The following is a 1,109,894-nucleotide window of genomic DNA, read 5'->3' on the forward strand; positions in this document are numbered from 1 at the left end:
TTTAAGATACAATTGTTTAAATTGTTCGGTGACACACTTGCTTCTTCCCGCTGGTTTGTACCCGTCACCGATAATTCTGTCTCGGTAAATTCTGAGGTGAAGTGAACACAAACCATTTAAGATACAATTGTTTAAATTGTTCGGTGACACACTTGCTTTCTAAGCATATACACTATGTGATCACAAGTATCCGGACACCTGACTGAAAATGACTTACACGTTTGTGGCGCCCTCCATCGGTAATGGTGGAATTCAGTATATTGTTGGCCCACTCTTAGCCTCCATGACAGCTTCCACTCTCGTAGGCGTATGTTCAGTCAGGTGCTGGAAGGTTTGTTGGGGAGTGACAGCCCATTCTTCGCGGAGTGCTTCATTGAGGAGAGGTATCGATGTCGGTCGGATAGGCCTGGCACGAAGTCGGCGTTCCAAAACATCCCAAAGGTATACTATAGGATTTAGGTCAAGACTGTAAGCAGGCCAGTGCATTACAGGGATGTTATTGTCGTGTAAGCACCCCGCCATAGGCCGTGTATTATGAACAGGTGTTCGATCGTGTTGAAAGATGCAATCGCTATGCCCGAATTCCTCCTCAACAGTGGGAATCAAGAAGGTGGTTATAGCATCATTGTAGGCCTGTGCTGTGATAGTGCCGCGCAAAACAACAAAGGGCGCACGCCCCCTCCATGAAAAACACGACCACACCGTAACGGCACCGCCTCCGAATTTTACCGTTTGCACTAAAAACGCTGGCAGATGACGTTCACTGGGCATTCGCCATACCGTCACCCGGTCAACGATTTTTATCTGTTCAGTCGTCCAGTGTTTACGCTCCTTACACCAAGCGAAGCGTCGTTTGGCATTTACCAGCGTAATGTGTGGCTTATGAGCAGCCGCTCGACCATGAAATCCAAATTTTCTCACCTCCTGCCTAACTGTCGTAGCACTTGCAGTGGATCCTGATGCAGTGATGGTCTCGATAGATGTGATGGTCTGCAGAGATGGCTGCTTATTACACATTACGACCTTCTTCAACTGTCGGCGGTCTCCGTCAGTCTACGGACGAAGTCGGCCTGTACGCTTTTGTGCTAAACGTGTCTCTTCACGTTTCCACTTCAGTATCACATCGGAAACAGTGGACCTAGGGATGTTTGGGACTGTGGAAATCTCGCGTACAGACGTATGACACAAGTGACACCCAATCACCTGACCACCATCGAAATGCCTGCGCCCATTCTGCTCGCCCACGATGTCTGATGACTACTGAAGTCGCTGTTGGCAGTAGGTAGCAGCACAATGCACCTAATATGAAAAAAGTAGGTTTTTGGGGGTGTCCGGATACTTTTGATCACATAGAGTATTATCACTCGTCGGAAGTTTTTTCCTTCTTTTGCCAGAAATATTTGTCATCATTCGTCAATTTTCTTTTTAAATTTCTTTAAAAGTTATCTGTGCACCGTTCAATCTTTCGACCAACTTTGTTGTATGGGAGCGAAAGCTGGGTGGATTCAGGTTATCTTATCAACAAGGTTGAGGTTACGGATATGAAAGTAGCTAGGATGATTGCAGGTACTAGTAGATGGGAACAATGGCAGGAGGGTGTCCACAATGAAGAAATCAAAGAAAAATTGGGAATGAACACTATAGATGTAGCAGTCAGGGGGAACAGGCTTAGATGGTGGGGTCATGTTACATGCATGGGAGAAGCAAGGTTACCCAAGAGACTAATGGATTCAGCAGTAGAGGGTAGGAGGAGTCGGGGCAGACCGAGGAGAAGGTACCTGGATTCGGTTAAGAATGATTTTGAAGTAATAGGTTTAACATCAAAAGAGGCACCAATGTTAGCACTGAATAGGGGATCATGGAGGAACTGTATAAGGGGGGCTATGCTCCAGACTGAACACTGAAAGGCATAATCAGTCTTAAATGATGATGATGATGATGATGATTTCTTTAAATAATTTAGTTTCATTATGTGAAACATCCTTTTGGTTACTGTCGATCGGATTCAATTTATCTTGACCATTTTTTGTCCAGTTATATGGTTTCTTTCATTTCCGCTCCGCTGAGTGTTTCGGCATTCTGATCCAGGAACAAACTTCACTGCCAAAAAAAAAAAGTTCAAATGTGTGTGAAATCTTATGGGACGTAACTGCTAAGGTCATCAGTCCCTAAGCTTACACACTACTTAACCTAAATTAGTCTAGGGACAAGCACAAACACACACACACACACACACACACACACACACACACACACACACACACATGCCCGAGGGAGGACTCGAACCTCCGCCGGGACACTTCACTGTCAAGAAAACTCCTAAATCATAAACACGGACGAAGAAATGAACGGCTATTTACTGGCACTCAATAAAAAGTAAATATCGGAACGGCAAGAACAGTGGCGACAGGTAATAACAGAGTGCAGCCATCGATAATGATTTAACAATGGCAAAACGACCGAATGTTTCCGCTCGGAACCGGACACGCTAGACTGGGCCGACTGTTTTCATTCAGTTGGAGCCACAGAATGGTCTCAACCACAAAAGTGAATGTATAATTCAACCGATACGTAAAACTACAACCGAATGAGTCGATTTTTTTTTTCTCATCAGTAGTACCTTATCGTGTCATGCTCACGGAACCCCGCCAGGACGCATTCCGCCAAGTGGTGAGCGTCGATTGTAAAGCCGTCGGCACACGGACCGTGCATCCGAACGTTGAGCGTTGAGCGTGCCGAGTTTCTGACGTCATAGCGTGGAATAGCATGTTCGGGAGTCTTTCCGAACGCGCAGAGCAATATCTAGCATGTCAGATATTCTGAGCGTGCGTCTGAGCGTCGACCAATGAGATGGCACAACGCCGCCTACGTCACACGAACGCCGTCTCCCTTCAGTACAGAGTTGTGAGGCGCCATATTGGCATTCATTTCAAGCCTGTATGTATATATGCCGTTTCTGAGCACCAGCAAATTGAAAATCACTGGAAAAATTGTTGTTAACTGTGTGATTCGTTCCAATAAAATAATGAAAAACATCATATTCGTGGCAAAAGAATTATTGTAAGTTGCGTATTATAAGAGTAGGCTATTTGAAGCCAGCGACACACTGAAGATCTACCCAAAATGCATTGTTCTTGGTACAATTTATTATAATTAAACTACAGTTAGTAATATATCTACGTTTCGGTTTTCTGCAGGTCTCAAGATTCTATTATTTGACATGTAGCACATAATTGCTGTAGCGTAATGACGAGCGTCACTCTCTGCTGTAGAAGAGTTTGACTGGGCGATGTTTCGCGTCTTGCCATTTCCAAATTTTTTTCCTAACATTCGCATTTATAGGGTTCTGATACTTTGTTATTAGTTTAACGTAAGTATATACTATAATATTTGATGTTATGTAAATATAAGTTCACGTTTTTTTGAGGGGTGACTTTGTTCGATTGTCTTAATCTACAGGATAGGTTGCGCTACTTGTATAAAGATATTTTGCTCCTTTTTCTTTTACGCTTCGTAATTCACATATTGCAAAGATTCTGCTACTGAGTAGGAACACTGATCAAGAAAGACTGAAATGGTTCAAATGGCTCTGAGCACTATGGGACTTAACTTCTGAGGTCATCAGTCCCCTAGAACTTAGAACTACTTAAACCTAACTAACCTACGGACATCACACACATCCATGCCCGAGAGAGGATTCGAACCTGCGACCGTAGCGGTCGCGCGGTTCCAGACTGTAGCGCCTAGAACCGCTCGGCCACCCCGGCCCAGTAAGACTGACCTTGGGGTTTTACTAAAATGTGGGTATGGTGAAATAATGTTTATCTTATGCGGAGAAGTATTCCAAATTTGTACCGCACTGTTTGTAATGGAACTTTTATAAGCCTGTGTCCTTATTGATTGGACATGGTACTTTCCTTTTCGTGGACGATGGAGGAAATGTGCGTTTTAATAGAGCTAATGTGGGAATTTAACGTTCGCCCTTTGAGTAAACAATATGATCTACGAATTAGAAACATCCCTCAACTGCGGCTGGAGTGCGTTGCGATCGCGTATACCACGTTGGGGCCCACGTACCGTATGCACGAGACGCATCGTTCCTGAGCGTTCAGCAGCACGTTGAACTTGGCACGCTCAACGTACCGTCGGCACACGGACCGTGCTGTCGAACGTTAACGTTGAGCATGCCAAGTTCAACGTGCTGCTGAACGCTCAGGAATGATGCAACTTGTGCATACGGTACGTGGGCCCCAACGTGGTATACGCGATCGCAACGCACTCCAGCGGAAGTTGAGCGATGTTTCTAGTTCGTAAATCACACTATTTACTCAACGGGAGCGCGTAAAATTCCCACGTTAGCACTATTAAAACGCACATTTCCTCCATCGTCCACGAAAAGGAAAGTACCATGTCCAATCAATAAGGACGGAGACATATAAAAGTTCCATTACAAACAGTGCGGTACAAATTTGGAATACTTCTCCACATAAGATAAACATTATTTCATCATTCCCACATTTTATTAAAACTCCAAGGTCAGTCTTACTCAATCACTATTCCTACCCAATAGCAGAATCTTTGCAACATGTGAATTACGAAGCGAAGAAGAAAAGGAGCAAAATATCTTGATGGAAGTAGCGCAAGCTGTCCTGAAGATTAAGCCAACCGAACAAAGGCACCCCTCAAAAAAAGGTGAACTTATATTTACATAATATCAAATATCATAGTATATACTTATATTAAACTAATAATAAAGTATCAGAACCTAATAAAAACGCTAATGTTAAGAAATAAAATACGGAAGTGTCAAGACGCGAACCACCGCCCCAATTATCAACTAAACACGAGACAGGTACGCTACTCATTACACTAATCCAACAACACGCGATCGCCTCTCACAAGTACTCCAAGTATGTTACCCGTTGCAGAAAACGTTATCGTAGATACGTTACTAATTGAAATTTAATTATAACAAATTATACAAGAACAATGCGTTTTGGGTGGATCATCCTTGTGTCACTGCCTTCAAATAGCCTACTCTCATAAGACGCAAGTTACAATAATTCTTTTTCCATGAATATGATGTTTCTCGTTATTTTATTGGAACGAATCACTGAATTAACAACGGGTTTTCCAACGATTCTCAATTTGCTGGTGCTCAGAAACGGCATATATACATGTTGTTGTTGTGGTCTTCAGTCCTGAGACTGGTTTGATGCAGCTCTCCATGCTACTCTATCCTGTGCAAGCTTCTTCATTTCCCAGTACCTACTGCAACCTACATCCTTCTGAATCTGCTTAGTGTATTCATCTCTTGGTCTCCCTCTACGATTTTTACCCTCCACACTGCCCTCCAATGCTAAATTTGTGATCCCTTGATGCCTCAAAACATGTCCTACCAACCGATCCCTTCTTCTAGTCAAGTTGTGCCACAAACTTCTCTTCTCCCCAATCCTATTCAATACCTCCTCATTAGTTACGTGATCTACCCACCTTATCTTCAGCATTCTTCTGTAGCACCACATTTCGAAAGCTTCTATTCTCTTCTTGTCCAAACTAGTTATCGTCCATGTTTCACTTCCATACATGGCTACACTCCATACAAATACTTTCAGAAACGACTTCCTGACACTTAAATCTATACCCGATGTTAACAAATTCCTCTTCTTGAGAAACGCTTTCCTTGCCATTGCCAGTCTACATTTTATATCCTCTCTACTTCGACCATCATCGGTTATTTTACTCCCTAAATAGCAAAACTCCTTTACTACTTTAAGTGTCTCATTTCCTAATCTAATTCCCTCAGCAACACCCGACTTAATTTGACTACATTCCATTATCCTCGTTTTGCTTTTGTTGATGTTCATCTTATATCCTCCTTTCAAGACACTGTCCATTCCGTTCAACTGCTCTTCCAAGTCCTTTGCTGTCTCTGACAGAATTACAATGTCATCGGCGAACCTCAAAGTTTTTATTTCTTCTCCATGAATTTTAATACCTACTCCGAATTTTTCTTTTGTTTCCTTTATTGCTTGCTCAATATACAGATTGAATAACATCGGGGAGAGGCTACAACCCTGTCTTACTCCTTTCCCAACCACTGCTTCCCTTTCATGCCCCTCGACTCTTATAACTGCCATCTGGTTTCTGTACAAACTGTAAATAGCCTTTCGCTCCCTGTATTTTACCCCTGCCACCTTCAGAATTTGAAAGAGAGTATTCCAGTTAACATTGTCAAATGCTTTCTCTAAGTCTACAAATGCTAGAAACGTAGGTTTGCCTTTTCTTAATCTTTCTTCTAAGATAAGTCGTAAGGTCAGTATTGCCTCACGTGTTCCAACATTTCTACGGAATCCAAACTGATCTTCCCCGAGGTCGGCTTCTACCAGTTTTTCCATTCGTCTGTAAAGAATTCGCGTTAGTATTTTGCAGCTGTGACTTATTAAACTGATAGTTCGGTAATTTTCACATCTGTCAACACCTGCTTTCTTTGGGATTGGAATTATTATATTCTTCTTGAAGTCTGAGGGTATTTCGCCTGTCTCATACATCGTGCTCACCAGATGGTAGAGTTTTGTCATGACTGGCTCTCCCGAGGCCATCAGTAGTTCAAATGGAATGTTGTCTACTCCCGGGGCCTTGTTTCGACTCAGGTCTTTCAGTGCTCTGTCAAACTCTTCACGCAGTATCTTATCTCCCATTTCGTCTTCATCTACATCCTCTTCCATTTCCATAATATTGTCCTCAAGTACATCGCCCTTGTATAAACCCTCTATATACTCCTTCCACCTTTCTGCCTTCCCTTCTTTGCTTAGAACTGGGTTGCCATCTGAGCTCTTGATATTCATACAAGTGGTTCTCTTCTCTCCAAAGGTTTCTTTAATTTTCCTGTAGGCAGTATCTATCTTACCCCTAGTGAGATTAGCCTCTACATCCTTACATTTGTCCTCTATCCATCCCTGCTTAGCCATTTTGCACTTCCTGTCGATCTCATTTTTGAGACGTTTGTATTCCTTTTTGCCTGCTTCAGTTACTGCATTTTTATATTTTCTCCTTTCATCAATTAAATTCAATATTTCTTCTGTTACCCAAGGATTTCTATTAGCCCTCGTCTTTTTACCTACTTGATCCTCTGCTGCCTTCACTACTTCATCCCTCAGAGCTACCCATTCGTCTTCTACTGTATTTCTATCCCCCATTCCTGTCAATTGTTCCCTTATGCTCTCCCTGAAACTCTGTACAACCTCTGGTTCTTTCAGTTTATCCAGGTCCCATCTCCTTAAATTCCCACCTTTTTGCAGTTTCTTCAGTTTCAATCTGCAGTTCATAACCAAAAGATTGTGGTCCGAATCCACATCTGCCCCAGGAAATGTCTTACAATTTAAAACCTGGTTCCTAAATCTCTGTCTTACCATTATATAATCTATCTGATACCTACTAGTATCTCCAGGATTCTTCCAGGTATACAACCTTCTTTTGTGATTCTTGAACCAAGTGTTGGCTATGATTAGGTTATGCTCTGTGCAAAATTCTACAAGGCGGCTTCCTCTTTCATTCCTTCCCCCCAATCCATATTCACCTACTATGTTTCCTTCTCTCCCTTTTCCTACTGACGAATTCCAGTCACCCATGACTATTAAATTTTCGTCTCCCTTCACTACCTGAATAATCTCTTTTATCTCATCATACATTTCATCTATTTCTTCATCATCTGCAGAGGTAGTTGGCATATAAACTTGTACTACTGTAGTAGGCATGGGCTTTGTGTCTATCTTGGCCACAATAATGCGTTCACTATGCTGTTTGTAGTAGCTAACCCGCACTCCTATTTTTTTATTCATTATTAAACCTACTCCTGCATTACCCCTATTTGATTTTGTATTTATAACCCTGTAATCACCTGACCAGAAGTCTTGTTCCTCCTGCCACCGAACTTCACTAATTCCCACTATATCTAACTTTAACCTATCCATTTCCCTTTTTAAATTTTCTAACCTACCTGCCTGATTAAGGGATCTGACATTCCACGCTCCGATGAACGCCAATATGGCGCCTCACAACTCTGTACTGAAGGGAGACGGCGTGCGTGTGACGTAGGTGGCGTTGTGCCATCTCATTGGTCAACGCTCAGACGCACGCTCAGAATATCTGACATGCCAGATATTGCTCTGCACGTTCGGAAAGACTCCCGAACGTGCTATTCCACGCTATGACGTCAGAAACTCGGCACGCTCAACGTTCGGATGCACGGTCCGTGTGCCGACGGCTTAACGTTCGACAGCACGGTCCGTGTGCCGACGGCTTTAAGTTTCGGCTCAACAGTGTAAATGAGAAGGGCCAGACGGGGACTGGCACCGCCGACCCCTCGAATGCGAGTCCGCGAAACCTCGCGCGCTGACGAGCGGAGCGCTCGTTGGCGAGATATGCGCTGGGCGTGCGGCGGCCGACTTCCTGGGCGGCCATTGCCTGCCCGCCTGCCCTGCGCTTCCGGCTTAGAGCGCCGGGCGTGACTGGGGTACCTAGCGGCGGGCGGGCCGGGCCGCTCGTTGAGATGCAGCTTCGCAGCTCGCCGTGCAGGCCGGAGCTGCTCTAACCGCCACCGCACAGTTTAACCACAGCCTCTTACCGACAACTTCAGAAATGCAGCCACTCGCTGCAGGCGGCTGTTTCAACGGCAGCGCGGAAAGTACTCTCAAAGAGGTCGCAACTTCTTTATTGGCTTTTGAACACTGATGGGCAATAAGAATTGCAACCCACGACTTACACTAAATTAACCAAATATTCCAGGAATAATTTTCAGACCGCAGTGGAGTACGCACTAATTTGAAACTCCTTGGGAGATAAAAACCATGATGACTGGGTGTTATGTGCTGTCCTTAGGTTAGTTAGGTTTAACTAGTTCTAAGTTCTAGGGGACTGATGACCATAGATGTTAAGTCCCATAGTGCTCAGAGCCATTTGAACCATTTTGAACCATCAAAACCGTGTGCCGGACTTTGACTCGACTCTGAACCCTTTGGCTTTCGCGGGGAAGTGCTCTACGGGCCAAACTACCCAAGCAGGAGTCACCTACTCGCGCTCACAGCTTTACCTCCGCCAGTACCTCTTTTCACGTAAGTTCCCCTGTTGCTGTGCGACTCATACAGGGTGTCCAGAAAAGGACACCCTGATTTCAAAATTAAATATCTCGAAAATAAAGATCGATAGAGGAATGCAGTAAACGGTATGTTTATTGCGAAAGCTGTAAGAAGTTTATACAGCAGTTTGAAATAATAGTTACAAAAGCTGCTAACAGATGGCGCTGTACGCTGTACAGCTCATATCAGCGTACATAAGTGAAATAATCGTATGAAAACAATCTTTGCAAACAATCACATCACAATGTCTTCAAAGTGTTCACCATTGGCACTACAGAGGTGGCGCAAACTAGGAATGAAATTCGCCACCACATTTCGTAGTGTCTCAACCGAAATGGATTCACATGCCACAGAGATCGTCGATTCAAGCTGGTCCAGCGTGGCGGGATGCTTCGGGTAGACCATGTCTTTCACTGTGCCCCACAAAAAAAAAGTCACAGGGAGTCAAATCCGGCGAATATGGAGGCCAATCCATGCCTGCACCAGTAAATTTGGGATATTCCAAAGGAATGACTCGATTCCCGAAGTATTCCTCAAGAAAGCGAAACACTTGTTCGGTCCGATGCGGTCGGGCTCCATCTTGCATAAACCATTCAGTACCTGGTCGATCCTCTAACGCTTGCTGTGTGGCGACAAATTGTTCCAAAATTGCAACGTAACGTGCAACAGTGACCGTTTCTCGAATGAAAATAGGGCCAATAATGCCTCTACTGCATACTGCAGCCCGCACGGTAACTTTAGGTGAATACAGGGGTTTCGCTTCACACCAATATGGCTTTTCGGAACCCTAAAATCGCCAGTTCTGCTTATTCACATATCCATTCAGGTGGAAGTGTGCTTCATCTGTAAACCAGATGCAGCCAACATCAAATCCTTCACTATCAATCATTGTGAGCATCTGATTAGCAAAGGCAACCCTTTGTTGCACAGCTCGTACGGGTATGGCCTGGTGCGTTTGAATTTTGAATGGAAACATGTGTAGGCTCTTTCTCAGTATTTTCTGCGTGCTGGAACGCTTCAAACCAGTCTCAGATGCAATTCTACGGACGGATGACATTGGATTTCGCTGAATAATTCCAGAAACTGTGGCGATATTTTCAGGCGTGAATGCGGTTTGCTTGCGGCCAGCATGCCCCACTAGATCATCAGTTAAGCTACCTGTTCGTTGAAATTTTGCGAAGAGCATACGAATGGTTTTCGCATCGGGTCCTTTTGGAACATTAAATCGTGCTTGAAAACTTCGTCTTGTTGCAGTAGAACCCTCTTCTAACCTGTGGTACTCTAGCACCAGAAAAACGCGTTGTTCAATGGAGCACATGGTTTTAATCTCTTCCTTCGGTACGCTAACCTCCTTTCATGTTTCAATAGTGGAACTGATCGCTCTGGGCTTCGGATCACAATTTATACTAGGCATTACGTATGGCGATTACAGCGCCATCTGTTAGCAGCTTTTGTAACTATTATTTCAAACTGTTGTATAAACTTCTTACAGCTTTCGCAGTAAACATACCGTTTACTGCATTCCTCTATCGATCTTTGTTTTCGAGATATTTAATTTTGAAATCAGGGCGTCCTTTTCTGGACACCCTGTAGTTAGCGCACGACAACGCGCAGACGGACAATGAGAGACAATGTTAGACCAAGGAAAGGGTGCAGGAGGAGTATCGAAATGCTGCACGGGTCCTCTACTTCTCGGAAGAGGGGGTTGCAGCTATGATCAGCTCTCTCAGGAGGGGGAGGGATTCCAGACTGAATGGTATGACTGTTCAGGTCATCCAGTACCTTGCCCCACATTTTGTTCTGGAGCTTACTAACCTATATACTTAGGTGACGAAAGTCCATATATACAGATGGCAGTAGTATGGTGTACACAAGCTGTAAAAGGGCATTACATTGGCGGAGGTGTCATTTGTGGCCGGCGGCTGTGACCAAGCGTTTCTAGGCGCCTCAGTCCAGAACCGCACTGCTTCTACGGTCGCAGGTTCCATTCCTGCCTCGGGCATGGATGTGTGTGATGTCCTTAGGTTAGGTAGGTTTAAGTAGTTCTAAGTCTAGACGACTGATGACCTCAGATATTAAGTCCCATAGTGCTTAGAGCAATTTGAACTATTTGTCATTTGTGATACATGCGAAAAGGTTTCAGACGTGATTATGGGAATTAACAGACTTTGAACGAGGAATGGTAGTTGGAGCCAGACGCATGAGACATTTCATGCCGGAACAAGTTGTTGTTGTTGTTGTTGTGGTCTTCAGTCCTGAGACTGGTTTGATGCAGTATAAACTTGTACTACTGTAGTAGGTGTGGGCTTTGTATCTATCTTGGCCACAATAATGCGTTCACTATGCTGTTTGTAGTAGCTTACCCGCGTTACTATTTTCCTATTCATTATTAAACCTACTCCTGCATTACCCCTATATGACTTTGTGTTTATAACCCTGTAGTCACCTGACCAGAAGTCTTGTTCCTCCTGCCACCGAACTTCACTAATTCCCACTATATCTAACTTTAACCTATCCATTTCCCTTTTTAAATTTTCTAACCTACCTGCCCGATTAAGGGATCTGACATTCCACGCTCCGATCCATAGAACGCCAGTTTCCTTTCTCCTGATAACGACATCCTCTTGAGTAGTCCCCGCCCGGAGATCCGAATGGGGGACTATTTTACCTCCGGAATATTTTACCCAAGAGGACGCCATCATCATTTAATCATACAGTAAAGCTGCATGCCCTCGGGAAAAATTACGGCCGTAGTTTCCCCTTGCTTTCAGCCGTTCGCAGTACCAGCACAGCAAGGCCGTTTTGGTTATTGTTACAAGGCCAGATCAGTCAATCATCCAGACTGTTGCCCTTGCAACTACTGAAAAGGCTGCTGCCCCTCTTCAGGAACCACACGTTTGTCTGGCCTCTCAACAGATACCCCTCCGTTGTGGTTGTACCTACGGTACGGCTATCTGTATCGCTGAGGCACGCAAGCCTCCCCACCAACGGCAAGGTCCATGGTTCATGTTAAGGAAACTAAATCCCGAAATCTACAGTCTGAAAAGTGTGCCCAGAATACCATTATTTCATATACTTATACGGATATGGTGACTGTTCTTTCGGACCATATCCATATAAGTATATAGTTCTGGCAGTACCGGCCATGACCTTCTGCTGTGCGGATGCACACATATTATCCGAACTCTTACAGGACTTGGTAAGAATGTCTTCCACGAGTAATGAGTGTGTTGGGTAGAGACTACGAATGTATTGTGTGGACATGTAAGGTGAGAATGTGGGTCTCGCGGGAGGCGTGCGCGAGATTGTCCCTGCAGTCGCACTATCCTCTGTGCCCTCGGTGGCTCAGATGGATAGAGCGTCTGCCATGTAAGCAGGAGATCCTGGGTTCGAGTCCCGGTCGGGGCACACATTTTCACCTGTCTCTGTTGATATATATCAACGCAGCTGAAGGTATTAATATATAATTCTAAACCATTATTTCAGGCGTTACCTCTCACCTCGGACAACGCAGTGGCCGGCGGACTTCAGTTAACGACAGAGAGCAGCGGTGTTTACGTAGAGTTGTTAGTGCTAACAGACAAGCAACACTGCACGAAATAACCGCATAAGTAAATGTGAGATGTACGTCAAACGTATCCATTGGTACAGTTCGGCAAAATTTAGCGTTAAAAGGCTATGGTAGCAGACGACCGACGCTAGCTACTTCGCTAACACCACGGCATCGCCTGCAGCACCTCTTCTGGGCTCGTCACCATATCGGTTGGACCGCAGACTATTGGAAAACCGTGTCCTAATCAGACAGTACCGATTTCAGACGGTAAGATCTTATGGTATGGTTCGAGTGTAGGGCAGATTCCTCGAAGCTACGGATGCATGTTGTCCACAAGCCACTGTGCAAACAGGTCATGGCTCCATGATGGTGTGCGCTGTGTTTACATGGAATGGACTGGGTCCTCCGGTCCAACTCAACTGATCATTGTCTGGAAATGGTTATGTTCGGCTGCTTGGAGACGATTTGCAGCCATTCATGGATTTCATGTTACCAAGCAACAGCACTGGTTCACAGTTGTTCGCGAGTTGTTTGAACAACATTCCGGACAGTTGGAGCGAATGATTTGGCCACACAGATCGCCCGACGTGAATCTCATCGAACATTAATGGGACGTAATCGAAAAGTCAGTTCGTGCACAAAATCCTACGCTGGCAACGGTTTCGCAATAATGGACGGCTTTAGAGGCAGCTCAATATTTCTGCAAAGTGACTTTCAACGACTTGCTGAGTGCATGCCAACTCGAGTTGAAGCACTACGCCGACAAATGAGGTCCGACACGACATTAGGACGAATTCCATGACTTTTCTCACCTCGGTGTGTAACGAGTATTTACTTCCAGGGAAGTTTTCTATGATGTGGGAGGAAGCTGAAATCGTAATAATACATGAAAGTGAGGATAAAAATCCCTACGGTGGTTAAACGTTGCAGACCTATTTGTAGGTTGGATGTGCTTGTCAAGCTTTTTGAGAAGCTGCTGTGCGACAAGCTAACGGCTTACCGGATCCTAAGCGGGATGAATGGGGAGCAGTTCGACATTCTTGTGGGTGTGCGGCGACAGACGCGCTTACCCCCACGCCCGACGTTTGCTTCTTGCCGACTCAGAGGATTTCCGCACTACGGATGATATCAATGACGCCTTTGACAGCCTGTGGTGGCCCCCCGCTCTTCTCCCCAATGCGGGAGACGGAGTATCCGCGGTCGCTATATGGCTGCCTCAGGAGGTACAATGAAGAGCTAGAGGTACGGGAATTATCGCCGAACGCGTGCATAAGGAAGGTCATACAAAAGGGTGCCACAAGGCTCTGTCTGGGTCCCGTATTTTGGAAGACAGGTATGGAGCCCTTGCTGGCTCGTCCGCAACAAGGAAACTGGGTGCTGGAGGTAAAACCACCTCCTCTCGGTGAGTGCTAAACGAACCATTAGTTGGAACCGAAGTCTAATGAGGTCATGTCTCCAGAATGCGATTTTCACTCTGCAGCGGAGTGTGCGCTGATATGAAACTTCCTGGCAGATTAAAACTGTGTGCCCGACCGAGACTCGAACTCGGGACCTTTGCCTTTCGCGGGCAAGTGCTCTACCATCTGAGCTACCGAAGCACGACTTACGCCCGGTCCTCACAGCTTTACTTCTGCCAGTATCTCGTCTCCCACCTTCCAAACTTTACAGAAGCTCTCCTGCGGACCTTGCAGAACTAGCACTCCTGAAAGAAAGGATACTGCGGAGGCATGGATAAGCCACAGCCTGGGGGATGTTTCCTGAATGAGATTTTCACTCTGCAGCGGAGTGTGCGCTGATATGAAACTTCCTGGCAGATTAAAACTGTGTGCCCGACCGAAACTCGAACTCGGGACCTTTGCCTTTCGCGGGCAAGTGCTCTACCATCTGAGCTACCGAAGCACGACTCACGCCCGGTCCTCACAGCTTAACTTCTGCCAGTATCTCGTCTCCCACTTTCCAAACTTTATAGAAGCTCTCCTGCGGACCTTACAGAACTAGCACTCCTGAAAGAAAGGATACCGCGGAGGCATGGATAAGCCACAGCCTGGGGGATGTTTCCAGAATGAGATTTTCACTCTGCAGCGGAGTGTGCGCTGATATGAAACTTCCTGGCAGATTAAAACTGTGCCCGACCGAGAACGAACTCGGGACCTTTGCCTTTCGTGGGCAAGTGCTCTACCATCTGAGCTACCGAAGCACGACTCACGCCCGGTCCTCACAGCTTAACTTCTGCCAGTATCTCGTCTCCCAACTTCCAAACTTTACAGAAGCTCTCCTGCGAACCTTACAGAACTAGCACTTCTGACTAGCAGTCGAGATGACATGCATCTTATCCATATGGCTGTAAAGGATCGTGCAGCCACGTCTCGATCCCTGAGTCAACAGATGGGGACGTTTGCAAGACAACCATCTGCACGAACAGTTCGACTACGTTTGCAGCAGCATGAACTATCAACTCGGAGACTATGGATGCGGTTACCCTTGACGCTGCATCACAGACAGGAGCGCCTGTGATGGTGTACTCAACGACGAAGCTGGGTGCACGAATGGCAAAACGTCATGATGGTCGCATCCATGTTTGGCGATATCGCGGTGAACGCACATTGGAGGCGTGTATTCGTCATCGCCATACTGGCGTATCACCGGGCGTGATGGTATGGGGTGCCATTGGTTACACGTCTCGGTCACCTCTTGTTCGCATTGACTGCATTTTGATCCGTGGACGTTATATTTCAGATGTGTTACGACCCGTGGCTCTAACCTTCATTCGATACCTGCGAAATCCTACATTTCAGCAGGATAATGCACGACCGCATGTTGCAGGTCCTGTACGGGCGTTTCTGGGTACAGGAAATGTTCGACTGCTGTCCTGGCCAGCACATTCTCCAGATCTCTCACCAATTGAAAACATCTGGTCAATGGTGGCCGAGCAACTGGCTCGTCACAATACGCCAGTCACTACTCTTGATGGACTGTGGTATCGTGTTGAAGCGGCATGGGCAGCTGTACCTGTACACCTCATCCAAGTTCTGTTTGACTCAATGCCCAGGCGTATCAAAGCCGCTATTACGGCCAGAGGTGGTTGTTCTGGGTACTGATTTCTCAGGATCTATGCACCCAAACTGCGTTAAAATGTAATCACATGTCAGTTCTACTATAATATATTTGTCCAATGAATACCCGTTTATCATCTGCATTTCTTCTTTGTGTAGCAATTTTAATGGCCAGTAGTGGACTTGGCACTATGGCTATCAATAAAAGAGATATTAAAGAACGAGTTTAAGATGTATGGCATGACGATTGGAACACGGAAAATACTGGCAGGAGGACCTGCAGTGGTTGCCTAGTATTCGTAAAAAGGCTAAATCTTAAGCCCACAATGGGCTTAGTGCACTTTTTAACCAGGCATTGCATCTATGTGGAAAAGAGACTGTCCAGTGTGTGGATGTGGGGAAGTGTAAGGGACTCCTGACCATATCGTGTATGGGTGCCACAGACAAGTATTAGGGGCAGCCAAATGAAAACTACCCGGATGAAAAAAAGTTTGTAAATTGTTTATGATATCAAAACTGTTAGTACAGTTAGTACACTGTGAGACAAGACGGTCAGTGCCTTCGTGGAAAAATGTTTGCATTTGCCCTCGGAACCATGACTGCACCCAGACATGCAGCTCTTCGTCGGAACCAAATCGACGGCTCAGGGCTCCAGAAATATGGAAATTGATTGGAGAGAGATCAGGAAAGTATGGACGATGTGTAAGGGCTTCCCAGCCAAACTTCTGCAGCGTGGGCGAGCCAAAGTTGTTTCGACTACGCTACAGTAGTTTCCCTGGAAAACCCTTACACATCCTTCACACTGTGTATATCTCTCCTCATGCGATTTCTGCATTTTTGGAGCCCTGAAGGAAGACATTCGCGGATTCTGACGAGATAACGCGACAATTGGACAGAATAATGCACGATATCCCTCAGGATGACAACCAAAAACGCTATCAATCAATGCAAAGCCGAATACCTGCTTCTATAAGGCTCAGAGGTGGACCAACGCGTTATTGACTTATTCAGTTTGTGACGCTCTTACTCTTGAATAAATCATACAATTTTTCCGAAACTGTAATAAATTATTTTTCTGTACGTGTTAACCGCATCTACCGATTTCCGTCTCTCGGATAATTCCTTCGCGGTGCGTCTTTTTCTCTTAGAACGCATTAACCTCAGAATGATTTCTAAAGCAATCTTTCATTATTTGAACACTGTGAAAGGTATGTCTTGAATTATCGATTTTCCTTTTTTTCATTTGTCCTTCCCATTTTATTTTTTCTTATTTCTTTCTGTGATTACCTTGTGGATCCAGGGACTCTTTATTGTCGGCGGCCTCGGACCAGACGCTAATATCGCTGTGTAGGTTCCTTGCTTATGCAATGAATATTTTCTGCATATCCTCACAGTCGCGACATGACGCAGTTCTCAACAATACAAGGGTCCCTGAAATGGACCCCGCCGTTGCTTAGCAACAGTTTCAGACGAGGCGACAGGCGAGCGAGATGAATGTATCCGTCCACAGTCTGCAAACAGTTAAGAAAAGCGTGTCGTGAAGCAGTGATGCCAGTCCTAAGGTAAGAATTCAACAAACATCTGAGTTCTGCTAATCCGTGATACCCGAAACACAGGCGTCGATTCGGTTCCATCTTCCCGCGGATGCTTGATGTGAATTCTCATTCTCACAGGCACGTGTATTTAATGAATATGGAGATCTTCGATACTGCAGTTATGTTCTGGCTAATTGGGCTTTACAAACGAGTCATCAAGGTAGTTTATCGTGGTTTGTTTTGGTGGAGCATGACTTTAGGGAAATCAGTATACTACAAATTATACATTCTGCAGCGAAGCCGGCTGGAGTGGCCGAGCGGTTCTAGGAGCTATAGTCTGGAACCGCGCGACCGCTACGATCGCAGGTTCGAATCCTGCCTCGAGCATGGATGTGTGTGATGTCCTTAGGTTAGGTAGGTATAAATAGTTCTAAGTTCTAGGGGACTGATGACCGTAGCAGTTACGTCCCATAGTGCTCAGAGCTATTTGAACCATTTCTGCAACGAAGCTACGTGTCGAGTGTCATTGTAGTGTCTTGAAAAATACGTTTTCCTTGCACATATCATAAGAAATGATACATTTTTATAAGAATCTCTGACGACTGTAAACAAATTCAAACAGTAAGTTGTATTTTTGTCAGCCAAAACTAATTTGCCTTTTAAATCATGTGTGTCTTATAAACGGAATGATATGCATTTTGGAACTGTTGTTTCTGCTGATGTGTAATTAAATAAGGTTGGTAGGTTTTCATCTTAGTGTCACTGCAGCTTGTATGCTCAGTCTTAATACAATGTGTCCTCTACTTCACGGCCTCTGGTTTACCTAGTACTGCATCCGTAGAGCACGCTGAAATTCGACCTGTTAATGTGTCAATTCTTCTCGCTGCCAACTTTGACGATCAAATGAGACTGCACATTATGCCCGACACCACAGTCGATACTGTTTAGTGCCGTGTTTCGTTTTGGTGATCGTGACTTATAGCAGTTCATTTATACACGACCTCTCTCATTATTGTGTACCCCTTATCTGACGCCAAGTAGTTCCGTCCACGTCGAGTTGATTAAGCGCCCCACACACGAGCAGTCTAGCGCTGGCAATGTCACGAGCAGTTATCGCCTGCAGCTGGTTACATTGAAGAGTTACCAAGCGATTTTAACCAATATTTCAAACGCCAAGTCATGAAGTTCTGTTATTGAAAACTGTCTATTACGTTCAAAGCTGAAGTACTAGGGAAACGAGAGGCCGAGAAAATGAAGACGCGTTGTACTGAGATTGAGGATACCAGCTGCAGTGGCCTCACGATGAAAGCCTACCAACCTTATTTAATTATACATCAGCAGAAACAACAGTTCCAAAGCGCTTATCATTCCGTTTATAACACACAAATGATTCAAAAGGCAAATTAATTTTTTTTGTCAAAAATACAGACACTATAATGTGTAAGTCGACCAACACTCGTAAAAAAACTTGAGTTCAAATCTTCTAAACTTGTTTTGGAATGTTTTTGGTTGAAATCCGTAACCTCATTAATAAATTCTCAAACTTAAATTTTGTACTGCTTTCATTAAAAAAAACTGATTCCACAATATTGATAATCAGCCCTAAAAGTTTCCTCATTTTTCTGATTCCACTTTGGTGCTTCAGTTTTTACTATGTTCCAAATAGTTTTTATATTGTTGCTGAAGTAATTTATTTTCTTTGAAAAAACAGATGTAGTGGCGAAAGAGTGGACTCGTATTCGGGAGAATGGCTGTTTAAATTCCCATCCGATCACCTAGATTCAGGTTTTGTGTGAGTTCTCTAAAAGATGGATGCTGGGATGGTTGATCTGATAGCGCACAGCCGATTTACTACCCCAGTCTTCCCCAATTGCAGCTTGTGTTCTATCTCTAAAGAACTCCTCGTCGACGGGGAAATCTTGATTGTGTGACGATTATTGTTAGCATTTTACAATACAATTTGTAATGTGATTTCATCCTGTCATACTCAGTGTCCCTTGTTGCGTATTCTGCGTGATTTTCTAATACCTTTTGTAGCCTTAAACGTAAAAGTACAAGGTATTTCAAAATGAATATACAGGTTTTAAGGCTTTGTAGCATTTATTACGTTTAGCCTATAATTATAAACAATACATATCATTAACGAATAACTCAAACAGACTTGTTTGGACAATTGTTTGCTAAGGGAAAAGCATGGAACGACGAAGAGTGTATGAAGGGAGTGTTGAGCGAGTGAGAATTTTTCACGCGTACACCCGAGGAACCAGTTCGGAAGGCTAATCGTGAATTAGCAGTTCTAGTGGCGTATGTGTGGAGACTTTTGAGCAGAAGCTTACGACTGCTTCCTTACCGTTTGCAGCTGTTACAAGCTCTAAAGCATACAGACTACGGTATATGAGCCAACTTTGCACATAAAATGTTGCTGTATGACGATGATGTTTTTCTGTATTGTGCCGTCTTCAGTGATGAATCAACATTCCACCCAACTGGAAATGTGAACACAAACAATGTGCGCGTCAGGCGATTTGCAAATCCCCGTGAGATGGTATAGTTGCAACGAGGTTCCGCTAAATTGAATGTTTCTTTTGTGCCATATCCCGGCAGAAAGTTTATGGGCCTTTTTTTCGGTGAAGCAACTGTGACTAGTGTTTCTCATCTTAATGCAGTAGAACTGCGGCTCTTTCTCTAACTGGAAGAAGCCGAACCACAGCACTCTATTTGGCAGCAAGATGGAGCGACGCCTCACTGGGATAACTCAGTGCGCGATTGGTTAAACGATGTTGAACCCGACCGTTGGATTGGCCGCAAGGGGCGCTCGTCAGAGCTTGTTTTGCACACGTGACCTGACGCCATGCAGTTATGACCTTTGGGGGTTCATAAATGCTTCGGAAATAGTATTGTTGCAACAACTACTCTAGACACACCGATCACAGCTTGGCAAGAATTCGCGTATCGTCTCTACGTGTGACAGATGATACAATGAACACTTGTAAGAAACACCGTTTGAGTTGCTCTTTCATTTGATGTATTATTTATAATTGTAAGTTGAATGTAATAAATGCTACAAAGCCTTATAACCCGTATATTCATTTTGAAACACCCTGTATTTAATCTACATGCGTTAGTTTTTTAGGAAAACTCCTTTTATAGTAGAAAGAAATTATATTATTCATTCATACAAGTGTACTCTGTTTATATTCTTCCAGTCTGAATTTCGCACATACTTTTTAGAAGACTTCAGTTCCGTGATAGTCTTGATCGCAGTATTTGATCACGTCTAGTACCTTTGTACATCTACATCTACATGGATACTTAGCAAATCACATTTAAGTGCCTGGCTGAGGGTTCATCGAACCACCTTCACAGTAAATCTATTGTTATTCCAATTTCGCACAGCGCGCGGAAAAAACCAACATCTGTAGTTTTCCGCACGAGCTCCGATTTCCCTCACTTTATTATGATGATCGTTTCCCCCTATGTAGGTCGGCGTCAACAAAATATTTTCGCATTCGGAGGAGAAAATTGGTGATTGAAATTTCGTGAGAAGGTTCTGTCGCAACGAAAAATGCCTTTGTTTTAATTGAAATTTCGTGAGAAGGTTCTGTCGCAACGAAAAATGCCTTTGTTTTAATGATGTCCAACCCAAATCCTGTATCATTTTAGTGAAACCCTCTCCCCTATTTCGCGATAGTACAAAACGTGCTGCTCTTTTTTTTTTAACTTCCTCGATGTACTGCGTCAATCCTATCTGGTAAGGATCCCACACCGCGCAGCAGAATTCTAAAAGAGGACGGACAAACGTAGTGTAGGCAGTCTCCTTAGTAGATCTGTTGCATTTTGTAAGTGTCCTCCCAATAAAACGCAGTCTTTGGTCAGCCTTCCCCACAACATCTTCCAATTTAAGTTGTCCGTACTTGTGATTTCTAGGTATTTAGTTGAATTTACGGCATTTAGATTTGACTGATTTATCGTGTAACCGAATTTTAACGGATTTCTTTTAGCACTCACGTGGATTATCTCATACTTTTCGTTATTTAGGGTCAATTGCCATTTTTTGCACCATCCAGTTAGCTTTTATAAATGGTTTTGCACTTTTTTTTTATCTTCTGGTGACTTTACTAGTGGATAAACGACAGCATCATATGCACTGCTGCTCAGATTGTCTGTCAAATTGTTTAAATAGATAAGGAACAGCAATCACGAATCCAGTCACATAACCGAGACAATATTCCACAAGCATGCAATTTCACTACAAGCTGCTTGTAAGGTACAGTGTCAAAAGCCTTCCGGAAATCTAAAAATACTGTACCAATTTGAAATCTGTTGTCAATAACACTCAACACTATATGTAAGTAAAGACCTAGTTGCGTTTCACAACGACGTTGTTTTCTAAATCCATGTTGACTGTGTGTCAATAGAGGTTCTCTTCGATGTAATGCATAATGTTCGAACACAATATATGTTCCAAAATCCTGCTACATATAGATGTTAATGATATGGGCCTGTAATTTAGCGTCAAAAAATGTGTGAAAACTTGTAAAACATAACTTCTAAAGTCATCAGTCCCTAACTTACACACTATTTAACCTAAATTATCCTAAGGACAAACACACACATCCATGCCCGAGGGAGGACTCGAACCTCCGCCGGGACCAGCCGCACAGTCCATGAATGCAGCGCCTCAGACCGCTCGGCTATAATTTAGTGGATTACTCCTACTACCTCTCTTGAGTATTCGCGTGACCTGTGCAACTTTCCATTGTTTGGGTAGGTATCTTCCGTCGAGTGAACGGTTGTATATGATTTTTAAATATGGAGCTATTGCATCAGCATAATCGGAAAGGAACCTAACTGGTATACTGTCTGGACCAGAAGACTTGCTTTTGTTAAGTGAGTAAAGTTGCTTCACTACTCCGAGGATATCTACTTCTACGTTACTAATGTTGGCAGCTGTTCTTGTTTCGAATTCTGGAATATTAACTTCGTCTTCTTTGGTGAAGGAATTTCGGAAGGCTGTGTTTAGCAACTCTGGTTTGGCAGCACTGTCGTCTATAGTATCTCCATTGATATAGCGCAGAGAAGGCGTTGATTGTGTCTTGCCGTTAGCATACTTCACATACAACCAGAATCTCTTTCGATTTTCTGCCAGGTTTCGAGACAAAGTTCCGTTGTGGAAACTATTGTAAGCATCTCGCATTGAAGTCCGCGCTAAATTCCGAGCTTCTGTAAAAGATCGCCAATCTAGGAGATTTTGCGTCTGTTTGGACCTAATTAACTCGTGCAGGAGTCCTAAGGCAGATTGAACATTATCCCTGAAGGATTTTATCTTTGAAGGATTTCCAAATCCACATTTTATCATTTTAAGACATCAGAGTCCCATACTCAGGTAGCTAGTGCAGGGTAGCATCGCCGCCATGAGAAGGTCGTAGTGGATGTGGTTTGCCATTACCTTCCCCCAACCTGTGATGAGTCAAGTGTGTAACGGTGTCATGTAAATGATTGTCGTGAGTGCTTGTACACTCTAGTGTTGTGTTTGTATTGTTATGGAAGAAGGGAAGGTAGAGGGTGGGACCCGGTGCCAGCACATTGTCTGCTCCTCTCGAGTAGCACCAGGGGGGGGGGGGGGGGGGGGGGGGCGCCGAGCTTTGAGGTCCTCATCTCACGGACGGATCGCTGTCAACAATGTCAAGTGCCCTCACTTAATAAGACCGTGCGGAGTCGTCTGGAATCTAATCCAGGACACTGCACGCAAGAGTGTTGATAAGGAAATTTACACGACCACTTCTCCCCTTGCTGGCTTTATACGGGCAGTGAAATTTTCCTCTACCGTGATTCAAACGGGTTTACCCCCGAGTCTAGCGCCACCGTTCAAGCGTGCGTTTGCGATGTCGGGCAGGGAGACTCGTCTCATTACTTGAATATAAAGAAGTACTTAACTTTTGCTAAGTCTTAAATTTTTCTTTCCCTTTCAATTATTCCTTGCTTTCTTTTCGTTTCTTTCTTTGGTCAGGGGAGCTTGCTACTCTTGTGGTCCCCAGGGCAGTGGCCATGGATCTCCAACCTTGTTACGCCCTTGTCGTGGATCGTAATTCTAACCTCTTCCTGTGATGCGAAGCAATTCATTTTTTATGGATATAGTGCATTGTCTCACCAAAAATTATGGCAAAATACTGGATATTTACAGTTTACATGATTTCTTAACTTTCTTCTCATGCATCTCTTGGGGTCAACTAAAGAATGGAATACAACCCGTCGGCTTTGACCAATGACATCATTGTTTACGCACAGATACTGAAATCTTTATTTTCGAGCCATAGATCATAAATCGGTTATCTTCTGTGGCGACGCGTCATCATTGGAAATTCATATAAAACAACGTGTTTTTGAAAGACATGGTTAGACATTGTGTACGATTTTTTTGCTTGTATTGATTTAATACAAGCGGTCAGTTTGGATTCCGTAGAAATGTTGAAACAACTTAGGCAATACTGACCCTACGACTTATCTTAGAAGATAGATTAAGGAAAGACAAACCTATGTTTCTAGCATTTGTAGACTTAGAGAAAGCTTTTGACAATGTTGACTGGAATACTCTCAATTTCTGAAGGTGGTACGGGTCAAATTCCGGGAGCGAAAATCTATTTACAATTTGTACAGAAACCAGATGGCAGTTACAAGAGTCGAGGGGCATGAAAGGGAAGCAGTGGTTGGGAAGGGAGTGAGACAGGGTTGTAGCCTATCCCCGATGTAATTCAATCTGTATATTGAGCAAGCAGTAAAGGAAACAAAAGAAAATTTGGAGTAGGAATTAAAATCCACGGAGACGAAATAAAAACTTTGAGGTTCGCCGATGACATTGCAATTCTGTCAGAGACAGCAAAGGACCTGGAAGATCAGTTGAACGTAATGGACAGTGTCTTGATAGGAGAATATAAGATGAACGTAAACAAAAGCAAAACGAGCATAATAGAATGTAGTCGAATGAAGTCAGGTGATGCTGAGGGAATTAGATTAGGAAATGAGACACTTAAAGCAGTAAAAGAGTTTTGCTATTTGGGGAGCAAAATAACGTATGATGGTCGAAGTAGAGAGGATATAAAATGTAGAATGGCAAGCGCAAGGAAAGCGTTTCTGAAGAACAGAAATTTGTTAACATCGAGTATAGATTTAAGCGTCAGGAAGTCGTTTCTGAAAGTATTTGTATAGAGTATACCATGTATGGAAGTGAAAAATGGACGATAAATAGTTTGGACAAGAAGAGAATAGAAGCTTTAGAAATGTGGTGCTACAGAAGAATGCTGAAGATTAGATGGGTAGATCACATAACTAATGAGGAAGTATTGAACAGAACTGGGGAGAAGAGAAATTTGTGGCACAACTTGACTAGAAGAAGGGATCGGTTGGTAGGACATGTTCTGAGGCATCAAGGGGTCACCAATTTAGCATTGGAGGGCAGCGTGGTGGGTAAAAATCGTAGAGGGAGACCATGGCATGAAAACACTAAACAGTTTCAAAAGGATGTAGGTCGCAGTAGTTACTCGGAGATGAAGTAGCTTGCAAAGGATAGAGTAGCATGGAGAACTTCATCAAAACAGGCTCTGGACTGAAGACCACAACAACATTGATTTAATTCATTTGTCGTTCCAATTCATTCGGTACTTATTTTTATTCTTAGGGAGTTTGAGATTTTTGTAAGAATTGTTTTTCATTCTTCACAATTTTTACTTTTAGATTTTCGTTTGTAGGTACGGATTTATCTATTCCTATGAATATGAAAGACTTAAAGCACGGTTCGTTAACTGCAGCACTAGTATTACTACGATATTTTTCAGTTGGTACTAGTACTATCGAAGGTGAAAAGACCGACATACGAAAAATTTGCGTCTTAGGGCAACTGAAAAACAGGATACTAGTGGTAACAAAGCCGAAAAAAGTGACATGCGTAACACTGGCATCCTGTACCTCAGTGGAACTATGAACGTACGGGATACAAGTCCTATGCACCTTGCTATTTTTCGACTTCTCTAGCACTAACATCCTATTTTTCAATTGACCTATATAGGTCAACTGAAGTACTGGACACAAATTTCACACATTTCAGGTTTTTCACCTTCGCTGACATTAGTATCCTATTATCCTATATGGGTCAACTGATGTACGGGATACCAACTTTACGTATGTAGAGTTTTTCGCCTTCGCTAACACTAGTATCCTATTCTTCAGTTGACGTATATATGTCAAATTTTCCTGTTGTAGGTTTTTTCGCCGTCGCTAGAACTACTATGATAATTTTCAGTCGATACTATTACTATCGAAGGCGAAAGAAAATTTGTGTCCCACACTTCAGTTGACCTAAACAGGTCAGCTAAAGTATGGGATACAAATTTTGTGTATGTCCTTATTAGTACCATATTCTGAAGTATGGGGTACAAATTGTACGTATGTCTGTCTTCTCACCTTCGCTGTTTTTAGTACCAGCTGACGAATAGGATGCTAGTAGTATCGGAGACGAAAAAAGCGACACCTGTAAAATTTGTATCCCGTACTTCAAAAAAATGGCTCTGAGCACTATGGGACTTAACTTCTAAGGTCATCAGTCCCCTACAACTTAGAACTACTTAAACCTAACTAACCCAAGGACATCACACACGTCCATTCCCCGAGGCAGGATTCGAACCTGCGACCGTAGCGGCCGCGCGGTTCCAGACTGTAGCGCCTTTAACCGCTTGGCCACCACGGCCGGCATCCCGTATTTCAGTTGACCTACATAGATCAACTGAAGAATAGGATACGAGGTCTCAAAGAAGCAATATACTTAACATTATGTTCGAAATGTGAACATACGTGCTATACGTCTACCATCTGTTTTCTCTGTCCTGCATTCCTTTGTTTCTCAACATTCGTCTTTGCTGTTAAATCTTTCCAATACATCATATCTGGTAACTTCTGACGTCATTTGTCAAAGGGGACGGGTTGTATCCCATTCTTCGGTAATCCCATCTATTGATAGAAAAATGTTATCAAGAAAATATTATTTTATTTTCGGAAGTTAATATTATTCTTTACATCACGCGGTAGATGGCCAAAGACATTTAAGGATGAATATCTCACTCCTTCTGTGTCACACTGAGCCTGAGTAATGGATAGTGTATATCATTCATCCGTCGAGTATTAGGGTATATTTGCGAATTTTACTGTTGTTGCCAGCCGTTGTGGCCGAGCGGTTCTACGCGCTTCAGTCCGGAACCGCGCCACTGCTACGGTCGCAGGTTCGAATCCTGCCTCGGTCATGCATGTGTGTGATGTCCTTAGGTTAGGTTTAAGTAGTTCTAAGTCTTAGGGGATTGATGACCTCAGATATTAAGTCCCATAGTGCTTAGAGCCATTTGAACCATTCTACTGTTGTTTTTAAACTGTGACTGATGACAACGGATTTCATGAGGGAGTAAACGCATCATAAGGTTCTTGTCAGTATGTTGAACTGTTTAAAGAGCTGCCTACAAGATGTTCTAGAGTGGACACCACACATTACTGCTATTACACATTTCTGTGCAAAGACCCGTCCCGTTTCCTTCAGCGACGAGTTAGCCCAAAATATGCTGTCGTGGAACATTAGTGAATTAAAACAGGAAAAGTTAAATTAACTTTATGGCATTTCCATTTCCAAAATCTAACGCTATCCGTGCTGTAAATTTGCAGAGCTTAGCTTTACAGTTCAGGTTCTTATAAATAGAAAGACTTCAGAATTTAGAATAGACCTATTCTGATTCATTTACTGATTTATCCTCAAGCGTTATTCTTAATGCTGTGGTCAGGCGTTATGCAGATCTAAACTGAATTATTGTTACATCCATGGTAAACAAATCAGCCACCGTTGTAAAATACTTTATTAACCGAAGTCTTGCACGATAGAAGTAGATATATATACAGGGTGAGTCAAACATTACCGCTGGATATATTTCGTAAACCACTGACGAATCGATTCCACAGACCGAACGTGAGGAGAGGGGCTAGTGTAATTGGTTAATACAAACCATAAAAAAATGCACAGAAGTATCTTTTTTAACACAAGCCTACGTTTTTTTCAATGGAACCCCGTTAGTTTTGTTAGCACATCTGAACATATAAACAAATACGTAATCAGTGCCGTTTGTTGCATTGTAAAATGTTAATTACATCCGGAGATATTGTAACCTAAAGTTGACGCTTGAGTACCACTCCTCCGCTGTTCGATCGTGTGTATCGGAGAGCACCGAATTACGTAGGGATCCAAAGGGAACGGTGATGGACCTTAGGTACAGAAGAGACTGGAACAGCACATTACGTCGACATGCTAACACCTTTTTATTGGTCTTTTTCACTGACGCACATGTACATTACCATGAGGAGTGAGGTACACGTACACACGTGGTTTCCATTTTCAATTACGGAGTGGAATAGAGTGTGTCCCGACATGTCAGGCTAATAGATGTTCAATGTGGTGGCCATCATTTGCTGCACACAATTGCAATCTCTGGCGTAATGAATATCGTACACGCCGCATTACATCTGGTTTAATGTCGCCGCAGGCTGCCACAATACGTTGTTTCATATCCTCTGGGGTTGTAGGCACATCACGGAACACATTCTCCTTTAACGTACCCCACAGAAAGAAGTCCAGAGGTGTAAGATCAGGAGAACGGGCTGGCCAATTCATGCGTCCTCCACGTCCTATGAAACGCCCGTCGAACATCCTGTCAAGGGTCAGCCTAGTGTTGATTGCGGAATGTGCAGGTGCACCATCATGCTGATACCACATACGTCGACGCGTTTCCAGTGGGACATTTTCGAGCAACGTTGGCGGATCATTCTGTAGAAACGCGATGTATGTTGCAACTGTTTGGGCCACTGCAATGAAGTGAGGACCAATGAGGTGGTCGCCAATGATTCCGCACCATACATTTACAGTTCACGGTCGCTGTCGCTCTACCTGTCTGAGCCAGCGAGGAAGGCCACGGACCAGTAATGCATGTTCCGTAGATTCACTGCCCCGTGGTTTGTGAAACCCGCTTCATCGGTAAACAGGTAGAACTGCAACACATTCTCTGTTAATGCCCATTGACAGAATTGCACTCGATGACTAAAGTCATCACCATGTAATTGCTGATGTAGCGACTCATGAAACGGGTGAAAGCGGTGACGATGCAGTATGCGCATGACACTACTTTGACTCAGTCCACCGGCTCTCGCAATGTCCCGTGTACTCATGTGTGGGTTCATGGCAACAGCAGCTAACACACCAACTGCACCCGCTTCTCCTGTGACGGGCCTGTTACGGACCCGTTTGCGTGCTACGACCATACCTGTTGCATACAGTTGGCGGTAGATGTTTTGCAATGTGCGGCACGTTGGATGCTCTCTGTCCGGGTATCGTTCTGCATACACCCTGCAGGCTTCAGCTGCATTTCTTCGACACTCGCCATAGATAAGTATCATCTCCGCCTTTTCAGAGTTCGAATACACCATGGTCACAGTTCCTACAACACTTCACTATCACAGACGTCTGGTAACACGGTGTGGTCCGCGTGCGGAGACGAATGCAGAATAACAATAGCAGCAAGCTCTACATGCGGACACTGCGACAGCTAGACCAAACCACAACAGTGCACTACAGCCACACTCGTAAAAACGGTCGTCCTCGTAAACATGTCTCTGCAGATGCTGCTCGCCGACCGTGGCCCGTGTTTGTTACAACACGCAACTGAACGTCGGAGGTTTCAAGGGTCAACTTTAGGTTACAATATCTCCGGATATGTAATTAACATTTTACAATGCAACAAACGGCACTGATTACGTATTTGTTTATATGTTCAGATGTGCTAACAAAACTAACGTGGTTCCATTATAAAAAAACGTAGGTTTGTGTTAAAAAACATACTTCCGTGCATTTTTGTATGGTTTGTATTAAACAGTTACACTAGCCCCTCTCCTCACGTTCGGTCTGTGGAATCGGTTCGTCAGTATTTGATGTGGTTTACGAAATATATCCAGCGGTAACGTTAGCTGACGCACCCTGTATATTGTTAGGGTTTCGCAGTCTAAGCCCTACTGTCAGATGTATCTAAAATCTGAAGTGAAACAACAGTTGTAATCTACTCCATGAAACATGGCGGTATAAAAAAGTGAATCTTGAAAATCATTGCAATCAAAAGATATTTTTAATCTCGCAAACTCACTCATTGGAAACTATAGGGCACTTCGCGTTAACCTTGAATTATGAAATTTGGCAAGAAGCAATGTTTCACAATACAAGGAAAGGAAAAAAAATAGGAAAATTTTTAATTTGTAATTATATCAGACGAAAAAAGATTGTCATTTGTTATCCGACATCAAACTTGAAATTAATACTTTCTGGGAAGTCTTGGATTCCCTGGAATCGATATATTGCCAGTATCAATGTCGATAACAGACAAACACCGTCGAGATTATCGATTCTCGGAATGGATGAAATGTCTGTGTACATAATTAATTTTAAATGAACTCGTATTTGCGAATGGAGACAAATATCAGTTACAGAATGGAATTTGTGCCGGACTGGGACTCGAACCCGGATATCCCGCTTATCGCGAGCGGTCGCCTTACCATTTGGCTACCCGTGCACGACTCATAGCCAGACTCAAACTTCCATACGTCGTCAACCAAGCTTCTATGGCCTGTACTTGTACATCCATTTTGAATATTCCCGTACAGGTCAGACGTTGTACTTGAAAGTCACTTGCCCGGTATCGGCAGATAAATACGATATTACAGTGCCCGTGTTATTCTGATTACAGTGCAAGTTTCTTTGCACCTTTGTCCCGCTTCAACGTGGGGTGGGCCTTGTTATTACGGATTTGGCTGTGTTAATTGTAGAGGGTGGCCGGATGCCCTTCCTGCCACCAGCCCGAACGCCCTGGGACATAAATGGTGTACCCCAGCTGTCTGCGTCTAGTGTAAGCCATGAAAGATAGCGAACGTTTTCAGATGTTTTTCAGTCGTGTAACTGAGGCGGAACATGGGGACCAGCCCGGTATTCACCTAGTGGGATGTGAAAAACCGCCTAAAAACCACATCCAGGCTGGCCGGCATACTGGCTCCCGTCGTTAATCCGCCAGGCGGATTCGATCCGGTGCCGGCGCGCCTACCCGAGTCCAGGAAGCATCGCATTGGTACTCTCAGCTACCCTGGCGGGTTAACACAGGGACTGCAACATCGTATTATAATTAATTTTGTACGGAACCCTCAGTGCGCGAGTTCTCCTCGCACTTGGCAAGCTTTTTTGTATAGGACATTGTATCTCGAACAGAAAGGTTTACCATTTTCCACCACCTCTCGATGTATCATCAGCACGGAAAGAAACTATATTTGTCACACTGCCGTACACACGTCACCTGGTCGCTTCACGAGACTCTGAACCCACTTTCACAACGCCATTGTCGGACGCAGCAGTGTCCTAGCATTCGTTATGTTTGTTGTGCCGCCGCTGGGAGGCGTCTGCGGTGCGCAGCGGTCGTTGACCTTTGGTGGCGCAGCGCGGCCCGGCGTTGCGAAACACCTGAGTCACTCCGCCAGTTGGTGGCCCTGACCTTGCTCAGCCGGGACACCAGAGACCCGCTAAGCTTCAAGGCCATCGCGCCATGTATCACCCAATGAGAGGCGAGTGACGAGTCCGGACCAAGTTACGTCTGAAACACGCGGCGCGCCTCAAGCGCTTTAGTACAGTTGTTACTGGTCTGATACAACTGTCCACCCTAGACTGTCCTGGGCAAGTCTTTTCGTACCTGCATTGCTATTGCACCCATACAATCGGGCGACGGAAGCCATGGGAAAGCGATACGCAGTTATACAGATGGCGGTAGTATCGCGTACAAAACGCATAAATGGGTGGTGCATTGGTGGAGCTGTCATTTGCACTCAGGTGATTCGTGTGATAAGGCTTTCCACGTGATTATGGCCGCACGGCGGAAGTTAAAAGACTCGGAACGTGGAATGGTAGTTGAAGCTAGGCGCATGGAATATTCCACCGGAAATCGTTAGGGGATTTAATATTTCGAGATTCACAGTGTCAAGAATCTGCCGAGAATACCAAATTTCAGGCACTGAGCCGCGATAGGCACAATAAAAAGATTCACACAATCATAGCTTTCGGCCATTAAGGCCTTTGTCTAAGTAGTGAGTGCATTGCGGTTCGTAAGGCAACAAGAGAAACACAGCAAAGAAAAGAAAGAAGGTTGGACGTTGAGTATAGAGACGCAAAAGGAAGTAGTTACAAAGGAAAACAGCACAGGGTTAGGATCGAAGAAAAGCCGTCAGGGAAAAATCAAACAATGGTAAATCCAGGATGGAATGTAACAATACGCGAGAAGGAAAGTTGCTACTCACCATATAACGGAGATGCTGAGCCGTGATAGGGGCAATAAAAAGTTTCAGACAATCATAGCTTTTGGCTATTATGACAAAGGCCTTAATGGCCGAAAGCTATGATTGTGTGAATGTTTTTATTGTGCCTATCGCGGCACAGCATCTTCGCTATATGGTGGGTAGCAACTTTCTTTCTCTCGTATTGTTACATACCATTCTGGATTTTCCGTTGTTTAAATTTCAGGCTTTGCTTCTCACTATTGACAACGCAGTGGCCAAAGGCCTTGACTTAATGACGGAGAGCAGCGGCGTTTGCGTAATGTTGTCAGTGCTAACAGACAAGCAACACTGCTTGAAAATGTTCAAATGGCTCTGAGCACTATGGGACTTAACATCTGAGGTCATCAGTCCCCTAGAACTTAGAACTACTAAAACCTAACTAACCTAATGACATTACACACATACATGCCCGAGGCAGAATTCGTACCTGCGACTGTAGCAGCAGCGCGGTTCCGGACTGAAGCGCCTAGAACCGCTCGGCTACATCGGCAGGCAACACCGCTTGAAAAAACCGCAGAAATCCATATGGTACGCACGACGACCGTATCCATTAGGACGCTGCGGCGAAATGTGGCGTTGACGGGCTATGGCAGCAGATGACCGACACGAGTGCCGTTGCTAAAAGCGAGACCGCCTCCGGAGGCTCTCGTGGGCTTGTTACCATATCGGTTGAACTCTAGACGACTGCGAATCCGTGGCCTGCTCCGATGAGTCCCGATTTCAGTTGGTTGGAGCTGACGGTACAGTTCGAGTGTGGCGCAGACCCCACGAAGCCATTGACCCAGATTGTTTACAAGGCACTGTTCAAGCCGGTGGTGGCCCCATAATAGTGTGGGCTGGGCTTACATGGGATGGGCTGGGTTCTCTGGTCCAACAGGGACACCGATCACTGGCCATTTGCAGCCATTAATGGGCTTCATGTTCCCAAACGACGATGGTATTTTTATGGTTGCCAATGCGCCATGTCGGGGAGCTACAACTGTTCGCGATTGGTTTGGACATTCTTGACAATTCGTGCGAAGAATTTCGCCAGCCAGATCACCCGACAAGGATCTCTTCGAACATTTGTGGGGCACAATCTAGAGGTCAGTTCGTGCACAAAAACCTGCACTGGCAACAGTTTCGCAGTTATGGACATCTGTAGATGAGCTTGGCTCAGTATTTCTGCAAGGGGCTCCAAACGACTTGTTGAGTCCACACCACGTCGAGTTGCTACAATACGCTGGGCAAAATGATTTCCGACACGATATTACTAGGTATCCCATGACTTGTGCCACCTCAGTCTGCAAGGGGCAGTCACGAACATTTTGTAGTTGAAGCTCTTTTTCCTGTCCGCGTTTGCTTCCTAATATGTGATAAACAAATGTGATCCTGCATAAGCAAACACAATTTTTGTTGTATTAGTACGCTGTCACGTTTCGGAGAAGTTTCTCCACCTTCAGTGGGTTTATTTATTCTCTTTTAAATAATATGTAAGGAATTTATGCAGTTAATTACGAAAACGTTCTTGAGGTTAAGGTATTTACATTAATGAAAGTGTCAAGACTCCATTTCTGTTGGACAAACAGGTAGAAATTTCAACACCAGATACACTGAACACAGAAGACCACTTAGAGAGTAACAGCAGTGGTTCCATATTTGCTGATCATCTCACGGAAAAGACACACAGACAAACAGAAATAAACATAAACTTAAAATTGAAAGAAGGTATATGTTTCCAGAGATATTTTCAAGTATCAAACATGGATATATTCAGACTGAAGCGACGAACGAAAATTTCTATCAACGCTATTCGTGTTAAGGTGGAAACACCAAGTGGGCTGAGACGAGAATAGGAATTTGGATTGAGGTGGGAGCCGTGCTAGGGTGGTCCATGCAGTTGTGGTCTGTCTAGTGCGCAAGACACCTAGGTTCGAATCCCGGCCTTGGCACAAATTTTCATTAGTGTTTGTCTGTGTTCATACGCCACCGACTTAAAAATTCTTCAGTGCAACAATAGCCCTCCACAGAAACTTATAGTTGAAGAAAATTGCCTCATACAAGAAACCACAGTAGAAGGAAAAGTAATAATGAATAAATACACAGCACTATGGATTGGAACCCTCTCCTTAGCTCTAAAATAAATATCAGAAGATCAAGAAACATAACACACACACACACACACACACACACACACACACACGAAGCCGAATTTTACTGCAAAATTCTAAACTCCCGTCGAGAACACCTAGAACCAGATGGCGGAACAAGTGAACATCACACAAACAGTGAAACAGTGTGTGTTAGGAATCTCCACCCAACCACCTTGTAGAAGCGTGATAACACGACAACTGTATACAGGGCGAGTCACTAACTACTGCCACCAAGAATAACTCCGAAAGTATGATAGGAGCTGAAAAGTTTGTGGGACAAAAGGTGCATGGGACAACGGGAGCCATAATATGACGTTGGTTTTTTGTTGCTAGATGGCATCGTTGTAGAGATATGAAGATCAAATTTGATTTTTTAAATGGGATGCTATAGTTTGGTACTTATTTTCTGATAGCGGCTATCGAGACGAATCCAGCTATGTGTAACAGTAAGGCCTTTGAAGGTCAACGAAGGTCACAAAGGTGGCATGAACGACCATTTACAGAAGGTGTTCGAAGTGATGACCATTGGTATCAATGCAGTGATGCAATCTTCTTATCAAGGATTGAGTGGTATTCCTTATCACATACGCACTTATCGAAACACATGCTCAGACAATTCTCTCTCGTAAATGGTGCAAATAGTAAATATTCACTGAATACGGCGTATCCATCTAACGTGCCATGGACATGTAAACACCACTAGATGGTTTTGCAATACAACACTCAACACTAACAGGAACGCTAAGACTAGTAATGGTACAGATTCCGAATGCGAAGTAATTTCGGATAAATCAAGTGTTAAAGGTGGATTAAACAATTCATCGGTTGCTTTTATAGACGCCTTACCTCATCAGCAGCAGTAGCGGAACAGCTGTGAGGAAACTTGGAGAAATTTTTGCTTCAAGTTCCTGGTCATGTTATAGTTTTAGATGGAGATTTTACCTTCCAGCTATGGACTGGAATACTCAAGCGATTTTGATGTGAAATTGTTCTAAGTACTTTATTCAAAAATTACACTGAGCAGTTAATCAGAAACCCGACTCGTGAAGATAACATATTAGATTTGCTAGTGGCAGACAGACCCGAATTTTTCGACTTATCGTAGAACAGGGAATCAGTGATCACAGAGCTGTTACAGCATCCTTGCATACGACTCCAAATACGAATACAAAGAATGGCAGGAAGATCTTTCTGCTTAGCAAGAGAGACAGGAAACAGGTTTCAGATTACCTGAGCGGTCAGCACGAAAATTTCATCTCCAGCACTAACAACATTAAATGTCAATAGACAGAGTTATAGAGGTTTGTACAATACGCTTTAGACAGGTATATGGCAAGCAGGGTTAGGAATCTTCTTTACTTCTGATGTTGTCAATTTGTTCGCAGTACAAGTCAAACTTCCGAACAATGCTCTGTTCCTGAGTGTTTCAGACGCACATTCTCAAAAACAACTTCGATGTGGGCCTCTTTAGTCCGGCATGCGTCCTTTTGCTTCCAGTGTAACAGAATTCCTTCACCTGTCCCTAGTTCCGACGTCAAGCTTGTTGCCAATGTCTTTACCACCACTGGTGAATATTTTCGTGTTTCTTTGATTTATTCTCAGTCCGTATTCTTTGCTCTATAGACTGTTTATTTTAATCAAAATATCCTATAAATTCTTCCTCACTTCCACAGAGAATAACAGTGTCACCAGTAATTGTCACTGATATTCTTTAACACCGACTTTTCATCCCAATCCTGAACTTCTCTTTTATTTCCGTAATTGATTATTCGCATTGCGTTCATCTGATTCACTATTTTGACGTCACAGTGTCGCGTATAATTATTCATAAAATTCTTAATTACGTCCACAGTTTCATTTAATACTGTATATGTGTCTTACTGGACTACAAAGGGCATTCGCAGACTTTTTGCTTCAGCTTTTCTTGGTGCCCACATTACTTTCTTTCCTCTTTTTAGACCAAGTCGTTCCGATCTTTGTGGATTTCTCTACCGGGCCAACTTTCCAACTTTTCTACCTTAAAATTTTCCTATATGGTAAATCAAGTTGCGTTACTCCTGCTGCATTCTGGAGCTGTTTCACCGCACCGATAGATTTTATTGTTTGAATTTTAGCTTTACTGCGATGTTCATAGACTTGTAAACCTACCTGCTCAACGTCGTTGGTTTCAACCTTTTAATACGCCTATAGAATAGTAGCCTCCTTGTTTTACAGATCCACATAAATGTTGTTCTTTGTCTTTATATTCTTCCTTCTCTGCAAATCAGACCCAAGATTTTATTGATTTCTGTACGTTTCTGTTTTTGGAGCTAATCACGTCTCGATTTCTGTTTAAATTGGTGTTTCAGCGCCATAAAGGCACTCTGGTTTGATGACGGTGTTGTTGTGTCTCAGTTGTGTATATTTTGACACGCATTTTGTGTCACAGAAGACTTTAGAAACTCTATAAGTTGTTTCCATTTTGTAAGTCTGAAGGCTGTTTCCATTTTGTGGCAACGAATTCAGTAGCAAATCCATTTCCTGGCCAGTCTCTTCAATGGTATTGCTAAAATATTTGAATCGAGAAACTGTCTCATTTTCCCATTTAGGTTCAAAACTGGCTCTGAGCACTATGGGACTGAAGTCATCAGTCCCCTAGAACTTAGAACTACTTAAACCTAACTAACCTAAGGACATCACACACATACATGCCCGAGGCAGGGTTCGAACCTGCGACCGTAGCGGTCGTGTGGTTCCAGACTGAAGCGCCTAGAACGGCTCGGCCACTGCGACCGGCCCATATTTAGGTTTTATAATTTTGGGAACCAGGTTGTTGATAGACACTTTTTACTAATGATATCCGGAGATCTACTCATCCTGCTGTTTCTCTAAGAATTTCTATTTGTTTTTGAGCTGTTGGAATTCCCTAACATAGAATCGCCAGGTTGTCTGCAAAAGCTAAGTAGTCTATCCTAATGTATGATGTTCCTAATCTCATTAGGTTATCTATTTTAAGGTCCAATTTTAGTTTCCACAACTCTTGGATTACTTTTTCCTAAGAGACAGTTAAAAAGTAATGAAGAGTGTCCATCACAGTGTCTCATTCCTGTTTTAATTTTGAAATGTTCAGAAATTTCTTCCTTAAACTATGTACCGTTTAGTGTTTCACTAATAATTGCAGAACTGCAGTGGTTCTGACGTACAGACCTCGTTCTTTCAGAAGTTGGAAGTTTCACTGAGTCATAAGCTTTTGAAAAATCTTCGAAGATACGGAATGTTTTCTTTTTATACATTTTCTTGATATCCGAAAATTTATTTGAATTTTCCCCAATTTTACATGGTTAAAAGTAAAAGAAATGTTACAGCATTTTATGTCTCATGTGGTTTATAGTTAGTACTACGTCAGACTGACCGGAACTAAGGGTATTTCACACCAGAAGAACCTCGGCATGAATATTTTATAGCTCCTTATTCAAAACCTCTGTCGACCATACAGAAGCAGTGCTGTAAAATTTTACGACGACATTCGAGATTCTTAGCGCTTTCGGTTGAATGAAAGCGCAATGAAAAGGAAAGAGAGAGAGAGAGAGAGAGAGAAGAATGGGTCCAACTAGTCAAGCCTGAAACTTTAGCTCCAGCTTTCTGTAGTTTTCGTGCCAGAGACAAAGATAAATTCCGTTTACAGGGTGTTTCAAAAATGACCGGTATATTTGAAACGGCAATAAAAACTAAACGAGCAGCGATAGAAATACACCGTTTGTTGCAATATGCTTGGGACAACAGTACATTTTCAGGCAGACAAACTTTCGAAATTACAGTAGTTACAATTTTCAACAACAGATGGCGCTGCGGTCTGGGAAACTCTGTAGTACGATATTTGCCACATATCCACCATGCGTAGCAATAATATGGCGTAGTCTCTGAATGAAATTACCCGAAACCTTTGACAACGTGTCTGGCGGAATGGCTTCACATGCAGATGAGATGTACTGCTTCAGCTGTTCAATTGTTTCTGGATTCTGGCGGTACACCTGGTCTTTCAAGTGTCCCCACAGAAAGAAGTCACAGGGGTTCATGTCTGGCGAATAGGGAGGCCAATCCACGCCGCCTCCTGTATGTTTCGGATAGCCCAAAGCAATCACACGATCATCGAAATATTCATTCAGGAAATTAAAGACGTCGGCCGTGCGATGTGGCCGGGAACCATCTTGCATAAACCACGAGGTGTTCGCAGTGTCGTCTAAGGCAGTTTGTACCGCCACAAATTCACGAAGAATGTCCAGATAGCGTGATGCAGTAATCGTTTCGGATCAGAAAAATGGGCCAATGATTCCTTTGGAAAAAATGGCGGCCCAGAACAGTACTTTTTGAGGATGCAGGGACGATGGGACTGCAACATGGGGCTTTTCGGTTCCCCATATGCGCCAGTTCTATTTATTGACGAAGCCGTCCAGGTAAAAATAAGCTTCGTCAGTAAACCAAATGCTGCCCACATGCATATCGCCGTCATCAATCCTGTGCACTATATCGTTAGCGAATGTCTCTCGTGCAGCAATGGTAGCGGCGCTGAGGGGTTGCCGCGTTTGAATTTTGTATGGATAGAGGTGTAAACTCTAGCGCATGAGACGATACGTGGACGTTGGCGTCATATGGACCGCAGCTGCAACACGGCGAACGGAAACCCGAGGCTGCTGTTGGATCACCTGCTGCACTAGCTGCGCGTTGCCCTCTGTGGTTGCCGTACGCGGTCGCCCTACCTTTCCAGCACGTTCATCCATCACGTTCCCAGTCCGTTGAAATTTTTCAAACAGATCCTTTATCGTATCGCTTTTCGGTCCTTTTGTTACATTAAACCCCCGTTGAAAACTTCGTCTTGTTGCAACAACACTGTGTTCTAGGCGGTGGAATTCCAACACCAGAAAAATCCTCTGTTCTAAGGAATAAACCATGTTCTCCACAGCACACTTGCACGCTGTGAACAGCACACACTTACAGCAGAAAGACGACGTACAGAATGGCGCACCTACAGACTGCGTTGTCTTCTATATCTTTCACATCACTTGCAGCGCCATCTGTTGTTGAAAATTGTAACTACTGTAATTTCGAAAATTTGTCCGCCTGAAAATGTACTGTTGTCCCAAGCATATTGCAACAAACGGTGTATTTCTATCGCTGCTCGTTTAGTTTTTATTGCCGTTTCAAATATACCGGTCCTTTTTGAAACACCCTGTATATTCTGCTCCCTTTTACACCTTGTTGTTGTTCCACGTTCGGAATTGAGAAAGTCATAAGTACACATGTCGTGTCTCGCTAAGCCCATTACGCAACAAGAGTGACGCTATGTCAGAAGAGAGTTCATGTTCCGGGTTTCTTGCAGACACAGTTCTGCTACAGTACCGATAACAGGTGCATCACAGTGTGGGGGTTAAATGGCGCGGCAAGTGGATACGTACTCCGAAGCTGAAGAACGCTGTACAGTGCGACTCTTGTAGGGGAAAGTCTAAACTGCGCGTAAATTCATGGCGAAATTCTGCCGGGGCCCGTACCAAATGCAGTGTTACGTCCACCCTTAGTGAAACGGAGCCAACAATTTAACAACGGCTGCGCACACGTGGTACATACCGATCCACCATACAGTCCACATCTTGCACCAGGCGATTTCCATCTTTTGGGCAAGCTGAAAGAACTTTTTTTAATATTCAACAATTAAATCCGCCAAACAGCCGCGCAGTTGAGATGTTATTTTATTTTCGCTACCAGTTTCGGCAGTTCAGTATGCCATCTTCAGGCGCCATATGTACCTCTTTAAAATAATCAATATCGGCATACTGGCGGATTTCGTTGTTAAATGTTTGATCAGCCTCTATCCCATGTCTACACTGGATCACAGAGAACTGAGAGAACGTCTGGAGAAGGGGTGGGGGAAGAGGCTTTGAAACAGTTCTGGAATGGCTCCGATCAAGAAGCGGACTTCTGTCGCCGAGGATTTGAACGAATGGTAAAACATTTCGAGTTTTATTTACGGACACACGGTGACTATATTGACAATAGCGTCATTTTGTTCTGTCACGCTGAAGTGTAGTGCAGCATTCAGTGAAATTTACTTGGTCTGCCATTAACACAATTTTTAGTGATAATAAAAACACATACTCTCTTAATAACCAATGCTTTGGTCCGGTACATCTACACAGAAGAGCCAAAGAAACTAATACCCCTGCCTAATATCGTATAGGGCCCCCGCGAGCACGCAGAAGTGCCTCAACACGACGTGGCATGAACTCTGCTAACGACTGAAGTAGTACTGGGGGGAACTGAGACCATGAAACCTGCAGAGCTGTCCATAAATCCACCAGAATGCGAGGGGGTGGAGATCTCTTCTGACAGCACGTCGCAAGGCATCCCAGACCTGCTCAGTAATGTTCATGTCTTGGGAGTTCGGTGGCCAGCGGAAGTCTTTATACTTAGAAGAGTGTTCCTGGAGCCACTCTTTAGCAATTCTGGATGTTTGGGGTGTTTCATTGTCCTGCTGGAATTGCCCAACTTCGTCGGAATGCACGATGGACTTGAATGGAGTCAGCTGATCAGAAATGATGCTTACGTACGTGTCATCTGTCAGAGTCGGATTAGACGTATCATGAGTCCTATATCACTCCAAATATACTCGCCTCACCTTCCAAAGTGCCCTGATGACATGCAGGGTCCATGGATTCATAAGGTTGTCTCCATAACCGTACACGTCCATCCGCTCTATCCAATTTGAAACGAGACTCGTCAACATATTACCAGTTCTCAACATCCCGTGTCGGTGTTGCCAGCCGCAGACTAGGCGTAAAGCTTTGTGTCGTGCAGCCATCAAGGGTAGACGAGAGGGCCTTCAGCTCCGAAAGTCTATATCGATGATGTTTCCTTGAATGGTTCGCACTCTGCCATTTGTTGATGGCCCAGGCTTGAAATCTGCAGCAATTTGCGGAAGGACTGCACTTCTCTCACGTCGAACGATTCTATTCAGTCGTCGTTGGTGCCGTTCTTGCAGGATCTTTGTCCGGTCGCAGTGATGCCGCAGATTTGGTGTTTTGCCAGATTCCTGATATTCACGGTACAGTCGTGAAATGGTCGTACGGGAAAATCCCCACTTCATCACTATCTCGGAGATAGTGTCCCATCGGTCATGCTCAGACCATAACACCACCTTGCAACTCACTTAAATCTTGAGAACTTGCCATTGTAGCAGCAGCAACCGATCTAACAACTGCACCAGACCCTTGTTGTCTTATACAGTGTAGGCGTTGTTGACCTCATCGCCTTATTCTGCCTGTTTACGTGTGTCTGTAGTTGAATACGCTTGCTTTTTTTTTTTTTTTTTTGCACTTCAGTGTATACATAATGGGCTCTCACATGAAAACTAGGCAGATGAGAAAAAGTAAGCAAACTGTTTATTATATCAAAAGTAATTGCTATAATTGTTAATACACTTATCCGATTGTGAGATCAATCGGTCAATGCCTTCATGGAACAATGTTTGCGAATACCTACGGAACTATGACTGTACCTAGGCGTGCATTTCTTCGACCGAAGCAAATCGATAGCCACGAGTGTCTTGTGTGTGTGTGTGTGTGTGTGTGTGTGTGTGTATTGTGTATTAAACCGGGGACCTAGAAATGACGGAGAGGCTTCGCCCCGCCGTGGCCCTCAGTGGTTCACAACCCCACAACAGGTCACAGTAGACCACCGACCTCACCGCTGCTCCCCCCTCCCTCCCTCCCCCCCCCCCACTCACAAACCCAGGGTTATTGCGCGGTTCGGCCCACAGTGGACCAATCCCCCGCCCCGGGAACGTCTGATAACAGATGAGTGTAACCCCAAGCGTTTGCGTGGTAGAGCATTTACGGTGTGCGCGTACGTGGAGACAGTGTTTGCGCAGCAATCGCCGACATAGTTTAACTGAGGCGGAATAAGGGGAACCAGCCCGCATTCGCCGAGGTAGATGGAAAACCGCCTAAAAACCATCCATAGGCTGGCCGGCACACCAGACCTCGACACTAATCCGCCGGGGGGATTCGTGCTGGGGACCGGCACGCCTTCCCGCTCGGGAAGCAACGTGTTAGATCGCGCGGCTAACTGGGCGCGCACCAGTGTCTTTTTAAAGGCTCGAAAAAATGTAAATCGCATGCGTAGAGATCAGGACTATACGGAGGATGCGTAAGGCTTCCTAACAATTGTTTTGCAGTGTACTCGATACAATGGGCGAGCATTACCCTACAACAGAATGATTCCGTCCGTCAACATTCCTGGGTGTTTGGACTTCATTGCGTGACTCAGTTTTCGCAAAGTGTCCAAGTACGACTGTGTGTTAATTGTGGCTCCATGTTCCGGGCCATATGCTGTCGAGCTCGTTTCGACTATGCTACACAAGTTTCACTGGGAAGTTCTTACACATGCTCCATACAGTCCCGATCTCTCCCCATGCAATATTCATGTGTTTCCAGTCCAGTAGAAATACATTGGTGATCGTCGATCTGCTTCCGATGAAGAGCTGCACGCCTGGGTACTATCACGGTTCCGTAGGCAACCGCAAACTTTTTTCCATGTAGGCGCTGACCGTTTGGTCTCACAGTGGGATAAATGTGTTAATAGCTAGGGCGATTACTAATGAAATAAGAAATCTGGGCGGGATATTGATGTGGGAGGGGAGGAGAGATGGGATTTTAGTAAATGAAGTTGGGGGGGGGGGGGGGGCAGAAAAGATAAGGCAGAACAGCCAATGTGCGCAATGTTTACAGTGTTACCCATACATACACCTCTACTGCAATTTTATTTACACAGGTGTTCAAAAGGAACAGTAAGCCTCCTACTGTACGAAGGTTAACAGCTGTAGTAAGTGTCCTAAATACTAAATACTTAAAACATACAGGACAGTTCTTCATTATAAATATACACTCATGCTCATAAATTAAGGACAATGGCGATACATGGTGAAACAACGGTCTGGTGGGCAGTTTGCGGGTTTAAATCACCTCGGGGTATGACCATGCGGTGCATTTGACCTGCGATCGTCGCACTGTGGCAGCAGTCCACATACGCAGAGGTGTGTTGGTGCATGTCAGAGTACGGTGCAGCGAGTAAGTGTACAGACGTTTTCACACGTGGTAATGGTGACTGCGTTTTGAAAATGGATCAAAGAACACATACTGATGACGTTATGGGGGTAGAATACTAGGGCGACTGGAGGCTGGTCAAACACAGCAGATCGTAGCACTGGCCCTCCGTGTGCCACAAAGTGTGATCTCAAGATTATGGCAAAGATTCCAGCAGACAGGAAACGTGTCCAGGAGCTACAATATGGGACGTCCACAGTTTACAACGCTACAAGAAGACCGATATCTCACCATCAGTGCCCGCAGACGGCCACGGAGTATTGCAGGTAGCCTTGCTCGGGACCTTACTGGAACAGTTGTCTGCAGACACACAGTCTACAGACGACTGAACAGACATGGTTTATTCGCCCGGAGACCTGCAAGGTGCATTCCACTGACCCCTGGTCACAGGAGAGCCTGTAAAGCCACAGTACATGGTCATGGAAACAGTGGTCCCAGGTTATATTCACGGACGAGTCCAGGTATAATCTGAACAGTGATTCTCGCCGGGTTTTCATCTGGAGTGAACCAGGAACCAGATACCAACTCCTTAATGTCCTTGAAAGGGACCTGTATGGAGGTAGTGACTTGATGGTGTGGGGTGGGATTATGATTGGTGCACGTACACCCCTGTATGTCTTTGACAGAGGAACTGTAACCGGTCAGATGTATCGGGACGTCATTTTGCTCCTTTTCAGTAGTGCAGTGGGTCCCACCTTCCTCCTGGTGTATGATAACGCACGGCCCCACCGAGCTGCCATAGTTGAGGGCATACTTGAAACAGTAGATATCAGGCGAATAGAGTGGCCTGCCTGTTCTCCAGACCTTAACCCCATCGAGCACGTCTGGGATGCTCTTGGTCGACGTATCACTGCAGGTCATCAAACCCTTACGACACTTCAGGAGCTCCGACAGGCACTGGTGCAAGAATGGGAGGCTATACCTCAGCAGCTGCTCTACCACCTGATCCAGAGTATGCCAACCAGTTGTGCGGCCTGTGTACGTGTGCATGATGATCATATCCCCTACTGATGTCGCGGTACATGCGCAGGAAACAGTGGTGTTTTGTTGCTCATGTGTTTCGGGACGGTTTTCTGAACTCATCATCAAAAATGGTTCAAATGGCTCTGAGCACTATGGGACTTAACGTCTGAGGTCATCAGTCCCCTAGAACTTAGAACTACTTAAACCTAACTAACCTAAGGACATCACACACATCCATGCCCGAGGCAGGATTCGAACCTGCGACCGTAGCAGTCGCGCGGTTCCAGACTGAAGCGCCTAGAACCGCTCGGCCACCACGGCCGGCTCATCATCAATACTGTGTACTTACAGATCTGTGTCGTGTGTGTCCCCTATGTGCCTATGCTTTAGCGCCAGTTTTGTGTAATGCCACGTTGTGTGGTACCACATTCTGCAGTTATCCTTAATTTATGAGCATGAGTGTAGAAATATAGCACTAAACACCAAGTGTTCCATTATTTTGAATTACATTGAAGTATAAAGAACAATCTTCACTTTTTAGATAAAGTGTCAGAGAGAAGTAATGTTCTCTTATTAAAAAAGAATGTGAACTGCACCAGATTTTATTATGGAAGGGGCACAACATCCGAAGGAAATTTATTTGTTGGAATGGGTGGGGTGGTCCGAATAAGTAGGTGAAGTTTTAAAAGAGGGCTGAGGGAAAGATGAAAAACTAACGTTTAGAAGTACACAGTATTCACCATATATATTCCTTCAGTGCAATGTTATTTACACACCTTTTTAGGGGCAACAGCATCTAGTCAGCGCATGTATGCAGGCTCAAGGTTGCATAACGTCCTACTGTCAAGAGGCCGTCGGTGTACTCTAGCCGCCAATGTCTCGTTCATTTAACCCACATTGTATGAAGGTTAACAACTGCAGCAACTGTACTGAACATTGAAATCATTAACACACTATTCTGAACGGAAACGGTGTTATACGCAGGCACGTGAACAAGTTAAAAAATGGTTCAAATGGCTCTGAGCACTATGCGACTTAACTTCTGAGGTCATCAGTCGCCTAGAACTAATTAAACCTAACTAACCTAAGGACATCACACACATCCATGCCCGAGGCAGGATTCGAACCTGCGACCGTAGCGGTCGCCCATCTCCAGACTGCAGCGCCTAGACCCGCACGGCCACTCCGGCCGGCCGTGAACAAGTTAGTTCACGGATGGGTCTGTACTTCGCTTTGTCGAATAATAACAGCCTTTCTGGCTAGTATGTGGTTCAGAGGGAAATCGTCGCAAATTTCCAACAGGACAACGCTCCTGCACGTACGGCATTTGTATGTTCGCACTTCCGGTGTGACGTTGGCAAATCTCTAGGCCATTAAGACCCTCAGATTTGTCCCAAACAGAACATTTTTGGGACCAGCTTGGCCATCAGCACCATCCCAGATAGTGATGTTCAGTTACAGCTTACCTCAGGAGACAATACAGTAACAGACGATTGACGCTGTTCAGCGCATGCATCCAGGCTCAAGGTTGTGTAACGTCCTATTGACAAGGGACTGGCGGTGTTCTCTTACCGACAATGTCTTGTTCATTTAACATGATTTTTGTAAACACCGAAATAAATGTATGTTTTCACGACACTGCCTTATCTCTTTCTACGTGCTCAACTTTTTTGTACGTGAGTGTGCTATTGTCAGTCAGCTCAAACTATTCATAGTCCGTGTCAGATTCACCCCGTCTCCTGTAAACAGTAGCCACTGATAAGGTACGCTGAAGGATAAGAAGCGAAACAATACCTAACAACGAAATAATTGTTGTTCTGCTTCTTAGTAACGACACACAAGAAGTCATATGTGACTAAGAATATGTTTTTAGCCCTTTGTGTAGTATTACCTCAACATTTATTGGTGAACTCCTGTTGCACGCTGTATTTTTCCAATAAATTCAGCGACATTGTAAGAGCTCTTGGATGTAAAAGTACTACATTTTAACGTATCGACGACGCCATAAACGTTAGTTCTAGGTGTTCGGATGGCCAGGTTTTTGGCTTACAGGTTGTTTTCCTGATCCCCTCCAATTAATCTCTAAACCAAAATTCCAACAATTCGAACACAAGGAACTTTTTACCCATCCTCTGACTGCTATTACATCTACATTTAAAAAAAATGGTTCAAATGGCTCTGAGCACTATGGGACTCAACATCTTAGGTCATAAGTCCCCTAGAACTTAGAACTACTTAAACCTAACTAACCTAAGGACATCACACACACCCATGCCCGAGGCAGGATTCGAACCTGCGACCGTAGCAGTCCCGCGGTTCCGGACTGTAGCGCCAGAACCGTACGGCCACCGCGGCCGGCTATCTACATTCAATTTTCTGTAACGGGTTCCCTGACTAATCACAATCCCACACTCCCACACTCCAAATGCGTTAACTTAATGTTAACCGCTCGGAAAAAACCGCTTATATGCGCACGCTCTCTCTCTCTCTCTCTCTCTCTCTCTCTCTCTCTCTCTCTCTCTCTCTCACACACACACACACGCACACACACACACACACTCACACACCGTTCTCGTAAGAACAATCTGCAGTTGCTGCCAAATCACTATTGGTATTCCGCAGCATACAGGTTAAGAAACATGGAAACTACAGAACGGAAAAATAGTCACATGAAAATGTGTCAGTATTTAAGTGAAGGGACAGTCCGACCTTAACCTATGGCCAAATGAGAGGAACTGCGGATATTGACTGGAGAAAAGAATGACTGCAAATAATAAATTATTCGTGTAACAATTATGACGTGAACTGTGTTCTAGTCTATAAGTATCGTATATAAGCACATAACTATATTATTCTAGATTAAATATGCTGAAGACGGCTTAATGAAAATTGAGAAACGCGTCCAAAACGTTAGTAAATACAGGTTGCTGAAAGACAGAAGCAACGTTCGAGATGTGCTGTTCCAAAAAGATGCTTAAAATTAAGTAGAATTTTATGATTCGAAACGAGGAAGTTGTGCGTAGAATCGGTAAGGTATGGAACACGAGGAAAACAATAATATCAGAAGAACGCCAGGTTGGTAGCACGTATGTGAGGGAATAACTTGTATGGAATTAGAGAGAATCGTAGAGAGCGAAAACTATAAGAGAAGGCCGGTACTAGAATACACAGGGTGTCTCAGAAGGAACGGTCAGAATTTCGGGATATCACGGGAACAATCGTTCGAAGCAAAAATGCCGGCCGTAGTGGCCGAGCGGTTCTAGACGCTTCAGTCTGGAACCGCGCGACCGCTACGGTCGCAGGCTCGAATCCTGCCTCGGGCATGGATATGTGTGATGTCCTTAGGTTAGTTAGGTTTAACTAGTTCTAAGTTCTAGGGGACTGATGACCTAAGATGTTAAGTCCCATAGTTCTCAAAAAAAAAAAAAACAGCAAAAATTCTAGTAAACATGGGAACTAAAGTGCATACCTTAAGAGTTCTGAGCGCTTCATCGTCTTAGACACTGTGAAACAAATCTCTCGTGCTGCAAGCTCTTTGGTTTCATATTCTGAAAGGTGATAGTATGGACCGAAACAAGAAAAAAATGTCGGTAAAAATGGGCTGCAAAGTGAATAACTTAAGTGCTATGAGCACTTGTTCAGTATAAGAGAGGTGTTCCACATTAGCGAAGACGTACAAGTGCTTATAATTCTTAAGATATTTCAAAGCCCATGTTAACAAAAAAATGGCTCTGAGCACTATGGGACTCAACATCTTAGGTCATAAGTCCCCTAGAACTTAGAACTACTTAAACCTAACTAACCTAAGGAGATCACACATATCCATGCCCGAGGCAGGATTCGAACCTGCGACCGTAGCAGTCCCGCGGTTCCGGACTGCAGCGCCAGAACCGCACGGCCACCGCGGCCGGCCCCATGTTAACATTTTTTTTCTTGTTATGGTCAATATTACATCCTCCCAAAATATGGAAGGCAAAGAGCGCGCGGTATAAGAGATTCGTTTCACAATATCGATGATGAAGTAGTGCTCATATCTCTTAAGGTATACATGTTAGAGCGCATATTTACTGGCGTTTTTTGCTTCGAATGATCCTTCCTGTCCTATCACTGCTTATTGACTATACCTTCTTGAACACCCTGTATACAACAGATAATTCATGTTGCGTCCAAGTGCTGCTCTGAAACAAAGAGGTTTGGATAAGAGAGGAAATCGTGGTGGTTCTCATCAAACGTGTCAGAAAATTGATTTTTTTTTTTTTTTTAAGTTAGCTAAGGAGAAGTAGAGTCCCTCTTCGCCCAGAGATGAGTCTGGTTTCATAACCACTGAGCCACCGTGTTCAATGTTATTTTAAAGTAAAACCAGCCTTCATAAGCATGTTCTAGAAAGACTGACTTCGCTATCTGCAGCAGGCAGAAAATTAATAAATAATTCATTCATTTACACCCGAATATCCATAGATTCGCCACAGGCGGAAGTAATTTTTGGCACTGAAGTCTAGCAGCTCACCAGCCTGAGCATTTTTAAATAGTGACGTATCAGTATTTTGCGAAGCATTCTTACTTACAGTTGTGCTAGCTCCTTCTGACTAATCTGATAGTAGCTTTTCCGGATCTAGCGGCTGTCGGACAAGTGTCGTCCTCGAGGCTGTGTCGGAAGCGGCCATATCGTCTTGCTGAGAACACGGCCAGCGAAACGTTATACGCACCTCGAACAAGCGCCTGCCGAGATTATATGAGGATTCTGTTTCAAGAGCCGTAGCGGCGGTTTTCGGAGATGACGTCTCCACTGCTCCGAGGTCGTCCGAGATCGTATTGCATTTCTCTCTGGCTAGCGAGCGCAAAACAACAAGTGGAGCTGCTTTCTCATTATTTTTTTCTTTTTTCAGCTTCTTGAGCGTGAATTTCTTTTTCATTTAAGTTATTGTCCTGTGTCAGTAAACTGACAACTACGATGACATCGAAGCTCACAGCATTTTGGCCGTATAGGTTCGCCTTCACTATGCGACTCGCATCAACGTAACCGAAAGCAGGTACTGTCACCATATGAAATAATCTGGCATTAGCAATCAAGTAACAGGACGGTAAAACTACGAAGATAAATAGTGGGATGTTAAAGCTCATTTTACAGCGTAAAAACCGTGGCACGCTGGAACATAGTTTCCAACAGTTCCGATCCAAACTTGTATGGTGGTACATCTACATCTATCTACATCTACATTTATACTCCGCAAGCCACCCAACGGTGTTTGGCGGAGGGCACTTCACGTGCCACTGTCATTACCTCCCTTTCCTGTTCCAGTCGCGTATGGTTCGCGGGAAGAACGACTGTCTGAAAGCCTCTGTGCGCGCTCTAATCTCTCTAATTTTACATTCGTGATCTCCTCGGGAGGTATAAGTAGGGGGAAGCAATATATTCGATACCTCATCCAGAAACGCACCCTCTCGAAACCTGGCGAGCAAGCTACACCGCGATGCAGAGCGCCTGTCTTGCAGAGTCTGCCACTTGAGTTTGTTAAACATCTCCGTAACGCTATCACGGTTACCAAATAACCCTGTGACGAAACGCGCCGCTCTTCTTTGGATCTTCTCTATCTCCTCCGTCAACCCGATCTGGTACGGATCCCACACTGATGAGCAATACTCAAGTACAGGTCGAACGAGTGTTTTGTAAGCCACCTCCTTTGTTGATGGACTACATTTTCTAAGGACTCTCCCAATGAATCTCAACCTGGTACCCGCCTTACCAACAATTAATTTTATATGATCATTCCACTTCAAATCGTTCCGCACGCATACTCCCAGATATTTTACAGAAGTAACTGCTACCAGTGTTTGTTCCGCTATCATATAATCATACAATAAAGGATCCTTCTTTCTATGTATTCGCAATACATTACATTTGTCTATGTTAAGGGTCAGTTGCCACTCCCTGCACCAAGTGCCTATCCGCTGCAGATCTTCCTGCATTTCGCTACAATTTTCTAATGCTGCAACTTCTCTGTATACTACAGCATCATCCGCGAAAAGCCGCATGGAACTTCCGACACTATCTACTATACTAGATATACTAGAAGTATACTTTTGCTTCCACGCACCATGTGAGTGCGAGCCTTATGGTGGGAACAAAACAGCATTCCAATGACACAAAATTAAAAACTCCCTCCACAGTACACACAGAAACGTATCGCTGGGTAGCCAAACGTAATGCAGGGATTGCAATAGCCTTAAAATAAGTCATGGATGGATTTCAACAGCGGTAAAATGAGACAAGAGCGTAAACACACAAAGTATGAGCTTGGGAGTACGGTGATATTAGTATGTCGAGGCGATATGATATAACTCGTCAGAAGTGTATCTACATTGCACGAATATCATCAAAGTACTGTATGTATAATCACATGAAAGAACTAACATAAGTAAAACCATCAGTGGAAGTAACAACACCAGACATATTTGCATTCAGACTGCTGGAAACTGAATTAACGCTGAAGAATGTGCTTAAACATCCCACGTTAAGTACTACTAACGGTTTCAGTTTTAACCTTCTATTACTTTATTTTTAAAACCGGCTTATTTCATATGGTGGCAACGCTTGCTTCAATGTGCTTGAAAAATCTCAGTCGCAATAAATATTTACTTTTTTCCATTGTTCTGGAAGATATGAGGCCGGCAACTGCGTGGTTTACCAAATTATGTAATAAACTGCAGAAAACCGTCCAAGTTGCAGTATTAATTTTCTGTATTATTTGACTACTAGTGCCGAGCCTAAGCTCATTATCAAATCATCCACCAAACTATGCAGTAACATCTTTTATGAGAGTCACATACCTATACATTCCAATTAAACACATCACTTAAATTAGTGCGGGGCTGAACTTCGTTCACCTAACTGAGGTGAATGAAGTTTAGCCTTGCACGGGTTCGAGTCTCGATCTGGAAGACGTTTTTATGTGTCTCTGATAAACTGTACGGCTGATGTATAATCGTATTCATAATTTGCGAATACATTTCGTCTGTTTAATACTGCTGTAGATCGTTAGCAGTGTCTGTTCCTTCAGACAGGACAATGCATAGTGCCACAAGAACACTTTAAAATACAGAAACAGCAATGTTAGGATGCCAGATCAGCTAGTCATTCAGACAACTACTGAAGAGGATGCTGCCACTCTTCAGAAACCATAGAGAAGTCTTCCCTTTCCACAGACAACCCCTCCAATGTGGTTGCACCTACAGTACATCTGTCTGTATTCTTCAGATACTCAAGCGACCTCACCACGGCAAGGTCAAAGTAACAAATCCAATAAATCATAATTACATTAATACTCTGTAACGAGCCGCCGGAGACCATGGATCCTTTTCATCAATACTCGGAAATTGTTCGTACACCACCTTGACATTTTGTCGGTTGTGTTCTGGTTCAGCATGTATCGTTTACCTGTAGTATAGATAATCTCCTACATTGAATGGAAGAGCTTAATGTAGCAAGTTTGAAGCGATGCCTCGAAATCACTTATAAAGGGCTAAAACAGCGTACAACGACAGCATAGAAAAGAAAAAAAATGAACATTGCAGCCGTAGATGCGTTAGATTAGTTTCTTTAAAGAGACAGACAAAATAGTGAAAATAGTTTGGAGTTCTTTGCGTGAACTATGTAGGATTTTCAAATCGCATGAGTCTGAAAAGGAAAGTGTTCAATTAATGTGTGTTGCCAGGTTTGACTTACGAAGGTTAACGAAATGTGGCCTTTGTATGTCTTGAGAAGACCGATGACCTTTCCGTCGGGTTAGATTATAAAAGTCAATGTCTTGGTGACACAATGTTTTATTAAAATTTATTGCAGGTTTCTGCTTTTTCAGCCATCATCAAATCCAAAATCTAGGAACGCCACATAGGTTTGTAGTCAGTACTGACTCCGCACCTACTTGTCACTGCAAAATTTAGAAGTCACGCAGGAACAGAAATTATGCGAAATGAAAGCAGCTGTCAGAAGGACAATGAGAGATCCTTTTAACGAATTTGAAAGCAATATTTTATCTGCAGTTTCTAAAAATAACCCCAAAAAATTTTGGTCGTACGTAAAATCTATGAACGCTACAAATAATTCAATACCTTCTCTTGCTGACTGTACGGGTAATGTAACTGATGGCCGGCCGGAGTGGCCGAGCGGTTAAAGGCGCTACAGTCTGGAAACGCGCGACCGCTACGGTCGCAGGTTCGAATCCTGCCTCGGGCATGGATGTGTGTGATGTCCTTAGGTTAGTTAGGTTTAAGTAGTTCTAAGTTCTAGGGGACTTATGACCACAGCAGTTGAGTCCCATAGTGCTCAGAGCCATTTGAACCAATGTAACTGATGATGATAAACAGAAGGCTAAAATTCTAAACCTAGCTTTCAAAAACTCGTTTACGGTAGAGGACTGCAGCACCATCCCCCCTTTCAATTATCGAACAAACGCAGGGATGTCTGACATAGTGTTTAGTGTGTCTGGGATTGTCAAACAGTTAAGATTCTTAGACGCCAGGATGGCATCTGGCCCAGACGGTATCCCCGTAAAATTATATGTTGACTATGCTACAAATATAGCGCCATTCTTATCCATCATCTATCGGAGATCACTGGAACAGCGGAAGGTTCCACGGGACTGGAAGAAGGCCCAGGTCATAGCAATATATAAAAAGGGTAGAAAATCGGTTGCACATAATTACCGGCCAATTTCACTGATATCGATTTGTTGTAGAATCATGGAACATATTTTGTGTTCAGACATAATGATCTTTCTAGGCTCTGAGAAGCTCATCTGCAGAAACCAGAACGGTTTTAGGAAACAGCGGTCATGCAAGACGCAGTTCGCCCTCTTTGCGCATGACATCCAACAGGCTCCAGATACCGGCTCCCAGGTTCATACCATATTTCCCGACTTTCGAAAGGCGTTCGACTCGTTTCCGCACTGTCGCTTGCTCCAAAAAGTGCTCGCTTATGGTCTGTCCGATGACATTGGAGTACTGTTCGTTTGTATGGGACCCTTACCAGTTGGGTCTGACGCAAGAGATTGAGAATGTCCAAAGAAGAGCGGCAAGATTCGTGACTGGTACATTTAGCCATTGCGAGAGCGTTACAAATCTCATAGAAAGTTTGAAGTGGGACACACTTGCAGATAGACGGCGCGCTATACGAAAGGGGCTGCTCACTAAATTCCGAAACCAGATCTTCACCGAGGATGTAGAGCATATATTATTACCATCAACTTTCAAATCGCACAATGATCACCATTCAAGGATAAGGGAAATTAGAGCTCGTACTGAGGCCTTCAGACAGTCGTTTTTCCCTCGCGCGATCCGCGAGTGGAACAGAGGGAGGGAATATGACTTTGGCGCGAATTGTGCCCTCCGCCACACACCGCTTGGTGGCTAGCGGAGTATATATGTAGATGTTTTGCTTTTCTTCCCTCGGGATGTGCTTTTTTTAATGTTACTGAGTGTCAGTTTTTAAGGAGGAGGAGATTAGTGTTTAACGTCTCGTCGACAACGAGGTCATTAGAGACGGAGCGCAAGCTCGGGTTAGGGAAGGACGGGGAAGGAAATCGGCCGTGCCCTTTCAAAGGAACCATCCCGGCATTTGACTGAAAGGATTTAGGGAAGTGGGTCTTTAAAATTGTTTAAATGTTCAAATGTGTGCGTGAATTCCAAAGGACCAAACTGCTGAGGTCATCGGTCCCTAGACTTACACACTACTTCAGCTAACTCAAGCTAAGAACAATGCACACACCCATGCCCGAGGGATGACTCGAAGCTCTGGCGGGAGGACCGAACACTCCGTGACATGGCGTCTCAAACTGTGTGGCCACTCCGCGCGTCTCTTTAAAATTACTAAAATGTCTATGGCTAGGTAACTTTTTGGAAATTTTGTTCGTTACGTCTGTCAATTTATATAAAATTCTGATTTCTGACATTACATAATAAACTTCAACATTGTTTATCGCACATTAAACTACATCTGTAAAGTGTTTTGAAATCTACGAACAAGTGTGTGCGACTTCAGTGACGTGATGTGCGATTACAGAATGGATGAATCAACGTTTTCTGATATAACGTTAAAAATGTTGTTCCTGGATTTTCCCGTAAGTCGTTCACCGATTCTCATCATATATTCCGTTATCTTATTCGCGAATATCGAAACTTCACATCTAATCTTCACAGAACAGGAACATATGTTTCGCTTCAGCTCATCCAAGAACAGAAGTAAACAATGTATTAAAACGATTTGCAGCTGATGCTGAACTCACAGGGTCCGAAATGTGTCGTGTAATCCAATAAAACAGGAGAAAAACTGTGACTGAAGCTGTTATTAATCATACTTGCTGTTTGATGTTTAACTAATTTCCATAACACTGTGTGTGTGTGTGTGTGTGTGTTGTGTGTGTGTGTGTGTGTGGTCAATGTAATGTATCGAAGCCTTAAAAAACACGGAGGTTTGTTTCTCTCTTTTCACATACTCGTTCCGTACTTGACGTCTGGATTAAATCGCCACCTGACTTGCCTGCTTGTAGCTAAATCGTATCGATTGCCGTGCCGGGTATTAGCGCCGGCGGCAAGCAACAGCCAACTTGTCGCGGTCGCACTAACTTTGCTCCGTGGCAAAATTGGAGCGGTTAACTGCGGGCGCTGTGTCGTACTTGCCGCGGATTCATGGGCTGTAAGGTTTTTGTAGACTCACAAGTGGCTGTAGGTATGAGAGTGGAGCGGCTGCTAGGACAATGCTTCAATAGTGCGCTGCGTGTAGAACTTGTCAGCGATTTGGAACTCCGAGAAGGTATCATTTTATGTTTCGTGGAGCTCTGCATCTGTCTGCATACGCAGTAATTTTCTCTTACATTAGTGCTGAACGAGGTGGAGCTGCATTTAAGACTGGATTCCCGTTTGGGACACTCAGTCAAAACATCCGTTTTGGTTTCCCGTGGTTTCCTAAATCACTTACATAAAATCCTGAGCAGGTTCCTTTGGAGAGGACATGATGTAATTATTTCCCAATCCGAGCCAGTGCTATTCTCTCAACGACCCTAATATTTCCTCCTTCCTTATTTCGTTAGTCGTAGATACTTCTTCCTTTCCCATGATTTTTATCGATTTCTTTTCCTCTTTTCTCATTTTAACATGCATTCACCGCTTCCAGCGGCCGAATGTCGAAAAAAAGCGAATTCACGTCGGGTGAGTCCCAACTGGACTCCTTTTGTACTCAACATACATAAGCGATCGGGCTAGCACGCTCACCAGAATTCCCAGTTGTTTGCTGACAAAGCTATTATCTACAGGAAGTAATAATATCGAGAAAGACTTGGACATTATTTCCACGTGTCACACCGACAAGTAAATATCGCCACCTTAATCTCATATATCTCATATATCTTAAGGAGAAAGAAGCACACTTCCAAGATGTTAGCCCCATCAGGCTATTCGGCGCGAAAATTTGACCCATAATTCAGATAGTACGCAACTATTCGATTCTGAAAGTCCAGTTTTAAATTTAAGCGCGCACCGGTTCTTTTTCACTCGCTCTGTCCCATTGCAGCCGTCCAATGCCCGAGCGTGAAGTACCGGTACTGTACAGCCGAATCAGTAAGCTGTTTGTCAGTTACTGTTTTCACAGTCTTAACATGCTTTGTTCATTGTGTCAAAGTGTGCGGTTTGTAACATGGAGCTGGTACCAGAGATTTCTTTTCTGATAACATTTTTATGTTGCGATTAACAAAATATGCAGCCAGAATTAATGAAATGAATGAGAGTGTTATTAAAGAAGTGGCGCAGCGCTGTTTAATCATTAACGTCGCTGTTGTGCGTTATTTTCTATGGATTTCAAAGCTAATAGTATTAAAGTAAAGGACATTTGCAAGAAATCGCTGTTCTTGATTAAATTCTGTAGCGAAAATCTTTAACTTCATTTCATAGTAATTAGCAGTCACTTAGGTTTATTCATTTTTATTCTGAGCCGTACGTATAGCTGTAGAATATCAGTTCAACTATACTGTTAAAACAACTTTGCACATATACGCGAGTGTGATATTGTATACAGGGTGTTTTATAAATGAATATTGGGGTTTTTACCGCTTTATAATATTTATTACATTAAACTTACAGTTATAAATGATACGTCAAATGAAAGAGCAAGTCAAACAGTTTTACCAAGAACCTTATAAATGTTCAATGAGAGCACCATTAGTCACACGGCACATATCAAGTCTACAGCCAAGCGCTGGATAGGCCGCAAGGGGCCCAATGGTAGGGTTTGCTTTGCGTAGCCTCCACGTTCACCCGACCTAACGCCATGCGATTTTTTCCTTTGGGGCTTCATCAAGGATCGTGTGTACGTGTCTCCGCTACCAGCAGTCCTCCCTGAATTAAGAAACCGGATTGAAGTACTGTTGCTACAATCACTGAAGGCACACGTATCAACGTTTGGGAAGAACTCGGCTATAGACTTGATGTGTGGCGTGTGACAAATGGTGCTCACATTGAACATTTATAAGGTTCTTGATAAAACTGTTTAAGTTGCTCTTTCATTTGACATATCATTTATAACTGTAAGTTTAAATATAATAAATATTATAAAGCGTTAAACCCCCGATATTCATTTATAAAAATCCTTTATTATGTACTCCTCTTACTAACTGTTTTTCACAAAGAATAATACGTATTCTCGGACAAGGTTTCATAACACGTTGGACAGATGTGTCCAACTCCCCCTTCTTCTCCCTTCAGCTGCAACATCCCGCCGGGTTGTCAATCCACTGCACAGAACTTCACGCTCAAGCATTAAACGGCTGCGGTGCGACGGCTCAATTTACGCAACAAAATGGCGCACCCGAAAGTTTAAAATCTGTGCTTTCAGAAGGTTATAACTCCATGGCTCTGAGCACTATGGGACTCAACTGCTGAGGTCATTAGTTCCCTAGAACTTAGAACTAGTTAAACCCAACTAACCTAAGCACATCACAAACATCCATGCCCGAGGCAGGATTCGAACCTGCGACCGTAGCGGTCTTGCGGTTCCAGACTGCAGCGCCTTTAACCGCACGGCCACTTCGGCCGGCTATAACTCCATACTATCACAATTATGGCCCAGATTTTCGCACTTGATCGATTACTGGCGCTGATATTTTGCAAATGTTCTTTTTTCTTCTTTAAATATGAGACCAAGTTGGTGAAGTTCCTTGTGAGTAATTTCTCTACTTGCGTGTGCATGAAAGCAACAAAATATCCATAAGGAAGATAAAACTCGATAGCATCAGATCCAAAAACTGTTGTAAGCTTTTGCCTGAAACTAGTATAAATGTCTAGGGGTTGATATGACAAAACAATATGAAGAGGAAAAAATACCTGCGTCGGCAGCAGCAAAGGCGAATCGAACAGTTGGATTTTGTGGGATGATTCTGAGAAAGTGCGGTCGTCTGTTAGGGAGACCGCTTACAAAACGCTATTGCGACCTATTCTACAGCAATGGTAGGATATTTAGTGCCCTAAGTCTAAAGGAAGAAGTCGAGGAAGTGATTAGAGGTGTCGCTAGGAAAGTAACAGGTCAGCTCAAGCTAAAGTGCAGCATAGTTGTTCAGGAACTGAAATAGGCTCTTTTATAAGAGAGGTGATATATTTATTGCAAAACCCTGCTGAGTAAATTTAAAGAGCTGCTATTGGAGGAAATGTGCGCATGCGCAGCCGTTTCGCTACTTCTCTCTCTCTCTCTGGAGTTCTCTTTTATCCTTCAGACATCATGCATGCACACACACACACACACACACACACACACACACACACACACACACACACACACACAAAATAATCTGCTGAAGATATAACACCTTAATCGTTTTATCATTGCTTACTCTCCCTTTAAATAATGGGAATAAGAGAGATTAGGGCGGAAACGTAGGATTAAATTCGTTCGAAAGGATTTAAACAGGAAATTGTAAATATTGATTAAAGTACCATCCGCCATGCACCAAACAATGACGTAGGATAAATGTAGATATGCAAGCGGTTTTTATTTTGTGTTAAAGGTTTTTAATACGTCACCAGGGCGAGGACTGATTAAGTTGCAGTCATGGACTGTGAGGCTGGTCCCGGCGGAGGTTCGAGTCCTCCCTCGGGCATGGGTGTGTGTGTTTGTCCTTAGGATAATTTAGGTTAAGTAGTGTGTAAGCTTAGGGACTGATGACCTAGGCGGTTAAGTCCCATAGGATTTCACACACATTTGAACATTTGATTAAGTTGACTCATTTTAGTAAGGATGAGACAAAGAATAGTAAAACACTTTAGCGTTGCAAGCAACGCTCGTTTAGATGTCTGTTTTAGTTTACAAATAAGAAGAAGGAGGATGGTGGTACTCTGGCAGTGTTGCCAAAGCCAGAGAAGCTGGTGTTGGTGTGAGGCTTTAGCAATTCGCTTTTCGTTGCATCTACTGCAACAGAATTAAGATCCGCCCCCCCCCCCCCCGCCCACCGGCTGTCCAAGAAGTTTTGAGATTGGATTAATAGACTATAGAATGGTGGTTTTAATGCTTCAGGCGTCTATATAGTCTCGCCCCGCTAAAGTACGACGCACAGAACATTCATACAACCATGTGAAACTGTCAGAAATGCCCCTCTGGAATGTTGTTCAACTAGCACTTCAGGTCGGCTTCAATGTAGGTTATGTCGTCAAAGCGTTGATCCCCAGTGTGAATTCTGCACTTTGTCGTCAATCGTGATGATTTTTTCCAGGAAAGAATTGTCCGCGTTTTGCATTTTACTCAAGTTAAGGCAGACGTCCCGGCGTCTCTGTTTTTGTTCGGGAGCCAAGGCATGTGGGACAAATTTTGCACAGAATCTTATCTTCTCCAAAACATTCTGGAGACTGTCTTGAATACATGCTTTGCAGATGTCCCATTGCGATTTTTGACACAGCACCGGTGACACTATGGCCACACGTTCACAGCTTAACACTGTCTGCTCACAACTGACTTGTCGAAAGCACATCTGGTGTTGAGTGTCGTTAGTTGAAGCTGCCGTCGTTGTTAGAGCGGTGACGTCGCTAATACGCCAGGAATAAAATCAGTCTCAGAACTTTTTGGGCGGATGGGGCAGATAGCTAGTTCGCTTTGTGGCGACGAAGACTGTGGTCTCATGAGAGTCTGTAAGTCTCCCAACAACCGTTCCTCAGAGAGGTGGTTCACTAACCGGAGGTAGAATTGAGCACGGGGCTACGTGTGGTAAAGTACTTTAGCCAAGAGACTGATGTCTGTTCTAGTGTATGAGGAGGCAGGAGGTTGGCTCTGCTACTAGTAACGAGGACTTTGGACTGGTGAGTGTCTGAGATATAATAACTCTTGTACGCATATCTTTTTCCAATAAGATTTTGCGTAGTAATGTATTGTGATGTTGGAACTACACTTGCTGTTAATGAATTTTAAATGGATTTTACACTTTACTTCGGAGCAGAAAGTTCGTTTGGCCAGTGGTGGCAAGGATTGGAGGCTGAGTCGTTGCGCTGGTTAGAAGAGGGCATGGGTGTAGTTCCTTCATCAGTGCTATATCTAATGTAGCAATGTAGTGTTGTTAGCAACGTTGGGTTGACTGCTGTTTTATTTTGTAGGGAAGCCAGGGAATGGGGACAAAGACAAGGGACTGGTGATTGCCCGAGAGTATAACAACTTGTGTCTCTGTGCCTCTTCTGACATGATTGTGAGTAGCATCGTAATGTACTATCGAAACCAACGGCTCCGTTGACGATTTATATATATACACTCCTGGAAATGGAAAAAAGAACACATTGACACCGGTGTGTCAGACCCACCATACTTGCTCCGGACACTGCGAGAGGGCTGTACAAGCAATGATCACACGCACGGCACAGCGGACACACCAGGAACCGCGGTGTTGGCCGTCGAATGGCGCTAGCTGCGCAGCATTTGTGCACCGCCGCCGTCAGTGTCAGCCAGTTTGCCGTGGCATACGGAGCTCCATCGCAGTCTTTAACACTGGTAGCATGCCGCGACAGCGTGGACGTGAACCGTATGTGCAGTTGACGGACTTCGAGCGAGGGCGTATAGTGGGCATGCGGGAGGCCGGGTGGACGTACCGCCGAATTGCTCAACACGTGGGGCGTGAGGTCTCCACAGTACATCGATGTTGTCGCCAGTGGTCGGCGGAAGGTGCACGTGCCCGTCGACCTGGGACCGGACCGCAGCCACGCACGGATGCACGCCAAGACCGTAGGATCCTACGCAGTGCCGTAGGGGACCGCACCGCCACTTCCCAGCAAATTAGGCACACTGTTGCTCCTGGGGTATCGGCGAGGACCATTCGCAACCGTCTCCGTGAAGCTGGGCTACGGTCCCGCACACCGTTAGGCCGTCTTCCGCTCACGCCCCAACATCGTGCAGCCCGCCTCCAGTGGTGTCGCGACAGGCGTGAATGGAGGGACGAATGGAGACGTGTCGTCTTCAGCGATGAGAGTCGCTTCTGCCTTGGTGCCAATGATGGTCGTATGCGTGTTTGGCGCCGTGCAGGTGAGCGCCACAATCAGGACTGCATACGTCCGAGGCACACAGGGCCAACACCCAGCATCATGGTGTGGGGAGCGATCTCCTACACTGGCCGTACACCACTGGTGATCGTCGAGGGGACACTGAATAGTGCACGGTACATCCAAACTGTCATCGAACCCATCGTTCTACCATTCCTAGACCGGCAAGGGAACTTGCTGTTCCAACAGGACAGTGCACGTCCGCATGTATCCCGTGCCACCCAACGTGCTCTAGAAGGTGTAAGTCAACTACCCTGGCCAGCAAGATCTCCGGATCTGTCCCCCATTGAGCATGTTTGGGACTGGATGAAGCGTCGTCTCACGCGCTCTGCACGTCCAGCACGAACGCTGGTCCAACTGAGGCGCCAGGTGGAAATGGCATGGCAAGCCGTTCCACAGGACTACATCCAGCATCTCTACGATCGTCTCCATGGGAGAATAGCAGCCTGCATTGCTGCGAAAGGTGGATATACACTGTACTAGTGCCGACATTGTGCATGCTCTGTTGCCTGTGTCTATGTGCCTGTGGTTCTGTCAGTGTGATCATGTGATGTATCTGACCCCAGGAATGTGTCAATAAAGTTTCCCCTTCCTGGGACAATGAATTCACGGTGTTCTTATTTCAATTTCCAGGAGTGTGTATATATATATATATATATATATATATATATATATATATATATATATATATATCTGGAGGGGGGGGAGGGGGAGGCGTCATCGGTCTCCTGTCTGGTTTGCAGCCTGTCACAACTGGGAACCTGCCATTTATGGATCCTGTATTTTACATGGGAGCAGACATTTTGTTTGGCCAGTGATGGCCGAAACTGTATGAAATGTCATTTCACTGGTTCTAGAAGGGAATGAGTGTACCTCTTTCACCAGGCTTATAATGAGTGTAGTAATTTACAGCTGAAAGTTTTTATGGAGCAGAAAATTAATTCGCGATGACTTTTGCGCGGTGAGAGTCTACAAGGCTCCTGCTAACTCTGGCTCAGTTCAGCGACTGGGGCTACGTGTATGAGCACCTCCCTCATGAGGACTACCCACAGTCTAGCACTATACTGGAGTTTCTGACTGCTGTACCTCATAATGAGATAGGAGGTTTGTGGCGACCAATACTTTGTAACCGGTGAGTGTCCACAGATCTCCCAATAACCGTGTCTGAAAGACTGACTGGGAGAAGATTAGAGAACAGGACTGTAGGTGTAATGTACTTCAGAGTTTGTAAACAAACTTAGGGTTGATGGCTGTTTTCCTTTGGATCGTGTTGCCTAGGTCAATGGTGATGAAGACAATGGGCTGGTAGGTTTCTGAAGTATAATAATACGTGTAAATGTGTCTCTCCCAGCAGGATTATAAGTAGTAATGTGCTGGGTTATTCATATATACTACAAAATTTAATTAGCAAAATGTGAATCTAAATTGACTGGAGCTGTATTATTGACAGGTGACTCATGAAAAAATCTATGCCAGATCGAGGCTCGAATCTTTAATCGCTTCGGCTATCCAAGCACGCCTCCAAGACGAACTCAACCCTCCATATGTCATACTTGTCCATAACTCGTAAGGCTTGCACACACACACACACACACACACACAATGCGATTTTCGCCCGGGAGGGACATTCGATATGATCGTCGTTTTAACCCATTCAAGGCATATAATACTTACAACGTAACTGAACAGTGTCTGTGTTGACAATTCTTGTGAAATAATAAACACTGTCTTTTGATCCACGCTAAATTGGCTTCAGCTGTACTATTGACTCGTGACACATGAAAGTCTGTATCGGACAGCATTATGCAAGCGGTAGCCTTAACCGCTTGTCCATCCGAGCATGCCTCCAGAGCCGACAGTTACGAGATGTGGACAAGTGCGACATATGGAGGTTTGGGTTCTGACACGCCTGGCCCATAGTGCAACTATGCCACGGCGTGTATTACGAATCGAAACTTGGAGCGATGTTCTACCACTTTAGTGTGTCATTCTTCTGTATGACATAGTTTTCATGCAGACGTCTTCTGAAACGCTCTAGGTACTTATGAAAAATTCTGCACTTTTCTGTTTAAACTGCAGTTGTCATATATGGGCATCATAATTTACGTGGGAGCAGAAAAGGTGTGAGTATGCCTTCTCCATCAGACTACATCTAGTATAACACTTTACTGTTAAAAGCAATGCTGGAGTTGGTTCAGCCACTCATGACGAGTGTTAGTAGTCATGTAGTGTTTGTTGCTCTTGACATGGGGATTGTTGCTCTTGACACGGGGACAGAAAATTTATTCGAACAGTAGTGAGTATTGCTGTAGAGCTAGTGAGAGTCTACATGTCTCTTAATAACTCTAGCCAGCTGTGACAGTTCAGTGACATGAGGTAGATGTAGGAGTAGACTACTCATCAGAAGTACCCCTAGTAGAATACTGTGGTGTCGAAAGCAACTTTGGAATTGTTGACTGCTGTAACTTAAAAGAGGGCATGAGGTTTGTGGACGCCTGTACTATGTAGCTGGTGAACTTCTGCAGCTCTCCCAATAGCCAGGCCTGAATGAGGTGGTTCACTGACCAGTGAAACGACAGGTCAGAGGTCCATGGACTGTAAGACACATGAGTGTTCGAAACAAGGTTGGGTTTGAGGAGTTTTTACTTTGTAGGATGTTGGCTCAGACAGTGATGATGATAATGACAGTGGGTTGATGAGGTATGACAATGTGTGTAGCTATCTGTCTACAACAAGGTTTTCTTTAGTAATGTCCGTACTGTTGACACTGCACTTGATCTTGATGGATTTTACATTTTACGTTTGGGCAGAAAGTTCATTTCCCAATGGTGACCCAGACTGTGGTATGAGTTGGTTCACTGGGGGGCGAATGAGGCGCGTGTACCTTCAGGAATTATCTCTCACCATGGACAACATAGTGGCCGGTCGCCTTCACTTAGAAGGCTGTCAGTGCTAGCAGACAAGCAGCACTGCGTGAAACAACCGCAGCAAATGAATGTCGGACGTATGACGAATGTATCCGTTAGGACAGTGGAGCGAAATTTGGCGTTAATGGGCTGTGGTAGCAGACGACCGATACGACATTGCTCCTAGCGCCACTTCTGGGCTCGTGACGATATCGGCTCGAACCATAGACGACTGGAAAACTGTGGTCTGGTCAGATGAATCCTGATTTTGGTTGGTGAGAGCTCATTGTGGAATTCGAATGTAGCACAGATCCCACGAAGCTGTGGTCTCAAGTTGTCAACAAGGCACTGTGCAAGCTAATGTTGGCTCCGTAGCACTGTGGTCTGTGTTTACATGGGATGGACTCGGTCCTCTGGTACAAATGAACCGATCATTAACTGAAAATGCTTATGTACGGCTACCTGGAGATTATTTGCAACCATTCATGGAGTTCTTGTTTCAAACAGCGCGCCATGTTACTGGGCCACAGTTGTACATGATTGGACATTTCGAGCGCCGAACATGAATCCCCTCGATTTATGGGACATAGCTGAGAGGTCAGTTCATGCACAAAATGCTGCATCGGCAACACTTCGGGAATTTGGACGGCTGTAAAGGCAGCATGGCTCAATATTTGTGCAGGGGACTTCCAACGACTTGTTGAGTCCATGTCTTGCCGAGATGCTGCACTACGCTGGGCGAAAGGATGTCTGGTACGATATTAGGAGTTGTCCCGTAACTTCTACCTCCTCAGGGTATATGAGGCAGAACTTTCGACCCCATAGTGGTGACGAAGACGGTGTAGTTGATGAGGTTTTGGGACGTCTCCCAATGACGCTGGTGGTGGGGAGCTGGTGACTAGAGGAGACCCTGGTACTGGTCTCCTACATCAGGACTATCTCTTGTATAGCACTGCGGTGTTGAAAGCAATGCTACAGCAGCTGAATGCTTTGCCCCATAAGAAGGTATGAGGCTGGTGGTGGTGACCAAGACGACGTAGCTGGCGAGCGTCGGTGAATGGGCCGCGGGGGCGGAGGCAGCGGCAGCGGTGGAGGCGGCGGCGGCGCACCGGGTCAGGAGGCTGCGGCGCCCCCGCCCCCGCCCCACCCCCGCGCGGAGCGTTATTGATTGGCCGGCCGGCGCGTCGCCACGGGGTGGGGGTTGGCGGTATGGGGGGGGGGGGGGTTGCCTTCCGTTCGGCGCCCCCCGGCTGCGGCGCCGCGGCCTTATCGCGCGCGGCAGATAGCGCCCAGAGCGACACGCTCACTCTGGCCCGCCCCGTCCCAGCGCGTCGCCTCGCAGCACGCCACTCGTGAACGCATTTGCGAGCGAACGCGTCCTTCATTTGCGGCTCCGCCACGCGTTTTTACCGGCACCCTTTCCCTCTAGATCAATGGCCGCCGCCGACGCCGACACCGACGCCGCTAGCGGGTGGTATGCACCCCGCCCCAGCAGCTGGATATCCCCAAACTACGCCTCTACTCTGCGTCGTTTCATCCATCAGTCTTACTTCCGGGACTACAGTAAAGCACTGTGTGTGGTGCTCAGCGGTGATACATTCGAAGTTCAAAGGACCTCGGAAAAGTTCGAGAAATTATGTGTCCGATTTAAAGAAAGTTTTACTGATTAATATGGACTCCGGTGAAAGTCGAAATAACGCACACGACATAGATCTGTAAGTCCACGGTATTGGTGATAAGTAAGAAAACCGTCTCGAAACACATGTGCTACAAAACGCCACTGTTTCCTGCGCATTTACCCCGACATCAATATGGAGTATGATCACCATTCACTCGTACACGGGCCCCACAACGGGTTGGCATACTCTGGATAAGGTGGTCGAGCAGCTGCTGGGGTATAGCCTCCCATTCTTGCACCAGTGCCTGTCGGAGCTCCTGACGTGTCGTAGGGGTTTGAAGACGTGAAGTGATACGTCGATCGAGGGCTTTCCAGACGTGCTCGATGGGGTTTAGGTCTGGAGATCAGGCAGGCCACTCCATTCGCTTGATATCTTCTGTTTCAAGGTACTCACTCCTCCACGATGGCAGCTCGGTAGGGCCGTACGTTATCATCCATCAGGAGGAAGGTGGAACCCACTGTACCCTTGAAAAGGCGGACATACTGGTGCAAAATGACGTCCCGATACACCTGACATGCTTCAGTTCCTCTGTCAAAGACATACAGGGGTGTACGTACACCAATCACGATCCCACCCTACACCATGAAACCACAACCTCCATACAGGTCCCTGTCAAGGACGTTAAGGGGTTGGTATCTGGTTCTTGGTTCACGCCAGATGAAATCCCGGCGAGAATCACTGTTCAGACTATACCCTGACTCGCCCGTGAACATAGCCTGGGACCACTGTTCCAATGACCATGTACTGTGTTCTTGAACACCAGGCTTTACCGGCTCTCCTGTGACCAGGGATTAGTGGAATGCACCTTGTAAGTCTCCGGGCGAATAAACCATGTCTGTTCAGTCGTCTGTAGACTGTGTGTCTGGAGACAACTGTTCCAATGGCTGCGCTAAGGTTCCGAGCAAGACTACCTGCCGTAATCCGTGGCCGTCTGCGGGCATTAATGGTGAGATATCGGTCTTCTTGTGGTGTTGTACACTGTGGACGTCCCATACTGTAGCACCTGGACACGTTTACTGTCTGCTGGAATCTTTGCCGTAATCTTGAGATCACACTTTGTGGCACACGTAGAGCCCGTGCTACGACCTGCTGTGTTTGACCAGCCTCAAGTCGCCCTAGTATTCTACCCCTCTTAACGTCATCAATATGTGTTCTTTGAGCCATTTTCAACACACAGTCACCATTAACACGTCTGAAAACGTCTGCACACTTACTCGCTGCACCGTACTCTGACATGCACCAACACACCTCTGCGTATGTGGACTGCTGCCAGCGCCACTGTGCGACGACGGCAGGTGATTTAAATCCGCTAACCGCCCACCAGAGCGTTGTTTCACCATGTATCAGCATTATCCTTAATTTATGAACATGAATGTAAATAGCACGACTTTGGACTTCAGCATCCGCGGTCATCCTCAAGGAATATGCTCTTCACTGAACCCACTGGAATGCATGTCAGGAGTCATTTAATTAATCGTGATAATGGTTTCAACCTTAAGAAAATGCGGAATCTGGCGCCTGTAATATTTGTTTCTCGTACACAACTATACCGCCCTTGTCGCCCAGATTTTGTACAAATGGTTCAAATGGGTCTGAGCTTTATGCGACTTAACTTCTGAGGTCATCAGTCACTTAGAACTGAGAACTAATTAAACCTAACTAACCTAAGGACATCACACACATCCATGCCTTAGGCAGGATTCGAACCTGCGACCGTAGCGGTCGCTCGGCTCCAGACTGTAGCGCGTAGAACCGCACGGCCACTCCGGCCGGCCCAGATTTTGTGGCCATATGCTTCACAGACGGCCTTAAGTTAATATAGAGGATGTTTGACTATTACGGGGCGAATGGAGGACAATGAAACAACAAAACATAGGTCTGGAAACCAACTGCTTCTCCCATGCGATGTTTGCGCAAGCGCAGTCAGGTGAAGGTTACAACGCTATTAATGGCTAAATGTACGTTTATTTCGAAGTATCCTAAGTGAGGTGTAAATTACGAAGTGGTAAAGTGCCCTCATCATTCCCCATACCTAATTACTGGTAACTAGCGTTTCAACAACAAGCGAATTGGTCGTGGCTCGCCAATACCGTGACCTCCCAGGCTTCCAACTTCAACACGTTGGAATTTTTTGTGTGGCGGCATTTAAAAGCTTTGATGTATTCCAGCCGAGTTGATGGTGGCGTTGAACTCCAAGAACACACTATGTATGGTGGTCAATGTATTCGGAATGCGCCTGGGATTTTTGAACGTGTAAAGGTATCGAAGGGGAGACGTGCTAAAGCCTATCTTCACATGAACGGCGGCAATATGGAACACTTGCCTGTTTGTCCTCAAGTATATATCTGCGGTCTGTGTCCTCTAAGACTCTGTCACTAGGTGTTCATGTACTCAGTCGTAATACGTCGTATTGGGGAAACCATTGGTTTCCGAACGTATATTTATTGTGATTATTTGCTTATATCAGTGCCCTCTGCTTGCTCCTGCAGTTTGTTTCTATAATAGTCAAACAGTTTGTATATCTCTGCCACCCGTGTGGTGTATCTTCCACGATGATCTTCCATTTACGCAAGCACAGCTGCTAGACCTTACCGGTACGTTACGTGGACGGGGGCGATTTATCGCCAACCTTTACAGCGCGATCCCAATGTGTCTGGACGGTTTACAGCCAAAATATCAGCAGAAGACAAATTTTGGTTAGCGATGAATTGCTGCAGTTTTATGGATCAGGTAATACGCCTTGAGAATATAAACATTTAATCTTGCGTTCTTCCTGCTACGCACTGTACGGACCATCAGTAGCACTGCGTTGTATCCCATCCCATTTATATCTACATAGATACTCCTCAAGCCACTGTACGGTGCGTGGCTGAGGGTAACCTTTACCACTGCTAGTCATTTCCTTTCCTGCTCCACTCGCAGATAGAGTGGGGGAGTCTGTGATCTCTGATTTCTCGTATATTATCTTCGTGCTCCCTACGCGAAAAATCTGTTGGCGGCAGCAGGATCGTTCTGCAACCAGCTTCAAATGTCGGTCCTCTAAATTTTCTCAATAGTGTTCCTCGAAAACAACGTCGCCTTCCCTCCAGTAATAAAACTTGAGTTCCTGAAGCATCTCCGTAGTACTTGCGTGTTGTTCGAACCTACCGGTAGCAAACCTAGCTGCCCGCTTCTGCACTGCTTTGCTGCCTTCCTTCAATCCCACCAGGTATGGATCCTAAACACTCGAGCAGTGCTCATACAGTATCCTATAGGCGGTCTCATTTACAGATGAACAACCCTAGTGTCAAGCACGGCACTACTAATGCCGTGCACTACGCGTTTATCTTACTCATCCGCGTTAACTTGCGCTTTCCTGCATTTGGAGCCAATTGCTAATCATTAAACCAACTCGAAATTTTGTCTTTGGACTCGTATTCGACACCTTATCGTACACCACAGTATAATTAGCAAACAACGGCAGATTCCATAATGAGATTTTCACTCTGCAGTGGAGTGTGCGCTGATATGAAACTTCCTGGCAGATTAAACAACTGTGTGCCGGACCGAGACTCGAACTCGGGACCTTTTCCTTTCGCGGGCAAGTGCTCTACCAACAGAGCTACTTAAACACGTCTCACCCCCCCGTCCTCGCAGCTTTACTTCTGCCAGTACCTCGTCTCCTACCTTCCAAACTTTACAGAAGCTCACGTGCGAACCTTGCAGAACTAACACTCCTGAAAGAAAGAAAGATAGATATTGCGGAGACATGGCTTAGCCACAGGCTGGGTGTTGTTTCCAGAATGATATTTTCGAGCACTTGCCTGCGAAAGGCAAAGATCCCGAGTTCGAGTCTCGGTCCGGCACACAGTTTTAATCAACCGCAGATTGCTGCCCACCCTGTCTGCCAAATCATTCATGTATACAGAGAACAACAGCGTCCTATCAGACTTCCGTGAAGCACTTCTGACGATACACTTGTCAGTGATGAACGCTCGCCACTGAGGACAAAGTATTGTGTGTTCTTTTACTTAAGAACTCTTCGAGCCACTCACATATCTGGGAATCTATTCCGTACCTTCCTTAACAGTCTGCAGTGGGGTACCGTGTCAAATGCTTTTCGGAAATCTAGAAACATGGAATCTGCCCGCTGCCCTTCATCCACAGTTCGCAGTGTGCCCTATGAGAAAAGGGCAAACCGAGTTTCACACGAGCGATATTTTCTAAAACCTTGCTGACATGTGGACGTAGCTCTTCGGTCTCAAGGAAATTTATTATATTCGAAGTCAGAACATTCGCCCTTCACGGTGCTGCAGTTTTAACGGCCGGCAGTCTTACATTTCCTACGACAGCCCAACGGCTGTTGCGCCGTGCCGCCCAGGGTCCTCCAGCAGGCCGCAGGCCGCGGGCAGCGTCCTCCGCCAGATCGATCCCGGCGCTCCTTGAGTGCCGTTATTGCTTTTGATGAGAGAGTTTCTATTTATAGCCCGCCATTTCCTATTCGCCCTCCTCTTAAGGCGACGTCTGCCACTGCCGTAACGCCGCGGCCAGCGTCTCCGAGGCCGCGGCCGCGCCAAAGCGACCTCTGCGAGATGGCCCTCCCGTAATAACCGTCTCAGGACACACGCCCGCAAAGTAACGAGCTGCCACGTCTTTAGCGAAAGTGGTAACGCTTCGTGTACTCCAGTCATAAGCACACCAGACCAGAAATTATTCATCCCAACAAGGCATCTGGCTAATAACGTCTAACAAGGACCGTAGCGAGGGGGATGGCGATATGGGTCCCGTCCAAGGGCGCACGCGGAGAGGGTACGCGAGAAGCGAGGAGGATAGACATTTAAGAAGTAATCTGGATAGATACCTGAGTACTGCTACCCCTCTTACTCCTTTCTTCTGCCTACGAAAAGAAGCTTTCCCCTTAGCCCGCAACAGTAGACGCTTACTATTGTCACCTTCTACAATGTCACTTCGTTCAATAAAGTTCGTAAACAGACGAATACTACTATGCGGACATCTATCGCTAGTATCAGATTTTTTTGACAAAGAAATTACATCAAATATTTATCATATTTCTTTGACAAAGAGCTTTGGCGTGGTGCAAAAGCCGAAATTACACTGTCATCAAATATTTCTTCATAGCTCCTTCAATGCGCATGTCTACATCTACATCTACGTGATTACTCTGCTATTCACAATAAAGTGCCTGGCAGAGGGTTCAATGAACCACCTTCAAGCTGTCTCTCTACCGTTCCACTCTCGAAAGGCACGCGCGAAAAACGAGCACTTAAATTTTTCTGTGCGAGCCCTGATTTCTCTTATTTTATCGTGATGATCATTTCTCCCTATGTAGGTGGGTGCCAACAGAATTTTTTCACAACCGGAGGAGAAAACTGGTGGTTGAAATTTCATGAGAAGATCCCGTCGCAACGAAAAACGCCTTTGTTTTAATGATTGCCACTCCAGTTCACGTACCATGTCTGTGACACTGTCTCCCCTATTTCGCGATAATACAAAACGAGATGCCCTTCTTTGTATTTTTTCGATGTCATCCGTCAGTCCCACCTGATGCGGATCCCACACCGCACAGCAATACTCCAGAAGAGGGCGGACAAGCGTAGTGTAAGCAGTCTCTTTGCTAAACCTCTTGCACCTTCTAAGTGTTCTCCCAATGAATCGCAGTCTTTGGTTTGCTCTACCCACAATATTATCCATGTGATTGTTCCAATTTAGGTTATTTGTAACTGTAATCCCTAAGTATTTAGTTGAATTTACAGCCTTCAGATTTGTGTGACTTACCGCATAACCGAAATTTAGCTGATTTCTTTTCGTACTCATGTGAATAACTGCACACTTTTCCTTATTCTTGGTCAATTGCCACTTTTCGCACCATACAAATATCTTATCTAAATCATTTTGCAAGCCGTTTTGATCATCTGATGACTTTACAAGACGGTAAATGACAGCATGATCTGCAAACAGTCTAAGACGGCTACTCAGATTGTCTCCTACGTCGTTAACATAGATCAGGAACAATAGAGGGCCTTTAACACTTCCTTGGGGAACCCTGGATATTACTTCTGATTTACTCGATGACTTTCCGTCTATTACTACAAACTGTGACCTTTCTGACAGGAAATCACGAATCCAGTCGCACAGCTGAGGTGATACTCCGTAGCCACGCAGTTTAGTTGCAAGACACTTGTGAGGAACGGTGTCGAAAGCCTTCTGGAAATCTAAAAATATGGAATCAATTTGACATGCCCTGTCATGAGTATAAAGAGCTAGATGTGTTTCACAAGAACGATACGTTCTGAATCCATGCTGACTATGTGTCAATAAATTGTTTTCTTCGAGGTACTTCATAATGTTCGAATACAGTATATGTTCCAAAACCCTACTGCAAATCGACGTTAGTGATATAGGCCTGTAATTCAGCGGATTACTCCTACTTCCCTTTTTGGGTATTGGTGTGACTTGTGCAATTTTCCAGTCTTTAGGTACAGATCTTTCTGTGAGCGAGTGGTTGTATATAATTGCTAAATATGGAGCTATTTTTGCAGCATACTCTGAGGTGAACCTGACTGGTATACAATCTGGACCGGAGGCCTTGCCTTTATTAAGTGATTTAAGCTGCTTCGTTACTCCGAGGAGATCTACTTGTATGTTTCTCATCTTGGCAGTTGTTCTTGATTTGAACTCAGGAATATTTACTTCGTCTTCTTTGGTGAAGGAGTTTCGGAAAACCGTGTTTAACAACTGTACCGAGCGAGGTGGCGCAGTGGTTAGACACTGGACTCGCATTCGGGAGGACGACGGTTCAATCCCGCGTCTGGCCATCCTGATTTAGGTTTTCCGTGATTTCCCTAAATCGCTCCAGGCAAATGCCGGGATGGTTCCTTTCAAAGGGCACGGCCGACTTCCTTTCCGTCCTTCCCTAATCCGATGAGACCGATGACCTCGCTGTCTGGTCTCCCTCCCCGAAACAACCAACCAACCAACTGTGCTTTAGTGGCATTGTCATCAGTGACTTCAGCATTGTTATCGCGCAGTGAATGTATTGATTGCGTCTTGCCACTGGTGTGATTCATGTACGACCAGAATCTCTTTGGGGTTTCTACCAGATTTCGAGACAGAATTTCGTTGGGAAATTATTAAAAGCATCTCGCATTGAAGTTCGCACCATATTTCGAACTTCTGTAAAACTCGGCCAACCTTGGGGATTTTGCGTTCTTTTAAATTTGGCATGCTTTTTTCGTTGCTTCTGCAACAATGATCTGACCCGTTTTGTGTACCATGGGGGATCAGTACCATTACTTATTAATTTATGTGGTATATATCTCTCAAATCCTGTCGATACTATCTCTTTGAAAGCATTCCACAACTTTTATACACTTACAGGATCAGATCGGAAGAAGTGAAGACTATCTCTTAAAAACGCGTTAGCTATTGGACTTCGCCGCCATATTTATATTTATAAAGAACAGTCTAACATAACATCGTGACACTCCGTCTCGTTTTTGTTACCTACAGCGATAGCAGCCCCCATGCGACCAGCAGGTGACACCTCATCTACATGGATACTCTGCAAATCATATTTAAGTGTCTTGCAGAGGGTTCATTGAACCACCTTCACAATTCTCTATTATTCCAATCTGGTATAGTGCGCGGAAAGAACGAACACCCACAGTACTCTTTCTGTGCGAGCTCTGATTTCCCCTTATTTTATCGTGGTGATCGTTTCTCCCTACGTAGGTCGGCGTCAACAAAATATTTTCGGATTCGGAGGAGGAAGCTGATGATTGGAATTTCGGGAGAAGATCGTTCCGCAACGAAAAACGCCTTTGCTTTAATGATATCCATCCCAAATCCTGTATCAAATGGTTCAAATGGCTCTAAGCACTATGGGACTGAAGTCATCAGTCCCCTAGACTTAGAACTACTTAAACCTAACTAACCTAAAGACATCACACACATCCAGGCCCGAGACAGGATTCGAACCTGCACCGTAGCAGCAGCGCGGTTCCGGACTGAAGCGCCTAGAACCGCTCGGTCACAGAGGTCGGCAATCCTGTATCATCTCAGTCAGGTTCTCTCCTGTATTTCGCGATAATACAAAACGTGCTGCCCTTCTTTGAACTTTTTCTATGTGCTCCGTCAATCCTATCTGGTAAGGATCCCACAACGCGCAGCGATACTCTAAAAGAGGGCTGACAAGCGTAGTGTAGGCAGTCTCCTTAGTAGATCTGTTACATTTTCCACGTGTCCTGCTAATAAAAAGCAGTCTTTGGTTAGCCTTCCCCACAACATTTTCTGTGTGTTCCTTTCACCTCGGAGTACGATATACGATGTTTGCGAACACTTCCGTCTACATTGATTTTTAACATAGTTTCTGGAATAGATAGCGTATCTATCGCCATAAAAATTGACAGTATGTAAAAAATGACACGTGATTTGTCTCTGTTTCCTAAGAACATCTGAAAGGTACAAAACGATACATTACAGAACAGTTTATTTACGGTTCTCTTGTAGCGTGTAGATATTTACTAACGTCGTTTTCCTTTAATAGCAAAAATTGCTTGTAAACACCAGGAGAGCAGACGTTTTGCAGAAAGACGTCATATATCTACCCAAAAAAAAGGAATTTTGTTCGCTACACTTCCAGCCAAATCAGTGAATGCGGAACCTAGGAAACCTATATGGAATGTAATACTTATATTATTTAACGTGCCAACTAAATTGCCACACTTGTTGCTTAAAGGGAAAACCACAAAGACGTGATAATAGATCATCAAGAGCAATAAAACGGTTTCGTGGCACAGACGAAACCAGTTCCACTATTGTTGCAAAACCTGAGCAACAGACAGCAAGAATATTCAACGCATTCGCTTTTAAAGCAAAAGTAATTCATTTACAAAGATGTTAGTGCATTAGAAAGTTGAGTGAAGTGTAAGAATGTGCGAATTATTAGATTCGATAAAAAAAATTAAGTGTCGAGGAAAGTGTCTGTGGTAACAGAATATATGTTTCTCATGCATGAAATATGTGTTTGTATCCTCTTGCTTTTAGTGGAGGATTCTGCAGATGTACACACATTCGAAAGTATTTCTCCTCTTGCTTTTAGTGGAGGATTCTGCAAATGTACACACATTCGAAAGTATTTTTTAATCAATAAGTTGTAGCTTATGTCACTGAATCAACGTGATTCAGCTGTTTTTACATGAATTTAATAATAATTAAAGTCTCTTGGTAAGTTACTAACGCATGGAACGCAAAAATAAAGCAACTATTTCGTTAAATTAGTGGAAAATAATGGATAACCATCATTATCCTTACGAGGCATGTGACTCCTGTGCTTCCTCACCGCTTGGAGCGCTAGTGTCGCTCCTGCCGCCAAATGGTGACAACTTTCGCACCAGAAACTGTCGTGACTGTATTTATTGGACTGTGGTTAAACGCCTAACAGATGCAGCGATGCTAGCACTCCAAGCGATTACATTTCTCCATGCAATAAACAGAGGACGGACGCTTTCTTTGATCAAATCTAAGGCGAAGCGCTACATTTGATCAAAAAAATTTCAACAATGCCTAATTTTGACAAAGTTACTTGCTACGATATCGAGTTCTATTTGATAAAGAACATTTGTCAAAGAAAATTTGATGGTGTAATACCGGCCTAACACGGTTCATGTACGAACAGCGCGCGTGGTTCACACAACTGCTGCCTACACCCTTAGCTCATGTTCGACAAGTGAGTTCTCGTGATTCTTCAAATTCTCCAGGCGTATTTTCTGACGAAATAAATCTCGGGTGAACAGCCTGGTATGAGCGTGCATAGGACACAATATTTCGGCGATCTACCACGTTGCCATCATCAGGTGCGCTGACGTACTGAACGGCGGTGGGCCGGCGCCATGAATATACAGGGTGTTTCAAAAATGACCGGTATATTTGAAACGGCAATAAAAACTAAACGAGCAGTGATAGAAATACACCGTTTGTTGCAATATGCTTGGGACAACAGTGCATTTTTAGGCGGACAAACTTTCGAAATTACAGTAGTTACAATTTTCAACAACAGATGGCGCTGCAAGTGATGTGAACGATATAGAAGACAACGCAGTCTGTGGGTGCGCCATTCTGTACGTCGTCTTTCTGCTGTAAGCGTGTGCTGTTCACAACGTGCAAGTGTGCTGTAGACAACATGGTTTATTCCTTAGAACAGAGGATTTTTCTGGTGTTGGAATTCCACCGCCTAGAACACAGTGTTGTTGCAACAAGACGAAGTTTTCAACGGAGGTTTAATGTAACCAAAGGACCGAAAAGCGATACAATAAAGGATCAGTTTGAAAAATTTCAACGAACTGGGAACGTGACGGATGAACGAGCTGGAAAGGTAGGACGACCGCGTACGGCAACCACAGAGGGCAACGCGCAGCTAGTTCAGCAGGTGATCCAACAGCGGCCTCGGGTTTCCGTTCGCCGTGTTGCAGCTGCGGTCCAAATGACGCCAACGTCCACGTATCGTCTCATGCGCCAGAGTTTACACCTCTATCCATACAAAATTCAAACGCGGCAACCCCTCAGCGCCGCTACCATTGCTGCACGAGAGACATTCGCTAACGATATAGTGCACAGGATTGATGACGGCGATATGCATGTGGGCAGCATTTGGTTTACTGACGAAGCTTATTTTTACCTGGACGGCTTCGTCAATAAACAGAACTGACGCATATGGGGAACCGAAAAGCCCCATGTTGCAGTCCCATCGTCCCTGCATCCTCAAAAAGTACTGGTCTGGGCCGCCATTTCTTCCAAAGGAATCATTGGCCCATTTTTCAGATTCAAAACGATTACTGCATCACGCTATCTGGACATTCTTCGTGAATTTGTGGCGGTACAAACTGCCTTAGACGACACTGCGAACACCTCGTGGTTTATGCAAGATGGTACCCGGCCACATCGCACGGCCGACGTCTTTAATTTCCTGAACGAATATTTCGATGATCGTGTGATTGCTTTGGGCTATCCGAAACATACAGGAGGCGGCGTGGATTGGCCTCCATATTCGCCAGACATGAACCCCTGTGACTTCTTTCTGTGGGGACACTTGAAAGACCAAGTGTACCGCCAGAATCCAGAAACAATTGAACAGCTGAAGCAGTACATCTCATCTGCATGTGAAGCCATTCCACCAGACATGTTGTCAAATGTTTCGGGTAATTTCATTCAGAGACTACGCCATATTATTGCTACGCATGGTGGATATGTGGAAAATATCGTACTATAGAGTTTCCCAGACTGCAGCGCCATCTGTTGTTGAAAATTGTAACTACTGTAATTTCGAAAGTTTGTCTGCCTGAAAATGTACTGTTGTCCCAAGCATATTGCAACAAACGGTGTATTTCTATCGCTGCTCGTTTAGTTTTTATTGCCGTTTCAAATATACCGGTCATTTTTGAAACACCCTGTATATGACAATCCCCCTCCCTCAGCCGCTGCCTATGAGTCTGTGAGGTCCGCGCCACGCGCGATAACGAAGGTATCATCCATATGCATCTGGCCACATGGAAGAGATAAACTGACAGACTTCCTCGCACATCTCAACTCCAGACATGAGAATATTAAGTTTACCATGGAGATCGAAACGGATGGGATGCTCCCTTTCCTAGATGTTTTGATTAGAAGACGAGCTGACGGCAGTTTAGGCCGCAGCGTGTATAGGAAGAAGGCGCACACCGATTTGTACCTACATGCGAATAGCTGCCATCACCCAGCACAAAAGAACGGCGTGCTCAAAGCTCTTGTACACAGAGCTCACACCATCTCCGACAGGGACAGTCTCCAACAAGAATTGGACCATCTGAAGACCGTGTTTCGGAGGAATGGTTACAAGGAAGGGCAAATTTGGAAGGCTCTACATCCCACACCTGCAGCACCGGCGGGAACTGAGGATGTACCTCTGGAGGAGGCGGCCTTGGCTGTTATTCCGTTTTGTGGGGCCTTATCCGGAAAAATGGGACGCATTTTACGTAAACACCAAGTGAAAACCATCTTCCGTCCTCCAAGCAAAATCAAGAGCCTTCTTGGCAGTGACAAGGACAACCTTGGTCTACGTAAATCAGGGGTTTATCAGATACCTTGCCAATGCGGTAATGTATACATAGGGCAGACCATTCGTACCAATGAGGACCGATGCCGAGAACATCAACGGCACACCAGACTGCAACAGCCCAGTAAGTCGGCAATCGCTAAGCATTGCCTGTCGAAACACCACAGCACGGATTATGACCAAACCAAAGTCCTGACACAGACTTCCAAATACTGGGACTGTGTCATCAAAGAAGCCATAGAGATCAGACTAAGGGAGCCACAACTAAATCGTGACTGCCGTTACATCCTTAGCAAGGCGTGGGAACCCACGATCACCCGGATTAAGGAGGAAAAGGATAGAGAAATTTAATTCTCTCCACGAGAGAAATAGCCAACAAAACCTTATTCGCCCTATTACCGAGTATTTCCCATCACTCTAAGCCTTACCAGATAGGCTCAAAAAAGAAGTGAATAAGATCCAACTGAGAGCGACATATTTCTTCGTGCGTTCTTTTACTAAGCGCAGAAACGGCATAGAGCTGTTCATAAAACAACTTTGGCGTATGTTGCAAGCAAGAGTGTATACACGTGGCCTGAGATGGTGGGTGGATGCTGCCGGTGGGGGTGGGGAGGGGGAAGGCAACTCACTGGGAATGTCGAAATAGTTTCGAGATTTCACGACGAGCGGCCATGGGTACACCTGTCTATCTGGTGCGTCAGAAGGCGAGTTCGATTACTGAAGATATTTTTCTGGGGGGAGGGGGGAAAACATTGTTGTACATACCCTTAAGATTCTTTCTGCTATGTCTGAGAGATGACTTCGTCCCTAGGAACAGTATACGGATTCAAACTTTTTACTCCATAATTCAGTAGATTAAGATCATCTTTATCCTATCATTGTTTGGGAGCGCATCCGAGATATTATTAACTATTGTACCGATATTTCGGCTTACAACCTTTCACCCATTCTCAAGGATGTCACCCGAAATATCGGTACAAGGGTTAACACTATCCCGGATGCACCCCGAAAAATGATGGGATAGTCGATCCGCCGGGAAAACTTCGAGAAACGCAAGATCATAATTGTTTTTCATCTTTTCAACTTAAAGCATGCCTGCTTCTTTGCAGTATAAAACTTTTACATAGAACTTTTTATGCGGAAAATTTCGCAAATTTCTGACAAAATTATTTCTTTTTTTCTTTCAGGTAAGGCTCCTCAACAATTACGCAGTATTCTGTCTAACAACCGGCTACAGGAGAAGACTGCAAATATCGCTGTAGGGTAAGTATATTTTGTTGGTAAAAGGCTCTTCAGTCAGTAAGGATTCCAAATCGTATACTTTCTGCTGTGCTATTTACATATAGTAGATTCCTAGCACTTGAATAACAACCGATATCTTAATGTGTCCCTTCAAAAAACTCTTAATCGCGTCTGTGGATTTATTAGCGTTCTAGCTGAACGTTTTATTGCAGTAACGACACAGCTCCAGAAAATTCACAATACGGCTGTGCTATGTTGACAATATGAGATAAATGAGCAATTCACCACTATCCCAGTGGTTTATCTTCTGTAAAAAAGTTCCACGAGTTTCTGTACGACTAAGTAGCTACATTCGGTTACTCGTACTACGTTAAGACAAACATTTCAGTTCGAGCGCAGAGTTTCTCAGGCGAATACTTTCTATTCTGTTTACTCCCATTTCCTAACGTCGTTGAGACTTCACTCTGTGAATGTAGGCACCGTCAACTTAAAAGGAATAACGTCGCTTGTCGCAGTCGGAGTAGTAAAGCGTTGTCCACTCCTGGACGAAGCGCCTAATAACGTATGTATCGAGGAATTAAACACATCATCCTTCCTTATAGTTACTCAACTCACGTAGGTGCTGGCGAGGTATTCGACGAATTATGTGATTTCTCTAAATGCTGCTGAAACGCACAACTTACATAGAGTGGGGGTTAGTTTTTGACCTCAGCGTAACGGAGGGTCCATGAAACAAATAACAACCCAACTTTGTTAATCACCGAGATAGGAAAATAAAAACAGCACTATGGTATTTTTTACATCACTACAGCAGATCTTACACTGTCTAATTCAGTGATAAAAGTGTTAATTAAGTCTTCTGTTGCTGCTTGGTAGATAAGTAAATACGTGAAAAGCACATAAAATGTAATTGTTCAGCAGTATTCGTTTATTTAGTTTTATTACTTTTCGGTCTACAAGGCCATTATCAGACTGTAACTGTCTTCGTCCAATCAGTGATAATCTGTTGAAGGCCTTTTGATCCAAAAACTTCGAAACTAAATAAATTAATACTGCAGAACAGCCACGTATTTATGTGCGTTTCATTTATAATGATAAAACTGTTTTGGAAGCTAGACAGGAAATTATATTGTGAAAGGAAGTTTACGTCACCCTGTATCGCCGTTCGAGAGAGGCGTAAACATCACGTATCGACAGTAGTGTACATTTCTGGTCTACGCGCCATTCGGACAACACCAACAAAAACGCAAAAATCTCTGTATTCGATGTATCTGTGTACATCGATTTATTACGATCATTACGAGAGACTAATATCACTGAACTAGACTAAGATCTGTTGTATGGAAAAATACGCTAGCTCAAATGTTTGTGAAGTTACTTTTAGTATATCGGTGATTAGCCCGCTCGGTTAGCCTTGAGGTCTAACGCAGTGCTTTCCGGGCGCCAAGGCGTGCCGGTCTCCCGGTGGATTAGTGTCGAGGTCCGGTGTCCCGGTCACTCTGTGGATGGTTTTTAAGGCGGTTTTCCATCTGCCTCGGCGAATGCGGGCTGGTTCCCCTTTTTACGCCTCAGTTACACTATATCGGCGATTGCTGCGCAAACATTTTCTCCACATACGTGTACACCATAAATACATGACCACACAAACATTGGGGTTACACTCGTCTGGTGTGAGACGTTCCCGGAGGGGGAGGGGGGGGGTGCGCTGGGGCTGAACCGCACAATAACCCCGGGTTCCGTGTGGGGCGGTGGTGGGGTGAGTGGACTGCTGTAGCTTGTTGTGAGGTTGTTAACCACTGAGGGCTACGGCGGGGACGAAGCCTCTCCGTCGTTTCTATGTCGCCAGTTCCATACAATACAATACAATACAATACAATACAGTATCGGTTATTAATGAATTTGAGTCTGTCTTTTGATTCATGAGCCCCTGATCACGACTGGCCTAGGAGGAGAAAATTATAAATACAGGGTTATTACAAATGATTGAAGCGATTTCACAGCTCTACAATAACTTTATTATTTGAGATATTTTCAAAATGCTTTGCACACACATACAAAAACTCAAAGTTTTTTTAGGCATTCACAAATGTTCGATACGTGCCCCTTTAGTGATTCGGCAGACATCAAGCCGATAATCAAGTTCCTCCCACACTCGGCGCAGCATGTCCCCATCAATGAGTTCGAAAGCATCGTTGATGCGAGCTCGCAGTTCTGGTACGTTTCTTGGTAGAGGAGGTTTAAACACTGAATCTTTCACATAACCCCACAGAAAGAAATCGCATGGGGTTAAGTCATGAGAGCGTGGAGGCCATGACATGAATTGCTGATCATGATCTCCACCACGACCGATCCATCGGTTTTCCAATCTCCTGTTTAAGAAATGCCGAACATCATGATGGAAGTGCGGTGGAGCACCATCCTGTTGAAAGATGAAGTCGGCGATGTCGGTCTCCAGTTGTGGCATGAGCCAATTTTCCGCGGGCTACGCGTGGAACTTGCCCGCACGCGTTCAACCGTTTCTTCGCTCACTGCAGGCCGACCCGTTGATTTCCCCTTACAGAGGCATCCAGAAGCTTTAAACTGCGCATACCATCGCCGAATGGAGTTAGCAGTTTGTGAATCTTTGTTGAACTTCGTCCTGAAGTGTCGTTGCATTGTTATGACTGACTGATGTGAGTGCATTTCAAGCACGACATACGCTTTCTCGGCTCCTGTCGCCATTTTGTCTCACTGCGCTCCTGTGCGCTCTGGCGGCAGAAATCTGAAGTGCGGCTTCAGCCGAACAAAACTTTATGAGTTTTTCTACGTATCTGTAGTGTGTCGTGACCATATGTCAATGAATGGAGCTCCAGTGAATTTATGAAATCGCTTCAATCATTTGTAATAGCCCTGTACGTTAAACGAGTCAAAAGTTACACTGACTGAAATGGAAACACCGATCTGTCGGATGGGCTCCTAGAATTTCGCTGTAAAAATTATTTTGATTGTAACGAGAAACAAACCAACTCTTTCCTTTTACACTGGCCGTGGCATGAAAGAGTTGATGAGCATTATTTGTTTGAGGTGATTCCAGCTACATAATGCAAAAACGAAATTAAAGATCTGCCGAAACATCAGAGATACTGCTCCTGACGACTCTTTGAAAGGGCACACTATAATATACCGGTATATTAAGCTTTTAAGAGTTGCGCATAATGTAACGGGTTAAACTTTCATTCCACCCTGAACTGATGTCAACTGTCAATATCAGTTTGAGCTGCTGCCTTCACGGACCCGAATACACGCTTGTATATTTCGGGGCATGAGAGCAAACAGACTCGGAAATTATCTTGAAGAAGTTCTTTCACTTTCTGAAACACATGCTGTGCCGGGTCATGAAGGTTGTTGGCTGGAGGCTGATATGAAAGTGTACGTCTTCCCGTCGCATTCTAGACCAGCTCTATGGGAACCGGAAAGGCCACTCGAGGCTCCGTACATTCCTCAAGGCATTTGCAGTGTGTACTGCAGTGCTGGAATATGCCATTTGGTACCCTGCTCATGAAGGATAAGACAGCAGGGTAGCCACATACTGGAGAACTTTCAGCCTCTCTTCAACAGTTACCAAGTCAGCCCTGTTGCCGTAAGCAGTAGCTTCCCACATCATGATTCCAGCAATTGCAGGAGTATGAGTCTCTAAAATCGTTGTTTCCTGCGACCCTTTCACCAGATCGTCTATGGACACGTTGGAGTCAATCGAATGGTCACAGAAAGAAGCTGTGCTCCAAAACACCACTGGGTGTCGCAGTTTGGTCTGTCTCTGCACCAAGCACGATTCTGTTGTCTGCGGTATGGAGTGAGCGGTAGACGATGCCTGGCAACTGGAGATAACCCAGCTTTCAATAGCTGTTCCCGGCAGTTCGTGTTCATACTCTGCCTGTGATCTCTTCTCGGATTTCTGCTGTTGTCATTCGTCAGTCTGTTAGTGCCAGTTGCACAATACTACGATCGTCTCACGGTGTTGTCCATCTGAGAGGATACTGTTGCCTGAATCCATCTCATCACGATTCGTCATTGTACTGCTGCCAACTGTCTTTTTGATCCATGGCTATGATCCAGCGACATCTTGTCTACAGTATAATTTAAATAATACGAACGAATGTGAACAGTCGTTTGGTGACCACTAATGCAGTTACTGCGTTATTAACAGTCGCCAGTTGCTTTTACTTTCATTCTTTAACAGTTAACCTGTATCTTGAGACAGTCACCGTGTCACCGAAATACCACCGAGTGAATACTTAGTTTTGTATCCGAAATCGATCAGCTTTCTCAATGATTTGTGCACATTGGGACGTTCGGTATTTGAGGAGGCCCATGAAGAAATTTCACAACATTCCTCAGATACGTTTAGGACAAGAACAAGGAAAGTTGAGAAGCAATTGGAAATTTGATTTTGTATGCGAATGAAATACATAGTGCTGAACTGTCGTGTGATATACACACATGCTCGTAAATTAAGGATAATTGCAGAATGTTGTGCCACACAATGTGGAACTACACAAAACTGGCGCTAACAGCCTAGGCACATAGGAAACACACACGACACAGATCTGTAAGTCCACGGTATTGGTGATAAGCGGAGAAAAGCGTCCCGGAACACATGTTCTACAAAACGCGCCACGGTTTCCTGCGCATGTACCCCGACATCAATATGGGATATGATCACCATGCACACGTCCACAGGCCGCACAACGGATTGGCATACTCTGGATCAGGTGGTCCAGCATCTGCTGGGGTATAGCCTCCCATTCTTGCACCTGTGCCTGTCAGAGCTCCCGAAGTGTCCTAGGGGTGTGAAGACGTGCAGCGATACGTTGACCGAGAGCATCCCAGACGTGCTCGATGTTGTTTAGGTCTAGAGAACAGGCAAGCCACTCCATTCGCCTGATATCTTCAGTTTCAAGGTACTCCTCCACGATTGCAGCTCGGTGGGGCCGTGCGTTATCATCCATCAGGAGGAAGGTGGGACCCACTGCACCACTGAAAAGGCGGACATACTGGTGCAAAATGACTTCCCGATACACCTGACATGTTAAGAGTTCCTCTTTCAAAGACATGCATCGGTGTACGTGCACCAATCACAATCCCACCCCACACCATCAAACCACGACCTCCATACAGGTCGTTTCAAGGACATTAAGGGGTTGGTATCTGGTTCCTGATTCACGCCAGATGAAAACCTGGCGAGAATCACTATTCAGACTATACCTGGACTCGTCCTTGAACATAACCTGGTACCACTGTTCCAATGACCATGTACTGTGTTCTTGACACCAGGCTTTAGGGTCTCTCTTGTGGGCAGGGGTCAATGTAATGCACCTTGCAGGTTTCCAGGCGAATAAAACGTGTCTGTTCAGTCGTCTGTAGACTGTGTGTCTGGAGACAACTGTTCCAGTGACTGCGGTAATGTCCCGAGCATGGCTACCTGCAGTACTCCGTGGCCGTCTGCGGGCACTGATGGTGAGACATCGGTCTTCTTGTGGTGTTGTACACTGTGCACGTCCCGTACTATAGCGCCTAGACACGTTTCCTGTCTGCTGGAATCTTCCATAATCCTGAGATCACACTTTGTGGCACACGTAGGGTCCGTGCTACGACGTGCTGTGATTGACCAGCCTCCAGTCGCCCTTGTATTCTACCCCTCATAACGTCGTCAATATGTGTTCTTTGAGCCATTTTGAACACACAGTCACCATTATCACGTCTGAAAACGTCTGCACACTTACTCGCTGCACCTTACTCCGACATGCACCAACATACCTCTGCGTATGTGGACTGCTGCCAGCGCCACCGTGCTACGACCGCAGGTCAAATGCACCGCATCGTCATATCCCGAGGTGATTTAAACCCGCAAACCGCCCACCAGAGCGTTGTTTAACCATGTATTAGCATTATCCTTAATTTATGAGCATGAGTGGACAATGGTTCACGGTGTTTGTGTGGAGACGTAAGTGCACAAAAAGGAAGTATAGCCGTGTGACAACTCACATGCTGCAGTTCAGTTTAGTTTCCACTCCCGTTACGAGTTGCACTGGTTTATAACAAAAAACATATCACAGTGACTTGGTAGCGTGCAAGAAAAGACACTGCTTCGTGTTGCCCGATAGAGCTGATGTTCAGTAACCAACGTTATCAACTGCGGTATTACATGAATGTTCCACTGCTGCTTTTATCTCTCAGTGATTCATTCGTATACACTGTATTATCTAGCGTTGTTTAACCACAAACAATAAAAACCTTGACATTCGCAGATATGATTCATACAAATGCGTGTCGGAATGTACGTCGTACTTCCTTGCCTGGCCGATGGAAAAGTATTTACAGTTCCCCCTTAGTAAAATCTTACTTTGCTTTATTTCCCAGTAGGCTCACGACATGGTGCTAGGCTTTGGAATGACTGGCAATGCCGCTTCCCTGCTCTGCCCGGCAGACTAAGATGTAGAGGGTGATTCAGTTGCCCCCTAATGGAATTGTGTGATGCAGCCCAACAACGTTTGAAGTCACCATAAGGTCGATATTCCCCTGCTGGCCTACTGAGTAGTACTAATGTCCATTAAGCTTATCTTAGAAACGATTCTAAACACAACTGACAGGTGTCATAGTCCGTTCGCAAAACATCATTTCTTTAAATCATTTATATGCGTGTGTCTACCATGTAACTATGTTATCACGTCGTAGCTGGTGACCCGCTGTAAGCCAGATAGAAATTAATGCTTAAAACGAGGTAAACGTGAAGTAAATAATGCGTTAAACACTGAACTGGTGGAGTATCTCCTTTGATCTATTTGAAATACACTCCTGGCAATGGAAAAAAGAACACATTGACACCGGTGTGTTAGACCCACCATACTTGCTCCGGACACTGCGAGAGGGCTGTACAAGCAATGATCACACGCACGGCACAGCGGACACACCAGGAACCGCGGTGTTGGCCGTCGAATGGCGCTAGCTGCGCAGCATTTGTGCACCGCCGCCGTCAGTGTCAGCCAGTTTGCCGTGGCATACGGAGCTCCATCGCAGTCTTTAACACTGGTAGCATGCCGCGACAGCGTGGACGTGAACCGTATGTGCAGTTGACGGACTTTGAGCGAGGGCGTATAGTGGGCATGCGGGAGGCCTGGTGGACGTACCGCCGAATTGCTCAACACGTGGGGCGTGAGGTCTCCACAGTACATCGATGTTGTCGCCAGTGGTCGGCGGAAGGTGCACGTGCCCGTCGACCTGGGACCGGACCGCAGCGACGCACGGATGCACGCCAAGACCGTAGGATCCTACGCAGTGCCGTAGGGGACCGCACCGCCACTTCCCAGCAAATTAGGGACACTGTTGCTCCTGGGGTATCGGCGAGGACCATTCGCAACCGTCTCCATGAAGCTGGGCTACGGTCCCGCACACACCGTTAGACCGTCTTCCGCTCACGCCCCAACATCGTGCAGCCCGCCTCCAGTGGTGTCGCGACAGGCGTGAATGGAGGGACGAATGGAGACGTGTCGTCTTCAGCGATGAGAGTCGCTTCTGCCTTGGTGCCAATGATGGTCGTATGCGTGTTTGGCGCCGTGCAGGTGAGCGCCACAATCAGGACTGCATACGACCGAGGCACACAGGGCCAACACCCGGCATCATGGTGTGGGGAGCGATCTCCTACACTGGCCGTACACCACTGGTGATCGTCGAGGGGACACTGAATAGTGCACGGTACATCCAAACCGTCATCGAACCCATCGTTCTACCATTCCTAGACCGGCAAGGGAACTTGTTGTTCCAACAGGACAATGCACGTCCGCATGTATCCCGTGCCACCCAACGTGCTCTAGAAGGTGTAAGTCAACTACCCTGGCCAGCAAGATCTCCGGATCTGTCCCCCATTGAGCATGTTTGGGACTGGATGAAGCGTCGTCTCACGCGGTCTGCACGTCCAGCACGAACGCTGGTCCAACTGAGGCGCCAGGTGGAAATGGCATGGCAAGCCGTTCCACAGGACTACATCCAGCATCTCTACGATCGTCTCCATGGGAGAATAGCAGCCTGCATTGCTGCGAAAGGTGGATATACACTGTACTAGTGCCGACATTGTGCATGCTCTGTTGCCTGTGTCTATGTGCCTGTGGTTCTGTCAGTGTGATCATGTGATGTATCTGACCACAGGAATGTGTCAATAAAGTTTCCCCTTCCTGGGACAATGAATTCACGGTGTTCTTATTTCAATTTCCAGGAGTGTATATTCACGTTCCCAGCACTGTAAGATGGCGCATGTGGTTAGGTGTAATCCAAGCAAGCAACGAAACATGTTATTGGTGATTCGATTCCTTCATTGCTCAAAATTTTTTCTTCGATATGATGTGTTAATATGCAAGTACAGGCCAACATTTGCGACATTCAAACATGAAAACGACACAGTTATTGATATTGTGCCGCGCTCATACTGCACCGGTATACGGCCAGAATGTGGTCTCTGTTCTCAGTCGTCGTGTTTTGCACAGAGGAATGCTCGTTATTTATTGGGAAGCAAGGAAATAATGTATTCGAGGCACTATATCTGTATCACAAACAGTATCCAGACAGGCTGCACCAAACTGCAAAGACATTCCGCAGTCCTGAAAGAGGGGTAAAGACAACAGGCATGATTCAGAAAGTATCACCTGCCCGAGAGAGGACGGTGAATCTGGTGCGACATAAAAGAAAAATTGGTAACTGTGTTTCTACATCTGATGATGTCTATTCAAATTTCTCAACATTCGCATAAGAGTGGCGCCAGTAGCGCAACTATGAGGAGGCGTATCGGTTTTCCTTTACAAAAGCGCCGTAATGGTCGTGAGCGTTAGTTATCTTTTAGATTGGCCGTGGTGGAGCTGATCGTAGTCAAGATTGCCTTTAAGCCGACAAAGACGCCATCATCGGCACTTCACTGTATTTGAACGAGATCATGTAACAGGGCTAGGAGTAAATGAATGTTCCATCTGCGATATTGCAGAAAGAATTGGCAGCAATGTAGCCACTGTACGTGGTTGCTTGCAGCGGCGATCACGAGAATGTATGGACGCAAGAAGACCGGGCTCCGGACGGCCATATGGCACGACTGATATGGAAAACCATCGTTTTCGGCGTGTGATCCTAGCGCATCGTACTTCAACCGCAGCAGTAATTCCAGCAGTGACACAACGAACTGTTTCAGATCGATTACTTCAAGGATAGCTCGGAGCCAGACGCCCCGTAGCGTGCATTGCACTGATTCCAAACCACCACAGTTCGCGATCAATGGTACCAAGCGGGAGCGCATTGGAGGTCTGCTGTGTTTCCTGATGAACACCGGTTGTGCGCCGGCCGCGGTGGTCTCGCGGTTCTAGGCGCGCAGTCCGGAACCGCGCGACTGCTACGGTCGCAGGTTCGAATCCTGCCTCGGGCATGGATGTGTGTGATGTCCTTAGGTTAGTTAGGTTTAAGTAGTTCTAAGTTCTAGGGGACTGATGACCACAGCTGTTAAGTCCCATAGTGCTCAGAGCCATTTGATTTGAACCGGTTGTGCCTCGACGCCAGTGATGACCAAGGGTAGGCCAGTTCAGGGCCTACAACCAACCTGTCTGTTTATTAGGCTGACTGGACCTACACCTAGGGTTATGGTCTGCGGTGCGATATGACAGCAGGAACACTCGTGGTTATCCCACGCACCCTGACTGCAAAATTCTACATCAGTCTAGCGATTCGATCAGTTGTGCCGCCATTCACGAAAAGCATTCCTGGGGGTGCTTACCAACGGGATAATGCTCGTCCACATACCGCTGTTGTGACCAGACATGCAGGGTAGGTCAGTTCAGGGCCTACAACCAACCTGTCTGTTTATTAGGCTGACTGGACCTACACCTAGGGTTATGGTCTGGGGTGGGATATGACAGCAGGAACACTCGTGGTTCTCCCACGCACCCTGACTGCAAAATTTTACATCAGTCTAGTGATTCGATCAGTTGTGCCGCCATTCATGAGAAGCATTCCTGGGTGTGCTTACCAACGGGATAATGCTCGTCCACATACCGCTGTTGTGACCAAACATGCACTACAGAGTGTCGACATGCTGCCTCGGTCTGTTCTTCACCAGATATGCCTCCAATCGAGCACATATGGGACACAATCGGACGACAAGTCTAGCGTCATCCACAAACAGCATTAACTGTCCCTGTATTGACAAACCAAGTGTAACAGGCGTGGAACTCCATCCCACGAACTGACATCCGGCACCTGTACAACAAAATGCATGCTCGTTTGCATGCTCGCATGCAACATTTTGTGGTTACAGCGGTTATTAATGTACCAGCATTTGCAATGGCTTGTCTCGGGCTTACATTAACCTGTGCTGTCCGCCCCGATAGCTGAGTGGTCAGCTTATCGGATTGCCGTCCTACGGGCCCGGGTTCGATTCCCGGCTGGGTCTGGGATTTTCTCCGCTCAGGGACTGGGTGTTGAGTTGTCTTCATCATCACTTCATCTCCATCCAATGTGGCGTCGAATGTAATAAGACTGTAAGTAGGCTGTTTATGTTTTCTTATTGGCAACGTTACGTAGCGCTCTGTATGAAAATCACTGGCTGTGCTGTGTGCAGTCTGTGGCTAGTTTGCATTGTTGTCCTATGTAAGTAGGCTGTTTATGTTTTCTTATTGGCAACGTTACGTAGCTCTCTATATGAAAATCACTGGCTGTGCTGTGTGCAGTCTGTGGGTAGTTTGCATTGTTGTCTGCCATTGTAGTGTTGGGCAGCGGCAGCTGGATGTGAACAGCGCGTAGCGTTGCACAGTTGGAGGTGAGCCGCCAGCAGTGGTGGATGTGGGGAGAGAGATGGCGGAAGTTTTGAAATTGAACTGCTATATATATTATGACTCTTAAGGTAAATACATTGTTTGTTCTCTATTAAAATCTTTCATTTGCTAACTATCCCTATCAGTAGTTAGTGACTTCCGTAGTTTGAATCTTTTATTTAGCTGGCAGTAGTGGCGCTCGCTGTATTGCAGTAGTTCGAGTAATGAAGATTTTTGTGAGGTAAGTTATTTGTGAAAGGTATAGGTTAATGTTACTCAGGGCCATTCTTTTGCAGGGATCTTTGATAGTCAGATTGCGTTGCGCTAAAAATATTGTGTGTCAGTTTAAGCACAGTCGTGTATAAATGTTCAAAGGGGACGTTTCAAGACCTGCACCAAGGCGGCCGGACCTGCCCCGTAAGGCGCCTCCCGGCCAATGACGCCAAACGCTCGTTTCCATTTTCCATTAACCTGTCATCTCGGAATGTTAAGCACTTAAATATATTACCTAGACCAATGTATTCCCGAAATTTCGTTACTCTACATTACTTTTTTTGGTCTTGCGATTTTTTTCCGTTAGCGTCTATTAAATTATGCTGTAGTAGTCATTATTCAAAAAGTAATTTGAAAGTGGGCACTAAATTTTCGTCGAACCCATTTTCTTTTTACGCCTCCCAGGATGGGGATCACTGTTGTGCAGCGATGTTGGGAACCACTGTTGTACAGGGATGCTTCTTTCGGCCGGCTGTCACAGCAGCCTTTCCAGGTCTTGGCGTGCCGTGTAGCTGCGTCGTGATGTTAACCTATAACTGCTCTGGACGTGTTAACGCGCGCGTCTTTGTATCTGTCCCTGTGGGCTCTGAACGTGTTTACGCGCGACACCAGTCCTTCTACCTGGTACTCTGTACGTGTCTGCACGTCCAGAGCACTTAAAGGATTAATAGCAGCACACGAGTCTGGAGGTGGCGTTAAACAGTTTGTTGTCCGGTTATAGTTGGTGACATTCGTCATGGTTATTTTAAAGATCGTGTCCAACGCAATGATGAGTTAGTTCATGAAGATTATTCTAATTTTCGTTTTTATCTTCTTTTCGTGTTTGCCCCATAGATAAATTAGAAATTTATCGGCGTCTCGCAGGTGGAAGATAGCGTACGCTCTGCTGGCGACTCTCCATTGTAGTGGCTGAACTCTTGCTTACAGGAAATGGCTTAAAGCCTGGTGCCGCGACAAAGTATGTCAAAGTAATTCGGCGCTGTTCTGTTCATCAGGTTGAGCATTCGGTTAATACACCGCCAAGTCACATTAATCTGACTACCGTCTACATTCGACGTCAACGTGCAATAACCAGCCACAAACAGCAGATGGCAGCACTAGCAGTGGAGGGTACATAAAGCGTGTCGCGGAGACGCGGAAAACAATGCATTCGTTGTCGTAATGCGGAAACGGAGCAATTTGGCATCGCATGGCAAAATGGCATCGCAATTGGCTTTAGATCCAAGGATGGAAGCATTTCCGAAGCGGCTAAGTTTGTAAAGTGTTTGCGTGGTGCCGTGGTTGAAGTATACCGTGGATGGGAAATGGCGATGTCCTAAATGATCTCAAATGGAATGATGAGATTACACAAGTAACGGGTAAGGCTAATTCTAGATTGCGGTTTATTGGCAGAATCCTGAAGCGATGCAATCCTTCAACAAAGGAAATAGCTTACAATACATTAGTTCGTCCAGTCTTAGTGTATTGTTCTTCTGTATGGGACCCTTACCAGTTAGGTCTGATTCCAGAGATTGAGAAGGTCCAAAGGAGAGCGGCAAGATTCGTGACTGGTACATTTAGCCATCGCGAAAGAGTTACAAATCTCATAGAAAGTTTGAAGTGCGACACACTTGCAGATAGACGGCATGCTAAACGGAAGGGGCTGCTCACTAAATTCCGAAATCCGATCTTCGCCGAGGATGTAGAGCATATATTATTACCTCCAACTTTCAAATCGTGCAATGATCACCATTCAAAGATAAGCGAAATTAGAGCTCGTACTGAGGCGTTAAGACAGTCGTTCTTCCCTCGCGCGATCCGCGATCGGAACAGGGAGGGGGAGGGGGGGAATATGACGTTGGCGCTAATTGTGCCCTCCGCCACACACCGCTTGGTGGATAGCGGAGTATATATGTAGATGTGGAAACTGTCACTGAGGTAACTCTGGTGCACCACGGTCCATACGTGACAGAAGTGAATAACAGCTGCGAAGATGTGTACGGGTGAAGAAAAAAATGGTTCAAATGGCACTGAGCACTATGGGACTTACGATCTGAGGTCATCAGTCCCCTAGAACTTAGAACTACTTAAACCTAACGATCGTAGCGGTCGCGCGGTTCCAGACTGAAGCGCCTAGAACCGCTGGGCCACACCGGCTGGCGACGGGCGAAGAGACGTGTAACTGTTCAGCAACTGATCACCCACATGAACCAAGGGTCTACGAATGATGTTACCGCAACGACAGTTCAGCGAACATTGCTGCGTACGGGCCTCTGCAACAGGCGACTTGTTAATGCATCCATGCTGTCCGGTGTTCGTCAGCGAATTTGCACGTCAGTATCTCGACTTGACGTCCGCTGAATGGCGGCAAGTGGCCTTTTCCAGTGAATTACTTTTAACACTCCATCAGACAGATTGTCTTTGGCGTGCACGGCCCGAAAAGTTTGAAAACAAATACCCTGCAACAATCGTCAGAAGAGTCTAGGTGGGAGGAGGAAGCGTTACTGTCTGGTGAAACTTTTCGTTGCACTCTCTGGGTTATCTCGTCAGTCTAGAAAGCACAGAGGATGAACACGAGTATGGATCTGGCCTTGGGGACAGTGTCCACCTGTTCATGCTGTCTGTTTTTCCTCGGCACGATGGCATCTACCAGCAGGACAACACAACGGGTCACACAGCTCACAGCGTATGTGCGTGGTTCGAAGAGCATCAGGCCGGCCGCTGTGGCCGAGCGGTCCTAGGCGCTTCAGTCCGGAACCACGCGGCTGCTATGGTCGCAGGTTCGAATCCTGCCTCGGGCATGGATGTGTGTGATGTCCTTAGGTTAGTTAGGTTTAAGTAGTTCTAAGCCTAGGGGACTGATGACCTCAGAGATGTTAAGTCCCGTAGTTGTTAGAGCCATTTGAACCATTTGAAGAGCATCAGGGTGAGTCTACCTTCCTCCCCTGGCCACTACAGTGCCCTGATTTAAACCCAGCCAAGAATCTGTGGGACCACCTCGATCGGGCTGTCCGCGCCACGGATCTTCAATCAAGGAACCTAGCGCTGGCCGTGGCGCTGGAGTCGGCATGGCTCCACATTTCTTTAGGCTAACTTCCAGAACCTCACTGACTCTCTTCCTACACGTCTCCACCAAGCGAGGTGGCGCAGTGGTTAGACACTGGACTCGCATTCGGGAGGACGACGGTTCAATCCCGCGTCCGGCCATCCTGATTTAGGTTTTCCGTGATTTCCCTAAATCACTCCAGGCAAATGCCGGGATGGTTCCTCTGAAAGGGCACGGCCGACTTCCTTCCCTAATCCGATGAGACCGGTGACCACGCTGTCTAGTCTCCTTCCCCAAACCAACCAACCAACCAACCAACCTACACGTCTCGCAGCGATCTGCGCTTCAAAAGATCGTTAGTCAGCATTTTGACGGGTTGTCGCATTGATTGATGTTACTGGACCAGAGTAGTTTGCCAAACGTCTCCCATCGATCGACACAGAATTCTGCGCTCCAGGATGTGTAATTCACTGGAGGTGTCGGGACTATGACGTCTAAGCTGTCGCGCGGATTAGATCCAGATGTGGCTCACCTCCCTGTCTCACAAGCCTGCTCGCTGCGTGTCAAACTGTACAAGGAGGTACAGGTATCCCAACAAGAGTGAGGCAACGTATTCCACTGCCCTGCAAAACTTAAAAGACGAGCTACGTAAAGTAAAATAAAATATTAACTACATGGGGGGAAACGAATGGAAATGCGGCATTATGTTGCTAGAATGAAATGACAATTAAATCAACACCATAAGCTGTCGACAGGCGTTGATATACTTCAACGGGGAGAGTTGAAAATGTGTGCCCCGACGTGGACTGGAACCCGGGATCTCCTGCTTACATGGCAGACACACTATCCATCTTTTTTTTTTATAAAACCTTTATTAAAAAAACAATGTTACACATTCCAAATACATACTAGTTATACATCTATCTATATCCGAATCCCGCTCCAGCTACTGCCGGGTCTGGGTGCTGACGAGTCCTCTCCATTTGGCTCGGTCCTCCCACCACTTTTCTTCCTCCACTTGCTGCCAGGTCACACCTCTCCTTTCAACAGATATTCTCACTCCCATTTTCCACCGTGTTCTTGGGCGCCCTCTAGGTCTTTTCCCATCCATCTTTAGTTCTTCCATAATTTTGGGGAGTCTCTGCCCATGCATCCTCTTAACATGCCCATACCATCTTAATCTCTTTCTTTCAATTTCTTCTCTCATACTTTCTTGTTTGAGGTCCTTTCTAATCTCTACATTCCTTACTCTGTCCATTCTTGTTTTTCCCTTAACTGCTCTGAGAAATTTCATTTCCCCTGCTTGCAGTCTGCTCCAGTCCCTTTCTTTCATTGTCCATGTTTCTCCACCATAGGTGACAATAGGGAAGTAATAATTCTTATACATCAGGAGTTTTGCTCTTTCTGAAACTTCATTATTCCAAATCAGATGTTTTATTGTTTGGTAGAAATTGCCTCCCTTCTGTAACCTCCTATTAATTTCGTTAGTTATTCTTCCATCCCTAGATATTTCACTCCCTAAATAAGTGAAACTTCCTACCACTTTGAGGGGTTCTCCATTCAAGGTAATATTTCCATTGATTCCTCTCTCTCTTCCAAATACCATTACTTCACTCTTATCTTTATTTATTCTTAATCCATACCTTTTCATTATTTCCTTCCACGCATCAAGCTGTAACTGTACATCTACCTCTTTATCACCCCATATTACCATATCATCTGCAAAAATCATCTTTTTGTCTTTTTCTTTTACTATATCTTTAACTGCCCTATTCATTCCCTCCATCACAACATTAAAAAGCGCAGGAGATAGAATACTTCCTTGCTTAAGTCCTTGTCTTATTTCGAAGTATTCAGAGTTCCCCAATGGTGTTCTAATTCTACAATTGTGGCCTCTGTACATTGTCTTTATAACATTAATATATCTATCTTCTTCAGTTCTTCCCAGAGTCTTTCCCTGTCAACTGAGTCATATGCCTTTTCTATGTCTATAAAAACCATTATCACCCTTTTGTTGTACTCCCAACTTTTTTCCATCAGTTGACGGATAGAAAATATCAGGTCGATTGTGCTCCTTCCTTTCCTAAACCCATGCTGTTCTTCACTCAGCTCCTTTTCTATCTTTTCACTTATTCGATTTAGTAAAATTCTTTCAAAAATCTTGGCTGTATGACTCATGAGGGTTATTCCTCTGTAGTTTTTACAAAGTATTTTATTGCCTTTCTTGAAGATGGGAACAATGTCTCCTGTTCTTCAGTCGCCAGGTATTTTACTATTTCTCCACACGCTTGATAGTACTCTATACAGCCACTGCATTCCCACTGGACCTGCTGCTCTTATCATGTCCACTGATACTTCATCAGGTCCTGGGGCTTTCCCCCCATTCATCTTCTTCACAGCTTTTTCCATTTCTTCCTGTGTAATTTGTCCTAATTCTGCTTCCCAACTTCTCTCAATTTCTCCATTATTTGTTGTTTCCTCATGTACCTGGTCCTCAGCGTTTAACAGCTTCTTAAAATGTTCTTTCCAGAGATCTTTTATATTCCCTGGATCTTCAATAATGGTACCGTCCTCTGTTTCCATCTTTACTGGTACTTCAGAAGCCTTCCTTTTATTTTTCATCATTTTATAGAACATTTTCTTATTGCTCTTCACATCTTCTTCAAGTTTTTTTGTAAACTCTTCCCATGCCTTTTTCTTTGCTGTTTCCACTATTTCTTTGCACTTCTTCTTTTCCTCTACATATCTTTTATGGTCTTCGTCATTTTTAGTTTTCCACCATTTTCTCCATGCTCCATTTTTTCTTCTAACTGCTTGGATTGTGGTATCATCCCACCAACTTGTCTGTCTTATTTTTTCCTTTCCAGATGTTCTGCCACATACTTTTTGTGCTGCTTCGACTAAAGTGTCTTTGAATAAACTCCATTCTTTTTCTACATCGCAGAAAACATCTTTTGGAAATTTTTGTGTTATTAATTCTCTGTACTTCTCAGCACATTCACTCTCCTACAATTTCCAATCCCGTATCCTCGTCACTTTCTTCTGTTTTCTATTTTTCACACACTGCTTCATTTTCCATTGTCCCACCAGTAATCTATGGTCTCCATCTGCACTCACACTTGGAATTACCTTCACATTTGTTACTTTCTCTCCCCATTCCCTGTCTACTAGAATATAATCAATTACACTCTTCGTTCTTCCATCCCAACTGTATCTGGTGATAACATGACTTTCTCTCTTCATAAACCAGCTGTTTGCTATTTTCATTCCATTCCTCTGGCACAAATCCAGGAGTCTTTCCCCTTCTTCATTTCTACCTCCATATCCAAAACATCCCAATACTTGCTCAAATCCCTTTCTGTCTTTGCCTACCTGTGCATTAAAATCTCCCATCACTGTATTAGCACTCTCTATATGGTTTTCTAACACATTTTCAAAGTCCATCTTCTCTTCTTCGCTACATCCCACTTGAGATGCATAAATCTGGATTACTTTTAGTGTTTCTTTTTGGAATCTCAGGTTTAAGATTATGATCCTGTCTGATATATATCTCACATTTTCAATACAGCTTTGTACCTTCTTATTCACCATCACTGCCACACCATTTCTTCCAGACCTGTTATACATACATGAAGTTATTTAAACAAAACGGTTTGATCATTTCAATTGCGCTGACATTAAGGAAAGACAACAGAAGATTGTGTTACTGACTAAATCACCAGAAAGAATTAAATTAAACATAAATACTTGAGAATGGCGGAAAGGAGATATATAATAAAGTTGACTAGCCTTCCAACTACACTTTCTGGACATTAATTGCTGAATGTCCACACACTACATTCGTAGTGCCCCTGCCCATTACACTCGTTACTCGCGGCAGACAATCTTACCGAGTCCCGTAAGAGTTCGGGCATTGCGTGTGCATCAAGCACAGAAGAAGGTCAATGGCCGGTTAGCATTAACTATATGAAGATGGTATCTGTTCTTTCGGACATGTGCGAAACAACAGATACCATCTTCATATATGTTGCTAGAGGTCTCCGAGGCGTGCACAGAAAGCTGGACTTCAGATGGCGTGACGTAAGCGTGACTATAGCTTCAAATGTGACTGGCTCCGCAACACTACATCTACATCTTCATTTATACTCCGCAAGCCACCCAACGGTGTGTGGCGGAGGGCACTTTACGTGCCACTGTCATTACCTCCCTTTTCTGTTCCAGTCGCGTATGGTTCGCGGGAAGGACGACTGTCTGAAAGCCTCCGTGCGCGCTCGAATTTCTCTAATTTTACATTCGTGATCTCCTCGGGAGGTATAACTAGGGGGAAGCAATATATTCGATACCTCATCCAGAAACGCACCCTCTCGAAACCTGGACAGCAAGCTACACCGCGATGCAGAGCGCCTCTCTTGCAGTCTGCCACTTGAGTTTGCTAAACATCTCCGTAACGCTATCACGCTTACCAAATAACCCTGTGACAAAACGCGCCGCTCTTCTTTCTAAGGACTCTCCCAATGAATCTCAACCTGGTACCCGCCTTACCAACAATTAATTTTATATGATCATTCCACTTCAAATCGTTCCGCACGCATACTCCCAGATATTTTACAGAAGTAACTGCTACCAGTGTTTGTTCCGCTATCATATAATCATACAATAAAGGATCCTTCTTTCTATGTATTCGCAATACATTACATTTATCTATGTTAAGGGTTAGTTGCCACTCCCTGCACCAAGTGCCTATCCGCTGCAGATCTTCCTGCATTTCGCTACAATTTTCTAATGCTGCAACTTCTCTGTATACTACAGCATCATCCGCGAAAAGCCGCATGGTACTTCCGACACTATCTACTAGGTCATTTATATATATTGTGAAAAGTAATGGTCCCATAACTCTCCCTTGTGGCACGCCAGAGATTACTTTAACGTCTGTAGACGTCTCTCCATTGATAACAACATGCTGTTGTTAGGCAACAGAAGGAACGGGAAAAGAGAAAAGGATCAGCGAGACGATACTGTGCACTGTGGAGGTGTTCTTCATCACAAAATATCCCGGAGACAAAATCGAGATGAATTTACACGGGGAAGAATCACCGGGAAACTGGATGACGGACGAAATGCGACAAGTGCAACCCACGAGTCTAATGCAGACAGCAATTTTTCACGTGCGTGGTGAGCGTTCCGAAGCATAAGCACTAAAGCCCGAAGGAGAGGTTGTTGACCACGTTCAACTACAGCAGTAGAGATCGCTTCATTCTGCAACAGGCAAGAAGGGACCCATGCCAAACAGCGGATGCAGTTGCAACCACATTTAACACGACTGCAAGACACGCAGTCTCACCCTACACCGTGGCACGGCGACGGCATGGGGGTGGTCTCTCTTTCCGACGACCAGTACGTTATGTTCTGATAACACCCTCACATCGGCGGCAGCATTTGCATAGAGACTGTAGGGGCGCGGAGTTGCGGTCACGTGCTCTTCGCGGATCAGAGGAGATTCAGTCCGAGTTGTGATTCTGGATATACCCTCACATGGCGAGAGGTGGAATCACTAAAACAGCCAGGAACATTGTCGAACATTATCGGTTTTTTGGGCCAAATATTGTGGCATAATATGTGGGGAGGCATAATGCTACATCGTCCTGCTGACATCAGTTTCTTTGAACACGGTACACTCAACTGTGAAAGGTATTGTGACAATGTAGTCCTTCCTGATGTGCGTTTCTTCAGGGAAGTATTCGGTCCAGATTTCATTTTTATGAATACGCGACCGCATCGAACAGTTTAGGTGGAGTAGCTCATGGAAGCAAATGAAGTGACCTTCCCGTTCTCCCGACTTAAATCGTATCGAGCAAGTGTGCAGTGCATTGGGTAGACGTATTGCAGCAAATCCACATGCACCAACGACCGTACAGCCCTTGCCAACCGTGCCAGTCGAGGAATTGAACGGCCTACCGTAACAGCTCCTTACCAACCTTCTGGCCAGCATGACAGTTTGTTGCACTGCACGCACTGCTATCTGTGGTGATCACACACCCTATTAAGAACCACGTCCCGCTGTTCGTAATTTCCAAAAAAATGGTTCAAATGGCTCTGAGCACTATGGGGCTTAACATCTGAGGTCATCAGTCCCCTAGAATTTAGAACTACTTAAACCTAGCTAACCTAAGGACATCACACACATCCATGCCCGAGGCAGGATTCGAGTCTGCGACCGTAGCAGTCGCGCGGTTCCCCACTGAAGCGCCTAGAGCCGCTCGGCCACAGTGGCCGGCCGTAATTTCCAGGGCACCATCATAAACCGCAGTGACTTCGACGCCATTCCTGTCTTTGAATAGGAATGTCATTTCTGTTCGTCTCATGGTGTATTTCTTTCAGTTAACTTCGATTACTACACAGAAGAGGCAAAGAAAATGGTATACCTGCCTAATATCGTGTAGGGCACCCGCGACCACGCAGAAGTGCCGCAACACGACGTGGCATAGACTCGACTAATGTCTGAAGTGGGGCAGGAGGGAATTGGCACCATGAACAAGCAGGGCTGTTCACAAATCTATAAGAGTACGAGCGGGTGGAGATCTCTTCTGAACAGCACGTTCCAAGGCATCCCAGATATGCTCAATAATATTCATGTCTGGGGAGTTTGGTGGACAGCGGAAGTGTTTAAACTCGGAAGTGTGTTCTGGAGCCACTCTGTAGCAATTCTGGATGTGTCGGGTGTCGCATTGCCCTGCTGGAATTGCCCAACTTTGTCGGAATGAACATGGACTTGAATGGATGCAGGTGATCAGACAGGATGCTTAGGTGCGTGACGCCTGCCAGAGTAGTATCTACACGTATCAGGGGTCCTATATCACTCCAACAGCACACGCCCCACGCCATTACAGAGCCTCCACCAGCTTGAACAGTCCCCTGCTGACATGCGCGATGCATGGACTCATGAGGTTGTCTCCACACCCGTACGCGTCCATCCGCTCGATACAATTTGAAACGAGACTCGTCCGACCAGGCAACATGTTTCGAGTCAACAACAGACCAATGTCTCTGTTGACGGGCCCAGGTGAGGCGTAAAGCTTACAGTGGTGCAGTCATCAAGGGTACACGAGTAGGCCTTCGGCTCCGAAACCCCATATCCATGACGTTTCGTTGAATCTTTCGCACGCTGACACTTGATGATGACCCAGGATTAAAATCTGCATCAATTTGCGGAAGTTTTGCATTTCTGTCATGTTGAACAATTCTCTTCAGTCGTTGTTGGTCCCGTTCTTGCAGAACCTCTTTCCGGTAGCAGCAACTTCTAGATTTGATGTTTCGCCGGATTCCTGATATTCACGGTACACTCGTGAAATGGTCGTACGGGAAAATCCGGAGTTCATCGGTACCTCGGAGACGCTGTGTCCCATCGCTCGCGCGCCGACTGTAACACCACTTTGAAATCCACTTAAATATTGATAGCCTGCGATTGTAGCAGCAGTAACCTATCTAGCAACTGCTCCAGAGACTTGTTGTCTTATATAGGCGTTGCCGACTGCAGCGCCATATTCTGCCTGTTTACATATGTCTGTTCAAATGTTTCAAATGGCTCTGAGCACTATGGGACTTAACATCTGAGGTCATCAGTCCCCTAGAACTTAGAACTACTTAAACCTAACTAACCTAAGGACATCACACACACCCATGCCCGAGGCAGGATTCGAACCAGACTGTAGCGCCTAGAACCGCTCGACCACCCCGGCCGGCTTACATATCTCTGTATTTGAATATCCCTGCCTATCTCAGTTTCTTCGGCGCTTCAGTGTATATTACAGCAGTTCTTTTTATGGATGCTCCAAATTTCGTTGAGCTATGTTACCTGACAGTGATACCTAATGCGTCAGTAAGTTCAAACACAACAGTTTACTATTCTTTCCTACTCTGCCTAAGTACTCGTAGAACGCCTTTTGTGATCTTTCGGAGGTCACGAAATGATCGGCTAGCCAAAGCCAAAGTCTATAGCGTAGCAAAGGTCGCCGTAAGCGTACACAGTCTAGGGAGCAATCCGAATCAGAAACGGAATATTGGCAAGGTCGCTCTACTAATCTATAAAGCTTAATAAGGCTTCGGTGAACTAGAGAAACTAATTAGTGAGTGTGGGATCGCAGTATTTACAGGCATTATGGCGTCAGTGGAGAACGAGCGCAGCTGCAGTATTCCAGTGTCGTTTATAAATAAATGCGCCATGCTGCTCCGCGGCGGTTTTGGTCCCTTTAGAAACGGGCCGGTCAGTGAATCAGTGAGTCGCGGTCCAAAAATAGTGAGCCGCTCTCAATGGCGGTCGCCGAAGTGTCGCTAAGAATAGTATGGCCGCCGTTGACATAGGACCGCGGGCGCGGCCTTCGCCGCTGACCGTGACTGCAAGGGTGTCGCCCGGGCGGGTGCCAGTCAAAACAAAACGTTCCGCTGCACCGGCGCTCCACGACACCAGTTTTCAGAACGCTACGTACACTTGCATCCTTCGATGCCTGAGACTACTACTCTGATGAGCCAAAACATCAAGGTCACCTGCTTAATACCGTATTGCTTCACCGCTGCTACGCAGTACAACAGCGATTCAGAATGTCACGGATTGGACAAGTCCTTGGTAGGTTTCCAATGGTATGTGGCATTAGATGTATAGCCACAGGCTGCACAACTCCCGCAAATTGTAGGCCGGTGGTTTGTGGGCACCAAGCTGGCGCTCAGTAGCATACCAGGTGTTCCATGAGGTCCAGATCAGGCGAAAAAATGACTCTGAGCACTATGGGACTCAACATCTTAGGTCATAAGTCCCCTAGAACTTAGAACTACTTAAACCTAACTAACCTAAGGACATCACACACACCCATGCCCGAGGCAGGATTCGAACCTGCGACCGTAGCGGTCCCGCGGTTCCGGACTGCAGCGCCAGAACCGCTAGACCACCGCGGCCGGCCCAGATCAGGCGAGTCTAGTAGCGAATACATCAATGTGCGCTGACTATCATGTTTCTCAAACCACTGTGGCACGATTCTGGCTTTGTGACACAAATACGAGGGTGGAACTTTAATAGTGGCAACTATTTATTTACAGCTCGTACAAAATCGGTACGTGTTTCAAAGTTTTACTGACCTTCAAAGTAGCCACCAGCATTGTGTATAACCCGTTGCCAGCTGTATGGAAGTCGTAGGATACTCTTAGCAGTGCCAGTTGTGTTGACAGTTGGAGCGGCGCGGCCTATTGTCCGACGAATTTGTAGCAGTTCTCAAGCGAATGCCGTGAAGTGTTTCCTTCAGTTTAGAAATCACGTTGAACTTACGATGGCTTAGGTGCAGTAGGTAGTATAGCACTTAGCAGCGCCATCAGTCAAACAAATCAGTAACAGCTTGCACTGTACGTGCTCGGGAGTTGTCCTGCAAAATGATGGTCAGGTCCTGCAGAAAGTGTTATCACTTCTGTCTCTAAGTTGGTCGTAGGTTGTGTTCCAAAAATGAACAGAATAGAGACAGAAGTGATGACACTTTTTGCAGGACCTGACCATTATTTTGCAGGACAATGCTCAAGCACGTACAGTGCATTCTGTTACTGATTTGTTTCACGGACGGGGCTGCTAAGTGCTATACCAACTACTGCTCTCCCCTGACTTAAGCCCTCGTGAGTTCAAGTCGATTTCTAAACTGAAGGAAACACTTCACAGCATTCGCTTCAGAACTGCTACAAATTCGTCGGGCAATAGAGCGCGCCGCTCGAACTGTCAACACAACTGGCACTGCTAACAGTATCCTACGACTTCCACACCCCTGGAAACAGGTTATAGACAATGCTGGTGACCACTTTGAAGGTCAGTAAAATATTGAAACTCGTATCAATTTTGTACGTGTTGTAAAAAAATAGTTGCCACTAATAACGTTCTAGCCATCGTAGTTATGATGCTGCAAGACACAATCGCCGTCAGGGAAGACATCAAGCAGGAACAGATGCAGGTGGTCCTCAGTAGTGATCACATACTCCACAGTATCACGGTGCCGTCGATTACAGCTACTAATCCTGTGGAGACCCCGTTGGATGTCCACCATTGCAAAATATTGGCCCCAGTCCCTTGTGTCAGTGGTGCTGTGCACCTTTCGAGCATCCGTTCGTCTGGATGGCGGCGCATTCCGACACGACTGTGTCCCTGATGTAACAAGAAACGTGATTCGTTTGATCAGGCGACACGTTTCCATGCACCCACGGGCCAATCTCAGTGATCCCATACCTACTACTGCCTTAATCGATATGTAACGGGCAACTCGCTTTATTTGTTCATGAGACCCAGAAAATATTAGATACAGGCTCACAGGTAGATGCTATTTTCCTTGACTTCCGGAAGGCATTCGATACAGTTCCGCACTGTCGCCTGATAAACAAAGTAAGAGCCTACGGAATATCAGACCAGCTGTGTGGCTGGATTCAAGAGTATCAAACAGAACACAGCATGTTGTTATCAATGGAGAGACGTCTACAGACGTTAAGGTAACCTCTGGCGTGCCACAGGGGATGTTATGGGACCATTGCTTTTCACAATATACACTCCTGGAAATGGAAAAAAGAACACATTGACACCGGTGTGTCAGACCCACCATACTTGCTCCGGACACTGCGAGAGGGCTGTACAAGCAATGATCACACGCACGGCACAGCGGACACACCAGGAACCGCGGTGTTGGCCGTCGAATGGCGCTAGCTGCGCAGCATTTGTGCACCGCCGCCGTCAGTGTCAGCCAGTTTGCCGTGGCATACGGAGCTCCATCGCAGTCTTTAACACTGGTAGCATGCCGCGACAGCGTGGACGTGAACCGTATGTGCAGTTGACGGACTTTGAGCGAGGGCGTATAGTGGGCATGCGGGAGGCCGGGTGGACGTACCGCCGAATTGCTAAACACGTGGGGCGTGAGGTCTCCACAGTACATCGATGTTGTCGCCAGTGGTCGGCGGAAGGTGCACGTGCCCGTCGACCTGGGACCGGACCGCACGACGCACGGATGCACGCCAAGACAGTAGGATCCTACGCAGTGCCGTAGGGGACCGCACCGCCACTTCCCAGCAAATTAGGGACACTGTTGCTCCTGGGGTATCGGCGAGGACCATTCGCAACCGTCTCCATGAAGCTGGGCTACGGTCCCGCACACCGTTAGGCCGTCTTCCGCTCACGCCCCAACATCGTGCAGCCCGCCTCCAGTGGTGTCGCGACAGGCGTGAATGGAGGGACGAATGGAGACGTGTCGTCTTCAGCGATGAGAGTCGCTTCTGCCTTGGTGCCAATGATGGTCGTATGCGTGTTTGGCGCCGTGCAGGTGAGCGCCACAATCAGGACTGCATACGACCGAGGCACACAGGGCCAACACCCGGCATCATGGTGTGGGGAGCGATCTCCTACACTGGCCGTACACCACTGGTGATCGTCGAGGGGACACTGAATAGTGCACGGTACATCCAAACCGTTATCGAACCCATCGTTCTACCATTCCTAGACCGGCAAGGGAACTTGCTGTTCCAACAGGACAATGCACGTTCGCATGTATCCCGTGCCACCCAACGTGCTCTAGAAGGTGTAAGTCAACTACCCTGGCCAGCGAGATCTCCGGATCTGTCCCCCATTGAGCTTGTTTGGGACTGGATGAAGCGTCGTCTCACGCGGTCTGCACGTCCAGCACGAACGCTGGTCCAACTGAGGCGCCAGGTGGAAATGGCGTGGCAAGCCGTTCCACAGGACTACATCCAGCATCTCTACGATCGTCTCCATGGGAGAATAGCAGCCTGCATTGTTGCGAAAGGTGGATATACACTGTACTAGTGCCGACATTGTGCATGCTCTGTTGCCTGTGTCTATGTGCCTGTGGTTCTGTCAGTGTGATCATGTGATGTATCTGACCCCAGGAATGTGTCAATAAAGTTTCCCCTTCCTGGGACAATGAATTCACGGTGTTCTTATTTCAATTTCCAGGAGTGTATATAAATGACCTAGTAGATAGTGTCGGAAGTTCCATGCGGCTTTTCGCGGATGATGCTGTAGTATACAGAGAAGTTGCAGCATTAGAAAATTGTAGCGAAATTCAGGAAGATCTGCAGCGGATAGGCACTTGGTGCAGGGAGTGGCAACTAACCCTTAACATAGATAAATGTAATGTATTGAGAATACATAGAAAGAAGGATCCTTTATTGTATGATTATATGATAGTGGAACAAACACTGGTAGCAGTTACTTCTGTAAAATATCTGGGAGTATGCGTGCGGAACGATTTGAAGTGGAATGATCACATAAAATTAATTGTTGGTAAGGCGGGTACCAGGTTGAGATTCATTGGGAGAGTCCTCAGAAAATGTAGTCCATCAACAAAGGAGGTGGCTTACAAAACACTCGTTCGACCTATACTTGAGTATTGCTCATCAGTGTTGGATCTGTACCAGGTCGGGTTGACGGAGGAGATAGAGAAGATCCAAAGAAGAGCGGCGCGTTTTGTCACAGGGTTATTTGGTAAGCGTGATAGCGTTACGGAGATGTTTAGCAAACTCAAGTGGCAGACTCTGCAAGAGAGGCGCTCTGCATCGCGGTGTAGCTTGCTCGCCATGTTTGGAGAGGGTGCGTTTCTGGATGAGATATCGAATATATTGCTTCCCCCTATTTATACCTCCCGAGGAGATCACGAATGGAAAATTAGAGAGATTCGAACGCGCACGGAGGCTTTCAGACAGTCGTTCTTCCCGCGAAGCATACGCGACTGGAACAGAAAAGGGTGGTAATGACTGTGGCACGTAAAGTGCCCTCCGCCACACACCGTTGGGTGGCTTGCGGAGTATAAATGTAGATGTAGAACGTTGGATCATGTGTGGTTCCTATATTAGACGACATGCTTGCTGCGGTGCGATCCGAAACGATTGTACCAGATTCAGAATTGCACTCTGTCGTTAGTTCTGCCACAGATCGACGCCTATGCAGCTTTATACAGCGGGAAAACTTTAGATGATGTTGATGTTTGGTTTGTGGGGCGCTCAACTGCTCGTTATCAGCGCCCGTACAAATTCCCAATCTCGCCACTTTCATGAATGGTGATGAAATGATGTGGACAACACGAACACCCAGTCATCTCGAGGCAGGTGAAAATCCCTGACCTCGGCGGGAATCGAACCCGTTCGGGAAGCGAGAACGCGACCTCGAGACCACGAGCTGCGGACTGAAAAATTAGGCCTTCACGTACTATGATAGGGCGTGGACTGTCAACAATTGTTGCCTACCATAGGCAGACCAAGGTCATTCACCATCTTACGGCTTAGCTAGTTAGTGATAATTTCAAATGTTAATATAAGTTCCGAAAAAAAATATTAGACAGCTCAATTTTTAGTTTAGAATATGATACATTACTTTTCGAAACAAAATTCTTGCTAGCTGTAACGAAGAAGAAATTAAAACTAACTTTGCAAGGAATTTTCCAGAAAAATAAATTTTTCCTTCTAGTTGTGAAAAAAACCCAGAAGGACTAACATTTTTCGGCCGAAAAAATATAGGAACGTTCTCAAAGTTAGTAGATGTATGTCACATAATTTTGTCGTCAAATAAAAAAAATATTCCGAGATTAAAAAATGAAGTACCCTAAGAGCTGTGAAACTGTTTCACGTGTGTAACGAAAAGCCGGCGGGAGTGGCCGAGCGGTTCTAGGCGCTACAGTCTGGAACCGCGCGACCGCTACGGTCGCAGGTTCGAATCCTGCCTCGGGCATGGATGTGTGTGATGTCCTTAGGTTAGTTAGGCTTAAGTAGTTCTAAGTTCTAGGGGACTGATGACCTCAGAGGTTAAGTCCCATGGTGCTCAGAGCCACTTTTTTTGTAACGAAAAGTGTCGTCGCTGATGAATTTCCGTTCTGTTGGATCTCGTAGAAACTTCCAACAATAAGGTTGTTAAGGAAAGTGTAGAATTAATTTAGGTAACCTCTAAGACATCATTACTGCATCCTGTCAACTATCAAAGCTGATTTATTTAAGAGACTTCGTGCACTTGTAAGCCGACGCCAGGTTTTTTGTCCCGACGGGTCACCTTAATAGGACCCAGAATATTCCCTAACTGCCAATTTTTTTATGTGTATCTGTTGCACACCTTTCATCACTGCGCCCATCACACAAAACGCCGATATAATCTGTACAAAAATAGCTGCGGAAGGCGTTCAGTAAGTAATGCAACACATATTTTCTTCTGAAAGGCAGTTGGTTATATTTACGATTCTAGTACAGCATATCATTCCCCACTCATTTGGCTAAAAAGCCCTGTTTTTCAACATCCGTTCAATCCGAGGACCTTGCACCACCGTCCTGGGAAGACCTTTGTGCCCGCGTGGTACCACTCTAATGGTCGACGTCGGAACCAACGCCTTGTTGCACCAGTAACTTCCACATCATCCACGCGCTGCTTCCCGCGAAGTGCATCCTTCATCGGACCAAACAGATGGAATTCGGAATGTGCGAATCTCGGCTGTAGGGCGATGAGGAATAAGACTCCAGTGAAGTTTTGTGAGCTTCTCTGGGGTGCGCAGACTTACATGAGGCCTTACGTTGTCATGGAAAAAGAGATGTTCGTTTGCATTTTTGCCGCGATGAACACTCTCAATGAGAGTGTCCGCACGTTCAACACTGCAGGAGTCACAGCTGTGTGCGGCCGGCCGACAGGTGCGGCATCGGACAAGTTTGCACGATCTTATTGCGATGATGACAGACGCCTGGTCCAACGACTCATCTTGCTTTTGTTCACTGCACGGTCTCCGTAGACATTCTACAAGCTCTTACAAATACCCGCGATGCTCTGGTTCTCCACCAAAAGAAACTCAGTGACAGTTCTCTACTTCGATCACACATCCACTACAGACGCCATTTTGAAGGCTACGTAAAGCGCCGTCACCAATCGGAACTTCGTGAACTATAGGGACTGAAGGGGGAATATTGCACAAATTCCCACAACAAAATCTACATTATTTCATAGAAATTGACCGAGAAGAAAAATGTGCTGCATTACTTATTGAACTGCCCTCGTATAAGACATTCAGTTGAAGTCGAAAGCGCAAAATAAATAAATAAATAAATAAATAAAATAAAATAAAATAAAAGTATACTACAGGCCTATTCTTCTCATCACGTAATAAGTGCACCGTACGCAAAAAGGTCATTCTTTCTGCTGCACTGCCTCTGTATTCGACTAAAAATTTTCGTCCATCATTACACTTTCTGAATTGAGCGAAGAAGACGAAGATCGGCGACATCTGAACTAGAATGATTACTATTTCAATGCGATCACTCTGTATTTTTCTAGCCGTCAGATAATTTCTTCTGTCGTAATAACAATGTACCGTTTTACGTACTAACTTCTTGTTAAAATCGTCAAATTCCGTAAATTTCCGTTCACGTTTATATCCCTTTCTTGGAGAATCAAAACACGATCTCACATCTGGAGATTCTGCCGATATCATACCAGTGTTAATACATCATACAGAAGATTCCTAAATACCACAAACTCTTGCTGTCAATTTATGAACTTGGACAAAATTTATATTTTTTTTTAAAAAAAAGGAGATTGAGTTTAACGTCCCATCAACACCGAGGTTCAAGGATGGGAAAGGAAATAGGCCATGCCCTTTCAAAGGAACCATCCAGAAATTTGCCTTGAGCGGTTTACGGAAATCACGGAAAACCTAAATGTAGATGGCTGGACGCGGGTTTGAAACCATCGTCTTCCTCAATGCCAGTCCAGTGTGCTAAATACTGCGCTAGTTCGTTCGGTACGTTTGTACACTAGAGAGCCAAAAAACTTTTACACTTACCTAATATCGTGTAGAATCCCCGCAAGCAAGCACACGTGACGCAGCACGATGTGGCATGGACTCGACTAATGTCTGAAGTAGTGCTGGTGGGAACTGACACCATAAATCCCGCAGGGCTGTTCATAAATCCGTAAGAGTACGAGGAGGTGGAATCTCTTCTCAACAGTTGCAAGGCATTCCAGATGTGCTCAATAATATTCATGCGTGGGGAGTTTGGTGGCCAGTGGATGTATTTAAACTCAGAAGAGTTTTCCTGGAGCCACTCTGTAGCAATTCTGGACTTGTGGGGTGTCGCATAATCCTGCTGGAATTGCCCAAGAGCGTCGGAATCCACAATAGACATGAATGGGTCCATGTGATCAGACAGTATGCTTACTTACGTGTCACCTTTCAGAGACGTATCTAGACGTAGTCCAACACCACACGCCCCACGCCATTACAGAGCCTCCATCAGCTTGGACAGCCCCGTGCTGACATGCGGGATCCATGGATTCATGAGGCTGTCTCAATACCCATACACTTCCATCCTCTCGATAAAATTAGAGGGGAGACTCGTCTGGCCAGGCAACATGTTTACAGTCATCAACAGTTCAGTGTCGGTGTTCACTGGCCCAGGCGCGGCGTAAAGCTTTGTGTCGTGCAGTCATCAAGGACACACGATTGGGCCATCGGCTCCGAAAATCCATGTCGATGATGCTTCGTTGAATGGTTCGTACGCTGACACTTGTTGATGGCCCAGTACTGAAATCTGCAGCAGTTTGCGGAAGGGTTGCGCTTCTGTGACGTTGAATGATTCTCTTCAGTCGTCGTTGGTCCCGGAGTTGCAGGATCTTTTTCCGGCCGCAGCGATGTCGGAGATTTGATGTTTTAGCAAATTCCCGATATTCACGGTGCACTCGTGAAATGGTCGTACGGAAAAATCCCCACTTCATCGCTACCTTGGAGATATTGTGTCCCATCGATTTTGCGCCGACCATAATACCACGTTCAAACGCACTTAAATCTTGATAACCTTCCATTGTAGTAGCTGTAACCGATCTAACAACTGCGCTAGACGCTTGTTGTTTATAAAGGCGTTACCGACCGCAGCTCCACATTCTGCTTCTTTACATATCTCCGAAGCGTAGCGGTAGCATTACCGCCTACCACACAGGGGGCCCGGGTTCGATTCCCGACAGAGGACTGGGTGTTGTGTGTCCTTCATCGTCATTTCATCATCGTTGACTCGCAAGACGCCGATGTGTTGTCACCTAAAAAGGATTTGCAACACGCTGGCCGAACTCCCACGTATGGGGGGGTCCCGGCCAACAATGCCATACGATCATTTCCATTTGTATTTGATTACGCACGCCTATACCAGTTTCTTTGGCGCTTCAGTGTATTATTCCTGGAACTTCAATGTTGGCTAGATTAGTAAAACAAAGAGCTTCAGTACGTTCGATACGACAATTTTAGTTTGTTTTCGATTGTCATTTCGTCCTTTACGTACAATGACTGGAGTAGCACTGGCGCTTTGGCCCTTGCTCCTTCGTTACGCTCGCTAGAAAACCCAAGTCAGAGGAGCTTTCCACGGAAGACTGAAACCACTCGTGAACAGACGATACCGTGCGGGGACGCTGAAAATACAGCTGGCGTTAACCCCTTCACAGCTACAGTGCGCAGTTGTGGTCCGGAGTCATCTGCACACCATAGCGTCTAGCATGTCGACTGTTCTGGATGGAGTTCTGTATGGCATGGTGGCTTACTAGTTCTTCTGTTGATCACACAGTTCTCGAATGATTTGTGGCAGTGTGCTGCTCTGTTACAATCCTCAGTAGTCGACGTTGGCCCCTCTAAACAACGCGTTGTTGCCAACTGCTGGTGATTCAGGAGGTTGCCCTTTTTCCCCGAATCGAGGAGTCACAGCAAAGTCTTGAGACGCTGCCCTTTTGAATAGCCCAGTAGCTGCACAACCTTGGAAATGGAGACCGACGACATGCCAGTCGCTCGACATGGCGGCTGGCGGGAGCGCTTTTTATACAAGAGAGCAGCAGTACCTGGAGAGAGGATTTCTTGATCGGGAGAAACAGCGTGTTATCTCGGATAGACAATCTTCGAGAGAAGCAGAAGTAACTTTAGGTGCGCTCTAAGGAGTGTGTTGGGACCCTTGTTGTTAACGTTGTATATTAATAACTTAGCAACTGAAATTATTATAAATCTTAGAGTTTTTGCAGATGATGCTGTTGTCTGTACTGAAAAACTACCTGGAACATTATCAGGATCCAACTACAAGTTGTAGTTTTTTTTTTCAAAATGTTGCAAAGACTGGAAACTTAGTTTCAGAGGACTATCACGTGAATAAGTATCAAAAAACCGATTTTTTAATTTTATTTCGAGGCATGTGTGTCTATTCTGTACGTAAATAAGTAACATGGTTTATTTCACTTGCAACACAGAAAACACTTCAGAAAAAAATGAGAGACCAAAAGCTGTCGTTCATACATCAAAACTGTTCCCAAAAGATGTGTTAAAAGATGGTAAGAATTACATGGGCTTACAACTCTTATTCTTTGAGCTACACTATTTAGAAAACTGAAAAATTTTGCAGGATTTCCTCTCCTGTTCACGAACCAGTCACTTTAAATGTTCAGAAATGTAAAATTGAGCAAAATGCAAAAATGTACTACCTTGTGACTAAACGCAGTGCGTCTACAAAGGATAGAACAAAGGATGCGATTTATCCTACAATATTGCTGAACAGTGGACCCATGCTAAATAGGACTGCCCAAAGGCAGGATTTCGCAGGGTAACTCTCTTGTCTTCTGCCATCCTCTTCAGGTCCGCGTAATTTCCGCTTCCCGTTACGTCGTCTTTCATTTTGTCTCTCCTCTGCCTCTCAATCTCCTCTCACAAAGTGATCTTTCCAAAGCTTCTGTTAGCAAGTACTCCCTTCTCAGGGAATGTCCCATATAGGTCTTCTTCCTCTTTCTTGTAACCTACAGCAGTCTTCTCGTCTCTACAACCCTTTCCAATGCTCTTTCGTTACTAACTTTTTCCATTTAACTTATCCTCTCTAGTCTCCTGTACATCCCCATCTCAAATGCTTGTACTCTCATTCCATCGCCTCGTCTCAGTGTCCATGGTGCTGCCTCATGGAGTGCCAGACTCCATACAAAACATTTTCCATGTTGTTTCCTCAGAACTTTATGTAGTTTGCCACATAATAATATTATATCTCTGCTGAATTGCTCCTTCGCTCTAGCGATGCAAGTTTTGACTTCCTGATGACAGCGATCACACTTGCAAGATATTTAAATGTTTTTACTTGGCTATAATCTGTCCTGTCGTAATATTTGCCAGTCTCCTTCCTGTGCCGATCACCTTACTCTTTGTTTTTGCTGAACTGATTCTCATCCCATATTCCACACAAACTTCGTTCAGATCTTTTAGAATTTTATTTACAGTTCGTTCACATTCTGCTACTAATATCATGTCTTCAGAAAATCTTAGGTAGTCTGCTGTCTTCCCATCAATACATGCTTCTCATTTTCTATCTAAGCCTTTCTTAGTAATCTCTTCCAGGTATAATTTAAAAAAGAAAGGGGAGGTGCAACGACCTTGTCTGAAATCCCTTCCACAACAGTGGAAGTTGCTTTCTACTGTTGCTTTCTACTGACAGTTTGCCTGCTTAATTGAGTGGTTACGTGCTTGCTTCCTATGCAGCGGACCCGAGTTCGACTTCCGGCCGGGTTGGAGATTATCTACGCTTGTGGACTGGGTGTTGTGCTGTCCCTATCATAATTTCATCCTCATCACCAGCACGCGAGTTGCCCAATGTGGCGTCGACTGAAATAAGACGCGGCGGCTGAACTTCCCCGGATGGGGCCTCCCGACCAATAATGCCACACGCTCATTTCATTTTTTTCCTACTGACATGTCATTTCCAATCCTTTCCTTACTTTCCGTTGCAAATACATGTCATGTACCGGTCGTCTCTTCTTCCATTCTTCTCTTTTCCTCCAAAACATCCCTCAGCTTGTTCCATTGATTTCTGTCGAAAATTCTTCCAAATCAATCAAAATAGCATAAATTTCTCTACCTTTCTCAGTATATCTTAACAGGCGGATACCATCTCTTGGTCATTTTCGTCCTCTAGATACGAACTGTTCCTCCCCAGTCCAGCTATCCAACTTGCTGTACAGCCTTTTATTCAGCCCTCCCAGCAATACTAATAAGACTTACAGGGGATATTGAACATACACAAAGCAGGGCAGCACGAATGGGCACAGGTTTTTTGGCCAGCGGGCGATGGTCACCGTGATACTCAAAATCCTGGTCTGACACATACCTGAACGTAGACGCCACTATCCCGATAGGAACTACTTAAAAAGTTTGGAAAACCAGTATTAAATGAGAAATCTGGGAATATACTGCAACCACTTACAAATCGATCGTGTAGGGACTACAGAGACAAGATTAGCCTAATTGGGGCGTGCACAGAGACTCTTAAGCAACCACTCCTCCCTTGCTACACACTAGAATGAAACAGAAGGAAAATTAGATAGTTAAATGTTCCATGGATCTTTTTCACGACAGATCGTAATGATGTGGAACGAGTCGTTTTACATTCACATTGCAAATTAAATTGAATATACGTTTACATTCTAAACATTTATAAGTTTTTTAATTACAGAAGGAAAAAAAGATACAGAGATATGAGTTAGTAACTCCTACCCATCACCTTTTACACATTACAGTAATAGAAATCCTTCTACGGAATAGAAGGAGTTGTCAAGGAAAAAAAATTCTCAGTTTGTTTGCAAATTTTACTTCTCTCTCCTTCAGACAGCTTATATGTGATCAAAAATTTTTATTGCAGCACTGTGCAGCACTTTTTGTGCTGAAGACAATCTTAATGTGGCGTAATGAACGACATTTTCCCTTCTAGTATTGTAATTATGTGCACCGTCGTCCCTTTTGAACTTTAGTGTATTATTTACGACAAACTTCATGGGGGAATAAATCTACTGTGAAGCAGTAATCAGAATGCCTAACTCTTTGAACAGATGTCTACAAGATTATTCTTACAGCACGTTTTTGCCCAATGAAGACTTTCTTTCTTAAAGATGAGTTACCCCACAAAAGTATTCCATATGGCATTATTGAATACAAATATGCGAAATATGTCAACTTACTGATTTGTCTCTCCCCAAGATTTGCAATGATTTTAAGCGCAAATGTGGCTGAACTAAGTTGTTTTAGGAGTTCTAAACTGTCTTTTTTCGTATTCAAATTCTCATCAATATGGATCCCCTAAGAATTTTGAAGTTCCCAGCATATTTATTATTTACTCACCATATGTTACACTTATAATCGGTGTAGAAGCCTCCCCCCGTGTGCGCAACTGAATTTGTTGTCTTTATAAGACTGGGTGAGATTATTCGCAGAAAACTAGTCAATTATACTCTTAAGAACTTTGTTTACCATTTCTTCTCATTCTTTACGTATGCCTGGATTGATTACAATACTAGTGTCATCTGCAAAAAGAACTAAGTTTGCTCGTTGTATATTAGGTGGAAGATCGTTTACATATAGACCCTACCCAGTAGTGGACCTAAGACTGAACCTTGGGAAAATCCATACGCGATTTCTCCCCAGTCAGAATTACGTCCCTGAACTATTTTGTTTGAATTACTAAGTATTCCTTCCTACATTCTTTTGGCCAGATATGACATTATCCTTTAGTTGGCTATAACTCAATCCTACAAAACGTCAATTTATCTAGGAGAATGCTGTGATTCACACACTCAAATGCTTTAGAGAGGTCGCAGAAAATACCAACTGGTGCTATTTTATTATTTAATGCTTGTAAAATCTGGTGAGCGAACATTCAAATGGCATTCTTAGTAAAACAACCCTTCTGGAGTCCAAACTTGATTTACTTAAGGATACTGTTGTTAGTAATCTGATAGTATTCTAGAGTACATCACCTTCTCAAAAATTTTAGAGAATGATATCAGCAGTGAAACAGGTCGGTAGCTATAGACATCTCTCTTGTTACCTTTCTTAAAGAGAAATTTAACAACGGCATATTTTAATCTCTCTGGAAAAATACCTTGAGTTAGCGTTGCATTACGTATTTCGTATAAAACTGATCTCTTTACATGAGAGCAAATTTTTAGTACTGTGTTGGAAAGAATATCAAAACCAGATGAGATTTTATTTTTGAGAGAATGTGTCATTTTCTTAATTTCAGAAGGAGAAGTTGGTGATGACTGAATTTTATGAGAGTTACATTTTCAATATACTGGTGTGATCTTTCTCTTGAACTGTTTGTCCCTATGGTTTCTACTATATTTAAGAAATGATTATTAAATGCATTTGCTACCAGTGACTTATCATTTATAGTCCTTCCATTCAGTTCGGTAGTGATGCTGTCTTGTACTGTGTCTGGTTGTCCTGTCTCTCGTTCCATTGCAGTCCATGTAGCGTTAAGAGTGTTGTCGGAAGTACTGATTTCTGACGTCATATGCATTCTCCTTGAATTTTTAATAACATTTCTTATTAATTTTGCCGGCAGGTGTGGCCGTGCGGTTCTAGGCGCTTCAGTCTGGAACCGCGTGACCGCTACGGTCGCAGGTTCGAATCCTGCCTCGGGCATGGATGTGTGTGCTGTCCTTAGGTTAGTTAGGTTTAATTAGTTCTAAGTTCTAGGCGACTAATGACCTTGGGAGTTAAGTCGCATAGTGCTCAGAGCCATTTCTTATTAATTTTGGGTAGCTTTTGTGATTTGCAACTACTGCAGGATCCCTACTTGTTCCTGCCAAAAGATACATTCCCCTTTTCATTTCAGAAGATAGTTTAACCCCTGTAGTGACCCACGGTTTTTTATAGCGCTGTTTAGTTTCTTTCTTATTAACTTAAGCGGAAAGCTTTTTTCAAAAGCCCTGATACGTGGTACAATGTGAAGTATCCTGTACCATGCACCTCATAGTGGTTTGCAGGGTGTAGATATCTAATCTGCCGGCTGCAGAGCATAGACGTGACTTCAATTACGGTGAATCGTAGGTACCTGTGACATTGTACCTATCGCAATACAGTTCACTAGCAGTAACTGCAGCTGCACTCTTTGTAATCTGAAAACAGTTGGCTACAATCGTTGAAAACTTTGAACGATTCCTCGATCGGTAACCATCTCTGTGCATTATTTAGTGCAACAATTTACCGCCCTGGCTTTTTTAAATTTTTATCGTGGCTCATTAATACAGATGGAATTTATTCTCTCAACTGATTCATTTATGATATCATGCGGAATCAGTAGTATAATGTTTAACATCCACTCTTTGTATTTATGAGTTCATCTCGTTGGTGGTTTACGTCGACCTTTTAAAGCCTGACACATGGCAGAAAATAATGAAAAAGTTTTTTACCACCTGACACTGTTTTATTTTTGGAATGTCGCTTTATATAACAATTACGGTGCGGATGCGTAAATCTACTTTACGAAGTGTTGCGTAACTCTTGATTAGGAAGCAGGATCCTTTGTCTTGTTTCTTCCTGAGGCTAGTGTGCTAAGAGCAGAGTATATCGTGCGTGGTGTACTCTGTTACCGCCGACTGATGCTACTTTTGTGTCTGAACTTTCCTTAAAGGTCATCTGTCTTTCGACCTATTTTGTGCAGTCCACCATCGTTTCCTATCTGCAGTACGGAGATTATGAGGCACCAGTCGTACGGATGTGTGATTTACTTAGTTTAAAACCACAACATGTTTCGAAAAGACACGAGAGCACTAACATGAAATGATGGTATGGCACTGTTGGCCGAGATATCCCAGTCGGGTTCGGCCGCCAAGTGCAAATCTTATTTCATTCGGCGCCACAAAAAAATTGCTCTGAGCACTATGGGACTTAACATCTGAGGTCATCAGTCCCCTACAACTTAGAACTACTTAAACCTAACTAACCTAAGGACATCACACACAGCCATGCCCGAGGCAGGATTCGAAGCTGCGACCGTAGCGGTCGCGCGGTTCCAGACTGTAGGGCCTAGAACCGCTCGGCCAACCCGGCCGGCTCGACGCCACATTGGGCGACTTGCGGCCGGTGATGAGGATGGAATGATAATGAAACTTACTGGCAGATGAAAACTGTGTGCCGGACCGAGACTCGAACTCGGGACCTTTGCCTTTCGCGAGCAAGTGCTCTACCATCTGAGCTACCCAAGCACGACTCACGCCCCGTCCTCAAAGCTATACTTCCGCCAGTACCTCGTCTCCTACCTTCCAAACTTCACAGAAGCTCTCCAGCTGGTAGAGCACTTGCTTGCGAAAGGCGAAGGTCCCGAGTTCGAGTCTCGGTCCGGCACACAGTTTTAATCTGCCAGGAAGTTTCATATCAGCGCACACTCCGCTGCAGAGTGAAAATCTCATTATGGAATGATGATGATGATGATGACAACACAACACCCAGTCCCCGAGCGGAGAAAAACTCCAACCCGGCCGGGAATCGAATCCGGGCCCAGTGCGTGGGAGGCAAGCTCGTTGCCACACAGCTAAGCAGGCGGACAGAAGATAGCATTATCAAGTTTTATATGTAGGAAAATACGAATCATTATTTCGCATTATTTCACATACTAATATACAATACCTAATGAGAAGTATCCGGACGACTAGTAGTAGACATTATTACGGCTTGTGTCCACCCTTCGCCTCTCTGACGGCTTGAAGTCTGCTGGGGACATTTTCAGTGAGTTGTCTGAATGTCTCTGAAGGAACGACAGCCGTTTCTTCCTCCATATTTCTAGATTTCCGGAAAGCATTTGACACGGTGCCCCACTGCAGGCTGTTAACCTAGGTACGAGCATATGGAACATGCTCACAGGTATCTGAGTGGTTCAGAGACCTCTTAAGTAATAGAGTATGTTGTCCTCGACGGTGAGTGTTCATCAGAGGCAAGGGCATCGTCAGGAGAGCCCCAGGGAAGTCTAATAGTACAGCTGTTGTTCTTTATGTACATAAATGATTTGGGGGACAGGGTGGAAAGTAATCTGGGGTTATTTGCTGATGATGCTGTGGTATTCGGTAGGGTGTCAAAGTCGAATGACTCTAGGACGGCACAAGACGAGTCAGACAAAATTCCCAGTCGGTATGATGAATGGCAAATAGTCCTAAATGTGGGAAAATGTAAGTTAATGCGGATGAGTAGAAAGAACACCCCTGTAATGTTCGGGTACAGTATTACTAGTATCGTGGCTGACACAGTCAAGCAGTATAAATATCTGGGCGTAACATTGCAAAGCGATATGAAACGCAACTAGCATGTGAGAACAGTGGTAGGCAAGGCGAATCGTCGACTTCGGTTTATTGGGAGAATTTTAGGAAAGAGTGTTTCAGTTCTAAAGGATAGCGCATATAGGACGCTGGTGCCACCTATTCTCGAGTATTGGTCGAGTGTTCGGGATCCGTATGAGGTGGAATTGAAGGAAACCATTGATCAATTCAGAGGCTGGCTGCTGGATTTGTTACCTGTAGGTTCTAGCAACACGTAAGTGTTACGGAGATATACCAAGGTCTTCGAGAACTCAAATGGGAATCCCTGGAGCGAAGGCGACGTCCTTTCGAGAAATACTACTGAGAAAATTTAGGAAACCGTCATTTGAAGCTGACTGCCAAACGATTCTACTACCGCCAACATACAGGGCCATTACAAATGATTGAAGCGATTTCATAAATTCACTGTAGCTCCATTCATTGACATATGGTGACGACACACTACAGATACGTAGAAAAACTCATAAAGTTTTGTTCGGCTGAAGCCGCACTACAGGTTTCTGCCGCCAGAGCGCTCGAGAGCGCAGTGAGACAAAATGGCGACAGGAACCGAGAAAGCGTATGTCGTGCTTGAAATGCACTCACATCAGTCAGTCATAACAGTACAACGACACTTCAGGACGAAGTTCAACAAAGATCCACCAACTGCTAACTCCATTCGGCGATGGTATGCGCAGTTTAAAGCTTCTGGATGCCTCTGTAAGATGAAATCAACGGGTTGGCCTGCAGTGAGCGAAGAAACGGTTGAACGCGTGCGGGCAAGTTTCACGCGTAGCCCGCGGAAGTCGACGAATAAAGCAAGCAGGGAGCTAAACGTACCACAGCCGACGGTTTGGAAAATCTTACGGAAAAGGCTAAAGCAGAAGCCTTACCGTTTACAATTGCTACAAGCCCTGACACCCGATGACAAAGTCAAACGCTTTGAATTTTCGGCGCGGTTGCAACAGCTCATGCAAGAGGATGCGTTCAGTGCGAAACTTGTTTCAGTGATGAAGCAAAATTTTTTGTTAATGGTGAAGTGAACAGACGCAATGTGCGAATCTGGGCAATAGAGAATCCTCACGCATTCATGCAGCAAATTCGCAAATCACCAAAAGTTAACGTGTTTTGTGCAATCTCACGGTTTAAAGTTTACGGCCCCTTTTTCTTCTGCGAAAAAAACGTTGCAGGACACGTGTATCAGGACACGCTGGAAAAATTGGCTCATGCCACAAATGGAGACCGACAGCGCCGACTTCATCTTTCAACAGGATGGTGCTCCACCGCACTTCCATCATGATGTTCGGCATTTCTTAAACAGGAGATTGGAAAACCGATGGATCGGTCGTGGTGGAGATCATGATCAGCAATTCATGTCATGGCCTCCACGCTCTCCCGACTTAACCCCATGCGATTACTTTCTGTGGGGTTATGTGAAAGATTCAGTGTTTAAACCTCCTCTACCAAGAAACTTGCCAGAACTGCGAGCTCGCATCAACAAAGCTTTCGAACTCATTGATGGGGACATGCTGCGCCGAGTGTGGGAGGAACTTGATTATCAGCTTGATGTCTGCCGAATCACTAAAGGGGCACATATCGAACATTTGTGAATGCCTAAAAAAACTTTTTGAGTTTTTGTATGTGTGTGCAAAGCATTGTGAAAATAGCTCAAATAATAAAGTTATTGTAGAGCTGTGAAATCGCTTCAATCATTTGTAATAACCCTGTACATTGCGCGTAAGGAGCACGAAGATAAGATACAAGAAAATAGGGCTCATACGGAGGCGTACAGACAGTCGTTTTTCCCTCGCTCTATTTGCGAGTGGAGCAGGAAAGGAAATTACTAGTAGAGGTACTGGGAACCCCTCCGCCACGCGCGGTACGGTGGCTCTGGAAGTATCTATGTAGATGCAGATGTAGATGAAGAGGCGAAAGCTGAGAAGGTAGCGGTGTTGGGTACTGGGGTCCGGAGCGCGGTAGACATTCTGAATCGTTAGGGAGGCATTCCACTGGGTTCACATTGGGAATCTGAAAAAGACCATTCTATTTCAGGAATGTTATTCTAAACATACCAACGCCTCGCAGAACCCGTTTTATGACAGTGAGTTGTCATGTCCATAGAAACAGTCGCAGTGTCAGAAAAGTACCTCTACTGTATGCAGTGCGCAATGCCGTAGAATCTGTTCATATCCTTACGCATTTAGCGTTACCTCCTCTGTACTTGAATGCATCGGAGGTTCGAGTCTTCTCTGGAGCAAGGGTATGTGTGTGTGTGTGTGTGTGTGTGTGTGTTGTCCTTAGCGTAAGTCAGTCTTAGTTAGGTTAAGTAGAGTAGTGTGTAAGCCTAGGTGCCGATGACCTCAGAAGATTTTGTGAAGTGAAACACACAACATCAAAGATCTGCTGCACAATAGAAAGGAGCAAAATCTACCCAATGAATTTTTTTATACAAAAATAGAAAGTCTTACGTCAGTGAATATGCATGGTATTCGAAAGCACAGCACAAGCTAAACATAGTTCGCCCTTCTCAGAAGTATGTTTTGCGTGGGCGTGTTCGACACGCTACCAGCAACAATGTTAACAATCGTCCCAGCACACGAAGTAGATTCTCAGTCAAATGCCTGACTCGAAAATTTTGCGAGTAATATAACTCACTACGTTGTCGTGGGTGGCGGACGCACGTCAGAAGTGAAAGGTAACGTGACGAGTATACCTGGGAAGTGTGAATGTGTAAGTGATCCGAGAGACTGCTTACACTGTTGTGTGTGTAAATGTGTGGAGGGACCATTGGAGGATGACTCGGATAGTATTTTTGTTCGGTACTATGGGTAGCAGCTTGCTTTAAATGTGTCTAAATGTAAGTTAGTGTGGATGGGTAAAAGAGACATTCTTGGAATGTTGGAGTACAGAATAAATGGTACGTTGTTGTGGTTCAGACATATCGATTATATATCGAGGCGTAACTTCGCAAAATAGCACGAAATAGAACGAGCGAACGAGATCTGTTTTATGGAATGCGATTGGCCGACTATGGTTTATTGAGAGGATTCCGGGAAAGTGGATCGCACCTACTCGTATAGAGGACACCGTGGCCAGAACACTAGCGCGACCTATTCCTGTGTACCGATGGACTGCGTGAAATTCCCGCCAGGTCGGCTTAACCGTAGAAGTTCAGAAGCATGCTGCTAATATTTGCAAACGGTAGGTTTCATCACTATGGTCGTGTTCGGTAAATGCTCCGTGTTTGAAGGTAGAAAATGATCCTTCAGCGAAACGCTATTGAGGAAATTTGCAGAACCAGCATTTGCGATAGGCTACAGAACGATTCTGCCGGCTTCAAGTTCATTTCGCGTATTGCCCGTAATGGAGAAAAATAGGAAGTTTGGGGCTCGTACTGTGACATGCAGGAAATGATTTTTTCGTGATCTTCTTCATTATTATCGAGGGAGTACTTCATTTACGGATCCGTTGCTGATACAGTATTTTCTGGAAACAGACGATCGACTACAGGTAAACTTTTTGTTTTTATTTTTTATTTGTATTTCATTCTTTGCGATTAGTTCGAAGTCTGTTAAGCGGCCTTCGAGTTTTACTATCTAAACGCCTTTTCTACTAAGAAATCATGACCGTGGGCTACTAGGACACTCAGCGAGGTGTTAACAAAAATGAAGCACACGGAAGCCAAGCTGGAACATGTCTACGTCACTGGTTACAGTTTCACTACAATTGTATAAACATGTGATAAACAACGACCGACGCAATTTTACTAAACGCTGTGACCAGTGATGAGCTTGACTGTTAACGAAAATGAGCGCTTGGGAATATAATTGCAACCCAGAATGTAGTCACAGAGAATGGCATGTAAATAAATAATAATAAAAAACCACACGAAATTAGATGCCAAAAGGTGGGAATAGCTTATCGACTTACCCAAAATATATACTACAAGAAAAGTATCTGCATGCCGTTCAAAACATTACAGTACAGTAATTAATCTAGAATGCCTTTGTAGTTCAGAGACACAAAATTTGAACGGAGAAGCAGACACTGGAAACAATGAGAAAAAGGAACGCGAAATCGTAAGAAAATATTCGAGACCCAAAACTTACAGACGAATAATACCGACTCAGAGAGCAAGCAGGAAATCAAACAACAGACAGATATCCTTAACCACATTATAAAACGCAAGTTAAAATTCTATTGGACACATTGAATGAATGAACCCAGACAGACATACAAAACCAATAAGCAGTCGGATTCTCTGACAACATGAATAATGCTAAGTAAATGAAATGTATTGGCGAGATCAAAACTCATCTTAAATTGCCAGGAATTACACCAGGAGACATCCAAAACTGCGAAATATTCAGGTCCAAGTTCACAAATGGCAAGATGCCCAAGAGGAAAAACCATAGAAGCAGATTAGAACAAAAAGTTCTGAAGACAACAAGAAAACCCACACGAAGAGGATGACAGAAGTATGGACACATAGGAAGGCAAATACCCACTACGAAGTACTTTGAATAGTCCTTCGGAAATAATAATCTTCTATGCTACTATATAAGGGAAGGCGTTGTTTAACGTACTACTATATAAAGCAAGTCGTTGTTTAAAGTTGTTACCGAAATACTCGAAAAAATTCTTAAGCGATTTACTTCTAATTTTCACATGATACTCTAATAAACAGTTAGATGGACATAGGCTATTAATTTTTTAATGGTACAGAGAGATATTCAATACACTGACGGAAAAAGATCGCAACATCAAAAAGTTATTAATGTAGAGCAACGAAATTTCGGATCCACATTTGTCTAGGTAACGTATCTAAGTGATTAACATTGCAGGGTCACAGGTTAATGTAAGCGCGAGATCAGCCATAGAAAATGTGAAATGTTGGTACATTAATAACCGGTGTAACCGCTAGAATGTGGAATGCAAGCATGAAGAAGTGCTTGCATTGTGTTGTACAGGTGCCGGATGTCAATTTGTGGGCTGGAGTTCCATGCATGTTGAACTTGGTCTGTCAATACAGGCACGGTTAATTCTGTTTGTGGACGACACTGGATTTGTCGTCCGATGACATCCCACATGTGCTCGATAGGAGACACAGCTGGTGGTCGACCAGGCCAAAGCAATATGTTGACCATCTGTAGAGCATGTTGGGTTACAACAGAGGTATGTGGGCAAGCGTTATCCTCTTGGAAAGTACCCCCTGTAATGCTGTTCATGAATGGCAGTCCAACAGGTCCAATCACCAGATAGTCTTCCAAATTTGGGGTCCAGTGTGTCTAGCACGCAGACAAACTGGCTGCAGGTCTTCAAGTGGCCTCCTTCTAACCAACATATGGCCATCGCTGGAACGGAGTCAGATCCAACTTTTATCAGAAACACCCTCTCCCTGCCCTCCAACGAGCTCTCGGCTGATGTCACTGAAGACGCAAATACCGGTTGTTTGGGGTCAGTGTAATGCACACTGCACGTCGTCTGGCTCATACAGGGTGTTTCAAAAATGACCGGTATATTTGAAACGGCAATAAAAACTAAACGAGCAGCGATAGAAATACACCGTTTGTTGCAATATGCTTGGGACAACAGTACATTTTCAGGCAGACAAACTTTCGAAATTACAGTAGTTACAATTTTCAACAACAGATGGCGCTGAGGTCTGGGAAACTCTATAGTACAATATTTTCCACATATCCACCATGCGTAGCAATAATATGGCGTAGTCTCTGAATGAAATTACCCGAAACCTTTGACAACGTGTCTGGCGGAATGGCTTCACATGCAGATGAGATGTACTGCTTCAGCTGTTCAATTGTTTCTGGATTCTGGCGGTACACCTGGTCTTTCAAGTGTCCCCACAGAAAGAAGTCACAGGGGTTCATGTCTGGCGAATAGGGAGGCCAATCCACGCCGCCTCCTGTATGTTTCGGATAGCCCAAAGCAATCACACGATCATCGAAATATTCATTCAGGAAATTAAAGACGTCGGCCGTGCGATGTGGCCGGGCACCATCTTGCATAAACTACGAGGTGTTCGCAGTGTCGTCTAAGGCAGTTTGTACCGCCACAAATTCACGAAGAATGTCCAGATAGCGTGATGCAGTAATCGTTTCGGATCTGAAAAATGGGCCAATGATTCCTTTGGAAGAAATGGCGGCCCAGACCAGTACTTTTTGAGGATGCAGGGACGATGGGACTGCAACATGGGGCTTTTCGGTTCCCCATATGCGCCAGTTCTGTTTATTGACGAAGCCGTCCAGGTAAAAATAAGCTTCGTCAGTAAACCAAATGCTGCCCACATGCATATCGCCGTCATCAATCCTGTGCACTATATCGTTAGTGAATGTCTCTCGTGCAGCAATGGTAGCGGCGCTGAGGGGTTGCCGCGTTTGAATTTTGTATGGATAGAGGTGTAAACTCTGGCGCATGAGACGATACGTGGACGTTGGCGTCATTTGGACCACAGCTGCAACACGGCGAACGGAAACCCGAGGCCGCTGTTGGATCACCTGCTGCACTAGCTGCGCGTTGCCCTCTGTGGTTGCCGTACGCGGTCGCCCTACCTTTCCAGCACGTTCATCCGTCACGTTCCCAGTCCATTGAAATTTTTCAAACAGATCCTTTATTGTATTGCTTTTCGGTCCTTTGGTTACATTAAACCTCCGTTGAAAACTTCGTCTTGTTGCAACAACACTGTGTTCTAGGCGGTGGAATTCCAAAACCAGAAAAATCCTCTGTTCTAAGGAATAAACCATGTTGTCTACAGCACACTTGCACGTTGTGAACAGCACGCGCTTACAGCAGAAAGATGACGTACAGAATGGCGCACCCACAGACTGCGTTGTCTTCTATATGTTTCACATCACTTGCAGCGCCATCTGTTGTTGAAAATTGTAACTACTGTAATTTCGAAAGTTTGTCCGCCTGAAAATGTACTGTTGTCCGAAGCATATTGCAACAAACGGTGTATTTCTATCGCTGCTCGTTTAGTTTTTATTGCCGTTTCAAATATACCGGTCATTTTTGAAACACCCTGTAGCTGTCCTTGAAGTAACCTATTTGTAACAATTCGTTGTGTCACTGTGGTGTCAACTGCTGCTCAGGTCGGTGTACGATGCGGCAGAGCCCTACGTCAAATATGGGGTCTTCGCTCTCGGCAGTGCCACGTGGCCGTCCGGAGAACGGTCTTCTTGCGACCGTACATTCCCGTGGCCACCGTTGCCAGCAATTATGGACAGTGACTACATTCCTGCCAAGTCTTTCTGTAGTATTGTACAAGGGACACCCAGCTTCACGTAGCGCTGTTACACGACCTCATTCAAATTCAGCGTGGTGTTGATAATGTCGTCTTTGTCGCCTTAAAGGCATTGTAGATTAACATCAACGCACCACGTCAAGCCTCAAAGGTAACTAAGGCTCCCGATAGTTTCAGCGTGTATTTAAAGCAAACCTGGTTTGCATCATCATAGTGGCGCTACTATCGCCACTCTTATGACACTTTCGTTAAACTGGAATAGATATCATCTTTCAGATGTAGAAGCACGCCCATCTACCTTCGTTTATGTCGCATAACTCTTTCTTGGTGTTGCGATTTATGTTCTATGACTGTATATAAAGGGGAATGTTGTTAGCAATGCCCCCGCCAGCCCCCACAGCTGAAACGGAAAAAGAGGTGTGGCTCATAACATCCCAACCAAATGAGTCCAAGAGCACCCGGCCCCTCCGGAGGCTCGAGTCCTCCCTCGGACATGGATGCGCGTGCTTGTCCAGAGCACCTGGTCCCTCCGGAGGCTCGAGCCCTCCCTCGGACATGGATGTGCGTGTTTGTCCTTACGATAATTTAGGTTAAGTGGTGTGTAAGCTTAGGGACTGATGACCTTAGCAGTTAAGTCCCATAACATTCCACATGCCCCCGCCAGCCCCCACCGCTGAAACGGAAAAAGAGGTGTGGCTCATAACATCCCAACCAAATGAGTCCAAGAGCACCTGGTCCCTCCGGAGGCTCGAGTCCTCCCTCCGACATGGATGTGCGTGCTTGTCCAGAGCACCTGGTCCCTCCGGAGGCTCGAGTCCTCCCTCGGACATGGATGTGCGTGTTTGTCCTTACGATAATTTAGGTTAAGTGGTGTGTAAGCTTAGGCACTGATGACCTTAGCAGTTAAGTTCCATAAGATTCCACACACATTTGAACATTTTTGAGTCCAAGAGTGTTCTAGTGGCTAAGGCTATGTGACGACGGTCTGTGTGAAACAAGGACAGTTCTCTCGTCAGAATTCCCCTCCTTTTGTTTTGAATGCACCTCTCTCTCTCTCTCTCTCTCTCTCTCTCTCTCTCTCTCTCTCTCTCTTTTATTTTTATTTTTTTTAGCGTCTTACAATATCGTTGTGAATCGATGATTCCCCTGAGGCAGAAATTCGATCAAAATGATGCATTACCGGTCCCAAAACATTGAGGCCATGAATTTTTTGCCGGACATTGCGATTTTTGAACTTTTCGCAGATGGGTTATTGATGAGACGCCATTGTCACGACTGTCTTTTTATCTGAGGCCTGTTATAATCCAGCGACGTTTCGTCTCCAGTCACAACACAGCTCAGAAAATCCTCACCTTCCAGTTAAGTTGCTCAAGAAACTCGCCGGCGCTGTTCACACGATTTTTCTTGTGCATCTCTGTCAGCTGTTTCAGGATCAATCATGCGCACAGTTTCCGATATTCGAACGTTTCTGTGAGCGTCTCGTAGAGGAGACTTGCGGAAACATCGCAGAAATTTCATCCACTGGCAGTCTGCGGTCATCACGGACAGTTTCCTCGATTTTTTTTGCATCAACTCATCAGTCACAATGAAAGATCTTCGTTAACATTTCTTCCGCCTCCACTATACCTCCTATCAGTAAACCATACTTGTTCTGTTAATAACACCTTCGCCACAAACCGTTTTGATTCGCGAAAACATTTTGGTAGGTGTTATTCCTGCCGCGAGGAGGACGCAGATCAGAGCACGTAGCTCGTATTTCGACATCTTTGACGCAACTGGACACTACAACATTGAGCTTACGTATTGCCGTGTTCCTTCGAAGCAGGCTCTGGTCTGGGGATTTTGGTTCAAATGGCTCTGAGCACTAAGGGACTCAACTGCTGAGGTAATCAGTCCCCTAGAACTTAGAACTACTTAAACCTAACTAACCTAAGGACAGCACACAACACCCAGCCATCACTAGGCAGAGAAAATCCCTGACCCCGCTGGGAATCGAACCCGGGAACCCGGGCGTGGGAAGCGAGAACGCTACCGCACGACCACGAGATGCGGGCGGTCAGGGGATTTTCCCCTCCGCTCCCTCCCCCCTTTACCACTCAGTGTTGCCAACACTAAAAACAAACTACAAAGCCCGTTATGGGTAAAAACTGGTTCAAATGGCTCTGAGCACTATGGGACTTAACTTCTGAGGTCGTTAGTCCCCTAGAATTTAGAACTACTTAAACCTAACTAACCTAAGGACATCACACACATCCATGCCCGAGGCAGGATTCAAACCTGCGACCGTAGCGGTCGCGCGGTTCCAGACTGTAGTGCCTAGAACCGCTCGGCCGGCTCGTTATGGGTACATTACATTTCCTTTCTGAATATGCCTCGTATTTCAAAGCACTCTGGGTTCACTAGTAAAAATAACAACTGTAGCTGTGATGAAGTCCTGTTAGAAAAATAATTTCTCCTTCACTGGTTTGCCGGACGGGGTGGCCGAGCGGTTCTAGGCGCTACAGTCTGGAACCGCGCGACCGCTACGGTCGCAGGTTCGAATCCTGCCTCGGGCATGTATGTGTTTGATGTCCTTAGGTTAGTTAGGTTTAAGTAGTTCTAAGTTCTAGGGGACTGATTACCTCAGCAGTTAAGTCCCATAGCGCTCAGAGCCATTTGAACCATTTTTTTTCACTGATTTCCGAGTGGAACAGGAAAGGAAATGGACGTCCAGTGGTACAAATTATCCTCTGCCATGTACTTTGCAGAGCACCGAGGAGTGTGCACAGGTGTGTGGATGGAACTCCAGTGCAAAGCTGACGCGGGAGTAGTGGCAGTAGCGGAAATCAGGTACCTGTGGTGGGACATGTACACTCCTGGAAATTGAAATAAGAACACCGTGAATTCATTGTCCCAGGAAGGGGAAACTTTATTGACACATTCCTGGGGTCAGATACATCACATGATCACACTGACAGAACCACAGGCACATAGACACAGGCAACAGATCATGCACAATGTTGGCACTAGTACAGTGTATATCCACCTTTCGCAGCAATGCAGGCTGCTATTCTCCCATGGAGACGATCGTAGAGATGCTGGATGTAGTCCTGTGGAACGGCTTGCCATGCCATTTCCACCTGGCGCCTCAGTTGGACCAGCGTTCGTGCTGGACGTGCAGACCGCGTGAGACGACGCTTCATCCAGTCCCAAACATGCTCAATGGGGGACAGATCCGGAGATCTTGCTGGCCAGGGTAGTTGACTTACACCTTCTAGAGCACGTTGGGTGGCACGGGATACATGCGGACGTGCATTGTCCTGTTGGAACAGCAAGTTCCCTTGCCGGTCTAGGAATGGTAGAACGATGGGTTCGATGACGGTTTGGATGTACCGTGCACTATTCAGTGTCCCCTCGACGATCACCAGTGGTGTACGGCCAGTGTAGGAGATCGCTCCCCACACCATGATGCCGGGTGTTGGCCCTGTGTGCCTCGGTCGTATGCAGTCCTGATTGTGGCGCTCACCTGCACGGCGCCAAACACGCATACGACCATCATTGGCACCAAGGCAGAAGCGACTCTCATCGCTGAAGACGACACGTCTCCATTCGTCCCTCCATTCACGTCTGTCGCGACACCACTGGAGGCGGGCTGCACGATGTTGGGGCGTGAGCGGAAGACGGCCTAACGGTGTGCGGGACCATAGCCCAGCTTCATGGAGACGGTTGCGAATGGTCCTCGCCGATACCCCAGGAGCAACAGTGTCCCTAATTTGTTGGGAAGTGGCGGTGCGGTCCCCTACGGCACTGCGTAGGATCCTACGGTCTTGGCGTGCATCCGTGCGTCGCTGCGGTCCGGTCCCAGGTCGACGGGCACGTGCACCTTCCGCCGACCACTGGCGACAACATCGATGTACTGTGGAGACCTCACGCCCCACGTGTTGAGCAATTCGGCGGTACGTCCACCCGGCCTCCCGCATGCCCACTATACGCCCTCGCTCAAAGTCCGTCAACTGCACATACGGTTCACGTCCACGCTGTCGCGGCATGCTACCAGTGTTAAAGACTGCGATGGAGCTCCGTATGCCACGGCAAACTGGCTGACACTGACGGCGGCGGTGCACAAATGCTGCGCAGCTAGCGCCATTCGACGGCCAACACCGCGGTTCCTGGTGTGTCCGCTGTGCCGTGCGTGTGATCATTGCTTGTACAGCCCTCTCGCAGTGTCCGGAGCAAGTATGGTGGGTCTGACACACCGGTGTCAATGTGTTCCTTTTCCCATTTCCAGGAGTGTAGTAGGAAAGAGCGGCTGAGGTATCGGCGACTGGTACGTCAGGTGATAAAGTGCGGCCGTTGACGGGTCCGTCTGGGTCGGAGAGCACGATAAGGGAGCGGCCGGCATCTGGCCGGCTGCTCGCTGCTCGTAAATCGGGAGCGCGTGGGGCCGCGCCGCGCGGTGCTGGTCCGGTCTGGGCCGTGCCACTGGCGGCTGCGTCAGCCCGCCAGATGTGCTCCGCGCCTTCTATAATTAATAACGCAGCCTCGCTCCGCGCCAGCCACATCCGCCCCCCGTGCACTTGCTGCGCTGGCGCGCGTCCCCGCGGCAACGACCCAGCCACCACTGCCCTGCATAGCTGGCTGCCGCCTCACCAGCGCCAAGTTGCCCTCGGGTGTTGCACCGTCTGAACTGGGCGCGAGTCAGGACGCGCCCCACGTGAACAACAGAAGCGGCCCACAGCTAGCGACAACGTCAGACTACAAAACCCAACTGCAGGTGTAATTACGGAAGTGTCCTATGTGAGCGACGTCCTTGGCGCTACCTCATCATCATCATCATCATCATTATGCCTTTCAGCGTTCAGTCTGGAGCATAGTCCCCCTTATAAAATTCCTCCATGATCCCCTATTCAGTGCTAACATTGGTGCCTCTTCTGATGTTAAGCCTATTACTTCAAAATCATTCTTAACCGAATCCAGGTACCTTCTCCTTGGTCTGTCCCGACTCCTCCTACCCTCTACTGCTGAACCCATGAGTCTCTTGGGTAACCTTGCTTCTCCCATGCGTGTAACATGACTCCACCATCTAAGCCTGTTCGCCCTGACTGCTACATCTATAGAGTTCATTCCCAGTTTTTCTTTGATTTCGTCATTGTGGACACCCTCCTGCCATTGTTCCCATCTGCTAGTACCTGCAATCATCCTAGTTACTTTCATATCCGTAACCTCAACCTTGTTGATAAGGTAACCTGAATCCACCCAGCTTTCGCCCCCATACAACAAAGTTGGTCGAAAGATTGAACGGTGCACAGATAATTTAGTCTTGGTACTGACTTCCTTTTTGCAGAAGAGAATAGATCGTAGCTGAGCGCTCACTGCATTAGCTTTGCTACACCTCGCTTCCAGTTCTTTCCCTGTGTTGCCATCCTGTGAGAATATGCATCCTAAGTACTTGAAACCGTCCACCTGTTCTAACTTTGTTCCTCCTATTTGGCACTCAATCCGTTTATATCTCTTTCCCACTGACATTACTTTCGTTTTGGAGATGCTACTCCTCATACCATAGTCTTTACATATCTGATCTAGCTCTGAAATATTACTTTGCAAACTTTCAATCGAATCTGCCATCACAGCTAAGTCATCCGCATATGCGAGACTGCTTATTTTGTGTTCACACCTATCCTCTTTTTTTCCACAACTCGCGACGTTTTGAATTCAAACGTGCTTGAATCTTGTCACCGCAGTACGCGCGCCAGTGAGAGCGACAAACCATTTTAAGAAAACTTCATTTATCGATCAAAGGTCCTGTAGACCACGCACTCCATCCAGATCTGCTTCCATCTTTTTCTATCTCTCGCTGTCTCTCTCCACCCTGCGGGGTTTCTAATACTGCGATGTATTCCTCTACGTCATCTCTACACCGTGTGCGAGGTCGCCCAATGCTGTTGTTGCTCGGAGAGTGATCTCAAATGCTTTCTAAGGGCCTATTCTGTTGGTTTCCATTCTAGCCACATGCCCAGCCCGTTGCAGTCTCCTCTCTCTCTCTCTCTCTCTCTCTCTCTCTCTCTCTCTCTTCTCAGCGATCACTGGCCCTGTAGACCACGCGCTGCATCAACGATCTTCTTCCACCGCCTTCTATCTCTCGCAGCCTGTCTCCACCCTGCAGAAATTCCTAATGCTGCGATGTCCTTCTCTATGTCATCTTTCCACCTTCTACGAGGTCGGCCCAATGGTCTTGTTGCCTGGAGAGTTCCTTCAAATGCTTACTTGGTGATTCTGTTGTTGTCCATTCTGGCCACATGTCCAGCCCATTGCACTCTCCTACTTTTTAATTTCTGGATGATAGTGGGTTGTTGTTGTTGTTGTTGTTGTTGTTGTAGTCTTCAGTCCTGAGACTGGTTTGATGCAGCTCTCCATGCTACCCTGTTCTGTGCAAGCTTCTTCATCTCCCTGTACTTACTGCAACCTACATCCTTCTGAATCTGCTTAGTGTATTCATCTCTTGGTCTATCTACGATTTTTACCCTCCACACTGCCCTCCAATACTAAATTGGTGATCCCTTGATGCCTCAGAACATGTCCTACCAACCGATCCCTTCTTCTGGTCAAGTTGTGCCACAAACTTCTCCCCAATCCTATTCAATACTTCCTCATTAGTTATGTGATCTACCCATCGAATCTTCAGCATTCTTCTGTAGCACCACATTTCGAAAGCTTCTATTCTCTTCTTGTCCAAACTATTTATCGTCCATGTTTCACTTCCATACATGGCTACACTCCATACAAATACTTTCAGAAACGACTTCCTGACACTTAAATCTATACTCGATGCTAACAAATCTTTCTTCTTCAGAAAAGCTTTCCTTGCCATTGCCATTCTATATTTTATATCCTCTCTACTTCGACCATCATCAGTTATTTTGCTCCCCAAATAGAAAAACTCCTTTACTACTTTAAGTGTCTCATTTCCTAATTAATTCCCTCAACATCACCCAACTTAATTCGACTACCTTCCATAATCCTCGTTTTGCTTTTGTTGATGTTCATCTTATATCCTCCTTTTAAGACGCTGTCCATTCCGTTCAACTGCTCTTCCAAGTCCTTTGCTGTCTCTGACAGAATTGCAATGTCATCGGCGAACCTCAAAGTTTTTATTTCTTCTCCATGGATTTTAATACCTACTCCGAATTTTTCTTTTGTTTCCTTTACTGCTTGCTCAATATACAGATTGAATAACATTGGGGAGAGGCTACAACCCTGTCTCACTCCCTTCCCAACCACTGCTTCCCTTTCATGTCCCTCAACTCTTATAACTGCCATCTGGTTTCTGTACAAATTGTAAATAGCCTTTCGCTCCATGTATTTTACCCCTGCCACTTTTAGAATTTGAAAGAGAGTATTCCAGTCAACATTGTCAAAAGCTTTCTCTAAGTCTACAAATGCTAGAAACGTAGGTTTGCCTTTCCTTAATCTTTCTTCTAAGATAAGTCGTAAGGTGAATATTGCCTCACGTGTTCCAACATTTCTACGAAATCCAAGCTGATCATTCCCGAGGTCCGCTTTTACCAGTTTTTCCATTAGTCTGTAAAGAATTCACGTTAGTATTTTGTCAGCTGTGACTTATTAAACTGATAGTTCGGTAATTTTCACACCTGTCAACACCTGCTTTCTTTGGGATTGGAATTGTTATATTCTTCTTGAAGTCTGAGAGTATTTCCCCTGTCTCATACATCTTGCTCACCATATGGTAGAGCTTAGTCATGACTGGCTCTCCCAAGGCCGTCGGTAGTTCCAATGGAATGTTGTCTACTCCCGGGTTCTTGTTTCGACTCAGGTCTTTCAGTGCTCTGTCAAACTCTTCACACAGTATCGTATCTCCCATTTCATCTTCATCTACATCCTCTTCCATTTCCACAATATTGTCCTCAAGTACATTGCCCTTGTATAAACCCTCTATATACTCCTTCCACCTTTCTGCTTTCCCTTCTTTGCTTAGAACTGGGTTTCCATCAAAGCTCTTGATATTCATGCAAGTGACTCTCTTTTCTCCAAAGGTCTCTTTAATTTTCCTGTAGGCAGTATCTATCTTACCCCTAGTGATATAAGCCTCTACATCCTTACATTTGTCCTCTTAGCCATCCCTGCTTAGCCATATTGCATTTCCTGTCGATCTCATTTTTGAGACGTTTGTATTCTTTTTTGCCTGCTTCATTAACTGCATTTTTATATTTTCTCCTTTCATCAATTAAATTCAATATTTCTTCTGTTACCCAAGGATTTCTAAGAGCCCTGGTCTCTTTACCTACTTGATCCTCTGCTGCCTTCACTACTTCATCCCTCAGAGCTACCCATTCTTCTTCTATTGTATTTCTTTCCCCCATTCCTGTCAATTGTTCCCTTATGATCTCCCTGAAACTCTCTACAACCTCTGGTTTAGTCAGTTTATCCAGGTCCCATCTCCTTAAATACCCACCTTTTTGCAGTTTCTTCAGTTTTAATCTACAGTTCATAACCAATAGATTTTGGTCAGAGTCCACATCTGCTCCTGGAAATGTCTTACAATTTAAAACCTGGTTCCTAAATCTCTGTCTTACAATTATATAATCTATCTGATACCTTCTAGTATCTCCAGGATTCTTCCATGCATACAACCTTCTTTTATGTGGGTTGCTTCATTAATTGATAAATTTCATTGTTCTTTCGAATTCTCCATATGCCATTCTCCAACACAGGTTCCCAGATTTTTCTCATCACTTTTCTTTCAAAAACATTCAGTTTTTCTCTTTCATTCTGGCTTGCACACCTTGTTGTTTTGCGTGGCACTATCACAGTACAGTCTCCTACTTTTTAATTTCTGGACGTTAGTGGGTAGCTAGCCAACGGCCTTGCCGCAGTGGTAACACCGGTTCCCGTCAGATCACCGACGTTAAGCGCTGTTGGGTTTGGCTAGCACTTGGATGGGTGACCATTCGGTCTGCCGAGCGCTATTGGCAAGCGGGGTGCACTCAGCCCTTGTGAGGCAAATTGAGGAGCTACTTGATTGAGGAGTAGCGGCTCCGGTCTTGGAAACTGACATACCACATGCCCCTCCATATCCGCATCCAGTGTGAGGATGACACGGCGGCCGGTCGGTACCTTTGGGCCTTCATGACCTGTGCGGGAGGAGCTTAGTAGGTCCCCAGATTTTTCCCATCACTCTTTCGAAAACATTCGGTTTTTCTCTCTCTTTCTCGGTAAGCGTCCATCTTTCCGAAACATACAGTACTACTGGGCGGATGATGGGTTTACACCTCTTCATGTTTGTGGTGACTGACAAAGCTTTACTTTTGAGTTGGCTTCTCAGAGCTTACAGACATCTTGATCTGAGGCTATTCTCTCATTTATATCCAGTGTTATGATATTTGTACTGCGGAAGCGCGATCGAAGGCATTGACATTGATAAACTTTTCTGAATCTAGAATGGTGATCTATTTTAAAGTGTGGATCTGGTTGTATTGCTCGATCTGTTTCCATATATACTGTTTTCTCTAGGTTTATCAAAAGTCTCATCTTGCTGGCTCTGTGCCTGAGGTCTACGTGATCAAAAGTATGCGGACAACCCCGGAACATACGTTTTTGATATTAGGTGCGGTGTGCTACCAGCTACTGCCAAGTACTTCATATCAGTGACCTCAGTAGTGATTAGGTTCTTGGGAAAGCAGAATGGGGCGCTCCGTGGAACTGACGGACTTCGAACGTGGTCAGGTGATTGGGTGTAATTACAGATTTTTGAAGAAAACTTGTAATTACGATTTTAAAAATTAATATTTACATGTATACAAAGAGTAAAGAACATTCTTTATCTTTAACAGCCATAGAATAAAAGCCCACTGTTGATGCTACAACTGCAGTGAAACATGTTCGTGATAAAAAACAAAACTGTGTTTTGCTAAAGACGGGCCCTATCCAAAACATATGTATTGTTAAAGCAAACACGGACAAAAGAGCTTCAACCTCAAGATGATGATTTAGTAACAAAGTTCATTTCAGTGAAATGATTGTTATTCCTTTAATGGTTGTACCAATTTCGATTGACTAATCGTTATTAATACCACATGAACAGTTCTTGATCGATGGCAGTGTCAGAGGGTGAGTGAGTCAACATTCCAGTCAGATTCCTATTACTGACACTCGTTTCATGAAAAGTAATTTCTTCAAAGTCTCCGATGTCAAATAAATTTCATATAGTCATGTATGCCTCTTGTTTAAGGATCAAAGTGAGCACTTTAATTTCATCTCCTCCGCGAAGAAGCTTAAATTAGGCAGGTTAAATATCACTTTCAATACATGCCATAATCACAGATTCCTTGTATGCACTCAATTTGTGATGCTTATAAGTTAAGACACTTTCAGTTCCTGCACCTCAGTCGTGCCGGAAAGTATCTTCTATGCGTCACATTCTTCTGATGCAACTCAATCAGGTAAACTAAAAACTGAAGTCTGTCTTTATATCGCAAAGCAGGAGACTGCGTCAGCAATGTGGGACACTATCCACGCTGTTGCTGCTTTCTTCCTGCGCGGATGTGGTTAGAACTCCGTTGCTATCGCTCTGCTGTTGTTCCTTCTGGTCGATACAACGCGTCTATCCGACAGAGCGTTTGTTTAGTAGGCCATAAAAGCGATATTCGGTATCTGTTCAAAAATATCCGCACAATTATTGGTGGACAAAATATGGGCCTTCCTGACGGCTTGAACTCTGCTAGCAACACTTTCAGGGAAGTGTCTGAATGTCTGTGGAGGAGTGGCAGCCCATTCCCCGCGAGGGCCTAAACCAGGGATGGTAGTGCTGTTGGACGTTGAGGTCTGGAGGGAATTCCACGATCTAATTCATTCCAAAGGTGTCCCAATGGGTTAAAAAAAAATCAAGTGGCTCCGAGCACTAAGGGACTTAACATATGAGGACATCAGTCCCCGAGAACTTAGAACTACTTAAACCTAACTAACCCAAGGACATCACACACATCCATGCCCGAAGCAGGATTCGAACCTGCGACCGTAGGAGCAGCGCGGTTCCGGATTGAAGCGCCTAGAACCGCATGGCCACCGTGACCGGCTTGTTCCATTTGGTTCAGATCGGCATTATGGGGAGGCCTGTCCGTTATCGTTCACAAACCATCGCCTCACTGACGCTGCCTTATGAAAGGATGCATTGTTATGCTGACCCAAACAATCATCGTCTCGGAACTGATGCTCTGCTGTACAAAGTACATCATGCGGTACAACGCATTCATGTTGTTGTGGCCTTCAGTCCAGAGACTGGTTAGATTCAGCGCTCCATGCTACTCTATCCTGTGCAAGCTTCTTCATCTCCCAGTACCTACTGCAACCTACAACCTTCTGAGTCTGCTTAGTGTATTCATCTCTTGGCCTCCCTCTACGATTTTTACCCTCCACGCTGCCCTCCAATACTAAATTGGTAACCCCCTGATGGTTCAGAACATGTCCTACCAACCGATCCCTTCTTCTAGTCAAGTTGTACTACACAAATTTCTCTTCTTCCCAATTATATTCAATACCTCCTCAATAGTTATGTGATCTACCCATCTAAATCTTCAGCGTTCTTCTGTAGCAACACATTTCGAAAGCTTCTATTCTCTTCTTGTCCAAATTATTTATCGTCCATGCCGCGCGGGATTAGCCGAGCGGTCTTAGGCGCTGCAGTCATGGACTGTGTGGCTAGTCCCGGCGGAGATTCGAGTCCTCCCTCGGACATGGGTGTGTGTGTTTGTCCTTCGGATAATTTAGGTTAAGTAGTGTGAAAGCTTATGGACTGATGACCTTAGCAGTTAAATCCCATAAGATTTCACACACATTTGAACATTTTTATCGTCCATGTTTCACTTCCATACATGGCTACAATCCATACAAATACTTTCAGAAACGACTTCCTGACACTTAAATCTATACTCGATGTTAACAAATTTCTCTTCTTCAGAAACGCTTTCCTTGCCATTGCCAGTCTACATTTTATATCCTCTCTACTTTGACCATCATCAGTTATTTTGCTCCCCAAACAGCAAATCTCAATTACTACTTTAAGAGTCTCATTTCCTAATCTAATTCCCTAAGCATGACCCGACTTAATTCGACTACATTCCATTATCCTCTTTTGCTTTTGTTGATGTTCATCCTATATCCTCCTTTCAAGACACTGTCCATTCCGTTCAACTGCTCTTCCAAGTCCTTTGCTGTCTCTGACAGAATTACAATGTCATCGGCGAACCTCAAAGTTTTTATTTCTTCTCCATGGATTTTGATACCTATTCCAAATCTTTCTTTTGTTTCCTTTACTGCTTGCTCAATATACAGATTGAATAACATCGGGGAGAGGCTACAACCCTGTCTTACTCCCTTCCCAACCACTGCTTCCGTTTCATGTCCCTCGACTCTTATAACTGCCATCTGGTTTCGGTACAAATTGTAAATAGCCTTTCGCTCCCTATATTTGACCCCTGCCATCTTCAGAATTTGAAAGAGAGTATTCCAGTCAACATTGTGAAAAGCTTTCTCCAAGTCTACAAATGCTAGAAACATAGGTTTGCCTTTCCTTAATCTATCGCGTAAGATAAGTCGTAGGGTCACTATTGCCTCACGTGTTCCAATATTTCTACGGAGTCCAAACTTATCTTCCCCGAGGTCGGCTTCTACCAGTTTTTCCATTCGTCTGTAAAGAATTCGTGTTAGTATTTTGCAGCCGTGACTTATTAAACTGATAGTTCGGTAATTTTCACATCTTTCAACACCTGCTTTCACATCCTTCCGCATTTACGGTTGGAGCATTACGGAGAGGGCCCAAAAACCATCTCAGGATATTAACGATCGAACGCGCCAACTGGATAGAATTTGGCACGATATCCCTCAGCAGGACATCTCTTGCATAAAGCCCAGAGGTGGATCCACACGTTGTTGACTTGCTCAATTTGTGACGCTCTTTTTGTTTAATAAATCATTCAATTTTTCTGAAACTGTAACCATTTGTTTGTCTGTACATGTACGTCACATCTAACGATTACCGTCCCTTTCGGATAATTCCTTCGTGGTGCGTCAGAAGGGTAGAGGTATCCAGTTGAAGTTTATGTCAAATACTAAGGTTTACAGTCCGTTGCTTGTAAGTCAGTTCAGTCAAAGGATACGGCTATACGTGTCACATATTCACTCGCAAACTGACTCATCAAAACCTGTAGATGAACTATTTATGTACATGTCAAGCCCGATGGTGTAGCGGTAATGTGCGTGTGTGGAAATCAATAGATAGCAGGGCTGGAATCTCGCTCGGACCAAGGACTTTTCAGTCTTCCTTTTAAGCTAGCCTTCACCGCTCAACGATACGGGGAGTCGTCAGAAACAAGTGGGTCGGATTCCACCTGAACCTTTGGATCCCCTTTCCTCGGTTGGATAATTGGGGCAGGTTAGGGACACCCAACTCGCCGAAGCTGCGTCCAATATAAAGACTAGAACCCGGCCATTGAGCCACAAGAGATTATTATTACCTACATAAATAACACAGGCCAACGAGAAACTTTTTGAAAAACTTTTTTTACTTTGATAGCTGATCTTTATAGACTTTTATGAGCTGAATCCAAATCTAGCCTTAGTTTTTTTTTGTATCACCCATAGTTTTCGAGAAATATGCTTTTCATTATGTAGTATAAAAATCATATGCTATACGGTAAATGGGGAAATTAATGAAACGCTTTGTTACAACATGGTTTGTATTTACAGTAAGCTACTTACAACAATGATATGTGTTAATAGAGATTTACTTGTCAGCTGGAATTGGTTTGTATTTTCTTTCTCTTTTTTCTTTGAAGCTTCTTGTCTGGGAAGTGATCAAGGTGCCTGTTCAAAAAGTGAACTTTCAGGCTCATTAAACATCCTAAAGTTTTAAACTTCTTTAACAGTGTAGCTATAGCAGAAACATATTCTAGGTCTTTTTCATGTCCTAAGAACTTTGTAACGACTTGCTTGAATGATCTTCAACACACACATAACATACCTTATGTGGCACTCAAGATTTATCTTGATGACCAAGTTGAGATCCAAAGTACGATAGATAAATCTTTTTCACGAAGTCTGTAATGTTTCTTGTTGTTTTTCAATCACAAATTCACCACAAATATAACAAAAACTGTCAGCAGAGTTTTTACAACCACGATTAGACACTGTACTGAGCAAATGTACAGGAGACGGGAAAGTGAGGTTAGGTTGACAATAAACAAAACACCATCTGTTAACACAAAAATAGAATCGACCTTTTTTTGCCAGAAAATGTTTGTCAGCAGTGCTACCAACGTCATCTACATTCATTAATCTCCTTTTTAAATTATTTTAACTATATGAAAGCTGTTAAATTCTTTAAAAAATCACTTAATTTAATAAATTTAACTGTAAAATGTGAAGAACTGATGGGTGATACAGTTTTTTTAATTATCATATTTGGATTTCCCAGCCTAAAAAACATAAGAATAAGATATTTTGAGCAAAGTAGTTTTTCCATCGTTGGCCTGTGGAATAAATTTTGTACAGAGTCCTCAAAGCGAAAGTCCTACTCCTACCGTGTTTTTATCTTTTGCAACACCACGAGTCAAGCGCTTTCTCACTGTCATTGATTCTCTTCCAGTCACATTCAACACAGTGCAACAGCGTACAACATCAGAAATTTAATATGCAAACTAAGGTCTACGTTTAGTATTAGCGAATACTAATTCCGTCGGAGAATGCTGTCTTTTACTGTACTTATCTCCTTACGTCTTACTTGCTTCGCCAGGGGTTACTTGACTTCCAGGGTAGCAGAGTTCCTTCGCTTCGGCTATTACGTAGACCCCTACATTTCTCACTTATCCCGTTTCTTCTGTTGTTCACTACTTTCATCCGCCTTTGATTTACTCTGAGTCAATATTCTGGGCTCAATAGACTGTGCATTCCATTTTTTTTTTTCGCTTTCACATACAGCGCCGTCATCAGCAAATCTAATCATTGGTATTCCTTCACCCTGCATTGTAACACCACTACAGATCCCTTCTTTATTTCGTTCGTTTATTCTCCGATGTACTGTTTGAACAGTGGAGGAGAAAGACTACGTCCCTGCTTGGGTCCCACCCTTTTTAATCCGAATGCTTCTCTGCTTGTCTTACACTCTTGTTATGCCGTCGTGGTTCTCGTACATGTTGTTAGCCGTCTCTCTCTACATCGAATACCTACTTTTAAGAGAATTTCAGTCGTATTGTGCCACTTACAGCAGCAGTAATATATTATACTGCAGCGTAGACGAAACATTTCAGCACCATGAAAATTGACTTTAATTAACTACGTGCTTTCATTTTAAAGGCAGTGGTATTTGTTTTCTTTCGGTCTGACAACCAGCAGATACAGCCAACAGTATGTCACTATCTACAATTTACTCGTGATCCGAAAAAGTGCACGAACCAGCCTCTATCTCAGAAAAGGTAAAAGACACAATGACAAACATCTAATATCTACAGTTTCCACTAGCATTCATCAGGACTTTGAAACTTTCAGATCTGAAAGAGGAATCAAGTAAGGAGAATTCATTTTAGCAAACTTTTCTCAACAGTCTCAGAGGAAATTTCGACATTCGCAAACAAGAGCAAAGAAGAAGGACAATGTATTTCTCGAACATATCTGAGCCACATTCCTTTCGCCGAGGAATCTCTAGCGTATTTCTTCAGAATAAATAAACTTAAATAACCAATGGAAAAAATCAATAGAGTCCTTGAAATGAATTGTAATAAAATTTTAAAGATGTACAATGAACACATCGAAAAGAAAATGTGCACATAAGAACGAAGACGAATAAATTACTGGCGAGTGGTTTGTCGGGCGCTTGGTAAACTTGCGAAGTGTCTCGGCAAGGAAGTTTACAGTCAGTCTACATTACCCATTGTGACTTGGTTGATTGATTGGTTGATTTGAGGGAGGGGACCATTTTGATTTCTGGCAAAAGACAGCGCACTTATTCAAGGATTTTATCTTCGCCTTTCCTAAAATTATTAGTTTAGACAATCCCCTATTGCTGGTTTGACCATTGAGATATTCTCAAGTGGGATTCTACGAAAATTTTGTGTTGCAGCACATGTCAAATTTTAAAAATATCAGACACATAAGTATGTGTTTCAGAACGTGTCAAATATTAAACATTATACAATTTGACATGTAGTGAAGCACAATATTTACCAATTATTTCCCTTGAAAACAGTTCAAAGGCCAAAATTGCAATAGTGAATTGTATACATACATCATTTCTTTGAAGAAAAATTGTGACTGTGATCCCCAACCAAGAAAAATTAATCACACATACTTCTAAAGCGGAAATCATTTAAAAAATGAGAGTTCTCCAGAGATTGATGAAGAGATGTATTTTGTGAGATAGGAAAATAGACAAATGGTTATTCAGCTCTTTGGAAAACAGTGTTATAAGATGATGGAAATGGATATTCACCTAGTTTGGAAACAGTGTTACAGGGTGAGAGGGCCTCTGGAAAACCGTAGTCCTTCTGAATATGTTCGTTCTTTTAGGCCAGTATACCGTATGTCATACCCCATAACTGTTTTAGTTGTAAGGACGAATGTTCTAGAGAAGTGGTAAAATTTCTGCGAAGAACACATCAGTAAAGTCGCTGAATCCAGACATGTGCTAAGTGATATTGGCTGTTGGCTTTGACGGCGTTAATTCTGTGGTTACTTGACCATCTGTTCCACAGGTACAACAAATGCCTTCTCGTTCCTTGTGTTCATATTAAGGGACTTTGGAGAATAACTCCTACATAGTATTGCATAGCTCTGTTTTACATAGAAAAGTATACGCTCACTAGTATGTTACCTGAGTCTGTTATCGTTACAACATGTCTCATATATCTTTTAATTCCATAATTGTTCTGACAGTTATACGGATTATTAAATTTAACTTACTTGAAAGAATTCACATGTCCTGCAAGAATTTATGATGTACTACGAACTAATGTTACTCTACTTCTTACGGGAAAGACGCGTTCCACAAAATTCCTAGACCCAACATTCGTTTGAGGTTTAGAACAAATAAAACAGGAAAAAGAGGCAAAGAAGAATTGAATATTACACGAAAATGACTTGTATCTAACTAGGCATCGTGCTCTGAGGCACGCCCTTTACTTCAACTTCTGTCCAAGTCACAGTGAACAGCATTTCTCACAGAGGCTCTTTGAAACCGCGCCCTAAGAAATTCCCGCCAACTAGAGAGATAAGTATCTCACCACACGCAGCTGAGTCCCCTTCTGGACGCCAGGCAGTTTGCAATGCTTCTGTTAGCCAATCCATCGCTGTAATGGGGCCACTACATTACTGCAGTACAGAATGGCATCGAACAAAAGCGACTTTTAAAACTCTTCATGTGTTAATCTACTGTAATTATTCTGGGACGAAAATCAAGCTATTGTTCTACAGTTGTTCCGCATAGGACGCGAGTAATAAGACGTAGGAAACGAACCGAAAGAAAGATAATTTTTTAATGGCCATTGATGTCGAGGTCACTGGCGACTGAAGATTCAACAATAACAATCAGAAGGCAAGTTCACTGGACAGAATTTTGGTGACACCTAAAAAACAAAACAAAAAAAATAGAGAGAGAGAGAGAGAGGGAGAGAGAGAGAGAGAGAGAGAGAGAGAGAGAGAGAGAGAGATAGAGACCCGTCGTTTGAAGCTGTGCAGGTGGTGCAGAAGTGGCACCAGATAGTCGGGTGGTCCTTCATAGATGATGTAAATCACCGCAGTAAAGTGAAGTGTGTGTGTCAGCCGGTTGTATGGAATCAGTGCATTAAGACGATTCAATGTGGAGACGTGAAAAAAAGAGCTTCGTGTTGGACGTCTCATAACCACACCGTAAATGAAGTTGGTCGATTTGTTGCTGTATCGATGCGGACTTCCAACGTGTCTGCAAGGAATGGTTCACCTCTCGCATCAACGTATACTAAGAATCGGCCAAAGCTGGAATATATTTCGGTCCCGCCATTGTAGAAATCACGTGGTTTTGATGCGAAGAACTAGCCGACCCATGTTCGCAGTGCATTTTCATCCAGAAAGGAAGTTCCTTGTAGGTTGTTCGACAGAGAGCGGAAAAGGTGAAAATCTGAGGGCGCAAGATCGGGTGAATAAAGTGGGTACGGAATAACTTCCCAACCCAAGTCCTGTATAGTGCTTTTTGTGGGCCTAACAGAATGCGGGCAGGCGTTATCGTGGAGTGGCATCACATCACGCAGACTTCCCGGTCATTTTTTTCGATTGTGTCTGCAAGACGTCTTACTTGTTGACAATTAATGTCAGCAGTGATGGTTACACTTCGGGGAAGCAATTCATAGTACACCACACCGTCGCTGTTCCACCAGATTTATTACATCTTTTGTGTATAAGCACGGGTCTTTCAACGGCTAGTTGCTGCTTTGTTTGAGCTCAACCATTCCTTTCTGTGACTTGGGTCAGCAGAAAGACAACATTTCTCGCCGCCAGTAACGACACAGGATAGGAATGGTCGGTGCTGTTCACGAGTCAATTGATGACGAACAAGCACAGATGCACATATGGCCACCTGCTGATTTTTGGGATTTTGGGCGGGCCGGAGTGGCCGAGCGGTTCTAGGCGCTTCAGTCCGGAACCGCGTGACTGCTGACTGCTATAGTCGCAGGTTCGAATCCTGCCTCGGGCATGGATGTGTGTGATGCTCTTAGGTTAGTTAGGTTTACGTAGTTCTAAGTTCTAGGGGACTGATGACCTCCGATGTCCAGTCCCATAGTGCTCAGAACCATTTTTTGATTTTGGCTGAGAGTATGCGGTACCCATACACCCGATTTTTAGATCTTCGCCATTGCATGCACGATGGTGGAATGACCACCGTTCATCATGTTTACCAGCCGGCCGAAGTGGCCGTGCGGTTCTAGGCGCTGCAGTCTGGAACCGCGAGACCGCTACGGTCGCAGGTTCGAATCCTGCCTCGGGCATGGATGTGTGTGGTGTCCTTAGGTTAGTTAGGTTTAACTAGTTCTAAGTTCTAGGGGATTAATGACCTCAGAAGTTGAGTCCCATAGTGCTCAGAGCCATTTGAACCATCATGTTTACCAGTTTTTTTTGGGTGCACTGGCTTGGATCAGTGTGGATTATTGCGTTTCATCATATCCCAGGAGACTTCCTGAAGGTGAAACGTTACTAATATCAAAACGATTCTTCTTAAAACGAGAAAACCATTTTTCTTGCCATGCTCTATCCAGTAGGATTATCCCCATACAGGGCCCCATTATTTCTGACTGTCTCCGTTTCTGCCACCCCACTACCGAGCTCAAACAGAACAATATGTCTGAAATGTTCCGGTTTCTCCACGTAGTACTCCATTTTGTAGCGTCCACAGCTCCACTCACTATCTCCAAATGAAAAAATGACAATATGTTAATAGAAACAAAAATTTCTTGTCGCTAAAGGAAGGGACGGGCTTAACCTTCTGTTGTCGGTGAACGCAATCCATCTGAGCCAGTTTCCGCGCAAACATTGCGAAGGAAACAGCATCCAACAAGCATTTGTTGTCGTGTACCTCGCAATAGGCCATTGCTCACTGGGCTAAATATCACACAAATTGCACAGGTTCAAAATGGTTCAAATGGCTCTGAGCACTATGGGACTTAACTTCTGAGGTCATCAATCCCCTGGACCTTAGAACAACTTAAACCTAACCAACCTAAGGACATCCCACACATCCATGCCCGAGGCAGGATTCGAACCTGCGACCGTAGCGGTCACGCGGTTCCAGACTGTAGCGCCTAGAACCTGTCGGCCACTCCGGACGGCCCAAATTGCACAGGAAGTAAACAGAAGAGGTAGAGTACGGTCCGCCTAATGATATAAGGTGTCGAGTGTGGCATTCAACCAGCAGTGTGTGGAGGCTGTAGGTCAGGCCGAAAGTGGTTTTGTGGTGTTTCGGGAGTGTTTTTCGTGTCAAAACTTGCCCACTCTTTCAGGTTACAGCGATCATGAACCAGGGTGTTTATTTCAACACTCTCGGTGCCCGACAGCTGCCCATTCTCCTACATATTCGTGACGAGCATGCTGTGGACGCCGCCATCTTTCAAGATGACAGCAGCCGTGATCCGAGGGTTGAACGTACAGGTTCCGGGTCTGACGAACATTTTGGCATCCCAACGAACTAAGAGTATGATTGGTCCGCTAAATCACCCGATCTTAATCCCACAGAAAATGTCTGAGAGTACGTGAAGAATCGGGTGAAACGTAGCAATCTATATCCCCCACAGCTAGTGGCTCAGTATGATGTAATCCTCAATGAGCGGCTTCACCTGAATATCACATAACTCAAGAAACTCCTGGACTCTGTTCCACGCACAATTGCGTGGCGTTGTCAGGAGTAGAGGCGGATTCACGCCTGGAGGTGATTTCTTTTTTTGTCCGTTGTACTCACCACCCCCGTCTTGAAGAAGAAAGGTTTCCAGAGTTCTGTTGTAGTCATTTATGAAATGTGATCCCTTTGGTCTCGTTTCTAGTGTCCTAGCCGTTTCAACATGTCATATAAAAAAAAATTGTTCAGGAGCGGGAAGGACTTGTGCTCTGAGGACAAACTTAATTACGTATACAGACAGTTCACCCATCCCGGGAACCGAGTATCTTTACGTTTTTTGTCCGTCATCGACATTGGTACTGGTAAGATATCGGTCGTCGGAGCTCCAAGACTTTCGGGAATGTTTTAACTTTAATTCTGAAGTCGGATAAAAAGTGACAACAAATATTTTTTCGTGTGATATAATTACATGTTAACAATTTTCGAGGTTTTTTCGTTTACATGTTCTGTGAAACCTTGCTTCTTGCAAAATTTCATGATTCGGAGCCAACTGGAAGTGCCTTATAGATTTTGGCAAGTGAGTTTGTGGTTATCAAAATATGTGATATATATGGCCATATTTTTTGACTGCATTGACTTCGAAGCTTACATTTATTGCATCGCCAAGGGACATAAATTTCAGCAAGATACGTCTACTCGTTGCTAAGGAAAAGAGGTGTTAACAGACGAGCAGACAGATGGTCGAGCAAGAAATGACAAAAATATTTTTTTGTATGACATAACCGCAAATTTACACTTTTCAGATTTTTTACTTTACTTTTACTGTGAAACCTTGCTTCCTGCCAAATTTCATGATTCTAGGTGAGTGAGTTTGCAAAGCGATCCCGTAAGGGTTCCGTTTCTACCGATTGAGGTACGGAATCGTATAAACCAGTTAATGAATTGCCTTCAGCTGCAGTCTAATTGTAACTAAAGTGTTCCTACTGTCTGGGAAATAAAGCACTAAAAGCAGCCACATTAAATTCGGTAGGAAAGGCCAGGATACTTGATACAAACATTCCGTGATGATTTCACGAAATGGTATCACCATAGTTACCCAAGAAGGACCGAAAGATTCTCAATCGAAGAGGTTGCACGGAACATCATTACCTCAAGTTATTGTATCGAAGAATGACAAATCAAAGAGATGTTTTTGGACAAGTTTTGCTGCAACATATCGTTTCCTATCCGCTGGTGTGTGTGTGTGTGTGTGTGTGTGTGTGTGCGTGTGCGCGCAAGCCCAGGCCAGTATTGTAGTCGCCTGGGCCAGTATCCAAGTACTGGGCGAAGGACATTTTTCTTCTGTCTGGAGCTGATTGGCCTCTCTAATCCTCTTGAATGGGTTGTGAACGTAGTCTGTAAGGCGGCCTTACCGGGAGAGCTTTTTCCCCATGATGGTCGGTATTTCCATCAACCACTGTACATAAAGTTCTGAATGTTCTGCCAGGAGGCAGCAGGTTACAGAAATGCCGTAAGCAGGGGCAGGGAGCGGCCAGTGAGGATTCCTACATTCCGCTGCTGCTTCTGATTGTGATTGGCCGATGTTGAATAATTTCGTGGCTCCCTTTGGAACTCGAGGTATCGATGAGTTGGCCGGCCGCCCTCATGGGACTGAGGTAGGGAATCGTGGGCCTGTAGGGTGGAGTTTGTGTTTTTAAGTGGTCAACATTCCGGAGGTTGGAAGTTAGTGATCTTTCTCGATCAACGAAGTTACTTTTCTGGTATGGAAAGCCTACAAAGCACTCGAAAGTGCATCGAATTCTTCTTAGATGGTTCGTGTTTTTCTCTGCAAGTTTTGCAATTGAATCTCAATGTAGACAAGTGTAATGTGCTGCGAAAATACAGAAAGATAGATCCTTTATCATTTAGCTACAAAATAGCAGGTCAGCAACTGGAAGCAGTTAATACCATAAATTATCTCGGAGTACGCATTAGGAGTGATTTAAAATGGAATGATCATATAATGTTGATCGTCGGTAAAGCAGATGCCAGACTGAGATTCGTTGGAAGAATCCTAAGTAAATGCAATCCGAAAACAAAGGAAGTAGGTTACAGTATGCTTGTTCGCCCACTGCTTGAATACTGCTCAGCAGTGTGGGATCCGTACCAGATAGGGTTGATAGAAGAGGTAGAGAAGATCCAACGGAGAGCAGCGCGCTTCGTTACAAGATCATTTGGTAATCGCGAAAGCGTTACGGAGATGATAGATAAACTCGAGTGGAAGACTCTGCAGGAGAGACGCTCAGTGGCTCGGTACGGGCTTTTGTCAAAGTTTCGAGAACATACCTTCACCGAAGAGTCAAGCAGTATATTGCTCTCTCCTACGTATATCTCGCGAAGAGACCATGAGGATAAAATCAGAGAGATTAGAGCCCACACAGAGGCATACCGACAATCCTTCTTTCCACGAACAATACGAGACTGGAATAGAAGGGAGAACCGATAGAGGTACTGAAGGTACCCTCCGCCACACACCGTCAGGTGGCTTGCGGAGTATGGACGTAGATGTAGATGTAGATGTAGATTAGTGAGGGTGAAATCGCTGTATAAAAACAGCCCTCATAGCAGAGCGTGGAGCTGGTGGTCGTGTTACATAAACTTCATTTTTTTTCTGTGCAAGTTTGAGACTGATATTTTATGTGCTACTTTTGCTATTGAGATTTAACTGTATTGCTGTTTTGTTGTTGTGATTACTGGCGGAGGCGCGTGTAACCTGTTCGATGCGGTGTATTGAACTGTTCGCGGTGACCATATTCTAGTCCTGTGGTCTGAAATCGATGTCTTACATGGAAGTAGTTAGGTAGCTGCAGGGCTTTTAATTATTACGCTTAACTAGCTCCTCGTCCAGGCCGGGAAGGCCCATGAGATGAAGTCTACCGGCCGTCGGGTCACCCTCTGCCTTGCGACGCCGTGCGGATGCAGTACGGTGGATCGTGTGGTCAGCACAGCTTCCTCCCGGCAATTTTGCAGACTTTCCAGACCGTGCAGCCGTTACTAATCTGTCAAGTAGATCCTAAGTTGGCATTTCCAGGCTGACTGCACCCTGTAACATTCGTTCCACCGAGGAAAAAAACCCTCGGCAGTACTGGGAATCGAACCAGGCTCCTCCACATGGCAGCCATCCAAGCTGACCAGTCAACTACGAATGCAGACTTAATTACTACTCTGTCCAATAAAAAAATGTTTTCTTAAGGCTTACCTCACTTTTTGAACCAAATACTACTAATTGTATGATGATAAAAACGAATATAACGAAGAAAAATTATTGTTAGCCTCGTTTCCGTGACAAGCAATAGGCGGAAGTATTTTTTTTTAGTTGTGAAACTTCCCCTTTGAAAATTATGAATGACTGTGCTGGTAAACTCCTACGTTATTTGATTTTCAAACTGCTGAGTAAAACTCAACGTACTCAGACAGTTTTCTCTTTACTTATTTTGATCATCAATAAACCGACACACAACATTTTTAGCGCAACGCTGTCTGACTTTCAATAATTCCTACAAAAGAGTGGCCCTCACTACCAATAACCTATACCTTTCATGAATCACTTACCTCACAAAAATTTACTGCAATACAGTGAGCGCCAATAGTGCCAGCTAAATAAAAGATTCGAACTAATGAAGGCACTAACTACTGATAGGCAGACTTGGCAAATGAAAGATTTTGATAGAGAACAAACAATGTATTTACCTTAATAATGTTCAAAAGTCATTATATATATATATATATATATATATATATATATATATATATATATATATATATATATATTAGATGGGTAGATCACATAACTAATGAGGAGGTATTGAATAGGATTGGGAAGAAGAGAAGTTTGTGGCACAACTTGACTAGAAGAAGGGATCGGTTCGTAGGACATGTTCTGAGGCATCAAGGGATCATCAATTTAGTATTGGAGGGCAGCGTGGAGGGTAAAAATCGTAGAGGGAGACCAAGAGATGAATACACTAAACTGATTCAAAAGGATGTAGGTTGCAGTAGGTACTGGGAGATGAAGCAGCTTTCACAGGATAGAGTAGCATGGAGAGCTGCATCAAACCAGATATCCATCTTTAAAAACTTCCTTTTTCTGGCGTACACACGTCCAGATCGTCCGCTTATAGTAACCCGTCAAAACTCTGGCATCTGTTTCTCCACATCCACCACTGCTGGCGGCTCACCTCCAACTGCCCATCACTACGGGCTGTTTACATCCAACTGCCCAACACTACGCTTGCGTTACCAACATAAAAACCTAAACAGCCTACTTACAGTAGGTTAAGGGAAAAGATCCATTTTAATTATATATGCCTCCAACACTGAAAGTACATTTGACTTTTTTTTTATGACAGTTACATTCTAAGGGTTCTAACTTAAAAGAAGAATACCTGGCACTTGGTTGTGTCTCTATGAGACCACGGTCTTTTGGCTTGTCTCTTGTTAGTTCCGGAACATATCTACACACAGACCAGTACTAATGCGTAAGCATTGCTTCAGTCCAACGGCGTTGATATCGTTGTTTCATTACAGAAATATCCAGATGGAATCTTTTTCCGTGAACATAACTGACAACTCCACAAATACGAGGGAAAACTCTAGATGTCAGCGAAGAAAACGGATTTTAAAGAACATGTTGCATCCTAATTGACAGTATTCTTGCAGAAGTACTGTCACCGACTGATCCTGAAGGTAATGTGATTTCCCATTCCTAGTGCCTCCCGTGCATAAAAAGTAGCAGTATTTAGTGTATCTCAGTTGCATTGTTAAGATTACAGCAACGACTTTTAGATCGCTGCTTATTTGTGGCTTTTTTTAGTATATTTGATTGAGTCGAGGAAGACTGTTATGATGACATAGGTCTTCTTCGTGTGGAATGCATGACCAACAGTTACAGAAGAGAGATCGCTGCCGTTGTGAAGTAATACAGCTTTCTGACTAAATTTGGAGGAATCTGTGGATAGCATCCAATCAGCTGGATCATGATTCAGATTCAGATATTTCTACAAGCCATTAATGTCGCAGGAGGCAACAAGTTTGTGTTTCTTCTAAAAAAAAAAAAAAAAAAAAAAAAAAGAATAGGCTCCCTATGACGATGTCTGATGACCTTGATGATTACGTTGGAGAAGTCTTGACCTTAGAATTTCGGCCTTCTACTTCGACAGATCAAGGTTTCCATGAGAGTACTCAATTACACTTGACTCTGTGCAGTTTATCATCTTTTTCGTCATAATCAGAGTCATGGGATGAGAAAGACTTGTTCGATTCTTCTTATTCCGGACTGTCTTCATTTTCTATTTCAACCTCATAATTTTGGGGTAGAGTAACAACTGCTAAACTATCTGAAAGTTGAATAGGCGGAACAATGAATGGACGATTAGGTTACTGAAGTGTTCCACTTTTCTTCATTGACACACAGCAAAACCCACAGATTTTTCCTTTTATTTTTCAGCCATTCTGGCCACAACAGTTGCAGCATACACCTGGAGCCCATGAGTTACCTTGGCCCCCACCACTCACATCAAAATAATGCTGACAGGCGGCCTTTACAAGACTTGTCACTAGACTCGCATTCGGGAGGACGACGATTCAAATCCGCGTCTGGGCATCCTGATTTTGGTTTTCCGTGATTTCCCTAAATCGCTTCAGGCGAATGTCTGGATGGTTCCTTTGAAAGAGCGTGGCCGAATTCCTTCCCATTCTTCCGTAATCCGATGGGACCGATGACCTTGCTGTTTGGTCCCCTCCCCCCGACAAACCGACCAACCAACAAGACTTGTCACATTGCCTTTCGGAGACGAAAATGTTGTTTCTCGACTAACGTAACGAAACTTTTTGCTGAATCTTTACATTTACATGGCATTTTGCTTTAACAGATTTTACGCTTCAAAAGCACTCGAAATCTATAAATTCTGCACTTATGGCAACACAAACAGAAAGAAACATCCAGTCACAGCAACAGCAGTAATATTTATAACCTACAGACAGCTGGAGAAAGTTGTGTTTTTTCATTTAACTGCTGTGACAACTCCAGAAACAAAATTACCGCAAACCAAAAATGTAAATCGACAAAAATAGGCATGTCATTCTATCTACAAAGCAAGAGCCGATTATTCATTTTCATGGTGATTTTTGAATTCAGCAAGTGGAAATATATTAGAATAATCCAATTTTGTGCCCGAAAATTTTCACAGTTCGCCAGTGTTATTGATTTTCAGTTCTGAAGTTTAACTCTGTCCCACGGTTCAAAGCGAGGCTGGCGACCCTTATTTATTCAAAGGTTTCCTTGACGTTAGTCGCGTCTGGGCACTGAGATGTATCAGTGGTAACAGCTCAATATTTGCGCCAGACAGCGACTTAAACCCAGATTTCATGCTTTACGTGAACGGTCCCCTTAACCGCCTCAGCCATTCGAGCACGGTTTCCTTCCGACCCGAATTCCCAGCCCGTTACACACTACTGACGTAGTGGTTCAAATGGTTCAAATGGCTGTGAGCACTATGGGACTTAACTTCTGAGGTCATCAGTCCCCTAGAACGTAGAACTACTTAAACCTAACTAACCTAAGGACATCACACACGTCCATGCCCGATGCAGGATTCGAACCTACGACCGTAGCGGTCGCGCGCTTCCAGACTGCAGCGCCTAGAACCGCTCGGTGCTGACGTAGTGTCACCTACCCACGAACCACTTGGATGTATTTATTAAGCCGGGGAACTAGAAACGACGGAGAGGTTTCGTCCCGCCGTAGCCCTCAGTGGTTCACAACCCCATAACAGGCTGCAGCAGTCCACCCACCCCACCACCGCCCCACACCAAACCCAGGGCTATTGTTCGTTTCGGCTCCCTGTGGACCCTTCCGGGAACGTCTCACACGAGACTAGTGTAACCCCAATATTTGCATGGTAGAGTAATTGTGGTGTATGTGGAGAAAGTGTTTGCGCAGCAATTGCCGACACTGTGTAGCGGAGGCGGAATAAGGGGAACCATCAGGTGGAAAACCGCCTTAAAAACCAACCACAGGCTGGTCGGCACATCGGACCACGACACTAATCGCCCGGGAGGATTCGAGCCGGAAAGCAGCGCGTCAGACCGTGCGGCTAACCCCGCGGGCCATGAACCACTGACTCGCAGATCCCTGATTCCCGTAAGAAGTCGGCGGAGAGTACCTTGTACTAATACTGGCCACTTTCTTTCCTGTTCCACTCGCAAACAGAGCGAGGGAAAAACGACACCCTTTTCGCCTCCGTACGCGACCCTATTTCCCTTATCTTCTTAGTACTTACGCGACATTTTCGTTGGCGGCAGTAAAATCGTTCTGCAGTCAACTTCGAACGAAACGAAGAGGACATTGTCATCCCTCCAGCGGTTCCTGTCTGAGTACACGAAGCATCTCCGCAATACTCGCGTGTTGAATGAACCTACCGGTAAACAATTCTAGCAGCACGCCCCCAGATTGCTTCGATGTTTCCATTTAATCTAACCCGGTGAGGATCCCAGACACTAGAGTAGTATGGGTCGCACTAGTGCTTTTGAAGCGGTCTCCTTTACAGATGAACTACGCTTTTCTAAAATTGTACCAATACACCGACGTCCATCAATTGCATTCCCTACCAGCCGGTCGCGGGTTCAGATCCTGCCTCGGACATGGATGTGTGTGATGTCCTTAGGTTAGTTAGGTTTAAGTAGTTCTAAGTTCTAGGGGACTGATGACCCCAGATGTTAAGACCCATAGTGCTTAGAGCCATTTGAACCTTTTTGAACCTTCTCTACTACCGTCCTTACGTGCTCGTTACGTTTCAAATCGCTTTGCAACGTTGCATCCACCTGATTGTGTCAAGCAGTATACTGCTAATGCTGCATTCGAACATTACTGGACTATTTTTTCTACCTATCCGCATTATTTTACATTTTACTGCACTTAGAGCGAGTCAACACACCAACTATAAAGGGTTCAAATGGCTCTGAGTACTATGGGACTTAACTGCTGAGGTCATCAGTCCCCTAGAACTTAGAACTACTTAAACCTAACTAACCTAAGGACATCACACCCATCCATGCCCGAGGCAGGACCGTAGCGGTCGCGCGGTTCGAGAGTGTAGCGCCTAGAACCGCTCGGCCACTCTGGCCGGCCACCAACTATAAATTTTATCTAATTCATCTTGTATCGTCCTGCAGTGAGTCAACGATGACTCCTTCCCCTGCACGACAGTACCATCAGCAAATAGCTGCTCACTTTGTCCGTCAAGTCATTCATGTCTGTATAGAATAAGTGTGATCCTGTCCAACTTCTCTGGGGCGCTCCTGACGTCAACCTTGTCTCTGGTGAACGCTGGCCGTCAAGAACAACGTACTCGGCTCTACTGTTTAAGAAGTTTTCGGGGCACTCATATATGCGGTAACCAATTTCTATGCTGGTATCGTCAACAGTCCGATGGATATTGGGTCTGTGGCGTTAATAGAGATAACAACCTGCATGCAGCTTATCGTCATCTTGAGAAATTTGGGAAATGGCGAATCAATGGTTTGAGGGACATGTCAAATATGTTTTTTTTCTACAATAAAATAATATGGTTTTTGAAAAACTAGCTGCAGAAAGGGCTGTTGCTTTCCTTCATTTAGACGAAACTGTATTCCTTAGAGGCGCACAAAATGACATCGTATCCGACATTGTGGACGCAGGCACCCTGGATATACACTCCTGGAAATGGAAAAAAGAACACATTGACACCGGTGTGTCAGACCCACCATACTTGCTCCGGACACTGCGAGAGGGCTGTACAAGCAATGATCACACGCACGGCACAGCGGACACACCAGGAACCGCGGTGTTGGCCGTCGAATGGCGCTAGCTGCGCAGCATTTGTGCACCGCCGCCGTCAGTGTCAGCCAGTTTGCCGTGGCATACGGAGCTCCATCGCAGTCTTTAACACTGGTAGCATGCCGCGACGGCGTGGACGTGAACCGTATGTGCAGTTGACGGACTTTGAGCGAGGGCGTATAGTGGGCATGCGGGAGGCCGGGTGGACGTACCGCCGAATTGCTCAACACGTGGGGCGTGAGGTCTCCACAGTACATCGATGTTGTCGCCAGTGGTCGGCGGAAGGTGCACGTGCCCGTCGACCTGGGACCGGACCGCAGTGACGCACGGATGCACGCCAAGACCGTAGGATCCTACGCAGTGCCGTAGGGGACCGCACCGCCACTTCCCAGCAAATTAGGGACACTGTTGCTCCTGGGGTATCGGCGAGGACCATTCGCAACCGTCTCCATGAAGCTGGGCTACGGTCCCGCACACCGTTAGGCCGTCTTCCGCTCACGCCCCAACATCGTGCAGCCCGCCTCCAGTGGTGTCGCGACAGGCGTGAATGGAGGGACGAATGGAGACGTGTCGTCTTCAGCGATGAGGGTCGCTTCTGCCTTGGTGCCAATGATGGTCGTATGCGTGTTTGGCGCCGTGCAGGTGAGCGCCACAATCAGGACTGCATACGACCGAGGCACACAGGGCCAACACCCGGCATCATGGTGTGGGGAGCGATCTCCTACACTGGCCGTACACCACTGGTGATCGTCGAGGGGACACTGAATAGTGCACGGTACATCCAAACCGTCATCGAACCCATCGTTCTACCATTCCTAGACCGGCAAGGGAACTTGCTGTTCCAACAGGACAATGCACGTCCGCATGTATCACGTGCCACCCAACGTGCTCTAGAAGGTGTAAGTCAACTACCCTGGCCAGCAAGATCTCCGGATCTGTCCCCCATTGAGCATGTTTGGGGCTGGATGAAGCGTCGTCTCACGCGGTCTGCACGTCCAGCACGAACGCTGGTCCAACTGAGGCGCCAGGTGGAAATGGCATGGCAAGCCGTTCCACAGGACTACATCCAGCATCTCTACGATCGTCTCCATGGGAGAATAGCAGCCTGCATTGCTGCGAAAGGTGGATATACACTGTACTAGTGCCGACATTGTGCATGCTCTGTTGCCTGTGTCTATGTGCCTGTGGTTCTGTCAGTGTGATCATGTGATGTATCTGACCCCAGGAATGTGTCAATAAAGTTTCCCCTTCCTGGGACAATGAATTCACGGTGTTCTTATTTCAATTTCCAGGAGTGTACATTAGAGATCCGACAACTTGACGCGTATAGTTGGGTGCGTTCGGTTTCCCCGGCTGCTACCGTGTACTCCTGATAGTTTTCGGTTCTCGGATATTAATTCGGTTCCTTTCGGTTCTCGAGAACGCAAGATCTCGATTCTGCCTGTTGTGACGAGCTGGTGAGAGGGTCGAAATTTCAGCGTAGATTATACGTGCTTCCGCTGTGTCACTTTTATTTAGTCGTACAGCTATCCTACGTTCCACTGCCATTTTCGTCCTTTCTGTGGCGATACCGTTTAAACCTATCCCTGAATTCTGTCCTTTTTGCGTCCACCTTTACTCCTTTCCCTTCCTCTTGTTAAACGAAAATCGTACGATTTTATTGCAAGAACGTTTTAAAACTCGCTAATAACGTCATTATACCGTCTTGTAATTAAAGCTCATTTGCTAATCCTCGGAACGGCGCTTCGTTCGCGAGAAAGTACGCAGTCTCCCCTGTTCGCTAGGCCGAAAGGAAAAATTTGCCCTAATGAAATAGCGAAGAAGAGAGATATCGGGAGGGAGACACTGGTAGCAGCTGCGAGCCCGTGTCATTATAATGTTCCGGACGCTGGGCCTCAATGTGGGGCAACGGCCGTAACCGTAACGAGACGGCGTGGCGCGCAGCGCTCCACGCGGCGCCTACCGGAACTGCAACCTCCACCTCCGGGCGCGTCCGACTGCAGCTTACTGTGCCTCGTGGTCAAGTCAGACACCTAGAAAACTTTCTTTCGGTATCCTAAACCTCCTTGTTTTTTGTGGCTCCTACGTTTCAGTAACACAATTTATTCGACACGAGATAAAATACTCGAGAAACGTCGATAAATGTACACTGACTCCGTCAACCTTCTTGGTCAAATCCTCGGCAGTAAACATGAAAAAGACCAGTTAGAATCAATGTCAAATTCGTAACAAGTTCTTTATCAGTAGTCATCGCAAGAACGGGTTCACCAAGGCGTGCGAATAACATATGGCTGGAGTAAACTGACTATATGTTTTTTTCCTTTTGCTCGTCGATATTCTGACTGGTTTCATGCGACCCACCACGACTGTGCCAACCTCTTCATATCATAGCAGCACTTGTACCCAACGATCACAGTTGCGTTGGATATATTCGAATATCTGCCGTCCCCTAAAATTTTTGCCCCTTATAGCTCCTTCTAGTACCATAAAAGTTACTTCTTTTAAAGGACATCATATCATCATATCCGCCGTTAACTGTAGGAATTATTTATTTCACAATTGCAATTTCGGCCTTTGGGTAGGGTTACCATCCGGCCCGATATACCGTAACCGTCACCGTTATGGACTTTCTTGTCCCGACATCCCGAAAAGACCGAATTAATGTCCCGATTTTGCAAAATACTGTTACGTGCTTAGCTCAGTTACTGAAATAAAGACATCTGTAGCGCAACGTGTAAATGCAGCCTCAGTTAGTTTTATTTTGTGTCAACAAGTTTATGTTGACAAGGACGTCCCACAGGTGGCGTCGAATGTTGCATTTCATGTATCCAAGAAATAATTAATTTGATTTCTAAATTTGCGGAAGAGACCATAGCATTTGATTGCTTAGAGAAATGGGCTATTTCTTTTAATAAATATGAGGTATTTGATTGGATGGCACTATCTGAAACCTCAGATTGGGTGATGACTGAAAATACTATTATATGCCTGACAAAAAGTGGCGTGAATTTCAGGCGACAATTGTTTTCAGGAATATGTATATTTGAAGAGCTTTTTAGAAATCAAGCGTGACTTGGAAGAATGTAAGTCTAAACACTCCGTGGAAGTTCAAATGGGTTCAAGCACTATGGGACTTAACATCTGAGGTCATCAGTCCCCTAGACTTAGAACTACTTAAACCTAACTAACCTAAGGACAGCACACACATCCATGCCCAAGGCAGGATTCCAAACTGCGACCGAAGCAGCAGCGCGGTTCCGGACTGGAGCGCCTAGAACCGCTCGGCCACACCGGCCGGCTCTCCATGGAAGAAAAGTGCATTTACTTTCTTGAGGAAACCGAAAATCTTGAATGCAAATGCCAGCTGCTAAAATTATGCAAGCAATTGTTTTGTATGCTCGCACAAAACGCCACCGTGGAAAGAGCATTCTCACTGTTGTCGACCCAGTGGACTGAAGAAAGAAATAGACTGCTGCCAAGGACTGTAGAATCTGTCTTAGCAGTGCCAGTTTAACTGCAAGCTGACTGGGATGGAGTTTTATAAATATGTTAAAATGAAAAAGGCGAAAAAGGTGAAATCTTCCGAAAAATACTAACTACTGCTGCCGCAACAAATCCCATGTAAATGTGTTCTAAATAAAAACTAATTATCTTAAATAAATTTTTACTTCATTTCTACACCACCATCTTGGAGTGTACCGAAGAGGTCACAGCTAAATATGGCAACCCTATCTTTGGGCCATTTTCAGCTGGTACTAAAAAATCTAAAAGAATACAAAAATGAAGCACAAAGTGTACTCGCATATACAGAACTACCAAACGTCATAACCTCTTTCCACATCTGTTCACAACATTCAGCGTTCTAGGTGATGATACAGTCGTAAGGCGCAAGGGGACAGGATAGCGAAATTTCTTTATAACAAAGTAGCCTAAAAATAAGAATGTTATCTGTTTTAAGGGTCTCACACTGCCCAGAGTACTAATACAGAAAACGGCAACAATAATTTTTCTTGATTGTTTGTTTTCGTACACATTGCAACTGATGAAAAAACACAGAACGCGCAAAATGTACACCAATGACACAGCCAACAGCGCAGCACAACAACTTTAGACAATATATCACAAGACGCTACCTCGTAAAAACGGGATACGACTTCTTACCAATCAGTAAAGTGATAATGTATATATGTAAAAGCAGATGACAATAAATTTCAAAGTCTTTAAAACGCTTTCGATGAAAGTGTAAAAGTAATTACGCAACAATGTGATACGCTCCTAAAATAGATTACATACGACAAGACATAGTCTCAGGATAAAACGAGTTGTAGAGGATACAAATTAATATACAAAATAAATTGTATACATTTGATCCTCCTTCACTATCATGTATAGTAACTGCAATACTATAGAAAACATCTGGACCACTGATAAAACTTGTTACGTAGCATTCATGAAGAGCTAATAAAATATATCACTTAAGAGAGTCTAAAAAATAAATGAAATAAAGATGTAAATAAAAAGTGGTAGCGCATATAATTCTTCCATCTTATCAAATAAAAACATAGAAAGCACCATACATATTATGAAATCAGCATACGCACGTTTCTGCAAAAAATAAGGGTAGTAAACCCACATTAGACGGAAAAGGTATTGTGTCCTTATGCTATGTTACTGTCTGTGATTTACACGTAAAACAGAGTAGAGATTATCTAAAAACCTTCTACATCTTATATCAGTTTGATCATTAAGTTAATCGTCAGCATCATTTTTAATGTAGCTGTAAATTTCTATTTGTTCGAGAATGTTCGTGATTCTACTTTTGGGCACTGTATGCAGTATTGCAAGGGCTGAATCTATGTTGCTCACCGTATGTTTATTCTCACTTAAATGTTTACAGAAGGTAGAGGTCTTCGTGTGCCTCATACGTTCTTTAAACATGTCGCTGATAAGCCACGTTCTATTCTATATACCCCTGATATTACAAATTGGTTGGTTGTACCAGTGCCATTCTGAATTTCTTGGCTTATGTACTGTCTGCGTAAAACTGATCTCTACGTCGGTTTTTTGAAACCCTGTGCGATTTTACCAGAGACTGCCGCTAAGTTGGCACCTTGGCAAACTTAGTCTTTTTGTGCTTAGCACTTCCTCTTTCTAGCGTAAATTCATGAGCTATATCTGCACCCTCTTGTTTTAAGTTCCCAATCAAATAATTGCTGTCCTCTTCTGATCACACTTTACCACATGATTCTTTACTTGCCGACTGCATGGAGAACTTCATCGCATCTCATCAGTGCACGTAATTCTTAGGGCTCTTCTGTAACACCACATCTCAAAAGCCTCGGTCCTCTTCTCTTACGTTTTTCCGCATCTCCGGGTGTTTTTACCGCTGTTAACATTGCTCCAGTAGAGGGGAGGGGTTCGGTGCCAGCGGCCGTCCTGGCTCTCTTCACGTTTAACTTATGAGAGGCGTTCAGTAAGTAATGCAACACATTCTTTCTCGGCCAGTTTCAATTGAAAAAACGAGGAATTTTTTGTGGGACTTCGTGGAATATTCTCACTTCAGCACCTATAGTTTCTTTAAGAAATAAAGACTCGGTGAGGTTCGCCGATGACATTTTAATTCTATCAGAGACAGCAAAGGACCTGGAAGAGCAGTTGAACGGAATAGACAGTGTCTTGAAAGGAGGATGTAAGATGAGAATCAGCAAAAGCAAAACGAGGATAATGGAATGTAGTCGAATTAAGTCGGGTGATGCTGAGGGAATTAGATTAGGAAATGAGACACTTAACGTATTAGATGAGTTTTGCTATTTGGGGAGCAAAATAACTGATGGTCGATGTAGAGAGGATATAAAATGTACGCTGGCAATGGAAAGGAAAGCGTTTCTGAAGAAGAGAAATCTGTTAACATCGAGTATAGATTTAAGTGTCAGGAAGTCGTTTCTGAAAGTATTTGTATGGAAGTGAAACATGGACGATAAATAATTTTGACACGAAGAGAATAGAAGCTTTCGAAATGTGGTGCTACAGAAGAATGTTGAAGACTAGATGGGTAAATCACATAACTAATGAGGAGGTATTGAGTAGAACTGGGGAGAAGAGAAATTTGTGGCACAACTTGACTAGAAGAATGGATCGATTGGTAGGACATGTTCTGAGGCATCAAGGGATCAACAATTTAGTATTGGAGGGTAGCGTCGAGGGTAAAAAACCGTAGAGGGAGACCAAGAGATGAATACACCAAGCAGATTCAGAAGGATGTAGGTTGCAGTAGGTACTGGGAGATGAAGAAGCTTGCACAGGATAGAGTACCATGGAGAGCTGCATCAAACCAGTCTCAGGACTGAAGACCACAACAACAACAACAACAACATTCTGAAAGTATTTGTTCGGAGTGTAGCCTTGTCTGGAAGTAAAACATCGCACGACACACAGTTCAGATCAGAATAGAAGATTTTGAAATGTGGTGCTACAGAAGACTGCTGAAGACTAGATGGGGAGACGTAACAACAAGTGAGGAGGCACTGAATCGAACTTCAGAAACAAGAAATTTGTGGTACAAAACGAATAAAAGAAGGAATCGTTGACAGGACACAAGGACTAGTCAGTCTGATGTGGAGGGAAAAAAGATTGCAAGGGGAGACCAAGGCGTGAATACAGAGAGCAGGTCCAAATGGATGTAGGTTGCAGTAGTTACGTAGATAGGCTTGCACAGGGCAGACCAGTGTGCAGGTTTGCTTCAAACCATTCTTCGAACTGAAAACCACTACTCCTGCTACTACTTCGGGTCTTTTTCTGAACTATGCACGGATAATCCGCAAATTGGATAATCCGACGCGCAAGGTGGTGCAGTGTTTGGCATACTGGTCTCTCAGTTTGGAGGACGACGGTTCAAATTCCCGTCTGGCCATCCACATTTATGTTTTCCGTGATATCGCTAAATCGCTCAAGGTAAATAACGATATGGTTCATTTGAAAATTGCACAGACGATTTCTATCCCCATCCTTCCTTAATGCGAGCCAGTGTCCCGTCTCTAATGACCTCGGGTCGATGTGGGATGCTAAACCTTAATCTTGCTTCCCTTTCCCCTCCGGACAGTCTGCACCCTAATAATACGGAGCTTGCTATACAACACTAACGGTCGTACTTCATAAGAAATAATTATTTAAATAAAAATAAATTTTTCATGATACACATGTTTTTAATTTTTTTAATAAATTAATTTCATTTAGTCTCATGCAAATTACCAATCCCACACAGAAAGTCCTGAAAAAATGTAATACTCTAATTGGTATATCTGTCACCGTGGCTGAGTGGGTGGCGCGCCAGCTTGTCATGCCGGGAGATCCCGGTTCGATTCCCGGCTGGGTTGGAGATTTTCTCCGCTCAGGAACTGGGTGTTTGTATCTCTGGACTGAGGACAACAACAACAAGTACCGATAGGTGACGGAGCTATACGTAGCCTTCAAAATGGCGTCTTTAACGGAAGTGCGTTCCGAGCAGATAGCTGTCACTGAGTTTCCTTTAGCGGAAAACCAGAGCATCGCAGATATTAGTAGGCGTTTACAGCGTGTCTGCGACGACCTAGCAGTGAACGGAAGCACGGTGAATCATTGGGCGAAGTGCCTGTCATCTTCGCAACAATGTCACACAAATCGCCCGATCTCCCACGTGCCGTCCGGCCGCATAGAGCTGTGAGTCCTGCGAAGCCGGCCGCTGTGGCCGAGCGGTTCTTGGCGCATCGGTCCAGAACGGCGTTGTTGCTACGGTCGCAGGTTCGAATTCTGCCTCGGGCATGGATGTGTGCGAAGTCCTTAGGTTAGTTAGGTTTAAGTGGTTCTAAGTCTAGGGGACTGATGACCTCCAATGTTAAGTCCCATAGTGCTTCGAGCCATTTGAACCATTTTTGAAGTCCTGCGAAATTGGAACGAGCGGACACTCTCATTCGAAGTGATCGACGGAACACAATTAAATAAGTCGCTGCTCAATTGGCAATTGGACGTCTCTGTACGCAGTACTGACACACTCGTCCACCAGTTGGGCTGTTCAAAGGTGTGTGCCGGCTAGGCTCCTCGCCGCCTAACAAAAGGCCGTAAAGAGCAACGAAGGACCATGTGTGCCGAACAGCTTGCACGTTGTCAGGCTGATAGTGACAATTTTTTGTCGAACATGGTCACAGACGATGATACATGGCTTCATCAGTTCGTACCGGAAACAAAACGGCAATCCATCTAGTGGCGGCACATGACCTTTCCTCCGAAGAAAAAGTTCAAAGCTGCACCGTCAACCGATAAAGTAATGGCGACCGGCTGCTGAGACTCTGAAGATTGAAACGTCCCCTTAGAACATTTATACACGACTGTGCTTAAACTGACACACAATATTTTTTTAGCGCAACGCAATCTGACTTTCAGAAATCCCTACAAAGGAATGGCCCTGACTAACATTAACCTATACGTTTCACAAATCACTTACCTCACCAAAAATCTTCGTTACTCGAACTACTGCAATACAGCGAGCGCCACTACTGCCAGCTAAATAAAAGATTCAAACTACGGAAGTCACTAACTACTGATAGGGATAGTTAGCAAGTGAAAGATTTTAATGGAGAACAAACACTGTATTTACCTTAATAATCATAATATATATAGCAGTTCAATTTCAAAACTCCGTCATCTCTCTCCCCACATCCACCACTGCTGGCGGCTCACTTCCAACTGCGCAACGCTACGCGCTGTTCACATCCAGCTGCCGCTGCCCAACACTACAATGGCAGACAACAATGCAAACTAGCCACAGACTGCACACAGCACAGCCAGTGATTTTCATATAGAGCGCTACGCAACGTTGCCAATAAGAAAACATAAACAGCCTACTTACAAGATGTCCTCCATGGTGCAGCGATCAACACTAAAACGTACTGTGTTACTCTCAGGAAACTGAAGATACGACTTCAGCGTGTCCGTCGCCACAAAAATACAAAGGAACGTCCCTTTCTCCATGACAACTCAAGGCCTCACACCCTACAGCCTGGACCTCGCACCTTCCAACTTCCATCTGTGTGGCCCAATGAAGGATGCACTCCGCGAGAAGCAGTACCTGGAAGGTGGGGAGGTTATTGATGCAGCAAGAAGTTAAATGATAATTAATTGAAACCCTCAGCTGCCGACAGGTGTTGTTGGCATACCTCGTTGGGGACAGCTGAAAATGGTTGTCCCGACCGGGAATCGAACCCGGGATCTCCTGCTTACATGGCAGACGCTCTACCCATCTGAGCCACCGAGGGCACAGATGAATAGCACGACTGCAGGGACTTATCCCTTTCGCGCTTGCCGTGAGACCCACATTCCCAACTGTCCACAATCTTCATACGTAATGCTCCTAATAGATACTTTGCCCCTCCACTCATTACTCGCGCCCACTAAGGTGACAATTCCCGTAAGAGATCGGGCAACCTGTGCGCAAGGGGTAAGTCTCTGCAGACGCGGTATTCATCTGTGTCCTCGGTGGCTCAGACGGCTAGAGCGTCTGCCACGTAAGCAGGAGATCCTGGGTTCGATTCCCGGTCGGGGCACACGTTTTCAGCTGTCCCCATCGTGGTATGTTAACAACACCTGTCGGCAGCTGAGGATTTCAACTGATTATCATTTATTCTAGAAAGCTGCACGGTCATGAATGGTATCTGTTCTTTCGAGAACAGTTACTATCTTCATAGCAAGAGGTTAGCTCTGACGTCGACTAAGAAGAATGGTACCATGCGGGCATACGGTCCCTCCCAGTAAGATGACCTAAAGTCGTCGCAATGAACGGAGACTATGTTGAAAAACAGGGGGTTGGGTTGGGTTGATTTGGGGGGCAGGGGACCAAACAGCGAGGTCATCGGTCTCATCGGATTAGGTAAGGACGGGGAATGAAGACGATCGTGCCCTTTCAAAGGAACCATCCTTGCATTTACCTGAAGCGATTTGGCGAAATCACGGAAAACCTAAATCAGGACGGCCGGACGCGGGACTGAACCGTCGTTCTCCCGAATGCGAGTCCATTGTGCTAGCCACTGCGCCACCTCGCTAGGTGAAAAACAGGGTTTTGTAGCCAAAAGAGTGGGGAATAATATGGTGTACTGGAAACCTGAGCAAAACGAACCTGCTTTTAGATAAAAAATTACCCTTTTAAACAATTAGAAAGCGACTTAAAAAAGTAAGTTTCACATCATAATGGCAGGTCAAGTAACTTTTATGGAAAGCTACATTATACTTTTTCATACTCACCATGCCCGTGTAAACAGTAGTCGTTATGTTCCACCAACCGTTCACTTTCTCGTCTACAGAAATCTGCTCCTTGTTCGTGGAGCCATTTGAGAACTCTTACGTGAACGTCCTCATCGTTGCAAAATCTCATCTCCCCCCCCCCCCCCCCCCAGATGTTCTTTTAGCTTGCAAAGAAGATGGAAACCGCATGGTGCTGGGTCTGCACTTCCCCATCAGCCTCACCCACTCTGCGTGGCCTTGGTCAAATTGTTGCCACCGTTTCACTGCGGCTGGACGGGACATTGCACATGCTCCGTACCACCAGAATTTCACGCTAAATCTGTGTGAAATTTAGACTTTTTCCCGCAAGAATTGTCTTGTCCCGGGAACTTCAACTTTGGAGTATGTTTCCAGTTACCCCGCGCCATTTCAACTGCACACTTCGATGCATCTGTTATTTGTAGCGCAGCAGAACTGTGTCTGCACAACGGTCTTATTGTGGAACGACAAGTGTAAAGTGTCCCCATTTAAAATATATGAAAATATACATTGGGAAAAATAAGAAGTATGATCTTGGTTGATGTGGTGATGTAAGCAGTAAGCAAAATCTGTAAGGATTACGGTAGTGTAGGGTCTCGACAATATTTCTTAGATGCTAGATTGGGTGCAAATTGGATTGGAGAGTAAGTAATAGAAGGGAGAATGCCGAATGAGTATTGGTAATGGTAAGGAGACAAGACGTAGGTGATAGGACGGAGGTGAGATTGGTGTTATATAGGAAAAAGGGCAGACTGGAGTCTTCATTTGATGTGAAACATGTGGCTGAGATTATAACTGATAGCGTTAGTTTATCTCAGGAATGATTTCATTGTATAGGAGACAAAAGTGATTGGACGTACCGCGGAAAAGAACAAGGAGAGTATGGTGTGAGGGTATAGAATTTTTCGTAAGTAAGTTCAGGAATTCTCCTTTCGAAACGTCAGAAGGGCGAAGTTTTCTCTACCTTCGTCGTCTTATATAAATGAGTAGTTGTGCAGGTTATTAGTAATATTGTGCCACTTATGCGCATGTTTAGCATATAGCGTTATAGATAGTGTGTGTTGTGATACAGGGCGGTTATAAATAAACTTTCGCTCCTTGAGATCGCCCCCATTAAGAAAGAGTGATCGTAGGAAATGAAGCTTTGTTGGAAATATTTATGTAGACGGAAGTAACGAACAAACCACTGAAAGAAACACAATTTCCATACGAGAGTGTAGCATTTGCTAAATGCGTGCCATGTTTACGTTACAGTTTACAAACCTTGAGCACTGTGATAATCATCTGCGTCCACGACAGCTTGGGACCGCACTCGAGGTTGCTTTACTGTTGCTCGAAACATCTCCGGTGGAATGTTGGATATCTACCTCGCTAAGCTCGTCTTCGATCTCCAACGTGTGTTAGTGTCTCGTTGACAAACCCTGTCTTTCAGGCAGTCCCACAGTCAGGTATCTCCCAACTGGCAGCGCAGTTGGCCAACGGCCTCTCCCAGGAGCAATTCCCAAATTGCCAGTTAATGTTGTTCAACGACGGTGTTGAAAAAGGACGTCTCCATATTTCTTTACTGCGTCGATACCCGCGAAGAGCAACAGCACTACTGCTGCTGTTTTGATAAAAATTTTTTTGGTGGTTAGTTCCTATGGGACGAAACTGCTGAGGTCATCGGTCCCTTTTTGATAAAACAGGTTTGCAAGTAAAGACCTGCTCGCCTTGTCCAGGCCCAAGTTGACTGTCTGCAGCTGTAATGCTCACTGATTCTTCTGTTTCAAACTTTCGTCGCCGTACCAGTATGGGCGCCTAATGGTACGTTATGACACTATCACTGACTAATAACGCAAATCCTGCAGCGCGCAGTATGAACGTAATTCCTATAAAGCTGGATGCCCATGTGGTAAATAGTTTTCCGTCTACACTAGCTCATGTAGCCAAAAGTTTAATTATACGAGGGTTGGAACTTTAGTAGTGGAAACTATTTATTTACAGCTAGTACAAAATAGAAACGTGTTTCAAAGTTTTACTGACCTTCAAAGTAGTCACCAGCATTGTGTATAACCCGTTGCCAGCGATGTGGAAGTCGTAGGATACTCTTAGCAGTGCCAGTTGTGTTGACAGTTCGAGCGGCGCGGTCTATTGCCCGACGAATCTGTAGCAGTTCTCAAGCGAACGCCGTGAAGTGTTTTCTTCAGTTTACAAACCAAGCTGAACTCACAAGGGCTTAAGTCAGGGGAGTGCCGTAGATGGTACAGCACTTAGCAGCCCCATCAGTCAAACAAAGCAGTAACAGCTTCCACTGTACGTGCTTGAGCATTGTCCTGCAAAATTATGGTCAGGTTCTGCAGAAAGTGTCATCACTTCCGTCTTTATGCTGTTCATTTTTGGAACACAACCTACGACCAGCTAACGTGGCTCATTATTGGATTAATGCGCTTAAGCGATCGCCATGAAACCACGAACGTCTTCCTGGATGTGGATAGTCACTACTGTCAAAACAATCCTCCTTAAAACAAGACAAGTATGCTCTGTCCGTACACGCCACAAATGTTTCTGGCTGTCTCCGCTGCTGTCACCGCTCTATTGAACTCAAACAAAAGAACATATCGTATATATTCCGATTTCACCACTTAACACTCCATTTTCTAGCATCCACAGCTCAAATCACTATCTCCAAATGACAAAATGAGAATATGTAAACTCGAATAGCAATGTTGTTGTTGTTGCTGTGGTCTTCAGTCCTGGGACTGGTTTGGTGCAGCTTTCCATGCTACTCTATCCTGTGCAAGCTTCTTCATCTCCCAGTACCTACTGCAACCTACATCCTTCTGAATCTGCTTAGTATATTCATCTCTTGGTCTCCCTCTACGATTTTTACCCTCCACGCTGCCCTCCGACGCTTAATTTGTGATCCCTTGATGCCTCAGAACATGTCCTACTAACCGGTCCCTTCTTCTTGTCAAGTTGTGCCACAATCTCCTCTTCTCCCCAATTCTGTTCAATAACTCCTTATTAGTTATGTGATCTACCCATCTAATCTTCAGCATTCTTCTGTAGCACCACATTTTGAAAGCTTCTATTCTCTTCTTGTCCAAACTATTTATCGTGCACGTTTCACTTCCACACACGGCTACGCTCCATACAAATACTTTCAGAAACGACTTCCTGACACTTAAATCTACACTCGATGTTAACAAATTTCTCTTCTCCAGAAACGCTTTCCTTGCCATTGCCAATCTACATTTTATATCCTGTCTACTTCGACCATCGTCAGTTATTTTGCTTCCCAAATAGCAAAACTCCTTTACTACATTTAAGTGTCTCATTTCCTAATCTAATTCCCTCAGCATCACCCGACTTAATTCGACTTCATTCCATTATCCTCGTTTTGCTTTTGTTGATGTTCATCTTATATCCTCCTTTCAAGACACTGCCCATTCCGTTCAGCTGCTCTTCCAGGTCTTTTCCTGCCTGTGACAGAATTACAATGTCATCGGCGAACCTCAAAGTTTTTATTTCTTCTCCGTGGATTTTAATACCTACTCCGAATTTTTCTTTTGTTTCCTTTACTGCTTGCTCAATATACAGATTGAATAACATCGGGGAGAGGCTACAACCTTGTCTCACTCCATTCCCAACCACTGCTTCCCTTTCATGCCCCTCGACTCTTATAACTGCCATCTGGTTTCTGTACAAATTGTAAATAGCCTTTCCCCCGTGAATTTTACCTCTGCCACCTTTAGAATAGCAATAGTGAACTACAAATAAAAAAATACAATCGCTAAATGAGCCCATAGCAGCCGGAATGTCAACACGCAAGACAAAACGCTACCAACTTATGCACCAACCTAATACAGTGTTCGGTACCGACCCCACTCTCTGGCATCTGGCGGTTTGGGTATCATACAACTGTAATTCGGCCAATGGCGCTGCTGAGCCCGAAGTTCGTAATTATGGCAGAGAGCAGGGACGCGGTTCGCGGGACTAGAACCCACAACGTGCACATTAAGAGGCGGCGAGACCTCGAGGAGAACCGCAGAAGGCGGGCAGTTCCTCGAGAGCTGAGCGTGATGCCTTTAGTCGTGTTTGGTGTCTGCCGCCTTTCGTCATGGGCACGGGGCACCCCGCGACGATCAGAACACGCGGCCCGAGTGGGGAATCGCCACAGCGCGCTCTGTTCTTTCGCAACGCGGCGGGCAAGGTCAGGCAGGCCCTCTCGAAGCATGACGCGCCCCGCCCCGCCCCGCGCTCCTGCGTGCCGGCCACGTGACCGCGCGCTGACGTCACGCGTGGCCTGGTTCCTCCTAATGGAAGCAGGCGCCGCCGCCGCCGCCGGCTGCAACGCCGAGATGCGCGCGCTGCCGCCTCTGCCAGTACACTGAGGCGCGGTGCATGCGAGCGGGCAACAACCGTGCGTGCTCGCAGCGTAAGAAATCTTGTCACAAGGGAACGTCCCCATCGCACCCCCCTCAGATTTAGTTATAAGTTGGCACAGTCGATAGGCCTTGAAAAACTGAACACAGATCAATCGACAAAACAGGAAGAAGTTGTGTGGAACTATGAAAAAAATGAGCAAAATATACAAACTGAGTAGTCCATGCGCAAGATAAGCAACATCAAGGAGAACGTGAGCTCAGGAGCGTCGTGGACCCGTGGTTAGCGTGAGCAGCTGCGGAATGAGAGGTCCTTGATTCAAGTCTACCCTCGAGTGAAATATTTTCTTTCTTTATTTTCGCAAAGTTATGATCTGTCCGTTCGTTCATTGACGTCTCTGTTCACTGTAGTAAGTTTAATGTCTGCGTTTTGCAGCAAAACCGTGCGATTAGTAGACGAAAGGACGTGCCTCTCCAATGGGAACCGAAAACATTTGTTCGCAAGGTCATAGGTCAACCGATTCCTCCACAGGAAAACACGTCTGATATATTCTATACGACACTGGTGACGGCATGTGCGTCACATGACAGGAATATTTTGTCGACCCACCTAACTTGTACATTTGGCGAATGGGTAAAAAGATTCTTATACCTTGCCCGATTTAGGTTTTCTTGTGGATGTGATAATCACTCCCAAAAAAGTGATGAAAACATAAAGAGTTTGTCACATAAACTGCAACAAATAAATGCAATAGTTTCACAGTCGCACAATTTTCCCTGTGCTCTATTAAAACATACGTTTTGTTTCGATGTTTGTTTAGGTCGCGCCTGAACTCATACTATCCTTGATGTTGCTTATCTTGCACATGGACTACTCAGTTTGTATATTTTGCTCATTTTTTTCATAGTTCCACATAACTTCTTCCTGTTTTCTCGATTGATCTGTGTTCAGTTTTTCAAGGCCTATCCACTGTGCCAACTTATAACTAAATCTGAGGGGGGTGCGATGGGGCGGTTCCCTCGTCAGTACACACACGCCCACACTGCAGCGATGCAGCAGTACCTGATCGGAAGGCTACCGAAATGGATGTAGCCAGGAGAAAGCAGCGAATTTTCTATATATTTATTTATTTACACGCCAAGTTCCGTAGCACCAAATCGAGGAGCAAATCCCCAAGGTCATATAACGTGTCAGTACATGAATTTATTACATAAAAGTAACAACACATAAAAATAAAATGCTTATGAACACACAAATAGTTAAGCCATAAGTTTAAGTAAATGCAGTCAACAATATAAGAATCAGCTTAATTTTACAAGGAACTCCTCGACCGAATAGAAGGAGTGACCCATGACGAAAGTCTTCAGTTTCAATTTGAAAGGGCGTGGATTACTGCTACGACTTTTCAATTCTTGTGGTAGCTTATTGAAAATGGATGCAGCGGTGTACTGCAAACCTTTCTGCACCAGAGTTAAGGAAGGATTTTTGCCGAGTATAAACTGAGTGAAAGCTGCATATTCTTAAGAATAAGCTGATATTGTGAACAAGAAACGACAGTAAGGAATATATATATTGAGAAGCCAGTGTCAAAATATCCAGACTAATGAACAGTGGTCGAAGAGAGGTTCGCGAACTTACGCCACTTATTGCCGAATCGCCTGTTTCTGAGCCAAAAATATCATTTTAGATTGGGAAGAGTTACCCCAAACTATAATACCATACGACCTATGCGAATGAAGATAAGCAAAGTAGACTAATTTTTGTGCCGGCCGGAGTGGCCGAGCGGTTCTAGGCGCTACAGTCTGGGGCCGCGCGGCCGCTATGGTCGCGGGTTCGAATCCTGCCTCGGGTATGGATGTGTGTGATGTCCTTAGGTTAGTTAGGTTTAAGTAGTTCTAAGTTCTAGAGGACTGATGACCTCAGAAATTAAGTCCCATAGTGCTCAGAGCCATTTGAACCATTTGAACTAATTCTTGTGTTGAACGATCACTTACTTCTACATCTACATCTACATCTATACTCCGCGAGCCACCTTACGGTGTGTGGCGGAGGGTACTTATTGTACCACTATCTGATCCCCCCTTCCCTGTTCCATTCACGAATTGTGCGTGGGAAGAACGACTGCTTGTAAGTCTCCGTATTTGCTCTAATTTCTCGGATCTTTTCGTTGTGATCATTACGCGAGATATATGTGGGCGGTAGTAATATGTTGCCCATCTCTTCCCGGAATGTGCTCTCTCGTAATTTCGATAATAAACCTCTCCGTATTGCGTAACGCCTTTCTTGAAGTGTCCGCCACTGGAGCTTGTTCAGCATCTCCGTAACGCTCTCGCGCTGACTAAATGTCCCCATGACGAATCGCGCTGCTTTTCGCTGGATCATGTCTATCTCTTCTATTAATCCAACCTGGTAAGGGTCCCATACTGATGAGCAATACTCAAGAATCGGACGAACAAGCGTTTTGTAAGCTACTTCTTTCGTCGATAAGTCACATTTTCTTAGAATTCTTCCTATGAATCTCAACCTGGCGCCTGCTTTTCCCACTATTTGTTTTATGTGATCATTCCACTTCAGATCGCTCCGGATAGTAACTCCTAAGTATTTTACGGTCGTTACCGCTTCCAATGATTTACCACCTATGGCATAATCGTACTGGAATGGATTTCTGCCCCTATGTATGCGCATTATATTACATTTATCTACGTTTAGGGAAAGCTGCCAGCTGTCGCACCATGCATTAATCCTCTGCAGGTCTTCCTGGAGTACGTACGAGTCTTCTGATGTTGCTACTTTCTTGTAGACAACCGTGTCATCTGCAAATAGCCTCACGGAGCTACCGATGTTGTCAACTAAGTCATTTATGTATATTGTAAACAATAAAGGTCCTATCACGCTTCCTTGCGGTACTCCCGAAATTACCTCTACATCTGCAGATTTTGAACCGTTAAGAATGACATGTTGTGTTCTTTCTTCTAGGAAATCCTGAATCCAATCACAAACCTGGTCCGATATTCCGTAAGCTCGTATTTTTTTCATTAAACGTAAGTGCGGAACCGTATCAAATGCCTTCCTGAAGTCCAGGAATACGGCATCAATCTGCTCGCCAGTGTCTACGGCACTGTGAATTTCTTGGGCAAATAGGGCGAGCTGAGTTTCACATGATCTCTGTTTGCGGAATCCATGTTGGTTATGATAAAGGAGATTTGTATTATCTAAGAACGTCATAATACGAGAACACAAAACATGTTCCATTATTCTACAACAGATTGACGTAAGCGAAATAGGCCTATAATTATTCGCATCTGATTTATGACCCTTCTTGAAAATGGGAACGACCTGCGCTTTCTTCCAGTCGCTAGGTACTTTACGTTCTTCCAGCGATCTACGATAAATTGCTGATAGAAAGGGGGCAAGTTCTTTAGCATAATCACTGTAGAATCTTAAGGGTATCTCGTCTGGTCCGGATGCTTTTCCGCTACTAAGTGATAGCAGTTGTTTTTCAATTCCGATATCGTTTATTTCAATATTTTCCATTTTGGCGTCCGTGCGACGGCTGAAGTCAGGGACCGTGTTACGATTTTCCGCAGTGAAACAGTTTCGGAACACTGAATTCAGTATTTCTGCCTTTCTTCGGTCGTCCTCTGTTTCGGTGCCATCGTGGTCAACGAGTGACTGAATAGGGGATTTAGATCCGCTTACCGATTTTACATATGACCAAAACTTTTTAGGGTTCTTGTTTAGATTGTTTGCCAATGTTTTATGTTCGAATTCGTTGAATGCTTCTCTCATTGCTCTCTTTACGCTCTTTTTCGCTTCGTTCAGCTTTTCCTTATCAGCTATGATTCGACTACTCTTAAACCTATGATGAAGCTTTCTTTGTTTCCGTAGTACCTTTCGTACATGATTGTTATACCACGGTGGATCTTTCCCCTCGCTTTGGACCTTAGTCGGTACGAACTTATCTAAGGCGTACTGGACGATGTTTCTGAATTTTTTCCATTTTTGTTCCACATCCTCTTCCTCAGAAATGAACGTTTGATGGTGGTCACTCAGATATTCTGCGATTTGTGCCCTATCACTCTTGTTAAGCAAATATATTTTCCTTCCTTTCTTGGCATTTCTTATTACACTTGTAGTCATTGATGCAACCACTGACTTATGATCACTGATACCCTCTTCTACATTCACGGAGTCGAAAAGTTCCGGTCTATTTGTTGCTATGAGGTCTAAAACGTTAGCTTCACGAGTTGGTTCTCTAACTATCTGCTCGAAGTAATTCTCGGACAAGGCAGTCAGGATAATGTCACAAGAGTCTCTGTCCCTGGCTCCAGTTCTGATTGTGTGACTATCCCATTCTATACCTGGTAGATTGAAGTCTCCCCCTATTACAATAGTATGATCACGAAACTTCTTCACGACGTTCTGCAGGTTCTCTCTGAGGCGCTCAACTACTACGGTTGCTGATGCAGGTGGTCTATAGAAGCATCCGACTATCATATCTGACCCACCTTTGATACTTAGCTTAACCCAGATTATTTCACATTCGCATTCGCTAATAACTTCACTGGATATTATTGAATTCTTTACTGCTATAAATACTCCTCCACCATTGGCGTTTATCCTATCCTTGCGGTATATATTCCATTCTGTGTCTAGGATTTCGTTACTGTTCACTTCCGGTTTTAACCAACTTTCCGTTCCTAATACTATATGCGCACTATTTCCTTCAATAAGAGATACTAATTCAGGAACCTTGCCCTGGATACTCCTGCAGTTTACCAATATTACGTTAACTTTTCCTGTTTTTGGTCTCTGAGGACGGACGTTCTTTATCAACGATGATAATGTCCTCTCTGGTAAGCCGTCAGGTATTTTATCGTTTCGCCCAAGGGGGGGTCCCTCTAACCTAAAAAACCCCCGTGTGCACGCCACACGTACTCTGCTACCCTAGTAGCTGCTTCCGGTGTGTAGTGCACGCCTGACCTGTCTAGGGGGGCCCTACAGTTCTCCACCCAATAACGGAGGTCGATGAATTTGCAACCATTATAGTCGCAGAGTCGTCTGAGCCTCTGGTTTAGACCCTCCACACGGCTCCAAACCAGAGGACCGCGATCGACTCTGGGCACTATGCTGCAGATATTAAGCTCAGCTTGCACTCCGCGTGCGATGCTGGTTGTCTTCACCAAATCAGCCAGCCGCCGGAAGGAACCAAGGATGGCCTCAGAACCCAAGCGGCAGGCGTCATTCGTTCCGACATGTGCTACTATCTGCAGCCGGTCACACCCAGTGCGTTCAATAGCTGCCGGAAGGGCCTCCTCCACATTACGGACGAGACCCCCCGGCAAGCACACCGAGTGCACACTGGCATTCTTCCCCGACCTACCCGCTATTTTCCTGAGGGGCTCCATAACCCGCCTAACGTTGGAGCTCCCTATAACTAATAGGCCCGCCCTCTGTGACTGTCGGGACCTTGCCGGAGAATCGGCCACTGGCCCAACAGGCGAGGCATCCTGTGGTGGCTCGGAAACGATGTCATCACCACTAGGAAGCACCCCGTACCTGTTGGAAAGGGGTAAGGCAGCTGCCACGCGGCCAGATCCCACCTTCGCCTTTCGGCCAGGCACGCGAGAGCCCACCACTGTCCGCCATTCACCCTGGAGTGATGGCTGACCGGTAAGATGCTCACTGCCGGAAGACGCAGCGACATCAGGGGTTCCATGTGATTCCAAGGCCACCGAAGTAGGCATAGGTCTCACCACAGTTGCCCCAACGCCACTACGAGCCGACGCCTGCGCCTCGAGCTCGATGAGCCTAACAGACAAAGCCTCCACCTGCCCCCGAAGAGTGGCCAATTCTCCTTGCGTCCGCTCACAACAACCACAGTCCCTACACATGACTATGTTTACCCTACCCTATACGGTGACAAATTCCCAAGATAATCTTCTGATGAGCTACTCTGATAATCAAGAAACACTCACTGAAATACGAGACGCGAAAACTACGCTAGGTTTTCCCAGAAAAACTATTTAAAAGCTAAGCGCAGCAAATAAGTACAAAAACGCTTTATACAAACAGTACTGTGCTGCTGCTGGTGCTCTCGCTCTCGCTGTCACAAGACAACTGCTGATTCAAGTGACTAGTGGCTAACGGCCGCGAAACAAACAAATGACGGTTTTAGGGCGCTTTCTGTTCTAAACGATCAAGAAAACACTAAGAAATCTAACACGAAAACTACGTAAAGTTTTATCAAGAACTGTTAGTTACTATGCAGAGCAGATAAACACAAATAGAATCCCTTCCTTAGTGGAAGGTCGTAAACAAAATGCAAAATAAACGCCTTATACAAACAGTACTGTGCTGCTGCTGGTGCTCTCGCTCTCGCTGTCACAAGACTTCAGATATGGTTCCAAAAATAAAAATGGCAGCATTATGTCATTGGACAAGATCCTGAACGTGTGCTTTCCCCGACAGTTTACTATCTATCTGAACACCTAGAAATTTGAACTGTTCAGTTCCACTCATCATATGCCCATTCTGTGAAATTTGGGTTTTGTTGAATTATGTGTTAGAAACTGCAAAAACTGAATCTTACTGTGATTTGGCGTTAGTTTATTTTCTACAAGCCATAAACTTATGTCATGAACTGCGCTATTTGAAACCGAGCCAGTATTGCACTTAACATTATTTACTACCAAGATAGTGTCATGAGCAAACAGAAATATGTTAGAGTTACCCGTAATACTAGAAGGCAATAAGCGACAGGAGTGGCCCCAACACTAGTCCCTAGGGCACCCCCCATTTGACCCACATCACAACCATTCTCAACATTGTGAATAATGACCTTTTGCTGTATGTCGTTAAAGCAAGAGGTGAACCAATTGTGAGGTACCCCCCGTATTGCGTAAAATTCCAACTTCTGGAGAATATTTGTGATCAACACAATCAAACGCCTTAGTTAAGTCAAAAAATATACCTAGCGCTCGACACCTTTTATTTAACCCATCCCGTACCTCACAGAGAAAGGAGAATATAGCATTTTTAGTTGTTAAACGACTTCTAAAGTTGTTGAATGTTGCTGCTATACAATGAAATGGGAATGACGGTTATAGCTGAAATTCCATATCTACACGTAGTATTCATTCTTGGATGTCCTATGATGGATAAATTCCGAAATGCATTATACGAGCAACAAAATCATTCCTTGACTCATGTTTGACTTTTACCTTTGCCACCCTGTCAGCCTGAATACAGAACTAGTGACTGTTTTAATTTCAAATTTGACGTCGGATAATAAATGACAAAAGAAATATGTTTTTTCTTGTGATATAATTATAGATTAATAGTTTTCGCATGTTTTCCTTTACCCTTACTGTGAAAGCTTGCTGTTTGCCAAATTATATGAATCTAGGCCAGCGGAGTGTAACCTATAGGTTTTGACGAGTGCGTTTGCGAGTATCAAAAAATGTGACATAATCTGTCGTATCTTTTGACTGCATTGATTCAGAAGCTTCCCTTTTTCACCTCGCCAAGAGACCGTAGGCCTTAGTATTTGGCATAAATGTCAACTTTATATGTCTACCTCTTCCTGAGAAAAAGGTTTTTAACAGTCGGCTAGACAGACGGACAACAAAACGATACTACAAGGGTTCCGTTTTTACCAGCTTAGGTACGGAAACTTAAAAATCTCCCGTATTCTCTTATTGATTCTAATTTTTTGAAACGCTGCTCAAAAATCGTGTTGTAATTGGAGATCATACCACTATTTGGGACTATTTGGGCTTGCCAGTGCAAAGGGCTGAAAAATGCAGATGAAAAACTCTGTTTTTCGGGTTAATTTGCCGTTTCCAAGGGCTACAAACAGGTAAAGGTGTAGGCACAGGGAGCAGATCAGCAACTTTCTGCGAATGAATTGCTATTAAGTTTTTAATATATTACAGTTACTATAACTTCCTCCCTCATTTATTATTTCGAAGAAATGGTATACACAGTTTTAATCATTTAAAGCAAATGAAACACTGTGCTTCATTGATACGTCACTTTGTAAAAATATTTCCACGCCAGCGTTGGTGCCGTTCTACAGTACAATCCATGACCGGCAACGACAGCGAGAAACTAATTGTATAGACGAGATGGGTCTGCACGTACTCTCGTACCTTAAGCCACGACACACGACAACACAGACATCATTCTCTCAGTAGTGGTGCACCAATTGTTATACCACTGTCGCTCATTTCTGTCGGCATTGTTATTAAAATAGCACTGATCGCTTTTCTCATTTTCTGTAATAACGCAAAATTTCGTATCAGTGCAAATTTTACAAATAAAAATTGTTCCTTCCTTAAAAAAGATTTATTTGAAATGAAAATTTTTAACGTTGATGCTGCCCCTAATGGTGTTTCTGTTTTTTATTCGGTTATTAGTAAAAATAAATTAAAAGCACCTGTTATAAACGAGACCAAACGAATGCCGGTTATTCAGTACTAAAATGCAGGTATCGGTTTTAACCGGTCGGTTTTTCCCATCTTTGCAATAAAGCGGAGCTCATACAGTACCGGCTGAAATAGCGGAATATCTTTTCAACTGTTATTGTTTACTGAAAATATGTAACTTCAGATGAAATGGCTCCCACCACGGTGCAAATAATCTGCTGATTGTGGCTATATCAAGTTTTGAATGGTCACATTCCAGCATAAACGTCACCATTATAAATCAAACAGCTGGCGGCTGTGGCCGAGCGGTTCTAGGCGCTTCAGTCCGGAACCGCGCTGCTGCTACAGTCCCAGGTTCGAATCCTGCCTCGGGCAAGGGTGTGTGTGCTGTCCTTAAGTTAGTTAGGTTTAAGTAGTTCTAAGTCTAGGGGACTGATGACCTCAGATGTTAAGTCCCATAGTACTTAGAACCATTTGAACCAATAAATCAAACACAAAATAATTTTACAGTGATACTAGCCTATTCCGTTTCTCTCGTGATTAGGTTTCTCGATAAAATCCTCACAAAAATTTGCATAGCTTCAAACCATGCGGCACTGTGCCATAATCGTACCAGGATACTCGTTGCGAGACGTGTCCCACATTTCCGGGTATTTCTTCACCTTTCCAGTCAAGAATTTCACATCCAACTCGGGTGCATCCATGGAAAGCTGACGACAGTTGTTGCTAGTGTTGCGAACACGTGCGCACTGCCCTATTCTCCCACTACTACTATTTCGAAACGCGTTAAGAAACGACGCTGTAGGCTCGTGATAATAAATCACTCTTTTGCATTGGGCCTACTGTTGGAGTCGACATGGATTCTACTCTAGCTCTGCTGATTTCGTTTGCAACACGTTTTATGTCGCTCACTTGTCTGACTGAGTGTTCGTCGGCCGGAGTGGCCGTGCGGTTCTAGGCGCTAGTCTGGAGCGGAGCGACCGCTACGGTCGCAGGTTCGAATCCGGCCTCGGGCATGGATGTGTGTGATGTCCTTAGGTTAGTTAGGTTTAATTAGTTCTAAGTTCTAGGCGACTGATGCCCTCAGAAGTTAAGTCGCATAGTGCTCAGAACCAACCAACTGAGTGTTCAGTACAAATTTTGCGATTGATTTCAGACGTACTTCCCGATGAGATAGAGAGTTGAAATTTGAAACATAACACAGAACTGATTGGCTATACAATATTAACTCGCTTTCTTGTCGGTCTGTCCGGTAGGCGTGAGGCTGCAACTGAAACAGGTGGGCATCGGCTGACATCCCGGCTGCTTTGCAGGACTAGCATGTTGTGCGGGTAGTACAGGAATGCCCGCCCGGTTACCCTTGCGATCTAACACACAGCTTTCCAGGCGGGAAGGCGTGCCGATCCGTGGCACGAACCGCCGCGCCGGCGGATTAATGCCGAGTTCTGGTGTGTCGGCCAATCTGTGGATGATTTTTAAGGCGGTTTTCCATCTGCCTCGGCGAATGCGGGCTGGCTCCCCTTATTCCGCCTCAGCTACCCTATGTCGACGATTGCTGCGCCAACACTTTCTCCATGTACACCATAATTACTCTACCACGCAAACATTGGGGTTACACTCGTCTGGTGTGAGGCGTTCCTGGGGGGTTCCACTGGGGGCCGAACCGCACAATAACTCTTGGTTTGGTGTGGGGCGGCGGTGGGGTGAATGGACTGCTGTAGCCTGTTGTGGGGTTGTGAACCACTGAGGGCTACGGCGGGGACGAAGCCACTCCGTCGTTTCTACTCCTCCAGTTCCGTACAATACAGTCGGAATGCGTTCCAGCCGGTATGCGGGCGGACGGGCACGGCTGATCAGAGAGACGAGGGAGGAGGAGATGTGTCTAGTATATGTGATGTAAATGTACATGGACGAAGCCGTAGGTGAAAATTTAGGCTATATATGAATAATTATTCAAATAATATAAATATAACTGTGACAATTCTTGAAATATTTATAACGCAAAACGTGGGGCGCGTTATAAATCTTAAAAATATTTTCACACCAATTAAACGCGATGAAATGTCGTGTGGCGAGGGCCTCCCAGCGGGTAGACCTGATCGCCAGTTGCAAGTCTTTCGATCTGACGCCACTTCGGCGACTTGCGCGCCGATGAAGATGAAATGATGATGATGAAGACGACACAAACACCCAGTTCCTGAGCGGAGAAAATCTCCAACCCAGCCGGGAATCGAACCGGGATCCCCCGGCATGACAAGCTGGCACGCTGCCCACTCAGCCACGGTGACAGATATACCAATTAGAATATTACATTTTTTCAGGACTTTCTGTGTGAGATTGGTAATTTGCATGAGACTAAATGAAATTAATTTATTAAAAAAATTAAAAACATGTGTATCATGAAAAATTTATTTTTATTTAAATAATTATTTCTTATGAAGTACGACCGTTAGTGTTGTATAGCAAGCTCCGTATTATTAGGGTGCAGACTGTCCGGAGGGGAAAGGGAAGCAAGATTAAGGTTTAGCATCCCACATCGACCCGAGGTCATTAGAGACGGGACACTGGCTCGCATTAAAGAAGGATGGGGATAGAAATCGTCTGTGCAATTTTCAAATGAACCATGTCCTTATTTACCTTGAGCGATTTAGCGACATCACGGAAAACATAAATGTGGATGGCCAGACGGGAATTTGAACCGTCGTCCTCCAAACTGAGAGACCAGTATGCCAAACACTGTGCCAACTCGCGCGTCGGATTATCCAATTTGCGGATTATCCGTGCATAGTTCAGAAAAAGACCCGAAGTAGTAGCAGGAGTAGTGGTTTTCAGTTCGAAGAATGGTTTGAAGCAGACCTGCACAATGGTCTGCCCTGTGCAACCCTCTCTACGTAACTACTGCAACCTACATCCATTTGGACCTGCTCTCTGTATTCACGCCTTGGTCTCCCCTTGCAATCTTTTTTCCCTCCACATCAGACTGACTAGTCCTTGTGTCCTGTCAACGATTCCTTCTTTTATTCGTGTTGTACCACAAATTTCTTGTTTCTGAAGTTCGATTCAGTGCCTCCTCACTTGTTGTTACGTCTCCCCATCTAGTCTTCAGCAGTTCTTCTGTAGCACCACATTTCAAAAGCTTCTATACTGATCTGAACTGTGTATCGTCGATGTTTTACTTCCAGACAAGGCTACACTCCGAACAAATACTTTCAGAATGTTGTTGTTGTTGTTGTTGTTGTGGTCTTCAGTCCTGAGACTGGTTTGATGCAGCTCTCCATGCTACTCTATCCTGTGCAAGATTCTTCATCTCCCAGCACCTACTGCAACCTACATCCTTCTGAATCTGCTTAGTGTATTCATCTCTTGGTCTCCCCCTACGATTTTTACCCTCCACACTGCCCTCCAATACTAAATTGGTGATCCCTTGATGCCTCAGAACATGTCCTACCAACCGATCCCTTCTTCTGGTCAAGTTGTGCCACAATCTTCTCTTCTCCCCAATCCTATTCAATACTTCCTCATTAGTTATGTGATCTACCCATCTAATCTTCAGCATTCTTCTGTAGCACCACATTTCGAAAGCTTCTATTCTCTTCTTGTCCAAACTATTTTCCGTCCATGTTTCACTTCCATACATGGCTACACTCCATACAAATACTTTCAGAAATGACTTCCTGACACTTAAATCTATACTCGATGTTAACAAATTTCTCTTCTTCAGAAACGCTTTCCTTGCCATTGCCAGTCTACATTTTATATCCTCTCTACTTCGACCATCATCAGTTATTTTGCTCCCCAAATAGCAAAACTCCTTTACTACTTTAAGTGTCTCATTTCCTAATCTAATACCCTCAGCATCACCCGACTTAATTCGACTACATTCCATTATCCTCGTTTTGCTTTTGTTGATGTTCATGTTATATCCTCCTTTCAAGACACTGTCCATTCCGTTCAACTGCTCTTCCAAGTCCTTTGCTGTCTCTGACAGAATTACAATGTCATCGGCGAACTTCAATTTCGTAAAACGTAAATTTATATTCGATGTTAACAAATTCGTTTTTTTCCTACTTGCTTTTTCTCTTTTTTTTTATATTGCCAGTCACCATTTTATATCCTCTCCACTTCGGCCACCATCAGATCTGAAGGGCCTTTAATCAGTTATGCAGCACATTTATTTCCCGACCAATCGGTTGAAAAAAATGCGAGATTTGTTGTGGGACATCGTCAAATATTCCTGCTTCGGTCTCTGTAGTTTCATGAAATTCCGATAGGTGGCAGCGCTATACGTAGCCTTCAAAATTGCGTCTGTAACATAAGGGTGTTCCAAGCAGAGAGCTGTCACTGAGGGTTTTTTTTTTCGGGAAACCAGACCATCGCAGACATTTATAGACACTTCCAGAAGTCTACGGGGACTTGGTAGCAAACAAAAGCACGGTGAGTGGTTGGGTACGCGTCTGCCATCATCCAATATGGTCGCGCAAACCTGCTCGATCTCCTGTGTTCCGACCGGCCGCAGCACAGCTGTGACTGCTGCAATGTTGCAGAGTGCGGACACTTTCATTCGAGATTATCGACGGATCACAATCAAACACCTCGCTGCTCAGCTAGACGCGTCTGTCGGTAGTGACGACTCACTGGTTCACCAGTTGAGGTACTGAAAGGTGTGTAACCACTGTGTTTCTCGCCGCCTAACAGAAGATCATAAAGGGCAACGAAAGGCCATCCGTGCGGAATTGCCAGGTTACGGGGCTGCCGTGACAATACGATGAAACATGGGCTCATCACTTCGAACCGGAAACAAAACGGCAATCCGTGGCGTGGTGGCACACCATCTCTCCTCTGAAAGAAAAGTTCAAAGCCGCACCTGCAGCCGGTAAATTCATGGCGTACGTCATCTGAAGGAGTTATTCTGTTTGATGTCCTCCCTCACGGTGCAACGATCAACTCTGAAGTGTACTGAGCTGCCGGCCTCTATGGCCGAGCGGTTCTAGGCGCTTCAGTCCGGAACCGCGCTGCTGCTACGGTCGCAGGTTCGAATCCTGCCTCGGACATGGATGCGTGTGATGTCCTTAGGTTAGTTAGATTTAAGCAGTTCTAAGTCTAGGGGACTGATAGCCTCAGATGTTAAGTCCCACAGAGCCATTTGAACCATTTTTTTGTATTGAGCTGCCCTCAGGAAAGTGAAGAAACGACTTCAGCGTGTTCGTCGCCACAAAAATGTAAACGAACTTCCCCTTCTCCATGACAACGCAAGACCTCACGCAAGTCTGTACACCGAGGAGGAGGTCACATAACTTCACTGGACTGTGCTTCCTCATCCACGCTACTGCCTGGATCTCGCACCTTCCGACTTCCGTCTGTTTGGCCCAGTGAAGGATGCACTCCGTCTGAAGCCGTACGCGGATCATGCTGATGTTATTGATTCATCAAGACGGTCGCTCCGACGTCGAGCAGTGGAGTGGTAGCATGCGGACATACAGATCTTCCCAATAAGCCGGCTTTAGACCGTTTCACTGAACGGATATTTTGTTGAAAAATAGTGTTTTCTAGCCAAAGGAGTGGAGAAAGTATGATCTATTGGAATCCTGTATAAAGCCAACCTGGTTTTAGAGAAAAGTATGTTACGTTACTGATAGAACACCCCTCTTATTTTGCTACCCAAATATCAGAACTAATCTACTACTTCCAGTATCTCAGATACTAATAGCACATCCTGCACGGAAGATATCCACTGATATCAAACATCGGTCCTAATTTGAAAAAGAAATTTCTGATAATCTAAGTTTATAGCTCAGCATTGTATGAAAGTGAATCAATGACTTTGGGAAACCGTGTGTGTGTTTTGGTATACGAAACATGCCCTTAGAACGAAGAGTCAGATGTGTCTGAATTGGGAAGTGTACACTCAGTGTACATTAAGAGTTCTGAGTTAGACTCGGACTTCAAATGCGAAAACCATTCAGACACAGAAAGTTGATGCAAGTTAGGAGTTATACGGAGAGAAAATTAATGAAATAACTCAGGAAATAGACCCGAATGGATGATGTGATTGTGACTAATGAATATGAACCAGTGGCGGTTATGCAATCGTGGATTCTAAGACATAATAAAAGACCAAAACGACGATTATGGCGCATAGATGGGATTATGAAACAAACAGCAACAACGGGGATGCGCATTGCAGAAGAATGTAATGCATGGTAAACTCTGATGACGAATAGAACAGAGGAAAACACGCTAATTTTTTACTGTAACCAATCGCTCCAGCTGCTGTTATGTAATATTTTCGTTCACGAAACCACTATTAATCCAGTCGCGAGTCTTTCTCATGTGTGTTGACTGAATTTCTTAATCCAGCTGACGACGGCGCAAATCCGATTTTATATATGCTGTCTTCAGTTAGTTAATAAGTTATGCGTACAGTAGATCATTTGAACTATTTATATCAAAATGGTGTGGATCGAATAAGTTTACATCATTTGTCCAAGTAATGCGGCATGCAGGCCATTTTCAAGTTACTAAGTAGCACGCTGGATTAAATATTCGTAAAAATGAGCATAGTAGTCATTAATAGTAGTTATTCAATTAAGTTTTTTGGTTAAATGTTTTTGTCCGAATTTTCATTGTCAAACGAAAAATGAAAATTGAAGAATGGGGTATCAAATTGAAACGTGCTCCAGAATAAGACTTTGAGCCAAGCTGCGACTCGAAACTGGAACCTTCACCTTTCGCGGGCAAGTGTTCCACCTCCTGTGAATGCAGCGCTACTTCGATCAGCCCCCGTGGCTATACTGCCTACAATCTCCTCCCTTCCAGACTTTACAAAGGTTCTCCTGTATACGTAGAAGAAAGGATATATCTTTGGAAGGCTGAGGTACTGGTGGAAGTAAAGCTGTGAGGGCTGATCGTGAGCCGTACTTGGATAGCTCCGTCGACTGAGCACTTGCCTTCGAAAGGCAAATGTCCCAGGTCCGAGCTCGTGTCCGGCACACAATTTTAAACTGCCACGACGTTAACAAATCAGCACACACTCTGCTGCAGAAATAGAATTCATTCTGGAAGACAGTGGGTCTTCGGAAATTCTCATTACAGACTTCTGTGGAGGGAATATTTTGAAGAGTTGCTGAATGTAGGTGAAAATGCGATCAGTAATGTTTCATATTTCGAGGTAGAATGGGATAGGAATGATGATGGAAATAGGATCACATTTGAGGAAGTGGAAAAAATGGTCAATAGATTGCAGTGCAATAAAGCGGCTGGGGTGGATGAAATTAAGTCGGAACTTATCAAATACAGTGGAATGTCAGGTGTTAAATGGCTACACAGGATAATTGAAATGGCCTGGGAGTCGGGACAGGTTCCATCAGACTGGACAAAAGCAGTAATCACACCAATCTTTAAACATGGAAACAGAAAAGATTGTAACAACTACAGAGGTATCTCTTTAATCATCGTTGTGGGTAAAATCTTCTCAGGTATTGTTGAAAGGAAAGTGCGAGTATTAGTTGAGGACCAATTGTATGAAAATCAGTGTGGGTTTAGGCCTCTTAGAGGTTGTCAGGACCAGATCTTTAGCTTACGGCAAATAATGGAGAAGTGTTATGAGTGGAACAGGGAATTGTATCTATGCTTTATAGATCTAGAAAAGGCATATGACCGGGTTCCTAGGAGGAAGTTATTGTCTGTTCTACAAGATTATGGAATAGGAGGCAAACTTTCGCAAGTAATTAAAGGTCTTTACATGGATAGTCAGGCAGCAGTTAGAGTTGACGGTAAATTGAGTTCATGGTTCAGAGTAGTTTCAGGGGTAAGACAAGGCTGCAACCTGTCTCCACTGTTGTTCATATTATTTATGGATCATATGTTGAAAACAATAGACTGGCTGGGTGGGATTAAGGTATGTGAACACAAAATAAGCAGTCTTGCATATGCGGATGACTTAGTTGTGATGGCAGATTCGATTGAAAGTTTGCAAAGTAATATTTCAGAGCTAGATCCTAAATGTAAGGACTATGGTATGAAGATTAGCATCTCCAAAACGAAAGTAATGTCAGTGGGAAAGAAATATAAACGGATTGAGTGCCAAATAGGAGGAACAAAGTTAGAACAGGTGGACGGTTTCAAGTACTTAGGATGCATATTCTCACAGGATGGCAACATAGTGAAAGAACTGGAAGCGAGGTGTGGCAAAGCTAATGCAGTGAGCGCTCAGCTACGATCTACTCTCTTCTGCAAGAAGGAAGTCAGTACCAAGACTAAGTTATCTCTGCACCGTTCAATCTTTCGACCAACTTTGTTGTATGGGAGCGAAAGCTGGGTGGATTCAGGTTACCTTATCAACAAGGTTGAGGTTACGGATACGAAAGTAGCTAGGATGATTGCAGGTACTAGTAGATGGGAACAATGGCAGGAGGGTGTCCACAATGAGGACATCAAAGAAAAACTGGGAATGAACTCTATAGATGTAGCAGTCAGGGCAAACAGGCTTAGATGGTGGGGTCATGTTACACGCATGGGAGAAGCAAGGTTACCCAAGAGACTCATGGATTCAGTAGTAGAGGGTAGGAGGAGTCGGGGCAGACCGAGGAGAAGGTACCTGGATTCGGTTAAGAATGATTTTGAAGTAATAGGTTTAACATCAGAAGAGGCACCAATGTTAGCACTGAATAGGGGATCATGGAGGAACTGTATAAGGGGGGCTATGCTCCAGACTGAACACTGAAAGGCATAATCAGTCTTAAATGATGATGATGGTGATGATGATGACTTCTATGACTTGTGGAGGGGAGTGAGTACATCATATTTTCAATAGGAATCCATGTCCGGAAGCGTACACTTTCCATTCGTAAGTTTTAACTCATTCATTTCTTATTGAGAAATTGAGTTAGGCGTCATATAGTACAATTGTTAGATAACAATTCGAAAGAATACATAACGGAACACCCATTTATCACTTAAGCACATTTGTTTGTATTAGTTCTTAACCATTACAGCATACTGTACATACAGAACAGTACTCATGCATTACAACAGCGGCTGGATTTGGCGATCACCAACGTTACGAACATTACGAAACATGTTCTGGTCACACTCTTCATCCCACCTGATGTCTCTTCAATTTTTAGTGCAGAGACCAGAACTCGTGACAGCTGATCTTCCTCTGTGTCTACACGAGTCTCGTAAATTAAACTTTGCATACGACCCCACAATAATGGGTGTTTCGTTATGTTACCTTTCGAATTGTTACCTAATAATTGTACTGCGTCACGCCTAATTCCATTCCTCAAGCAGAAGTGGATGAGTTAAACATTTGAATTGAAACTATCATGGAACGAAAACGGTACCTTGCCGGACATTTCTTCCTGTTCCAAAATATTATGTACTCACTTCCTCGTACAAGTCCTAGAACTTTGTAACGGAGAATTTCGGAACATACTGTGTGTCATTGTTTGAATGTAATGAGGGCAATTAAGAGAAAATATTCTGTAGTAATCTTTAAAATTCCAAGTTAAAAATTAACTAATAATTCTCAATCGACACATTTGCTTTCTCTTGGTCTATATATTGCTAATAGTAATACAGTAGTAACCGATATCTAAATACGATATATTTAATAATTTGTGAGTAAAACATACAAAATTTAAAAATTTGAAATAAACGGTCAAATGTTTTATGAAATATCTGTCTAAAAGTAAGAAGTAAGACAGATTAAAGAAACATTTGATGCGACTTTCAATGATGCTCGAATTCATGCAGGGCAAATAAGGTGCGATTGAGAATTTAAAGTTTCATTTTTAACTTACAATAAAAGAATTTTATAGTACTACAGCGTATTTGTCTGGTGGATAATGTAGAGCAAGAGGAGTCAACTTTTTTTACCCACAGCAAACATTTGTGTTTCAGTTAGTAGTTAAACTTACCATCGTTTCCGCAGTAACGGTGATTTATATAGTAGATAAGAAACATTAGAAAATTTATAAGCAGTCGTACAGCAAGTTAAAGTATTTAGTAATAATTACTTGCCAAATACTTGGTCAAAATTGTATGAAAACGTTATTAAAACGTTTCTAAAACCCCTCCCGCCTACCACCCACCATAAAAGCTGAAACTTCCTCTAGTGGACGGTAGGGACCAGGTTGGCTACCACTGAATCGTTGACTGGACAGTTATCTGTTGTTTCTGTCATCTGTGATCAAAGGTGTAAAAGAGTTCCAAATATTTTCCAGTCTCAATATTTTCCTTTAGAGAATCTTTCAGGTACCAGGAAGGAGAATGAGTGTTGTGTCAGAAGTAATGTCTCCCTTTTGAGTGCTGTCGGCATCATTGTTCACGCTCTCACTTACCTGATAAAAACGTAAATGTATAAAATAGAATAATTTGCAACCGTAAAACAAAGAGCATTTCCAATCGAATTGTGTATTTTACTTAGCGATGTTTTCACGTAACTAACGTTTGAGTGTTCCAGCTGCTACGATTCTTTTTTTATGGTTTTACGTATTTAAATACTTGAGTTTTCAAGGAAATTTCAGCCACATTTTTGCTTCTGTGTTCGAACTGCTATACATCATTTCTAGCATGGTTCAAAAGCATGTTAACTTTTTTGTTATCTATTTTATTCCTTACTTTCAGAAAAATCATCTCGGAAAACATTTGACCTTTTTTTCTAAAAATTTTTTTTATTGAGTTACTCATGCTACAGGTTTTAATTAAAAAATTGTCTGTAGAATAGTGGGAGAGTTCTAGGAGAAACGATTTTAGTTTAGATATAAATTTTCTTCCTTCCTGTCATAAACTTGGTGTTATTACGAAAATGATCAACGATTTTGTTGCTGCTTTTTGACCTTCTTTGTGATCCACGAACAGCTATAATAATGCGTTACGGAAGGCAAAATTTTCTTCTAGTGCTTTAGCTGAGGGAATCACTGTTCTTTCCAAATATTGATGGGTTATTTATGACGAATTTCAGTAGTGAATGTATGTATCGTGAAGGAGCAATAAAATACCTAATTCATTAGAGGTGCATAAACAAGATAATTATCGGTATGCACTCAGAATGACACGTAACTGAGTCTAAACGAGTTATGCGAATAAAACAACGACATAATTGGCAATTGGAGAGTTCGTTGGAATAAACAATCGACAGTTATGGAAGAAGCCTGGCGCTTCAGAGAGTGGCAACTGTTCCCCACGCATGAGCAAAACAAGACACACTAACTTGTCATTAATGTCTCCCTACACGCCCTGCCACGTAAGGAAAGCATACTTATCTCGTGTGTCACTCAGGCTAGCTGTCACCTGTATAAGGTCACCATCGCTCAGTGGCACAGGTAACGTTGGTCGCGGTATGTTCCCGACAACATGACTGGATTAAAGAGCAGTCGCAACGTCAGTTTTATAGCTACGGAACAGCTATGCGATACTAATAATCGTTGCGAGGAATTAAAAATCAGAATTAACCTCGACAAAATAATTTGTCATATACGGCGTTCCCCCAAAACCTCAAATCTACGTAGGCAGCCGGTGCAATATTTGCAAATAAGCCCACCGGATAAAATACGAGGGTTGGAACCTAAATAGTGGCAACTATTTATTCACAACCGATACAAAGGAGTTACATGTTTGCACCTGTTACTGCCCTTCAAAGTAGTCACCGGCGTTGCGTACAACCCGTTGCCAGCGATGTGGAGGGCGTGATATACCTTTAGCAGAGCCTGCTCTGTTGATGGTGCTAATGGAGCGGTCTACTGCCTGTCGAATTTCTGGAACAGTTCTGAAGAGAATGCCACGAATTGGTTCCTTCATTTTCGGAATCAAATCAAAGTCCCAAGGGCTTAAGTCCGGGGAGTATGGTGGATGGTACAGTACTTCCCAGTCCCATCGACCGAACAGAGCAGCCACAGCTTGCGCTTTATGCGCCCGCGCATTGTCGTGCAAAATGATGTGTGGGTTGCGCAGAAAGTGTCGCCGCTTCTTTCGCAAAGCTGGTCGCAAGTGCTGCTACAAAAACTAACAGTAATACTGTGCATTGACGGTCTGCCGTGGAGGAACGTAATGCGTTAGGATAACACCATCACAGTCGTACGCGAGAATCACCATAACTTAAGACTGCTCCATTCGCACCATCAACAGAACACGCTCTGCTAACGTTATACTACGCCTTCCACATCGCTGGCAATTGGTTCAACACAGCGCTGGTGACTACTTTGAATGATAGTAATAGGTGCAAACATGTAACTGTTTTGTATCGGTTGTGAATAAATAGTTGCCACTAATTAAGTTCTAACCCTCGTACATTTCTGAAAAAAAGTAGGGGAACATGACTTAATGCGTCTGTCACGCTTCATTGAGCAATAATTGAGGACGGCATATTACCAAATTTTACCTTTATCTTTCAAAAATTGATCTCGATCGTTGACATAAGAAGAACTATAATGTACAACAGGTGTCGAAAGGAAAGAAGAAACAATCGTTCATCCCGTCATCTGATTTTGAGAGGTTCAATATCGTGTATGTCCTGACCTGCCAGGTTAGCCGAGCGCGCTAACGCGCTGCTTCCTGGACTCGGGTTGGCGCGCCGGCCCCGGATCGAATCTGCCAGACGGATTCACGACGAGGGCCGATGTGGCGGCCAGCCTGGATGTGGTTTTTAGGCGGTTTTCCACATCCCACTAGGTGAATACCGGGCTGTTCCCCACGTTCCGCCGCAGTTACACGGCTCGCAGACATCTGAACACTTTCGCATTATTCCATGGATTACACTAGACGCAGACAGTTGGGGTACACTGCCTCCTTCCTGGGGGGTGCGGGGTGGCGGCAGGAACGGCATCTGGCCACCCCTACAACTAACATTGCCTCATCCGATTAACCATGCCGACCCTGTGTATCCGCGGGAAAACCGGCACAAGCAAAAGAAAGAAAGAAAGAAAGAATGTCGTGTATGTCCTCTGTAAGCGTATATCACTACCCGGCATTTACATGGCATGTCCTGCATAAGCGTGCAGATGTCAACCTGTGGTAACTGTTCTCATTGAGAGTTCTAGGAGAGTCTATGGTGGAACAGGACGACCACGAACTCTTCTGCCAAGCATGTCCAACATTTGCATAATGGGGTTTAGGTAGAAACTCACTGCTGGCCATTCCATTATTTCAATGTCAAGATTTCACAAGCCATCCCTGCTGACGCCCGCCACATAAGACATGGCATTAGGAAGAATTTATGGCCACCACCACATGCAGCCCCACCACATGGTCCAACAGTATACGTAAATAGTAGATTTCAGCTATCAGTCGTCCTTTTGAAATTTCATTAGCAGATCTAGATTTCAGCTATAAACTAGCCATTCTCATAGCACTATCATTTTTGATCAATGCATGTAATGCCTGTTGGTCGGGCTTCATCCACAGTTCATTGAATACTAATATTCAATACTAGTATTTAATGAACTGTGGATGAAGCCCGACCAACCGGCATTACATGCATTAATCAAAAATGATAGTGCATTGAATACTAGTACTGAATATTAGTAATCAATGAACTGTGGATGAAACCCGACCAACAGGCATTTCATGCGTTGATCAAAAATGATAGTGCATTGAGAATGGCTAGTTTCTAGCTGAAATCTATATCGGCCAATAAAATTTCAAAAGGACGACTGATAGCTGAAATCTATTATTTACAGGCCAATATCAGTCGCTGCGTGCAACAGCCTCTGAATGGAGGGTAACCTGACCAACAGGATATGGCCGATGCACTGTTTGGCAGTAAGGCGACCATGGACAAAGACAAGATCTGTATGGCTGCCAACACTGAAGAGTCCCCACAGCATCATGGAAACGTGGCAGGTACCGTTCACCGTTTGTCTCCGCACACGAACTCGGCCATCACTTTACGTCAGAGAATATCTGGACTCGTCTGTGAATAACACGTTCCGCCAGTGACGATTTTGCCTGTTGACACGAGAACGGTAGAAATGATGCAATATGTTGTCGGGATAAGCGGAGTACGTGAACAGGACGTCTGGGTCCTTTCTCGTAACCTGTTCATTACAGTCTGATGAGTCACAGCAGCTCCATGGGCCCTTCTTACATCGTATTTCAGTGCTCTAGCGCTATCTATACGACGCTGCGACGCAGAAATGGTCAGTTATCGGTCTTCGCGTGTAGATGCAATGCGTCGGTGATATTGTCCAACCCGCCTTGTGTACTGACGTGCCTCCCTGTAGTGTGTGCGCAATCTTCTGATAACACATGGAGAGGCATTGACATCTGCAGCAACACGACCGGAAAGCCCATGCTTTATTGGTGAAACAGATCGACCTTGTAACTTGTACTGCATTAAGATGTCGCATTGCATGTGCTTGGTTGAATACAACGTCCACAAACGACAACCGCCGTCTTTGTGCCTCACTAGAAAACGCTACGATACCGGTACTCACTTTCTTGTGAGGGATCACCTGTCACTATAATGTATAACAGTAGATGGCGAAAGATTTTAATTGTTACATACACTGCAAGCGAAGATCTCAAGCCAGTCAATAAAACCACAGGTATCGGCTGCATCAAAATAGATTTAACATACCGGTCACTGATACCCTTGTTCCCCTAATTCTTTTGAATAGTGTATTACTCACTCCCTTAAAAGAGCACAATGGTAATTTTGTGATGCTACTGATGATTTAGCATTGCCAACCAGGCAGTCATGTGATCCTCCACTGGGAACGTAATCTTGTTACTGAAGTGGTGTGTGTGTGTGTGTGTGTGTGTGTGTGTGTGTGTGTGTGTGTTCCATTTGGTACCAGTGGAGTAAGCAGGGTAGACATGGAGGCGTGACAGAGTAGCAGAAAGGAGGAGTTATTCTGTTTGGACATTCCAAACGCCACACTGTGAATGATGTTGTCGGACTGTTGGTAGCTAAGCACGGACCATCCAGCGCGTCTTAAAGGAATGGTATACCATTCACAGCCATGTAACATGACGTAAGAGCAGTTGTCGTAAAAGACCCTAAACGACAGGGACAAGAGACAACTGCCACGTCTTGTCAGTGACAATCGGTTTCAAAGCCTATATGAACTGCTGGAGGGTCTATACAAGAGCGATGCACTTGAGGACAATATTATGGAAATGGAAGACGGAGTAGATGAAGATGAAATGGGAGATACGATACTGCGTGAAGAGTTTGACAGAGCACTGAAAGACCTGAGTCGAAACAAGGCCCCCGGAGTAGACAACATTCCATTGGAACTACTGACGGCCTTGGGAGAGCCAGTCCTGACAAAACTCTACCACCTGGTGAGCAAGATGTATGAAACAGGCGAAATACCCTCAGACTTCAAGAAGAATATAATAATTCCAATCCCAAAGAAAGCAGGTGTTGACAGATGTGAAAATTACCGAACAATTCAGTTTAATAAGCCACAGCTGCAAAGTACTAACACGAATTCTTTACAGACGAATGGAAAAACTAGTAGAAGCCGACCTCGGGGAAGATCAGTTTGGATTCCGTAGAAATACTGGAACACGTGAGGCAATACTGACCTTACGACTTATCTTAGAAGAAAGATTAAGGAAAGGCAAACCTACGTTTCTAGCATTTGTAGACTTAGAGAAAGCTTTTGATAATGTTGACTGGAATACTCTCTTTCAAATTCTAAAGGTGGCAGGGGTAAAATACAGGGAGCGAAAGGCTATTTACAACTTGTACAGAAACCAGATGGCAGTTATAAGAGTTGAGGGACAGGAAAGGGAAGCAGTGGTTGGGAAGGGAGTAAGACAGGGTTGTAGCCTCTCCCCGATGTTATACAATCTCTATATTGAGCAAGCAGTAAAGGAAACAAAAGAAAAATTTGGAGTAGGTATTAAAATCCATGGAGAAGAAATAAAATCTTTGAGGTTCGCCGATGACATTGTAATTCTGTCAGAGACAGCAAAGGACTTGGAAGAGCAGTTGAACGGAATGGATGGTGTCTTGAAGGGAGGATATAAGATGAACATCAACAAAAGCAAAACGAGGATAATAGAATGTAGTCGAATTAAGTCGGGTGATGCTGAGGGAATTAGATTAGGAAATGAGACACTTAAAGTAGTAAAGGAGTTTTGCTATTTGGGGAGCAAAATAACTGATGATGGACGAAGTAGAGAGGATATAAAATGTAGACTGGCAATGGCAAGGAAAGCGTTTCTGAAGAAGAGAAATTTGTTAACATCGAGTATAGATTTAAGTGTCAGGAAGTCATTTCTGAAAGTATTTGTATGGAGTGTAGCCATGTATGGAAGTGAAACATGGACAGTAAATAGTTTGGACAAGAAGAGAATAGAAGCTTTCGAAATGTGGTGCTACAGAAGAATGCTGAAGATTAGATGGGTAGATCACATAACTAATGAGGAAGTATTGAATAGGATTGGGGAGAAGAGAAGTTTGTGGCACAACTTGACCAGAAGAAGGGATCGGTTGGTAGGACATGTTCTGAGGCATCAAGGGATCACCAATTTAGTATTGGAGGGCAGCGTGGAGGGTAAAAATCATAGGGGGACACCAAGAGATGAATACACTAAGCAGATCCAGAAGAATGTAGGTTGCAGTAGGTACTGGGAGATGAAGAAGCTTGCACAGGATAGAGTAGCATGGAGAGCTGCATCAAACCAGTCTCAGGACTGAAGACCACAACAACAACAACAACATGAACTGCTGCTGTCGCTGAACGCAGGTATATCATAACCAGCTCCCGACCGAACATTGCAAAGCAAACTGCATGTAATGGGCATTTGGAACGAGGTACCTCGGGCGTGGGTGTGTGTGTGTCTGTGTGTTGTCCTTAGCGTAAGTTAGAGTAAGTAGTGTGTAAGCTTAGGGGCCGATGACTTCAGCAGTTGCCTTGCCACGGTTCGCGCCACCCCCCCCCCCCCCCCTCCGGTCGGAGGTTTTCTAGTCGTCCCTTGGGCATGATTGTATGTTTTGTCCTTAGCGTAAGTTAGTCTGAATTAGATTAAGTACTGTGTAAGCTTAGGGACCGATGACTTCATGACCTCAGCAGTTTGGTCACATAGAACTTACGACAAGTCTGGAGGTACACATAAAACATTATCCGGAATTGTGCTAAACACGTTCTCTGAAAATTATCTCGAACAATTAGTTCATGAACCCACTTGATTAGTAAACGGTTCTGAATACACACTTGACCTCACCGCAACAAATAATCCTGAACTAATAACGTGCATGAAATCGGATACAGGAATTAGTGAACGCAGGGGTCTCGTAGCGAGACTGAATACCGTAACTCTCAAATCCACCAAAAATAAAGCAAAATATAACTACTAAGAAAAGCAGATAAAGTACTCTTGACACTTCGTGAGAGATAATCTTCACACCTTCCAAATTAACAGGGAAGTGTAGACCAAATGTGGCTTGAAATCAAAGAAATAGTATCGACAGTAATTGAGAAAGTTATACGAAATAAATTAACAAACGACGGAGCTAATCCCCCATGGTACACATAACAAATCAGGAAACTGTTGGAGGAACAACAAGAAAAGCATGCCAAATTTAAACGAACTCAAAACCCTGAAGAATGGCCATCTTTTACAGAAGCTCGGAATTTAGCGCGGATTTCAGTGCGATATGCTTATGATAGGTTCCACAGCGAAACTTTGTCTCGGAACCCGGCAGGAAATCCAAAGAGATTTTGATCCTATGTACGGTATACTAGCGACAAGATACAACCAATGCCTTCTGTGTGCGATAACAATGGAAATATTATCGATAACAGTGCTGCTGAAGCACAGTTATTAAACTCAGGCTTCCGAAATTCCTTCACCAAACAAGACGTAGTAAATATTCTAGAATTCGAATCAAGAACAGCTGCCAAGATGAGTAATTTAGAAGTAGGTACCCTCGGAGTAATGAAGCAACTTAAATTACTTAATAAATAAAAGTCTTCCGGTCCAGGCTATATACCAATTAGATTCCCTTCAGAGTATGCCGATGCAGTAGCTCCATACGTAACAATTATACACAACCGCTACCTCGACGTAAGATCCGTACCCAAGGACTGTTAAGTTGCACAGGTCACCCAATATTCAACAAAGGCTATAGAAGTAATTCACCAAATTGCAGGCCTATATCATTAATATCGATATGCAGCAGGATCCTGGAACATATATTGTGTTCGAATAGTATGAATTACCTCGAAGAGAACAGTCTATTGACACATCGTCAACACGAATTTAGAAAACATCGCTCTTACGAAACACAACTAGCTCTTTATTAATACGATGTGCTTAATGCTATCGACAAAGGATTTCAAATTGAGTCTGTAATTCTAGATTTCCACATGGCTTTTGACACTGTAACTCACGGCTTGTAATCAGATTGCATGTTTATGGAATATCGCCTGACTTATGCGACTGAATTCGTGATTTCCTGTTAGAGAAGTCACAGTTCGTAGTAACTGACGAAAAGTCATCGACTAAAACAGATGAGATTTCTGGCGTTCCCCATGGTAGTGTTATACGCCCTCTGTCGTTTCTTGTCTATATAAACGATTTGTCGTTTCTTGTCTATATAAACGATCTAGGAGACAATCTGAGCAGCCGTCTTTGATTCTTTGCCAATGATGCTGTCGTTTATCGTCTTGTAAAGTCATCAGAAGATCAGAACCAACTGTAAAACGATTTAGATATCTGTATGCCACGAAAATTGGCAATTGAACCTAAATCACGAAAATTGTGAGGTCATCAACTTGAATCCATGAAACATCGGTTACACGATAAATGAGTAAAATCTAAAGGCTGTAAATTCAACTAAATACCTATGAATTACAATTACGAACAATTTCAATTGGAGAGAACACATAGCAAATGTTGTGGGGAAGGTGAACCAAAGACAGCGTTTTATTGGCAGAGCGTGTAGAAGATGGAACAGATCTAAAAAAGAGACTGCCTACACTACACTTGTCCGTCCTCTTCTGGAGTACAGCTGCGCAATGTGTGATCCTTACCAGATAGAATTAACGGAGTACGTCGAGAAAGTCGACATAAAAGTTTTCTAGGTCTGGTACCGCGTCATAATGTATAAAACTACTGCTGCTCGAGAAAAACCAACGTTTCAGCCACGGTTGCAGCGGCCTTCCTCTGGGTCTGGGTTTTCTCTCCAGCAGCAGTAGTTTTATACATTATCACGTGGCACCACACCCAGAAAACTTTTATGTCGACTGACTCTGGCCACGGAAGCCTACGCAATTATACGTCGAGAATGTTCAAAGAAGGGCAGCGCGTTTTGTACTGTCGAGGAATAGGGGAGAGAGTGTCACGGACATGATACAGTTTTTGGGGTGGACATCATTAATAAAAAGGCGTTTCTCGTTGCGGCGGGAGGGATTTTCGCACGAAATTTCAATCACCAACATTCTCCCCCGAATGCGCCGACCTATATAGGAAGAAACCAGTATCATAATGAAATAAGGAAAATCAGAGTTCGCGCGGAAAAGTATAGGTATGTGTATTTTCCGCGCGCTGTTAGAATATGGGATAATAGACAATTATTGTGAAGGTAGTTCGATGAATCCTCTGGCAGGCATTTAAGCGTGATTTGCAGTGTAGTCATGTAGATATAAATGTAGATGTAGAACCTCTTGTAAAAGTTAAATGAATTTTGACTCAAAAATATTTACATTTGCGAAAGGAAGCGATCATTAGGTGTCAAATATTTTACATTAGTTTACATGCGTTATACAGTTTCGACATATGTCACTGAGTTCAGGCATAGAATGCTGTCCATTTACAATATGTTTAAAGGTATTAATATTATATTAAATTTGGAAGTAATATCGGATATACTCAATGTTTAAAATAATTAGTGGAGCACATGTCTCAATGACCGGTATGTTAAAACTATTTTACACAGGCGTACTTATGGTCTTATATCATGGCTTGAGATCTTCGCTTGCAATGTAGGCAACAATTAAAATCATTCGCCATCTGTTGTCTGTGTTATGCATTACAGTACCAGGTGACCCTTCAGAAGGGAGTGAGTACCTGTGTTCCAGCGTTTTCCGATGAGATACACTGAAGGCAGTTGTCACTTGTGGAGGTTGTATTCACATGCAGTGCAATATCTTAATGTAGTGCAACTTACAAGGGCGGGCTGTTTGGTCCAAAAAGGGTGGACTTCTAGTCGTGTTGCTACAGATATCATTGCCTCTACATGTGCCATCCACAGGTTGTGGACACGCTGCAGGGAGACAGATCACTACACAAAGCGAATTGGACAACGTCGCCGAAGCATTACAAATCCAAGCGAAGACCGTTATCTGTCCGTCTCTGCATTGCGGAGTCGTACGTATACTGCCAGAGCACTGCAAGATGATCGAAGAAGGGCCACTGGAGCCGGTGTGTCCGATCAGACTGTAATAAACAGGTTACGAGAAAGGACCTTACGATCCAGACGTCCTGTTCGAGCATCCCGCTTAACACGACATCATCTTGCAGCTCGTCTTCAGTTCTGCCGTTCCCATGTCAACTGGCAACTTGCAGATTATTCTCAGTCCATATATCCTCTCGCGCAAGGTGATGGTGTGTTAAGTGTGTGGAGACCCGAGACTCGTGGTGAGCGGTACCTGCCAAATGTTGTCCAGCAAATCGACAGTTTCACGAGGCTCTGAGATGTGGGGGGGTTTCAGTGTTGACGGTCATACTGATTTTGTTGTCCATGGTCGCCTTACCGCCAGGAAGTACATCGAACAGATCCTGTTGGATCATGTGGTGGCTGCTGCTTACGGTGGTGGACCTGAATTCCTTCTAATGCCAGGATCTATGAGGCGGGCGTCAACAGGGATGTCTTGCGAAGCCTGGACATTGAAATAATGGAATGGCCAGCGGTGATTTCCTACCTAAACCCCATTGCCAATGTGTGGGACGTGCTTGACAAACGTGATCGTGGTCGTCCTGCTCCACCACAGACTCTCCTAGAACTCTCACGGGCTCTCACTGAAGAATGGGAATGGATACCACAGTGTGATACCCTTAGACTTATACGGAGCATGTGACGTGGATGTCATGCAGTGAAAAATGCGCACGCAGGGCACCCACGCTATTGACGCTCTCTTAAGTTCAAAGAAAAGCACCCAGGACAATGGTATGAATGATTGTTTCCACTTTGTTTTCTATGCCTATCGGACATTTCAGTTCTTTTTAGGCAGGCAATCGAGGCGCTGGTTTGATGTCTCCACCATTTCCAAAAGGTAAATTTATAATTTGGTAACATACCCATTACGGAATTATTGCACAGTGAAGTATGACAGACACCCAAAGTGATACACTCCTAATTCTTTTGGGCAGTGTATACATCACTTGATGCTATTAGTTGCGCATAGTGGTAGCTTTAATTCTGCCACACATTCTATAACTTGTCGTCTGCGAACAAAACGAAACTTTTTCAATTTTCTGTTTGTCGTTCATTTCCGACTGAGAATCACAATACATCGCGTTATTTAGCATGTTACTTAAGGTTTTTCGGCGCTGTGGTGTTATTTCACTTGCTTGTGTCATGTTAAAGAACTGTTTTTTGTTATTGTTGTTTACGGTTATTACACATGTATTTTTTATAGTTTGTCAGGTAAGCACAAAGCATCTGCTGCCATTTCACGTGTTCTTATAGCTGCGTGGTGTTCATTTGTATCGTTTTTCCTTCCGTGTGTGGCGCGTAAAACATCGCCACAACATCAAAATACCGTAAGTAACAAGCTAAATAACGCGATATATAGCAATTCTCAGTCGGAAATGAACGATAAAGAGAAAACAGAAAAAGTTTCGTTCGTCTGCAGATTAAAAACACGCCCGGGAAGACGCGCGCCTTAACGCCACCGCTTCCGGGAAGGGGAGAGATGCCGGCCCCTGACTGCATCCACCTGGTGGATTAACGCAGATGATCGGAGTGCCTGTCAGCCTGCATGTGGATGTTAGGCGGTTTTCCACACCCCACTAGATGTATCCCGGCTGATTCCCATGTTCCGCCTCAGATAAACGCTACGCAAACTTTAGAACACTTTCTTACACTTGCATACGAAATTTATTCTATATACAAACAGACTGGGTACACTCCTTCTGTGCTGGGATTGAATAGGAGACAGATGACCCAAACTGTTTAATCACTTACTCGGCATCAGCAGCTGATGACAAGCTGTGGAATGTGTGGTAGAATTAAAGCCACTACACGAGTAATAGCATCATGCGAGCCATACAAACAAATACATGTGTCCATACGATTTCCAAATTTAATATAAAATAATACCTTAAAACATCAGGATGCATAAAATAAAGGTTCCATATTTAAAACGGTGTAAACAAAGAACCGATGCTCTCAGATTTGAACGGAATACTATCGAAGAAGGAGGAACGTTAGGGGAAAAAACGAGAATTTTACGACTCCAAGCATCATAACATAAATGGTTTCAGCTACAAATGACAGATGAATCGCAATAAGACGGCTACGGTTTGAGTTGCACATTAAATCAACCGTACTATGCAATGGTCATGGTCGCATAAGTTTGGGATTCAACTGTTGTGACACTGTTAGTTAAGTATCCCCATGCCTTTCCGAGATTGATGTCTGAAACACTCCTCTGTGATACAGACAAGGGGGAGATTGAATCAATAATTAAATCACTGAAGACTTAAGAACTTTCATGGACATGATGGAGTGCCTAGCAGAATATTAAAGTACTGTGCTGCACATGTTAGCCCTGTATTTAGCCATATTTGTATTTTTTTCTTTAGGAATGGTTAGCTTCCTGAACGATTAACGTACTCAGTAGTAAATCCACTTTATAAAAAGGGAGAAAAGGATAATGTAGACAATTTTAGACCTATTTCTGTGCCATCAGCGTTTGATAAAGTTATTGAGAAGGCTGTGTATGTAAGGATAATTGATCATTTTATATCACACTATTTGTTAACAAATGTACAGTTCGGGTTTAGAAGTCGTTCAACAACTGAAAATGCTATATTCTCTTTTCCTTGTGAGGTACTGGATGGGTTAAACGAAAGGTTTCCAACGCTAGGCATATTTTTTTATTTAACTAAGGCGTTTGATTGTGTTGATCACAAAATATTGCTCCAGAAATTGGACCATTACGAAATACGGGTTCACCTCTTACTTTAGCAACGGCAAGCAAGGGGTCATTAATCACAGTGTTGAGAATGGCTGTGATGTGGGGTCTCAGTGGAGTACAGTCAAGTGGGGGGTGCCCCAGGGATCGGTGTTTGGGCCACTCCTGTTCCTTATTTATATAAATAATGTGCCCTCTACTATTACGGGTAGCTCTAAAACATTCCTGTTTGCTGACGACACTAGCTTGGTAGTAAAGGATGTTCTGTGCAACATTGGCCCGGTTTCAAATAGAGCAGTTTATGAACTAAGTTCATGGCTTGTAGGAAATAAACTAACGCTAAATCACAGTAAGACTCAGTTTTACAGTTTCTAACACACAATTCAACAAAACCCGACGTTTTCATTTCACAGATGGGCATGTTGTTGTTGTGGTCTTCAGTCCTGGGACTGGTTTGATGCAGCTCTCCATGCTACTCTATCCTGTGCAAGCTTATTCATCTCCCAGTACCCACTAAACCTACATCCTTCTGAATTTGTTTGGTGTATTCATCTCTTGGTCTCCCTCTAAAATTTTTACCCTCCACGCTGCCCTCCAATACTAAATTAGTGATCCGTTGATGCCTCAGAACATGTCCTACCAACCGATCGCTTCTTCTAATCAAGTTGTGCCACAAACTTCTCTTCTCCCCAATCCCATTGAATACCTCCTCATTAGTTATATGATCTACCCATCTAATCTTCAGCATTCTTCTGTAGCACCACATTTCGAAAGCTTCCATTCTCTTCTTGTCCAAGCTAGTTATCGTCCATGTTTCACTTCCATATATGGCTACGCTCCATACAAGTACTTTCAGAAACGACTTACCAACACTTAAATCTATACTCGATCTTAACAAATTTCTCTTCTTCAGAAACGCTTTCCTTGCCATTGCCAGTCTACATTTCATATCCTCTCTACTTCGACCATCATCAGTTATTTTGCTCCCTAAATAGCAAAATTCCATTACTACTTTAAGTGTCTCATTTCCTAATCTAATTCCATCAGCATCACCCGTATTAATTCGACTACATTCCATTATCCTCGTTTTGCTTTTGTTGATGTTCATCTTATATCCTGTTTTCATGACACTGTCCATTCCGTTCAACTGCTCTTCCAAGTCCTTTGCTGTCTCTGACAGAATTACAATGTCATCGGCGAACTTCAAAGTTTTTATTTCTTCTCCATGGATTTTAATACCTACTCCGAATCTCTCTTTTGTTTCCCTCACTGCTTGCTCAATATACAGATTGAATAACATCGGGGATAGGCTACAACCCTGTCTCACTCCCTTCCCAACCACTGTTTCCCTTTCATGTCCCTCAACTCTTATAACTGCCATCTGGTTTCTGTACAAATTGTAAATAGCCTTTCGCTCCCTGTATTTTACCCCTGCCACCTCCAGAATTTGAAAGAGAGTATTCCAGTCAACATTGTCAAAAGTTTTCTCTAAGTCTAAAAATGCTAGAAACGTAGGTTTGCCTTTCCTTAATGTAGCTTCTAAGATAAGTCGTAGGGTCAGTATTGCCTCATGTGTTCCAATATTTCTACGGAATCCAAACTGATCTTCCCCGAGGTCAGCTTCTACCAGTTTTTTCATTCGTCTGTAGAGAATACTCGTTAGTATTTTGCATCCGTGACTTATTAAACTGATAGTTCGGTAATTTTTACATCTGTCGGCACCTGCCTTCTTTGGGATTGGAATTATTATATTCTTCTTGAAGTCTGAGGGTATGTCGTCTGTCTCATACATCTTCCTCACCAGATGGTAGAGTTTTGTCAGGACTAGCTCTCCCAAGGCCGTCAGTAGTTCTAATGGAATGTTGTCTACTCCCGGGGCCTTGTTTCGACTTAGGTCTTTCAGTGCTCTGTCAAACTCTTCACGCGGCATCGTATCTCCCATTTCATCTTCATCTACATTCTTTTCCATTTCCATAATATTGTCCTCAAGTACATTGCCCTTGTGTAGACCCTCTATATACTCCCTCCACCTTTCTGCTTTCCCTTATTTGCTTAGAACTGGTTTGCCTTCTGAGCTCTTGATATTCATACAAGTGGTTCTCTTTTCTCCAAAGGTCTCTTTAATTTTCCTGTAGGCAGTATCTATCTTACCCCTAGTGAGATAAGCCTCTACATCCTCACATTTGTCCTCTAGCCATCCCTGCTTAGCCATTTTGCACTTCCTGTCGATCTCATTTTTGAGACGTTTGTATGTATTCCTTTTTGCCTGCTTCATTTAGTGAATTTTTATATTTTCTCCTTTCATCAATTAAATTCAATATTTCTTCTGTTACCCAAGGATTTCTACTAGTCCTCGTCTTTTTACCTACTAGGTCCTCTGCTGCTTTCACTACTTCATCTCTCAAAACTACCCAGTCTTCTTCTACTGTATTTCTTTCCCCCACTCCTGTCAATTGTTCCCTTATGCTCTACCTGAAACTCTGTACAACCTCTGGTTTAGTCAGTTTATCCAAGTCCCATCTCCGTAAATTCCCACCTTTTTGCAGTTTCTTCAGTTTCAATCTACAGTTCATAACCAATAGATTGTGATCAGAGTCCACATCTGCCCCTGGAAATGTCTTACAATTTAAAACCTGGTTCCTAAATCTCTGTCTTACCATTATGTAATCTATCTGAAACCTGTCAGATGGGCATATGATTAGTGAAACTGAAGAGTTCAAATTTCTAGGTCTTCAGATGGATAGTAAACTGTCGTGGAAAGCCCACGTTCAGGATCTTGTTCAAATACTTAATGCTGCCATTTTTACTATTCGAACGGCATCTGAAGTGACTGATTGCTCGACACGAAAATTAGTCTATTTTGCTTATTTTCATTCGCTTATATCGTATGGTATTGTACTTGGGGGTAACTCTTTCCATGTCTCCTTGATGCCTGAGGACGTGTCGTATTAGCGTATCCCTTCTTTTAGTCAGATTGTGCTATAAACTTCTTTTGTTCCCAGTTCGATTTAATATCTCTTTAGCCGGTCGCTGTACATCGGTACGACTGTGTCACCACAGTCAGTAATTTAAGTACGTAAGTCAGTGCTTTAGCATAGCGCAATGGTTAGCGTGTAATCGTGCCGTGTAAAAGGTCGTAGGTTCGAACCTCGTCAGTTATAGCGAAATCTTTTCAATTTCTAAATCTACTCAAAAGTTTGTTTGTTATTTTTATTCATTAACTGGTTAAAATGCATTTTTAATTTTTAATTATTTGCCACGTCATTTTAATCATCGTATTGACTTTTTTATTTACTCAAAATTTTCTTCCTATCATTCTTTGTTCTCCTGGAATCTGCGTATGTCGCCTGTAATCTGCAACCACATTCCAACAAGGACTGCTCATTGGTTGGTAACGCGGCAGCTCGTGTAGCCATTGTGAGGATAGTTGCAGTTAATCAATGATGGGGAGAAATTACAGCTTGTTTTTAGCACTGAAATTGATTTTCTTTTATGTTTTGAGTTTACTCGTAGATGTTATCTCAAATCGCCGCGAACAAAGCAACCGTGATTTTAGTTCTGCCGCAGATTGCTGATCACAGTTATCTAGGATACATTTCACACCACGAGTTTACGGTTAACCTAGGACATGAGTTTAAATTTAGGGCTACAAAACGCGTCGTCTGCTGCAGTTCAGTCAAAAATGTTCAAATGTGTGTGAAATCTTATGGGACTTAACTGCTAAGGTCATCAGTCCCTAAGCTTACACACTATTTAACCTAAATTATCCTAAGGACAAACACACACACCCATGCCCGAGGGAGGACTCATACCTCCGCCGGGATTAGCCGCACAGTCCTTGACTGCAGGCAGTTCAGTCATTCATGACTTAAAATCAGCAGTCGCAGAGCATTTCGCATTTCCGATACACCTCGTGGCGGCCACTTTCAACATTGCTTCGCGTTACACACATAACAGCATTTGTGAAGTGATACACCGTGTTTGTGCGTCACTTAAAACGAGCAGTGTCCGGCAGCCGATGTGGAAACACTGTAGCGGCAGGTTAAAGACGTCAGGTAGGAAGTAGTTTTATCGGACTATAATACTTCCAACGTCTTATTTTCTGATTGCCTCTGCGTCATCTGATCTAAGTCTACTAGGCTCCTTTACCCTAGCTTTCATTTTGTTTACGTTTTGTTTTCAAGAAACCATTTCGTTCAACTACTCTTCCAAGTCCTCTGACGGATTTAATAGTGTTATCGCCAAACCTCAAAATTTTTAATTATTCTCGCTGAACTTTTATAAGTTTTCCAAAGTCCTCCTTAGATTCCTTTATCGAGGACAATTATGACGTTAACTGCAGCTATGAACTAATATACTATATTAAATAATGTTAAATCCCATAACATTTTCTTGTCGTTTCTTATTGTTCAGCAGTTTTCAGTTTAGTAACTTTGTTTTCTTTTCGACCGTATTTAATTCTACATTATCTAAACAGCTGTGTATCGCATTCCATTAAGTGTGCGACAATAATCAACAAGTGGAAGTCTCACAGTTCTCTTCATGAGAATTAAACAGCAAGTCCAAACAAGGTACCCCAATAAATACCTTCAACACCATCCACAAATGTAGCCTCGAGAATATCCGTTTTGAAAATTATACTTCTTTATAATACTTCATTATACTTCTTTATGAATGCAGAAATATTTAAGGAATCATACAAATTTTTTATACACCAGCTTTTCAATTGGTTCGATGGTATCCTCCATCTATCTCGATTTTGTGCTAACCTTTTTATTACGGTGTAGAAACTAGACCAGAACAGGAGCAGGCCAGCATATGATTAGAAGTTTATACGCTTCGTCATTGTAGTAGGCTCTCAGACCAGTAATTATTACAACAGCAACACGGGGATCTGACCGCTTGACAAGGTACGCCGCCTCACAACAGGTTCCGGATACGGCGATACCTGATACCTCATAAGTCGAGTCGCCACGTTCGTCCTCAGGTCTTCTGGTAACCTGGCCCTACACTCCGCTAACATGTATCTTGAGCAACATCTGACGACCTTTAAAATATGATAATAATCACTTTCTTTTGGTCTGTTTTAACACATTTTGCGGCCAAAGCCTAGAACATGAGGAATACCAGCCTGGGCGCTCTTCCTCGACGGTACAGAGGGAAGATTGTCTTAGGTAACCTATGAGAGGTTGATGTAGTTATCTACAGTGAAGTACTGCCTTAAACAAGCTGCATGAATATTCGATCAGATATTGGTAAGATTGCAAGATATAGAAAATTTACAACTTGCTGTAAATGTTTCAAAATATGAAATTGTGCACTTCACAAGACGAAAAAAACATGGTATCCTATGACTATAGTATCAGTGAGATCAAGTTGGAATCGGTTAAGTCATACAAACACTTGGGGTATGAAATGTGTGGTGTCCTGCCGACTCGTCTCTTACGGGATGCCTGAAGGATGCTGCCTTCTAGGATAGCTATAAAACAATTCATGCATATCACATTAATAGTTTTTTTACAATAAAGAAGATTGGCAATACATACACTACTGGCCATTAAAATTGCTACACCACGAAGATGACCTGATAGAGACGCGAAATTTAACCGACAGGAAAAAGATGCTATGATATGCAAACGATTAGCTTTTCAGAGCATTCACACAAGGTTGGCACCGGTGGCGACACCTACAACGTGCTGACATGAGGAAAGTTTCCAACCGATTTCTCATACACAGACAGCAGTTGACCGGCGTTGCCTGGTGAAACGTTGTTGTGATGCCTCGTGTAAGGAGGAGAAATGCGTACCATCACGTTTCCGACTTTGATAAAGGTCAGATTGTAGTCTATCGCGATTGCGGTTTATCGTATCGCGACATTGCTGCTCGCGTTGGTCGAGATCCAATGACTGTTAGCAGAATATGGAATCGGTGGGTTCAGGAGGGTAATACGGAACGCCGTGCTGGATCCGAACGGTCTAGTATCACTAGCAGTCGAGATGACAGGCATCTTATCCGCATGGCTGTAACGGATCGTCCAGCCACGTCTCTATCCCTGAGTCAAGAGATGGGAACGTTTGCAAGACAACAACCATCTGCACGAACAGTTCGACGACGTTTGCAGCAGCATGGACTATCAGCTCGGAGGCCATGGTTGCGGTTACCCTTGACGCGGCATCACAGACAGGAGCGCCTGAGATGGTGTACTCAACGACGAACCTGGGTGCACGAATGGCACAAAGTCATTTTTTCGGATGAATGCAGGTTCTGTTTACAGCATCGTGATGGTCAAATCCGTGTTTGGTGACGTCGCGGTGAACACACATTGGAAGCGTGTATTCGTCATAGCCATACTGGCGTATCACCCGGGGTGATGGTATGGGGTGCCATTGGTTACACGTCTCGGTCACCTCTTGCTCACATTGACGGCACTTTGAACAGTGAACGTTACATTTCAGATGTGTTACGACCCGTGGCTCTACTCGTCATTCGATCCCTGCGAAACCCTACATTTCAGCAGAATAATGGACGACCGCATGTTGCAGGTCCTGTACGGGCCTTTCTGGATACAGAAAATGTTCGACTGCTGCCCTGGCCAGCGCATTCTCGAGATCTCTCACCAATTGAAAACGTCTGGTCAGTGTTGGCCGAGCAACTGGCTCGTCACTACTCTTGATGAACTGTGGTATCGTGTTGAAGCTGCATGGGCAGCTGTACCTGTACACGCCATCCAAGCTCTGTTGGACTCAATGCCCAGGCGTGTCAAGGCCGTTATTACGGCCAGAGGTGGTTGTTCTGGGTACTGATTTCTCAGGATATATGCACCCAAATTGTGTGAAAATGTAATCACATGTCAGTTCTAGTATAATATATTTGGCCAATGAATACCCGTTTATCGTGTGCATTTCTTATTGGTGTAGCAATTTTAATGGCCAGTACTGTAGCTTTGGATGTACAACGAGTTGTCGAAAGCGATGGGTGACATGATAACAGTCAGTGTCCTCCACTATTTTCAGTGTCCATACAAGCAATTGGTATATGGCACAAGTAACAGTATAACAGTTAGGATAACGGCTCTCCTCGTGTCCGTCTTCTACTCTCCCGAGGCTGGCAGGAGCTGCGCTTATATTCTCTTAGTATAGCGGCATCTCCTGTCGTAGTGTGGTCCTAGTCAGCGGGCTATTGGCTGACGCTGCCTCACAGCCTTCTTTGCTCTTGCGTTCTTCATCTTCATGCCGGCTCTTTCGTTACGCCAAAACAAAATGGATTGATCATATAGGCACAGTTGTGGATAAAGAGTTAGTTTTAGTTTTGTCATGTTCCGTAGATCCTTTCCCTGATTATTTTATCGATATGATGTGGAACAAGTCAGATTTCAAGATATACATACACACATGAATAGTGCTAATATTAATATTACTGAAATTTTTACTTCTACACATGCAACTACATTTAGAGGTTCTTTTTTTCCCCATTTCTGAAACAGAAACTCCTGTATGGAGTAGAAGGATTTGTCCAAAAGAAATGATTTTAAGCTAGAGTTAAAACTTGATCGCTACCTGCCAGACACTTTATGTTGTTGGGAAAATGATCAAAGATTTTTGTTGCTGAATAATGTACTCCATTTTGAGCAACTGACAGCCTCAATAACGGATAGGAAAGGTCATTTTTCCCTCTAGTGTTGTACGTATGAACATCAATGTTCTTCGCGAATTGATATGGATTATTTGTAACGAATTTCATTAGCGAATATATGTACTCTAATGGTACAGTTAAAATACCCAACTCCTTGAAAAGGTGCCTACATGACGTCCTTGGGTGAACACCACTAATTATTCTCACTGTTCACTTTTGTGCAATCAATACTTCATGTCTAAGTGGTGAGTTACCCCAGAAAACTATTCCATAAGACATTATTGAGTGGAAATATGCAAAGTACATTAGGAGGCTGATTTGTTTATTACCAAGACTAGCGATTACACGAAGAGCGAAAGAAGCTGAACTTAGTTGTTTGAGAAGCAGACTACAAAGGATATTGCCTATAAATCACCCCTGCGACCCATCAAAAAATGGTTCAAATGGGTCTGAGCACTATGGGACTCAACATCTTAGGTCATAAGTCCCCTAGAACTTAGAACTACTTAAACCTAACTAACCTAAGGACATCACACACACCCATGCCCGAGGCAGGATTTGAACCTGCGACCGTAGCAGTCCCGCGGTTCCGGACTGCAGCGCCAGAACCGCACAGCCACCGCGGCCGGCTGCGACCCATCCTAGAGTATTGCTCAAGTGTATGTAATCCGGACCAAATAGGACTAGCACGTGACATTGAACGAATATAGAAAAGGGCAGCACGAATGGTAACAAGTTTATTTGACTTGTGGGACAGTGCATTGTTACAGAGATGCTGAAGAAACTGAACTGGCAGACTCTTCAAAATAGTCGTCACACCTGTCTACGAGAAAGGGATCAGAGGTCATCCACAAAACTACCAGCTAATACCTTTGACACAGATTTGATGTAGAATCTTAAAACATATTCTGAGCTCAAACATAATGCGGTATCTCGAACAACCAACCAGCATGAATTTCGAAGACTTTTTTTAAAAAAATCATTAGCTTTCGGGACGAGCCCACACAGCAATGTCAACAGTGGAGTGTACATTATGGCGATACGAACGTAAGGACACACAGCACCCAGTTCCTGAGCGGAGGGAATCTTCGACCCGGTCGGGAATCGATCCGAAAACATAGATCATATGAAACCCAACTCTAACTTCTCTCACATGACATCCTGAAAACCTGGATCAAGGCAGTCAGGTAGATCCAGTATTTCTCGATTTCTGAAAAGTATTTGACTCAGTACCACACCTAAGCTTGTTATCAAAAATACGATCACATGGAGTATCAGACGAAATATGTGGGTGGATCGTGGATTTCTTGGTACGGAGGACGCGGCGTGTAGTCTTGGATGGAGTGTCTTCGACAGATGCAGAAGTAATTTCGGGTGTATCCCAGGGAAGTGTGTTGGGCCTCTTGCTGTTCATACTGTATATGAATGATTTTGCGGACAATATTAACAGTAACCTAAGACTTTTCACAGATGATGCAGTTATATACAAAGAAGTGCAGTCTGAAAGAAGCTGTACAAATATTCAGCCAGGCCTTTATAAGATATCAAAGTGGTGCAATGATTGGCAGCTTGCTTTATATGTCCGGTAATGTAAAATTGTGCAGTTCACAAAACGAAAAAACGTAGTATCCTACGAATATAGCATTAGTGAGTCACAGAGGGAATCTGTGAACTCAGACAAATACTTGGGTGTAATACTTACGTAGTAGGGACACGAAGTAGAACGATCACAAAGACTCAGTCGTGGGTAACTTCGAATGTTGATAAAATACTAGGAAAATGAAATCACTCTACAACGGAGATTGCTTACGAATCAGTCGTGCGACCCATCCTAGAATATTGTTCACGCGTATGGGACCCGCACCAGATAAGACTAACAGGGGATACTGAACGTGTTCAGAGAAGGATACTACGAACAGTTACATGTTTGTCGGACACGTGGGACAGTGCTACAGAGATGCTGGCAGACTCCTGATTATCCCGAGCAAGTTTGCTTACGAAGTTTCTAGAACCAGCTTTAAATGATGACTCGACAACCCCCTAAGTAATGCTCACGTAGGGATCGTGAGAACAAGAGTAATTACAGCAGGCGCGGCGTTAATGAAGCAATAATTCTTCCCGCGCTCTGTACGTGAATGGAACGGGAGGAAACACTAATAACTGCTGCATGGGACGTACCCTCTGCCACGCAGTTAACAGTACTCTGCAGAGCGTACATGTAGTTAAGAACAGATGGAATGTATTTTTAGCGTCAAAACCGAAATAATTCGATATTCTTCGCAAATTATTCGTGGTTATTATGGGTCATGAAAGTTTTTTTTTAATGCCACCTACACAGCTTTCATATGCGTACTTTTTTTGATTTTTATTCTTATTGAAACATGTTTTTTTATTGTAGTCACTTAGCGTAATGCGAGATTTTTGCTCGTTTCTTATATGACAGTTTAGTTATGAGTTGGTAAAGGTGACGAATGTAATGATAGGACAAAAAGCCCGAAAACATGTATTAAATAGTTCGAGAAGGGTATTGTTTACGCGTCATTATATTCTTCTTCATGAGGGCCGTTCCCTTAAAATGGACATTCGGAGGTGACTGTCTCATCTTTTCCTCAGGCGTGAAATACGTCTTTGACCACTTGGTTTGTAGACGAAAACCTATTCGTTGGTCTCTTGTCTTACAGTTCTAAATCGTGGTCATTTCTGATGCGAAGGCCTGTAAGACTGCAGTCTGTATATATTAGGAGAGGTGTTCAGTCTTAACAACGCTAGTGAAAGGGCGTCGTATCCGGTTACGGAATTAGCAGCTAAGGGTTCCTGTGAGGACGAGCAAATGGAAACTGCAGGGAAGTGTGAGGTTGTGTCGTGTCACGTAGCAACGCAGAAAATACCCGACGCACATCACGCTTCTAAGGCGGTTGCAATGACTAATGAAAATAAGGTATGTGATAGAACAGTACAGCGACTAGAAGAAAATTACTGCTGTGTGTATAAGGTGTCCTCAAGTCATTTTTATATAACAGATGTGAAGGTTGTACCCTGTGCATGTTGCCAGACCAAAAAAAAAGTTACTTCATGAATTTTTATCATCGTCAGCAGGCAAATGGAAAAACTGTAATTTCATTTATATCTTTTGACACAGTTCTTGCCAGAGTAGAACCACTATCTCACGTTGATAGCTTTGTCGATTCACCGTCACCCTTGAAAGTTTGTATCATTATCGCTGAAAGATGGTGAGTATTTTAAATAACATACTTTCGCGTGTCAGACGACGTAAAATTGTTAGCCGAAATTGCTGTGACGTGTGCGTGCTTGTAGAGTGTAGTAGATGCGTGTTTAGGTTAACGTTACGTTTGCGTTTTATGATGTTTATTAGAGAAGGAAGAGGGTGAAAACCAGTGGTGGCACGTAGCGTACACCGCTCAAAGAGCACCAAGGGGGACGCCGAACTTAACGTCCCCATCCGACGGAAGGACCATCAAAAACGCCAGATGCCCTCACTTCATGAGGCACTGTAGGGATATTTGGAATTTAATCCAGGACAGTGGCGCAGAGGCTGGAGATCATGAACTTCACGCCACAACTGCTCTTCCCCTTGCCGGCCAAATACTAAGAGTGGAAAATTCATCCACCACCAAAATTCTAACTGGCTTACGTCCAAATCGAGCGTCACCTCAATCAAGAGGAGCGCGTGACAGAGCTATGCTGAAATTCAGTGTTAACATCTGTATTCTACGAGGGTTATTCGGAAAGTAAGGAAGGATCGGTCGCGAAATGGAAAATACAGTGAAATTCTGAAGAAGCTTTGCGCAGATGCGTTGCGCACTGTGTCTAGTGCGCCCGTCGATCGCACCATGTCGCTCTTTTCAGTTCTGAGCTCACAGTGAAGCCGTAAAGATGGCTAGAAATTAGCGTCTCCCGGCAAGTATGAGGGCCTGGCGAAAGATTTCGCCTGAAGCTATGCAGTCCACATAACGTAACTGTCATGCGACGTTTCAACAGTAAAAATATCATAACAATGGATATAAATGAAAGAATAGCCTCAGGGTCAAGATGTCTGTACTCACTAATCAGCGACTGAAAAGTAAAGCTTTGTCAATCACCACAAAGATGAAGATATACAACACTATTATCTGCCCCACAGTACTGTACGGTTCAGAAAGCTGGACGCTTACAAAGAATGAAAGAGAAAAACTGAATGTTTTTGAAAGAAAAGTAATGAGAAAAATCTGGGCACCTTTGTTGGAGAATGGCGTATGGAGAATTCGAAAGAACAATGAAATTTATCAGTTAATGAAGCAACCCACTATCATCCACAAATTAAAAAAATAGGAGACTGCAATGGGCTGGACATGTGGCCAGAATGGAAAACAACAGAATCACCAAGAAAGCATTTGAAGAAACTCTCCAGGCAACAAGACCATTGGGCCGACCTCGTACAAGGTGGAAAGATGACATAGAGAAGGGCATCGCAGCATTAGGAATTTCCGCAGGGTGGAGAGAGGCTGCGAGAGATAGAAGGGGGTGGAAGCAGATCGTTGATGCAGCGCGTGGTCTACAGGGTCTGTGATCGCTGAGAAGAGAGAGAGAGAGAATTCTCCGCCACACTCTCCAGGGGCAATGAAGAAGCTCCTACAGCGTTTTCGATGGGAAGTGTTTGTTCACCCACATTACAGCCCATAATTGGCTGCGCCTGGGGTTCATCTCTGCTCAAATGAACCACTGGCTACGAAGACAATATTTTGACACAGACAATGAGCTGCAGTCCAGGGTAGAAAATTGTCAAAAAGCAATGACGGCTGTCTTCTGTAACAAAGGAATTGGAAAGTTTGTACAACACTACGACAGATGTCTAAGTCTGAGCGGCGACTGTGTATTGAAATAGCTGGCAGGTGTAGCTGTTGTATTTACAACAGTTTTGATTTTCACTGTGGTTTCCATTTTGCGACCTATCGTTCCTTACTTTCCGAATAGCCCTCGTATCTCGCTTCAGGAGACGGGTTTCTCCTCGACTTCTTCCTTCATTAAGACCGCCTATCTCTACTATATCCGCCACGGGGAATGGTCTACGTGAGGCAGTAGCAGCACGTCACACGCCGAGTTAGAGGAAATTAGTTCAGCTACGAATTAGGCGCGCCACGGAAATAATCGTCCGGAAGCGGCCGCTTCTATTTTGAGGCTATCGTGCGGGTATTCGAAGCTCGGAAGCGCGGCCGGCAGTATCGATTGCTGGAGCTAGGAGTACACGACTGGGCGTGCCGGCGCGTCGTCGTGGCCGTTAGGTGGTCTGTTGGGAGACAGTCTTCTCGGCGTGCGCTCGCGCGGGATCGCGTTGTAAGCCTATCCCCTCCGCTCCTCCTCTCCAGAGCAACCCAGCCGGGCTATTTATACCTCGCAGTGGCGCCAACTGCTCCAGCCTCATCTCGCTGCCGCGTCCGACAAGCTTTCTGGATTGTGGAATCCGGGTGCGCCATGTCCGCGCGCGTAGCCTGCTGTCTGGGATCTGTAGCGGAGCCAACGCTTTGCCTTCCAGCTCGCCAGTATGCAGATGATACAAGCGCTGTTGTGAAGCGGGACAGAGAAGCGCCAAAAAAGAAAATATTAGGTTGAGGCGTAAGTCCGTAGCGTTTTTCCGCAAGTTTAATATACACAACGGATACACATAACATACACTACTGGCCATTAAAATTGCTACACCACAAAGATGACCTGATACAGACGCGAAATTTAACCGACAGGAAGAAGATGCTGTGATATGCAAATGATGAGCTTTTCAGAGGATACACACAAGGTTGGCGCCGGTGGCGACACCTACAACGTGCTGACATGAGGAAAGTTTCCAACCGATTTCTCATACACAAACAGCAGTTGACCGGCATTGCCTGAAGAAACGTTGTTGTGATGCCTCGTGTAAGGAGGAGAAATGCGTACCATCACATTTTCGACTTTGATGAAGGTCAGATTGTAGCCTATCGCGATTGCGGTTTATCGTATCGTGACATTGCTGTTCGCGTTGGTCGAGATCCAATGACTGTTAGCAGAGTATGGAATCGGTGGGTTCAGGAGGGTAATACGGAACGCCGTGCTGGATCCGAACGGTCTAGTATCACTAGCAGTCGAGATGACAGGCATCTTATCCGCATGGCTGTAACGGATCGTCCAGCCACGTCTCTATCCCTGAGTCAAGAGATGGGAACGTTTGCAAGACAACAACCATCTGCACGAACAGTTCGACGACGTTTGCAGCAGCATGGACTATCAGCTCGGAGGCCATGGTTGCGGTTACCCTTGACGCGGCATCACAGACAGGAGCGCCTGAGATGGTGTACTCAACGACGAACCTGGGTGCACGAATGGCACAAAGTCATTTTTTCGGATGAATGCAGGTTCTGTTTACAGCATCGTGATGGTCAAATCCGTGTTTGGTGACGTCGCGGTGAACGCACATTGGAAGCGTGTATTCGTCATAGCCATACTGGCGTATCACCCGGGGTGATGGTATGGGGTGCCATTGGTTACACGTCTCGGTCACCTCTTGCTCGCATTGACGGCACTTTGAACAGTGAACGTTACATTTCAGATGTGTTACGACCCGTGGCTCTACTCGTCATTCGATCCCTGCGAAACCCTACATTTCAGCAGGATAATGCACGACCGCATGTTACAGGTCCTGTACAGGCCTTTCTGGATACAGAAAGTGTTCGACTACTGCCCTGGCCAGCACATTCTCCAGATCTCTCACCAATTGAAAACGTCTGGTCAATGGCGGCCGAGCAACTGGCTCGTCACAATACGCCAGTCACTACTCTTGATGAGCTGTGGTATCGTGTTGAAGCTGCATGGGCAGCTGTACCTGTACACGCCATCCAAGCTCTGTTTGACTCAATGCCCAGGAGTATCAACGCCGTTATTACGGCCAGAGGTGGTTGTTCTGGGTACTGATTTCTCAGGATCTGTGCACCCGAATTGCGTGAAAATGTAATCACATGTCACTTCTAGTATAATATATTTGTTCAATGAATACCCGTTTATCGTGTGCATTTCTTCTTGGTGTAGCAATTTTAATGGCCAGTAAGGTAGATTTTAGTCATTAATAATATATTTTCCTTCATTATTTAGAACAATCTTTGAGCGCCGGTGTCGCTTTTCGATTACACGACTGTAGAATCCACGTGGTTTTTAGGCGAAAAACTCGTCGAACCATGTTCGAAGCGCACTTTCATCCCGAAAGGAAATTCCTTGGAAGTTGTTCTTTAGAGAGTGGAAAAGGTGGTAAATCTGAGGTCGCAAGATCGGGTGATTAAGGTGGGTGCGGAATGACTTCCAAACGTAACTCCTGTATAGTGTTTTTGGTCACTCTAGCAGAATGCGGGCGGCCGTTATCATGGAGTCGCATCACTTGACCCAGTCTTCTTGGTCGTTTTCTTGGATTGCGTCTCCAAGACGTGTCAGTGGTTGACAGAATGTCAGCAGTCGTGGTACACCTCGGGGAAGCAATTCGTGGTACACCACCAGATGCGTAACATTATCTTTTGAGGATGCGCGCAGGTCTTTCTACGGGGAGCTGATGCTTTATTTGGACTCAACCGTTCCTTTACTTTCGTTATGTTAACAAAAAGGCACCATTTCACGTCTCCATTAACGATACAGTAATGATCGGAGTACTCACTAGCCAGTTGATGACGAGCAAGCAGAGATGCACATATGGCTTCCCGCTGATTTTTGTGATTTTTGGCTTAGAGGATGCGGTACCCGTACACCCGATTTTTGAGCCTTCATCCTTGCACTCAGATGTCGCACGTTGTGGGAATGATCACAGTTCATTTGCCAGTTCGCTAGCACACTGACGTGGATCGTTGTGGATCAAGGCGTTTAAGCGATCTTCAGTAAACTCCGAAGGTCCTCCTGAACGCGGAGAGTCGCTAGTTTCAAAATCATCCTCCTAAAAACGAAAAACCGATTTTCTTGCCGTGATCCGTCCAGTGGCATTATCCTCATACAAGCCTCAAATATTTCTGGCTGCCTGCACTGCTGTCATCTCTCCACTGAAGAAGAATACGTCGGAAATGTTCCGATTTCTCCATTTATCACTCCATTTTCTGGCGTCTACAGCTCCACTCACTATCTCCCAATCACAAAATGACAATATGTAAACCCAAACAGCAACTGGAAATAACAAATAAGAAATGACAATCGATAAATAAAGCCATACGAACCGGAATACCAAAATGGAAAACAAAAACGTTGCGAACTTGTGCACTAGCCTGGTAGCTTAGCAGTAATTTATGTTTTTGTGAAAGTTTCAAACAGTTTTGTACAAATGGGCTAGTTTTAAACTTTCAAGAAAAAAACAGCTCATCCAGTTTTGTACTGTTAAAAACATCCCACCTCCTATTAACGTACTATACCAACATGAAGTAATTGACAAGGTAGAAAATTCTGAGTTCTTGGGAATTCATATTGATGAAAACTTGGAGTGGACAAAACCATATAGCTGACCTGTTAAAACGTGTAGGTTTGGCTTCTTTTGCCATAAGAATAACGCCACCTTTGGGAATACAGGAGTCAGTAAGTTAATGTATTTTGCTTATTTCTATTCACTGACATCTAACGTTGCGTTTCAGTGAATGGCACACTGTGATACATTTTTCAATAGGTCTTTAGGAGAGGAAATTAATTACCGAATAAAAAATACAGAATACCATTTAAAAAAAAGTCATACCGCTGTTCATACCTTTGTAAGAAACAAAGCTACAACGAAGGCAATCGTGCTGATTGATGTCCACCTGACGGCTAAAGAACATTTGCTTGAAACATTTTGTAATTTTCATCTGGACAAACGGTTATTTAGGGTGATCAAGATAAATGGGACACCCTGTATATCTGGTGAAACACCAGAAAAACACGTATGATGACTATTAGAAGAGACACCCAGTATATAAGATGTTAGGGCTGTCAGTTGAGATATTGTGATGACTGATACCTTAATACGTATTCACTTCAGTGTGTTGTTTCTTTTTCTCTGTGTCTAACCATCTTCCCACAAACGACTCACATAAATTATTACATGATGTTTTCTGCACGGTCGTAACTGGACCAGCAAGTGGACTACGCTTGTCATATAGACTGACCGTTTTGTGTCCGCGCGTCCACACTTCAATACCTGACCTACTGCCCAGGAGAAAATAAGCTTAAATGGCTTGCTCTTGCCACGTGTGTTGGAGCTACTAACCAACCTAAAAACACACTATTCCTAATAGCTGTAATTAATAGTCTACCAAACATTAAAAGTATCTCCACTTACATCCCTAACACCCTGTATATACAAGGCGGACAGAAAGAGTGTGAAAAGCTAGTCAGGGTGTTGCAGGATAAGCTGCGCTGAGAAATAATTATTCAGAAAAAAATTCGCTATGTTGCACCATTTTAGAGCTAATTACCACAAATTCAAGCGGCCGGTCAAAGACGGTGTTATGAGATGTGTCCTTAGTTCGCTTTCATCAAACCGAACAAGGGAGTGATACAAAAATTGGACATGGGATGGTAGTAAGGATCGAACCCGAGCCAGAAGCTGAGCTACGCTATGAGAACAGCTGACACTAACTGTATCCAGCAAGCCGCTTGAATTTGCGCGCGCAACGCCTGATTGGCTGACTTCAACGCTAATTAACTCAGAAACTTTACAACGTATTGAAATTTTATCTTAGTAGTTAATTCTCAAGACAACGCAGTCTGCAACAAACATACAACCTTTTCAGGCTGCCTCTAACCAGTTGGCGTTCAGTTTTTTTTATTATGTTGACACATAACACATCATGACGTTTATTGTAAATACGTAGCATTCATGGGACAGGTAAGTAATTGACTACAACGACACTTTTAATGGTGGTCCCTGGAATGTTCATGAATAGTAGTGTACATCTAGATCCATACTGTACGAAGCACCTTACGGCGTGTGGTGGAGGGTACCTCTGTCACCACCATAATTTTCCTGTTCTCTCTTCCATTTGCGAATAACACGTGAGGAGGACGGTTGTGGATAATTTTCCGGATGAGATCTCATTTCTCCAGTTATTTCGTCGAAGACAATTCGCGAAACGTGTCTGGGAGGAAGTACACTACTGCTCATTAAAATTGCTACACAACGAAGAAGACGTGCTACAGACGCGAAATTTAACCGACAGGAAGACGATGCTGTGATATGCAAATAATCAGCTTTTCAGAGCATTCATACAAGGTTGGCGACACCTACAACCCGCTGGCATGAGGAAAGTTTCCATCCGATTTCTCATACACTATCAGTCGAGATGAGAGGCATCTTATCCGCATGGCTGTAACGGATCGTGCAGCCACGTCTCGATCTCTGAGTCAACAGATGGGGACGTTTGCAAGACAACAACCATCTGCACGAACAGTTCGACGACGTTTGCAACAGCATGGACTATCAGCTCGGAGACCATGGCTGCGGTTACCCTTGACGCTGCATCACAGACAGGAGCGCCTGCGATGGTGTACTCGACGACGAATCTGGGTGCACTAAAGGCAAAACGTAATTTTTTTGGATGAATGCAGGTTCTGTTTACAGCATCATGATGGTCACATCCGTGTTTGGCGACATCGCGGTCAACGCACATTGGAACCGTGTATTCGTCATCGCCATACTGGCGTATCACCCGGTGTGATGGTATGGGGTGCCATTGGTAACACGTCTCGGTGACCTCTTGTTCGCATTGACGGCACTTCGAACAGTGGACGTTACATTTCAGATGTGTTACGATCCGTGGCTCTACCCTTAATTCGATCCCTGCGAAACCCTACATTTCAGCAGGATAATGCACGACCGCATGTTGCAGGTCCTGTACGGGCTTTTCTGGATACAGAAAATGTTCGACTGCTGCCCTGGCCAGCACAATCTCCAGATCTCTCACCAACTGAAAACGTCTGGTCAATGGTGGCCGAGCAACTGGCTTGTCACAATAGCCAGTCACTACTCTTGATGAACTGTGGTATTGTGTTGATGCTGCATGGGCAGCTGTACCTGTACACGCCATCCAAGCTCTGTTTGACTCAATGCCCAGGCGTATCAAGGCCGTTATCACGGCCAGAGGGGGTTGGCCCAAATGGTTCAAATGGCTCTGAGCACTATGGGACTTAACATCTATCAGTCCCCTAGAACTTAGAACTACTTAAACCTAACTAACCTAAGGACATCAGACAACACCCAGTCATCACGAGAGGGGGTTGTTCTGGGTACTGATTTCTCAGGATCTATGCACCAAAATTGCGTGAAAATGTAATCACATGTCAGTTCTAGTATAATATTTTTGTCCAATGAATACCCGTTTATCATCTGCATTTCTTTTTTGTGTAGCAATTTTAATGGCCAGTAGTGTAATATGTGTCTCAATACTTTCTTCGAATATACTCTCTCGAAATTGCATCAGTAACAACCTCAGTGGTATACTTTGCCTCTCTCGCAGAGACTACTCCTGGAGTTCGTTGAACATCTCCTTAATGGTCTCGCTCTTACTAAGAAGAAACGTGCCAGTATTCATTGTATATTCTCTGTCTCTTCTTTTATCTTGCTTGCTGCAGCATCGACGAATCTGTCGCTTCCTTTGTGGATGAATTACATGCCCTTCTTCCAATAAATTTAAGGCTGGAATCTGCTATTCCTGCTAGTTGTTATACGTGTTCGTTCCACTTTAGGTCGCTCCGGATGGTTATTCCTTGGTATTTTACAGTCGTTACTGTTTACAGTGATTAGTCACCAATAGCCAACAGTAGTGGGTCTCGTCGCCAACTTACCAACAATACATTATATTTATTTACGTTCAGGATCAGCTGCCAGCCTCTGCACCAACCTTCGATCATCTGTATGTCTTCCTGCATTTCACTACAGTCTTCTGGACTGCAACCTTCCTACAGGCATCGTCTGCAAAAAAGTAGTGTTTATTTACGACTTTTCACTTCAGTATAAGGCTACAGTCTACAAAATCCTGCTAAGAACTGAACGAATGGGGAAGGTGTCGTCCAAACAATTCAAAACACGAGCAATTATTTGCTCGAGAAGTGTATACATAGAAACACATCAAACAATATGTAGAAGCCAGTAAATAGCACATGTTTTCTTTATGCTTTGTATCCTGTTATTTTTATGCGCAGTTCTGGATTGTTTTTTCGTCCTGATATTGCAGATTGTAAACATCTTTTAACTATCAGATATCTGGTCTCTGTTGTGGGAGAATACTAGGAAGGAAAATATCAGGGCGTCGCACAATCGTGGCAAAAACAAATCAAACAACAAAATAAAAAATAATAAGACACAAAAGTATAAAATCAATTACTCTAACATCAGTGAGCGCGTCAGGAATAATTAACTTCCAGTGTTAGCAGTTGATGTCACAGTACCCTGTTTCTGCTGTCTGTATACTCAGGATTTTAGAGCCCCTGTTGTTACTGTTGTTTGTTTAGCGCGCTCAACGTCGCGGTTATCTTCGCCTTTACAAATATTACGTGAGATGAATGTAGTTAAAACACACAAATGTAGCCATGCCAAAAGCTACATCAGAGCATATTTGCTCTTTCTTACTCTTTCTCACATTAATACACACACTCAGTAATCAGTAGGCCACAATTATCACAGACTTCACGTCTGAGAAGGAAGCCATGTGTTTGAAGACGCCGGCCGGGGTGGCCGAGCGGCTCTAGGCGCTACAGTTAGAACCGCGCGACCGCTACGGTCGCAGGTTCGAATCCTGCCTGGGGCATGGGTGTGTGTGATGTCCTTAGGTTAGTTAGGTTTAAGTAGTTCTAAGTTCTAGGGGACTGATGACCACAGAAGTAAAGTCCCATAGTGCTTAGAGGCATTATGTACCTGTCGCGACAGCGTTTGGTAGACTTTCCCTGGTCTTCAGCGGTGTGGTTCTCTCCTTGCTACCTGCACCGGACGTTCGCTGCAGAGTGGGAATCGGATCCGTTTACGCAGAGGCTTTCCTCTTTTGTATTAAAAGTATTGTCATGTTATAGCCTTTCAAAGTTTTCCGCGAACAAGACGGCATGGTAGCTCTTCTCCACAGCGATATCTGCGTGTCGGCGAATTTCATTACGAGGTCGATCTCACTGTTGGTTTCTGCACTTGTCCCAACTTGCAATTTCGTTTATGTTTGGTGGTCCTTCCAGAAGGAGATTTTCACTCTGCAGCGGAGTGTGCGCTGATATGAAACTTCCTGGCAGATTAAAACTGTGTGCCGGACCGAGACTCGAACTCGGGACCTTGCCTTTCGCAGGCAAGTGCTCTACGATCTGAGCTATCCAAGCACAACTCACGACCCCGTCCTCACAGCTTCAGTTCTGTCAGTACCTCGTCTCCTACCTTCCAAACTTCGCAGAAGCTCTTCTGCGAACCTTGCAGAACTAGCACTCCTGGAAGAAAGGATATTGCGGAGACATGGCTTAGCCACAGCCTGGCGGATGTTTCCAGAATGAGATTTTTCACTCTGCAGCGGAGTGTGCTCTGATATGAAACTTCCTGGCAGATTAAAACTGTGTGCCGGACCGAGACTCGACCTCGGGACCTTTGGTGATCCTTGTATCGATGGATCGTCTAGTTATTTCAAGATAGACTTTCTCAGATGCACACGGTATTCAGTATATTCCCGACATTGCGAGTGAGCCTCTTTTGTATTTTGGAGATCTGAGACACTCTCAGAGCTTTCTAAGGCGTTATAAATTGTCTTTAAGCGGTGTTTGCGCAATATACACGGTCCAGTGACATTAATGTGACCACCTGTCAAAAGTGTATTGTATTGTATGTTAACCGGGGACCTAGAAACGACAGAGAGGCTCCGTCCCCGCCGCAGCCGCAGTGGTCCACAAGCCCACGACGACTACCGCAGTCCACTTCGCCCCTCCGCCGCCCCACACCGAACCCAGGGTTACTGTGCGGTGGTCCTCCCAGGGAACGTCTCACACCAGACGAGTGTAATCCCTGTGTTTGCGTGGTAGAGTAATGGTGGTGTACGCATACGTGGCGAACGTGTTTGCGCAGCAATCGCCGACACAGTGTAGCTGAGGCGGAATAAAGGGAACCAGCCCGCATTTGCCGTGGCAGATGGAAAACCGCCTAAAAACCATCCACAGGCTGGCCGGCTCACCGGACCTCGACACAAGTCCGCCGGGCGGATTCGTGCCGGGGACCAGGCGCTCCTTCCTACTCCGGAAAGCCGTGCGTTAGACCGCCTTTTTTTTTTAATCTCATTTTGTTCGTTTTCGATCGTTGCATTGGCTCGGGGCGGACGCCGTAAGACATCCGTTTCAGTTCGTAGTTGATCGGTGAACTCAGTTTTTTTGTTACAGAGGGCAGCTAAGCCTCTGACCGAACACGCTGAGCTACCGTGCCGGCAAAACCGCTCGTTTAACGGGGCGGGCGTCAAAAGTGCATATAACCATGTTTTGCAGCCCGGACGTGCAGGAAGAGGTTCAATGAGTTTACGGAAGGTACCGACGGCTATGTGGAACCATGTCGACTTCAGTGGCATGGCCAGTTGCGCTAGATTTCTCGGTTGAGAGTCCATGGCGCGAACAGCCTGAACTGGGTGACCCAACAGATTCTCGACTGGACTTTAATCCTCGAAGTTTGGTGGCCAAGGGAGTACGATAAACTCATCCTGGTGCTCTTCGAACCACACACGTCCCCTGCGAGCTGGGTGACACGTTGCGTTGGCCTGCTGGTAGATGCAATCTTGCGCAGGAAAAAAACAAACTGCATGTACGGATGAACGTAGTCCCCAAGGATAGATACATACTTAGAGGTAGGGGTGTAAATGTGGAAACCCAGTTTGTTTTTGCTGTATAAAAGAAATGCTTACTTCTCTTTCAGCTTAAAAAACTAGCCAAAGCTAATTAATAAAGTTTTAGCAATGAATGTAATATTATGAAACACAAAAACAAAATATGTTAAAAATTAAAGAACATTTTCTGCTTGCACAACAACTCACTAATCTTTCGTGAAGTGCGGGTAATGTGGAAACGCCTTAAAATTGTGGGAAACTGACTTCTTCAAACGAAAACTATTGAAAATGTTAGAAACTATTTTATTTTATATTAAATTTAAATTACACAAAAATATTTTTAAACGCAACTGTATTAGAAAAATGTTTCATAAGCGAAGTTCACTTGCAAAAATCGCATATGTAAATATCTCCTTCATTTCCGACACATATAGAATGACTCCACTCCTCACACACTACACACTTAATCCACAAATCTTCCCGAATGTCTTTGGAAAATGCGCCTTCAGAAAAAATACACATTGCATCTTCTTCAGTAGGTTTTTCTTCCCCAACTGCGAGATTCAAATGTGACTCGCCTGAAGAGACAGTTGGTGCATTGGGCTCTTCATCTGAATCCTCAGATAACTTAAGCCGTTTTTTGCGCGGTTTTCTAGGAGGAGCTTCACGTTTTTTCTTGCTTTTGGCAGGTGCCTTAGGAAACTTCTGTTTACCCTTCAGTAAGGAGTCTTCAAGGCGTGTTTTATAAGCCGAAGATGTCAAAACAGCTGATGGATGGTTCAAATGGCTCTGAGCACTATGGGACTCAACATCTGAGGTCATCAGTCCCCTAGAACTTAGAACTACTTAAACCTAACTAACCTAAGGACATCACACACATCAATGCGCGAAGCAGGATTCGAACCTGCGACCTTAGCGGTCGCGCGGTTCCAGACTGTGGCGCCTAGAACCGCTCGGCCACACCGCCCGCTATTTATCAACACTTTTCCATATGAGCATACCTACGATAATGTACATTTGCGCGATGACTATCCACTACAGCGGACGCTAAGAAAGGCAGAGGTAGTAACTCACCATGACTATAAAGTGACTGTAGAATGGCGAGGTATGTGCGTCCGTCGTGCACAGACGAGTATTGTCTGACACCTTTGGTCCTGCCCTTAAGTAAACAAAGTTTACTTCCAGTTTCTGCCGTTGGCAATAACTTGCAGACTAACAGTTCTAAAACAAATCCGATTGAAATGCGAGATGAGGTAGTGAGTAAACAAGCAGACACAGGGAAAACAGTAGCGCGACTAATGCAGCGCTAGTCGCGGTGGGTACCCAAGAAATGGGGTGACCGGGCGCACGCACTACGGTTCTTCGCATGGAGGTAGAATAAGGGGAGATGGCGCTACAGACTTACGCTGTACGTTGTTTTGAAGCCAGTGGGTGGGGCTCCCGCCATCTTCGATCCTCCAAAACATTAGCAGACGAGTGTTTACAATTGCTTCTTGTTCGTTATTTCTGTCGTGTGCACGCGATATTTATTTTATATAGTAAATGTTACAATGTTTTAGTGAACAACACAGCATAAGGAACGCAACTTCAAACGTTTTTCTGGTCTTAAATGCGTATTCGATACGGTACTACGACACGAAAATATGACGCTTCTGCACTCAGTACTGTAATTCCTTTTTGTTTACAGACTTCGAATAACTGAGAAGAGAAGTATGTGCTATGAAAAGCGTGCTTTCGTAATCCATTTCTATTCACTTTCATTGTGTTTGTGTCTATATTGATAAAGCCAGAACTCCAAAAGCAATGATTGATAGTTTAGAGGCACCAATTTGTATCCGTTGCATTTTCAAATCAAATGCAAATTTTAAATGTTCAAGTTTGCAAGAAACTTACCTTATTTCCTTTTCTGTTCCATACATGCATGCAGAGATGATATAAACAAGCCAGCTGCCATGTCAACAAACTGAAAAATTCGTTAAATTATGAAAGAAAAGAACGGAATTTAAGATTGTCAGGCCCATTGTAGTTTACACATCTGCTATGCTCTTGAATTGTACCTACCAAGTGACATTCAGTGTGGCAAATAACAGCAATTTACAGGGTAACACGACAACAGAGTGACAAATGTAATGATCTAAATAGCCTGGACTTAGACAGGGAACTTTGCTTTAACAAATAGTAATCCTTTAACTACTTATAATTTAACCACTGTAACAGGTGTTCCACACATTTTACTGAAGATTTAATTAACTACATGTATGGTTCAAATGGCTCTGAGCACTATGGGACTTAACTTCTGCGGTCATCAGTCCCCTAGAACTTAGAACTACTTAATCGTAACTAACCTAAGGACATCACACGCACCCATGCCCTAGGTAGGATTCGAACCTGCAACCGTAGTGGTCGCGCGGTTCCAGACTGTAGCGCCTAGAACCGCTCGGCCACCCCGGCCCGCTAACTACATGTAGTTACATTACTTTTATATTAAATTATCGCATTTTAAAACATTAATCCCCATTTCCAGGATATTTCTTGGTAGGACTTTTCAGTTACTTGGGCATAACCAAACAATGAAAACCAAGTGTATTGCTCACCTCCAAAGAGCTCTTCGCGTTGGACTGATAGGAAATCTAAAGTCAAATCACAGAAATAAAACCGTACTGTGTCAAACTTTACAGTGCATCAGAATTTCAAGTGTGTATAAGAAAATAGTGCTTAAATAAGTCCACTTACGAATGAAATGTGATTTGTTTAAACTTTAGACTACAGTGAGAACGATTAGTACACTCGTAAGCGACGCAAGCCGGCTTATTTTTTTTATCAAAACACTCCACGACTACACGGAATCAAACCACCAGAAGCGAATGTTTTGGGGTAGCTAACATGGCAGATCTTCTCTTGGGTCTTGTTCAAATGGCTCTGAGCACTATAGGACTTAATTTCTGAGGTCATCAGTCCCCTAGAACTTAGAACTACTTAAACCTAACTAACCTATGGACATCACAAACATCCATGCCCGAGGCAGGATTCCAGACTGTAGCGCCTACAACCGCTCGGCCAACTTGGGTCTGCTTGAAGTTTGTGACGTCATGACAACTCGTCTTATTTTTACCTCCATGGTTCTTCGTGATGGCAAAGATCTCTCTGCTTACCGGGTGATCAAAAAGTCAGTATGAATTTGAAAACTTAGTAAACCACGGAATAACGTAGATAGAGAGGTAAAAATTGACACACATGCTTGGAATGACATGGGGTTTTATTAGAACAAAAAAAAAAAAACAAAGTTCACAAAATGTCCGACAGATGGCGCTGGACAGCAAAACGTCAGTGACTGCGCATGACAATCGTGTATAAAAGGAGCTATAATGAGAGACAGAATCAGATGCGCCAGCAGTCGCAGCATTTTGACGTTACCTGAAAAGGCCCTTTTAGTGAAGTTGTATTATCAGAATGGGGAATGTGCTACTTCAGCACTACGATCCGATCGCCATAGGAAGGGGATTCGAACGCGTAAAGGTCCGTTGACAAATGCAGCTGTGGCGAGAATGATTTCGAAGTTCGAAGCCACGGGTTGTTTATACGATAGACCCCGTAGTGGCCGACCGAGCACAAGGCGTAATGCTGCGGAGACAGTTCAGGAAGAAATGGAGACTGTAGCGTTTTCATCTATGCACAGGGAAGTCAGCGCTCCTGCAGTCGCACGTCGCACCGGCATTCCATACACTACTGTCTGGTTTGCACTGAGGCATAGCCTCCGATGCTATCCGTACAAAATACATCGGCATCATGAACTGTTACCTGGCGATTTAGTGGAGCGGAGGGCATTTGCGGTGTGGGCGTTTCAAAAGATGGCGGAATATAACGATTGGTTGAGTAACGTGTTGTGGACCGACGACGCTCATTTCACGCTCCGAGGGTCTGTCAACACCCACAACTGCAGAATTTGGGCTACCGAAAATCCTAGAACTGTCGTGGAAACTCCATTATACGACGAGAAAGTCACGGTACGGGTTGGATTTACCACATCTACCGTTATCGGGCCTTTTTTCTTCGAGGAAATGCGTGATTCTGGTTTTGTAACTGCTACCGTGACGGGTGAGAGGTACGCCGATATGTTACAGAATCGCATCATCCCCAGCCTGGCTGATAAACACCTGCTGGAACGTACGATGTTTATGCAGGATGCCGCTCCACGCCATATTGCTAGACGCGTGAAAGATGACTTGCGCGCGTCGTTTGGTGATGATCGTGTGCTCAGCCGCCACTTTCGTCACATTTGGCCTCCCAGGTCCCCAGACCTCAGTCCGTGCGATTATTTGCTGTGGGGTTACCTGAAGTCGCAAGTGTATCGTGATCGACCGACATCTCTAGGGATGCTGAAAGACAGCATCCGACGCCAATGCCTCACCATAACTCCGGACATGCTTTACAGTGCTGTTCACAACATTATTCCTCGACTACAGCTATTGTTGAGGAATGATGGTGGACATATTGAGCATTTCCTGTAAAGAACATCATCTTTGCTTTGTCTTACTTTGTTATGCTAATTATTGCTATTCTGATCAGATGAAGCGCCATCTGTCAGACATTTTGTGAATTTTGTTTCTTTGTTCTAATAAAACCCCATGTCATTCCAAGCTTGTGTGTCAATTTTTACCTCTCTATCTACATTATTACGTGGTTTATTCAGTTTTCAAATTTATACTGAGTTTTTGATCACCCAGTACTTCTATCCTCCGTGTTTATAAGTAACAGCGTTCTCTCGCATTTGTGACAGACCACCTGTGCTTTGTGAGTGAGACTGGCTGGCGGACGATGCGATCGGGTCTAGCGGCAGCGCGCGCCCTCGCGCCGTGTGTGGTCGTGGGCAGCGTGGGAGAGGCACGGCGGCCGCAGTAAAACCACCTGCCGTCTCATATCGAGCGAGATGCGGAATGCAGCGGCACTGCAGGGCCGCAGATAACATGCAAGTCAACGCCACGCCGCGGCCGCGTTGTGCTTTGCTGGCGGGCAGCTCGCGCTGGATACGTTACGAGCCCACCAGCTACCCCTACCGCCCCCCCCTCTAACCCCTCCCACCCCTCACCTCTCCCCCTACAACACTCTCCCCCTCTGCGCAGTGTTGCACTGCGAATACTACTGTCACGGAATGCAGTTGCGGAATAGCGGGCGCCACTCCCTGCGACCAAGCGTTTTAGTCGACACCGTTGCAGATGTGCGGTCTGCTAGACGTGCGTTCTGTCGCATTACCAGAATGAGATTGCTGCAATCACGTAGAAGATCATACGGTCAATAGCGGAAAAACGCACCTGTCGGAGCGTGAATAAGGCGAATATGTTTCTTTCAGTTCAAATGGTTCAAATGGCTCTGAGCACTACGGGACTTAACATCTATGGTCATCAGTCCCCTAGAACTTAGAACTACTTAAACCTAACTAACCTAAGGACATCACACAACACCCTGTCATCACTAGGCAGAGAAAGCCTCATTCAGCCCTCCTCGCCAAAACTTTTGGCACGCGAACATATTTGCACTCGTAACATTTCTGTTTTCCACCGTTCCTTAGTTGCTTCAAAATTCGTGGAGGTACGTTCCTTCTATGCAGCTCGGTGGCTTGTAATATGTTTCTTTCATACGTATAATAAATGTATTATGCAGTAGTTACTATACACTAGTGGCCATTAAAATTGCGCCGGCCGAAGTGGCCGTGCGGTTGAAGGCGCTGCAGCCTGGAACCGCAAGACCGCTACGGTCGCAGGTTCGAATCCTGCCTCGGGCATGGATGTTTGTGATGTCCTTAGGTTAGTTAGGTTGAACTAGTTCTAAGTTCTGGGACTAATGACCTCAGCAGTTGAGTCCCATAGTGCTCAGAGCCATTTGAACCATTTGAGCCATTAAAATTGCTACACCACGAAGATGACCTGATACAGACGCGAAATTTAACCTACAGGAAGAAGATGCAGTGATATGCAAATGATTAGCTTTTCAGAGCATTCATACAAGGTTGGTGTCGGTGGCGACACCTGCAACGTGCTGACATGAGGAAAGTTTCCAACCTATTTCTCATACACAAACAACAGTTGACCGGCGTTGCCTGGTGAAACGTTTTTGTGAAGTCGCGCGTAAGGAGGAGAAATGCGTACCATCACGTTACCGACTTCGATAAAGGTCGGATTGTAACCTATCACGATTGTGGTTTATCGTATCGCGACATTGCTGCTCGCGTTGGTCGAGATCCAATGACTGTTAGCACAATATGGAATCACTGGGTTCAGAAGGGTAATACGGCACGCCGTGCTGGATCCCAATGGTCTCGTATCACTAGCAGTTGAGATGACAGGCACCTTATCCGCATGGCTGTAACGGATCGTGCAGCCACGTCTCGATCCCTGAGTCAACAGATGGGGACGTTTGTAAGACAACAACCATCTGCACGAACAGTTCGACGACGTTTGTAGCAGCATGGACTATCAGCTCGAGACCATGGCTGAGGTTACCCTTGACGCTGCATCACAGACAATAGCGCCTGCGATGGTGTACTCAACGACGAACCTGGGTGCACAAATGGCAAAACGTTATTTTTTCGGATGAATCCAGGTTCTGTTTACAGCATCATGATGGTCGCATCTGTGTTTGGCGACATCGCGGTGTACGCACATTGGAATCGTGTATTCGTCATCGCCATACTGGCGTATCACCCAGCGTGATGGTATGGGGTGCCATTGATTACACGTCTCGGTGACCTCTTGTTCGCATTGTCGGCACTTTGAACAGTGGACGTTTCATTTCAGATGTGCTACGACCCGTGGCTTTACGCTTCATCCGATACCTGCGAAACCCTACATTTCAGCTGGATAATGCACGACCGTATGGTGCAGGTCCTGTACGGGCCTTTCTGGATAGAGAGAATGTTCGACTGCTGCCCTGGCCAGCACATTCTCCAGATCTCTCACTAATTGAAAACGTCTGATAAATGTTGGCCGAGAAACTGACTCATCACAATACGCCAATCACTACTATTGATGACCTGTGGTATCGTGTTGAAGCTGCATGGGCAGCTGTGCATGTACACGCCATCCAAGCTCTGTTTCACTCAATGCCCAGGAGTATCAAGGCCGTTATTACGGCCAGAGGTGGTTGTTCTGTGTACTGATTTCTCAGGATCTATGCACCCAAATTGCGTGAAAATGTAATCACATGCCAGTTCTAGTATAATATATTTGTTCAATGAATACCCCTTTATCATATGCATTTCTTCTTGGTGTAGCAATTTTAATGGCCAGTAGTGTCTGTTGCTATGTTACATATTGTCATGTTTTTTTCTTGTCCCCCCCCCCCCTTCAGATTACAATCAACTTTCGTACCACAAATTTCATGAGGTGAAATTGTTGTTCGGTGTTAACGATTTCCAGTGCTGCTAGCTCATATGTGTCCTCTTGGAGATTTGTTCATTAGTCCAGTTGGAGCATGGGGACAAATGAACACACCTCCAGGACCATACATACTGGCTAACAGCACTGGAAAACGTAAGTAACGTCGGACAATAATTTCACCTCACGAAATATGTGCTACAAAAGTAGGTTCTAATCAGGAAAATAAATAAGAGAAAAATATGACAGAATGTGACATAGCAACATATTGTAGCTACTACATATACATTTATTACACATATAAAAAGAAACTTGTATTACAGGCCACCGAAGATGACTCACAAAATAAGATGCGAAACGCGTATGGCAATAAACAAAACTGTCTTTCAATTTGTTGCTTAGACGGAACGTACCTTCATGAATATTCGCACACTTTTAGCACAGAACATTGTAAATCCTTTTACACAGTCTCTAACGCCCACTAGTGGGCGTTTCAACTTTCAAGGTGGGATGTTGGTGGTAAGGCTTTTGAAACGGTTTCATTAGGTTTTCATAAAGTTTTCGCAAAGAGTAATTTGTCGGTAATTCAAAATGTTCAAGTTTGTGTGATTCCTAAAGGACCAAACTGCTGAGGTCATCGATCCCTGGACTTACAGACTATTTGAACTAACTTATGCTAAGAACAACACACACACCCATGCCCGACGGAGGACTCGGACCTCCGGTGGGAGGGACCGCGCATTCCGTGACATGGCGCATCAAACCACACGGCCACTCCGCGCGGCTGTCGGTAATTACTGTTATATGCTTTAACTTGCTGTAGCTCTGCTTTATAAATTTTATAAAAGTGAAGTTACTTCTCTACTTTATAACCGAGCCAGGTGGCGCAGTGGTTAGCACACTAGACTCGCATTCGGGAGGACGACGATTCAAACCCGCGTCTGATTTAGGCATTCCATGACTTTCCTAAATCGCCGCAGGCAAACGCCGGGATGGTTCCTTTCCCTAATCCGATGAGACCGATGACCTCGCTGTTTGGTCCCCTCGCCAAAATCAACCAGCTACCTTTATAAATTACCATTAGTGTGGAACCGGTGAGCAGTTAGAAAATTTTACTAGTAGCAGACATACAAAAGTGCGCGGTAGGTAAAAAAGGCTGACTACCCCTAATTTACAGTATATTGCAGAGCCAGTGTCTCTACCATACTGCTGTAGCTCAAAATTTCTATGCGGTCCAACTTAATTTTCTCCCTATACCCAAGTGTTTAAACTTTCGGGTCCCAAAGGCGCCCTCCCCTATATCTACGTGTTGAAGTTCGCCGGTCAGGGAGAGTTCGGACACTACAAGCCCATGTGTGGTCTCCACTCATCTGTATTTTTCATCTCCCTTTTGCTCCCGCTGCTTCTGCCTGCACCCATCTCTCTTTCCCTTTTACTGCCACTGTCTTTCACTGACCATCATTATCTCCTCTCTCTGTGTCTGCCACTTTTATTGCCTTCACCCATCTCTCTTTCTCTTTCACTGCCACTTTCTCTCTTCCCATGATCACTGGCTCCTCTCTCTTTTTCTCCCACTGGCGCTGCCTCCTCCAACTTACACCTTCACTGTCTCTCTGCTACTCTATTTCAGCACAAAAAACGCGAAAATGATCCGAAAATTTTTGATGAAGAAGGCAGAATGAGATTGAGGTAGTTGGTTCCCCATTTTCCTTTCACAGTGTTTTAGACCGGAACATATTCGTTTGTTTTGTGGTGCGACAGCGGCATTTTTCCACTGATCCCTTTCTTTTCCTTGCTACTGTACTGTGTGTTGCTTCTATAAAACGAATTCTGTACGTCAGTAAAGTTTTGACATATTATTTAGATACGTCTACCAATTTATGTACGTTGGCAAATATATACAACAAATAAATAACTATAATATAAGATTATCACAAAATAGTTTGTTATACATTTTTTCTTGGATGTTGTTGTTGTTGCTGTGGTCTTCAGTCCGAAGACTGGTTTGAGGCAACTGTCCATGCTATTCTATTCTGTGCAAGCCTCTTCATCTCCGAATAACTACTGCATCTACTTCCTTCTGAATCTGCTTACTGAATTCTTCTCTTGGTCCCTCTCTACGATTTTTACCCTCCACGCTGCCCTCCGACGCTAAATTTGTGATCCCTTGATGCCTCAGAACATGTCCTACTAACCGGTCCCTTCTTCTTGTCAAGCTGTGCCACAATCTCCTCTTCTCCCCAATTCTGTTCAATAACTCCGTATTAGTTATGTGATCTACCCATCTAATCTTCAGCATTCTTCTGTAGCACCACATTTCGAAAGCTTCTATTCTCTTCTTGTCCAAACTATTTGTCGTCCATGTTTCACTTCCACACATGGCTACACTCCATAGAATTACTTTCAGAAAAGCCTTCCTGACACTTAAATCTATACCCAGTATTAACAAATTTATCTTGTTCAGAAAAGCTTTGCTTGCCATTGCCAGTCTGCATTTTATATCCTCTCTACTTCGGCCATCATCAGTCATTTGCTTCCCAAATAGCAAAATTCACCTGGTGCTTTAAGTGTCTCGTTTCATAATCTAATTCCCTTAGCTTCACCTGATTTAATTCGACTACGTTCGATTATCCTCATTTTTCTTTTGTTGATGTTCATCTCATCTCCTCCTTTCATGCCACTTCCATTCCATTAAACAGGTCATCCAAATATTTTTGCTGTTTCTCGCAAAATTACAATGTCATCCGCAATTCTCAAAGTTTTTATTTCTTCTCCCTGAACTTCAATTCCTACTCCAGATTTCCTTTTGTTTTGTTTATTGCTTGTTCAATGTAGAGACTGAATGACATAGGCGACAGGCTACAATCCTATCTCGCTCCCTTCTCAACCACTGCTTCCCTTTCATGCCCTCGGCTCTTATAACTGCCGTCTGGTTTCCGTAAAAATTGTAAATAACCTTTTGCTCTCTGTATTTGACCCCTGCTACCTTCATAATCTCAAAGATAGTATTGCAGTTAACATCGTCAAAAGCTGTCTCTGAGACTACAAATGCCATAATCGTAGGTTTGCCTTTCCTTAGCCTATCTACTAAGATAAGTCGTGGGGTCAGTATTTCCTCGGGTGTTCCTACATTTCTCCGGAATCCAAACTGATCTTCATTTGCAGCCGTTACTTATTAAATTGATGTTGTTGTTGTGGTCTTCAGTCCTGAGACTGGTTTGATGCAGCTCTCCATGCTACTCTATCCTGTGCAAGCTTCTTCATCTCCCAGTATCTACTGCAACCTACATCCTTCTGAATCTGCTTAGTGTATTCATCTCTTGGTCTCCCTCTACGATTTTTACCCTCCACACTGCCCTCCAATGCTAAATTTGTGATCCCTTGATGCCTCAGAACATGTCCTACCAACCGATCCCTTCTTCTAGTCAAGTTGTGCCACAAACTTCTCTTCTCCCCAATCCTATTCAATACCTCCTCATTAGTTACGTGATCTACCCACCTTATCGTCAGCATTCTTCTGTAGCACCACATTTCGAAAGCTTCTATTCTCTTCTTGTCCAAACTAGTTATTGACCATGTTTCACTTCCATACATGGCTACACTCCATACAAATACTTTCAGAAACGACTTCCTGACACTTAAATCTATACTCGATGTTAACAAATTCCTCTTCTTGAGAAACGCTTTCCTTGCCATTGCCAGTCTACATTTTATATCCTCTCTACTTCGACCATCATCGGTTATTTTACTCCCTAAATAGCAAAACTCCTTTACTACTTTAAGTGTCTCATTTCCTAATCTAATTCCCTCAGCATCACCCGACTTAATTTGACTACATTCCATTATCCTCGTTTTGCTTTTGTTGATGTTCATCTTATATCCTCCTTTCAAGACACTGTCCATTCCGTTCAACTGCTCTTCCAAGTCCTTTGCTGTCTCTGACAGAATTACAATGTCATCGGCGAACCTCAAAGTTTTTACTTCTTCTCCATGAATTTTAATACCTACTCCGTAATTTTCTTTTGTTTCCTTTACTGCTTGCTCAATATACAGATTGAATAACATCGGGGAGAGGCTACAACCCTGTCTTACTCCTTTCCCAACCACTGCTTCCCTTTCATGCCCTTCGACTCTTATAACTGCCATCTGGTTTCTGTACAAACTGTAAATAGCCTTTCGCTCCCTGTATTTTACCCCTGCCACCTTCAGAATTTGAAAGAGAGTATTCCAGTTAACATTGTCAAAAGCTTTCTCTAAGTCTACAAATGCTAGAAACGTAGGTTTGCCTTTTCTTAATCTTTCTTCTAAGATAAGTCGTAAGGTCAGTATTGCCTCACGTGTTCCAACATTTCTACGGAATCCAAACTGATCTTCCCCGAGGTCGGCTTCTACCAGTTTTTCCATTCGTCTGTAAAGAATTCGCGTTAGTATTTTGCAGCTGTGACTTATTAAACTGATAGTTCGGTAATTTTCACATCTGTCAACACCTGCTTTCTTTGGGATTGGAATTATTATATTCTTCTTGAAGTCTGAGGGTATTTCGCCTGTCTCATACATCGTGCTCACCAGATGGTAGAGTTTTGTCAGGACTGGCTCTCCCGAGGCCATCAGTAGTTCAAATGGAATGTTGTCTACTCCCGGGGCCTTGTTTCGACTCAGGTCTTTCAGTGCTCTGTCAAACTCTTCACGCAGTATCTTATCTCCCATTTCGTCTTCATCTACATCCTCTTCCATTTCCATAATATTGTCCTCAAGTACATCGCCCTTGTATAAATCCTCTATATACTCCTTCCACCTTTGTGCCTTCCCTTCTTTGCTTAGAACTGGGTTGCCATCTGAGCTCTTGATATTCATACAAGTGGTTCTCTTCTCTCCAAAGGTCTCTTTAATTTTCCTGTAGGCAGTATCTATCTTACCCCTAGTGAGACAAGCCTCTACATCCTTACATTTGTCCTCTAGCCATCCCTGCTTAGCCATTTTGCACTTCCTGTCGATCTCATTTTTGAGACGTCTGTATTCCTTTTTGCCTGCTTCATTTACTGCATTTTTGTATTTTCTCCTTTCATCAATTAAATTCAATATTTCTTCTGTTACCCAAGGATTTCTATTAGCCCTCTTCTTTTTACCTACTTGATCCTCTGCTGCCTTCACTACTTCATCCCTCAGAGCTACCCATTCTTCTTCTACTGTATTTCTTTCCCCCATTCCTGTCAATTGTTCCCTTATGCTCTCCCTGAAACTCTGTACAACCTCTGGTTCTTTCAGTTTATCCAGGTCCCATCTCCTTAAATTCCCACCTTTTTGCAGTTTTTTCAGTTTCAATCTGCAGTTCATAACCAATAGATTGTGGTCAGAATCCAAATCTGCCCCAGGAAATGTCTTACAATTTAAAACCTGGTTCCTAAATCTCTGTCTTACCATTATATAATCTATCTGATACCTGCTAGTATCTCCAGGATTCTTCCAGGTATACAACCTTCTTTTATGATTCTTGAACCAAGTGTTGGCTATGATTAAGTTATGCTCTGTGCAAAATTCTACAAGGCGGCTTCCTCTTTCATTCCTTCCCCCCAATCCATATTCACCTACTATGTTTCCTTCTCTCCCTTTTCCTACTGACGAATTCCAGTCACCCATGACTATTAAATTTTCGTCTCCTTTCACTACCTGAATAATTTCTTTTATCTCGTCATACATTTCATCTATTTCTTCATCATCTGCAGAGGTAGTTGGCATATAAACTTGTACTACTGTAGTAGGCATGGGCTTTGTGTCTATCTTGGCCACAATAATGCGTTCACTATGCTGTTTGTAGTAGCTAACCCGCACTCCTATTTTTTTATTCGTTATTAAACCTACTCCTGCATTACCCCTATTTGATTTTGTATTTATAACCCTGTAATCACCTGACCAAAAGTCTTGTTCCTCCTGCCACCGAACTTCACTAATTCCCACTATATCTAACTTTAACCTATCCATTTCCCTTTTTAAATTTTCTAACCTACCTGCCCGATTAAGGGATCTGACATTCCACGCTCCGATCCGTAGGACGCCAGTTTTCTTTCTCCTGATAACGACGTCCTCCTGAGTAGTCCCCGCCCGTAGATCCGAATGGGGGACTATTTTACCTCCGGAATATTTTACCCAAGAGGACGCCATCATCATTTAATCATACAGTAGAGCTGCATGTCCTCGGGAAAAATTACGGCTGTAGCTTCCCCTTGCTTTCAGCCGTTCGCAGTACCAGCACAGCAAGGCCGTTTTGGTTAATGTTACAAGGCCAGATCAGTCAATCATCCAGACTGTTGCCCCTGCAACTACTGAAAAGGCTGCTGCCCCTCTTCAGGAACCACACGTTTGTCTGGCCTCTCAACAGATACCCCTCCGTTGTGGTTGCACCTACGGTACGGCCATCTGTATCGCCGAGGCACGCAAGCCTCCCCACCAGCGGCAAGGTCTATGGTTCATGGGGGGAGGATTATTTTCACACCTCTCAGCACCTGCTTTCTTTGGAATTCTTGAGGTATGAAGTTACTCCGCCTGTCTCACACATCTTGCTCACCATATGGAAGAGTTTTGTCACGGCTGGCTCTCCCAAGGCTATCACTAGTTCTAAAGAAACGATGTCTACTCCCGGGATCTTGTTTCGGCTTAGGTTTTTCAGTGCTCTGCCCAATTCTTCAGCAATACCATATCTCCCATTTACACAACTTTAAGTTCCTTTCAGCGAGGTTATGTCGCTTTTTAGCCAATTTTTTGTCACTTCTGTACCACTTTGGACAAATTTGTATGCGTGTCAAGTGCCCATTATGAAGAGACGGCGCTTCATAAAGTTTTATTGTTCGACTAATATTGACTGCAGACGTAGTTTGGTAACCTTAGAACTTTTGCGTAGAATCTGGAACCCTTGCCATATGTTCACTATGTCAGTTAAAACTACGCATGCACCTCAGACCGGATATTACGTGCATATGTTCGGTAACTTCGAACCTCTAGATCTCTGTAACGGACAATGACATCGAAAAAAGTTTTTAAGTTTCCCGAGAACATCACATTAATAACAAATGGTAAGCATTTAGACGATTTGCTGTGAATGCAAATTATAGAAATGGCCGTCCTCACAATTTGTACTTTTTGTACCCAAAAATTCATGATTTGCTAGGTTTTCTCAGAAATCATCCGTGAACAAATGCTGCTTTAAAAAGCCTCCTAAGGTCCACGCTAGACCGCGCTTAATGGGAAAGAGCCAACAGATTTGCTCCATTTGCCAGGGCTGGAGGAAGTGTGTAATGTTTAAAATTTGATGCTGTGCTCTACGATAGCTACAGTATGCCCGTACTACCAGTGTGTATACAAATGGTCGCTAGCCCGAGGGATATCTAAAACACTTCACTCCTTATCTCTGTGATGAATAGAACCCGAGATATGACACTCCTCCCCCCCCCCCCCCCCCACCTGAAAAATCACATTTTCGCGCGCGACGTTTTGGAAATATTTCTATCGTGCACTGACATGTATTATGAGGTGCTTCTAGAAAGTACATTTTTGCAGCTCTCTGCGCTAGAGGGCTCTCAATTGTAGCGTGTGACATGGTGTGGAACGTAACCGTATCACTGCGTGAGAAACAGCGTAGTGTAATCCAGTTTAGAATTCGAAGAGTTCGTCCAGCCATGGAGCATCATATCCTTCAGAAAACAATCCCAGACATCACACGAGCGCTGCGACATCTGAAACAATCCGACGCCTTGGGTTCGCTGTCATCGATCTTCCTCCATACAGTCCCGACGTGACCCCTGTTCCCAAAATTTAAAGAATACCTTCGAGGAGTTCACTGAGATAGTAATGAATCTGTGCAAACAGAGGTGAGGTTGTGGCTCCGTCAAGAGTATCAAATAAATGTACAGAAACAATAACAGCAAACTGATCTCTCGCTGGGAGAACTGTGTTCGTTGCCAAGGTAACTATGTTGAAAAATAAATATGTAGACGTGAAGAATAAAGCTGTAGAATATTAATATGCCAGTTTCATTTAAAAAGGTTCAAGAGTTTTTACATGAAAAATTCGTGTGCTTTACTTTCCAGTATGCCGTCGTACAACCCGAATGTATCGCTGTAGTTGTTCAACACTCCCACTGCTATTACTTGGGATATCCGTTGATACAGTCTACAGTATGGAGAATAATATCAGCCGAATATAACGAATAATAACAATATATTATGACTTACTTATTAACAAAACGCAACAGCCCAAAGTTTAAGTTCATGCACCAAAAAGGTCGCTAGGATCTGATAACTCGTTGCTACACTGAAACACACTGTTCTTTTGATTCAAAATCGCATGAATAGTCTTGTTCCTCCATAGTTCAAATTGCAACGGCGCTGCAGGGGTTCCACTAGCACTAGAGTTTAGAAACAGCTCTTGTCCGATAGAACCCGACCTTTACCTAAGCTTTTTTCTTCTTTTCTGCTATTTGTTCCAGACTGAAACATATTTTACAAATTAATTGTCTGTTGTTACTAATAGCTGATTTTTTATAAGTGTCACTGTCGTTCCTATGTAAAAGGGTCAGCCAAACACTAAAGAAATCTTATCACAAAGAAGCTTAAGTCCAGTCATCAGGACGAACTCTGATTTCGAGTGTTGGTCTCACGCAAATTTTTAGCTACACATTCATCACTTTTATTAAGATAATTGCTTTAAAATGTTTGGTTTAGTTTAACATACCCGTAATCAAACAACTACAAAATCCCATTCACATGGTTTAGTTCATAGTTCGCCGGATCCCAATGCTCAGCCACCAAAATGTTTAGTCTATTGCCTTTTCTACACTTGGAAATACAGATATTGTGTTCCAAACAAGGCTCAACTTTTCTAAAGATCGAAGCACATAAATGTGGACTCAATTTACACCAGTAAAAGCCGAGCTTATATATTTTCCTCACCGATAAACATTTTCCTTTTGTATTAGAGAAGCCGTACGACCTCTCAGATCACGAAACAGTGTGCAGGTTGATCTAACTCTGATCCTTCCACGGATATCTACCAGTGGAATTACGTACATTTTTACGATTATAAACAACCTATTGCGGGAATTTCGTAGATTTACAAAAGTTTCATTTTTAAATATTGTTAATGTGGGGGATTTTCCCAGACGTTATTCAGGGCGGTCAGAAACCGTTTGAAAAGGTTATGATGGTCTTGCAGGGTAGGTCGCGCTTGGAAATAGTTATTAAGAAAAAATTATACGTTGGGCTCTTTCCGAGTTAATTAGCATTGAAGCTAACCAATCAGGCCGTTGCGCGCATAGATGATGACGCACGAGAGGAGTGCTCAGCATGTAACTCGGGTTGCATCCTTACTATCGTCCACTGTCCCACTTTTGTATCGCTCTCATTTTCAGTTTTAGGTGATCAAACGAAGAACACGATTGGCGACACTCTCTGGTGGGCCGCCTGAATCTGCGCGCGTAACGGCTGATTGGCAAATTTCAATTCTGACTGACTCAGAAACGGCTCAACACATCGAATTATTTTCCTAACAGCTATTTCTCAGCACAACCCTCCTGCAGCGCCCTTACAAGCGTTTCGGATTGTTTATGACCACGCTGTATCTCGAGACAAGGTAAAACGAATATTTTTACATCGCTTCTGGGACGGATTTAAAAAAAAAAGAGAGTGAGCGAAAAAAAATTCGAAACAGAGGCTATACGTTACGACCTGGCGTGTAAAATTCCGCCTTGTTAACAAGCTTAGACGTCACTTGTATTTCCCAGAAGCGAGGACTGATCGCTAGTTTACTTTTTCGTCGCGCGATTCGGGCGTAAAATGTCTCGTAGGCGTCCGTGGTGTCCAGGTATCGACTTTGCCTCCACCCAGGGATGGACAGGAAAAAAAAACCTGACTGTGGGGACTTCTCCCGATGGAAACTCGACAACTGACTAATTTAGGACCGCCCAGGGTGACGCTGTTTTCCGCGGGATCTCCTTATTGCTCCCGTGGGGCAGAAAACGACGAACATCCTGCACTCTACCGCCAGAGTCAGATTTTTTAAATATACGGCCGCAGACGTGATTGTCAGCACTCAGCCATAAATCTGTCTCCTCTTTACAACAACGAAAATATCTTACTTGGAGGAAAGGTCAATATTGTCATGTACTCTTAAGAATTACAACCTCTTTTGACAATTGGTTAGGTGTCTATTCATCCACAGATCATTTACAAAATTATATGAGATAGGCCTTCTTAACAGCAGATTTTAAAAAACAACTAATTCATGAATACTCTGATATTATCTCATGCAGGTCTAGGTTAACATATTATGCTGTTAATTTTGATATCACACACACACACACACACACATGCTTTTGGCTTGGATCAGGACGTTGACGATACTTCTGCCATTCTGTTGAAATGAAATTTGTGGTAAGGTCTTATGGGACCAAACTGCTGAGGTCATCGGTCCCTAAGCTTACGCACTACTTAATATAACTTAAACTAACTTACGCACACACACCCATGCCCGAAGATGTACTCGAACCTCCGACGGGGGAAGCCTCTCGACCGTTACAAGGCTCCCTAGACCGCGCGGCTACCCCTCGCGGCCCATTCTGTTGACTTATTCGTATTGCCCAGTGGTCCGAAATGAGAAAGGTGAGTCAACACCTCGCCACAAAGAATGAAATGTTGAACTGAAGAATACGGAAAGAGGTTAGAATTAGCCACTGTGGATCCTGGACATAGGATTTTGCAGTTAGATTCGTTAAACTATGATACGTTATTGTAAAATTAAAGCTGTTTTTTATTAAATAATGTTTTTCACTCTGTGTTACCTCAGTAGACCTCGGAAGTATTTAAGAGGTATCCTTTTAACTGACTTTTTAAGTATTTCGATTTTAATTGTTCCATTTGTGCCAACTACATTACTATTACTAACAATACTAAACGCCCAAGACAATTTTTTATGGTTCTACAAGCAAGCTGACTGACGTACACATAATGATGAAAGGAATCAACAGGTTATGAACCATTTTTCACGCAAAACTTATTCACTGATTTGAGACAAATCGGAAGAAGTCGAAAATATTTAATAGGTCTCACTATAGACGTTCCATGGAACTGCTTAATCTAAATGAAGCATACTAGTGGTAAAACGCTCGAAAACTTTCCATCAGAAACCGACATGAGGAGGGAGTACTTTTGGAAAGAACATACAGTACTTGCTCTGTGCTTCGCTGGCAACGCGAAGTCGTGGATGACGTTGAACGAGTGGGCGTGCTTTCCCTTGCAAGTGGACTTGACGCATTTCTCTTTCGACATCTCTCCCGCTCATAAGAGGTTTCCGAAGGTGGTTGCTATAAACAAAGAAAAATCCGTCAAAACATGTGACGTCACACATCTCTGGCGAAGCATGTCGACGTGGAATTTTACTTCAGTAACGACAAATTAAGTGTAATTTTCTATGGCTTTGTGAAAGCCTTTGTGGTCTCACTTGCGAGAATTCCGTACAAAAGCCTGTGGCGGAAAAATATTTTCCTACGAAGTATGATTGTTTCAGTGTGTTAGGTTTTAGGCGATGAAATGGTTCCTGGAAACTACCAGTAGAGGCAGAAGTTACTGAACAAAGACAATACTATTTATGGAATCCTCTATCGTGGACTGCGAAATTTAGTGAGGCGATGAAACTCCAGAGTAGGCTGAACTTTAAAACGTTACACAATGTAAATAATCTGTGGTATCCTGTAAACTGTGCTTAGTGAAATTTGCGCCAAGAATAGGTCGAGGAAAGGCTCACTAATCGCACTGCCCAAATGAGCAACTTGCCTCGCAATAGAAGAGTGGAGAGCTCCTGCATGGTGTTATGCTTTATAATAACTTCTGGTGAAGAGGACTGAAAATGTTCTAACTATAAGTGTAATGTTAATTTTTTTGCTACATGACGTTATTATAATTTATTTTGTCATTCACAATCAAAAAGTTTTACTGGAGGTTGGATCTTCGGAAACAACAATGGAAATCCAAGCTGCAAAATCGAGTCTCTGCTACCAACGGAGTATACCTTAATCTTCATCTTGGACAGTTTCCAGCCACTGGCTGGGTCTGTCGGGAACACAAGCCGGTCCATCGTGTTCTGTCTTTCCACCATTCCCCCTCTTCCACCTTCGTCCAGTTCTCTCTTCTTCTCATCACACATTCCTTCACTCCCTTCACCCATCTATCCCTTGGTCTTCCTCTGGGCATCTTCCTCTCCAGTTGCAGATCAAACATCCTCTTTGGAATTCTTCCCTCATCCATTCTCTTCATGTGTCCATACCACTGCAGTCTTGATTTTTCTATCCTATCCTGTACTGGTTCCTCCTTTAGTCTTTCCCTCACATACACATTTCGCAATCTGTCTCGTCTTGTTACACCCAACCTGCTGCTCTGGTACTTCATTTCACTAGCTTGTATTCTACTTTTGTCGCTTTTGTGCATTACCCATGTCTCACTTGCGTATGCCAATATGGGGACAAAGTAGGTTCGGTATATAATTCCCTTGGATTTCTGTGGCACCTCCTTGCTCCAAATAAGCCCCCTAATGCATTTGTAGAACTGCCCTGCTTTTCTGCACCTTTCATTTATTTCCATTGCGTTTCCCCCCTTACTTTCAATCACGCTTCCCAGGTACTTGAAGTTCTCTACCACTTGTTGTTTTTCCCCTCCACATTTGGCCTATTCTTCTTCCTTGTTGTGACGATTATTTCACTTTTCTTTGCAGAGAAATGCATTCCATATTGTGCTGCCGTTGCCTCCCATGCATCTAACTGCTCTTGCACCTCCTTCTCGCAATTTCCCCATAACATCAGGTCATCGGCAAAAAGCACTTTGCATCTGATACTTGCTGTAGGATTTCATCCATAACAATAATAAACAATAAAGGCGAAAGTGCACGGGGCTCTGGTGAAGCTGCGATAGGCCTAGCAAGCCAGTAGTGGATAAATCAACTGCTTTTAAAAAGGGAACAGCATACCTTAATGCTAAATTTAAAAAAAAAAAAAACCACACATGCCACATACTCATAGATCAGCATGCAGCGAGGCGACAAAACTCATGGGATACCTCCTAACATCGTGCCGGAAATCATTTTGCCCAGAGTAGTGGAGCAGCTCGACATGGCATGAACTCAACAAGTCGTTGGAAGTCACCTGCGGAAATGTTGACCCACGCTGCCTCCAAAGCCGTCCATAATTGCGAAAGTGTTGCTAGTGCAGGATTTCGTGCACGAACTGACATCTCGAATCTCGATTGTATCCCATAAATGTTCCACGCGATTGGTATCGGGCGATCTGCGCGGCCTGTCGTTCACTCGAATTGTCTTCAAACGAACCGCAAACAATTATGGCCCTGTGACATAGCTCATTGTCATCCATAAAAATTCCGTCGTTGTTTGGAAACATTAACTCCATGAATGGCTGAAAATGCTCTTCAAGTAGCCGATCGTTCCCATTTCCAGTCAATGATTGGTTCAGTTGGACCAGAGAGCCCTGTCCATTCCATGTAGACACACCATGTAGAGACACCATTATGGCACCCCCGGCAGCATGTACAGTGCTTTGTTGACAACCTGGGCCCATGGCTTCGCCACACTCTAAAGCTACCATCAGCTCTTACAAATTGGAATCGGGGATAATCTGACCAGTCCAACCGATATGGTCACCAGCCCAGGAGAAGCGCTGAAGCCGATGTCGTGCTGTTAGTAAAGCCACTCGCGCACTGTCGTAACGGGCACGTTCGTCATACGTCCCATATAAATTTCTGCTGTTATTTCACGCAGTATTGCTTATCTGTTAGCACTGACAAACCTACGTAAACGCTGCTGCTCTTTGTCGTTAAGTGAAGGTCGTCGACCACTAAGTTGTCCGTGGTGAGAGGTAATGTCTGAAATGAGGTATTCTCAGCACACTCTTCGTACTATGTATCTCGGAAGATGAATACCCTAACGATTTTCGATAGGAGATGTACCATGCGTCTATCTCCAACTACCATACCGCTTTCAAAACTCTGTTAATTCCCTTCGTGCGGCCGTTATCACATCGGAAACCTTTTCACATGAATGACCTGCCCGGCGGCGTCAGGGATTTTCTCTGCCTCGTGATGGCTGGGTGTTGTGTGCTGTCCTTAGGTTAGTTAGATTTAAGTAGTTCTAAGTTCTAGGGGACTTATGATCACAGCAGTTGAGTCCCATAGTGCTCAGAGCCATTTGAACCATTTGAACCATGAATGACCTGACCTGAGAATGACAGCTCCGCCAATGCACTGAACTTTTATACCTTGTGTACGCGACACTACCGCCATATGTATTCGTGCATATAGCTATCCCATGACAACTGTCACCTCAGTGCGTGGTACATATATTATACATAACTTGCATTGTCATACCTATTAGAAGGCCATAATTAAACATGTATATAGTTGATATAAGCTGTACATAGCTTCACGTCCCACGTGTAGTGGTACCTGTGCGAGTCTTCTATAAATGATGCAAAAAATGGTTCAAATGGCTCGGAGCACTATGGGACTTAAACATCTATGGTCATCAGTCCCCTAGAACTTAGAACTACTTAAACCTAACTAACCTAAGGACATCACAGAACACCCAGTCATCACGAGGCAAAGAAAATCCCTGACCCCGCCGGGAATCGAACCCGGGAACCCGGACGCGGGAAGCGATATAAATGATTCAAATGGCTCTGAGCACTGTGGGACTTAACATCTGAGGTCATCAGTCCCCTAGAACTTAGAACTACTTAAACCTAACTAACCTAAGGACATCACACACATCCATGCCCGAGGCAGGATTCGAACCTGCGACCGTAGCGGTCGCGCGGTTCCAGACTGAAGCGCCTAGTGCCGCTCGGCCACTCCGGCCGGCTTGCGAGTCATCTGTATGTGACTTTATGCTTACAAGTCTGCATAGCACAGTTGTTATTGCCATGTGGAAGATACATGGTCCAGTCAGACTAATGTGGCTACCGTCTATCTTGGACGTAAACATGTAATAACCACTCACAAGCGACAGATGGCAGCACTAGCAATGGGGGGGCGTATTAAACTTGTTGGGTGACGCGGAAAACAGTGCAGTCGTTTTCGTATTACAGTTTATAAGATGATCAAAAGAACGTGATCATTGGTGTTCAGGCCAAGGATGGAAGCATTCCCAAAATAGCTAAGTCTGTAAACTATTCGCGTGCCACTGTGCTTAAAATATACTGTGGGTGGCAAAATGGCGATGTCCATAATCGGCATTGAGGCAGCTGTGGTGCACCACACATCATGGATGAAATCGGTGAACGACGGCTGCGCAGATGTTTATGGGCGAATAGACCTCCAACCGTTGAACAACTGATCGCCCAGATGGATGAAGGGACTACCAACCGTGTCTCCACAACGACCGTTCAGCGAACGTTGGTGTGTATTTGGCCTCTGCAACAGGTCCATGATTCATCCACGCATGCTGACTGCAGTTTATCAGTGACGAAAGCTATAAATTACACACAAATTCCGCAACTGGGCGTCCACTGAGTGGCGACAGGTGGCCTTTTTTTTGTGTTGAATCACGTTTTATGCTCCACTGGACTGAAAACAAAGATCTTGCAATAACCGTCGCGGTGTCCAGGCCGGAGTAGGGAGTGTTAGGATCTGGGGAATTTTCTCGTGGCATTCCCTGTGTGATGTCGTCATTCTGGAAGGCACAGTGGATCAACATAAGAATGCATCTATCTTTGGGGACCATATCCACCTCTACATCTGCATCCACACCTACATCCATACTCCGCAAGCCACCTGACGTTGTGTGGCGGAGGGTACCTTGAGTACCTCAATCGGTTCTCCCTTCTATTCCAGTCTCGTATTGTTCGTGGGAAGAAAGATTGTCGGTATGCCTCTGGGTGGGCTCTAATCTCTCTGATTTCATCCTCATGGTCTCTTCGCGAGATATACGTAGGAGGGAGCAATATACTGCTTGACTCTTCGGTGAAGATATGTTCTCGAAACTTCAACAAAAGCCCGTACCGAGTTACTGAACGTCTCCCTTGCAGAGTCTTCCACTGGAGTTTATCTGTCATTTCCGTAACGATTTCGTGATTACTAAATGATCATGTAACGAAGCGCGCTGCTCTCCGTTGCATCATCTCTCTCTCTTCTATCAACCCTATCTGGTACGGATCCCACACCGGTGAGCAGTATTCAAGCAGTGGGCGAACAAGCGTACTGTAACCTACTTCTTTTGTTTTCGGACTGCATTTCCTTAGGGTTCTTCCTATGAATCTCGGTCTGGCATCTGCTTTATCGACGATTAATTTTATATGGTCATTCCATTTTAAATCACTCCTAATGCCTACTCCAAGATAATTTATGGAATTAACTGCTTCCAGTTGCTGACCTGCTATATTGTAGCTAACTGGTAAAGGATCTTTCTTTCTGTGAATTCGCAGCACATTATACTTGTCTACATCGAGATTAAATTGCCATTCCCTGCACCATGCGTCAATTCGTTGCAGATCCTCCTGCATTTCAGTACAATTTTCCATTGTTACAACTTCTCGATTTACTACAGCATCATCCGCAAAAAGCCTCAGTGAACTTCCGATGTTATCCACAAGGTCATTTATATATATTGTGAATAGCAACGGTCCTACGACACTCCCCTGCGGCACACCTGAAATCACTCTTACTTCAGGAAACTTCTCTCCATTGAGAATGACATGCTGCGTTCTGTTATCTAGGAACTCTTCAATCCAATCACACAATTGGTCTGATAGTCCATATGCTCTTACTTTGTTCATTAAACGACTGTGGAAACTGTATCAAACGTCTTGCGGAAGTCAAGAAACACGGCATCTACCTGGGAATCCGTGTCTATGGCCCTCTAAGTCCCGTGGACGAATAGTGCGGGCTGGGTTTCACACGATCGTCTTTTTCGAAACCCATGCAGTTTGCTTTTATGGCGTCAACCAGCAGGACAATGCAAGCTTGCAGTGCACGCGTGTCGTTCAAATAGCACCAGGATGAGATTACCTTACTCCCTTGGCCACCGAGCTCCCCAGGATTTTGGAACATATATTTTGTTCGAACATTATGAATTACCTCAAAGGAAACTGTCTATTGACACACAGTCAACATGGGTTTAGAAAACATAGTTCCTGTGAAACACAACTAGCTCTTTATTCACATGAAGTGTTGAGTGCTATTGACAATGGATTTCAGATCGATTCCGTATTTGTGGATTTCCGGAAGTCTTTTGACACTGTACCATACAAGCGGCTTGTAGTGAAATTGCGTGCTTATGGAATATCGTTTCAGTTATGTGATTGGATTTGTGATTTACTGTCACAGAGGTCACAGTACGTAGTAATTGACGGAAAGTCATCGAGTAAAACAGAAGTGATTTCTGGCGTTCCCCAAGGTAGTGTTATAGGCCCTTTGCTGTTCCTTATCTGTATAAACGATTTGGGAGACAATCTGAGCAGCCGTCTTTCGTTGTTTGCAGATGACGCTGCCGTTAATAGACTAATAAAGTCATCAGAAGACCAAAACAAACTGCAAAACGATTTAGAAAAGATAGCTGAATGGTGCGAAAAGTGGCAGTTGACCCTAAATAACGAAAAGTGTGAGGTCATCCACATGAGTGCTAAAAGGATTTCGTTAAACTTCGGTTACTCGATAAATCAGTCTAATTCAACTAAATACCTAGGTATTACAACTACGAACAACTTAAAAACTTAAATTGGAACGAATACATAGAAAATGTTGTGGGGAAGGCTAACCAAAGACTGCGTTTTATTGGCAGGACACTTAGAAAATGTAACAGATCTACTAAGGAGACGGCCTACACTACGCTTGTCCGTTCTCTTTTACAATACTGGTACGCGGTGTGGGATCCTTAGCAGATAGGGCTGACGGAGTACATCGAAAAAGTTCAAAGAAAGGCAGCACGTTTTGTATTATCGCGAAATATGGGAGAGAGTGCCACAGAAATGATACAGGATTTGGGCTGGAAATCCTTAGAAGAAAGGCGTATTTCGTTGAGACGGAGTCTTCTCACGAAATTCCAATCACCAACTTTCTCCTCCGAATGCGAAAATATTTTGTTGACACCGACCTACATTGGGAGAAACGATCACCACGATAAAATAAGGGAAATAAGAGCTCGCACGGAAAGGTATGTGTTCGTTCCTTCCGCGCGCTATAAGAGATTGGAATAATAGAGAATTGTGAAGGTGTTTCGATGAACCCTATGCCAGGCACTTAAATGTGATTTGATGAGTATCCATGTCGATGTAGATGTAGATGTAGAACGTCTGTATGACCTCCTTTCCAACTAAACTAGTGTGTGCGTTGGGACCAGAGGGGATGCCGTGTCATACTGATAAATGGGCTCATGGTGCCAAGTTGTTTTTGAATTTGCAATCACTTAAATAACATCACATACCTTGTCAAACCGTGAAGCTGCATTCCTCCTCCCCTTCTGGGTAGTTTATGTCAGGCAGTACAACTAACGGAACCTTGACTTGGGAATGTTCCATACAGGAACAATGACATACACACACACACACACACACACACACAACTTCGACCAGCAGGGGGCATCGAGTTCGTATAAAGGAGGACAGATAACATGGCCACGGAATGATTAGACCCACGGGAGATTTACGTTGAAGTATTAAGCGTGATTAGTTGTTTCACAAGCACATCTTTTGGCATATCGTAACGGGTTTGGCTACTCTGAGCCTCACCAACGGTTTCATGGAGCGACAGTACCACGAACAGGTGTACTCGCAATCAGGTGTATTGGGTTGGTGCATAAGCTCCTGCAGTTTTTCCGTAAGTTTAATAAACACTACAGACACACATAACAGTGAACTTAATCATCAGTAATACGGTTTGATCAAATGTCAGTATAAATTTGAAAACTGAGTAAATCACGGAATAATGTAGATAGAGAGGTAAAAATTGACACACGTGCTTGGAATGACATGGGGTTTTATTAGAACAAAAAATAAAAAGTTCACAAAATGTCCGACAGATCTACATCTACATTTATACTCCGCAAGCCACCCAACGGTGTGTGGCGGAGGGCACTTTACGTGCCACTGTCATTACCTCCCTTTCCTGTTCCAGTCGCGTATGGTTCGCGGGAACAACGACTGTCTGAAAGCCTCCGTGCGCGCTCTAATCTCTCTAATTTTACATTCGTGATCTCCTCGGGAGGTATAAGTAGGGGGAAGCAATATATTCGATACCTCATCCAGAAACGCACCGTCTCGAAATCCGGACAGCAAGCTACACCGCGATGCAGAGCGCCTCTCTTGCAGAGTCTGCCACTTGAGTTTGTTAAACATCTCCGTAACGCTATCACGGTTACCAAATAACCCTGTGACGAAACGCGCCACTCTTCTTTGGATCTTCTCTATCTCCTCCGTCAACCCGATCTGGTAGGGATCCCACACTGATGAGCAATACTCAGGTATAGGTCGAACGAGTGTTTTGTAAGCCACCTCCTTTGTTGATGGACTACATTTTCTAAGGACTCTCCCAATGAATCTCAACCTGGTACCCGCCTTACCAACAATTAATTTTATATGATCATTCCACTTCAAATCGTTCCGCACGCATAGTCCCAGATATTTTACAGAAGTAACTGCTACCAGTGTTTGTTCCACTATCATATAATCATACAATAATGGCGCTTCATCTGATCAGAATAGCAATAATTAGCATAACAAAGTAAGACAAAGCGAAGATGATGTTCTTTACAGGAAATGCTCAATATCTCCACCATCATTCCTCAACAATAGCTGTAGTCGAGGAATAAAGTTGTGAACAGCACTGTAAAGAATGTCCTCGCAGGTTGGAATCCTGCCTCGGGCATGGGTGTGTGATGTCCTTAGGTTAGATAGGTTTAAGTAGCTCTAAGTTCTAGGGGACTCATGACCTCAGGTGTTGAGTCCCATAGGGCTTAGAGCCATTTGAACCAAAGCATGTCCGGAGTTATGGTGAGGCATTGGCGTCGGATATTGTCTTTCAGCATCCCTAGAGACGTGGGTCGATCACGATACACTTGCGACTTCAGGTAACCCCAAAGCCAATAATCGCACGGACTGAGGTCTGCGAACCTGGGAGGCCAAGCATGACGAAAGTGGCGGCTGAGCACACAATCATCACCAAACAACGCGTGCAAGAGATCTTTCACGCGTCTAGCAATATGGGGTGTTTTTTTTTTGTTCTAATAAAACCCTACGTCATTCCAAGAATGTGTGTCAATTTTTACCTCTCTATCTTCATTATTCCGTGGTTTATTAAGTTTTCAAATTTATACTGACTTTTGATCTTTTTCACTATTCACAGCAGTCTGCCAACGCTGTTGTAACTGTTCGATGTCGGGACTGTAGAAATCACGTAGTTTTGAGACGAAGAACTCGTCGAGCCATGTTCGGAGTGCATTTTTATCCGGAAAAGAAGTTCCTAAGAAAGATGTTCGACAGAGAGCGGAAAAGGTGAAAATCTGAGGGGGCAAAGTCAGGTGAATAAGGAGGGTGCCGAATGACTTCCCAGGGCAACTCCTGCATAGCGCTATTTGTCATTGTAGCGGAATGCGTTACCGTGGGGAAGCAGTCTTCCTGATTGTTGTTGTTCTTGGACTGGATCTGTAAGACGTCTCAGTTGTTGACAGTGTATTTCAGCAGTGACGATTACACCTCGGGGAAGGAATTGGTAGTACACCACACCGTCGCTGTTCCACCAGATGCTTAACATTATCTTTCGTGGATGTTCACGGGTGTTTCAACGCGGAGTTAGTGCTCTTATTTAGGCTCAACAATTCCTTTCTTTCCCTTACGTTGGCGTAAAGACACCATTTCTCGTCCCCAGTAACGCTACAGGAATGGTCGATGTTGTTCACAAGCCAACTGATGACGAGCAAGCAGAGATACACATCCGGAAACACGGATTAAAAAAAAAAAATTTTTTTAAATTTTAATAATTGTTCAGATGGCTGTGAGCACTAAGGGACTTAACTTCTGAGGTCATCAGTCCCCTAGAACTTAGAACTACTTAAACCTAACTAACCAATGGACATCACACACATCCATGCCCCAGGCAGGATTCGAACCAGCGACCGTAGCGGTCGCGCTGTTCCAGACACTGATTTCAGTGAATATGGCTCAGAGCATGCGGTGACTATATACGCGATTTTTGAACCTTTCTTACTGCGTGCAAACGTTGCACGATGGTGGAATGATCACAGTTCATCACATTTACCAGTTGTTGAGAACACTGACGTGGATCGTTATAGATTAATGCGTTTAAACGATCTTCATCAAAGCCCAAAGATCTTCCAGAACGTGTCAATGTCAAAACGATCCTAATGTCAAAACGATCCTCATTAAAACGAGTAAACCTTTTTCTCGCTGTGCTTTGCCCAGTGGCAACGGCCTTCCCGCAGTGGATACACCGGTTCCCGTCAGATCGCCGATGTTAAGCGCTGTCGGGCGTGGCCGGCACTTGGATGGGTGACCATCCGGGCCGCCATGCGCTGTTGCCATTTTTGGGGTTGCACTCAGCCTCGTGATGCCAACTGAGGAGCTACTCGACCGAATAGTAGCGGCTCCGGTCAAAGAAAACCATCCTAACGACCGAGAGAGCGGTGTGCTGACCACACGCCCCTCCTATCTGCATCCTCTGCTGAGGATGACACGGCGGTCGGATAGTCCCGATGGGCCACTTGTGGAGGGCTCTGCCTAATGGCGTTATCCCCATGTTGTTGTTGTTATGGTCTTCAGTCCTGAGACTGGTTTGATGCAGCTCTCCATGCTACTCTATCCTGTGCAAGCTTCTTCATCTCCCAGTACCTACTGCAACCTACATCCTTCTGAATCTGCTTAGTGTATTCATCTCTTGGTCTCCCCCTACGATTTTTACCCTCCACGCTGCCCTCCAATACTAAATTGGTGATCCCTTGATGCCTCAGAACATGTCCTACCAACCGATCCCTTCTTCTGGTCAAGTTGTGCCACAAACTTCTCTTCTCCCCAATCCTATTCAATACTTCCTCATTAGTTATGTGATCTACCCATCTAATCTTCAGCATTCTTCTGTAGCACCACATTTCGAAAGATTCTATTCTCTTCTTGTCCAAACTATTTACCGTCCATGTTTCACTTCCATACATGGCTACACTCCATACAAATACTTTCAGAAATGACTTCCTGACACTTAAATCTATACTCGATGTTAACAAATTTCTCTTTTTCAGAAACGCTTTCCTTGCCATTGCCAGTCTACATTTTATATCCTCTCTACTTCGACCATCATCAGTTATTTTGCTCCCCAAATAGCAAAACTCCTTTACTACTTTAAGTGTCTCATTTCCTAATCTAATACCCTCAACATCACCCGACTTAATTCGATTACATTCCATTATCCTCGTTTTGCTTTTGTTGATGTTCATCTTATAACTTCCCTTCAAGACACCATCCATTCCATTCAACTGCTCTTCCAAGTCCTTTGCTGTCTCTGACAGAATTACAATGTCATCGGCGAACCTCAACGTTTTTATTTCTTGTCCATGGATTTTAATACCTACTCCGAATTTTTCTTTTGTTTCCTTTACTGCTTGCTCAATATACAGATTGAATAACATCGGGGACAGGCTACAACTCTGTCTTACTCCCTTCTTAACCACTGCTTCCCTTTCATGTCCCTCGACTCTTATAACTGCCATCTGGTTTCTGTACAAATTGTAAATAGCCTTTCGCTCCCTGTATTTTACCCCTGCCACCTTTAGAATTTGAAAGAGAGTATTCCAGTCAACATTGTCAAATGCTTTCTCTAAGTCTACAAATGCTAGAAACGTAGGTTTGCCTTTCCTTAATCTTTCTTCTAAGATAAGTCGTAAGGTCAGTATTGCCTCACGTGTTCCAGTATTTCTACGGAATCCAAACTGATCTTCCCCGAGGTCGGCTTCTACCAGTTTTTCCATTCGTCTGTAAAGAATTCGTGTTAGTATTTTGCAGCTGTGGCTTATTAAACTGATTGTTCGGTAATTTTCACATCTGTCAACACCTGCTTTCTTTGGGATTGGAATTATTATATTCTTCTTGAAGTCTGAGGGTATTTCGCCTGTTTCATACATCTTGCTCACCAGATGGTAGAGTTTTGTCAGGACTGGCTCTCCCAAGGCCGTCAGTAGTTCCAATGGAATGTTGTCTACTCCGGGGGCCTTGTTTCGACTCAGGTCTTTCAGTGCTCTGTCAAACTCTTCACGCAGTATCGTATCTCCCATTTCGTCTTCATCTACATCCTCTTCCATTTCCATAATATTGTCCTGAAGTTCATCGCCCTTGTATAGACCCTCTATATACTCCTTCCACCTTTCTGCTTTCCCTTCTTTGCTTAGAACTGGGTTTCCATCTGAGCTCTTGATGTTCATACAAGTGGTTCTCTTATCTCCAAAGGTCTCTTTAATTTTCCTGTAGGCAGTATCTATCTTACCCCTAGTGAGATAAGCCTCTACATCCTTACATTTGTCCTCTAGCCATCCCTGCTTAGCCATTTTGCACTTCCTGTCGATCTCATTTTTGAGACGTTTGTATTCCTTTTTGCCTGCTTCACTTACTGCATTTTTATATTTTCTCCTTTCATAAATTATCCCCATATACAACGCAAATGTTTCCGACTGCCTCCACTGCTGTTACAGCTTTATTGAACTGAAACAGAAGGATATGTCGGAAATGCTTCGATTTCTCCACTCGGCACTCCATTTTCTAGCGTTCACATCTCCACTCACCATCTCCATATGAAAAAATGACAATACATAAACCCAAATACCAATAGTGAACTACAAATAAAAAAATGACAATCGATAAATAAACACAGAGCAACCGGTATACAATGATGCTAAACAAAAACGCTACGAACTTCTAATCTAATCTGATACTAAGAAGACCCACTTTAGCTATAAACTATATTTATGTTTCGTTATACAGTTTGCACATTCTAAAATGGCTATTTTCTCATCAGTGTTCTCTTTTTTTCTGTTACAGGTAAGGAAATGAAACCATAAGCAGCCAGGTATGGCTGCACACAATAGCAAATTCGAAGAGGTTTCGTTTAAAGCAGAACTCTTGCTATTGTAAGTAATACAATCTATATTACGATACATTTATGCAACACTTTTATAGTGTTTATCTTGCAGGAACATTTGCTGAACACACATTCCTTTTTCCTGTAAAACTATGCGAACAGTTGTACGACGATTAAATGATTATTGTAATATGTCCTCAGGTAAGCAAGATGCTCTTATGTATGAAGGAAGCGATTTGAAAGACAGCGTGTGATTCATAATCCAGTATTTTCCACCGCAGCGAAGTTGTAATGATAGATGTGAATGCAGATCATCGAAGACAAATTGGGCTAGTACCGATGAGTTTCTTTGTTCAACACGAGATCATTGCGGGTGTGCTCAGTGTATTCCAACGATCCACACCCTAGGGAAGGATACCTGTAACAGTAATAATTTCACAATTTGGGGGGGGGGGGCGGGGGGGAGGAGGCTTTTTTCTTCGCAGAGGATTGCAGCAGTATTTTAATTCATAGCACGCACATATATCACGATAATGATACGCCAGTTCTAACGATCAAAAAATAAGGGTGCTGCGTTCTTCTATGTATGGTTTTCAGATACACATAGAGGGAAGAACGCCGTACCAGTCTCGGTCAGACAGAGTCTGGAATAGAGGTGTGAACATCGAACTACAGTGTGAAAACAGTTGTCGGATTCGTCATATTATCTGAAGCGTACCCAACAGGATGAAGGAGGTGCGTGAACTTGTGGACCTGCGTCAGTATTTACTTCATCAATAATCGGTTAGGTATCCGTTGTAAGGCTGTTTTTGAAGGGGCGATGTATGTTTCCCTCGCTCCTGCCTGGCAATAGATTTTCGTCCAACACTTAATGCAAGTTTCGAATTACTGTTATTATCCTTATTATGTATTTGTGTGAGTAAAATGCTTTGTGAAACGAGAAAGATCTTATAATCTCCGAGGAAAAAAATGTAAACACGGGGAAATCATTAACAGCTGATGTCTGTTGCACGAAGCGCCTTGCGACGCAGTAGCTAACAGCGATTGGAACACCCCTATGCGGGCGTCCGCTGAACTAACGCGCCGCCCGACCGGAAGCTGACAATTGCAGCGCCGCCTGCTTCCGGTTGGTGGGAAACAAGTGCTAGCTAGCTGCCGCACTGCAGAGCAGAGGAATTCGCGACTTCACGGCGGGTGGTAGCGGTGTTTCCGGCGCCCTCGCCGAGCGCCGAGCGGCTTCGGCCAAACGAGCAGGATGACCTTTAGAAACAAACTCGCTAATCGCCGCTTCCGCGGTCGCGTCAGGGAATCCCTTTGATCTTTCATTAGCTGGGGTCGTGGCCCTCGTTATACGTTACTGGAGGGCGTCGGTAAAAGAACCGAACTGGACCGCCAACACTGGTGTGGGGGTCTTTCTGAGAAAGCTTTTCGCCTCATGACGCCAACTTTCAGCCGAACGACGATCAATAACAGCTCGGAATTCATGCGGCGCCAGTCACATAAAGGAATGAAGCAATACGTATGTTACGTAATGTGCGTGGCGAAATGATAGTAAAGTGTAGTGATACACGAAAACACATATTGCGATTCCACTTAGCTGTTCGGCATTATAACGGGACAGGCACAGATATAATTTGTAAAACACAGTTTGAACAGGGAAATAGCTACAGTATGAATTTTGAAGAATTGGAACATATTAAAACGTATGACTGCATAGAACAGAACCGTCTTCTTTGTTCGTTAAGTTCTTCATTTGTGTGGCCATAATGTCCGTTGCTTTATAAAATATAGTCCGTATCGTTCTGTTTTTGTCTGGCACTCGCATCAGTATGTATCTATATATTCGTGTGTGTGTGCGTGTGTTTTATATTCAGGCGCAATTTGTCTGAGTAGGAAAAAAAATAAAAAACAAACTTGCTTCCTACGGGTCATTATACTTTTCCAGTAAATGATTAATGAGACTGATTACCATGTCTACGAAGGGCGATCAATAAGTAATGCCATACATTTTCGTTCTCTCCCAATTACGGTTGAAAAAAATGTGTAATTTGCTGTGAAACATCGTGGAATGTTCCCGCTTTAGCCCCTATAGTTTCATGAAATTCCGATTGCTGGCGGCGCTGTACATAGCCTTCAAAATGGGGTCTGTAACGGAGGTGCTTTGCAAGCAGAGTGCTGTCATTGAGTTTCTTTTGACGGAAAATCCGAGTATCGCAGATATTTATAGGCGCTTGCAGTATATCTATGGGGACCTGGCAGTGAACAAAATCGCGGTGAGTCGTTGGGCGAGGCGACTGCCACGACCGCAACAAGGTCACGCAAACCTGTTCTATCTTCAGCACGCCAGCCGCAGTCAGCTGTGATTCTTGTAATGTTGGAACGTGCGGACACTCTCATTCGAGGTGATAGAGGGATCACAATCAAACACCTCGCTGCTCGACTGCAGGTCTCTCTCAGATGACTGTTCCTTATGGTGCAACGATCAACTCGGAAGTGTATTGTGCTACCCTCGGGGAATTGAAGAAACGACATCAACGTGTTCATCGCCATAAAAATGGAAATGAACTTCTTCCTCTTGGAGGATATCAAATTAATAATGTACGTACCCTCCAACTCAGAGTTGCAAAATTAAAAGTGTTGGCTGGTTTCGTTGTCTAGGGGCTGGGATACGTAGTTGCCGCATTACAAGCCAAATACTGCTGAGTCTACAGTATACAGTATGAATATACGCATGAATCGATTGGTCGAAGGTTCCTATCACTCGGCAATCGCGAATGTAACGTAGAAATTTATAAATGAAGGATTGCAATTGAATAAAATCTGCAGGTACTATCTTAATGACTTTAAATGATAAGTACGATAGTAGAAGTACTTTTGAGAATGCAGTATATTTCTGCAAAACACTTATTGGTGTCGATGGTCCTGCAATTAAATAAACTATAAGTTGAATAACACGGAAACAATAGATTCTTACTTCACATAATTAGTTATGACAAATACATAGATCGCGAGATATTCACTTCTAAACGTATACTAGGTCTTCACTGCAGAAGCCACGGAAATCACACAAAATCAGAAATCGGCACTCCGAAGTATTTCTATCTCTCGCGACCACGCGCAAACCGCTCCAATCTCTAAAAAAGTCTCTCTCCCGCGACTGTGCGTCCGTCGCGCCGTAATGTCCAGCACTCTCCGTGTCCCGTGCGACTCTCCCTCGCGCCACACTCTTCCGAACTACCACGTGTCCTCTCTGGAAACGATGCTCCTCCCCAACCTCCATACGTCTCTCCTAGTAACGAGCGCTGTGATTGGCTAGAGCGCTCCCTCCATGTCTCAAAGCCAACGCACACTCACAAACATATTGAAACACTTTCGAAATACTGGATTTACATTTAAATAACTTGAAATTAAATAAATATTCCTACGGCTGGACCATAAACACACTCTAACAGCCGGCCGAAGTGGCCGCGCGGTTCTGGCGCTGCAGTCTGGAACCGCGAGACCGCTACGGTCGCAGGTTCGAATCCTGCCTCGGGCATGGATGTGTGTGATGTCCTTAGGTTAGTTAGGTTTAACTAGTTCTAAGTTCTAGGGGACTAATGACCTCAGCAGTTGAGTCCCATAGTGCTCAGAGCCATTTGACCCACACTCTAACACACATTATTAAATGCATGTACAAATTAAATAAACATATATCAAAGGAATAGGACAAAAGGTAGGCTAGTAGCCTAATGTCTCCGTGCTTTCTAAAACACAGTAAATATTTAACCAATTTCTTCACGAATAGTATATATCGGACATAAACAAAGACATAGGCGAATAAATACATTTATAAGCATGCTGTTACCGTTTTTTCGTGTAACTGTGGAGTACTTATGGCCTGACGCGAACGATAGTAATCGGCCACTTTGACCTCCAATAACTCATGTAATAAGAGTAGAGGGACATGCAAGGGAAGCAGTTGTTGGGAAGGGAGTGAGACGGGGTTGTAGCCTCTCCCCAATGCTATTCAATCTGTATATTGAGCAAGCAGTAAAGGAAACAAAAGAAAAGTTCGGAGTAGGTATTAAAATCCACGGAGAAGAAATAAAAAACTTTGAGGTTCGCCGATGACATTGTAATTCTATCAGTGACAGCAAAGGGCTTGGAAGAGCAGTTGAACGGAATGGACAGTGTCTTGAAACGAGGGTATAAGATGAACATCAACAAAAGCAAAACGAGGATAATGGAATGTAGTCGAATTAAGTCGGGTGGTGCTGAGGGAACTAGATTAGGAAGTGAGACACTTAATGTAGTAAAGGAGTTTTGCTATTTGGGGAGCAAAATAAATTATGATGGTCGAAGTAGAGAGGATATAAAATGTAGACTGGAAATGGCAAGGAAAGCGTTTCGCAAGAAGAAAAATTTGTTAACGTCGAGTATAGATTTAAGTGTCAGGAAGTCGTTCCTGAAAGTATTTGTATGGAGTGTAGCCATGTATGGTAGTGAAACATGGACGATAAATAGTTTGGGCAAGAAGAGAATAGAAGCTTTCGAAATGTGGTGCTACAGAAGAATGCTGAAGATTAGATGGGTAGATCACATAACTAATGAGGAGGTACTGAATAGAATTGGGGAGATGAGGAGTTTGTGGCACAACTTAACTAGAAGACGGGATCGGTGGCTAGGACATGTTCTGAGGCATCGAGGGACCACCAATTTAGTATTGGAGGGCAGCGTGGAGGGTAAAAATCGTAGAGGGAGACCAAGAGATGAATACACTAAGCAGATTCAGAAGGATGTAGGTTGCAGTAGGTACTGGGAGATGAAGAATCTAGCACAGGATAGAGTAGCATGGAGAGCTGCATCAAACCAGTCTCAGAACTGAAGACCACAACAACAACAACTTATGTACTATTCACGTTACATGCCTGTAATTGATACCAATTTAGGTTTACACTAATAGGTTTCTAAAGACACGTCGATCGATGAAATCGGGTGAAGCGTTTAGATTTTGGAAATTCGTTGCTAGGTGTTACTTGTATAATTTAGAGTCAGATACTAAACTTTACACTAATAAAGATATTGAAAATCTGTTTACACCATCAGAATCGTCGTGCAAATAAAAGTAATGTACAGGGTTATTACAAATGATTGAAGCGATTTCACAGCTCTACAATAACTTTATTATTTGAGATATTTTCACAATGCTTTGCACACACATACAAAAACTCAAAAACTTTTTTTAGGCATTCACAAATGTTCGATATGTGCCCCTTTAGTGATTCGGCAGACATCAAGCCGATAATCAAGTTCCTCCCACACTCGGCGCAGCATGTCCCCATCAATGAGTTCGAAAGCATCGTTGATGCGAGCTCGCAGTTCTGGCACGTTTCTTGGTTTAAACACTGAATCTTTCACATAACCCCACAGAAAGAAATCGCATGGGGTTAAGTCGGGAGAGCGTGGAGGCCATGACATGAATTGCTGATCATGATCTCCACCACCACCGATCCATCGGTTTTCCAATCTCCTGTTTAAGAAATGCCGAACATCATGATGGAAGTGCGGTGGAGTACCATCCTGTTGAAAGATGAAGTCGGCGCTGTCGGTCTCCAGTTCTGGCATGAGCCAATTTTCCAGCATGTCCAGATACACGTGTCCTGTAATGTTTTTTTCGCAGAAGAAAAAGGGGCCGTAAACTTTAAACCGTGAGATTGCACAAAACACGTTAACTTTTGGTGAATTGCGAATTTGCTGCACGAATGCGTGAGGATTCCCTACCACCCAGATTCGCACATTGCGTCTGTTCACTTCACCATTAAGAAAAAATGTTGCTTCATCACTGAAAACAAGTTTCGCACTGAACGCATCCTCTTCCATGAGCTGTTGCAACCGCGCCGAAAATTCAAAGCGTTTGACTTTGTCATCGGGTGTCAGGGCTTGTAGCAATTGTAAACGGTAAGGCTTCTGCTTTAGCCTTTTCCGTAAGATTTTCCAAACCGTCGGCTGTGGTACGTTTAGCTCCCTGCTTGCTTTATTCGTCGACTTCCGCGGGCTACGCGTGAAACTTGCCCGCACGCGTTCAACCGTTTCTTCGCTCACTGCAGGCCGACCCGTTGATTTCCCCTTACAGAGGCATCCAGAAGCTTTAAACTGCGCATACCATCGCCGAATGGAGTTAGCAGTTGGTGGATCTTCGTTGAACTTCGTCCTGAAGTGTCGTTGCACTGTTATGACTGACTGATGTGAGTGCATTTCAAGCACGACATACGCTTTCTCGGCTCCTGTCGCCATTTTGTCTCACTGCGCTCTCGAGCGCTCTGGCGGCAGAAACCTGAAGTGCCGCTTCAGCCGAACAAAACTTTATGAGTTTTTCTACGTATCTGTAGTGTGTCGTGACCATATGTCAATGAATGGAGCTACAGTGAATTTATGAAATCGCTTCAATCATTTGTAATAGCCCTGTACATGTTTCTTTTTGAGGTATCATGATTCATCTGGCTACCATTAATTTCCATACAAACTGTGAAATAACTATCATTAAGGTTTCACAAAGTCCGCCACCTTTGGCACTCTCGGCATGTCTCCTTCATCGACACAGCATCACCGTGGAATTCCCAGCCATGCGGTCGGCTAGCAACCACGTGGTCCGGCTATTGTGCGGTAACACGCGGTTGCCAACGAGCCGTGGCTTAAACGAGCGAGCGTTCTGTGCGGCCGCCCCAACTCCGAACGTAGAATATTTCCAGGGCACCACAACCCGCCTTCCACTCTCCATTACAACACAAGCTGTCACACAAATCTGCGCACCTGAGAGGAGCTCACAAAACTTTAGAGTACCGTCCTTCCTTATCCACCCTACAATCCCCATCTCGCGCCTTCCGACTTCCATCTGTTTGGCTCTGTTGCTTTCTGCTAGATGCAGTGCGTGGATGATGGTGAGGTTATTGATGCATCAAGACGTTAGCTCCAGCGTCAACCAGTAGAGGGGTGTCATGCGTGCGTAAGCCCCTCCCAGTAAGGTGCCGTTTTGTAGCCAAAAGAGTGGGGAATAATATGGTGTATTGGGATCCTGAATAAAAACAACGTGATTTCAGAAAAAAATGGGATGCATTACTTATTGAACGCCTCCCGTACTTGTGTCAATGATACTAACAATACAGGGTCAGTTTGTCTCTGACTGTAGCAAACTATGGCTTGCAAATTGAGATAAGTACTAATCAAGTACCGGTCTCTGTAGCCGAGCTGACAACAAAAAAAGTCAAAACACCTTCTTGAACTGTTTACATATTAGTTGATCGAACTCAAATGAGGCTTTCCAGGTAAACTACGAAGGGATTTCAAAAAGTTACACATTGTTAGTAGCAGGCCAGTTAACTTTTACTGAATACTGCACTACGCATCAAGATCACACAGATAAACGACGCATTTTTTTTTCCAGCATAGCGATCAAGCCTCTTAAGCAGTGGTTGCAACGTTCTACCAGTCATTCAATTCTTCAACGATAGAAGTCCGCTACTTGTTCATGGAGCTTTCGAAAACCTTCGTATGAACATTTTAATGGCTGGAAAATCTCTTTCCCTCAGATACTCTTTTAGCTTGACGGAAGGATGGAAATCACATGATGCAGGATCTGTATTTGCCAATGAGCTTTACCTACGTCTGTGCGGTCTTTCTCAAACTGTTGGGTCCGCAGCTCGTGGTCTAGTGGCTAGCGTTGCTATCTCTGGATCACGGAGTCCCGTGGTCGATTCCCGGAAGGGTTGAGATTTTCTCTGCCCGGGGACTGGGTGTTTGTGTTGTCCTCCTCATTTCATCCTCATCATCATCATCATAATTCGGACAGTGGCTAGATTGGACCGTGTAAAAAAACGGACTGTGTAAAAATTGAGACTTTGAACGGGCGCAGATGACCGCGCAGTTGAGCGCCCCACAAACCGATCATCATCAGCGGACTGTTGGCACAGTTTCATTACAGCTCGTCGCGGAATCTCGTTTGGCCCATACACCGCCAGAATTTCAAAGTAAATCTGTATGCAATTTAGACATTTTTCTCGCAAGAATCGTACTGTCCCATGTACTCCAACTTCGGAGTACATTTCCAGTTGGCGCGCCATTTCACTCTCACAATGTGATGCAACTCAACTGTTATCCGTACCGCAGCACAGCTGTGTCTGCAGGACACCCGGAGCGTGTTCTCTTCTGACAAAGAGCCACTCTTGTTGCGCAATGGTCTTAGCGTGGGACGACACGTGTAACTTACTTTCTGCAGTCCCTATGTACTTAAGGACAGACGTAGCATTCCTGTGCTTAAACATTTATATCTCCAAAAATATTGCAACTGAAATAGTAAAACTTGAAGCTATTATGTACAACATAATGCTTGATATTCTGTGCAATTTTTGTGTGAAAATGCCAGTCGACATACATTTTATGAGGATTTGAATTTGTAATTACCTTTGTTTCTATAATGTACCTTTTCTCGTAAACAAATCAAGCAATAAAAAGGGAATTCCACAGTTTACATCTGCATGAGAGGCTAATAAAACGTGTGGAACAGATATTTGTTTAAGGTCATAGTTGCCTGCTCTATTTTCTCACATTTTAAACGAGAACTCTTCTCAGAGAAAAGATAAAGGTAAAGTGCTGCACAGGATTATTCAGTAAGTAATTCTTAAGAACTAAGCCAAATTTCAGGATGTTAGCTCTTACAGTTCCCGAGGTCAGTTTAAGGCAATTCGCACTTAAAGTTTTGTTTCAAGTTTGACAATATTGCTATACCTATAGTGACTAATGCTGTTCGTACCATAATCTTTATTCTCTTCCTCCTCTTTCTGGAGAAATCTTTTCCCCTGCCTCCTTTGCTTAGTCAACTTCCACTGCTTGAGCTTTGTCCAGACGCGCTTCATCGATGCTTCTAAGTGTCTTCAGTGTGGATGGAAGGTTAGTGTCTACAGGCACTTATGCTACATTTGCACTGTTGAACACTAGACAGGCATCACATGCAGCTATCTTCACAACAATTGAGGACACATACTGTTTTTGGGCAGCTCATCCATATAAGATGATAGTAGCTCTCATTTGGATTCCGTGTTTTCCCATGAAAACATTTTTTCGGCAGTTCAGGATTGGCTAAGTTCCTGAAACTTGATTTTATAACACCTTAAACAGCAAGTAGCACACCATCTTTGTGGATGTATGGATTTCCACTGGCTCTGCCTGAAGATGTTTGCACCACGATATTTCACAAAGGGAATGCTGAGAACTATCATCTGTGGAAAGTTTGTGAAAAAATATTGCCCACACGGCTTGCTGTATTGTTTTCACACTATGTAAGTCAACCCTGATAGCTTTTCCACAATATATATGTAAAGTGTGAATGTCCTTGCCTGTCAGTCTAACACTTCCCAGTGGCTTTCCATCTTCTAATTTTTTCTCTTTCACTTTTTTCTTCAATCTGAGCAGTTTACCTGCCATTCGATTTTGAACATACCCTGTACATTTCGGTTACTCAATTTAGTTCGTGAGCCGTAAGGATTGCTCTCTAAAACAGGCTTAAAAGCACTGAAATCTCCATAACTTAGATACTTCACATACCTAACACCATGTTGTTTGACTGAATTTCCTTGTCTGTCTGTCTGTTAACACCTCCCAATGGCTTCCCATCTTCTATATTTTTCTCTTTCATTTCTTTCTTCAATCTGAGCAGTTTACCTCCCACTCGCTTTTGAACATTCCTCAAACATTTCGGTTACTCAATTTTAGTTCGTAAGCCATAAGGATTGCGCTCTAAAACGGTCTTAAAAGCACTGAAATCTCCATAACGTAGATACTTCACATACCTAAAACCATATTGTTCGGCTGACCTTTGAAATGTTAGTTTCATTCAAGCTGCTTCCATCACACCACCTGACCCCTGATAATCCTTGCTGCACATTTACTTGTGTTCCTATCGCCACCTTTCTTCTTCACTGCCGTCATTGTGTCACATTGAAAGTAAGATTTTCTTATTACTTGGAAGTCTAATCATATTGGCAAGTATTCGTAATTCAGTTAACCCAAATCCACTGGAAAACCCGTCTTTGCCACTACACAGCATCATCAATCCCTTCAGTAATTTTCTTCTTCGATGAACTCAGTGTCATTGTCGAAAATTGTTCTTCACTCTTAGTAGCAGCATCTGCAACACTGTTATTTAAATTTCCTTTGCCTTTTACACGTGAAATTCGACATTTCCTCACTTTTTTGAATATGCCTCCACTGTTACAATCCATTTCGAGCAAAACTGGTTGATGTACGCAAAACCAAAAACTGAAATATGTTTGTAGCACGTGCTATTAAAAAAAGACACGTTTTAAACAAAGGACTAAACAAAGATAATCTCTCTCACAGCGCTCTAGACTCATTTGCAGTTCGTTTCGATTGTTTGAACGAAAAATTAACGTACAAAAATTTCTAGCGTAGAGAAGGTGTGGATCATAGCATTGAAAGAGGGGGCGTGGTAGGTGCAGACGCCCAAACATTTTTTAAAACGTATTTCTGGCCAGAATTCGATTATGAAACTTGGCGATGGTATTATTAAAGAATCAATCTAATAAATAACGCAGTAAAGAAAATCGTTTTTTTTCGCAATTTTGTTCTACATCTGCCCTTAAAAATCTAATGAAAAGAAAAAGCCGGAAAAATATATTTCCTGACTTCTATTTAAATCAGTATTTAACCTATGTAATCATTTATAAGGAGAATAATCAGTTCTGTTACGTATATTGAAACTTTCCTTTATACTTTCATGTACAGATTACAGTGACGGGAAAAAAATCGCTGCACGAAAAAATAATTACTGTTGAGTAATGAAATATTGGGAATACATTTGTCTATGTACTATATTTAAGTGATCAGCATTGCAAAATCACAGGTTAGTGTAAGCGCTAGAGAAGCCACTGCAAATGTGAAATGCTGGTATATTAATAACCGATGTAACCGCCAGAATGTTGAATGCGAGCACGCAAACGTGCATTCATTGTGTTGTACAGGTGCCCGACGTCGGTTTGTGGGATGGAGTTACATGCTTGTTGCACTTGGCCCGTCAATACAGGGACGGCTAATTCTGTTTGTGGATGACGCTGGAGTTGTCGTCCGATGATGCCCCATTATGTGTTCGCTTGGAGACACGTATGGTGATCGAACAGTCAAAGGCAACATGTCGACACTCTTTATGTATCGACACAGCAGCATTTCATCGCCAGAGTTTTGCAGCGAGAAAAATCAACGTATTAGCAGCTCGATCTCGGTGACCTCTACCGATTTAGCACTACAGTGGTGTAAAACAAAGAAAATGTTGGCGCACTGTGCTGGGAGTGAGGACACGAACTGTACTGATGATTGCACAAGCTGCACCGTTATCCGTAAGCAGAAACAAAAATTTAAAATTGCACATCATTCCCTTTATAAGACAACTATCATTTAAAAGGCTAATTAGATTTCTGAAAAAAAATCTAGCTCATTGCATGGATCTGTCCACAAAGCGTTAGAATGTCTTATAAATACACTCCTGGAAATTGAAATAAGAACACCGTGAATTCATTGTCCCAGGAAGGGGAAACTTTATTGACACATTCCTGGGGTCAGATACATCACATGATCACACTGACAGAACCACAGGCACATAGACACAGGCAACAGAGCATGCACAATGTCGGCACTAGTACAGTGTATATCCACCTTTCGCAGCAATGCAGGCTGCTATTCTCCCATGGAGACGATCGTAGAGATGCTGGATGTAGTCTTGTGGAACGGCTTGCCATGCCATTTCCACCTGGCACCTCAGTTGGACCAGCGTTCGTGCTGGACGTGCAGACCGCGTGAGACGACGCTTCATCCAGTCCCAAACATGCTCAATGGGGGACAGATCCGGCGACCTTGCTGGCCAGGGTAGTTGACTTACACCTTCTAGAGCACGTTGGGTGGCACGGGATACATGCGGACGTGCATTGTCCTGTTGGAACAGCAAGTTCCCTTGCCGGTCTAGGAATGGTAGAACGATGGGTTCGATGACGGTTTGGATGTACCGTGCACTATTCAGCGTCCCCTCGACGATCACCAGTGGTGTACGGCCAGTGTAGGAGATCGCTCCCCACACCATGATGCCGGGTGTTGGCCCTGTGTGCCTCGGTCGTATGCAGTCCTGATTGTGGCGCTCACCTGCACGGCGCCAAACACGCATACGACCATCATTGGCACCAAGGCAGAAGCGACTCTCATCGCTGAAGACGACACGTCTCCATTCGTCCCTCCATTCACGCCTGTCGCGACACCACTGGAGGCGGGCTGCACGATGTTGGGGCGTGAGCGGAAGAAGGCCTAACGGTGTGCGGGACCGTAGCCCAGCTTCATGGAGACGGTTGCGAATGGTCCTCGCCGATACCCCAGGAGCAACAGTGTCCCTAATTTGCTGGGAAGTGGCGGTGCGGTCCCCTACGGCACTGCGTAGGATCCTACGGTCTTGGCGTGCATCCGTGCGTCACTGCGGTCCGGTCCCAGGTCGACGGGCACGTGCACCTTCCGCCGACCACTGGCGACAACATCGATGTACTGTGGAGACCTCACGCCCCACGTGTTGAGCAATTCGGCGGTACGTCCACCCGGCCTCCCGCATGCCCACTATACGCCCTCGCTCAAAGTCCGTCAACTGCACATACGGTTCACGTCCACGCTGTCGCGGCATGCTACCAGTGTTAAAGACTGCGATGGAGCTCCGTATGCCACGGCAAACTGGCTGACACTGACGGCGGCGGTGCACAAATGCTGCGCAGCTAGCGCCATTCGACGGCCAACACCGCGGTTCCTGGTGTGTCCGCTGTGCCGTGCGTGTGATCATTGCTTGTACAGCCCTCTCGCAGTGTCCGGAGCAAGTATGGTGGGTCTGACACACCGGTGTCAATGTGTTCTTTTTTCCATTTCCAGGAGTGTATGAATTATTTCTTACGATATGTGCACGGGAAAACTGTGTTTGCATACGCCATGGTGATACACACAACTTGTCGAAATACAGAAACCACTTGAAATGGCAACTTCGTGGGAGCGTGTATAATTTGTAGAATTCGGATTTTCCTGTAATTACAATATTTATAATACGCTTGTTTCTCCAAACAAACTGCCTGAGAGAAACCATCAAATCAGTCTAGGTGTATGGTTTGCGAAATCATATTACCTCTAATATAACTGCTGTGTCGAAGATCTGATTATTCATTAAACATAAATTCTTGTAAGAATTTAGGTTATTCGTCCGCAGAAAGGAGCAAATAGATTTGACGCCTGTGTATTGGATGCCACAGCTTGGCAAATCACAGATGTTTGCTGATGGATTACCTTCGAACTGCTTACTACATTTCACGGTTCCCTTAAGATTTTGCTGAGTGGGGAGAGAGACATTCCTGTTGCTCGCCATTCGACGCGTCTCAAACCGATGCTAAACGCAGCTGCGTGAGTCGTCTTCCTTTACGCGGAAAATAATCGTCGTACAATCGAAGAAAGTATTCAGTGGTAATAACAGGGGCATAACTGAGCAGTGGCGTCTGGAACAAGGATGTGATACATCCTGACACGCGAGAGAAAGAGAGGAAAGAAATAAGGAAACTTCATATAGGAAGGAAAAGTGGGAAAATAGACCAGTCAGGACAAGTCTTTTGCTGTGTTAAAACAATCGAAAATGGTTTTGGTAATCATTCTGCGGTTAAGATATGAGAATCTACATCTACATATATACTCCGCTAGCCACCAAGCGGTGTGTGGCGGAGGGCACAATTCGCGCCATAGTCATATTTCCCCCCCTCTGTTCCACTCGCGGAACGCACTAGGGAAAAACGACTGTCTGAACGCCTCAGTAAGAGCTCTTATTTCCCTATCATTACGCGATTTGAAAGTTGGTGGTAATAATATATGCTCTACATCCTCGGTGAAGATTGGATTTCGGGATTTAGTGAGCAGCCCCTTCTGTTTAGCGCGTCGTCTATCTGCAAATGTGTCCCACTTCAAACTTTCTATGTGACTTGTAACTCTCTCGCGATGGCTAAATGTACCAGTCACGAATCTTGCCGCTCTTCTTTGGACCTTCTCAATCTTTTGAATCAGACCCAACTGGTAAGGGTCCCATACAGACGAAGAATACTCTAAGACTGGACGAACTAACGTATTGTAAGCTATTTCCTTTGTTGAAGGACTGCATCGCTTCAGGATTCTACTAATAAACCGCAATCTAGAGTTCACCTTACCCGTTACTTGTGTAATCTGATCATTGCATTTGAGATCATTTCGAATAGTCACACCCAGATACTTGACTAATGTTGCCGCTTCCAAAGACCGATCATTTATTTTGTACTCATACATTAATGGGGATTTTCGCCTTGTTGTACGCAGTAGGTTATACTTACTAATATTGAGAGGTAACTGTCAGTCATTACATCACGCATTTATTTTCCCCAAATCCTCATTGATTTGTTCACAACCTACGTGTGATACTACTTTCCTGTAGACTACAGCATCATCGGCAAACAGCCTGAGGCCGCTGTCAATACAATCAACCACATCGTTTATGTAAATCGTTAAAAGCAGAGGAACTATTACGTTGCCCTGGGGCACACCTGAAGTTACTCTTGTTTCTGTTGAAGTTACCCCGTTCAGGACGACATACTGCTCCCTGTCTGTTAGAAAACTTTCTATCCACGCGCATATGTAACTGGATAGACCGTAAGCGCGCACTTCTTGTAGCAAGCGACTGTGCGGAACTGAGTCGAACGCCTTTCGAAAGTCGAGAAATATGGCATCAGCCTGGGAGCCAGTATCTAGACCCTGTTGTATATCGTGCACAAAGAGGGCCAAATGTGTCTCGCATGACCGCTGTTTCCTAAAACCGTGCTGGTTTCTGAAGATCATTTATATCTTTACGCAGGTAAAAGGTCAGTTCTTAACATCACTTAATTGAATCTATAGAACGAAGCAGTCAAAATGTGATGAAGTGTTTTTGCCAAGGCTATGACGAAACATTCATCATTTATTTTGAAACACAGCTGAATTAAAAATATTACCTGCCAGTGGAGACCGATTTATATCAGTGAGGCAAGCTGAAAATTTGTGCTGGACCGGGTTTTGAACCGGGATCTCCTGCTTACTACACAGCTGCGTTGTTACTTGCCACAGGGCTCCAGAGACTTCATTTATGCTCCTGAGATGGAGAGATCACATAGAAAATAACCATATATAGTAGTGGAACTGAACAAGAGGACGCAACACGGAAATGACTAACACTTGATAAAAGGTGAGCTAAGATGATCTGGTACCCTACTTCTTTCCATAGCTTTCGATTCTACGACCCTTTTCCCTCTCGCGTCCGTCGGCCGTCGTAATTTAATGTATTATTTATTGGTAATGTTGACTGTTGCCGAATTACGTGGTGGGCCTTAATCAAAATGATATTTCATTCAATTTTGATTTACAATTAAATGCTTTTGTGAAGTTCTCCTTTTTTAACAATAATAAAATGGAGTGGAAAGTATTTTTTACGTTAATGAACGTTAGACTCACTGAATCTTAAAGCATGAACATATAAGTTGAACAATGGAACAAACTTTTCATATTAATTTCCTTGGCTAGTCAGTTCACTTTAAAGCAAAATTACAATTGCGGCCCACACACGCGCGAGAGTATTTCTTCTTATCTCCGTTAACCATTGCATTGTAGTCGGAGTCCTGGCTCTGGCTCTCGGATGTGGTACTGAAAATAAGAATCTTAAAGCTACGTATTTTCTGCAACGTCGGGCGGCTGTGGAGAAAAATGTATATTATGTTAATAGCGGGCGAGGTTTTCGCTTCCGCTAATTTTTATAAGTTAATATCGCCACGCACTGGCGTCGTTAGCTGCATCGGCCGCTGCGATTGTTGCACTGTAAATTACTCAAATGCAGGTTAATTCAAAGAAGGCGGACATGAAATCGGGATCATCTCTTACAAATTAAAGTGGACAATAATATTAAATCAATATACAGGGTGATTCAAAAAGAATACCACAACTTTAGGAATTTAAAACTCTGCAACGACAAAAGGCAGAGCTAAGCACTATCTGTCGGCGAATTAAGGGGGCTATAAAGTTTCATTTAGTTGTACATTTGTTCGCTTGAGGCGCTGTTGACTAGGCGTCAGCGTCAGTTGATGCTAAGATGGCGACCGCTCAACAGAAAGCAACTTTCCACACTAACGGGAAAGTCAACCGTCACAATGTCTGTATATGGGGCACTGAGAATCCGCGGGAAACAACTCAGTATGAACGTGACTCGCCTAAGGTGAACGTTTTCTGTGCCATTTCAGCCAATAAAGTTTTTGGTCCCTTTTTCTTCGAAGGTGCTACTGTAACTGGACTACAGTATCTGGAGATGTTAGAGAATTGGCTGTTCCCTCAGCTCGAACAAGAAGCACAACAATTCATATTTCAGCAGGATGGAGCGCCACCACATTGGCACTTATCTGTCCGTAACTACCTGAACGTCAACTACCCGAGGCGATGGATCGGCCGCCAGGCAGCCCGTGACAGAGCACTTCATCACTGGCCTCCAAGAAGCCCTGATCTTACCCCCTGCGATTTTTTCTTATGGGGGTATGTTAAGGATATGGTGTTTCGGCCACCTCTCCCAGCCACCATTGATGATTTGAAACGAGAAATAACAGCAGCTATCCAAACTGTTACGCCTGATATGCTACAGAGAGTGTGGAACGAGTTGGAGTATCGGGTTGATATTGCTCGAGTGTCTGGAGGGGGCCATATTGAACATCTCTGAACTTGTTTTTGAGTGAAAAAAAACCTTTTTAAATACTCTTTGTAATGATGTATAACAGAACGTTATATTATGTTTCTTTCATTAAATACACATTTTTAAAGTTGTGGTATACTTTTTGAATCACCCTGTATTATTTGCTTAATTAGTACAAATATGCTTACATTTGCCAGCACTCGCAAGATGTCCGTCTACACGTAACCAAGACAAGAGAAGAAGTGAAGACGACTAAAAAATGAACAAAAGAGCGTATCTTGACGTCTCTTTAGGTCATTTTGTTATATTTCTTTGCCCTCGAAACTTACATAGAGAAATTATTGTAATACGGATACATGAGAAAAATGTATATTATTCAATTTTAAAATGTCTCTTCTTTATAAATACTGTTTTTTTAAGTCTTTTCTTATTTCGCTGGGGACGCATCCCGTGGAGGATATATTCAGCGTTATCATACCGAGGCGAGCCGAAATCGCGCATTTATCAGACATCTGTTCTCCAAGGGCCTGTGGCAGACAGGAGACAAGAGTTCTCTATTGGCAGCGGTAATCCAGAACGGCCAGCTCGCAGCACGAAGCAACAGGCGGGGCGCGGTAGGCGTCGCCGCCAGCTGTGAAGTCGACTCGGCAGGCGCGATCGATCCGCACGCCGGTCGACAGCTCGCGCCGCTCCGCGCCTGTTATTGCTCGCCGGGAGCAAACAGCGCGGCCCGTGACGTCACAGGTCTGCAGGCCGTCCGCGCCCGTCCAAACAGGCGCGCCTCGCAGCCCGTCCCCGTTCCATTCTGCAGCGCGGCCTACATAGCCGACTCCTCCACTGGCCAGCGGCGGCCAGCTCAGCTTTCTGTTCTCCGTCCTTCCGTCGCGAACATGCCCGCTGTAATTAAACTTCTAAAGAAAGCAGGTGTTGACAGATGTGAAAATTACCGAACAATCAGTTTAATAAGTCACAGCTGCAAAATACTAACGCGAATTCTTTACAGACGAATGGAAAAACTGGTAGAAGCCGACCTCGGGGAAGATCAGTTTGGATTCCGTAGAAATGTTGGAACACGTGAGGCAATACTGACCTTACGACTTATCTTAGAAGAAAGATTAAGGAAAGGCAAACCTACATTTCTAGCGTTTGTAGACTTAGAGAAAGCTTTTGACAATGTTAACTGGAATACTCTCTTTCAAATTCTGAAGGTGGCAGGGGTAAAATACAGGGAGCGAAAGGCTATTTACAGTTTGTACAGAAACCAGATGGCAGTTATAAGAGTCGAGGGGCATGAAAGGGAAGCAGTGGTTGGGAAAGGAGTAAGACAGGGTTGTAGCCTCTCCCCGATGTTATTCAATCTGTATATTGAACAAGCAGTAAAGGAAACAAAAGAAAAATTCGGAGTAGGTATTAAAATCCATGGAGAAGAAATAAAAACTTTGAGGTTTGCCGATGACATTGTAATTCTGTCAGAGACAGCAAAGGACTTGGAAGAGCAGTTGAACGGAATGGACAGTGTCTTGAAAGAAGGATATAAGATGAACATCAACAAAAGCAAAACGAGGATAATGGAATGTAGTCAAATTAAGTCGGGTGATGCTAAGGGAATTAGATTAGGAAATGAGACACTTAAAGTAGTAAAGGAGTTTTGCTATTTTGGGAGTAAAATAACCGATGATGGTCGAAGTAGAGAGGATATATAATGTAGACTGGCAATGGCAAGGAAAGCGTTTCTCAAGGAGAGGAATTTGTTAACATCGAGTATAGATTTAAGTGTCAAGAAGTCGTTTCTGAAAGTATTTGTATGGAGTGTAGCCATGTATGGAAGTGAAACATGGACGATAACTAGTTTGGACAAGAAGAGAATAGAAGCTTTCGAAATGTGGTGCTACAGAAGAATGCTGAAGATAAGGTGGGTAGATCACGTAACTAATGAGGAGGTATTGAATAGGATTGGGGAGAAGAGAAGTTTGTGGCACAACTTGACTAGAAGAAGGGATCGGTTGGTAGGACATGTTTTGAGGCATCAAGGGATCACAAATTTAGCATTGGAGGGCAGCGTGGAGGGTAAAAATCGTAGAGGGAGACCAAGAGATGAATACACTAAGCAGATTCAGAAGGATGTAGGTTGCAGTAGATACTGGGAGATGAAGAAGCTTGCACAGGATAGAATAGCATGGAGAGCTGCATCAAACCAGTCTCAGGACTGAAGACCACAACAACAACCGCATCCCCACGTGTTATTCAATATGCACGCGCAGCAGGCGGTAAGGGAAACAAAGCGCCATAGTTTATTACCCCAGTGTCTGTGAAAATACTCCATAACAGTGGAAAAGCCTGTTAACACGCAATAACCAAACCGTACAATACAAAACCACTGAGTAATGCAAAGTCATGCAGTGACAGTGAGGCGAAGCACGTACGCTGTGATGTGGCTGCCGTCTCTAGGGAACAGTTCAGCATAGCGCGGTTCTTCCACAGCATTCAGTGAACCCATTCACGAGGTGCATATCGGCTATCAGTTTATCAATAATGACATCCACACTCAGGTATATCACTGTTGACAAACAACTAACACTGCCGGTAAAATGTACCGGACCTCCCCCCCCCCTTCCCCCCGTCGGGGCTTCGAGTCCTCCCTCGGACATGAGAGTGTGTATCGTCCTTAGCATAAGTTAATAAGTTAGTGTAAGTAGTGCGTAAGCCTAGGAACCGATCACCTCAGCAGTTTGGTCCCATATTCCTTACCACAAATTTCCATTTACAAAACTGAAAGAACCGAAGGCAAGAGTGAGGGCGAATACTGAGTCAGTTACACAAGTCATTATGGAGCAAATGTGTTGGAAAGTGATTCTTACAATTTCAGTATCTTCTTCTTTTTTTTCACTCACTGCTGAGTACGATGAATCAGTTATTTCTTTTCGTGCTATTCCTTTCTTTATGCCCAGTATTTCTTCACTCTCTCTGACCTAATTCTCTCCTCTTCCGAGATGATGGGTTTGACTTCATTTGAAATTTGTCTTGATACCATATTTTCTCGTTGTAGTATTTATCTGAGCTGTTCTGTCGAGTAATGACTTTTCTATAGTTTTTGATTCTTCTAGGTCTTTTTCAATTTCCGTAAACCAATTAGTTCTCTTTCTGCAGTTGTGAAAGAATGCAAAAATTCGATTCGTTTGTCTGTTAGAGTTCATACTGAGAAAAACTCAAATAAAAATTTAATCTCCTTTTTCGTACAGTATCTGTAAGCTTTCCAGTTTTTTGTAGAGAGATTAATTCTTCATGTATACTATTTTCTTATCCTGAAATTTTGTTCGAATTTTTCTTTCTTTTAGTTGTAATTGTTCTATCCGGCCTATGCGATTCATGGTTATGGTATCTGCTACATACGATACTTCCGGCTTGATCGCTGTTTGGTAATGCTTAATTTTGGACCCCCATGAAAGAGATTACTTGTCGTATGTCTCTTTTGTCAATAGGAAGATCAGTTCAAGTTTGTTTTTCCTGGATTCTACTCCCTTGCGATCTGTTGCATTCCAACTAGCCTGTTCAACCAGATATTCAAATTCTCTTATTTATATATTCTGATCTTGGACTTTTAGGTATCTACTTGGGTGTTTGTTGTCTGTCGTGCTTTTAGTTTTTTTAAAGGAAATGGTAAGACTTCTTTTAGTTGCTTCTTTCTCTAATTAAGGATTTGTTCTTTTGGTTCCTCCTTTGTTTCGGCTAACAGGGCCGGAACATCTGGAAAGACAGTGCATTTGTTTTTGCATTCTTCTCTTTGCAATCCAGTCTTATTCCATTCTTTATATTTTTGTTCCATTCTCTGATTACTTTCTCAAGTGCAAAGGTAAATAATAATGGGAAAAACCCATCCTCTTTTCATTACTTCTGTTTTTATTTCAAATGTGTCTGATACTTCACCCATGAATTTAACTGTTGAAAGCGTATACTTAATAGTGGCGTTTATTGTTATCCATACTCAGTTCTGTTACTGATATTAGGAATCCCCTGTCAATCGATGTTATGCGCTTTCTTTTTTTTACTTTCTTCTGTTTGCAGTCCAGTCTTATTCCATTCTTTATGTCCTTGTTACATTCTCTGATCACTTTCTCAATTGCACAGGCAAACGATAACAGGAAAATCCCATCCTCTTCTGTTCAAATGGTTCAAATGGCTCTGAGCACTATGGGACTTAACTTCTGAGGTCATCAGTCCCCTAGAACTTAGAACTACTTAAACCTAACTAACCTAAGGACATCACACACATCCATGCCCAAGGCAGGATTCGAACCTGCGACCGTAGCGGTCGCGCGGTTACAGACTGTAGCGCCTAGAACCGCTCGGTTACCTCGGCCGGCTCCTCTTCCGTTTTTATTTCAAATGTGTCTGATACTTCACTCATGAATTTAACTGTTGAAAACGTATACTTAATAGTGGCGTTTATTATGTTCTTATCCATACTCATTTCTGTTACTGATGTTAGGAACCCACTGTCAATTGAATTATACATCTTCTTGAAAACAGTAAAGGAAATTACGTAAGTCTTTGTCAATGAATTTTGGTGTGGCACAATGTTTTTGAGATTTAGGATTTATTTACAGTATGATCTAACCTTTCTAGACACTACCTGGTACTACCCCAGTTGTGAGTCCAGTTGCGTCTCTGCTCTACTTAAAAAGGCTTTTGAAAGAATCTTAACTTAGCCTTTGAAAGAATCTTAGAAGTTACATCCAGCAATGATACTCCTCTTTAATTGTTTGCGTCTGTTTTGAATCCTTTATTGTGAAGAGTGTGAATGAGAGCGGTGTTCCACTCTACTGGGATGTCTTCTTCTTCCCACATTTTATTGAAGACACATTGAAGAGATTTAATGGTATTTTCATTTACTTTTTTCCATAGTTTGGCCACTATTTGATTTCCATCCGATGCTTTATTTTTTCTTACTTATGAAATGATTTTTCGTATTTCTTCACTTGTTGGTGATTCTGGATCTGGTTTATCAGAATTATTTGGAATGAACTGAAATTTTTCAAGAATGGGTTCACAATTCAAGATCTTCTCAAAACATTCTTCCAATATCTCACAATTTTCTCTATTATGTGAGCAATGCTCACATTAGCATCTCTAAATTAAGTGCGTCGTGCTTTGTATTTTGATAGTTTTTGTTTGAAAGATCTGTAGAAGCTTGTAGTATTGTTTTTGGTAAACTCGTAAACAATTTCGAAGAGAGTTTTTTTTCGCATGCCTTCTTAACCTTTTTGGGGTTCTGTACCTTAATCGATAAAACAGAACACTTATGGGATTACTTTGTAGCCCGTCTGTCTGTCTGTCTGTCTGTTAAACACGTTTTTCTCAAGAGCGGGCAAACTATCAAGTTCGCCCCTTGGCGGAGTAAAAAAAATTGAGGCTTCCAAAATCACTGTAATCAAACGATACGTCCATTTGTGCAATGTACTTCGATACTTGCAAACGTACTCATCAAAACCTACACGGTACTTCCCGTTGTCATAGAATTAAGAAATTTGGCAAGAAGCAATCATCCGACTGTCTGTCTTTCTGTTAAGACTCCTTTTTCTAAGGAGTGGGTGGATGTATATCTTGCCTGTATCGATAGGTAAAAACCGTCGAAATGGTCGATTATCGGGATGGATGAACTGTCTTTATACGCAATTAAGTTTGTATGGAACCCTCGGAGTGAGAGTTTTATTCACACTTATCCAGATTTTTTAATATTTTTATCTACCGTTTTCCTAATTCTAATGAAATTCAATCTGTTTTCCTCTGGTTTCTTGTGGTTGCCATTGTTGACAAGCCTGCTGTTTTCTGCCAGTGTGTGTATCAAATTTCATAAACCACCATGCATGTTTTCTCATTTTTGTTTGGGGTGTTATTTGTTCATATTTATTAAGTAAGTTTTCCTTGATATCTTACCAGCTTTGAGTGTGAATGTTTTCTGTTGCCTTTGAGTAGTCTTCTGAACTTAGTATGTTTTCCGTGCTGTATTTCAAAGCCTTTAATTTGTTTCATTTTGAATTTTCTGTTTGGAATGACTTTAAAGTTGATTTTAGACAGATAGTGATCCGATTTCAAGTTTGCATCCTGGAGTAGTCTAGCAATGATGATTTCTTTGTGAAATGTGTTCTTACGTACTACATGGACAAATTGGAATTTTCATGAGTTGGGATTTGGGGAAGCCCTTTTCTTTTCTGACGCCATTTGTGTTTGTTCTGCAATGGGCAGGAGAGTTTACAACGATTTCCTTGGACCTTTTTTTTTCTATGACAATCTATGGATTAAAATTCTGAAGAAGGATGACGATGTTTATTTCTGGCATTTTCTGAATAAGTTCATCTGGCTGGTTCGAGAAGATCTACACCTTCGCCTTGCATTTCCTCTAGTCTACATTTTTAGGTGCATATGCATTAATAATAGTGTACATTTTGTTTGTGCTTTTAAATGAAAAACTTGAGATTCTTTCAGACTGGGAGTCAAATTTAACAATGGAATTTAATTTTTTTTATTTATCGTGAAAGCTGTTCCAAGATGTCGTACTTTTTCCATTATTCTGTTTCCTGTTTTCCCTTCATCTATCTTAAAACCTTCTGAATCAAAGTTATCTGTATCAATGAAATTTGTGTCTTGCAAAGCTGTTAAATTTTTTTTGTGATTCTGTACAGTGTCCGTTAAATGTTACATTAAAGATAGCTAAGTATGTTGATTGTTTAGATTTAATTTTGGATGAGGTTCAAAGACACTTCTATTTGTCTTTTTGGGGTGTTGCAGACACCCGCGAATCCGAATGTCTTCTTACGTACTTTCGAAAGGTGGATCGTCCATCGGTGGCAGTTTGGTTTACGTCACACACTTCCACGGCTGACAGATATGTTTGGAGTGACCCCAAGGGCACAGTTACGCAGTCGAGATCGTAAATCCTAGAGGTAGCTCTTCCAAATCCTACTATGCCTGAAAGAATTTTGCTATTTGTGTGCAGAGTTTGTTGGTAGTCGCCAAGTGCTCTCATTTTCAAATACTGCATGAATGAAGTCCGGATATTTGCGCGCCGTCGCTTATGCTGCCTGAATGCAAACACACAGTTTCTAACGGTAATACTTGTCTTATTGTGTTAAACATTTAACGTACGGCAATATTATACATCTTAATGAGTAGATTGTGGCAGAATTTTAAATTTTTAAATTCTGCCAGTAATCACGCGAAATACTGAAAATCGAATTTTCGTTGCTCCCAACAAGCTGTTAGGTAGACAGCCTGCAACTAGTAAATGGTTCCGTGATAGCCGCTTACAAGGGAACCTCCACATCGCACCCCCCTCAGATTTAGTTATAAGTTGGCACAGTGGATAGGCCTTGAAAAACTGAACACAGATCATTCGAGAAAACAGGAAGAAGTTGTGTGGAACTACGAAAAAAATAAGCAAAATATACAAACTGAGTAGTGCATGTGAAAGATAAGCAACATCAAGGACAACGTGAGCTTAGGAGCGCCGTGGTCATGTGGTTAGCGTGAGCAACTGCGGAGCGAGAGGTCCTTGGTTCAAATCTTCCCTCGTATGAAAATTTTTCTTCCTTTATTTTCTGCCCGTTCGTTCATTGACGTCTCTGTTCACTGTAATAAGTTTAGTGTCTATGTTTTGCGACCGCACCGCAAACTTACAGTTCGGAAAATATTCATTGACCTTGTTATTGAAGTCGCGAGCGATATTTGCTGTATTCATATTGCCCACGGAATACGTCTCACGTATTTAATGCACTCCCGTCCAAAGTAGCGAACAGTCAACTGCCAGCCAGGGAGCCTCGTTAGCAGGAATACTCCTCTTCCGCGCGCTGTTGTCGACTGACGTCGTGTGTTTCGATGTTTGTTTAGGTGTAGCATCCTCATGCTACGGCGCAGTTACCTCGCATCGGACGGGCGGTCGGACAGATAATAATTGTCTGAAAATAAAAAAATAAACTCTTCGCTCGAGGGTAGACTTGAACCAAGGACCTCTTGAACCGCAGCTGCTCACGCTAACCACGGGGCCACGACGCTCCTGAGCTCACTTCATCCTTGATGTTGCCTATCTTGCACATGGACAACTCAGTTTGTATATTTTGCTATTTTTTCATAGTTCCACACAACTTCTTCCTGTTTTCTCGATTGATCTGCGTTCAGTTTTTCAAGGCCTATCCACTGTGCCAACTTATAACTAAATCTGAGGGGGATGCGATGGGGAGGTTCCTTTGTTAGTAATATAGATGTGCTGAATCCATTACCGTATGTTCATTAACGTCTGCTTCTCGTGCTAGCAGGTTATTTCTTGTTCGAAATAGTATAATCTGAGTTGTTGTGAGATTAAGACTTAAACTGGTAGCTGTGAACCACTTCTCGGTCCGTTCAGTTATCATCTGAGCTACAGTAAGGTTGAGTTGGAACAGTTGCTTAGAATGTTTGCGTCATTATGAAACATTACAGTTTTTGAGTGCCCTTTAAAGTTTTGGTCGATCAGTTATGTACGGTAAGTTAACAAGAGTAAGCGCAGTAGCGATTCTTGGGGAACGACACATGTTACCTGTGTGTTCCGTCATTATGAAGTCAGTTTCCTGCTTGTAACACGGTCTGTCAAAAGGGATGCTATTAATCTCATAACACTTCATGTTCCAAGCAGAACTTAGTGATCTACACAATCAATGGCTTTGGCAACGTCACAAACATACAAACAGGATGCTTTCTATCAGTCTGTTATATGGACTCGGTATTGAGCCAAAGGATTGTAATAACTTCCTCAGTATGGATGAAACTGTGTACCATGAGCTATTCTCAGCTGTCACGCCTCGTTATCGAAATATTATCTACGACGGCTCTTGAATAATGTTTGGAGATGATTCAGGGTTCAGTAAAGATGCATAGTAATTTTTTTTATTTGTTTTAATGGCAGCGTCCTTGTCGGCGTCTTCCTCGAATACTTCCAGTTTTTTCACTAATTTTGTGTGAGCTGCTTCCTGCATACCTCGATCGTGTTACTCTTTTCTTTTTTGCGTTTTCATAAACAAGACTCCGATTTACTCGCACACAATTTTGGGAAACATAAAAACGTCGAAGCGGGTCAAATTCACATCCTCATCTCGCAAATAGTGTCGCACGCTGTGTATTGTATGAGCAGGTGGAAGAGGTGTGGTAATAATAACCGAAAAAATTAATACCGAGCTCAAAGTTAAATTAATGGGACGATTTAACTTTTCTCTGCAGACTAAAGTTGTGATCTGCACAGGACAGTTAGTAATACCAGCAGAGCGGCCATAAATGAACCGGCATTAGTAAAACGAGACCTGAAAACATTCGTGTGTTCACACAGATCCGTTAATGTAAAATTAATGCGTGCTAAGTTACGGTAGCTATTAACAACAGTTAACGCATGTAGGTCAGTTGTAAGCTATAGTTGAGAGGAATCGTAAATGAGCGGGAGTCAGTGTCTATTTGTACACGTTTGTGTATCGTATAATCAGCGCTAGGGATTAGTATCCTACTGCTAATGACTGAAAGTTGTCCTGTTTTCGTAATTTTCCTGTGTCACTATTCGAAATGCGATCACACTTAGGAACTTAAATGTTAGCATTGGACTTTAACGTCCGAAGTTGTCCGTTGTCGCCACAAATATGTATGCAGACTGTATTCAGCTCCTCGTAGCGATAGTAAATCGTTTTATAGTCCCTATCTCCCACAAAAATCACGTAAAAAATCTTAGATTCACCTACTATACAGTTATCTATAGTGTCTCTAAGTTCTTAATTTTAATTACGCCGGCCGCGGTGGCCGTGCGGTTCTGACGCTGCAGTCCGGAACCGCGGGACTGCTACGGTCGCAGGTTCGAATCCTGCCTCGGGCATGGGTGTGTGTGATGTCCTTAGGTTAGTTAGGTTTAAGTAGTTCTAAGTTCTAGGGGACTTATGACCTAAGATGTTGAGTCCCATAGTGCTCAGAGCCATTTGAACCATTTTTTAATTATGACCAGCGTTAAACTGATATTTTTAATGACTCAAATTCGCCACATCATATCTGGAACGACAATGAACGCAGAGTTAATATAACTATTTATTTCTTCCAAATTAAAACAGCAAAGTTTCACTCAAGAAGAAATAAAAGAGCATGATATTCATTATCACAGGGCGTGTACAAAAATATGGAAATTTTGTGATAAGTTCCTAAGGGACTAAACTGCTAAGGTCATCGGTCCCTAGGCTTATTCACTAGTTAATCTAACTTAAACTAACTTACGCTAAGGACGACACACACACCCATGCTCGAGGGAGGACTCGAACCTCACGGGGTAGCCGCGCGAACCGTGGCAAGGCGCCCTAGATCGCACGGCTACCACGCGGGGCCACAAAAATATGGAAACACCACAAATATAATACATTACCATGTAGAAACACCGTTGTCATTCAAAACAGCTTCCAGTCGTCTCGTAATGGATAAATACAGATCATGTACGGTTTTCAAGGGAATCTTATACCATTCTTCCTGCAAAACAGTGGCAAGTCCACGTAATGTTAATGGAAGTGGACAGCTATCACGCGCTCTTCTCCCTCAAAATAGACCACAAAAAACTCAGTAATATTAACATCTGGTGACTGAGAGGGCCAAGCGTCATGAGACAATTCAATCTTGTGCTCGAAAAACCGGTCCTGTACGATCCGAGCTTTGTGAACAAGGCCGCGTCGCCTTGTAACAGAGCATCATGGGTGTCCGCCCCCGACAGCTGAGTGGTCAGTGCGGCGTAGTGCCACTCTAAGCGCCCCGGGTTCGATTCCCGGCTGGAGCAGGAGATTTTCTCCGCTCAGGGATTGGGTGTTGTGTTGCCCTCATCATCATTTCATCCCCATCTCCGACGCGCAAGTAGCCCAATGTGGCGTCGAATGCAATAAGTACTTGCCCTCGGCAGCCGAACTTCCCCGAATGGGGGACTCCCGGCCCACAATGCCGTACGCTCACTTCCATTTTTTTCAGAGTACCACTATTAAGGAAGAAACACTATATCATGAGTTGGACATGATCAGTAATGTGAACTTGCAAAGTAACCATGGGATCCTGAAATACCAAGATGTTGTTATTGTTGTTGTTGTTGTTGTTGTTGTTGTTGTGCCGGCCGGAGTGGCCGAGCGGTTCTAGGTGCTACAGTCTGGAACCGCGCGACCACTACGGTCGCAGTTTCGAATCCTGCCTCGGGCATGGATGTGTGTGATGTCCTTAGGTTAGTTAGGTTTAAGTAGTTCTAAGCTCTATGGGGCTGATGACCTCAGAAGTTAAGTCCCATAGTGCTCAGAGCCATTTGAACCATTTGTTGTTGTTGTAGTCTTCAGTCTAGAGACTGGTTTGATGCAGCTCTCTATGCTACTCTATCCTGTGCAATCTTCTTCATCTCCCAGTACCTACTGCAACCTACATCCTCCTGAATCTGCTTAGTGTATTCATCTCTTGGTCTCCCTCTACGATTTTTACCCTCCACGCTGCCCTCAATACTAAATTGGTGATCCGTTGATGCCTCAGAACATGTCCTACCAACCGATCCCTTCTTCTAGTCAAGGTGTGCCACAAATTTCTCTTCTCACTTCCATATATGGCCACACTCCATACAAGTACTTTCAGAAACGACTTCCCGACACTTAACTCTATACTCGATGCTAACAAATTTCTCTTCTTCAGAAACGCTTTTCTCGCCAATTCCAGTCTACATTTTATATCCTCTCTACGTCGACCATCATCAGTTACTTTGCTCGCCAAATAGCAAAACTCATTTACTACTTTAAGCGACTCATTTCCTTATCTAATACCCTCAGCATCACCCGATTTAATTCGACTAAATTCCATATCCTCGTTTTGCTTTTGTCGATGTTCATCTTATATTCTCCTTTCAAGACACTGTCCATTTCGTTCAGCTGCTCTTCCAAGTCCTTTGCTGTCTCTCACAGGATTACAATGTCATCGGCGAACCTTAAAGTTTTTATTTCTTCTCCATGGATTTTAATACCTACTCCGAATTTTTCATTTGTTTCTTTTACTGCTTGCTCAATATACAGATTGAATAACATCAGGGATAGGCTACAACCCTGTCTCACTCCCTTCCCAACCACTGCTTCCCTTTCATGTCCCTCGACTCTTTATAACTGCCATCTGGTTTCTGTACAAATTGTAAATAGCCTTTCGCTCCCTGTATTTTACCCCTGCCACCTTCAGAATTCGAAAGAGAGTATTCCAGTCAACACTGTCAAAAACTTTCTCTAAGTCTACAAATGCTAGAAACATAGGTTTGCCTTACTTAATCTATTTTCTAAGATAAGTCGTAGGGTCAGTATTGCCTCACGTGTTCCAAAATTTCTCGGAATCCAAATTGATCTTCCCCGTGGTCGGCTTCTACCAGTTTTTCCATTCGTCTGTAAAGAATTCGCGTTAGTATTTTGCAGCCGTGATTTATTAAACTGATAGTTCGGTAATTTGCACATCTGTCAACACCTGATTTATTTGGGATTGGAATTATTATATTCTTCTTGAAGTCTGAGGGTTTTTCGCCTGTCTTATACATCTTGCTCACCAGATGGTAGAGTTTTGTCAGGGCTGGCTTTCCCAAGGCTATCAGTAGTTCTAATGGAACGCTGTCTACTCCCGGGGCCTTGTTTCGGGTTAGATCTTTCAGTGCTAATACCACGATATGACTGCCCAAATCATCACCGAACACCCGATCTGTTTCACTCTTGGGGCGTTAAACTCTGTCCGCAGTCGGAAACACTGTGAAGCAAGACCCGTCTGTCACGATCAATCAACGCTTACTTTCGTTGGTGTTGTGACTTAACGGATGATGTTTCTTCCGATTGTCCTGTATGTGGTATAATCTTCGATACGGTGCTCTTGAAACACCTAACAGTTCTGCTACCTTGGTTACGGAAGTGCGCACCATACGAATGCCAACAATTTACCCATCTTCGAATTCACTTAGCTCCGACATAACACACCCACAACTACTTAGAACACTATTCTGGTCAAGACTGACACTGGCAACGTACTGAGAACATGGCACAGGTGCCGTTCGTTCAAATGGTTAAAATGGCTGTGAGCACTATGGGACTTAACATCTGAGGTCATCAGTCCCCTAGACTTATAACTACTTAAACCTAACTAACCTAAGGACATCACACACAGCCATGCCCGAGGCAGGATTCGAACCTGCGACCGTAGCAGCAGCGCGGTTCCAGACTGAAGCGCCTAGAACCGCTCGCCCACGACGGCGGGCTTTACAGCAAGGAATCAACACGAATGTTACTACGGACTCGTAGTAAGAGGGCGTGCTGTGAAGTAACGCTTCTGAATTTTTTGTGTGAAAACACTTAAAAGCTTCATAAATAAAACAAACGTTATCAACATTCTACATCTTTGTTCTTCATGTCTACATATTTGCAGCCGACTGCCGTTAGAGGCTTCTGAATGGTAGTGTGTAACATGGTAGGGTGTAATGCAATCACGTCGGTGCGTGATAGACAGCGTGCTGTGATCGAGTTTCGAATTCTAAGAGCTCGCCCGCACGTGGAGAACCCTCTCACTGAGGCATGAAGATGCCAGACCACACACGACTTCTGTGACGTCTCCAATATGCAGACGCCTTGGGTTTACTTTCATCGATCATCCTCCACGCAGTCCCGACATGGCCCCCATCCGATTTTCATCTGTTTCCAGATATTAAAGAACATGTTCAAGGACTTCACCTTGATAGTGATGAAGCTGTTCAAGCAGAGATGAGATTATGGCTCCACCAACAACGTCGGATATTGTACAGTGATTGTATCAAGAAATTGGTCTCTTGTTGGGAGAAATGTGTTGGTCGTCAGGGTAACTATGTTGAGAAATAAATATGTAGACACGAAGAATAAAGATCTAGAATGTTACTAACGTTTGTTTTACAATTTTGGTAAACATTTTTGGAAACAGTGATTAATAGAGTATTATATTTTAACTAAAGTTCAGTCTTGATCACATCACTTATTTCTCAATAACATAGGTGACCGGTTTCGGTTGTATTTATACAACCATCTTCAGACCTGTGAATTAATTTTAGAAAATACTAGAGACCAATCTTAAAAATAAAATGAAAAGTGTCTAATGACGACAAAATTTTAATGAGATAAAATAAAACTTATTATACCCATGGCTTCTTTGGAGGATGGTAGGCGGACCTCTCCTCAGTTCCAAATCTTACAGAACATGTTCAAGGACTTCACCTTGATAGTGATGAAGCGGTTCAAGCAGAGGTGAGATTGTGGCTCCACCAACAACGTTGGATATTGTACAGTGATTGTATCAAGAAATTGGTCTCTTGTTGGGAGAAATGTGTTGGTCGCCAGGGTGACTATGTCGAGAAATAAATATGTAGACACGAAGAATAAAGATCTAGAATGTTACTAACGTTTGTTTTACAATTTTGGTAAACATTTTTGGAAACAGTGATTAATAGAGTATTATATTTTAACTAAAGTTCAGTCTTGATCACATCACTTATTTCTCAATAACATAGGTGACCGGTTTCGGTTGTATTTATACAACCATCTTCAGACCTGTGAATTAATTTTAGAAAATACTAGAGACCAATCTTAAAAATAAAATGAAAAGTGTCTAATGACGACAAAATTTTAATGAGATAAAATAAAACTTATTATACCCATGGCTTCTTTGGAGGATGGTAGGCGGAGCTCTCCTCAGCTGCTACGAAGTCAGCTGATGGTTATGAGTGCTGAGCATGAGCATAAATATGCAGAGGCTCCGCCTACTTCCTCTCACACTGCTTCACAATTGCCAATCAGCGTTCATAATATGACGCAAGCGTCAAAGTATAAAAGTACGAAATACACTAATAACATAAAATTGATTCATTTAAAATGTCTGATTAACAGATAGTTAGTATGTGTAAAACTTATTTATATTTTAGATAAAAACGGTAAACTACGATATGTAATAGCTGTGCCCTCTATGGGCAATCTTAATACTATTACAGTGTCAGTTAAATCAAAGATGTAAAAGTCCTTGGAGTTGTGGTATATATCGATTATACCGCGTCGCCTACATCACAATTGCGTCTTTGATGGATGTTGCAGAGTCGTCTAACTGTAGTTATCATAGTGACATTCTTTATAACAGCAGGGTAGCAGCCAAGAGTACGTTCCGCATTATGTATGTCTGAATAACTGATGAGACCACTGATTAAAAACTCATCGATCTAATAGGTTTTATAATAATCATTCTCAATTTAATAAAAATGTTATATGTTGTATAGCATATTTTTCATACATAGCTTTTGCCATGGGTGTAACTAATCTTATATTTTAAAACAAAAGAGTAGGTGCATCTTCATTATAAAATTTCGTCAAATAGATCGTAAAAATATTTTTCGCGAAAATCTAATTGTTCATTGAGCGGCATTGATGATTTGGTTTTCAAATGAGCATATATCTAGATTTCTTCTAAGATACTCATAAGTAAGCCTTTATTTGCATAATGAAGAACTTGTAGATTCTGCTCTACTGTCCCTCCAGCATGGTTATTAAAATTATGTGATGTCGGAATACAGATTTTGTTCGTGAGGTACCCGACGTATGTTCTTTGTACCTTACTGCAAAATTTCGACCCGTTTGGCCGATATATATTTCCTCACAGTCTCTACATTGGATCTTATACACTCCTGATCTGGTAAATTTTTCATTATCTTTACTTATGGTATGTCTAAATTTTTGTTGTAAAGTATTGTCAGTTGTGAATGCTATTGTTATTCCATAATTTTTTAATAAATTAGTAATTCTATCTGATATGTTTCCCATATATGTCATCTTCATGTATTTTGGATTACCTATTAGTGGAGTACTTTGTGATTGTTGTACTTTATTAAAATTATATCTACCTGTCGTGTGTCGAAAAAGTTGGTTTTCGCAATTTGTTTTAAGATGGTCATTTCCTTTTTGATCTCATTAGCTTCCAGCGGTAATTTCAGTATTCGGTGTATCATAGACTTAAAAAATGCTTTTTTATATTTGTCAGGATGACATGATGTGGTATTAATAATCACATCAGTGGTTGTAGGTTTTCTGTATATGGTGAAGCAATGTTTCCCGTTGTTATCAGTTATAGTGAGATCTAGATAGTTAGTAGATTTTTGATTTTCATGCTGGACTGTAAATTGTAACTTCGGATGCATAGAGTTTAATTTTACAGCAAACTTCTGAATTTCATCTTTTGAACCATTATAAAGCACTAATGTATAATCTACACATCGCTTGTAATATATGATTTTATTTGCGATATCAGGGTTATTTTTCAGGAATTGCATCTCAATGTGGTTCACGAAACTGTCTGCAACTGTCCCAGCCAAAGAATTGCCCATTGCTAAGCCTTCTTTCTGAAAAACTTGTACACAAATATACCCATTAATGAGACGATTAACATAATTAGGGATAACTTAGTACATTACAAAAGTATGACTAATGATGAAATAATCGAATTTATATAACTGCTCGGATGCACTTTAGACTACAATTATTTCTCTTTTAATACTAAAATATTGTCTAAGCTCTTCGCCCCCCCCCTCCCCGGAATTTACCGAAATTAGGTGACTTGGTGTGTGCAGGTGTGGTCCTAACTCTTTTCAGCGACCTAATAAGATCTCAATGTTTTCAAGCCAGGACGCGTCGCCGATGTTATCGGTGCCAAAGATGGACATACCGCCTATTGGGTAGGTCGTCATAAAGCTCGGCTCATCAGTGTACAAGTTCCGTTTATCTGTCTAAATGCTAGTAGATTACTACTAACTTGAAGCTCCTGCTAGTAAAATTCAGAAGGACAAGGTCGATGGCGGATTCTCTCAGTTTGTGATACAGATTTCTGATAATTAATTACAATAAAAAAAAAGAAATAGCACGTATCTTTGGCTCTGAAATAGCTCACGACAAAGAAAACGCTCTGAATTTCGGATGTTATCGACAGATCTATGTATCTGACCTCGTCACAAATTACTCATAGTTTAATCGTTGGATTCCGAAGGGCGCAGCAGTGTTTGTTGATACAAGCTGTCCACGTGTCTGGAAGTCTTCATATCAGGCGAGCTGTAGGCGTCGATGTGTGGTCTCCTTTGTTTCAGTGACGTTTTGGCTTAAAGGTTGCACGTAGAGCAGTGGGTCGTGAAACACGTGTGTATAACGGCCTTTGCGGCCATACAGTTCACGCTCCCGTGGCGATTTAGCATCCTGTGGGTAAAGGACTTCTGTATATGAAATTCTCCTTCATCCTAGTTTCCATTCGTGGCTTTGGCTTAGCTGGTAATATGCATATTCTACCCGTCTCCTTCATGGTTTTCTCTCAGTGACCACTTTCATTCATTCGTTTTTAGTTATCTTCTCAGCGTCTTTGTCGATGTCGTTGTTCCATCTTACCCATGGTTTCTTTCGCCCCCTGTTGCATTCCATTGCTCTTCGGTATGTGTCTAGGATATTTTGACGTTCTCATTAGTTATTAGGAGTCTATTCATCCAAATATCATTTTACAGTCATATTAGATATTTATAATTAAAAGTTAAGAAACATGTAGGTTTGTAATTACAGGTCTAGTTAATTTCAAAATTAATGTTATACTACGTACTCACGTCTCATCACGAGTCACTACACACACACACACACACACACACACACACACACACTCGCACGCACATCCTTTCGGCTGCCATCATTACACTTTTTATTCATCTGAATCTGTTTACTTGTAAACCTGGTTCAGCATCACTCCTTTATGAAGGAGACGTTGATCTCAGAAAGTGAAATGCGGTCATCAGTTTTCATCGCATATCTTGGCTATAAAATTTTCCTGTAACATGAGCTGTATTCTGAAAGTTTATTATGAAATGAAATAGATGTTTAGTTATTTGAATTTTTTACAAACTTAACATTCTATAGCAACCGCTACTGTATGCTATTAAAGTAATGCTTAGAAATATAGTTTGTATTAGTTACGAGATATGTTCTAACTGCCATTTTAAACATACTGGCTTTAGTTATCTCTTTCACTTCTTCGGGGAATTTATTGTACAATTTGATTTCGTACAAGAAATATTGTTTTGCGTTTTTTTTTAAATTTTTCTCAATAGATGTCAGTTAAGTCTGACTCTTGTTCCATGGTAATGAATAGATCTGTTACTGTAATAATTACTAATAAGCTATATAACGTGCGTTACGTATAGGTTGGCACTTAGTTGTTGCAGGTGGTATCTCCAACTCTTTGAATATATTTATGCAGTGATGCCAATTATTGTTTTTTAATTGTTGTTGTTCTGTCGCTCTGCTGTAGTTTGAATTCTGTGTACATATTTTGTGCACTTGATTCCCCAAAAATTGTTCCTTTACTAAGGAGTGAGGTTGCTGTCCTGCCAGCTTAACTTTCTTTCATTCAAAATTTTGATTTAGAATACTAGACAATCAATCATCATCTTTTTTTAAAAAAATTATTCTCCGTTCTTGAGTTATTAAGGTCCAAAGATCATTTTGGCTTTTTGTCGAAAGATGCTCGTTTCACCCTGGTATCAACTTCCGCCAAGGGCGTCACTGATTGCATTTTAAAAGGGCACATAGTCAGCGCATAGCTCTTCCATCCGTTGACAACTTTTCCAATCTCAGACAAGTAGCTACTGCATAGGTCTCTTATGGCTATGTTCCTATCCACGGTTAAGGAAAATCTCTGACAAGACTAGAAATCGAACCCAACTTTAGGTGCTGCGCAGTCAATATAGGATCTTACATCGGATGTACACTTAATGTTAAAATCTGCAGCTCTTTGTTCGATGTTATTTCATTGCCAGTCCATCAGATACGTAATGGTTTCTTCAGGTCGCGCCTAACACTCACAACATACATGACAAAAATGTGCAGTACAACAGGATTTTCTGTTTCTGGCACTTCACAGGTCACATGATGATGACATATTGTCACAGCAAAACTTATAATTTTGCAGCTGATTTTGTGTCCTATTTCCTGTTTTTCCGAAACATTTCTGTAAAGTTACTGATAACATTGTGACTATTAAATTCAATTTTTTTTTACCATGTGATGTATTTGCTTTTCAGGTCATTTAGAGTGTCAAGAGTCTTTCCATAGTTCCCTATGTGTAAAAATTGGGGGGAGGGGGCCCCTCATTCGTGTTGTTTATCGCTAGTTTATTGTTGCCCATATTTTTAGCTACTGTTAACTCAGCAAGATGATTCACGCTGAATAAATCCATTTGTTCTTGGGAACCCATGTAGAACTTACTGCGTATGTTACTAACCCAGTGTTCATGGCAGCTCTTACAACATACCTTATTTACGTCGCTATTTTCCTTGGTCTTGACTGGTTTTGTGACTTCTTGTTGGTCGAAAAGTAGATTTTTCGACCTATGTTACCCAACAAGTTCGCTTTTTTTAAAAACACTTTTCACGTGCGATCTACATAAATATTCTTGTCTTTGATGTTCTTTGCCTCTTGTACTGATTACCAGCTTGTTTCTGGTGATTTTTCCTAATTTACTATCACATTTCCTAGATAACCATTTTTTCTGTTGTTTTTGTGGTTATTACTTCATGTGAGAGGTTTTTACACTCTAAGGTGTAATACAAATGATCCTACTTCACTGTTCCAAATGTAGATTATTTATGTTTGCTGGTGTACAGGAATGCATTTAGTTTGGTGACGTCACTGTATTTACATTTCCTCATAAATGATGTATGAATACTTCTGTTTTAAAAGTAGATACGCAGCTATCTGTTATTTACCCTATTGTTAGTTTGTAAATTGTTTTCTAACGTCAGTTACGTTTTAAATCTCAAACACTGATAAGCTTTCGTTTCATATATGCTTCCATATACTACTGCTATTATCTCTTAGATTGGTGTATTTGTAAATGAATTAAGAGCTTCAAAATATGCAAACTAAATTCTCAGTGGAATTTTTATGTCATTTAAAAAACCTGTAGGACTATGGACCCTATTCAAGAAGAAAACAAATTTACGTGTTTAATTCATGTAGCTAACTTCTGTGTGTTTCTAACTGAATAGTTGATTTCAAATGAGTAATCCTTCCTAAGAACAACATTCAACAACTGTGACATCTTTGTATTTGATGCTACAGAGTTTCCGGATTTTTAAATTTTTTCCTATAACTCTACGACCGTGTTGTGAAATATATCTTTCCACAAGCACGGTTTTCTCTGAACAACTTTGGCCATACCTCATGCTGCCTATGACAGCCTGGAGAATGATATATAAGCACTTTCCTTCAAGTTGTGGTCATCTTGCAACAATAAAGAAATTAGGATTAAGCTTTTAATTATAGTGAACTTAGCGTTGCAAGGGAGAGAGAAAATTTGATACATTGTTTAGACTTCTTTCATCAGTTTGGTGGTTAGACCAAAAGCTTGTTTTATTTTAATTGTAATAATGCTACGTTGGACCTATTAATGCCCCTTTCATCTACACCTACATAGATGCTCCGTAAGCCACCGTACGGTGCGCGGGGGAGGGGGGGGAGGGTACCTTGTACCACTATTGTCTTTTTCTTTCCCATTGCACTCGCAAATAGAGAGGGAAAAGCCAATACCTATATGCCTCCGTATGAGCCCAAATTTCTCAAATCTTATGTTCATGCTCCTTACGTGCAATGTATATTGGCGGCAGTAGAATCATTTGACAGTCAGTTTCAAATGCCGGTTCTCTAAATTTTCTCAATGGTGTTTCTCGAAAAGAACGTCGCCTTCCCTTCAGAGATTCCCATTTCAATTCCCGAACCATCTCCGTAACACTTACGTGTTGTTCGAACCTACCGGTAACAATCTAGCAGCACGCCTCTAAATTTCTCCATTGTCTTCGTTCAGTCCGACCAGTTACGGATCCCAAACACTCGAGCAGTACTCAAGAACAGGTCGCACGAGCGTCCCATATGCGATCTCCTTTACAGGTGAACCACCCTTTCCTAAAATTATCCAACCAACCGAAGTCGACCATTCGTCTTCTCTACCACATATTCTCGTTCAATTTCATATCACTTTGCAACGTTACGTCCAAGTCTTTAAACGACTGTATCAAGTAGGCCACTCGTAATACTGTAATAAACACTACAGGTTTGTTATTCCTACTCATCCGCATTAACTTTCCTACTTTGTTACCTGTTTCAACAGTCAGTTAAAATTTCAAATGTTGTTTCCACTACTGTGAATTTCCCGTAATTTATGGAATACAGTTTTGACTTAAAAGTCTTAAGATATTGTTCTTTACTTGACCTCTCTGCTTGAAAATATCGTGTCACCTACATTCCTACCATACTTGTTTACTTATTTTATATGAGTAGTTCTTGTATGTTGGTACTGGAATCTTCGTTACTTTATGGAACATCATTTCCACATCTTTCGTTTGTGACTGCTGAATGCGTGGTAGCGGTTCTAGGCGCTACAGTCTGGAACCGCGAGACCGCTACGGTCGCAGGTTCGAATCCTGCCTCGGGCATGGATGTGTGTGATGTCCTTAGGTTAGTTATATTTAAGTAGTTCTAAGTTCTAGGGGATTGATGACCTCAGAAGTTAAGTCCCATAGTGCTAAGAGCCATTTGAACCATTTGTATGTGTAGTGACACACATTGTCATTGCCACATTCCTATTAATACCCGTTACCGTACCTATTGTACAGTAACAAGATCCATTGTCGTTTGTTAATTACAAGGGAGCACATTTAACTCATTAAATTAAATGAATAATATTCGTTTCCCTTTATGAGGTTTTTAAATTATGATTTTTAAATTTTTAACTAATAAGTGTATCAAATACATGTACATCAACATATATACTCCACAAAACATTGTATGGTGCGTGGCGGAGGGTACGATGTACCACTACGAGTCATTTCCTTTTCCGTTCCACATGAAAATAGAGCGAAAGAAAATTCGATTATCTACATGACTCCGTAAGAGCCCTAACCTCTCTAATCTTATCTTCATGGACCTTGCGTGAAATCTACGTTGGCGGCAGTAGAATGGCTCTGCAGTCAACGTCAGTTGCCGATTCTATGAATTTTTTCAATACTGCTTCTCGAAAAGAACGTCACTTTTCCTCATGTGATTCACATTTGAGTTCCCGAAGGAAACACACTTGCGTGTTGTTCGACCCTACCAATAACAAATCTAGCAGCCCGCCTTTGGATTGCTTCGATGTTTTCCTTTAAACCGATCCCAATCAGTCGAACATAATAATGGATCGCGCTAGTGGCCTATATGCGGCCTCCTTTACAGATGGACCACACGTTCCTAAAATCCTCCAAATATATTCTGCATATATACTGCTGTACGACCTAATCACCACAGTTCAGTTTAAAATTCCTAATAATTAATATACAGGGTGGTCGGAAACAATCTAAAACGCTTGTAAGATTGTTACAGGGGAGGTTGCGCTGAGAAATAGTTGTAAAGAAAAAATTCGATTTCTTATGCCGATTCCGATCTATTTAGCATTGGAGCTAACCAAAAAAATGGTTCAAATGGCTCTGAGCACTATGGGACTCAACTGCTGTGGTCATAAGTCCCCTAGAACTTAGAACTACTTAAACCTAACTAACCTAAGGACATCACACACATCCATGCCCGAGGCAGGATTCGAACCTGCGACCGTAACGGTCGTGTGGTTCCAGACTGTAGCGCCTTTAACCGCTCGGCCACTCCGGCCGGCGGAGCTAACCAATTAGGCAGTTGCACGCGCAAATTCAAGCAGCCTGAAAGAGATGGTGTCGCCCAACTTTTTCTTCGTTTGCGTTTCCTCAAACCGAACAAACTTGCTTTTGCTCAAGTAGCATAAATTTATCGCTTCCGAAAAAGGCAAATGTTATCCAGTAATGAGCATATGAACAAGTCGTAACCCACAGACCCACATATGTCTGTGCGTTACTGCATTTTAGAGCGTGCGAGTGGTTGATTTTGCACGCGCGGGGACGTAACTGGTTAACTTCAATGCTAAAAAACTCGGAAACGGCACAACGTATCGAACTTTTTCTTAACAATTATATCTCAGCACAGCCTCTCTCCATCACCCTTACGAGTTTTTCAGACTGTTTCTGACCATCCTGTTCACCGAGGTGAAAAAAGTCATGACATAGCGATATGAACATGTACAGACTGTGGTAGTTGGGTTGTTTGAGAGAAGAGACCAAACTACGAGGTCATCGGTCTCATGGGAATAGGGAAGGACTGGGAATGAAGTCGACCGTGCCCTTTCAAAGGAACCATTCCGGCATTTGCCTGAAGCGATTTAGGGAAATCACGGAAAACCTGAATCAGGACGGCGGGACGCGGGATTGAATCGTTGTCCTCCCGAATGCGAGTCCAGTGTGCTAACCACTGCGCCACCTCGCTCGGTACGGAGGTAGTATCGCGTACACAAGGTATAAAACGGCAGTGCATTCACACAGCTATCATTTGTACTCAGGTGACTCATGTGGAAAGGTTTCCTACGTGATTAACAGACTTTGAAGATGAAATGGTAGCTGGAGTTAGACGCATGAGACATTCCGATTCGAAAACTGTTAGGGAATTCAGTATTCCGAGATCCACCGTGTCAAGAATGTGCCGAGAATACCAAATTTCGGGCATACCTCTTACCACGAAGCCGGCCGGTGTGGCCGAGCGGTTCTAGGCGCTACAGTCTGGAACCGCGCGACCGCTACGGTCGCAGGTTCGAATCCTGCCTCGGGCATGGATGTGTGTGATGTCCTTAGGTTAGTTAGGTTTAAGTAGTTCTAAGTTCTAGGGGACTGATGACCACAGCAGTTGAGTCCCATAGTGCTCAGAGCCAGAGCCTCTCACCACGAACAACGCAGTGGCCGACGGCTTTCACTTAACGACCGGAAGCAGTGGCATTTGCGTGGGGTTATCAGTGTCAACAGACAAGCAACACTTAGCGAAATAACCGCAGAAACGTATGTGGGATGTACAGTGACCGTGCCCGGTGGGACAGTGCTACGAAATTCGGCGTTAAAGGGCTATGACAGAAGACGAACGGCAGGAGTGTGTTTGCTAATAGCTCGACATCGCCTGCAGCGCCACACCTGCGCTCTAGACCATGTCGCTTGGACCCTAGACGAGTGGAAAACCGTGGCCTGGTCAAATGAGTCCCGATTTCAGTTGGTAAAAACTGAAGAAAGGGTTCGAGTGTGGTGCCGACCCCACGAGGCCATGGACCCAAGTTGTCAAAAAGGCACTGTGCTAGTGGGTGGTGACTCCATGATGGTGTGGGTTGTGTTTATATGGAATGGACTGGCTCCTCTGGTCCATCTGAACCCATCATTTACTGCAAATGGTTATGTTTGGTTACTTGGAGAGCATTTGCAGCAATTCATGGACTTCATGTTCCCAAACAACGATGGAATTTTTATGGATGAGAATGGTTGTTGGTTGGTTGGTTTGGGGTAGGAGACCAGACAGCGTGGTCATCGGTCTCATCGGATTAGGGAAGGATTGGGAAGGAAGTCGGCCGTGCCCTTTCAGAGGAACCATCCCGGCATTTGCCTGGAGTGATTTAGGGAAATCACGGAAAACCTAAATCAGGATGGCCGGACGCGGGATTGAACCGTCGTCCTCCCGAATGCGAGTCCAGTGTCTAACCACTGCGCCACCCCGGATGAGAATGCGCCGTGTCACCGGGCCACAACTATTCGCGGTTGCTTTTGAAGAACATGCTGAACAGTTCGAACAAATGATTTGGGCACCCAGATCGCCCAACATGTATCCTTTCTTCCAGGAGTGCTAGTTCTGCAAAGTTCGCAGAAGAGCTTCTGTGAAGTTTGGAAGGTAGGAGACGAGGCACTGGCAGAATTGAAGCTGTGAGGACGGGTCATAAGTCGTGCTTGGGTAGCTCAGTTGGTAGAGCACTTGCCCACGAAAGGCAAAGGTCCGAGTTCGACTCGGCACACAGTTTTAATCTGTCAGGAAGTTTCATATCAGCGCACACTCCGGTGCGGGTGAATATCTCAATCTGAGAACACTTTCGCTATTAAGGGCGCATGGATCAGAAATCCTGCAGGAGATTTCCAACGACTTGTTGAGCCCATGCCACGTCGAGTTGCTACTGTACGCCGGGAAAAAGGAAGTCCGACACGATATTGGGACGTATCCCATGTCCTTCGTCACCTCAGGAAATACAGCGGATGTATCTCCTAAGAGTCGACATGCGCATTTTGTCTCATGTTTCGGTAGTTATTTGCCATTTCGTTTCAGCAATGTGTAGCGGGAGTCACTCCAAACGAATACTGCTCCTCACGTCTTTAATGCGACATCCAGTGACGACGGAAAGCGTTCGTTTGTTTACCATTACTAATAAAATTATTTTTAAAGGGTAATTCGATAGAGCGGTCCCAAATTAGTCTAGTTCGATATTCACGTTATTATCGGGAGAGTGAAACAAGAAGAATAACCAGTACTGCAACAGTCACTGAGCAGCGATGCTAAAAGGCGAAAGCAGTCGGTGAGGTCCAGAGCGAAGCTGTCACCGCTGGGGTACTGGTCACTTCTCGTATCTTACTGTCTCTGTTAATGAATATCGCACTACACTAATTGGGGACCGCTCTATCGGATGTGCACGAAAAATTCCGCTTTAAAAATCATTTAGTTAGTACTGGGAAACGAACGAACGCTCTCTGTTGACACTAAGCATCGCATAACAGATATGTTTGGGCTTACTCCAAATACACATTGCAAAAACGAAAATGCAAATATCTTTCGAAACACCAGAGAGTAACTTCAATACTGAAAGAAGCTGGTAGGGTCACTGAGCAGTGTCGTTTTCAGATCTGCGTCTTTGGCTAGGTATAAGTGAGATGATCTATCAGCGTTGGGTCTTTTGTTACCTGTGGATTGCTACCTTGGATAACACCTGCTGGTCCTGATACACGTGTGTGGGTCTGCCGTCACAGCCGGGCCGACTTCGGTCCGTTAACCAGACGCGGCCGATAAGCGTGTTTGGAGAAGTGACGCAGGCTTCTTTATCACGGCTGCACAGCGGGCTGACAAGGGAGCACAGGTCTCTGATACTGGCTCGATCTCCGGGCGTGCTCAAAGACGAACATTTTAATTTTCTAGTCGAGGAGGAGGAGGCGATATGCCTTACTATAAGGACAGAATTAATGGAAGCAATGTAGCTGAACCCTCGGAAAACATAATGTGGAGCCCAAGCAGGATTTTAACTTTGTTCCTTTTGAGCGCGAGTCCAGTAGGGTCCAAACTGCGAGACCTTGACTGTTTCTGCTTCCCTTATGGCTCTGGTAGAACAGCCACAGCTAATTTAAGGCGAGAAACACCGTGAAATGGCAACGAAATCTGCGGGGTCCATTGCTCTTGAATAAATTCCAAACTTATTCCCAGTAAATGACAACACGTGTGAATAACGGCCTTGGGAGAGCCAGTCCTGATAAAACTCTACCATCTGGTGAGCAAGATGTACGAGACAGGCGAAAAACCCTCAGACTTCAAGAAGAATATAATAATTCCAATCCCAAAGAAAGCAGGTGTTGACAGATGTGAAAATTAACCTAACTATCAGTTTAATAAGTCACGACTGCAAAATACTAACGCGAATTCTTTAAAGACGAATGGAAAAACTGGTAGAAGCCGACCTCGGGGAAGATCAATTTGGATTACGTAGAAATGTTGGAAACGTGAGGCAATACTGACCCTACGACTTATCTTAGAAAATAGATTAAGTAAGGCAAATCTAGGTTTCTAGCATTTGTAGACTTTGAGAAAGTTTTTGACAATGTTGACTGGAATACTCTCTTTCGAATTCTGAAGGTGGCAGGGGTAAAATACAGGGAGCGAAAGGCTATTTACAATTTGTACAGAAACCAGATGGCAGTTATAAGAGTCGAGGGACATGAAAGGGAAGCAGTGGTTGGGAAGGGAGTGAGACAGGGTTGTAGCCTACCCCTGATGTTATTCAATATCTGTATATTGAGCAAGCAGTAAAAGAAACAAATGAAAAATTCGGAGTAGGAATTAAAATCCATGGAGAAGAAATAAAAACTTTAAGGTTCGCCGATGACATTGTAATCCTGTCAGAGACACCAAAGGACTTGGAAGAGCAGCTGAACGAAATGGACAGTGTCTTGAAAGGAGAATCTAAGATGAACATCAACAAAAGTAAAACGAGGATAATGGAATGTAGTCGAATTAAGTCGGGTGATGCTGAGGGAATTAGATTAGGAAATGAGACACTTAAAGTAGTAAAGGAGTTTTGCTATTTGGGGAGCAAAATAACTGATGATGGTCGAAGTAGAGAAGATATAAAATGTAGACTGGCAATGACAAGGAAAGCGTTTCTGAAGAAGAGAAATTTGTTAACATCGAGAATGTTGAAGATTTGGTGGGTAGATCACGTAACTAATGAGGAGGTATTGAATAGAGTTGGGGAGAAGAGAAGTTTGTGGCACAACTTGACTAGAAGAAGGGATCGGTTGATAGGACATGTCCTGAGGCATCAAGGGATCACAAATTTAGCATTGGAGGGCAGCGTGGAGGGTAAAAATCGTAGAGGGAGACCAAGAGATGAATACACCAAGCAGATTCAGAAGGATGTAGGTTGCAGTGGGTACTGGGAGATAAAGAAGCTTGCACAGGATAGATTAGCATGGAGAGCTGCATCAAACCAGTCTCAGGACTGAAGACCACAACAACAACAACAAGGACAGAATTAATGGAAGCAATGTAGCTGAACCCTCGGACAGCATAATGTGGAGCCCAAGCAGGATTTTAACTTCGTTCCTTTTGAGCGCGAGTCCAGTAGGGTCCAAACTGCGAGACCTTGACTGTTTCTGCTTCCCTTATGGCACTGGTAGAACAGTCACAGCTAATTTAAGGCGAGAAACACCGTGAAATGGCAACGAAATCTGCGGGGTCCATTGCTCTTGAATAAATTCCAAACTTATTCCCAGTAAATGAGAGCACGTTTGAATAATGATGGAGATCCATCCATCTAACGGGGACTTGAAGCTCGGTGGTCCCTTGACGCTATTTGACAGGAGTTGGCTTTGAGTAGTCTGGTATGTTCCTGAAACTTCGTGGCAGATTAAAAATGTGTGCCGGACCGAGACTCGAACTCGGGACCTTTGCCTTTCGCGGGCAAGTGCTCTACCAACTGAGCTACCCAAGCACGACTCACGCCCCGTCCTCACAGCTTTACATCTGCCAGTACCTCGTTTCCCACCTTCCAAAGCTGTGAGGACGGACGTGGGTCGTGCTTGGGTAGCTCAGTTGGTAGAGCACTTGCCCGCGATATGCAAAGGTCCCGAGTTCGAGTCTCAGTTCGGCACACTCCGGTGCAGAGTGAAAATCTCATTCTGGAAACATCCCCCAAGCTGTGGCTAAGCCATGTCTCCGCAGTATCCTTTCTTTCAGGAGTGCTAGTTCTGCAAGGTTCGCAGGAGAGCTTATGTAAAGTTTGAAAGGTAGGAGACGAGGTACTGGCAGATGTAAAGCTGCGAGGACGGGGCGTGAGTCGTACTTGGGTAGCTCAGTTGGTAGAGCACTTGCCCGCGAAAGGCAAAGGTCCCGAGTTCGAGTCTCGGTCCGGCACACAGTTTTAATCTGCGAGGAAGTTTCATATCAGCGCACACTCCGCTGCAGAGTGAAAATCTCATTCTGGTATGTTCCTCTCTTCACTTCACACTGTATTTTTTATTCTTCCCATTCATAGTTTCTTCTATTCTTCCACTGTACCCTCGACAGCTGCTGTTAGATTTCCTATTGCTGGCAGTGTATGAAAAGCATTATCAGGCGTTTGCCTCTAGTCGCGCGTATGCACCTCGGTGTTGCAAGTTTCACCGCTGTGATCAGTCGCCGGCTGCAAGGCGGCTGCAGAAAGCAGCGGGCGCCGCTACGAGCCGGTTTGTTTCGCGACGTGTTGGCCGGCCCCGGCTGTCTCCAGCCCACTTTCTCCCGCAGACGCGTGCAGGCGACGGCTGCGTGGTTGGACCGTGAGCTGAGTGCGTCCTGGGCGACCACCGCTGCCCGCGCCGAGGTAAATGCACTCCTGGACAAATGGTACAAATGGCTCTGAGCACTATGGGACTCAACATCTTAGGTCATAATTCCCCTAGAACTTAGAACTACTTAAACCTAACTAACCTAAGGACATCACACACACCCATGCCCGAGGCAGGATTCGAACCTGCGACCGTAGCAGTCCCGCGGTTCCGGACTGCAGCGCCAGAACCGCACGGCCACCGCGGCCGGCACACTACTGGACAAAAAAGAACGACGCACCGCGAGGGAATCATCCAGCGGGACGGAAATCGGTACATACGATATACATGTGCACACAAACAAATGATTACAGTTGCAGAAAAATTACACTACTGGCTATTAAAACTGCTACACCACGAAGGTGACGTGCTACAGACGTGAAATTTAACCGACAGGAAGAAGATGCTGTGATATGCAAATGATTAGCTTTTCAGAGCATTCACACGAGCTTGGCGCCGGTGGGGACACCTACAACGTACTGGAAAGTTTCCAACCGATTTCTCATACACAAACAGCAGTTGACCGGCGTTGCCTGGTGAAACGTTGTTGTGATGCCTCGTGTAAGGCGGAGAAATGCGTACCATCACGTTTCAGACTTTGATAAAGGTCGGATTGTAGCCTATCGCGATTGCGGTTTATTGTATCGCGACATTGCTGCTCGCGTTGGTCGAGATCCAATGACTGTTAGCAGAATATGGAATCGGTGGGCTCAGGAGGGTAATATGGAACGTCGTGCTGGATCGCAACAGCCTCGTATCACTAGCAGTCGAGATGACAGGCATCCGCATGGCTGTAAAGGATCGTGCATCCCTGAGTCAACAGATGCGGACGTTCGCAAGACAGCAACCATCTGCACGAACAGTTCGACGACGTTTGCAGCACCACGGACTGTCAGCTCGGAGACCATGGCTGCAGTTACCCTTGACGCTGCATCACAGACAGGAGCGCCTGCGACGGTCTACTCGACGACGAACCTGGGTGCACGAATGGCAAATTTCATTTTTTTTTCGGATGAATCCAGGTTCTGTTTACAGCATCATGATGGTCGCATCCGTGTTTGGTGACATCGCGGTGAACGCACATTGGAACCGTGGATTCGTCAACGCCATACTGGCGTATCACCAGCGTGATGGTATGGGATGCCATTGGTTACACGTCTCGGTCACCTCTTGTTCGCATTAACGGCACTCTGAACAGTGGACGTTATATTTCAGATGTGTTACTACCCGTGGCCCTACCCTTCATTCGATCCCTGTGAAACCATACATTTCAACAGGATAATGCACGACCGCAAACTGCACGTACTGTACGGGCCTTTCTGGATACAGATGATGTTCTACTGCTGCCCTGACAAGCACATTCTCCAGATCTCTCACCAACTGAAAACGTCTGGTCAATAGTAGCCGAGCTACTGGCTCGTCACAATACGCCAGTCACTACTCTTGATGAACTGTGGTGTCGTGTTGAGGCTGCATGGGCAGCTGTACCTGTACACGCCATCCAAGCTCTGTTTGACTCAATGCCCAGGCGTATCAAGGCCGTTATTACGGCCAGAGGTGGTTGTTCTGGGTACTGATTTCTCAGGATCTGTGCACCCAAACTGAGTGAAAATGTAATCACATGTCAGTCCTAGTATAATATATTTGTCCAATGAATACCCGTTTATCATCTTCATTTCTTCTTGGTGTAGCAATTTTAATACCCAGTAGTGTAGGTGCTTTATTCAGGAGAAAGAGCTTCACAAACTGAACAAGTCATCAGTCCACATCTAGCCTTAATCCAAGCCGTTGTACGGCTTGGCACTGGTTGATGCTGTTGCTGGACGTCCTCCTGAGGCATATCGCGCCAGATTCTGTCCAGCTGGCGCGTTAGGTCGTCAGAATCCCGAGCCGGTTGGAGGGCGCTGCCCGTAATGTTCCATACGTTCTTAAATTGGGAGGTATCCGACGATCTTGTTTGCGTAGGGTTTGGCAAACAGTAAAAACTGTAGAAAATCTCGCCATGTGCACACGAAGACAAGTATGAGACACACTCACCGTGTGCGAGCGGGCCTTACCTTGATGAAATGTGGGCCCAGGGTGGCTACCCATGAGGAGCAACAAAACGGGGCGTAGAATATCATTGACGAACCGCTGTGCTGTAAGAGTGCCGTTGATGACAACCAAAGGGTCTTGCTGTGAAAAGAAATGGAACTTCAGACCATAATTCCTGGTTCTGTGGTCGCGTGACGAGTGAATGTCAGGTTGGTAACCCACCGCGTCTCCAGGCAAATCTACATCTACATCCATACTCCGCAAGCCACCTGACGGTGTGTGGCGGAGATTACGTAGAGTACCTCTAACGGTTCTCCCTTCTATTCCAGTCTCGTATTATTCGTGGAAAGAAAGATTGTCGGTATGTCTCTGTGAGGGCTCTAATCTCTCTGATTTTATCCTCATGGTCTCTTCGCGAGATGTACGTAGGAGGGAGCAATATAGTGCTTGACTCCTCGGTGAAGGTATGTTCTCGAAACTTCGACAAAAACCCGTACCGAGCTACTGAGCGTCTCTCTTGCAGAGTCTTCCACTGGAGTTTATCTATCATCTCCGTAACGCTTTCGCGATTACTAAATGATCCTGTAACGAAGCGCCCTGCTCTCCGTTGGATCTTCTCTCTCTCTTCTATCAACCCCATGTGGCTCGGGTCCCACACCGGTGAGCAGTATTCAAGCAGTGGGTGAACAAGTGTACTGTAAAGTACTTCCTTTGTTTTTGGATTGCCTTTCCTTAGGATTCTTCCAATGAATCTCAGTCTGGCATCTGCTTTACTGACGATTAATTTTGTATGGTCATTCCATTTTAAATCACACCTAATGCCTATTCCGAGATAATTTATGGAATTAACTGCTTCCAGTTGCTGACCTGCTATATTGTAGTTAAATGATAAAGGATGTTTCTTTCTATGTATTCGCAGCACATTACACCTGTCTACATTGAGATTCAATGGCCACTCCCTGCACCATGCGTCAATTCGTTGCAGATCCTCCTGCATTTCAGTACAATTTTCCATTGTTACAACCTCTCGATATACTACAGCATCATCCGTAAAAAGCCTCAGTGAACCTCCGATGTTATCCACAAGGTCATTTTTTTATATATTGTGAATAGCAACGGTCCTACGACACTCCCCTGCGGCACACCTGAAATCACTCTTACTTCGGAAGACTTTGAGAATGACATGCTGAATTCTGTTATCTAGGAACTCTTCAATCCAACCACACAATTGGTCTGATAGTCCATATGCTCTTACTTTGTTCATTAATCGACTGTGGGGAACTGTATCAAACGCCTTGCGAAAATCAAGAAACACGGCTTCTACCTGGGAACCCGTGTCTATGACCCTCTGAGTCTCGTGGACGAATAGCGCGAGCTGGGTTTCAAACGATCGTCTTTTTCGAAATCCTTGCTGATTCCTACAGAGTAGATTTCTAGTCTCCAGAAAAGTCATTATACTCGAACGTAATACGTGTTCCAAAATTCTACAACTGATCGACGTTAGAAATATAGGTCTATAGTTCTGTACACCTGTTCGACGTCCCTTCTTGAAAACGGTGATAACCTGAGCCCTTTTCCAATCTTTTGGAACGCTGGTCATCGGGGTTCATTTCGAAACGGGACTCATCACTGAATGCGATTCTATTCCAGTCAATGAGATGTGCCACTTCTTTTCATAGCAAGGTCCCTTTTGTTGTCATCAGCGACACCCTTACACCACAGCAATACGTCGACGATACGTTACGCCCTGTTTCGTTGCCCTTCATGACAAGCCATCCAAAAATTTCATTGGACCTGGATAATGTCTGCACGCACAGTGCGAGAGCTTCTAATTCTTGTCTTCTTGCTTGCCCAACCCTACCTTGGCCGCAATTGGTAACGTTTGGAGCATTATGGACAGGACAGGACCCTCGAGCCATCTCGAGATTTTGGCAATCTAACTCGTCAATTGGACGGAATATGGTACGATATCCCTTAAGAGGACATCTAACAATTCTGTCAATCAGCGCCAAGCCAAACAATTGCTTGCAAAAGGGCCATAGGTGGACCAATGTGTTATTGACTTACTCAGTTTGTGAAGCTCTTTCTCTTCAATAAATCATCCAACTGCCGATATTTTTTAATATATTATTGAGCACTTGGGTGGAAGGTGCGGTTCCATCTCGGTGGAGGTGTTAGTATTGAGGCTGCACGACAGGACGACGATGCAAGTTCCATTCACATTATCACTTTGGGCTGAGCTTGGTGTTCGTCGTCAACAGTTGTACTGAGGAAACTATTCCTTGAATTTAGCTTTTTCTGACAGCTGCTGCCCGTCGAGTGGGCCGTGTAGAGATCCCTGCCAGATGGTACATCTTCTCCGTGGGAGTCGATTTCAGAAAGCCAGTGATGCGTCTGTGGTTTTTCTTGTATACAGCATCAACTTGCTTGGCGTGGTTGGTTTGCACCAAACGCGGTAAGCACCTTCACCGGCTGAATAGCAAATTTGCAGTACTGTTGTGTTTAAATTTTGCTCAGAATCTCTTAGCCTACAGCTTTGCGAAGATCTGCTTGTACACCACGCTAACCAGGCTAACACCCAACTGTTTCGGCCCCAGAAGGCCATTTATCTACTTGTGTATGTCAGGTGTCGTGAGAGAACTCATAACGACTGTTTACTTAAAAAACAAAATATATAAGTACTTAAAGACGATGTAGTCGTTATAATTCCGTGTAACTCAATGGCCTGGAGCACGTTGATAAGGGACCATAAAAATACAATTATTTTATTATTTAGGAAAAAAGGTTTAGAACAGTACCAATACACTTATTGATACTTCAGTGACAACACAACATTACATTCCAGTCAGATGACCATATCGAAGAGATTAACTGATACGCAGATACAGCACCGCCGTACAGTTCCTGCAAGCTCTTCATTGCAAGGTCGCCCACACAATAGTTTGTAGTCTGTAGAATGCGGGGGTGGTATGTAGTGTCTTTAAAATTTTGGTAGCCGAATGCCGACTTGTAAGTAGTCATAAGAAAGTTCTAGTTCCGACCCTATATAAAATCAGCGTAGTACCGACCTTTGAATCATTTTCTTCAAAGAAAAATGCGTGATTACACTGTATTTTTTTGCTTCCCCTGAGAGTTAGGGGGGGCCATCCCCCCCCCCCCCTGTGCCCCCTTTTTCCCCGAGTACGCGAGCCCTTGCTCCATGGGGATAGGTACACAGTTACATAAGCAGATTACAAAATCGTAAGAAGTTCACAGTTATTTAGGAGGTTCAGAATCGACTTATTAATTTTCTTAGTTTCGGACACAAAGTTGTTGCAGAATACCATACTACTTATACACAAAAAAGTGATGTTAAGTCTCGCGAAAGAAATGAAGAGGAAAAGTTTTTGTAGTGGACGCAATTCCGTAACACTGCGTGAGGTATCTTGTAACGAGAGTCGTATCCGTAAACTACGACGTTCTGGGAAGAAATAAGTTGAGAATCATAATATCGGGCACCTCTCTTCCACCGTGTTTCTTCTCTGTCTTCTTTCCGTGCCTTATATGCCCTCGACTTAAGCTCGGGAACGTTGTTAGATGCACTGAAATCTAGGATAAGAAAGTGCCACTTTTCTTTTGGATGGAATTCAAAAGAAGATGACCAAAGTATCATATCATTCTGGTTCAACGGCCTTCTACGTTCTTTCGGTCGTAGACCTTGTGTAGTGCTGGAGTGTTCAGAGATGACAGTATACTTAATGGATATGATCGACATGTTTCGCAGTTGAACGAACTGAAAATTGGCGTGATGGCAGTTGCATCTTCTGTACTACCATGTTGTGGAGAGGGTGGGGAGGGTGGGCGGAGGGGAGCATGCATTTACAAGCCAAAACAACATGACCACTGCCCACCGAGACGTTGGATGCCGCCTGCTGACGCGGTTAGAGAAGTATGTAAGCGGAACAGACACCGGACGAGGGATCACCCTAGCGAATATATGGGCTGCAAATGGCGAAATTCATTGAGATGAACGACTTTGACAAAGGGCAGATACGAGGGCAGTTCAATAAGTAATGCAACACATTTTTTTTCTCGGCCAATTTTGGTTGAAAAAACCGGAAATTTCTTGTGGAATACTTTCAAACATTCCCGCTTCGTCTCGTATAGTTTCATTGACTTCCGACAGGTGGCAGCGCTGTACGGAGCTGTTAAAATGGCGTCTGTAACGGATGTGCGTTGCAAACAACGGGCAGTGATCGAGTTTCTTTTGGCGGAAAACCAGGGCATCTCAGGTATTCATAGGCGCTTGCAGAATGTCTACGGTGATCTGGCAGTGGACAAAAGCACGGTGAGTCGTTGGGCAAAGCATGTGTCATCATCGCCGCAAGGTCAAGCAAGACTGTCTGATCTCCCGCGTGCGGGCCGGCCGTGCACAGCTGTGACTCCTGCAATGGCGGAGCGTGCGAACACACTCGTTCGAGATGATCGACGGATCACCATCAAACAACTCAGTGCTCAACTTGACATCTCTGTTGGTAGTGCTGTCACAATTGTTCACCAGTTGGGATATTCAAAGGTTTGTTCCCGCTGGGTCCCTCCTTGTCTAACCGAACACCATAAAGAGCAAAGGAGAACCATCTGTGCGGAATTGCTTGCTCGTCGTGTGGCTGAGGGTGACAATTTCTTGTCAAAGATTGTTACAGGCGATGAAACATGGGTTCATCACTTCGAACCTGAAACAAAACGGCAATCAATGGAGTGGCGCCACACCCACTCCCCTACCAAGAAAAAGTTTAAAGCCATACCCTCAGCCAGTAAAGTCATGGTTACAGTCTTCTGGGACGCTGAAGGGGTTATTCTGTTCGATGTCCTTCCCCATGGTCAAACGATCAACTCTGAAGTGTATTGTGCTACTCTTGAGAAACTGAAGAAACGACTTCAGCGTGTTCGTAGGCACAAAAATCTGAACGAACTTCTTCTTCTTCATGACAAGCAAGACCTCACACAAGTCTTCGCACCCGAGAGGAGCTCACAAAACTTCAGTGGACTGTTCTTCCTCATGCACCCTACAGCCCCGATCTCGCACCGTCGGATTTCCATATGTTTGGCCCAATGAAGGACGCAATCCGTGGGAGGCACTACGCGGATGATGAAGAAGTTATTGATGCAGTACGACGTTGGCTCCGACATCGACCAGTGGAATGGTACCGTGCAGGCATACAGGCCCTCATTTCAAGGTGGCGTAAGGCCGTAGCATTGAATGGAGATTACGTTGAAAAATAGTGTTGTGTAGCTAAAAGATTGGGGAATAACCTGGTGTATTTCAATGCTGAATAAAACAACCCCTGTTTCAGAAAAAAAATGTGTTGCATTACTTATTGAACTGCCCTCGTAAGTATTTCGCAGAGCCTATGAACGAACGTCTCGAAAACTGCGAAGCTGGTCGAATGTTCGCGATCTACTGTCGTGAGCATCTACGGAAAGTGGTAGGAGGACTTTGAAACTACCACTAGGCGCTAAATGGTTGGACGTCCATAACTCTCCCCAGAACGTCGGGTTCGGAGGCTTGTCTGCTCTGTAAGTAGGATAAATGGTGATCTATGTGAGCTGTGGCATCTCTGCCGAAAGAGCACACTGCTGGTGCACGCGCAATTGTTTCGGAGTACATCGTTCATCATACATGATGGACGTGGAGCTCCGCACTAGACCAATCTATGTGTTCACTTGTTAACCCAACGGCATCGCCAGTTACGATTGCAGTGGGCACGGGACCATAGGGATTCGACGGTCGATCAATGGAAAAGTGTCGGCACTTCGGGTGAATGACATTTTTGCTACACTACGTTTCTGGTCGTCTCCACAACCGTCGTCATCGAGACGAGGGGGCCGGCCGGAGTGGCCGCGCGGTTAAAGGCGCTACAGTCTGGAACCGCACGACCGCTACGGTCGCAGGTTCGAATCCTGCCTCGGGCATGGATGTGTGTGATGTCCTTAGGTTAGTTAGGTTTAAGTAGTTCTAAGTTCTAGGGGACTTATGACCACAGCAGTTGAGTCCCATAGGGCTCAGAGCCATTTGAACCATTTTTTCGAGACGAGGGGCAGCTCGAAACGTGCAGCGCGCCGCGGACGCAGGCCGGTGGGAGCAGTATAATGCTATGGCAAACTTCCTCCTGAGCTTTCATGGTATATCTAACAGTCTGACAGCTGCGAATCACCATCTCTTCATGCTTGATGCCTTCCCCGACGGCGATGCCATATTTCAGCAGTATAACTAACCGTATCGCGAAGCCAGAATTGTGCTACAGTTGTTTGAGGAGCATTATAATTAACTCACGTTGATGTCTCGGCGACGAAAATCGCCTGACGTAAATCCTATGGAATCCATTTCCGTCGTTACCGAGCGCAATCATCGCGTACGCCATTCAGTGGCTCGTTATTCACGCCAGTCACATGACCTGTCCGTAGAGATCTAATGCCACATACCTCCACTACTTACCAACAGATTGTCGAATCCCTGGTACACTGAATCAGTGATGTATTTCGTTTCAAGGACGGAATACAGGCTATTACGCAGGTGGACATAATGTTTTGGCTCATGAGTGTGTATATGGTATTTCTGATTCTCGGGGTGTTACAAAATCCTTCTTTTTTTTACTAAACTTTTGAGTTTCTCAGCCGGCCGCGGTGGCCGAGCGGTTCTAGGCGCTACAGTCTGGAGCCGCGGTCGCAGGTTCGAATCCTGGCTCGGGCATGGATGTGTGTGATATCCTTAGGTTAGTTAGGTTTAAGTAGTTCTAAGTTCTAGAGGACTGATGACCACTGCAGTTAAGTCCCATAGTGCTCAGAGCCACTTTTTTGAGTTTCTCAAAAAAAAAAAAAGTGTTCAAATGTGTGTGAACTCCTAAGGAACCTAACTGCTGATGTCTCGATCCCTAGACTTACCCACTACTTAAACTAACTTACGCTAATAACAACACACACCTCTTTGCCCGAGGGAGGACTCGAACATCCGGCGTGAGGGGCCGCGCAGTCCGTGACATGGCGCCTCAAACCGCGCGGCTTGAGTTTCTCACAGTCCTTGTTTTGCTTGAAAGGAGAATATAAGATGAACATCAACAAAAGTAAAACAAGGATAATGGAATGTAGTCAGATTAAGTCGGGTGATGCTGAGGAAATTAGATTAGGAAATGAGACGCTTAGGGCAAAAAATGAGTTTTGCTATTTGGGGAACAAAATAACTGATGATGGTCGAAGTAGAGAGGATAAAAAATGTAGACTGGAAATGGCAAGGAAAGCGTTCCTGAAGAAGAGAAATTTGTTAACATCGAGTATAGATTTAAGTCGGAGGTTCGGTGATGATTTGGGCAGTCATATTGTGGTATTAGCACTGAAAGATCTAACCCGAAACAAGGCCCCGGTAGTAGACAACATTCCATTAGAACTACTTATAGCCTTGGGAGAGCCAGGCCTGACAAAACTCTACCATCTGGTGAGCAAGATGTATGAGACAGGCGAAATACCGTCAGACTTCCAGAAGATTATAATAATTCCAATCCCAAAGAAAGCAGGTGTTGACAGAAGTGAAAATTACCGAACTATCAGTTTAATAAGTCACGGCTGCAAAATACTAACGCGAATTCTTCACAGACGAGTGGAAAAACTGGTAGAAGCCGACCTCGGGGACGATCAGTTTGGATTCCGTAGAAATGTTGGAACTTATCTTAGAAAATAGATTAAGGAAAGACAAACCTACGTTTCTAGAATTTGTAAACTTAGAGAAAGCTTTTGACAATGTTGACTGGAATACTCTCTTTCAAATTCTAAAAGTGGCAGGGGTAAAATGCAGGGAGCGAAAGGCTATTTACAATTTGTACAGAAACCAGATGGCAGTTATAAGAGTCGAGAGGCATGAAAGGGAAGCAGTGGTTGGGAAGGGAGTGAGACGGGGTTGTAGCCTCTCCTCGATATTATTCAAACTGTATACTGAGCAATCAGTAAAGGAAACAAAAGAAAAATTCGGAGTAGGAATTAAAATCCATGGTGAAGAAATAAAAACTTTGAGGTTCGCCGATGACATTGTAATTCTGTCAGACACAGCATAGGACATGGAAGAGCAGCTGAACGGAATGGACAGTGCCTTGAAAGGAGGATATAAGATGAACATGGATAATGGAATGTACTCGAATTAAATCGGGTGATCCTGAGGGTATTAGATTAGGAAATGAGACGCTTAAAGTAGTAAATGAGTTTTGCTATTTGAGGAGCAAAATAACTGATGACGGTCGACGTAGAGAAGATATAAAATGTAGACTGGTAATGGTAAGGAAAGCGTTTCTGAAGAAGAGATTTATTTAGGTGTCAGGAAGTCGTTTCTGAAAGTATTTGTATGCAGTGTAGCCATGTATGGAAGTGAAACATGGACGGTAAACAGTTTGGACAAGAAGAGAATAGAAGCTTTCGAAATGTGGTGCTACAGAAGAATGCTGAAGATTGGATGGGTAGATCACATAACTAATGAGGAGGTATTGAATAGTATTAGGGAGAAGAGGAGTTTGTGGCACAACTTGACAAGAAGAAGGGAGCGGTTGGTAGGACATGTTCTGAGGCATCAAGGGATCACCAATTTAGTATTGGAGGGCAGCGTGGAACGTAAAAATCGTAGAGGGTGACCAAGAGATGAATAGACTAAGCATATTCAGAAGGATGTAGGTTGCAGTAAGTACTGGGAGGCGAAGAAGCTTGCACAGCATAGGGTAGCATGGAGAGCTGCATCAAACCAGTCTCAGGACTGAAGACCACAACAACAACAACAACAACAATGTTATGCTTGAAAGAAAGTCGCCCAAACAAACTGATCTGAATTCTGCCGACCATCGTCCGACGGAATATAAAATTCCCATCTTACTTCCTTGATTCCGCTTACGGATGGTTAGTTATTTTGAACACATAAACGGTTATTTAAATCGCATCCGATAAGGTCGCCGTGTCCCGGAGCGCAGCCGTTTCCGTAACTCGGATAGCTTCTGTAGCGCCGCTATCTCGCTACGGACCACCTCGCCCAGCGGGCGCCTGCCTGCGCAGCGGATGGGACCGCGCCACGTTTAGCTCTGGCTGCGGCTCCTCCGCGGGTGATGCACGCGGAACAGAAAGCGCCCGGCGACTCGGCAACGGAGCGTCCCGAGCGCGGCATGCGATATGCGCTATTCATGAGCCCCGGCGCACGCGACGCGCGCCCTTCGCGAAGGGAGGCGAATGTCACGGGTCACGCCGGTGCACCCTCGAGGTACCTACCTAGCTGCCCTGCCAGCGCCCTGCCACAGTGCCGGCCGTAGGGGTGGCAAGACATCGCGTATCTGTTACAAATCACTGTGACTGAGAAGTCACAGATATCACAATAACATCTTTACAGTATCTGGTTGCGATTTCAGTCACAACTATTACGCTGAAGAGCCACAGAAAGTGATACACCTGCCTAATATCCTGTAGGGTCCCCGCGAGCACGCAGAACGCGCCGCAACACGACGTGGCATGGACTCGACTAATGTCTCAAGTACTGCTACACCCTGAATCCTGCAGGGCTGTCCATAAATCCGTAAGAGCACGAGGGGCTGAAGACCTCTTCTGAACAATACGTTGCATGGCATCCCAGATACGTTCAATAATGTCCATGTCTGGGGAGATGGTGGCCAGCGGAAAGCAGCCTGCCTAAACTCAGAAGTGTGTTCCTGGAGCCACTCTGTAGCAACTGTGGACGTGTGGGGTGTCGCATTGTCATGCTGGAATTGACCAAACCAGTCGGAATGCACAATCGACATGAATGGATGCAGGTGATCAGACAGGATGCTTCCGCACGTGTTACCTGTCAGAGTCGTATCTAGACGTATCAGGGGTCACATATCATTCAAACTGCACGAGTCCCACACCATTACAGAGCCTCCACCAGTCCCCTGCTGACACGCAGTGTCCATGCATTCATGAGGTTGTCTCCATACCAGTACACGTCCATCCGCTCGATACAATTTGAAACGCGACTCGTCCGACCAAGCAACATGTTTCCATTCATCAACAGTCCAATGTCAGTGCTGACGGACCCAGGAGAGGCGTATATCTTTGTGTCGTGCAGTCATCAACGGTGCACGAGTGGGTCTTCGGCTCCGAAAGCCCATATCGATGACGTTTCGTTCTACAGTTCGCACGCTAACACTTGTTAATGGCCCAGCACTGAAATCTGCAGCAATCTTCGGAAGGGTTATGCTTCAGTTACATTGAACGATCCTCTTCAGTCGTCGTTGGCCTCATTCTTGCAGGATCTTTTTCCGGCCGCTGCGTTGTCGAAGATTTTATGTTTTACCGGATTCCTTATATTCACGGTACACTCGTGAAATGGTCGTACGGTCGCTACCTCTGAGATGCTGTGTCCCATCGGTCGTACGCCGACTACAACACCACGTTCAAACTCACTTAAAATCTTGATAACCTGGCATTTTATAGCAGCAGTAACCGATCTAACAACTGCGCCAGACACTTGTCGTCTTATATAGGCTTTGCTGACCGCAGAGCCATATTCTACCTGTTAACGTATCTATGTATTTGAATACGCTTGCCTAGACCAGTTTCTTTGGCGCTTCAGTATAGGTAGGTACAGAAGTTCGTAGAGTTTTTGTTTTGCGTGTAAGTGTTCCCACTGCTGCGGGTTTATTTAATCGATTGTCATTTTTCATTTGCAGTTCCTTGTTGCTATTTGAGTTTCCTTATTGTCATTTGGAGATACTGAGTGGAACTGTGGACGCTACAGAATGGAGTGCCAAGTGGAGAAATCGGAACATTTCCGACATGTTCTGTTTGAGTTCAACAGAGTGGTTACAGCAGCCGTGGCAAACAGAAAGATTCGCGCCGTTTCTGCCGATAATGCCATTGGACAGAGTACGGCAAGAAAATGCTTTTCTAGTTTGAAGGACGATCATTTAGACATTAGTGGCTCGCCACGTCCAAGAAGACCTTCGGGGTTTGATGGAGGTCATTTAAACGCATTTATTCACAATATTCCACGTTAGTGTTCTCGAGAACTGGCAGATGTGATGAACTGTCATCATTGCATCATCGAGCAACTTGTGATCGCAAAGAAGAAGGTACAAGGGTACGGATTGCTCTAAGCCAAAATCACAAAAATCAGCGGTTTGTCATTCGTGCATCTCTGCTTGCCCGTTATCAGTTGGCTCGTGTGCAACACCAACTATTCCTGTACTATATCGTTACTGTTGACGCGAAATGGTGTCTTTAAGCTATCGTAAGGAGAAGGGAACCCAAACAAAGCAGCAACTCCACGTACAAAGACCTGCGCGCATCACAAAAGATAGTGTTATGCATCTGGTGGGAGAGCGACGGTGTGGTGTGCTACGAATTGTTTCCTGGAGGTGCAACCAGCACTGCTGACATTTATTGCTAACAACTGAAACAGCGCAATCCAAGAACAAAGACCATGAAGACTGTGTGAAGTGATGCTACTCCACCATAACGCCCGTCCGCATTCTGCTAGACTGACAAATAACACTATACAGGATTTGGGCTGGCAAGTCATTCCGCACGCGCCTTACTCATCTGATATTTTCTCCTTTTCCGCTCTCTATCGAACAATCTTCAGCGTTTCTTTTTCCCTTTACTGTTATTTCATCCCCCTCTCCCCCTGTCGGCTGGGGGTCGGCTGTCAGCGGTGGGTACAATTATCCACTTTTCAGCCAAATGGTTTTTAGAATAATATAATGACCACTAAAAACAAAATATGCGGCTGTTTTCTATTTTAAATTAAAAATCAAAGACGTTAAAAAAAGGAAAATGTATACATTTTAAAAACACATCGCAGGAGGGTGAAATTCTTCTGATCAAAAAAACCAAACACACACACACACACACACACACACACACACACTGAAGCACTGCACTTTCATTTAGATTTGAAGGACTCCTTGAGGATGAGAAGTATTGTTGGAGGACAGAGTATGTTCCATAGGGTGGTGAGGTGTGGTTAAGAAGATAGTGGTCTGTGAGGTAGAAAAATTATTATGAAAGGTCCTCAGTCTTTGAGAAAACGTGAATATGTATAAATTATATAAGTAGAAAACAAAACGCGATCACACTCCGTGCCTTGATGCATTACACTATCGCTGCGAGCCTCGATGGACTACACTATTGTTGCGAAGCATCAGTTTCAACTTACAGTGCCCGGAGAGCTTTAACAGACATTTAATTATAAGAAACCGCACCACAAACGCCGCGTTTTTTTTATGTCTTCTGTGTGCTGGTGCCTTGCATCAACATACTTTTACAAAACGAAATTTATAATACGAAAAATGCAAAATATGGAAAGCATGTAACCACCTATATGCTGTTTCCTGTCATTTTACTTTTGCAAATAGTACTAAAAACGTTTTCGATACCTCATAAAGTGCTGGTGGTTTGAAAAAGCACACAGGCACAAACGAAAGTGGCAAGTAGGTGACACTGAAACAAGCAGATACTACTAATAAATATATGTCCGGAAACCAATGATTCCCCTAATATGACGTATGCACAAGCACAGTAATGCCAATGTTAAAACACTGTTAATGTCTAAGGCTACGTTTATGCTGCAGCTTCCCTGTTGGCACATCGATCTCTGTTTGTTGATGACGTTAGTTTGAATGGTGCGAAGCGTAGCGTGACCTTGAAGCAACAATTCACAACTCACGTTTCTGGCCGTGCCCATGATAAGCGAGCAGAGAGAATGTACTTCATCTACAGGCATGATAATTGCAATGCACGGTAGGCAGCACGATTGTATCACAAAGTGTTTCCTCAGAGAAGACAGCCAGACAGCGGGGTGTACAGTATGTCCCATCCGCGCCTGTGCGAGACCGTTTCTTTTAATCACAACATGCAGCATACAGGTAGACCAAGAAGAGCATTGATACATCTACATCTACATCTACATTTATACTCCGCAAGCCACCCAACGGTGTGTGGCGGAGGGCACTTTAGGTGCCACTGTCATTACCTCCCTTTTCTGTTACAGTCGCGTATGGTTCGCGGGAACAACGACTGCCGGAAAGCCTCCGTGCGCGCTTGAATCTCTCTAATTTTACGTTCGTGAACTCCTCGGGAGGTATAAGTAGGAGGAAGCAATATACTCGATACCTCATCCAGAAACGCACCCTCTCGAAACCTGGACAGCAAGCTACACCGCGATGCAGAGCGCCTCTCTTGCAGAGTTTGCCACTTGAGTTTGTTCAACATCTCCGTAACGCTATCACTCTTACCAAACAACCCTGTGACGAAACGCGCCGCTCTTCTTTGGACCTTCTCTATCTCCTCCGTCAACCCGATCTGGTACGGATCCCACACTGATGAGCAATACTCAAGTATAGGTCGAGCGAGTGTTTTGTAAGCTACCTCCTTTGTTGATGGACTACATTTTCTAAGAACTCTCCCAATGAATCTCAACCTGGTACCCGCCTTACCAACAATTAATTTTATATGATCATTCCACTACAAATCTTTCCGCACGCAGACTCCCAGATATTTTACAGAAGTAACTGCTACCAGTGTTTGTTCCGCTATCATATAATCATACAATAAAGGATCCTTCTTTCTATGTATTCGCAATACATTACATTTGTCTATGTTAAGGGTCAGTTGCCACTCCCGGCACCAAATACCTATCCGCTGCAGATCTTCCTGCATTTCGCTACAATTTTCTAATGCTGCAACTTCTCTGTATACTACAGCATCATCCGCGAAAAGCCGCATGAAACTTCCGACACTATCTACTAGGTCATTTATATATATTGTGAAAAGCAATGGTCCCATAACATTCCCCTGTGGCACGCCAGAGGTTACTTTAACGTCTGTAGACGTCTCTCCATTGAGAACAACATGATGTGTTCTGTTTGCTAAAAACTCTTCAATCCAGCCACACAGCTGGTCTGATATTCCGTAGGCTCTTACTTTGTTTATCAGGCGACAGTGCGGAACTGTATCGAACGCCTTCCGGAAGTCACGGAAAATAGCATCTACCTGGGAGCCTGTATCTAATATTTTCTGGGTCTCATGAACAAATAAAGCGAGTTGGGTCTCACACGATCGCTGTTTCCAGAATCCATGTTGATTCCTACAGAGTAGATTCTGGGTTTCCAGAAACGACATGATACGCGAGCAAAAAACATGTTCTAAAATTCTACAACAGATCGACGTCAGAGATATAGGTCTATAGTTTTGCGCACCTGCTCGACGACCCTTCTTGAAGACTGGGAGAAGCGTGTATACAACAAGTGGTCGCACTGCCGGACACAAGTACCAAAAGATAACTGCAGCAGAGCGCGTTTCGCCCTCCAATATATGGCGGATATTACACGAGGGACAGTTGCACGCATATCAAGTAGAAAGGCCTGGCCACGCCTTACTTTTTCCAACCAGGGTTGCCTTCTTCAAATGGACCCTTACACATTGTGGGTATGATCGACAGTGCTTTGTGCACATGTTATCAGACAAAGCTTACTTTACCAGAATCAGTATTATGAACATCCACAACACACACATGAGATGGCTCATCAGCTGAGACTTCCCGTTAACATTTGGGCAATTGTGTTTGGTCGATGGGGCCACGTTTCCTATCTGTCTGGCTTATTGGTCGTGTGTACCTTCATTTTCTACCACACAAGCTAATCGACTGTTTCGATGGTGTTCCTTATAGTGAAAGGATGTGTATGTCGTGCATGCATGATGAAGCACCGGCACAGTTTCATGTGACTTGTAACCGCTCTTTAGAGAGTGGTTATACAGAAACGAGTATTAGATTAAATTCTGTAATACGAAATGACCTAAGAGCCAGAAAACGGTAGTAGTATTTCGAAGTAATAGTTAGTTAAAATTTTACAAAGAGTAGATATTCGAAATAAGGAAGACATAACAGAGCTGCGTTTTGTTTTGAATGTAATACATTCCTGGAAATTGAAATAAGAACACCGTGAATTCATTGTCCCAGGAAGGGGAAACTTTATTGACACATTCCTGGGGTCAGATACATCACATGATCACACTGACAGAACCACAGGCACATAGACACAGGCAACAGAGCATGCACAATGTCGGCACTAGTACAGTGTATATCCACCTTTCGCAGCAATGCAGGCTGCTATTCTCCCATGGAGACGATCGTAGAGATGCTGGATGTAGTCCTGTGGAACGGCTTGCCATGCCATTTCCACCTGGCGCCTCAGTTGGACCAGCGTTCGTGCTGGACGTGCAGACCGCGTGAGACGACGCTTCATCCAGTCCCAAACATGCTCAATGGGGGACAGATCCGGAGATCTTGCTGGCCAGGGTAGTTGACTTACACCTTCTAGAGCACGTTGGGTGGCACGGGATACATGCGGACGTGCATTGTCCTGTTGGAACAGCAAGTTCCCTTGCCGGTCTAGGAATGGTAGAACGATGGGTTCGATGACGGTTTGGATGTACCGTGCACTATTCAGTGTCCCCTCGACGATCACCAGTGGTGTACGGCCAGTGTAGGAGATCGCTCCCCACACCATGATGCCGGGTGTTGGCCCTGTGTGCCTCGGTCGTATGCAGTCCTGATTGTGGCGCTCACCTGCACGGCGCCAAACACGCATACGACCATCATTGGCACCAAGGCAGAAGCGACTCTCATCGCTGAAGACGACACATCTCCATTCGTCCCTCCATTCACGCCTGTCGCGACACCACTGGAGGCGGGCTGCACGATGTTGGGGCGTGAGCGGAAGACGGCCTAACGGTGTGCGGGACCGTAGCCCAGCTTCATGGAGACTGTTGCGAATGGTCCTCGCCAATACTCCAGGAGGAACAGTGTCCCTAAATTGCTGGGAAGTGGCGGTGCGGTCCCCTACGGCACTGCGTAGGATCCTACGGTCTTGGCGTGCATCCGTGCGTCGCTGCGGTCCGGTCCCAGGTCGACGGGCGCGTGCACCTTCCGCCGACCACTGGCGACAACATCGATGTACTGTGGAGACCTCACGCCCCACGTGTTGAGCAATTCGGCGGTACGTCCACCCGGCCTCCCGCATGCCCACTATACGCCCTCGCTCAAAGTCCGTCAACTGCACATACGGTTCACGTCCACGCTGTCGCGGCATGCTACCAGTGTTAAAGACTGCGATGGAGCTCCGTATGCCACGGCAAACTGGCTGACACTGACGGCGGCGGTGCACAAATGCTGCGCAGCTAGCGCCATTCGACGGCCAACACCGCGGTTCCTGGTGTGTCCGCTGTGCCGTGCGTGTGATCATTGCTTGTACAGCCCTCTCGCAGTGTCCGGAGCAAGTATGGTGGGTCTGACACACCGGTGTCAATGTGTTCTTTTTTCCATTTCCAGGAGTGTATATAAGCCAATGCCCAGCATTGTTAGGTCTCTTAAGTTTTTTTTTTTTCAGCGGTGGCGAGTGTGTTCTCAGTTCTTCCGTGGTAGTCGGAATTTTGGGATTATAAGTCGATTTAAATTGCATTCTTAGACTGGATTAGACATTGGAGTGGTGGAGAATAGATTATTTTGGGATAAATTCAGAGACAGAGTCAATTAGAGCTGCTTGGGTGTACGAACATTGATATTCAAGTGAATGGTGATTGTACGTGTTAAACTAAACGCTACGATCGTATACTTACGAGTGTGAAGAGATTAATTGACAATACGGAAACTTTTATGTTGAGTTAGGACTTTATTCGATGTATGTGAATGATTAAAGAGTATTCGGACCGAAAATAGTTTGGACCTTATCACAGTAGTATCTTTGTCGCTCGTTGTCAATGTGATTCCGCTAATAAACGAGGAGTGAAAAATAGAGCCCGTTAAAAGACTAAAAATGTGCCGAAAAGACATTCAAAGGATTCGAACCAATAATTAATATCGCGTCGTGAGAATTGAGTAGCTTAGACATTTTAAGGCCCAGACACATATTTATAATTTATCGGACATTAATGGAAAAGGACAGTTTCATGGGAAAGCATATCTTTGGTGACAGGTACACGAAGGAATGTAGTACTGACTGACTGTTATCATACCGAAACATTACACACTAGGATCAGGTCTCCTTTCTTTGATCCCTCAGTGCCATCTCTCATTAATTTAAGAACTGAATTGTGTCAATGAAACAGGAATATACGAGACATTCCCAGTGTTTACTAAATTCCATAATCAGCTAGTACAAAGACAACGATATCTGTGAACATTCAAGGGTTATTGAAGGAAGCAGATAAGCCTTTTACAAACATATTTAATAGGATTCAACAAATGCATACAGACTGCTAAAGTAACTAAATCAAACTACTTAGGGAAACAAATTAGTAAAAATAGTCTGGAACTCAATTGATATCCTCCTCCAGAGTAATAAAAAACAAAACTGTGTTTGGATCCGTCGTGGTTGAAAGTGAATGCATTATCTCTAGAAAAACACGATCACTTTTCAACTGTTAGTCCACACTACTAGATTCACAACATGATTCAGAGATGTTTTATTTCCGACCCACACGGCAGAATGGCTCTTAACTAGCCGGGACAATATATACACAGACTTTCGAGATCAGCTCCGCTGCCGGAGGGTAGAGGGGAGGGGGGGGGGGGCAAACGGCGAAGCGATATCTGTGCAGTCGCGACGACGGTGGGTGTGCGGGCATAGACTGTTCAGAAATACACTCCTGGAAATGGAAAAAAGAACACATTGACACCGGTGTGTCAGACCCACCATACTTGCTCCGGACACTGCGAGAGGGCTGTACAAGCAATGATCACACGCACGGCACAGCGGACACACCAGGAACCGCGGTGTTGGCCGTCGAATGGCGCTAGCTGCGCAGCATTTGTGCACCGCCGCCGTCAGTGTCAGCCAGTTTGCCGTGGCATACGGAGCTCCATCGCAGTCTTTAACACTGGTAGCATGCCGCGACAGCGTGGACGTGAACCGTATGTGCAGTTGACGGACTTTGAGCGAGGGCGTATAGTGGGCATGCGGGAGGCCGGGTGGACGTACCGCCGAATTGCTCAACACGTGGGGCGTGAGGTCTCCACAGTACATCGATGTTGTCGCCAGTGGTCGGCGGAAGGTGCACGCGCCCGTCGACCTGGGACCGGACCGCAGCGATGCACGGATGCACGCCAAGACCGTAGGATCCTACGCAGTGCCGTAGGGGACCGCACCGCCACTTCCCAGCAAATTAGGGACACTGTTGCTCCTGGGGTATCGGCGAGGACCATTCGCAACCGTCTCCATGAAGCTGGGCTACGGTCCCGCACACCGTTAGGCCGTCTTCCGCTCACGTCCCAACATCGTGCAGCCCGCCTCCAGTGGTGTCGCGACAGGCGTGAATGGCGGGACGAATGGAGACGTGTCGTCTTCAGCGATGAGAGTCGCTTCTGCCTTGGTGCCAATGATGGTCGTATGCGTGTTTGGCGCCGTGCAGGTGAGCGCCACAATCAGGACTGCATACGACCGAGGAACACAGGGCCAACACCCGGCATCATGGTGTGGGGAGCGATCACCTACACTGGCCAGCAAGATCTCCGGAGCATGTTTGGGACTGGATGAAGCGTCGTCTCCCGCGGTCTGCACGTCCAGCACGAACGCTGGTCCAACTGAGGCGCCAGGTGGAAATGGCAAGGCAAGCCGTTCCACAGGACCACATCCAGCATCCAGCATCTCTACGATCGTCTCCATGGGAGAACAGCAGCCTGCATTGCTGCGAAAGGTGGATATACACTGTACTAGTGCCGACATTGTGCATGCTCTGTTGCCTGTGTCTATGTGCCTGTGGTTATGTCAGTGTGATCATGTGATGTATCTGACCCCAGGAATGTGTCAATAAAGTTTCCCCTTCCTGGGACAATGAATTCACGGTGTTCTTATTTCAATTTCCAGGAGTGTACGTAGCAAGAATGTTTGGCAAGTGTATTTATCGTGGCTCGCCAATACCATGGCTTCCCAGATCCGATAACATGAACCCGTTGTTTTTTTTTGTGTGGAGTTATTTGAAAGTTTTGGTGTATTCCAGCCTTGTTGATAGCGTCGATGAAGTCAGGCCTTTCGTTTTTATCTGTAGTAATCAAACACCTAAATTGTAAAATAAAAAAAAAAACAGCACATACGGGCCTCAACTGCAAATAGTATTAACCAATATGGCGTCTCCTGTGTTCTGCTTGTGATGATAAGCAGCGATCTTGCATCTGAGTGGCCTCGTTCCTCTAGAGGAATAATCTGACGTGTTTGATTGTGCGTTTCACTCTTGAGAATGGTCTACAACGTGGACTTCGACCCTTGATTCTCAAAACTCATTCACGGCTCGTCTGAAGGCCAGCAGAAGCCACTAGCCAGCTCGACACTACGGTACAGAGGACATGCCCGTCGGCTGTCCCAGGACGTGTGCCTACCCTGTTAGCCGCGTCACTTAGCCGCCTTGGGCGCTAACACTCTTACAATAAGTGTTAACGCTCAGTTTGCTTCCCCGTTTCTCACTGATGTGTGGCCTTCCGCTAACCTCTTTCATTTCTTATCACAGCAAGGTCGCTAACGCATCCAAAACCGTGTCGCCTGACACCAGTGCCGTACGTAGCCACAAGCTCGCTACTGCGTGAGACACAGAAGTCGCCCTGCTGCATTCACAAGTTGCAGTCTGCACGAAGTAACCCAGCGCTGCATCGTAGGGGAGGGGAAAGACAGTAATGGTGGGGGTTCCGCCGCATGCAGCCACTGTGCGGTAGAGGAGGTGCAGTTCAACCATGAGGGTTAAACCTGTACAGGGACTTCTGGGAACGATCTCTTAGTTCGCTGCAACACCACTTGGAGCACTGCAAGTTTATCAGTCCGTCATCTCACTTTCTCATTGGCTCATTGTTTGTCTTCCATTTTTGTTTTCGTTTCGTAGTTATCAGAAGCTGTTTCATCACAGTGTGATTCTGATTATGATTTCTCGTATGTACTGCCCTGTTTGAACTGCGCTATAAATATGTTACTGATATTCTCACATCTATAGTGTTGGATAGGGTAAATAATACCAAATTTGTTTTTGTTTCATGTAAAGTAGAAGCTGATTCCGTTGCATGGTGTTCTGAGGACTTACATGTATTTTTTACTGCTTACAAATGTGAGTATGAACTGCTCGATTTAAATGCATTGTAAGTATTTTGAACGTATTCTATTTTGGATTGCACGTGTTTTCTCTACTTCCTCGCATTTAATGAAGAACTCCACGTTAGCAGATTTTATCATAATTGGTATTCAGCTTTATTACACTACTGGCCATTAAAATTGCTACACCACGAAGATGACGTGCTACAGACGCGAAATTTAAAAAATGGTTCTATGGGACTTAACATCTGTGGTCATCAGTCCCCTAGAACTTAGAACTACTTAAACCTAACTAACCTAAGGACATCACACACATCCATGCCCGAGGCCGGATTCGAACCTGCGACCGTAGCGGTCACGCGGATCCAAACTGACGCGATCCAGACTGTAGCGCCTAGAATCGCTCGGCCACTCCGGCCGGTGCGCGAAATTTAACCGACAGGAAGAAGATGCTGTGATATGCAAATGATTAGTTTTTCAGAGCATTCACACAAGGTTGGCGCCGGTGGCGACACCTACAACGTGCTGACATGAGGAAAGTTTCCAACCCGTTTCTCATACACAAACAGCAGTTGACCGGCGTTGCCTGATGAAACGTTGTTGTGATGCCTCGTGTGAGGAGGAGAAATGCGTACCATCACGTTTCCGACTTTGATAAAGGTCGAATTGTGGCCTGTCCCGATTACGGTTTATCGTATCGCGACATTGCTGCTCGCTTTGGTCGAGATCCAATGACTGTTAGCAGAAAATTGAATCGGTGGGTTCAGGAGGGTACTACGGAACGCCGTGCTGGATCCCAACGGCCTCGTATCACTAACAGTCGGGACGACAGGCATCTTATCAGCATGGCTGTAACGGATCATGCAGCCACGTCTCGATCCCTGAGTCAACAGATGGGACGTTTGCAAGACAACAACCATCTGCACTAACAATTCGACGAATTTTGCAGCAGCATGGACTATCAGCTCGGAGACAATGGCTGCAGTTACCCTTGAAGCTGCATCACAGACAGGAGCGCCTGCGATGGTGTACTGAACGACGAACCTGGGTGCACGAATGGCAAAACATCGTTTTTTCGGTTGAATCCAGGTTCTGTTTACAGCATCATAATGGTCGCATTCGTGTTTGGCGGCATCGCGGTGAACGCACATTGGAAGCGTGTATTCGTCATCGCCATACTGGCGTATCACCCGGCGTGATGGTATGGGGTGCCATTTGTTACACGTCTCGGTCACCTCTTGTTCGCATTGACGGCACTTTGAACAGTGGACGTTACATTTCAGATGTGGTACGACTCCTGGCTCTACCCTTCATTCGATCTCTGCGAAACCCTAAATTTCAGCAAGATTATGCACGAGCGCATGTTGCAACTCCTGTACAGGTCTTTCTGGATACAGAAAATGTTCGACTGCTGCCCTGGCCAGCACATTCTCCAGATCTCTCACCAATGGGAAACGTCTGGTCAATGGTGGCCGAGCAACTGGCTCGTCACAATACGTCAGTCACTACTCTTGATGAACTGTGGTATCGTGTTGAAGCTGCATGGGCAGCTGTACCTGTACACGCCATCCAAGGTCTGTTTGACTCAATGCCCAGGCGTATCAAGGCCGTAATTACGGCCAGATGTGGTTGTTATGGGTACTGATTTCTCATGATCTATGCACCCAAATTGCGTGAAAATGTAATCACATGTCAGTTCTAGTATAATATATTTCTCCAATGAATACCCGTTTATCATCTGCATTTCTTCTTGGTGTAGCATTTTTAATGGTCAGTAGTGTATATCTTGCCACCGAATGAGCATATAATTCTGCTTTGAATGGTGTTTCTTCTTGCCAATGGATGCCATGCATTTCACAGCATCTTGCAGAGTATAGATGTAGATGTAGACGAGTAAGCCCTATGGTTTGTAGTCTTGGTGACTAGAGCATTCTTCCTCGCAAATACTAAAAATTCGACAGCAGTCTCGCAGATGTTTTCACGCTTTATTAACAGGTACTACGAGCAGTGAATTTTAGCAGAAGTCAATGAAAATATGGTGGCCTCCATTAAATGTGAGAGTGCAAAAATCGAATGGTAGCTAAAATATCGTAGAATACAAGCAACATACGTACAATGCATTTACGTTGAGTAGTTCGCACACGGATTCGTAACCTGTAACAAATAGACACGTGTCCACAGAATACCATATGACGAAATGAGTTTCTGTTTCAAATGAAACAAAAACAAATATGAAATCATTTACCCCACCTGATATTATGGATAAGAGCAAAAATTAAGCAGAATGCGAGTAATATATTTTCGTTGCAATTCAAAGAGTGCAGTACGCACAAAATGGTCGTAATCAGGAACATAATTTCCACTTGATAACAGACACATCGTCGAAATTGCAATATTGGGTTTTAGAAATAAATACACTTTACCAGCAGACTGTCAGACCCACCCATAAAGTATAAATGAAAAATATCGTCTACCGCCAGTATTTCGAAGAGCAATAATACGAATTTCCGCGCCATATTTCTGTGTGGCCTTGGACTTCAGATAATTTCGTTTTCTTTGACTTCAATAGCTATAGCCTACTTCTAAGTTATAGCTACCAGGCCTGCAAACGGTCTTACCAACTAATAGTGCCAGTACGACCATGACAGTAGTCTCTGACAAGTATGAAAATTAACGCACAAACGAAGGAGATAGCTTCTTCTAACCGACAAAGCACACAGTTCACCAGGCCACAGCAATCTTAGACGGCCGCCCCTTCTGAATAAAGGGGTGGACTTGTCCCAGCGCCAAGAATAAGAATGTGTGAAGACTCAGAAAAAAGACGTTCCCTCGAATAACTGAACTGGCCTGTAGTCATCGCTATAGATTCACGCAAGTACAGCTTTATATGATGAAAGTGTGTACCTGTAGTTGACAGTTCCTCGTTTCTGTAGGTTTTGTTTGCTATTCTGCAATTAGAAATGTGGAGAGAGAGAAATTGTGGAAGCAGGAATTCCATCGTACATTAGACAGAAACAAGTTATTATGTTAAAATATTTTGTATAAGCAGTATTCCGCACTTTTAGAGCATTTACATAATTCCTTGTATTCTGCCACAAGCTGCTATATTATCTTCTGTATCTGTCAAACGCGGTTCAATCATATATCATCTTCAATCGATCTGTACATAAGTAGAACACATGTGTACACAGTGAGTATATGTAAGTTAATATAACCCATTTTTAACCAAAAAGACTGACAGTATTATAAATACTCACAGAGTTTTACTTTAGAAGGCAAAATTCTCGGAGTCAAAAAAATATGAAAGTCTTATTATTATACTGGTAAGACACTGCCATGTCAGTAGCACAAACTGTGTTGCAACGTTACTAGTTGCATTCGACAGCACTCATATCAACTGAACAGCGACACTCGCCAGTTGCAACGATTCTGACGTTGGATCAGCTGATATCTGTTTACACATGGAAACAGTGACAGAAATTCTGCACGTTTATTTATTTATTTAAGCTGCTCTAACAAGAGCCATCAGACCCTCTCTTACATCAGACGAGGGTTTCACATAGAGTGATTTCAGGTGTGCCGCAGGGGAGTGTCATAGGACCGTTGCTATTCACAATATACGTAAATGACCTGGTGGATGACATCGGAAGTTCACTGAGGCTTTTTGCAGATGATGCTGTGGTGTATCGAGAGGTTGTAACAATGGAAAATTGTACTGAAATGCAGGAGGATCTGCAGCGAATTGACGCATGGTGCAGGGAATGGCAATTGAATCTCAATGTAGACAAGTGTAATGTGCTGCGAATACACAGAAAGATAGATCCTTTATCATTTAGCTACAAAATAGCAGGTCAGCAACTGGAAACAGTTATTACCATAAATTATCTAGGAGTACGCATTAGGAGTGATCTAAAATGGAATGATCATATAATGTTGATCGTCGGTAAAGCAGATGCCTGACTGAGATTCATTGGAAGAATCCTAAGGAAATGCAATCCGAAAACAAAGGAAGTAGGTTACAGTACGCTTGTTCGCCCACTGCTTGAATACTGCTCAGCAGTGTGGGATCCGTACCAGATAGGGTTGATAGAAGATATAGAGAAGATCCAACGGAGAGCAGCGCGCTTCGTTACAGGATCATTTAGTAATCGCGAAAGCGTTACGGAGATGATAGATAAACTCCAGTGGAAGACTCTGCAGGAGAGACGCTCAGTAGCTCGGTACGGGCTTTTGTCAAAGTTTCGAGAACATACCTTCACCGAAGAGTCAAGCAGTATATTGCTCCCTCCTACGCATATCTGGCGAAGAGACCATGAGGATAAAATCAGAGAGATTAGAGCCCACACAGAGGCATACCGACAATCCTTCTTTCCATGAACAATACGAGACTGGAATAGAAGGGAGAACCGATAGAGGTACTCAAGGTACCCTCCGCCACACACTGTCAGGTGGCTTGCGGAGTATGGATGTAGATGTAGATGTAGACCGTAACATTTTTATATCACAGTGTCTTAAAAATAAAAATTTTAAAATGACATATAGTCAAGTGGAAATTTGAGTAAATAACACTGGCTATGAACTAAGAAAATTAATACTGTCAGTACTTGGACTACTGCCGGTGCTGCTTCTAATGGCAATAATAATAATAATAATAATATTGGGAATAGTAACAATAATGATAGCGACATGTAACAAGAATTTATAGATGTAAAAGGTAGATGCTTTTACATCTGGGGAAAGAAAACTTAAGAAAACTGCACCAGCTAAGAACACTGAAAAAAGAGGAATGTCTCGTTGGGAAGAAGGGTGTACAAGGGTAACGAGTGCGTACAGGAACAATGGTAATCCTTACTGTTGCTTTAGTAGATATGTCATTAACTATCTTCTGAAGCTGGGGATGTTATTCAGTTCTCTAACAAATTTTGGATGGTTATTCAACAGTCAGACTCCTGCTGAGAAGGATTTCGAGAAAGTGGCTGAATGGTGGAGTGGGATAGAAAGGATTTTGCTCTGATGGAAACGGATGTTTCCTGGCATGTTATTCAGATAAGATCGTCAAGGTCGAGGAGAAATATGATGGAGGATGTTCCTTGATAAGGCAGTAGAGTGTAAAGGCAGCATGGAAATCTCTGCGTTTATCTGCTATCCATCGGACGGTGAAATATGATCAAAGAGTCGAACATTACAGATACAGCGAACGCAGGCATCCATAACCAGTTCCAGGCGGACTGAGCTTTCCTGAGAAAAGCCTTGGAGGTTGATATCGTTGTGATCAATAACTGGAAGTAAAAGTGTTTTTGCAGGTTTCTTTTCCAGGTCAAGAGGGAATAGCATTTTATATTTTTATAGGGCATGGAGGAATGTTGATGCCTTCTTGAAAACTGCAGTTATGTGCGATAATGGAACGTTAGCGTAGGCGATCGTACACTAGGTCAGCCGAAGATACAGGATGTTAGGGGTACAAATGCAGATATTTTTTATTGGTGACTGAGGACAGTGTACTGAACAACATTACTTCAGTTGGAGACTAATAATTTTAGCTGCTAGGAGAAGTATATTTTTAGGTTTGTTATAACCTCCAAGTACAAACCCGCCAGGGTAGCCGAGAGCGCTAATGCGCTGCTTCTTGGACTCGGATAGGCGCGCTGGCCCCGGATCGAATCCGCCCGGCGGATTAACGACGAGGGCGGGTATGGTGGCCAGCCTGGATGTGGCTTTTAGGCGGTTTTCCACATCCCACTAGGTGAATACCGGGCTGGTCCCCAGCGTCCGCACTATTTCATGACTTACACTCGACGCAGACAGCTGGGGTACACTACTTACGTCCTGGGGGGGGGGGGGGGGGCGTCAGGGCGGGCATCCGGCCACCCTCTGCCATTAACAATGCCAACTCCATAACAACCAAGCCGACCCCGCGTTGGAGCGGGACAAAGGCCCTTAGAAAGAAAGAAAGAAAGAAACAAATTACTTCCAAGTACACTATGTGCGATAATGGAACGTTAGCGTAGGCGATCGTACACTAGGTCAGCCGAAGATACAGGTTGTTAGGGGTACAAATGCAGATATTTTTTATTGGTGACTAAGGACAGTGTACTGAACAACATTACATCAGTATTTACTTCAGTTGGAGACTAATAATTTTAGCTGCTAGGAGAAGTATATTTTTAGGTTTGTTATAACCTCCAAGTACAAACCCGCCAGGGTAGCCGAGAGCGCTAATGCGCTGCTTCTTGGACTCGGATAGGCGCGCTGGCCCCGGATCGAATCCGCCCAGCGGATTAACGACGAGGGCGGGTATGGCGGCCAGCCTGGATGTGGCTTTTAGGCGGTTTTCCACATCCCACTAGGTGAATACCGGGCTGGTCCCCAGCGTCCGCACTATTTCATGACTTACACTCGACGCAGGCAGCTGGGGTACACTACTTACGTCCTGGGGGGGGAGGCATCAGGGAGGGCATCCGGCCACCCTCTGCCGTTAACACTGCCAACTCCATAATAAACAAGCCGACCCCGCGTTGGAGCGGGACAAAGGCCCTTAGAAAGAAATAAAGAAAGAAATTACCTCCAAGTACACTATGTGATCAAAAGTATCCGGACACCTGGCTGAAAATGACTTACAAGTTCATGGCGCCCCTCCATCGGTAACGCTGGAATTTAGTATGGTGTTGGCCCACCCTTAGCTTTTATGACAGCTTCCACTATCGCAGCCATACGTTCAGTCATGTGCTGTAAAGTTTCTTGGGGAATGGCAGCCCATTCTGCACGGATTGTTGCACTGAGGAGAGGTATCGATGTCGATGGGTGAGGCCTGGCAGGAAGTTGGCGTTCCAAAACATCCCAAAGCTGTTCTACAGGATTCAGGTCAGGACTCTGTGCAGGCCATTCCGTTACAGGGATGTTATTGTCGTGTAACTACTTCGCCACAGGCCGTAAATTATGAGAAGGTGTTCGATCGTGTTGGAGATGCAATCACCATCCCCGAATTGCTCTTCAACAGTGGGAAGCAAGAAGGTGCTTAAAACATTAACGTACCCCTATGCTGTGACAGTGCTACGCAAAACAACAAGGGGTACAAGCCCCCTCCATGAAAAACTCGATCACATTATAACACCACCGCCTCGGAATTTTGCTGTTGGCACTACACACGCTGGCAGATGACGTTCACCGGGCGTTCACCACACCCACACCCTGAAATCGAATCGCCACATTGTGTACCGTGTTCGTCACTCTACACCACGTTTTTCCACTGTTCAATCGTCCAATGTTTACGCTCCTTACACCAAGCGTGGCATCGTTTGGCATTTACCGCCATGATTTGTGGCTTATGAGCAGCCGCTCGACCATGAAATCAAAGTTTTCTCACCTCCTGCCAAACTGTCATAGTGGATCCTGATGCAGTTTGGAATTCCTGTGTGATGGTCTGGATAGATGTCTGCCTATTACACATTACGACCCCGTTCAACTGTCGGCGGTTTCTGTCAGTCAGCAGACGAAGTCAGCCTGTACGGTTGTGTGCCGTACGTGTCCCTTCAAGTCTCTACTTCACCATCACATCGGAAACAGTGGACCTAAGGATGTCTACGGGTGTGGAAACCTTGCGTACAGACGTGTGACACAAGTGACACCCTACCACCTGACCTTGTTCGAAGTGCGTGAATTCCGCGGAGCGCCTCATTCTGCTCTCTCATGATGTCTAAAGACTACTGAGGTCGCTGATATGGTGTACCTGACAGTAGGTGGCAGCACAATGCACCTAATATGAAAAACGTATGTTTTTAGGGGTGTCCGGATACTTACGATCACATAGTGTATATGTGGGAATAGCAAGTCATTAATGCTTATTTTCTCCTGGGCAGTGGGTGAGGTGTTGAAGTGTGGACACCTGGACGCAGAACGACTAGTCTATATTGACAGGTTTGGTCTACTTATTGGTGCAGTTATGACCATGCAGAAAACATCAGGTAGTAAGGTATGTGATATGTTTGTGTGAAGACTGTTACATCCAGAGAGAAAGCAACAAACACACTGAAGGGGGGAGGGGGGACATGGTATGTGTCAATTATCACGATATCTGCACTTACACATTACAACCTTTATATAAAATATTTGTACAAATGTGTGATAGAAATTTTTACAAATAAAATACTGTTCTTTACACTAAACATCCTTGTGATATTACTGCTTGACATGACAGATAAACAATGAAACCTACGGATCTACATAACAGTAAACAACACTATCTTTCTCGTATTACAATTACAGGTTGTGTATACTGTGCACTGTACTTTCATACATGATACAATCAGCCTGAAGATTTCTTTGATGCAGCTTTCCATACTGCTCTATCCTGTGCGAGATTCTTCATCCCTTCCGCACGGGGAGCGGTCTAGGGCGTCTTGTCACGGTTCAGATGGTTCAAATGGCTCTGAGCACTATGGGATTTAAGTTAGGAGGTCATCAGTCCCCTAGAACTTAGAACTACTTAAACCTAACTAACCTAAGGACGTCACACACATCCATGCCCGAGACTGGATTCGAACCTGCGACCGTAGCAGTCGCGCGGTTCCGAACTGAAGCGCCTAGATCCGCTCGGCCACTCCGGCCGGCTCTTGTCACGGTCCACGCGGCTTCCCCCGTCGGAGGTTCGAGTCCTCCCTCGGGCACGTGTGTGTGTGTGTGTGTGTGTGTGTGTGTGTGTGTGTCGTCCTTAGAGTAAGTTAGTTTAAATTAGATTCAGTAGTGTGTAAGCATAGGGACTGATGACCTCAGCAGTTTGGTCCCACTTGAACTTGCTTGTTAAATTTAAGCCTTGCTCTCTCTCTCTCTCTCTCCCTCTCCCTCTCTCTCTCTCTCTCTCTCTCTCTCTCTCTCTCTCTCTCTCTCTCTGCAGTTTATACCGTCTCCTCCTCCCACAGTTCCATCGATCATTACCTAATTATCGATTCCTTAATGCCAGGCTGGAAGTGTGGTCTGAAAGTTGTGCCCTTAATGTCTTTTCTTCCCAGTATGATGATGCACTATTACTTCAATAGTTACGCCATCTACTTCTCCAATATTCTCCTTTATTCTGTAGCATAAGATTTCGAATGCTTCTGTTCACTGGTTGTTCGAACCTCTTATTGTCCATGTTTCACTCTCATACAAATCTCTTTTGATAAGACGTTCACAGCACTCCTGGCCTAAGGCAGCGAAGTAATCAGGCAGATAATCAGATTGTAAGGGGGAAAGGTAATTGGTTGGAAAATAAGGAACGCTTTAGAAGCTTGCCGAGTAAAGCAGCTGTGATGTGGGTTTACGGTAATTTACGAACCACTGATGCGGTTATCTGTGTCTCTCGGGTTCTCGGACGGAGTCACGTCTCCAGGAAATGGCTCGACCCGTGGGGTGTAGGCACGGTAGACGGTAGCGCTGGGCACGTGCAGTGTGTGGGGCAGATTCCGGCTGAGGCTACCTGGGTCCAGTTGCCGCCTGGGACCCTCAGATAAGGCAGCCAATTTACCCGCAGCGCCGCACCGCACAGCGCAAACCGCTCCGCGAGAAAAATGCCGCCACTTGGCGGCGCCTCAGGGAGGGGATAGGGGACTCCTCATCTCCAGGGCAGGGGATCCCCCGACCCAGGTTCACAGCGATAGTTACGGCTGCAAATCACGGCGCATACTCTGCTGTCCTCATTGTCCGCTCTGTGAAACTGGAAGCTCCCTGTGGTGGGGCATATGTCGATTGTTGTAGCTATCGTATTTGCAGAAAACTTCATTTTCACATTCTCAGTTGCATATATTATAAATGGTGCCCCGTTCGATCGTCCAGCGATCATCGTCAAAGCTTACAAGGGGACTCTGCAGACTGCCGCTCTTCAGTTTTTCCTTCATACTTCACCGGATCTGAAGCTCAGTCCCTGGACATCAATGTCCTAAGGCAGTACGACGAAATGCTCAACAAAACACGAAAATATCGCCTTAGAGATTGGAATTCCAAGCACTGTTAAGCGTAAAACATTACCAGCTTAATTACGTGGTCGCTGGTAGCTGAGTGGGGTAGCATGTAACTCTTAATCGTAAAGCCACTGTCTCGATTTTTGTTAGCAGCAACTTTTTTTAACTTTTGAGTTCTATATTTTTTATCAATGGATACGTTAATTAAAAAATATTGAAGCACAATTAGTTAATAAAAAACATAATTTAATTTTAATTACTACTCGGTTGAAAAAAATTAAAATTTGATACATTCGTGCAAAATGACTAATTTCAAATAAAGAAATATATTAATTTATTGTGAATACTCTCGTTTTCTTGCGATTAGTAACCGAAAATAGAAAATATTATTTTTGTTATAGCACCATGTGCAGTATATTTTTCTATCTATTATCGATAAAATTGCTTCAATATTTGGTAATAAAAGTTTTCATTCATCTATATATCTGGAATTAAAATAAAATAAAAAGTAATTTGCTAGGAGCTATAGCTGTTTAAGTCAGTACTGCATTTACTAGACGATAGTATCATAAAAAAATTTTATTGTCATTATATTCAGTTGCATTAACTTTCAAGTAGGAATCAATGGAAACTACCGAATCAGATGAAGCTCTTATTTCTGTTTAAAAAAGCAACAAAACCACTTTAGTCAAAGCTACACTGACTCGTTCAAAGCACATGCGTCTGAAATGACAAATGAAAGATTGGGATTTATTACGATTTATTACTACTCGAACCTGAAGATGATCACTCATTTCTCGCAAATAGTCATCATTTTAATTAATATATACAGATTGAACGTGGTCTAGAGAAACATTTCACTCGTAAGAAACTTCTGTCCATTATCAGTACTGTACCTCCAATGATTAGACCAAGTGATGGTGGCCTGTGTTTCGAAGGAGGGAAGCCAGGACAACCATCGAAAATTAGAATTTCCCGTGCTGTTTGCGAAATTTAAGTGGCGCACTATACTGTTGTCCGTTGTGGTTTTTGATTTCTCGTCGGTTCCTATTTTCCGTAGTATTACACACTTTCATTTAATTCAAAAAATTATAAAAATTTAAAAAGCGAAATAAAAGTGGAAGATGGAGAAGGTGAATAGGACGTAGCTCAAGATCTCACAAGGGGACCCTCCATACTGTAAATCACGGATTTTTATGCGCTTCAAATATGTTGTAGAGGCACTTACCTTAGTACCTGGCTATCCGGTTTTTTAGCGACGGGCCTTGGTTTTTGAGAAAATCGATTTTAAATTTAATTGCGCGCTTTGTAGACCAGTAACATTACATATATTCCGAACAAGTCAGCGCAGAGCAGCGGTAAAGGTTCACGGCTGCCACGCTGGAGGTACCTTATTCGAATCTTGCTCTCATATGATCTTTTTTTGTATGCAAGAACCGTCCGGAAAATTTGGTCCTAACGTTCAAAAACGAGTAGACGAATTAACTGGGAAATGCTGAAATGTAGTCATGTCCTGCACGAAATCCGGGAAGTTCAAGAAACTGGTGTACGAGGAAATTTTGCGTTCTGTAATTCTTTCGTACGTGGGACAGAAAAAAAATATTTGTATATTATCGATTCGTGGGGAGGGCAAACCAATTCAGCTTTATGCGATATTCACTGATGAAAGGAAAGCAAGCACCTGCACCCTAAAAGTGGTCCCACCAAAGCCGGCCGCGGTGGTCTCGCGGTTCTAGGCGCTCAGTCCGGAGCCGCGCGACTGCTACGGTCGCAGGTTCGAATCCTGCCTCGGGCATGGATGTGTGTGATGACCTTAGGTTAGTTAGGTTCAAGTAGTTCTAAGTTCTAGGGGACTGATGGCCACAGATGTTAAGTCCCATAGCGCTCAAAGCCATTTGAACCATTTTGGTCCCACCAAAGTGCACTCTTTATTGCCAGCCCAGCGATGTTTTTACCGACAGGGGAAAATCTTCACGAAAATTATTCAAAATGCTTCCGACTTGATGAAAGACAATAGAGAGATCGCTTCTAGGGAAGATTCGATAAAATTACATTCGCTAATCCTGCATCAATTCAGCGCACCTGATTTTGAAAGCATGATTAGATACGCATGGTTCGCATCGAAATTAGCGGATGAAAGAGAAATCTTTTTGAATGCAAAAGGATTGTGCTTCCCGATATCGCTCATGATACAATCCTGTGCCTGCCATACCGTTGCTTTCATAAAATGCTCGTGGTGCTGCGAAAATAAATTTGTGCTTCGGTTGTTTCTATGATAAGTATCACCCACAATATTGTCCTGGCACATCAATCAATGTGGACGATCAAAAATAAGGTTTTGTAATATTATATGACAGAAAAAATTAATAACTGAATATATCTTTATAATTTCGCACACCTTACACTCTTTGTGGATATTATTTGAAATAAAATTGAAAAATTCGGTCATTTTGAGAAAAAAAAAGGTACACGACCAGTATTCGAACACGGTACCTCCAGCGCGGTAGCCGTGAACCTTTACCGCTGCGCTACGCTGGCTTGCTCGGAATATATGTAATGTTACGGGAATACAAAGCGCGCAATGAACTTCAACATCGGTTTTCTCAAAAACCAAGGCCCGTCGCTAAAAAAACCGGATAGCCAAGTACTCAGACTAAGTGCCTCCACAACATATTTTACAACATATTTGAAGCGCATCAAAATCCGTGATTTACAGTATGGAGGGTACCCTTGTCAGTTTTCAGAACATTCCTGAATTGGCTATTGCTGTTGACAGAGCGCAACCTTCCTAATATACGCCGCTAAAGGTAGCGAATGAAAGTGCTGCATCAGCAGTCTACTGTTAATGACACATGTTAAACACAAGGAACGAACAATCGATTACACAGCGTCGTCTAATGCGTGCACAGCTATCCGAGTGGCCTAAGTTGAAGATGCATTCTGTTGAAAGCTCCAGTAAAGTAAAACTGTTCTGAGCTTGAAGAATGGTATGAACCGTGCTTCAATGGGCGTGGTGCCCTTACCCCCCCCCTCCCCTCCCTCTCTCTTTGCTGACCTACCGAGCCACTTTAGGAGGGGCCTGCAGTGTAGTATGCACTCGGAACGTCTGCGCAACGAGACATTTTTTTCGTATTCAGATCAATGTCAGAAGTGAAATTAAGAGCGAATTGACACTAATAATTACTACAATCGACTGAGATTTCAACCCCAAAGCTTTGGATGTACTGGGTGATCTCAAAGTCTTTCCCTGATTACAAAAATTTCATTTCTATGGCTGATTTTCTTGAAATGCAACCGTCGATGCCTGAGAGTTTAGTAAACAACTGAACACACGGTTTGATTTGGTTCTCTAGAGAGTATCCAGGTACGTGTTTCGATGGGTGAATCAGTACGTGCCAACAATACAAGGTGAGCATAGAGACTTACCGTGATGACAAGTTTTTTCGCTAAGGAACTATGCTAGATACAGCTATGCAGTTTGTTGCAAATGGCAGCGTAACTCCTGAAGTTTTTATGGATACACTTTCAAGTGTGCCCGACAGAATCTAATTTCTCTCTCTGTTGCTTATCCTTGAGTAGTGTTTCACCAACACTCTCGGTGTTACTTGTTTGCTAGTTCTTGGATGAAACTTTTCCGGTCAGACTGATTGGTTGAGACGGTTCAGCATTGTGGCCACCACGTTCACCAGACATCAACCCTCGAGTTTTTCTGTAGGGTTATGTTAAGGACAGAGTGTTCAGTTCACTACTGCCCTCATGTGCAAACTCTTACGGGACAGATACGAGATACGTTAGAGGCGGTGACAAGGTACTCCAGCACTGCCATGGGAACATTTGTGGACCCGCGGGCCTTGTTGAGATACATACACTACTGGCCATTAAAATTGCTACACCAAGAAGAAATGCAGATGATTAACGGGTATTCATTGCACAAATATATTATACTAGAACTGACACCTGTTTACATTTTCTCGCAATTTGGGTGCATAATTCCTGAGAAATCAGTACCCAGAACAACCACTTCTGGCCGTAATAACGGCCTTGATACACCTGGGCATTGAGTCAAACAGAGCTTGGATGGCTTTTACAGGTACAGCTGCCCATGCAGCTTCAACACGATACCGCAGCTCATCAAGAGTAGTGACTGGCGTATTGTGACGAGCCATTTGCTCGGCTCCCATTGACCAGACGTTTTCAGTTGGTGAGAGATCTGGAGAATGTGCTGGTCACGGCAGCAGTCGAACATTTTCTGTATCCAGAAAGGCCCGTACAGGACCTGCAACATGCGGTCGTGCAGTATCCTGCTGAAATGTAGGGTTTCGCAGTGATCGAATTAAGGGTAGAGCCACGGGTCGTAACACATCTGAAATGTAACGTCCACTGTTCAAAGTGCCGTCAATACGGACAAGAGGTGGCCGAGACGTGTAACCAATGGCACCCTATACCATCACGCCAGGTGATACGCCAGTATGGCGAAGACGAATACACGCTTCCAATGTGCGTTCACCACGATGTCGCCAAACACGGATGCGACCATCGTGATGCTGTAAACATAACCTGGATTCTTCCGAAAAAATGCCGTTTTGCCATTCATGCACCCAGTTTCGTCGTTGAGTACATCATCGCAGGCGCTCCTGTCTGTGATGCAGCGTCAAGGGTAATCGCAGCCATGGTCTCTGAGCTGATAGTCCATGCTGCTGCAAACGTCGTCGAACTGTTCGTGCAGATGGTTGCTGTCTTGGAAACGTCCCCATCTGCTGATCCCGGGGTCGAGACGTAGCTGCACGATCCGTTACAGCCATGCGGATAAAATACCTGTCATCTGGACTGCTAGCGATACGAGGCCGTTGGGATCCAGCTCGGCGTTCCGTATTACCCTCCTGAACCCGCCGATTCCATAATCTGCTAACAGTCATTGGATCTCGACCAACGCGAGTAGCAATGTCGCGATACGATAATCCGCAATCGCGACAGGCTACAATCCGACCTTTATGAAAGTCGGAAACGTGATGGCATGCATTTCTCCTCCTTACACGAGGCATCACGAGAACGTTTCACCAGGCAACGCATGAAGTCAAAACTATAGCGTCCGTGTCATTAATGTTTATGGAGTAACGCACCGATAGGAATCACATCCCTTTGCCGACACGCCATGCAAGGCCAATAAATTATGCCTCAAGACACTTTTTTTTTTTAGTAAATTCATTTTAAACTTCCTGGCAGATTAAAACTGTGTGCCGGACCGAGACTCGAACTCGGGACCTTTGCCCGCGAAAGGCAGAGGTCCCGAGTTCGAGTCTCGTTCCGGCACACAGTTTTAATCTGCCAGGAAGTTTCATATCAGCGCACACTCCACTGCAGAGTGAAAATCTCATTCTGGAAATTCATTTTATGTTCACCCCATCTTCACCTGAATTACACTTATTTACGCATCACGAACATTGCTCCTTTACTTATGACGTTTTAAAATAGCTGGCTTAAAAAATTCCGTTTCAGAAGTCTGCAATGCCTTGCTCTCTCCTACAAATTTCTTTCGCGGGTGAATTGAAACCAGTTGCGGGCCGCATGTTGCCTACATGTGGTCTAGAGTTTCTACAAACAACTAAAGGAGCACATGTGCAGTGTACCCATAAAAAATTTTATGACTTAAGCTAACATTAGCAACAAACCTTACACCTGTATCTAGCTCGCATAGTTCCTTCTTTTAAAAAAAATAAAATAGAAAGAAGTTTGTATAGCAAGGAAAGTATGCTCGCCCTGTATTGTTGGCACGTACTCACTTACGCATAGAACCAGGCACCTGAAAACTTCACTGTGTTCACGTGTTCGTTATATGCACAGGCATCGATGGTAGCAGTTCAAAGGAATCAGCCGTGAAAAAGCGTTTGGAGATGCAGTCGAACGACATGAGCAGAATTTGTTGATGTATCGCGAAAGAGGAAGCTGCCACGTCTTGTCAGCACACGGTGATGTCAGACTTGGTGATTCACTGCCGGATTGTAAACTCATTCGCGTCTGTTCACACGCACTCCACAGACGTGGCCGTGCAGGCAGCAATCACAGTACTGTAACGAACTGTGTTTCAGAACAGGCCCTCTTGTGGTGTGTTAGCACCTATGGTTCACGAATTGCAGCAGCCCATTGTCACAGCATTCGATGAAAATAGTTTTACATTACGCCAAACCATATATCAAATATTCGTCCGTGCATCTGTCCATTCCGTATGTTTGACCGTTGGGGCTCACAGGATCACACCCGTAAGATCTATAAAAGGAAAAAGGAAAGCAGCTCGCTGTTACGCTCAGCTGGAGCTTACTTTTACTCTCCGGAGGTCGCGCTACTGATGATCACGGGGCTCTGCACATTAGGTCTGACCATCAGAGAGTAGGCAAACAAAATTATGACAAAATTTACATTTCTGTTCTTATGCTGAGAACAAGAGGGAAATTTAACTAAAAATTCAACATGTTAGCGAGAATACTGGGGTACAGAAGGCACCAGTAGAAGGACCCACGGGTTACTATCAAGTCTGAAACCCGCAGTGGCCCTTGTACGCTTCTGAACTGGACATGGACCCTATCCTGCTTACCTTTGGAGGATGGGGAAAAAGAACTGACTGGCGTGTGGCAGGCAGAGGGCACTTCCAGACACGTGCTGCTTGACTGCTCCACATACCGGGTTGTAATCAAAGTGCAGCTACTCACAGAGGTGCAGTGTGGGTGTAATTATTCTGTAGCAACGAAACTTGGTAGATATTCTAATGCGTTACTGCGGAACCGATTTACAATAGAAAAAAATTAATTCCAGTTTTGGCCACCTAGTGCAACTCTGGGGTTGTGAATGTAAAAGGACGTACAGGAATGTTTCCATTCGTAATGGATTAGGAATGGGACGTGGCCAGTAAAGCTCAAACAAGTTGATTTTATCATTAACCGCCCTTTACAAAGTTTTTTCAATATGATCTCCAGAGACATCAACGCGATGCTGCATCCGTAAAACGACATGATCAACAGTTGCTGCAGCAGTTCCGATGGAATCTTAGCAGCATGTTCCTGTGTACTGGCCTTCAGGTTGTAAGTAGGCTGTTTAGGTTTTTATGTTGGTAACGCCAGCATGGATAGCTGCATCAAACCAGTCTCAGGACTGAAGACCACAACAACAACAACAACAACAACAACGCCACATAGCGCTCTATGAAAATCACTGACTGTGCTGTGTGCAGTCTATGGCTGGTTTGCATTGTTGGAATATTTGATATTGTAGTGTTGGGCAGTTGGATGTGAACAGCACGTAGCATTGCGCAGTTGGAGGTGAGCTGTCAGCAGTGGTGGATGGCAGAATTTTGAGTGTAGACAATCTGCATGTGTGTCCATCAGAAAGAGTAAATTTGTAATACTGGATATCATGAACTGATATATATATATATGATGACTTTTGAACATTATTAAGGTAAATACATATGGCGACCCTGCCAGGATTCGAACCTGAACCTGGAATCTTCTGCCATATGTATTTACCTTAATAATGTTCAAAAGTCATCATATAATATATATATATATATATATATATATATATATATATATATATATATATATAATCAGTTCATGATATCCAGTATTACAAATTTACTCTTTCTGATGGACACACGTCCAGATCGTCCGCTCTCAGAATTCTGCCATCTGTCTCCCCACATCCACCACTGCTGGCAGCTCACCTCCAACTGCACAACGCTACATGCTGTTCTCATCCAACTGCTCAACACTACAATAGCAAATATTCCAACAATGCAAACCAGCCACAGACTGCACACAGCACAGTCAGTGATTTTCATACAGAGCGCTATGTGGCGTTACCAACATAAAAACCTAATCAGCCTAATTACAAGGTTAAATAGAGAGAGAACGTGTCCCGGGGTAAACGCGTTCATTTCGCTACCCCCAGAAGCAAAGGAACATGGAGTCAAATCAGATGATCTTGCAAACTCTGAAGATAACACGTTCGTGGAAGGTTGTACTAAACAGATCTTTCATTGGGCGAGCGAAACGAGGTGTTGCTCCACACTGCATAAAAATAGTGGGTGCACTCTTCAAAAGTAAGAATCACATGCTGTACGAGGAGGCGTCTATAACGTGCAGACGTCACAGTACACTTTGACAGACCCTCTGGGTGCATTTTGTTCAAAGAGAAACGCACCAATAATAAAGGTGCTTGTGAATCCACAACACACAGTCACATACGGTGACTGCAATGGTTCTTCGCGCACGACATTGTCGAACAGCACACCAGGTTCACAGATCTGTGTATTCACTACACTCTGAAGTCTGAAATGCGCCTTGTAACATCACAGAATGTTGCCCGGCCACATGTAACCAACTTCGATTAGTGCCAGAAACCGAAGAACAAATTCAGAACATTGCTGCGGATCATGAGGCTTCAGTCGCTGCACCGTCTGGATCTTGTACGGGTACCAGTGTAAAACAGACCGCAAAACTCTCCATACTGTTGACTGTGGGGCGGACAATTCTTGTGACAGTGGACGAGCACTAGCACTATCCAGGGTACGTGCTACATGGTCAGTTACAGCAACAGCGACCTCGTCAATAACTTCCACCGGGATAGGACGCCTCCCTCTTCCAGGTGACACACCACGCTCACCTGTGTTTTCGAATTTCATTATCACCTTCTTTAAACCATTCAATGACATTGAAGCTCTCCTCAAACCTTTCAGTCTGCAATGCTGTCTCAATGCAGCACTGTAACTGCTGCCGTTCACATAAAACAGCTTCACTAAGATTGCACCGTCTTCTCTCTTCTCGATAGCCATGCTATTCACTCACGTTATGGCTCGTCAACTGACAGCGTGGATGTCTTACTGTCTTACAAACAGTGGACAGCACTAGATTGGTGACCACAACTGGAACTAATTTGTTTTTCAGTATAAATCCGGCCCGCATTAATGCATTAGCTGATCTACCAAGTTTCGCTGCCATACGATAATAACAGCCCATACTGGACCTCCGTAAGTAGGTGCACTTTAATTATAACCACCAGGTACCTTGAGGCAGCAGAGGAACTACAACAAGCCACGCCACACATGGATGTGAGGGTCTTAATAAGATATGGGAAGGAAATTCGCCATATTGAATAAACTCACGAACTTCTCTGTTAAGGCTTGGAATGACGTTGTGAACAACTGATGTGACTGCACTTCATCACTTATGCACAACAATATGTACTACTACTAACTTTCTATACTTACAACGATGTTTCTTACTTCGGACGCTTGTAACAAAAAGAAACAGGTGTAAAACCATTGTTGTAAAGGTAGAAAATTAGGGATAGTGCATTTTGATGTATCAGGTAACGGATTATCGCCGTAGTAATAAATGAAGAAAAAAATGTTCGTGCCGAAACTTGCCTCGCTGCAGAATAGCCCGTTTCTCTGCTCAAGGTACGTTATGTACACTATACGATCAAAAGTATCCGGACACACCCAGGAACATACGTTTTTCATATTAGGTGCATTGTGTGGTGTCACCGCCAGACACCACACTTGCTAGGTGGTAGCTTTTAAATCGGCCGCGGTCCGCTAGTATACGACGGATCCGCGTGCCGCCACTATCACTAATTGCAGACTGAGCGCCACCACACGGCAGGTCTAGAGAGACGTACTAGCACTCGCCCCAGTTGTACAGCCGACGTTGCTAGCCATGGCTCACTGAGAATTACGCTCTCATTTGCCGAGACGATAGTTAGCATAGCCTTCAGCTACATTTGCTACGACCTAGCAAGGCGCCGTATTCAATTGATATTAAGATTCTATTAATGTATCATCAAGAGCGATGTTCTACAAATTTGGATTAAAGTTAAGTATTCCAGAAGCTACGTACTTTTCTTTATAGCATTCATTACGTATCCTGTTTCAGACCTCACGCCAGCCTGCGTGAGTTTAAGCGCGTGCCTTTCGGCTTCCTCTCATTGTGTCTAGGCTGTCTGGTCTAGACACAACACATTGTGCTGCCACCTACTGAAGGTACTCCATATCAGCGACCTCAGTAGTCATTAGACATCGCGAGACAGCAGAATGGGGCGCTCCGCGGAACTCACGGACTTCGAACGTGGTCAGGGTGTTACTTGTGTCACACGTCTGTACGCAGGACTTCCACACACCTAAACGTCCCTAGGTCCAGTGTTTCCGATGTGATAGTGTAATGGAAACGTGAAGGGACACGTACAGCACAAAAGCGTACAGGTCGACCTCGTCTGTTCACTGACAAGAGACCGTCAACAGTTGAAGAGGGTCGTAATGTGTAATCGGCAGACATCTATACACACCATCACATAGGAATTCCAAACTGCATCAGGATCCACTGAAAGTACTATGACAGTTAGACGGGAGGTCAGAAAATTTTGATTTCATGGACGAGCGGCTGCTCATAAGCCACACATCACACCGGTAAATACCAAACGATGCCTCGCTTGGTGAAAGGAGAGTAAACATTGGACGATTGAACAGTGGAAAAACGTGGTGTAGAGTGACGAATAACGGTACAGAATGTGACGAACCGATCGCAGGGTGTAGGTATGGCGAATGCCCGGTGAACGTCATCTGCCAGCGTGTATAGTGCCAACAGTAATATTCGGAGGCAGTAGTGTTATGGTGTGGTCGTGTTTTTCATGGAGGGGGCTTGCAGTCCTTGCTGTTTTGTGTCGCACTATCACACCAGAGGCCTACATTGATGTTTTAACCACCTTCTTGCTTCCCACTGTTGAAGAGCAATTCGGGGATTACGATTGCATCTTTCAAGGCGATCGAGCACATGTTCATAATGCACAGCCTGTGGCGGAATGGTTACACGACAATAACATTCCTGTAATGGACTGGCCTGCACAAAGTCCTGAGCTGAATCCTGTAGAACACCTTTGGGATGTTTTGGATCGCCGACTTCGTGCCAGGCCTCACCGACCGACATCGATACCTCTCCTCAGCGCAGTACTCCGTGATGAATGGGCTGCTATTCCCCAAGAAACCTTCCAACACCCGACTGAATGTATGCCTGCTAGAGTGGAAGCTGTCATCAAACCTGAGGGTGGGCCAACAGCATATTGAACTCCAGCATTACCGATAGAAGTCATTTTCAGTCAGGTGTCCGGATACTTTCGATCACACACTGCAGCTGTATGATCCTGCACTGCTGAGAGAACGGTATGTCTGTCCTCTGAGGCGCTAGTCGCGTGACGCTGTTCACCATGCATGGCACTGAGCATGCTCTTTGCTGATCCCATCGACTCAATACTCTCGTCGCAGTCTTATGTGTTCCGACCTGTGTTGCACAACGATAAACCACTGTCTCGAACGACCACTGTTGAGTTCTGAATCAGCTGGTAGAGGTTTCGCCTTCTCACGCGTGGTGTAACACAGTCTTCTCACATACAGCTAACATTCAGATGCGATTTCTGAACAGGAAACCTAGTGTACAATCCTTCTTCATATACAGAACTTAGATGACGTTAATCCAACGTACTTTCCGCGTTTATACTGCAATTTCCACATCGAAGCTTGTAGTTCAGTTCATGCCAATTTGTTTGTTGCGTGCCTTCTCCATGGTGCTGCAATATAAGGAGTAGCAGTGTATTTCTTTCGTGCACAGTCTGCAATGATGGCCCCTGGTATCACAGGACCCTTCGATAATGCAGCCAGTGGAAGCACAGAGAGGGGAGGATTGGAAGCACTGGGCACGCACGCCCGGAACCGCCGGCCTAATCAACTCCCCCGTCGGCCCGCCGGGGCTTTAACCAAATTTCCTGCGCTATAACTCCATTACCGACCGCTGCTTATGTCAGCTGACGCCGCGTTCCGCATACTGCCAGTGCTGATTACACCTTAGGCCGGCTCCTACAATTACGCTGATACAAACTGAGACACCTCGTTTCCTATCGATAGACTGGTACTTGCTGACTCCTTGAGGGCCTGCTGTGCGGCTTCCTTTTCGTCATTCAAGCGTCATACTATTCACACACCTTTTCTTACTTTCGCTTTATCCATTACAAAGTTGCTGTTAGGTAAGCTTGCTACTTACGGCGATATAAGGGAGAAATACTAATTTTGATCCCCTTCTTCTATCTTACCACAGATGACGTGTTAAAGATCCCATTTGTTCTGGGAATGCATTACACACTTGGTGCCTAGTTGCTTTCACAGCCCAGAGTGAAACGCATAAAGCTGTAATGATCTGACCAACCTGCAGTCTTCTAAAGATTACCCTTGCGGAGACAGCAGCACACAGGTCGTAAATCCGTTGTCCTGGGCTTGTAATAAATCGTTATAAAGGAACTGACGTTATGTAACTAAGTAGTTCGTTCACTTCTTTTATAGGGATGCCACTCGTATTTATTTTAGCAGAACACGAGAAACAGCAAGTTACAAACATTATTAACTGCTTTTGATGAGTCACACTTTATTAACATATCTACATACTTTATTTTGGGACGCCAGTGATGGATTACACGTTACGGATTTATAGTCCATTAGTCCTGCCCAAATTAATATTTTGCCGACCGCACCAGACAACACGTCTGTGTCTCGTGACAACCCTTTCCGATCTGATATTTTAATGAATTTACATAAAACTGAAACATAATTTCTATTCTCGCGCGACAACACGTCTGTCCGTCGTGACTGCTCCTTCCGCTCTGATCAGTGCAGTGCCGCTACTTTTTTTGGAAGCTGGCTGTAGGCGGAGCTCCAAAGATAACCGAAAAGCTTCATCTGCCTTTTCTTTTAGCTTTTATTTTTAGCTATGAACGTAATTCCAATCTTCTAAAAAAATGTGTATGAAATCGTATGGGCCTTAACTGCTAAGGTCATCAGTCCCTAAGCTTACACACTACTTAACCTAAATTATCCCAAGGACATACACACACATCCATGCCCGAGGGAAGACTCGAACCTCCCCCGGGACCAGCCGTCCAATTTTTGAAGCAAGTAAATGAGAGATTGCTTATTCCAGGATGTTAAAATAAATTTAATGCACCGTTGTTAACATATTAATGAAAGAAAGGTGGCATTTTGGCGAGCATTGATACACTACTATTCTGGCGATCTTTCCCTCGAGAAATGTACCATCTGCTACTGGTATCTCACGCAACTGACTGCCTCATATCCATAATGCTGCAAAGTCCACTGCTCTAAGGAAAGAATCTTGCAGTTAGATATGACGGCTGCTAATGCCAGAAATATTACAGACTGTATAAAAAAAGGTAACTTCTCATAAGAAAAAATTAGTGTCTGCTACAAATCACTTTATTAATGTTGTTTTATTTCAAGAAGCACTATGTGTTTCGAAAATGTGTTCTGACTTTCAGGTGCTCGTTCTTACAAATATATAAGTATGGATCCGCCAGTTGTGTATTATTCCTGAGAAAATTGCTAAGTTTGTTGTTTAAAGCTGAGTAAGTCTGCAGGTAAGGTGTCTAAGTACAGGGCTATTACAAATGATTGAAGCGATTTCATAAATTCACTGTAGCTCCATTCATTGACATATGGTCACGACACACTACAGATACGTAGAAAAACTCATAAAGTTTTGTTCGGCTGAAGCCGCACTTCAGGTTTCTGCCGTCAGAGCGCTCGAGAGCGCAGTGAGACAAAATGGCGACAGGAGCCGAGAAAGCGTATGTCGTGCTTGAAATGCACTCACATCAGTCAGTCATAACAGTGCAACGACACTTCAGGACGAAGTTCAACAAAGATCCACCAACTGCTAACTCCATTCGGCGATGGTATGCGCAGTTTAAAGCTTCTGGATGCCTCTGTAAGGGGAAATCAACGGGTCGGTCTGCAGTGAGCGAAGAAACGGTTGAACGCGTGCGGGCAAGTTTCATGCTTAGCCCGCGGAAAATTGGCTCATGCCACAACTGGAGACCGACAGCGCCGACTTCATCTTTCAACAGGATGGTGCTCCACTGCACTTCCATCATGATGTTCGGCATTTCTTAAACAGGAAATTGGAAAACCGATGGATCGGTCGTGGTGGGGATCATGATCAGCAATTCATGTCATGGCCTCCACGCTCTCCCGACTTAACCCCATGCGATTTCTTTCTGTGAGGTTATGTGAAAGATTCAGTGTTTAAACCTCCTCTACCAAGAAACGTGCCAGAACTGCGAGCTCGGATCAACGATGCTTTCGAACTCATTGATGGCGACATGCTGCGCCGAGTGTGGGAGGAACTTGATTATCGGCTTGATGTATGCCGAATCACTAAAGGGGCACATATCGAACATTTGTGAATGCCTAAAAAAACTTTTTGTGTTTTTGTATGTGTGTGCAAAGCATTGTGACAATATCTCAAATAATAAAGTTATTGTAGAGCTGTGAAATCGCTTCAATCATTTGTAATAACCCTGTAGAAAGAAGACGCAAAGATAGAAGTCTTTGTAAGACAAGGAGAACAGGTCAGTGGGACTTTTGCTGTGGCAACCCATACCAGCTTATTTAGCACTGAAGGGCAGTAGAGGAGCAAAATTGTGGGGTTTCACAATGTCTACAACACGGTAAGCGATTAAAGAAGAAAGTTGGAGCACAGTATCAAATTAGGCGAGAGACTGGTGACTTTAAAGAATGTCTTCCTTTCAAAGTATGTAGCCGAGGAAGAGATTGATAGCTGGTGTTTTTCCTACGCGTCCTGCAGAATACACACTTCTGAATCGGTCTACAGAATAACAAGATTGGCAAGGTGCGAACAGGACTCGTGCATTGAGGGTTCCGTAAAATTTTAATCGCATACGGCAACCGCAGAGGGCAATGCGCAGCTAGTGCAGCAGGTGATCCAACAGCGGCCTTGGGTTTCCGTTCGCCGTGTTGCAGCTGCGGTTCAAATGACGCCAACGTCCACGTATCGTCTCATGCGCCAGAGTTTACACCTCTATCCATACAAAATTCAAACGCGGCAACCCCTCAGCGCCGCTACCATTGCTGCACGAGAGACATTCGCTAACGATATAGTGCACAGGATTGATGACGGCGATATGCATGTGGGCAGCATTTGGTTTACTGACGAAGCTTATTTTTACCTGGACGGCTTCGTCAATAAACAGAACTGGCGCATATGGGGAACCGAAAAACCCCATGTTGCAGTCCCATCGTCCCTGCATCCTCAAAAAGTACTGGTCTGGGCCGCCATTACATCCAAAGGAATCATTGGCCCATTTTTCAGATTCGAAACGAATACTGCATCATGCTATCTGGACATTCTTCGTGAATTTGTGGCGGTACAAACTGCCTTAGACGACACTGCGAACACCTCGTGGTTTATGCAAGACGGTGCCCGGCCACATCGCACGGCCGACGTCTTTAATTTCCTGAATGAATATTTCGATGATCGTGTGATTGCTTTGGGCTATCCGAAACATACAGGAGGCGGCGTGGAATGGCCTCCCTATTCGCCAGACATGAACCCATGTGACTTCTTTCTGTGGGGACACTTTTTTTTTTTTTCACTAGCTGCTTATATTTTATGACCCACCGTCTAATTTCTTATGGTGGGTCGTATATTGCCACTTAGCCGCTGTGACTGGGTCCGGGGTCCGCAGTGACTGAAAGTAACACCACACCGGCTCCCGTCCCCACTCACACCGTTGCCCGTGTCCCGCCACGTGGAGGCGGGCTCTGTTTAGATCCATTTGATATATTTTTTTTTTGTGCAGCATTAGAAAAACGTATAACTAATACAAAACAAGTAAGATATTAATAAACAAAACGAAATTAAATATTTAGAAAGAAGGAAGGAAGAGAAGTTATAGGTATAATATTGCCCGTCACCTGGTTGTGGGCGGCGGCCCGGGTCTTGGAATGAACCTCAAGACGCTGGCCGTTGCTCACCATGCCTTTAACATCTACTGTCCTAAAAACTACCTTAACTAGAAGAGATTAGGGTACGTTAAAGCTAGAAACTAAGACTAAGACCTCCATGTCCAGCCTACTAAACTATTTACGATATACAATAGAGAGGTAACTGATTTTGTGCTTGGCTCAAAGTTGCTAATTAAAGGGTACTCGTAGTAAAAGTAATAAGGTAATGACGCTAACGGTTTGTGTTGACCCTACAAGGCTCCTAGTAGAGTACATCAGGCGCAAGCACCTCCCGGCCCCGCCGACAACACGACCTGAACGGTGGTTTTCCCCGATCTACCATAGGTATCCGTCGGGTTGGGCTCAAAAGAGAGGAACCACAATTAAGATCCTTCCATCCAGGACGTGCGCCGCCTCTTACCAGGGGGGCGTGGGTCCCTTGAAGAGGTGCCCAACTTTAAGCTTCAGATGAGAAGTTCTTAGTATAGTGGAGGTTGAGGTATAGGCTGTGTAGGTTAGTTGTACAAACAGTTCGCACTGAGCCAATGAGACTTACAATGATACGTGGTGTGGCAGTTAGCACCTTCCGGCCCCGCCAGCAACACAGCCTGAGCGGTGGTTTTCCCCGATCTACCATAGGTATCCGTCGGGTTGGGCTCAAAAGAGAGGGACCACAATTAAGATCCTTCCATACAGACTGTGCGCTGCCTCTTAACGGAAGGCGTAGGTCCCTTGAAGAGGTACCTAGCTTTAAGCTCTTATTGAACATGGAGATGCTGTTAACTGTTTATATATAAGGTGCAATCTGTTTTTATGATTGTGTGTGACTTGTGCACCTCTTGCCGGTTGTTCCACTCTATTCTTTGAATTTAACTTGGTTGGCACTATGGATCATCCGCGCTGGACGCTTCAATATCTGTGTTGGTGTCCTGGTCTGTATCTGTTTCTTCTTCATCACTCGTGGTGCTAATCATATCTGTGTCCCCCTGGGCATCGTGACGTCTGTTTGGACCGACTTGCCTTCGGTAGGGTCTGTTGCGCAAGTATTCTATTTGTTGGATCTTCGAGATTTCGTCCGTTAGTTTGTTGAGTTCAGTCCACCTTTCCGGGTCGCGTATTATGGCATGTAGTTCGTTCTGTGTGTTCAGGCGATTTATGTGTACTGTGTGTCTTATGTTCGTGCGTTGTCCGCAGAAGAAGACAGTATGTTCAGGGGAACCTTCTTCCCCGCATGTGCATCTATTAGTCTGCTGCAGACTCACGCGGTACAGGTGCGTGGGATAAGGGCCATGTCCTGTGATGAAATGTACCATACCGCGGCTGGGATCAATATGATTTAGTTTTAGTCTTTCCCGGATGTCAGGGAACAAGTTGTATACACGGCGGCCCTTATCGCTGTTGGCCCACTCGCTCTGCCAGGTATCCACTCGCCATGCTCTGAGTTGGCGTGTTGTCTCAATCGGTACACCAGTGATCTGCCGAACCTGGTCTATTCTCCCCATCCTAAGCCAGTACATTGCTGCGCGGTACCTGATGGTGATATCTATGGGGAAAATTCCCATGACGACACATAGTGCGTCATTTGATGTTGTGTTAAATGCCCCTGTTAGTCGAAGTAGAACACTTCTTTGGCCTCGACGTACAATGGTTTTGTTGGTTGAGAGATTTAACCTGTGGGCCCACGTACTGGCAGCAAAGCATAGTACTGACTCGAAGAAAGCGCAATGGTATGTTCGTGTCACTGACAGGGGTAGTCTGAATTGTTCCGAATTTAGCCTAGCCAGTTTGTGTAGTATCTTTTCTGCTTTGTTTGTGCATATTCGCATGTGTTCGTGGAAGTTCAATCGTTCATCAATGTATACTCCTAGATAGCGTGTGACTGCTAGTCTTTTTATGTTAGTGTCCCCGATTTTGACTATTGGGTTCCTGCGCAGGATACCCTTTAGCAATGTATAAGTTGTTTTGTTTCCTGCTATCTTTAATTTATTATCTGTGCACCATTGGGTTATTGTCCTAAGTGTTCCATTGGCTCTTTCTTCTAGCTGGGCACGGTTATTTGCTGAAACTACGACGAGTAGATCATCAGCATAACCGACAGCTCCATCTGTCAAGATGTGCTCCTCTAGTAACAGTAGGAGCGGTTCTATAACTATGTCCCAGAAGATGGGGCCGCAGATCGACCCTTGTGGACAGCCTTTTGTAATTCGTTTATTCACTTTCTGGTTGTCCATTTGCCAAACGACCGTTCTGTCTCTGCAGTAGTCCATGAAACTATTATACAGAGACTCCGGTACCTGCAGGTGTCTGAGCCTCTTGAACAAGGCCGGCCACCAGAGGTTGTCGAAGGCACCTGAGATGTCTATCATAATTGCAAGTGTATATTTGGAGGGTGTGTCGTGTACTATTTGGAGTGCTCTGTTAATTGCGTCGTCTATAGATTTCCCTTCCCTGAAGCCATATTGGTGTGGTGTCAGTCCCCGTAGTGTTCGGTGTGCTTGTAGTCTTTTGCAGAGTAGTTTTTCTTGTACTTTACCGAGTGTATTGATAAGGCAAATTGGTCTGTATGACTTGGGGTCTGATGTGTCTTTGTCTGGAGCCTTTTTAATGATAACCGCCTTCGAGGTCTGTGGGGACACTTGAAAGACCAGGTGTACCGCCAGAATCCAGAAACAATTGAACAGCTGAAGCAGTACATCTCATCTGCATGTGAAGCCATTCCGCCAGACACGTTGTCAAAGGTTTCGGGTAATTGCATTCAGAGACTACGCCATATTATTGCTACGCATGGTGGATATGTGGAAAATATCGTACTATAGAGTTTCCCACACCGCAGCGCCATCTGTTGTTGAAAATTATAACTACTGTAATTTCGAAAGTTTGTCTGCCTGAAAATGTACTGTTGTCCCAAGCATATTGCAACAAACGGTGTATTTCTATCGCTGCTCGTTTAGTTTTTATTGCCGTTTCAAATATACCGGTCATTTTTGAAACACCCTGTATATATATATATATTGTTGTGGTTTTCAGTCCAGATACAGGTTCGATGCATTTCTCCATGCTACTCTATCCTGTGCAAGCTTCTTCATCTCCCAGTACCTACTACAACCTACATCCTTCTGAATCTGCTTAGTGTATTCATCTCTTGGTCTCCCTCTAAGATTTTTACCCTCCACGCTGCCCTCCAATACTCAGTTGGTGATCCCTTGATGCCTCAGAACATGCCCTACCAACCGATCCCTTCTTCTAGTCAAGGTGTGCCACAAATTTCTCTTCTCCCTAATTCTATTCAATACCTCCTCATTAGTTATGTGATCTACTCATTTAATCTTCAGCATTCTTCTGTAGCACCACATTTCGAAAGCTACTATTCTCTTCTTGTCTAAACTATTTATCGTCCACGTTTCACTTCCATACATGGCTACACTCCATACAAATACTTTCAGAAACGACTTCCTGACACTTAAATCTGTAGTCGATGTTAACAAATTTCTCTTCTTCAGAAACGCTTTCCTTGCCATTGCCGGTCTACATTTTATATCCTCTCTACTTCGACCATCATCAGTTATTTTGCTCCCCAAATAGCAAAACTCATTTACTACTTTAAGCGTCTCACTTCCTAATTTAATACACTCAGCGTCACCCGATTTAATTCGACTACACTCGATTATCATCGCTTTGCTTTTGTTGATGCTCATCTTATATCCTCCTTTCAAGAGACTGTCCATTCCGTTCAACTGCTCTTCCAGGTCTTCTGCTGTCTCTGACAGAATTACAATGTCATCGACGAACCTCAAAGTTTTTATTTCTTCTCCATGGACTTTAATTCCTGCTCCGAGTTTTTCTTTTGTTTCCTTTATTGCATGCTCAATATACAGACTGAATAACATCGGGGATAAGCTACAACCCTGTCTCACTCCCTTCCCAACCACTGCTTCCCTTTCATGACCCTTGACTCTTATAACTGCCATCTGGTTTCTGTACAAATTGTAAATAGCCTTTCGCTCTTTGTATTTTATCCCTGCCACCTTCAGAATTTGAAATAGAGTATTCCAGTCAACATTATCAAAAGGTTTCTCTAAATCTACAAATGCTGGAAACGTAGGTTTGCCTTTCCTTAATCTATTTCCTAAGATAAGTCGTAGGACCAGTATTGCCTCACGTGTTCCAACATTTCTACGGAATCCAAAGTGATCTTCCCCGAGGTCGTATTCTAGCAATTTTTCCATTCGTCTGTAAAGAATTCGTGTTAGTATTTTGCAGCCGTGGCTTATTAAACTGATAGTTCGGTAATTTTCACATCTGTCAACACCTGATTTCTTTGGGATTGGATTTATTATATTCTTCTTGAAGTCTGAGGGTTTTTCGCCTGTCTCATACATCTTGCTCGCCAGATGGTATAGTTTTGTCTGGACTGGCTCTCCCAAGGCTATCATATTCACATGCACCGCAACCTTTTCCAAAAGACTATTCCTCCGCCTCCCCCCCCCCCCCACCCCAAACCACCCTTCTTTCGAACCATCACCATTCGCTCACCTCCTGATTTGCTGCATGTTTATTTTGGGTGGCATAAAACAAAGACAAGTACTATGTGAAGTTATATATGTGAATTTTTATAGTGTTGAGTAACGACGGAGAGAAGGTTATGTCTAATGCCTTCCAAGTCACGGTGAATGGGAAACCGACTCATCAGAATTACAGAACACAAGTGGACAAGCAATTCGTCCTACTTTGTTCACTTGTGTTCCATAATTCTGATGAGAGTGGATTTCCTATTCACCGCGTCTTCTCGCCTTCATTAGTATAATAAAAAAATGGCTCTGAGCACTATGGGACTTAACGTCTGTGATCATCAGTCCCCTAGAACTTAGAACTACTTAAACCTAACTAACCTAAGGACATCACACACATCCATGTCCGAGGCAGGATTCGAACCTGCGACCGTAGCGGTCGCGCGGTTGCAGACGGATGCGCCTAGAACGGCTCGGTCATTAGTACATATATATATTCTCAAGCGTATAAATTTCTGTAGGAGGAATCAGAAGCAGATACAGTGGTCCAATGTAGCGCTCTCCCAACACCTGGGAACCAGCTGGTGCGTGTGGTACTGGACGGAGACAGGAAGTACACTGGGGACGCCACGTGTATTCTCCGCCACTCTTTGCACAGAACGCGTGGCGCACAACCTCCTTAGTTGCACACCAGTACAACACGACCTTTGCCCTCCCGGAGCCTCCACTTGTCATGAGGTGGGCCGTAGGTACAGAGATTGGATTGGCGGCGTGATTGGATCCGCCCCCGCCTCGGCGGCAGGCGGCAGGTGAACGCACGGCCCCGGGCTCTGTGTTGTGCGGCGGGCGGTGCGCTCCGCGGCGCCACAATTCGATCGCCGGCGGCCGCCGCAGACGCCGTGGCGCCCACCCACGCCGCCCCCCCCTCCTCCGCCGCCATTTTGGTCCGTCGCGTGCCCCTCCCGCCCCCTGCAGGCGAGTCTACCCGCCGTACGGCGCGGGGGCGACGCCAGGTGACAGCCGCCCTCTGGATCTCGAGCTCTCCACTCTCAACACACTGCGTGGTGGGGACTCTGACGTACAGTACCGAACATAAGACCTGCAACACCACGAACCGTGCCACACAACAGAGTTTTTCTTACGGTGTATATTCAGTATACATCATCATCAGTTATCTGCTACATTAGTAGGTCCATTGCCTCTCCATTTTCTGCGACCCATTGCTTCCTTCTTAAGGCTGCTTAAGTTGTACCGTCCATCATGTCATCCAGTATCTGTAATCTCTTCCTTCCTCGCTTCCTTTTCCCTTCTACATAACCTTCTAAAACTGTTTTTACCCGTCCGTCATTCTTTCTTAGTATATGCCCAATCCAATTTCTTTTCTTTTCTTTTTTTTCCTCTTTATTACATCTAGTAACTGTCTTTTCTCTTCCATTCTTCTCAGTTCCTCTTCATTTTTTACTCTGTCCGTCCAACTTATTCTTTCCATCCTCCACCATGTCCAGATCTCAAAAGCTTCCAGCCTTTCTCTGCCTTTCTTCCTCATAGTCCATGTTTCAGCGCCATATACAAGAACACTCCACACAAGACATTTTATGAGTCTCTTCCTGAGTTCTCTGTCCAGAGCGCTGCAGAAAATTCTCCTTTACTTATAAAACGCCTCTTTTGCCATTGCTATCCTTGTTTTAATTTCTGTAGTGCACTTCCAGTATACACTAATGCAAAAAAAGTGCCAGTACCAAGAAGGAGTTGCGCGAAATAAACAGAAATTGGTAGATGTGTTTCTACATCTTAAAGATGACGTCTATTCAAATTTCTTTCCAGTCACACGAGAGTGGCGCTAGTAACGCCAGTATGAAAATGCAAATCAGGTTTGCTTTATATACGCGCTGTAACGGTCGTGAGCGTTAGTTACTTTTGAGATAGGACGTGGTGAGTTGATGTTAGTCAAGAATGCCTTTAAGGGGAGGTTTACTATCTTTAGCCCGAAAAAAACATGTTCTTTGAGAATTTTTTTTTCTCAGGATGTGCTATAGATATCAATTTCAAATTTGGTCATAATGTTTATTGATATTTCCAATACAAAGTGGAATTTTTTCGACCGGAAATGTCGAAGAGCAAAGGCGGAAGCGCCGTCGGAACGAAACAAAATTTCGATGTAGACCTCCACGCGCGGTATGTCACAGGTCATCCGACTCGTCTGAAATCAAAATTGAGTTGACGTTAGCGAAGTATATAAGATTCTTTCGGAGTTGTACCTCGCTTAAGTTATTTGGACCATAGGAAACAAAATGGCGGCCATTTAAAGAAAAATGGTTTTTTCATCGATTTTTCGACTTCGTCGGCCAAGTAAAAATATTTATAGTTTATGGATCAGAATAAAAGTGGTACAACTCCTAGACAATCTAGTTAGCTTCGCCGAAAACAAAGAATCATGCCAATCGGTTCAGTAGATTTGATTTCACCATACCGCGCGATAAAAAAAGAACGTCATTTCGAGAAAAACGCGTTTGAAGTTTTGACTACATATAAATGCAATATTATGCAACTTACGTTCAATCTACTATTCCGGGTCCATAAACTAGTCCTTTCTCTTCCTCATAGAGGGCGTTCTGCTCAATCTGGGCCATCCTGCGCTGCTCCAGAGCCGCTCGTACGGCCGGTGACAAGCGGTTTTCGGCCGCTTGAATCCGGTGGTCGTCCGAATGCTTGGCGAACTGCGTCGAATAGAGTCCCAGGGTGACGTCCGTCGTTGTCATGGTCTTCAGAATTGCTAAATCCTCTTCGTTGAAGCTGCTCATTGCCAGGAAAGTAGCAATCTCCACAGTCTTCGCACCAGAATGCAAATGCTTGGCGGCTGACTTTAAAACAGACGCGTTCAAACTTTCATTTGAATTTTGTGTGTTTCCTCCCAAGCACCGGTACAATAACTCGTCCTCCGAAAGAAAAAAAAAACTTGGTGCGTGAAAAAGGCCGATTTCAAGCAGGTGCATTTTTTTTGTTCAACCGCCAATAACAAACATTTCTGTTCCGTATTCGGAAAAACCGTTTCAGGGGTGGATTCTAAACACTTTTATGGATCCAAAAATGCAATAAAAATGCAATTAAAAAAATAGATTTTTTGAACCGAAAGATAGTAAACCTCCCTTTAAGACGACGCAGACGCCATCAACAACAACTCCACTGTGTTTGAACGAGGTCTTGTCATAGGGTTACGAGGAGCTGGATGTTCCTTCTGCGATACTGCAGCGAGATACGGCAGGACTGTAGCCACTGTACATGCTTTCCAGTCGTGGTGGTCACGGGAAGGTCGCAGTGGTCACGGAAAGGTATCGCCGCAAGAGGACTGGGTTCCAGTCGGCAATGTGGCACTACCGTCTGTAATGACCGCACTACATGCGGGACGTTAAATTGTAATCCTCACTTTTTTTATACCTATATTCAATGAAACAATGTGAAGTGCACAGCAATGGGTACTTTCTTTTTTGCCTTATATTAGGGTTTCCTCTCGTCTCCACCGAGCGAGGTGGCACAGTGGTTAGCACACAAGACTCGTACTCGGGAGGACGACGCTACAAACCCGTATCCGGCCATCCAGATTTAGGTTCTCCGTGATTTCCCTACATTGCTCCATGAAAATGCCGGGATGGTTCCTTTGAAAGGGCAAGGCCAATTTCCTCTCCATCCTTGACACAATGCGACCGTGTGCTCCGTCTCTAATGATCTCGATGTCGACGGGACGTTAAACCCACTCTTCCTTCTTCCCATTCCATTTTCAGATGAAGCATGGCATTAATGACTGCTTGTACCCCTTTATACGGACTGTTCTTTGCCTAACTTTATCTCCGATATCTATAGGGGATAAGCACGTAGAGTGCTTCAGGATATCCGATGTTCCTGCTGTGAAAGGAGATTCTTGAAATTTTGTCGACAGACTGTTGCTGTATGTGGGCTGCAGCATCTTTCTTCGGGTGTTGGATTGGATTGTTTGGGGAAGAGACCAGCGAGGTCATCGGTCTCATTGGATTAGGGAAGGATGGGGAAGGATGTCGCCTTTTTTAAAGGGACCATCCCGGCATTTGCCTGAAGCGATTTAGGGAAATCACGGAAAACCTAAATCAGGATGGCCGGACCGGAATTGAATCGTCGTCCTCCCGAATGCGAGTCCAGTGCGGTAACCACTGAGCCACCTCGCTCGGTTCTTCGGGTGTCTCCTAGTAATGACACGCCAACTTTTCTGTTACATTCTGTTGGCATCCAAACAATCCTGTAACCACACGCATCGCTCTTCCCTCACTTCCCATGGGAGTCCAATACAGTTGGGCAGTATTCAAATATGAGCCACACAAGTGTTGTCCATAGTGTATATTTTGCAGACAAGCTGAAGTTTCTCAGTATCCTGCTTCCGCTAATACATCTTAGTCTTTTACTATGCCTACAAAACGCGTACCTATCAAAGAAGACAGGCTGAAAGTTGGTAGGAATACATAGAGGGTCTACATATTGGCAACAAACTTGATGACCACCTTGCATCTTTCATTGTCATTCCGAATGGAGGTGGTGAGTTCATGAGAGCGCTTGTGTTTTTTCTGTTTTGGTGCCATGTACTTTTTAGTGTGGAGGAAGGAGTATTTTGAATGTATTGTCTTTTTTCTTGTCCGTATTTTGTTTTGGTATTAATTCTAATTTTGGTTGGAGGGTGTAAGTTATAATCCCGGCATTCACCTTACAGGTGAGGAAAACCCCTCTAAAACCTCTCCTGAAATTATTACGTAGCCAGATGATTTGCTTGTTATTTCATAATTCGTCTTGTTCGGTTTCTTTATAATAGATGAATGGCGTTGCTGGATAGTCCTGCTTGCAGTTCTGTTTCGTTGCATTCTTGGTCTGTTTTCGTAATACACTTAGCTATTATATGTGGCGGGTAAATGTACTGAAATCTTGGAAAGTTGATTTTATCCTTAAATAGTTCGGTGATCAATGCATTCGTACGTTGTCTGTTCACTCCGCAAGTTCGATGCGTCGGTGTTTTAAATATTTTACATTTGCTATGTCCTGTATAGCCTTGTTTGGCATATGGGTCCTAGATCTTTCCACTGTTCTTAAGATTCTTCTTTCTGTGCTCAATGATCTTTCTGTTTGGCTTTCATGAGCCATACAGACCGGCCCAGGGTATTGTAAAACTGGTATAAAGAAGGTTTCATGCCGCGCGGAGTGGCCGCGCTGTTTGAGGCGTCCCATTTGCTTTTGCTGCGATGTTGTTTGTGTGAGGCGTCTATGATAATTTGGTATCGATAGTTAGTTCGAGATAATTATCTTTAGTTGTTTGTCTTATTACTTACTACAGAGAGAGCAGAGGAAGCAAATGAAGATGAGTTACGAGATATGATACTGTCAGAAAGATTTGACATTACCCTGAAAGACCAAAGTCGAAACATGTTCCCTGGAGTAGACGTCATTTTCTCAGAACTATTGATATCTTGGGAGAGCAACTCATGGCAAAACTATTACACCTTATAAGTGAGATATATCAGATAGGCGAAATACCCTCAGACTTCAAGAAGAATGTAATAATTCGTATTCCAAAAACGGTGGGTGCTGACAGGCGTGAATATTACGGAACTATTTGTTTGATAAATTATGGCTTCCAAATACCGACCCCAGAAGTTTCCAGAACCCGACTCCTAGGAAGTTCAGTTTGCGTTCCGGAAAAATGTAGCAACACGCGAGACAATATGATTCCACGAATTATCTTAGAAGACAAACTAAAGAAAGGCAAACATACTTTTATAGCATTTGTAGATTTAGAGAAAGCTTTTGATCATGTTCACTGGAGCACACCGTTTGAAATTCTGAAGGCAGCAAGAGTAAAATACAGGAAGCGGAAAATCACCTACAACTCGTACAGAACCCACACTGCAGTTATAAGAGTTTAAGGGCATGAAAGAGAAGCCGTAGTTGAGAAGGGAATGAGACAGTGTTGTAGCAGAGAAGGAAACCAAGGAGAAATTTGGCTGAGGAATAAATTCCAGGGAGAAGTAATAGAAACTATGAGGTTGGGCAGTGAGATTTTAATTCTGTAAGAAACGGCGAAGGACTCTGGAGAGGTTCGTCAGAAAAGACCATCTTTTTACATTTCCCCAAGCGCACAACTGCGTATTTCTTCACAGTAAGAGTATGTTGCCATCTTTGAACCAAGTTGAAATAATGTCTCGATCTAATTGGATGATATTATTATTATTGTGAACGATTAGAATTTCCTCACAGGCAACTTCATCAACTGTAAAAGCAAACAGCTTCTGATACTGTCTGATAAATCATTAATGAATACGAAGCAGGGGACATCAAATGTCTGATTATGATGATAAGTACGTATTTCTCTCAACAGTGTACTTTTGCTGTTAATTTTCTGGGTATATTACTGCCAAAAACTCATCACTTTAAGTTCGCTTTCCGGAGCTGTTGCTGTTGGCAGCTGCCGTTAACGTTCTTTCAACCATATGGCTGCATTGGTATCAGCACTGTACCTAGTTCCTAACCCAGTGATGTTCTGACAGCTTCCAGATGGGATGGTAGTTGTATCGCCAGCAGTTATCAAAGCTTATCCAGGCTCTGTCCAATACGTCCTGAATGGAATGAAGGAGCTGCGTTTACGTCTTCTGTAGTTCCGTAGAATGTTATTATTACTATCTTCTTAGCATATTAAGTGTAAATGGTAGAAATATTGTAAACATCACAACAGTCACTGATAAACAATGATGATATCGCAGTGCATGCATGTCTAGAGGAAGGGGCACTGCAGTGATTACAGCGCAATGGAATACAAGAAATCTAGTCGCAGCTGCGAATATGGACAGATGGAAGTTTGGGTGTGGCCGTGAAGTGTACTCGAATAGCCTAATTAAACGACGGCACGCGCCAAGTGGGAAATCCGGTTTCGAGTCTCGGTCCGGCACAGATTTTCAGTGTCGTCAGTACATTATACAGCTGAATGTTGTCCATATTCGCAACTGCCAACAGGTTTCATGCATTTTATTTTTATGCCTCTTTCGAAAAGCATTCCGGCACTGTGGACTTTACCTCTGGGAAATAACGGACCCCGGCACACAACAACACGCGAGTTGTGACGCGGGTACAGTACCGTTGTGTAACCACGCCTTGGCGTGCGGCACGTAACTAGAATAGTGACTTTTTAGGAGGCTTTGCTTGCTGCTCTCTTGAGAGTGACGTCCATCAAGGACTTCCCGCAGAGCAGGTGCGCCCTCCGTATCGCCGGCCTATGCTGTGCTGGGGTTGCGTCGCTCAGCCTTTCCTCTTTGGCACTCAGACACTGCCCAACACCGACTATAAGTTACTCACCGTATTTAGAAATTTAAAATGCTGACATAATCTACCCTTTAACAGACACAATCTCATCCGAAAGGTTCATCACAGTAATTAAATATACTACTGCCCATTCAAATTGCAACACCAAGAAGAATACGTGCTACAGACGCGAAATTTAACCAACAGGAAGAAGATGCTCTGATATGCAAATGATTAGCTTTTCAGAGCATTCACACAAGGTCGGCGCCTGTGGCGACACCTACAACGTGCTGACATGAGGAAAGTTTCCAACCGATCTCTCATACACAAACAGCAGTTGACCAGCGTTGCCTGGTGAAACGTTGTTGTGATGCCTCGTGTAAGGAGGAGAAATGCGTACCATCACGTTTCCGACTTTGATAAAGGTCGGATTGTAGCCTATCGCGGTTGTGGTTTATCGTATCGCGACATTGCTGCACGCGTTGGTCGAGATCCAATGACTGTTAGTAGAATATGGAATCGGTGGGCTCAGGAGGGTAATACGGAATGCCGTGCTGGATCCCAACGGCCTCGTATCACTAGCAGTCGAGATGACAGACATCTTATCCGCATGGCTGTAACGGATCGTGCAGCCACGTCTTGATTCCTGAGTCAACAACAGATGGGGACGTTTGCAAGACAACAACCATCTGCATTAACAGTTCGACGACGTTTGCAGCAGCATCGACTATCAGCTCGGAGACCATGGCTGCGATTACTCTTGACGCTGCATCACAGACAGGAGCGCCTGCGATGGTGTATTCAACGACGAAACTGGGTGCACGAATGGCCAAACGTCATTTTTTCGGAAGAATCCAGGTTATGTTTACAGCATCATGATGGTCGCATCCGTGTCTGGCGACATCGTGGTGAACGCACATTGGAAGCGTGTATTCGTCTTCGCCATACTGGCGTATCACCTGGCGTGATGGTATAGGGTGCCACTGGTTACACGTCTCGGCCACCTCTTGTTCGTATTGACGGCACTTTGAACAGTGGACGTTACATTTCACATGTGTTACGACCCGTGGCTCTACCCTTCAATTCGATCCCTGCGAAACCCTACTTCTCAGGAGGATAACGCGCGACCGCATGTTGCAGGTCCTGTACGGGCCTTTCTGGATACAGAAAATGTTAGACTGCTGCCCTGGCCAGTATATTCTCCAGATCTCTCACCAATTGAAAACGTCTGGTCAATGGTGGCCTATCAACTGGCCCGTCACAATACGCCAGTCACTACTCTTGATGAACTGTGGTATCGTGTTGAAGCTGCATGGGCAGCTGTACCTGTACACGTCATCCAAGCTCTGTTTGACTCAATGCGCAGGCGTATCAAGGCCGTTATTATGGCCAGAGTTGGTTTTTCTGGGTACTAATTTCTCGGGATCTATGCACCCATATTGCTTGAAAATGTAATCACATGTCAGTTCTAGTATAATATATTTGTCCAATGAATACCCGTTTATCGTCTGCATCTGTTCTTGGTGTAGCAATTTTAATGGCCAGTAGTGTAGTTCTTTCTTTTTTCAGGATAGATTCTCTGCTATTGTCAGTCTATAGGTTATACAGGATGATCAGAAACAGTTTGAATAGCTTGTAACAGTGTCGCAGGGCAGGTTGTGCTGAGAAATAGTTGTTAAGAAAAAAAATCGATACGTTGCGCCGTTTCCAGGTTAATTACGATTTAAGTCAGCCCAGCAGGACGTTAGACGCGCAAATTCAAGCGGCCCGCCAGAAACGGTGTCACCAAACGTGTTCTCCGATTGGTTTAAAAAAACCGAACAAGAGAGCGATACAAAAATTGTGTATTGGACAGCAGTAAGGGTCGAACCCGAGCCAAAGGTGCAGCATTGTCGTACGCCATCACTACGCTATGGGAACAAATGTCACAAATTGTGTCATGTGGGCCGCTTGAATTTGCACGCGCCACGGTCTGATCGGCTAACTTAAATCGTAATTAACTTGGAAACGGCGCAACGTATCGAATTGTTTTATTAACAATTATTTCTCAGTACAGCATACCCTGTAACACCCTCACAAGCTTTCCGGACTGTTTTTGCAACCCTTTATAGTTGGGTTTTACTAGAAGAAACAGTTTTGCGCCAAGGAACAGGACAAGGTGTTTTGCGTCGGCAGGCAAGCAAAACTTAAATATACATGACGGTAGTATGTGTTCCTGAAAGAACAGCTACCGTTGATAACCATGCAGCTTTGCTGGAAAGAAATGATAATTAAATGGACACCCTAGCTCCAAACAGACGTTCATATGCTTCATTGGGGACATATTGAAAATGTGTGCCCCGATCGGGACTCGAACCCGGGATCTCCTGCTACCGTCATATATAGTTAAAATATGGCTTCCCGGCCATTGAACTTCCTGTGCGAACGCACTCGCTATGCCCGAACTCGTACTGGACTTGGTAGATTAATCTGCCACGAGTTATGAGTATGATGGGCAAACATCTACTATTAGGCCACTACGAATGTAGTGGTGTGGACATGTTGGGAATGTGAGTCTCACGGGGAGCGTGCAAAGGATAAGTCCCTGCAGGCGCACTATCCTCTGTGCCCTCGGTAGATAGAGCGTCTGCCATGTAAGCAGGAGATCCCGGGTTCGAGTCCCGGTCGGGGCACACAAAAATGGTTCAAATGGCTCTGAGCACTATGGGACTCAACATCTTAGGTCATAAGTCCCCTAGAACTTAGAACTACTTAAACCTAACTAACCTAAGGACATCACACACACCCATGCCCGAGGCAGGATTCGAACCTGCGACCGTAGCAGTCCCGCGGTTCCGGACTGCAGCGCCAGAACCGCTAGACCACCGCGGCCGGCTCGAGGCACACATTTTCAACATGTCCCCAATGAACTATATGAACGCCTGTTTGTAGCTATGGTGTCCATTTAATTATCTTTTAAAACTTAAATACATCGCACACTGTGTTTCCCAGAAAAGGAAACGGCAAATGCATTAGGTATTCAGTCCACACGTGCTGTATGGAAAGAGATTCAAACAGTGTTATTACATGAAGCAAAGTTCTAATTTTATTTACTTTACAGTATTGATGGATCGCGAGGGAGAAACGAAAAAGAAACTTACGTTTGCTGATAGCTAAGCATATAGTTGACGATGAAGAAGAGGATTATTTGTTCAAATCTACGCTAAGGGCAGAAATCCTGTCGCTAATATGTTTCTGAACCGAGAGAATGAGGTTGTGTTGAACATTTTTACTAGCAATGTCTTAATCGACGACGAAGACACGTTGAAAGCGTAGTACAGATTTATTCGTCATCACTTTGCTCGTCCATTAACAAAAAAAAAAGGGTTCAAATGGCTCTGAGCACCATGGGACTTAACATCTAAGGTCACCAGTTCCCTAGAACTTAGAACTACTTAAACCTAACTAACCTAAGGACAACACACACATCCATGCCCGAGGCAGGATTCGAACCTGCGACCGTAGCGGTCGCCGTCCATTAGCAGTTCAGTTTCCTCGGCTCTGAAAAACACTTGTAAAAGCACACCTCGCAGCCATTTTACACAAGAATGTTGCCTGACTTGTAGCAATTACTTCACTATAACGCAGGGCACAACGCTTTAGACTCGTCCAGAACCAGTTGCCCTGTATGCCTGATGTAAACCGCTGATGCAATACGCACTGCTCTCTGTCAGAAAACACCTTCACTATTTTGTCTCCGCCGAGAGGATGTCACAGTACGCAGGGCGAATTACGTACAACGCGGCGCAAAATTCCTATAAGATGAACATCAACAAAAGCAAAACAAGGATAATGGAATGTAGTCGAATTAAGTCGGGTGATGCTGAGGGAATTAGATTAAGAAATGAGGTACTTATAATAGAAAGGAGTTTTGCTATTTGCGGAGCAAAGTAACTGATGATGGTCGAAGGAGAGAGGATATAAAATGTAGACTGGTAACGGCAAGGAAAGCGTTTCTGAAGAAGAAAAATTTGTTAACATCGAATATAGATTTAAATGTGAGGAAGTCGTTTCTGAAAGTATTCGTATGGAGTGTAGCCATGTATGGAAGTGAAACGTGGACAGTAAATACACTCCTGGAAATGGAAAAAAGAACACATTGACACCGGTGTGTCAGACCCACCATACTTGCTCCGGACACTGCGAGAGGGCTGTACAAGCAATGATCACACGCACGGCACAGCGGACACACCAGGAACCGCGGTGTTGGCCGTCGAATGGCGCTAGCTGCGCAGCATTTGTGCACCGCCGCCGTCAGTGTCAGCCAGTTTGCCGTGGCATACGGAGCTCCATCGCAGTCTTTAACACTGGTAGCATGCCGCGACAGCGTGGACGTGAACCGTATGTGCAGTTGACGGACTTTGAGCGAGGGCGTATAGTGGGCATGCGGGAGGCCGGGTGGACGTACCGCCGAATTGCTCAACACGTGGGGCGTGAGGTCTCCACAGTACATCGATGTTGTCGCCAGTGGTCGGCGGAAGGTGCACGTGCCCGTCGACCTGGGACCGGACCGCAGCGACGCACGGATGCACGCCAAGACCGTAGGATCCTACGCAGTGCCGTAGGGGACCGCACCACCACTTCCCAGCAAATTAGGGACACTGTTGCTCCTGGGGTATCGGCGAGGACCATTCGCAACCGTCTCCATGAAGCTGGGCTACGGTCCCGCACACCGTTAGGCCGTCTTCCGCTCACGCCCCAACATCGTGCAGCCCGCCTCCAGTGGTGTCGCGACAGGCGTGAATGGAGGGACGAATGGAGACGTGTCGTCTTCAGCGATGAGAGTCGCTTCTGCCTTGGTGCCAATGATGGCCGTATGCGTGTTTGGCGCCGTGCAGGTGAGCGCCACAATCAGGACTGCATACGACCGAGGCACACAGGGCCAACACCCGGCATCATGGTGTGGGGAGCGATCTCCTACACTGGCCGTACACCACTGGTGATCGTCGAGGGGACACTGAATAGTGCACGGTACATCCAAACCGTCATCGAACCCATCGTTCTACCATTCCTAGACCGGCAAGGGAACTTGCTGTTCCAACAGGACAATGCACGTCCGCATGTATCCCGTGCCACCCAACGTGCTCTAGAAGGTGTAAGTCAACTACCCTGGCCAGCAAGATCTCCGGATCTGTCCCCCATTGAGGATGTTTGGGACTGGATGAAGTGTCGTCTCACGCGGTCTGCACGTCCAGCACGAACGCTGGTCCAACTGAGGCGCCAGGTGGAAATGGCATGGCAAGCCGTTCCACAGGACTACATCCAGCATCTCTACGATCGTCTCCATGGGAGAATAGCAGCCTGCATTGCTGCGAAAGGTGGATATACACTGTACTAGTGCCGACATTGTGCATGCTCTGTTGCCTGTGTCTATGTGCCTGTGGTTCTGTCAGTGTGATCATGTGATGTATCTGACCCCAGAAATGTGTCAATAAAGTTTCCCCTTCCTGGGACAATGAATTCACGGTGTTCTTATTTCAATTTCCAGGAGTGTAGTTTAGACAAGAAGAGAATAGAAGCTTTCGAAATGTGGTGCTACAAAAGAATGCTGAAGATTAGATGGGTAGATCACATAACTAATGAGGAGGCATTGAATAGAATTGGGGAGAAGAGGAGCTTGTGGCACAACTTGACTAGAAGAAGGGATTGGTTGGTAGGACATGTTCTGAGACATCAAGGGATCACCAATTTAGGGGGTTCAAATGGCTCTGAGCACTATGGGACTTAACATCTGAGGTCATCAGTCCCCTAGAACTTAGAACTACTTAAACCTAACTAACCTAAGAACATCACACACGTCCATGCCCGAGGCAGGATTTGAACCTGCGACTGTAGCAGTTGCGCGGTTCCGGACTGAGCGCCTAGAACCGCTAGACCACCGGGGCCGGCACCAATTTAGTATTGGAGAGCAGCGTGGAGGGTAAAAATCGTAGAGGGAGACCAAGAGTTGAATACACTAAGCAAGTTCAGAAGGATGTAGGCTGCAGTAGGTACTGGGAGATGAAGAAGCTTGCACAGGATAGAGAAGCATGGAGAGCTGCATCAAACCAGTCTCAGGACTGAAGACCACAACAACAACAGGAAAACCCTAGTAATAGTGCAGGCGTACCCCAGTATTAGAAAGTCTGACACCTGGCAGCGTTAGACAGAGCACGCGGTACTGCTATGAACTTTTTTTTCTTTATTGTGATTTCATTCCCCTGCCCCATATGTGCAGGGGAGGGCTGTCAGCGGCACAATCCGCCACTCTTCAGCCGAGTGACATGACAGCTAATAGAAGAAGCAAATGATAAATAAAAAGCTGATAAAAATGCGGGACATAAAAACACAGTAAGGGGAGATAATGGAGCTAAAACTACACAGACATGGAGACGTTCATGGGGGGAAAATTAAAAAAAGTTGACATAAAGTGAAAGAAACACAGCTGGCGATTCGTAAAGCAAAAAAAAAGACTCTGAAGTCACACACACAGGTTAAAAGTTGGCCACAGTATTAAAAACACTCCAAAACAAGACACTTTAAACTCACTTGGAGAGATAAAGCATACACGACGAAGAATTAAACTGCCAGGAGGGACCTGCCGAGGGAGAGGCCTGAGATGATGGAAAAGGAGGGGATGCGAACTTCCTACTAGGGAGCCTTTATACACAGAGAGAATGGCCATAGGTGAAGTCGCACGTGATTGGTTGATCAGCTGCGACGCCATGTTTCGTCTACGGGTCTCATAAAGTATCACACCAGCAGATCTATTGCCAGAATGAAGACATAAAACATTAATATTTGCCAGCCGGTGTGGCCGTGCGGTTCTAGGCGCTTCAGTCTGGAACCGCGTGACCGCTACGGTCGCAGGTTCGAATCCTGCCTCGGGCATGGATGTGTGTGATGTGCTTAGGTCAGTTAGGTGCAAGTAGTTCTAAGTTCTAGGGGACTGATGACCTCAGATGTTAAGTCCGATAGTGCTCAGAGCCATTTGAACCATTTGAACCATTAACATTTATTTTGGGTAAAGGCAGTTTTCTTGTTATATTTGTTCTTTATTTCGTTATTGCAGTAACATTGTGACATTATGGGATCTCAGAAGCGGTATTTATTCGTATAGTGACCCATGAAAGGCATTCAACCTGAATCCGGGAATAATTCTGCCTTCAAACAGGATTTTGACTGTCAGAAACGGACAGTTGTTACCGATCTTATCTTATCTGGCTAATGGGTTTATGTTTTAATTTTTTTTCCAATTTACGTGGAAAACAATTTTCATGTTATAACACTGAACTGCCTCCTGAACAAGCTTCAAAGCAGAAATACTCGTATCTAGATGCCTATATAGTTTTTACATTCATCACGTGAACTCCATATCACTAAACAAAAACAGCACTAGGGAGATGTATCATTAGTCTAGAAACGTCCCAATAGTCCAAAAAACATTTTCTTGCAACTTTCTGTGATTTCATGTTGTAGTTTCATTTCAAGGTCGAAGGTATTTCGGTGGACTTTGCACGCTAATATCGTCCGTTCGTACGTTCTCTCTCTCTCTCTCTCTCTCTCTCTCTTTCTGTCTCTCTAGCCCTCTACATCTTGGCAATGCGATGGGGATGGATAAAAGCACCACTAGCCAAGTGGTAGGAGTGCAGCTGCGATCTCTTTAATGGTTTAATTGCCAATCCCATGAATTGGCAGGAAGCGAAAATTTCAGCTGACTGCCGATACCGTCATTCAACGGGTACCAGTTTCTCCCGCTTTTATCACTTTGACTGCAGGCCATGTTAACCTGGCCATTTCTTATAATTCCTGCCACTTTTATGACTTCTTTTTTTTTAATTAAGAAAACTGGGCAACATGTAACTTTGATGCTAACCTTCGACGACATCCTGAAATTTCTTCGTCTGTAATACATATTTCCAACTTCTACGACTGTTTAGTTTTTCTTCCCTTATATTTTTACGGAATCTTAGGATTTGCGAAAAATACGGTGTTAAAAAATGTGTCACATGTTTCTACAGGATCTAATATTGGTCAAAACTAGAAGAAAAGTTCCTGTAATATTCTGAAACCAACACTTCTTTGCATGCGGACTAGTCTTGTCCTCTCATTGCAGTCTGTCTGTTACGTAAAAATAGAAACTATAGACAATGCTGAATGTTGTTAACACGCATCCTGACACAACATTCAGCCCTTCTTCGTAGTAAATCACGCACCGTTTTGGTATACATCTGAATTTATTCCTATCGTGTCACTTGCATTAGTCACACGCTTCTGTTCCGTCTTCGCGTTGTCAATGGATTGGGCATACACCTATGCCTTTAAATTCTCCCTCAGCCAGGAATCCAAATGACCCAAGTATGGGCCAGGAAATGCACAATCCGTATAAAATGGGATGGTGGCCCCTCCTGCACAAGCCACAGTCGTTATCTTTCTGCAAGGACAACGTTCTCCAATAGCGCGGGTAGCTCATCGCGCAGAAATAGGTGACATACAGCAGTTGTCAATCTGTTCGATAAACTGTATCGCCTCATGTGTCTGTCACCGACAGATCTTGCCTATACGCTGGTACTGAAGAGAATCTGATGGCTTTACTCTGTGACTGCTCGAGGATTTGCATCTGCCCACACGTCCGTCCTGTGGTAATTTAGTATGCCAGATCTTTTGAATCCTGTCTACACCACCGACTACTACAAAATATTCGCCACAAGGAAACAACAGATACCTCAACAAGCATTTGCTTCTGGACACATAATTATAGGAACATTTCTTCTAGTCTGTCCTCTTATACATCTACATCTACATTTACATTTATACTCCGCAAGTCACCCAACGGTGTGTGGCGGAGGGCACTTTACGTGCCACTGTCATTATCTCCCTTTCCTGTTCCAGTCGCGTATGGTTCGCGGGAAGAACGACTGTCTGAAAGCCTCTGTGCGCGCTCTAATCTCTCTAATTTTACATTCGTGGTCTCCTCGGGAGGTATAAGTAGGGGGAAGCAATATATTCGATACCTCATCCAGAAACGCACCCTCTCGAAACCTGGCGAGCAAGCTACACCGCGATGCAGAGCGCCTCTCTTGCAGAGTCTGCCACTTGAGTTTGTTAAATATCTCCGTAACGCTATCACGGTTACCAAATAACCCTGTGACGAAACGCGCCGCTCTTCTTTGGATCTTCTCTATCTCCTCCGTCAACCCGATCTGGTACGGATCCCACACTGATGAGCAATACTCAAGTATAGGTCGAACGAGTGTTTTGTAAGCCACCTCCTTTGTTGATGGACTACATTTTCTAAGGACTCTCCCAATGAATCTCAACCTGGTACCCGCCTTACCAACAATTAATTTTATATGATCATTCCACTTCAAATCGTTCCGCACGCATACTCCCAGATATTTTACAGAAGTAACTGCTACCAGTGTTTGTTCCGCTATCATATAATCATACAATAAAGGATCCTTCTTTCTATGTATTCGCAATACATTACATTTGTCTATGTTAAGGGTCAGTTGCCACTCCCTGCACCAAGTGCCTATCCGCTGCAGATCGTCCTGCATTTCGCTACAATTTTCTAATGCTGCAACTTCTCTGTATACTACAGCATCATCCGCGAAAAGCCGCATGGAACTTCCGACACTATCTACTAGGTCATTTATATATATTGTGAAAAGCAATGGTCCCATAACACTCCCCTGTGGCACGCCAGAGGTTACTTTAACGTCTGTAGACGTCTCTCCATTGATAAAAACATGCTGTGTTCTATTTGCTAAAAACTCTTCAATCCAGCCACACAGCTGGTCTGATATTCCGTAGGCTCTTACTTTGTTTATCAGGCGACAGTGCGGAACTGTATCGGACGCCTTCCGGAAGTCAAGAAAAATAGCATCTACCTGGGAGCCTGTATCTAATATTTTCTGGGTCTCATGAACAAATAAAGCGAGTTGGGTTTCACACGATCGCTGTTTCCCGAATCCATGTTGATTCCTACATAGTAGATTCTGAGTTTCCAAAAACGACATGATACTCGAGCAAAACACATGTTCTAAAATTCTACAACAGATCGACGTCAGAGATATAGGTCTATAGTTTTGCGCATCTGCTCGACGACCCTTCTTGAAGACTGGGACTACCTGTGCTCTTTTCCAATCATTTGGAACCTTCCGTTCCTCTAGAGACTTGCGGTACACGGCTGTTAGAAGGGGGGCAAGTTCTTTCGCGTACTCTGTGTAGAATCGAATTGGTATCCCGTCAGGTCCAGTGGACTTTCCTCTGTTGAGTGATTCCAGTTGCTATTCCTTGGACACTTATTTCGATGTCAGCCATTTTTTCGTTGGTGCGAGGATTTAGAGAAGGAACTGCAGTGCGGTCTTCCTCTGTGAAACAGCTGAGGAATACCCGATACTTTTTTAAAGCCCTTTATAGCAATTTAGCACATAAAGAGAAATTTTTACTCTACATCTACATCCATGCTCCACAAGTCGTCGTATGGTGCGTGGAGGAGGGCACTCTGTACCTCTACTAGTCGTTTCTTTTTCTGTTCCACTCCAAACAGAGCGAAGGAAAAACGACTTTTTAAATGCCTCCGTAGGAGCTCTAGCCTCTCCCTAATTTTATCTTCATGGTCCTGACGCAAAATATACGTTGTCGACTGTAGAGTCGTTCTGCAGTCAGCCTCAAATGGCGGTCCTCCAAATTTTCTCAGTAGTGCTCCTCGAGAAGAACCTCGCCTTCCCTCCAGTGATTTCCATATGAGTTCCCGAAGCATCTGCGTAATAATTGAGTGTTCTTCGAACCTACAGTGCGGTTCTAGGCGCTTCAGTCTGGAACCGCGTGACCGCTACGGTCGCAGGTTCGAATCCTGCCTCGGCCATGGTGTGATGTCCTTAGGTTAGTTAGGTTTACGTAGTTCTAAGTTCTAGGGGACTCATGACCACGCATGTTAAGTCCCATAGTGCTCAGAGCCATTTGAATCAACCATTCGAACCTACAGGTTGCAAATCAATATAGTCTTAGTAATCTACTGTTCTACGTTCAGTAATCCAAAAACAATAATTATAAATTATTAAACACTATCTTCACATTGTACAGTTTTGTTTATACTATACATTCTGAAACATAGTTCTTTGGACATGGCGACTTTGTACTCGCTGCACTGGTATGCTGTGTATTTTCTGGCAGCCTTTTCCTTTTGCTTTTTTTCTTTCGCTGAGCATACTTTGAACATTCTCTCTATTAGTCTTTATGGATGCATTTTTTCCAATAAATGCTTAGTTGGCTCCCTGTGTAACTTGATGTGGGAGGGTCTTCCCATATTGTTAATTCTGCGCACAGCACCTTTAGACTCAGGGTCGTCCCATCTTTTTACTTTTATTGCGGAAAATGCATGCATTCACGCGACTCATGAAGAAATTATGAAATGCACATACCGGTACCCTTGACCATTCCTCTGTTCTGTGGTGAAAAACCCCGTGCGACATTCGCTAATCAGACGTATCAACCCAGACCTGTCTTACAAAATCGTTCAAATGGCTCTGAGCACTATGGACTTAACATCTGAGGTCATCAGTCCCATAGACTTAGAACTACGTAAACCTAACTAATCAAAGGACATCAAACACATCCATGCCCGAGGCAGGATTCGAACCTGCGAGCGTAGCGGTCGCGCGGTTCCAGACTGAAGCGCCTAGAACCGCTCGTCCACAGCGGCCGGCTGTCTTACAAACTACACTTTCCTAACAACACAGTGAATACCGATCGAGACCCTCAATATACGAGGGGATTGCGCAGCGAACGAATTGAGCTACGAAACATTTATCAGCATCCACACGAATGACGGCACTGGAAAGCTACAGAAATAGCTTAGTACTACCAAGGTCTTTTCAAGTAGAAAAGATGATGGCTGACTGAAGAAAATTGGACTGAAAAATAAAACTGAGTATTTGTAGTTTAACTTTACAGTTTAATTTAATATATATTCAAATAATTTATGTACAATGAATTTGGGCGATAAACGTTTAACAAGAAGAAACAAAAATTTTGAGGTTTGACAATGATATTGTATTTCTGTCAGACATGGGAAAGGACTTAGAGGATTAGTTCATGAGAATGGTTAGTGTTTTGAAATAGATGTTATGAGATGCATATCAGCACAAGTAAAACGAAGGCAATGGAATGCAGTCGAATCGAATCAGGCGATGCTGAGGAAATTAAATTAGGAAATGAGACGCTAAAACTAATAGAGTTTTGTTATTTGGACAGCAAAATAACTGACGGAGGCCGAAGTAGAGAGGATTTAAAATGTAGGCTGGCAATGTCAAGAAAAACATTTCGGAAAAAGAGAACTGCGCGTGACTTCTGGTTCTGGCCGCAAGTGGGATTTTGAGCGTCGGCACGGAAGCGCCAGAAGCACGGAAGGAAGGGCCGTTTCAGGAGGACTGAAAGATATTAATAGATAAATAGAGTCATAGATTTGGCCATAGCGGGCAGTAACTAGGTCGCGTGACTAGGTACAGCCAAGTTTCCGCTCGAAGTAGTTCGCGTTGTAAACCTCGCAGTGCAAGCACAAGAAGAGACGAGGGAAAAGGCCCGGCGACATGACGTTAACGTCATTAAATTTGTTGATGATTTGAAGAGGAAAAAGCATAGTACTAAATGTGAGTAAGTTGATAGACCGAAAATTACGGCATGAGGGACACGATGCTCAGATGAGTGAAACTGAATCACTTACCATAAAAAGCAAGAAGCAATATGCACACAGTAAATATCTCACTGATGATGTGTGTTGTGTTCACCAAATACTCTTGGCGTCCAATCTATTCGTGGCAGGAAGAGAACCCATCCCCCTCCCACCGCAAGTAGTTGTTGTTATTGAGGTTGCTTGTTTGCACGCAGTACGACGTGCATTCAAGTTCTAAGGCCTCCGATTTTTTTTCTCCAGACTGGAAAGAGATAGAAACACGCGCATTGTTTTTAAATGAGGCCGCGTTCATTGTCAATACGTCCCAGAGACGGCAGCACCGTACGGCAGATGGAATTTTACCGCCAGCGGCGAGAATGAGAACTGTTTTAAATACTTAAAATGGCGACATTTTCCTTACTTGAACAGCGTGCTATCATTCGTTTTCTGGATTTGCGTGATGTGAACCCAATTGAAATTCATCGATAGTTGAAGGAGACATGTGGTGATGGAGTTATGGATGTGTCGAAAGTGCGTTCGTGGGTGCGACAGTTTAATGAAGGCAGAACATCATGTGACAACAAACCGAAACAACCTCGGGCTCGCACAAGCCGGTCTGACGACATGATCGAGAAAGTGGAGAGAATTGTTTTGGGGGATCGCCGAATGACTGTTGAACAGATCGCCTCCAGAGTTGGCATTTCTGTGGGTTCTGTGCACACAATCCTGCATGACGAACTGAAAATGCGAAAAGAGCCATCCAGGTGGGTGCCACGAATGCTGACGGACGACCATATGGCTGCCCGTGTGGCATGTTGCCAAGCAATGTTGACGCACAACGACAGCATGAATGGGACTTTCTTTTCGTCGGTTGTGACAATGGATGAGACGTGGATGCCATTTTTCAATCCATAAACAAAGCGCCAGTCAGCTCAATGGAAGCACACAGATTCACCGCCACCAAAAAAATTTCGGGTAACCGCCAGTGCTGAAAAAATGATGGTGTCCATGTTCTGGGACAGCGAGGGCGTAATCCTTACCCATTGCGTTCCAAAGGGCACTACGGTAACAGGTGTATCCTACGAAAATTTTTGAAGAACAAATTCCTTCCTGCACTGCAACAAAAACGTCCGGGAAGGGCTGCGTGTGCTGTTTCACCAAGACAACGCACCTGCACATCGAGCTAACGTTACGCAACAGTTTCTTCGTGATAACAACTTTGAAGTGATTCCTCATGCTCCCTACTCACCTGACCTGGCTCCTAGTGACTTTTGGCTTTTTCCAACAATGAAAGACACTCTCCGTGACCGCACATTCACCAGCCGGCTTCTATTGCCTCAGCGATTTTCCAGTTGTCAAAACAGACTCCTAAATAAGCCTTCGCCGCTGCTATGGAATCATGGCGTCAGCGTTGTGAAAAATGTGTACGTCTGCAGGGCGATTACGTCGAGAAGTAGCGCCAGTTTCATCGATTTCGGGTGAGTAGTTAATTAGAAAAAAAATCGGAGGCCTTAGAACTTGAATGCACCTATACAGTCTCGCCATAGGGCCAATTAGGGTTATGGCAACATAATTAGCAACAATTTACAATAATTTATTATTAGAAGTTTCAAGATACTCAACTAAAATATGAGGATGATACGTGAAAATGTTGTACTGATCGATCTTCGAACACTAGTTCAGTCATGGATACAGTAAACTATGACTCATGTAACTAACAAATGGTTCAAATGGCTCTGAGCACTATGGGACGTAACATCTATGGTCATATGTCCCCTAGAACTTAGAACTACTTAAACCTAACTAACCTAAGGACATCACACACTTCCATGCCCGAAGCAGGATTCGAACCTGCGACCGTAGCAGTCGCGCGGTTCCGGACTGAGCGCCTAGAACCGCTAGACCACCGCGGCCGGCTGTTGTCTTCAGTCCGAAGACTGTTTTGCTACAGCTCTCAATGCTACTCTATACTTTACGAACCTCCCAATCTCTGCCGCGCGGGATTAGCCGAGCGGTCAAAGGCGCTGCGGTCATGGACTGTGTAGCTGGTCCCGGCGGAGGCTCGAGTCCTCCCTCGGGCATGGGTGTGTGTGTTTGTCCTTAGGATAATTTAGGTTAAGTAGTGTGTAAGCTTAGGGACTGATGACCTTAGCAGTTAAGTCCCATTAGATTTCACACACATTTGAACATTTCGTAATCTCTGAATAACTGCTGCAGCCTACATCTTTCTGAATCTGCTTACTGTACCTCTTGGTCTCCCTCTGCGATTTTTACCCCTACCCCCACCCCCCCCCCCCCACCACACACACACACGCACATTTCCCTACAGTGCTAAATTGGTTATCCATGATGTCTCATAATGTGTCCTATCAACCGATCTCTTCTTTCGGTCATCAGTCCCCTAGACTTAGAACTACTTAAACCTAACTAGCCTAAGGACATCAAAGGATTCGAACCTGCGACCGTAGCAGCAGAGCGGTTCTGGACTGCGCTGCTGCCATGATCGCAGGTTCGAATCCTGCCTCGGGCGTGGATGTATGTGATGTCCTTAGGTTACTTAGGTTTAAGTAGTTCTAAGTCTAGGGGACTGATGATCTCAGACGTTAAGTTCAATAGGGCTTAGAGCCATTTGGGCTTTCTTTCGGTCACGTTGCGCCACCAATTTCTTGTCTCCCCAATTCTATTCATTACCTCCTCATCAGTAACGTGATCGAACAACTGATCATCAACGTTCTTCTGTAGCACCACACTTCGAAAACTTCTTTCTCTTTTTGTCTATACTGTTGATCGCTCATGTTTCACTTCCATACATGGCTACGCTCCAGATAATACCTTAAGGAAAGACGTTCAAACCCTGAAGTCTATATACGATGGTCATAAATTACTCTTCTTGCGAAATGCTTTTCTTGCCATTGCCAGTCTACATTTTATATCCTTTCTACTTCGGCCATCATCAGTTATTTAGCAAAACTCATTTACTACTTTGTCTAGTTTCCTAATCTAATTTCCCTGCCATCACCTGATTTAATTCGACTACATTCCATTATCCTTGTTTAGATTTTTTTTTTTGTTCATCTTGTATCCTCCTTTCAAGACACTGTCTATTCCGTTCGGCTGCTCTTCCAAGTGCTTTGCTGTCTGTGGTAAAAGTACAGTGTCAACGGCAAACCTTAAACTTTTTATTTCTTCTCTCTGAGATTTAATTCCTACTCCAAATTTTTCTTTACTTTCCTTTACTACTTGTTCAATATACAGACTGAATAACATCGGGATACGCTACCACCCTGTCTCACTCTGTTCTCAACTACTGCTTCCCTTTCATGTCCCTCGATTCTTTATAACTGTCGTCTGGTCTGTGTACAAGCCATAAATGACCTTTCGCTCCCTGTATTTTACCATTGCTACCTTTACCATTATGTATGTGTTATTCGGCAGTAACTTCTGCGTTATTATCAACAATACAAAAAATACCAACTTACTAAAAACTTTCACAGATTTTTCGCCAAGAATTGAATTTCTAGGCAAAGATACTGTGATAAAAATTATTCTGTCTATGGGGTTTCATTTTAAAAGGTGTGAGAATAAAATAGGTATCATGCACTCCGTCTTCAGGCCACAAGTGGCCCATTGGGACCATCCGACCGCCTTGTCATCTTCAATGAGGATGCGGATAGGAGGGTTGTGGGGTCAGCATACCACTCTCCGGGTCGTTATGATAGTTTTCTTTGACTGCAGCCGCTACCATTCGGTCGAGTAGCTCCTCAATTGACATCACGAGGCTGAGTGCAACCCGAAAAATGGCAACAGCGCATGGCGGCCCGGATGGTCACCCATCCAGGTGCCGGCCACGCCCGACAGTGCTTAACTTCGGTGATCTGACGGGAACCGGTGTATCCACTGCGGCAAGGCCGTTGCCACTTTCCAAAAATGTATTCTACAACAAATTTTTGTGCAAAAAAATTGAGCATCAGGATTATAATGGCCAGTTATATACAGAAAACTTGGGTTCACGTATCTTACACGATCGGCTCCATCGGAGAGTGGCTAGCATCTCTGTCTTCGGTCCAGGAGGACCTCGTTTTCGATCCTCGGTACCTTCTCAGTTTTTTCTGACCAAAGGAGGTGTGGAATGGGTTCCACTCAACATCCTGAGGCCAAATGAGGAGCTATTTGAATATAGAAGTAGCGGCATCATCGGCATTCATCTTCTGGCAATAATGGCTGGACAGACTGGCGACATACGGATCACATGTCCCACGATCACTGATCGGTCCTTGTGCTGCCTATTAGGCACCAGTCGGCCTCTCGGAACGAGCGTAAGAACTAATCTGTGAGTGTTGTTTACGTTTATAAATTCTGTCAGAGTGGGGGTTCTCGAAGAATATTATCAAATAAAAGTGCAGGCTAGTATTTGGTCCGCTATTTAGGACATTGGCGTACAGTCTTGTAGGGTGAGACAGCACTGTACTTTCGAGGGTACAGAAGTCTATACTGTTACTGCACCCCCTCTCCACTCCCTATTTCTCAGAAGTAAACAAAATGGTGCTGGCACACTTGTTAGGACAGCAGTTCACTTTGACAGATAATACAGTCGATCAGGCCGAGTGAAATGGCATTGTATCTGGTTATACACTCCTGGAAATTGAAATAAGAACACCGTGAATTCATTGTCCCAGGAAGGGGAAACTTTATTGACACATTCCTGGGGTCAGATAAATCACATGATCACACTGACAGAACCACAGGCACATAGACACAGGCAACAGAGCATGCACAATGTCGGCACTAGTACAGTGTATATCCACCTTTCGCAGCAATGCAGGCTGCTATTCTCCCATGGAGACGATCGTAGAGATGCTGGATGTAGTCCTGTGGAACGGCTTGCCATGCCATTTCCACCTGGCGCCTCAGTTGGACCAGCGTTCGTGCTGGACGTGCAGACCGCGTGAGACGACGCTTCATCTCAATGGGGAACAGATCCGGAGATCTTGCTGGCCAGGGTAGTTGACTTACACGTTCTAGAGCACGTTGGGTGGCACGGGATACATGCGGACGTGCATTGTCCTGTTGGAACAGCAAGTTCCTTTGCCGGTCTAGGAATGGTAGAACGATGGGTTCGATGACGGTTTGGATGTACCGTGCACTATTCAGTGTCCCCTCGACAATCACCAGTGGTGTACGGCCAGTGTAGGAGATCGCTCCCCACACCATGATGCCGGGTGTTGGCCCTGTGTGCCTCGGTCGTATCCAGTCCTGATTGTGGCGCTCACCTGCACGGCGCCAAACACGCATACGACCATCATTGGCACCAAGGCAGAAGCGTCTCTCATCGCTGAAGACGACACGTCTCCATTCGTCCCTCCATTCACGCCTGTCGCGACACCACTGGAGGCGGGCTGCACGATGTTGGGGCGTGAGCGGAAGACGGCCTAACGGTGTGCGGGACCGTAGCCCAGCTTCATGGAGACGGTTGCGAATGGTCCTCGCCGATACCCCAGGAGCAACAGTGTCCCTAATTTGCTGGGAAGTGGCGGTGCGGTCCCCTACGGCACTGCGTAGGATCCTACGGTCTTGGCGTGCATCCGTGCGTCGCTGCGGTCCGGTCCCAGGTCGACGGGCACGTGCACCTTCCGCCGACCACTGGCGACAACATCGATGTACTGTGGAGACCTCACGCCCCACGTGTTGAGCAATTCGGCGGTACGTCCACCCGGCCTCCCGCATGCCCACTATACGCCCTCGCTCAAAGTCCGTCAACTGCACATACGGTTCACGTCCACGCTGTCGCGGCATGCTACCAGTGTTAAAGACTGCGATGGAGCTCCGTATGCCACGGCAAACTGGCTGACACTGACGGCGGCGGTGCACAAATGCTGCGCAGCTAGCGCCATTCGACGGCCAACACCGCGGTTCCTGGTGTGTCCGCTGTGCCGTGCGTGTGATCATTGCTTGTACAGCCCTCTCGCAATGTCCGGAGCAAGTATGGTGGGTCTGACACACCGGTGTCAATGTGTTCTTTTTTCCATTTCCAGGAGTGTACAATTAGCAGGCACGATTTTCGTGCACGGAAAGCAAATCGAAAATGCTGGGGATCTGACTGGCTGTAGCGGGAAAAATAGCTCTTAGGAGGCTTTTGATGCACACAGTATTTCCACGACTTTTCCGACGGTCAAGGGAGACAAGGCATGTGGAATACAGTAAAAAGACAGAGGGGAAGTACGAACTATACAAACCTCCTATCTGCTTGCACTGATGGAGGAACCTTCAATCAGCACCCTGAGATTCACGCGAAGTGTTTGTCGCTCACAGTAATCTGTGAAAAATTATACGGAAACAGCTGCTGCACTGAACTACTGACGCCCGCTGACTTCCGATCTCAGCGCTGTGTGGTCGATTATCAGTTCCATGTTTCGTTCGTTTGTAACCTCCCCCTCACTTATCGACCTTAATGACAGTGAAAAATGAAACCGCGTGTACCTAATGGGAATTTTGGAAAAGCAATCGTCACCGAAGTTAACCTGTCGGTAAAGAGGGAGGAAAGGGTTACATCTGAATGAAAGGAAAAATGCAAATGAAACTGGTGGAAATTAATTTTGGAAAAGGGGTAAAGTTAATAAAGAAAGTAAATGTGCGGCCGTTACGTTAACAATCAACTAGCGGTAATTAGATATTTGAGATTTGGGGGAAATTAAGGTCGCCAGTCCTAAGGACAATTACTATAGTAACTGAAAAAAAAGGTTATTACACATATAATTAGCAGTAGAAGCGTGGCTGAAGGTTGACACGTGCAGTGTGAAAACTGAAAGTTTGTCAGAAGTAATAAATTTCGCTACACTCTGACTTAATTTGGCAAAAGAATTAATAAAACAGGAAAATCGAAAGTTAATTTAGTGACTGAAGTTAATAGTGAGCTTTCTTTCTGAAGCACATCGAAATTCAGTAAAATACGGTTAGTCTTGGACTACCTCAACAATCATTTTAAAAGCTACTTGAATCTACGCAATTTAGAAATAAGAGATTTAACTTTGAACTTGAATTAAATGATTCTGAACAATCGACAATAGTAAAATTTTGTATGTACCAAGCTGAGCTGCAGTCACAGGTAAGCTAACATACGGTAACAAAACTCGCACTCTTAATTTGTGCTTGTGCAATCTAAATACTGTGGCCAGCTATGAATACTTTAACTGAACTTTGAAATTAAAGCATTGAAATCGAATAATAGTACTTTAATGCTGGCGTTTGAATTTCAACGACACTCGGGTTCATTCCGGAAAAGGAAGGGACACTGCTTGGTAATGCAATTGGGACAATGAGCAACAAATGTTCACGCTAAGTTGCTGTAATTATAGTTACGAAAATGGTACAGTTTGAAAAGCTGAGGTCTGCCATACAGTTCTAAAACTTTACGTGCTTCCAGTCTTCCTTGTTGGTTGATTGAAGGTTTGAAGCCGTCGATCGAGGAGGTGGCGACAGTCACTCATTGTCGGCCATCGCTGTTGCAGAAGCTGGATGTTGGCGCGCCTTCTTCTCGACCCGGTCACCAGGCGAAACGGGCTCTTGATGTGCACCAGCTAATGCTTCCCGTCCGCGACACCATGTCAGAAACTATCATCGCGAGTCGAGCGCAATTACATGCTGCCAAACCCCGAAAGTGCGGCAACTCGCAGGAGCGTCACACAACACACCTGCTCCACTGCATCACCCCAGCCAGACTTCCTATGCTCTGGAGTTAACATTACCAAAGATCCTACACACTTTGATTCTTCACACGACCTATCGATGTAATCGTTCGATAGCAGTTTTCCCTAGGCAAGACCCAGCGTAAAAGTACAAATAATATTCACGAAACAAACCAATTATACATCGACATAAATACATATATATATACATACAAATAGTAAAACAATTACAATATGTAAAGACACAGAAACGTCATATACTCAGGTAACAAAAATAAGGAAAAAAAATTATAGTACAATAGATGGAAATAGGAGGATATGCATTTCCGGCGTTACACGTTTCTCGGATGAAGACTCTTTCGCCAGGGACGGAATGCTCAATAATCGCAATACCTATGTGCGTGACACTCAGAATCCATCCGCTGCAACTGGGAAAAGCCATCATTGCAGATTTACACTGAAAATGAGGATGGGCATATTCAATGCGTAGCTGATTGTCCTGTGACTGCTAAGTGCACCAGTGTAGAGTGTACGCAGAATAACGTGACCGGTGGATGCGCGTGGGGAGAGCGGTAGTGGTGGCCGTTGCAGGCGGGCGCTGTAGGGGAGATGGTGAGCGCTGAAGGCGAAGTACTGTTCTAAACTGAAGCCTACGCTCATATTTTTCACAAATATTAAGTGGAGCCCCTCCATGCGCACACTTGCGTCGTGACCTTTCAAAAAGGTCAGCTGTCACCTCTGCTTTGGTTAGTATATAAACAGAATTCCGCTGAAAATGCAACTAAAACAGCGATCCATTTTCACCTGTTAACCGTTTGTAACTTTCAGAAGAGCGTGTGAGTGCCGTATTTTGAGTCAAACGTACAGTTCTCTTGTTGCCATATTAAACTTTGTTTGCCGGCCTGTGTGGCCGAGAGGTTTTAGGCGCTCCAATCTGGAACCGCGCGAACGCTACGGTCGCAGGCTCGAATCTAGCCTTGGGCATAGATGTGTGTGATGTCTTTAGGTTAGTTAGGTTTGAGTAGTTCTAAGTTCTAGGGGATTGATGAGCTCAGATGTTAATTCCCATAGTGCTCAGAGCCATTTGAACTAAATTTTGTTTGTTTTTCCAAAGCACAGCATAGTTTACCTCAATAAAATGTGCAATCGCAATTGCGAGAGGATTATGGAACAGTGGTTTATTAAGTGAGGAACTGAGGGAAAGTAAGGTCAGTAGTTTACGAAAAAGCACATCCTCGGTGCCGGCCAGAGTGGCTGAGCGGGTCTAGGCGCTACAGTCTGGAACCGCGCGACCGCTACGGTCACAGGCTCAAATCCTGCCTCGGGCGTGGTTGTGTGTGATGTCCTTAGGTTAGTTAGGTTTAAGTAGTTCTAAGTTCTAGGGGACTGATGACCTCAGAAGGAAAGTCCCATAGTGCTCATACCCATTTTGAACATCCTCGGTACAAAAATAATGGTGTAATGTCTTCACTATGCTGTTTTCAAAACTCAAAGCATTTCTCGTTTAACCAGCTTTCGATGACTTAAAAATTACGTTCTCTCATCCAATAAGTCCATAGTTAATGGAATTACATAGTAGATAATGAGTTTTGCATAATAATCGTACGACAAATACTCTCCTCTTTGCGTGTTATCATGTACAAAATCTCATTTCGATGTCTCAAACCGTCAATGAAATATGAGGAATGTTGTGGATATTTCATTCTGGATTTATTGCTGGCACACACGACCGCAAATGAGTGTGCTACATCAGATCAATTTTTTCGAAATTGGTAACAGACAGGCCTTCACCCAAGTCTAAAGAAAACTACAATAGGTTACCTAAATTTCAAAAGCAGCAACTTATTATGTAATATGCACCAAACGCAAAATCGTAGCGACGCCTATCTCTCATTGCAAGCTTTTTGAAATATCTCACATTGTCTTACTTAAATGCAAATATCACAATAACTATGACTATTAAAGAAATGATCGGATCGTCATCATGAAGCTATAATTGAGGCAAAAATGATTTTTTTTTAACGAAGAGTTCGAGTAGAATCACTTGTATTTGGGGCATGCACCTCGTTTCTATCATCGCAGCGCGTCGCTGACCGGCTGAAAGCGGCCAATGTTGGCCTCCCCTGTTGAACAAACGAATGAACTCGCCCAGGGCTTTGGACGAAAACTTGTCACTGTGCAACGGCCACCGTATCCTGAGCGGACTCTACACTAGTGTTCACAAACAGATGAGTACGAGTCTAGTCTTGAGGGTTGCATACATTAGGAGTCAAGGCACCGCTGTTACGTCACTGTTATACTGGGTCCCGTGCTACCCGCTGCTGTTCAGCTAGTATTCCCAGTCGGAAAACGGTGGCGCTACCGTCTCTTCTTACTAGTCGACTCATTACCTCTTACTGAAATGCGCAAGTGTGTAAGGCCAGTCGTGACTTAGTACATAATTTGAGTGAACGATCATGCTGTTGTCAAGTAGCATTAAGTAGAAATGACCGATTGTCGGTATCGGATGGCCTCTAACGAAGCAGTATTTTGTAGACTGTGGAGGGTGTTAGACGAAAACTAAGTAAAACAGTTACACGTGTGCGAATGTGCTCCGTTAGAAGAAGAGTGATATCTGGAATAAGTTCGGTGCTACAGTCCATGCTTCAAATGAAAAATATACAAATTTCGTCCAATGTCTACAAAGTGGTTGTGTTCTTGTTTATCCCTTCTCCACCGTGAGAAAACATAAGAGCTTCGTCAAACGAAAACTGAACACACAGCAACGTCACTGTTATGCCTCTGTGACCAGAAACGTGCCATTTCTGTATTCTTTGGATTATGGTAACTTGCGATCAAGTCTAATAGCGAGTTGTGTACCTTATCATTAATTTCTGTAACGTTTTCGAAGATTGCTGTAAATTTATTGTAATAGCGACAACAGTGACACTGAAGAGGAAGAGGAGGAACATGAGATGAGATGAGATATAATAGTAAAGAAGACACACATAATTATTAATCATACATAACTTGCCAAACTGCACTGTCAAATAATACTTGCGGACAGCGAACACTAGAGTAAATGTAGTGTAAGGTGCTGCCAATCTACCAAGAAAGTACAGTGTCGTACATGGACGAATACCTGATACTAATGCATAGGATTAGCAATACTATTTCCCTACTGCTAACTATAAAGTATTTTGTTGTGACTGGCAGTCAACAGCTCGAATAAACACTTCGAGGTATTCACCGCTAGTCATAATCGGTGACAACACTAACGATTCTCTCGTCTACATCGTCATATTTTTACATTCATCGAAATTTTATTTATATTTCAATCTGAAATTATTTTAATTTTAAAAAGGAATTTACTCCGTTTTAAATGTTGCAGATAAAAACAAGGCAGAAACTACAAAAGATGACAAACGAAAACTGTAATGTGTATGACTTGTTTAAAAATGTCAGGTACAGGTCCTCAGACGTGCAGTAAATAAATAATACTTAATCGCATTTTAGAGAATGCACTTCACCCACGTGTTCTTGTGTGGGTGTATACAAATACATAGTAGATATATACTTTTGTATATACTATATACGTATGCACAGATGTAAACAATACAGAACCAGAATGAGATTTTCACTCTGCAGCGGAGTAAGCGCTGATATGAAACTTCCTGGCAGATTAAAACTGTGTGCCAGACCGAGACTCGAAGTCGGGATCTTTGCCTTTCGCGGGCAAGTGCTCTACCGACCGAGCTACCCAAGCACGACTCACGACCCCTCCTCACAGCTTCAAAGGTCCCGAGCTCGTGTCTTGGTCCGCCACACAGTTTTAAAAATGGTTCAAATGGCTCTGAGCATTATGGGACTTAACATCCGAGGTCATCAGTCCCCTAGAACTTATAACTACTTAACTCAACTAACCTAACGTCATCACTCACATCCATGCCCGGGGCATGATTCGAACCTGCGACCGTAGTGGTCGCGCGGTTCCAGACTGAAGCGCCCAGAACAGCTCGGTCACAACGGCCGGTCCCACAGTTTTAACCTGCCAGGAAGTTTCAATACAGTATCATATTCACTGCTAACCGATCAGTCATTCTCTACATCTGCATCTACATCCATACTCCGCAAGCCACGTGACGGTGTGTGGCGGAGGGTACTTTGAGTACCTTTATACTTTTTTTATCTTTCGGAACTTCAACAAAAGCCCGTAACGAGCTACAGATGGTCTCTCCTGCAGAGTCCTCCACTGGAGCTTATCTATCATCTCCGTAACGCTCTCGCGATTACAAAACGGTCCAATAACGAAGCGCGCTGCTCTCCGTTGGATCTTCTCTATCTCTTCTATCGACTCTATCTGGTACGGATCCCACGCTGGTGAGCAATATTCAGCAGTGGGCGAACAAGTGTACTGTAACCTACTTCCTTTGTTTTCTGTTGCATTTCCTTAGGATTCTTCCAATGAATCTCAGTCTGGCATCTGCTTTACCGACGATCAACTTTATATGATCATTCCAATTTGAATCACTCCTAATGCCTACTCCCAGATAATTTATGGAATTAACTGCTTCCAGTTGCTGACCTGCTATATTGTAGCTAAACGATAAAGGATCTTTCTTTATATGTATTCGCAGCACATTACACTTGTCTACATTGAGATTGAATTGCCATTCCCTGCACCATGCGTCAATTCGTTGCAGATCCTCCTGCATTTCAGTACAATTTTCCATTGTTACAACCTCTCGATATACTACAGCATTATCCGCAAAAAGCCTCAGTGAAGTTCCGTTGTCATCCACAAGGTCGTTTATATATACTGTCAATAGCAATGGTCCTAAGACACTCCCCTGCGCACACCTGAAATCACTCTTACTTCGGAAGACTTCTCTCCGTTGAGAATGACATGCTGCGTTCTTTTATCTAGGAACTCTTCAATCCAATCACACAATTTGTCTGATAGTCCATATGCTCTTACTTTGTTCATTAAACGACTGTGGGGAACTGTATCGAACGCCTTGCGGAAGTCAAGAAACACGGCATCTACCTGGGAACCCGTGTCTATGGCCCTCTGAGTCTCGTGGACGAATAGCGCGAGCTGGGTTTCACACGATCGTCTTTTTCGAAACCCATGTTGATTCCTACAGAGTAGATTTCTGGTCTCCAGGAAAGTCATTATACTCGAACATAATACGTGTTCGAAAATTCTACAACTGATCGACGTTAGAGATATAGGTCTATAGTTCTGCACATCTGTTCGACGTCCCTTCTTAAAAACGGGGATGACCTGTGCCCTTTTCCAATCTTTTGGAACGCTACGCTCTTCTAGAGACCTACGGTACACCGCTGCAAGAAAGGGGGCAAGTTCGTTCGCGTACTCTCTTTGTATATAACGGTCGTCATGACCAACGGCTGCGTATGTAGTGGCAGTGCTCGTTTTTCTTTGTTCAAATTGTTCAAATGGCTCTGAGCACTATGCGACTTAACTTCTGAGGTCATCAGTCGCCTAGAACTTAGAACTAATTAAACCTAACTAACCTAAGGACATCACACACATCCATGCCCGAGGCAGGATTCGAACCTGCGACCGTAGCAGTCCCGCGGTTCCGGACTGAGCGCCTAGAACCGCTAGACCACCGCGGCCGGCGTTTTTCTTTGTACCCGACTACAGATTCAAACGACGTGTTTTCAGTTAACCGGGCACTGGCGGAGAGGGAGATTTCGGAGATGACGCAATACGACCCGCCGGCGAGTTCAACAGGAGTTTACAGAGCTCGTGTCTGATAACGTTTGAGCGCGTATGTAGTTCCATCACTGTGAATCCCTCAGCTGACTCTGCACATCCTTATAAACGCTCTAAACCTCGCTCTAAACTATAAGTTAACTGCAGGGAAAACGTAGTGTAAATGTAAATTCCTCTTCCAAAAATGGAAATCTTTGTGGGCTAGGAGAGTATCGAAATTAATCTTGTAGGCGCACGTTTTCTGAAGACGTCGTTACAACGTCTGTGTGTGAGTGAGTGTGTACACGCTTCAGTATTGTGACTGTGGCGGGCACGCAGTAGAGGCGAAAGCGAGCGTCGCCGCCGCCGCCGCCGCCGCCCACGGGCTGTCCGGATCGATGTGCCCAGTGCGCGTCCGCCTCCGGACACGGACCTACCCCAGGCGCGGCGGTGCGCGCGCAGCGGCCGCTTCGCCCGGGGCGGCGGCGGCGAGCGGCGGCGCAGTCGACCGCCGGAGTCCACATCGATTCGTCGCGGGTCGGTGCTGCGCGGCTCGGCGCCCTACAGACGGCACGCTGGCGACGGGCGGCAGCAAGGCGTCCGCGGCCGGCCCCAGCGGGGGCGGCGCCGCCGGGGGCGGAGGCGGCGGGGGGCGGCGCGCGGCCGGCGGGCTGCTCAGCCTCGCCATGGGCTGCCGCGCCTCGGCCGAGGAGCGCGCCGCCGCCGACCGCAGCCGCCAGATCGAGAAGGCGCTGCGAGAGGAGCGAGAGCGCGCCGCCAGGGACGTCAAGCTGCTGCTGCTCGGTGCGTCAGCGCGACCGCCGCGCCCGTAGGCAACCCGCGCGTCAGCCGCACCACTTTCATTACTCGCCGGCTCGGCGGTTACAGTGTCACAGGACCGATGCTAAGGTCTCGTGTTCGAACTCCGCTCAGTCCTTTGATCTTTATCCTTTCTTTCTTCGCTGGGAATGACTGTTAGTGTTACAAACGTGTGGTCCAAACGACTAGCAAAACACGGTGGTGTTCACGCCAACTTTAACATTTTTCATTAGTTACCGGTATCCAGCTGCTTGTAAGCTATTGCATCATTTTGATTTAAACGATAAACTAACTTCACCAGCGTGCGTAGCGCAACGCGTTTCGAGAATTCGCTCCTTTTCGATTTCTGTGGTTGATTCGTAAATTTTTAGTACGGTATTTGCGTGTGCCTCATTCTGCCGCACTTTCCCCGCCGTGTCCTTTGTTGTTGTAAACCCACTGTGCCTCCCTTTACCTCGTGGAATTTTACACACATGCAACACGGGGTTTGTTTACGTTGAACGATAGCATGGTACAAAGATGATTTCGCGTAACCATACAACGCGAATGACTCATCTATAAAGCTTCAGAAATTTAGCCGCATAAACATTATTTCTAAAAAGATGCGAAAACGTCATGATGCACACAGCGAATGATGTTTTGCGCGTGTGTTAATTTATGGCGAATGATGGAGCCACGATACGACAGGATCATAAGAAGACGACTGCCTCAGGAGAAGAGGGACAGAAGAACACACACTCAGATATCGTATGCAAAAATTATGTAACCTCCCAGAGAACACGAAAATGAGACTGGATTGTCCTATCGAAAGCTATTCTTTTTTCATGCTTAACGCAAATCGTTTCGATAATGTATTCTCTATTTTGAGTGCAGCGGAAGTTTACATTATTTTTGAATAATATGTCAGCATTTGTCTTACTCTGCCTCTCTTTCCCTTCAGTTGTCTTTTTATGTCCTATAGATACTGTGCTTCCTTGTCTCGTGGAAATTCCATACCCATCACTTCATTTGCAGAGTTTCTTTACGTTAAAGGATATTTATACGGTGTTATTCTTTAAATAAACAAACAGCACGACTGTAATGTTGCACATGTGCGTTCATTTCGGCGAGATGAAGTAGGCACAGTGCGTTGAGATTGTAAGTAGACGTCTATGGGGGGAAGAGAGACAGATAACGCACGTACAGCTATCATATTAAAAAAATGACGCAAGCTCAAAAATGAGAATAAAGTTAAAAAAATTTATTGGTGCAGTAACTTTGTTACGTAAATCGTTGCTGATATAGTTGCAGGCTTTCTAAAGTCGTAGAACACAAAGAAAACAATCACAACGTCCACATACTGGTTATTCTTCTTTCATTGTGTCCTTTCACTGAATTTTGAACTACATTTTTTGTTTATTCACCTAAATTTCGAGAAACACTTTATTTACTCATTTTTGTACCCGGAGGTTGCCAAGGACTTGCTCCTGTTTTCATTTGCGCAGACAAGGAGCATAAATAATTTACGTTGTATTTCAAGACTTCACAACAAATAGCAAAAATCGACCAGTACATGTACATGTACAAAAATTACGAAATGATGTTTGTAGCTGAAATGATCCCTTATAACTTGAAAGGCATTTGGGCTTCCTTTCCATTTTAAGATTATAGTATAAATCTATCTTCGCTCCAACAATAGCCACTGTACATAAATTTTTCTTCGTTTTTTTATGTTTCAGATACCATTATATATTCCCCTGCTCCTTATCTTTATTTCTTTCTGCAATTTATTTCTCCCTGATGTCCACTTACGATATGCCTCCAGTCAACTCCGTGAAGCATTCTCGGGCGAGTTGCATCATAAACACAATTTTTCCGCGCTTTTTGCTGTCTTCGAGAATTAATTTAATTTTCTTTCCTTGCGGTCACTTGTTTTCGTACATTCTTTTCGATTCCGATAGCACGTTGTCACAGTAGACATTTCGTTTCGCTTTTAAGACTGAATCGATTATTTCTCAGATCCTAGACTCTTTACATATCCAAACCTTGCGACTCCACTGCTTCTGCTCGAGGAATCCATTTATAAGGTGAGGAGTTTCTCTTTACCTCCTTTGTGCAGCTTCCACACTTCTGACCTGTAGCTGGTAATTCTTTATGACTCAAAATTATGTAGACGGACTTGTATTGTTATTAACAATATGGCACTTCCCAATACTGACAACTTATCAAACTCTCCTCTTGACAAATTTCAATATATATTTATTTCCAACTTTTACCATTTCAAGTATCTGCGTTTGACGTTTAGTTAGAAGTTCTACATCCTTTCAAAAATGGCTCTGAGCACTATGGGACTTAACATCTGAGGTCATCAGTCCCCTAGAACTTAGAACTACTTCAACGTAACTAACCTAAGGACATCACACACATCCATGCCTTAGGCCGGATTAAAACCTGCGACCGTAACGGTCGCGCAGTTCCAGACTGAAGCGGCTAGAACCGCTCGGCCACCACGGCCGGTTCTACATCCTTTCATTTTCTCTATTCTGGTCTCTAAATCTTCAACTTATTCTTTAATTATTTGTTCATTAATTTTGCGTCACTTTTCTCTTTCAGTTTTCTAGATTTTTAATTCCTCTTACTTTTCTAGTTTTGTCCCCTTTTTATTATGTATTCAACTACTACTTATTTGCATTTCATTCACCACTTCTTTGCTTATATTTCCTTCCAAAACTTTTCATTGTCCGATAATTTCCTTATTAGTCATACTAGCTTTACAAAATATGACGTATTTCGTTGTCTGTTTCTCTTTTTAGTGTTCCTGTGTCCTGTGTAACTTTTCTTCATTTCTGTTTTTACCGAAAGCTACGCTATCACACATTTATTTCCCTGCTAGCAAGTGGATGTGACTGTTAAGGGAAAACTGCCGGGGAAAATTTTCTTTCTGTCATTTGTTTACTCATTCATGACAGTTACTCACCGTAATTGTTTGAAAATGGCTCTGAGCACTATGGGACTCAACATCTTAGGTCATAAGTCCCCTAGAACTTAGAACTACTTAAACCTAACTAACCTAAAGACATCACAGACACCCATGCCCGAGGCAGGATTCGAACCTGCGACCGTAGCAGTCCCGCGGTTCCGGACTGCAGCGCCAGAACCACTAGACCACCGCGGCCGGCTACCGTAATTGTTTGTACACAGCACGCCGTGAACTGTTTCCAGTTTGGTAACGAGTCTTGTGCTAAACGCATCTGCAAAGAGACATATAGTCGTAGAGGAGACTGAAGCACTAGATTTCCTGCACCTGGCACAAAGAAAACCGAATACTATCACCCTATGTTCTGCAAAGATGTTTAAATAAATCTTGGACTGTACATTAAGTTGTCTTTTACGAAAGAGTGAACTGTTGAAAGTAATGTGATTATTTACTAACGAAATTGCATTTCGCTCTATATTTGTGACATTTACAGGATTCGTATAGTAGGAATTCTTATGATTTCATCAAAAAGATTAAGTCTTCTATAAATTCAATCCAATTCGAGTTTAATTTTGTTTCACATTACCTAATGAAAGAGATTTTCTTCGTATTTTCGAATACGCATCGGTTTCTGAATGAAATATATTTCGTCATTTGGGGCTACAAATAGCCTTTTTTATTTTTCAACGCTTCTTTTAATAAAACAATAACATCTTGCAAAAGAATAATCGAAAAAGAGAGACGCCGGCCGAAGTGGCCGTGTGGTTCCAGGCGCTGCAGTCTGGAACCGCGAGACCGCTACGGTCGCAGGTTCGAATCCTGCCTCGGGCACGGATGTGTGTGATGTCCTTAGGTTAGTTAGGTTTAACTAGCTCTAAGTTCTAGGGGACTAATGACCTCAGCAGTTGAGTCCCATAGTGCTCAGAGCCATTTGAACCATTTTTGAAAAAGAGAGAGAACAGTGACACATGACGTTTTTAATATTCGTTTACGCTCGTCCAAGATTAACACTTAGTGTTGACGTACGAGGGACGTTGAAAAAGTAATGCAGCACTTTTTTTTTCTCCTGCAACTCCGGTTGAAAAAAGGCGGGTTGAAAAAAATGAGGAATTTGTGTGGGACATAGTGGAATGGTCCCGTATTAGCGCCTATAGTTTCGTGAAGTTCCGATAGGTGGCGACGCTGTAGTGGTCTTCAAAATGCCGTCTGTAACGGAGGTCCGTTCCAAGCGGAGTGTTGATATTGAGTTTCTTTTGGTGGGAAACCGGAGCATCGCACATATTCATAGGCGATTGTGGAATGTCTACGGAGACCTGACAGTGAACAAAACCACGGTGAGTCGTAGTGCGAGGCGTTTGTCATGCAACAAGGTCGCTTAAACGCGTCCGATATCCCTAGTGTCGGCCGGCCACTCACAGCTGTTACTCCTGCAATGTTGCAACGTGCGGAAATTGTCATTGAAGTCGGTCGAAGGATCACAATCAAGCACCTCGCTGCCCAACTGGACGTCTCTGTTGGTAGTACTGACAGACTCGTCCAATGTGTATGCCTTCTGGCTTCCTTGCCATCTAAAGTGCGCGTCATTTACTACGGCGGCCGAGTTTAGGTTCGTTCTGCGCATCTGACGTCACAAAACACAGTCAGCCAATGAACAGAAAACGACGTTGCCAGAGCTCGACTGCAGTACAGACCACAGACGAGTGTCTGCAGTTTTAGAAACGTTCAGTCATAAATAAAGTAATGGAACAGAAGCAATGTCTTGATAGCAGACTTTCTATAAATGAAAGTTTAGAAAAAGCATTCTTTATACCAATTGCTTCATATTCTATTAATTAATTAAACCAAACAAACAATAAGCCTCCTAATTCAGGCGACAGCAAGGAAATTCATTCTCACTAACCGCTTTTTCGCAATAAAGAACAGCTTAATTGTTTATTTCCTATTGTACTTCGACGAAACGTGAGCAATTCATAGTCATACCAACAGTGTTTGTCGGTATTTTGCGTGACTCTTTAAAGTCCTCCAGGAACCCAATTAAATGATGAGCTGCGTTAGCGTAGTGGTTAAGGTGGTTTGGCTTTCCAACAAAAAGCTCTGAGTTCAAATCTTGTTCGGAGCTTAATATTTTCTTTATTTAAAAACAATATCGAAGTGTCTTACTTCATGAATTTCATTCGTTTGAATGTAATTTTTTGAAATTTCTAGTGGCAACTAAAATCGACCATACGGTCGACCATACGGAAAGTATACGCTCTGGACTTTAACCACTGCAAACTCTTCAAAATTTCGTGCAATGGTTTGCTACATTTAATGCTGCACAATAACTGCGCTGAACATCGAAACAAAGTTAAGTTATTTATCAGTCTAGAAGATGTGTAAAAATCAAATTTTTGGGCCAAATAGTTTTTGTGAAATCGAATAAGTGTGTCAAAGCAGTCGGAACACCATGTGTCTGCACAGGCGAGCAGTGCAGTGATGGCAAAATCGCGTACAGCGCGGAATGCGGGGAGCACGTCTCTGTAGCAGCGAAACGCTTAATGCGGCCGTGGTGGCTTTACTTCATAAACTGCGCGTAAGTTTGCGAACTATGCTGTACTATGGCGCTGCTTCTCTTGGCGCGTGCATCTGGCAACGCAGCTATCTCCCGCGTCTGGGCGGGCATGCGCGAGCCGCCAAGATATAAGAATTGAATTATAACAGAAGGCAATAACGGGCAACGAAGGACCATCTATGCGGAACTGCTTGCGCGTTACGAGAATAATCGTCACATTTTTTGTCGAACATCGTCACAGGTGCTGAAACATGGGTTCATTAATCCCAACCGGAAACGAAGCGGCAATCCATTGTGTGGCGCCTCACCACCTCTTCTTTGAGGAAAGAGTTCAAAGCCGCAATTTTGACCAGTAAAGTCATGGCGACGGTCTTTTGGTACTCTGAGGTGTTATTCTGTTTTGCACCATCAACTCAGAAGTGTATTGTGCTACCCTCAAAAAATTGAAGAAACGACCTAGCGTATTCGTCGCCACCAAAAGTACAAACGAACTTCTTCTTCTTTATGATAATGCAAGGCCTCACACAGATCTGCGTACCCGAGAGCAGCTCACAAAACTTCTCTGGACTGTTCTCCCTCATCCATCCTACAGCCCGACTCTCTCTGGCCTAATGAAGAATCCAGTACACGGGAAGCAGTACGTGGATGATGGGCAGGTTATTGATGCAACAAGACGTTGGCTTTAAAGTTGACCAATAGACTGGTACCATGCGGGCATACAGCCACTTCCAGTACGATGGGTTAAAGCCGCCGCATTGAACAGAGATTATGTTGAAAAATAGGGTTTTGTAGATCAAAAAGAAGGGAATAATATGGTATATTTGAACCCTGAATAAAACCAACTTGCTTTCAAAAAAAAAAATGTGTTGCTTTACTTATTGAACGCCCCTCCGAAGTCTCACATGTCGTCCCACGCTAAGACAATTGAGTAACAAGTGGTGTCAGAAGAGTATACGTTTCTGGGTTTCATGAAGATATACATCTGTTGCGGTACATATCTCATGTGCATCACAATGTGGGAGTGAAATGGTGCGGCAACTGGAAATGTACTTCAAAGCTGAAGTACGCTAGACATTGCGAATCTTGTGGGCAAAGCATATAATTGTACACATATTCACCTTGGGATCCTGGAGGTATATGGACCGAATGTAACATCTACATCTACATCCATACTCCGCAAGCCACCTGACGGTGTGTGGCGGAGGGTACCTTGAGTACCTCTATCGGTTCTCCCTTCTATTCCAGTCTCGTATTGTTCGTGGAAAGACGGATTGTCGGTATGCCTCTGTGTGGGCTCTAATCTCTCTGATTTTATCCTCATGGTCTCTTCGCGAGATATACGTAGGAGGGAGCAATATACTGCTTGACTCTTCGGTGAAGGTATGTTCTCGAAACTTTGACAAAAGCCCGTACCGAGCTACCGAGCGTCTCTCCTGCAGAGTCTTCCACTGGAGTTTATCTATCATCTCCGTAACGCTTTCGCGATTACTAAATGATCCTGTAACGAAGCGCGCTGCTCTCCGTTGGATCTTCTCTATATCTTCTATCAACCCTAGCTGGTACGGATCCCACACTGCTGAGCAGTATTCAAGCAGTGGGCGAACAAGCGTACTGTAACCTACTTCCTTTGTTTTCGGATTGCATTTCCTTAGGATTCTTCCAATGAATCTCAGTCTGGCATCTGCTTTACCGACGATCAACATTATATGATCATTCCATTTTAAATCACTCCTAATGCGTACTCCCAGATAATTTATGGTATTAACTGCTTCCAGTTGCTGACCTGCTATTTTGTAGCTAAATGATAAAGGATCTATCTTTCTGTGTATTCGCAGCACATTACACTTGTCTACATTGAGATTAAATTGCCATTCCCTGCACCATGCGTCAATTCGCTGCAGATCCTCCTGCATTTCAGTACAATTTTCCATTGTTACAACCTCTCGATACACCACAGCATCATCTGTAAAAAGCCTCAGTGAACTTCCGATGTCATCCACCAGGTCATTTATGTATATTGTGAATAGCAACGATCCTATGACACTCCCCTGCGGCACACCTGAAATCACTCTTACTTCGGAAGACTTCTCTCCATAACGTCGCGTCCAGCAGTAATGAAACGGTGCCAACAATTTGACCATGGCCGAACAGATGTGGGTGATACTGGTCGGGAAGTCCTAGTCTTGTACCCCACGATTCTCATCTTGTCGGTAAGCTGAAAGGACATCTGCGGGTGAAGAGATTTTCTATCGATGAGGAAGTTCACAACCCGGTTCTCGATTGGCTCTGGCTTCCGTGACCAAGGAGCGGAATTCTATGGTAGAGGAATTGAACGATTATTTAGACTTGGTGACAATGTTGAAAAATAGTTTCATGCACACTGAGGCGACAAAACTCATGATGGACATCCTAATATTGTGTTAGACGTCCTTTTGCAGGGTGAAATGCAGCAACTCGACGTGGCATGAGGTCAACAAGTCGTTGGGAGTCCCGTACAGAAATACAGGGTTATTACAAATGATTGAAGCGATTTCACAGCTCTACAATAACTTTATTATTTGAGATATTTTCACAATGCTTTGCACACACATACGAAAACTCAAAAAGTTTTTTAGGCATTCACAAATGCTCGATATGTGCCCCTTTAGTGATTCGGCAGACATCAAGCCGATAATCAAGTTCCTCCCACACTCGGCGCAGCATGTCCCCATCAATGAGTTCGAAAGCATCGTTGATCCGAGCTCGCAGTTCTGGCACGTTTCTTGGTAGAGGAGGTTTAAACACTGAATCTTTCACATAACCCCACAGAAAGAAATCGCATGGGGTTAAGTTGGGAGAGCGTGGAGGCCATGACATGAATTGCTGATCATGATCTCCACCACGACCGATCCATCGGTTTTCCAATCTCCTGTTTAAGAAATGCCGAACATCATGATGGAAGTGCGGTGTCGGTCTCCAGTTGTGGCATGAGCCAATTTTCCAGCATGTCCAGATACACGTGTCCTGTAACGTTTATTTCGCAGAAGAAAAAGGGGCCATAAACTTTAAACCGTGAGATTGCACAAAACACGTTAACTTTTGGTGAATTGCGAATTTGCTGCACGAATGCGTGAGGATTCTCTACCGCCCTGATTCGCACATTGTGTCTGTTCACTTCACCATTAAGAAAAAATGTTGCTTCATCACTGAAAACAAGTTTCGCACTGAACGCATCCTCTTCCATGCGCTGTTGCAACCGCGCCGAAAATTCAAAGCGTTTGACTTTGTCATCGGGTGTCAGGGCTTGTAGCAGTTGTAAACGGTAAGGCTTCTGCTTTAGCCTTTTCCGTAAGATTTTCCAAACCGTCGCTGTGGTACGTTTAGCTCCCTGCTTGCTTTATTCGTCGACTTCCGCGGGCTACGCGTGGAACTTGCCCGCATGCGTTCAACCGTTTCTTCGCTCACTGATGGCCGACCCGTTGATTTCCCCTTACAGAGGCATACAGAAGCTTTAAACTGCGCATACCATCGCCGAATGGAGTTAGCAGTTGGTGGATCTTTGTTGAACTTCGTCCTGAAGTGTCGTTGCACTGTTATGACTGACTGATGTGAATGCATTTCAAGCACGACATACGCTTTCTCGGCTCCTGTCGCCATTTTGTCTCACTGCGCTCTCGAGCGCTCTGGCGGCAGAAACCTGAAGTGCGGCTTCAGCCGAACAAAACTTTATGAGTTTTTCTACGTATCTGTAGTGTGTCGTGACCATACGTCAATGAATGGAGCTACAGTGAATTTATGAAATCGCTTCAATCATTTGTAATAGCCCTGTATTGGGCCACGCTGCCTATCTAGCCGTCCATAATAGCGAAAGTGCTGCCGGTGCAGGCTTTTGTGCACGAACTCACCTCTGGATTATGTCCCACAAACGTTCGATGGAATTCATGTGGGCCGATATGGGTGGCCGAATACATCGCTCGAATTGTACAGAATGTTCCTCACGCCAATCGCGAACAACTGCGGCCTGGTGACATGACACATTGTCATCCACAAAAATTCTATCGTTGTTTGGGAACATGAAGCCCATGAAGTGCTGCAAATGGTCTACAGGTAACCCAGCTTAACATTTTCCAGTCAATGATCGCATCATTTGGATCAGGAGATCCAGTCCATTCCATGTAAACACAGCCCACACCATTAAGGAGAGACCACCGGCTTGCACAGTTCCTTATCCACAACTTGGGTCCACGGCTTCGTGGAGTCCTCGTCATCCTACCATCAGCTCTTACTAACAGAAATTGAGACTCATCTGACCAGGCCACGGTTTTCCAGTCGTGTAGGCTCCAGCTAGTATAGTGATGAACCCAGGAAACGCACGGCAAGCGGCGTAATGCTGTTAACAAAGGCACTCACTTCGGTCGTTTGCTGGCACAGCCCATTAACGCCACATTTCGCCTCACTTTCCTAACGGATACGTTCGTCGTACCTCCTACATTGATTTCTTCGGTTATTTCACGCATAGTTGGTCGTCTCCTACGTCTGACAACTCTACATAACTGAAGCTCCTCTCGATCGCAAAGTGAAGACCGTCGGCCACTGCGTTGTCGGTGGTGAGAGTTAATCCCTGGAATTGATATTCTCGGCACATTATTGATACTGTGGATCTCGGAACAGTGAATCCCTTAACGATTTCAGATATGGAATGTCCGAAGCGTATAGCTCCAGCTACCATTCCGAGTTCAAAGTCAGTTAATTTCTGTCGTGCGGCCGCAACCACGTCGGTGACCTCTTCACATGAATCACCCGAGTACAAATGTCAATTCTGCCAATGCACTACCTCTTTATTCTTTGTGCACGCGATACTACCGCCATCTGTATATACAGGGTTATTACAAATGACTGAAGCGATTTCACAGCTCTACAATAACTTTATTATTTGAGATATTTTCACAATGCTTTGCACACACATACAAAAACTCAAAAAGTTTTTTTAGGCATTCACAAATGTTCGATATGTGCCCCTTTAGTGATTCGGCAGACATCAAGCCGACAATCAAGTTCCTCCCACACTCGGCGCAGCATGTCCCCATTAATGAGTTCGAAAGCATCGTTGATGCGAGCTCGCAGTTCTGACACGTTTCTTGGTAGAGGAGGTTTAAACACTGAATCTTTCACATAACCCCACAGAAAGAAATCGCATGGGGTTAAGTCGGGAGAGCGTGGAGGCCATGACATGAATTGCTGATCATGATCTCCACCACAACCGATCCATCGGTTTTCCAATCTCCTGTTTAAAAAATGCCGAACATCATGATGGAAGTGCGGTGTAGCACCATCCTGTTGAAAGATGAAGTCGGCGCTGTCGGTCTCCAGTTGTGGCATGAGCCAATTTTCCGCGGGCTACGCGTGAAACTTGCCCGCACGCGTTCAACCGTTTCTTTGCTCACTGCAGGCCGACCCGTTGATTCCCCCTTACAGAGGCATCCAGAAGCTTTAAACTGCGCATACCATCGCCGAATGGAGTTAGCAGTTGGTGGATCATTGTTGAATTTCGTCCTGAAGTGTCGTTGCACTGTTATGACTGACTGAGGTGAGTGCATTTCAAGCACGACATACGCTTTCTCGGCTCCTGTCGCCACTTTGTCTCACTGCGCTCTCGAGCGCTCTGACAGCAGAAACGTGAAGTGCGGCTTCAGCCGAACAAAACTTTATGAGTTTTTCTACGTATCTGTAGTGTGTCGTGACCATACGTCAATGAATGGAACTACAGTGAATTTATGAAATCGCTTCAATCATTTGTAATAGCACTGTATGTGTATCGATATCTCATAGGTCATAGCATCTAACTGTATTTGTCTCTCTTTGAAGTGCAACGCAGCTTTCAACAGTTGACTGGTCTGCCAAAACATCTCGTAACTTACATTTTGAAGTTCCTCTTTTATGTGTAGACGAACAGTAACTTTTTCCGCTTCACTTCCGCTAGCGGAAGGGGTAAGTTGTTTGGAGTGACAGCCGGTCAATATTTGTCGTTCTGTGATAACAGAAACCGATATGAAGGCAAAATCTTGTTTCCGTCAGATAACGCTCATATATTCTCTTTGATTAATGTCATGTCATTTCCGTAGCATTGAGGAGTTACTGTTTTCATTAACGAGGGAAGTCTCTGATTGGGACCTCGGATGTCGAACTGTGCAAAAAAAATCACTCGCAGGGAAACACGAAGATAACGTCTCAGCAAAATTGTAGGCGCTCCCAACCAGTGGTTTATTGAATATGGGAGTGCAGAAGGTAGGTAAGATACAGGAGTTGGTCTCCGGAGAGAATTTCGCAACAGAATGTATTTTGGTTAACATGTGATAGATGATTGTTTGTGGATGCGTTGTAGGAGAATGGATTTGGATACCTCGCTGAACACTGAGGTGTGGCGGACTGACCTGGAGGTCGAGGTGTCACTGGCTGGTTTGTTGGGTTTAAGAGAAAGCTGAATACGGGTCTCATGCTCTGGCGCACGCCCACTTTCTGCAGCAAAGTCTGGTGTTCACAGAAGCGAAAGAATACTGGTGACGCATGCTCTCTAGTGTAAACATTTAGCGAGAGCAAAGGAACGGCATCCTATTCGCATTTGCAGGTGCCGGCACGTTTGGCGCTGGTTGTCGGTCTTCCAGCGAATCATTAAAGAAAGTTCGCACCCCCTGCGCTACGACGCTCGCTTCTTTGTGAGCAGCAGAGAGCATTCGTTAATTGAAGGTGTAGGGGGGGGGGGGGGGAAGGGGGGAGAATAGAAAGGAAAGGGACTATCGATGTGAGCTGTATCGGGACTTTATGCGAATGCGCAATCAGCGGCGACTAATGAAAATGTGTGCCAGATCGGGATTCGAACCCGGAATCTCCTACTTCCTAGGCAGTTCCGTTAATCACTGCGCCACTCGGACACAGTATTTACCACAACTGCGCGGAGTATCTCGAGACGCCTCTAGGCCGACCCACGAGCTTACGGAATATCGGACCAGGTTTGTGATTGGATTCAGGATTTCCTAGAAGAAAGAACACAACATGTCATTCTTAACGGTTCAAAATCTGCAGATGTAGAGGTAATTTCGGGAGTACCGCAAGGAAGCGTGATAGGACCTTTATTGTTTACAATATACATAAATGACTTAGTTGACAACATCGGTAGCTCCGTGAGGCTATTTGCAGATGACACGGTTGTCTACAAGAAGGTAGCAACATCAGAAGACTCGTACGTACTCCAGGAAGACCTGCAGAGGATTAATGCATGGTGCGACAGCTGGCAGCTTTCCCTAAACGTAGATAAATGTAATATAATGCGCATACATAGGGGCAGAAATCCATTCCAGTACGATTATGCCATAGGTGGTAAATCATTGGAAGCGGTAACGACCGTAAAATACTTGGGAGTTACTATCCGGAGCGATCTGAAGTGGAATGATCACATAAAACAAATAGTGGGAAAAGCGGGCGCCAGGTTGAGATTCATAGGAAGAATTCTGAGAAAGTGTGACTCATCGACGAAGGAAGTAGCTTACAAAACGCTTGTTCGTCCGATTCTCGAGTATTGCTCATCAGTGTGGGACCCTTACCAGGTTGGATTGATAGAAGAGATAGACATGATCCAGCGAAAAGCAGCGCGATTCGTCATGGGGACATTTAGTCAGCGCGAGAGCGTTACGGAGATGCTGAACAAGCTCCAGTGGCGGACACTTCAAGAAAGGCGTTACGCAATACGGAGAGGTTTATTATCGAAATTACGAGAGAGCACATTCCGGGAAGAGATGGGCAACATATTACTACCGCCCACATATATCTCGCGTAATGATCACAACGAAAAGATCCGAGAAATTAGAGCAAATACGGAGACTTACAGGCAGTCGTTCTTCCCACGCACAATTCGTGAATGGAACAGGGAAGGGGGGATCAGATAGTGGTACAATAAGTACCCTCCGCCACACACCGTAAGGTGGCTCGCGGAGTATAGATGTAGATGTAGATGTAGATGTAGATAGCGCCACCTACCCACAGTCTCTGTCCATGTCTTCCATGCTCGCTATTGTGAGATCCCCGCAAGACCTCAGGCGTAACTGTGCAGCCGCACTAAGAGGTGGATTCGTTGCCCATCGAGGCGAATCAGTTACATGAATGCGTTGTGTCTGTTATTTTGCACATATCCGAAAGAACAGACACCACGCATTCATATAAGAGATCATTCACTTTCAAGTTTTCCGTTTCTCACGTGTGAAGTAGTTCTGTCGCTGAACTAGTGTCACGTAGGCGACTGAAGCGTCGGAGGAGAATGAGAAGTTGCTAATATAACAGGCGATTAAAATATGGGTTGGGTTGTTTGGGGGAAGAGACCAAACAGCGAGGTCATCGGTCTCATCGGATTAGGGAAGGTTCGGGAAGGAAGTCGGCCGTGCCCTTTCAAAGGAACCGCACGGCATTTGCCTGGAGCGATTTAGGGAAATCAATGAAAACCTAAATCAGGATGGCTGGACGCGGGATTGAACGGTCATCCTCCCAAATGCGAGGCCAGTGTGCTAACCACTGCGCCACCTCGCTCGGTGATCAAAAGATGAACCGGTTACTTCCAGGAACGGAGCAAATGGAACACAAGCTCGGGAATGGGTAAAATATGAAAGAACCATTGACAAATAGCGTAAATGTAAAACAAGGGGTTATGACAGATCAGTGTGCTGCGTAAAATCACTCTTTCCAGTGAAGACTCCAGAGGGACTGCTACAACAACTGCATCCAATTGCTAAGACTCGGAGCGTAAGCGCGGCACTTTTTTCGCCTGATATTGTAATCACGTAATTCCTTTGCTTTCCCTGACAGAGCTACATGGTTGTTTCTTTTTTCGGACCTTGGATTTCCTTTCCAAATATTTCTTTAGTTTCTTTTACTGCTCGCTCACTGTACAGATTGAATAACACTGGGTATAGGGTACAGTCCCTTCTCATTCTTGTCCTTCTCTTGATTTCAGCATGCTATTTGCACCACCACACTTTCTCTATTACCAGACTGACTATTCCTTGATTCCTCAAGATGTGTCAATCGATCCCTTGTTTTAGTCGAGTTGTCTAATACATTACTCCTTTCCTCAATGCGAGTAAGTATCTCTTCATTAATTAACCGATCTACCCATTTAATCTTCATCGTTCTTCTGTGGCACTTCATTTGTAAATCGTCTAATCCCTTCTTCTCTGGACTGTTTCTCGCCCACGTTTCACTGCCGTACAAATACCTTAGGAAGATTTTGTAATATTTACATTTATCTTCGATGTTAACAAATTTCTCTGTTTAATATTATTTCTACTTCTTTATTTTGCTGCTGAAATAGTAAAACTCGTCTACTACGTTTAGTGTTTCATTTCCTGATATAATCCCTCGGCATCGCCTGATTTAATTCAACTACATTCCAACATTCTTGTTTTACTGTTATTGATGTTCATCTTATAACCTCGTTTCAACGCACTGTCCATTCCGTTCACCAGATCGTGCACTTCCTTTGCTGTCCCTGACAGAACTACATTGTTGTTTCTTGTTTCGGAACTCTGATTTTCTGTCCAAATAGTTCATTAGTGTCCTTTAGTGTTTGCTCAATGCACAGATTAAATAAAATCAGGGATAGGGCACTACTCTATCTCATTCTCTTCTTAATTTCTGCTCAGTTTTACATTCTTCTTGTTTTTGTACAAGTTTCATACAACATTTAATTCCCTGCATTGTAGCTACCACCCTCATAATCTCAACAACTGTATTATGGTACTTCTGTACTTCTGCAAATACTATAAATGGAGTTTTACGTTTTTTTTCAGTCCGTCCTCTGAGGTAAGTCGTGCTGGAAGTATTGCCTTACATATTCTTCCTTCCTCTTGAAGGTAAACTGATCTTCCCCAAGGTCAGCTTCTTTCAGTTTTTTTCCATTTTACTGTGATTGTAGTGAGTGAAATCTCTGTGCCGATCACTGTAGTGCCAAAGAAGACAATATCGTAGAAATTGTGGTGTTCTTAAGCTTCGATGGTACTTCTTTCGTATTATCCTCGCTTCCATCCAGTGTAAATATTTGTTCACAGGTACAAGCAAAGGGTAGCAAACTTTAATGAATTGTTCTGTAAATGACTGTTGGATTCCATTGGTTGGTGTAAAGTGGCCTACACATCTTCAGTTAAACTAACATCTCGTTCTACATGTCGCAGGGAGAAACATTACTCTTTTTGCGGGCTGTTTGACACCAGAACCATTGAAGAGTCGTAATTCATTCCAGCCAGCTGGTAGTGGAGCATAGAGGTTCCCGGTTGGGATTAAATAAATGGCAAGGGATTACCAGTTCTGGAATCTGCCAGGCTGCGGAGTTACCGTCCCATGCACAGGCTTCCATTAACACCGTAACCCAAAGGGCTGCGTTTGGAGTGGCGCCGTGACCGGGAAGCATACACTGCTGATGGACGGCGTCGCTTTGCGTTCAGTGAGGAATCGTGGCTCTGCACTACTCCGGATGACCATCATCGGCGATATGGTGGCGATCTTGGGAGACATACCATTCATCCAATGTTTTGGAAAGGTCCACCGTTGTTACTCCTTACGTTGGTGTGGGGAGCCATCTGGTATGACTTCAGGCTACTGCTGGAAATGGTCTGCGGCACAACGATACGTCAGACGTCTTGCAGCCTCACGTGTTATTTCTCATTGGAAAGCATTGTGGTACTATTTTCCAATAAGACAATGCTATTCCACACACGCCTCGTGTCTCTATGAATTATCTTGGTGATGTTAAGGTACTCGCGTGGCCATCAAGGTCCCCAGTAGAACATGTGTGCGGGGCGAGGTCGTTTGTCAGCTCCATCCCAGTGCCAGTATTCATGATGTCAACAACCAGTTAACAACAGTTGTTGACCAGCTTGTCTTACGAGACGATACAACGACCTTATGAGAGCCTTTCCAACCGAGTCAGTGCCTGCATCCAGGCCAAAGGAAGAGAAGCATTACCGAGAAAGTGGGCTCACAAAAAAATGGTTCAAATGGCTCTGAGCACTATGGGACTTAACATCTGTGGTCATCAGTCCCCTAGAACTTAGAACTACTTAAACCTAACAAACCTAAGGACATCACACAACACCCTGTCATCACGAGGCAGAGAAAATCCCTGACCCCGCCGGGAATCGAACCTGGGAACCCGGGCGCGGGAAGCGAGAACGCTACCGCACGACCACGAGCTGCGGACAGGGGGCTCACATTTCCGAGTTCTTTGTAACTGTGACTCGCTGCGTAATCTCTCAAACAACGTAATATACCCTTTTAACTCGTGAAGTTTCATTTCACGTCGTCGTCCCTTTCTGAATGCTTCACTTTTTTTTTATTATTTTAATTCTCCGGGCAGTGTATTTGCTCTGTCGACTCTCATTGGAAAAGGGACTGGTCGGAAGCAACTTTTGTTGCCATCCGTTAGTTCGTATTTTCACCACAGTAACATTTCTGGCAAGTAATAAATTACTAGTGTCACGTTCATATTTTAAAGTATCCTGAATCATATCAACTCGTGGAGTATGAAAATCTAGCTCGACCGTTTTTGACACACGCGTCAGCCGGCCGGTGTGGCCGTGCGGTTCTAGGCGCTTCAGTCTGGAACCGCGTGACCGCTACGGTCGCAGGTTCGAATCCTGCCTCGGGCATGGATGTGTGTGATGTCCTTAGGCAGTTTAAGTAGTTCTAAGTTCTAGGGGACTGATGACCACAGATGTTAAGTTCCATAGTGCTCAGAGCCATTTGAACCATTTTCTTTAATTTTTTTTTATTTTTTGACACACATGTCATGCCCGCAAACTTGCAGTCTGGCAGTTAAATTAAACGTCTCTGTTTCTATGGAAAGCTGTTAAACTGTTTTTATAATCGTTTCCACTCTCTTAATGCATACTAAATTCTATTAAAATGCAAATGAAAAAAAAAAATACATCAGTTTTTGCGACTCACCTCGCGCTAGCAAATGCAATCTAGCCACACTACAATCAAGGCATATCTGTGTAGACGTTGTCAATATAGCCTGTACATTTCACGAGCCTCGCACTGTTAGATCGAATCTGATTTTCTTGGCACAATGTTCATAACTGTAATGAGTCCATGCAGTAATAAGTATTTAAGTAGTCAGCACTAATTATCGTTCTGATACCTCACTGGCCCAATGATATCTCCGTGTTCAAGTTAACTCTCACACGTACACACTATTTGACTCCCATAGATTTCTCACTCGCTGTCTCCTTGTCGTATAACAGTTTATTATAATTTTTACATTCTGTATGATTATAGAAAAGAAGTACATGAAGCTAAAATACTGCACATCCAAAAATAAACATATTAATAATAAATATGTACGATAAGATACTAAAGTGAAGCACAGTTACACATGTTACTGTAGTACGAACACATGAACTGGCTGAAGAATGTATAATGTTCCCGTACTGCTGTCATGTAAAAAAAAAAATACGAGTACCATCGATAATTACCAATAGCTTTAGAACATGCAGCTCCTGTCCTATCCCAGCGCCAAGAGAATTCGCAGCATGCATGTGCCCAGGGCTCTTTCTTCTTAAGGGTCCCCAACATGAGCGTATTGCCCTGCCACACACCAGCGATGTGCTAAGTCAGCACATCCACAATTTCGTACGCCACTCTAGTGAAGATGTGCTATGGAAAATGTACTGCTTTCTTTGGCAGCAGTGGCAGTTGATTTCCTTTTGTCCACTAATAATGTACTCTCCATACATCCATACACGCCGGCCATTGTGACCGAGCGGTACTAGGCGCTTCAGTCTGGAACCGCGTGACCGCTACGGTCGCAGGTTCGAATCCTGCCTCGGGCATGTATGTGTGTGATGTCCTTAGGTTAGTTAGGTTTAAGTAGTTCTAAGTTCTAGGGGACTGATGACCTCAGATGTTAAGTCCCATAGTGCTCAGAGCCATTTTAACCATCCATAGACCTTGCACTGATCAACCAGAAGATTATGACCACCAACCCACATTGATATAAAGCCGTCTAGGGGTTAGCAGCTTCACATGGTGAAGAATGACTTATAGTCAGACAAGTGCACAGTGCATATAGTATCAGTGAGCATGCTGTCCATGTGTAGAATGAGGAAGGCGCGCGATTTATCTGAGTCTGACCGAGGGCAGATTGTGCTGGTCAGGAGGTTCAGCGCAATCATTTCAGGAACTGCACAACTTGTCGGGTGATCGAGGAGTGCTGTGGTGAGTGTCTTAGACACGTGGCGAAACCAACGTGAAACCGAGTCCAGGTGTCGTGGCGTTCGACGTGGTAGGCTCGGCAAACTGGTAAAACAGGGCAGACGGTGAACTGTGGTGGAACTAACGTCAGATTTTAATGCTGGGCAGAGTACAAATGTGTCTGAACACACAGTGCACCGAACAGTCCCAACGATGGGCCTCCGCAGCCGACCCATGCATGCGCCAGCGTTAACACCACGAAACCGGCAACTACGACTGAAATGGGCACGTGACCGCCGGCACTGGACGGTGGCGCAGTGGCAGCGCGTTGCACGGTCTGATGAATCCCGATACCTGCTTCATTATGCCGATGGCAGAGCGCGGATCCGTCGTCTTCCAGGGGAACAGCTCCTTGACACCTGTACGGCGGGACGGAGACAAAGAGGCGGCTCCACTACGTTTTGGAGAACATTCACGTGACACGTTCCTGGGTCCAGTGGAGTTCGTACAAGGCACCATGGCCGCCACGGAGTATCGTGCATCGGTTGCAGACCACGTACACCCACCCATGACGACAGTACACTACTGGCCATTAAAATTGCTACACCACGAAGATGACGTGCTACAGACGCGAAATTTAATTGACAGGAAGAAGATACTGTGATATTTAAATGATTAGCTTTTCAGAGCATTCACACAAGGTTCGCACCGGTGGCGATACCTACAACGTGCTGACATGAGGAAAGTTTCCAACCGATTTCTCATACACAAACAGCAGTTGACCGGCGTTGTCTGCTGAAACGTTGTTGTGATGCCTCGTGCAAGGAGGAGAAATGCGTACCATCACGTTTCCGACTTTGATAAAGCAGAATATGGAATCGTTGGGTTCAGGAGGGTAATACGGAATGCCGTGCTCGATCCCAACGGCCTCGTTACACTAGCAGTCGAGAAGACAGGCATCTTATCCGCATGGCTGTAACGGATCGTGCAGCCACGTCTCGATACCTGAGTCAACAGATGGGGACGTTTGCAAGACAACAACCACCTGAACGAACAGTTCGACGACGTTTGCAGCAGCATGGACTATCAGCTCGGAGACCATGGCTGCGGTTACCCTTGACGCTGCATCACAGAGAGGTGCACCTGCGATGGTGTACTCAACGACGAATCTGGGTGCACGAATGGCACAACGTCATTTTTTCGGATGAATCCAGGTTCTATCTACAGCATCATGATGGTCGCATCCGTGTTTGGCGACATCGCGGTGAACGCACATTGGAAGCGTGTATTCGTCATCGCCATACTGGCGTATCAGCCGGCGTGATCGTATGGGGTGCCATTGGTTACACGTCTCGGTCACCTCTTGTTCGCATTGACGGCAATTTGAACAGTGGAGGTTACATTTCACATGTGTTACGACCCGTGGTTCTACCCTTCATTCGATCCCTGCGAAACCCTACTTTTCAGCAGGATAACGCGCGACCGCATGTTGCAGGTCCTGTACGGGCCTTTCTGGATACAGAAAATGTTCGACTGCTTCCCTGGCCAGCACATCCTCCAGATCTCTCACCAATTGAAAACGACTGGTCATTGGTGGCCGAGCAAATGGCACGTCACAATACGCCAGTCACTAATCTTGATGAAGTGTGGTATCGTGTTGAAGCTGCACGGGCAGCTGTACCTGTACACACCATCCAAGCTCTGTTTCAGTCAATGCCCAGGCGTATCAAGGCCGCTATTACAGGCAGAGTTGGTTGTTCTGGGTACTGATTCTCAGGATCTATGCACCCAAACTGCGTGAAAATGTAATCACATGTCAGTTCTAGTATAATATATTTGTCCAATGAATACCCTTTTATCATCTGCATTTCTTCTTGGTGTAGCAATTTTAATGGTCAGTAAAGTATTTCCCGACGGCAGTGGTATTTTTCAACAAGGTAATTTGCCATGTGTACAAGGCCAGGAGCGTGATGGAATGGTTCGAGGAACACATTGGCTAGCTGCAAATTATGTGCTAGCCCCCTACTCTCCAGATCTGAATCCGTTTGAACACATCTGTGGTGTGATTGAACGTGGAGTCAGAGATCATCGCTGCCCTCCCCGGAATTTATGGGAATTAGTGACTTGTGTGTGCTGATGTGGTGGCAACTCTCTCTAGCGAACTAGCAGAGCCTCATCTCTTCTATGCCACTATGCGTTGCCGCAGACACCCGTGCCAAAGTTGGACATATAGGCTATCAGGTAGGTGGTCATAATGTTCTGGCTTATCGGTTTAAAAAAATAGATGTAAGTTTGTACATTCTAAGACAAAAAGATGATATACCACGAAGGAATTATCCAAATGGGACGGAAATCGGTAGATGTGATATACATGTACTGACAGGGTTGATAGAAGAGATAGAGAGGATCCAACGGAGAGCAGCGCGCTTCGTTTAAGGATCACTTAGTAATCGCGAAAGCGTTACGGAGGTGATAGATAATCTCCAGTGGAAGACTCTGCAAGAGAGACGCTCAGTAGCTCGGTACAGGCTTTTGGCTCAAATGGCTCTAAACACTATGGGACTTAACATCTGAGGTCATCAGTCACCTAGACGTAGAACTAATTAAATCAAACTGACCTAAGGACATCACACACATCCACGCCCGAGGTAGGATTCGACCCTGCGACCGTAGCGGTCGCGCGGTTCCAAACTGAAGCGCCTAGAACCGCTCGGCCACTCCGGCCGACGGTACAGGCTTTTGTTGAAGTTTCGAGAACATATCTTCACCGAGGAGTCAAGCAGTAAATTGCTGCCTCCTACGTATATCTCGCGAAGAGACGATGAGGATAATATTAGAGCCCACCGACAATTTTTCTTTCCAGGAACAATACGAGACTGGAATAGAAGGGAGAACCGATAAAGGTACTCAAGGTACCCTCCACCACGCACCGTCAGGTGGCTTGCGTAGTATGGATGTAGATAACAACAGTTTCAGAAAAACTGGATGATTTATTCAATAGAAAGAGCATCACAAGTAGGGCAAGTCAATGACGCGTTGGTACATCTCTGCTCTAATGCAAACACTTGTTTGGCTTGACGTTGAATGATAGAGATACTCGATGTCCTCCTGAGAGATATCGTGCCAAATGCTGTCCAACTGGCGTGTTAGATCGCACATAATCTTGCTGAAATGTAGCCCAGGATAGCTTGATACGAATGGGGCGTAGAATATCATCGACGTTCCACTGTGCTGTAAGGGTGACGCAGATGACGACCAAAGGGACCTTGCTGTGAAAAGAAATGGCACCCCAGACTGTCACTCTGGCTGGCGCGCCGTATGGTGGGCGGCAGTGAGGTTGGTAACCCACTGCCAACCTGACTGTCGCCGGATTTACGGCCTCACATTCAAGATTGTTGGTGTAGGGCGCCATTTCATTTTAGAACAGGACCCCTTTGGTTGTCATCCGCGGCACCTTTCAGCACAGCAGTAAGACAACGGTATTCCACACCCCGTTTTGTTGCAATTCATGACAAGCCTTTCTGGGCGAACATTTCAGCAAGGTAATGCGCGCCTGCAGACTGGAACAGTTTCTACTGCTTGTCTTCGAGCTTACCGAACACTTCCTTGGCCAGCAATGTCGCCGGATCTCTCCTCAACTGAGAAAGCTAGGGATATTACTGGCAGGCAGAATTTCGTACGATGTCCCTCAGGAAGACTATCAATCCGTGCCACGTCAAAAAAATTGGATGATTTATTCAAGAAAAAGTCATTGGGACATTGGTTGATGTCTGGTCCTTATGCATTTTTTGAATATGGGCTAGAGGTGAACCAGTCCGTTGTTGATTTCCTCAGTTTGTTACGCTCTTCCTGTTGAATAATTCTTCCACTTTTTCTGAAACTGTAATCATTTGTTTGTCTGCACATGTACATCACATTTACCGATTTCCGCCCCATTCAGATAATTCCTTCATGGTGTTTTATTCCTCTTTGATTTAGAGCGTATTTAACACATTAAGTCATTTTTACAGAAGTCTGAAATTTGAAGCTGTTTTATGTATGTGCGAGATCGATTCTTTAATCCGCCAGATTAGCCGGAGTGGCCGAGCGGTTAAAGGCGCTACAGTCTGGAACCGCACGACCGCTACGGTCGCAGGTTCGAATCCTGCCTCGGGCATGGATGTGTGTGATGTCCTTAGGTTAGTTAGGTTTAAGTAGTTTTAAGTTCTTAGGGACTTATGACCTCAGCAGTTAAGTCCCATAGTGCTCAGAGCCATTTGAACCATTTTTTTTGATTAGCCGAGAGCGCTAACGCGCTGCTTCCTGGACTTGGGTAGGAGCACCGGTTCAAATGGTTCAAATGGCTCTGAGCACTATGGGACTTAACTGCTGAGGTCATCAGTCCCTAAGAACTTAGAACTACTTAAACCTAACTAACCTAAGGACATCACACACATCCATGCCCGAGGCAGGATTCGAACCTGCGACCGTAGCGGTCGCGCGGGTCCAGACTGTAGCGCCTAGAACCGCTCGGCCACTTCGGCCGGCAGGAGCGCCGGCCTCGGATCGAATCCGCCTGGCGGATTAACGACGAGGGCCGGTGGTGCCGGCCAGCCTGGATGTAGTTTTTAGGCGGTTTTCCACGTGAATACCGGGCTAGTCCCCTCGTCCCGCCTCAGTTACACGGCTCGCAGACATCTGAACACTTCCGCACTATTCCCTGGATTATTCTAGTCGCAGGCAGTTGCGCTACACTAATTCCGTCCCGGGAGGTACGGGGTGGCGGCAGGAAGGGCTTCCAGCCACCCCTTCCACTAACATTGCCACATCCGAATAACCATGCCGACCCTGCGTACCCGCGGGAAACAAGGCAAAGCAAAAGAAAGAAAGAAACAAAGAAAGATCGATTCTTTAAAGAGTCGAGGATTTACTGAAAAATTGTAACGTTAAGTTCTTAGTCAACTTGGAGATAGCGAAATGAAATAAAATAAATACCACGCGTTATACGAGGGCAGTTCAATAAGTAATGCAACACATTTTTTTTCTGAAACAGGGGTTGTTTTATTCAGCATTGAAATACACCAGGTTATTCCCCAATCTTTTAGCTACACAACACTATTTTTCAACGTAATCTCCATTCAATGCTACGGCCTTACGCCACCTTGAAATGAGAGCCTGTATGCCTGCACGGTACCATTCCACTGTTCCACTGGTCGATGTCGGAGCCAACGTCGTACTGCATCAATAACTTCTTCATCATCCGCGTAGTGCCTCCCACGGACTGCGTCCTTCATTGGGCCAAACATATGGAAATCCGACGGTGCGAGATCGGAGCTGTAGGGTGCATGAGGAAGAACAGTCCAGTGAAGTTTTGTGAGCTCCTCTCGGGTGCGAAGACTTGTGTGAGGTCTTGCGTTGTCATGAAGAAGGAGAAGTTCGTTCAGATTTTTGTGCCTACGAACACGCTGAAGTCGTTTCTTCAATTTCTGAAGAGTAGCACAATACACTTCAGAGTTGATCGTTTGACCATGGGAAAGGACATCGAACAGAATAACCCCTTCAGCGTCCCAGAAGACTGTAACCATGACTTTACCGGCTGAGGGTATGGCGTTAAACTTTTTCTTGGTAGGGGAGTGGGTGTGGCGCCACTCCATTGATTGCCGTTTTGTTTCAGGTTCGAAGTGATGAACCCATGTTTCATCGCCTGTAACAATCTTTGACAAGAAATTGTCACCCTCAGCCACATGACGAGCAAGCAATTCCGCACAGATGGTTCTCCTTTGCTCTTTATGGTGTTCGGTTAGACAACGAGGGACCCAGCGGGAACAAACCTTTGAATATCCCAACTGGTGAACAATTGTGACAGCACTACCAACAGAGATGTCAAGTTGAGCACTGAGTTGTTTGATGGTGATCCGTCGATCATCTCGAACGAGTGTGTTCGCACGCTCCGCCATTGCAGGAGTCACAGCTGTGCACGGCCGGCCCGCACGCGGGAGATCAGACAGTCTTGCTTGACCCTGCGGCGATGATGACACACGCTTTGCCCAACGACTCACCGTGCTTTTGTCCACTGCCAGATCACCGTAGACATTCTGCAAGCGCCTATGAATATCTGAGATGCCCTGGTTTTCCGCCAAAAGAAACTCGATCACTGCCCGTTGTTTGCAACGCACATCCGTTACAGACGCCATTTTAACAGCTCCGTACAGCGCTGCCACCTGTCGGAAGTCAATGAAACTATACGAGACGAAGCGGGAATGTTTGAAAATATTCCACAAGATATTTCCGGTTTTTTCAACCAAAATTGGCCGAGAAAAAAAAATGTGTTGCATTACTTATTGACCTGCCCTCGTATCTAAACGCACGAGTCGCAGCTGTGCAATCGAGCGAATCATCAGAATGCCTTAAAATTCAGAGCGATCAGCGATCGAGCAACAGCATCTGCCCCACACTTGCGATCCGCGGACAGACCGCACAACGTGGTGAGTGATTTCTGCCATCCGTCATTCGCGTGTGGGGCCTTTACTGGGCCTCTCCTCCCTCTCACAACGTACCCCTGCGACTCGACCGAGTCGGTCTGGAGCCTCCCCCTCTGCTGCCGCCTGCTTTCCCGACGCCTGGCTGTCGTCGTCGCCTCCCTGGCTTGTGAGCGGATCGTCGCCCCCCTCGGGCCGCGAATGACGTCCTCAGGGAGAGGCGCATATGGCGCCAGTTTGTTTGCGCCGGCCGGCCGCAGTTTGGCCATCGATCGCCGTCGGCAGCGGCTGTTGTGCCGCCACGGAGAGACACATGTGTGTCGGTCGATGCGTGACGAGTTGGCACCGCTCTCTCACCCTCCCCCTATCTTTCCCCTCAGCCACTCTCTCGCGCGCGCCATTCCGCGAAAACAGCTTTGCCGCAGAGGCGAACGCCACTCCGTACCTCGTCACAAGACGGAAGGCTGATTGTGCTTAGCTAAGCGACACCTCACTCTGCTGCCTTGGTTTTTGCTATCTTTCTATCGCAATTACCTATAAATGAGATTACGAATCGTCCAATACTTCAACAAAACTTAGCAGTTAATTTTAAATTGGAAATACAGGGTGATTCAAAAAGAATACCACAACTTTAGGAATTTAAAACTCTGCAACGACAAAAGGCAGAGCTAAGCACTATCTGTCGGCGAATTAAGGGAGCTATAAAGTTTCATTTAGTTGTACATTTGTTCGCTTGAGGCGCTGTTGACTAGGCGTCAGCGTCAGTTGATGCTAAGATGGCGACCACTCAACAGAAAGCTTTTTGTGTTATTGAGTACGGCAGAAGTGAATCGACGACAGTTGTTCAGCGTGCATTTCGAACGAAGTATGGTGTTAAACCTCCTGATAGGTGGTGTATTAAACGTTGGTATAAACAGTTTACAGAGAGTGTGTGTGTGTCCAAAGGGAAAAGTTCTGGACGGTCGAGAACGAGTGATGAAAATGTAGCACGCATCCAGCAAGCATTTGTTCGCAGACCAGGAAAATCGACTCGCAGAGCTAGAAGAGAGCTGCAAATTCCACAATCAACTGCATGGAGAGTCCTACGAAAAAGGTTAGTTATGAAACCTTATCGTCTGAAATTGGTTCAAGCACTGTCTGCAGCTGATAAGATTAAAAGAATCGATTTCTGTGATTTTATCCTTGCTCAAATGGAAACAGATGAATCTTTCGTTTCAAAGATTGTGTTTAGTGATGAAGCAACTTTCCACACTAACTGTCCGTAACTACCTGAACGTCAACTACCCGAGGCGATGGATCGGCCGCCAGGCAGCCCGTGACAGAGCACTTCATCACTGGCCTCCAAGAAGCCCTGATCTTACCCCCTGCGATTTTTTCTTATGGGGGTATGTTAAGGATATGCTGTTTCGGCCACCTCTCCCACCCACCATTCATGATTTGAAACGAGAAATAACAGCAGCTATCCAAACTGTTACGCCTGATATGCTACAGAGAGTGTGGAACGAGTTGGAGTATCGGGTTGATATTGCTCGAGTGTCTGGAGGGGGCCATAGTGAACATCTCTGAATTTGTTTTTGAGTGAAAAAGAACCTTTTTAAATACTCTTTGTAATGATGTATAACAGAAGATTATATTATGTTTCTTTCATTAAATACACATTTTTAAAGTTGTGGTATTCTTTTTGAATCACCCTGTAAATTAACACTTGTATGTTGAAGTTCAAGAACAAGAATTAAACCTGGTGCGGGACAGTGCAGTTCTGTCAGAGACCCTGAAGGGCTCGGAAGAGCAGCAAACGAAATGGACAGCGTCTTGAAAAGAGGAATGTCAACAAAAGTAAAATAAGGGTAATGGAATGTAGCTGAAGCAAATCAGTCAATACTACGAAAATTAGAATAGGAAATCGGACACTAAAATTGGTCGACGACTTTTGCTATTTGGACAGCAAAATAACTGATGGTGGCCGAAGTAGAGAGGTTATAAAATGCAGTCTAGCAATATCTAGAAAAGCGCTTCTGAAAAAGAGAAATTCGTTAGTACTGAATAAGTGCTGGGAAGTATTCTCTTGTTGTGTACAACTTAGTACAGAATGGTAAGGAGAGATGAGCTATAGAGTGGTATGTGGCAACGGCTATTGTAGGAAATCTGGACAGGAGCAGAAATGATTAGTGAACAATTTAATAAGGTAAACAGAAAATTTACTTAATTTGTGGTTCTCCAAGTGACCGAAGACTTACTACAAATAATGCAGAAGGAAACAGAGTCCAGCTCATACAACAGCAACTACGATGAGTCTCACTGTGTTAAGTACAAATGATGGTGTCATAGCGATGAAGCTTCATAAATGGTTCAAATGGCTCCAAGCACTATGGGACTTAACATCTGAGGTCATCAGTCCCGTAGACTTAGAAATACTTAAACCTAACTAACCTAAGGACATCACACACATCCATGCCCAAGTCAGGATTCGAACCTGCGACCGTAGCAGCAGCGCGGTTCCGGACTGAAGCGCCTAGAACCGCTCGGCGACAATGGCCGGAGCGATGAAGCTCGAAGTCCAAGTGGAGTGAGCGGCTGTCGCAGGTCATCTTACACCGCGCTGGCAGAGGACGCTCGTAGTCCAGATCCACTGGACGTGTGGCCCAACAGGGGCACGCCACTGGGTCTACCAGACCCCGCGCAACTGCTACGGGCGTCAGATGGAAACTTGCTATTCCATTTTCAACTGTCCGCAGCTCGTGGTCTTGCGGTAGCGTTCTCGCTTCCCACGCAAGGGGTCCCGGGCTCGATTCCCGGCGGGGTCAGGGATTTTCCCTGGCTCGAGATGACTGACTGTTCTTGTGTTGTCTTCATCATCATTCATCCCCATTAAGGTGGGAGGAAGGCAATGGAAAACCGCTTCCGCTAAGACCTTGCGTAGTCGGCGTTGCGAGCCTCCCGCATCGTCCCTTACGCTCCTCGGAATATGGAACCTCATCATCATCATCATCATCATCATTGTCAACTGTGAGACGCTTGTGGCATGGTATCGATACGTGATACCACATTTCTGAAGGCATTTGTCTGGAGTGTAGCCTTGTGTAGGAATGAACTGTTGGCAGTTCAGACAGGAAGAGAATGGAAAATTAAGTGTAGTGCTACAGAAGAATACTGCATATTAGATAGGTAGATTAGACAACTAAAGATGAGGTACTGAATCGAAATGAGAGAAAAATGAAATTTGTGGCACAACTTGACTGGAAGAAGGAATCGGTTTACACGATGCATCTTGAGGCATCGAGGAATCCATAATTTAATAATGGAAGGAAGTGTGTCATGTAATCTGGAGGAAGACCAAGGTCAGAGTACAGTTAGCAGGTTCAAATGGATGTAGGTTGCAGTCATAATGCTGAGGTGAAGAGGATATGTGGAAAACTACACCAAACTGCAACAACAAAATATTTATTCTGTTTCCTGTTGATCAATGTACATTGTAGCAAGTCATGCCCCAAATTCATACAGTGTCTCGCTTTTCTTTTCTTTTCTTTTCTTTGGTACCATTGCCAAAATTTACTTCCACACCTGCAAGTTCTGCCAAATACACTCCTGGAAATTGAAATAAAAACACCGTGAATTCATTGTCCCAGGAAGGGGAAACTTTATTGACACATTCCTGGGGTCAGATACATCACATGATCACACTGACAGAACCACAGGCACATAGACACAGGCAACAGAGCATGCACAATGTCGGCACTAGTACAGTGTATATCCACCTTTCGCAGCAATGCAGGCTGCTATTCTCCCATGGAGACGATCGTAGAGATGCTGGATGTAGTCCTGTGGAACGGCTTGCCATGCCATTTCCACCTGGCGCCTCAGTTGGACCAGCGTTCGTACTGGACGTGCAGACCGCGTGAGACGACGCTTCATCCAGTCCCAAACATGCTCAATGGGGGACAGATCCGGAGATCTTGCTGGCCAGGGTAGTTGACTTACACCTTCTAGAGCACGTTGGGTGGCACGGGATACATGCGGACGTGCATTGTCCTGTTGGAACAGCAAGTTCCCTTGCCGGTCTAGGAATGGTAGAACGATGGGTTCGATGACGGTTTGGATGTACCGTGCACTATTCAGTGTCCCCTCGACGATCACCAGTGGTGTACGGCCAGTGTAGGAGATCGCTCCCCACACCATGATGCCGGGTGTTGGCCCTGTGTGCCTCGGTCGTATGCAGTCCTGATTGTGGCGCTCACCTGCACGGCGCCAAACACGCATACGACCATCATTGGCACCAAGGCAGAAGCGACTCTCATCGCTGAAGACGACACGTCTCCATTCGTCCCTCCATTCACGCCTGTCGCGACACCACTGGAGGCGGGCTGCACGATGTTGGGGCGTGAGCGGAAGACGGCCTAACGGTGTGCGGGACCGTAGCCCAGCTTCATGGAGACGGTTGCGAATGGTCCTCGCCGATACCCCAGGAGCAACAGTGTCCCTAATTTGCTGGGAAGTGGCGGTGCGGTCCCCTACGGCACTGCGTAGGATCCTACGGTCTTTGCGTGCATCCGTGCGTCGCTGCGGTCCGGTCCCAGGTCGACGGGCACGTGCACCTTCCGCCGACCACTGGCGACAACATCGATGTACTGTGGAGACCTCACGCCCCACGTGTTGAGCAATTCGGCGGTACGTCCACCCGGCCTCCCGCATGCCCACTATACGCCCTCGCTCAAAGTCCGTCAACTGCACATACGGTTCACGTCCACGCTGTCGCGGCATGCTACCAGTGTTAAAGACTGCGATGGAGCTCCGAATGCCACGGCAAACTGGCTGACACTGACGGCGGCGGTGCACAAATGCTGCGCAGCTAGCGCCATTCGACGGCCAACACCGCGGTTCCTGGTGTGTCCGCTGTGCCGTGCGTGTGATCATTGCTTGTACAGCCCTCTCGCAGTGTCCGGAGCAAGTATGGTGGGTCTGCCACACCGGTGTCAATGTGTTCTTTTTTCCATTTCCAGGAGTGTACAATCGACATTGTATTAATGATTTTTAGATTAGCACCGTCCCTAAGCAACTAAGCACAGGAAATAGTGTGTGTGGCAGTAGACATGATGGCAGGTAACTTTCTCTAGGCATTCGCCAATCACAAACCCTTCGATAGGACTGCCACAGGGTACAGCGTGATTCTTACTTCCACACCACTTGTTGCCAGTCATCCACTGTCCAGTGGCGTCGTTCTTTAACCAACTCAAGGGTCACTTAGCGTTGACTGTAGAAATATAGGGCTAATGAGGAGATGCATTGAACCCCATTATTTTTACCACCGTATCCACAGTCATTCTTCTGTCTGGACTGCTGGTCTTTGGAACTCATGAATGATTCTTTCCGCTGATTCTAAGTGAGCTTCTCTATTGATAACGCAGTACTCCTCGGCACCACCACGCGCGGTAGAAGTTTGGTCTGGGGTGCCTCGCCACGGTTCGCGCGGCTCCCCCCGTCCGGAGATTCGAGTCATCCCTTGGACGTGTGCGTGTGTGTGTTTTGTCGTTGTCCTCAGTGTAAGTTAATTTAAGTTATATTAAGTAGTGTGTAAGCCTAGGGACCGATGACCTCAGCAGCTTGGTCCCATAGGAACTTACCACAAATTTCCAAATCTCGTGACATCTTGCGGTGAATTCTGTATTACACAGAAGTGTCTGTATACTTGTTACCAGATGTACCGTATGTATATCGCCAAGCACAGAAATGAACGGAAAAGTCTAGAGGGGGACGGGGCGGGGGAGGGGGAACGGGGGGGGGGGGCTTTCTCCAGTTGATGACGCGAGTGTGTCATTACGACTATTGTCTTATGAATATTAAATCCATTAAATCTTAATAATGGTGATCACAGAGATCTTATTTTAAAAATGGTTTAGATTTTGTGAGGCTCCTCCTGTTTTGCAATTATTTTATTTTCCAAATTTTGCATTTACTAGAACTCGGCGGGCAACAGAAATAATTCACTACCTTAAGAAGCGCTGCAGAACACGACGCCAGTGAGTAGGAAGCTGACTCCCACGGTGGTAGTAGTGACGAGTGGACTATCGTGGTAGTTTGATAAGAAATATACGCGCAAACTAAGTTGATACTTGACGCGGTGGACGATGGCAGCACTCGTAAAGATATTTCCTATCTACAGTGGCTCCCATAAGCCACCGCGCCGAGGATCAACTTAGTTTGCGTGAATAATTACGCGAGGCCTGAGAGCGAATCTTGCTTAGACGTCAATATGTAGAGGAACCACAAATGCTCAGGGGCAAAATTCAGAATTTTCTTTATTAAATATTGGTTCTTAAAGTCCTTTTTTGACATAGTACATACTAGTAGAAGCCTACGGAACACCCTAATATGGCTACGCAGTAAACCAGTTAATTCAGAGAACAAATTAGTATTGTTAAATTAACGAAAATGTATTAAGAGCTACGAAGTATTACGATGTAAGCAAGAGTTTTTAGTCGCGCACCAATATCGTCAGTCGGCGATAGGACTTAATCGGAGATTCTTCTAATGTAATAGCCGGTATTATCCTGCTCTACAATTTTATTAACTTTTTGAGAGAAATCTTTTTAAAATATTAAAATATTACTGTTTCACGGCGTTTGCTAATAAATGCATCGTAATGGCATCCTGTGACTTATTTCAAGTAAATTAGCTATCTATACGTCCACGTATTACCAGGTTAGCCTGCTTGCATCTTGTTAAGAATCTAATGCGCTATAAGAATTGCTTCGATAGGTTCACGGGAAACGGGTAGGAGGAAATCTTATGCGCCACTTCATTGAGATAATTAACAAAATGATTACCTTTACTAGCAGAGTCTTCGGTGGGCCGGCAATTCCAGTTATACTGTACGTCACCTATACCACGTTCTACGGAATCGCAGCTAAACTGAGAAAGTCTTATGTCGGTTTAGTAAAGCGAGAGGATTTCACAGCTTTGACTAAGCCACAATGTAACTCTCTTGTTCATATACCTTCAAAAAATTTGGATTTGACCCCCCCCTCCCCCACCCCACCCCACCCACCAGCCCACTAAGTTTCATAATAAGGGCAAACCACTATCTCAGCGTCTTGTCCCCCGTAGTCTGCTGATATACATCCATAATATGTTATGGTAACAACAGTGATACCTGCCCGTTTCTCGTTAACTCCGCTTGTTATCGGTGCGTATCAGCAGGAGAATGGTGAAAAGCAATGTATTAATCGAGGTTATCATACAAACTGCACGGACGATGCAGTGGAAGATTATCTCGTGACTGTCAGCCGAAATACGAATACGAAATAAAACGTTAAGGAAATATTTGTAAGGTTTTATGAGTACCATGTGGTTATATTTAAAGCGCAGTTGCTCATGAAGGTCGAGTGTGGTATGTAATTATCGTGTAGCAGCGAAACTTGATAGATATTCTAAGGCGTTAATACGGAACCGATTCATGCTGGCAAACAAATTATTTCCAGTTATGTCCACCGGGTGTAACTCTAGCGCTGTACACTGTGTGATGGTGTGATGTCACCACTATTACTTCACAAGCCATAACGTGAAGGAGTAGTATAGCCGTCGAGAAGGGACAATACTGTTTTATGTGTACGTCAGCAATTGCAGTGGTGCATTGGGACAGTGCCGCCAACTGAAAGCTCTGAGGAGAGGCTCGATGCATTAAATGGTTTAAAGAAGATGACAATGATGAAATTCGAAGACGCGGGTGAGCTTGGTGTGGCACCTGGAAGAGGAAGGCGTCCCATCCCGGTGGAAGTTGTTGTCTAGGTTGCTGTTGTTGTAACTGACCATGCAGCACGTACTCCTCCGGGTGGTCCTAGTGCTCGTACACTGTCACGAGAATTGTCCATCCCATGGTCAGCCGTGCAAAAAGCTTTGCAGTCTACTTTACGCTGGTAACTGTACAGCATCCAGACGGTGCAGCAACTGAAACCTCATGATCCACAGCAACTTACGTAGTTGGCATATGTGACTGACCAATGTTCCATGGAGGGACACGACGCATTTTACACTAAAGGCTGCAGTGAATACGTTGTTGTTGTGCCACAAGCTCCTCTTCTCCCCAATTCTATTCAATACTTCCTCATTAGTTATGTGATCAACCCATCTAATCTTCAGCATTCTTCTGTAGCTTCTATTCTCTTCTTGTCCAAGCTATTTATCGTCCACGTTTCACTTCCATACATGGCTACACTCCATACAAATACTTTCAGAAACGACTTCCTGACACTTAAATTAATACTCGATGTTAACAAATTTCTCTTCTTAAGAACCGCTTTCCTCGCCATTGCCAGTCTACATTTTATATCCTCTCTACTTCGACCATCATCAGTTATTTTGCTCCCCAAATAGCAAAACTCCTTTACTACTTTAAGTGTCTCATTTCCTAATCTAATTCCCTCAGCATCACCCGACTTAATTCGACTACATTCCATTATCCTCGTTTTGCTTTTGTTGATGTTCATGTTATACCCTCCTTTCAAGACACTGTTCATTCCGCTCAACTGCTCTTCCAAGTCCTTTGCTGTCTCTGACAGAATTACAATGTCATCGGCGAACCTCAAAGTTTTTACTTCTTCTCCATGGATTTTAATACCTACTCCGAACTTTTCTTTTGTTTCCTTTATTGCTTGCTCAATATACAGATTGAATAACATCGGGTATAGGCTACAACCCTGTCTCACTCCCTTCCCAACCCCTGCTTCCCTTTCTTACCCCTCGACTCTTATAACTGCCATCTGCTTTCTGTACAAATTGTGAATAGCCTTTCGCTCTCTGTATTTTATCACTGCCATCTTCAGAATTTGAAAGAGAGTATTCCAGTCAACATTGTCAAAAGCTTTCTCTAAGTCTACAAATGCTAGAAACGTAGTTTGCCTTTCCTTAATCTTTCTTCTAAGATAAGTCGTAGGGTCAGTATTGCCTCACGTGTTCCAACATTTCTACGGAATCCAAACTGATCTTCCCCGAGGTCGGCTTCTATCAGTTTTTCCATTCGTCTGTAAATAATTCGCGTTAGTATTTTGCAGCTGTGACTTATTAAACTGATAGTTCGGTAATTTTCACATCTGTCAACACCTGCTTTCTTTGGGATTGGGATTATTATATTATTCTTGAAGTCTGAGGGTATTTCGCCTGTCTCATACATCTTGCTCACCAGATGGTAGAGTTTTGTCAGGACTGGCTCTCCCAAGGTTGTCAGTAGTTCTAATGGAATGTTGTCTACTCCGGGGGCCTTGTTTTGACTCAGGTCTTTCAGTGCTCTGTCAAACTCTTCACGCAATATCATATCTCCCATTTCATCTTCATCTACATCCTCTTCCATTTCCATAATATTGTCCTCAAGTACATCGCCCTTGTATAGGCCCTCTATATACTCCTTCCACTGCCGAATTTGGGGTACTGTTAAACAGCGTGTTGTGCGTGAAGAGCCATTACAGTAACCGTGGATTCACAGGCCCCTTTATTCTCGGTCCATTCTTCTCGGAAGAGTTTACACCCAGATGGCCTGTCAGGTGTATCACAGCCTCTGCACGTTTTCGAGACGTCCTTGTACAGCATGTGGTTCCTGATTTGGAAGAGCCCAACTGTGTGGAAAGCACTGGTTTCGTGCAAGGTGGAGCAACACCTCATGTCGCTCGCCCAGTGAAAAATATGCTTAATACAACCTTCAAGGAAAGTGGATTCTTCAGAGGTTTTCCACATGCATGACCTGCAAGATCACCTGATCTGAATCCATGTGACTTTTGGCTTTGGAGATATCTAAAAGAACACGTTTGCCAGGCACACTTTCGGTGTCTACCTGATCTGACGGCCGGTATACAGGAACAGGTTGCTCAGATTCCACCGGAATTGTTGCAAGCAACTGCTGATTACGTAGTTTTACGAATGCAACATCTTGTCGACGTCTCCGGTGCTCATACTGAACAAATTTTGTAAACGGCGGTTAACAATAAAATCAACAGTATGCCTTTTTCAGTTGTTTGACCTTTTCTGCTCACGTCGCGTTCCTAATCCATTACATACAGAAACAGTTCTATACATCTTTCTTGCATTCGCATTGCCAGATTTCCACCTGGTGGCTCAAATTGGAAATAATTTTTTTCCAGCGTAAATCGGTTCCGCATTAACTCATCAGCATATCTATCAAGTTTCGGTGCCATTTGTGTCTCTCGTCACGGAAATGGAACTGCATAATATTGCGCAACGGTATGCCATTTTTTTGCGTTGACTTGGGTGAAAACGCGACGACAACTTACGGTAAGCTTTAGAAGGCTTTTGGAGAGGAGGTTACGTCAAGAGCTCAAGTTTTTCGTTGGCATAAAATGTTTAGTGAAGGCAGAACGAATGTTGAAGATGAAGACCGCAGTGGACGACCATCAACCTCACGAATGGATGTCAACTTGGCCAGGGAGCGTGACTCGTACGATCTGATCGAAGATTATCCGTGAAAATGATTGCAGAAGAACTGAACATCAATCGAGAAATGGTTCGTCTAATAATAACTGAAGATCTTGGTATGAGAAATATTTGTGCAAAAATGGTCCCCAAAAATATCACACCACAGCAGCGAGAAACATGGAAAAATGTGGCAGCCGATCTGTTAGAGCAAACGGAAATCAATCCACAATTGTTGAGCCTTACTATCACTGGTGATGAAAGTTGTTTTTTTTTTTTCAGAACGATCCAGCGATAAAATGCCAAAGTTCGCAATGGTGCTCAAAGGGATCACCCAGACGAAAAAAAGGTCACATGTGAAAGACAAAACAGAAATGCATGCTTGTGTGCTTCTTTGATTCCAAGTGTATTGTTCATAAAGAGTGGGTGCGTCCTGGACAAACAGTTAACCAATATTACTACAAAAAATTTTTAGAAAGACTTTGTAAAAGAGTTCTTCGTGTCCATGCCAACATTGCTGTAATTGGATTCTGCATCACGATAATGCGCCATCCCATACTGCTCCGTCAGTACAGCAATTTTTAACCTCAAAACAAATTTCAGTACTACCACAGCCACCTTATTCACCAGATATCGCTCCATGCGACATTTTTCTATTTCCAAGAGTGAAAACGGCGGTCGAGGGACACCATTTTCAAACAACACTAGATGTCCAAAAAGCTGTGACGAGGGTTTTGGAGGATATTACAGAAGATGAGTTCCAGAAATGTTACCATCAATGGCAGAAGCGCTGGAAAAAGTGTGTGCAATCAGAAGGGGACTACTTTGAAGGAGATAACACTAAACTTGACTAAAATGGTGAGCAACATTTTTTTTCACATCAGTCTCACTACTTTTACTGTCGCACCTCGTACAATCTAAGACAAAAAAAAAGATGTACCACGAAGAAATTATCCGAATGGACCGGAAATCGGTAGATGTAATCTACATGTGAGGTGGTTCACAAGTTGAGCGGGTCAGTAAAGCATTGGTCCACCTCTGCCCTTTATGCAATCAGTTTATTCGGCTTGGCATTGACTGGCAGAGTTTTTAGATGTCCTCCTGAGGGATGTCGTGCCACTATGTCCAATTGGCTCTTTAGATTTAGAAACCCCGAGCTGTTTGAAGAGTAGTGCCAATATTGCTCCAAACCTTCTCAATTGGGGAGAGATCCGGCGACCTTGGTGGCCAAGGCAGGGTTTGGCAAGCACCAGGACGGGCAGTAGAAACTCTCACTGTGTGCAGGCGGGCATTATCTTGCTGAAATACCGGGTGATCAAAGAGTCAGTATAAATTTCAGAACTTAATAAACCACAGAATAATGCAGATAGAGAGGTACAAATTGACACACATGCTTGGAATGACATGGGGTTTTATAAGAACCAAAAAAATACAAAAGTTCAAAAAATGTCCGACAGATGGCGCTTCATCTGATCAGAATAGCAATAATTAGCACAACAAAGTAAGACAAAGCAAAGATGATGTTCTTTACAGGAAATGCTCAATATGTCCACCATCATTCCTCAACAATAGCTGTAGTCGAGGAATAATGTTGTGAACAGCAGTGTAAAGCATGTCCGGAGTTATGGTAAGGCACTGGCGTCCGATGTTGTCTTTCAGCATCCCTAGAGATGTCGGTCGATCACGATACACTTGCGACTTCAGGTAACCCCAAAGCCAATAATCGCACGGACTGAGGTCTGGGGACCTGGGAGGCCAAGCCTGACGAAAGTGGCGGCTGAGCACATGATCATCACCAAACGACGCGCGCAAGAGATCTTTCACGCGTCTAGCAATATGGGGTGGAGCGCCTGGTTCTAATAAAACCCCATGTCATTCCAAGCATGTGTGTCAATTTTTATCTCTCTGTCTGCATTATTACGTGGTTTATTAAGTTTTCAAATTTATACTGACTTTTTGATCACCCGGTATATTCCCAGGATGACCTCCCGTGAAAGGCAACAAAACGGGCCGTAGAATATCGTCAACGTAGCGCTTTGTTTTAAGGATGCTTCGGATAACAACCAATGGGGTTCCGGTGTGAAACGAAATGGTACCCCAGAGCATAACTCCTGGTTGTCGTGCCGTATGGCGGGCGGTACTGAGGTTGGTATCACGGCGCTCTGGCGTCTCCAGACACGTCGTCGGCCTATAATCTCATTCAGTGGAGTGGAAGTGTCTTCAGTGATGAGTTCCGCTTCAAACTGAGCCCCGATGACCGTAGCCGGGCTCCGCCGCACCCTTAAACACAGTGGTACGTCGACGATATTGTACACCTCCTTTTGTTGCTCTTCAAGGCAATCCACCCTGGGCTTACATTTCAACAAGATAATTGTGGTGTGCATACTGTAAGACCTTCGGTACACACACCATCAGATTATTTCACTCGTCGCTCTACCGAAGTAGGCGAGTGTCAGCAATATGTCTCGTGGTCTTATCGTGGCGTGTTTATCTTCTGCTGTTAGGTCAGACGATAGAAATGCCACTTGCATGCTTAGAGTAGCAGATTGACGGTGACCAACTTTAAACAGAACTTGATTAATTTTCACACACATTTATTAAAATAACAACAAGCATAAAATTACTTAACTTGGTTCTGGATGCTATTTACGATTGACAATCTGAAGTTCCCTGGGTATTGGTACATTAATCATATTCTCACATATCTCTGATACTTGACAAAAGTGTCTATACATTCATCTTCATTGCTAAGTACAGGAATATGATAATCTTATTAGGCGCAGACTGAAACTTGACTATAAACTGGTACAGACTAGTGCAGCCGGTCGCGGTGGTCTAGCGGTTCTAGGCGCTCATTCCGGAAGCGTGTGACTGCTACGGTCGCAGGTTCGAATCCGGCTGCGGGCATGGATGTGTGTGCTGTCCTTAGGTTAGTTAGGTTTAATTAGTTCTAAGTTCTAGGGGACTGATGACCACAGATGTTAAGTCCCATAGTGCTCAGAGCCATTTGAACCATCAGACTAGTGCAGACAAAGGCAGACTGACTAATCGGAGGTCTGTATACTCGTTATAATACCTCGCGCATTCATGTATCACTGTGCCAGTGTGATCCGCGAGGAGAAAAGGTTCTACGTTAGCAGCAATCTCATTGGCTGCGCTACATATTAATACCCGAATCGGCGGAAGCAGAATTTGGTCCGTCTCTAAGGCAGCGCCATCTCGTAGTGCGGAGACGGACGAGCGCTGCGCCTGCGCTGTTCTGCTTAGCGGGGCGCCCTCTAGTGGGAAAGCTGTGTACGCGCTTACTACATGGAACTATGTACACAACAATAATGTAAGCCCGCACACGGCGAGCGTTTCTGCTGCTTGTCTTCGGCCGACCGTTGTGACCGAGCGGTTCTAGGCGCTTCAGTCTGGAACGGCGCGAGTGCTACGGTCACAGGTTCGAATCCTGCCTCGGGCATGGATGTGTGTGATGTCCTTAGGTTGGTTAGGTTTAAGTAGTTCTAAGTTCTAGGGGACTGATGACCTCAGATGTTAAGTTCCATAGTGCTCAGAGCCATTTGAACCATTTTTGCTTGTCATCATGCTTGCCAAACCCTACCTTGGCCAGCAAGTTTGCCGGATCTCTACCCAGTTGAAACGTTGGTAGAACTATGGACAGGGCCCTCCATACAGCTCGATTTAATGCGGTACTTGGACACACGACCATTGACAAAAACATCCACTATGAATTTTGCTCTGGTCATTAATAAACTCTATTATAATTGGTTGTTCCTACATTTTGTTACTATATTTCGACTTTTTCGTAAGAAGGATGCTCCCGCAGAACCTCACTTCCACGGAAGAGCTGCGAAACTGCGCAGCGGACAGCTCTCACAGCACGCGCAATTTCGGCGCTGACGTGTAAACGGAAATGACTACTCGAGGCAGGCGAGATTCAGTACAGGAATAAAACGCCGGGGCGCTGCAGTAACCTCACTTGTGTCGTCTGGTCATCTGAGACTGTAAAGTCGACCGAGTAAAACGAACTTTACATACTGCGGACAAGGCCTGAACGCCCTTAACTGCCAGCGCGCGCCACCCCCGTGTGGCATCGTTCGTAAAACCGCGACAGCCTGACGGAGTGGCCGTGCGGTTCTAGGCGCTACAGTCTGAAACCGCGAGACCGCTACGGTCGCAGGTTCGAATCCTGCCTCGGGCATGGATGTGTGTGATGTCCTCAGGCTACTTAGGTTTAAGTAGTTCTAAGTTCTAGGGGACTGATGACCTCTGAAGTTGAGTCCCATAGTGCTCAGAGCCATTTGAACCATTTTGAAAACCGCGACAGCGCACGAAGTGATTCTGGCTGTTCATAATTTTTCTTTTGTTCGACATGCAACTGTCAGAATATTTTCATTGGTACTTCCCGGTGATTACATCGAAAAGAGAGCCTTTGCACTTAAACAAATTCCTATTTGACACTTTTTTAACAAATAATAAATGACGATGTTATCAGTTTTGGTGGGTATGAAGCAGCTGATAAGCCAATCAGGGCGTGGGATCGCTTCATCAGGGCCACCTCAGCTAAACCATGGTGCCCGTCAAACTGTGGTTCTGTGCAAACGGCACGGGCTGCGTTATATGATCTCATACACCGGTCAGTACTGGTTATGGACACCAGCTGCTTGTTACAGTGCGTAATATGTTTTGATTGATAGTTTCAGCTGCCTGTTACAACATGTACGATACTTTGATTAATAGTAATAAATCAATCATGGCAGCAAGTTTCTGAATCCTGCAACAAAGCTAGCACGATAGCTGGCGAGTTCCCAAAGCTCCAGCAGTCGAGGAACATGGCATCAACATGGGCGTCACTGCCTACGGTACACTGAATCTCAAGGACGAACAGAATGAGCTTTCACAACATCTGTTTAAAGAATCTGTATTGACTGCTATGCAGAAGATTTCCGCTCTCCAAAAACGTCGTAATAACCGAGCATAAAATGTTCTTACTTCCTTCTTTTACGGCAGCACAGATGGCGAACGGGAGCCAACAGCCTCGGTAGCTGTTTTATGGTAGCAGTCTGCCTGTGCAAAGACGCAGTTGGCCCAGCATCTCTTCGGCAGCATTTGTTGAGCCTTTACCTCAGCCTTCCTGTTTCACTCTGCCTTTCACGACCACTACGAGTCCCACCAATTTCTGTTATAATTCCTTCCTTCCTTCCATTTTAATGAGGGCCCACATTTTTATCCGCCCCTTGTGATGACTAATTTATGATTAATATAGTCAGTTAATAGATCTTACTCAAATGCAGCCCCACCGAAAGTCTCCCATGTTCCACATGCAAAGGTACGACTCTCTCTCTTTGTCGTGCAGCCTTTAAATGACAGCGTCGCTGTGAGTCTCCGAGCGGCTTGGAAACTGGAAGAGACAGATGACGCTCAGCGTCTAAAATGCGACGGGTGTGTGACTGCTCTAATGTCTCTGTAGATCTTAAAGCCGCCTGACTTTCTGCATCCAAGTTCCGGAGGACAGGAGATTACTCTGAGGTTTGTTGGATTCGAGTAACTTTCCAAGCTTGAGCTCTCTTAGAACTATGCGCTAAATCGGACTTACGTTTGCGAGGCTTATAGTAATACTTTTAAATATTGTGTTTCGGGCTTACCGTCCGATTTTATTGTTGTATCTCCGCCCAAACTCTCTAGCCTCGCCAGGTGGTGTAGGAACTCAATATAATAAACCACGTGCACAGTAACATTGGCTTTGCACTGTCACGGAATAATCCATAGACACTAAGAGTCGTCGACCATTGAACCAGCGTCCTCTGCATGCTACTCACGGACACCATACTTAAAAAGTCAATAATACTCAAAAAGACAGAACATTCTAAAGTAGTCTATGGTCTCCCTCAGAGTTCAAACTAACTCCTTACCAAATACCATCGGAATCGGTTTAGCGGTAGAATCGTGAAAACGTAACAGAGTGAGTTAATTAAGCAATTAATAATACTGGTATTAGTATGGAAGTATGGATTACACATGATGAGAATTGAATAAGCATTGTAGTGATTACGTTGAAACATATTACAAAGAATATATCAACCAAGAAAAGTATTTTCAAAAATACGATGAAGTCAAAAAGTGAAGGAGAATATAGCGTTTTCAAAGAGTAAATATTTTTCCTTAATTTTGCTAATATTCTTCAAATCGATAAATATCTTGTACTTCGTACTTTGCAAAGTAGCCCGTGCCTCACGCCAAATTCCGTGAATATCGGTTCAGCGGTTTACTCATGAAAACGTAACAGACAGTGTTATTTTCGCATTTATAATACTAGTATGGAAGTATGGACTACCATCAGTTACACACGTTGAGGATTGTATAAGCTAAGTCCCATAGTGCTCAGAGCCATTTGATTGTATAAGCATTGTATTCTAGCTGTTACTCACGGCTGCTCTCCTGTATAAGTAAAATGAAATGAAATGGAATGCGCGTAGCCTGTGCCTTTATTGACAGGACACCCCGGTTGTGATGCTCAGGAACTTGGTGCAAGTTTTATTTTATTTGACGCCAGTTCGTTGGCTGAAAGAAAAGAAAAAGACGGGGAACTGAACCCAGGAATCCACGATCGTAAGACAGCAACGCTAACCGCATGACCACGAGCTGTTTACGCAAATTTTAATGCGACTAAGAATTTATAAGTGACGCTTGGCGTTCAGTGGCTAAAATGTGATGGGTCTGTGACTGATTTATTGTGGAAGTAAGGATTAAACACTTAGAGGATGTATGGACATTGTATTCATTAAACTGAATCGTGTTACGTAGAACATATCAAACAATAAAAGCATTTTCAGAAATACGATAAAGTTCAAAACTCAAAGAATAAACAGATTTTTCAAAGGGTTATTACTATTCCACATTTCACGTTATGTTCGTCAAATCAAGAAATATGTCGTACTAGACACATTTTAAAGTAGCCTGTGTTCTCCCTCGGCGTCCAAGCTATCTCTATACCAGATTTTATTAAAATCAGTTCAGCGGTATCGTTGTGTAAGCCTAAGAGACAGAGTTACTTCCGTATTTATAATATTAACACAATTTAATACATACAGTCATCTCACTCTCTAGTGCGAAAGTTATTACCGTTTGACAGCTGGAGCAACACTAGCGCTCCAAGCGGCGAATAAGCAGACAATCACATGCATCGTAAGGGTAATGTTTGTTTTTAATTATTTTCCACTTAATTAACGAAATAGTTGTTATATTTTCGGTTCCATGCTCTATGAACTTACCAAGAGACTTGAATTATAGTGATATACATGTAGAAACGGCAGAGTCACACTGATTCAATGACTTAAGCTACAACTCATTTATGAAGAAATAGTTTCGAATATATTTATACCTGCAGCTTATTCCGCTGAAAGCAGCAGAATATAAACACATATTTCATGCATGATTATCATATATTTCTCTTATCTTTTGTTATTATATTAGTCACTTTCCGTGACACTTAAAAATTTTTATGGAGTCTAACACTTTTTAATACACAAACGTTTTTTTTAAATGTAATTACTTTTGCTTCAAAAGTAAACTGTTGAAGATGCTGCCATGTGTGGCTCAAATTTAGTAACAATTGTGGAAATGGTATCTTACGTGTTGGGAAACAGTTTTGTTGCCTTTGATGATTTGTTATAGTGTCTGTGTGGTTTTTCCCTTAAGCCACAGTTATGATGGCGTATGTGATACGTTAAATAATGTATTAATTACGTTCCTACGCTCCACATTCACTGGTATGACTGAAAGTGTAGCGAACATATTACGTCTTTCTGCAAAAGGTCAGCTTTTCTGATGTTTACTAGCAATTTTTTGTTATTAAAGGAAAATAACGCCAGAAAGGAATGCAAAGATCAGCACATTCCTCAAACTGGGGAACTATCAAGAATGGGGTTCCACAAGGGTCGGTCTTGGGTCCTTTGTTGTTCTTAATATATATTAATGACTTGCCATTCTTTATTCATGAAGAGGCAAAGTTAGTTCTCTTTGCTGATGATACAAGTATAGTAATCACACCTGACAAACAAGAATTAACTGATGAAATTGTCAATAATGTCTTTCAGAAAATTACTAAGTGGTTCCTTGTAAACGGACTCTCACTGAATTTTGATAAGACACAGTACATACAGTTCCTTACAGTAAATGGTATGACGCCATTAACAGATATAGACCATAATCAGAAGCATATAGCTAAGGTAGAATATTCAAAACTTTTTGGTGTGTCCATCGATGAGAGATTAAATTGGAAGAAACACATTGATGATCTGCTGAAACGTTTGAGTTCAGCTACATATGCAATAAGGGTCATTGCAAATTTTGGTGATAAATAAATTAGCTTACTAGGCCTATTTTCACTCATTGCTTTCATATGGCATCATATTTTGGGGTAATTCATCACTGAGGAATAAAGTATTTATTGCACAAAAGCGTGTAATCAGAATAATAGCTGGAGTCCACCCAAGATCATCCTGCAGACATTTATTTAAGGATCTAGGGATATTCACAGTAGCTTCTCAGTATGTATACTCTCTTATGAAATTTGTTATTAACAACCAAACCCAATTCAAAAGTAATAGCAGTGTCCATAATTACAATACTAGGAGAAAGGATGATCTTCATTATTCAAGATTAAATCTAACTTTGGCACAGAAAGGGGCGAATTATACTGCCACTAAGTCTTTGGTCACTTACCAAATAGTATCAAAAGTCTGACAGATAACCAACAAGTATTTAAAAAGAAATTAAAAGAATTTCTGAATGACAACTCCTTCTACTCCCTAGAGGAATTTTTAGATATAAATTAAGAAAAAAAAGTTGTTATATTAACTTTATTATGTTGTTAAATTAACTTAATTATGTCATGTATTGGAAAATTTGACTCGTTCCACACCATTACGAAATATCGTATTCATGATCCATGGAACTAGTATTAATCTAATCTAATGTCTGTACGTTATAAGACAATCGTAAATAAGATGTCCTGTTCGGCACCGTTACGCATCTCCCAACGTCCCTAGAAAACTAAATAATGACAAATGAGGTGTCAATTTTTAGTTATTAGATTTTTATGGCACAACATACACTCCCAACTGTAGAAACTACGTCACAAATCTATACAATAGTTAGTATTCGCACTCATGCGATGTCGTATTCAGAAGTATCGCTTGTTGGCCCCTTGGGGCGCTGCTATCGCTGTGGGTAACAAAACGAGACGGAGTGTCGCTAATGTTATGTTAGATTGTGATTGTCACCCATTCCAAGAAAATACGGCGTAGTTGTGAAGTTGAAATTCATTGCTACCACATCTGCCTCAAATTTCTCTTAAAATCGTCTTCGGGTGGTTGTCGTCACCCTTAAAATCGTGATCAAATGTTGGTCGCCCTGACTGGACGGAACCCAGGGTGGCGGAGTGGACGCGCGATTGTTGGTGCGGCTAGCGGGTGGTGGAAGCAGCAGGGGTTTATTTTGTCCGCGCTGGCGCGCGTCGGCCGGCGAGGAGGGAGACGGCAGGCAAGGGTCCGCAAAGGCCGATAACTTGATTCGCGGCCGGGTCAATGCGGCCCCCGCCTCACTGCGCACTGGGGGTGGTGGGCGGGGGTGTGAGGGGGGGGGGGGGTTGGCTCGCCGCCGCCGCCCACACCTCTCCCCCGCAGGTGATCCGCGTCACGGCGGCACGCCGCGCCACGCTTCACTCACGCGTCACCAGCTCAGCGCTGCGCTGTGTCGCAGCAACACGTGCCGGCGTTCACAGGTTCTTACCGCAAGACTGGAAACGGGAGCAGCAAGACTAATGGTGCCATACGAGGGTTACTTATATTATTTATTTACTGATTATTTAACCTAGCACAGTTAGGGCCATCAGGCCATCTCGTACATACACTCCTGGAAATGGAAAAAAGAACACATTGACACCGGTGTGTCAGACCCACCATACTTGCTCCGGACACTGCGAGAGGGCTGTACAAGCAATGATCACACGCACGGCACAGCGGACACACCAGGAACCGCGGTGTTGGCCGTCGAATGGCGCTAGCTGCGCAGCATTTGTGCACCGCCGCCGTCAGTGTCAGCCAGTTTGCCGTGGCATACGGAGCTCCATCGCAGTCTCTAACACTGGTAGCATGCCGCGACAGCGTGGACGTGAACCGTATGTGCAGTTGACGGACTTTGAGGGAGGGCGTATAGTGGGCATGCGGGAGGCCGGGTGGACGTACCGCCGAATTGCTCAACACGTGGGGCGTGAGGTCTCCACAGTACATCGATGTTGTCGCCAGTGGTCGGCGGAAGGTGCACGTGCCCGTCGACCTGGGACCGGACCGCAGCGACGCACGGATGCACGCCAAGACCGTAGGATCCTACGCAGTGCCGTAGGGGACCGCACCGCCACTTCCCAGCAAATTAGGGACACTGTTGCTCCTGGGGTATCGGCGAGGACCATTCGCAACCGTCTCAATGAAGCTGGGCTACGGTCCCGCACACCGTTAGGCCGTCTTCCGCTCACGCCCCAACATCGTGCAGCCCGCCTCCAGTGGTGTCGCGACAGGCGTGAATGGAGGGACGAATGGAGACGTGTCGTCTTCAGCGATGAGAGTCGCTTCTGCCTTGGTGCCAATGATGGTCGTATGCGTGTTTGGCGCCGTGCAGGTGAGCGCTACAATCAGGACTGCATACGACCGAGGCACACAGGGCCAACACCCGGCATCATGGTGTGGGGAGCGATCTCCTACACTGGCCGTACACCACTGGTGATCGTCGAGGGGACACTGAATAGTGCACGGTACATCCAAACCGTCATCGAACCCATCGTTCTACCATTCCTAGACCGACAAGGGAACTTGCTGTTCCAACAGGACAATGCACGTCCGCATGTATCCCGTGCCACCCAACGTGCTCTAGAATGTGTAAGTCAACTACCCTGGCCAGCAAGATCTCCGGATCTGTCCCCCATTGAGCATGTTTGGGACTGGATGAAGCGTCGTCTCACGCGGTCTGCACGTCCAGCACGAACGCTGGTCCAACTGAGGCGCCAGGTGGAAATGGCATGGCAAGCCGTTCCACAGGACTACATCCAGCATCTCTACGATCGTCTCCATGGGAGAATAGCAGCCTGCATTGCTGCGAAAGGTGGATATACACTGTACTAGTGCCGACATTGTGCATGCTCTGTTGCCTGTGTCAATGTGCCTGTGGTTCTGTCAGTGTGATCATGTGATGTATCTGACCCCAGGAATGTGTCAATAAAGTTTCCCCTTCCTGGGACAGTGAATTCACGGTGTTCGTATTTCAATTTCCAGGAGTGTATAACGACGCACTCTACATACATGGCATCACATTCGTTACGAGAAGAATGCTGTACAGTGAGGTGACGAATGTAATGGGATACTTTCTAGTATCTTGTCGGACCTCCTCCTGCCCGGCATAGCGCAGCATCTCGACATGGCATGGACTCAACAAGTCGTTGAAGGCCCCCTGAAGAAAAATTGAGTGAAGCTGCCTTCTATAGCCGTCCATAACTGCCAAAGTGACGCCAGTGCAGGATTTTGTGCGCGAACTGACCTCTCGATTATGTTGCATAAATGTTCGATGGGATTTATGTCGGGCGATCTGTGTGGCTAAATCATTCGCTCGAATTGTTCGGAATGTTCTTCAAAGCAATTGTGAACAGTTGTGACCCAGTGACATGCTGCATCGTCATCCATAAAAATTGTTGCGTCCCGGCACAGCCTCACTATACCAGAATGAAGTAAGTGCGAACTGCGTAGCGCAATCGGGACGTCAACGACAATGGGTTGGTTATAAATTGCCGTCAACTTTTATATCGGAGATGAGAGGGAGAGAATCTCCTCGGTTTGAAGCAAATAAGTTCCCTGAAAATAGGTTACAGAATTGCAATAGGCAGAAAAGATTGGTTAGTTTCTATCAAGTTTATTCTCACATATACTTATGTGAGGTGTTGGACCGTAAACCCCTTAGTATGATTCAGTCTGTTTATTCGGACTTGCTACTTCAAGGTCCTGGCAGAGGTTGCAGTCCTCCCTCGGGCATGGGTGTGTGCGTTTGTTCTTAGGATAATTTAGGTTAAGTAGTGTGTAAGCTTAGGGACTGATGACCTTAGCAGTTAAGTCCGATAAGATTTCACACACATTTTTTGCTACTTCAAAGCTAATTGCCGGTACATATAAGAAACAAGTACAAAGCAATCACTTGTTCTTGTTTAGCACTGAAATCTCTCTAAGTAATTGAGACAAGGACTGACAGCCTCTGTTCAACACTATTCCAATGAAACTCTAAAAATCCTACTTCACCTGCAGTTCCTAAGTGTCCACCAGAGTCTATCACGATCTTCTCGTAGTTGTCTTTATCAGCTGTATCGGCTGCTATGGGCCTACTCGGCCCCGTTGGCGTCTCGCTGCGGAATCTCCAAACTGCCCGCACTGGCTCTGAATCTGCACCTGAGAATCTCTGCTTCTAGCTATTCCGGTGCCTGGCCTTATATTTCGTTTCTCAGGTACTTGGGTGCACACAAGTTAATTTGTTTCACACGACCCTTTCATTTCTAAGTGATCGGATTGCACAAGAATGCCCATGGTTCCACACGACACTCTCATTTCTAATTGGTCGGCTTGCGCAAGAATGCCTCCGGTTCCACTCGACACTTTCTAGCTCCACACAACTTAATTTGGTTCCACACAAGTCTTTTCCGCACACTCTCTCTTGCTGTATTATCGCCCTGGTGTTTGCATCTTCCATTGCGCAAGTTTGATTCATGGTGCTTCCTCTGGCAGGAAGTAAAACACTAAATTATTTGATCAGCAAGCCATACTTGGCAGCCTCCGCCGCTTATCTTGTCCCTACGTCCTGGTGGACTATTTCTTAATGTCGGCTGGCTGTTTGCCTATGGAGCCTGGACTCTTATTATGGTCACAAAAGCAAGAATAAAAATTAAAATTTTCTAGGGTCACAACAAAATGAAGTCCATAAACGGCTGCAAATGGTCTCCAAGCAAGCGAACCTAGCCATTTCCAGTCAATGAACGGGTCAGCTGGAATAGAGGGCCAAGTTCATTCCATGTAAACACAACCCACACCATTATGCAGGAACCATCAGCTTCCACAGTGCCATGTTGACAACTTGGCTCCATCGCTTCATGGTATCTGCGCCACCGGCTCTTACCAACTTAAGTCGGGATTCATCAGCCCAGGACACAGTTTTCCTGTCATTTAGGATCCAACCGACATGGTCACGAGCCCAGGCGAGGCGCCGCAGGCGATGCCGTGCTGCTAGCAAAGACACTCGCGTCGGTCATCTGCTGCCATAACTCATTAAAGCCAAATTTCACCGCACTTTCCTAACGGGTACGTTCGTCGTACGTCCCACCTTCATTTCTACGGTTATTTTACTCAGTGTTGCTTGTCTGTCAGCACTGGAAAACTAAGCAAACGACGCTGCTCTCGGTCGTTCGGTGAAGACCGTCGGCCACAGTGTAGTCCGTGGCGAGAGCCAATGCCTTAGTTTTGGTATTCTCGGCACACTTTTGAGACTGTGGATTTCGGAATACTGAATTTTCTAATACTTTTCGAAATAGAATGACCATCCATCTAGTTCCAAATATCATTCCGAGTTCAAAGTCTATTAATTCCCATGTTGTTGTTTGTTGTTGTGGTCTTCAGCCCTGGGACTGGTTTGATGCAGCTCTCCATGCTACTCTATCCTGTGCAAGCTTCTTCATCTCCCAGTACCTACTGCAGCCTACATCCTTTTGAATCTGCGTAGTGTATTCATCTCTTGGTCTCCCTCTACGACTTTTTACCCTTCTCGCTGCCCTCCAATACTAAATTGGTGGTCCCTCGAAGTCTCAGAACATGTCCTACCAACCGATCCCTTCTTCTAGTCAAGCTGTGCCACAAACTCCTCTTCTCCCCAATTCTATTCAATACCTCCTCATTAGTTATGTGGTCTACCCATCTAATCTTCAGCATTCTTCTGTAGCACCACATTTCGAAAGCTTCTATTCTCTTCTTGTCTAAGCTATTTATCGGCCACGTTTCGCTTCCATACATTGCTACACCCCGCTACAAATACTTTCAGAAATTACTTCCTGACATTTAAATCTATACTCGATGTTAACAAATTTTTCTTCTTCAGAAACGCTTTCCTTGCCATTGCCAGTCTACATTTTATATCCTCTCTACTTCGACCATCATCAATTATTTTGCTCCCCAAATAGCAAAACTCCTTTACTACTTTAAGTGTCTCATTTCCTAATCTAATTCCCTCAGTATCACCCGATTTAAATCGACTACATTCCATTATCCTCGTTTTGCTTTTGTTGATGTTCATCTTATACCCTCCTTTCAAGACACCATCCATTCCGTTCAGCTGCTCTTCCAAGTTCTTTGCTGTCTCTGACAGAATTACAATGTCATCGGCGAACCTCAAAGTTTTTATTTCTTCTCCATGGATTTTAATACCTACTTCAAACTTTTCTTTTGTTTCCTTTATTGCTTGCTCAATATACAGATTGAATAACTTCGGGGATAGGCTACAACCCTGTCTCACTCCCTTCCGAACCACTGCTTCCCTTTCATACCCCTCGACTCTTATAACTCCATCTGGTTTCTGTACAAATTGTAACTAGCCTTTCGCTCTCTGTATTTTACCCCTGCCACCTTTAGAATTTGAAAGAGAGTATTCCAATCAACATTGTCAAAAGCTTTCTCTAAGTCTACAAATGCTAGAAACGTAGGTTTGCCTTTCCTTAATCTAGCTTCTAATATAAGTCGTAGGGTCAGTATTGCCTCACGTGTTCCAACATTTCTACGGAATCCAAACTGATCTTCCCCGAGGTCGGCTTCTATCAGTTTTTCCATTCGTCTGTAAAGAATTCGCGTTTGTATTTTGCAGCTGTGACTTATTAAACTGATAATTCGGTAATGTTCACATCTGTCAACACCTGCTTTCTTTGAGATTGGGATTATTATATTCTTCTTGAAGTCTGAGGGTATTTCGCCTCTCTCATACATCTTGCTCACCAGATGGTAGAGTTTTGTCAGGACTTGCTCTCCCAAGGCCGTCAGTAGTTCTAATGGAATGTTGTCTATTCCCGGGGCCTTGTTTTGACTCAGGTCTTTCAGTGCTCTGTCATTCTCTTCACGCAGTATTGTATCTCCCATTTCATCTTTATCTACATCCTCTTCAATTTCCATAATATTGTCCTCAAGTACATCGCCCTTGTATAGGCCCTCTATATACTCCTTCCACCTTTCTGCTTTCCCTTCTTTGCTTAGAACTGGGTTTCCATCAAAGCTCTTGATATTCATGCGAGTGGTTCTCCTTTCTCCAAAGGTCTCTTTAATTTTCCTGTAGGCAGTATCTATCTTACCCCTAGTGAGATAAGCCTCTACATCCTTACATTTGTCCTCTAGCCATCCCTGCTTAGCCACTAATTCCCATAATGCGGCCACAATCACGTCGGAAACTTTTTCACGTGAATCACCTGAGTGCAAATGACAGCTCCGCCAATTCACTACCCTTTTATACCTTGTGTACGCGATACTACCGCCATCTGTATATGTATATGATCATATCGCTACCCATGACATTTGTCATCTCATTGTCTCGGGTCTAAAACTACAGACCAATGTCCCCAAGATGGGTTTGCTGCAGAATCCTTGAACATATTCTCAGTTCAAATATAATAAATTTTCTCGAGACCGAGAAGTTTATATCCACGAATCAGCATGATTTTAGAAACCATCGCTCTTGAAAAACTCAGCTTCTCTGCTCACACGATATATTACATAGTGTGGATAAAGGGCAACAGTCATATTCAATATATCTAGTTTTCCGCAATGCATTTGAGCCGATACATTATTGGAGAATGTGGAATAGGTTCCCAGGTATGCGAGTGGCTCCAAGTTTTTAAGCAATAGAACCGAGTAAATCATCCTTGACGGTGAGTATTCATCAGAAACAAGGCAATCGTCGGGAGTGCCCCAGGGACGTGTGATAACACCGGTTTTATTTTCTATATACATAAATGATCTGGCGAGAAGAGTGAGTAACAATCTGCGATTATTTTTGCTGGATGCTGTGGTGTATGGAAAGGTGTCGAAGTTGAGCGACTGTAGGAGTATAGAAGATGACTTGGACAAAATTTCTAGTGTGTATAATGAATGGCAGCTAAGTCTAAATGTAGAAAAATGTATGTTGATGCGGACGTGTAGGAAAACCAAACCCGTAAAGTTCGGATCCAGCATGAGCAGTATACTGCTTGACACAATCATGTCGTTTCAGTGTCAGGGCGTAACTTTGCGAAGCGATATGAAATGGAACGAGCATGCGAGTATTGTGGTAGGGAAGGCGAATGGTCGACTTCAGTTTACCGGAAGAATTTTCAGAAAGTGTGGTTCATCTGTAAAGGAGACCGCATGTAGGACGCTAGTTCGACCTGTTCTCGAGTACTGCGCAAGTGTTTGGGATTCGTATCAGGTCGGATTAAAAGAGCACATCAGATCAGTTAAGAGGCGGGCTGCTAGACTGGTTACCGGTAGATTCGAACAACACGCAAGTGTTATAGAGATGCTTCGGTAACTCGGATTGGAGTCCCTGGAAGGAAGCAGATATTCTTTTCGGGGAACACTACTGAGAAAATTTAGAGAGCCAGCGTTTGAAGCTGACTGCAGAACGATTCTGCGACCACCAACATACATTTCGCGTAAGGCGCACAAAGATGCGAGAAATTAGGGCTCATGCGGAGGCATATAGATAGTCGTTTTCCCCTCGCTCTATTTGCGTGTGGAACAGGAAAGGAAATGAATAGTAATAAATGAAAAGCACCAGTTTGCTTTTGTTCTACAATATTATTTTTATTGCTAACCGGTTTTCGGCTTACAAGGCCATCTTCAGGCATTTACTGAGTATTATCACCAAAGCAGTTAAATCTTAGCAGACAACATTGGAAGAGAAGCAGACAACATTGTTATTTATGTACTGTTCAGTTTTTACTATTTCATTACAAAGATGTTACTGACTGTATGTTTCTACTTCACTCTAGATGTGTTACTTCTCTTCCAATGTTGTCTGCTAACATTTAACTGCTTTGGTGATAATACTCAGTAAATGCCTGAAGATGGCCTTGTAAGCCGAAAACCGGTTAGCAATAAAAATAATATTGTAGAACAAAAGCAAACTGGTGCTTTACATTTATTATTATAATGTTGTTCTACCAAGAACCGACGGAATATTCTGTTAATAGTAGTGGTACAGGAAACTCTCCGCCATGCACCGTGCGGTGGCTTCCCGAGTATGTCTGCAGATATAGATGTAGATACTTCATTGTAAAAAATTTAGAATTACCATAGTGCATAAAGAAAGAAAAATAAACTCATTCTATATTCGTTCATCAGAGTACAACTATAGAGACGGGCAGCAGGGACGTACATTTAAACTGTGAGGGCTAGCAGCAACGAATATGAGACATGGGGTATAAGAGAGAGGTAGAAAAAGAGGAATTTGATAAAGTACAATATTATGAAAACAGGGGAAAGAAAGTAACGTGACTGACAGAAATGAAAAGAGCAAGAAGCATATATGGTACGGTATGGAAGCGTTTAATCTGCTGTTTGTCGGAGGGAAAACGGGGTGTACGAGTATACGTTAATTTTTGGGTGATACAAGGAAGTAATTTTGCTTCTTCCTAATTCTTTCACTGTCATTTTTTTTTGGGGTGAACGAAATTAATATATCCTTATTTCAGCTAGTGTAACAACATGAAAAACTATTCCTCGCCGTTCCGTTTTTCAACGCTGGTCGGAGTAGGACAGGTGTGTCCACTGGTATTTTGACGTGGAACCTATACGCCCCAGTGCTAATGAAATGAATTATCGTTCTCTATGTTAACTTATTTATACAATTATACAAAGAAAAGTTGTTATTTTATGTTGTTACTAAAAATCTCGAAAAGTATTTGACCAGTTTACTTCAAATTATTACACAATACTCTAATAAACGTTTGGACAGATTTAGGCTACATACTTTTAAATATATATATATATATATATATATATATATATATATATATATATATATATATATATATATATATATATATATATATATGTGTGTGTGTGTGTGTATGTATATATAGGGATACGTTGTTAGCAAAAACCTAGAAAACCTCTTGACCGATTCACTTTAAATTTTTACTGTATACTCTAATGAACGTTTGGACGAATATAGGCTTATTTTTAAAATACTTGTGGTATATAAGCTTACATAAAAGAGAAACTTTGTTAGCATAAACCTCGAAAAGTTCTTCACCGATTGACATAAAATTTTTGTATGATGCTGTAGTGCAGTTTTACCAGAATTCTTGTCTTTATACATTCTTTTACATAACCAGCTGAAACAATAGGTTGTGTGTTGCTACTCCCACTCGTTTTGCAGTTCTGGAATGGATCTACGGTCACAATATTGGTGTCCAAGCCTGCAAAGAGGGTCGGACTGATCCCCTTTCATACAGAGCCATGTGACTTGATCTTCGGTCCCGAATTCTCGTGACCTGGTTGACACACTGAACAACACAAGTAAGAGGGGAATTGCACTTCATACTAGTAAAAGAATTCCAAGACAGACACGGGCAGTAAATACCAACGAGCCGTGTTCGAACATTACTAGTGGTGTGGGGAATCTTATTCCGACAGCATTTTTATGCAAATAATATGTCATGTATCTAAGAGATTTGGCTGAAATTGCTCCAGATGTTTCTGAGGTAAGCTTCAATGGCACTCACTTTTCATTACCGCCCCTATCGGAAGTAGGTGATTCGTAAACCAACCTGCTTCTTTCCAGGTAGTGCGTGTACTGGCGCGTATGAAGTCTGGTTGAAATAGATCCAGTGATATATATATATATAGGGTGAGTCACCTAACATTACCGCTGGATATATTTCGTAAATCACATCAAATACTGACGAATCGATTCCACAGACACAACGTGTGGAGAGGGGCTAGTGTAATTGGTTAATACAAACGATAAAAAAATGCACGGTAGTATGTTTTTTAACACAAACCTACGTTTTTTTTTTAAATGGAACCCCGTTAGTTTTGTTAGCACATCTGAACATATAAACAAATACGTAATCAGTTCCGTTTTTTGCATTGTAAAATGTTGATTACATCCGGAGATATTGTAACCTAAAGTTGACGCTTGAGTACCACTCCTCCGCTGTTCGATCGTGTGTATCGGAGAGCACCGAATTACGTATGGATCCAAAGGGAACGGTGATGGACCGTAGGTACAGAAGAGACTGGAACAGCACATTACGTCCACATGCTAACACCTTTTTATTGATCTTTTTCACTGACGCACATGTACATTACCGTGAGGGGTGAGGTACACGTTCGACGGGCGTTTCATAGGACGTGTAGAACGCATAAATTAGCCAGCCCGTTCTCCTTATCTTACAACTCTGGACTTCTTTCTGTGGGGTACGTTAAAGGAGAATGTGTTCCGTGATGTGCCTACAACCCCAGAGGATATGAAACATCGTATTGTGGCAGCCTGCGGCGACATTACACCAGATGTACTGCGGCGTGTACGACATTCATTACGCCAGAGGTTGCAATTGTGTGCAGCAAATGATGGCCACCACATTGAACATCTATTGGCCTGACATGTCGGAACAAACTCTATTCCACTCCGTAATTGAAAACGGAAACCACGTGTGTACGTGTGCCTCACCCCTCATGGTAATGTACATGTGCGTCAGGTGTTAGCATGTGGACGTAATGTGCTGTTCTAGTCTCTTCTGTACCTAAGGTCCATCACCGTTCCCTTTGGATCCCTACGTAATTCGGTGCTCTCCGATACACACGATCGAACGGCGGAGGAGTGGTACTCAAGCGTCAACTTTAGGTTACAATATCTCCGGATATAATTAACATTTTACAATGCAAAAAACGGCACTGATTACGTATTTGTTTATATGTTCAGATGTGCTAACACAACTAACGGGATTCCATTAAAAAAACGTAGGTTTGTGTTAAAAAACATACTTCCATGCATTTTTTATGGTTTGTATTAACCAATTACACTAGCCCCTCTCCTCACGTTCGGTCTGTGGAATCGAATCGTCAATATTTGATGTGGTTTACGAAATATATCCAGCGGTAACGTTAGGTGACTCACCCTGTATATATAATGAGAGAGAGAGAGAGAGAATTTCAATCAGCCGTTAGGCGCAGGTGCGTCATGAGTACTCATGAGAAACCGACTGGGAGGGTACTGCCACTCTGCACCTTCTCTGTTTGTCATTGACACTTATCAGACCACATTTAAGAGTCTGCGTCAAGTAATCACCGTGTCATATGATTGTGCATTGTGGCCGCACACTTACACCGATTCTGTATGGACTGTTGCAGCGTTGTCCCCCATAAACGCAGGAAACGAGTTACGACACGATACTCCACTTTTGGCAACCGGCCTGCCATTTTGTTTTGGTTGCCCTAGCGGCGTGCTGCCGTACTGTGTCGGAGGGATTTCAATGCGTACTAGCACGGCAGACATGTACTTGTAAACAAACAAAACGTAAGTTTACGTTTTCGAAGGGCTAACTACAACTTTATGACTACCCTCCCCCTCCCTCGCCCCCCACGGTTTCTCGGGCGCCGCCTTGTTAACTTGTTGGCAGGTTGGTGAGGTTTGGCGGGTGAAACCTGCGACTAGACCCCCCGCGTCGGGCTGTCGCGTCCGTACTGTCGTCAGCCTTGCTGGTAATCTCGTTAGCGGCCTTTAATCCTGCCGCCGCTGGCAGGCGCACTGAGACAATGGCTCGTTAACGGCGCCCGCTTCCTGCCGCCCTGCCGAGGTCACGCCCTGCCTGTCACCGCAGGTACCGTTCCCTTCCTGGCGGCCAAAGCGCCCACCTCACCTGCACTTCACGCTCTTTCCTTTTTCTGGATCATCAGTCGTCTGATTGGTTTCATCTGACTCGTCACTACTCCCTCCTCAGTGGAAATCTCTTCATCTGAGAATAGCACCTAAGCGGAACGTCAACCATTACACCATGTGTCATTGTTTTTGTCTTGGCTTTTTAATGCAATTTTCTAGCTCATTATGTCTCAGAAGTGTGAAAAATACCAGTTACTCAGCTCAGACTTTGCCACTTTGAATGTGCCAATAATTTTTCGAAAGTTACCTACACTACTGGCCACTAAAATTGCAACATCACGAAGATGACGTGCTACAGACGCGAAATTTAACTGACAGGAAGAAGATGCTGTGATGCAAATGACTAGCTTTTCGGAGCGTTCACACAAGGTTGGAGCCAGTGGGGACACAGACAACGTGCTGACATGAGGAAAGTTCCCAACTGATTTCTCATACAAAAACAGCACTTGACCGGCGTTGCCTGGTGAAACGTTGTTGTGATGCCTCGAGTAAGGAGGACAAATGCGTACCATCACGTTTTCGACTTTGATAAAGGTCCCATTGGAGCCTATCCCGATTGTGGTTTATCGAATCGCGACATTGCTGCTCGCGTTGGTCGAGATCCAATGACCGTTAGCAGAATATGGAATCGGAGGGTTCAGCAGGGTAATACGGAACGCCGTGCTGGATCCCAACGGCCTCGTATCACTAGCAGTCGAGATGACAGGCATCTTATCCGCATGGCTGTAACGGATCGTGCAGCCTCGTCTCGATCCCTGAGACAACAGACGGGGACGTTTGCAAGACAACAACCATCTGCACGAACAGGTCGACGACGTTTGCAGCAGCTTGGACTATCAGCTCGGAGACCGTGGCTGCGGTTACCCTTACCGCTGCATCACAGACAGGAGCGCCTGCGATGGTGTACTCAACGACGAACCTGGGTGCACGAATGGCAAAACGATTTTTTCGGATGAAACCAGGTTCTGTTTACAGCATCAAGATGGTCGCATCGGTGTTTGGCTGCATCGCGGTGAACGCACATTGGAAGCGTGTATTCGTTATCGGCATACTGGCGTATCACCTGGCGTGATGGTACGGCGTGCCATTGGTTACACGTCTCGGTCACCTCTTATTCGCATTGACAGCACTTTGAACAGTGGACGTTACATTTCAGATGTGTTACGACCCGTGGCTCTACCCGTCATTCGATCCCTGCGAAACCCTATATTTCAGCAGGATAATGCACGACCGCATGTTGCAGGTTCTGTACGGGCCTTTCTGGATACAGCAAATGTTCGACTGCTGCCCTGGCCAGCACATTCTCCAGATCTCTAACCAACTGAAAACGTCTGGCCAATGGTAGCCGAGCATCTGGCTCGTCACAATACGCCAGTCACTACTCTTGATGAACTGTGGTATCGTGTTGAAGCTGCATGGGCAGCTGTACCTGTACACGCCATCCAAGCTGTGTTTGACTCAATGCCCAGGCGTATCAACGTCGTTATTACGGCCAGAGGTGGTTGTTCTGGGTACTGATTCTCAGGATCTATGCACCCAAATTGCGTGAAAATGTAATCACATGTCAGTTCTAGTACAATATATTTGTCCAATGAATACCCCTTTATCATCTGCATTTCTTCTTGGTGTAGCAATTTTAATGGACAGTAGTGTATTTCATATCTGTAACAATGGGAAGTTACATTGTACACTCTAAGACTGAAAAAAAGAGGCACCACGAAAGATTAATCCGAATGGGACTGAAATCGCTTGATCTGAAGTATACGTACAGACAGACAAATGATTGCAAACTCTCAAAAATTGGATGATTTATTCAAGAGAAAGAGCTTAACAAATTGAGCAAGCCAATAATGTGTACGTACGTCACCGGTCCTTATGCAAGCAGTTATTCAGCATGCAATGACAGAGTTGTTTGATCCCCTCCTGAGGGATATCGTAGTGAATTCTGTCCAAGTGGCACGTCAGATCGTCAAAATCCCGAGCTGTTTGGTGGGCCCTGCCCATAATGCTCCAAACTTTCAGAACAGGGAAGAGATCCAGCGACATGGAATTTCACTGAATGGAGAAGAATAGTCTTCAGCAATGAGTCCCGCTTCGAACTGAGCCCTGATGATCAGTGAAGATATGTCTGGAGACGCCCCAGACATCGGTGGGATACCAGCCTGACTGTTTCCAACCATACGGCCCAGGAACCTGGAATTCTGGTCTGACGTGCGATTTCTTTTCATAGCAGGACTCCTTTGGTTATCAGCCGCGGCACCCTTACAGCGCAGCGGTACGTCGACGATATTCTACGCCCATTTTTGTTGCCCTTCATGGCAGGCCATCCTAGTCCTACATTTCAGCAAGTCATTGCCCGCCTGTACACGCCGAGAGTTTCCATTACTTCTCCTCGTGCTTGCCAAACCCTACTTTTGCCATCGAGGTCGCCGGATCTGTCCCTAATTAAGAACGTTTGGAGCATTGAGTGCAGAGCCCTCCAACTAGCCCGGGATTCTGACGATCCAACGCGCCACTTGACCAGAATTTGGCGCGATATTCCATATGAGGACAACCAACAATTGTATCAATCAATGGAATTGAGTGTTTGGCGTCATTGTCCGGGAGGCCCCTTGCGGGGCAGGTCCGGCCGCCTTGGTGCAGGGCTTACTACATTACGCCACATTGGGCGACCTGCGCGCCGGATGGTGATGAAATGATGATGAAGACAACACGACACCCAGTCCCTGAGCTAAGAAAATCTCCGACCCCGCCGGGAATCGAACCCGAGCCCGTAGGATGGGAATCACGCTGACCACTCAGCTATCGGGGCGGACGTATCAATCAATGCCAAGCCTACTAAATGGTTACATAAGAGCCATATGTGGACCAGTGCGTTATTGTCTTCCTCAATTTGTGAAGCTCTTCAAAAAAAAATGGCTCTGAGCACTATAGGACTTAACATCTATGGTCATCAGTCCCGTAGAACTTACAACTACTTAAACCTAACTAACCTAAGGACATCACACACATCCATGCCCGAGGCAGGATTCGAACCTGCGACCGTTGCAGTCGCGCAGCTGAAGTTCTTCCTTTTGAATAAATCATCCAATTTTTCTGAAACTGCAATCATTTATTTGTCTGTATATTAACATCAAATCTACCGATTTCCTTCGCATTTGTATAGTTCCATCGTTTTTATTTATTTTTGTCTCTTTTGTTTTAGAGTGTATTTTGTACAATGTGAGTTATAAACCAGTAGACATATTAAACTTGACCAACAAAATAAAAGAACGTGGACATAAGTGAATTGGAAGTGAGCAACTTTTCTAGCTCTACGATTTTACTGTAAATCACCTCCACCAATAAACCACCAGATGTAGTCTGCCATCACGTTTTCTTTCTACTGTCCTTGATAGCGATGTTCAAACTTTAGTATATCTTGGTGGAACTGTCCCTCTCATTCTTCCGAGTATGCTCCAATGCTCCCTTTGAGCTTATGTTGGTTAGCGTCAAGAAAATTGACTTTCAACGACATCTTGCATCCCATTACGGCGAAGTTCTTCATAATAGATGTACCAGTTGCACATATTTTCTGGCCTTATGATTGCTCAAAAAGCCCTGAATCTCTGCTACAAGTCAATTCCAAGCAACTTTCTCCTTCTCTGTTAAATTCTTCGCATTTGATGTGGTTGTTTGTTCACAGTCCCACAAGAACGCCAGCTTTCGCTTTACCTCAGACAGTTTCGGAAAAAAGCGTAGGAGATATTTGAAAGCTGCCAAATCCTTATTCAAACTTTTAATAAACTCCTTCATTAGGCCCAGCTTTATGTTTAACAGGGATTACCAAGCCCAAAAACAGAAAATCCGGACTCGGCGTAATATTCAGCCGTATTACGTACATTAAACAGAAATAATCATTTGGATAATTTCAGTCGTTTGTTAATAGTCAATCACAATCAATTTTTAACGAAATCAAACTTAAACGTGCTTAAACTAAAAAAAAGATAACTAAAAAGCCATATCGTTTGCCAGTTACTATAGCAACTAAGTGCTCAGTTTTCGTAGTTGCCAGTTTTCTTCCTAAGGTACCATTAAATCAAAATAAATAATTTCTTCATTAACCAGAAATATATTCTTCTGCGAAGGAAGGCAAAAAGGTATTCAATAATTTTGGTCACTTTGCTTAGATTTATAAAGAACTAACAATAATATGTAGTTGAGTATTAATATTTCTCATCTGAACCCACCTTATCAAGGACGTTATTTTTCTTGTAAATCATTTCGTTGAGCACTTGACAGGATAATTTTAAATTACACTGAAACACTATCTTTGTGATTGTGTTGATTCGCAGTGTATTACTTTCCTTTGTCCGCTGGGCGTTTACCGTATGAAAGAAAACACCCTTTCGACGTAGACATTATGGTTTTCTAGAATAGCACTCGTTGGTATATGTACACGTTATTGCAGAGTATCTCCTTATTACTCCTTGTACGTATTCGTCGCGCTTACGTCATTATCTTCGGGTGGGCCTTAGTTGTACATTCTCTGCTTAATCACTAAAAAGCCCGATAACAGCCATACAAGCCGGACTTGTATACATCTCACCACACACGACCGTAAAAAGCTGGACATGTCCGGAAAAGCAACACCTGGCAGCCCTAGACACTAGTAGAGACACTGTCACCTTTATTAGGTTTACCAGTGATTCTTTCCTAAGCAGAATTCGCTTCCTTTGCGAGTATCGCCTATAAAAGTGAGCCTCAGTATCTCTACTATCGGGAGGTAAAGAAATCAGGGAATCACCATTTTAAATTTTCCTGTTACCTTCCATCCATTCTCATCTTACTGAGATCTCCGTTTTTAGGGCTATACGGTTTTCTACCCTCCACTGAAAAATCTGGATCTTTAGCTTGCCATTCACTGTGTAAACTCTCTTCTGAATGTAATTACTGTACCAGCAAAGGTGCTGACACCCGGAGCTCTGGACAGATAGGCGCTCAAGCAATGGATGACGGAATATTCAGATTGTTCCTTCACTGACCCTTGGAAGGGTCCACCATGCAAAGGTAATGGCTTTTTGAGTGATCACTAGGCTGTCTTTAAATTCTTGGGACACCAAACACCGCGGATTCCTTTCATCCTAGCCCACCGCTGTGGCCGAGGTGTTCTAGGCGCTTCAATCCGGAACCGCACTGCTGCTACGGTCGCAGGTTCGAATTCTGCCTCGGGCATGGATGTGTGTGATGTCCTTAGGTTAGTTAGGTTTAAGTAGTTCTAAGTCTAGGGGACTGATGACCTCAGATGTTAAGTCCCGTAGTGTTTAGAGCCATTTGAACCTTTCATCCTCTGAGTACGCAAGAAAAAACTTCTATAAGATAACATAGTTAATTATTTTACTTCCGAACTAAAGATTTAACAACTAAGCAAACATGTAATAAAAAATGTTTTTGAAAATGCAATGAAATATTGTCCATCGTAATTCTAAGGGTCTTTTGCAGTGCTCACAACCGATATGAGGTGACCACAGTTTGTTCTTATCCCCTACAGGCATGCGTAAGTATGCTTTGTTGGCCTCACACATCACGATCTCTTTGAACAGAGCACTGTCTTATTCTCTTCTTGACAAATTGACCACGTACATAGCAAAAGTTAGGATAGTTGCAGGCTCTGACGCCACCTCTTTATGAATCCTGTTTGAAAACTGGAGATCAACTGAATTAGCAAGTGTGCGGTCACATTACATCATCGAGGCATCAGAAATATAAGAAAAATAGAAAATTGCTAAACGTCAGCGTCCTTGGCATTTTACCCACGATTCAGAGGGAGGCAGTGAGGAAATGATAGTTAAAACACAAAGACAAACAAAATTTGAAATTTGCTACACAGTATTATTTCCGTGGCTCGGTTGTAACGACAGGTGTCCCTGGTCGGTCCTAGTATTCTCTCGCTCACATTATTATAAGTGAGGAGATAGACGCTGAATTTCTGCAACTTCATGTCCTAGTTCCATCTCACTCGTATATTTTCTTGTGGACCTTACTTTTTCCACGCTATAAGGATCCGACAATTTGAGTTTTACTGAAGCTTGATTCCAGTAAATACTGTAAGTGGAAAAGTATTTATTTGTTGCTGTGGGTTACAGTAGAGGCCCAATGCTCTAGTACCTCCAGACAATTGGATGGAATGCGTTAACAAACTAGTATGGATAATAGTTAAGGATGGGTCCGCCTTTCTTGAAGTACACAAATATAGTTTTGTTTTAACACCCAAACATGTTTGACTACAATTGTGGCATATTCGGCGCGTTTTTTCTTTTTCTTTTTTTACATTGTCTGTGTCCGTGTGGCTGCCAACCGGAATCAATAACAGATCGAAATTAGTACACAATGACATAAGTGGAGTATTTGGCTAATCCTGGCTGTGACAAGTGTGTTTTTGTGTAGTTGAGCTGAACGTTTTTTCTCCTGCACGTTTGTGAACACTGAGTCTTGCTGTGGTGTTGTGGTGTGGAAACACGTATCAGTGCACAAGTTCACGTTTCTGATACACTTAAGGACACTCAAAATGTAAAATAAAAGAAAAATAAAAGGAAAAAAAACTCACTGAGTATACAAAAACCGTGGTGAAACAAGCTTGGGTGTTAAAACAAAACAGTATTTTGTGTACTTACAAAAAGGCGGACCCATTCTTAATTCATTATTATTTTCTGCAAGCACGGGAACCGAGCTCGAAACTGCAATGTGATAACAAGTATGAAAATTAAAATCTATTTTACAATTTTATCAGACGAGATCACCCTACGACACTATCTTAAAATGTTAATGATATAATGGTAACTAAAATTCACACGCACGTGCGACTCATTGCCTAACAGCTGACGGTAGGTAGAACGCCGTTGCGCTATTGGAAGAAGGGGCTAAGTATAGATGGCCTTGAGCACCAGTGGATGTAATACGGAGCAAGCGTCAGCTCCCTATCGATTGAACCTACTTGCTACACGTGAGCGGTACGTACTGCGGTGTGCATAATAGTTAGGCGAAGCGTTCGACAACGCTGAGAGCCTCCCTCGAGGTACAGCGGCACAGTGAGATTAACTACCTAGCTAGGATACAAGTGTGTTGTTGAATGAAGACCCGAAGAATCATTTGTTATTTATATTTACTGCTGATGATACGGTGACGGTTAACATGCCAACGCTGTCGTACGTATTCCACTTATCACCTGGCTGCGCCAGTTTCTTTTCCCCCTCATCTAGTGGTGCACTTCGGTAGTTTGGCGTGAGGCTTTCAAACAGACAAAAAAACCAATTATAAAAACCAATTATGTAGTCTTTTTTTTTCGAGGTGATAATCAAAATTTTGACAATAGTTGGGTGCAGGGTGCCTTATGGCTGATACACCCACCTCCCCCACCCCCATCCCTAGTTATTGAATCTGTACAGTCAGCGAGTAGTAAAGCAAATCAAGGAGAAATCTAGAGTGGGGATTATTGATCAGGGGGAATAAATTAATTCTTTAAGGTTTGCCGATGAAACTATAAACGTGTCAGAGATGGCAATCTTAGGAAAAGGCTGTAAGATTAACCGCAAGAAAAGTAAATCATGGGAAATAGATTCCAGTCGATGTAAGACAGATGTTGCTCGGGGAATGAAGTTAGGAAATGAGACGCTAAAAGTAGTACACGAATTGTACTACCTGGATAGCAAAATAGTGGACGATGGCAAAAATAAACAAGATATAACATGCTGAGTAAGTTACGTTTACACTAAATATACGAGGGTGAGTCAAATGAAAACCTTAAACATTTTTTTAAATATTACTTATTGTGCAGAAGTGGTACAAAGCTGTACCACTTTTCAACATAATCTCCTCCACGCTTAATGCAAGTCCTCCAGCGCTTACAAAATGGATAAATTCATTTAGAAAAAAAATTCTTTTGGTCGTCCGCGCAACCACTCATGCACCGCGTGGCGTACCTCTTCATCAGAACGGAACTTCTTTCCTCCCATTGCGTCTTTGAGTGGTCCAAACCGATGGAAATCACTTGGGGCAAGGTCTGGTGAGTATGGTGGATGAGGAAGACACTCAAAATGCAGGTCTGTGATTGTTGCAACTGTTGTACGGGCAGTGTGGGGCCTTGCATTGTCATGTTGCAAAAGGACACCTGCTGACAGCAGTCCACGTCGCTTTGATTTGATTGCAGACCGCAGATGATTTTGTAGGAGATCTGTGTATGATGCGCTAGTGACAGTGGTCTCTCTAGGCATGTAATGCTCCCAAATGACGCCTTTTTCGTCCCAAAAGAGAGTCAGCGTTATCTTCCCTGCTGATGGTTCTGTTCGAAACTACTTTGGTTTTGGCGATGAGGAATGGCGCCATTCCTTGCTCGCTCTCTTCGTTTCCGGTTGGTGGAAGTGAACCCAGGTTTCGTCCCCAGTAACGATTCTTGCGAGGAAGCCATCACCTTCTCGTTCAAAGCGCCGAAGAAGTTCTTCACAAGCATCAATACGTCGTTCTCTCATTTCAGGAGTCAGCTGCCGTGGCACCCATCTTGCAGACAGTTTGTGAAACTGGAGCACATCATGCACAATGTGGTGTGCCGACCCATGACTAATCTGTAAACATGCTGCAATGTCATTCAGTGTCACTCGGCGGTTTTCCTTCACTATGGCTTCAACTGCTGCAATGTTCTGTGGAGTCACAACTCGTTGTGCCTGACCTGGACGAGGAGCATCTTCCACTGAAGTCACACCATTTGCGAACTTCCTACTCCATTCATAGACTTGCTGCTGTGACAAACATGCATCACCGTACTAACTTTCATTCGTCGATGAATTTCAATAGGTTTCACACCTTCACTGCGCAAAACCGGACTAACAGAACGCTGTTCTTCCCTGGTGCAAGTCGCAAGTGGGGCGGCCATTTTTATGCTGATATTGCGACGCTATGTGTGCATCTGCATTATGCTGTCACCTACAGGCCATTCTGCACGCTGTTTGTAGCACGCTTATCAACTTACAAGATAACGGCGCGAAATTTCGATTTGTTATTACAAATTTAAGGTTTTCATTGACTCACCCTCGTAAATTTAAGTATTAGTCTTTCCTGAAAGTATTTGTCTGAAATGTAGTGTTCTATGAAAGTGAACCATGAAGATACCAGTTACAGACAAGAAAAGAATAGAATTTCCATGATACAGAATAGCTTCTATTCACAGATCATCACGGATTTAGAAAGCATCGCTCATGCGAATCATGGTTGAAGGGCAACATACCGGTTTGGTATTGCTAGATTTCCGCAAAGCTTTTGACATGGGCCCACTTCAGACTGTTAACGAAGATGCGAGTATACGGAATAGGTTCACAGGCATATCACTGGCTCGAAGGTTTCTTAAGTAGTAGAACCAGAGTACATTGTCTTAGATAGCTAGTGTTCACGACATACGACGGTATAGTTACGAGTGCTCCAGGGAAGTGTCACACGACCGCTCTGTCTCTGTATACGCAAATGATTTAACGGATAGGGTGAGCAACAATCTGCAACTGTTTGGTGATGAAGCTGTAGTGTATAGAAAAGCATCGTCGTTGAGTGACTGTGGGAGGAAACAGGGTAAGTTGCACTGAATTTCTCTCTGGTTTGGAGAACAGCAGCTTTTTCTAAATGTGGAAAAATGTAAGTTAATGCGAATAAGTAGGGAAAACAATATTCTAATGTTCGAATACAGTAATAGTGGTGTGGTGCTTCACTCGGTCCAATGGATTGGGCACATAGGCGTAACGTTACAAAGCGAGGTAAAATGGTTCTAGCACGCAAGTCAGTTGTAAAGAAGGCGATTGGTCCACTTCGGTTTACTGGCAAAACGCCTGGAGGATGCACCTCACCTGTAGCGGAGAAGGCCTATAGAATACGCATGCGTACCCTTTTTGAGCTTGCGATCCGCACCAGGTCGGATTAAAGAAAGACATCAAAGCAATTCAGAGGCGTGCTTTGTTACCGGCAGGTTTGAGTAACACGCGAGTATTGTGAAAATGCTCCGTGAGCTCAAATGGAAATCTCTGCAGGGAAGACGAAGTTTTTTCGCGAAACATTTTTTAGAGAACAAGCATTTGCGGCTGACTGCAGAGCGGTTCTATTGCCGCTAACGTATATTTCACATCTGGACCGCGAAGGCAAGATAAGAGAAATAGAAAATGAATAATAGTGGTACAAGATAGCCTCCGCCATCCACCGTGTGGTGGCATGTACGTAGATTTAGATGCTTTTGAAATGGAATTGTGCGGAAGAATGCTAAAGATTAGTTACGGAATGCATATGAGGAGAAAAAAGCTCTGTGGTATAACTTGAATAAAGGAAGCAATAGGTTGACAGTATCTAAGAGGCTTCAACGAATAGTTAATTTGATAAAAAAAGGTAATGGAGGAGGCGGGGAAACAAAAGTTGTTGAGGGAGACCAAGACTGGAATACAGTAAGCAGACTGAATGGAATGCAGCATTTAGGCAGACGTAAAAAGACTTGCACAAAATACACTCTAAGATAAAAAAATTGACGCACCACGAAGGAATTATCCGAATGGGACAGAAATCTGTAGATGTGGTATACATGTACAGAGAATTTGGGAGAAATAGCTTCACAAGCTGAGCACGTCAACGACGCGTTGGTCCAACTCCGACCCACATGCAAGCTGTTGTTGGGCTAGGCACTGATTGAAAGAGTTGTCAGATGTCCTCGTAAGAAATATCGTGCCAAATTCTGCCCAATTGGCGCTTTAGACCATCAAACCACGTCTTCGGCCTGGAATCTCATTGACTAGAGTACAATTGGCCAGCGAAGACGTGTCTGCAGACAACCCGGACAGCGGTGGGGTACCAACCTGAGTGTCGCCCGTCATGGGGCCCAACAGCCAAGAGTGATGGTCTGGGGTGACATTTCATTTCATAGCGCGATCGCTTTGTTTGACATTCGCAGCACCCTTGTAGCGGTACGACGACAATGTTTTACGCCCCTTTTGTTCCCATTCACGGAGAGCCGTCCTGGGTTTACATTTCAGCAAGATAATGCCCGCCCGCACACGGAGAGAGTTTCTACTGCTTGTCTTCGTCCTTGTCAAACCCTACCTTGTCCAGCAACGTAGTCGGATCTCTCCCCAGCTGAGAATGTTTGGAGCAATATTGGCACTACTCTTCAAACAGCTCGGGATTTCTAAATCTAAAGAGCCAGTTGGACATAGTGCTCCAACCAGCAGAGGGTTTTGGCGATCTAATGCATCAGTTGGACAGAATTTGGCACGGTATCCCTCAGGAGGACATCCAACAACACTGTCAATCAGCACTAAGCCGTATAAATGGTCGCATAAGGGCTAAATGTGGACCACCGCGTTAATCACTTGCCCAATTTATGAAGTTCCTTCTCTTGAATAAATCATCCAATTTTTCTGACATTGTAATCATTTATTTGTCTGTGCGTGAACATCACAGCTACCGATTTCCGTCCCATTTGGACAACTGCTTCGTGGTGGGTCGTTTTTTCTCCTCTTAGAGTGTATACAGGGTGGTCCATTGATAGTGACTGGGACAAAAATCTCACGAAATAAGAATCAAACGACAAAGCTACAAAGAACGGAACTCGTCTAGCTTGAAGGGGGAAACCAGATGGCGCTATGGTTGGCCCGCTAGATGGCGCTGCCATAGGTCAAACGGATTTAAACTGCGTTTTCTTAAATGTGCAACCCCCATTTTTTTATTACATATTCATGTACAACGTAAAGAAATATGAATGTTTTAGTTGGGCTCCTTTTTTTACTTTTTGATAGATAGCGCTGTAATAGTCACAAACGTATAGGTACGTGGTTTCACGTAACATTCCGCCAGTGCGGACAGTATTTGCTTCGTGATACATTACCCGTGTTAAAATGGACCGTTTACTAACTGCGGAATCCCTCCAAAACCCAGGCGATCATTGTAGTCAAAACCACCCCTTCCTTCCGCCTCCTTGATTTCTATCTCACCATCTATGGCCGTCCTATCGCCCTCACTCCCACCCTTAAGTACCTTGGCGTCACCCTCGACAGTCGCCTCTCCTGAACTCCCCACCTTCGGACAATCGAAGCCAAGGCACGCTCCCCCTCAGTCTCCTCAAGCTCCTTTCTGGCCGTACGTGGGGTCTGGACCCCTGCACCATCCTCCACACCTATAAATCCCTCATCCGCCCTATCCTTTGTTATGCCCATCCGGCTTGGATCTCCGCCCCCCCTACCTTTTTACAAATCCCTCCAAATCCTTGAACGCCATGCTCTCCGCCTCGCCTATCGCATCCGTCTCCCCTCCCCCATGCGGATCCTCTACGATCTCATCCCCTTCCCCCACCTTCTCCTTTTCCTTGAAAGGATACGGATCCTGTACACCTCCCGTAAACTCGATCCTCCTCACCCGCTCGTCTCCCTGATCCTCTCCCACCCCCGCCCACTGCCGCGGCTGTATTCCCACGTTCCACCCGGTCTCCATCTCTCCACCCTCCTTACCCTCTCCTGAGGTGGCTTCCGCCAGCTCCCCTTCCCTGATGATGTCCTCCTCCCTTCCATTTACCCCTCCTATCAACATTGATCCTCCCCCCCCCCCACTTCCTGTTTCCTTTACTTTAGGCACCTTCCCTCCCTTCTCTTTCCTTTTTCCCCCATCCCCCTTCCTCCGCCCCTCTTCCCCCGGGCTTCCCCACCCCCTTCCTCCCTCCCCCACTCTCCCCTGCCCATGGCGTCTCTGCTCTCCCCTCTCCCTCTCCCACTCCCCTTCCTCCTCCTCCTCTCTTGGCAGGTCCCCGGACTCGCACATGCTCAGTGAACATTCGCGCGCCGGAGATCATCGCCATCAGTGTCTTGTGTGTGTGCTTCGTTTTGTGTTTCGCGTTCTTTCGCAGTTCCACTGTTCACATGTGCCGTCGCCGTCCTCCGTGTTCTGTGCGCCGTGCCAACAAGTGTTAGTGTTTTTATCGTCCTGCGTGAACGGCTTCATGTTTATTGTTTTTTGTCTCTACTTTTTTTTGCCCGCCATTTTCATTGTATTGTCTATGTCGCCTCTTTGTCATCTTATTGTACCACTTAAGGCTGAAGAGCGGCGTACTATGCTGCTGACAGCCCGCCTGTATGAGGTGCTAAAATTACAATAAAGAAAAAAAACTGCGGAAAAGTTCGGTATAGTGTTGATGTATGGCTATTGTGATCAAAATGCCCAACGGGCGTGTGCTATGTATGCTGCTCGGTATCCTGGACGACATCATCCAAGTGTCCGGACCGTTAGCTGGATAGTTACGTTATTTAAGGAAACGGGAAGTGTTCAGCCACATGTGAAACGTCAACCACGACCTGTAACAAATGATGATGCCCAAGTAGGTGTTTTAGCTGCTGTCGCGGTTAATCCGCAAATCAGTAGCAGACAAATTGCGCGAGAATCGGGAATCTCAAGAACATCGGTGTTGAGAATGCTAAATCAACATCGATTGCACCCGTACCATATTTCTATGCACCAGGAATTGCATGGCGACGACTTTGAACGTCGTGTACAGTTCTGCCACTGGCGACAAGAGAAATTACGGGACGATGACAGATTTTTTTGTACGCATTCTTTTTAGCGACGAAGCGTCGTTCAATAACAGCAGTAACGTAAACCGGCACAATATGCACTATTGGCAATGGAAAATTCACGATGGCCTCGACAAGTGTAACATCAGCGACCTTGGCGAGTTAGTGTACGGTACGGCATTATGGGAGGAAGGATAATTGGCCCCCATTTTATTGATGGCAATCTAAGTGGTGCAATGTATGCTGATTTCCTACGTAATGTTCTACCGATGTTACTACAAGATTTTTTCACTGCATGACAGAACGGCGATGTACTTCCAACTTGCTGGATGTCCGGCACATAGCTCGCTTGCGGTTGAAGCGGTATTGAATAGCATATTTTATGACAGGTGGATTGGTCGTCGAAGCACCATACCATGGCCCGCACGTTCAGCGGATCTCACATCCCCGGATTTCTTTCTGTGGGGAAAGTTGAAGGATATTCGCTATCGTGATCCACCGACAACGCCTGACAACATGCGTCAGCGCACTGTCAATGCATGTGCGAACGTTACGGAAGGCGAACTACTCGCTGTTGAGAGGAATGTCGTTACACGTATTGCCGAATGCATTGAGGTTGACGGACATCATTTTGAGCATTTATTGCATTAATGTGGTATTTACAGGTAATCACGCTGTAACAGCATGCGTTCTCAGAAATTATAAGTTCACAAAGGTACATGTATCACATTGGAACAACCAAAGTATAAATGTTCAAACGTATCTACGTTCTCTATTTTAATTTAGAAAACCTCCCTGTTCCCAACTGTCTAAAAATGTGAGCCATATGTTTGTGACTATTACAGCGTCATCTATCACAAAGCGGAAAAAGTGGTCCAACTAAAACATTCATATTTCTTTACGTACTAGACGAATATGTAATAAAAATGAGGGTTACTATTTAAAAAAAAACGCAGTTTATATCCGTTTGACCTATGGCAGCGCCATCTAGCGGGCCAACCATAGCGCCATCTGGTTTCCCCCTTCAAGCTAGACAAGTTTCGTTCTTTGTAGTTTTTCCGCTTGACGCTTATTTCGTCAGTTATTTGGCCCTGTCACGATCAATGGACCACCTTGTGTAATGAATGAATAGGCTGTATTCAGTGAAGTATAGTCTATTAAGTTGGAAACGAGACTGTAAGCTGGCGAGATGGGAGCTGTTCCCGTAGCCCTGTTGCTCCCAGCATTATCGGGCGCCCGCTGCGTCCCTACTGCCGCTCGCCTATCGCAGCAGGTGCTCCTGTCATGGCCTCCCCGAGTGCAGGCAGCACTCGACACCGGGCACTGCCCACCTTGTCAGTAGCAGCAGTGCCGGCGCTGTGCCGCGTCTGGGCACGGAAACACAGCGCGAGGCGCAGCACACACGGCAGCGGGCGCCACTGTGGCCGACAGCCTCTGAGTAGGAGCACACGGGGCGCCTCTCGACACTGTCCCCAGTTGCAACTACTGTAGCCAAACTGACCGTCTCCACGTGCACATGCTCTTGCGCGCGAAATAGACAAACGACGAATCATTAGAACAACACTTCAGAACGGCGGCAGTCCAGTTCGTGGAGATTCGTTTTGTAACCCGCACACGCAGGAGGTTGGCAGGTCTTATTTGTTTGGAAGCTGTGTCCCGTAACTGTAGTCCGATTAAAATAACATGACAGGTGACTCACCCACTTGCCGCTGCAGCGTTGCCACATCCGCTGCCGGCCACCAATCTGTTGTATCTACACTACAGGCCATTAAAATTGCTACACCAAGAAGAAATGCAGATGATAAACGGGTATTCATTGGACAAATATATTATACTAGAACTGACATGTGATTACATTTTCACGCAATTTGGGTGCATGGATCGTAATAACGGCCTTGATACGAAAAAATGGTTCAAATGGCTCTGAGCACTATGGGACTCAACTGCTGAGGTCATTAGTCCCCTAGAACTTAGAACTAGTTAAACCTAACTAACCTAAGGACATCACACACATCCATGCCCGAGGCAGGATTCGAACCTGTGACTGTAGCGGTCTCGCGGTTCCAGACTGCAGCGCCAGAACCGCGCGGCCACCTCGGCCGGTGGCTTTGATACGCCTAGGCTTTAAGTCGAACAGAGCTTGGATGGCGTGTAGAGGTACAGCTGCCCATGCAGCTTCAACGCGATACCACAGTTCATCAAAAGTAGTGACTGGCGTATTGTGACGAGCCAGTTGGTCGGCCACCATTGACCAGACGATTTAAATTGGTGAGAGATCTGCAGAATGTGGTGGCCAGGGCAGCAGTCGAACATTTTCTGTATCCAGAAACGCCCGTACAGGACCTGCAAAATGCGGTCGTGCATTATCCTCCTGAAATGTAGGGTTTCGCAGTGATGGAATGAAGGGTAGAGCCACGGGTCGTAATACATCTGAAATGTAACGTCCACTGTTCAAAGTGCGGTCAATGCGAACAAGAGGTGACCGAGACGTGTAACCACTGACACCCCATACCATCATCGATGACAAACACACGCTTCACCGCGATGTTGCCAAACACGGATGCGACCATCATGATGCTCTAAACAGAACCTGGATTCATTCGAAAAATGACGTTTTGTCATTCGTGCACCCAGGTTCGTCGTTGAGTACACCATCGCAGGCGCTCCTGTCTGTGATGCAGCGTCAAGGGTAACCGCAGCCATGGTCTCCGAGCTGATAGTCCATGCTGCTGCAAACGTCGTCGATCTGCTCGTGCTGGTGGTTGTTGTCTTGCAAAAGTCCCAATCTGTTGACTCAGGGACCGATACGTGGCGGCACGATCCGTTACAGTCATGCGGATAAGATGCCTGACATCTCGATTGCTAGTGATACGAGACGGTTGGGATCCTGCACGGCGTTCAGTATTACCCTCCTGAACCCACCAATTCCATATTCTGCCAACAGTCATTGGATCTCGACCAACGCTAGCAGCAATGTCGCGATACGATAAACGGCAATCGCGATAGGCTACAATCCGACCTTTATCAAAGTCGGAAACGTGATGGTACGCATTTCTCCTCCTTACACGAGGCATCACAACAATGTTTCACCAGTTAACGCCGGTCAACTGCTGCCCGTGTATGAGAAATCGGTTGGAAACTTTCCTCATGTCAACACGTTGTAGGTGTCGCCACCGGCGCCAACATTGTGTGAATATTCTGAAAAGCTAATCGTTTGCATATCACAGCATCTTCTTCCTGTCGGTTAAATTTTGCATCTGTAGCACGTCATCTTCGTGGTGTAGCAATTTTAATGGCCAGTAGTGTACATCTACATCTACATATATACTCCGCTAGCCATCATGCGGTGTGTGGCGGAGGGCACAATTCGCGCCAAATTCACACTTTCCCCTCGTCTCTTCCACTCGCGGACCGCGTGAGGGAAAAACGACTGTCTGAACGCTTCAGCATGAGCTCTAATTTTCCTTATCTTTGAATGGTGATCATCTGAAAGTTGGTGGTAGTAATATATGCTCTACATCCTCGGTGAATATCGGATTTCGGAATTTAGTGACCAGCTCCTTCCGCTTAGCGCGCCGTCTATCTGCAGTTGTGTCCCACTTCAAACTTTCTATGTGACTTGTAACGCTCTCGCGATGGCTAAATGTACCAGTCACGAATCTTGCCGCTCTTCTTTGGACCTTCTCAATCTCTTGAATCGGACCCAACTGGTAAGGGTCCCATACAGACGAACAACACTCTAAGACTGGACGAGTTAGCGTATTGAATTATAGGCGACACACGAACACGGCGGGTCACTTGATAAACGGCGTTAATGTCTAAAGCGGAGCAATGTTGGAAGTGGCCGACGTAAATGCGACACGCTCTGTCATCAGCTGATTTTAAGTGACAGATGACAGAACTGTCGCAGATGACGCCTTTTGTAGCCCTGGATTTAAGCTCATGTCTTAAGCTAACAACAATCTCGTTATGTGTAATTCATCTAAGAAAACCCCGGTCAACAGTGTGCGGCAGAACTACAATCACGATCGCGTTGTCCAAGGCGATTAAAGCTAATCTGCTAACGTCTACGAGCGAACTCAAGACAGAAAACATTTAGATCCAGTGCTGAAAACCAACTGTAATTTCTCGCTATCTTTGGTTACCTCAGACTATCCTCACAATGCCTAGACGAGCTTTCACGTTACTAACCGATGAACAGTCCTCGTTGGCAAGTGGTTGCAGATTATAGGCGACAGATTATAGGCGACATAGGTAGATTCCAGACAAAAAAACATCGATAGGAAGAAAAATAAGAAGAAAAATAAGAAGAAATGAAACAACCAATACGTTGATGGAAATGATGTGTCAAAGAATTGGAAATAATATTATATTCAAACGAATTAATTGAACAAAAATAATAATCCAAATCTTTTCGTTAGATTTAGAAATAAAAAAAAGTCCTTTACATTTGATGAGAGCCGTACCTTCGGTCTTTTACACGTCAGGTTTATACGTTAGCCACAACACTCCGTTACAGTCTTGTATGTATGATCGTTGTCATCCAGTGGCAAGGGCGAATTGCTGCTTTCCAAAATTCGGCTTCACGCAATATCGTGCGAAGTTCATCTGATGTAAGCCAATCTCTGTGATTGTAACTGTATGTGACGCTGAATCGCGTCTTGTCCGGAAGTATCCAGTATAATTTGGCTAGTGCTGTGTATGAAACGTGTGTATTTTAGCATCGTTGCGCTGTGCGTGTGTGCGCGCGTGTGTGTGTGTTGTTTTTGCCTTGGTCATCATGTGTTATAAAATACAAAATAAAAGTGCCAGTCCCATGATTTGGGATACAAACATATCAAGAAAATTAAGCCGGACTAGGAATTGGGAGTAGGCTGACTAGCTGTTGTGGCAGTCTGGCAACGGCGTACGCACGGGCGTGAGGTTGAGCAGTATGATTGGAGGAAGACAGCTCCAAGTGTCAAGTGTCAACTATCAAGTAATTTTAATCAGATTATAAGTCTATTCTGTTTTATCCGAACGGAACGCAGCATGTGAAATGAGATAGCTTTGGCCTTTGATATCTAAATAAACCGTAGAATACGCAGTTTTGAACACATTTTATCCTAATTGAACAGATAATCGGTTTCGGCTTTACAGGAGTCAGCATACTCACAGGAGGAAAATAAAATTAAAGTATTTCGAATTTGTTAAGCCTGAACATGGACATCTTACGTACGAAGGAAAACGGTGTAAGCTTATTGTTTATGAGACAGCGGCACAGAGGACAGTCAGTAACTGAATTGATTAAGAGTATGCGTGATAGGTAAATAACGGCTAAAACTTACAAAGATTGGCGTTGGTGGAAGGGACTCTATAAATCTTTAAAAAGCAAACATTTACTGATACTGATTAACTATTAGAAAATGTAGGAAAAACGAGCCTCTCACGTTTGATGAAACCCACGGGATTTGAACCGATCACTTCCTGTCGAACTACATTGCAGTACAGTGCTCATCGTGAATAGGCACGCCTATGTAACATTGCCCGCTTATGAAGCTACATACATATCGATAATTTCATAAAATTTACATTGAAATATGAGATACTTGCATGTTTCGCTCGGAATATGTTGGACTACGTTCCAAATGAAAAATCTGTAGCAAATCGTTCCAAAAAAATGTAGTTAAAAGTACTGAAGAAATGAATAACTATAAAAAGCCAAAAGCGATCGCAAATGTGATCTGAAAAAAAATCTTTGAACATTCTCAATGACTACAGTTTTATACAATACGTAATTTATCCTGAAGGTGTAAAAGTTTATTATGGTACAAAATAAAATACTATGAAAAGTAGACAATTATTTCGCCTGTGCAATCAAAGTAGTCGACACTCATGAATTTATATTCTTGCGCTTGTATGTGATGGTCGCAGGTTCGAATCCTGCCTCGGGCATGGATGTGTGTGATGTCCTTAGGTTAGTTAGGTTTAATTAGTTCTAAGTTATAGGCGACTGATGACCTCAGAAGTTAAGTCGCATAGTGCTCAGAGCCATTTGAACCATTTTTTATTGTTTTAAGAGAATCTAGATCGCTCCCACATGAGCACAATGTGCTCCTTACAAAATTTATATTCTGCCGGAACTGACAGTAACTTCCAGGTAGAAAGTTGTTAAGATGATGAAAACAGTTTTGTTAGCATGTAGCAGATGACTGTTCCAACGTGCTTTCTGTGAACGCGGTCTTTTTGCGAGACATGCCGTAGGCGGCAATGCGAACAGTCTCGCATTTAGCGCCTTATACCATACTATCTACCACAGTTTGCCTTGAGAGCAAACTCCATAACTTTGTGCACATCGCCCTATATTCTGAAATACAACGGATGACCGGCGAAAACAGTGAGAACGTACAATACAAATCAGAATGGGCAAGTCTAGCATAGTGCATCTATATGCATACCATCTAATAGGCCTCGCCACATGGTAACGTGTACAATACCGTCTCATCAATGCTGTACCATTTCTTAGGCCATGTGTTTGTTGCTCCTTTCCGTCGGCATCATTCGAAAATAGCACTGATTCGTTTTCCCATTTCCTACAAAAATGAAATATTTCAATGCAATGCAAAATTTACTGATAAAAATTACTCATTTTTTAGAAAAGGTTTATTTAAAAACGGAAAAATATAGCATTGCTCTATGGCTAATTGATATTTCGTTTTTTTGCCCGGTTATTAGTAAAAAATAGACACCTCTTATCACGGATACTTAGTAAATACTGCAAATTACCGACTATTCAAAACAAAAATACCGGTATCGGTTTGAACCCATTGGTTTTTCCCGTCCCTAGTTCGCAAGATGAGACAGCGAGGGATTGTTGGTCTGAGCAGGAACAAAACAGCAACCGCCACGGGTGGGGTTCACTGCTGCCACGTACAGAGTGCGTTCCATAAGTAATGCGACCATTTTTTTTCTGACGCAACGGTACACCACAGCGTGTTGTAACCGGCTGGGCTAAGTGGAGGGGGGGTGTTAGCTTCAAAACGCTCTTCGGCTCATTCGGCTGCGAGCTGCCGGAGAGTCAAGACGTGCGTTTCCGTCAACCCCGTTTTGAGTTTATGTAACACGGCACAGTGGATCATTCTGTAGAGCAACGGTACGGTATCAAATTTTGCATTAAGCTTGGGAAGTCCGCCACCGAAACGTTTCCATTACTCCAGCATGCCTTTGGGACTGATTGCTTGTCCAGATCACAAGTTTTCCGATGGCGCAAGTCGTTTATGGAGGGCCGAGAGGAGATCACCGACGAACCTCGCAGTGGACGGCCATCAACCGCACGAGTCGACGAAAATGTGACGAGTGTGGGCGATTGTTTCAACTCTGACAGACGGCTGAGCGTTCAATTGCTAGCACAAGCTCTAAACATGTCAGAAACAACCGTTTACCGCATCGTGACCGAAGATTTGAACATGAGAAAGGTGTGTGCCAAACTCGTCCCAAAAGTGTTGACTGACGAACACAAGCACATGCGAGTGCTTCGGTGCCGAGAAATGTTGGGAATGTATGAAAATGATCCTCATTTTTTAAACTCATTTATTACTGGTGATGAGTCGTGGATTTTTGAGTACGACCCTGAGACAAGAAGGCAGAATTCAGAGTGCCACACCCCATCGTTGCCCCGTCCCAAGAAGGCACGCACGAGCAAGTCCAGGATCAAAACCATGCTCATTGTCTTCTTTGACGTCAGAGGCATTGTCCACCACGAATTCGTACCTACTGGGACTACAGTGAACTCAGCTTTCTACTTGGAAGTGCTCAAAAGACTGAAAAGGAGGGTCTCGCGCTGCCGAAGCGATATCAAGGACGGGTGGAAAGTTCACCAGGACAACGCGCCGAGTCACAGCGCCTTCATTGTCAACGACTTCCTGGCCAGGACCAAGACCCCATTGGTTCCCCAGCCTCCCTACGGTCGTGACCTGGCTCCCGCTGACATTTTTTTGTTTCCTCGGTTAAAAGGAGTCATGAAAGAAAAGCACTGGGACACGATTGTAAGCATCCGGGCGCATGTTACATCAGCTCTAAAGGACATTCCGGAAAAGGCATTCCAGGATGCCTTCCAGGCGTGGAAACACTGCCTCCAGAAGTGTATCGACGCAAGAGGGTGCTATTTTGAAATTTTTGATTATTTGTACTAATATATTCAATACACTATTTTTTATGAATTTGGTCGCATTACTTATGGAACGCACCTTGTATTTCCGACCTGTATTATCAGTCCAGCTGTTACCAGGGGGTGCTTACGTTCTACTACGCGGTCGCCAATGATTGCCTCTCTTCTCAGGATGGGTGCCTCTGGCGTTTCTCTTAGGTCGGGCGCTCCGTTTTGGCTCCTCTCGGGCAGACGTTAATCCCGGCGGGGGACGAACCTGTCAAAGCGCGGCCTAGTGCGCGATTTGCATTCGCCAGACCAGGCAGCCCCGGGAGCCGCCCCCGTATCTCGGCCCCCGCCCACGCCACCTACGCCGGCACTGGGCTTTGATCTGCGGGGGCGGAGCAGCCGCCCGCTCCCAGCTGTCCACTCACCAAACACAGCGGGGGTCGACCGCCGGGCGGGTTCACCCCACACTGCCCGCCTGCGGACAGCCGGCCAGAGCATCCGGAGAAACGATACGCGTGACAACCTTCTACAGTGCTTTTGTCAAACCTGCAACATGAAGAAGGAGGCGATGATTGCAATGAAATTTGTTCTATAGATTGGGCATATGACAATACATAAATGATATGATTTACAGAACGATACATACACTGTGTCCGTGATAAATCAGTAAGGGGTGAAGCCACCACGTGCTGTAGTCAGAGCCTGTATAGACATCGTGGCATGGAATCATGAGGGCCTGGATATTCTTTCTTTCGCTTACGCCATAGTCCCGCAGCGATCGCAGGGTCGGTTGGTTATGGCCTCAGATGCCCTTCCTGCCGCCACCCGTACCCTTTCAGGATGGAATCAGTGTACCCCAACTGTCTGCGTCTAGTGTAAATCGTGAAATAGTGCGAACGTATTGCAAATGTCTGCGACGCGTGTAACTGAGGCGGAACGTGGGGACCAGCCCGGTATTCACCAAGCGAGATGTGGAAAACCGCCTAAAAATTACATGCAGGCTGGCCGGCACACCGGCCCTCGTCGTCAATCCGCCGGGCGGATTCGATCCGGGGCCGGCGCGCCTGCCCGAGTCCAGGAAGCAGCACGTTAGCGCTCTCGGCTACACTGGCGGGTATCATGAAGGCCTGGATATGCTACCGTGGAGTATCATGCCATGCAGTTTGTAGGCATCGACAGTTGTAGCAGGAGGACCAGAACGAACAAGTTGCAGACATACTAAATCCCGTACATGTTCGAAGGATGGCATGTCAGGCGGACGTACAGGGCAGTGGAGCAGTGGTACCTGTCTTTCTATGAAGAGTGCTTGCAAATTCCTCGCCACTTCTGGTCGGGCATTGTCCTGTTGAAATACGGCACGTGACGCTGCCTGTTGGAGGGCAGTGACTCAGCCTCCAAAACCTCTCTGATATAGCGGTTGCTATTCACATTGCACTCAATACGCAGGAGTCGAGATCGCATATTGTAACCAATAGTGTCCCAAATCATCACATTTTGCTTTTGTCCGCTCTGCCGTTCAATAGGGCAGTATGTCAGGTTGCGTTCACCACAGTATCGTGGAACATGCACCCAGCCATCGCTGCAGGACAAACTGGATCAGGGTTCGTCCAAAAGCGCTAAATTTAGCCACTCAGTACGCCAGTGGCGAGTTTATTGCAGTCTGTGATGTTGGTGGTTTCTGGTCAACGAATGCCGACGCAATGGCATCTGTGCCAACAGTCCAGCCGTCAACAGGTAGCATTAAACCGTCAACGCTGTCATGTCCACAACCGTTCCACTGCTCCACCATCGGACGTACAAGTGGCTTGTATAAGCAGTCTTCTTTGTAGACTGACTGCATTTTCATAGCGTCCTGCCAATGAACCAATGACTTTCATCTCCATTATCTACTGTTAAGCCTATGTGACGATTATGTATCATGTCCCTACAAACTGCTACGATCAGGTATTCGTATGAGCTGACTGATTCTAGTTGCAACTCATTGATATATTAGTCAGCGTGTACCACTTTCCTGCGTTTTGTGAAATCCACACCTTTAGATTTCTGGACATTCGAACCAAGTTACCGATATCTGCACCACTTCGATATCTTATCAAGATCTTACTGAACATTAGTGCATCTCTTCCTGGGTTGCAGAAAACTGCATCATCTACGAAAATTTCGAAGTTACTGTTAATATCCTCTACTGGGTCATTAATATACAGTAAGAACAATTGTCCTAAAACATTTCCCTGGGATGTGCTTGAAGTTAAGTCTGCTGCTGTAAATGAATCTCCATCCAAGATAATATAACCTGTCACACACTGTCACCCACAGTCACACTCTGCGCCACACACCATCACCCACACATAGTCACACACTGTGTCATATACATTTACAGTCACAGCACACCATCACCCACATAAATTCACGCATTGTGTCACACCCCATCACCCACACTCAGTCACACATTGTGTCACACCCGATCATCCACACACAGTCACAAACTGTCACACCATCACCCACACATAGTCACCCACTATGTCACACACCATCACCCACACATAGTCACCCACTATGTCACACACCATCACCCACACATAGTCACCCACTATGTCACACACCATCACCCACACATAGACACTCACTGTGTCACACATCACCTGCACACAGTCACACGCTGTTACACACTGTCATCTACACACAGTCTCACGCTGTGTCACACACCATCACCCACACATAGTCACCCACTATGTCACACACCATCACCCACACATAGACACTCACTGTGTCACACATCACCTGCACACAATCACACACTGTTACACACTGTCACTTACACACAGTCTCACGCTGTGTCACACACCATCACCCACACTTAGTCATACGTTGTGTCACACACTCTCAACTACAGATGGTTGTTGTCTTGCAAACGTCCCCATCTGTTGACTCAGGGATCGAGACGTGGCTGCACGATCCGTTACAGCCGTGCGGATAAGATGCCTGTCATCTCGACTGCTAGTGATACGAGACCGTTGGGATCCAGCACGGCGTTCCGTATTACCCTCCTGAAATCACCGATTCCATATTCTGCTAACAGTCATTGGATCTCGGCCAACGCGAGCAGCAATGTCGCGATACGATAAACCGTAATCGCGATAGGCTACAATCCGACCTTTATCAAAGTCGGAAACGTGATGGTACGTATTTCTCCGCCTTTCACGAGGTATTACAACAACGTTTCACTAGGCAACGCCGGTCAACTGCTGTTTGTGTATGAGAAATCGGTTGGAAACTTTCCTCATGTCAGCACGTTGTAGGTGTCGCCACTGGTGCCAACCTTGTGCGAATGCTCCGAAAAGCTAATCATTTGCATATCACAGCATCTTCTTCCTGTCGATTAAATTCCGCGTCTGTAGCACGTCATCTTCGTGGTGTATCAATTTTAAAGGCCAGTAGTGCATATCATTGTGCGCAGAAAAAAGTGAACGAAACTATGTGATTTGTTTTCAAAAATATTAAAAGGTTCGGAATTTTGTTTGCAAACTTCCATCAAATGGCAATTTCAAAATGCTGTAGGCAACGTAAATATATTTCAAGACCTCGCCATGTTTTTATTCAAAAGCTTTTATAATTACGATCGAGCTTCAGAAACTTCATCCATTCGATACGATTGCTACTAGGCAAGACATTTGTCTTCTTTCATTGGTGACAAGGTTACTGCTTAAACCACGAAACTAGTCCTGCTGAATTACGTTATCTGAATTTACTTGCTCTTTTTTTTTTTTTTTTTTTTTTTTTTTTTTTTTTTTTTTTTTTTTTTTTTGTCTGATGTACATAAATAATGTGGACCGTAGCCGAAATGTGACATACATTTCTTCTGAACAAGACAATTTTAACTAAGAAACCTTGCCCAACCATTAGTTCACCACAAAAAATGCTTGAATTTTAAATAAATTCTTTTGTATCACGTTAACGATAATACAAGGAACAGAATGTATTATGCAAATATTCTGTCTCGACGAGAAACGACCCATGACCATTCCTCACAGCTTTACTTCCACCAGTACCTCGTCTCCTACCTTCCAAACTTCATTGAAGCTCTCCTGCGAACCTTGAAAGACTAGGACGTCTGGAAGAAAGGATGCCCTATTTCATGGACAGCATTTTCACCTTATTTCACCCCGCCTGATTTCTTCTTGTGAGATCATGTGAAAAGTTCTGTGCACGAGACGCCTGTCGAATACGAAGAGGATCTCCTGGTAAGAGTTTTAGCTGCCTGTGCCACTGTTCGAACGATGCCGGGGATATTGTGACGGTACGACAAAACTTTGTACGACCATGCCATGCCAGCGTTGACGTTGGGGTACGCCGTTTTGAAGAACTGTTTTAAATGTAACAGCTTGAGAAAGTTCTGCAAGTAAATGGAATTCGTTATTGCTCTCTGACATCAAGTTACGTGTGCCTTTACCGGTCCATCAAGAGGGGAAGATACCTGACGGTATTGGGAAGTATTCAGCGCACCGTTTGAAGAGTGGCAATAAGGGAGGGAGAACAGTACCAGAGTTCCAAAGTTGGCGCTTTTAGTTCGAACGCTGTGCGAGGCTAAGCCGGAACTTGAGTAGATTTTCGCTTTAACTTTCGACTCACTCTTTTCCGGACTAGAGTCTCTTACCTCAAACTGCTACATTACCCTTCTCCATCATCCTTGAAAGTTTGCAACATCACTACGAAATCTCACTAGAACACTAGAAATTCAGAACGAGAACGTGTTGCTCATTTGTCTGTTTTCAACCATTAGTATGGTTTCATCGAAGATATAAGATAAAGAAACGTTTGAAGAACGGCAATAAGGGCGGAAGGAGAACAGTGCCATGGCATTCCACGAGAAAAAATAAAAAAAGCCTCTGCGACAGTCTCCAGACTGCAGTGGTGAGCCTGCTGGCGGATTATGCACACAGCAGCGACAGTTGACGCAAGGGGGGCCACGACATGTTAGTAGTGAGACATCTGTTAGGCACCGACGGTGTCTCTTGGGTCAACCGCAGCGATCTAGATCCTATCATATCGGACACGTTAGGGCTCAGTTTCGTTTTATAATCGCCCCATCATTGTAGACAGATGTTTTTGGTCTCCGTCGATGATTTGCAAAATGGTAGGATGTATAGTGGGTGTTTGTAAAAATAGTGTCACATATTCCTACAGGAGGCGGTATTGGTCAAAATTAGGAAAAAAGTTCCTATCTGATATGATCCATTAGAAATGGGTTGTGAAAGCCTGCTATTGTGAAAACAATGGGTTAGTTTATAAATAACTTTTCTGCTACCAGTCACGATGTCCTTTTATTTACATTTTGCACGAGGCGTTTCGGAAAATGATTCCCATTTTCACGAGTGTTTTTTCTCTGTGTACTATACCATTACAAAAATTATGAAGATAAAATACAAAAGAAAAACTTGAAATTTGACCACTGAATTTTTTCAGATGCTTCGACAGTATACTTACATAAGAATAGTAAAACACGGAAATAAGCATCCGTGTGAATACACATTGTTAAGAAAGCACATCGTACTTTGTGCAAAACCTGTAACATTTCTGTTGACTACATCTAAAAACATTTTTGTTAAGTGTTTGTTTATGTAAGTTTGTTATTCTCGGTCTACTGTGCACAGAAAATTGGGTGTGATGTTTAACGGGTTCAAATGGTTCAAATGGCTCTGAGCACTATGGGACTCAACATCTTAGGTCATACGTCCCCTAGAACTTAGAACTACTTAAACCTAACTAACCTAAGGACATCACACACACCCATGCCCGAGGCAGGATTCGGACCTGCGACCGTAGCAGTCCCGCGGTTCCGGACTGCAGCGCCAGAACCGCACGGCCACCGCGGCCGGCGATGTTTAACGTGTGTGAGACTCTGCACAAATGAATCATAAGATAACTATAAGAACAAGTCCTAACAAATTTCGCCACTAACTAAAGATTGACAATCAACTAAAAACTGCCGAGTTTTTATATACTGCAGTAAAGTAAACAGAACAAAGCAGAACTTCACACATCAAAAACGTTACGAAAGCATGGCATGGTACAGAGGGAAAAATGCACTTAAAATATGAATCATTCCCGAAATGTGTCGCGTAAAATAGAAATTAAAGAAAATCGTGACTGGCAGCACAAAACAAACCAAAAGTTCTTATAATGATATGTTAGTAACCAATGTCTGTTGAGATATGAACCGTTTTACTAGTGACTAGTAATGTGTAGTACTCGGTGGTGGCCGCCTTGAGTGGCCGAGCGGCTCTAGGCCCTTCAGTCTGGAACCGCGCGACACTACGGTCGCAGGTTCGAATCCTGCCTCGGGCATGGATGTATGTGATGTCCTTAGGTTAGTTGGGTTTAAGTAGTTCTAAGTTCTGGGGGACCGATGACCTCAGGTGTTAAGTCTCATAGTGCTCAGAGCCGTTTGAACCATTTTATTCGGCCGTGTAGCTTGGATTCACAAATGGTGGCACAGGAAATTACGCATGTGTGGGCGGGTACAAGTCCTCTAGCAAATATGGAGGTGATTCATCAGGATTGCTTCAATATCGTTGTATGGGCAAGAATTAATGGTGACAAACTAGTACGCGACACATTTCACCAACAGATGCTCTGTATCACCGATTTCTGCGCAAAGATTTACCGGCGCTATTAGACAGCGTTACCATTGCCGAAAGACAACGACTGTGACTTGTGCACTACGAGGCACCACCCAACTTCCTACGGATTGTGCGACAGTCCCTCGCCGCAACGTTTCGTGGGTGATGGATTGGTCGCGGAAGTGCGATAACGTGGCTAGTCCAACGGAGCTGAATCTGCTAGATTTCTGAGCAAGGAGGCATTTAACGGCATTGCTGTACTTCCAAACCATCGGCAATATGCAGACGTTGCAGGAGCGGGCTACCAATGCATGTGATGCAGTCCGAATGAAGGCAGTTGTATTTGGAAGAGTGCATAGTTCACTGCGAGGGAGGGATGAAGGACGTGTTAGCACTGTCTGTAATGTCTACTTTTACTTAATACACAGATTGGAATCAGAGGACAGATTGGCCCATATCATTATTCGGAGTAGGTATTGAAATCCATGGAGAAGAAATAAAAACTTTGAGATTCGCCGATGATATTGTAATTCTGTCAGAGACAGCAAAGGACTTGGAAGAGCAGTTGAAGGGAATGGACAGTGTCTTGAAAGGAGGATATAAGATGAACATAAGCAAAAGCAAAACGAGGATAATGGAATGTAGTCGAATTAAGTCGGGTGATGCTGCGGGAATTAGATTAGGAAATGAGACACTTATAGTAGTAAAGGAGTTTTGCTATTTGGGGAGCAAAATAACTAATGATGGGCGAAGCAGAGAGGGTAGAAAATGTAGACTGGCAATGGCAAGGAAAGTGTTTCGGAAGAAGAGGATTTTGTTAACATCGAGTATAGATTTAAGTGTGAGGAAGTCGTTTCTGAAAGTATTTGTATGGAGTGTAGCCAAGTATGGAAGTGAAACGTGGACGATAAATAGTTTGGACAAGAAGAGAATAGAAGCTTTCGAAATGTGGTGCTACAGAAGAATGCTGAAGATTAGATGGATAGATCACATAACTGATGAGGAGGTATTGAATAGGACTGGGGAGAACAGGAGTTTGTGGCACAACTTGACTAGAAGAATGGATCGGTTGGTGGGACATGTTCTGAGGCATCAAGGGATCACCAATTTAGTATTGGAGGGCAGCGTGGAGGGTAAAAATCGTAGGGGGAGACCAAGAGATGAATACACCAAGCAGATTCAGAAGGTTGTAGGTTGCAGTAGGTACTGGGAGATGAAGAAGCTTGCACAGGATAGAGTAGCATGGAGAGCTGCATCAAACCAGTCTCAGGACTGAAGACCACAACAACAACATTATGGGAAACTTTCGTCCAGTTGTCACCAATACCAGTTCCTGCAGAAATATGTGACACTTTTTTAAAACGCCCTGTATGTGTAGCTGGCAAAATCAGTCATTTTTTCTGGAGTAGAGAGGCGTGATGTCTACTTTTTTTGGGTTTGAATTAGCCACTGGGGCTCCAGTTTACCCTACGAATAATGTTTATCGTCGTTATGTTTCCATCTACGGTTGTTCAAAAATGTCTCTGAGCACTACGGGACTTAACTGCTGAGGTCATCAGTCCCATAGGACTTAGAACTACTTAAACCTAACTAACCTAAGGACATCACACACAACCATGCCCGAGGGAGGATTCGAAACTTCGCGCGGTTCCAAACTGTAGCGTCTAGAACCGCTCGGCCACACCGGCCGGCTCTACGGTTGTGATCATAATTACCCATATTCACGTTGGATGGGTTATTCGTGTCTCTTGAAAACTTTCAAGAAAGTCTCGTGGCGTAATTCCATCATGCTGCGTGTGTATGGTGGAGCATTGCTTACGATTCCCGGGACCGTGTTCTGTGTGAGCTGTAGGCAGCGCATGATGCGTTACAGGCAGTGGTGGCCATTCACAAGTTAAACGGCTGGCGTGTTTGGACCGACGAGCAGCGGGTGTGCGGAGACGGCTCGGCCTCGCACGTCACCCAAGCAGTACAAGTGAGCAGTGCGTGGCGGCGATGACGCACGCAGAGGAGCAGATCCGCCGCGTGACGCCAGGGCCGGCCGCGTTGATTACTCTCCGGCAGACAACAGCGCCGGCGGCGTCACACCACTCGGCCTTCTCCGCCTGGCCGAGAACTCATCTCCAAGACGGAGCACACCGCCTATAAACAAATGAGACCATACAGGCATCGTAGCAGACGTCAGAGAGACGGCTGGGTTAGCTCCGATGAGGGGTTCAGCACTACGGACTCCTCCAGCACCGACACAGAGGACATAACGTGCGAAGACATGTAGGAGCATTAAGCATACTGTGAGTCCGGAAAGTATTCGTCTATCTGCATATCTTTTGGAAAACAAAGTCTGTGTACCACGAAAAGAAATGTATACAAAATCTAAAGACCCACTCATGTAATAAATACGTCGATAAGTCATTTTTGTTCAAAAGTAAGGAAAGAAATACACTACTGGCCATTAAAATTGCTACACCACGTAGATGACGTGCTACAGGCGTGAAATTTAACCGACAGGAAGAAGATGCTGTGATACATAAATGAAAAAAACTTTTCAGAGCATTAACACAAGGTTGGCGCCGGTGGCGATACCTACAACGTGCTGACATGAGGAAAGTTTCCAACCGATTTCTCATACACGAATAGCAGTTGATCGGCGTTGCCTGGTGAAACGGTGTTGTGATGCCTCGTGTAAGGAGGAGAAATGCGTACCATCACGTTTCCGACTTTGATAAAGGTCGGATTGTAGCCTATTGCGATTGCGGTTTATCGTATCGCGACATTGCTGCTTGCGTTAGTCGAGATCCAATGACTGTTAGCAGAATATGGAATCGGCGGATTCAGGAGAGTAATACGGAACGCCGTCCTGGATCCCAACGGTCTCGTATCATTAGCAGTCTAGATGACAGGCATCTTATCCGCAAGGCTGTAACGGATCGTGCAGCCACGTCTCGATCCCTGAGTCAACACATCGGGACGTTTGCAAGACAACAACCATCTGCACGAACAGCTCGACGACGTTTGCAGGAGCATGGACTATGTGGCTGCGGTTACCCTTGACGCTGCATCACAGGCAAGAGCGCCTGCGATGGTGTACTCAACGACGAACCTGGGTCCACGAATGGCAAAACGTAATTTTCTTGATGAATTCAGGTTCTGTTTACAGCATCATGATGGTCGAATCCGTTTTTGGCGACATCGCGGTGTACGCACATTGGAAGCCTGTATTCGTCATCGCCATACTGGCGTATCACCCGCTGTGATGGTATGGGGTGCCATTGGTTGCGCGTCTCGGTCACCTCTTGTTCGCATTGACGGCACTTTGAACAGTGGACGTCACATTTCAGATGTGTTACGACCCATGGCTCTACCCTTCATTCGATCCCTGCGAAACCCTACATTTCAGCACGATAATGCACGACCGCATGTTGCAGGACCTGTACGGACCTTTCTGGATACAGAATATGTTCGACTGCTGTCCTGGCCAGCACATTCTCCAGATCTCTGACCAACTGAAAACGTCTGGTCAATGGCGGCCGAGCAAGTGGCTCGTCACAATACGCCAGTCACTACTCTTGATGAACTGTGGTATCGTGTTGAAGCTGCATGGGCAGCTGTACCTGTACACGCCATCCACGCTGTGTCTGACTCAATGCCCAGGCGCATCAAGGCCGTTATTACGGCTAGAGGTGGTTGTTCTTGGTACTGATTGCTCAGGATCTATGCACCCAAATTGCGTGAAAATGTAATCACATGTCATTTCTAGTATAATATATTTGTCCAGTGAATATCCGTTTATCATCTGCTTTTCTTCTTGGTGCAGCAATTTTAATGGCCAGTAGTATACATCCAAATCGACAGCAAGGTTAACAAAATAGAAAATGTAATACAAGAGGTAGTTCATAAAGCATCCGTCCACCACCTGAACATGCCCAAATTCTGCGCACAGTGATTAAACGATAACGCTGAGCCACGGCACACGCTACAGTCAACCGTGCGCCGCCCACTCTATCGCCTGTTGTGGTTCTGAACGGCGCCGATACAGTTCAATTAGCGCCATTGGCCGCAAGGGTAATGAGACGACGCTGATCGAAAGGAAAGTTATTCTGCACTTACATAATGAGTGCAAATGTTCTTACGAGATTGCTAAAGTAGTCGGTAGACCTAGATCGACTGTTCAGTCGATAATAGATCGATTTTGTGCAACAAAATCATTAAGAAACGAACCAAGTACCGGATGCCCTCACACTTCGACTGATGCAGACGTGAGATTTATCTTGAGACAAATACTATATACTTATATGGATATGATGTTTGTTCTTTCGGACATGTCCATATAAGTATATATAGTTCTGGCAATACCGGCCATGACCTTCTTCTTCAGTGCGGATGCACACATATTACCCGAACTCTTACGGGACTTGGTAAAAATGTCTTCCACGGCTAATTAGTGTGTTGGGTAGGGAAACTATGAATGTCGTGTGTGGACATGTAAGGTGAGAATGTGGGTCTCGCGGGAGGCGTGCGCGAGATAGTCCCTGAAGTCGCACTATCAGTGCCTTCAGTGGCTCAGATGAATAGAGCGTTTGCCATGTAAGCAGGAAATCCCGGGTTCGAGTCCCGGTCGGGGTACACATTTTCTCCTGTCCCCGTTCGGACATGTCCGAAAGAACAGACACCATATCCATATAAGTATGCATCCATTCATGTCCATTGTGCATTTCGGCGGACTTGGACAATTCCAGCAGGATAATGCGACACCTCACTCGTCCAGAATTGCTACAGAGCGGTTCCAGGAAATCTCTTCTCAGTTTAAGCACTTCCGCTGACCACCTAAATCCCCTGACATGAACATTGTTGAGCATATCTGGAATGCCTGGCAACGTGCTGTTCACAAGAGACGTCAGCCCCTTCTTAATCTTACGGATTTATGGACAGCCCTGCTAGATTCATGGTGTCAATGCCTTCCAGCACTACTTCAGGCATCAGTCGAGTTGATGCCACATTGTGCTGCGGCACTTCTGCGTCCTTGGAGGGGCCCCTACACGATATTAGGCAGGTATATCAGTTTCTTTGGCTCTTTAGTGTATAACAAAGGGCGGGTCAAAATTCCTTGGGCATCTTCATAAGTTGGAAGATTAAACGGAAAATTGAAATGTGATGGCGGGAACAAAGGTTTGACGTGGGGCCGCAACTTTAGGAGTGAATGCCATTCATGGCCGCCATCTTGAAATCCGCCATTTTGGATTCAAGTTATGTCTGATATAGTGCTGGAAGCAATTGACACAATGAATCCAGCAGGGCTGTCCATAAATCCGTAGTATTAAGAAGGGGTTGAGGTCTCTTGTGAACAGCGCTGTTTTTTTTCGTAAAAAAGATACTCCCTCATAACCTCACTTTTACCACTAAAATGCCAAACCGCCCACCAGACAGCTCTCACAAAATGGTTCAAATGGCTCTGAGCACTATGGGACTTAACATCTGAGGTCATCAGACCCCTAGAACTTACAACTACTTAAACCTAACTAACCTAAGGAGATCACACACATCTATGTCCGAAGCAGGATTCGAACCTGCGACCGTAGCAGTCGCACGGTTCCAGACTGAAGCGCCTAGAACCGCTGGGCTACTGCGGCCCGCCAGCTCTCACAACACAGGCGGTATTCATACAATGAAGGCTTTCACGACCGGATGGTACTGTTGTTGATAATTCTTCCGGGTTATATGGCCGTGGTCCATGGAATACTTCTATTCCTAACGTTTCGTCCAATACTACGTTGGACATCCTCAGAGGTATGGCTGGTCCTGCTGAGTCCTGCCGACTGACGAGTCGGGCGTCGGAGAGCGGCCTAATTACTGAGGAAAGTGGGCGTGGTCTAGCTTGCACATAGTAGCAGAGAGAAAACTAGTCAAAGATAAAATGTAACTATCGATAATAGTCCGTCATAGATAAAAATCACTTATCGATTCTGTAACGCCACTGTCCATATCTCGCTTAATTTCAAGGCCTCTTCTTTTCTATTAAAATTATCTTCATGTTTACTACGTTGGACATCCTCAGAGGTATGGCTGGTCCTGCTGAGTCCTGCCGACTGACGAGTCGGGCGTCGGAGAGCGGCCTAAATACTGAAGAAAGTGGGCGTGGTCTAGCTTGCACATAGTAGCAGAGAGAAAACTAGTCAAAGATAAAATGTAACTATCGATAATAGTCCGTCATAGATAAAAATCACTTATCGATTCTGTAACGCCACTGTCCATATCTCGCTTAATTTCAAGGCCTCTTCTTTTCTATTAAAATTATCTTCATGTTTATTAATTTCAATAGCCTCCCTATACAGTCGTGGATACGTGGTAGCACTTAAAACTGTAGTTTCAGAAAACTTAACTACACGGCCACCGGACTGAAGTGCATGTTCCGCAACGGCCGATTTATCTATTTTACCCAGTCGGCAAAGACTTTTATGCTCCTTTACCCTCGTATTCACACTTCTTTTCGTAGTACCAATATAGACCTTGCCACAGGTACACGGAATTTTATACACACCGCTAGATAATAATGGTGGCCTTCTATCTTTAACAGAACGAAGCACTTGTCCCCATTTTCTGGTATGTTTGAATACCGGTTTCACTTTATGTTTCAGCAAAATTTGCCGATTCGATCTGGAACCTTACTAATGAAAGTTAAAGACTCCGTGTTCTTCCATTGTTGTGTACCATTCTTGTCCTTTGGCCTGCTGTAATTAGGTCTTAAAACTCTATTAATTTCTTTGTTTGAGTACCCATTCTTTTCGAAGGCCTGTTTCAGATGATTCAGTTCCGTATCCAGATGTTCCGGCGTACAAATCCGTTTTGCCCTGTCCACTAAACTTTTGATTACACCTCTTTTTTGTTGTGGGTGATGATTGGAGTTCTTATGTAAGTATCTATCAGTAGGTGTGCTCTTCCGAAACACTTTATGTTTTAGACTGCCATCGGTCTGTCTCATGACTAACACATCGAGAAACGAAATAGCCTGGTCTTTTTTGACTTCAATGGTAAACTGAATTTTAGGGTTTATGCTATTAAGATAGTCAAAAAATGGTCTAAGGCTTTTTTACCGTGTGTGCAAACCACGAATGTGTCGTCTACATAACGACACCAACAACATGGTTTCTTATCTGCTTTATTCAGCACGAATTGTTCAAATTTCTCCATGTAAAAATTGACAATCGCTGGGCTCAACGGGTTACCCATGGCAACACCATCCACTTGCTCATAAAACTCCTCATCCCACTGAAACTGACTAGATGTGAGACAGTGTCTAAACAGAGCGGTCGAATCTTCAGGGAAAACTTCCGTTATGTAAAACATAACTTCATTGACCTGAATCATAGTAAACAGAGATACAATATCAAAACTGACCAAAATGTCTTCAGGAGCCAAGGTTAGACCTTCAATTTTCTCAATAAAATGACGTGATCCCTCACACAATAATCAGTCTTACCAATGTATGGTTGTAGAAGAGTAGCTAGATACCTAGATATTTGATAAGTAGGGGAATCAATCGCACTAACAATGGGTCTCAGAGGTAGATTATAGAAGTATTCCATGGACCACGGCCATATAACCCGGAAGAATTATCAACAACAGGCAGTATTGGTGCCGACGTGTAAACGGAAATGACCTCTCGAAACAGATGAGATTTTTTTTTTCCTTTATTGAATTTCAATTCTCCCCGAAGGGGGGCGGGCTGGCAGCAGCTTAGTATGTCGCTCTTCAGCCTACAGACTTTGTTAAAAAGATGAAGAGAATAAATAATAAAAACAGGCGATACAATCGGAGACTTAAAGAGTAACATGGCGAAAAGAAAGCGTGGAACTTAAAACAAAGAACAGAGGGATGATGATGCTAATAAAATACATACGAAGCAGACAGGTAAAACAATAGACAGACAATTAAAAAACACGGCGACAGTCTGGTTTCTGTTCGCAAAAGACATAAAATTCACACCTAGCGACAGCAGGGTTTCTGTTCGCAACTCGAGAAAGACGAACAACACTGAACAGTCACTGGAACACTACACTAAAAAGTTGGCAAATGTGACATACCACAGCCGAGAGCAGGTGGGGGGAAACTGGACAGATGACGGGAAAATAAAAAAGGGGGGGAAGGAAAGTAAAAGCGAAGGGGGGGAGCCGGGAAAGGAGCTGATGGAGGATGAGGACCCATAAGAGGGGTGGGGGGCGCTGGGCAGACGCGACAAGGAGTGGGGTAGGCAGAGGAGGGGAATACAAAAGGACTCGGGGGGGGGGGAGAAGGGAGGTAGGGAGAGGTTTAGTGGGGAGAAAACAGGACAGAAGGGGGGAAGAGGGAGCCCAGGGAAAGGACAGAGGAAAGGAGGGTGAGTGGGGATCAGAGTTGATAGGAGGAATAAATGGAGGGAGAGAGGGCATCATCCGGGAGGGGGAGTTGATGGAAGCCACCTTGGGAAAGGAGATGTAGGGTGTAGAGATGGAGGGTAGGGGGGACACAACAGTGAAGACGTGGCAGGGGGCGGGGATGGGAGAGGAGAGGAGCAACCAGGGGGTGAGGGGGTTCAAGACGGCGGGAGGTGTAGAGGATGCGGATATGTTCGAGGAGTAGGAGCAGATGGGGGAAAGGAATGAGATCATAGAGGATCCGCGTGGGGGCAGATGAGACTGAGTACGGGAATAAAACGCCCGGGCCGCTGCAGTAAAATTCCGAGACAAGGAAATCCATCGTGTAAAAGGGAATTTAGACGTGCGCTTCCGCTGTCAGTGCTTTGCGCGTTGCAGACGAGTGCAGCACTTGCCGGCGGGCGTGCAGCGCGCGCCCCTACCGCCGCGGCGCCGGCCTGCCGGGCTGCAGCGCGTGTCGGCGTGTCGCCGTGAGTCACGCGGCTCGCCGGCGCCACGCCAGCCCAGCCTGCAGCGCGGAGAATCGCGTGACTGGCGCGCCAGTCCGCGATCGATTCCCGGCGCCGGTAACCGCCAGTTCCGCGCCAGTCGCTGCGCCCGTCACACACGCGTGCCGGCCCATCTGTCTCCCTACGGTGTTCAGCTGCCAGCCTCGGCTTGCCGCTATCGTACCTCTCGAGGGCCCCACACGCGAGTGACGGATCGCAGCGATCAGTCTAGAGATGGGAAAACTCGTTCATCCTTGGGAACTAGTTCACTGCCGATCGTTCTTTTTTTGGGAACCGTTCATTTTTACTCGTTCACCGTTCATTTGTGCTTGGTATATGGTTCTTATGAAAAGCTGAAAACTAGTGGTGTAGGTGACTGAAGGATGGAGGGCACCGAGAGGGGGCACTTGCCTACCCCCTGCAGTATAGAGTTTTTACTCGTTACAGAATTCTTACACAGTTTTAGAAGTAATTTCTGTGATTCTGCAGATTAGCCAGCCGTAGACTTGTGTGGCTGATCGCAGGGAAATAATACAGGGTGGCGCACGGAAAACCGGCCTCGAGTACGGACTGCTCGCCAATTACGGACGATGTGTTGCCCGTTACGAGCAGATACAACAAACAAACATGTACATCTACATCTACATTTACATTTACATTTATACTCCGCAAGCCACCCAACGGTGTGTGGCGGAGGGCACTTTACTTGTCACTGTCATTACCTCCCTTTTCTGTTCCAGTCGCGTATGGTTCGCGGGAAGAACGACTGCCGGAAAGACTCCGTGCGCGCTCGAATCTCTCTAATTTTACGTTCGTGATCTCCTCGGGAGGTATAAGTAGGGGGAAGCAATATATTCGATACCTCATCCAGAAACGCACCCTCTCGAAACCTGGATAGCAAGCTACACCGTGATGCAGAGCGCCCCTCTTGCAGAGTCTGCCACTTGAGTTTGCTAAACATCTCCGTAACGCTATCACGCTTACCAAATAACCCTGTGACGAAACGCGCCGTTCTTCTTTGGATCTTTTCTATGTCCTCCGTCAACCCGATCTGGTACGGATCCCACACTGATGAGCAATACTCAAGTATAGGTCGAACGAGTGTTTTGTAAGCCACCTCCTTTGTTGATGGACTACATTTTCTAAGGACTCTCCCAATGAATCTCAACCTGGTACCCGCCTTACCAACAATTCATTTTATATGATCATTCCACTTCAAATCGTTCCGCACGCATACTCCCAGATATTTTACAGAAGTAACTGCTACCAGTGTTTGTTCCGCATTCATATAATCATACAATAAAGGATCCTTCTATCTATGTATTCGCAATACATTATAATTGTCTATGTTAAGGGTCAGACGCCAAACCTGCACCAAGTGCCAATCCGCTGCACATCTTCCTGCATTTCGCTACAATTTTCTAATGCTGCAACTTCTCTGTATATTACAGCATCATCCGCGAAAAGCCACATGGAACTTCCGACATAATTAGGCAGTGAAGAAATAACAAGCTAATGCAAGCAACAATTGCGAAACAATCGATGTCGATGTGTAGAGAGCTGGAGAAGAGAACATGAAAATCTCACGTAACGCGCATGGGCTATAGCTCATGTAGTCTCGTAAACCTCTTGGTGGCTGTTTCCCAACTTAATAGACCACAAGTGTCTTGTATAAAATTCTTCGTTTCGACTTCCACTACATAGCTATGCTATGTTGTAAACAATAATCGTTTACACCCTATATATACTTCACATTGTCTCTGAGTTCGTAGGCGAAGTAGAGACTTTATGGAAGCATAAAATAAAATGTGGTTTCCTCATACTTGCGTCACACTGTTAGTAAAAATTAGGATTTTATGTTGCATTATTAACGTTAATGTAGCAATAACAATAATAATTAAGTTCGCAGTAATAAAGTTTTTGGTTTGAAAGCTCCTTCTGAACAAACGTTTTGACATAATAAGTATATATGATTTTATGGCAATCTATAAATTTTCTTACACTAAAAGTTATGCAAATTATTAAAAGTTAGCTGCTAAATCAAGTCGGTGAAACCAAAAAAATATATGAATAACAAAAAAACTTGCCTTGACATAACTATGTCTTCTGCGGTTCATTGATATAATGAAGTGAGCTGATATGCCCTTTTGTTACCTCAAAAGACGTACCTATTACATTCAACGTAATTTTTATGTAATTTATATAACTATAAAATACTTTTTGATTACCGGTCGTGAACGCTGAATAGCCATAACCAAGTGCAAGAGCAGTTTGGAACACATGTAAAACAGGCGAGCGCAGTGAACAAAACGAACAACTGGATACTGAAATAACTAGGAGCAGTCGGCAGTGGAACTGAGACAGGTGGTCATGCGAAGAACGACGAGTGCGGCCGAGGGAGACCGAGACTGAGACGAGTACGCGACCGAGGCTGGAACGAGCACTGCCGAAGTGACCGCCGCGACCAAAGTGAACTAGTGAACTATGAACCGATCGTTCCTCGTTCCCGGGAACTATAAGTAGACCGCCGCGACCGAAGTGAACTATGAACCTATCGTTCGTTGGAATTCGTTCCTCGGTCCTTTCGTTCATCTTGGCGAACCGTTCCTTTGCACCCATTCGTTCGCGAACTACCCATCTCTAGATCAGTCCCCTCGTCGAGCGACCTGTCCGGAGATCGCACGCCTGTGGGCAAATCGCAGATCGCAGCGATCGATCGCTCGCTCGTCGCTTGGCATTCCCACGCAATCCGATGAATAGCTTGCGATGGTTGGCACTATGGCTACCTGCCTGCGTTTCGTTTGTCCATTTACTGAGCATGATGTAGTTTCGTTTCGGTTCGATTTATCTACGTTGACTAAGAACTTAACGTTATATGAGGAGAAACTGCGACACCTGAACATGTCACACTGCTGTGCAACACGCAAGCACAAATGAGACCTATACAGCCATGCGGCTTTTCGCGGATGATGCTGTAGTATACAGAGAAGTTGCGGCATTAGAAAATTGCAGCGAAATGCAGGAAGATCTGCAGCGGATAGGCACTTGGTGCAGGGAGTGGCAACGGACCCTTAACATAGACAAATGTAATGTATTGCGAATACATAGAAAGAAGGATCCTTTATTGTATGATTATATGGTAGCGAAACAAACACTGGTAGCAGTTACTTCTGTAAAATATCTGGGAGTAAGCGTGCGGAACTGTTTGAAGTGGAATGATCATTAAAATTAATTGTTGGTAAGACGGGTGCCAGGTTGAGATTCATTGTGGCAGTCCTTAGAAAATGTAGTCCATCAACAAAGGAGTGGCTTACAAAACACTCGTTCGACATATACTTGAGTATTGCTCATCAGTGTGGGATCCATACCAGGTAGGGTTGACAGAGGAGATAGAGAAGATCCAAAGAACAGCGGCGCGTTTCGTCACAGGGTTATTTGGTAAGCGTGATAGCGTTACGGAGATGTTTAGCAAACTCAAGTGGCAGACTCTGCAAGAGAGGCGCTCTGCATCGCGATGTAGTGTGCTGTCCAGGTTTCGAGAGGGTGCGTTTCTGGATGAGGTATCGAATGTATTGCTTCCCCCTACTTATACCTCCCGAGGAGATCACGAATGTAAAATGAGAGAGATTCGAGCGCACACGGAGGCTTTCCGGCAGTCGTTCTTTCCGCGAACCATACGCGACTGGAGGAGGAAAGGGAGGTAATGACAGTGGCACGTAAAGTGCCCTCCGCCACACACCGTTGAGTGGCTTGCGGAGTATAAATGTAGATGTAGAACGATAGTGTCATCGCCAGAATAATACGTAATCCCGATGACTGGAACACAATAAATAGCGTTGCCGATATTGTATAGAACACTATGCACGAAGAATACAAGCGCCAAAACCCGTATGGAAGGAGGCGTAGACAAGCGCAAGGAACACAACAAACCACACTGGAGGACACAAACAAGACCATAGATTCCTAAACCGAGGAAGGAACACTAAGTGAACATGACTCAGAAGGGATCAACATGTAAGGGACCAGAAACAACAATGCATGGTACTGCATGCCACAACACAGTCACAAACAACACAACAATCATAAAACAAATAAACGCCGGCACCACACACTAAGACTGTAGTAATATCGCGTAGGAGGACTTTTATTCCGAGGCTCCTCCCCCCAATGACATCCTGCATAGTGTTTAAAGTATACTGCACACAAGCAGTAATGTATTGCTCGTCTTATTGTGTCCACACAAGTATATTCTCTTCTCTATTCAAAGTTACAATCAATGAATTTTATATATCAGAAATGCATTAAGTTATTTAAGGAATAATGCATTCAGGTAGCAATGAATTATATTCTATTTCTACTAACAAGATACAAGCATAAGTGTATTTCTCATGTAAAGCTAAAATTCATGTATTCCATGTATGAAATGCTCAGTCAGCTACTGTATAACCTGTGTAAACATACATTAACACAAACCATTTCAGATGAGGATACTTCGAGGTTGTACCGAGACCTTCTCACCTGAAACAGGTAGAAATAGGCCATTATTAACCAACATGCTACTTAGATTGTATTACACATCCAAATACAGCCTATCACGTCCCTCTAAATACTACAAATTATTTTCACCACGCTCATTGTGTTACTTTTTCTTTGACATTTGAATTATATAAATTAATTCTCATCAACTAGGTAGTAACAAATTATATGGAACCATTTAAACAATTGTTAAGCATTCAGTTCACTGTAACCTCACAGAAATCATTATATATAATGTTCTTTACATTATTAAAAAAAGCATTAACAACTGTATACCAATAAGATTGTAACAATGAGAAGTCTTTGCTATTAGATTCAGAAGCATCCGACCCACCTTACATTTCAAGGCGGTAGGTTACTATGTGCTGTTAATGAAATAAGTAAATAATAAATAAATATAGAGGTCTACTCGGAAAGTTAGGTCCGATCCGTCGCGAAATGGGAACCACAGTTAAAATCAAATATGTTCTATTTGCAACAGTTTGCAACATCTTACAGTTACTTCTCCACATAGTCGTGGATACGGCTTAGACATTCTTGTAGCGGTGTAGAAATTCTGTAAAACCATCATCATTGAAGGCAGTCGCCTATACTTTTCGCCATTTCTATGCGCTGGACTCCAGCTCGTCGTCTGCGTTCAAATGTTGCCATCATAGCCAGCGGTTCATGCACGCGGTAATTACAATATACTTTCCCTATTTAACACGTTATATCGCAGAATCTAATTACCGTACGAGGACCAAACTTCGTACCATTAATGTCAAGGACACGCGGAAGAGAAATAATGCAGAATCAATTCATTTGTAACACTTTTAATGTGCTGCTGCGGTATATAATACCATTACGTACCGGCACCATTAATGCTTCAAAAGGGGTTCAATATGGCGCTCGCTTATCAGTGTCCAGAAGAGTCTGAAAGCGCAGGATTGCATTCTGCACAGCAGAACGAAGCAAGTCCGTAGGTATGCTGGCTATCTCTCTTGATATGCTGCACTTCAGATCAGCACATGTGTGAATGTTCCCCTGGTAAACCCTGTCTTTCAGGTAGCCACGCATCCAAAAATCACAGGGAGTGAAATCAGGTGATCGTACCGGCCAAGCATTTGGAAACAATCGGCTGATAATTCGATCGTTTCCGAACGTGTTTCGGAGAAGGAGGTGAACTTCATGAGCGGTGTGCGGTGGGGCCCATCTTGCATCAAAACTGTTTGAGTTCGCTGCGTCTCTCTCCTGTAGGGTGGGTACGACACGCTGGCGAAGCGCAACGCAGTAACGCTGGCCAGTCACACTGCACGTCTTTGGTCCTCGAGTGCCAACCTGTTCAAAAAAGATTGGGCTAATGATTAACATAGCCGTGAAGCCACACCATACGGTGACACGTTCACCATACGGAGGAACTTCATGCACAGTGACCGGAAGTGAAGATTCCCACACTCGGCAATTCTGTGTGTTCGCCTCACCCGTCAGTGAAAAACGAGCTTCGTCTGTCCACAGGATGGCCCAGGGCCAGCCCTCGTCAACTTCACTCCTTACGAGAAAGGGGAGAGCGAAGTCAACACGTCTCCTTGTGCGTACTGTGGTGCATGCTGCTGTGTGATATGGATCTTGTACGGATACCATTTGAAAATGGTTCTAACAAGGGAACCTCCCCATTACACCCCCCCCTCAGATTTAAGTTATAAGTTGGAACAGTGGATAGGCCTTGAAAAACTGAACACAGATCACTCGAGAAAACAGGAAGAAGTTGTGTGGAACTACGAAAAAAATAAGCAAAATGTACAAACTGAGTAGTCCCTGCGCAACATAGGCAACAACATGGACGACAGAAGTTCAGGAGCGCCGTGGTCCCGTGGTTAGCGTGAGCAGCTGCGGATGTAGAGGTCCTTGGTTCAAGTCCTCCCTGAGTGAGAAATTTACTTGCTTTATTTTCGCAAAGTTATGATCTATCCGTTCGTTCATTGACGTCTCTGTTCACTGTAATTAGTTTAGTGTCTGTCTTTTGCGACCGCACCGCAAAACCGTGCGATTAGTAGACGAAAGGACGTGCCTCTCCAATGAGAACCGAAATCATTTGATCGCAAGGTCATAGGTCAACCGATTCCTCCACAGGAAAACACGTCTGATATATTCTATACGATATTGGTGACAGCATGTGCGTCATATGACAGTAATATGTTGTCGACCCACCTAACTAGTACACTTGCCGAATGGATGAAAAGATTCTTCTACCTTGCCCGATTTAGGTTTTCTTGTGGATGTGATTATTACTCCCAAAAAAGTGATCGCATCGGACGGACAGATATAATTGTCTGAAAACAAAAAATTAAAATTTTCACTCGAGAGAAGACTTGAACCAAGGACCTTTCGTGTCACAGCTGCTCACGCTAACCACAGGACCACGGCGCTCCTACTTTCAAGTTCTCCTTGATATTGCTTATCTCACATGGACTACTCAGTTTGTGTATTTTGCTTATTTTTTTCAAAGTTCCACATAACTTCTTCCTGTTTTCTCGATTGATCTGTGTTCAGTTTTTCAAGGCCTATCCACTGTGCCAACTTATAACTAAATCTGAGGGGGGTGCGATGGGGAGGTTCCCTTGTAAGCACTTTTCGTACAGTGGACCACGAGATGTTCAACTGTCGTCACACAGCACCTGCACTGCCTGTCAATCGGGAATTACAAGTAGCGTTGTGTGCCACAACAACAGCGATTTCATGAACCACCTGTAGTGCAATCGGTCGTCGGCCTCTTCTCAGAGCGACACCCAGTTCTCTAGTTGATTCTAACTTCTTCATTGCACTTCGCAAAACAGGTGGAGAAAGAGGACCCTTCCGTAACCCTTTCAGCCGGTGATATTCTCGAAGTGCAGCTGCAGCATTACTGTTGTTCTGATAATAGAGCTTCACTAATAATGCCCTGCTCCTTTTGTCCAAGCTCATGTTGGCACTCAATGAGTGCATTGCTACTGGTAAGGTGTGTGTCACTATGAATCATGGCACCTGGTGGCCATAGATGGAACTGGTTCAAAAATGGTTCAAATGGCTCTGAGCACTATGGGACTTAACGTCTGAGGTCATCAGTCTCCTAGAACTTAGAACTACTTAAACCTAACTAACCTAAGGACATCACACACATCCATGCCCGAGGCAGGATTCGAATCTGCGACCGTAGCGGTCGCGCGGTTCCAGACTGTAGCGCCTAGAACCGTAGATGGAGCTGGACTGTGGCGCTGTGACGCATGGAAATCATGCACTCCATACTCTGGACATTAATGCTACCAAGTTTGATACAAGTAAGGTAATTAGTTTCCGTCTTACAACGTGTTAAATAGGGAAACTTTAATTATAACCATTCGGTATGTACAGATGAAAATCAGAGGGAGCCAATTCATGGATGTATGGTGGGTGAAGAAAACTTCCCATCATAAACGCTGTAGGAGCGTCTTCATTGTTCCTGCAGCGTGCGACCGAGAACTGCATGACACGTATGTTTGTATGACATGTACGTTGTATGAAATCAATGGAAATCGCACGGTAGGCCCCCGTACTTGGCGCGAGATACTAGTTTCAACGCAATTTTAAGTGCTCATTGTGCGATCACAACTGCAAAAAGCTATGTGACGCCATCGATGGGCATACTAGACACACTGCTCAACACATCTGTGCAAAGCTTCATCCTATTTTCATCGTCGTTCCCATTTCGCGACCTGCATGAGCAGCGATTTCCATGCAGAATGCATGATCAGTGACGCAAAATCGTTTGGAATTATGTAAAATACTTGAGTACCTGTATTTTATTATTTGTCCTCTGTGATTCACAGCAGGACTCGCATGAACGGATGCACACTTTGAGTACGGGACAAGGCGATTTCAAGGTGGTCGGGCATGACAAGATGTCGTATTGATTCTGTACAGTGAGACGCTGTTTTAGTAGGACTACGTAATTGTCTTTTACAAAAAGTATTCGCTAAACAAACGATATGTATTGTTTTTAAATGTTTTATTTATGTAAACCATATATGTATGTAGACCTTTAGAAGGCAATTATCTGTATGTACAACGCAAAATTTGAAATGCAGCAACAAATGTGATATGTTTCATTGCACTTCGTATTAAACTAACTTAGCGCTCGCTGCTTCGCTCGCGTAAACTGCAGAGATTTTTTTTTATTTAATCGATTTTTATGGTCTTCAAAAATTGTGACGCCTTCTAAGCTTTTTACACTAATGAAGTCCATATAAACATGGTGTTTTGCGTTCATATGTAGATATTTCCACAGCAACTTTCATAAACTAACAAATATACCTTTATATCTAACCGAGAAATGAAATACCGATTTTCATAAATTTAGTTTTAAAATTTTTTTAATGTAACGAAATATTTTCTTAAAAATGTTCGTCGATTATTGCACTCCCTTAGGGGTTGACTTTCCAGAAACACTGAAACACGTATTTTTTTTTTATTTCTGTCGGAGAAGTCGAATATCAATTGCCATGATGTAGCCTCAAAAATCCTTAAGTAGTTCTTCAGTAATTATTTATTTTCAAAATAAAGCTTTCACCCACTGTTTTACCCCTTTGTGGTTGAATTTCCAAAAATGCTCCAACATGTATTTTTTAATTTTCTGAAAGAGAAACCAAATACCAGTTTTCCAGTTCTGGCTTCAAAATTACCTTCATAGTGACATACTTTCGAAAAGCCCTTCATCCCCTATGTCACCCCTTTAGGAGTGGAATTTCGGACAATACGTTCTCAAACGATGCCTGCAGTATAAAATCCACATCCTTCCAAACTTCAAGTTTCTATCCTTAGCGGCTTGGTCTGGGCGATGATGAGTCACTGAATCAGTCTTACCCTATTTCACCCCCTCAGGGGTTGAATTTCCAAAAACAGTGACAGGCGTAGGTTTTATTCCTAACAGAAAGCCAACTACATTCATCCCATTTTCACCTCCAAAGGGGCTGAATTTCCAAAAACAGTGAAACACGTATTTTCTTATTCCAAACTGAGAAACCAAATTTAAATTTTCATACAGTTAGCTTTAAAAATAAATAATAAATAAATAAAAAACAAAAATTCATAATGAAATATTTTCATAAAAAATCTCATCCCCTATTTCACCCCCTCAGAAGTTGACCTTCCAAAAACACTGAAAGGCGTATTTGTTTTTATTTGTAAGCGATAAGCCAACTACCAATGTTCATAGATATAGCTTTATGAATACTTCAGTAGTTCTTTAATAATGATATATTTTCAAGAAAAGCTTTCAGCCATTATTTCACCCCCATAGGACTAATTTCCAAAAATGATGAAACATACATTTCTTTATTCCTGACAGAGGAACCAAATACCAATTTTCGTAGGTCTAGCTTCAAAATTGCCTTAATAACCTTCAAAATAAACTCTTCATCCCCTATTTAATCCACTTAGGGTTGGAATTTCGAAAAAAATCCCTTCTTAAACGACGCTTACGACATAAGATCCATAGCCGGCCGCGGTGGTCTAGTGGTTCTAGGCGCGCAGTCCGGAACCGCGGGACTGCTACGGTCGCAGGTTCGAATCCTGCCTCGGGCATGGATGTGTGTGATGTCCTTAGGTTAGTTAGGTTTAAGTAGTTCTAAGTTCTAGGGGACTGATGACCACAGAAGTTAAGTCCCATAGTGCTCAGAGCCAGCCATAAGATCCATACGTTCTCCATATTTCAATTTCCTATCCTTAACGGTTTGGGGTGGGCGATGATGAGTCAGTCAGTCAGGACATTGCCTTTTATTAATTAACTGATTAATAATGGCGCTGTGACGTCCCCTTTCTTAATTCGATGCCTCTATAGGCCGTGGACGCATACTTGAACGAGAAATGCTTATGTTACGTTCAAGTATGTTACGGGTACTCGCTGAAATAGTATTTGTATTAATATAATACTTGTACATTTGTTGTTGTCATTCAATATATTGATGTCAGATTTAGTAAAGATGCTCAGACGCGTCCACATGTAAAACGCGACACGCCCATTAGTTGGGGACGTGCGCTTGTACGTGAGGCGCAACGCTAGCGCCATCGTAAATTTCCTGCTTCTATTGGCTATGTTGACCTCCGGTTTAATTTTGACTTGGTAAGAGACATGCGTGAATTGTGGCATTCTTTCTGCAAACGTTTATAAGCATGTGTTGCCACTTGGGCGTTTATTATTAAGATCAGGCACTGTCAGTACTGGCATGTTTGTATTAAAATAATTAATTTCTGTTAATTTGATCTTTTATTGTAATACCGATATGTATTCATTGGTCGCTGACAACCATGTACCACTTTTTGTAGCCAAAGTAGACCAGGCTTGAAAATGAGCCTGTAAGGTTGGAAACTAGTCGGCTAGTATAAATACTGCAACTGCTGACAGAATCGTTAACAAACGCTTTAAGGAATTTAATAGAGTTGCTCGTTCCCTCTGAACAAAATGTTGAAACTGAAGAAAAAATCACTATACAGGAATTGGGTTTGGAGGTCATTCCACGTCCACCTTATTCACCTGATCTTATGCGCTGAGATTTTCACCTTCTCGACTCTCTATCGAACAGCCTTGAACGAGCTTCCGGATGAAAATGCACTCAGAACATGTCTCGACAAGTTATTCACCTGAAAAGTACGTAATTTCTGCACTGGCAGGATTGGAAAAATTACACCAGCGTTGGCATCGGTTCTAAATAGTGAATAAAAATATATTGTTCGTGACTAAAGTTTCTGTTACGTGTATCTGTTGCGTTTATTAAACTTATGGAAAAATGCTACCAACTTATGTATCAACCTAATATATGGAGACATAGCAGAACGGTGCATAAAATGTGTTGTTTTTGTTTTGTATTTTAAAAAAAATGTCCGAAAGCAATTGCCAGAATATTGAAATACCGGCATCTGTCATTAGAGCTCATTTGGGTTACCGACAATCCGTCTTTTTTTTCCCGAGCACCATTGAAGGAACAGAAAAACAGCAGATATTTTACTCGTACGAGCAGTACGCCCCTCTAGACACCGCAAATGTGCTCGCGGAGTGGGATGTGGATGAAGATGCAGTCTTCTGGACACACGCCAGCAAGCTGTTTTTCGCAGAAGAGCAGCTGGGACGCTCTGACAGCCAGGAACTGACAGGGCAGTGATTTGTCAGGGCGGCGTTTATTATTCATGACACGCGAGGGCAGCAGCGGGCTCCGATAACAAGCTGAGCCGAAACCATAAGGGGCTCTGCGGTCGGCGGACAGTGGAGGGATGTCCCCAGGGCGCCGGCGGGCTGTGGCCCTCTGCCTGCTGCCGTGGCTCGCCTGGAAGCTGCTGTTTTACAGCGAGAGGAGCGGCCGCCTGAGGCGAGCCGCACCTGGCACCGATCCAGGGGGTAGGTGGGGGGGAGCAGGGATCACAGTGTGTTACTGTCTCCCGCTTCCACATGTACACTGCCTAACAAAAGATATGAAGCACCCAGAAAACATTGTCATAAATTAGAATTAATTTAACACCTTCAGCTGCTGACGGGCGTTGATATATATCAACGGGGACAGGTGAAAATGTGTGCCCCTACCGGGACTCTCGAACCCGGGATCTCCTGCTTACATGGCAGACGCTCCATCCAGCTGAGCCACCGAGGGAACAGAGGATAGCGCGACTGCAGGGACTATCTCGCGCATGCCTTCCGTGAGACCCACATTCTCATCTTGTATATCCACAAACTACATTCGTAGTGTCCCACCCCAACACACTCATTACTCGTGGAAGACATTCTTACCAAGTCCCGTAAGAGTTCGGGGAATATAGGTGCATCCGCACTGAAGAAAAAGGTCGTGGCCGGTATTGCCAGAACTATATACATATATGGATATGGTGTCTTTTCTTACGGACACCATATCCGTATATGTATATAACACTGTCAGAGATCGATGTGTAGATGTTGAGGTTTCAGTTGGCTCTTTTAAAAGAACGAACGTGGCGATAGAGATGCTAGAAATTAAAATGGCTCCCTGACTTCCGAGTCCCAGTTAACAGGTAAATTTAACCTAACCTTCTAATCCCCTGTTGGCTTGACCGTGGCCAGCATCGGAGCTCATCTCTTCTAGCACAAGGTTCTGATTGTTAATTAAAGAGTTGTTGGAAGCAATAGGGGAATCTACAGACCAGAATTCGGACAAAAATGGCTCTGAGCACTATGGGACTTAACATCTAAGGTCATCAGTCCCCTAGAACTTAGAACTAATTAAACCTAACTTAACTTAAGGATATCACACACACCCATGCCCGAGGCAGGATTCGAACCTGCGACAGTAGCAGTCGCGCGGTTCCAAGACTGAAGCGCTTAGAACCGCTCGACCACACTGGCCGGCCAGAAGTTGGACACATCTGTTAAAATCTTGCATATACATTCGAAGGAACATTCGAAGAAAAATAAAGAAAAAAAAGAGGCGCCACGAAAGAATTATCCAAATGCGACGGAAATCGGGAGGTGTGATGTGCATGTACAGACAAATAAATGATTATAATTTCAGAAAAACTAGGTGATTTATTTAAGAGAAAGAGCGTCACACTCAGGCTTACATTTCAGCAAGATAATGCCCGACGGCACATGGTAAGTGTTTCTACTGCTTGTCTTCCTGCCTCCCAAACTCTACGTTGGCCAGCAAGGTCGCCGGATGTCTCCCCAATCAAGAACGTTTGGAGCATCATAGGCAGGGCCGTGTATCCAGCTCGGTATTTTGAAGATCTAACGCGACAATTGAGCAGCAAGTCAATAACGTGTTGATTTACCCATGACCCTTATGTAAGCAGTTATTCGGTTTGGCACTGGCAGAGTTCTTGAGGGATATCGTGCCAAAGTCTGTCCAAGTGGCGCGTTACATCGTCAGAATGCCGAACAGGTAGGAGGATCCTGCCCACAATACTCAAAACGTTCTCAATTGGATAGAGACCCGGCGACCTTGCTGGCCAAGGTAGGGTTCGGTAAGCGCGACTACAATCAATAGAAATTCTCGTCGTGTGCGCTCGGGCATTATCTTGCTGAAATGTAAGCCCAGGATGACCTGCCATGATTGGCAGCGAAAAGGGGCGCAGAATATCGTCGTCGTACCGCTGTGCTGTAAGAAAGCCGTGGATAACATTCAAAGACGCACTGCTGTGAAATGAAGTGGAACCCCACACTATCTCTTCTGGATATTGCGCCGTATGGTGGACAACAGTCAGATTGGTATCCCACCACTGTTCCGGGAGTCTTCAGACACGTCTCCAGTGCTCGTCGGGACTCATTTCGAAGCGGGACTCATCACTGAAGACAGTTCTGCTGCAGTCGGTGAGATTTCAGGCCGAAGAGGTGTCTGGAGACGCCTGGACAGTGGTGAGATACTAACCCGACTGTCACCCACCACACGGTCCGACAACCAGGGGTGACGCTCTGGGGCGCATTTCTTTTCGTAGCACAACCCCTTCGGTAGTCATCCGCGGCACCCTTACAGCACAGCGCTACGTCTCCGATATTTCACGCCTAGTTTCGTTGCCCTTCACGGCAAGCCATCCTGGGCTTACATTTCAGCAAGATATTCCCCGCCCGCACAAGGCGAGAGTTTCTACTGCTTGTCTTCGTGCTAGCCAAACTCTACCTGGGCCCGCAAGGTAGCCAGATGTCTTCCCAATCAAGAAAGTTTGGAGCATCATGGGCAGGGCTTTCCAACCAGCTCGGAGTTTTTACGATCTAACGCGACAGTTGGACAGGAATTGGCACGATATCCCTCAGGAGGATACCCAGCAACTCTATCAGTCATGGAAAGCCGAATAATTGCTTACGTAAGGGCCAGAGGTGGACCAACATGTTACTGAGTTGCTCAATTTGTGCATTTCTTTCTGTTGAATAAATCATCCAATTTTCTGAAATTGTAATCATTTGCTTTTCGATACATCGAATGTACCGATTTCCGTCTCATTCGGATGAGTCCTTCGTGGTGCGTCGTTTTTTTTCTTTTTTTTCGTATAGTGCATTTCCATACACAAACACATGGAAAGAGGAGGAGCCTGATACAGTTAAAATATCAGTCACTAAACACGTAGGAATATGGTAAATCTTGTAATGCATACATGCATTCCCTTCACGTGTTAAAGCCAAGTATTACGCACATTTATGCCATCGGGAATGCTCAGTAGCAGTCAGGCTACATGTACATTTGACAATTAAGCGTCAGGAAGGACCATTATTGATGAAATCATAGGAGGCAATGTGGTGCAACCTTAGTAGGGACAAAATCCGACTATTCGGGAGTAGGATCTTACAACCTGGGACAGTGTTTCGAGACAAACTTCCGTCACAATGTCCGCAAACGTGACGTCAGATCCCCCTATCAAAAGCGGTCTAAACGCCCATTGGCTGAAAGTCTGGAGATATATATATATAAGTAGGAAACGAGAGAAGTGTCCTAATTGGCTGAGGGAGAAAGGTGGGGTGGTCTCTCTTGTCCTTCGGGAAGACAGGGCGAGTTAGTCGCGAGGAGTCACTCAGAACGCACGGTCGAGTAACCGGGATGGCTCTAAAAGAACGGTCGCGAGTACGTATTTCAGTTGTTAAACAAGATAGAAAGTGAAGTGATTAGTTACCAGAACGCCACGTGTCGTGGGCAGTGTCATTATGTAAAGTCAGAAAACTGTGTTAAGATGTTGTAAAGGGTCGAATATAGCCCAGAGCCGCCATACTGCAAATTCTGATTCTATGACGTGTGTGACAAAGCAATTTCTATATTAAAACAAGTATAGTACAATCGTTGTTGACAATGAACAACTGGCATCCCTAAACACCCCAATTCAGCAGGATCACCACCTACATGAAACCTGGCGACTGAGCGCTACTACTGTGCGACGAGGGACTTACCGAAGAGGTGTAATATCTCTTTATATTCGATGAATTATTCTGATACAATTCTACCCTTGAATGACGTTTACTAATTTTCTATCTTCATACTCGCAGAATCCATGCGAAAAGTAGTTCATACAATGAACGCATAAGTATTCTTTGTAGTACTCTCTCTGGTGGTTGTTAGAAAAAAAAGAAGGGGAGCTTCCGAGATTGTCTTCGTGCCGATTAGCCTGAGCTTGGTTTGGAAGAACTGTAATCTGATTATTGAGATTTATCACAGAAGATAACTGATACGAACTGTACGATTAAAAGGAAATATATATAGATGGCTCCTTCAAAAAAAAGGTGTGTATTTGAAATTTGAGAATTAATGATATTTATCGATATATTGCGTAGTTGTTAATCAGAAGGGACTTCCGAAAGACTGGATACGAACCTGCATTTAATAATCCAAGAGCTCCATTACTTCTTCGGAAGGTTAAACTTCATCAAAGCCAAATATCCGCTTGATCTGAGGTTTCCCGACTGATTATACAACGCTCCCAAAATTACGAGGCATTTTATTTGTACAGATTAGCAGACTGCCGCAAAGCACGAGCCTGCAGAGAAGAAGAATCATCGCCTGATTTCATTCTAACAAGTAAAATTTCAGAATCATTTTGAATGACTGAGCTATGACTGTGTTTCCTATCATGAATGATTGATTGCTCGAACGAATTGAGAGCTACAGCATTACGTAGATAGGAGGAAAAATTACAGAGGCAAGACACCAGGATAGTGATACCGCCCAGAGAAGTACTTACTTCTCGCTACAATGTCAATGAGGGTGTTATAACCTGACAGAAAACTTACTGCTGCAGGACAAGCCAAGAGAACAATTATACAATATAAACGAGCATTCTGTTAACTTTGCCCTTGATCAGATAGAGATAGGTAGATAAAGAGAGAGAGAGAAAGAGAGAGAGAGAGAGAGAGAGAGAGAAAGAAAGAGTGGCTGAAGCCGAGCTAGGGGCATACAAAATACTATGACGCAAGCATGGTTAGTTTTGTCGCCCCTGCCAATCGGTATGCAAACCGTTGCAGTTCTGACGGTTCACGACCGAAACGATCGTGGTTGCATTAAGTTTAATGTGAAACAGTACTAACCGGAGCTGTAAGGTCCGTAGCTGCTACTGAGAATAGGCAGCAAGCACAAAGGCGTACAAATGGCGGCACCTTCTCCGCTGCGGACGTTCGATGATCTACTCCAAGCAACTGTAGACGAGAGAGCCTGTCGTGTCAGTTCTGTTACCGAGAATGTCGGGAACCCAATAAGCGTCGGCCGGCAGACAGAGGAGCCCGTAGCCAACCTAAGCACTGTGACGGTTAAGTTCTGTTCTGGCCAGAAAGGCCTGGTCTCGCGATTCCAAGTCGCTTCCGTGGAGTGGCAGGCAGTCTGGTGAAAAGCGAAGGACATACTGGTGTCCCTCGGCCACCAAGAATCTGTGGTTTGGAACTCAATGTGACGTATCGAACAGACTTTGTGGCTGTTCGTCGTATTGCAGATTACTAGGAATAATGAAACCAGGACTCGGAAAATGGTCCTCTGGTTAGGCGCCTACGGTGATACCTGACAGCTGGGGGAAATTAGTTTGACATGGATTAATTTAATACTGCCTTCATTGACTTTCTGAATATTAGTCGGATCGAACTTTGCGATACATTAAATGATTCGTAATTTTGCATGTAGTTTGAATCAACCGTGTGAAAAGTACAGTATAAGGTATTTTATTATGAGCAAAAGGTTCAAATGGCTCTGAGCACTATGGGACTTAACATCTGAAGTCATCAGTCCCCTAGAACTTAGAACTACTTAAACATAACTAACCCAAGGACACCACACACATCCATGCCCGAGGCAGGATTCGAACCTGCGACCGTAGCAGTCGCGCGGTTCCGGACTGAAGCGCCTAGAACCGCTCGGCCACTGCGGCCGGATTTTATTATGACAGTCTCTCTTTTTGGAAAGACTGGACATACTGGCAGTCTTTCCTACTGCACAGCTTGTAACAGGCTAGAGAAAATTCTGCGCTCTACAAAGATAACTTCGTACACTTACAAATTATCGGCTGGTATATAAATAATCAAGAGTTGCAATTCCGTGTGATATGTGGAACGTCCACCAGAGCGCATTTTTGTTCTTCGTATTGTAGGATATATCTACCTCTACATCTATAGTCTGCAAACCACTTGAAGTGTATGGACAGGATACACTCCATTGTACCAGCTATTAGGACTTCTTCGTGTCCCATTCACGTATGGCGTACGGGAAGAACGATTTCTTAAACACCTTCATGCCTGCTGTAATTAATCTAATCCTGTCCTCACGATCCCTTCAGAAATTGTACATAGGAGGTTGAATATAAGAGACATAAACAGCGTCAGATGTTTAGAGTGATAAATGTGAAGGACACGGAGATGCCGTGTACTAGTGTGAGGCAGAGTTGTCAGAGTTTAGATGGGCTGCGTTGTAGCTCTTGGTCGGTCGGAATATCCAGAGCTGTCGGGGATTCGGATGTGTCAGTGGACCGATGTCGGGTTGCATGGGAACGTGAGGGCACGCATACTCGCCACAGATGTTCTGGTCGACCACGTCTGAGCACATGGGAGGATCATCTTACTGTGCATCAAGCACATGGTAACAGCTTTACCTCTGGCCTGTCATTCGAGAACAAGTAATTGGATTACCTGCAACATTTGTGTCATCCCGCAACACTGGTCTGTGACTAGCAACAGCCAGACAAGTGAATTACGCCAACACGAACAAACAGCTACGTTTGGAGTGATCCCGTGGCTTTTTAACTCATCCCAAAGGTGTTCCATTGCGTTCAGGTCGGGACACTGGGCAAGACAGTAATGGTACAGTCCACTCACCATTGCCTCAAGAGGCTGCTTTATGTACACAGTACACAATGCTATAAAATGTCTTCATACCCTTCCTCATTTAACGGTTTGTTAAGCGCAGTTAGGGGACCACACAGTAAGCAAGTAGAACAGCCACACCGTAATCACGTAAAGCACCCCTATACCGTAACACAACCTCCTCTGTAATTCGCTATTGGCACACGATGGCAGGTAACGTTCCCCGTACATTCCTCAAACTCTAACTCTTCCATTGAATTGCCGAAGCATATAGCGCGATTCATCACTCCATATCACTCGTTTCCATAGTTTCCCGTCATCCATTGCCAACTGGGGTCGCTCTTTACGGCATCTCCAGCATCGGTTTGCATTCACTACAGAAATGTGTGGATATGAGAAGCTGCTCGACCATTGTACCTCTTCTTTTTAGCTCCCTCGCAGTGTCATTGATCTAGTTGGAGTGCTAGTAGCGTCTTCGAACTTACCAATGATTCCTTCCGCTGGTTTCATGTTGTTTTTTTAGGGTTCCGTACCTCAGTCGGTAAAAATGGAACCCTTATAGGGTCACTTTGTTGTTCGTCTGTCTACCTCTCTGTCCGTCTTTAAAAAGCAAATTTTCTCAGGAAGGGGTAGATGTATCAAGTTGAAATGTGTGTCACGCACTAACATCCACTGTCCCTTGGCGGTATAAAAATTTGAAACTTCTATGACAATGCTGTGAAAAGATAGGCCATGTATGTCACCTATTTTGATACAAACTCACTCATCAAAACTTACGGGGTACGTCCCACCAACCGAGAATCATAAAATTTGGCAATAAGCAACGTTTCAAGGTACAACTAAAGGAGAAAAATCTGAAGATTATTAACTTGTAATTATCACAAGAAAGAAAATTTCTTTTATCATTTGTTACCTCTTTGGCTGTCCGCCTATCTGTTCAGACCCCTTTTTCTCAAAACGAGTAGAGGCATCAAGTTAAAATTTATATGATGTACTGATGTCTATCGCTCTCGGCAGTATAAGAAATAAAAGCTTCAAAGGCAGTGCGATTACAAGGTACGGCCATTTATGTCTCATATTTTGACACTCGCAAACTCACTGATAAAGATCTATAGGGTACTTCTAGAAACATGAAATTTGACAGGAACCAAGGTTTCACAGAACAAGTAAAGGAAAAAAAATCATAAAATTGTTTATTAGTAATTGTATCACATAAAAAATATTTCTTTTGCCATTTGTTATCCGACTTCAGAATTAAAATTAAAACATTCTCGGAAGACCTGGAATTCCCGGGAGCAATATCTTGCCATTATCAGTGTCGATAACAGCCAAAAATTCTCGATTCATGGGATGGATGAACTGTGTATATCCATCTACATCCACATGGTTACTCTGCAATTCGCACTTAAGTGCCTGGCAGAGGGTTCATCGAACCATTTTCATACTACTTCTCTACCATTCCACTCTCGAATGGCGCGTGGGAAAAAGGAATACCTAAATCTTTCCGTTCGAGCTCTGATTTCTCTTATTTTGTTATGATGATCATTTCTCCCTACGTAGGTGGGTGTCAACAAAATATTTTCGCATTCGGAAGAGAAAGTTGGTGATTGAAATTTCGTAAATAGAAAAAAATGGTTCAAATGGCTCTGAGCACTATGGGACTTAACTTCTGAGGTCATCGGTCCCCTAGGACTTAGAACTACTTAAACCAAATTAACCTAAGGACAGCACACACATCCATACCCGAGGCAGGATTCGAACCTGCGACCGTAGCGGTCACGCGGTTCCAGACTGAAGCGCCTAGAACCGCACGGCCACACCGGCCGGCTCGTAAATAGACCTCGCCGCAAAGAAAACCGCCTTTGTTCCAGTGACTGCCACCCCAACTCGGGTATCATATCAGTGACACTCTCACCCCTATTGCGTGATAACACGAAACGAGCTGCACTTCTCTGTACTTTTTCGATGTCCTCCGTCAGTCCTAACTGGTAAGGATCCCATACCGCGCAGCAATATTCCAGCGGAAGACGGACAAGTGTAATATAGGCTGTCTCTTTAGTTAGTTTGTCGCAAATTCTGAGTGTTCTGCCAACAAAGGGCAGTCTTTGTTTCGCCTTCCCCGCGATATTATCTATGTGGTCTTTCCAATTTAAGTTGTAAGTAATAGTAATTCATAGGTATTTAGTCGAATTGACAGCCCTTAGATTTGTGCGATTTATCGTATACCCAAAATTTATCGGATTTCTTTTAGTACCCATCTGGATGAGCTCTCACTTTCCTTTGTTTAATGCCAATTGCCACTTTTCGCACCATACAGAAATTCTCTCTATATCATTTTGTAATTGGAATTGGTCGTCTGATGATTTTACTAGACGGTAAATTAGAGTGTCATCTGGAAACAATGTAAGGGGTCTGCTCAGATTATCACCTGGATCATTTATGTGAATCAGGAACAGCAGAGGGCCTCTGAACTACCTTGCGGAACGCCAGATATCACTTCTATTCTACTCGATGATTTACCGTCCATCACTACGAACTGTGACCTCTCGGAGAGGAAATCACGAATCCAGTCACACAACTGAGACGATACTCCACATGCACGCAATTTGATTAATAGTCGCTTGTGAGGAACTGTATCAAAAGCCTTCTGGAAATCTAGGAATATGAAACCGATCTGAGATCCCTTTTCGACAGCACTCATTACTTCATGGGAATAAAGAGTTAGCTGTGTTGCACAAGAACGATATTTTCTGAATCCGTGTTGGTTATGTACCAATAAGTCATTTTCTTCAAAGTGATTCATAATGTTCGAGTACAGTATTTGCACCAAAACGCTACTGCAAATCGAGGTCAGTGATATGGGTCTGTAATTCAATGGGTTACTCCTATTTCGTTTCTTGAATATTGGTGTGACCTGTGCTACTTTCCAGTCTTTAGGAACAGACCTTTCGTTAAGTGAGCGGTAGTATATAACTGCTAAGAATGGCGCTATTGTGTCTACATACTCCTAAAGGAACCTGATTGGTATACCACTGGACCTGAAGACTTGCCTTTCTTAAGTGATTTGAGATGTTTCGCAACACCTAAGATATCTACTTTTATGTCACTCATGCTGACAGCTGTTCTGGTTTCGAATTCCGGAATATTTACTTCGTCTTCTTTCGTGAAGGAATTGCGAAAAACTGTATTTAGTAACTCCGCTTTATTGGCGCCATCATTGGTAACATTTCCATCGCTATCGCGTAATGACGGTATTGACTGTTTTTTGGCACTGATGTACTTTACATACGACCAGAATCTCTTGGGTTTTCTACCATATTTTGAGACACTGTTTCATTGTGGAAACTATTAAAAGCATCTCGCATTGACGTCCACACTAAATTTCGAGCTTCCGTGAAACATAATTAAGTTTGTACGGAACTCTCAATGGGCGAGTCTTACTCGCACCTGGTCGGTTTTTTACAACCAACCTGCGAAGTGTTCGACGGTGCCCGTTCGTCTGTACGGGAGATATGCCTGGTCTTGCTTTAACTGTGGTAGCTCCCTCCCATTTCCACTTCACAGTCACATTAACAAAATTCGATGTGGATAGCTGTGAAAGGGCTCAGATGTCCCTGGTGGACTTATTACTCGGATTAGATCAAATTCCTAGTCCACTTTCGAAGTCACTTAGCGCTCGTGGCCGATCCATTTTGCTATTAGACTACTGCTTCTCTCCTGATAACACAATTATCCCCTCCTCTTTTTGCACTCTCCTTTCCCGCCTCTCTCAATATAGCGTGGTGGAATTACGCCTTACACATAGGGTGTTCGAGTACTTCTGATCAGAGAGCGCATTTAGCTTGTCTCTATAAGAGCCGAGACACGGGACGCACTGGCTGACTTTCAGAATACCCAGCGGCCATCAGAGCTGCTAGTGGGCGATGTCGCCTGTGGCAGGCTGCGGTATTCATAAAGCAAGCAGTGCGAGAACCGGGCGGTCCGAGCGACCGATCACACGGGCAGGACTCGAGCTAAAAGCGTCCCAGTCTGCTCGCGCGCGCATGTGTGTGTGTGCGTGTGTGTGACGCGGGCCGCCCTGCGCATAGCGCCGCCTCTTTGACAACAGTTCTCTATTTTTTGTGGTACAGCCCACGCGGGTACTGACCACCCCTCGTGCGTCACCACCACTGCGACGGCCTTGGATCTCTAATGGACAACGCCTGTAGAAATTTTGCATGCTGTTGTTAATTCCTAATTACCTTCAAACCAAAAATCTTCAATTTAAAAAAAAAATCAGGTAGAATGTCTCTTTTATAAGACACAAAGCAATGAAATGACATGAGCTGCCAGTAGGCACTGATGTAAGTCATTGGGAGGAGTCGAAAATTTTTGACAGACCAGGATTCGAACCCAGGTCTCCTGGTTACTAGGCAGGTGCACTGACCACGGCACAATCCAGACACAGTGTCATGGCAACTGCACAAACTACCTTAGCACGCCTGGAGTCAGACACACATTCTCAGCTTATCCACACACTACTGATGTAGTGACCTTTTGCCCATTATCCTCATTACCCATGGCATTTCGCCGATTTCCGTCGGAGTTCGAGCGCAGGGTGCATCTGCACTGAAGTGGTCATTGGAAATCGTCACCTTAATTATATACGTAGTGTCTGTTCTTTCACACACATCTTAAAGAACAGACACCATGCAGCCACTATGAATCAAGGCACAAAGAGACAGGCCGCGGTGGCTAGGCGCTTCAGTCTGGCACCGCGCGGCCGCTACGGTCGCAGGTTCGAATCCTGCTTCGAGAATGGATGGTTGTGATGTTAGTTAGGTTTAAGTAGTTCCAAGTCTAGGGGACTGATGACCTCAGATGTTAAGTCCCATAGTGTTCAGAGCCATTTGAACCAAGGCACAAAGGAATTAATGACTTTAGCTTCCAGTGGGCACTGATGTAAATCAATAGCGAAAATTGAAAATCTGTGCTGGACAGGCATTCGAACCAGGGTCTCCTCTGCTTATTAGGCAAATACGCTGACCACTGCGCCACCTGGATGCAGTTGTCTTTGCAAGTGCATGGACTATCCTAGCATGCACCCTCGTCAGACCCAAATTCTCAACTTATCCACACACTGCTGATGTAGTGGCCCTTGCCCATTACCCTCATTACTCACTGAATGATCATTGCCTGTCCACGCCTTAATTGTATATGTGGTGGCTGCTCTATCGGACATGTCTGAAATAACAGATAGCATTTTGATGCCCCAGCCACTATGAATCAAGACACAAAGGAATTAATGACGGATGTCTAGCAACCAGGACATATGGGTTCAAATCCCAGTCTGACACCAATTTTCAACTTCCCCCACTGATTTAAATCAATGCCCACTGAAGCTAATGTCATTAATTCCTTTATGTCTTGATCCATAGTGGCTGCAGGATCAAAATGGTGTCTGTTCTTTCAGACATGCCCGAAAGCCAATTATCACTTCAGTGTCGATCCACACCACGCCCGAACTCTTACGGGAATCGGCCAAATTCCGCGAGAATAATGGGCAAGGGTCACTACATTAATAGTGTGTGGATAAGTTGAGAATTTGGGTCTGACAGGAGGCGTGCCAGGGTAGTCAGTGCGGTTGCGATGACCACTGTGTGAAGATTACGCAGTGCTCAGCACATGTGCCAAATAAGCAGGAGACACGGTCTCGAATATTGATGTGGCACAAATTTTCAACTTTGCCCATTGATTTAAATCAATGCCCACTCGCAGCTAATGTCATTAATTCCTTTGTGGCTTCATACACAGTGTCTGCAGGATTAAAATGGTGTCTGTTCATTTGGACGTGTCCGAAACAACACACCCCACATATAACCCTTTCATAACGTTCTCACAGTGTTTGTTCAATGAGCAGAAATTCGAGCTTATGAAGGCCATCGTCATCGTCAGATGACCGACTTTTGGGATCTATAGTAGCTTCTTATACAGGGAATTTAAGGAAAGTGCGTCATGTTTTACAGAGATTGCTGCTGGTAAAAAATGTTGCATATACATGTTCAGAAACAAATATTGGTTGGGTTATGGGTCATGTTACCCGTCACTACTTAGTGGCGTAGGCTGTCTTGCTGCTGATATCTACATCTACATACATGATTCGCAAGCCACCGCGTGGTGGATGTCGGAGGGTACCTTGCACCACAACTAGTTATTTTCTTTGCTGTTCTACTTGCAACTGGAGCGACTGGAAAACAACTCGCTATATGCCTCCGTGCGAGCCCCTAATTTCTCTTATCTTGTCTTCGCGATCCTTACCCAAAATTATGTCAGCGTCATTAGGGTAGTTCTGCAGTCAGCCGCAAATGCCAGTTCTCTAAATTCTTCAAATAGTGCCACGTGAAAAGAACGTCGTCTTCCCCCCTCCCGTCCCCCCCTCCCCTCAGGTGATCAAACTTGAGTTCACAAAGTGAATCCAGAGAACTTGAGGGCTATTAGAACCTACCGGTAACCATTTTAGTAACCCGCCTCTGAACTGCCTCCATGTCTTCCTTTAATCCGACCTGTTGGGGATTCCAAACGCTCGAGCAGTATTGAAGAACGTGTCGCACTAGTATTCCATATGCGCTGGTGTTCTATGTTACAGATGACCCGCCCCACACTTTCCTATAATTCTGCCAATAAAGCGAATTCGCCCATTCCCCTTCCCTGCTGTCCTCCTTACCACGTGCGCTTTCCATTTCATATCGCTCTGGAACGTTACGCCTAGATGTTTTATGACGTGACTGTGTCAACAAACACACAACTAAGCTGTATTCGAAGTTACAGGATCGTTTTTTCTACTCATCTGCATTAACTTACATTTTTCTTGGTTTAGAGCAAGCTGCCATTCGCCACACACCAAATGAAAATCCTGTCCAAGACATCTCGTATCGTCCTACAGAAATTCGACGACGACACCTTACCACACACTGCAACGTCATCAGCAAACAGCCGCAGTGTTCTGGTTACCATGTTCGTCAGATCGTTTACGTATACAGGGTGTTACAAAAAGGTACGGCCAATCTTTCAGGAAACATTCCTCACACACAAAGAAAGAAAATATGTTACGTGGACACGTGTCTGGAAACGCTTACTTTCCACGTTAGAGCTCATTTTATTACTTCTCTTGAAATCACATTAATCATGGAATGGAAACACACAGCAACAGAACGTACCAGCGTGACTTCAAACACTTTGTTACAGGAAATGTTCAAAATGTCCTCCGTTACCGAGGATACATGCATCCACCCTGCGTCGCATGGAATCCCTGATGTGTTGATGCAGCCCTGGAGAATAGCGTATTGTATCACAGCCGTCCACAATACGAGCACGAAGAGTCTCTACATTTGGTACCGGGGTTCCGTAGACAAGAGCTTTCAAATGCCCCCATAAACGAAAGACAAGAGGGTTGAGGTTAGGAGAGCGAGGAGGCCATGGAATTGGTCCGCCTCTACTAATCCATCGGTCACCGAATCTGTTGTTGAGAAGCGTACGAACACTTCGACTGAAATGTGCAGTGCACAATTGCGTGCGGATTCTCGTCAGCCCACACATGTTGATTGTGAAAATTTACAATTTGATCACGTTGGAATGAAGCCTCATCCGTAAAGAGAACATTTGCACTGAAATGAGGATTGACACATTGTCGGATGAACCATTCGCAGAAGTTTACCCGTGAAAGCCAATCAGCTGCTGATAGTGCATGCACACGCTGTACACGGTACAGAAACAACTGGTTCTCCCGTAGCACTCTCCATACAGTGACGTGGTCAACGTTACCTTGTACAGCAGCAACTTCTCTGACGATGACATTAGGGTTATCGTCAACTGCACGAAGAATTGCCTCATCCATTGCAGGTGTCCTCGTCTTTCTAGGTCTTTCCCAGTCGCGAGTCATAGGCTGGAATGTTCCGTGCTCCCTAAGACGCCGATCAATTGCTTCGAACGTCTTCCTGTCGGGACACCTTCGTTCTGGAAATCTGTCTCGATACAAACGTACCGCGCCCGTGCTACCCATACATCGAAAGGGCATCTGCAAACTCCGCATTTGTAAACATTGCACTGACTGGAAAACCACGTTCGTGATGGACACTAACCTGTTGATGCTATGTACTGATGTGCTTGATGCTAGTACTGTAGAGCAATGAGTCGCATGTCAACACAAGCACCGAAGTCAACATTACCTTCCTTCAATTGGGCCAACTGGCGGTGAATCGAGGAAGTACAGTACATACTGACGAAACTAAAATGAGCTCTAACACGGAAATTAAGCGTTTCCGGACTCATGTCTACATAACATCGTAAATTTATTTGTGTGTGAGGAATGTTTCCTGAAAGTTTGGCCGTACTTTTTTGTAACACCCTGTATAGAGAATAAGAGCCGTCCTGTCACACTTCCCTGGGGCTCTCCTGACGAGACGCTCGTGATGATGTGATGATGATGTTTGGTTTGTGGGGCGCTCAACTGCGTGGTTATCAGCGCCCGTACAATTTCCCAACCTTTGCTCAGTCCAATTTCGCCACTTGCCTGGATGATGATGAAATGATGAGGACAACACAAACACCCAGTCATCTCGAGGCAGGTGAAAATCCCTGACCCCGCCGGGAATCGAACCCGGGACCCCGTGCTCGGGAAGCGAGAACGCTACCGCGAGACCACGAGCGGCGGACGCGAGACGCTCGTGTCTGATGAACATTCGCCATCGAGGACAACGTACTAAGTTCTATTAATTAAGAGTCTTCGAGCCACTCAAGTATCTGGAAGCGTATTCCGTAGTCTCGTACCTCCGTTAACAGTCTGCAGCGGGGCATCGTTTCGAACACTTTCCGGAAATCTGGGAATGTGGAATCACCTGTTATCCTCCATCCATAGTTTGTAGGGTAGCATGCGAGAAAAGGGCAAGCTGAGTTCGGCACGAGCGATGGTTTCTAAATCCGTGCTGATTTGTGGAGAGGAGATTTACTGTCTGAAGGAAATTTATTATATTCGAAACTGAGAATATTTTCAAAAATCCTACAGGAAATCGATGTTAAGGACATTGGTCTGTAAAAACACAGAACAGCAAAAAATAAAAATACTAAGAAAACTTTTAGGTCCAGTCTGCTTGAATGGAATTTGGATGTAAAGGAAACCTCAAGAACTATATCAGCACACTGAGATACTCTCTTATACTCGTATTTCAGGAATAAACGTTAAAATTTTACGGTCATATTCAGGGTCTGTGATGACACACTGACCAAAACAATTTCAATAAAGTTAGGAGCAAATTGGCTGCTTTAAACAGAAAGAACGCGCTTCTCAGCTGCACATAACGAGTCACGAAAAAAGTAATGCTGACGTAATCATGACTAAGGGTAAAAGAGTGAACTATTGTGGCGTAGCGAGCAGTAAGATAAAAGTTCAGGTAGCCCCTCCTAGACAGAAATTTTGGATGTGGGACACGTTTAATGAGAAAAAAGGGAACTTAGTTGTAATGGAACTCAAAAACAAGGATAAACATCATTGTTGTTTTTGGATAGGTTATTTACTGCTTTTCGAAGATAGAGATAAGATTCTCTTCTTTTCTATTATGAGGCAGATAAATCTAAAGTCGGATTTTCGCTATTGTCAAGGACTTAGAGACAGAATGTCAGGTGCATTCGTGACCAGAGAGACACAATACCGTGTAGAGGCAACACCCCAACGAGAGTGAAGCAAATTGAGCAACCCTCCTGTCTTGCGTACTAGTACTTTCCCAGCTGTCGCGCCATTGCACTCGCACGGTGGGAAGCAGTTGTTATCCGTACCGCAGCATATCTGTGTCTTCAGGAAACCCGGAACTCTCTTCTGACAATGCCCCACTCTTGTTGCGTGGGATTATGGGCAAAACGTACTTTCTGAAGTTCCCACTTACTTATTTGTCCTCCAAAATCTTCAAATATTCAGGGGTGATATATTCCATATTGCTTGTGAATTGCCTCGTATTGCTTGAAGGAGAGACCCGGGCCCCTATCTCGTCCATGTTAATTCACCAATGTTAATGACCCACTATTACAGAGACTGTTGTAGATACTAATTTGAAATTTCTGCCTTATATTAACTACTGATTCTTTGTTATACTGATCTACGATGGAAAGTTTTGCATCAAAACAAAAGGTTTTACAAACATTTTACTCAATGCCTGTATTTTTGCAAAACTTTTGTTAACATAAAATACATAAAAATAGCTAAGCTCAAAGTATATTCTTGGTTGTAGATGCATGGCTTACTGGATAGTTGTGCAGGACCCTGTAAAAGTTTCAGTGCAGTGGGATGAATAGTTTCTGAGAAAACGGGGCATTTGTAGTGAAAAATGTATAAACTGAGAAAAGGACGTTTAAAGTTTTCATATGAAATTTCTTAATGTTATTAAAAACACCCTGCTCCATCTTATAGGACATCTTCACCACCAGTTCTATCAAGTAACAGCTGCCTTCTCCTTTTCGTTGCCTCTTTGGTCACATGTTTTTGCTGAAACCTCAGCTTTTTTCACTCTTCCGATGTCCACTTTGGAAGTCCTTCCACTGTATGCTTCCCCAAAATCACTTCCGGCTTCTCAAGAACTATCAGTCTGCCACTACGCCGGCCGTGATGCTGCTTTTCTTTTCTCCAAACGTCTCTTTAATTATCCTGTAGGCAGTGTCTACCTTCCTCCTAATTATATACGCTTCTATATCCCCACATTTGTTCTCTAGACATTCCTGCTTAGTAATTTTGTACTTTCTGTCTGTCTCATTTTTAGGCGTTTGTATTCTCTTTCGCCTCCTTCATTTGCTGAATTTTTATATCTTCTCCTTTTATCAGTGAAATTCAGCACCTTCTGTGGTATACAAAAGTTTATACTAAGCCTTATCTGCTGCTTTAACTACAGGGTTATTACAAATGATTGAAGCGATTTCACAGCTCTACAATAACTTTATTATTTGAGATATTTTCACAATGATTTGCACACACATACAAAAACTCAAAAAGTTTTTTTAGGCATTCACAAATGTTCGATCTGTGCCCCTTTAGTGATTCGGCAGACATCAAGCCGATAATCAAGTTCCTCTCACACTCGGCACAGCATGTCCCCATCAATGAGTTCGAAAGCACTGTTGATGCGAGCTCGCAGTTCTGGCACGTTTCTTGGTAGAGGAGGTTTAAACACTGAATCTTTCACATCACTATGCGTGAAACTTTCCCGCACACGTTCAACCGTTTCTTCGCTCACTGCAGGCCGACCCGTTGAGTTCCCCTTACAGAGGCATCCAGAAGCTTTAAACTGCGCATACCATCGCCGAATGGAGTTGGCAGTTGGTGGATCTTTGTTGAACTTCGTCCTGAAGTGTCGTTGCACTGTTACGACTGACTGATGTGAGTGCATTTCAAGCACGACATACGCTTTCTCGGCTCCTGTCGCCATTTTGTCTCACTGCGCTCTGGAGCGCTCTGGCGGCAGAAACCTGAAGTGCGGCTTCGGTCGAACAAAACTTTATGAGTTTTTCTATGTATCTGCAGTGTGTCGTGACCATATGTCAATGAATGGAGCTACAGTGAATTTATGAAATCGCTTCAATCATTTGTAATAGCCCTGTATTTCATCTCTCAAAGCTATCAGTTCGTGTTCTTCTATATTCCTTTCCTCTGTTTCAGTCAACCGGTGCCTAATGCTCCTTCCGAAACCCTCAACAACCCCTGGTTCTTTTAACTTATCCTGGGCTCATCTCCATATTTTCCTACCTTTTTGCAATTTTTTTCAGTTTTCATCTCTCATTCATAACCAATAAATTGTGAACAGAGTCCACATCTGCCTCTGGAAATGTCTTACAGTTTAAAATCTCGTTCGGAAATCTCTCTCTTACCATTATATAATCAATCTGCAACTTTCTAGTGTCTCCAGGCGTCTTCCACATACAGATAATTTTTTCATGATTCTTAAACCAAGTGTTAGCGACAATTAAATTATGTTCTCTAAAAAATTCTACCAGGCAGCTTCCTCTTTCATATCTTTCCCCCAGTCTCCGTTCAGCTACAATTTCTCTTTCTCTTTCTTTTCCTACTATCGAATTCGAGTCTCCCACTACATTAAAATTTTCATCTCCCTTAAATGAATAGTTTCTTTTATCTCATCACATATTTCCTCAATCTCTTCGTCATCTGCGGAGGTAGTTGGCATATGAATTGAAGTACTGTGGTGGGTGTTGGTTTCGTGTCTTTCTTGGCTACGATAATATATTCACTATGCTGCTCATAGTAGTCTAGTCGAATTCCTGATTTCTTATTCGTTGTTAGACCTACTTCTGCATTACACCTATTTCATTTTGTATTTATAACCATGTTGTTACCTCACCAGTAGTCCTCTTCATCTGGCTACCAAATTTCAACCTATCCACTTTTCTTCTTAAATTTTCTAACTTCCTACCCGGTTAAGGGATGTAACATTCCATGCTTGTATCCCTAGAACGCCAGTTTTGTTTTTACTGACGACGACGTCCTCCTGAGCAGCCCCACCTGGAGGTCCGAATGGGGGACTATTTTACCTCAGGAATATTTTACCCTAGAGGATGTCATTATCATTTAACTATATAGTAGAGCTGCATACTGCCAGGAAAAGTAACGGTTGTAGTTTCCCCTTGCTTTCAGCTGTTCGCAGTGTCAGCGCAGCAGGTCCACGATGGTTGATGTTATAAAGCTTGATCAGTTTATTATCCAGACTGTTGTCCTTGCAACCGATGAAAAGGCTGCTGCCCCTCTTCAAGAAACACACGTTTGTCTGGCCTCTCAACAGATACTCCTCCGCTGTCGCTGCACCTACTGTAAGGCTATCTGTGTCGCTGAGGCATGCAAGCCACCCCCTCACGGCAAGATCCATGGTTCATGAGGGGTCAAAAACTGGAATTATGCAGAAAATCAAAGAAAGTCAGTTCGTAAGGTTCCCTCGTGGGTGTTACAGAATATAATATGAGGGTCATTTCAAAAATTTTGCCCACTGTAAGACAAAACTTTATTTTACAAAATACCTTTACAGGCCTTCAATATAACCTCGATTTTTGCTTATGACAGTTTCCCAACGTTTTGACAAGTTCTGTATTCCAGACATGGCACCATCATTGTTGAGCTGTCTGACTACTCGGGCTACCTCACTGGAAGCTTCACCTGTTCATCCATTTTGACGACTAAGACTTCAGACCTGGCTCAAAATCTCGTATCCAGGATCCATCAAGTGCAACAGTCCTTTCCAGAAACTGTTCTCCTTTTGTTTGATAACGCTGGAGCTATTCTTCTGCGATTCTCTTGCGACTTGCTTTCTGCTCTTCACTCAGATCATACGGAACCCATCTGCCAGCAAGTTTTCTTATCTTTAGCTTTTCAGTTATGATTCCGTAAACTGAAGTGACAGAACTCCTGGCCTCATATGCAATTTCCTCGCATGTTCAACTCTCAAAAGTCATTAACAATAATAACCTGAGAGGTGTAATCTCTACACTATTCGTAAACACCTGTGTCAAACCGCTGTAAATTTTCATTGCGTTATTTCCAATTAGGGATTCGATTTAGATGTAGGAATGCTAGTCACTACCTGTAATCTAACGTCACTGGCTTTCGGATTCCTTTTTAAAACTGGATCACTCACTACACAGCCACGCGAACCACCAAACATATGTACGACAGTCACGCCTAAAGCCTCGCTCATAAATTTCATGAATTTCAACCAGATGATATCACCGAAACGGTCAAACATGCGTAGCGTACAGGATTATTCAAATGACCCTCGTATTAATTCTTTTTTAACTCTTTGCAAACACAGGTAGATTCTTTGTAGAGTCTCTGAGGGAGCGATAGCTCCATTAAAATTTGTAAATATTTTACCAGATCTATTTTTTAGGTTGCCTGTAGAATTTGAACGCTGACAGCGACCTCAGACTTTGGATCTTTGTAGGAACCTTGATAATGTAATGTTTTATTTGAAAGCGGATGTCAGTAAGTAATAACGCGCAAGTGAGACTGTATACAATGAACTACATCCTTGTATTCGTTTAGCGCTTTCGTTGAATAGTGAGGAGCTGAAGTGGATATATTCCAGGTGGCCTCCGAACTGAAGAGTGACACGACACAGCAGTTTTCGTTCATCTTCCCGCGGATTGGTCAGAGAGACGCTGGTCCCTGCGCCGACGTCTTACGTCACCAGCCCGTGTCGGAAGCGGCTTATCTACTTGCGGTCGCGTTCTTCCGGAAGCGCTGATTCTTTGATGCCTGTGAGCTCAGTGGAGAAAGGCGGGAAGGCTTTTTCCCACAGCTCTGGCCACGACAACTACCGAGCTGGTCACGTGTTAGGACAATTATTCGCCGGTGACTGTCAAAAGCTATCAATGCGATCAACTTTTTTTTTTTACGCCATCATTCGTACCAACAACGACACGGTTTTGAGAGATCTGACATGCGCCGCTGTATTGAAATAGCATAATTTCGTAGAAATCAAGTTTTAATACACTACTGGCCATTAAAATTGCTACACCACGACGATGACGTGCTACAGACGCGAAAATTAACCGACGGGAAGAAGATGCTGTGATATGCAAATGATTAGCTTTTCAGAGCATTCACACAAGATTGGCGCCGGTGGCGACATCTACAACGTGCTGTCATGCGGAAGGTTTCCAACCGATTTCTCATACACAAACAGCAGTTGACCGGCGTTGCCTGGTGAAACGTTGTTGTGATGCCTCATGTAAGGAGGAGAAATGGGTACCATCACGTTTCCGACTTTGATAAAGGTCGGATTGTAGCCTATCGCGATTGCGGTTTATGGTATCGCGACATTGCTGTTCGCGTTGGTCGAGATCCAATGACTGTTAGCAGAATACGGAATCGGTGGGTTCAGGAGGGTAATACGGAACGCCGTCCTGGATCCCAACGGCCTCGTATCACTAACAGTCGGGACGACAGGCATCTTATCAGCATGGCTGTAACGGATCATGCAGCCACGTCTCGATCCCTGAATCAACAGATGTGGACGTTTGCAAGACAACAACCATCTGCACTAACAATTCGACGACTTTTGCAGCGGCATGGACTATCAGCTCGGAGACAATGGCTGCAGTTACCCTTGAAGCTGCATCACAGACAGGAGCGCCTGCGATGGTGTACTCAACGACGAACCTAGGTGCACGAATGGCAAAACATCATTTTTTCGGTTGAATCCAGGTTCTGTTTACAGCATCATGATGGTCGCATTCGTGTTTGGCGGCATCGCGGTGAACGCACATTGGAAGCGTGTATTCGTCATCACCATACTGGCGTATCGCCCGGCGTGATGGTATGGGGTGACATTTGTTACACGTCTCGGTCACCTCTTGTTCGCATTGACGGCACTTTGAACAGTGGACGTTACATTTCAGATGTGGTACGACTCCTGGCTCTACCCTTAATTCGATCTCTGCGAAACCCTAAATTTCAGCAAGATTATGCACGAGCGCATGTTGCAACTCCTGTACAGGTCTTTCTGGATACAGAAAATGTTCAACTGCTGCCCTGGCCAGCACATTCTCCAGATCTCTCACCAACTGAAAACGTCTGGCCAATGGTGGCCGAGCAACTGGCTCGTCACAATACGCCAGTCACTACTCTTGGTGAACTGTGGTATCGTGTTGAAGCTGGGTGGGCAGCTGTACCTGTACACGCCATCCAAGCTCTGTTTGACTCAATGCCTATGCGTATCAAGGCCGTTATTACGGCCAGAGGTGGTTGTTCTGGGTACTGATTTCTCAGGATCTATACACCCAAATTGCGTGAAAATGTAATCACATGTCAGTTCTAGTATAATATATTTGTCCAATGAATACCCGTTTATCATCTGCATTTCTTCTTGGTATAGCAATTTTAATGGCAGTAGTGTATGTGAAGCACCAAATACGGCACATTAGCTCCGCAAACACACAATTCAACGTGGCGCCTGGTGAGTTTGTTTCTGTCAGCCAATCACAGCAGACTTGTTTCTAGCGATGAAACATAAGACTGAGAATGACTGCCCGAACTGTTACTTAATATATGTATGTTTGCAGGTTGGGATAGTCAACTGCCAAATAATTGATAAAATTCAAGGTGAATCTTCGCCTGCTCTTTATTTTGCACAGTTCGCTTCGCTAATAGTTTCTGTCAAATGACCATTATCAAGCTAAGCTACCATAAACGGCAGTAAAGTTATACCGTAATTTGAACTAAAGTAATTTGCTGTTTTGAGAGCACTAGAGTAGCACAATTTTTTTCAGTAATAATTGTGTACAATAGTTTTCGTGAAGAAGCAAAGTCGACATCTACAGCTCGTAACATACCGTGTCAGTGTATTACTAGCTGTCGAAGGAGGCTAAGAAGCTAATAGAAAATGAATCTTCCGTTATAAATACAGCTAAATGACTTGGATGTAATGAATCCACATTACGTAAAACACTTAAAGCTGGCTATGGAGTGGTGTCATTGAGGAGTTTAATATAGATACCCAAGTGGCAAGAGAAGACTGGGCTCTCTCATTCATCGCTCGTCATAATTTAAGTTTGAGGCATCCGGAGAAAATCAGTAACGGGGGGATAATGGGGTTCAATAAAGAACAAATGGAACTTTTTTCAGCAACTTGGTAACTTTGCAATCTAAATATAACTTTCCGCCTCATCGAGTCTATAATGAAGACGAAAGAAGAATACAGACTATATCGGGAAAACTGCAGCAGCCAAGATAGGGCTTAATCGTAATACTAATAATAATAATAATAATAATAATAATAATAATAATACAATGTGTCTCTATGTGTTAAAATTAGTGAAATGTTAGTGCCATGTTTTGACGTTTAATACGATCACTATGACGGAGATGATAATGATGATGATGATGATGATGGTGATGACTTTGATATAGTAAAACGTTTTACAAATTTATTATGGCAGTACCTGACATATAGTGTAATTTTCTCTCAGTCTGTTATACTTGTAGTGATTTCTTTTTGTGTGAAATTTTGCCGCATAACGGTAGAGTGTTAGCCAAGGCCTGTGGCAAAGATCCATTTTCTTCCTTTGTGACGTTCTGTTAAATATGAATTTAATACATCATACAAGCAATGTTGAACTTATGGCATCATGTAAAACTTGACCCTAGGTGTATTGTGTACAGGTTTCGTTGTCATGTAACCAGAAAAGCAGAAGAGAAAAACAGAAAAGTGTTAAATGCGCACCACTGCCCCCAACTACCCTAATAATTTTGGAAGTTTCTTTGCTTTTACGTTGCCTCCAGCGTCAGTTGTTACTCCCGGAACACCATTAACTCTACCCTGACTTCCTTCCTTCGACACCGTTCCATCTAGCATAGTAGTAAGTCAGTGGACTCCTCTGGGTATGTCAGCGGTTCCAATACCCGTCTGACCATAAAGATTTACGTTTCCTATGATTTCCTTAAATTTAATGACGTCGGCAACGACGGACGTAAACCCGGATCTCCCTAATAGCACATCTGTTAATTTCCTGGACTTGGTCATTCATGTCGAAGTGAGGATGAGCGCTCGGTAGATATGAGAGACTATAGGCAAGGCAGACTCGAATTATTTATCGCCGTGTTCTTTTGAGTCTAGTGCCGAATAACACTGTGAGATACTTCCAAGCTAAAAACACGCGTAGTTTCGCTTGAGCCAGTTACACATGCGCCTGCCTGCCGATAGTTTGCACAAATGTTTGCTGTGCAGAAGTTTCCTTCCGTAAGATTATGTAAGGCGCTTATCGCAGAGTTGTCGTAAGCGTAAAAGATATCCTACCGCGAAGTGGCCCTTTTTATGGCCTGTTTAATGGCCTTCTCGGAAGCGTCATGTTTCATCACATTTGGGCGGGAGATGACTTTCTAATCTACGACGCGTATCGTTTCGTTTGAAAAGAATGTCTCACACTTCTGCCGTACGACTATTGCGCCAGTCTCCTGTCTTATGCGTTTCAAGTTTGTCGCGATAGTTAATACATTTGTTCATTTCGGTTAGTTTTACTGAAATGAAATGAATGGGTTGATGAGAATGAAAATCAGGGCTGTAAACTTTTCCCAAACCGAAAAAAATACTAAAAAAACTGCTGGCTTGTTTCATACTTTTAAGGCACTGTCAACTTGTACTTGTTTATCGGCAAGCGTCAAGAACTTTTCTGCACTGGCCAGTCTTCATTTCGTCACAGCAGACGCCTTGACACACGCACGATGGTGGACATCACCGTGGAGAGATAATGTCTACTCTGTCAGCAGATATCATTCGCAGTCGTGTGTATTACAAACTGTTATTACACATAGGTTGTTAATATTATAGTCTAGAAGGAAGGAACGGACATTGGGTTTGACATCCTGTCGACATCGAGGTCATTAGAGACGGAGCACAAACTCGTATTGTGTCAAGGATGGGGAAGGAAATCAGCCGTGCACCTTCAAAGGAGCCATACCGGCATTTACCTGGAACAATGTAGGGAAATCACGGAAAACCTAAATGTGGATGGTCGGACGTGAGTTTGAACAGTCGTCCTCCCGAATGTGAGTTCAGTATGCTAACCACTGCGTCACCTCGGTGCGGTATGTCATAGTCTGTCAACGTGGACAGCACTTCGCAACACAAACGTCTTTAGTAACGCTTTTGTAACACACACGATGTCAATATTATACTCTGTCAATGTAGACATTGTTTCTTGATGCACATGTCAACCAATTTAAATGCGCCTAAATGCTTTTTGACGCATATCTATGCGGAAATAAAAGCGTAGTCAGCATAGAAATGATATCGACGCCCATCTGTAAATTAGTACATTTAATTTTACTTATTTATTTGGGTCATCACTTTCCTGACTGGTTCGACACGGCCCACCACAACCCCCTCACTTGTGCCAACCTCTTCATTTCAATATACTCTACTGGCCATTAAAATTGCTACACCAAGAAGAAATGCAGATGATAAACGGATATTCATTGGACAAATATATTGTGCTAGAACTGACATGTGATTACATTTTCACGCAATTTGTTTGTATAGATCCTGAGAAATCAGTACCCAGAACAACCACCTCTGGCCGTAATAACGGCCTTGATACGCCTAGGCATTGAGTCAAACAGAGCTTGCATGGCGTGTACAGGTACATCTGCCCAAGCAGCTTCAACACGATGCAACAGTTCATCAAGAGTAGTGACTGGCGTATTGTGACGAGCCAGTAGCTCGGCCACCATTGGCCAGACGTTTTCAGTTGGTGAGAGATCTGGAGAATGTGCTGGCCAGGGCAGTAGTAGAACAATTTCTGTATCCAGAAAGACCTGTACAGGACTTGCAACAAGCGCTCGTGCATTATCTTGCTGAAATTTAGGGTTTCGCAGAGATCGAATGAAGGGCAGAGCCAGGAGTCGAACCACATCTGAAATGTAACGTCCACTGTTCAAAGTGGCGTCAATGCGAACAAGAGGTGACCGAGTCGTGTAACAAATGGCACCCCATACCATCAGGCCGGGTGATAGGCCAGTATGGCGATGACGAATACACGCTTCCAATGTGCGTTCACCGCGATGCCGCCAAACACGAATGCGACCATCATGGTGCTGCAAACAGAACCTGTATTCATCCGAAAAAATGACGTTTTGCCATTCGTGCACCTAGGTTCGTCGTCGAGTACACCATCGCAGGCGGTCCTTTCTGTGATGCAGCGTGAAGGGTAACCCCCCATCCATGGTCTCCGAGCTGATAGTCCCTGCTGCTGTAAACGTCGTCGAACTGTTAGTGCAGATGGTTGTTGTCTTGCAAACGTCCCATCTGTTGACTCAGGGATCGAGACGTTGCTGCACGATCCGTTACACCCATGCTGATAAGATGCCTGTCATCTCGACTGCTAGTGATAAGAGGCCATTGGGATTCTGCACGGCGTTCCGTATTACCCTCCTGAACCCACCGATTCCATATTCTGCTAACAGTCATTGAATCTCGACCAACGCGAGCAGCAATGTCGCGATACGATAAACCGCAATCGCGATAGGCTACAATCAGACCTTTATCAAAGTCGGAAAGGTTATGGCACGCATTTCTCCTCCTTACGCGAGGCAACACAACAACGTTTCACCAGGCAACGCCGGCCAACTGCTGTCTGTGTATGAGAAATCGGTTGGAAAGTTTCCTCATGTCAGCACGCTGTAGGTGTCACCACCGGCGCAAACATTGTGTGAATGCTCTGAAAAGCTAATCATTTGCATATCACAGCATCTTCTTCCTGTCGGTTAAATTTCGCGTCTGTAGCACGTTATCTTCGTGGTGTAGCAACTTTAATGGCCAGTAGTGTATGTAAATTGAAGGTAGAGGAGGGAGAAAGGAAAGGAAAGGGAAGGAATTATTGATGTCAGCTACAACTGGACATTACGCGGAATCGGCAACAAAGAGTAAAAATGGGTGCCAGACCGGAATTCGAACCTAGGATCACCTGCTTACTAGGCAGGTGCGTTACCCGCTGCTCCACCCGGACACTGTTTATCGCAATCGCGCCAACGTTCCCCGCACGTGTCTCGGCCGAGACCGACACGCCCACTGAGCGCCACCTACAGGCAGTCCCTGACCACGTCGTCCATACTCGCTACTCAGAGATTCCCGCAGGAGGTTGGACGTAATCGTGCATCCGCACTGAAGAAGGTAGATTCGTTGCCCATCGAGGCGAATCAATTATATGTATGCATGTTATCTGTTCTTTCGGACACTTCCGAAAGAACAGACACCGCGCATTTATGTAATCTACATTTCAAAGCGGCCCTTGCACCCTCAGCAGATCCCTCTAGTACGACAGAAGTTATTCCCTGATTCCATTTGACAAGGGCTTAAAAGTACGAAACAAGTCTGTAGTGGATGTTAATTTTTTTTATTTTGATAAAAAATTTACAGCCTCGGTGGATCCGTGGTTTCTGCTTTTAGCAAATTCTTATCGACTGTGAAACCCGACGAAAAAATATGAAAGTAATTAAAATATAGTGACGTAAAATTTTGTCATTGAACGCTGGTTAGAATTGTTGAATCTACAATGTAATGCAAATGTCGTGTTAATGAAATTCTGTGCCAGACCGCGTTTAAAATCCCGGGGATCAAAAATATCCGGCTATCCCCAACAACATACGTTTTTCATATTAGGTGCACTGTGCTGCCACCTATTGCCAGGTACTCCATATCAAAAAATGGTTCAAATGGCTCTGAGCACTTTGGGACTTAACTACTGAGGTCATCAGTCCCCTAGAACTTAGAACTACTTAAACCTAACTAACCTAAGGACATCACACACATCCATGCCCGAGGCAGGATTCGAACCTGCGACCGTAGCGGTCGCGCGGTTCCAAACTGACGCGCTTAGAGCCGCACGGCCACACCGGCCGGCTACTCCATATCAGCGACCTCAGTAGTCATCACACATCGTGAGAGAGCAGAAGGGGGCTCTCCGCGAACTCTACGGACTTCGAACGTGGCCAGGTGATTCGGTGTCACTTGTGTTATACGTCTTTATGCGAGATTTCCACACTCCTAAACATCCCTAGGTCCACTGCTTCCGATCTGATAGTGAAGTGGAAACGTGAAGGGACACGTACAGTACAAAAGCGTACAGGCGGACCTCGTCTGTTGACTGACAGAGACCGCTGACAGTTGAAGAGGGTCGTAATGTGTAATAGGCAGAAATCTATCCAGTCCACCACACAGGAATTCCAAACTGCATCAGGATCCACTGCAAGTACTATGATAGGCGGGAGGTGAGAAAACTTGGATTCCATGGTCGAGCGGCTGCTCATAAGCCGCACACCACGCCTGTAAATGCCAAACTACGCCTCGCTTGGTGTAAGGAGCGAAACATTACATAACTGAACTGTGGAAACTCGTTGTGTAGAGTGACGAATGACGGTATTCAATGTGGCGATCCGAAGGCAGGGTGTGGGTATGGCGAACGCCCGGTGAACATCTGCCAGCGTGCATAGTGGCAACAGTAAAATTCCGAGGCGGTGGTGTTATGATGTGGTTGTGTTTTTCATGGAGGGGGCTGCATGCCTTGTTGTTTTGCGTGGCACTATCACAGCACAGGCCTACATTGATGTTTTAAGCACCTTATTGCTTCCCAGTGTTGAAGAGCAGTTCGGAGATGGCGATTGCATCTTTCAGTACGATCGAGTACCTGTTCGTAATGCATGGCCTGTGGCGGAGTCGAAACAAGACAATAATATCCCTGTAATGGACTAGCCTGCACCGGGTCCTGACCTGAATCCTACAGTACACGTTTCGGATGTTTTGGAACGCCCACCTCGTGCCAGGCCTCACCGATCGACATCGATACCTCTCCTCAGTGCAGCACTCCGTGAAGAATGGGCTGCCATTCCCCAAGAAATCTTCTAGCACTTGATTCAATGTATGCCTGAGAGAGCGGAAGCTGTCATCAAGACTACGCGTGGGCCAACACCATATTGAAATCCAGCATCACCGATGGAGGGCGCCACGAACTTGTAAGTCATTTTCATCCAGGTGTCCGGATACTTTTCATCACATAGTGTAAGTTTTCTCTGACCTACTTAAATCGCTTAACGTGAATACCGCTATGGTTCTTTTGAAAATGACTAGACCGATGTCGTTTCATTCACGTCCTTGTCCTGATCACCACTGCGTCTTTAATGACTCCTTCGACGGTGGGACATCAAACCGTAATCATCTCCCTGTCCTTGTTCAAATGTTCAAATGTATGTGAATTCCTATGGGACCAAACTGCTTAGGTCATCGGTCCCTAGACTTACACACTACTTAAACTAACTTATGCTAAGAACAACACACACATCCATGCCCGAGGGAGGACTCGAACCTCCGGCAGTAGAGTGTTGTGTCTAGACAAGACAGTCTAGACACAAGGCGAGGAAGCCGAAAGGGCACGCGCTTAATTCACGCAGGCTTGCTTAGGTCTGAAACAGGATACGTAATGAATGCTATAAAGAAAAGTACGTAGCTGCTGGAATACTTAACTTTAATCCATCATTTGTTTACAGCATTCTTGATGATACAAGTGAGACTCTCTCTAGAAATGGGTAATGGCGCCTTGCTAGGTCGTAGCCATGGACTTAGCTGAAGGCTATTCTAACTATCTCTCGGCTAATGAGAGAAAGGCTTCGTCAGTGTAGTCGCTAGCAAAGTCGTCCGTACAACTGGGGCGAGTGCTAGTAAGTCTCTCTAGACCTGCCGTGTGGTGGCGCTCGGTCTGCAATTACTGACAGTGGCGACACGCGGGTCCGTCGTATACTAGCGGACCGCGGCCGATTTAAAAGCTATCACCTAGCAAGTGTGGTGTCTGGCGGTGACACCACATAGAGACCGCGCAATCAGTGACATGGCGCCTCTAACCGCGCGGCCACTCCGCGCAGCTTGTCCTTGTTCTCGTTCCTCACTTCTCCCACATGCACACAATACAAAAACAGCCTGAAGACTGGACAAGCACAAATAAAAACTTGCTATACACGGTCCGATCTAAAGCATCCGGACACCTGTTAGCTGACATTAGTATGGGGTGCGTCCACCCTTCACCTTTATGACGGCTTGATCTCTACTGGGGACACTGTCAGTGAGGCGTCTGAATCTCCACGAAGGATAGCCCATTAATCCTCGAGAGCCAAGACCAGAGAAAGAATTGACGTTGGACTCTGGTTTCTGGAGCGAAATCAACGTTCTCTCGTCCCAAAGGTGTTCCACTGCCAGAACTCTGGCCAGGCAAGTCCATTTCAGGAATGTTATCGTCCACAAACCATTGCCTCATAGATGGTATTTTATGACACGGTACATTTTCATGCTGTTACAAACAATCATCGCTCCCAAAGAGTTCCTCTACTGTACGTAGTGCACAATGTCGTAAAATGTGTACACAAAGTTCCGCGTGTAGCGTTCTCAAGCACAATACGGCAACCACATTTTAAGCACGTAAAACTCTCACGTACCTCAAATTCCGCCCCATTTCATTGCTGGCGCTATGCATGATGACAGGTGAAGTTCTCCAGACATTCTCCAAACCCAAACCCATCCATTTTGACACCACAGGCGTCACTACATATCACTCGCTTCCAGTCATCCAGTACCCTGTGGGGTCGCTCTTTACCTCACCTCAAGAGTCGCTTACCCGCGACTACAAAAATGTGTGGCTTATGAAGAGCTGCTCCATCATTGTGCCCCATTCATTTTAAGCCCTACGCACAGTCACTGTGCTGGATGGACAGCTAGTGGCACTTTAGAATTCACGAGTGGTATCTTCAGCTGATTTCATACCATTTTTTTTTACAACCGCCCTTCGCAAAGCCCTTCCAAACCTGTCCGTCAGTATATGAAGTCTGTCTGGTGTTGGTTTAGCTATCGTTCTTCCTGCGCGTTTGCACTTCACAATTACATCACCAGCATCTGATTTGGGCAGCTTTGGAAAGGCTGAAATGTCCCATATGGATTTGTTACTCAGGTGACATCCACTGAGTAGGCCTAGTGTACTTCTGAAGACACTAACTCATTCTGCTGTTACTCCATCTGAGCTGACAACATAATACATTTAAACTTCCGTGCCTCAGTCGGTAAAAACGGAACGCTTTGTTATCCGTCTGCACGTGTCTGTCTGATTGAAAAGAACCTTTCCTCAGGAACAGGTAGTTGTATCACGTTGAAATTTATGTCAATTACTGAAGTCTACGTTCCCTGGTGGTGCAAAAATCTGAAGCTTCTCAGTCAATGCAAACAAAAGATAAGATCATTTAAGTGCATATTATGATGCTCGAAAACTCATTCATCAAAACCTGTAGGGTGCTTCCCACTGACCTAGAACCATGAAATTTGGCAAGAAGCAGGATTTTACAGTAAAGCTAAAGGGAAAAAAATCAGAAAATTGTGAATTTGTAATTACATAATATGAAAATAATTTGTCATTTGCTGTCCATCTGTCTGTCCGTCCATATATTGAGATCCGTTTTCCTCAGGAACATGTAGTGTATCATGTGGAAATTTATGTTTCCTACTAAGGTATACAGTCTTTTGGCGTTGCGATAAATGCAAGCTTCTAAGTCGCCGCAATTAAAAGATACTGCCATGTATGCCACATATTTTGACACTCGCAAACTCACTCGTCAAGACCCGTAAGACACTTCTCGTTGGCCTAGAATTATGATATTTGACAAGAAACAAGGTTTTACAATACAAGTAAAGGAAAAAATCAAAAAATGTGAATTGGTAATTATATCACACGAAAAAATATTTCTTTTGTCATTGGTTACCCGACTTCAAACTTCAAACTAAAAAACGATGAATTAAAATTTGTGTTTTGCCGGGATTTGAACCCAGTTCTCTTTATTAGTTAGCTGTGCTAGCCATTACGCAATCATAGCAGTGTCGGTAACACCGCTGTACCGTCTAGCCTAGTCCAATTCCCTCCCTAAAACAAACTTCAATTGACATCGTAAGCTTCTTTTCCCCTTCTAAAATCGTCACTATTGCCAAGGCTCTCCGATATTATCGTAGATAAAGTTGAGACTCAAATGTCAAGGGCTGTCGATAGCAGGCAAAAATGGTCGAGATTGCTGATTCCCGCAGCCGACCGTTGTGGCCGAGTGGTTCTAGGCGCTTCAGTCCGGAACCACGCGGCTGCTACGGTCGCAGGTTCGAATCCTGCCTCGGGCATGGATGTGTGTGATGTCCTTAGGTTAATTAGGTTTAAGTAGTTCTACGTTCTAGGGGACTGATGTCCTCAGATGTTAAGTCCCATAGTGCTTAGAGCCATTTGAACCATTTTTGTTGATTCCCGCTATTGATGAACTGTGTACATACGTAATTAAGTTTGTGTGGAAGCCTCAGAGCGTGTGACCTACTCGCACCTAGCCTTTTTTTTTTCTTTTTCTTTTTGCGAATCCGCCTCTCGTAACATCTAATGCTCAATTACGCATATCTTTGATCAGGTAGCGTACGTGAAGCAGAAGTATTAGCTGCAGACAAAACTTTGCTATCTTGTAGAAAACATGGCTGAACAAAATCGTAGCTATAAGCGATTCCAAGCCCAGAAAATGTTGTGACCGCGCTATCCAAAGTTGTACTCATACTATTCCTAGCGCATGACACGGCGTGGATAACATTCTCTCGTCGTCGTTCTGCACGTTTCGTATGCCAAGGGCGAGAACAAACTTTCACTGCCGTGTCTGTAACTAAGCGTGTGTGTTCACACCAGCTCCGGGAGATAAGATAACGCCGCTTGTACGGTACAGAGCGCAGACAAAACATTCGCACAAGAGAAGGCGTGCTTTCCTTCCTTCTCACCTCGGTACAGTGCACAAGGCCTGAGAAAACCTGTTGCTGATAACGTACCTGGACTGAGATTTAAAGATTTCTAATTTTAGGTCCTATTCTCAGTTTGTTACACTGCCTGACAAAAAGAAAAATACGAGGGTTGGAATCTAAATATTGCCAACTATTTATTCACAACCGATACAAAAGATTTAAATGTTTGCACCTGTTACTGTCCTGCAAAGTAGTCACCAGCGTTGTGCAGAAGAAGTTTCCAGCGATGTGGAAGGCGTAGTATACTGTTCTGTTGATGGTGCGAATGGAGCGGTCTACTGCCGTCGAATCTCTCGAACAGTTCTGAAGCGAATGCCACGAAGCGGTTCTTTCAACTTCGGAATCAAATCAAAGTCACAAGTTCGGGGAGTATGGTGGATGATACAGTTACTGCCCAGTCCCATCGACCGAACAGAGCAGCCACAGCTTGCGCTGTATGCGCCCGCGCATTGTCGTGCAAAATGATGAGTGGGTTGCGCAGAATGTGTTGCCGCTTCTTTCGCAAAGCTGGTCGCAGGTGATGATCCAGAAACGAACAGTAATACTGTGCATTGACGGTCTGCCGCGGAGGAACGTAATGCGTTAGGATAACACCATCACAGTCGTACACGGGAATCACCACAACTTTCACCATACTGGGGCTCTGACGCACTTTCGACTTCCGCGGTGACCTATAATGACACCATTCGTTGGACTGGCGTTTCAGTTTTGGCTTCGTGGCATTCGCTTCAGAACTGTTCCAGAGATTCGACAGGCAGTAGACCGCTCCATTCGCACCACCAACAGAACAGGCTCTGCTAACGGGATACTACGCCTTCCACATTGCTGGCAACGGGTTCTACACAACGATGGTGACCACTTTGAAGGACAGTAACAGGTACAAACATGTAACTCTTTCGTATCGGTTGTGAATAAGTAGTTGCCACTATTTAAGTTCCAACCCTCGTAAATAGATTTCATGATGTATAGTATATTTATAGATTTCATCATATTATTGTCATCATTACCAGCTGTTTGACACACACTGCCGCGAAAAGGCCATCACCAAACTCCAACATGCATTATGGCTGTCAGATGTACGCGACAATGTTGTCGTACATGTTTGCCTTGTCATCCATCCACCTTCCTTTAGGTTGTCGTCTCGATGTTTTCTTGTGTCTTGAAATCCATTCAAGAACTTCTTTTGTCGTCTACCAACCATTCACATAACTACTTTTCTCACACATAGCCTATTAATTGCCATTAAGGTCGTAATGGTTGACTGGTTGATCTGGCGGAGAGGACCAAACAGCGAGGTCATCGGTTCCATCGGATTAGGGAAGGACTGGGAAAGAATTCGATCGTGCCCTTTCAAAGGAACCATCCCGGCATTTGCCTAAAGCGATGTAGGGAACCTAAACCGTCGTCCTCGAATGCGAATCCAGTGTGCTAACCACTGCGCCACCTCGCTCGGTAGTCGTAATGGCTCCAATGATGTGTATGACGTCATTTATGCATATTTCATTTCATTAGCGCGGTAAGGCTATAAGATCAGGCTCAAAATATATGAGTGGTACTACAGTTTCGATGTAGGGCTGGCTGGATTAGCCAGCATTAATTAACGTTATATGGCTGCGTTTATAGGGTCATTGTGCGTACAAATCCTTACTTTCAGTATTCAGTAACAGTCATGAGTTTGTATGATTTTACTGTACTGCAGTATTATATATGCACCTGACTGCTTTAGCGCTAGGTACGGTATCTATTACTAGTGAAAATAATATTTATTTATTTACTATTTATTTAACTTGACTGAATTAGGGCCTTAGGTCCCTCTCTTACGCCGGACCACCAGAAACGAAGCATGCACATACACTTACTATCATACATATTATTATATTGTGTTCGGCGTAGTGGCAGGTCCGTGACTTCGTACGGAGAATTTCTGACGCCAGTGATCCCTGTCTTCAGCTTCATCCTTCAAGCTGCTGTATCTCCTCGCATCTTTCATCTCATTTTTCGTCGTCCTGCAGTTCCTTTCATCTTCCCTTCGATGACGTCATGGTGAGCCTCTCATGTCTAAGTATGCGTCATATGCAGCTGACCTTCTCTGAAGTACTGTATTCAGAATAGTTCTCTTCCCTCCTACTTTTCTCACACCATCCTCTCCGCTAGATCTCTGTTCTTCTCCAGTACCACGTTTCAATTTTTTCAGGAATTTTTTCTCCATTTTTCTCATGGTCCCCGTCTCTGTTCCAAATCATTCAACAAATTCTTCCTTAATCCAACCCTAAGCTCTCTGGTCCCTGCTGAGCGCGGCTTTGGTCATGGCGACTCTTGCTCGAATTTCATTTGTGCAGTGAGCATCCTTAATCAGCAAGCTTCCCAGGCACTTGAACTGCATCATATGTACATAAAATAATAAGAGCCATTAATTATAACAACCACTATAATAATAATAAAGGGTATAAAGAATATCAATAACAATTAGCTTAGCACATTTGGAGCCGTGTTTAGTATCATCAGAAACAGAAGGGATAATGAAAGAGAATAAGATTAAAAATGACGGTGACAATAGCTGTTCCAAGAAAGAGTATACCTGCACGAGAGGACTATATGACAAGGGCAATTGAAAACTGCAGGGGGAGGAGGTGTTGACAAGAGAGAGCTGCGGACAGGTATATGGAAGAGAGAGCTATTGTTATAGAAGGCTGACAATTACCCGCCCACGATCTACAGCAAAAAATCCTTTCATAAAACAAAAAGATACATCGCTAGGAAACGTTCCTGAGGCCAGTAGTTACGAATGTAGCCGAAACCCTTTCCCTTAATACAAGGAAAGGCCTCCTCGAAGACCTAAAGGTAAAAGAGAACAGAATAATTAGACCAATCGTGGGGTCCAATTAAAAGAATGGCTTCCACCGAAAAAGATCCAACAAGGAAGTCTGTGGCAAAATAGATCAAATTGAATATAGAGTCTATAAAACCATGGAAGAATGGATGGGAAGGTCTTTCACTTTCTTGTTCAGACCCCTAAACCGCATTCCCAAGGTTTAAAAATGCCAAAGACGACTTCCAGCCCCTACAAATCAAACCCAAAGACCCCTGTGACATGGGCCTCCACCACAAGAAGACAGTGACGAATGCGCTGCACGAGACGAGCAACCGAAAAGAAGACGCCGTAGCCCTTGGATGGAGGAGCGCAAGCAAGCCCACTCACAAAGAACAAAGGAAATCTGGGCTTCAAAGAAATCAAGGTTCACTGCCAAATGTAACAAGACTTAACGTGCTGCTTTATGTCCCCAGTGAAATTACATGCCATCATCATAATATGGCACACTGACGATAAATAATCTATATGTATAATGACACATTAGAAACCAAGGCACACGAAAGTAAGTCAATCCATCTACCCCAATACAGAAGTTTTAGCTCCGTTTATATATTTCTGACAGCCTGGTGATGTATAGGTGACGTTAGGCAATGGGCGTAGCTAGTAGCGAAAATGATGGAAAACAGTTGCAGCTTTGATGGCAGCTGAGAATAAGCACATATACAGAAAATGTTCCTCATTTTTTAAAAATTTAATTTAATTTTTGGAAATGCATTTACTTGAGAATTCGTTATATGTCACGAAACTCTTGTTGCCGGTAATGTTAAACTTCGCATAAATTAGGGGTAAAAGCATATAAATTCGTAATAACAACACTAGCAAGATTTATAATAATTCCATTATTGGAGAGGGCAAATGCACAGTAATTTCAAACTGGCGAGAAAACTCAACAAACTACTCGCACAAAATACACTCCTGGAAATTGAAATAAGAACACCGTGAATTCATTGTCCCAGGAAGGGGAAACTTTATTGACACATTCCTGGGGTCAGATACATCACATGATCACACTGACAGAACCACAGGCACATAGACACAGGCAACAGAGCATGCACAATGTCGGCACTAGTACAGTGTATATCCACCTTTCGCAGCAATGCAGGCTGCTATTCTCCCATGGAGACGATCGTAGAGATGCTGGATGTAGTCCTGTGGAACGGCTTGCCATGCCATTTCCACCTGGCGCCTCAGTTGGACCAGCGTTCGTGCTGGACGTGCATACCGCGTGAGACGACGCTTCATCCAGTCCCAAAAATGCTCAATGGGGGACAGATCCGGAGATCTTGCTGGCCAGGGTAGTTGACTTACACCTTCTAGAGCACGTTGGGTGGCACGGGATACATGCGGACGTGCATTGTCCTGTTGGAACAGCAAGTTCCCTTGCCGGTCTAGGAATGGTAGAACGATGGGTTCGATGACGGTTTGGATGTACCGTGCACTATTCAGTGTCCCCTCAACGATCACCAGTGGTGTACGGCCAGTGTAGGAGATCGCTCCCCACACCATGATGCCGGGTGTTGGCCCTGTGTGCCTCGGTCGTATGCAGTCGTGATTGTGGCGCTCACCTGCACGGCGCCAAACACGCATACGACCATCATTGGCACCAAGGCAGAAGCGACTCTCATCGCTGAAGACGACACGTCTCCATTCGTCCCTCCATTCACGCCTGTCGCGACACCACTGGAGGCGGGCTGCACGATGTTGGGGCGTGAGCGGAAGACGGCCTAACGGTGTGCGGGACCGTAGCCCAGCTTCATGGAGACGGTTGCGAATGGTCCTCGCCGATACCCCAGGAGCAACAGTGTCCCTAATTTGCTGGGAAGTGGCGGTGCGGTCCCCTACGGCACTACGTAGGATCCTACGGTCTTGGCGTGCATCCGTGCGTCGCTGCGGTCCGGTCCCAGGTCGACGGGCACGTGCACCTTCCGCCGACCACTGGCGACAACATCGATGTACTGTGGAGACCTCACGCCCCACGTGTTGAGCAATTCGGCGGTACGTCCACCCGGCCTCCCGCATGCCCACTATACGCCCTCGCTCAAAGTCCGTCAACTGCACATACGGTTCACGTCCACGCTGTCGCGGCATGCTACCAGTGTTAAAGACTGCGATGGAGCTCCGTATGCCACGGCAAACTGGCTGACACTGACGGCGGCGGTGCACAAATGCTGCGCAGCTAGCGCCATTCGACGGCCAACACCGCGGTTCCTGGTGTGTCCGCTGTGCCGTGCGTGTGATCATTGCTTGTACAGCCCTCTCGCAGTGTCCGGAGCAAGTATGGTGGGTCTGACACACCGGTGTCAATGTGTTCTTTTTTCCATTTCCAGGAGTGTATTTGTTATGCAATGTAGCACATACAATTTCTTTTCATTTCCTACGTCGCCACCGTTTGCTCTCCGACTACTTTTGGGACTATAGAAGCAGCTTTCCTCAAACTACCGGCAGAAAATTTCTTTTTTTGGGACTTCAGCCTGTGCCGAAATGCAGTTTTTAGCACTTCACTGCCTCCAAAACACTGAAAGCAATCCATATACTGAGACATGGGAGGACGTGATGAGTCGATTGTAAATCCTCATCTGGCAATCTTGATTGAGGTTTTTTCGTGGTTTCCCTAAATCGTTAAGGCGAATTCTGGTATGGTTTCTTTGAAAAAGACGTCTTTGATTTCCTTCCTCACCCATGCTCCAGCCTTAGTTCCATGCTCCGTATCTAGTGACCTCGTAAGCGGGGTATGCTAAACTTCCTTGTTATTCAGTTGTCTATATGTGCTGCTGTAATGAGGGTACTGGGTTAACAAATGCTGTCGCAACAACTTGCGTCTATCTATGGTTTTCTGACAGTTCTTGTTTTTACCTGTTCCAGGTGCTGGCGAATCGGGCAAGAGTACGATAGTCAAACAAATGAAGTGAGTATTAACACAGTGTACTACCTTCTATAGTTATTAACTGTTTTTTAAACGCATCAACAACTCACTAGATTTTTTTGCATTTCCTTGAGGACTGGATCTGAGGAATACATTTTGGAAACGTTTATAAAGTCGCTCGTAAGACATTCTTCATCGTTGCGAGGAAGGGTCTTCCCTTTAACTTAATTAGTTAATATGCTCATATTCTGTGTGGTGATTTCCTCTGTTCAGCTGACTATGAGACGAACGTGGTACCTGTTTTAAAATTTCCGTATTGTCCTTAAATTCTTAGGGTGGTTATACGATGATCGTTTGATAGAAAACAGCGAAACACCTACTCCAGACATAATAGCCTTGTTCTAGGCGCTTCAGTCTGGAACCGCGTGACCGCTACGGTTGCAGGTTCGAATCCTGCCTCGGGCATGGATGTGTGTGATGTCCTTAGGTTAGTTAGGTTTAGTAGTTCTAAGTTCTAGGGGACTGATGACCACAGATGTTAAGTCCCATAGTGCTCAGAGCCACAATAGCCTTGTCTTCCACCGATTTAATTTCATCCACGATAAACGATGTTTCCGAAAGCTCGCGACTGCATCTGTCACGATTTAAACAAGAACACATTTCACCTGTTACCTTTATTCACGCATGCCACGAAGTTTTTCGAATGATAAGTAAGCAGTGGAGATAAACGAGTAGTGATGAAGTTTTAATAATCATATGTGTAACAGAAGGTTATGCAACAAAAAGTTAATTATGTGAATTTATTTTTTTGAAGGTGACAACTAAAAATTTATGAATATCCCTCGTACGTGTTAGGTATTACTAGGGAAGACGATAAAACAAAAACACTTCTGTCAGGGAAAAGATATGTGAGGAAGACATAGTTACAACTTCATTATAAATGAAATGGGAGTAGGTATAATTGTAAGCAGGCCTATAGATGTAAGAGGCAGTAAGGAATTTATTGGCTGCGTTCCAAGAGATAGGAAAAGACAGAAACTACCTAATGGAATGTGGGTAGAAGACATTAGAAAACATACGGGAGTGGCATGAATGCTTTCTGCTGGAGACAGCATTACATGGAAATGTCAAGATGAGGCCTTTCTCTAGCATTGGATATGAAATGTATAATGACAATGATGATTATGATGATGATGTCAATGATGGTGTGATTTGCAGGTGTAGAGGACTACAGACGCCTCTGTCTGTGTTGTAACAAGCACTGGCCTCATCTACTGTATGCGTCGGCAATCATTTGGGTCATTTGAGTAGAGAGGCAGCGTAGACACGTTTGTATAAGCACTGAACCATTGCCAGCTGTAGACAAACTGTGTTCCGCAACATTCTTTCCTCTCACTTCGACATGTCTTGGCGTTGCCACACAGTAGCTATGGTCAGGCTATTAATAGGGAATCTAACTCTTGGCTACAGAGTGTACGTAGATAGGTCTCAAGATGCGTTGTCAAATGTCCACCACAAGTGTCTCATTCTATATCTTTTTTCATCTATATCTATACTCGGAAATCCACCTTACTGCGCGTGTCGGACAGTACTTCTGTTAATCTCTGGCTGCGTGTTCGACTCCAGTCTTTCCCCAGCAATGGAGGATGAACCTTTGACAATGCCAGCCACTCATCCTTGCGGAACGTCAGTAAAGTCGTTAAACAAATCTCTGCCGAAGAACCCGAGAATACACTTCTGTGGTTCTTAGTGTTTGATTGTCTTCAGTATTAGTCAACACTTTAATCAACCTCTATCTGCCATAAATGTAGTATTTTTGTATCGCATTTTGTGCGGTTTTGCGTCGCATTCCAGGAAAATTCCCTCTAAATTACCATTCTTCCAAGAAATTCTTTGTTCTTAATGGCATCCCAAACGTAATATTGTAACCGGCTGGCTAGTGAAGATACAAGGCTTCTACGAGGTGCATTCAAGTTCTAAGGCCTCCGATTTGTTTTACAAAAGGCAGAGTTTTAGAAACAGCAGGTTCCAACCCCAACAAGATGATAAAGTTCAAAATGGTTCAAATGGCTCTGAGCACTATGGGACATAACTTCTGAGGTCATCAGTCCCCTAGAACTTAGAACTACTTAAACCTAGCTAACCTAAGGACAACGCACACATCCATGCCCGAGGCAGGATTCGAACCTGCGACAGTAGCGGTCGCGCGGTTCCAGACTGTAGCGCCTAGAACCGCTCGGCCACCCCGGCCGGCGATGATAAGGAAAACGTTATTTGAGAATCTGCCACAGTGAAGAGACTGTCTTTAAGGCTAATAGATGGATAAAAATCGGAACACGTATAAAGTGCGCTAATCCAATATCCAATCAATCGTTACGCCAATTTATGTCGCCCCAGCGCGTCTGCGACATGTAGGTAATCCGGTTTGTAGAACTGCGCGAATCTTGGGCCCCTTCTCTGCCGCTCGCTAGGAGAGAAACTTCATCCCCGCATCAAAGCCGTATTTCTCCATAAAGGCGGCCTCCTTTTTGTGAGTCCTTTGAGGGCGGCGGTGGCGGCGGCATGGACGTAAAGTTTGTGCCTTGCCACCGAGTAATAATTTATGCGGCGAACCGCTGCCTTTGACTGGCTGCCTCAAAGGTCACGCCGACGACGTCGCCCACCGGATGCGGAAAATGCGCCGCAAGGGACGACAGGTAGCGACAGCCGAGGCGAACGAACACCGAGCCGCAGTATAATTCGTACCACAGTAGTCCGCACCCTACATGTTGACGTCGTGCAGACTACGAGCTTCTGCCGCTATGTTTCGAGTGCGTGATTGAAATACGGCGGAAGCTCATATATCGTGATTAGTTGGGGCCGTAAGTCATCCAGATTATAGAAAATCTGAATAATCTAGAAATTAAAAAATTGGCCGGGTGCTAGTAGGAGTCACGTACTGAGGGTTCCGTAAAAACTTTATTACATACGAGGTGCATTCAAGTTCTAAGGCCACCGATTTTTTTTCTAGTTAACTACTCACCCGAAATCGATGAAACTGGCGTTACTTCTCGACGTAATCGCTCTGCAGACGTACACATTTTGCACAACGCTGACGCCATGATTCCATGGCAGCGGCGAAGGCTTCTTTAGGAGTCTGTTTTGACAACTGGAAAATCGCTGAGGCAATAGCAGCACGGCTGGTGAATGTGCGGCCACGGAGAGTGTCTTTCATTGTTGGAAAAAGCCAAAAGTCACTAGGAGCCAGGTCAGGTGAGTAGGGAGCATGAGGAATCACTTCAAAGTTGTTATCACGAAGAAACTGTTGCATAACGTTAGCTCGATGTGCGCGTGCGTCGTCTTGGTGAAACAGCACACGCGCAGCCCTTCCCGGACGTTTTTGTTGCAGTACAGGAAGGAATTTGTTCTTCAGAACATTTTCGTAAGATGCACCTGTTACCGTAGTGCCCTTTGGAACGCAATGGGTAAGGATTACGCCCTCGCTGTCCCAGAACATGGACACCATCATTTTTTCAGCACTGGCGGTTACCCGAAATTTTTTTGGTTGCGGTGAATCTGTGTGCTTCCATTGAGCTGACTGGCGCTTTGTTTCTGGATTGAAAAATGGCATCCACGTCTCATCCATTGTCACAACCAACGAAAAGAAAGTCCCATTCGTGCTGTCGTTGCGCGTCAACATTACTTGGCAACATGCCACACGCGCAGCCGTGTGGTCGTCCATTAGCATTCGTGGCACCCACCTGGATGACACTTTTCGCATTTTCAGGTCTTCATGCGGGATTGTGTGCACAGAACCCACAGAAATGCCAACTCTGGAGGCGATCTGTTCAACAGTCATTTGGCGATCCCCCAAAACAATTCTCTCCACTTTCTCGATCATGTCGTCTGACCGGCTTGTGTGAGCCCGAGGTTGATCGGTTTGTTGTCACACGATGTTCTGCCTTCATTAAACTGTCGCACCCACGAACGCACTTTCGACACATCCATAACTCCATCCCCACAAGTCTCCTTCAACTGTCGATGAATTTCAATTGGTTTCACACCACGCAAATTCAGAAAACGAATGATTGCACGCTGTTCAAGTAAGGAAAACGTCGCCATTTTAAGTATTTAAAACAGTTCTCATTCTCGCCGCTGGCGGTAGAATTCCTTCTGCCATATGGTGCTGCCATCTCTGGGACGTATTGACAATGAACGCGGCCTCATTTTAAAACACTGCGCATGTTTCTATCTCTTTCCAGTCCGAAGAAAAAACAATCGGAGGCCTTAGAACTTGAATGCACCTCGTATATACACAGTTCAGCTATTCCCGGAATCTAGAATCTCGACTATTTTTGCCTGTTATCGACATTGATACTGGCAAGATACCAGTTTCAGGTATTCCAAGATTTTCGAGATTGTTTTAGTCTCAATAATATAAATGTGACATAAAGAGTCATGCAGCAGGTAAGCAATCATTATTATAATAATCAGCAGTTGTCCATTCAGGCCGTCTGGACTGCGACCGTAAAAATCAGTCATCAGGCTAGGAATGACTTTATTACTCATATGACGTGTTTCGGACTTTATCAAACATCAGATATGCAAGACTATTTACTGCAAGTAGATATAGAGCTTAAAGTTGTATGTGAAACAAACGTTCGCAAACTAGTCTATTGCACCTCATCAGTTGGAGATATATCATCTTGATGGAACATGTGTTACCAGAACTGCTGGAGGGTGTATCTCTGAATGTTAGACAAAGGATGCATTTTCAGCGCGATAAGCCGCCAGCACATGTCAACATTGCTGTGAGGGATCACCTGAGAGTCACCTTCGGGAATCGGTGGATGTTCTGTTGTGCCCTAGCCACCCAGTTCACCTGACCTCACATGTCTAGATTTTTCCGCTGGGGAGGGGGAGGGGGAGGGAGCTATGAAATAGGTGGGATATAGAACCGCTGTGCAAATAGAACAAGACGTCGTCACTAGAATTTCCGTCTCTTCTGGAACAATTGCAGATATGCCAGGAATCTTCGACTGGACACGACGGTCAGTTCCCATGAATACCACTACTCTAATTGGCAAGCTAAGCTACCCTCTGTTTATTATCGTCCATTGCGTCAGAAATTGACATCAACACCATAACTAAGTATATTTGTTTTGATGTTCTCTGCCTCGTGATTTAATTTGAACGAATAGATTCGGAACACCCTCTACGTTGTCATGATTGCACTACTGACTTGAAATTACGTTACAATTTTAAAACGTTGATATAATTGGTCTTTTGTGGCGGAAAGAGCGGGAAACTTCATTGTAAAAGGATCGTGTAGAGAAGGGAGGGGGATCTCCTGTTGTCCTTTGCTTCTTACAGTACGCGGGGCGATTGAAAACTCCGTGCAAAGTCCGAGAGATGGCACCACAGGCGCGTATCGAGGTCATGTTTAGTTAACATATTTGGAAAGAACACACACTAAGTTTCAGCCATCTTGGTCTCTTTCTTTGTGTTTGGCATTCGTCTGAATCGAGGAAGTCGAGTGATTGTCAAAACATGGACGAAAAGAATTTCGTGTGGTGACTAAACATTTCTTTATGAAAGGCAAAACGCCTCAGGAGACTAAAGAGAAGCTTGATAAACATTACGGTGACTCTGAACCTTTGATTAGAACAGTTTATAAGTGGCTTCAAAATTCTCGGAGTGGCCATATGGGCACAAGTGATGCCGAACTTTCTGGACGCCCTGTGGAAGTTACGACTCCAGAAATCATTGATAAAATCAATGATGTGGTGATGTATGACAGAAGAGTTAAGGTACGTGAGATTGCTAGTGCTGTGGGCATCTCGAATGAACGGGCACATAATATTTTGCATAAACATTTGGACGTGAGAAAGCTATCCGCAAGATGGGTTCTGCGATTGCTCACGCTTGCCCAAAAACAGAATCGTGTAAAATGTTGCAAGGATGGTTTGCAGCTGTTCAGGAAGAATCCGCAGGACTTTAAGCGTCGTTTCGTCACTGTGGATGAAACATGGATCACATTACTCTACTCCTAAGACCAAACAACAATCTAAACAACGGGTTACCAAGGGAGACTCTGCACCAAAAAAGGCGAAGACCATTCCTTCGGCCGGAAAGGTTATGGCGACTGTCTTTTGAGATTCGCAAGGGATAATCCTCATCGACAATCTGGAAAAGGGTAAAACTTTTACAGGTACTTATTATTCATCGTTATTGGACCGTTTGAAAACCGAGCTGCAAGAAAAACGCCGGCGATTGGACCACAAAAAAGTCCTTTTCCACCACGACAGTGCAGCAGCACACACCTCAGCAGCTGTGGTCGCAAAATACGATTCCAACTCGCTTCACCCCCCCCCCCCCCCTATTCGTATGGCCACGACTAATAGTAATCGGCGAATGGGGTGTGTGCTCTTGTTTTCCTCACGTTCGCCGGCAACGCGCACGTCTCGTCTTGTTTTCTGCGGCTTGACGGTTGGCAGCCAGAATGGTGCAAGCCTAGGTCTATCTTCTCTATTAATGTCGTTACGCTGTGGCCTTTCTGATCTTGCGGTTCAATATTCCTAGCTCCTTGGGAAGTACGCAGGTTGCGCTGAATTTTATTTTCTTGCCGCAGCCTTTCTGGTGTTCGGCCACTGCAGATTTGTTGTGCTGCGCAAGTCGAATGTATTCTTCGTGCTGCCATATACGCGTTGCTACTGGCCTGCTGGTTTCGCGAGTGTATATTTTTCTCCACACTAATAGTCCAGCTTGTATACTCCTGCAGTCTGCAATCAATCAAGGCACACGCTGTGAGAGGCAACAGACAACAGCAGGAAACCATCTACAATAAAGTTGCGTACTCCTTCCACCACAAGAGACCAACAATATTGTGACGTAATGTTGTGCTCAGTAGAGCAGTCCTAACAAAACATAATACGTCAGGACAATCAAATACACCAGTAGACCCAGAAGAAAGCCACTCTAACAGTGGCCGAAACAAAGGTTTGATCAGTGATTCTGACTCTGGCCTACACAGTTGTCTAGCTCTTAACCACTTTGCTGTTGTCCTTCAGGTAGGGGAACTTGGGGCAGAAGGAAATTCATAATAATGGTACAAGTCTCCAGGAAAATGTAATTCCGTGGGAATACTTCATGTTTAACGAGATTCATTTTAAAAAAAATGCGCGCAAGAAAACACTTCTTAAAGGTGAAAAAAGTCATCTGGTAGTGTGACCTAACGTACATTACTTGAAAATCACTTAAAACTGTATGTTACGTATTTTTAAAATTTTTAAAGAAATCCTTGCATATTTCCCATTCTGCCCTATCTGCGGGGCAGATGGAGTAAGTCATTTTGTGAAATGTTAAAGTTATTAGGAATACCGTCTCGAAACAAGACAAAGTTGTTTAGTGAACAATTTAGACCAAGGAATATGGAATCTTCAAAAAATCGTTAACAATAAGGAAATGTTTTAGTATCGTTTTGACAAATGCACAATTATTTTTAATGCTAGATGCCAAGACACTTTGTTTCATTCCCATGGCCCATGCACCCGCTACCTTGTTCCACCCCGAGATCCCCTACATGTCCGCACCGACTGACAGAGCCAAGAGTTGGGCTGTCGGAACGACCGGCTTCGTCTGTGGATCCGACCTTCCAAACACATGTCTTCGAGAGTCCGATTATTTAATGGGACAGGTAACCTACACATTACACGGGGACCAACGCGTCTGATCATGTATCTGGTCCGACAAATTGTACAATTTGTCGGTCTCCTGACAACAGTTCAATGCATTGCAATCATCATTAAGTCAATGATTTTTCACAGAGTGGCATTAATCATAGCCTACATCACTGAAGGCTGGTTCTTCTATATGGCTAGAGCCATTTGACTGCCCCATCTCTGTCCATCCATACTTGTACTTGGTATTTAATGACTTGAACGCTGACGATTCATTGAGCTGCAACCTTCCTTCCACGGCTAGCTGGAACAAGGCTGGCGGAAAGAGGGGAGGTAGCTCCCGATCGCCAATTACCTCCTGTAAACAGCAAACCTCTCCCCTACGTTTCATGGAGTCAAGCCGTACGACATTTTTTATGGTTATCCGTCTGTCTGATGGCGACGTTAAGCTTGGTGGGTCCCTTGATGGTTCTTCAGAGAAGTAGGCAATTCGCAGCCCTTTTATGGTACGCGCTTCACTTGGCGAGATGACGAAGGCCCAAGCGCATTGGGTTCACGTTCGGAATGATCATGATTCAAATCCAGATCTTTTTTCCGGTGTTTCCCCAAGTCAGTTAGTGCCAGTTTCTATCTTATCCTCGCCTTGTTCGACTGATTCTTGAGTATTGTTCATCTATCTGGTATCCCTACCAGGTAGAGCTGACAGAAGAGATAGAGAAGAGCCAACGAAGATCGGTGCGTTTCGTCACGCTATAGTCTAGCCAGCGCGAGAGCATTACGGAACGGAGATGCTCAACGCAAACTATACTGGTAGACGTTACAAGAGAGGCGCTGTGCATCACGGAGAGATTTCCTATTGAAATGTCATGAGAGTTCAGTTAGTGGTACAAAAAGTACCCTCCGCGACACATCACTACGTGGCTGGGGGGCATGATGTACATAGATATAAGTGAAGCAGCTGAGACAAGCCACCCCCAAATATCTCCAGTACATTTTACACGTAACCGGACGTATTTTGTGTAATTGGTCTTTGTGCTTCACCCTATATACAGCCGTGTCCAAAATTAGAGCAACAAACGGAAATTTGGAAGTTTGCGTTTAGTTGGCCACAAAACTATACATACATGTGATAGTAAAGTAGAAACAGTGTAAAAAATACTGTACATAAACAATTGCAACATGCATAACGGTAGAAAAATCTGTTCTTCGTTTTTTCCAACTTAACAGATTTGCACACACATTCTGACAACTAGTTAATGTGAAACGTCCCCTTTCAACAATTATACAGGACTGAGCTTAAACTGACACAATATTTTTAACGCAACGCAATCTGACTTTCAAAAATCCCTACAAAAGAATGGCCCTGACTAACATTAAACTATACCTTTCGCAAATAACTTACCTCACAAAAATCTTCATTACTCGAACTACTGCAATACAGCGAGCACCACTACTGCCAGCTAAATAAAAGATTCAAACTACAGAAGGCACTAACTACTGATAGGGATAGTTAGCAAATGAAAGATATTAATAGATAACAAACAATGTATTTACCTTAATAGTCATAATATATATAGCAGTTCATGACAAATTACAAAACTCCGCCATCTCTCTCCCCACATCCACCACTGCTGGCGGCTCACCTCCAACTGCGCAACGCTACGCGCTGTTCACATCCAGCTGCCGCTGCCCAACACTACAATGGCAGACAACAATGCAAACTAGCCACAGGCTGCACACAGCACAGCCAGTGATCTTCATACAGAGCGCTACGTAACGTTGCCAATAAGAAAATATATACAGCCTACTTACATAGCCCCCATGCTCCCCACAAAAAATTTTTCAAATTGTTTTGGCCAGTGGCCAATAATGATTTGATAAAATTTTTCATCAACTGCGCAACGCTACGCGCTGTTCACATCCAGCTGCCGCTGCCCAACACTACAATGGCAGACAACAATGCAAACTAGCCACAGGCTGCACACAGCACAGCCAGTGATTTTCATACAGAGCGCTACGTAACGTTGCCAATAAGAAAATATAAACAGCCTACTTACAAATGTGCTAAGTATGGGTGTGACTATCTCTGGCAGCAATACAGGCATGACAACGACTGGGCATGCTGTGAATGATGTCATCAATCTGATGTTGCGGCAATAACGGCCATTCCTCCTGCAGAGCTACTCGCAAGTCTTGGAGAGTGTTTGTGGAAGCTGACGGATGCAATCCGTAATCCTATGCGCACCAGACGTGCTGTATGAGATAAAAATCGGGAGAGAGAGAAGGCTAAGCCATGGGTGCAATATCTTCCGCTTCCAAGGAAACTTCAACCACCCTTGCTGTTTGAGGTTGACCATTATTGTCCATCAGTACGAAGTCTGGGCCCACAGCACCTCGCAACAACCGCACATGAGGTCCCAAGATTTCGTCACTATACCTGACAGCAGTTAAACCTTGCCGATTCACCCTATTATTTGGTGAAGAGGTGTTCGTGTCTTTAACATAATCCCTGCCCACGCCGTTAGGGATCTTCCTCCACAACCATCTCTTTCCACAGTGTTTAGGTCCCGATATCGAGTTCCACGTTCCCTCCAGATGCGAATCCGTCGTCGACAATTACTCTCCAGACCAGATCGGGACTCATCTGTGAAAACAACAATGGCCCACTGTTCGACCGTCCAGGTGGCATACTGACAACTTCGCTCTAGACGCTCCCTTGTGTGAAGACGAGTCAGAGATACACACGCAGGAGGTCTCTGACAATAAAGGCAACTCTGCCGAAACCTTTTGTACACCGTTTGACTCGCTACAACACGTCCAGTGGATGCTGCGGGTTGAGATGCCAGTTGCCGTGTAGTACTAACGCGATACGGTCGTGACTTTACAGCCAGACAATGGTCCTCTCTTTCTGATGACACAGATGGTACACCTACATCTACATATATACTCCGCTGGCCACAAAGCGGGGTGTGTGGGCGGAGGTCACAATTCGCGCCAAAGCCATATTTCCCCCCCCTCTGTTCCACTCGCGGATCGCGCGAGGCAAAACGATTGTCTGAACGCCTCAGTACGAGCTCTGATTTCCCTTACCTTTGAATGGTGATCATTGCGCGATTGGAAAGTTGGTGGTAATAATATATGCTCTACATCCTCGGCGAAGATCGGATTTCGGAATTTAGTGAGCAGCCCTTTGCGGTTAGCGTTTCGTCATCTGCAAGCTTGTCCCACTTCAAAATTTCTGTGAGATTTGTAACGCTCTCGCGATGGATAAATGTACCAGTCACGAATCTTGCCACTCTTCTTTGGACCTTCACAATCTCTTGAATCAGACTCAATGGGTAAGAGTCCCATACAGAAGAACAATACTGGACGAACTAACGTAATGCAAGCAATTTCCTTTGTTGAAGGACTGCATCGCTTCAGGATTCTACCAATAAACTGCAATCTACAGGGTGAAAAGTATTTAAACCGACAAACTCCGGGAGGTTGTTTAGGACATCCAAACAAATATTTTTCCCTAATGTTATTTTTTCCTGTGAGGAATATTTAAACCGGTAGAGGAAGATTTCTCTGGTGGCAAATTAACTAAACCAACATAAACTTTTCCATTTTCTTGTGACCAAGAGACAACACATTAACACAACCCAATTTCAATTACAGTAGATTTTCAAAAATGCCTCCATTGACACGTAAACAAAGGTTACACCGTCGGATCATGTTCTGTCTGACACGGATAGAAACCCTTGGAGTATCCTGAATTGTTCCTGCTGCTGCTACTATCCGGGCAACCAGATCCTCTTCTAATGCAACAGGAGTTGCGTAAACAAAGTTGTGCATCTCTCCCCACACCAAAAAGTCCAGAGGGGAAATATTTGGGGATCGAGCAGGCCATGGTACAGGACCACCTCTGCCAATCCACGTTTCTGGGAGCCGTCGGTCCAGGAATCGACGCACACGACGAATGAAATGTGCTGGCGCCTCGTCATGTTGGAACCACATGCGTTGTCTTGTAGGGAGCGGGACGTCTTCCAGCAAGTCTGGAAATGCTCTGGCAAGAAAATTGTAATAGTGCCTGCCATTTAACGGCCTAGGTAGCAGATACGGCCCAACTAAACAGTCCTCAACAACACCGACCTGCACATTAACGAAGAACCGCACTTGATGAGCGCTAGTAACTGTGGCATCTGTGCTATACTCACTCCAAACACGCGAACTGTGCATGTTGAAGACTCCATCACGCCCGAACGTTGCTTCATCGGCAAAAAACACAGACGATGGAAATGTAGGATACATTTCACATTGTTCCAGGCACCACCGCGAAAACTGTGCTCTGGATGGATAATCAACTAGTTCCAGGTTGTGGACACGCTGTAAGTGAAATGGACGTAAATATTGCACTCGAAGGACTGTCCTTACATTCGTCTGATTCGTCTCCATGTTACGTGCAATTGCACGAGTGCTGATTGAAGTATACCGCTCCATATGCTGCAAGACAGCTTCCTCAAATTGCAGCGTTCTTACCGTGCGTTGGCGTCCCTGTCCAGGTAATGTGCTAAATGACCCGGTCTCACGCAGATGTTGGTAGACGGCAGCAAAGGTCGTATGATGCGGGATGCGGCGATTAGGATATTGTTGTTGATAAACCCGCTGTGCAGATTGTTGTGCGCTACGTAGAATGCACCAGCCATATTAGTGTACTCACTCCAGGTGTATCGCTCCATTAGTAAACAGACAATGCACTACTACACTGGTGGACAGCAGTTGCCTACAACTGAAGAGCGTAATACGCCCTCTAACAACTGAAAATCGTAATACGGCCTCTAACTACAGAAGAGCGTAATGTGTCTACAATGGTTTAAATAATCCTCATTGGAAAAAATGATATTAGCGAAAAATATTTGTTTTGATGTCACCTACAACCTCGCAGAGTTTGTCGGTTTAAATACTTTTCACCCTGTAGATATCGTCTTTCCTGTTACTTGTGTAATCTGATCATTCCATTTGAGATCATTTCGAACAGCCACACGCAGACACGTGACGGATGTTACCGCTTCCAAAGACTGGGCATTTATTTCGTGCTCGTACATTAATGGGGATTTTCGCTTTGTTATACGCAGTAGGTTACACCGTGCCCTACCTTGGTCTTCGGGACACAGTTTCGGTCTCTATGAACTGTCGCCAGATTCGAGAAACAGCACAACGATTCACATTAAGCCATCGCGCCTCATCAGTTTGCAGCCATTCTTCCCATGGCCCTCCTCTGCAGAGAGTCTGGTAGGCGCCTTCTCTGTGTCATACTGCACCGTCTGTGACTGTGTACGCAGCAGTTGTGGATTAGGGACTGACCGGCAAACACTACCCCATTGATAGGTGCCCTGACTTTCATCGTTGGCGTGGTTGTCCGTTGACCGAAATGCCACCTTCCATGCAGAACTTGATCGTACAGACATCTATTGACAGTTTGCATGATTATATCGTGAATTAGACACAGAACGGGGAAATAGCGGTTTGTTGCTCTAATGTTGGACACCTGTGTACGCTGACGAGCTTAAACATTATCACCTCTGCTCACCGCTACATAACTTGCTGCCTGGTGGCGTATGGGGCCCGTGACGAGATAAGGAACAATTTAATCGGAGCCGAGACAAATGGGGGATCATTCAAACGACGATACGGGCTATAAACGAGGAAATCCATCGAAGTAAGCGACTTTAGCAAACGACATATTGTTACGGCCCGACGTTAGGCAACCGAGCGTCTCGTAAATGGCAAAGCACCTCTTCGCGTGCTGCTGTTGTCAGGTCGGAGGTTTGCCCGCTCCTATAATGAAGGGTAGGCGGCGTTCTAATGCAGATCTGACGACAGAGAATAATGTTAGAGCAGGCACAAGCGTTTCGGAGCTCACTGTTCAGCACTGAACACGGGGCTCAGCATCAGGTGACTCCAACTTGACCCAACGACATGCTCACGTGGGCTTGTAGTGAGCAAAACACAGTGGCAAAAAACAGTCAATACAGTCACTGCTACAGTTTTCTGTAATTCCTTCACGAAAGGAGACGAAGTAAATATGCCAGAATTCGAAACCAGAACGGCTGTTAGCATGAATGACATAAAAGTAGGTATCTTAGGTGTTGCAAAACATCTCAAATCACTTAAGAAAGGCAAGTCTTCAGTCCAGATGGTGTACCAATCAGGTTCCTTTCAGAGTATGCAGACACAACATCGCCTTTCTTAACAATCATATACAACCGCTCACTTGACGAGAGGTCTGTTCCTAAAGACCCATATCACTGATCTCAATTTCCAGTAGGATTTTGGAGCATATACTGTACTCGAACATCATGAATCACCTTGAAGAAAATGACTTATTGATTCATAACCAACACGGATTCAGAAAATATCGTTCTCCTGCAACGCAGTTAGCTCTTTATTCCCATGAAGTAATGAGTGCTGTCGACAAGGGATCTCAGATCGATTCCATATTCCTAGATTTCCAGATGGCTTTTGATACCATTCCTCACAAGCGACTATTAATCAAATTGCGTGCATATGGACTATCGTCTCAGTTGTGTGACTGGATTCGTGATTTCCTCTCAGAAAGGTCACAGCTCGTAGCGATAGATGGTAAATCATCGAGTAGAACAGGAGTGATATCTGGCGTTCCGCAAGGTAGTGTCATAGGCCCTCTGCTAATACATAAATGCTAATACGTAAATGATCTAGGTGATAATCTGAGAAGTCCCCTTAGATTGTTTGCAGATGACGCTGTAATTTACCGTCTAGTAAAATCATCAGACAATCAGTTCCAATTACAAAATGATCTAGAGAGAATTTCTGTATGGTGCAAAAAGTGGCAACTGCCACTAAACAAGGAAAAGCTATAGGTCATCCACATGGGTACTAAAAGAAATTCGATAAATTTTGGGTATACGATAAATCGCACAAATCTAAGAGCTGTAACTTCGACTAAATACCTAGGAATTACGATTACGAGCAACTTAAATTGGAAAGACCACATAGATAAGACTGTGGGGAAGGCGAAACAAAGACTGCGCTCTGTTGGCAGAACACTTAGAAGATGCGAAAAACCCACTAAAGAGACAGCCTACATTACACTTGTCCGTCCTCTGCTGGAATATTGCTGCGCGGTGTGGGATCCTTACCAGGTAGGATTGACGGAGGATATCGAAAAGGTGCAAAGAAGGGCAGCTCGTTTCGTGTTATCGCGCAATAGGGGTGAGAGTTTGAAACGTCCCCTTAGAAAAATTAATGAATTATTGTGCTGATAAATCTCTTACGTTATTTGACTTTCAAACAGCTGAGCAAAACTGAACGTACTCAGACATTACTCTCTTTACTTATTCTGATCAACACTATACTGACACACAATATTTTTTTAGTGCAACGCAATCTGACTTTCAATAATCCCTACAAAAGGATGACCGTGACCAACAATAACCTATACGTTTCATGAATCACTTACCACACAAAAATCTTCGTTACTCGAACTACTGCAATACAGCGAGCGCCAATACTGCCAGCTAAATAAAAGATTCTAACTACTGAAGGTACTAACTACTGATAGGCATAGTTAGCAAATGAAAGATTTTGATAGAGAACAAACAATGTATTTACCTTAATAGTGTTCAAAAGTCATAATATATATATCAGTTCATGATATCCATTCTTACAAATGTACTGTTCCTGATGGGCACACGTCCAGATCATCCGCTCTCAAAACTCCGCCATCTCACTCCTCACATCCACCAATGCTGGCGGCTCACCTCCAACTGCGCAACGCTACGCGCTGTTCACATCCAACTGCCCAACACTACAATAGCGAATATTTGAACAATGCCAACCAGCCACAGACTGCACACAGCACAGTCAGTGATTTTCATACAGAGCGCTACGTGACGTTACCAACATAAATACCTAAACAGCCTACTTAACGAGTGTCACTGATATGATACGCGAGGTGGTGTGGCAGTCACCGAAACAAAGGCAGTTTTCTTTGCGGCGTGATCTATTTACGAAATTTCAATCGCTAAATTTCTCTTCGGAATGCGAAAATATTTTTTTGACAACATCCTACGAAGGGATAAATGACCGTTATAATAAAATAAGCGAAATCAGAGCTCGAACGGAAAGATTTAGATGTACCTTTTTCCCACGCGCCATTCGAGAGTGGAATGGTAGAGAAGTAGTATGAAAATGGTTCGATGAACCCTCTGCTAGGAACCATGTAGATGTAGATGTCTTGTCAGACCAGGTCGATGGTCTTGTCCGGATTTGCCGCCAGTCGAGTGAACAGTTACTCGAAATATCCACCGCACCTTCGATGTGGACAGATGGGAGCTGTATAATGCTGTGGGCGACATTCACTTGTGCTTCCGTAGGACCTGTGGTAGTAATCGAAGACACTTTAACAGCTGCCAAACACGTGAACATTATTGCGGTTCTAACAACCCTACCACAACAAAGGTCAAAATTTAATAATGATTTTGGTGTTGCTCACGCTGCTAAATACTCCATTTTCGGGCAACAACAAAGTTAATATGTGGCAGGTGTCATTAGGGCGCAGTTAATAAAGTCATTTCATGTAATAATGAATAAACTAGGCACTCATCTTTTCGTGTTTCCCACGCTGGTCTCATTGTAAAATCATGGCTCAATCGTCGAAAATCTAGGTGATGGTTGCAAGCTCGGATGCAAAGAGGCCTAGGTTTTATTCTGCGATATTCAAAAGTTTTATAGATGCGCTTCACAAACCATTCTTGAAGATTAAACCTTTCAGAGTTTGCACAATGATGGTGCAAAAAAATAATCAGCACCCCGAATTTAAGTTACACTTCCTTTTTATTGCTTTTGTTGCAATCTCGTGTATCACACAAAACATCACTTCACAATGCAAAACATACCTGAAAACACCTTCCTCACTGTTAAAGTTGACATTGTATAAACTGACTACAATATACGTCTTTTCAATATGACGTCCAAGACTTGACTTTCTCAAGGTCCGACTATCTAACAATTAACAATCGCTTACGCGCCCAAAAATCGGTGTTACAAGTACGTCAAAGATCATAGTGACAAAAGAAAGAATACACATAAGAATAATGTCATTGCAACATAAACATATCGATGTATCAAAGTATCTCTACATTAATGAAATCAAATGTGAATGTTGTCTCAGAAATATGTCAACTACTTTACAGAAACACAGTAGAATATTGCTGGTATCGAGAGGTTGAATTGAGGTGCCGTAATGGTTACGTAATTCAAGTACCATTACACGGTCCACCTGCATCCCTTCATGCTTGATGTCTTCCTCGACGCCAGCCGTGGTGGCCGAGCGGTTCTAGGCGCTACAGTCTGGAACCGCACGACCGCTACGGTCGCAGGTTCGAATCCTGCCTTGGGCATGGGTGTGTGTGATGTCCTTAGGTTAGTTAGGTTTAAGTTGTTCTACGTTCTAGGGGACTGGTGGCCTCAGAAGTTAAGTCCCATAGTGCTCACAGCCATTTTCTTCCCCGACGGCGATGGCATTTTGTTAACTGTCGGTGCTATGTTATGTCTTGGCAGCCAGATCGCTTGATCAGAATCCGATGAGACATTTGTCAGACGCTATCGGATGCAACTCCATGCTCGCAAACCACTCTACCGTAGCTTACGAGAATAGCATCACGTGTGTGTAGAAACCTGGTACGCCGTACCCGCGGGAACCTACTAAGGATTTGTCTAATCCATGCCACGCAGAATCGCTGCTCTATTGCTGCGTTCCGAAAGTGGTCTAACGCGCTATTAACCAGGTGGTCACAAAGTTCTGTTTCTTAATTCTGTGTACTACAGAGTAACAAGAGTTTCACGTGATTCGAAGCACCGCTACGATGCTCATTAAAACGATTCGTTACCCACATGTTTTTCTCTCGCAAGCATTTTAAACTCTATTCTGGGTAAGTCATTAGTATTTATATTCCATTTCGTCCCTCCAAATTACTCGGATTGATTTTGATCTGAAAAATCAATATCTCTTGCTATTGGTGATGAACGGAACCAACCACAAATGCTTTTAATAAAGCTTTCTTTCAGTGCCCTAACCGGTTTCGGGCTATAATGCCTATCTGCAGATGGCTAGCATTTGATAATACATCAATGTTTTCGTCAGCGCCATGTCACCCTCTCCTACACTCCACAATATCATTTGAATATTTAGAGTCACTTTATACACTGATCAGATAATATCTTTGTGGTGTCACCGCCAGACACCACACTTGCTAGGTGGTAGCCTTTAAATCGGCCGCGGTCCGTTAGTATACGTCGGACCCGCGTGTCGCCACTATCTGTTATTGCAGACCGAGCGCCGCCACACGGTAGGTCTAGAGAGACTTCCTAGCACTCGCCCCAGTTGTACAACCGACTTTGCTAGCGATGGTTCACTGACAAAATACGCTCTCATTTGCCGAGACGATAGTTAGCATAGCCTTCAGCTACGTCATTTGCTACGACCTAGCAAGGTGCCATGTTCAGTTACTATTGATATTGTGAATAATGTACAGTCAAGAGCGACGCTCATCATTAATGGATCAAAGTTAAGTATTCCACCAGCTACGTCCGTTTTTCTAAATTCTAATTTCCTTGTCCTGTTCCAGACCTCATGCCAGCATGCGTGAGCTGAAACGCGTGCCTTTCGGCTTCCTCTAATAACACGGTGTTGGCTCTGCTGCCAACCCACAACAATCTTTTATGACCACCTACTTAGTAGCCGGTATATCCACCTTTGCTCACGGATAACAGCAGCGACGCGTCGTGGCATGGAAGTAATGAGGCCATGGTAGGTCGTTGGAGGGAGTTTGGCACCACATCTGCACACACAGGCCACCTAATTCCAACAAATTCCGGGGAGGGAGGCAATGAGCTCCGACGCCACGTTAAATCACATCAGAGTGGCCGAGCGGTTCTAGGCGCTTCAGTCTTGAACCGAGCGACCGCTACAGTCGCAGGTTCGAATCCTGCCTGGGGCATGGGTGTGTGTGATGTCCTTAGGTTAGTTAGGTTTAAGTAGTTCTAAGTTCTAGGGGACTGATGACCTCAGATGTTAAGTCCCATAGTGCTCAGAGCAATTTGAACCATTTTTTAACCAAATCACATCAGATCTGGTTAGTTGGGGCGCCAGCACATCAACTGGAACTCGCCACTTTGTTTCTTGAACCACTTCATCACACTCTTGGCCTTGGGACACGGCGCATTATGTTGTTGAAAAATGACACTGTCATAGGAAAATATGATAGTCATGAAGGTACTCCTTGGCCGTCGTGGTGTCTTGCAAGAGCCCCACTGGGCCCATGGATGCCCGTGTGAATGTTCCCCAGAGCATAATGGAACCACCATCAGCTTGTCTCCGTCCTGGAGTACAGGTGTGAAGGAGATGTTCCCCTGGAACGAGCCCACCCATCGGCAAGATAAAGAAGGCATCGGGTTCATCAAAGCATTCAACACTCTGCCACCGCCCTGGCGTCCATATGCTCATTTCAGTCGTAGTTGCCGATTTTGTGGTGTTAACATTGGCACATGCGTGGGTCGTCGGCTGCGAAGGTCCATTGTTAGGGGTGTTCGGTGCACTGTGTGTTGGGATACACCTGTACTGTGCCCAGCATTAAAGTCTGATGTTAGTACATTCAACGCTCTGCCACCGCCCTGGCGCCCATATGCTCATTTCAGTCGTAGTTGCCGATGTTGTGGTGTTAACACTGGCACATGCGTGGGTCGTCGGCTGCGAAGGTCCATTGTTAGGAGTGTTCGGTGCACTGTGTGTTCGGATACACCTGTACTGTGCCCAGCATTAAAGTCTTGATGTTAGTGCCACCACAGTTCGCCGCGTGTCCTGTCTTACCAGTCTGCCTGGCCTATGACGTCCGGCATCTGTAATGAGGGGTGACCGCCCAATCTCACGACGTGTGGGCATGGTTTTACCTTGGTTTCGCCACGTGTTGAAGACACTCACCACAGCACTCTTCGAAAAGCCGACAACTCGTGCAGTTCCCGAAACGCTCGTGCCGAGCCCCCGGGCCATCACAGGTTGCACGTTCACTCGTACTACATGCACCGTGCGTGTGTCCTGACTAGCAGTCTTTCCTCGCCAGTTGACGATGCTATCGTCTGGCGCGTTTATATCGATAGTAGGTCGATTGTCATAATGTTCTGGCTAATCAGTGTACGAGGTACGACAATAAAGTAATGAGACTGGTTTTCGTTGAAAGATGTGGCAACCCAGCATGCTTGTGTAGGCACAATACCTTTGACCTTGGTCTATAAGCTGATTCTAGTCCAAGCAGCACATCGATGCAACTGCTCAGTCGTGAGTTGTGCTGTAGTAAGTTAACACGTGTTTGTGTCTCTCGTCACGGAAATGGAACTGCATAATATTGCGCAACGGTATGCCATTTCATTTTGCGTTAAATTGGGTGAAAACGCGACGACAACTTACGGTAAGCTTCAGAAGCCTTTGGAGAGGAGGTTATGTCAAGAGCTCAAGTTTTTCGTTGGCATCAAATGTTTAGTGATGGCAGAACGAATGTTGAAGATCAAGACCGCAGTGGACGACCATCAGCCTCACGGACGAATGTCAACTTGGCCAGGGTGCGTGAACTCTTACGATTTGGTCGAAGATTATCCGTGAAAATGATTGCAGAAGAACTGAATATCAATCGAGAAACGGTTCGTCTAATAATAACTGAAGATCTTGGTATGAGAAAGATCACGATAATGCGCCATCCCATACTGCTCTGTCAGTACAGAAATTTTTAACCTCAAAACAAATTTCAGTACTACCACAACCGCCTTATTCACCAGATATCGCTCTATGCGACTTTTTTGTATTTCCAAGAGTGAAAACGGCGGTCAAGGGACACCATTTTCACACAACACAAGATGTCCAAATAGCTGTGACGGGGGTCTTGGAGGATATTACAGAAGATGAGTTCCAGAAATGTTACCATCAATGGCAGAAGCGCTGGAAAAAGTGTGTCCAAACAGAAGTGAACTTCTTTGAAGGAGACAACACTAAACTTGACTAAAACGGTAAGCAACATTTTTTTTCACATCAGTCTCATACTTTGTTGTCGTACCTCGTATCTTCTTTCGCTAACAAAACGTGCTAATGTGTTTGCATTCCATTAGGTACAAGATGAAAGAGTTGTATACACTTACATATGTACCAAAGGATGTCGATCTGAAACACTTCATAATATTCTGCATCTCAATTTCAGTGTCAGATATGTGCTTTACATTCGATATTTTTGTCTAAAATGCAAAGAGCACCCACGAAGCTAAGATACCATTCATTTACATTAAGTAAAGATCTAAACTACGCAAAGAAAATGTGTAGGACTAGGAACATGTTAACAACAGAAGAAATCTTTCATTCTAAGCACTACAGGACATATTTTAAGGAGATTTTTTCTTTTTTTTCTTCAGCAACTGACAGAACAAAGATTAACGGATATTATTGAGCCATCAGACTACATAATATAAATTAGACATACGTATACACTGCCAGAAAAAATGCAACAACCTCAAGGACTGTGTTTAGTGACACCAGTGTGTAATAGGTGTATACTAAGAGACTGTAGTTTTAGTTATTCATTTTTCATGGTAATTGGTGATAAGATGGCGCTCAGGAAACCTGTCTCTGCAGCGTCTGTTTTGACTCTGCAGGCAGTAAGTGGGCTTAGTTTAGAAGAGAACAGTATCAGCAATATTCATTGTAGGGGTCAACCATGCCTCACCGACGAGTACTTATTCCTGTTGAACATCTTCAGCCATGTGAACGGGGTCGCATTGTGGGCCTGCGGGAAAGTTTGTGGACGCATCGACGGATTGCTCCACAAGTTGGACACCGCTCTCAGTAGTGGTCTGTGGATCATTCCCACATATGTAGACCAAGTAAGTACAGACGCAAGACGCATCTCAAGTTCGACGCACTGAGCGAGCAGCGGTGGCCTACTGAACATTTTCCAGGGACGAAATCCGGGCACATGTTGCACCTGCTGTGTTATCAGGGACCGCTGGAAACCGTCTGCTTGCAGCAAGATTGAGATGACGTGCGCCTACATCTACATCTACATCTACATCTACACCAAGCTAAGATACCATTCATTTACATTAAGTAAAGATCTAAACTACGCAAAGAAAATGTGTAGGACTAGCAACATGTTAACAATAGAGGAAATCTTTCATTCTAAGCACTATAGGACATATTTTAAGGAGATTTTTTCGTTTTTTTCTTCAGCAACTGACAGAACAAAGATTAACGGATATTATTGAGCCATCAGACTACATACTATAAATTAGACATACGTATACACTGCCAGAAAAAATGCAACAACCTCAAGGACTGTTGACAACCACAAGGACTGTGGCCTCTGCCCACACTACCACTGACACCACAACATCGGCAAGCATGGCTACTCTGGTGTCGTGAAAAAGTTAACTGGAGAGTGGAATGGCACTGTCTTATCTTCAGTCATGAGAATAGATTCTGTCTGTATGCGAGTGACGGAGGTACACATGTATGTTGCAGAGCTGGCGAGCTGCCTGTTCCACACTTCATTCGCCCACAACACACAGATATCATTGCAGATTTTATGGCGTGGGGGCCATTAGTTACAACTTGAGGTGACGTTTGGTATTTCTGCAGGGTAAGGTAACCAGAGGCCGCTACACTGCTCAGGTTGTTATCCCCGTGCGACAGCCATTTCTTCGACTAGATGGTGCTGTGCTTTTTCGGCAGGACTTTGCACGGCCACGTAAGGCTGCTTCGACGCAACGTGCTCTTCGTGGCGTACAACAGCTGTCCTGGCCAGCAAGATCACCAGATCTCTCTCGTTCTCAGCGCCCTGCTAGAACCTTTGCGGAACTGCAACAAAAGGTGCAACAGGCTTCGGACAGTCTCTCGCAAGATAGCATTCGGCACCTTTATGATCGTTTGCATGCGAGGAAACACTCTTGCGTTGCCGCGAGAAGACGACGTGTTTTACTTTGTATTGATGCTCTGGTTGGGCACCGTTTACTGTAATCTACGTAGAGAGTGGTGTGTGTGTGTGTGTGTGTGTGTGTGTGTGTGTGTGTGTGTGTGTGTGGTTGTTTTCCGGCAGTGTATAACACACATGATGATTATTACAGTGTAGAAGTTAGCAGAGGGCAATACAGAAAGAGGAGGCTGAGAGAGGTTCAAATGGTTCAAATGGCTCTGAGCACTATGGGACTCAACTGCTGTGGTCATAAGTCACCTAGAACTTAGAACTACTTAACCCTAACTAACCTAAGGACATCACACACATCCATGCCCGAGGCAGGATTCGAACCTGCGACCGTAGCGGTCGTGCGGTTCCAGACTGTAGCGCCTTTAACCGCGCGCCCAGTCCGACCGGCTAGGCTGAGAGAGGGCAACACATTTGCTCAACATTAACGTTCAGCTGTAATTAACTTTCGTTACTTGCGTCTTCTCTTTTCAGCACACAGATCGTGACCTACTTCGGACGAAGCTTTTGTATGATGTTTGCTCGTTAACTCTGTACACTATTGTGTACGCTATTCACGACGAATGCTCCTTCATGTCCTTCGCGGGAGCATTTCCTCGCAGTTAACCCCTTTCGGTCGATGGATTCATTTAACTGATGTTCAAATACTAATGCAAATGCAAATGATTCGCATATATTTACGTCAGTATGATTTTGAAAACAATCACTGATTACTTCAATATAGCGGAAGATTCTTTTCATTGATTTTATTAATTTCTCCACATTTACTTCTCATTTCATATTTTTCTTATCTTTCTCCTATTTATTTTTCTTCCCAGAGCCCTCTATTCTCGGAGGCAATGACCCGGTCGTCTCAGCCTAATTAAGACCCACCTATTATTATTACTGTATAGTTTCCTTAATTGTGACGTTATTATTTACGGACATCCTCTTAGAATTAACATCAACATAGCGTAACATGACACGATTCTCAACAATACAGGAGGTCTGCAGCTGTGTAGTCCGTTGCTTAGCATCAGTCTGAGATGAGGAGACTGGCGAACAACACGACCGTGTCCCATCTGAATCAGCAAAACTGTTAAATGCAGTGAGAGCACGAAGCACCGACAGCAGTCAGGAGGTACGCCATTAACAAACATCTGGGTTCCACCAATCAGTGACACAAAAAACACAGGGATCTAATCGATTGCGCCTCTCCGCCGGACGCGTAACAAATTCTCACAGGTATGTATTGTCAGTCAATATGGAGATCTTCGACACTGCAGTTATATTCAGGGTAATCTGATTTTCCAAATCAGTCATCTAGTCTTTTAGTCAAAGCGTGCTGAGGCAGTAGAATGAGTTTTATAAGCCTCGTTACTACAGGAAAAGCGGAGTACTACAAAGTATATATTCTGCTGCGAAGTTTCTGCGCCAAGTAATCTCTGTATTAGCTCGTATATGTACTGTTCGACAAGTGGAGTGTTTACGATGACGTCTTAAAACACACGTTTTCCGTGCAGATAGGATAAAAGAGAATACATTTTTGTAACAGTTTCTAACAATCATAGAGGACTGTCAATCGTTAAACTGTGTTTATGTCAGAAAACTAATTTTCTGTTTAAATCATGAAATTCGATTTGAAATTGTTATTTCCCGTTGCATACAATAAAGCAAAATACCATTTTTGTACCATCCCCAATCCCAGAACAGTGCACCAACTTTTTCTTGGCTTCCCCTCTCCCAAGTGTTGAATGGGTGGAGGTCGCTGAAATTCGACCTCTGCTAATATGTTGGATCTTCTCGCTTCCAACTTTGGCGATCAAATGACACTGTGCCCAGCAGACCTGACACAAGAGTCGTCATTGTGTAATATTGTGTTTCATTATGATGACTTGACTGTGAGTATGATTTGTTCATGACCTCTTTCGCCACTGTGTATCCCTTGATCTGATACAACAAGTATGATGTGCATTCAAGCTATAACGCTTCTGATTTTTTTTCTTTTTTTCTCAAGGCTGGAAGCAGATAGAAAACTGCGGGTGGGTTAAAACACGGATGCACTCGTTGTGATCACGTGACAGAGGTAGCAGTGCTGTATGACGCACAAAACTAGAGGCAGCGGCGACAATGAGGACAATCCTTGGATACTTAAAATGGCGAAAAGTGTCTACCAGGTGGCTGCCAGGGATGTTGAGTCCGCAGCTCGTGGTCTCGCGGTCGCGTTCTCGCTTCCCGAGCACGGGGTCCCGGGTTCGATTCTCGGCGTGGTCAGGGATTTTCACCTGCCTCGAGATGACTGGGTGTTTGTGTTTTCCTCATCATTTCATCATCATTCATGAAAGTGGCGAGACTGGGCTGAGAAAAGGTTGGGAATTTGTACGGGCGCTGATAACCACGCAGTTGAGCGCCCCACAAACCAATCAGCATCATCATCATCATCATGGATGTTGACGGACGACCACACGGCTGCACACGTGGCATTTTACCAGGCAATGTTGACAAGTGATGACAGCATGAATGGGACTTTCTTTTCATCGATTGTGACAATGGGTGAGACATGGATGCGATTTTTCAGTGGTGAAATAGACACATAAAGAAGCATTCGCAGCGGCCATGGAATCAAGATGTCGCCACTGTGAAAAATGTGTACGACTGTGGTATGATTACCTCGAGAAGGACACAAATTTCACATTTTTCATGTGATTAGTTTTGCCGGCCGCGGTGGCCAAGCGGTTCTAGGCGCTTCAGTCCGGAACCGCGCGACCGCTACGGTCGCAGGTTCGAATCCTGCCTCGGGCATGGATGTGTGTGATGTCCTTAGGTTAGTTAGGTTTAAGTAAGTTCTAAGTTCTAGGGGACTGATGACCTCAGATGTTAAGTCCCATAGTGCTCAGAGGCAATTGAACCATTTTTCTTTTTTTTTTTTTTTTTGTGTGATTAGTTTGCGAGAAAATATATCGGACGTGTTGTAACATGAAAGCTCCTCGTACTAATTGTTCACTGTAAATAAACTCTCGGAGCAGTGGCTGACGGGAGTAGCTGTTCAGACAGAAGTCGGAAGACTGTGTAAACTTCACACTGATTTTTCAGTTGTTCCATAAAATTTCGGGCGTGCAGCCGCATAAATTCAGCTTCTTCTTCTAATATTTCGGCTGGAATACGTCCAGCCAACCATCTTCAGAGTGAGCCGAGGTGACTAACGAACGCTCCAGCACTTGCTCCGTCCTTTTAAACTCGAGTACCGAACCACAAGGCGCCCGAGAGGTTGTTAGGCGGCAAAGAGGTGTAACATATGCATGTAAATTAAATCTATGACTGCGCAGTCGATCCACACGGTGATATCTATGGGTCACGGAGAGCTATCTTTGTGATTTAATTACAGAAACTGCCGGATTCCGTGATTTGTACAAGTTGGCGACGAATTTAATTAATAGAGATAGATTTATTCAGTTATACTAATCAATTTTTCCTATACGTTTCCTGAAGTGTTTATCTGACAGATCTTTTTCCTCGTCATTCTTTATAATTTCTACCGTTAATGCTCCTCCCACATTATAACACAGCGCAAATCTTCACTAGATTTAACTCTGGACACTGGCGCAGCCTTGGGTGTTCGCTGCCCTATCTAGTCCCGTAGTCAACTAAGTTCTTGCTGTGGATATTTCTTAAACCATCACGATTCGAAAATGGCGAACGTTACCTTGGTCACTGTAACTTTTGCATACGGCAGAAAATGGAAGTCAAAAGGGAGAGGCAGTAGGGTCTTTTGTTAAGTCGTCGTTTTACATACACGGAGAAGCCACCTGCTTGTTCCGTGTTGACAAATCTTCGTTGAAAAATTTTGTTTGATCTCAAATGGTTCAAATGGCTCTGAGCACTATGGGACTCAACTGCTGTGGTCATAAGTCCCCTAGAACTTAGAACCACTTAAACCTAACTATCCTAAGGACATCACACACATCCATGCCCGAGGCAGGATTCGAACCTGCGACCGTAGAGGTCGTGCGGTTCCAGACTGTACCGCCTTTAACCGCTCGGCCACTCCGGCCGGCTTTGTTTGATCTACTTACGTCTGTGGTTCTTTTGCGGTTGTATGAAGGGACTTCAAAAAGGAAGTTACACATTATTATGGCTGGCCAAGTAACTTTTATTGAACGCTACACTACACTTCAGAGTGACACAGATACATGGCATCATTTTTCACCGTGCGGAATAGCCGCGTGGTCTATGGCGTCTTGTCACGGTTCGCTCGTCTCTCCCCGTTGGAGGTTCGGGTTGTTCCTTGAACATGGGTGTGTGCGTTATTCTTAGCGTAAGTTAGTTTAAGTTGGATTAAGTAGTGTGTAAGCTTAGGGAATGATGACCTCAGCAGTTTGGTCCCATAAGATCTTACCACTAATTTCCACTATTTTAAACATAGTCACTAAGCCTCCGTAAACAACGGTCAGAACGTTCTATCAGTGGTTGAATACCTGTTGTTGTTGTGGTCTTCAGTCCTGAGACTGGTTTGATGCAGCTCTCCATGCTACTCTATCCTGTGCAAGCTTCTTCATCTCCCAGTACCTACTGCAACAACCTACATCCTTCTGAATCTGCTTAGTGTATTCATCTCTTGGTCTCCCCCTACGATTTTTACCCTCCACGCTGCCCTCCAATACTGAATTGGTGATCCCTTGATGCCTCAGAACATGTCCTACCAACCGATCCCTTCTTCTGGTCAAGTTGTGCCCCAAACTTCTCTTCTCCCCAATCCTATTCAATACTTCCTCATTAGTTATGTGATCTACCCATCTAATCTTCAGCATTCTTCTGTAGCAACACATTTCGAAAGCTTCTATTCTCTTCTTGTCCAAACTATTTACCGTCCATGTTTAACTTCCATACATGGCTACACTCCATACAAATACTTTCAGAAACGACTTCCTGACACTTAAATCTATACTCGATGTTAACAAATTTCTCTTCTTCAGAAACGCTTTCCTTGCCATTGCCAGTCCACATTTTATATCCTCTCTACTTCGATCATCATCAGTAATTTTGCTCCCCAAATAGCCAAACTCTTTTACTACTTTAAGTGTCTCATTTCCTAATCAAATTTCCTCAGCATCACCCGACTTAATTCGACTACATTCCATGATCCTCGTTTTGCTTTTGTTGATGTTCATCTTATATCCTCCTTTCAAGACACTATCCATTCCGTTCAACTGCTCTTCCATGTCCTTTGCTGTCTCTGACAGAATTACAATGTCATCGGCAAACCTCAAAGTTTTCATTTCTTCTCCATGGATTTTAATACCAACTCCGAATTTTTCTTTTGTTTCCTTCACTGCTTGCTCAATATACAGATTGAATAACATCGGGGAGAGGCTACAACCCTGTCTCACTCCCTTCCCAACCACTGCTTCCCTTTCGTGTCCCTCGACTCTTATAACTGCCATCTGGTTTCTGTGCAAATTGTAAATAGCCTTTCGCTCCCTGTATTTTACCCCTGCCACCTTCAGAATTTGAAAGAGAGTATTCCAGTCAACATTGTCAAAAGCTTTCTCTAAGTCTACAAATGCTAGAAACGTAGGTTTGCCTTTCCTTAATCTAGCTTCTAAGATAAGTCGTAGGGTCAGTATTGCCTCACGTGTTCCCATATTTCTATGGAATCCAAACTGATCTTCCGCAAGGTCGGCTTCTACTAGTTTTTCCATTCGTCTGTAAAGAATGCGCGTTAGTATTTTGCAGCCGTGACTTATTAAACTGATAGTTCGGTAATTTTCACATCTGGACACATTGTCCTACATACATACTGAAATTTCTGCAGCTATTGTCTCTATCGTTATAAGAATTATAACTCGTGTCACAACCCACATATTTAATGTGTGACATCTGATCAATTACTTGGTTAGTTACAGTTTTGGACAGTAGTTCGTATCCTCCTTGAAAGACCGTAATTTTCGTCTTACGTGCTTTGGTATTTCATTGTGGACGTAATGCACCACCTAGTTGTCCTATGGTGAGTGTGTACTGCGAAATGCCGACTACGTTAGAGCTTCTCTTGCTACACAAAAAGAGGGGAAGTGTATGAAGCACGTCCGCTCATTCAGTGTAAGGAAACAGCAAACCACAAGTCCTGCTGTCATGAAGCTCCGTGACTCGTGGATAAAAAGGACGCGAAGACGTTCGCTGGACGTGCACGTAGCAGAAACGGATGACAAGTATTCAACGGCGCTTCTCACTGAATGAGTGCTTAGCCAAGCGACATAAGACGGCGCTTTTCACTGCTCGTAATGAATTAGAGTTAAGTAGGGTTTTAGGTGCTGCTGCGACTCATGACGTCATCGGCACGGCAGCCGTGATGCCATGTTTCCCGCCCTCGTTTTGGGCAACCTCGTGCATACGTGTCCTCAGCTCCATAACGGAGAGTGGAGAAATAAACACAAACCTCGTGGGAGGACCAGTCTGTTTTCATGCTTGGCTTCCATAAAATCACTGTCATTTACACAAGAGTTAGCTGATTTCGGTTGTGTACTATTATACTCCTAAATTTATACCGTTGCCCTTTGAGGGTGTATAGAAATGTACATCTGTCATTTGCGTACGTAACCACAGTCGCGTAAACACGAGAAAGGGCGCTTTAAAATAACATTACTGTCGTAGTGGTATACGCTCATAAACTTAAAAACTCATAATATGGCACCCGTAATTACGATTTGATCAAGGGTTTAAGGTACGCAGACTGTGTGCAGTGTAGGCCCTCAGCGGTTATCTGGAATCAAAAACGGATAATATCAGTCAATAATACATTAAATTTATGTGAGCTTATACCTAACCACAATAAAATAACCTTAAATTTAACGATATGGTGCTAACTCGAACTTTGAGTTCGATTTTTATGGGCTTCTTTCACTGTTTATGGATTTACAAAAAGTAGTTAATATTCGCAAATTCCACATGTTATAGGTATAAGCTCCCAAGAAAACTGTTTACTTTTCGGAGGTCAAAGGCAGAAGTTAATAGGCTGAACCTTTTTTATTTTATGCTGCACGTACTTCTGAAAAATCGTCTCTCAAGAAAAAACTGTTTAAAGCTTACGGAAAACCTTTAGAGCCATTATTAGTTCAATTTGCATAAAAACTACATTTTATTATATATTTTTGACACTGCTGATACAATTATGAAGTTAGATTTTCTAAGTTCAAAATGGCTAATCCAATATGGCAAACGTAAAATTATGTTATGACCCATTTTGACCAAAATTTGACCAAAAAATATATTTTTGTTAGTTAAATTTAGCCTTCAATTCCAGGACCGTACACCAACCCTTGTTTTAACTCGAATTGTTCCTGGAGAGCAATTCCCTCGTTCTTCTTGGCGAGAAAGGTCGATATGGCTGAGCTGGATACGTTGTGTTCGGCAGACTGCACACGTTGTTCGCCAGCTTTTTCGGCGAATATGTTTGCATGCTTACTGCAATATAAATCATTTTGTGAACGTGCGTCTCGACAAGTTTTCTACCTGAGCTGAGAGCGTCCCATGCCGGCCGCGACGCTGCTTCGAACAAAGGACTTTAGAAACTTTTGTAACACAAGATTAAACAACCTTTTCGTCCCAACATTCTAGACACGTATACCTGTCAAAAAATGTAATTAAAAATCGAATTTTCGTCAATTTTAAATGAGAACCCGGTCTTAAGTCTATTGTTGAAGTATCTTAAGACATTCATTGATTAACATTCCAATTTCTTTTTCATTGTTGACTTGTTACGTCTACTTATTTCATCGTGTACAGTGCACAGAAAATTGTGTGAGTGTTAATATATGTGAGTCTCTGCATAACTGTACCCCAAGAAATCGGTAAGAAGTTATTTCCAATTTCGCCAATAATTCCATATAAAGATCGACCACTAATTTAAAAAAATGCACGGTTTTATACATTACAGTAAAGGCTACAGAACAGTGTAGCACCTCACATGTCGAAAACATCAGAAGGAAATGGCACAGCACAGAGAAAACACACTTGTGAGAATTGTTTTTACAATCAAAGGCCTTCTCCAACCATTTCTAATGGATCAAATAAAGAAACATACGATATTAAGAAAGCGTTTCTGAGTGGGCTTCAAGCTATCGAAAAGGTGGAGTTTTAGAAATTTGGGGATTGGAAGAAACGATGGTGTTAACAGCATAATAGTTATTGGGGTCTAGTTTAAAGGGATTACGTGGATATAGAACAATTAATAAAATTCTTTCCAAAAAACCAAAATTTCTCGGAAATTTTAGAACACACATCGTATTCAAATGGTTCAGATGGCTCTGAGCACTATGGGACTTAACTTCTGAGGTCATCAGTCCCCTAGAACTTAGAACTACTTAAACCTAATTAACCTAAGGATACCACACACATCCATACCCGAGGCAGGATTCGAACCTGCGACCGTAGCGGTCGCGCGGTTCCAGACTGAAGCGCCTAGAACCGCTCGGCCACTGCGACCGGCCACGCTTCGTATCTCAGATGACAGGGAATAATTAATGCTTCTGTTTTCTTTATTCTGGATCTGAGGCTTTTCTGATTCTGCAAAAACCAAATTAAAAAAAAAAAAAGTGATCTAGACTGTTTTGTCCGCATGTGTGTTTTTAAGGCTGTATAATGTACTGCTAGTGACAGCAATAGTGGAAAGCAGCGGAGGTAGTGGTGTGTGGTGACTCCAGCCGTGAAAGTCAGAAAGCATCGTCGTGGGGGCGTAGCAGCTGCAGCAGCGCGGAGGAGAGCGCTAATGAGAGCAACGAGTCGGCTGGCAGCTGGTCCCACGCAGTGAGCGGTCTGCGTGCTGCGTGCCGCCTGTGTGTCACCGCTGGCTGAGTCACGCCGCGTCTGGCAACAGCGCCGTGGGCTGCCGTTAGTACGGAAACGAGGCAATACCAGGGAAGCTCCGCGTTTCCCTCTCTCTTAATGCGCAGAAATGAGTTTGAGACACGATGCTCCGTCCTCAGGAGACGCTGAAGTCGGACAAGTCACTCCGTTGATTCGCCTTCATTGGTTTCCTCCGCTTTAACCAGTAGTGTGTGGCGAGAAGTCTCTGGTTGCCGAAAAGTCTCTGGATGCCTGTATCAAACATGGTAGGCGTTTTTGAGCTCATTCTGCAGCTGTTGCTTTGTGGAGGACGAATTTTATGTCTTCCCCTGATTATAAACATTTACGTCTACATCTACATTCATACTCCGTAATCCACCATACGGTGCGTGGCGGAGGGTACCTCGTACCACAAGTAGCATCTTCTCTCCCTTTTCCACTCCCAAACAGAACGAGAGAAAAATGACTGCCTATATGCCTCTGTACGAGCCCTAATCTCTCTTATCTTATCTTTGTGGTCTTTCCGCAAAATGTAAGTTGGCGGCAGTAAAATTGTACTGCAGTCAGCCTCAAATTCTGGTTCTCTAAATTTCCTCAGCAGCGATTCACGAAAAGAACGCCTCCTTTCCTCTAGAGACTCCCACCCGAGTTCCTGAAGAATTTCCGTAACACTCGCGTGATGATCAAACCTACCAGTAACAAATCGAGCAGCCCGCCTCGGAACTGCTTCTATGTCCTCCCTCAAACCGACCTGATAGGGATCCCAAACGCTCGAACAGTACTCAAGAATAGGTCGTATTAGTGTATTATAAGCGGTCTCCTTTGCAGATGAACCACATCTTCCCGAAATTCTACCAACGAACCGAAGACGACTATCCGCCTTCCGCGCAACTGCCATTACATGCTTGTCCCACTTCATATCGCTCTGCAATGTTACGCCCAAATATTTAATCGACGTGACAGTGTCAAGCGCTACACTACTAATGGAGTATTCAAACATTACAGGATTCTTTTTCCTATTCATCTGCACTAATTTACATTTATCAGTATTTAGCGTTAGCTGCCATTCTTTACACCAATCACAAATCCTGTCCAAGTCATCTTGTATCCTCCTACAGTCACTCAACGACGATACCTACCCGTACACCACAGCATCATCAGCAAACAACCGCACATTGCTATCCACCCTATCCAAAAGATCGTTTATGTAGATAGAAAACAACAGCGGACTTACCACACTTCCCTGGTGCACTCCAGATAATACCCTCACCTTTGATGAACACTCGCCATCGAGGACAACGTACTGGGTTCTATTACTTAAGAAGTCTTCGAGCCACTCACATACTTGGGAACCAATCCCATATCCTCGTACATTATTTAGTTGTCTGCAGTGTGGCACCGAGTCAAACGCTTTCCGGAAGTCAAGGAATGTGGCATCCGTCTGATACCCTTCATCCATCGTTCGCAAGATATCATGTGAAAATAGGGCGAGTTGCGTTTCGGAGGAGCGATGCTTTCTAAAGCCGTGCTGATGCATCGACAGCAACTTCTCTGTCTCAAGGGAATTCACTATATTCGAACTGAGAATATGTTCGAGAATCCTGCAACAAACTATGCTCGATACAACTATGTGGATTGCTCGAAGTGGTAGCTTAAAGCTGGATTCACACACGTAACTAATGTGGAACCACAACTTGTGGCTTTCTTTAGTGCCATCACACACAGGACTCAACAAATTCTGTGTAGTTGCACAGCTTTCAGTATGACGCCAGTTGAAATCGTATGGACGAGTATGAATCTTATAGTGTAGTTTATGGCATTAGAGCTGTGACTAGAGTTAAAAACAAGGAAGACGAAACGCAAATTTTGGGTCCGAAAGTAGATTTCGCACAGGGACAAAACGGGGCTACAAACATATTTAGAAAAGGACTAACACGGGGGAAAAATCATGCTACCTACGGTGGTAAACGAAACAATAGCTGGCATGTAAATATCATCTGCAGACACGCTACTCTTTCAAGAGTTTAGAGACTTGGGTATTCGTTGATATAGGCATTTCGAATAACTAGTTTTTTTTTTTGTTTTGTTTATCAGCTGTCACATTACACTTGGGAACTATTTCCTGCATAGCCGCGCGGGATTTTAGCCGAGCGGTCTAGGGCGCTGCAGTCATGGACTGTGCGGCTGGTCCCGCAGGAGGTTCGAGTCCTCCCTCGGGCATGGGTGTGTGTGTTTGTTCTTAGGATAATTTAGGTTAAGTAGTGTGTAAGCTTAGGGACTGATGACCTTAGCAGTTAAGTCCCATAGGATTTCACACACATTTGAACATTTTGAACATTTCCTGCATATAATCTACAATTTATACAATGTTTGGTCTCACAAATCATGAAGATTGTGGGATACTTCTTTGGTTTACATTTCTTGCACACACACTCACACACACACACACACACACACACTGCTGCAGGAAACCAAACATAAGTTGCTGCGATTGTAATTCCAGAAACTGCGGAAATGTACATGCCGACCACTGTTTTCTCTTTTTTCAGCAATAAAGTGAAAGCACACTGAAATGAAATGCAGTACAACAACAATTATTCCACGGTAATTGCGACAGAAAGCTTGTGTTTCGAAATACTGTCACCAGGGAACAGGGGTAAAATACAAGTAGCGAAAGCCTACTTACATGTTGTACAGAAACTAGACGACAGCTATAAGAGTTGATGGGCATGAAAAGGAGACAGTGGCTGAAAAGCTGGTGAGACATAGTTGTAGTGTATCCCCAATGTTATTCAATCTGTACACTAAGCAAGCAGTAAAGGAAATCAAATAAGGGCCGCATCTCGTGGTCGTGCGGTAGCGTTCTCGCTTCCCACGCCCGGGTTCCCGGATTCGATTCCCGGCGGGGTCAGGGATTTTCTCTGCCTCGTGATGGCTGGGTGTTGTGTGCTGTCCTTAGGTTAGTTAGGTTTAAGTAGTTCTAAGTTCTAGGGGACTTATGACCACAGCAGTTGAGTCCCATAGTGCTCAGAGCCATTTGAACCATTTGAAATCAAATAGGATTAAAATTGAGAGAGAAGAAATAAAAACTTTGACGTTTGCCGACGACACTGTAATTCTGTCAGAGACAGCAAAGAACCTGGAAAAGCTGTTGAACGGGATGGACAGTGCCTTGAAAGGAGGATATAAGATGAACATCAACAAAAGCAAAACAAGGATAATGGAATGTAGACAAATTAAATAAGTCGATGCTAAGGGAGTTAGATTAGGGAACGAGACACTTAAAGTAGTAGAGGAGTTACGCTATTTGGGCAACAAAATAGCTGATGATGGCCGAAGAAGAGTGGATGTAAAATGTAGACTGGCAATGACAAGGAAAGAAGGAGAAATTTATTAACATCGAATGTAGATTTAAGTGTTAGGAAGCCTTTTCCCAAGGTATTTGTCTGGAATGTATCCATGTATGCTAGTGAAACATGGCCGATAAACAGTTTAGTTAAAAAGAGAATATAAGCTTTCGAGATGTGGTGCTGCAGAAGAATGCTGAAGATTAGATGGTTCGATCACGTAACTAATGAGGAAGTACTGAACAGAATTGGGGAGACAGGAAATTTGTGGCACAACTTGACCAAAAGAAGCTTCTATTTTGTACAGATCGCTGCAACTGGATTCCTTAGTACTTGACACAAATTTCCAGCTCATACATGTAAACAATGGGACACATTCTGAGACATCAAGTGATCATCAATTTTGTACTGCAGGAAAGTGTGGGGGATAAATATCGTAGAGGGAGACCAAGAGATGAAACAGTAAGCATATTCGGAAAGATGCACGTTGCAGTATTTATTCGGGGATGAAGAGGCTTGCACACGATAGAGTAACATGGAGAGCTCCATCAAACCAGTCATCGGACACACCAACTGGGAGCAGTGGTGGAGGAAAGTGGCGCAACTGAGTACAACCAAGCTGAACTTTTTGAGGAATGACAGAAGTTACCTCTTAAGTTGTGCCACTAAAAACTGAGAGATAATGCACGCAACTTCTTTGCAACCGTAATATACCACTAGCTGTGGCGTCACCACACCTTCACTTTCGGAATTAGCCTTATCTGCTGAACCATTATATGTGGGTACTCCGACCCCCAGATCCGGACATTGCGCCTGTTTACTTTCCGGAGACATCAAAAGTCGCTTCATAGCAGAAACATTCTTTATTCGCATTGATTCGTTACAGCATGTTCCCAACAAACTTAGCACGTCTGGGCCGATCATCTGTCTGCAAGGCTTGCAAGAGGTGCGCGTTGTGTACATGAAAACGCAGCTGTTTGTGTGAAGTCTACAACACAGTGCTCTTGAGTATGCCTGCTTTTCTGGAACCTCTACGACGCAATTTCAGCTGACTGCGTTGAAATGCAGTACGCACGGTAACAGCGTGTCTTCACTCACGCCACTTCTTGCCATGCCACCAAATTGCTTCTCATTAAAGTTTTCTTGCCACCTTTTGATGTTTTTCCCATCTAGCGGATCTAGACAACAGACACTTTGGAACTGTCGTTGAACTGTGATAGGCGACCGTGGTTCATGAAACCACAAAACACATTGCGCTTTCTCTTGCATAGATGCCTTTGTGACGGCATCACCCCTGAATTACGCTACCTGTAAGAAGAGAGGGAGAAAAGGAACACGATTTTGCCACAACACATGTAGATGTATATCTATAAAATCTTCATGAATTAAACTACCATTTGTAACAAACTGCATAACTGTGCGCAACGTAGCTCTTTAGAAATAATTTGTTGTAATAAGGGAAATATTTTATGCTCACCCAGTATAAACTTAGCAGAAGGCTTTGCACAACGTTGTTATACATCGAAGGAGCAATTTTCTTTTCATATTTCTATTATTCTTTAATTTTACACGTATTTCGTCTCCTAATTGATTTTTGGCTGCACAATCCCTAATGGCTTCACGTGGCACACGAGACTGGAAAATATATATTTTGTAAATAGAAGTGGGCGAATTGTTGTATTTCGGTGTTCTTTTGCATATAAGCATTTCAGACCGAAACATCTTTGGGTGACCACCGCAGCTTTGAGTTTAAATGAGTGCTTTGTTGAGCACTGTTAGCTAGTTTCGTGTACTTACTCGTTCGTTCTCAAGCGCACGACGTCTGTAGGTACATCAGTCTCGTAAGTAGTATAAAATAGAAACCGCATGCCATGCGTAACTGTGCCTGACGTGTAGTTTCTGTGTTAAACTACACACGATGTCAGTGTAGCCACACCCATCGTGTGCTTTAGATTGAGCACATGCACGAAACTAGCTAACAGTGCTTAACAAAGTATTTGTTTAAACTAACAGCCTTGTGAAAACGACATCGCTCTTTAAATTTATAAATACCTGATTTTCGTAAAATACGTGTGTTTTGTGAAGCCCGACAGAGTATTCTACACTCACATCCATATGCTTACTCTTTAAACCAATGGGAAGTGCATCGCAGATGGTAAGTGCCACTGCGCCAGTTATTAGGGTCTTTTTCCCGTTCCATTTACGTAGGAAGCGTAGGAAAAGTGAGTGTCAAAATGCCTCCGCGTGTGGTGTAACTAATTTAATCTTGTTCTCACGATATAGAGGGCCTTCTATTGTATTCCTAGATGCATCATTTAAATCTGCTTCTTGAAAATTTTGTAAGTAGGCTTCCTCAGAACAGTTTGCATCTACAGGGAGTGGAGAAAAATGTGGAAAAACATGAACACAACATACTACCATGCCCGATATGGTGTAGGAAGCTGTTGGCATTCAAAACAGCTTCCAGGCGTCCCGGAATGGATAAATACAGGTCCTTTCAAGGAAAGTTTACAGCACTCTTCCTGCAAAATAGTGAACCATAACTGAGGTGGATATCGATCACTTGGTGACCGTGCTGGGCAGGGGAGATGTGACAGTTCGTCCTCGTACTCACAAAAACCGGTCCTGGACGATGCGAGCAGTATGGATAGCGACCCTTTCGCCATGGAATACAGCTTCACCTTCGGAAAAGAAACATTGTACCATGGGATGGACCTGTTCACCCAAGATGGTCACACAGTCCATGGAAATAATGCGATCTTGCAGAGTAACCGTGGGGCTCTTGGAGGGCCAAATCATCACCGAACCCCCCCACCACCACCACCACCACCACCATGTTTCACTATCGGGACGTAAACTCGACCAGAAATTGTGAACGGTATGAAACAAAACTTTCCCGACAAAATGACTTTCTTCCATTACTCCATACTCCAGGTTTTATGTCTTTGGCATCACATTTTCCTGCATCGTTGATGTGTTATTTCGAAATTCCAGCTCAACTGCAATGCCTTCTTATGGAGCTCCCACTTGGTGTCGACAGGGTTTTCTCCTGCAACTTTCATTTCTGCAACCGCCGTCCTCGTATTTTTCGTCACATTCCTCATCAATGCCTTCTTGTCACGATCACCTAAAATACGATTTCGTTGTGATTTAGTGGGTGATGTTTTTCCAGTTACCCCGTATGCGGTATAAATCTTCGACATGGTGCCTCTTGAAACTCCGAACACTTCCGCTACCTCGGTTACGGAAGCACCAATCATACGAGCACCAGCAATTTTCCCACGTTACAATTCACTCAGTTCCGACATAATGCACTCACAAATACATAGTATACTGTTCTTACCACGGCGGACACTTGCAACACGTATTGAGGACATTACAGAGGTGCCGTTTGTGGTCAAATACAACAGTTCAACCTTGAGGCTTGGCTATCATCTGATTTCATGTCCAAACCTGCAGGTATTGTTGTCCAACCCCTGTATCATCAGGTGTCTGCCAATTCAGTTTCTTCATCATCTCTGCGACACTCTCTTATGGGTCAAACAAAACGACCTTCCTTGTATACGTTTCACAACGCCCTGTTAATCCTATTTGCTACGAGTCCCATAAACTGGAACAGTATTCTAAAATTGGTCGCACGAGCGGTTTTCAAGCCATATCTTTTGTAGACTGGCTGCGTTTCCCTAGTATTTCACCAAAGCAGCGAAGTCTCCCACTTACGACTGAGCCTTTGTGACTATTCGTTCCGAAATGTGTATAGGTAGATAAAAAACCGAATGACAGGCATTTTATTGGCTCTTATCCGTAAAATGTAAATGTGGGATATGTGGTTCCGCGCAGATGGAAACATAGAAGTTTCCTGTGATTCAGAGCCACAAATTTTATATGATTGTTCTCTCTCAAGCATGGTGGACTACCGGGCTTTCTATTATGCTAATGACGTCCCAGCTCATCCCGTAGGTACTTTTTTTTTAGAGTTCAGTTTGGTGTTGAAACAGAGCAGCCAAGCAAACTCATCTAATGTTTTAATCCGATTCGGCGATATCTTCAAAATTTTCTTATTGGTGCTATGGATGTGGGCAACGAAATCTGAAACGAAAAAACATTTTGTAAGATGAGGAAACTTTCTGTATACACAATGACAACCGATTGGCAAGTGGAACATCTTGTGGAAAATCTGTCAGTATGTGTTGATTGCTATTAAACTCGTCTGTACTTACCCCTTCCCTAAGTCGATGTTAACATACAGTTAGGTGCAACAGTTACTAGAAGTTGTTTTATGAATAAAACTTTCACAATGAAGACAACAGGATGAAATACCTGTCCTAGAAATAAACACACCGCTGGATGTGCCACATTTCGTCTCTACAACTTTGATCACAGCTGTGCTACATGAAATCTATTTAGTTTTGGTTTGATATAGAGTGGCTCTGAGCACTATGGGACTTAACTTCTAAGGTCATCAGTCCCCTAGAACTAAGAACTAATTAAACCTAACGAACCTAAGGACAGCACACACATCCATGCCCGAAGCAGGATTCGAACCTGCGACCGTAACGGTCGCGCGGTACCAGACTGTAGCGCCTAGAACCGCTCGGCCACCCCGGCCGGCTGTTTGATATAGACCTAGCTCCATTTACAGCTGTAAAAATTATATTAGCCATATTTCTTTGAGCAGCACTGTAAGATCTATAGCTACGAGGCGTAAATGACCCTGTTATTATAGTCTTCAATGCAAATAAGTCATCATAATAAACGTGATCAATACGATGTCTCGCTCGTTATCGGGTAGCGCATTGAAATAGGAAGGGAAATAATCAATTTTTTAACCAAATAATATTCTCGAAATCGCCCGTACACCCTTTGTTGCACGCGATTCAGCCGGAGAGGCGTTGAAAAACGCAGCCCGCTGAGAACTGGGCTCACGGTGGACAAAAACCTTGCACCGCCTGAGTACCAAAGATGCACAGTACCCCGCGCTAAGACTAAATACGCCACATATCAGATGAGACAGAGGCTGTTTTATCCGCCGTGGGTTCCACCGAGCGGTTTTTGTTCCGTCGATATGGAGAGCGCTCAGTGACTTGACATGTTCACGCCAGCGTGTGTCACCGGTGGCTCACGCTCGACACAATCAGTTATGCTACCAGCAATACAATATCGTATGATGTATTACCTATCAACCAGGGGCAACGAACAGCTGTGAATATATTATTGTCTAAACCTTCCACGAGAGAGCTTTCTGAACAAATCAGATATAAAATAATTTAATATCAATTTACTACAAAATTTCTTTGTTTCGTCCCTTGTCATTTTAAAGGAGCGGACCTTTATCACTTTCAAAATAAAAGGCGAATATATTAAAATAGTAGCTTAGGGCGTTTGAATACGATTACAACACCATGGCGAGAAACTGGGAAAACTGACTCACCAGATGAAGGAAAGCATGAATACGTGAGCCGTCCGAAACCGAGAAAGACACCGGCATGAACGCGTTAAGGACCATAATGTGACACCCTGTGCGGACATAGCATACGGTAGGAAAAAGAAATATGGTTCAGTCTGTTATGGCTAGGGAAATTATGAGGAGTGGATGTGATGGTCTGGGATTGATATTTGGAATGGGACTCGGGACATTAGGTTTCAGTGATGGCAAAATAAATGTGCACACATCGCAACCTGCGGTTGCTTACATTTTTCTACATTTAGTGCGAGCTGTCATTCATCACAACGAATATAAATTCTGCCCAAATCGTCCTCAAGCCTCCCATAGTCACTCAACAACGACACTTTCCCGTACACTACAGCGTAAGTAGACAGTCTCAGATTCTGTTCGCCCTCTCTGTTTGCACTGTTTGTGTGAATAGATAACAAGAGCGGTCTACTAACAGTTTCTTGGGGCGTTCCTAATGATATCCTTGTCAGGACAGCGTATTGGATTCTAATACTTAAGAAGTCTTCGAGCCACTTCCTCATCCGAGAACCTTTCCCTTTGCTTGGACCTTCGTTATCGTCCTGTAGTGGGGCACCATGTCAAACGGTTTCTGGAAACTAGAAACGTGAAATCAACTGACCATATGTGCTCGAACTATTTAATGAGCTTTGGCAACGTTGCTCCTTGATATTTAATCGACGTGACTGAGAAGAAGACCTTGCAGGCTGGCCACTTTGATATCTGTCATTATTTTGTGACTTTTTGGTCGTGGATAGTATCGATTTGAAGGTTTCCGAGCGTGTTTAGGTACAAAAAATTTTTTACTTATCAACTTATTCGCCAATAGCTCAATATATAACGTAGTGAGGTTTTAATGGTAAAGTTGCTCGTTCCGAAGTTGCTAGCAGTACACTGTTTCTACTTTTATTTGAATTCCACATTTATTAGCCAATGGATACAGCCTACACATCTGAAAAACAACCAGAAAATTGTCATAAAATGACGACTGAAATTTTATGGGTGTATAGATTCCCAACAGCAACACACACTCAACAAATTGCTAGAACAACTCAGAACCAAATCCTGGATGCAGTCGGCTGGAAACTATTAAGAAAAACTGAAATAAGTCCATCAGACACTTTCAACAGAAACTCATACAGACAAAAAAAAATTTGCAACTGGGAAGTTCGGTCGCATGATGAAAACCACCTGACTAGGGACAATGTGGACTGAAGAAAGAAAAAGAATCCACGATGAAAAGATGGAGATCTCCTTGGAAACATAATAGCTTTACGTGATCCGATATAGTCCAATGTAGCTGACAACATTATTATCAACAATTCGAAATATTACTTAACAAATATTGAATCATGATTTTTAATGAAATAACGGCTTTTCTTAAAAATAAATAGTCAAATTAAAGTGCAGATATTCACAATAGATTAAATAAAAATGCGAAACATCAAATAAAAAATAAAATAGTATTTTTTTATTTCTAGGGACTGAACAGTATTCTTGATGCATATAATTTTTTCATTAACAAAGAGGCACTTCTTATGTCTGTATCAAATTATAATTTATTTTCACACTACTTATAGTTAAAAATATAACGATGTTATTTTTATTAAAAAATTGTGATTCAGTACTTGTTAATGAACAGCGTTCGGAAATCTTCTAACGTCCAAAGAAGATTTTTTTGAGAACTGCGTCGTACTGCTGTAGGAAATTGACCAGTAAACCTCCTCCCAGACTGCTGAAAGATATAAACTGCCATTTATAAAACAACTTTGAGAAAAACTAATTTTTCACGCTTCTCAATGTTAATGACGGGATATCTCCTGAGATTTATGTCGTACATGGAGATAATTTTGCAAATTGCAGATGGCAGATTGAACAGTAACAAAAAGTTACACAAAAAGTATTCGAACCGGTTTCATAAACTGAGTGGCTGAATGTCTTGGGAAAGGTTGATCCATTTGAAGATGTAGCTCTTACGGCGCCAGGCTATTGCGGTTGGATACTGCATATGGCGCAAGTGTAGACACGGTATCTGAACGGTTTTTAAGAGGCACGTGTGTACTGGCAGCATTTTGCGAGTTAAAAGGTTGTGAATGGGAGGGGGGGGGGGAAGAGGGGAATAGTCGATATAAGATGCACGGGTAATACCATATTGGAGATTGCAAACAAATCAATTGACGTTTCCGAAGTCAACGGTGTCTAGAGTGGACCACAAGTGTGTGAGACGAACAGACGTCACACCGCCTTCGCAAGGGCAAGAGAGGGCGATCACCCGCCATTAATTAAAATGGTAGTCTCCAGGAATTCATTTTTACCAGGGCTGCACGGAGGCAAACAGACCATATAGGCTGACTTCTCGCCACTCCGTATATATGTGAATCCATTCAGTACGTTAATAAAATTCATCAGTGTATGTGTCAATAAGGGGTTATGCCAGTAAGCCAAACACGTTGAGCAAGGCCATTTGCAACAATGGCCGTAACGTAAGACAATTTTATATTGACAATGTTGTCACATACCCTATAGAATTTTATTAACAGTGACAACGGCCGCGAAAGCCTACGTTTACACTTCGCAGTTTCTCTGTGTATACAGAAGTACCAGGTATGGCTGTACAAAAATAGGACTGTAAAATATTTTGTTTCAAAAACATACATATTTAGCTATTATCTCCCTCCTATACCTCTACAACACTGTATACGAATTTTCCATTGCTCGGTACAGTGTTGGAAGTCTTCCTCTATGAGTTCGTTGATGACGCGTGCCGCTTTTCATTTGACTGCTTCAAGGAAATGAGAATTTGTTCTTTTTCACTCAGATATGACGTAGGTGAATAAAAAAAAGCCAAATGCTGTTAGGTAAGGCGAATAAGGTGGTTGGTCTAACACTGGGATGCTGTACTTCGCAACAAACAGACAATGCCTCAGGAGCCGGTGCATTGTCATGATGCAGAACCCATAACTCGTTCTTCCACAGTTAGGGTCGTTTTTTTCTTATTTTTCGGCGGAGGTGATCAAGAAGCTCAAGGCAGTAATGTTGATTAATAGTTTTACCTTCAGGAACCCAGTGAACATTCACAATTCCATGAATATCTCTAAAAACCATCATCATCACTTTGAATCTTGATTTGCTCATTCGGGATTTTTACGATCTCGGTGATGTTGGGCCCTTCCAGTGCATGAATTGGCGCTTAGTTTCTGGATCATAACTGTAAAACCAAAATTCACCACATGTTACCACTATTTCCAAGAAATTAGGATAATTTACAGTGGCATTCAATATGTCAGTACATACATTTTCACGAGCTTCTTTTTATTCGATTGTGAGAATAATTTTCTGAAATCAGTTTCGCAAACACTTCTCTCGTGTCAAACTGGCTATGTAATATCTGCCTTAAGCATTCTTTGTCAATTCTTACTGTTTTTAGGAATCGATCCAATTAAATTACCTACTTTTCCGATATTTTCAACCGTTTTTGGTGTTGAAGGGCGTCCTGGCCGTGAGTTATCTTCCATGTCTTCTCGGCCATCTCGGAACGAATCATTCAGAAACTTGCAAACATGATAAACAGACTTCGCCATACACTTCTTTTAGTAAAAAGTAAGTTTCAGTGGAAATTTTTCTAAGTTTATCGTAAAACTTCACGACAATTCGTTCCTCTGTTATTATACTTACAATTTTCCCGGCAAAAGAAAATAGTCGCTCTTACACAAACGAAAGCCACGGCTACCCTGATTTGTCTACAGGCACCAAAGATGCTGCTTTCGACTGAGGAGGCTTCACATTTCACAGCTACTCGTCGTTCATCTTTGACGCATGCTTGCTTACTCTGTGACGGTATCAGCCCCGTTATTTTTATCCATAGCTCGTATACCATCTCTCTGTTGGCCTATTTCCATTGACCGCAGAATATCGTGAGTGACCATTCACTTTGCATCACTGAAAGTTAATGTGCCGAGTCTCACTCCACATGTCCACCCCAGACCATTAGACCATCTCCTCCCACTTTTACTGTCGCCATAACACACACACAGGTGTATTTCGTTCGTATAGCATTGGCTATGTACACACAGAATGTTACACTGTGATCCTTAAGTCAATGGGCGTCCCTCATATCGACGCGACATAAACCGCGTGGTCAACACGGCGACAGATAAACTGAGTAAGAAAAACGATTCTTGATTAGTAGCGTGCTGCTTGGCACAATCTCGTTGTTTCAATAATTGCGATACATATTAAATATGAGCGATATGACATGGGACGAGCACATAAGATCGATAAAAGGGAAGGTGAATGGTCGATTCAGTTTATTGGAAGGATTCAACGTCCCACAAACCAAATATCATCATCACCAGGTCGGATTAAAAGAATACATTGAATTAGTTCAGAGCCTCCAGCTATTAAGTCACTTGTAGGTATGTATCAACTGACGAGTACTACAAAAACGCTTCGTGGACTGAGACGGGAATCCACGCAGCAAGCCGACGTGCTTTCTGTGAAACAATACTATGAAATTTTAGAAAACCGGTATCTGTGGCTGACTGCAGAATGTTTCTGCTGCCACCTACGTACATTTCACAAAAGGACCACGTAGTCAAGATAAGAGAAATTAGGGCCCGTACCAATGCATAATATACTTATCCCTTTTTCCGCTGCTCCATTTGTGTGAGGAACTGAAACTGGATTGATTAGTCATGATACAAATTAACCTTCGTAGTTAGAAGTTAAATTGATTACGGAGTGACCCTAAAGTTGTATTTTTGGATTTATATGAAAGCATTTTAGACGATAATGTGATTTCCAAAGTGGAGCAATAATTTGAGATCGGAACATTTATGTGTGATCTTTACCCTGCTCCTGTACTCGGAGGAACGATCCCTGCCATAGTACCATCGAACAGATGAAAAAAATTATCAACAAATTGGAGAATTAAAAGTGCGTGCCGCACCGGGACTCGAACCTGAGAATTAAGCCTTTCTCGGAAAAGCTATCTATCGGTTGAACTATCTTCATTTTCCTTTATAACTGAAATATTTTATTGAGCTGAAAGAGAATACATTACAATGTTGCACAAAGGTTGATACTGATCTTAAGCACCACCAACACATGCTTCAAATTATCACACCAAGCACGGAATTAACTTTTAAAATGTTAAGTAATGAAACAAGCAGAAAGGAGGCATTACCTCCAACTAAGAGGTACTCGCAAAAGTGAATCTGTGAGGAAGGGCCGATAGACGTGCCTGAATGGCTCTGTAGTGCCGGCGCGATAGCTCAGCATGTTCGGCCAGGTAACTGGTCACCATTTGTAATAAAAAATAAAATAAAAACGAATAAAAAAATAGTGAGCGAAGTTCTCATCGGTGAAATTTGAAAGATGTCATGCGACATCCATACAAAATAATTGACAGACAAAAAAGACGAACAAACATATCAGTAGAAAGAAGACAAAAAAAACTAAAACGCTTACCTGCCAAAGGTCAAACTTCTCAGGCTCGAGTCCCCTTCGGGAACATAATTTTAATCTGCCATGGAGTTTCAGATCAGCACATACTCCGCTGCCGACTGAAAATTCATTCTGGATATGAGAATTCTGCTCAACTGTCCAAATGTTACACCGTCTTCTGATTTGAAAATACACTCCTGGAAATTGAAATAAGAACACCGTGAATTCATTGTCCCAGGAAGGGGAAACTTTATTGACACATTCCTGGGGTCAGATACATCACATGATCACACTGACAGAACCACAGGCACATAGACACAGGCAACAGAGCATGCACAATGTCGGCACTAGTACAGTGTATATCCACCTTTGGCAGCAATGCAGGCTGCTATTCTCCCATGGAGACGATCGTAGAGATGCTGGATGTAGTCCTGTGGAACGGCTTGCCATGCCATTTCCACCTGGCGCCTCAGTTGGACCAGCGTTCGTGCTGGACGTGCAGACCGCGTGAGACGACGCTTCATCCAGTCCCAAACATGCTCAATGGGGGACAGATCCGGAGATCTTGCTGGCCAGGGTAGTTGACTTACACCTTCTAGAGCACGTTGGGTGGCACGGGATACATGCGGACGTGCATTGTCCTGTTGGAACAGCAAGTTCCCTTGCCGGTCTAGGAATGGTAGAACGATGGGTTCGATGACGGTTTGGATGTACCGTGCACTATTCAGTGTCCCCTCGACGATCACCAGTGGTGTACGGCCAGTGTAGGAGATCGCTCCCCACACCATGATGCCGGGTGTTGGCCCTGTGTGCCTCGGTCGTATGCAGTCCTGATTGTGGCGCTCACCTGCACGGCGCCAAACACGCATACGACCATCATTGGCACCAAGGCAGAAGCGACTCTCATCGCTGAAGACGACACGTCTCCATTCGTCCCTCCATCCACGCCTGTCGCGACACCACTGGAGGCGGGCTGCACGATGTTGGGGCGTGAGCGGAAGACGGCCTAACGGTGTGCGGGACCGTAGCCCAGCTTCATGGAGACGGTTGCGAATGGTCCTCGCCGATACCCCAGGAGCAACAGTGTCCCTAATTTGCTGGGAAGTGGCGGTGCGGTCCCCTACGGCACTGCGTAGGATCCTACGGTCTTGGCGTGCATCCGTGCGTCGCTGCGGTCCGGTCCCAGGTCGACGGGCACGTGCACCTTCCGCCGACCACTGGCGACAACATCGATGTACTGTGGAGACCTCACGCCCCACGTGTTGAGCAATTCGGCGGTACGTCCAGCCGGCCTCCCGCATGCCCACTATACGCCCTCGCTCAAAGTCCGTCAACTGCACATACGGTTCACGTCCACGCTGTCGCGGCATGCTACCAGTGTTAAAGACTGCGATGGAGCTCCGTATGCCACGGCAAACTGGCTGACACTGACGGCGGCTGTGCACAAATGCTGCGCAGCTAGCGCCATTCGACGGCCAACACCGCGGTTCCTGGTGTGTCCGCTGTGCCGTGCGTGTGATCATTGCTTGTACAGCCCTCTCGCAGTGTCCGGAGCAAGTATGGTGGGTCTGACACACCGGTGTCAATGTGTTCTTTTTTCCATTTCCAGGAGTGTATAAAGTTATTCCTTCATTCACAGCAGCGTACAAGACATGCACTAAGAGGCAAAGAAACTGGTACAGCTGCCTAATATCGTGTAGGTTTCCGCGAGTACGCAGAAGTGCCGATCCACGACGTGGCATGGACTCGACTAATGTCTTAAGTAGTGCTGAAGGGAACTGACCCCATGAATCCAGCAGGGCTGTCCATAAATCCGTAAGAGTACGAGGGGGTGGAGATCTCTTCTGAACAGCAGGTTGCAAGGCATCCCAGATGTGCTCAATAATGTTCATGTCTGGACAGTTTGGTGGCGAGCGGAAGGTTTCAACCCAGAAGAGTGTTCCTGGGGCCGCTCTGTAGCAATTTTGGACATGTGGGGGTGTCGCATTGTCGTGCTGGAATTGCCCAAGCCCGTCGGAATGCGCAATGGACGTGAATGGATATAGATCAGACAGGATGCTTACGTATGTGTCACCTGTCAGAGTCGTATTTAGGCGTATCACTCCAGCTGCACACGCCCCACGCCATTACAGAGCCCCCACCAGCTTGCACAGTCCATTACTGACATCCAGGGTCCATGGATTCATGAGGTTGTCTCCATACAATTTGAAACGAGACTCGTCCGAGAAGACAACATGGTTTCAGTCATCAACAGTCCAATGTCAGTGTCGACGGGCCCGGCGAGGCATAGAGCTTTGTGCCGCGCTGTCATCCAGGGTACACGAGTGGGCCTTCGGCTCCGAAAGCCCGTATCGTTGATGTTTCGTTGAATGGTTCGCGCACTGACACTTTTGATGGCCCAGCATTGAAATCTGCAGCAATTTGAGGAAGGCTTGCGCTTCTGTCACGTTGAACGATTCTCTTCTGCCGTCGTTGGTCCCGGTCTCTAAGGATCTTTTTCCGGGCGGCCGACCGTGGTGGCCGAGCGGTTCTAGGCGCTACAGTCTGGAACCGCGCGACCGCTACGGTCGCAGGTTCGAGTTGTGCCTCGGGCATGGATGTGTGTGATGTCCTTAGGTTAGTTAGGTTTAAGTAGTTCTAAGTTCTAGGTTAGTTAGGTTTAAGTAGTTCTAAGTTCTAGGAGACTGATGATCTCAGAAGTTAAGTCCCATAGTGCTCAGAGCCATCTTTTTCCGGAAGCAGCGATGTCCAAGATTTGACATTTTACCGGATTCCAGATATTTATGGAACACTCGTGAAGTGTTCTCCGGGAAAATCCACCCTTCATCGCTACGTCGGAGATGCTTGTGTCCCATCGCTCGTGTGCCGACTATAGCGCCAAACTCAGACTCACTTAAATCTTGATAACAGTCACTGCAGCAGCAGTAACCAAACTAACAACTGCGCCAGACACAGATTGTCTTATAAAGGCGTTGCCAACCGCTGCACCGTATTCTGCCTGTTTACGTATCTCTGTATTTGAATACGCATGCCTGTACTAGTTTCTTTGGTGTTTCAGTGTACACAGAAATCGCCATTCTAAATACAGTTATATATTTCCGTATTAAATGATGATGGCGTCCTCTTGGGTAAAATATTCCGGAGGTAAAATAGTCCCCCATTCGGATCTCCGGGCGGGGACTACTCAGGAGGACGTCGTTATCAGGAGAAAGAAAACTGGCGTCCTACGGATCGGAGCGTGGAATGTCAGATCCCTTAATCGGGCAGGTAGGTTAGAAAATTTAAAAAGGGAAATGGATAGGTTAAAGTTAGATATAGTGGGAATTAGTGAAGTTCGGTGGCAGGAGGAACAAGACTTTTGGTCAGGTGATTACAGGGTTATAAATACAAAATCAAATAGGGGTAATGCAGGAGTAGGTTTAATAATGAATAAAAAAATAGGAGTGCGGGTTAGCTACTACAAACAGCATAGTGAACGCATTATTGTGGCCAAGATAGACACAAAGCCCATGCCTACTACAGTAGTACAAGTTTATATGCCAACTACCTCTGCAGATGATGAAGAAATAGATGAAATGTATGACGAGATAAAAGAAATTATTCAGGTAGTGAAAGGAGACGAAAATTTAATAGTCATGGGTGACTGGAATTCGTCAGTAGGAAAAGGGAGAGAAGGAAACATAGTAGGTGAATATGGATTGGGGGGAAGGAATGAAAGAGGAAGCCGCCTGGTAGAATTTTGCACAGAGCATAACTTAATCATAGCCAACACTTGGTTCAAGAATCATAAAAGAAGGTTGTATACCTGGAAGAATCCTGGAGATACTAGTAGGTATCAGATAGATTATATAATGGTAAGACAGAGATTTAGGAACCAGGTTTTAAATTGTAAGACATTTCCTGGGGCAGATGTGGATTCTGACCACAATCTATTGGTTATGAACTGCAGATTGAAACTGAAGAAACTGCAAAAAGGTGGGAATTTAAGGAGATGGGACCTGGATAAACTGAAAGAACCAGAGGTTGTACAGAGTTTCAGGGAGAGCATAAGGAAACAATTGACAGGAATGGGGAAAAGAAATACAGTAGAAGAAGAATGGGTAGCTCTGAGGGATGAAGTAGTGAAGGCAGCAGAGGATCAAGTAGGTAAAAAGACGAGGGCTAATAGAAATCCTTGGGTAACAGAAGAAATATTGAATTTAATTGATGAAAGGAGAAAATACAAAAATGCAGTAAATGAAGCAGGCAAAAAGGAATACAGACGTCTCAAAAATGATATCGACAGGAAGTGCAAAATGGCTAAGCAGGGATGGCTAGAGGACAAATGTAAGGATGTAGAGGCTTGTCTCACTAGGGGTAAGATAGATACTGCCTACAGGAAAATTAAAGAGACCTTTGGAGAGAAGAGAACCTCTTGTATGAATATCAAGAGCTCAGATGGCAACCCAGTTCTAAGCAAAGAAGGGAAGGCAGAAAGGTGGAAGGAGTATATAGAGGGTCTATACAAGGGCGATGTACTTGACGACAATATTATGGAAATGGAAGAGGATGTAGATGATGACGAAATGGGAGATAAGATACTGCGTGAAGAGTTTGACAGAGCACTGAAAGACCTGAGTCGAAACAAGGCCCCGGGAGTAGACAACATTCCATTTGAACTACTGATGGCCTCGGGAGAGCCAGTCATGACAAAACTCTACCATCTTGTGAGCACGATGTATGAGACAGGCGAAATACCCTCAGACTTCAAGAAGAATATAATAATTCCAATCCCAAAGAAAGCAGGTGTTGACAGATGTGAAAATTACCGAACTATCAGTTTAATAAGTCACAGCTGCAAAATACTAACGCGAATTCTTTACAGACGAATGGAAAAACTGGTAGAAGCCGACCTCGGGGAAGATCAGTTTGGATTCCGTAGAAATGTTGGAACACGTGAGGCAATACTGACCTTACGACTTATCTTAGAAGAAAGATTAAGAAAAGGCAAACCTACGTTTCTAGCATTTGTAGACTTAGAGAAAGCTTTTGACAATGTTAACTGGAATACTCTCTTTCAAATTCTGAAGGTGGCAGGGGTAAAATACAGGGAGCGAAAGGCTATTTACAGTTTGTACAGAAACCAGATGGCAGTTATAAGAGTCGAGGGGCATGAAAGGGAAGCAGTGGTTGGGAAAGGAGTAAGACAGGGTTGTAGCCTCTCCCCGATGTTATTCAATCTGTATATTGAGCAAGCAGTAAAGGAAACAAAAGAAAAATTCGGAGTAGGTATTAAAATTCATGGAGAAGAAGTAAAAACCTTGAGGTTCGCCGATGACATTGTAATTCTGTCAGAGACAGCAAAGGACTTGGAAGAGCAGTTGAACGGAATGGACAGTGTCTTGAAAGGAGGATATAAGATGAACATCAACAAAAGCAAAACGAGGATAATGGAATGTAGTCAAATTAAGTCGGGTGATGCTGAGGGAATTAGATTAGGAAATGAGACACTTAAAGTAGTAAAGGAGTTTTGCTATTTAGGGAGTAAAATAACCGATGATGGTCGAAGTAGAGAGGATATAAAATGTAGACTGGCAATGGCAAGGAAAGCGTTTCTCAAGAGGAGGAATTTGTTAACATCGAGTATAGATTTAAGTGTCAGGAAGTCGTTTCTGAAAGTATTTGTATGGAGTGTAGCCATGTATGGAAGTGAAACATGGACGATAACTAGTTTGGACAAGAAGAGAATAGAAGCTTTCGAAATGTGGTGCTACAGAAGAATGCTGAAGATAAGGTGGGTAGATCTCGTAACTAATGAGGAGGTATTGAATAGGATTGGGGAGAAGAGAAGTTTGTGGCACAACTTGACTAGAAGAAGGGATCGGTTGGTAGGACATGTTTTGAGGCATCAAGGGATCACAAATTTAGCATTGGAGGGCAGTGTGGAGGGTAAAAATCGTAGAGGGAGACCAAGAGATGAATACACTAAGCAGATTCAGAAGGATGTAGGTTGCAGTAGATACTGGGAGATGAAGAAGCTTGCACAGGATAGAGTAGCATGGAGAGCTGCATCAAACCAGTCTCAGGACTGAAGACCACAACAACAACAACAACATTTCCGTATAATTTTTTTTCCGAAACGTGCAGGAAGCACTGTTTTCGAGAAATACAACGGATACAATACTTCAACGAAACAACTGTGGCATTCAGCTTATCGATTTGAAATCACGAAAAATCTAATTCTGGAAGCCAGAAGTGGACTTCCCACATACACGAGTCCGAGGTGTTATCACAGCGCCGCCGACTCCCTCGTTGTGTACGCTGCCAGAGGCGGCTGTGACGAGACATTTTTTTTCGTAACTCTCGCCCGCGGCTCTTGGCAGCGTGCGACATAGGGTCGTGCTGGGACAGCAGTAATAAAAAATGTATTACGTAATTTCGTTTATAATGAGAGCTTCATGAATAGCTGATACTCCACTTCATAATCCAGTGCAAATGAAAAGGGAGAAAAAAAAACACGCTCTTCTACCTGTTGATTAATTAAAACGGCTAACGAGTCACGTTCGTTAACAATCTAATGCTGACACAATATTGCTTCATAGCGTAATGTTCTGTTATCCTAAAGTAAATATTTTAATTCGAAACTTCATTAATGTCCGTCTGTGACAGATGATCGTGAATTACACGGGCTAGAGTAGCAGATTCCGAGTATGACAAGCTACGGCATTGCTGCAGCGGGCAGTGGTATTATAATCTGTTGAGGTATAGAATATCTTCATGTCTTGCTCTAGAAAAATGCGTTTTAATCAGTCTCTTATTGTTAACTTCGAGTCACATGTACACAGTTGTAGTGGCTACAACTCTCCATTGCTTGCTGTCCACACCTCAGACTTCTAAAGATTTTCACATTATAAATTTGCCACTATAGCGTCACGAGAGGATTCAGCAACTATATTGATATTAAAAAAATTATATATCTATAATTTCCAGTCTCACAAGGAAACATCACCAGTTCGACCTCATAATTTAAAGGGAAAAAACCACACTTTCCGGACATCAGCCACAGAAATCGATCCCGCGCTAAAATTTGGTCCATTATTCTGATAGTACGCAGTCTTGACGTTCTGAAAGTGGAACTTTTAAACTTCCACACGCATCGGATGTATTTCACTTGCGCCCCACCCCTCCCCCCGCCCACTGCAGCCGCCTAATGCCCGAGCGCGAATACTCTACAGTGGACATTCTGTTTTGACATTGGTAACATGCTTTGTGCATTGTGTCAAAGAGCGCAGTTTCTAACCTGTAGCTGGTGCTAGAGATCTCTTTGCTACCGAGTGAGGTGGCGTAGTGGTTAGCATACTGGACTCGCATTCGGGAGAAAGACGGTTCAATCCCGCGTCCGGCCACCCTCATTGAGGTCTTCCGTGATTTCTCTAAATCCAGGCAAATTCTGGGATGGTTCCGTTGGAAGGGCACGACCGACTTCCTTCCCTAATCCGATGAGACCGATGACATCGCTGTCTGGTATCCTCCCCCAAAAACAACCCAACCCATCTCTTTGCTTTGAAAATATTTATGTTGCGATTCACAAACGCAGTGTAAATTCATAAAATGAACTGGCGTGTGATTAAAGAAGTAGCGTAGGGCTGTTTAGTTATTAACATCGCTGTGGCGCGCTTTTTTCTTTGGATTTTAAAGCTGGCACTGCTAAAGTGAACTACATTTGCAGGACATGAGCTGTTCTTCAAAATGATTGTTATGATTAAATTATAAATTGAAAATCATGAACTTCGTTCATAATTATTTTTCAGTTATTTGGGTACATTAATTTTGATTTTGAGGCGTATGTATAGCGCAGAATAGTACGAGAATAATGTTAAAATAATACTGAAAGTATAATGTTGTGACGTTGAAATGTTACATACTCATCTTACTTACTAGATTTCGCGTAGCATGTGTTTTCGAACATGATTTCGAAACACGCCGTGCAGATGTGTCCACCTCCTCTTCCCTCGCCTTCAACATCCCGCGAATAGGACGACTCTAGTTGTCACTCAGGTGTGCTAAACTTCGCGCTCGGGCTTTAAGGAACTGCAGCGAGGCGAAGCGAGTGATAAACGTCCGATGCGCGTGAAAAGTTTAGAACTGTACATCCAGAAGGTCATAACTGTGCATTATCAGAATTATGACCCAAATTTTCGCTTAGGGGTCGACTGCTGTGGCCGATACCTTACAAGTGAAATATGTGGTAGAGTTGGTGATGTTTCCTTATAAGCAGCACTTTTTTTTTTTTTTGGTATGTCTGGTTTCGAGATCCCTAATTCATCCTCAGGATTATGTAGTTGTGAAACAAACGCGTTGTGTTTGTATCGTAACTACGTATCATATTGTATTCAGTACTCTGATGTGTAGTCCAGTTACAAACACGATGGGATTGCTGACGCAACTACGTAGATTAATAAAGCAAATGTCTCTCTGTATCAGTCCGCGATCATTGTAAATATTTGGTGAAAAGAACTGTCTACATACCAGTCAAAATTTTTCTTTATTTATTACGTCGTTTCGGGCACTGCCATCATCAGATATCAAAATGCTTAGAACTTGCAGAGCAAGATTTAGTACCATAGGTTTTAATACAGACACTGAACCCTGTTCTGCAAGTGCTGAGCTTTTTGATATCTGATAATGGTGGTAGCCGAAACGGCGTAATAAATAACGAATAATTTTAATAGCGATCTAGACGGTTTTATTCACTACGTACATCTGAAGGTGATCCCGGGAGATGGAAATTAGCCACACTTTAAAAATATGCAACAGATACTGGAAAATAAGATACATTTTTAAAATATTGTGTAAGTTTGTGTTTTCAGGCCAATGTTACAACTTGTAACGTTAGTCATACAGAGTCGAACTACCAAACTTCCGTCCTCTTTCTCCTTTACCCTCCTAAAATTACTTTTCTGAATTTTTTCCTACGTTACTGTCATAATTTTTTAATCTGTTTTAATAAAAATGGGGTAGCCGTGCGGTATGAGGCGCCTTTCCGCGGTTCACACGGCTCCCCCCGTCAGAGATTCGAGTCCTCCGTGGGGCTTCGGTCTGTGTGTGTTGTCGTTAGTGTAAGTTAGTTTAAGTTGGATTAAGTAGTGTGTAAGCCTAGAGACCGATGACCTTAGCAGTTTGGTCCCATAGGAACTTACCACAAACTTCCAAATTTAATAAAAATTAAGCTCTACTGCAAAATATTACTTAAATCGACTACATTATGAAAATATATTGCACACAATGCATTAAGTAAATTACAAATTGCGTAAACCTTCGAAAGTAAAATAAAATCTTTATCTTGTTGTTTATGGTAGCTGCATAAACTTATTAGTGCATATATTAATAATCAGAACCACAGTAAAACTTATTCAAAATAGAATCGCATGGGACTAAAATAATTTTCCAAGTTGTACAAGTTTGCGGATTGCACATAAGACAGTTGTTGTTGTTGTTGTTGTTGTTGTTGTTGTCTTCAGTCCTGAGACTAATTTGATGCAGCTCTCCATGTTACTCTATCCTGTGCAAGCTGCTTCATCTCCCAGTACGTACTACAGCCTACATCCTTCTGAATCTGATTACTGTATTCATCTCTTGGTCTCCCTCTACGAATTTTACCCTCCACGCTGCCCTCCAATACTAAATTGGTGATCCCTTGATGCCTCAGAACATGTCCTACCAACCGCTCCGTTCTGCTAGTCAAGTTGTGCCACAAACTCCTCTTCTCCACAATTCTATTCAATACTTCCTCATTAGTTATGTGATCTACCCATCTAATCTTCAGCATTCTTCTGTAGCACAACATTTCGAAAGCTTCTATTCTCTTCTTGTCCAAACTATTTATCGTCCATGTTTCACTTCCATACACGGCTACATTCCATACAAATACTTTCAGAAATGACTTCTTGACACTTAAATCTATACTCGATGTTAACAAATTTCTCTTCATCAGAAACGCTTTCCTTGCCATTGCCAATCTACATTTTATATCCTCTCTACTTCGACCATCATCAGTAATTTTGCTCCCCAAATAGCAAAACTCTTTTACTACTTTAAGTGTCTCATTTCCTAATCTAATTTCCTCAGCATCACCCGACTTAATTCGACTACATTCCATTATCCTCGTTTTGCTTTTGTTGATGTTCAGCTTATATCCTCCTTTCAAGACACTATCCATTCCGTTCAACTGCTCTTCCAAGTCCTTTGCTGTCTCTGACAGAATTACAATGTCATTGGCAAGCCTCAAAGTTTTCATTTCTTCTCCATGGATTTTAATACCTACTCCGAATTTTTCTTTTGTTTCCATCACTGCTTGCTCAATATACAGATTGAATAACATCGGGGAGAGGCTACAACCCTGTCTCACTCCCTTCTCAACCACTGCTTCCCTTTCATGCCCCTCGACTCTTATAACTCCCATCTGGTTTCTGTATTTTACCCCTGCCACCTTCAGAATTTGAAAAAGAGTATTCCAGTCAACATTGTCAAAAGCTTCCTCTAAGTCTACAAATGCTAGAAACGTAGGTTTGTCTTTTCTTAATCTAGCTTCTAAGATAAGTCGTAGGGTCAGTATTGCCTCACGTGTTCCAACATCTCTACGGAATCCAATCTGATCTTCCCCGAGGTCGGCTTCTACCAGTTTTTCAATTCGTCTGTAAAGAATTCGCGTTAGTATTTTGCAGCCGTGACTTATTAAACTGATAGTTCGGTAATTTTCACATCTGTCAACACCTGCTTTCTTTGGGGTTGGAATTATTATATTCTTCTTGAAGTCTGAGGGTACTTCGCCTGTCTCATACATTTTGCTCACCAGATGGTAGAGTTTTGTCAGGACTGGCGCTCCCAAGGATGTCAGTAGTTCTAATGGAATGTTGTCTACTCCCGGGGCCTTGTTTCAACTTAGGTCTTTCAGTGCTCTGTCAAACTCTTCACGCAGTATCATATCTCCCATTTCATCTTCATCTATATCCTCTTCCATTTCCATAATATTGCCCTCAAGTACATCGCCCTTGTATAGACCCTCCATATACTCCTTCCACCTTTCTGCTTTCCCTTCTTTGCTTAGAACTGGGTTTCCATCTGAGCTCTTGATGTTCATACAAGTGGTTCTCTTTTCTCCAAGTGTATCTTTAATTTTCCTGTAGGCAGTATCTATCTTACCCCTAGTGAGATAAGCCTCTACATCCTTACATTTATCCTCTAGCCATCCCGGCTTAGCCATTTTGCACTTCCTGTCAATCTTGTTTTTTTTTTTTGTTTTTTTTTTTTTTTAGACGTTTATATTCCTTTTTGCCTGCTTCATTTACTGCATTTTTATATTTTCTCCTTTCATCAATTAAATTCAATAGTTCTTCTGTTACCCAAGGATTTCTACTAGACCTTGTCTTTTTACCTACTTGATCCTCTGCTGCCTTCACTACTTCATCTCTCAAAGGTACCCATTCTTCTTCTCCTGTATTTCTTTCCCCCATTCCTGTCAATTGTTCCCTTATGCTCTCCCTGAAACTCTGCACAACCTCTGGTTTAGTCAGTTTATCCAGGTCGCATCTCCTTAAATTCCCACCTTTTTGCAGTTTTTTCAGAAGACAGTAGGCTACATCAAATTTGTCAATTACAGTGAGCAACAATATAAATTTTGAAGTATCTATGTGTCTACATAGCTTTAAATTTCCGTCATACATACACATTACTCTTACGTTTATTTGTTTCATATTTCAGTTTTTTCGCTACATATCAAGGAGTGAAAACCTGTTATCTATTCAAAACTGTTTACTTTACGCAATTTTTTGCACTATACTATAGTTGCAACACCTTAGGTGTGCAGCAAACTATGTAACATTGTTTATCGCTGCAATAGCTTCTTCATGTTTATTAAGTTTTCTAGGAACAACATTTTGCTTCTCGTCTTCGTTCTTTGTTTCGTTCACATCTTCTGTGTTGCTGGTTTCTATTAGATCTGTTGCCGAAATAAAACTGGTGTGAGTTGACAGAAAGACATCTCTTCGAATGAGTTCATCTGAACTGCATGAAATGTTTTACATTTCAATTAATTCAGGAGTTGCCGTTTAATTTTCTTGAGCTTCGATGATTACAGAAGCGTCTTCTTCACCTCCGAACCCTGCTTAGTTGATGCACTTGTTGAGTTTTGAGCTTCATCTCCATTACTGCCAAGCCAATCCAGTTTACTGCATCCATGACAAAAACTGGCCGTGCAAGAGCAGATGCACTTGCGGCTTCTTCAACACTAATTCTGAGAGACTCAATCAATAATCACCTATAGCGGGACTTGAATGTGCTAATAACCTCCTGGTCCACGAGTTGCGTGAGAGTGGTTGATCGTGGCGGGAACTAGGTCAGTTTCGCGTTTGATAACTTGACTTTCGTGTGGAAGGTTGCATTGTCTAGGGAAAGGGGAACTTGGCGATTTCCCTTTTTCATTTTTGCATTGAAAGAACCCAACCACTCATCCATACGACAACTCGCCATTCACGTGCTTTTATTGCCTCGTCTTGTGACTGGAAGCTTACTGAGGTTTTTGTTTTTAAGCAACTGTCTTTTTCCGCCTTTCCACTCATGAATGGCTTTTCCGTTTCATCTAACGTTTCCACACATCAGTGTAACGAGTGGGCATTTTTCCGCCGATGTGTTTTTCACTTCGGATTGCTGGAGATTTTGAAGGTAGTGAGCCATAAGAAAGACCTGTTTCATCGGCACTGAATACGACCTTCGGGGCATAATTCGCAGTTAGATAGTGCAATATTGTCTTCAGTTCTTGCTACACTTCCTTGCACATCCTTAGATTCCTCACACACTTCATTTCACACGATGTTGTGCGTAGCTCTGAAACTGTCCAGTTATCCTATAACTGCCTTGAACTACGTACTCCAAAGCTCTTTAGCGACTTTCAACGTCTCATTCTGTAACCTGGACCCAGACAATGGTAATTTTTTCCCCGAGCACTTGAGAACCATTCCCACACTACCTAGCTAATTTCAATTCCTATCTTCTTCGCCTTTTTTTTCATTTGACCGTTCCCTTTCATCCATTCATCCCGATCTTGTACTTACTTCCTAAGGCTTGTGTCTGTCTCACTCGGCCTCGGTTGTGTTAGCAACCCACACTTCTTGTTCGACATCATATTGCCACTTAAATTGGTACAAGGCAACTGAAACTGGCAGAAAATAATGCAGATAGTGTCTTTTTTTGGAATACTTGACCTTGACGTGTAAAAACGTTGGTTAATGGAACAACGATCACCTCTTTCACGTAACAGCATTGTCATGGCTGCACAATCTTCCTGTTAAAAGTAGAGTCCTTGCACAAACTTGAATAACTAAGGTGTATTTTAATACAGTAGTACTGTATAAACTTTTTCCTGCAATGTACAATGTACAGGATGTTTCAAGAAGAATGACTTGGTTTTGGACGATAATAACTACGAAACATGAGACGTGCCGGCAGGGCAATGTTTGCTGTTTGAATGAACATGGCATAGAGTTTCAGAAAATCACCGTCAGATGCCTGTCAGACAGGAGTAATATGCCTTCCGTTCAACAGAAGGCGTGTTGTATGCTAATGATTTCGGTTCAGTTGCTTTTCGTCGGCGTTTTGGCATTGATCCGTCTGCACCCAACAACATTCATAGCTGGTATCACCAGTCAGAAGAGACAGGATATTTGTGCAGAGATTAGAGTCCAGGTCGGCCTCACGCTTCTGATGACACGGTGGACAGAATTCGGCAAACTTTTGAGCGGAGTCCACGAAAGTCTACTCGCCGTGCAAGTAAAGAACTGGCAGTGCCTCATAGGACTGTCTGGCGAGTGTTAGGCGTCGTTTCGTCTATAAATCATACAGATTGCAATTAGTGAAAGCTCTTCGGGACGACGATAAAAGTAAACGGGTTGAATTCAGCAATGCTCTGCTAGAGTACGTGGAATACGATACGGTATTACCGCGGTTAATTTTCAGTGATGAATAACATTTCATGTCAACGGTAAAGTAAACCGACATAACGTGCCCATATGGGGACTCTAGAATGCTCAGGACGGTACTGAGCATGGAAGAGACGCACCTAAAGTCAACGTTTTTTGTGCCATTTCTCCTGAAGAAGTGTTACGGTCCTTCTTTTTTTTTAGGAAAACAAAACACATTGACTGGAATGAGCAATCTTCGAATGCTGCAGAATTGGCTTTTACCACAGCTTCAAGAGGTCTCCGATGACTTCATTTTCGAACAGGTTGGAGCTCCGTCGCACTGGCAGAACAACGTACGACAGTTTCTCAGTGGCACTCTGCCTCAACGATGGATAGGGCGTACAGGACTGCCCTGTATTCTAGGCCTCCGAGATCGCCAGATTTTCTAGTGGGGATATGTGAAGGAAAGTGTGTACATCTCCCTTTTACCTCGTGACACAGAAGAAGTGAACACAATAACAGCCGACCTAGGTTCTGTAAAAGCAGATACGTTGTGTAAAGTTTATGAGGAATTTAGCTGTCGCCTGCATATTACTCGTGTTGCACTGGTGAACACAGAATAGCGTTTGTTATATCATAGCTAAAATCTTCAGGTTTTCTGAGTGTTTTGCAATTCATCCCATGTTTGTTGTACACTAGTGTCCAAAATTAAAGCAACAAACCGCTATTTCCCCGTTCTGCGTCTAATTCACGATATAATCATACAAACCGTCAACAGATGTCTGTACGATCGTGTTCTACACGGAAGATGGTATTCCGGTCAACGGACAACCATGTCACTGATGACGTCAGGGCGTCTATGAAAAGAGGTAGTTTTTTTCTGGGTAGCCTTTCATCAACAATTTATGTGTATGTTTGGTGTCAACGTTAAACACCACGCTAGAGGTTGCGATAATCAGCAGTGGTCGACCACTTGCAACCTCTCTGGGCTCGCTGGCGCTTGCAGCGCCGCCGTATGGCACGGACAGAGACTTGCAGATCGTACCGGCCGAGTCAGCTACAGGTCTTTTTTTTTTTTAATTACGTGTGTGTAGTGTGGACTGAAGAGATCATCCTTGATGACTTATTCTTCTAGGATGGGATGTAAGGATAAAAGGAAAACACTTTATTTATTACGCATTCAGTTAGGCTTGGGCACGCAATGGGTCCTTTAGCCTGCTGTCTTTGGTAATGTCTATCCCCTGTGGAGGGTGAAATGTGTCAAGGCTGTTATGTGTGACTGCTTCCTCGTGTTATGACAGATTGCCTATGGGGGGTGAAACGTTATTGACTTCGGTACGCGATACTTGTGCCATCTTGCAGGGTTTACCGTTCCTACCGATTGTAATTGTCGAACTTCGTCCCTAAGGGCATCGATCTTGTCAAAAACTCGTAGAGCCTTGTCATGGACCTTCTCTTGTATAGTGGTCTCGTGGAGTGCGGTGCGGATGTCGACGTTTCTTGTCCACCATGGAGCTCCTGTGATCCATCGATAGCAAATGTTTTGCAGCGCTTGGAGTTTGTTGTAGTTGGAGACGCACGTAGTTCCCCACGAGGTGGAGCCATACAACATTGTGGGTTCCACCGTTGCCTTATACAATTGGAGTTTAGTCTTAGGGTTGAGATCCTTACTCTTCAGGAACGGAATCAACGACCTGGCCATCTTCTGGGCTGCCGTCTTCTTGTCGTCAATATGCTGCGTAAAGAATAATTTTTTGTCAAGGTAGACACCGAGATACTTCACACCCGGTGACCATGGGATAAATTGGTCAGCTATTTGGAGTCTGTCGTTCAGAACTGGTTTCCTCCGTGTGAACAGAACTGCTGCCGTCTTCGTCGGGTTGATCGTTATCTTATTTTGCAGCGCCCAGCGTTCCATTACAGCAAGTTGCCGTTGCATCCTAGCGATTAGCTGGTCCAAGTGTCGTCCAGTTGTCAGAAAGGCCGTATCGTTCGCATAAAAACTCGCCGTAACAAGGGGGACTGTTGGGATGTCATTTATATATAAGTTGAAAAGTAAAGGCGAAATGACAGAGCCCTGCGGAATTCCTGCGGAGATCAGTTTCATTTCGGAGTTTTTATCGTCGAAGCTACAGGTTGTGAGGGAAGTCAGATTAGAATAGCCTTCAGCTCGCTAGGATCGCAGGTTCTAGTTCGGGCATGTATTACGCACGTAATACCAGAATTGTGTTATCTTGCTTGTTGTATAATCCAGTTAATGTTCATTAATGAGTCATTTTGCATTCAAGAAGGATAGTTGTTATCAATTATGTTCCTGGAGTGCAGTAGCAGGACAAAATTAAGCAAAAGTTATTTACTAAAGTATTGCAGTACTAATTATTATAGAATGTTCCAGATTCCTATAACCACCCCACTCTGCTAGCCTCTAACAAAAAAATGGTTCAAATGGCTCTGAGCACTATGGGACTTAACATCTGTGGTCATCAGTCCCCTATAACTTAGAACTACTTAAACCTAACTAACCTAAGGACATCACACACATCCATGCCCGAGGCAGGATTCGAACCTGCGACCGTAGCAGTCGAGCTAGCCTCTAACATCCCACTGCAAATTCCAGGGGTACCGATCCAAAAGCATCCTGTATTTGTGCGAGGTCATGACATGCTGCCATCGACCTTCACATCAGTACGTATTCACAGACGGTGCAGTATAGCACAGAGAAGATGCCTAAGAGACCCTGCGGTGGAGGGGCATAGTGAGAAAGGCAGCAGGACAGTCGCAAACCGATTTGGCCCGATGGCTTAATGTGAATCGTTTTGTTAGTTCACGGATGTGACGACAGTTGATAGAGTCCGAAACAGTACTCCGAAGACCAAAGCAGGGCCGACTTCAGAAGAGAGGACCGTTATTTGGCTGTAAGGGCACGACATTACCATAGTATTACTTCACGGCAACCAGAATGTGAGCTCGGAGCATCCACTGAACGTGCTGTGTCGAGGTAAATGGCGTATAGAAGGCTTCGGCAGAGTGACCTTTACTATCGGAGATACGCTGTATGTTTACTTCAGACGCGTCTTCACAGAAGGGAACGTATGGAGCGGAGTCGTCAACATACAGGGTGTTTCAAAAATGACCGGTATATCTGAAACGGCAATAAAAACTAAACGAGCAGCGATAGAAATACACCGTTTGTTGCAATATGCTTGGGTCAACAGTACATTTTCAGGCGGACAAACTTTCGAAATTACAGTAGTTACAATTTTCAACAACAGATGGCGCTGCAAGTGATGTGAAAGTTATAGAAGACAACGCAGTCTGTGGGTGCGCCATTCTGTACGTCGTCTTTCTGCTGTAAGCGTGTGCTGTTCACAACGTGCAAGTGTGCTGTAGACAACATGGTTTATTCCTTAGAACAGAGGATTTTTCTGGTGTTGGAATTCCACCGCCTAGAACACAGTGTTGTTGCAACAAGACGAAGTTTTCAACGGAGGTTTAATGTAACCAAAGGACCGAAAAGCGATACAATAAAGGATCTGTTTGAAAAATTTCAACGGACTGGGAACGTGACGGATGAACGTGCTGGAAAGGTAGGGCGACCGCGTACGGCAACCACAGAGGGCAACGCGCAGCTAGTGCAGCAGGTGATCCAACAGCGGCCTCGGGTTTCCGTTCGCCGTGTTGCAGCTGCGGTCCAAATGACGCCAACGTCCACGTATCGTCTCATGCGCCAGAGTTTACACCTCTATCCATACAAAATTCAAACGCGGCAACCCCTCAGTGCCGCTACCATTGCTGCACGAGAGACATTCGCTAACGATATAGTGCACAGGATTGATGACGGCGATATGCATGTGGGCAGCATTTGGTTTACTGACGAAGCTTATTTTTACCTGGACGGCTTCGTCAATAAACAGAACTGGCGCATATGGGGAACCGAAAAGCCCCATGTTGCAGTCCCATCGTCCCTGCATCCTCAAAAAGTACTGGTCTGGGCCGCCATTTCTTCCAAAGGAATCATTGGCCCATTTTTCAGATCCGAAACGATTACTGCATCACGCTATCTGGACATTCTTTGTGAATTTGTGGCGGTACAGACTGCCTTAGACGACACTGCGAACACCTCGTGGTTTATGCAAGATGGTGCCCGGCCACATCGCACGGCCGACGTCTTTAATTTCCTGAATGAATATTTCGATGATCGTGTGATTGCTTTGGGCTATCCGAAACATACAGGAGGCGGCGTGGATTGGCCTCCCTATTCGCCAGACATGAACCCCTGTGACTTCTTTCTGTGGGGACACTTGAAAGACCAGGTGTACCGCCAGAATCCAGAAACAATTGAAGAGCTGAAGCAGTACATCTCATCTGCATGTGAAGCCATTCCGCCAGACACGTTGTCAAAGGTTTCGGGTAATTTCATTCAGAGACTACGCCATATTATTGCTACGCATGGTGGATATGTGGAAAATATCGTACTATAGAGTTTCCCAGACCGCAGCGCCATCTGTTGTTGAAAATTGTAACTACTGTAATTTCGAAAGTTTGTCTGCCTGAAAATGTACTGTTGTCCCAAGCATATTGCAACAAACGGTGTATTTCTATCGCTGCTCGTTTAGTTTATATTGCCGTTTCAAATATACCGGTCATTTTTGAAACACCCTGTACCACCTGGACGGTCGAACAGTAGGCCAGTGTTGTTTTCACAGATGCGTCCTGATTTAGTCTGGAGATTGTTTCTCGAAGGATTCGCACCTGAAGGAAACGTGGAACACGATTTCAGGACCCAAACATTGAGGAAAGAGACCAAGACCGAGGAGGATTCCTAATGGTGTGTGTATTATCTTTTGCCACTCGAACCCCTCTTCATGAAATTGTACAAGTGAATCGGCATGGTTTAACTGGTAGCATGTACCGTGACGGGATCCTGGGACCCCATTTGCGGTTGTTGCGAGATGCTGTGGGCCCAGACGTCGTACTGAAGGACGATAATGCTCGACCTCATAGAGCAGGGGTGATTGATGTTTTTTTTTTTTGTTTTTTTTTTCTTTTTTAATCTTATGGGACTTAACTGGTAAGGCCATCAGTCCCTAAGCTTACACACTACTTAACCTAAATTATCCTAAGGACAAACACACACACCCATGCCCGAGGGAGGACTCGAAACTCCGCCGTCACCAGCCGCACAGTCCATGACTGCAGAGCCTTAGACCGCTCGGCTAATCCCGCGCGGCGATTGATGTTTTCTTGGAAACTCAAGGTACTGCCGGCCGCGGTGGTCTAGCGGTTCTGGCGCTGCAGTCCGGAACCGCGGAACTGTACGGTCGCAGGTTCGAATCCTGCCTCGGGCATGGGTGTGTGTGATGTCCTTAGGTTAGTTAGGTTTAAGTAGTTCTAAGTTCTAGGGGACTTATGACCTAAGATGTTGAGTCCCATAGTGCTCAGAGCCATTTGAACCATTTTTGAACTCAAGGTACTGCAGTCATGGCGTGGCCCTCTCGCTCTCCCGATTTGAATCCCATAGAACATTTCTGGGATCGCACTACGGAGACGGCTTACATCACGTCAGCACCCACCAACCTCTCTCCAAGATTGCGCGTAGCTCTCAAGTAGAATGAGCATTACTGCCTCAACATGAGACTGATGACATCATTCACAGCATGTTCCGTCGCTGTCAGGTCTATGTTGCTGCCTGAGGTGGTCACACGCCATACTGAGTACATTGTCGGGATGTGTGTGCAAATCCGTTAAGTTGGAAAAAACGAATGTTTATGTCTGCCGTTATGCATGTTGCAGCTGTTGGCGCCCTGTGTTCTTTACATTGTTTCTACCTGTTTATACTGTTTTGTGGCAAAATAAACGCCACCTTGCAAAATTTCGTTTTGTTGCTTTATTTTTGGAGACCAGTGTACGTTTTTATCAATAAATTTTATTAACACCCTGTATTATTAATTAAGTCTTAAAATTTCCGTTTCCGGGTTAGTCACGTTCCACTTTATAGAAAAAAATTAGCATAAAAGTGTATTCAATGCATTGGGATTTAAATATTTGTACGGTTTGGCCAATTTCCAAATATACACGTTCCGCTTTGATCAAGATTTACTGTATAAGGAATCGGATGATATAGTTTAGTTGTGTATAGGCGCAGCGGCTAACAACACCCATAATATTATCGGTCAGCCAAAGAGGACTTATTCTTTAACTGTCTTTTTTATTTACATAGCATGTCGTACGAAACGAGCAGTGAAGTACTGGCTAGAAGGGGGCAGTTAAATATCGCTTCTACATTTCTTGCTTCTTCCACCATTGATGTCTCGCTCCAGTCTTCAGTCGGCTTAAATCGGAGGCCTTCGGTCAAATTAGATAGTTTCTTCAGCACTTGCCCGTTGAACGTAGCGAAGTAGCAGCAAAAACTCCACTGCTGAATATAAGCGAACTCTGTAGGCCGCAGCTGTGTGAACCAAGCAGACAGTTGCCACTATTGTTGCCAGATGTCCAGATTTTCGCGGGATGTCCCGTTTTTTAGGAGTACCACTATCCGCCCCGCGTACGCCTTACATGGGTCTTCCGACAATTGTCCCGAATTTCGGGCACTACTAAAAATTCGAATATTCACTTCACAAGTACACTCCTGGAAATTGAAATAAGAACACCGTGAATTCATTGTCCCAGGAAGGGGAAACTTTATTGACACATTCCTGGGGTCAGATACATCACATGATCACACTGACAGAACCACAGGCACATAGACACAGGCAACAGAGCATGCACAATGTCGGCACTAGTACAGTGTATATCCACCTTTCGCAGCAATGCAGGCTGCTATTCCCCCTTGGAGACGATCGTAGAGATGCTGGATGTAGTCCTGTGGAACGGCTTGCCATGCCATTTCCACCTGGCGCCTCAGTTGGACCAGCGTTCGTGCTGGACGTGCAGACCGCGTGAGACGACGCTTCATCCAGTCCCAAACATGCTCAATGGGGGACAGATCCGGAGATCTTGCTGGCCAGGGTAGTTGACTTACACCTTCTAGAGCACGTTGGGTGGCACGGGATACATGCGGACGTGCATTGTCCTGTTGGAACAGCAAGTTCCCTTGCCGGTCTAGGAATGGTAGAACGATGGGTTCGATGACGGTTTGGATGTACCGTGCACTATTCAGTGTCCCCTCGACGATCACCAGTGGTGTACGGCCAGTGTAGGAGATCGCTCCCCACACCATGATGCCGGGTGTTGGCCCTGTGTGCCTCGGTCGTATGCAGTCCTGATTGTGGCGCTCACCTGCACGGCGCCAAACACGCATACGACCATCATTGGCACCAAGGCAGAAGCGACTCTCATCGCTGAAGACGACACGTCTCCATTCGTCCCTCCATCCACGCCTGTCGCGACACCACTGGAGGCGGGCTGCACGATGTTGGGGCGTGAGCGGAAGACGGCCTAACGGTGTGCGGGACCGTAGCCCAGCTTCATGGAGACGGTTGCGAATGGTCCTCGCCGATACCCCAGGAGCAACAGTGTCCCTAATTTGCTGGGAAGTGGCGGTGCGGTCCCCTACGGCACTGCGTAGGATCCTACGGTCTTGGCGTGCATCCGTGCGTCGCTGCGGTCCGGTCCCAGGTCGACGGGCACGTGCACCTTCCGCCGACCACTGGCGACAACATCGATGTACTGTGGAGACCTCACGCCCCACGTGTTGAGCAATTCGGCGGTACGTCCACCCGGCCTCCCGCATGCCCACTATACGCCCTCGCTCAAAGTCCGTCAACTGCACATACGGTTCACGTCCACGCTGTCGCGGCATGCTACCAGTGTTAAAGACTGCGATGGAGCTCCGTATGCCACGGCAAACTGGCTGACACTGACGGCGGCGGTGCACAAATGCTGCGCAGCTAGCGCCATTCGACGGCCAACACCGCGGTTCCTGGTGTGTCCGCTGTGCCGTGCGTGTGATCATTGCTTGTACAGCCCTCTCGCAGTGTCCGGAGCAAGTATGGTGGGTCTGACACACCGGTGTCAATGTGTTCTTTTTTCCATTTCCAGGAGTGTAGTTACTGAATGAAAGTTCTGCAATGAATTTGTAGACACGACGGTAAACAAGAAATTTACAACGCAGTGCGCCAGGATGTCGCGTTCAGCTGATGGACTAAAGTGTCGCCTCAGCGCATGCCCGAATTATAAGTTACTAAAACATTCAGCCGCGTGACTTCCACTGTTGTATTATTATCGCCACGCCTCTATTTTGTGAACGGTGTTTTAACTTCCCTCCCATTCTCGCCCACTGACTGGCGGCTTGTTCTCTCGTCGCGCCAATTAGTACTTCCGCTCCACCACGACGGTGAATGCCCTTCGTGGCCACCTACTTGCTCCTTTCGTGTTGTGGTTTGTAGAGAGAAACAAAACGCGGCAGGTAGGTGGATTTTAGGTGTGTGCACACAGCACCTGCCAACCTTTTCAGTTCATTCAGTCAGTGGAAATAGGACTCGTTAATTTATAGAGCACGAACGCGTTTATTTCGAAACACAGCAAACACAAACAGTTTAATGAAACTGCGTACTAGTCACGTATATTACGTATCTACACTAACAAACGTAAACGTCGCCTGTCCACGTTTCAAAGTTTCATTAGTATTCTGTCCGCAGCTCGTGGTCTTGCGGTAGCGTTCTCGCTTCCCGCGCACGGGGTCCCGGGATCGACTCCCGGCGGGGACGGGGATTTTCTCTGCCTCGAGATGACTGGGTATCTTTCATCATCATTGCATCATCATTGACTCGCAAGTCGCCGAAGTGGCGTCAGCTAAAAAGGACTTGCAATTCCGGCGGCCGAACACCCCGCATGGGGTCTCCCGGCCAACAATGCCGTACAGTCATTTCATTTCATTAGTACTCTTAAGAAACTCAAAGCTTACAGTTGCTTACTGTGCATATGTTTCTTTATATCTATCCATTTACTTCTGGTATACATTACAGGTTTTCTAAAGACGATCTTCTGAGTCATAGATGTCAGGGAAACTAATGTTAACCACCAGTCGTCAAGTTTCATCAAGCTGGATCTGGCAACAGCAGCTGCTACGTAAACAATGTTACTGATAGTCTGTTCGGTAGTAGTCGTTTCTTTTTGGATCAAATGACGTCGTACAAATGACACTGTGATAACAGCATGTGTTTACAGTTGTGGGAAGAGAGGGAGACTTCATCTTGTAGGCAGAACTTCGAGGGATAGGTTAAATCGCGTACCTTTCCCAGTGAATTCTTAAACCATCTTCCTTTCTTTTTTCTGTCAGTTTCTACAGCCCCTTTGTGCCTGCGCCCTTGGCTGAGGCCTGCCTGTACGGCCCTGTCTGACGTACGTGTGAACGAGCCCCATCTGCTCTGGCTCATTCAACTACTCGATGACAAAGAAATGCATCGTTTTCAGAGCAGTACATCGGGTGCAGTTTTGTGTCCATTATCACCGAAGGAACTAAGATATGTGAAGCTAAGACTTGTATTTTGATAAGCATATGTTCATCATGTAATGTACATGCACAGACAAACAAATGATTACAGTTTCAGAAAAAAAATGCATGATTTATTCAAGAGAAAGAGCTTCACAAATTGAGCAAGCCTTGGTCCACTACTGGTCCTTATGCAAGTAGTTATTCGACTTGGCATTGATTCATAGAGTTGTTGGATGTCCTGCTGAAGGATATCACTCCAAATTCTGTCCGACTGGCGCATAGGATCGTCATACTTCGGGACTGGTTGCATGTCCCTGCCCACAATGCTCCAAACGTTCGCAACCGGGGGGAGGAGAATCGACGATCTTCATGGCCACGGTAAGCATTTGTTTGATCGAGAAAATAAAGGTAAAGTATCGCGTTCCGGTCTACACGGACCAATCGGGTCCGACCGACCGCCGTGTCGTCATCTGACAATTACGTCATTAGATACGATATGGAAGGGAATGTGGTCAGCACAACGCTCTCCCGGTCGTCATAGGGAGTGTCATAGGACCGTTGCTGTTCACAATATACATAAATGACCTGGTGGATGACATCGGAAGTTCACTGAGGCTTTTTGCAGATGATGCTGTGGTGTATCGAGAGGTTGTAACAATGGAAAATTGTACTGAAATGCAGGAGGATCTGCAGCGAATTGACTCATGGTGCAGGGAATGGCAACTGAATCTCAATGTAGACAAGTGTAATGTGCTGCGGATACACAGAAAGATAGATCCTTTATCATTTAGCTACAAAATAGCAGGTCAGCAACTGGAAGCAGTTAATACCATAAATTATCTGGGAGTACGCATTAGGAGTGATTTAAAATGGAATGATCATATAATGTTGATTGTCGGTAAAGCAGATGCCAGACTGAGATTCATTGGAAGAATCCTAAGGAAATGCAATCCGAAAACAAAGGAAGTAGGTTACAGTACGCGTGTTCGCCCACTGCTTGAATACTGCTCAGCAGTGTGGGATCCGTACCAGATAGGGTTGATACAAGACATAGAGAAGATCCAACGGAGAGCAGCGCGCTTCGTTACAGGATCATTTAGTAATCGCGAAAGCGTTACGGAGATGATAGATAAACTCCAGTGGAAGACTCTGCAGGAGAGACGCTCAGTAGCTCGGTACGGGCTTTTGTCAAAGTTTCGAGAACATACCTTCACCGAAGAGTCAAGCAGTATATTGCTCCCTCCTACGTATATCTCGCGAAGAGACCATGAGGATAAAATCAGAGAGATTAGAGCCCACACAGAGGCATACCGACAATCCTTCTTTCCACGAACAATACGAGACTGGAATAGAAGGGAGAACCGATAGAGGTACTGAAGGTACCCTCCGTCACACACCGTCAGGTGGCTTGCGGAGTATGGATGTAGATGTAGATGTAGATGTTGTCGGTTTCTTGGCCTCCGAGTCCTTACTATTCGGTCGAGTAGCTGCTTAGCTGGCTTACTAGGCTGCGTTTGCCTTGTACCGGTCCAACCACCACCGAAAAATTCATGGCAGAACGGGAACAGGACCCGCATCCTCCGCCTAACAGTCAGCCGTGGTCACCACTCAGCTATGCAGGCGAACTTGATCGAGAAAATGCATACCTATTCCTTTACACATAAACACATTTAGAAGAAAACAGATAGCCAATTTTTACATTATTCTCTGTGTCTTGTTCTCTCCACAAGAGAAAAATGAGGTAAAAAAATATTCCAACAATTAGAAATAGTTTGGGATTTGTTTGCTGGTACAAAATTTTGCTGGTGTGGATCACCATGTTACAGCACTACAGTAAACGCAACACAATAATGCAGCAATTCACGAGATCGCCGCGCGCTGTAGCCCTGCGGTCTAGGGCGCCTTGTCACGGCTCTACATCTACATATACATGACTACTCTGCAATTCACATTTAAGTGCTTGGCAGAGGGTTCATTGAACCACAATCATACTATCTCTCTACCATTCCACTCCCGAACAGCGCGCGGGAAAAACGAACACCTAAACCTTTCTGTTCGAGCTCTGATTTCTCTTATTTTATTTTGATGATCATTCCTACCTATGTAAGTTGGGCTCAACAAAATATTTTCGCATTCGGAAGAGAAAGTTGGTGACTGAAATTTCGTAAATAGATCTCGCCGCGACGAAAAACGTTTTTGCTTTAATGACTTCCATCCCAACTCGCGTATCATATCTGCCACACTCTCTCCCCTATTACGTGATAATACAAAACGAGCTGCCCTTTTTTGCACCCTTTCGATGTCCTCCGTCAGTCCCACCTGGTAAGGATCCCACACCGCGCACCAATATTCTAACAGAGAACGAACGAGTGTAGTTTAAGCTGTCTCTTTAGTGGACTTGTTGCATCTTCTAAGTGTCCTGCCAATGAAACGCAACCTTTGGCTCGCCTTCCCCACAATATTATCTATATGGTCTTTCCAACTGAAGTTGTTCGTAATTTTAACACTCAGGTACTTTGTTGAATTGACAGCCTTGGGAATTGTACTATTTAGCGAGTAATCGAATTCCAACGGATTTCTTTTGGAACTCATGTGGATCACCTCAAACTTTTCGTTATTTAGCGTCAACTGCCACCTGCCACACCATACAGCAATCTTTTCTCTATCGCTTTGCAACTGATACTGGTCTTCGGATGACCTTACTAGACGGTAAATTACAGCATCATCTGCGAACAACCTAAGAGAACTGCTCAGATTGTCACCCAGTTCATTTATATAGACCAGGAACAGCAGAGGTCCCAGGACGCTTCCCTGGGGAACATCTGATATCACTTCAGTTTTACTCGATGATTTGCCGTCTATTACTACGAACTGCGACCTTCCTGACAGGAAATCACGAATCCAGTCGCACAACTGTGACGATACCCCAAAGGCCCGCAGCTCGATTAGAAGTCGCTTGTGAGGAACGGTGTCAAAAGCTTTCCGGAAATCTAGAAATACGGAATCAACTTGAGATCCCCTGTCGATAGCGGCCATTACTTCGTGCGAATAAAGAGCTAGCTGCGTTGCACAAGAACGATGTTTTCTGAAACCATGCTCATTACGTATCAATAGATCGTTCCTTTCGAGGTGATTCATAATGTTTGAATACAGTATGTGCTCCAAAACTCTACTGCAAACCGACGTCAATGATATAGGTCTGTAGTTCAATGGATTACTCCTACTACCCTTCTTAAACACTGGTGCGACCTGCGCAATTTTCCAATCTGTAGGTACAGATCTATCGGTGAGCGAGCGGTTGTATATGTTTGCTAAGTAGGGAGCTATTGTATCAGCGTAATCTGAAAGGAACCTAATCGGTATACAATCTGGACCTGAAGACTTGCCCGTATCAAGCGATTTGAGTTGCTTCGCAACCCCTAAGGTATCTACTTCTAAGAAACTCATGCAAGCAGCTGTTCGTGTTTCAAATTCTGCAATATTCCGTTCGTCTTCCCTGGTGAAGGAATTTCGGAAAACTGCGTTCAATAACTCCGCTTTAGCGGCACAGTCGTCGGTAACAGTACCATCGGCACTGCGCAGCGAAGGTATTGACTGCGTCTTGCCGCTTGTGTGCTTTACATACGACCAGAATTTCTTCGGATTTTCTACCAAATTTCGAGACAATGTTTCGTTGTGGAACCTATTAAAGGCATCTCGCATTGAAGTCCGTGCCATATTTCGCGCGTCTGTAAATTTTAGCCAATCTTCGGGATTTCGCGTTCTTCTGAACTTCGCATGCTTTTTCCGTTGCCTCTGCAACAGCGTTCGGACCTGTTTTGTGTACCACGGGGGATCAGTTCCATCGCTTACCAATTTATGAGGTATGAATCTCTCAATTGCTGCTACTATATCTTTGAATTTGAGCCACATCTCGTCTACATTTGCATAGTCAGTTCGGAAGGAATGGAGATTGTCTCTTAGGAAGGCTTCTAGTGACACTTTATCCGCTTTTTTAAATAAAATTATTTTGCGTTTGTTTCTGGTGGATTTGGAAGAAACGGTATTGAGCCTAGCTACAACGACCTTGTGATCACTAATGCCTGTATCAGTCATGATGCTCTCTATCAGCTCTGGATTGTTTGTGGCTAAGAGGTCAAGTGTGTTTTCGCAACCATTTACAATTCGCGTTGGTTCGTGGACTAACTGCTCGAAATAATTTTCGGAGAAAGCATTTAGGACAATCTCGGAATATATTTTCTGCCTACCACCCGTTTTGAACAAGTATTTTTGCCAACATATCGAGGGAAGGTTGAAGTCCCCACCAACTATAATCGTATGAGTGGGGTATTTATTTGTTGCGAGACTCAAATTTTCTCTGAACTGTTCAGCAACTATATCATCGGAATCTGGGGGTCGGTAGAAGGAGCCAATTATTAACTTAGTTCGGCTGTTAAGTATAACCTCCACCCATACCAATTCGCACGGAGTATCTACTTCGACTTCACTACAAGATAAACCACTACTGACAGACACAAACACTCCACCACCAATTCTGCCTAATCTATCTTTCCTGAACACCGTCTGAGACTTCGTAAAAATTTCTGCAGAACTTATTTCAGGCTTTAGCCAGCTTTCTGTACCTATAACGATTTCAGCTTCTGTGCTTTCTATTAGCGCTTGAAGCTCAGGGACTTTCCCAGCACAACTACAACAATTTACAACTACAATTCCGACTGTTCCTTGATGCAAGCACGTCCTGTATTTGCCATGCACCCTTTGAGATTGCAGCCCACCCCGTACTTTCCCGAGGCCTTCTAACCGTAAAAAAACCGCCCAGTCCACGCCACACAGCCTCCGCTACCCGTGTAGCCGCCAGCTGAGTGTAGTGAACTCCTGACCTATTCAGCGGAACCCGAACCCCACCACCCTATGGCGCAAGTCAAGGAATCTGCATCCAACACGGTCGCAAAACCGTCTGAGCCTCTGATTCAGACCCTCCACCCGGCTCTGCACCAAAGGTCCACAGTCGGTTCTGTCAACGATGCTGCAGATGGTGAGCTCTGCCTTCATCTCGTAAGCAAGACTGGCAGCCTTCACCAAATCAGATAGCCGCCGGAATCCAGAGAGAATTTCCTCAGATCCAAAGCCGACATGTGCCACCACCTGCAGCTGGCTGCACCCTGTGCTCTTCATGGCATCCGGAAGGACCCTTTCCACATCAGGAATGACTCCACCCGAAATGCACACGGAGTGCACATTGGAGTTCCTCCCCTCCTTAGCCGCCATATCCCTAAGAGGCCCCATTATGCGCCTAACATTGGAGCTCCCAACTACCAATACGCCCACCCTCTGCGATTGCCCGGACCTTGAAGGCTGAGAATCATCCTCTGAAACAGGGTAGGGGGCTGCATCTGGCTCAGCCAGAGACAATACCTGAAACCTGTTTGTCAGACGCACCGGGGAGGCTTTCTGATCAGCCTCCGGGGACGTCTTTCGCTGCCTGCCACGCCTTGGAACGACCTCCCAACCAACCGCAGGCAAGGGCTCAGCCCCACTGCGGGCAGCAACCGGGGCAACCACAGCGGCAGACCGATCTGGGGACAGACGGGACGAGGTTGACATCCCCGTGATACCCAAGTCCGGCTCCCCACAGTGGTGCCCATTGGCAACAGCCTCAAGCTGCGCGACCGAAGTCAGCGCCGCTTGCAGCTGTGAGCGAAGGGATGCCAACTCAGCCCTCATCCGAACACAGCAATCACAGTCCCTGTCCATTCTAATCGATGTTGAACAACAGTTACTGAAACACGAGTCCGTGCCTAGATAACGCAAGAGAAACACGCAAAGAATGTGTTAACTAACCTGTATAAATGCCTAACGACTGCGCTACAATCTGCCTGAATTTACGATTACAGTAACTAAATCTCGAAATTACACCTCCTATACGAAACTCACACGCAATTTAAGTAAGAATCTACGAAGTAAACACTAAAGCGCGACGCTACAACTCTCAAATACTATAATACGCCCGAAATTTATGAATTAAACAATGCAAGTGCCCAAAAACACGCAAAGAAATTAAGAATTAAACTATGTAACAAATAAGTAAGCTAGGAGTATACGACTTGCTGCTGCAGCTGCTTATCCAACGGCGGCAGGGAGCACACTGGCTGTGACCAACCGACACTGGCCGTTCAAAACAAAAACAGAAGACAGACGACTACGCGAATTTACACTATTCAGGTACTAAAGCGCGCTGCTACAACTCTCAAATACTATAATACGCCCGAAATGTATGACTTAAACAATGCAAGTACCCAAAAACACGCAAAGAAATTAAGAATTAAACTATGTAACAAATAAGTAAGCTAGGGGTATACGACTTGCTGCTGCGGCTGCTCCTGTCGGAGGTTCGAGTCCTCCCTCGGGCATGGGTGTGTGTTGTCTTTAGAGTACGTTAGCTTAAGTTAGATTAAATAGTGTATAAGCTTAGGGACTTACGACCTAAGCAGATTGGTCCCATAGGACTTCCCACAAATTTCCATTTCCAGAGGTCGAAAATAACAATCTGCATAGTAAACGAAAGGATAGGAATTGCTTCCTGAAGGGCTTCGAGCAACAAATAAACAAAAGAAAGTCAAGACTGACAGCAGCAAAAGTTTTTAATAACAAACCAACCAAAGGTAAAAAGCGGTATTCTTCTCCTGCAATTGAGCTGTTTTTCCGTATTAAACAACGTACTTCTAATGACTTATGCTCTTAGTGTGTACAGAGTAGACTTTCCCTTATCCCGGGTATTACATATTCCAAACAATTTTCCGCTTTCATGTACTTGGCTTCTTTTGTGCAAGAAAGTTCATAGTTAAGACTTCCAAGTCCTCGCGCAACCTTCGCATTGTACTAAACAATAATTAAATACTATGAATACATGGAAACATAAAATCCTCAACTGTAAAATGCGTGAGCTGGACTATATTAGGAAAACTTGCGATGTTACCAAACGATACCACTGTTCCCTCAACAACGTCAACGTCAAAACTTTCTTCGTAAGAATAGTTGATGTTACTCGTAGTGCGGGTCGCAACTGCTGTCCATGTCCAGCGTCAATTCCCATTGACTACCAAGCTTTGTTTACGATAATGATCGAAGCAGAAGAAATGAACTAAAATTTGTGCTGTGGCCGCGACTCGAACCCCGGTCTTCTTGATTGGTAGGCAGAAATGCTAACCATTACACGGTGGTCAACACTGCTGCACGAACTACCCAAGTTGATTGCCCTCCTCGACACTTGTTCGAGTCCCGGCCATAGCACAAATTTTAATTTATTTATTCTGCTTCGATCATTATCGTAGATTTAAATGTCTCAGGGAAACATTTAATTACAAGGTTTCTTTTGTTGTGAAAAGGTCTGGAACGGGTTCACTTAATTTCGTGAGTGCAAGTGAGAGGTTAGTTGAGAAAATAAGCAGCGCAATTGGCACTTAGGCCGCCGACGTGGCGTCACTTCGGTCTACATTTACATCTGCATACATATTCCGCAAGGCCACCGTACGGTGCATGACAGAGGGTACCACGTACCACTACCAGTCATTTGCTTTCCTGTTCTACTCACAAAGTGAGCGAGGGAAAAACGAGCGTCCAAAAACCTGCATACTGGCCTCAATTTCTCCCATCTTATGTTCGTGGTCTTTACGCGGAATGTACGTTGGCGACAGTAGAATCGCCTCATATACCGGCCTCATATACCGATTCACTAAATTTTCGCAATGCTATCTCGTGAAAAAGAGCCTCATCTTCCATCCATTTCTCTGCCTCGTGATGACTGGGTGTTGTGTGATGTCCTTAGGTTAGTTGTGTTTAAGTAGTTCTAAGTTCTAGGGGACTGATGACCATAGATGTTAAGTCCCATAGTGCTCAGAGCCTTCCATCCATGGATTCCCACTTGAGTTTACGAAGCATCTCCGTAATACTCTCTTGTTGGTCGAACCAGCCGGTAACAAATCTGGCTGCACGCCTCTGAACTGCTTCGATGTCTTCCTTTAATTCGACCTGGTGTGGAAACATTCCAACAGTCCTCAAGAAGGGGTCGCACTAGTGTTCTTTACGCAGCCTCCTTTCGAAAATTCAACTCGTAATACGAAGCCGAGCATTCACCTTCGCTGCCACCAAAGTGACATGCTCATTTCATTTCATGACGCTTTGCAACGATACGCGTACGTATGTAATCGATTTTTTTTTATTTTTTAGAGCAAGCGGCCATTCATCAGACCAACTACAGTATAAATATTGTCTAAATCATCTTGAATACTCTATAGTCTTAGGCGGGTTAGTAAAAGCAGCATTTGTTCATGGACAGTTCCTCAGAAAACCCCGATAAACGTTTGTATATGGGTACGAATAGTACCAATTGTGGGGATGGCCACTTCAGTATTTTGTGTTCATGGCGGATTTTTACCATTTGTTCGTAACACGAGGTTCTTGGGGAATCTTGCAACATTTTTTGATATAATTAGCCTTTACCGAGATTCAGAGGTTCAGAGTTACCGTACTTATGCTCATAAAGTCCGTACGTAATATCCGGTCTGACGCTTAAATGTAGTTTCAACTGACGTAATAACGCATGCAAAGGGTTCTAGGGACATTGCAAGGACTCTGAGGTCACCAGTCTGTGTTTTTAGTCAGCATTTTTTTTACAAATAAAACATAATGACGTTCTGGCACTGTACAATGAGCACTTTACTCCTACACAAATATGTCCAAAGTGGTATTGCAGTGACAAAAAGTCGGCTAGAAACGGCTTAATTTGCCTGAAAATAACTTAAAATGACTCCTAAAAATTATGTCATACTGGGAGGACTGCAAATTCAGTAAAATATTTTAATAACACTTTTACTCTTTTAAGGTACAAATCATACGCAAACCATTTTCAATGAACTGCGATCGATAAGCAAAGTATCCTGAAAATAAAATAAAGCAAAAGATTTTGTTTTCGCCTTATATTATGCGTACTTGTGTGTTGTTCATATGTTTCGAACTAAAGAAATGTGTTGAACTATATAAATAAACTGTCAAAATGGTACTGTCTTGTTGTTGTTGTTGTTGCTGTGGTCTTCAGTCCGAAGACTGGATTAATACAGCTCTTCATGCTACTCTATCCTGTGTAAGCCTCTTCAACTCCGAGTAACTACTGCAAGCTACATCAGCTCTGAATCTGCTTACTGTATTGATCTCTTGGTCTCCCTCTATGATTTTCACCCCACACGCTTCCCTCTCGTACTAAATTGGTGATCTCTTGATGGCTCAGAATGTGTCCTACCAACTGATCCTTTAGTTTGGTCAGGTTTTACTACAAATTTATTTTCTCCCTAATTCTATTCAGTACCTCCCCATTAGCTGCGTGATACACTTATCAAATCTTCACCATCCTTCTGTAGCACCATATTTCAAAAGCTTCTGTTCTCTTCTTGTCTAAACTATTTATCGTCCATGTCTCACTTTCATACATGGCTACATTCCAGACAAATACTTTCAGAAAAGACTTCCTGACATTTAAATGTATACTCGGCGTTAATAAATTTCTCTTCTTCAGAAACGCTTTTCTTGCCATTACCAGTCTGCATTTTCTTTCCTCACTACTTCGACCATCATCAGTTATTTTGCTTCCCAAATACCAAAACTCATTTACTATTTTAAGTGTCTCACTTCCTAATCTAATTCCCTCAGCATCACCCGATTTAATTCGACTACATGCGATTATCTTCGTTGCGCTTTTGTTGATGTTCATCTTATATCCTCCTTTCAAGATACTGTCCATTTCGTTCAACTGCTCTTCCAAGTCCTTTGGTGCCGCTGGCCAAATTGCCATTTCATCGGCAAACTTCAATGTTTTTAGAATGAGATTTTCACTCTGCAGCTGGGTGTGCGCTGATATGAAACTTTCTGGCAGATTAAAACTGTGTGTCGAACTGAGACTCGAACTCGGGGCCTTTGCCTTTCGCTGGCAAGTGCTCTACCAACTGAGCTACCCAGGCACGACTCACGACCCGTTCTCACAGCTTCCATTCGGCCAGTACCTCGTCTCCTACTTTCCAAACTTCACAAAGTTCACGAGTTCGAGTCTCGGTCCGGCACACAGTTTTAATCTGCTAGAAAGTTTCAAGTCTCAGTGTTTTTATTTCTTCTCCCTGGACATCAGTTCCTACTTCAAATGTTTCTTTTGTTTCCTTTACTTGTTGCTCAATATACAGATTGAATAATATCGGGAATAGGCTACTATCCTGTCTCTCTCCCTTGTCAACCACTGCTTCACTTTCGTGCCCCCGACTCTTATAACTGCCCTCTGGTTTATGTACAAACTGTAAATAGCCCTCTACTCCCTGTGTTTTACCCCTGCCACCTTTAGAATTCTAAAGAGAGCATTGCAGCAAACACTGTCAAAAGGTTTCTATAAGTCTACAAAAGTTATAAACGTAGGTTCTTCCTTTCGTTAACCTATCCTCTATGAGAAGTAATAGGGTCAGAATTGTCTCGCTTGTTCCTGTATTTCTGTGGAATCCAAACTGATCTTCCCAGAGGTCGGCTTTTACGAGTTTTTCCATTCTTCTGTAAATGAGTCGTGTTAGTATTTTGCAGCCGTGAATTATTAAACTGATAGTTCGGTAATTTTCACACATGTCAGCACCTGGTTTCTTTTAATTGGGATTATTATATTCTTCTTGAAGTATAAGGGTATTTCACCTATCTCGTACATCTTGCTCACCAGATGGAAGGGTTTTGTCATGGTTGGCTCTCCCAAGACTATCAGTAGATCTAACAGAATGTTGTCTACTTCCGGGACCCTGTTTCGATTTAAGTCTTTCAGTGCTTTGTCAAATTGTTCGTTTTATATAAGCAACGCACCTTTCTGTATCAGGGGAAATAAGGGAACCAGTGGAAAAAAGCCCCTACCGGAGCAGAAAAAAGGGAACACGTTCCTCTTTAAACTACTCTGACAGAAAAGTGGAAAACCAGCTACGTCAGTCCTCATTTCGCCATCTTCACCAAATATTTTGGCCTGCGAACATACTCGTCTCTTTTTTTTGTGCTGAAAGAGCAGCAGAGAGATGGTGACTGTGGAAGAGAGATGGTGAGTGTCAGTGGGAGAGAAGGAGAGGAGAGAGGGTGATGGTGGGAGAGAGAAGGTGACGGTGAAAGACAAAGAGAGGTGGATGAAGAGAATAGCAGTGGAAGCCAAAAAAAGAGGAGGTATTGATTGTCAGTGAAAGACACGGCATAAAAGAGAAAGAGATATGGATGGAGATAGAAGCAGTGGGAGGAATAAAGAGAGGAGACAGTGGAAGCGAAAATCTTCGGTACTACTACAGAAAAACCTTTGTCATATATTTTTACAGTGTTTCGAGAGTTGTATCGTTGAAGTTTCTGACCACTTGAAATACTAGACGAAACGAAGGTATTTCCCGTGCTCCAGGCGAAAGTCAGAACACGATAACGGGCGTAAATAAATGGATGGCAACTGCTGCGTTGTATTTTGTGCCAGTAAACAGAATTCAAATTCATCACAGAGCCGGGTAGGGGATTTTTATTTGCCCGCTTTTTAATACTCGTAAATGGTCTGTAATCAACAGCGTTTTGCCGCTCTGCAATTCGATTATCGTGTCCGAACGTCAGGCGGGGTGGACATTAATCCGGTAGGAGCGCAGTTGGCAGCCCTGCGCGAAGGCGGAGAGGAGGCGGTGGGGTCCGGGTGGTCCGCGGATTAAATATAGACGCCACTGCCACCCAGTTTACCTTATCATAATCAAAATGATTAGTCTTCTCCAGTCTATTGTCTTAACAGTGGCTGTAAATATTCGAGCAGTTCCTTTCTACGTCGCCACAGTGTATCGGAAAGAACTCTGCAAATCGGATTTAACAGCTCGCGTGTCAGTGGCCAAAGCACTCGAAAATAGCTGTTTTGAGAGGTGATTGTGTAGACGACTGGCAGCGTGTAGATCACTGGAAATTGGCGCGTCATGTACGACGATACTCGGGTTTAAAATATTTGTGTAATTGGTGTAGTCCTCCCCCGGATACCAGTGTGGTGCCCGTCTCCACGGCAGTCTCCCTTACGCAAGTATTTTCTTATCTACAGGGTGGTTATAGTTTAACTTTGGCTACTTGAGCCAAAGTAGACGGAAAACTATTTACCATGTGGGTTCAAAACTTTATAGCAATGATGTTCAGACTGTGCCCCGCATGATTTGCGTTATTAGTACTATTAGTGTCATTAACTTGTCATTAGACGCCGTTACTGGTACGGCGAGGAAGGGGTAAAACACGAGCCTCAGTGTGAATTACATCTGAAAACAGCTAACATGGCTCGGGAGAAGGTGAACAGGACTTAAATAGCAAAACTGTTTTATCAAAACAACAGCAATAGTGGGGCTGCCATTCGCGAGTATCGACTCATTAAGGGGATAAGGAGAGGTCGTAATTCCGTACCGGAGTTCGAAGAACATGATTCGGAACTTCGAATCAACTGAATAGTTGGGAATTGCTCATGGGAAAGGTGGACGGTAGCTTGCGCTACAAATTGCTGAAGAAGTTACCGTTCCCATGGATGAGATTACTGGACGCGGTGTACGATTTTCAAGCAGTGCACGAGCTGTGTCACGACAGCTGAATACTCTACATCTACATCTACATGGTTACTCTGCAGTTCACACTTAAGTGCCTGGCAGAGGGTTCATCGAATCATTTTCATACTACTACTCTACCATTCCATTCTCGAATGGCGCGTGGGAAAAAGGAACGCCTCAATCTTTCCGTTCGAGCTCTGCTTCCTCTTATTTTAGTATGACGATCATTTCTCCCTACGTAGGTGGATGTCAACAAAATATTTTCGCATTCAGAAGAGAAAGTAGGTGATTGAAATTTCGTAAATAGGTCTTGCCGCAAAGAAAATCGCCTTTGCTTCAGTGACTGCCACCCCAACTCGCGTGTCATATCAGTGACACTCTCACCCCTATTGCGCGATAACACGAAACGAACTGCCATTCTTTGCACGTTTTCGATGTCCTCCGTCAATCCTACCTGGTAAGGATCCCATACCGCGTAGCAATATTCCAGCAGAGGACGGACAAGTGTAATGTAGGCTATCTCTTTTAGTGGGTTTTCACATCTTCTAAGAGTTCTGCCAACAAAGCGCAGTCTTTGTTTCACCCTCCCCACAATATTATCTATGTGGTCTTTACAATTTAAGTTGCTCTTTATTGTAATTCCTATGTATTTAGTCGAATTGACAGCCGTTAGGTTTGTGCGATTTATCGTATACCCAAAATGTATCGGATTTCTCCCTACATCATTTTGTAATTGAAATTGATCGTCTGATGATTTCACTAGACGGTAAATTACAACGTCATCTGCAAAAACCTAAGGGGCTGCTCACATTATCACCTAGATCATTTATGGAAATCAGGAACAGCAGAGGGCCCGTGACACTACCTTGCGGAACGCCAGACATCACTTCTGTTCTACTCGATGATTTACCGTCTTTCATTATGAACTGTGACCTCACTGAGAGGAAATCACGAATCCAGTCACACGACTGAGACGATACTCCATATGCACGCAATTTGATTAGTAGTCGCTTGTGAGGGACGGTATCAAAAGCCTTCCGGAAATCCAGGAATATGGAATCGATCTGAGATCCCTTTTCGACAGCACTCATTACTTCATGTGAATAAAGAGCTAGCTGTGTTGCACAAGAACGATATTTTCTGAATCCGTGTTGTTTCTGTATCAATAAGTCATTTTCTTTAAGGTGATTCATAATGTTCGCGTACAGTATATGCTCCAAAATCCTACTGCAAATTGAGGTCAGTGATACGGGTCTGTAATTCAATGGGTTACTCCTATTTCCTTTCTTGAATATTCGTGTGACCTGTGCTACTTTACAGCCTCTAGGAACAGACCTTTCGTCAAGTGAGTGGTTGTATATGATTGCCAAGAAAGACGCTGTTGTGTCTGCATACTCTGTGGTCCACCGTTCGAAAAGTGGTATGAACAGTTGTGAAATGGTGTCCGTAAAAACTTCACAGTACTCACCGATTCTTGCTTGCCACGTGACGCAGACATTCGAGTAGACTGAAGCTGACGGCATGTGGTCTTAGAATATTTTGTGGAGTAATTCAGAATACGTTACGCTCACAGGGGTGGTAAACACTCAAAATTGTCACTTTTGGGGATTATCACTGCTAACGAGTGTTCATGAAGTTCTCCTGCATAGTGAACGCGTCACTGTATGGTGTGGCTTCACGGCACAGCTCATGATTGGTCCATTTTTCTTTGAGGAATTTGGATCCCAAGGACGAAGGACATGCTGTGTGAATGGCACTCATTTCTGTGACCTGCTTTGCCGACATGTGATCACTACTCTGCGGGAGAGACGTGCTTCGGACTAAATTATTTTGATGCACGGTGGAGCTCCACCTCGCATTGCTCGTGAGGTCGCTCACTTTCTCTGTAACACCTTTGGAGAAAACCTAATCACTGGCGGATCGTCCCGAACTGTGTGGTCACCAAGATCATCAGATCTGAACCCGTGTGATTTCTAGCTGTGGAGTTACCTGAAGGATAGGGTTTATCAACAGGACACTATCACACTTTCCAGGCTGAAGATGAGCATAGCGAGGGAAGTAGCCATGTTCCGGGCAGCAGTAGAGCAATCTCTGTTGTGGTTCCAGGCTGTCGTGGATGCCGATGGCCGTTATATTGAGCGACGTTTGTAACACTAAACGTAAACATGGTGCGCAATTAACAAATGTAACCCTCTCATGTAGAAATTAAAACGTGTTTATTTCAAAAGAAGAAATCCTGGGAAGACTTTGGAAACAGGTTGGAGACTATGGGTCAAGCTGCTGGAAAACCATTGTGGAGTGTAATTAGCAGTCTTCGAAAGGGAGGTAAGAAGGAAATGAGAAGTATTTTGGACAGGTCAGGAAAACTGCTGGTGAATCCTGTGGATGCCTTGGGCAGATGGAGGGAGTATTTTGAAGAGTTGCTCAATGTAGGTGAAAATGCGATCAGTAATGTTTCAGATTTCGAGGTAGAATGGGATAGGAATGATGATGGAAATAGGATCACATTTGAGGAAGTGAAAAAAATGGTCAATAGATTGCAGTGCAATAAAGCGGCTGGGGTGGATGAAATTAAGTCGGAACTCATCAAATACAGTGGAATGTCAGGTCTTAAATGGCTACACAGGATAATTGAAATGGCCTGGGAGTCGGGACAGGTTCCATCAGACTGGACAAAAGCAGTAATAACACAAATCTTTAAACATGGAAACAGAAAAGATTGTAACAACTACAGAGGTACCTCTTTAATCAGCGTTGTGGGTAAAATCTTCTCAGGTATTGTTGAAAGGAAAGTGCGAGTATTAGTTGAGGACCAATTGGATGAAAATCAGTGTGGGTTTAGGCCTCTTAGAGGTTGTCAGGACCAGATCTTTAGCTTACGGCAAATAATGGAGAAGTGTTATGAGTGGAACCCATTGTATCTATGCTTTATAGATCTAGAAAAGGCATATGACCGGGTTCCTAGGAGGAAGTTATTGTCTGTTCTACAAGATTATGGAATAGGAGACAAACTTTTGCAAGCAATTAAAGGTCTTTACATGGATAGTCAGGCAGCAGTTAGAGTTGACGGTAAATTGAGTTCATGGTTCAGAGTAGTTTCAGGGGTAAGACAAGGCTGCAACCTGTCTCCACTGTTGTTCATATTATTTATGGATCATATGTTGAAAACAATAGACTGGCTGGGTGAGATTAAGATATGTGAACACAAAATAAGCAGTCTTGCATATGCGGATGACTTAGTTGTGATGGCAGATTCGATTGAAAGTTTGCAAAGTAATATTTCAGAGCTAGATCAGAAATGTAAGGACTATGGTTTGAAGATTAGCATCTCCAAAACGAAAGTAATGTCAGTGGGAAAGAAATATAAACGGATTGAGTGCCAAATAGGAGGAACAAAGTTAGAACAGGTGGACGGTTTCAAGTACTTAGGATGCATATTCTCACAGGATGGCAACATAGTGAAAGAACTGGAAGCGAGGTGTAGCAAAGCTAATGCAGTGAGCGCTCAGCTACGATCTACTCTCTTCTGCAAGAAGGAAGTCAGTACCAAGACTAAGTTATCTGTGCACCGTTCAATCTTTCGACCAACTTTGTTGTATGGGAGCGAAAGCTGGGTGGATTGAGGTTACCTTATCAACAAGGTTGAGGTTACGGATATGAAAGTAGCTAGGATGATTGCAGGTACTAGTAGATGGGAACAATGGCAGGAGGGTGTCCACAATGAGGAAATCAAAGAAAAAGTGGGAATGAACTGTATAGATGTACCAGGCAGGGCGAACAGGCTTAGATGGTGGGGTCATGTTACACGCATGGGAGAAGCGAGGTTACCCAAGAGACTCATGGATTCAGCAGTAGAGGGTAGGAGGAGTTGGGGCAGACCGAGGAGAAGGTACCTGGACTCGGTTAAGAATGATTTTGAAGTAATAGGTGTAACATCAGAAGAGGCACCAATGTTAGCACTGAGTAGGGGATCGTGGAGGAACTGTATAAGGGGGCCTATGCTCCAGACTGAACGCTGAAAGGCATAATCAGTCTTAAATGATGATGATGATGACGATGATGATTCGTTATTTATCTTCCGCATGTACTCACATGTACCAACAAAGTTTTGTTTCTGTACGATCATTCGTTTGTCATGGGAGCATCTCAAATAGCGAAAGTTTGCTTATAACAACCCTTTACATAACTACACTAGCCTATCCCTTGTTTTAATCAGTCACTACCATAACGCTCTTAATCCCTGATTCCATTAAGCATCCCTTCGTTAGTTGCTCGATCTACAAATCTAACCTTCAGCAGTCGCCTGGAGCGCCACGTATATAAAAACCTCCTATTCTCTCATTATCCATGGTGTTTGTTATCCACGTTTCGCTTCCATGTTTGGCTACTCTCCAAACAAATACTTTAATCTACGTCCGACGTTGACTAACTTTTCTTCTTCTAGAAAACTTTCATGTTATTACCTGTTTGCATTTTGTATCGTCTTCAGTCCACTGTTGTCACCTGTATTACTGGTCAAATAGCAAGATTCGTTTACTGTTGCCAATGTCTCATGTCCGCATCAAATTCCCTGATTTAATTTCACTACATTAATTTTGTTGATGTTCATCTCATAACGTCTTTTCAAGACACTATCCATTTCGTTCAACTGCTCTTGAAAATCCTTTGCCATCTCGGGCAAAATTATTCATCAACAAACTTCAAAGGTCTTATACTTTTTCTCTCTTTACATTAATTTCCTATCGAAATTGTTCCTTGACTTCCTTTAGTGTTTGCAGAATCTACAGATAGAGCAATTCAGGGTTGGGCTAGAACCCTGTCTCTTTCCGTGCTTCCCTCTCATGTCCTTCTGCTCTTATAACTGCTATCTAGTTTCTGTATAAATTGTAGGTAACCCTTCGCTCTGTGTAATTCACCCCTGATATCTTCAACAGTTATGAAATGTATTCCAGTCAATGTTGTCAAAAGCACTTTCTGAATCTGCAAATTTTATAAATATGAGTTTGCTTCTCTTCAACGTGTCGTCTAGGACAAGTCATCGGGCTAGTATTGCTTCATACGGTTCTACATTTCCAGGTAATCCAGATTTATCTTTTCCCAGTCCATCTTCTACCAGTCGGTCCATCCTTCTTTAGTTAATTCGTGACTGTATTTTTTTAGTCACGACTCATTAAATTGTTAATGCAATAATATTCACACGCTTCAGCACCAATAATTAAATTATTGACAATTAGCCAATCAGTGCTATAATTGATAATGAAACATGGTAATTAATAACTGCTGTAATTCAGTGCAGTTCTCTGCAACAAGGAAACTAGTACTGTGAGGGCTTTATTTTTTATTGTTACTTCCTACCAGTCGCCGAATGGAACGCACAGTTAAAATAAAAATGTTTTATGTGCAAATTTAGCTGTACGTTCCAGCTACTTCCCTACGTACTCACCGCTCCGACTAAAACATTTGTCATAGCGTGGTACCAACTGTCCAATACCCTCATTATAGAAAGCAGCCGCCTGTGAACTCCGCCAATTCACTACGCTGGTCTGCAGCTCGTTGTCTGTTCCGAAATGCTGTCCTCATAGCCAGCGGTTCATGTGGGCGAAGAGATAAAAACCAGAGCGAGCCAAGTTCGGCGTATGTGGTGGGTGACCAAATACTTCCCATTAGAAACGCTACAGGAGCGTCTGCATTACACCTGTAACGTGCGGATGAGAATTGTGATGATCAACAAAACGCATGATACTTACGCCATGTGGGTTGCATGAAATCAGGCGAAACCCCTCTGCAGGCACGTCAGACTTGGCAGGACACACTATTCTAGGCATTTTAACGTGCTCGTTGTGCGCTCAGAACTGAAAGTGCGACGTGAAGCGATAGATGGGCATACAAGAAACACTACCAACGCCTTATCAGATTTTCTCTGTGATTTTAATTTCGTGTCAGAATTGCCCTCACACTTCGATATACACTCCTGGAAATGGAAAAAAGAACACATTGACACCGGTGTGTCAGACCCACCATACTTGCTCCGGACACTGCGAGAGGGCTGTACAAGCAATGATCACACGCACGGCACAGCGGACACACCAGGAACCGCGGTGTTGGCCGTCGAATGGCGCTAGCTGCGCAGCATTTGTGCACCGCCGCCGTCAGTGTCAGCCAGTTTGCCGTGGCATACGGAGCTCCATCGCAGTCTTTAACACTGGTAGCATGCCGCGACAGCGTGGACGTGAACCGTATGTGCAGTTGACGGACTTTGAGCGAGGGCGTATAGTGGGCATGCGGGAGGCCGGTTGGACGTACCGCCGAATTGCTCAACACGTGGGGCGTGAGGTCTCCACAGTACATCGATGTTGTCGCCAGTGGTCGGCGGAAGGTGCACGTGCCCGTCGACCTGGGACCGGACCGCAGCGACGCACGGATGCACGCCAAGACCGTAGGATCCTACGCAGTGCCGTAGGGGACCGCACCGCCACTTCCCAGCAAATTAGGGACACTGTTGCTCCTGGGGTATCGGCGAGGACCATTCGCAACCGTCTCCATGAAGCTGGGCTACGGTCCCGCACACCGTTAGGCCGTCTTCCGCTCACGCCCCAACATCGTGCAGCCCGCCTCCAGTGGTGTCGCGACAGGCGTGAATGGAGGGACGAATGGAGACGTGTCGTCTTCAGCGATGAGAGTCGCTTCTGCCTTGGTGCCAATGATGGTCGTATGCGTGTTTGGCGCCGTGCAGGTGAGCGCCACAATCAGGACTGCATACGACCGAGGCACACACGGCCAACACCCGGCATCATGGTGTGGGGAGCGATCTCCTACACTGGCCGTACACCACTGGTGATCGTCGAGGGGACACTGAATAGTGCACGGTACATCCAAACCGTCATCGAACCCATCGTTCTACCATTCCTAGACCGGCAAGGGAACTTGCTGTTCCAACAGGACAATGCACGTCCGCATGTATCCCGTGTCACCCAACGTGCTCTAGAAGGTGTAAGTCAACTACTCTGGCCAGCAAGATCTCCGGATCTGTCCCCCATTGAGCATGTTTGGGACTGGATGAAGCGTCGTCTCACGCGGTCTGCACGTCCAGCACGAACGCTGGTCCAACTGAGGCGCCAGGTGGAAATGGCATGGCGAGCCGTTCCACAGGACTACATCCAGCATCTCTACGATCGTCTCCATGGGAGAATAGCAGCCTGCATTGCTGCGAAAGGTGGATATACACTGTACTAGTGCCGACATTGTGCATACTCTGTTGCCTGTGTCTATGTGCCTGTGGTTCTGTCAGTGTGATCATGTGATGTATCTGACCCCAGGAATGTGTCAATAAAGTTTCCTCTTCCTGGGACAATGAATTCACGGTGTTCTTATTTCAATTTCCAGGAGTGTAGATACTGGGAATAAGACAGACAAAGTAAGTACTTCGCACAAAAAGTTAGTCACCCCGAGAAACTCCACGCTAACACGACTTTTAACTTTGATAATAGCTTAAGCTCCAGACTTTTCTTCGTGTAGCTCTCTCTCTCTCTCTCTCTCTCTCTCTCTCTCTCTCTCTCTCTGTTTCTCTCCATCCAGACAGGGGCCTCAGAAGGCCCATCGGCCTGTACCGACCACCGTGTCATCTTCAGCCGATAGGCGTTGCTAGATTCGGATATGGAGAGGCATGTGATCAGCACACCCCCCTTTCAGTTTTCGTGATCGGAGCCGCTACTTCTCAATCACGTAGTTCCTCAGTTGGCCTCACAAGGTCTGAGTGCACCCCGCATGCCATCAGCACTCAGCAGGTCCGGCCGATCACCCATCTGGTCAAGCCCGACAGTGCTTAACTTGGGTGATCTGACAGGAACTGGTGTTACCAATGGTAAGTCCGTTGGATCTTCAGGTAGCAGGTGACTATAATTAAAGTGCAGCAACAATGCGTATGCTACTCCCAGAGAGCCAGTGTGGGCTGTAACTATACGAGGTGCATTCAAGTTCTAAGGCCTCCGATTTTTTTTTTTTTATAATTAACTACTCACCCGAAATCGATGAAACTGGCGTTACTTCTCGACGTAATCGCCCTGCAGACGTACACATTTTTCACGACGCTGACGCCATGATTCCATGGCAGCGGCGAAGGCTTCTTTAGGAGCCTGTTTTGACCACTGGAAAATCGCTGAGGCAATAGCAGCACGGCTGGTGAATGTGCGGCCACGGAGAGTGTCTTTCATTGTTAGAAAAAGCCAAAAGTCACTAGGAGCCAGGTCAGGCGAGTAGGGAGCATGAGGAATCACTTCAAAGTTGTTATCACGAAGAAACTGTTGCGTAACGTTAGCTCGATGTGCGGGTGCGTCGTCTTGGTGAAACAGCCTACGTGCAGCCCTTCCCGGACGTTTTTGTTGCAGTGCAGGAAGGAATTTGTTCTTCAAAACATTTTCGTAGGATGCACCTGTTACCGTAGTGCCCTTTGGAACGCAATGGGTGAGGATTACGCCCTCACTGTCCCAGAACATGGACACCATCATTTTTTTCAGCACTGGCGGTTACCCGAAATTGTTTTGGTGGCGGTGAATCTGTGTGCTTCCATTGAGCTGACTGGCGCTTTGTTTCTGGATTGAAAAATGGCATCCACGTCTCATCCATTGTCACAACCGACGAAAAGAAAGTCCCATTCGTGCTGTCGTTGCGCGTCAACATTGCTTGGCAACACGCCACACGGGCAGCCATTTGGTCGTCCGTCAGCATTCGTGGCACCCACCTGGATGACACTTTTCGCATTTTCAGGTTGTCATGCGGGATTGTGTGCACAGAACCCACAGAAATGCCAACTCTGGTGGCGATCTGGTCAACAGTCATTCGATGATCCCCCAAAACAATTCTCTCCACTTTCTCGATCATGTCGTCAGACCGGCTTGTGCGAGCCCGAGGTTGTTTCGGTTTGTTGTCATACGGTGTTCTGCCTTCATTAAACTGTCGCACCCACGAACGCACTTACGACACATCCATAACTCCATCACCACATGTCTCCTTCAACTGTCGATGAATTTCAATTGGTTTCACACCACGCAAATTCAGAAAACGAATGATTGCACACTGTTCAAGTAAGGAAAACGTCGCCATTTTAAGTATTTAAAACAGTTCTCATTCTCACCGCTGGCGGTAAAATTCCGTCTGCTGTACGGTGCTGCCATCTCTGAGACATATTGACAATGAATGCGGCCTCATTTTAAAACAATGCGCATGTTTCTATCTCTTTCCAGTCCGGAGAAAAAAAATCGGAGACCTTAGAACTTGAATGCACCTCGTAAAATGGCAGCAAAACTTGGTTAACAGGCCTATGCTAACACGTTCATGTCGAACAGATTTACGCTAGAAAAAAATTAATTCCAATTTTGCCCACCAGGTGCTAATCTGGCGCTGTACAGCATCTGGTCGACATCTCCAGTGCTCATATCGAACAAACTGTGTAAGAGGAAGTTAATAATGAAATCCACATTATACTTTTCTCACTGGTTTGACCTTTTCTGCTCACATCTCATTCCTAATACATTACATAAGCAAAAGTCTTATTTGCATTCACAGCGCCAGATTTCCATCTAGTGGCCAAACCTAGAGCTACGTTTTTCCACCATAAATCGATTGTGCGCCGACCGCGGTGGCCACGCGGTTTAGGCGCTGCAGTCCGGAACCGCGCGACTGCTACAGTCGCAGGTTCGAATCCTGCCTCGGGCATGGATGTGTGTGATGTCCTTAGGTTAGATAGGTTTAAGTAGTTCTATGTTCTAGGGGACTGATGGCCTCAGATGTTAAGTCCCATAGTGCTCAGAGCCATTTTTGAAATCGATTGTGCATTAAAGCATTAGAATATCTACCACGTTTCGCTGCCAAACGATAATTACAGCCCACTTTGGACCTCTGTGAATACCTGCACTTGATTATAATCCCCTGGTACGTCAAATCCAATTGAAGCCCTCATTGTTGATAACCAGATGGCGTTGCAAGGATGTGGACTGCTACATTTTTACCTGTTGTTCACAGTATTCCTAAGAATTTTCTGTGGAGTTAAGATCTGATGATATAGCGGGCCAGTCGAGGCGCGATATGTTTCTTGAACATTCATCAAACCAGTATCGTAAGCATGCAGCACTGTGAAAATGGCAGACGTCAGTTAAATAAACATTGTTTCAAGTTCGTTAGAAGAGTTGTGTTTGAAAGTAGCTACGATGAACAAGTGCACATAGCCCTTAAGATGTGCATTTCATGCACACCTTCATTTATGTTTGTTAGACACTTTTTTCTTGTTTTGGTCCATATTACCACTTCCCACAATATGGAAAGCAAAAAGCTTGCAATAGAAGAGACTTGTTTCACGGTATCGAAGATCAAGAATTGCTCATAGCTCTTAAGGTACGCATTTTAGAGTACATGTTTACTTGACTTTTTTGTTTTGAATGATAATTCTTATCATATCCCTGAATACTGGCCAGTCTTGCTGGAACACCTTGTATATTTTTCACTCAATAAAGCACTAAATGATATTCATTATCATTGTACAAAATAATGTTGACGTGCTTGTGTTATATCTGGATAAAATCTGGACCTTTCCATGAAATCCTCCGTCTTCTACCTCAGGAATAACTGACTGTGGTGGCAGCTCTTGTGGTGACCATTTATAGCTCACAGGGAGCTTGTGACATATGTCATCTTCGAGTAAATGATTATTGCTGTCTGTAGTTGTTTCTCAGCAATGTTTTAAAGTTGCTCAATAAGTTGCTGTTGCACGCATATTGTAATACGTTTTTTTACTTTCTGACAGTTGTGTAAATTCAAGAAAATATCTTTAAGTAAATAACTAGCTGTCAAACTTGAATTTCTACAACTGTCACATAGTAAAAAACGTATGATGATATAATTGCAACTGCAAATTATCGAACAACTTTAAAACATTGCTGAAAAGATATTACAACCAATAACTACAGATAGCAATAATCGTTTACTCAAAATTGACATATGTCCATCAACAACGTCATAACATGTACTGGTGAAGGCAGTAAAGTCAAAATAAGCTTATACACCAAAATAAAATATCAAGCAACATACTGTCTTCCAGTTCTCTGCACAATGATCCGCATTTTGCCCGCATTGCCGTAACCGACAGAACAGCTTCGTCCACAGTGTTGGCTGGGCGTTGGTCATTGCAACAAATGTGAACTTCGACGCTACTGCCGAGGACTGGACCGATGTCGCACATTAGAGATCAGAAATGAGGTCTATATACTCGTTTTAAACTCGCCAGCGAGTCCTGTGACATCACCTCCGAACTCGGCGTCTCCATGTGCCCGCAGGTTCGACTCGTGAGTCTCTGCCGCATCTGACTAGTCAACTGAGTCTGGTGTCGAGTACGACTGCACTCGACTCACTCAGAAAGGAGAGCGAGTACACGAAATCGAAAGTATAACCACGGACTCTCAGCATTCCCGCAACATACACAAACCGTTCTCAAAGAAATTTCCGCCATTAAACTGTACAGTACTGTTCATTTATTTCACACAATAATGATTTCGGCTTTATAGCCATTCCCAGGTGTAATTTTAAATGTTACAAAATGTCCGAGCTGCCTAATTGACAGAAGCAAGTAAGATGTAAATGTCGTGTGACTAGGGCCTCCCGCCGGGTAGACCGTTCGCCGAGTGCAAGTCTTTCGATTTGACGCCACTTCGGCGACTTGCGCGTTGATGGGGATGAAATAATGATGATTAGGACAACACAACACTCAGTCCTGAGCGGAGAAAATCTCTGACCCATCCGGGAATCGAATCCGGGCCGTTAGGTATGACATTCAGTCGCACTGACCACTCAGATACCAGGGGCAGACGGGAGCAAGTTATCTACCAATGTAACGACTGACTGGTTAACAGTGGATATTGTTCTGTCTATACATATATTTATACATACATATAAAACTCTTTCGAAGACTGCTGTAAATTTATTTTAATATTTAATATCTACTCAGAGAATGTGTAACTTTTACGGTGACATATACACACTTTGGAGACGTTACTGAGTCTGAAACGACAGTATCATAAAGCATGACATGTGATGAAGTACAGTCTCTAAATCGTGATTAATTATTAAAATAAATTGTGGAACTGAATGATAAGCTACACAACTCCCTGTTAGCCAATAAAGCTTTTTTGTGGCAGGGATATAACAGTGACATTGCTCTTCACCCAGTTTTAGTTTGATGCAGCACATATGTTTTCTCATGATGGGTGTGGAATAAATAAGAATGACCGTAAGTTTGTTTTCATTGGACAAAATTTGTGTGCGCCTCGTCTGAGGCGTGGACTGTAGCGTAAAAATTATTCCATTACTCCTGTAATGGAAGACATTTGCAACTGTGTGCTGTGCATCAGTTAAATTTCGTCTTACACCCTCCTGAGTCACACAGCTTTGTTAAGGGTCGTCTGATCCCGACAATCAGTCAGTGCTATTTTACAACAGCAAAATCGTGCATTTAATTTCTGTACTAAGTTGCGAGTAGCCTTACACTCTTGCATGCTTCAGTAAGGGAGAACGAGTCGACAAGTACGAAGCGACTATAGCGACACACTTCTCGTGCTTGTCGTACTAGCAGTACTACAGTGGCAACAAAGGAAGCCCGTTAGCAGCGATGTAACAGTGGCGCCTTGATTTATGAAGTATGCAACCCGCAGCATTAGTCTCGTACTCGCTCCGTTTCTGATCTCTAGCGCACATGCCACTGCATCGGCTTCCTTCACCCAAAAACCACCAACGCCTCAGACTTAACGCGCACGCGAATGCCGTCACTGACGTGCTGAGTGGCAAACTGTAGTGTTTTCGGACGAATCTCACTCCTATTTGTCCTGCAGTCATGGCTGTGTGCATGTACAGGGTGTTTCAAAAATGACCGGTATATTTGAAACGGCAATAAAAACTAAACGAGCAGCGATAGAAATACACCGTTTGTTGCAATATGCTTGGCACAACAGTACATTTTCAGGCGGACAAACTTTCGAAATTACAGTAGTTACAATTTTCAACAACAGATGGCGCTGCAAGTGATGTGAAAGATATAGAAGACAACGCAGTCTGTGGGTGCGGCATTCTGTACGTCGTCTTTCTGCTGTAAGCGTGTGCTGTTCACAACGTGCAAGTGTGCTGTAGACAACATGGTTTATTCCTTAGAACAGAGGATTTTTCTGGTGTTGGAATTCCACCGCCTAGAACACAGTGTTGTTGCAACAAGACGAAGTTTTCAACGGAGGTTTAATGTAACCAAAGGACCGAAAAGCGATACAATAAAGGATCTGTTTGAAAAATTTCAACGGACTGGGAACGAGACGGATGAACGTGCTGGAAAGGTAGGGCGACCACGTACGGCAACCACAGAGGGCAACGCGCAGCTAGTGCAGCAGGTGATCCAACAGCGGCCTCGGGTTTCCGTTCGCTGTGTTGCAGCTGCGGTCCAAATGACGCCAACGTCCACGTATAGTCTCATGCGCCAGAGTTTAGACCTCTATCCATACAAAATTCAAACGCGGCAACCCCTCAGTGCCGCTACCATTGCTGCACGAGAGACATTCGCTAACGATATAGTGCGCAGGATTGATGACGGCGATATGCATGTGGGCAGCATTTGGTTTACTGACGAAGCTTATTTTTACCTGGACGGCTTCGTCAATAAACAGAACTGGCGCATATGGGGAACCGAAAAGCCCCATGTTGCAGTCCCATCGTCCCTGCATCCTCAAAAAGTACTGGTCTGGGCCGCCATTTCTTCCAAAGGAATCATTGGCCCATTTTTCAGATCCGAAACGATTACTGCATCACGCTATCTGGACATTCTTCGTGAATTTGTGGCGGTACAAACTGCCTTAGACGACACTGCGAACACCTCGTCGTTTATGCAAGATGGTGCCCGGCCACATCGCACGGCCGACGTCTTTAATTTCCTGAATGAATATTTCGATGATCGTGTGATTGCTTTGGGCTATCCGAAACATACAGGAGGCGGCGTGGATTGGCCTCCCTATTCGCCAGACATGAACCCCTGTGACTTCTTTCTGTGGGGACACTTGAAAGACCAGGTGTACCGCCAGAATCCAGAAACAATTGAACAGCTGAAGCAGTACATCTCATCTTCATGTGAAGCCATTCCGCCAGACAAGTTGTCAAAGGTTTCGGGTAATTTCATTCAGAGACTACGCCATATTATTGCTATGCATGGTGGATATGTGGAAAATATCGTACTATAGAGTTTCCCAGACCGCAGCGCCATCTGTTGTTGAAAATTGTAACTACTGTAATTTCGAAAGTTTGTCTGCCTGAAAATGTACTGTTGTCCCAAGCATATTGCAACAAACGGTGTATTTCTATCACTGCTCGTTTAGTTTTTATTGCCGTTTCAAATATACCGGTCATTTTTGAAACACCCTGTAAGTCGATACTGTGATGAACACAATCGGACGGACAAACACCTAGTGTGGTGGCTTGGGGCACCATTTGTTATGATGTGCAACGTCGCCTCCCACTTACTGAGAGCAATTTGAGCAGCGATCGCTACATCAGCGAGGTCTTGGAAACTGAGGCACTGTCCCTGCCGTAGCCAGCTCCACACGAGATAATTCAGCAGAACAATAGCCAGTCAAATGTGATGAGGAATTTGCAAGCCTTTTTCGAAGAACGACAGGTACCGATGCCACCCTGTCCATCGCATTCGCCTGACATCCCCATCGAATATTTGAGGGATACGATCGGTCGGCAACTTTTTTGGTCTGGTCCTCTTGCTACCACTGTCGCTGCTTCGTGACATGCCTGCAGACCGCGAGGCAGCATTTTCAGGCCCTCCTTGATTCCATGCCACAACACGTAGAGGTTCTGATAGTAGCACGTGGTGACTTCAAACCGTACTGACTTCTCACTAGGTACAGTTCTATACTTCTAATCATTTGCCTATTCTCATACCCCTACTCTGTGGAATAAATTTCACTGTAATCACAGGTCTCTTTCTTGGTGTTACAATATTTACAGTCAGTGATGTAGTTCCCTGCATTTTAAGCAATTGTCTAGTGTTTATCTACGTAAAACGAGGCGCACTTCAATACCGCCACGAAAGGAGAACACGATGTCGCGAATGTAAATCAACAGAAAGATAGTTACCTAGAACAAAGCGCCATATATATGAGTACGGCAGCGTATAAACATAATATCACTCCGTTCGTTTGGATTTACACGTTGTAACTGCTCCTTCTATTGAAAATCTTCTTTGATGAAGTTTGTGCTCCGACCAGCTAGCGGTAGAATGTCTGTATACTGTCTGATGAGGATCGTTACAAAAGAAGTCTGTCCTGCTGCACTATATTCACGCCGAGTGCGTATTAATTGTACCGGCCAGCTCAAATAAGCATATGCTCCCCGAAGTGTACGAGCACGGCTACAATATATATATATATATATATACTGTTAAAATGCGAACAAGAGGTGACCGAGACGTGTAACCAATGGCACCCCAAACCATCACGCCGGGTGATACGCCAGTATGGCGATATATATATATATATATATATATATATATATATATACTACTGGCCATTAAAACTGCTACACCACGATGATGACGTGCTACAGACGCGAAATTTATCCGACAGGAAGAAGATGCTGTGATATGCAAATGATTAGCTTTTCAGAGCATTCACATAAGGTTGGCGCCAGTGGCGACACCTACAACGTGCTGACATGAGGAAAGTTTCCAACCGATTTCTCATACACAAACAGCAGTTGACCGGAGTTTCCTGGTGAAACGTTGTTGTGATGCCTCGTGTAAGGAGGAGATATGCGTACCATCACGTTTCCGACTTTGATAAAGGTCGCATTGTAGCCTATCGCGATTGCGGTTTATCGTATCGCGACATTGCTGCTCAACAACCATCTGCACGAACAGTTCGACGACGTTTGCAGCAGCATGGACTATCAGCTCGGAGACCATGGTTGCGGTTACCCTTGGCGCTGCATCACAGACAGGAGCGCCTGCGATGTTGTACTCAACGACGAACCTGGGTGCACGAATGGCAAAATGTCATTTTTTCGGATGAATCCAGGTTCTGTTTACAGCATCATGATGGTCGCATCCGTGTTTTGCGACATCGCGGTGAACGCACATTGGAAGCGTGTATTCGTCATCGCCATACTGGCGTATCACCCGGCGTGATGGTTTGGGGTGCGATTGGTTACACGTCTCGGTCACCTCTTGTTCGCATTTTGAACAGTGGAGGTTACATTTCAGATATGTTACGACCCGTGGCTCTACCCTTCATTCGATCCCCGCGAAACCTACATTCCAGCAGGATAATGCACGACCGCATGTTGCAGGTCCTGTGCGGGCCTTTCTGGATACAGAAAATGTTCGACTGCTGCCCTGGCCAGCACATTCTCCAGATCTCTCACCAACTGAAAACGTCTGGTCAATGATGGCCGAGCAATTGGCTCGTCACAATACGCCAGTCACTACTCTTGATGAACTGTGGTATCGTGCTGAAGCTGCATAGGCAGCTGTAACTGTTCACGCCATCCAGGCTCTGTTTGACTCAATGCCCAGGCGTATCAAGGTCGTTATTACGGCCTGAGGTGGTTGTTCTGGGTACTGATTTCTCGGGATCCTATGCACCCAAATTGCGTGAAAATGTAATCACATGTCAGTTCTAGTATAATATATTTGTCCAATGAATACCCGTTTATCATCTGCATTTTTCTTGGTGTAGCAATTTTAATGGCTAGTATATATATATATATATATATATATATATATATATATATATATATATATATATATATATATATATATATATATATATATATACCGCTCTGTTATTAATCTGTATCGTTGCACTGATAAAATGTTTCGTAACCACGTAATATTATTTGGTTTGAAATAAATGTCAAACACGGTAAATTCACGTTATGCTGGTTTAATATAGTGTAAGCTCATCCTGTCATTGTAAGCTGGATGGAATTAGTTACGTAAATTTCAGTCAAAGAGTTTGCAATAAGATTCAGATTTCACCAGTTGCTTTAACTAAATCAAAGTACTTTCTCACTATTCGATATGAATATTCACTTCCTTTTTCTTTAAATTACCAACAGTCTATCACTTTGGGACAAAGTGCAGTCTTCCATTGATAATAATCAATTTAAGACAAATTTCGATTCTTTTCCTATCTTGACTTTACGTAATGATATACTCAAAGTTGCTGATCTACCTATTTCAAGCTTAATGATTTCTAGCAGATCGCAAATCTCCAAAATGTAAAAATAATCTCGTATCGCCTACGCACAAGAGCACACGTTAAGTTACGACACGATCAAGCAAGCGCAAGAAGCACGTTAACAATGTATAACTTTATCTTATGCATTCCGCGGTGTCCTCAAAGAGTACTCACAAGGAGTATTCTTTGAGGTCACTTGTTCTACTCTGTGACCTATAAGCACACTACTCTGCGATCTACTTTTACTTTAATTTGATACAAAAGGGATTCTGTTTTACTTTCTTTTGCAAAAATACTAAGTTACTTTATACTGGATTTCCTTCCTATTTCTTTTTACACTGTTTCTCTTCAGTAAACATGCTAGTATTCAAGTGATGCTGTCACAGTGGGACTTTGTTTTCTTTTTTTTATGAAATTTGGATCTGGGTACTATTTTTATATTTTCATCTTTGCGTCCAAAGGAAGTGGCGTTACAACTTTTTGTTGTTCTTGATGTCGGGTCTGTGGTGTTCTAGTGGGCAGAACACCTCACTCTACTTCTGGAGGTCCCGTGTTCAATCCCGGATAGGAGCGCCCCTTCACGACGGCGCCAGATCCACTCAGCCTGCTATCAAACTGAGTACCGGGGATCTTTCACGGGAGTAAAAGGCGGCCAGAGTGATGGCCCGCCTCTCTCCTCCTCCTAGCATGCGGCGTATAGGGAGGCTGCACTCTACTTGCAATCAGGCCGATAGTGCCGTCACTTGTTTACCGTTACCTTATTCTTCTTGATGGTTTCACAGATAAGTGTCGCACACAAACTGGGAAAATGTGGAAAGATACAAAGTTGATCAAAATATCAAACTAAAAGTGTAATAGCCAAATTCAGAGATATATGCAAGTACATTCTAAGAGAAAAAACCGATACACCATGAAGTATTAGGCAAAATTGTCACAGATTGGTACTCATGCAGATATCGACAGAAAACGCAGATTTTTGACGGCCGATTGGTAGAAGTGTGACGCTGCGACGAAAATTCAGCGCGCAGCTGGCAAGGACAGTAATCAGGGGACATGTCGATACCAGGGTGTAAAACGCCTGGGGGTACTAATGGCTGGGGTCCCTTAAACTAGAATCTCGCTGAAACTTCCTGGCAGATTAAAACTGTGTGCCGGACCGAGACTGGAACTCGGGACCTTTGCCTTGCGCGGGCAAGTGCTGTACCAACTGAGCTACCCAAGCACGACTCACGCCGCGTCCTCACAGCTTTACTTCTGCCAGTAGCAGGCTGTGGCTAAGCCATGTCTCCGCAATATCCTTTCTTTCTTGAGTGCTAGTTCTGCAAGGTTCGCATGAGAGCTTCTGTAAAGTTTGGAAGGTAGGAGACGAGGTACTGGCAGAAGTAAAGCTGTGAGGACGGGGCGTGAGTCGTGCTTGGGTAGCTCAGTTGGTAGAGCACTTGCCCGCGAAAGGCAAAGGTCCTGAGTTCCAGTCTCGGTCCGGCACACAGTTTTAATCTGCCAGAAAGTTTCATATCAGAGCACACTCCGCTGCAGAGTGAAAATCTCATCCTTGAAACATCCCTCAGGCTGTGGCTAAGCCATGTCTCCGCAATATCCTTTCCTTCAGGAGTGCTAGTTCTGCAAGGTTCGCAGGAGAGCTTCTGTAAAGTTTGGAAGGTAGGAATCTCGCTTCTGACTGCACCCTGTGCACACCACGTACCCGATACTCCCGCGGCCGTCCTATTGTTCTGCTCCACACTGCTGCTGGCTTGCCTGAAATTATGTATCTAAATATGCAAGAGGATTTAGGGGAGCCACTCAACGTTAAACACAATGCTGTCCTACGTCTGGTGTGAACGAATATATTGAGACGATAAGAAAATCGCAGGTTGCACTGTTTACATTCTAAGTCATAAGTGTTTATCCCAATTAACATTCTTGATGATTATCTGTCCACAATATCACTTGGACGAGCGTACGCGTAACCGACACGACACGGGTGATTGTTGATGATGAGGAAGCCGAATGATAGAACGAAAAGTTCTTACGCTCGTCGCGCATACACAGATATCTGTATCAGTCCTCCTTGACACTAGTAATAATACGGGGTGTTCAAAAAGTCTTTCCGCAGTGCCGTATGATTGTTCGCCTGCCTGGGTTACTTCCCTTCAAGTGGACTCTCGCAACATATTCTGTACCCATTCAATAGTAGAACTTGTTTTAAGTGAAATACTGAACGCTTATTTTCAACAAGATGGTGCAACCGTGCATACAGCTCGCGTTTCAATGTCACTGCTTGCTGATGTTTTTGGTGATGGCATAATTTCACATGGACTTTGACCTCCGCGATCGCCTGACCTAACACCACCTGCCTTTTTCTTCTGGGATGCAGCGAAAGCAACTGTCTATAAAAACCGTCCAAAATCCATCGATGAATTAAAATATGCAATATCCACTTTCACTCCTTCTGTTACAGAAGAAATGTTACAGCTTGTGTTTGGAAACATGATTGGACGAATTGAATTGTGTATTCAACAACAGGGGGGACACTAACAACATTTAATGTGAAAATTTGTAAGTAAAAATGAATATTCAGTATATTAATAACTTGTATTTCACTGAGTTTCATTTCGGTATATTCACTGCGGCATACGGCACGCGCGGCTAACAATCATACGGCACTCCGGAGAGATTTCTGAACACCCCGTATAACACTGTTCATTGAGTTAAATTTTCAGTTCTCAGTTCTCACTTGCACGAGCGTGCGCGTAACCGTCGCGGCGCGGCTGACTGTTGATGATTCGGAACGCGATGACCGAACGCACGTTCTCACGCTCGCTACGAGACACTGGCGCTTGATTGCACTTCTTTGTCGTAACTACTGTTTTACTGATTCACATCATTTCATTCCAGGAGGCCGAATACGGCGCGGATAACTGATGTACGGTACGACACGCAAACGGGCGGATACTCTCAAAAACGTTATCGGCGGCGCTGCTCATATTTAATTACTCTTTGCGCGCCTTTCACTGAAACCACTTCCATATCTCATTACTTCACTGTAATAGCATACTTGTAGCAACACTTGAACTTCCATAACGATGCCCTTTACAAGTAGAGCTACCGACAGAACAACATAACAGCTCTGTGTCCGGTGCTCGCAAAAAGTGCAGCCGCTCGCAAAGATACTCTGCAACTAAGCCAGCGATATGACAGTATGCTTACAAGAGCATAAAATCTTTGCGAATTTCTTTCGTGTATTCAGTTTTACAGTAACTATGCCTCGCAGAGAGGTGCGCGAACAATATTCGCAGATGTCAGCGTTTGATACAGGACGTGTAGTTGGGCTCAAAGAAACCGTGCAACTGCTGCTTCAGTGAGCTCAAGGGCCATTAATATGCAACTCACAGAAAGGGGCCTGACCTCAACGCAGAGGTTGCGTCGACTACCATTGACCTCTTTACACTAACGAGACCGTTTTCAGTGGTGTCGGGCACATTCCGCCTGGAATCTCACTGGCTGGAGTAGAATTGTCATCACTCATGACTCCCGCTTCCAACTTAACTTCGATGATCAGCGAACTCGCGTCTGGAGACATCCCGGACAGCTGTGGGGTACCAACTTGACTGTCGGCCGGCACACGGCCCGAAAGCCACGAGTGGTGGTCTGGAGCGCCATATCTTTTGGTGGCAAGACCCCTTTGGTTGTCATCCACTGTACCCTTACAGCACAGCGGTACGACGACAATATTTTACACCCTTTTTCGCTGCCAATCAAGGCATGTCATTCTGGCCTTACATTTCAGCAAGATAATGCCCGCCCGCACACGGCGAGAGTTTCTGCCGATTGTCTTCGTGTTTTCCAAACCCTGTCTTCACCATCAAGGTCGCCGGGCCTCTCCCCAGTTGAGAACATTAGGAGCATTATGGGCAGAGCCCTCAAACCTGCTCGGGGTTTTGACGATCTAACGCACCACTTGGACAGATTTGGCACGATATCCCTGAAGAGAACACCCAGCAACTCTGTCAGTGCCAAGCCGAATAAGTGCCTACATAAGGGTCAGAGGTGAACCAACACGTTATTGACTTGCTCAATTTGTTAAGCTCTTTCTATTGAATAAATCATCCATTTTTTCTGAGACTGTTATCATTTGTTTTCTGTACATGTACATCACATCTACCGATTTCCGTCCCGTTCGGTTAAGTCTTTCGTGGTGCTTCCATTTTTTTCCTTGAGTGTGCATTTACGCATATATCTAAAGAAAAAAGCTAATAAAAATAAACCACCTAAATATGTGGGTAAACACAGTAGAGACAAACTAAAGCTCCAAAACAGGAGGCAGTTTGAGATGGGTATAGGCTGCAATGGTTACGCAGAGATGAAAAGGATTGCACAGAATAGAGAAACGTTGAGATGTGTGTCACATTAGACTTTGGCCTTAAGAACGCAACAACAACAACAACAAAAACATCAAAAACAAGAAACTAATAACGTAGAGGCCGCTCATGACCTCATTTTAATTTATTTATTTATTTATGCATTTATTTTACCTGGCAAGATTAGGGCCTTCAGGCCCTCTCTTACACCTAACCAGGCATACTCAGATTCAACAAATTTCAGTTTCTACAGAACATTAAGGACATATAACATGTTATACAGTAATAATGTTACAGAAAAAAATAGAGATTATAAAAGTAGTACAATGATAATTATAACAATCAAAAAATAATTATAACAATCAAGAATAATAATAATAGTAATGACTATGTATATGAAAGTAAACATATTTTTTTCTTTTATGAATGTCAGTCCTATGGCTAGTTGGGAATTTTCTCGTTGTATTCTTGCAGCTTGTGAGTTATTCTCATCAAGCAGAGACATAAGACGATAGAATGGAGTGAAAGAGATATAGAAGAGGTAGATGGGTTAGAGGAAGAGAAATAGAATGGTAAAATTCGAAGCTATGATGGAGAGGAGAAAGAAAAAAATGAGAGGGGCACGACAATGGTGGCTATACCGTCCCTAATATGTAAGTCTTGAGTTCCCTCTTGAATATTAAGTGGTTCTTGATAAGACGCAGATCACAGGGGAGCGCGTTCCATAGTCGTATGGCTGAAATGGAGAATGACACGGAGAAAGATTTTGTGTTATGTAAAGGTACAGCCAAGATGCTAGACGTATCCGATCTGGTATTGCGGTTGTGGAATGATGATAGGTGTTTAATGTGAACTCAACATAGCGAACCATATTCTTGATACGTTCTTGTAAGTTGCATCTTTCTATCGTAATTCCTGAAACGGATTTCCTGAAATTTTCTACGGATTATTTCTTCAACACTGGGAGCTCAAATGAAATCGTTTCAAAAGTTCTTGTCACTCTTGCATAATGTTAAATATTAGTCATATATTTCGTTTATCAAATGAACGTTAATTCACCGTAACGTTAAATCATGTTAACGTGTTGAACTTCTCACTGTAATAAGCTTTGCATTGTGTGCTCGCAAATCTTTTTAAGAGAAACGTTAATTGGATCTCTGATCTTACACTGAAAGTTTTTAGTGTCACAAACATGTGTGAGACAGTGAAGCGGAAGATTCCAGTGGAAGGAGTGTCCTAGAAAAGCTATCATATCACTATGTGGCAGCTTTCGAGTATTACACAACTGATCTATGTTAATATATATGGAAAGAGGAATGCTTCAGACGTAACGCAGTCTGTATTCAGGGAACTGCGCGCGCATTCAAGCCAAAGTAGCGGTATTTCGGCACGACTCAAACAATAACAATCATTGTTTTCGAGCGCTTGTAGTGCAAATATATTCTACAGTCGTAGTACTGCCGCTGGCCTTTAACTTTTAAGCAGTAATTATAATGCGAGATGCTTTTAAAAGTTTCAACAACAAGACTCTGTCTCGGAATCAGGCGAAAATCCAGAGAGATGCTATCTACATCTACATCTACATTTATACTCCGCAAGCAACCCAACGGTGTGTGGCGGAGGGCACTCTACGTGCCACTGACATTACCTCCCTTTCCTGTTCCAGTCGCGTATGGTTCGCGGGAAGAACGACTGTCTGAAAGCCTCCGTGCGCGCTCTAATCTCTCTAATTTTACATTCGTGATCTCCTCGGGAGGTATAAGTAGGGGGAAGCAATATATTCGATACCTCATCCAGAAACGCACCCTCTCGAAACCTGGCGAACAAGCTACACCGCGATGCAGAGCGCCTCTCTTGCAGAGTCTGCCACTTGAGTTTGTTAAACATCTCCGTAACGCTATCACGGTTACCAAATAACCCTGTGACGAAACGCGCCGCTCTTCTTTGGATCTTCTCTATCTCCTCCGTCAACCCGATCTGGTACGGATCCCACACTGATGCGCAATACTCAAGTATAGGTCGAACGAGTGTTTTGTAAGCCACCTCCTTTGTTGATGGACTACATTTTCTAAGGACTCTCCCAATGAATCTCAACCTGGTACCCGCCTTACCAACAATTAATTTAATATGATCATTCCACTTCAAATCGTTCCGCACGCATATGCTGATCGTATATAAAGAAGACAAGCGATAAGGCACGATTAATACCTTCGCTACGTTATAGCAATTATAATGTTACCAACAACAGAGCTGCTAAAGCGGAATTACTGAACACTGTTTTCCAAAACTCCTTTACCAAGGAAGATGTAGTAAAATTTCAAGAATTCCAATCAAGAACAGCTGCCATCATAGTTTGGTAAATGCCCTCGATGTAGCTAAGCAGCTTAAATCTCTCAATAAAGTTAATTTTTCCAGAATTAATTAACCAAAGCGTCTGAAAGCCAGAATAAATCTTAAGTGGCATGTCTGCCATGTCTTCTAGCGTACGTATGTGCCTGGAAGTGTCTGTTCTTTGGCACCTCCCAGCGCACACGGGTAGTGTAAACAATGCTGCTGACGCGAACTCCTCTCGAAGTCTACTGATTAAACAGCTCTCTCCATTTTTAAAAATCATACACAACCACTCCCTCGACCATAGATCAGCTCATGTAGACTGGAAAGTTGCACAGTTCACACCAATGCACAAGAAAGGAAATGGAAGTAATTGCTGAGTTGCAGATCCATATTATTGGCAGCAGTCAGTAGTAGGATTTTAGATTGCATATTACGTGGCCAGCATTATGAAATAATTCGAAGAAAACGATTCAAATGGGTCAAATGGCTCTGAGCACTACGCGACTAAACTTCTGAGGTCATCAGTCGCCTAGAACTTAGAACTAATTAAACCTAACTAACCTAAGGACATCACACACATCCATGCCCGAGGCAGGATTCGTACCTGCGACCGTAGCGGTCACACGGTTCCAGACTGAAGCGCCTAGAACCGCACGGCCACACCGGCCGGCTAAGAAAACGATTGATTGGCACATAACCGGCACTGATTCGGATAATGTCGTCCCTAAGAAACACAACTATCTCTTTCTTCACACGAAGTAAGCAGTGCTATCGACATGGGATCTCAGATTACTTCTTTGGTTTTATATTTACAGAAGGCTTTTGGTACCGCTCCTCACAAGCAACTTCTAATCAGATTACACGCCTGTAGAGTATCGACTCAATTGTGCGACTGGATTCGTGATTTCCTGTCAGAAAGGTTACAGTACGGAGTAAATGATGGTAAGGTATCTAATGAAACAGAAGTGATATCTGAGGTTCCACAAAGCAGTGTTATAGTCCCTGTGTTGTTCTTAACCTGTATAAGCGATTTAGGAGAATATTTGAGCAGCCTTCTTAGATTGTTCATAGTAAAGACGTTAAAAGATCAAAACGAATTGCAGAATGCTTTAAGACCAGATGACTGCATGGAGCGGAAAGTTGCAGTTGACACTTGACAATACAAAGTGTGAGGTCCTCGATGCGAGTGTTAAAAAAATCCGTTAAATTTCAACTACACGCCAAATTTAAAGATTGTCGATTCAACTGAATACTTGGGAATTACCATTAAGAACAACTCAAACTGGAATCATCAGGAGCAAAATGTTTTGGGGAAGCGAACCAAAGACTACGTTTTTATTGTCGGATGATATTTAACAAATCCACGAAATAGACTGCCTACAGTACGTTTTTCTGTCTTGTGGAGTATTAGTGTGCCGTATGAGATCGTTACCGGATAGGTCCGGCGGAGATCATCGTAGAAGTTCAAAGAAGAGTAGTTCACAGATATGAAAGCGAGTTGAGACAGCAATCGTTGAAACAAAGACGATTTGTTGCTGCAGCGAGATCTTTTCGCGAAATTTCTCCTCGGAATGCGAAAATATTTTGTTGTCTCCCACCTATCTGGGGAGAAATTGCCATTGTTATAAAATAAGAGAAATAAGATCTCGCACGAAAAGATTTATATGTTCATTTTTTCCTTGTGCTGTTCGAAAGTGAAACTGTAGAGAAATATCCCGAAAGTGGTTCAATGGACCAAAGCTTTCGAACACTGAAGTGTGAACTGCAGATTAGTTAAGTACGTAGCTGTATAAGTAGAGCTAAGTATATGTTCATCCGCGGAGAAAATTGGATATTTGCGGTAAGGTCTTATGGGACCAAACTGCTGAGGTCATGGGTCCCTAAGCCTACACACTATTTAATCTAACTTAAACTAACTTACACAATGGACAACACACACACCCATGCCCGGGGGAGGACTCGAACCTCCGACGGGGGGAGCCGCGAGGACCGGACCGTGACAAGACGCCGTAGACAGCGCGGCTACCCCGCGCGGCTCACCCGCGGAGACCTCTAGCCCTTAGACTATATAACTACCTCTCCCAACTTGAGTCAAACTTCAACATTTCTCATGCTTCCATCTACGATAACCGAACAGTGCTACCAGATGCTTTCGCACAGGGTGAGTGGGAACAGAAATACTAGAAAATGGACTCGACGAGTGACCGTGACTTATTCTGTCTTGGAAGAAATATAAATTTCTCACGACATGTTCATTACATTGTGATTAGTTGGTTGATTCGGGGAGGAGATCAAACAGCGAGGTCATCTGGCTCATCGGATTAGGGAAGGAAGTCGGCCGTGTCCTTCTAAAGGAACCATCCCAGCATTTGCCTGAAACAATTTAGGGAAATCACGGAAAACCTATATGAGGATGGTCGGAAGCGGGTTTGAACGGTCGTCCTCCCCAATGGGAGTCGTGTGTGTTACATGGCGGTTGTGAACATTTCTGAACGGATATCGCTGATATCATTCAGTGCCATTACAAATGGTCAAATGGCCCTGAACACTATCGGATTTAACATCTGAGGCCATCAGTCCCCTAGAACTTAGAACTACTTAAACCTAACTAACCTAAGGACGTCACACACAGCCATGCCCGAGGCAGGATTCGAACCTGCGACCGTAGCGGTCGCGCGGTTCTTGACTGTAGAGCCTAGAACCGCTCGGTCACAACGGCCGGCTGGTGCCATTACATCTTCACTGATTTCGCCCCTTTGTTTCACTTTTGTGAATCTAATTCAGTTAATAACCCGGAAGAAGATTACAATTCTGTGTAGTATGAAAGATAAACGCAGCTTCAGCAAGAGGAATAACAAATGGGCTACATTTCATTTCGTGCTCTTACAAAGAAATGTTCGTGTGATGAACAGATATGATCCGATCTCCCCGCTTGTTGACTAAGCAGAATCGAATAAAATGATAACGAGGAATCTGAACGGCAAAGGCAAGCATGCAATCTGGTCACGCGACTGGTAGCCAGTGCCCTTCAATAAATCACTGCCTGTTCTATATAGGGTGCCCAGAGCGCTATTTTCTACACGGTTATACGTAATAATGTTTTGAAAGCTTAAAGCTTTTAACATCTCAACCGTCTTTCACTTCAGCTATCCAAAACCAACGAAGAAATTGTCATGGCCAGTATCTGAAACGAAGAGATTGTAACGAGAAATGACTTTATATACACTCCTGGAAATGGAAAAAAGAACACATTGACACCGGTGTGTCAGACCCACCATACTTGCTCCGGGCACTGCGAGAGGGCTGTACAAGCAATGATCACACGCACGGCACAGCGGACACACCAGAAACCGCGGCGTTGGCCGTCGAATGGCGCTAGCTGCGCAGGATTTGTGCACCGCCGCCGTCAGTGTCAGCCAGTTTTCCGTGGCACCGGACCGCAGCAACGCACGGATGCACGCCAAGACCGTAGGATCCTACGCAGTGCCGTAGGGGACCGCACCGCCACTTCCCAGCAAATTAGGGACACTGTTGCTCCTGGGGTATCGGCGAGGACCATTCGCAACCGTCTCCATGAAGCTGGGCTACGGTCCCGCACACCGTTAGGCCGTCTTCCGCTCACGCCCCAACATCGTGCAGCCCGCCTCCAGTGGTGTCGCGACAGGCGTGAATGGAGGGACGAATGGAGACGTGTCGTCTTCAGCGATGAGAGTCGCTTCTGCCTTGGTGCCAATGATGGTCGTATGCGTGTTTGGCGCCGTGCAGGTGAGCGCCACAATCAGGACTGCATACGACCGAGGCACACAGGGCCAACACCCGGCATCATGGTGTGGGGAGCGATCTCCTACACTGGCCGTACACCACTGGTGATCGTCGAGGGGACACTGAATAGTGCACGGTACATCCAAACCGTCATCGAACCCATCGTTCTACCATTCCTAGACCGGCAAGGGAACTTGCTGTTCCAACAGGACAATGCACGTCCGCATGTATCCCGTGCCACCCAACGTGCTCTAGAAGGTGTAAGTCAACTACCCTGGCCAGCAAGATCTCCGGATCTGTCCCCCATTGAGCATGTTTGGGACTGGATGAAGCGTCGTCTCACGCGGTCTGCACGTCCAGCACGAACGCTGGTCCAACTGAGGCGCCAGGTGGAAATGGCATGGCAAGCCGTTCCACAGGACTACATCCAGCATCTCTACGATCGTCTCCATGGGAGAATAGCAGCCTGCATTGCTGCGAAAGGTGGATATACACTGTACTAGTGCCGACATTGTGCATGCTCTGTTGCCTGTGTCTATGTGCCTGTGGTTCTGTCAGTGTGATCATGTGATGTATCTGACCCCAGGAATGTGTCAATAAAGTTTCCCCTTCCTGGGACAATGAATTCACGGTGTTCTTATTTCAATTTCCAGGAGTGTACGAGGGGCATCCAATAAGTAATGCAACACTTTTCATTCAGGATTCCAATACACCATATTATTTATTCGCCACTCTTCGGGATACAAAACATTATTTCTCAACGTAACCTCCGTTCAATTATCTCGGACGACCCTACTATAGACAGAGAGGTCCAGTTGTGCAGCGAGGTGTTTCGTTATGCTCCGTCGATCACCTCGAATGAAAGAGTCCGCACGTTCCAAGAATTCAGAAGTTATAGCTATGTGCGACCGGCCGCCACGCTGGAGATCGCACAGGTTTGCGCGACATAGCTGCGATGATGTCGGACGCTTCGAACAACGACTCACCGTGATTTTGGTTCAAATGGCTCTGAGCACTATGGGACTTAACTTCTGAGGTCATCAGTCCCCTAGAACTCAGCACTACTTAAACGTAACTGACCTAAGGCCATCACACACATCCATGCTCGAGGCAGGATTCGAACCTGCGACTGTAGCGGTCGCGCGGTTTCAGACTGTATCGCCTAGAACTGCTCGGCCACACCGGCCGGCTCACAGTGCTTTTGTTCGCTGCCAGGTCTCCGTAGACATTCTGCAAGCTCCTGTGAATATCTGTAGTGCACTGGTTTTCCGCCAAAAGAAATGCGGTGTCAGTGCTCTGCTTGGAACGCTCCTCCGTTACTGACGCCATTCTCAAAGCTACCTATAGCGCCGCCACCAATGGGAACTTCATGAAACTATAGGAGCTGAAGCGGGAATATTCCACGATGTCCCACAACAATTTCCGAATTTTTACAACCGGTACTACCAGGGGAAAAATGTGTTGCATTACCTATTGGACGCCCCTCGTACTTCGTAATCTACACTCCTGGAAATTGAAATAAGAACACCGTGAATTCATTGTCCCAGAAAGGGGAAACTTTATTGACACATTCCTGCGGTCAGATACATCACATGATCACACTGACAGAACCACAGGCACATAGACACAGGCAACAGAGCATGCACAATGTCGGCACTAGTACAGTGTATATCCACCTTTCGCAGCAATGCAGGCTGCTATTCTCCCATGGAGACGATCATAGAGATGCTGGATGTAGTCCTGTGGAACGGCTTGCCATGCCATTTCCACCTGGCGCCTCAGTTGGACCAGCGTTCGTGCTGGACGTGCAGACCGCGTGAGACGACGCTTCATCCAGTCCCAAACATGCTCAATGGGGGACAGATCCGGAGATCTTGCTGGCCAGGGTAGTTGACTTACACCTTCTAGAGCACGTTGGGTGGCACGGGATACATGCGGACGTGCATTGTCCTGTTGGAACAGCAAGTTCCCTTGCCGGTCTAGGAATGGTAGAACGATGAGTTCGATGACGGTTTGGATGTACCGTGCACTATTCAGTGTCCCCTCGACGATCACCAGTGGTGTACGGCCAGTGTAGGAGATCGCTCCCCACACCATGATGCCGGGTGTTGGCCGTGTGTGCCTCGGTCGTATGCAGTCCTGATTGTGGCGCTCACCTGCACGGCGCCAAACACGCATACGACCATCATTGGCACCAAGGCAGAAGCGACTCTCATCGCTGAAGACGACACGTCTCCATTCGTCCCTCCATTCACGCCTGTCGCGACACCACTGGAAGCGGGCTGCACGATGTTGGGGCGTGAGCGGAAGACGGCCTAACGGTGTGCGGGACCGTAGCCCAGCTTCATGGAGACGGTTGCGAATGGTCCTCGCCGATACCCCAGGAGCAACAGTGTCCCTAATTTGCTGGGAAGTGACGGTGCGGTCCCCTACGGCACTGCGTAGGATCCTACGGTCTTGGCGTGCATCCGTGCGTCGCTGCGGTCCGGTCCCAGGTCGACGGGCACGTGCACCTTCCGCCGACCACTGGCGACAACATCGATGTACTGTGGAGACCTCACGCCCCACGTGTTGAGCAATTCGGCGGTACGTCCACCCGGCCTCCCGCATGCCCACTATACGCCCTCGCTCAAAGTCCGTCACCTGCACATACGGTTCACGTCCACGCTGTCGCGGCATGCTACCAGTGTTAAAGACTGCGATGGAGCTCCGTATGCCACGGCAAACTGGCTGACACTGACGGCGGCGGTGCACAAATGCTGCGCAGCTAGCGCCATTCGACGGCTAACACCGCGGTTCCTGGTGTGTCCGCTGTGCCGTGCGTGTGATCATTGCTTGTACAGCCCTCTCGCAGTGTCCGGAGCAAGTATGGTGGGTCTGACACACCGGTGTCAATGTGTTCTTTTTTCCATTTCCAGGAGTGTATATACTTACTCACCAAAGCATTTTGAAGTTCGTGGCAGAGAGTATTTAATGTGGTACAACATGTCAAGGTTTCTTCTCTTTCTAGTCACGTATGTAGCGTGAGAACAATGACTGCCCAGATGTTTCTGTGCGTACCATAATTAGTCTAATATCGTTTCCTGGTCTTTACAGGAGCGATACGTAGGGTGATTAGGAATTTCTCTAGGTTATACTTATTGTTTTTGAAGCAGGTTTCGTCGGTCTTTGTGGCCGAGCGGTTCCAGACGCTTCATCTCGAACGGGGCGACCGCTACGGTCGTATGTTCGAATCCTGCCTCGGGCAAGGATGTGTGTGATGTCCTTATGTTAGTTCGGTTTAAGTAATTCTTAGTTCTAGGGGACTGATGACCTCAGATGTTAAGTCCCATAGTGCTCAGAGCCATTTGAACTATTTTGAATATAGACTCACCTGGAGATTGTATAATTATGACTCCACACTTTCTGATCATGTACTGAGTGAAGGCCACAACTACCAGCCACAGTCCCATGACCTTCACTTAGCAAACAAAGGACAAAAGCTCAGCATGTCGGAGGCCCTGAAAATTAACAAACATCTGACATACCGTCTTGAATTAATATTCAATGACCAAACACAGCTCAATAATTCCCCTCTTCTAAACTTCACTTAATCCACTCAGTTTTCCGTTAATTGCCACACTGTCGGTTCCAATTTATTTGTCCATTTTCTTGTATTTATTTGTTTTTATTTTATTGTGATTGTCTATGTACTCCATGTACTCGTTTGTTACAACTGTCAGTTGAATCTTTTGCTCAGTTTCCGTATAACTTTCCACACGTCATACCTCTTCAAGCTTTTTCTTTTTTTTGTAGTCTTGTCAAATACTAATTCTATTTTGTTGAGAGTGACATTTTAATTTCAGTTGTTATATAGGCACTATTTATCGAGTTTAGTGTTAATATTTTTCTGGTTTTCTCCCTTTATGTTTATATTGTTCAGTTTTTTACCTTTCTAATTCCATTACAACTGCACTGTCAAAGATGATATTTATGGTGTGTTAATGCCTCAGTGGAGACGAATAAAATATTTTACAATGTTGTTTACAAATATTGTAGCTTCTTTGACGATAATAGTTATAGTCTGATGAAGGCCTTGTAAGCCGAAAATCAGTTGACTAAATAAATTAATCCTGTGGAACTTTACTTTTTTCTTTTCATCTATTAAATCTGTGACTATTCGAGCCTCTCTCCTTTGTGTGCGTTCATTGTGCCTGTTAGTCCTGGCCAGAGATCCACTTGCTATACTTCCATGAATCAGCTGTACTAATCTTGCTTTCCCGTATCTATCGATAGTTCCGACTGGTACCAGAACAGCTTGCGCAAAGCTGGTGCCGTCAGTGCCTTCTCTAACCCCACATTAATCCGCCTCACATCGCCTTTAAAGAGTGGCCATTCATTACGCAGGAACAGCTCGACAAAGTGGGACATTGATGCCACGAGCCAGGGAAGCCATCTCGTCCTGCTCACCACATTTGTCATATGCCCTATCCCCATCCAAACTGTTTCCTGCCCCACCATCACTATGGTCCCTTTTTGAAAAACCCTTAAATAAAGACCCTATTTCCTCTATCAGTCGACTTAGCCGTGCATTTGATTTGAAAATGCTGGTGGCCTGGTACACTGCCCCTAAGCTTTTCTGTAACTAAGAGCATACACCTCACCCAAGGCTACTACTTAGCAGCAGCACTTTCTTCTTTTTACCATTCTACACAGTCTGTGGCTTCCTGATGTGATCCTCGACTGAAGTGATTTGCACATTTTCTGCTCCTAGTCCTATCTACTTAAATCTGGCAGTGATTGATGTTTGTTCATAAAGGTGATAGTGTTCTCTCCCCCTGCCTTCATACCAACTGCCAACTCCCAACCCGCCTCCTCCCATCTGTCTCCCTTGTTGCTGATCAATTCCTCCCTTGCTTCCTCCACTAGAGCCTGGAGGCCGCAAATTTTCCTTTCCTGATCCTCAGTGATAATCTTCCTGCTGCATATTCTTCAGTTCTGGAAGAGAGCCACTTTTGTTTTCCCATTGTTCTCCCGACTACATAGCCCTTCCCAACACCCCCCCCCCCCCTCCAGTGAAAAATATTTCCTACAAGACTATCACCAAATCCTTCTACTCAGTACCTCATAACGCTCCCATAATTCTTACTCACGGTCAATTTCAAAAGTAGAATTAAGTTCATCTTGAAACAATGCAAGTTTGTCACGCATACGAGTTTCACTGTAAGTCAACAAAAGCGATAGTAATGTGTTTTGTCCTGTTAGCGCTCTGTTTCTCCTCATTCAGAGATATAATGACAGAAGAATGAATTAGTATTTGCTTTGTTTAGAGAGAATTCTTGTTACCAAGACTGTTTGATTACGTTTGTAAACTTCTATAAATTGGAAAATTTAATCCTATTTCGCATCTATCCAACAAGTAACCATTACTAAATGTGTTCGGGAATAGGATTTGGAAATCCGTAAGTCGACTTTTATTGTGAGAGTAGAAACTCCTGGAACTGGTAGCTGCCTTGTATTAAAGAAATTTATACTATTAAGAAAGTTTAAATAGAACTTTCGTTGTTTGTAACAGACAAAATTTCGGTCTACTTCGTGGCTATCGGAACTTCAATTAAACAGAGTTGTTTAAGGAAATGTATTATAGCAACACTAAACATTCATTTGTGCATTTAAAACGAAATTTGTACATTTAAAACAAAATTAAATTATATTAAACACTAGCTACTCTGAAATAAGTATTATTTGTGGACGATATACATATATTTGTGTATCTCACTCGCGGCCATCTTGGATGAAGAAGTACTTTCCCGAAGGATGAATGAAGATGAGATATATGGCACCATAAAGTAAAAATGGAATGATTTCCTTCCTAAAGATATTTCGATGGGTTATAAGTAGCAAATTTTCAGCATCTCATAGCTCAAAATTCGATTGTTATTTGGGTTTCCTTCACTTTTTGGTACTTTGAGTTTTTCGTACTAGGATGCAATTTGTCAGTACGCCGCAACGTAATTTATTAAGACAGCGGCTTGACAATAATATCAAGTGAAACAAAACAAAAAAAATAGCTGTGCTTAATTCTTGTTCGATAACAAAAAAGGCGAAATACATCTTAGCCTAAATATTTATCGAAAAATCAAGATGCCGTTGCACATACCAGTTGAAAGCGCGAAGTAAAGTTCATTCCAGATATCGAATGCAAATTATTAAGAGTCTTTCGACACAAGTGTCCGCAGCTCGGTTCGATTCCCGGCGGGGTCCGGGATTTTCACCTGCCTGGAGATGACTGGGTGTTGTTGTGTCGTCTTCTTCATCATCATCATTCATCCCCATTACGGTCGGAGGAAGGCAATGGCAAACCACCTTGCCTAGTACGGCGGTGCAGGTCTCCTGCATCATTCCCATATGCTCTGTCAAGGAATATGGGACTTCATCATCATCATCACGAAACAAGTGTACAAAAAATGCTCAGTACTTTTGAACAGTCGATGTCTTCACTAGCGATATAACGATACTCAAAATTTGTACAACAACTGCGGGAAAATATTTCGGTGTTTCGCTATACGAAGTCAAGTAAGTTTGGAGGAAATGTCAGTCCAAAATGTTTCCAGACTGGATTAGTGAAAAACATAGAAAAGGGAAGATGGTGGTTTTAACGCTTCAGGTGTTCTACATAGTCTCCTCCCACTTGAGTACAACGCCAAGAAAGTTCATACAATCATATGAAACAGTCAGAAAATTCCTTCTTTTCGATATTGTCAAACTCGCGCGTCACATTGGTCAGAATGTCGGTTATGTCGTGTAGGCGTTGGCCATTCAAGTGAATTTCTGTATTTTGTCGTTTTGTGGTAGTGTAACCTCCCCCTCACTTATCGAACTTAATGACAGTAAAACTTAATCCGCATGTACCTAATAGAAATTTGGGAAAAGCAATCGTCACCGAAGTTAATCTGTCGGTAAAGAGGGAGGAAAGGGTTACATCTAAATGAAAGGAAAAATGCCAATGAAACTGGTGGAAATTAATTTTGAAAAGGGGTAAAGTTAATAAAGAAAGTAAATGTGCGGTCGTTATGTTAACAGTTAACTGGCGTTAATTAGATATTTGAGATTTGGGGAAAATTACAGTCGCCAGTCCTATGGACAACTACTATAATAACTGAAAAAGAAAAGTTACTGCACATATAGTTAGCACTAAAAGCGTGACAACCGAAGATTGACACGTGTTGTGTGAAAACTGAATGTTTGTCAGAAGTAATAAATTTCGCTACACTCTGGCTTTATGTAGCAAAAGAATTAATAAAACCGGAAAATTGAAGGTTAATTTAGTGACTGAAATTAATAGTGAACTTGGTTTCTGAAGCACAACGAAATTCAATAAAATAAGGTTAGTCCTGGTCTACCTCAACAATCATTTCAAAAGCTACTTGAATCTACGCAATTTAGAAATAAGAGATTTAACTTTGAACTTGAATTAAATGATTCTGGACAATCAACAATAGTAACATTTACGTAGTACGTACCAAGCTGAGCTGCAGTCGCAGGTAACCTAAAGTATGGTAACAAAACTCGCACTCTTAATTTGTGCTTGTGTAATCTGAATATTGTAGCTACCTATGAATACCTTAACTGAACTTTGAAATTAAAGCAGTGAAATCGAATGATATTACTTTAATGTTGGCGTTTGAATTTCAACGACATTCGAGTTCATTTCGGAAAAGGAAGGGACCGTACTTGGTAATGCAATTGGGACAATGAGCAACAAAGGTTCATGCTAAGTTGCTGTATTTTAGTGACGCTAATGGAATAGTTTGAAAAGCTGAGGTCTGCCATACAGTTCTAAAACTTTACGTGCTTCCAGTCTTCCTTGTTGGTTGATCGAAGGTTTGAAGTCGTCGATCGATGAGGTGGCGACAATCACTCATTGTCGGCCATAGCTGTTGCAGAAGCTGGATGTTCGCGCGCCTTCTTCTCGACACGGTCACCAGGCGAAACGGGCTCTTGATGTGTGCCTGCTAATGTGTCTCATCCGCGACACCGTGTCAGAAACTATCATAGCAAGTCGAGCGCAATTACATGCTGCCAAACCCCGGAAGCGCGGCAACTCGCGGGAGCGTCACTCAACACACCTGCTCCACCGCCCTACTCCAGCTAGACCCCGCTCCGCTCGCGCTCCACGCGGCAGCGTTAACACTACCAAAGATCCTAAACACTTTGGTTCTCCACACGACCTATCGATGTAATCGTTCGATAGCATAGTTTTCCCTAGGCAAGACCAAGCGTAAAAATACAAATACACTCCTGGAAATTGAAATAAGAATACCGTGAATTCATTGTCCCAGGAAGGGGAAACTTTATTGACACATTCCTGGGGTCAGATACATCACATGATCACACTGACAGAACCACAGGCACATAGACACAGGCAACAGAGCATGCACAATGTCGGCACTAGTACAGTGTATATCCACCTTTCGCAGCAATGCAGGCTGCTATTCTCCCATGGAGACGATCGTAGAGATGCTGGATGTAGTCCTGTGGAACGGCTTGCCATGCCATTTCCACCTGGCGCCTCAGTTGGACCAGCGTTCGTGCTGGACGTGCAGACCGCGTGAGACGACGCTTCATCCAGTCCCAAACATGCTCAATGGGGGACAGATCCGGAGATCTTGCTGGCCAGGGTAGTTGACTTACACCTTCTAGAGCACGTTGGGTGGCACGGGATACATGCGGACGTGCATTGTCCTGTTGGAACAGCAAGTTCCCTTGCCGGTCTAGGAATGGTAGAACGATGGGTTCGATGACGGTTTGGATGTACCGTGCACTATTCAGTGTCCCCTCGACGATCACCAGTGGTGTACGGCCAGTGTAGGAGATCGCTCCCCACACCATGATGCCGGGTGTTGGCCCTGTGTGCCTCGGTCGTATGCAGTCCTGATTGTGGCGCTCACCTGCACGGCGCCAAACACGCATACGACCATCATTGGCACCAAGGCAGAAGCGACTCTCATCGCTGAAGACGACACGTCTCCATTCGTCCCTCCATTCACGCCTGTCGCGACACCACTGGAGGCGGGCTGCACGATGTTGGGGCGTGAGCGGAAGACGGCCTAACGGTGTGCGGGACCGTAGTCCAGCTTCATGGAGACGGTTGCGAATGGTCCTCGCCGATACCCCAGGAGCAACAGTGTCCCTAATTTGCTGGGAAGTGGCGGTGCGGTCCCCTACGGCACTGCGTAGGATCCTACGGTCTTGGCGTGCATCCGTGCGTCGCTGCGGTCCGGTCCCAGGTCGACGGGCACGTGCACCTTCCGCCGACCACTGGCGACAACATCGATGTACTGTGGAGACCTCACGCCCCACGTGTTGAGCAATTCGGCGGTACGTCCACCCGGCCTCCCGCATGCCCACTATACGCCCTCGCTCAAAGTCCGTCAACTGCACATACGGTTCACGTCCACGCTGTCGCGGCATGCTACCAGTGTTAAAGACTGCGATGGAGCTCCGTATGCCACGGCAAACTGGCTGACACTGACGGCGGCGGTGCACAAATGCTGCGCAGCTAGCGCCATTCGACGGCCAACACCGCGGTTCCTGGTGTGTCCGCTGTGCCGTGCGTGTGATCATTGCTTGTACAGCCCTCTCGCAGTGTCCGGAGCAAGTATGGTGGGTCTGACACACCGGTGTCAATGTGTTCTTTTTTCCATTTCCAGGAGTGTAGTATTTACAAAACAAAGCAATTGTACATCGACATAAATGCATAAATATACATATATATTCAAATAGTAAAACAATTACATTATATAAAGACACAGAAATGTCATATCTACAGGTAACAAAAAAGGAAAAAATTTATAATACAATAGATGGAAATAGGAGGATATTCATTTCCGGCGTTACAATAGATCCGTGATGATAGAACAAAGTCTCACCATCCGTGATGATTCTTTTCAGTAAACAGATGTCCGCATTTTGTATTTCATTCAAGTCACGACAGGGGTTCAAGCGTCGTTGTCTTTGTTCAGGAGTCTAGATGTACGGGACACACACTCTTCTCTTCTTCAAAACATTCTGGAGAGTGTCTTAAACACTTGACTTGGAGATGTTGCTCCATTACGATTTGTGACAGAACAACGTTGACACACTACGTCCTCTAGTCCACTACACTGCCTACTCACAACTGACAGGTAGAATGTATATATATTGTTTATAGTTGTTAGGTTAAGCTGCCCGCATCTCGTGGTCGTGCGGTAGCGTTCTCGCTTCCCACGCACGGGTTCCCGGGTTCGATTCCCGGCGGGGTCAGGGATTTTCTCTGCCTCGTGATGACTGGGTGTTGTGTGCTGTCCTTAGGTTAGTTAGGTTTAAGTAGTTCTAAGTTCTAGGGGACTGATGACCATAGATGTTAAGTCCCATAGTGCTCAGAGCCATTTGAGCCATTTTTTTAGGTTAAGCTGTCAAGGTAGTAGATGCGCTGACGTCGCTTATACACTGGTAATAAAATCAATCTTGGAACTTTTTAGACGGACAGTATACGTTGGCGACAGAATGCTCTTACGTTACGATAACAGTGAATTCTGAATAACCGTATATTTCAGCTACTTTTTTTCAGCTCTAGTGTGTGTAACCTGAGCTTACTGCTGCCCCCTTGTGCGCAGGATCATCCACGAGAGCGGCTTCACGGCGGAAGACTTCAAGCAGTACCGGCCCGTCGTCTACAGCAACACGATCCAGTCCCTCGTCGCCATCCTGCGGGCGATGCCCAACCTCGGCATCAGTTTCTGCAACAACGAGAGGGAGGTGAGTCGCTGCACAAGCCTTCCGCCTTCCACTTTGCGCGTTGCGACGTAAACTGCCGCTACGGAACACCTGACGTGCCTCACCTGTGACAGCATTGTTGCTCGGTAGCTGCGCCTCTACTGTTTGTTATCTCGCTGTCATTTGGGTTTACGACAAGTTCGAATGACGGACATAACACTGCTTCATTTAGCTCAATGTCCGCCCCAAAAGCTGAGTGGTCAACGTGACGGATTGCCATCCTACGCGCTCGGGTTCGATTCGCGGCTGGGTCGGGGATTTTCTCCGCTCAGGGACTGGGTGTTGTGTTGTCTTCATCATAATTTCATCCCCATCCGGCGCGCAGGTCGCCCAATGTGGCGTCGAATGTAGTAAGACCTGCACCAAGGCGGCCGGACCTGCCCCGTAAGGGGCCTCCCGGACAATGACGCCTAACGCTCATTTCCATTTCAATTTAGCTCAATACTTTCTCGTTTTTTGACACGAACACTACGGGGATGATCAGCGTGTGTAAGATAATGTGAACAGTTTATACGTAAGAAGTTAGAACGCACATCCTTCTACAAAAGTCACTGGTCTACTGAACTTAAGACCGAAAATAAGTTTCGTCTGATGTGTCCCACCAAGTAACGTAGCTCGATGAAACTTGGACCATACATACAAAGAACCGCTACCGTACGGTAGAGAAGGTAACTGAAACAAATACGCAAAGAGACCAACAGAAGTGACACTTATTCGAAAATAATAATTGCACCATAGTGACCGCGACTTATGACGGTCCGCTGGACATTACAAAAGGCAGGACATAGTTGCTAGTACGTGTGTGATCACCAAGAACGGCAGTGCATACTCTGCAATGTGCTTCCACGCTGGCCACATGTTGATGTGGTACGGCATTCCGTTGCTCCACCAGCGCGGTTGACAAGTGCGGGGGTGGTCATTGGTGCGTTTGGAGAAATGCAACGCCCTGCCACAGGAAGTCAGTACCAGCCTAGGAGCAAATTGTAGAACATACATACGCCATGTTAAGAACCATGTTTCGCCTTTTGTAAAGTTCAGGAGAGCATCGCTAATCGCGGGACGTCATTTAATTATTGCCTTTGAATAAAAGTGTCATTTCTATGGCCTCATAACGTATTTCTTTCAGTTATGTTCTGTAGAGTGCTTCAGTTGTTTCTATGTATGATCCAAGTTTCATTGATGTATGTTACTTGACTGTGAGACATCAAACGAAGTTTCGTCCGTCTTTAAGTTTTGTACACCAAGTATAGTTTACGGTATAAAATCAATCAATATCTCTATATTTTTCTTAAATACATTTACAAGAATGTATATTGCAATGTTTATTACACTGAGAAGTGTTGCAAGCTAATGTAACTTAATGTTGTGATGAATTAGCATACATTACGGACTACATTAGAAACATTTAACTATATGCAATATGTAACTGTTAGTAATGACTTCATTCGACTTCCCGATGTTGTGGAAATGATCTGCATAAAAAATAGAAAAATGTTTCGGTAAATACGACAGGAAACTGTAACTTAAGGAACGCATCAAGAATATGACAGACTATGTTGTAAAATGTGGTTATTATTGGCCCCTACGTACTTAGTTAATGGAAAGTAAATTACGACATTCGACGAAAATTTAGGTCAAGCGAAAGCTTACCATCAGAGCTAATGCGTATTGGATGGATTAATGTGATAAAATTATTAATGCCCGCAGTGCCTGTAAAAGACATGAAGATAACATTTATTTTATCCGCGAAGACGTCTAGGATTTTAATAACTGCATCAGTGTACAACGTTTTTATAAAACACACAGTCGTCATATTTTTAGAACATATCGCTCTTGAGATCCAAGTATTTATGTGGAACCAGCATGAAGGAGCCATTTGCGTATCACATTGGCGAATATCGGCGTCAGACGATCGCTGAGCGGTAGATAAGGAGGTCGCATTTCGTTACGTTCATCTGCCCCACTTGACTTGCTCTTGTGGAATCACATAAAAAATCTTGTGTACGTGACTCACGTCAAGACTGAAGATTACCTACTGCCAAGACCTCTCCTTTATGTGACATTTTTCGAACAGCACCGGTGTTGTACAATTGGGTGCAACACAACTTTGTGGGACGATATCATGCATGCACGGACGCTTGGGGACGCCAATTTTACCAACTGTCGTCAGTTTATCAGTTTATGTAAGTTTTTCTTTTAAATAATATTATCGGGAAAATATGACAAACTGTTCATGGAGATTGACTATGTTCTTTTATTTTTTATATTTTATACAACACAATATGAGCATTTCACGCTGCCTTAAGGGGCTCCGGAAAGGCTCAAAATCATGAAAAGTTCAATTTTTACTTTTTTGCGTTTTCTGAATCTGCAGACTATTACCTTTTAATAGATATATAATTTATTCAATTCCGAAGACTACAACTATTTTTAAATTTTTTTTGAAATGTGTTCTACATGGTCGTGACCCACTGTGGCGCTGTTAAACTGCTGTCAAATGGTGTTATTATTAACGTCCGTATTCATCAGGTACATTTTAGTGATGTGAGATAAAGTATGTGTTGTGGCTAACCTGTGATGGTTCAATATATATCGCTGGTGTGATTGTCGATTGTTTCATGTTTATTTACTCTGTCGTTATCTCGAAAATATTCGTAATTAATTCTGTTTCTTGAGTCTCTGTTTTGTTGAAGTATAATAATGAGTAAAAGTAAAGTTATTAGAAATCCTCTGAAGGCTTTTAAGAAAAGGAGAAATGTTGGAAAGCCAAAGGTATGTGTTATTACTGTAAATAATAACTTTCTAACATGGTACGAGCGATGCTTGCTTTAGACAAGGAACGCCTTCGGGCTGCAGACAGGGCTGTAAAGAGTCTAGAAATACAAGCAAGAGTAAACAGGAGTAGGAACAAGAGGAAGCTGGAGAAGGAGATTGCAGAGGATGAAGATAATCCATCCGATGGACCTGGAATGCACTAAAAAGTTAATCCAATCTTTATCGCTCGATTCCCAAAACTTTTATTTTCTCATACTAATTACATGTTTTCTAAGGATCTTCCAAACATATTCGTTTCAAACTTTCAGTAAATGTTACACAGTACCTTCTGCATAATTTAACACAGCCTTTTTCCAAAAAACTGTATATTTTTGAATATATAAATAAAAAATTGCAAAAAAATGTTGTGAATTTTCATTACAATTGAAAAAAAAATCATCTTTAATAACTGAACTAAAATTTTGTGAAATCCCTGTGTTAAGTTGTAGCCCATATTCCAATAAATAATCTGTAAAAAGTTCAACTTCCTACCTCAAATACTTTGTGAGGAAAGATGTAATTTATAAGCGTTATTTTAACATTGCAAGTATAGGGCGTTCCGGAGCCCCTTAACTGGTTTAGGACACCAATGATCATCTTCAGTTTGCCATTAGGTAAAAAGAGGAGATACAGATACTATAAAAGTTACTATAAAATCTGTCTAGCTGCAAATGCATCTCGCAGCTCTGTTGAGAATATGTGAGGGGCGTTCGTCTCAACCAAACCGACACGTCTGTTGCGGCAGAGCACAGCTTCAACGAAGAACTCAGGTTTGTTTTTGACAAGACAAACGTGCTGTGCCGCGCCAAGGAGTTCTGGGTTGTCATCAAAGAGGCAGTGGAAATACATTGCGGTCTTGTCCACTGGGACACTAGTTTCCAACTGAGCTCCGTGTGGAGTGAGACGTTGGCAAAAATACGTCAAAAATGCTCTGATGTGAAAGCAGTGGAGGCAGCGAGCAAAATAGGCAGGCAAGTCCAGCATTCAACGCCCAGACCAGCTCCACCCCGCCAGAGGAACCCCCATCACCTGCTGTGACATCTCTCCCAGAGGCTCGCGGATGGTCCACCTGTTGGACCCTCGGCAGAACAGTTTTGGGTCCAGCGTGTATAAAGAAACGAACCAGACATGAACCACACTTCGCCTGAAGATAACGGGCAGAAAACTCGTCAAAACGTTGCCACAACACGACGTCGCGAATCGTCCGATAACCCGAAAAGATTTACGTAATGAAATTCGCCTCGAAAGTCTCATTTCCCGTATACCAAGTGATTATCTTCACAATGATAAAATAGCATAAGATTGTACCTGTATTTGCGAAAGGGACAGCCACTTTGGCAGATTTTGTAGCTTTATTCGTTAGGGTAATGTAACATAATTATTTTAAAAAAGATTTAAAAACTTTTCAAATTGCTAAACAAGCTTTAATTTTTAGCATTTGTAAAAATGGGGCAGGATGGATGGTGGAATGATGGAAACTGTTCATAAGCACATGAAAATGTTAATCGGTCCCCACTGTTGCTTGCTTAGCCACAACGTCTAAAGATTGTAGGTTGATTCTTTGGTGGTACGATCTTCTGTCTTATAACAGCTACTTTTCACAGCCACGAGGTTCCTTATGCGCAAAATACTGCTTGACATTCTTTGCTCCACCCCGAGTGCCAAATCGTCTGAAGCCCCAGAAAATACATTAGAGGGAAAAAATTAGTACACTCTTTTAGAGGTTTCCGCTTCACTCATAATTTATTGTTGCAATAGTGCACATGGAGTACGTGAAATGGTTACACTTAGTGATCAACAGCACAAGCGGATCTGAGGTACCAGGTATCGATCCATGCTCCGTGGTGTAGCCTCCAAGGACGGCAATGCAGGCGCTGACTCTAGCATCCAGTGGATAGTACGGATGCTGAATACTGCCCTGGGACACATTGTTCCACTGCATTATTCCACGCCTGCTCGATTTGTTCACTTAGTTCTCTAAGTGGTGTTGGTTGACGTATCGCAGTAGTCAGTTCTCGTCACATCATATCCGACAAGTGCTCGATGGAAGACAAGTCTGGAGATCGTGTTGACCAGGGAAATTGCTGCACGTCTTGTTGAGCACGTTGAGTTTTTCACGGGCAGCGTTGGACGCACGGGTAGTGCGTGGCCGAACATTATTCTGTTGTTAAATCCATTTTTTGCCGTTGTTGCAAGAGGAAGGTGATGTGTTGAACAACAAGGACCATCCTGCCAATCGGAAGGCCGCAGTTTGACACCTTTCAAACTCGCTCAGTTGGCTGTAGGTATACGAGTGTGTCTTCATGGCATGGTTGCCTGCTTGCTTCACAGGTTTGCACCATACTGAGCATTCTGGCTGTGAGCATTCTCTATTATAGGGTAGACACAGATGACGCTCTGGTAGCCACGCCACTTTATATTAACTGAATTTAACTCTAGATTCAACCAAAAGAAGAACGCACAACGGATATCTAACTCCGGGTTTCAGTTCGACTGATCAGGAATTTAACTTTGCTAAATCCTTCCTAGTGTCTTTCTCTTACAGATTATATGAGGTCAGTGATCACAAGAGGAAGGACGGCGTGTTGGGGCAAGGTTAACGAACTGAATTGATACTTAAAGGACATTTATTCACAAAGTGGAGCTTACCCGTGAACTTCATTTAACGCGAAACACGTATAAAATCCTAACACTATGGTTCCATAAAAGCTAATTATATTAATCATCATTATTCACTGAGGACTGGGCTGGGTCATGAATGAAACATGGTCGCACATAAGAAAAGACTCAGTCACAGAATAACAGAGGCTAATATTCACCGCACTCTAGCAAAACGTGAGCTGTCTGAACTAGTTTGTGCATTGCAGTGGGAGGAGACGTGTAACTTAGTAGAAATCACGATGCATTAAGCGAATCGTGACCGAGCAGAGAACAAGTTCTGCCCCACATGAATTTAGTTAAATGAGAGCAAAATTATCATTCGCGAGAACACCATAATGCTTCTGACATTAGGGCCTTAAGTTTACAGAAAGCCTTAACTCGAATAGCCGGCCGCAGTGGCCGAGCGGTTCTAGGCGCTACAGTCTGGAGCCGCGCGACCGCTACGGTCGCAGGTTCGAATCCTGCCTCGGGCATGGATGTGCGTCATGTCCTTAGGTTAGTTAGGTTGATGTAGTTCTAAGTTCTAGGGGACTGATGACCTCAGAAGTTAAGTCCCATAGTGCTCAGAGCCATTTGCACCATTTCTTAAATCGAATAATCTGAGCTAACTCCCATCCAAAATCACCGTCTATGTACACACAAGAGCGGCACATCATACTCACCAAAGACCAGCTCAGTGACTCTTCTGCGACTGACTAACTGTACAGATTCCAACCTGCCTCGCCTCTGTGCACATAGTCCGATAAGACTTGGAGGGGGCGGGCTGACCAATCAACGGGACGAATTTTTCAGTGGTGTCAGACGGATCCTCCAGTCAGAAGACAGGGGAGACGATTCCCGTTTCCTCATCCTCAAAACTTTCCATCGGTTCAACTTCTAAAATTTTAAGAAATAAAACACGTCACTTGCACGTGGTTCTGAAGGAGTCAATCGTTAAAAAAACTCGCATAAATAACGTCTCGCTAAAAGTTGCTCAAGGTACTTTTGTTAACTCAACTGCCGTTTAAGGCCTCCGCTGCAAACTTGACGTAAGGAAGTCCACCTGAATTCGACAAGTTGCATGTGTTTGTAATTACACACTCATTCAAGCAATCCAGTGTTCATCCATGATTATTGTTCCAGATACGTGGTATGCTGAATATCAAGTTTAATGAAATTGAAAATAAAACACACGCTCAATTCCGATTGTCAGAGAGAACTCCTCCCTGACATGGAAAAATTATGAGAAAACAAAGGCAGAGAAAACACACTCTGCAGAACTTGATAAAACCACAAAATAATATGAAATGTGGATTGCCTGATGTCTTCCGATGTGGATGCATGAAAGAAGATAGGAGTAGTAGTTACGCATACGACTGACTTTAGCACTGTTGGCAGTGGAACCCTAGTGCACTTAGGCATAATTGTATTCTTTCCTTATCTGTGTTACCCTGAGATGACAGAGGCCAGGATAGCGACATGCACAGATACGAAAGACTGTAGTGTCGCCTACATAAGGTGTAAAACCTTGCATAGCTGTCATTTGTACTCAGGCGATTCACGTGAAAAGGTTTCCGATGCGGTTAATGGCGCATGACGGGAATTAACTGACTTTCAGTCCGGAATAGTAGAGATAGACGCATTGGATTTTCCATTCCGGAAATAGTTAGGGAATTCAATATTCTGCGATCCACAGTGTCAAGAGTGCACCGAGAATACCAGATTTCAGCCATTACCTGTCACCACGAACAACGCAGTGGCCGATGGCCTTTACTTAACGACCGAAAGCAGCCACGTTTGCGTAGCGTTGTCAGTGCTAACAGACACGCAACACTGCGTGAAATAACCGCTGAAATCAATGTGGAACGTACGACGAACGTATCCGTTAGAACAGTGCGGCGAAATGTGGCATTAATGGGCTCCAGCCGGAGACGACCGACCGCGAGTCTTCGCTAACAGCTCGACATCGTCTGCAGAGCCTCTTCTGAGCTCGTGACTATATCAGTTGGAACCTAGACGACTGGTCAGATGAGTTCCGATACTGGTTGGTAAGAGCTTCATCATGACGTAAGCACAATATACACTCCTGGAAAAGGAAAAAAGAACACATTGACACCGGTGTGTCAGACCCACCATACTTGCTCCGGACACTGCGAGAGGGCTGTACAAGCAATGATCACACGCACGGCACAGCGGACACACCAGGAACCGCGGTGTTGGCCGTCGAATGGCGCTAGCTGCGCAGCATTTGTGCACCGCCGCCGTCAGTGTCAGCCAGTTTGCCGTGGCATACGGAGCTCCATCGCAGTCTTTAACACTGGTAGCATGCCGCGACAGCGTGGACGTGAACCGTATGTGCAGTTGACGGACTTTGAGCGAGGGCGTATAGTGGGCATGCGGGAGGCCGGGTGGACGTACCGCCGAATTGCTCAACACGTGGGGCGTGAGGTCTCCACAGTACATCGATGTTGTCGCCAGTGGCCGGCGGAAGGTGCACGTGCCCGTCGACCTGGGACCGGACCGCAGCGACGCACGGATGCACGCCAAGACCGTAGGATCCTACGCAGTGCCGTAGGGGACCGCACCGCCACTTCCCAGCAAATTAGGGACACTGTTGCTCCTGGGGTATCGGCGAGGACCATTCGCAACCGTCTCCATGAAGCTGGGCTACGGTCCCGCACACCGTTAGGCCGTCTTCCGCTCACGCCCCAACATCGTGCAGCCCGCCTCCAGTGGTGTCGCGACAGGCGTGAATGGAGGGACGAATGGAGACGTGTCGTCTTCAGCGATGAGAGTCGCTTCTGCCTTGGTGCCAATGATGGTCGTATGCGTGTTTGGCGCCGTGCAGGTGAGCGCCACAATCAGGACTGCATACGACCGAGGCACACAGGGCCAACACCCGGCATCATGGTGTGGGGAGCGATCTCCTACACTGGCCGTACACCACTGGTGATCGTCGAGGGGACACTGAATAGTGCACGGTACATCCAAACCGTCATCGAACCCATCGTTCTACCATTCCTAGACCGGCAAGGAAACTTGCTGTTCCAACAGGACAATGCACGTCCGCATGTATCCCGTGCCACCCAACGTGCTCTAGAAGGTGTAAGTCAACTACCCTGGCCAGCAAGATCTCCGGATCTGTCCCCCATTGAGCATGTTTGGGACTGGATGAAGCGTCGTCTCACGCGGTCTGCACGTCCAGCACGAACGCTGGTCCAACTGAGGCGCCAGGTGGAAATGGCATGGCAAGCCGTTCCACAGGACTACATCCAGCATCTCTACGATCGTCTCCATGGGAGAATAGCAGCCTGCATTGCAGCGAAAGGTGGATATACACTGTACTAGTGCCGACATTGTGCATGCTCTGTTGCCTGTGTCTATGTGCCTGTGGTTCTGTCAGTGTGATCATGTGATGTATCTGACCCCAGGAATGTGTCAATAAAGTTTCCCCTTCCTGGGACAATGAATTCACGGTGTTCTTATTTCAATTTCCAGGAGTGTAGATGGCCTAGTGGACTTTCCGACCGTGGCCCTTGCGTCCTCAGACGTCAATGTGCTGTTCCCACCCACAAGTATTTTAGCCGTGGCTTTTCCGACCATCAGAGGAATCCACAACAGTGGAGGAGACTCTGGTCGGAAATACCACGTTGCAAAACTGGTTGGTCTGAAGTGTCACGGTAACTGTGACAACTATAAAAGGGTTAGAGACGCACGGTAACTGTGACACCTATAAAAGGGTAAGAGAAGCAACGGTGGAAAAGCCCACCAAACCATGGACCGAAGTTGTCATTGAGGCACTGTGCAATCTGGTGGTGGCTCCACAATGGTACGGGCTATGTTTACGTGGATGATTGACTGAAAATGATTATGTTCGTCCACATGGGCGCCTTCTGCAGCTATTTATGGACTTCATGTTTCGAGACAATGATGTCATGTCACCGTCCCACAATTTTCCGCGACTGGTTTGAAGAACATTTTGAACAGTTAGAGCGAATGATTTCGCCACCCAAATCACCCGACATCAGTCCCATCGCACCATTATGGGACATAATCGAGAGGACAGTTAGCGCACAAAATCTTGCATAGAGGCAGCACGGTTCGATATTTCCGCAGGGACTTCGAACGATTTGTTAAGTCCGTGCCACGTCGAGTTGCTGCCCTTTTCCGGGCAAAAGCAGGCCCGACACGATATTTGGCGGTATCCCTTGATTATATCACCTCAGTGCAATTACCGGGCAGATTTTATAATTTCTGTAATGACTCTTTCGCTCCTTCTTTTTTCTACTGAATGTCTCAAGATGACCCCTGACTGTTCGAAAGTAGCTACAGCAGTGTGAAGTGCTCATATAAAATAATGTAATTAATAATATTAATACTGTTAGTACATTATTAACATAATTAATATTATTATAAAAATTCGTGTACCTGGGCTACTATAACCATCACAGACAAAGAGAGAAATTTGAAAAATTTTGATTTTCAGTTATAAATTTAGACTCTATCGTGTAACGACAAGGTTACGTCTACGAAATTGATAAATTGCTCTTTTCTCCATCATTCTTGAGAGTCTGCTTCATCATGACGTAAGCACAATATAGATGGCCTAGTGGACTTCCCCGACCGTGGCCTTTGCGTCCTCAGACGTCAATGTGCTGTTCCCACCCACAAGTATTTTAGCCGTGGCTTTTCCGACCGTCAGAGGAATCCACAACAGTGGAGGAGACTCTGGTCGGAAATACCACGTTGCAAAACTGGTTGGTCTGAAGTGTCACGGTAACTGTGACAACTATAAAAGGGTCAGAGACGCACGGTAACTGTGACACCTATAAAAGGGTAAGAGACGCAACGGTGGAAAAGCCCACGGAACCGCTGTGGCGAGTGCATGTTATTTGTTCTACTAGACCACATTGTTGTTAATAAAGAGGATGGGAGCAGCCTCGGATCTGCGATGTTTCCGAACGGGGCAATAACTCGGTATTGGCGCCGCAGCCCGCCCCCCTCTCCCCGACCCGTTTCCTTTCGCACTCGAGCGTTCTTTTTTTTAAATTGATTTTTCAAAAATTCATCGTTTCTGTAGCGCACTTCTGTCTAAAAAGGAAATGCAAGACATATTATTTGGTATTAAGTGCACCAATTTGCAGTGTCACGCCTCTTCACACAACGTTCTTCTATCGCACGTCACTGTATTTCGCTCTGTGGAATTCGAACGTGTGTATTTTGCTGTGGAAGCTATCAGACCTATATTATTTATAACAGTGAAAATTAAAATATCCCGTGGTGCCTCTCCTGCTTCCAGTCGGCTGGTTTGTCATCCTACCTCCCTTAAAAAAAACTCACAATTAATACTGGGTGGGATTATTTGTGACCGGGAGAGTAAGAACTCTTCAGAAAATTTACACTATTTATTGTCTATGAGCTAATCTTTTGCGTGACACAAAATTAAATATAGGGAAATAAAAGCAATAAAGGCAAGAGACAAGCAAGACAGTACACATTTCATCCATTCTTGGGTTCCACTATTTCGTCCTTTCTAATCTTGTTAGAGCTTTACATCCTCCTGCTTTCTTTTCGGCTAAAGAATCTATTATCAGAGTTCGTCAAACGTTTTACTACTTGAAAAATCAAAATGTCGTTGTCTAATACTGGAAAAGCTGTTAATACGTATAGTACCGAAGACATAATATTATTAACAAAGTACCAATATCAAATGCCTATTAGAACTCCACCATTGCCGGTCCCAAGTCCGGGGCCTCATTTCGCAAGTGATGAGGAAGGAGGAGTGGTATAAGATAGGGTTGCAAAAAGAAGAACCTTAAAGTAAATTGCATTGCTTTTGCAGATGATATGGCCCTGTTTGCTGAAAGAATGGAAGAAGCACGAGAGCAAATCCTTGAATTAAAGAAACAAGCACTTAAAATAGGTCTTGATATCTCCTTTGAAAAAATAAGATATTGACAAACATCAAGCATTCATGTAAATACCTCTAAGTTCAAGAACAAAAGATTGAAATAATAAAAGAATTCAAATATCTCGGAGAATGGATTAGTTGGAATGCTGGGGAAAGCAAAGCAATGGAATCCAGAAAAAATAAACCTGAATTGGCCAACGAACTAACAAAAAATACATACTACAAAAAATCCCTTTCATGGAGGGTCCAAAATTACACATTACAAGACAGTGATTAGGCCAGAAGTACTGTATGCAGCAAAACATGAATTTCAAAGGCAAAATGGAGAAACTTGAGTGAAAGGAAAGCAAAATTTTAAGAAAAATCATAGGACCAAAATTTCAAGACAGTAAGATTATATACATCAAAAATGAAACACTCTACAAGAAAATTGAAAAACTTTCAGATACTATGCGCAAAAGGAGGATAAATTTTTATGGCCATCTTCTCAGAATGAATTCCAACAGATTAACTAAACAAATCTTTGACTTTTCCCGTAACCGCAAAACGAAACCCAACTGATTTAAAGAAACTGAGAAAGACCTAGTAGAATTAAAGAGTTCAGAAAATTCACTTATTGATCGCACAGCTAAATTAATTACTAAAGATGTAAACATAAGGTTCCATGATAAATCTACCCAAAAGTCTAAACCCCGAATCTCGGAAGAAGAAGGTAAGAAAGAATGAAGAAATACTGGGCCCTAAGAAAAGAACAACGCGCAAAGAAATGATTGGTTCAAATGGCTCTGAGCACTATGGGACTTAACATCTGAGGTCATCAGTCCCCTAGAACTTAGAACTGCTTAAACCTAACTAACCTAAGGACATCACACACATTCATGCCCGAGGCAGGATTCGAATCTGCGGCCGTAGCGGTCGTGCATTTTCAGACTGATGCGCCTAGAACCGCTCGGCCACACCAGCCGGCGCTCAGTCATCCCGCGTTTATTCTTCGGTTAGGCGTTATCACGTGTTCGTACAACACGTTTTCCGCGCTATTCTGAGAATAGAACTTAAGCGGCTGCTAACCGTGGACTGTACAACTGGCCCTTAGTAGTGTAAAGATCTTACAAAAATATTTCCGTCAAAAGTTCATTTTCTCGGACATACCAAGAAGATAATATGTAATCTTTCTTACCTGTTATACCTGTTAGTCGTTGATTTCCAATCTTTTAGGCTGAATCTATAGATTTCGCTAATAATTATAACAACAGTGATCATTCGCACACTCAATCAACCACATAAACAAACAGTGATTGGCGTTCATCCGTCCGTGTTTATTGGGCTCAGCTCGTATCGCTCCGTCCCCTTTTGTCAGTGGGAAAGTTTTTCATTTCTTGTTACGACGAGGATTCCACTGGCAGAGACATCACGTGCTCTAAGCACGCATTCAGAAATCAACTTAGAATGTGTTCAAAAATGTTCAAAAACCATCAGGGATGCGTTTCAAAATCGTATGAATAATCGACAGACCAACGTGCTATGGATACTAGGCGTTTTGCGAAACAAGGCTTTTCCTTCAAGAATGTGAATTTGGTGCCCCCTGAAATTGCCGCAAGGGGCAATATCCGGTTTGCTCCGCCTTCCTTAATCCGGACCTGGATGAGAGTCAAGAGAATTTAAAGTCAGTTCATTGGAGAAGGTCTGCTCCAGTCGGAAAGCTCCAAACCAAACTACCAGTTTAAATCGCCTCACTCGGAGAATGAAAATAATCGCCTGTCGCTGTCGCTGAACCCTAGCGAGGTAGCGCCGTAATTAAGGCAGTGAACTCGCAGTTGAGGAGACAGGTGTTCATATCCTTGTGTGATCATCCAGTTTCACGAATTTCTCTATCTGTACGAGCCCGTCCTTGACCGAACGTCACATGTAGTCTTATTTCGCATATCGTTAATCATTCTTGCCGAAAATCTTCAACATGTAACAAGCGCATGAAGAAGTCAATTGTCGTCCCTCTTTTTTAAAAGAAGGAAAGCGGAGTAACTGGGATAATTATATAGGGATAACTTTGATAGACGCAACCTGCAAGATATGGCAAAATGGTTGGCAAAAGATGCAGGCTGTAAGTAAAATATTCCATTTAGAAAAACAGAATGCCTTCATGAAGCGAAGATCGTGAATAGGTAGTGTATTCATTAGAAAACAGTTAGTGGAGAAGAGGTGCGACTGTAATATGTAAAAGCATATAGCCTTTACAGATTAAGTAAAAGCTTTCGATCGTGTAAACAGCCAAGTAGTATGAAGCGTAGTAGAGAAACGAGGGTGTCCTAAACATCATAAACATCATAAAGTAATTATTAAAGCAAGTGCAAGAATTTCAGTTATGTGGTTCTTGTGAATCAGTGTGTCGGACAAGGGCACAGTTTATCACCGTCGTTGTTTGATATATATACCGATGACATCTTAAGGAGACGGAAGCAAGAAGTACATGCTGTGTTACAGATATCACAGTATGGAATTATAAACACCTGTTTTTTGCAGGCTATTGGTTTATTCTATTTCATAATGAAAAGAAATTTCAATGTGCCATACATAGGTTGCACCTGCAGGGCAAGGTATATAGTATGGAAATCTCTGTCACTCAAATGAAGGTAATGGCACTTAAAGGAGTTGAGCCAATCAGATCAAAAAAATTGAACAACCTAGCAGTTTTAAATGTTCAGGAAACAAGAAAAGTTCCCACCGTGATAGAGATACAGCCAACCAACTTCATCAGTTTCGGTATGTATGTGATGCTATTAATATAACCTTAAGGAACAAAGTTATAAAGCAAACAAAAATAAAGTTTTATAAAACTATGGGTGTGGTGTCTGCTGCACGGGAGTGAAACCAGGGTTCCCGCGAAGAGGGAAAGAAGCAAAATACAAGCAGCTGAAATGAGATTTATAAGAACAGCGAAAGGTTTGCACACGCCAAGACCGGATTAGGAATTAATAAATTACAGAAGAACTGTATGTTGTAGGGATAAAAAACAGAATAGAGAAATACAGAAACAGATGGAAGGAGTATGTGAAGCCAGAAGAAAAGCCGACGAAACAATTATTGAGCTACAGCCTGTTAGGAAGAAGAAACCCTGGAAGGCCCAAAATGAGAAGGGCTCAACAATAAGCTCTGAAGATGGAACAGGCAGTTGGCCTAATCCGTGGAACTGAAGATGATGATGTTGACATGTCCGCAAGTGAAGCATATAATGAAGCTATGACAAAACATGTTTGTGCAGCAGATAACACCGTGCGCTACAATCGAGAACATCAGTGAAAGTTTTTTTTCTCACGGCCTTGTTCCTGATCAGACTCATACCCGTATATAATTTTTGAGAATTACATGCTATTTGGTCGTCATCGCCCCGCATGTTGTTACATCACTATTCTTCAAAGCCTATCAACATGAGGCTAATTACTGGAGCTCTCTAGAATTAACATCGATATTTCTCTACCGATCCAAAACAGAGGGTTCGTCCTTCGTGAAATACTGTCCCGCCCAACATTCTCCTAGCACGTGGGTACGTGGTTTTAGTATGTTTCATTTCCTTCGTGATCGTCTGCGATGTCGCGGGTCCTTGGGCGAGAAAACGTCCATCTACATAAATAAAAATGTGAATGTTAGTCTGTTCAAAATCGTGTGTCTCCGAATGTTCTTGACCGACTGCCTTGAAATTTTGACACAACGTTGATTTCTGATACGGGCGTATTTTTAGGTATTTAATTCTTTGATACATGATGTATAATACATGTATATGTACCTTTTTCAGATTTTGCAACAACGTTCCCTATTATTAAATACATATGACTTTATGCATTACATGAATTTTTTTAGAGAAAAAAGGTAAATAAAAACGCGCATATACCAACCAAACGTTGTGCCAAAATTTCGAAGCAATTGGGTAAAAATTTTCGGGGATTTGCGATTAAGGAACTTCTACACTTTCTGTGTAAGGAAAAACATAACGTTCGTTTCTTCAGAATCTCAAATCTCCGAAAATTCTTTATGGATTGTTTTGAAATTTTGACATAATGCTGCATTCGAATACTCAAGTGTTTTTATATACCTACTGGAACGCCATATGATATACATGTTATACATATTTACTAAAATGGGAAACATTATAAAAAATGTAAATGTTGGTTTGTTCAAAATCGTTAATGTCTGCAAGTTCTTGACCGATGGCTTTGAAATTTTGACACAACGTTGAATTCTAATAATGGCGTGTTTTCAGGTTCCTAATTTCTTAATACATATATTTTAATACATACAATATATTAAGGGAAAATATTCTTACCAGAAACCTGAAAATGTATGTTTCCGTTTTACTTCAAATTTCGAAACCGTGTTTCGCTGTGGAAGCTATTATTATTGCCATGTACAGAGTGCAGTAGGAAAGATAAGTGACACAAAATACATCAAGCCGCGGTTTTTGTTTTGTTATACAGGACATTGTGATGAGCTTTCTGACGTACGCGAGTAGTTATGTAGAAGAAGATAAACGTTGTACGCATAACGAAATGTAAAGCTGTAGTAGCCTTTGGCTAGATGCTTAATAAGTCATCACTGAAGGTAGTCATGCCGAATTAGCTGAGTCGACAATACTGCAATCGTGATTGAATGGGACTATGCCTCTCCTGCCAGGTTGATTTAACTGCAGATGTGCAGCACGCACAAAGGTCGGCATACTCTCTTGTTTGCCCCCCTGAGAAATGGTAACATTATGAACACTCGCAATGCTAGCGATGTTTTTGGCCATTCCATAAACCAGTTTTGACGATAACAGCCATGAAAAACTCGTACGTTTTTCTTCCTTATAATCGGTAAACATAAAAGTCGACTAATACATGCAAGCGTACCGGTAATCGTTCTTTCAACGCAGTATCCATCTATCTATACATCCAACCACCTATCCATCCATCAATAAATCTAAAAGAAACAGAGGTGGTTTGGGATTTAACTCTGTCGCGAAGAGGGCACTAGAGAAAGAGCGAAAGTCAGATTGGGCAACAGAAGGAAAAGACTGCAGAAAGAAATCTACTGTACCCACTTTCAAAAGCGGTTTATACAAACCAAGGAAAACTGAAACCAGCTTGCCCACCCGGGCATTTGTACCCAGGTCCTTCTTAATGCAAGTCATCTGCCTTAACCACTGCGCAATCTTGCCAGGTTCATATATACGAACGGGAAGGTATCTTACTATAAGATATAGTAAAGTGTACCCTTACATGGCAATTTATACGCTCCATGACAAAAAAAAAACTGAACTTCCAAAAGAGAAAGCGAAATTAAACTTCACGGGCTGAGAGTGTATGTGATCCTATTTCAGTGATTACGAAATAGATTTCAATTTAGAAAGAAGTTAGCACTGTGACGTCGCTTCTCATCTGGCCTGGAATGCATGCACTGGTTCGGTTGGGAAGGGAAAAGTTGTTGTATTTTCTCCTGAGGCAAGCTGGCCAACTGTTGTAACTCATCCTTAATACCCTGAACACTGACACTGGGATAGAGTTGATGTAGAAGCTGCTTCCTCACTTGTTTTATCAGGGACACAACCGCGGATCCTGTTGGCCCTGGAAGTACCTGACAGTTCATAGGCACACGCATCATGTGAAGTATCCTGGACTTAGAACACTTCTGGAAGAAACACACGAGCATGTAGGTCATCCTGTATATTTAAGAAAACAGTGAATTCGCCACAAATGGTGTGTGTTGACTGTCACAAACAAGTAACAAACTTTGTAACTAGTTCCTAACAGGGAAATAAGTTCACAACTAAATGCAACTACTCAGAATACAAGTCTTAATAGAGGAAACAACACAATGAAAGCTTCTACAGACAGAGTTCGTTCTCCACTAGTTTGACTGCCAAATGCTTAAGTCCTCGCCCTTCTTGAACAGAGCATGTAATTTACGATCTGTACGAGTACATAGTTTTTACAGTCTTTCCAAGTGAGTCTAACAGGATACCAACAGGTCCGCGAGCATGTTGCTGCGGTCCCATAGTGGCGAAGCCGGTTTGCGGTCGAGGCGACGCTGGATCCGGAGAAGACTTCTTCTCTCAGCTGGTTGCGTCGTAACTGGCGTGATAGTTTTTTTTTTAATTGTGATTTCATTTCCCTGCCCCACATGGGCAGGGGAGGGCTGTCAGCGGCACAGTCCGCCACTCTTCAGCTGAATGACATGACAACTAAGACAAGAATAAAATGTTACATATAAGGTAGTGAAATAGGGGGACATAAAACAGAGTAAGGGGAGATAATGGAGGTAAAAATACACTGACATGGAAACGTTCATGGGGGGACAATTAAAAAAGTCTACATAAAGTTAAAAAAACACAGTTGGCGATTTGTAGAACACAAAAAAAACACTGAAGTCACAAGCACAGGTTAAAAGTTGGCCACAGTATTAAAAACACTCCAGAACAACACACTTTAAACCCACTTGGAGCACACTCAATGAAGAATAAAACTGCCAGGTGGGACCTGCCGAAGGAGGGGCCAGAGAGGATGGAAAAGGAGGGGAGAGTAAGGTGCAGCAGGGGAGGGGGCAGGATGAAAGAGTAGGGGCGTCAGCGGGTGCACCAAGAGGAAGGAGACAGGTGGGGCAGGAGATGAAGAGGGAAGACAAGGCAGGAGGGAGTGCAGAGACACTGAAGGGGAGCACAAGAGAGGGAGGGAGGGTACAAGGGGAAAGCTACTTAGGAGAAGGGCGGGGGAGGAGAGGGAGCCCTGAGGAGGAGGCAGGAGGAAAATGGCGTTAGAGTTGGTAGGAAGTGTAGCTATCAGGGTGAAGCTCATTATCTCAGAGTGGTAGATGGTGGAAGTTGTGTTGGGAAACGAGGCGGAGGGTGTGGAGATGGAGAGAGGGTGGGACACAATGGTAAAGGCGCGGCAATTGGCTGGGAGTGGAGAGGAAGGTAGACACCAGGGGGTGAGGGGGATCGAGGTGGTGGACAATATACAGTGTACAGATGTGTTCAAGGAAAAGGAGAAGGTGGGGGAAGGGGATGATGTCGTAGAGGATGCGCATGGGGGACAGAAGGTGGATGCAGAAGGCGAGGCGGAGAGCATGGCGTTCGAGGATTTGGAGGGATTTGTAGAAGCAGTGATTGGCGCAGCTGTTGTCCTAAATACTCACACGACGGAGGTACACTTTCTCCTGATTGGCTGCAGGATGGCAAAAGGATGGTGGCAGGAGCGAGCTCTCTTGCTGATGTACACTCTCTCTGTGCTTTGCTGCGGTGAACGCAAAGGCCCTCTGCAGGTCGCTGTGCAAATGGCGGACCTGGAACGTTCTGAAGTCGCAGGGGCTGAGCTGGCAACCATCCCAACAGCGGTGTGTTGCAGTGTGGCGTCGGCGCCTGACGATATTTGCGACGTGCCACAGTGTCTGGATAAGCATTGTCCTATTGGAAAATAGCACCACGATATAGTCGCATAAGAGGTAATACATTAGGATGCAGCATGCCTGTGATGTATCGTTATTGCGTCAGAGTTCCCTCAATAACTATCAATCGTGACCTGCAGCTATACTCGATGGCTTCCCACACCATGATACCAGGAGCAACAGCAATGTTTCTGTCCAAAACACTGCAATAATGGGACCTCTCACCATGTTGCCGCCACGTTCGCCGACGATGGTAACCTGGTGTAATGCATAACCAGGATTCATCTCTGAACACAATACGTCACCGTTTATCATCACTACACACCGGAAGCAGCTACTAGGGTAGCAGAGTACGTGTGGCGTGCACACGGGGGTTTTTTAGGTTAGAGGGACCCCCCCCTTGGGCGAAACGATAAAATACCTGACGGCTTACCAGAGAGGACATTATCATCGTTGATAAAGAACGTCCGTCCTCAGAGACCAAAAACAGGAAAAGTTAACGTAATATTGGTAAACTGCAGGAGTATCCAGGGCAAGGTTCCTGAATTAGGAAATAGTGCGCATATAGTATTAGGAACGGAAAGTTGGTTAAAACCGGAAGTGAACAGTAACGAAATCCTAGACACAGAATGGAATATATACCGCAAGGATAGGATAAACGCCAATGGTGGAGGAGTATTTATAGCAGTAAAGAATTCAATAATATCCAGTGAAGTTATTAGCGAATGCGAATGTGAAATAATCTGGGTTAAGCTAAGTATCAAAGGTGGGTCAGATATGATAGTCGGATGCTTCTATAGACCACCTGCATCAGCAGCCGTAGTAGTTGAGCGCCTCAGAGAGAACCTGCAGAACGTCGTGAAGAAGTTTCGTGATCATACTATTGTAATAGGGGGAGACTTCAATCTACCAGGTATAGAATGGGATAGTCACACAATCAGAACTGGAGCCAGGGACAGAGACTCTTGTGACATTATCCTGACTGCCTTGTCCGAGAATTACTTCGAGCAGATAGTTAGAGAACCAACTCGTGAAGCTAACGTTTTAGACCTCATAGCAACAAATAGACCGGAACTTTTCGACTCCGTGAATGTAGAAGAGGGTATCAGTGATCATAAGTCAGTGGTTGCATCAATGACTACAAGTGTAATAAGAAATGCCAAGAAAGGAAGGAAAATATATTTGCTTAACAAGAGTGATAGGGCACAAATCGCAGAATATCTGAGTGACCACCATCAAACGTTCATTTCTGAGGAAGAGGATGTGGAACAAAAATGGAAAAAATTCAGAAACATCGTCCAGTACGCCTTAGATAAGTTCGTACCGACTAAGGTCCAAAGCGAGGGGAAAGATCCACCGTGGTATAACAATCATGTACGAAAGGTACTACGGAAACAAAGAAAGCTTCATCATAGGTTTAAGAGTAGTCGAATCATAGCTGATAAGGAAAAGCTGAACGAAGCGAAAAAGAGCGTAAAGAGAGCAATGAGAGAAGCATTCAACGAATTCGAACATAAAACATTGGCAAACAATCTAAACAAGAACCCTAAAAAGTTTTGGTCATATGTAGAATCGGTAAGCGGATCTAAATCCCCTATTCAGTCACTCGTTGACCACGATGGCACCGAAACAGAGGACGACCGAAGAAAGGCAGAAATACTGAATTCAGTGTTCCGAAACTGTTTCACTGCGGAAAATCGTAACACGGTCCCTGACTTCAGCCGTCGCACGGACGCCAAAATGGAAAATATTGAAATAAACGATATCGGAATTGAAAAACAACTGCTATCACTTAGTTGCGGAAAAGCATCCGGACCAGACGAGATACCCTTAAGATTCTACAGTGATTATGCTAAAGAACTTGCCCCCTTTCTATCAGCAATTTATCGTAGATCGCTGGAAGAACGTAAAGTACCTAGCGACTGGAAGAAAGCGCAGGTCGTTCCCATTTTCAAGAAGGGTCATAAATCAGATGCGAATAATTATAGGCCTATTTCGCTTACGTCAATCTGTTGTAGAATAATGGAACATGTTTTGTGTTCTCGTATTATGACGTTCTTAGATAATACAAATCTCCTTCATCATAACCAACATGGATTCCGCAAACAGAGATCATGTGAAACTCAGCTCGCCCTATTTGCCCAAGAAATTCACAGTGCCGTAGACACTGGCGAGCAGATTGATGCCGTATTCCTGGACTTCAGGAAGGCATTTGATACGGTTCCGCACTTACGTTTAATGAAAAAAATACGAGCTTACGGAATATCGGACCAGGTTTGTGATTGGATTCAGGATTTCCTAGAAGAAAGAACTCAACATGTCATTCTTAACGGTTCAAAATCTGCAGATGTAGAGGTAATTTCGGGAGTACCGCAAGGAAGCGTGATAGGACCTTTATTGTTTACAATATACATAAATGACTTAGTTGACAACATCGGTAGCTCCGTGAGGCTATTTGCAGATGACACGGTTGTCTACAAGAAAGTAGCAACATCAGAAGACTCGTACGTACTCCAGGAAGACCTGCAGAGGATTAATGCATGGTGCGACAGCTGGCAGCTTTCCCTAAACGTAGATAAATGTAATATAATGCGCATACATAGGGGCAGAAATCCATTCCAGTACGATTATGCCATAGGTGGTAAATCATTGGAAGCGGTAACGACCGTAAAATACTTGGGAGTTACTATCCGGAGCGATCTGAAGTGGAATGATCACATAAAACAAATAGTGGGAAAAGCGGGCGCCAGGTTGAGATTCACAGGAAGAATTCTGAGAAAGTGTGACTCATCGACGAAGGAAGTAGCTTACAAAACGCTTGTTCGTCCGATTCTTGAGTATTGCTCATCAGTATGGGACCCTTACCAGGTTGGATTAATAGAAGAGATAGACATGATCCAGCGAAAAGCAGCGCGATTCGTCATGGGGACATTTAGTCAGCGCGAGAGCGTTACGGAGATGCTGAACAAGCTCCAGTGGCGGACACTTCAAGAAAGGCGTTACGCAATACGGAGAGGTTTATTATCGAAATTACGAGAGAGCACATTCCGGGAAGAGATGGGCAACATATTACTACCGCCCACATATATCTCGCGTAATGATCACAACGAAAAGATCCGAGAAATTAGAGCAAATACGGAGACTTACAAGCAGTCGTTCTTCCCACGCACAATTCGTGAATGGAACAGGGAAGGGGGGATCAGATAGTGGTACAATAAGTACCCTCCGCCACACACCGTAAGGTGGCTCGCGGAGTATAGATGTAGATGTAGATGTAGATCATCAGTCCATGGTTCCCAGTCACTGAGTCACTCCAAACGTGTTGACATGCGAAAGGCAGACTATCCATTGGACAGTTATTCCTTAGTCCGGCGACTGCTAGTCTCCAATGAACGGTATTGGATGACAGAGTGTTGTAGGCAGTCCATTACTTGTTCTCATATGCAGGCAGAGAATTGAACTAGTTATATTGAGCTTGGTGCACAATCCTCCCTTGTGGTGTTCCATCTTGGTCGACCGGAAACTCGACAATAAGTACAGGTACTCATGCAGTATATCATAGCGCCACTGTCATAGCCAAATGATCCACAAATCTGGGTATTGCACGATTCGACCAGCTGCCAAAATGGAGACCAACAATGATGTAACTATCACACTCTTTCAGGTGCTAATAACGTTTTTCACACCTCTGTGTGCTTCGCAGTGATCACTCAATATTTGATGCGGTTGGTGTCACTTATATATTCTAGAAGGCCTGGTCACAACACTAAACTCGGACAACACTAATGCACTCTGGCGGTCATTCTATCCGCTACAGAGAATGGAAACTGTAATCATTTACATACCCGCCAGTGGTGTGTACACGTACGAAGTAACGCTGATATCAGACCATGTCTTTTGAATGCTTCACTTTTTATCAGGCAGTATATAAACGGGTTAACGTACAAGGTGTTCCAAAATGTTATTTGCAAGTTTGATAGCGTATTTTTAAGAAATTGGGATAGATAGAAAGGTGTGGTTTGCGGCATAATGTTCAGACACACATGCAGCATTTTTTTTCTTTTTGTAGGTTAGTTGTTGACGAAAGTGGCAATTCCCGGCAGATAGTACAACGTGTAGAACGGCTGATAGGGCTTATATCCTGATACTCAGATCCAGCAGAACTTCCGGATACGTTACAGAGGAACAGCGGACGCTTTTACAACCGCATAAAGAAAACAAAAAGATGATTACGTCGCGCAACAACAAGGTACAGATGGTGCAGGTTAATATACGCTATGTGAAAATGGAAATACACTAAGAAAGAAAAAAGACGCACCACGTAGGAATTATGCATATGGGACAGAAATCAGTAGATATGGTGTACATGTGCAGACAAACACATGATTACAATTTTAGAAAACTTGGATGATTTATTCGAGAGAAAGAACTGCACAAATTGAGCAAGTCAATAATGCGTTAGTCGATCTCTGGCCCTTATAGAAGCAGTTATTCGGCTTGACACTGGCCCATAGAGTTGTTGAATGACGATCTGATGAACATCGTGCCAAATTCTGTCCAAATGACGCGTTAAATCGTCGAAATTCCGATATAGTTACGGGAACCTGCCCATAATGTTCCAAAAGTTCTCAGTTGAGGAGAGAGCCAGGCTACGTAGGTTTTGACAAACACCAAGACAAGCAGTAGAAGCTGTCGCCCTGTGCAGGTGGGCGTTACCGTGCTGAAATGTAAGTCCAGGATGGCTTGCCATTAGAAGCAAAAAAACTGTTTGTTGGTGTACAGAGGCCATTGGTAGTCGGCGCAAGATAAGCCGTGAGCTCAGCAGCCCCCCCCCCCCCCCTCCGTTTCCCTTTCTGTGAGCCGAATATTAATGGTCCTTGTGGTCACTGAAGTGCCAGTTGCACGTCGTATGGATCATTGTCATGAATCCGGGGCTCTGAATGCCTCTCTGGCGATTGCTTCGTCCTCACATTCTGTCATCTCTCTGTGTCGACTACGTCCTTCTTGACTCTGTCATCGACCATGGTTCAGCCATTCCTGCCAACTCCGACGAGTAGTGACATTGCTCCTACACAAATATCGAGCGATTCACCGATTACTCCAACCGACTTCTTTTGGCTCAACTACACATCTTCCAGAATGCTGAAGGTTAGATGGGTAGATCACGTAACTAATGAGGAGGTACTGAATAGAATTGGGGAGAAGAGTAATTTATGGTACAATTGACTAAAACAAGGGATCGGTTGGTAGGACATATTCTGAGGCATCGAGGGATCACCAAATTAGTACTGGATGGAAGCGTGGGGGCAGAGGGGGGGGGGGATAAAAATCGTAGAGGGAGACGAAGAGATGAATTCAGTAAGCAGATTTAGAGGGATGTAGGTTGCAGTCATTGCTCAGAGATGAAAAGGCTTGCACAAGACAGACTAACATGGAGAGCTGCAAAGTTGAAAGTTTTGAATCTTCCGTCGATTCAGTGCGTACCATCACGTTTCCGACTTTGATAAAGGTCGGATTGTAGCCTATCGCGATTGCGGTTTATCGTATCGCGACACTGCTGCTCGTGTTGGTCGACATCCAATGACTGTTATCAGAATATGGAATCGGTGGGTTCAAGAGGGCAATACAGAACGCCGTGCTGGATCCCAACGGCCTCATATCACTAGCAGACGAGATGTCAGGCATCTTATCTGCATGGCTGTAACGGATCGTGCAGCCACGTCTCGATCCCTGAATCAACAGATGTGGACGTTTGCAAGACAACAATCATCGGCACCAACAGTTCGACGACGTTTGCAACAGCATGGACTATCAGCTCGGACACCATGGCTGCGGTTACCCTTGACGCTGCATCACAGACAGGAGCGCCTGCGATGGTGTACTCAACGACGAACCTGGGGGCACGAATGGCAAAACGTCATGTTTTCGGATGAATCCAGGTTCTGTTTACAGCATCATGATGGTCGCATCCGTGTTTGGCGACATCGTGGTGAACGCACATTAGATGCGTGTATTCGTCATCGCCATACTGGCGTATTACCCGGCGTGATGGTATGGGGTGCCATTGGTTACACGTCTCGGTCACCTCTTGTTCGCATTGACGGCACTTTGAACAGTGGACGTTACGTTTCTGATGTGTTACGACCCGTGGCTCTATCCTTCATTCGATCCCTGCGAAACCCTACATTTCAGCAGGATAATGCACGACCGCATGTTGCAGGTCCTGTACGGGCCTTTCTGGATACAGAAAATGTTCGACTGCTGCCCTGGCCAGCACATTCTCCAGATCTCTCACTGACTGAAAACGTCTGGTCAATGGCGGCCGAGCAACTGGCTCGTCACAATACGCCAGTCACTACTCTTGATGAACTGTGGTATCGTGTTGAAGCTGCATGGGCAGCTGTACCTGTACACGCCATCCGAACTCTGTTTGACTCAATGCCCAGGCGTATCAAGGCCGTTATTATGGCCAGAGGTGGTTGTTCTGGGTACTGATATCTCAGGATCTATGCACCGAAATTGCGTGAAAATGTAGTCACATGTGAGTTCTAGTACAATATATTTGTCCAATGAATACCCATTTATCATCTGCATTTCTTCTTGGTGTAGCAATTTTAATGGCCAGTAGTGTAAGTTACATGTATAACCGCGACTATGAAAGAGGCCCAAAGTGAAGTTGTTAATGTTGGAGTGTTAACATGACCACTGAGGAGCGGTTTAGGAAATCAGTTTACAGAAAGGGAAATTTGGGGGTCGACGTGAACGTAGTGTGCCAGCGCTAGCTCACCACCAGACGAAGTGTCGCCGCCGGCGCGTTCTCGGCTGGCCTCGTCTCGGCTCCCCGGGGCCGGGCGCGGATTAGCGGCGGCTAACCTGTGGCGCCGGCCAACAAGTGTCGCTTAACCCCAGCGGGAAGCCTGCCAGGCTCGGCAGGTCTTCCTCCTCTCCTCGCCACCTCCTCTCCCTGACACTCGACCCCCCACTGGCGCAGGTGGCACCTCGCCGCCTGCCGCCTTCGAGGCCGACTTCCTCGCGCGCTCTTACACCGCTGCTGATCTCATTGCTGACAGTCGAGGTGAATCCTGGGAGTGACAGGTCGGCTGAAGTAATAAACGTTCAACTGTTTGTTACAACTACGTCACACGACTGACGGGAGAAGTGCGTCACCCTGAACGCTCAGAACCGGACGAAAATGTGCTTAGAATATAAATCACTCATGCCGTGGTACGAATCATTCGTATGCAGAATTCTGCGTTTTACCATGACAACACACCTACTCGAGGTCTAAGAGAGCTACTTTGGTAACTCAAAGAAACAAAACATCGATACTACAGGACCAAAAATATATTGAAAACAAGAAATTATTGCCAACATCTTGAAATGTGCGTCTTTAGGCAAGAAAACTGAACTTAAAAAGGATGTTTGATTTTCTAAGAATACCAAATGAACAATCACAAGTTAAGCAACACACTCATCATAATTCACCTTGTGAGAAAGCTGGCAGGCAGTACATGGGGAGCAACCACATCAGTTCTCCAACGAGCATCCCTTGCGCTGGTATACTCTGCAGCAGAATATTGTGCACCAGTTTGGCTCCGAAGCACCCACGTAGCGAAAGTAGACGTCCAACTGAACTCAGTTATCAGAGTAATTAGTGGTACAGTCGGGTCTACACCTACTTGCTGGCTACCAGTGCTTTCAAACATCTGTCCACCAGATCTCCGTCGAAAGGCGGCTCTTTACAACCTCTGTCAGCAAGTTTCGGAAAACAACTCGACCCCTCTTCATGACAGTATGCTATCACTGCCCAGGAAACGCCTCAAATCTAGAAGACCAGCATATGAAATGGGAGTCCAAATACTATCCACAGGATTCGACCAGGACGCAGAGTGGAAACGTGAATGGCAAGCTACAAGAACCCGAAGCCACGAACTTGTAGACAATCCAACAGTTCCAGTTCCAGGCTTCCACCAACCAAGGGAGGTGTGGGTGCAGTTCAACAGATATCGGACCGAAGAGGGTAGGTGCAAATACAACATGCACAAGTGGGGCTTTTCAACTGACAGTGTGTGGGACTGTGCTGACAGCCAAACAATGAGCCACATTGTGAATGACTGTCCAATCACACGCTTCCCAGGTGGCATTGAGGAGCTCCATCAAGCATCCCAGGAGGCACTCCGCTGGATCGAGTCCATCAACAACCGAGTGTAGTCTGAGCCGTTTTAAAAATTGTGTACTACATATAATTTCACATGTTCATTTTTATATGTATTTCTTTGTTTTGCTAAATGTGTATTACTGTAATTGATGTATACAATAATAATAAACCTTGTGCTACACACTTTCCGATCAAAAGTATCTGAACTCCTATTAGTGGACATTAATATGGGGTGTGTTCAACCTTCGCCTTTATGATAGCTTGAACTCTGCTGCGATGTTTCAGTGGTGTTGCTGTTCCTCAAGAGCCGAAGCCACAGAAGGTAGTGATACTGGACGTTGGGATCTGTAGCGAAGTCTACGTTCTAATTTATTCCAAAGGTACTCCATTCGGTTCAGGTGGGGACTCTGGGCAAAACAGTCCATTCTAAGAATCTTATTGTCCAAATTGAAGAAATAAAAACTTTGAGGTTCGCCGATGACATTGTAATTCTGTCAGAGACAGCAAAGGACTTGGAAGAGCAGTTGAACGGAATGGACAGTGTCATGAAAATAGGGTATAAGATGAACATCAACAAAAGCAAAAGGAGGATAATGGAATGTAGTCGAATTAAGTCGGGTGACGCTGATGGAATTTGATTAGGAAATGAGACACTTAAAGTAATAAAGGAGTTTTGCTATTTGGGGACCAAAATAACTGAAGATGGTCGAAGTAGAGAGGATATAAAATGTAGACTGATAATGGCAAGGAAAGCGTTTCTGAAGAAGAGAAATTTGTTAACATGGAGTATAGATTTAAATGTCAGGAAGTCGTTTCTGAAAGTATTTGTATGGAGTGTAGCCTTGTATGGAAGTGAAACGTGGACGATAACTAGTTTAGACAAGAAGAGAATAGAAGCTTTCGAAATGTGGTGCTACAGAAGAATGCTGAAGATTAGATGGGTAGATCACATAACTAATGAGGAGGTACTGAATAGAATTGGGGAGAAGAGAAATTTGTGGCACAACTTGACTAGAAGAAGAGATCGGTTGGTAAGACATATTCTGAGGCATCAAGGGATCACCAATTTAGTATTGGAGGGCAGCGTGGAGGGTAAAAATCGTAGAGGGTGACCAAGAGATGAATACACTAAGCAGATTCAGAAGGATGTAGGTTGCAGTAAGTACTGGGAGATAAAGAACCTTGCACAGGATAGAGTAGCATGGAGAGCTGCATCAAACCAGCCTCTGGACTGAAGATCACAACAATAACAATTGTCCAAAAATCATTCCTTGACAGATGCTGCCTTAGAACAGGACGCACTATCATGCTGATGCATACCGTCTTCAAACACTGAAGAGCCGAAGAAGCTGGTACCCCTGCCTAATGTCGTGTAGGGCACCCGCGAGCACGCAGAAGTGAAGCATCACGACGTCGTATGGACTCGACTAATGTCTGAAGTAGTGCTTGAGGGGATGAACACCGTGAATCCTGCATGGCTGTCCATAAATCCGAAAGAATACGATGGGGTCGAGATCTCTTCTGAACAGCACATTGCAAGGCGTCCCAGATATACTACATAATGTTCATGTCTGGGGAGTTTGGTGACCAGCGGAAGTGTTTAAACTCATAAGAGTGTTGCTGGAGCCACTATGTAACAATTCTGGACGTGTGGCGTGTCGCATTGTCCTGCTGGAATTGCCCAAGTCCGTCGGAAGGCACAATGGATATGAATGGATGCAGGTGTCCAAACAGGATGCTTACGTACATTCCACCTGTTAAAGTCGTATCTAGACGTATCAGGGGTCCCATACCACTATAAATGCACAATCCTCACACCATTCCAGAGCCTCCACGAGCTTGAACAGTCCCCTGCCGACATGCAGAGTCCTTGGACTCACGAGGTTGTCTCCATACCCTTACACGTCCATTCGCTCGGCACAATTTGAAACGATACTCATCCAACCAGGCAACATGTTTCCAGTGATCTACAGTGTAATGTTGGTGTTGACGGACCCTGGCGACGCAAAAAAGCTTTGTATCGTGCAGTAATCAAGGGTATACGAGTGGACCTTTGGCTCCGAAAGCCCATATCAGTGAGTTTTCGTTGTATGGTTCGCACGCTGACATTTGTTGATGGCTCAGCACTGAAATCTGCAGCAATTTGCGGAAGGGTTGCAATTCTGTCACGTTGAACGATTCACTTCAGTCGTCGTTGGTCGCGTTCTTGCAGGATCTTTTTCCGGCCGCAGCGATGTCGGAGAACTGATGTTTTACCGGATTCCTAATATTCACGGTACATTCTTGAAATGGTCGTACTGGAAAATCCCCATTTCATCGCTACCTCGGAGATGCTATGTCCCATCGCTCGTGCGCCGACTATAACACCACGTTCAAACTCACTTAAATCTTGATAACCGCCATTGTAGCAGCAGTAACCCATCTAACAACTGCGCTGGGCAGTTGTCTTATATAGGCCTTGCCGACAGAAACCGCGTATTCTGCCTGTTTACATACATCTATATTTGAATACGCATGCCTGTACTAGTATCTTTGACGCTGTATTGTACTTCCACCAGTAGCGCATCTCCTACCATGCAAGTTCTTAGAGCGGGTCGTGATTCATGCTCGGGTAGCTCAGACGGTAGAGCACTTGCGCGCGAAACGCAAAGGTCTCGAGTTCGAGTCTCCGTCCTGCACAAAGGTTTCAACTGCCAGGAAGTTCCGTATCAGCGCACACTCCGCTGTAGAGTGAAAATTTCATTATGTTAGAATATATTTGGCAAAATGGAGGTTAAGACATTAACATACCAATATCATCCTTTGAAAATGTAAATTGTGTGGCGTGGACAGCTTGAATACAGAAGCGATGTTGAATGTGGAAAGTGGCTTTAATGAGATGTTCATGTTGTTCTACTCCACAAATGTTTGACCACTTCGCTGAAGTCACACACCTGCCCTTTGAAGACTGAATAGCTGTGCAACACTAGGGGGTCAGTAGAAAAAGCTCGTTGTTCAGATAACCAAATTATTATAAGCACGGGAAATTTTAACAATAAGTCAAGTGAGTGAAATATATGTTCTTGCGGTCCTATTGTATCGAAATTTTGTTTCTTCGCGTTACCAAAGTTCCTCTCTTAAACCTTGAATAGGTGATCGTTCAAAGGTCTCCCGTGGTAAGACGCGAAGACTTGCGTGCGAATGGTTCATGCCACTGTTTTTGAGATGAGCGATGTACATTTAAAGCACATTTTCGTCTGGTTCTGAGCGTTCGAGATCACGCACTTCGCTTCTAAGCACAGAGACAAACACAGCCACTGAGAAAAGAGTATTCAACACCAACATTAAGACCATCTGCAACAATGAATACTGGACGTTTTCGACAAAAGTCAAATGACCCACGTCTCAACAAGTATTTGTTTCTGAAGATGTGTTTATAGGGCATTTTTCACGTTTAGACCAGGACTGCCTCCTGTAATACTCCAAAAATTTAAGCACTTTTTTGGTTTTTTTTTCACCGCCTATGTTCGACCTCAACTTGCAATAACTACTCACAGGTGACAGATGGCTGCATTAGCATTTAAGAGGGCATACAGAGGGATCCAAAAAATGTATCCACTGTTTAAAAGTCCATAACTTGCAAACTAATTGACGGAGTTGTCTCATTTTTGGTGAAAGTGTAGCTTAAAGTCCAACTTAAAGATAACGCTGTAGGTGTTCGAAATGGTCATCATTAACATCCACACACAAACGATGCCGCCGAACTGCAGCACGAACTACTGACTGCAACGTGTTCTGTTGGATATGTGCACATGAATGTACGATGGATTCTCGAAGTTCATCCAATGTGCGTGGCTTTTGTCGGTAAACGACGTCCTTTAGTGTTACCCACAAGTAAAAGTCCAGGGGAGTTAGGTCTGGGGAACGTGGTGGATACTCCACAGCACCTCTACGGCCTATCTCCCTGGTAGATTTGTGTCGAGATACACCCAAACACGATTTTAGTAGTGGGCTGGGGCACCATCTTGTTGAAAGTAAACTCTTTCGTCTCCATACAAGCCTCGGATGGCAGGTAAAATGGATGTCCGAAGCTTCTTAAGGTACACCTCACCGGTAACTGTGCCGTCAAAGAAGAATGGCCCAATCAAGCCCCGGTGAGACAACCTATTTACTCCTAGCAAATTCACGACTTTGTCAACATGGACGTTCGGATTTTCGGCGGCCCAGTAGATGCAATTGTGGTGATTTACTGTACCATTGAGTTTGAACTGTGCCTCATCAGACCACACAGTCATCTCTGCAAACTCTTCATCGTTGCGCACCATGTTAATAAACCACTCGCAGTACTCCATTCTACGATCTGGGTCGTCCTCGTTCATTGCGTATAGCAATCGTGGGACATAGCACTTCCACTTTGCTGTCTTCACAATTCGCCGAACACTTGAGCAACTCACTCCACTTTCACGGGCACACTGTCTCACAGACTTCTGTGGTGAGCGAGTGAATTGTTGTAACACAGGACGGTAGTTAGCTGGACTTGTTACTGTTACAGGTCGTCCAGATCGTTGTTTGATCTTTAACACAGCCTTCGGCTTCAAATTTGTCTCGAATGCGACGAATCGTTAAACGCTTCGGTGGCTCTGTTTAATACACATTTCGCCATTGCCTTTGAACCTCATTAATGTTTTCGTACTTAAAATACCACTTCAAAACTGACTTCCTTTCATCGAATGTAAACCTTGCGCCAGCCATGTTTACTCGAATAACTAGGTGCAACTAAGTACAAGACACTGACTATCTGACGACTGTCATCTGACAAAACTAAACAACGCAATACAACGCTTGTGTGGCGATTGCCGGAACTACAAACTATTACACTACCAAAGATGAGACAGCTCCATCAATTAGTTTGCCAGTTATGGACTTTTAAACAGTGGATACATTTTTTTGGACCCCCTCTGTATAAAGAGTTTCGGTGTGTGTGTGTGTGTGTGTGTGTGTGTGTGTGTGTGTGTGTGTGTGTAGGGGCTCGGTTGGGGGGGGGGGGGGAGGGGAACAGTGCAGGCTTTGTCGTAATGCGGAAACGGAGAGTTTTAGTGACTTTCAAAACAGCATGATCGTTGGCTTTCGGGCCAAGGATGGAAGCATTTCCGAAATGGCTAAGTTTGTAAATTGTTCACGTGCTGCCGTGCTGAAGTATACCGTGCCTGGCAACTGTGGTGCACCACGGGCCATAAGTGACAGGGATGGCCGACAGTTGTGGAAATATGTACGAGTGAATAGATGATGCAACTGTTGAGCAAGTGATCGCCCATATCGACCAAGGGGCTACCATCAGTGTCTCGTCAACGACCGTTCAACGAATATTGCTGCATATGGGTCTCTGGAACAGGGATCTTATGCATGCACCCATGCTGAGAGCTGTTCACCGGCGACGAAGGCTTGGAATTTGCCCGCCAGTACCGCTATGGATGTCCACTGAGTGGCGAGAGTTGGCCTTTTCAGATGAGTCACGTTTTATGTTCCATCGGCCGTTGGCATGTGCGGCCCTGCAACACTGATTGGAAGGCTCCAGCCCAGAAGAGGGAGCATTATCGTCTGCGGAACGTTTTCGCGGTTTTCACTGTAGAGATGGGCAAAACTGTTCTTTTCAGAGATCGGATCAGAACTGTTCACTCCTTGAAATGAAGTAGCTCTTTTTCATGACTCACCACTCATTTACAATAGAAAATAAATGGAAGGCACATTGCCCTTTAAACTTGGTTTATTCCAGTACTATACCTGTATTTTGATCTTATTTGATCCTATTTTGAAGTAACACAGATAATGAGTAAGAATTTTGTATTGTTTATTGAAATTTCCACGATATGACAAAGTTTTTGATTATTGATTTATTTTGCAATATCGTGGTTTTTTGGGTGATCGGAAAATGTTGTAACTTGAGATTTACATTAACAATATATTTGGCTATAATGTATTAAAATTTCATTAACCTCATACAAATACATCGCAAGCCACATATTTTTAAAGTGAACGTTTCCTTCCGAAGACGCCTAAAATCGCAAAATCCGTACCAGAATAAGAAAATAAAATATAAATTTGACTGTAAAACGAAAGTGCTGCATATAGCCTTACGCAGAATAAAACAAGGAAAATATTGGTGTGTCACATTTTGCGATACGTTTATCGGTTCGCTCGTAATTAAAGAGTAAATTCGAGTGTCCATGATAAAAATGCTATAGTAAGAGGAGTCGGCAGGAACCTAATCTGATCAGTTTAAACAAATAAAAATAAAATAAAAACAAATGATGTATACATAACATAATAATGTAATATACATAGCGGTATTACTATGAAGAACAATATCCAGTAGAGACGAACTCCGATGCAGAAGCACTGAGTCGAGCAGGTTGAGCCGCGAGCTGTATTACTGCGTGAGCTAAGACCGCAGAGACCAGAGTGACACCTGAGTTGCTTTGCTCAACGCTATGGCTAGAGTCGAGAATGGTGGGGTGAGCGTTGAGCAGGCGAGTTCCGAGGGTGGGGGGAGCGGTGAACGGCCACCACTCACCCACTCCGAGACAAATCGTCCGTTCCCTTGCGAGAAGGTAGTTGCAAGTAGTTCCTATGTTATCCACTAGGTGGCTCTCTGTCCTGTTGCTCGCATCAACTGCCCAGAGGGCAGGACGTGCGACTGAAACGATCGCTGACAGAGTGCGATGCGAAGTTAAGCTGCGCCAGACACTGCACGCGGCAGACGACACACAGAGACGGCACGGCATATGTGAAACACAAAATCCAATGGGGCACTGCACAATGCAGGCAGCCAAGGTAGAAGCAGGGCAGAGGCCGGCGCTGGCTGTGTTGTGTGGCGTGCACTGTGCTCTGACCAGCAGAGGCGCTGCTGATATGCTCCGTCTCTCTCTCTCTCTCTCTCTCTCTCTCTCTCTCTCTGCCGTGGGAAACGTTTGGAGCTACCGTTCTTTTTTTATGAATCACTGATTGTTCACTCCTTTGAAAGATTCAACTCTATGAATCAGTTCAAGAGCACATCCCCCATCTCTATTTCACTGGGTGATCTCGTAATCCTGGAAGGTGCAATCGATCAACACGAGTTTTTATTATTTTTCTTTTTTTTATTTACTCTTCAAGTTCCGTAGGACCAAAATTAAGGAGCAAATCTCCAAGGTCATGGAACGTGGCAGTACCTGAAATGCAACACAAACGTAATAACGGATAAAAATAAATGTTCATGAACCTTAAAAAAGTCCGTCCATAAGTTTAAGTAAACGCTATCAACAATACAATAAAAATCAGCTTAATTTTTCAAGGAACTCCTCGACAGAATAGAAGGAGTGACCCACGAGGAAACTCCTCAGTTTCGATTAGAAAGCGCGTGGATTACTGCTAAGGTTTTTGAATTCGAGTGGCAGCTTATTGAAAATGGATGTAGCAGTATACTGCACACCTTTTTGCACAAGAGTTAAGGAAGTCCGACCGCCAGCCCGTGTGGCCGTGTGGTTCTAGGGGCTTCAGTCTGGAACCACGTGACCGCTACGGTCGCAGGTTCGAATCCTGCCTCGGGCATGGATGTGTGTGATGTCCTTAGGTTAGTTAGGTTTAAGTAGTGTGGGGACTGATGACCACAGATGTTAAGTCCCATAGTGCTCAGAGCCATTTTGAAGTCCGATCCAAATGCAAGTTTGATTTCTGCCGAGTATTAACCGAGTGAAAGTTGCTTATTCTTGGGAATAAACTAATATTGGTAACAAGAAACGACAATATAGAATATACGTATTGAGAAACCAATGTCAAAATACCCAGACTCGTGAACAGTGATCAACAAGAGGTTCGTGAACTCACACCACTTATTGCCCGAACCGCCCGTTTCTGAGCCAAAAATATCCTTGTAGAATGGGAAGAGTTACCCCAAAATATAATACCATACGACAATAGCGAATGAAAATAAGCAAAGTAGACTAATTTTCGTATCGAATGATCACTCACTTCTGATACCGTTCGAATAGCAAAAATGACAGTATTAAATCTTTCAACAAGATCCTGAACGTGGGCTTTCCACGACAGCTTACTATCTATCTGAACACCTATAAATGTGAACTGTTCAGTTTCACTAATCATATGCCCGTTCTCTGAAATTAAAATGTCAGGCTTTGTTGAAGTGTGTGTTAGAAACTGTAAAAACTGAGTCTTACTGTGATTTAGCGTTAGTTTATTTTCTACAAGCCATGAACTGAGGTCATGTACTGCGCTATTTGAAACCGAGCCAATGTTGCACACAACATCCTTTACTACTAAGCTAGTGTCATCAGCAAACAGAAATATTTTAGAGTTACCTGTAATACTAGAGGGCATATCATTTATATAAATAAGGAACAGGAGTGGCCCCAACACTGATCCCTGGGGCACCCCCCACTTGACAGTACATCACTCATATCCCACATCACTGCTGTTATCAACATTGTGAATAATGACCTTTTGCTGCCTTTTGATAAAGTAAGAGGTGAACCAATTGTGAGCTACTCCCCATATTCCGTAATGGTCCAACTTCTGGAGCAATATTTTGTGATCAACACAATCAAATGCCTTAGTTAAATCAAAAAATATGCCAAGTGTCCGAAACCTTTTGTTTAACCCATTCAGTACCTCACAGAGAAAAGAGAATATAGCATTTTCAGTTGTTAAACGACTTCTAAAGCCGAACTGTACATTTGATAGCAAATCGTGTGATATAAAATGATCAATTACCCTTACATAAATAGCCTTTTCAATAACTTTTGCAAACACTGATGGCATAGAAATAGGTCTAAAATTATCTACATTATCCCTTTCTCCCTTTTTATAAAGCGGCTTTTCTGCTGAGTACTTTAATCGCTCAGGAAACTGACCATTCCTAAAGGAAAAATTACAAATATAGCTAAATACAAGGCTAACATATGCAGCACAGTACTTTAATATTCTGCTAGACCCTCCATCATAACCATGAGAGTCCTTAGTGTTCAGTGATTTAATTATTGACTCGATCTCCCTCTTGTCTGTATCACAGAAGAGTATTTTAGACATCAATTGCACGCAAATGCGTCTATCCTTGGGGACCATGTCCACATCTATCTGCGGTTTGCTTTACGTCGTTACGATAGCGTCTATCAGCAAGACAAAGAAACGTGCCACACGGCTAGCAGTGTACGAGCACGGTTTGTAGAACACCAAAATGAACTTACCGTACTTTCCAAACTCTCCGGATTTAAGCCAAATCGAGAAGCTGTTGGACCACCTCGAATGGACTGTTCGTTCCTTGGACCCTGAACGGAGAAACGTAGCGCTGCTGGCCACACCATTGGAGTCGGCATGCCTCCACATCTCTGTCGATACCTTCCAGAACTTCATTGACTCTTTCCCTGCAAGTCTCGTAGCGGTCCGCCTCTGCAAAAGGCATTCATTCAGGCTTTCGACAGGTGGTCCCGTTAATGTGACTGCACAATGTATAATGACTATTAGACGAATTTACTAAAATACAAGATACTACTGCAGTTCTTACACATGAGGTTTATGATGATGCCAATGATGACGTTTGGTTTGTGGGGCGCTCAACTACGCGGTTATCAGTACTCATACAAATTCCCAACCTTTGCTCAGCCCAATCTCGCCACTTTCATGAATGATGATGAAGTGATGAGGACAGCACAAACAGCCAGTCACCTCGAGGCAGGTGAAAATCCCTGGCCCCTCCGGGAATCGAACCGGGGACCCCGTGATCGGGAAGCGAGAACGCGACCGCGAGACCACAAGCTGCGGACACATGAGGTTTATAAAGAATAATTTAATATTACAGGCACTTATAGGTGCATATTTGAGGTCTTAGTAACTTTCTGATCGTAAGGAATGTGTTGTGGATTGGCAAGAGAGCCAACCCGGTTTTGAGAGGAAGCCGAAAGGCACGCGTTTTAGCTCACGCAGGCTGGCGTGAGGTCTGGAACAGGACAAGGAAATTAGACTAGCAAAAAAGGACGTAGCTGCTGGAATACTTAACTTTAATCCATAAATGGTGAACATCGCTCTTGACGGTACATGTTTTACAGCATCAATAGTAACAGGTAATGGCGCCTTGCTAGGTCGTAGCAAATGACGTAGCTGAAAGCTATGCTAAATATCGTCTCGGCAAATGAGAGCGTATTTTGTCAGTGAACCATCGCTAGCAAAGTCGTCTGTACCACTGGGGCGAGTGCTAGGAAGTCTCTCTAGGCCTGCCATGTGGCGGCGCTCGGTCTGCAATCACTGATAGTGGCGACACGCGGGTCCGACGTATACTAACGGACCGCGGCCGATTTAAAGGCTACCACCTAGCAAGTGTGGTGTCTGGCGGTGACACCACAGAATGTACCTTCGGTCATGATTCATCTTGTTACTTAATGAGATGACTCACGAGTGAAATTAGGTTCAAATGTCTTCCGTTCACCCTGATACAGCTTTGCTGAATACATGGACACACAAGTTATATCCTTGATGATGATAAGATGATGGAGGGTTGTAAATGTATCAGTCTTAAATAGCGGTGTAGAAAACGCCATCTCGAAAACATCTTAGTCGAACGCTCGAACAGTCCACGAGTATACTGCCGGTTCATAGTGTCCAACGGGCACAATATTTCGTCGATCAGACACGTCGCCATCGTCAGGTGCGCTGACCAACTGTTCGAGCAACAAATACGCCGTGAGAAACTGAAGAATCACATCTTAGTCAAAGTTTATAAATGGAAATGAAACAATTGGTATGTTGATGGTGATAAAAGTCCTACTATGACACCGTTACACGCTGCCAGCCTCGTTCAAGCAGTTACAGGCCGTGAGAATAATCGTCAGGAAATCCTCTTAAGTTTCAACAACCGTTGACGACTGCTATTGTCGTCTCTGACCGTATAGCCTAAACCAGCCCCATTTATTAACAAATAATTTTAATAATGATTATTGTCCGAAGGAAGTCGCTAACCTTTTTAACCCCAGAACTTCGTTCTTTGTCATCCATTCTTACTGTTGCCTCTTGGTTCTTGTTCACATTTATCTTATCCGCATTTCCCTATAGCTTATTCCTATTTTTCTCAGAAATTCGAACACCTTGCACCATATTACATTGGCGAACGCTTTTTCCATGTTGACAAATCCTATGAATATGTCTTGATTATTTCTCATGTCATGCTTCCGTTATTAATCCCAGTGTCAGAATTGCTTCTCTGGAGCTCTGGTGATAAAATTAGCTAATGACAAAGTAAATGATATAAAGTTTTAATTTCCAATAAATTATAGCCTCACGCAGAAAAGTGACTTCTTTCAAGGAACTACCACACTTAATATATCTGTGCCACATGTTTCTCGTTCAATATGTAGTTTATTTTCGAATTAGACACACTTTCGAAATAATTTTATTCATGTGGATAACTTACACACGAAGTTACTCTCATAACATTTCTTCAAAGCGGCGTCTCCCAGCACCTATTAGTCGTGACATCTTCGCATATACAAGATGATTAAGCTGCGCCTGCCGATGTTGCTTCATGCAACAATGTCACATCTTTACTTAAAAAACTACGCGCGAGATTTCCATATTCTCTCCCTCGCTTTGCGCAAACTTAGTCCTACAGAAAACATGAGTGGGGCCTTTTTTTGTAGGAAATGTAAAGTACTTAAAGATTGTACTGGGATACGTTTACGCCAGAGGTCGTAGTTTTCGAGTTATTCAAGAAAAACGTACAAAAGTGACCTTCAAACGCACGTCCACTCCCAAGCTCATCGCTCACCACTCAGGATTTCTAGCATGTCGTTCGTGGCACTCCCTCCTTCCACAATATAAAAATTTCCTACTACTCGAATTATTTCCCATATTTGACCTCTTTCGGTCTTCACTGACTGGCCGTTTTTAGTGGCCGTGTTAATGGAGAACTTACAAACTGTAAAATTGGCATTTGTGTACGTTTTACCTAACAGCTTTCTGAATTTTAACAGCATAAAATAAACAATTACATCGTTGTATTCGCCAGGCCTTCTGACTTCAAGATTACTCTCTTTGCAAGAGTTACGTTTGGGTCGAATTGTCAACGTAATTAGTTTTAGCGTAACGTGTACAAAAGCCTTTTTCTTTCGTTATCCTCATGTCTGAAATGTGGATTTTAATGAAATAGCCAACTATGGTGGTGGAGTAAGAGCCCAATCAATAAAGACCAAAAAAAGGTTGAATATTGGGAGTAGTTCCTGCAATCGGAAATTTTTGTTCAGTGAAAGGAGACAGTGCCACGAACAACATACTAGAAATCCTGATGTTGAGGATGAGTGTGGGGGGTGGAGGTCAGTTTGAAGGTCACTTTTGTACGTTTTTCTCAAATAACACGAAAAGTGTGCCTTCCAGCGAAAACGTAACCTAGTGCAGAATTTAACTACATTAAATTTCCTACAAATAGGTCCTGTTCATTTTTTTGTGTGTGACATTTAATAGCAGAAACATTTCCGCAACATATGTACACTGTAGCACACAGGCGTTTATTTCATGCGGTCATCCAATTTTGAAGCCTGCGCTTTGGTTTCCATTCGTGGGGACTAGCGCACGAGGAAAGAGACGACTCGTGGATGTACCGTAAAACACGATTCTGCTGCGCCACGAAACTCGCCCGAGTGCAATCAGCAGCCACTCAAATTCCGTCAATACGCCAATAGTTACCACCAAGGTGTTACGTCAGCGTAACATCATTCCCCGCTTCCCAGTGACACTCGAGACAGTGAACCAATGCTTAAATTTCACGGGTGCTGCTGTCTAGCTGAAATGTCATAGTTTAGTATCTACTGTAGTAGACAAGATTCTGGGCAATAATTTAGAAGTAGCAAGATTCTAACCTCTTTTTTGTCATCCTGAATTTTGTTTTCCTTGGTTTCCGCTAATCGCTTCAAGCTAAAGCCGAAATGATTTTTTTCGGAGTGACAGCATACAATTTCCTGCTCCATTCTTGTTCAATTAAAGCCTGAGCTCCATCTCCAGTAATCAGTATACAACCGTATTAAGTTATTATAAGCAACACTTAATTAAACATGTCCTTCGGCCCAAACTGTATACAAATTACGTTCCTTCAGATTATGATGAAACAGCTCCATCATATTCAACTTCAACGCTCGACTAAAGGTCCGTACCTAAACATTGGGAAGTTGCACAGGTCACACCAAAATTTAGGAAAGGGAATTTAATTAATCCTCTGAATTACAGACTCATATTATTGATATCGATTTGTAGTAGGAGTCTGGAACATACACTGCGTTCTAACACTACGAAATGCCCCGAAGAGAACGATTTATTGACACGTCGACTAGCACGGCTTCAGAAAGTGTCGTTCTTGTGAAATACAAATGGCTGCTTATTCGTACGAAGTAATGAGTACTATAGACAGAGTATCTTAAGTTTATTTCTAATTTCCGGAAGGCCTTCGGCACAGTTCTTCAACAAGCAGCTTCATATCAGATTGAGTGCTTATGGACTATCATCTGAATTGCGCGATTGCATTCACGATACTGTGTCAGAAAAGTCACAGTTCGTAGTAATAGGAAGTTATCTAGTGAAATTAATACCTAGGGTTCGCCAAGGAAGCGTTATACCGCCTCTGCTGTTTTTAAATTATATAGATAAGTTAAGAGACAGTCTGAGCAGCCCTCTTCGATTATTTGCAAATGATGTCGTCGTTTACCGTCTAATAAAGTCTTCATAAGTTCGAAACGAATCACAAAATGATTTACATAAGATATCTGCAAGGTGCGAAAAGTGGCAATAGACTCTGAACAATAAAAAGTGTGAGATCCATCAAATAAGCACTAACAAGATTCAGTTAAATTTAGGTTACTCGATAAGTAACATAAATCTAAAGGTTGAATATGGAACAATCGCCTTCAATCACAGTCATGATTTTATTTCAATGCACGATGCATTTGGAGCCCAGAGGTCTTATATTTAGACGCTTTGGCAGTCTACATCATTTTTTTTCAGATTTAGGTCAATTCTGGTCCTGGTAAGATTACAGTGGTATATTAGAAAGTGGCACACTGCAAATAGAAGTCTACAACACTAAGACAAATCGAAAAATAACTTACTGTTTCCATTAATGGATACATGGTTTTGAAGTTCATTATGAGTAGTCATGTTTATGTACATACAGGTATATATACACTTTCCGTTATACAGCACATTTGAAAACACACGTCAAAACAAGTCAAAGAAGTTCAGCTGCTGAGACGCTGCATTTTTACAGATACACAGATGTTATTATTTAAAAGAAGATACGAAACTGTTATATTATTAATTACACATACAAATCATTTACAAAACAAATATTTGTGACAAAATAAACTTTTAAAATTGCAGATCTGCGCCAGCTAAACTCTATTTGTTCATTGAACATGTTTTCAGAAGAGTTTCTTTGTGTAATATTATTTCTAATTGTTCTAGTAGATCAAGTTTTTACCGTGGTTTTCTGCGAGGTCAACAGTCAGGTAGTTGTGGATGTCACTTAGTCTGTGCACATTAAGGTGCATGTCGTTACTATTGTAGATCTGTCAAAGTGATAAAGTCTAAAAGCATCAGTGTGTTCTTTGTAACGGGTATGGAAGGTTCTTCCTGTTTCGCGCATCTAATATGCGTGGCAACTGTTACATTGGACTTTGTACATTCCATTGTATTTTGTTACTGGGGTGTTTGTGATTATTGTGTGAGGTAAGTCGTGTCCAAGTTTGTTGTTTGCGGAAAAGGATATATTAATATTAGTGTTTCTAAATAAGATAGCAGTTTTTTGTGATACTTTGTCTAAATATGGAATGCTTGCGTAGTTATCTGTTGAGTCAGTTGTTATTCCTGTAGTGCTTCTATTACTGATGCTGGCCTCTATTTTTCTCGCTAGTTTGAAAGTTGATTTTTCAGCATCAAAGAAAATTGCTAACTTATTTAGAACCACCATTATTAAAACAAACTTTTCTACAAACAAGCAAGCTTGGACTACACTACTTCACACAGTAAACACACACACCACAATAACGGAACACATAAATGTTACAACGTGCACACTGATGCCTTTAGACTTAACGACTTTGACACATACACGATTGCTCATCACATGTACCTTGATGGACACAGACTAAGTGACATCCACAATTACCTAACGGTGCTCCGCACAGAAAACCGTGCTAAAAAAAAAAACCTTGATCTACTAGAATTATTAGAAATAATTGCAAACGTAGATTTCCACTGCCGTTGTTAATGTCAATATTTTTCAAAATATGTGACCACATTCTCAATACATAAAATGTTCCCATATTTTGGCCACTGCTGCAAATGACCCTCATCAGGGAGTTTCGACTACTGTAAACAAAACGCCCAGAGGAAGGCTAGTTGCAACAATGACCGGAACGTCAGAGAATTTCATATATTGACAAAGCCATCACATACCCTAAAAAGTTTAAAAGTGTTATTGACAGTTAGAAATAATGTTATACAAAGAAAAGCCTTCTGAAAACATGTTGAATGAACAGACTGAGTTTAGCAGCCACAGTTTTATAGTAATTATGAATGTTTATTTTCTCCAAATAAACAAATATTTAATAGCGCAAAAATTTGATAACTTATTACTACATCTGACACAAGATACCTAAGTGTAACTATTAAAATAATAGCTTTGTACCTTCTTCGAAATAACAGCACTTATGTATTTATAGAAATTCAGAGTCTTTTCTTTTGAAATTCTTTGACTTGTTTTGATTTGAGTTTACAAAAGTGCTGGATAATGGAAGGTGTATATAGTATTATGTACGTAAACATGTCTCCTCATATTGTAATTCAAAATCACGTCTCCACCTTGGGAACAGTAAGTTATTTTCCGATTTGTCTCAGTTTTGAAAATTCACATTCACACTGTGCCATTTCGTTATACCAGTGTAATCTTACCAGAACCAGAAAAAGATGTAGACTCTCAAAGAACCTGAAGATGAGCCCTCAGGGCTCGAAATGCATCGTGTATTGAAATAATATCACAGTTGTGACTAAAGGGAGTCATGGAAGAAACACAGACAGTAATGGATAAAATGATGTCAGCTAAATATCTGCGAATTACATTTACGAACAACGTAAATTAGAACCGTAGCATAGAAAATCTGTGCAAGGGATAAGCAGGCTGAGTTTTACTGGCAGGAGACTTAGAAGATGCAACATATGTATTACATGCTGACTTTACGGCTCTTTTTCCGTCCTCTTCTGGAATATGCTGCACGGTAAGGGATTCTTACCAGATATGATTGACTGAGAACATCGAAAAAGTTCAAAGAAGGTCAGCTCTTTTTGTATTATAGTGAAATAGAGAACATAGTGTCATGGTTATGATATGCAAGTTGACGTGGCAATCATTGGAATACTTCTCGTTGCAGCGGGATCTTTTCAAGAAATTTCATGTATGCCAAAATATTTTGTTGACTCCCACGTAGGAACAAATGACTATCGTGATAAAATAAGAGCAATCAGAGCACGCACTGAAAAATTTAGCTGTTGACGTGTATTTCAAGAGTGCGGAAATCGAGAAATAGTTTGAAGGTAGTGCATAGAACCATCTGCTAAACACGCCAGAGTGAATTATGGAGTAATCATGTAGGTGCAGATCGTGGCGGCATTAGTCGTTGGATTCTGTGTAGATTGTAAACAAAACTTAAAACTTCATAGAGGTATGTTCCGTCTATGCAATTAATTGAAGGCAGTTTATTTATTGTCATACGCGTTTCGTTTTTTTATTTGTGAAGCATCTTCAGTGGCCCGTAATAGACGTTTCTTTTTATGCATATAATAAATGTATTATGTGGTAGTTACAATATGTTACTAGAATGAGATTTTCACTCTGCAGCGGAGTGTGCGCTGATATGAAACTTCCTGGCAGATTAAAACTGTGTGCCCGACCGAGACTCGAACTCGGGACCTTTGCCTTTCGCGGGCAAGTGCTCTGACGGCAGAAACCTGAAGTGCGGCTTCAGCCGAACAAAACTTTATTAGTTTTTCTACGTATCTGTAGTGTGTCGTGACCATATGTCAATGAATGGAGCTACACTGAATTTATGAAATCGCTTCAATCATTTGTAATAGCCCTGTATAAATATACACTCCTGGAAATTGAAATAAGAACACCGTGAATTCATTGTCCCAGGAAGGGGAAACTTTATTGACACATTCCTGGGGTCAGATACATCACATGATCACACTGACAGAACCACAGGCACATAGACACAGGCAACAGAGCATGCACAATGTCGGCACTAGTATAGTGTATATCCACCTTTCGCAGCAATGCAGGCTGCTATTCTCCCATGGAGACGATCGTAGAGATGCTGGATGTAGTCCTGTGGAACGGCTTACCATGCCATTTCCACCTGGCGCCTCAGTTGGACCAGCGTTCGTGCTGGACGTGCAGACCGCGTGAGACGACGCTTCATCCAGTCCCAAACATGCTCAATGGGGGATAGATCCGGAGATCTTGCTGGCCAGGGTAGTTGACTTACACCTTCTAGAGCACGTTGGGTGGCACGGGATACATGCGGACGTGCATTGTCCTGTTGGAACAGCAAGTTCCCTTGCCGGTCTAGGAATGGTAGAACGATGGGTTCGATGACGGTTTGGATGTACCGTGCACTATTCAGTGTCCCCTCGACGATCACCAGTGGTGTACGGCCAGTGTAGGAGATCGCTCCCCACACCATGATGCCGGGTGTTGGCCCTGTGTGCCTCGGTCGTATGCAGTCCTGATTGTGGCGCTCACCTGCACGGCGCCAAACACGCATACGACCATCATTGGCACCAAGGCAGAAGCGACTCTCATCGCTGAAGACGACACGTCTCCATTCGTCCCTCCATTCACGCCTGTCGCGACACCACTGGAGGCGGGCTGCACGATGTTGGGGCGTGAGCGGAAGACGGCCTAACGGTGTGCGGGACCGTAGCCCAGCTTCATGGAGACGGTTGCGAATGGTCCTTGCCGATACCCCAGGAGCAACAGTGTCCCTAATTTGCTGGGAAGTGGCGGTGCGGTCCCCTACGGCACTGCGTAGGATCCTACGGTCTTGGCGTGCATCCGTGCGTCGCTGCGGTCCGGTCCCAGGTCGACGGGCACGTGCACCTTCCGCCGACCACTGGCGACAACATCGATGTACTGTGGAGACCTCACGCCCCACGTGTTGAGCAATTCGGCGGTACGTCCACCCGGCCTCCCGCATGCCCACTATACGCCCTCGCTCAAAGTCCGTCAACTGCACATACGGTTCACGTCCACGCTGTCGCGGCATGCTACCAGTGTTAAAGACTGCGATGGAGCTCCGTATGCCACGGCAAACTGGCTGACACTGACGGCGGCGGTGCACAAATGCTGCGCAGCTAGCGCCATTCGACGGCCAACAACGCGGTTCCTGGTGTGTCCGCTGTGCCGTGCGTGTGATCATTGCTTGTACAGCCCTCTCGCAGTGTCCGGAGCAAGTATGGTGGGTCTGACACACCGGTGTCAATGTGTTCTTTTTTCCATTTCCAGGAGTGTATTTATGATTCCCTGGCCGTATATGTAGATGACGAAAGAGAAATACCTACATCAACCGCAAGAGGACACGGAAATACTCGTAATCCAAGGGCGGCATTAGAAAATTTGTACCGGACCGGGCTCGAACCTTAACCTATCGGCTATCTGAACACACTTCCCGTTCAACTACTTCCTACACCAGGTCGATGGTGGCGTCCAGATACGCTGTTATCCAGGCCATTAACTGCTCGAAACAAGCACCGCGCCTGGATGCATGAGTGTGGTGGCAGTATTATGGTACGGCGGACATTCGCCTGGGCTCCCATTGGACCTGTTGTAGTAATCGAAGGCATCATGACACCTGTGGGCTACGTAAAGATTATTGTGGACCACTGCATCCCCTGCTGGTTGATGTCTTCCCTGATGGCGATGGTATCTTCGAGCAGGTTAACTGTTGGAGTCGCCAAGCCGGAATCGTGCTTACAGTGCTTGAGAAACGTGACAGTGAGTTGATGTTCTTGTCTTGGTCACCAAAACACATCTGGGACGACAATAGGCGCCTACAAACCACCACCTGATAATTTACGGGAATCCGTGACCTTAGGTTAGTTAGGTTTAAATAGTTCTGATTTCTAGGGGACTGATGACTTGCGTGGATAGTCATTGCCGCATACTTCTGGAAATCTACTATCGAACTGCTGAATCCGTGTCATGCAGTTTCGCTGCTGTACTGCGTTCCAGAGATCGAGCAACGCGCTATTAAGCTGGTAGACAGTATGTTTTGACTCATAATTGTAAATAATATATACCAGTCTGAAATAATGGTGTACCACCAAGACATAATTTGTTGTTGTTGTTATGGTCTTCAGTCCAGAGACTGGTTTGATGCAGCTCTCCATGCTACTCTATCCTGTGCAAGCTTCTTCATCTCCCAGTACCTACTGCAACCTACATCCTTCTGAATCTGTTTAGTGTATTCATCTCTTGGTCTCCCTCTACGATTTTTACCCTCCACGCTGCTCTGAAATACAAAATTGGTGATCCCTTGATGCCTCAGAATATGCCCTACAAACCGATCCCTCCTTCTTTTCAAGTTGTGCCACAAATTTCTCTTCTCTCCAATTCTATTCTATTCAATACTTCTGCCCCTCTAATCTTCAGCATTCTTCTGTAGCACCACATTTCGAAAGCTTCTATTCTCTTCTTGTCTAAACTATTTATCGTCCACGTTTCACTTCCATACATGGCTACACTCCATACAAATACTTTCAGAAACGACTTCCTGACACTTAAATCTATACTCGATGTTAACAAATTCCTCTTCTTGAGAAACGCTTTCCTTGCCATTGCCAGTCTACATTTTATATCCTCTCTACTTCGACCACCATCAGTTATTTTGCTCCCCAAATAGCAAAACTCCTTTACTACTTTAAGTGTCTCATTTCCTAATCTAATTCCCTCAGCATCACCCGACTTAATTCGTCTACATTCCATTATCCTCGTTTAGCTTTTGGTGATGTTCATCTTATATCCTCCTTTCAAGACACTGTCCATTCCGTTCAACTGTTCTTCCAAGTCCTTTGCTGGCTCTGACAGAATTACAATCTCATCTGCGAACCTCAAAGTTTTTATTTCTTCTCCATGGATTTTAATACCTACTCCGAATTTTTCTTTTGTTTCCTTTACTGCTTGCTCAATATACAGATTGAATAACATCGGGGAGAGGCTACAACCCTGTCTCACTCCCTTCCCAACCACTGCTTACCTTTCATGCCCCTCGACTCTTATAACTGCCTTCTGGTTTCTGTACAAATTGTAAATAGCCTTTCGCTCCCTGTATTTTACCCCTGCCACCTTTAGAATTTGAAAGAGGGTATTCTTTGGACATACGAAATATATTTATTTTAGACTCAACAGTATACAGTGTGGTTAAATGTCTACCAAAGTTTGTTGACACACTGTAATGCTTTTTACAACGTTTCATTGACGTTTTTGTACATTAGGGATCGATTTCCACAATGATACGTTAAATTTAGTCATGCAACGCAGGAACCGTTCTCTGTTCGTGACTGCACGTAACACCACAGGCTCAAATGGCTCTGAGCACTATGGGACTTAAACATCTAAAGTCACAAGTCCCCTAGAACTTAGAACTACTTAAACCTAACTAACCTACGGACATCACACACATCCATGCCCGAGGCAGGATTCGAACCTGCGACCGTAGCAGTCGCGCGTTTCCGGACTGAAGCGCCTAGAATCGTTCGGCCACCGCGGCCGGCTAACACCACAGGAAACTTTCACACAGTGTCATGTCGCAAATTCTTGCAGGCGGATTCTGGCCTCCACAGCGAGAGTTGATACGTGCGGGAAATTTCTCCGGCAATCAATGAGCATGATTCGCGTGGTACGGCAGGTGGTGCTGTCTTGCTAGAAAGGTGCACCGCCTCCATTTACTGCCAAAGAAACTCATACTGTTTTGCAAAAAAGGAAAGTTATGATTTATGATGTATCTGTCCAATTGCAAAAGTGCCTGGTCGGTAGAGCTGACATTCGTCACAAAACTCACGATTTGGTCTTCCAAGACGCAATCGGCGAGTGGTCAGTTGCCAGATGTTGCGATAATTAAACTTTGTAAGGGCGTCGATGAGCAGCCTTCGTCAAAATTCGCGGCATGGTACTCCTCGAAATGTTCAGTTATTGTGAGCGACGGCGAAGCGAGGTTCGAGATCTTTGGGGTTCACTCCCAATTGCTCAGGCAACATTTCCAGCAAAGTGACCGGTATGACGCCACTTTGGTGTCTTAACATCGGCATCTAAACCACATTCCTCAATTTTTTCTATTACTTACATCTTTGACGAATCGGGTACATTTCAGCGAACGAAATTTGTATACTCCAAATACCTTCCCTAGATTTGTAATAGGTTTTCATGGTGAAAACGCGTCTTTCGAACGTAAATCGATTGTTTTCACTAACTGCAATGCCTCCAGAATGACGTCTGAATAATACGAGGAAATCACACCAAATAGCCAATGGCACACTTTTTAAATGGAATAGTCCCATGCAGTTTTAACGCTCCAATGAATGTACCACACATACCAACTAACTTCCCAATCGAAGGCACCTACATCCAACTCAGACTCCCGGAAAAGAAAACGTGTGAGAAGTATACAGAAATACCGTAATAACGGCCTTCATACGCCTGGGCATTGAGTCAAACAGAGCTTGGATGGTGTGTACAGGTACAGCTGCCCATGCAGCTTCAACGCGATACCACAGTTCATCAGAAGTAGTGACTGGCGTATTGTGATGGGCCAGTTGCTCCGCCACCATTGACCAGACATTTTCAGTTGATGAGAGATCTGGAGAATGTGCTGGCCAGGGCAGCAGTCGAACATTTTCTGTATCCAGAAAGGCCCGTACAGGACCTGCAACATGCGGTCGTGCATTATCCTGCTGAAATGTAGGGTTTCGCAGGGATCGAATGAGGGGTAGAGCCACGGGTCTTAACACATCTGAAATCTAAGGTCCACTGTTCAAAGTGCCGTCAATACGAACAAGAGGTGACCGAGACGTGTAACGAATGGCACCCCATACCATCACGCAGGGTGATACGCCAGTATGGCGATGACGAATACACGCTTCCAATGTGCGTTCATCGCTATGTAGCCAAACACGGATGCGACCATCATGATGCTGTAAACAGAACCTGGATTCATCCGAAAAAATGACACCATCGCAGGCGCTCGTGTCTGTGATGAAGCGTCACGGGTAACCGCAACCATGGTCTCCGAGCTGACAGTCCATGCTGCTGCAGACGTCGTCGAACTGTTCGTGCAGATTGTTGTCTTGCAAACGTCCCCATATGTTGACTCAGGGGTCGAGACGTGGCTGCACGATCCGTTACAGCCATGCGGATAAGATGCCTATCATCTCGACTGCTAGTGGTACGAGGCCGTTGGGATCCAGCACGGCGTTCCGTATTACCCTCCTGAACCCACCGATTCCATATTCTGCTAACAGTCATTGGATCTCGACCAACGCGAGCAGCAATGTCGCGATACGATAAACCGCAATCGCGATAGGCTACAATCCGACCTTAATCAAAGTCGGAAACGTGATGGTACGCATTTCTCCTCCTTACACGAGGCGTCACAACAACGTTTCACCAGGCACGCCGGTGAACTGCTGTTTGTGTATGAGAAATCGGTTGGAAACTTTCCTCTTGTCAGGACGTTGTAGATGTCGCCACCGGTGCCAGCCTTGTGTGAATGCTCTGAAAAGCTAATCATTTGCATATCACAGCATCTTCTTCCTGTCGGTTAAATTTCGCGCCTGTAGCACGTCATCTTCGTGGTGTAGCAATTTTAATGGCCAGTAGTGTAGTATGGAAAAATAATAGCGAGGAAACCACCGGAGAAGGCAACGAGCGATGGCGATGCTGCAATGGGAGGTTGGAGGTCAGATAATACGGGGGGCGTTCAATAAGTAATGCAACACATTTTGCTCTCGCCCAGTATTCTCGCTTCGGTCCCTATGGTTTCATGAAGTTCAGATAGGTGGCGGCGCTGTACGTAGCCACCAAAATGGCATCTGTAGCGGAGGGGCGTTCCATGCAGAGCTGTCATTGAGTTTCTTTTGCGGAAAATCAGAGCATCGCAGATATTCATAGGAGCTTTCAGAATGTCTACGGATACATGGCTGTGAACAAAAGCACGGTGAGTCATTCGGCGAGGCGTCTGTCATCATCGCGACGAGGTCGCGCAGATCTGTCCGATCTCCCGCACGCCGGCCGGCCGCACACAGCTGTGACTCCTGCAATGCTGAACGTGCGGACACTCTCACTCGAGGTGATCGATGGATCACAATCAAACACCTCTCTGAACAACTGAACGTCTCTCTTGGTAGTGTCGACATACTCGTACACCAGTTGGGGTACTCAACGGTATATGCTCGCTTGGTTCCTCTCCGCATAACAGAAGACCACAACCAGCAACGAAGGAGCATATGTGTGGAATTGCTTGCGCGTTTGAGATCGTGACAATTTTTTTGTGAAAATTGTCACAGGCGATGAAACATAGGTTCATCACTTCCAACCGGAAAAAACGGCAATGCATGGAGTGGCACGACACCACCTCTCCTCCGAAGAAAATATTGAAAGCTGCACCCTCAAGCGGTAAAGTCGGCGGCGGTCTTCTGGGTCCCTGAAAGGGCTAATCTGTTTGATGTCCTCCCTTATGGTGCAACGATCAACTCTGAGGTGTATTGTGCTACCCTCGGGAAACTGAAGAAACGTCGTGTTCGTCGCTACGAAAATGTAAACAATCTTCTCCTTCTCCATGACAAAACAAGGCCTCACACAAGTTTGCGCACCCGAGAGCAGCTCACAAAACTTCATCGGACTGTTCTTTTTCATCCTCCCTAAGCTAAATTCAACTCCGTCCGAACACGCCATGAAGACCCAACGGTGCCGATAGGTCGCCGTGTCATCCTCAGCACACAGGCGTCGCTGGATGCAGATATGGAGGGGCATGTGGCCAGCACACCGCTCTCCCGGCCGTATGTCAATTTGCGAGAACGGAGCCGCTACTTCTCAATCAGATAGCTCCTCAGTTTGCCTCACGAGGGCTGAGTGCACCTCGCTTGCCAACAGCGCTCGGCAGAGCGGATGGTTGCCCATCCAAGTGCTAGCCCAGCCCCACAGCGCTTAACTTCAGCGATCTGAAGAGAACATCAACAAAGGAGGTGGCTTACAAAACACTCATTCGACCTATACTTGAATATTGCTCATCAGTGTGCGATCCATACCAGGTCGGGTTGACAGAGGAGATAGAGAAGATCCAAAGAAGAGCGGCGCGTTTCGTCACAGGGTTATTTGGTAGGTGTGATAGCGTTACGGAGATGTTTAGCAAGCTCAAGTGGCAGACTCTGCAAGAGAGGCGCTCTGCATCGCGGTGCAGCTTGCTGTCCAGGTTTCGAGAGGGTGCGTTTCTGGATGAGTTATCGAATATATTACTTCCCCCTACTTGTACCTCCCGAGGAGATCACGTATGTAAAATTAGAGAGATTCGGGCGCGCACGGAGGCTTTCCGTCAGTCGTTCTTCCCACGAACCATACGCGACTGGAACAGGAAAGGGAGGTAATCACAGTGGCAAGTAAAGTGCCCTCCGCCACACACCGTTGGATGCCTTGCGGAGTATAAATGTAGATGTAGATGTAGAACCGGTGTTACCTCTGCGGCAAGGCCGTTGTCTTTCCTGATCCTCCCTACAGCTCGTATCTCGCACCTTTCGACTTGCAATGTAGGACACACTCCGCAGGAAGCAGTGTGGTTGACGGGTAGGATACTGATGCAGCAAGACCTGGACTCCGACTTCGACCAGGCCTTCATACAGGCCCTCCCAGTAAGGTGGCGTAAGGCTGTCGCACTGAACGGACATTGTGTTGGCAAATAGCGTTCTACAGCAAAACCATGTGGAATAATGTGGTGTATCGAAATCATGAATAAAACCAACCTGCTTTCAGAGAAAAATGTCTTGAATTACTTACTGAAAATCCTTCTTATATAAAAATGTGGTTGAGTGCTAGACTACGGATGTAAAGTCTCGGATTGGATTCTCGGTCAACCCTAGGATTATGATTTGTCACATTTCTCTTATTTCACGTCTGGCAGTGTTTATTAATGTGAAAAATGCCGAGTTGGATCGTGGTTCATAAGTGAAAAATGCCGAGTTGGATCGTGGTTCTTAATCAACGTTGATCTGTAAGTCCCTCTATAGCTCGTTGAGCAAATCAATTTAGGAGTCGTAGGAAGGCAACGTCATACCATCTCCAACAGAACAGTGCCGAGTAAAGCACTGTGGTGTTGAAATCAACCTTCGGTTTGATGACGGCTTTACCCTGTCTAAATGTGTGTAGTTGGATGGATTTTCGTGGGAGAGTTTGATTTGGGCAGGGAGAGCACTAATGCGCTAATGCGCTGCTTCCTGGACTCAGGTAGGCGCGATGGCCCCGGATCGAATCCGCCTAGCGGAGCAATGTGGTTTTTAGGCGGTTTTCCACATCCCACTAGATGAATACCGGGCTGGTCCCCACGTCTCGCCTCATTTACACGGCTCGCAGACATCTGAACACATTCGCACTATTCCATGGATTACACTAGACACAGACAGTTGGGGTACACTAATTCCATCCCAGGGGATACGGGGTGGCGGCAGGAAGGGCATCCAGCCTCCCCTTCAATTAACCTTGCCAAATCCGATTAACCATGCCGACCCTGCGTCATTGCGGGAGAAAGGCACAAGCACAAGTGTGATTTGGGCATGTGTTTAAAAATTCATAATTCATCGGCGCGCAGCGTGTGGAGAGGTCCAGAGGAATATTTTCGAAGGCACCTCAGCTCCGCTTCCAGCGTCTCCTTTGTAGCCCCTTGCATGGACAACGCACAGAGCGTCCACGTCTGCTTAATGGTGGTCGGCGCTGACGTCTGAGCGAAGTCGCCCATCCCAGCAGACAAGCGACAGTGCGTCAATTAGCATCCACATTAAAGCAGTGACGGATGAGGGATGAGTTTAGCGACATTTAGCGTTGATGGAGCACGCCGTCAGAAAACCGACGGCTATGGCCTGGCAATTCAGCATGGTAGCCTGTGGCTTCATTTGACGCTCGAGCATATTAATTAGTTCTTCGACGACCGTAAAAAGATACAGCCTTCGAAAGAATTTGCATTTTAGTTTGTAAGATTTTGTAACGAGTGATATACACTGCGTGATAAGGAGAGTGAAGCACACAGAAGACATGATCGGATGTCAGTATAACTTCGTATACATACACACTATCGGCAGGCATGTAAACGATAATAGCTGCAATTCTGTGTGTTGTTACCTAGGCTGGTAGGGCACATAAGGTATGTAACAATATCAGATGTTCAGTGATTACTGTGAAGGACACGGATATATGTCACTTATCGTATGATTTAGCGTTATCAGCAGCTGGAGGAGTTTGAAAAGGGCCTCATTGCATGTCTCCATTGGGCTCGCTGGTCGAATCGTGCACTATCCAGATTTTTGGGGTATTCGGATGTGACACTGGCTCGATTTTGGGTTTCATGGGAACGTGAAGGCAGCAGTACTCGTCTTCAAGGTTCTGGTTTACCAAATCTTACCATCACGAGCGAGGATCGACATATCATTCGCCAAGCACACCGTAACCCTTTTAGGATTGCGCCTGCCATCCTAGTACAACTAATAGAGTCCCTCCAACATTCTTTGTCTTCCCGCACCATCAGTCGGAGATCAGCAGCAGCAGGATATTACAGTTGCATGAGTAGGATGACTTTAAAACCATAACACAAACGGCTTGGAGTTGATACAATGACCGAGGACCATGGATTGCTAATTAATGGCGTCGCATCGTGGTTCTGCACTACTCTGGATGACCATCGTCAGCAGGTAAGTTGGTGATATGGGGAGTGACCCAGTTCTCACAATGCTTTCGAGAGGCATTCCGCTATTATTTCTGCCATTATGGTCTGGAGAGCTATCGGGTATGACTTCAGGACAAGGCTGGCAGCGATTGAGAGCACTCTTGACAAGCACGAGGGTACTCCATGCATCGTCATGTGTTACCTCTCTTGCAACAGTACCGTGGTGCTACTTTTCGACAGGATAATGCTCGTCCGCACATGGCATGACCCGCTTTGAAGTGTCTGCAAGAAGATAATTCTTCCGGGTTGTATGGCCGTGATCCATGGAACTCTTCTATCCCTGACGTTTCGTCCAAAGCTACGTTGGACATCTTCGGAGGTGCTCCTGGTTGTGCTGAGTCTTGCCGACTTGGCAAGTTCAAAGTCTGTTAGTTCCCGTCGTGCGGACATAATCATGTGAATCACTCGAGTACAAATGACAGTTCCGCCAATGCACTGCCCTTTTATCCCTTGTGCACTCGTTACTGTCTCCGCTTGTATATGTGCATATAGATATCCCATGACTTTTGTAAGTTGTCAGCAGGAAGTAATACACTTGAGTTGCACGGACTAGTGTGTTCTTGCCATACAGAAGGGGAGTTGACGGGTGGGGGGGGGGGGGAGTGGGGGGTCTAGGTTTTCTGCGAGGCACTGCGCCACTTCCGTATTTTTCCCATTAAGATTCGTTCAGCATGTTGGTGACACTGACTAGGCAAACCGATGACTAACGGCTCAGCTCCTTCGCATCTGCTGTATATTTTCCGTTAATCCCGCTCTGTAAAGGTCCCAGATAGAAAGTGACACTAAACCGCGCTATATGTTGTATACTCGTAAACCGCCGTTAAATTGATGGCACAGGGTATTACCCGTTGTGGCAGGTATTAGGACTTCTTCTCGTTCCGTTCGCGTATGGAGCGCGGGAAGAATGATTACTTGAACGCCTCTGCGCCGGCTGTAGTTAGTCTGATCTTGCCTTCGTTATCCCTACAAGGGCAATACGTAGCTGGCTGTTGTATAATCCTAGATTCCTCATTTACTGCCGACTCCTGAAATTTTATAATTAGGCTTTCCCGATATAGTTTGCGTCTATCTCAAAGCGTCTGCCACTACCGATTTTTCAGCACCTTCGTGACGCTCTTCGTGGCAAATCGTACTGCTCTCCTTTTTGTACGTTCGGTATCTCCTTTGCGAGGCTACGAAGAAGCTTACCAAGATTTGGCAGAACAAATCAATAATGAATACCACAAAGATCCGACTTTTTGAAACACTCATGTTTTCCGTCTTTTTTTACGGCTGCGAAATATGGATCCTTAAGGCCAGAGACAAGCAGCGTATTGAATCATTTTAGCACTGGTACTGGCGCAGGACGCTGCGCATAAAATGGAACGAAAGAGGATCAAGTGTGTCCGCTATTGAGCAAATCGGTATCTCCAGACACGTTTTTTTCTCGATTCAGACAAAAAATTCTCCAGTTCTTTGCCAATATTGTGAGAAGAGATGGAGAAAACCTACAGAAAATAATCATGTTCGAGAAGACCGAGGGCAACAGACCGAGGGATAGAGCAGCGAGCCGGCCGTTGTGGCCGAGCAGTTCTAGGCGCTTCAGCCTGGAACCGCGTGACCGCTACGGTTGCAGGATCGAATCCTGCCTCGGGCATGGATGTGTGTGATGTCCTTAGGTTAGTTAGGTTTAAGTAGTTCTAAGTTCCAGGGGACTGATGACTTCAGATGTTAAGTCCCATAGTGCTCAGAGCCATTTGAACCATTTGAAGAGCAGCGAGCGGGTGCGCAGATCACATTAAGGGGATCTCTGGTCTACTCCTCTGGGCTCTAGAAGCTGGTAACCATCCAGGGTCGGGACGCTTTTTCCGTGGGGTCGCAACGGTTAGCAGTGAGCACAAGACTTCTGTTAGTCTTGTTTGGTATGGCTTCCACACACTTGAGCTATTTTGCAAGTTGGACCGCACTTGTGATTTGTAAGCAGTCTCTTTGTATATTGAGTACACCTCCCCAATGTCCTAACAGTCACTCGAAGTCAGGAATCACTTTTGACGTCTGCAAAGTGATACGTAAGGAAAGTACATTGATTCTGGCGCGAATCGAGTAATTGTTATTAACAAGTATTTGCTATCAACAGTTGCCTTTTGCCAGTCATACATTAGGAGGAGTCTACGGGTCATATTGTCTTTCAGTAATTTTATAATGCCAGAAAACGTTGATATTAATAAATAACTGAATAACTTGTTCATAACCGAATATGTACGGTCTTATACCAACTTTACCGACTGTATCCTCAAGTTACAGACTGTGGGTCCATAGTCGGCATTCGTCGATAGGATGACTTTCGATCTAGTCATGCTGTAGACGATGCTCTCGTACCGTTAATAGTTAGCTTATAATCAGTGTGAACAAGTTCATTTTACGGTGTTTCTTAAATAAAGGCACCACAATGGTATCCCCACAATGGTATCCCGTGTAAAAATTACTTGCACAAAAAAGCTTCATCGCGCTTCATTAATTAAAACAATAGTAATATTGCACTTTCAGAATCCGACAACGCTGCTACGGCACTGCAAGGAGACTTAAAACTACGAGGGCATCTCAACATAACAGATAGGAAGAATGTAGGAATTTTGCGGCTTACGAAGTCAGTTCAAGGACGGACTTGCTTAATTATCGCAAAACTCTGGTAGGAAAGCGTGACCAGTTATACTGTACGCCATTTAAACCATCGTCTACGGATTCTCCGGTTAAACTGAGACATTTCTGGGGGTTTAGTACTAGTGAGGGGTTCTTGCACACCGTCTACAGCCACTTCCACTGTCGTCAAACTTTTTTGTGTTCAAGAGCTAATAGTGAAGTTGCTGGTAGGCACCTCGGACCACAAATGTACTGTCGGCCGCTGTGGCCGAGCGGTTCTAGGCACTTCAGTCCGCGCTGCTACTACGATCGCAGGTTCGAATCCTGCCTCGGGCATGGGTGTGTGCGATGTCCTTAGGTTAGTTAGGTTTAAGTAGTTGTAAGTCTAGGGGACTGATGACCTCAGATGTTAATAAGCGCACAATATGTTACCCTGCTGCCCCCAAGTAATGATCGTTAAAGGTAGGCATTTTTCGGAACACTTTGTGTCAACTCTTCTGTTACACATTGCTGCCACCCTCGGCGACTCAAAGTTGTGATACAATAATTACCTGATGACCTGTTGTTGTGTTGTATGTATGAACAGATGATTAATAACAGTACTTGTACTTATATTTAACACGTTCACGCCGGCGCTGATGAATGTTTTTTCTCGCCTTGGGGCGGCACGGTTACTCATACTTCGTGTTTCTCGTCGTGTGGCGGCGGTTGTATTCAAACGCCAGAGACTAATGTTTCGAAAGTGGCGTAAGTGCATTTAAAAAAATGGGAATCACATAAAACAGAAAGTTACAGTAAATTAACCACAAATTATGTGATATCTCATTTGTTTAGAACACTTTCTCGTTGAAGGGTCACACAGAATAATTGTACTCATAGTTGCTCGATGCGCCTGACTGATAGGTAATACCTCATCCGATAGCGTATTTCTGTTAGCATAACTGGGAAGCATTGAATGTAAAAGGTCGTGCCGCCCAATCTCATTTGCCGTTCGCAGAGAATCGTGTTATAGGCGGCAAAAGGAAAGACTAAAAATGGAGTTACACTGCTCTCAAAATAAACGGCCGAGTATAAGGTTTGTACTTGATTGCGTGAGTGTATTAGCGTTCAAAATCATCAGTTCCTAGAGTTCCCAGAGATATTGTTAGTGAACTGATGTTTTGATGGAACGCCAAAACCAAGTGCATTTAGTGTGTTGGCAGTTACCTGTTGAATTATATTCGTACTAAACCATCAAGCGATTTCCTTTGACATCTACGAGGTTCCTCTTCAGTAGTCTATTCGCTGTTGCAACTTTATGTCGGAAGCTATACAAAACTCTTGGCATTTGTTCATACTAACATTATACTGCGTCAAACAATAAAATACATAAATTCCTCAATACTGTAATATCTAGAAATCCTCCGTTTGTGACGTTTATGCTGACTGCTTATATAATATGAAGGATTGCACTTTTTGGCACATTTTTGCGACTGACAATGTAATTCATATTACTGTTTGAAAACGCTGACGAATTCATGGATTCTGTTATTCGATGCCATTGGTTTTATATCGCCTAGGATCATGGGAATGCTTTACGAACTTGATGATGGTCCTTGGGCCAAAACTGCTTGTTCAGTAACGAATATTTATTAGCAGTTCTCCACGGTAAAACATGACTTTTTTTGTAACTGTTGCGAGTCTACATCTACATCCATCTACATCCATACTCCGCAAGCCACCTGACGGTGTGTGGCGGACGGTACCTTGAGTACATCTATGGGTTCTTCCTTCTATTCCAGTCTCGTACTGTTCGCGGAAAGAAAGCCTCTGTGTGGGCTCTATTCTCTCTGATTTTATCCTCATGGTCTCTTTGCGAGATATACGTAAGAGGGAGCAATATATTGCTTGACTTCTCGGTGAAGGTACGTTCTCGAAACTTCAACAAAAGCCCGTACCGAGCTACTGAGCGTCTCTCTTGAGAGTTTCCCACTGGAGTTTATCTATCATCTCCGTAACGCGTTTGCGATTACTAAATGATCCTGTAACGAAGCGCGCTGCTCTCCGTTGGATCTTCTTTATCTCTTCTATCAACCCCGTCTGGTACGGATCCCACACCGGTGAGCAGTATTCAAGCAGTGGGCGAACAAGTGTACTGTAACCTACTTCCTTTGTTTTCGGACTGCATTTCCTTAGGATTCTTCCAACGAATCTGTCTGGCATCTGCTCTACCGACGATTAGTTTTATATGGTCATTCCATTTTAAATCACTCCTAATGCCTACTCCCAGATAATTTATAGAATTAACTGCTTCCAGTTGCTGACCTGCTATATTGTAGCTAAATGATAAAGGATCTTTCTTTCTATGTACTCGCAGTACATGACACTTGTCTACATTGATATTAAATTTCCATTCCTTGCACCATGCATCAATTCGTTGCAGATCCTCCTGCATTTCAGTACAATTTTCCATTGTTACAACCTCTCGATATACTACGGCATTATCCGCAAAAAGCCTCAGTGAACTTCCGATGTTACCCACAAGGTCATTTATATATATTGTGAATAGCAACTGTCCTACGACACTCCCCTGCGGCACACCTGAAATCACTCTTACTTCGAAAGACTTCTCTCCATTGAGAATGACATGCTGCGTTCTGTTATCTAGTGTTGGGTTCGTGTCTATTTTGGCTAAGATAATGCTTTCAGTATACTGTTCATAGTTGCCTAACTGCAATCCTATTTATTTATTCATTACTAGACCTATTGCTGCTCTTGTTACTCCAGATGCCACCAGAGCTGTGGTGCTTGTGCAAATTATTGATATGCTTTAGACGTGTAAGACAATCTTTTCACGCTCGAATCACTTAAACCGTCACTGAGCACGTTATGACACTCATGGTGAATGGTTCATCTTTTTTGAGCTTATTCCAATACGTCTTTTTCTTAAAATGTCATTTATATGCAATTGTTATTTATTGATCCATGAAGTTTCGGAATGCAGACATAACCAGTTCTCCTGTTGTGGTATTTCGGCTGTGAATCGTCGAACCATCTTCAGAATTAACCATAAGACATACAGGATACGTTTTTTTTCCGAGGAGCGTTCAGTAGGTAATGCAACATATTTTTTCTCGGCAAATTTCGGTTGTGACACTTCGTGGAATATTCCCACTTCAGCACTGCAGTTTTATGAAGTTCCGATAGAAGCGCAAGCCTTCAAAGTGCCGTCTGTAACGGAGGTGCCTTCCAGGCAGAGAACTGTCATCGAGGCGGAAGACCAGAGCGTCAGAGATATTCATAGGTGCTTGCAGAATGTCTGCGGAGACCTGTCACTGAACAAAAGCACGGTGAGTCGTTGAGGGTGGCGTCTGTCATCATCGCGACGAGACGGCAGAAATCTGTCCGATCTCCCGCATGCCGGTCGGCCGCACATAGATGTGACTCCTGAAGTGCTGGACGTGCGGACACTCTCATTCGAGGTGATCGACGGATTACAATCAAACGCCTCACTGCTCATGTGGACATCTCTGTTGGTAGTGCCAATGCACTCGTCCACCAGTTGGGATACTCGAAGATGTGTGCCCGCTGGGTTCCTAGCTGGTAACAGAAGACCATAAGGAGCAATAAAGACCATCTGTGCGGTATCGCTTGCGCTTTACGAGCGGCACTTGGGTTATGGGGATGTTATTCATACAACGAGACGTTGGCTCTGACGTCGACCAGTAGAGTGGTATCGTTCAGGCATGATAGCAGTAAGATGTGGTGTAAGGCCGTCGCCCTGAATGGAGATTATATTGAAAAATAAGGGGAATAATACGGTGTATTGCATAAAAACCAAACTGCTTTCATAAAAAACGTGTTGCTTTATATTATGAATGCCCGTCGTATACTGATCGTTACCAGAATGAATTTGAACCTTGCAATGGAGTGTGCTCTGTTTTAAACTTCCTGGCAGATTTAGACAGTGTACTGGACAGGGGAAGAGGTGACGATACCGCGAATAAGTCTTTCAGCTGTAGAAAATATGGGATGTTGGATGGAGTATAGACCTTGCTCGACCTATCCATTCTGGACCGTTGGTGCTTCTGCTGTCGTATCTACATCTACATACACACTCCGCAATCCACCGTACGGTGCGTGGCTGAGGGTACTTCGTACCACAACTAGCATCTTCTCTCCCTGTTCCACTCCCAAACAGAACGAGGGAAAAATGACTGCCTATATGCCTCTGTACGAGTCCTAATCTCTCTTATCTTATATTTGTGCTCTTTCTGCGAAATATAAGTTGATGGCAGTAAAATTTTACTGCAATCAGCCTCAAATGCTGGTTTTCTAAATTTCGTCAGTAGCGATTCACGAAAAGAACGCCTCCTTTCCTCCAGAGACTCCCACCCGAGTTCCTGAAGCATTTCCGTAACACTCGCGTGATGATCAAACGTACCAGTAACAAATCTAGCATCCCGCCTCTGAATTGCTTCTATGTCCTCCCTCAATCCGACCTGATAGGAATCCCAAACGCACGAGCAGTACTCAAGAATAGGTCGTATTAGTGTTTTATAAGCGGTCTTCTTTACAGATGAACCACATCTTCCCAAAATTCTACCAATGAACCGAAGACGACTATCCGCCTTCCCCACAACTGCCATTACATGCTTGTCCCACTTCATATCGCTCTGCAGTGTTGCGCCCAAATATTTAATCGACGTGACTGTATCAAGCGCTACACTACTAATGGAGTATTCAGACATTACGGGATTCTTTTTCCTATTCATCTGTATTAATTAACATTTATCTATATTTAGAGTTAGCTGCCATTCTTTATACCAATCACAAATCCTGTCCAAATCATCTTGTATCCTCCTACAGTCATCAACGACGACACCTTCCCGTACACCACAGCATCATCAGCAAACAGCCGCACATTGCTATCCACCCTATCCAAAAGGTCATTTATGTCGATAGAAAACAACAGCGGACCTATCACACTTCCCTGGGGCACTCCAGATGATACCCTCACCTCCGATGAACACTCACCATCGAGGACAATGTACTGGGTTCTATTACTTAAGAAGTCTTCGAGCCACTCACATATTTGGGAACCAATCCCATATGCTCGTACCTTAGTTAGGAGTCTGCAGTGGGGCACCGAGTCAAACGCTTTCCGGGAGTCAAGGAATATGGCATCCGTCTGATACCCTTCATCCATGGTTCGCAAGATATCATGTGAAAAAAGGGCGAGTTGCGTTTCGCAGGAGCGATGCTTTCTAAAGCTGTGCTGATGCATGGACAGAAAAAGGTGGTGGGCCCCATCATGCATGTACCACATATCACAAGCGAACATCCTCAAGCAGCCCTTTCAGTTTGCTTGGAAGAATGAGTGGTCGATCAATCACTCACCCGGTATCCCTAATCACACATGAGAAACGTTGCTGATGTGTTGACAGATGAACAGTTTGTGGCTTTATGTCTCGCCGAAAGTGTGTATCATGAAAATTAGAAATACCATCGCGTGTGAACGCCGCTACGTCGGTTGATGAAATGTTACTTTTAAGTCGTGCATGCGCTGGTCAAAAATCGCTCTAGGAGTGAAATCCCTTTCACAATGATCTCGTTGAAGATGGAGCAGATACAGTGAACTATGACGTAATATTCTCCACACACTGGTGCAGATTAGTATAGTCACTTGTTCACCTGTTCTCCTCGTCAAAGTTCTTAGGGAGAGTTGTACCGCTTCCACAACCGTATCACCAACTTAGGGTTCAAGGCGCGCAGGTCTCTCTGTCGCCCTGCCACGTGCCGAGCTCCCCTGTTGTAGGAGATGCTGATGGATCCTTGTAAATATATGACTTACGAATGTATCAGGGTATTTTCGTCGGTAGTAACGTATGGTTTCCGATGCATTTATGTCAGTTCTGCCGTATATGAAAAGCACGTCTGCGTAGTTTTCGTTGCTGTAACGATCCAGTGTAATTGTACCTGACACTGTTCAGACAAGTGACGTCACTACTACGACTAGAGATCCCATGTAATAGACCGAATCGTCCGCCACGCTTCCCACAATTCTGAGGATTCGCCAACGTTTACCTTGTGGGTGGTTAACCTATTCACTCATGTTTTTACAATATTTGTTACAAAATATTTGATACTGCATACCGTGCAGTAATTAATGTGTATAAATATACTTAGAGCGCCCTTTTTAAATAACAGAAACATTTAAATGTAATACTACACGGCTACAGAAATATAGGCTCGGAACTTGCGTCGTAGTTTGTAAATTTTAAAGGTACATCTACATCTACATTTATACTCCGCAAGCCACCCAACGGTGTGTGGCGGAGGGCACTTTACGTGCCACTGTCATTACCTCCCTTTCCTGTTCCAGTCGCGTATGGTTCGCGGGAAGAACGACTGTCTGAAAGCCTCTGTGCGCGCTCTAATCTCTCTAATTTTACATTCGTGATCTCCTCGGGAGGTATAAGTAGGGGGAAGCAATATATTCGATACCTCATCCAGAAACGCACCCTCTCGAAACCTGGCGAGCAAGCTACACCGCGATGCAGAGCGCCTCTCTTGCAGTCTCTGCCACTTGAGTTTGTTAAACATCTCCGTAACGCTATCACGGTTACCAAATAACCCTGTGACGAAACGCACCGCTCTTCTTTGGATCTTCTCTATCTCCTCCGTCAACCCGATCTGGTGCGGATCCCACACTGATGAGCAATACTCAAGTATAGGTCGAACGAGTGTTTTGTAAGCCACCTCCTTTGTTGATGGACTACATTTTCTAAGGACTCTCCCAATGAATCTCAACCTGGTACCCGCCTTACCAACAATTAATTTTATATGATCATTCCACTTCAAATCGTTCCGCACGCATACTCCCAGATATTTTACAGAAGTAACTGCTACCAGTGTTTGTTCCGCTATCATATAATCATACAATAAAGGATCCTTCTTTCTATGTATTCTCAATACATTACATTTGTCTATGTTAAGGGTCAGTTGCCACTCCCTGCACCAAGTGCCTATCCGCTGCAGATCTTCCTGCATTTCGCTACAATTTTCTAATGCTGCAACTTCTCTGTATACTACAGCATCATCTGCGAAAAGCCTCATGGAACTTCCGACACTATCTACTAGGGATTATATATATTGTGAAAAGCAATGGTCCCATAACACTCCCCTGTGGCACGCCAGAGGTTACTTTAACGTCTGTAGACGTCTCTCCGTTGATAACAACATGCTGTGTTCTGTTTGCTAAAAACTCTTCAATCCAGCCACACAGCTGGTCTGATATTCCGTAGGCTCTTACTTTGTTTATCAGGCGACAGTGCGGAACTGTATCGAACGCCTTCCGGAAATCTGGAAGTAATGAGTTATATGCAGTAACAACATGGCCTATTTACTAGTTTCTGCCTGTATAAAGGCACTTGCAAAAGTGGTGTTTATTTTTTGATAATAAGTAACTATTTTAAGAAATGCGGACGTGTTATTGTACAGAGTAGGAATTCTAACATGCATGAACTCAACTCTAGAAGTATGTTCCTATAGGCTTATTACCCATAATAACATATTATCTCATTTATTGTTCATGAGATTAAATTAGTTATTGCCTTGCAGTGAAGTCTGGTTAATCCCTCTCCTCCAACGCCAACTGTAAATTTTATGTATCTGGAATTCACGTTTTTATTAAATGTCTTTGCCATTAACATAAAAATAAGACAAAAACTTTGTTGCTTGTTGAGTTACGGTCACAACTTCATTCTTTGAAGGTTATATTACTTGTGCAGGTTCCATCACAAAGACCGATCGGCTATAAAAATATCTTAATCATCACTCATTCTACCGTACTCATATACGAAACGGGGTCAAGTACTATTCAGTTTGTGTATGTACGTTTATGATAACGACGTGTAAATAATCAATTGACAATTACAAAAAATATCTCAGGAACCGAAAAATTTCGAGACAAACTGCTTCATTACAGTTTTCGATCTGGGGAAGAAACACACTTTTATACAATGTGTTTCACGTTTATAAATGCTTTTATTACCATGTATTTGCAATATACTACTGAGCACCAGGTCATGATTCCCTGTTTTCTGTGTATCAGTTTATGGCTCATCGTTTTCTTCGTTCGGGATCGCGTGGAAATCTAGACATGAGAAAACCATTTTTGCAATGGTTAGTGCAGTTTACAGCCGAGCAGCCACCCATATTTTGACGAATTCTTCAATACATTTGATTATAAATCACCACTCACATCGTGATTCATATTTAAACAAGTGCGAATAAGACTTGGCGGACAGTTTAGCTCAGGTTATAGGAGTCTTAGCCCCGACTGTGCACTGTATCCACCCTGCGTGTATTCTTTCATTACAGCTCCACCTATCGGCAACACTCACTTTCTTAAACATCACAGCGTGGTCGGTTACTTGTGCGCATCGACTGAAGTATAATGATGTTTACGATGAATGAGGTCAGTCGAGGTTCGTAGTTATCTCGCAAACGGCTTGTTTGCAGACACATGTTTGCCGGAACGTTTTTGCTTCTGTCAGCGTACACTTTCACCGGCGTCAATTCTTCCTGTCAGTTGGATTCGGGTTTCTATGACATTCCTGAAGTTGTTTACCACTATTTTTTTAATGTTAGAAACTGAAGAAATTAATTAAAATTTGTGTCACGGTCGGTACTTGTACCCGGGTCTCAAGTCCCGGTCATGACACAAATCTTAATTAATTTCTTCAGCTTCTAACATTATTGTAGTCAAAAATGGCACTCAGATGCCTATAGGAAAGTTTAATTATATTATTTTTAGTTAAGTAATGTAAACAATCTTTTCATAAAATAAAATACAAATGTCGTGTTGAAAGCTTAATAACATTCTGATAACTACTGAGAACATCTCTTAAATATTTTGTAGTTCCAGAAAAATCACTTATACACTTTTTTTTAAAATGCAGTACCAATAGTTCAAACCGGTACATGAGTATTTGGTTGACAGATAACAGAATGTTGTCGCTATCCTTATGGTTGCAGAAACTGCACTACGTTTAATAGTATCTAAACTCAGTTTCCTCAAGTAGAAAAAATGTGAGTGTGTGAGAAATCTTATGGGACTTAACTGCTAAGGTCATCAGTCCCTAAGCTTACACACTACTTAACCTAAATTATCCTAAGGACAAACACACACATCCATGCCCGAGGGAGGACTCGAACCTCCGCCGGTACCAGCCGCACAGTCCTCAAGTAGAAAATTAAAATCTTTTGTAATTCGCAAATAAAACATCGCTGTTTTCTGCATCTACATCTGCATCTACATCTAAAATGATATTCAGCAAATCAGACTTCAGTGCCTGGCAGAGGGTTCATCGAACCACCTTCACAATAATTATGTATTACTCCACTCTCGAACAGCACGCAGAAAGAACGAACACCTGTATCTTTCCGTGTCAGTGTCAACAAAATATTTTCCCATTCGGAGGAGAAAGTTGGTGATTGAAATTTCGTGAGAAACGCCTTTGTTATAATGATATGCACCCCAAATCCTGTATCCTGTCCGTGACACTCTCTCCCCTATTTCTGGATAACACAAAAAGTGCTGCCCTCTTCTGAATTTTCTCGATGTACTCCGTTAATCTCATCTGGTAATGATCCCACACCGCGAATCAGTACTCCAAAACAGTGTGGACAAGCGTAGTGTAGGCAGTCTCTTTAATCGATTTGTTGATGGAGCATCTCTGTTATTTACGTACTGTTTTACTCATAGAAGCCTTCGTGTTTTCTTTCTCCGTCGTCTTTCATCACAAGTAAACATAGCTCAAATTACTAAGCAAAGAAGTGGGTGTATAAAAGACTGCTTGAAAAATGAGGTAACTTGTGAACACGAGAGCGCGCATGCGTACAGTACGTTCTTTCCATAAAGTCTTGCACATTTGCTTTTGTTCCCATGCGTCCGCGTTTGCGTACGAGGAAAGATGCATCGTGTCGACAGACCTTTAACGTGCCGCTGCGCCGCCTTTCCAACCGCTGGGAGTCTGGCGAGGATTAGGCGATGGCTGTAGCATTAACATATAAAAATATACGCTAGAACTCCGTGATACGCAACGCAAATAGTCAGTGGGAGAGCGAAAGTTACGAGGGGAAAAATGCGGCAGAAAAATCTGCCGCAACTTAAGCTTCAGTCAAATGAAATCGATACGGATCAAAAAAGAAAGAAAACTGTTACTTATTTCAAAAAAATCGCCGTAACTTTTAATAAATTTATCCCACTGTGAGACAAAAAAGTCAGTAACTTCATAGAAAAATGTATGCGGTTGCCTACGGAACCATGTTTGTAGCCATGAGTGCGCCTCTTCGTCCGATGCAAATCGACGGCGGCGAACGTCTTTCTTCAGGGCTCTGAAAATGTGGAAATCTCATGGGGAGAGATCGGGACTGTATGGAGGACGTGTAACGGCGAAACTTCTGCAGCGTAGTCGAAACAAAGTTGGCAACATGTGGGCCGTCGATTTGCTTCGGACGAAGAAGTGCATGCCTGGGTACAATCGTGGTTCCTATGCAAAACGCAAACATTTGTCCATGAAGGCACTGCCCGTCTTATCTCACAGATGGATAAATGTGTTAAAAGTTATGGTGATTATTTTTGAAATTATAAACAGTTTATTTTCTTTTCCCCATCTTCTCCTTTTCATAGGACTGCCCCTTATATTTTACCTGTTTGACGTATGTGCAATCTACATGCGGAGGGTCGACATAACCAAATACTGAGGTCAAGGAAGGCAATACTTCCAGTCAGTCGTCTACTAATTTCTCAATTTCTTCCATATCAGAATTCGAGGAATTCAGTTCACAAATGGAGTGTCATCTACACTCATGCTCAAAAATTAAGGATAATGGTGATACGTGGTGAAACAACGCTCTGGTGGGCGGTTTGCGGGTTTAAATCACTTCGGGATATGACCTGGCGGTGCATTTGACCTGCGGTCGTCGCACGGTGGCGCTGGCAGCAGTCCATATACGCAGAGGTGTGTTGGTGCATGTTGGAGTACGGTGCAGTGAGTAAGTGTACAGACGTTTTCAGACGTGCTAATGGTGACTGTGTGTTGAAAATGGCTCATAGAACACATTTTGATGCCGTTTTAAGGGTAGAATACTAGGGCGACTGGAGACTGGTCAAACACAGCAGGTCGTGGCATGGGCCCTCCGTGTGCCACAAAGTGTGATCTCAAGATTATGGCAACGATTCCAGCAGACAGGAAACGTGTCCAGGTGCTACAGTGCGGGATGTCCACAGTGTACAACACCACAAGAAGACCGATATCTCACTATCAGTGGCCGCAGAAGGCCATGGAGTACTGCAGGTAGCCTTGCTCGGGACCTTACCGCAGCCACTGTAACAGTTGTCCCCAGATAAACAGTCTACAGACGACTGAACAGACACGGTTTATTCGCCCGGATACCTGCAAGATGCATTCCACTGCCCCCTGGTCACAGCAGAGCCCGAATAGCCTGGTGTCAAGAATACAGTACATGGTCATTGGAACAGTGGTCTCAGTTTATGTTCTTCGGACGAGTCCAGGTATAGTCTGAACAGTGATTCTCACCGGGTTTTCATGTGGCCTGAACCAGGAACCATATACCAACCCCTTAATGTCCTTGAAAAGGACCTGTATGGAGGTCGTGGTTTGATGTTGTGGGTTGGGATTATGATTGGTGCACGTACACCCCTGCATATCTTTGACAGTAGAACTGTAACAGGTGTATCGGGACGTCATTTTGCACCAGTATGTCCGCCTTTTCAAGGATGCAGTGGATCTCACCTTCCTCCTGATGGATGATAACTCACGGTCCCACCGAGCTGCCATCGTGGAGAAGTACCTTGAAACAAAAAATATCATGCGAATGGAGTGGCCTGCCTGTTCTCCAGACCTAAACCCCATCGAGCACGTCTGGGATGCTCTCGGTCGACGTGTGCAAGAATGGGAGGCTATACCCCAGCAGCTGGTCAACCACCTGATCCAGAGTATGCCAACCCGTTATGCAGCCAGTGTACGTGTGCATGGTGATCATATCCCATATTGATGTCGGGGTACATGTGCAGGAAACAGTGGCGTTTTGTCGCACATGTGTTTCGGGACGGTTTTCTCAACTTATCACCAATACCGTGGACTTACAGATCTGTGTCGTGTGTGTTCCCTATGTGCCTATGCTATTACGCTAGTTTTGTGTAGTGCCACGTTGTGTGGCACCACATTCTGCAATTATCCTTAATTTATGAGTATGAGTATACCACAGTTACCAGGAGCCGGTAAACGCAGCGTCCATGGAGGGATCCAATTCCAACGTGTGCACCATCAACTGCACACCACTTTTCACAAAATTGTTACATTTTTCTAGCATGCATGACTGTCATCATCATTGTTTGTAAAAATGAAACACTCAGAAGAAATAATCTGCAACACGCCGTGATAAGAGAACGCGTAGAACAGCGGAACCGTAATAAGAGATTTAAATGGCAGAGAGGTGGCGTGCACGTAGCCTCAACTGCGCCATCTTTTGTGTGACTGGACAGGTTAGCGTTAAGCAATGCCCAGTCGGTGCGGCGCCGTCATGCGAAGTTGAAATGTTTAACGAAGTGCCACAATGCCTCGCCGACATCACAGGCTGGAATATCGGCATGTGAGTGCTTTCGGATGGGGCAGAAATATTGGTTTCCAGGAGGCGGCCCTGTGGTTCCGTGGCATTGCGACTCGTTCCGGGCGCGCTGCTTTAACAGTGGGGCGTATGTGGAACAAGTGGAGAGAAGAAGGTCGCACACGGCTCCGACAGGGTACTGAAAGACATAATCTGACCAGAGCGCGAGTTGACAGCCATCTTGTCTGCTTGGGCGTAACGGACACAACAGCTTCCTCCACAGTGTTGGTGCGACATTGGAGCGCTGCAACAGGTGAGGACATGCCTGCGTCAATGGTCTGATGTCGTCTTCGGCGCGCTGGATTGGTGGCATGCATGTCTTTGTGTCGACTTCCACTGACGAGAACCCACCTTTGCGTCGACTTCCACTGACGAGAACCCACCTCTGCGTTGACTTCCACTGACGAGAACCCACCTCTGCGTTGACTTCCACTGACGAGAACCCACCTCTGAGTCGACTTCCACTGACCAGAACCCACCAACAATGCAGACAGTAACAGGCTCGTGAACGCCGACAATGACATGCCGATTGGCAAAGTATAATGTTTTCAGACGAGTCGCATTTCAACTTGTTCTGCAGGGACAGCCGCATATGCGTTCGCTGCTGCCATGGTGGATGCTATCGGACAGACTGTATTGTGAGCGGCATAGCGGACAATAGCCAAGTGTTATGGTTTGGGACGCTATTGCCTATAACACACAACCTAGCCTCCTACGTCTTGAGGGCAATCTGAACAGAGCACGAGATACCGCCCCTCCTGCAGGCCTTATTACGAGCTATATTCCAGCAGGACAACGTCCGGCCGCATATAGCGAGAAATGTGCTAGCCTTCTTCGAAGAACGACAGGTATCACTGTTTCCCTGGCCTGCTCATTCGCTTGACATATATGAGTGGGATATGATCAGGCGGCAATTTCTTCATTCAGGTCCCGCTGCAGCCACAGTTGTACTATGTGGGCGCCTACAAACCGCTTGGCAGAGTATTCAGCAGCAGCAAATTCAGGTGCTCTCTGATTCCACGCCAAGTCGTCTATGTGACTCTGACTGCAGCACGTGGTGACGCTACTCCATACTGAATTTCCACGGTCACAGTGCGTAGTCAGGACCACAATGATAACCACACACTAATCAACCAGAACATAATGACCACCTATCTAATAGCCAGTATGTCCACCTTTGGGGCGGGTAATAGCGACGACACGTCGTAGTATGGGAGCAATGAGGCCTTGCTAGATCGCTGGAGGGAGTTGGCACCACATCTGCATACACAAGTCATCTAATTCCTGCAAATTCCGGGCAGGCGGCGGTGAGCTCTGACGCCACTTCCAATCACATCCCAGATGTGTCCATCCGTTTCATATCTGGCTAGCTGGGAGCCAGCACATCAACTGGAACTCGCAACTGAGTTCCTCGAACCACTCCATCACATTTCTGCCCTTGTGACATGGCGCAATATCTTTTCGATAAATGCCACTGCCATCGGGAAATATGACCGTTATGAACGGGTGTACGTGGTCTACTACCTGTGTACGATACTGCTTGGCCCTCATGGTGTCTTGCACAAGCTGCCTTGAACCCGTGGGTGCCCACGTGAATGTTCCCCAGAGCATAATGGAGCCGCCACCAGCTTGTCTCTGCCCAGAAGTACAGGTGTCAAGGAAGATAACTGATTCGCACCCTCCTATCGGCAGGCATGATGAAGAAGGTATCCGTATTCATCGGACCATGCAAGGCACTGCCACTGCGCCAACGACCAGTGTCGATGTCGTGGTGTTAACACTGGCACATGCGCGGGTCGTCGGCTGCGGACGCCCATCGTTACGATGTTCGGTGCACTGTGTGTTCAGACATACTTGTACTCCACCCAGAATTAAAGTCTGATCTTATTTCCGCCACAGTTCGCCGCCTGTCCTGTTTTATAAGTCTGCCGAGCCTCCAGGCCATCACAGTTTGACCTCGGTTGAACTTACACTCCTGGAAATTGAAATAAGAACACCGTGAATTCATTGTCCCAGGAAGGGGAAACTTTATTGACACATTCCTGGGGTCAGATACATCACATGATCACACTGACAGAACCACAGGCACATAGACACAGGCAACAGAGCATGCACAATGTCGGCACTAGTACAGTGTATATCCACCTTTCGCAGCAATGCAGGCTGCTATTCTCCCATGGAGACGATCGTAGAGATGCTGGATGTAGTCCTGTGGAACGGCTTGCCATGCCATTTCCACCTGGCGCCTCAGTTGGACCAGCGTTCGTGCTGGACGTGCAGACCGCGTGAGACGACGCTTCATCCAGTCCCAAACATGCTCAATGGGGGACAGATCCGGAGATCTTGCTTGCCAGGGTAGTTGACTTACACCTTCTAGAGCACGTTGGGTGGCACGGGATACATGCGGACGTGCATTGTCCTGTTGGAACAGCAAGTTCCCTTGCCGGTCTAGGAATGGTAGAACGATGGGTTCGATGACGGTTTGGATGTACCGTGCACTATTCAGTGTCCCCTCGACGATCACCAGTGGTGTACGGCCAGTGTAGGAGATCGCTCCCCACACCATGATGCCGGGTGTTGGCCCTGTGTGCCTCGGTCGTATGCAGTCCTGATTGTGGCGCTCACTTGCACGGCGCCAAACACGCATACGACCATCATTGGCACCAAGGCAGAAGCGACTCTCATCGCTGAAGACGACACGTCTCCATTCGTCCCTCCATTCACGCCTGTCGCGACACCACTGGAGGCGGGCTGCACGATGTTGGGGCGTGAGCGGAAGACGGCCTAACGGTGTGCGGGACCGTAGCCCAGCTTCATGGAGACGGTTGCGAATGGTCCTCGCCGATACCCCAGGAGCAACAGTGTCCCTAATTTGCTGGGAAGTGGCGGTGCGGTCCCCTACGGCACTGCGTAGGATCCTACGGTCTTGGCGTGCATCCGTGCGTCGCTGCGGTCCGGTCCCAGGTCGACGGGCACGTGCACCTTCCGCCGACCACTGGCGACAACATCGATGTACTGTGGAGACCTCACGCCCCACGTGTTGAGCAATTCGGCGGTACGTCCACCCGGCCTCCCGCATGCCCACTATACGCCCTCGCTCAAAGTCCGTCAACTGCACATACGGTTCACGTCCACGCTGTCGCGGCATGCTACCAGTGTTAAAGACTGCGATGGAGCTCCGTATGCCACGGCAAACTGGCTGACACTGACGGCGGCGGTGCACAAATGCTGCGCAGCTAGCGCCATTCGACGGCCAACACCGCGGTTCCTGGTGTGTCCGCTGTGCCGTGCGTGTGATCATTGCTTGTACAGCCCTCTCGCAGTGACCGGAGCAAGTATGGTGGGTCTGACACACCGGTGTCAATGTGTTCTTTTTTCCATTTCCAGGAGTGTAGATAGGTCGCACGCTTTCCTCATTCTACACACGGACAGCACATTCACTCATACTACACGCACCTTGCGTTTGTCTGACTAGCAGTCATTTCTCTCTCCAGGTGACGCTGATATCGCCTGGACCGGTTTATATCGATAATAGGGCGGTGGTCATATGTTGTGGCGAGAAGTGTTTTTGTAGCGTCATGTTTGTAATTGGTAGAGTTCCATTGTGATCACATCTCTCGGTCTTGGCCTTCCAATTTTTCCAGCTAGTACTGTACAATCGACACAAAAACTCAACTAAACCAAGGTGTTATTTTTGCAAATTTGCCGTTTTCGTAGCGAAGGATTTGTTTCTAATAACTTCCCGAACACATTACCCACCATCTCTTCCTCTCTCGCTTTCAATGGTTTTTCCGCTCCTGTGCTTGACAACAGAACTCGCAGCTAGTTGCTAGATTTTTACAGGGCATACAATGACAATATCACAAGAGCACGAGAAGAGGGACAGAGATAGGGACTGTGCTGTAACTGGAAACAAGAACTACACGAGTGAAACATTTCACACGGTCTTCTTTTTCCTGGCATTAATGCCATATCTTCACAGGGTCGGCAGGTTAATTGCTGAATTTGGCACTTTAGTGGTAGAGGGGGGGGGGGGGGGCCGAGTGCCATTCGTGTCGAACCCCTTTTCCCCTCCAGGGTGGAATTTTTGTCTCGCAACTGTCTGCGTCTATTGCTATCCCATTTGAAAGTGTGCTAACGTTTCTAATGCGGACCGAGTTATAGAGGTGAGACGTGGATTCTACCCCGGTATTAACTTAGTAGGGTGTGGGATACCGCCTAAAATCAACATCCAGGCTGGCCAGCACAGCGTCCCTCGTATTTCAAAAAATGGATCTGAGGACTATAGGACTTAACATCTGAGGTCATCAGTCCCCTAGAACTTAGAACAACTTGAACCTAACTAACTTAAGGACATCACACACACCCATTACCGAGGCAGGATTCGAACCTGCGACCATAGCAGCAGCGCGGTTCCGGACTGAAGCGCCTAGAACCTCTCGGCCACCACGGCCGACCCCTCGTACTTAATCCGCCGGTCGGAAACGGTCAGTACGGATTTAGAAAACATCGTTCTTGTGAAACACAATTAGTTCTTTACTTACACGAAGTGCTGAGTGTCATCAACATGGAATTTCAAACTGATTCCGTATTTCTAGATTTACAGAAGGCTTTTGACACCGAATCTCACAAGCGGCTTGTAATCAAATTGCGTGCTTATACAATATCGTCTCAGTTATGCGACCACATTCGTGATTTCCTGTCACAGAGGTCCTAGTTCGTAGTAACTGGCGGGAAGTCATCGAGTAAAACAGAAATGATTTCTAGCGCTCTCCAAGGTAATGTTATATGCCCTCTGCTGTTCTTCATCTATATTAACGATTTTGGAGAAAATATGAGCAGCCGTGTTAGGTTGTTTGCAGATGACGCTGCCATTTATCGTCTAGTAAAGTCATCAGAAGATCAAAACGATTTAGAGCATAAATCTGCATGGTGCGAAATTAGCTGGTGGTTCTAAAAACTGAAAAGTGTGAGGTCACTCACATGAGTGCTAAAAGGCATAAGTTAAATTTCGGTTACACGATAAATTAGTCAAATCTAAATGCCGTAAATTCGACTAAACACCTAGGAATTGTAGTTACGAACAAATTAAATTGGAAAGAACATATAGATAATGCTGTGCGAAAGGCGAACCAAAGATTGCGTTTTTTTGGGAGAACACTTATGTGATGCTCAGCACATCAAATAGAGAGACTGCCTGCGCTCCACTTGTCCATCCTCTTTTGGAGTACTGCTGCGCGCCGTGGGGGATCCTTACCAGATACGATTAACGGAGTACACCGAGAAAGTTCAAAGAAGAGCAGCACGTTTTGTATTATCCAGAAATATGGGCGAGAGTGTAATGGGCATGATACAAAGATGATACAGGGTTTGGGATAGACATCATTAAAAGAATGGCGTTTCTCGTTGCGGCAGGGTCTTCTAACGAAATTTCAATCACCAACTTTCTCCTCCGAATGCGAAAATATTTTGTTTAAGCTGACCTACATAGGGAGAAAAGGTCATCGTAGTACAAGGGAAATCAGACCTCGTACAGAAAGATACAGGTGTTCATTTTTTCCGCGCGCTGTTCGAGAGTGAAAGGATAGAGAATTATCGTGAAGGTCGCTCGAAGAACCTTCTGCAGGCACTTAAGCGTCATTTGCAGGGTATCGAAGTAGTTGTATATGTAGACCGGCGCGCCTCCCCGAATACTGGAAGCGGCGTGCTGACGGCTGTCCAGGTGTGTAAACAATTCACGCGGTGACTGGCAAAAACAGAGAAGACTTTTTACGCTTTAGTGTGCTCACTGTGTCATTCGCGCAAGCGAATTTTCATTTGCCCCTCCCTCCCACTCCCCCTCCACCCGCCGCCCCTTAACTTCCCTTCTACAATATTTCACACGTGTCAGTTCCCTCTAAGAGGTGCATTCAAGTTCTAAGGCCTCCGATTTTTTTTCTCTGGACTGGAAAGAGATAGAAACATGCGCATTGTTTTAAAATGTGGCCGCATTCATTGTCAATACGTCCAAGATATGGCAGCACCGTACGGCAGATGGAATTTTACCGCCAGCGGCGAGAATGAGAACTGTTTTAAATACTTAAAATGGCGATGTTTTCCTTACTTCAACAGCGTGCAATCATTCGTTTTCTTAATTTGCGTGGTGTGAAACCAATTGAAATTCATCAACAGTTGAAGGAGACATGTGGTGATGGAGTTATGGATGTGTCGAAAGTGCGTTCGTGGGTGCGACAGTTTAATGAAGGCAGAACATTGTGTGACAACAAACCGAAACAACCTCGGGCTCGCACAAGCCAGTCTGACGACATGATCGAGAAAGTGGAGAGAATTGTTGGGGGATCGCCGAATGACTGTTGAACAGATCGCCTCCAGAGTTGGCATTTCTGTGGGTTCTGTGCACACAATCCTGCATGACGACTTGAAAATGCGAAAAGTGTCATCCAGGTGGGTGCCCCGAATGCTGACAGGCGACCACATGGCTGCCCGTGTGGCATGTTGCCAAGCAATGTTGACGCGCAACGACAGCATGAATGGGACTTTCTTTTCGTCGGTTGTGACAATGGATGAGATGTGGATGCCATTTTTCAATCCAGAAACAAAGCGACAGTCAGCTCAATGGAAGCACACAGATTCACCGCCAGCAAAAAAATTTCAGGTAACCACCAGTGCTGAAAAAATGATGGTGTCCATGTTCTGAGACAGCGAGGGCGTAATCCTTACCCATTGCGTTCCAAAGGGCACTACGGTAACAGGTGCATCCTACGAAAATGTTTTGAAGAACAAATTCCTTCCTGCACTGCAACAAAAACGTCCGGGAAGGGCTTCGAGCGTGCTGTTTCACCAAGACAACGCACCTGCACATCGAGCTAACGTTACGCAACAGTTTCTTCGTGATAACAACTTTGAAGTGATTCCTCATGCTCCCTACTCACCTGACCTGGCTCCTAGTGACTTTTGGCTTTTTCCAACAATGAAAGACACTCTCCGTGGCCGCACATTCACCAGCCGTGCTGCTATTGCCTCAGCGATTTTCCAGTGGTCAAAACAGACTCCTAAAGAAGCCTTGTCCGCTGCCATGGAATCATGGCGTCAGCGTTGTGAAAAATGTGTACGTCTGCAGGGCGATTACGTCGAGAAGTAACGCCAGTTTCATCGATTTCGGGTGAGTAGTTAACTAGAAAAAAAATCGGAGGCCTTAGAACTTGAATGCACCTCGTATTAGTTGTGATACGTCTTGTACAGGGATCTTATAGTTGTAGCGCCTGGGGCGACCCCCATCAGATTTGCGTCCCAAGCGGTGCCTTGTGTTGCTTGGACTTTAAACTGGCCCTGCGTGCAAGACAGACAACGTAGCAGCTGATACACTAGTGAACCCCGCTTCCAGTGGCATCGCAACATCTCATGTAGGTTTACTGCCCCTGACCAGCAAAAGCTGATCATGCTGAATGGGCTTTTGTTTCCATTACGGTTGAAATCACGATGAACGAATTATAGTGCGGAGCAATAACGTCCTTTATAGCGTGTATCGTAATTAACAGCGAGAACTGACAGGGGGGAAAGTGTGCGCTGACAGAAGCAAAAACGTTCCGGTAAACATGTGTCCGCAAAATTTCAAATGTGCGGCTGTGAGCTGCCACTGACTTCATTCAGTGTAAACATCGTTATACATCAGTCGATGCGCACAAGTACATACTGCCAAGGGTGGCAATGGAGTTCGAGTTTCGTAAAGCCGCATTTTTTCGTCCTCAGTGCCCATTATTACAATTTCTAGTAGTAAGTTGAGGAATTGAAACAAAAACGTGATTCGTGATGTATTGTTCACTCTCGTAAGTGTAGTCCCATCGCATATCGTGTCATGCCAGTGGGAACACCAGTGTCGCACCGAAAGGCATGGTGTCGTGCGAAGTTTATTACAAGATGTCAGAGTGAACGCCAGTTGGAACCACACTGGCTGTCACCCTACTAGTTTTGGTTGACGACGATTCATACATAAGTTTTACGTACCTCCTTACAGTGCATTTCTCATTGATATCCTCAAGCCATTTATCACGGTCTGGTAGAAGAATTCAAAAAACTCAAAGTAGTTTGGAATAACAATCAAATGTTTGTGGTAATATTTCAGTGATGTTCATCAGTACAATGAGATAACTATTAATTTCACAAAACGACACATCTGCGACCAGAATTATGGGCCGTAAAAAGTAATTTATGCAATCGCCGTAATAAAAAAAAAAGGCAGTTGTGAAGTCGTTGTCTATGCAACACATCTGAAGTTTTGAAACATTTTAGACACCTCAAGAAACTATTGTAAGGTACCTCTTACGTGAGGAAGACATTTTACCAGTTTTAATAAATTATTGTCTCTTATTGATGTGTTCACGATAGTTAGGAAGTGCTGTAGTCCGTAGCCGGCCATAAGTCGGAGAGCATTTCCTACGCTGGCTGGCTAGGTGACGAAGCGACCGTATGTCGCGCGCAGTGGGGTGGGGCTCGGCGCTGGACCGTAGCAACAAGCGTCAGCCTGGGAAATATACATGACGGGAAGTACCCATCTTGGCGCCAAAGTCACCTATTTTGTTTATTTATGTTTAATAATTAAAGTCATTTATGACAACATGAATACTAGGAGGAGCCTCTGGATGTTTAAAACTATTTATCATAATTTTGCCTCGTTAAAATTCACACCCGTTCATTAACAAATGCATATCTTAGTATGTACGAACTTGATCGGAAATCCACGAAATGTGACGAAACTAGTAAGAGATACAGACTGCGCGCCAAAGTCGGCAGTCGGCGTTGAAAGCTCTTCCTGTCTTGTTCGAGGGTAGCCATGCTCTCCGTTACGAGTAGTTTGTGACATGAGTGTTTCATTATTGATCTAATAGGAATAAAATTGATATTACGGCATTCTGAATGTTAATTTCGAGTAAATAGATATCTCAAAGTTTATCGACAGCAATTTCAGATAATTAGCTTCCGCCGACAGAGAGATCCAATGCGCCAATGAAGAATCTGCACGGGACGATATTTACGAGAGCTGCACCGCGCACAGGTAGCAGGAAATCCGACGACACGACCCACCAAGGGGGATCAAGGAAGGTTCGACTTACACTCGCAAATTCCGGGTGGAAATGCTGACCAGTTATGCTGTACGTCACATATACCACCCTCTACGGACTCGCGGCTGAGTAGTAACAGCATCAGTTTAGAATCGAGCGGATCTTGCACTATGTAGAATTAAGTTATGGCCCGCATCTCGTGGTCGTGCGGTAGCGTTCTCGCTTCCCACGCCCGGGTTCCCGGGTTCGATGCCCGGCGGGGTCAGGGATTTTCTGTGCCTCGTGATGGCTGGGTGTTGTGTGCTGTCCTTAGGTTAGTTAGGTTTAAGTAGTTCTACGTTCTAGGGGACTGATGACCTTAGATGTTAAGTCCCATAGTGCTCAGAGCCATTTGAACCATTTTTGAATTAAGTTATGGTGCACTGTACGTATCTACCATTACGGTTCCAACAAAAATGCCCTTTTACAATTTCGGTGTATGTACATATTGCTTTCTGTGTTCCATAACACATGTACGTATCAGGTTTATGGAATTCATGGTTAGCTCGTTTGCCTAATTCGAATTACCTGTAGACAACAAGCAAATCGAGTGCCCGTTACACATGTACACCAACTTTGGAACGGAAGCGAAATAACGCTTCACGTGAACTGAGACAGCATTGCTGTCCACATGAGAAGGGGAAGCCAACACACAGATGGGGACAGAGGTAGGTATGTCCTGGCCATAAGGAATACTCGCCACCTTTGGCAATATGTTGGCAACTGCCTGCAGCAGCAATATTGCACGCCATATCGCAACATTCCCCTGTACTGCAACCAGATTGCCCATGTAAACGCACCTTAAGAATCTTCCACTGAGGTAGCAACAAACGCGGACGAAAATACAGGGCAATCAAATGAAACTACCCTGTATAAGTTTCCAGAGACCTTTTCAAGTCCCAAATTTCTATGACATATGCATGAACGGATATTTGTACCACGACCGCGATTTGAACCAAGGTCTCCTGCTTATTAGGCAGATGCGCTAACCACTACACCACCATGACACAGTGGCTTTGCACAATTTCACGAACTGCCCTGGCACGCTTCCCTCCTCAATGTAAATTCCAATTCACGCCACAGTCCACTTGGCATTCGCCCTAAACTTCAACAGCAGAGGTTCTCCAACTGTATTGGAATAGTACCTCAGCATCGAATGAAATGTGCGATCCTCTCTGGAACCCTACATAGCTGCTTTAATCAAATAAAAACTACATTGTTCCAAAGATCTTTTCAAGTCCTATACATCTATGATATACGGCCATTAAAACTGCTACACCACGAAGATGACGTGCTACAGACGCGAAATTTAACCAACAAGAAGAAGATACTCTAACATGCAAATGATTAGCTTTTCAGAGCATTCACACAAGGTTGGCGCCGGTGGTGACACCTACAACGTGCTGACATGAGGAAGATTCCAACCGATTTCTCATACACAAACAGCAGTTGACCGGCGTTCCCTGGTGAAACGTTGTGATGCCTCGTGTAAGGAGGAGAAATGCGTACCATCACTATCGCGACAGCGGTTTATCGTATCGCGACATTGCTCCTCGCGTTGGTCGAAATTCAATGCCTGTTAGCAGAATATGGAATCGGTGGGTTCAGGAGGGTAGTACGGAACGACGTGCTGGATCCCAACGGCCTCGTATCACTAGCAGTCGAGATGACAGGCATCTTATCCGCATGGCTATAACGGATCGTGCAGCCACGTCTCGATCCCTGAGTCAACAGATGGGGACGTTTGCAAGACAACAACCCTCTGCACGAACAGTTCGACGACGTTTGCAGTAGCATGGACTATCATCTCGGAGACCACGGCTGCGGTTGGCCTTGACGCTGCATCACAGACAGGAGCGCCTGCGATGGTGTACTCAACGACGAACCTGGGTGCACGAATGGCAAAACGCACATTGGAAGCGTGTATTCGTCATCACCATACTGGCGTATCACCAAGCGTGATGGTATGGGGTGGCATTGGTTACACGTCTCGGTCACCTCTTGTTCGTATTGACGGCACTTTGAACAGTGGACGTTACATTTCAGATGTGTTGCGACCCGTGGCTCTACCCTTCATTCGATTCCTGCGGTGCCCTACATTTCAGCAGGATAATGCACGACCGCATGTTGCAGGTCCTGTACGGGTCTTTCTGGATACAGAAAATGTTCCACTGCTGCCCTGGCCAGCACATTCTCCAGATCCCTCACCAATTGAAAACGTCTGGTGAATGGTGGCCGAGCAACTGGCTCGTCACAATACGCCAGTCACTACTCTTGATGAACTGTGGTATCGTGTTGAAGCTGCATGGGCAGCTGTACCTGTACACGCCATCCAAGCTCTGTTTGATTCAATGCCCAGGCGTATCAAGGCCGATGTTACGGCCAGCGGTGGTTGTTCTGGGTACTGATTTCTCAGGATCTGTGCACCCGAATTGCGTGAAAATGTAATCACATGTCAGTTCTAGTATAATATATTTGTCCAGTGAATACCCGGTTGTCATCTGCATTTCTTCTTGGTGTAGCAATTTTAATTGCCAGTAGTGTATATATGCAGACTGAAGTGACTTATGAAAATCTGTGCCAAGGCTGGCATTCGAACACGCGTCCCTTGCTCTCTAGTCACATGCGGTAGTCACACAGTGATTTTGCATAAATCTGATTAGTTAAAACTTATACCGGTATTTTAGTTCTGAATAATCGGTATATTTTTATATTTCTTTCATCTCGGTTATAACAGGTTTTTTAGTTTTTTTTAATGATAACTGGATAAAAAGTCGCCATATCAATTTGCCATAGTAGCTGTGCTAAATGTTTTGGCTTTTAAATGAATCTTATTTTTTGAACAAAATAGTATTGCTTATTCGTAAAATTTCCATTGCTTGTTGGTCTCATGTCGTTCATTATTGTTCATTGCATTTGTTTGGGGCGAACGTCCCGTGACACCCATTCAAGTTCAGCAGTGTTCCATTCACTCAGTTTTTTTGTTGCAGAAGGCAGCTAAACCTCTGACTGAAAACGCTGAGCGACCATGCCGGCTTGAACTCGGGTCTCGCTTACTAGGCCGGAGCAGTATGTAAGCGAATGGGGGAGGGTGGGGTTATTGTTTCGTCTGTATTTGGTATTCCTTTCCACTCACCTCGTAAATCCAGTCGTCATTCGCTTCTTCCCTTGCAGTCTAGGAGCAGAAGCTTAAGTATTGCTGCAATAAATGATAACTAACAAGGGGAATAAAGGAGTGCCAATTACTGAAATTTAAGTTTCAGCCTAGTATAACCCATTGGTGTATTTTTTAACACTTGCACTACACAGGACTGCACTGTTACACGCTTCACAAAGTAACAAATATGTTGATACACTGATACATAAAGCAACACTACACCACAATACATCATCCCACACTGCAGTCCAGATACGGCGTTCGCGGCAGTATACGAGGGTTGTTTTTTAAGTAAGGGCCGTGCGCGTGTATAGTCCCGTAGTTCGCGCGGACGCCGCAACAAGCCACCGCGCCACTTGCCGGCATCCTTCCCGTTCACACTGATGCAAGTTGCAGCTCTGTAGGTGACGTGTAAGCATCGCTGTGCTACTTTATAATGTTTACGATTATTGAATCGCCCGCCGCGTGTGAGGTACGGTCAGTGATACGTTTTTCGACCGCGAGAAGCCTATCAGCTGCAGAAATTCATCGTCAGTTAACAGAAGTTTATGGCTCGAATGCAATGAGTGAAGGTAAAGTGCGTCAATGGGTTAGAGAGTTTAAAAATGGCCGTCAAAACGTCCATGACGAAGAACGCTCAGGCCGGCCCTCTGTGATCACTGATGATTTGGTGGCTGCAGTTGAAACAAAGATTCGTGAGGACAGAAGATTCACAATTTCCACTTTTTCTTTGGAATTTCCACAAGTTTCAAGATCGGTTTTGTACAAAATTGTGTCTGAAAGCTTAAACTTTAAGAAACTGTTCTCGGTGGGTACCCAGACTCCTCACAGAGGACCACAAAGGGAAGAGATTTGCCACTTCATTGGACTTTTTGATTCGTTACGAGGAAGAAGGGGATGACATGTTGAGTCAAATTGTCACTGGAGATGAAACTTGGGTATCCCATATTACTCCCGAAAGCAAGCGACAATCGATGGAATGGCGACACACAACCTCACCCGTCAAGGTCAAAGCCAAACAGACGCTGTCAAAGCGCAAGATTATGGCAACTGTGTTCTGGGACCGGCGTGGTGTTTTGCTAGTGGACTTTATGCCACGAGGAACGACAATCAACTCAGATGCCTACTGTGCAACTCTAAAGAAGCTCCGCAGAGGAATTCAAAACAAAAGGCGCGGCATGCTGACAAAAGGAGTTTTGCTCCTGCACGATAACGCTAGGCCTCACACCTCTCAAAAGACTCGGGATTTGATTGATTCTTTTGGCTGGGAGATTTCGGACCATGCACCATACAGCCCCGACCTTGCTCCTAGCGATTTTCACCCTTTCCGGTACCTGAAACACCATCTTGGCGGGCAGCGCTTCAATGACGACGATGAAGTGAAACCGGCCGTGAACTCTTGGCTGTCAGAGCAGGCGGCCGAATTCTTTGAAGAGGGAATTAAAAACTTAGTTGTACGGTATGACAAGTGCTTAAATAAACAAGGCAACTATGTAGAAAAATAGGTAAAAGCGTGTAGAATCAGAAAATAAGTTTTTTACAAAAGTATTTGTATCTTTTTTTAAAAAATAAAAACAACCCTCGTAGGTAATCAAAGTTTCATTTACCGGCGCGGATGAGATGCTCGCGGCATCTGATCATGTTCTCGCGATTGTTCTCGTGGTTTTTGACTTCGCGTACCGCGGATTACGTCTCGTGAGGTACACGAATGATTACACAGCATCAAACTCCTTTATAATCAGAAAATTTACTTGTTCTCTTAGCCTGATTCCTTAACATCTTCACACCAAGCACACAGTTAAACACCTCCAAGTGACTCCCTCGCTCGTTCTGGCGCGAAAAGAAATAAGTGATCATAGCGCTGTCATCATTATTGATATCAGCGCTACTCTATACATCCCTATATAGCTAATATAGTTTCATAGACTACCCTAGTCCATTGCTCTCCCTAAAATAAACTGCAATTCTTGGTTCAAATGGTTCTGAGCACTATGGAACTTAACATCTATGGTCATCAGTCCCCTAGAACTTAGAACTACTTAAACCTAACTAACCTAAGGACATAACACAACACCCAGTCATCACGAGGCAGAGAAAATCCCTGACCCCGCCGGAAATCGAACCCGGGAACCCGGGCGTGGGAAGCGAGAACGCTACCGCACGACCACGAGCTGCGGACTGCAATTCTTGTCTTTGGTTTATTTTCCCCTTCTTAGATTGTCGCTACTGCTGAGGCTCTGTGGTACTGGAATAGCACCTCAGCGTTGGAAGTAATAGAGAAATCCTGAAGGTACCTCAGGCGTAGTTGATCTATAGATCTGTTATAATTAAATTTTCGTCGATACATTTGAGTCTCCTCTTTATCTACGATAATGATAGAAGCTGAAGAAATGATTAAAATTCATCTCTTCAGCTTATTTTACCCTACTTAGGTTGTCACTATTTCCAAGGCTCTCCTGGAATAGCACCCTAGCATTGGACATATTATTTATTACTTAGTTATATCTGATCTATAGATCACCTACAACTGAGATACAGGCATGGTTTCCCTATTGTGTCCAACACTTGGGTGCTATTCCAATAGCGGAGAGCCCCGGCAATTGTGACGATCTAGGTAGGGGTGAAAAAGCTGAAAACGTGAAATGAAGTTTGTTAGGGAGGGCATTGGACTTGGGCAGTCCATGCAGCATTGTTAGGTATAATGCTGTGGTGGTGTAATGACTAACACACTTGCCTAGTAAGCAAGGAAACCCGGGTTCAAGCTTCGACTGTGGCACAAATTTTAATTCATTCCCTCAGCTTCTGTCACTATCGTAGAGAAATGTGAGAAGCAAATGTCTCAACGAAAATTTAAATGTATCACACCTACACCAGAGGCAATAACGTACCTTTTGCTGTGTGGCGTGGTCCATGTGTGGTTGCAGTGTCAAAGATTTAACTCCACCTGGTCTATATAGTAGTTTCTCGGTGTCATCCTCAGACATCAGCTGTATTGTAGAATGGTACCATCCTTAGTTTGGGCCGGCCGGTGTGGCCGTGCGGGTCTAGGCGCTACAGTCTGGAACCGCGTGACCGCTACGGTCGCAGGTTCGAATCCTGCCTCGGGCATGGATGTGTGTGATGTCCTTAGGTTAGTTAGGTTTAAGTAGTTCTAAGTTCTAGGGGACTGATGACCACAGATGTTAAGTCCCATAGTGCTCAGAGCCTTAGTTTGGAAGTACTTTATGAAGTGCAGTGGCAGTGAAGTACAATGCTGCATTCGTTTAAAAGATTAAAAGCAGGAGACGGTACAACAAACTTGCGACATCATACGAAAGAGAAAACATCCACAGTTTTCCTTGGGAGAGAAGGTTAATTTGATTGATGTACTTATAATTTTATTGACATCCTATAAACTTGCGATAATAACTGAATATTTTTCGCTCTTCAGGGTGAAAAACTGATACCATACAAAAGTGAAAATGCAGGGAAGTCATCAACTTGTGATCTTTCGCCTTCACTGTTGCCTGTGTATTTCATGTTCGCTTTCTCTGCTGGAGACAATGAGACCGATTTCTGGCACAGTCGCAATGCTGTATCTATCGTTATCTCCCACTTCTTCACCTTCTTTAGAATTTTTTAATATTTGTTCAAAGTCCGCGTTTATTTCTGGAAGTAAAACACCGAAAATTGGTTGTTTTCAGCACTTCTAACAGTCAGATTAAACCAGAGACGAAAAGAACTGCTTGTTTGAGTGATAACCGCCATCCCTACACCTGAGCCCACTTGGTGCTCCCCTAAAATCGAAGAGAATTGGAGAGGTACTCTAACCTTAATTAGGGAGGGGGGGGGGGGCGTGTAATTCAACAAAGCCACTGTGTCAGAGTCGCGTAGTGGTTATCGCTTCTGCCTAGTGAGCAGGATACCGGGGTTCGAATCCCAGCCTTGGTACAGATTTTCATTCATCGCTTCGGTCTGCATGTGTATACATCACATAGCGCAATATTTCCCACTGTGTTAAACTTAGACGAACAAAGTGCAGTGACAAGCATGCGCAATTTCGTATTAATGCTGTAAGCATCCGTTAATCATACAGTAGCACTTCCACCGTAACCGGATTACGGCTCACGTTTGAACTGCGCATGGAAAATTTAGCGATGCTGTAGTGCGCCCGATGCGCTTTCACGCGCTTGGCACGGCACGGCATCGCGGCGTCGCCGCTGTCTGCGCTGCGCCCCGCTGCGGAGACAAAAGCCGAGCGCGCCCAATTAGCGCCAATGGGCGGCCGTCGCCGGCGGCAGCCGCCAATCTCCGGCCACGGCGGCGCGTGCGGGGGAATCCCCAGGCAAGTGAGGCACGACACGCACACACAGATAAACTCCTTCCTCCGCCCGGGCCACAGTGTTACCGTTCATAGGCGGAGAACGGCAGTGTTGACATTTCTGCAGATCCCAAAACATTTCAGCCTGTGGAGCACAGAATGGGCTGTTTCAGAAGTAGGATATACAGGTCTGTCCACCACTACCTGCGACGTACTACAGACAAAGCTATCTCTCTATCGCTTGCGCCTTTGTCCCGCATTTTGCGTGGTTAAATCGGATTTGGCATGTTAATGTGAAGGGGTGGCCGGATGCCCTACCTGCCGCCACCCCGTACCCCCCGGGACAGAATCAGAGTACCCCATCTGTCTGCGTCCAGTGTAAATCATGGAAAAGTGCGGATGTGTTTCAAATGTCTGTGAGTCGTGTAACTGAGGCGGGACGTGGGGACCAGCCCGGTATTCACCTAGAGGGATGTGGAAAACCGCCTAAAAACCACATCCAGGCTGGTCGGCACACCGGCCCTCGTCGTTAATCCGGCGGGCGGATGTGATCTGGGGCTGGCGCGCCTACCCGAGTCCAGGAAGCAGCGCATTAGCGCTCTCGGCTAACTGGCGGGTCTTACTACTGGAAAAACTCGCTTCCTCCAAATTGATGTCAACTTAAAATCATTTCTAGCTTGTGCAGCCTACGTACAGAAACTACAGAGAAGAAAGAAATGTCACAACCATTGTAAATTACATAAATATTGAAAGTAAGTCTAACGCACGTCATTCTCATTGACAATCTTGTAAATACATTTGGAAGGCTTCTATGAAATTCATCTATGTGTGAAATACTGAAGATTCTCTTTCAAAAACTTTCTCCTCGTGTAACGTGCGATTAGCGGTTCTAGGCGCTTCAGTCCGGAACCACGCGGCTGCTACAGTCGCAGGTTCGAATCCTGCCTCGGGCATGGATGTGTGTGATGTCCTTAGGTTAGTTAGGTTTAATTAGTTCGAAGTTCTAGGGGACTGATGACCTCAGAAGTTGAGTCGCATAGTGCTCAGAGCCAAGCCAATCCTGCGCAACCCCGACTGTGTAATCTTTTCCCCTCACATTTTGATAGCTGTAGAGCATTCTTTAAATTTACTAATCGTGTGTTTGTGAAGATGTTTAATACAGGTGGGGACCGATTTCATCCTTTTCTAACAGCGGTACGAACTGTAGTCAAGTCTTTCAGTATTGGTTATCTTTACTACAGCCGTTTGTTTCTTGTGCACTTCTTTCAATATCGCTCTTTCTCTCTATTATTTCATAGTTGAAAGCAAAAAGAATAAATGTCTTTCTGTGCATTTGTGTAGAAACCACATCATGGTACAAGTAATAACTTTAATACTAATGATATATCATTTTTCTTGAAGTACCCACTATGTCATAATGTCGGGTACTCCTACCAATTAAAATATACACTGACGGAAAAAATCGCAACACCAAGGACTTCTGTGACATAAACAAAAGTTGGTAGGCGTATTTTTACAACTGAAAGATGACGTCTATTCAAAAAGGGAGTCAGTCGCATAAGAGTTGAGGTATTAGCGCCACTGCGAGGATGCAAATCAGGTTTGCTTTAAATACACGCTCTAACGCTCTTGAGCGTTAGTTACGTTTGAGACTGGGTGTGATGAGTTGATGATTATCAATAATGCCTTCAGGACGACAAAGGAGCCATTATCAACAGCTCCCTGAGTTTGAACGAGGTCGCGTAATAACTTTACGAGAAGCTGGATGTCTCTTCTGCGATATTACAGAAAGATTACAGAAATACCTGTTAGGAATTTAGCAGCTGTTCACGACTGCTGGCATAGGCGACATAGGCGACATAAAAACGAAAAAGCTTGCATACTTTTCCTACTTTCAATCCATAATGTCATATGGTGTAATATTTTGGGGTAACTCTTCAAGTCAAACAATAGTTTTCAGAGTCCAAAAGCGTGTAATACATATTATTTGTGGAGGTAGAAACCTCTTCAAAGAACTGGGTGTACTAACTACTGCCCCTCAGTATATTTATTCCTTAATGAAATTTGTCCTAAGTAATATATCTCTTTTTCCAACAAACAGCTCAGTTAATACATACAATAACAGGAACAAAAATGATCTGCACAAGGACTTAAAAGCACTTACTTTAGTTCAAAAAGGGGTCCACTACTCAGGAACACTCATCTTCAATAATTTGCCAGCAAACATAAAAAATTTAGTTACAAATAAAGACCAGTTTAAAAGGAACCTGAAAGATTTACTAGTGGCCAACTCCTCCTACTCCACTGACGAATTTTTTAATAGAAACAAATGATGTATTGTATGTTGTTGTTGTTGTGGTCTTCGGTCCTGAGACAGGTTTGATGCAGCTCTCCATGCTACTCTATCCTGTGCAAGCCTCTTCATCTCCCAGTACCTACTGCAGCCTAAATACTTCTGAATCTGCTTAATGTATTCATCTCTTGGTCTCCCTCTACGATTTTTACCCTCCACGCTGCCCTCCAATACTAAATTGGTGATCCCTCGATGTCTCAGAACATGTCCTACCAACCGATCCCTTCTTCTCGTCAAGTTGTGCCACAAGCTCCTCTTCTCCCCAAATCTATTCAATACCTCCTCATTAGTTATGTGATCTACCCATCTAATCTTCAGCATTCTTCTGTAGCACCACATTCCGAAAGCTTCTATTCTCTTCTTGTCTAAACTATATATCGTCCATGTTTCACTTCCATACATGGCTACACTCCATACAAATACTTTCACAAACGACTTCCTGACACTTAAATCAATACTCGATGTTAATAAATTTCTCTTCTTCAGAAACGCTTTCCTTGCCATTGCCAGTCTACATTTTATATCCTCTCTACTTCGACCATCATCAGTTATTTTGCTCCCCAAACAGCATAACTCCTTTACTACTTTAAGTGTCTCATTTCCTAATCTAATTCCCGCGGCATGACCCGACTTAATTCGACTACATTCCATTATCCTCGTTTTGCTTTTGTTGATGTTCGTCTTATACCCTCCTTTCAAGACATTGTCCATTCCGTTCAACTGCTCTTCCAAGTCCTTTGCTGTCTCTGACAGAATTACAATGTCATCGGCGAACCTCAAAGTTTTTATTTCTTCTCCATGGATTTTAATACCTACTCAGAATTTTTCTTTTGTTTCCTTTACTGCTTGCTCAAGACACAGATTGAATAACATCGGGGATAGGCTAAAACCCTGTCTCACTCCCTTCCCAACCACTGCTTCCCTTTCATGTCCCTCGACTCTTATAGCTGCCATCTGCTTTCTGTACAGATTGTAAATAGCCTTTCGCTCCCTGTATTTTACCCCTGCCACCTTCAGAATATGAAAGAGAGTATTCCAGTCAACATTGTCAAAAGCTTTTTCTAAGTCTACAAATGCTAGAAACGTAGGTTTGCCTTTCCTTAATCTATTTTCTAAGATAAGTCGTAGGGTCAGTATTGCCTCGCGTGTTCCAACATTTCTACGGAATCCAAGCTGATCTTCCCCGAGGTCAGCTTCTACCAGTTTTTCCATTCGTCTGTAAAGAATTCGCGTTAGTATTTTGCAACTGTGACTTATTAAACTGATAGTTCGGTAATTTTCACATCTGTCAACACCTGCTTTCTTTGGTATTGGAATTGTTATATTCTTCTTGAAGTATGAGGGAATTTTGCCTGTCTCATACATCTTGCTCACCAGATGGTAGAGTTTTGTCAGGACTGGCTCTCCCAAGGCTGTCAGTAGTTCTAATGGAATGTTGTCTACTCCCGGGGCCTTGTACGACTTAGGTCTTTCAGTGCTCTGTCAAACTCTTCACGCAGTATCATATATCTCATTTCATCTTCGTCTACCTCCTCTTCCATTTCCATAATATTGTCGTCAAGAACATCGCCCCTGTACAGACCCTCTATATACTCCTTCCACCTTTTTGCTTTCCCTTCTTTGTATATATTGATACTGTTAGTATTGTTACTTCAGCTTAAAAAAAACGAAAAACTAATCTAATCTAATCTAATGTATCTAATCTGGCGGTGGCCACAAGAACGTATGGTCGCAAGAAGATCGATCTCCGGGCGGCCACGTGGCCCTACCGGGAGGGAAGACCGTCGTGTTCAGAGTCTGTCTGTGACGCATCGTATTGCATCTGCAACAGCAATTTGGGCAGCAGTTCTAACCACAGTGGCACAACGAACTGTTACAAATCGGTTACTGCAAGGACAGTGCCCTGTAGCGTGCATTCCACTGACCCCAACCCCCTGCCATTTGTGACTTCAGCGATGTCAAACGGCCGGCCGGTGTGACTGAGCGGTTCTAGGCTCTTCAGTCTGGAACCGCGCGACCGCTACCGTCGCAGGTTCGAATCCTGCCTCGGGCATGGATGTGTGTGATGTCCTTATGTTAGTTAGGTTTAAGTAGTTCTAAGTTCTAGGGGACTGATGGCCTTAGATGTTAATTCCCACAGTGCTCAGAGCCATTTGAACCATTTTTTATGTCAAACGAGAGTTCATAGGTGGGCAGCGTGGAGGTCTGTTGTGTTTTCTGATGAATGCTGATTTCTGCGTCGGTGCCAGTGATGGTCATGTGATGGTCACAAGGAGGCCAGTTGAGGGCTGCAATCAACCTGTCTGCATGGTAGATGCACTGGAGCTACACTTGGAGTTATCGTCCTGGGCGCGATTTCGTATGACAACATGAGCGCTCTCGTGGTTAATCCACGCACCCTGACCGCAAATTTGCGTTAGTTTGGTGTTTCGACCTACTGTTCAGCCATTTATGAACAACATTCGGGGGTGTTTCACAGCAAGGTAACGGTCACCCACATACCACTGTTGTAACCCAACGTGCTCTACGAACGGGGGAACCTCCCCATCGCACCCCCCTCAGATTTAGTTATAAGTTGGCACAGTGGATAGGCCTTGAAAAACGGAACACAGATCGATCGAGAAAACGGGAAGAAGTTGTGTGGAACTATGAAAAAAATAAGCAAAATATACAAACTGAGTATTCCATGTGCTACATAGGCAACATCAAGGATAGTGTGAGCTCAGGAGCGCCGTTGTCCCTTGGTTAGCGTGAGCAGCTGTGGAACGAGAGGTCCTTGGTTCAAGTCTTCCCTCGAGTGAAAATTTTAATTTTTTATTTTCAGACAATTATCAAAGTTCAGGCACTCACACATAATCAACTTCGCTCTCCAAAATTCCAAGACATGTTCAGATTGGCTGGGACATATGCAGGATTTGACGGTCTACACAAGGAAAAATTTGAAAACATTAAAAATATGTTTGGCAGAGCACAGTGAAAACTGTGTGACTGTGAAACTGTTGCATTCATTTGTTTCAGTTTATGTGACAAACTCTTATGTTTTCGTCACTTTTTTGGGAGTGATTATCACATCCACAATAAAACCTAAATCGGCCAAGGTAGAAGAGTCTTTTTACCCATTCACCAAGTGTACAAGTTAGGTAGGTCGACAAAATATCCCTGTCATGTGACGCACATGCCGTCACCAGTGTCGTATACAATATATATCAGACGTGTTTTCCCGTGGAGGAATCGGTTGACCTATGACCTTGCGATGAAATGTTTTCGGTTCCCATTGGAGAGGCACGTCCTATTGTTTACTAATCGCACGGTTTTGCCGTGCGGTCGCAAAACACAGACACTAAACTTATTACAGTGAAGAGAGACGTCAGTGAACGAACGGACAGATCATAACTTTGGGAAAATAAAAAAAGTAAACTTTTCACACGAGGGAAGACTTGAACCAAGGTGAAAGGTCTCTGTTGGATTCCTTTCATGTTTGATTTCTTAAATCTGTTGTCATTTACGGCATAAATTCCTCTTCTAAATTTACTGTGGCGTTGCTGACTATCTGGGAGGAGACTGAGTAGTGGAACGTGTTACTTTTACACATAAACAAGTACGATCCGTCACACTACTACACTTTAAAACACAGTTTATATGTAATTCATGTCACACAGTTTCATACGGAACCTACCTCCGCTTTCTTTTATATACTGTATATGATAAGATACTGTCATCCCCCTTCCCTTCTGTGTGAGAGGATGAATGAGCAAATGTATTTCTAGTTGCATGCTTGAGGGTAGCAGACAAGCCTGTCTGCTAGAGAACAGTAGGACCAACGTCGGAACAGGTAGCTACGCTTTCTAAAAGCAAAGAGGTTTCTATCCTTAGTATGGTCCTGTCTGTCCCTTGTCATGTTGGTATAGGAAGCTGCCCCTCTGGCCACTTCCGTTTGTATTTGTGAGCCACCCTCAAGGAGGGACCAAGTCAGTCTGTCCGTGGCGAGCGTCTGAAGTGGTAAGATCTCTGGCTAAGCGCGTGTCTGCTAAGTCCGTAGGACCATGGATTTCTTAAGTTCAGCCTAACTGAAAATTTAATCACCTTTATTTCAGGTTTAGCTCTAAAATATCTAATGTTATCTTAAATAGCAGCGCAGTGTAATTCTCGTGTGAAGTTCAGAATATATTCCGGTAGTTGCTTTGTCACTACTTTGTGAGTAAAGTGGAACCACGTGTTGATCAGTAACTCTGACTAAGTTCATCAATCTCAAATGCGAATGTGCGTGAGATTATAACGTCTCGTCTTGACAATAATTTTCAATATAGCAACTTTTCTTTATGTTCAACCCATGTGGGGTGTACTTTGTGAGACCACTACCACGTGTTTATATAATTGTTTGACCCATCAGGTTAATAGTAAGACGTTAGTAACCAGTTCGAGGTTTTTCTTTTGTAAATTGCTTTTCGATCTAATTTATTCTAATTATCAAAATTATTGTGGAGTTACACGCTTTGTGTAAAGCAAGTTGACCACGTGAAGCATGTGGTGTAATCATCAAAGTAGCCCTCAGCTATTCTTTTCGGGAAGATTTCACAGAGAGTTAGTATGAATTTAGTATACCAGTGTGTGGTAATTACCTGACGGACAGGATTGTGCGACGAACGTAATTTCTTTGGGTGAAAATTGATCGGTTGGTTGTGGTTAATTTCCTCTTCCATATGTTTCAACGTTCTTCGTGTGTTATTTTATGAATGCAGTGTTGTATGCAGTCTCCCAATCTTGGCTCCATATTTGATGCGTTCCGTAAGATTACAAACCCACATTTTCACAGTCCTAAATAAGGCACCAGCTTAGTTATGACTCACGTTTAATATACTGAAATTTTAATGATCAATCTTAAAATAAATTTCCGAATATAAACTGATTTATTTCTTTTTATTTTAATGCTTTTTATATATATCACCGGTTATCGTATGCCTATTAAAAGATTATAATTCATGTTAGTCTGGTTGGGAATTTGGTAAGCTAAACTGGATACCTGGTGAAACAGTTGCTCAGTAATGCAAGATTAACTTCCCCAGACAGCTCACAGCTTTTAACCCGCTTTTATTGTCTATCACCACCGCTTACACCGCAAATAAAGTAACAACGTTACAAAAGACCTCTCGTTCCTCAGCTGCTCACGCTAACCACGGGACCACGGCGCTCCTGAGCTCACACTATCCTTGATGTTGCCTATCTTGCACATGGACTACTCAGTTTCTACATTTTACTTATTTTTTTCGCAGTTCCACCCAACTTCTTCCTGTTTTCTCGATTGATCTGTGTTTGGTTTTTCAAAGCTTATCCACTATGCCAACTTTAACAAAATCTGAGGGGGGTGCGATGGGGGGGGGGGTTCCTTTGTAAGTGTCGACGTGTTATAGCCTGCTCCATCGGAAGAGATACCTCCAACCGAGCACATATGGGACATCATCGGACGGCAACTCCAGCGTCATCGACAACCGCCAATAAGTGCGCCTGTATTGCCCGACCAAGTGCAACGGGCAGAAAACTCCATCGCACAAGCCGACATCTGGCACCTGTTCAACGAAATACATGCACGTGTGCATTTTTGCGTTCAAGATTTTGATGGTTACCGCTGTTATTGTACCAGCATTTAACATTTGCAGTGGCTTATCTCGCGTTAACATTAACCTGTGATGTTGCAATGTTAATCTGTAAAATACGTTACCTCTACAAAGGTATTACCTCAAGATGGCGTAATATTCTGGATCAGAAACAAAGTGCGAAAGTTTTGTTTTTCTGTGTATAAAAGCAGCTACGCACCATCCAACGAACATGAGTACACAAATAGCTAAGTAACAGCTCAGTACACACCAAATAACTGGATTCGGCAACATTACCACAGCCCCAAGTATATATTGCTGACATACGAAGTTCACCTTTTAGTATTTTGTTTACTAACAGCCGCTCACACGGTTGCAGATGACATGATGTTCGGTGAGTAAAATACGGGAACAGAAAAAAGCGTACAGAAAAAATATGTCACAAGCAACGACAATAATTCTTAAAACATGCTGTAACGTAAAATAAATAAGGTAGTATGAAAGTATCCATAGAAAGCTATATTTCAAAAAACGAATAGTAAAAATGTAATAATGTGCTACTGTGTTTGTGTTACCATGTTATTTTCTGCATGTTTTAGATTAAAAAAGCCACTGATGATGCTGATATTTGTCGCCGAAACTAGTTTGGGAGAGTAAAGAAATAAACGAATAACAAGGTGTTTTGCATCAAGGCGGACTCAATTTCTGATATTACTGCGAATTCTTTACCCTAAATCAATTATTTTTTGCTGTTGCGATTTTTTTCCGTCAGTGTATTTGGTGGTTGAATATTATGATAAACATTTTAAATGAAAGCTATGTCAATGGAGAGCACTGCGTAAATGTTTCCCACGACCGTTTTTCCCGTTAACTTCACAAAATGTGGAAACACTGAACGTAAACAAATTTTTTCGCAATAGATGAATAAGTATCACTTGTTAACTTACGAGGTGCGACAATAAACTAATGAGACTGATTTGAAACAAGAAATGTTGCTCACTTTAGTCAAATTTAGTGTTGTCTCCTTCAAAGTAGTTCCCTTCTGATTGCACACACTTTTTCCAGCGCTTCTGGTAACATTTTTGGAACTCATCTCCTGTAATATCCTCCAAGACCCTCGAAACAGCTTGTGTTGTTTGAAAATGGTGTCCCTTTGACCACCGTTTTGACTCTTGGAAATAGAAAAAAGTCGCACGGAGCAATATCTGGTGAATAAGGTGGCTGTGGTAGTACTAAAATTTGTTTTGAGGTTAAAAATTTCTGTACTGACAGAGCAGTACGGGATGGCGCATTATCGTGATGCAGAATCCAATTATCAGCAATGTTGGCACGGACACAAAGAATTCTTTTAGGAAGTCTTTTTAAAATTTCTTTGTAGTAATACTGGTTAACTGTTTGTCCAGGAGGCACCCACTCTTTATGAACAATTCCCTTGGAATCAAAGAAGCACACAAGCATGCATTTCACTTTTGTCTTTGACATGTGGGCTTTTTTTGGTCTGGGTGATCCCTTTGAGCACCATTGCGACCATTGACGTTTTGTCTCTGGATCGTTCTGAAAACACCAACTTTCATCACCAATGAAAACACGGTTCAACAATTCTGGATTGATTTCCGTTTGCTCTAACAGATCGGCTGCCACATGTTTCTGTGTTTCTCGCTGATGTGGTGTGAGATTTTCGGGGACCATTTATGTACAAATCTTTCTCATAATAAGATCTTCAGTTGTTATTAGACGAACCGTTTCTCGATTGATGTTCAGTTCTTCTGCAATCATTTTCACGGATAATCTTCGATCAGATCATACGAGTTCTCACACCCTGGCCAAGTTGACATCTGTCCGTGAGGTTAATGGTCGTCCACTGCGTTCTTCACCTTCAACATTCGTTCTGCCTTTACTAAACATTTTATGCCATCGAAAAATTTCAGCTCTTGACATAACCTCCTCTCCAAAAGCCTTCTGAAGCTTACTGTAAGCTGTCGTCGGGTTTTCACCAAATTTAACGCAAAAAGAAATGGCATACCGTTGCGCAATATTATGCAGTTCCATTTCTGTAACAAGAGACACAAACAAGTGGTAACTTATTACAGCACAACTCACGACTGAGCAGTTTGCATCGATGTGCCACTTGGACTAGAAGCAGCTTATAGACCAAGGTCAAAGATATTATGCCTACGCAAGCCTGCAGGGTTGCCACATCTTGCAAAGAAAATCATTACTTTATTGTCGCACCTCGTATACCGCAGAGTTCTTCGTTACATTTGATGTACAGTTAGTAAAAGGTTTTGCTAAACACATCGATGTCGAAGTAACTGCAAAATGATCTTGGAATCGTGTTGTCTAATGTGTAGATGATGATCGTATGGCGTCGTTGGCGGAGAAGTTCGGTCGCCCTATTGCAGGTCTTTTTTAATTGACGCCACTTCGGCGACTTGCAAGACAAAGATGGTGAAAGAGACACAACACCCAGTCATCACGAGGCAGAGAAAATCCTTGACCCCGCCAGGAATCGAACCCGGGACCCCGTGCGTGGGAAGCAAGAACGCTACCGCAAGACCACGAGCTGGGGACATGTGGAACAGTGAACTAGTAAGAAAGGAAATGCAGCCAAAAATACAATGTAGCAATTAAACGTAAAAAAAAAAAAAACAGCTAACAGTCCATCCCGCATGACTCACAGCAGTTTTGTTACGACGACAACGGCATGCTGCATTTAATATACCGGTAGATCTGTAGCTCGAAAAACTTAGATATAATGTGTAAAGAATTAAATACCCATCTACCGACAATACCTATCGAAAAGTAGTTAAATAACCTGTGCGATGGGTTCTTCAGCAACAATGTAAATATTTAAAGAGAAAAAACAGCTTGCTGAGACGAGAAGAGGGATGTTACCGTAAGGGGCAAAAGGAGGAGTCACAGACAGGAAGGAAATCGCACGATTGGCGGACCGCGGTATCTCGCAGGAGGGAAGGGGCTGCCGCCGACGGCAGCTCCGCCGTGGCGGCGCCGGAAATTCACAGCCGGCGCATCTCCGCGCCAAACTTCGTTATGGCTGCTGACTGCCTCCGTTCCTACAGCGCATGTTCAGTTCAGAAGGCACTGTTGCTTGCCTCGAGGCGCAGGAGATTCTGCTGAGCCGTCTTGTGTCTGCTACGCTGATGTAAGCAGACGTTCAGCTGGGTCATTCTACGCTTGTAATCACTCTTCAGTTATCTTTGATTCCCTACTATAAAACGCCTCCGTAGATGAAGTCTCTAGCGCACGTTAGTGTGGTGGCTGTTGACGCTATGGCAGTCCGTTCGATTCCTGGTAGAAAGAATCATACCCTGAGGTTACATTTATTTCTCGTTCGATCTGCCAGATACATTTTACAAAGAACAGATAAGATTAATATGAATCACAATAAACGTTTGGAAAGTTACAATGTGGAAACAAATTATATCAGTTATTATATTACAGTTATCTAAGGGAAACTACATTATTACATCAAATGGAAAAAAAATCACATAAACTAAAACAATTAATTACACAGTAACATTAAGATTATGGAGCCATTTCCCGACATTGTCCGTTAAGTTGTGGAGCGACATCAGAGAGCCGTCTCTGAAACCATGAATGTTACAAACCAGAAGATGGTCCATTGTTTGTACCTCGGGACAGTCACAACACGAATCGTCTGTATAGCCCCATTTGGTTCTTTGTTGTCTGCATCGTCCAACTCCTGTGCGAAACCTGTTTAGAGCCGACCAGTGTTTCCTGTTGAGATTGAAGCCTTCAGCCCTTTTGGTTGGGTCGCGGATTAGGCGATTTTTTTCCACGACGCCTCTTCTCAGACCCTGTCATGCATTCTTCCATTCAGCATCGAGACCCTCTGAGCCCAATGTTCTGCTCCAGACGATAGGTTTCCTGGACTTGAGTCTCGTGGGTCCTCCCATGTCGGCATGTATGGGTAGCCTTGGGTTTGATTCAATTTCTTCTACCATCTCCTGGGTTGCTTTCTCTCTACATATGGAAGCAGGAGCGATGTTTGCCAGCACCGGAAGCCACTCAACGGGAGTTGGCCTGAGAATGCCGGTGACGGTTCTCAGAGTGGCATTTAGTTGTACATCCACTTTTTTGGCGTGCGGGCTTCTGCTCCAGAGTGGGACACAGTATTCTGCAGCGTTATACACCAGTGCCAGGGCAGCAGTTCGTAGAGTGGCAGCATAACAACCCCGAGGTGTGCCTGCCAGTCTGTTGAGCAGGTCATTTCTCATCTTTAGCTTTTGGGCAGTATCAGTTAGGTGTTGTCTGAAAGTCATGCTGCGATCCAGCTTAACACCGAGATATTTTGGGAAATTCTCGTGGCTGACAGCTTTACCATTTATAACCAGGCGCAGTTCCCTTTTCGCTTCCTTGTTGTTTAGATGCATGACTGTGCTTATGTTTTTGTCACATCGATTTTTAGATGCCATGTGTCATAGTATTTTTTCAGTGTAGCTAGATCTTCATTTAGTGTTGATTCCTGGGTTTCAAACGAGTTACTTTGCGCTGTAATAGCTAAAGTCACGGGATAGCGATCTGCACATATACAGATAGCGGTAGTAATGCCTACACAAGGATAAAAGGGCAGGGCATTGGAGGAGCTATCGTGTTCAGGTGATTCATGTGAAAAGGTTTCCGACGTGATTAGGGCCCCACGACGGGAATTAACAGATTTTGAACGTGGAATGGCAATCGAAGATAGACGCATGGGACATTCCATTTTGGAAATCTTTAGGGAATACAATATTCCGAGATCCACAATGTCAAGAATGTGCTGAGAATACCACATTTGAGGCATTACCTCTCATGATGGACAATACATTGGCCGACGGCGTTCACTTAACGACCGAAAGCAACGGCGTTTGCGTAGAGTTGTCAGTGCCAGCGGACGAGCAACAGTGCGTGAAATAACTGCTGAAATCAGTGTTGGACGAACGACGAACGGCCGGCCGGTGTGGCCGAGCGTTTCTAGGCGCTTCAGTCTGGAACCGCGCGACCGCTACGGTCGCAGGTTCGAATCCTGCCTCGGACATGGATGTGTGTGATGTCCTTAGGTTAGTTAGGTTTCAGTAGTTCTAAGTTATAGGGAACTGGTGACCTCAGATGTTAAGTCCCATAGTGCTCAGAGCCATTTGAACCATAATGGTGTGGGCTTTGTTTACATCGAATGGACTGGGTCGTCTGGCCAAACTGAACTTATCGTTGACTGTGAATGGTTATGTTCGGTTACTTGGAGACCATCTGCATCCGTTAATGGACTCCATGTTCGCAAACAATTATGGAAGTTTTATGGATGACAATGCGCTACGTCACTCGACCACAATTGTTTACCATTGGTATGAAAAACATTTTGGACAGTTCGAGCGAATGATTTGGCCACCCACATCGCCTGACATGAATTTCATCTGAAATTTATGGGACACATATAGATATGTCAGTTCGTGCACAGAATCCTGTAGTGGCAGCACTTTCGCATATATGAACGGTTATAGAATCCTCAAGGCTCAGTACTTCTGCAGACGACTTCCAACGACTTATTGAGTCCATGCCACGTCGAGTTGCTGCATTATGCCGTGCAAGTAGAGGTTCCGACACGATATTAAGAGGTATCCCATAACTTTTTTTCACACCAGTGGTTACCTGGAAGATACATTTTCAGACGTCGTTGATAGCTGAATGGGCAACACGAATGGAGGCGGCAGAATCAGATGACACCTTGGAGAGCAATTCCTGTCTATGGAAATCGGAGAAATTAGTGCTGGTTGGTAGGGAGATCAATATCTCTCAGACATTTCAAAGATAGAAATGATTTACGGAAGAAACTTTGGACATTGTGCATTGACATAACAGGGGACGAAGTCGATAAATAAGTTCATTTTTGATGCGAGGAACTCTTTCAGCATCAAGGCGAACAATTTTCACTCTATCAAAATATCATATAATCTGAGATAAGTTCCAGGATAACTGAGAACATGGAAGTGGAAGCAGACACCAATTCCCTTACTTACATACGTCGAGTTCAGAAATACGTGCTGGACGCAATACACAGCTGTACTTATGTTTATTTTTACAGTCGGTTTCGGCCACAGTCTGACCATCCTCGAGCCATGTGTACAAAAGGAAATATTTTGTATTTATTGTAGTTACCTTCAGTATTGTATTTTACTGTACTGTAGCAGTTCTTTCTATGTGTGGTCCAAGTCTCAATAAGCTATGTTACTTGCCAGTGGCACACAATGCCAAAGTTACTTTCGATCTTATGTTTTGCAGACCAGTGTCATTTAGAGAAGAGACTAATAGGATTTACCACAATGTTTTTAAATGACTGTCTTTAATCAGACGGCAAAAGATGATTAGCCGGCTGGGGCGTATTGCCGATACGTGACGGCGAAGTAGAGACCAGACGTAACCTTGTGTTGATCATACCTACCGACCGACTCCCTGAAAGTGACTTGTTTGCATCCAGCAGGCAGCTCGCTGTCACCTGAGCAAATAGACCAGAAATAGCACCTTTAGTACTGTGCGCGTAATAACACGTCACATCTACCCACGCTTGGAAATGGTTCAAATGGCTCTGAGCACTATGGGACTTAGCATCTATGGTCATCAGTCCCCTACAACTTAGAATTACTTAAACCTAACTATCCTAAAGACAGCACACAACACCCAGTCATCACGAGGCAGAGAAAATCCCTGACCCCACCGGGAATCGAACCCGGGAACCCGGGCGCGGGAAGCGAGAACGCTACTGCACGACCACGAGCTGCGGACCATGCTTAGACGAGAGCGCAATTTGTATTGCTGTTGCACGTCCTTTGGATCTGTTGGGGTCTGAAATGATTCATTGTCTATTCTTAATGTGAGATAGCATGAATTACGGATAACTTTCATTTTGAACGAAATCATTTTATTAAATTACACTCGAAGTTGAAAAAAACTGACGCACCTCGAAGTAATTATCTGAATGGGACGGAAATCTGTAGATGTTATGTACGTGTACAGACAAACAAATCACTAAAATTTCAGAAAAATTGGATAATTCATTCAAGGTAGACAGAGAGCTTCACAAATTGAGGAAGTCAATAACGCGTTGGTCCACCGGCGCTTATGCAAACAATTATTTGGCTCAGCATTGATTCATGGAATTGTCGGATGTCCTCCTGAGAAATACCGTGCCAAATTTTGTTCAATTGGCGAGTTAGATCGTCAAATTCCCGAGCTGTTTGGAGGGCCCAGCCGATAATAGTGCAGACGTTCTCAGTTGGGTAGAGATCCGGCGACCTCCCTTGCCAAGGTAGAGTTTAGCAAGCACGAAGACGTATCATAGTGCAGGAAATATTACGTCGCAAACATTGAGTTGCGTGAAAATGAAACTACAGAACGAAATTCGCTGAAGGCACAGGTAAAATATGGGTAAAAATATGTCTCCGATATGTTAAATCTATGTGAAATATACACTCCTGGAAATTGAAATAAGAACACCGTGAATTCATTGTCCCAGAAAGGGGAAACTTTATTGACACATTCCTGGGGTCAGATACATCACATGATCACACTGACAGAACCAAAGGCACATAGACACAGGCAACAGAGCATGCACAATGTCGGCACTAGTACAGTGTATATCCACCTTTCGCAGCAATGCAGGCTGCTATTCTCCCATGGAGACGATCGTAGAGATGCTGGATGTAGTCCTGTGGAACGGCTTGCCATGCCATTTCCACCTGGCGCCTCAGTTGGACCAGCGTTCGTGCTGGACGTGCAGACCGCGCGAGACGACGATTCATCCAGTCCCAAACATGCTCAATGGGGGACAGATCCGGAGATCTTGCTGGCCAGGGTAGTTGACTTACACCTTCTAGAGCACGTTGGGTGGCACGGGATACATGCGGACGTGCATTGTCCTGTTGGAACAGCAAGTTCCCTTGCCGGTCTAGGAATGGTAGAACGATGGGTTCGATGACGGTTTGGATGTACCGTGCACTATTCAGTGTCCCCTCGACGATCACCAGTGGTGTACGGCCAGTGTAGGAGATCGCTCCCCACACCATGATGCCGGGTGTTGGCCCTGTGTGCCTCGGTCGTATGCAGTCCTGATTGTGGCGCTCACCTGCACGGCGCCAAACACGCATACGACCATCATTGGCACCAAGGCAGAAGCGACTCTCATCGCTGAAGACGACACGTCTCCATTCGTCCCTCCATTCACGCCTGTCGCGACACCACTGGAGGCGGGCTGCACGATATTGGGGCGTGAGCGGAAGACGGCCTAACGGTGTGCGGGACCGTAGCCCAGCTTCATGGAGACGGTTGCGAATGGTCCTCGCCGATACCCCAGGAGCAACAGTGTCCCTAATTTGCTGGGAAGTGTCGGTGCGGTCCCCTACGGCACTGCGTAGGATCCTACGGTCTTGGCGTGCATCCGTGCGTCGCTGCGGTCCGGTCCCAGGTCGACGGGCACGTGCACCTTCCGCCGACCACTGGCGACAACATCGATGTACTGTGGAGACCTCACGCCCCACGTGTTGAGCAATTCGGCGGTAAGTCCACCCGGCCTCCCGCATGCCCACTATACGCCCTCGCTCAAAGTCCTTCAACTGCACATACGGTTCACGTCCACTCTGTCGCGGCATGCTACCAGTGTTAAAGACTGCGATGGAGCTCCGTATGCCACGGCAAACTGGCTGACACTGACGGCGGCGGTGCACAAATGCTGCGCAGCTAGCGCCATTCGACGGCCAACACCGCGGTTCCTGGTGTGTCCGCTGTGCCGTGCGTGTGATCATTGCTTGTACAGCCCTCTCGCAGTGTCCGGAGCAAGTATGGTGGGTCTGACACACCGGTGTCAATGTGTTCTTTTTTCCATTTCCAGGAGTGTAGTTGAACCGTCGGTACGTGGGCAAAGTCGCGGGTAAAAAGCCCCTAAACCATTGGATTGGTTTCGAACAGACTTGGTACACATGTCACTTATTATCTAGAAAGAGATACTGTGGGGAAAGAGCCAGCCATATCCTGTTGGGGTGGTGGTGAGACGAGGACAAACTTTCTTCTTCCTCTTCGTCGTCATCGTTGTCCCCTTCATAAATAAGACGGTCTTCACGCCCATCAAGAGAGTTACTTAGGCCGCACTTCTTGAAAGATTTAACAATAATGTCTTCTCTCTACACCACGACTGTTTTATCCACTGACACACTTGTTTGATTGTAGGTCGTTTCAAAGCTCTCTTCGGCGTGAATTCATCTTGGGTGTCATCCATCATCCATTTGTTCTGTTGTTTTCTCATATACACTTTAAATGGTGTTTTTATCGAGACGTCAAAAGGTTCCAGTTGTGAAGTAAGCACTTCCGGAAAAAGGGCAAGCTCAGTATTTCCGTGCCTCAGGTTCTCTTTCAAACAATTTTTAAATTACTGCTAAACTGATTTAACACAAGAAGAGAACTCTTCTTCAATAAAGTACCTTTCCTTCTCTCCTACGCCGTTAATCCATAATTTCATACCAGCCTCGTCCGTCCAACTATTGTCATGTACGTGAACAAAACCTAGCGGTATATCAGAAGGTTTTGGCATTGTTTTGCGCTTGAAAATGATCATTAGATTAAGTTTAATACCGTCAGCATAACATGAAAGGACTACAGTGTAGTGAATTTTTTCATATCCACTTGTTTCCATAGTTACAGTTTTAGGACCTTCATGGCAACACACCGACGCATCAAATGTCAGAGGAGTGTCGTTCATATTCGCTATTTGGCTTAGTTTCTCACTGGTTTTCTTTCGATGTTGAAAAATATAGCGATGGAAAGATATTTTCTCTTCGTACTCTTGTGTCATTTCCTGAGATATTTTGGTTTTGGTTCGCATTAGTCCAGGACGCTTCATAAACCTGTAACATCAACTAACTCCACTCTTAAAGTCTATTAAGTTCTAGTGTGGCGCTAGCTTACGATCGTGTATTTCAATCATTTTTATATTAATTTCAGTGCCATTTTGACGGTGTCCCTTGAAGCCATTTCAACACTAAATCTTTTAGTTTTGGCCATTCGGCATTCAGTCCTCTATTTGCGCATTTAGTTCTCCATTTTTTCAGTTCTTCTTTAGAAGCTCGCCAACCTCTACTTGTTTCTTCTGTTGGTGGATGGCCGAAATGTTGGTCATATGCTCTGTTTCCATGTTCTTCTTCACATATTATTACTTTCTATTTATAGCCCGCATCATATGAATACCTTTTATTTTTTTCCTTTACGAAACCAGCTACTAACAAAAATAGCCGGCCGGTGTGGCCGTGCGGTTAAAGCCGCTTCAGTCTGGAACCGAGCGACCGCTACGGTCGCAGGTTCGAATCCTGCCTCGGGCATGGATTCGAAAATCTTTGTGGAAATAAATAAAAAATAACTGGTAACAGAATACTTGTTGTTTCACCCTGTGTCTTCAATTCCTCATTTACCGCACTTTTGAGATGTTTCTGTATGAAATAAAGACAGAATTTCATGTTTCACCGTGGTAGTTCACAGCCTAGATAGAGTTTTCATTCATTTTATTCATTTATTTATTTTTTATTTATATGAAAGTGACATTTTTCAACTTCACTAGCAAATAATAAAAAGAAAAATTAATTACCTTTTATCATTGCATATTTCTGTTAAAGGATCGATTTAAAAGCTGAAATTATTCACTGTAAATGAAAGGACGTATAATATTTTTTTAAAAAAATATTCTATTCGTGTTGCTGACCAAAACCGCACGCTAGAACCTATAGAAACAGAGATTTATTTATGTTAGCTGACAAGACGCACTCTGGTCTGGAGGCGAGACAATAATTAAAACCGTCAGGGCTTGGTCTCACAGCATTATCAAGAATTACTAGTAACACAGATATGGTCGCTCCAGTAAAGAAAAGGAAAAGCCAGCGAATAATTAGATAGCCGTGTCAAAATAAACAGAAATGTATATGTAATAGTCTTATGATTGTTATGTTTTCTTCTTCTTTTCGATTTTGACTGTCGCTGAGTACGACCTATGGTGGCCAGTCTTGGTTTAAATACTTCTCTGCAGTTGGTTTCCAAGGCGACGAACAACATAATATTAACTTTACGCAGCAGGCTGCGATTTCCTCTACACTAATACTGTGATTAATCAGTGTCGTTTTCTCCGAGAGTCGCAGACGACATGCAGACCCAGATCATGATGTCGCTGCTTAGCAGTTGAACGCTTCTTACACTCCTTTCAGTTGACAAGTCAATACGTAACGTATTCACATTATGTGATGATGACTTGTTGATAAGTCGAAACCAGTAATGATACGACTTGTATGACCTGATCTGGAATTAATAATAATAAAAAAAATTACAAATTCGTCTGTGTGTTACGCAAGCCAGAACTCCCAATCTCTGTAAGAACCTTTTTGCTCCTTTCAACTAAATATCCCAGTAGATTGGGAGTAAGGCAGAGGGGTTTTCAATTGGGTATAATTGGGAGGGTCTTTCCAGTTCGAGTATTCGCTTGATGATCAAGGGAAACCTACGAGAACCTTGATGGGAACCAAGGATTGAACCTATTTCTAATGCATTTCTGGACAGTCTTGCACGTCCTCCCAGACAAAATAAAAAATGCGTGTGTGTGTGGTGGTGGTGGTGGTGGTGGTGGTGGTGGAGGTGGAAGTGGAAGTGGGGGAGGGGGGTGAAGATGGAGGACGGTGGATGGGTGGTGTATGTGGACGGAGTAGGGAAAGCTCGTGTACTGTGGCACAGTGGATTGTATCGGACAAGAGTTGTTTCTAAACTGTGGCGCTAGTGGCAGCACCTGTCGAGGCGCTGCCGTGTCAGCTATGGACAGCCAAGACTATTCACACAATTCGCAATCAAAACCGTAGTGCATGTCGGAGCGGCAACTAGTTAGCTGTTCCTAGTGAGTTTTTCGGTGCAGGAACTTGAGTTTGGAATTTTGTGTCATGTGTGAAAGTAAGTAGTAATGCCGTACATTTTTATTGCAATTTTAGATGCAACTGATATGATTCTATAATTTATTGTTGCGATAATCTTTAGCCTAGTTAATAACAATGGTATGTGTGAGTTGTATCGGAAAAAGCAGTTTCAGGTTGTATCGGACAAAATAGACGGTATAAAAAACGTAAAGATGTACTTTTCTCCGTAACTGGAATAATCTGGGCTTAAATAGAATGAAAATAACATGAAAGAAGTCATAGAAAAAAATCAGACTTTTTAAATTGACAGTCAGGGTGGCAAGCGAGAAATATTCAGTTCCAAGAAATACTTTAGCTGATACCCTTACAGCTTTACAGGAAAACACCGTGTTTTCCGTGAAATCTGTTTTAGGAAATCGTTCGACAATGATAAAAATTTAGAGGGAACCCTTTGAGTAAAGACGAGTTTTTAAATCTAATGCACGAATATGCATAGTATAACGTATCGACTCAGTAAGACAAAGATGAAAGGGACTAAAGACTTTTGCTATGGTTTTATGAAAAGACAGGAAGACGTAGGTCTAAGAACAGTTGAATCCACGAATTTTCAGCGAATAGCAGGTTTCAGCAAGGAAGAAGTGACACACTGTGTGAGCTAGTCGACAAGTTCGAGTTTATAACCATTCGTGATCGAAGTAAAACATTTTTTCAACAAAAGTGACACTTCTACACTTTGGAATTTCATGTCCGATACAACCGTCCAAAAATTTAAACAATCGAAATACAAAGGGTCAAAAAGTATTTAAAAAATCAACGAACGTATAATATTATGACACACTTTTATAATCGATTTAGTCACGTATCACAGTATTGTTGAGTGTGAAAAATATTCCAGTATAACCTTCAGAAAATATTAAGATTTCGAATAAATGTTCTGACAGTAACTGGCCTTTCCCTATGCGTGCTAATTCTTGGACTTGCGGACTGTTGCAGTACACAGAGTCTAACTAACTTCCCTTTACACTTTGAGGACAGGTTTCTTGCACGAAAACAAGAAAAAAATCCTAGTAAGCTTGGGTTCTAAAATGGATACCTCAAGCGCTACGAAGAAGAGAAAGTTGTTAATATCGAATATAGATTTAATTGTCAGCAAGTCTCTTCTGAAAGTATTTGTGTGGAGTGTAGCCATGTATAAAAGTGAATCATGGACGATTAACAATTTAGACAAGAAGAGAATAGAAGCTTGTGCAATGCGGTGCTACAGAAGAATGCTGAAGATTAGATGGGTAGATCACGCAACTGATGAGGAGGTACTCAATAGAACTGGGGAGAAAAGAAGTTTGTGGCACAAACTGACTAGAAGAGGAAATTGGTTGGTGGGACATATTCTGAGACATCAAAAGATCACCAATTTAGTACAGGAGGGAAGTGCGGGGGGTAAAAATTGTAGAGGGAGAGCAAGAGATGAATACAGTTAGCAGATCAGAAGTTGCATTAGTTATCTGGAGCTGAAGAGGCTTGTGCAGGGTCGTGTAACATGGATAGTCGCATCTAACAAGTCTTCGGACTGAAGACCGCAGCCAGCAAGAGCTATGAGATTTGTTCGTCTTAGATACTATGAAACACTCTCCTCTACTGCAAACTCTTTGCTTTCTAAATTTTTGGAGCAAATAATACGGACCAAACCAAAAAAAAAAAAAAAAATCGAGCTACGAGCACTTGTTCAATACAGGAGATGTGTTTCACTGTAGCAAAGATGGTCAAGTTTACACTTGGAGCCCATGTTTGCTAGGCTTCCTGGCTTCCTTTTTTTCCATGCTACCTCCTCCAAAAATATTGAAAGCGAACTGGCAGCAGAATGGATGCGTTTCAAAGTATCGAAGATGATAAAATGGTCATAGCTCGTAGGACATGCCTTTTTGAAGCCTTGTTCACTAGAAACTTTTTTCTTGTTTTGGTATAGAGATCCTGTCCTCAAAGTATAAATGGAATTTTGTTACACCCAGTATAAAAAAATGTCTACGTATCAGGTACGAGAGCTTCGGTGATTCTTTAGTGCTCAAAGTTATGAGCGGAAAGCAGGAGAACACGTTAACAGCAGGAACAGGCTTGTGTACGTGTCGGCTTGGAGCTGCTTGTCCGCGGGACGCTACGGTTTGGTGCCGTAACAAGGCACATCCTGCATCAGTTTCCCCGCTCTCGCTCTCTCTCCACACCCACCCACCCACCCACCCACCCACCCACACACACACACACACACACACACACACACACACATAGGGCACCCTTTCGTCCCCTTTTTCTTGCAGCAACACAAAGCCTAACTCCTTTGTTGTCACAATCGGTGGCATCGCCAAGAGTTTATCAGAGGCATCGCCAAGAGTTTATCACAGGCCGCGGGGCAGCGAGATCACAGGATTTTTGTGTGACGTTTCGTTCCTAATGACTGCAGATGGCGAAGTCCTTGCGCAATGTACCACAACTTACTTAGTGTATCACAGTTTCGATTCCAGAAAGATTGCTCGACTGAGAATGCTATTTACGCATTCACTCATCAAATAATACAACCCTTAAAAAATAATATACTGCCGCTTGGTATTTTTTGTGATCTCTCCCAAGCGTTTGATTATGTAGACTACGATACATTATTAGGAAAGCTCAAGTTCTATGGAATTATTGGCTTTACATACCGCTCGTTTGAAGCGTACTTGACAAACAGAATGCAAGAGGTTGTGCCGAGTAATTCAGATAAAGTCAGAAAGGTAGAAAACTTTAATGATTGGAATAAAATCACAAAACAAGCCCCACAGTTTAGTTTTGGGTCCACTCCTATTCCTTATGTATATGAATTACCTTCCACTTAACATTTAACAAGCAAAATCGGTAATTTTTGCAGATAAATCCCATTAAAGCAAAAGTAACAGAAGAGCTGGTAAATGATATTTTCCAAAGAATTATTAAGTAGTTCTCTGAAAATGGACTCTCTATAAATTTTGAAAAAAGCACACTACATTCAGTTCTGTAGATCAAATAGTCATACTAACAATTAATGTAGCACATAAGCAGGATTCAGTAAGTAAGGTAGAATGCTCCAAAATTTCGCTGAAATGGATGAAAACTTGAACTGAATGACGCATATTACAGAGCTTATCAAACAGTTAAGTTGCTCTTTGTAACTCCTAATCTTGGGGAAAAAAACGTATCAACCTCCTCACATATTTTGCACATTTCCACTCAGTAATGTCATATGGAATAATTTTCTGGAGTAACTCACTATTTAGAAAGAAAGTACTGACTGTCCAAAAGCGAACAGTAAGAAAAATATGTGGTGTTCATCAAAAAAATTGTTCAAATGGCTCTGAACACTATGGGACTTAACATCTATGGTCATCAGTCCCCTAGAACTTAGAACTACTTAAACCTAACTAACCTAAGGACATCACACACATCCATGCCAGAGGCAGGATTCGAACCTGCGAACGTAGCAGTCGCACGGTTCCGGACTGAAGCGCCTAGAACCACTCGGCCACCGCGGCCGGCGATTGCGCAGTCATCCCACAGCTGATGGAAGCTGTGCTCAGCCCGAAGTGGTTTGCTCCATCCAAAACAGACATACGCAAAATACACATACTTCATCCCACCCATACTCACATATGTACATATTTTTTCTTACACAGAAATACATACATAACATACGAGGGTGAGTAAGTCGCAAACAGGGATAGAGATATCAGAACCGCGTGTTCCAGCCTGCAATTTATTTTCCTTTTCAAAATACTCCCCTTGTAAACATAAACACTTATCTCATCGTCCGACAAAGCGTTAAAAGACTACGGCGTTCGCATCTAACGCGTGACCTCTCGGGATATAACAAGTTTATTTGGTTCCTTATACTGCTGCAGCGCACACGACCAATGTGTCGTGGGGGGTAGCGAAATACCCCTAGACATGGAAACAATATGCCACCATGGTGGTCAGGACGCTCCTTGTTTGTGACTTTCTTATCCTTCTCTGAATTCATGTGTCACATGAACAGAAATTTCCATAAAATGCAGTTCTCAGCACCTGTGGAACGAATTTCCCTATGGACGCGCTCTGTGGACAGTCCTTCCGCTAGCAAAAAAATCGCATTGTTCTAGTCAGCTACACCTGCTAGCTTGGTCTGTCTGCAGATAATGAACCCGGCGTTTGCGACTTATTTATCGACTCACCCTCGTATACAAATACGACGATTTGTTAACGGACAATACTATCCCTGTAAATAAATTAAAATAGGTGTAATACCCCGGTCCCGATCAAGGTTGCCGTGAGGTTTCCGTTCATCATCTGGCGAATCCCAGTACTGGTAATATGCTTGTAATTATTTCCAATAGGAGCCCCTCTGCACAACTCCCAGCTTACTAGGATATTGGGCGGAAAAGGTCGAAGTTCTTCAACAACCCGCTCAACGATCATGAGTAATTAATGAAAGACGCATACAAAAAATACAATCTTACACACGACCAATAGGCAGGAGATATTGGGGCAAGTTGACGATGTTAATAGTTGACTACTTTTAATACATTACATTTCGGAGATAATTTGTTTTTCTCTGCGCGTTCTAATAAAGTTAACTTTTATTGTACCAAGTGATATCAACCTCTATTTTAATACAATCAAAATTATTTTGCCACTTAATAAAAGGTGATCAAAAAGAGAAATTCTACGACAGTACTTTAATTCATCGTCTCCCAGACTTTCAGCATCCGTGACCCAACTTCCAACCGTAACTTTTATCCCCGCCCCCCAATACAACAACAATATCTAAACTATATGTATTCTGAGTATTTTGACGCTAAAGCCACAATGTTACAAACGTTAAAAATTACCAAGAATAAGTAAGTTCATTGCTGTTTCGCAATACCGATCCGCTACACTGACAAAACAAGTATCGATCACCCACTCTCTGTCTAATAGGTAGTACGCAATAACTGAACAAATACCTCAGGAGAGAGCGGGTACTGAACGAACATTGCACGGCAGTTTCGTAGTGCGAGAACGTGGGGGGGGGGGGGGGGGGGGGGGGGGGGGGTGAGTTGGAGGGAATGTTTTCTTCTTTGCCTTCCAGTGCTAACAACTTAGGGTGAAAATTTCTTGTTATACTTTAAACTTGTGTTTGTAAGCGTGAGCTTGGCATCTGAGAAATGTATTTTGATATAGAAATACGTAAATCTCAGGGCAGCGCAACAGAACTGTGTTAAAATTAAATTTTGGACGGAAGTATGTGAAGCTCACGCTATACGATGGGAAATCCACACTAGCCGGCAAATGAAACTATTCGCCTGCGACAAAGTGATTCGTTTGAAATGAAATTTCCATGTACTACATGATTGCAAAACAAATGACTCAGATTAAAACGTTGGCCCTGAATATTGCTAATCTTTATCTCTAGCCTTGCAAACAATCACTGTGCCAAAACTGTTATTGTAATTACAGAGCAAACGAATATAAAAATTAACGCATCTGACTTTCTGATGAAACTGCTTGAAAATTCACAACATAGCACTTGACTGAAATCTTTTACTGGTATAAAGCCTCAGAACTGGTACTGATACTTTCACAATAGCACTGACAATCACTGTGCCTTACAGAAGGCATAAGCCCTGAAGGTAATTAAATTTATTGGCATACCTGTGCGCACGAAACGCTCGTCTGCTCTGCAACCTGTTGCTGTTAGGAATATTGATGTGACTGTCCGAAAACCAAATTTATTAGCCGTACTTGCGATTTGCAGTGAAAGACGGTATCGTACCAATTTTCACGGCCGCGCGGGGTAGCCGCGCGGTCTCGAGCGTCTTGTCACGGTCCGCGCGGCTCTCCCCCGCCCCCCCCCCCTTCGGAGGTTCGAATCCTCCTTCGGGCATGTGTGTGTGTGTGTGTGTGTGTGTGTGTGTGTGTGTGTGTGTGTGTGTTGTCCTTAGCGTAAGTTAGTTTAAGTTAGATGAAGTAATGCGTAAGCTTAGGGACCGATGACCTCAGCAGTTAGGTACCATAAGACCTTACCACAAATTTCAAAAATTTTCCAATTTTCACAAAAATGCATCTCGCAACGTCCAATATGAATAGGTAAGCACAGTCATAAAAGTAAATTAAAATGAGGAACTAACCTTAACGACTGATAAATGAGAAAAAAAGACAGTTTTCATAGTTCTCACGTCTAGACGAATTAGCAAAATATTTCTTAATAACTCTGTTGTGTATAATTGTCTTCTTTGACGTTTATTTCAACTCTCCGACAAGTATATGTGCTTATTATTAAGTTTCTACAGCAAACTTTAACCATACACAATGTTCTAACAATAAGAAACTACACAGTTACAAATATACCGGTGTATAAGGAAACTGGATTATCTTAACTGCTGGTTTTATCATTCTTCCACTAATACAGTCTCATCACTAACTTTCCTTAAAACATATTCTTACAAAATTCCTTTTTAAATAAAGCTGCATCCACAACATGGCAGGTCAGATTCCATCCCTTTTAAAACCAAGTATGTAGCCAGACTGAATAACACACACACTGATACTCTCTTCAAAATGAAGTAACCTCTCTGACCAAAGAATATAATATTACAGAGGTTTAGTACATTTATCAAATTTACGGTCAAAACTTCCTGAAAATCGTCATGGCAAACAGGACAGCCCCCTTTCAAAGGGCGCGCGCGCCTCATTCCGATCAGCTGCATTGGTGAAAATTGCACACGCAAGTAACGTGAATTTGAGAATGCACATTACTGAGACATCCATCTTCAAATGTGGTAATTACTTGTAGCTGTTTATAGCACGCAGTTAGTTGTGAAGGGGACACAAGACTTCGACGCGATTCCAACTTCTCTGCCACTTCCGCTTTTTTGTAACCACAAACGTGTACTGGTTGGTTGCCTGCGCGGCGCACGAAGGATGGAGCTTGTTCCCTAGAGGCCGAAGCAGTTCCCTCGAAACTGATTGTGAGAAAGAGCACGATTCCGCAACCTGTCGAGTGTCAAGATTTATTTTATTTGTATAGGAGGTGGGGACTGTATTTGCATGCTGTCTGCTTTCACAATATTGCAATGCACATTCATAAGAACTACTATGGACGACATGTGAATGATTCAATGAATGTTAAGTCAACCCTAATCTCTTCTAGCAAGCCCTCGACTTAAATTCGTCGTGCAGTGCATTATATCAGTGTAAATGTGAATTTTAACTGATAATTGAGTTAGAACGTATTTTGCTTTCCTCTCAGTAAATAAATCTTTTTTTGAATCCATATTATCTTCTTTTCAATAATCTCGCCTCCTCCCCCCCCCCCCCCCCTCCGCCGGCCGTAGTGGCCGTGCGGTTCTAGGCGCTACAATCACGGATGTTAAGTCCCATAGTGCTCAGAGCCATTTGAACCATTTTTTTTTAAATGAGGAAGTTTAATTATAACCACCCGGTACATTTTAATTTGTGTGGAAGAAAAACAACCCGATGCAATCAACATTTCCGTTATACGTAACAGAAGTTCGGCAAATCAGCATTTATTTTACGGGAATAATGGTAAAACTGATATATAACAACCGATACTACGTCACGTCGCCTGACAACTTACATTAACGTTGCTTATCAATGAGAAACTTACCTCTATGTAACCCAGTTTTCCTGCTAGTGTAAGTAGTTTAGCCACTCGGTTACAGAAATTACTTCTCAGTTTGTCTTCAGCTAACGAAAGAAGACAATGTTGTATTTTAATCTGAGAAATGCCTTAAATTTGTCCACATGTTTAGCAAATGTTTTGTTACTAAAATGTTAGACAAATTTTCTTACACCGTGAAGAAGAAGGAGAGTATGACTGCTTTGCGCTTCCTGAGTACTCTTCCCAATAATACACAGTCTTCTTTCTCTTTCCTAACTCCCATGTACTTCGGGAGCGTTAAAATAAGTAGCGTTTTAGACCGAGTACTGCGCTGTTTGGTTTGCTACTGCTGCCTCCACTACTCAGTCGCGCCGAGCTGAGCAGCGTATATCATAGAAAAATGTTCCTCGCAGCGCGCCGGAACTTGCATCGCGCCAATGAACCACATAATCTTCTAACAAACGGTAACAATAATTTCAAACCTTTCCGAAACTTTTTGTTGCTCCCCCCCCTTCCACAAAAAATGAAAGTGAAAAAGTTTGTCGCTTACTATGTTTTGGATGTACACTACTGGCCATTAAAATTGCAACATCAAGAAGAAATGCAGATGATATACGGGTATTCATTGGACCAATATATTACACTAGAGCTTACATGTGATTACATTTTCACGCATTTTGGGTGGATAGATCCTGAGAAATCAGTACCCAGAACAACCACCTCTGGCCATAATAACGGCGTTGATACGCCTGGACATTGCGTCAAACAGAGCTTGGATGGCGTGTACAGGTACAGCTGCCCATGCGGCTTCAACACGATACCACAGTTCATCAAGAGTAGTGACTGGCGTATTGTGACGAGCCAGTTGCTCGGCCACCATTGACCAGACGTTTTCAATTGGTGAGAGATCTGGAGAATGTGCTGGCCAGGGCAGCAGTCGAACATTTTCTGTATCCAGAAAGACCCGTACAGGACCTGCAACATACGGTCGTGCATTATCCTGATGAAATGTAGGGTTTCACAGGGATCGAATGAAGGGTAGAGTCACGGGTCGCAATACATCTGAAATGTAACATCCACCGTACAAAGTGCCGTCAATGCGAACAAGAGGTGACCGAGACGTGTAACCAAAGGCACCACATACCATCACGCCGGGTGATACGCCAGTATGGCGATGACGAATACACGCTTCCAATTTGCGTCCACCGCGATGTCGCCAAACACGGTTGCGACCATCATGATGCTGTATACAGAACCTGGATTCATCTGAAAAAATGACGTTTTGCCATTCGTGCACCCAGGTTCGTCGTCGAGTACACCATCGCAGGTGCTCCTGTCTGTCATGCAGCGTCAAGGGTAACCGCAGCCACGGTCTCCGAGCTGATAGTCCATGCTGCTGCAAACGTCGTCGAACTGTTCGTGCAGATGGTTGTTGTCTTGCAAACGTCCCCATCTATTGACTCAATGATCGAGACGTGGCTGCACGATCCGTTACAGCCGTGCGGATAAGATGGCTGTCATCTCGACTGCTAGTGATACGAAGCCGTTGGGATCCAGCCCGGCGTTCCGTATTACCCTCCTGCACCAACCGATTCCATATTCTGTTAACAGTCGTTGGATCTCGACCAACGCGACCAGCGATACGATAAACTGCAATCGCGATAGCCTACAACCCGACCTTTATCAAAGTCGGAAACGTGATGGTACGCATTTCTCCTCCTTACACGAGGCATCACAACAACGTTTCACCAGGCAACGCGGGTCAACTGCTGTTTGTGTATGAGAAATCGGTTGGAAACTTCCCTCATGTCAGCACGTTGTAGGTGTCGCAACCGGCGCCAGCCTTGTGTGAATGCTCTGAGAAGCTAATCGTTTGCATATCACGGCATCTTCTTCCTCCCGGTTAAATTTCGCGTCTGTAGCACGTCATCTTCGTGGTATAGCAATTTTAATGGCCAGTAGTTTACTTGTGGCATAAGTTCCTTGTCAGTCGTGAGAATTAAATTAGTTACTTCACTATTATTGAGTCAATTAACTACAAAATTTTCTGACACTATCAATATATTCTACTGAAGGAAACTACAAAATTATGTTGTTGTATAATACACAGTGTAGGAAATATGGCGCGATAAATACTGAGTTGCGTGAAAAATAATCTTTTCTTAAAAGCTTAAATTTTGCTCTGTCACAACAGCACAAAATTTATATTGAATTATAAGAGGTGTCAGAAGGTAGTTCTCGTATAATTCTATAATGTACAGTTGCCAAATTATAGAAAACACCACTTTCATTATTTGTGTTTAGGAGTGTACCGCACTGTGCCTAGAAAAACATTCCACGCCTCAGGCAGCGGAAGAAGCAAGCGTATTGTGAGAGTTTTTAGTGTCATACCGTGTGAAGCGTTTGTAATAGGCGTATGGTGGTGCTCCGTAGAAGTATGGCCGTAAGCTAAGTGCGTATAAGTAAGTTTGCAGACTAATTGATGAGATAAACTTCTGCGGCATCAGAACTTCTGCACTGCTCGAGCGCCAATCTCTCTGGTGTATATTCTTCAATATTCCACATTTGCCCTTGCATGACTGAACACTGTCGAAAGACCTTGTCGCGTTCACTTATAAATCCCTATTTTTCCGCGTTTTTTCGGAGAAATGGAATTATTACCAGGTAAAAATCGTCAGGTTGCTGCTGGCGGGTCGTCGTCATTGGTAAATACTGAATTCAGATACTGACAGAGACGGGAAATCCAAACTGTTGCTCCTGGGCCGTCTTGGTCGTTGCCCGATAGCTGTTTATGTTCCCCGCTCTCCGCGAATAAGTGTTTATTTTGGTGATAACGGTTAGCCACGAAGACGGAAGCCTGTAACTGTCATCTCTATCGAAACTGTACTTATTCTTTGATATTTCTACTGCTTCACAGACGTTTCTTCTGTAAATTTTACTTGTTCTTGCTTACACGCGTACATTCTTAAAATCCATAACCTGCTCACATTCTTCTTGGAGCTCCGCCAACACTGATTTTACCTTTTGTCTGAAACATGTGTTGCGTTAGTTATCGTTAAAGCGTTCTTTTGCTGTGCTTCCAGTTTCACTTATACGTACTTGTGTCGCAATCGCACGACACTTCATATGCTCCTGCAGTGTGAAGGTGTCTAGGCATGTCCGTTATTTGTCGGAAAAAATCTTTCAAATTGGTAGTGACTAATGAAAACCAATTCAGACGCGTTATTATATATTTATTATGTTATGACGTGTAGTATTATACATTTGTTATATTACGAGTGGTTTCGTTCGTTGAACATCTTCAGGTTCCCGATCTGTGCTGCAGTCATGACATAAATGGTCTAGTTATCCTATGTAATCGGCAACCTGAAAATGTTCAACGAACGAAACCACTCGTAATATAACAAATGTATAATACTACAGTTGAGGTGGTTTTCATTAATCATTAACATCAGCTGATGTGTTCAACATGATCAAGATCATTTCTTTTATATTCTGACGGATGAAAAATGTAGTCCGTAAATCCATCTTCCGAAGGATTTTGCGTATGTGGTTGTTTATTCTAGTCACGAACGGTAATCTGACAATATACAAGAGACACCTCGTTCTTCTTGTTTGTATTATTATTGTTATTATTTTATCATTATTATTTCTTTCTATTCTCAGACGTTATGTCTGGTCAAAAATGGACAGTGACGCGGACCTTGATCAAGCGTGACTTCCTTTTAACTGTACGGTATATGTTATATTGCATTTAGGAACTTTCGGGTCATTGAACATGTATCAATAATTACAGATTTTTGTAGTTGTATATATATGTTTGGATGTAGCCGTATTGCATTGATGTACTGGTGGATATTGTGAGGTATGACTCCTGTAGTTGATAATATAATTGGTATAATGTCGACTTTATCCTGATGCCACATGTCCTTGACTTCCTCAGCCAGTTGGATGTATTTTTCAATTTTTTCTCCTGTTTTCTTCTGTATATTTGTTGTGTTGGGTATGGATATTTCAATTAGTTGTGTTAATTTCTTCTTTTTATTGGTGAGTATGATGTCAGGTTTGTTATGTGGTGTTGTTTTATCTGTTATAATCGTTCTGTTCCAGTATAATTTGTATTCATCATTCTCCAGTACATTTTGTGGTGTTTACTTGTATGTGGGAACGTGTTGTTTTATTAGTTTATGTTTTATGGCAAGTTGTTGATGTATTATTTTTGCTACATTGTCATGTCTTCTGGGGTATTCTGTATTTGCTAGTATTGTACATCCACTTGTGATGTGATCTACCGTTTCTATTTGTTGTTTGCAAAGTCTGCATTTATCTGTTGTGGTATTGGGATCTTTAATAATATGCTTGCTGTAATATCTGGTGTTTATTGTTTGATCCTGTATTGCAATCATGAATCCTTCCGTCTCACTGCATATATTGCCTTTTCTTAGCCATGTGTTGGATGCGTCTTGATCGATGTGTGGCTGTGTTAGATGATACGGGTGCTTGCCATGTAGTGTTTTCTTTTTCCAATTTACTTTCTTCGTATCTGTTGATGTTATGTGATCTAAAGGGTTGTAGAAGTGGTTATGAAATTGCAGTGGTGTAACCGTTGTATTTATATGAGTGATTGCTTTGTGTATTTTGCTAGTTTCTGCTCGTTCTAGAAAGAATTTTCTTAAATTGTCTACCTGTCCATAATGTAGGTTTTTTATGTCGATGAATCCCCTTCCTCCTTCCTTTCTGCTTAACGTGAATCTTTCTGTTGCTGAATGTATGTGATGTATTCTATATTTTTGGCATTGTGAACGTGTAAGTGTATTGAGTGCTTCTAGGTCTGTGTTACTCCATTTCACTACTCCAAATGAGTAGGTCAATGTTGGTATAGCGTAAGTATTTATAGCTTTTGTCTTGTTTCTTGCTGTCAATTCTGTTTTCAGTATTTTTGTTAGTCTTTGTCTATATTTTTCTTTTAGCTCTTCTTTAATATTTGTATTATCTATTCCTATTTTTTGTCTGTATCATAGATATTTATAGGCATCTGTTTTTTCCATCGCTTCTATGGAGTCACTGTGGTTATTCAATATGTAATCTTCTTGTTTAGTGTGTTTTCCCTTGACTATGCTATTTTTCTTACAATTGACTGTTCCAAAAGCCATGTTTATATCATTGCTGAATACTTCTGTTATCTTTAGTAATTGGTTGAGATGTTGATTGGTTGCTGCCAGTAGTTTTAGATCATCCATGTATAGCAAATGTGTGATTTTGTGTGGGTATGTTCCAGTAATATTATATTATTATTATTATTATTATTTTCGCATTCTTTGTAAGCCCTTTTTGTGAAAAACGCGTTATAGCCGTTGGCCATCAATGTTTCCGTAAGGAAATCTAGTTCTGAGTGCAAACTGTTACTATCACTGATGCTAAATGCACTCTAAGACAGTGTTCAGAGCAATTTGTTTACGGGCTGAGTGGTGTTGCTGAAGCGGCGTCTAGGTACCTGTATGTGATGGTAGGATTCCTATAAACTCTGTGCCCGTCATGTCTTCCGTAGATGAACACACCTAAAAAGGAGACGCCGACCTCACTCTCCAACTCCACGCTGAAACCGACTTTAGGATAAATGTTGTTCTGAAAATCGTGGAATTTATGTAACTCTTCACTGTTGTGTCAGCATACACAAAATGTGTCATCTATGCAGCGTATCCAAAGACATGGTTTTATTTACGCATTACTTAATACCTTTTGTTCGAGAAGCTCCATAAAAATACTAACCCTGCCAATTTTGGGGAACATGCTGTTTAACGCAGACCTCAAATCATATCGCAGCTTGGCATTTTTTTGAGGTTAACAATATTTTGCCGAAGGTGAAGGAAGGGATACATGACAGAAACAGATCTTAAAAATAACCGGAAATTAAACCCTAGGAGAAACGCGCTGGCTGCTGTACTTCGAGAAAATTTCCCTTTCTTCCTTTCCCTTTCTCTTCAGGTCCTGTTTTGTCCAGTAAATGTCGCCAAAAATAAGTCAGTACTGGAACTGCATAATGGTGTCATTTTGGTGGTCTTCAGTCAGAGGACTGGTATAGTGCAGCATTCCCCAGAAGTCGGTCTCTTGCAAATCTTCTTGTCTCAGCATAACTACTGCAACCTTCATATTTGAATCTGCTTACTGTATTGGGTTGGGTTGGGTTGGATTGGGTTGGGGGTTGTTTGGGGAAGGAGACCAAACAGTGAGGTCATCGGTCTCATCGGATTAGGGAAGGACGGGGAAGGAAGTCGGACGTACCCTTCCAAAGGAACCATCCCGGCATTTGCCTGGAGCGATTCAGGGAAATCACGGAAAACCTAAATCAGGATGGACGGACACGGGATTGAACCGTCGTCCTCCCGAATGCGAGTGCAGTGTGCTAGCCACTGCGCCACCTCGCCCGGTACCTACTGTATTCATAATTAGTAAACCCACCCTTCATTACCAAATTGGCTATTCCTTCAAGTGTCGGGATGTGTCCCATGAGTCTATCTCATCTTTCAGTCGAGTTGTGCCATAAACTTCTTTTCTCCCCAGTTCGAATTCAGTACCTCGTTATTGGTTATTCGATCTAATCATCTAATTTTCAATATAGTTCCGCTGCGCCACATTTCTTAAGCTTCTATCGTCTTCTTATGGGAACTGCTTATCGTCCACGTTTCACTGGCCTACAAGGCTACACTCCAAATTTCTTCAGAAAATGATGTACATATGCAGACTGAAGCGACAAATGAAAATTTGTACCAAGGCTGGTATTCGAACACAGGTCTCCTGTTCGCTAGACAGATGCGCTAACCATGACGCCATCCTGGCTTTGCACAACTGCATGGGCTACGGAAGGCGCTAGGATAGTCCATGCAGTTGGGCAAAGCCAGGGTGGCGCCGTGATTAGCGCATCTGTCTAGCGAGTAAGAGACCTGTGTTCGAATACCAACCTTGGTACAAATTTTCATTCGTCGGTTCAGTCTGCATACATAAACCATAGATGTTTCAAACTTTTAAGGTCTCTGGAACAATGCAGTTCCGTTTGACCTACAGAGAAGACTTTCTAAGACATATATTCAGTGTTAATGAATTCCTTTTTATCAAAAAAAAAACTGTTCAAATGTGTGTGAAATCGTATGGGACTTAACTGCTAAGGTCATCAGTCCCTAAGCTTACACACTCCTTAACCTGAATTATCCTAAGGACAAACACACACACACACACACATACACAGACATACACATACACACACACACACACACACACCCATGCCCGAGGGAGGACTCGAACCTCCGCCGGGAACAGCCGCACAGTCCATGACTGCAGCGCCTTAGACCGCCGCTCGGCAGACGTTGAAAGTGACCACCATTCATTCTTGGCACTTCTGGACCTTGCTCAGCAAGTTTCTCAAGGCAGATCGAAGCTGGACTGCTGGAACTGCTGCAGTCTTATCCGAAATGTTCTTGAATACTATGAGGGTTGTTGAGATACACCTTAGACTTGAGAACTGCTGGCACAAAATAATCACACCTGATAGATCAGGTGACCTGGGTGGCCAAATTGAGCCACAACTAGACTGATCCCAGCCAAAAACTCTGTCAGGCGTGAAGACTAGTAAATGTGCTACAAGGTTCGACCGGTTGTGTGGGCTGTTGCTCCATCCTGTTGGAAGTACGAGGGCAGTTCAATAAGTAATGCAACACTTTTTTTTCTCGGCCAATTTTGGTTGAAAAATCGGAAATTTCTTGTGGAATATTTTCAAACATTCCCGCTTCGTCTCGTATAGTTTCATTGACTTCCGACAGGTGGCAGCGCTGTACGGAGCTGTTAAAATGGCGTCTGTAACGGATGTGCGTTGCAAACAACGGGCAGTGATCGAGTTCCTTTTGGCGGAAAACCAGGGCATCTCAGATGTTCATAGGCGCTTGCAGAATGTCTACGGTGATCTGGCAGTGGACAAAAGCACGGTGAGTCGTTGGGCAAAGCGTGTGTCATCATCGCCGCAAGGTCAAGCAAGACTGTCTGATCTCCCGCGTGCGGGCCGGCCGTGCACAGCTGTGACCCCTGCAATGGCGGAGCGTGCGAACACACTCGTTCGAGATGATCGACGGATCACCATCAAACAACTCAGTGCTCAACTTGACATCTCTGTTGGTAGTGCTGTCACAGTTGGGATATTCAAAGGTTTGTTCCCGCTGGGTCCCTCGTTGTCTAACCGAACACCATAAAGAGCAAAGGAGAACCATCTGTGCGGAATTGCTTGCTCGTCATGTGGCTGAGGGTGACAATTTCTTGTCAAAGATTGTTACTGGCGATGAAACATGGGTTCATCACTTCGAACCTGAAACAAAACGGCAATCAATGGAGTGGCGCCACACCCACTCCCCTACCAAAAAAAAGTTTAAAGCCATACCCTCAGCCGGTAAAGTCACGGTTACAGTCTTCTGGGACGCTGAAGGGGTTATTCTGTTCGATGTCCTTCCCCATGGTCAAACGATCAACTCTGAAGTGTATTGTGCTACTCTTCAGAAATTGAAGAAACGACTTCAGCGTGTTCGTAGGCACAAAAATCTGAACGAACTTCTCCTTCTTCATGACAACGCAAGACCTCACACAAGTCTTCGCACCCGAGAGGAGCTCACAAAACTTCAGTGGACTGTTCTTCCTCATGCACCCTACAGCCCCGATCTCGCACCGTCGGATTTCCATATGTTTGGCCCAATGAAGGACGCAATCCGTGGGAGGCACTACGCGGATGATGAAGAAGTTATTGATGCAGTACGACGTTGGCTCCGACATCGACCAGTGGAATGGTACCGTGCAGGCATACAGGCCCTCATTTCAAGGTGGCGTAAGGCCGTAGCATTGAATGGAGATTACGTTGAAAAATAGTGTTGTGTAGCTAAAAGATTGGGGAATAACCTGGTGTATTTCAATGCTGAATAAAACAACCCCTGTTTCAGAAAAAAAATGTGTTGCATTACTTATTGAACTGCCCTCGTATTTTAGGTCTTTTCCTCCTCCGTTAATGCTGCCACAAATTCACGTACAACCGTATCCAGTCGTCTGGGCCACTTTTATTTGCCCCACCCTGTATTTATTCTCCCTGAGCTTCAGTTCCCTTTCCAAATTTCTCCTCGGTTTCCTTTATTGCCCTGGCAGGGCAAAGATGGAACCTCTTCTCATACCTTTTTCAACCACTGCTCTCCTCTCATGTCCTTCAATTCTCATAACTGGAGCATTATTTCTGTACAATTTGTAGACAACCTTTCGCTCCCTGTATTTTACCCCGTTACTTCCTAAATTTCAATGCGAGTAGTAATATATTATTATGATGTGTTTGACGTCATAGAGAGTGACACTGTTTGCTTTGTGTTTGTTGGCAGACGGACGCCAAGATGGTCTTCGACGTGATCCAGCGCATGGAGGACACGGAGCCCTTCTCCGAAGAGCTGCTGGCGGCGATGAAACGCCTGTGGGCGGACTCGGGTGTACAGGAGTGCTTCGGTCGCTCCAACGAATACCAGCTCAACGATTCGGCCAAATAGTGAGTACCCCGCCGCTCTCTTCCGTTTCCAGTGGTCGGAGCTGGCCGCTGTCACTGTGCGGCCCAGCACTTCCAATACAACAACAGACAACACTTGCTCACTTTGCTTACGAATCCTGTATCCTGTTGCCTTTTGTAAAGGCCTAGTCGCTACTGCTGTGGAGGCCGATTTGGCACTGTTTTTACGGTAGGCCGAGTCTGCGAGTGCGTGGAATGCCTTCTGGTGCAGTACACCACTAAGACAATTTCTCACTGCCACTATTACACAGCTACGCTCCAGTGTCAGGTAGCAGGGTAGGAGAACGAAGGTTCTACAACACTCCGGCAAATTAGTAGCAAAGACACACAAACGGCTTAAAAAGGTTTTCTTTTCTTTGTGACTTGTTGACTTTTCTTTGTGACTTGTTGAATAATGAAGTCTGCAACACTGCATGTAATTTAACAAAAAAAGGCCCTCAATGGCTAAGTGCAAATACTCGTAGGTAAATTTCACAGTACACAGCAAATGCAATTACAACAACTGTTAGTTCACTACTAAGGGTTCACTAAACGACGTTGCCTGTCTAAGACAGCCCTGGACGATGATCTACAGGGTGTTACAAAAAGGTACGGCCAAAATTTCAGGAAACATTACTCACACACAAAGAAAGAAAATATGTTATGTGGACATGTGTCCGGAAACGCTTACTTTCCATGTTAGAGCTCATTTTATTACTTCTCTTCAAATCACATTAATCATGGAATGGAAACACACAGCAACACAACGTACCAGCGTGACTTCAAACACTTTGTTACAGGAAATGTTCAAAATGTCCTCCGTTAGCGAGGATACATGCATCCACCCTCCGTCGCATAGAATCCCTGATGCACTGATACAGCCCTGGAGAATGGCGTATTGTATCACAGCCGTCCACAATACGAGCACGAAGAGTCTCTACATTTGGTACCGGGGTTGCGTAGACAAGAGCTTACAAATGCCCCCATAAATGAAAGTCAAGAGGGTTGTGGTCAGGAGAGCGTTGAGGCCGTGGAATTGGTCCGCCTTTACCAATCTATCGGTCACCGAATCTGTTGTTGAGAAGCGTACGAACACTTCGACTGAAATGCGCAGGAGCTCCATCGTGCACGAACCACACGTTGTGTCGTACTTTTAAAGGCACATGTTCTAGCAAAAAATGGTTCAAATGGCTCTGAGCACTATGGGACTTAACATCTATGGTCATCAGTCCCCTAGAACTTAGAACTACTTAAACCTAACTAACCTAAGGACAGCACACAACACCCAGTCATCACGAGGCAGAGAAAATCCCTGACCCCGCCGGGAATCGAACCCGGGAACCCATGTTCTAGCAGCACAGGTAGAGTATCCCGTATGAAACCATGATAACAGGCTCCATTGAGCGTAGGTGGAAGAACATGGGGCCTAATCAAGACATCACCAACAATGCCAGCCCAAATGTTCACAGAAAATCTGTGTTGATGACGTGATTGCACAATTGCGTGCGGATTCTCGTCAGCCCACCCAACTGGCGGTGAATCGAGGACGTACAGTACATACTGACGAAACTAAAATGAGCTCTAACATGGAAATTAAGCGTTTCCGGACACATGTCCACATAACATATTTTCTTTATTTGTGTGTGAGGAATGTTTCCTGAAAGTTTGGCCGTACCTTTTTGTAACACCCTGTATAACCTAATGGGCGACAGCTGCTCTTCTGTCCGTTGTCGTCCGGTCATTGGCGGATTGTACTCGGCCGGCAGTTGGTCGAGGCTAAGTCGATGTCATCATCGTCAACGCCGGTCGTGGCGGTGCTGGAACTCGCCCAAGTGGCGAGTCTCTATGGCGCTGGCACCTGCTCGCGTCTTTGCGTCTGTGGTGCTTTTGCGCTGCCTGTGTCTTGTTCGGACGACACAACAGTGCCTTACAAAAAGAGTGGAATATCCCTACTGATATACATCACTACATCTGAATATGCTGACTCCGTAAGTTGTTCCCTACGTCATGTGGTTTATTGAGGATTGCGTTGGATATCGACGAGAGTAAATCCCAAGAGTCCGCAATCGACGGGAGCTTTTTGAAACTTCCTGGCAGATTAAAACTGTGTGTCGGACCGAGACTTGAACTCGGGACCTTTGCCTTTTTGGAAGGTAGGACACGAGGTACTGGCAGAATTGAAGCTGTGAGGACGGGTCGTGAGTCGTGCTTGGATAGCTCAGTTGGTAGAGCACTTGCCCGCGAAAGGCAAAGGTCCCGAGTTCGAGTCTCGGTCTGGCACACAGTTTTAATCTGCCAGGAAGTTTCATATCAGCGCACACTCCGCTGCAAAGTGAAAATCCCATTCTGGACACATCCCCCAGGCTGTGGCTAAGCCATGTCTCCGCAATATCCTTTCTTCCAGGAGCGCTAGTTCTGCAAGGCACGCAGGAGAGCTTCTGTAAAGTTTGGAAGGTAGGAGACTAGGTACGGGCGGAATTAAAGCTGTGACAACAGGTCGTGAGTCGTTCTTGGGTAGCTCAATTTGTAGATCACTTGCCCGCGGAAGGCAAAGGTCCCGCGTTCGAGTCTCGGTCCGGCACACAGTTTTAATCTGACAGGAAGTTTCATATCAGCGCACACTCCGCTGCAGAATGAAAATCTCATTCTGGGCTCACTTTTTATTGGAATGGAGGCGTGATAACCCATGTCTTAAAAAAATGTCTCGGTGTCCCTATTAGAATTCATCTCCGTGGGCCGCAGCGTCTAACACAGTTGTTTCCAACACCGAAAGTAAGTGTGGTCATTGGGATCGCTACTATTGTCACAAGAATAATAAAAGTTTTTCCGAGATAAGTGCAAGCAGACACATTCTGATTATATATCAACGAACTATGAGTCATCGTTGCAAGATACTGACGCCACTTACATGAAGAATGGAAAAATTGGTAGAAGACCTCGGGGAAGAACAGTTTGCGTTTCGCAGAAATGTTTGAGCACACGTTACAACACAGCTCCTACGAGTTATCGTAGATGACAGGTTAAAGAAAAGAAACTTATGTTTATACGAGGGTGTGCTGAAAAGTAATGCCTCAGACTTTTTTGTGGAGAAAAGTCTTACAGATTTTTAAATGACACATTGTTCTTAACATTCTGTATCATTATTCTTCACATCTACATACAGAGAGGTCCAAAAAATGTATCCACTATTTAAAAGTCCTTAAGTGGCAAACTAACTGACGAAGAAGTATCATCTTTGGTGATGTAATATTTTCTAGTTCCGGCAATCGCCACACAAACGTTGTATTGCGTTGTTTTGTCTTGTCAATGACTGTCGCCAGATAGTGTTTTGTTCTTAGTTACTCGAGTAAACATGGCTGGCGCGAGGCTTACATTCGATGAAAGGAAGTCAGTTTTGAAGTGGTATTTTAAGTACGAAAACATTAATGAGGTTCAACGACAATGGCGAAATGAGTATCAAACAGAGTCACCGACACGTTTAACGATTCGTCGCATTCGAGACAAATTTGAAGCCGAAGGCTGTGTTAAAGGTGTACACAAACAACGATCTGGACGACCTGTAACAGTAACAAGTCCAGCAAACTCCCGTCGTGTGTTACAATAATTCACTCGCTCACCACAGAAGTCTGTGAGACAGTGTGCCCGTGAAACTGGAGTCAGTCGCTCAAGTGTTCGACGAATTTTGAAGACAGCAAAGTGGAAGTGCTACATCCCACTATTGCTACTCGCAATGAACGAGGACGACCCAGATCGTAGAATGGAGTACTGGGCCTCCAAAATTCCGAACGTCCATGTAGACAAAGCCGTGAATTTGCCAGGAGTAAATGTGTGCTGTGGGTTGTCTTACCGGGGCTTGATTGGGCCATTCTTCTTTGACGGCGCAGTTACAGGTGAGGTGTACCTTAAGAAGCATCATACATCCATTTTACCTGCCATCCGGGCCGGCCGCTATGGCCTAGCGGTTCTAGGCGTTTCAGTCCGGAACCGCGCTGCTGCTACGGTCGCAGGTTCGAATCCTGCCTCGAGCATGGATTTGTGTGAAGTCCTTAGGTTAGTTAGGTTTAAGTAGTTCTAAGTTCTAGGGGACTGATGACCTCAGATGTTAAGTCCCATAGTGCTCAGAGCCATTTGAACCAACCTGCCATCCGAGACTTGTATGGAGACGGAAAGCCCACTACCAAAATCGTGTTAGCGCGTATCTCGACGAAAATCTACCAGGAAGATGGATAGGTCGTAGAGGTGCTGTGGAGTATCCACCACGTTCCCCAGACCTAGCTCCTCTGGACTTTTACCTGTGGGGAACACTAAAGGACGTCGTTTATCGACAAACGCCACGCACATTGGATGAACTTCGCGAATCCATCGTACATTCATGTGCAAACATCCAACTGAACACATTGCAGTCAGTAGTTCGAGCTGCAGTTCGGTAGCATCGTTTGTGTGTGGATGTTAATGGTAGCCATTTCCAACACCTAGAGTGATATCTTTAAGTTGGACTTTAAACTACACTTTCACCAAAAGTGATACAACTCCGTCAATTAGTTTGCAAGTTATAGACTTTTAAATAGTGGATACATTTTTTGGACCCCTTTGTATATTGATGGAAAAGTATCGCAACACAACGAAGCAGATGTGCGACATAAACGAAAGTTGGTAGGGGTGCTTTAGATCCGGAAGATGACGTCTATTCAAATTTCGCGTCACTGCGAGGATGCAAATCAGTTTTGCTTTAAACACACGCTGTAACGGTCGTGAGCGTTAGTTTTCTTTGGGAGTGGACATGGTGAGTTGATGCTAGTCAAGAATGCCTTTAAGGCAGCAAAGACGCCATTATCGACACCTCACAGTGTTTGAACGAGGCCGTGTAATAAGGCTACGAGAAGCTGGATGTTTCGTCAGGAATATTGCGGAAACACTTTGTAGGAATGTAGCCAATGCACATGATTGCTCGCAGCGGTGGTCACGAGAATGTACCGTTGCAAGGAGACGTGGCCACGTGGCCCTACTGAGAGGAAAGACCATCGTGTTCGGTTTATGGCACTAGCGCATCGTACTGCATTTGCAGCTGACCAGCTTTTGGTACCACAGTGACACAACGAACTGTTACAAATCGGTTATATCAAGGACAGCTACGAGCCAGACGCCCTGTGGCGTGCGTTCCATTGACACCAAACCACCGCCGTTTGCGACTTCAATATTGTTAAGCGAGTGCTCACTGGAGGGCAGGATGGAGGTCTGTTGCGTTTTCTAATGAAAATTGTTTCCACCTCGGTCGCAGTGATGGTTGTCTGCGTGCTAGACACACTGAACCCACATCTGGGCCGGCTACCCACATCTGGGCGCTACAGTCTGGAACCGCGCGACCGCTACGGTCGCAGGTTCGAATCCTGCCTCGGGCATGGGTGTGTGTGATGTCCTTAGGTTAGTTAGGTTTCAGTAGTTCTAAGTTCTAGGGGACTGATGACCTCATAAGTTAAGTCCCATAGTGCTCAGAACCATTTGAACCTACATGTGGAGGTATGCTCTGGTGTGTGATTATGTATGACAGCAAGAGCTCTCTCGTGGTTATCCCACGTACCCTGACTGCAAATTTGTACGTCAGCCTTGTGATTCCACCATTTCTGGTGCCATTCTTGAAAAGCATTCCTGGGGGGATTTTCCATTAGGATAAAGCTTTCCCACATACAGCTGTTGTATCCTAGCCCGCTCTGTGAGAATGTCGACATGTTGCTTTGGCCTGCTCGATCATCAGATATGCGTCCAATCGAGCACATTTGGCTGGCAGCTCATGGTCTCGCGGTCACGTTCTCGCTTCCTGAGCACGGGGCCCTGGGATCGATACTGCAGAAACAGAGATTTCAAATAGGATACAGGACAGACAACACAACACAGAGAAAACTCAGAACAAGGAGACACCCAAAGATAAATTCAACATATGCAACACTTGCCAATCAGTATACATAGGACAAACGTGCAGGAACTTAAAACAATACACTCAGAATATCTCAGAGCCCTAAAAAGTAACAGCAGGCATAACACATTTGCTGAACACCTTATAGTCCATAACCAAAATCCGACTACAGTAGCAACAGACTTAAAAATACCGAAATCCAGCCACAGCCCATATATCACAAACTAACAATATAAGAATACGTCCACGTACAGAAGGCACTAGCAGAAGGCAAACAAGTTTTAAATGAATACTCTACACTCTCTAAAGGCATATTATTTAAAACATTAAACGACCATTGCAGAAAAGGCAGCACAAACAGCCAAAGAAGCTTGCATACGCACACACACACACACACACACACACACACACACACACACACACACACACAAGAGAGAGCGAGAAAAGTAAACAAAATTCATGTTACACGCCACACTCGCTCGGGAACAAATGAACGCCGACGGGGTTAGGACACACAACAACGTCGCGTACACCGCATTTTGGGAAGTGAAAAGGCGATTACAAAACCGAAAATACGCAAAGTACATTTAATATGTGTGTGCAGTACCCTCAGAACGAGAAAGGAGGAGGATCAGTCACAACAAAACGTGAGTAATAAAAAATATATACACAAAATATGTTGCAACGCCAAAACCATGTTTTAAAAAAATCAAGGGATATGTTAATTCGCTGATAAGATGCACATTTATATCTACGACAAAAAAGTCACACCACGAAGAAATCATCCAAATGGGACAGAAATCCGTAGATGTGGTGGACAGGTACAGACAAACAAATGAATATAATTTCAGAGAAATTGAACGGTTTATTTAAGAGAAATAGCTTCACAAATCGACCAAGTCAATAAAGCGTTGGTCTGCCTCTGGCCCTTACGCAAGAAATTATTCGGCTTGGCAGTAACTGACAGAATTGTTGGATGTCCTCCTGAGGGATATGGTGCCAATTTCTGTTCAATTGGCGCGTTAGATCGTCAAAATCGCGAGTAGGTTGGAGGGCCCGGCGCATAATGCTCCAAATGTTCTCAATTGGGAAGAAAGATAGCCTACCTTATAGCAGCATATTAAACGTGGTCGGAAAACATCGAATACGATGTTCCCAAGAAGGTCTGAGCATACATCTAACTGCTTTGGGAGAAGTATATTTGAGTTCTGAACTTCATGTACCGTAAATATGAAAAATTACAAAAATCCGATTGCCCTGTCGTCCCTTTGCAAGATGATTTGTAAGAAAGTACTCTCTAAAAGGCATACATCTTCTCGTCATAGCTGTGTTATTTAGACAGATATCGTTATCACCTCTGTTGTCTTACTACCTAATTTCTGCTGCTTGTGTTATTGGGGGCCTAGTTGAACGGATTGGATAGTGTCTTGACAAAGAAGTTATGAGATGAATATCAAGAAAAGTAAAACAATGGTAATGGACTGTAGTCGAATTAAATCAGGAGATGCTGAGGGGATTAGATTAGGACATGAGATATTAGCAGTAGTACGAGGGATGTTCAATAAGTAATACAACACATTTTTTCTCAGCCAATTTCTGTTGAAAGAATGCGGTATTTGTTGTGGGACATCGTGGAACGTTCCCGCTTCGGCTCCTGTAGTTTCATGAAGTTCCAATAAACGGTGGCGCAGTGCATAGCCTTGAAAACAGCGTCTGTAACGGAGGTGCGTTCTACGCAGAAAGCTGTAATGAGTTTCTTTTGGCGAAAAACCAGAGCATAGCAAATATTCATAGACACTTGCAGAATGCCTACGGCGACCTGACAGTGAACAAAACCACGGTGAGTCGTTGGGCGAAGCGTCCGTCATCATCGCGAAGAGGTCGCGCAAAACCTGTCCGATCTGCCGGCTGCCGGACGCCTGCAGTGTTGGAACGTGCGGACACTCTCATTTGTGGTGATCGACGGATCACAAACATAACACCTCACTACACAACTGGACTTCTCTGTTGGTATTGCTGACACACTCATCAACCAGATGGGGTACTCAAAAGTTTGTGTCCGCTGGGTTCCTCACTGCCTAGCAGAAGACCATAAAGAGCAGCGAAGGGGCATCTGTGCGAAATTGCCTGCCAGTAAGAGACTGATCATGACAATTTTTTGTCGAATATCGTCACAGGCGATGAATCATGGATTCATCACTTCGAACAGGAAAGAAAACGGTAATCCATGGAGTGACGCCACACCACCTCTCTTGCGAAGAAAAAGCCTGTGAAGTCATGGCAACGGTCTTCTGGGACTGTGAAGGGGTAGTTCTGTTTGATGTCCTCCATCATAGTGCAACCATCAACTCTGAGGTGTACTGTCCAGCCCTCAGGAAACGACTTCATCGTGTTCGTCCCCACAAAAAAACAAACGAACTTCTTCTCCAGGACAGCGCAAGGCCTTACACAAGTCTGCTGTAAGTCTGCACAGCAAGGAGTAGTTCACAAAACTTCATCGAACTGTTCTTGTTACGGCGTAACGACAAGCGTCGGCACGAAGATGAAGAACGATACAGCAGAGAAGGTTGTGAGGCGACGTCAGCCAATAGCGCGCTGAATAATGTTCAAATGTGTGTGAAATCTTATGGGACTTAACTGCTAAGGTCGTCAGTTCCTAAGCCTACACACTACTTAACCTAAATTATCCTAAAGATAAACACACACACCCATGCCCGAGGGAGGACTCGAACCTCCGCCGGGATCAGCCGCACAGTCCATTGACTGCAGCGCCGTAGACCGCTCGGCTACGGTCGCAGGTTCGAATCCTGCCTCGGACATGGATGTGTGTGATGTCCTTAGGTTAGTTAGGTTTAAATAGTTCTAAGTTCTAGGGGACTGATGACCACAGCAGTTAAGTCTCAAAGTGCTCAGAGCCATTTGAACCATTTTTGAAAGCCTTCATTGTCTGTTGCATTACTTATTGAACGCCACTCGCAGATGACGGACCGGTTCATACGAGCTTTTATGAGGCGTCGAGTATCAATTAATTTGGTAATGGAGTGAGTAAGGCTTGAACAGAGGTTGAAGTGCATATATGTTACAGCTGCCACGCAGAAATTAGCAGACTCGCGTAGGACAGTAGTGTGGAGAGCTGTATCAAAACGGTACTAGCTACCACTGGATGTGTGATTCGGCTCTTTCATTATTTAATCAATCATAACGGCACATTCAGACTAAAAGAAGTAGGGTATTTACACACCTTAATTTAATAGCTTTCAGAACGAAACAGGTCCGGTTGGATTCGCCTACGTATTTAGGCTACCCGCGAAGCAAAAGCGCTGTACGAGCAGGACAATAACCGCAGCCTAGAATTTCGCTGCAGTCCTCTCACTTAAGCTCATGAACCAATTCTGTGGGCTAGTCATCAGCGTTCCTTACGCCGAAGTTTTCATTGGTTACTCTGCAGTATTCACGTATCTCAGGGAATTACAGGTGAATAGGTGATGATTGCAAATATAGCATATCCAGTAAGTAAAATTCTGTCTATCGAACACAGAAAAAAATTCGGAATATATTTGGTTTTATGTTAAGTTAATTATGAATTTAAATTGTCTATTCTCTCGCTCAGTGAACATTATAACACCGAAGTGGAGGAAGACTGAAAGAACGATGAAATACTGGGTTCCTCTTTCCACTCATTTAAAATCTGTCAACACAAGAAAGGTCACTAGATGTGATTGGAAACGTGCGAAAAATGTTGGTTGACACTAACACGAAAGCCTACCACCAAGTGAGAAACTTCTTAAAACGGACTGTAAACTGATCCGTTAGGAAATCCTTTCTAAAATTATTTGTCTGTCATCAGAAGATCAGAACAAACTGCAAAACGATTTAGAAAAGATATATGAAGGTGCGAAAAGTGGCAGTTGACCCTAAATATCGAAACGTGTGAGCTCATCCACGTGAGTGCTAAAAGGAAATCGTTAAACTTCGGTTACACGATAAATCAGTCTAATCTAAAACCCGTAAATTCAACTAAATACCTAGGTATTACAATTACGAACAACTTAAATTGGAAAGAACACATAGAAAGTGTTGTGGGGAAGGCTAACCAAAGACTGCGTTTTATTGGCAGGACACTTAGAAAATGTAACAGACCTACTAAGGAGACTGCCTACACTACACTTCTCCGCCCTCTTAGAATACTGCTGCGCGGTGCGGGATCCTTACCAGATAGGACTGACAGAGTACATCGAAAGAGTTCAAAGGAAGGCAGCACGTTTTATATTATCGCGAAATATGGGAGAGAGTGTCACAGAATTGATACAGGATTTGGGCTGAACATTATTGAAAGAAAGGCGTTTTTAGTTGAGACGGAATTCTCTCCAGGAAATTCCAATCACCAACTTTCTCCTCCGAATGCGAAAATATTTGTTGGCACCGACCTACATATGGAGGAACGACCACCACCATAAAATAAGGGAAATCAGAGCTCGTACGGAAAGATATAGGTGTTCATTCTTTCCGCGAGCTATACGAGATTGGAGTAACAGAGAATTATGAAGGTGATTCGATGAACCCTCTGCCAGGCAGTCAAATGTGATTTGCAGAGTATCCATGTAGATGTAGATGTCTGCAATGTAGCCTTGTATATAAATGAAAAGATTGTAAAACGGTACACACAAGAACGGAAGACAAACTTTTGAAATGTGACATCAAAAAATCGTTAACATGGAGATGGGTTGTAGAGAGGTGCCAAAGATTTAATGTCACAATTAGGTTCAATGGATGTAATGTACAGTAGTTACGTAGAGGTGAAATGGCGTGTAGAACCGTATCAAACCAATATTCACCAATATTCGGGACTGAACGCTACAACAACAACTACCACGACAACTACAATAATACCAACTCTCAAGTCGAGAGTCAAAGGCCAATGTAAGGGTAACGGATCTCACGAATTGTTCAGAGAGGTTCCAATACTAGTCAAGTAACACACTACATCCTCCCATATATCGACTACGAGACAAGACCGTAAAATTAGGGATATTCGACAGTCGCCCCCACCTAATATTACCCGAGAATGGAGTAAGAGGAGAAATAATGATGCACTATCTATGTCTTCATATTTACATATGCAGTCTTCAAGACACTGGAAAGTGCATCGAGGACGGTAAATGACACCAAAATTACAGATTCTATTTTCTATTCACTTGCATATTAAGTGAGGAAAAAATGACTGTCTATGTGCCTCTGTGCGGGCCGTAATCTCTTATACCCTATTCTCACGATCCCTAGGCGATATATACGACGGTGGCAACATGATGGTCGCACTGTCTTCTTCGAATATGTCTTCTCTGAATTCATCCAGCATGCGTAAACTTTTGCTTAAAATCTTCCACACTGTGGTCTTTGGCAACTGAAGTTCAAGACTTGGCTTTCCAAACAGAGCTCTTAGGTGTAACAGTGTAATGTGCACTGAGACGGTCAGCTTCGTCTTCAAACACTTTTGATTGTCTCATGCTTTTCCCTTGCCACATATACCCGGGCATTTTGAACTGATTACATCATCGTCGGATGTTTTTGCAACATCGGGGATCACAAATAAAATTTTAACTAAACGCACTTTGAACTGAAATTACAGATTCACTCTTAGCACACTGCAGAACTCAAAGCGCTTTACGCTCAGGACTCGCCATTTTGCGTATGTGGAGCTGCAAGCGGGAAAACAACGAAGCAGTTTCCACGGATGCGCTTATCCAAATTTATTTGAGTTATCCTTTGTGATATTGAACCGACATACTATAACACTTACAGCTGATAGTATTAAAGTTTATAACTGGGACTTTCTTTTATGATTAGTGAGGAACGATGTGGTCCAATGAATAAATTCGAAAATCTACGAAGACTGAATCTACCTGTTCACCTGCATCTAATGTTTGCAAGGAACACACACAATGAGTTAGCCTACGGAATACAGGTGTACACGCAGAGGCAGTATAAAGGCGTAAAGTCGCTCAGTGTGTTTCCCATGACATACGTGAACACGGAACTATTGATCTCCGCCTGCGAGCGGTCTCTTGGCGCGTTTGTTAGCTTTCGGGGCGCCGCTATGCGCCCGCATTTAGCGGAAGACATAAAAGGGCTTTTGAAGACCACAACTACCTAAATGTGCCTAGCTGGTAGGGGGGAAAAGATCAAACGGTTTCAGTTTCGGGACGAGGGGAGAACGTTTCTCTGCGTAACGGGGCAATAGCAGCCGAAGAGCTCTTAAAATGGTGTAGCACTTTTTCAGAACCGTGTGTTTATCTTCTCGCTCTCGATTTGTACGTATCCTACTTTCATGTCAGCATTCGAGGTATAATGAGTAAGTGGCCCATATCAGATTTAAGTGATTTGAATCAAGGCGTCACTTTAGATAGTTCATACGGCTCCCATAATGAATCTTGTTCGGAATGGGAACAAAGTACTCCAGGCGTTTCACAGTGTTCAATTCTGTGCCTGCTATATATAAATTACTTTCCACCTAACACTTGCTAACAAGGGAACCTCCCCATCGCAGCCCCCTCAGATTTAGTTATAATTTGGCACAGTGAATAGGCCTTGAAAAACTGAACACAGATCACTCGAGAAAACAGGAGGAAGTTGTGTAGAACTATGAAAAAAATAAGCAAAACATACAAACTGAGTAGTCCATGCGCAGGATAGCCAACATGAAGGATATTGTAAGTTCAGGAGCGCCGTGGCCCTGTGGTTAGCGTGACCAGCTGCCGAACGAGAGGTCCTTGGTTTAAGTCTTCCCTCGAGTGAAAAGTTTAATTTTTTATTTTCAGACAATTATTTTGCGAAGCTGCACAGGTACACAGAGCAGTATTGTTTACGTGATCGTGTGTCAATTATCAAAGTTCAGGCACTCATACATAATCAACTTCGCTCTCCAAAATTCCAGGACATGTTCAGATTTGTTTGGACATATGCAGGATTTGACGGTCTACACAAGGAAAAATTTGAAATCGTTAAAAACATATGTTTTGACAGACCACAGGGAAAACTGTGCGACTGTGAAACTGTTGCATTCATTTGTTGCAGATTATGTGACAAACTCTTACATTTTCATCATTTTTTTGGGAGTGATTATCACATCCACAAGAAAACCTAAATCGGGCAAGGTAGAAGAATCTTTTTACCCATTCGCCAAGTGTACAAGTTACGTGGGTCGACAACATGTTCCTGTCATGTGACGCACATGCCGTCACCAGTGTCGAATAGAATATATCAGACGTGTTTTCCTGTGGAGGTATCGGTTGACCTATGACCTTGCGGTCAAATGTTTTCGGTTCCCATTGGAGAGGCATGTGCTTTCGTCTACTAATCGCACGGTTTTGCGGTGCGGTCGCAAAACACACACTCTAAACGTATTACAGTGAACAGAGACGTAAATGAACGAACGGACAGATCATAACGTTGCGAAAATAGAGAAAGTAAACTTTTCACGTGACGGAAGACTTGAACCAAGGACCTCTCATTCCACAGCTGCTCACGCTAACCACGGGACCACGGCGCTACTGAGTTCACACTATCCTTGATGTTGCCTGTCTTGCGCATGGACTACTTACTTTGTATATTTTGCTTATTTTTTCATAGTTCCGCACAACTTCTTCCTGTTTTGTCGATTGATCTGTTTTCAGTTTTTTAAGGCCTATCATCTGTGCCAACTTATAACTAAATCTGAGGCGGGTGCTATGGGGAGGTTCCCTTGTGAACGATGTGGTCCAATGTTGAATAAATTCGAAAATCTTCGAAGACTGAATCTACCTGTTCACCTGCATCTAATGTTTGCAAGGAACACACACAATAAGTTGGCCTACGGAATACGGGTGTACACGCAGAGGCAGTATAAAGGCGTAAAGTTGCTCAGTGTGTTTCCCATGACATACGTGAACACGTGAAGAAATAGGTCTCTCAGCTAGTGATGTAAGAATCGTAATGAAACCCAAGACAGCTACAACGGAACGAGCAATAAATGGAATATTCAAAAATATTATTATCTGATACTCGGTAAACGGTCTATCATTTAGAAAACATTCTGTTGGTATTGTGGAAAGCGAGATATACCATTATCAACAAAGGAAAGAGAATATTTAAAACAGATTCTTCAGAATTCGTGGATGTACATATTGATGATAACTTGAACTGTAAATCACATATTAAAGATTTTCTCAAGTGCTTGAGTTTTCCAACGTTTCCTATACTTGTACTTGCAGATTTTTTTATGAAAGCATCAGAAAATTAGCTTACTTTGCATATCACCTTTCACTGATGTTACATGGAATAATTTCCTGAGGAAATTCTACACAAAGACATACAATATTCGTAATACAGAAATGTGCTGTAAGTATAACATCTGGTGTACATAATCGAATTTCATATTGGCAACTGCTTCAAAATTTTTAATAGTGAAACAGCCCCACATTGCATTTAATCTAGTATTAAATATGTTGTGAAGCATCAAGCACTATCGAAAATCGCAGTAGCACTCATAAATATAACACTAGGAACGAAAGTAAGCTCCATTATTCACTTAACCTTACTCTTGCATAGAAAGTAGTAAAGTATGCAGCCGAAAAAATATTTGACAACATCACTTGTGAATAAATTGGCTGACAAATAAATAAACAAACTGAAATCAATTCTACTTGCAACTCGCCCTGCTACTTAGAAGATTTCTAAATAGTTTGTGATTAGCATACATTTATCAACTTTTGTTGTAGGTTGAAATAAGAAAAAGAATTCTGTTATACAAATGGACATGTAACCATGTTTTCACAAACAAACTGTATCTTATTTGTAGACCTATTCATATGATCCGCTCATGATGAGTTATCTCAATTATTATACACGGAACATGCAAAAAATGATGTAAAGTTACTCAACAATTCGTGTTGAATTACCTCTTCAAGTAGTAAGTATGTAACACGCGCAGAAATGTACATTAATATTGAAGAACTGTTGTTTTACAATATGTTGATCGTAATTTAAAAAATCACCCTGAAACTGCTATTTCATACAGTTCAACTGCTAAGCAGAAAGACCTAGTAATAGGGCCTGTCTGTGGAAAATATTGCTGAGAGAAATTCCGCCACTAAATGTAAATAAGATAGGTAAGAAAGAATTTACTCAATGTGGATTGAGTAATTATTGTGCAGTAATATTTCTCTTACAAAAGATGCATACTATTTCATCAACGACATTTCATACTCATTTATCTCAGCGAGAGTATTTAAAACAGTTCTTTCTGAGTTGACTCTTCTTGCTTCAGTCATAGCAAATTTCAGAAATTGAACTATATATCTGTATATAGTTTACTCCTTATATATCTGAATAACAAACTAAAGGCGCTAGACATCATTAACTATCTTTTGTTCGATAATTTTCACGCTTATAAAATGTAGTGTTTAACATTAAAATTCACAAGTAAAGTCTGAACTTCGCTCACTATAATTACATTTGGCTGCAGTTTTCTGGAAACAATAAATATCAGTACCATAACGACATAAAAAGAGAATGCTTTGCCTTATATTTTGTATTTGTGTTATCTCAGTTGCCACGGATAGTATTTTTACTAACAGCATCAGATAAACGGGTAATTAGTACTGTGAGAAAATGCAAAGGTAGCAGTCAATTTATTATGCTCCTCGACTTTTTGAAAGAAAGCGACACAGCCATCAAGCGTAGTCCTGCTGGATTACAAAAGCACTGCCGCACTGCCACAGGAATTGCACCACCCCATTCTTGTAGCTCGCACCGGTTTTCTGAACATAGTAAATAGGCTCTTATTGCATTACCCTACCTTCTCATAATGAAACATTTATAGATTTTTCATCAGCACTCATAGAACACGCCTAAGATATTCTTACAGGTCATGTATTACTTATCATCATCATCTTGTTTTCTGCCTTGTTATGTCCTTTGTGTCTCCATTTCTGGAGGTTCATCGCTTTCTTCATAATGGTGTTCTATGTGCTGGCGTCCAACACCTTGTCCACGATCTGAAAAATGTTTCTCAGTCGTCTCCTCTTCACTCCAATATTAGTTCTATATTTTTATAAGCCTCGTTCTTTCTTAATATGTCCAGTCTAATTTCTTCCCCTTCGTTTCGTTAATTGTCTCAGTACATCTTCATTTTTCACCTTATCCAAAAAATGGTTCAAATGGCTCTGAGCACTATGGGACTTAACATCTGTGGTCATCAGTCCCCTAGAACTTAGAACTACTTAAACCTAACTAACCTAAGGACATCACACACATCCATGCCCGAGGCAGGATTCGAACCTGCGACCGTAGCGGTCACGCGGTTCCAGACTGAAGCGCCTTTAACCGCACGACCACACCGGCCGGCTCACCTTATCCATCCAACTTATTTCTGTTTTCCATTCTTCGCTTCTTCCTTCTTGTTCATGCTTTACCACTATAGAGGATATACTTCATCAATCTTTTCCTCAATAACGTTGTCCATACTGCTGCAGAAAAGTCTCGTTTTCTTAGAAAACGCCTCTGGCAATATAGCTACCATGGTTTTAATTTCTGTACTGTGTACTGTGTGCGGTATATACGCACGAAAGAGAGAGAGTGAGACTGGCTTTCTCGCACGCAGTGGGACTGAATTCGTGCTAACTTTGACCTTCAGTGCATCTCCACTCGTTCATATTTATTCCTTCTCTGCGGCAATCAATCAATGCCTGCCCTACGCAAATCTAACAATGTCTTATATTACAAAAGCCCGCTTAGTACAGAGAAATGTCGTTTAATTTTCATGTACCAAGAACTGCGTTACCACCCATGGTGACTAAAAGCCGGTTGACCCATTTATATTCAGTGTCGACGCAAATGATTTCCGCCTTCCTATGAAGTCGGAAATAATAGCGGCCTCGTCACTACGGAGAAGTTTAAGGTCGACCTGGAACGCTCATTCTGAACCTACAAAGAGTCTCTTTTGTCGCTGAGTAAATGCAGCGGTGATAGCAGTTGGAGGTTCACTTTGCTTTAGACGATATTGCTGAAAGTTTTTCACACCGTGTACGAGGGTTGTTTTCTAAGTAAGGGCCGATCGCGCGTATAATCCCGTAGTTCGCGCGGACGCCGCAACAAGCCACCGTGCTACTTGCCGGCATCCTTCCCGTTCACACTGATGCAAGTTGCAGCTCTGTAGGTGACGTGTACGCATCGCTGTGCTACTTTATAATGTTTACGATTATCGAATCGCCCGCCGCGTGTGAGATACGGTCAGTGATACGTTTTTTGACCGCGAGAAGCCTATCAGCTGCAGAAATTCATCGTCAGTTAACAGAAGTTTATGGCTCGAATATAATGAGTGAAGGTAAAGTGCGTCAATGGGTTAGAGAGTTTAAAAATGGCCGTCAAAACGTCCATGACGAAGAACGCTCAGGCCGGCCCTCTGTGATCGCTGATGATTTGGTGGCTGCAGTCGAAACAAAGATTCGTGAGGACAGAAGATTCACAATTTCCACTCTTTTTTTGGAATTTCCACAAGTTTCAAGATCGGTTTTGTACAAAATTGTGTCTGAAAACCTTAACTTTAAGAAACTGTGTTCTCGGTGGGTACCCAGACACCTCACAGAGGACCACAAAGGGAAGAGATTTGCCACTTCATTGGACTTTTTGGTTCGTTACGAGGAAGAAGGGGATGACATGTTGAGTCAAATTGTTACTGGAGATGAAACATGGGTATGCCATATCACTCCCGAAAGCAAGCAACAATCGATGGAATGGCGACACACAACCTCACCCGTCAAGGTCAAAGCCAAACATACGCTGTCAAAGCGCAAAATTATGGCAACTGTGTTCTGGGACCGGCGCGGTGTTTTTCTAGTGGACATTATGCCACGAGGAACGACAATCAACTCAGATGCCTACTGTGCAACTCTAAAGAAGCTCCGCAGAGCAATTCAAAACAAAAGGCGCAGCATGCTGACAAAAGGAGTTTTGCTCCTGCACGATAACGCTAGGCCTCACACCTCTCAAAAGACTCGGGATTTGATTGATTCTTTTGGCTGGGAAGTTTTGGACCCTGTACCATACAGCCCCGACCTTGCTCCTAGCGATTTTCACCTTTTCCGGTACCTGAAACACCATCTTGGCGGGCAGCGCATCAATGACGACGATGAAGTGAAAGCGGCCGTGAACTCTCGGCTGTCGGAGCAGGCGGCCGAATTCTTTGAAGAGGGAACTAAAAACTTAGTTGTACGGTACGACAAGTGCTTAAATAAACGAGGCAACTATGTAGAATAATAGGTAGAAGTGTGTAGAATCAGAAAATAAAAGTTTTTTTACAAAAGTATTTCTATCTTTTTTAAAAAATAAAAACGGCCCTTACTTAAAAAAACAACCCTCGTATGTACCCCAGGGCGCGCCAACGCAGATACGCAGGTTAGCTCCCAAGCGTATGATTATTTCGCTGAAAGAAACAAAAGGTTGGAGAGAACTAAAGGAGCAAGTATATTTGTGAAACACTCAGAATTTACAATCTTTCTTAACTCGAAGGGGAAAAAACGACAGAATGTAAATATAAATATTCCAAGGTGGCACTGGAGACAAGTACATCATCTTATTTCCAGGAAGCCAATGTTGTTTCAGTAGTATCTTGTCAGGTGTCGATAGGTAGTTTTCCGATCACCCTTGCCCTGTGGCTCATCCTTAAATTGCTTGAAACTTACTCAATTATTAAAGTCATCCAGCATTCCAAGCCGTTTCCTTGTACTCCATACACTCGTTCCTGCGATAACTATTTGTTGCATGCAATATACAGGGTTATTACAAATGATTGAAGCGATTTCACAGCTCTACAATAACTTCATTATTTGAGATATTTTCACAATGCTTTGCACATACATACAAAAACTCAAAAAGATTTTTTAGGCATTCACAAATGTTCGATAAGTGCCCCTTTAGTGATTCGGCAGACATCAAGCCGATAATCAAGTTCCTCCCACACTCGGCACAGCATGTCCCCATCAATGAGTTCGTAAGCATCGTTGATGCGAGCTCGCAGTTCTAGCACGTTTCTTGGTAGAGGAGGTTTAAACACTGAATCTTCCACATAACCCCACAGAAAGAAATCGCATGGTGTTAAGACGGGAGAGCGTGGAGGCCATGACATGAATTGCTGATCATGATCTTCACCACGACCGATCCATCGGTTTTCCAATCTCCTGTTTAAGAAATGCCGAACATCATGATGGAAGTGCGGTGGAGCACCATCCTGTTGAAAGATGAAGTCGGCGCTGTCGGTCTCCAGTTGTGGCATGAGCCAATTTTCCAGCATGTCCAGATACGCGCCGAAAATTCAAAGCGTTTGCTTTGTCATCGGGTGTCAGGGCTTGTATCAATTCCAAACGGTAAGGCTTCTGCTTTAGCCTTTTCCGTAAGATTTTACCAACCGTCGGCTGTGGTATGTTTAGCTCCATGCTTGCTTTATTCGTCGACTTCCGCGGGCTACGCGTGAAACTTGCCCGCACGGGTTCAACCGTTTCTTCGCTCACTGCAGGCCGACACGTTGATTTCCCCTTACAGAGGCATCCAGAAGCTTTAAACTGCGCATACCATCGCCGAATGGAGTTAGCAGTTGGTGGATCTTTGTTGAACTTCGTTCCGAAGTGTCGTTGCACTGTTATGACTGACTGATGTGAGTGTATTTCGAGGACGACATACGCTTTCTCGGCTCCTGTCGCCATTTTGTCTCACTGCGCTCTCGAGCGCTCTGGCGGCAGAAACCTGAAGTGCGGCTTCAGCCGAACAAAACTTTATGTGCTTTTCTACGTATCTGTAGTGTGTCGTGGCCATATGTCAATGAATGGAGCTACAGTGAATTTATGAAATCGCTTCAATCATTTGTAATAGCCCTGTGTATCCCATCCACATATCTGAGCACATGCAGTAAAGGAGACCATGTTACGTAGGGACATCATAAAGTAAGTTAAGCATATCGTTCCACGCTAAGACAGTTGCACAAGAGCGGTGAATTGGCAGAAGAGAGTACAGTTCCAGGTTACTGCAGAGACAGTTCTGCTGTGGTACCCGCCGAGATAGGCGTGTGTCTTAAGCCGCTGCTTCCCGTATGGGGAGAAGTGCCGGCCCCGGATCGAATCCAGCCGGGGGATTAAGGACGAGGATCGGTACGCCGGCCGATCTGGATGTGGTGTCCAGGCGGTTTCCCACATTCCACACACTGAATGTCGAGCTGGTACTGAAATCCCGCCTCAATTATACGATTCGCAAACATTTAGGAAACGTTCTCTCATTTTGACATCAATAACACTTTTCGCAGACCGTTGGGGTACACATACACTCTAATAAATAAATAAATTAAATTAAAAAAAAAAGGACGCACCATGAAGGAATTATCCAACTGGGACGGAAATCTGTAGATGAGATTGAGACCTGCTGGTCAAGGAAGGCAGGATTCGGTTACGATTGTGGGCGGGGCCGTAATCAGTTACTATGGGTTGGCTTTTCTTTCAATCACATACAATTTATTTAAAATCAACAACAAATTAAAATAATGGCAATAATTTAAGATTTGTTTCACGGCTGAAGGACTTAATGGCAATAAACTAAGAACTGATTAAACTTGCTGCGACTTACAATTACAGTTATTAAAATATAAAAGACAAGTGACCAAGGTCTTAAAGCTCGCTGCAAAAATACAATTGCCAAATTAAAATTTTAAGAGAAGTGACGACAATCGCGACTGAAGGCCTTAATGGCAATAAATTAAGAATTGTTTAACTTGTTGCAACTTACAGACTACCGTTATTAAAATATTGAAAACAAAACACCAAGGTCCTAAAGGTTACTGCTAAAGTACAATTGCCACATTAGAATTTTAAGACAAGTAGCGACAGTCACGACTGAAGGCCTTTAACGCAAAGAATGGCAATTACTAAAAAAAATTTAACAAACATACTGTCAAAATCAAGGCAATACCAAAAGTTAATTTAAAAGACAGGCAACTGATAACCAAACAGGTGAGACAAAATAATAGTAAACTTGGTAGCACAACCGTTTAAACTTGCTGTAACGCCAAGAATGGCAATTATATTTTTAAAAATTTAGAAACATACAATAAAACAGCAAATATAATAACAAGGTTAATTCAAAAGAACAAGCAACTGATCACCAAACAGGTGAGACAAATGATGGTAACTTGGTAATACAACAATAAAATAATGACACAATAATAAAACACAAGGGCTAGTTACAGACGGTGCTCCAGGAATCTACCTCTAAGTTGGTCAGGCCAAACACTTTCGCGAGCGATGAGAAAGGCAGCCAAGAGTTGCATTCACTTCACAAGATGGTAACTCAGACTAGTGGCAGTCTGACGAATGACTAATGATAATCTGCTGAAGCTACCTAAGGTTCGATAACCAATTCAACGATGGAACAACACGCCAAAGCAGGAACCGGCGGTCAGCACTACGTCCTCGGAATGCTGTGTTTAGAGCGTCCGAAAGGAGAAAGGAACCACTACTACCAGAGTAGAAGAAACACCAACCGATCTACAAATCAAGGAAACTGTCAAAACTAGACGCCTTACCGGACAGCAGCGGCAAGGCGAGGAAACGTCCACTGCCGTTACATACACTAAACCTCCAGGGCAGGTCAGTGGGGCGTTAGCGGCCACCAGGCAGGAAAAATACCGCAGGTTGAATTTAACAAATACACTCCTGGAAATGGAAAAAAGAACACATTGACACCGGTGTGTCAGACTCACCATACTTGCTCCGGACACTGCGAGAGGGCTGTACAAGCAATGATCACACGCACGGCACAGCGGACGCACCAGGAACCGCGGTGTTGGCCGTCGAATGGCGCTAGCTGCGCAGCATTTGTGCACCGCCGCCGTCAGTGTCAGCCAGTTTGCCGTGGCATACGGAGCTCCATCGCAGTCTTTAACACTGGTAGCATGCCGCGACAGCGGGGACGTGAACCGTATGTGCAGTTGACGGACTTTGAGCGAGGGCGTATAGTGGGCATGCGGGAGGCCGGGTGGACGTACCGCCGAATTGCTCAACACGTGGGGCGTGAGGTCTCCACAGTACATCGATGTTGTCGCCAGTGGTCGGCGGAAGGTGCACGTGCCCGTCGACCTGGGACCGGACCGCAGCGACGCACGGATGCACGCCAAGACCGTAGGATCCTACGCAGTGCCGTAGGGGACCGCACCGCCACTTCCCAGCAAATTAGGGACACTGTTGCTCCTGGGGTATCGGCGAGGACCATTCGCAACCGTCTCCATGAAGCTGGGCTACGGTCCCGCACACCGTTAGGCCGTCTTCCGCTCACGCCCCAACATCGTGCAGCCCGCCTCCAGAGGTGTCGCGACAGGCGTGAATGGAGGGACGAATGGAGACGTGTCGTCTTCAGCAATGAGAGTCGCTTCTGCCTTGGTGCCAATGATGGTCGTATGCGTGTTTGGCGCCGTGCAGGTGAGCGCCACAATCAGGACTGCATACGTCCGAGGCACACAGGGCCAACACCCGGCATCATGGTGTGGGGAGCGATCTCCTACACTGGCCGTACACCACTGGTGATTGTCGAGGGGACACTGAATAGTGCACGGTACATCCAAACCGTCATCGAACCCATCGTTCTACCATTCCTAGACCGGCAAGGGAACTTGCTGTTCCAACAGGACAATGCACGTCCGCATGTATCCCGTGCCACCCAACGTGCTCTAGAAGGTGTAAGTCAACTACCCTGGCCAGCAAGATCTCCGGATCTGTCCCCCATTGAGCATGTTTGGGACTGGATGAAGCGTCGTCTCACGCGGTCTGCACGTCCAGCACGAACGCTGGTCCAACTGAGGCGCCAGGTGGAAATGACATGGCAAGCTGTTCCACAGGACTACATCCAGCATCTCTACGATCGTCTCCATGGGAGAATAGCAGCCTGCATTGCTGCGAAAGGTGGATATACACTGTACTAGTGCCGACATTGTGCATGCTCTGTTGCCTGTGTCTATGTGCCTGTGGTTCCGTCAGTGTGATCATGTGATGTATCTGACCCCAGGAATGTGTCAATAAAGTTTCCCCTTCCTGGGACAATGAATTCACGGTGTTCTTATTTCAATTTCCAGGAGTGTAGTAACACATAGAATGCAGCAGTTAGTAACAAGAAGTCGAGGAAAGCTAATTACATCCGCCTTCCCCAAGCACTCCATTCGCTGCTCTTCGTCTCAGCGACACTGCGAGCAGTAATACAAACCCAGGTCACTGGAGAATCGCGAGATCTCACAATGGTGGAGGTTTCACTGCTAGGATTAAAAGCCACTCAACTTAAAGCTGGTTGGATCCGGTTGACGACTAGGTTGTGTACCCTCGCGACCACAGCCCTTCCATCCAGCAGACATGCGTGCCGCCAGCAGTCCCAGCATGTTGCCGCACTGCTCTCTTGGTCCTCCAGAGTTCCCAACCGAACTGCTCACTCGCACGACCCGGAAGAACAACGACGTCACCCCAAAGATAAGGCCACAGTTACTAAATCTCGACAACGCCGCTGCTGCCACTAGCGGAACCACTGCGAAACCAATTGGCGCCAGTCAACACGAGAAGAATACAAACAACCGCAACCATGTCAACTAAACGATACAGTGTGGCCTCCAACAGAGGACGGAAACCTACAACAGCACCAACGCGAGCGGCAGCGTGGCTCAGAAATACCCTTGTAAATACAAACAAGTTATTACAGTTTCGCAAAAATTGATGATTTATTAAGGAGAAAGAGCTTCACAAATTGAGCAAGTCAGTAACGCGTCAGACCACCTCTGGCTTTCATGTAAGCAGTTATATGGCTTGGCATTGATTGATGGAGTTGCTGGAAGTCCTCCTGAGGCATGTCGTGCCAAATTCTGGCCAGTTGGCGCATTAGATCGTCAAAAGCCCGAGCTGATTGGAGGGCCCTGTCCATGATGCTCCAGATGTTCTTTACTGGGAAGAGACCCGGCAATCTTGATGGCCAACGTAGGGTTTGGCAGGCAGTAGAAACTGTTGCTGTGTGCGCATGAAGACAAGTATTAGAAACTCTCGCGCTGTGTGCGGGACGGCATTATCTTGCAGAAATGTACGCCCAGGTTTGCTTGCTAGGGGCGCAGAATATCATCGACGTAGCGTTGTGCTGTTGGCGTGCCGCAGATGACAGCTAATGGGGTCCTGCTATGCAAAGAAATGGCACACCAGATCATCACTTCTGGTTATCGGGCGACAGTCAGGTTGGTATCTCTCCGGTGTCCAGGGCGTCTCCAGACACGCTACGGTCGCAGGTTCGAATCCTGCCTCGGGCATGGATGTGTGTGATGTCCTTAGGTTAATTAGGTTTAAGTAGTTCTAAGTTCTAGGGGACTGATGACCTCATATGTTAAGTCCCATAGTGCTCAGAGCCATTTGAACCGTCTCCAGAGACGATGGCCTGGAATCTCAATGACTGGAGATGAGCTGTCTTCAGTGACGATCCTCACTTCGAATTGAGGCCGCTTTGTCCTTCACGGCAAGCCATCTAGGGTTGTCCGACCCGATAGCGTGACGGATTGCCGTCCTTCGGGCCCGGGTTCGTTCCCGGCTGGGTTGGGGATTTTCTCCGCTCAGGGACTGAGTGTTGTGCTGTCTTCATCATTACTTCATTCCCATTCGGACCGCGGGTCGCCCAATGTGGCGTCGAATGTAATAAGACCTGCACCAAGGTGGCCGGACCTGCCCCGCAACGGGCCTCCCGGCCAGTGGCGCCAAACGCTCAATTTATTTCATCTAGGGTTTACATTTCAGCAGGGTAACACCGATCCGCTCACAGCGAGACATTCTACTGCTTGTCTTCGGCCAACAAGTTCGCCGGATCTCCCCCCAATTGATAACGTTTGGAGCGCTGTGGACAGGGCCGTCCAACCGTTTCGTGATTTTGACGATCTGGCTCGCCAATTGGACAAAATTTGGCAAGATATCAGTCAGGACGACATCAAAAAACTCTACCAATCAATGCAAGCCGAGTGACGCCTTGCATAAGGGCCAGAGGTGGTCCAACGAGTTATTGACTTGCTTTGAGTTACTCAATTTGTGAAGTTCTTGCTCCTGAATAAGGTATCAAATTTTTCTGAAATTTTAATCGTTTGTTTGTTCGTTCACGTACATCACATCTACCGATTTCCGCCCCATTCGGATAATTCCTTCGCGGTACGCCAGTGTTTCGTTCAAATGGCTCTAAGCACTATGGGACTTAACATCTGAGGTCATCAGTCCCCTAGACTTAGAACTAAGTAAACCTAATTAACCGAAGAACATCATACACATTCATGCCCGAGGCACGATTCGAACTTGCGAACGTAGCAGCTGCGTGGTTGCGGACTGAAGCGCCTAGAACAGCTCGGGCACAGCGACCGGCTACGCCGGTGTTTCTTTTTTTTCTGCCTTAGAGTGTATGTCACTAACTCTTCAAACTAAAATTGTTGCATTCGTTCAACGTGTGCTGTTAACGCCGCAAAATTTCTGATAACTGTAGAAAAGCCATACATACATTTAAAAAATATGTCGAATAAGTTTGACTACAAATTAGTGAGTGATAAGTTTATTAAATACCAGGTCTCAATCTCATCTACAGATTTCCGTCCCAGTTGGATAATTCCTTCATGGTGCGTCCTTTTTTTTACTTAATTTAATTTATTTATTTATTAGAGTCTATGTGTACCCCAACGGTCTGCGAACAGTGTTATGCATGTGAAAGTGAGAGAATGTATCATAAATGTTCGCGAATCATTTAACTGAGGCGGAATTTCAGTACCAGCTCGACATTCAGTGAGTGGAATGTGGGAAACCGCCTGGACGCCACATCCAGATCGGCCAGCATACCGACCCTCGTCCTTAATCAAAAATGGTTCAAATGGCTCTGAGCACTATGGGACTTGACTGATGAAGTCATCAGTCCCGTAGAACTTAGAACTACTTAAACCTAACTAACCTAAGGACATCACACACATCCATGCCCGAGGCAGGATTCGAACCTGCGACCGCCTTATGCTAGCACCAAGTTGGTCATTTCCGCAGCTGTCTTCTGGTACATGCCGTGCTGCTGTCAACAACGTTACTGCACTGGTATAACACACAAAGTCTGCGCACAAGGGCTGTGTGGAGGTTCAAATGGCTCTGAGCACTATGGGACTTAACGTCTGAGGCCATCAGTCCCCTAGAACTCATAATTACTTAAACCTAACTAACCTGAGGACCTCACATGCATCTATCCCCGAGGCAGGATGCGAACCTGCGACCATGGCAGTCGTGCGCTTCCAGACTGAAGAGCCTAGAACTACTCGGCCACAGCGGCCGGCCTGTGTAGAGGAATGTAGCGCTTGTGCAGAAGTTTAATTATGTGGTCCATCCGCAGTACACAGAAAGCTGAAGTGTTGCATACCTTCGGTATTCTGACACCAAAACGAATCTGAAAAAACTGTCGCAATCGTCCGTTATCAGACTTCGATGCTCTCCAGCGCCCAAGCTGTGCGTTTCCAGACACGGATTCCTTCTTGAAAATCGAACAGTTTGCCTTCTCGCACAACGTACTAAGCGTTGTCCATGTTTTTTTTGGGGGGGAGGGGGGGACACCCTGTACATACTGTGAAGGTACAGTTAAAATGCCCAACTCCTTGAAGGCGTTCTTACAAGGTGACTGCGAATAAACACCACCTTGATGACAGCCTACACTCTCGCAGGACATCGTTCAATCAGGTGCTGTAAGGTTTCTTGGGGAATGGTAGCCCATTCTTCACGGAGTGCTGCACTGAGGAGAGGTATCGACGTCGGTCGGTGAGGCCTGGCACGAAGTTGGCGTTCCAAAACATCACAAACGTGTTCTATAGGATTCAAGTCAGGACTCTGTGCAGGTCAGTCCAGTACAGCGATGTTATTGTCGTGTAACCACTCCGCCACGCGCCGTGCATTATGAACAGGTGCTCGATCGTGTTGAAAGAAGCAGTGCCATCCCCGAATTGCTGTCCAACAGTGGGTAGCAAGAAGATGTTAAAACATCAATGTAGGCCTATGCTGTGATAGTGCCACCCAAACCTATAAGGAGTGCAAGTTCCGCTACGAGAAACACGAACACACCATAACACCACCGCCTCCGAATTTTACTGTTGGCACTACACACCTGGCAGATGACATCTACCGGGCATTCGCCATACCCACACTGTGCCAGCGTACCGCCATGTTCAGTATCGTGATTCGTCACTCCACACAACGTTTTTCCACTGTCCAATCGTCCAATGATTACGCTCCTTACACCAAGCAAGGTGTCGTTTGGCATTTACGGGCGTGATGTGTGGCTTGAGCAGCCACTCGACCATGAAATTCAAGTTTTATCACCTCCTACCTAACTGTCATAGTACTTGCAGTGGATCCTGATGCAGTTTGGAATTGCTGTGTGATGGTCTGGATAGATGTCTGCCTATTACACATTTCGACCCTCTTCAAGTGTCGGCGGTCTCTGTCAGTCTACAGACGAGGTCGGCCTGTACGCTTTTCTGCTATACGTGTCCCTTCACGTTTCCACTTCACTATCACATCGGAAACAGTGGACCTAGGGATGTTTAGGGGTGTGGAAATCTTTCGTACAGACGTATCACACGAGTGTCACCCAGTCACCTGACCACATTCGAAGTCGTGAGTTCCGCAGAGCGCCCCATTCTGCTCTCTCACGATGTCTAATGGCAACTGAGGTCGCTGATGTGGAGTACCTGGCAGTAGGTGGCAACACAATCCACCTAATATGGAAAACGTATGTTTTTGGGGGTGTCCGAATATTTTTGATCACATAGTGTAGCTGTGCGCGATAAAGCTTCCGTTTCGGGAATACTGGGAGGCGCTCTGGCCCCCTTCGAATCCGCTTGGTTTATTAGTGGCGAAAGCCGCTGTGCTTCTACTTGCACACAGAATTTCCTCTAAACTCAAACAGATGCGTATACTGTTTCCGTCGTGGGGGAGGGGTGAATAGGACCTTAAATGTGTGCTCTCCTTAAACCTATATTAGCACTAGCAGTATCATCTGCAAAAAGTATCAATTCTGACCAATGAATGCTTAGTGGAAAGTCAATCGTATGAGGTATGGAAGTGGTTCCAAAATTGACTGTAGGACTCGCTTCCTGATTTTTTGTACCCCGTGATTCTCTGTTCCCAAATTGTTTGAGTTGCTCAGCACTACCTTTTTGAGGTTTTTTTATTAAGTATAATTTAAACCAGATGTTTGTAAAGACATCATTTCCATAGAACTAAAAATTTTCTAAGAGAGTAACGTGGTCTACACAATCGAATGCCTTGGATACATCACAAAGAGTACCGACGGGCGAAATTTTATACTTTCATCCATTCCGTTTTCACTATTCTGCACCTACATCTATATGTCTACTCTGCACATCACATTCTGTTGGCTGTGCGTTCATTTAACCACTTTCACACTAATTCTCTATTATTCCCCTCTCGAACAGCGCGCAGAAAAGAAGAACACCTATATCTTTCCGTGCGAGCTCTGATTTCCCTTATTTTTGTTATGATGATCGTTTCTCCCTATGTAGGTCGGCGTAAACAAAATATTTTCGGATTCTGAGGAGAAAGTTGGTGATTGAAATTTTATTAGAAGACCCCACCGCAACGAAAAACGCCTTTGCTTCAATGAAATCCACCCCAAATCCTGTTTCATGTCCGTCGCACTCTCTCCCCTATTTTTCGATAATACAAGACGCGCTGCACTTGTTTGAACTTTTTCGATGTACTCCGTTAATCCCATCTGGTAAGGATCCCACACCGCGCAGCAGTATTCTAAAAGAGGACGGACAAGCGTAGTGTAGGCAGTGTCTTTAGCAGATCTGCTGCATCTTTTAAGCGTTCTGTCAATAAAAGGCAGCCGGCCGGAGTGGCCGTGCGGTTCTAGGCGCTACAGTCTGGAACCGAGTGACCGCTACGGTCCCAGGTTCGAATCCTGCCTCGGGCATGGATTGTGTGATGTCCTTAGGTTAGCTCGGTTTAATTAGTTATAAGTTCTAGGCGACTGATGACCTCAGAAGTTAAGTCGCATAGTGCTCAGAACCATTTGAATAAAAGGCAGTCTTTGGTTCGCTTTCCCGACAACATTTTCTATGTGTTCTTTCCAATTTACGTTGTTCGTAATAGTTATTCCTAGGTATTTAGTTGAATTTACAGCCTTTAGATTTAAGTGATTTATTGTGTAACTGAAGTTTAACGGATTTAACGGGAGGTTTACTATCTTTGGCCAGAAAAAAGCATGTTCTTTGAGAGTATTTTTCTCGGGATGTGTTATAGATATCAGTGTCAAATTTGGTCAAAATCTTTATTGATATTTCCTCTACAAACTGAACTTTTTTTTGACCGGAAATGTTGAAGAGCAAAGACAGAAGTGCCGTCGGAACGAAACAAAATTTCGATGTAGACCTCGACGCGCGGTGTGTCACACGTCATCCGGCTCGTCTGCAATGAAACTTGAGTTGACGTTAGCGAAGTATATAAGATTCTTTAAGAGCTGTACCTCGCTTAAGTTATTTGGACCATTGGAAACAAAATGGCAGCCAGGTAAAAATATTTGTAGTTGATGGATCGGAATAAAAGTGGTACAACTCCTAGACAATTTAGTTAGCTTCGTCAGAAACAAAGAATCATGCCAATCGGTTCAGTAGATTTAAAGTTACCATACCGCGCGATAAAAAAAAAGTCATTTCGAGAAAAACGCGTTTGAAGTTTTGACTACAGATAAATGCAATATTATGCAATTTACGTTAAATCTGCTATTCCGGGTCCATAAAGTAGTCCTTTCTCTTCCTCATAGAGGGAGTTCTGCTCGGTCTGGGACATCCTGCGCTGCTCCAGAGCCGCTCGTACGGCCGGTGACAAGCGGTTTTCGGCCGCTTTAATCCGGTGGTCGTCCTAATGATGGCGAACCGCGTCGAATAGAGTCCTAGGGTGACGTCCATCATTGTCACGGTCTTCAGAATTGCTGAATACCCTGCGTTGAAGCTGCTCACTGCCAGGAAAATCGCAATCTCCACAGTCTTCGCACCAGAATGGATATGCTTGGGGGCTAACTTCCAGACACACGCATTCAAACTTTCATTTTAATTTTGTGTGTTTCCTCCCAAGCACCGGTACAATAACTCGTCCTCCGAAAGAAAAAAACTTGGTGCGTGAAAAGGCAGATTTCAGGCAGGTGCATTTCTTTGTTCAACCACGAATAACAAACATTTCCGTTCCGTATTCGGAAAAACCGTTTCAGGGGTGGATTCTAAACACTTTTATGGATCCAAAAATGCAATTTTTTTAAAAAATCAATTTTTTTAATCAGAATACAGTAAACCTCCCTTTAACACTCATGTGGGTAACCTCACATTTTTCATTATTTAGGGTTAGTTGCTATTACGAGGGCAGTTCAATAAGTAATGCAACACATTTTTTTTCTGAAACAGGGGTTGTTTTATTCAACATTGACATACACCAGGTTATTCCCCAATCTTTTAGCTACACAACACTATTTTTCAACGTAATCTCCATTCAATGCTACGGCCTTACGCCACCTTGAAATGAGGGCCTGTATGCCTGCACGGTACCATTCCACTGGTCGATGTCGGAGCCTACGTCGTACTGCATCAATAACTTCTTCATCATCCGCGTAGTGCCTCCCACGGATTGCGTCCTTCATTGGGCCAAACATATGGAAATCCGACGGTGCGAGATCGGGGCTGTAGGGTGCATGAGGAAGAACAGTCCACTGAAGTTTTGTGAGCTCCTCTCGGGTGCGAAGACTTGTGTGAGGTCTTGCGTTGTCATGAAGAAGGAGAAGTTCGTTCAGATTTTTGTGAACAATTGTGACTGCACTACCAACAGAGATGTCAAGTTGAGCACTGAGTTGTTTGATGGTGATCCGTCGATCATCTCGAACGAGTGTGTTCGCACGCTCCGCCATTGCAGGAGTCACAGCTGTGCACGGCCGGACCGCACGCGGGAGATCAGGCAGTCTTGCTTGACCTTGCGGCGATGATGACACACGCTTTTCCCAACGACTCACCGTGCTTTTGTCCACTGCCAGATCACCGTAGACATTCTGCAAGCGCCTATCAATATCTGAGATGCCCTGGTTTTCCGCCAAAAGAAACTCGATCACTGCCCGTTGTTTGCAACGCACGTCCGTTACAGACGCCATTTTAACAGCTCCGTACAGCGCTGCCACCTGTCGGAAGTCAATGAAACTATATGAGACGAAGCGGGAATGTTTGAAAATATTCCACAAGAAATTTCCGGTTTTTTCAACCAAAATTGGCCGAGAAAAAAAATGTGTTGCATTACTTATTGAACTGCCCTCGTATTATTAATTACGATGCACTCTGTACAACAGAAAGTTAGCGGCACTGCACCTCGACTCGAACTCCTCAACTCCGTAACTTCGCAGTAGGCCGAATGCTGATTGAATGCTGCGACGTTGCGGAGTTAACGGATTCGCTTAAGACCAGCTTTGCACGCCGACTAGATTGTGCAGACGATGAAAGAGTCCGCGTATCACGCGTTTGTCATTAGCGGACGGGCTGTTTTGGAAGCGCGCATCAGTGCGCGCAGCTGCGCCGTAATTATTGCTTGTGGCCCCCGGAGCGGCGGGCATCAGTTAAGCGGAGCACCGCGATTGGCGATTTCCAGTAATCGCGGCGTCATACCGAACCGACTAGCCGAATCGCGTGCGGCAAATTGTCCCGCTACATCCATACAAGTACTCCTCCCTATGCAGCTAGTCTGGCGCACTGCTATTTCCGTCGTTCGCACACGCTACAGTAGCAGTGAAGCTAAACTTGGTCCGGCGTACATATCTGCCACGTTCGCTGGAAGCAAGGAGAATTCCAGCAGATTTTATTCGTGGCTACAACCTGCATTTCTGCATATCGAAGAAAACACCATCGCAATGGTGACAAGTTCGATACTGTGCCTCAATGCAGACTGTTAACGAAGGTACGCGCATATGGAACACGTTCCCGGATATGTGACTGGCTCGAAGTCTTTATCAGTAATAGAACCCAGTATGGTGTCGTCGACGGCGAGAAGTCGTCAGATACAAGAGTATCGTCAGGAGCTCCCCAGGGAAATGTGATGGGCTCGCCACTATTTTCTCTACACACTGAGATGACGAAAGTCATGTACATATCTGCTAATACGGTGTCGAATATACAGGGTTATTACAAATGATTGAAGCGATTTCACAGCTCTACAATAACTTTATTATTTGAGATATTTTCAAAATGCTTTGCACACACATACAAAAACTCAAAAAGTTTTTTTAGGCATTCACAAATGTTCGATATGTGCCCCTTCAGTGATTCGGCAGACATCAAGCCGATAATCAAGTTCCTCCCACACTCGGCGCAGCATGTCCCCATCAATGAGTTCGAAAGCATCGTTGATGCGAGCTCGCAGTTCTGGCACGTTTCTTGGTAGAGGAGGTTTAAACATTGAATCTTACATATAACCCCACAGAAAGAAATCGCATGGGGTTACGTCGGGAGAGCGAGGAGGCCATGACATGAATTGCTGATCATGATCTCCACCACGACCGATCCATCGGTTTTCCAATCTCCTGTTTAAGAAATGCCGAACATCATGATGGAAGTGCGGTGGAGCACCATCCTGTTGAAAGATGAAGTCGGCGCTGTCGGTCTCCAGTTGTGGCATGAGCCAATTTTCGGCGGGCTACGCGTGAAACCTGTCCGCACGCGTTCCACCGTTTCTTCGCTCACTGCAGGCCGACCCGTTGATTTCCCCTTACAGAGACATCCAGAAGCTTTAAACTGCGCATCGCATCGCCGAATGGAGTTAGCAGTTGGTGGATCTTTGTTGAACTTGGTCCTGAAGTGTCGTTGCACTGTTATGACTGACTGATGTGAGTGCATTTCAAGCACGACATACGCTTTCTCGGCTCCTGTCGCCATTTTGTCTCACTGCGCTCTCGAGCGCTCTGACGGCAGAAACCTGAAGTGCGGCTTCAGCCGAACAAAACTTTATGAGTTTTTCTACGTATCTGTAGTGTGTCGTGACCATATGTCAATGAATGGAGCTACAGTGAATTTATGAAATCGCTTCAATCATTTGTAATAGCCCTGTACTCTTCCCGGCGTAGTGCAGCAATTCGACGTGGCATGGACTCAACTAGTCGTTGGAAATCCCCCTGCAGAAATACTGAGCTAGCCTGCCTCTACAGCCGTCCATAATTGCGAAAGTGTTGTCGGTGCAGGATTTTGTACACGAACTTACCTCTCAGTTATGTTCCATAAATGTTCGATTCATTTCACGTCGGCCTATCTGGGTGGCCAAATTATTCGCTAAAATGTTTCTCAAGCCAAATGCGAATAATTGTGGCCAGGTGACATGGCACATTGTCATCCATAAAAGCGAAGTCCCTTTACAGCTGCAGATGGTCTCCGAGTAGCCCAACATTGCCATTTCCAGTCAGTGATAGGTTCATTTGGACCAGAGCCGTACGTTCCATGCACACAGCCCACACCATTATGGGGCCACCACCAGTTTGCACAGTACTAACTATGCAACTACGCAAACACTGCTGTTTTGTCCTCGGTGAGAGCTAATGACTGAAATTTGTTATTCTCGGCACACTCTCGATGGTGTGGATCTCGGAATATTGAATTCCCTAACGATTTCCGAAGTGGAATGCCCCAAGCTTGTAGCTGCAACCACCATACCGCGTTCAAAGTCTGTTAGCTCCCGTCGTGCGGCCATAATCACGCCGGAAACCTTTTCACGTGAATCACCTGAGTACAAATGAGAGCCCTGCCAATGCACTGCCCTTTTATACCTTGTGTACGTGTTACTATGGCCATATGTACACGGCTATTACAAATGATTGAAGCGATTTCATAAATTCACTGTAGCTCCATTCATTGACATATGGTCACGACACACTACAGATACGTAGAAAAACTCAAAGTTTTGTTCGGCTGAAGCCGCACTTCAGGTTTCTGCCGCCAGAGCGATCGAGAGCGCAGTGAGAGAAAATGGCGACAGGAGCCGAGAAAGCGTACGTCGTGCTTGAAATGCACTCACATTAGTCAGTCATAATAGTGCAACGACACTTCAGGACGAAGTTCAGCAAAGATCCACCAACTACTAACTCCATTCGGCGATGGTATGCGCAGTTTAAAGCTTCTGGATGCCTCTGTAAGGGGAAATCAACGGGTCGGCCTGCAGTGAGCGAGGAAACGGTTGAACGCGTGCGGGCAAGTTTCACGCGTGTATCTGCACATGCTGGAAAATTGGCTCATGCCACAACTGGAGACCGACAGCGCCGACTTCATCTTTCAACAGGATGGTGCTGCACCGCACTTCCATCATGACGTTCGGCATTTCTTAAACAGGAGATTGGAAAACCGATGGATCGGTCGTGGTGGAGATCATGATCAGCAATTCATGTCATGGCCTCCACGCTCTCTCGACTTGACCCCATGCGATTTCTTTCTGTGGGGTTATGTGAAAGATTCAGTGTTTAAACCTCCTCTACCAAGAAACGTGCCAGAACTGCGAGCTCGCATCAGCGATGCTTTCGAACTCATTGATGGGGACATGCTGCGCCGAGTGTGGGAGGAACTTGATTATCGGCTTGATGTCTGCCGAATCACTAAAGGGGCGCATATCGAACGTTTGTGAATGCCTAAAAAAACTTTTTGAGTTTTTGTATGTGTGTGCAAAGCATTGTGAAAATATCTCAAATAATAAAGTTATTGTAGAGCTGTGAAATCGCTTCAATCATTTGTAATAACCCTGTATATGTGCATAAGGCTATCCCATGTCTTTTGATTGATTGAGGGGAATTATGGGACTAAACGTCAGTCCCTTCACGTCTTTTGTCACCTCAGTGTACATAAAGGATCTGTCTGACAGGGTGGACAGCAATCTGCGGTTGTTTACTGATGATGCTTCGTCGTACGGAAAGGTTCAAATGGTTCAAATGTCTCTGAGCACTATGGGACTTAACATGTGAGGTCGTCAGTCCCCTAGAACTTAGAATTACTTAAATCTGACTAACGTAAGGACATCACACATATCCATGCCCCAGGCAGGATTCGAACCTCCGACCGTAGCGGTCGCTCTGTTCCAGACTGAAGCGCCTAGAACTGCTCGGCCACACCGGCCGGCGTACGGGAAGGTGTCGTCGTTGAGGGCCTGTAGGAGATTCAACACGACTTACGCGGAGAACACGGCAAGTGCCATAATCTGATTTCCCAGAAACTTCGCTCAATGGAAGAGGAGCCAAAATAAGCGAACACGTTTCTCGGTTTATCAGCAGATAATCGAACGTTTCTGAGAAAACGACGGTGAAAGTTTTCGGCGTAATTTAGATGCCTTACAGCGCGCAACAGTCTCAGCCGAAATGGTGACACAGTGGCTAACGTCACAGCCTTTCAATTTTCCGCCCCGTGTTCGAAACCCGATTGCTGTTATTTTTTATTTATTTATTCATGTCTCATCAATCTACCCCTGTCCGCAGAGAGTTAGTACATGAATGATTCTAATAAAGTTAGGGGATACAGGGGCGTTATATCAAGCGTAACATTACAACTAGATTTGACAACAAGTGGCATACAAAACAGTTCAAATGGTTCTGAGCACTATGGGACTTAACATCTGAGGTCATCAGTTCCCTAGAACTTAGAACTAGTTAAACCTAACTAACCTAAGGACATCACACACATTCATTCCCGAGGCAGGATTCGAACCTGTGACCAAAGCGGTCGGGCGTTTCCGGACTAAAGCGCCTAGAACCGCTCGGCCACCGTGGCCGGCAAGTGTCATACACCTATTATATGTCATACGTGTGTATGGTATTTTCAGGGGCTAAAATCTTTTTAAATTCTCATATTCTTATATTTCAGTCTTATATCAATGTCATATTGTTATATTTTATTCTGATATTTATTGTACAGGAAGATTTGTTGCTTTCCTTTCGATGATATCCACAGTAGAAACGTTCGAAACATAGCAATTTCGAACACCACGAGCACCGCTCGAAGGCACGTTTGCCACAGTGACATGTCTTCGTACGAATCTCATTCGTGAAGAAACGTCGTTAACATTGCTGAAGACTTCACGCGTTGGCAGTAATTTTGCGGCAAACCACGCAGCCGTGAGCAAATTAATACAGAAATATCGCGCTTTTTTGTCGCAGGGACAAAACAGTGATGTTGCTCCACAACCAGTTTTCCTTTGATGCAGCACATACGTTTACTCATCATTAGGGTGGAATAAATAAGAATACAAACATTTTGTTTGCGTTGGACAAAATTTGTATCTTTTTCGTCTGAATGGCTTTGGCATGAAATATATTCCAGATACAGGGTGACAATTATTGAACTGTATGAAATGAAATCGTCAAAACTTCTCAACGGTTTGCGTTAGGACGTTCAGACTGCACGGTTGGCCGCGGAGCATGATGGGAATTAGTATGGTCTGGTTTAGCGACGAAGCCCACTTTCATTTGGATAGTTTCGTTAATACACAAAGTTGGCGTATTTGGGGGACTGAGAATCCGCATTTAGCGATCGAGAAGACTCTTCACCCTCAACGGGTGACTGTTTGGTGTGCAGTGTCCAGCTGTGGGATAATCGGTACGATATTCCTTGATGGCACGGTGACTACAGAACGTTACGTGAAGGTTTTGGAAGATGATCATCCCCATTATCCACAGCGACCCTGATTTCGACAAGGTGTGGTTCATGCAAGTCGGAGATCGACCCCATCTAAGCTGGAGAGTGTTTGATGTCCTGGAGGAGTACTCTGGGGACGACATTCTGGCTCTGGGGTACCCAGACGCCACTGGCATGGGCCTCGATTGGCCGCCATATTTTCCGGATCTGAATACATAAGACTCCTTTTTGTGCGGCTGTATTAAACACAAGGTGTACAGCAATAGCCCCAAAACCATTGCTGAGCTGAGAGTAGCCATTCAGGAGGTCATCGACAACATCGATGGTCCGACACTTCACCGGTTAATGCAGAATTTCGCTATTCGTCTGCGCCACATCATCGCCAAGAATGGCAGGCGCGCACGCCGTGGTTTATAAGTCTACATCTACTTGATTACTCTGCTATTCACAATAAAGTGCCTGGCAGAGGGTTATGAACCACCTTCTCATATTTTATCGTGATGCTTTCTCCCTATGTAGGTGGGTGCCAACAGAATGTTTTCGCAATCGGAGGAGAAAACTGGTGATTGAAATTTCATGAGAAGATCCCGTCGCAACGAAAACCGCCTTTGTTTTAATGATTGCCACCCCAATTCGCGTATCATGTCTGTGACACTATCTCCCCTATTCCGCGATAATACAAAACGAGCTGCCCTTCTTTGTACTTTTTCGATGTCATCCGTCAGTCCCGCCTGATGCAGATCCCACACCGCACAGCAATACTCCAGAATAGGGCGGACAAGCGTTGTGTAAGCAGCCTAGTAGACCTGTTGCACCTTCTACCTGTTCTGCCAATGAATCACAGTCTTTGGTTTGCTCTACCCACAATATTATCTATGTGATCGTTCCAATTTAGGTTATTTGTAATTGTAATCCCTAAGTATTTAGTTGAATTTACGAGTACAGCCTTCAGATTTGTGTGACTTATCGCGTAATCGAAATTTAACTGATTTCTTTTAGTACTCATGTGAATAACTTCACACTTTTCTTTATTCAGGGTCAACTGCCACTTTTCGCACCATACAGATATCTTATTTGAATCATTTTGCAAGTCTTTTTGATCATCTGATGACTTTACAAGACCGTATGTGATAGCATCATCTGCAAACAATCTAATGGGGCTACTCAGATTGTCTCCTATGTCGCTATATAGATAGGAACACTAGAGGGCCTATGACACTTCATTGGGGAACGCTGGATATTACTTCTGTTTTACTCGATGACGTTCCGTCTATTACTATGAACTGTGGCCTTTCTGATAGGAAATCACGAATCTAGTCGCACAACTGAGGTAATACTCCGTAGGCACGCAGTTTGGTTAGAAGACGCTTGTGAGGAACGGTGTCGAAAGCCTTCTGGAAATGTAAAAATATGGAATCAATTTCACATCCCCTGTCGATAGCACTTGTTACTTCATGAGTGCCGGCCGGTGTGGCCGTGCGGTTCTAGGCGCTTCAGTCTGGAACCGCGTGTCCGCTACGGTCGCAGGTTGGAATCCTGCTTCGGGCATGGATGTGTGTGATGTCCTTAGGTTAGTTAGGTTTAAGTAGTTCTAGGGGACAGATGACCTCAGATGTTAAGTCCCATAGTGCTCAGAGCCATTTGAACCATTTGAACTTCATGAGTATAAAGAGCTATTTGTGTTTCACAAGAACGATATTTTCTGAATTCGTGCTGACTATGTGTCAATAAATCGTTTTCTTCGAGATACTTCATAATGTTCGAATACAGTATATGTTCCAAAACCCTACTGCATATCAAGATTACTGATATAGGCCTGTAATTCAGCGGATTACTCCTGCTGCCCTTTTTGGGTACGGGTTTCTTGAGCAATTTTCCAGTCTATTGGTACGGATCTTTCTGAGAGCATGTGGTTGTACATAATTACTAAATATGGAGCTATTTTATCAGCATACTCTGAGAGGAAGTAATCAGCATACTCTGAGAGGAAGTAATTTACTTTTTCTCATATAGTTCAGTAATTGTTATCCTGTACCATCCCTTCGCTAATAGAATATATTTGCAGTTGTGTACTTTGCATTAGTTAGTTTTCGTCTTACACCCTTCACAGGTTCGTTGAAGGTCATCTGATTCCGACAATCGGTCATTTCACCTTGTCGTGTACTAACAATAAGTCACGACTAACCTTACACGCCTACACGCCCCAGTAAGAGAGAACGAATCGACGATTATGAAGCGATCGCAGCGCCACAGTTCTCCGACGCGTCCTACTCGCGAAACTGCAGCGGGAACCCAGGAAGCCCAGTGGCACCAATGTAACAGCGGCGCCTTGCTTTGTGAAGTACGCAACCCGCAACATTAGACTCGTATTCCCTCCGTTTCTGATCTCTGCCCACCAGTCAGGGCTGTAACACTAAACATGAACGGCACTAATTCTCTGTGCTAGCGGTTCTACCAGACACACAGAATTGCAGTTCTGTGTTCTAGGAGCTTCACTATTGTCGTCAGACGGCGTATATCAATAGATTTCGCATTGTGAAGCACCCTTTTCTTCCAAACACCGGCCCGCATCTCGTGGTCGTGCGGTAGCGTTCTCGCTTCCCACGCCCGGGCTCCCGGGTTCGATTCCCGGCGGGGTCAGGGATTTTCTCTGCCTCGTGATGGCTAGGTGTTGTGTGATGTCCTTAGGTTAGTTAGATTTAAGTAGTTCTAAGTTCTAGGGGACTGATGACCATAGATGTTAAGTCCCATAGTGCTCAGAGCCAACTGAACTTCCAAACACCCGCAAAAGTGTGTGACTCGTGGAGCATCCTGTACTTGGGTACATGTGCAGCCGAGTCAGGGGTGGTGCCGCCCCTGTTCTAGAAGCACGAATGGACAGGGGTGAGTCGGCCGACAGCTGCAGGCCCCCTTAAACCCGTTGTCCATTACTAATTACATATCAGCGGGGCTGCGTGCAGCGGAAGACGGCCAGAGGAGACAACGTAGAGCAGGGGTGGACTTGCAGGCCCCTGAGCGGGGCTAATAAATCTGCAATTACTCCGGTTTCTGGGCTAGCGGCGGAGACGCTTATTGGGCATCGGCCCCGTGCCGCTAGTTGGCTGCTCTGGAGAGTGCAGAGGTAGGCAGACCTGGCTTAATTAAATCCTTGCCGCTCTTCTGGAGTGGTCTCCCTCCCCCTCTTCCCACCACCTCCCTCCCCTCCCCCCCCCCCCCCGAACTCCTGTGCCACCGCCCACTCAGCGCGCCCCCGCGTCGCAAAAACGACTTGGCGCTTCCTTTTTAAGAAAGGCTTTTGTTTGACTTGCCCATTCATTTCTCAGACATTAAAATTGCGTTAGAGTTTCGCTGGCGCCGCTCCTCCCTGTGGGAACCTTCAACCTCCCCGCCGCCTCACGTCGCTAATTTGCTCCGCGACTGTTTGCAGCAGAAAGTGGGAAGAAGTGTTTTCGTGCGCAGTTGGCACGGTTTTGTTGCCAGTAAGCCACACACGTAGCGCGGCGTCGTATAAACACATGTAATTGCAAGAGCATTAAAAAAAGGATTCTTATGGACAACTGAATTGGGGACATCTACCTGTTAGCGGATAGTACCCCATCGCCTGATGATACCACATGCAGAGCCATATGTAGGGGTCTGTAGATCTGTAGGCTGGAATTATGGTGCGGGCCCTACCAAGTGATATTGAGTGACAACTAACTCAAAAAAGTAGCATTTTAGAGGAATTTTCGAATTAAAAGCAATAACACAGCATTTAAGGTTTACTATAGAACTGTATAGATTTTTACTTTACGATATATGGTTTAATGAATGACGAGAAGAAAGTGCAAAGAACTGAAATAATTAAAAGATGAAAGCGATTTATTAACATCGCCATGAGCAATTATATATTTCTAAAAAAAGTTGGAAAATAACGTATTTGTTTGGCAAATGCAAGTTTCGTCTAATCTTTTATTCCATTTTTCAAAAAAAAAAAATGTTTAAATTGATCTTTTGTGATGCCTGATCCCGCCACCGTCGTTTTGTTTCTTCACCTCAGCAACGTCAGCAAAACGCTTTCCTTCTTTCCGTTCATGTCTCTTTTCATTCTGGGAATCAGAAAAAAGTCACACGATGCAGGGTCGGGTGAGTATGGGAGATGAGGAACAGGGCTCTGGCTCTGAGCACTATGGGACTTAACTTGTAAGGTCATCAGTCCCCTAGAACTTAGACCTACTTAAACCTAATTAACCTAAGGACATCACACACATCCATGCCCGAGGCAGGAGTCGAACCTGCGACCGTAGCGGTCACGCGGTTCCAGACTGTAGCGCCTAGAACCGCTCGGCCACTCCGGCCGGCGAGGAACAGGGGTCATACCAGTTTTGTTCAAGAACTGTCCTACAGACAGGGCTGTGTAAGCAAAGACATTGTCTTCACAGAAAAACCAATCAACCCACTGCCAAAAATAAGACCGCTTCCGTCGCAGTCTGTGACGCAATCTTTTCAAAACTTCCAAGTACACTACTGGCCATTAAAATTGCTACACCAAGAAGAAATGCAGATGATAAACGGATATTCACTGGACAAATATATTATACTAGAACTGACATATGATTACATTTTCGCGCAATATGGGTGCATAGATCCTGAGAAATCAGTATCCAGGACAACCACCGCTGGCCGTAATAACGGCCTTGATACACCTGGGCATTGAGTCAAACAGAGCTTGGATGGCGTGTACAGGTACAGCTGCCCATGCAGCTTCAACACGATACCACAGTTCATAAAGATCAGTGACTGGCGTATTGTGACGAGCCAGTTGCTCGGCCACCATTGGCCAGACGTTTTCAGTTGGTGAGAGATCTGGAGATTGTGCTGCCCAGGGCAGCAGTCGAACATTTTCTGTATCCAGAAAGGCCCGTACAGGACCTGTAACATGCGGTCGTGCATTATCCTGCTGAAATGTAGGGTTTCGCAGGGATCGAATGAAGGGTAGAGCCACGGATCGTAACACATCTGAAATGTAACGTCCACTGTTCAAAGTGCCGTCAATGCGAACAAGAGGTGACCGAGACGTGTAACCATTGGCACCCCATACCATCACACCGTGTGATACGCCAGTATGGCGATGACGAATACACGCTTCCAATGTGTGTTCACCGCGATGTCGCCAAACACGGATGCGACACGACCATCATGATGCTGTAAACAGAACCTTGATTCATCCGAAAAAATGACGTTTTGCCATTCGTGTACCCAGGTTCGTCGTTGAGTACACCATCGCAGGCGATCCTGTCTGTGATGCAGCGTCAAGGGTAACCGCAGCCATGGTCTCCGAGCTGATAGTCTATGCTGCTGCGAACGTCGTCGAACTGTTCTTGCAGATGGTTAGTGTCTTGCAAATGTCCCCATCTGTTGACTCAGGGATCGAGACGTGGCTGCACGATCCGTTACCGCCATGCGGATAAGATGCCTATCATCTCGACTGCTAGTGATACGAGGCCGTTGGGATCCAGCACGGTGTTCCGTATTACCCTCCTGAACCCGCCGATTCCATATTCTGCTAACAGTCATTGGATCTCGATCAACGCGAGCAGCAATGTCGCGATATGATAAACCACAATCGCGATAGGCTACAATCCGACCTTTATCAAAGTCGGAAACGTGATGGTACGCATTTCTCCTCCTTACACGATGCATCACAACGACGTTTCACCATGCAACGCCGGTCAGTTGCTGTTTGTGTATGAGAAATCGGTTGGAAACTTCCCTCATGTCAGTACGTTGTAGGTGTCGCCACCGGCGCGAACCTTATGTGGATGCTCTGAAAAGCTAATCATTTGCGTATCACAGCAACTTCTTCCTGTCGGTTAAATTTCGCGTCTGTAGCACGTCATCTTCGTGGTATAGCAATTTAAAGACCAGTAGTGTAGGTGTACATTACCAACGATACGCAGTTTTACGGATAGATTTACGATAAAAAATTGGCCGATATACGTGGCATATATGGGTTTAAATGAATACAATGGAAGAACTCCCGCAAAGTAGATCGTATGACGTACTGTCAAGCCGAAATTAAATATCACTTTTTCGAACCTCCGTAACTGTTTCCCATTGCAACGCACGAGTTTCAAATTTGGCTCAAAGGTGCCTACAGTTGGCTTGTTTTTCGCCGATGAAGAAACGCGACGAAATTACATCGATTAACTGGTTTCCACTTACCGGTCGAAGAGTTTTTGCACAATTGGGATTACACTTCAAACCTTTAACATCCGTATGAGTATGTATGTTTGTCAGTTTTTTCACGTTTTAGTTTGGAAAAAAACAAGCGAAATGACAAGTGAAGCAGACGCGAGACAAGCCCGTGCTATTAGATTGTTTACCGTAAACGAATCATGTTACGAAGAAAAATCAAGTTGAGAATAGTGTTTCAGTTGATATTAATGTCCTCTATGACACATCCAAAACTAACAGGACCCCTATTCCGTCGGTAACTTTTATAGTATTACATAGGTTTCATTTGAGCACGCCAAACGCACAGAATGTTCTAGGAGGTCAGCAAAACCGCAGCTTTACTTGTGAGACGCTGTGCCTGTCGCTGTCAAGGGTATCAATAGCGCTACCGTTACAAGTTTTAGCAGCGATGCGGCATCAGAGTGGTTTAAATGTGCTTGTTAGACGCCTGTTGACAGAGGGTGTACGCTTCAAAGGACCTTCGTTAATCGTTGGTGCCGTGCGCAGATAATTACTTGAATAGCGTCTAATTTCCTCGTCTGGTGTTGTCTCGTCTCTAGCAAAGTCTCTGCTTTTTGTCTGCTCTTCACTATAAGCCACGACAACGTAAACTTTTGTAGGTTCCCCACATGTCGCCTCTGCAACTCTCGATCCTCTCAATACCCTCCCCTCCCATCTTCCCTCCTGCAGAAACTTACAGATTCAGACCACTATCTATCATTAAATTCAAGATCAGATCAATATTTGATAGCAAAAAGCAGTACCAACCCGAAAGTTTGACACACAGAATTGTCTAAGAAAAATGATTTCAAAATGCTTTTCGAAAAAAGCGTACCTAAATGTTGGAAGCAACTTCAAGACGACACTACAAAAAAAAAAGACTATTCCTCTTAAAAGGAAGCGGAAATATTGTTGGTGGAATGATGACTGTAGTGGCTTAATCGTAGAGAATAACTATTTGTATGTTCTGCTACGAGACAAGTTTATTTACTTTATGTTTCATTTAACATGTTGAAATGCGTTTCGATCGTGTTTTGATCATAATTTTGTTTTTAAGAACACAGAAAAATGGTACTTAAAGATAGTGTCTTTATCTAAATTAACATAGGACTGTTTTTTTCACTGTTCACTACTTGTGTGGCTACTGGGACATTTGGGGAGAGTGTGGGGGGGGGGGGGGCGGTACTGGGTGGTCGTAAATCGATGTCCATTGGCGTCTTCTGCTAGGTTGGAGATGTGCCTCGTTGTTTGTTGTGATTGGCTTTGAAGTGTTCGTGGCCGAGGAGAACAACACACTATGGCTTATGTGCCCAGATAGTCAAGAACAATGGAACCTTATTGACTCTAACAAGCTTATAGGGGTAGTACAAATGAAGCACCCACTGCTACAGATTAATAAACCAGGTCCGTAATTTGTACCACGTGCAGATCTTTGGAAAATTAAGTTCAGTGTGTGTGTGTGTGTGTGTGTGTGTGTCAAAGAATCTCCATTCTTTGAATATTCAATGGAATTAAGTGGTACATCATATGAGACATGCTACAACAGTAACGGATGACTTTGTTTCTGAGTACAGGTTGAGCTATTTGTAGTTGTAAAATTGACTATCCTGGAAGAACATTGTATATCAACGAAAACTGCGTATGTTGCTGATGTAGGTTTCACTCCGAAGGATACTGTATCGAATAAAAGCATAGAAAGGAAAGCAGATAGATCAAATGGAATCAGAATATCAGTAAAAATAGGAGGAACAGTGGAAAAGCTTACACTTGCACAGCTGGTAAAGCCATGCTTGAAAAAACTACATCAAATGTGGTACGTGCAGGAACATTGTATATTATAATAACGTAAAAACTGTACACTGGAATAATTTTTTCGGTCTGGGCATTGATCAGACGGGACAATGACACATTTCAAACAACTACCAGCTTCTGACATGATGTTCTTAACACTAGAGGAAAATTTTATTGTTCCGGGACACAACTTTCTGCTCTGGGACTGTACTTTTTCCATTAATCGGAAAAAAGAACAGTAATGGATGTCGTAATTACCTATAAATGGAAGCGTGTAATATCTGAAGCTTGCTTAAGGACGTCTTTCACAATAAAGGAAATGATCCAGAATGGGCTTGTTGGTGTCAATGTTCCGAAGGAATTGGGAAGTGTGCACCGAACTTTAAAATTACTAGTTATACAGTTAAATATCAATCCAGATGATGCAAATTCAGTGTGTCTGCGTTTTAGTCGTAATCTCATTCGCCCCTGGGTACGGCATCCTCTGCCAAAAACAAAAGAGAAAAATCAGCCTCAGGTTAACATCCTTACAACTGTTATGAGGTTTCCTGCATCAATATCTACATCAATACTCTATGATTCATAATTAAGTGCCTGGTAGAGGGTTCATCGACTCACTTTCACATTATTTCTTTACCATTCCGCTCTCTAACAGCGCGCAGGAAAAACGAGCACTTAAATTCTTCCGTGCGAACTCTGATTTCACTTATTTTATTGAAATGATCGTATCTCCCTATGTATATGGGAGCCAACAAAATAGTTTCGCAGTCGGAGGAGAACATTGGAGACCGAAATTGCGTGAAAAGATCTCGCCGTAGTGAAAAACGCCTTTATTTTAAAGGTTGCCACCACATCTCGCTTATCATTTCCGTGACACTCCCTCCCTAATTCGCGATAATACAAAACAAGCTGCCCTTCTTTGAACTTTTTCGATATCCTCCGTCAGTGCCAAATTCGTTTACTGTATAATAAGCTGCTTCTTATATCCGCAGAAAAAATGGTTCAAATGGCTCTAAGCACTATGGGACTTAACATCTGAGGTCATCAGTCCCCTCGACTTATAACTTTTACCTAAATAACCTAAGGACATCACACATATCCATCCCCGAGGCAGGATTCGAACCTGCGACCGTAGCAGCAGCGCGATTCCGGACCGAAGTGCCTAGAACCGCTCGGCCACAGCGGCCGGCTCAGCAGGAAAAATGAAGCACATGTTAGATATGTGTAACCATTTTGATGTACAATACAGTGAGTTTTGTGTGAACTTACTTTCTGTCTGGACAGTTCAATTTATTTTTCCTCTGTTTAATTTTTTCTTTGTCACTGTTTCTTGTCCTATATACAACTATTTTTTAGGTTTGGAAGTTAATGAAATAAATATAGTTTATTCTTTCAGTACGTCAGATAACATATTTTGTTGCTATTATTTTTGCCATTGTCAGACAAAATTATATTTTTTTTTATCAACAGTGCTATTCCACATTGTACTTTTACAGAGTATGCAACTTTCTTAATCAGGAAGCTACGTAACTTCGTAAATATTCTGAAGTGTGCTAACTATATGTTGCTGTTCTATAATACTTGCTGTATCACTTGATAATACATGACAAGACGTGTAAATAAATTATGTTCCATTCCATGTGAATGATTGTGCCGCATGACCGTGATGTAATCCAATGCAGAAAGATCAGCATCGTTCGTAATGTGATCCGTCTTTTTCATTGCATTGCAGATCTAGATTTCAACTGACAGTGGAGTTATCATCAATGCTGCAAGTAAAAAGCGATAATAGAACCAAACATAGAAACAGCATACTGATCGAACGTGACGTTACAGTTGTATTCAATTGCAGTTCCACAGTTACATACCGTTATAAATATTCATGTAGACTGAACGTAATTATAATGTCACATATTCCAATCTAACTCGGTTATGTACAAGTATTAGTCCATGATGTTTGGATTGTGGGGCGCTCAACTGCGCGGTTATCAGCGCCCATACAAATTCCCAACCTTTGCTCAGTCCAATCTCGCCACTTGCGTGAATGAAGATGAAATGATGAGAACAACACAAACATCCAGAGGCAGGTGAAAATCGCTGACCCCGTCGGCAATCGAACCCGGGACCCCGTGCTCTGGAAGTTAGAACGCGACCAGGAGCTGGCATTAGTCCGACTGAGGCCGCTGTTTACAGATCTGTACAACTAATGCCTGTTTGTGTCAGACAGAACAGCCAACGCCCTCTGTTTATTACTCATTTGTAAAAGAATGGGTTAAGCTAATTAGTAATACATAAAATTACAGGGAATTGAAATAGTTTTATGGAAGTAAATATTCCGATATTCTTCATGATAAGTGAAATTGTAATTAAATCAAGACCTTAAGCTGTCGACAGGCGTTGACATAAATCAACGCGAACAGTTGAAAATGTTTGCTCCGACCGTGACTCGAACCCGGGATCTCCTGCTTACATGGCAGACGCTCTAGCCATCTTTTTTTCATTTTCTTCGTTGTTGAGCGTTGTGTTTCTTTTTTTTATCTCATTTTGTTCGCTATTGTTCGTTGCAGCTGCTCGGCGCGGACGTCGTAAGACATCCATTTATGTTCGTTGTTGATCGATTGACTCAGTTTTTTTTATTACAGAAAGCACGTAACCCTCTGACCGAACACGCTGAGCTACCGTGCCGGCGCTGTTTGGTCGTTGCGGACGTCACTTGACATCTGTTCAACTTCGTTCGATGATCCTTCCACTCAGTTTTTTTTATTACAGAGGCCAACCAGCTCTTTGACCAAACACGTTGAGCTACCATGCAGGCAGAAATGAAATGATAATTAAATCAATCCACCTGAGCCACCGAGGGCACAGAGGATAGAACGATTGCTGGGACTTATCCCTTGCGCGCTCCCCGTGAGACCCACATTCTCAACTTAATGTCCACACACTACATTCGTAGTTCCCCTGCCCATTACACTCATTACTCGCGGCAGACAATCTTACCAAGTCCCGTAAGAGTTCGGGCAATACGTGTGTATCCAGCACAGAAGAAGGAGGTAAATGGCCGGTTTGCCTTAACTATATGAAGATGGTATCTGTTCTTTCGGACATGTTCGAAAGAACCGATACCATCTTCATATAGTTAAGACTAACCGGCCATCTTACGGGACTCGGTAAGATTGTCTGCCGCGAGTAATGAGTGTAAGGGGCAGGGGCACTACGAATGTAGTGTGTGGCCATTAAGTTGGGAATGTGGGTCTCACGGGGAGCGTGCAAGGGATAAGTCCCTGCAGTCGTTCTATCCTCTGTGCCCTGGGTGGCTCAGATGGATAGAGCGTCTGCCATGTAAGCAGGAGATCCTGGGTTCGAGTCACGGTCGGTGCACACATTTTCAACTGTCCCCCTTGATGCAGTTTTGTCATATGATGACATGTTGGAGACCGTGGCTGTTTTTGAAGACAAATTTTGATGGTGTTAGGACAGCAACCAGCCACAAATTTACTTTAAGTTCCTTTATTCAAAGGAAACCGTTACCGGTTGCGAATCGTTGCGATTCATCATCAGACGGTTTACACGCTTTCTTTCTGACATTTTGTGTGTTTTTATAGATTAATTGTCCTAAAATATAAATAAAACATAATTACAAACACGCCACACACAGATGGTTGCGTTACAGATTTTCGTTGCATGTGATTTACGTGAAACGTCGGTTTCGAGTGAGTCACATGCAACGAAAATCTGTAACGCAACCATCTGTGTGTGGCGTGTTTGTAATTATGTTTTATTTATATTTTAGGACAATTAATCTATAAAAACAAACCAAATGTTAGAAAGAAAGCGTGTAAACCGTCTGATGATGAATCGCAACGATTCGAAACCGGTAACAGTTTCCTTTGAATAAAGGAACTCAAAGTAAATTTGGGGCTGGTTGCTGTCCTAACACCATCAACATTTGTCCCCGTTGATGTATATCAACGCCTGTCGGCAGCTTAAGGTCTTGATTTAATTATCATTTCATTCTAGAGAGCTGTACGGTCACCGTTTTTGCCTCCAGAAAAAACTGTATTTTATTATAATGAGTATTTGAATTCCCTGTATTTTATGTAGAAAAGTTAGCGTAACCCTTCTTTTACGTATGGGCAATAAATAGAGGGAGTTGGTTATCCAGTATCAAGTAAAGCTAGGTTAGCTATATGGATATGTAAACACACCTTGGACTAACGCTTGTACACTGGAATACGTGTCGTCATAATTACGTTCAGTCTACATGACTACTTATACCGGTATGTAGTTGTGGAACTGTTATTGTGTACAACTGTGACATGGCGTTTGATCAATGAGTTGTTTCTATGTCTGATTCTTGTACTACTTTTATTTATTGCATTGATGATAGCTGTTGAAATCTAGATCTGCAATGCAATAAAAAAGACAGATCACATTACGACCGATGCTGACCTACTTCCTGTCCTGTATAAATAAATAGAACCGGCCCGCATCTCGTGGTCGTGCGGTAGCGTTCTCGCTTCCCACGCCCGGGTTCCCGGGTTCGATTCCCGGCGGGGTCAGGGATTTTCTCTGCCTCGTGATGGCTGGGTGTTGTGTGCTGTCCTTAGGTTAGTTCGGTTTAAGTAGTTCTAAGTTCTAGGGGACTAATGACCATAGCTGTTAAGTCACATAATGCTCAGAGCCTAATAAATAGAACCAAGGAAAACAACAATTTTATTTCCTGAAAAATTACGAAATAATGATATGCAACGTTTTTCGAGGGAGGTCTTCACTTTTTGACCCGTAATTTAGTGCGACAGAAGTGGCGAGTACTGGCATGAGGAGAGAAACACCCCACGCAGTCACGCAGCAGGCACTCTGCCGGTGCCGAATCACCGGCGACAGGGTTGATGGTGGTGGGCACGACCTGGTACCCTCTGAGGTGACTAAGTGAGTCACATATTGCACAGAGCGCGTGCAGGACAAAGACGGGCGGACGAGTGGGCGCTAGGACGCGGGGGCGTGCGGTGACGTAGGCGTGGGCGGCTATCAGTCGCCAGATAAGGCGGCCGCGGCGCGCATCGATCTCCGGGCGACGCCGACGCCGACGCCGACGGGACGGCCTGGAAGCGCCTCCCAGCGTGCCGGCGTCGCAACAGGCGCACACGTCGCCACTCACAGCCCAGTCAGTGTCACGCTGGCATCTGTTCTTCCTACTGCAGCTAGTTACCCGTCACCTGGGTACGGGTTATCTGGCTTGCGTATTATCCGTGTTTAGTCAACACCGCCTCAAAGGAAGGCCTCGGCGCTTGTTCGTGACGTCACGTCAGCTAGGCACGGCCAACGCCAGGTCTGCTGCAGGCATACTCATAATGGTGGTGTCTCCCTCTCTGACACGGGAAAATGTGAAACTATTGGCGGTAGTTGACCAACACACATTGTTCTGAGAGATTTCTGCAATCAATTGATTGTGCTATTCGTTACACTTCTAAATAAATAGTGTACTCCTGAACTTAAATTTCCACCTGTTTTAAGGATTGACAAACAAAAACAACTTCATGGTCCAGCAGCAACAGAATTCGTCCTTCTTTACCCTATTTGTAAATCTGAGGAAGTTACGTTTGTACTGGGTCGCTTTTACAAGAAACTGTGAACATATTGGTGCTCTTCTTTAGCTATCTTGGTTGACTATGGGGTGAAGAGCACTGAACGTTAATGAAATACACTTCTGGAAATTGAAATAAGAACACCGTGAATTCATTGTCCCAGGAAGGGGAAACTTTATTGACACATTCCTGGGGTCAGATACATCACATGATCACACTGACAGAACCACAGGCACATAGACACAGGCAACAGAGCATGCACAATGTCGGCACTAGTACAGTGTATGTCCACCTTTCGCAGCAATGCAGGCTGCTATTCTCCCATGGAGACGATCGTAGAGATGCTGGATGTAGTCCTGTGGAACGGCTTGCCATGCCATTTCCACCTGGCGCCTCAGTTGGACCAGCATTCGTGCTGGACGTGCAGATCGCGTGAGACGACGCTTCATCCAGTCCCAAACATGCTCAATGGAGGACAGATCCGGATATCTTGCTGGCCAGGGTAGATGACTTACACCTTCTAGAGCACGTTGGGTGGCATGGGATACATGCGGACGTGCATTGTCCTGTTGGAACAGCAAGTTCCCTTGCCGGTCTAGGAATGGTAGAACGATGGGTTCGATGACGGTTTGGATGTACCGTGCACTATTCAGTGTCCCCTCGACGATCACCAGTGGTGTACGGCCAGTGTAGGAGATCGCTCCCCACACAATGATGCCGGGTGTTGGCCCTGTGTGCCTCGGTCGTATGCAGTCCTGATTGTGGCGCTCACCTGCACGGCGCCAAACATGCATACGACCATCATTGGCACCAAGGCAGAAGCGACTCTCATCGCTGAAGACGACACGTCTCCATTCGTCCCTCCATTCACGCCTGTCGCGACACCACTGGAGGCGGGCTGCACGATGTTGGGGCGTGAGCGGAAGACGGCCTAACGGTGTGCGGGACCGTAGCCCAGCTTCATGGAGACGGTTGCGAATGGTCCTCGCCGATACCCCAGGAGCAACAGTGTCCCTAATTTGCTGGGAAGTGGCGGTGCGGTCCCCTACGGCACTGCGTAGGATCCTACGGTCTTGGCGTGCATCCGTGCGTCGCTGCGGTCCGGTCCCAGGTCGACGGGCACGTGCACCTTCCGCCGACCACTGGCGACAACATCGATGTACTGTGGAGACCTCACGCCCCACGTGTTGAGCAATTCGGCGGTACGTCCACCCGGCCTCCCGCATGCCCACTATACGCCCTCGCTCAAAGTCCGTCAACTGCACATACGGTTCACGTCCACGCTGTCGCGGCATGCTACCAGTGTTAAAGACTGCGATGGAGCTCCGTATGCCACGGCAAACTGGCTGACACTGACAGCGGCGGTGCACAAATGCTGCGCAGCTAGCGCCATTCGACGGCCAACACCGCGGTTCCTGGTGTGTCCGCTGTGCCGTGCGTGTGATCATTGCTTGTACAGCCCTCTCGCAGTGTCCGGAGCAAATATGGTGGGACTGACACACCGGTGTCAATGTGTTCTTTTTTCCATTTCCAGGAGTGTATCTTGTGATTGTACACGTTTGGGGATGGGGTGGGGGACAGAAGAAGAGGGAAAAGAAAGATACTTGTTTTATCAAATAAAATTTTTTTATCTTATAAAGTTTCTCCTTCCAGTTGCAAGAGGGGAATATTTATCTTTTCTAATGTGTTGTTTAAAAAAGTTTAAGCTCAGCAGTATTTTCGACGTATGAAGCTATTTTGTATCCTGTTTAGAATTCCTTTCGTTGAAAACGACTGTAATCTAATTACTGGCAACAGTTGGACATTTACACATGCAAATTAGTTCACATTTCCAGTGACGATGTCAAACAAAAATAAATAAATAAATAAAAGAAACGTGTTCATTGTGAGGGGGTTGGGGTAAGTTTCGATAACAAAATGGATCAAGTAAATATAGTTACCTGAATGTAAAATTAACGAAGCTTGCAATGGGACAAAGCATCTTCTCATATTGATCTACGTTTTTTTCGACAGGATTCAGTAATACAGAACTATGATCTTCATTTGTAGCTTTCCGATAGTAAGAAAATATTTCATCAAAATAAAACTGCAGAATCCAAGACAATACCAAACATTTTGCCCAAAAATAAGAGATTTATAGTGATAAGCACGCCCAGGCGTTTCTGCCTGCAACAGACCTGGCGTTCGCCGTGCCTAGCTGACGTGACGTCACCAAGAAGCGCCGAGGCCTTCCTTTGAGTCGGTGTTGGTTTAGTTCGGAGATGTTTGAAAAGATAAAAAAGGGCTCCGAAGTATGGATACATATTATAAATTGAAGCTGCCGCCAAATTTTTTTGTCTACATGTGGAAGCTAATCTCCTATTAGTGTAGGTACACTGCTAGAAAAAAAAGAGTTAGTGCACCCTTTCAGAGGTTTCCAATTCACTCCAGATTTATTATTGCAACTGTGCATATGGAGTACATGAAATCATTGCATTTACAGATCAAAATCACTAGCGGTTCCTGAGGTACCAGGTATCGACCCAAACTGAAACATCCATATTTGTACGTGGTGCAGCCTCCTGACAAACAATGCGCGCACTGACTCTGGTTTCCATTGGATCGTACAGATGGCGAATACTGTCCTGGAATATGTCATGCAACGTCTGCTCGACCTACTCGCGTAGTTCTGTATGAGTTGGTGGTTGATGAATCGCAAGAGCAACTTCTGTCCCATCGTATCCCACACGTTCTCAATTGGAGACATGTCAGGAGAGTACTAGCCTGGGAAGTTGCTGCACCTCTTGTAGACCACGATTAGTTTCACAGGCAGTGTTTCGGGGAGCATTATCTTGTTGCAACAAAACATCACCTTCATCTAGTAAAAACGGCAACAGAACGAGTCTAACGACATTCTGCATGTGGCGAGCTTTGGTTAGCGTCCCCTCCAGAAATGAAAATGGTGAACGAAAGTTGTGGCTTATAGCACTCCAGATCATAAGACCTGTCACGGGGCCAGTGTTCCCTGGATGAATGCAGTCTCTGGTTAGAGTCCCCTCCAGAAACACCAAAGGTGAATGAAAATTGTAGCTTATAGCACTCCAGTGGTCCCTGGATGAGTGCAGTCTCTGGTTAGAGTCCCCTCCAGAAACACCAACGGTGAATGAAAATTGTAGCTTATAGCACTCCAGTGGTGTCTGGATGAATGCAGTCCCTGGTTAGAGTCCCCTCCAGAAACACCAAAGGTGAATGAAAATTGTAGCTTATAGCACTCCAGTGGTCCCTGGATGAATGCAGTCTCTGGTTAGAGTCCCCTCCAGAAACACCAACGGTGAATGAAAATTGTAGCTTATAGCACTCCAGTGGTGTCTGGATGAATGCAGTCCCTGGTTAGAGTCCCCTCCAGAAACACCAAAGGTGAATGAAAATTGTAGCTTATAGCACTCCAGTGGTCTCTGGATGAATGCAGTCTCTGGTTAGAGTCCCCTCCAGAAACACCAACAGTGAATGAAAATTGTAGCTTATAGCACTCCAGTGGTCTCTGGATGAATGCAGTCTCTGGTTAGAGTCTCCTCCAGAAACACCAACGGTGAACGAGAGTTGTAGCTTATTGCACTCCAGACCATAAGACCTTGTGCGGTGCCAGTGTTCCCTGGATGAATGCAGTCTACGAGACAGCACTCGTCAGATCTACATCGTGCGCAGGGGTCAGACGACCATCACTTAGGTGCTAGCAGAATTTGCTTTTATCAGTGAAGACCACCGCGCACCATTCCATCTTCCTAGTGATCCTGTGACGGCACCAGTCGAGCCGGCACATCGATGCTGTGCCGCGAGTGGAAGACTGACTAAAGGTGGGCGTGCCTTAGTCCCACTGCTAATAACCGGTTCGAAACAGTTCGTGTTGACACGTGTGGGCTCACAAGCCCTGTTATCTATGCTGCTCCCCTTACAGTCGGTCCTGGTGGGCGTCAGGGCTACGTGGTCGTCTAGAACCTCTTCTACAGATAAGACGATGCTCACGTGACCACTGATACCAACATTGTAGCACAACTGACGCAGAACGTCCAACTTGTGTGTGGCAGTTCTCCGAAAGGATTATCCCGCCACTCGGATGGTCACAATTTGTACCCTTTCAATCTCGCTCAGTTGGCTGTAGGAAGCACGAGTCCGTGTCTGGCATGGTTGTCTGCTTGCTTCACACATTTCCACCACTCTGAGCCTTCTGGCTGTGAGCATTCCATATTAAAGCGTAGACACAGAAGGCGCCCTGGTAGCATTGCCACTACGCTGTCTGTTCGCGGATGACACTGAAACCATTATCAGTGTATCTACTATCCCCTAGATGGTATATTCCGTCATAGGATCAAAATCGACTTCGTCTTTCCAAGAGTACTAATTTTTTTTTCGTCAGGCTATTGTGATACGGATTTCACTAAGAGATAGACTGTTTCACGACTGCTGTATGAAATCCGCTGTATCAGCACCAAGTCTAGCGTGTGGAGCTACTACCAGCATTCTCCTGCACAGGTCCACTTTTGTGAATGGTTTATTCAACAACGTGTCAACCCTCCCTTTAGTGCAAATGTGTTGTTCACAGATGAGGCTTCGTTTCAGTGATTAATCTGTTGAAGAATTGTAGAAACTAAGCTCTAACACAAAAATAAAGCGTTTCTGGACTCATCTCCATATAACATATTTTCTCCCTATAAGAGTAAGAAAAATTTCCTAAGACTTTCGCCGTACTTTTTTGTTACACCCTGTAGTTTATCACCGTACGCCGGACAAGTCGTCCGGCCATAAGTACGTGGTGTTACCCAAGCAATGTGGGGCGATCACTGGTTTTGTTATAACCGGAACACATATTTTCATTCGCAATACAAACGCCTGCTTGTGAAGACGTAGTGAATGAAGCATCCACGAACGGTTAACTGGCGTCGCATATGAACTGGCAACTTTTGAAAACCTATTGCATTGCTTAAGCTATACTTGCAGGAGATTGAAAACTTATTCACAAAATTACACTAAAAAAATTCTGTATTTCGTATGACTTGCTTTCAGTTCATTTTCGGGTAGTAAAGATAGTCAAAGTTGTCTTCTTCCGTATTTCATCCATTATTTTCTAAAGATGAGTGACAGTTGCTGTAGAACCGAAGCATTGGTACGTTCAAACGAATGTTATCCTGTGTCCTGTAATAATATATCATCCATCTGAGTGCCTCGGTATGCGTGAGAACAGGTTGCCCGAGTGCCTCGACTTCGTTCTGTTCCTCTTCGGAGCACACTAGCTTCACAACTTTCTTCTACCCGTGACGTCCAGTTTTCTGTGCACGACTGAAAGATCTCTTTCAACATGCTTCCACACTTTAATTCATTTCCACTGAGTAGTTAACACGTTACGGACTACAGTGAAGCGCCAAAGAAACTGGTATGGGTATGCGTATTCAAATACAGAGATGTAAACAGGCAGAATCCGGCGCTGCGGTCGGCAACACCTATATGAGACCACAAGTGTCTGGCGCACTTGTTAGATGAGTTACTGCTGCTATAATGACAGCTTATCAAGATTTAAGTGAGTTTCCACTGCGACCGGAAGAAGATAATGCAAGAACGGGACCAGTGATAACTGGAAAGAATCGTTCAACGTGACAGAAATGCGACCCATCCGCAGATTGCTGTAGATGTCAATGCTGGGCTCATCAACAAGTGTCAGCGTGCGAACCATTTAACGAAACGTCTTCGATATGGGCTTTCGGAGCCGAAGGCCCACTCGTGTACCGTTGATGACTGCTCGACCCAAAGCTTTACGCCTGGGCCCGTCAACACCGACATTGGACTGTTGATGATTGGAAACATGTTGCCTGGTTGAACGACTCTCGTTTCAAATTGTATCAAAATGGTTCAAATGGCTCTGAGCACTATGGGACTTAACTTCTAAGGTCATCAGTCCCCTAGAACTTAGAACTACTTAAACCTAACTAACCTAAGGACATCACACACATCCATGCCCGAGGCAGGATTCGAACCTGCGACCGTAGCGGCCGCGCGGTTCCAGACTGTAGCGCCTTTAACCGCTCGGCCACCACGGCCGGCTCAAATTGTATCGACCAGATGGACTTGTGCGGGTATGGAGACAAGCTCATGAATCCATGGGCCCCACATGTCAGCAGGGAACTGTTCAAGCTGGTGGAGACTGTAATGGTGTGCGTGTGCAGTTGGAGTGATATGGGACACTAGATACGACTCTGACAGGTGACACGTACGTAAGTGTCCTGTCTGATCACCTGCGTTCATTCAAGTCCATTGTGCATTCCGACGGACTTGGGCAATTCCAGCAGGACAGTGGGACACCCCACACGTCTGGAATTGCTACAGAATGGCTTCAGAAACACTCTTCTGAACTTAAATGCTTCCGCTGGCCATCAAACTCAACAGACATGAACATTATCGAGCATATCTGGGATGCCTTGCAACATGTTGTTCAGAAGAGATCTCCACACCCTCGTACTTTTCCGGATTTATGGAGAGTCCCGCAGGTTTCATGGTTTAAGTTTGTAATATCTCTTTATATTCGATGAATTATTCTGATACAATTCTACCCTTGAATGACGTTTACTAATTTTCTATCTTCATACTCGCGGAATCCATGCGAAAAGTAGTTCATACAATAGCTATGCCATGAGCGCATAAGTATTCTTTGTAGTACTCTCTCTGGTGGTTGTTAGAAAAAAAAAAAAAGAAGAAGAAGGCTTCCGAGATTGTCTTCGTGCCGATTAGCATGAGCTTGGTTTGGAAGAACTGTAATTTGATTATTGAGATTTATCACAGAAGATAACTGATACGAACTGTACGATTAAAAGGAAATATATATATATTGCTCCTTCAAAAAAAGGTGTGTATGTGACATTTGGGAATTAATGATATTTATCGATATATTGCGTAGTTGTTAATCAGAAGGGACTTCCGAAAGACTGGATACGAACCTGCATTTAATAATCCAAGAGCTTCATTACTTCTTCGGAAGGTTAAACTTCATCAAAGCCAAATATCCGCTTGATCTGAGGTTTCCCGACTGATTATACAACGCTCCCAAAATTACGAGGCATTTTATTTGTACAGATTAGCAGACTGCCGCAAAGCACGAGCCTGCAGAGAAGAAGAATCATCGCCTGATTTCCTTCTAACAAGTAAAATTTCAGAATCATTTTGGAGTGACTGAGCTATGACTGTGTTTCCTATCATGAATGATTGATTGCTCGAGCGAATTGAGAGCTACAGAATTACGTAGATAGGAGAAAAAAATTACAAGTTCCCTCCAGCACTACACCAGACATTAGTCGAGTCCATGCCACAGCATGTTGCGGCAGTTCTGCGTGCTCGCGGGAGCCCTATACGTTATTAGGCACGTGTACTAGTTCCTTTACCTCTTCACTTTATATACTTCTCGTCCTTCAGTTTTGCGGAGCAATGCATACGTCACATACATTTAACATACTTCATACGTATTTAGCCCACGATGTGCTGGCTCTTTACGCCATTCCTTGTAAGGGACGTTCACATTCAACTTCACCTTCACATTCATAATCCCACATTGTTGTGATTCGATGCTGCATAGCCCGAAGTCGATGGTGTCTTTGACAATCTCATTCATTTTTTCACAATAGTTTTGGATTTTTTCCTTGCCGTTGAATCTGACCAACAGATTTCCGTTTCGTTTGAGGCCTGCTGACAACGGGAAATGGTTGTCGTTCCGAGTAAAAGGACGGTAGCTGGCAACTGACTCTCCGCTGTTTTGTACCATGCGACTAGAGGCAGGTCTTTAAGTGTACCTGTGATACTGAGCCACGTGGCATGACCTTTGGCTCTAAAATACGCTGACAAAATTGCTTGCTCGCTGCAGTGCTCATTCGCGTGACCTGGTTGACGCGGTACAAATCACAAATAACATACAGGTACTTTAGAAATATTCGAAGTCGCTCAAATACTGGAAAGGAATACCAACATATTTTCAAACATTTCTGTATTTCATTCCTTCTCATCACCACCCCTACCCCTAGGAGCAGTAGGGGTCTCTTACATCCACAGCATTTTTAAATAAATAATGAGTTACGTAGGGAGACAATTTTGTTGAAATTCCTCCAGGTGTTCCTGAGTTATGCTTTTATGGGATCCGTTTTCAGCCCCCATCTTCAGCCAGACAGCAAGTAACAAATGTGCCAAGTTTGACAGAAAATGCCGTACACGTTACAGAGACAGAATGACATGTCAGTGTCCCTGCTTCCCCACCCCAGCGCCTGTAATGGTAAAAAAATCATCAGAACTGCCACGAGTGACTGAGGCGACCACGAAAACTGTGGTTTTGTAATCAGATCTGTCATTATCAAACTTTTAACATTTCAATGTTTCTCACCCCTCCCCTCCCCCGGCTACTGCGAGTGGTGAGATTATATTACACCAACAGTAGTTTTATAGTAATAATTACACAAATAATGCAAATAATGAGTCATGTGTATAAGAAAATTGTCGAAATTGCTCCAGACATTCCTGAGTTGTACTTCTGTCTCAGACCTTTTTCACTCCTACCTCTGTTCTGTGAGAGGTAGGTAGTTCTTAAGCCAGCAGTGCTTCTTTCCAGTTAGCTAGTGATATATGTACCTTGTTTGGATAAAACTGATCCAGTGGTTTAGGAAGAGACACAGATACTGCACGCAGGTCCTCCTCCCCCTCTCTGTTTCCACCTCTACATTCCCGTGACTTTCTCTTCTCCTCACCTTCCCACCTCTAACACTCCATCTCCTACTCCCTACTCTCTCTGTCCCTCTTCCTCTCCCATTTCCTTGTCCATCTCCTCTGCCCCTCTCTCGGACCATATCTTCCTCCTCCTACCACTGCCTGCACCCTCTTCCTGGCCGTCTACGCCTCTCCCATCTTCCTTTCCCACTTTCCACTACTACTCTACACCTTTCACCTGATTCCTGCATCTCCCCCTCCTCTCTCCTCTCTCAGTCCATCCGCTCCTCCCCTGTTTCTGTCCACCCCTCCTTGCCCCACACTCTGTCCATCTCATCGTACTCCACACCATCTTCGTCCATCCCCTTCTCCCTCTTTCCCTATCTGTCCATCACTTCCTCCCCATGTCTGTCAGTCTCCACCTCCCCCTTTCTCTGTCCACCTCATCCTTACCCCTCATTCATTATCCAACTCCTCCCCCCCCCCCCCTGTAACTCTCTTCTCAACCATGGCCATCCACGCATCTAGCACCTGAAACGCATGCCAATACTACCTGCACAACAAACTTGTGCATGGCAGTCTTCATGTCAGGTGCAGAAAACACTTTCTTCCCATACCTCTGCTCATCAGAGAGATAGCGGGTTTTAACACAGCAATCAATGTATGTACCAGGTCTCATTAAAATCGATCGAATGGTGTAGGAGGAGATGCTGGACATTCATACACACAAACACACACACACACACACATATATATATATATATATATATATATATATATATATATGCACAAATTTGTTGTGCAGGTAGTATTGGCATGGCTATTACAAATGATTGAAGCGATTTCATAAATTCAATGTAGCTCCATTCATTGACATATGGTCACGACACACTACAGATACGTAGAAAAACTCATAAAGTTTTCTTCGGCTGAGCCGCACTTCAGGTTTCTGCCGCCAGAGCGCTCGAGAGCGCAGTGAGACAAAATGGCGACAGGAGCCGAGAAAGCGTATGTCGTGCTTGAAATGCACTCACATCAGTCAGTCATAACAGTGCAACGACACTTCAGGACGAAGTTCAACAAAGATCCACCAACTGCTATCTCCATTCGGCGATGGTAGGCGCAGTTTAAAGCTTCTGGATGCCTATGTAAGGGGAAATCAACGGGTCGGCCTGCAGTGAGCGAAGAAACGGTTGAAAGCGTGCGGGCAAGTTTCACGCGTAGCCCGCGGAAATCGACGAATAAAGCAAGCAGGGAGCTAAACGTACCACAGCCGACGGTTTGGAAAATCGTACGGAAAAGGCTAAAGCAGAAGCCTTACCGTTTACAATTGCTACAAGCCCTGACACCCGATGACAAAGCAAACGCTTTGAATTTTCGGCGGGGTTGCAACAGCTCATGGAAGAGGATGCGTTCAGTGCGAAACTTGTTTTCAGTGATGAAGCAACATTTTTTATTAATGGTGAAGTGAACAGACACAATGTGCGAATCTGGGCGGTAGAGAATCCTCACGCATTCGTGCAGCAAATTCGCAATTCACCAAAAGTTAACGTGTTTTGTGCAATCTCACGGTTTAAAGTTTACAGCCCCTTTTTCTTCTGCGAAAAAAACGTTACAGGACACGTGTATCTGGACATGCTGGAAAATTGGCTCATGCCACAACTGGAGACCCACAGCGCCGACTTCATCTTTCAACAGGATGGTGCTCCATCGCACTTCCATCATGATGTTCTGCATTTCTTAAACAGGAGATTGGAAAACCGATGGATCGGTCGTGGTGGAGATCATGATCAGCAATTCATGTCATGGCCTCCACGCTCTCCCGACTTAACCCCATGCGATTTCTTTCTGTGGGGTTACGTGAAAGATTCAGTGTTTAAACCTCCTCTACCAAGAAACGTGCCAGAACTGCGAGCTCGCATCAGCGATGCTTTCGAACTCATTAATGGGGACATGCTGTGCCGAGTATGGGAGGAACTTGATTATCGGCTTGATGTCTGCCGAATCACTAAAGGGGCACATATCGAACATTTGTAATGCCTAAAAAAACTTTTTGAACTTTTGTATGTGTGTGCAATATATATATATACTCATAAATTAAGGATAACTGCAGAATGTGGTGCCACAAAACGTGACATTACACAAGACTGGCGCTAATAGCATAGGCAGATAGGGAATACACATGACGCAGATCTGTAAGTCCACAGTATTGGTGATAAGTTGAGAAAACCGACCCAAAACACATGTGCTACAAAACGCCACTGTTTCCTGTGCATGACCCCGACATCAATATGGGATATGATCACCATGCACACGTACACAGTCCTCATAATGGGTTGGTATACTCTGGATCAGGTGGTCGAGCAGCTGCTGGGGTACAGCCACCCACCCATTCTTGCACCAGTGCCTGTCGGAGCTCCCGAAGTGTCGTAGGGGTTTGAAGACGTGCAGTGATACATCGACCGAGAGCATCCCATACGTGCTCGATGGGGTTTAGGTCTGGAGAACAGGCAGGCCACTCCATTCGCCTGATATCTTGCGTTTCAAGGTACTCCTGCATGATGGCAGCTCTGTGGGGCCGTGCGTTATCATCCATCAGGAGGAAGGTGGGATGCACTGCAGCCCTGAAATGGGGGACATACCTGTGCAAAATGACGTCCCGATGCACCTGACCTGTACAGTTCCTCTATCAAAGACATGCAGGGGTGTACGTGCACCAATCATAATCCCACCCCACAGCATCAAACCATGACCTCCATACAGGTCCCTTTCAAGGACATTAACGGGTTGGTATCTGGTTCCTGGTTCACGCCAGATGGAAATCCGGCGATAATCACTGTTCCGACTATACCTGGACTCGTCTGTGAACATGACCTGGGACCACTATTCCAATGACCATGTACTGCGTTCTTGACACCAGACTTTACGGGCTCTCCTGTGACCAGGGGTCAGTGGAATGCACCTTGCAGATCTCCAGGCGAAAAAACCGTGTCTGTTCAGTCGTGTGTAGACTGTGTTTCTGAAGACAACTGTTCCAGTGGCTGCGGTAAAATCCCGAGCAAGGCTCCCTGCAGTACTCTGTAGCCGTCTGCGGGCACTGATGGTGAGATATCGGTCTCCTTGTGGTGTTGTACGCTGTAGATGTCCCGTACTGCAGCGCCTGGACACGTTTGCTGTCTGCTGGAATCGTTGCCATAATCTTGAGATCACACTTTGTGGCACACGGAGGGTCCGTGCTACGACATGCTGTGTTTGACCAGCTTCCAGTCGCTCTAGTATTCTACCCCTCATAACGTCATCAATATGTGTTTTTGAGCCATTTTCAACACACAGTCACCATTAGTACGTCTGAAAACGTCTGCACACTTACTCCCTGTACTGTACTCTGACATGCACCAACACACCTCTGCGTATGTGGACTGCTACCAGCGCCACCGTGCGGCGACCGCAGGTCAAATGCAGCGCATGGTCATAGTCCGAGGTGATTTAAACCCGCAAACAGCCCACCAGAGCGTTATTTCACCATTTATCAAAAATGGTTCAAATGGCTCTGAGCACTATGGGACTCAACTTCTGAGGTTATTAGTCCCCTAGAACTTAGAACTAGTTAAACCTAACTAACCTAAGGACATCACAAACATCCATGCCCGAGGCAGGATTCGAACCTGCGACCGTAGCGGTCTTGCGGTTCCAGACTGCAGCGCCTTTAACCGCACGGCCACTTCGGCCGACCACCATTTATCAGCATTATCCTTAATTCATGAACATGAGTATATATATATATATATATATATATATATATATATATATATATATATATATATATATATATATATGTATATTTGTGTGTGTGTGTGTGTGTGTGTGTGTGTGTGCACGCGCGCGCCTGCGTGTGAAAGACAGATAAGTTGAAGAGTGGAAATCCAGTCACTGCCAGGAGCCCTCGATCATGGGAATGAAAATAACGGATAAAAAAATGCAAGTTCACTACATGCGCCTCTGAAATTTCTGGCCAGTGTTTCAAAACCTTGCAAAATTCTGTGCTGACATGAGGTGGCGCAGTTCTTTTCAGCTACCGGCGCGGTAACCTGGTTCGGGTGTCGTTTGTTGTGACGCGTCCTGGCCAAGTGAGTTAGACAGCAGCGGCGGCGGCGGCGGCGGCTGGGGAGGAGGCAGCCGCCCATTTCACGTTCAGAAAATCCAGTTCCGGCTCTGCCCTGCCCGCCGTTTATTCGATTGCGAAGCGCAGGGAAATCGACGTGGCGGTTTCTCCCTTCTGCCGCGCTTCCCGATGAATCCGAAACAGTGCCTCTTTCATTTAGTTTCCTCCCACTGCGCCAGAGTTCCCGCAGTTTGCCTACGAACTTTTCACCGCGACGTACAGCTGCCGCTGACTCTTTATCCACCCGCGCCTTTCCACTCTTCGTGCGTACACTGTACATCGAGGAGCAGGCGTACACTGGTCGCAAAATAAAAATGCGTCACAATTTGTAGATGACGAAAATCGAAAACCAATTTTCGCTGTCATTAACACATGTTAGTCCTCTACCGCCTATGCTAGCCCGAATAAATATCGATTTGCCCGTAGTGAGTCATTTTATATGAATAGTGTCTGTAAATAAGCCGTTCGAGTTTGTAGTGAGCACTAAATTGATTAGGACGAAGAGGAAAAGAATTACATAGAATTAATTGTCCTGTCTACTACCATTCCCCTCTCAGCTGATAAAAGATACCGTACCCGCAGATCTTCTGTCAATTGTGTGGCGCCTCATTTCTTAAGTTTAAGAGTTTTTACGTATGGTTTCTTAGTGACGTATGAGTAATAATAGGTAATGTTAAAGCTTAGTAGCTAAGATTATGTAAGAGTAATAAAAAACTAAATCGTAGAGACATAATACAAACTACGTTATAACGTGTCGAGAATGTTCTATGACAGATCATATATAAGTGACGAAACAATGTACACTCTTGCATAGCATTCGCATAACTCTCCTTAGCTGATTTGATTTTGATTGCTGTTCATTGCTGAATTAATATACACTCCTGGAAATTGAAATAAGAACACCGTGAATTCATTGTCCCAGGAAGGGGAAACTTTATTGACACATTCCTGGGGTTAGATACATCACATGATCACACTGACAGAACCACAGGCACATAGACACAGGCAACAGAGCATGCACAATGTCGGCACTAGTACAGTGTATATCCACCTTTCGCAGCAATGCAGGCTGCTATTCTCCCATGGAGACGATCGTAGAGATGCTGGATGTAGTCCTGTGGAACGGCTTGCCATGCCATTTCCACCTGGCGCCTCAGTTGGACCAGCGTTCGTGCTGGACGTGCAGACCGCGTGAGACGACGCTTCATCCAGTTCCAAACATGCTCAATGGGGGACAGATCCGGAGATCTTGCTGGCCAGGGTAGTTGACTTACACCTTCTAGAGCACGTTGGGTGGCACGGGATACATGCGGACGTGCATTGTCCTGTTGGAACAGCAAGTTCCCTTGCCGGTCTAGGAATGGTAGAACGATGGGTTCGATGACGGTTTGGATGTACCGTGCACTATTCAGTGTCCCCTCGACGATCACCAGTGGTGTACGGCCAGTGTAGGAGATCGCTCCCCACACCATGATGCCGGGTGTTGGCCCTGTGTGCCTCGGTCGTATGCAGTCCTGATTGTGGCGCTCACCTGCACGGCGCCAAACACGCATACAACCATCATTGGCACCAAGGCAGAAGCGACTCTCATCGCTGAAGACGACACGTCTCCATTCGTCCCTCCATTCACGCCTGTCGCGACACCACTGGAGGCGGGCTGCACGATGTTGGGGCGTGAGCGGAAGACGGCCTAACGGTGTGCGGGACCGTAGCCCAGCTTCATGGAGACGGTTGCGAATGGTCCTCACCGATACCCCAGGAGCAACAGTGTCCCTAATTTGCTGGGAAGTGGCGGTGCGGTCCCCTACGGCACTGCGTAGGATCCTACGGTCTTGGCGTGCATCCGTGCGTCGCTGCGGTCCGGTCCCAGGTCGACGGGCACGTGCACCTTCCGCCGACCACTGGCGACAACATCGATGTACTGTGGAGACCTCACGCCCCACGTGTTGAGCAATTCGGCGGTACGTCCACCCGGCCTCCCGCATGCCCACTATACGCCCTCGCTCAAAGTCCGTCAACTGCACATACGGTTCACGTCCACGCTGTCGCGGCATGCTACCAGTGTTAAAGACTGCGATGAAGCTCCGTATGCCACGGCAAACTGGCTGACACTGACGGCGGCGGTGCACAAATGCTGCGCAGCTAGCGCCATTCGACGGCCAACACCGCGGTTCCTGGTGTGTCCGCTGTGCCATGCGTGTGATCATTGCTTGTACAGCCCTCTCGCAGTGTCCGGAGCAAGTATGGTGGGTCTGACACACCGGTGTCAATGTGTTCTTTTTTCCATTTCCAGGAGTGTAGTTGCATGTTGAAAACGAGTTCAGCAGTGGGTTCGGTCGATTTCGTGGACTGCGCGGTGGAACATAGACCAATGAACTGCAAGATCACTCTCTGATTCTCTGTCTGATTTGCTCACGGTTCAGTAATTAATAATAAATGAAAAGCACCAGTTTGCTTTTGTTCTACAATATTATTTTTATTGCTAACCGGTTTTCGGCTTACAAGGCCATCTTCAGGCAATAAAAATAATATTGTAGAACAAAAGCAAACTGGTGCTTTTCATTTATTATTATAATGTTGTTCTACCAAGAACCGACGGAATATTCTGTTAATATGTTCAGTATTTAGTTATTTTTATTTCAAGATTGTGGGATACATCATTTCTCCATAAATAACGTGCACAAACATGCGCACACAAACACACCCACCCACCCACACACACACACACACACACACACACACACACACACACACATGAGCTCGCTCTAAAGGATAGGTAATTTAACAACAATATTATAGTAAATAAATTATTTTTGGCGTTAACTACTAGAGAGCTTACACTACTTGCAGTAGGAGATTTTTTCACTTTTTTTGTTTCAGGTCTTTTGTATTTCACACGTTCTAAAAATCCTGCTACTGAATAGGAGACGTGATCTATTAACAATGCCTTAGGAATATGGGAATGAGACAAAACGGTATGGCCAACCTTTTAGGAAACGTTCCTCACACGTAGAAGAATAACATGTCTTTTATTGACATGGGTCCGAAAACGTTTTATTTCCATGTTACAGCTCATATTCTACTTCTCTTCATCGTCACTTTAATCATGAGGAACTTTCAGAAACAGAACGTATGAGCGTTATATGAAACGAGTTCTTACATGAACTGTACTGAATATCCTCTTGGTTATGTTTGGTTAGAACGTACAGTAAGTTTTAATTCTTAGGTTCACCGACAGTGTTTCGTGTTCCAATTAAAAGAAGTTAACGATGACATGTGGCTCACTTTATTGCTCCTGTAGCATCAAGTACGTACGCTGACTGTTTAAGTGTACATCACGCACTTGGTTTCCGATACACTGCAGTGTAAGTGTACTCAAATGCGGAACTGGCAGCTGCACATTTGCTGTACGAATTAGCTGACAGTACAGGGTGTCCCACTCAAAGCTCCCTGATTTCAAAGATCCAGGGGGAAAAAAACACAGTAGATACGAAAACGAAAAGTGCACCACATTGTAGAGCCTCTCTAAGAATTTATTTGTTTATCATCAATAAACCTCTACAAGTGAACCATTTGTAGCACTAAGAATATCGAGTCTATATTCAATTTCTTGCCAAGTTCTTTGTAACACTTCTTTGTTATTGTTGCAATCGCAGTAGTGATACGATGTCGCAACGCAGGAATCGTCCACTTTGGTCGCATACGCGAGATCCTTCACGAATCCCCACACGAAGAAATCAAGCGGCGTAATGTCGTGTGAACGTGTTGGCCAGGCAATAGGTCCTCCGCGTCCGATCCAACGACTGGGAAATTTCCTATCCAGGAACTTGGGAACAGCCTTTGAATAATGCGGCGGAGCTCCATCTTGTTGAAAAATGATGTTGGGTTGCAAGTCTTGTATCTGAGGGTACAAAAACTGCTCCAAAATGTCCAGATACACTGACCCATTCACTGTTTGTTCTACAAAGAAGAACGGTCCAACAATCCTGTCGTGCATTATACCGCACCAGACGTTTAGTTTAGGGCTATCATGAACATGCGGATTTTGCGAACCCCAAATCCGAGAATTATGCCTATTAACCCTTCCTGATAGATGGAAGGTTGCCTCATCTGAGAATAAACATCTTTCCAGGAAGCTGGCATCCATATCAGCAGCCAATTGTTGTCGCCATGGTTTGTCGTTCGGCATCGGATGTTGTGGAATTTGCACTTTTTAAGCACACATACGAAGACGCTGGTGAACTACCCAATGCAATGTTGATCGAGGTACATCAAGTTGCCTAGATGCTTGACGAATTGACTTACGTGGGCTTCTGAGAGAAGTCTGTCCGATTTCCTCCACTGTCTCTTCTGAAACTCCGTAACGTGCACAGCCACAATGTTTCAGAACACTTCCTGTTGCCAGAAACTTCCTATACCATTCATTAATTGTTTTCACATCAGGGGGATCACATTCATACACACGACGATAATTTCTTTGCACGATAATCAGCGATTTTATTTCTGCAAACCACACCACTGCTTGCGCGCGCTGCTCCTGAGTCGCCATTTTCACTTCATGCGACCATGCTGCTCTCTGGCGACGATACTTGGCACTTCTCACACGGGAATATAAATTCCTTAGATTCTCTACAATGTGGTGCATTTTTCACTGTCGTATCTACTGTGGTTTTTCTCTCCTGGGTCCTTGAAATCAGGGAGGTTTGAGTGGGACACCCTGTATTGATCGTAGCGCTCTACTCTAGTATCGGCAGAGATTTCCAGAAGGTTGGGAGGCTTAGAAGGTCTTTTAGTGGGAGGAATTCTTCGTGCAGTTGACGACGACGACTGGTCTCAGCGTAAGATAATTGGCTTCAACAAGCGATGTTGACCACATGACTGTCCGGAGAGTGCTATACGAGAACCTGCTGTATATGTATCAAGCACAGAGTGTGCAGGCGCAATCAGCGGATGATTTTCCAAGACTGGAACATTTTTGCAAATGGTTCATTCAACAACGCGTCAACCCTATCTTTAGTGCAAATTTTCTGTTCACGGATGAGGCTTCGTTTCAAAGTAGACGATCAATGTGTCGAAGAGTTGTAGAAATTGAGCTCTGACGTGAAAATAAAGCGTTGCCGGACCCATGTCCCTATAACTCATTTTATTCCTCTACGCGTGAAGAAAGATTCCTGAAAGTTTGGCCACACAGTTTTGTTACAGCCTGCATAGACGTTGATCACTATAGGAACACATTCCTTGTGAATATACTAGCTCTTTTCTAAACGTACAACAACTACGATGAAGATCATGTTTGGCGTGCTTTATTATCAGAAACACGTCCCATGAACCCGGTATTACACGACACACCAATCGTATGCAAGTCTGCACCACCGCCCCGGTGCCAGTATTCGTAACAGCAGGCTTGTTTAGATCATTGAGTGGGAAAATTGATCTTTTAGTAAAGCTGCTATTTCCTCATATGAAAACCGCTGGGAGGTCCAGGTTCGTATCTATTAAGCAGTTATTGTTCTCTTGTGCAGTTATTATACAAAGTTATGGGTTTAAGAGTTGGTTTTATGTCAGGCTGACGCAAATGATTATCTGTGTTTACGTTTCACAGTATTTTGGACATGAAGGACGCAATTATCTATGCAGCAGTTGGAATCACAGCGGCCGTCGTAGTCGTTAGGAGGAGGGCAGAATGACGACGTAATGCCAGGAGTAGGAATTGGGTTCGACCCCGGCTGGAAAGAATGGTTGAAGGCACGGACATACACTTCCTCGTGATGACTGGGTGTTGTGTGATGTCCTTAGGTTAGTTACGTTTAAGTAGTTCTAAATTCTAGGGGACTGATGACCATAGATGTTAAGTCCTATAATGCTCCGAGCCATACACTTCCTGTTAATGAAGGAGTTGAGGCTCGAAGATCCATAGGAATATATGAACTTCGTCACAATTGATGTGTCGTGACAAGCTACTGTAGATGACGGGATTCACGCAAGTGACACGTTGATGAGGAAAGTAATTTCAAATCAGTGCGAGCGCAAAAATGCAAAATGGCTTTTACAGCCCTCACTGGTCGCGGTCGGCACAACTGCTATGACTGTTATTGCTATTCTCTCATCTACGTCATTATGGATACTGTGCAAATCACACTTGAGTGCCTGGCAGAGGGTTCGTCGAACCACCTGCTCTGAACACTATCCTTCCTGGCATTCTGAACTGATTCAAAACATGCAATCAAATCAAACACGTGCGCTACTTCGCCAGATAAGATTATATGTACACATGTCGAAAGTAAAATTACGTGTACATATGTGTAAAACATATAAACTCAGAATTAAACATTTGTAGAGGTACTTCATTAAGTTTCAGCATATCTACACTCATGCTCATAAATTAAGGATAATGCTGATAAATGGTGAAACATCGCTCTGGTGGGCGGTTTGCGGGTTTAAATCACCTCCGGGTATGACCATGCTGTGCATTTGAACTGCGGTCATCGCACGGTGGCGCTGGCAGCAGTCCACATACGCAGAGGTGTGATTGTGCATGTCAGAGTACGGTGCAGCGAGTAAGAGTGCAGACGTTTTCAGACGTGCTAACGGTGACTGTGTGTTGAAAATGGCTCAGAGAACACATATTGATGACGTTATGAGGGGTAGAATACTAGGGCGACTGGAGGCTGGTCAAACACAGCAGGTCGCAGCACAGGCCCTCCGTGTCACAAAGTGTGATCTCAAGATTATGGCAATGATTCCATCAGACAGAAAACGTGTCCAGGCGCTACAGTACGGGACGTCCACAGTGTACAACACCACAAGAAGACCGATATCTCACCATCAGTGCCCGCAGACGGCCACGGAGTACTGCAGGTAGCCTTACTCGGGTTCTTACCGCAGCCACTGGAACAATTGTCTCCAGACACACAGTCTACAGATGACTGAACAGACATACATGATTTATTCGCCCGGAGACCTGCAAGGTGCATTCCACTGAACCCTGGTCACAGGAGAGCCCGTAAATCCGGGTGTCAAGAACACAGGACATGGTCATTGGAACAGTGGTCCCAGGCTATGTTCACGGATGAGTCGAGGTATGGTCTGAACAGTGATTCTCGCCGGGTTTACAAAAAAAATGTTTCAAATGGCTCTGAGCACTATGGGACTCAACTTCTGAGGTCATTAGTCCCCTAGAACTTAGAACTAGTTAAACCTAACTAACCTAAGCACATCACAAACACACATGCCCGAGGCAGGATTCGAACCTGCGACCGTAGCGGTCTTGCGGTTCCAGACTGCAGCGCCTTTAACCGCACGGCCACTTCGGCCGGCCCGGGTTTACATCTGGCTCGAACCAGGAACTAGATACCAACCCCTTAATGAACTTGAAAGGGACCTGTGTGGAGGTCGTGGTTTGACGGTGTGGGTTGGGATTATGATTGGTGCACGTACACCCCTGAATGGCTTTGACATCGGAACTGTAACAAGCCAGGTGTATCGGGACATCATTTTGCGCCAGTATGTCCGCCTTTTCAGGGGTGCAGAGGGTCCCACCTTCCTCCTGATGGATGATAACACACGGTCTCAACGAGCTGCCATCATGGAGGAGTAGCTTGAAACAGAAGATATCAGGCGAATGGAGTGGCCTGCCTGTTCTCCAGACCGAAACCCCATCGAGCACGTCTGGGATGCTCTAGGTCGACGTATCGCTGCACGTCTTCAAACCCCTAGGACACTTCAGGAGCTCCGACAGGCACTGGTGCAAGAATGGGAGGCTGTACCCCAGCAGCTGCTCGACCACCTGATCCAGAGTATGCCAACCAGTTGTGCGGCCTGCCTACGTGTGCATGTTGATAATATCCCATATTGATGTCGGAGTACATGCGGAGGAAACAGTAGCGTTTTGTAGCACATGTGTTTCGAGACGGTTTTCTCAACTTATCACCAACACTGTGGACTTACAGATCTGTGTCGTGTGTGTTCCCTATGTGCCTATGCTATTAGCCACGTTTTGTGGCACCACATTCTGCAATTATCCTTAATATATGAACATGAGTGTACATGAACATATAGACGCTTTTCTTTGATGTCTGCCTTAAAAAGAATACATATACCTTCGTTGTTCAATTCCGTTCTACAAAAAGATACAGCTTCCCTCAATAGCAATAGAAAAAAAAGAGAATTTTCATTTCTTTTATAACTGCATGTATAAATAATTACGGACTGAAAAATGTGTAGAATATCTCGAACAATAGTCACAACAGTCCTCAAGAGCACACGTATTTCTCGTCCGCCACAGGTGAAAAAAATAACAAGCAGAAAGCCCGCTCGAAATGCTGCGTTCTGTGCATGCGCATGAATTACACCTGTACAGGGCATGCGCGGACCAACAGCAGAAAAGAAAGGCCCTCATTTCTCCGAGGCGGATAAACCGTCTTCTAAAATCGTAGCAGGCCTTGCAGACCTGACTCGTACATGTTACGTGTGTCGTGTAGTACCGGCTTTAATCGTCGGCAAAGTCAGCAGCCGATGCCATAGCAGTCAGCAGCGCTGCGAATCAGGCCGCAACCCTGCGACACGCCGTGCTATTGGAGGCCGACCAAACGTGCGCTATGAGCTCGCGTGTCTGTGGATCGCTGCCCATTACAGGCTACCCTGGTGAGTCATAGGGCACTCCGTGACGTCACGCGGTGCACCAGACATGGACGCCTTATGACGTTCGCATGGCGTAGACTGCCTAGCGTGCAAAACTTAAGGACGAAAGTAACTTCCGCAAGATTTGTCACTGCCACATAACAAAGCTCGATGAAACTTGGGCCCCACACGAAAAGAACTGCTACACCATAGTACAGAAAGTTTGTTGTTGTTGTGGTCTACAGTCCAGAGACTGGTTTGATGCAGCTCTCCATGCTACTCTATCCTGTGCAAGCTTCTTCATCTCCCAGCACCTACTGCAACCTACATCCTTATGAATCTGTTTAGTGTACTCATCTCTTGGTCTCCCTCTACGATTTTTACCCTCCACGCTGCCCTCCAATACTAAATTGGTGATACCTTGATGCCTCAGAATATGCCCTACCAACCGATCCCTTCTTCTAGTCAAGCTGTGCCACAAATTTGTCTTCTCTCCAATTCTGTTCAATACCTCCTCATTAGTTATTTGATCTGCCCCTCTAGTCTTCAGCATTCTTCTGTAGCACCACATTTCGAAAGCTTCTATTCTCTTCTCGTCCAAACTATTTATCGTCCACGTTTCACTTCCGTACATGGCTACACTCCATACAAATACTTTCAGAAACGACTTCCTGACACTTAAATCTACACTCGATGTCAACAAATTTCTTTTCTTCAGAAACGCTTTCCTTACCATTGCCAGTCTACATTTTATATCCTCTCTACTTCGACCATCATCAGTTATTTTGCTCCCCAAATAGCAAAACTCCTTTACTACTTTAAGTGTCTCATTTCCTAATCTAATTCCCGCAGTAACACCCGATTTAATTCGGCTACATTCCATTATCCTCGTTTTGCTTTTGTTGATGTTCATCTTATACCCTCCTTTCAAGACACTGTCCATTCCGTTCAACTGCTCTTCCAAGCCCTTTGCTGTCTCTGATAGAATTACAATGTCATCGGCGAACCTCATTGTTTTTAATTCTTCTCCATGGATTTTAATACCTACTCCGAACTTTTCTTTTGTTTCCTTTACTGCTTGCTCAATATACAGATTGAATAACATCGGGAATAGGCTACAACCCTGTCTCACTCCCTTCCCAACCACTGCTTCCCTTTCATGTCCCTTGACTTTTATAACTGCCATCTGGTTTCTGTACAAATTGTAAATAGCCTTTCGCTCCATGTATTTCACCCCTGCCACCTTCAGAATTTGAAAGGGAGTATTCCAGTTAATATTATCAAAAGCTTTCTCTAAGCCCACAATTGCTAGAAACGTAGGTTTGCCTTTCCTTGATCTATTTTCTAAGATAAGTCGTAGGGTCAGTATTGCCAACATTTCTTCTTACAGAAGGCAACCGAAAGAAATACGCAGTGAGGCGAACAGAAATGACACTCAGCGAAACAGTTGTGCCCGGAGACTGTATTCATTTCAAGTAGTAAATGGAACGACGATGAGTCGCAAATGATGTTTATTGGATATTTAGATTTGGTCACTGTGCGGCCATCTTCAGTGCATTAAATGAAAGTTAAAATAGTGAAACCACTTGTATATGCGCAGTCCCAACTGGACTATTTATGTCAGATGTCGAGTTCGCGCTTTCACTCCGTGTAATGAAGAGTCAGATTGGGACTATGTGCATGTACAAGCGGTTTCAGTGTTTTAACTTGCCTTTAGTGCAGTGAAGATGGCCTCACGGTGACCGAAATATAGATATCCAAAATAGTCATCTGTGACTGACTGCTTTATTCTTTAGTATTTGAAATGACACTTTTATTGAAAGACCATAATTACGATTAACGATGGTCGCCAGGACATTACAGAAGGCGGGACATGTTCCTTAATAGGGTGTGTGGTCACCACGCACGGCAATGCATACTGTGCAGCGCGCACCCATGCTGTTCATAAGATTGGTAAGGACTTCTTACGCACGGGTGTTTCGTTTCTCCAGCAGAGCGGTTGACAGTTGCTGGACGGTCGTTGTTGCATCTGGACGTGCTGGAATACGTATTCCCAAAGCACCCCAACCGTGCTCGGTGGCATTTAAATCTGGAGAACGGCCAGACCAGTCCTTTCGCCTAATATCCTCCAATTTCCAGAGCTCTCCGTCTGCGCTTTTTGAAGTGATTGTGCATTTTTATCCACAAAAAAAAGGTTCCGTACAAACTTAATTACATGTTTAGATGCTAATTATAATTTGATGTGGCTCATTTCCCGGGCGCAATTCTTTCAATTGGACTCCACTTAGACCACTTGCGTGTCCCTAACCCACCCCAGTTATCCGACCGCCGAAAGGGGACCTTCAAATGGTTCAAATGGCTCTGAGCACTATGGGACTCAACTGCTGTGGTCATAAGTCCCCTAGAACCTAGAACTACTTAAACCTAATTAAGCTAAGGACAGCACACAACACCCAGCCATCACGAGGCAGAGAAAATCCCTGACCCCGCCGGGAATCGAACCCGGGTACCCGGGCGTGGGAAGCGAGAACGCTACCGCACGACCACGAGATGCGGGCAGGGGACCTTCAGTTTCACTGATTTCTATGGACATGTCTGATTGCTGTAAGACAACACAGTGTTTATTTCCATTAGATGTGCTTCATGGTCAGATAGTCCGTTAACACACAATTACGAGGGCGAGTCAAATGAATATATCATGAAAAACTTAAATATTTTTAAAAAATATTATTTATTGTGCAGAAGTGGTACAAAGCTGTATCACTTTTCAACATAATCTCCCCCACGCTCAATGCAAGTCCTCCAGCGCTTACAAAGTGCATAAATTCCTTTACAAAAAAATTCTTTTGGTAGTCCGCACAACCACTCATTTGCGGCTTGGAGTACCTCTTCATCAGAACGGAACTTCTTTCCTCCCATTGCGTCTTTGAGTGGTCCAAACACATGGAAATCACTTGGGGCAAGGTCTGGTGAGTATGGTGAATGAGGAAGACACTCAAAATGCAGATCCGTACCAGATCGGGTTGACGGAGGAGATAGAGAAGATCCAAAGAAGAGCGGCGCGTTTCGTCACAGGGTTATTTGGTAACCGTGATAGCGTTACGGAGATGTTTAACAAACTCAAGTGGCAGACTCTGCAAGAGAGGCGCTCTGCATCGCGGTGTAGCTTGCTCGCCAGGTTTCGAGAGGGTGCGTTTCTGGATGAGGTATCGAATATATTGCTTCCCCCTACTTATACCTCCCGAGGAGATCACGAATGTAAAATTAGAGAGATTAGAGCGCGCACAGAGGCTTTCAGACAGTCGTTCTTCCCGCGAACCATACGCGACTGGAACAGGAAAGGGAGATAATGACAGTGGCACGTAAAGTGCCCTCCGCCACACACCGTTGGGTGGCTTGCGGAGTATAAATGTAGATGAATGTAGATGTAGATGTTGCAACTGTTGTACGGGCAGTGTGGGGCCTTGCATTGTCATGTTGCAAAAGGACACCTGCTGACAGCAATCCACGTCGCTTTTATTTGATTGCAGGCAGCGCAGATGATATTTTTGGGCATCTGTGTATGTGACAGTGGTCCCTCTAGGCATGTAATGCTCCAAAATGACGCCTTTCCCGTCCCAAAAGAGAGTCAGCATAACCTTCCCTGCTGATGGTTCTGTTCTAAACTTCTTTGGTTTTGGTGATGAGGAATGGCGCCATTCCTTGCTCGCTCTCTTCGTTTCCGGTTGGTGGAAGTGAACCCAGGTTTCGTCCCTAGTAACGATTCTTGCAAGGAAGCCATCACCGTCTCGTTCAAAGCGCCGAAAAAGTTCTTCACAAGCATCAGCATGTCGTTCTCTCATTCAAGGAGTCAGCTGCCGTGGCATCCATCTTGCAGATACTTTGTGAAACTGGAGCACATCATGCACAATGTGGTGTGCCGACTCATGACTAATCTGTAAACATGCTGCAATGTCATTCAGTGACACTCGGCGGTTTTCCTTCACTAGGGCTTCAACTGCTGCAATGTTCTGTGGAGTCACAACTCGTTGTGCCTGACCTGGACGAGGAGCATCTTCCAGTGAAGTCATACCATTTGCGAACTTCCAGCTCCATTCGTAGACTTGCTGTTGTGACAAACGTGCCTCACCGTACTGAACCTTGATCCGTCGATGAATTTCAATAGGTTTCACACCTTCACTACGCAAAACCCGACTAACAGAACGCTGTTCTTCCCTGGTGCAAGTCGCAAGTGGGTTGGCCATCTTCATACTGATACTGCGACGGTATGTGTGCATCTGCACTATGCTGCCACCTACAGGCCATTCTGCTCGCTGTTTGTAGCACGCTTCCCAACTTACAAGATAACGTCGCGAAATTTCGATTTGTTATTACAAATTTAAGGTTTTCATTTGACTCACCCTTGTACCGCCCAATTTCACTGACATCGATTTGTTGTAGAATCATGGAGCGTATTTTGTGTTCAGGCATAATTACCTTTCTGGACTCTGAAAAGCTCATCTGCAGAAACCAGCATGGTTTTAGGAAACAGCGATTATGCAAGACACAGCTGACCCTCTTTGTTCATGATGTGCAACAGGCTCTAGATACCGGCTCCCACGTTGATGCCATATTTCTTGACTTTAGAAAGGCGTTCGACTCAGTTCTGCACCGTCGCTTGCTCCAAAAAGTGCGCGCTTACGGTCTGTCCGATGACATATGCGGTTGGATAGAAAGTTTTCTAACAGACAGAGAGCAGAATTGGTCCTCTGCTTATTATGATTTACATACATGATCTGGTTGATGGTATCTACAGCAACATGAGACTGTTTGCCGATGATGTTTAGTCTACAGGATAGTAGTATCACACGAAAGTCGTGAACAAATCAATGAGGATTTGCAGAAAATAAATGTGTGGTGTAATGACTGGCAGTTATCTCTCAATATTAGTTAAGTGTGACCTACTGCGTATAACAAGGTGAAAATCCCCATTAATGTGTGAGTACAAAATAAATGCACAGTCTTTGGAAGCGGTAACATCCGTGAAGTATCTGGGTGTGACTTTTCGAAATGATCTCAAATGGAATGATCAGATTACACAAGTAACGGGTAAGACGAACTCTAGATTGCGGTTTATTGGTAGAATCCTGAAGCGATGCAGTCCTTCAACAAAGGAAATTGCTTGAGAGTATTGTCCGTCTGTATGGGATCCTTACCAGTTGGGTCTGATTCAATAGATTGAAAAGGTACAAAGAAGAGCGGCAAGATTCGTGACTGCTACATCTAGCCATCGCAAGAGCGTTACAAATCTCATAGAAAGTTTGAAGTGGGACACACTTGTAGATTGACGACGCGCTAAACGGAAGGGGTGCTCACTAAAGCCGGCCGGAGTGGCCGAGCGGTTAAAGGCGCTACAGTCTGGAACCGCACGACCGCTACGGTCGCAGGTTCGAATCCTGCCTCGGGCATGGCTGTGTGTGATGTCCTTAGGTTAGTTAGGTTTAAGTAGTTCTAAGTTCTAGGGGACTTATGACCACAGCAGTTGAGTCCCATAGTGCTCAGAGCCATTTGAACCATTTTTTTGCTCACTAAATTCCGATCTTCGCCGAGGAAGTAGAGCATAACTTCCAAATCGCGCAATGATCACCATTCAAATATAAGGGAAATTAGAGCTCGTACTGAGGCGTTCAGGCAGTCGTTTTTTTCTCGCGCTATCCGCGAGTGGAACAGAGGGGGAGAAAAATGACTTTGGCGCGAATTATGCCCGCCGCCACGCACCGCTTGGTGGCTAGCGGAGTATATATGTAGATGTAAAACAGTTGATCACACGTTAATTGTTTCAGCCTGAGCACTGTCAATAAAATGTTACCAATCAGGACCCTGCTATTTTGCTGCACACAAGTTAGAAAATTCACCTCTGAAAAAGGTTAAAACAGTCAACCAGATCATTTTTCCTCTCAGAATCTTTTAAGAAATCTACACTGAAAGCACCCCAAACTACTGTTTTTCTTGTTTTACAGGTAGCTCAGTAATGAATCTATAAGGGACATTCAAATTAAAACCAGACACATGGAAAAAAGTAAGTAAACCTTTTATTATTTCAAATGTAATCTCCGTAACTACTAATACATTTTTCCCACTGCGAGAAAAAACGGTCAATGCCTTCATGGAAAGAAGTTTGCGGTTGCCAAAGGAACCAAAATTGTACTCAGAGGTGTAGTTCTTCATCCGAAGCATGTCGACAACCGCGAATGTCTTTCTTGGGAGCCAGCTCACATGTCGTCAGCGTCGTTCGTGTATGCTGGGAAGCCTTTATACATTCTCCATACAGTCCCGATATCTCGCCGTTCCATTTCCGTATTTTTGAAGCCCTGAAGAAAGATATTCGTAGCCGTCGATTTTCTGCGGACGAAGAGGTGCACGCCTGAGTACAAAAATGGTTCCGCAGGCAACAGCAGACCTTTTTCCATGAAGACATGACTATCTTGTCTCATATTGGAATAAATCTATTAATATTTATGGCGATTATTTTTGAGATAGTGAATAGTTTACTTACTTTCTTTCCGTCTGTCTTAATGTCCCTTAGATTTCTCGTGAATATCTGTAAGTGAAAGTCAAGAAGAATTACAGGATCTGCTTAATGGAATGAACAGTCTAATGAGTACAGAATACAGATTGGGGACAATCGAGGAAAGACGAAAGAAATGAGGAGTAACAGAAATGAGAACGGTGAGGAACTTAACATCAGTCCAATAAGAAAGAGATGTAGAACGACCGAGGAACAAACGGCTTTAGTGAAGACGGGTCAGGCTGTAAGCCTACTCTATGAACTGAATAATGATAAGATTATCTACACCTAATTACTTTTCAAACTTTTTTCCATTGGAAGCCAATTGTTTTGGTTGTTTTTAATGATATGTTCTGGTTAAAATGTTTGTAATTTTTTTTTGTTGATTCACTGGTAACTGCGTTTCTCTCATGATCAGATAAAATACCCTGGTTGTCTGCAACTAAAAGGGTACTTAACGTCACATTCTCGACCTTAAAAAATTATTTGTCTGAGAATTTTGCCAGTTTAGAGTGACTGCAGCTACGTATGTATTAAATAGGCGTGGTGACGTTTGTACCATCATCTACTTAATCCCTCTTACATTCACAAAATTCTGGCGTCAACGGCAGTATCGACATGTAGAATCCGATTTCTTAAGAAAGTGACCGAGAGTGAATGCTCTGCTCATGTTCTCAATATTACATTACCTGCATTGCGCGGAATGAAACTTAAAGCCCCGGAGCTCTCATTCTAACTCCGCGCCTGTCAGAGGCGATCTCGAGAGTGATTGATTCGGTCTAAAGAATGGCAGGACCTATAGGGCGACCGTTTTCTCCTCTCTTTTTATCGGTTGTTGCGTCTCCGGGCGTTTCTACGCAAGTGGAAAAAACTTGACTAACGTCTACAGAAACCGTGCCCTAAAAGCGTCATCACTCAAGCCTGTCTCCTGTATTTACCGAGAGGGAGTTCTACAGAAAGACTTTACTGTAGAAACGAGATCACTGGGCAACAACAACAGAAGATCCAAATTTTACTCGTGCCTACAAGTGAAACGATATTCTAGTTCCACAGAACAACAAATTCTGTTGTTGTTGTTGTCGTCATCAGTCTGGATATTGGTTTGAAGCGGCTCTTGTGTTAGGTCTGTTGATCGATTTTGGAATAACTGTGCTGGGAGGCAGCCCGACGGCTAACACAACGAGTATGAAACGGCATGAAATTTACGTAATGAGACATAATTACTATTTGCGGTACTGGAATTAAAGCATGAATTCTTGTCGAAACTAAATTGGTGCCATGAACAGTCCTGGTCGCAACGTAAGAAAAATACAATGCAACGTACCAATACTGAATCACACAAACCTTATTTTGCAGCAAACTTGGTGCTTAACAAAAAGTCGATTGTTCTATTATTACACATACATATATTTAATAGAAGTCACTATTACGTTACGCTGAGATAATTAATTTACCTCTAATTTTCTGTGGTTGCCGATCATACAATGCATCCATTCAATCTTGATCATTAGCACACATATACAGGGTGTTTATAAATGAATATCAGAGTTTTAACGCTTTATAATATTTATTACAGTAAACTTACAGCTATAAATGATATGTCAAATGAAAGAGCAACTTAAACAGTTGTGTTTGGTACCAGTGCGCATGCGCAGCGCGCAGTGTTTCCGCCGCAATCCGCTAGACAGCGGTAGTAGCGAAGATGGCAACTAATGAACAGAAAGCGTTTTGTATTTTGCAGTTTGCAAAGACCGAATCTGTAGTTATTGTGCAGCATGCGTTCTGGCTGAAGTTCGGTTGTGATCCTCCAAGTGATAAAACATTCGTAGATGGTATCATCAATTTGAAGATACTGGCTGCCTTTATAAAGGGAAGAGCACAGGACGACCAAGAGTTAGTGAGGAGGCTGTTGAGCGAGTAAGAGAGTCGTTCACTCGTAGCCCAAAGAAATCAGTCCGGAAGGCTGGTCGTGAATTATAAGTTCCCATGTAGACTATTTGGAAAGTTTTAAGAAAACGCGTACAACTACGTCCTTACCGTTTACAGTTATTACAGGCTCTAAACCCGGCAGACCATGGATTACATGCCAACGTCATAAACGAAATGTTGTTTCATGACGATGAAGATTTTCTGGATCATGTTGTCTTCAGTGATGAATCGACTTTTCGCCTTAGTGGACATGTTAACACTCACAATGTGCGCATCTGGGGGTCAGAAAATCCTCACGAGGTGGTACAAATGCAACGAGATTCCCTTAAAGTGACTGTTTTTTGTGCTGTATCCCAGCGGAAAGTTTATGGGCCTTTCTTTTTTGGTGAACCTACTGTAACTGGCACTTCTTACCTTGATACACTAGAGTAATGGCTCTTCACTCAGTTGGAAGAAGATGAGCCAGAGAATTTCATTTTCCAGCAAGATGCTGCGCCACCTCATTGGCATAGCGAAGTACGTGATTGGTTGAACTTTGCTGTACCCGAGCGCTGGATAGGCTGCAAGGGGCCCTATGGCAGGGCTTGCTTTGCATGGCCTCCACGTTCACTCGACCTAACGCCATCAGATTTTTTCCATTGGGGCTTCATCAAGGATCGTGTGCACGTGCCTACGCAACCAGCAGACCTCCCTGCATTAAGAAACCGGATTGAAGCAGCTGTTACTACAATCACTGAAGACACACTTATCAACGTTTGGTAAGAGCCGGGCTATAGACTTGATGTGTGCCGTGTTACAAATTGTGCTGACATTGGACATTTATAAGGTTCATGGTAAAACTGTTTGAGTTGCTCTTTCATTTGACATATCATTTATAACTGCAAGTTTAATATAACAAATATTATAAAGCGTTAAAACACCGATATTCATTTATAAACACCCTGTATTTTAAGATGTCTTGCAAGATTGAAGAAATTACTGCCTCTTGTTATGACTGCAAGCAGAAGTCAAGCTTGTGAACGAATATTGGTGTAGTAATAAAAATATTGTTGCGTCTATGATAACTATAAATATATATACTTTCTTGCATTTTTTATCATGCATATCATTTACTACACATACTGTTGATGCACGAGTAAAAATTACACGTCCTTTTTGTGTGAGATCTAAAACATAAATACTCTCAAGCGAGATTGAATCAAAAGTTGTTAAATAAAATTGAATATTCTCCGTACATTGTTCTTTTTATTACAAAGATAATTTTAAAAGCCTAGTTTTGCCGTCTTCTGCGGCAATGCACAAATTTCTTATTACTAATGAGGAAAAGAAAACACTCAAAGAAATTAATAACGTGAAAAAATAAAAGGTATGATACTGGGAGCTAGCTGTTTAGGTATTACACACTCTCACACTCTCCTTGCTAATCTGTATAGTTCAAGCCTGTTCATCTCCACACAGGCAGTGCAACCTACATCGTTTTGAACTTGTTACAGAACTCCAGCCTTTGTCTCTCTTTACAAGCGGCCCCCTCCCCTCCTCCCCCCCCCCCCCCCACACACACACTTCTTTCCATTACCAAACTGAAGATTCCTTGTTTAGCCAGGTTGTTCTACAAATTTCTTTTCTTCACAGTTAGATTCAGCACTTCTTCATCAGTTATTCGATCTACCCATCTGATCTTCAATATTCTTCTGTGGCACGACATTTCGGAACATTCTGTACCCCTCTTGTCTGGCTTGTTGTCGGCATTTAATTTCCGTACAAGCCTGTAGACAGATACCTTCGGGAAAGACTTCCTAACTTACTCTTACTCATTGTACTGCCGCCACGAACCGCAGTCGGTTTCTGGCCTCACTAAGTAGCGTACTCTACAGCATTCTGTCCTTGGCATCTTCTTCCCTTGCTCCCAGATATGTAGATCCTCGACCTCCTGGTCTTTTAATCTTATTTTCCGTCCGCCTAAAGGTCTTTGTCCTTCACTTTTATTCTGTGACACTTCCCTCAGCCTTGATCCTACCTCTCTCCTAAAGATGTGGCTGGCCCATCTCAGTTTCTTTGTCTTGGCTTCCTCAAAAATGGATCTGAACACTATGCGACTTAACTTCTGAGGTCATCAGTCGCCTAGAACTTAGAACTACTTAAAGCTAACTAACCTAAGGACATCACACACATCCATGCCCGAGGCAGGATTCGAACCTGCGACCGTAGCGGTCTCTCGGTTCCAGACTGTAGCGCCTAGAACCGCACGGCCACTCCGGCCGGCTGGCTTCCTCGACATCTGGTTCATTATTACGTATATCTCCATGAGCTCCGTCTTCTTTCTTCATCGCCAGTATCCTCCTTCACAAATTTATCCAAATATCTCCTGCAGGATTTATTTTCAAAAAGTTTTTATCTTTCTCTGTACGTACTTAGCTCTTCATGTTTCTGCCTCGTATAGTAACACTGATCTCATAGTTTTATATGTCATTATTTAGATTCCTCTTGAATAAAGACTAGGACGACAGTCATTTGTTGAGTGGATATGACACTCTGAATGTCATTCTGATTCCCGCTTCTGTTTATTGTTTGTCGTAATTTTTAGATGTGGGTTTTAGGACATGTTGGGACACTTTCACTTGGGGGTAACACTAGACATGGAGAGTTGCATTCACCAATTTCGTCCCTGGAGGGCTCTAACAGTGCCAAATCCATGAACTAACACGTGACGCCATGAAGATACGGGATAAAAGACAGGAACAAGAAAAAGAAGAAGAAAACGTTCCATTACCTTTGTTTTGCTTTTGGGGGTATTCATCTTATAGCCTCTTTTTAAGACAAAATTCACACCGTTTAGCTGCTGTTCCAATTCTTTCGCCATCTCTCACAGAATTACAGTATTATATACTCTAAGGAAAAAAAGATACTCACCACGGAGGAATTATCCGAATTGGATGGAAATCGGCAGATGTGATGTACCGGGTGATCAAAAAATCAGTATAAATTTGAAAACTGAAAAAATCACAGAATAATGTAGATAGAGAGGTACAAATTGACACACATGCTTGGAATGACATGGGGTTTTATTAGAACCAAAAAAATACGAAAGTTCAAAAAATCTGATCAGAATAGCAACAATTAGCATAACAAAGTAAGACAAAGCAAAGATGATGTTCTTTACAGGAAATGCTCAATATGTCCACCATCATTCCTCAACAAAAGCTGTAGTCGAGGAATAATGTTGTGAACAGCACTGTAAAGCATGTCCGGAGTTATGGTGAGGCATTGGCGTCGGATGTTGTCCTTCAGCATCCCTAGAGATGTCGGTCGATCACGATACACTTGCGACTTCAGGTAACCCCAAAGCCAATAATCGCACGTACTGAGGTCTGGGGACCTGGGAGGCCAAGCATGACGAAAGTGGCGGCTGAGCACACGATCATCACCAAACGACGCGCGCAAGAGATCTTTCACGCGTCTAGCAATATGGGGTGGAGCTCCATCCTGCATAAACATCGTACGTTCCAGCCAGGCTGGGGATGATGCAATTCTGTAACATATCGGCGCACCTCTCACCCGTCACGGTAGCACGAATTTCCTCGAAGAAAAAGGCCCGATAACGGTAGACGTTGTAAATCCAACCCATACCGTGACTCTCTCGTGGAATTTCCACGACAGTTCTAGGAGTTTCGGTAGCCCAAATTCTGCAGTTGTGGGCGTAGAAGACCCTCGGAGCGTGAAATGAGCTTCGTCGGTCCACAACACGTTACTCAACCAATCGTCATCTTCCGCCATCTTTTGAAACGCCCACACCGCAAATGCCCTCCTCTTCACTAAATCGCCAGGTAACAGTTCATGATGCCGATGGATTTTGTACGGATAGCATCGGAGGGTACGTCTCAGTGCCAACCAAACAGTAGTGTATGGAATGCCGGTGCGACGTGCGACTGCACGAGCGCTGACTTCCCCGTGCATAGACGAACTCGCAACAGTCTCCATTTATTCCTGAACTGTCTCAGCAGCATTGCGCCTTGTACTTGGCCGGCCACTACGGGGTCTATCCTTTAAACAACCCGTGGCTTCGAACTTCGGAATCATCCTCGCCACAGCTGCATTTGTCAACGGACCTTTACCCGTTCGAATCCCCTTCCTATGGCGATAGGATCGTAACGCTGAACTAGCACATTCCCCATTCTGATAATACAGCTTCTCTAAAAGCGCCTTTTCAGGTAACGTCAACATGCTGCGACTGCTGGCGCATCTGATTCTCTCTCTCATTACAGTTCCTTTTATACACGATTGTCATGCGCAGTCAGTTTTGCTGACCAGCGCCATCTGTCGCACATTTTGTGTTTTTTTTTTTTTTTTGTTCTAATAAAATCCCATGTCATTCCAAGCATGTGTGTCAATTTTTACCTCTCTATCTACATTATTCCGTAGTTTATTAAGTTTTCAAATTTATACTGACTTTTTGATCACCCGGTACATGTACAGACGAACAAATAATTACAGTTTAAGAAAAATTGAATGATTTGTTCAAGAGAAAAGAGCTTCACAAACCGAGCAAGTTAATAACGCGTTGGTACACCTCTGGCCCTTACGATTAGCATTCATCGATAATTGCTGTTGTATGTTCTCCTGAGGGATACCGTGCCAAATTCTGTCCAAGTGGCGCATTACATCGTAATCTGGAGCTGGTTGTTGGAGGGCCCAAACTTTCTCAACTGGCGAGACGGACTTTGACCTTGCTGGCCAAGATAGGGTTTGGCAAGTATGGAGACAAGCTGTAGAACTCTAGACATGTTTGGGCGGGCATTATCTTGCTGAAATGTAAGCCCAGAATGGATTTCCATGAAGGACAACAGAACGGGGCGTAGAATACCGTCGATATACTGCCGTCCTGTAAACGGTGGCACGGATAACAACCGAAGGGGTCCTCCTGTGAAAAAAAATGCCACCCCACACCATGACTCCTGGTTGTCGGACCATGTGGCGGGACGGTACACCACCGCTGTCCAGGGCGTCTCCAGACACGTCTTCGGCCTTCAGTCTCATTGACTGGGGTAGAATTTTCTTCAGTGATGAGTCCCACTTCGAACTGAGCCTCCATGACCAGACTTCCAAACGAAATGCCACATTTACCACCCTAGAAGAGAACGAAAAGAAGCTTTAGTAGTATCCTGTCTACAGACTCACCCTCTCAGCAGTGTCAGGTGCTGAACTTGACTCTAATATTAGCCCATTTGTGCTTCGCCTTCAGTGTAGTAGAATCGACGTTGGCTGAAACATGTATATTCTTCGTACTTTTCTTCCGGTCATTTTTACGTCTTATTGTGACGTCACACACTAACAATATGATTTATTTGTGTAAAATGTTGTCCTGTTTTTGGTTAATTGTCTTTTCACAGCCTTTTATTCCACCTGGGGTGCTGGCTCTAATTTTTTGTAGCTCACACATACTTCACAAATCATCGAATGGTACCTTGTCCTACTCACAAAAATAGAGCGAGGGAATAAGAAGACGACTATCTGTATGGCTCTGTACCGATTCCCATTTTTCTCATATATTACGTGAAATTAATGTTGGCTACGGATGTCAGTTCTCAATAGTGATTCCACGAAAAGAGCATTGTCCAATTTGTGTTCAGATAATACTTGCTGGTTGATCAAACACAATGGTAATAATTAGAATTATATATCAATACCTTCAGCTGCTGACGGGCGCTGATATATATCAACGGGGACTCGAACCCGGGGTCTCCTGCTTACATGGCAGACGCTCTATCCATCTGAGCCAATGAGAGCACAGAGCTTTAGTGCGACTGCGCACGCCTCCCGCGAGACCCACATTCTCACCTTATATGTCCACACACACATTCGTAGTGTCCCTGCTCAACACACTCATTACTCGTGGAAGACATTCTTACGAAGTCCCGTAAGAGTTTGGGTAATATGTGTGCATGTCCGAAAGAATAGACTATATCCATATAAGTGTATAGTTCTGGTAATACCGGCCATGACCTTCTTCTTCTGTGCGAATGCACACATATTACCCGAACTCTTACGGGACTTCGTAAGAATGTCTTCCACGAGTAATGAGTGTGTTGGGTAGGGACGTCACGAATGTAGCGTATGGACACATAAGATGAGAATGTGGGCCTCGCGGGATAGTTCCTGAAGTCGCACTATCCTCTGTGCCCTCGGCGGCTCAGATGAATAGAGCGTCTGCCATGTAAGCAGGAGATCCCGGGTTCGAGTCTCGGTCGGGGCACACATTTTCACCTGTCTCCGTTGATATATATCAACGCCCGTCAGCAGCAGAAGGTATTAATATATAATTCTAATTTCGTTCTAGACGGCTGCAGGTGATCAATGGTGTGTGTTCTTTCGGACATATCCGAAAGAACAGACACCATATCCATATAAGTATATAACGGTAATAAGTCTGGCATTAGGTTAGTGCTTTTGGGAATGTCTTCTGTTAAGATGATAAGGAGTCTGTTACTGCATTTCGCCGGCCGCGGTGGCCGAGCGATTCTAGGCGCTTCAGTCCGGAACCGCGGGACTGCTACGGTCGCAGGTTCGAATCCTGCCTCGGGCATGGATGTGTGTGATGTCCTTAGGTTAGTTAGGTTTAAGTAGTTCTAAGTTCTAGCGGACTGATGACCTCAGATGTTAAGTCCCATAGTGCTCAGTGCCATATGAACCATTTTTTGTTACTGCATTTCCGCAAGCAATGAAAGATTTACTGCTACCAAGTGTGGTCAGCAACCTTACAAATCGCACAGGTTGACAACAACACTTTTATTATTTTTCCGGCCGGCCGCGGTGGTCTCGCCGTTAAGGCGCTCAATCCGGAACCGCGCGACTGCTACGGTCGCAGGTTCGAATCCTGCCTCGGGCATGGATGTGTGTGATGTCCTTAGGTTAGTTAGGTTTAAGTAGTTCTAAGTTCTAGCGGACTGATGACCTCAGATGTTAAGTCCCATAGTGCTCAGTGCCATATGAACCATCTATTATTTTTCCGTTTTCCTTCTTCGTAGGAAACATTGTGTAGACCTGTCTCGTTCACCACAGTTTACCACTGCATACGTTAACAAAACGCACATTTAATGATCCCATCATGATGGTTAGGCTGTTAACATGACCAGTTACTGTGTATGTCTCACAACGTTTTTTTCTCAGTATAATCGACTTTATAAATTATTGTTGTTCGGCAGAACAGTGCTACAATTAGTAGTATGTCGTTACTAGAATTATTCTCAATATTTAGAATGACGTTATTGCACAATGTTTAGAATGTCTGAGTACTGCGCACGCCGCTTCGCGCTGCAGTAAGCACCTACACGGCTAGCAGGCGCCAACAGAGAGGGCACTGCAAGGCCCATTATCTGAGGCATGGGCAGTATTATCGCGTGGCGTCTCTAGCAAGCGATGAAATTAATAACTGGAGGATCCACGTGTGCGTTCCGAGGTGGCGTGAAGAATTCGATCGTTACTGCGAATGACACGTAGGGCGGTAAATCCAGTGTGCGATTTGTGCTTTTACCAGTGGGGGAGATGTTTTAGGGCAGGGGCGGGCAAACGTTGCACGCGGCTCATGAGCACACAGCGCTGCACGTGTGCTGCTCGCGTGCAATCGTCGAATGGGACTGTGGTGACGCAGGGTGCGGCAATGTAGTACCAGGCTAAGCTGTGGACGTTGAAGCGAAGCCACCACTACGTAGTGAACGTTGTATTTCAAGAACCGGAAAATGCAGAGTGAATCAAGGAAACGAAGAAGTGGAGATTTGTAATCTTTTAAAAAGGAATTGCTATGTTTTAAAAAGGAATGGAAGAATCATTTTTTCTTTGTGCAAAAACGTGAAAATTCGAAATGACAGTATTCTCGCTGAACAGCGGAAGTTTAATATTGAACGCCATTATAATAAATTTCAATACGTTCCCGTACTTAGTGCAATAAAAGAGGAAATTCTCAAGCGATTTGGGGATATATCAAACTTATCCCAAGGTTTTGAATAGTTCTCGAGACAATTTGCTGTTTCTGTAGATGATATTCTTCCCAGTTTGCAAATGGAATTAACAGATCTACAATGTAGATTCTACAGCGTAATTCTCGTATGAGAGACAAGTTCCTTTTGGCAAGACGTGTAATAGATTTTTATCACAACTTTCCATAGCAAGAGTTTCCTCGTCTCCATCGTGAAGGCGCGAAGATAATATGTTTGGCTCGACATACATTTGCGAGAGATTTTTTTCTGTTATGAAAATTAATAAGTCTCGGTTAAGAGTAAACATCAGTAATGAAAATTTACGTAACTGTTTGCGTTTGTCTGTATGTAGAAATTTTGTTCCAGACATTAAACGTATTGTAAACTCCACCTGTGATAATTAAATACAACGTATCGTAGGTAATAGGTACTCTTTCAAACCATGATTTCTTTCACGCACTCGTACTAACCTTATTCCTTCATTCAATAAAGCAGGCCAGGAAACAAAACGCATTACGGTGGAAGAAGAGGAGAGACGGTATGGTGGGGAGGGGAGAGAAGCGGGTGGCCAGCTTGCCCCTGTGTGCATGCAGAACACTTGTTTACTGCACACGTGCAAGTGCACCGCACGCGTGCTGGATTCCTGCCCGTCCCTGTCTTAGGGGGTTAGTATAATTACATATGTTATTAGCTTGGACCGCGGCGTTACCCATGGTTAAACAGTTATTTATAAATAGATGTTAATGCCGAAACTCACTATGCACGCGTATGCACTATCAGAAAAGTCATCCCTTGTTATATCTTTAAAAGTTCATTATAGGTAAAGCTTATTTACAAAATCATCTACATACAGGTATACGACGGGAATTCAAAAAGTAAAGGCACATTTGTGAAAAGCTGTACTTATTCTGATGATAGAAAACTGAAACATGCGTTGTTTTTCTACGTAACCTCTCTGGACTTAATGTAGTTTTCCCGACGTTTTACGAGTTTTTTTTTGTTTCATCAGAAAATACGTTTTTCTGTTGCATCTGTAACCAATTTTGCACCGCAGCAATGACGTCTTCATCACTTTCAAATCTTCCGTTAAGGGTCCAAACATGTGAAAATCACTTGGAGCCAGGTCTGTACTGTATGGTGGATGTTCCAGCACCTCGAATCTCAACTTCTTTTTGCGTCGGCTGTCCGTTTGGCAGAATGTGGGCGAGCGTTATCTTGCTGCAGGATGACACCTCTTCACAGTTTTCCACGACGTTTGGATCTGATTGCAGGTTTTAGTTTCGTACGCAACACATCACATCCACCATACAATACAGACCTGGCTCTAAAGCCTCGTTTACGCTGGGGCGACGTCTTGCAACATTGTGGCGTGCTACGGAAATGTGGCGTGCGTCGCCTTGTAGCATGCTACAAAAGGCAACATCTTGCGGCGTATGTTGCATGCGGCAGGTTAATTTATACCAAAGCAACAGAATTTGTGCCACACGTGTGTCGGTCTTGCAGTATAAAGGATGATAAAGTATCGCAGCGGCGGCCTACTTGGTACTTGCACATGCAGCTAACAACGGAAATGAAAACCAAAGGAAAAGAAAACGATGGTGGAAGAGAAGAGTATTTAAAGAAGGTCCACGAAATAGTATCCTAGGAACCAGAAGCACACGATGGTGAGTTATTTAGTAATATGTGCTTTCGTCCCAGGCGCGTTAGTCCGCGCCAAACCGTTGCCAAAAGGTGGCCTAACGGTAAATGTTCGCAGAGGCACCGGGCCGGTCACAACCCTGTGTCAGGGCCCGGGGTGGGAATTTCAGCCCCCAGATCACCCAACTCTGCGGTACGACTGCTGCGGTATGACTGCCACACTACTTCCCTCGCAAGCTCGCAAGTAAACGGATGACGCACCTTAGACGAAAGCAACAATGACAACATGAGAATGGTGCTTTAGTTCTAAATGTTTTGAAATGCTTAACTACTACATAACACTTTTTCAAAATTAATAAGCAAACATATTAATAGTATTAATAGTAAGACTGTATTAAAAACTTTCAGTGTTCGGCTCCACAAGTTTAAATTATATGAGTTTTACTCCAGTGCATGGGAAATAAACATCCCAGGTTGGGATGCATAAACTAAAGCCAGAGGATGGGATGGTCTGATGCAGAGGGGGGGGGGGGGGAGGGGATCCCCCCCATCCCCCCCTGCAAATCGCACACTGGGTAAATCTCCGACATGTAAGAAGTTTACCACGGTTACTTGGAGCCAGTGAGTAGGGCGTTGTTTGGCGACGGACCTAAATGCCCCATATATGCTCCAACTACAGACAGTTGTGTTTCTCAAGAGAGATGCAAGTGTTCTGTACACGAGCCAGCGCTTCCTTCCTGGGGATCTTCCGCACACCGCCGTGCAACTGAGAGATTCACGCGGAATGCAGGTTGTCGGTGGGCGGCGCATGAGCAGCAACACTTTGGATGCGGCATTAATTTCATTTATCACAGTGTTTTAGAACTGCTTACGCCACTGTTTAACACTGTGGCGTTTATCAATAACGCAGGGATAATATAGCCTCGATACTTAGCAAGTGGGTATTTGCTGTTAAATAAGAAATTCCAGACATTGTTCACCATATGAAACTTCCTGGCAGATTAAAACTGTGTGCCGGACCGAGACTCCAACTCGGGACCTTTGCCTTTCGCGGGCAAGTGCTCTACCATTGAGCTACCCAAGCACGACTCACAGTCTCGGTCGGCACACAGTTTTAATCTGCCAGGAAGTTTCATATCAGCGCACACTCCGCTGCAGAGTGAAAATCTCATTCTGGAAACATTCCCCAGGCTGTGGCTAAACCATGTCTCCGCAAATCCTTTCTTTCAGGAGTGCTAGTTCTGCAAGGTTCGCAGGAGAGCTTCTATAAAGTTTGGAAGGTAGGAGACGAGATACTGGCAGAAGTAAGGCTGTGAGGAGCGGGCGTGAGTCGTGCTTCGGTAGCTCAGATGGTAGAGCACTTGCCCGCGAAAGGCAAAGGTCCCGAGTGCGAGTCTCGGTGGGGCACACAGTTTTAACCTGCCAGGAAGTTTCATATCAGCGCACACTCCGCTGCAGAGTGAAAATCTCATTCTGGATTGTTCACCATATTTTCTTAAAATAATGAGCTGTAATAATTGTTTATAGCGTTGTTTAGAGATGCTCCTACTCGTTTTTTCATAGTTATTTACGAGTCTTATAGTATCACAACAAACAAATAACATTACCGGGTTTATTTGTATAAATATCATGTGGTGGCAGTTACCAGTAATGCACTGTTTTCCACTGTTAAACCATGCATATATATGCCATGTCACTTATTATTAATATATGGATAAGCTTTTCGTAGCTATAGTTTCCTTTTAAATACTGTGATAGCCGTCAAGTAGCTGTCTTTGAAATTCTATGGATCGGTCGAAAGTACATTAATAGCGATGGACATACCCAGATTTTTTCTGTAGTTAATACACCGAGGTGACAAAAGTCATGGGATAGCGATATGCACACATAAAGACGGCGGTAGTATTGCGTACTGAAGATATAAAAGGGCAGTGCATTGGCGGAGCTGTCATTTGTACTCAGCTGCTGCTGCTGCTCTCCTTTTGTGACTTCCTCACCTGTGAGGAGGTTCGAGTGGAAGTTTGTGGCCTGTTGGCCTTTACTCCCCTGGGAATCTTGTAGAGTCTTCTGTCTGTACTGTTGGTTGGATCTATACTGACAAGGAGTGCCGATGTCCTATTTCTTGAGTTTGTCGATATGACGATTTTTCTTCTTCTTCTTGCTTGTTGCTGAGGGCTCTCCCTCGGTTGGGATACTGGATATAGTGTATCCTGCTTTTTCATACTCTCCGTGGACCATAGCGAAGATGATGTAGCGCATTTGCCACTCTGTGAAGATAGGGAAGGAATTGATCAGATCGTAATCCTCCCTAGAAAGACCAACAAGGCCTTCTGGATACTCAATTGGTTGGTGTGGGGGTGGAGGTTTAGAAAGGTTAGGTGGAACGAAAGGATAAGGGTTGTCGTGGTGGGGGTATGTACCATCGCGAAGCGAGTCAGCGATCTTCTTCGACACAGCGCTTGCGCTGTAAATGTCTGGAAGCGGCAGGAATGGGACTTCTTCCCACTCCTCTTCTTGCGCTGCTGCTTCGGTGTCCTTCTTGTGCTGTGTCGCCTCCCCTTCGGCAGGCTCGTCTGTCTGCGTGGCCACCGTCGCGAACTCCTTCTCACGTGGAGGAGTCGTCTGGGTGGCGGTGTCCTCTGTTGTGGCGGAGACTTCTTTGGCTGAGCGAAGCTCCTGCGTCAGCACAGCAATCTGACGCCGAGCCTCGCCCAGTTCCGCCAGCATGGCCGCCCTCTCTTCCGCCATGGCGGATTTGAAGGCGGACATGGCGTCTTGTACGGCGTCGTTAAGGCGCCTGGTGATGACGTCTTCTGTGCAAGTGACCACCTCTTCGTGTGTGGTGGTCACTTGCTTCTGCGTCTTCTTCTCCGGTCCGCGACAATTTCTTCTGTAGGCGCAGGAACGGGCGTTGGCCGCGTGTGCGCCACCGCAGTTGGCGCAGGTGCAGGGGGCGTCCTTCTGCTTCTTGCAGTTACGTGTGTCGTGTGCTTGCGCACACTTCAAGCACGCAACTGCTGCGCTGCAGTGCTTGGCGAAGTGGCCAAGCTTTTGGCAGCGAAAGCACTGCGCTGCAGTCTTCCTCTTCTTCTTGCCGGAAGTCCCTGCTATCGTGAGCAGCAACTCCGCCAGGGCAGCAGCTTTGCGTCCACTTCCGCGTCCAGGCATCTCCAGTAGCAACAGCGACAATCTGCTATGCGTACCACACCGCAGCGTGAGCGGGAATGTTGTACTCAGCTGATTCATGTGAAAAGGTTTCCGACATGATCATGGCCGCACGACGAGAAGTAACAAATTTTTAACGCAGAATGGAGGCTGGAGCTAGATGCGTGGGGCATGCCATTCCGTAAATCGTTAGGGAATTCAATATTCCGAGATCCACAGTGACAAGACTGCGCCGAGTATTCCAAAATTCAGACATTACCTCTCACCACGGACAACGCGGTGGCCAACGGCCTTGACTTAACGACCGAGAAAAGCGGTGTTTGCGTAGTGCTGACAGACGAGCAGCAATGCATGAAATAACCACAGAAATCAATGTGGAACGTACGATGAAAGTATCTGTTAGGGCAGTTCAGTGAAATTTGGCGTTAATGGGCTGTGGCAGCAAACGAGCGACGCAAATGCCTCTGCTAACAGCACGGCATCGCCTGCAGCGAGTCTCCTGGGCACATGACCGTATCGGTTGGACTCTAGACGATTGGAAAACTGTGACCTGGTCACGTGAGTCCCGATTTCAGTTGGTAAGAGCTGATGGTAGGGTTCGAGCGTGTCGCAGACCCCTCGAAGCCATGGACCTATTTTGTCAACAAGATACTGAGCAAGCTGGTGGTGGCTCCATACTGGTGTGAGATGGAATGGAATGGACTGGGTCCTCTGCTCCAACTGATCCGATCATTGACTGGAAATGATTGTGTTCGGCTACTTGGACCCCGCTTGCAGCTACACGTGGACTTTATGTACAGGGTTATTACAAATGATTGAAGCGATTTCACAGCTCTACAATAACTTTATTATTTGAGATATTTTCACATTGCTTTGCACACACATACAAAAACTCAAAAAGTTTTTTTAGGCATTCACAAATGTTCGATATGTGCCCCTTTAGTGATTCGGCAGACATCAAACCGATAATCAAGTTCCTCCCACACTCGGCGCAGCATGTCCCAATCGATGAGTTCGAAAGCATCGTTGATGCGAGCTCGCAGTTCTGGCACGTTTCTTGGTAGAGGAGGTTTAAACACTGAATCTTTCACATAACCCCACAGAAAGAAATCGCTTGGGGTTAAGTCGGGAGAGTGTGGAGGCCGTGATCATGATCTCCACCACGACCGATCCATCGGTTTTCCAATCTCCTGTTTAAGAAATGCCGAACATCATCATGGAAGTGCGGTGGGGCACCATCCTGTTGAAAGATGAATTCGGCGCTGTCGGTCTCCAGTTGTGGCATGAGCCAATTTTCCAGCATGTCCAGATACACGTGTCCTGTAACGTTTCTTTCCCAGAAGAAAAAGGGGCCGTAAACTTTAAACCGTGATATTGCACAAAACACGTTAGAAGCTTTAAACTGCGCATACCATTGCCGAATGGAGTTAGCAGTTGGTGGATCTTTCTTGAACTTCATCCTGAAGTGTCGTTGCACTGTTATGACTGACTGATGTGGGTGCATTTCAAGCACGACATACGCTTTCTTGGCTCCTGTCGCCATTTTGTCTCACTGCGCTCTCGAGCGCTCTGGCGGCAGAAACCTGAAGTGCGGCTTCAGCCGAACAAAACTTTATGAGTTTTTCTAGGTATCTGTTGTGTGTCGTGACCATATGTCAATGAATGGAGCTACAGTGAATTTATGAAATCGCTTCAATCATTTGTAATAGCCCTGTACATAAACAACGACGAAATTTTTGTACGTGACTATACAACATGTCACCGGACCAAAATTGTTCACGATTGATTTGAAGAGCATTCTGTACAATTCGACCGAATGATCTGGCCACCCAGATTGCCCAACATGAATCCAATCCAACATATATGGTACATAATCGAGGGGTCAGTTCGTGCACAAAATCCTGTGCTTGCAACACGTTAGCAATTGTTGTCGGCTATAGAGGCAGCAAGGCTCAATATTTGTGCAGGGGACTTCCAATGACTTGTTTAGTCCACGCCACGTCGACTTGCTGCACGATACCGGGCAAAAGGAGGTCCGACTCGGTAATAGGATGTTTCAAAAATGGTTCAAATGGCTCTGAGCACTATGGCACTCAACATCTTAGGTCATAAGTCCCCTAGAACTTAGAACTACATAAACCTAACTAACCTAAGGACATCACACACACCCATGCCTGAGGCAGGATTCGAACCTGCGACCGGAGCAGTCCCGCGGTTCCGGACTGCAGCGCCAGAACCGCTAGGCCACCGCGGCCGGCAATAGGAGGTTTCCCAGGACTTTGTCACATTAATTTTTATGAGTCTTGCAGTAACGTCGTATGTACTAGTAATATTGCACGGTTTATTTGCTTAGATATCATAACTGGACTCGTAAATACGTATCTTCACTCCACGTAGGAGTGTTCTCTGACAGAAAATGGGATTGCCTCAGCATAAGCGGAAGTTTTGAAAGTGGGGCAGTTGGGAAGCTGATTTTCTGTTTTGGTCCAGAGAGAAAGAGAAGTGCTTGCAGCTTATATGCATAATCATTCATATACGAGGGTTGGAACTTCAATAGTGGCAACTATTTATTTACAGCTCGAACAAAATAGATACGTGTTTCAAAGTTTTACTCACCTTCAAAGTAGTCACCAGCATTGTGTACAACCCGTCGCCAGCAATGTGGAAGTCGTAGGATACTCTTAGCAGGGCCAGTTGTGTTGACAGTTCGAGTGGCTCGGTCTGTTGCCCGACGAATTTGTAGAAGTTCTGAAGTGAATGCTGTGAAGTGTTTCCTTCAGTTTAGAAATCGAGTTGGACTTGCGAGAGCTTAAGTCAGGGGAATACAGTACGTGGTATAGCACTTAGGGGCTCCATCAGTGAAAGAAATCAGTAACAGCTTGCACTGTACGTGCTTGAGAATTAGCCTGCAAAATGATGGTCAGGTCCTGCAGAAAGTGTCATCACTTCTGTCTCTATGCTCTTCATTTTTGGAACACAACCTACGACCAACAACTGGCGTATCACCCGGCGTGATGGTATGGAGTGCCATTGGTTACACGTCTCGGTCACCTCTTGTTCGCATTGACGGCACTTTGAACATTGGACGTTACATTTCAGATGTGTTACGACCCGTGGCTCTACCCTTCATTCGATCCCTGCCAACCCCTACGTTTCAGAAGGATAATGCACGACCGCGTGTTGCACGTCCCGTACGGGCCTTTCTGGATACAGAAAATGTTCGACTGCTGCCCTGCCAGCACATTCTCCAGATCTCTCACCAATGGGAAACGTCTGGTCAATGATGCCCGAGCAACTGGCTCGTCACAATTCGCCAGTCACTACTCTTGATGAACTGTGGTATCGTGTTGAAGCTGCATGGGCAGCTGTACCTGTACACGCCATCCAAGCTCTGTTTGACTCAATGCTTCAATTTCTCCTCCTTACACGGGGCATCACAACAACGTTTCACCAGGCAACGCCGGGGCAAGTTCTTTCGCGTACTCTGTGTAGAATCGAATTGGTATCCCGTCAGGTCCAGAGGACTTTCCTCTGCTGAGTGATTTCAGTTGCTTTTCTATTCCTTGGACACTTATCTGGATGTCAGCCGGTTTTTCGTTCGTGCGTTGACTTAGAGAAGGAACTGTTGTGCGGTCTTCCTCTGTGAAACAGCTTTGGAAAAAGGTGTTTAGTATTTCAGCTTTACGCGTGTCTGCCTATGTTTCAATGCCATCACCGTCCCAGTGTGTCTGGATATGCTGTTTCGATCAACTTACTGATTTAACGTAAGACCAGAACTTCCTAGGATTTTCTGTCAAGTCGGTACATAGAATTTTACTTTCGAATTCACTGAACGCTTCACGCATAGCCCTCCTTACGCTAACTTTGACATCGTTTAACTTCTGTTTGTCTGAGAGGTTTTGGTTGCGTTTAAACTTGCAGTGAAGCTCTCTGCTTTCGTAGTAGTTTCCTAACTTTGTTGTTGAACCACGGTGGGTTTTTCCCGTCCCTCACAGTTTTACTCGGCACGTACCTGTCTAAAACGCATTTTACGATTGCCTGCCGGCCGGTGTGGCCGAGCGGTTCTAGGCGTTTCAGTCTGGAACCGCGCGACCGCTACGGTCGCAGGTTCGAATCCTACCTCGGGCATGGACGTGTGTGATGTCCTTACCTTAGTTAGGTTTAAGTTGTTCTAAGTTTTAGGGGACTGATGACCTCAGATGTTAAGTCCCATAGTGCTGAGAGCCATTTGAACGATTTTTGAACGATTGCCTTGAACTTTTTCCATAAACACTCAACATTGTCAGTGTCGGGACAGAAGTTTTCGTTTTGATCTGTTAGGTAGTCTGAAATCTGTCTCCTATTACTCTTGATAAACAGATAAACCTCCTTCCCTTTTTTTTATAATCCTATTTACTTCCATATTCAGGGATGCTGCAACGGCCTTATGATCACTGATTCCCTGTTCTGCGCTTACAGAGTCGAAAAGTTCGGGTCTGTTTGTTATCAGTAGGTCGAAGATGTTATCTCCACGAGTCGGTTCTCTGTTTAATTGCTCGAGGTAATTTTCGGATAGTGCACTCGGTATAATGTCACTCAATGCTCTGTAACTACCAGCCGTCCTAAACATCTGAGTGTCCCAGTCTATATCTGGTAAATTGAAATCTCCGCCTAAGACTATAAAATGCTGAGGAAATTTATGTGAAATGTATTCCAGATTTTCTCTCAGTTGTTCTCCCACTAAAGCTGCTGAGTCGGGAGGTCGGTAAAATGAGCCAATTTTGAAACTAGCTCGGTTGTTGAGTGTAACCTCCACCCATAATAATTCACAGGAACTATCCACTTCTATTTCACTACAGGATGAACTACTACTAACAGCGACAAACGCGCCACCACAGATTGCATGCAATCCATCCTTTCTAAACACTGTCTGTGCCTTTGTAAAAATTTCGGCAGAATTTATCTCTGGCTTCAGCCAGCTTTCCGTACCTATAACGATTTCAGCTTCGGTGCTTTCTATCAGCGTTTGAAGTTCCGGTACTTTACCAACGCAGCTTCGACAGTTTACAATTACAATACCGACTGCTGCTTGGTCCCCGCATGTCCTGACTTTGCCCCGCACCCTTTGAGGCTGTTGCCCTTTCTGTATTTGCCCGAGGCCATCTAACCTAAAAAACCGCCCAGCCCACGCCACACAACCCCTGCTACCCGTGTAGCCGCTTGTTGCGTGTAGTGGACTCCTGACCTATCCAGCGGAACCCGAAACCCCACCACCCTATGGCGCAAGTCGAGTAATCTGCAGCCCACACGGTCGCAGAACCGTTTTCAGCCTCTGATTAGACTCTCCACTCGGCTCTGTACCAAAGGTCTGCAGGCAGTCCTGTCAACGATGCTGCAGATGGTGAACTATGCTTTCATCCCGCTAGCGAGACTGGCAGTCTTCACCAAATCAGATAGCCGCCGGAAGCCAGAGAGGATTTCCTCCGATCCATAGCGACACACATCACTGGTGCCGACATGAGCGACCACCTGCAGATGGGTGCACCCTGTACCCTTCATGGCATCTGGAAGGACTCTTTCCACATCTGGAATGACTCCCCCCGGTATGCACACGGAGTGCACATTGGTTTTCTTCCCCTCCCTTGCAGCCATATCCCTAAGGGGCCCCATTACGCGCCGGCCTTTCTAGCTCCCAACTACCAGTAAGCCCACCCTCTGCGTCCACCTGGATCTTGCAGACTGAGGGGCAACCTCTGGAACAGGACAAGCAGCCATGTGCGGCCGAAGATCAGTATCAGCCGGAGACAGAGCCTGAAACCGGTTCGTCAGACAAACTGGAGAGGCCTTCCATTCGGCCCTCTGGAATGTCTTTCGCCCCCCTGCCACACCTCGAGACGACCGCCCACTGTATCACGGGTGAGGAGTTAGCCTCAATGTGGGCAGTATCCCGGGCAGCCAGAGCCGAAGTCCGATCGGGGGATGTGTGGGACGAGCTGGACGTCCCCGACAAACCCCCGTCCGGACCCCCACAGTGATGCCCATTGGCAACAGCCTCAAGCTGTGTGACCGAAGCCAACACTGCCCGAAGCTGGGAGCGAAGGGATGCCAACTCAGCCCGCATCCGAACACAGCAGTCTCAGTCCCTATCCGTGCTAAATACTGTTGTGCAAACAACGTCTGAACTAATCTACCTGTGCGGCTGGTCCCGGTGGAAGTTCGAGTCCTCCCTCAGACATGGGTGTGTGTGTCTGTCCTTAGGATAATTTAGGTTAAGTAGTGTGTAAGCTTAGGGACTGATGACCTTAGCAGTTAAGTCCCATAAGATTTCACACACATTTTCTGAACTAATCTACAGAGAGCACAAACAATTCGACACAAAATTTAAATGGTTATTAAAATACAAGATTGCCTAGTAAATGCAGTAATGGTGCTACTTGCGCACTCCTGACACACTGCTCGGCGGCAGAAGGAGACTACGCGATTTTACACTATTCAGGTAGTAAAACGCGATGCTACAACTCTCAAATACGCCCGAAATTTGTGAATTAAACAATGCAAGTGCCCAAAAACACGCAAAGAAATTAAGAACTAAACTATGTAACAAATAAGTGAGCTAAGAGTATACGACTCGCTGCTGGCAGCTGCTTATCCAACGGCGGCAGGGAGGACACTGGCTGTGACCAACCGACACTGGCCGCATCCCCGTTGATGCGTCACTATTGCACAAAAAACGGATCACTGTGCTGCCTCATCCTCTGTACTCTCCAGACCTGCCCCCTGCAGACTTCTTTTTATTTTCAAAGTTGAAAATCCCATTGGAAGGACGAAGATTTGCAACTATACACGAGATAACAGATAATTCGCAAGTGGAAACGGCGTTGGGAGCGGTGAATCAGTTGTGGAGGAGAATATTTCGAAGGAGACCATGCACAAGAAGTAATAAGAAAGAGTAGAAAAATTTTGTGGGTAATGTTCTCGAATTTTTTGAACAGAGCTCGTACTTTCTTTCCTTGGGCAACTGATTTTTGTATTTGATAAGTTCATTTAAATGTTAATTTTTCGTACAGGCTGTTACTAGTTTTAACATTTGGTTATGCTTCCAGCCACTGACGCACAATCGGAACACTAAAATTAGAGAAATTCGAGCTCTTGCAGCAGGATAGACAGTTCGTTTTCCTGAATGCCATCTGCGAATGAAATGTGAAATGAAGGAAATGATATTGGTACAGTATATTCCCTTCGCCATTCACCATTCGGCGATTTTCGGAGTACAGATTTGACACAGCGTTGGCATAATAAAACTGGACTTGAGAATATTTCATGGGCCTTGAGACAGGCAACCCAACGCACCTCATCCACGAAAGGTGTGGATCATGTAAGTTGGGCTGCAGTATTTTGAACACGGCTACACTACGGCAACGGTTACAGAACAGCAGGTGTAACAGACAGCCACCCAGTTGCAATAAATGGTGGTATACAAATAACCTTTATCATTTTTTCGCCGGATTTAAACCCGCCTTCCCCAGAAGAACAACAAACATCACATTAGCAATCATTCAGTAAAGCTATCTCCATACGACCTGTGTCGGCAACAGTCTGTAAGTCCATATGAAAAAGCTAAGGACCTAGAATCGGAATGTAGCTATTAACATAGTCTATTATTTCCACGGCAACCCTCGATGTATCTTAGCTAATAGCGTCTCGCAGTCGATTTAGCAAAAATGTTCAAATGTGTGTGAAATCTTACGGGACTTACCTGCTAAGGTCATCAGTCCCTAAGCTTACACACTACTTAATCTAAATTATCCTAAGGACAAACACACACACCCATGCCCGAGGGAGGACTCGAACCTCCGACGGGACCAGCCGCGCAGTCCATGACTGCAGCGCCTTAGACCGCTCGGCATCGATTTAGCAACCGTTGGTCAATCTTCGCAGAATAGACGTTAGAGGGCACCATACTTTTCGCTGATTTTAAACCAAGGAACCTTTATGTTTTATGACGAATAATCATTTATAATGATGTTACGATGTAATTTAATTTTAACGCACTCTTCAATCTACTTCTTGTGTTACCTAATCTTAGACGTCTTTCTGATTGGCTAGCAATGATGTCACACTCGGGACGGTGGGCGTGACCAAGCCTATTTAATAATCGTTCCCTCCTTGTCCGATTAGCAGTTATCCCAGCGTCGAGGGTCGGCACAACTTGCCCACGAACTCCATCCACCGTTCTGGGTATATTTATTTATTAGTTCTACATTTTGCTATATATACGTACTATTATAACGATCCTTCTAACTGGTAATATGTTTTTTCAGAGTCTGAAGATGGTTCTTAAATAGAATCGAAACTGGTCACTCCAATAAAAATAAATAAGTTGCGATCAAGACTGTTTTTAATTTTCAAATTATAATTCTAAGATCTCTGATAATGTTTTCAAAACATTTTATCTTTAAATTGTAATTTTAAGGGGTTTGTTTACCGACGTGACAAGCCCTCGATTCTAGGGGCCTTAGCTCTTACATGTGGACGTACAGACCGTTGCCGACACATGTCCTGTAGAGGTAGGGTCATTGGCTGATTGCTAATGTGAAGTTCGTTGTCCTTCTGAAGAATATGGGTTTAAATCCATCGAAACGATGGTAAATCTTAATTGAAAACCACCATTTACTGCAACTTATTGGCTCTCTATTACACCTGCCAAGTTGGGCTGCCTATCTGAAGGGGCATGAACTATTTTATTCTGCCGACAGTGCACGAGACAGATCGGTTATGCCTGCACTGGAAGGTGCCCGGGAAACATTGAGACACGTGACATAGCAATACGAATAAGAGGAGCACAGTAAAAACTGCTATGAGTAGCACTCACCGTGAGTGGTATTCCTCAGCCGGTGGTATACAGAACGTCAGTACGGCGTGTAATGTCTTCCCGCGGCATACATGATGCAGAACTGCTCCTACGGTAGATTAGGTCGTCCAGAATGACTGGTAGTAACTCCAGGCTCTTGGCGGACAAGTGTTCTCTGGAGGTTGTGATATAATTACAACCATCTGCTGGCACTCATGCATGAAGGATATACTGAATGTACGAGCGCAATGTCAATTACTGGGTCATTCCAGTACGTCTTTGATTCAAAGCCTAAGTCAACATAGAATTTAATTTAAAAATCGACTTACAACATGACACATAGTTCTCACAATATATAATTTTCCTAGTAATTTTCTGATTTGTTTCATACCAGACACGCTAAACACATTCACTAGTATGAATTTCTGCTAGCCAATTCAATATAAACGTCTAGATACATGTTTTGTGTGGAGGCTAAATTAAACTAACTTTATTGTAAGACAGCATCACGATACTTTTTCATCCATACTTCGCAAGTCATGTTACGGTGTCTACAGTAGTACTACTACCACCATTTTCCACATTATCTGTTCCGCTTGCGAATGGAGCGTTGGGTGAGCAACTGTCGATAAACATCTGTATGGGCTCTTATTTCGACATTGCCATTTCGCGAGATGTATGTGGGACGAAGTAACACACTACCGGGAAAAAAATTAGTACACCTAGATAGACGATGTCGATTTTGATCCGGTGACGGCAAATGCTACCTGGGGAGTAGTGGATGTACTGATAAAATATTTGAAACAGTATTTGAAAAGTTTTTGGTGTTCTCAATAGTATTGCGCAACCTCTCAACCCACCCCTAGACGTTCAATAATATTGCGCTTCAGGAAATAAGTGCAATATTATTGCCTTTCTAGGGGGGGCGCATTAGGCACAAAAAATACACGACGCCAATAAACATTATTATAGTCTGTGTTTTCAGCCCAAAGGCTTCGGACTACAGTGTTTTCTTTTCCCCTGTTGAAATCAACAAGTTAGCAGTTGTGACGTTATAGCTGCCCGGTAAGCGTGTGTTACAGCAAATGAACCATCTGCAATATTTAAACATGGACGCCCCTAGAACGTAATTTCACGAACCGTTGTTACTTCTGTACGCGGCGTAGAAATAGGTAGCAGTCTGAGGGGCACAGGAAAACTTTTCTCTACTTCCTTTTACTTCTCTTGACGGTTACGTACACGCATGACCTTTTTGTGCACATGTGTATCAAAGTAGCTTTCGAATTAAATAGGTTTCATTGGCCCCTTTGTACAAATGTTCAAATGTGTGTGAATTTCTAAGGGACCAAACTGCTGAGGTCATCGGTCCCTAGACACACTACTTAAACTAACTTATGCTAAGAACAACACACACACCCATGCCCGAGGAAGGACTCGAACCTCCGACGGGCCCCTTTGTATAAGTAACACAATCGTTACTTCAGTTTTCGATCTTCACGTATTAATATTATATTAGCAGAATGAGATTTTCACTCTGCAGCGGAGTGTGCGCTGATATGAAACTTCCTGGCAGATTAAAACTGTGTGCCCGACCGAGGCTCGAACTCGGGACCTTTGCCTTTTGCGGGCAAGTGCTCTATCATCTGAGCTACCGAAGCACGACTCACGACTGGTCCTCACAGCTTTACTTCTGCCAGTATCTCGTCTCCTACCTTCCAAACTTTACAGAAGCTCTCCTGCGAACCTTGCAGAACTACCACCCCTGAAAGAAAGGATATTACAGAGACATGGCTTAGCCACATGGCTTAGCACACTCCGCTGCAGAGTGAAAATCTCATTCTGGAAACATCCCCCAGGCTGTGGCTAAGCCATATCTCTGCAATATCCTTTCTTTCAGGAGTGCTAGTTCTGCAAGGTTCGCAGGAGAGCTTCTGTAAAGTTTGGAGGGTAGGAGACGAGATACTGGCAGAAGTAAAGCTATGAGGACCGGGCGTGAGTCGTGCTTCGGTAGCTCAGATGGTAGAGCACTTGCCCGCGAAAGGCAAAGGTCCCGAGTTCGAGTCTCGGTCGGGCACGCAGTTTTAATCTGCCAGGAAGTTTAATATTATATTAGTTTGTTACGGGAAAACGTCATTTTACTTGTTTCACACTAAGGAGCTCTTAGCAGACCATCATTATTGGATTCCATGCGAGATGTGAACAACAACTGTTGTGCTGAGAGCTGCTTCGTAAGAACGGAAAGTTACTACTTACATTAACGCCCCACTCCCCTACCTCCCTACCCCACTCCTCCTATAGGAACTCACGTGCCCGCCGTACAGAACAGAGCGCAACAAACCTCATGGTCGACCAGGTGAGTAGGTCGACGTAGGAGGTAGCGAGCGTGTGCTGTTCATAACAGGCGAACTACACGCGCCACCTCTCCGCCGCTCCTTCGTAAGAACGGAAAGTTACTACTTACATTAACGCCCCACTCCCCTACCTCCCTACCCCACTCCTCCTATAGGAACTCACGTGCCCGCCGTACAGAACAGAGCGCAACAAACCTCATGGTCGACCAGGTGAGTAGGTCGACGTAGGAGGTAGCGAGCGTGTGCTGTTCGTAACAGGCGAACTACACGCGCCACCTCTCCGTCGCTCCTACTACCCTGAGCGGCGGTAGCAGTACGGGCGACGTAACAACACTTCAGAGATCAGGAGGGATGCGAACATGGTTTAGCAGTCTCGTTTACAGTGATGGCTAGAGATAGGCTTAACTCTGAAATTGAAACACCAATGTAAAAGCTGGATAGAAACACTCTGAAAAGCTTGTAAGGATGTTGCAGTGTAGTTTGTGCTGAGAAATAATTAGGAAAAAAATTCGCTACGTTGTGCCGTTTCCGATTTAATTCGCACGTTAGCCAGTCAGGTCACGCGCAAATTCAAGCGGCCCGTCCGATACACTTAGTGTCAGTTGTTCTCATAGCGTAGATCGGGCATGGGCAATCTTTGGCGACTCGCAGGCCTCATTCACACATACTTAATTAAAGCTCGCGGGCCGCTGCGTCACGTGATGCGACAGCAGCGCTACTACCATATAAACTCAAAACTACAGCGTCCAAGACGTTCGTTAATATATACTAGATAACACAACAGTGTCCCGCCTTCTACACTCTCTGAGGACATTTCTGTTCACAACTTGGTGTTGTCAACTACATGGAGCTCTTGCAGTTTAAAATCCGCAAAACAAGAAAGAGAACATTTTTATTGCAACGCATAGAGCTCTACAAATCTATGCTCGCACTCTCAGTAATATTGTACAACATTACTGCGCGGCTTTATCGCGCAGTCTAGGGAGAACTTTAACAATATTGAACATCATAATTGTACAATGTTACTGATCGTCAAAGAACCGCTTAAGACTATGCGGTATTAACGCTGTGTTCATTTGCTGTCTTTGCCATCACATCTGTGGCACAACTAGACTAGAAGAAGGGATCGGTTGGTAGAACATGTTCTGAGGCATCAAGGGGTCACCAATTTAGTATTGGAGGGAAGCGTGGAGGGTAAAAATCGTAGAGGGAGACCAAGAGATGAATAAACTAAACAGATTCAGAAGGATGTAGGTTGCAGTAGGTTCTGGGAGATGAAGAAGCTTGCACAGAATAGAGTAGCATGGAGAGCTGCATCAAACCAGTCTCAGGACTGAAGACCACAACAACAACAACGCAACACATGAATGACTCCCGTTTCCGTTACGCCGCCCCAACAGATTATGTCTCAAAAAATGCGTTTTTGAGAGTACATTAATTTTATATTCAACCAATCTACAGATGTTTACATTCATTCACGCGTCGTGAGCATTGTTTCTTTACTTACAACATTTTACAACAACTGTCGTAAGAACTTCCGTTGTAAAGCTCTGCATCGCCATTAGTAACGAAGCAGTGTTCATAACACGTAAATAAATGTAAACATCTCACGATGAGATGCCAGGCATCTTGAAGCATCATCATGGAAAAATAAACGCCTATGAAGGCAAATAGTTGCAGCTAATTCACTATAAATTACCTTCAGTTTCAACGGTTGCACTGTTTTAATACGTTTATAAAGGGCAAGAATTATTTGCTAATCTCAATAGAAGACAGAATATAAAAACAATACAGCAATGAACTATTGGTCGACAAGCAGTGAAGTAACTTCGCTATTTTTGGCCACAGGCTTGTCATTCGATTGTTTGAAATTTAGCGTGTTACTATCCACAAACACTATTAGCAACTATTTTTAAAAAATTTGTCCAAAAATGTTTTTGATGACTGATCGCGGAAATAATCCGAAAATCCATCCTGGACGTGGTTATAGTGCGACCGCCTCGCTCACTCTTCCACGAATTTCTTCCGCGGACCGGATTGAAATCAATAGCGGGCAGGCGTAGATGATGGCGCACGAGACTGCTCAACCATTATTCGTGTTCGATGCTTAATGCCGTCCAATGTCCAATTTCTGTTACGAAAGAAAACAAAGAACACATTTGGCAACACCGTTTCTGGCAGGCCGCTGGAATTTGAGAGTGCAACGGCCTAATTGGCTAACTTTAGTGCTAATTATGTCAGATACGGCGCAACGTATTGAATTTTTTTAACAGTTGTTTCTCAGCACAACCTACCTTGCAACACCCTTACAAGATTTTCAGACTGTTTCTCAACAATAAATGTGAATAGTACTTCATACCCGCGAAATACTATCGCCGCTACTTTTCAAAGCCTATAAAATGTAAACAAGATAGTTTACACGACTATGATTTGGGCCTACGTAATCGGTAACATAATTTTCTGCACAATAGATTTACCTCCCACACAAACAAATGCCTGAATAAGTGTTTAAAGGCTGCATTCAAATGATATTTAATTCTCACACCTTTTCAGTAAAACAGAATGTAAACAACTCTAAAATTTGCCAATGTTTCTTTCTATGCTCATGCTCCTAGAGAACTTTTGTGCTAACTTCGACCCCAACGATACATCTGTTTCATTAGTTACGTTTGAACTGCATCAGGAACAACTTAATAGATAACAGTATATTAATGAGTTTTAAATGATGAAAAGAATAGTTAGTCTATTCAGTACATAATTAAATGAATTTGATATTTAATTCTCACAACTTTTCAGTAAAACAGAATGTAAACAGTCGCTAAAATTTGCCACTGTTTCTTTCTTTTGTTCATGCTCCTAGAGACCTTTTATGCTAACTTCGACCCGAACGATACATCTGTTTCATTAGTTACGTATGAATTGCATCTGGAACAGCTTAATAGACAGCAGTATATTAATCAGATTTAAATAATAAAAAGAATAATTACTCTCTTCAGTACGTTATTAAATGAATGTGAGTGATGTTTATTGTAACATCGGCGTACCCCTAGGGTTAAGAGTACCCTATGGGGTATTCACACCACCGCTTTAATTCAACCAGTGAAAATACTACATACTTGTTTAATTCAGAACAATGGGTTGGGTAGTCAAGTCAGCTAAAACACTATGTAGTGTTTTCATTTGAAAGAATAAAAACAAAAATCAACCGACAGGAAAACTACATACTGGTTTCATTCGAAAAAAGAATTAATAATACAGTCAGTGTGAAAAAGTGCAACGGACTGTGTCACTTGTTTTAATTCTGTTCCTCGCACAGACTGCTTTCATCTGAAGGAAGTTGGTTTTGGTTGATTCGGGGGAAGGGGCCAAACAGCGAGGTCATCGGTCCCATCGGATTAGGGAACAATGGGGAAGAAAGTCGGCAGTGCCCTTTCAAAGGAACCATCCCGGCATTTGCCTGAAGCGATTTAGGAAAAACACGGAAAACCTAAATCAGGACGGCCGGACGCGGGATTGAACCGTCGTCCTCCCGAATGAGAGTCCAGTGCGTCACTTTGCTCGGTAATTGAAGGAAGTGAATGAATAATAATACATATGATACGTAAAACTACAATCATCGATCTATGGTTTTCATTTGGTTGTTACCACAGACTGTTTTCACTAACAGGAATGAATGAATAATTTAACTGACACGTACAACTACAACCAAATGAGTCGATTCAGTTTTTTTTCCAGCAACCAATGGTATCGATTGTTTTCATTCGGTTGTTCCGTCTCTAAGAAACACTGATTTCCAATAGCCATTGTAGGACCAGTAGTAGATCTAATGCATTTAACTGGCGTTACGGGTGTTAGCTACCCACAACTGGTCAGAGCCTGTCCATGTAGCGCTGTATTTTGTTACCAGATGCCGCATAACAGTGCGTCGCGCGAAAACAATGAACTGTTGGACAGCATGTGCTTTTCTTTTAAATCGCGAGTCAAGGAAGACTTTTACTCAGACTATGACAGTCCACTTTTCTAAAACATAGCCGGCCGCTGTGGCCGAGTCGTTCTAGGCGCTTCAGTCCGGAACCACGCTGCTGCTACGGTCGCAAGTTCGAATCCTGCCTCGGGCATGGATGTGTGTGATGTCTTAGGCTAGTTAGGTTTAAGTAGTTCTAAGTATAGAGGACTGATGACCTCAGATGTTAAGTCCCATAGTGCTTAGAGCCATTTGAACCATCTGAAACATATACGCTTACATATTCATTTACTTATATTGAACTAAAGTGTTGTTTCGGACACTAAAAGAATTTAATTATTTAGAGCAATATCCTATGTTTTTGGTCAAATGTTTGAGTGGAGCGAAAACAAGACTCCCAATGAATTACACAATGGATTTTGTCCTAATTTTCATGGGAAATACACACAGACGACAAAAATCATGAGATACCTCCTAATATCGTGTCGGACCTCTTTTTACCCGGCGTACTGTAACAACTCGACGTAGCATGGACTCAATAAGTCGTTGATAGCTCCATGCAGAAATACTGAGTCGTGTTCTCTCTATGGCCGTCCATAATTGTGAAAGTGTTGCCGGTGCAGTACTTTGTGCAGGAACTGTCCTCTCGATTATGTACAATAAATTCGCTCGTATTGTCCACAAAGTTCCTCAAACCAATCGTGAACATTTGTGGCCCGGTGCTATGGCGCATTGTCATCCATAAAAATTCCATCCTTGTTTAGGAACATGAAGTGCACGAATGGCTGAAAATAGTCTCCAGATAACCGAAAATAACCATTTTCACTCTACGATCGGTTCAGTTGGACAAGAGAGCCCAGTCCATTCCACGTAAACACAGCCCACACCATTAGCCGGCCACTGTGGCCGATCGGTTCTAGGCGCTTCAGTCCGGAACCACGCTGCTGCTACGGTCGCAGGTTCGAATTCCGCCTCGGACGTGGATGTGTGTGATGTCCTTAGGTTAGTTAGGTTTAATTAGTTCCAAGTCTAGAGGACTAAGCCGGCTGCGGTAGCCGAGCGGTTCTAGGTGCTTCAGTCCGGAACCGCGCCGCTGCTACGGTAGCAGGTTCGAATCCTGCCTCGGGCTTGGATGTGTGTGATGTCCTTAGGTTAGTTAGGTTTAAGTAGTGTGGTGTCACCGCCAGACACCACACTTGCTAGGTGGTAGCTTTAAATCGGCCGCGGTCCATTAGTACATGTCAGACCCGCGTGTCGCCACTGTCAGTAATTGCAGACCGAGCGCCACCACACGGCAGGGCTAGAGAGACTTACTAGCACTCGGCCCAGTTGTACGACGACTTTGCTAGCGACTACACTGACGAAGCCTTTCTCTCATTTGCCGAGAGATAGTTAGAATAGCCTTCAGCTAAGTCCATGGCTACGACCTAGCAAGGCGCCATTAACCATATCTAGAGAGAGTCTCACTTGTATCATCAAGAACGCTGTATACAAATGATGGATTAAAAGTTAAGTATAACCGCAGCTACGTACTTTTCTTTATAGCATTCATTACGTATCCTGTTCCAGACCTCACGCCCGTCTGCGTTAGCTTATAGCGTGCATTTCGGCCTCCTCTATCTACAAGGTGTTGGCACATTTGCCAAGACATCAAGTAGTCTAGGGGACTGATGACCTCAGGTGTTAAGTCTCATAGTGCTTAGAGCCATTTGAACCATTTGAACCACACCATTATGGAGGCTTGCAGGGTGCTTTCTTGACAGCTTGGCTCCATGGCTTTGTGGGATCTGTGTCACGTACGAACCCTACTATCAGCTCTTACCAATTGAAATCAGGACTCATCTGACTAGGCCACGGCCAACCGATATGGTCACGAGCCGGGGAGGATTGCTACAGGCGATATCGTGCTTTCAGCAAAGGCACTCGCGTCGGTCGTCTGCTGCCATAGCCGTTTATACCAAATGTTGTCCCAATGTCCTAACGGATACGATCGTCGTGCATCCCATATTGATTTCTGTGGTTATTTCACCCAGTGTTGCTTGTCTATTAGCAATGACCACTCCACGCAAACAGAAGTGATATCTGGCGTTCCGCAAGGTAGTGTCATAGGCCCTCTGCTGTTCCTGATTTACATAAATTATCTCCTTTGGAGATAAGAGAACAACTTGTATGAACATCAAGAGCTCAAATGGAAACCCAGTTCTAAGCAAAGAAGGGAAAGCAGAAAGGTGGAAGGAGTATATAGAGGGTCTATACAAGGGCGATGTACTTGAGGACAATATTATGGAAATGGAAGAGGATGTAGATGAAGATGATATGGGAGATACGATACTGCGTGAAGAGTTTGACAGAGCACTGAAAGACCTGAGTCGAAACAAGGCCCCAGGAGTAGACAACATTCCATTAGAACTACTGACGGCCTTGGGAGAGCCAGTCCTGACAAAACTCTACCACCTGGTGAGCAAGATGTACGAGACAGGTGAAATACCCTCAGACTTCAAGAAGAATATAATAATTCCAACTCCAAAGAAAGCAGGTGTTGACAGATGTGAAAATTACCGAACAATCAGTTTAATAAGCCACAGCTGCAAAATACTAACACGAATTCTTTACAGACGAATGGAAAAACTAGTTGAAGCCGACCTCGGGGAAGATCAGTTTGGATTCCGTAGAAATACTGGAACACGTGAGGCAATACTGACCTTACGACTTATCTTAGAAGAAAGATTAAGGAAAGGCAAACCTACGTTTCTAGCATTTGTAGACTTAGAGAAAGCTTTTGACAATGTTGACTGGAATACTCTCTTTCAAATTCTAAAGGTGGCAGGGGTAAAATACAGGGAGCGAAAGGCTATTTACAATTTGTGCAGAAACCAGATGGCAGTTATAAGAGTCGAGGGACATGAAAGGGAAGCAGTGGTTGGGAAGGGAGTAAGACAGGGTTGTAGCCTCTCCCCGATGTTATTCAATCTGTATATTGAGCAAGCAGTAAAGGAAACAAAAGAAAAATTCGGAGTAGGTATTAAAATCCATGGAGAAGAAATAAAAACTTTGAGGTTTGCCGATGACATTGTAATTCTGTCAGAGACAGCAATGGACTTGGAAGAGCAGTTGAATGGAATGGACAGTGTCTTGAAAGGAGGATATAAGATGAACATCAACAAAAGCAAAACGAGGATAATGGAATGTAGTCGAACTAAGTCGGGTGATGCTGAGGGAATTAGATTAGGAAATGAGACACTTAAAGTAGTAAAGGAGTTTTGCTATTTGGGGAGCAAAATAACTGATGATGGTCGAAGTAGAGAGGATATAAAATGTAGACTGACAATGGCAAAAAAAAGCGTTTCTGAAGAAGAGAAATTTGTTAATATCGAGTATAGATTTAAGTGTCAGGAAGTCATTTCTGAAAGTATTTGTATGGAGTGTAGCCATGTATGGAAGTGAAACATGGACGATAAATAGTTTGGACAAGAAGAGAATAGAAGCTTTCGAAATGTGGTGCTACAGAAGAATGCTGAAGATTAGATGGGTAGATCACATAACTAATGAGGAAGTATTGAATAGGATTGGGGAGAAGAGAAGTTTGTGGCACAACTTGACCAGAGGAAGGGATCGGTTGGTAGGACATGTTCTGAGGCATCAAAGGATCACCAATTTAGTATTGGAGGGCAGCATGGAGGGTAAAAATCGTAGAGGGAGACCAAGAGATGAATACATTAAGCAGATTCATAAAGATGTAGGGTGCAGTAGGTACTGGGAGATGAAGAAGCTTGCACAGGATAGAGTAGCATGGAGAGCTGCATCAAACCAGTCTCAGGACTGAAGACCACAACAACAAACAATCTAGGTGAGAACCTGAGAAATACCCTTAGATTGTTTGCAGATGACACTGTAATTTACCGTCTAGTAAAATCATCAGACGATCAATTCCAATTACAAAATGATCTAAAGAGAATTTCTGGATGGTGCGAAAAGTGGCAGTTCGCGCTAAACAAAGAAAAGTGCGAGGTCATCCACATGGGTACTAAACGAAATCCGGTAAATTTTGGGTATACGATAAATCGCACAGATCTAAGGGCTGTCAGTACGACTAAATACTTAGGAATTACAATTACGAGCAACTTAAATTGGAAAGACCTCATAGATAATATTGTGGGGAAGGCGAAACAAAGACTGCACTTTGTTGGCAGAACACTTAGAAGATGCGACAAACCCACTAAAGAGAGGGCCTACATTACACTTGTCCGTCCTCTGCTGAAATATTGCTGCGCGGTATGGGATCCTTACCAGGTAGGATTGACGGAGGACATCGAAAAAGTGCAAAGAAGGGCAGCTCTTTTCGTGTTATCGCGGCAATAGGGGTGAAAGTGTCACTGATATGATACGCGAGTTGGGGCGGCAGTCACTGAAACAAAGGCGGTTTTCTTTGTGACGACATCTGGTTACGAAATTTCAGTCACCAACTTTCTCTTCCGAATGCGAAAATATTTTGTTGACACCCACCTACGTAGGGAGAAATAACCATCATAACAGAATAAGAGAAATCCGAGCTCGAACGGAAAGATCTAGGTGTTCCTTTTTCCCACGCGCCATTCTAAAGTGGAATGGTAGAGAAGTAGTATGAAAATGGTTCGATGAACCCTCGGCCAGGCACTTAAGTATGAATTGCAGAGTAACCATGTAGATGTTGAGCATTGTCCTGCAAAATGATGGTCAGGTCCTGAAGAAAGTGTCATCATTTCTGTCTCTATGCTGTTCGTTTTTGGAACACAACCTACGACCAGCTTAGAGACAGAAGTAATGACACTTTCTGAAGGACCTGACTATAATTTTGCAGGACAATGCTCAAGCACGTACAGTGCAAGCTGTTACTGCTTTGTTTGACTGATGGGGCTGCTAAGTGCTATACCACCTACTGCACTCCCCTGATTTAATCCCTCGTGAGTTCAACTCGGTTTCTAAACTGAGGGAATCGCTTCACGGCATTCGCTTCAGAACTGCTACAAATTCGTCGGGCAACAGACCGAGCCACTCGAACTGTCAACACAACTGGCACGGCTAAGAGTATCTTACGACTTCCACATCGCTGGCAACGGGTTATACACTATGCTGGTGGCTACTTTGAAGGTCAGTAAAACTTTGAAACACGTACCTATTCTGTACGAGCTGTAAAGAAATTGTTGCCACTATTAAAGTTCCAACCCTCGTACATAACATTATCTTTTGTGAGATGCGCGCAGACCTTAGTACTTGCAGTTGCTGCTTTGTTTGGACTCAACCATTCTTTCTTTTACTTATTTTAGCATATAAGACACCATTTCTCGTCACCGGTGACGATACATGATAAGAATGCTCGGTGTTGTTGACGATCCAATTGATAACGAGCAAGCAGAGATGCGCATATGGCAACCCGCTGATTATTGTAATTTTGTGGTTCTCATACACCAGATTTTCGAACCTTCTCCACTGCATGCAAATGTCGCACGATGGTGGAATGATCACATTTGTGGTTCTCATACACCAGATTTTCGAACCTTCTCCACTGCATGCAAATGTCGCACGATGGTGGAATGATCACAGTTCATCACATTTGCCAGTGATGACGCTGATCACTGTGGATTGATGCGTTTAAACGATCAAACTCCGAAGGTCTTCCTTAACGTGGAGGGTGACTAATGTCAAAACGATACTCCTTAAAACGAGAAAACCATTTTCTTAGCCGGCCGCTGTGACCGAGCAGGTCTAGGCGCTTCAATCTGGAGCTTCGCGACCGCTACGGTCGCAGATTCGAATCCTGCCTCGGGCATGGATGTGTGTGATGTCCTTAGGTTAGTTAGGCTTAAGTACTTCTAAGTTCTAGGGTACTGATGACCTCAGATGTTAAGTCCCATAGTGCTCAGAGCCATTTGAACCATCTGAAAAATTTTCTTAGCGTGCTCTGTCTAACAGCATTATCCCTATGCATGGAGCAAATGTTTCTGGCTACATCTGCTACTGTCACCTCTCTATTGAATCAAACAGAAGAGTATGTCCGAAATGTTCTGATTTCTCCACTTGGCATTCCATTTTCTAGCGTTCACAGCTCCACTCACTATCTCCATACGACAACATGACAGTATGTAAACTGAAATAGCAACAGTGAATTACAAATAAAAATGAAAATTGATAAATAAAGTCGTAGCAACCGGAATACCAACATACAATGCAAAAACGCTACGAAATTATGCGCCAATCTAATATATAGGCCCTAATCACACACAAACTTAACCTTTGACCACATACATCACAAAATCCATTCAACAGCTGGCAACACTACATAAAACTCAAAAGGTTAACACTGTGGAAAAAGAGAGTGAAGTTCGTGGCCTGGAATGAAAAAAAAATTAGTACTACAACAGAAACGACAGTGCCACCAGCAGAACAGCAGGAGCACACGTAGAGCAATTTCGACAAACACACACTCAAACACAAACACCCAACCACAAAATAAGTACTAAAACGTATATTGACCAAAGGGGCTTAGCTGATAACTGCTTGTAACGTACATTACACTAGCAAAAAATATAAATTGGAAGTGTGTTTGTATTTCAACACACGGATGATAATAAACTGAGGTGAAACGTTTCTTGTAAGACAAGTATCCCCTTTGCTCAGTTGCGTACAGATGCTCGTGACCTAGAAATCATTAAAGTAATAAAATTCAGTGTGTTACGAACTGTGCTTCAAGGCCAATTTATAGGGAATACTTTGAACTGAAAGTATGCTTAACTGCGAACGCCGAAGAATAGGCATTACATTCTGCAATGGCGCAGTAGGCTAAGAAAGTTCGCTCCGTGTTGTTTGATTCTAGCGCCGTGTCTGCACGGGTTAGCAACGTAACAGGTTCCTTTTGATGTCCGCCCTCCAAAATAAACTGCGCTACGAAAACCAGCAGCGTGCGGTGTGTCACACAGTTCTTTTCTGGCCTCCCCTCTCTCTCCGCGGGCTCAGTCGCACTGAAATAAGCTTTGCAGGGAATTTATGGGCAGACACGGGCGTCATGAAGAGCGGTCGGAGAGAACGCGCAATCCCGTTATTGTGTTCTGCAACATTCATCCAGCGAGATCCATTTCTCCGACCGCCTCAGCTTCCTGCATTGCCCACTCCCCTCCCCTTCCCCCTCCCCCCCCCTCCTCGCACTTTCGTCGCCTTTCGTCCGGTCCCAACCTCATCGGACGTCGCTGCCTGCTCCAGCGACGGCGCCCGCCATCTTGTGACGTCACGCGGGTGTGGTCGGCGCCGTATCGACCGCGCTCCCGCGCTGCGCTGCGGGCTAGCACGCTTGCGCCTGACGTCACAGGCGACTGGCCGGCGCGCGGGCTTTGAACAGACAGCAGTTTCGCTGTCCAATGGCTGCCAGTTATTGTTTGAGCGGGCATACGGTGAGTGGAAAGCTTCGCCACTGCTCGTAGCCGATGGCGTGAGTCTAGAACAGGCGCACTAGCAGCCAGGACGCTTTTCCGCTACTGTTTATCTTCCCAAGCCTCAATAAGGTGTGTGGCGGAAGATATGCTGTGAACTAGTCTCTTCCTCCATCTTAATCCATTCAGAGGCGGCATGAAATAAGAAAGTACGTGCGTGTGCTTTGGGAACGTAGGGCGCCCAACGGCGATGTTATCAGCGCTCTGACATCGATGAAAACAAACAAAGGTGGATAAGAACGAAAACTGTCGTACACGCATGCACACGAAACGACCACACAATGACTGTTGCACAGGCACTCTCACATGCATTAAAACCAATTAGGAGGCAAGATAGCTAATCAAGAAAGTAAAAGAGGGAAAACAAACCACAAAAGAGCTAAAAGAACAGCACAGGGAAATGAGACTGGCTGGCCACTTACGAAAAAATTTGGGCGAGCCAGCCACCCCGTTGACACATTAAAAATATCTCCCCAAAATCTTGTTAAAATTTGGGACAATTAACAGAACTTTAAAACCCGAACCACATTAATTTGATCAATGCATAAAATAGACTGCAGATCCGCCGGCAAATCCGCTGCAGTCCGCTGGTCAGGAAATAAAATCCAGTCCAATAAAAGGTGGTGCACCGTGATCTGCACGCCACACCACACATCGGAGGGTCCTCTCGCCGGAGTAAAAATCCGTGCGTCGTAGGGCTGTGGCCGATGCGAAGACAAGTAAGAATGACCTCGTTCCGTCGATGTGGCTGGAAGGAAGTACGCCACGGACGAGTTGTGGGCTTGATCACACGGAGCTCGTTGTCGGTCACTTCTAGCCACTCATGTTCCCAGCGACACAGGACTTAATACCTCAACAGCGAGGTGAGTGCATGTAGGGGGATAGCACACCGAAAGACCTGACGGTCACGACACGCTTCCTTGGCTGCTCGATCAGCCCTTTCATTCCCCAGAATTCCCGCGTGCCCTGGTACCCAGCAGAAAGACACCTGCTCCCCCTGTCCCTGTAGTTGGAGGAGGGCTTCGTGGATAGTCTAGGTTCCTTTATCTGCTGGGTACAAACGCTGGAGAGAGTAAAGGGCGCTCAAAGAATCTGAACAGACGAAAAATTTAACACTGACAAGGGAACCTCCCCATCGCACCCCCCTCAGATTTAGTTATAAGTTGGCACGGTGGATAGGCCTTGAAAAACTGAACACACATCAATCGAGAAAACAGGAAGAAGTTGTGTGGAACTATGAAAAAAATAAGCAAAATATACAAACTGAAAAGTCCATGTGCAACATAGACAACATCAAGGACAATCTCAGTTCAGATGCGCCGTGGTCTCGTGGATAGCGTGAGCAGCTGTTGTACGAAAAGGTCCTTGGTTCAAATCTTCCCTCGAGTGAAAATTTTAATTTTTTATTTTCAGACAATTATGTGACGCACATGCCGTTACCAGTGTCGTATAGAATATATCAGACGTGTTTTCCTGTGGAGGAATCGGTTGACTTATGACCTTGCTGTCAAATGTTATCGGTTCCCATTGGAGAGGCATGTCCTTTCGTCTACTAATCGCACGGTTTTGCGGTGCGGTCGCAAAACACAGACACTAAACTTATTACAGTGAACAGGGATGTCAATGAACGAACGGACAGATCAAAACTTTGCGAAAAAAAAAGTAAATTTTTCACTCGAGGGGAGACTTGAACCTAGGACCTCTCATTCCGCAGCTGCTCACGCTAACCACGGGACCACGGCGCTCCTGAGTCTACGCTGTCCATGAAGTTGCTTATGATGCGCATGGACTACTCTTTTTGTATATTTTGCTTATTTTTTCATAGTTGCACACAACTTCTTCCTGTTTTCTCGATTGATCTGTGTTCGGTTTTTCAAGGCCTATCCACTGTGCTAACTTATAACTAAATCTGAGGGGGGTGCGATGGGGAGGTTCCCTTGTGAGAGAAAGTCTCATCTGCTCCAGAGCCCGCAAGATGGCATATAATTCTGCGTCAAAGATGGTAAATTCAGGAGGCGGTCTGACCTTGAGGACACGATCCGGGAAGACGACAGAGCAACCAACAGAGTCACCCTGCTTAGACGCATCCGTAATAACAGCTACATGGTCGTGGTGCTCAGATAAAACGGCAGAGAAGACCCGATTAAAAACGGAAGCAGGAGTTCTCCAGTAACCAGGGTGGCAGGCGGTTAAAACCCTGGATTTGGGGTCGTACAGACTCCACACCGAGAGACTCTAGCAGACGTTGCACACGGATCCCAAACGGCAACGTTGCCCGGGGACGGTGGGAAAAAGGCGGTCCAGAGGCGAATGAGCAACAATATGGTGAGCAGGCGAGGTTGGAGCTGCAAGAAATTTACAAGCCTGACGCACCAGCAGGAGCTGCCGCCGGATAGTAAGTGGTGGTTCCCTGCCTCAGCACAGAGCCTGGGTATGGGACTGGTCAACAAGCACCCGTGGCCAGTCGAATCCCTGCATGGTGGACAGTGTCAAGGATCCGCAAATAAGACTGCCTCGCTGACCCATACACTGTGCAGCCTAGGGAGGACGCAGAAGTTGAAGTAACTTCAAGAAAAATGCATTGGGAGTGCTATTCATGTTGTATATTAATGACCTGGCAGCCTTTTCACAGTGATGCAGCCATTTGTAACCAAGTACCTTCTGAAAAAAGGTGCAACAAAATCAAGGTAGATCTTGATAAGAGTTAAAATCGGTGAAAAAATCGGCAGTTTGCTTTACATATACAAAAAGGTGGAATGGGGGAAAGAAATACAGTAGAAGAAGAATGGGTAGCTCTGAGAGATGAAGTAGTGAAGGCAGCAGAGGATCAAGTAGGTAAAAAGACGAGGGCTAATAGAAATCCTTGGGTAACAGAAGAAATATTGAATTTAATTGATGAAAGGAGAAAATATAAAAATGCAGTAAATGAAGCAGGCAAAAAGGAATACAAACGTCTCAAAAATGATATCGACAGGAAGTGTAAATGGCTAAGCAGGGATGGCTAGAGGACAAATGTAAGGATGTAGAGGCTTGTCTCACTAGGGGTAAGATAGATACCGCCTACAGGAAAATTAAAGAAACCTTTGGAGAGAAGAGAACCACTTGTATGAATATCAAGAGCTCAGATGGCAACCCAGTTCTAAGCAAAGAAGGGAAGGCAGAAAGGTGGAAGGAGTATATAGAGGGTTTATACAAGGGCGATGTACTTGAGGACAATATTATGGAAATGGAAGAGGATGTAGATGAAGACGAAATGGGAGATAAGATACTGCGTGAAGAGTTTGACAGAGCACTGAAAGACCTGAGTCGAAACAAGGCCCCGGGAGTAGACAACATTACATTTGAACTACTGATGGCCTCGGGAGAGCCAGTCATGACAAAACTCTACCATCTGGTGAGCACGATGTATGAGACAGGCGAAATACCCTCAGACTTCAGGAAGAATATAATAATTCCAATCCCAAAGAAAGCAAGTGTTGAAAGATGTGAAAATTACCGAACTACCAGTTTAATAAGTCACAGCTGCAAAATAGTAACGCGAATTCTTTACAGACGAATGGAAAAACTGGTAGAAGCCGACCTCGGGGAAGATCAGTTTGGATTCCGTAGAAATGTTGGAACACGTGAGGCAATACTGACCCTACGACTTATCTTAGAAGAAAGATTAAGAAAAGGCAAACCTACGTTTCTAGCATTTGTAGACTTAGAGAAAGCTTTTGACAATGTTAACTGGAATACTCTCTTTCAAATTCTGAAGGTGGCAGGAGTAAAATACAGGGAGCGAAAGGCTATTTACAATTTGTACAGAAACCAGATGGCAGTTATAAGAGTCGAGGGACATGAAAGGGAAGCAGTGGTTGGGAAAGGAGTAAGACAGGGTTGTAGCCTCTCCCCGATGTTATTCAATCTGTATATTGAGCAAGCAGTAAAGGAAACAAAAGAAAAATTCGGAGTAGGTATTAAAATTCATGGAGAAGAAGTAAAAACTTTGAGGTTCGCCGATGACATTGTAATTCTGTCAGACACAGCAAAGGACTTGGAAGAGCAGTTGAACGGAATGGACAGTGTCTTGAAAGGAGGATATAAGATGAACATCAACAAAAGCAAAACAAGGATAATGGAATGTAGTCAAATTAAGTCGGGTGATGCTGAGGGAATTAGATTAGGAAATGAGACACTTAAAGTAGTAAAGGAGTTTTGCTATTTAGGGAGTAAAATAACCGATGATGGTCGAAGTAGAGAGGATATAAAATTTAGACTGGCAATGGCAAGGAAAGCATTTCTCAAGAAGAGGAATTTGTTAACATCGAGTATAGATTTAAGTGTCAGGAAGCCGTTTCTGAAAGTATTTGTATGGAGTGTAGCCATGTATGGAAGTGAAACATGGACGATAACTAGTTTGGACAAGAAGAGAATAGAAGCTTTCGAAATGTGGTGCTACAGAAGAATGCTGAAGATAAGGTGGGTAGATCACGTAACTAATGAGGTGGTATTGAATAGGATTGGGGAGAAGAGAAGTTTGTGGCACAACTTGACTAGAAGAAGGGATCGGTTGGTAGGACATGTTTTGAGGCATCAAGGGATCACAAATTTAGCATTGGAGGGCAGTGTGGAGGGTAAAAATCGTAGAGGGAGACCAAGAGATGAATACACTAAGCAGATTCAGAAGGATGTAGGTTGCAGTAGGTACTGGGAGATGAAGGAGCTCGCACAGGATAGAGTAGCATGGAGAGCTGCATCAAACCAGTCTCAGGACTGATGACCACAACAACAACATACAAAAAGGTAAAATTGTGCGCGTCAAAAAATGCAGAGAAGTAATATGCAACGACTACGATATTAACGGGTCACAGTTGTGACCAGCCAACTCATAGAAACAATTAGAAAGCGCCGCTGTTCTGGCTACAGGCCGCTCGACCGATCGCCGTATCATTGTACGCCAATGGAGTCATCGAGATGCAGTATGAAGGGGTATGGTGTCAGCACACCCCTCTCCCAGCCATTGCCGGGTTAGGAGACCTGGGCGCCGCTACTGTTCGGTCAGGGAGCTCCTCAGTGGGAATCACGAGGCTGAGCGCATCCCGTAAAAGTCCTCTCGCCAAGGAAAAATCCCTGACTGTGCAGGGAATCAAACCTCGGGCCTCTCGTATGGAAGTCAGCCGCGCTGACCACTCATCTACGGAGGAGAACGTACAAACGCCATCATCTACACAGATACATCTCAGGCCATCGCATGGTGCATGATTTCCTTTCCAGTTCCACTCGCAAATAGAGCAAGGGAAAATCGACTGTCTATATTCCCTCGTACGAGCCGTAATTTATCTTATTATCTCTTACGCGAAATGTACGTTTGTGACAGTAGAATCGTTCTGCAGTCAGGTTGAAATGCCGGTTCCTTAAACTTAGTCAATGGTGTTTTGCGAAAATAACGTCGTCTTGTCTCCAGGGATTCCCATTTGAGCTCAAGAAATATCTCTGTAATACTCGCTTGTTAACTGAGCCCACCTGTAACAAATGTATCAGCCCGCCTCGGAATTCCTTCGATGTCTTCGTGTAACCCGACCTGGTGGGGATCCCAAATACTTGAGCAACACCCAACAATGGGTCACGCTAGTCATCTGCACGCGGTCTCCTTGACAGATGGACCACACTTTCCTAAAATTAATCCAATAAATCGCAGCCGACCGTTCCTCTTCGCTACTACCGGCTTTAAATGCCCGTTCCATTTCATATCGGTTTGCAACGTTACGCCCAGATATTTAATCGATGTGACTGTATCAAACAGAACACTACTAAATGCTGCGGTTGAACATTACGGGCCGGCCGCTGTTGCCGAGCTGTTCTAGGCGCTTCAGTCCGGAACCGCGTTGCTGCTACGGGCGCAGGTTCGAATCCTGCCTCGGGCATGGATGTGTGTGATGTCCTTAGGTTAGTTAGGTCTACGTAGTTCTAAATCTAGGTGACTGATGACCTCAGATGTTAAGTCCCATAGTGCTTAGAGCCATTTGAACCATTTCTGAACATTAAGGAATTGTTTTTCCCTATTTATCTGTATTAACTTACATTTTATTACATTTAGAGAAAGCTACCATTCATCACACGAACTAGAAATTTTGTCTAAGCCATCTTTGATCCTCCTATAGACACTCAACGACGACATCTTCCCCTATAACACGGCATTTTCAGCAAACAGCCACAGATGCCTGTCCATCCCGTCCACAAGGTCACACATGTACACAGATAATACGAGCGGCCCCATCACACTTTCCTGGGGCACCCATGACATACGCTTGTCTCTGACGAAGACTCGCCGTCGAGGGCAGCTTACTGTATTCTGTTACTTGAGAAGTGTTCGAACCACGTACATATCTGGAAACCTATTCCGTATTTTCGTACCATCGTCACGGTCTGTAATGAGGCACTGTGTCATATGCTCTCTGGCAACCTAAGAATTTGGAATTTGCCTATCTCCCTTCATCCGTGCTTCGCAGGATATCATTTTGAAAGGGTACAGTACCGCCTGACATTGAAAATAGGTACAACATACTTCATTATTTTTGTCAGAACAACACATTTTTTTTGTAAAATAACTCAATTTCAATTAATACAGCGAAGCCGGATACCAGTGTGGGAAAGAATGACAATTTATTTATTTAATTGATCACATGTGCACTCCCACAAAGTAAATCCCTACGTCCAGTTTGGTGAGATCTTTTGAAATGAATGAATGTATGGTCGTCTGCTAACCACAGATAGTGAATGTGAATATATGATCATCTTTGAGTCGATCCTTTAGCCACCTTTGGTGGGACCAAAGAGATGAAATTTACCTCAGCTTTGAGCGCCTGAAATGTGGCTGACCAATAGGGTAGTAAGGTGCTCCCCCACTTCGACAGAGGTGTGAGAGGACCTCGAGAACGGCCATGTTTCGGCTCTCTGCCGCTGGATCTTGTGCTGTTAACACCTGTTTTAGTTGTGCTCCGTAATGACGAAAGAGTGGAGACATGGTATGCATGTGGAATATTTAAGAGTAGTTTGAAATAATAATTTCTCTATTTCAGGAACTTTTGTGGGGAGAATTAAATGTCAGGCAGGTAATATCAATGGGATTGTAGTAATCTTCGGAAGTGACCAACGGTCACAATGAAACCACGTGTAGCAATAAGTTGAAATACTTCCGTGTGCTTAAGTTAAGCCGAATTACTAGCGTGTGTACAATAAGTTGAAATATTTAAGAAATAGCATGTGTACCATAAGTTGAAATATTTAAGAAATGGCGTGTGCAGGACTTGAAATTAGAGACGAGTACTTCCACGCGGTGAGTACAGTGTGAGTCTCAAACTGTGTATGAGACAAAAGATAAAGAGAAGTACTCGTCCATGGTATCAGTTGAGGACTCGCGTGTGTGATGAATACGTTCTTAATATTACTTTGCGTGATATGATTCCGTGTGACGCTAGATTCAAACTCTGAGAGAGAAGCAAGGTGAGTCGGCCGTCTATCCAGCAACGCCATTTGGCTTGCATTGCACAGGAAGACGTGCATATATCTCCAGAGTTCATAGTAGGAAAGTAGAATTTCGAAGTGGGGCAGTGTCAAGTGAAACTGGGATAAATATTAATTGAAGTGGGAAAGCTGAAAGTGATAGTGTTGTGACTATTTAGTGTTTTATAGTTCTTATTACAGTGTGATGTATGTCATGTAATTTGGGTATGTGTGGTTTGCATGGAAGAGTAGCAGGGTAGTTTCAAAAGATTAGTGGGTTATGCTTGTTCCTTCTGTACCGCTCGGTCTGGAGGAAAGTTTCGTGATGATGATTGTGAGAGTCGAAGTGTGAGGTATAATAAAAGATCCACCATCCTATCCAGTTGTAGGTTATAGAATTTGTGTGTTTAGGTTAGAGAATTTATCGGAATAAATAAGATAGTGAAAAGAAAAAGATTGGTGGACTTTTCCATTGAATTGTATGTTGCCATAATGTCCCGAATTTATAATGTGTGCGCCATTCATATTCAGTGCGGTGGCCACGTGTAGACAAAAGCTGTTAAATAAAAGACATAAAGAAAATGTGGTATTGCCAGTGCGTAGTGTACAGTCAGAGTTCTGTAAATTACTGATAGTCAGATGCGTGTTTCCGTTGCGTATTATTCATGCAGGAGGATAATGTGTAACTTATTTGTGAGTACGAGAGTTCATGTTACTCGATAAATAAGAATGAATCCACTCGCTTGGCAGGCCACTCATCTTGCAGGCCTGACTGCTTGACGCCACAGTATAAGCAAGGCATGTGGGTGCCTCTCAATTTGAGAAACGGGCAATCTGAGTTTCGCACGAAGGACGTCTTTAAAATTCGTAGACAGAAGCTCTTCCGTCTCAAGGAAATTTATTAGATTCGAATAGAGAATCCACGTACAAATACTTGGATTTAGTAATTCGTGTGGCTGTGAAATGAAAAGATCATACAGGCCTAGTCAAGGGAATGGGAAGCCTGAATTGGAAGACTCTTGAAGATAGACGACGATTAACCCCTAGAGACAACTTACAAAGTTTTATGAGCCAGTCTTATGTGAATGCTCTGGAAATATTCTTCTGCCACCAAAGTATTGCTTCCATTGATGTCCCTAACACAAGATTAGACTAACTGCAGCGCGCTTAGATCCGTTTAATAAGTCGTCCTTTCTGGCCTGAATGCGCGATGGGATCGGGAAAAAGCCCCAGCACTTCCGGCAACGCTTAGCACCCTCTGCCAGGGGTTTTCGGAGCATGCGTGTAGTTGTACCGTGGCGTATGGATCCGAATCGCTCTTCTTCTACCATCGTAGTCAACATGCGAGATGCTTGTCGTAGGGATTGGGATGTTTCTTGAACCATGTTGAAATTTTGTGAGTAACGCTTTCTGCGTTTCTCTTCTCTTCCAACGCCTCCCACTCTGTTTGTCGAGCATTCCCTTCACACTTTCACTCTGACCTAACAAACCTGTGGTGAACAGAGCAGCTCTTCTTTCAGTCTTTCGTATGTCTTCCGTTAATCCAACTTTGTAAGCATGCCACCACGCTGAAGAGCAACACTCAAGAGCCGCTCAAATGCCATGTAAGCGATTTAATCTGTGCAGACGCTCATTACTTAATGCGCAATAATATTGTGTTACTATCCTGCGCGGAAGTGTGAGGGCAAGAACGCCACAATATTATTGCCCAATAAGTAATGACTGGGACGCGTCCGTTAAAAGTCTGCCTTCGTAACGAACCTGTCAGCGCTCGACGATATGGAACTCGTATGTATTGCGATTGAGCTGCTTGCCTTGCAAAACGCAAGCGGAAATTATGCAGAACGGAAGAAATAAGGCTAAGAAGCTTGCAATAAAATTTCACTGTAGTGTAGATTCCTAACCACTATGCTCACTGTACAGCTGTACACTGTACAGCTGACCTTATCTTATTTCCCAATTCTGAAAATAGCTGCAAGTAAAATAAACATTTCTGGTTACTGTCGTGACACCATGATGTTCAGTTTAGTTTGATACTGTGGACAACGAGGTATCTGGAGTTCCCTGATCAGTCAGGAATTTCATTTCTCGAAGTACGGCAGGTTCGAATCCTGCCTCGAGCATGGGTGTGTGATGTCCTTAGGTTGGTTAGGTTTAAGTAGTTCTAAGTTCTAGGGGACTGATGACCTCAGATGTTAAGTCACATAGTGCTCAGAGCCAAGTACAGCATGGTGCTTTAATATACGCCCTCTAGCACACTCCCTGATATTTATCATTTACTTTTTTCCGTTGTTTGGATAAATTCGTTTGGGGCGAATTTAATTTCTCTCGGTCTCGGCAGTGACTGCCGTCTGTTGCGTAATACTACGATTACACGCTACAGTATATTGCGCAGTACACTGAGCGAGCGTCAATGTATTTAAAGTTCTGCAGTCTCGTTCAATGTATTGCGCAAACCGTCAATACCGCTCTCAGACGGTCAATATTACTGCACAGTAATCAGTATTATGCGGTAAACATTGAGTGAGTGAGGCCCCTTTACACTTTCTGGCCGGCCGCTGTGGCCGAGCTGTTCTAGGCGCTTCAGTGCGGAACCGCGCTGCTGCTACGGTCGCAGGTTCGAATACTGCTTTGGGCATGGATGTGTGTGATGTCCTTAGGATAGTTAGGTTAAGTAGTTCTAAGTCTAGGGGACTAATGACCTCAGATGTTAAGTACCATAGTGCTTAGAGCCATTTGAACATTTTTTTTACACTTTCTCAGGGTTCTCTCGATGATCTGAGTCTAGAATCTGAATTCGCTATGCTAGATTACATGTAGATTCGCAGTAAATCTCCCTTGACGAAAACTCCTAGATACCTTCGATCATCATCATCATCATCATCATAAGTTGTTGTACGTATTGCAGAGCGTCGTGACCTCATGAGCCAGCCATCGTGGTCAGTTGCCAGCTTCTCTTGCAGCCTGCTTGAAGAGGTAGACTGGAGATCATCTTGATTTCATCCATCCACCTGCCCGCTGCTCAACCCCTCTCCCTCGTGCTCTCGATCTTCCTTCCAAGATTATTTTTCCTTGATTTTCTTCATCTCTTCTCACATTATAGCCAAAAACCTGAAAAGTTTTTTGGCTGACACAAGAAGAAAATCGCCTGGAGATACTAAGTTGCTCAATAATAGATACATTTGTCCATGTCACAGACTCCGCGGCCCCCCTCGGGCATGAGTGTGTCGTGTTGTTCTTAGTATAAGTTAGTTTACGATAGTTTAAGTAGTGTGTAAGTCACGGACCGAGGATTCAAATGGCTCTAAGCACTATGGGACTTAACATCTGTGGTCATCAGTTCCCTAGAATTTAGAACTACTTAAACCTAACTAACCTAAGGACATCACACACATCCATGCCCGAGGCAGGATTCGAACCTGCGACCGAAGCGGTCACTTGGTTCCAGACTGAAGCGCCTAGAACCGCACGGCCACACCGGCCGGCGGGACCAATGACCTCAGCAGTTTTGTCCCTTAAGACTTCACACACATTTGATACATTTGTTCTTCTAGTCCACTTCATGCACAACGTGCCAACGCTCTGCTTTCATCTGGCCTTGAGGCTCCCATGTTTTTCAACCGTAAAAGATGACGGAAAACGTGTTTCAATGAGCCAGAACAAGTAATGGAAAATGGAAGCTGGTGGGGGCGGGGGGAATAATGAATAGAATTTATACAGGTAAAAAGGTTAACGTGAAAGATTTGTTCACGGCAAAAAGAGGATCGACAAAAGTAACAACGACATTAGCAAAGCATTTTATCCGCAAAGTAATGTTAGACAGCCGTGAAAAATGAAAAGTCGAAAAGAAAGAAGCAAAATAACTGGAACATGGAAAAAAAGATGTTAACAGTGTAATAGATTGATTGAATGAGGAACGAAGAAACAATTTAAAAAACATGGACATGAAAGGGAAGCAGTGGTTGGGAAGGGAGTGAGACAGGATTGTAGCCTCTCCCCGATGTTACTCAATCTGTATATTGAGCAAGCAGTAAAGGAAACAAAAGAAAAATTCGGAGTAGGTATTAAAATCCATGGAGAAGAAATAAAAAACTTTGAGGTTCGCCGATGACATTGTAATTCTGTCGGACACAGCAAACGACCTGGAACAGCAGTTGAACGGAATGGACAGTGTCCTAAAAGGAGGATATAAGATGAGCATCAACAAAAGCAAAACGAGGATAATGGAATGTAGTCGAATTAAGTCAGGTGATGCTAAGGGAATTAGATTAGGAAATGAGACACTTAAAGTAGTAAAGGAGTTTTGCTATTTGGGGAGCAAAATAACTTATGATGGTCGAAGTAGAGAGGATATAAAATGTAGACTGGCAATGGCAGGAAAAGCGTTGCTGAAGAAGATAAATTTGTTTACATCGAGCACAGATTTAAGCGCCAGGAAGTCGTTTCTGAAAGCATTTGTATGGAGTGTAGCCATGTATGGAAGTGAAACATGGACGATAAATAGTTTGTACAAGAAGAGAATAGAAGCTTTCGAAATGTGTTGCTACAGAAGAATGCTGAAGATTAGGTGGGTAGATCACGTAACTAATTAGGAGGTACTGAATAGAATAAGGGAGAAGAGAAATTTGTGGCACAACTTGACTAGAAGAAGGGAGCGGTTGGTAGGGCATATTCTGAGGCATCAAGGGATCACCAATTTAGTATTGGAGGGCAGCGTGGAGAGTAAAAATCGCAGAGGGAGACCAAGAGATGAATACACTAAACAGATAGAGAAGGATGTAGGTTGCGGTAGGTACTGGGAGATGAAGAAGGTTGCACAAGATAGAGTAGCATGGAGAGCTGCTTCAGACCAGTCTCAGGATTGAAGACCACAACAAAAACAAGAAAGAAGACTACTAAGAATTATAAGAACGAGGAAAACATGGTGGCTGGTGGATATGTTACGAAGAAATTGCCTGCTGTGAAGGGTCAAAGAATGGCAGATCGCAGAGAAAGATAATGTAAAAAGTGGATGAATTTATTGGCAGATATAGGACGAGCCAAAGGACACAGTGTCCATTTGATATGTCTTGCCCACCGAAGAAGGCAGTTACTTGACAGTTCAAGTAGTTATTTCGGATGTATATGATGGGCTTCCAAATTATTTCCCATGTTATGACGAATATTTTGAGACTTTTCTGGATTACAGCTGCCGTTTTCCGAATGAAATGCGCACTTTGTGGTTCTATTTACAACACGTTTTGGCATAATTTGTCACACTCATTGTTACGAAGCACGGTCTGTCTGCTGCTGTATCACTGTGTACTCACAGTCGGCTGTTGACACAACCCTTGCGTTCCTCACACCTCCCTGCGAGCGCCGCCAATATTCCGCGAAATACGTAAGACTGAATGCACAAGAGTGACAGCCGCGAGCGCTCGCTGTGGCAGAAATCGTTTCAGTACACACACGCTTATATGGCAGAGAGAGTCGCAAAGCTGTACTGGATTGAAAGGCAACACGATGGACGAAGGCAGAAGGAAGCACGAAGCGTGGTTGCTATATAATAAAGGAAAAACTTATTGATCTGCCTTGCGGCATGTCTTCTCATGGAGGAAGCCTCGTCAGAGAGGTCCACTGTATGAGCGTCTAGGGAAGTGATTCCATTGGTGGTTTCCGGTTGCCATCCACTGATGATGATGATGATGAAATGATAATGAGGACAACACAACACCCAGTCCCTGAGAGGAGAAAATCTCAGACCCAGTGTAGTGTAACGACGTAAGTTTTTTATAAACGATTTTCTTTTGACATATGACCATGTGTAGACTTCGTCACCTACGTCAGTTACAACCCACTTCAAAATTATTTCTATTCTTTTTAAATTATCTCAGAATGGTTCTTGAACGAAACTGTAAAACATCATTTGAGTCGTATGCACAGAATTACGTCACTCGGGCCAATTGGTTTGCGTGAACTTTTTCAATTTTAGACGTCGTTTGTTTCTCCTCAGAAATTATATTGATACACTTTATCTTGATTTAATCGATATTAGAACCACATTGAATAAACTTTTGAAATTCAAAGTCGTGATGAACGCTGTCAAAATTCAATAATCTTGTCAAATATATTATTAACTCATTCACATAATTCTTCATAAATAAATCCTCAGAACAGGTATTTCAACTTTAGTAGCATCCACTAGTTTATTAGCTTCCTATATACATACGTGAACCTGAGCCTTGACAAGATAGGACTAACATTTTCAATAAGATTAAGCTCTCTATGACGTCATTGTTGTACAAAACATTACAAAAAAATTCATTTTCAATTTTTAGAAGCACGACGCAACAACTCGGTTCCAGGATCTTCTGTTGCTCTTTGGCTGTCAACCCGCTACGTATAGTGGCCAGTAATTTTCTCTCTGGTCGCGGCATCGAAGATGCTGTCTCCGTTCGTTGCGCCGCCCGCTCCGTACATGAAACATAAAAAAATACAAACTTATGCAATTCACAACCATTACAAAATATTACAAAAATACATAAACAAAAACTAAATTAAACTTATATTCACCTGCAAACTGGGCTGACACTGGTGGATGGGTGACGCTTCAATTTCGTCCCACTACACCAGCCGGGAATCGAACCCGGGCCCCTTGGCGTGACACACCGCCGCGCTGACCACTCAGCTATCAGCGCGGACTATATAATAAAGGGATGATTGTACTGAATCGACTAAAATAGCAGAATATATTTTAAGCTGTTTTTATTCACTGAAGATTTGTAGATTTGGATGAAAGGTCTCTGGCTAGGGAGTAAATTATTTGCCAGCTAGCTGTATTTTACTTTTTGAATGGCCTTATTCGAGCAAAAACACCACCGCTAAAAAATAAATAGTTTAACAGCGATAATTGCCTTTATCCTATCTCTCCTGATCATGTTTCACAGCAAAACTCATGCAAAACTTTCATACATTTGAAACAATGTGTCTCTCTTCTTAACCTTATTAGTAACCCTGCGAGATAAGCCTCATATTTCAGGGTAATTCTTGACCTCATCAATAAAAAATTCCACATCAAATCCGACTGCATCCATGGCAGGCTGACGGCGGTCGCTGCTATGGTTGCGAATACGTGTACACTACTGAACAGGCGATCCTCCTAGGTTCATTTTCGGTCAATATTGTCACAAAATATCTATTATTTTTATGTAATTAAAGCTTAAAAATTATTAAATACCAAGATTTGCTAACATGATCGAAAACGCTCTCTTACTGGCTGCAGCTATGGTGACGTCACAGGCTAGGAGTAAGACGAAGCTGTACGTTTGTTACAGAAGTGTTAGCCGAATTTACTAGTATTTTTCCTTAATTTTTCTGCAAGCAGTTTAGTTATTTAGTGATGGAAGACGCATTTACCAACATTCAAGTAACAATGCAAAGCAACTTTGTGAAGGCTGACTGTGGAATCCTTCTGAGAGCTGATGTGATGGTCTCTTCGTTCCTCAGAAACAAAACAAATTTTTTTGTTCCGGAAATAAGAAACACGATAGCTGGATTGCATGGTAACTGGGACGGAAGTTTTGTGCCACAGAAGTAAGTCGCAGAATTGTCTTAGAGATGAGGGAATCTGGAGCTGATTATTTGCTTGCTTAATGCTGGAAAGGTTTCCCAGGGCAGCTTGTGAAAACCTGCACAATAAAAGTCAGAGTACAGTTTTTCATTCGAAAGATAATTATTAATTGATGTGGTTGTTGCCACAGCTTCTGGTGTTTTCCAGGTACCTCTTTTCTCAATTTTCAAATTTTCAGACAGCGCAATAAATTAATAACGCTTGTGGGGGAACTACAGGGCATCATCGTGTTTGCCTTCAACAAATTTACACATGACAGTTTTTCTGTTCCTGCAGGTGAGTAATTTAAACCACCGGAAAATTATGTCTCTAAAATAAGCAGTTGGCACTGCAGAACTTTGACGTATCTGTTGTTCTACCGCAAACTTCTGCTGAAACCCAATGATTTTTAAGTGCTGACACAGAACCAACTTTCGTTTTATCATAATTTCCTCATAAGTTCCAAGCAATGTTCAGTTTTTGTCTTTGTCGGAATCATACAGCTTTACAAAAGGCGCAATGGAGAGAGTTGGAAGCGGCAAATTACTGTCTTCAACCATTGGTTGGGGAAGAATAATCTTGTCAGAAATTGTGAAATTGTTAAATTGTTTCTTAAGTTCTTCAGAATAAGAGCTATGTGAAACATGAAATACAGTTTCTTAATACCATCATTGTCATTCACCTCAAATTGATCAGATGTAAAATGAAGATAATAAATGAATATAGATTTTAATATTTAATATGATATATAATTTAAAGCTCTTACATAATTCTATTACCAAAAAAATTACACTTAAGAAGCCAGCAGTATTAAGCAAAGAGATCGGGAATGAAAAAAAAGATACTTGTTGCGAATGAGGATCGCTCTAGAGAAAATTGCGTTAGAAGTTCAGCACGCTACCTGTTACACGCTACAAGCGACAATGTGTTCGTAACGCTTGTCTACTTACATCAACATGATCCTCACACAAATAAACACACGTAATGACCACTATCACATCTGGATCTGTACGAACGAGTTGCAATCACATTTTTCGCATCTTCCCATTCTTTGAAAAACTCGGAAACACTTATTCAGGATGTTTTATAGATGTATTTGTGTGCAATATGGTACTACACACCCTTTGTAACACATTTTCCAAGATGTAAATTCCAAAACAAGACTTCACTGTGCATGTGCTTTACGACACTAGGAGCAGCGTACTAGCCAGTGACGTCACAGGCATCACATCGTTCAAATGCAGCGTTTCAGCAGGCTTTCAAATTATTTTAATTTCAATTCCTTTTTTTTTTCAAAATACTGAAATTTGTGACGAAACAACATGATATAAGCAAAAAAATGACGCAATTAACCATTTAAGACGATTTCCAGGAAACAAATACCCTATTCTCCCATAATGACTGTTGCTTTGGGGCGTTTGGCACTGCTGCTGCGTCACTGCCATAGTTCACGTGACTCCACATGTACTGCTAAAATGCGCAAGGAAACGACGCTGCCAGCTCGCGATGGTAAATCTCTTCTGCACCGGACCTAGATAACTGAACTACCTTTTTTCTAGATACTTACCGGCTTGCCGTATTCCCAGAGTAATTAAATTTACTTTTCCGTTTCGCCAGCTCTGTAAGTAAATGTCAGACTATACAGGGTGTTACAAAGAGGTACGGCCAAACTTTCAGGAAACATTCCTCACATACAAATAAAGAAAAGATGTTATGTGGACATGTCTCCGGAAACGCTTAATTACCATGTTAGAGCTCATTTTAGTTTCGTCAGTATGTACTGTACTTCCTCGACTCACCGCCAGTTGGCCCAATTGAAGGAAGATAATGTTGACTTCGGTGCTTGTGTTGACATGCGACTCATTGCTCTACAGTACTAGCATCAAGCACATCAGTACGTAGCATCAACAGATTAGTGTTCAACACGAACGTGGTTTTGCAGTCAGTGCAATGTTTACAAATGCGGAGTTGGCAGATGCCCATTTGATGTATGGATTAGCACGGGGCAATAGCCGTGGCGCGGTACGTTTGTATCGAGACAGATTTCCAGAACGAAGGTGTCCCGACAGGAAGACGTTCGAAGCAATTGATCGGCGTCTTAGGGAGCACGGAACATTCCAGCCTATGACTCGCGACTGGGGAAGACCTAGAACGACGAGGACACCTGCAGTGGACGAGGCAATTCTTCGTGCAGTTGACGATAACCGCAATGTCAGCGTCAGAGAAGTTGCTGCTGTACAAGGTAACGTTGATCACGTCACTGTGTGGAGAGTGCTACGGGAGAACCAGTTGTTACCGTACCACGTACAGCGTGTGCAGGCACTATCAGCAGCTGATTGGCCTCCACGGGTACACTTCTGCGAATGGTTCATCCAACAATGTTTCAATCCTCATTTCAGTGCAAATGTTCTCTTTACGGATGAGGCTTCATTTCAACGGGATCAAATTGTAAATTTTCACAATCAACATGTGTGGGCTGACGAGAATCCGCACGCAATTGTGCAATCACGTCATCAACACAGATTTTCTGTGAACGTTTGGGCAGGCATTGTTGGTGATGTCTTGATTGGGCCCCATGTTCTTCCACCTACGCCCAATGGAGCAAGTTATCATGATTTCATACGGGATACTCTACCTGTGCTGCTAGAACATGTACGACACAACATGTGGTTCATGCACGATGGAGCTCCTGCACATTTCAGTCGAAGTGTTCGTACGCTTCACAACAACAGATTCGGTGACCGATGGATTGGTAGAGGCGGACCAATTCCATGGCCTCCACCCTCTCCTGACCTCAACACTCTTGACTTTCATTTATGGGGGCATTTGAAAGCTCTTGTCTACGCAACCCCGGTACCAAATGTAGAGACTCTTCGTGCTCGTATTGTGGATGGCTGTGATACAATACGCCATTCTCCAGGGCTGCATCAGCGCATCAGGGATTCCATGCGACGGAGGGTGGATGCATGTATCCTCGCTAACGGAGGACATTTTGAACATTTCCTGTAACAAAGTGTTTGAAGTCACGCTGGTACGTTGTGTTGCTGTGATGTCTTCCATGATTTATGTGATTTGAAGAGAAGTAATAAAATGAGCTCTAACATGGAAAGTAAGCGTTTCCGGACACATGTCCACATAACGTATTTTCTTTCTTTGTGTGTGAGGAATGTTTCCTGAAAGTTTGGCCGTACCTTTTTGTAACACCCTGTAAATCAAAGGGTTCGTGGTTAGACACTTTCTTGGCTGCAAGGATTCTTTCCTGTCACTCATTGTGTCCTTCCCCTCCGCTAATCTCTGTTTAAGCTGCGAAATACCACACTGCACCGTGGTTAGTAGCCTACTGCACACTGTAGGTCCGCTATAATTGTCTGCATAAGACAGTTCAAAGATCGGTGGAACACACGGGCGTACTGCCTCCAATAGCACCATGCCTAGTGACGTACCGTGTCGTTCAAACCAACATTCGAGTTGGTAAGAGTTTCATTTTTTTATTTTACTTTAACTATCCATATCTGAAAGTTATACTATGTCCATTGAATATATGAGAGCATAACAGCGTGATGCTGAGGGAATTAGATTAGGAAATGAGACACTTAAAGTAGTAAAGGAGTTTTGCTATTTGGGGAGCAAAATAACTGATGATGGTCGAAGTAGAGAGGATACAAAATGTAGACTGGCAATGGCAAGGAAAGCGTTTCTGAAGAAGAGAAATTTGTTAACATCGAGTATAGATTTAAGTGTCAGGAAGTCATTTCTGAAAGTATTTGTATGGAGTGCAGCCATGTATGGAAGTGAAACATGGACGATAAATAGTTTGGACAAGAAGAGAATAGAAGCTTTCGAAATGTGGTGCTACAGAAGAATGCTGAAGAAGTTTGTGGCACAACTTGACCAGAAGAAGGGATCGGTTAGTAGGACATGTTCTGAGGCATCAAGGGATCACCAATTTAGTATTGGAGGGCAGCGTGGAGGGTAAAAATCGTAGAGAGAGACCAAGAGATGAATACACTAAGCAGATTCAGAAGGATGTAGGTTGCAGTAGGTACTGGGAGATGAAGAAGCTTGCACAGGATAGAGTAGCATGGAGAGCTGCATCAAACCAGTCTCAGGACTGAAGACCAGAACAACAACAACAGCGTATTGTATGCATTGAACTGGAGACAAAGAAACTACAGAGAGGCTTCGTTCCCGCTGTAGCCCTCAGTGGTTCAGAACCCCACAACAGGCTACAGCCGTCCACTCACCCTACCGCCGCCACACCGAACCCAGGGTTATTGTGCGGTTCGGCCCCCTCTGTCGTGGTGTAACGTCCATTTGCAACAGCGAGATTAAGGTAGGGACCTATAACGACAGTTGATTCTGCACAACTGCTCTATTAGCACCCGAAAGGAGGTAGCTTTCGTATGGGGAATGGTAAACGTTTGATGACAAAGCGACAGGTCAACCGAATCCTCCACTAGAATACACGTCTGGTGTGCTATACACGGCATTAGTGAATATGCATGTGTCATATGATAGGAATCTCTTATCAACGCGTCCGCCTGCTTAGCTGAGAGGTAACGTGTTTGCATACCATGCAGCGTGCCCGGATTAGATTCCCGGCCGGGTTGTAGAGTTTCTCCGCTGTGGACTGGGTGCTATGTTGTCTTCATCATCATCGACACGTAAGTCGCCCGATGTGGCGTCACCTGAAATAAAACTTGCAACTCGGCGACCGAACTTCCCGACTATCGATGCCAAACGATCAATCCGCTTTTTCTTATCGACGCACCTAATCTGTACGCCTGGTAAGTGAGGGAGATGTGCCTACTTGCCAGATTTAGGTGTTCGTATGAATGTGAATGAGGTCACTCTCAAGGAAATGATGGAACCATAATAGTTTGCCACGTAAGCTACAACAAATGAACGCAACAGTTTCGCAATCACACAATTTCTCTGTGCTCTGTCAAAACGTTTTTGAAGTTGCGTTCCGTCTTGGAAGTTTTGAGTCTTGAATTCCTTTGTTGTAACAGTTCACATCCGTATATTTGTTGTCTTCATTTCTGTGAGAGGTCTATTTGGTATCTCGCATGCTGTCACTATTTGTCACATTTACTCGCGACGGTAACGTATTCTTACCACATTCTGTATGTATAGTATAGTATGGCAACTGCCAAGACTACAGAAAGAGAACAAACATTTCAGTGACCAGATGGGCAGTTCGTAAACTGCAAAATGGCTCTAAGCACTATGGGACTTAACATCTGAGGTCATCAGTCCCCTAGACTTAGAACTATTTAAACCTAACTAACCTAAGGACATCACACACATCCATGCCCGAGGCAGGATTCGAACCTGCAACCGTAACAACAGCGCGGTTCCGGACTGAAGCGCCTAGAACCGCTCGGCCACAACGACCGGCCATGAAATTTCATATCGTTTCTTCCTTCCCTTCTGAGTTCTTCACTTTTTTTTCAGGCAGTTTGTTTACTCCTGTGAAAGTGAGTGGGCCACGAATATGGCACAACACCTTATAGTCTGGAACATAGTTTTCTGCTTATCACAGGCCATTAATGCTGCGAGGTTCCAGCCTGAGAGCTTGGCTGATAGCAAGATTTAGAGCTTGAGAGTAGAGACGCGACCCCGAAACCAGCCGCAAAGAAAGAAATATAAATAAGTAAAATAAAAACAAAGTGTATCTGTGGAATTGCTGCACAAAAAAGTCATCAGCGGACCTACAGAGAAAATTCTTCTTTCAAATCAGTGGGGTGTTTCGCGAAATGAACGTCTTCGTCCCTCTGGGAACTCCGGTTTGTTCTTTCGAAGCATTTCAGTAATGTTGGCGTGTCGATCGAACCTACCGGTAACAAATCTAGCAACACACCTCTGAATTGCTTTGATGTCTTCCTCTAATGCGACGTAGTGGGGATCAAAATACTGTAGTAGTGCTGAAGAATAGGTCGCTCAAGAGTTCTGTACGCGGTCTCCTTTGCAAATGAGCAACTCTTTCACAGAATTCTCCCAACAAACCAAAGTCGACCATTTGCCTTCCCTGCAGCCAACATTACGTTTTCATTTCAGTTCATGTCGCCTAGATACTTAATGGATGACGAAACTGGGACAAGCTGCACACCATTAGTACTGCATTTGAACATGCTGATTTGATTATACAATGCTTTGTAGCTCATTTGCAATACGTAATTCAGTGATGAATTGCGATAAAGCAACCAAAATTGGTGTTCAGGCAAACATTGACAGGCTACCATATAGCAGCTCGTTATGTAGACTACTCCACGTCATGCACTAAACAGGGGTCCATACTGTTCCATGCCAAGTTCTAATCCACATTTAATTCAGAAATCACATTTTACACAGATGGAAAGATAATTGGTTGTTGTCTGAGATTAAGGAGCCCACGCAACGGTATATCTCGCATAATTAATAAACTATAGCAAAGAGTCTACAAACGATCCTATAAACAGGTTATGGCCTTAAGACAAATAATACGAAAAGAAGATAGACGTTGACAGACAACAGATTCTCACTGCAGAACCGAAAATGAAATCTTCGCATAAACAACGATTCGATCACAGGAAAACAAGATCGACCACGTGCTGCGAGATGGGAACGTCATAAAATAAAATAAATAGTTAAAAATGTAGCTTAGCAGACACGTCGCTTATTACGATACGTGCCACGTGGAAATTATGTGTTAGTCGCCTGACAGCCTGTTCGACAGTATCACCCGCATCTTTCCAAAGTAGTGAAGCTGTAGGAAGTACTTGTAGCTGTTTTTTCCCCGGCCTTCATTATTCTTTTTATTGTGCACTGGAATAGCTAGCGTTCCTGCAACTTCCCAAGAATATGTGGTGCCTGAAGAGCACTGTGCCATGCTATGAAGTAACGATAAGCAACGAGAAAGCTCGAAGTGCACAGGTCAGAGGCGACAGACAGTGAATTGAGGCGTCCGCCGGCCGTGTGACCGAGCGGTTCTAGGCGTTTCAGTCCGGAACCGCGCTGCTGCTACGGTCGCAGGTTCGAATCCTGCCTCGGGCATGGCTGTGTGTGCTGTCCTTAGGTTAGTTAGGTTTAAGTAGTTCTAAGTCTAGGGGACTGATGACCTCAGATTTAAGTCCCATAGTGCTCAGAGCCATTTGAACCATTTTTGAGGTGTCCGCCCTTCGGAACAACGCGTTGGAATCGCCAAGTGCTGGCAGCAAGAATGTGTTTCTGCACGAGTGCTGCGTTATTTTGCGCGAGCAGTTGCTTGGAGCAGTGAAGAAAGACGTTAAACGTCCTCTGGCGGGACGTGAAAACTGACGTGGAAGAGGAGCTGTTGACGTCACAGCGTGGAATTCGAGGCCTACGAGAAAGACAGGCTGCGGCGCGTACGTCACGAAGGTAGTCTCGCACTCGCTCGTTCGCTCAAATCAGCAGACAAACTACGTTTCTACACCAGTTAACTATTAACTAGGCGTGACCGTACAAAGTAAATCTGAATCTTCTACTGGAATCCGCTATTATGGAATATTACTGTTATTAGTCCTATAATTATAGGAAGTCCATGGGCCTACTTCTAATTTGTTACGGCTGTAGTGGCGTACAATAAGATAAAATCATGCTAAACTAGGTATCAGTTGCATAAGACACCACTTCCAGAATGTAATGAGTACTGTTAAGCAGAAGAGACTAAATGCTATAAACAAGCCGTTATACTATTTGTATCGAGTATTGATCTTAAATTAAATTTTGCTATAGTACTGTTAATCAGTGAGGCTTCATAATAGCAGATTGCAGTGGAAGATGCAATTCTCGTTAGTACGTACACGCCCAGCTGCGAGTTAACAGGTGTAGAAACGCATTTTGTCTGCTGAGCTGGCCCGCATCTCGTGGTCGTGCGGTAGCGTTCTCGCTTCCCACGCCCGGGTTCCCGGGTTCGATTCCCGGCGGGGTCAGGGATTTTCTCTGCCTCGTGATGGCTGGGTGTTGTGTGCTGTCCTTAGGTTAGTTAGGTTTAAGTAGTTCTAAGTTCTAGGGGACTGATGACCATAGATGTTAAGTCCCGTAGTGCTCAGAGCCATTTGAATCATTTCTGCTGAGCTGAGCGAGCGAGTGAGTTCATTACTACCTTCGTGACGTACGCGCCGCGGCCTGTCTTTCTCGTTGGCCTCGGTGGAATTCCACGTTGAACTACAATGCCGAGGGTGAAATAAGGAATCTGGAAAGTCAGATTTTTGCCTCGCTGAGAGGAAGGTGGCCAACGAAATGCTATGTAGTTTTACGCTACAAGCAGAACAGAAGAGTCGCATTATTGTATGGCTTTAAACAACATATTTGGTGGGCTTTCTTCCTTAGAGAGTACATGGTACGACTATAAGCTGATTCAAAGCGTCAGCAAATTGAGGATCTATGGCAAACGCGTCGTTTTAGCTAGTGCGGGTGTACTGCTGGTTCATAGTGTCGAGTGAGCACGATATTTCAACTATTAGATATGTCACTATCGTCAGGTGCACTGACGAACTGAGCTCTTGAGATTTTTATAAGAGATGGGGCCCCTCCACGCCCGCACCAACGTGGTGACCAGACCAAAAGTTCTACTGTCACCTCCGTCAACATGTAGTTATCTAATAGGTGGATCAAAGGATGCTGGGCTGTGATGTTATCCGTGCGTCTGGGTAAGACTACGCATTAACACGGTCCATCAGGTGATAGATAGTGGACGAAACGCGAATGAGGGTAGCAATTTGAAGAGCAGAGGGAAAAAATTGCAAAGGCTCGTGCCGTGGGAAAAAAAAACCTCTGCGACAGTGGGATGGGTAGTAAGAGCAGTAGTGGCTTACTAGCTGCGACAGTTCATGCAATGTTGGGTTTGTTAGTATGGGAATCATGCATCATTACCGTACCTAGCGATGGCGATGTATCCCAGTTTGCTGCAGCCGCTGCATTCCTGGAACAATCAAGATCGTTATACAGGGTGTTACAAAAAGGTACGGCCAGACTTTCAGAAAACATTCCTCACACTCAAAGAAAGAAAATATGTTATGTGGACATGTGTCCGGAAACGCTTACTTTCCATGTTAGACCTCATTTTATTACTTCTCTTCAAATCACATTAATCATGAGGTGGAAACACACAGCAACAGAACGTACCAGCGTGACTTCAAACACTTTGTTACAGGAAATGTTCAAAATGTCCTCCGTTAGCGAGGATACCTGCATCCACTCTCCGTCGCATGGAATCCCTGATGCGCTGACGCAGCCCTGGAGAATGGAGTATTGTATCACAGCCGTCCACAATACGAGCACGAAGAGTCTCTACATTTGGTACCGGGGTTGCGTAGACAAGAGCTTTCAAATGCCCCCATAAATGAAAGTCAAGAGGGTTGTGATCAGGAGAGCGTGGAGGCCATGGAATTGGTCCGCCTCTACCAATCCATCGGTCACCGAATCTGTTGTTGAGAAGCGTACGAACACTTCGACTGAAATGTGCAGGAGTTCCATCGTGCATGAACCACACGTTGTGTCGTACTTGTAAAGGCACATGTTCTAGCAGCACAGGTGGAGTATCCCGTGTGAAATCATGATAACGTGCTCCATAGAGCCTAGGTGGAAGAACAGGGGGCCCAATCAGGACATCACCAACAATGCCTGCACAAACGTTCACAGAAAATCTGTGCTGATGACGTGATTGCACAATTGCAACATTACCTTCCTTCAATTGGGCCAACTGGCGGTGAATCGAGGAAGTACAGTACATACTGACGAAACTAAAATGAGCTCTAACATGGAAATTAAGCGTTTCCGGACACATGTCCACATAACATCTTTTCTTTATTTGTGTGTGAGGAATGTTTCCTGAACGTTTGGCCGAACCTTTTTGTAACACCCTGTATAGTAGTAGGAGACCGGGCATAGATCATCTCACTGTGTGGGGTGTGTGTGGAGCTTGTCTGCATGCAGTGTACGGTACGGCGTCCCTGCGTGGTGCCAGTTATTCGGCAAGTGTGTTCCAGCTGTATATCCAGTAATGGCGTCTGATTAACAGGGACTGCTCACCTGTACCGTTGTGTTTGCGTGTACTTGGCCATAGATGTTAGGTCCTTACAAGTATGTCTTTTGGTCTTTTATGTTGAGAGCGTGTGGCCAACTCAATAACCCCCGCCACTGCGAGCCGCCCTGGCCGTGGTCTGAGCTGGCAGCCGCGCGTCGGCGTCGGCGGTCGCGGTACAATTTGCGCGCAAGTGGTTGTGAGATCTTATGTAATGAAGTGAGTGTAGTTATTTTGCGGCTCCTGTTTCCGAACATTTATTTCTCACTTTTTGTTTTGTTATAGATTCTGGATCTTTCTTATTCCTTTAATAGAAGTGTCTTCTCAAAAGTCGATGTTATTTATTATAAATGACTCAAATTTTGATGTTATTTATTGTAATGCATTTGGTACAATTCATGTTACAAAGGCCAACGACGAGAATGTTTCCCCAGAGGCCAGAAATCATGAGGTGACTGCCAGCCTATGTCTGAAAGCAAACACAAGTTACAAACTGAAATTTTTCGCTGTTATGAAACTTTCTGTAAAATATATATATACCTATGCCTGCATTTATGGACTCATTCATGTTTGTACGAGGGTAAGTCAATTATTATCAGCAAATTAGTTATATTTTTGTTTATTTTGGGAGTTGTGTCGTTTTACGTTGATGACGCATGCTTTGTTTATTTGTTGTTATATCTTTGCAATTTTCAAGCTGCTAGATTAGTTTCGTTATCGCTGCCGAGATCTTAATCATGAATGTTCCGCTGTCTATTTGCACCAAAGAAGAACAACGTTCAGTGATCCGTTTTTCGTGGTCGGAAGGGGTATCAGCGGCCGAAATTCATCAAAGATTTTCGGTACAGTACGGGAACAGTGTTTTGCCACAACGTAGCGTCTACGAATGGATTGAAAAATTCCGAAATTTCCCCCACTGCAGATAAGACTATACAAACGAGACCGAGATGGCACACCCACATCTTAAGCAAACTCTCCATCGCAACAGATAACAAAGGGAGAGCCATGTGCTTGGGCATTCAGCTGTCAACTCTTCAAAAGGAAATGAGAAATTTGGGTCTGGCAGTACAAGATGCATACCATGCATACCAACAAAGCTAATAGCGCCACAAGGTGAGGAAAACCGACCATGTGTAATGGGATTTTGTGAGCAGGTAGAAGAAGCAGAAGAAGAAGAAGAAGAAGAGCATCAGTTACAAACCAAGAAAGCTATTCTTGTACGATGAAACATTAACAGATCAGATAACTCACTTTAGATAAAATGATGAGCCAAAACATTATGGCCAACTGCTTAACAGCTTGTTTGTTCGTCTTTTGAATGAATCGCTGATACTTCGTATGAGTGATCCGACAGTTCGTTGATAGGTTTGTGGCATTAGATGTCTACGCACGGCCCATGCAATTCATGTAAATAACGAGCCGCTGATTTGCGTACGCAATGATGTCGCCCGATATCGACCCAGACGGGAGCCATAGGATTTACTTCAGGCGAATTTTATCGCTGAGACATCAACGTAAGTTCACTACATTACTCCTCAAACCACTGCAGCACGGTTCTGGCTCCGAAACACGGACAACTACACTGCTGAAAAATGACATCGACGCTCGGGAGGACATCAAGCGTTAAGGGATGCAGATGGTTCTCAGCCGTCAGCGTGTCTTCGATTACTACCATAGGTCTCATTTAAGCGCAAGAGAATGTCACCCATAGCATAATAATGCTCCCACCAGCCAGTGTCCGTGGCGCGCTGCACGTTTCGAGCCGCCGTTCACCTCGATGACGGCGTTCGTGGAGGCGACCATCGACTTAGTGTTTCATAAATATGGTTCACACGAAGAGCCGACACTTTTCAATTGGTCGACAGTCGAATAACGAAGGTCCCGTGCCCACTGCAATTGACGATGTCGTTGGATCAACACGTGAGGGTGTAGGAGTGGTCTGCTGCGGAGCTCCTTGTTCAACGATGTACAATGTTCAACAATGTACAATGAACGGTGTGCTTCGAAATACTTGTGCGCCCACCAGCATTGTGCTCTTCTGACAGAGATGCCACAGATCACCATCTACCCTACTTTATAGAGCAGACAAGCCTCCGAACCCCACGTTCTGTGAAGAGCCGTGTACATCCGACCATTTAGCGCCTAGTAGTAGTTTCACTGTCCTTCTACCTCTTTCTGTAAATGCTCACGACAGTAGCACGTGAACATTCGACCAGCCTCGCCGTTTTCGAGATACTCATTCACAGGCTCTGCGTAATAGTAAAGTCCTTTGTCAAACTCTATTATCTCCATTTGCAACCCATATCTTCCCTAGGCTGATCCTCCGTCCGTGTCTGCTCCGCTTACATACAGTCGCGTCCCGTGACTGCAACGTCTCCAGGTGGCAGTGGTCATAGTGTTTTGACTGATCAATATAATATCTACACAAAATCAGCAACAAGGCGCGGGAACACTCCATGTGGAAGTTCGTCAATCTGTAATTGATATTCGCTGTATTTTTCCAAGAAGGCCGATAATGTTTGGGACGTGTTGGAACAGTTCAGTAATACACATCAGCTGTAGAATGGAATGACGGCAATAAAAATTTGTGCCGAACCGGGACTCGAACCCGGATTTCCCGCTTATCGCGAGACCCAAACTTCCATATGTCGTCAACAAAATGGTAAGGAGACCGCCTGGGAAAGCAGCACAAAGTGCAAGTTGCCCAGACGTGTTGAGTTTGCTAGGACGATTCTGGAATGAATCGATGCAGACAAACCTTAACAAAGTTTTTCCTATGAAGCGAGCAAATTGTCCATATCTGAGGGTCGGAGAACCCACATATCGTGGTACAGCAGATAAGGGACAGCCTGAAAGTGAAGGGGATTTGGCTTAATGCACAACACAGTTATGTGAGTTATTCCATAAGTCATGACAACTCTGGTATATCGTGCGAAAATGCGACAACATGACGATGTTCATTGAACCGGCATGGCAGTGTGTATCTGAATGCCGACATAAAATAGGATGCTAGAACAGTCGGTCACGGCAAAGATTCTAATGAAACACACGCATTGGAACTCTGAGTAAATTTATTGTGTACGAATAGAAATGGAACAGAGATGAAAAAAAAATCAACTACTGCTCTTCAAAATAGTCCCCCAGTACATATACACAGCGTTGCTAAAGATGCGGAAGGCCATTGAATGCCATTGGCATTGCCATCAGTGTGTTCCACCCGTCGCCGAAATGGCTTGAGGACATTCGTTGTGTTTGCAAAGCGCCTTCCACGGAATGGTTCCCTCAGTTGTGGAATGAGATCTGGTGAGTGGAGTGGTTGGGGAAGGACCCATCCTGTAGCACAGCCAACATCACTCTGAATGTTTCAGGCGCTGGTACCGAGTCACCCTCGCATGCGGTCGAAATCTGTCGGTTTATTTCGGTAATGATTGCCATGGGCTTTCGAATGTATTTACTGAGATTACGGTGATGCCACACGCTCGCTCGATACACCATAGTTCCATGACTTGTGGAACGACCCTCGTTTCAATCAAGTGTAGCTTACGGCCACACTAGTGGTTATTTGTTCGCCAGTTCTTGGGTGAAATCTTTCCTGGTCCAATATCATAATCACTACGTTCACCAGATATAACCGCCCTTGACACTTTTGTGGGGTTGCGTTAAATGTAAAGTGTTAGGCTCATGAGCTCATATTGTGCAACATCTTAAGGCACGAATAAGAGATGCTGTAGAGGTGGTGATGGAAGAGATGTTGACAAATACAGAGAAATAGAGCATCATCTAGACGTTCTATGTGCAAGAAACGGAGCACATGAAGAAGTGTAGCCATAAAGAAAGCTTATGAGTTAAGCTACCATTTGAAATAAACAGCGTAGCTCCATTTAGCATATTTCCTTAGAAATAAATTTTTGTAATTAGATTAAGAATTTATGGCCACCCTACGTTTGTAATACATGCCCCTTCGTCTCCCCCCCCCCCCCTGCCGGCCGAAGTGGCCGTGCGGTTAAAGGCGCTGCAGTCTGGAACCGCAAGACCGCTACGGTCGGTTCGAATCCTGCCTCGGGCATGGATGTTTGTGATGTCCTTAGGTTAGTTAGGTTTAACTAGTTCTAAGTTCTAGGGGACTAATGACCTCAGCAGTTGAGTCCCGTAGTGCTCAGAGCCATTTGAGCCATTCGTCTCCCCGTCCCTACTGTTGCAGCCTAGATAACCCTGGTCCTACATTAATTAAAATACAGACCATTACCGAGCGAGTTGGCACAGCATTGGTATGACACTGGGTTTCCTTTTGGAAGCACAGGGACTCATTTCACCTGCGGTTCATTTCCCCATCTGCTTATCCAGATAAAGGTTTCCCTAGACGGCTCGAAGGAAATCCCAGGATAGTTCTTTTGACGATTACTTTTTTTTCTTTCCCATTTCCTCCATCTCTAATGACCTCATTGTCGACTGGATATTAAACTCTTATCTTCTTCCTTTTTCACAGAACTTTGATGCATTTGTAGTGGCAATGTAGTCGGCGCTTTTACAAAGTGTCTCCGTTCTGTTCGCAGCTTCCTGGATGACCTGGACCGGCTGGGTGCCAAGGACTACCAACCAACGGAACAGGACATCCTCAGGACACGAGTCAAGACCACGGGCATCGTCGAGGTGCACTTCTCCTTCAAAAACCTCAACTTCAAGTAAGTGCGCAATAGTTTATTCCAAGTAGATACTTCCGTATCCGATTTTTTTTTACTGCTAGTTCCCACGCCTGCAGTTCATAACCTTCGGCTTACATTAATTCTTCACTCGCAGATAACAATATAATGCGGCTTATTTTTTCCCGTTGGCCTTACGAAGCCAAGGAAACCTCGTTCCAGCCCTTTCCTCCACGTAACAATCGTAGGGCCTCTCTGGCATCTGGTCTCTATGTTGATACGCTCTAAGACCAAAAAAAAATAACTTCTCATGGTTGGGATTCACAGTCAAGTAATATTTCTTAAAAGACATCATAGCCACAGTTGACTGTATGAAATATTTATTATTACGATTGTAATTTTGGCCGTAGGGCCATTTTCAAGTAACACTGCAAGTTACCCAAACACAAAAATACGAAAGTGAAGCACAGGGTGTATATACATAATTAAACAAACGTTGCATTAAGATAGTAGCGTAATTATAAAAATTGGTGAGAAATATACATAACTTACATTCTGTCAGAATATAAGACTATCTGACATGATTACATGTCGTCGTCAAAATGCAGCCTTTTGACAGCGAGAGTTCCACAAGATCCGATGAGTACGCAGTTATTACATCGTAAAATGTTGTTAAATATGTGCTGTATTGTCAGTGTTATCATATTTCTCATAATCTATCACAAATGAAAGCTCAGGTGCACTGACAACATGTGGAGCTAAGTCTGTTGGTGCGAAAATACATTTACTAAAGATAGTGTATGCACACGTAGCAAAGATAGTGCATACCAAGGATACAACTTATAAGCATTATATCGTAAAGTCTTTTCGTCTGTCGACATCATATAGATTTCTAAATAGTGATTGTAAGGAGCAGGAGGACAGGATGGGAATATTTATTTATAACATAATAGGAGATAATACATGTGTTATCTGTTAAAAAGCTCTCACGTTGTCTTAAGTGCTCGTAAATGAGATGAAGACAGAGCTATGATATATAATACTTTGTGTGCGTATACATTTTACGAATAGAATGGCGTAAAACGCTCGCCAGCAATCCAATTCATCCGCACAAATACAGGATGCCTCCTTCAACCAGGCTCTGTTATAGCAAACAAGACTAAATAAATATGTATACTATTCCATCGAAATTGCTTAAAATGTTAATGATAAGTGTCCAAAAATACCTATACAGTTTTATAAATCACTGTTGAAGTTGATTGGTACAATAAATCACGTTCTTCAGATACAATGAAATGTCGAGGCACCATTTCATTATAAAAATATACAAAATAAAATGCATTGGAGTATGATTTTCTTCCCTCGTTATAGTCCATATATAAAACACCGGGATTACTAATAAAATTTGTTACTTATGGTTTAAGACAAAACTGATCAGATACATCATATAAAATTGGCGATCCTAAAATACATAAAATAAGAGAATAATTACATTGCAAGTGGTGGCGAATATGAAACTTCACAGTTACTAATATAATATTGAAAGTATCCACGTATTTTTTATAAAACCTCGTTTACACGATTGTCTGTACAAAATGTCAGGGTGGTAAACTCACATCAGATGTCAAAGGTATTGCGCACGTAAGCCATTTGACAATCTGTCATTTCTACATAAAATGGACTGGAAATTATCTAAAAATCTTTCATTTTTTAAATTAGTTATTGTGATAGAGTATGAGAACGATGGTAACATTGACAATACAGTAGATATTTAACAACATTTTACGTTGTAATAAGTGTCGTACTCATCGGATCTTGTGGAACTCACACTGTCAAAAGGCTACGTTTTGACGACTTCATGTACTCATGTCAGATAGTCTTATATTCTGACAGAATGTAAGTTATGTATATTTCTCACCAATTTTTATAATTACGCTACTATCTTAATGAAATGTTTGTTTATTTATGTATATACACCTTGTGTTTCATTTTTGTGTTTTTTGTGTTTAGGTAACTTTTGTAGTGTTACTTGAAAATGGCCCTAAGGCCGAAATTGTAATCGTAATAATAAATATTTCATACAGTCAACGACAACTATGATGTCTTTTAAGAAACAAAAGAAAAAGACGCACCACGAAGGAATTATCCGAATGGGATGGAAACCAGAGCATGTGATGATTTATTCAAGAGAATGAGGTTCACAAACTGAGCAAGTCAATAACGCGTTGGTCCACGTCTGGCCCTTACGCAAGCAGTTATTCGGCTTGGGACTGGTTGACAGTGTTTTTGAATGTCTTCCTGAAGGACATCGTGCCAAATTTTGTCCAATTGAGGCGTTAGATCGTCAAAATCCTGAACTGTTTGTAGGACCCTGCCTCTAGATCCGGCGACCTTACTGGCCAAGTAGACTTTGGCTCTGCAGGTCCCACGTTCATGCTGCTCGGGGGTCGAGATTTTTCCTCCTTACAGCCCCTCCAGAACCACACCAAGTCCCTCAGCCTTCTGTCAAAATCAGTACCGGGGAATTTCCCATTATCATCCAAACCCTCTCGTGTCGAATGGCCGCCTCGCTCGCCTAACGTAACCGTGCCAGACTTCCCTATGAGGTTATTTGAAGGCGACAGTGAACTCCGACCGGCCGAGAATCTTCCAATAGTTAAAAAATTATATTCACTAAGAAATTTCCAGAATTCCTCCAGCAGTTACGAAAGATGTGTTCAAAAATCGCTGAAACACCTCGAGTATTGTGAAGTCGCGATTGGTCGTCATTTGTCCTATGTAGTACTTCGTAAGTAAACTTGAATAAATATTGTACTTGTGTAAAATGTTCAACTATGTTTCTCCATTAGTTTGTATGTTATATGAATTTGAAATAGTCAAAACATTGTGAAATACCTTGTAATATCATCATCACGCACCGACTTGCCTCAAAACAGAATTGCTGTCGTCCGCAGCTCGTGGTCGTGCGGTAGCGTTCTCGCTTCCCACGCCCGGGTTCCCAGGTTCGATTCCCGGCGGAGTCAGGGATTTTCTCTGCCTCGTGATGACTGGGTGTTGTGTGATGTCCTTAGGTTAGTTAGGTTTAAATAGTTCTAAGTTCTAGGGGACTGATGACCATAGATGTTAAGTCCCATAGTGCTCAGAGTCATTTGAACCATTTGAAGAATTGCTGTCTCCTAAGTACCACAAGCATTCGTCCTGTACAGGACGCCATTAGTCTAAATGTCGGATATACACTCCTGGAAATTGAAATAAGAACACCGTGAATTCATTGTCCCAGGAAGGGGACACTTTATTGACACATTCCTGGGGTCAGATACATCACATGATCACACTGACAGAACCACAGGCACATAGACACAGGCAACAGAGCATGCACAATGTCGGCACTAGTACAGTGTATATCCACCTTTCGCAGCAATGCAGGCTGCTATTCTCCCATGGAGACGATCGTAGAGATGCTGGATGTAGTCCTGTGGAACGGCTTGCCATGCCATTTCCACCTGGCGCCTCAGTTGGACCAGCGTTCGTGCTGGACGTGCAGACCGCGTGAGACGACGCTTCATCCAGCCCCAAACATGCTCAATGGGGGACAGATCCGGAGATCTTGCTGGCCAGGGTAGTTGACGTACACCTTCTAGAGCACGTTGGGTGGCACGGGATACATGCGGACGTGCATTGTCCTGTTGGAACAGCAAGTTCCCTTGCCGGTCTAGGAATGGTAGAACGATGGGTTCGATGACGGTTTGGATGTACCGTGCACTATTCAGTGTCTCCTCGACGATCACCAGTGGTGTACGGCCAGTGTAGGAGATCGCTCCCCACACCATGATGCCGGGTGTTGGCCCTGTGTGCCTCGGTCGTATGCAGTCCTGATTGTGGCGCTCACCTGCACGGCGCCAAACACGCATACGGCCATCATTGGCACCAAGGCAGAAGCGACTCTCATCGCTGAAGACGACACGTCTCCATTCGTCCCTCCATTCACGCCTGTCGCGACACCACTGGAGGCGGGCTGCACGATGTTGGGGCGTGAGCGGAAGACGGCCTACCGGTGTGCGGGACCGTAGCCCAGCTTCATGGAGACGGTTGCGAATGGTCCTCGCCGATACCCCAGGAGCAACAGTGTCCCTAATTTGCTGGGAAGTGGCGGTGCGGTCCCCTACGGCACTGCGTAGGATCCTACGGTCTTGGCGTGCATCCGTGCGTCGCTGCGGTCAGGTCCCAGGTCGACGGGCACGTGCACCTTCCGCCGACCACTGGCGACAACATCGATGTACTGTGGAGACCTCACGCCCCACGTGTTGAGCAATTCGGCGGTACGTCCACCCGGCCTCCCGCATGCCCACTATACGCCCTCGCTCAAAGTCCGTCAACTGCACATACGGTTCACGTCCACGCTGTCGCGGCATGCTACCAGTGTTAAAGACTGCGATGGAGCTCCGTATGCCACGGCAAACTGGCTGACACTGACGGCGGCGGTGCACAAATGCCGCGCAGCTAGCGCCATTCGACGGCCAACACCGCGGTTCCTGGTGTGTCCGCTGTGCCGTGCGTGTGATCATTGCTTGTACAGCCCTCTCTCAGTGTCCGGAGCAAGTATGGCGGGTCTGACACACCGTTGTCAATGTGTTCTTTTTTCCATTTCCAGGAGTGTAGTTTACCGCCCTTTCCTCACCATACCACCTACCCACAGCAGTAGGAAGTAAAAAAATGTTAATATTAGGATACCCTGACCACTAGAGCACCGACAGCAATTAAAATACGAGAATCATCATGAAAGTTTCAAATATGCTCAAGTTTCTCACGATAGTTTCTCTTGTACAGGGTGCAAAGAAAGTGTCACTACAGGAGCTAGTATTGGTCAAAACTAGAAGAGAAATTCCTGTAATGATTTCAAAACCTTTAGAGATATAGACTTGTGACGAACAATGTGTAGTGTTAGGTTGTGTAGGCAGGATTCACAAGATATGGCGTAGTAAATTACCATAGTAGCAGGTGTGGGCAGATGCAAATCTTCCACCAGTCGTGGAGGTGAGGCATCAGGATTACTTCACTATCGGTGTACTGGGTGCGTAATACCGTAGTTGTTTTTGCGCCCTAAAACAAAACAAACAAACAACTATCCGTGTAGATGACTGACTCATAGGACTGCACACTTTACCATATTAAAATGTGCTGTATATCGCCGGTTTCTGCGCGATGGAGCTCTACTAGAGGACGTTACCCGTGAAGGGAGACAACTGTGGTTAATGTGCTACGGGGCACCATCACACTTTCTACTGATTGTGCGACGCTACATCACCACAACGTTTCATGGGTGATGGACTGTTCTGTGAGGTACGGTAGCATGGCCTCCCGTTCACATGAGCTCTCAATCCTTTGGATTTCTGGTTAAGGGGCCATTTAAAGGAACAGAGTGTCAAAACCATCGCCGACGTGCGGATGTTACAAAACCGTGTAACTAATGCATGTGGCACTTTTTTTTTTCTTTCTTTATTGTATTTCAATTCCCCATCGGGGCGGGCTGGCAGCAGCATATGCGCTGCTCTTCAGCCGAAAGACATAGAACAAACAATAGAAGACATTTAAAAAGAACAAAGGAGAGAATATGGTGAACATAGATATAAAAAAGGGGGATCATCATGGAAGGCAATAGACAAAAACGGGGTGACCGTAAAATGGAGATAAAAAACTGTTAAAACTGTTTAAAAGTAGCACACACAAAAGGCCACACACTGCGACAATTAAAAGAACACGAGGCACAGTATGACTGGAGCATGAAAGGTATCGACGGATGGTGTAGCACATAACAAACACTGATGGCGAACCTCAAGGCAGTACACAATTAAAATCACACCTCTTAACGCACAGGAGAAACAGCACTAAACACAACACTGATGTGGCACACTGACGATGATCAAGACAGAGGATCTGCCAGGCGCAAGGAGATGAGGGAAACTGGAAGAAGGGAGGGAGGGGAAGAGATGGGGGAGATGAGCGGGGGGGGCGTGCTGAAGAGGGCCAGGTAGGGAGAGACGTGGGAAGGAAAGAGGCAAGTATGGGGTGCAGGGTCTCAGGGGGAGGGGGGGGGGAAGGAGGAAAATCCGCTCTGGGAGAAGGAGGGAAGAGGAAAAAAGGGAGCCCTGGGGAGGGGGGGGGGGAACAAGGCCAGGTTATAGTTGGAAGGAAGGGTAGATGTCACGGCGAAGTTCGTCATCCGGGAGGGGGAGGCGTTGGAAATTGCCCTGATGAAGGAGATGGAGGGTGTGGAGGTGGAGAGAGGGAGGGGTACAGCGATAGAGGCGTGGCAACGGGTGTGGGGTGGAGAGGAAGGAGGAAACCAGAGGGTGGGGGGGATCAAGCCTGCGGACAATGTAAAGGATGCGGAGATGTTGGAGGAACAGGAGGAGGTGGGGGAAGGGGATCAGTTCATACAGGAGCCGTGTGGGGGAAGGAAGGCGGATACGGAAGGCAAGGCGGAGCGCATGGCGTTCAAGGATTTGGAGGGCCTTGTAAAAGCGGGTGGGGGGGGGGGGGGAGATCCAGGCAACGCTGGCATAACAGAGGATAGGACGGATGAGGGATTTGTAGGTGTGGAGGATGGTAGAAGGATGCAATCCCCATGTCCGGCCAGACAGGAGTTTCAGAAGGCGGAGGCGGGAATGGGCTTTCTGCTGGATGGTCTGGAGATGAGGGGTCCAGGTGAGGTGTCGGTCGAGGGTGAGGCCAAGGTATTGCAGGGTGGGGGTGAGCATGTGGCGCTATCCAGATGGACCAGATGTACTTTAAAGAGTGCATAATAACAGAGAGATGGCAATGAAAGGACAGATCACCACTTACGTCAACAGGTATTGGTTTCCGGACATATAATCATAGGAACTTTTCTTCTACACTCATGCTCATAAATTAAGGATAATACTGATACATGGTGAAACAACGCTCTGGTGGGCGATTTGCGGCTTTAAATCACCTCGGGGTATGACCATGCGGTGCATTTGACATGCGGTCGTCGCACGGTGGCGCTGGCAGCAGTCCACTGAGATGTTTGTATTTTCCCACCTCCGCATTGCAAATGTTGTGACTTTTGAGTGAAATGCCCAGTCGATGTGCTGTTGTTTTCACGTCAATTCTACCAACATTGAGAGTTGTTTAGTTCTTGGGGTTTTGTAGAATGTCTCGTCGCTAGGCAGCCTGACTCCAAAATAAATTCCAAAGTACAGTCCAGTTTCAACACCAATATATTTCCAGGACTCTGGTGTCCGAGCCTGGTGAACTGTGCCAGTTACATCACATGTACCCAAAGTTGGGTTCTGATTGGTAGCAATGAGATACAGTAATATTTCACTATATAAGCAGAGGTGTTTTGGTGGATGTCAGAGTACGTTGCAGCGAATAAGTGTGCAGACGTTTACAGACGTGCTAATGGTGACTGTGTGTTCAAAATGGCTCAAAGAATACATATTGATGACGTTATGAGGGGTAGAATACTAGGGCGACTGGAGGCTGATCGGACACAGCAAGTCGTAGCACGGGCCCTCCGTGTGCCACAGAGTGTGATCTTCCAGCAGACGCGAAACTTGTCCAGGTGCTACAGTACGGGACGTCCACAGTGTAGAACACCACAAGAAGACCGATATCTCACCATCAGTGCCCGCAGACGGCCACGGAGTACTGCAGGTAGCCTTGCTCGGCACCTTACCGCTGTCACTGGAACAGTTGTCTCCAGACACACAGTCCACAGACGACTGAACAGACATAGTTTATCCCCCGGGAGACCTGCAAGGTGCATTCCACTGACCCCTGGTCACAGGAGAGCCCGTAAAGCCTGGTGTCAAGAACACAGTACATGGTCATTGGAACATTTGTCCCAGGTTACGTTCACGGACGAGTCCAGGTGCAGTAGAACTGTGATTCTTGCCGGGTTTTCATCTGGCGTGAACCAGGAACCAAATACCAACTCCTTAATGTCCTTGAAAGGGACCTGTATAGAGGTCGTGGTTTGATGGTGTGGGGTGGGATTATGATTGGTGCACGTACACCCCTGCATATCTTTGACAGAGGGACTGTAACAGGTCAGGTGTATCGGGATGTCATTTTGCACCAGTATGTCCGCCTTTTCAGGGGTGCACCCACCTTCCTCCTGATGGATGATAACGCACGGCCGTACCGAGTACCTTGAAACAGAAGATATCAGCCGAATGGAGTGGCCTGCCTGTTCTCCAGACCTAAACCCCATCGAACACGTCTGGGATGTTCTTGGTCGACTTATCGCTGAACGTCTTCAAACCCCTACGACACTTCAGGAGCTCCGACAGGCACTGGTGCAAGAATGGGAGGCTATACCCCTACGACACTTCAGGAGCTCCGACAGGCACTGGTGCAAGAATGGGAGGCTATACCCCAGCAGCTGCTCGACCACCTGATCCAGAGTATGCCAACCCGTTGTGCGGCCTGTGTAGTTCTAAGTTCTAGGGGACTGATGACCTCAGATGTTAAGTCCCATAGTGCTCAGAGCCATTTGAACCAACCACATTCTGCAATTATCATCCTTAATTTATGAGCATAAGTGTGTATCTCGGTGGTGTCTGTTCTGTCGGGTATGTCCGATGTGTTACATGTCATGCATATTAGTCAGTCGACTTTACCGCTTCGCTACCTTAAGTTGCAACCCCCTGCCTCTAGAGGGCTTCGAATTGTAGTATCACGGTGGTTTGTAACGTAATTATTATGTCTGTGCGTGAGAACAAGCGTACTGTAATAAAGTTTCTAACCGCAGTAACGTTCATGGAATCGAAATACAAGAATGAGAGCTGTATACGATGACGATTGTATTGACATTAATAATGTGCAAGGTAAGTTGTTCGTGGATGTAATGAAGCAAATATTGGTGGTAAACTCAACTTAGCTCCATCCGATCTCCATCCGTTTCCAAAACTTAAAGAACACCTTCGAGGACTTTGGTAGTGATGAAGCTTTGTAATCAGAGGTAAGGTTGTGGCTCCGTCAACAAAGTCACACATTCTACAGTTATGTAAATTGAAGAAGGTGGGGGAGAATTTTATTTTATTTATTTATTTATTTATTTACTGCCAAATTATAGACCTGTTACCTGATGTTTAAAACAAGTCGTACATCGTACAATTTTCGTTTTTCATCTTTTTACAGTTTTTTTTCTTTTGTTTTATCTACAACATTTACAAAGCATGATACTTTTCAAAATAACAATAATTTAAGGTTGAAATGTAAATAAAATTTTGTTGTTTTTAGGAAGAATGTAAAAAGATGATAGGATAGAGGAGAGATTTGTTAGTACCATCACCGAATGTGACTGACGGTGAATACTTCGGAATGGTTTCTTCGAGCCGTTGACCGCCAGGGGAGAAAAGAAAGGAAGTAAAGGGAAGCCATTATTGATACCAGCTGATCAGGAGTCAGCGCGGCATCAGCGGCGACGAATGAAAATGTGTGCCAGACTTGAATTTGAACGCGGTGTGTCGTGCTTACTACGCAGTTGTGTTAACCTCTGCGCCACCCGGAACACGGTCTCTATAGCAACTGCGTGGCCTCTCGGCCGATCCACTTTCCCACCTAGCCGCTGTCCATATCCTCCATGCTCTCTGCTTCGAGATTCCCACAGGAGGTTGGACGTAATCGTGCATCCGTACTGCATGTGGTGGATCCATTGCCCATCGAAGCGAATCAATTACATGAATGCGTGATGTCTGTTCTTTCGGACATGCCCAAAAGAACAGACACCACGCATTCATATAACATCCTACAGTGGCGGTGTGAACAAACCAGTCTCTCATTGGGAGAAATGTCTTCGTCGGCAGAGTGACTATGTTGAGAATTAAATATACAGACATCAAAAATAAAGATGAATGATGTTAATAAAGTTTATTTTATTTAAGAAGCTGTAAGATTTTTTACGAAGAAATTCGGAGGCATTACTTGTCAGCATGCCGTCGTAATACCATTTTAGGGTTAAGGGCGATCGGTTTTTGTTTGGTCTTCAAGCGGACTGTTGTTTAATAGTTCAAAAAATTTGAAAAAACTGAAAGTAAAGTCGTATGGCACAGTTGTCTGGGAGACATTGAGAGGCAGGTTCAGCCGCCTAATTGGAATTGTTTCTCCTTTCCTTCCCATACACTGGGAATTCTCCTTCGCGATGTGAGAGTCGTGTGTTACGTGTATCTGGTAATTGTAGATGACTGTAATGTGTGTGTGGTGTATTGTTGTGCCATGTTTGCCTTGTATGACGATGATAGAAGGGAGAGGGTGAAACACGCTGTCGGCACATAGTCCACTCCTCTGTAATAGTATCAAAGGGTCCGCCCAGCTTAACGTCCCCATCCCACAGAGGCCGGCCGCTGTAGCCGAACGGTTCTAGGCGCTTCAGTCCGGAACCGCGATGCTGTTACGGTCGAAGGTTCGAATCCTGCCTCACGCATGGATGTGTGTGATGTCCTTAGGTTAGTTAGGTTTAAGTAGTTCTAAGTCTAGGGAACTGACGACCTTTAATGTTAAGTGCCATAGTGCTTAGAGCCCTTTGAACCATTTTTATTTTTGAAAAAATCATATCGGTTGGCGAGCCTACCACAAAAAGAGAAAGTGCAGAAATTCTCATGAAGGGTCAACGGTTTCACAATGTAACCGACATTCAAGCCAAGGTGACGTCCTAGTTTAGGTGTAATCGCAACACATTCGTTGTCATTGACAAGTAAAGGCTACAAAAGTCACAGCAAATGGAAACAATTTTCACTGCGCAGGTAAGATATGGCAGGACTTAGGTAAGCTCAGATTATGGTGTGCTCTCTGTGAAACGTTATCGTACAAAAACTTTTATAAAAGTGTTGAAACTTCATCTAAAGTGCTTTGTAGAACGCGCATCGGTCAAGGAGCATGTGATGCACCTTACAAGAAAACTCGACCAAACCAGCCTGGTCTACCACCGATTCTGACGACTAAAAATTCTTCGCAGTTTTCAGATATCTACATTAAAATTTGTCGTCAGTTACCTTAGTATCCCTTTCCACTTATATTCAGCATCGCCAACCTTCTGTGTGGCAGCAGGTCATCACATCTCCTCGCTGTGCTGCTAATCTGGGGAGGAAAGAGTTGACTTGGTTCATCGCAGGTAGTTCCGAGACGCTTCGGCGAACAAGTCTGTGTTCGATTTATAGTTGGTTTTCTTCTCTCATCTAGCCGAATGACGACAAAAACGACTACCACATCTCTATTGTAACGCTAAAGTGAAGGGACATTTCAATACACATCCATAGACTGTTCGAAATAGCCGTAAGTTACATTTATTGTAAATGTCACGGGCGTTTACACCAATAAAACCAAAGTATACTACCGCCAACAACGAATTATTTTCTTGGCTCGCAGAAGGCATGAAACAGATAACTGCATTTATGACAATTAACTTTATTAAATATATTTTCATTGTTTTGATAATATGGTAATTCGAGCCATTAGGTATTTTAAAAGTCAGCGCAATTTCTTTAGTTCCAAAATCTATCGATGGTTGTCCGCAGCTCGTGATCGTGTGGTAGCGTTCTCGCTTCCCATGCCCGGGTTCCTGGGTTCGATTCACGGCGGGGTCAGGGATTTTCTCTGCCTCGTGATGACTGGGTGTTGTGTGCTGTCCTTACGTTAGTTAGGTTTAAGTAGTTCTAAGTTCTAGGGGACTGATGACCATAGATGTTAAGTCCCATAGTGCTCAGAGCCATTTTTCTATCGATCCTTCTTGTGCTTATCAGCCAGAAGACCTTAACAGTGTACGTCATATAAAAAATTCTGACTTGTTCACGGTATATTTTACCGAAATTGACAGTGAAATCTTTTGCACTTCAAATATCAACATAATATTTCCTGTCTATGACGGTAAACTGTAATCGTCAGCAGCCATTTTTGAACCATCCCATTGACAGATAGGACAGACGTAGCGGTGACAGATAGGACAGACGGAGACGTTTGGAATTTATTTAGAAGTTTGGAATTTATCCCGGGACATTGGCGCAAAGTTTGCTGATCAGGAACTTCACACCATACACCTACTCCCCTTTGCCAGAAATGCAAAGGGAAAGCAGTCAACAGCACGTGGCGTAACCGGGCGGCTTCCCATCCAAGTACCGGCCACGCCCGACATTGCATAACTTCGTCGATCTGACGGGAATCGGTGTATTCAACGAGCTAAGGCCGTCGGCACATTTAAAAGTAACGCACAGTAATGACATAGCTGCGCGAGACAGACGTGGAGGCTGAATACTTACACGGCAGAGTTGCTAGAGGCGCCGTGGGACCGGCGTCCAGATGGTTTGTCTGTGGGCCTGGAGTGTGGTGAGCTCGCCTAACAAGCAGCAGATGTGGCGACCAGATAAGGCAGGCGGCCGATCGGCTCCCACTGCAGATTGCGATCTACGCGCCGCCGGTGCCCCAAATTAAGCCAGAACCGCGGCGGCGCACAGCACGGCCCCCTGTCCGCAGTCGACACGCGCAGTCAATAGAACCCGAGATACAAATGTGCGGAATGGAAGAAATTTGGCCAAATGTGAGGAGACTGTACGGTTCCCTCCAAATGTCTCTCCGTGTCGTTCAGACAAAAGCAAGCGAGATGATGGCGACTTAACTTATGTATCAGACCGAACGGAAGGAAAGTTGGCAACGGTAAACAGGGGCTGTGCTATTGTTTCACTGTAACAAGATACTCGGTCCAGAGGCTGCCGAGACAATCTTCCAGTTGTCCCACATGTATCTGTTTAGTCACCAGCAAATAATTTTTTTGTGTTTATAGAGTCATCTCCAGCAATATAAACATGTACACGAATGTATAAACACCTGAGGATGGGCGCAAGCCCGAAACAGGTGATGTGACAAATAAATAACCTTTTACTGTGACTGGTAGCAGAAATTTTTCTACACCCTATAAAGGAACAGTCACGGAATTCAAAAGCATCCGCTATGGATAAAATTCATTTAATCTTACAAGGGTTGCTAAGCCAGTCTTAAAAGGGGACCATGCCTCCTTACTACCGATTTCGACCAGATTTATGATATATGCAGGGCTTGGCCAGAAATAAAAGTGACAGAAGTTGGAGTTCCAGAAGGCAAAGTGTTTAACAAAAATAGCATTTTTGTCAGTGTTTGGAAAAGGCACGAGCCATTAATGGTGGTGAATTTACCAGGCAGCGGTTGGTGCAGCGGAAAGAGGATATAACGGTAATCCGTGAGTCCTCGAGTCGATTGCCTGTAGGGAAAGTATTTTTATTTTCTGTTTTTATGCTATTTACACTACAAAAAATCCGAAATAATTCTCAGTACATTGTATTTGTTAATACCATCACCAATGGCATTATGAGGAAAGGCAAAAGAAATCTAGAGATTGCAAATAATTTCCAGCAAAGGATTGTACTTACAGCATCCGCGATAACTTTTCAAGAAGGTATAGTAATTAAAGCGGACAGGACTTCGTCAATCTGACCTTCGAGCAGCCTTCGGGAGTTGCACGTTTACAATAGCTTCCCTTGTTTTTACGATGAAAATCACTCCAGCACGTGTAAAACATCAACTGTAAAATAACAAAAGAATCTAATTTTATACACGAAATTCTCGTGTACCCCTTGTAATTCCTTCCTGTTAATTTATTTGCAAATTTCCAAATTTTCCTTTGCTGTAGCTTTCATGCCTTTATGTAAATACTACTACTACTACTACACACGCTTCTACAAGCTTCCTCCTCCATTGTATTCTGTCCATTGCTGCTATCCGCCATCCGTCCACATCTATTGACACTTGGTTTAAATCTCCATTGGGTCCATCCCTCCAACGCTTCTTCGGTCTCCCTGGTGGTCTCTTTCCTGTAGGTGTGAAATACAGGAGCTTCCGAGGCCATCTGTGATCCTCCATCCGGGCCACATGGCCGGCCCACTGCATTCGTTTGGCTTTGACAGTTCCTGCTATGTTGGGCCGCTGGTATAGTTCCTCAAGCTCTTGGTTGTATCTGATCCTCCATTCCCCTGTATCTGCATCCAGAACCGGACCGAAGATCTTTCGATCACTTTTCTCTAAAAAACGAGGAGCTTATGGAAGTCCTGTTTCCGGATACTCCAAGTCTCACATCCATATAGAACAAAAGGCTGGATCAGGGTTTTGTACAGTCGAATCCTGAACTGCCTGGAGAGATATCTGGACTGAAGCAGTTGTGCCAGGCTGTGGTAAGATCGGTTTCCTGCTTGTATTCTGGCATTGATCTCTGCTTCGCAAGACGAGTTCTCGGTGAAAAGTGCCCCTAGGTATTTGAATTCATGTACTCTCTTGTAGGACTGTTCCCCAACCTGCAGTGATTGTTGATGACCAGCAGTCTGACTTTGACCACGCGTCATAACGAGGTACTCTGTCTTGGCTTCGTTTACGTTTAGCCCAAATATGCCGGCAGCCTCCTTTAGTGCTTTGGTCATTTGCTCTATCTCCTCTTCCGACCTAGGGAGTAAACAGATGTCGTCTACATAGGCTAAGTATGCCAGTTATGTAAATACTAATAAATATGATATACTGAGCATTATTTTGGTTTATTTGCAATATAAGTGACGTAAAAATTTAAAAAAATTTAATTTCCCACATAGTAACTCGACCCCTAACCCCTGGGTTAACATTCCGAAGTCTTTTCGCTCGCCAAACGCTTTTTTTTTTTTTCTTCTTTATTGAATTTCAATTCCCCCCCAAGGGGGCGGGCTGGCAGCAGCTTAGTATGCCGCTCTTCAGCCTACAGATTTTGTGAGAAAGTTCAAGAGAATAAATAATAAAAAACAGGCGATAAAATCGGAGACTTAAAGAGTAACATGGCGAAAAGAAATCGTTGAACTTAAAACAAACAACAGAGGGATGATGATGCTAATAAAATACATACGAAGCAGACAGGGAAAACAATAGACAGACAATTAAAAAACACGGCGACAGTCTGGATTCTGTTCGCAAAAGACATAAAATTCACACCTAGCGACAGCATGGTTTCTGTTCGCAACACGAGAAAGACAAACAACACTGAATAGTCACTGGAACACTGCACTAAAAAGTTGGCAAATGTGACATACCACAGTCGAGAGCAGGTGGGGGGAAACTGGACAGAAGATGGGAAAACAAAAATGGGGGGAAAGGAGAGTAAAAGCGAAGGGGGGAACCGGGAAAGGAGCTGATGGAGGATGAGGACCCATAAGAGGGGTGGGGGGCAGACGCGACAGGGAGTGGGGTAGGCAGAGGAGGGGAATACAAAAGGACTTGGGGGGGGGGGAGAAGGGAGGTAGGGAGAGGTTTAGTGGGGAGAAAACAGGACGGAAGGGGGGGAAGAGGGAGCCCAGGGAAAGGACAGAGGAAAGGAGGGGGAGTGAGGATCAGAGTTGATAGGAAGGATAAATGGAGGGAGAGAGGGCATCGTCCGGGAGGGGGAGTTGACGGAAGCCACCTTGGGAAAGGAGATGGAGGGTGTAGAGATGGAGGGTAGGGGGGACACAACGGTGAAGACGTGGCAGGGGGCGGGGATGGGAGAGGAGAGGAGCAACCAGGGGGTGAGGGGGTTCAAGACGGCGGGAGGTGTAGAGGATGCGGATATGTTCGAGGAATAGGAGCAGATGGGGGAAAGGAATGAGATCATAGAGGATCCGCGTGGGGGACGGGAGGCGGGTATGGAAGGCGAGGCGGGGTGCATGACGCTCAAGGATCTGGAGGGACTGATAGAATTTGGGGGGGGACAGATATCCAGGCAGGACTGGCATAACAGAGGATGGGACGGATTGAGGATTTGTAGGTGTGGAGGATGGTAGAGGGGTGCAACCCCCATGTCCGGCCAGAGAGGAGTTTGAGGAGTTGGAGGCGGTTGTGGGCTTTGGATTGGATGGAGCGGAGATGAGGTATCCAGGTGAGGTGACGGTCAATGGTGAGGCCAAGGTAGGTGAGGGTGGGGGTGAGGCGGACAGGACGTGTGCAGACAGTAAGGGAGAAATCCAGGAGCCGGAAGGAGCGAGTGGTACGACCTACGATGATTGCCTGGGTCTTGGAAGGATTGAGTTTCAGGAGCCACTGGTTACACCATGCAGCAAAAAGGTCAAGGTGATTCTGGAGAAGGCGTTGGGACCGTTGGAGGGTAGGAGCGAGGGCGAGGAATGCGGTGTCATCAGCATATTGCAAGAGGTGTACTGGAGGGGGGGGGGGTTGGGGCATATCCGCCGTGTACAGGAGGTAGAGGAGAGGGGAGAGGACAGAGCCCTGGGGCACACCGGCAGAGGGGTAGAAGGTGTGGGAATTGGCATTATGGATGGTAACATAGGAGGGGCGGTGGGAGAGGAAGGAGGCCACCAGACGGATATAGTTGATAGGAAGGGCGTAGGTTTGGAGTTTAAACAGGAGACCGGGATGCCAGACACGGTCGTAGGCCCTTTCGAGGTCAAGTGAGACAAAAATGGCGGAGCGACGGGAGTTAAGCTGGAGGGAGAGGAGATGAGTGAGGCGGAGGAGTTGGTCATCAGCAGAGAAGGAAGGTCGAAAGCCACATTGGGTGTTTGGGAGGAGGTGGTTTTGGTGGAGGTGGAGATGGATGTGACGGGAAAGGATGGATTCCAAGAGCTTGCTGAACACCGATGTGAGACAGATAGGACGATAGGAAGAGGCATCAGATGGAGGCTTGTTGGGTTTGGAGAACATCAGGATATGGGAGGTTTTCCACAGGTCGGGATAGAAGCCAGTGGCAAGGATGACATTGTAGAGGGTGGCAAGGAGGGAAAGGAAGGATGGAGGGCAGTGTTTGAGGTGGCGGTAGGTAACGCAGTCGTGGCCGGGAGCAGTGTTGCGTTTAGTGCGGAGTGTGAGGCTGATGTCCTGTGTAGTGATGGGAGTGTTAAGTGCAGATGGTGGGGTGTGGCCCAAGTACTGGAAGCTAGGAGCAAGGGGAGGAACAGAGGTATTCGTACGGTCCATGACATCAGGGAAGAGGGAATAGCCAAACGCTGCCTAGGCTAGCATAAATAACTCTGCATCGCCCGACCTCTGCCAAAAATGCTTTTCTTCTGAAAACGTGACCATGTGCAGCTCCCAATTCTGTCGTTTTTATTTCTGGCCAAGCGGTGTATGTACCATAAATTTTGACGAAATCGGTGATGATCAGTAGGCGCGGTCCCCTTGTTAGTCTGCAGCCATGTCAGAACCCAATTGTCGCGAAACCTGGTCACTGCAGCGCAGCCAAGCGGCAAGCCTTCATAAACACACCGAGAAACGATCGTGTGTTGCGTGTACGGAGGCACGTTCAAATGAAGCTGTATTTCGGAGCCTATTGTTGCGTTATAATTATAGCAGCATTAAAAAGTATACTCCCGGAAGATCCCTGTTTCGTTTTACAAATTATGCTGAGAGGGAGTAATATTACGAAAAACAAGTGCTCATTTTAGGATGGTTATTTACACGTTTCAGGCATGTGAGATAATGTTTACCATTTCCATTCTCGCATAGTGTCTTCAGAACTTACGCTATTTATGAAATTGGTGAAATATTAACCAAATTTTGATTAGGTTACGACTATAGATGTCTGAAAGTTTTCCGACTGCAAATAAGCATATCTGACGAAAACTTATTTAATACTTTATTTCGGACTTTAATTTCACAAAAAGCACTGATATACTTTAGTGCTTACTAGACTGAAAGGGAAAAACGTAGCTCCTTTTCGCAGTTATAAGGAAGTTCACGAAAGCAAGGAAACTTTTTGAATTGCACTACACTACCTGCATACGAACGAGGAGATGGTTCATAATGAATCGATAGCGGAAAAATATCTTGTGGCAAAATATACTGCCAATATCCTTTTCTTAGTAGGCTAACGCTCTATTTGCATTCCCCAGCACTGCGAAATGACTTACTAATACAAAAAGGAACTGCATTACGAATAAGGATATTCAGTTCTATGCAACAATATTAAAATTCTTGCTCTCCATTTTGAGGCATGCCACTTTATAAACACAAATAAAAATAAATTTTACTGGAATGCAGTACCAACATTTTTTTTATGTTTCTAACAAACACCCAACTTTTTACACTCTATAATAGTACCCAAGAGATGAACTGTACCAGTAGTGAAGAAGCAAAAACCATCGTGTTCTACGGATACCACTAATGGAGCTGCACGTGAAGCATAGAAACAACGATAGGAAAAGGACAAAAGGGATGTCCAAGAGTGTAAAAATCGTGCCTAGTTTTGATTGTATTAAAATGAGTTTGAAATCCGCAAAGAAACTCTAAAGACGAACTACAGTCGGTGCAAATCATCAGAAGATACCTGCCAAGCATTCAGATATAATCTTAATCAACATCTTTTGCACGTAAACACATCAGGTTACAATACATTTCTCGTCTTTAAAGATATTCAATTATACGAATACATCTCTGCTATTGTGAACAGTGTGTACAGCATGGTTTTGTTTATTGGAGACAAACTGCAGGACACTATCGCTAAGAGGATATTGTTGTTATTGTGGTCTTCAGTCCTGAGACTGGTTTGATGCAGCTCTCCATGCTACTCCATCCTGTGCAAGCTTCTTCATCTCCCAGTACCTACTGCAACCTACATCCTTCTGAATCCGTTTAGTGTGTTCATCTCTTGGTCTCCCTCTACGATTTTTACCCTCCACGCTGCCCTCCAATACTAAATTGGCGATCCCTTGATGCCTCAGAACATGTCCTACCAACCGATCCCTTCTTCTAGTCAAGTTGTGCCATAAACTCCTCTTCTCCCCAATTATATTCAATACCTCCTCATTAGTTATGTGATCTCCCCATCTCATCTTCAGCATTCTTCTGTAGCACCACATTTCGAAAGCTTCTATTCTCTTCTTGTCCAAACTATTTATCGTCCATGTTTCACTTCCATACATGGCTACACTCCATACAGATACGTCCAAAAACAACTTCCTGACACTTAAATCTATACTCGATGTTAACAAATTTCTCTTCTTCAGAAACGCTTTCCTTGGCATTGCCAGTCTACATTTTATATCTTCTCTACTTGGACCATCATCAGTTATTTTGCTCCCCAAATAGAAAAACTCCTTTACTACTTTAAGTGTCTCATTTCCTAATCTAATTCCCTCAGAATCGACCAACTTAATTCGATTACCTTCCAATATCCTCGTTTTCCTTTTGTTGATGTTCATCTTATATCCTCCTTTCAAGACACTGTCCATTCCATTCAACTGCTCTTCCAGGCCGTTTGCTGTGTCTGACAGAATTACAGTTATCGACGAACCTCAAAGTTTTTTATTTCTTCTCCATGGATTTTAATACCTATTCTGAATGTTTCTTTTGTTTCCTTTACTGCTTGCTCAATATACAGATTGAATAACATCGGGGATAGGCTACAACCCTGTGTCACTCCCTTCCCAACCACTGCTTCCCTTTCATACCCTCGACTCTTATAACTGCCATCTGCATTCTGTACAAATTATAAAAAGCCTTTCGCTCCCTGTATTTTACCCCTGCCTCCTTCAGAATTTGAAAGAGAGTATTCCAGTCAACATTTTCAAAAGCTGTTTCTATGTCTACAAATGCTAGAAACATAGGTTTGCCTTTCCTTAATCTATTTTCTAAGATAAATCGTAGAGTCAGTATTGCCTCACGTGTTCCAATATTTCTACGGAATCCAAACTGATCTTCCCCGAGGTCGGCTTCTACCAGTTTTTTCATTCGTCTGTAAATAATTCGCGTTAGTATTTTGCAGCTGTGACTTATTAAACTGATAGTTCGGTAATTTTCACATTTGTCAATACCTGCTTTCTTTGGGATTGGAATTATTACATTCTTCTTGAAGTCTGAGGGTATTTCGCCTGTCTCATGCATCTTACTTACCATATGGTAGAGTTTTGTCAGGACTGGCTCTCCCATGGCTTTCAATAATTGTAATGGAATGTTGTCTACTTCCGGGGCCTTGTTTCGACTCAGGTTTTTCTGAGAGGATAAGTAGCTGAAAACATCATATGAACATGTGGCCGGAAATGCATACCAAAGGACTAACACTCTCTTTAAGGTGGGGATAAAAGATCTTGGACAGTGTCGGTTACAGTGATTGTAAGGACACATGATAACACACTGGGTAAATGGGAATGTCTTGCCTGTACTAGTTTTTAAGCTCCACATTCAAGAGAGCACTGAACAGGACCACCATCATCTGGTAACCAAATTCAAATGGTTCAAATGGCTCGAAGCACTATAGGACTTAACATCTGAGGTCATCAGTCCCCTAGACGTAGAACTACTTAAACCTAACTAACCTAAGGACATCGCACACATGCATGCCCGAGGCAGGATTCGAGCCTGCGACCGCAGCAGCAGCACGGTTCCGGACTGAAGCGCCTAGAACCGCTCGGTCACAAAGGCCGGCGGTAACCACATTACCAGTCGTACTACCAAAGGCATGTTTTGCAGTAGGGGAGTCACGGCCACCCGCAGGTAGTGCAGACAAGCCTCGCCTGTGAGGTGCTGTGGAAGGAAGGCTGGTCCCACAAGGCGTTTGCCAATAACCCCCGCCCACACAAAGCAGCTGAACAGAGCTCACGTTTCGCCGGCACCACTCCATGGGGATTCCCCCTGACCTACATGAGGGTATTGTGAAGGTCGACGAATGTTCAACTGTGTGTGAATTACTAAGGGACCAAACTGCTGAGGTCATCGGTCCCTAGTCTTACACACTACTTAAACTAACTTATGCTAAGAGCAACACACACACACAGCCTGACCCATGTCCGAGGGAGGACTCGAACATCCGGCGAGAGGGGCCGCGCAGTGAAGGTTGACGATACTGCCCCTGGTAGAGATATCCTCTTCTGTGAATAGGATGGATAACACAAATCTCAAGACTGTGGTGACCTGTACGACGAACCAACCGCAAAATTATCACCGTGGAGACAAGTCCATAGATAATAATGCCTGCACGCATTGTACGTGATACGGATAGTGGCGCATGACATGGATACAGTCGTCTGGCGTATCCCTTGCGGCTGACCCACCTGCCTGGCGTTGATAGCAGGGTTACTACTGAAAGACTTTTCTGTCTCCACTTTCAAGTGGGTGTATCTCCCTTGGAACGAATTTCCGCTCTTATGACCATATAACCTTTTTTTGCTCCTTATCTACTCAGCTTTTGACAATGTTGACTGGAATACTCTCTTTCAAATTCTAAAGGTGGCAGGGGTAAAATACAGGGAGCGAAAGGCTATTTACAATTTGTACAGAAACCAGATGGCAGTTATAAGAGTCGAGGGACATGAAAGGGAAGCAGTGGTTGGGAAGGGAGTAAGACAGGGTTGTAGCCTCTCCCCGATGTTATTCAATCTGTATATTGAGCAAGCAGTAAAGGAAACAAAACAAAAATTTGGAGTAGGTATTAAAATCCATGGAGAAGAAATAAAAACTTTGAGGTTCGCCGATGACATTGTAATTCTGTCAGAGACAGCAAAGGACTTGGAAGAGCAGTTGAACGGAATGGATGGTGTCTTGAAGGGAGGATATAAGATGAACATCAACAAAAACAAAACGAGGATAATGGAATGTAGTCGAATTAAGTCGGGTGATGTTGAGGGAATTAGATTAGGAAATGAGACACTTAAAGTAGTAAAGGAGTTTTGCTATTTGGGGAGCAAAATAACTGATGATGGTCGAAGTAGAGAGGATATAAAATGTAGACTGGCAATGGCAAGGAAAGCGTTTCTGAAGAAGAGAAATTTGTTAACATCGAGTATAGATTTAAGTGTCAGGAAGTCATTTATGAAAGTATTTGTATGGAGTGTAGCCATGTATGGAAGTGAAACATGGACGGTAAATAGTTTGGACAAGAAGAGAATAGAAGCTTTTGAAATGTGGTGCTACAGAAGAATGCTGAAGATTAGATGGGTAGATCACATAATAATGAGGAAGTATTGAATAGGATTGGGGAGAAGAGAAGTTTGTGGCACAACTTGACCAGAAGCAGGGATCGGTTGGTAGGACATGTTCTGAGGCATCAAGGGATCACCAATTTAGTATTGGAGGGCAGCGTGGAGGGTAAAAATCGTAGGGGGAGACCAAGAGATGAATACACTAAGCAGATTCAGAAGGATGTAGGTTGCAGTAGGTACTGGGAGATGAAGAAGCTTGCACAGGATAGAGTAGCATGGAGAGCTGCATCAAACCAGTCTCAGGACTGAAGACAACAACAATCTACTCAGGATCATTACTTGAAGTTTGTTATTAAGCGATTGCATTAGCGGGGATGCGGGATATTTAGTTTAATTACATTTGCATAATCATACTGGAAAAAGCAGCCCATCATTTAGCGACTGGGAAATAAGGAAGAGCCGGCCGATGTGGCCGAGCGGTTCTAGGCGCTTCAGTCTGGAACCGCGCGACCGCTAAGGTCGCAGATTCGAATCCTGCCTCGGGCATGGATGTGTGTGATGTCCTTAGGTTACTTAGGTTTAAGTAGTTCTAAGCTCTAGGGGACTGATGACCTCAGATGTTAAGTCCCATAGTGCTCAGAGCCATTTGAACCATTTTTTTGCAGGTTTGGGATATAAAACAGTTTGTGGCAGGTAGTTTCTTCGAATTTCGTCAGGCGAACACAAAACCACACGAATGGCAGCTGCACTGACATTTCTCAATCACTATGAAAATAATGGCGATGTATTTTTCAATCACATTGTCACTAGTGATGAGACTTGGAGATCACATTTCACACCGGAAACGAAGCTCCAATCCATGGAATGGCACCATTCGCAATCCCAACGAAACCGAAAAAAGCAAAACAATTTTTGAGCACCGGAAAGATTATGGCTACGGGATCGTTGGAGCGTCCTGCTCACCGACTACATGCCTAGAGGTGCGACCATAAATGCAGCGGCCTGTTGCCAGACGCTTCAACGACTTCGTCACACCATTAAAAACAAGTGACGCGGAATTCTAACCAGTGGAGTGATCCTCCTTCACTATAATTCACGTCCGAGTGCAGCGGGAGTGACAAGACCTGCTTTATCAGTTTCAGTGGGGAATGTTTCAACATTCGCCATACAGTGATTATTACTTTTTACCGAAATTGAAAGATTTTTTTTTAATGGTCAACGCTACGGAAGTGATGATGAGCTTAAAGAAGCTGTAAATTAGTGGTCCAACAGCTTGGCGACAACTGTGTATGCAGAAGGCATGGAAAAACTGGTAAAATGGTACAAGTACCTAAATTTGAACGGGATTAAATTAGAAAAGTAGGTTGGGTATCTAATTGTGTGTAAAATAGAGTTTTGGTCAATTATATCAAATAAAAATTTCTGTAGAAGAGAACGTTCTTTCCGAGCGACGTTCGTATTTTAAAACTTGACGTCTGGACATGTATGTTCTCGCTTTCGGAACTACCATGTCCGCTGCTTACAAAAAAAAAAAAAAAAAAATGGTTCAAATGGCTCTGAGCACTATGGACCTTAACTTCTGAGGTCATCAGTCCCCTAGACGTAGAACTACTTAAACCTAACTAACCTAAGGACATCACACACATCCATGCCCGAGGCAGGATTCAAACCGGCGACCGTAGCGGTCGCGCGGTTCCCGCTGCTTACAATTGAATATATTACGACATGGCGTCGATGTCTATAGCACCTGAAGCATCTGTAAGGCCGCAAGTGGCAAATCGGGTGAAACGTAATAGAGAAAATACTTGTTAATTAATGAAAAAGCGAGGTGGGACCATGCTCTTGTTCTTTAACAGTATGACAAGTTTTATCATTTGAAGCAGCAAACATTCTTGTCTCTAGTTTTACGCCGTAAAGCTGGCCTACGAATCATTTAAAAAGACTGAGTTCATATGCACTGAATTTAACATTCGGAAGTTAAACACGGAGTACAGGCAGATCGAAACGGCCAGACACTTCAAGTATCCTGATGAAATCGTAAAACCAACAGGACTACAAAAAGAAGCCCACAGAGCTAAATTACAGAAACTCGAGACAGGGTACAGGAGAACATCTACAACATTGTGGTCAAACGGCGAGTTCTGAATGCGAGTGAAACTTTAATTCTTAACTGAAGAGGCAAACATTTTGGAGAAAGAACGAAAGCTTATGAGGAACTCTGTGGCCCATGCAAGACGGAGGACGGAAAAAGTCTGAAATCCCGTAAGCAATAGAGAAATTATCAAACCCAGCAGCAGACATTAGAAAGAGAAATACCTTCACTGCGCGATAACAACGGTGAAGTCACTGATGACAGTGCCACTAAAGAGAGTTATTAAACATGGTTTTTCGAAACTCCTTCACCAAAGAAGACGAAGTAAAGATTCCTAAATTCCAATCAAAAACAACTGCCATGATGAGAAACATAGAAGTAGATATCCTCGGAGTAACGAAGCAGCTTAAATCACTAAATAAAGGCAAGGCCTCCGGTCCAGATTGTATACCAGTCAGGTTCCTCTCAGAGTATGCTGATAAAATATCTCCATATTTAGCAATTATATACAACCACTCGCTCATAGAAAGATCCGTACCTAAAGACTGGAAAATTGCTCAAGTCACACCAATACCCAAAAAGGGAAGTAGGAGTAATCTGCTGAATTACTTGCCTATATCACTAACGTCGATTTCCAGTAGGGTTTTGGAATATATACTGTATTCGAACATTATGAAGTACCTCGAAGAAAACGATTTATTGACACATAGTCAGCACGGTTTCAGAAAATATCGTCCTTGTGAAACACAGCTAGCTCTTTATACTGATGAAGCAATAAGTGTTATCGACAGGGGATGTCAAATTGATTCCATATTTTTAGATTTCCAGCGTCTTCTAACCAAACTCCGTGCCTACGGAGTATCGCCTCAGTTGTGCGACTGAATTCGTGATTTCCCGTCGGAAAGGTCACAGTTCGTAGTAATAGACGGAAAGTCATCGAGTAAAACAGAAGCAATATCCGGCGTTCCCCAAGGAAGTGTTATAGGCCCTCTATTGTTCAAAACGTTCAAATGTGTATGAAGTCTTATGGGACTTAACTGCTAAGGTCATCAATCCCTAAGTTTACAGCCCGCATCTCGTGGTAGCGTTCTCGCTTCCCACGCCCGGGTTCCCGGGTTCGATTCCCGGCGGGGTCAGGGATTTTCTCTGCCTCGTGATGGCTGGGTGTTGTGTGCTGTCCTTAGGTTAGTTAGGTTTAAGTAGTTCTAAGTTCTAGGGGACTGATGACCATAGATGTTAAGTCCCATAGTGCTCAGAGCCATTTTGAACCCTACGTTTACACACTACTTAACCTAAATTATCCTAAGGACAAACACACACACCCGTGCCCGAGGGAGGACTCGAACCTCCGCCGGGATCAGACGCACAGTCTATGACTGCAGCGCCCTAGACCGCTCGGCTAATCCCGTGCGGCCCCTCTGTTGTTCCTGATCTATATTAAAGACATAGGAGACAATCTTAGTAGCCGTCTTAGATTGTTTGCAGATGTCCGGTCGATGTGGCCGAGCGGTTCTAGGCGCTACAGTCTGGAACCGCGCGACCGCTAGGGGGACTGATAACCTCAGCAGTTAAGTCCCATAGTGCTCAGAGCCATTTGAACCATTTTTTTGAACCATTTGACTCTGGGATTTCCTGATACGGGAGAGAGCTACTCTTGTTTACAACGCAGCGCTCGAATATCACATTGCACATTAACCAAAATAATTCCACAAACGTGTGAAGTGATTTATAAAGCTGTGAAGGGAGAATATGTAAAGGTAAACAAATGTTTAGTACACTATATGGGCAATGAGAACTATTTTTATTTTTGAATAGTTTAATTAATGGAATCTGTGTTCCAACAACTACAAAATTAATAAAGAGTACGAAACAAATGAAGCGCTTTTTAACTTGTGGATCCAGAGTTCAAAAATAGACAAAATAGAATGCAAAGCTAGCAAAGAATTTCTTATTTCAAAGTGTGACCACATGCTCTATTCCGTCTTGCTGCAAAGCAGCCTGGATGTTTCCAGATGTAGAGGTGGATGGCTGTAGTTGTGATTGTGGACATGTCGCCTGCAGCGTATTCCACCTGCCCATCAACACGAAATTAATAGCATGCACTGCGCCCCTTGCTCCCCCCACCCCACCCCCAACCTAGTCGAAGCAAGTTTCTTAAAGAAAAAAGTCAAAATAAGACAACAATTTCGAAGGCAAGTTTACAAACACACTACGGAGAAGTCAAATAGATGTAGCGACGCCAGCGCTCCAAACGGTTGTGTAGGCGACTAGCCTACAACAAATAATTGCATAGCCGTCCGGTATAATGAGTTAACGGAGTACAATTTATTCGTGAAAAACTCACACTGAGAAGAAAAACTAAAAACAACAGAGAAGTAACAAAAACTAGGAGATTCTATAGTCTTACGGCAAAGATAAAAAACAACACATGACTAAAAAAAACTCTCGCGCACTTTTGATCTCACTTTGCACTAGACATGAAAAATATCACTGCCACACAGCCCCCCCCCCCCTTAAAGTGCGGAGCCCCAGGGATATCTTGATACTTGAATTTTATTTGACGTCCAGCTCTGGTGTGCGTCGGATGTCTCGGGGGCGGTGACGTTGTTGTTTGTGGTTGTGATTCACCTGTCTCAGACGATGTACTGAGCGGTGTTTGGGTATGCTCTGCGTCCATCAGGTGTTGATGCACAGGCGTGGTGTCAGAGGTCGGAGAGGGTAAAACCCATGCTGGCTTGACACGTTCAATCGATACCTTTGTCGGAACACCATTGTACATTATGTCCACGGTATGCTTATTTCTACTCAGCACCTGAAATGGGCCTGTATATGGTGGTTGTAAAGGCGATCTGACTGAGTCTGTTCGCAACATTATGTGAGAGCAATTGTACAAGTCTTTGTGTACAAACACCTTACGGTTACCATGGCGAGAAGGTGGCGGGCAACGTATATTTGTGCAGTGACGTTTTAGCTGCTGCACCCAGTGTGTGAGGCCCTCTGATCCAGGTAGTAAGGTTGGTACTAAATAATCTGCAGGAATCCGTAGCGGCTCGCCGTAAACCATCTCGGCAACTGATGCACCAATATCGGGTTTGTGAGCTGTCCGCAGGCCTAACAACACTAATGGTAATGCTTCCGTCCATCTCTCTTGATGACACATCAATGCTGCTTTGAGTGTTCTGTGCCATCGTTCGACCATACCATTACTGGCAGGGTGATAGGCAGTCGTGTGGTGGCGTTGGAAACCGCACATTTTGGATAGCTCAAGGAACAACGTAGATTCGAACTGACGTCCTTGGTCAGTTGTGACGTGAAGGGGGCATCCAAAACGGGCAACCCACGTACACAGAAACGACTTAGCAGTAGTTTCGGCTGAAATATCGACTATTGGAGTTGCTTCTGCCCATCTTGTGCACCTATCTATGGCCGTAAACAAATATCTGTAACCCTCTGACTGTGGGAGAGGTCCAACCAGGTCTACGTGAACGTGTGCGAATCTAGCAGAGGTACCTTTAAAATCTCCAATATCAGCACGCACATGTCGTCCTACTTTACTCTGTTGACAAGGAATGCAGGAACGTACCCAAAGGCGCGCGTCTCTTTTCATAGAAGGCCACACATAGCGGTCTGTCAGCAGCTTTATTGTAGCGTTGGCTCCTGGGTGCGATAGTGTGTGGACACTGTCGAATGCCGTCTTGCGCAATATTTCTGAAATGAATGGTCTTGGTCTGCCCTGAGAAAAGTCGCACCACAGCTTCCGCTTGGAGTTAGGCACCAGAATTTGCTCGAACTTCAGACCTGTAGACGGGTCGTTTAACAGCTGTCGTAGCTCTGCATCCTTGGTCTGTTCCACTGCAAGTTTATCATAGTCTATAATTTCTGAAATCCCGCAAATACGTGAAAAATAGTCAGCCACTAAATTTTCTGCGCCTCTTAAATGGCGTATATCTGTCGTGAACTGACTTATTAACTCAATATAACGGAACTGTCTTGGTGAGCATTTATCACTGGTGTTTTTAAAAGCCGATGTTATGGGTTTGTGGTCTGTAAACACAGTCACCGGTCTAGCCTCTATTTGTGGGCGGAAGTATCGAATTGCTTCGTAGATCGCGAACAATTCTCTGTCATACGCGCTCCACTTCTGTTGTGCAGTCTGTAACTTTTTAGAGAAAAACCGTAGTGGTTGCCATTGCCGTTCTACCCGCTGGTGCAGCGCCGCCCCTATTGCTGACTGGCTCGCGTCTACAACAATAGCTAATTGTGCGTAGTGAACTGGGTGAGCGAGCAACACTGCTTTGCTGAGGCTTGCTTGAAGATCATTAAATGCTTTGTCCATTTCTTGTGTCCACTTAACTATTCGTCGACCTTTGGCGTCGTGTCCCTTGAGTGCATCAGTGAGTGGTGCTTGCACCGCAGCCGTTGCTGGTAGGTGACGTCTATAAAAATTTATTAATCCCATGTATCGTCGTAGCTCTTGGTAGGTTGTCGGTTTTGGAAGGGCCTGTATCGCCGCGATCTTCTCTGGCAGAGGCAATATACCTTCTGATGACACAGTATGGCCGAGGAAAGTGACTTGGTTCTTGTGCATGACGCATTTATTTTCATTTAAAACGACTCCGTAGTGAGATAGACGCTTGCGAAGTTGACACAGATGCTGTTCATGTGTTTGACTATCCGGAGAGAAAACCAAAATGTCATCAAGATAAGCAAAGCAAAATGTTAATCCCTTTATCACCTCGTCGATAAATCGCTGCCAAGTCTGTGCTGCGTTCTTAAGGCCAAAAGGCATAAATAAAAACTCGAATAATCCAAATGGTGTAATCACTGCTGTCTTCTGAACATCTCTTGGAGCCACCGGTATCTGGTTGTATGCTTTCTTGCAATCGAGGACGCTAAAAATTTTCGCGCCGGCCAAAGCACATGTGAAGTCCTGTATATTAGGTACTGGGTATCTATCTGGAATGGTTCTTGAGTTTAATGCTCGGTAATCCCCACACGGTCTCCATGATCCATCTTTCTTACGTACTAAGTGTAGGGGTGAAGACCACGGACTGTCTGACCGGCGAATTATTCCCGCCTGTAACATTTCCTCGAATATCGCCTTTGTTTCTGTCACTCTCTCTGGTGCGATTCTACGTGCTCGTTGTGAAACTGGCTGTCCTGGTGTGGTACGAATATAGTGAACCGTGCTATGTTTAACTTCTTTTGTCTGTCCGTCAGAACATCTCCGAATCTTTTCTTCGTCATGTAGCTCTTCGACTACAGAGTTGCCAATCGCCTGTAGCTTCTCACAAGTTGTATGCCCTTTAGTGCTTGATATTGCACTGTTGTCCGTCAGATTTAACAAACGTTTTCCTTGTAAGTCGACCGCCAACTCGAAATGTGCCAGAAAATCAGCGCCCAAAATAGGTTCTGATATAGCAGCTATCACAAAAGACCAGATAAACTGTTTGGAAAAACCCACATCAATCTTGCACACTTTACATCCGTACGTGTTAATCACCGAGTTATTCACTGCCTTCAAACGTGGCTGTATGTCTTTTTCGTTGTGTGGCGCATGGCTGACAGGAAGCGAACTAATGTCTGACCCGGTATCCACCAAAAACCTTGTACCCGTAAGTACGTCTGATACATACAATCTTTTCGAAGCAGGAGGCATATGTATTGACGACTGTTGTCGCTGACATGAAAACACTGCACTGTTTCTGTACATACCTTGGTTGTCTGAGTAGGCGCATGGTGATGTACATCTTGTAGCATTTCTCCCAAAACGTATATGGTACCAACACACCTTACGCTCGTCCTCTTGTTGACTTCGTGTTTCACGCCCAGCCCGGTCTCTCTTGCGCTTAAAGATAATTTGTGGTCGTTGTAGCGTGCTTAGTTGCGCTCGCAAATCATCTATTGCAGTTTTTAAATCTCTAATTTCGTTTGAACTTTTTGCTGTTTGTCGCGTTGCGACCGCGGCACAGTTTACTGTTATATCGTCAGTTTGGTCTTGCTGGTAATGGTAGTTACCGTACGTGGCATCTGTCGACGTCATTGCGACTGTTGCAGTAGGCTCGTGCGTCTCGTAGATTCTGTCTGCAGCGAGCAGCAGCTTGTCAACTGATCTTTCGTCGTATATAGCTAGTGTAGTTCTTACTTGCACTGGTAGCTGTTGTTGCCATACGTGGAGTAACAGTCTATCAGAGACTGTCGATCTATCTACCAGGCTGCGTAAATGACGCCAGTATTCTGACGGGGTCCTATCTCCCCGTTTCTCTTGGTACAGTACTTGTTTGACTCTGATGTCGACTGACTTCACACACCGAGAAATTAATTCTTCTTTCAGTCTATAGTATGCTCCTTCAGTAGGCGGGTTCACTATAATGTCAGATACCAAAACCGAGGTCTGATGGTCCAAATTACTTATCACCAAGGTGAACTTCTCGTGATCACTGAATATTCTTTGTTGTAGAAATATATTTTCCATTACCGCGAACCATGTGTGTGGCTGAGAAGGCATGAATGGGGGCGTTCGTAATTGCAACCGTTGAGTTGGTGAAGCGTTGAAACCAACGGGTACTTCCGTTGCTGTTATTTGCTGTGGTTGTGCTGCCATGGTTGTTGAACCAACGTCATTCCTTTGGTCCGGTATATGCTTTAAGTTCATATCTTTCGAAATATGCAACTGTAAAGTTTCTATCTCATTCTGAAGCCTATGAATTTCTTCCGTTATCGAACCGTATCGTTTGCCGTCGTCGGTCATTGCTTCTGCAGTTAATGTTCGACGTAGCTAACGAAAGATTTAAAGTTCCTTTAATCGGAGGTCACCAATTATGTAGGCGACTAGCCTACAACAAATAATTGCATAGCCGTCCGGTATAATGAGTTAACGGAGTACAATTTATTCGTGAAAAACTCACACTGAGAAGAAAAACTAAAAACAACAGAGAAGTAACAAAAACTAGGAGATTCTATAGTCTTACGGCAAAGATAAAAAACAACACATGACTAAAAAAAACTCTCGCGCACTTTTGATCTCACTTTGCACTAGACATGAAAAATATCACTGCCACAGTTGCATTTCACATTGCAGCGAACTGAAGACGAACGACTTCTATGATCAAATCTACGGCGTATTTATTTGACGGCAGGCGAGATTGACAAAGTTCCCTATTACACCATCAAATTTCTTTGACATAAATATTTGACATATCAACTTTGACAAAGAAGTATGATAGTGTAATACTGGTTTTTAGCGGAAGTAAACGAACACGTACACTTTTGTCATCTAGATTGCCTCATCTGACTGTACAAACGCAACCGCATACGCAAACATTCCAGGTCTGTGTGTGGTGTGGAAGTATGAACGCGCATTGACAGACTGTACTTTCGTGTAGTTTTTTCGAACGAATAGAAATGATGTAAAGACCACTGTAACTGAGCAAAAGTATTGAGAGACTGTGGATTGCTGTTTACAGACTGTTCGACGTAGGCGGGCAGCGTTCGGAGCGAAAGAAGTGGATACACTGTTTCGAGGACGTGACGGCGATCATCTTCTGCGTCGCCATGTCCGAGTACGACCAGGTGCTCCACGAAGACGAAACCACGGTGAGTACTGTTTTTGACTGATTGCCATTCCGACTCGTCATTTTTGTTGTAGGTTTACAACCCCAGTTCTTGGACAGACCGAGCAAAAGATACTTTAGCTGTCTAGTGAACGTTCCCTTATCGCTTCGTTAAAGGCAGCAGCGACTGGTGTACACCATCTGAAAAAAGTATCTGGTGTACTAATGGACACTAGTATGGGATGTGTCCACCCTTCGCATTTATGACACCTTGAACTCTGCTAAACACATTTCAAAGAAGTGTCTGAATATCTGTCGAGGAATGGCTGGGTGGGTTTGCTTGTGGCACCTTCGAAGTTGCTCGCAATCACCCTCTCCAGTGCTCGACGGTCTTTGTCCGTCGGTACATGAGATCTACCTGGGTTTCTATTAACTTCGTTCATATATCACACCACCAACAGTAGACCTGGGCAGCTTTACAAGGGATGAAACGTCTGACGGATTTTTGTTACCCAGGTGACATCCAGAGAATAGACCAGCTTCCAAGGAAGGTTACAAACGACGTCGGCTATAAACGACGTCAGTAAGGCGCAAAAGAGCGAATTTTTTCCACCTACCTTTGTTCTACTGTTCTGCAGCCAGTTCAGTAATATGGAATGACTTACAAACGAAGGAAATACGAGTGCCAGGTGTTAGCCCTTCTCATCAGTTTGTAGCAGTGATGGTATTTTTCTCGCCATAAACTGAAACTTCTAGAATTTAAAGTCGCCTTTCTGATGTTCAGACTCTTTAACCCTTTACTGTAGTCGTGCGTCCAGTGGATCCACGTTTGCGTCCAGTGGATCCATGTTTGAACGTTTGTGAAAAACGTAACGGAAGCTATAGAGAACACCTCCCCCTAACCCTCCCTCCCCCCCCCCCCCCGCTCCTCTACCGCTCATTGGTACCTTCCGCCAGTAAGCCGAAGACTGCACTGTGTGACGGACGAGTTTCGGTCGCTGCGTGTAAGATCATTGTCAGTCAGTCTGTCGGTGAAACTGTTTGTGTAGCTTGACTGTGAAGTACTTTTTCTTACCTTCGTGTTGCTGAAAGTTGTTCGACATCACGCTCTTGGCTCGCTGATCCATCGAGGTTGGGGCAGTCAATCCATCGTTGGTGACCGAACAGAGTAGCGGTTGCCACGGTAACGGAGCAAAATGCGAAGCCCCCAATAAACTGAAGCGAACACAAGCGAAAGCGCATTCGCAAGCAATGTGCAAGGGGTTCACTTGTCCGCACTGCCAATGACTTTAACCTGCGAATAAGCATTTACCCTGGAGCGACAGGAAGAGAAAGAATATGATGTGTTTTGTTTTGGGTGCCAAAACGTTGCTGTTGTAAAATTGTTTAACATAATTCGTACAGTCTGATGGAGATCAGAAGCACACAATTTTTGTATGGCGAGCATGCTGTTGGTTATGACATAGGTATAAACGCAGAAAAAAAGTGGGTATCAGAGTTTTTGCGTGATAGACAGACGGTTTTAACCTTCTTCTCGCTGCAATTCAGCAGAAGATTTCAAGACAAGATACAAATTATCGATGAACCCGGATTCGCATATGGTCCGATTCCACTCGTCTGCTTTGTCCCTGATATCATATTTGGCACACTGTATAAAGTCCCACTGTCTGGCCACAGAGGAGCATTCCCCTCGTAACCAAGTATCTCGCAGGTTGGAACAACTGAATTGCATTTTCTGCCAGGGTTTGAATTACCTCTCGCCGTGCTCTGAAATGAGAAATGTCCTGTCCACTTTCCTTCTCACTCCTCCCACAGTGGTATTCTGCCATCCACCGAACTTACACAATATAGGGGTACACAACCCCTGCTCCCAATCCCTTACCTCATGACTCATACCCCTGTAATACACCTAGATGCAAGACCTGTCCTATACATCCTCCCACCACCACCTCCCCCAGTCCAGTCACTAACATTCCTATCCCATCAAAGGCAGGGCTACCTGCAGAACCAGTCATGTGGTCTACAAGCTAAGCTGCAACCATTGTGTTACATACTATGTAGGCTTTCCAACTGACAAGATCAGTTTTTAGATGATGGACTGTGGTTCTTTCTGTGGATGTAAGGTTAGTTTGCATGTTGAGGGATTTGGGCAATGATGGTGAGGCAAACTTCGAGGATACGAAATTCTGGAAGTTAACAGATGGTGGTTTAGGGGCAGTGGGGGTGGATCACAGTTGGATGGAGGAGTGAATAGAGTATGGTAAAGTTCAACATTGGTCTTTGGTTGAGTCTGGTAGTGTTGGTGGAGAAAAAGTATTTCCACTACAGGGACCGGGAGAAAGGGAGAAGGTTTTTAACAAGCCCTGCATGATTGAATTTCAGAGTGGGGCAAAAGGTGACACCTTTGGGAAGGACTGACATTTCCGTGGGGCTAAGGCTTCTGGAGGAAAGGTTCATGACTGTGTTGCGGGTCTGTTTAGGTTCTGGATTCTTTGTGGTGGTGGGAGGCAGTTTTGGAGGATGGGTTAAGTGTAGTAAGTCTGTGAGACAGGGTTTGTCAGCTGCAAGGGGACATGGGGGAGGTTTGGAGGTTGTTGTAGAGGTGGTGGACAGCAGTTCTCCAAGGCACGAGTAGGAAGTGAGCAAGATGGAGAGCTTTTTGAGGTGGCGTTGTGCATGTTGCTCAAGTTCCTGCAGAGCAAGAGTGTCAATGTGTGTTGTGGGTTCCAGGAATTTGGGATTGCATAGCAGGAGAACTTTGCGGATGGAATGAAGCTACTGCAAGGAGGTTTGGGCTTTGGTGATATGGTTTTGCAGGGCGATGTTGGTAAGGGCTAAGGATTGGCAGAATCTGAACAGATGGAGGTCATTGTGGAAGAAGGGGTGGCAGCCAGAGATGGGTAATTTGATGGTAAGCCCATTAGGAGGGATTCCTTGAGCCAAGCAACAACACAGGAACAGTATGTGAGACTGGGATCTGGCTAGGGATAAGGAAACTTTTCTGTATTGACACAGATGGAAGGAGCAAGGATCTACTTCATGGCTCATATCCCTGTAATAGGCCTATATCCAAGTCCTGCCCCATACATCCTCCCACCACCACCTACTCCTGTCCAGTCACTAACATCCCTATCCCATCAAAGGCAGGGCTACCTGTGAAACCAATCACTTGGTCTACAAGCTAAGCTGCAACCACTGTGCTGCACTCTATGTAGGCATGACAACCAACAAGCTGTCTGTCCACATGAATGGCCACCGACAAACTGTGGCCAAGAAAGAAGTGGACCACCCTGTTACTGAACACACTGCCAAACGTGATATCCTTCATTTCAATGACTGCTTCACAGCCTGTGCCATATGGATCCTTCCCACCAACACCAGCATTTCTGAATTGTGCAGGTGGGAACTTTCCCTACAATACATCCTATGTTCCCATAACCTCCGTGGCCTCAACCTTCATTAGTCACTGTTTTCACCCATCCAGCCCCTTCCCTGTTCCCATTCCAAGACTACACAGCCATCATTCCATTCTCTCCTTTTCCGCTACTTCCCCCCCGCCCACCTCTCCCCTGCCCTCCACCTAACCTACAACACTTCTGTCCACCACCACCACCATAGTATCCCTCCCCATCCCCACCTCAGTCTCGTCCTCATCTCCACTATATTCCTACATTTTTGATACTCCTGCCTCAAGTTTCTATTCTTTGATTATTTTAAATATGTTATCAGATGTCACATGAAGGATATGGTCATAATAGTGTGTGTCAATAGTATGTACATTTATGTGCTGTCTTTTGAAACAATATACAATCCAGATTTGCAACATTACATCCTTATCACATACTTTGTAAGAAAATCACAGTAGAAATGCACAAAACAGTATGTTAGATACAAAAAATTTCACATAATTTAGCATATATCGTGTCCACTGTTGTATCATAGACATGGTGTTGTGTGTGTGACCTAACCATTTGTTACTTCTCCCTCAAAATATCGTGTTAGCACAATTTCATCAGAATAAGTACTATTTGCCACTGTTAACATCTTCATTCATTCATCTGTCATTCTTTTGCAACATTTAACTGACAACTCAGCAGATTTAATATTAAAATTACAGTTTATATCTTCTTGCAGACATTTTTCATCTTGGAATATATTTTCTGCAGTTTACTTTTGTATTTATGAAACATTGTATTTTTTTATTATGTGTAAATTTATTTGTGAATAAATTATCATTTTTGTTACAGAACCGTATGCAGGAAAGTTTAAAACTTTTTGATTCTATCTGTAACAACAAATGGTTTACCGATACATCAATCATTCTATTCCTGAACAAAAAAGATCTTTTTGAGGAAAAGATAAAGAAGTCTCCTTTGACGATATGCTTCCCTGAATATGCTGGTAAGTTAAGCAGAAGTGCACTTAATCTTTATTTTATACGACAGAAACTACAGCAGTTATGTGGTAATAATCTGCCAAGTAAATAGTAAACTTACCAATCTTTCTGTCACTTCCTGGTAGAACAATTTCATATGTAAAGTTGAAAAAACAAACTGTATTTCTGTTCTACTAATAATCATGTATTTTAAACCAGTTTGCAGCTCAGTGGTGAAAAACTGGTTTGAAATAAATAAATATTACTAGAATAAAAACAGTTTGTTTGTTTTTCAACTTTAAGATGGTAAATAGGCTACACTGAAAAGTCAGAAAATGTTCTTGTATTTCTGTTCCTTGTTCTTCACTTTTCTATAAATTCTTTACAATTTGCTAACATGTTTATGAATCTCTGTATTTCCTTTGGCCTTTTGTAAGTTTGCTTGTGAATAAATTAATTAGCACTTGAAGCTTCAGAGTTAACTATTTCTAAGATCCAGTTGCTTATTACTAGAAACCAAACAAGAGAGCACAGTTGTTATGCTGAATGAATAAATGGAATGAAAGGCACTAGACTCACTTTCAAGAGGAAGTGTCTTTCAGATCCACACAGCTGACCATCCAGATTTAGGTTGTCTGTGGCTTCCCTAACTTGATTAAGGTGAATTCCATGTTTGTTCCTTTGAAAAGATACTCCTGATTTCCTTCCTGATCCTTGTAATATTAAAGGTTATGTTCCACTGAAAATGATTTTAGATTGACAGAATATCTAATCCTTATACACATTTTTCTTAAAGAATTTATACCTAATATGTTTTATTGTATGTTTACTTTGTTGTCTTTCATTATAAAATTATGTCTGCAATGGATCCCCTCAATTTGACCTTGACATTTAGATAATTCCTCTGTTAAAGGATTTTTATCAGTGTATGACACTGTTCTAGATAATTATGAAAAATTACGGATATGTTTCCTTATTTTTGTCATCTCATTTTCTACATGTTTCAACATTTACAGTTGTCTGTGCACTATCAGTCAGAGTTACAAGAGCCCTTGCCTAATATCTCCATTATAATTGTGAGACTCATACCAGGAACATTCTCCTAATCAGGATTGATTTTCCTCTCAAAAGATATAATTTTTAATCTTAAATTTAAATATTGTAGTCTTGTTAAAGGACACTGGCCAAAATAATTAGAGTATCAGATGAAGCATAACTAATTATCAGTGCAGTGAACTGTATCTACCGTCAGATGAATTAGAATATGCTGACATAGGTGTTATATAATTATTTTCTGTAAGGCTCAAGATGTAAGAGGGCAATATACATGCACCAGTTGAATAGCTCAGGAATAGATGAAACAGCCATAATTACTGTTCTTTAAAACTGTGATCATAAGACACCATTCTTGCATGAGTCAGTGAGTACTGAGAAATTCCTGAGAATGAAATTGACAGTTGTTAAGGAAAGTAGTCTTCAGCTTTTGAACAGTTCTTAGTGGCACTGGCCCATTTCCTGTACCTCATCTAAACAAATCTCAGACATGTGCAACAGATTTCATGTCTGGTGAGTACAGTGCCTATGGCATTCTAGTGATACCCTCCTCACCATGCAGGAAGTTGTCCATCAGGTGACCTGAATGTGGTTCATTGTTGTTGCTTGTGTGTTGAAAAGAGCCAGCAGTGACACACAGATTTGTAAGTAATAGGTTGGAGGATATCATTGCTGTACCTCCTAGATGTCTACATCTAGATCTATACTCTGCACAGCACCATAAGGTGCATGACAGAGGGTACGTCTCATTGTACCATTTCTTAGGATTTCTTTGTGTTCCATTTACATATGGAGTGCAGGAAGAATTATTGTTTGAATATCTCTGTGCATGCAGTAATTATTCTAATCTTATCCCCATGATCCCTATGTGAGTGATACATCGGGAAATGTTCTACATTCATAGAGTCATGATTTAAAGCTAGTTCTTGAAATGTAATTAATAGACTTTCTTCAACAGTGTGCCAGCTCAGTTCCTTCAGTATCCCTGAGACACTTTCCAATGGATTAAACAAACTTGTGATCATATGTGCTGCCTTTCTGTGTATACATTCAATATTCTCTGTCAGTCCTATTTGGTTCGGGTCCCACGCACTTGAGCAATATTCTAGGGTAGGTCGCACAAGTGATTTGTAAACAATCTCCTTTGTAGACAGATTGCACTTCCCCAGTTTGCCAATTATCTGACGGCTACCACCTGCTTTACCTTCAACTGAGCCTATAATGATCATAATATTTCATATCCCTACAGAGTGTTGCACCCAGGTATTGTATGAGCTAGCTGATTCCAACAGTGACTCATTGATATTATAGTCACGAGACGCTACATTTTTTCGTCTTGTGAAGTGCACTGTTTTATATTTGTGAACATTGAGAGCAAGTTGCCAATCTTTGTATCACTCAGGTGACTGAATATTTCTACAGCTTCTTTCTGAAAGTACTTCATTACTGATAATTGTGTCATCTGCAAACAGCCTAATGTTAATACTAATACTGTCTGCAAGGTCACTATCGTACAACATTAACAGTAAGGGTCCCGACACTCTTCCTTGGGGCACATAAATGCTGCATGCCCCCTACCAAAAAGTCCTCAGTCCAGTCACAAATTTCACTTGATACCCCATATGATCATACTTTTGACAATAAGCATAGGTGTGGTACTGAGTCAAATTCTTTTCAGAAATCAAGAAATACTGCCTTGATCCAAAACTTTCAGTATGTCATGTGAGAACAATGCGAGTTGGGTTTCACATAATCGATGTTTTCGGAATCGTTGCTTGTTGGTACTGAGGAGATCATTTTGTTCAAGATACCTCATTATGTCTGAGCTCAGAATCTGCTCTAAGATTGTACAAATGATCAGTGTCAAGGGAATTGGACAGTAGTTATGTGGGTCACTTCTACTACCCTTGTGCTTTTCTACAAGAACTGAGCACAGTTTTTTGTTCGAGAGATCTAAAACACTTCATAGTTAAAAGAGAGGCTAACTCAGCCACAAATTCAGTACAGAATCTGACTGATTCCATCAGTGCCTGGAGCTTTGTTCAGTTTTAATGATTTCAGCTGTTTCTCAACACTATTGACCTTTCTGTGTTTCCTACAGCTAATGTTAGCTGGATTGGATGGAGAGTCACATAATCTATAAAAACTTTGTGTGCACCACACACAAAGCTAGCTACCTGAGTAGCAGCCTCTGATGTGTAGTGCACATGTTACCCATTTAGGGAGTCCTACAGTTCTCAATACTATGGTGCAAGTCCAGGAAGTCGCAGCCTAGCTTGTCACAGAACCTTCCAAGTCTCTTGTTCAGTCCTACCACTTGACTCAGAATGAAAGGGCCATGATCAGTTCTGGGGAACATGCTGCAAACTGTGAGCTTCATTAAAACTTCATACACAAGGCTAGTTTTCTCAACCTATTTTGCCAGTCACTGGAATGACCCAAGTATAACCTCATAGCCCAAACAACGGGGATCATTTGTTCCAGTGTGAGCCACAATCAGCAGTTGGTTGCACCCTGTTCCCTCAATGGCTGCTGGAAAAGCTTCTTCAACATGTTGAATAAGGCCTCCAGACATACATTCCTTGCTGCCATTTTCCTATGGGATACCATCATTTAATGTATGTTTGAACTGCTGATGATTAATAGACCCTTACACTTTTGTGTTTGCCTCCTCTTGACACTGAACAAAACAGGTTTCTCCAAAGCAAACGATTGTGAGTTTCACTGGCAAAGTTTCTGCTTCAGTAAGACACAGTATCTCAAGCTTGTTAGTTAGGAGGATCAGTACAACACCCTGAATCCTCCCTGGTCTACACCCATCCTGTACAAGATGCCTACATATACCCTAGGCACGCAACTCACAGTCAAATCAACAAGTAATGACAGATTCTGTACTTTCTGCAGAGGAGACAGGATCCACAGGAGAAGACAGTGCTTGAGGCGCCTCCGGTACCAGTACCACAAGTACACAACTCTCAGGAGTTCTTCTACGACATTGATTCGTAGCAGCTGTCAATCATTTGACAGTAGTCAGGGTGATTTCCAGCTCCTTACAAATTTCAACCACTTCATCCCACATTCAAGAACACCATTCACAGTGGGCTGCATTACAAGGCAGTGAACAAATAGCTTTAAATAAATGCTACGGATTATCTTTTAATCTGTTCAGCTAAAAAGTTGCTAATTCCCTATAAGGTTAGGAGCAAATACAGTAAGTGAGATTTCTAGTAAGGCAACACAAAAAGCTGTGGTAAAAATTACTACTTCCCTAAAACGTATTGAGGTTGATTATAGTTGCTAGCAAACTCAAAAACAGTTAATTTATGATAAATGCAGATAATATTTAGGGCTACGCCACTTTAAGGTAAAACTAGATGTAACACAATATGTTAGTTAGAATACCTGCCACAGTAACTAAATCACAAATGCTGATTTACTACAAATTGTGCATAGATTATGCACACAACAATGGTAGCTACTGAAAATTCTCAAAAATGTACGTTTATTGGCGTTGATATATAATGAAATTCAGTGGTGATGAGTCTTTTGGCAAATTGTGAACCACAATCGCTGATTTGCTATGAAATAAATTACATATCCAAAACACTCTTACCAGTAACTTAAGAAAATAAAGTTTTGTAAGCATTCGAAAATACTCCAAAATAACATATTTCCCACATAACGGTAATTGTACAGTGAAATTAGAGAACAGTTGTTTTGAACAACGATAGGTCTACTGTTTTCAAAAATTTAAGAGCACACTTAAGTTTACACCTGCAATTGATGATAACAATATGAGTTTATCATGACACTCACAGATGTTGGATATTTCACAATGTGTCTCAATAGAAACGGATATTGGTACAGTCAATGAAATATTATGAAGAAGTGACATGGACAGTAAAAATATGTGAATCTAGAACTTCAAATTGGCACACACGCATCATTTACACGTGGTCTCACAGAAAGGAAAATTCCGAAGTCAGCTTTTATATAGAAATACATGCGTGTTGCATGGATTTTTCATTCAGCTGATTCTGTGCACACTTCTACACTTACATGCCAAAGAAGAACACTGCAGGGTGATTTTATATTGGTCAAAATTGTTAGAATATGCAGCACCAACTAAGCGAGCCTGTTGTAGCTAACAATGCAATGCCCTGTTTACGATCATGGAAGATGACACAAGTGATATTCTGATAACAAAGTCTTTCAAATTCCCACATGATATGTTCTGTAGCAAGATGGTGCATGCTACCATTGTACTGGCATTATATTGGGATACCGTTGCAGTATAGAAATCCAATGGAATTTGGGGATGAACTGATAAAATGACACTACAGTCCTCATAATGCAACATATTAGCGTGAAAGATCCTGAAAATGGCAACAAATAACACTGCATTGAGTTTTTTGTCGAAGAAAGTGAAGTGAAAGAAAAAAAAAGAAACAGTAGGTGATTGTTTGGCACAGAAGACAAGAAAAGATGATCCGATACTTGCACAGTTTCATTCACTGAAAGTTAGTTGTAGAATTTGTGTTTCGAAAACTCCATGTTTTGTTTAGTCATCAATTTGTCATGTCTGTTTTTCTAGTCTGTTTACTGTGTAAATTTTGCTTTGACCTAGAGGCAAAAACACACACTGGTTTCCTGCCTGGACTGCCCAGATGCTACAGTTGCACTTGGAGGCCCCCCTGCAGCAGTGACTTTCTCAGTATTTCGTCTGTGAACCCTGAGTGACACAACACACAGCTATTGACTTACATCATACTTTATTTGTTGTTTTTGTTGTTGTTGTGGTCTTCAGTCCTGAGACTGGTTTGATGCAGCTCTCCATGCTACTCTATCCTGTGCAAGCTTCTTCATCTCCCAGTACCTACTGCAACTTACATCCTTCTGTATTTACTACACCAAAATTTTATTACACTGAAGTCACATCAGTCTGCAAATAAAATTCATATTGTCTTACAGTATCCATAAATATTACCATCATTACCTATTTTTGCACTTAATTTGTCCCAAATTGACTATAGGTTACTTACAATATAAGTACTGATTAGTATCTTCCTAACATCAGATTTTTTTAGTGTGTTCATTGTCTTATCCTTCCATGTGAATAAGAGTGTAAAACAAAACTGTGTGTTTACACAGATAATAATACAAAAACTGATTACCCAATTAACTTATAAAAATTCTGCACATATGAGTACACAACATGTTTAGAAATAGATGTAGGGTACCCTTTCATGAAATTATACATTTGTGGCAAGTGTATAGATCACCTTATTTTTTCTGTTGCTCCACATACAACAAAATCCTAGTGGAATTATTCAAATTTGTTTTTGGCAGCATTTTCACCTCACAAACATGTATGGTTGAGTCACGTTAAAGTGACCACTTTCTATATTAAGTGTTAACGTGCAATAACCAATCACATGGAAGGTGGCAATATTAGCAGTGATGGGTACATAAAATGTCTCAGGGGACACGGAAAACAGTGCGGTCATAATCAGTAATGTGGAAATGGAATGATTTATCTGACATCCAAAAGGGCACGATCATTGGCTTCCAGACCAAGGGTGGAAGCATTTTCAAAATGGCTAAGTTTGTAAACTGTTCACAAGCCACTGTGGTTAAAGTATAATGTGCATGGCAGGATGGCACTGTCCAAAACCGGTGCCCAGGCAACTGTGATGCGCCAAGGCTGTAGATGACAGGGTTGAACGACAGCTGCTGAGATATGGTTGAGTGAATAGATGTGTAGCTGTTGAGCAGCTGACTGTCCAGGCGCACCAAGGGGCAACCAACAGTTTCTCCTTAGTGATCATTCAGCAAATGTTGCTGCATACAGGCATGTGTCTGTTTCGTGCACCCATACTGCTTGCTGTTCATCAATGATGAAGAATGGAAGTTGCTTACCAATACCTAAACTGGATGCCCATTGATTGGTGACAGGTAGCTTTTTCAGTTGAATCACATTTTATGGTCCATTTGATAGACAGCCATTGGCATATACTGCATGAAACGTCTGAAAGCAAAGGGTCTAGCCGGAGGAGGGATTGTCATTGGAATGTTTATGTGGCATTCCCTGCTAAATTTTGTCATTCAGAAAGGCACAATGAGCCAACACAATTATACATCTATCCTGGGAGACCACATCCACCCCCGCATGCAGTTTATTTTTCCTCAGCACGACGGCATCTACCAGCAGGACAATTCAATGTGTCACACAGCTCACAGTGTATGTGCATGATTCAAATAGCTCTAGGATGAGTTTACTCTATTTCCCTGACCACCAAATACCCCAGATTTAAACCCTTCGAGAATCTGTGGGACTACTTCAATTGGGCTGTTCATGCCATGGATCCTCAACAGAGAAACCTAGCGCAACTGTCTGAGGTACTGGAGTTAGCATGGCTCCACTTCCCTGTCACTACCTTCCAGAACCTCATTAACTTTCTTCCAGCATGTCTTGCAGTGGTCCATGCTGCAAAAGGTAGTTATTTGAGCTTTGACAGATGATCACATTACATGACTGGACAGTGTATATATACTTAATCAAAAGATACCACTGCACAATGGAAATATAAATAACAGAGCACATTATAGAGGAAATAAAATAAATAACATAATCATTCTTTCTTGCTGGTATGCACAAGTAATATTGCTAATACAGTACTTTCACTTCTTTCAGCTTATCAAAATGACTCTTCCTGTGCCCACAATATCTTTTGAACTTTTTACTTTTTTTAATTCTTTATGAATCCATTTTGCCTGTGATAAACCCTTGCACTTTTCATAATGCATAAATTTTCTTTGACACATTGCATTCATCAACTTACAACATGTTCATCTATTGCTTTTATAAAATAAGATGTCCCACAGTCATCCCATTAGATAAGAAATTAGTATAAGCTTCAACACTGCTCTCTCAGTACAGAAAATTGGTCTCCCATTCATTAAAATAGGCATTTATGCTTAGAAATAATCCCTCATATTTCTTGCACTGAATCCTTTTATTTTTCCTGTAACTTTTTGCACATATATATTTGATGTAATAGTGGCTTCAAGGAAACATGGCTCATTATACAGTACAAACTACTTAACCATTTCTTTTCTTTTTCTGTCAGATAATTTGTGATTTTCAGAAGAGTGTCAGCTCTCACTCTCAATATTTTTTCCTGTGTGTGTCATTTACCTATCAGCTTTTTCTGGCATCTTCTCACAAGCTTTTTTATTTTTGGTCCATGAGGTTTTCATCATTTTTCTTTGACCCTGTCAGTACTGAACTGACATATGCTGCTATGACACATAACTCATGCAGATCTTTGGGACTCTTCTCTCAGTTTTCTCTTGACTTACATTTGGGCACTCAGTTACTGCAATGCAGTCTCAGTAGTAGATGCTTCCCTTTTTGTGTTCTCAGTGCCTATTGGTACTTCTCAATGACTGCAGTTCATTCTCGCTGCCATATAATTCTGCAGTGCATATTCACGGTGTCTGTTGGTACTTCTCAATGACTTTTGCCAACAAACTGATGCAACTCAGTACCTCAGCAACTCAGTACCTAATAAGTCTCCATTAACCAAAGATGGCACTTTTGTTTCAAAGCTATCTGGCTATTAATCCTCCTCCTCTATTACCCCTCCCCCCCCCCCCCCCCAGTCAATACTTCACCATTATTAAACTGTCGTACCTCACAAACATTAGCTGTGTCATGGGTCCAGGGTACAGTTCTGGCAGGGGTTGGGGGTCAGTGGTCACAATCTTTTAATGGGACGGGGATGTGACCCCCCCCCCCCTTCCCCCTGTGCATGTGCTCCGAACAGTATCTCTAGCTACTCCTGAGTTCCAGTGGGCTACTACAGTAAAATTCTTTGCAGTATTAGGCATTTGACTTTGCAGTGCCCATGTCATCCTTTACCTTCCCAGAATTTTTTGATCTACTCGATTTAAATTTCTGACTTTGTACTGTAGTGTGTTACTATTCGCTCTGTCGGTATGTGCACTCCATTTTCTTCTGTTATCTTCTGTTTTGTTTCTTTTATTGAACATGTTAAGTCTTTCCTAGCATTGCCATGTTTTTTTTATGTATTTATTTATTTTTAAATATCTTATGTGATTCTAAAGTACCAGTTTATTGTTCCAACCGTTTTTCCAAATTTTGCTTCCCTCTTCTGTATATTTCTGTTATATTCATATGTGATATATCACATCAGTTGTAGTCAACATGTAACCTGGTCCCCGTCACCCACTAATGGGTGTTCCAAGTTTTATGATGGGTGGTAGGAAGTAGGCGTATTAAAAACATTTTCATTAAGGATAGGTTGCTACTCACCATATAGTGGAGTGCTGAGTCACAGACAGCCACAACAAAAAGAAAGCTAGACTAGTAAGCTTTTGGCCAAACGGCCTTCTTCTGAAGTAGACAACATATTCACACAAATACAGCTCCCTTTCACACAAATACAGCTCCCTCACACATGATCACTGTCTCTGATGAGGCCAGGCTAGGCTTGACAGCCAGAGACAGTGGTCATGGGTGTGTGAGTTTTGTGTGCATATATTTATACAGGGTGTCCCATTTATCTTGACCACCCTAAGTAACTATTTGTCAAGAAGCAAATTACAAAATGTTTCAAGTAAATGTTCCATAGCGGTCATAGGGACATGAATCAGCATGATTGCCTTCATTGTAGCTTTGTTTTTTACAAAGATATGAACAGCAGTATGACTTTTTTAAATGGCACCCTGTATTTTTTATTTGGTCATTCATTTCCTCTCCTAAAGACCTATTTGGAAATGTATCACGGTGTACCCTTCACTGAAACACAACATTATTAATTACATAACACAATATTGATTTTGATCCTGGGACCACAAACTCATCCACTTGCTGGAGTTGCCAGAAAACAAATAAAAACCAAGTAAAAACATAACACAAAAATTGACTCTGACTCTCCTGTACCATGACCCAGGAGTAGAACATTCAAAGGTGCTCAAATTGGTGACCCTGAACACTGATACACTGGTGCACTCATTGAATGAAAGAATTATGTACTGCTTCCAGTGTTACCTGCTGAAGAGAATTACAAGCAAGCACGATATGTTCCTGCATGTCCTATGGAGTTGTTGAAATATCATGATAGACAATGTCTTTAACGCATCACCAAAGAAGAAAGTCCAGAGGATTTAAATCAGGAGACCTAGCAGGCCAAGTAACTGTACCTCCTTGACCAATCCATCTGGCAGAATACCTTCGCTTCAGAACACAACGTGCACGCAAGGCATTATGGGCTGGACATCCATCATTTGGATATCACATAAGCCTTCTGGTTCTTAGTGGCATTTCATCCAGAAGAGGAGAAGAATTCATCTGAGGAAGTTGGCACATGCTGTGCTGTTTAGACTACCATTGATGAAATAAGGGCCAATAATTGTAATACCAAGCATCCCACACCAGATGTTAACTCTCCATTGACACTGATGTTCCACCTGTCTAAGCCATAGTGGGTTGTCACTGGACCAATAATGTATGTTCATTGTATTTACCTGTCCTTTGTTTGAGAAGGAACATTCATTGGTAAATAGAACATTGGAGGAGAAGTTCTGGTTGGCGAGAATTTGCTACTGTGCCCACTGACAGAACTGTCCACGATTCTAGAAATCATTCCCATGCAATTCTTGATGTAGGTGTACATGGTAAGGATGGATATGGTGACATGTAAGAATATGATGTACGCTGGTTTTAGGAATGCTAATCTCATGTTCAAGCTGTCGTGTGCTCACATGTGGATTCATAGCAATGGAAGCGAGAACAGTAACTTCGGCAGTTTCGTCTGTGCGAGTGCAATGATGATTGCATTGTTGTGAGTTGAAACTTCCCGTTTCCTGAAGTGTCACAACAAGATGAGAAAATGTCCATTGGGAAGGTGGGTTCTTGTGAGGATATCACTCTCTGTACAGTTCTGCGTAGCATTTCACCTACCTTCAACAACAACAACAATAAAAGAAATGTTATGTTGATGCAGTTTGTAGGAAGGACAACCTTTACTGTATGCCTACTCTACACAACAGTATTTAAAAGGACTAAACAACTGTACTAAATGTACCCAAACATAAGAAAACAGTATTGTAATTACTGTTCTGCTAACATACATTCCCCAAAGATGAATAGCATTTCTACCTTCTCTTCATTGGTGTACATTCTACTCACACAACTCTTCAACTGACAATGGTTGATGGAATGATGGGTGTGCATTCTACTTATGTTTACATTTGTCCTCTGTCAATGCTAGCATGTGGATGTGTTCCGTTACCCCCAGTACCTGCACTAAGCGCTGTAGTATCAATGTCAATTTTGTGTTATGCAATTAATAACATTGTGTTTCAGTGAATGGTACACTATGATACATTTCTGCTTCATATCTTTGTAAAAAACAAAGAGCTACAACGAAGACAATCATGCTGATTGATGTCCCCCTGACAGCTAAAGAACATTTGCTTGAAACATTTTGTAACTTGCATCTTGACAAAAATGGGACACCCTGTGTGTGTGTGTGTGTGTGTGTGTGTGTGTGTGTGTGTGTGTGTGTGTGTGTGTGTTTTGTCTAGTTCGGAAGAAGACCTCTTCACCTAAAGCTTACTTGTTTAGCAGTCTTTCTGCTGAGCCTGTCTGCAATGTAACATCTCCACCATATGGTGAGTAGGAATCTATCCTGTTCATAATATTGTCATTAGTCCAGTGTGGATTTTTCATTGTTTGTTTAAACATTTTCACCAGATTCTCACACAATTTTGATATAAAGTACTTGTTAAGTAATTATTATTATATGCCTTAACTTGCAGAATTTCTGCTGTATACATTTCATAAAATAAAGGTACTTCCCTACTTTTTAAATTACCAGAGCTGTGGAACCAGTGGACACTTAGAAAATTTTACTGCTAACAGACATACAAAAGTGGGCAGTAGCTAAAAAAGGTTGACTATCCTGCCCCAGGTAATTAAAATGCTGGCTTGTTCTGCTACTACATATCCCCCATTATTTTTGTTCTTATGGGATCACAAATTATAAAAGAGGAATGCTATGTCCTTGTCTGACTTCTCTCTTAGTACTGAAAGGTGCTCCTAGCTCTCCATTTATATCTAATGTGATTGTTGTGTTTTTGTATAAACTTCTTAAGGTGCATATCTAATAAAGAGGATAACTGCTTTTCTTCATTATGTTCCACAGTTTTTCTGTATTAACTTTATCAAAGAACCTTTTCAGCTCAACAAATGCTTAGTGAGTCACTCAATTAAATACTGTATATCTTCCAATGATGTTCTTTCATCACAAATACTGCATCTGTTGTCAATCATTCTCTGTGGAAACTCATTTGCACTTCACTTATTAAGCACTCTGATAATATTTGTAATTTGATATTCTGGATCCTAATATAAGCCTTATATGCTGTGTCCAGTAAGTTAATTCCTCTAAAATTCTGGCTGATACTTCTATCTCCTTTTTAAACAGAGAGACAACTTCTGCTTGTTGCCATGACACGTATTTTCCAACACATAATGAACAGATTTAACAGTCTCGGGTAGAGAAAGAGTCAACCATATTTTTAGGAGTTCATCATTGATGCCATCCAAGCCTGCAGCTTTTCTGTTTTTCAAAAAATGGTTCAGATGGCTCTGAGCACTACGACGGGACTTAACATCTGAGGTCATCAGTCCCCTAGAACTTAGAACTACTTAAATATAACTTCCTTAAGGACAGCACACACATCCATCCCTGAGGCAGGATTCAAACCTGTGACCGTAGTGGTCGCGCGGTTCCAGACTGAAGCGTCTAGAACTGCTCGGCCACAGCGGCCGGCTTTTCTGTTTTTCAATGCAGTCATAGCCTCCTTCACCTCTTCTATGCCACACTTCATAAACCAGTATATTCCATTTTCTTAGTTTTTGTCTTGTCATCTGTATACCAAAGAGATTTGCAATGTTCAACCAATGCTATTGTTGTTATTTATCTGTATTGTTTCCCTGTCTGCTTCATTAAGCATTTTAACTGTCTTATTGCCTGCTGCTAGTCTTCCATGCACATCATCTCAGGTTGTTAGGATAATTGAGGTAATCATTATGTTTGAGCTTTATGCTTATTTCAAGGTCGGATGTCAAGATTTTGAGGACTCTTTTCTGTCATATTTGTTTCTTCTTACCCATTACTTCATCAGTAGCCTTCATAACTGATTTTCTTATATTGTCCATTGCTCAGCATCTTCTACTGCTTTCGTCAGCTGCAGATACCTCTTGAGTCTTCCTTGACACAGATTTCTGACATTGCCTTTGTTAAGCACATATACACTGACAGAAAAAGATTGCAAAACCAAAAATGTAGAATATGGAAATTTTGTGAATACATTTCTCGAGGTAAGATATTTAAATGATTAACATTGCAAGATCACAAGTTTTAATGTAAGCGCAAGATAAGCCATTGCAAATGTGAAATGTTGGTACATTAACAACCAGTGTAACCACCAGAATGTCGAATGCAAACATACAAATGTAAATGCTTTGTATTGTGCAATTGACAGAGATTTTCAGTTTGTGGGATGGAGTTCCATGCCTGTTGTATTTGATTGGTCAATACATGTACACTTAATTCTGGTTGTGGATGACGTTTGAGTTGTCATCTGACGATGTCCCCTATTTGCTCATCTGGAGACAGATCTTGTAATCGAGCAGGCCAAGGGAACATGTTGACACTCTCGTAGGGCATGTTGGGTTACAATGCTGCTATATGAGTGAGAATTATCCTGTTGAAAAACACCCTCTGGAATGCTGTTCATGAGTGGCAGCGCAACAGGTCAATTCACAGATTGATGTACAAATTTGCAGTCAGGGTGCATACGATAACCAAGAGAGAGCTCCTGCTGTCATATGAAATTGCACCCTAGACCATAGCTCCACATGTAGGTCCAGTGAGTCTAACATGCAGTTAGATTGGTTGCAGGCCCTCAACTGTGCTCCTTTACTGACACCAAAGGAGAACCAGCTTTCATCAGTAAACACAACAGACCTCCACTCTGCCCTCCAATGAGCTCTCTCTTGATGCCATTGAAGTCACAAATGGTGGTGGTTTGGAGTCAGTGAATGCACATTACAGGGCTTATGGATTGGAGCTGTCCTTGAAGCAACTGATTTGTAACAGTTCACTGTGGTGACAGCTGCAGGTCAAATTGCTCCTGTAGATGCATTACAATGTGCCAGAGCCATACACTGAACTCAGTGGTCTTTCTTCTTGGTAGTGCTACCTGCCCTTCCAGAGCCTGGTCTTCCTGCCACTTTACATTCTAGTGACCATAGCTGCCAAGAGTATTGTACAATGGTCCCATTCCTATCAAGTCTTTCTGCAATATTGCAGAAGGAACATCCAGCTTCTCGTAGTCCTGTTACACGACTTCATTCAAACTCAGTGAAGTGTTGGTAATGGCATCTTTGTCACGTTAAAGGCATTCTTGACTGACATCAACTCACCACGTCCTATCTCAAAGGCAACTAATGCTCACAACCATTATAGCATATATTTAAAGCAAACCTGATATGCATCCTCATACTGGCAGTACTAGTGCAACTCTTATACAACCAACATGAAATTTTGATATGAATATAATAGAGGGAAACATTCTATGTGGGGAAAATATATCTAAAAACAAAGATGATGTGACTTACCAAACAAAAGCGCTGGCAGGTTGATAGACACACAAACATACACACAAAATTCACGCTTCTGCAACCAATGGTTGCTTCATCGGGAAAGAGGGAAGGAGAGGTTTTAAGGGAGAGGGTAAGAAGTCATTCCAATCCGAGGAGCGGAAAGGTTTACCTTAGGGGGAAAAAAGGACATGTATACACTCGCACACACACACATATCCATCCGCACATACACAGACCCAAGCAGACATTTGTAGTCATGCCTTTACAAATGTCTGCTTGTGTCTGTGTATGTGCGGATTTATGATTTAAATGTTCTTAACTTCCAATCTAGTGATTCAATAAACATTGACACATAACTATTTACTCTTACAATTCCTTTTAAGTTTTTCTCCATTCTCTCTACACCCGCTTGAATTTTCTGTGTGGAGACCTCCCACTGTTGAACTCATATTTAGTGTTGCCTCATCCCATCTCAACTCATGTTGATTTTTGTCCCCTATCTCAGAAATGTAAGTTGTGTACAGCCATAAACTTTACTTATCTTTCTGGTAAATTAAAAAAAAAAGTATCATCCTAATTTCTCACAAAATAAGAAGACAAGTATATCAACATGACACTGGTAAGCAGCCAGGCAAGACAGACAACTAATGACTAAGAACACAAAAATCGCAACTTGTACAAGCAATTTGCAGTAATTGTATATAAAATTTTCATTGATTCAGAAAAGAAATGTCTCAAAGCAATAAAGTGCACATATAACAATGCAGTGAGCTAATGGGGCATATAATAAGAAATTGTGCCCTACACCCTACATTTTATATAGTGATAGATTCTGTCAATGCCTCACATTTTGAAGTTAATGTATGTAAATTACATTTAATAATTAAGAAATAATTTTGCGCTTGAGTGTTGTATTTGCTATTGATGATAAATAAATGGGTAAGGTGTACCAATACAAGAAAGGAATTAAGAGAACATTACAATTTCTTTTTATTTTCACGTTGTTTGGACCACTGCTAGATTGATTTCAGCTACCGTTTTACAAAACTTATTACAGAATTAACATTTGTCTGCCAGATACTAAAATTCACATTTTGAGTTTAACTTGTTATGCTAATTACTCAGCACAAGTATTAGATTTTGATATAAGTAATATGAATCCAATTCTTCACTCTGGTTCTCGTGCATATGTTTCAGGAGCACAGGAGTACGGTGAAGCAGCAGCTTACATCCAAGCTCAATTTGAGGCGAAAAACAAATCCACCACAAAAGAAATCTACTGCCACATGACATGTGCCACTGACACCAACAACATTCAGTTTGTGTTTGACGCAGTCACCGATGTCATCATCGCTAACAATCTCCGCGGGTGTGGCCTTTACTGAGCGGCACTGTCATCTACACTGCAGACGATGTGTGCATTCCGTTTCTGTTCCATTGTGTTTGTTAATATGTGGTGGGTGATCGTAGAGACACTCCGCCCGGCAACAGACAGGAGGCTATTCCTTATCACAGAGACGACACTTCTAAAAGCAAGAGAGGATGAATTGTACATTTAAAAGTATAAATGTTTTAATGTAAACTCGCTCCACCAATATCTTGTTTTACATTATCTACTGTAGTGCATGTTAGTCTCTTTTTCATTATTGCTCATCAACTCTTATTTATCACACCAGAAAATATGAAAACAAACAAAAAAATAACAATTGGGTCGATCGCAGGGACATCAAAGTGCCAACACGTGTTCATTTAAATCTATTATCACACATTTTGTAAATGAGTAGTACATACTTGTTTAAGTTTTAGCACATAAGTGCATCATATTGTTTTTATATTTGCCTTGCCTTACTGGCTGCACACAACTTGAGCTGCTTCAGGTGTTGCACAGTCCGCTTTCCTAAGTATCCTCTCCATGAAGAAAAATACTTGCATTTTTCTGTGGAAAAATTAAATGTTATCTGAAGTTGTAATGATGTGTACAGAAGTTATTAGGACTACACATATGATGACGAAACATCACTGCTGATAACTGTTTAGGAATAAGACACACAGGAGGGAAATGAATTCTGTAATGTTAAATGCTTTCCCATAACTAAGTTGGATGTAAATTTTGGAAATACAACTTTGTTGGCAAATAAGAAATGATATGACTCACTTGATACTGAGATATTTTAGCTTTTGGAAATGTGCTGATGAGTCAGTATAGGTACTGTGTAGTTCTGTCTATAGACTTAATTTGTTATTTATAACTTTTTCATTTATTTTATTATGTAAGTGTTGAAAATGAATGATTTCTAAAGTATAAATAGAGATGATATATGCACACGGACACAAATACACACACACATACACACACACATTTGAATATTACTAATATATATATGGTATATACATAAAGAAATTGAAAAGGAAGAACAGGTGCTGAAGAGTGAACCTTGGAGACCTTTGTCCAAGTGTTACTTGCATTTATAGTAGCAGACCTAGTCAAGACATTCCCAGAGGTAGTCAAGTGCAGATCCTATTACATTCTGTTGCACATTTCACAAGCAAACAGCAGAAATAGGGAACATTTGTGTATTGTGTAACTTTTATGAATACCTAAGTCATTTGTTATTGTGAATCTAGTCAGTAGTGTTGAATTCACCTTATGATTTTATTTCTCAATTTTTTGCAAATTGTTTCTTCGTGAAGCTTCCATAATTTATTTGTTTACTAATTCCTGTGTGATATTGTCATCACCTGTTACTTGGCGAAAAGTGAGAGTAGAGATGGGTGAATTGTGTAGTCCAAAGTGGACAAAAGAATCAGTGTTTCGTAAGAACTTCTGCTTTGTGCGTTGGCAATTTCTCATTCGCTAAAATGTGTCTTCATCCCATGGCCCTGTACAGTCGAATTTTTAAATAAACAGACTAAATATTATATACAGATGTATTCCTGATCAGTGTGGAAAAATATTTGCTTCATTGTGATCAAAGGAAGATAATCATTTTTTGTATTTATTTTACAACCAAAATAAAAAAAACAAAAGAATTGTTATATGACCAGCATGAAAAATTATGCTTTCATGTGGATCTTAAAATTTGTGATTGATGCTACTGTAACAGAGAAGTGCCTACAATATATCTGCTGAGTCCCATAATTGTGCAGTTAATGTGAATTTCAACTACGCACAATATATGGTACTGTGTGCACTGCTGATTAAGAGGGGGGAGGGAATCATAAATCTCTTTGAAAGTCAAATTTTTTGGGTCGTACAAAAAGAAATTTGATATCTTGATTTGATCACATATACCAAATATTATTAAGTAATACTGTGGAATACTGTATATAATGGTAAATGCAGTTATAACATTGTTGCTTAGTTGGGATAAATAATAAATAACAATAAATAATATTATTGAAAATAATTATTACTATGGTAATATGTTCATGTTCAACTAGTAGGCTCACATACATATAAATTTATTAAAGCTAGAGGATTTGTGTGTTTCTCTGTGAAGAATAAGAAGCAGTTTGATGTAGAATTGTTCTCAGAGTGAGCTCTTTCCATAGAAACTGGGCAACAAAACATTGCAAATCTCCGGGATTGGCCATTACATATCAGAGGCCACACTTACCAGCTCAGGTCTCACAACATGATTGACAGTGGAAACTGCCACCAATCAACAAAAATGGAGTTTGGTTGTCAATGTTTTTCTCCAGTATATTTCAGGACCTAATATGTTCTTAATATTGTGGTAGGTTACCACATTGACATTGTCAGTGAATCAGTGGACATTGGATCAGTGGACTGTTTATGTGTACCTTTCTGTCTTGTTTGATGAAGGTGGGAATGGGACCACCCTTAGAAATGTGTGTATTATGAAATATGAAATGCATTTTGAGTAAGATATAAATATATATAAATATATACACCTTCCCAAGGATCATCATGTCTGTGATTATGTATAGTTTCTTGGTATTTCATTTTTATTGCCATTATCATTCATTCACCATTTATGATATATCATTCACTTGCTAAATATTTGTTCATTTGTTCTTAACATCACAAGATGCTTTGAATCACCCTTGAAGTGCAAAATAAAACAAAATCATGTTTCTCTTCTCTAAATTTTGTTGTTGGCATTAACGTTATTTGCTTTACTCTTCTAACCATTTCAGTTTTAAGGCAGCATCTAACACATAGTGTCATATCCAGAAATCATATTTGTGAATTACCAAAAATAATTGTGTGAGACATTTGCTGTGTGACTGCCACAATACATCATCCCATCCATATTTTAAATGAGGTTTGTCATGCCTGCCAGTTTATTGCACATAACAGAAAAGTTTGTGCAGTTTTTTTCTAAAAACTTAGAAGAAATTCTATATTAATTGCCAAATATGTTTCCATGTTGTAAATGGAAGAGGAGTGAAACATGAGTTCAGATTCAGAAAAGGAATGTAATAATTGTAGATAATTATTTCCATGGATATCACCTTTCATAAATTTCTTCATTGTCACAATTGTTTGCTTCTTCGTTTATGGTTAGTCATTTTGCTGTAGTTTTGTGTTGTACCAAAGACTAAATTATAAACCAAATGAAATTTATAATTTCATGAGCTTCCTGCAGATTTAGCAAGAAATCAGAGAAGCAGTTAATTTTGTACTGGTTGCAGATGTTGTTATGTTTACTGACATTTCATAGAGTGAAATTTCTTTTGTAACATCTTTCATTCTGCATCGCCTGCAGTCTACATTATGATGTGGAATGCTGGTGCCTGTTATTGTTTGCATCTTATAATCTTGTGACCAGAACTTTGTACATGATGGACACTTTTGATTTACTGGACAAAGAAATGGTAGTATCTTTGTAGTTATAAGTCCCAAAAAGTGGACTGAAAAAGCTTCTGTCAGCATTAAAGATGATCATTGTGACAGCAGGAGTTTGTATTTGCAGGTTCCATTTATTCATTTTGATGAGAATAAAAATAATACATAGTTTAGATCTTGTGACAATACAGAAATTCTTGCATAACTAAGTGATCATGATTCCAATGGCTTTCCTCTACTGTTCAACATTTCTTCATCATATTTCTTGCTGCTGGCACATCCTCCTGTTCATCATGCACCAAAATAGTGTTCTTCAATACAGATGACCCTGTTATCATGCATATTAAGCACAGCCAATATTCTGAAATTAGTTCAAATTATGTGGCAAATAATGACATTTAATCCACCATAGTTTCCTATTCATCATTGTTTTCTGCACTTACTGTTCTTAGTCATTTCTTTTTAGTTGGAAGTTCTTATTTTTATGTTTGGCTTAACTTTTTGTGACCCAGTTACTTCTTTTTATATTTTTTGTGTTTATGTTTTTCTAAAAGCACCTATATGATTTCTGTGAAAGAATATTTTCTCAGTCCTTCATACAAACTCAAGAATTTACATTTGAATTGTGTGAAGATAGGTGTTTGTCAGTTTTTGCTAGGAAACATGAGACACATCTAAGTGGAAATGAAATAAAAAAAGATGTATAAATGGTGAGGTAGTTCATGAGAGTTATGTTTAATTTGAAGTGATTAATAGACTCTATTTTTGGTCAGTGATTACACATACATGACAGAACAGAAAATATTCATTCAGTGGAAATTTGTGTCCATATTCTATTGTTTTATCTACAGAGTTATATTTTATAAAATGAAGGATATGGATTTCAGGTTTCATTTTAATTTGTTTATGACATCATATAATACTGGTGCATATAAGATGTATTTATAGGTATGTATGTTCTAAATGATTACTGGATTAATAATCTTAAGAAATATTTAGTTAATAAATTTAACATTTAATATAGTTCTGATTTGCAATAATTTTAATTTGCCTTGTAAGAATTCTACTCACTGATAGAAAGAAGACACTATTTTCAATATTCACCCACTTTAATTTTTCAGTGACAGTAAGTATGAATAGCTTTCATCATTTACTGAACATGTCTTGTGGAAAACTCATAGTATGTTCAGAGAAAAAGTGTTGATCTGGGTGCAACATGTTTGATGGAATGTTTTTTAATGGTTTGGTATTCTCTAGAAAATGAGTGTCTGAAAGTGGAACACTGTTCCTTCAGTGCAAAATTATTTAAAATTAGTCACTGTTTCCACTCATTTGTATTCTGATTCCATCTAAGTTGGGAGCAGATATGAGAGTTTAGTCTGTAACATGATCTCATGGCACATATGTAACAGAACACCATACAGAAAATAGATTTTTGCTACACACTTTTTAATAAAATTCAGTTTGTGTAAAGTACATTTATGAGTACATGCTTCGTGGGGTAGCATATGAATAAAAGCTGAAAGAGTAAAATGGGTTTCCATTGTTGATTTAATAGAACCATCCACAAGCATTAAGCACACTGCAGGTTTGTTTGAAATTGCATCCAAACATAAAATTACCATCAGGTAACAATGTTGTGTACAGTTCTGTGCTGCTGGACCTCATTAGAAATACAACAAATTATGGCAGGCAAATAAAATTAAAATAATTTCATTGATAAATGAATATAATCATTATTTTTCCATATTTCCAAAAAGTTGTGGCAATTTTAACATACTATTGTAAAATTCAATGAATTTTTGATTCAGCAAAAGTGTGGTTCCATTGTAATGGTTGATATTTTATTATTTTGATGACTATTCCGCTATAAAAGCTTCTTTATTAAACACACAGCCACAGGTTAAAGATTACATAAAGTATTTTCAGCAAGTGGGAAGTTTTGCACACATACAGAATGAGCAATCTGGATTATACAGCAGTAGCAGCCAGAGCATATGGCTTACTTGAATTGTATTTTCACCAATTTCAGTGGAGATTAAGTGGGAAAAAAGACCAGAATACCTACAGGAAACACTGTTCTATCAGCAGTTATCTGAATACTTTCAACCATGTATCAATATTCTCAATGTAGCTTTAATGTGGCAGTATGTAATACTAAATCTGAACCTTTAATTGGTTTGGGTGATCAGATCCAGCTTGATTTTAAACCGTATCTCACACAATTTTAAGTACCACTACATTAGATTACATGAGCCTGCAGATTACCCATTAGATGGATCTGAATCAGTGTTAAACTGGCTCTGGTATCTTCTTTGTTAACTCAGAGATTACACATGACTTACAACACTTTCTTATCAGAATTATACATTGCAAGTTGTTGAAAAGAGGAAGTTTATAAAAGAAGGAAAGTAATTTATTCATTATGTTATAACATTATCTTCAATTTCAGAAACTTCCTAGTTTTATCTTAACTTTTTTTCTAGTGTGTGCAGTGTTTGCACCTTGGGGCTTAGGCTTTGCATGGTTCTGACTCATGCTTTGGTATCAAATAGGGTATGTGAAATGGCTGTGCACTTCCTGCTGGAGGGATGGGAGAGGTATGCTCACAAGTAACCACCTCATAGTCAGGCTTGGTGGTGTATCAGTAAACCACATGCTTGGAAAATGAGAGGTCATGGCATCAAATCCCAGCCAGATCATGAAAATTTTCAATTTTCCTTTAATCTAAGCTTCACCTGTCAGCAATGTGAGGAGTTACCAGGACACATGGTTCAGATTCCATGTTAAGCTGTAGGTCCCCTTACCACAGCTGGACAAGTGGGGTATGTTAGGTACAAGAAAGTTACCAAAGCGACATCCAATTAAAAAGCTTACACCTTGCCAGTGAGCCAAATGCATTTATTATCACCTCCTGGTAGGAGGGTAATCAAAGTCTCTTTAAATTGACTGTGGGCCAAAGGGTTTTGTTACAGCATAATCTGCAGATATCCACATGAGTCACAACAATGAACAGTTTGGTTTGTCAAGGTAATACAGTCACATTGAACTGAACAAACAACAGTTTTTTATTTTTTTCTCCCAAGAAATTTGGACTGGAAAATTATGTGGTGCACTTGCAAATTGATTGTGCATTTTAACTGAATCTGTCATCAATCAAATTTATACACAGTGCGGTCTCTGCCACCTCACCCTCTTCCTCTCTCCCTCTCTCCCTCCCTCCCTCCCTCCCTCCCTCCCTCCCTCCCTCTCTCTCTCTCTCTCTCTCTCTCTCTCTCTCTCTCTCTCTCTCTCCCTCTCTCTCTCTCTCTCTCTGTCTCTCTCTCTCTCTCTCTCACTCACTCTATTCTACAGTAAATATAAGAATGAAACTTAAAGAAAATATGGTTGTCCTTATGTACTTTAAGTTAAGAAGTTAGGACCAATTGAATTATTCTTTTTGTATTCTGTAATGCTACCATAAACCTTCAAATTCAGTACCGTAAATTTCCATTTGCATCCTTGTAATTTGACCTTGATACACAAGCACCTGTTTCTATCTTTTCCTTGACAGATTCCTTCTCTCTTCAATCATTTCGACATCACTACCATACTTTTCAGTCCAGACTTGCTAATAAAATCACAAGAAATGAAGAAATGTCACTTATGGAAGAGTGTAGAGGCTCAAATAGCAATGACACAACTTTATGAAGTTTATGTGTGCAGAAATATTTTTCTCCCCCACTCATTTATTTCTCTGTCATTTTTTCCATCAGCCTGATACAGGAAGATTGAAAAAACAACAGAGAAATAAAGGAGCGGAGGAGATATGCAGAAGCATTTTGGAAGAGTGTCAAAAGCCTGATGTGGAGCAAGGATCTACCCCAAATCAGTAAAAAGGTTATATACCGGTCATACTATGTCCTGATCCTGACATATGCATCAGAAACCTGGGTTATGAAAGGAAGAGAGAAAAGCAAAGTACAAGCTAGTGAGACAAAACAGTATTGGAGTGACAAAGATAGACAGATTAAGAAATAAAAGCATCAGAGAGTTAATGAAGGTGGGACCATTACAGGAGGAGATAGAGAAATCAAGGCTGAGATGGTATGGACACATTGAGAGAATGGAGGAGAAGAGGATACCCAGGAAGATACACGAGATGAAACTGGAAGGAAATAGACCAAGAGAAAGACTGAGAGACAGATGGCTGAAAGGAGTAGAGGAATGCATCCAGAAGAAAGGAGAAAATTGAACCAAGGTGAAGGCGGAGAGATGGTGGCAAGACAGAAGATGATGGAAAGGCCTACGTTCCAATGTCCCGTACAGACTGGGCCAGAGGCTGGAAACTGTCCAAGATAATGATGATGATGATGATGATGATGATGAGTGCAGAAATGTTTCAGAATGAAAGTGGAAATGAAAGTGCTATAATGAGGGCCTGAGATGAAAATAAAGATAGAACAAAAAGAGTGGTAACCAGAGTGCAACAGAGAGTAGACTGGAACCTCCCAGCTTAGAAGTGAGCAGTTCTCTACCATTTTAGCTGGACACAGAGATAGTGTTGATGTCAATTGAACTCCACTTTTTTTTCATCCCTAGTTTGGGAATGTTTAGTTGGTGCTTGCTCTTTCTTTTTTAATGGCCATGAATACAGCAGCTACATTCACTATGGTCATACTTGTCTTGAAGATAATGTGATGTGGGTCCATTGTTTACAACTGAGAAAATAACAGTTGTCATGGTTGTGGCGCACAATAACACTTATTGTTCATTCAATCAGTCATTTGTTCATTCATGCACTTACTATGTTTCATAAATCCCATTGTGAAGGAGAACCTTCAGGGATGTGGAATGAGTCAAGTTATAAATTAACAAGCAGAAGCAGTTGCTGAAAGCTACTTTTGTATGTTTACCAATCTGTTTATACTGATAAGTTTGGAAATTACTGTTTACAGGCAGAAGAGAGTACATGTTCTGCTTTTATTGCAACCACAGTTCTGCTGTGTTATGGATGACAGGTGGATCACACAGTGTGGGAGTGAAATGATATGGTGACAGGAAATGTATACCAAAGATGAGGTGCAAAGGACAGTGTGATTCTTGTGGGCAAAACATCTAAATGAAACTTCTTGTTGTACATGGACCAAATGCAATGTTGCATCCATCCATTAATGAAATGGTACCGACAATTTCTAAATTGCACACAGGTTCACCATGTAATTCTGATTTTACACGGACCAAATGCAATTTTGCATCCAGCCGTAATGAAATGGTACCAACAATTTGATGAAGGTTTGCACAAATATGGGTCACGCTAGTAAGGAAGCAAGACCATCGATATTAGCCACAGAGAACAATGTCCAGGCAATCGAGCAAGAACATCTGGGGAAAGAAATTTTCTGATGGTGAGGATGTTCACATAGCAGTTCTTGAATGGCTCCATGAACAAGAACTGGATTTCTATTGTCAAGGAGGTGAATGATTGGTAGAATGTTTTGCATGTTGTTTATAGAGACTTGGTGACTATGTTGAAAAATAGTGTCATGGAAGTGTGTCACTTTCAAGTGTAGTGCAGAATTCAATAAATGTTACTTAGCCTGCCACAATAACATGTAACTTGACTTTCTATAGTTCCTTTGTATACAGGGTGGCACACAAAATGTGTTACCATTTTGTTTTAGAATATAAACTTTATTGTCAATACAATCTGAAAGGAACATATACTACAATGAAGAGCCGTCCATGGAGATTTGTTCTAACTCAGCACATGCTCAATATGTCCACCATTTCGTTTCCTAACTTCCTTCAAACAAACACTAAAGTTAGTGATTACCCTACGCCACATGTCTTCCGTAATTTCACTGCAAGCTTGAAGAATAAGTCTTCTGAGCTCCATTAAATCACGTGGATGTTTTGGGAATTTTTTTTCCTTTAGGTACCCCCAAAGAAAAAATTCACATGGATTGAGGTCTGGACTATTGGGGGGCCAATTTTGTCCATCATTAAAGTGACCTGGAAACCTGAGTGACATGATCCGCATGTCAAAATGCTCGTGTAAAAACTCCAACACAGTGTTTGCAGTAAGTGGTCTTGCTCCATCTTGCATGAACCACTGCATGTTGAAGGGCAAGGCAGTAGCAAGAAGCTGTGGAATGAAGCTATTGCAAAGCATGCTCAAATAACACTCGCTGTTCGTAGTTTCTTCAAAGAAGAAGGGTCCACTAAGTCTATGACTGGTAATTTCCGCCCACGCTGTAATCCTGGGAGCATAATGTTGTCATTCATGAAGCACCTGTGGGTTTTCAGTGGCCCAAAAGTGCACATTTTGTTTGTTAATCACACCGTCTAAATGAAAATGCGCCTCGTCTGAAAACCAAATGTTGTTGAGAGTTTCTTCCCTATCCTCCGCCCACTGAGCAAACAGTAGTCTCTGCTGCTTGTGTTCTTCAGTGAGCTTCTGTGCACAGGTCATCTTGTATAGGTACATATGGAGGTCACTTTTAAGAATGCATTGAACGGAGCTTCTGGATATTCCCAGTTGCACTGCTGCCTTTCTATATGATTTTGTGGGACTTCTCTGTACAGCAACTCGTACCGTTTCAATATTCTCCGGCAAGCAAACAGACTTAGGCCAAGGTCGCTTCGCTTCCAATACTGTTCCTTCCTGTACAAATTTATTGCACAAGCTGTGGATGGTCTTCTTGCAATGGACCCATCGTGTGTTAAACTGTTGTCAAAAATGCCTCTGAGTCACAACAAGGCTTTTCGTTTCATGAAAAAGTAACACAATTGCCAATTTTTGCTGTGTCGTCATTCTTCCATTGTCAGCCATTGCTGCTTACTAGTCTCCTAGCAGCAGTATTGTGAATTACATGTCATTTTGTAACTCATTTGTTTTTCCAAGCTCTGCTGATACTGCTGTAGAGATCCCAGCAGGATATCTAATGTGCATCGTAAATTGTGAAAGAAACAATTGGTAACATATTTCGTGCGCCACCTGCATATGTAGGGGAAAAACAGCTACCCTGAAGAAAAAGCCTGTTCACCTTTGTGTATGTTACTTAGCTGCTGTTCTTATCTGATACTTCAAATTAAGCATTTATGGAGATTTGTACACAAAACTTATCAGCTGTCTGTATACTAGCAAAGTAAAAATCTTTCATTCACTTCACGTGAGTAGCAGGCAAACATCCACAGCAAGATGACTTGTCTGCTGTAAGAGTAATTTTGTTTATGGGCCACTGTGTAGAATTATGATTCAGAACTTACAGAACAATGTTAGGTAACTAAATATCATCACTTTCATATAAATGATTTAAGCAATGCACACCAGGAAAGTTCTCAGGAGACAGAATTGTTGTCTGTTCCTTATTTAATTAGCATTTGTAGAGATCTCATGGTAATGGGAGCTGCAAGCTACTACATTGCCCAGTCCACCCGACTGCAGCACAACTTTCTACATCTACATCTACATTTATACTCCGCAAGCCACCCAACGGTGTGTGGCGGAGGGCACTTTACGTGCCACTGTCATTACCTCCCTTTCCTGTTCCAGTCGCGTATGGTTCGCGGGAAGAACGACTGTCTGAAAGCCTCTGTGCGCGCTCTAATCTCTCTAATTTTACATTCGTGATCTCCTCGGGAGGTGTAAGTAGGGGGAAGCAATATATTCGATACCTCATCCAGAAACGCACCCTCTCGAAACCTGGCGAGCAAGCTACACCGCGAAGCAGAGCGCCTCTCTTGCAGAGTCCGCCACTTGAGTTTGTTAAACATCTCCGTAACGCTATCACGGTTACCAAATAACCCTGTGACGAAACGCGCCGCTCTTCTTTGAATCTTCTCTATCTCCTCCGTCAACCCGATCTGGTACGGATCCCACACTGATGAGCAATACTCAAGTATAGGTCGAACGAGTGTTTTGTAAGCCACCTCCTTTGTTGATGGACTACATTTTCTAAGGACTCTCCCAATGAATCTCAACCTGGTACCCGCCTTACCAACAATTAATTTTATATGATCATTCCACTTCAAATCGTTCCGCACGCATACTCCCAGATATTTTACAGAAGTAACTGCTACCAGTGTTTGTTCCGCTATCATATAATCATACAATAAAGGATCCTTCTTTCTACGTATTCGCAATACATTACATTTGTCTATGTTAAGGGCCAGTTGCCACTCCCTGCACCAAGTGCCTATCCGCTGCAGATCTTCCTGCATTTCGCTACAATTTTCTAATGCTGCAACTTCTCTGTATACTACAGCATCATCCGCGAAAAGCCGCATGGAACTTCCGACACTATCTACTAGGTCATTTATATATATTGTGAAAAGCAATGGTCCCATAACACTCCCCTGTGGCACACCAGAGGTTACTTTAACGTCTGTAGACGTCTCTCCGTTGATAACAACATGCTGCGTTCTGTTTGCTAAAAACTCTTCAATCCAGCCACACAGCTGGTCTGATATTCCGTAGGCTCTTACTTTGTTTATCAGGCGACAGTGCGGAACTGTATCGAACGCCTTCCGGAAGTCAAGAAAAATAGCATCTACCTGGGAGCCTGTATCTAATATTTTCTGGGTCTCATGAACAAATAAAGCGAGTTGGGTCTCACACGAACGCTGTTTCCGGAATCCATGTTGATTCCTACAGAGTAGATTCTGGGTTTCCAAAAACGACATGATACTCGAGCAAAAAACATGTTCTAAAATTCTACAACAGATCGACGTCAGAGAGATAGGTCTATAGTTTTGCGCATCTGCTCGACGACCCTTCTTGAAGACTGGGACTACCTGTGCTCTTTTCCAATCATTTGGAACCTTCCGTTCCTCTAGAGACTTGCGGTACACGGCTGTTAGAAGGGGGGCAAGTTCTTTCGCGTACTCTGTGTAGAATCGAATTGGTATCCCGTCAGGTCCAGTGGACTTTCCTCTGTTGAGTGATTCCAGTTGCTTTTCTATTCCTTGGACACTTATTTCGATGTCAGCCATTTTTTCGTTTGTGCGAGGATTTAGAGAAGGAACTGCAGTGCGGTCTTCCTCTGTGAAACAGCTTTGGAAAAAGGTGTTTAGTATTTCAGCTTTACGCGTGTCATCCTCTGTTTCAATGCCATCATCATCCCGGAGTGTCTGGATATGCTGTTTCGAGCCACTTACTGATTTAACGTAAGACCAGAACTTCCTAGGATTTTCTGTCAAGTCGGTACATAGAATTTTACTTTCGAATTCACCGAACGCTTCACGCATAGCCCTCCTTACGCTAACTTTGACATCGTTTAGCTTCTGTTTGTCTGAGAGGTTTTGGCTGCGTTTAAACTTGCAGTGAAGCTCTCTTTGCTTTCGCAGTAGTTTCCTAACTTTGTTGTTGTACCACGGTGGGTTTTTCCCGTCCCTCACAGTTTTACTCGGCACGTACCTGTCTAAAACGCATTTTACGATTGCCTTGAACTTTTTCCATAAACACTCAACATTGTCAGTGTCGGAACAGAAATTTTCGTTTTGATCTGTTAGGTAGTCTGAAATCTGCCTTCTATTACTCTTGCTAAACAGATAAACCTTCCGCCCTTTTTTTACATTCCTATTAACTTCCAAATTCAGGGATGCTGCAACGGCCTTATGATCACTGATTCCCTGTTCTGCACTTACAGAGTCGAAAAGTTCGGGTCTGTTTGTTACCAGTAGGTCCAAGATGTTATCTCCACGAGTCGGTTCTCTGTTTAATTGCTCGAGGTAATTTTCGGATAGTGCACTCAGTATAATGTCACTCGATGCTCTGTCCCTACCACCCGTCCTAAACATCTGAGTGTCCCAGTCTATATCTGGTAAATTGAAATCTCCACCTAAGACTATAACATGCTGAGAAAATTTATGTGAAATGTATTCCAAATTTTCTCTCAGTTGTTCTGCCACTAATGCTGCTGAGTCGGGGGGTCGGTAAAAGGAGCCAATTATTAACCTAGCTCGGTTGTTGAGTGTAACCTCCACCCATAATAATTCACAGGAACTATCCACTTCTACTTCACTACAGGATAAACTACTACTAACAGCGACGAACACTCCACCACCGGTTGCATGCAATCTATCCTTTCTAAACACCGTCTGTACCTTTGTAAAAATTTCGGCAGAATTTATCTCTGGCTTCAGCCAGCTTTCTGTACCTATAACGATTTCGGCTTCAGTGCTTTCTATCAGCGCTTGAAGTTCCGGTACTTTACCAACGCAGCTTCGACAGTTTACAACTACAATACCGATTGCTGCTTGGTCCCCGCATGTTCTGACTTTGCCCCGCACCCGTTGAGGCTGTTGCCCTTTCTGTACTTGCCCGAGGCCATCTAACCTAAAAAACCGCCCAGCCCACGCCACACAACCCCTGCTACCCGTGTAGCCGCTTGTTGCGTGTAGTGGACTCCTGACCTATCCAGCGGAACCCGAAACCCCACCACCCTATGGCGCAAGTCGAGGAATCTGCAGCCCACAAGGTCGCAGAACCGTCTCAGCCTCTGATTCAGACCCTCCACTCGGCTCTGTACCAAAGGTCCGCAGTCAGTCCTGTCGACGATGCTGCAGATGGTGAGCTCTGCTTTCATCCCGCTAGCGAGACTGGCAGTCTTCACCAAATCAGATAGCCGCCGGAAGCCAGAGAGGATTTCCTCCGATCCATAGCGACACACATCATTGGTGCCGACATGAGCGACCACCTGCAGATGGGTGCACCCTGTACCCTTCATGGCATCCGGAAGGACCCTTTCCACATCTGGAATGACTCCCCCCGGTATGCACACGGAGTGCACTTTGGTCTTCTTCCCCTCCCTTGCTGCCATATCCCTAAGGGGCCCCATTACGCGCCTGACGTTGGAGCTCCCTACTACCAGTAAGCCCACCCTCTGCGACCGCCCGGATCTTGCAGAGTGAGGGGCAACCTCTGGAACAGGACAGGCAGCCATGTCAGGCCGAAGATCAGTATCAGCCTGAGTATCAGCCAGAGACAGAGCCTGAAACCGGTTCGTCAGACAAACTGGAGAGGCCTTCCGTTCAGCCCTCCGGAATGTCTTTCGCCCCCTGCCACACCTTGAGACGACCTCCCACTCTACCACAGGTGAGGGATCAGCCTCAATGCGGGCAGTATCCCGGGCAACCACAGTCGTAGCCCGATCGGGGGATGCGTGGGGCGAGCTGGCCGTCCCCGACAAACTCCCATCCGGACCCCCACAGTGATGCCCATTGGCAACAGCCTCAAGCTGTGTGACCGAAGCCAACACTGCCTGAAGCTGGGAGCGAAGGGATGCCAACTCAGCCTGCATCCGAACACAGCAGTTGCAGTCCCTATCCATGCTAAAAACTTGTGCAAAGAACGTCTGAACTAATCTACCGAGAGCGCAAACAAATCGACACAAAATTTAAACGGTTATTAAAATACGAGATTGCCTAGTAAATGCAGTAACTTGTGCACTGCTGACACACTGCTCGGCGGCGGAAGGAGACTACGCGAATTTACACTATTCAGGTACTAACACGCGATGCTACAACTCTCAAATACTATAATACGCCCGAAATTTATGAATTAAACAATGCAAGTAACAAAAACACGCAAAGAAATTAAGAATTAAACTATGTAACAAGTGAGTGAGCTAGGAGTATACGATTTGCTGCTGCAGCTGCTTATCCAACGGCGGCAGGGAGCACACTGACTGTGACCAACCGACACTGGCCGTTCAAAACAAAAACATAAGACAGACGACTACGCGAATTTACACTATTCAGGTACTAAAACGCGATGCTACAACTCTCAAATACTATAATACGCCCGAAATTTATGAATTAAACAATGCAAGTAACAAAAACACGCAAAGAAATTAAGAATTAAACTATGTAACAAGTGAGTGAGCTAGGAGTATACGATTTGCTGCTGCAGCTGCTTATCCAACGGCGGCAGGGAGCCGTTACATCCACTAACTGACTGCCTGACTGCAGCAGCAGTACAGTATGGTCCACCTGACCAAAATTGAGTTCAGCACTTATTACAAGCACTTGCCAGTGATCCAACTCCAGCGCTTGGTCAATGTGAGCTCCATTTTCTGTGTGACCTTTCCCTGCATTTCCCTTTACACCCCTTAATTATTCATTATATACCAAAAAATCTGTTATTTTCAACATAGTACCTGATATGTCCTATATCACAGGTTGTTGAGGAAGTAGGTAATAGCTTGCACCCACCTCCAACTGGTAATAGCTCATGCTGGCCTGGTGCTACAGTCAGGTGGCCATACATGTTTCTAAGTAGTTCTACCATTCCCTGCTAGATTGTAGAAGCAGTGTTTTAACTGCAGCTGCCTGTTTTTACTCCTAAACCATGCACATAGAAACACAATTCTTCCACCAATTTCATCATTCTATTCCTGTATCTCTCTCACCATTTCTGCATTTACAAATTCTGTTAGAGATGCCCAAGCCATTTCATCTATTGTTTGACTCATAGTATTTTCATCATAAAAAGTTGAATCTTCTAATTCTACCCTATTGTCATCACCAGGTTCACTTTCTGTATATACATCCTGTGCATCAACAAATCTTAACTGTGTTTACTACCTGTTCCTCGCAATTAAACACTTCATAATTTTCCTGTTCGTCACTCAGTTTGATAAATTAGTTGATCACACTCAGTAACAGGAACACTTTACCTTGTGTTTTTTTTTACATACATGATGCTGCTGTTAATACTGCCATCCACTAAAAACTCGCTCATCTGCCTATGTTGACTCAGCTCACTGTGCTCTTTACATACAAATCTGCTCCATGCTGATTCCCTATTGTCTGCTGTGCTCCAGGGTGTGACATCAGCTGAGCTTGTGAGCTGATTGGCTGCTGTCTAAGACAGTGTCATCAGAGATGAAATTATGCAGTTGTATTCTCCCATTAGTCAAAGTTTTGTTTCTACAGTGGCAGCCATTTCTGGTCATACTTCAAACACTAAATATTGTGCTGTTCCAAAAATTAACAGTCTACATGCAATTCTATTTTGTTTGTGCCGTACATTCATACATTCCACTGCTCAGCAGTCACTTTATAGCAGTACGTAAATATTTCCCTGTTCAACATTTACTTCACCACACAATATCTCTAAAAATCATGAGTTCTTGGCATTTGCACCAGAGTGGAACAACTACTCACCCAGCAGGGCACCAAATGTAGCTAATTCGTAAGACGTTTGTTTGCATGCCCATCTTCCGCAGCAACTGTTAACATCTGTTACTATAGGTTAACCATCTTCAGCTGACTGCACTCTAATTCTGTGGCAGTGCAGAATGAAAAACAGTTAAGAAAGTCAATTGTAAATAGTGCAGTGCAAGAAAAATTTGTAGAATGCCAAAAACTGCCATGTGTGGATGTGAAATGAGGCCTATTGACACCAACCACTGCTAGCAAGAAGGGAAGGAGCAGATTGTGTAAAGAAACATCAATAATCATGGAAGATGCTTTGTAAATAAAAGTGAGACATGTCTGGTGTAATTCTTTTTAATTATACTGCAGTCAGCTCAAGACAGGTAACCTATAGTAATAGTACCTAATTCACTTTACTTGCTTTGGTGCTCTCGGTTGCTGGCACTTCTGTAGGTCATTCTAACTGGCTGGAGACTATCAATGACAAAAATGATAGTTCATATGATGTGGCACATGCAGTATATAATGTTGGAAATAGTCACTTTTATTTCCACTTGTCACATATTTGGGAATGATGGCCATTTCAGGTTTCACAATTCTCTGTTGTATGCAGGTAAGGGAAAAATTACATCTGCACTTTGGTAATGTTCTTGCTATCATGTTGACAAAGTAATTAAAAAATAGTTAGTGTGACAAAAGGTTCCCGGGTTCGATTCCCGGTGGAGTCAGCGATTTTCTCTGCCTCGTGATGACAGGGTGTTCTGTGCTGTCCTTAGGTTAGTTAGGTTTAAGTAGTTCTAAGTTCTAGGGGACTGATGACCATAGATGTTAAGTCTCTCTCAGAGCCATTTGAACCATTTGTGACAAAAGACTGTCAACTTAATACCAGAAAAACAGTCGCAACATTGAGTGGCTCAATAATTTCACCAGAATAACATACAGATTTTAGGGTGGAGAAAAAACACTGCAATTAAATATGATTGCACAGTGAAAAAAATATTGTCACTAACTAACATTGCCTCTACCAGAATGGCTATGGTAAACCTTCCCATACAGATCTACATAGTTAACCTGTAATTTCTGGTCACAACTTCTTTCAGTGTAGGTGTTACATGTTTCGTACCTGAAGCTGCATTCTAAAACAAACTGACATAATGATTTTACATTACTGCTTGCCATTTGCAGACTTTTAGATACATAGATATTGTTCAAGTTAATTATAATGGCAGACTGTGATTTTGGGGGAGAGGTGGCTATTTAAAGATAGGCCTAAGAGTGTGGTGTAAATTATGAAACTACTTAATGTTTTGAAAATTGGGTAGATTAGATTTTGCTGTTTTGTACAAAATATAAGACCTTACAGTTATCTGGTTTATGAATAATTTTGGAGGTTAGTAAATTATAAAAGTATATGCAACATGAGTGCTTCCATTGTTAGAAACCCCTTACTTAATGAGTGCTGTGTCTTGATAATAATCTCTTATAATTCTAAAATATTCCAAATTTACTAGTGACAGGTATCAGACCAGTGGCTAGTGACAGGTGTCAGAAGCAGAAAAAAAAATGGTAGCAAAAGCACAGTGTTAAAGTTCATAATCTTGTAAGCATTAAGGGAAAATTAGAAAATCAAAATTATGAAATCCTGAACTTTCAATATCAGTTACCTCAGAAGTTAATTAGTTTCAAGTAATTTAAAGCACGTGCACAAAAAGAGTGAAATATCTCTTTATGAATGAATGGTAACAGCACTTTGTATTGTGTCTATTAGCTCAAAAAGTTTGCTATTTACTTATTATTGTCAAAATTTCAGTTAGCTGTAATTTTTAATTAACTGAGCTTCTACTGAAAGTAATTGCATCATTGGATTCAGGAAGATATATGTAACCAACTGAACTATATATTTAACTGGAACACTGTCTGAGTAACATTGTGAAACATTTATGTCCATATTACTTATTATGTGTGCAACTACAATGGAAACAGATGGAAAAAAAGTTAGTTATCCATAAGAGTAGAAAACATAACAGACAGAGAAGCTTCCAATGTGCTATGTTTGATAGTTACTCGATGATGATGCTTTCTTATACTTAACAGCATCATCAGAAAACAGCAGCAGGTTGTGCTCACCCTTTCCATCAGATCATTTATGTATTCAGAGAATAAGAGTGGACCTATCAAAATTTTCTAAGGGACTCCTGATTACCCTTGTCTCTGATGAACACCTGCCGTCAATGACAACATTACATAAGAAGTCACTGAGCCACTCACTTATCTGGGAGCCTAATTTCTATGTTCAGAAGTTCATTAATAGTCTGCAGTGGGGCACCATGTAAAATACTTTCTGGAATTCTAGCAATATGGAATCTGTCTGTTTGCCTTAGTCCATTGTTTGCAGATAACTTATGAGGAAAGGGCAACCTGAGTTTTTGGGTGATACTTTCTAAATCCATGCTGATAAGCGGGCAGAAGCTTTCCTATCTCAAGGAATTTTATTATATTCGAACTCAGAATACATTCAAGAATTCTGCAGAATACCAATATTAAGGATATTCATCAGTGATATTTGTTGATCCATTCTTTTACCATTCTTGTATATAGAAATCACCTGAATTGTTTTCCAGTCACTTGGGATTTTATGTTGTGCAAGAAATTAACAATAAAGGCAGGCTAAGTAAGGGATCAATGCTATAGAATACTCTCTATAAAACTGAATTGAGATTCTATCCAGACATAGTGACTTATTTGTTTTCAATTCTTTCAGTCACTTCTCTATACCAGGGATGGCTATTACTATGTGTCCCATATGGGAGTCTGTGCAATGGTTAAATGACAGTATGTTTATATGAACCTCCTGCATGAATGAGTTCTTAAACATGAAATTTGAAATTTCAGCTTTCCTTTTGCCAGGCTTGTCAACAAGTGACTGGACAGAAGCCTCCAACCTGTTTAGTGATTTCATGTAGGGCCAGAATTTTCTGAAGTTCTAGGCAAGAGCTTTTACTAAGATACATCAGTGGAAGTTGTTATAGACACCCAAATTTCTACTAACTTACACCTGTCCTTTGGTGCATTCTTTCTTGAACCCTTTGTTTAGAATTGGATAATTTGTGGGAAAGACTTCAGTCTGGACACTGTGGAACACAAATTCTTGCTTATGTTCTTAATTTCATAGGACTCCTTACTAATCCTTCATACATAGTTACATTCTTTGACAAATAATCGCATGTTCACACATAGATGAAGTACGCAGTAGCAGATTAGTGATATTGGAAACAGTTTTCAATGGCTGATGCTGCCTGTTAATGTGTAACTTGACTCATTACTCATCCCTTAAAGCTCTCCTCAATGATGAGATTTACAGAACACAAAATGTGGATGAATGAATGGGGAATGTTCCAAAACTGCAACTGCAGCTGAAAACATTGAAGAAGTGCTCAGGATGATACTTGATGTAGATTAATTAAAGATGCATAAGTAGCTGATACCCACATGACTGCAATCTCTGGCAGCTGAAGCCACACAAGATGAGTTCTTTATTAGATGGATGCTAACCAAAATCAGATGTGGAAATTAATGTATGACCTGTTTTTGGTACACTTGCACAGTTGTAGTATACTTGAACAATTGTGTTACACTTGAATAGTTGTGGTACACTTGAAGAATTCAAATGATTTTGTGTGAAAGTTATTGCTATGGATTATTGCTATGGATGTTAAATATGTTCAAAATTTCAAAAGATGGTGTTCATCTGACAGCTTTAATCTAGCTTCACTGCGTTGGAGACTGGACAAAAGTGTGCAAACAATGCAAGAAATTTAGGAACACTGACAAGACAGAGAAAAAGTAGAAGTTAAGACTAGCAGTATATAGATGCTTAAAATACCCAGGTGATCCTTCTGCAAGGAAGCAGCCATGGGACAGGAGTGTCTGAAGTCCTACAGAACTTCCTGAACGGTGAAACCAGGTAACCAGAAATTTTAAGCACAGTGCATCATGCAGAGATGTTGACCGTGCATTGGGCTCCATGGGGAAAGGCGTTGGTAAGGAAAATCATGTAGTCATTAGTGGAAGTGAGAGGACCAGCTGATACCATAATCTCAGCCACACAAAGATGACATCAGGCATATGTGGGGAATGCTCCTTACACTAATGTGAATGTTGTGTCATTCCTTGACATGTACAACAAACTGTGGGTGAAGCATTTGGTTGGCCAGGTAAATGCAGAGCTTCAGGACTCATTCAAAAGAGTGGAACAATCGCATAGGTAAGAGGTTACTTGCACAACTAATTACTAGAATCCTTCTTTGTAACTAAAGTGATATATGTCCACTCCCACAATTACCATTGTGAGTAGATTACTAGCAGTCATAATGTGTTTTAGGGCACTTTACGGAAGTAGCTCGCAGGGACTGTTTCTTCCTGTTAACATATAACTTACGTATTCTACGTCCTTAAAGGCTCTCCTTCATAATGTAATTGCAGAATGTGTTGGATGAATGAATGAATAAATCCCTACCTATAGAGCATTGGTGTGTGGTGCACAGAAACATATAACAGAAAATATTTAACACATATAAGAAATAGAGAGGGGGAGGGGTGTTGAAGGTAGGGAAGGAAAGAAAAGAAGGCACAAACAAGCATGCAGTGAAGAGAGAGAGGGAGGGAAGGAGGTGGACAGAGAGAGAGAGAATGCCCATATAAAAGATAAAAGGTGAGGCAACAGGAGATGAGGGGGAGAGAAGCGGTGGTGATGTGTGGCGTGGGCAGGGGGAAGGCGGTGGGCAGAGGTTAGAGCCATGGGAACTTGAGAATGCGGAATGTGCTGGGGTGGGAAGGGGGGGGGGTGGATCCCACCTGTATGGTTCAGAGAAGCTGGTACTGAAAGGGAGTATGCAGGTGGCTCATGTTGTGCGGCAGCTGTTGAAGTCAGGACCATCCAGTTACTGAACATACTATGCACCACAACATAAAGGACTTCAACGGTTGCTTCACTGTGCAAGTCATTTGGATGCTCCCTTCCAGCACTGGTTCCTCTGAAGTGGACAGGCTCAGGTGGGAATTGTCTCTCCAGAGTGTCCCAGCCTGGGCCTCCACTAGCCTGTTTTATGCTAACTTACCCTACCTTATCACTTCTCTCTTCTGTCTATGCAACTCCTTTCTCATCTGGAATGCATGCTGCTTTTTCCTGCTACTCTCCCCATCCCCCCTCCCCTCACTTTTTCTGTCTCTCTCCCTCCCTCTCCTCCCTTTCCCTCACTCTCTCCTTTTTAACCCTTCTCCCTTTCTTTCTCCCCCCTCTATCTCCCTCTGCATCTCCACCTTCCTCTTCTTTCCTCCTTTCCATTCACTTCTTATATGATCTACCCTCAGAACTCCTTTCATCTTGTTGAGTAGCCACTGAGCCACCTGTCAAAAGACCTGCTGCACTATCCTGCTACCCCTCTCCTCACCTCATGTATCCTTCTCTACACCCTCCTCATCTTCGTCTGCCCAGGCAACTGAAATTGATAATCAACAGCCAGTCTCACCATGGCAGCAGGTTTGTGAATTTAGGTGTTAGTGTGATTTTGTGTGTGAATATGTGTACACACATTTAATTTTTTATTGTAAATATTTGCAAAAGACAGAGTTTCTGAATAACTACAGGAATGTGGTTTATTCATAACATTGTTTAAATTTGAAATTCATTTGGTTTGTGTAAAGGAAACATGTCAAAAATTTACAGTATAATTACAATAATTGTTACACCAATAAATAATAATTGGTTGATTTTATTACTGTAAAAATTAAACAGGTATTCATACAGTAAGTACACACTACACTAGACAAAGACAAGATAGAAGACAAAGACACTAGACATGTATAGTGTTTTAAATGTTTGATTTAACTTGTTCATATTGACCTGACTATTTTATGTCATCAACTGTGCCTCTATCCTCCTCTCTAGTACAGGAGATAGAGTAGGTCAAAGTGGTGCTAATTCTGAACTTACTCTTGCAGAAAAGGGGACATGATAGACTGTTTGGTGGTGGCAAGAATGGGGAAGTTCACTGTTGTTGTGTGGCAATGGTGATAGTGACAGTACATTGGATTCCTCACTGAAGTAAGAGCAGTTGGAATGAAGACTCATGTCAGCTGAAGTGAATGTTAATGTGGATTCTTCCAGTAGTGGTGACAGATCATCTTTCTCTTCCTGTTCCCACAACATCCAAGCTGACATGAGGTGCTAGGTGAAGACCATTGTTGTTTTGCCATTAAGCAACACAGAGAGAAATTGATGCCCATGGCAGAACACATTGTAGGAGTAAAATAACCTCATTGAAAGGCCACTCATTTGGTATCATCACAGAGCATCACATAGGTACAGTTATGCAACTCCTTTTGCATGAAAATCTGCCATATGCTGTGAACTTGGGGAGGTAATGCATGAACATGAGCTGTATGTTTTCCAACCTTGGCCACTAATGATGGTAAGTCTGAGGCCACCAGCGGCAGTGAAGGTGGGAGGAAATCTGCAGGAAGCATCAAGCATTCCCCATACAATATTTTGGCTAGAACCGACGGTAACACTTCAATCCAGAGAGGGACATGACACATCTGTATCACCATTAAGTGCCACTGTTCAACAAAACTGTTGCTTTGTGGTTGGTAGACTTGTGTGGAATAGTAGCAGTTGACAACAGGCACCCAAAATGAGCAATCTATATGTTAGCAAAAGCCAATGCAGTAGACTCTGTGGGTGGTAGACTGTATTATAGAACAGTAGCAGTAGATGACAGGCATCCAGAATGAGCAATCAGCATATTAACAAAAGCCAATGCAGTAGACTTGAGTGTCATGTGCTTTAAGAGTACGGCTTCCACCCACTGCATCACGTCATCCTGTCAATTGCAGACAAAATATTTTGGAACCCTTTTGACTCTAGTAATGGGCCAGTCAGGTTCAAGTGAATGTATTGTAAAAAGCTTTTTGGCACATCAGCTGTACGCTGTGGCAGAAAAGCATAGTGCCTATCTTGTTGTGTAAGCAGGCAAGACAGGCACGTGTCCACTTTCTGCAATCAGCCTGTACATCTGGCCAAACAAAGCTTTTGGCTATTTATTTTCTGGTGGGGTGAATAGCTGGATGTGATAGGTTGTGCAGACTGTTGAAGATGGACTTGCAGAGAACCGAAGGGCGTGGTCTGCCCTGAAAGGTATCACACTACAGACACAAGTGTGTTAGGAATCTGAATGTGTTCCAGCTGTAATCCAGTGCTGTTGTCCTCCAAGAATGCTGTTAACTGTTCCTGCTCATTAGCAAGTTCCCTGAAATCAGTCAATGTGCTACGAGCCTGAATGTGTGAAAGGTAATCCGTGACCATGTTGTCTGCTCAGTTCACGTGATGGATATTGGTTATAAATTGTGCAATGTAGCCCAAGTGTCTGGAATGATGGGGAGGACTGCTCCAACTTGGATTATGTGTTGCATCAACTAATGAATGACGTTCTGTAAAGACTGTGAGGGGGTAGCCCTCTATATCAACTCTGAAGTATTTTGCTGCTTCACATAGAACCTACAATTCACGATCATAAGCTGACCATAACTGTTGTGTCTCAGTCAGCCTACATGAAAAAAACCACAGAGGTTGTTGAATTATGTCAACAGTCTGTTCCAAAACCGCACCTATACTGACTGGTCTCACTTGTGTCCACCATAATGGATTAATGCTCCACTGGTGAGGGGTGGGCCAGGTTAATGGTACTTTGCAAACACTGTTTAATGAACTTGAAAGCATGTAGCATTTCCATTGTCTGTTGTAAGGGCTGTTTCCCCTTAGTATTTTGGCCAGCCAAAGCATTGGTTAAGGACACCTGGATTCTAGCAGACTGCAGGATATGTCACCTGTAAAAATTAATAATCATCAAAAACTTTCTGAGTTCTTGGAATGTGGTAGGCTGAGGCATCCATTTTATTAGCTTGCTTCTCTCTTCCATTGGTCTGCTTCCAGCCTGAGATGCTGAACATGCTAAAAATGTCACTGATTGCTGATATACGAGGGTGGTCCCATAAGTACCCGACCCAACAAAAGAAACCCAAAAATTTTGGAAAAAAGGTGTTTATTTTTCAACATAATCTCCTTTCAGCTCTGTACACTTTTCCCAGCGATGTTCAATCAGCTCAATGCCCTTTTTATAATGAGAACTGTCCAACTCCTCAAACTAGCCATTAATTGCTGACATCATGTCTTCATCTGTTGAAAATCTTTGACCACTGAGCCATTTTTTTTTTTTTTTCAAATTTGGGGACAGAAAATAATACAAGGGGGCTAAATCTGGTGAATAGGGTGCATGAGGTAGCAATGCAAACTTAAATTCATTAATTTTGGCCATTGCAATAATGGACTTGTTAGATGGTGCATTGTCCTGAAGAAACAACACTTTCTTCCTGACCAAATGTGGGCATTTTTGCTTGATTTCTTCACTCAGATGTTGCAATAAGTTCACATAATACTCGCCATTGATAGGTTTTCCTTTTTCAACATAGTGAATCAAAATTATCCCACACACACCCCAAAAAACTGAAGCCATGACCTTTTCAGCAGATGAAATGGTCTTTGCCTTCTTTGGAATCGGTTCTCCAATTTGTGTCCATTGTTTTGACCGTTCTTTTGTCTAGGGATTGAAGTGGTGGACCATGTTTCATCCATGGTTATGAGACAGTGCAAAAAGTCAGCTTTGTTGCTGCGGAACTTCACTAAACATTCAATTGAAACATCTTCACAAAACTGTTTTTGCTCAATGTGAGCAAATGCGGCACAAACCTTGCACAGTTTTCACATGTCAAAATTTTTAGGTAATGTGCAATGTACCATACTTTTTGAAATGCCTACTATGTCTGCTAGCTTGTACACTTTCAGTCAATGATCATCCAGTACCACTTTGTGGATTTACTTCACCATTTCTGGAGCCGTCACCTCATTTGCTCAACCACTGTGATGCTTGTCTTGGCAGCTCATACAGCCTTGTTTAAACTCAGCTACCCAATATTTTACTGTTGTCAACAAAGGAGCAGACTCTCCCAAAGCAGAATGTAGCTCAGTTTTAATACTGGTTGCACTGAGGCCTTCCAAAAAAAAAAATTTTAGCACATAATGATGACCAGTTTTCTCCATTTTCACAAGTTCACTCACAACATTCACTATTGATGTCTGCCAAACAAATACTAAACAATGTGGTGTCTTCAGACTTGAAACATATGCTTCATAGGTAGTATACTTTCTAATCCAGAGACATTTTTCAACAACAACCACCATCTCTTGGTCACACCAGGTACTTATGGGACCACCCTCGTAAGTTAAATTTGTCTTTATTCACCACAGTCAAATTTGTCCAGTGTAGTGAAGTCCTGCCAGAAGTGCTCCTCATGCTGTTGAGATGAAGAGGAAAAATTAACCCATCATTCAGGTAAAGTAAACACAAGGGAAGTGTGCCAAGAACAAAATCAATAAAGTGCTGCCATGTCTGCATGTACAAAAGCTTCAACAACCTAAAAGGTGTAATTTTAGCCACCTTTGGAATGCACTCTTTAGCCATAGGTATCTATAAATAAGTTTTTTGCAGTCTAATGACTGAGGCACCCACTAACAAATGAGAGAAGTCCTGTATGTTTGGGATCGGATATTGATTAGGTATAGTCCATGCAGTCAGTGCCCTGCAATCCACGCAGATCCTATGCCTACCACCTTTCTTCAGGACTAAGTGTACTGGGGAAGCACATGCACTGTTTGAAGGACATACTATTCCCTTTTTAGTAACATGCCTACTGCACTTTTTGTGACCTGTAATGCTTTGTGAAAAATGAGTTGTCCTTTGGTATTGTCTATACTGCGCACAGTATCTCCCATAATTCCATGGTTGATATGGATTTGAGAACCCTAGTCACACTCACACGGGAGATTATGTCACTGAGTTCATTGTCACTAATCTGTAACTGTTCCATTAATGTTGAAAGAATGTTGGTGTGAAGAAGAGTTGGCATCACCATTAATGATTACAGTTGTTTGATGCCTTTGTGGATTGTGTTTACTTCTTCTCTGCATAAACACTGGATTTCCTTTTTACCTCTAGTATCTACTGCATCCAAGTCCAATAGAGTTTAGATAAGTAACTCATCCAAGTATTTGAGCTCCTTATCACCCTTGGTACTATCTTTGAAGTTGTGTATCCCATTTTGTAATCTCCTTGGTTTCCATTAAGCCCACAAGATTGGAATCGGGATGAATGGTGATTAACACTGGCAACTGAACAGATCTTTGTGATGTTTGCTTCAGCCAATTTGCTTCACCAGTTGCACAATGTCTCATGCATCAACTAATTTTCCTCCTGTAATGCCAGACAACCTATTCTGGTGTCTGCTTACAACTTATTTGTCACAGTCAGCTGTTTGGCCAGTGAGTATTTCAACTGTTGACGTTCGTGGACCAAAGACATTAAGGACACTGCTTCACAGCCCTGAGCTTCAGCAAGAGCTCTGAAGGTGAGGATTGACAGCTTTGCTTGGGATCACACTTATCTCAGAAGCCCGAGTCAACCAGAAAATGAAAGTTAGTGCTCATGTCGAGCATTTAGAGACAGCCATTGTGGGTGGATGCATGAAGCAGACTAGTTTGATTTCCTTAATAGTGTCTTGATATACTTTCTTAATTCCATGTCCTCTGACATCTTTTGGTGATTGTGAGTGGCATTTGGGTGCTCACATATGTTTGAAACCAGCACCAACATGCTGTCTGAGTAGTGTGTGGCATTGGCTGGTCCGTTATTTTCAGCTGAACACACTGCATTTGAGTAGCTGAGAGGCACTGAACAGTGGAGGGCACATCATGATTCATCAGATGTGTTTGGTCTTGGTCAGTAAAGATGCCGCATCATTGTGCTGCCATGGGTATGGTTCACCAGTGGCTGCTGAGCAACAAGAGCATCCAACTTGTAATGTGAAAATATAGTCAGCAGTTCATAGTTTGACCTCTTGCATGAGTGCTTGGTTTATTATCAAGGACTCCTGAATAAAATGAGGCTGTTTACTTGCCCATATGACGCACAATGTATTGTCTGCAACACTTAATTTTTAGTTGTAACATGCCAGAACGGCATTCTGGCACCTCCCAGGAAATTCCTTTTAATCCATTGGAACAAGTCAACTCTGGAGTTTTAAAGTAGTACACATGCATTAAATCACAGCATTACTATAATTTGTTGCTATTGCCAACACCAGCGAACATGACAATGGGTGACCCATGTGATGCAATGGGTAGGGGAATGATTTGAGTTTTGTGTGTGTGTGTGTGTGTGTGTGTGTGTGTGTGTGTGTGTGTGTGTGTGTGTGTGTTGGGGGGGGGGGGGCACACATGTATATTTTTTAGGCTTGGGGAAGGGGGATCGTATGGTTAAAGAGGTGTGTTCTGGCACCTAAAATTTTATAACTTAAACACTGATTGTCTGGTATCAATTCTGGATACACTATGGTTTGCAGATGGTGCCAAAACTGTGAAGGAGTTGTCCACTCAACTGGTATGAGAAAACTGTCTGATGGATTTGTTGTTTAAGTGATTTGTGTTACTTTTGCAATAAGGCTGCTTTAGCCATTACAAACCTGCAAAACACAGGTGGCGACAGGGTTATGTCACTGATGATAGAAACATGTTGTCCAATGTTACACAGTCATGTGGAATATTTTGCTGTATCATTGTTGATTCTGTGAGTTGAAAACAGAGATCCTACAGTGGTGACCCACATTTGTGGTTGTTCTGGCAGAAACTGTGACAGTTTTTGGGATTCAGGGTTAATCCATTGAGCTGAAACCATGTTTCTAAAAGGTTTATTGCATTGATGATGCAGACAGGAATATTTTCTGACTCATGGTTCTCAATTAATACAGATGTATCTGCTGCAAATAAAACTGATAGGACTTTATTTTGACGGGTAGGTCATTAATGTAAAGTAGAAGAAAAATAGGTCCTAGGATAGAAATTTCAGTGACACCTTGTGCTATTGTCTTCCATTTTTTGAAGAATAAAACTTGCAACATTTGCAGAGACAATGAAGCTTTGTTTTCTATTGCACAGTTATGAAATAAGTCAATGTAGAACACTACCCCTAATTCCATACCTGTCAAGTTTATGAATAAGAAGTGCATGATTTACTTAGTGAAAGTCGTATGTGATGTCACAAAAGATCCCTGCAACTTTATTCTTAATGGATGTGCTAATCTTGTCAACAAACTTGTTAATTGTATCTATAGTGCTTTTTCCATGCTGGAAGCCAAACTTATTTTTTAAATAATCTCTTATTTTTCAATAAAATTTTGAATCTGGATGGCAACAGGACTGGAATAAGAGAGATGGGAAGATAATTTCCCATATCCTCTCTTAATCCTTTTTTGAACAGCAGTTTTACTTCTGCATACTTCACCATGTCTGGGAAACATACATGTTCAAAAGATTGCTTCATTATTATAGATACTGGGTGTCTTTTTGTTTTTCGGTGTTAATATAATGTTTTCTACTTCTGTTGCTGACATTGTTTTAAGTTTTGTGTGGGATTCAGATATATGATTTCATCTGGAAGGACATACTTTGTTATCATAATCTGCAACAAAGTGCTTCCCTTTGGCCAATATGTTGCCAAGTTTGTTTTGACAATTCTGCAAAAGTTTCACTCGGAAAGCCTTACCCAACCTCCATACAGTCCGTATCTCTTCCCATACAACTTCTGTATTTTTGAATTCCTGAAGAAAGACATTTATGGCTCTTATTTTGCTTCTGACAAAGAGGTAAAGGCATGGGTACAGTTGTGGTTCCATAGGCAACCACAAACATTTTTCCATGAAGGCAATCACCATCTTGTCTCACAGTGGGATAAATATATCGACAGTTATAGTGATAACTTTTAAAATAATTAACAGTTTACTTTCTTTCCATCTGTCTCATTTTCATTTTATTCCATATAGTAGACAAAGGAATATTTTAAATGCATAGAAAATATCAACTGTATCACAGATAAAAAGTAAATAAAATATTTTTTTTATTCAATGTAGAAGTAGGTAAGTTATAGACAATGTTTTAAAAAACTGGTTTAAAAGCTTTTAAGGGCTTATTCTGAAGGCTAAATGCAACAGATTTGGTTGATTTTCTATACAATTAGGATCAGTACTAGAATTTGGAGTTCATATTCAGTTACCTAATGTTGTTCTCTGAATTTTAATCATACCTCTATGCAGAAACCCTTCAACAAATTACTGAGTCCAGACAAGCCATCTGGCCATAGATACCATGCCAAGCTGAGGTGGGTCACTAGTTTATTATTCTGCATGTAAATCTACAGATGTGCCCTGCAAGGCACCACTTGTATGTATGTATGTATGTATCTGTGTATGTATGCATGTATGTATGGCAGCAGTAGAATCATTCTATAGTAAACTTCAAATACTGGTTCTCTAAATTTTCTCAAGTGTTTTATGAAAGAATGTCATATGCCACAGATTCTCATTGGAATTCATTTAGCATCTCCATAATACTGCCATGTTGATTGAACTGACTGGTTACAATTCTAGCAGCTTGCCTCTGAATTGCTTCAATGTCTTTCTTTAAACTGACCTGATGAGGATCCCAAATACTCAAGCAGTTTTCATGAATGGGTTAAAATTTTTCCAATATACCGAAGTTGAGCATTTGCCTTCCCTACTGCTGACCTTATCTGTCTGTTCCATTTCATATCACTTCACAATGTTATGCCTAGCTACTACAGTTATATTAAAAAAAATATAGGGTTATTTTTGTACTCATCTGCACTAACTTACATTTAGAGCAAGATACCATTCATCACAACAACAAGAAATTTCGTCTAAGTCATCTTGTATTCTCCTAAAATCACTCAACAATGACACCTTCCTGCACACCACAGCATCATCAGCAAACAGCCACAGACTGCTGCTCACTCTGTCCATCAGATCATTTACGTATATTTAAAAAGAAAGATGATGAGACTTACCAAACAAAAGCGCTGGCAGGTCGATAGACACACAAACAAACACAAACATACACACAAAATTCTAGCTTTCGCAACCAACGGTTGCCTCGTCAGGAAAGAGGGAAGGAGAAGGAAAGACAAAAGGATATGGGTTTTAAGGGAGAGGGTAAGGAGTCATTCCAATCCCGGGAACGGAAAGACTTACCTTAGGGGGAAAAAAGGACAGGTATACACTCGCACACACACACATATCCATCCACACATACACAGACACAAGCAGACATTTGTAAAGGCAAAGAGTTTGATATCCATCCACACATACACAGACACAAGCAGACATTTGTAAAGGCAAAGAGTTTGTGTTTGTTTGTGTGTCTATCGACCTGCCAGCGCTTTTGTTTGGTAAGTCTCATCATCTTTCTTTTTAAATATATTTTTCCCACGTGGAATGTTTCCCTCTATTATATTCAGATCATTTACGTATATAGATAATACAAATGGTCCTTCCCTGGAGTACTTCTGACAGTCCCCTTGTCTCTGATGAACACTCACCATTGAGGACAACATACTTGGTTCTATTACTTAAGAGGTCTTTGAGCCACTCACATATCTGGGAATCTAATCTGTATGCTTGGACCTTTGGTTACAGTCTGCAGTGGGACACCAGGTCAAATTCTTTCCATAAATCTAGTCATATGGAAGATACCTGTTGCCCTTCATTGATGGCCACAGGCCACTATGTGAGAAAAGTGCAAGCTGAGTTCCACATGAACAATGCTTTCTAAATCACTGCTGAACCTTCTTTATCTCAATTTATTATATTCAAACTCAGAATATGTTAAAGAAGTATGCAGCAAACTGAAGTTAAGAATATTGGTCTGAAATTTTGTGGGCCATTCTTTTTTCTTCTTATATACAGGAGGCACCTGTACTTTCTTTCACTTGCATGGGACTTTGCTCTGGGCAAGAGATTCATGATAAATGTAAGCTAAGTAAGAGGCCAATGCCATAGAACGCTCTCTGTAAAACTGGATTGGGATTCCAACTGAACCTGTTGACTTACTTGTTACCAATTCTTTCAATTGCTTCTCTACACCAGGGATGCCTATTACTATGTCCTCCATATGGGGGTCTGTACATCGGTCAAGTGATGGTATGTTGTTACAATATTCCTGTGTGAGTGAGTCATTAAATCAAAATTTAAAATATCAGCTTTCCTTCTCTGTCTTCTATTGACATACCAGTCTGGTCAATGAGTAACTAGATAGAAGCCTTCAACTCACTTAATGATTTTATGTAGAACAGCATTTTCTGGAGTTCTTGGCAAGATCTTTTGTTAAAGTGGGATGATGGAAGTTGTTGCACGTTTTTCACATCAGTTTTCTTACAGACACAGGAGTTTCTACTATCTTTTACCTGTTGTCATTTGCTTGTTCTTTTTTGAATCAGCAGTGCCACAGTCCATGCTTCTTCAGATTTTCCAAATTTTGTTATTAAACTACAGTGGTATTCTCTCTTTCAACACCTACTTCTCGAAAATCTGATTTACAGTCATTTTAAACTTTGCCATAATTCCTCTATGTCCATCATACTAGGACTAAATGATGTCCATTATTATCCAAGTGGGATGCTAACAACTACTTATCTGCTCTTTTTAGCACAAATAATCTTCGAGCCATCATGCTTAATTTATTAACTTTTGTAACTATTGCCACTGAGATGACGTCATGATCACTAATTTATGTCTCTATACTGACAAAGATAATAAGGACAGGCCTATTTGTAGCTACAAGGCCTAAAATATTTCTGTTGTGTGTGGTCATTCAAATCATTGCTCAAGACAGTTTTCAGAACATGTGTTCAAAGATACTTCACAAGACTGTTGGTCCGTACCACATGAAATGAATCTGAAGACATCCCACTCTATGCTCAGAATGTTCCAGTAACCTTCAACTACAAATGGACTCATGAGCATTGGCAGCTGAGTTTAGGCTTGTTCTGCAAACCTACGTTGCACATTCTCCAACAGCCAATGAGCATCCCGTAGGGTTCTGAACGCTCTGCTCTGAATGCCTTAGCTAATGGGGGGCATTAAATGTGATCAAAATGAATTGTTTAGTGAATTTTGATTCCATTTGTTGCAAGTTGTCATAGTTGATGGTGGTGGTAAGTGATACATTCCAATTAAGCAAGGGAAAGACATAATTTGCAGCATATACACTTTCCTGAAGCAGAAGGCATGCAAACGTGTCCCACAACTGTTGCATGGAATTGTCAACAACACAATCTTCATCAGTGCCTCGACATGCGCTAACCGCCGTCATTCATGGATCGGACTAAAATATTGCATGGTCTTGGTATTTGCATGCTACCAAACATGGACTTTTTTTTGAATGATTGTAAAACTTTGACATTGGAATCAGGTGGGCAGTAAAAACATGCAATAGTTACCTTGAGTTCACCTAGGTGTGTTACTCATGGCCAGGTAAAATAAAAGTTAGACTCAATTTTGACCTCAATATACACAATATTTCTGTTGATTGCAATGAATATTCCCCCTTGTATGCTGTCTAATCTGTCTTTTCAATACATGATTCATGCCTTCTTAAATATTTTATACTTTACGTTTCAGCCAGCTCTCAGTTCTGAGAATAATTTGAGCACCACAACTTTCCCGGAGAGAGTAAATTCAGGAACTATGTTATGAATACTTTGACAATTTACTTTTAAAATTTTGACAGTTGAGGTGTCTTTACATTGTACTTGGTCTGATTTTGCTCTCTGCATATCAATTGGTGAGCATTCCTCAGAGGACCTCAAACTACTGCCTAGTCTAAAAAAATCTGATGTGCATTCCGAAAGTACTCTGTGAAACAAATAGCTAATTCCTTTGTGACCTACCTAGGGGAGTCCTACAATCCTCCACACTATGAAGAAGGTCCAGAAATCTGCAACCAAGACTATCACAGAACTGACAGAGCCTGATATTGAGAACTTCCACTCAGCTCCAGACCAAAGGACCCTGATCAGTTCCAGGTACAATACTGCAAACTGGCAGTTCTGTTGCAGCCCATGAGCAAGGCGAGCAGTCTTTACCACTTCTGCCAGTTGCCTGTGTGAACTGAGGATGCCCACAGACCCCAAGCGACAGACTTCATTGGTGCCAAATTGAGCCATAAATTCAGGATGACTGAACCCTGCCCCCTCGATAGCCACGGGCAAGGCCTTCTCCACATTTTGGATGAGGCCCCATGACATTCATACTGAGTGCACATTGGACTTATTTCCAGCCCTAGATGGTATTCCCCTATGGGGCTCCATAACATGCCTAACATTGTAGCTCCCAATAATTGACAAACCCTGTCCTGTGTGCCTGCACGGATCCTGCTGAAGGATGGGCCTCCTGTCCACTCCCAGAGATAATGGGCTAAGCCAGACAGCCAGCATCCATATTGACTCTTTGCCTTGAGTAATGTGAATATGTTAAAACCTGCTACTCGCTCTTGCATTGAGAGAGGATACCATGCATCAGGCATGCTGCAATGTGCCTCAGTAGCAGAGCAACAGAAACAACAACTGTGGTGTCCCACGTGACATGTCAGTTCTCTGCCACCATGACAACCCAAGATAGCAGTCTGGCAGTGGCTGACCATACCCAAAAACATCTACATCTGTTCACAAACTGGAGCCAGCTCTTCCTTTGTCTGCACACATCCTGTGCATCCTAGTACTATTATCATAATAATTAACAATAAAAACACACAAGGAAAGCTAAATATTTACTATAATGGTGTAACCCTAACTTTTGGATATTTTGGGCCGCGAACACTAATGCCAACTTTGTCTTGGATTACTGATAAATTGAATGACCTTTATCATTGGTGTAAAAAATTATGAATTGTCATATCTCCTCACAGAAGAAATGCGCATGGATGGAGTATATGCACTGGAAATTACAGTATCATATTGTCTAATATGTTCTACACATTCATAGAACAGAGTTACATGGTAATTAACCATCACTAAAATTTTTTCACCAAATCTTCTTGATTTTACTTCATAATGATTGATCATTATTAATGCTAACCTGCAGTCCCCCATTTTCACTCCTGTTCTCTTTCAACTTTTCTTTATATACCTTGTGTCACTTGCAAGCTTCATCCATATACCTCATCCTTTTTCCTATTCCCCCTCCATTTTTTTGTACCACTGCTACCTTTTTTTCAGTCATGGCATCATGCCAGTTCATGTCTGTGGTTGGATACATGAAGACAACTAATATTTTCACAAATAAAATTTTTTTGTCACACTTTTGTATAGTGTTGTCAAAACATCCATGCAGCTAAACAGTTTTAAAATAGTGCCAGGTTTAATAATAATGCTGGTGGCATTCACATTTCCCTTCTCTTTTGCTACATATTTTTAACAAATTGTTGCTACTGCCTAATCTGTTTAACCTGATAATCACTGATAGTAACAACTGGAACCAAAACGTCCTTCAATTCTCACTCAAATTACTACAAAAACGACTTGAAACTTGAGAGCTCAACTTGCAATTGTGGTATCCATTGAGCAGATTATTTTGTCATTGTCAGCTAATCAGGTAAAATGTTAATTTCCATTATCATTGGCTCAGATATGGCCTCACACACCCTACCTCTGTTACTGTTAAAAGCCATCAATTGTTCTCCTGGACATCTACATCTACATTTATACTCCGCAAGCCACCCAACGGCGTGTGGCGGAGGGCACTTTGCGTGCCACTGTCATTACCTCCCTTTCCTGTTCCAGTCGCGTGTGGTTCGCGGGAAGAACGACTGTCTGAAAGCCTCCGTGCGCGCTCTAATCTCTCTAATTTTACATTTGTGATCTCCTCAGGAGGTATAAGTAGGGGGAAGCAATATATTCGATACCTCATCCAGAAACGCACCCTCTCGAAACCTGGCGAGCAAGCTACACCGCGATGCAGAGCGCCTCTCTTGCAGAGTCTGCCACTTGAGTTTGTTAAACATCTCCGTAACGCTATCACGCTTACCAAATAACCCTGTGACTAAACGCGCCGCTCTTCTTTGGATCTTCTCTATCTCCTCCATCAACCCGACCTGGTACGGATCCCACACTGATGAGCAATACTCAAGTATAGGTCGAACGAGTGTTTTGTAAGCCACCTCCTTTGTTGATGGACTACATTTTCTAAGGACTCTCCCAATGAATCTCAACCTGGTACCCGCCTTACCAACAATTAATTTTATATGATCATTCCACTTCAAATCATTCCGCACGCATACTCCCAGATATTTTACAGAAGTAACTGCTACCAGTGTTTGTTCCGCTATCATATAATCATACAATAAAGGATCCTTCTTTCTATGTATTCGCAATACATTACATTTGTCTATGTTAAGGGTCCGTTGCCACTCCCTGCACCAAGTGCCTATCCGCTGCAGGTCTTCCTGCATTTCGCTACAATTTTCTAATACTGCAATGTCTCTGTATACTACAGCATCATCCGCGAAAAGCTGCATGGAACTTCCGACACTATCTACTTGGTCATTTATATATATTGTGAAAAGCAATGGTCCCATAACACTCACCTGTGGCACGCCAGAGGTTACTTTAACGTCTGTAGACGTCTCTCCATTGATAACAACATGCTGTGTTCTGTTTGCTAAAAACTCTTCAATCCAGCCACACAGCTGGTCTGATATTCCGTAGGCTCTTACTTTGTTTATCAGGCGACAGTGCGGAACTGTATCAAACACCTTCCAGAAGTCAAGAAAAATAGCATCTACTTGGGAGCCTGTATCTAATATTTTCTGGGTCTCATGAACAAATAAAGCGAGTTGGGTCTCACACGATCGCTGTTTCTGGAATCCATGTTGATTCCTACATAGTAGATTCTGAGTTTCCAAAAACGACACGATACTCGAGCAAACAACATGTTCTAAAATTCTACAACAGATCGACGTCAGAGATATAGGTCTATAGTTTTGTGCATCTGCTCGACGACCCTTCTTGAAGACTGGGACTACCAGTGCTCTTTTCCAATCATTTGGAACCTTCCGTTCCTCTGGAGACTTGCGGTACATGGCTGTTAGAAGGGAGGCAAGTTCTTTCACGTACTCTGTGTAGAATCAAATTGGTATCCCATCAGGTCCAGTGGACTTTCCTCTGTTGAGTGATTCCAGTTGCTTTTCTATTCCTTGGACACTTATTTCGATGTCAGCCATTTTTTCGTTTGTGCGAGGATTTAGAGAAGGAACTGCTGTGCGGTCTTCCTCTGTGAAACAGCTGTGGAAAAAGGTGTTTAGTATTTCAGCTTTACGCGTGTCGTCCTCTGTTTCAGTAACATCATCGTCCCAGAGTGTCTGGATATGCTGTTTCGATCCACTTACTGATTGAACGTAAGACCAGAACTTCCTAGGGTTTTCTGTCAAGTCGGTACATAGAATTTTACTTTTGAATTCACTGAACGCTTCACGCATAGCCCTCCTTACGCTAACTTTGACATCGTTTAGCTTCTGTTTGTCAGAGAGGTTTTGGCTGCGTTTAAGCTTGGAGTGAAGCTCTCTTTGCTTTCGCAGTAGTTTCCTAACTTTGTTGTTGTACCACGGTGGGTTTTTCCCATCCCTCACAGTTTTACTCAGCATGTACCTGTCTAAAACGCATTTTACGATTGCCTAGAACTTTTTCCATAAACACTTAACATTGTCAGTGTCGGAACAGAGATTTTCGTTTTGATCTGTTAGGTGGTCTGAAATCTGCCTTCTATTACTCTTGCCAAACAGATAAACCTTCCTCCCTTTTTTTATATTCCTATTAACTTCCATATTCAGGGATGCTGCAACGGCCTTATGATCACTGATTCCCTGTTCTGCGCTTACAGAGTCGAAAAGTTCGGGTCTGTTTGTTATCAGTAGGTCCAAGATGTTATCTCCACGAGTCGGTTCTCTGTTTAATTGCTCGAGGTAATTTTCGGATAGTGCACTCAGTATAATGTCACTCGATGCTCTGTCCCTACCACCCGTCCTAAACATCTGAGTGTCCCAGTCTATATCTACACTCCTGGAAATTGAAATAAGAACACCGTGAATTCATTGTCCCAGGAAGGGGAAACTTTATTGACACATTCCTGGGGTCAGATACATCACATGATCACACTGACAGACCCACAGGCACATAGACACAGGCAACAGAGCATGCACAATGTCGGCACTAGTACAGTGTATATCCACCTTTCGCAGCAATGCAGGCTGCTATTCTCCCATGGAGACGATCGTAGAGATGCTGGATGTAGTCCTGTGGAACGGCTTGCCATGCCATTTCCATCTGGCGCCTCAGTTGGACCAGCGTTCGTGCTGGACGTGCAGACCGCGTGAGACGACGCTTCATCCAGTCCCAAACATGCTCAATGGGGGACAGATCCGGAGATCTTGCTGGCCAGGGTAGTTGACTTACACCTTCTAGAGCTCGTTGGGTGGCACGGGATACATGCGGACGTGCATTGTCCTGTTGGAACAGCAAGTTCCCTTGCCGGTCTAGGAATGGTAGAACGATGGGTTCGATGATGGTTTGGATGTACCGTGCACTATTCAGTGTCCCCTTGATGATCACCAGTGGTGTACGGCCAGTGTAGGAGATCGCTCCCCACACCATGATGCCGGGTGTTGGCCCTGTGTGCCTCGGTCGTATGCAGTCCTGATTGTGGCACTCACCTGCACGGCGCCAAACACGCATACGACCATCATTGGCACCAAGGCAGAAGCGACTCTCATCGCTGAAGACGACACGTCTCCATTCGTCCCTCCATTCACGCCTGTCGCGACACCACTGGAGGCGGGCTGCACGATGTTGGGGTGTGAGCGGAAGACGGCCTAACGGTGTGTGGGACCGTAGCCCAGCTTCATGGAGACGGTTGCGAATGGTCCTCGCCAATACCCCAGGAGCAACAGTGTCCCTAATTTGCTGGGAAGTGGCGGTGCGGTCCCCTACGGCACTGCGTAGGATCCTACGGTCTTGGCGTGCATCCGTGCGCCGCTGCGGTCCGGTCCCAGGTCGACGGGCACGTGCACCTTCCGCCGACCACTGACGACAACATCGATGTACTGTGGAGACCTCACGCCCACGTGTTGAGCAATTCGGCGGTACGTCCACCCGGCTTCCCGCATGCCCACTATATGCCCTCGCTCAAAGTCCGTCAACTGCACATACGGTTCACGTCCACGCTGTCGCGGCATGCTACCAGTGTTAAAGACTGCGATGGAGCTCCGTATGCCACGGCAAACTGGCTGACACTGACGGCGGCGGTGCACAAATGCTGTGCAGCTAGCGCCATTCGACGGCCAACACCGCGGTTCCTGGTGTGTCCGCTGTGCCGTGCGTGTGATCATTGCTTGTACAGCCCTCTCGCAGTGTCCGGAGCAAGTATGGTGTGTCTGACACACCGGTGTCAATGTGTTCTTTTTTCCATTTCCAGGAGTGTATATCATTTTTAAGAATTCTATCACTAAGTGTGTGCATCCATTTCAGTGAGAAGGAAATTTGTAATAACACTTAAACAACTAAAAAAATACTTATCTAGTTCTTGTAGATCTCCATTGAAATTATGGCTCGATGTATTATTCATTGTCATTGTCGAGTAGGTGTGATGAGCTTGGTTTGCTGACAAATAAGGACTCTATGCATATTGAATTTTTAACCTTCATTTTTATTTTCTTCATATCATATTTCAGTTTAGTTTCACAGTCTGGATTACAATTTCTTGACATATACTTCATAAGATCTCATGTGAACACAGATAACTTCCAACTACTTGTGCCATAACTGAACTACTGGTGCTGACATGCCGCAACTGGCTGTAGTGTTCTGACACACAAGTATTACTAATTGTTACAAACAGATCAAAAATGCAGTGACATATAAACTTGCAGTTGAAACAAAACCAAATACACCAATCTTTAACAACCAAAGAGCCTCATACATTTTCTGCTTCTTGTTAAATGTTTTCAGAATAAATCATACAAATATTAATAATGACAATAGTTGCAATATTTAATCAAAACTGCTAATTAATTTGATAATAAATATTGAGTTATTATTACATAACAGTGCTATTTCTGAGAAAATGAGGAAATTTTTTATATTAAGGTAAGAAAAGTCATTTCCTTTTGATTGCCATTTTCAATACACTATCCACACTCTTTCATCCTATAATTAGTTGAAGCACATCCTGGATTTTTAAATGATTACTTGCCTAACTACGTCTGCCAGGTGGCCTGGGCAATCTTCTTCAGCAGATGTTTGACGACATTACATTTCTTAAACCAATATCTGTGTCTTGTCATTGAAGATCAGTGGTTGTCACAAAAAGTATCAATTTAGCTTTTATCTCTCATGTTTTTCAATCCAAAAGCAAAAAGTCACTCAGTGAACAAAACTACACTTTTTCCTTCTCAATAAAAAGAACAGTACATAGCACAGCTTCCTGAATGTGGCTGTCAAATGCAAACTAATCTATGAATCAGAGTCATTTTTATATTATTGTCACCTAACAAATGGTGGCATATTTATTAGTATTGACATTTGTCTTCAAAAATGAGTACTTATTGAATTGTCAACACATATGTCTTTATCCCTGCCAATTATCTCACTACCTAGATCTTACTAGTTGCCCAGTCATTCCAGCACACTACTTCAACCTTAGCAAGGTCCAATATGACTGAAACAGTTTCTAACCCATTTCACTGATTTCCAGTGTTTTTTCATTAGATCTTTTCTTCAAATGAATCTTTCTGAAAGGCAGATCTACAGAAGTTACATAGTTTCAGTTGAAACAATAAAGGAAAAGTAAAATACTACATCTGGGCAATCTACACACCTAAAACAACATTCATTTAGTGTTTTGCATCAAAACGTAGGGATTACAGATAACGATTAGGAATTCTTAGTATCAGTACAGGGAAAACGAACAGGAAACTGGGATATCAGAAGATGTGCTATTCTTACCAGAATATCACTTCGGAATCATGGAAACTGAGCAGCTGTCTCTAAATGGATACCAGCTAGTACCACACTGTTATGTAGCTAGTAAAAGAGAAGGGGATTTACCTGTATGTAAAAATATTGGTGTTATGTCCCATGTGTTATATGTTAGTGAATATTGGTCAAGTCTTATGATGATGTGCCACAACTGTGAACCTAGAAATGTATAAACTGGTATCTCAAGTATTTGCAAACAATCAGCAGGAAATATCTTACATTTCATCAAGTAGTTAAAGAGTGTGTTGATAAAGCCACTGTGATGTTCTCATATGGTGAGCGCATTGTTGACATATTTTCTTGGTGTTGAAGTTCAGCTGAATTATAATTACTGAATACTAACCTTTCTCCTGTAGACTCAGTGCACATGCATCTGACACATATAATTAACACACCTTCTGCCCCCCCCCCTTTTCCTGTGTCCACGTCTTCCTACCTGTGTCCATCCATCTTGTCCTCCCACTTCTATCTGCTTATCTCCTCCTGCCCACTCCCTCTGGCCCTTTAGTTACTCCTTACTCTCTCTTTGTTCATTTCCTCCATTTCCTCCATCTTCTCTCCCTGACCACATCCTTCTACCCCTCTCTCTTTCCAACCCGCTCCTCTATCCATTGAAACCTTCCCCCAACTACAAACATGGGTATGCGTGACCCCTACAATACAGTTCAGTAAAGTAGTCTGATGCTGTTCCCACAACACACCTGTCATGCAGGGCAGGCTGTGAATCAGGAGATAGAAAAGCATTTATTTTCCCCTGACATACAAACCGTCATGCAAGGCAGGTCAATAAGACCGGGTGACACTACTCCAACACAAAACCATTTCTTGCCCCTGACATGGTGGTTGCCCTGCAGAGCAGGTTGATTTGGCAGGAAAAAAAACGCCCGTATCTCCACACTCCCATTGCAACTAGCAATTTATGAGACCTGCTGTTTCTGTGCCATATTTGGTTGAAATCAATGCACGAGTTTGGAAGGAGACCCTGGACCCACTCACACACACACACACACACACACACACACACACACACACACACACACACACATACATGCACATCACACACACTTTTCTCTACAGCTTCACCTGCATGCATGTGTTTCATATATACAATGCATGCATCTCTTGGTCCATCTCCTCCTCTCCCCTCCCTCTGCCCATCTCATTCTCCCTTCTCTCTCTACATGTCCTCCACCCTCCTCTCTCTGTCCATCTCCTGCTACCCCGTCCCTCTCTGTATATACCTCCTGGTTCCTCTCTCCTTACCCATCCCCCCCTGCCTCTTCCCTCATTAGCCATCCTTTCCTGTCCCTCCCCCTTCCATCTCCTCCTCTGTCCATCTCAACCTTCCCCCTGGCAGGTCCATCTGCTTGTGCAGCCCCTGCAAAACAAGTCACGCAGAGCAGGCAAATAAAACAGGCCAATATTACCCCAACACAAACTGTCTATTGAGTCAGACAGTCTACACATTGGGGGATGGAAAACTATTTCTTGCCCCCAATATGTAGGCTGCCCTGCAATGCTGGTCAATGAGGTATGTTGATACTATTCCCACACAACACACCTGTCATGAAAGGCAGCCTATATGTCAGGGGTTTGAAAACCCACATGTCTGTATTTCTGTAAATATTAGAGATACAGTGTTATAAGCCCCCCTATGTTGATCCTCCCGGGCTGTGACATTCACCTGATTTATTTCTTCATTGATGGTCCTCGGTGTAAGTGTACTGCGTTGTGATACTGGCTGAAAAATGGGGGGGTGCAATTTCAGCACTGACTACTGCAAATAATGTAGCCGACAGGTGCACAGATGTGTTTCACAGTTCTTTACTTTCACTATTCACAACCCCCAAATAATACACAGTTATATGGCCAGCACTCTATTGTTTAACTTTCGATAAGCCTCATTAATAATTTTCAGGCATACATCAGCATACTGATACAATAGTTTAGTGTTAAATATCTGTGAGCAGTAAAAACCTATCCACACAGTTCACAAGTCTTGCAGAATACACGGTGTATATGTAGACAAGGAAAAAAAATTCCCGGATTTTTCCCGGATTTCCCAGTTGAAAATACACTTTCTCCAGGGTGAAAATAGACATTTTCCGTGTTAAATGACAGTATACTTTTCCTCGGCAGTGTAAAACTTATCAATCATTAGAATGTTTATGGTTTTCTACAGAGACGTAGAATTTGCCGGCACTTTAGGAAACGAAACCCAGGGGGGAAAAAAACACATTTTCGAAAGATCTTTGATGTGCAGCAACATGTAGGCTGCATTTCTTCGTTTTACGGAGGTATAAATTCGAATTCCACCAAACACTGCATGTTACTTTCTGAAGCAATGAAATCGAGATTGCGACGCGCTTTTGTAAGCCAGTCATAGCTCATGTCACGTGACCTCGGCAGCTGATGACAGCAGAGGACACGTAGGGTAGTCAACCAATAGCAAGATCACTCTTAAGTAGCATGGACACACAAAAAGAAAAGTTAATGGTTTAAATTAATGTACATAGTTTTGCTAGAAGAAAAACAAAGCTTTCATAAATAATATTGGTCTCGAAGATTAATAAGCTACAAGAGAAGCTAAGCTTCCATATATAATGCTGATCATTTTGTGCGTGTGACACTTTAAGAAACATCACACAAATGTGCCAGTAAAATATTTAATAACGACGTAAAGGTCTGATCTTCTGGGCTCGAAATTCTTCTACATGGTCATCCTCAAAGAGTTGATTTTTAGATGAGAGTCAAACGCTCAGTGATTTAAGAAATTCATCGTACATTCTCGCACATAGTTCATCTTGCGTAAAAGGAAATTTACTTTGAAAGTAACACTTTTCAAACCACCATTCGTAATATTTTTCCGTGACCTGCTAGAAATTGGTTCGTTTCAGCAGTTGCCAGAGAGCGCCAGATAACAGGGGTCACTGCGCCTGCGCAGCTACGGTGACGCAGGAAGCCCGCACGTTCGTACATGTAAAACATTAAAAGATCTTGCATTATGTCATAAAAGAAACAAGACATCAAAGGATACTTCAGGAGCATCGGAATTTCGTGAACTATACTAAAACGCATAATTCGGCTTAAAGGTCACAATCGTATGTCCAGATTCGGATGTAAATTTTCTTGAGTACCAGTACTGTTTTATCTCGTGTTTGGTTATTTATTAAGGCATAATGCCATACGACCCAGAAGATGGAAAACTTGCACTTGAAATGAAGTGAACAGTTGAAACTAGCCAACAGTGTGAAATTAAACACTTTGTTTCAAATAAATTGACTGTCTCAGCGCAAAATATTAATAAAAGCCAAATCTCTTTAGCAAACCGACAAAAATAACTTCATTGTTCAGCAATTTGATTAATGCTTGACTGTCAGAAAGGTGAAACTAGTAACATATTTTAGCCTTCCGTAACCATGCGAACGTATTTTAATTCATCTGGTAGCTCCCGACCACAGAAATCCGATTTTTGTTTTCATTTAATGCAAGAGCAATAAACGAAGAGGAAACAGCAAAATCACTAAACGTAAACACAGGTTACGTGGAGACTACCCAACTCCCCACTACAACTCAAGACTGCTCTATGCATCAGCCCTGGATCTACAATGTTTCCGAACCGGAGCAATTAGATAGTGTCGCCCAGACACACATCTGTAGCCGGAAGCGGGAGAATGTACTACTCACAGGCGACTCAACTGCGCATGCGCAAGAGCCCGCCCGCAACTGCTCGAATGAATCAAATGTAAATAGCTGTCATGTCTCACTCATCAGAGGTAATTTGTTGTTAGGAAGCACTGCATATTCTTCCTAAAGCCTTTGACACACTTTGGTTAGCAGACGCTTGTATGAACACTATGTTTTGTTGTTATATATGGCACATTTCCTTTGCAACTTAAGTTTTATTTTCGTTTTTTTTTTCTCTCGTTCATGTTTTTTTTGCTGCAGCATTATTCTGCAGAAGCGGGATACAGTAATATCCTTCGTTAGAGTATTGGTTCTTACCAGTCAAAATAACAAAAATTTAATTGGTGACTAAAACAAGGAAAAGTTCCCAGAATTCTACAAAATTCCCGGGTTTTTCCCGGTTTTCTCCCGGACGAAAAAATTCCAGGGTTTTTCCCGGATCTCCCAGATGTCCCGGGTCGTATACACCCTGAGAATATTACGGTATGTACTGAATAGACACTGTCATTGTTTTAACATACGGCCTAATTGTGTTACACTTATTTCACAGTTAAGTACCCTCTGCCACATTAGGCCGCTTGCGGAGTGGGATGTAGATGATGTTAAGTTGAAGCATTGTTGTTGTCCTAACCAACACAGGTTTCTTGTCAAAAACTCAGCCGTGGACTGACTGTCTTGGGGTCAAAAATCAGGCTCTTATATATCCTCACAATAATAGGTACTGAAACTACATATTGTTTGATAATTAATTTACAGAAATTACAAATGAAACTTAATTGAATGCATTAACAGCATATATAGAAAAATTCCGTCTTTTAACAGCTTCTTCTAGTACAAGGGTATGGGTGACCATCCAGTCTGCCGAGCGCTGTTGGCAAGCAGGGTGCACTCAGCCCTTGTGAGGCAAACTGAGGAGCTACTCGATCGAAATGTAGCAGCTATGGTCTTGGAAACTGACATACAGCCGGGAGAGAGGTGTGCTGACCACATGCCCTTTTGTATCCGTATCCAGTGACACCTATGGGCTGAGGATGACACGGCAGTCAGTCAGTACCATTGGGCCTTCAAGGCCTGTTCGGGGGGAGTTTAGTTTAGTTTTCTACTACAAGGGTTAAACTGCATTATTTTTTTAAATCATTAAATTAACAGATATAGTTATACAAACAATACTTTGGTAATTACTTTGGAATTAATTACAGGCTGGCTTTGCTAACATGTTTTCGAACAGAGCCAAAAAGATCCTTTAAGAATATTATTAGTTGTTCCTCCAAAAGTTTATAATTATTATAGAATTTACATTTCTTTATAAGTCAACAACAGAATTTAAGTTACGAAACAATTACTGATTTCACCGTATAACGAAAGATATTAACTAGTAATAGTCAGAGTAAATTAGAATGGCTCTGAGCACTACGGGACTTAACTTCTGAAGTTGTCAGTCCCCTCGAACTTAGAACTACTTAAACATAACTAACCGAAGGACATCACATACAGCCATGCCCAAGGCAGAATTCAAACCTGTGACCATAGCGGCCGCGCGGTTCCAGACTGTAGCGCCTAAAACCGCTTGGCCAACCCGGCCAGCAGTAAATTAGAAAATCAATTACATACATAAAACTAAGCACAAAATTAGACCTTGTGCTATAGTCTTTAAAACTGAGGGCCAGCCTTTCTCTTAAATGAAAATGCAGATTATACTCACGTATGTTAATGGTAATTAGTTAAATGTGAAAAAAATGAATTTTAAGGAGGCAGATGGCAAAACAAGAGAGGAAGTAAAAATATCCCAGCTTCTTCATCACATCAACCCTTTCATTAGATTGACAAGACAGATATTAGAAAATAGCTATCTGGGCAATTCAGTGGCCCAGAAATTGGGTTTAACAATCTACACACACAAAAATATTATGTACAAAATCTTATCAACACTACAGTACATATGTTTTTTTTTTTTAATTTATACTTATATTAATGGGCCATATGAAAATCCCCATATAAAATATTTACATACAGTGTATTGTATAATGGCACAAAATATCCATAAGCTATACTTTTTTAATAAAAATTAGGCATCTTCATCACAAGTGATGTCCTTTTTGGGTAAGAAAAGATTGCATTCTAAGATACGTATCACTTGATACAAGAATCAAGAACTTTATTCCCCATAGATCATTTTACAATAATATTGGCTTTGTTATACAAAATGTATTAGTACATACAGAATAATAAAATAAACTAGTGTCAGTACATTATAGAATATATTTTAAGCAGTGTACCAAATTACACCACAATAGCTTCTAAAAGTTAATGCAATAAGCTATACTACAATGTAATTTAATATGGTATTGTATTGTTTATTGTATACACTATATACTTACACACAATTAACCACAGCACACAATAATATGTTTAACTACAGACAACTTTTAAATGCTAATATCCTCCTTGGGCATCTCAAAGAATTCTTTAATGTCATGGAATGGATGATCTGACACCCAGCTGCACCACTTAATTTTTTTAAAAAAATTATACCCATAGACTGAACATGAATTGCCAGTTTATTGAACATTTTGAGTGGGTTTACTTTGTGGGAATTTCCTGTTCTTGCTAATCTGTGGTGTGGTATGTCTAAATTACCCTTAGCCCTGGTGTTGTGTTTATGTATTTCACCTCTGGCAATAAATTCTGAAATATTATTTTTAATATAGAGTACAGACACATAGATGTATAAATTTATAATTGTGAGTATTCTGAGTCTGGAAAAAAATGGACGACAGAGCTCCCTATGACCTCTTTTACATATTATGCATAAGACCTTTTTTTTGTGAGTTCAAGATGTTCTTCATGTGAAGGGAGTGCCCCCATATAATCAGACCATATGAAACATGTGTCTGGAAGAGCCCAAAGTATGTCACCCTAAGGTGCTCCAAGCTCCCTACCTCCCTTAGTTTCAAGATAAGGTATGCCACCCACAATATTTTTTGACATATTTGATTGACGTGTTCCTCTCAATAGAGTTTTGAGTCAATGTGAACACCTAAGAGTCTTACCAACTTATTGCCTACTTCATTTGATATTCCCGTTAAAAATTTGTTGGGTTTCATCAGGATTGCACGGGAGCTTATTGGCTGCAAACCAGTCCAGGGCCTTATCAAGTGTTTCTTTTGTTAGGCTATTCAAATATGAAATGATCTGATGTGTGGTAAGTAGTGTTGTATTGTCAGCGTAACACACCACTGGGTGGTCTATATTTTTAGGTAAATCATTAATAGCTACAATGAAGAAGAAGGGTCCAAGGATAGACCCTTGTGGTACACCTGTGCTGATTTCCATTATGGAAGAATTTACATTTCTGACTAAATAAGAATTTGTCAGAGCTAAAGTGCTCCCTCTTACCCCATAAAACTCTAGTTTCCCCAGTAGTGCGTCAACAGGAATGCAACCGAAAGCTTTGCTTAGGTCACATAATACCAGTGATACCATGTTATTGTTTCCAAAAGCTGTTAAGGTTTGGTCAATGATTTCCAAGATGGCCTCAGTTGTGTTTTTCCCCTTGCGAAAACCAAACTGATTGCTACATTGGATATTGTGGTTTTCAAAGAATCTGCTTATTTGTGTGTGTATCAGTGCCTCAAATATCTTTGAGAATATTGGAACAATGGAGGCTGGTCTGTAAAATGGGAAAATGTTGGTCCTCTTTTTTAAAAACTGGAACAACTTTTGATACCATAAGTGCATCCAGAAAAGCTCCAAATTCTACACATTTATAAAAATAAAAGCTAATGGTTTTGCGATTGAGTGTATTGTCTTTTTAATTATGTTATTTGCTAACCAATAGCAGTCCATACTTTTAGAACCTGAAAATTTAGATCCAGTTTTTAACGTCAGCAGGTGTGACAGCCCTCCATTGAAATACTAGGTTAACAGGCAGTATTGTTCCAACAAGGTCCATTGGAGATGAATCTGTTGCTTTAATACTGTTACTTATTTCTTTAACTGAGTTTAAAAAGTACTGATTTAATTCCTCAAGTTCAAGCAGAGCTGTTTCTGTGCATTTTGGTGTATTTTCTTGTTTTATTATTTGCTGTTGGGTCTCACACGATCGCTGTTTCCGGAATCCATGTTGATTCCTACATAGTAGATTCTGAGTTTCCAAAAACGACACGATACTCGAGCAAACAACATGTTCTAAAATTCTACAACAGATCGACGTCAGAGATATAGGTCTATAGTTTTGTGCATCTGCTCGATGACCCTTCTTAAAGACTGGGACTACCTGTGCTCTTTTCCAACCATTTGGAACCTTCCGTTCCTCTAGAGACTTGCGGTACACGGCTGTTAGAAGGGGGGCAAGTTCTTTCGCGTACTCTGTGTAGAATCGAATTGGTATCCCATCAGGTCCAGTGGACTTTCCTCTGTTGAGTGATTCCAGTTGCTTTTCTATTCCTTGGACACTTATTTTGATGTCAGCCATTTTGTCGTTTGTGCGAGGATTTAGAGAAGGAACTGCAGTGCGGTCTTCCTCTGTGAAACAGCTTTGGAAAAAGGTGTTTAGTATTTCAGCTTTACGCGTGTCGTCCTCTGTTTCAGTGCCATCATCGTCCCAGAGTGTCTAGATATGCTGTTTCGGTCCACTTACTGATTTAACGTAAGACCAGAACTTCCTAGGGTTTTGTGTCAAGTCAGTACATAGAATTTTACTTTCGAATTCACTGAACGCTTCACGCATAGCCCTCCTTACGCTAACTTTGACATCATTTAGCTTCTGTTTGTCAGAGAGGTTTTGGCTGCGTTTAAGCTTGGAGTGAAGCTCTCTTTGCTTTCGCAGTAGTTTCCTAACTTTGTTGTTATACCACGGTGGGTTTTTCCCGTCCCTCACAGTTTTACTCAGCACGTACCTGTCTAAAACGCATTTTACAATTGCCTTGAACTTTTTCCGTAAACACTCAACATTGTCAGTGTCGGAACAGAGATTTTCATTTTGATCTGTTAGGTGGTCTGAAATCTGTCTTCTATTACTCTTGCTAAACAGATAAACCTTCCTCCGTTTTTTTATATTCCTATTAACTTCCATATTTAGGGATGCTGCAATGGCCTTATGATCACTGATTCCCTGTTCTGCACTTACAGAGTCGAAAAGTTCGGGTCTGTTTGTTATCAGTAGGTCCAAGATGTTATCTCCATGAGTCGGTTCTCTGTTTAATTGCTCGAGGTAATTTTCGGATAGTGCACTCAGTATAATGTCACTCGATGCTCTGTCCCTACCACCCGTCCTAAACATCTGAGTGTCCCAGTCTATATCTATATCATTTTTAAGAATTCTATCACTAAGTGTGTGCATCCATTTCAGTGATAAGGAAATTTGTAATAACACTTAAACAACTAAAAAAATACTTAGCTAGTTCTTGTAGATCTCCATTGAAATTATGGCTCGATGTATTATTCATTGTCATTGTCGAGTAGGTGTGATGAGCTTGGTTGCTGACAAATAAGGACTCTATGCATATTACATTTTTAACCTTCATCTTTATTTTCTTCATATCATATTTCAGTTTAGTTTCACAGTCTGGATTACAATTTCTTGACATATACTTCATAAGATCTCATGTCAACACAGATAACTTCCAACTACTCGTGCCATAACTGAACTACTGGTGCTGACATGCCGCAACTGGCTGTAGAGTTCTGACACACAGCTATTACTAATTGTTACAAACAGATCAAAAATGCAGTGACATATAAACTTGCAGTTCAAACAAAACCAAAATACACTGATCTTTAACAAGCAAAGAGCCTCATACATTTTCTGCTTCTTGTTAAATGTTTTCAGAATAAATCATACAAATATTAATAATGACAATAGTTTCAATATTTAATCAAAATTGCTAATTAATTTGATAATAAATATTGAGTTATTATTACATAACAGTGCTATTCTGAGAAAAATGAGGAAATTTTTTTTATTTTAAGGTAAGAAAAGTCATTTCCTTTCGATTGCCATTTTCAATACACTATCCACACTCTTTCATTCTAGAATTAGTTGAAGCACATCCTGGATTTTTTCAATGATTACTTGCCTAACTACGTCTGCCAGGTGTCCTGGGCTATCCTCTTCAGCAGATGTTTGACGACATTACATTTCTTAAACCAATATCTGTGTCTTGTCATTGAAGATCAGTGGTTGTCACAAAAGGTATCAATTTAGCTTTTATCTCTCATGTTTTTCAATCCAAAAGCAAAAACTCACTCAGTGAACAAAACTACACTTTTTCCTTCTCAACAAAAAGAACAGTACATAGCACAGCTTCCTGAATGTGGCTGTCAAATGCAAACTAATCTATGAATCAGAGTCATTTTTATATTATTGTCACCTAACAAATGGTGGCATATTTATTGGTATTGACATTTGTCTTCAAAAATGAGTGCTTATTGAATTGTCAACACATATGTCTTTATCCCTGCCAATTATCTCACTACCTAGATCTTACCAGTTGCCCAGTCGTTCCAGCACTCTAATTCAACCTTAGCAAGGTCCAATATGACTGAAACAGTTTCTAACCCATTTCACTGATTTCCAGTGTTTTTTCATTAGATCTTTTTTTCAAATGAATCTTTCTGAAAGGCAGATCTACAGAAGTTACATAGTTTCAGTTGAAACAATAAAGGCAAAGTAAAATACTACATCTGGGCAATCTACACACCTAAAACAACATTCATTTAGTGTTTTGCATCAAAACATTGGGATTACAGATAACAATTAGGAATTCTTAGTATCAGTACAGGGAAAACGAACAGGAAACTGGGATATCAGCAGATGTGCTATTCTTACCAGAATATCACTTCGGAATCATGGAAACTGAGCAGTTGTATCTAAATGGATACCAGCTAGTACCACACTGTTATATAACTAGTAAAAGAGAAGGGGATTTACCTGTATGTAAAAATATTGGTGTTATGTGCCATGTGTTATATGTTAGTGAATATTGGTCAAGTCTTATGATGATGTGCCACAACTGTGAACCTAGAAATGTATAAACTGGTATATCAAGTATTTGCAAACAATCAGCAGGAAATATCTTACATTTCATCAAGTAGTTAAAGAGTGTGTTGATAAGGCCACTGTGATGTTCTCATATGGTGAGTGCATTGTTGACATACTTTCTTGGTGTTGAAGTTCAGCTGAATTATAATTACTGAATACTAACCTTCCTCCTATAGACTCAGTGCACATGCATCTGAAACATATAATTAACACACCTTCTGCCCCCCCCCCTCTTTTCCTGTGTCCACCTCTTCCTACCTGTGTCCGTCCATCTTGTCCTCCCACTTCTATCTGCTTATCTCCTCCTGCCCACTCCCTCTGGCTCTTTAGTTACTCCATACTCTCTCTTTGTTCATTTCCTCCATTTCCTCCATCTTCTCTCCCTGACCACATCCTTCTACCCCTCTCTCTTTCCAACCCGCTCCTCTATCCATTGAAACCTTCCCCCAACTACAAACATGGGTATGCGTGACCCCTACAATACAGTTCAGTAAAGTAGTCTGATGCTGTTCCCACAACACACCTGTCATGCAGGGCAGGCTGTGAATCAGGAGATAGAAAAGCATTTATTTTCCCCTGACATACAAACCGTCATGCAAGGCAGGTCAATAAGACCGGGTGATACTACTCCAACACAAAACCATTTCTTGCTCCTGACATGGTGGTTGCCCTGCAGAGCAGGTTGATTTGGCAGGCTGATGTAGTTCCTACACAACAGACCTGTCGTGCAGGAGCCTACACGCCAGCAGCTGGGAAAAAAAAAAGAAAAAAAAAGAGAACCGCTCGTATCTCCACACTCCCATTGCAACTAGCAATTTATGAGACCTGCTGTTTCTGTGCCATATTTGGTTGAAATCAATGCACGAGTTTGGAAGGAGATCCTGGACACACTCACACACACACACACACACACACACACACACACACACACACACACACACACACACACACACATACGCGCACATCACACACACTTTTATCTACAGCTTCACCTGCATGCATGTGTTTCATATATACAATGCATGCATCTCTTGGTCCATCTGCCCTGCAATGCTGGTCAATGAGGTACGTCGATACTATTCCCACACAACACACCTGTCATGAAGGGCAGCCTATATGGCAGGGGTCTGAAAACCCGCATGTCTGTATTTCTGTAAATATTAGAGATACAGTGTTATAAGCCCCCCTATGTTGATCCTCCCGGGCCGTGACGTTCACCTGATTTATTTCTTCATTGATGGTCCTCGGTGCAAGTGTACTGTGTTGTGATACTGGCTGAAAAATGGGGGGGGGGGGGGGGTGCAATTTCAACACTGACTACTGCAAATAATGTAGCTGACAGGTGCACAGTTGTGTTTCACAGTTCTTTACTTTCACTATTCACAACCCCCAAATAATACACAGTTATATGGCCAGCACTCTATTGTTTAACTTTCGATAAGCCTCATTAATAATTTTCAGGCATAAATCAGCATACTGATACAATAGTTTAGTGTTAAAGATCTATGAGCAGTAAAAACCTAACCACACAGTTCACAAGTCTTGCAGAATACAGGGTGTATACGTAGACAAGGAAAAAAAATTCCCGGATTTTTCCCGGATTTCCCGGTTGAAAATACACTTTCTCCAGGGTGAAAATAGACATTTTCCGTGTTAAATGACAGTATACTTTTCCTCGGCACTGTAAAACTTGTCAATCGTTAGAATGTTTATGGTTTTCTACAGAGACGTAGAATTTGCCGGCACTTTAGGAAACGAAACCCAGGGGGAAAAAAAACACGTTTTGGAAAGATCTTTGATGTGCAGCAACATGTAGGCTGCATTTATTCGTTTTACAGAGGTATAAATTCGAATTCCACCAAACACTGCATGTTACTTTCCGAAGCAATGAAATCGAGACAGCGACGCCCTTTTGTAAGCCAGTCATAGCTCATGTCACGTGACCTCGGCAGCTGATGACAGCAGAGGACACGTAGGGTAGTCAACCAATAGCAAGATCACTCTTAAGTAGCACGGACACACAAAAAGAAAAGTTAATGGTTTAAATTAATGTACATAGTTTTGCTAGAAGAAAAACAAAGCTTTCACAAATAATATTGGTCTCAAAGATTAATAAGCTACAAGAGAAGCTAAGCTTCCACATATAATGCTGATCATTTTGCGCGTGTGACACTTTAAGATACATCAAACAAATGTGCCAGTAAAATATTTAATAACGACGTAAAGGTCTGATCTTCTGGGCTCAAAATTCTTCTACATGGTCATCCTCAAAGAGTTGATTTTTAGATGAGAGTCAAACGCTCAGTGATTTAAGAAATTCATCGTACATTCTCGCACATAGTTCATCTTGCGTAAAAGGAAATTTACTTTGAAAGTAACACTTTTCAAACCACCATTCGTAATATTTTTCCGTGACCTGCTAGAAATTGGTTCGTTTCAGCAGTTGCCAGAGAGCGCCAGGGGTCACTGCGCCTGCGCAGCTACGGTGACGCAGGAAGCCCGCACGTTCGTACGTGTAAAACATTAAAAGATCTTGCATTATGTCATAAAAGAAACAAGACATCAAAGGATACTTCAGGAGCATCGGAATTTCGCGAACTATACTAAAATGCATAATTCGGCTTAAAGTGCACAATCGTATGTCCAGATTCGGCATTGTTCTGCAATGTGATTAACGCTTGACTGTCAGAAAGGTGAAACTAGTAACATATTTTAGCCTTCCGTAACTATGCGAACGTATTTTAATTCATCTGGTAGCTCCCAGCCACACAAATCTGATTTTTGTTTTCATTTAATGCAAGAGCAATAAACGAAGAGGAAACAGCAAAATCACTAAACGTAAACACAGGTCACATGGAGACTACCCAACTCCCCACTACAACTCAAGACTGCTCTATGCATCAGCCCTGGATCTACAATGTTTCCGAACCGGAGCAATTAGATAGTGTCGCCCAGTCACACATCTGTAGCCGGAAGCGGGAGAATGTACTACTCACAGGCGACTCAACTGCGCATGCGCAAGAGCCCGCCCGCAACTGCTCGAATGAATCAAATGTAAATAGCTGTCATGTCACGCTCATCAGAGGCAATTTGTTGTTAGGAAGCACTGCATATTCTTCCTAAAGCCTTTGACACACTTTGGTTAGCAGACGCTTGTATGAACACTATGTTTTGTTGTTATACATGGCGCATTTCCTTTGCAACTAAAGTTTTATTTTCGTTTTTTTTTTTCTCTCGTTCATGTTTTTTTTGCTGCAGCATTATTCTGCAGAAGCGGGATACAGTAATATCCTTCGTTAGAGTATTGGTTCTTACCAGTCAAAATAACAAAAATTTAATTGGTGACTAAAACAAGGAAAAGTTCCCGGAATTCTAAAAAATTCCCGGGTTTTTCCCGGTTTTCTCCCGGACGAAAAAATTCCCGGGTTTTTCCCGGATCTCCCGGGTCGTATACACCCTGAGAATATTACGGTATGTACTGAATAGACACTGTCATTGTTTTAACATACGTCCTAATTGTGTTACACTTATTTCACAGTTCAGTACCCTCTGCCACATACCATTAGGCCGCTTGCGGAGTGGAATGTAGATGATGTTAAGTTGAAGCATTGTTGTTGTTCTAACCAACACAGGTTTCTTGTCAAAAACTCAGCCGTGGACCGACTGTCTTGGGGTCAAAAATCAGGCTCTTATATATCCTCACAATAATAGGTACTGAAATTACACATTGTTTGATAATTAATTTACAGAAATTACAAATGAAACTTAATTGAATGCATTAACAGCATATATAGAAAAATTCCGTCTTTTTAACAGCTTCTTCTAGTACAAGGGTATGGGTGACCATCTGGTCTGCCGAGCGCTGTAGGCAAGCAGGGTGCACTTAGCCCTTGTGAGGCAAACTGAGGAGCTACTTGATCGAAATGTAGCAGCTCTGGTCTTGGAAACTGACATACGGCCGGGAGAGCGGTGTGCTGACCACATGCCCTTTTGTATCCGCATCCAGTGACACCTATGGGCTGAGGATGACACGGCAGTCAGTCAGTACCATTGGGCCTTCAAGGCCTGTTCGGGGGGAGTTTAGTTTAGTTTTCTACTACAAGGGTTAAACTGCATTACTTTTTTAAATCATTAAATTAACAGATATAGTTATACAAACAATACGTTGGTAATTACTTTGGAGTTAATTACAGGCTGGCTTTGCTAACATGTTTTCGAACAGAGCCAAAAAGATCCTTTAAGAATATTATTAGTTGTTCCTCCAAAAGTTTATAATTATTATAGAATTTACATTTCTTTATAAGTCAACAACAGAATTTAAGTTACGAAACAATTACTGATTTCACCGTATAACGAAAGATATTAACTAGTAATAGTCAGAGTAAATTAGAATGGCTCTGAGCACTACGGGACTTAACTTCTGAAGTCATCAGTCCCCTAGAACTTAGAACTACTTAAACCTAACTAACCGAAGGACATCACATACAGCCATGCCCAAGGCAGGATTCGAACCTGTGACCACAGCGGTCGCACGGTTCCAGACTGTAGCGCCTTAAACCGCTTGGCCAACCCCGCCAGCAGTAAATTAGAAAATCAATTACATACATAAAACTAAGCACAAAATTAGACCTTGTGCTATAGTCTTTAAAACTGAGGGCCAGCCTTTCTCTTAAATGAAAATGCAGATTATACTCACGTATGTTAATAGTAATTAGTTAAATGTGAAAAAAATGAATTTTAAGGAGGCAGATGGCAAAACAAGAGAGGAAGTAAAAATATCCCAGCTTTTTCATCACATCAACCCTTTCATTGGATTGACAAGACATATATTAGAAAATAGCTAACTGGGCAATTCAGTGGCCCCAGAAATTGGGTTTAACAATCTACACACACAAAAATATTACATACAAAATCTTATCAACACTACAGTACATATGTTTTTTTTTAATTTATACTTATATCAGTGGGCCATATGAAAATCCCCATATAAAATATTTACATACAGTGTATTGTATAATGGCACAAAATATCCATAAGCTATACTTTTTTAATAAAAATTAGGCATCTTCATCACAAGTGATGTCCTTTTTGGGTAAGCAAAGATTGCATTCTAAGATACATATCACTTGATACAAGAATCAAGAATTTTATTCACCATAGATCATTTTACAATAATATTGGCTTTGTTATACAGGATGTATTGGTACATACAGAATAATAAAATAAACTAATGTCAGTACATTATAGAATATATTTTAAGCAGTGTACCAAATTACACCACAATAGCTTCTAAAAGTTAATGCAATAAGCTATACTACAATGTAATTTAATATGGTATTGTATTGTTTATTGTATACACTATGTACTTACACACAATTAACCACAGCACACAATAATATGTTTAACTACAGACAACTTTTAAATGCTAATATCCTCCTTGGGCATCTCAAAGAATTCTTTAATGTCATGGAATGGATGATCTGACACCCAGCTGCACCACTTAATTTTAAAAAAAAATTATACCCATAGACTGAACATGAATTGCCAGTTTATTGAACATTTTGAGTGGGTTTACTTTGTGGGAATTTCCTGTTCTTACTAATCTGTGGTGTGGTATGTCTAAATTACCCTTAGCCCTGGTGTTGTGTTTATGTATTTCACCTCTGGCAATAAATTCTGAAATATTATTTTTAATATAGAGTACAGACACATAGATGTATAAATTTATAATTGTGAGTATTCTGAGTCTGGAAAAAAATGGACGACAGAGCTCCCTATGACCTCTTTTACATATTATGCATAAGACCTTTTTTTTGTGAGTTCAAGATGTTCTTCATGTGAAGGGAGTGCCCCCATATAATCAGACCATATGAAACATGTGTCTGGAAGAGCCCAAAGTATGTCACCCTAAGGTGCTCCAAGCTCCCTACCTCCCTTAGTTTCAAGATAAGGTATGCCACCCACAATATTTTTTGACATATTTGATTGACGTGTTCCTCTCAATAGAGTTTTGAGTCAATGTGAACACCTAAGAGTCTTACCGACTTATTGCCTACTTCACTTGATATTCCCGTTAAAATTTGTTGGGTTTCATCAGGATTGCACGGGAGCTTATTGGCTGCAAACCAGTCCAGGGCCTTATCAAGTGTTTCTTTTGTTTGGCTATTCAAATATGAAATGATCTGATGTGTGGTAAGTAGTGCTGTATTGTCAGCATAACACACCACTGGATGGTCTATATTTTTAGGTAAATCATTAATAGCTACAATGAAGAAGAAGGGTCCAAGGATAGACCCTTGTGGTACACCTGTGCTGATTTCCATTATGGAAGAATTTACATTTCTGACTAAATAAGAATTTGTCAGAGCTAAAGTGCTCCCTCTTACCCCATAAAACTCTAGTTTCCCCAGTAGTGCGTCAACAGGAATGCAACCGAAAGCTTTGCTTAGGTCACATAATACCAGTGATACCATGTTATTGTTTCCAAAAGCTGTTAAGGTTTGGTCAATGATTTCCAAGATGGCCTCAGTTGTGATTTTCCCCTTGCGAAAACCAAACTGATTGCTACATTGCTATTGTGGTTTTCAAAGAATCTGCTTATTTGTGTGTGTATCAGTGCCTCAAATATCTTTGAGAATATTGGAACAATGGAGGCTGGTCTGTAAAATGGGAAAATGTTGGTCCTCTTTTTTAAAAACTGGAACAACTTTTGATACCATAAGTGCCTCCGGAAAAGCTCCAAATTCTACACATTTATAAAAATAAAAGCTAATGGTTTTGCGATTGAGTGTATTGTCTTTTTAATTATGTTATTTGCTAACCAATAGCAGTCCATACTTTTAGAACCTGAAAATTTAGATCCAGTTTTTTAACGTCAGCAAGTGTGACAGCCCTCCATTGAAATACCAGGTTAACAGGCAGTGTTGTTCCAACAAGGTCCATTGCAGATGAATTTGTTGCTTTAATACTGTTACTTATTTCTTTAACTGAGTTTAAAAAGTACTGATTTAATTCCTCAAGTTCAAGCAGAGCTGTTTCTGTGCATTTTGGTGTATTTTCTTGTTTTATTATTTGCTATGCTGCCTTGCATTTATTGGGAGCCCTTTCTATATAGTTTTCCACTGCTTGCTTCTTTGCCAGAAGTAGTTCAGCTTTGTAGAATTTTTTGCATTTCAGATATGACCTATGAATGTTCATGCTCTATTCTGCCCCTTGGTTAATGGCTTGCTTATGCATCTGGCACAGCACATGCTTGTTTCCTCTTATTTCCTTTCTTGCTTCAAATAATAAATCCTCATGGGTTGCAATAAGTTAAATTACACTGCACATTGCAGTTCACTTTTTAGACAGAAAATTTCACTTGCTCAATCTTTAGTATTTTTCACAAGCACTTTCACTCTTTTAATGAGTTTTAATGCACTTTATCACCAAGTTGTCCACACCTTCAACAATTCCAAGTGGCAGTTCGCAAGGAAATCAACTGCGACCAGTTCCCTTGGAGGTGGTTTCCCTCCACCACAGTACATGAAAAAATTAGGCAAAGTATCCCACTTTAGTACACTCACTTTTATTTCTAAATATAAGGAAAAAATGTTTAACGTTAATGACAAATAATGGTCAGTACTTCATAAATAAATACATTACATAGATCTCATAACAATTCTTAGCACTAAAATTGACTACCAAAAATTTAAAATCAAGTGCACATTACACTACAAAACATTACTCTAAGTCATAACTCTGTCAGAAACTGCTTAAACTTGAAAGACTTTTGTTTCTTTCCCATTTGAAAAATAACAAAAACTCAAGATGTGCAGTAGCATAGATATATTGACCATTACATCATAAAAAAAGAATAGAGTCACCATCACATAACTTAATTATTACTCAAATCAAAATTAAGAGGATGGAAATTTGAACCAAATCATTGCCCTACTTCTCCCCTCAACCATGAGTACTACTCTCATTCAACCAGAAAATTAAATCCTCACAAAATCACAAAATGGTACCAGACAGTTGACCTGTCAGAATATTCACATCAGTCTAGCACATCAGTTATCAGTTAATCAGCAAAATTATTTTTCTTTGTTCCAGTATTACCACTTTAAGCTCATAAATCCTCAGAACACAAATGAAGTTTTCAGTTAACCTATAAATCCTATAATGCAGCATTAGCTGACTTGTAAATATTGCTCTTTCTGTTAATCTCTCATTCCCAGCTGCAGTGTCATGAATTGCACAATATAAACAGTACTCAATGTTGCCTAGTTCAAAATTAGTTCAACAATACAGTTGCACGACATTTGTGTGTATACAGTCATCATTTTCATTAATCATGTCTGTCAGCTCCATTATTTTATTTACCTTTTTTACCTTGTTAACTAGTGGAGTGAATTCACAAAAGAAAAAAATATATCCCTACTGCAGAGACAGGCATCCTAAGCATTAAAACCCTAACATTATTCATTATTTTATTATTTCATTATTACTTCATTATCTAATAAATAAACACCTGCTCTGTTTATCCAATGCAAAATTGATTCTACTGAAAAACACTCCACAGTAACAGCTCTTTATGCTAAGGCAAACTTAAGTCTCAATACTGATCAGACCAAATTATCACTTAGAAAAACTATTATTTCACTGTATTCCATCAAACTGCCTGAGATTCTAGCCTGAAGGATGATATACAAACAACTCTTCCTTATTCTTTCCACACATTACTCTAGGCAAATACGTTTAATGTTAGAAAAGGCTGTACCATGAGACACTTCTATAGGTAAGTACCGGTAGTTATTTTGATATACACTCCAGTTATACCACATAATGTTAATACCTAGTATTCAAGATGGTTTATACTGCATATTGCCTCTGCTGTTGCACCAGTGAGCTGATTACTTCAGAATTTAATTACATTTTTTAGAAAATCTGCACAATCTCCTCCACACATGCTGACGCCTTTCATTTTCTGTTTACCTTACCTCTTTGTCTGACAGAAATTCTTTAACCATGGCACCAATTTACTTTCTTCCATCCTCTTATGAATCCATTACTTATAACCAACACAACATAATATATACAGATAACACTAGAGAAATCTTTTCTAAAATATTTCTATACCAAAATATCCTGCTGTATAAAGTCACATGTAAGTTGAAGATGGAATGTCTCTGATTCACTTATAAACTACAGATAGGATAGGAGAAGAGTTTGACTGTCTCAGGAAACATGAAAAATGAGACAGGCAGCTGGGGCAATCATTATCGCCACATAATGAATCCACCACAGTATGTTGAACCCCCTACTTACGCTGTAGGTCTTACTTCTGTTTCAATGTACCTTATAGTAAGTTTCTCCTCTCCTTTTATAGGATAAACATTGCTACCCACACCATCATTCAACATCTCACTAGAATTTGAAATTACGCTCATCTTACTATTATCATTACATTACCCTTACCTGTTATTACAGCACATTTATATACACAAAGCTCTTCATCAATACCTGCTCTATTGCAAGCCAAAACTGGAGCATATCTGGTCTGATCCAAAATTAAAGTCATCTCCTCCACATTTTTTTTTACTTGAATTTCTCCTACCATTTTCGTTTCCATTCTGGCTATCTTCCATCCAACCATCCTACGAATTTCTACTACAATTAGTTCTGTTCATCCTGTTTACCTGAAATTCTCTCCCTGATGGATTATTGTCATCAAAATTCCTTCTACGATCTTCCACTGAGTGCTTCATCCTCTCCACTTTATCAGCATAATTCAAGAAATCACTAATATTAACCCTAGGGGTAGGTACAAGCAATTCTCTAACTTTCTGAGGCAACTTAGTTTCTAAACACATAATTATTGATCCGCTACCCAGCTATTTGTCCAAATACTTCAGTCCACTTATCCAAAGCTGACAGAAACCTTTCACAGTACCCTTCCCAGAGTCAAATCTCTCTCCTCCCCAAAATTCACTCAAAATTCTCTGCCACTTCTCTCTGGACCAATATCCATCTAAAAATGCTTTCTCAAAGGTATGCAACAATGTACAACTATCAGCTACCTGAGATACCCATCCATAAGCATCCCCTTTCAAAAAATCTCTCACAAATGACTTTTCTCTTTGTCATTCCATGTTTCAGGCAAATCATTAAATCCCCTAATGAAATCCAGTGGGTGTACTTCCCCATATGGTGCAAAATTATTAAATTTGTTACAACTAGCAAATGAAGGACTGTTTGGGACACTACTTGCACTATGCTTTAGATTTTGTACCTCTTCCATCTTTTTCTCCATTTCAGCCAATTTTGAATCTACATTTTTATTTACTTTTACCAGCTTTTACTCTACCACTACTGTACATTTTGTTTCTACCTCCATTTCTAAATCATTTTTAATCTGATCAATTTGGTTCTCAAGTTTAATCTTGTTTTCAACACAAAATTTCCTGGCAGCTTTGACTTCATTTTTACACGATTTTTTTGGAAGCCTCCACCTTCCTACTACAGTCATTACAAAGTTTCTTTCCCTCTGCTACACATTTATTACTCATTAATGTTATTTTCTCATTGGTATACTGTACTACTTTCTTTATCTTTTCATCACAATCTTTCCCTACTGCCTCAACCTTCTTATTTAATTCTGAAAGACGAGAGCTAACTACCTTAATTTCCTTTTTAATTTCTTTCTTCAGTTCATCTTTTAAACTAGTCATGTCAGCTTTAATACTACTAATCTCTGCTTTCATACTGCTAATGTCTTCTTTCATACTATTTTTGACCCTACTAATGTCTTCTTTCATACACATACTGCTCACAATTTGCCTTAACATCACTTCCACTTTTCCGTCTGCCATAAACTTTTTGCCCTAGCTGACTTTCGCTACTATATTCCTCCTCCTTAACCTTAAGATCTCATCCACTTCAGTACTGTTTTCGTCCATTGCACTCACATCACCATACAATGTATATGACGCTTTTTATAATTCCATCTACAATTGGACTTTCATCCCCATCATTCAAAGTTACATTCATGCCTGATTTATAGCTACTATCATCTACAGAACCAGTCTCCATTAAGTCTTTCTGTTCAGTTAAAAACTTAACCTCTACAGCTTTGTTTTCAAGCACATCACTCCCATGTTGTCCACTCTCCTCCATCACACTGCCATGTTCATTAAGGCGGCTCATTATGTATCACTTAATATAAAACAGCTTTTGCTATGAAATTACCTTATTCTTATTCACTCGCCTCATGCTGCTGCTGCGGTTGTCATCTCAATTCTGTCATCTGTGCAGCACTAGAAGTTTTAATTTTCTTGGTGAGGCATCTTGTTTATTCCAGTTGGCTGTGCTGACTGGCTGCTCCTATACTCAGTGGCTACTTCCATGGAACCCGCTCACTTATTGACTGTTGCCCTACTGTGGCCATGAAACCCATGTGCTGATTGGCTGTTGCACTTCCTTATTCAAAGTTTGAAAGTCCTAGTTTATTGTGCCCACATACAATATTCCTAACCTGCAAGGGCATATGTGACGTTTGTCTGCCTTATTTCTTTGTTGATGATCCTCGGTGTTGGTGTACTGCTTTGTGATATTGGCTGAAAAATGGGAGTGGGGGGAGGGAGGTGGAATTTCAACACTGACTACTGCAAATAACGTAGCCGACAGGTGCAAAGTTGCGTTTCACAGTTCTTTAATTTCACTGTTCACAACCCCCAAATAATGCACAGTTATATGGCCAGTGCACTGTTGTTTAGCTTCCAATAAGCCTCATCAATAGCTTTCAGGCATACATCAGCATACTGCTACAATAGTTTACTGTTGAATATCTATGAGCAGTAAAAACATAACCACACAGTTCAAAAGTCTTGTAGAATATTACAGTACATGTTGAACAGACACTGTCATTATTTTAACACATGGCCTAAATGTGTTATATTTATTTCACAGTTAAGTTGATGCATTGTTGTTGTTCTAACCAACATAGGTTTCTTGTCTGAAACTCAGCTGGGGAGTTTGTGGCACAGCTTGACAAGAAGAAGGGACTGGTTGGTAGGACATGTTCTGAGGCATCAAGGGATCACAAATTTAGCATTGGAGGGCAACGTGGAGAGTAAAAATCATAGAGGGAGACAAAGAGGTGAATACACTAAGCAGGTTCAGAAGGATGTAGGTTGCAGTAAGTACTGGGAGATGAAGAAGCTTGCACAGGATAGAGTAGCATGGAGAGCTGCATCAGACCAGTTTCAGGACTGAAGACCACAACAACAACAACAACAACAATATAACTTCACAATAATAGGTACTGAAACTACACATTGTTTGATGTTTAATTTACAGAAATTACAATTGACACTTAATTGAATTAGTTAACAGTGTATGTAGAAAAATTCTGTCTTTTTAACAGTTTCTTCTACTACAGGTGTTAAGCCATATTCTTTGTTCAAATCATGAAATTAACAGATATATCTAAAAAGAAAGATGATGAGACTTACCAAACAAAAGCGCTGGCAGGTCGATAGACACACAAACAAACACAAACATACACACAAAATTCAAGGTTTCGCAACCAACGGTTGCCTCATCAGGAAAGAGGGAAGGAGAGGGAAAGACGAAAGGATTTGGGTTTTAAGGGAGAGGTTAAGGAGTCATTCCAATCCCGGGAGCGGAAAGACTTACCTTAGGGGGAAAAAGGGACAGATATACACTCGCACACACACACATATCCATCCGCATATACACAGACACAAGCACACATTTGTAATCATGCCTGTCCTTTTTTCCCCCTAAGGTAAGTCTTTCCGCTCCCGGGATTGGAATGACTCCTTACCGTCTCCCTTAAAACCCAAATCCTTTTGTCTTTCCCTCTCCTTCCCTCTTTCCTGATGAGGCAACCGTTGGTTGTGAAAGCTTGAATTTTGTGTGTATGTTTGTGTTTGTTTGTGTGTCTATCGACCTGCCAGCGCTTTTGTTTGGTAAGTCTCATCATCTTTCTTTTTAGATATATTTTTCCCACGTGGAATGTTTCCCTCTGTTATATTCATATCATTAATTAACAGATATAGTTATACAAAAAATACTTTTGACAAAACTGGTAATTATTTTGGAATTAATTAAGGGCTAGCTTTGCTAACATGTTTTCGAATAGAGCCAAACAGATCCTTTAAGAATACTATTAGTTGTTCCTCCAAATGTTTATAATTATTATAGAATCTATGTTTGTTTATAAGTCAACAATAAAATTTAAGTTACAAAACAATTATTGATTTCACCCTGTAACAAAAGACATTAACTAGTAATAATCATAATAAATTAGAAAATCAGTTACATACATAAAACTAAGCACAAATTTAGACTGGTGTTATATTCTTTAAAACTGAGGGCCAATATTTCTCTTTTATGAAAATGCAGATTACGCTCATTTATATGAATGGTAATTAGTTAAAAGTGGAAAAAAAAATATTTTAAGGAGGCAGATTGCAAAACAAGAGGGGAAGAAAAATATCCCAGCTTGCTTCGTCACAGGGGAAAGGAGTTTGTGTGTCAGATTTGGCCCACTTTGGTCCAGAGGCCTTGGAGGAGCTTCTACACATACATTCATATGCTCTGCTTTGTAATGCTCTGTGTGTTGCTGAAACTGATTGCATCTGTGCATGATGTCATTCCATGTCCTCAGGAGATTTGTGCGCATGTAACATTTTTTCATTTGACACAGGGCATATTTGATCTAAAGGCAAGTGATTTCATCTTGGCATGTGGTACCTGTGTATGTCATGTGTGTTGCGGTAGAGAAATTGTGTAGCATGCCCAAGTCAGGTGTTGGGACGTATCGATACCATTCAACCTAGTTGCACAGTGTACTATGTTGTCCTTGCCAAACACATAATGAATGTAGCATTTGTGTGCAAGTGTAATGGGGATTGAAACATGTAGATATTTCACACTGGATGAGTACAGTGGTACATACCTGTTCTAAGAGTCTGACATACATTTGGCGACCTCATAACAACGGACACACTCCTGGCGTGTAATTGCAACCCATGTAGTGCACTTGCTGTGATGAACTGATAGTCATCACTTCAGAAATGACAATTTGTCATCTGCAGAAGGATGGGAATGGATGGGCATATGCCAGGGAAGGAAATACGTCTGCATATCGTGGGTTGCCTACCTGAATGCCCACAAGGGGCCTGATGCGTAGGCTGCCCTGTGGAGATTGTGGTAATGCAGGTTGATACTATTTCCACTCAACAGACCTGCCATTCAGGACAACCTATATAACAGGGGCTTAAAAAACTGTTGCATATCTGTATCTCCATAAACATCACAGCTAGAGCATTATAAATCACCCTACATTGGTCTTCTTGGAGCAAGGAGATTATTTGCCAAACAAATTTAGTACACTTTCGTTCAGGGATCTGAAAGGAGTACCTGGACATACACACATATCCTCACTAATAGAAGGAAACATTCCACGAAGGAAAAATATACCTAAAAACAAAGATGATGTGACTTACCAAATGAAAGTGCTGGCAGGTCGACAGACACACAAACGAACACAAACATACACACAAAATTCAAGCTTTCGCAACAAACTGTTGTCTCATCAGGAAAGAGGGAAGGAGAGGGAAAGACGAAAGGATGTGGGTTTTAAGGGAGAGGGTAAGGAGTCATTCCAGTCCCGGGAGCGGAAAGACTTACCTTAGGGGGAAAAAAGGACGGGTATACACTCACACACACACACATATCCATCCACACATATACAGACACAAGCAGACATATTTAAAGACAAAGAGTCTTTTTGGTATTCTTACTCTGTAGAAACCATTTATAACACATATTTCCTCAAAAAGACTACCATATTCAGTTCTTCATATTTCACAGATAAGGTGCCCCTATCTATACATCCTCATTTCCTCAACACAAGTGTAGGTCTTCCTTCCCCACCTATTCTGTTTATTTAAGAACTACATACTTCAGGGTACATCCTGTTCATACCTCTATTTCCTTTCTATCTTCATAATTTTGAGACAAATTTGTTCCTACTTTACAATAAGAATGCACCTGGCTGCCTGGTTTATCTTATGTTTATATCTTTACACTACCTTATCCAGTAATTGTTATAAATGACTTAAGAATATCTTTTTGTAGGTACGTTTTAATACCACTTAATTATGCATTATAAAACTTACATCAGGTTGACAAACACTCTGTTGGTTTCTCTCTCAGGTTCTTCGGCTGATGTTTGATGATTTTACGAGTGGCTGGAATTGTCAAAGCTTCACCCTCTATTGCTAATGATGGACCAGAGTCAATCCCACAGCCACAGATTATGTGTAGCTGGTGCATCAACATCCAAGGGCTTTTCTGTGGCCATTTACATTGTGGTTCTCCTCGTGCTACCTCTAACGGTCATTTGCTGCAGCACAGGAATCTAGAATCTTCTTTGTTGTTGAAGTTATTCACATGTTTGTGTATTTCTACAGCTTCTCTAAACAAGGGGGTCTGATAGCTCTTCTCTACAGCCAGAACTTCCGTATCAGCAAATTTTACTATGTGGTCACCGTCACATAGCGCGTGCCCTGCCATAGCCAATTTTTCCACCTGCCCCTACCTGCAATGCCACTTGAGTTCTGTGATACTGGTATTGACTGACCATCCAGTCATGCATAGTGTGTAGTACATTCCCAACATTGCAAGTTGGTCCCTTTTCTCCTTTGCTGGTCTGAGACACTCTTTGATCTTCTTTGTCAGTTTATAAATAGCCTTTATGCCATGTTTGCACAATATGCAGCTGATTTAATCTATAACTCTGGGAATGTATGGCAGAAAGACTATACCTGACATTTCTTTTTCCTATTTGTCAATTCTCTGACTGTTCAACTCTGTTACACTTCCTATGTAACTGGAGGAGAAACCACTGCTCCTCAGAACACTTTCCAGGTGTTGCATCACACATGTGAGGTGCTGTGGCTCATATATTCATCTTTCTCATGTTACAAGTGTATTAATCATGACTCTTTTCTGGCTCAGATGGTGATTTGACAGTTTGTGCAGGTACTGATCCATGTGTGTTAGAATTCGATACAGGCTGTGTTCCAGGTTTTCACCATCCCTTGTAACCAGCACATCTTGTTCTTTTCTACTTCCATGTAAATTTTGTGTTGGCATGGAGGCTGTTCAAGTGTCTTAAAAATGAGTTAATGTGTTAAATATTTGACATTAAGCTAGTAAGTCAGAAAAAGTTCAGAAAAAGTTTGAAGGTATACTTGAAGTTTATCGGAAGTCTCTAAGTGCTCTCGTTATAAAACACTGGATGAATATAGTTTTGTACTCCATTTTAAGCAAAAGCAACATTTTCATACTTCTCAATGTTTGTGACATCATATCTCCTGAACAAGATGTCATACAATAATGTAATTTTGCATTTACATTCAGTGGTATATGTAGATACTGTCTGCAAACTTCGTTGTGAATGGAGTTGGTAGTAGAGAAGTAATAAGTTAAAATGTCATGTCTGATCCTTTCACCATTTTGTGGGGGCGTCAGTGAGAAAAAGTTTTGAAATTATGTATAAAATTCGTTGGGAAGCTTTGAAATTATGTATAAAGTTGTTGGATATCACTGTTATCAGTCTCAAATAATGAATGAATAAAATATGGGTATTTCTGAGTCACCTGTTATGCTGCCTGAAGACAAACACACAGTGTCTAACTGTATCTGTCTTACTGCATTATACTTTTAAAATATGCTTCTATCTCTTAGCGAATATGTTATGATAGCATTCAAATTTTTAAATTCGATCAATAATTACACAAAATATTAAAAAATAAAATTTTTATTGCCCCTGGGAGACATTACACAGTCACTGGTACCAGATTCTAGGTTCTGGGTCATCTGTTTAGTAATATGGATGTTCTGATTCAAGTACCTTGCACATTCTTAATCTTCCTCTCAACAATATGGTGTTGCTAACATCTGCAAAATGACCTTATGCTGTAGTACACACTATAATATATTACTGGATACACATGTAACTTAAGGACTTATTTAAAATACAATTTAAAATTCTCCAATTTGTATAGTAATGATATACATTTCTTTTAAGAGGGTATAAATAATGATGTGAAACTTCTAAAAAAGTACAAACAAGGAGTAATGTCTTGAGTGGCTCTATTATAGTTCACAAACATCATAATAGTTGTGTGGGAAGAGCCTTTTGCTGCTAGTCATCGTTAAGTGAACAAACATCGTCCAAAAGATGACAGTAAGATGCTTGTCTTATCTATTGATTGGCAGCAGTAGAACTGTTAACAAAAAAAATGTTTGCCCAATTTAAGTTAAATGTTATAATATTACTCACATGGAAAATGACAAATTATAGTGTATATCCAGTGATCAAATTTCCATAATACTATAGTTAAGGATAGTAGAAGGAAGTGTAGTTTGATGTACACAGGATAGTAGAAGAGGAAGACTTGTATATAAAATGAAATGTGAAGAAATACAGCAATCAACTAGGGTCCTTACAGGAGCCACTCTACAAAATTCACAAAGAATGTGAATGCCCTGAAGACACAACATATTAACTATAACCACTTTGTGCCAGTAAGATCGAACAGTTTATACCGATAACAATCTATGGACACAGAAGTCAACCTACCTACGTCTTTTGCTTAATACAGCTTTAAGGCCACCTGCCTTCTGTTTCATTCATTGTTCTTCCATTTCATTTATTCTTGATTCTCCAAAAATATTTAAATTTATCATTATTTTTGCCTACAGCTTTAACTTATAAGTGCTACTGAATTTTATTCTTTTATTTTCACCAGTAATTCCAAAATAGATAACTATATTGATTGCATTTAGTTCTGAACTGTTAAAAAAATCATTTATGTATTTGTTTTGCCAATTCAGTAATAACTCTGTACTAAATTTACATATGTCCCTTCTAGACAGATTGTTCAACTGTCGTACCTGATAAAAAAGGCATGTCAAAAGATAACTCAATACCTGGTTGAATCTTTTGTCAAGATAAATCATTACTGTATTCCTGTGATGTTATTAAAATGGAAAGCAAATTTCCTATTTCGTCTGAATTTGTGTTCTGCTGTGAAATCTCAAGTCTGACACCACTGTAGAAAATCTGTTTCAAATCTGTATTTAATTTGACAGAATACTCTTTCACTGGATTTATAATGAAATCATACTGTTCACCTGTGTCAGAATACAAATCCCCAATTTTATATTTGTGATGGTCGATTATAATTCTAAAAATTTTCTACTTATTTCTAGTTTTAGCTACTGTGCTATTAGACATATCTAAGTTAGCATCACTACATTTACATGTGACACATCTTCCAAAAGATGAGAACCAAATTTCAGAAATCATTTTTTGCTGTTGTGTTTACATGTTAAGGTCTGAAACAGATTTGCTAGCCCAGTTAAATATGGCATCTGGGAAACAGCTGTTCCAGTTTCTGACTTAGTCAACACAACCGTCATTTCTCTTCAATCAGTGGTGGATTAAAAAATTTTGCGCCGCTAGGCACACCATACTATATGTCCCCCCCCCAAAAAAATATGTTTTAAATAATAATTATTACCTGATCACTTCACAATTGCCATTTTGGGTGGGATCACCGTGAGCTGTTTCCGTACTCCATGATTCGTTGTTCTGAAGGATGCGTCAGCAGTCTAGTCACACTCAATCAAAATGTAATATGGTTCCTGAACTGTATTTGGTGTACAGCAGCGGATAAAACAAACTTAAAACTGCATTGTATTAATACATTGTTCTGTCGAAAGACAACAGAAATGAACACAAGTAAAATAACTTTTCTTTTATGGCCTAAAAATTCAGCAGAGCATGTAGCAGACAACCAATTTTTTTTTTTTTATGCATTCACTTTTAATATGTTCGGGTCATTACATGTCAATTCAACACAGTAAAGTAACATTTTCAACCTGAACATCTCAGATGTCTTTCAAATTTGGTGCATTCCATGACCCAGATAAGAGAGGGAAAAGTACCAATTTACAGGTGTGTATTACAACTGTGAAGAAAATTATAGGTCTGTAAAGTTTGGAATTACTGCAAAATTTACATGCACATGTCACAACATAAATGACTGTAATTCTGGTTCTAATTCAGTTACAGTGACAAATGGTACCATTGAAAAGCTAACGAATAGACCTTTACATTGATATGCTACATGGCAAGTTTCTGATAATTTTCATACTAAAGGTCATTGACCTTGACCTTGAATATCTCAAAACACCCCATTTTCAATGTTTTTTTTTTTTAATATATTTAATTGCTCCAGTTTGTTACTATAAATATGGTAAATATCAAGATGGCACAAAAAATTATTTTGTCAGCATCAATACACTACCAAATGAAGAAGGTAACACACATATATGAAACACAAAATATAATAAAGTACAATCCATAAGTAATATTGTACAAAAATATGGTTTACATTATTATAGTGGTATTATGAATTATTTACATTACATTACATTATTTACATTACAGTTGTAATTAAAAGGCAATGAATAGTTATTAGATCTCTCCTCACAATTCTCCAACTAAATTGTTAAGGTTAGCCAGATCTGATGCAGGGAGATTGTATGTCCCTCCAGTTGGTGTCACTGGATCCACTCTTGTGATAATGTCACATTTTCTGATGACACAAGTGTTTGGTTTGGCAGGAAGCACAAATGACAGAGATGGTCCATGTGGATGCAAGAAGCTGACTTTTACTTCATCTGTTTCTTCACATGTTTGTAAGACATTGGCAACCCACCAATGACTGTCATACATACAGGCAACAAATCCATGTATATTTGTTAACAGCATTTCATTCACCATAGCAATCACTGACTCTTCTCTACTCACTAAAGAACCAGAATACATCTTTGTCTTTACTAAACCTTTGTTAACAGGTATTACACAATGAAGCTTATGGGTACCTGGAATCATCCTTGTATTTTTGAAATGTTGTTTCAGCTTGGCCTTGTCTTCATCATGATGGGAAACTGATGTACAATGGAAGACACATGAAGGAATATTTTCCTTGCACCACTCAAACACCTGTTGTGATGTCAAAATATGATTTTTGTAAGGTTGCTTGAGGCTGGCAAGTCTTGCTAATCTCTTTACAGTCCCTGCTATCCCATCACAAGGTCCTTTACCATGCGCTGTAGCAAAAAAATGCCATTCTTCTGTAACATCAAAATCTTCTTGATGGTAGGACAGATTCATAAAGTTCTTTCTGTTTTTCTATTGGGCAGCACATCCAGCCAAAAAGCAATAAATCAGCTTGGGATTTGAAAACTGACATTTTAAGAAATTAATTAAATTTGTCTGGAAAGAATAAACACACACTGTATCATGCTGAAGGCAGTCAGATATTTCCACATATGATACATGTCCTATTTCATTAGTGCTTGAGTCTCTGTAGTAAGCTACAAATGCCTGAACTGTAGCCTGTGAATTATTCCAGTGGAATCCTTGTACCTCATCCTGAATGGTGAAGGAGTAATTTTCTGCAAAGTCACAAAGAACAAGAAACTCATTTACTCTGAGACCTTCTTTAGTGATTTCACAAAAATGTGACTGCTGCTGGGAGATAAATGAGTGCAGTAGCAGCTGTTGTAACCTCGATGCAAACACCTCAATGAGATCATCTGTTGACTTTGTTATAGCCTCTAGAACTACCCTGCCTGTAGTTAATCAACAATTATATGCAATTTTGTCAATGCAGTTCTTACCACACAGACCATCCAGATAATCAGTTAGTCTTGTCACACCTACACAATAGGGATATGAACATAAGAAACATGCTGGTGGTGCAAGATTACATGTAACAAATGCTACACAGTGCTCGTATGATGGTAATGTGTATTCTTCACTCTTTGTTAGTGCTTTAAGTTTACAGCCTTCAATCATTAACTTGAAATTCTGGTGCAAGACACACACACAAACAGCATGGGTTCCACTGGCATTGGCAAGAACACAGTGCTTTGGCCGAAACTCACAAAATTTGGAGAATCCAATATTTATATCTAGGTATTTATCTTTGAAATATGCATACAGTTCCTTAAGGTTTTGCAACACTAGCTGCTTTTGTTTATGTACTGAAATTCCATTTTCTCTCACAGACACAAAGTCTTTTCTTCCTGGCATCATACGGCTCACGTCATGATCACAGTAAAAATCACACACACACTGAACAGTTTTCTCATATATTGTCTTACTTGGCTTAGGATTTGGTGTCACTAATATACCATGTTCTGCTACTGTTTTGCTCTCTGTACCATGTAATCTGAAGCAAAAAATTCTTTCATAGTTTTCCTTATACGATACTCCAACTCGTTGGAAGTACAGTTAGAGTTTGTGTTTTGTCACACATATGGTCTGAATTGTAAAACTTATCTTTCAGCTGGGTGATAACTTCACTTACTCCATTTTCCCACTCTTTTTTTCCAGTTGTGCCACATAAGTATGCTCCAACACAGAGGCTATTTTTTTCAGTTTTTGCTTTGGGTACTTTTCCTCACTCTGAAGCCTCTTTATCTTCACAAGAGATTAACCTAAATACTGAAGGCTACTATTTAAAGCATCAAGTCCAGATCTGATGCTTCTTCATCTTCACTTAAATCTTCTCTGGAAGTACCTGGCACAACTGAGGCAACATCTGCAGTTATTGTTGGGTTTTGCGATTTTTTTTTTCGACATTTACTGCAAATTTTTCTGCCTAACAATACATTAGGATATTTGTTTAGCATACACTCTTGAACATTCCTTAAATTCTTCTGCACTCTTGCATGACCTTGTTCCCTAAACGGATTGCAACAATACAATTTTGACTTGAAATCCATTTTTACTAGATATTATTTTACAACACATTTACACTGCACTTTGTTTAAACAGGCCACAGCCATAAAATGTACAAAACAAAATTTACATAATATATAGAGATCAGTGGACTAATGGTGACTAGCTGAAATAAGAGTCTCTATGGTTGGCTGTTCACTAAAACAGGCTAATGTTGATTGGCTGAAATAAAAATCTCTCTGATTGGCTGTTCACTAAAACAGGCTAATGTTGATTGGTTGAAATAAAAGTGTCTCTCTTGGCTGTCCACAGCTAGAAATATTAAAGAACAGGTCTGAATAAAAGTAACTGCTACTGGCTGGTGTTATAGAAAAAACTGGGTACATAGCTGCTTACTTCATGTTGATGGTGTACTTAAGCTGACAAAATAATTTTTTGTGCACGATGCCTTTGGTGTGCCATTTTGATATTTCCCATATTTACTGTAACGTACTGGAGCTATTAAATGTATTTTTTCAAATAAATTGAAGATGGGGTGTTTTGAGAGATTCAAGGTCAAAGGTCAAGGTCAATACCTTTAGTATGAAAATTCTCTGAAACCTGCTATGTGGCATATCAATGTAAAGGTATATTTGTTAGCTTTCCAATGGTACCATTTTCATTGCTGTAACTGAATTAGAACCAGAACTATAGTCATTTATATTGTGACATACGCAAGTAAATTTAGCACAAATTCCAAACTTTCCAAACCTGTAACTTTCTTACAGTTGTAATACACATCTGCAAATTGGTACACTACTGGCCATTAAAATTGCTACACCAAGAAGAAACGCAGATGATAAATGGGTATTCATTGGGCAAACATATTATACTAGAAGGTACTGCTACCCTTGCAGCTTCAACACGATACCACCATTCATCAAGAATAGTGACTGGTGTATTGTGATGAGCCAGTTGCTCGGCCACCATTGACCAGACATTTTCAATTGTTGAGAGATCTGGAGAATGTGCTGGCCAGGGTAGCAGTCGAACATTTTCTGTATCCAGAAAGGCCCGTACAGGACCTGCAACATACGGTTGTGCATTATCCTGCTGAAATGTAGGGTTTCGCAGGGATCGAATGAAGGATAGACCCACGGGTCATAACACATCTGAAATGTAATGTCCACTGTTCAAAGTGACGTCAATGCGAGCAAGAGGTGACCAAGACGTGTAACCAATGGCACCCCATACCATCACGCCGGGTGATACACCACTATGGCGATGACGAATACACGCTCCCAGTGTGCATTCACCGCCATGTCATCAAACACGGATGCGACCATCATGATGCTGTAAAGAGAACCTGGATTCATCCGAAAAAATGACGTTTTGCCATTCGTGCACCCAGGCTTGTCGTTGAGTACAGCATCGCAGGCGTTCCTGTCTGTGATGCAGCGTCAAGGGTAAGCGCAGCCACAGTCTCCGAGCTGATAGTCCATGCTGCTGCAAACGTCATCGAACTGTTCGGGCAGATGGTTGTTGTCTTGCAAACGTCCCCATCTGTTGACTCAGGGATCGAGACGTGGCTGCGCGATCCGTTAAAGCCATGCGGATGAGATGCCTGGCATCTCGACTGCTAGTGATACGAGGCCGTTGGGATCCAGCATGGTGTTCCGTATTACCCTCCCACCGATTCCATATTCTGCTAACAGTCCTTGGATCTTGACCAATGCGAGCAGCAATGTCGTGATATGATAAACCGCAATCACGATAGGCTACAATCCGACCTTTATCAAAGCTGGAAACGTGATGGTACGCATTTCATTTCTCCTCCTTACACGAGGCATCGCAACAACGTTTCACCAGGCAACGCCGGTCAGCTGCTGTTTGTGTATGAGGAATGGGTTGGAAACTTTCCTCATGTTAGCACGTTGTAAGTGTCGCCAACCTTGTGTGAATGCTCTGAAAAGCTAATCATTTGCATATCACAGCATCTTCTTCCTCTCGGTTAAATTTCGCGTCTGTAGCACGTCATCTTCGTGGTGTAGCAATTTTAATGGCCAGTAGTGTATTTTGCCATCTCTTATCTGGGTCTTCGAATGCACCAAATTTGAAAGAAATCTGAGAGAGTCAGGTTGAGAGGTGCGTTGCATTTACATGGAATGACCTGTTCTTTTATACAATACCGTTGAAAATGAAAATAAAAAAGTGGTGCTACAATTTAAAAATTGAAGCAGATTTGACATATATATTAGAAATCAATATGTACTTCTACAGAGCTGCGTTCGAAATTAAACTGTCGTATTGCGATCTAATAACTTGAATGTGTAGCAGATTAAAAAAAAGACATTTGGTATTAATACGTGAATGTATAGGAAAGTGTAAGAAATGAAAATGAAGTAAGAGATTTCGGTGCACGAACTAATAACTAAATACAGACGAACAAATACAGAACTGGATTTGCTATTACATAATTTTACAAGCTAATGTGGAAAAATCAATTTTGTTTTATAATTTAATAGTTAACGTGTAAAGCATTAGGGTCTGTGTAGCTAGATGCTGCATGATAAATGTTTAATCCATGTACGGGCTGAACAGTTTTGTACTACAGCTACTGCTCTCACCGTAGCTCTTTCTAACAGAACTGAACTACATTATTAACACTTTTTCATTTGAGTGTACTCTCCGATAACGTGTATTTCCGCGATAACTATACATTTCAGCAGACGCCAAGAATACGCATCAGTTGTAATATACCACAGTATGGGTATGACTTGATTGTACAGCGCCGAGCGGCCTGGGTCATTCGGGTATTGTTTAGTATTGTCGGGCGCCTTCGGTCACGTCTGCACGTAAATGAGGTTTAGTTCCGCGTTCTGCCATCGGCAATTGCAAAATAAACAATTAATATGAAGTTTGTAAATCCAATGAATGTACTCTAAGTTATAACAAAAATCACATAACAATCTTAAATTTTTAAAATTAATAGTCTACCGGTATGAATAAATAAACAACCTCACCAGTCAGCAAAGTTTGCGTCTGGCTTAGACGGCAGAAAAGTCGTTGATCATATCTTCATAGTTCAGGTGGTTATCAGTTAGGAGGTCCGCTTCGAAGTGAAGAATGGACAAGTCGTTCAATCTCTCCTCAGACAACGTAGAACGTAGGTACCAGTACGATTTCAGTCTTTTAAGAGCCGAAAACGAGTGTTCCGCTGAACAATTTGTAAGTGCCATACATAGAAATATTCTAAGAGCATTATCAACATTCGGAAACACGGACTGCAATCCCTCTTTTCGTAAAAATTTACTCATTTCGACTGGTATACCACTACTCTCAGAAGATTTCAAACGTTCCACGAAATGTACTCATTCACTAGGGAAGGAAGGCTCTAAATCTGTCATATGACGCTTCGAGTTTTGCTGCACATTCAGCAATAACGTCAGGTGAACAGTTATTAAGGTTACTGAAAACTCTGAAGGAGTCCACCAGTGTTCTATAGCTATCCTTCCTCCTCACTAATACGGGATACAAGTTGGCGAGTATTGGGAGAAACGTTTCAACTCCAAGTTTTTCTCTTCCAGTCAGAAAAACTTCTTCAGAGTCCGCTTCTTCTCATTATGAAGTTTGCGTTTTCTTGACCTTTTATAGGTGCATTCATAGTCTATATCAGTCACAAATTCCATGGATTTATTTTCATAATAGTTGAACATGCCACGAATAGATGCAATAAATCCTACACGTTCAAATGGCTCTGAGCACTATGGGACGTAACATCTGAGGTCATCAGTCCCCTAGAACTTAGAACTACTTAAACCTAACGAACCTAAGGACATCACACACATCCATGCCTGAGGCAGGATTCGAACCTGCGACCGTAGCGTCGCGCGGTTCCAGACTGAAGCGCCTGGAACCGCTCGGCCACAGCGGCCGGCCATTCAATAAAACTGAAGCCTCATTTCGCACAAGTGGATTTTCAAACGTATTATTGACAATATGTGTGAGGGCACTGATAAGGCCCTTTCAGGTTTCATATAGACTTTCACACGCTTCCTCTCTTTCTGGCCAATGTGTTTTTGATAAACTTTTTACCATTTTGTTTCTTGGTTTCATGAAAGAAAGAAGTTTATCCCAGCGCTGAGTAGAAGCAAAGAAAAAATTATAAAGGTTTTGCAGTACATTGAAAAATGAACATGCTTCCCGACAACAGCTTGCAGCACTAGTGCCGACCGAGCGAGGTGGCGCAGTGGTTAGACACTGGACTCGCATTCGGGAGGACGACGGTTCAATCCCGCGTCCGGCCATCCTGATCTAGGTTTTCCGTGATTTCCCTAAATCACTCCAGGCAAATGCCGGGATGGTTCCTCTGAAAGGGCACGGCCGTCTTCCTTCCCCATCCTTCCTTAATCCGATGAGACCGATGACCTCGCTGTCTGGTCTCCTTCCCCAAAACAACCCAACCCACTAGTGCCGACTAAATTCAAAGAATGTGCTGCCCAAGGCACATAATGCGCTTTCGTATTTCGTTCTTTAATGCGTGCGTGCAAACCATTGTAGGTTCCGAAAATATTGCTTGCGTTGACATATGGCTGGCCTCTACAGTCAGTAATATCAATGGAATTTATAGACGGGACTTTTAGTAAGGCCTCAGCTAAGTTTTCGGAATTGTGTCCCGGGTTTGGTAAAAACAGAAGGAAACGTTCAACAGATTCACCATTCTCGTTCACATATCTTAATATGAAAGATAATTGATCAATATGTGAAATGTCTGCAGGAGAATCTACTATTATAGAGAAATATTTGGCCTGTTTTATTTTACTTATAATAATTCTTTTTAATCATTCAGGAGGAAGCTCTGTTATTTCATCACAGATTGTTGAAGAAAGATAAATTATATGTCCCTGCCCTGATTTCCATTTCGTTCAATGTGCTCTGCGAGAAAAGAATCAAACTTGGCTATAAGTTCAGGAGACATCGTTATGTAATGACTGGAATCTTCCAACGTGTCCACGTAGGTGAAGTCCATGATTTGTTAGTTTCTTCACTACTGGAACACACTGCGCCAGTACATTTTTTTCTGTCTCAACATGTGACTCAAAATGGTTATCTATTACTTTGGGATAGTACCAGAGCTCCTAGCGCTAATTGAAAGCACTGATGCTCAAAAAGTTATAGGCACTGAAAGCTGGCGAAAGACGAATATAAGCTCAGCCGAAATTTTTGCGAAGAACCTCACGGTGTTCTGAAAAGATAGGCTAAACACGGTTGGCAGTGGCTTGTTGGTTGCTGTTAGAAGTAGTTTAACTTGTCGCGAAATTGAAGCGGATACTTCCTGTAAGTTAGTATGAGCAGAGATCATTGTTGGCAACCGACCTCCCAATTCAAATAATAAAATTGCTGAAAGGTTCAAAGAAAAGTTGAGTGATTTCAAACACGTACCCGACTCATACGATAAGAGTTGGTGGTGACTTTAATTTACCCTCGATATGTTGGCGAAAATACATGTTTAATTCCAGAGGCACGCATAAAATATCATCCGAAATCGTGCTAAATGCATTATCTGAAAATTATTTCGAGCAGTTAGTTCATGAGCCCACGCGAATAGTAAACGGTTGTGAAAACACACTTGACCTCTTAGCAACAAATAATCCTGAGTTGATAACGGCATCAAAACCGATACAGGGATTAGTGAACACAGGTTTGTCGTAGCGAGATTGAATATTGTAATCCCCAAATCCTCGAAAAATAAGCGAAAAATATACCTATCAAAAAAAGGAGATAAAAATTCACTTGACGCCTTCCTGAGAGACAATCTCCACTCATTCCAAATTAATAATATAAGTGTAGACCAGATGTGGCTTGAATTCAAAGAAACAGTATCGGTAGCAATTGAGAGATTTATACCAAATAAATTAACAAACGACGGAACTGATGCTCCTTGGTACACAAAACGGGTTAGAACACTGTTGCAGAAACAACGAAAGAAACATGCCAAATTTAAACAGATGCAAAGTCCCCAAGATTGGAGATCTTTTACAGAAGCTCGAAATTTAGCGCGGACTTCAATGCGAGATGCTTATAACAGTTTCCACAACAAAATTTTGTCTCGAAACCTGGCAGAAAAACCAAAGAGATTCTGGTCGTAAGTGAAGTATGTTAGCGGCAAGAAACAATCAATGCCTTCTCTGCGCGATAGCAATGGAGATACTATTGAAGACAGTGTTGCCAAAGTAGAGTTACTAAACACAGCCTTCCGAAATGCCTTCACAAAAGAAGACGAAGTAAATATTCCAGAATTCGAATCGAGAACAGCTGCCAACATGAGTAACGTAGAAGTAAATATCCTCGGAGTAGTGAAGCAACTTCAATCACTTAATAAAAACAAGTCTTCTGGTCCAGACTGTATACCAGTTGGGTTCCTTTCGGAATATGCTCATTCATTAGATCCATACTTAACAATAATATACAACCGTTCGCTCGATGAAAAATCCGTACCCAAAGAACAGAAAGTTGCACAAGTCACACATATATAACAAGAAAGCTATTAGGAGTAATCCACTAAATTACAGACCCATATCGTTAACGTCGATATGCAGCAGGATTTTGGAACATATACTGTGTTCAAACATTATGAATTACCTTGAAGAAAACTGTCTATTAACACACAGTCAACATGGGTTTAGAAAACATCTTTCCTGTGAAACACAACTAGCTCTTTATTCACAGGAAGTGTTTAGTGCTATTGATAAGGGATTTCCAGAAGGCTTTTGACACTGTACCACACAAGCGGCTTGTAGTGAAATTGCGTGCTTATGGAATATCGTCTCAGTTACGAGACTGGATTTGTGATTTTTTGTCAGAGAGGTCTGTTCCTAGTAATTGATGGAAAGTCATCGAGTAAAACAGAAGTGATTTCTAGCGTTCCCCAAGGTAGTGTTATAGGCCCTTTGCTGTTCCTTATCTATATAAACATAAGGAACAGCAAAGGGCCTATAACACTTATCTATATAAACTTCTAGAAATCAAACAGTGGGCTCACAGCTACTCCACTCTTTAAACAAGAACAGACGAGAGGAATGGGAAACAACACTCAAAGAAATGAACTTTGCCAAGTCAAATAGGAAAGCATGGAGAGTCTTGAATGGGCTAACTGGCAAGCAACACCTCAAAAAGCCGTATCCTAAATTGAGTCCCGACCCCATTGCTAACCGGATCGCAGATCTCACAAGGGCAGAGAGAGACAAGAATCATGCCAGAACAGTAAAATGTAAACTCTCTAACCTCAAGTGCAGTGCCCCAAGAAACGAGACGCTTTCCAGGCCCTTCTCCAGCTTTCATCCCACACAACAGAGTAAACAACAGAATATCAAGAAGAAGTACATATCTAAGTACACACACTGAATGTGAAACATTAAAAGGAAATATTTTGCTGGTAAGTGACAACTATAGTTACTCATAAAGGATACATTGCAGAAGATTATTAAGTCCATGAGGTGGAAGCCTGGTGGCTGACAGTACTACAAGGTGTCTACGACCCGGGACAACCGGGAGATCCGGGAAAAACCCGGGATTTTTTTCATCCGGGAGAAAACCGGGAAAAACCCGGGATATTTTTAGAATTCCGGGAATTTTACATTGTTTTAGTTTTCAGTTAAATTTTTGTAATTTTGACTAGTAAGAACCGACACACTAACAAAGGATATTACTGTATCCCGTTACTGCAGAATAATACTTCAACAATAAAACATAAACGAGAGAGAAAAAACGAAAATAACTTGAATTGCAAAGGCAATGCGCCATATACAACGACGACACAAGTGCTCATGCAAGCGTCTGCCGATTGAAAATTTGTCAAAGGCTTTATTTAGGAAGACTATGCAGTGCTTCATAACAACAAATTGCCTCCAATGAGCGTGAAGTCGCAACTGTTTACATTCGATTTGTTTTAGCAGTTAACGCGCGGGCTCATGCGCATGCGCAGTAGAGTCACGTTTGAGTAGTAGATTCTCCCGCTTCTGTCAACTGGAATGTGGCTGTTGGCTGTGCAAGCAGTCGCAGCAAGCAGCTAGATACTTCCGGGAAATGGGGGCGCCTATTTCATGTTCTTGAGAGGAAAAAAACTTGTTTCACAAAGCACCTAGCATCCAGCGCACATTTGCCTATCAATTAGTCATATGCTTTTGAAACGCTTCTCTGTTGGTATTTGAACACGTTTTAAGTTGATTTCTGAATGAATCATAAGCTGACTTTTGAATGCATGCATAGTGTACGTGATGTCTCTGTCAGGAGAATCCTCGTCGCATCTAGAAACAAACTTTCCACAGACAAAAGGGGACGGGGCTATACGAGCTGAGTGGAGTAAAGCCGAATGGATGAATGGCAATCGCTGTCTGATTATGTGGCTGATTGGGTGTGGGAATGATCAGCGTTGTTATAATTACTAGCGAAATCCATAGATTCATACTATCAGAATGGAAATAAACGACTGACAGGAATAACAAAGTGAGAAAGATTATGTATTATCTCCTCGGTGTGTCCAAGAAACAAGTTTTGACAGATGTTTGGCCAGATCGCTACACTAGTAAGGACCAGTAGTACAGTCCCCGGCTACCAGCCGCTTAAGTTCTATTATGGAAGTAACGGGGAAAACGTGTTGTACGAACACGTAACAACGCCTAACCGGAGAATAATTGCGGGAGAACTAAACCAGTGATTCTGGCAGGGTTAGTGAAGTTAATCGGCAAACAAATTTTGACAGTGGCAGCAATAGCTACAGAATTGGTGATGACAGGATTGTTTGTTAGAACGAGGACGGAGAAGAAACGAGGACATCACAAATTATGGAAAATAAGACGATTCCAAATTTATATAAAAATTTCGTAATACTAGTTTTCGATGTCATGCTAGAGAAGCTGGTGCATATGAATGAAACGTGAAACTATTTCGTAACATAAAACTTTTTGCTTGTAGTAGCCCTAATAGGCATTTGATATTGATACTTATTGGATTATATTCTGTCGTGTTATAAAAATGACCCATTTGTGCCAAAACAGTCTCGTTTATTTGGTGTGTTATAAAATTGCTGCTGTATTAGAAAGGCCTATTTTGTTTTATCTAGCAGACAGTGACAAAATAGACGTAATCAGATCGAGAAACCACACCAGTCTTGGGTATAATTTGTATTAACAGCTTTTTCAGTATTAGATAACTACATTTCGATTTTCCATGTAGCTAAACGTTTGACAAACTTTGATGAGGTAAAAGATTCTTTCACAGAAAGGAAAACACGCCATGTAAAGCTGTAGCAAGATTAGAGAGAAAAAATGCTAGGAGCTAAGGTTTGAAGAAATGTGTAATTTCTTGCTTATCTCTTGTCAGTACTGGTTTTATAAATCCTATATTTAATTTTATGACACCCAAAACAGCAAGTTATTAACTAATGGGCAATGAAGAGTTCAGATTTTCCGAAGAGTTCTTGTTCTCTCGGTTACAAATAATCCCATCCGCTATTAATTGCGAGATTTTTTTTTTAAGACAGGCAGGCTGCCAAACCGGCCGACTGGGAGCAGGAGAGGCACCACAGGACATTTCAATTTCCACTCTCCTGAATATAGTTTGGACGTGCAGTAGAAAAATGCTTTATGAAGAGGCATGGAACTGTACTTGGGCATACTGAAGACCAAATAATATGTCTTACATTTCCTCGAATACATACGTTTCATGTTTCAGACTTTTCAGAAAGATGTGCGCTACAAGATGAACATATTTTGAAAATTCGATTTTTTTAGTATTGACCCGGTTCGCAAATGTCGTAGATACGGGGCTGATGCGCAGAGCCGTGATGACTGGGTGTTGTGTGATGTCCCTAGGTTAGTTAGGTTTAAGTAGTACTAAGTTCTAGGGGATGATGACCATAGATGTTAAGTCCCATAGTGCTCAGAACCATTTGAACCGTTTGATGCGCAGAGCAATCTGAGCTATAGTGGGTAAACTCCACGTGACCCGTGTTTACGTTCAGTGATTTTGCTGTTTCCCCTTCGTTTACTCTCACGTCAAATGAAAACAAAACGGATATCCGTGGCCGGGAGCTATCAAGTGAATTAAAACACATTCACATAATTACTAAATGCTGAAATATGTCATTAGTTTCAGATTTTATTTTATTTCCACCTTTCTGACAGTCAAGCATTAATCGACTTGTGGAACAATGAAGTTATTTTTGTCTGTTTGCTAAAGAAATTTGACTTTTGCTAATCTTTTCCGCAGAGGCAGTCAATGTATCTGAAACGAAATATTTAATTCCACAGTACTGGGTAGTTTCAACTGTTCGCTGCATTTGAAGTGCACGTTTTCATTTTCTAGCACGTATGGCATTATGCCATAATAAAGAACCAAACATGGTATAATACAGTACTGGTGCTCCAAGAAAATTTACATCCTGAAAACCACACTTAAAAGCTTAATATCAGGTCGGGGTCTACGGTACTTCATTGGGAATGAAATTTTTTGCGAAAAATGCTGGTTCGACTTCGAGTCCAAGTAGTACAGATGACATTTCTGGCACTGCAGCTTTTGTGGAGGAAGTAAATACAGGCAAAACAAAAGTTAAAAATAAAGAAAAGCAAATTGTTCTGGTTTTGAGTTTCACAAAAAACTAAGTGTCGAGTCAGACATTGTAAAAAGAAATAACGTCGTTAGTGACGATCCTGCAGAATGGTGTGTCAATGAATCAACAATCGACATTTTCTTACAACGTGGCATTAATGAAAATTGTAACGGTGATTTTTCTAATTCAAGAAGATCAATAGGTAAGAAAACCAGATATTTGGACAAAAATGTATCTTACAGTAAACTGTATGTCTGTGCTCAAATTATGAAAACAATAAATAATATCAATGATCAACACAAACTGCCTGGTATCCTCACCATAGCAGTAACTGAGCAAATGGAAATTTGCAAGGAAATGTCTAAGATGAGAGAGGTACCTAACATACTGGTACCAGTATCTGAAGGAGTGGTAGAATATGGGGTACCAGCAGAATTGTCAGGAACATCTAGCAGAATTGAAGAGGAAACAATTTCTTCAGATGAGAAAGCCTACAAACCTGGTGTAAACTCATGTGCACCTGAAACCTCCAAGGATGAAGCTGTCAGCACATTTGACACACTTAATGCTTCATGCTCACTTGTAACTAGGACTGCAACCACACCAACAGCCAAGAACCATTCAATTAGATCCAGAAACTCATCAGCTGCTCTGCAGACATCTCAAAGGAAGAGCCTCAGGATAAGAAGAGCTGCTGTGCGTAGTGACTATTTTTTAGGGGATCTTCGCAATCTGAAGAAGAAGAAAAGGCAGAATCTTTACAGTGTCAGCAACAAGAAAGTACAAAGGTAAATAGTGCAGCAAATCCACTACATGAAACTTTAACAGTTGTATACCAAAATGTGCAAGGACTAGAAAATAAATTAGCTGAAATAGAAGTTCTATTAACTGACTATCTAAAAGACATTAACATACTATGCATAAGCGAGCACTGGGTAAAAGAAATGCAAGCGTCTAGCATAATTATTCCAAATTTTGAAATGATTAGCAAATTTTGTAGAATCAACCATAAAGGGGGTGGGACATGTATTTATGTTAGGGGTAGAATCAAGAGAAATTAAATGTAAACTAAAATGCATAGAAAAAGATTTTGAATACAGTATATGTGAACTAACCAAATTAAAAATTACTATTGTGTGTTTGTACCGATCACCACTGGGCAACTTTGCCATTTTTATGGAAAACCTTGAGGGACTGCTGAATGAACTTAAACATAATGTAATTGTTCTTGGTGATTTTAATGTTAACTTTAAGAATGATTGTAGTAAACAACAGCAACTGTGCAATCTGTTTTTGTGTCATAATATGATGGCAACTGTAAATGAAGTTACCAGGTGTGGAAATATGTCTGAAACTATAATAGATCAAGTATTTATAAACAAGGACAAGTGTGAATATAACACTGAAGTAATTGACACTGGTTTCTCGGATCACAAGGGTATCAAATTGAGTTTAAATGTCACATCTTACAAGGACCCTGTTATCAATAATAATTACAGGGAAAGGAGATTTATAAATGATGACAGCATAAGAATTTTTAATTACATTCTGGAAAATAACAACTGGGGGACTGAATCAAGTGGTGATGTCAACACTATGTTTGACTCATTCCTTGAAAGCTACAAACACTGCTTCGATGTTGCCTTTCCTATAAAAAGAGTCAAAAATAAACATAAAACCAAAACATGGGTTACACAGGGGATTAGGAAGTCATCAGACACTCTCAGAAAGTTAAATAAATCAGCCAGGAAGAATGTAGTACTGAAAGCACATGTGAAATGTTATAGAAGCCTGTACAAGAAAGTAATAATTGCAGCTAAGAAGCTTGATAATGATACCTATATTGAGAAAGGTAACAACAAAATGAAGTCAACTTGGGAGGTAATAAATAAAAACGTAGGTAGACACAAAAGAAAAGATAACAGCTTTGTCATTAAAAGTGGGGGTAAAACTGTTAAGGACCCACTTCAGATTGCCAACATATTTAATGAACATTTCACAAATATAGCCATAAATTTAATTAAAAGTAAATGCAATTCCAATAGCAAGGTAAAAATCCCCATGAATGACATGACAATGTTCCTTTATCCAGTAACTGATTCAGAGGTACTAAATGCTATAAATAAGTTAAAAAATAAAATGTCATGTGGGTGTGATGAGATTCCTGACAAAGTCATTAAGCAAAGTGCAAGAAACATAGCCTCGCATCTCACTGAAATTATAAATGAATCTTTTAAGACAGGGGTGTTTCCATCAAAACTTAAAATGTCTACCATAAAGCCACTTTACAAGAATGGTGATAAATATGATGTTAGTAACTTTAGGCCTTTATCAATGTTGTCAGGTTTCTCAAAAATAATAGAAAGGATAATGTATCAGAGACTATACAAATTTCTTATTAAGAATAGAATATTGGTTAATGCGCAAAATGGTTTCCGTAAAAATAAATCAACTGAAACAGCTATCTTCAATTTTTTGCAACTTGTTCTAAATTCCATAAACAGAAAGGAATTAAATTGTGGATTGTTTTTAGACTTATCAAAGGCCTTTGATGTCATCGACCATAAGTTACTGCTTAGGAAGTTATATGCCTATGGGATACGTGGAGTTGCCCACAAATAGTTTGAATCATATCTGTCAGACAGGTATCAGAAGGTGGAGATAAGCCAGGCAGATAGGACATATTCATCAAGATTTGAGAGAGTTTTGTATGGAGTACCCCAGGGATCTGTATTAGTGCCATTACTGTTTTTAATATTTATCAATGACCTACCAAGTCAACTATCTGAAGCAGAGGCAGTACTGTTCGCTGATGATACAAGTTTGTTTGTTAAAGCAAATAGTGAAGCTGACTTACAGGAAAAAGTCACATTAGCAACAGACGAAGCAGACAGATGGTTTAAAGAAAACAGACTCATTGTGAATGCCAAAAAAACAACGTGGATCAACTTCAGACATATTACAAATAAAATAAAAACTAACCTTACAGTAGAACTGGGTAAGTGTAAGATTGAACAAGCATCATACACTAAATTCTTGGGAGTATGGTTTGATGAACACTTAAGATAGGAAAAGCATGTAATAGCATTGAACGAAAAATTAATTCAAACATGTTATATACTTAGAATGCTTAAAAGCTCATGTAATATTAAAACAGTGTTATGTGTTTATTTCTCATTCATGCACAGTTTATTAAGATACGGCGTACAGTTTTGGGGGAACATCAGTCTAACAAAACACTCATTTAGACTACAAAAGAAGGCAGTCAGAATAATAAAAGGTATAGGATATAGAGACTCTTGTAGGCAAGCTTTCAAAGAATTAAAAATCATGACACTACCATCTTTATACATATATGAATGCATATGTTTCTTAAAAGAACACGAGGAATTTTCTACATTAAACAGAGAATTTCACAACTACGAAACAAGGAATAGGAATTATTTCCACAGAGAAATTCATAAAACAGCTATGTATCACAAAAGTGTACTATACCAACCCCAAATCCTCTACAGTGCTCTCCCCAAAGAACTAAAAATAATACCAAAACTGTACATATTTAAAAGAGAATTAAAAAACATGTTATTGAGCAATAGTTTTTACAGTATTGAAGAGTTTATGAATCGTTGACAATAAAAGCGCAGTTAATATTTCCCTGACATAATAAATATGTGTAATTGCTCACATTTAAATACTTGCTGTTTCTATGAAATTGTGAAATGGTGTTAATGTAAGAATGTAAATAATCTTTGATGTGAGAATCACTAGCTTTTTTTTTTTTTTTTTGTACGTTGTTATCCTACTTGTATATTTTTATGTTAATGTTCTAAAAGTTCTATTAAAATTGTAATGTCTAAGTGACAAGTAAATTCAATTACAAATTTTCATGTATATGTATTTTAAATTGTAATGTTTATTGACAAGTCCTATGTCATTTCGATGATGTACTACAAGGACGCTAATAAATTGAATTGAATTGAGTCCTATCTGGTAAGGATCCCACACACTGCAGCAGTAGTCTAAAAAGAGGACGGACAAGCATAGTGTAGGCAGTCTCCTTAGTAAATCTGTTACATTTTCCAAGTGTCGTGCCAATAAAACGCAGTCTTTGGTTAGCCTTCCCCACAACATTTTCTATGAGTTCCTTCCAATTTACGTTGTTCGTAATTGTAATACCTAGGTATTTAGTTGAGTTTACAGCTTTTAGATTAGACTGATTTATCGTGTAACCGAAGTTTAACAAATTCCTTTTAGCACTTATGTGGATGACCTCACACTTTTCGTTATTTAGGGTCAACTACCAATTTCCGCACCATTCAGATATATTTTCTAAATCGTTTTGCAATTTGTTTTGGTCTTCTGATGACTTTATTAGTCGATAAACGACAGTGTCATCTGCAAACAACCTATGACGGCAGTTCAGATCGTCTACTAATCGTTTATATGATTTTTTATTTATTTAATTGTATGGTGATTTTATACAGTATACAGTTGATATAGGGCAAATGATTTTATACTATATACATATGATATTAGACAAGTTTAAACCTTAAAGTCTGTGTTTTTCAACCAGTGAATTAAGCTGGGTGTGAGAGTGAACAAGTCATCGGGAATTCCAGGGTATGAATGAAGTGGACAGTGTTGGACTAAATGTTCAATTGTCTGCTCTTCTTGATTACATTCATACATTGGTGAACTGATCCAGCCCCATTTGTACCTGAAGTACCTACAACAACCATGTCCAGTCCTTAACATGTTGAGGCGGCACCAAAGGTTCCTCAGTAGGTCAAAAACTTTTGGCTTCTTTGTGGGATCAAGGTGATGGGCTCTTGTTCCCAATGTTTTTGTTGACCATTCATGCTTCCAGCTTTCATTTAGATCAAAACCATCTGCGATGAGTTGTCCTGCAGTAACACTTGCTGGTCTTCTTGATCGCAATCGCTGCTGTGGCAGATGACAGAACTCCTGGTACAGTGGTAGAGAGGGTGATGCAGCGATTTTCTTGGCCTCCCTCCAATAAATCTTTGAATAGAAATCTTAGATCTTCTTGATTAATTCCATTTTCTGAATATTATTATTATTATTATTATTATCATCACCATCATCATGCATCAGTTTGGGTCTTATCTGTCAGTAATTGTGCTGGGTCCTGGCACCAGGATGTTTCTGTATGTTGAGTAGGCCAGTTATTATTTTTCTAATAGTTTTGATGTTCAGCAGAGCTATAGTTGTTGAATATCATATGGCTCAGCTGTAGTGCTTGACCATAGCTGCACAGCTTTAGCCTCTAGGCTGCGGGAGAAGAACATGTTGGCTTTTGGAACTTATTTCTCTTGGTTCAGAAAGAGAAAAAAGATGTCATTCCTTACCTTTCTTATGATGATGATCTTGCATATTGATCTGATGTTCCTGATTTGAAGCAAATGCTTAGAATTTAGCATGACATGAAAGACTAAGACTCATCATTAATTATTCAAAAATAAGTGTAAAAGTGGTCATACTCTACAGGAAGAAATGTGCTACCATACCTGTTGGATACTCAGTACATTTGAAAGAGAAGTGTGATGCTTTAGCCTTTATTCTGCACAAGCTTAATTACAAGATCATGAGTGGACCATTTGTGAGGATCTGAAAATACTCTACATAAAAAAAGTAAAGTCATATGACATGGTGGGCTGGGAGACCCCAAAGGCAGGTTCAGCCATCTAAATGGAATGGTTTTTCTGTTCTTTGCACACAATGGCATTTTTCCCTCACAAAGTATAAAAATTGTGTGTTTAAGTGTATCTGTTAAGTGCAGATAAGTGCAATGGGTTTGTGTATGTATATAGCAGTTTGGAATTTCATCCAGGACATTGGCACAAAGACTGAGCTCAGGGCCTTATGCCTCCATACCTGCTTCCCCTTGCTGTAAAGGCAAAAGGAAAGCTTCTAACTGCATGTGGTGTACACAGGCTGTTACCCATCCAATGATTTGAATATTGGTGACACCCAACTTATTTAGGTAATTCTGACAAGAACTGAGTATTCAATTAGGCAGGGATGCTCATCTTACTCTTTGTGATCCTTGGTGGACAGAGTGACTGTGTCAAGTACCCCTGTATCCTATGCAAATGAGACAGTTGTGCAAAACACAAGTACTTATCTGAGAAAATTTGGCCAGTTAGAACATCAAAAGTTGGAGGGGAAATTGTACTGTTCATATGTTTGATGGAACTAAAAAAACTTCTACCTCTACTTCACATATACCTTGGCTTTATTAGCAATTTATTAAAGCCCTACCAAAAGATGGTGCCACTTTCAAGTATGTGGCAAGTAGGTTACTGTGGTTGTCAGAAGATATGAAGAAATAAGTGGCTTTTTTCAGCCCTAACATACGTAAATTAATGAGAGATGAAATATTTAAAGACAACATCAATGAATTTTAAAGGAATCTTGGATATCCTTCAAACACATTGTCAACAAGTTTCTTGACAATTGCAAAGATCTTTATTACCAGAATATAGTAAGAAACATGCAGGTCAACTTCAAAGTATTGGACGCCTCATTATGCTTGACGCTACACTTTCTGGACTCCCATATCAGCTTTATCCAGAAAATCTAGGTGCTGCGATTGAGAAATAGGGAGAAAGGTTCCATCAAGACACGAAAGAAATGGAACATAAATACCAGGAGTGACGGGATGTCAGCATGATAGCTGACCACTGCTGGATACTGCTCAGGGAGCATCGTCAGGCAGTGTATAGAAGAAAATGCAACAAGGATTTGGGGAGAAAACAGACATTAAGATTTATTTTTAGTCTGGAAGAAAGTAATACTTCATTGTAATGTTAGAAGTGCCTTATTTTACAGTACTTTTTAAGTACTCTTTTTCAGAGGAGTGAGACTCGCTGAAATGAAACATACACTTTGCAATAACTGTTCATTGAAAGAGCCAAACTAAACACAACTTCTGAGAATAATGTTAAACAACTTGAGAACCATGCTGTCTTGAGTAACAGAGAAGATTAATTGTGACCAGCCCAATGAGGCTGGGAAGTTGTAGGCAGTCTGCTGATGAGTAGCAAGTGCTGAGATAAGATGATCCTGCAAGACTAGGAGCTTGTAGGCAACCTATTGATAAGGTTAGAGGTTTGTACGCAGTCAATCAGTGGGCAGCAAGGTGCCATAATGACACAGTCCCATGAGGCAAGTGAGCTCTTGGGCAGTCACAACAAATACTATGATGTGGTGCTCTCAGAGCAGCTGGTGGAAGCACAGCATAGCACCTAGCTCACAATGATGGTGACTTGGCATTTTAGTGGGCAGTGAAAGTGGCAGTGGCAAGCATGGTCCATAGCAGAGACTTGTAGCAGAGACTTGAAGTGGCTGTTGCTTGCTTGGGGCTTGGAATGTAACTGACCCTCCCTGGACAGAGCATTGATTTAAGTGTGCACCTGTGGAAGGATACATGAACATTATCACATGTACATGTGACTGTGCAGATGTAAGTTAATGCCCACAATGGCAACACAGTATGCTGCAAGTTGCATGCTATGTAGTGGCAAGGTCAGCAGCCCTGGACACTGTGGCAGCTGCTGGTGGCTTGACTGTACACAATATCTTGCCTCTTCTACTTACAAATAACCTCCTAGGTGAGGCAGGGCCCATAGCTGGCCCACAAAACATATATGTAAACATGGTGGCAAAACATGCAGGGGACAGCACTGCATACACCACATTTTGTATGAATTTTCTGGATCTTCATCATTACTTTGTGAAAAACTTTATGTGACAGAGAGAAGCACTTAGCATTTGTGAACTTAGCATAACAAAAAATGTTAGTATCACCTAACATGATTAAGAAAAAAATTCCAATGTATAAATTTATTGACCTGTGATAATAAGGGTTCTTATGAAATTTCAGCACCAGACAGTTAGTGTATCAAAAGTCACATTACACATTCTTGTACCTACATCATACTTAAAATTATTTGCTTTTGCATTTCTCTGTATTCTGCACAAATATTAATTACTCATAGTTGATCAATATTAATTTGAAGTCACTAATGTAGGTTACCAAGTACTGCAAGGATAACAGTACTACCCAAATTTGTTTCAGAGCAACCCAATGTTAACAAAAACTCCCATATCTAAAACCCTCAGTTTTATCCATTCAACAAGTGCATATATTGATCTGCAGATAGGCAGATAAATGAAGAGTTGAAAATTATACCTAATTCATTCAATATGTGCTATAGATCCCACAAAAATAAGAACCTTCACGGATGTAGTATGTGTCAAGGTATACATTAACATATGACAAGCAAATCATAGATACTTAATTCTGTCCACTGTATTAAAAATAAACTATCTGTATATTGCTTTATTCCATTTGTGCTTACACCAGATAAATGTAACCTATTAACTTAGAAGGCAAGCTGATACTTTTTAACCTTAAAAATTTTTCTAGTGAACTCAATAATCAATGTTGTTTCAGGAGAGCATTACATTTAGCACCATGCCCATTGTTTCATCTGTCACCTGCTAGACATCTTCAAGTGAGCTGTCAAAGACTGACATTAGCTGTCATATTGCAAAATTTATTAGCACGCTGTATGTGTGTTTCATGTATGTCATTATCATAGTTGACAGACTGAGCAGTGTAATGGTTCAAGGATTCCGGACTGGAGCAGATTCGTTTGCCACGAAGACCTAGGCTGTAGGGAAGGGACCGTTTGATGTGGAATGGGTGGCAGCTGTCATAATGGAGGTACTGTTGCTTGTTGGTGGGTTTGATGTGGACGGGCGTGTGAAGCTGGCCATTGGACAGGTGGAGGTCAACGTCAAGGAAAGTGGCATGGGATTTAGAGTAGCACCAGGTGGCCACCCATTCCACATCAAATGGTCCCTTCCCTACGGCCTAGGTCTTCGTGGCAAACGAATCTGCTCCAGTCCGGAATCCTTGAAACATTACACCAACAACCTGAAAACAGCTTTTGCATCCCGTAACTACCCTCCCGACCTGGTACAGAAGCAAATAACCAGAGCCACTTCCTCATCTCCTCAAACCCGGAACCTTCCACAGAAGAACCCCAAAAGTGCCCCACTTGTGACAGGATACTTTCCGGGACTGGATCAGATTCTGAATGTGGCTCTTCAGCAGGGATACGACTTCCTCAAATCCTGCCCTGAAATGAGAGCCATCCTTCATGAAATCCTCCCCACTCCACCAAGAGTGTCTTTCCGCCATCCACCTAACCTTCGTAACCTCTTAGTTCATCCCTATGAAATCCCCAAACCACCTTCCCTACCCTCTGGCTCCTACCCCTGTAACTGCCCCCGGTGTAAAACCTGTCCCATGCACCCTCCCACCACCACCTATTCCAGTCCTGTAACCCGGAAGGTGTACACAATCAAAGGCAGAGCCACGTGTGAAAGCACCCACGTGATTTACCAACTGACCTGCCTACACTGTGAAGCGTTCTATGTGGGAATGACCAGCAACAAACTGTCCATTCGCATGAATGGACACAGGCAGACAGTGTTTGTTGGTAATGAGGATCACCCTGTGGCTAAACATGCCTTGGTGCACGGCCAGCACATCTTGGCACAGTGTTACACCGTCCGGGTTATCTGGATACTTCCCACTAACACCAACCTGTCAGAACTCCGGAAATGGGAACTTGCCCTTCAGCATATCCTCTCTTCTCGCTATCCGCCAGGCCTCAATCTCCGCTAATTTCTAATTTCAATTTGCCGCCGCTCATACCTCACCTGTCTTTCAACATCATCTTTGCCTCTGTACTTCCGCCCCAACTGACATCTCTGCCCAAACTCTTTGCCTTTACAAATGTCTGCTTGTGTCTGTGTATATGCGGATGGGTATGTGTGTGTGTGCGAGTGTATACCTGTCCTTTTTTCCCCCTAAGGTAAGTCTTTCCGCTCCCGGGATTGGAATGACTCCTTACCCTCTCCCTTAAAACCCAAATCCTTTTGTCTTTCCCTCTCCTTCCCTCTTTCCTGACGAGGCAACCGTTGGTTGCGAAAGCTAGAATTTTGTGTGTATGTTTGTGTTTGTTTGTGTGTCTATTGACCTGCCAGCGCTTTTGTTTGGTAAGTCTCATCATCTTTCTTTTAGATATATTTTTCCCACGTGGAATGTTTCCCTCTATTATATATATATATATATATATATATATAAAAAAGACAGATCGCAACCAACGGCCGCCTCGCCAGGAAAGAGGGAAGGAGAAGGAAAGACAAAAGGATATGGGTCCCAAGGGAGAGGGCAAGGAGTCACTCCAATCCCGGGAGCAGAAAGACCCACCCTAGGGGGAAAAAAGGACAGGCATACACCCGCACACACACACACATCCATCCACACATACACAGACACAAGCAGACATTTGGCCTTTACAAATGTCTGCTTGTGTCTGTGTATGTGTGGATGGATGTGTGTGTGTGTGCGGGTGTATGCCTGTCCTTTTTTCCCCCTAGGGTGGGTCTTTCCGCTCCCGGGATTGGAGTGACTCCTTGCCCTCTCCCTTGGGACCCATATCCTTTTGTCTTTCCTTCTCCTTCCCTCTTTCCTGGCGAGGCGGCCGTTGGTTGCAAAAGCTGGAATTTTGTGTGTGTGTTTGTGTTTGTTTGTGTGTCTGTCGACCTGCCAGCGCTTTTGTTCGGTGAGTCTCATCATCTGTCTTTTTAAATATATTTTTCCCCTCGTGGAATGTTTCCCTCTATTATATATAAATATATATATATATAGTTATAATAGAAGGAAACATTCCCCGAAGGAAAAATATACCTAAAAATAAAGATGATGTGACTTACCAAATGAAAGTGCTGGCAGGTCGATAGACACACAAACATACACACAAAATTCAAGCTTTCACAACAAACTGTTGCCTCATCAGGAAAGAGGGAAGGAGAGGGAGAGACGAAAGGATGTGGGCTTTAAGGGAGAGGGTAAGGAATCATTCCAGTCCCAGGAGTGGAAAGACTTACCTTAGGGGGAAAAAAGGATGGGTATACACTTGCGCACACACACACATATCCATCCACACATATACAGACACAAGCATGCTTGTGTCTGTGTATATGCGGATGGATATGTGTGTGTGTGCGAGTGTATACCTGTCCTTTTTTCCCCCAAAGGTAAGTCTTTCCACTCCCGGGATTGGACTGACTCCTTACCCTCTCCCTTAAAACCCAAATCCTTTTGTCTTTCCCTCTCCTTCCCTCTTTCCTGACGAGGCAACCGTTGGTTGCGAAAGCTAGAATTTTGTGTGTATGTTTGTGTTTGTTTGTGTGTCTATCGACCTGCCAGCACTTTTGTTTGGTAAGTCTCATCATCTTTCTTTTTATATATATATATTATTTATTTATTTTTTTTTCCCAGGTCAGGAACATTTTAAAAGATAATTTAGATACTGCTGTTAATATATGTAGTATTTGTTTATTTACCAAGAAATTTGATGAGCTTAGTAATGATGCAAATAATAGAAACCTTACCAATAATGCTGGTATTATGTGATGTAACACCCCAATGAAAAAAATTTCAATTGAGGGTAGTTTGCACCCAACTGAATTTTTACAACATTGAAAAGACAACTGTGGAGCTAATGTCAGTGAAAGCATGAAAATTAAGTTTATAAAAAATTCTTGGACATTGCCATGGGTGAATCAAAATTTCTCTATGGACATGTCTTATTCAGAATTTGAAAGAGGATTCTTAAATAAGTTATGATTAGAAATTGAGCTAGCTAGGACAAAAAGGGCCAAATTATAGGGAAGTTCATGGTAGCATGAAACAATTCTGCAAAGATCAGATTAAAAAGTTAGCACACTTAAACAAAAAGGTGGCTCCCAGCTAAAATGCAAAGGGATTTAGTGTATGGGCCAGATGATGCTATGAATCAGTTTTTAAAATATGTGGACAAACTAGACAAAATTATGGAAAAAATGAGCAGACAACATCACAACAATCACAGTGATATACAAGGGGAAGGTAATCAAAATTGAGGAAATGCTAATCGTCACAGAAGGGAACACAATAATTACAATGGCAGGAACTTTTATTCAAGGGACCACAATAACAATGAGGGTAATAATTTTCCTCTAAGTTACAGTTGGGAAATGGTTAGAACAGAAGTGGGACTGGAGACTTTGACACTAGAAATAGAAGTTGGAATGGACTAAATGACAGAAGGAGACAAGACATAACTATTCAGAAAACAATAATAATAATAATAATAATAATAATAATAATAATAATAAACTAGCATGCACCCTGTTGTCAGTTGAGGACACAAACTGTATAATACATACACACATACATAATGAATAAAGCAAGAGTAAAAAGCACAGCACAAACATTCATGTGAAGTAGTTAGTAATTATGTTAAGGATGCGTACTGTTCTATCAATATAATGTCTGTTGAAAAAGAAGTATAGCAGTCTTTGAAACTGAAGGAAGCAGGTAAAGAAAATGAGCACACAGGTGTTGGTGAAGAGAATGAAGAAGTAATTAACGAAATATAATTTATGATTGGGTAGAGACTTGTCATTTGTCAGAAAATGAGCAGGTAACTGATTTGTATGATGATGTAGCAACTGAAAATCTGATGAAGGAACCAGTTAAGAAAGATGTGAACACTTTGTTAATCGAAAATTATTTAAATGTATGTAATTGGATGTACAAGCAATATCAAGAGAGTAGGGAAGGACACTTTGCTTAGGTTTGTGATCCTATGAAGAACGATGATTATGGTGATATAACAGTATATGATGAAAAAGAGAAGTATTTTGTTTGTTTTAAGGAGGAATTAGAAACATTGGGAATGGTTGAAGATATTAGTGATTTAAAAAATGTTGTGGAGATGTCCAAGGACGTTATTATAGAACTGGGTAATATTAACCTTCTGTCAAGTGTGGTGTCTTTCACAACAAGATTGTGTGCAGTGCATCAGATTGATCACATCATTTATTCACATGTTTATTTATTAAATTTTATTATCAAAACACATTGTAAATATAAAATATCTTTAAAGAAAGATCAAGAAGACATAAGAGCATAACAACAATAGAAATATTAATCATTCAGTTTTCTTATTGTCAATGTTGGAGTGTGGTAATAAATGGTAACTTTACTTTTTCACTTGCTTCTTTATTAAATTTCACTAATGGAACTCATTATAAATGACAAATATCTTTACAAAAAGGCAAAGATAACATAGAGCCCAACAACAAAGATAAGTTACTCCTTCAATTGTTTTACAATCACTTTTGGACAGTGGTAACATATCAGGAATTTTACCACAGTCAGAGCAAAAAGCTGCAATTCATTTTTCTCTATTACTGCTTTCATTTTTTGCCCCTTCTACCCACATAGTCTTATAAAGTGGTAGCTTCACTTGAAGATCCCTGTGAAGTGCTGAGGTGGCCAAGCTTCTTTGAACCAAGAGAGGTAGAAATAGTGCTTGAGATAGCTGTTTCAGGAATCCTTTTCTTCTGATACTAATCTCATTTTTGCCATAATAAATTACTTGTGTGCATTGATTCTACTCATATTCATCATTGTAAACAATATAACCATGGGCAAATGGCACTCATTTCTTCTAACACTGTATGAAGCAGTCAACTTATCCATAGTGTCGACTCCACCTTCAGTGCTATTATAATATGTTACAAAGGATGGCTTCTGTTTATCTCCAGTGTCAGCTTCTATTGTTTTATCTTCATGCAAAACTAATGGCAGAATCACACACTTCCCATTTTTAGAAATATAGAAAACTGGAGTGCAGCCTTTCTTCAAGCCAAAAAATGAACTGTAGACAGCCCTTCCTTTATTGGTAGCAAATTCCACTGGACTCTCATACCTGCTTTTCTTCATCATCACAGCAAAATAAAGATTTTTCCTTTCTGACTCTTCTGTCAAGCTAGTACTAGTAAACCAGTTGTCTGTCATCACATTTCCACCTGACTGATAAATGGGTGCAGACAGTTGCAGAGTAACATCTCAAGGTTTATTGTTTATCTGGTGTAATCCTGGTTGCAGCCCACCATATATTTCAAAATTATGTAGGTAAGATACTTGAGAATTCACAACAGCATATATCTTAGCTGCTGTTAAACCTTTTGTAATATGACGTCGTGGTCCAAGAAATTCTTCTGTTCCTAATCTTTCTTCCAGGATGGCACTCGACATCCTCAGAGGTGCTCCTCTGCACCTTCCACAGAATCTTTCCTGTTTGTCATCTGCTGTAACATTTACACCGAGGGTGTAGGATTTCAGGCAGTTCTGCACAAATGTATAAAATATTTTCTAAACTGCTGCTATCTTGTCTAATTGTCTCCTTTCATTATGAGTAAGACGATTGTCAAATTTAAGGTGCCACAAAATGAATTTCAAATGTTTTATGTACATTATAAGGCAAAATTTTTTGGTACCATCTGCTTCAGTTCACCACAGATCCTCTAAGCTTTGTCTGTTATTTTTATTAACACCAGCTAAAAATAAGAGACCAATGAGGGCTTTCAGTATACTGATTTGTATGCAAAACTATTATAGACCAAATGTCATCAACGTTGAGTCAATTCCAGCATTCCAAAGGCATTGTAGCTGCCTTCACCACACCTATGGGCCCAGGTAGCTTTTGAATAATATTGTTGGCCATAAAATGTACTCTCTGAGATGGTGGAACTTTATTCCATTTTGTCCCTTTCTTCCTTACAATACAGTAATGGTGATTTCTGTCAAGTATTTCATCATCTTCACATTCATCTTCTGTTTATGAATTTTTCTGCAGTACTTCAACTATGTCATCACAATCTGTGTCTACTTCATCTTCAAAATCCTCTTGAATCTCATTATCACCCTCTTCGAAAAACATCTTTCAGATTTCTTCAGCATGATTTGTGTTGAGGAGGTTATACATCTTGCTGTAGCCTGCCATGATCAAGTACATCCCAGCAAAAATTCCTATAAAATAATGCAATTTGATTGCTGGTATTCAGACAGCTGTAACAGGTGATTAAATGGTCCAAAAAGAAAATAAGTGCATTTTACATTCTAAATTAGCTCTGTACTACTTACTAAGTTATGTTGATAACCAAAGAAATGAATTGTATAACAAAATGTGAACAGACACAGTACATCAAACTGAGTAGTCAGCGCATATCTCCACAACAGACCAGTCATATCTGTAGTGAAGCACACAGTATTCAGGCAATGGGAGCTACTTGAGAAGGCACTAGTGCTGTCAATTGTTGACAAATAATTACAGCCAGTTTGGTCATGTATCAATCTGAGCAGCCACACCTTACAGGTAAATAACAGTGATTTGATTTCTTGTGAAAGACTATGTGTAGGTGATAAAAATATTTCAGTTACCAAACCAGTCAGTGAAGATAAGTTACCTGCTGAAATGGGAAAAGGTGAAGTATTTATTTATGATCTGTGGCTAAATAGTGGTGTTATCAGTGAAGATGAGAACTCTAGGGAAATGATTATCAGTGTGTGACTTTATATCCAGATTATTGGCATGAGATTAAATACATTATTGTTGAACAACTCAAAGGTAAGTACCATAGAGAAGAGCAGTGTCAAACAAAAGAGAGTAGTTAGGTTAATAGATTATTAATGAAAATGGTAATAATGATAGAATATCAGATCCATACATGATGTTTGTGTTAGTGTAATGAAAATATGTCATACAAAGAAAGATAGTAAAAATAGTAGTAAATCTGGAGCTCATAGTTTTAAAGAAATTGATGACATATTACATGATGTTATTTCTGATAAAAGTGATGAAAGTTGTAGCCTGTTTATCGAATTACAGATTGGTTCATGGGAAAGCAAGTGCTTTATAGGCACATGGATGTTTAATTATATCTGATCTCAGTGAGGACTTTGTTGTGGGGATGACTTGAATAGGAAGGGTGAGTGACTAGGGAGAACAAAAGCTCTGCAACAGCACCAAGTGGGGAATGTCTTTGTACCAATTTTATTAATCAAACATAACTTGTAAAGATAACATTAACAGAATAAAATTTTCGAAAGTGTGAGGACTTGTAGAAAGGGATACACCAGAAATGAATACTAGTACACATTACACTTAAAATGGGATGAGAAGTTCCACTTTATGCAAGACACCTTTTTTTCTTTTGTTTCACCCTGGGTGAAACAAAAGAAAAAAAGGTGTCTTGCATAAGGTGGAACTTCTCATCCCATTTTCTTATCAAGCACGGTGACAACAAGAAGAACTGCACCACAAGATGATTATTACGCTTAAAACCACATCAGCCATTTTTCATAAAACAGAGTGGGGTACCTATAGCCAAATGAGCTGTCATTGAGAAGGAGTTGCAGAAAATGGAAGTGTGTGTCATTATTGAGATAAGTGTGATTTTTTCAAACCTGAGTTGTAGTATCCTGGTCACGTCATAAACAGTCAAGGTGTACATCCTCTACAGTTGCATTTGTTAGCCATATGAGATTTGCCAGTTCCCCGCAATGTCACAGAAATGGCGTCAATTTTAGGGGAAAAGAACTATTATATTTGGCTCATACTGAATGCTGCATAACTCGCAGCTCCTTTGCATTGTTTGCATCGCAAAAATGGCCCCTTTCTTTGGACAGATGAGTGCCAAGTAGCTTTTCAATAACTTAAAGATGCATTGCTCAGTGATTGATGTTTAGTTCAATTTGATCCTGACAAACCAGTTGTATTGCATTTTGACACTTCCTCTTACAGAATCGGTGCAGTGCTTTCACACAGAACTGGTGATAAAGACAGGCCTATTGCTTTTGCAGCAGAAGTGTTGTCTAAAGCTCAGTGTAACTATTCACAGATTGAGAAAGAAGCTTTTGCTGTTGTATATGATGTCACCCTATTCCACCACTATTTGTATGGCAGAAAATTTTGACACTTCTGCAGCATCTTGTTGTCACATCAATGCTCAGGATTCTGAATTGCTTCAATCTTTTATGCTGAATACACTGAACAACAGGAAAATTGCACAGGCCACAGGAGCTGATTCAAATTTGAACATTGTAGTGCACTGATACTTTGCATGTTGGCATAGCCTTGCTGTACATAATGGAGTGATTCTTGTTCAAAATGACAGTGGACAGTCACTGTGCAACACAATTAAAGCAACAGTTTTTCAAAACCCCATAACTGACTCCCATTACAATGTATAAGTTTGAAATTTGGATCAAAGATGCCTACAGCCCTCCACTGTAATGGTGCAAAAGTGTGGCATTCTGGGATGTCACCCTCAGGCTCAATGACACTTCAGACAGCAAGGTGTTAACAGATGTGAAAAAAAGGGACAGAGCTCAGAAGTTCATGTAACATGTAAGGTAGGTTAATGCCATCACACTGGCACCAGATTTCACCAGAATTCTGCCCAACTTTGATGACTCCATGATGGAGGTCAAAACTGCGTAGTTCCAGGCAGGCAATCACTCGATACCCCTCTGATGACAGTTGCCTATCTGCAGGCATCTAGAAATGCTTCATATGTTTTCTCCGCAATGGAACATTTTTAAAACACTCAATAAATGCTTGCGGGTGCTGCTGAACTGGAGAGTCTTAGATGGAGCCTTAGCCATTTTATTCATAAGTGTGTCAATGTTGCAAAGCTCCACTATCACATCACAGGAAGATGTGAAACAGGAGGGCTGAAAAGCATAAACACCCTTTGCTACTTAAGATCAGGTTCAAATTTTGTCAAATGATTTTGAATGGTCCCAATGGTTTGAACCTGTACACAAGAGCAAAAATTGCAGTTGTGCTGCACTAAAAAGTGGTGCAATCACATTCAGTGGAGATGTGGCCCCACAATGCCCTTAGGAGTTGAAATGTCCAGGGGTGTCAGAAGTGTCAAAGATTGACACGGATGTCGTCCTGTTGCTCATCACACTGAGAAATGTCATTTTGAAACACAAAATGTATGTGAATCAATGGCCCAAGGAAAGATTTCACTGATGCCCTTAATGCCACCTGCTGAAGTCTTTTTTGTGGTTTCCTGCCCACTTGTCAAATATAGGGTGCCTAAGAAGCTGTTTACATGGATAGCTAGACAACATTCAAGCAAATCTTATTGATGGAGCTTATTACACTAAATTAAATTGACAATACTTAACTTCTTTTTACAAAGAAGTGTCGCAAGCAATTGGCGACATGCAAATAATCAATGTCCTTCAATATATACAATTTCTTTGGAAGCAATTAATATAGAACACAAGTCACAGCTAAATCATTTGGATCATGGCTCATCTTCTAGTGCGACTCTTCTAGTGCACCCACAACTAGCTGCAGCGGCACTTATATTCTCTTTATCTAGGGGCCACTCCTGTCTTGGTGCAGTCCTGGTCAGCATACTATTGGCTGACGTTGTCTCACAGCCTTCTCTGCTGTTACGTTCCAGGCCGAAGTGACAGCACTTGATGTTATGCCGGAACATTCCTCACCCCCAAAGTGATGGACCGTCATCATGTAGGGAGTGCAACAACAGTGGGGGAGGCTGGAGGGTGGATGCTGCACTGGACCAGAAGCTGTGGCTGCAGGGGACATCAAGCTTCCAATCGTACCCTGCCATCCGCCCTTCGCTCTAGTGGAAATGTCCCCCAGAAAATGATCAGAAGGGTATGCGTCCACCTCCAGAGGCCAATAACCAGATGAGGAAAGTATCAGCTGCTGTGGTGTGGGCAGATCCAGCTCCATCGGTAAGACGAGAGGAGGTGGAGGAGGCGAAGGCTCCGTCTCCATGGGGTCATCCCGAGGTGTCATGATGACACCCTCTGGGGGCTCTGTGGCCGCGCTGTCCTTGGGATCCATGAATCTGGGGGAAAAGACACAGAAAAATCATCATGCACATGACAGTGGCGAAGCTGATTGTGATGTTGACGCTGCATCCCATCTGGACCTGTAATGAGATACATGCAAGCACCAAATCGATGGGCGATCTCACCTCGCACCCACCATCTGCTGCTGCTAAAAACTCCATAAAAGACAATACCATGTGGCACAAGTGATACTTGTGGCCTTCCTTTGGTGCTGGATGCTGAAGAGAGTGGAGCAGTGTCCGTTGGCAGTGGCCATGAAGCTGTTCCACCTGTGATGGTCCATCTCGTGGGTGCAAACAGTTCTGCTTCACCATTTGACTGTGGATGGAATGGTGCACTAGTTAGATGCCACATGCCATTTCATTCACAGAACAGAAGTCCATTGTTCATCACTATGACTTCAGGTAAACCTTCAAGGCAAAAAATAGAGGACAACACCTGAATTGTGCTATGTGATGTTGTAAGGCTCACTGGCATAGCAAAAGGAAACTTGCTATATGAGTCAACCACAATCAACCAACAAGTGTTCCAAAAAGATCCGGCAAAGTCTATGTGCATACGTTGCCATTGTGATCGGGACGTAGGCCAAGCAGATAATTTTTGTGGTGGAGAGGACTGATTTTCCGCAAATGTGTGACACTGTGACATCTGTTCTATTTGGGTGTCTGTACCCAGCCAAGTACAGTGTCGACATGCTAACTGTTTCATACGAACAATCTCCCAGTGTCCTTGGTGAAGTAACTGCAACACTTCTTTTCGCAAAGCTTTAGGGATCAACACATGTGACTGTCCACTCTCATTTTGAACAAGAATCACTCCGTTATGTACAGCAAGGCTATGCCAACGTGCAAAGTATCAGTGCACTACACAGTTCTTTATGCTATCCAAAAATCAAGGCCAAGATGAGCGAATGTATTTTAGCAAAATGTTCATATTTGAATCTGATTCTGTGGCCTGTGTAATTTTCCTATTGTTCAGTGCATTCAACGTAAAAGATTGAAGCAATTGTGAATCCTGAGCATTGATGTGACAACAAGATTCTGCAGAAGTGTCAAAGTCTGTATCAGGGCCAATCAGAAGACATGAAAGTGCATCCGCATTACCATGTTGAGCTGTTGGACAATACACAATCTCGTACCAGTATTGAGACAACAACAAAGACCATCTTTGCAATTGCTGGGCGTTCGTACAGGAACCGGTTTCATTGGATGAAACGAGGGCTGCAAAGGCTTGTGATCCGTTATCAAGCAGAATTTTCTGCCATACAAATAGTGGTGGATATATGGTGACTCCATACACAACAGCAAAAGCTTCTTTCTCAATCTGTGAATAATTACACTGAGCTTTAGACAACACTTCTGCTGCGAAAGCAACAGGCCTGTCTTTATAACCAAAAATGTGTGAAAGCACTCCACCAGTTCTGTAAGAGGATATGTCAAAATGCAATACAACTGGTTTGTCAGGATCAAAGTGAACTAAGTATCAATCACTGAGCAATGCATCTTTAAGTTATTGAAAAGCTACTTGGCACTCATCTGTCCAAAGAAAGGGGCCATTTTTGCGATGCAAACAATGCAAAGGAGCTGCGAGTTATGCAGCATTCAGTATGAGCCAAATATAATAGTTCTTTTTCCCTAAAACTGATACCATTTCTGTGACATTGCAGGGAACTGGCAAATCTCATATGGCTAACAAATGCAACTGAAGAGGATATATACCTTGACTGTTTGTGATGTGACCAGGATACTACAACTCAGGTCTGAAAAAATCACACTTGTCCAGTCTACACTTTAATCCTGCATCAGATAATAACAAAACAAAGCATGCAAATTTGCAATAAGTTCTTCAGGTGTATGATGTGCTATGACAATATCATCCAAATACTCAAACAGTCCGCAGGTATACTGCCGATTCATAGTGTCCAATGGGCACAATATTTCGGCGATCAGACATGTTGCCATCGTCAGGTGCACTGATGAACTGAGCTCCTGAGGGCAGGCGGCCAATTTAAATCCCCTTCCCCGTGGGCCGCTCTCTTCGCCATCTGCGCCAGCGGTCGCAAATATGTGGGCGTCGGACTCTGGCATAGCGTCGATGTGCTTGCTATGTCTGCCCTGGTCACCAGTTCGTACTTCTTGCCGCAATCCTGGTTGAGGGGGGTACCTATGCAACTGATTGTCAGCAACATTAGGGCACCTACTTACTTGCTGGCAAAATATCTGGCTGAATTACTTAGCCCCTATGTAGGTAAATGCCCTCACCATATCCGTAATTCTGTGGATTTCGTGAAACGTCTCGACAACTTCAGACTGAAAGACACTGATATCCTAGTGAGCTTTGACGTGGTTTCACCATTCACCAGGGTGCCTCTACGAGAGTCAGTTGAGCTTATTGGGCAGAAATTTGACGAGAAGACCACCGAACTCTTTAGGCATATCTTGACCTCAACATATTTTCTGGTTAATGGCGAATACTATGAGCAAACAGGTGGAGTCGCAATGGGCAGCCCACTCTCACCGGTGGTCGCGAATTTGTACATGGAGTACTTCAAGGCATCATCCAATTGGAAACCTATTTGTTTCTTCCGTTATGTCGATGACACGTTTGTCATCTGGCCCCATGGTAGGGACAAGCTCCTGGATTTCCTTACACACCTAAACTCCATACATCCAAACATCAAATTCACTATGGAGACCGAAGCAGAAGGAAGATTACCATTCCTGGACATGATGGTCAAGAGAATAGCTGATGGTACCCTGAGCCACAGTGTGTACAGGAAGAAAATGCACACTGAACTGTTCCTGCATGCAGACAGCTGCCACCACCCTTCTCAGAGGAATGGAGTACTAAAAACACTAGTACACAGGGCATGCAGCATCTCCGATGCAGAGAATCTGCTCCAGGAATTGGAACACCTCAAAACCGTGTTCCAGAAAAAACAGGTACTCATAATGGCAGATTAGATACGCTCTCCATCCCACCACCACAGCACAACCTATGGAGACGGATGAAGTCACAGAAGAAGAGGTAGCCACTGCCTTTATTCCATACAATGGCACACTATCGGGGAAAATCGGCCGTATATTAAAGAAACACCGAGTTCAAACAGTCTTTTGCCCGCCCAATAAAACATGGGCATTACTGGAAAGTGTGAAAGATGATTTTGGTTTGAGGAAGGCCGGCATATACCAAATTCCCTGTGAGTGTGGGAAGACTTATATCGGACAAACAGTACGCACCATCGAAGATCACTGACGAGAACATCAAAGGCACACTCAACTGAAATATCCAAATAAGTCGGTGGTAGCAGAGCACTGTTTGTCCAAGAAACACGAGGTGGATTATGAGCATACCAAGATCCTGGCTCAGACCTCTAAATATTGGAACAGCGTTATAAAGGAGGCTATCTAAATTCACATCAGGGAAGATCTTATCAACCGAGATTGCAGCTACAATCTCAGCAAGGCTTGGGACCCGGCATTGAATGTAATTAAGAAGACTATCAGCAAGAAGTAGGAACTGGCGACCAGGGTGGACGTAGCAAGCACATCAATGCTACGACAGATTCTGATGCCCACGTCTGATGCAACCGCCGGCGTACGGGTGTGGATGGCGAAGAGAGCGGCCCACGGGGGGAGGGGATATAAATTGGCCGCCTGCCCTCAGGAACTCAGTTCGTCAGTGCACCTGACGATGGCGACATGTCTGATCGCCAAAATATTGTGCCCATTGGACACTATGAACCAGCAGTATACCCGTGGACTGTTTGAGCAACAAATATGCTGGGAGAAACTGAAAAATCACATCATCCAAATAGTTTGAACAGTTTGGTACTTTTGCAGTCAGCTGTTCCAAATACCATTGGAAAATGGCAGGTGTGAAGGCACTGCCGAAAGACAAATGCAAATACTTAAACAAGCCCAAATGTGTATTTATGACACACACTTTTTGAGATTCTTCATCTAGCCGTATTTGAAGACATGCGTTGCACAAATCAGTTTTTGAAAAGTAGTCTCCTGCACCTAATCTGTACATGATATCCTCTGGGTGTGGCAATGGATAAGTATCAATCAGAGTCTGCAAGTTGACCATAGACTTGAAATCAACACAGAGGTGAATGCGCGACCTTAAGGTTTGGGGAGCAAAACCAGTGGACTTGCCCATTGACTAGCTTCTATTTCTTGCAATTCTTTAAGTTCAGCAGCAGTGGGAAAAGCTCTGGCTTGGCCAAATTTTGGCTGACCATATTGTCATTCAGAGTAATATGTGCAACAAAATTGTTAGCCTTGCCTAAACCTTCACAAAAGGGTTCTGGGAATTCTTTTAGCAAGCTAGCCACACTGTCCTTTGCATGGAATGCAGACATTGACAATCCATTGTCCTGAATATTACAGCCAAACAAATCAAACGAATCAAGACCAACTATGTTGTCACAATCGCGTGATTGTAGCACTGTAAAAGTCACTGTTCTTGTATGTGAGTGATACATGGCAGGCAAAATACATTTTCTGAGAACGGTAATGTCTTTTAGATTATAAGCCATCACTTGCATGCTAGTTTTAGACAGGCATGGGGAGCCTAACAGTTCAGATGTGTGACGATTTTGCAATGTGACAGAGGCACCTGTGTCAAACTGAAATTGCCCATGTTTCCCACAAAGAAGTAAATGAACAAAAAGTTTGTTGGACTCGCATATCACTGAAGAAACTGCACGCTTGCTAGTTTTGCAAATGCCTGTTGCAGACTTTGAATATACTGTATTAATGACAGGGGCCTTGTGACTAGATTTTTGTGAGTGGGCCAAATGCTTATGTTTGTTCTGTTGCAAATATATGGATTGTACATGTCCTTTCCTGCCACAAGCGTAACACTGAGCTTGTCGGAAGAGGCAGTCTTGGCGTTTGTGTTGTGAACAACACCGAAGGCAAGACTTAATTCTGTTCGCCTGTGTAGCTGCCTGTTTAGTGAGCTGCTTACGCGGCATCGAGGGTTGTTTATGTGGCGTGGCGAGTGCAAGGCTGCCCAAATTTATTGGCACCTGAATTGTACTGATCTAGTATTTGCACTACCTGCTGAAATGATGGATCGAACTGTTTCAACATCTGTACTCTGAGTTTGACATCAATTGGGCTGTACACGATCACATCATGCAACATAACATCTGAATATAAAACACCACAGGCACATCTGAATTTGCATTTCCTCATCATACCCGGCAAACCTGTTACCCACTCACAATAAGTTTGTTCGACTGTTTTTTTATAATTAAAGAATTGATACCTAGCTTCTACCACATTCACTTGTTGGTCATAATAGTGAGTTAGCGAATCTACAACCTGTTCAAACAAAAGTTCACTTGGAGTGGCATTAGAGAAAAATTGTTTATGAGCCAGAATACTGTACTTCCTACCATTTAGAGAAAGTAATGACTTTTCACACTATCTAGAATGTTGTGAGCAATGATGTGGGCTTCAGACTGTTGCAACCACTCGAGCCATTCCTCTTCTTGTTCACAAAACTGGCAAAAAGGTGGTATAACTGTAGGTGGTGTTTGTTCCGTCAGGCACGCAGCATTGGCCAGTAACTGCTGCACCGTGTGTAGATATTTGCCGAGTCTGGAACTGAAACATCTGCATTAACTGTGCATCTAATGCTGGCAGCTGTAGCACCTGAGCAGGGGTGAGATAGGTGGGGTGAGCATGGTGGAAGAGACAACTGCAAGAAACAGACAAGGCAAGCAAGAAAAATAAGTACAAAACCAAAGAAAATTTCTGCAATGCTCACCTGAAAACACTGGTTAGCAAAAGAGACTATGAAAGCAAGTTAGCGCCCCTGCAAAGTAAAGAAGAGAGAATGAAGGTGCCCACAAAACACAAAAGAAACTTTTAAGGCTGCCAGGCACTGGGTTCTTATAAGTCGTCGACAATGTGGTGTCCTGCCCACTCGTCTAATATAGGGTGCCTAGGAAGCTGTTTTCTTGGATAGCTAGACAACATTCAAGCAAATCTTATTGATGGAGTTTATTACACTAAATTAAATTGACAATACTTGACTTTGCCTTTTTATAAAGAGGTGTCATAAGCAATTGGCGACACGCAAATAATCAATGTCCTTTGATATATACAATTTCCGTGCAAGCAATTAACATAGAACACAAAGTCATGGCTAAATTGTTTAGAAAAAGGCTCATCTTCTAGTGTGGCTCTTCTAGTGCACCTTTGGCTAGCTGCAGCGGCACTTATATTCTCTTCATCTAAAGGGATGCTCCAGCATACTATTGGCTGACATCGTCTCACAGCCTTCTCTGCTGTTATGTTCTAGGCCAATGTGCCGGCATTTGATGTTACGCCGGAACAATTTTGTATCAATTCTGAGTGGCAGTGTGTGTCAAATCTATTCCCAAGACACCCATAAAAACATGGTATTTCAACAGTGGGTGCCATCATTTTGACCTCCATTGCAGCAGCTTCAGAAAAAAGGGTGAAATGCGGGTAAGCGGGAGAGTGATTACCATTCCATTGTGTAACATGTTCATGGTGGCACTGGACAGAATTGTGGTGAAATTTAGTGCCAGTGTGACATTATTAACCTACCTTACATGTCACATGAGCTTCTTTACTCTGACTTTTTTTTTTTTTTTTTTTTTTTTTTTTCCTGCCTTGTTGTCTGAAGTGATGTTGAGCCCAAGGTTGCCATCGCAGGGTGCCACACCTTTGCGCCATCACAGTGGGGAGCCATAGGCATCTTTCATCCAAATTTTGAACTTACACATAATAATGTAAGTCAGTTAAATAATTTTGAAAATGTGACCTTTTAATTGGGTTGTGCAGTGTAATAATCCCCGTGTTATTGTTTCAAAAAGAGATAGAGGAGTGAGGTTAGTTTTGGTTTCTAAATATCTGAATAAATTTTTGAACAGAGCAGCATACCATTCCAACTTTGATGAACTTTTACATCAACTGAAAAATATTCAGAATATGTCGAATTTAGATTTAACAAGAGAATTTCATCAGGTTCATTCAACACTAGTCTGGTACTGCGCACCATGGAATTTGAATCCGCACCATATGTCATGGATGTCGAAGAGCCCTAGAGGTCTCTGCACCATCGTGCCATAAGCTGTGGCAGTGCATGCCTCCTGGCCCACATTTAGTGTGAGGGCACCACAGTGGAACACGTGGTCCCAGCAGCGAATTGTGGCACCCCTGATTGTGTATTTAAGCACCTGGCTCTCGCTCTTCCAGTGAGTCTAATCGAAGCGTGCGTCTTGACATATTGCCTCGACAACAGACAGCGTGTTTACCATTAGTTGTTTTCATCACTAGTGGACATCTTGGGTTCGTTTGGTTGTCTGTCGCCCTGTTGCTTCTTGCATGTTGTTGTCGTAAGGTCTCTCTTGAATGTCCATCATTGTTTTGTGACCATCCATTTCGTTCGTTTGTTTGTTCGCAGGCCACTCTTTGTTTGATCCCGCCACGCTTTTTTGTGACAATGTAAACGGTGGTGGTAGTTAGCATGGAAGTGAAGTTAGCCTGTCTTCTGGAGCAACAGCAGCAGCTCATGCAGCAGCAGCAGCTCCAGTTAGACATCTTACAACAGTCACTGCAGTTACTATCGGACGAAGTTGACGTCCGGGACGTGTTACCACAACAGCTTCCGAGTCCTCGAGTGTCCGATGCTTCCCCACGTCTGCCGTCGTTCCCACCCATTAATGATGCTAAAGAGGACTGAAAAACCTACTTACATCAACTGGAACAACGTTTCACAGCTTTTCAAGTCACAGACGGCTCCTTGCATCTGTCATTGTTTTTGTCTTGGGCCTCCCCAGACACGTTCTTTTTTCTCCGCAAGTTGGCACCGTTGCCCAATCCTGTGACTCTCTCTTTCCAGGAGATATGCCTTTTGCTGACAAACTATTATTCCCAACGCTACCATGTGGTTGCCTCTTGGCTGGAGTTCCACCAGTACCATAAACAGCCTGGTCAATCGTATCGTTCCTGGGACACGGACTTTCAGGGTCTCAGCCGTCAATGCAGTTTTATGTGCACCAATCAGCAGTGTAAGGCTTTGTATGTGGACTCCCTGATCTGGGATGTGGTGGTTCAGCTGGCTCCCGATCCTGAGGTCCATAATGCGACGCTGAAGCTCAATAACTCCTCCTTGGAAGAGATTCTCCGCATTGCCCACTCCTTTGAAATTGCTCAAGTGGCTAATGAGCATCTTATGGCACGGCCGCAGGTGGCAGCGATCGAGGCATCATGGCGGGTTCTGCCCTCACGACATCGATGTGGCCTGGCCGACAGAGGCCAGTGCTGTCGGGACTCCTCGTTGTCCAACATCTCTATGGCATCGGCGCCTCCGGTTGCCCTTCATCGCTGGTCACGCGGCCCACTTCCCTCTTGCCCACAGTGCTTTACTGCACATTCTCGAGCTGATTGTCCCCACTGCTGGAGAACGTGCACACTGTGTAACAAGGGGGGCCACCTCCGATTGGTTTGTCATAGTCATTTGACTCACTCCAGTCCTGCCCCTTCTGGGCCTCAAAATACTGTCCATGCTCTGCAATCAGTCATTCCACAGGATGACCTCTCAGTGTGAAAGCTTTCCCTCACACTCCACCTTTTCACTGAGGATGCCAGTTTTCAGGTCGACACTGGGGCCACCGTCTCCCTGATTAATATGGCGACATATACCTGGCTGGGCTCTCCTGAGTTGTCACTTCCCTCTCGCCCTTTGGTCGCCTGCGGAGACAGTTCCATTCCCCTTCATGGGCAGTTCGTTGTCCAGGCGACATACAAGCATGTTCCCCAGCTCCTTACTGTCTTTGTCGTCAACCATCCGTAAATTCGAATATTTTTGGCCTGGATGCATTTCAACTTTTTGGTTTATCAATTTCCGATGAAGTTAAGGTCGTTTCCACAGCTAATCCTTTTCAGGACTTGGACGATCTGTGCTCCACTTTTGCCTCATTGTTTGCAATGGATCTCGGATGTGCTTCCGATTTTCAGGTGCACATCACCCTACGGCAAGATGTGCAGCTTCACTTTTTCCGGGCCATGCCCCTTCCGGTGGCCTTATGGCTGGCAGTCAAGCAGGAACTTGATCGGCTCCAGGCCGCTGGCATTCTGGAGCCTGTGACTTACAGTTCCTGGGCAACAGCATTGGTGATCATATGGAAACCCAGTGGGTCCCTTCAGCTGTGTTGGGACTTCAGCGCTACTGTCAATACTCAGTCCCTCATCGACACTTACCCCATTCCCTGGCAGGAAGACCTTCTTGCCAAGCTTGCCAGGGGAGAGTATTTTTCAAAGATCAACCTGGCTGAGGCATACCACCAGTTACCCTTGGATGCCGAATCTCAGAACATCTTGGTTCTCAACATACCTTTTGGATTGTATATGTACAAGCGCCTTCCCTTTGGTGTCTCTTCGGTGCCGGGCATTTTCCAGTGGTTCAAAGCAGCTTACACAGCCTATCCCCACCTGCGTGACTCATCTGGATGACATCTTGGTCACCAGGCGTTCTCGCCAGGAACATTTGCAAAACCACAGCACCTTATTTCACACTCTGAAATCTGGAGGTTTACACTGTCAGCTGGACAAGTGTTGTTTTCTTCAACCAGAAGTGGAATACTGAGGCCACTGGCTTGGCAAAGATGGCATTTTCCCTTCGGGTCATAATGTCATGGCCATTGAGGCCCTTCCTCGTCCCAAGGACTTATCTGAACTCCAGGTGTTTTTGGGCAAGTTACTTATTACTTAAAGTTCTTGCCCCAGGCTGCCTCTGTTGCTCAACCCCTTAATTGCTTGCATCGCAGAGGGGTATCTTTTGATTGGATTCCCGCCTGTGACCAGGCTTTTATCCATTTAAAGGCGATGCTGAAGTCTGCCCCTTGCCTTACTCCCTTCTCTCTGGACTGCCCCTTGGTTGTGGCGGCTGATGCATTGGCATACGGCATTGGGGCCATCCTCATGCACTGGGATGCTGATGGCTCCAAACAGCCCATCGCTTATGGCTCTAAGACGTTGACCCCAGCACAACGAAACTACTCCCAGATTGAAAAGGAGGCCCTGGCGATCGTGTTCGCCATCCAAAAATTTCACACCTATCTCTTTGGGGCAAAGTTCACCCTCCTGATGGACCATAAACCCTTGGTTATGCTTTTCGGACCCCATTCTCACCTTCCAGAGTGGACGGCTCAATGTCTCCAGTGCTGGGCATTGTTTTTATGAAATTACACTTTTAGCATCTGGTATAAGCTCACCATCCACCATGCTAATAAAGACACTTTGTCATTTCTTCCAGCAGGCCCCAATCCTGCCTTTGACCAACAGGAGGTCCTCTGCTTTCACATTGATTTCCCACGCCGAGATGCGCTGGACGGTCTACCTCCTATGGCTCCTCACATTGGTGTGACTACTCACCATGACTCTATCTTGCACCAGTTCTCCACTATGTGGTCCACGGGTGGCCATCCTATGTTACTCGTCAGATGCAGTCTGATTTCAGACCCTGGCGCCACCTATTCCACAGGCTCTCCATCATCGATGAGGTCCTTCTGTTGGCCATGGAGTCAGATGCCCATCAGGTGGTCATCCCTCCAGATTTGCGGCTTCAGGTGCTCAGTTTGCTACACCGCAGGAACTGGGGTATATCCCGTATGAAAGTTTTGGCTCGCCGGCACGTGTATTGGCCCAGCATCGGTGGGGATATTGACCACCTGGTCCTCAGGTGCACTGTGTGTGCGCGTTACCAGGCAAGCCCCCTTCAGTCGTTTGCACCCTGGCCTGTTCCTCCCCGGCCCTGGGATTGCATCCATATCAATTTTGCGGGCCCGTTTTTGGGGTCTATATGGTTACTGATCGTTGATGCCTAGTCCAAATACACATATTTCGTCCACATGGCATCCACCACGATGGAGGCTACACTCACAGTCCTGGCCCAGGTTCTCGCCATTGAGGACAAACCTTGGCACCATCCAGGGCGCTTCCACCCCTACATGCAAGTTTCGGGGGGGGGGGGGATCTGGTACCACGTGCCACGGAATTTGAATACGCGCCAGATTTCATGGACATCGAAGACCCCTAGAGGTCTCTGCACCATCATGCCATAAGCCGTGGCGACGCCTGCCTCCTAGCCCACATTTAGTGTGAGGAAGCCACAGTGGAACACGTGGTCCCAGTAGCCAATAGCAGCGCCCCCGATCGTGTATTTAAGTGCCTGCCTCTCGCTCAGCCAGTGAGTCTAATCGTTGCATGCGTCTTGACATATCACCTCAACAACAGACAGCGTGTTTACCATTCTTTGTTTTCATTACTAGTGGACATCTTGGATTCATTTGGTTGTCTGTGTCGCCCTGTTGCTTCTTGCATGTTGTCATCGTAAGGTCTCTATTGATCGTCCGTCATTGTTTCATGTCCTTCCATTTCATTTATTTGTTTTTTCACGGGCCGCTCATTGTTTGGTCCCACCGCGCTTTCTCGGCCACCCCACGACTGTTCCGGTTGCAGTTACAACAACTAGAATCAAGAAAATATACAGTTTATCTTTACAGTGGATGATGTTACCAATACTGAGTGGTACCTTATGGTATAAATTCATCTCTAGCAGAATTTATTAGAGAATTAGATCATGTACTTAGACAGGAACTAGTATCCAGATTAACAGTTTATGTAGATGACATTTTGATAACTGGGCAAGATTGCAATGAACACATTGAGCTTTTGAGACAAGTATGTGAACAATTCAGGCAAGAACAAAAAAATCGGAAAAATGTAAATTTGCAGTACCTGATTTAAAATTTGTGATTACTAAAGAAGGAATTTTGGCAGAGAGAACTGAGGCTATTTCAGACTTTCCGGAACCACATAAGAGAAAACAACAGATATATATATTTTTTTCTTTATTTAGACCTGGCTTTAGTTCACCATTTTTTTACACACTGACAGTAATGATTTTGGTCTGGACGCAGAACTATTTCAAGAAAGAGAAGTCAATGAAAAAATTACACATTACACAGTTACTTTCACAAGCCGAATGCTTTTAAAACATCAAAAAACTTATACAGTTACTGAAAGAGTTATTAGCAGTACATTGGGCATTTACAAAGTTCAAAGCTTATTTACTGGAAAATAATGTAGAAGTATGGGAGCAGGCTGAAAAGTAATGCCTCTGATTTTTTATGTGAAAACTTAAATCTTTTTAAACAAAACGAATGTCATTAACATTTACACCTTTATTCTACGTGTGTACATACTTGCAACCCTCGGCTGCTAGAGGGCTTCAGATTGTAGCATGTAACATGGAAGTGTATAATGGAACTATGTTGGTGCATGAGAAACAATGTGCTGTAATCAAATTCCAAATTCAAAGAGCTCATCCACACATGAAGCATGCTCTCCTTCAGCTTGACACTTGAGGGCTGTGACATCCGCAACAATCCAGTGCCTTGGGTTCACCATCATTGAACATCTTCCACACAGTCCTAACTTGAGCCCACCTGGTTTTCATCTGATTCTAAAAGTTAAAGAACCCCTTGGAAGACTTCGCTTTGGTAGTGATTGATTACTTTAGGACACTCCTCAGAGACATTCACTGGACTGATGTTTACAGTGCTCATGGCATGAATGAAAAATATAACATTTTTGCTAATAAAGTGCTTACCTTATTCGAACACTGCTTTCCCCCAAAACTTACCAAGGTTAGAGCAAAGTCTACAAAGAAGCCATGGATTACTCGAGGAATAGGGGTATCTTGTAAAACAAAAAGAAAACTGTATCTGTCAATCCGAAACATTTCCAATGTTGATGCTATAGCACATTATAAGAAATACTGCAAAATATTAAAGACTGTAATACGGATGTCAAAGCAAATATATTACAAGGAAAAGATAGTCATATCAGATAACAAAATAAAGACAATATGGGATATAGTGAAGGAGGAGACTGGTAGAACCACACATGAAGAGGAACAAATAGCATTAAGAGTAAATGATACATTGGTGACAGATGTGTATAGTGTTGCAGAACTTTTTAACAAACATTTTATAACTGTTACTGAAAAGATGGGGTTGTCAGGTTCAATAGATGCTGCTATGGATTACCTTAGACCAGACATTTCAAGTAACTTCCATAATATGAATTTGACCCTCACTATCCCAACAGAAATAATGCCCATCATAAAATCTTTAAAATCAAAAACATCTGGTGGGTATGATGAAATATCAACAAAGTTAATTAAAGAATGTGATTCTGAGCTAAGTAACATGTTAAGCTATCTGTGTAACCAGTCGTTTATCAGTGGAATATTTCCTGAATGGCTGAAATATGCTGAAGTTAAGCCACTTTTTAAGAAGGGAGATAAAGAAATAGCATCAAATTTCCGTCCAATTTCACTGTTGCCAGCATTCTCAAAAATTTTCGAAAAGTAATGTACAGTTGTCTTTATAACCATCTTATCTCAAATAACATACTGTCAAAGTCACAGTTTGGATTTCTAAAAGGTTCTGATATTGAGAAGGCTATCTACACTTACAGTGAAAATGTGCTTAATTCATTAGACAAAAAATTGCAGGCAACTGGTATATTTTGTGATCTGTCAAAGGCATTTGACTGTGTAAATCACAATATCCTTTTAAGTAAACTAGAATATTATAGTGTAACAGGAAATGCTGCAAAATGGTTCAGATCTTATATCTCTGGCAGAAAACAAAGGGTATTATTAGGAAAGAGACATGTATCAAGCTATCAGGCATCATCCAACTGGGAACTAATTACATGTGGGGTCCCACAAGGTTCCATTTTGGGGCCCTTACTTTTTCTTGTGTATATCAATGACCTTTCATCAGTAACATTACTAGATGCCAAGTTTGTTTTGTTTGCCGATGATACAAACATTGCAATAAATAGCAAATCAAGTGTAGTCTTAGAAAGATCAGCCAATAAAATATTTGTGGACATTAATCACTGGTTCCTAGCCAATTCTTTGTCACTAAACTTTGAAAAAACACACTACATGCAGTTCAGAACTTATAAGGGGTGTCCCAAGAGTACATGTCTAACATACGATGACAAGAAGATAGAAGAAGTGGACAGTGTTAAATTCTTGGGATTACAGCTTGATAATAAATTCAACTGGGAGGAGCACACCACAGAACTGCTGAAGCGTCTTAACAAATCTCTGTTTGCAATGCGAATTTTGTCAGACATAGGGGATATAAAAATGAAAAAGCTGGCATACTATGCTTACTTTCATTCCATAATGTCATATGGGATTATTTTTTGGGGTAATTCATCAAACCAAGCTAAAGTTTTCCGGGCACAAAAACGTGCAGTAAGAATTATATGTGGTGTGAACTCAAGAACATCCTGCAGAAACCTGTTTAGGGAACTAAGGATACTAACTACTGCTTCCCAATATATTTATTCATTAATGAAATTTGTCATTAAAAATATATCACTTTTTCAAACCAACAGCTCAATTCATGGAATCAATACTAGAAATAAGAATAATCTTCACAAGGATTTAAAGTCACTTAGTCTTGTACAAAAAGGTGTGCATTATTCAGGAACACACATTTTCAATAACTTGCCAGCAGCCATAAAAAGCTTAACAACCAATGAAATTCAGTTTAAGAGAAGCCTAAAGGATTTATTGGTGGCCAACTCCTTCTACTCCATTGATGAATTTCTTAGTAAAACCAACTGATTTGGATATAAGTACAACATAACTTCTGCACAATTTCAGTGCAGTAATGTGTTCATTGAAAATTTGTGTGTGTGTGTATGTGTGTGTAAGTATAATCTAACTTCTGCACCATTTCAGTGCAGTAATGTGATCATTGTAAATAAGTATTACAATAGTTGTATTACATGTTTATTACCTTATAAATAAATAAAAAACTTTTTTATTTTAAATTCAGTGCATTAGTATTTGTAAAATGACTCTTAGTGTTCATTAAAAAATGACGATCATTCCACTTGGGACCTGTGGAATGGTACTTTAGCTTATTTGTTCTAGTTGTAAATATTTGTCATGTATTGTTGTTTTTCTGACATGTTCCACATCCTGGAGGACCTCCTCACTACGGATCAATTGGAATGAAAGTAAATCTAATCTAATCTAGTGGTGAAAAGGTGCTCACAGAGGTGAAGTTGTGGACCCATCAACAAAGTCAAACATTCGACAATGGCAGTACCCAAATTAGTATCTCATTAGGAGAAATATTTTTGTCACCAGGGTGAATATATTGAGAAATAAATACTGTATGTAGACATGAAGAATAAAATTGTAGAATGTAAATAACATTGTTAATAGTTTTTGCATAAAAAATTTGGAGGCATCGCTTTCAGCACTGCCTCATATATTTGGACCAAAAAGCCTTAATGTATCTTCAGGAATGCACACGTTACCATAGTAGATTTACCGGATGGTAATGAGATAAAATATATTAAAGGCTCTGACAACATTGTTGCAGATAGTTTGTGAAGAATGCCATTAAAAGGACTCAAGAAACTTTTAATCTGGATGAGGAAAAAGAATATAAGATGATGTACAATAAAGGTGTACATGGAAAAAAAAATTCGTCTGGGAATTCAGAATCATGATCCCAGCTGGAGACTGGTAAAAAGCTTTTTGGTTACAAAATATGAGAAATTAGACAAATTATAAAGTATTCAAAGGAACACTTTTTAGCTGTGAACTTCAGTGCCACATTACCAAACATTAAAGGTGAACATAGTTATATTTTTGTCATGGTAGATGTTTTCTCCAAATTCATAAAGTTGTACCCTGTCAGGAAAGCTACAAGCAAATAAATTATTTCAAAAATTGAAAAAAAACTATTTTAAAAATATAGGTAAACCAAAAGTTATGTTTTCAGACTATGGGTCACTGTTTTTGCTTTTGTACTGGAAGTAATTTACAGAAAGATCTGGAATCAAACATATTTTAATTTCAGAATACAATACATCATCAAATCCTGCAGTGAGACATGAACGAAATTGGTCATTTGCATTGTACATATTGTAACCATAAACATCCAACTCGGTATGAACATGTAAGTGATTTTGAAGACACTATGAACAGCAGATTTTTCACCTTTTGGTATTATTGAGATTCCACCATGTACAATTATGTCTGCATAAGAACATGAGGAGATTGTCAAAGGAACTATGAGAAGTAGTCCAGTCAATAAAGGAAAATTAGGAAAAAAATGTGTTGTTACAAATTTTTGTACAGTGGTAGGGGGGAGTGCCATGAACGATGTACTAATGATTCTGACCAGTGGGGTGTGAGCACTGGGGTGAGGGGGTCGAGGGTGGTTGTGTGAGGGAAGACAGGTCACTACAATGCCGTCATGCATTTTGCTCTCATTTTTCTCCTTCATGGGTCTGCAAACTGAAGAGTGAGCAGGCAATTCCCCATGCTATGTAGCCCACTATGTTACAAGAAGCAACTACATGGTGTTTCACAAAGTTATATTGACCCTTTGGCAACATGCCTTATGAATAAACACCCACACCTGGAGTAGTTTATTTTCCACAAAGTATGTTAACATCACATGGAATACAGATCTGAGTTATCAATAACACTAATGGAAGACATGCATATGGTCAGAACTATGTAACTATGTGCGCACTGTTCTAAACTGCTAGAGAGGAAATTAATTCTTAAGTCATTCCATAAGGCGTTCTGGGAAAGGCACTTCACGCATCACAAGCACTATTCACTTTTCAGTTTACAGAGTAGCAGTTCCTCCCCAGGATTTCCTGTCTGGTATGATTAGACAAAATAATCTCACTGAACTCTTGTTTATAAAATGGAGTTATTATCAGTTTCTTAAGTCAGTTGTTATTTGCATTTACTAAGTGAGCTATTACATAAGAAAGCTCAACAGCTGGAGCTCTGAACTATCCACCACACTGAAGAGCCTGCCCCAAGTGTAACATGTTGTCAATATGCAATCGACAATGTCGATTTCATTGTCCCAATTATCAATGGCTGGAGTATTTTCCCCCTTATGAGGGCAATCAAATGCATTACGCCAGCCATAGCTCTCCCAACATCTGAAGAGACCCAGTGGCTTGAATTGTGTCCCTCTGCAACAGAAGTAGGTCACCTAGGTGTTGGGGAACTTCAGATATTTTAACACAAGTCAAGCAATACATTAGATCAGATTAGTGTTCCACATTTGGACATGATCAGTCCCATTCTCCTTACACATTCACACCCACCTTGCAAGATATACTGTGAATGTGTGGGGAATGGCCCACACAGTGCAGCCCACTCTGCAAGTGTCAGCAATCCCTGAATGGAAGAGACTTATGCAGTCTATCAGTTACACAATTAATAGCCAGAGAAGTCAAGAAACTTCTGATCACTTGTTAATTCGTCACCAACTGAGTACAACTTGGTTATATGGCTTGAGCTTTATAATAAGGTGTCAACAATACATGGCAGCAAGGTACCACATTTAGCAATCTAATCCCTTTTCTATCAGCTACATATGACACTTACAACATCACACTTACAAATTAAACACATCTTACTCATAGTTTATAGGAATGTATTCTCCTTAAACCTCACATAACAACTGCATATGAGTACTTGGTTAATAAGCTCAAAATAACTCCACTATTTATACATACAAGCTCAATGAAGTTTTGTCTACTCACATAAGAGAACTGGACATGAAATGTTGGGGACTTATCATCTCTCCATAAACTGAAAAGTGAGTTACATTTGTGGTGGGGGCAGTCACCTTTCCCAGAAGAACACTATAGCTGTGGTACAGGATGACTAATAATTAATCTTTGCTCTAGTGATGTAAAATGGTGTCCAGAAATTTACGTAGAATCTGTTCATATGTGTTTGTATCATTAGTAACTCATACCCGTATTCCGGTTAATAAACACCCTAGGTGTGTGTGTGTGTGTGTGTGTGTGTGTGTGTGTGTGTGTGTGTGTGTGTGTGTGTGTGTGTGTGTGTGTGCGCGTGTGCTGTGTCGCCACTGATTCGTAAGGGGAGCAGTGGAAGATTGGTTGGTTGGTTGGTTTGGGGAATGAGACCAGACAGCGTGGTCATCGGTCTCATCGGATTAGGGAAGGATTGGGAAGGAAGTCGGCCGTGCCCTTTCAGAGGAACCATCCCGGCATTTGCCTGGAGTAATTTAGGGAAATCACGGAAAACCTAAATCAGGATGGCCGGACGCGGGATTGAACCGTCGTCCTCCCGAATGCGAGTCCAGTGTCTAACCACTGCGCCACCCCGCTCGGTAGCAGTGGAAGAATCAGTATAAGTTTGTGAAACACCCTGTAATTGCTTCATATGATGTAGTGGGGTAGAGAGTGAGGGCGCTTATCTGCTTGCTCTTGTGTTTGCAGGCTTATGAAGGACGGAAGTCTATGATCACAATCTGGTGTCCAACTTGCGCCCCATTACCTAATTTACAATTTAATTCAGCTATACTTAGATGTGGTACACACATTTAATATTTGGATGGGAATTTTTTGACAAAATTGAGTCAGCTATAATTTGTACTTAAACATATAGGTCAATCATGATATAGAGAAATCGCATGTGTTCTGGAATTTTCTGTATTGTTATGCAGCCATTGTATAACATAAACTAAAGATAAATCCCACATGCACAGAAGATGAGCAGAAAATCAAGTATGGAGTCCCATAAGGGTCAGTTCTGGGACCTGTCCTATTTCTGCTGAATGTAAATGACTTGGCCAGTAAAATACATGATGGAACCACTGTACTGTTTGCAAATGACACTAATATTCTAATTAAATCACAGAATGAGGAAAATCTGCAGGAGGCTCCAGTAACAGTTATACATACCTTAACACACTGGTTCAAGGCCAATAGGCTCATCATAAATTCTGAAAAAAACTGTGGCAGTTAACTTTCATACCACACAAAACCTCCATCTGGCAAATCCTGTTTTCACTATCAAAGGAAAAAATGTGTTGAAGGTGATCATCATCATCATCATCATCATCATCATCATCATTTAAGACTGATTATGCCTTTCAGCGTTCAGTCTGGAGCATAGCCCCAGGTGAGTCATACAAAATTTCTACATGTACATGTTCAAGCAGATCTGAAGTGGGAGGTACACCTAAACAATTTAAATAAGAGACTGAATACACTAGCATATGCTGTTAGGATCCTCACTCAAAATACAAGTTGCTCATCAGTGCTGACAGTGTATCATTGCAGTATACAGTCACTACTTATGTACAGAATAACATTTAAAATACAGAAAAAGATTATCAGGGTGATAAAAAAGCTAAATGTAAGGATCCCTGTAGACCCCTTTTTAAAACTCTGAAAATATTGCTACTGCCTTGCTTTTATATATACGAAATACTAATTTTCACAAAAGGAAGCATCTTAAAAAAAGGAAAATCTCTTCAAACGCAACTATGATATACACACATAAGAAACTAGACAGAAGACGAACCTACACAGGAACACAGTAAATACAACGAGCTATGTCACATAACCATGTGCCTTGTTACCTAAAATGCATACCAACATTAAACGCTTTTAAAAAAAAGTTAAAACAGTTCTTGCTTGACCACTGCTTGTATTCTTTGCCTGAGTTTATGGAAAATCATAATAAGTAAACCTCGTTTACGAAATTTCACAAACTGTCAATTCATAATATTTTTTTACATTGTGCTTATCAGGTCATCTCACTTCATAATTGATATTATCACATGTAGAAGCAATGTAGTACACCAACCTATTTTATTATGCATTTTTATTATGTGAACAATTTAGTCAAAATGACTACTGTATTGTAAACTAACTAGGTCCACGACTGTCCTATATCACATGTACAAACAATGTATGAAACTGATTCTTGGACCAACAAATGAACAAATAAATATGGAGCCTCTCAAAATTTTAAGTTGTCAGCAATGTTGACAATCAATTTTATTCACTTAAAATTTGGTCAACCACAAGTGGCATGTGCTGCACATGTGAAGAGCTCGATGTAAAAATCAAAAGACCATCACTGAATGATGTTGCTAGGAGGGCAGCAATAACTGGGTTAACAGTGCACAAGAGGTGTACTGATAAAATCTTCAGGAAATTACAAGTAGTTAAAGAGAAAACAAACTATTCTTCCACTGCAGACCCCTCATTTGATTTTATACAGCACTTGCAGTTGCCTCAGATATCAATACAAGACACATTTTATTTGCATTAGCTTTTGATAAATGCCTTAAATGTTCATCTCTTATGTAGGGAAGAGCAAAGTTTTACCTCTTATCATGAAGGAATAAGATGAAAAGGCCCTCACAAAGTCTGTTCATTTGTTTTCAATTATATAACGCTAAATTCCTCAGTGCTTGTGACATATGAAAGATTTCAATTCATCGCCAGTACTTTTCAGTAAGAGGCCATTCTTATCTTCTGTGATAGAGATTTCAGCATGGTAAAAAGGAAAATCAGAAAGGTGGATAGGATATATTTTCTCGAAAAATGTGCATAACTGATAACAAAGTCCATCAAAAAGACAAATTTTAAAGTGAAAATACAGAAACAGGAGAGATGTTAAATTTTAAGGAATGGTGGCCAAATTTCTGCCAAAAGAACGCTATTCCCATTGAAACTCAAGGAAGGGCTACACAAAGAAATAACAAACAGCACTTTCATGTAACACATTTCATGCAATCCTGCTATTCACATGAACGTCTTGGTATTGTTAAAGATAGGCCATTCACTGATGGACCAAAAGAGCACACATATCAACTGGCAGGTACATGTGTAATTCCACCAATCCCAGTAACTCAGGCTTATCAAGACCACGTGTCTATAAATGAAAAGAAAATGCATGCCCTCAGGTGATTTCTACCATTCCTACCAAAAGAAGAAATCATCCAGAATTTCTACTCAGACATATACAACTGGCCAATATGTGTGAAAGAATTAACCATATGTGGAGTATAATGCAAAATAGAATGGAGAATAGGCATAATTTTTATTTTATTTTTGTGCTTATTAGCTATAAAGTATGAGTTAAGTAATGATTGATGCTTTTTTATTATAATATATGAGAAAGCCCATGTGTTCATTGCTTACATTTTAACTTAATGCCAAGAAAATGTATCAAGATTGTCTACAGTGCACTGGCATTCTTCCCCCTACATTCATTTTAACAAAAAAGTAAGAAGTAAAATGGAAATTCTGCATAACTTCTGGACATGGGATGTTTTTGTATCTCCATAAAAGTTTAGTTTTATTGAATGTAGTGGTTCCTCGATACTCCCATTCATTTTTATTATGTTGTTAATGGCCTTCTCTTTTACAACTGTACAAAAATTTTTGGCTACACGAGCTTTCCCCCCCCTGTTTGACCTTTTTCGGTCTTCAATGTCTGGGCTAAATATGAAAAAGAAGGCAAGATGGTACAGTCAAAACAACAACAATGTTTAAATTGGAGTTTATGTACTAGTTAAATGAAAAATCTAAAATTCTATCTGCTGAACTAATAAAGTTTTTCGAAATATACTTCATTCCATTTGAAATTTTGGAAAATCTACATTCCTAGATTTATTTGAAATCGGGGAGACTTCTTTGCTTTCAGAATATTATTTCTCTGAAACAATAGAAGCACAAGGGTAGAGATGATTCTTAGGACTTTGAAGTTGAAAGAAGAAGGTCTTCATTGAAAAAAGAATTTAACACTTCCCTGTATTTATCAAATATTGAAATATACATTTACAAACTGTCAGATTTATGAACACAGATGTAATTACTAATAATTTCATTATTCTGTCTGCAATGTGTCAACTTTGTATAAGAACTAAATGAATGACTCAAAGGAATATACATTCATTAGTATATTATTCGATCACTAAGCACAAAGCCTCAGGCTGTCGTAGCTCTATTTGTTCCTCATTTCCTGTGCTAATCCTCTTACTCTATCTGTAAATCTATCAGTGTTATCTCCTTCTATCCACTTTGTCTCTCTTCCATTGGAAAGAATAACGATTTAGATGTATACATTTTTTGTCTTCTGAATTATTTTATTACCTGCCAGTCTTAGTTAAAATAAATAAATAAATTCAAGTATGTTTGCAAGATGATGCATATTGAATCAGTTTTTTTATTACAGTCTCAGACTCATTTGCTGAGCATTCATCATTGTACACTCCTGGAAATGGAAAAAAGAACACATTGACACCGGTGTGTCAGACCCACCATACTTGCTCCGGACACTGCGAGAGGGCTGTACAAGCAATGATCACACGCACGGCACAGCGGACACACCAGGAACCACGGTGTTGGCCGTCGAATGGTGATAGCTGCGCAGCATTTGTGCACCGCCGCCGTCAGTGTCAGCCAGTTTGCCGTGGCATACGGAGCTCCATCGCAGTCTTTAACACTGGTAGCATGCCGCGACAGCGTGGACGTGAACCGTATGTGCAGTTGACGGACTTTGAGCGAGAGAGTATAGTGGGCATGCGGGAGGCCGGGTGGACGTACCGCCGAATTGCTCAACACGTGGGGCGTGAGGTCTCCACAGTACATCGATGTTGTCGCCAGTGGTCGGCGGAAGGTGCACGTGCCCGTCGACCTGGGACCGGACCGCAGCGACGCACGGATGCACGCCAAGACCGTAGGATCCTACGCAGTGCCGTAGGGGACCGCACCACCACTTCCCAGCAAATTAGGGACACTGTTGCTCCTGGGGTATCGGCGAGGACCATTCGCAACCGTCTCCATGAAGCTGGGCTACGGTCCCGCACACCGTTAGGCCGTCTTCCGCTCACGCCCCAACATCGTGCAGCCCGCCTCCAGTGGTGTCGCGACAGGCGTGAATGGAGGGACGAATGGAGACGTGTCGTCTTCAGCGATGAGAGTCGCTTCTGCCTTGGTGCCAATGATGGTCGTATGCGTGTTTGGCGCCATGCAGGTGAGCGCCACAATCAGGACTGCATACGACCGAGGCACACAGGGCCAACACCCGGCATCATGGTGTGGGGAGCGATCTCCTACACTGGCCGTAGACCACTGGTGATTGTCGAGGGGACACTGAATAGTGCACGGTACATCCAAACCGTCATCAAACCCATCGTTCTACCATTCCTAGACCGGCAAGGGAACTTGCTGTTCCAACAGGACAATGCATGTCCGCATGTATCCCGTGCCACCCAACGTGCTCTAGAAGGTGTAAGTCAACTACCCTGGCCAGCAAGATCTCCGGATCTGTCCCCCATTGAGCAAGTTTGGGACTGGATGAAGCGTCGTCTCACGCGGTCTGCACGTCCAGCACGAACGCTGGTCCAACTGAGGCGCCAGGTGGAAATGGCATGGCAAGCCGTTCCACAGGACTACATCCAGTATCTCTACGATCGTCTCCATGGGAGAATAGCAGCCTGCACTGCTGCGAAAGGTGGATATACACTGTACTAGTGCCGACATTGTGCATGCTCTGTTGCCTGTGTCTATGTGCCTGTGGTTCTGTCAGTGTGATCATGTGATGTATCTGACCCCAGGAATGTGTCAATAAAGTTTCCCCTTCCTGGGACAATGAATTCACGGTGTTCTTATTTCAATTTCCAGGAGTGTATATGTCAAGTTCTACATTAATGTTTTTTCTATGTATGAATAAACATACTTATGTTCATTTTTATATTTTCTCTGGAAGCATACGGAGTTAACCTATGCACAGTTGTCCATTCTCCCAGTCTGCATTGTGATTTTTTATTGGTGGATGATTGCCATTCGATCTTACTGAGCTGTGTTTTTGAACCCTCTCCTTTCATATTTTTACCCTATTGCCTTATCATTGTTGCTATCCTTTTTCTGTTGGTGAGCAACAATTTCAGCCAAACTTCTCCAACAGTATCAGCTTTGTGTCTTTCTTTTCCATCCACATATTTCCAATCATCATGCTTCTCTTGTTGCAGTATCTGAATTATACTTTTCTCTTGTTTCTTTTGCCAATCAGTATGACATTTCTTCCATAAATAATGAGTTGTAACACGATGTGAATATTTAGAGTTAAATGATATTTTCTTTGAAAGCAGAAGTAATATTTTATGACTGATGTCAAGTATTCCATTTAACAAAATATATTTGCTAAAAATCTTTTTCTAGTTAAAAGATATTTGAAGAGGGAAACTCATGTTTGTTGTTACTGGAAACTTTTTTGTGTCTTTTTAAAGATGGGTCAAACCTGGTACATTGTAGACTCACAGTCAGCACTTGAATTTAATGGAAGAGTTTTTTTTTTTTAAACAAAAGATGAAATCTTATCCATACTAACAATCTGTAAGTATTGTCCTAATGATATTACAGAATGCATACCATGAAAGCAAGGAAATTTTTACAGGCCACATAGATAAGAAAATTGTTGATAAAGAGAGTAATATTTTGTGACGGAATTGTTCAGTGACCTTCATGTACAAAAATTGATTGCAGTCTGATTATAAATACACTACGCACAGAAGTTAGTTAGTTACATGTTCTGTGGCTCATTTTGCAGGATAGAGCATAATGATGAGGGACAAGTCAGTTTCAACTGACATTGCAAATTAATTTGTGCATAAGGTTACATTCTGAACATTTATATATTTTCTTTTATCTAATGTATTCTATTTTCTATTTTATGGATTGCCATTATTGCTTGCATTGCTTTCTCTGTTACATGTCCTGTGAAACATTTTGCATTGTTTATATTGTGACCCCAAGGTACTTGAAGTGTGGTATAGTTTTCAATTTTCTCTCCTGTATGAAGATCTCGTCTGATGCAGTGCTCTTTCTCCAGTTTGGAGCACCATTATTCCTGTTTCTGCCACATTTATTTCGAAGTCATGTTCGATGCACCAATATTCCATATTGTTTATTGCTTGTTGTAACTTTGCAATGTCCTTTGCGCCTATTACATTGGCTGCACATGCATAAGAGATTAGGATAAATAACAGAGAACTCAATGGGTCTTCCTGAAGTATTCCATTTGATTGGAGTATTGGCTCTGACAGGGAGAGTTTGTCAGAAATCCTTATCACAATATTGTGCTTATGATTCATGTCCATGTGTTGTTTTCTCTTATGGTTTGCTCTAGTTTTTTGGTCACTAATTCTCTGTTTATAAAATCAAAGACTTTTGTGAAGCCCATAAATACCAGGTACGACTTTCCTCCTTCCTCAAGTGCTTCCCATACACTCCTCAGCAGAAGTTCTATTGCAGTCAGAGTTGATCTCCCTTTATTCTTCTTTTATTTTAGAGCTTTCTTATAGCTATATCGTTTTTCAGTGTATGTCCCGAGGAGTGTAGTGTGCTCTGTGCACTGTTATAGTTGATGTAGACTTCTAGTACATTTTTTCTTAGCCTGTAACACTCTGTGTCGAACCATTTTACTGTTGGTGTTAATTCCAGTTTCATGAAGACAGTCATTGCTCCACTGGGTCTTCTTCTCTTGCCTTGTTTTGCATGGAGATTATTGCAGTAAAATTCTGGGTGTGGCCAGTTTTCAGTTAAAAATGTTTTTGTTAGGATTGTTGTGTCATATCCCTGCAGAAAGTCCCTTGGAGCTATGTTCATTGCACTTTTTAGACCTATATTCCACATGAGGATCTTTTAAGATTCCTACTGCTGCTTGGTCTTTGCATTTTTTGGGCAGTGCTCTTGTGTCTTATAGAAGGGAAAATGAAAGCATCTGACAATGATTCCTGCTGGCAAGAATTCAGCTTTATTCACCAACTCTAAGTTGTGAAAGGGGGTGCCTACTTTAAGGGATTTCATATTATTGTTGTTTCCCAGCTCTTCACATTTTCTTTGATTCCTTTCTTATTGAGGAATTGCTTTACTGGATCCTGTGTTTCTCAGATTTGAGCCATCCTACATAAGCTAGGCCATCATGTCTGCAGCTTGTAGATTTGCATCTCGTGGTCCAAAACCAGTCAGTGTCTCATGTTGCTTAGCTGGTCGTCTCTCTTTTCTATGAGTAACTTCAGTCCATTGTTCTTCATTTACATTTATTTCTGTTTGTTGTTATTGTGTCATGTCACATGTCGTAGGTGTTTCGTCTTCTTTCATGTGAAACTCATTTTCAGTTTCCCTCTTCCTGGTGTTGGTCTTTGCTGTGGATTTGGCATCTTTTGTCTTGTACTCACAATTTCTTCTTTTATCAAAATCTTTACACTGTTTGCAAAATTCTCCATCATAAAATACATCTTTTGCATTGACTTTTTCTGCAATTTTTGCCTTTAATATTGGTATTGTAATTATATACCTCATCATTCCTTTTGAACTGTAGTGGATTTTTTACAACACACTCCATGAGGAATAAATATACTGTGATAGACACACACACACACACACACACACACACACACACTCTCTCTCTCTCTCTCTCTCTCTCTCTCTCTCTCTCTGTGAAGCAGAAGTCAGAATGCTGAACTCCTTAAACAGGTGTCTACAAACTGATTGTGGGTGAGCACCATATATTATTCTTACAGAACATTTTTGTGCAATAAAGATTTCCTTCCTTAAAGGCGAGTTACCTCAGAACATTATTCCATATGACATTATCGAATGAAAATATGTCAACTTACTAATTTGCAATGATTCTAAGTGCAAATGTGGCTGAACTAAGTTGTTTTAGGACTTCCAAAATGTTTTTTTTTCCAATCTAAATTCTCATCAATATGGACCTTTAAGAATTTTGAAGTTTCCACCCTATTTATTATTTCCTCGCCATGAGTTATACTTATAATTGGTGTAGTACCTCTACATCTGCAGAACTGAAAATGTTGTGTCATTTCAAAATTGAGGGCGAGGACTATTCGCAGAAAAGCAGTCAATGATACTTTGAAGAACTTTGTTGACATTTTCTTCTGTTTCTGTACGTATGTTCGGATTGATTATAGTACTAGTGTCAACTGCGAGAAGAACTAATTCTGCTTCTTGTATACTAGATGAAAGATCGTTTACATGAGAAACAACTGTGGTCCTAAGACTGAACCTTGGGGAACCCCAAACGTTATTACTGCTCAGTCAGAATTAGGTCTGTGGGCTGTATTTCTCGAATTGCTAAGTACAACTCTATGCATTCTTTGGGTTAAATAAGATATCAATTTATCTATGAGAATACTGTGATTCACACAGTCAAGTGCCTTAGAGAGGTCAGAGCAAATACCAACCAGAGCTATTTTATTATTCAGTTATTTTATTATTATCTGGTGCGTGAATGTGTAAATGGCATTCTCAGTAGAAAAACTCTTTAGAAATCCAAACTGTGATTTGCTAAGATTACTACTGCTTCTAACGTAAGAAACTATTCTAGAATACATCATCATCTCAAAATTTTTGGAGAGTGATGTCAGCAGTGAAACAGGTCTGTAGTATTTGACATCTCACTTATTACCTTTCTTAAAGAGGGGTTTGACAATGACATATTTCAGTCTCTATGGAAAAATGGTCTGAGTTAGTGATGAATTACATATTTCAGATAAGACTGGGCTTATAACAGGGAACAAATTTGTAGTGTTGTAATGGAAACACCATAAAAACAAGATAAGCTTCTATTTTTGAGAGAATGTAGAATTTTCTTAATCCCAGAAGGAGAAGTTGGTGATACATTCATACAATTGAATTTCATGAAAGTTACATTTTCACCATACTGCTGTGATTTTGCTCTTTAACTGTTTGTTCCGATGCTTCCAACTATATTTAAGAAATGATTAATAAATGCATTTATAGCCCTTACATTTAGTTCAATAGAGATGTAGTCTTGTTCTGTGGATGGTTGTCACATCTCTCGTTTCACTATGAGGGTGAGTCAAATGAAAACCTTCAATATATCTAAAAACTAAGATTCTGTAACCTACCAAACGAAAGCATTGGTACGTTGATAGAGACAATGACAAACACAAACACACACACACACACACACACACACATATCTCAAGCTTTCGCAACCCATGTTGTTCCACGGTTGTGGAACCCTTGTCCGCCAGAAGAATGACAATGGATCGGTCAGCCTTCAGATTACGGATAGCCTGGGCTTTAGCTGTGGCGATGTTGGGAGTGGGTTTAAGGTTTTTCAAGAAGGATTGAGTGGCAAGGCTGGAAGTGACAAATTCTTGGAATTCCAGGAATTTCTCACTTCTAGCCTTGCCTCTCAATCCTTCTTGAAAAACCTTAATCCCACTCCCAATATCACCACAGCTGAAGCCCAGTCTATCCGTGATCTGAAGGATGACCAATCCATCGTTATTCTTCCAGCGGACAAGGGTTCTATGGGCGTGATACTTGATCATCGGGAGTATGTGGCTGAGGGACTGCGTCAGCTTTCAGACAACACTACATACAATGTTCGCCAAGGTTTCCCATTCCTGATGTCCAGGTGGAGCTTCAAGGAATCCTTAGAACCTTAGGCCCCCTACAAAACCTTTCACCTGACTCCATCAACCTCTTGACCACACTGACACCCCGCACCCCTACCTTCTACGTACTTCCTAAAATTCACAAGCCCAATCATCCCGGCCGCCCCATTGTAGCTGGTTACCAAGTCCCCACAGAACGTATCTCTGCCTATGTAGATCAACACCTTCAACCCATTACATGCAGTCTCCCATCCTTCATCAAAGACACCAACCACTTTCTTGAACGCCTGGAATCCTTACCCAATCTGTTACCCCCGGAAACCATCCTTGTAACCATTGATGCCACTTCCCAGTTCAATCCCATCTCCGGCAATCCTGATTTAGGTTTTCCGTGATTTCCCTAAATCGCTTCAGGCAAATGCCGGGATGGTTCCTTTGAAAGGGCACGGCCAATTTCCTTCACCATCCTTCCCTCACCCGAGCTTGCGCTCCGTCTCTAACGACCTCATTGTCGACGGGACGTTAACACTAATCTCCTCCACCTCCTTGATGCCACTTACTTTCTCACTGATCACCTGCCACCTTACCTAAAACCTCTTTCCTCATTACCTTAGCCAGCTTCATCCTAACTCACAACTTCTTCACTTTCGAAGGCCAGACATACCAACAATTAAAGGGAACAGCCATGGGTACCAGGATGGCCCCATCGTACGCCAAGCTATTTATGGGTCGCTTAGAGGAAGCCTTCTTGGTTACCCAGGCCTGCTAACCCAAAGTTTGGTACAGATTTATTGATGACATCTTCATGATCTGGACTCACAGTGAAGAAGAACTCCAGAATTTCCTCTCCAACCTCAACTCCTTTGGTTCCATCAGATTCACCTGGTCCTACTCCAAATCCCATGTCACTTTCCTCGACGTTGACCTCCATCTGTCCAATGGCCAGCTTCACAGATCCGTCCACATCAAACCCACCAACAAGCAACAGTACCTCCATTATCACAGCTGCCACCCATTCCATATCAAACGGTCACTTCCCTACAGCCTAGGTCTTCATGGCAGACGAATCTGCTCCAGTCCTGAATCCCTGAACCATTACACCAATAACCTGAAAACAGCTTTTGCATCCTGCAACTACCCTCCCGACCTGGTACAGAAGCAAATAACCAGAGCCACTTCCTCATCCCCTCAAACCCAGAACCTCTCACAGAAGAACCCCAAAAGTGCCCCACTTGTGACAGGATACTTTCCGGAACTGGATCAGACTCTGAATGTGGCTCTCCAGCAGGGATACGACTTCCTCAAATCCTGCCCTGAAATGAGATCCATTCTTCATGAAATCATCCCCACTCCACCAAGAGTGTCTTTCTGCCGTCCACCTAACCTTCGTAACCTCTTGGTCCATCCCTATGAAATCCCCAAACCACCTTCTCTACCCTCTGGCTCCTACCCTTGTAAACGCCCCCGGGTAAAACCTGTCCCATGCACCCTCCCGCCACCATGTACTCCAGTCCTGTAACCAGGAAGGTGTACACGATCAAAGGCAGAGCCACGTGTGAAAGCACTCACGTTATTTACCAACTAACCTGCCTACACTGTGAAGCTTTCTATGTGGGAATGACCAGCAACAAACTGTCCATTTGCATGAATGGACACAGGCAGACAGTGTTTGTTGGTAATGAGGATCACCCTCTGGGTAACATGCCTTGGTGCATGGCCAGCACATCTTGGCACAGTGTTACACCGTCCGGGTTATCTGGATACTTCCCACTGACACCAACCTGTCAGAACTCCGGAGATGGGAACTTGCCCTGCAATATATCCTCTCTTCCCGTTACCCACCAGGCCTCAACCTCCGCTAATTTCAAGTTGCCGCCACTCATACCTCACCTGTCATTCAATAACATCTTTGCCTCTGTACTTCCACCTCGACTGACATCTCTGCCCAAACTCTTTGCCTTTACATGTGTCTGCTTGTGTCTGTATACAGGGTTATTACAAATGATTGAAACGATTTCACAGCTCTACAATAACTTTATTATTTGAGATATATTCACAATGCTTTGCACACACATACAAAAACTCAAAAAGTTTTTTTAGGCATTCACAAATGTTCGATATGTGCCCCTTTAGTGATTCGGCAGACATCAAGCTAATAATCAAGTTCCTCCCACACTCGGGCGCAGCATGTCCCCATCAATGAGTTCGAAACGGTAAGGCTTCTGCTTTAGCCTTTTCCGTAAGATTTTCCAAACCGTTTAGCTCCCTGCTTGCTTTATTCATCGACTTCCACGGGCTACGCGTGAAACTTGCCCGCACGCGTTCAACTGTTTCTTCGCTCACTGCAGACTGACCCGTTGATTTCCCCTTACAGAGGCATCCAGAAGCTTTAAACTGCGCATACCATCGCCGAATGGAGTTAGCAGTTGGTGGATCTTTGTTGAACTTCATCCTGAAGTGTCGTTGCACTGTTATGACTGACTGATGTGAGTGCATTTCAAGCACAACATATGCTTTCTCGGCTCCTGTCACCATTTTGTCTCACTGCACTCTTGAGCGCTCTGGCGGCAGAAACCTGAAGTGCGGCTTCAGCCGAACAAAACTTTATGAGTTTTTCTACGTATCTGTAGTGTGTCGTGACCATATGTCAATGAACGGAGCTACAGTGAATTTATGAAATCGCTTCAATCATTTGTAATAGCCCTGTATGTGCGGATGGATATATGTGTGTGTGTGTGGGGGGGGGGGGGGGGGGGCGCTTTCGAGCGAGTGTATACCTGTCCCTTTTTCCCCCCAAGGTAAGTCTTTCCGCTCCCGGGATTGGAATGACTCCTTACCCTCTCCCTTAAAACCCACATCCTTTCCTCTTTCCCTCTCCTTCCCTCTTTCCTGATGAAGCAATCGTGGGTTGCGAAAGCTTGAGATTTGTGTGTGTGTTTGTTATTGTCTCTATCAACATACCAATACTTTCGTTTGGTAAGTTACAGAATCTTTGTTTTTAGATATATTTTTCTCACGTGGAATCTTTCCCTCTATTATATTCATGTCATTATAATGAAAACCTTAAATAATTTTTAAAATATTATCTATTGTGCAGAAGTGGTACAAAGCTGTATCATTTTTCAACATAATCTCCCCCACACTCAATGCAAGTCCTCCAGCACTTACAAAGTGCATAAATTCATTTAGAAAAAAATTCTTTTGGTAGTCCGCGCAACCACTCATGCACCGCGTGGTGTACCTCTTCATCAGAACGGCACTTCTTTGCTCCCATTGCGCCTTTAATTGGTCCAAACACATGGAAATCACTTGGGGCAAGATCTGGTGAGTATGGTGGATGAGGAAGACACTCAAAATGCAGGTCTATGATTGTTGCAACTGTTGTACGGGCAGTGTGGGGCCTTGCATTGTCATGTTGCAAAAGGACACCTGCTGACAGCAATCCACGTTGCTTTGATTTGATTGCAGGCCGCAGATGATTTTTTAGGAGATCTGCATATGATGCCATGTAATGCTCGAAAATGACGCCTTTTTCATCCCAAAAGAGAGTCAGCATAACCTTCGCTGCTGATGGTTCTGTTCGAAACTTCTTTGGTTTTGGTGATGAGGAATGGTGCCATTCCTTGCTCGCTCTCTTTGTTTCTGGTTGGTGGCAGTGAACGCAGGATTTGTCCCCAGTAATGATTCTTGCAAGGAAGCCATCACCTTCTCGTTCAAAGCGCCGAAGAAGTACTTCACAAGTATCAACACGTCGTTCTCTCATTTCAGGAGTCAACTGCCGTGGCACCCATCTTGCAGACACTTTGTGAAACTAGAACACATCATGCACAATGTGGTGTGCTGAGCCATGACTAATCTGTAAACATGCTGCAATGTCATTCCGTGTCACTCGGCAGTTTTCCTTCACTACAGCTTCAACTGCTGCAATGTTCTGTGGAGTCACAACTCGTTGTGCCTGACCTGGAAGAGGAGAATCTTCCACTGAAGTCACACCATTTGCGAACTTCCTACTCCATTCATAGACTTGCTGCTGTGACAAACACGCATCACCGTACTGAACTTTCATTCGTCGATGAATTTCAATAGGTTTCATACCTTCACTAGGCAAAAACTGAACAACAGAACGCTGTTCTTCCCTGGTGCAAGTTGCAAGTGGGGCAGCCGTCTTTATACTGATACTGTGGCGGTATGTGTGCATCTGCACTATGCTGCCACCTACAGGACATTCTGCATGCTGTTTGTAGCACGCTTACCAACTTACAGGATAACGGCGTGAAATTTCGATTTGTTATTACAGATTTAAGGTTTTCATTTGACTCACCCTCGTACATTCCATACAGCCCAAAGTCTATTGTCAGAAGTACTAATTTCTGACAGTATGTGCTTGTTCTGATTTTTTGATAATGTTTCTTAGAAATTTTGAGTAGTTTTTGTAGTGTGAAACTACTGTAAGATCCCTAGTTGTACTTGCCAAAAGATACATTTCCATTTTCCTTTCACGTGATACTTTAATCTTCTATTGATCTATGGTTTTTTTTTACATGGCTGTTTAGTGTCCTTTCTGATTAGCTTATGCGGAAAACTGTTTTCAAATAATAATATGAATTTATCAGGGAATAGATTAAATTTTATGTTCAGCGTTTTCATTATAAATTACATCCCATGTCATCATCTCTAATGTGTTCTTTAAAACATTTGTGCTGGAGTCTAATTATTCTAACTGATTTCCACTGAGGAGTATCCATACCATAAGGTGCTATGTTATTTATCCTAACTGTGCACCATGATCAGAGAGAGCATTTGTTACTGGGTAAACAGTTATTTTCTTACTTTGAGCTTCATCAAAGAAAACATTATCAATTAGGGCCCTACTGTCTTTATCCACCAGTGTTGGAATGTTAATTACTGAGATCAAATTGTAGGATCTAACTAAGGTCTCCAAATTACTTTTCCTGTCAGAATCCTTTAGAAAACCTACACTGAGGTCACCACAGACTATTAATTGCTAGCTGCTGTCTGTCAGATAGCACAGTAAGGTGTCCAGATTCCTCATAAATAGTTCAGAATTTCCCACTGGGGATCTATATACAGTTACAATACAAAATGAACTATTTTTCAGCATTAATTCACAAGCACACACTTCTATGTGCTGATCACTACAAAATCTATTTGTCTCAATGTTTTTGAATTTATGTTCCGTCTAAATGTATGTAACAACTCCTTATCCTATGTCATTTCTGCACTCCTTATCCTATGTCATTTCTGCATGAGTAACCTGCAATCATGTAATTTTTTACATGTAACTTATGTAACCCAGTCTAAAATTGACATTCAAATAATGGTGTTGCTTTTGAAGAATATGTTGTGATGATATGCAGAAGGGGAGTCTTTGTGAGATGTTGACAGGAGAGGAGATGTGACAGTAATGATGTTTCTGTTTATAAAGATAATTTTGATGTCGATGAAGAGGTTGGAGGTAGGATTAGGGTACTTTACTTTGTATTACAGTGTCATGACTGACTTGATAAGGAATATATTCGTAGCTCATTAATAATTACTGTGGTTCTGATAGCTGACAGAAAATCACGAAAATAACATTAAATGATTGTTATAATAAAAGGTAACTTGGGCCAATAGAAATAATAGAAGTATTGAATGTGAAGATTGGATTGGATTGTTTGAGAGAAGAGACCAAACAGCAAGGTCATCGGTCTCATCGGATTAGGGAAGGATGGGAAGGAAGTCGGCCGTGCCCTCCTTTCAAAGAAACCATCCCAGCATTTGCCTGGAGCGATTTAGGGAAATCACGGAAAACCTAAATCAGGACGGCCGGACGTGGGATTGAACTGTTGTCCTCCCGAATGCGAGTCCAGTGTGCTAACCACTGCACCACCTCGCTCGGTGAATGTGAAGAAATACTTGTAATGTCAGGATGTTGCTGACCACTTCACAAACAAAGAAATTGATACAAGTCTCATCATATTTGAAGGAAAATTAGATGATAGTTTTAGAAAAGAGAGAGAGAGAGAGAGAGAGAGAGAGAGAGAGAGAGAGAGAGAGAGAGAGAGGGGGGGGGGGGGGGGGGGGGAGAAGTAAGTCCTGTTGCAGAACATGCTCTGCAACATGGCAGTCATGAGCTCAGTGCTGTTTTTCATAAATGCCATAGGGATTCTTCCCCCAGATCCGTTTATCAGAACTCTGCAGGTGGGAACTGGCGTTACAGCACGTCTCTCTGCACCTACCTGATATTAGTTTGCCTTAATTTCTTCGGTATCTGCATTTCTTCTTCACTCCCTTTTAGCTTTCTGTAGGTTTTATTTTCTGACCTGTCTAATTTTCCCTGCTCCCCACCCCCACACAAGATGCACTTACCTTCTGCTATTATTAACTCATGCATGATGTTTTGTCCTGCCTTTAAGGCCTCAGATTTTCAAATCTTGTCCAGTACAATCCCCAACAATCAGTCTTTCCTTCTCACCATGTCCGGTAAGTCTCTCCTGACCACCAGGGGTTTTGGGCTACTTTACTGAACTCACCCCATTTGCTAAACCTCATCAGTCCTTTTCCTTCACCTCTCTTCCTTCCACTTCAACCTTTCTGCCAGCAGGAGCATCCACTGGCTTCGAAAGATTGCAAATTTTGATACCTTTGTGTGTTTCCTGCTGCCGTTGCTTCGTAAGTAGATTCTTCATCTAGCCAATTACATTGTGTTCCCAAAATACGTATAAATGCTCGATGTGAACAAAAAAAGAAAAAAAAGGGAAAAAACACCTAAATGAATTACTGTAATTTGTTAAAAAAATATTTATGCATATATGGCCAGTTTTCTCCAACAGAGCATATTTTAGTAAATAAATGGTCATATTAATTGTATTTTCTTTCCTTCAAGAAATAACACACTTGTATCATGCAATTTCTTGCTTTTGTATTACATTTCTCAGAACTGTGCAAATCACTTTGTTTCTTAGAAAATGGTTAATATCCGCCTACCTCCCATAATTCATTTGAATTAACAATATGGACTTTATGCTTCTAGCCTACTGTGACTCTATTAGCAGGCAGCTGCTTAAGCCATTTGGACCCTGGACCCCAGAAAGTGTCTCATTATGTTATTCAATTTTGTTTAAAATAAAAGTGTGTGCAGAATAGTTAAGGGAAAAAAAACCTATATTGAAGCAAAATATTCAAGTAAAATTACAACAGTTTATGTCTCAATATGGTGAGCAAGTATTTTCAACTGATGGTAAAATACTGTATTGTAAACTGTGTGGTGTAAGAGTAACTGCAGAGGAGTCATTGTGCCTTACATGGTGGAAGCTGTTGATTCACTAACAGCATTATACAGTAAAATGATGCACATGACTTGTTTAGCTCATGCCTTACACAGAGTTGTGGAAGAAATTCATAGTAAATTAAGTGATGTTGACAAACGTAGTGGATGTATCAAAAAGGTATTTTTGCACGTCCCTTAATGTACTGCAGCATTGAAGTAGTTAGCTC

General features: G+C 43.8%; 1 protein-coding gene, 4 non-coding genes and 3 pseudogenes across 5 annotated transcripts; 6 read left to right on the plus strand and 2 right to left on the minus strand.

Moving 5' to 3' along the window:
* The first annotated feature begins 12,470 nt into the window (after window positions 1-12,470).
* Trnat-ugu (transfer RNA threonine (anticodon UGU)) lies at window positions 12,471-12,545 on the plus strand. Its single transcript has one exon. It is a non-coding gene; the product is annotated as a tRNA-Thr (tRNA).
* Window positions 12,546-133,762: 121,217 nt separating this feature from the next.
* LOC126089735 (5S ribosomal RNA) lies at window positions 133,763-133,880 on the plus strand (annotated as a pseudogene).
* Window positions 133,881-163,319: 29,439 nt separating this feature from the next.
* Window positions 163,320-163,394, minus strand: Trnat-ugu (transfer RNA threonine (anticodon UGU)). Its single transcript has one exon. It is a non-coding gene; the product is annotated as a tRNA-Thr (tRNA).
* A 213-nt stretch (window positions 163,395-163,607) lies between these two features.
* On the plus strand, window positions 163,608-163,681 carry Trnat-cgu (transfer RNA threonine (anticodon CGU)). Its single transcript has one exon. It is a non-coding gene; the product is annotated as a tRNA-Thr (tRNA).
* Window positions 163,682-251,535: 87,854 nt separating this feature from the next.
* Window positions 251,536-251,653, plus strand: LOC126089650 (5S ribosomal RNA; annotated as a pseudogene).
* A 124,647-nt stretch (window positions 251,654-376,300) lies between these two features.
* On the minus strand, window positions 376,301-376,418 carry LOC126089508 (5S ribosomal RNA; annotated as a pseudogene).
* Window positions 376,419-386,586: 10,168 nt separating this feature from the next.
* Window positions 386,587-974,956, plus strand: LOC126088605 (guanine nucleotide-binding protein G(o) subunit alpha). Its single transcript, XM_049906821.1, has 8 exons — window positions 386,587-386,689; window positions 530,884-530,926; window positions 650,966-651,107; window positions 773,872-774,032; window positions 919,266-919,394; window positions 950,822-950,951; window positions 955,156-955,309; window positions 971,236-974,956. The coding sequence occupies exons 2-8, from the start codon at window positions 530,922-530,924 to the stop codon at window positions 971,421-971,423; spliced, it is 909 nt and encodes a 302-aa protein (XP_049762778.1). The 5' UTR covers window positions 386,587-386,689; window positions 530,884-530,921; the 3' UTR covers window positions 971,424-974,956.
* Window positions 776,236-776,310, plus strand: Trnas-cga (transfer RNA serine (anticodon CGA)). The gene has a single exon. It is a non-coding gene; the product is annotated as a tRNA-Ser (tRNA).
* Window positions 974,957-1,109,894: the final 134,938 nt, after the last annotated feature.

This window comes from Schistocerca cancellata, chromosome 6 (assembly GCF_023864275.1).
Source record: "Schistocerca cancellata isolate TAMUIC-IGC-003103 chromosome 6, iqSchCanc2.1, whole genome shotgun sequence".
Taxonomy (NCBI): Eukaryota; Metazoa; Arthropoda; class Insecta; order Orthoptera; family Acrididae; genus Schistocerca; species Schistocerca cancellata.

Excerpts from the sequence above, each read along its gene's own strand:
- LOC126088605 (XM_049906821.1), top strand. Across the intron at positions 651,108-773,871 it reads TCTGCAACAACGAGAGGGAG|ACGGACGCCAAGATGGTCTT; the intron begins GTGAGTCGCTGC and ends GTTTGTTGGCAG. Across the intron at positions 955,310-971,235 it reads ATGCTTCCCTGAATATGCTG|GAGCACAGGAGTACGGTGAA; the intron begins GTAAGTTAAGCA and ends CATATGTTTCAG.